At 41.3% G+C, this 1,153,433-nt stretch overlaps 1 protein-coding gene and 1 long non-coding RNA gene across 7 annotated transcripts; one reads left to right on the top strand and one right to left on the bottom strand.

The window, feature by feature from the left end:
* Window positions 1–88,833: 88,833 nt before the first annotated feature.
* On the bottom strand, window positions 88,834–94,417 carry LOC142052052 (uncharacterized). The gene is made up of 3 exons (XR_012658691.1): window positions 94,338–94,417; window positions 94,097–94,239; window positions 88,834–91,755 (listed from the first exon to the last, which is right to left on the bottom strand). It is a non-coding gene; the product is annotated as an uncharacterized LOC142052052 (long non-coding RNA).
* Window positions 94,418–527,928: 433,511 nt separating this feature from the next.
* Window positions 527,929–1,137,558, top strand: TENM4 (teneurin transmembrane protein 4). 6 transcript variants are annotated; one of them, XM_075076149.1, is made up of 31 exons: window positions 527,929–528,400; window positions 619,342–619,484; window positions 732,004–732,087; window positions 786,870–787,158; window positions 791,630–791,899; window positions 921,657–921,909; window positions 927,120–927,218; window positions 929,291–929,526; window positions 950,869–951,039; window positions 956,023–956,237; window positions 962,864–963,074; window positions 982,065–982,166; window positions 986,739–986,933; window positions 991,063–991,263; window positions 1,009,345–1,009,530; window positions 1,023,403–1,023,549; window positions 1,038,662–1,038,878; window positions 1,053,565–1,053,684; window positions 1,062,192–1,062,453; window positions 1,068,879–1,069,146; window positions 1,071,350–1,071,493; window positions 1,072,581–1,072,830; window positions 1,082,739–1,082,971; window positions 1,091,773–1,091,927; window positions 1,095,599–1,096,476; window positions 1,107,959–1,108,131; window positions 1,112,006–1,112,241; window positions 1,118,853–1,119,149; window positions 1,120,359–1,121,973; window positions 1,126,345–1,126,487; window positions 1,135,870–1,137,558. In XM_075076149.1, the coding sequence occupies exons 4-31, from the start codon at window positions 786,936–786,938 to the stop codon at window positions 1,136,626–1,136,628; spliced, it is 8,259 nt and encodes a 2,752-aa protein (XP_074932250.1). In that variant the 5' UTR covers window positions 527,929–528,400; window positions 619,342–619,484; window positions 732,004–732,087; window positions 786,870–786,935; the 3' UTR covers window positions 1,136,629–1,137,558. The 6 variants fall into 6 exon arrangements, with proteins under 6 accessions (XP_074932250.1, XP_074932087.1, XP_074932174.1 ...); XM_075075986.1 differs by having other exon boundaries at window positions 732,004–732,100; XM_075076073.1 differs by lacking the exon at window positions 619,342–619,484 and having other exon boundaries at window positions 732,004–732,100.
* Window positions 1,137,559–1,153,433: the final 15,875 nt, after the last annotated feature.

The raw sequence follows: 1,153,433 nt of genomic DNA, 5'->3' as shown, positions 1-1,153,433 counted from the left end.
ATTAGAAAACTATGACACACGGTTTGACACCAAATTCAGGACCAGGAATCATCAAAAAGACCTCGACAAATCACATTGCCACATTCAAGCCATTCCAATGAGCACAGAGCACAAACTGATAGTACATCAACTTCTCAAGTTACGTTAATTCAGTAAGGTTTATAAAAAGTAAGGGTTTAGAATACAGGATTATGCTTTGCTTGTAGTTCTGGCAGAAGAACAGAATAAATTAACCAGACTCACCTTAAGATTTCATTGCAATCAGTTAAGTCTGGGAAGCTAAATATTTTTAGCTTCCAAACCATCCTTCTGACGTTTAAGTATCCTCTCTAGTTTGCTGAGGAAGAGCATGGAGCTCCAGAATCCTGTTGATCCTTCTACAACCCTCCAGCTCATTTAGCAGACTTCTGCTGGTTTATATTTTGACTCTTCAGATATAGGCTAGATATATACGGTGCCATAGGCCCTGTAATGTATTTCATTATGTGTATATACTTTGCACATAAATAGGGCAGGAGCATTCTTAGGACTGAATTATATCATTCCCGCCCTGGCTCCTGCCCTGCCTTCTTTCATAATTTTATTTATTTTTTTTATTTATAATTTTTTATTATTATTATAATTAATTAGATTTTATTTTGGTGATAATTTTGGCCTGGAGAAGCCTTCTTCTTTAAAATGTTTCCATCTTCTTTTTGAGATGTACAGGTCCTCAGGAAATGTAAGATTCCAACTTTTTCTCCTTAAACAGCTTTTTACAGGGGAAAAAAAATAAAAAGCCAAAGGAAAGGGTCTGCGGAAGAAATAAGTAAAATTCTTAAGGCTCTGATGCTCCTTTGATTTCTTTGTCATGACTTTTGAGACACAAGCACTACTACTTATGTACAAGGGAAAGTTGAGAGAACTGGGTTTGTTCAGTTCAGCCTGTTCAGTTCAAAGGCCAAGGGGAGATTTTATTTCTGCTTTTATCTATCAAATGGAAGATATAGAGGAGATAGAGCCAGACTGTTCTGAGGTGTACATGAAAGGCAATGGGCACAGACTGCAACAAGGGAAATTCTGATCAAGTATTAGGGAAAAGGTTCAACAATGAGTTTTTGTGAATCTCCATCCTCAAGGATTTTCAGACTTGACCAAGTAAGACCCAGAGCAACCTTTTCAAAGTTTGGACTAGATTATGTGTTGCGGTCGCTTCTAAATAAGTCCTTCTGCAGCAGAAGCAGAGTTATTTTCTGTTCCTATTGTATAATTCATAGTGATTTCTACAATGGCAGATAAAGGTCATAAAGAAGAAGACAATTTGTGGTTTAGTGATAACACTGAAGACTATTCTTCACATATGTTATTCAAGCGATGGGACCTGCAGACAATTTCACTGGTCAGCTATATGTAAAGTACTTGCGTTATCTTCCAGTGACATCGTAACTGTTGAAGTTAAGGGTTGTATATGTGGGGCTTAGCGCACACAGTCTACCCAACCAGGCTTTCCCATACTACTTACAGAGGTGAAAGCCTCCAACAGAGGCTACAGGAGAGAAAGGATATAGAAAAGATCAAGAGTCAGTGAGAGAATGAATTGCGTTCATTGCTAGTTGCAAGACTGGCATTTTGCGGGAAATGGTCCTGCAAAAGTGATGGCTTGAATGGTGATTTCCTTGAAATACAGTAGAGATACTCAATCAAAACCATTTCAGGTCTTGAAAAATCAACATTTTTCAATTTTTAGCCATGTGGAGTGATTTTTTTTCCTAAGAAATGTTGATAATTTGGGGGGTGAAAAAAAAAAGAAAGCAAACAAAAAGCTTTTATTTAGCACTCAATTCTGTTGAATACCACTTGAATCAAAACGCATTTCAGCTAGCTCTAGTTTGCATGTTCAGAATCTTTGTTTGTAAAGCATTTGCAAACTACGAAAACCATAATTAGCATAGCAACAACAAACTGTTGATAGAATCTTTTATTCTTTGCATAATCACTATTTCCATTGAGTATGTATCAATTTTTAAACTCTTGGCAGACATAAAATCCTTGCAGAGTAGAAGTTCTGAGAAATTACTTTCTTTTCAAATCAATGCTTCCTCTATTCTATATGTAGTTCTAACCTATCACATTGCTAAGAGTCCCCTTGATATATTTAGAGTGATAATTTCAGTGAAATGGGAATGAAAAGGAGGAAAAGGTCGCAAGCTTGCAAATAGTTCCTAATAAAAGATTTGTTCAACTACCTGGTAAATATGGCACAGTAGGAACCTGTGTTAGATGAAGGTTTGTAATCTCATCTCAACCAGCTATTCCTTCTTATGAATGTTACCATTTCACAGTGGTAGTTTCAGCAGGATTACTTCTGGCAAAGAACTGGTGATTAATTCCCAAAGCAAGATTCATCTGAACGTTTATTCATTTTCCAGTTTTGAAATTGCTTTGCACTGCATTTCCCCCTGTTTTGGAACGCAGGGTTATTCCCCGTGAGTCATTAGTGGCTTACCACTCTCCAGCACCTCTCTTTTAACATTCCTGTTTTAATTTATTCAAATATATGCAGCTGTCTCATGTTTTGTCTTTTCAACTTCATCAAAACTAGGAAATATTGTTAATTTTTTCTTCCTGATAATACATTTTTTGATAGTGTCTCTGAGATCCAGCCAAGATGAGGACCAGTTTGTGTTAGGCTGAACACAGTCTCTGAGATCTAGTTCCCAATCTGAAGCTTCCAAACAGACAGAGAAGTTGTATTAACTTGAAGATAACACCATACTTTAAACTTGTAATAAACTATAATTATTAGTAGCAATAATCCACTCGTAGAATATAATAAGAATCTGCTCTCTGAGCCAGGCAACGTAGAGTAAGGAAAACATGCTTTTTTGGTAGACAATTTATAATCTGCATGTCTGAGAAGATGTTGCAAAAGAAAGAAACAAGGAGGATGGTACTGTATTTGAAAGTATAGAAGTAAATGGACTTTAGTTTATCTCTCTGAGAATCTGTGTTATGAAACAACTTTCCTGGTTGGTTATTTTTTCATTACATATCATTGACAATAGTACAAAGATATAGGCACAGAAATACATCACTTACACAGGATAAAAATTTAACATTTATTCTGACCAAAGTACATGGCCTCGCCATCTAACCTTAACTGCCTGAATGAAATTATTAATTTCAGAACTTATTTCAAGCTGTTCTGGCGAACATAGAATACATAGTTTCTTTCCAGACCAGTGTCCACCTGGATTTCTATTTTACTTCTTGGGTTATGGGTATTTCTCTGACTGTGTCCCTCCAGGCTGCCCTAGGGGGCTGAGTCACGGGATTACCTTGTGAGGAGTAGATTTTGGAGACCCTGATTTCAATCCCACTTTCAGTTTTTACAGAATTTTTAATTATTTTTTTTTTAAATCTTTTCCACTCCCTTTATGTTTTCAGTCAGAGATGATTGTAGCAAACTTGTGTTTTCTGTCTATCCTTTTGGACACAGGCAGGGAAGACACACACACAGCATCTGGACAGCCAAAAGCCAGGACATTTTGGCTACTAGTAAATTGAACATGCCCAGAAATACTTCCAGACACTGAGGCCGACACCATGTCTTGGCTTTCAATACAAGGTGCTGTGTAGAAACTGGCTATTGGGAGCCACCTTTAGAATATTTTGACAACCAAATTGTATCAGGGAACTGCACAGAAATACTGGTAAAATTCATGCCAAAGGACGTATTAAGAGATTAATGACATAGCAAACACACTCCAGTGCCTGGGAACCTTCCTGAGCCCACATGATTTACTACTATGTGCAGTCTTTGTGCTGTTTTCGTCTGAAAATTGGTTCAGGCGCATTTTTGACACAGGCTTAAATTATCAGAAGCTTTTAATATTTTTATCTCATTGTTTTAAACTGTCCTTACAGCAAGGACATAATAACGTAAATATGGGTTTCATCTCTGTGCACAGGGTCAGAACAAAACTTTATGAACCACTCAAGCCCTGAAGCCAGGAATAAGTAGTTCTATCTTAAATAATATTAAAGTTATGAGAAAGACTAGCTGCTAAAGCAGCCTGTCCACTTCAGTCTCGGTGAGTTGTTTGTGTGGTTTCTGATGGCTGTCCTTGGCTGGAAGATGTACATTTGTCTTCTACCACTGCCATTTTTGAAAACATTTGCTTTTGTTATGAATTGTAAGTAAACAGGAAAAAAAGATTACACTTCTTTATCGGAAGGGAAGAAACAAAATTCATTCTTTTTGGCTGGGAAAATCTTTTGTCAGTTTTGTCTTTCTTCTCCAGGATAAAGTAATTTCTGCTTATTACCCCATGTTCTAGTTTTCCTGGGAGAAAGTTCAGGGGGTTTTGTTTGTTTGCTTGGTTTGGGATTTTGGGGATTTTTTTGCATTTTTTTTTTAATGTTTTCTACTGTAGAGATTTTTTTTTCTCCTAATCTGGTATATTCTATTAAAAATTAATTGAATGGAAATCTCCTAATCAGCTTGAGTTTCCCCATCTCTGCAAAGTGACTGAATCCCAGAGAGAGTTCATTATTTTACACTTTTACTGTTCTGACAAAGAATTTGCTAGATATTCGGAACTTAGCCACAAAAGTTTACTGAAAATGACCATTCACTTTAACCCATTATAGATGCATAAAAATGATATATCAGAGGGGATATCTTAAGATTTCTTTTTTTTTTTTTTTTTTTAATCGAGTTTTAAATAAGTATACAGTGGGTACTCGCTTTTCAGGACAAATCTTTTCAGTTCTAAAAAGAAATCCCTGACCAGGATAGCACTAATTGCATTGCCTGGGCACATTGAGTAGGGATTTCATTTCACACATCACAAACTATCCACACAACCTTGTCATAGTAATATTTCATACATAACTTTTTCCCAGCAAAGTCTAATCTTCCTATCCTAGTTTCACAGTCCACTACTCTGAAACAAAGCTCAGTTAAATCTTAATAAAAAAAAAAAAAAAAAGCAGCAAAATTAAAAAGAATAAAGCCGCTGTGTTTTCTCTCAGGCCATTGTCCCTGAACTTGCTGAAAGTTTCTGCAACCTCAGCTGGACTCCAGGGACTCTGGTAACCATCAGTGGAGTGTTGCTGATACAGCACATTCAAGGGGAAGGAAAATGAGGTGTAAAAAGACTCAGAATATTTAGAGTTGATTGACTGTTTTGGAGTTTAATAATATTTTAATTTTTTCTCATTGCTTTTGTAGAAATGTTCTATTTGAAATTTTTGAAATTCAAATTATTTTTAAAATTAATATAAATTATTTATAAATCAGAGACAAAATTTATTTTTGTGTTTTCCTTTGAATAGGTTTTGGGCGGTTCTTAACTTAATTGTTCTCGATTGATTTCATGCACCTGTTGTACCTAAAAATCATACTTTTCAACAAGCAGTATGATTAGAATAGGGGAAATTCTCCTTTGTGGACATGTTATTTCACTAAGTGTGCCACAAAGATCTTAGATCCGCTTCTGAAGCACTTTTGCAGGTCACTGTCAAAGTCAAAATATTAGTTGGTCCATTGGCCTGTTATGGTGCATGCTTCTGTATATTGCTTTTCACCTCTAGCTCTCAGTCAGGTGTATGATAAGATGAAATAATGTAACTCCTTCCCTTTGATATAGGGCTAAGTACATTTGTATATATCACAATCTCTATTTCTCAGAAAGTTACTGTTCTCACAAAGTTATGCGGTCATTTATTGTGGCTGAAATTCACTCTTGCCTGCAAAATTCCTTAAAACAGAAATTGCAAGAAACCAGTCCTCGGGTGGAGTAAATTCATTGAAGTATGATAATTATTGGAACAACGGCATCAAGATTGCCACAGTTTGGATGCAAAGTTTGCATCAAATGGGAACAGTTTGCGCAAAGAGATGATCTTCTCCTCTGTGTTTGATGACGTAAAAAGTAGCTTCAGATTGAATATCTGATTACTAGAAAAAATGGCAGGCATTTGAAAGTGTGCATACAGAGGAAAGTGGATTTTATTAAAAAGTAAGTAAAATTTTTCTCCTTTGGAGTCAGAAATATAGAATACTAAGCACACCCTTTCCTCCCAGGACCACTGGGAAGACCTGGACCAGAAGAAATTTTCTCTTTTTATGATTGTTTTAAATGCCTCTTTTAGAAACCTCCATTTCCCTCTAATTATTTTTTAAGAGATTCTGAACCTTTCAAGATATTCTTTTCTCTCTATTTATTCCTCTGAAGAGAACATTGCTGCTCAGATAACAGTCATTGAAAACCAGATAGCACTGACATATCAATAATGTTAGCAGGAGTGCTTTCACTGTGTAGAAAGCAATTTACTATTCTCCTGCAATCCACTGAACTTTCCTAATTTGGGGGGAAATTTAGTGGATTTAGTGGACTTGCTTCATTTGGCCATTTTTAATTGTCTGAATCTTGGAGAAAGTTCAGCAGGCGTTTCAGCTGTTGTGCAATACATTTGTGCCAAGTCTGATTCCGTTTATATTGCTTTCTATGTTTCAATGTTCTGATTATATTTTAATGTACTAGAGAAATGTAATTTCTGATAAACAAAAAATGGTATATCTGATTTTTTTCTTAAATATATTCATGTTTTTGCCACGGCTTGTGTTCTTTGTGATTATTAGACAGCATGTTTAAATTTCTGTGTCATGAACAGCAGAGTACTATTGGGTAGTAGTTCAGTAGTACGGCTAATTTTGCATGGGAGGAGGTGAACATCTTAAAATGTGTGTGCTTACGCATCCGCATCTCCATTAAATAAGTGCTGATATTTCAGAGTGCTCTGACACAAAATTACCCTTGCTTCTAACAAATTAAAGTCTGCTTTAATTGTAGCATGTTTGTTTATAATATCTAACAAGCTGCTCTGCCTGAGCGCCTGATACAGATGAAACCATTGCCTTCTGCTTGACAAGTCAAACGGATGCCACTATAGGATTGTTAAACTCTGATAAAACCATACATAAAAATCTGTGTTCCTGGACTCCTCTCTTCAGTGCATCTGTTCCAGCCCTCCAAGCAATGAGTACGGGATTCTTCAATGGATTTCTGTAGCGTCAGTGGCTGTTTTCTGATGTGTGTCCATAGAGTCTGCCCTTGGCTAGAGTACTCCAGGAAAAACTGAAAACACCCTGTGCCGGCTAATTAACGGAAGTAGAAAAATCTTGCTGCCAGGGAATCAAATGTTGGCAAACAGGTCCCTTTAGGCTCTTTCTGAGAAGGCTGGCAAATGCAAGCTGTCTGCGCATTTGGCTTAGGATAAAACACAAGGCTAGACGTGGGCTCTTTCATTTATTTCTTTTTTTCTTTCATGCAAAAAATTCTGCAATAACTTACATGGCTTAGATTAACTTCAGTGCAATTATACAGAGAGCAGGCCAATATGGAATTCACTCTGCACAATCATATGTTTCATACTGGGTTGTCATTCACTTCGTTACTTCAGGGTATAACTCAGGAATAAGTCCGCCAAGACAGTAGAGCTACATTTTGTTTTAAAGCAGATAAAAAAGTGAGAAGAGAATAAAGGCTGTATTGTGAGGTTAAGAGAGAGAAAAAAAAGACCATGGAAGTTGAGTGGTATGGTTTCAAAACTGCATGTTATGGAAAAAACCCAATCTTCCATTTCCTAGTTTTAGGACATGATAGCTCTTTAACATGGCACTAAGCTAAGCCTTGCTTTGAGTCCACAGCTCTGACCCTTACAGTGAGAACTGTGAGAGCTGACAAGAGTTCACTGCCACTGTATTTGATTTTTTAATGCACAGAATATGATAGAAACATATCTTCAGAATACATATCTTAGTGCTCCCACCTGATATGGTATGCAGAAAAAGAGTCAGTTATGCACATTTTCTTTCTGCCAGCTTATCCACCGGTTGTGAAACTGAGGAGTTTCCCTTTGGAGCCTATCATCTTCCCTACTCCACTCCTCAGCTTTGCCTGACTTAAAATGTCCTCAGAGAAATATCTACCTGCACTGAAAGACTAGGGTAGCTCCTTAGGTCCAGAAGAGAAATCGCAAGTCAGAATAAGAGAAAAATATCCCCCTTCAGCATAGCTGACAGCTTAGATACCTGAATTCTTAACCAGCCCATGGGATATGCCCCCAGTCCCAATTAGGTACAGCAGACATTTGTATCGTGGCTTCTTCCATTTTAAGTGCTTATCTTCATCACATGCCACCATGCTTTTTCTACTCATTGAAGACCTTCCAAAAGTCCTGGGTTTGACCCCATGCAGCAAGGAGACATTTCTGAAGTCTCAGGAACTTCTGCCACCATGAAATCTGGTACTCATACACGTGCAACAGTACCATTGGTCATGCCCTGTTATCCCCACTGTCAGGCTGGCTCAGGTGCCCTAATCATAGAATCACAGAATATCTCAAGCTGGAAGGGACCCAAAAGGATCACATAGTCCAACTCCCTGCTCCTTGCAGGACTACCTAAAAAGCAAAACCAAAAGCATCATCCAGACGCTCCTGATGTCACAGTACAGGATTGCATTCACACCTTGACAGCCCCACGCTCACCATCACATACCAATGCAGATCTTCCTGTGCCCACCACTGAGAATGGCAAGATGTCCATTCCTCAGGCAACCAGACCACAGGGTCCACATTATCTTAAAAAAGCACCATTCTCCCCTAAATTCCATAGCCTTCCTGAATGCCTAGTGAACCCAACTAACCTCAAACATACTATTTCACCCTCACAATGACCCAGTAAAAGTCAGAATCAATCCCAAGTATTGCATCTGATTTTCAGTCTGGTTCATTCACAGCCCATTTTCATTCACCATTTTATATTTTTTCTCAAAGTGCCTTTGTGTTCGGTCCCATGGTGATTGTCACCTGCTGTTGTTGACAACACATAAATAGATCAGACCAGACCTTGGCTAACTATTTAGGTTTTCTGATACGTGTTTGCAAGAAATAGACAGACACATGGAATAGACATTTTCTCTAAGTGACACAATATGCATGCAAAGCTGTAAAGTCAATACACCATTTACTGGAGTACTGGAGTAGAGGAGTTGATTTTCTGAAAAGTTCTGTTGATTGTATTTGCTTCAAAATGCTTTTTTATAGAGCCCTAATTGATTATGGTCTTTCCTTTTGTGAAAGCCATTAATTAAAATGACATCACATTCAGAATAACTTGTATATAAAATGAACAGTAGGACTGTTCATAGAGTAGGACTCTATAATGAAAACTTTGATTAAAAAATAAGAGGAGGAAATAAATAATTCCTCTTAAACATAAATGTGTCAGGCAGATGAGCATAAAAAGGCCAACAACAATTTCCACTTGTATTTGTCTTTAAGCAAATAACCAAACCCCATGAGTTTTCACAGCATCAAGGACTACATCAAATGGGTGCTATATACCACACCGATTATTAAGACTAACAGATAGTTGGAACACTAAAAATGTTTTTGTTTTACAGAGGTTAGTTACTCTCTTGCTTTGTGGCAGTAGCAGCTTCTCTGAAACTAATTTCCATTCTTCATATCCAGGTTTCTCAGCTGCTGAAATTTCATAAGTTTCCTAGGAGTCTGTTTTGGTAATTCTGGCTGTATCTGGAGTATGATGTTGTGAATATAGAACAACTGTGAGCACATTGCTCAGGACAGCTTCTCCCACACTGCTTGCAAAGGAAGAATCAGCTGCGGACAGAACAAGCTGTCATTACAGCTCAAGAGAGTCCCCTGCAAACTACATGCCAATAAACTCATGCTCCTCTCCAAGACGCTTTAGGTCTCAGTTTTCTGGAGAAATGCTTCTTTCTGTCTGTGCTACTGAGTTTAACACCTCAGGGCACATGATGACAAATTCTCAAGAGAAGGTTCTCCGCTCTGGAACTAATTTCCACCAGTAATGCAGCAAAAACTGAAGGCATAGAGATAACCCCTTCTGCTCAGACAGGCTTTTGCCTAGGGTAGATTAGTAGGATATTTCAATCTGCCCTTGCTTTCTTTTAGGATGCTCCTTTACTTTTATGCTTGCTGGGTAGTTCTCAAAAAAACTAGAGAAAGTTGCTCAATTCAGCTGGCTATTCGTAAATATTTTAAACTGTTGTATCTGCATTTTATTTGTTAGAAATGAACTTGGACTATTAACAATGGAAGTGTATCTTATTTTTCCAATGAGAAATTACTTACTGGTTTACATTGATGGAAGCATGGACAAAAGAGGCAAGAAGGGCTCAAATATCTCTCAGCTACTGTTCTACCTCAGCTCCTTAGGCCCAGACTAACACTTTCATTGTGAAGGCTGGAGATGAAGATGAATTATCTGTAATTACTGGTTATCTAGCTGTGTGATTTTACGTTGCTTATTTTATAGTCGGTACTGCCAGGATATAAGAATTGATTCCTACCTAGAGTAGATTAGTGGTTTAGCAGTTATTATTAAAGTCGTGTGAAAGCAAAGGTGAAGATCACATTTACATTCCAAATTCTCCTTACACTACAAATAAACCAACACAATAAGTTATAGAGTATCCAACTTCAGTAAGAGAATGAACTGTTGGTGTATTAGAGCTACAGGGAGATTTTTTGGCTAACGGCTGCTTGGAGATGTTTCACTGAGCTTTGAGAATCCCCATCCAGAGACTATCCCCATGCTGTTTGGTGTTATGCAGAGCTTATGTGCTTGAAAGGTACTGATGTCCTGAGAAACCAGGACAGGAAAGTGGACAATACCGTCATACCCAGTTTACAAAAGATCCTGACTTGGTAAAGAGAGATAGGTCCCCTAAGTAAGGAGATGGTATATACTGGTCCAACCACCCCTTGTTAACAAGTTATTATCTTTTTTTAATCCAGTAATTAAAATACTGCATAAAAAAACCCAACCAATCAAACAAAAAAAAAACCCAAAAATTTCAAAAGAGTGGACAAGCATATCTATCTGCTAAAATCCTATCATCCTTTGGAAGTGACAGGTACTCAAGTCTCCCTGACCACTGTCCATCTTTCATCTACTTTTCATTGCCCTTCAAAACTTTGTTCATTTGTTTGGCTTTACTTTTGTCTCACATATTTCTAAGAACTCAATCATTTCCAATAATGACAATTATGTTAGAGCACTACAGACTTAGTAGGCTTCATAGAATCATAGAATGCCCTGAGTTGGAAGGGATCCACAAGGATCATCAAGTCCAACTCCTGTCCCTGCACAGGACACCCCAAATTCACACCGTGTCTCTGAGGGCCTTGTCCAAGTGCTTCTGGAATATCACCGGACTTGGTGCCGTGATGCCTCCCTGGGGAGCCTGTTCCAGGGCTCCACCACCCTCTGGGGGAAGAACCTTTTCCTAACACCCAGCCTAACCCTCCCCTGGCACATCTCCCTGCCATTCCCTTGGGTCCTGGTGGTCACCAGAGAGAAGAGATCAGCACCTGCCCCTCCTCCTCCCCTTGGGAGGGAGCTGCAGAGCGCCTTGAGGGCTGCCCTCGGCCTCCTCTGCTCCAGGCTGAACAAACCAAGGGACCTTAACCAGTCCTTGTATGGTTTCCCCTCTAAACCCTTCCCCAACTCCGTGACCTCCTCTGGACTCTCTCTAGTAGCTTTATACCCTCAATGTCCTGCGGCACCCAACACTGCCCACAGCACTCGAGGTGAGGCCACCCCAGCGCGGAGCGGAGCAGGACAATCCCCTCCCTCGCCCGGCTGCGATGCGGGGCTCGATGACCCCCAGGGCATGGTTGGCCCTCTTGACTGCCAGGGCACGCTGTTGGCTCATGTTCAGCCTGTCATTGACCAGCTTGTTCAAAGCAGCTTGTTCTGCTACTAGTTTTCAGCAGTTCTTCAGTGCTTGCTCATGGGTAACTACCATGAGCCTTCCTTCTCCTTCTCATCTGTAAACCACTGACATAGATCCAGGCGCTATATAGCAGTATATATAAGCAGTAGTCTCTGGCCCACCAAGCACATCAGATCCATGGTCAATGCCAAAAAATAGCATCTCCATCTCTGGAAATACCCAAAACAAAACTGAACACAGTCCCAGGCAACCTGCTTTATCTGACCCCACCTGAGCTGTGAGGTTGGACTAGATCTCAAGACATTTCTTCAATTCTCAACAATTCTGTGATTAGTAATTAGCCCATTTCAATATTTTTGCAGCATCACACATACTCACTGTTGAACCAGTTTAACTTACTATATATGTGAGAAATAGCATTACTCCTTATGATCCATAACTGATAAAGCAAAACTCCTAGCACACCTGTTAATTATAAAGCTAAAGTATAATTAACTGAATCAACTAAGCTAGTTCAAAAGACAAAAATAAATAGATCCAACAGCATTAGTGTTAAAAGATTTAACTGTTTTCAGATGAGCAAGGACCCCTGGCTGTACTGTCCAATTCACTACTGAAAGCAGCAACACATGATGTGGAGTTGAGTATGGAAATGATACAACACTACCTCTCCCTGGGTAATGCAATTCTGTTAATGATCTACTGAGAGCAATTAAATAAAGGGATTTTAATTCAGAAACTTCTTAGCTTCTTCCAGTACTTGAGTCTCAATAGGTGTTCTGCCACTCCAGGGGGAGAGAGTGGGGCTGCTTGTACCCTGTTTAACTAAGGCAGAGCACAGGATTTCGATGTCTCGTTTTACATATAAGCAGACTGTACTCAGCTAACATTTCTCCACAGTCTTTGATCTTATCTTTCATGTACTAAAACGTGACACCAATTTGGATTATCTGTGGGGTTTTCAAAAATAGCCTATGATAAATTAGGAAATAGACCTGCCAAAAGGAAAGTATCACTGACTGTTCTGCTACTTTCTTCTATACTGAATACAAACGACAAATTCACCTTACACCAGTTTCCTTCTGCACAAATTTCTAATGATATTGCCATGAGGTAATGGCACTTTAAAGCTTGTTTGATGGGTTCAAAGACAGTCATTAACATTACAGAACCTGTGCCTCTATTTGCTAAAGCAAAACTGATCTTTTACAAAACTTGCATTGTTAAAATTAATACAGTTGTTAACTGGCAAACAAAAATGCTTTCCAAAGCTTAACTGATCTTTTTGTGATAAAACTTTTCTTGTTTTCTAAAACTTTGCTTTTTAAGGTTGACTGTTAGGCACAATAAACTGCAAGTTGATAAATATATCTGACATATACTGGAGAAAGAATCGACTCTCTATCTGCTCATTACTTCTAGCTGAATGTATTTCCTCACTCTGACAAATGTGCTTTTTTCCTTAGGTGTTTGCACTTTCCAAATATTAAAGACCCTTAAAAAGTTTTCATTTCTTCTGCATGAAGAAAATGTCACCAGCATCTGATACTGTGTCTCTTTAAAGCATTACTCAAAATAACAGTGGTTTCAGGAGGCAGGTCTGCAGGCACTCAGTATACTTAGTGAGTGGAGTGATTACCTCAGAGAGTAGAACTGGGGATTTTTTTGAGATTAAGTACCAAGAACCCAAAGGATCCACATTTGTCTCTTTGGAAAAGTAGACCCAGGACTCTTAGCTCACCCTTAGAAAAGGGCTTAGGGAAATGCATCTCATCCAATTTACCTACCTACAGCGCAGGTGCCCTATCCCAGCTCAACAATCAGGGCTCCTTCAGAGGTCTTGGAAGAAAAGCAGACTGTCAGGATAAAACTCATCTGACCTGTTTTTTTGGTGCCAGATTAAGATCCCTGGAAAGGAATTATGCTCCAACTCTAATTTTACAGAAATCACAACTGGATTTCCAGGAAACACATGTTCATTCTGAAACCGTCATATAAATATGTGAGAAGAGTATAGAAGAATATGATGTTTGTTCCTGTGACTGTGGAGTTTTAAAAGGTTCTTTGAACACTGCTGGCTAAAGCAAACAGTATAGGTTAGTAAAAAACTATATAAATTATTTAATGTTAAATCAGATTCTTAAATAACACATAGCATTTCTCATTGTCTTTCTATTCTATTGATATGTTATGATAGCAAATTTTAAATGCAATAAAAATATCTATCTTACTAAAAATCGTAAACATCTATGCTTTAAGATAAATCATCATAGGGTAAATTTAGTAATGCATTAGCGACTGATTTCTGTGTAGTTCTCAATGTATCAATAATACGTTGCAGGTAAACCAGACTGCCTTTATGCTATCATAATATTTTTTAAATCTATAACTAAAAAGTCCAATTAATCAAACACTGTATAAAAATATGTCATTAAACATTTTAGGATATCTTTGAGCCCTGAAATATGTGGAAGATTACTCAGGTTATATTAGTCTGGGAGTAGAAATTGCAAGAGTCTTAATCCATCTCCTCCAAAAAAAAATATCAATAAATGAAATAAATATAATTTTGCGTTGATAGTATCAAGTCACATTTTTTGACAAAAGCAGCTCTTAAAGCGGCTCTGACAGTCACAAGAGAAAGATAAACTGAAGATCCCTAATATATTTTAAATATTTAAAATAATTAAAAGCATATCTTTTACAAGAATGTCATTTTTTTTTAAAGCATAGCTGAGAAACTGAAAATTGTTGTGGTGTTGTATATAGCACAGGAAAAGCAGGATTTAAGCACACTGACATGAGACCTTTTTTGAGAATAACAATTTGGAATGTGCTGCAGGGTTTTTGAATGAGGAGAGGAGAAATTACTAGAAATGGGGAGAGATTAGTAGTGAATCACATATAATTTATGGGAATTAATTTACCTACTGAATTTCTTTGTTTCAGAGACACAGTGGTTGCTGTCTGCAGATTGTTGAATATAGACAGTCTTCTGGGTATTTCTTGGGGTGAGCAGAGATAAAGGGCGTAGGCAAATAGGGATATGGCTGCTGTAAAAGGCTAAGACGTGAACACAGTGCTGGAAATTTGCAGAACACCATCTGAATACTTTTAGTAACAACTGTGACAGTTCTGTCATTAGTATAGTATACTATAGTATAGTACAGTATATTATAGTATGGTATGGAATAGGATAAAATAGAATTATTTCAGTTGGAAGGGACCTCCAAGGAACATCTAGTCCAACTGCCTGACCAATTCAGGGCAGACCAAGTTCAAGCATGTTGTTAAGGGTATTGTCCAAATGCCTCTTAAACACTGACAGGCTCAGGGCATCGACCACCTCTCTAGGAAGCCTGTTCTAGTGTTTGACCGTCCTCTTGGTAAAGAAATGCTTCATAATATCCAGTCTCAACCTCAACTGGCACAGCTTTGAACCATTCCCACATGTCCTATCACTGGAGTCTAGGGAGATGAGCTCAGCACCTCGTCTCCACTTCCCCTCCTCAGGAAGCTGTAGGAAGCAATGAGGTCACTCCTCAGCCTTTTTTTCTCCAAACTAGACAAACCAAAAAGCCCTTAGTTGCTTCTCACAGGACAGGCCTTCCAGCCCTTTCACCAGCTTTGTTGCCCTCCTCTAGATGCAAGGTCAAGGATATTAGTAAGATAAGGTTTGCAGATAGAGGTCTTATCTTTTACTAGACCAGTTTTTAGAAGTGAAACATCAGTTGAGTTTTCAGGCACATGAGCCCTTCTTTGTACCTGAAGCAGAAGCAAGAAACTTCAGACCTAAATTCAAGATGAGAACAACTGGTCATGGTTTAATTACATGTCTCAGCTGGTCTACCTTGAAGGAAAAATTAGCTGGTGGCTATGGAATGTTACTAAGGAAAGTTGGTAAAGTAGTCATTTTCTAGGAAAAGGGATGAGACAAGTTGTTTATTGCTTGTGTAACATAGAGCTTAATGCCAGCAGATCTCCACCACAGCCACAGTAAATAACCCCACAATAGAAACATCAGCATTCATGGATCTTCCACCCGCATGTCCTGGGATGTAACACATTTCATCCTGGGAAGCAGTGTCCTCATGGTAGCAACATGGGATAAGCCAAGCACCAACTGCACAGCAGGATGAGCTCACATGATCAATAAAGAGTGAAAACACCCCACTGACAATAACGGAACACTTCTTACAAAACAGTCACTTCCTCTCTCCTGATTCACAATAAAGACTTAAAAACCTTTGAAATGAAGAGTCTGGAAAATTCGTAATTCTGTTGAATACAATGCAAAAATGAGCTAAGTAAAGATACTGATCTTTTCACACATTATAATCTGCTTCCCCTATACTAACGACAGACAATGACTACCTGTCTTCCTATTTCTCCTGAGGGATAATTATCATATGATCTCAATCATGTCCTCTCAGATCTACGCTGACTTCAGGGATGGACTAACCTACACCTGCGTAATCTGAGCAGTTTTTCTTACCTTAGCTTTTCTTAGCTTTGAAATTTGATGTTTGGAAGAGGGACATGGATGTCCAGTAACTTGTCTAAATTTTCCACATGTATGATTAGTGTGATGACAGGTATTATCTCCATTTAAATGGTTCATCTTCCTTACTCTTCTAAATGAATATATAAGAGAGAAAACTCAAAACTAAGTCCTGACAGTTCATATTCTCAGTAAATTGTGACATTTAAGTTCCAGGATGCAGCAATATAGGTAGATTATTATGCCTAATCGACAGGAACATATCTAAGACTTTTTTTGTTAACCAGAAAACCATAGTTTTCCCATCACTGTGTAAGGAATGTGGGTCATTTTTGGAGAGTGCATGTCTGAAATCTATCTTCCTCAAAATGTGAGACTTTTCATGAAACTTCATGCCCTCTGTAGCTTTTCTACATTGTGGTTCCTCTTACATTATGCTATCTAAATGGGGAGGGATGGAAAGAGTTTGAACAGGGCTCAGGAGCTTCATCCTCATTCCAATGCACAACCACCAGAGTTACGTCTTCTTAAAAATATAATGCAGCAGTTTAAATGGGTGCATCATTTCTGGAACTGTATCACCATGGAAACAGGAAAAGATCATGGTCTTTGTACAATCCTTGCCTCTTTGTCCTCCCATATTGAACTCCACAGGGGAAATTTCCACAGTTATCCTTCTTTCACAACGTTTTATAGGGTCATTCTACAAAGAAGGAGCAATTAACTCACCACAAATACCTCCAAGAGTTTCAACAAAACAAGTTTTATACGTTGGCGTCCATGGCTGTTTTTTTGTAGATACGTTATTACATTTTAACTCTTTTAGAAGAAAATAACAGAGGTTAGGGTTTCTATTTCTCAGAGTTATATGTATAAAATACATATATATATATATATATATATATATATATATAAATTGTTTCTGTTTCACAATGTAGGGAAATTTTTCCTGGAATTTTCTATATCTTAGTTATATATGTGAATTGATTGTCAGTGTATATAGTTTAGAGTAGCTCTTATTGGCAGCGCTGTCTCACCCACTTTAATTGCATAAAATGTTTTTTTTACAGTGAAATACCAATGACCTTATTTGCCTTTCTTTGAAAGGATTCCTCACTTGGGCAGAACTTTTTTGCCAAGTTTAGAAACAAAATAATAGAAATCTCCTTTCTTAACCATGTTATAAAAAATTTGCTATCATTTATAAGTAGACAAATTGTTTCTTCAATTTCTTTTAAGTGTTTTCTGAAATTTCTCATCCCCAATTTCTTTATTTCCACTTTCAATCTTTTTCTCAACTTGTGTTAAGAACTCTTCAAAGTATCCATCTTCCCAGTTATTTTTTTCTCCTAAATCTCTCTCTCTCCCCCCCCCCCCCCCAGCCTCTTACTATTCAAGAGCTGACAAAACCATGGTTTCTTTACTGAGTGAGGACTGAACATCAGTTTTGGTGCTTTTTTGTTTTCTTTTTAACAATGCCTTACTACAGCATCTGCTGTAAGTTAAGAACTATACCAAACTTACTTTGATAGCAAATACCACCGATCCCAGCAGGACATTGGAACTGTCCCCATGGCTTTCAAGAAACCATAAATGAGACTAGCTAGAAAAACTAAACAACAAGTTGATTAATTCAGAATGCAGCTATCTAAGGCTTTTCTGTGTCAGTTCCTTAATTTCTTTTGCCTTATCAACATTCAGACTTGTTTCCATTAGGCAGTGATTTTTTTTGCCCATTGGCAGTCTCCTAGCCTTGAACACAGCATCATTAGCTGTAGCTCAAGAGATTTTCTTAGGGACCACTTCAGAACATTTCAGCTTGTACATGTCCTGCTCTGTATTATAACTATCGTATTTTCCCTGACACATTATGAAAACAAAAAGAAGATCAGCCAGCCTACCGGGTACAATAGGCCCTAAAGAGCAACGGATTCAATATCATTGCTGCCGCGTAATTAATATCAAGAGCAATTCACTGTGAATAATATGAAAATAAATTTCTCCCTCCGAGCCAGAGCTTGGAGGATGTTTTATTAGATGTTACGCTATTAAGAATGAACAGGACATATTCTTTTATTGTCCAGTCATTAAATTAACAAGATTTATTTCTGCCCCCAAGACTGGGTGGGTTTGGTAGCCGATGGCATACGGAAATGGACATAATAAACAGGTGTAGCTGCCCCATTTCATTCTTTGTTCAGATGGGTTTTTAATAGCTGTTCAGGTTGCTACATGATAATTAATATTTTATGTCATGGGAGATAGCTCAAGAAAAAAATAATAATACACAAGACCCTAAAGATGGCTATTTGGACTGACAGTTCTCTATTGAAAGAGTCATTAAGAGCTGAGCTGTATTTAATACTTTAATAGAAATGTGTCAGAGATATGACAATGGGCTGTTAGTGTTTGTAAATGGGATTTTACACTCTCTTGTTTCTTCCAAGAATCCATCCAGCTTGTACAGAAAATGTTCTCAGCAAATAAAAGCCAAGCCAACAGTTTCTCAGGGATGTTGCTGATGTTAATTAAATTGGTCCTTGTATTGTCCTCTGCAAACTTACCCTTTTATACTCCTGTAAACAAATCTCAGATTCATTCTCTGATATATCACTGTGAGGTAAATCCAGAGCAACTTTAATGATCTCCAAGGGTCAGAGCCTCTACTAACGGAAAGTCCACAGTAATTTCACTGAAGTCATTGGCATTACTTCAAGTTCATATGCTATAAATGAAAGTAAACTTGATATTAAAATTCATATTATTAGTAGAAATAATATGAAGGAAGCCCCTTCAGCCACGATCTAAATGTATAGGGTTTTTTTCATTACTCTGTTCAATGGACAGAAAGCATTTCGTTCACTTTAACATGCCAAAGCAGTCACAGCAAATCTGTGATACAGTTTAAGCACAGAAGGGAGGAGAAAGATCTGCAGATTTCCTTTTTATAGAAGAATGCAAATATATAAAAGGAAGTATGAGAAGGATACTGAAGTTAAAACCTCAGTGCTAATAAAAGTAGAACAGGAACTGAAATTATCAGTGGTGTGGGTCACATTTTTATATCTCATTACGCTATATGCTGCAGTGAGGACAAATATCGCCTTTATTCTAGCTTTAGGTCTTCTAATGTTTCAGGCAGAATTTTATACAAATATCCTGAAGCTTCTACAAAAGGGATGTGTCTTCCTGTTCTAATTTTTCTCAGACAAAACCACTCATGGTCATATGGAAAGTATTGAGAAGAAAAGATGGACGATGAGGGATAGTGAAGTAAAATATTCGTTGAGGAGAATAATGTGAGCCATAACCTGCACACTCTGTAGTGTGCCATTGAACTGAGTCAATTCAGTGGGGTTGGTACCAATTTGATAACAGAACGTGGCCAGCAAACTCTGGGTCATGAAAACCAAACAGCTTTGGATGTGGAAGGACTGAATAGAGTTTCTCTACCTTGCTTCTTTAATAATGTCCTTTTATAAATTATCACTGCCAGTAGTTCCTTTCTTGGGGGACAATTTGGAGGCTTTACAATGAAAGATGAGACCTTTATTGTGGCAAAGCAGCAATCTGCTTTATCTCCAGCAGAGTCTACCATTCCCAGCAGTATAAATTGTAAGCCTGCTTGATGATGTCATTCCACATAATGCAGAATATAAAACAAAGGGAAGTAATTGTAGGCCTACACGTGGAATGTAAAAGCAGTGAGCAACATGTTTCATTTTCAGCTGTGTGCTACTCTTGATTAGCCTTAAATGCATCCCTGGAGCACTCTCACAACAGTGGAAATCTGTCTGGGATTTGGATAATGTTGCCACCATCTTCACTATCAGTATGTTTGAGTTGTACTGCACATACTGATAGGAAAGGTTTCTGAATATACATAAAGTTTTTTGATCCTGGTTATCATGTGATGTAAATCCCTAATATTCTCCAGTTATGTTTTATTTACATAATTCTGTCTCACCTCTTGAGGTGGGCTTACACTGTCCAAAAGTGAGGGGGTTTATGGTCATTTTGTTAATGGTGCAATTAATATATGAAATAGGACAATTTTTACCAATCTACATTGAAACTGAGAGGTGTAATGAATTCATTGACTTCACAGAAGAAAATCCAACACTTTATCAAATTGTATCAACTGATTGTTGAACTATTTTGCACAATCATCAACACATGTATTATGATACTGATTTGTATTATTACAGCATTTAGAAATGGCATTTAGAGATCTGTGCTCCTTGCACTGGGAATTGTACCCAGCTGGAAGGAAAAAATTGCTACCTCACAGTTTTAGTGGCATGAGGAAAAGGGGTGTAGCTGCAGCAAATGGAAAAATGGGAAGGAAATGTAACAGGGAGATTATTGTAATTTAGTGTAACATCGTGCTGTTGGTGCACCACAGACCCCCAGATGTCCAGTAGTTGTCGTATAACAATTAATCAGTGGTGGCTGGAAAGTCACCTTTAAGAGAGTGACTTCTGCCAGATGACTCTTCTGCAGTCACTTGAATATATTTTTAGTGTGTAGATGTGTAGTTGATTTCTCATCTCCTACTGAATCTCTCCCTTCATGTCTGCTGATCATTTTGAAAAACATTACTCTATACTATCGTGTACTGTTGGTAACACAGAAGGGCTGCTAGAAGCACATTGCAGGTATGCCTACGTTGCAATTGAAGATACAGCCATTGTACAGATAGACATCCCCCAACACCTTAAAAAACAGCTAGGGACTGGCAGATTATTTAGGGTTGCCTGAAAACTTGTGAGTCAGGAAGGATCACACTTTTGAAATGTCATGAGAAACACTGAACAAGATTAAAAAATTCCCATGCTGCTTTTACCCTTGTGGAGATGCAATTTAAGATAGAAGATGTCCCAAGTAATAGAATTGTTCATTAGGCTAAGCATCAACTTAGAAATTTAGCTATGTAGGCTACAAATTTTGTATTTATTTTAGAGTTTGAAAAGGTCTGGTGATCCAAAGGGAAAAAAATATCTGCAGATACATTTTAAGAACACGTTAAGCTGAGAGATGTTTTAGGTTCAAAATTTATCTTTTCATGCTATAGGAGTCAATGAAAATAAGAAAGAAAGAAAAGCCTAAATAAAATATTAAAAAAAAAAAGAATTTTAAAAGAATGCTTGTGAGTTTGTCCTGGAAGGGGATGAGAGAATAGACCACATATGAGAGCTACAAGTCATTTTGTGTAGCTACCGGAAGGCAATAGTTCTTTTGACTGCAGATGCAGTATCAGAACAGTGACAGCAAAGATGTTTTAAAAATCAAAGCTCAGGCAGGAAGTACTTTTTGATATTTGAACCCAGTGTGCAAAGAATGTTGAGAGACAGAGGATGGGGAGTGCTACCCATTCCTAGGGTGTTTTAATACATATTTACACTAAAAGAATTCAGTTTTTCTCACCCTGACTTTAATTCACTGTACCACAATTCGATCTATCAGAAAGCCTGAAGTTGAGACCATGAAAGCTGAAAAAGAAAACACAGCCACAATCAAAAAGAAATCTTATGTTTAAACAGAAGGAAAATTCTTGAATTTTCTGTTCCATTCTTCTCCTTAACCCCTCATGACCCAATACAAGGTGAATTGGCCAAGATGAACCACTAAAGCTCCAGTCTCATTAGACCCTCTGATATTACCTAATGCTTAATGAATTAACTTCAGTCAGATTACTCACAGAAATAAAAATAAGCTTATAAATAAATCTTTGAAGGTTCAAACTTCTTTGTGAAAATAGTTTTTGAGCTTTCTTTAGCTCATACACACATAAAACTCATATTTAGGCCATATCAAGGAAAAATATAGTCTACAACTGCAGGCCAATGAAATATTTAGATATCAGCTATTTGTGCTCACAGAATGGAAGAGTGAGATGGGACTTTTGGCCCCAGCAGCTGCTGTAAGTGGTTTGGAAGTGGTATCCTACAACGTGGATGACAAATCTATAAATGGCCCCAAGGACGTCATCTCAGCTTTCAGGAATTAATTCACCTAGAAAAATCCCTCTTCTCAACCTGATGCTCACTTAACCTAGGGTCCTACTAACAAAGACAAATGGCACCACGGCAGTGGGTATACAAGAAACTTGACATGTAGGAAGCAAAAGGTCATCTGCTCTGATATTTTCCCATTAGCTTGTTTTCCTCACTGTCATCAGACTAAATATGTCAGTGCTACTTGTTATTAGATTTATATCGTATGACTTTTCTGTAACTTTTTTTCTTAAGCAGGGTTAAAACCACCACTTTCATCACCAAACTTAACAGATACTTTGTCTACAAAAGCAGAATTCAGTTCATAATTTGATTGAGGAAGGATTGTTCTTGTTATTACACATCCGTTCTTAAATTTTCACTTGGGACCATTTTTTGACAGGAAAGTGGGTTTGGTTTGGTTTTGTTTGTGTGCAGGTTAGAGGAGCAATAAATCAAAAAGGCCTCTTAAATTCATGTCTTAATTCTACCACTGTCGTTCACAGAAGATGCCTTGAATAGGTGAGCTACATGCAATAAATAAATTCTGCTCCCAGTGTTATATATGAAGAAATATCTCATTTTATAATGACTAATTGTAAAAACCCCTCATCCTCTAGTCACCTGTCTAAACTACTTAAGTCTGAAAGGAGGTTATAGCCAGGTGGGTCTCTTCTCCGAAGTTACTAGTGATAGAATGAGAGGAAACAGCTTCAAGTTGCATCAGGGGAGGTTTAGGTTGGATATTAGACAAAATGTCTTTACTGAAAGAGCGGTCAGACATTGGCACAGGCTTCCCAGAGAGGTGGGGGAGTCACTGTCCCTGCTGGTATTTAAAAGATGCGGCTCTTGAGGGCATGGTTTAGGAGGCCTGGTGGTGTTGGGTTGATGGTTGGACTTGATGATCCTAGAGGCCTTTTCTAACCTTAATGATTCTATGATTCTATGCTTGTACACCACTACCTTACTTCATGCATAGTAAGATGAAGGTTCCTTGGCTGCAGTATGTCATAGGAAATTTAAGTCCAGAAAAAAGATTTTAACATATATAAAAAAAGAGGCCATCATTAAATAGAAATGTAATCTCATTTTCAGGCTGGCAAAATATTCTCTGTCAATACCCAGTGTTTCATGTGAAAAAAATAACTTTTCAGAATTTTACTTTCTGAAAACAAATCAAAAAGATGCATGAGTGCAGGCTGTGGTTTAAAACATCTGACAGCCACATTTCTCTCTTGCAAACGTATTCTGTTGAAAGTGTTTCACCACCCATAGACAAACCAATATTTTAATGAGTATCTATAATAAAAAAATTGGGGTTTTTTTTTCAGTTAACATGTCTCAAGCATCTCTTGGAGATAATCCAAGAAGAAACAAAGCAAAAATTAGATTAGGTCATATAAACTTTGGTTATTTCTACCTCTATCAATCCTGTCTCATTTACAAGTGGAGTAGAAATCTATGGTAAATTGCTGTTTATGCATTATGTAGATTTGATCATCTATACAGCCACATTTTCACAGGGACTTCTCTCTTTGCAGATACAAACTTGAACCAGAAATTTCTGTAAATAATGCACAGAATATGTATGTATGGGCAAAAGCGAAATGTTGCTCTGAGATGTTTTTGCAACCAGATGTTGATATTTCTATCAAAAATTAATTTCAGAATTCCTGAAGACAACTTTTCATGTAAGCCCTTAAAATTGAAAGAAAATTTAAGGGAATTTTATGCATTCAGAAATTCAGTTGGAAATGACCTCTGGAGTTGGTGGAGTCCAGGCTTCCGCATAAAGCAAGGCTAATCTCAAAATTAGATCAGGATGCTCAAGACCTTTTCTAGCCATGTTCTGAATATCTTCAAGCCTGGAAATGTCACAATTTTTTTTGTCACCTTTTCCAGTGCTTGACTACTCTCATGATGAAGTTTTTCCTTATATTTATCTGGAATTTCCTATGTTCCAGTTTGTGTCTTTCATGTCTTATCCTATCGTGCTGCACATCCAAGAAAGTTTCTGTAAGCTTCCACTTGCTAGCTGAATATTGCAATGAAATATGCTTTTAAAGTCACAGAATCAGAGAATAGCTTAGGTTAGAAGGGACTTCTAGAAGGCTTCTAGTCCAACCACCATCGCCAAGCAGGTCTGATTAGATCAGATTGTTCAGGGCTGCTCCAGTGAAGTCTGGAACACTCTCAAGGACAGAGATTGTACAGCCTTTCTGGAAAACTGGGTCCAGTGTTTGGCCACCCTCCAACTAAAAACAAAACAAGAAAAAAATCCTTAAAAAAAAATCCTTATATTTATCAGAATTTCATTTGCTTCTGCTGAACTTCATGGGCTTTCTGTCAGCCTGTCTGACAAGCCTGTTGCGACTCCTCTGATGATGTTCAGTTAGCTGATTTACAGACTAACGTTCCTTGACTTTGTTAAGAAGCATCAAGTTCTCCCCTCTTCATTTAAGGTAAACACTATATGTATCTCAGTCTAGACAATGTGAGTCTCTCCTAAAACTGAAAAGCACACCTTGACTCCATAAAATTGAATGGTTCAGACAAACTAGAATTTCTCTTTAGATCCCTAGTCTGATCTTTTTAAATCCACCAAAATGGGATGGAACAGTTGTTTTTACTTTCTACTGTTTGCCTTGAATTTCATTAGTTTCCATTTATAGAGAATTTAATTTACAATGTTTAACAATAAAAATAAACAAATAAAAAAGGTGATGGGTCTCTAATTTAATTAAATGAGCATCCTGATATTATGATACTAAAGATGTAATAGATAGTAATGCAATTATTTAACATATATCCATATGTACTTGAGATTTCTGCCTACCCATGTTCATGTACAAAACTGCTCAAAGTATCCAGAGAGTAAAAATGAGGCCCTCAATATCAGGAAAGGCATTTTTATAAAGGTAATAATGTAGTTATCACCATGTCATGTAGTGCAATTTATAGCAGTATTCAAAATTAATGGACTTTGTAGTGCAGTGGATTAATGCACTCTGTGCACATTGCATAAATCTTCCTGTCTGGAATTTCATCTGGAATCCAGAACTACACTGAATGTGAATGGCAGAGAAAGATGTTTTAGTCTGAAAGACGTTTATAGCCTGACATGATTCATAAAAAAATTTATCAGCAGGACAGGTTTGTCTAGAATTCAGCAGCGTGTCCTAAGAAAATACAAATATATGGCTATACAGTTTTGATATTTTTTTCATTAGTCTCAGCAAATAAGTTCTTTCATATGTTTTATGAAATGTGATTCTAAATGGTTAGAAGACTGTAATTTCAAAGAGAGTGTGCTTTAAAAGGCTGATTATATTGTTTCTTTCTGTGCTACAATCAGTTATCTCTGCTGTAAAAAAATGATTGAAGACTTGAAATTATGAACTACATTCTGCTCTCAGAAAACCATGTAAATATTCATAACAAATACTTCAATAATTGTGCTACTTTGGGTTTATACAGTTATAAGAAAAATCAGAATCCAGCATCACATTTCAATTATTGCTATGGAAAACAATGTAAATCTCGCAGAAGAAATAATTCCTATAATAAGTAATATCGGTCTTTTTTCCTCTAGCTTTATTTTTATAATATTAGTTTATTTTAATAAATTTAAAGGCTTCCAGAATCAATGATTCTGAGCTTTGTAGTGGTTGTGTTATGTTTTATTTTTTAAAAAAAGTTAAATTTTTGCCCCAAACTGTGTGGAATGCGTACCTATTTTCAGTAGTCTCATTGCTCAACAAATTTAGGTACTTGTATGGAAAAGGGATAGTTGTCTTTATTTCTGTCAAAACCGGTATCCATTATAATGAGCTATTTTTAGCTTACCACCCCTGCCCTGGAAATGGCCTTCTTTTCAGTACCCTGGAGCAAAGCCAGCTGTACTTGCTTTCTCTGCCAGCCAGGAATTTCCTTACAGAAGGAGAATTCCCTGGAGTTTTACAAGCTCAACATTAAGATAACAGATCAGTGCAAAGGAGCTGTACCGGGAGCCAAAGATTTGGATCAAAATAGCTTGTATCCCATCATATTACACCAGATTCAATCCTACTTGCAAATTGTTTTCTCAACAGTTCTGCTTTTTGGATGTTTTTTGGGGGTTTGTTTTGTTTTATTTTGTTTTGGTGTGGGGTTTCTATTCTCGCCTCCCCCCTCACTGCCCCTCCCCAAAAGAAAAAAAAAAGGTAGAGATGAATTTCCATTTTAATACTAGCTGAAGGTTTCAGAATGTTGTTTCAGAATGAGGTTGTAGTGGAAACATTGCATCTCTGGATCAGTATTATGTTCATGAGTAGCAGATCCAGACCTTGTTTATTTCCCATGCCACATGCAGCTGTGTGCAGTAAAAGCTACTTCATTCAACACAGCAGCAGCTATGTTAAAATAATCTGGAAATTTCTGGGATTGCTTCTGCCCTGCTGTGTGACCCACCTCGCAAATATGGTTAAAGCCTTCCATGAGAATAAAGGTTAGCCATCAGGAGATTTCAAGGAGGCTTCATTCATTGTCTCTTTTTGATCAGGCAGTCTCTAGTAGATGCCTGACACAACTTCCTTTTTTCTTGTGACCTCTCCTCTGATCCTGACCCATAAGGTATCATCAGGCCTTATGGCCTGTTCCTTTACAGAACTCCGTATGCGTTATCCATGCACGTGTCCATCATATGTGTTCCACACGTGCATCCACCCTTGTGTCCGTCCACCACCACGCTCCATCACCACAGTCCAGTTTTACAAGCTATCCTGCCAATGATTGCTTGGTTGTGCGGTTGTGCACAAACTTTTAGAACAACCTCTTTGCTGATTTCCCCTGCATATGTGGACATGCCCTTGAGATAGGCCTACAGCTTCTTACAGGCCATTTCATTTGTCTAAATTACTAGGGTATTTTCAAGTAACGTTGTGGTGGCAAATGAGTTTTGTATTTTAACCTATTTTCCACTTGGTTTCATGTCTTTAATTATTCTCTCCTTCAAAATACAGTTCTTCAGAAATTGGCTTTAAAGGCCTTTAGTTGTATGGATCATTTCTGTTCTCTTAACTTAATCCATTAAACTTGCTATTTTGCAGTCATATGGTACCTTTCTGTCTTGAAAAGTTTGTTACAATCCTTGTGCCTGGATTACAATGACATATGAAGGAGCCTTATGGTGTCACAAGCTGGGAACTGGATGAAGACTACCAGATCACGTCACGTAGCTTAGCATACCAGCTTATAGTCCCTGGTAACATGAAAGTGAAAAGATCTTCTAATCTGCTATCAGTACTTCAAGACATACAGTTTATTCTTAGTACTGCTTTACATCCCAGTTCATTTTATCCGATAAAAGGGAAATTTATGTGGAAGAAACTGAAATTATTCAGTTGCATTATATTTGTATTCTGTGGTTGGTACCTTCTCTAATGTTACTGTATATATGATATATAGATCTATCACAATGTGCTACTGTGCTCTAAATTTTGAGACTTAAAAAAAAAATGATGAATGTAGACATTAGCGTTCTCGTGGGCTTGGCCATCAATATGTCAGCTTAGGTAAACAGGAGCTTTGCCTAATTTATTGGTTCTCATTATATCTGGCATGTAGAAGCTGAATTCCCCTCTGCTTGGGAAATTCCCCATCTGCCTGGAAAATGACCTTTCTGCTCTGCAAAGCAATCTAGCAGAGGGGACACAGTTGGTTAATATTTTAGAAAAATTACTTCACTTGTCACCAACCAAATTGTCATAATTTTGACCCGTTTTGAAATTAGTTAACATTTGCTTCCTTTCTCATGTTTCATGCATAATTCATTTGGATTCTCACTATACTTTCGCTATGCTTCCCGAGTGGGGATGTTTTGTATAGTCACTTTTAAGAGCAATAGTAACACAACATTTGTCAAAGTGTCACAGTAAACAATGAAACCTCATTATATGTCACTCAGAGAGTTGAATGAAAAGTGATGCTACATCTAGGCAATTTTATACCTAAATCATGAAAGGTGAAAGATGGAAAACAAGTTTTCATTGCTTTGATTGTATTCCAGTTTGATTTGTTCTCTGAGAGCTCTCACATAAGACAATGTTAATACTCTTGGTCTTGATCCTGCTCTGCTGGAGTTACTGGGAATTTCACCAGTGATTTCACTGGGAACAGAAATAAGCTCTAAGTGAATGAGATTGCTCATGTGTAAGAGTTTGCAAGATAAGACCCTCTAGGGCAGAGCCTGTCAATTTTGTTTGTACTGCACAACACTGAAGATACTCTTCATGCTACACTAAAGAGTTGAACACTGCGTGCCATACCACATTGCTATGCTGCAATCCCCCCCCAAATAGGAGGTCATTACTCAGATAGGAAAAACAGGCAGTATAAACAGCTCAGTTTGACTCCTGAACTGTAAATTTGAAGTTATTATTTCTAATTCCAAAAAAATATACTGAACATTTGCACCCCATCTTTAGACAAATGGCTTTTTATGTGTGTCTCTGCTTTTCACCTTGTCTAAATACCTGGATATATAGGTTTTTCTTATGGTTGGGATTCTTCACTACTATGGTGATGAAGTGTCTCTACCCACCAATCCTGAAGACAAAGGAAAATAATTTCATGCATTTATTGATTATATCCTAAGTATTCACATTCCATACAGTAACACCCCTTTTCTCAAAGTTCAAATTTGCTCACATTCCATCAGCTCCAGCTCTTCAACGGAAAAATGTGCAGAACCAAATGTTCATCATCAACATACCACATTCTGCAACAAAGGCAGCAATATAGACTGGGTTTCCTTAAGCTGAGAAAGTTTGGTCACTTTACCCAAAACCCATCTTTCCTTAGGGAACAAGTTATTTCTATGGGTGTAGGGTGAATCAAGATTTCCTGGCAGCATGATTTAGCTCCATCTAACAATTTTATTAGAAAAGGTTTATGCAATCAAAGATGCTTAAAAAAACGAGGAGTTAATCCAAGGATGACAATGTAAAAACATAAGCATAAGCTTTGCCGTGTCGACATACAGCCACACTGTCAGTCATTGTCAAAATTATAGAGAGTAGCAGCATATCACATCTTTTCCTGTCAAAATGCTCCCTCTGACAAAGGTCAGTGCCTTCATGACATGAATCTGTTATCCTTTTATTGTCATAAGTATCATGAGAAAAAGGAGTTGAGTCAAATGTGTGGAACAGATAGAGTCAATGCAACTTAATTCAGGAACGGGCCATATTTCCCTTTTCCCTTTGTCAGGCTGCCAGCCATCAACATGAGCGTTCCTTCTCACAATCTGTTTGTGTTCCAGTGAGTAATAGCTTTTTACTGGCCTGGAAAATGACTATCCCATTACTAGCAAAGTGCATTCATGGGATCAAGTGCCTTTTGAATAGTTAAGTACATTGTGCCCTTTAAATAGAGCAGACAGCTTCAGACGAAACCTTTAAAACTATGGCCAATCTGTTGGAAAATTAAAAATATAGTAAATCCAGTACTGAAATCAGGCATATTTATGAGCTACTCAAATATACAGCCACTTAAAATAGTTTGTTACTTAGTGGAATTTATGGGTTTTTTTTTCTCTACATGAACCAACATCTCCAATAAGTCATGTGCATTTGTAATAGATGGAAAATAAAGTAATAATATCTGGCATAAATTATGCCAAATTGCTCACAGCAGTGTTTTGCTTCACAACTATTTGAAAAGATCCCAAATCATCACAAAAACTGTGCGCATGACTCTCTTTCCAGTAATGACAAGGTGAACTGTGAATAAATGCAATAGAAATCGATAAATACAGAACACTGTAAAGCTACAGTAAATACTAGGAATATCGAGCTTACTGGATATAAACATGTGTTGGTTAAAACACATACAAACACATGTCAGGAAGTGGAAATTACAGATATCAAGTTTTCTGGATAGGGTTGGCCTGTTCCTTACAGTCAACATGAAGACCGGGTTAAGCGGAAAGGCCTCAGCACCCAAGGGAAATATTGCGCAGGACAATGTGAGTGAGGAATGCGCATGCTTGCTGCTTCCCAAATTTGATTCATGGACTCTATTCACATGTGCCATGTGACTTCAAAATTTATTTTGACATTGTCATTATAATGTTATAGCCATGCTAACATTAAACTTAAGGAAATGGGGATGGACAGTCACCTAGAGTTTACACTCCAGTGTAAATTGCAGAGTAAACTCTAGCACAGAGTTTGAAGGATCTGATTATTCAGTCACAGAATATGGAATTGCAGTGTTGGAGGATTGATCGGACTATTTTTCATCTCTTACTGGTTAACTCTGTGATTTACACTAAATTACTTTTTTTTCTGTTGAAAATCAAACAAAGCTTTGCAGATTTCATACGTAAAACACCTGCTGATCCCTCCTTCTGAGTGAATGGACCTCCAGGATTTACAATTCTAATAACAGGAATTTTAAAAAGGAATGATAGAAAAAGTGCATTTTCTGCTTGTTCGTTTGACAGCGTCCTATCTTTCCTTAGAATCTGAAAATGGAAAAATACAGAAACTGAAAAACACAATAAAAAATGCAACCAGCCTTAGGTAAAATATAGAAAACGTGGTCAACCCCAATTTTAGTCCCTAAAGAAATTATTTTAGAGCTTTATTCCCATCCACATCTGTTTCAAATACCCCAGTCCCAGTCTTGTCTCCTCCTGCTGTTAATATAACTGGAGAAACTTTCCTGATGAAGGTCATGTTAATCTGCAGCTTTCAGAAAACCTAATACCTCTACTTTCCCACAACTTCCTTCCTCAAGACATTTTATGAGTTCCAGCTGTAGCTCTAATGTCCTCTTTGCTCATGTTCCCTTTCTGTACTGTTTCTCCACGGTATAGTTGGCAGAAGTCAATGCCTTTATATATTTGCAAAAAATATATAAAGCCTGTGTAGGAAGGTATGGGATGTCATCAGAGAAATCTTTTGACTGGGGTTTTCCACTTCAAAAGGTATTTCTAAATTATGCAGTTAAATTAAAGCAAAATGAGATGCAAAAGGGGAAGCAGGAACTTGGGTCTGAAACTGAGATCTATCTCTGTGGGCAGCAAATTTGAGAAGATCTAGATTAAACTTTATATTTTGGCTATTAGTGGAGTTACCAGGAAAATATATCCTAAAAGGGTATTAAACCAGGTGCTTATTCTCTAATAACTGTGGTGGGAATTACAATTACAATGAAATACAGGTTGCATTTATGAACTCATGCTCTTGGTCTTTTAGAACACATCGGTGTAGGGAAACTGAAGGCAAATCAGTGATAGTTCAGCTTCTCACTTGTAGGCCCTTTCATCTATCCTAGAACAAGTAGTGATGCATGTCTGAGACATTGAAAACAAACCCCAAAACCTGTCCTTGTAAAACTTCATTTGGTCATTTCATCACAGAAGCACAGAGGCCGGGGTTCTTGAGTGGGAAGTTCTCTGACCAGAACTGGAAGAATTTGTCAGAAAGCAGAGGCAGGAATTAAAGCACACTAATTCTTTCTTTTCTGTGAAGTCAGACATGAGGCCCATTTCCTATCTGTTTTGATGGCGACTTCTGGTTTCAGAGATATCTTGTAGCAATGAGTTTTAGAAGCTCAGTAAGAATATTATGACAAAGTGTTCCTTAACAAGCTTTACATTTTCTTTCCTTCAACTCTATTCAGTTTCCCCTTGCTTGTATATCATGACTGAAACATGAGTAGTAATGCCAACAATTTGATATTTTCATCACCTTTGGAGTTATATGATCTTATTTTTTACTGGTTGTCTTAAAATTGCATGAAGAACAGTAAGATGACATAATTATCTTTAATACTTTTAAGTTAAACTAATAGTAATTCTTATTTTAGCTTCTAAGAATCTGAAATTTTTAGTTTTATTAGTCTTTAGGCCTTCATTAAATATAAAAAGAAAATAATTATAACCCTCAGAAATTATGAAAAGAGCTGTGGGACTAAAAATAATCTTCCAGAATTCTGAAAAGTTCAGCTTTTGTTTTGAAATCAGTTGTGCTATTACTCACATCATAAAAAGATAAGACTAGAAAGCATTTCAATAATTTTAAATTTCCTCTATCATTTCTGATGAAATATATAGGTAGGTTTAATATGGTTATCAGACCTGGGACAAGAAAATTAATATTAGCAGCAAATATGTTTAGATGTTCATCTACAGTTGGGTCTAACCAAAGGCTGGGGAGGGGAGGAGCATGTGTATCATTATTTGATGGGTGGACTGTTCAGTGGATAAGGAACTGGCTGGATGGTCGCATTCAGAGGGCAGTGGTCAATGGCTTGATGTCCAAATGGAGACCAGTGACAAGTGGTATCCCTCAGGGGTCCGTACTGGGACCACTACTGTTTAATTTCTTCATCAATGACATAGTGGGATCAAGTGCACCCTCAGCAAGTTTGCAGATGACACCAAGATGAGTGGTGTGGTTGATACACCTGAAGGATGAGATGCCATCCAGAGGGACCTGGACAAGCTGAAGGAGTGGGCCTGTGTGAGGTTCAAGAAGGCCAAGTACAAGGTCCTGCTCCTGGGTCAAGACAAACCCCAGTATCAATACATGCTGGGGGATGGCGGGATGGAGAGCAGCCCTGCCAAGAAGGACCTGGGGGTGTTGCTGGATGAAAAACTAGACATGGGCCGGCAACGCACACTCACAGCCCAGAAAGCCAACCGTGCCCTGGGCTGCATCCCCAGCAGCGTGGGGAGCAGGGTGAGGGAGGGGGTGCTGCCCCTCTGCCCCGCTCTGTGAGACCCCCCTGCAGCGCCGGCTCCAGCTCGGGGCTCCTCAGCACGGGACAGACACGGGGCTGTTGGAGCGGGGCCAGAGGGGGCACAGAAATGCTCCGAGGGCTGGAGCCCCTCTGCTGCGAGGCCGGGCTGGGAGAGTTGGGGCTGTTCATCCTGGGGAGGAGAAGGCTGCGGGGAGACCTTATTGCAGCCTCCCAGTGCTTAAAGGGGGGCTGTATGAAGGATGGGGGCGACCTCTTTAGCAAGGCCTGTTGTGACAGTCCAAGGGGTGGTGGTTTTAACCTTAAAGGAGGGTAGATTTAGACTGAATAGATGGAAAAAAATTTTACAGTGAGGGCGGTGAAACCCTGTCCCAGGTTGCCCAGAGAGGTGGCCGATGCCCCAATCCCTAGAAACATTCCAGATCATGTTGGATGGGGCTCTGAGCAGCCTGATCTAGTTGAAGATGTCCCTGCTTACTGCAGGGGGGTTGGACTAGATGGCCTCTGAAAGTCCCTTCCAACCGAAACCATTCTATGTATTGCTGGCTGTTGTGGTTTAACCCCAGCTGGTGACCAAGCACCACACAGCCGCTGGCTCGCTCCCCTGTGGTGGCACAGGGGAGAGAATCAGAAGAGTAAAAGTGAGGCAACTCATGGGTTGAGATAAAGGCAGTTTAACAGGTAAAGCAAAAGCTGCACACAGAAGCAAAGCAAAACAAGGCATTCATTCAATCCTTCCCATGGGAGGCAGGTGTGCAGCCATCCCCAGGAAAGCAGGGCTCCATCACGTGTAGTGGCTACTTGGGAAGACAAATGCCATCACTCCAAATGTCCCCCCCTTCTTCCTTTTTTCTCCAGCTTTATATACTGAGCATGACATCACATGGTATGGAATATCCCTTGCGTCATTTGGGGTCAGCTGTCCCATTATGTCCCCTCCCAGCTTCTTGTGCACCCGGCAGAGCACGGGGAGCTGAAAAAGTCTTTGACCAGTGCAAGTGCTACTTAGCAACAACTAAAACATCTCCACATTATCACCGCTGTTTCCAGCAAAACTTCAAAACACAGCCCCATACTAGCTACTACGAAGAAATTTAACTCTATCCCAGCTGAAACCAGGACACTGGCGTAAAGAGTTCTTATGAGACTGGCTATCTTCATATATATCACAGACATGATTTTGATTACAGACTTTACTTTTACACATATATATACATATATATTACACCTATATATATAATATTTTTTTCTTTTTCTTAGGAAGTTGGCTGCATCTTCACTGGATTTGTTCATACATCCTGCTGGCTTTATTAAGGTAAGAGTACTAGATGTGGACTATGTATATTTTAAAAACACCTATCATCAACTTTGATGTACAACTGAGTTGTTTACGGATGATGTTGGAAATTTTGTTGTTTGGGAGAAGCAGGTTGTGTCAGAAGAAAAAGTGTTGTAAAATGAAAGGAGTGGATGAAGCTATTAATGTTATGCTTTAATGTGTCACAATCAGGTGACATGTTTTTGGAGGTCTGAGTCACTGCTACGTGTACCAGCTACATGGCTTCTGCACCAATTTTCAACCTTTCTCATAAAAATACAGAAGCCAAAGTTCAAATCTGAATGTCTGTTTGTAATTAGCAGCATGTGGTTTAATCTCAAGAAGTTTTACGGTTCATTTCTACCAATGAAATGGCTGGGCCAAGAAGGCTGCATCTTATTAGAAGTTAATGAAATATTTTGCAGTGAAACAAGCCAGGCTTCCACTCTCTACCACAAAGACTTGCATGAATGTAGTGAGAAGGGGACTACTATCATTTGCTTACTTGTTAATTACTCTGATTACTTTCTGTTATTCCATGTTTGTACTGAAATTAGCTTGAAGTCTTGAACCAGGCTGGAGACAATGAATGGGTTTCATACAGGCAGAAAGATGTTGTATAACTACAGTCTTTTCCCCCAGAGCACTGGTACTGCCATTCCAAGGAGCCAGGAAAAGGGGTTGAGCAGATTACCCTTCACAATGCAAAAGAAACCAAACAGAAACACAAGACTGGTTTAAACATTAAGACAATGTTTTAAAATACTCATTTTTACTTTAATCTTTCTGGTTTGGTTGGGTTTCGATGAGTCTTTTTTAATTATAACCTATGTTACAATAAAAAATTAGGTTTTCATAGTACTCCTGGAGATACAGATTTTAGAAAAAATGCCAAGAGATGGGAGCAATGCAATAAAATTAAAAATATTTACTAGACAAATTTAAAACCTAACTTCACATATACTTACGATGGAACAAACACTTCCTTATCCCTAGTTACCCAAGTCTCCAGAACGTTATTGAAATCCCCCTACCTCCCACCCCTAAGATATTACACATTTAATAAAACAATATAATATAAAGCGAGGGGTGCTTCCTGTGTTCCATATTTTCTCATATTATTGCCATGCTTTTTTTTTCTTTTATGATGCATTCCAGACGTGCTTTACATTAAGTCATTCCTTACGACCTTGGATAAAATTGCTCAAGTCTTTTTGTTGTTTATTTATTTCTCATCATCCACCCAACAGAAAAGCCATCGAGAAAAATGTGTAACATCCCTGACATTTAGAAACTTCAGTAGAAAACGCGTGTGCTATAGCTACCCGCCCTGCAAACATATGTGGAGCAGTTTGTGTGTGGTATATAGTGTCAAGAATTAAATCCTTGTGTTCGGCTACTGCATATGCAAAAGATTCAAGATTCTGTGGAACAGACTTTTAAGACTGGCATGTTGTATAAGTGTGATTGTCACTATGGCCTTTCTAATGTAAATCCCCAAAACATGATGGAATACTGTTTGGAGCTTTTATGACTGGAGTCAATCTCGCATGTCCAGTCTTTGCCGCCGCAGCCCATCCGGTTTACAGGATGCAGACACTGACATATGCTGCTAACATTAAGTCTTTAGGGAGCTTGCACTTGCAGAACTGAGATTCACCGTGTTCCTCACACATCCTACACAAAGTGCCCCAGTAGAAAACGGACAGAATCAGCATTATCAGCAGTTTTCTTCAGTACAAATGTATCTGAATCCAGCTACTTTACATTTTCTGATCAGAACAAAGAGTAAGAATTGGAATCTGGCCTGGGGGTGTTTAATATTACATGAATTCAAGTTGTGCAAAGAGGCTCAAAGAATCCCTTTGTGAACTGATACCATGAGACTACAACCAGTCGTGCAATCTCAGCTACCCTGCGATGCCATACATATGCAAAGGGTCTCCAGCCTGACAGAAGGGTGGCTGACACCCAGCACTGTGATATTGTCTTCTTTCTATTAATCTCTGCAGGTTGATTTTGGCACAATCTGCTCTGCACTCTGAGATCTTTATGGCTGGGAAAGAGTTTGGTTTTCCTTGCAAAAGTCACTCAAGGCATCTCAGACTTCCTAAGCAGAGGGCAAGCCACTGAGACAACTTTGAAAGACTAAGCTGGAAGGAGACAGTGTTTCCTAGCAGGATCTATCCAACTGTTTATTAATTTAATCAAGTCAGGGCAAAATGTTGGTGTTCACTCAGAATGGAAGAGAGCCATCTGCTGAATTCTCTGGGTGGTTTTTCCTGATCTAACCATGGATATTTCAAAAATTGAGTTTAAAAGTGTACCACCGTTAAGCTGTAAGCCCCACTGCTGCTGCCACACCGAAGAATTGAGAACTTAGCATTTGTTAAATATCCTTTTCAGATCATTTACGTTATTCAAAACCTTCCTTTCCTCAATATGCTCATTCCCTGCAAACACAAGGCTGTCATCACCTGTTCTCTACTTGTTTGCGTGCTGATAGCTCTCACTCTCTCATAAATTCCATTAATTAATGAATAGTCATCAGGGAATTGTCTCCTCAGGCTCATTAAAGAAATGGACACTAAAGTGATATGAAAGCAGCTGCCTCCTTTCTGTCATTCCCTTCTGACGGCTACTGCTTTCCTCATCAGTGCTAAATTATAACACTGCTTTGATTAGCAGTCTGGTTACTTGCTGCAGCTGCATTTGGAGATGGAAATCTTAACTACACAGTCAAGTTTAATTGATGTTCTCATCAAACTGTTAACATTGTAAAAAAATATGCAGCATTTCAATACATCAGCCTTGTGTATGTATATCAAATCCTACTGGAAGTTTTTTTGACCTTGTAGGCAGATCAAAAAGACACGTTGTTTCTCAAAGCTTTCTAATAAGCCACTGCACTGATTATTAGCTGAGCTCATTTGGGAACTAGAGGTAAAATTTGTGAAAAATCTCAGGACAGAGACCATCCTAAACAGAAACATCTATGATCACTACCCCAGTGACTAAATGTGAACGCTGCACTCCTCAGCGTGGGCACAGCCTCCAGTGTCTATGAGATCTAGTCTAGATTCTCCCTGTTTATGATAGCATCTTTGCTTCTACTTTTGGAGCTCAAATAGCTAAAAAATGGGGTGATTTTTACTGAGTTTGATGTGTAGACATCCTAACTTGTTACAGAGACCAGTAAAAGTGTGTTCAGAAAAACCCTAGGTGAGACACTTTTCTTGTTGATCAAACAGGAGATCCAGGCTCTTGCTGTAAACATTTAAAGTTGTCCTGATATGAAGAATCTCAATTTTTCTACTCTGTTTGGATTTAGCAGAGAAATTTGGCCTTTAAACTGAGCATCCAGATTTTGAAAAAGTAGTTACAACCCCACTCCCCCCCTTCAATTCTTCACTTCAAATGCTCTCAGGTGTTGTTGATAGCTGGTGCTGTATCATATTAAATATTGTTACTTTGAGTAAGTAACCTAAAATATTTCCATTCTTCTTTCAAGTGTTTATCTTCTTTCTTCCTTTGATAGCCTGTGATTTCAGGGTATTATTCTGTATTAATTGAATAATATCTCCCTTTGAACTGTCTTGTAGCAGCAGTGAAAAGATCCAGGTAGCTAAGTATATCGTATATATCACAATTTTCTGCAAGTCTGTGGGGGATTCACATCTGTTATTAGGATTATTTAGAAATGTCATGGCTCTACAGTTAAAAAAAAAAATCATTCTCTGTAGCTGTTTATAACTTGTAACTTGGCTCCAGGTATGGGCATCTCAGCTGCCTTAAATTAGATTGAACTGATTTAAGACTAAGAGGATGATTCACGGGCATGCTATAAAGTTCATAGTGCAGATTCAAAACTTCAAGTGGCTTCAGTAGGTTTTGGCTGTAATTCAAACGCAGCAGGTTTCTAACAGGGAACAACTGTTATCCTTGAAACCTGGTGCACATCTACTGATTGTTGCAATACCTAGCCTTATTTTTATGTTTTGAACAGAAATTTTAATAACAGTTTTTTTCACTAAATATGTCCCAGTTCTCCAATTCCTTCAGACCTTTCCTTTGCTAAACAGATGTTTCTTGAAAGCCATTCACTAATCTAAGGATCCAGTAAAGTAGACAGGATTTTTCAATTAATTTCACGTAAGCAGCCCAGTTATCCTGTGGCAGAAGTGCTTTTAACTCTCAGGGAGGTTAAATATGAATTTATTCCGTATATGTGAAAAGCTTTACCTCTTATTAAACCTTTCATATATTTTCTATGCCTACAACACTTTTTGTGCATACTGATCTCTAACCTTCAAGTTATTAAATGATTTATGCTTCTAAGACAATTCATTAATTATAATACACTTTTCTTGTTAATTAAAAGGTGCAGTTGGCATAGTATTTGATATTGTTGCTAAATTAATACATTAGGTCCTTTAAAGTAAAAGCCAAGATATGACCTTCCTTTAGTGTTACACTTGCTGTTGTTCCACACCAAATACCGTAACATGTAGTAATCAAATGAAACAGCAGAAGTGCATCCATTACAGAGCAGCCAGGCTACCTAGCTGGTAGTAAGGATCTCAAGACAGGAGAGGAGGGCACTCTCATAAAGAGAAGGAGATTGTATAAAGGGAAAAGGATATTCCTGACAGCACAGACCAAATAGGTGAGGAATTTTTATTTAACCATACAGGCAGATGAATCAGTGTTTTGTACCACTGCTTTGAAAAAAAACCCTATTTATTTTCTAACACAAAAGCAAAGAGTAACAGGTAACCTGAATTAACCTGATCTGGGTTGTTTTTCATTTAGAAACGTACAGTGTATAGGTCTATAATGGATGTGTTTTGACTGAAGTAAGTTGTAGTTAGAGCCCTACTGGAAGTCCTGTGATGAAAATGTTTCTTCATCTGTGCCCGTTGCCTGAAGAGTCCTGCTGCTGGGATTACTGACAGTGGTTGGCAGTGTGGTGAACTGCAGCTATTTCCACTTAGAGAGGAATCCAAGATTTACCCAAAGCAAAGAATTATTTTTGCTTTTTGGACACACTTGGTGTTTGTGTTGTCTTGAAGAATATGATAAAGATCACTTTTGCAATACAAATCTAACAATATTTGGAGGAAAAATCAGTTAGGATGTAGTCTTTGGTCTAGCGGACTTCAAGATTGCTTCACTAGATGCAGAAAATTACTGAGATTGCTGACTTCTTCCTAGGTGACGACGCCCTAGCAGCTCCTACTATGCTGACATTCTGGTTTGCTCTTGCCCAGAACCATCGCAGTTTCACTGAAGGTCCCTGTGGCAGAGCACTTGCTTTGTTTTCCCTGTACCCCTCATTTATTTGTATATTTCCATGTTTATTTTTGATACCTCTTCTTTGGCTAATATCAATATCGACAACACACACTGTGTTTGGGTCACACATGCATTTGTGGCCAGTCCATCATCACAAATTATTTTCTCTATGGTTAATTCTCACGTATCAGTTTGTTCATTTGGTTCTTCAGAAACCCAGAAATACACATCTTATATACTCATTGCTGAGTTTTTAATTAATTGGTCAATAATTGAAATCAGTGGAAAAATACTACCATGTGTGAAGGTGAGAGTGAAGATCATGTAGTCAGGTCATTATTTGCACTAATTGCTTTATTTGGACTAACATGCTGTATAAATGAAAGTGGCACCAGTTCGTTGTGTGTTCATACAGATAATTCTAGATTTCTGTAATCTCCAAATGTCTGAACGAAGACATACACTTACAACTTTATGTAGACCTTGCTTGCATCTTCAGGCAAGGAAATATATTCGCATATATATAGTCTCCTCCTTTCTGGAAATTCATACAAATAGATTAAAATAAATGGCAATAATCTAAGTTGCTATGTAGAAAATGGTCAATAGGTGAGACATTATTTTGAGCCATATTTTTCATCTAATTCAGAAGCTCTTGAAACTAAATGGTATTATTATAGACCTCACTTTTTCATTTTTTGATTTTCTATTATGATGGTCTTTTTCGGAACACCACTAATGTAAGCAGAACATGAGAGCAACGTTCTTTCAGAATTATCCTGGGGCACGGTGGTCACACTGGAAAGTGACATGCCATCCTGATCCCTTTTTAGGAGTGTATATCAGCTAGGGATACAGCAGTAAAATGTTTAGTCATGAAGGACAATGGAAAAGTGCTGTCTTGTGTCAAAGTAAAATTGTAATTGAGTACACCCAGGGGGTACATAATTTATTTCAAAAAGAAAGCTTTCCTTCGCTTCTTACCCTGCTCATTTCCAGTTAGTCAGAAATAAATTGTCCTATTGTGGGTATAAAAGTCCTAATACCCAGATATCAAAAAAGGCTTTTACTGGTCCTTTAAAGCAGAAGTTCAAATCAAACCACTGTCAAACTGTCAAAAGCATATTTTTCAGCTCTTTAGGAAGAAGGGAATTTAACATTTTAATGATAATAATTGGAATTGTTTTGACAAATGACACAATAGAAAGGACACATAATTGTTTAAGGAGAATGGATGTCTTCCTTCATGTCTGTTGCACTATTTGTCAAAAATAAAATAAACAGATATGCATCCCATGCGGGATATGGAAACAGCTTCACTAGCAAAGAAAATAAAGGCATCAGAAGGATAAGGAGTTTCCAAAGCCATGAATGTGAATAAATATGAACAGAAGGAATTTAGGGTTATTTGGGGTTATCACAGCAACCCAAATAAAATGGATTTTAATGTCGATCTGGTTTTGTGAGATGCAAATGAAACACACAGATGCTTTAGAGAGGATCAAATTTAACAACTCTGAAACTTTGTCTATTTAAAAGCATAATATAAATTTTAATCAGCATTTCCATATGGAAGTTCTGTGGATGGGGCTGCAGAGCTCATAGAAATACAACCATTTATGTCAGCATTTGTGGCACTGGGGCTGACAGGAAGTGTCTCACAGGGACAAAAGAGAAAACTGCTGTAAACAGCGGGATCAGTACCTTGGCAAAATGCTGACTTCCACCTTCTGTCACCTTCCACAGACCTCAGCCCTCCTGCTCCTTTTCTGTAGCACATTATAACCATGATTTTTTTGGAGGTTCTGAACTGAGTGGGATCTGAAAGGATATATGCAGAGGATAGTACATTTGCTGTATGTTCCCTACAATGACATGTGGTAGGACTTCATGACGAGGTGATCATAGAATCATAGAATCATTAAGGTTGGAAAAGATCTCTAGGATCAACAAGTCCAACCATCAACCCAACACCACCATGTCTCCTAAACCATGCCCTCAAGTGCCACGTCTACATGTCTTTTAAATACCCGCAAGGACGGTGACTCCCCCACCTCTCTGGGCAGCCTGTGCCAGGGCCTGACCGCTCTGGCAGGGAAGGCATTTTCCCTCACATCCAACCTAAACCTCCCCTGACGCAGCTTGAGGCCGTTCCCTCTCGTCCTGTCGCTGGTGACTTGGGAGCAGAGACCAGCCCCCCCCTCACTCCAGCCCCTCTCAGGCAGCTGCAGAGAGCGAGAAGGGCTCCCCTCAGCCCCCTCTTCTCCAGGCTAAACCCCCCCAGCTCCCCCAGCCGCCCCCCAGCACACTTGTGCTCCAGACCCTGCCCCAGCCCCGCTGCCCTTCTCTGGACACGCTCCAGCCCCTCCAGGGCCTTCTTGTCCCGAGGGGCCCAAACCTGAGCCCAGCATTCGAGGTGGGGCCTCCCCAGGGCCGAGCACAGGGGCCCCATCCCTGCCCGGCTCCTGCTGGCCACACCAGGGCTGACACAAGCCCGGGGGCTGGTGGCCAGTCTTTTTTTCTTAAGGAACTCAAAATGCCACGATACCTTTAAGAAAATGTCTCCTAAAGTATCCATAATGAATCAGCTGATAAATTACCATTACCAAGTTTCTTGTAAAAAACAATTATTTTGAAACAAATGAAATTGTACTCTGAGCTTTCACTGAGTGAAAACAGTACTCAGGGGGCTCTTGAACAGTGGCCAGAAAAATATAAAACAAAAGTAAAGTATTTGTATGTTCATATAACAGGTTGCTGAGATTGTGACAATTTTTATTCTCTCTTTGCACTCAACCTACTCTGTTTAAAGGTGGGATCTGCTAGAAGATCAGCTACTGACAAAATTTATGATGTTTTTAAATTTTTGGAAAAAAAAATGTAAAGATCATTGCATTTCAGGCAAGTTGTATTTAGCAAACACAGCTTCCCCTGGAGCTTTGTACTCCACATAATTACATTCCACATACAGTAATTGAAACTTGTGAATACGTCAAACTGTGTGTTTTCACAAACCAGCAGTAATCAACTCAAATTATTTAAATTCACTATTTGACATAATTGCTATAAATATGACAGAAAAAGATATTTCTAGGGTGTATTACTTCATAACTAGATCAAATGACTACCTAGGGAGATAACTGCATTGTGTTCCTATGGAAATCTGCAGGATAGCAACACTCAGTACTGAATTCTTGGTTTTCCACAAACTCTATTCAGATTTACTAAAAGATTTCCTAAAATGGAAGGGAAAGCTCTGCGGTCTGGGACCATCCATTTACCTCTCTGATTCAGAAATTACCATAAAATCAAGCAATTGGAAACTGCTGGCCAGAAGCTCAGCAGCTGTCAGCAGGAATTGCTCCGCTGAAGTCAGAAAAACAATGCTGATTTTTACCAACAGAGAATTAAAACTGCACTTCAAGGGAGAATACCCATGCTGGTTGCCCTACACTGTTGCAATAGACTTATCATATCATCTCCACAAAGACAACTCTAAGACCAGAGACTGTACTATTTGTTGCGCATTTCATGTGTGACAGAAATGGTTCTCTAGGTTCATGAAAGTCAGATGCTGAGTGTAGTTTCCAGACCCTCTGAACCTTTGAGATGGCATCAGTCCCTGAGAAAAAGATTTCTCCAACACGTTTGCTTTCAGAGTGCTGTGAGGATTGAAAGGGAAAGGAGAGGGCAGGGGGGTAGAATGGGTCTAGATATCCTAAATTACGGTTGAATGTTTCCTAACATAGGTTGAGGAGTTCATTTGTCCCAGTGTGATGGCTGGCTAGAAAACAGGCACACAGGATATTAATTGCTAATGTGTATTACTGATGGTGAAAAGAATAAATAGAGTCATCGCAGGAAATGGAAGCACAAACAAATATTTGTACAGTGGTGTTCGGAAATGTGAGGACTTTCCAGGGGCCTTTTACAATATCTCAGTTCTAACTATTCTTTGATGGTCACTGGAGGTAAGATGAACTGATTAAGAGGAAAGAAAAAGAAAGCCATGTAGATAAATGTTCCATCCCTTTAATAATATTTGTGTGGATTAAAAAAACCAAAACCAAAAAAAAAACAATAAACAACAAACCAAAACCCAACCAAAACATTCTGAAACTGCCGCAGCTGTATCACAGATGTTAAAGAGTAATGTAACCACCACACATATATTACTGCAGCAGGAGAAAAAGAGGAGCAGGCTGTTTAAAAGGGCTTGTTGTCTTTTACTTTGCCCCTCTGGCCGTATGGCAGAGGGCTGAATTTCAACCTGGTAAATCATGTTGCTTCTTTCTGTAAGTTCCCTCAAGAGTCAGAGTTCCCTGTGGGCATTTTTTACAGTGATGCTCTGAAGTGGCTGGATGCAGAGAAATGTCTTATAAAGAAAAGCTAACTTGTTTACCGTTATATTTCTTCTTTTTTTTTTTTTTAATGGAGATATTGTGTGTTTTTCTTCTGCAAACGGACTGATCTGTACATGTATATGTATATGTATCTGTAGAACCACAATATTTTATTTTTTTTTTAAATTGTATCTATCTAACACTTAGTTTAAGAAGAAATTATACAAAAAAAGATGTAGCTAAATGCCCCAATTATGAGTCATGTAGCACTGCTTCAGCCTATTTCATGAGTATAAGTATTGGCCTGGCAATCCAACGCAACAGTAGTTTCTCAAAACCCAAAGCTGCTTCTAGCTGCAGAATGACCACTTGAGCTGTCCAGTGGCATGTAAACAGCTGAAGTTAAAAATAACCAAATGTTCTTTTTAATCAATACACTGATTTAAACTGAAGTTACTTTCACCCTTTACCCAAAACCTAGAGAGTCTGAGAAAAAAGCCTCAAGCCATTGCATGTTGAGACACATGAATAATTTTGCAGAGAATTTACATGGAATTCAAAGTATTAAAAAAAAAAAAATTAATTCCCAAATTAGAGTTAACGCATTGTAAGATTAGGAGACGCTCAAGTAGTATGAAAATGCAGTAAGTACAGCTCATTGTGCCTTATAATAAAGATCTGACACATAAACCAGACTGCTTTGGTAAAGGGCATGTAGCAGGGGGATTACATCCCTTCCACTTGTCACAGAATATTCCCAGATGAAGCACATAAATAAACACGCCGCTCTCGCATTGCATGTTCTCCCACAAGACTGTCAGTGTGGTGAGGTGTTTGGGTAAAACAGGAAACCTGGGTGGCAATGGGAGGATCTTGGTTTGTACAAAAGGATGGGAAAAAAAGAATTTTGACTTAGAAACTTGTTATGGTTTGTCAAGCTCAACAGAGCCTTGACTCAAGCACAGGGTGGAGAGAGAAGATATATGAGCTCCCAGGTTAAAGCAAGAGGCTTTTATGGAGCTAAAATCATCTAGGAATCAAACAACTGGATTTTAGTCTTCATATGATCTTCTTTTTGCTCTCCTATTAGGGCAATTATTCTTTGTGTCCATTCCCTGACCCCAACCTCAGGCAAATTTGCTCCTTCCATAGGAAATAAAGAGGCCTTGGAGGACTGCAAAAATCATTGGAATGAACGGAATATAATTAACACACAGGAAGCCATGGCCCTTGCCCTGTAAGAAGCTATAAAAATGTTTGGAAAGGAGAATTATGGGTTTTCAGTGTATATTACATAAAACCACATAAATGAAACTAATTAATTTTAGATATGTCTTCTCTTTTGTTTTCCACCTTTATGCTGCTCAGCGAACTTAGGGAGGCAAATGACAGATATATGCAGTCAGATTTGTGTTTTTATACATACATTTTACGTATTTATGGCATATATACACACACACACACACACACACACATAATTTTAACTAGGTCCAGGGTCTTTCTAGGGAGTTGTCAGGAGCAACAATGAAAGCCAGAGGTCAGTCCAGGAGATGGGTCCAAAGACATGAGTGGAGATAGACTACCTAAACCATTGGTCCAAGGTCCAGCCAGGACAGGGCTGAAGACAGGCACACCTATGGCATAGCTCAGAAGGGGACTAGGGACCCTGTGCAAAGACGGTAGGTGAAGGCCCCAGGTGAGGCCAGTTGGGGCAAATAAGGTTAATTAGTATTCTTAGAGTCCCAACATAGGGATTGATTAATGTAAATTTAACTAATTATAGATTTTTTTTTTCTTTATTTCGTGTTGGTATCACTCCTGCCATCAAACCAAGAGGACTCTTGGTTGGTAGCAAATTTTACATTCCACGCCAGAAGAAGTCCTTTCATTTAAATATATAATTTGCTGTGGTTTAAACCCATTTGGCAACGAAGCACCACACAGCCGCTCACTCACCTTCTCTGCCCGCCCCGCTGGGATGGGGGAGAGAATCTGAAGAGCAGAAGTAAGAAAACTCATGGATTGAGAAAAGAACAGTTTAATAACTGAAATAAAATAAAGTAAAATAATAATTAAAAAATTATAATGAAAAGGAAAACAATGAGAGAGAGAGAGAGGAACAAAACCCAGGAAAAACAAGCAATGTAGCTACTCACCATCCACCAACCAATGCCGTGCCAGTCCCCGAGCAGCGATCGCTGCCCCCTGGTGAACTCCCCGCAGTTTACATACTGAGCATGAAGTCATATGGTATGGAGTATCCCTCGGGCCAGTTGGGGTCAGCTGTCCTGGCTGTGCCCCCTCCCAGCTTCTTGTGCACTCGGCAGAGCATGGGAAGCTGAAAAGTCCTTGACTTAGTGTAAACACTGCTTAGCAACAACTAAAACATCAGTGTGTTAACGTTATTCCCATGTTAAATCCAAAACACAGGACCATACCGGCTGCTAGGAAGAAAATTAACTCTACCCCAGCTGAAACCAGGACATCATTAAACATGTATAGGTGGGAACAGAAAGTTAGGGTGTTTCGGAAGTATGTGTTCTTGTACCCACCTTGTTGGAGTTATGGAAGATAAAGTCTCATTTGAAATGTAGTGGTTTGAGATTCAGTAACGGGCGTTCACAGTTAGGGATTTGGCTGCCTGATGTCTCCTCTAATATTGTTTTAGAAGCTTACGCCCTTAACTGAGGTTGGCCCTTCTGTGAGTCCATCAGCACAGAAAATGAGGCATGATTGTTTCTATTAAATTTGGACAAGCAGCTGCTCTCAGAATATATTTATTGAACTAAAACCCACTAAATATCCTGGATCACATAATCCTGGGATATTTTAAATTTCAGAAAATACTGAGAAATTCCAAAATAATGCTAACAAGGCATAGTTTGTATGTCCCTGTTCTCCCCAGTCATAAACAAGCAGCTTATTTACAAGAAAACTTATTGCTGTTATGGTTACAAGTTCTTTCAGAATTATAATGTAGCTTAACAAATACTTATATCAGTGGCATGTGCTAATGGTTGGGTTATCGCCTAAGATGTGACACTCCTATTAGCACATCTCCGTTTAGGTCCCCTAATGAGTATTCAAGTCGATTTTAAAAGACAGTGAAAAGAAAGTTATTACATATTAAAGAGTTGCCACTTATTTATTTAGCACATTTACTGAAGATTAGCAGCAGCAAGGCTGTTCTCATTTGCACAGAATCTATGTACCGAATCTTCCAGTGGTGTCTGTTAGCACTGGCACATTTAAACCAGCCGCAGATTTACTTTTGGGTACGCAACAATAACACCAATTTAATGTAATCTAGTTTATTAAAACTTTTTAATCACTCATATTTAAGGAAAACTGTATATTCATTAGTTTAGTCTCTGTATTGTTCAAGTTAAGTGTTACTAACAGGTAAACAAGCTGAAGAGAACTGGTTTTTAAAATATCAGGTGTGCCTATTGCCTGTAGTGTAAAATGACATCTATTATATTAAAGTATTGGTCCTATAAGCTAGTATCATTCATGCTACTTAAATGCATTTTCATCATCCTCTTTAGGACATGCTGATAAATAACTTTTGTACTATTTTCCTGGAAGGCTTTGACCACAAGAAATAGATCTGGTTTTCTATTTACTCTAGTTTTGTATTAATAACCTCTAGGACTCTATTTTTGGAGTAATTTGCCATTTTCCACTAATTAATTAAACCAAAGATTTGACTGCTGATGTTATGAATTTTCTTGTAGGATATTCCAACACGGACTTCCTAAAATATCTTGTTAACCTTTTTTTGAAAGTTCTTCTAGTTTCCTTCTATCTCAAGTGAGTTATTTATTTTACAGCCATGTTAAGCAGGCATAATTTGTGAGTTGAAGTAGCGCGATCTTATACATTCTTACGCATTGAGGCCCTCTTATTATTTTAGATTGCATCAGTCTCCTAATATACTTTGCTGTAATTAAGGTGAAATGATTTTTATATTGTATAAGCCAAGGGACTATTGCGAGTCTAGCTATTAGACACTACCTTGATACTAGAATTGGAGTTCCTGTTTCTTTTCACACCTTCTTCACCTTGACTGGACAGGTTGGATGTCTGGTTTACCTTCTGGTACTCAACCCTAGCATCCTCGTGATCTGCCAGGTCTACAAGATGAGGAGGAACACTTAGCTCTTTGAAATAGGATGCCCATTGGGGCTTTGGGAGAGACAAAGCACATTTTTTTTCTCAGTGATCACTTTGTACCATATGAGCTAGGAGACTTATTCTTCCCTTCTTACTTTCATATGTCCATCTGAGCTTTAGGATTCCCGTTTAGAGTGGTTTAGGGGCTTCATATGCCCTTGTCAGAAAGGGACCAGCAGAACAAAGAGTAAAAATACTGATATCCTTCAACCTGTAGCAGAGGATAAGTGCAGTACAATACCTTGGCACATGAGGGAAGGGTATCTTCTGAGTCCATAACATGTATAATCTTAAAGAAAACTGTACATATCTAAATAAGATTGAAAACAATACATACACATTCATTTATTCAGATTGCTTAAACTAATGTGTTTTTTTTGGAGCCTAATGTGTAATTTAGATATCTGTATTTAAAAGTCTGACCCCATCTTTTTAAAACCTAATTCATTTTCCTCTGTGCTCTACAAACACCAAGTGCAATGATTTGATTTAATTTTATTAATACTTTCACAAACACAAACTCTGACATTAATCCTGGCTTAGTGTGTTCAGGTAAAATCGTAATCCTGGCTTTGAACTTAGCATGCACTATGTTTCTGTACACAGAGTTAACTGCTCACATAAGAACAAGCACAATGTCTTTATCTCACCTTGGCTCAGGTGGGATTTCTGTAAAAGGGACAGCGTACTGCTTTGGGACCCCATTTAATGTTTGTGGGAAGAGATCTTTTTTCCTTTTTTTTTTGAGAATGCCACATCTCATGAGCCTCTCTCCAAGCATCTGTAGGTTTTGACTAGCAGCATGGAGAAGGCTGAGTACACAGGTATCAAAGTACCAGCTGTATGACTCACAGAAGTTATTTTCAGCTTTGGCAGCTGAGTAATACTGGAAGGTAGGACAACCGCTTAATAATCCTAGCAGACAGAAAGAAAATGTGGCTGTGGACACAGAGCTTCATCTGATCAGTGTTTCACAATGTGGAGAGATGTAAGGTGCTTGTGTCTGAAATAATATTTGTTGCTGGCTATCAAAACCTTCCACCCGTCCCACCCTGAAAATTTGCTTTTTGTATGCACACGTTCACAAACACTCTTCCCCTTGAGTGACTGGCCAAGTGTGTAACGTCCTTTTTCCAGTCACTAATACGGACTCAAAGTCACGCTGTAACCTCAGAAATAAATATAGGAAAAAAGGTTTCCTATACCCTCAGAAAATAGCATGGGAAGACAGGCTTCCTAATGATGGGAGATGGACCCACATTTAATTCTGTCATATCATTAACATTGACTATAATCTGTGCCAAAGACATAGCAGACAAAACATATCTCAAACTGCCAGTTACCCTTACAGGAGAGGCCTTGCCCCTCACCTAGGAAATCCTAAATTAATTCCTAGAATGTGAGAGATATAGAAAGGTCACTTTATAGCGGACCTATTTCTTTTACTTCTCTCTACATATCCCATGCTGGCCCTAGCTGAAGCAACAACACGGGGGAAGGCAGATCTCTGACCTGAAGTGCTGCACAGCCCTCTGTGCTGTAACCCACCCGCGCTGCACCCTCTCTGCAGCACAGCCAGCAGCTGTAGCATTACTGCTGAAGTGAAATCCAGATAACCCCAAAGAAAGAGCATGGTTTATAGCATGCACAGCACAGGTAAAATGGGAAGGGCCTAAGAGATGACAGCCACCAACTGACTGTGGTCAAGTCTCATCATTGTGTTTGCAGATTTGATGCTATGGGTGTGTAGTACTAAGCTGTGCTATGTATGTGGGCCTCTTTTCTGCAAAATATAAGGGGCAGGATTACAGGATGGTCAGCCATGCTCTGTTGTGTGTTTTGCCTTCTCAAGGTAGCTTGTAGAGGGGGAATTATCTGCGTCTTTGCATTGGTATGGACTAACTGGGAGCTGGGCTGAGCTCTCCTAGTGCAGCGTGGTGTTAAAGCAAGAGCAATAACGAGGGTTTTTAGGGTTGTACGCTGGAAATGTTCAGCTTTACTGCTCGGCACCGATTATGTGCTTGCTGGTGCTCTGGCTCTGACTCATTCTGGCACGTGGTCCAGCCTGCACCAGGAGACATAGCCAGGAAACGTTTTCTGTGTTCTTTGGAGACAGCTCCCGGAGGGTATCTGTAACGCTGCTCTACAAAATTGTCTGGGGGTATATTGTTCCATCCTAATCCCACACAATAGATCTCATGCAAGTGATACATGGAAAACATTTCTGACCTATGTTACCCATCATACTGCAAAGAAATATTTGTGGTGCTTTGACCTTTGCTCAACGAGAATGACCTTCATTTGGATAACACTGTAGTCATTGTGGGAGAAGGGACTAGAGAGAGGTTAGCCTTTAGAAAACGCCTTAAAAACCTTTGGGTGCTATATGAAATATCCTCTTTGTTTTGGCATGTGCCTGCCACTTTTACTTATATCCTCCTGTCTTTCACTTCCATTTTAAGTGGGGCTGCAGGTTTGCCATGGCAAATTAAAGAACAAAAAAAGGTAAAAATATCCGAAATAATGGAAATTATTGTACGCTTCGGAATGTACAAAAAAAAGCAATGGGATTTTACAGACACATCTTTTTTCTTTTTTTCTTTTTCCCCTCCAAAATAGACCCTTATTGATGTGGATGGGTTTGGTAGAGATGGACTCTATGACATAATAATTTTCTTTTAGCTCAGCCTGTAAAAATATGATATTTGTGTAGATTTCTTAGGCATCTTCCTTCCTTTGGCACTTGATGCCACCTGCATTTATTGTTAGGCACGAGGTGTTCAGACCTCTTAGATCTGCTTCCCAAAGCAGTAATTTTCATTATGATATTTCTCTTTCTTTTGATTCTCATTGTAAAAAATCTGTGCTTTTTAATGTTAGCAGTTCTTTTTCTTCTCACTTTTATAGGAAATTGAGTTATCTAGGCAGAGGTTCAGTAGCTTTGGTACATTTTTGTCTTTGATATAGTAGGCATGTAACCTACTGATCCTCAGACTGCTTTATACAAGTGTAGATTGGAGCGAGGGGGCTCGACTGGTACCACTGCTGGCCTTTGCATTTGCTGCTCATTCTTGTCTCAAGGTTTACACATGAGCTACTCATTCACCTGCACACTCACAGATCAGAACAAAAATTCCAAAATGTCAAAATGTCACTGGAGAAAGAACAGGGAAACCTGTCAGGTACTCCGAGACACTGATGATAACTATGACTTACAGCCTCTGGTGTTCTGACACAGTGGTATAAAAAGCTCTGTGGATGATGGATCTGGAGCCTTATGTTGCCATAAATTCAGTAGGCTGTTTTTCCCTCAAAAACCTTGTGCAAGGGTAACCAGGCAAAATGAGTGTAAACCCACTGCAACTGAGAAAGGAAAGTATTTTCGATTTGTTTTGCATTCACTCTATGCAGGTGAATAACCTGCAGACCAATGGATTATCAGCTGGACTTCCTCTGCGTGGTTATTTCTGACACAAATTTATAATGTCCAAAGAAAATATTGGCTAATGCTATCTTCTAGGGTAGGCATAAGCACATAAGTGTCATCATCTCCCACCGAGGAATTCAGCTGAGCCCGCTTTCCAAGTTGCGCTTTCAGCAGGGTGCAACTATTGCTGGCAAATAGGAACACACTCCTTCCTTTACACTTTGTTACCTAATCCATCTAATCTTACGGCCAGCCATGGAAAAACAGTTACCTTCTGCAATGCTCAGATCTCTCTTTAACTTTCTGTGACAGTGACAATGTCCTACCCTAAACATGTCTACAGGGAATGTGTTTATAGTTTGGTTTCTTTGCATGCTATTCCCTTCCCAGATGACCGCAAGTGATTTTAATAGCTAGGTTTTAAAGTCAAATTGTCTCTTGAGCTTGGACTTTATAGTTTAGGAGGTGGGGAAGAAGTAGAGAGGCAATCAAAGCTGATGGCTTTGTATTGCTGTATAAAGTGTTTCCATGAAATATGAAGTTCTTTGCCTTCAGTATAGGCAAGAGCACATTTTTGCTGTCTTATGCGATTGATTTCCAAGCTCTCCAGTATAACATTGGTTATTCAGTTCCTGACTCTCTTTAAATTGCATGTAGAATTCATTTAACCTCATGTCAGGATCAGGATTCAGCTGCCTACATATAGGTTTCTTGTACCATTTGAGATATCCTGATGTAGCTGGGACATCCTCATGGGGGTCACAGATATAATACTGATTTATATCCCATTGGAGCACTAGCTGAAAGACAAATTTGCATAGTTCACACAGAGATATATAAACTCTGATGTATGAATACAGAGCTTATCCCCACCCTGAAAGTTAGATGAGGTCAATCCCATCCTTAGAAAAACTACAATGGGAGCTTTTAGCCAATTATGCCTTGTAAATACCCTGTAATACTAAATGGGATTCATAAGATGATGTAGTTATTCTCACAGTTCTGGTATGAAGATCAACATAATTTGAAATCACTTACTATTATTTTCATTGACACACCAAAAAAAACCAACCAAACAAACAAAAAAAAAAACAAAACAAAACAAGCAAAAAAAAAACCAACCAGCCAAAAAACCCACCAAAGCAACATTAAGCACAGGGTTTCAAGTAAAGAACAAGGTAAATGCTGAAGTAAACTTCACCACAACCGATAAATAGTTTGGTTGACTTGCAAGACAGTTTGTAGCAGCACCATCTAGGGGCTACAGCTAATAATAGTGCTAACACGTAGGGAAATATCCAAACCCATTTTTCTGTCTCACTGGCACAGCTACATAGTTGAATAAGATTCATTTGGAATTTTAATATTTCTTTGTTCAGTGAGCTTATGTGACTCATTTTTTTCTGAAACACAGAGACGTGAGAAAAAAGAAAGATGTTTTGACTTGACTTTTAAATGAAATGTCTTGGTGAAAAGCTGGCTCCACTGAAAGCAATGCGCTGAAAGCTATGAGCTGAGATTTCACTTGATTACTTTTCCTATTTAAACACATTCCTCTTTTAATGAAATACATTTACATCTATAAGATCTGAGACAGACAATTCTAAGGCTTAATCTTTCTGTAACATCTTTAAACTTGAGTTGAAGAGTTGAAAGCAAATCAGAAATAATAACCAGACATTTATGCTTGCTGCTCAAGAGACTGTGCAGAAATGCATTGCTCTATTTTGTCTGTTTCCCTTCCCTTTCCAATACATAAAACATTTCATCCATCAGTAGCTACTGCCTTGAAGCCCCAAAACCTCCATAAATCCTTGAATATCTCTGTAACTTCTAATAAGAAAGAAAATATTTGAAGGCTGACCTCCTTATTTTTCCTAGTGAAAGCACAAGTAACTAATCATACCAGTAGAATCAAAGTTATGGAATTAATAGCATCAGAAGAATTATAAGCAAATACTAGAGTCCAGCATCAACAATCATCTGCAATAATCATCTGCTAGTGTTGTTTCTCCCTCCTACCTATTCTATTTTAAAGGTTTTAGGTACAGGAATACTCATGATAATGTTCTCATTGCCAATTACTAAGCTTTTAATGGATTTTTAGAGTAAATTACAAAATTATGTAGAAAGCTAAGATACCGCAAAAAGCCAAGACACTGTGAAGAAATTGCATGCTTTCTTTAATATTATTATTAGCTTCAATTAAGTTACACCAGGAATGGAGGTAGTACTTACCACACATTTTTTATAAAAGCATGAACTGGGGAATAGGAATAATAGCAGATAAGTGAGGAGGAAGAGAGAGGAGTAAAACAGAGGCTGAGGGACCTATTGAGATGTTTGAGCTTGCTATTTAGCCAGTGTGCTCCCAGGTTTCACCCTGGACTGCCAGAAGCCAAGTCCTGGACAGCACACACTGAAAGCTGCGAGAGAATCACCACTCTGACAGAGTGACAGTGAGACTTCTTTGGCATGGGAATTGGCTGAGGAATATCCACTTTAGCAGTTTGATGAGGATTAAATTTCTGCCCTGATGCTTTATCTGAAAATATCTGCTTAGCTAGGAAACCTAATGCAAACATTTCCTATCCTTGCTGATCAATCACAGTGAGTTTTTATGCTGAAGCTGAGGTGCAGCTGATGAAGGAAGGAAGGACTTCTGACGATGAACTTCCTAAATGATTTAATTTTGGTTCAAACTGGACATCACTTTTGACCAGGTGGAATGTACATAGTGTCATAAATTGTTGTGTTGTTAAATTCATAGTAGCTTTCTTGGGAAACTAGATATGCTACTCAAATCTTAGGCAGCTAAATTGCAAATAAGTGATGTGGCTTCTGCAGGGTCCCCGTCAAGTCACTTTGGGGAGACTGACACTTATAGGGTGGGATTTGGAGCACCTCCCATGGTCTAAAGTAGGATGGTCTGAATAAACCCAGCTGTGCCTTTGGAAAAAGAAGTCTGAAAATACTTGGATGTGCCACACTCTCCCAAAGCTTCTGATTACAAAGACTCCCTCTGCCAAATCTGGCTTTCTATGACCTCCCATCGTCACAGTTTAGTTTTAGTGTTGTGAAACCCAGGCTCAAGGAGATGAGTGTCTGTGTTGTGGGCACTAATCAGAAAGGGCCTGTTACAGCCCCTGAATTTCCTCCCACTGCATTTGGATCAGGGATGGTCCTCACCTATGTACCCTGTGGACATGGAGACAGCCACAGCTGATGGCGTCCTGCACATAAAGGGACAAAGCGAGTAAACAACTTTTATTCTGTGACAAGTTATAGGGTCTGAGGCTTCTTTGGGCTTAATGTATTGTCATTCCATTTGTGAGGGGTTTGCCTTGGTCTCTTGCTCTTGATTTTCATTCATCATAAATACCATGGTGACTCCTTTCAATACAAACACATTTCTGTTGTGCTTGATAACTGCATAGCTGTTAGAATAAGGATGTCATGAAGCAGGTTGTTATTTTCCTTTATTTATTGCTCAGCCAAGTGTACTTTGTTCGTGTGTGTTTCACTGTGTGTGACTACATGTACTTATGAGTTATTACATAAATCACCTGATAATTTCTCTATTACTAAGTGGTCAATAAGCTTGTAGGAAGGCTGTGTGATTTCTTTTAAATATTTTTTTTTTCTTGGGGAAATTGAGGAAGCTTAAAATTCTCTTTCCTCCAGCATTATACTAATGCACAGTTGTCTGTGAAAGCACATCCACCAGGCCAAGAAATAATAGCATGAATACATTTCATATGGTGAGTGAATGTTTGTGGAAACATCTTCACAATATTTGCTTGTTTCTTCAGAAATACTGTTGTTTACAGATAATAAAAATTATTAGTAGAAACTATGAAGAAAAATACTGCCTCAGAAAACACTATTATTTTGTGTGGTTTAGCTTCTTAACAGCTTGATATTACCTTTGTATCTCCTTCCTGATTATCATTATTCTGCCAATGGCGATAAAAGTGACGAAGGAACAGTTGTTTAACTGAACTCATGCCTTTAATGAACACATGTCTATATAAGATTAAAATCATCATAGAAGTGAAGGTATTTTTAACACTACAGTGCCCTTAAATACCTGTTGCTCTGCACAGCCTACTTAGACAGAATTTCACTGCCTGAATTCAGCCCAGACAGTATCCTGATCATGTTAGAGACAATATTTTCCTGATAACTTTAATGAAATCTGAATTTGGCTCTATAGACAGATTCCACTGTTTGCATCCATTTTAATCAAGTAGTTTATCTTCTCACACACACCTAGTTAATATTTTGTTATAGAAAAGTCTAGTTTTGAGTAGAAGTTGCATGTCTTCAATACAGTGGGAGCATCTATTGACCCATTCAAGGGCTCCATGCCACAGCCTTGCCTGTGACTGCTTTTTCATATCACCTTCAGGTCACTGTTTACATAATCTAATGCACATAGAATCGTTAAGGTTGGAAAAGACCTCTAGGATCATCAAGCCCAACCATCAAACCAACAATACCGTGTCTCCTAAACCACGCCCTGAAGTGCCACGACTACGGATCTTTTAAATACCTTCAGGGATGGTGACTCTACCACCTCTCTGGGCAGCCTCTTCCAATGCCTGACCACTGTTTTAGTGAAGAATTTGTTTTCTAATATCCAATCTAAACCTCCCCTGATGCAACTTGAGGCCATTTCTTCTTCTCCTATCCCTTGTTTCTTGGGAGACCAACCCCCACCTCACTACAACCTCCTTTCAGGCAGTTGCTGAGAGCGATAAGGTTTTCCTTCAGCCTCCTCTTCTCCACGCTAAACAACCCCAGTTCCATCAGCTTCTCGTCATCAGACCTGCTCTCCAGACCCTTCACCAGCTTTTCTGACCTTCTCTGGACACACTCCAACACCTCAACGTCCCTCATGTACTGAGGGGCCCAAAGCTGAACACCACATACCACAACTGAACATACCAATGTTGTCGAGAAAGTAGGGAGCCATAAGAGGATGGCAAATTTGCTGAGTTCCTGTGGGGGTTTATGCCTCACCCACCTGCTAGAAAAAATCAAATCAACACCCCCATTTGAAAAAGAACTCAAGGAGAGTCCGACTATCCTCTGCACCAGTTTTAAGTAATGGTAAATGAGCACTCAGGTGTGTAAAATTACTTGGCTGAACTAGGATCTTCTATTGATACAAACAGAAAGGGAAGGAAGGAAAGGGTTTTGGTCTTTAAAACTTCCAAAATCAAAGGCATTTGCTGCAGTAAAGACATCATCAAACTTCAGTGGCAGATTACAGAGATTCAAAACATTTAATTGGCATGTCTTGCTGGAAACAGGGATACAGCTTCTCCTACCTCAGAAAGAAAGAGCAATGCCATCAAAAGAAACAGAAAACAAAACCTATGGGGGAAGAAGGCTGAAATAGGCAAGTGATACATACAGATATAAGCAATGCCTGAATAATTTATGTGTTCTGTGTGAAAGAGAATTTCCCTCTTAGCCGTACAAATTCTCCTTGATCTGCTTTGCTACACATTTACATATCAGAGCTGAAGGTCATTTAAGAGTTATAGGGCAGAACCTTTCCATTGTATTAATCACTTATAACTCTAATTTCACACTACATCGGTCCTTTTTACTTGGGGTAACAGCTCACCACAATCTCCCTCTAAAAACTTTACAGCCAAAACTGCTTCCTCACTGTGCATTCGAAACAAGGAGTATCCTAGATACTGAAGGGAAGCATAAACAACTATGGAGAAACAGCATTTGGGTAAGCTGGAAGCAGTTTAGCTTCTGGTGCCCCAAGGCAGGCAGCCCCAAGGCGTCTCTGAGTAGTGCTTAGCTGTAATTCTGGTCCTGAATCAGTGAAATGGGGAACAGTTGTCTTCTCAGAATAGTAAGGGTAGAAAAACATGAGCTAGCAGCTATAAACATCTGTTTTTGAGGTGGAGTTGCATCAGGTTAGGAAGACATAGATTAGATTGACTCAATACTCAGTGTTTCAGAGTCCAAAATTCATCCTTCTGTATCTTTACATGGAGTCTTATTACAGCCTCCCAGACCTGTGCCTGTTCATTCTTCCATTATTCAGTCTTCAGATAAAATTCCAGAGTATAGCAGCTCCTATTCAATTAATATAAACACATATGGATTAGGTGTTGTCTATAATAAGATGTATATCCCTACATTTAATTATATATCATTCCATCTGAAGGAAAGAAAAGATTTAGTATTAGATCATTACTTTTCCAGGCAGAATAATGTATTTCCCAGTCCCTTAATATCCTGCTTTAAAGATTATCAAATGTTATGTCTTTTCTTTTGGATTTTTCCATGTTCTTTTTCTGTATTCAGCATTTTTTCCTTCTTTTATAAATTTTATTTGACATCCTGAATATTTTCTCCATGGTACTCCATGGCACTCTGACCCCTTCATAACTTTATACATTCTTAAGTACTCCTGTAATTTGCTTCTTAATTCAGCAAAATGCAGAAATACAGGCTATAATCCATCCCTAAGCTGCAAAGAAATTTTCAAACTGCTTTTAAGTGCTGATTCAAGGCCTTAAATTTATTGGGGGAAATATTAGAGGAAAAACCTTTATCTTTTGGATGAAGCTATACATAATTGGGACATTTCACAAATAAATAGTTAGCTTTCTTATATTTTTAGTTTCTTCTCTCTAAGCTTCTTACTGAGCGTTAATTCCTGCCAGGCTGTATGATACCTTGGAAATCAATGTAATATTTCAGGTAGGCTGCATCAGAATATTCTGGGTAGATGTTAATTATTCTTTTTAGGAGAGTTCAGACTTAGAAATAAAAACCCATGATGATTTACACTTCTTTATAATTAGATGTAATAATTGGAATGTCTTTCATAGCGCACTGTGGCTTTGCTTTTAAGAAAGAGCAATATTTTATACCTAGTGGTTTCCAATATTTATCAATTTTTCTACGTTTCCTTGTGGGCCTCTCTACTAGAAACTTCCCATCATATTCACTCTACTGTCATCACTGCAATACCCATCACTTTCTATATGTCAAGAAGTTTTGCATGAGTTTCTTACTTCCCTTCCATTTCTCTAACTGCAGTTTCCTGGTGGCTCAATTCAAAGTGACCTTGTGAAAGGGGGTGATATGTCTGAGGAAGGTGCAGCACAAACCAAAAAGAGCCAAGCAACTTACCCCAGCAAATTTGACTTTCCAGTGGAGTGAGGTCTCACATCACAAATAGATCTCCCATCACATCCTTCCAAATCTGTCGTTTGAATGCTTTTGATCGCCTGTTTCTTGGGCTCAGGTTGCAGCTCTCTGGGTCACCACTAAAAGATGAGATTATGTATAGAGAACGGGCTAAACCTTTATTTATGTTGTAAACATATTAAATATGCAGCTCAGGGGTAAACTTGGGTTTTAACAGTGTCTAATATGTACTTTTTGGAAATAATCCCTTCTTGCTGACAGCTGGAATTTCCTGGGTTTGAGGACAATCATCCTCCCTCTCATGGGAATAACTAAATCAAAGGTGTCTCTTCAATCATTCCTCATCATCCAAGGATTCTCTAGTGCTGAGAGACATCTGCAGAGGGCCAGGTATGCTACCTTTAGCATTGTCACTATAAGCTGAATTAAAAAATATGAAAAAAATCCAACTTATTGTCTAGAAGTGTTTCTGAGATATGATCATTGCCTTGATTTTGAATCCAGAACTTCATTATCATTACTTAAGAAGATGTGAAACAATGGTCAAAATCAAATCTGGATTCAGGTTTTGGTGAGCTAGTCCTGAAGGTTTGACGGGATGGGTGAACCATCTGTTTTATATTTTGTGTTTATTGTGCAGATCAGCTGATTTAGCAAAACAGCATCAACTGGTGAAATATACTAGCTTCCCCCTTGGTTCCAATATTACTTTGCCTTTGCTTCTGTTTTTAATGTTATTTTTTAGCCTATTCCTCATTTTCATGGTAGTGGTGAATTATTGACATATATCAAAACCATGCAAGTCATTTTTTATCTTGAGTTTATAACCCTTGATTCAGCATTCCAAACTTTCTAGAAGGAAGCACAATTGGAGGGAATAGAGGGTTCATAGTAATAGAAATCAAAACATTGAACAGTAAAGCAAGAACTCCATGGCTGAATAGAGAGCAGAATTACAGGGAATTTAAGGGACAGCTGACACAGAAGCAAAGCTGAACACTCAAAATGACATTTATAGAGCTTAATAATGCATAGTATTTCAAAGCTAAGATATCCAGTCTGTGGTGAGATTCCACTGATTATAGGCTAGAAGCAACAAATATATTTTTCTGCTCTTATTCAGATGTTCTAACAGAATTTTGCCATAACAAGTAGTTGTCTTATATCTGAACGGCAGAACTTCCAAAGTGAAGGATGCTTGGATGTTGGTCCCAGCTGAGAGCACGATGGCTAGAGAACGCATCATGGCAAGTGATGGCCTACATCAGTTGATGCAATACAATATGCCAATGAATAAAAAACGATTTAAGAAGTACAGGGAGAGGCTGAAGAAGCTGGTTAATTCAGCTGTGAGAGGAAAATGACAAAGAGGAGACTTTTGTCTTCAGATACTTAACAGAGAACTGTAGAGATGACAAAGCCAGTGTCTTCTAAGTGGTGCACAGTAAAGGGCAAGATGCTGTGAGAACAAGCTGCAGAAATGAAAATTCTGATAAAATATAAGGAGAAAGGGGAAAAAATCACAATGAGAGTGACTGAGCACAGAAACAGGAGCCCAGAGAAGTTGTGCAATCTTCAGCCTTGTTAGTTTTCAAAAATGACCTGGATGAGGCCTCAAGCAAAGTGTTTTAACATATAAGCTGGCACTTCTTTGAGTGGGAGGTTGAACTGGACAACCTCCAAAGGTCCCTTCCAATCTGTTGGTTTACGTTTTATGAAAGGGTCTCTATTAACAACATAATCGTGTACATGGTAGGTTGTCAATGCCAAGTTTGAGCTCCAACACCATCTAGTTTCCTCTTACAGATGTTACAGAAGTAGCCTATAACTCTGCCCACCTGAAAATTACTAGTAATGCCCGTAATTTAAGATGGGATACAGTTTTTCAAAAGTCATTCTTATGTATTCTTATTAAAAAGCATCAATGCACATGGTGTAACAAACGTATTTATGCTGCTTCTTTATCCAGACCAAAATACCCATCTAAGAAGAGTAAGTGATTTCAATCTGATAGCACTCTTAACCCACATTGTATGAGTATTTTTGATTGCCAAAAATTTGGACATAATTTAAACTTCCCAGGATAGAATAAAATCACATCTTCATTGGCCAAATGTTGAAAGTACATTTTACTCAGATTTACGCAACAGTGCCTGGGATCATGAAGTTGATTTGTTTTCTCATAATCAATTTCTGTTCTGTATTCCACTTCTTCCTAAGGTACCCTGCTCACAGGTTAACACAGGCTGATGTTGTTGAGCATTTGCCCATAGTCTACAAGCATAATCAGAAAACAGAAATCATTTCAATCAGAAGAGAAGTAATTTTCATTCCCCAAAAGCTTTTAAATCATCTATAACTGAGATTCCTGCTTTCAGGATCATTGCTTTTCCCTATTACTTGCACAGAAATTAATGTTTGCTGAAAGCAAATAAGAGTAAAATTAAATATTTTCTGATACAAATGATAATTGGGCACTTGTCTGATAAGATGGTTTTATTTAAACAAAATGTACTTGTGTAACACTGCATTTCCGATTCTACAATCCTGTAATCTTCAGGCTGCTTCTCTTTTCCAAATCATCATAATTAAAGGCAGGTGTTCAATTTAGCCACCAGAAGGGATGAGTTAATGGTGTAATTATTAGTTGTAAAAGATTTTTAATTAGAATTATAAAGTATTTAGGTGTGTAACATGCAGGTAGATGCTCATCAGACTTTTTTTTCAAGTGCATAGGCACCTATCTCTAATAAAAAGAGGACTTTGGCTCTTAAGGATTTTCAGAATGTCATTAGGAGCTTATTTATGTCTCAGGGCACTAATTAAATATGTTCCTTTGTGCAAAATTCAGATGTAAATTTTTATCCAAGCTTTCCGGTAACAAATATGTATTGCTAATAGAAGTTTAACATCTTCCTTGGTTACTAATGGAGTGGAAAGCATTACATTGTGTTGCAGCATTTTATCCTGATTTTCTTTTTCCAAATAGAGAACAAAAATATTTGTGAAACAATTCTGACTTATCTACCTTGTTATTAACATATTCCAGTCTTTCATCACACTCATTGTGAAAATTTTCTTCCTTATACCTGGTCTGAACGTACCCTCCTTTAGATTAAAACCATTACCCCTTGTCCTATTTCTACAGGCCCTACTAAAAGGTCTGTCCCCATCTTTCTTACGAGACCCCTTTAAGCACTGGGAGGCTGCAATAAGGTCTCCCCGCAGCTTCTCTTCCCCAGGATGAACAACCCCAGCTCTCCCAGCCCGGCCTCGCAGCAGAGGGGCTCCAGCCCTCGGAGCATTTCTGTGCCCCCTCTGGCCCCGCTCCAACAGCCCCGTGTCTGTCCCGTGCTGAGGAGCCCTGAGCTGGAGGCGGCGCTGCAGGGGGGTCTCACAGAGCGGGGCAGAGGGGCAGCACCCCCTCCCTCACCCTGCTCCCCACGCTGCTGGGGATGCAGCCCAGGGCACGGTTGGCTTTCTGGGCTGTGAGTGTGCGTTGCCGGCCCATGTCTAGTTTTTCATCCAGCAACACCCCCAGGTCCTTCTTGGCAGGGCTGCTCTCCATCCCGCCATCCCCCAGCATGTATTGATACTGGGGTTTGTCTTGACCCAGGAGCAGGACCTTGTACTTGGCCTTCTTGAACCTCACACAGGCCCACTCCTTCAGCTTGTCCAGGTCCCTCTGGATGGCATCTCATCCTTCAGGTGTATCAGCCACACCACTCATCTTGGTGTCATCTGCAAACTTGCTGAGGGTGCACTTGATCCCACTATGTCATTGATGAAGAAATTAAACAGTAGTGGTCCCAGTACGGACCCCTGAGGGATATCACTTGTCACTGGTCTCCAACCGGACATTGAGCCGTTGAAAGCTACCCTCCTGATGAGACCATCCAACCAATTTCTTATCAACCAAACAGTCCACCCATCAAATCCATATCACTCCAGTTTAGAGAGAAGGATGCTGTGGAAGACTATGTCAAAGGCCTTACAGAATTCTAGATGACATCCATTGCTCTTCCCTTGTCCACTGATGTAGTCACTCCACAACAGGTCACTAGGCTGGTCAGGCAGGACTTGCCCTTAGTGAAGCCACGCTGGCTGCCTTGAATCTCTTCCCTGTCCTCCATGTGCCTTAGCATAGCTTCCAGGAGGATCTGCTCTGTGATCCTCCCAGGCATAGAGGTGAGGCTGAGAGGTCGGTAGTTCCCAGGGTCCAAGAAGTCTTTTAACTGTTTGCTTCTGGAATGTAGAAGAGCATATTGTAGAAATAATAATTTATTATTATTTCTTTTTGCTTAGGAAATGATTGGAAAGGAGCTATTGGACTAGATGGAGCTGTGATTTGACCTATTGTCATGTAGCTCTCATTTACTTAGCTGCTGTAAAAATTGTTACAAAAACCCAGTTTGCTTTTTAAAATAAAAAAAATTCCAACAGTTTCACTCAAAGTTTTCTTCATATTTGGGAAATAAATTTATATTCCAAACTTCATGGGACAGTTTTTATATAATTTTGTTACAATTGTGCTTGCACGTATTTGCAGATTTCATGTAACAGCATTTGTTAAATGATGAATATGCCTGCATACAATACAACGGACTCATGATTAGGTCTTGGAGGCAAAAAAAGGGCAACATTTAACAAATATTGTATTAAGGCAATAACAGCTTTACCTACCATCCATAATCTGCTAAAAGAACTACATGAGATTTTAATGAGTGATTATATTTTTTTACTGATGAATCATACACCTAAATGGCTGAACACTTTTACCTACTGTAGGAGCACAGATGCTTTCCCTCTCATTACTTTACTCCATATTGTGTCTAGTCTCCTCATAACTTCTAAAATGGCTTTGTGATGAGTACATACTCATTGCTTAACAGTAACTTTATTATTTTTAAAATGTAAAATAGAATCCTCAGTCTTCTTTTTTCTTTTTCTTTTTTTTTACATTCTGACACACCCCATCGCATGCTGTGCCTGTGACATGTGCAGACAATGGAATTCTGTTAAATGGAGATTTTTGCAAAGTAACACAGTTGTCATGGATTCATACCTTTTAAGAGACCAATATGACCTAGTATAAACCCAAGCCATGAATACAAGAGTTCAGCCAGGTGATTCTTATTTCAAGAGTACATACTGATCATCATGTCCACCATCATGTCCACCCGTCATCCTATTCATGCTAATCAGAAGCTTTTTGTATATTCTAAAAATGTCTCATCATTTCTTTTAATTGAGAATGGAAATGACAGTCCTTTAGAGCCCACTTCAGGGTAGATCTTCCATGGTAATGGGTGAAACACCCAAAGTGATGTATGATGCCTCTGAAGTCTATGCTTTCCACTTTCAATCATCAATGTCTGCATTACGATGCTAGTATGCCTCTTGCACCATTACAGGATCAAGACGAATTAGTTGCCATTCAGAGGTCATAGTTCCTCCCACATTCCCTCATCAGCTTAGTTTCATCAGCCTTCTTTTGTAAATGGGAAAGTTTGCTGTCCTAAGTATGTTCAGCTAACTCAGGCCATAAGCAGGACACTGTGTCCTTCTGGATCTCTGTCTTTCCCTGCTATTTTTTCTCCTTTTTCTATAGTCAGATATAATTTTGCTGATAAAGTATGAAAGCTTTGAGGATCCTACTTATTTTTGCTCCAATACGACTATGGGGAGATAATGAAAATTTAAGCGTGGATTAGCAGATATGTACATTGGATTCCATTAGTACCTCTTTGTGTTTGAGCCATTCCTGTTAAAAAAAAGAGCTCTTCAAAAAGCTAACTTATTTAATTCAGCCTTTTTCAGGCCAGCAGGCAATAATGATCTAACTAAATAACTTCAAAGTAATATGAGCAGAAAAGAAACAGAAGGACCATGTTTAGACACAGTGAAACAGGTGTTCCCATTCAAAATCATTCGTTGTAAATTATAACAAAGTGATAAATAATAAAGGAGCACTGACTTGGGATGGGAAAAGCAAGCAAAAAAGCTACTGCTTCTTTAATTGATATGTCCCTGTTGTGTTAATGATAAGAGTCTGAGGAGGGGCTGGGGGAGACCTTACCGTTGAGTCCCGAGGTTCAGACAGGACCCCTTTGCTTTCTAAACGCCTCCTTCAAGAGGAGTCTAGGTGCAGCTAAGTCCAGTCTTAGTCTCAGACTTGGTCAACGGTTTATTTTCTAAGGTTTGTAGAAGTAACCACTCATCAGAACATTTGTTGTTAGTAACTAATTTGGCACATGCCCCTGCTGGTTGTGTTCAATGAGAACGACCACAGCTAGATTAATGAATAGTGCAATTTATTAAAGCAACAGATACACAGGTTCTTTGGATTACTGGTGACAGAACTGCTGGTTACAAGACACACACAAACACTGAGAAAATTAGTAACAGTGCTAGGCTACAAGTATGCTAAACAAATATGAAGCGACTCTAATATGAAGCAAAGCAACTCTAATACATTAGGGATTTAAAGTGACTCTACAGAGGTTTCCAATCTTACCCAAAGGCATCCCAGTGGGGGGGGAGAGAGGCTCAGCCTGTTGACTGTTCCCAGAGGCCAGAGTGGTACGCGATGGTACCTTCTCCAACACCCTCTTTCTCTTCACACATTTTATACTATTTTTTGTCTTTCAGGTGGAACTAGAGCGACTCTAGTCACACATACCTTTATTATGATTGATGTAAAATTTCCTCGCTTTTCTTTTAAATGTGTAGACTAGAAGAAATTCAAAACGCATGCCCAGTGAGGGGTGGTTGCACTTTAGAGGTGGGTAGCTTTTGGGATGGAGGTGTGTTTTGGTATTATAATGATATGATAATGAGCAAAGTTCACCACAAGGAGAGCATTTTGTCAAAAGTATGATGGCCTGTTGGCCCAGGGCAGCAAATATGCAGCGTACCAGCTCCATGGTACCTCGGGTTCCCATTTATCACAGAGCCTGGCCGCGATGCCTCCACACCGCTCCAGCCTCCGCACAACTCCTCTTAGAGTCGGTACGCCAAGTTCTCCTGGCATTGCTGACATCTAAGGTTACTAGGGAACTTCCGTGGAATGGATGCCTCACATATCAGCTGCACTTCAGCCTGGCAACTTCTTAAATCCTGTACCTTTTCTACAAACCTAAGTTTAATTTCTAAGTCACCTCCAGCGATTATTCCACAGTCCCTTTAATCACTCAGACTTGAACTTGATTTCAAAAAGTTGTCATTATTCAATTTAACGGGGATTTTTCTGTTGTGTTTCACAGTTCTAACCCAAACCAAACAATTAAATCAGCTTATTTCATGGCACTTCTGTCCCAAGAAAAGCAAGAAAAACAGGAAGCGCGATCACCTCACTTTTTTTCTTCAACCTTTTCTGATTTTTACAAATTAAAATTTTTCTACACTGTTCAATGGAATAGCAGTCACAAAAGGTAAACACTTTTGAATCCTATATCAAATAGTATACTTTGTAGTTCACTGATGCGGAAAATATCTGAACCTTCTGAAATATTTTCTTCCTAATAGAGGCTTCACAGGAGAGACGAAAAATTGATAAAGGGTGTGGATACAGAACAAGTGTACTGATTGTGGTAATGTTATAGTGATATATTTTATGGTGCTCAAGACATGTAAATACACAAGAAAATGCAAACCCCCAAGGATTTGTCTTGCATTCTTTTAAAATATAGTAGTATTGGCCTTCACTAAATCTTTACTTATTTTGGGGAGCTGCTGTTTACATTCTCTGAAACCGTTGTATGAGTGAGTGGTCTCCAGCATCAATTAAAGAAAGGAAAAAATGCATGGTTCATATATAAAGGTGTATATTTAATAAATATCATATACACAATAATTTATGCACCCATGGGGCTGGAAAACATCTTCATTCACTTCATTCTCCTGTTAGTAAAATCAGCAAATATGTCAAAGCTAATTACTAGATGGCTATTACCTACTTTGGACGTGAGAATATGTATAAGGAACTAATGAAAACAAGTTCACAGTAATTTTATAAATTAAACTGATATTGTATCTTGACAAAAACAAACCAAAAAACAAAAAACACCGCACAAACCCAAAAAAACAGATTAAGTGTAGACAGCTAAAACCTGTAAACCTATAACTGGCTCTGGGTTTTTTCAGGTCTCAAATTTTGTTTCAGTTATTAGTGCCGACTACCAAAAATAAACGTTTGATTAAACAAGAAAGCGATCAAGCTGGATTTTGTATGCTATCTACTTCTTGCTAAGGCTCTTCGATCAGAAAAACAAAACCAGAAACTATTAATGAAGTTATACTAAAGCCTGATAAATGTTTTCTTTGTCGTAACAACCATAACTTGCATTTTGACCAGGGCAGACAGTTCAAGGTGCTCTAGAAATATGTAGTAGTACCAGACCCTACGCGAGGATACAGTATATACTGCATTCTTATATTAGGTGCTTTACATTAACTCTTACAGGGATGGCAGAGGGTGGAAGTTTCCGTGGTCTAATTCATAGATGAAAACTGTCCAGGGCTACAGAGCACAAACATAACACTTCTGATTCACAAGGTCCTCATGGCATTCTCCAAGACACGGGCTACTGGAAATGGGTGTTATTGTACTCTGGCCATCTACTAATGACATTTTTGGAGAGAGATTTCTGGGTGTGATGGGAATTTGGCTTGACTCAATATGATATTTTTTTCCTATGCTTATTTTCCTGTAAATAAATAAACTAAACTTATTTTCCAAAGCAAGGACTGACAGTCTACCCAGTTAAAACAACATGTTTAAACTGAATTGTCATGATACATCTCACCTCACTGCAGAAATCTCTGGTGTGAATGTCTACGTCAGAGCTAGTAATCCACACCTTATTCTCAATGGAGACAAACTGGCACTTTCAGACTGTGATTCAGTGCATCTTAGGGTCGATATCTAAAATGCATTATGTTATGAAACAGTGTTAACTGCCAATGCTGTGCAATAAATCTACAGAAATACCCTAGCAGGATACTTACTGTAACATTTTTTTTTTTACATGACCTTTTGACCCTTGATGTGAAACCCCTGGGATCCAATCAGAAATCTAAATATAATCATTCATTTCTCTCACACATTCCTTCAGGACTGTAAGGAAAGGTAAGAGGCAAAATTGCTGTCAAGGAACTTAATTTTCCTCTGTTGCCAGGCCATTAATAAGCACACTTCATTCTTATTTCTGAAATAATTTCAATTTCAGTATTTAAAAGGACATAAGAAATGCTCTGCTGGGAGGGACCATCTAGCCTTGTATATGGCATCCAGGAGGGGCAATAAGAGAAGCTGCCTATGGAAAGCCCCAAATCCTGACCACTGTCTGCAGTCCACTTCTCCTGCATTCCCCCAGCATCCAGAACTGTTGTTTTTGACATATTAGAGGTTACTTTCATATTAATATTAATGTTATTATTACTAGTATTATTTAATAACAGAGGTTATTTTTTTGACTCTTTTTATACCAGTTTCTCTTGACATCAGGTTTTGGAGGTTCACTTTTCATTGTGTAAAGAGGAGTTTCAGTGATCTGCTTTAAACTAGTCTCCTACAAACTTCAGCCAGTGTCACATCTTGTATTGTGAGTTTTGGGTGAAAAAAAACCCCAAACCAACAGTTCTACATTCCCCTTTTCTTCTTCCTTTTGACTTTGTAAGCCATGATCATATTCCTCCTCAGCCTTCTCCTTTCCAGAATCCCACCCTCCTCCAAAGGCAGCTGCTCCGTCCACTTGATCATTGTGATTAAGCTACTCTGAACCTTTTTCTAACTCCACATCCCTCCTCAGATGAGAACAGATCAGCACATGGCACTTCAAGGCATGGGTACATAAGGCTCTTATACTGTAGCAAATGATACTTTCTCTTCTGTTTCAACACCTTTCCTGACGATGCTCAACATTAGTTGAACACTAGGACTTGTGGAAAACAATGGGAGCTTCAAATAGGTGCTTCAAATCAGGACCTAGGGAAGCATGTTTCTCCATTGGCCATGCATAGAATCATCTAATTTTGAGTAGCTTTCTACATTAGAAACCTAGAGACAGATGGTGTAAAAACTTCCTAAAATTGAAGAAAGGAAAAGCCATGCCTTTTATTGAATTTCCTGCATTCTGTTCCTAAAACTGTTTAGCATTTGGAAAGACAGAGCCTAGTACTATAACTCCCACAGACCTAAGTGAAAATCTGAGTAAGGAAAAGATAGTTCTATTTAAATCTCATGCCTTAAGGGTAAGATTTACCCTGGTGGGGTTAAATGGGTCTTAAGAGATAAATGGGCCTTTGCAGAGGTTTAAATCTCATGCAAAGAAAATAAACAATGAATCAGAAACTACAGGAGTTTGATGTGTGGGGTTTTTAGTAGGAAATATAAACTTCCCAAGAGTACAAGGAACATGAAGATTGATTGAGCTCATGATAGCCTCAGTTTCCTTCAAGGGTTTTTAACTGATTATATATTACTTAGACCTTTGTTCAGAAAAAGAAATTAGAAGTCAAATCATGGTACTTGAAGGAACTGATAGTAATTACAGCCACAGCAGAAATGACTTACTAACACTTCCAGTCTAGCATGACAGTTCCTCATTATATTTTTTTCACTACATAACTTTTGTTCCAGTTCCTCTCTTTATCTTCAGGACAAATATAATGTGTGCTAGTTTATATGGACAGTGACTCACACGTGCACACACACACTCACAGAAATCGCAGTGTTTGACATGGTGCAGTCAGGTAAGACCAAATGTTTATAGTCATATATCAGTTTTACCTTTGCAAAACTTGCAGCCAGAGGGAAATTCTGCCAGAGAAAGGCAAGATTATAAGGTGACACGTCGGGCAATGAAGTGCCTTAACCACAGAATAAAATCTCAATTTTTTTAAACTTTTTTCTGCTGAAGCAATAGTCGTGTGTGAAAAAGTCCTTTCTAACCAACCTCAAGAGATTTCCTAACTCCTTCCTTTATTCATCCTACAAGGCTTGTATGGAATACCTTCACAAAACCACCTATTAATTCAGCCTACAAGTGCAAATCTCTCCTGGAAACAGCTGTAATAATGACTGGCAGATATGTGTCTTTCTTCTGCATTGTAAAACAACAGCTGTAGGTTCTCTCTTTAGTGAACATAAAGGGTACAACAATGTAAGGTGATACATATGATGGAAACATCTTGTAATATGTTAAATACTTCTGAGAAACTCCATGTAACATTAGGGGGGGAAACCAAAACCAAAATCAAAAAAATTAAAACCCAAAGCAAAGTCTTCCTTGCAGCTACTAGATTTCTATGCCTTTAATATAAACCCAGAAAAGATTTGTGAGGGCAGGCAATGTCAATTGCAACTGTTTCCTCCAGTTTCTCACAAAAGAATTTCCCTGAGCTAATGTGCTGTTTTTTAAGTCAAATATGGGGATTGTTACACATTTCTTGTAAAATTAATGAGGAGAAAAATGTACCTAAAACCCTATATCTTAACACAGCTCAGAAATTCTACAGTGCACTAATCCAGCTTGTACGGTGTGAGTTGTGCTGTGCTACAGCAATCACTTATTTGTTCTTTCTTTAATATGATAACTTAGAAGTTCGTAATGTGCCTTATATGGATGAGCCATTTTGCCTCCTGAAGCAGCCTCTTCAGCAAATCTTTTGTCATATTTGATCTTTGATTCTTTTTTTTTTTTCCCTTCCTAATAACTCCCCAGTTATTGGAATGCTTCAGCTGAGGAATGGTGGATCAGTCCATGAAACACTATCAGTGTCCCATCATTAATGTCTCATTAGTGAATATTTGTAGGCAGGATTTCATGGTATGTAAAAATAACTAAATGATGGAGAGAAATGATCTAGTAGCTGATATTTGGAATAGAAATAAAATAAAATAAAATAATGAAATCCAGCAAAACAGGAAAAAAATAAAAAAGCTAGTAGTAGAGTGAGCACCAAAAATCATGAAGGAAGCCTGATTTCCCATTGCTTTGTGCCTCATTTTAAAATTATTTTTTCAGTAAGAAGTGAACTCTGAAGCATCTGAGGCTGGCATATTTGTAAGATCTTATGCTGCTGTGGATGCTCCAGAGTCTAATAACCTCAGGCTGCTGCCTTGGCCTCAGCTTAGCCACTTTCAGGCCTTTCTCTTCTCCCACAGCTCCTGCTTATCTTTGACTTGTCATCCATTCAGCCTTCTGTGAAAGTGATGGACAGGCTTTAAATGTATCAAAACTAAATGAACATTTAATAGGCAGGATCCCTAATTATAGCGACTATTCTTCTGTAGGAAGCTTGGCTCCAAATGGTTACATCAGCTTCAATTGCTTTTATATATTTCTTTGTAGAAAACTATTAACAGAAATTGCACTTCTGGGTGGCTGTAAATTCTAAGTGTTCAGAATTTATTTTTGAAATTATTTGGGGGTCCTACTTCAGTATTCCACAAATAGCTCAATGGCCATGTGAAATATTTTTGGCCCAAGGTTGTTAAAAACATTAATAGTTTATACATGGACACTAGTGAACAATCCCAAATCCTATTAAAGCAAAGCCAGTACCTGAGTTACATGTAAGAATATAGGAATAGTCTACTGAGTGACAGCAGAGGTATGCTGATGAGAACTCAGGTCATTCTAACATTCATTTATATGGAAGAGCTACGGCTACTGCGAAATACAATATCATTGCATTATCTTAGTAAATAAGTAATCTTTGTTAATTGGTGGCGCTCAATGAACTTTCTCCCACTGATCTAACTGGTGTTTTAGAGGATTTCTTCATTTACTGGAAGGCTGCTTTCTCTCGCTTTCTCTCTTGCAATATAGAATCCCTGCCCTAGCTCCTCGTAACCTGCTAGGCACTGTGTAGCCGTGCCACAGAGGGATGTTCATGTCTCAGCACAGGATGTGTGCTGGGCTGCACTTAGGCTAATGGCTATAATTCTGTATCAGAGCTAGTTTGTCACCAGTACTTCTCCTCATGGTATGCTGAGAGTGCGCTTGCCCTTAAGGTTAGTGTTTTTCTAACCCAGAAAAATAAAACAAGTTTATTTTTTCACAGTCCCTGTTTTCTATTCTAAGACGTTCTCTATCTGAATTAGCATTCCATGAGACATGTGCCTTTTTCTTCAATATAACGCAGCTGACTTCTGACTACTCTGGCCTTGCGCTTTATGACTCATCATTTGCAGTGTGTTTTTGACTTGCAAAAAAACCCATTCTATTAAATACGCCATAAGAAACACAACAACTAATGTTTATATAATAACTTTGCTAATGTATTAAATCAAGTTAATTACTGGGGAAAAATAAGATAAAAGAACAAGCTGAAAGTTAGAACATGCACCTTTCAGTTATACAATCACATCTGGGAATAACAAGCATGTTTCTGGAGCTCTTCATGTTAGGTCTCTGCTTGTTTGTCCATCTCTGTACAAACCCGGTGCAGTGATTCCTCAGGATCACACTTGAGTTTTAACCTTCACCAAATTTTGGAAATGAAAATAACTACAGTAAATATGATAGATGGTATTAGAGTTCATTTTCAAGATTTAGGTAAATAGTAGGAAGATGCATGCCTGACATTCATTTTCTTTTATCTAGTTGTAGTCAATATGTTAACGTTCAAGTCACCATTCTCTCTTCTCTCAGTCATTTTATTTTGCTCAGTTGAAACAACACCACAATATTGAGTTAGTAGTTGCAAATCTCTTTTGGTATAGGGACCTCTTACCCTATTCCAAGAGAATGGTATGAACATACTTAGACCCCAGTAGTGTCACTGAATCTCTGCCATGTGACAGCAGGCTCAATATTGTTCTTTTTTTCAACATGCTCTAACGTACGTGTACCTTGATTTTCAACAGACGTGTAACTAGGGAGTCCTTGCATAAGACAGAATTCCTGCTGTTTTGATTGAGTTGGGCTAAATCTGTTTTAAAGGGGGGTTATATTTTAAAGAGATTTAGAAGTAAATTTTGTCAAGCAGTTTGCGCAAGCTGGGATGGCAAATGTAACACAGGAGATGATATGGAAGTGGTAATCCCCTTCTGACAATGCTGATTAGAGAACATGTAAAGAGCAGCAACAGACTTATTAGTATGATGGCAATGACTTAAAAAGCAAAAATAATAGAACTAAATATCTGCAGGTTATCTTCACCAGATGCACCTTCTATTTATGTGCAAATATCTGAAAAGCATAAACTTGTACACACCATGTGTGTGGGTGAGAGCAGGTGTGGTACAGCCCCTGAAGCCTGGGTGAACCTCAGGAAGGGCCATGATTCACTCAGTCATGTATTTTCTCTGTTCTTTCTTACTCTTTCCAGTTTCATATTCCATCCAATGTAGCTAAAGATATATTAATTTCTCAGCGTACTAAAGGCTCTGTTTCTGAGTCATTTGGTAGCTTGTTATAGTGAGTTCCTGTGTTCCTTTCTGAACTGTGTTCAAAAAAATTTGTGTTTCCTTTCAGACAATGGATTATGGTTTTTCCTCTATATTTCACTTTGGTATTATATGAAGGAGTAAATAGAAACACTTAGTTGACTTGCATGACATCTCTGATTTAATAAGCCCCTGTGACATCAACACTTACTTTACTCTGAAATTAAACAGTCCTGACTTTTTTCATCTTTCCTCACATGGCAGTCTTTTTATGCCACTATTAATTTTCATTGCCCTACTACAGACCTTTCCTACTTCTGTTATCTCTTTCTTTGAGATGGTATGACCAGAATTGAGCACAAGATTCGAGGGAGGACGTGCCATCAATTTATATAATGGCATAATAATAGTTTAGAAATTTGGGACACTGTTGGACTTACTGCATATACTTACTGCACAGTTCTGAACAGTTCACCAAATTCAGGGGATGATTATTATCTTATTAAGCTTTCAGAGGAGCAGAATTGAAAGGTGAAGAGTTCATTTATTTTCCTTTTTTTTTTTTTTTTTTTGAGATACTGCACTATTGCACTGGTTTTGGCTGGGATAAAGTTAATTTTCTTCATTGTAGCTCACATGGTGCTTTGTTTTGGGTTTGTGCTGAAAACAGTGTTGACAACACAGAGATGTTCTAGCTATTGCTGAGCAGTGCTTACACAGTGTCAAGGCCTTTTCTGCTTCTCATGCTGCCCTGATAGTGTCTGGGCTGGGGGTGCACAAGAAGCTGGGAGGGGACACAGCCGGGACTGCTGACCCCAGCTGACCAGAGAGGTCAAAGCACATATATATACCACATATATATATATATCACAAACCATATGACATTGTGCTCACAAATAAAAAGTGGGGAAGAAGAAGGAAGTGGGTGGACGTTCAGACTGATGACGTTTGTCTTCTCAAGGTACTGCTATGTGTGATGGAGCCCTGCTTTCCTGGGGATGGCTGCACACCTGCCTGCCCTTGGGAGAGAGTGAATGAATCCCTTGTTTTGCTTTGCTTGTGCGCACAGCTTTTACTTGTTAAACTGTCTTTATCTCAACTTATGAGTTTTCTCACTTTTACCCTTAGATTTCTCTCCCCCATCCCACTGTGGAGCAAGTCGCTGTGGGAGAGTTAGCTGCCTACTGGGCTTAAACCATGACAGGTACAGCACACATGATGCATCTCAGGAAAACAGAGATAGTGCTTGCATTAGGTTCGCTTATCTTGCCCAGAAGACCTCTTGGCTGGTGAGCTCCATGAGTAAGAACAGATCCTGAATGTTAAAGGATGCTACTGTCTCTTGTCCCTTTCTATACCCAGCCAAGAAAGTGCAGTTTTCAGAGCATTTCATACCTTTGTTGCTGTGGATGACAGCCTATTTAAGCCTCTTTAGACACCTAATGCTGGGTGTAATGGTTATACATACATACCATGTATCCCTTAGGATAACAATTGCCCAGAAGCAAATAAATATTATTTTATCTTCTTTCTATACCTGCATACCTTGACTTCTAGATGTTATTGAACTGGCATATTGACCCTTCAGTGGTAGAAGACGAACTCTTTCCTGAAGAGTGGAAAACCCAAGACATCATGGGTCCAGCAAGTACCATGTCACAGTTTCTGGGAAGACAGACAGCTTTGATGACCCTGTGGCTCCATGGTAGAAAACTTAATTCTGACTGACCAAGGTCGATGAAAATTTTAGCAAACTATCTGTGCCCTATAGGCATATATTTGTGTCTTAATTCTACTTATTCCTACACTGAAAGAGAAAGTAGAAATTTGGCTTGCATCCCAATTGAGGCCTGCTATTAATGAAGATATGATGATAAAAAGGAACAACACAAGAAAAAAAAAATTTGTGCATAATTAAGAACCTGCTTGCTCACTAAATTACAAGAGAAATAACATTGCTAGGCAACAATTGTTCATGAAAGAACAACTTCTACTTAAGACAGAAACATAATAAACATAAAGCAGCTTGAGGTATATTCTTAAATGAAGAGTAGCACAAGCCAGAGGATTTCTATAGCTTTCTGTTACTGCGAGGACAAGATTTGGTCCTTTTATCCCTAAAGCAAAAATTAAAGCTGTCCTTTACATAGCATTATACCTTCCTCTTTTAATGGCTTATTAATCAATAGCTTATCTGGCTGCTATCTGACCCTCTTCAAGTACAGTAACCTGCTGGGGTGGTGGTGTTGAAGCTATCATTATTGTACAGAAAGCTCTGTGTTGTCAAAATGCTTGACTGGTGTCTTCTGGACTAATTGTGTGTTTGGAATGAACTAATTTGTTCAAAAAAAAATCTTTTCACATTTTAAAAAGATCTGTAGGATTAAATACGTTATTTTATACCCATTTGCTACAATTTGGTAGTGGCTGTTGTGTTCCAAGCACAATGCTCAATGTACGCCAAAAAGCCATTCATTAACACTTGTTACTAGATGATGTCTAGTACTATCAGCAGCTCATACAGCTTGGTAGTAAAGCCTTCTGCCTACTCCTGGATTTCCCTAATTTTGTATGTGTTGTTGTGAACTTCAGAACTATATTCATGCTTTTCATATTTTTTTAAGAATTTAGAGCTTCACAAATTAAATAATGTCTCACCAGCATTCAAAAATCTCTCAACAACTGGAAAACCTTGAAGCAAAAGTAAAATAATAGGAGCACAAGGATTAATAAAACAAGTACTGTTCTTAGACACAGGTCTAAGAAAAAGACACCTACAGAAACCTGAACTTTTCAAGAGATTGCCTGCCTGCAATTCACCCAGCTAAAACACAACCAGAACATGTACACAGTTTTCATGAGAGTACAACAACCTGGTCTTTGGTCAGGATTTTGTTCTGGATTATTGACTCAGATCTAGTTTTGAACTAGACCTACACAAGGCATAGGTACTCCTTTTCTACCTAAGGTTTCCACTGGGTTATTTTTATCTTCATCTGTTTCTTTCTAAACTCAATATTTAATGAAGATACGTGTTTTTAACAACTTTTTTTTCCCCAAATGGTTGCCAAAGCCCAGCTTTAGAAATGTTAATATCTTGAGCCACAATCACCTGCTGACCGTGAAGCAAAAAGAAAAAAAAAATGAATAAAAAAAGAACCCTTTAAATCTGCCTTTGTCATTAAATTGTCTGAACAAACTGGATACACATCGCACATGAAATATCTCCTACAGACTGTCAGATCTGAGATAAACTTCAGTATGTAACTTTTATGCACATTAAAAAAGCTCCACAAATTCATACAGATATATACATCGTCTATCGCAAACATGTCAAAGAGGCTAATGCATGTAGTTTATTAATCTTTGATAGCTATTAGAGATAATGTTAACCAGACAATTCTGATACATAGTAAGATGGGGAGAGTCATGAGTTTTGCTCCCTGGTTGGACTAACAGACTTTCATCTGTGAATGCCATATTACTGAATTGAAATCTGAAGTGTCTTTGAATATGGGATCAGATTCCTCTTACATTAGAAACAGCATTTCTAAAATAATTTAAATTTATAGAATCCTTGTTTTAAGTCAAATATAGAAATGCCATCAGGAACTTTTCATTTTTCTGTGCTTCTCCAGCAATATGTTTAGTAACTTTCATCTTACCTGCGCTACTATCTTATCAAAATCAGTGGAAACAATAGGCACAATTAGAGGCACATCCAGCTTGACTTCATTAAGATGTCTAACTTAGGATGTGAACTGTACTGTAGCCTTTAACATTATTTGGATTGGTCTTATCCTGATGTTACCTCCTGTTATTAGGTAGGTATGAAAAATTAAATTGCTCTTTTAGTGGTCCAAGAACTGGAATGAGCACTGTGTGGCTAAGACAAGGGACTTCTAGTCACAAGATTTTAATTGGGTTCAGCTTCATAACACTGACCTTAGACAAATGCATCTGTAATAATAAATATTCAATTTGCTAGCTACTGCTTCCACACTGAAGACAGAATACAGTTTAAGATCATAGCATTTACATTTGACATTAGTTTTTTGGTGTTATCCTCTTTTCTTTCCTTAATTTATTAAGGGTTCCTAAGTTTGGACTGGGATTTTTGAGGCATCTTTACTTGCAGGAACCTCTTATTTTCTGACCTTGTCTTGTTCTTTCCTCTGATGGCACAACTGTTAGGTCTGCCTAAACTCTCGCTCTGTATTTCCAGCAAAAATTCAAAGCTCTCACAACATCAGAAAACAAATTCCATCATCCTGAAAAATAGTGTAACAATGAAGACACCCTCAGCCTGCCTGAAGTTAAAGCTCAAGAACACAGTCAATTTACCTTTGTTAATTCAATTAGGAGGCATCTCCTGATCCCCAGTAACTCCTATTAACTGGATTATGCTTTGACTCCGGTAACTACGGTGAGGAACAAGCATCATACCCCGATTAAGAGCAGCTTTCCAAAGGTGCACCGGCTTATTCTGAAGATGAAACGGGGTATATTGAACAGAGGAATGCTTTCATCTGCTGAAGTGTTTTGTGGTGGTACTACCTAGGAACTGCAGTCAGGGATCAGAGATCCTATCTGCTCAGCTTTGTATAAAACATGTAATGAAGAGCTATTATCTGTTTCAGAGCCAACAGAAAAAGACGACACGAAGCCACAGAGACAGAGGGAAAAGGATGACTAAAGAACAAGAAAACAGTGGGATGAAACTCATTAACATAGCTACATATTATAGTCATCCCAGCAGGGGTCACAGCTCCAGTAGCTCAGTATAAAAATCTATAAACATCCTCTAAAAATTAGCCTTTCCATTTCAGTTTGTGACCTGAGCACAATAACTGCTGTTACCTTATTAAAAGCAGAAACACCTGTCTACAAGTGATCAAATAAACACCAAGTTAACGTTTTCAGTGATGATGTTTTTCACAGGGCAGCACTTAACTAGAGTTTTGGATAACACACTCATCCCATAGTAATCAGTGCTGAGATAATAATAAGGTTTAGTTGCTACTGGTATGAACAAGTTTTATATGATTTTGTATTTCTACAGTGTGAGGCAAAAGGATGTATTCATAATCTACATAAACCAAAGTGGTGGGAAAGCATCTTCCAGATTTATTGTTATGACATGTCTTAGAGAAGGAGGACCTGACTAAATCTCAAAATGCTCTTGTCTCCATCCCTGCAGAATGCCTCCTACCTGTGCAAAACACTGATCACAATCCAATACCAAGTATGTGGCAGTGTATGGTTTATCGAGGTGAATGCAGAAAAGTAAATCTTGATTTAACCTATAGAACTTGGATATTTTGATACCTCGGCCAAATGTGTTAATATGAATGAAATGACAGTATAATTACAAGAACTTCAATTATGATAATTAGACAACATTCTTGCTTCACTGATGCCACAATTACACTGCTGTAACTATTCCAGCATCATACCTGGCTACCACATCATTTTTCCCTCAGCAATAAATTCAATCTATGGTTGGGCTGAATTCAGAATTATTATTTTTACATAAATAATTTAATAGAATGATGTGCCTAATATATGCTCTAGAAGTTTTTCTTTATTGTTACTTTTCCAAACATAAATATTGGAAGTAAATACTGAAAATATTGGAGCTCCAGGTGAAACTCTGGCCTCTCAAACTAAAATTAATATTTTAGCATGATTCAAATTGCATCTTCTCCCTAAAGGTAGTATAGAGCAGGAAATTTACTCAGAATAATCTCCTTTGAATCATATAAACATTTTGAGTCTAACTGTATTTATTACTGCAGATTCAATTTAAATAAGTTCCACCAACAGTCTGACACCACCAGGAATACTTCTGTCACACAGGGGATTTGCCTTAAGGAGATCTAGGCTTGGAATCAAAAGCATTTATGGTTGTGTTGGTATAGTTGCACCTGAACTCATTATCTCTGCTGCGAGGTAGAGATTATTAGATTCGTTAGTTCTGTACCACACTGTCTTGGTATCTTGTTTTTGGAGTCTGAGCTAGAACTACGGACTCATAGACATGTTTTAGCATGCTCAGAGTTAGCGCAGAGATCTTTGCCAAAGTGCTTTGCTGGCCCAAGCAGGTATACCTAACTATGGCTCAATATATTTTGACAAGAATAGTGGACTCACTCCAATATCACTTATGCTGCAGTAAGTCAGAATTTCAATATGGGCATCTGTTTACTTGTGTTGCAATCAGAACAGAGTAGTGATGGCAATTTCTTCTTTACTCACACCATTCAATATAAGACTAACCTCAACAACTCAATGGAAGAAATCTGATGCGTGTGAGAAGAGAAGCAGAGCCTAAGGAAAGAAATTATTATTGTTATCAGGTGAAAATAAAGCTATTTAGAAATTCCTAAAGGTGTTGACACACAGTCATGCATTTAAATGGAAGGCTGTCAAACAAAAGAACAACCACAAACTTGGTCTCTACGTAAACAGCAATTACTTGAATAAAGGATGTTTGTAAAGCAATAACCCTCTGTCTTTTTCATAGTTTTTTCCCCAGAAAGGAAATATTTTTTCTTCTCAAGATTTAAGGCAAACAACTACATCTTTTAATGTCATGTTACCCACGCAATGAACAAAGAGATTCTTCACCTGACAAGACCCTTCCCAATTGTTTTTTTCTTCTCACTACTAAAACATATTTCTTGGCTGTTTCTTCAGAGCAGTGGGAGTCTCCTCCATGAACCGAGATACTATTGCAAGTATTTGAAAATGGAGATAGATGGAAGACGATGCATCCAATTCTGAGATCATTTTCAATGGCAAAATCCCACCTAAACCTGGAACTTGAGTTACAGCCGGGCAACCTTGGGAATTGTCGTGGTTTAGCCCCAGTAAGCAACTGAACACCATCCAGCCGCTTGCTCAATCGCTCCACCCTGGTGGGATTGGGGAGAGAACCAGGAGGCTAAAAGTGAGAAAACTCATGGGTTGAGATAAGAACACTTTAATAGGTAAAGCAAAATAGTGGTAGTAATGATAATAATATAATGAAAAGCAAAAGCAAAAGCCGCACACACAAGCAAAGCAAAACAAGACATTCATTCACTCCCTCCCACGGGCAGGCAGGTGCTCAGCCATCCCCAGGAGAGCAGGGCTCCATCACACGTAACGGTTACTTGGGAAGACAAACGCCATCACTCCGAACGTCCTCCCCTTCCTTCTTCTTTCCCCAGCTTTCTATGCTGAGCATGACGTCATATGGAGTGGGACATCCCTTTGCCCAGTTTGGATCAGCTGTCCTAGCTGTGTCCCCTCCCCTCCCGGCTTCTTGTGCCCCGGCAGAGCACGGGAAGCTGGAAAAGTCCTTCACTAGTGTAGGCACTACTTAACGACACTGAGCCGCTACTTAACAACTAAAACCTCAGTGTGGCATCAGTACTATTCTAATACCAAATCCAAAATACACTATACCAGCTACAGTGAAGACAACAAACTCTTTCCCAGCCCAGAAATCCAGCTGAAATGCATAGATTTCAATTAATTTTAAATGTTTCCTGCAATCTTTTGTCATTTCCCACAGGTTTTTCCTGTATAAGAACAACATCTGTTTCCTTACTCTTATTCAAGACAGGCAGAAAGTAGACACCAGTGCTAGTTATAGGCTAATCCAAGAATTTGTGGAATCTGCAGAATTCCTACAGGGAAAAAAACCACAAAAACAAACCAAAAACCAAAAAATACCCACAACAAAATCAAATATATTTATTTAAACTTATATGTATTATTTTATATATATGCATATATGTATGGGCATATACATGCAGAGAAGTGTATACGTAGAATTTAGACTATATAGGTATTCATATATGTGTTCATATACATGCACAAAGTTTATATTGTCTATCTCAAAATCTGACGGTCTGCTTTGCTTGTAGACTTGCAGATTAAAATGCAAATTGAACTGCACTTTACTTTTTGTAGTGCTTCGTTTTGTGTGGTTCTGAGCAGTGACTGGTCAGATGACAAACGCAGCAGACCACTGTTGAACGCTTCAGTGCTAAATGAGTCCTGACCTGCGTGCTATGTGACCCAGCTAACAATATTTGTGGGGAGACTTTTTTGTCATCCTCTGTGAATTAATTTAGAGGGAGGTAAAATACTGAGGTTCACTAGTGAGTGTCCTGTGGGTGCCAAGGTAAGAAGCACTGCTTTTATTGAGATTATTTAGAGGCTGGGCATCTAACCTAACTTAGTTTTCTAAACTCTTTTCAGAGAAAGACCTCTCTCCTCTCTGAATCTGTGCCTATTCCCAAGATGGGGTAATACCTCACTCCAAAGCCAGGTGTTGTAAAAGGCCTGGTATTTAAGCTGTGTAGACCTTGCTAACAACTACAACCTGAGTCTCTCCTGCAGCTGTAAACCTTCCACCCCAAAATATGCACGTGGCTGAAAGACAAGGAGGGCTGTTTCTTAGTCTGCCAGAGTGACGATTCTACACCCTGGTGCTTAGGCTTGTGTTATGCGCCTTGGAGAGTGCCCTGACTTGGCACAGATGTGCACGGGCTGCTGGACAAGTGTTTGAGGAATCAGCTGAGTGTGCAAGGCAAACCTAGGTTAGTTATCCCTAGGATGCAAGACTTGTGGAAAACACTCCGTAAAACCATATCCATGCTTCTTTTTAGGTACGATTAGTTACTTTACTCAAAAACCCCCCACATTCTGGGAATACAGTATTAAACACAATGTACAATTGGGGAGCAAACTAAGGATGCGCTTTGTTTGCTGTCACGGCTGTACCTGTAGTTGTATGCTATGGGACCAGTCATGCCCCAGGTGTCCTTGCCCAGCTCTTTTGAACATAGGGAAAACCCACAGAATGATTTTAAAGAAAGTTTATTTGCAATGGCTAAAGTTCAGTGAGCTGAATCCCACCCGGTGAATTCATATGCATAGCAGCTATTATGAAAATCTCTCTCCAGTCAAATCTACCTGTTTGTGTATCTCAGCTGTGATCAGTTCAGCTAGCAGCTGAGGAAGCAGTTCACATTACAGATCATTAACCTCCCAGCAGTACAGCCAGGAGCGGAGGTGCTGCAGAAAGTGCTTACTGCAAAGCTGGCCTTTCTGCTTCAAGTAGCCCCACGAATACTTCTCACATCTGTAATGCACACAAACCAAGTGTGGCTCATTTTAATAGCAATCAGTGATAAATAAAGATATGTGACATTTTATCCTTATCATTCTTTTTTTGCTCATTTTTCTGCGGCTCCGACTGGTGGAATCAACGGTTTGGGTACCAATCCATTTTGTGATCCGCAACACAACATGTCCCATTAGGGGAGCAACAGGCCGGAGCAAAGAAGCTACTGGAGCACCTCGCTGTTTCCCATTTGACATGCTGTTTGCTTTACCCACTGCTAATCGGCAGAAAACCTTGCTGTCTCAAAGAAGTGAAATCCATGGTAATAAAGTAAATCCTCAAACTCTTAGCACCAACAGCAAAAGAAAGAACCCAAACATTTATGGTCATCTTTCTGGGTGTTTATTATTTATTTATTACTCAATGGCAGAGTGTCTATGGTGGTTTAAAATTTTAGACTGAGGCAGTAATCACATTCTAATTGAATTATTTAAAGTGTGTAATTTGTCACATCTGGGAGTAATTTTAATTACTTAATAAATTGCTTTGGTGTCATGTTTGAATCTCATTTTGCATACTATATTTCTTAAAAATTACTGAATTGATTAATATTAAAATGTAAGTATTCAAATCAAGCAATTAATTACTTAATGCAAGCTTAGAAACAAGAGAAATTAGCGTTATCTAAACAGCGTTAGAGTTTGACCCTGAATTGTCTGCACAGTCAATATTTTAGCTGTGTTCTGTGAAACCAGTCCTGGAAATTAAGTCCAGTTTGAGTGTTCAAGGGATGAAAGTTACCTACTCTAACTCCTTACTTATTTCTGTGTTCTGTGTTTGAGAGAACATACAAATAGGTAGAGATCTTTGGGGTCAATGGGAGAATTCCAGCTTTCCAGGTAGGAGTGTTGAAAAAGGCATGAGGAATCTGAATTTGTTTTGCATGTATTTTTGTTCAAATGGAAGGAATTATGTTTGTAGACATTTAGTAATAGTTTCTGAGTTTTGCAAGGCAAGATATTCCAAATATTCATAGTCTGTAAAGAAAAAAATTGTCATCACCTAATGTGATTTTCTGCATAGCAAAAGCCAGATGATACAACCCACATACTCTTGTTTTATGCCCAATAACTGATATTTCATGTTGGAAAGAAGAAATAAACATATGCAGACATGAAGCACCAACATGCTCATCTGAAAGAGCTAAATTCAGAGTAAATAAGGAAGGAACCAGAACTGTAATTTCCAAATCTAACATGCACAACATCCAACTCATGTTAATATGCTGAAGTTCTCTTCACAGAAGTTGAGCAAATTGGATGTACAACGTAAATGGCCTAAAGCAACTACCTAGGGGAAGAAATTGATTCCCTAATTTTAGCAAAAAGTCAAGCAAATTAGTATCACAATCCTTAGGGACACTTAACGATCACGCGGGGGTTGGGGTTACTTATTGGTAGAAAAGAAGATTTAGTGCATTTTCTATCTTTCACTGCTTTTTCATTTTGTGCATAACATTTGTTTTATCTCTATTAAGCCTCGGATTTCATGGCACTAATCAGCTTCTGCTTAACTAGTAATTAGGAGACAGAGCAGTATAACACAATCTAAAAACTCAGAGGGCTCTCTGATTCTCACCTTGCTTCATTTTTTATAGCTGAAAACATCACTGACTCACTCCGAGGCCCGATGAACACAGCGCAGGTGTGAAGCAGGCTGCGCAGTTGGCAGTAACCGATAGCTTCCCTCCTTCAGGTTTTTCAGCTGTGGTCACTGATGCTGAGTTTATCACTATTCGATAGGATATGTTCTTAGCAATAAAATAAAAAAAGAAAAAGGTTGAGATAAACTGGTGGTTCTTGGATCTCCTCTGTGACATTCAGACCAACTCGGCTCCTTAAGGCAGTCTTCTTTCATGCAGTTTTTTGTCAGGGATGTTCCCCCTATGTCAATTTAATTGCCAGCAAGTCTACAGATTATACCAATCTGGGAGGGAAGTGAGCAGATAGACAGAATCAAGCTGTGGAGTGACCTGGTGGCAAATGGGGCTGCGGGCAATGTCTGGCAGATTGAATACCAATAAACATCTCTCTAAATACTCATGAGGAATTTGGTGATATATGAACATCTGAGCATCTGTGGTACTATGGGGAAAGTTGGTAAAATGTACAGAATAAGGGGGCTAATTGGTTGCTATTCCTGCCTTAAAGAAGTTTAGAGTTAATGGCATCACTGCTTCCAACCTCCTAGCTACTTACACTTCACCTTGAGTGAAAATCAACAACAACAACAACAACAAAACCCTGATGCCTTGAAATTGCCTTTCCAGGTTTGATGATTCTGTTATCTTGGGAAACGTGTTGCCAGTCTAATCTTACGTTTGTCAGATCTTTCCATTCCAACTTAGCTCTTCCCATCTTCTGATAATATGCTGTTGTTACTTTGACTTTCCTACAACCCTGTCTTTCCATGTAGAAGGAGTTTCTAGACAAATTAATGCTTTCCTGCATCCTAAATTCTCTGTCAGAATCTGATATTTACAGTCATCTGACAGGGAATTGGCTCATTCTCTATGAGGCAGGCAGTGAACACAGAGCTCCTTGCTCCCACGAAAAAAAAAAGCTTCTTCACTTCTGTATTGGACCAGGACACAGAAAAAAACCTTATTTGGATCCATTTCCAAAACACTTTTATGAGTTTTGGTAAATTTAGTAAGTTTTGGCTTTCTTTGTAGAAAGAGCATACACATGCATACATATATTTATATATGTATACTTATACATTGAGTATATATAATTGGATTAATATATATCCAAATGTATTTCTGGTTGAAAATTGCCTCAAAGAAAAGCTTTAATACTACATGAGTTAATGTCTGTGAGGTGATCAGACAATGTTTATAACCCATGTGAATACTCAAAATGACCCTATCCTTCTGTGATGAGGCTGTAGAAAAGGAATATGACTGTAGATGGGGGTCACGAGGTTAGACAAAGGAAAACCAGGACCTGGGCTATAAAAACCCAGGCTCTCCTTAATTAACACCTGGTCCAAGACAGCAAGTTTGCTATGCTGTCTGCCTCACTAAGGAGATAAAGCTAAACAGTGGGCTTAAGGCACCCACCCCAGTAGAGTGACATCTCTGCTTTTTTCCCTTTCTTAATTGCAAAAGTTTGGGGATGAGGGGAAAAACATTAAAAGGGGAAAAGCATTAAGAACACTTATATGGGCCTTATGTGGTTCCATTGTGTGCAATCCCCTACTTTGATGTGCACACTTGTGACCTCAGGGAGGTGAGTCATAAGACTCACATTTTTAGAGACATTTTAGGCGGTTATCTAAGATTTCAGATCCTCTGAGCTTGGGAAAGTTTGTGTTTAGAGATATGTAAGTAATTTATTCTAGTTTGGTTTATTACCTTTCTCTTTCTGAGTACAATTAGTTGGAGCCATATAAATATTTAAGATTACCTGTATAGAGACATAGATACTCTATATAGATTAGTTATGTAGAGTGATCCTACCACCTAAAAGGAGACTGGAGTGGAATTCAGACCCATGAATCAAAAGAATATGTCAGGGAATCTCTTCCGAACTTCTGTTCAAACAGAAGGAGGCCACATTATGAAATGATTAAGTCACTCAGCTGTGAACAGGAGTCCAGTGTTCTGATCCACCTTCTTAGGATAATTTATAGGTTTTGCTTGGAAGTCATTTCACAGAAGTAATCATTATATCAGGGATTGGAACTGCTTCCCACTTTCTACTTTGCAGAGTAGATGGATGGCCTCCAGGCCGGCCATCAAGGCTAGCTCATTTCAACACATACCCTCAGAAGAGGACTCGGTTCTCTGGAATAAGAGCTAATAGAGATAGACCATGTACAGCCCTTAATGAGGCCCTGTGCTTCAGCAATGTTCAAGCCCCCCTCTGTCAGGTAGTATTTCCTACTAACTGGCTGCAGAGCCCTGCATAATGCCAATACACATATGCCTAAACACTCAGGTGCAATGTGTGTGATATATAAACACCTGAGCATCTGTGGTACTGGAGGAAAAGTCTGTAAAATGTACAGAAGGAGGTGACTAACAGCTTGCTATTGCTGCAACTCTGTGTTATGGAATCATGGAGTTAATGACATCACTGCTTCCAACATCCTAGCTGCTATACTTCACCTGGGATCCAAAAAACAAACAAACAGAAAAAAAAATATGCCTTTAAATTGTCTTTCCAGGTTTGATGTGCCCATCACACGTATAAGCAGCCTACTTCCCTGAGTGGCACCCAGAGTAACCATGCTGCTAGGGGCACATGTACTCTTTTGGTGCTAAAACACCTATGATGAGCATCAAAAGTGGAAATCCTGACTTTACCCCATTGTTTTTCTTTATTTTACAAATCATAACAAGTAGAGAAGACAGAACTATGTTTTCTTAAACAGCTGAGTTGGATCTACTCTATTTCAAAAAGTTCCTTTTCATTTGTTTTTTTTGTTTATTTTGTTTTGTTACTTTTGCTGTAGCTTTGATTTTTATTTTTTTTAAGTAAAATGACTACTGATACCACACTGGTAACAAAAATGATATGCAATCAAGCACAAGATTGATTTAAAATAGATTTATGCTAAAATCACATCTTTTAAGATAAGCAATTCATTGCTCTAATCAGTTTTTCTTTCAGCTTTTCCACCCCTTACCGTTAAAATAAGCAGGATTATTAAAGTGCATAAGCTTAGTCATTAGCAGATTGCTGAGATGCTGCAGTGATTGACATCTGTCTTTTTCTATATTAGCAGCTTAATCTGCTGGTATGGCCAATCAAAACAAAAAGTAGGCTGATTATTTGGTGAGTCTTTAGCTCTAACAGATAATTTATCTCACTGTATAATTAGAACACCAATATTCTTTTAGAATACGCCTGATACAGGCAAACAAATCCAAAGGCTTTCAAACTATTGTGCCACCAGATCTGAAGCAAGTATGTGAGGCGAAACTCATGGTAAAAAGCCTTGTCAGTGGTTATTTTCGTAACTGATAACTGTAATTCATTGTGTATGTATCTACATAAACCACCTTGAAAGTGGATGTGAAGTTTAGTTTTGTTCAGCAAGTTTTCCAATTGCTCTCATTCCAGGGAAATAAAAAAGGAAAAAAAGACCAAAAAAAAAAAAAAAAAGAGGCATTTAGCTGAAGTTTAGTTTGCCTTCAGAGTGATTCCTTGGAGCTACCTTATTGTGCTTGCATTTTCAATTCCAACCAAAGTGACCTTACATTTTGTAAACAAGGCCTTTGAAGAAGGAAAGCAGTGTTTTCACGCTATTTCACTGCCAGCTGCATTGCCTTTCATCTCTTTTCTATTATAGAGCTTTTTCAAAGGAAACAACAATGGGATTTTTGTAATTAACAGTACACCTTGACCTCATGGTTAAAATATTTAAATTAGCAGTGTGTCAGAGGTAAGTGAACAATGCTGCGCTATATCAGAAGCAGCACACCTCAGAAAGGCTGCGAACCTTTTCACAACAACTGCATGATAAAAATGCTTGAACACTGAGTGCTCCTTAAATCAGAATATACATAACGTTCTTAAAACACCTTTAAAAAAAGCAAATGAAACTTAATTTAGTAGTAGTAGTAAAAGCTCTTTCCATTAATGGTCCATGTTTCATCTAACATCTGCAAATGCCTAGGAAGCACTGGTTGATTAAACTTTAGAAAACTGTCAGTATAGTGCTGCACCGATATAAATTGAGGAGATGAGCGTAGGGTTACATGCAGGCTGAATATGGCAGTGTGCACAGCTACCATTTTTTAATTAAGTCGTTGAAACCGACTTATAGGCTGATGTATAATCTGAGACCCCACAAAATGGATTGGCTTAAACCTCAAAAAAGATGTTTTCAGTGAATGGCGTTTCCTTCACATTTGGAGGAACTGAGAATGCTCAATGGTAAATTGCTAGAGTTGTGCTAGTTTATGGATACTCGAACTGCATGCAGTTTAAAATACCCTAATCAAGAAAAATATAAAAAAGATAATATTTGATTTCTGAATTATTAAAGTTATCAAGGTTCCAAGAATGCCACTGTTCCATCCACAGCTGGTACTACAGGTAGATCACTAAGAAAAATCAGGGCATGTGTATAAGTCCTCATGTTCAAAGTGGGCTGGAAAATATTAGTCACATATAAGGCAGTAATTTCAGATTTTTTAAAAAATCTAATTGTCTTTTTTCATATCAAGTTAGTATCAAAGTGGTAAATACAATCAATGACCCTTACAGTCTGATTTAAGCATCAGAGTAAGTCCATTTGAATTAAAAAATTGAAAGGAAATTAAATGAAGACGACAGATATATTTATCTACATTTATTACATGACAGTAAAACTAATAGTAACCTAAAATTAAATTAATACTTGGAATATACATGTTTGGACCCCAGGATGCTTGGATTTAAGGGTTTTTTGTATAGTTCTACTGAATACACTGCCACAGTGTGAAATATAAGATGGTGTGTCTTTCCCAACTAAATTCATGGAGGTAACTAAGCATTTCATGGCTAAAGATGTAATTTGTCATGTTAATTAAATATTCCTTTTAAGAAATCTATATACAGCCTATTCTGCTGGTTAATAATTTATACAGAAAATAGCGTTCTCTGAAAAAGAATTCTCATTACCTTTGCAAAGGAAAGGTAGTATAGGATCTTTCTGACCACATATTCTATTGTGATGCTAAGAGCACTTTATTGTATGACGGAAAGACTTTTCCTCCCTAACTACAGCTATGTGACAGTAATAAAGTATTGCCTACTAAGGAAAACATTACATTCTTCATTTTCCTGTAGGTTTAGGTTTCTGGACTACGTGTTCCACTCTCAGTCTTAGGTTCAGCCTGCCTGTCCTTAGATACTTAGAGAAGTGCCAAAGAAAGGAAAATAAAATCACAATTTAAACTGGAAGGGGCTTCTGGAAGTCATATGATCAAACCCTCTCCAAAACCAGACTAGGTTCTCTTCCAAAGTCGGATCTCAGTTTAAAACTAGACTGTGTTGATGAGAGCCTCCTCCAGTCAAGTTCTGAGTATCTCCAAGAATGGAGAATTTGTAAGCTGTTCAATCAGCGGTAAAAGAGAGAAACTTTCAAGGGTGATCCATCTTCCTGAAAATCTGAAGCACTCTTTAGAAGTGTCCTTCCAGCCAATAAAAAAAGAAAAAAGAGGAAAAAAATAAAACCCCAATACCTGTACTCCTTATTAGTTAAGTGTCTAATCTGAGGAAAGTATGATTGAATCCTACCATTGTCTCCATTATCTTTCTACGTATGCTGTAGAAGAAAAATAATATCAGACCAATAGTCAACAATATTATGTTCTCAGTTTTATAACAATGTTTTATGATGAATCAGATTTCACACACACACAAAAAAAAAAGCAGCTGAAGGACTTGTCTGTGGACATTAAAATAAGGTATCTGTTGATTGTTTAGCAGGTTGTGTCACCCAATTTTACTTTTTTTTTTCTTTTGTGCTCAACAGTTGTTGGTTCCCAGGGATCCTGGAAAAGGCACCACTGATTTAGTGCCTCATTCTGGTGGTATCTTACATTTGAGGATTACCTTAGAACAGGATAGTGCTGCACAATAAACCTTAGAGACTGGTGCACATCCCTTAAAGAAAATAAAATATATCTCGTTTTATTGGGGTTGACGTTATGAAAGCTATAATCAAGCAGTGTCTATATGGATTTTTTTTTTAGCTCAGGGCCTTGTAAAGCAGCAGCACAGGTCTTGACAAAAGAAAATGCTGTTCCTGGACTAGTGAAAACCCCTGATATGGGATTTTGCTGATCTGGGAAGGGAAATCTTGTATAACAATAGGTTTTTTTTCAAAACCTTTATATTTAGTTCAGCATTAGTCTGTTATTTTTTAACCCAAACCATCAGAATTAGATCTCAAATGTAAATAAGAAAAGGGTTGTGCAGTATAGAAAGGAAATATGTGAACAAGACAAAGCTGCCTTGCAGCTGTGAGGATACCTTCATGGCACTCATGCTCAAAGTGTGTTTTTCTTTCAGATCACAGGTGTCGTTAACTGAGATAGTATTAACTATGCCTCAGCTGTCATCCAAGCCACCTATTTATTGCTCATCACAGATCATATAAGCTGCTGCTTCTAAAAAAAAAAATGCACACCATCTTGTTAATTTCCAAGGCAAGGTTTAGATTTAAATGAATAGTTTTAAGTTTTCTTGATCTTCAGCTTTATTGTTACATTTCAGTTGCTAACATTACAGTTTCATTCGATGATGTGGGTCATCACTGGATGTAAACCACTGTACTTCTTATGTGCTGGTGCCGTACAGTGACCTGCACAGTAAGGGACCTGCAATATGGAGTTCTTGTTATTTTCCATTGATAAATAGTTTTGGGTTATTAAGTCACTCTGTTGAATCTACATTCCTGAAGAAGCTGAAATAGTTGAAGACACTTTTAGATTAGTTTTAGAACCACCTTTAGATTAACCACTTCATACATGTTTCAGATATTATTATACTTTCCTGTCTACAGAAACTGTTTCATCTGTTGTTTCTAGAAAACATACGAACCTATCAGATTTTATCAACCAAGTAGGTTTAGACCTTTTCAGTACTTTAAAAGACTGAAAAAGAAAGCCCGATGATGATGTAACAACGATGATTTCCTAATGTGCTTCTAGGCTTATGGTAATATCACTGGAGTTTTTCTACCCTGGAAGCATAAACCATTTATTCAATTTGTTCTTTATCAACTTAATTTTGCAAGATTTGAAGAAAAACAAGTGTCATTTGGCACTTTATATCCTACTAGTAAATTTTATTCTGCCAATAATGAATAAAATATTACAAGAGAATATTTTTTTTGCTGTTTTAGACTATGGTATTATGGTGGTAGCTTCCATCTAAAAGACTGTGAATGAGACTTAATATCCAACTTAATAACTCTTTGCATCTGACATACTACACCAAGATATTAACATAATTCAACAAGTCAAGAAACAAAACGTGGTTATTTTAGAAATAATTCCTTCACTCTGGTTTTCTGGCGATCTCTGGAATTTTTGATGAATTTCCACTTGGAGTCAAGACACAGCAATATTACCATGCAGAATTGTCTCTCCCGTGGATGTGTGGAAAATCCTGGAAGTTATAGAAATGTGGCCTCTGCTCAGTCAGGAAAAGCAGGGACTCCACTAAGCTGCAGATACGGGTCTTTGGAGCATAACCGTACTGATGCTCAGATGTTATGAATTCATTTGGAGCCATATTTTATGTCAGAATATGTAATCCTTTGTAGTCTCTTGATTCAGGAATAATTCTTCTGGATGGTCATGGATTGACTGCTTCCTTCTGTATTTTCTCCAGCCTGTTTGGATATGGCAATCTGTTAACCACCTTCCTCCCAGAGATCCTACAGAAAGTTTTTAGAGCTCCAAGATAAAGAAAGGCAAGAGAAAATCATAAGGGTGCAGTAATGTTCAGAAATTCATATCAGCCCATGTGCTACACAGCCCTAAAGTCTCAATTTTATGACTGAACGGTCCTTTCAAGTGTTCTCGTGTCTACCACATGGCAGGCAATGTGCTTCTCTGACACTAAGCTAGAAGATGGACTAGAAGTCCTCAGAAAGGTGAAGACTTAGTGTAGGAATCTATCTTCCACACAAACCAACTTTTCAACAACAGCAGGGGTCAGAGCTCAGGAAGCTCCTAACTCTCAGCTGAGTACTCTGTTTACTGCTCTAAGTTCATTCTGTAATGTTGGATAAGAAACAGATTGTTTTTCCTCTGTTTTAACATTAGAAAAAAAAAATCTTAGTGTTGTCTGCTTGGAATGCTAAATTCAAAGAAAAGTTATAATCTTAGGAAAAGTAACTTAAGTTAGTGTTCAAACTGTATTAGATAAGATTGTAATAGATTCCTTTTATACAATGCATAATATCTCCAGTGATCATGTTTCAAATCAAAATTCACCCATAATCTGAAATGAAGCATATTAGACTCATATTGAATTAGTAAATACATATTTCCCTACTCTTCTGTTGAAAGGCTCAGGGGAAATCTCAAGGAATTTTCTTTTTCTTGCCCTTGAGAATTTTCTCATGAGAAAATGTCATTGAGTTGTCTGTTACCGTTATAGGATCTTGACAAAGAGTGGAGAGGTTTTCCTTCAGTTCAGCAGAGGACTCCAGAATACACACAGGCTGGTGAGTTTCTGTCTTTCTCACCTCCACAGTGCAATGGAGTGGTTAAATTCCCTGCTACAAGCTAATTACACTTCTCTAATGCACAGAACCTTTGTCCTCCCGTAATTAATTATAAGCAAAAAAGGAAAATGTCCTTTTGTTGTTTTTAATGAATTAATCCTTCATGAAAATCATTTCTGTGACATAATGACAAGAGGTCATTTGTTCACTGTCCTCATCATCACACATGCCATAGTACATAAATGGCTTCATGTAGGGAGTCTCTTTGTCTCTTCTGTTGAGGAACATACTTTATTGCAGACATGTCACAGGAGTATTAATACCCTCAATTGCTGTACAGGCAGATAAGACTGTCTAGATCATCATAACAAAAAACTACAGAGGAAGGAGTCCAGTGTTTTGATAGTAATTCTCACTCTAAAATCAAAGGAACAGTTCTATTAAATGGATTTTTCTTTAGACATAAAAACCCCACATTGCTGTACTTAATCTGGTCATTTGAAACATGGCTTAGATAAATCTGTTTGACTAAATGAAGAAAGTCAGTCTCTGTGTGATTGCTCATCCAAGGTGTAGGAAAGAAATCCATTATGTCATAAGATTCAGTAACTCAGGACTGTGTTTTGTAAGATTAATGGGTACTGTGTCAAATACATATTTAACTGGGTTGCTCTGAAAAGCCCGAACACAGCTAGAATACTTGGAATTTTACTAAAGCTGGTATAAGATGAAATCCTCTAACATTGCACATAGCAGTTGTATTTATTTAATTCTTCATGGAAGCTGAATGCATGGTCAAAGCTTAATAGACAGATGTTTTCATTACCAGTGATCTTCCACCAGCTTTGGTATGCTTTCAAGCAGGTAAGATGTAGACTGAGTTTATTTTAAGGATGGGCAGTATGTTACCTACAGAAGACCAAAGCACCAAATGGACCTACTGAGCAGCAGTAGCATGCAGCTGCTGGTGCATCACTTGGTATGGCAGTGAATACCACACCAGTGATAACGGGAGAATTCAAAGATTAATCGCTCTAAATTCTTTCAGTGAATTCACATCTGTTACTACAACAGATACAGCGGGCATTACAAAACATGTTTGTATTCATAATTACTATTTTTATGGCAAAATGTTGGTTCACACAGCATTTCTCTTGGCCCATGGCATTCTTATTCAACTTCCCTTGAGATGTTTATAAGATTTATTGCATTTTGATTTCCTTAAGCTTACTTTTATAAGACGAAGTAATCTGAATTAACTTAAATTGTTGAAAATTACAATGTATATTTTGGTTAAAAATGCAGAAAACATGCCACCAGGGGTATTGTTGTAGTTAAAATCCTGTATAAAAAGGAGTTCATACATTTTCTCTACATCACTTTGATAATTTTCGACAGCTGTCCTTTACCTTTGTGATGGTCAATTAAATATTTTTCATATACAGAAACAATTACATTCCCCTTTCACTAGTACTAAATGAAATATATTCAGGTTTTAACATTGGGAAATCTATTTAAGTTTTAATGTTGGTAAACTCCTCTGTGACAGAAACCTTCCCATATACCTTTAGACATCTGTTGTGAGGCGGCTGCTCGGACTCACTCATTACTTAAGGGGAAGAAATAACACAATCTTTTCCATTGGTCAAAGACTTATTGTAAGATTAGATGAAGCAGCTTCTCCAAGTGTCATCTTTCTATACACACTCTGCAGGAAACCAAGATTATAACTTATTTTAGGTCACCTCAGCAGATGCTAAGAAAAGTAATATTGTCCATAACACAAAAGACAACCAAAAATGTTACCCTCTTTCTGCAGAAACCTTGCAAATGCCTGGCAGGACATGCAGGCCTCCTGTGCAGAATGCAGGGTTAGGTGCTTGCACTTTGGTTTAGTTACAAGCTACTGTAAATAATTCCAACGGCTAACCCAGAGCACATGTCGCTATTTGCATTTTTGGCATGTTAGGCCTTACTCCCTCAAAGGGCTAAGCTTCCTCTTTGAGACAGCATGGAACTATAGGCTGGCAAGGTGTGTTTATAGCTGTCTTTCAATCCCCTTGGTTACACGTCAGTTTTAAGTGCTTAATTCAACAGCAACTTCATGTATGTTTTTGGTGTTTCCGTCTGCAAAAAGTTCCACAGAAGGTCTTCAAACCTCATTTAAAAGCAAATATTGAGAAATAAAAGTAGACAGTTGGAAAAAATAAGGCCTAGTAATATGGAATGTTTAATATACTGTACAGTAGAGAAACAAAAGTGAAAAAACTGAGGTGAAACACATACCCTTTCTGGTATGTAACTTCCAATATTTATATTATGGTAATATTTATACAACTGAAAGAGTCTAATACATAAAAAGTATCTTTGTGGATCTAGGCCTGAATGACACACGAAGATACACACATACTCAAAGCATACTGCAGCGAATCCAGCAGCTGGAGTCAGATCTCCTTCAGTCCCAGCTCAACACCTTGCCCTCCGGACCGCCTTTTTGATATATACAGGGTTTCTGTATAAAACACAGATCGAACAACTCAAGCATCTGGTGAAATGTATATCAGTCAGTAACATTTCACATAACTCTATTGACTTTCCCCTACTAAATACATCACTATTGACAGCTCCATTGCCTTTTACACAATGCTGCACTTCATCTGCATTGATCAAACAAATCTGGAGTGAATAAACGTAAACTGCTATAGGTAATTCATCCAGTAGCTCCATGTGTCAAGACTCCATCTGAGTAGATGTACTTTAAGAAGAACTCAGGAATTTCTCTTAAGTGTCTCTTAAATTCATGCTCTAAACTGGAGACTTGATTATTTTTTTTTTAATGTAACCTAAGGAAAGGAATATCCTGGTACAAGTGACAGCATTTCATAACCAGAAATCTGTGTACATTTGAGATATATAAATTGATGCAACTACTGAATGCATCTACTGGATGTAGAAACATGTCCAGTAGCCATGTTTCAGTTCTTGTGGAGCAGGATACATGAGCTGGAACTAAAATTTTCAGTAATGGTACTCAAACTAGATATAAGGAATAAATTTTTTACAGTGAAGGTGGTGAAATACTGGCAGAGGCTGCCCAGAGAGGTGGTCGATGCCCCATCCTTGGAAACATTCCAGGTCAGGTTGGACAGGCTCTGAGCAACCTGATCAAGTTGAGGATGTCCCTGCTCACTGCAGGGGGGTTGGACTTGATGACCTTTAAAGGTCCTTTCCAACCCAAGCCATTCCGTGATTCTATGATTTCATATTCAGAAGGATAGTGCATTTCTAGTTAGTTTCTTTGTCATTTGTGCTTTGCATCCAGTCATTTTAATTGCTATATTTTTTTTCAGCACCAAGCCTTTTTCATTATCATTTGCTCTTAGTTATCCTGTTTTATATGGTCATTTTACTGACTCACTAGAAATCAATGATTGTGATCTGTAATCCTCGTCACCGTATAGAAAAGTCCATCATCAACAGCTTATTTTATTTTACTATTTGTGATCTGAGTGTTATGTATTTTGGCATAGGGTAGAAAGCACTGCTAAAGCATCTTCCTGCATAGATCTGCTGATCTCCTTCCACAAACAACTAAAGAGTTGAACAAACAGTAAGCATAAGTTTGACTTCTGTTTGGCTCTTTGGGGTGGAGGTTAAGCACAAACAAGGCCATTATTTATGAAGACACTTCAAAGATAGGAAAAGAACATAATTCTCTTAACCCATAGCAGGTTTGGGTCAACACATAGTTTATTTACCATGTCTGGTAAGCAACGTTGTCTTTTGTGATGTTAATTGCCAAGCCAAAAGTTCATATATGCTGCTGAAAAATAATGTGTCATTAGCTTCAGGTCTTGCTCCGGCCTAGAAATGCACTGTGTGTACTTCTTAAACAAATGTCTTTGACACCTTTGTGGCTGCCTAAAAACGCTCTAAATTAACAAATTAATGGCAATTATTGTTTTTAACATCCTGAGTTACTTTGACAATAATACTTTTAAAAAAAGAACAAACCTAAGTAAAAACAACATGAAAACGACTGCCTCTAAACCTCCAGAAATATCTGATCCAACTGCAATAGCCTCAGCACTTCTGACTCCAGGAAGCCTTTCTTCTGCAGGCTGCCACCACTCAGCAAGCCCCTAGCACAGGAAATACAAGAGAGGATTTTAAGAAAGAGGAAAGGAGCAGAGCCATAAACAAATTGTAGTGCAACATTGTGATGAGGGCTCTGCTCTTGACCTCCATTACAACAGAAGTTTAAACCCACAGGAATCTGTTGTGTATATTAGTCCAGCAATACTGCCAGTGCATATTGGTAACTCTCCTCAAAACATAAGAAAAAGGTGATCCTACCTCTGCTTCAGTGGAAATATTAGTACTGTTTGAAAGAACCCATGGAAGTCCTAGGAAAGTCAGATGTGAAAGCAAACCAAAGGAGAAATTTAAGGATGGAATGAGACATAGAACTAAAGTGCCACTGATATTTAGGACAGCACAGATATCACTAAGCCTCACATCAGCTTATCATGTACAACCTCTATGCATTATTGTCATCAGAAAAATTACCAGTCGTCAAACAGTCCAACCAGTAGGATGTCTGAGTGGGTAAAAGGTGGGCAAAATCTATTGTCTAATAATTTTTTGAAGGAGGTTAGAGCTGAAAGGGGAATAGAGCAAAGGTTGGAGTAAAGGCTTGGTTCTTTGGATCTGAAGTTAAAAACCAAGGCTAAATGCAGAGGGAAGAGATAAAAGGAATAATAATATAAGCAGAAGAGGTCAGCAGCTGAGACTGGATGGGAACAAATATCATATAAGGAAGAGCTGAAGTAGAAAAGGGTTTAAATATTTCAACCAAGACTGGGATACAGGAATGAAATGTGGGTAAGCTTCAGTGAAAAGTCCACACAAATAATACTTTTTCCCTCAGCAAACATCTGGGAAACATGGGAAATGGTGCAACAAAGACCTTGAGGGTTGTGCATATTCTTCAGAACTATAATGGAAAGGCATTACTCCTTCCATAAATGCAGTAACGGTTAAAATTTAATTTTCTTCTCCTCCTATAACATTGTCTTAGACAATCACAGTGGTTTAACTACTGCCCTACAGCAATGGAAAATACTGCTGCATTTTGAAGTAATCTTGCTGTCATAGATTTTGGTAGGAAGTGTGGGCATAACATTTCTCTCTTTGAAGTCAGTCGGATTTTTCTTTCACCACCCACTTGAGTGGGAACAAGATCAGGCATAATATCAATATTTTCAAGTTTGGGCTCTAATTTAAGGCAACATGGGCAGCCCAGTTTCGCTGCACAGCTTGAGATGCCTTGGGCTTAATTTTCATAATCAAAGCATATTCACAGCATTCCTGAACAAAGCAAAGACGGCCTCTCTCTAGCTGGGTGGTCATTTTTTAAAAACATTGAATTTTTAAGTTCTTCTGAACATATTTCTGGCAGGCAGAAGCTTGGAAAAAGCATCTATTCATAGCTTATAGCTAAAAGGAATTTACTGTTAGCTTACAAAGGGAAACCCCGTGTTCCTGGATTCTTAGAAACAGAGGCCTTGTCTTTCCATTTCTATATTCCCAAGGAAAATAATGCACGTGTTCATTGCTTTGTCAGTATAAGATTTATAATGCCTTTAACTATTTGTTTTCTTGCCATAAAGTGTATAGGTTTTGTATATGATGTGAGAGTGACATCACTGTAGTTTCCTTGGCAACCTTAACTGTTTTTCAAAACAAAGCTTTTCATGTTTGGAATAAGCATTGATTTATACAATCTGGGGGGGGCAGGGGAAGGCGGGGAAGGAAAAGAAAAAAGCAAAGAAAGAAACAGAAAAGAAAAACTCTTGAGGGAAACAATTGGCATCTGCAAAGATTGTAAGTCAACCTTCTGCCACTTAGTCACCTATGTGATGCGAACTTTAAAGAGCTCAAATTTAAAGAAGAATGCATCTGGAACTGTCAATTTTCTTTCTCTACTTTGCTTGAAGTCCAGCAATACCAGCCTTTTAGCTTAGATATAGTGTTGAACTTAATTTGGTCCTTTCCTCTTCAAAACTTGGCTCCCTCTGAATTTTAAGACCTGGCTCATGTTTAGACACAAACGAGATGCATATCTAGGCAACCTTTTTTCAAGGCTTTGATTTTTCTTATTTTCCCATTTTGAAAACTAAATACAGTTAATACCTTAGCATCATAAAAGGGGAAGGTTAGGGAAAGTGAGTGCAGGATCAGACCCCAAACTAAATATCATAATTTTTAGAATCACAAAATCATTTAGGTTGGAAAAGGTCTTTAAGATCATCTAGTCCAAGCATTAACCTGACACTGTCAAGTCCATCACTAAACTGTGTCCCTAAGCACCACGTCTACACATCTTTTAAATAATTCCAGGGATACTGACTCTACCACCTTGCTGGGAAGCCTGTTCCTATGCTTGACAACCCTTTCAAGGATGATATTTTCCCTAATATCCAATCTAAACCTCCCCTGATACAGGTTGAGGCCATTTCCTCTTGTTCTATCACTAGTAACTTGGGAGAAGAGACCAGCCCCCACCTTGCTACAATCATCCACCACATGGCTGTAGAGAGCGATAAGGTCTCCCCACAGCCTCCTCCTTCCAGGCTAAACAACCCCAGTTCCATCAACTGCTCCTCATAAGAATTGTTCTCCAGACCCTTCCCCAGCTTCGTTGCTCTTCTTTGGATGCACTTCAGCACCTTAATGAATCTTTCTTGCAATGAGGGGCCCAAAACTGAACACAGTATTCAAATACAGGGGGAATCACAGAATGCCAGGTTGGAATCACAGAATCCCAGGTGGGAAGGGACCTCAGGGATCATCTAGCCCAACCTTTCTAGGAAGAGCACAGTCTAGACAAGATGGCCCAGCACCCTGTCCAGACGACTCTTGAAGGTGTCCAACGTGACCGAGTCAACCACTTCCCTGGGGAGATTATTCAATGGTGACTGTCCTCAGTGTGAAAAATTTTCCTCTGGTGTCCAATCGGAATCTCCCCAAGAGCAACTTGTGTCCATCCCCCTTGTCCTCCCCATGGGACTCCGTGTAAAAAGGGAGTCTCCATCTTCTTTGTAGCTACCCCTTAAGTACTGGTACATGGTGATGAGATCCCTTTTAAGCCTCCTTTTCTCAAGGCTGAACAAACCCAGCTCTCCCAGCCTGTCCTCGTATGGCAGCTTCCCAGTCCTCTGATCATCCTGGTGGCCCTTCTCTGGACCCCTTCCAGCCTGGCCACATCCTTTTTGTACAGCGGGGACCAGAACTGCACACAGTGCTCCAGGTGTGGCCTGACAAGCGCTGAGTAGAGTGGGATAACTACTTCTTTATCTCTGCTGGCGATGCCCTTTTTGATGCAACCCAGTATCCTGTTGGCCTTCTTGGCCGCAGCAGCCACTGTTTGCTCATGTTGAGCTTCCTGCCCACCACGACCCCCAGGTCCCTTTCCACAGAGCTGCTCTCCAGCCAGGTGGATCCCAGTCTGTACTGTGGGATCCACCTGGCTGGAAAGCAGCTCTGTTGAAAGGGATCTGGGGGTCTTGGTGGACAGGACAGGAAAGTTTTAAAGTATTTTAAAACATTTTCTAAGAGCTGACTGGAAAAAGAGAGGTTGTATTAGTCAAGACGGATCCTCAGTCATGACAGCAAGAGGATATAACATTTCTTTTGATGGAATAGTATGTCTGTGAAAGTTAATTTATTTAAACAACATTTTGACCTACCTCCCCAAACGGAACTTCAATAATTGGAAGAAGAAAAGATATTTTGTGTTTGGCATTTTCAGTCAGCTCTATGGTGTTTCCTGCCTCCTTGTATTTTTTATAGATTCTTCAACTACCAGTTATGTAATATAGAAGAAGGATGTCATGGAAATATCATTCCAGTGGCATGGAGGGGTGATGCATGTTGAAGTTATTCCATTATGTCCCACTTTCTCTCCACCATTAGCCATAACCCTATAAAAACGCTCAGTGTTAGAAGGTGCTTTCATTAATCTGAAACCTGATTCTCATTCAAAGTAGTTATTCAGAGTCAGAAGTAACAGGCAATGAGAACAGAGGAAGCTGTAATGCTGTTATACATGGGAAAACTACAGATGTCATGATCTACCTGCTCAGGCCTTGGATTGCGTAGTGATGAGCAGAAAATAGAATGATAGCTGAATGGAGGGTTGTGACTTGTAGTGAGCTTGGATATATGAGCTGAGGATATATGGGATGACACTTTCATAGGAGCTGTGAGTTTGAAATCCCTATATAGACAATACAAAGGCATAGCAAAAGGAAAGAAGCAAACCTGGAATTTGTACCTTATGTGGTACCCTATCATGTCCAGGTCATCATATGAACTGGGCATCAAAATTTCAGTATGGTATCCCTTCTTACTGACACCAGAGGTGGAATTCTTCTGCCATATTATTCACCTGTGATTCAGACGTCTATATGTGAGATGAAAGGGACAGAAGAATTGGGATCTACAGCAAGGTTCCTATATGGGTGATGGCCCGTGTTTTCTGGGGCTAACATAGTTTTACTAAAATACTACATTTTCAAGAGTATCCTGCCTTTGGGGTAGCATCCTATGTATGTAGTCCCATGTACTTAAAAAGGTATTTTTGGATGTCATTTATTTTTGCCATCTTAGGTTTCTGACAGTGCTTGATGCATAGCTTTGTGCATGCTGTTGCATTGGTGGTTTCTGAAAGGACCTTCTTTGACATTTTTCTTATAACATTAGTAATCAATCACTGCTACCAACCAGATGGCAAATAGAGATGACCAAAGAACACACAGGCGTGTTGGTACCTATGCTAGGAAGTAAGGAATGGTATCAGAAAATTACGTGTGTGCACACAAACTCTCCTCACTCTGAAAAAGATTGTTAAAAACTGGCCTCATTTAAAAGCAACACTGCTTATACTCCTTAACAGTTTTGGGTTGGGCTTTTTTGTTTAGGGTCTGAAAAAGTGCATCCTTCTAGAAGTGAGTAACCACTTGTTCTGGTCCTGTAACATTCATGTCTCCTTACCGTCCTGCACTTAACTGTCTAAATTATGCACCATTTTATAGGTTCTTCCCTTAGAGATTGCTGTTTTTGGGGGTATCCTTCCATCAGATGTATCCATATATTGCCACAGAATTTCACTGAAAATATTCATCTTGTCTTCACATTCACACACGTAAATGTAGGTACGTGTGCAGAGATCTCAGACTGACTGACATGTGTAGTAAGCATCCTTTATACTATTATGAAAATTTAAGTAGGTCATAAAGTCATTGGGATTACACGTGCATTCACTTTTAGGCCGACACTGTCGTACCAAAGTATATAAACCTGGCTCTATTAAAAGTCCTTTGGAGCCCTTGCAGCTCCCTTATGAAGTTTTAAACAGACTTCTAGATGGTCTATAATAAAAAAAAAGAAATGTTCTTAGAAACCCTCCAAGCCTGCCTAACTCATTACATTTTCTTATGTATTTGTTTCTCATCATGTTTGCTCTGAAGAAAATAAAATATGGGAATATATGTGTGCTTTTGCACACCTATTCTCACAAGCATGGTATTTTCCTGCTAGCTTTATACCAGAAAGGAGAACGGAAAGCTCAAGCATAAAGCTGGTATTTCTTATTTTTGTAGGAGATTCATGTTCATTTACTCGAGAAAAAGAATCAACAACCACAAAAAAGGTCTAAGACAATTAAGAAAATTATAGAGCTTACTGCCTATGTGCTCACAAACAGAGAAGTAATATATTTGTGCTTTTCAAGGCATTCCAGCACTTTCAAGTCAGTGTTGCATTCTCTAATTACATGTAATAAACAGGTAGTGGAATAGCCCAGCATGGGGCTTGAGAGTCTGGGTCCTCGTACAGCACAGCAATGCTCATAAAGAGACTTCTTAGTAACAGAGGAGGCTATTAAGAATGGCGTCAGTGATGTTGCAGTTTTAGCATATGTTCAACGCCGGTTGCTTAGAAGGGAGGAGTTAAATCACTAGAGAACTACAATGTCTCTGATATGATTAAACACAAACTGTTCGGCTCTGTTCTTCCAATTATCTGGTAGGTAAAAGAAAAAAATTGTATAAGCTCGTAACGTCTGAATCTGCAGCTCTTTCCACTCCAGTTACTGATATAAAATGCTACTCCTGTATGAATGGCGAGGTCTGATTTTACAGCTGTTTACAGTCCCTAAGCTCAGGTGTAAATGGCTAATCAAGGTGCCAGGCAGCAAGGAGTCTCACAAAACGTTTCACAGTTCTGTTAAAGTACCTGGTCTAATACTGCAGAGACCCCTCTGCTGCACTGGTCATTTCTGTGAGCTATTTAACTAATATCAGTGGTATCACTTCATGAAGTTGTCCGTGAAAAATTGATTAATGTTAACCTGCTGGCCCTCAGTGTCTCCACTTTGTAGCACATGGTGTATAAAACCATTAGGGACTGACTTGTTAAGGCATGTTCTATGGAGCTAACACAACACCTAGGAATGACTCTCAGCTGTGTTTTGCTGTTTGACTGCAGTATTGCTGAGTAATGCAGTAGGGAATCGGGGTCTTGAAATGTATAAAGCTTGTCTGCAATTGTAAAAGGCCTAGTTTTGCACTAAATTATGCTTTGCTTGGTTTTCTGTGGAACTATGGAGCTTGTAGTGGGTCTGATTCTTTCTCACCTTAAATTAGGTATTTTACTTGAGTCTAATGGGTAAGAGGTAAGTAGGGCTGGTTTTGTCTATTGCAAACTTGGGGAAAAAGAAACCAACACCCTAGTGTGGCAGATAAGAGGTGTGTAGTTTAAAGACACTTGTACATCACTCCAAGGTGTGCTGGTTACGTTCCCCTGGTTCGAATAGCCTCCAGGCATCCATAAATCGCATTTGCTTGCAAAGACTGCAACAAGTGACTGAAGCACACTGCTTACTGCAGCGACCTCACATTGCCCGCCCTTTGCTCCTTCAGGCAGCAGAAGATCCCAGTGGTCCTCTGCTCGGTATATGCTCTTGGAGAAGGGAGTGGAGGATCTGTGCGTACGCCTTTGTAGGAAACCAACTGCTTTCTGAGCTGGTGGTTTATTTAGGAGATTTGGAAAAATTATTTCACTCTAACAAAGTTCATCTTGAGAAAAGTTCTTACAGTTCTTGCAGTGCTTGGCTGGTGCATGTTAACTCCTTTGAATCAAAGAATGGCATGGGATAAATGAGCCTGTGATCTTCCTAAAGTTTTCTGGTTCTTTTTTTTTAATATTTTTTGGGCCAGAGCATGAAAATAAGAATAAATGCAGCTTTGTGGATGAACAGGCAAGATACTCAACTCAAAGGAAGACCCACAGTCTTTGTTCTCTCTTTCTTTCCTGTTGCTTCCTCAGTGTATCCTACTGCAGGTGTGGCTAGCAATTCCCGAGTGCCTGACTACCTTCGTCATGCTGTACCAACCTTGGGCAGGCAGATTCTTAGATGCTGTTTTTTGTACATCAGTTCTTTGTTCCTGAAAAGGAGTTATCTTATTTCCATACATCATGAGAATGTTGACAGCATAAGGAATTTGCAGATTCCAGGGTACCTATGTAGATTAGATTAATGCTCTATAGAACCATTTATATGTAGTTTTAAGTTATAAACCTCTCTTTTAATTAATAACAAAGCAAAAACAACTGAAAGAAAAAACAAAACCAAACCAAAAAAAACCAAAAACCAAGGAAAGCTTCTGAAGAATGTTTGAAGTACACCATTCAGCTAATAAATACAAATCTAGGCAACCTTATGAGCTACAATCTTCCTTCAGGGTCAGAACTTGAATTTCTGTGAGAGAAGGAATACCATGAAGAAGATTCGGTCACTTTCTCCACAGAGGGCACTTGCCAACCAATAGGTACACTACATATTTTACTCTTCTTAAGTCATGGGATTACAGCCATTTATAATTCCACTTTCTTCCTGAGGTACAGCTTGCTGAGAAAATACCGGTATCAGTTTCCAAGTAAGGAAGTAATTGCATTTCTGAATGTGATCAAGTATCATTTTCAAGTGAAATGCTTAAACAATATCATATTTTCTGCTTAAAATCTCTGTTATTACACATTCTAGGTCTCTTTCTTCAGTATTTGTTTGTCCTCTGGGTTTTGGGATAGGATCATAATTATTCTTGGCAAAACAAGTAATTTTCATTATGGTAATTCTAAAGCTTATTTTGTGTCTGCTTTGGTTAAGGTTTTAAGAACACCTGAAAAACTATTCTGTTCAAATATACTCTTTCACCATTTCTCTTCCTTCTCTTTATTACTAGGAACAATAATATAAAAATAGATTTGACATTTCTTATCAATTCATCTGTTCACTTTTTATGTGTTCATGAAGTTCCCATTTATATTTATCGCTTATTTTTGAAATGGTTTTGCAGTAATAAATACCACTTGTCCTACCTCACTCCTACTATTTCTTTGTGCCTTTCTGGATCTAGAAGTGATCCACTGAAGTCAATGGTAGCACTAGCACTGATGTCAATAGGACAGAATTTTGTTCAGAGTGGTAGGAATAAAAATTTTACTAGCTTTAGGATGGAGAATGAAAAGCATAAAAACCCAAACCAAACACAAACCCCCCCAAAACTATGTGATGCAGTTCTCCGTGATAATGGCAGAAAAAAATTCATTTGGTGGCTTAGGAACTCCTTTCCTGTCCGATGTTGCTAGACTCAATCAATGTAAAGTAATGTAATGATGCACTCTTGTGTAACGGAGTAAATATCGTATCTCTGAGATTTACTATGATTTTCTATCTCCTGTTGTGGCATGCTGATGTGGCCAAATGCAATTCCTCCCCCTGGTCAATACTGAATGCACTGACTTTGTAGCAACAAGTTAAAGATACTAGGGTTGGATGAACACTTGTAGATAAGCCTATAGAAGGACTTGGCTTAATTACATATGTTGAATCTTTAGCTTTGTCTATTAGAATTGAGTTCAGCAGTTTTATTTTATTTGTTACTACATATATAGAACCACAGTACATAAAGTAAATTGTCTCTACTTTGAGAAGCCTATATTAAAAAGGTACAAGCAGTTAATATATATATTTAAAGATAAGATTTTGCATGATTGTTGGGACTGGGGGTGGGAATGGTATAAACCTGACCATCTGAGGGCTGGCTGGGGTGTTTTATACTTTGTCATTTTGGGTGTTTATGAACACTTCCTAGAAAAGAGAATTTCTGCCAGATTGACCTTGGCAGAGAAGGGTTGTGGTGGATTAACCTTGGCTGGCTGCCCGGTGCCTACCAAGCTACTGTCTCATTCCCCCTACTCAGCAGGATATGGGGAGCAAATAACATGAAAAAGCTTGTGGGTCAAGGTAAGGACCTTGAGATTGCTCATCAATTACCGAGAGAGGCAAAACAAACTTGACTTGGGAAAGATTAATTTAACTTTTTGCCAATAAATAACAGAGTAGGATAGTGGGAAACAAAAACAAGACTAAAACCACCTTTCCTCCACATCCCATCCTTCCCAGACTCAATTTCACTTCTACCTCCTCCCCTCAAATTGACACAGGAGGGTGGGGAATAGAGGTTGCAGTCAGTCCATAACACTTCATCTTGGCTATCTCTTCCTCCTCATGCTCTTCCCTTGCTCTGGGTCCCTCCCAGGAGGTACAGTCCTCCATGTACTTCTCCAACGTGGCTCCTTCCCACATGCTGCACTTCAAGAACTGCTCCAGCATGGGTACTTTCCAAAGGGTGCAGTCCTTCAGGAACAGACTGCTCCAGCATGGGTGTCCTATGGGCCAGAACTCCTGTCAGAAAACCTGTTCCTTCATGGGTTCCTCTCTGCAGTCTGCAGCCTTCTTCAGGGCATATCCCCCTGCTCTGCTCTCGGATCCTCCACGGGCTGCAGGGGCACAGCCTGCCTCACCATGGTCTTCACCACGGGCTGCAGGGGAATCTCTGCTCCGGTGCCTGGAGCACCTCCTCCCCCTCCGTCTTCACTGACCTTGCTGTCTGCGGGATTGTTTCTCTCACATTTTTTCACAAATGCTGTGCAGTATTTTTTAGACTTTCTTCAATATGTTATCACAGAGGTGCCACCAGGATTGCTGATGGGCTCAGCTTTGGGCAGTGGTAGGCCCATCCTGGAGCTGGCAGGAACTGGCTTTGTCCAACATGGGGACAGGTCCTGGTTTCTTCTCTCAGAGGCCTGCAGCATGCCTCGTTACAAAAACCTTGCCACGTAAACCCAATACAAGGGCATGAAGTATTTGTAAGCTGCTCTTCCAGTCTGAAAAAAATAAGGTACACAGGCTATTATATTTTGATATGTTTGATATGTGTTGACTAATAAGTTTCTGTTAGAGTGTATCTGGAGATGGTATCTGGCTCCAAAGCTACAGTGGTAGCTGTCATGGTATGATATGGGATATGATTAGACAAGATAAGACTTCTTCTAAAATGTGGAAGATGTGTTGAAAGCTTTTCTCTTATATACACTACAAAAAAAAAAAATCCCGTAAGTTTCTGCAGCTCCAAAAGTTTTCCTCAGCTGAAAGCAGCTTGACCTGATTAAACTTGGCTCCTCTAGGACATTGTATCAAATACTGTGTGATCTCTGATTGAAGCTTTTCTCCCAGGTCATTCAGAAAAGTGTTCTCCAAAGGAGATTTTCTGGTATCTAATAAGAAATGAATTTCCAAAGTAGTTTTTCTCTTAATAAGGGCCTAGCTTCTGTGTAAATTCCTATTCCGTAAAACTTATGGGACCTTCGTAACACTGAAACCTCTATGTATGTGTCAAATGTATTTCAGAATGACCAATAGGTTAAAAATAATTTTTTTTTCCTAGGAAATCTCTGAAACATACCCCTCCACAAACACACAATCACACAGTGATTACAGAGTGATTAATGGTAAGAGAAAAGTGAAAGTAGCAATTATATGTAATGGATAGAAAAGCAAAGATCTTGATAGCGATAAGTACAAATCAACAGTTAGAAAATGCAGGTAATTGAAATTATAATCAGGAGTCAAGAATTTCTTCAGATTTTGAATTAAATCCTGAACTGTGGATTTATATTCTAAAGCAAATTAAATGGACTTGATGATATAAAATACTATGCCCACCACTGATACACCTTATGCAGACCATGAGAGTGGAGATTTAAAATTGTAATGACTCTACAGTATTTTTGTACTATTTTCTGCCCTCATTATTATCCTTGTCATGAGAACAAATTCATATTGTTCATTTCCTCTTCGCATTGCAATCTTCATTAGAATTAGGTGCCACAGTTTAAACCCCTTGTATATTTTGCAGAAGATAATGGGCAAGCATACACAGCTGACCTTTTCAGGGCTCTCTAAGTTGATCTGTGCACCCTACCTAGCTCTCCAGGCTCTCCGACTTGAAAGAGAGGTGCAAATGAAGAAGAAAAAAAAATATCTGCACGCTGAGTAACACAAAGGTTAAACCAGTGCAGCATGGCGTTGTGTCGTATAGCCTCTGCTAGACATTTGAATGCCAAATGTGGTTTGTGAATAAAGATTATCATGCCATTTCCCGATCCCATTACAAAATTCCATGCTTTGACAGAGGAGAATGCTTTGGACCAGATATGTCCTGGGGTTTAATGCAAGATACAAAGCCTTGCAGATTAGTTTCATGGTTCAAATCCAGCTGAGGACTGAAGAGTGAAGTTTGACTAAAATCCAATGATTCTTCAGAACTGAAATGAGTTTGGCGTATGCAAAGCAGGTTTTAGAGGATGAGTATTCAAACTGTAAGACATTTACATAATTTTCACTGATGCACACCTTTACCTGTGGTTTAACAAACAGGCTTCATTATCAATGCACATTCTGATCCCTAGTGGTAATGGGAATGAGTTTTTAACCAAGAAAAAAGCAAGATACAGCTTAAAACGTAGGGTAAACACCTCTAAGATTATTGAAATATCTTGAGTATAAAACTTGCTTGAGATGCTCATGAAAGCTGGCTGAAATCTCAGTGTGATTTGGATCTTCTATACTTGACCTTTCTTATTTTTGCCTAGAATGAAAAATGGAAGTTGTGCACATTTTCCCTCTGATGCCTTCAGAAGTGTAAATTGTCAGCTTGTCTCACATGGTCTACCTGTATAGTCATGTAAAATTTAATCTCACTTTTTCTCCAGAGGCAGAGACTGATTGCATATCCAAATTTATAAATTTCAGGTAAGACCCTCATACTATCTATCACCTGTAGAACAAGTGCTATTTTCTGGCATATGCACACATTCCGCTTCTGTGCTAGGTGAGACTGAGCCATTGGCCTTGAGGATTAGGTCTTAGATTAAACAAGTGAAAAATGTTATGTTACTGATTCTTATAGTCCTTAACCAGGGTTTTGTGAGATTTCGCTCTTATTTTTGTTAGAACCACAAGTGTTGGACTGTAGATATTAGTGAGCTCAAGATTAATTTTCGTATGCAGCTTTAGCCCTTATCATGGAAGGACTGGAAAAGGAAGACAACTAAAACCTGAATGTATTAAAAAAACCCAACCCTCTTTTATTGTTATTGCAGACATATTAAATTTTGAAATCAGCTCCAAGGAACCAAAGATACAACATTTGTTGTAATCTTGCAGGCTCAGGAAGTATCAAAGCTTGCAAAAAGATGTAAATACACAGTTTACTGACAAAACTGCTGTAATGATCGTTACGGATCAGAATTATGTGCAATACAAGTCAACGTCAGGGTGCCGTGAGGGCCAATGGTTTCCTGGAGGCTGTGATGGGGGATGGACAGGGCCTCACAGAAGGGGCCTGTCCCACCACACTCCAGTCAGGAGGAGGGCTCCAGGGGGCAAGCTGTGCCCCCAGCCGTGGGCATCAGGCACATCCATGGGGATGGGGACAAGACAAGGACAGGTCAGGACATCATCTTGCACGTAGTTTATCTTCTGCCTTCAAGTAGTGTCTTCCCTGTTTATACCAAAATTCATGACTTTTTGCCTACATTCTTAAATGTCATTCCACATCTAGACTTTTCAACAGGTTTTACCAATTTTCTTTAAATGATGATTCAGTCCCCCCTAATATTAGCAGTGCCTTCCAATTTTGCCAGCCAAAACTTATGATGAACGGCTACCTACTTCTTATCTCTAGGTCACTGGTAAATTAAGTGGAACCAGTCTCAAACTGAAGATGAAGAATACAAGTAGCAGTCCTTTTCCAGCCTGATTCACCCCTTTTAATATAAGCTATTACAGTCTCTTCTTTAGCCAGCTCTTTATTGGCTTACTATTCTTATATTAATGTCCATCATCTCCTCCCTGAGCAGTAATTTCCTGTGGGAAACCATGACTAGAGTTTGAGGTTGATTTTTTTTTCTTTTTTTAAAATCTACATGCATCACCTTATCTAAGATATCAGTGCTTAAAAAATACAGGTATTAGATTAGGCTGACACCTTTGATAAAACCACGTGGGTAATTTACTCACTTTGCTTTGTCTCTGTGTCCTTAATTATTCTCTCTTTCAAGAACTGTTATAATACTTTATAAAGCATTTAAGTCAAATTTAGAGTCCTGTAATTGCAGGGATCACCTTTATTTTCCCTTTTTGTGTAGCCCATTATGTTTGCCGTTCTTCAGGCAGAGTATTACTCCTTGAATTTATAGATTCATTAAAAATCCCTCCTACTGAACTTCCATAACTATTATGACCCCATCCTCTAGTGCCTCAGATCAGTTTATGCTTCAGCATTATTCAGAGTTTGTGTTTTAAAGAAATATTCTTCAAATTGTAGTTCCATCGTTGCAGTTAGAGCATAGGAAAGCTAAGGAGGGAGCCACCTTACTAAGCAGGGCACCGTCTCTGCCAATAGTCTTGCCACACCGGTGAGGAAAAACAAAGGAGGGAGATGATGAACAGTCAGGTCAGGAAGAGATGGAATGGGTTGGAAAGCAAAGGGTGAAAAGTGATGTGGACGAGAGAAACTCTGTAACCAGCGAAGTGGGGCTGAAGGGGGCCCATTTCAAGCACACGCACATTAAGAAGTGCAGAGAGGACAGCATGATGGAGAAGCTTGAATCGTCTGTGAAATCAGCATGTTCAGGTGCCTCTCCAAAGCACCTACAGTAGTGCCTACAGGGGTCCAGGTAGACACCAAGTGGTCCATGTCACACTCGTGAAAGAAAGCCAGCAGCCTCCTGGGCTGCATTAGGCAGGGTGTTGCTGGCGGTTCAAGGGAGGTGATCCTTCCCCTCTGCCCCTGGTGAAACACATCTGCAGTGAGGCCAGCCAAGGACCCGAAAGAAGATTAAGGCTTTGGAGCATCTGCCATACAAGGAGAGGTTGATAGAGCTGGAACTGTTCAGCCCAGAGAAGAAACAGTTCAGGAGGATCTTATCAAGGTATATAAACACTTAGCGGAGGGAGTAACAAACACAGAGCCAGACTCTGTCCAGTGACACGACAAGAATCAATGGGCACAAACTGAAAGACAGGAAACTTCCATTAAATATAAGAAAAAACTTTTTTTTATAGTGAGGGTGGTAAAACACCAGAAGAAGTTTCCCAAAGAAATTATGGAGCCTCCATTCCTGAAGATATTCAAAACCCGACTGCACACAGCCCTGAGCAACCTGCTCTAGCTGACCCTGCTTTGAGCACAGGGTTGGACTAGATGATCTTCAGAGGTCTCCCCTACCTCAGCTATTCTGAAAACAAAAAAGTGCTGTGATCTTTTATTAAACTGACTGCTATGCTTGGGAAAAATCTGACAAGCTTTCAGGCACAAAAGCCCTCTTAAACAATCAAGGCTATAGCAAAATGTCACATAAACCACAGGGCTATTTTATATGTAAGTCACCGTACAAATAGCCATAAATTTGCAAATGTCAACTACAGTTGTCAATTTGCAAAGCAAGTACAATTAAAACAGAATTTTAATTCACTCAGAAAGCACTGTAAATAGCCGATGATATTATAAATGGTATTTGAAAAGCTATCCACAATTGTAAACAAAAAATATTAAAATCCAAACCAACTGGTGTTTTTCTCCTAGCTTTTTCCTCATTTTTCATTTTATTTTGTCTCTGTTCAGGTTTAAGCATAAGGCTCCAGTGGGGAAGTGACACTTCTGTAATGTGAGACACGTAGAAACATGGCTGCTTCCGATCTTTTCTGAGACGAATGTAAGCTTGTGTGACATGGCTGTTACGTGTAGCGCATGTCACATGGGTGGTGCAAAGCTCTAAGAAGAATCCTAGTCCTGCTCCAACTGTTTTAGACCCCTTTCAGTAAACAGTCAGGGCTCTGGCTGTTTGAATTAACTTTGAATTAACAGCTGGCTGGTCTTCAGTTGCTGAAGCAGAAATCTCTAGACTGTAGTCAAGGCAATGCAGGTATTTGTACTGGCTTTAAAAATATCCACTCCCTGAATCTCTATAAGGCCGTATCAAGCGCTGTCTTTTCCCTGTAAGATCAGATAAATCAGATAAGTATTTATTTTTGTCTTCACCTCCACAACCTCTGCCTCCAGTCCCTCTTTGAGGTGAAAATCCAGCTTTGAGCGGTTGTGACTGGATCCAAAAAAAAAGACTTTTGTGAGAGAGTCTTGCCTAACTTTCATTTCAGGAGAGCAAATCCCAAAACTCCTAAGAATGACAGCTGAGCTGCTCTTAAACCTGGAGTCCTGTAAAGCTCACAGACACTTCTGTTTCTTATATTCTGCTTCATGCTGCCAAACATCTCAGTCTTGCATCATCACCTCATGCCTCAGTCACATCAGAATCAAAAAGAACACGTGTTTCAGCTGAGGGACTGTGGTGTGGTGTGCGTGCTCAGGGCGTGCCGAACAGAGAGTGCATACGAGACCACTCTGTGCACAGCGGTCCTGTCTTACGGGTGCTTATGCTCGTGAGCAGACTTGTAGATTTCAGGCTCTTCTGAACTTGTTGGCACTCAAAGTCAGTAACAAATCATCCCACCCATTGAGCTGTACAGAAATCTGAGGGAAACCCTTAATGTTTCCTCCCCAAACTGTTCCATTTGGATAAACGAATGAAAGGACCACTGATGATAATATGAATGTGCACAGGTGTGATTTTCTCACTTCTTCCCCTTGGAAGGGAAGGGAAACCTTGTAAACGTTATTTTAAAATAGCCAGCCTTCTCCAGACTAGTATTTTTCTTTACAAGTAGAAGAAAAGGGACAGTAATTATAACCCTATTGGAATGATTTTGCATATACTTCCTATGAACTGAGCACTTCATAAGAAAGTGTAATGCTATGAGCTCTGATACCTTTGCCAAATCCCACCAGGAGTAATTAATATTGCCTGTGCTTCCTGCCTGGTCTATCAATAATGGCTATTGAATAAATAATATGGGGACTTTATAAAACTTCAGGGATTCTTTACAAGTAAAATCTGTTTCAATAAGATCATATTACAAGCGTGTGTTCTGCTCCTTGATGTGCATGTGCGATTTCTATTAGTGAGGGGAATCGTACTTACATTTAGGAGAGAAAAGACCCTTGTTACATTCATCATAATATAAATAACCTGACATGTTCATCTCTCTTTCTGGAGAGCTGTGGCTTGCAGCACTTTCAGTAGATAAAAACGTAAAGTCATACCAAGGGAATATCAGTGAAAGTACATCTTATCACTGTGAAACACAAGGAACTCATGTACAGTTGAAGAAATAATTAATTCCTACAAGTAGCTTATTAATACCACTTTCTGAAAATCCTTTTTCTTAAAAGAATCTTGTCCATAGTTTTAAAGCAGATTACAATACAGATTTAACATGAGGCAGGAATAGCACGAAAAAGAAAGGTGCAGAGCCTTTAGCTACTGTAAAGGTGAAAGAGAATTCATTAAATTTAAAGGAACCTAAAGTGCTTTCTAGATAAGCGTTTAACACTATTGAAAGAAACATCTTTGTAACTAGGAAGGCAATTTTCCAGATGGGAAAACAACACAAAGATTTTAAATAACCTTTTCAGGATCATATAGTTCTTTACTCCCAGCCTGGTGTTAATTCACACTGGCTGTGTTTAGGGAACGTCCCATCCAGGCTCTGTATCTTGCTCAAAGAGCCAAAGCACGACAACTCTAGCATCTGTGTGGGTCTTAGATATATATTGTACAAAAAGCTTCTGGACTTTAAAGAAATTTCAATATCTTTAGGCATATGTGTGATGTGAAAGAACCTTGTGATCCAATGATTGCTGTGAGTAATGGGGAAGCCAATTGAAATAGTTTTAACTGCAGCGTGTAACTGCCTATAGACTTAAATGCAATGTACATTCAGTATGTGGCTGGCAGTAAAACCTACGAGAATGATATTATGGGTTGTTTGGATTTTTTTCTAGTGGCTATGTGAAGGTCCTTAAACTTTTCCTCAGAAGGAGACTTCTTCAGGTATGCATCGCTGAACAAATAAAATTTTAGAACAACCCAGGAATACAGAGCAAGGCTAGTTTAATATTTACTGGATGGGCAGAAGAGAGAGTGAGCTCTGTGCCCTGATGTATGACATGCCTGCAAGAGCAGAGTTTCCTGATTCCACCTGCTGTTTCCCTGTGTATTGGGATCTCATTTTGACAAATTAGAGCAGCCTCGGCAGCGAATGGCAGAGAAAAACACCACAGAGGAGGTGGTTAGGACCCTCCTCTGGAAGGTGCCTGTTGCACCTCACCTGACAAGAGAGGACCTGACTCTGTTTCCAGCCTCTGGATGAATATAGTCCTAACTAGGAGGATGTGGAACGTAACCTGAAGCCTTCTGTGCATGTCTATATTGCAAATATGATTCCCAGGAATATTTAATGCTGGAACATACCAAATAAGCTGTTTAAAATACTATGGAAGAAGGGAATCTAAAAAAAATTTTAAAATATATGGAGGTAGCTTTCCAAGATTTGTTTCCAGGTTAGGCGCATAAGAAGACTGAAACAAAATCAATAATGAGACAGGTGATGGTCCTTTTCCTCTTAAATCCTACAACCCAGTACTAGGGTACTTGTCCAGCTTGCATGTTTAAATAATTTTCGTTCTTTCTCCCAGGAGGGTGTTCTTTCCTATGGGATTCATAGGAAAAGGCAGAATGACCATCAGCTCCTTTCCTATGAAGTGTGCCTATATCCTACTACAAACAGAACCTCCTACAAAGTAAACAGATTTTATTCTGGAAAATGCAAAAAAAAAAAAAAACTATTTCAGCATTTCTTATTCTTGCCATTTCCTTCAACTTTTATTTAAATTAAAGTATTTGATGATTTAAGGTCAAATTTATGGCTAGCTTAGCTTGACTCAAAATGGCAAAACCAATGTGAAATAAAGGCCTCTCTTCTGCAGCAACAGCATAAACTCTTACTGCATCCCGACACTGTTAGAGGAAACTCAGAAGGGTTGTTCAGTGGAGGCTGCTGGACTGAGACAGATTGTGGGGGTGTCGCCAGTGCTATCCAGTGCATAGGCCCAGAGACTATATTCTCCCCCAGGTGTGCTCACAAGACAACGGTAGTGCTTGGTGGTGATTCTGTCCAAGAACAGCCCCGCTTTTCTCCAGGAGTCCCTTTTCAAGTGTTGGAGCAGGTTATACCATTCCCACCAGCTACGTTTCATGTTTGATTTTCAATGACTGAAGCCCTAATGCAGGGTATAGACCAGCAAGTACACAAGTGTCTCTAAGTGTTAACCTTTAATCTTACCAGGATTGATAGAAGCTTTGTGTTTCCCCACAGGTGACATAAGTAAAACTGTATTCTGGGGTAACTCCAAAATATAGTACTCCAAGGAGAGTAGGAGCCAGCTGAAATCCCTGTTGAATATTTTGACATCTTGTTCTGACTCTTTTAACTTAAATCCTGTTTAACTAGCAGCATCTGCCACTGACATTTCCACAAGGATGGTACAGATGGAGCAGTGACTCAGATCGCTGGCTCTACGGAGTTATGAATAGCTAAAACTGTTGCTGATGAAGATTATCAACAGGGCTGTAGGAGAGGTCCATGTGTGTGATTACGGCCTGCAATATGTGGAATTTAGGCCTTCTACTTGTCCTGTTTTCATAGAAGATATTTTATCTATCTGCCTCTATATCAACTCTAAACATAAAAAAAATTCTTAGTCTTCAGATGCTTTTGCAGTGCAATATTTTCTGCTCTGTATTGGTTAACAAGCAGTTAATTCCAAAAGCAAAAATTACTTGAAACAAAAAATTTTATTTTGTGTTTAATGTCAGCATTTTAATCTAGGTCACAAATTATTTCATTTCTTGGTATTCTTCTTGCAGCCCAAAAATGGGTGGGGTGGGGAGAAGCAAAACAAGGTAAATCTGTTAGATGACCTTCCTTGTCATTTGGGCGACATCATTGTTTATCGTCGTTCATTTTCCCTGGGGGAACACAGAGTAAACAAGGAGATAGTTGCACTGAGCTTTTGTGATAAGCGTTTCAGTTGGGAAATATTATCTATTTTGTTATTCCTTGGTCAAAGTGTAGTTTGAGAGTGCCTTTTTGTTTTGTTTGTGCCTTTTGTTTGTGCATTTACAATGAGAGGTGTGGCTTTTCCTGTTTCCTTTAACATTTTGTGTGCATGGATTTCTTGGGAAAGGTACTAAATTAGTAGATTGAATCAATTACAGTTTCAGCTCATTAGAAGAACTGATACTGGTCCCAGTTCTTTATAGACCTGGATGATCTATACAGCAGAAAATAGTTACTTCCAGTTGGACTCTGTTGTTGCCTGGGACAGAACATAGTTTGTTAAATGTCATTTACATGTTCAGCAGTAATGCCTTACACCATTCAGTAATACCTTACGCTCATACACATTGTGCAGGAGTGGTTCAAATTCCTTCAGTTTTGACAGTGCTGATGAAGGTGCAATTGTTGGTTATGGTAGATTTTGTTTCCAAACAAGAGAGACAGATCTCATTTTTAATACATGTGTAGCATATACTCCATGAAATATCTACTGTTGGAGCAAGCTGTAATTAATTACCTAACAAGAGTTAGAGGTTTCTGTAGTGGTGGCAGAAGTTACTGACCGGGACATGTCCTTCACATTTGGGAGGAAGAAAGGTGGTTAGTTCTGCTCAGGCTGTGGGTCCCAGCTATGGGATTTCATGGGCAGCAGCCTCTATTTATTCCTCTACATATGGAATTAGGTTTTAGGATGAAGCAGCTTTCTAGGAAACAATGGTGGGAGTGTGAGATTTCTGAAGGCACTGAAAATTTGCAGGCACTTTATGACTGGGTTTGTTCCAGCTCCAGTGTCTGTATATAACTTAAACTACCCTTAGCATATTCCTAGGTACCATTTTTCTGCTTCTCCCATGAGAAGGAAACCATCAGTCCCAGAATCCTAAGTTGCCTTTAAACTTAATTGTGAGAAAGACAAAAAAAGAAATAAAGATTACAACATCTAATCTGTGACCAAGATTTGGGATTCAGCCCTTGGAAAACCATGCAAATATTCCAGCAATATTGCTCTAGAAACATGACGTAAATATTGCTTTGCGTACCAGCAGCAGGAGAATGTGGCACTGAGTCTGTTGATCAGTACTGTTGCAATTCACCGCACCTTGATCACAAGCAATTGTACTTTGATAACACGGAAAATGAGAAACATAACCACCATTCTCAGGGCTCTGCTCAAAAAATATGTGATTGTCTTGCCAAATGACTTTTAAAGGAACTCAATGCAATCTTCAGAAAGAGTAGATGCCAGAATGCAGTTGATCAGCATAATTTTCAGCACGCACATGTAAGTTAACCTGGAAACTGGTTAATGATACAAGCCCAGAGAAAACAAATTGTTAGCCATCTTTATTCAGCTGCTTCTTATTCGTTTTTTGCCACCAGGTGTCAGCACAAGTGCACAGACACCCCAGAGATCCCTGAGAGGTCTTCTGAAGAGCTGCCTGAGCAATAATGATACCGTTTCCTGACAGTTCTCATGCTCCTGAAAATGTTTTAGTTTTTTCCTCCACTGGCGGGGGGGAGCTGATATTGCTTACCCATCTCAAAAGCTTTGAGCTGTATAGTCAACACCAGATTTGTGTGCTATAGGTATTTTAGAATCAATTGTTCTAAGTGCCCTAGCATCTCCACCCATCCTCTTCTCTGCCCGATAGCTGGTTGCAGGGCTAGAGCATCTTCCTTCAACCTCTAACCTGAAGACATGAAGACTATGAGGAACAAGGCAGGAAGGAGGAATAATTGTCAAAGGGATATGTGGAAAATACAGCTCAAAGACTTCAGATCACTGACAAGTATTCTGCTTTTAAAGTCATAGTCCATACGCCCTTTCTAACTGGTGGTAACACCTAGCAGTTATCTCCCCAAGTCTCCTTCATGAGAAGTGAGTCTTGGGTCTTTGATGCAAACAGTACCCCCAACATTGACCTGATAAAGGCAGTACCATGAGCTGGACTTTCTTTGGTGTTTGTTGGTATACAAACATAATTTCTTATGGATTCTCTTCAAATGTTATGGCTGAAGACATTTTTGATCAGACCTCTCAATATTATTGCAACTCTGGTGCCCTGACTAAAAGGAAGTGTCTTGTTTTTAGCAGATTTCTTGCATTCCATGTTTTCCTATTCCAGTCTTTGCACAGAGGTCACTCTAGCCTTGACTTCATTGCAACAGGGAAGAATCTCAGTTTAAGATATTGAGACCCATTTAATGTAAAAATATGTTTGGAATAGGTGCTTTTAATAGAAGGAGAGGCTCGAATCAATATCAAGACAAAGATGATATTTCCATGACTATTACAGAACCTTCTTCCTTTTGGTGAAAAGCAAGCTTTCCTCAGTGAGGGGAGACATTCTTGCAACATGGGAGATACAGAGTGCTACAATCTGAATATAAAGTTGTGTCTCAATATTGCTCCAATAAATCTTGTGTGGGAGAAGAATGGGAGAAGCAGAGGAGAGGACTTATTCACTATTTGCTCCAAAGAGATCTGCAAATATCTTAGTCACAAAAAAGGATCAGGCTCCTCAACTGCTAATAGCTCTTAAAATTTGCCAACAGTTTGAGGGTCTGGAGGGAGAATTTACAGAAAATTTCTGCCATATCCAAGAAAGTGTTCATTGAAAAATCTGGATTCAGACTTATTTGAAAATAAAAATGTGGGCAATTCCTACTAGAAACTGAAGTAAAGAGTTCAGTGTTGGGATATCTTCAGTCTTGAAAGTGTCACTGGAAACTGAATCATCTACTTAAAATTTAAAAGCCATGGTGACCAAGGTCATCCACAGTACTTGGAGCTGATGAAAGGTGAATAGCTTGCTACCTTATAAGCTTCACAGAATAACAGAAACATGACGTGGAAGGTATGATCTTATTTTTGATTGTCTTGTTTACTGACACTATGGCAGAGTTGCCTGGAGATCCTTGCTTCAACAGTAAATTAGGAAAGTCAAACAGGCTTTCTGCATGGACTGAGCAGCACCGTTTTGATATAGTGAGCTAAGGACTGGTTTCATTGAGTATTATTCTTCTCACAATCAAAGCTCTTGAATTCATCTGAAGAGGCACTCCATCCCTTTAGAGATAAATTCTTCACTAAGGAAAGATTAATGTAATTTATACGCTGCATGCACCAGGAAAATCAGACTCTGTAGAGGAACTCCAGGAAAGTCCTTCATTCATCCAAGACAGTGATGGACAATTGCAAAAGAGTACTGAAGGGCATCACAGCCTTTGATGACTGTGCCTTGATGAAGCAATATCTAGGAAAATGAGGATGATGAGAGAGTAAGGTCTCCATGACTCGTGTCATGCATTTATTGCATTGGTATACTTGGTGGTGGCCAGGCTAGGAAAGACCAGTCCCAACAACACTCAAACCATCAGGGGTAGGAGTGGTGCTGGTGTACAAGTCTAGGATAATGGAGGAGAAAACTGCCTGAGTTTAAATGTGGAGTAAAGGAGGTGAGAAAAAAAATCTTCTAGAGGATGAGAATTATTAAGTTAAACTCTTCATTCCTCAGTTAAAGGAACAGAATCCATTGTTGGGTCCCAATTACATCTGAAAGAGTGTTTGTCCTTTCCAAATGAGTTATAGTGTAGCTTCAGTGTCAGGTGAGGTTATGCTGCTAAGGTAAAAACCTCTCCAAATCAGATTTTCTGAATAAGAGTGATGGCTGTGTTAGACAGATGGACCTTCTCATGGAGACAGAATAGAATTCTGTGAACTTTCTACTTATTAAAATTATTATTACCAATATTTCTTTTGGTCATGAAAATACAAATACATAGCAGTAATGAATTTCAGTCCTTCCCTTTCCCACCTATAGATCCAACAAGAAGTTATTGAAAAAAGAGTAACTCTAGAACTTGGTAACTTAATGAAATCGAGGAACTCTTCACTATTTCCACATGTTATTTCAGTCATCATTTCATGATAGTAGTGCCAGAACGATGGTGTTATCATGAAGAGGTTTCCAGCTCATACTTACCAGTAACATGTCTAATATTACATCTGAAAAATAACTGGGACCAGAATAACGTGACTTGTGTTATAAGCTCAGGTTGGTGTCCAGTGATTGTCCTAGCTGGTATCATGATTCTTATGGTGTTTTACCTGTTTGTCTCACTGGTACACTGTATTTATCATTGCTTATAGTATCGACACCTTAGTGATTTGTAGATTTTTTTTTCCACAGGATGTTTTCACTTCTTTTATAATTTATCTTTGGCTCTTTTCACTTTGTTTCATCCAGCAGTTTAACAGATGCTGCCCTAGAGCTGCAGAGTTTTACATGACCTGCAGGGCAGTGCTATGCTGAGACAATGGCAGAATTGTAAGGCTTAAAGATCCAGATTTCTGCAAATTATTTTTTATTGGGATTCTTCAAAACCAATGAGAATTGCCATTCTCAAGTGTTGTATGTCTCCTTTCTCAAATCAACATGCGTCAAGCTCTCCATCTAAAAACTATAGTATTCTTTCCATTTAAAGTCTTAAAGTATTCATATCATGTTTCCATTTCATTTATACAATCACTGCACCAAATTCTACATAAACCTACCAGAAAATTCCTTCCTTCCTTCCTTCCTTCCTTCCTTCCTTCCTTCCTTCCTTCCTTCCTTCCTTCCTTCCTTCCTTCCTTCCTTCCTTCCTTCCTTCCTTCCTTCCTTCTTTCCTTCCTTCCTTCCTTCCTTCCTTCCTTCCTTCCTTCCTTCCTTCCTTCCTTCCTTCCTTCCTTCCTTCCTTCCTTCCTTCCTTCCTTCCTTCTTTCCTTCCTTCCTTCCTTCCTTCCTTCCTTCCTTCCTTCCTTCCTTCCTTCCTTCCTTCCTTCCTTCCTTCCTTCCTTCCTTCCTTCCTTCCTTCCTTCCTCCCTTCCTTCCTTCCTCCCTTCCCTCCTTCCTCCCTTCCCTCCTTCCTCCCTTCCTTCCTTCCTTCCTTCCTTCCTTCCTTCCTTCCTTCCTTCCTTCCTTCCTTCCTTCCTTCCTTCCTTCCTTCCTTCCTTCCTTCCTTCCTTCCTTCCTTCCTTCCTTCCTTCCTCCCTTCCCGCCTTCCTCCCTTCCCGCCTTCCTTCCTTCCCGCCTTCCTTCCTTCCTGCCTTCCTTCCTGCCTTCCTTCCTTCCTTCCTTCCTTCCTGCCTTCCTTCCTGCCTTCCTTCCTGCCTTCCTTCAAGTCTCCTACCCTGTCTTGAATATTTTATCCCATGGGTTTGTTTGCCACTTGAGCTTTGAGCATGAAGGCTTGTCACCATGTTTAAGCCTCTGTGAAACCCTTACATAGACCTGTCACAAGACTGACACATTAAGCACCTACCACGTGAATGACTTGTCTTGCCCAAGGGCATTTGATATCTTTTTGTATTAGCACTGAGAGGTGTTTTTGTAAGTCACCTCTTTGTAAGTCACCTGTTAACCAATATCTCAGCTGGTGAAGCTGCTTGCTGCAGCACTACTGCAAGATACAGAGATATGACTCTCCTCCCACAACTTGCTACCCCAGCAGACTGCAAAATTTTCTCAGCCAAGCTGCTCATGCATGGATTTTATTCAATATTATTCAAATACTTTTGATGTCTTGTTCTTAGGCAGACTTTAATTCTCTCAGTGCCATGCCATCGACTTAATTTCTTTTATTGCTTGACATCTGATGGTTGCAGTCAGCATCTCTCAGTCTTTGACCCCATTCAACACAATATCTGGTTTCTGTCCTTTAAAAGGAAAAGGAATGTATTTATAAAGGTGAATCTCAAAAAAAAAGAAAAAAAAGAAAACAAACCTAAGCCCAATATTTTACTAGTATCCTATTGCAATCACTAGGGAATCCCTTTTCAGCCTGCTAGGGACAGAGTCAATTTAACATTAAATATGTGAGCAGTTTGCATCCATCTTCCTTTGCAATGCAGCAGTGAGACTCATATGTAATTTAAAAGATTCCGTTTGCAGACATGGCCCAAGTTGTGACTGCAGTTTACTGACTGAAGAGCACATTTTTTCCTGGAGTGTTTACTGAAGTGCTTCTTGGTGGGTTGAGCTGATGAATGCACAGTACCATATTCAGCCCAGGAAGTAGCTGAAAAATGAAAGGATATTCCCTACATCCCTTACTGACTTCCCATGGTTGGGTAAGAGCAATATTACTGTCATATTGACAGTGTTGGAGCTGGGAGCATTTCTTGGGTCTGGAAGTATAGCCTGGGTAAATAACATGTGTCGGTCAGAGACGTGTTGTATCATCTTCCAGACTAGTTTCCATTGGAAAGGAACTTGGCCATGCAGGCAGAGAGAGAAGTAGAATGAGGCATCAGGACTGCACAAATAGCTTCACTGAATATTTCCCTACTGTTTCAATGTCTCAGTGTAATGTATCTTTATTGCACAATTTGGACTGGAGTTGTTTTGATGCAGTAAGCAGTAATTACATATTTCAGTCCTCCTACATGGGCTTTGCTTGGTGAGGGTCTCATCGGCTCTGCTGGAGAACATGAGTGAAAAACCCAAACCCTTTTCTTTCAAGGATCTTCAGTAAATCTAATTTGTTTCTATACTATTCTGCTGGACGTTTCAGTGTTCACTCAACCAAGCTCACTCTGCCAGCTGCTGAATTTGGCATGTGGAGATATGCCTTCCTGACCCCAGTAGATGCACCTCTTCAAGAGACTGCCAAAGCTGGCTTTACACCACAACCTATTGATTCTAGGATTTGCCTGGCAATGGCTCAGCCCCTCATTTAAAGTAGGATTTGATCCAGCATCCACAGATGTCAATTTAAAGAACTCCCATTGATTTCAGTGGTTAGGGGATCCATCTCTTACTTTCTGGAATTACCTCTGCCCTGTGGGATGCACAAGCCCTTGAACAAAGTGGTGCCAGGTAGGACATCAGAGTCACCCTAATTTCTCCCACACAAAGGAAAAATGTCCTGTTATCAGGAAGAACCAGAGCAACATAAGAATAAAAAAATTCTTTTTTTTTCTTTTCTATTTTGAGCAACAGCAGAGCTGCAAGTTCCTATTATTGTGCCATATTGTGTCATCTCAGCTTCCAATTGAATAAAGGGTTTCTGTGAATGCAAGTTAGTCTCTTTTGAAGAGTGACATCTAGAATATTTACATATTTTAATCCTGACTCACAAAGAAAATTGTACACAAATGATTCACGTATAATAATTCATATTTACTTAAAGAACTATTGCCATTCTCAGGCACACTGAGGGAAAATAATATTTTGCTAAAACCCCTATTAAACTATCTTGCATCCCCTTCCCATTGCCACTAATTACTTGAGTATGCATGCAAACAGAAGCTTTCTCCCCTTTTCTCTAATTGAAATTTTGTTATAGGCAAACAGAAAGTGGGAAATTAGAAGTAATATATATGCATGTACAGAAGCACTGGAGATCAGCGCCTTCCTCTAAAGGAGTAGCTTTTTCTTGCATGAATCATTCTGTAATGTTGCAACTCAAGTGTAGGAGTTCTCCATTGCAGCAGCAGTGAGGAAACATCGTGTCTTTCCTAAATAAAGCAGGGGATTGAGGTCACAAATGGAGAAAGGAGATTCTGGTTAACCTCAGCTGCACCTTTCTGCCATTCTTTGCTCATGCTTCCAACTACAAAATAAGTCATTTGTTCAATTTTAGCTGTATCACTTATGTGCATGTTTCCTTTTCAACCTAAATCCTTTTGAGGTTTCCAGAACTCACAGCCTCCCCAGAGCTGCTTGAAATTTTGTGAAGTTCAGGCTGCATCACCCCAAGAGCAGTGGTCCCCCGTCATGGCTAGCAGGTAGTGCACTAGGCAGAAGTTTTTAATCTCCTATGACTGTAGGTAGCACTGAACACTGAGTATCAGTTAAGTTTGAGCCTTTCTGTAGTGCATTAGTTGCTTAATACAGTTGTCTACAGGGCAGTGATGACTGGGGTTCTACAGGCATTAAAGAACAACAAAGAGCTTTACTTCCTTAGCTCACCTTTTAGATCATACATAATGCAGCACTTAGCCAGGCTCATTTCTTATTTCCTAGTGATTAAAAACTGACTTTTTTACTACTCACAAAATGCATGAAATAAGTGAGGCTCTAATGGGACAATACCATATGAAAGACTGTGTGTGTGAAGAATCTGATTTCTAACCATTAAAATATCCTCAAGACCATCCTCTGGTACTGTAACAAACATACAGAATGGTCTTTATCCATACTGTCAAATACTTTCACACTCCAAGCAAGGTATTAACACATCAGCTGACTTTTGGAATTGGTCTTTATCCATGCTTAACTCCCCAGCCATTTTTGGAAACTGCTTGAGAGATGATGAGTTGACTTTGGCCAAAAATATATCATCACTCACTTCTACCCTGGTGTGAAACCAAACACAAGATCACATTGAATCAGACCCCATAGTTCCTACCCTCAGCCTGATAGCAACACAGCAGTAATGTTGAGGGAGTCTGCTCCCATGAGATCTTTCATCTCAGCTTTTTGATACAAGAGGTCCACTAATCCCATTATATTCCAGGTAAATCAAGCCTCTTGAAGGTTATATAAATATTTTGTCACATAAAGATGAAGATTATCAGTGGTTTCATTTTAATGTACCAGGAAATTAATGCTTGCATAGGGCCTGAGCAGTGAAATGATTTTTGACAATAGAATATTCTCTGAAAAACGTTTTCCACTGTATCGTTTAGTGCTGAGTTATGACCAATTCAGAAGTGTTAATTCAGAACCTCTGTGATTGACAGGGAGTCACTATATATAGCACCAACCACCCAGAAATTTATTTTGTAGTAAATTCTGTACTTCTGCTCAATTGTGAGCAAAATCCATATGCGAAAATAACAAAGGCAGTTGGGGCATGCATGGACCTGAGTGTACAAAATTCATGCAGCTAGTCTACATGATAAGCCTAAGTGTTAGACAGAGCCAGAGAAAGGGGGTTTGTTTTTAATTGGAAAAATGACTCCCAGGGCATGTAGCTTGTTTTTGCAGCCATGAAAATAGGCACCACAATGACAGAAATACTATGCCTGCCGATATTTTACGGAGGTTACAACAACAAACCACCACCTTCTGTATGTGCTTGCCTTCTAGCAGTGGATTCCTGTTTTAATTTTAGTTTGCTTTATTGCTTGCTGGTTAGAGCAGCAGGCAATACTAAAATTGTTATTAAATGCAATCTGTCTCTTTAATAACAGTTTCAAAATTAAAATCATAAAATTGATTCATAAACCACAGAAATACATACAGTAGTTGGAGTAGCCTTCTTTCTGGGGCATTGCTGAAATGTACCAATTCAATGGACTTTATAGAAATAGGTTGCAATTACTGTTGTTGATGGGAGCAGGGAGCTTGTAATAACCAAGGCGTGTATATAACGTGTACAATATAAATTTGAAAAAGGCCGCTAGCACCAGCAGACACTGCTTCTTGTTCAGTGGGTTGAAAGGTGATAGCTTGCTTTTATTATCCACTAGCTGTTAGGGTAGCATGGTCAGGAGAGCCCTGGGATCTGTATAGAGTGAGCAGCAGCCCCTCTTCCACCAGCTTATAACCAGATATGCAATGGGTGAGCTGGAGTAAACGTCACAGGGAATTTGCAAAAAATATATATATTTTAATAAATGACAATATAAGCCGATCTAGAAATATCTATAAATATTCAGACAGCTACCATTGTGTTGTGTTGTGTATGTCAGGGATGCCCAGAAGTACATCAGGGTTTGCTCGTTTTTCTGGGTTTGCCTGTAGCATATGCAAGGGAAAAGCGGTGGGCAGCTGTGGAACAAACCTTCAGGAAACACACTTCTTGGTCCTTCTTTTCTCTAGATTCAGCCCAGACTGTTTATCTTTAGTCCTGCTGGTTGAGAACCTGTCATGTGGGACAAGCTTATTTTATAAACAACCCCATCCTATTTAAACTTGTTAAGGAAACATGATACCCAGACCTTAGAGGAAGCCAGCAGCAGGCAAAATGTGAATAGTTCTCTACTATTCATAGCAAAGTTTGGAATTCCTCAGTGCCTTCCAGAACATCAACAGACTCCTCCAGCTATTGATTCAGCAGCTCTGTTAGTGGAAGTAGCTGACAGAAAAATGTTGGTGCCACTGTGTCCCTGTTGATATTTGAAGACTAACAAATATGAAATAGGGTGGAATCTTCAGAAATGCTTAGCTCTTTCCTGCATTCAAATGTGGGTTTTCAAGCAGTTAATTTGAAAACCCATTTGTTTAACAGACACAAATCACCCTTACTTCCCCATTTCCACCCTCGTAGCTACGTATCAGCCAGCTGTTTAGGGATGTACCTATATATTTTGGAGAGTTGGAAGAATACAATTATACCATTTTACAGAAAGAAAAATGGAAGAACAAGGGGTTTGACCAAGGTCAAATAACTTACATCTTTACTAACACATTAAATGTGCTTTTGTATTCCAAAACTACATTCAGACTACCTCTTGGGAATGGTCCCTGGCCTATTCTAGTTCCTGAACTGTCTGAAAACTCTTTGAGAGGGAGCTGGCACAGTCCAAAACCATGTTAGGGAAGAGTTGAACAGCTGAACAGTTAAACTGTTTGATTTTTCACACCCATTTTCCAAATTTTCTGAAGTGATTTAGAAACAAAAACAATGTTTGTTTTAAAGAATTTTGCAGCTAATGAACATATCTACAGCATATAATGAACTGATGTTGACCCAAGACAGGAAATCCATGAGAACTTCTGAGCAAATTTGCCAGTATGTATCCAAGAACACCATCTGACTGATACCTACTGTTCCAACTTCAGCTAGTTTTTCGCAGTCAGGCTGCATCCTAAGTTCTCCAGCAAATCCTTGCCACTTTTGCATACCTAATGTTGTCTTAGGTGGAGCCAGCATGCAGTGGCCTGTATCTGTGTTACAAGTCCAGAAACTTTATGGGCTTTCTGTCCAAATCACTTGCGGTTGGGTCCACTGCCACTCAAGTGATTTTGCAGATTTTGAGTATCTTCTTCACTAAACATCAATGTTTTCATCACAGCTTTCTATTAGTTCCATTTCCAGTTACCTCCCTGTTCAGGATATTTTCAAGAAAACATCAAAACCAAAAAAATGTATCCCTTGGCACGTTGTATAAGTGAACAGAGAAGATATATAGAGGAACTGACATTTGAAAAGGGCTATTCAAATATGATGACTGGTTTAAAAAAACCCAACAAACCAACAACAACAAAACCCTAACAGATTCCTTGACATCTGAAAGCTGCAGGCAGGTTTAAACAGAATGAGGATGAAGATACCAACAGGAGACTTGTCTGTTACAGAAAAATCAGGTCTTTCCCCCACCCCCCAACGTTATTTCTGATGTCTGGACAGATGTATATATCATTGGAAGTATTATTTTTACAGTGACCTTTGTTCTGCAAGCAAGCAGTAAAACTATGTAAATGTAAACAATATTCTAGTGCTAGGGGCAGGCAAATTCTGAAGGTGATGGTGGCTGTTTTAAGGATCATAAAGGTTTGTAATCATTGTATTTCTTCTGCAACAGTGTTTCCTTTTTTTCTCTCTTTTTCTTTTTTTAATATCTTCCCCCCACCTCCTCCTTGGAGAATGCAGCTGTGTTTCCTGAGACACTCTTACCTAATCAAAAGAAAAATAATTCTCATTTTGTTCTTATTTCTCTTTGCTATTTCTTTTTTGTCTGGGTGGCTTGTATTCTTCTCACACGGGATCATCTGTAAGTACGCAGAGAGCCATTTGCAGGTTGTTTGCACCAATCCTGTTATTTAGCCATTTGTGCCCATATCTTTTGTACATAGTGTTCTGCATTCACAGTCTCTCTCATTACGGTCATTTCTTGCAATTATGTTCTTTGCTTTGGTATCAGCAGATTGCAGACTTCTCACTGCACTTTTGGTCTACATGAGATTTATGTGTTTGTGTGCTGCCATTTATTCAATTGGTTCCTATAACAGTCTTTGAAAGGAGAACAAGGCATCCCAAATGTTAATACCAAATAGAACTTGAAAACAAAACAGAATTCTAAGCTTCCATTTGAATTTTACTGCATTTTAAGCATCTGGTCACCCCTATCTCGCTGTAGTAATTTGTCCTGGCCAAGAAATAAACAAGAAATATCGCCTGGTATAAACAGGTGATCTCGTAGGTCGTTTGGGAAGGTGAGGATGAAGTAAAATATGGCTTTGTTGTATTTTGATTTTTTATTTTCTAAACAAACTTTGTATTGAGCTGTCTACCTACCTACATACCAACCGATCTCCTTTCTCAGAAGGCTATTACTCCAGTTCTTATAAGATGCAGACACACCAGTAGAGTTCTTCTTCTCAGGACTAGCAGAGGAAAAGATCACTACTTTCGTTATTAGTAAGATAACCTTAGATTCAACAGGCCATATGATGGCCAAAAAATGAGAGGGAGAAAGAAAAGACAGTCTAGTTTGTTTCACCTAAGCACACTTGGCCAATAACTTATTTTGTTTCCAGCAGAAATTTATTTGCTGAGGGATCTGTTAGTGTTTTGGGACGCTGATATCACTGGAGGATGATATGATGTCTTAGGAAAAAATAGGTCCTATTCTTGGCCAGTTTTGATGTGGTTTTCATCATTTTAACCATTTTTTTTCATCAACATGGTCACGGAAATTTAAGTGGGCTGGACGTGAGACCCATCTGAACAGGCAGATTAGGCATTAACCTCATCTGAGCTTTTCCAGTGGTCCAAGTGACATAGAGAGCTTTACTTATGTTAAAGAAAAAAAAAAAAGCAAAACAAAAAAAATCAGTAAATTGAAAATCATTCCAGCTCTGATGATTTCAAAGGAAAATGAATGTAGTCACTGCAATACTGTCATCCTGGGTCTACCAGCAGCCAAGAGCTACGGCCTCAGTGTCTGTGCTTCTGCTTGACCCTGTATTCTCCTTCATGTGCTAATTCTGTTTGGCACTTGCACTCAGATGTCACCATTTATTACTAAACTGCTGATCATTCTTACTTGGTGCAGTGTCTGACTCAAGAAAGGAAATAAGTGATAGAATGAGGAGAAGTCATGAGGGTAACAGAAGGGAGGAAAGAGAATAAGAGAAGACATGAAGAGAGAGATGAGTAAAAGCAGAGAATACAGTGATATCACTAGTCTCAGCTCAGTCCATGAATTTCTATGGTCTGTGTTCTTCAGGCAACCAGACTGAAGAATCATGAAGGTCTTTTCTAGCCTTGAGATCAGCTAATCATGTTTTTTTTCCAAGTAACATTTAATAGGTCAATAAAGTACCAGGAAACTTGGGAATCAGTGATGATAGCTACGAGCTGAACAATAGCATAAATGCTGTAGTTGACCCTCTATTTTTTTTTCTTTCTCCCCAAGACTTCTATTGACATCAGAAAGGAACGGGTAATTCATACCCTCAGCTATGCAGTCAGGCTTACATTTATGAATTAAAAATGTGATCCAGCCTTTTCCACAGAAAGACTTGCAGCTGCCCAGTTAAAAATTAGGATGGACTTTCTATGTGATCACTTTTAATATCTGTGATGAAATTAAAGCTGCCTGTTCTCATTCAGTTTTCTTTAAAACATTTCACAATGGTTTTCAGTTTTCTTTTTTTTTTTCCTCAGAAACATTTCAAAACTTTCATCCCCAACTTCTATTAAAGATAGGCAAGACTACTGCTGATCTAAGTGGCAAAGGAAGATAGTATGAAGGAGTATTGAAATAAGAAGGGATGTCTGAAATATAAATGTCAGGTAAAATATAAATTACAAGGAATTTTAGTGGAGACTTATATGTCTCTGTTGCAATGTACTAGTGTGAATGGTAGGATCTTCTGGAAAAATATATTCCCACCTCTATCCATCTAGTCTGTCCAAGAGTTCTGTATTGCTAGTAATTACAGAATTTCTAAATGCCGTTGTTTTGTCCAATAGCCAGTATTATACTCCATGATCTTTTCTTCCAGTGCGTAAGCTGTCGGCAGTTACCTGTTCCCATTGCATTTACTAGCATCATCACACAGTAGTCTATCAAACACCCATCAAGAAATGTTTCTACTAAGACAATACATTCTGAAACAAATGTCATCCTACAGTGACTGGGAGGAAAAAAAATGTTTTCCAAATAAGGTAAATGGAACTGTGAGTTAAATGGCCTCAAGAAAAATACCTGATCCTGAAAATGCAACAGTCCAAAAAAGTCTCAGGGGAAATAAAAGATCGACCAGTAGGATGACATAATAATGGCAGATATACAGAATCAATGTCAACAAACTTTGCTACTCTTGAACATTTATGACATGAGCTGAAATTACCCGCTTGGTAGAAGATAGGACTTCTTCAACCTTGCAACATACTTTTATCCCGTAACTTCTTTGCTTTGTGTGATGTATCGTATGCAACATAATCAACAGAACAAAAAATCGGTCATTCTTTGGATGCACATCCAAAACCCCACTAAATGTTCCAAAACTGACTGCTGAGTTGAGGATGGCTTATGTTTCCAAATGAAACTGAAAATGCCTGTCTCTAAGTAAATAGTCATTAAGGGTTCCTCATTCAGAGAAGGAGCAAAGTTAAGTTTTGTCTGCCATTAGCTAAAATCTTTGAGTATCTGGGGCTGTCTGGTAAGCTTGGTTACAGTAGGGTTAAATTGTGTGAAAAGAGCATATTTTCAGTACAGAAGATGATATACTTAGTGATAACAGAATGACCTTGAAGCCAAATATAAGGCCAAGTGAGCTACATGCCAGAAAATGGGCTATGACAGGTGCTTCATAGGAGAAACTTAGGAGCAGATGACTTTATGCAGAAAAAAATAAGCTGGTATTATTTCTTGACTGGCCAATGGAGGATACTGTCTTTCAACCTTAGTCATGACTCTATCTTATTCTTTAAGTATTCTTGTATAAATAAGCAAGGTTACTCTCTGAGTAATTAGCTGTAAGTGGAAACATCAGAATTTAAGCTGATACATACTGCACTTTTTTCGCCTCATTCATTCACCTCTGTTTCATTTTAAATTAAAAGCAAAAGAGAGAAGAAAGAGATATATTAATGCCACTTATGCAATAAATAGGCTTCATACCTAGTGAATTTTCATCAGTCGTCTTAAAATGCCTACTTACATTAGAAGGAAACCAGACATACTAAAAATTAATTCGTTCCATTAGATTGCAAAGGCTGGGTTAGATTGCTAATTGCTCACTTCTGCACTGATTCTTGTTTTGTCTTTGATGGGAGGGAAACAGAAACAGCTTTTTTTTCCTTTTACAAGGATATTCTGTTATGTTATATTTTCTGAGTTGTAATTTAAAATCGAAAGAAACATGCTGTTTTAGTGTCATGCATCATAATATACAGGACAAACTTTACAAGAAGAAGAAAAAAATCTCTAAAAAATGGCATTTTCTTCAAGTAAATTTGAACGACTATAAGGAAGGTACCAGCCTTTAACACTGCTTCTGGCAATATATTCTGTGATTGATTGAAAACATTTTGGTTTCAAGAAAAAAAAATCTAAAAAAAAAAGTAAGTGATCAAAATCCTGAAAATAAATACAAAAATGCAATATCTTAAGGCAAATATTTATTATTTACTTACTATTCCTTGTCAAAAAGCTGTGAAAATGCCACCAATTTATTTACTTTATTTATGGGAGCAATCTTATAAAGATGACTAGTTTTCTCAATAAAAGTAAGTTGTTCCAGCCTATTGTGGCTTCTGGACTGTGAAAATACCTAGTGACTACAATCACTTTTGTAGCTTCCAGGCAGAGAAAAGCACAGGGTTTTTTGCATATGCCACATGATAGTGTCCCCCTTTTTTCTGGCTTTGAATCATGTTGGGAAAGCAGCTTGGTTATAATCAGTGTGGGAACTCCCTTGTGTCATTTGTTTCTCTTTCTAAACAAAGTTTCAGAAGTGGTTAATAATATCTCAATAAGATATACTGAGTCATGCCAAAAGGGATGCTCAAAATTTCTGAAATGCCTGCTTACGTTTTGCAAATGTCTAGGTGACCGGTACTGTGGAACAGATTAGGATTCAACATCAGAAACCACTGTTATCTTTTGAAACAGCTATCCAGATACATTTGCTTTCTCCCCATCCTCAGGAACTTCTGATCACCAGCCCTACAAAGACAGTCTACAGTGCCCTTGTAGTGGCATCGGCCAGGTCCTTCAGCACTTATGGGTGCGCCTCATCCAGCGCCATGAACTTGAGTATGTCTAGGTTGTTTAAATGTTCCATAACCTGAGGATGAGTCTTCCATACTCCAGGCTTCCACTTGTCTGAGGGACCTGGGATTCCTGAAGCAAGCTTTAGCAAAGACAAGGCGTTGAGTACACTGGATTTTTCTATGTCCTTTGGCACGATGTCCCCTGCCCTATTCAACAGTAGACATATATTTTCCTTCCTTTCCCCTTTGTTGCCGAAATACCTATAGAAACCCTACTTGCTGCCCTTCAAATCCCTCAACAGATTAAAGTCCAGGTCAGCTTTAGTTTTCCTATCCCCATGCATGCACACCTGAACAGTGTATTTGTCTTGAGTGATCTGTCCTTTCTTCTACCTATTGAGTGCTTCTTATGTTTGAGTTTAATCAGGAACTCCTTGTTTATCCATGAAGGTCTTCTATCACTTTCCTTGGCTTCCTACTCATTGGGGTGGATCCTTCTTGAGCTTGGAGTAGCTGTTTGTTGAAAATCAACCAGTTATTCTGGAACCATATTCCCTCTGGGACCATATCAGATACAATTCTTCCAGGTAACACCTGAACAGGTCTCATGTCCTGAAGTCTATGCACATCAGATACCTCCTGGCTTGGAAAAAAAATGTTTAGGTTTATTTTATATCATCAAACAGGATTAGATTGGCCTCCTCAATCAAGGACTTTTTTGCCTCTCAAGCAATTGTGCTATGCAGTGACTTATAATAAACGTATTGAAATATATCTAAGAGCTACATAGGTATTTACCCAGCTGTCCCTGTTTGACAGCTTTTGCAAAGTCTTTGGAAAAAAGCAACTTTCTTAAGTGTCATGGTGTAGTGGGTTGACTTTGGCTGGAAGCTTGTGCCTACAAAAGCTGCTCTATCACTCCCCCTCCTCAGCTGGACAGGGGAGAGAAAATATAATGAAAGGCTCATAGGTCGAGACAAGGACAGGGAGAGATCACTCACCAATTACCATCAGGGGCGAAACAGACCAGACTCAGGGAATTAATTTAATTTATTACCAATCTAATCTGAGTAGGGTAATGAGAAATAAAAACTAAATCTTAAGAACACCTTCTCCCCACCCCTTCCTTCTTCCTGGGCTCAACTCCACTCCCAATTTTCTCTACCTCCTCCCCTCCAGCAGCACAGGGAGATGGGGAATGGGGGTTGGGGTCAGTTCATCACACACTGTCTCTGCCACTCCTTTCTCCTTAGTGGAAGGACCCCTCACACTCTTCCCCTGCTCCAGCGTGGGGTCCCTCCCATGGCAGACAGTCCTCCATGAAACAACATAGGTCCTCCCCAAGGGCTGCAGTTCTTCATGGTCCCTTCCCCGGGGTGCAGTTCTTCAGGAACAGACTGCTCCAGCGTGGGTCCCCCGTGGGGTCACAAGTCCTGCCAGCAAACCTTCTCCAGTGTGGGGTCCTCTCTCCATAGATCCACAGGCCCTGCCAGGACTCTGGTCCAGTGCGGGCTTCCCATGGGGTCACAACCTCCTTTGGGCATCCACCTGCTCTGGTGTGGGGTCCTCCACGGGCTGCAGGGGGATACCTGCTCCACCGCTAACCTCCAGGGGCTTCAGGGGCACAGCCTGCCTCACCGTGGTCTTCACCATGGGCTGCAGGGGAATCTCTGCTCTGGTGCCTGGAGCACCTCCTCCCCCTCCTTCTTCACTGACCTTATTGTCTGCAGGGTTGTGCCTCTCATGTATTTTCACTCCTCTCTCCCTCTGTTGTTGGTCCATGCACGTTCCCCACACACACACACATGTAAATACATTATCCCAGAGGTGCTACCACCATCACTGATGGGTTCGGGCTTGGCCAGCAGCGGGTCCATCTTGCAGCCGGCTGGCGTTGGCTCTGTCGGACACAGGGGAAGCTTCTAGCAGTTTCTCACAAAAGGCACCCTTGTAGCCCCCCTGCTGCCGAAACCTTGCCTTGCAAACCCAATACATGTGATTTCAGCACAAATCCAAAACATAGCCCCATACATGAAGAAAATTAACTCTATCCCAGCCCAAACCAGTACACTAAGTGGCCAACAACAACAAATAGTAAAGGTTTGTTGGAATAGAGTTGATCACAGAAAAATGGTTGAACCCACTTTTTTTATTTTGAGAAATATATGACGATATTAGGCTCTAATATTAATCAGCAGCACATTAAATAGTGCTTATAGGTCTTCCTTTGACCCTGTTTTGGAGAAAGATAGCCATCCTCTCTGCTGCCTTTACTATAACTGCCTATGCTTTTGTCTCTTGAAGTAGAAACCCGTCTGCTTTAAGGTCATTAGTCAGTCATATTGTGCAATCACTCAGTTAACAAATAATTTAAAATCTAATTTAAACAAAAGAGTGATCATATACATCTGTTGTACCAACAACGAATAATTACTTTCCACAAATACTATATTTACTTAAAAGAACTAATGACAGAAATTGAATTGAAAGTACATTTCAGCAAATGAAGTCCATTAGAAAGAAATCAAGTAACCTAAGTAGTTACAGGACTATATTCTCAAAACGAAAAACAGAAATCCAGTATCCTGCTTTCAAAAATTTCTGATGTGGGATATACCCAGTGTTATTTTAGACCTCTGCAATGTGGTTACCTTTGCCTCCATGAACAGTCAAGGGAAAGAAAGAGGCATTTCCTCTTCATTTGACCACTTTTAGGCACCCTAAATGTCTCTATGTCTCTTCCCTGACTATATCTCTCCATCCTGCCGATCTCCACACCGGGTAGGAAGAATCTTTAGTATTTAAGTATCAAACTACCAATAAGTATGTCTACATCTCCCTGCAAGAATGCTTTTCCACATGCTTCAAAATTGTCTGGGACAAGGCTGATGTTTCCAGTAAACACACCAGCCCAACACAGTGCCCTGCTGACACAGCTGGCCCTTGGCTAGCAATTATCAGCTGAAACACCACGTGATGTAGATACAGAGCTGTGGCTCTCTGCTTAGTGTGCCTCTTATTTGATCTGGGCAAGTCGAAGAGTTGGCAGACAAAGCCCAACTCTGCACTCAGTTTTGTAGATAGCAGTTGTCAAAAGGAGTCTTGGCCTCCTGAGCAAAATGGGCAATTTTGAGAAAACTAACTGCTAATTGTAGTAATATAACGCCCTGACAGCAATGGTGGTGTCTGCAGGAGAGTCTGAGAGAGGCTTAGACCCTCCTGCAGCTGAGGTTAACCAAGACTAATCTGGGTCAGGGTTAATCCAGCCACTGAGCCTCTTTGGTAATTGTGTGATATAGCAATATCTATTGGTAGTTGATATCTCCAGTGTCAGAGCAATACACAAATCTGCTTCCTTATACAGCAGTTCCTCTCTTTCTTTTACTAAAGTGTGTTTTGACTTTCCAGAAGACTTTTTGATTTATAACCACCTTCCTTCTGCTGCCTGGGGCTTAATGACTGGCCGAATATACTCGTGATGTATCCAGCAGTTCTGATCAGGATTGCTAGTCAGTGAGGAAGGAAAGGGACAGGAAAATAGGAATGGTCTATCCTACATCCAGGATAGCTGAAAAGTTGTACTGGTTATGGTCACTACCTGGTGCTACTCTATACCTGCATATACAGGCAGTCATGCACCAACTGGTGACTGCCTGCTGTGCACACGTTGGACCAAAGAGATCCAACCAAGTTACGCCAGCCCACAAAAGGCCCACAAAAGTTGGACCAAAGAGATCCAACCAAGTTACGCCAGCCCACAAAAGCAGGTTATATCAGCTGTCCTACACTGTGAGCTCAGTGGTGTGCTAACGATGCTGCACAGCTGATGACTTGTCTTGGGCTGGAGTTGCCACATGACCATCTGGATGAGGCATGTGACTGTCCAGATCTACCACAGGAGACCTTTCATAACAACTACCCAGACACTCCCAGAAAAAATCTGCCTCACAGAATTATTTAGTCCTTGGCCATAATTGTTAACAATTGACCACACCAACACAATTGACCCACATCCTGAAGACTGAAGGTTTTTTGTCTGCACTTACTGCTACAGCTCAGGATTATTATTTTGGCCAAACTTTTTTCTATGTCTCTTTTATAAGGTATATGACCTGTTGATACCTCAGGTTAATGCTGAGTTGTGTGAATACATCTCTGCTATTAGTTTCCATTTGCTACCATGAAGCTGCACTGAGTTTTTGTTTGAAGCTGCACGGAGTTTTTTTGTTAAGGTGGGGGGAGGGAGGAAGGAAGGAAGGGAGGGAGGGAGGAAGGAAGGGAGGGAGGGAGGAAGGAAGGAAGGAAACTAAAGAGACTTATGTAATTTCTTTACATGACTAATTATTTTGTATACTTTTGTTATTTCTCTTGTCATGCGTTTTCTGAAGCAAACTGCACGCTGTCTCATGACTTTCATGTGGCTTTAGATTCCCTGTAATTGTAGCTAGGAAGTATATTTTTTTCTTCTTTCATAGTACTAAAACCTGTTGTCCACTCACAACTTATCCAGGTATTGCATGTCTATTTTCTTATTTTAGATGAGTCTAGCTTCGGGAAGTAATTGATACCTATTTTTCATTCGCAAACCCAACTATTTTTTATTTAGATGTTTGAGGAGTTTTATCCCATGAATCTATAAATCAAATTGTTCTTAAGAAATCTAATAAAATTGTTGGAAAGCAAAGGAAAAAATTGCCCAAATACCTCTAAATCAAACCTGTAAATCATTGCATTTTACAGTGCAGATACCAATGCTGGTATTCATTATATTTACCAGAGATGATTACATCTGCAGTAATCCCATCAGGTTGTATTTATAATCTCTGGATTAAAATGGGCACTTTAGAGTATTTTCTCTGACCTATTGTAAACATGCATACAATGATTAGATTAATCACACCTTAAAAGTTTCTGCTTCAATCAATCAACTCATTACATCAGGTAATTCCACTTTATTTCTGTGGATTTGTTAACTCTATCTTACTTCTTTAGGCTCTTTTCCAGGTTAGTTTATATCTTGGAATGTCAACACAAAGGTTACTTACCTCTCCATGAAGTTTCCTTCATTTCTTTCTATTTTCTTCATTAGTCCAGCTCTCAAAAACAAACACCAGTCTGCCAGGCAGGGCCTGACATCACTAGACTTCCCTGCAACGAAATTCCAAGACGGGGTGCTAGAACTAAATGAAATTTTACCCTTATTCATTTGAGTGTAATGGTGCCCAGAGCTAATGACACAGAACTCAGGCAGCATGAAAGCCTTCTGGATTTAAACCCCCTCTTTCTTATTTTGAGTTAACATATATAATATCAAAGTTCGCTACAGGAAATTTGGAAACACTACTGTTTCTCTCAGGCTTGCCAAAATAGCTTAAACGTAAAAGAAGTGATCACTAGGATAAGTTCATATTTTATCAGGACAAGTCCCTGTTTTAATGGAATATCTTTTATGCTTTTTTTGCTGTTTTTCTTTATCAGCATTGACAGTTGGAATTGAAATTTTACCTGCCTACCTTAGAATCAGATCCTGTGTCTGATGCTGAAGTGTCTTGGCAGTCCACTTCGGAAGCCAAGGAGCAGAGCAGCCAATGCAGCTGAGTGTGACTTTATTGCTGCTGGTCTTCAGGTCTCATCCCCCACATGCAAGCTAACCTGGTAGGTGTATTTCTTAAGGGAAAACCATTGTTAAGAGAGAATTATTTAGGTTTCAATTTAAGACAGCTTGAGCTTTCCAGGCATTTGCTGTGGGGAATTCTTTTTGCAATTCCTCCGAGTGAATTTATAATCAAATGAGCGTTGGGTTTCACATTACTGCGTGCTGAGAAGGAAGTCTACCATGGGAACAAATATCTACACTAAATTCTCATGTCCTTCAAATTAAAAAGGTGGGAGGAGTAAACTTTAACTTCTGCTTTCTCAAAGAAAGAAGGAAAGAAAAGAATGGTTTCCTGGACTGGCATAACTTAAAAGACTGCAATGCACAGTATGGTAAGAGAAAGAGTGGGTTTTTTTTCCTGCAAGGTAGGCACAGTGAAAGGCTAAATAATTATACATTGTACTGGACATGAAAAACACTGTTTAAGTTCTTGACATTAAGCACTAAAGCGAACTGACGGGCTGCAGCTGAGCTCTGTACCTTGTGTTTTGCTTGTCTAGAGTAGAGCCTCCAGAACAAGAATGGCATTCAGCATCTGATCCCTTTACAAATAAGGCATGAGGAAGTCTCCTGTCCAGACCTTTATGTGTGCAGAAAGGCAGAGAGCAGAGCATGTGGGATGATGTGGCATTATGAGTCCTCAACCTGCCTGATTTCAGATCAGCAACCATAGAAAAGTCCTGTGATGTTTTCATGTCCTTTGTCTGAAGTCCAGTAAAGGTGGGGCTCAGGATTGCCGGTGGTATTGGCTGTCCAGCAAGTTGGTTTCAGGGTTCCCACCTGAAGCTGCAAATCAAGATACTTTTCAAAAAAAGCAATAACTAGGCACACCAAAATTATGCATATTATACACACATTTCCTGGGAGACTGATAAATACGTAAAGGTAAAGAACTCCTGAGACTGATTAAAACATTATTTTTCATGGAATTTCTGAAGCTTTGCCAATTTTCTTTTAGTGTAATCAAGTTACAAAGATAAATCAAGGTCGCTTTCTAGAAGACAACTTTTTCTCCAGACCAGAATCATCATAGTCTCCACCAGATAGAAATATTTGATAAATATTAAATTGAACATTGGCTCATCATGTAATGACTTAAACTCAGATGTGAAGTGGGAAGCTGTAATTCGTCCTACCTACTTCGTCTGTGGAAAAGCCATTTTTGCAAATGTCCTTCACACCGCTAAACAGATCAGGTCCCTTTGCTCCAGAATTTGTAAATATTTGTATTTAGTAATATATGGCTTTGTTCACCAGTTTTCTTCTCCAGCAAGCCTTATATGTGCTGCAGTATTATGCAGCTTGTTCTATGGACCTCTGAGATCAAACACAATGTAAAACCTGTCTCTTTCTTTCTGTGTTGCTTAACTTTTCTGAACAACAGGGACACAATGACTGTTGCAGTGATGGGGCGATCAAGAAAGTTATGATTGATTATGAAAAGAAGGACCAATTTTTTATGTAATGCCTTAAGAGCTCTTTCTGTTTTGTTGGAATATTTGTGTCCTTGCATAATAAACCTGGGAATTATATAGCTTAGGAAATGGTTATCACCTCATAAACAGGAAGCACCCTCAAGGTATCATCTAAGTAATATAGGTGAACACAAAAATCTGTGTTCCAGCTTCGCAGCAGTCCTACATCAGTTCTTTTATGGCATCATTATGTTAAATGTTTTTAATGCAAGAATATTTCAGAATAATAGCAAACTATTTTCTATTTCACTACAGTTTCATTCTGGTCCATTAACACGTGAACATGAAATAGAAACAGAGATTAAATGACTTGCCTTAGGTCACAGTGATCTACTGGGGTAGATGTGGGAACAGTGACAGAAAGCACCTGGCATCTGGTACTGATTTTGGTTTGCTGTAGGACTTCATATACACCACTTGTATGAGGTGACTTATGGGAGTCATTAGAGCAAATGTGGACATCTATGTCTAAGCTGTTTATTCTGTCTATTATATGTACTCAGTGCTGAAAGTATATAGGAAAGGAAAAACATGGCTGTCCATGTCCACCCAGTACAATAAACGTCAATACAGTTGCCAGGTTATTGCCAATCTAAACTTAATATTTATATATTATATAATGTTTATACCATAACTTCATGCTTAGATTTCTTATCGTCACAGTGTGTGAAAATACTGGTCTCTGTCTTGGATATAACAGATCTTGTAACCTAGAACAGCTTTGGCACTGGCCAAACTATGAAGTCAGTGCTGATCTGATACTTTTGTACTGCTTCAAGGACTGGAATTACCAGAGCTGGCTGGAGCATCTCTGCACCGCCTTTAACCAGGCAGTGTAACTGTAGTGAACTGTAGTGAACAGGGCTGTGAAACAGGCTTAGGTGCGCTCAGAGCCACCAAAGGATGCTAATGGCAGGACCCAGAACAGATTTCACTGGCTGTACAACATACAGCAGCTCTGTGGTCTCTGCACTACTCAGCGATACCACATCTGTTAATATACTACAGACGTGCTATAACAGGAGTTGTAACTCTCACCACTTTTCTCTCTATAAATCATCAGAGGCTTGTTTCCCCCCTGTGAGCAGTAAGATAGCAGGAAGGGAATTTATTGTCCCCGAGCCATCATTTCTTCCTGACACTTTTTCCCAGGTTCTCTTTTTTTTGAGGAAATAAGGCCCAGACTGACTCTTTACAGTGTTTTTATCTTACATATCCTGTGGATTATACAGTTAAACTACAAGATCTTCACTGCAGTGCTCATGGCTGCATTAGAGTTCAAAAAAGTTGGGCTGGTGTCCTGGCACTGGGGAGGAAAGGCAGAAGGAGCTTACCCAGTGGTAGGCACGGTAGCTGCTCAGCTTTGCCTACCAGCATGCTTGCATTCTCAAAAATATCAATTTCTGTATTCAGACGTCTGCAAATGTGAGTGCCACATTCAGATCTCTTGCTCTTCAGACTTCAAAAACTGATTTGATAGGCTTCTATTTGAGATCATCCATACTGAGAATAAGCCTGACAGCTGTTAGCAGTAAAGAATACAAATGATAATCAGAGCTGATAATCAGCTGTCATAAAAAAAGAATGAAAACCAAAAAAAAAAAAGATATTGCTCAAGAATACCAGGAGCATGACTAGTTTGACTGACATAGTGGGTAAGGCTATTGTTTGGCCTTTGCTGGATTAATTCAGCTTTAGGCTTTATTTTCAAAGGTGTATGCAAAGAATGAAGATGAGAAGGGAAAAGGAAAGCTTGGAAAAAGGGAGGAAAACAAAACCATATATGCGTTTCTCTCTTATCAACAATTAGTCGTGTGCAAAGAAAGCTTAGTTTTAAACCACTCCGCAATTTTGAATACGTATGATCTTCCATTCATTTCAATGACGTTTCCCTTTGCATCTGCGATGTGACATGATGATAATATAAAGAATTTGGGCCAGGTTTTTTCCTTTGGCACACGGGTCATCCTTCTTCTTAATTGTAGTCACGTCATTGCAGTATGTAAAGACCTTTTTAAAATGCTTACTTGTATGTCATTAAATCTGATGGTCTGGAACTTCTGAACCACATATTTTATATATATATATATAGTTACAGTGGCTTAGTTTCTTTCCTACTTTGTGTTTCCATTCCTGAAACATTTGATTACATCTCTTCTTTCTTTACCATACTTCTGTCATGTATACACATTCACATCATCTGAAAGGACGTCCAGAAATCCGTAAATACTATTTTTGGCTTAATTATCTTCAACTGCCTGATTCAGGGTAGTCATGCTGATATTTCTGCACATTTTTCTCCCAAGCTTGGCTAGTAATATTACATTGTAGATCAGCACATGATTTTCCTTTTGAATCACTCCACTTCCACTTCTTTGAGGACTGTACAAATGTATAAATTGATACTGCTGAGCTTTTTAGATTTAGCCAGCCTCTGGAAAAAGGTTAACAGGTTTGGTTGTTCGAGGATACTCTCCAGTTCATGTCTGTCAGATATCTAATCATGTGTCTCAGCAGAAGATACTGTAGAAGATATCTTCTACATATCCCTGAAGTTTGAAAACAAGGAAGTGTCCCATCACCAAACACATGATTTAGACCTATGATTTTAAGAAACAGGTTAACTGTAATATAGATATACATATTTTGCTTTAGGCGCAAGCTTGCTCCACAGTGTGGCGACTCTGACTTTAGATGAATTAAGGTAGGCATACACATTGTTTCAGTTATTAAAAAAAAAAGAAAGAAAGAAAAGGAAAATACTTGGATTTATAGATGTGGCAGCTAAATATGGTTAAATTTGCCTTCTAAATGTGCCAGCCAGGTGTTTGCCCACTTGAAAACTACTCCAATGCCTGGAATAAAGTGGCTAATTTGCTGAAGTGCAAGAGTACTAAATCGGTCTCTTCAGTTAAGAGCTCCATTTCCTTGAATTTTGTTTTTTTGTTTACATCACCGAAAAATGACCTTTTACAAATGCTTTTCAACCAATTACCCCTGAGTGTGTATACAGGTATACGTGACGTCCGCCTTGGCCAACACTGCAGGGAATATGCGAGGGATTTACTTAGTCGGCTAATGGGTCGAAGTTTCCAGCTGAGGGGGATTCCAGGCTACTGTTCTCTATGGCTGAGATACCTCATGGTCACATACGTACACATTTCTTGCAGTAAAATCCTGTATTAAAAAACTACAGAGAAGCATTAATTTTGCACTCATGGCATTCATCTGTGATGGGTAGATGAAGTACATGAACTTCTTTGTCAGAAATGTACTAGAGTGCACTTAGAAGGTAAGATAATAGTAAAATGTCTGAATAATAGAAAAGATTAGGAAAAAATCAAAACAAAAAAAAAAACACACCAGCAAAACAAAACCAGGAGCTTTATTAGGTAATAATATGTAGGGATTTTAAATTAAGAGGCTTCCAGGCAACAGTCATCTTCACTGCCTCAAGTTTGCCCCTTAGAGTGTGTATTAAATGCTCCCTCACATCAGAGTCAAACTTCACAGTATTCAAATCGGATCAAAGCTGGATTGTATTGTGTTTTAAGCATTTTTAGTAATTATTATTCCAAGGCAATTTGGTCTTTTAAGGTGGCTGCTTAAAGTTTATGTCTTTAAAGTGAGAATCCTAGCCTATTACACCGATGGGTAGATCAGCTTCAATTAACTTAGTAAGTTTTCTACTTTCCTCATATTTATCTGCTGCAGCTTGTACTAAGTTATTAATTCCTGGTAAGGATGCATTAGCCACCAGCTGGCAGGGAGCAGAGAGATGCAAGGCTACCGGATCTACTGTAGCAGGAGTATTGCAAAAAGCCCAGAGAAAGCTAGCAGTGAGCTACCTGCAGGTGTTGTAAATACATGTTCATTAAAGGGGGGGCTTTGTCATCAGTATGTTTTATGAGTCACCTTTTTTTTCCTTCTTCTTCTAAAAATCAATCTACACAGCAAAGAAGAGTCCAGGCAGGGGTATTTTATCTTGATTTTACAAATGGAAAGATGGAGATAGATGTGGATAACACATTTACCCAAGATCTCACAAGAAGTGCTATGTTCTCAAATCTTGTCCTTGGACTGTCTTTTCTCAACCAATATTACAGCTTTAACCACCCAGCATCGAGGCAGGTTGTATGATTCAAGCCGTCCTGAAAGAAGAGCAAGCTGGGCAAGAACCATTTAATTTTGTAATTGTTGGTTGTTAAAAAATGTCATATTTTATTTAGAAGATAAAGGACACTGAAGGGGAAGTCATTAATTCAGCCAAATATGGAATAACTAACATGAAATTTTTCTTGGATTTATGCTCAAACATTCATAAAAGGCTGAATATGCATTTTAAATTTCACCATGTTTGTGTGCCACGTTTCTTCCTTTCTTATGCTGTCTTTCTTTTTCTCTGGGGCATGACAAGAAAAGGCAGGAGCTGGCTGGGTTTGGAGAACAACATTTGTAGAAAAAGGAAACTATCTTCCTTAAAGGAAAAGAGGATTTTTTATTCACTCACTCCCTCCCCACTATTTATTGGAGGATATATGTGAAAAATGAGGATAACTTCTTTACAAATTTCACCAGCCCTCCCACCAAAAAAAAAAAAAAGAAGAAACAACAGCAGAGAAATATACCTAGAAACAAGGTCTTTTCTTTCTTTGTGAGCTTGGCATTGTAGGCTAGTTTTTAATCTCTGCTGCAGCCTTTTAGTAGAATTACCTTATCTCTAATGGCAGCTGTCACTTTACCTAAACCTGCTCTCACTGCTTTGTATTTTCTGCTTTCTCATTTGTGCTGCTATTCTCATTATACATCCCCAAAGGGCTACAAGCGTAGAAAATAACATAACATAACAGACACAACAGAACATAGCATGACATAACAGAACATAAGGAAGAAGAAAAAAGATGGGTGGGAACAGAAAGGGTCATTTAATCTTTGCAGAAGGTGTTCAGTGAAGTGCATTATTTAGTAATAGCTAATTGCAGTGGCACAGCTGGAGTGCCAGGGTTGGTTCCTGTTATTTCTGTAAAAGGCCAGTCTCCCCAATAATCAGTCGGTTTTTGATGCTGTGTGAAGCGTATGGTACCTAGATAAGAGCATTATCAAACAGGTAATGTAAACCAGACTAGGGCCTCTTTATTTTTCTCTCTTTTTCTTTCCTTTTCTGTGTGCTGTAGTGTGGTCAGACTTTTGGGATTTAAATTTATTGTCCTTGCAGCTTTCTCTGTAGGCTTTCACTGTTCAAAGCATGATAAGCTTTGCTAGTAGCACCAGTGGAAAAAGAAAATAAAATATAGGTATTTGTAGGTGTATATACCCTCAATCTCTGATGTCAGTAATGTGCTGGAGACAATGGTAACAGAGGGTGCCAGAGCAGGGGCACAGGCTGCCCAGGGAGGCTGTGGGGTCCCTTCCCTGGAGACATTCACCCCCCGCCTGGACGCGGTCCTGTGCCCCCTGCTCTGGGTGTGCCTGCTCAAGCAGGGGGGTTGGACGGGATGAGCTCCAGAGGGCCCTTCCAACCCCCACCAGTCTGGGATTCTGTATGCACAATACAAGGGGAAATTCTGTAAAACTCTGAGGACAGGCAATCAGGTGTGTGTGTTTGGTGTTGGAGGGCAGTTTTGTGTGTTTATAGAAGACCCGATACAATGTGACACGAACCACTGGGAGTTTCTGGCAGTATGGTACTGCTGGTGTGAACAGATAGACCCTAAATCAGGATGACTACCCTCATGAAAGGAGGAACAATGTTTAATTGCATTGTTTCCTAACCGGAGAGAAGCTAAAGCTGTACTGAAGTGATTTTCTAACTCAGTTTCATGGATCCCATTCCATTTAAATCAGTGCTGAAACTCCCACTGGGTTGAGTCATACGGGATCATGCTAAAAGTCTTCTGTCATCCTAGATTAGAGAACACACAACTTCGGTGAAGCCAGCTTTGAGTCCTTTGAGAGCGGATGCTAACTACATAACAGTGAATTTTAAGTGTTTTACAGGTGATTAGCTCTCAGCAGTGGATGAGGTGTTGTGTCTATTCTTTTTTCCTCTCTGTTCAGCAAAGTCAAAGTCAGGCTGTGCAAAGAGCAAACTGGAAAAAAGAGAGGGATTCTCAACTTAAGACCCCCAAGGATATTATCTTCAATGGCAGCAGCATGGCCTGATTAACATTATGACTTAAGTTAAGTTGGATTGAGAAAATCATCTGCGTATCTTGTTTTTATAGTTTCATCTGATTTTTTTCCATGCCTCTGTTTATCATAGATGAAGAGGACATAAAGAGAAGTGGCTTTGAGTTTTACTGGAAGCTGGAAACTACTTGTTAACAACCATTTATGGTCAAAATTGTACCATTTAATTAATGATATTCATGGTACCATATAATTAATTAATGGTACCATGGAATTAATGCAAGTTACCAATTTTTCTCATTTTTCTGCATGCATATATCTTCTGTGTTTTTCTGAATCTGAAAATCTTACACTGAGAAGATTTTTTGCCATTTTTGGTTCAAAACCGAAAAGTATAAGAAAATGATTTTCTGCTAATTTTTCTGGTTAAAAATATTTTTTTCTCACATTTTGATAGTGGATAAATATTCCGTGGGATCTTTAAAGTATTTTAGCATAAAGAACAGTGCTAAAGAACACGTACTAAAGCACACTGCAGCTCTCTGCCAGTGCAGTTCGCTGTTGAGAATACAGGAACAGCACTTACGTAGTGTCAAAACATAGTGTTTCTCAAACTGAAGACCATAGGTCTGTTTCTGACCAAGAGATGAAGCATCTGTCAGGCTTCATGCTGGGATAATTCCTGCAGCTCGCGGTCCAATTCAGGGTTTTTTGGTTTCCAGTAACACTTTTGACCACTGCAATTACTAAATCAAGGACAAATAAAGCTTGGTGCAGCTGTTCCATGTACTTATATTGTGTTTCTTTGGTGTAAACTCAACTCTGAGCAAACCTGTCAATGGCTTGGAGATAAATTTAAAACTTTCTGGGAGAAAAAAAACAAACTATTGGATTTTCTGTAGAGGGGTTACAACGATACTTTGGTCTGGAACTTTTATGTGGTTCAAAAGAAATGTGTCGGCCTGCAGTAAGGTAGCCCAGCTGTAAGGTTAACGGGGTTTATTTTACATTGTTCCCATTTTCTACTTTGCATTTACATGGGGATGTAATCTATAGGATTATGGAAACAGAATTTACAGTGGATAAAAGGGAGTTTCACGAGTATCTTTAAGAACAGCTGAACTAATAACATCTGGAAGATGTTCAGAAAATCTGGCGGCGTCTAATATCCAAGACACTGCGTAACTTCCTGCCCAGAGCTTGTGTCCAAGATCTGGGGAGGGGAAGGGAAAACAAAATCTTCCCTTATCTCCTAAGACTTTTTGTTTCTTTTTTTCTGGATAGCAATTGTAATGGCTTTGTCTCGTTAGCACATTGCAGTTTTGATTATTGGGTTTTTTGGTCCTGATTCAAGGAAAAGAAGCCAATAGATTTTACATTGGTTTTTGTTTCACTTTTGCCATGTGTTTTTTGCTGATGTTAAGGTTTATTAAATATCATTCTTCTTACAGAATCTAAAGTTAGCTAAACCTACGCTGGCTTTATGAAAATGGACCAAGTACCTCCTTGGGTGCATAGACAAACGTATCAGAAGGAAGCACATAAGGCAAAGTGACTCCCAGCCTTTTAACAGATGCAACCACACCATCACAACCGACATGAAGTAATGCTCAAATAAGACTGATTCATAAGAAAAGAATATTTGGGTGAACCTAAGCAAGTGAGAGATTAATGTGACAAGCAAATGAAATTTCAGGAAAGTAATAGTTTATTCTGGCTGAAAACACAGGCTTGTAATGAATTGATGTCTTAGAAATGTTTCTGGATAAAAATGCTGCCCTCTCATATAGCAACACCTGTGAATAAGACATCTGTCAGGATAGAAAATTACTTCCTTCTAGCTGGATGCTAGCCTGACCCAAGCCATAAATACTTCTATTCCCATCCACGTGAACTACAGCAACGCTGGATTTAAGCACGAGGTACCTGAAGAACCTACCCCCAGTACAAAATGCCAGCTATGTTGTAACACTTAATGCCCTACGGTGAAGACTATGACTGACAAGTCTACTTACTCAACAAATGGAAACTCTTTTTTTAAACATAAACATATTTTTATTGGAAGTATGAGAGTACTGTAGTGGGAGAGTTGAGGAAGAAGTATAAATGTAAGCAGTATTTCTTTGGCCTGCTTTCAGAGATGTGAACAGGCCTAAGGGTATAAATAATTAAAATAAAAATTTATAACACTTCACTCTACAAACAGAAATAACAGCTGTTTCGTTACAGACGCAGGTGGATAGTGCATATTACTGGATGAGAGACACTAATAAGAAATATAAATCTACCTACACATAAAAGAAAAAGTAACCATAACAAATTTCCTTCCAACTCCAGAATTTCCTGATAAATGATGTTTCCAAATGATCATATGGAAAATTTCTGAAGGATGCCATTTGTCAGCTGTAAAACAGCTCAAGTGCCTTAAATACCTTATAGATTTTTATCACAGATTATTACCCTAACATTTTTACTTCTCCTTTTAATACTTCTGCTTGAAAAGCTTGTCCATCCTAGAACATTAAACCATACCAATGATTTAAAAGAGCAGTTACACCGTTAAGCTGTACTAGTTAAGTCGTAGTTCTTCACTAGAACAAATGGCTCACACATAAATAATGCAGCACAGACTTGGAAAAAAAACATCCTGAGTGACCAAATCAAATTTGTAATGGTGAAGACACCATGTCAGGTCATCCTTTTGAACCTCATGACCAAAATTTTTTTTATTAGAAATAATTACAGAGCAATCACTGTCATTAAATATGTTGTTGTAACAGGATCGATGTTACAGCACGTTGATTTTTTTTCTCTGCAAGTAATTTTGTAAGTATAAATGAGGTGCATTTCCAGGATCCTTTTCCCTGTAGGAATTTTATTCCCCTTCATAGAATTTTAGGTTGTGGTATTTTTTTCGGGAAACTTCAAAAATCTGCCTATAATTAGTTAATATTTCTAAAAAGCTATAAGAGATAAAGAGCTATATAAATGCTAAGTGTTACTATTTCTTTTGGCAGAGGTAAATCTGATTTTCTGTTATAATGAGGAAGTCCATAGCTCATCATCCTGGCTGATTACAGAAGTTACAAGAACAGATTGCCCATAACCAATGTATACCCTTCTTTCCCATTTTGAAAATTATATTGCTCACAGCTTGACTCCTTAGAGGGTAGAATTATAATGGTTTTTAGTGTGTCTGAAAGAGAATATCAACTAAGTCTCGTTGCTCTGAAGAATTCTGCTCTGGGTTTATTTTTGAGCCAGACAAAGGAGCTTCGAAAAATATAAAACCAATAATTTCATAAAGTTTTGCACATTCTTAAGACTGTAAATGTCTGGATAAGATGTTCTTGGATTCTTTTTGTTTTGGCATTTTCTGTTGATGATTTTTTTTAATTATTTAATATTTATCCCTTGCAAGGTACAATAAAAGACTGAAGTTTCCTATTTCAGCCTGCCTGCGTCTACTGTGTGGATGAATAACGTATTAGTTTCTATGGATATTCTTCTGGCATTGTTCTCAAGCACAAAAGCAAATAGTTAATTCATCCATGTTCTCATATATCAAATATTATTTTACACAGACAATAATGAAGGAGATAGCAGGAAGAGAGGGAAAGAGGAGAGTATCTCAGCTCCCTGAGAGATTCCAAAGTGGATCTGGAAAGGTTTTACTGAAAATGACTGCTTTATCTTCAGTTTATCTCCTCTCAACTTATTTAAATATCCTGACCAAAAACATTTCCACTTCAGCTACTGTGAGACTGGAAATTCATTATGCATGGCACCTGCTTCCTTTTAGCTGTTATTTACCGGACATGATTATGTTAGCATGACTGCTTGAAAATAAATTGCAAATATAAAGGAAGGAACTAACTGTGAGCAGGTGAGGAAGGATGGTTTTTTATAATTGTGAGGCCAACTTCAACTCCTGAAAACCTGTAACAAAATCAGAAGTAAAATCTATCACTCCTCCATAATAGTTCCGGTTTCAGAAGTGACATTGCATGGTATGATTCTTACATACTCAACCTCAACACCATATTAAGACCTGATTTTTAGTTTGGGCAAATCAGAATGCCCAAGAAACAAAGTACAGAAATACCCAGCACTCAGTCTGGGGAAAAAAAACCAAACAAACAACTGAGAACACTGTATTTCTTGAGAAGTTTTAACGTTAGGAGTTTTCTACTTACTCTCAATTTTTATGTTCATAATTTTTGTAATTGTTTTTTCTTATAAACTCCCATTACCAGCTGTGAGCTGACTCTTAAGTAAGCTTCCTTGGGCTATTAGTCATTGCTGCCTCATTAGTATTGTAAATACTACTTTGTAGCGTCTGCCATCCTCTCTTGGCATTTGAGATTTCAGCCAAGCAGTTTGTTATTTTTTATTTATATTTCCAAAGATTGTAGAGAACAAATGTTCACCAGCTGCAATTCTGTCTTCAAAACTTACTGAAAATAGGAGCCACCACAATTTAAAAGATTATAGAGACAAAACTTACTACAGTGCTTTTTGGGTCTTGCATATGACTATTCTGGATTCCGTGTGCTTTCCTCTGGAGCGAGAGCTACAAAGTAATAAAAATATATAGAAATTTTAGCAAGATGGACATCAGCATGTGGGGTTTTGTTAATACATTCCTCATATTTTCAACAAAATTGTTTTTCCTTTTTTATTCTCTTGATGACTCAAGGTGACGTATGTGCTCATGACTTCCAGAAAGTCTGGAAAAAAAATTATTACCATATTGTGACCAAAACCTCAATTATTTTTAAAGAAAACAGATTTTTATGAGGTTGTTGGGGTTTTTCCTTTTTTTTTTTTGTTTGTTTGTTGGGGTGTTTTTTTGTTTTGTTTTGTTTTTTTTTTTAATGCATGTAGGAAACTAAATCGTTGCCCGGTTAATTGTAGCACTCTTTAGTGCTGAACTTGGGATGTGGAACTAGCATGGATGAGGAGTCTGAGCCAACGTGGTGACTACAGTGAATAAAGGAATAAAGAATAAGCGTCATTTTTACAGGAAGATTTTTTTGTTTCTATTGTTAAAAAAAGAAAGGGAGGAGAAAAGTTGTGGAGTCAACATAAGTGGTATCATTCTTTGCAATTATCATAGTGATAGTGCCTTCTGGACCCTCGGCTTTTTAAGCCTTTTAGAAAGCCCTTAAGAAGTACTGCCTGTTTATTGTACAGCTTGAATTAGTTTTTTAAATGGAAGATCAGATTTTCGCATGACTCTGAGACCTGGGCTGTTTAGTGATGTCAGCTCTGTAAGTTTCCTAGTAAAAGCTGCAGGAAATGGTAATGCTGTCCAAGACTTCATAATTCTCTGCATCTGGGAAAGCCCCAGCACTGTCAGCAGGACCAAACCACAGAGTGTCTTAGGCAAATTAAGCCGATACTATCTATTAGTTAAGAAATCGGTGCTCTCACTTTTGGGAGAATTGCAGTTATTTTTTTATTCCTATTATTATGACACTGTGTCATTACTGATATAAAAAGAACAAGGAACATGTGCAAAAGTAAACCGCATGCTGTCTCAACTAGCCAAGAAAATACATACCAGATGGGAAATGATGAGACAAGCCATTGTGACAGATCAGCTGGTCTTGGAACAAATGCAGAAGACGCCTCAGGGCTTACTCGCTAAAGCCGCAGACTGACAGCACCCAGGAATAAGGTGTCCACCCATGAAACTCTGAAAACCTGCCTCTTGGTTCTATGTAAAGTGCAGTCCTGGATTCAAGAGCAACTAGAAGTAGTAAGATAAATAGTTTTCTTTCTAAAACTGTAAGAGTTGGAGCACTGTCCAACCAAGACCTCACTAAGATTTGTGTGAGCAAAAACATTGAAGCCATAATGAAACCACTTTCCCAGCTTGAGTAAGTGGCTGAGAGGTTTGAGTTACTGATGTGCCCTTTTCACAGTTGTGCAGTATCTAATTTTTCACTGACATTGGGACTGTCGGTTTCCAAGAGTTATCTTGAGCAGTGACTGTACAGACTAAGGAAAAAGCTGAGAGGTGCTACCCACAGATGGGAGCTGAGATCATGCAGGGCAACTCTTTCACCTTGTGTTTGTCATTTACTTTTAGCTACCTGGCAGGCTGTGTGGGCTTTGCTTTGCCTCAGTTCTTGTAAACCAAAATATAACTGATCTCCGGTTTAGCACCCTCAGCATGGAAGCCAAGGATTTAAGCTGATATAAATCTAATCATCACAAAATCACGTATTTTTCCCCTTTCCAGATTTTACCTGAAGTAGAACAAATATTAAATCCACAATTATATAGGTCGTCCCAATAACGGCAGTTTAAATGATGTTGTGATAGTTTGACAGAGTGTATAAATCCAGTTTATTTCTGTACTGAAATGTTTATAGTGACCTATTATAAACTGTCCCCAGCCCTGCAAAACCTAAAACCAATGACTGTGAAAATAAGCAACTGAAATTTGCACAAATGCAGATTTTGAATACTTAAGTGGTAATTAGAGTGTTACAATTTTCTGACATACAAGAACAATGACTAATAAAAGAGTAAATGTAGCGTATCTTTGAAAGCTGTTGTACATATTATTGGGGATACTCGTAGATGTATTCCCTAAACTCCCCTGCTGAGCAATTCCCACTCTTCAGATATGTCAGCATCTTCAAATGACTTAAAAATGTCATTTCCTTACTTTTATTGCAGTATATTTATGAACAAATAAGTTAACCACATTCATTTCCCAGTAGGAATATTTCCAGTAAAGACTCCTTCTAATGAATGAAAGTAGAATGAAAAATAATTTAAATACTGCCTTTTAATCCAGTAAATTTTTTTAGTCTCTTTACTTATTTGAAACAAGTTCTCAGCTAAAATGAATCTACTGGGGGATGAGGGGGGCTGTAACTAGTAGAATAAAACCAGAGTCTGGATGTACATCTCTTCCTAGGTTGCTCACAAGGATTATCCGTTTCCAAACCCTCTGTGAATTTAGCAGCCAAATTCTCCAGAAGGGCATGTGAGTTGTGCCTAACAGTACCATCAAGAAAACCCAGAGTGGAAATGGAGGAGTGAAAAAGCTGTGTTGAAAGTCTTCCAAGAAATGTATGTTACAGATGAGAACAAACCTACTGAGAATGCAGGCCAGACCCCTTATAGGTTAGTGAGTGCCAATATACATTTGAGCCTCTAAAAAAAGGCCTTAGCCACAAATCCTCTCTTTCCATTAGCAACACCTCTCTTGTGTTTGTTTGCCTTGTAAAAACTGTATTTTTTTTCTTCTTCTGGCTTACTGTTACTTTCATAAGTTACATTCATTTCACAATTTAATTTCAAAAATTTTCTCTAAGCCTAATGAAACATATAGAAAATTATATACAGATAAGTCATTGAGCAAAGATCATTTTATTCATCATGTTCAGCAAAATACTGCTAAGCAAAATTTAGGAGGTATTTAATAATGGGGAGAAGGTTAAGGAGTCTGCTATGATCATGCAATTGCATGCTTAGGGGGGTATTATGTCAATGTAAGTGCTTCACTATCAGCTGGGCATTAAGTCCTGACTCAGTGGCTGTCTGTGGGATTGTCATCATTTATTCCTGAGTATGGGATTTCACCCGAAGTTTTCTTTGCTTTGTAGTTTACCATGTAAAGGTGTTATGCCGAGTACTATGCAGTTATTGGAAAGGTTCTGAGAGAAAACTGTGTTATCAATAACCCTTTTCTTATCCCCCCCTTACTTCCATAGAAAATTTAGAGACTTTTCTTTCAAATATCCTGAATAGTTAAAGAAAATAAAATGCTACTTCATATTTTAATAAGAATAATAAAACTTTGGATATACAGGGAACAATTTATAAAAAATGCTTTAATATATATATATATATATAAATTTCTGAGCCGTTCTTGTACATACATCTTTGATGCTGTCGTATCAGTCAGTTAAATCAAATTTCTCTAGGAAATTTGCTTTTCCTAATATAGGATCTTTAATATCTCCATCTCCATCAATCGGGACATCAATTTGCAGTAACATTAACCTAGGTGATGACCTGCAATAGAAGTAATCTGAACGACCTGCAGACATGTGCATCTGAGCTGGTCGCTCAGGTTACCTTTAAAGTCCAAGGAGAGAAACAAGCACTTTTAGAGTATCTCAGCCAAAACAGATGACCAAAATAGGTCAGACAGATCACACTCTGAAAGAGACTCCTTCTCTCCACTGACTGCAAGGGAGACAGGGCGGGGTGGGTTATCTTGGTTTCAGATATCTACTTCCCAGACCTGCAAGTTGAGACAAAGGAATTCCAGCCCTGATGTGTAGAAGCAGTTGACCAAGACAAACAAGTACCAGCTCATCCGGTGGGCAAACATCTCTTGTTTGTGCTAGCCACTAACTGCGTATCATTTCACAGCCTCCTTCCCAGTCTCATCAAAACAGGTTCTCAGCCACAAAAAAGACAATGAAATATTGGGGTTTCTAGTTATTTTCGATGTTTCCCAATAATGCGTGCCAGTGTGTACAGGTATAAAATTTTCCTTGATATTTTTGCAGTATTCAAAAGGTTGGTTTTGTGGTTCTGGTTTTTCAATGGGGAAGGATTATCTGCAAATTAGATTGGCCTCAAGTTTGCATATAAACAAAAGGAAGATAAGAGCCCCTTGTAATCACTCCCCTGTAAGTAATCTCAGTAGCTTCACTGGGATAGCAAGCATTTGCTATATTGCAGGATTGGAATATTCATTTGAAAGGTAAACAACAGAATAATAAAAATTACTGCTATTACAGGTAAAACTAGTATTCAAGAGTGTGCAAATCCCATGTAAATCAGAAAAAAGCACTTTGGCCAAGAGAGGGCAGGGATTTGGCAACAATGGAGCTGGAGCTGGAAGGGGACAGGCTTTTCCACTGCAGCCTGCCTGCACTCATGATGAGAAAACATAGGAAAAGGTATCCCACCAGGACTTCCCTGTGTATTGATGCGGAGGTCAGCTGAAATGTAGGAAAAGTGGAAAAATGAATTGTTTTTAATTAATGTATGAGTACTCTGGGATGCCCGAGTGACCCAGGGCACGCTGTGACAAGGCAGTGCATCTACATCCCCCAGAGCGCCGGGAGGCAGAGGCATTGCTGTGTCAGTGATTCGTCTCGCTAACTGGCAGCACCCAATGGCAGTGTGATTGTGGCCACCCAAAAAATAACCAGGCTGCATCTAACCAGGGAACCACCGATTACTTAGTCAGATAGGAACCAGTTTTCATGTATGTGTTTTCCCTGCCTCATTTCTGCTTCAAAGCTCATAATTCAAATACGATTCTTAAAGATGGGAACACACTGTCCAAGTTAAAGTAAAAAGGAATTTCAAACCTTGGGCTCACATTTTCTCAAGAGAAAAAGACCTCAACACTAATCCAAAACTGAAAATCAAACTTTATCACTTCCTTGCAGTAAAGCTCGCTTTCTTACAGCTACACCTTTTTGAAAGAAGACGGCATGCACATGCCACTCACACAGGGTTTTTACATATAACGTATCAGGCCGTGCTTTAGTAGGCTTCTTATGGTTCTCAGCCTGATTGCAATTTGTAGACTTGAATGCTTTTTAGATATTCCCTGAATCTCTCTGCAATTTCATTCTTTTTCCTCCTTTTCCTTTATCTTCACATTTAAATGTGTTTCACTCTTATCCTCAATCTGCCATTCAGAATATGTCAACTTGAGGAGTACTAGACTATAGCAGTAACTGACAGTATTTTTAAAAATCAGTCTAGACTGTATGCAGCAGGTCTCAGAGAAAACTGTTCGCCTATGATATATGGCATTTTAACATATTATTCTAAATTACTTCCATCAAGCAGGGAAATGGCATTCAGTTCACGAGCATGTGAACAAGCTGAAGAATTTCCTTTGACAACATGCTCCTCGTGAGATCAAACTTGTAAAACATCACATCAGATTTAATGTCTAATGTATCAACTTATTCCCTCGCTTTGTTTTTTTTTTAGTTCTAAAGATTTAATGTTGAGAGGATATTTTTCCCAAGTTGACATAAATATTAGAAATACAGAAGAAAATGTGACTTATTCTTCCGACAGTAAAAGTGTCTAAAAGACAGTGCAGCACTTAGAAATAATCAGACTGCAGAAGGAAAGGACAGATTCATTAAACAGCTGTTTGCATCTGTCTTTAAAGCAAAAGCAGATTTTAGACAGCTGCATAACACAGAAATATGTCCTAATAGAGCAGAAAGTAAGAGCTGTATGCACTAGAGCAATAACAGGAATTGTTGCAAATTCTTAAATGAGATTACATTCTGCAAAGTGACACCAAAATAACAACATTCAGGATTCTGAATTTTTTTCTCCCTTTGATTGTTCAGTTGCCTTCCAGTGTGGTAAAGTGTAATCTGTAAAGTTGAGTGAACGGCTGGCTAGATGTTCTTGTCTGCAAGAAGGGGTGTGCACCAGCCTGGTTTGAGCTGTTCCCTGTTCAGATGAGGACTGCTTTCACCTGCTGCTGTTGGTGGTGTTTCAATGCGTTGGGGGTCTGGCAGTGATGAATCTCCTCTCTGAAGTAAAGGGGGCTTAACAAAAAATAGCCTTATCATTTAAATTTCTTAACACAGTATTATATTTAATATAGTATTATATATATTTCATATATATAAATACAGATATTTAATATTACTGTAAGAGGACCTGAGTTTCCCACTACAGAGAACCTCAGAACTGCCACCTTCCTGCAGGGGACATGACTTCAACTGACATCTTTGTTCCCAGTGATAGAGCTGAAGGTCCTTGAACCTCACCACTTACAGAATCACAGAATCACAGAATGGTAGGGGTTGGAAGGGACTTCTAGAGACCATCTTGTCCGACCCGCTTACACCCCAGTTCAGTCCCTAATTATGCAGCCTGTGAAGGTTTCTTTTTCCCATTTTTATTTTCTATTTGCAGAGCTTGACCTAGGCTTAGAAATAGTTTCCAATGTTCATTTTTGAAAATAAAGGCCAGTTTCCTAAGAAATTTTCTTATACCTGGACTGATAAACCTTTTATGTTGGCGCTTGACCCAACCTGGGAGGCCTCACCTTACTTCTTGCTTATTTAAGGGTCCTGAACCAAAACTGACTACAATATCACACTCTCCCGTTGCTCTGCTGCCCCTGTGAAGTTGTTCTGATATAGATACTCTGAACTCATAATGCTGGTTATTATATTCCTCTTGCCTCTTTCTGCATCCCCTCTTCAGTTGCACCAAACTGCAGTTCTGGTACCTTGTTTTGTTTTAAATCTGGATTCTCAGTAAATTGATCTGGGGAAAAAAAAAGAAAAGAAAAAACCAATGTTGGTGGTTTATCCTTCTGTTTCCCAGTCGTTATCATGACCACGCTCTGCATTGGATTTTCTTTATTAACTGCCGGCCAGCTTATAAGTAAGTGACCTCCAGGTGACCACTTTTGGTGTGCCATGACCAGAATGAGCGGAGTCATAATCTACCCGTTAAGTCCTGTCACCAGCACAGAGGAGGAGCATATACATGTACCCTTTGCCTTAGATATGTTAGTTTTGTCCACAAGCTGACTAAAATGAAGCAGAAGTTGCACTGAAAATGCTACTGATTGACTGTGTGATCCCTTTTGCTTTCTTTGTTTGATTTTATTTGCCTTATTTATCTCCCTGGTAAATAATTCGTTTTTATGAGAACTCATTAGCTGCTACTGTAAAGTGAAAAATCCAGAGATATTTTAGTGTTTTTGACCAACATTTTAAAATTCCAGTAAAAATCTTCCCGAGTTTAAACAGTCTAAGGGCAGCTCCTAACTGACATTCTTTGGGTTTTTTTGATATTTTAGTCCAGGTCTGCACTAGTTTCTTCTCTGTCACTGAAAGCCTAAATGATCACAGAACTGTATCCTAGAGAGTTCCCTTCCTTCCCCAGTTGTACATCCCTCTTTCTAATTTTCCATTCCAAATTTGTCAAGTTTATTTTCCTGTCTTGTACTTCAATGTCTGAGTGTCTTCAGCCACGGATCACGAAAGAGAGAAACTCAGAGCTAAATAGCTGTATCTGTCCTGCGTGTAACTGTCCTGCATGAGCAAATGCACAATCCCAGGCTCATCTATCACAGTACTGAAATTTGCCCCAACACAAATATTTATGGCTGTGGAAAATTTCCCAATTCCTCCTTTGGCCTTCAGGACAAAAATTTTTTCCTGCTTAAACAAAGATCATAAATGCTAAATCTTCTCTCGCCATGAACATGCCAAAAGGAAAATAACAGCTGATGTACAGATTAGGGTGTAGGCAAAGGAAAGTCTCAGATTCCTACTAGAAATATAGAACTCCAAAGAAAGTTGAACAAAATGAAAACCTTCAGTGAATTAATTCAGTAAATTATGTTTAAGTCAAAATTACATTTTTACTTTTCTGTATCTCATTATAAAAATATCTGCAACACTACAGAGATATATATATGTTATCTTTAGTACAAATAGTCTGATTAGTAGAACTAAACTAGCTAAGTTTTTCCCTTTAAAGATTCCCAATTATTCCTATCTTGGATTGTAGACATAATATCAGATTAGCTGAAAGCTAGTTTTTTTCTTTTCTCAGAGAATCAATAAGTAACAAGCTGTTTTCTGCCAAATTCCCCAGGGCAAACTGAGATGTATTACAATGTTAGTGTGTGAATTGAAATAACAACTTGCCTAATATATATAAACACTCTAGCAGTTAGTGTCTAACCAGTATTTCAGGCATGAATACATTGTGGATGATAATTTTCATTCGTCCCTCAATATCCCAGTTGTGCTGATGATTAGATTTACTCAAGCCTTAATCTAACATTTGTGACTTCTACTAGGTTAAATGCTGACTAGTCCTATTAGTTATAGCAAGTCCTAGGCTTCTTGGGCAGAAATCAAGAACATGTAATTTATTGTTGGTATTAGAAAAGCATTCTTGTAATGGAAAACCTTGTTAATAATGTGACATCCCTTCTATACCCACAGCCTCCTTGGCTTGAGGGAACAGGATTATCCCACTGATTAAATATTGGTGCATTTATGTCACTTTAATTGCAGCATCACACCATTGGCCTGGGATTTAGCTCTGGATTGTGGACATCTAGGAGCAGGTGCTGAACTAGACATCTAATTCACTTTTCTAGCTAATTGGAAGCCAGTTAATGCAGTCAGTGGAACCTAGCTGGATGTGTCTACATTAGAGTGAGCTGAGCAACTCTCTAGATTCCTTTCATTGCATTGGTTACCACTGAGTATAATGAAAAATCAGGAATCTATCTCCCTGCATATTGAGACATCCAAATGTAGGTGTCTACAGTCTGGAGTTGACTGTACATTTAATGACCTGAATGACGGTTGTAGTTTAATCCCAGCCAACAATGGAGCACCACACAGCTGCTTGCTCACTTTCCCCTGTAGTGGGATGGGGAGAGAATTGGAAGGGTAAAAGTGAAAAAATAACACCTCTCATGAATTGAGATAAAAACAGTTTGATAACAGAAATATAAAATAAAGAAAATGAAAATAAAAAAGAAAATAAAAAAGAAAATAAAAAAATGAAATTAAATGAAAGAAAAAGAAAAGAAAGAAAAGAGAAAAGAAAAGAAAAGAAAAGAAAAGAAAAGAAAAGAAAAGAAAAGAAAAGAAAAGAAAAGAAAAGAAAAGAAAAGAAAAGAAAAGAAAAGAAAAGAAAAGAAAAGAAAAGAAAAGAAAAGAAAAGAAAAGAAAAGAAAAGAAAAGAAAAGAAAAGAAAAGAAAAGAAAAGAAAAGAAAAGAAAAGAGAAAAGAAAAGAAAAGAAAAGAAATAATAATGATGATTATGATACAATTATATATATATAAATATATAAATATATATATATACGCATATATATTATATATATGGGAAGTTGAAAATTCCTTGACTTAGTATAAGCACTGCTTAGCAACAACTAAAACACCAGTGTGTTATCGACATTATTTTCAAGCTAAATCCAAAACACAGCAGTATAATAGCTAGTAGGAGGGAAATTAACCCATCTGAAAGCAGGAGTGCTTGCCAGGCCACACCTCGAGCGCTGTGTGCAGTTCTGGTCCCCGCTCGACAAAAAGGATGTGGACAGGCTGGAAGGGGTCCAGAGAAGGGCCACCAGGATGATCAGAGGACTGGGAAGCTGCCATACGAGGATAGGCTGGGAGAGCTGGGTTTGTTCAGCCTTGAGAAAAGGAGGCTCAGAGGGGATCTCATCACCGTGTACCAGTACTTAAGGGGCAGCTACAAAGAAGATGGAGACTCCCTTTTTACACAGAGCCCCATGGAGAGGACAAGGGGGATGGACACAAGTTGCTCTTGGGGAGGTTCCGATTGGACACCAGAGGGAAATTTTTGACACTGGGGACAGTCACCACTGGAATAATCTCCCCAGGGAAGGGGTTGCCTCAGCCATGTTGGGCACCTTCAGGAGTCGTCTGGACAGGGTGCTGGGCCATCTTGGCTAGATTGTGCTCTTCCTAGAAAGGTTGCGCTAGGTGATCTCTGAGGTCCCTTCCAACCTGGCATTCTGTGATTCTGTGATCTCTTGATAAGCCAAATATCTTATCCAAGCTGCTTGGTAACTTGTTATTAAAGTGTCTCCTATTTATGCTGTAATCCATAAAACACACACACGATGTTGTATTTTCTAAGAAAGAACACCTTCTGGCATGTCAAGGTGACCCTGTTTGTCTTTTGTTACTTCAGCTGGAGAGATTCTAACTGACTGCATTACAGACATTAAAACACCTTTATAAGACCAACAGCACCCAGGTATTACTTCATTTAACACACACACTATTCCACCCAAGTACAGGGATAGCAACCTATCCTAGTGAAATAACAGGCAGACATTAAAATGTTTTACTTAGAGGGAGAACGTTTGCAATTTTGACTGAACAGAAGAGGAAATATGTGGCTGGAGGACTATGAATAACAAAGTTTCCTGAGGATCAGTCACAATTCATCATTTTCATAATGACTCTGGCATGCATTAAAAGTGCAATAGTCTGCAGCCTGAAATTCAACCGCATGAATCCCTTTTTCCATCAGTAACTCCCCACTGATATCATTAAGGTTACGCTCATGTAGAACGGGAGGGACACAGTGGTGGGTTACATCTAAGACGTGGGTTCACTGAGAACGGGGTTTAATGGATTTGCTCTTAACTCCTATGACTGTCGCTACGTCCGACTCCAACCTTCTGCTTCACAGCTCCTAAGTCTCCACAAATCAGTTGCTTAAGAGAACTGTCCTGAGAAGGAAGATTAAGCCTTGGAGGCAGAAATTCACAGAAAGCATTTGAAGTGACAGCCTGAAGCCCTTTTCCAGTCACATGTACAGGATGGACTTAGATTATGTTTTGGGTGCAATGGATCTCCTTTCTTTTGTTTTCTTCTCTGTTTCCTTCTCACCCACCTGTAGCCTTTCTACGTAGATATATCTTCTTATCTTCTACAGATCCTGAGTTGCTCTGCAAGGACAATTTCTCTTTGTCTGGTCACAGGCTTTCATCTACCACACCATCTACTCTGATTGCTCACTTCTTGTGCTTTTGATTGACACATACCCCACTCTTTTCACCTTTTCCCTTTTATTCCCCCAGCTTTCAAACTCCGGGGTTTAATATTGGGTTAGGCTGCATACAAATCACATGTTCTCTGTTACTGGGCCTGTTCTTTCCAGTTCCTCATCTGGCAGTGCTGCGACTGGATCATTTTGGGATGTACAGCATTGCCAAGTGTAACATGGGAGGTACAGATGCTGTTTTGCCTTTTGGTTTGTTAGTGGGGTCACTGTGATTTGCTTGTTGGAAGGACCATTCTGGAAGGCTGACACTAAACCCCTGTGCAGAAAGCCAGGGAGCAAGCCTGGACATTCCACTTGTCCACTGCAAACTGTTATCTTTCTCCCAGGCTCTTTGCTCTGCCCCAGTTAATGCTAGCCAACAAAAATCTCCTCTGGAAGGGACTACTCCTGAGCAGTGTGGACTGTTTGGTCCCAGAGTCCTCACTATTTAGCAATACAAGTGGTGATCCTGAAATACTGGTTAAGCCAGTGTTTTGCTTTAGCTGTATCTCTTGCTGTTGTGATCCCATCACCTGAGCTCAGAAACTCTTAGGTTCGGGGTCAGATATGGATCATTATTCTAAAACAAATAATCCATAGTAGTATTTCCGCAAAATATGAAGATAAGTTCCCACTTCTTAGTATTAGAGGATGCTATGAGTTTCTTCTCATAAATGACACATAAAAATCACATAGGTAATTGTCTATGCATGGAGAAAGTAACTTGAGTGTCCTAAACAAAATATCATGTGGGTTACATCCAGAAAGAGCACTTGTATGTTTCATTAAGCAACAGACGAATATGCAGAAGGTGAGATGTTAGGACACATAATCAGTCCAGAGCTGGTGTGTTGTTTGTGCATCTTCCTGACTCTGGTAGGTGAGCAGTGATGACACTTAAATGACACAGCTTTATTCAGGTAGAAAGTAGAAAGACTTACCATCATTAAATTTGGCCTAGAGTTCCTCCCTGCTATGAATTTTTACATTCTTTCAACAGAATAAATTTATTCCATATTCCTAATTGGGTTGGCTCCTCACATATCTGAGACATCCTATGTATCTAGGCATAGGCATGTGGGAGAGGAAGAGAAAGAGAGACTAAAGAAGAGTTAAGAGTTTTCTTTCAACAATTTTTAAATTTATGAGTAACATATTGGAAATGTCAATTTAAAAGAATATAAGAGCTGGGAAAAACAAAACATTGAAAAAATTATTCAGATTTTGTTTTTCTTGTAGGCAGGGAGAAAAACCTTGTCCAGACTGTGTGTATATATCCAAATTTTGCTATTCTTTGTCTAATTTTTACTTCATCCAAAGAAGTATATAATTTCATTAAAATATTGGATTATTAAGTATCAAGAAAAGATTCCAAGATGTGACCACATAGGTAACAAATTATCTTGAATTTTTATTATTTTAAAATGCTTTTTACATTAATCTTTATTCCCCCTTTCCCTCATGATAGTCTAAGCCAGGAATAATTCTGTTGGAATCAGCAGAGTTAAAATCATCTAAGAACGAGAACAACTCTGGGAAAACAAAATGCACTTGAAGTTCAGGCATGTTTACGTCTCGACTTTCCACTTTTCCTATCATAATAGAGAAATTTGAGCTCCAAAGCTCTAAGCCAGGGTTGCATTTCCACTATGTTTCAGATGGGAAAGGATATCTGCACTGGGAATATTGTCCAAACCCATGATTAGTTTTTTTTTAAAAAAAAGCAATGCAGAAAGAAAACAGATGTTAACTGTTGTGAGAGAAAAGTGATTGGCAGAGAACAGAAACTGAATAATCGATGTTTTAGCATAAAATGCCTTTAACTGGAAATAGCAATGCCACAGTGGGAGAGGAAAGCTGTCTTAAAATGTAAGGCATAGCTTGAGAGCAACATTCAGTCTGTACTTCCATGCGGGGATGAGAACTGGTAATTTGCAAACCCACAGAAGCAGGGACCGTCTGTATTTCAGGGATGTTCTGCATATCCCTCACGTAGCTAATACATGCTGAAATGTCAGGCTTGTATTTCATCTACCTTACAGTTACCTGCATTTGCCTTTGGACTGTTGAGGACAGCACAGAATTTCCATAGAAATACCACACTTATCTCACAAGCTGTTTGTCATACAGATTTCCCTTTAGGGAAAAAGCTGTGTTTGTGATTATATGTTCCCTTAAAGGAGGCATCATTTCCCCCCTGAATCCAGTAATCGCAGTTTAATGAAGTTAGAACAGTCATACCCAGCTAAGATGCTTCACATGCCAGATTGTATCTCCCTGTCTCTGCAGACAGAAATTTAACACCAGCTATTCTTTACACCACATTTCTGTGCCGGGTTCCCCTTATCCCCCACCTCCACTTTTGCAACTTCCTCCTTACTGTTCCTTCATTGATGAGAGATGCGGTGATTGATGTGGTGGGATGAGCCGAGATACTGTAAATCAGGAGGAAAGCACGGAGAGTTGGAGCGGCGCAGCGAGGTGCAGTGCAAACTAGCCAAGCAAGGCTTTATTGCTGCTGCATCATCACTGAGACAAATGGCACTGTAAATGAAATGGGGAGGCATAAAGAAAATTAATGTAGTTTGGGGGGTTTTGGTGTGGTTTTTTTTTTTTCTTTTCTTTTTTCCCAGACTAACCAATGTCTGACACTATTTGGGAGGAGGGCGAGGCACTTAAGTAAAACAACGTTAGGTCCTGATCACTGCAGGAATGAAGTATCTGAATAAGACATGCTTGAAGCTAAGCACAGCCTTAAGTTGGTCTGGATTTTGCTCTTCAGAAATGAAGCACAGACTTTGAAAGAAATCCTTTCCCTTAAGCTGACAAGCTATTGCAGCACAGCAATAATCTTTGCCATGTATTCCCTCTGTTCCCCTGTAATTAGGCAGGAAAATGTTGCGCTAAGCATAACGTGTTTGAGTTGTGTATGGCCCATTGCTAATGGGATTGAAGTATAAATCTACTTTATTTGGGTGTGACGTGGCTTCATTAATATCTCTATGTTACTTTGGGAACTGTGGATCAAACTATTGCAACAATTGTCTTTCCTGCACCAGAACAGGTAAGGGAGAGCAGACTATGTCTAATATACATTACCTATTTCAGATCATAAAATGAATGCAGTGTTTGAAATAATACCATAACAAAAAATACCTTCCAAACAAGTGCCACCCCAACAGTGAGCAGCTCCACAAGCAGTCCAAAGAGGCTGCATGAAGAGCAGTATTTCTGATCATTTACGCTTACGTTCATGCTCGTGTCGTAGCAACTGAGCCATTCCAGTCCTGCAGGGCTGTGGCTCGCTTTCTACCAAGTGTGGGAGACAGCGTAACAATGCAGCTTGTAGAGCTGTATGAAAAAACAGTACACTTTTCTGTAGGAAATGGCAAGGTTGATCTCATTCTTCCTAAACAATATCAGTCAAAAAATTAGATATACTCATAAACAGAAATTTTTAAAACAATCAAAACATAAGTTTCTTTCCTAAATTCACTATAAAATGCTATAGAAGGTAGCTTCCATATCTTGCCCTGCAGTGTTGGAAGCTGTTGGTTTGCAGACGAAACAGCTTTTCAGCCCTCCTTGGTAGATGGTTGGTTTGAAGTGGTGGGCAGAGGATCCTGTAAGTAACGGGATAGGAGTGAGCTTGCCAGTGGGAGGATTCCCTCCACCTTACTGACAGTGGGATGTGGGTAGACACCTAGTCTGATGGGCTGTGAATGAAACAATACTTTTCGTTATTGCCACAATGTCCTGAAACTTTGAAGAGTAACATCCTGATGTAAGGGACAAATAAAAATGCCCAAAGTAGTTACCCCAACGGTATTATTCCTGGTTGCATCTAATTACTGTTACTCTGGGAGCTGAGGGTGAGCAAAATTGAGTTTTCTAACTGCATTTGTAAAATCAGTAGATTTTATGCAGAAGATAAAATAAAAAGAATTGCTGAATCATTTTAAGCGTGAACATATAAAGACCCCCATTAAAATGGAAACAGGAACATACTGCCAAAAGAATAAACCAAAATCTGTTCCACACTTTAGATTAGTATTGCTTAGCACCCAGCTGATCATCTCTTATCAGTGTGATTTTGCTTGCAATATTTTGATATTTAAAATTTCCTATTCTCTAGTTTTTGGGCTTCTATCTAAACGCCAAGTGTGTGTATGAATATGTTTTCCTGTTGTTTTTTTTCCAATAGGTTTTGAGTATCTTTTCCTCCAGATATACACACATACTCTATCCCCCTCTATACACACTCTATCTATACACAATGCTCTATCCCCCTGCCTTTGCTGACCAGCTCAAGTTCACGGTGCAGTCTAGTCCATACCTGATATCGTGATATATCCTGTCACAAACTCGTCACCTGTGCTTTCCTAACCATGGAGATCTTCATTCAAGTGGGGACCTGGTAGTGTCCTGAGAAGACTTAAACAAATGTCACGGTGATTGAAACAGCACACAGAAAGTAGATGCAACTTCTGCAGTCACTGTACCTGCAGGTTATTTTCTTGATTCATAAAGTTATTTCCTTCTACTGCCTTTACTGAGGGAAAAATGGCACCAGTTTCTGGTGCCCGTCTCATGCCTGTCCCCAGCCTGCTGCCGGTGCTGCCAGTGCAGCTGTCTGGGGACACACAGGGAACAGCATCAGGGAGCTGGTGTGGCTCAAAGTAAGTGCTGAGAGCAGCACCCATAGCGGCACAGCCCCGGCCCGTTTGATTGCAGCTTCCTGGTGATTTAATCTGCATATTTTCCTCCCAAGTGCATGCTTATCCGTCTCCTTCATCAGCATTTTACAGACAAATCTCTCTTTAGTTCCCTCAGCCGGAACAGGATGGGGACAGTGGTTGTACGCTCTAATTTGGGTTCTCTAAGTGTAATATTTTGACTGAAATTGTGCCTGCTCTACACCATCTCCTTCTAGAAATGTTTCTCATCTTTTATTTTACGTTGAGGCAACTGATTATGGATAAAGCTTGGGTTTATCAGGAAACTAATGTTGAATTATTATTGTAGCAAAACCACTGTCTTTTCTGATTTCTGGTGTGGTCCTGAAATATAACCTGCACACTGTTCCCTTTTCCACTGCAGTTTTCAGTGAGCTGAGGCTGAAGAGATTTTTTTTTTTTTTGTAATAATTTTCAAATCTTTTTCCTGGTCCTTTGGCTAAAGTAGGTTCTATTTTGCGTACCTTTTCTCTCTGCCTGTTTCAGTTTGTTGTTTTTTTAATTTTACTATGACTTGCATATTTTTAACAGAAAACTTCAAAATTGTTGCTGGTTTTTGTTAGCGGAGTCATTGAAATAGTATTGGTTCCTCGGTCTTCACCCACATTATTCCACATTCCATTTTAACATGATTTTCTAATGTGGAAGACAGATTTGACATGCAGACAATCACATCCAAGAGCCAACGCTGACTTGTGCGGTTACTTATTAATGTGGTCACCTGCACAAAGGATCCTTTTAGTCATATTCCCTCTTTCTTGCCATTTAGCCATGACTTCTAGCATTTTGTGATGGTACACGAGTACAGTGCATACGCGCACCTACTCCAACGTGCACGTGTGCATGTACATGCACATATCATGTTTTACTCCTACAAAACATCTAATCTGAGAGGACTGCACGAGCATAGAAGTCTGCTCCCTTCACAGGCATTTTACACGTGGGTTATGAAATACCCATTTTACAGGAAGGTAAAGAGGAACATGAAGATACTTGAGGCTAAGGCTCAAAGGAATCCAGACATCTGGGAACTGGGACAGAACCAAAAAGCTTTGGCTAGTTGTGTGGGTTCCTAATGGCATGACCAGAGAAGGTCGGATGCCTCTGGCTGAGGTTGGAGATGTCGAGAAGTGAACACAGAGCTGCTTAAGGCTGTTCAAGAGGAAATCCTGTTGCCTTTGATGTTTTGCTCTGAAATAAGCAGTGGGAGGTTGAGGGCAAGGGCAATCCACAGGGGGAGAGGTACACTGGTGAGTGCAAAGGTTTCAGTTTGACTCTACTGGAGTGCTTAGATTTTTCCACTTCAAAATATGTTGGGTTTTTTTTTTCACTTCCCCAGTTTTACTTTGTACTTCAATATACAATGAAAACAGGATGAAATCAGTGGAATATTATACCCTCTTTTTTTTTTTTAAAAAAAGAAACATTTCTATTCAACTAATATCTGATTTTTCTCATCTCTGTTCCTACATTGGAATTCAATAAGGTTCTGAAATATTTAGTCTTTCAGAAACAAAAGTCCAAATTGCAGAGTTCTTGCTTTGCTTTCCCCTTTACTCTCACATCAAATGGGAATCTGATTCTTCCTCCCTTTGCATCTTAACAGTGTGCCAGCCTTTGTAGTGCAGCTGCATACTGGTTACGGCATTTTCTGGACCTGTCTGCATGGTATCTGTCCTTTTGTCAAGTGTTGATAGTTCAGTTAGACCACACTCTTATCTACTCTTCTCAGGAATATTTTTGATTACCTGAGCACATGAGCTATTCTCATTGTATACTGTGGATTTCAAAAGGAAAAAAAAATAATCTAAATATCTTAGCACACTTTTGTTGCTGTGTTTTCATTATTTAATATTTTTCTTTCTTGTGGTCACAATGAACCTTTTCCTTTTGCTTTATGTACTTTGTATTCATATTTTCTATTTCATATGGCTTGTAAATAGTTTTTAGCCTATCTTTAGTCCTGTCCCTAATTGTTTACTGAGCATGATTGCTTCCTGTTACTGCTTCAAGTTTCCAATTTTGACTGGAGAGATTGTATTCTCTCCCTCTTGCCCTTTAACACCTCTCAGCGATATGGCAGTAGATTTTCCATGCAAACACATTTTTTTCTCATTTCAAACCCTCTTTCCGGTGCACTTTGACATCAAAGTCTGGCCATTGAATATCTAAAAACTGATACTGATATCTCCTTTCTTCCTGAACTGTCTTTGTCCTCATGCTTCCCATACCCCAACTCCCTGCTGTCAGCCTCTGCCTTGCACTTCACCTGGATTCACAGCAAATACTCTGCGGAGCCCCCAGTTTCCCAAAAATGTATTTTTTGACTGTTTATCCTTGCCTCAGTGTCAGTTTCCACCATGTGAACCACAGGAAGTATAAGCTGGCTTCTTCTGTTTGAATTCTCTCCCTCTTGCCCTTTAACACCTCTCAGAATTGGTTATACAGTTAGCAAGCATATTTCATACACTGATATATCTCTTAAAATATTCCCTAAAAATCAAAGGCACTGTTACATTACCACACAACACCTATTGTTTTCCTCTAGAGAGCCCAGGAGCTGGTGCCAGTTCTCTATTGTACATGTAACATTAGTTCAAATGACTGTAATAGGTTTGTTGGTTTGGTTTTCTTTTTTTTAATTTTTTGAGAATTATCATTACATTAAGTCACATTACTTTTATAGCTGCCAGGAAGAAAATATCTTATGAATCTATTGATTTAATAGGAAAGCAGTATCATCTCTTTGTTTATTAATTACTTTTGAAAAGGGAAACGAATTCTCATTATTTACTGCTCCATTAGTGAAAAGTACCTTGGAAAGCGTTACTCAAAATTTCCAGACTGAAAATTGCTAATGAAAAGAAGTTCAAACAAATTTCTTATGAATTCTCCAATTAAGAAATTGGAGTAAGACTGAAGATTCAGTAAAAAAGGAAATGGTGTGTAGCTGGTAGCTAAATACATTTGTAATCTTCATTCAGGAAGAGCACTTGTCAAGGTAGTAGAAACACTTGAAGGAGGGGAACATGTGCTGTTAGAGCTACAGCAACAAGGGCCGAAATGGGTGACCAAGTAATTGGAGACAAGCTTCAGCCCTGCTACCTGCGCTGTCACCGGCGACAGAGTGACGTCGGTGGGTAGGAGGAAAAGGGGGAGGCAGAAAGACGGGTGCCAGGCTACCTCTCTGCAGCTCTGCACGTAGTTTGATGAGAAAACAATTCAGCCCTTTTTCATTACTATCACTAAAGGCTTCCTTTTCTTTTTCCCTCCCCCCCCACCTCATTGGTTGTGTATCCTCATCTCCTATTGTTTTTCCACCTTGCCAGCCCCTTGGGAAGAGACATCCTTTCTCCTTTGCTCAGCTGCTGATGTGCCTCTACTGTTGGGGATACACTGATTTCACATGGTGGAGATGTCCAGCTAATTGCATTTTGCGACACGGCAGACCACCTATGGAGAATTTCCCTTTGAAGGGGTCATGCGTCTTCTCCAGCTAACTTAAGAATACGTCTATTAAATGCACGTTTAACCAAACTGACAGAAGTAGGCATTAGAAGCCCAACAAATTGAGAGCAAAATGAATAACTACACCAATCGACTTTTCTAGGTATTCAGGTTCTCCCCAGCTGTGAGAGAGCTTGCCAGTACTGCTGCATGGCTCAACTAAAATGAGAGGACACATTAAATTATAACATTTCACACTCACAAAGAGCACTCCGGAGCTGGAAATTGTAATGTTCTCACTGTTTGGTTAACTGAAACTGCCAACTGAAGAACATGAAAGCCATCACCCTGTGTCAAACCACAGGGCTCACCAAGCCAAAATCCTGCCTCTAGAAGCAGGCAAAGACAGTCACCTAAAGACATATATGAGAAATAGGGCATGTATAGAGGGATTGTTACCTTCACAGCTTCTGGCTGGTTAACAAATGCAAGTTGCAAAAAAAAAAAAAGCTCTCTAGATCGTGTCCAAACTCTGATCTCTAAGAGCTACATGAATATCTCTGGTCTGTGTCTGAACTCAGTTATGCTTTTTATCCTACCATAACAGAGCTTTAAATTGTAACTGTATGTTACATGAATAAGTATCTCCTTTTGCTTGCTTTTAAACCTGATGTCTCTTCATGTCTTTGGCCCCACTCCTGTTCCCTTGTTGGAGGAAATAATCAAAAGCCATCACACACTTATCCTTTCCCATATAATACCTGATTTTATTGATTTTTATCCACAGTCGGCATCATCCCTTTCCTTCCTGCTCTCATTGCTTTCCACAAACAGGACTAATTTTTCTCCTCAAACTATTTAACAGACTACCATCTGTCATGGTTTAGACCCAGTCAGCAACCAAGCACCACACAAGAATCACTCCTCCAGTAGGGTGGGGGAGAAACTCAGAACAGTAAAAGTGAGGAAACTCATGGGTTGAGATAAAGATATTTAACAAGTAAAGCAAAAGCCGTGTGCACAAGCAAAGCAAAACAAGGAATTAATTCACTCCTTCCCACGGGCAGGCAGGTGTGCAGCCATCTCCAGGAGAGCAGGGCTCCATCACGCATAATGGTTACTTGGGAAGAAAAACACCATCACTCTGAACGTCCCCCCGTTACTCCTTTTTCCCCCAGCTTTCTATGCTGAGCATGACATCATACGGTGTGGGACATCCCTTGGGTCAGTTGGGGTCAGCTGTCCTGGCTGTGCCCCCTCCCAGCTTCTTGTGCACCTGACAGAGCATGGGGAGCTGAAGAAGTCCTTGACTAGTGTAAGCACTGCTTAACAACAACTAAAACATTTCCACATTATCAACACTGTTTTTAACACAAACCCAAAACACATCCCCATACTAGCTACTGTGAAAAAATTAACCCTATCCCAGCCAAAACCAGGACACAACCACTGTGCTTAATCTTTAATTATCTTTACCTGTACTTGTTTTGAAGTTAACTTCCTTTGTATGCGATCTAAAGAGTGTGCATGTAGTTTGAAAGCTAGCTTTTTGGTCTTTCTAACAGTATCAGCTGAACTAACAAAATAGACTATGAACCTTGATGCTCTCATGTCCTTAGATGAGTACTACGACCCTTATTAGGGACCTGAGGATTCGCACAAAGAAGGCATCATGAATGCTCTAATCACAGGAAGACCATCAGCCTCAATCCACACTCCAGCAGACAGCAGAGAGTGAATTTTCTGGTGTCTAATAAGTCGTGAACATCAAATGAAGATTTTCCCACTGCCAAGGCATTAGGCAAACCTCTCTTCCATGAGGGTTCCCTTGGGGGCAGTAAGGCAAGCTTACATGGCAGCAGCACAATGATTTTGTTGGAAAACAGACCTACCTACCACAAGATGAAATCCCCAAGAAACCAAGCTTTGTGAGTTCTGCCATTCACAGAAACAAGTCTTGAAAATACAGTATGGAAGTCGTTAAATTTAAAACCTCTCGAAGTTTGTAATGTGTTGCTGGCTGGAGTAAAAGAAAAGAAAATGACCACAGAAGTGTGCATTTGTCTTCCTCAATTAGCTGTGGCTCCTATTCTTATGGTGTATCAGAGCCATGCCTTTATTTCCCTCCAGCGCATTTCTTTAAGAAAGATCTTCCCACAGCAGAAGAGTGACGAGGTCCCACAACCTTATCACACATGATGAGAGTGGAAGGGCTAGGAATTGAGATGGGTCTACAAAGTTCAAATCCAACACTTTCCAAGACAAAATTAAAACAAAATACAATATTTTTTAATAACAAATTTGGCATATGCTTTGGGGTTAGGGATATTTTTACTGATGTGGGGGTTTTTTTCCTCCTCTTCTTTTTGTGTATTTTTTAGCTATATGCAGGACTGCTGCCTTATTGTTGAAACCGTTCCCAGAAACATAATCCCTGAAAATACATGAGTGATGGTGATTTATCACAGTGTGCTTTAAATCTGCACCATTAATCAGCCTAAAGAGAAAATTTAGCATCTCTAACATGTATATGGTTTCAGGCATTTTGTGAACTGTGTGTCATGGGATGGTCAAAAACTGTACAGACTTGTGTGCCAGCTCCTGGGGTGTCTGTGTTGACTGATTTCCAAACGTATAATAATGATATAGGAGAGGATACAGATTTTTGTCATTGTGATCTTCATTTATGTCTTTGTTCAACATAGTCTACTCAGGTGTATAAGTACAAATATGTGCTAGAATACCATGTATATTCCCAGACTTTCCAGACGGAAAGTAGAAGAACGACATCTCATTGAGATGCCTTCTCTTATCAGTCAAATACTGCAAAATCCTGTTTTGCCCTACCTCTGAAGGGCACAAATAAAATTTAGCTTGATGTCACTGAGGGCCTCCACTATTTATCAGTACTCACAAAGGAGGGCCAAGTTATGGTAACACGTTTGAGAGAAAGGCAGATTTTTCTGGAGGGAAATGGAGGTGATAAAAAGATCTTCTGTCGCTCAAGATCAGATAACAAGGCAATTAGAATGATTAAAAACTGTTGAAGTACTGTATCTCAAATGTGTTAGACCCTGTAATTCTAAGGAAAGTATCAAAGAAAATAGGAGAGCCATTTGGCAAACATTTGTGTGGCTTACTAAGGATGTGGAGGGCTAAAGAGAATAGGTAATGTTAAAGTTACAAGAAAATACAGTAGGCCTGGTCTTAGAAGATGCAATATGCTTTCCCTTACATTCTCCCTCAGATGTTTCAAAAATGGCAGATGACCCAAAATCAAGGCAAGAATAAAAGTAATAAAAATGACAGGCATTTCAAAAGATTAGTTATGCAGAGGCATTTAAGTGGACACTAAATCCAAAATTTTTGCTGAGGTTTTACAGTAATGAGAATAGAGTGTGCAAAAAAGACCAAGATGATGAGAATAAAGAGTTATGGCACAGCTCTGTTTCCTACCATAGCCAGCAGTAGTCAAATAACATTCCAGTTTAAAACCTACTCTATTTTTATATTTGCATTGATTTTCATATTAATTCATGACACTACCTGGCTAAAGGGCTACAGTAGTCTCCATTACCTTAATCTTTATGCATTTAACGATATCTTTATATTTATCCATTACAATACCTTGGCAAGGTAGAGTCAGTTTTATCTGATACCCATGCTGCACAGACAATGAACTGCAGCACAAAGGAGCAGACACCTAAATCTCCAAAGGTGCTAGCACACTCGTTATCCATTGAAATGGAGATCCAGCCCTAAGTTAGTTTTCAGCAGAGGGAGAAAATTAAATCCAAGTCCTCAGTTCAGGGTGAGGTTCATTTTGCCACACTCCAAATGTCAAGCATCCAGCCTAAGCTAGCTGTCTACAGTCTCTCCGTTGTCCAGGATAGTTCAGATATACACGGAAAAGACAAAAATTCCTGGCATAGGCATAATTGCTCTAAAAAGATGCATTTCTAGAGAAACTTAGACATTAATTTTGCTGGAAGGCTTTTGATGGTTTGGGCATTCAAGGGGTTTAATCCTGTCTTCATCCCAAACAGCTTTTTTGTCATCATCTGCTGCAAAGTCAGTTGTTTTCAAGGACACAGCAGGGTCAGTCCAAGTAACTATTTCTCTAGGCAGCATCCGATAGTTTCCGTTTTATTGTCAATAGCATCATTTTCATTTGGCTTTGGGTGAATTTTTGTCTCTGGGCTGGTCATAGTGGTTTAGGTTCTGGTTTAATTTTAACTGCCTCAGGTTAACACTGGTGCTGTGATAAAGTCATAGATAGGTATCAACCAAGCCTATCTATCTGCCTTTTGTGTTGAACTGACATATTTCTAATTTCTGTGTTATTACTCGGTTTCAGTTGTTGTTCAGCTGTTCAGCTGGTAAACGGCTGACCATTTCACTCAAGTGGAGGCTCTTTTCCAACGATGAACTAAACCAGTTTCTGCTTATCATTTAGTGTGGCTTCAGATTCAGCCAACTCTTTTAACGTGTCTGTTATGTATCATCTGCATTATAGACAAAGATCTACCTGTATGCGAGATATCTAAATTATCATCTCAGTCAATGGAGACAGACTCAATATGTCTGACAAGGTACAATTCAGGTGTCTAAGTGCAGGTATCAACGTGATTTATGATATTGAAATCATATGCCTGTCACAGGGTGTATGGGAGATCAACTTTCTGGAGCGGCTGCTTGAGATTGAGTAGGGTAGCCCAGAACATCTCAAATGGCATTAGGTGACTAAGTTAGAGCAACTAAATTGAGTGTCGAGGTATCCAGGGTATTATCCTGTTGATATGGTTTAGACTGTGCTTTACAAGATAAATGCCAACTCCACAAAGTGCATTGCCTTGATCTCTGGACAACACGGATAAGACACTTTGTCTACATATAAATGCTACATGTGAACACCTAACTTTGGATACCTGAACTTCACCTCTAGTTTCCAGAGTGCCATGGGCTCTTTTGACTTAAGCAAAATCAAATAGTAATATACGTTGTGTGTGGGTTTTTTAAATATTTCAGCTCTATAAATCTGCAAAAGTGCATATTTCAACATGATAAGCATCTATATGATGACAAATGCAAGTCTTGGCAGCCCCTGTACTTTTGGCTTCTAGAGGCAGCATGATCAGTGGGATGGAAGTTCCCCCACTTGCAGCACACAATTTTCAATAGAGTATGTTGGCCAAATATTTCTTGTGCTGGAAAAACACCCAAAACAAAACATACTGATTCTATCCACAGTTTGTGCTATTCAGCCAAGTACACGTACTAACCTTCAGGACCACAGATGATATTTTTAAAGTTTAATTGCTCCCCGGTTAGATGTCATTGGCCTGTTGTTTCTTGTTGCCTTCTCTCTCATTGAACAGATGACCTTAGACCTTAATAATGGATCCTAAAAGTTATCATGCAATGGGTGTAATTAAGTGGCACTTTAGTAAATGTTTTGTTATTTTGTTCAATCAGAACTTTTTCTGGGTGCTAGGGAGAGGTGAGAGGTGTGACAAAATGGGTTAAATTGCATAGCTTGGAGCCCTTCCATTGAGAACACAACTTATCAGTGCTCATGTTTTTCTGTCTATCAACTACATCTGAAACCACTTCAGCTGATCTCAGACTCTGGGGTGGCTTATTGAAGCAGTAGATGACTTCAGAATATTCATAAGCATATACAAAGTCCTTTTACATCAGGCATTGAACACCAACCAACAGATCGGCCATGGGACTAGGCTTTACATCAGAAATTATAAAAAGGGGAATGCATGTTTCTGTGAAAGTCACGTCACTGGAAACCAGGATGCTAGCTTTAACCTACAAAGACTCAGAAAGGTCAAGAATAGATAATAAATCATCTCTTCTTTTGTCATGACAAACCTGAAAGAGGAATCCAGGCTAGAACTTCCACGGTGAAAAAAAATGGACCAGATGAGAGGCATTTTCTATATGAGGTGTTTCGGATGGAGAGCTTGTTTTTCCAGCCTGCATTTGTTAACCAGCTAGATGTCTCTTTCTTTTTTTTCTCTGATCTCTTAAGGCTGTGGAGGTTCTGTAGTCCTTTGCTGATGTTACATGTTTTTCATTTAGGGAATAGATGCTCACAGCACAAGATGGATGTTGATAATTTTAATCTAAGGTATTTGTATCAGTGTTTTCCTCTGGCTGTGCAAAAGACTCCCCAGTGGTGCTAGGTAAACCCAGAGCTCGTCTCTTGCAAGCAATTTGTCCTCGTTCCATCACTGGCTCCGTGCAGCTGTAGTGAGGAGTCCAGGAAGAACCAGTCAGAGGATGGGGCTTTATCTGAAGCCACAAAGCAAGAAGCAGGTGTGACACAAAACACAAAGAAGCAGAGGAAGAGAAAGACCTCTCCTCGTACTCCATTCTGCAGTGACACTCCTATCTCTGCTGCAAAGCTTGCTTCTTCAAGTAAACATATTGACTTTTACATCACCTTGTCACCCCACCTGTCCCTCTTGATGTCTGCCTGGTCATGTGCTTCATCCTTTCAAATCCTGTGCTGTGAGTCCTCCGGGGCAGCAACTGCTCTTGTCTCACTTGCTCATACAGAGACTTGCACAGTGGGGTCTTAAAGCATGATACTAGTTTCTAGGTGCTAAGAGAATAATAATAAACAATATTAAATGCTGTAGCAGCTGCAATAAAACATGCATTTATACGGGTTAGTGTGATGCACAGCTAACAAATCATTTAAGCTTTTAAATATATATATATATAAATAAATAGCAATAATAAATAAGATGAAACTGCAGCTGGGAGAGAACTCTTATGGCTGTTAATTTTTTTCCCCTACTTATCTTTCTCCTGCATAAGGGATAAGAATAGGTCTGCGTTGCAGATTCCAGGCAGTCAATCTCTCCTCAATGACAGTTTTGCTATAATTCTCCTAATTTCAAGCTACTGCTTGAAAAGGTAACAGTAAACGACATCCAGGCCATTTTTGCAGTCATCGGCAGCTGACTCAGTTGATTAATTTTCACAGATTTAAGTTGTTGCGTGCATAGTCAATCCCCTTGGAAAAAGGCGGCTTCCCCATATCAACTGGCTTGTGCAGACACTAAATCATGATTTTAAAGTAAGCATAAAAGCTAAGGTTTTAAGGGTCTGAATCATCACTCCAGCTCAGTTCTCATGAGGGAGTTACATGCCAATCACAAAATCTTCTCTTCAGGAGTTTTTACAATGGTTGTTATACTAGAAATACATGAACATGCAAAAGGAAGATCTAGAATAATTCCTTTTCTGAAAATTAGTCATCAAAATTTTTTTGAGCTAAGGAATGATAACACTCAAAGGGCTGACCTGTGATAAGTAATAAAAGTAATTCTGACTCACTCATTTGATATGGTAAACCACTGGCCAGTGTTAATCACGTTCATTCACAGAATTTGTTCCTTGTTATTTTTATCAGTATTAGTCAACAGGAATTTCCTCTTCAAGAATCAACAAATACTAGCGCGTAAAGCATATTTACATTTTAAAGTCGCTGTTGGGTCAACCTAGTATCGTTATACATCTGTTGAGTTTGTTCAAATTCCAAAAATGGCAACCAGACGTTATGAAATCAGCGTAATCCCTGAAAGAGCTGAGACTGTTTAGTCTAGAGACGAGAAGTCTGAAGGAAGACAGGATAATCATCTCCGAATATGCAGAAGAGACCTTCAAAGGGAAAAGGAATAAAACATTCTCTTTGCCCTCATTGAATAGAGTAAGTATCAAAGGCTTCAACTGTATCAGAGATGTCTGGGTGAAACTTCTGGGAGGGCTTTCTAACAGGAAAGCAAAACACAGGACTAGGTTGCTTGGGAGGCTGTGGCATCTCCCACAGAGAGCTTTACAGGAAGACCCAAAACATGGACCAGGAAGGGGTTTTTTGCATCCTTTGCGTGGGTTATTAAGGGATAATTTCTTGATGCCTTTTCTTTTTACACTATTTTCTAGTAAGCGCTACTTTTTCAGTTTTTCCCAGAGACAGACTTTCCATACCCCATTTCCCAGTACCAGTAATGCTGAGATATTTGGGATTAAATTTCTTTCACAGAAGTACATTTTTTTGCTAAACTTCCTGCAGATAGATGCTGTCATGAGAAATAATCTGGTCAAAACAAAAAATCAGCTTTTTGCTTGTAAACTGATAGCCTATTTTCAGAAATCACAACACTTCTGCCTCTAGGTATCCTGAAAATTAAGCCAACAATACTCTCAAGGATGAATGCTGGCTAAGGAGCTATATTTGTACCAGAGAGCAGAAAAATGTAGCCATAGTTTTGATATGGCTTTTGTTGCTTCTGCTGCTGTTCCTCCACATAAGTTTGTTATAATTTTGTGCACTTTTTGTCATCTTTCTTTCTTTTTTTTTTTTTTTTTTAATAAAATTCAGATATAAGAGGTTAGTGAGAAAAGTGGTAGAGAAGTGTTACAGGTAGCTGGACTTTCTGATATCTAGGTTTTTCCTTGTTAGAACAACAGCCCTGATGTTTGCAATGGCAAGCAACTTTCTCATGTTCCTGTTATGATGCCCATGCTGATACCTGCTGACATTACATTGTTGGCAGATGTACTACATGTGGGCAAGAGACCCCGGCCCCTGGGAATGAAAACCACAGGAACACATTTTTGTCAAGATATTTTATATACCCTTAAAGCTCTAAGCGCTGTGAAATCTCTTCTTCTATTCACCTTTAAATTTCAGATTCCCACATCTCTGCAAATTAGGGTGGTCTCACATGACAGCCCTTTTAAAGTAAATTCACTTAAGCAGATTAATTTGCATTTTAAAGAAGGGTGTAGGAGGTTGTAATTAAAGAAGGAATTCTTAGTTAAATTTGTCCCTTCTCACAGAGTCTTAATCACTTTTTTCTAATATCTAACTTCTGTGTTACCAATCCCTCCTTCCCTCTACCCAAAAATAAACAAAACTAGAAGTATTTCCTTGACCTGATAAATGTGCAGGTTGAACTGTGTGGATTTATATTATGGCAAATACATCAAAAAGTAAAACAAAAAAGTTAATTTACAAGCCCATTTCTTTATGGCTCTGTGCCCCTGTCTATCCTTCTACTTTTTCAGCCTTGTTTAGCAGTATCGTAATGACCTTGATTTGGGGACTGTATCACGTTACTCCTGCATTATTGTGGCACTCTAACTCATCTTGTGGTGTCTAGGTAGGTTGCGCAAACCTAACTGGGAAATGATTCACATTTTCCTGGGAGGGAATTTTAGCCTTTTGCTTTAAAATTTCTTTTAAAATTAACATATTTGAATGGTAACAGCTATAAGTGAGAGGGGAAAAAAATATCAGCTGAACTTATGTAAAATCCAGGTATCCTTTGATAAAAGTTTTAAGCTTTCCTGTGTTATTTTTAATCAAGATAAAACCGTCCCCAAAATTAAACTTGAAAAGCATATACTGTAAGTTGGAAGTCCCCCTGAAACAGAAATAAGCTTAGCCTGTTTGGAAGTTTTTAGTGTGTCATTAAGGGTGTGTTTCTTGCTATCAAGGCTGGATTAAGTGGAAAGGAATACAATGAAAAGCAGCCACCATGTATTTCAGGCTATGAAATTGCTATCATTGCTGTGACATTCTTACCTTTATCCAAACCTATATGGGTTGGAGAGTTTACAGAAACAAATTTGTAGAAACAAATATTTTGCAACTACTTCAAATATTCAGAGTTTTAAAATATGAACTTTCATCAAAAGATTAAGTATTTTCCTCTTAATAAGAGAGCATTTTGCTTTATTCTGCACTAAGTCATGCTTGGACTATTTGAATTCTGTTGTGTTTAACAAGGTTCAGACAATTCATTTTCTCTCAAGATGGCAAAATGTATATAGTGTCATTTTTGCTTGTAATTCTCTTCCATAATTTTGCTCAGTAATATTTTTATTGGAATGCTCATTGAAAATGGAACCATTAAATGTAGTGTAAACATTTCTGAATTGAGATGTTAACATTTTAAAATTGCCTCATTTCTCTTTAATGTGTTTTGCTGTTTTTCTTGCCTAATTATCATTCTTTTCAATATTTATGTTAACATGACCTTTCTCTGACTGAATGGCTGTAACTGTTTCTCAAGTACTTATAGCATCATGATTTTTAAATTAAATTATGTTGCGGAAGAGATTGCAATGCAGTCCACAAAATAGCAGGAAAAGGAACAAGTTTCTGCTAGTCTCAGAATCTGAAAGTAGCAGCAATGTTTATTGGCTCACTCTTCTAATCAATGCGACTGTACCAGAGGAAGCGTGTTGTTGTTTCTTGTTCATGATTAGAAACATTCCAGTAAATTTAATGCTGGTCAAAATTGTCAAATTGACTAGCTGTGAAAGATTGTTTAATGTTGTAAAATGTTTATGACTTTTATTTATTATGCCTTCATCCTGCTGACAGAATTTAAGTTACACACAGATTCTGTTTGCCCATGGGAGCAGATCACAGGAACACAGGCAGTGAGATTTGGCTCCACATCCTGGATTTTCAGGTCAATGTTATTGTACAGCCAAAACCTATTCTTTTGAAATCTGTGAGGTCTAAGCATGCAGCATATGCAATAATAAGCAAATGCAGAATTTTCTTGTAAACTCTGGGAGATGTTTACTTTGATTTTCTGCATAGCTTTCAGAATATGTGTTCAGTTTGCCTAGCATTTAAGAGTAAGGATCAGACTATCAGTTCAGTTTCACCATGAAACCTTTTCTTGTATACGCAGCTCCCAAAAGTTTTCTTCCTCCACCCAGAAAAGAACACAACTATTCCTTCCACTCTTCTCCATTTGGAGATGACAGTGAGTGAGAACATGAAGAGCTGAAGGGCAGGAATAACATCCATGAAGGGAGAAAGAGGGAAGACAGTAAACGACTGAAAATAAAGCTAAATGAAAGAGACATCTTTAAGATTTTAATTCAACTTTTTAAAAATGAAATATGTGAACATAATTAAAGAGAAAGTAAGACTGAAGGAAAACAATGGATGTCAAAAGACTGCCTAGAAAAGGGGCAATAAAAACCAACAAAACTTCTCCAGAGGAACAGCAAAGGGAAAGTCAGGTAACTTTAAACTTAAACAATCATTAATTAACAACATTTTGATGTAGTCATATCACTCTTTACATCTATTTGGTATAATAACACCAAATAGATATAACAGAATTGGCAGCTAACAGAGCCAACAAGCTCAAACAACTCAGTCCACAAGCGTCCCACAGAACAAAGCCTAATACAAAGAAATGCTAAGCCTTCGTCTAGCTCTTCTGTCCTCAAGGGTTGGGCAATTGGGTGTGTTCTGAAGCTGTACTTTCTGCAGAGCTTCCTTGGATTGAGTTCCTTAGGGGAACTGAGGGCGAGCTTTTTCCCCCATGCACAAAATACATATACTTTCCTTCTGGTTGACTTTCTCATCCTTTTTGAGAAGTTAGTGAGTAGAGAAAGAACTGTTTGCAAAGATCCATGCCTAAGCGAGAGGGGTCAGTATCTTGAGGCACAGATGAATGGTGTGCCTTACTAGATATTCCAGAATATCACCATAAAAAAAAAGGATATCATTGAGTGAACTTGTCTTGGCCAGCAGGCCTCTGGTCAATAGCACTAATGAGGCTTCTCCACCTTTCCGTCCTGCTCTTCAGGCTTGGCCAGGTAAACAGCAAACACACTTTGTTTCCATAGAGGATGCTCTAATGGCTGGCAAAACGGGAGTTCAGCGCCCTACATGCCGGTAGGTGAGCGGCTAGAGTTAAATAAGGGAGGGTTACTGCGGACAGCTCTGGAAAAACAGCACAAAAAGAGGGGAAGGGAAAAAACCAGAGAGAGAAAGAGAGAATGCAATCATCTTTTTTATGGGAAAAGATGTCAAACTGTCATGTTAGACTCTGCTGAGGCTCTGAGTGCTAACGGTTGCCAGGGTAACTGTTGTGCCAAGCTTCAGTACTTATGTATTTTTTCCATTGATAATTGCTAATGTGAACAAGTGCTGGCTTGCACTTTACACCTGCCTGGCTTGTAAGTCTACCTTAATTGGATGTGCCAAGATTGAGGAAAAAGTAATCTGCCCTTTCAAGACAAGTGACAAGTAGATGAAGTGTTGCTTAGGCCTCTACTGTAACAATTTTGCTGACAAAATTACTATGAATTGTCTTTCCTCAGTGCACGTATACGGCTTTTGTTTATGGAATCGAGAGTTTAAGCTTCAAGGTTCATTATAGGAAATTAAGCTATAAAGTTTTTTGGGAGCATCTTGGTGCTGCCTGGTGAAATTCTACTTTCACCCCCAGAGTTCAGTGTTCCATTTAATATGCACGTATAAAAACAGTCTTTCAAAATGATGGAGAGAAATGAGGAAAAAAACCAAAAAATATTGTGCTGTGTGTAATTTTTTGTTCCATTTGCTTTTGAGAATGGTTAAATAAATGCTCTTCAGTAAAACCCCTGGTGAACAAATATGGGAGAGGTTTTCTTAAAAAGTTCTTGTGCTGGTAGTTTGTTCCACAATCTCAGAAGCGATGTGGGACTTCAGAGTAGTCTGTTCTTGGGTGTCCCACACAAGATATATTGAAACCTGAAAGATAACAGCAGCATCTCAAAACTCTCTAAGAAGTAATTTCACCTAAAAAATTGAACTGAAAGCCAAGGAAGCCAGGGGCTCTTGATCACTTAATGTTTTGTCCAGGACCATAACTTTCTTAATTAAATCATCTCCATAAACTTTTTGGGCTGCCTTACAAAATTCTATTAACAGGGTCTAATTCGCTCCTAATCTGTACAAGACTGCCCCACAAGCTGTAGAAAAGTTCTTATAGGGCCTTTTTTTGTTCTTTTTCTGGTCCCAAGGAGATTACAGAGTTTCTATGCTCAGTTTTTATTTGCTTTTCAGAGCTGTGTCAAACCTGGTCTGCTCCACTGCTGGGTGTATTCACTCTGCATTTCTTTGATGTTGATTTCCCAGTACACTTAAATGAAGTTTCCTGAAACCAATATGCCAGAGCGAATTAATATATGAATAATACATAGTGCTTATTTTAGCACCTTTCATCAGAAGACCTCAAAGAACAGCACAAAGGGTAGCAGGGAGATTGCCTTATACCCATTTTATGAAGGAAGAAGCCGAGGTACAGTGATGTAGTGCTCCTGGCCTAACCGTACCATCAGCGAGGGCAGAAATAGGAGAAAACCACCCTACTTGACCAGAAGATTACCCTAAAAGCTAGGCAGCATCAGATGTAGCAGTAATTCTGATTGCATAACCCATCTTCATTTTGAGTAATAGCAAAAGTTTCACACATGTCCATTTGCTCCTATGGGACCGGCTGAGGATTAAAAGGTTGCAAATGTAAGGCAGAACAGTGCTGGCCTGTACAGCTCACCAAGCTGCTTGGCAAGATAGTAGTATTAAAAGTGAAATTACTGAAATCCAAAACCTATTCCGATTCTCTCCATAAAGCACTATAACCACTAGATAGTGATTTCATGTCCAGAAATACAGTGGCCTCATAGGAATGTTGTTCTTGTTAAGATATTCAGACTAAAAAAGGAAAGCTGCTGAAACTGTGCAGGAGAGCAGGAGATTTATAACGCCTTATTTAGGATCCTTTTAATCCATGTTTTCAGTAATATTAATTTACTTACGTAATTCCCTCATGAGATAGACTCATGGGGCTAAATTCTGTCCTCACATTCCTGCTTGGTCACACTGTCACAGAGATGAGAGAATTTGGAAGTACGCAGAAGTGAATGAGAGTGGCGTGTGGTTCCTGGAGTTGATAAGCCCCAACCTGTAATGAAGCATTAGCCGGATGAGCATTTATTAGTAGCTGCTGCACACACAAGTGTGTGATTTCATGCTTTAGGTTAGTAATGCTGATCAAGGTTTAGGAGTTTATCGAAGTTTACCAAGGTATACAGTAGAATTTTTCCCTATCATGCTTTCCAATATCATCAGAAAGAAATTTGATTCACTTTTCAGTGAAAAAATTGACCTAGATTTTCAGCTTCACCACCGAGATGCTTATAGAAGCATCTGTAATGGAGTTTATCCACTAATGATTGTAACTAAAGTGGAGCAGCAAGAGTATAATGTAGCGGAGAACTGCAATGCAGTAGCAAATGTTGATCTGACTATGAAGAAAAATAAATTGTAAAAGAAAGTTTAGTAAACAGATGATTTTACTTTACAAAACAATCAAATAAAAAGTTATGATCTTTTAAAATTTGCATTATGGGTAAAATCATGTTCGATGTTCTAGAGTGGTCCACTTTAATTTTATTTTATAGTCTATCAATCTGAAAACATCATAGTAGAGATAACAAAAATAGATGGGCTCTGACTTCAACATATGGCTTAGCAAGACAAAGTTGCTCCCTAGAGATGTAAGATGCATTCAACTTTTTAAAGAGAATTAGGAAAAAAAAATTGGAAAGTAGAGCGGGAAAATGTACTTTTTACAAGCACCGTGGTTGCCTGGGGCTGGTACTTGCCATTTATCCATTATCATGATGCAAAAAAATGGCATCTTTAATGTCTTCCAGACTCCTCTTGTAGCTAGTTGGATAGATTTTCCTATACAGCTGAGGCTGATGGGGAAAGAATTTGAAGTATTTTTCAAAGTAATTTGCCCTGTAGTATCAAGCAAACTTGTCAATGTTTTTTGTTAAAGATTTCTGAGCATGGAGCCATGGCGATGTATTGTACCAAAGGGCAGCTGATGAGAAGACAGGATTTTCCCTCTGTTGACGTGCTAAGACAAGCCTTATCATGAGGAAGGTTCATCAACCAGGGTTGCAGCCATGGTGAACAACCTGGGGTAGACACTCCCTGGCTGTTGTGCAATGCTGGATCTTCCGTTTTGCACTAAGACCTCATGGCAGGCACAGGTGGTTTTTTGGTAAATTAATCACAGGATTCAACTGTGTTGAAAAAGTGTGATCTGGGAGTCATGGAAAGAGATCATCAAATGAAAACTTCATGCATACAGCATGAAACACAACACCTTTCTTCCTTTTTCTCACAAGTGTATGTTACAGGGCTCATGAGATCGGATAGGTACTGCAGTCTATGTTGAGCGAGCACCCTGTGATCTCTGATTTCTAAAACTCAGTATAAGGTAGACCAATTAATATATCTCCCTGTTGTACAAAGGAAGTTAAAGATATACCAGCAAAGTCACTTCTTTATGCCCTACAAGACGTTTACCTGGGCGAAAGGAGAGGAACGACCAAAGTCCAGTTTGCTTGGTTCAGTCTCACCATGATTTCCCTGGTAATCACTCCTCACCACGTGACAAGAAGCCTTACCAAGGAAAGGGCTACCCTAAGAGGGGGATCAGAAGAAGAAGCAAGAAGGCTAAAATGAGATCAGAGGCAGGGTATAAGTGTTTGCCACTTTTCTGGGTAATTAAATTCAGCACCGTATGTAGCCTTTATTCCCTGTAAAGATAGGGTTGTTCTGGTATGCTTGTTCTTATATATGTAATGAATGCTCAGCTCCTCTTTAACTCTGATATACTGTGTGAATGCAAATTTTTGGAAGGACTATCCTGTGTTTCAGGGAGGACTCCACAGTTGCAGGCAAAACAAGAAGTTTAAGCAGCAGTTTTCTAAATTATTATATTTAGTTGTTTGAGATTTTTTCTCAGCTGCTCTGATATAAATTTTTCTCTCATTTTATTTTTCATCTTTTCCTGCTCCAAACCCTGGTCAAGAATTTTATTTTTCTCAGGGTAAAAGAACAGCATTCTCCCCCAAGTGCTTATCAATTGCAAGTGCCCATTTAATTTTTGTTAGACTTAGAGCTTTTTATTCATTAACTGGTGCAAAGCCATGTTGTCCCTGCAGTGTGAGAAGCAACTAAGGTCAACTTTTAAGAACAAGTCAAAAGAGAAAAGCACTGTCAGAGTAGCAGAAATTAGAGAGAAGAAAATGTAATGGTAGAAATTAAAGAAGGAAAACCCCCTAGATTCCATAAGTCGTTTTCATCCAATTCTTTCATTCATATTAGTGCAAGCTAGAGTAGTTTCACTGAAATCCATGATGAAAAAAAAGAATAAAAATCTGTTTCCTTTAGGCACAGACTTCCGTTACATTGGCTTAAAAAACCGCACCTTTCTCTCATCTAAGCCCCTGTAAGTGCCAGCACGTCCATCTGTAGCCATACTGAAAACAACATCAAAATATTTTAAAACATCTTCTCTTACATTTGAAGTTTTACATTAACCTGCAAGGAGAGGAGAACTGAAAATAATGAAAACAGTAACTCACAGCAACTCAACTGATAAGCTGTAACTCATTAAATCACTACAACTTTATCACATTCATAAGTGTGTTCCTATCCTTGTTCTCGTCTAGGATTTCTGGTACAGCAAGATATATAATAAATTTTATTGAGATGATGGTTTTCTTGCTTACACATTTTCCTAAATACTACGTTGCATCTTTTCAGGTAGTGAATAAAAGAGTAAAGGTCAGTCACCATGTAAATGCTAGTAGGAGGAAACTGGGGCCAAACGCCCTCAAGAAAGAGGTTTCTATGGGGATGTATTGGTATGTACCTGTACTAATAGTATCTATTGACTATATCAGTATCTAGTATCAGTATCAGTATCTAGTGACTATATCAGGGTTCCTCATTTTCTGAGTCTACTCAGCCAACCCTGATGTCCAAACTGCCAATTTGAGGGAGAAGTAATCACTTGACATAGTCATGATTCATATATGCAGTATAAACGCAAAGAACTTGGCATAAACAATTCAAATAAGTAAATTTTTGATCAGATAAATGCACAAAATATAAGAAAAAAAAGATTTACAATTTTTCTGTAAAAGAAAATTATTTTTCTAGACACATTTTCTCTTCTGGTTCATCTTTTTTACCTTCATCACCTTTCTATTGAAGGCAAAGGAAACACATAGTCTTGCCCTTTAAGTGTGAAGGACAATCTACAAAACTTCAGTGACAAATATTGTCACTGTAAATTGCAGCTTCTGGGTTTTTTTTAGGCAGTTTGTCATATTTTTCACTGTCACTGCTGGGTTTCAATAGCCTGCTCCTTAAAATATACCAGCTGGGAAGCAGGGACAGAACAAGCAGGAGCCAACTACTTGCAGAAGTCTCCTTTCCCTGTAAATGTATTTTGTGTGAGCAGCACTGCAATCACAGTGGTGACGGAGCTTGAACTACTGAGGGGGCTTGGTCACTTTTAGATAAGCACGGGCACTGGGATGGTGAGGTTTGAGGCCAAGTCCCAAAGCAGATTTAGGTTCAGAGTCAGCAGCATCAAAATCTCCCCTTTCAGTCCCAGATGACAGCAGCAGCTGGTGATCAGATAACCTAGTATCATTTCTGGGACTTTTTAGGAAGTTAAGACTTCTTGTGATTTTCACCCTATAAAAAAACAAAACTAAAGGACCAGGTTCCACTCTGAGAATTTCAGGGAAAACAGCAGATACTCTTCTGCTCCACAAAAGACAAAATGATCAATGTGCTTAATGCAGTTAGCCAGAATATGGGAAGAGCTGTTAAAAACGGGTGAGTCCGTAGGCAGGCGAGTTTGTTGTCCTCTTCAGCTCTGTGGTCCTAGAGCCGCCAACCGATTACTCATTGATTTATGTCTCTTCAGTAGAAGAAGAAGCTGGAGGACTGTCCATGTTCCACACTCCTTTGCACTCATATCTATTACCAAAAATATCTAGGAAAACGGTGTATCAGATCTTCTGTTCTGTTCCCGTATGGAGACCATCTCCTGTAGTGGTTTAACAGTTTGTGAGATGCAATGATATTAGAAGAGTCCTGGCTTGAAGTTAAATGTTTTAGCTTTACAGTCCCACTCCATTTCACCATCTTAAATATATGTATGTATACAGTTATAACTGTATGCCTATGTGTATATACACATGTGTATGTTGAATGTAAAGTATTACATCCTTATGTGGACAGAGTATCTTTGTTGGCCTGGTGGGAAATGGGATGGATAGCAAAGGTGAACGGTCGTATTTTAAGATATATAATTTAATAGAGTTATGTGTACCTGGACCAGATTTTTCCTTTGAGGGTACATAACAGTATTTCTATTAGTGTATATAACACTATTTCTATCCTATTGTTTGGCCGATGAGTAGGGGCTCACAGACCTTACTACAGGCAAATATATCTGTTTGGTTTATAGTGTAATATACTATGTTTAAAATAAAGGTGTACTAATTTGTGTCATGTGAATAACAGTTCAGAAAATCTGCTGTAAAAATCAATAATATAAAAGATGATGACTTTCTGAAAGCTGTTTGAATCAGAGACACAAGAAGGGCCTTCAGTCCTGTTGCGTTGTCTTCTCAGTTTAACACTCATTAAATGTTTCACATGCCTGTGATCTCCTCATAACAAATGTTATTAAACTTCCTTTCCTCTGGCACTGAACAGGACTTATTACTTTCTAATTCCAGTGTGGTACAAGAGGAACAAACTTTCTGAAATTTCAGGCCTTTTTCCAATTTCTGATTTTTTTTTTTGTAGGATGGTTATATTTCTTTTCTTTGAAACACGGGATGGTGTCTGCTTCTGCGGCATTGGTGAAAAGCTGTAATTAAGGTAAGAAAGAGATGACTTCAAATTTTGTACAATTTCACAGTCTTGCAGCCTCTCACGGCTTGAGAAGTGGTGCCAGAAATCCTCTCTCTGTACTTATTAATTTATATTTCATTTAGAAACTCAAGTTATTTTGTTGCATTTTTAATGCCATGAAGACTTTGTTGTTACAGCAGCTTATTTAGCTATAACAGCACCTGTGGGCTTTTTTGGTTTGTTGTTAGAGATGCCATCGCAGATTTAAGTTTTACCAGCCTGTGGGAAGAGATTACCTTTCTACAGAAAACAATTCCTTTCGTAAAGTAATTCACCCTGCAGGAATTTTAAGGCATGAGGACCTAAATCTGGATTTTGAACACTCTACAGCTGGCATAAAATTTTTAAAAAAAGCTATATAAGCTAGAACCCTTAACTCCCACTAAGAGAAAATAAGACTTATGGGATTCACAAGCTTTTGATCTCCCCACTCCCCATCAACTAATTTAAGGACTGATCTCTAGGTTGCATTGTTTTCCACTGAGGTGCATTTTCTTTTATATCTCGGATTTCAATAAGCCATGTTCATGTATCGAGATAAAATAGTACACTTCTTTCTGGAGGCATGGAGTCATAAACATAAAGTTGCAGCATTTTAAAGGAGTGGGGTGCACAAATACTAACAAAACCCAGCGGGAGCAGACCTTGCTATCTCTTGTAAGCGCTTTTGCGAATCGTTGCTACAAGCAACACTGCGAATCAAATCAAATTATTAAATCTAAGATAAGCACAGGATTGATGGGAATCCAGTACTCGGAAACAAATGGATTTACCAACCTCTCATGCTCTGTGTGGTGGGATTACCACCAGCACATATGGCATGGAGTTAGTCTAACAGCCTGCTCAGCCTTCTGTGTAACTCATCACATCTGTGGCTTTGCAGGGCACTGGTATGAGAAGAAAGATGTAGGGGTGTCACTTTTCTTTATATCAGTCAGTTATTTACTGATCAGAAAACCAGCTGGTTATTAAGCAATTATTATACAACTGAAACACTGTTCAGATGTCTTAAATAAACCCATAAATACACACACACAAAATTAAAAAAAATGAGTGGCACTTACTGATCAAAATACATTTACGGAGATACGCAAAATGTGACCAAATCTCAGCATTATTTCTGTCACACACACGACTTGTGTGTTTTCAAGTGAATCTTGTAAATTTAATCTTTTTACAGCTGAATTAATGAGAGCTGTGTTTTGCTGGCTGCTGTTGCCTGGGATCACCTTCTCCAGGTGATGTTGGCATGGTTATCTTTACTATATTAATCAATGTCCAGTCACAAGTTCATTAAGGGTTTGGGCGCAGAATAAAGCAGTGAAGCTTTTGTGAAATTTTGGTCAAGTCTGTCATCATTGTTCAATTATAATCTACAATGAAACTATCTAAGGTTACGTATGTGTAAACGTGTTTAAATGTGAGCAATGCTATGCATCCTCGATACAGTTCCTGGGTTACAATCTTTATTAATAGGATGGTAGAATATATTCTCTACAGAAAGTTGCAGATGATCAGTTTCTTTTTCCTTATTTAATTGCAAATTAAATCCTCAGTAGTGCAATAGCTAGAAATGCCCTAGTCATGCCCTTTTAAATTTCTATGAGAACAGCCAAAAACCTTCAGCAAAGAGCATGTTGTATTCTAAAAATACTCAAAAAAAATCAAGCTATAATTTCTAAGTTAAAGTAAAATTGCAGTTTCTTTACCTGCTATCATCAAGAATGCATTTTTGCTTCTATATTATGTTATTGTGCTTAATTGTGTTGGTCACATTTCATTACATCTTGAAGCGTAAGTTACCTTGATTAATGCAATTTGACAGATTATATCCGAGATCTAACCCAGGCATCCCAACAGTTGTTAGCAGGTGCTGAGAATCTGTTGCTTTTACCCTGCACTTCAAAGCATATACCTACACTTCAAATGATGTTTCTATACTCCTGTGTGAGAAAACAATGATTCCTTGTTGAACTATCTCCACAGCTTCTGAATTACCAGTTCTTAGTAGCATAGTGATATCTGGTAATTTGCATGTAATGTGTGAAACTGGAAATGTGGTTTTGAGTGTAAACATATCAAAGCATTATTCTGTCAGATCTTTATGTTCATTACATAATCTTTACATCAATTTACTATCAACTTATTAGACTTATATTACTAAAATTAAGACTTAAATCCACTGTTTCTAAAACATACCAGTTTATTTCTTTCAAGTAATATTCAAATAACTTCTGGCTGTTTTTGCAGCCAGAAGTTTCAGTGGCAAATTGTTGTTATAATAAAAGAGAGAAAAGGCTAAGTCTGCAAGCTCATATTTAGCAGGGCGTAGAATGAGACCTTCTGGAAGTACGAGAATAGAACAAAATGTGGTTTTAATTGTAGGATAAGAATTGGAACAATTTCGTTTTTGCAGAAACAAAATCCTCCTTGTTAGCTGGGTGAGCTAGTGAAACATCAGAGATTTACAAGATGCTGCTTTCAAGGAGCAGTTAGAAAGTAATCTCTGTAAAACGGAGATAACCTGTGGGATTTGAGCATAGTTCCTGCCTTCCCACCTGAAATAGCATACAGAAGAATCATACAAACTGCAGCTGATTATTTTCCTAACCCAGAGTTTAGGTTAGACCTTCCTTAAGAAATAAATTGTTGCTGAATATGGAAAAGAACCAGAACTATGGAACTAAAATAACACATGATTCCCAAAATAAAAACCATTTTGGACTTTAAACAAAACCTTATTTTATTTTGGTAGGGACTATTTAGAGGATTTTTAGTGATTAGAAGGCATTCAGCCACAAATGGAAGGATTGTATTCAAGCCTCAATATGTTTTATTGCCAGGCTTCTAGAGCCCCTGAATCCCAGCTGTAACTGTGAATGATGGCACTTCGACTTTTGTTAGAGGCAAGGCAAGGCGAGAGAACACAGCTTTTGCCATACGGACCCCACTCAGATGTCACTAAATATAGTACACATGTAAACATATCACCTGATTTAAAAAAAAATATAATTTGAATTATCAAATGAAGCCTAATCGTAGTATGATACATCCAGGCTGTTTGAGGCCGTTTGATAGAAAATGACTTCCTTGGTGCTCCTGCCAGTGAAAGAAATAAGAATCGATTTATCCTCGTCCCTCTTAAGACAACAACAAACCAAACAAACAAACAAGAAAAAGAACACCACCAAACAACGTGCTTTCTTATTGAAGAGAAGCAGTTTTGTGTGTTGGAGAACCTCGGGATATTTTAATGAAGCTATAGATGGTATATGCCATTCAGGTACTGTCAGGGGAACAGAAGTGTCCTCTTCTGGGAATGTATTGTTTGAATAGATCTGTCACTGGATGCCATCTGGTCCATTACAAAACAAACCATGTTGCACGTCAGAGATATCTATTTGAGCTCTTCCTAAGAACGTATCCACTGACAGAATGAGACAATATGAACGAGAAAAGGAACTTATTGGATGCACAGATTATTCAAGGATGCCTTTCTCCAAAGGTGATCTCCTGTGGTTCTGTGAGTTAAATCACCCTAAACCACAGCCTGTTTGATATTTGGAGCCAGTATCAACAAAAGCCCTGTCTTCACAGTGCTTTCTGACTTTATCTACATTTTTTCTAATCTATAAAGCAAAGAGAGAACTTGCCGCAGTGTATACGTAACTATCCAACTGTATAAATAAGTTATCCTTCTGTAATCACCCGTTTATCAAGAAAAATTTGTTCTCATGTTCATATTATTTAGGGTCGTGTGATGTATTTCACTTGCCAGATGCAAGGAGTCTCCTCTGAATGTACTCCTCTTGTTAGGGCCAGCAACATTTGTGGTCACTGTGCCTTGTGAAATTAAGCAGCTGCTTTCTCCAGGCTTTTCCAAAGGCTACTCAAGACCCAGAGGGAATGGACAGGATCCGGGGTCGTGGTCCTTCCCACACCAGGCTACAGTGGTGACTGTGCATACCGAAAACATCATGATATCTTGGCAAACAAAATGCAGATGGAACTCTTTAACTCTTTACAATACTCTTTACAATAAAGTGTACAGAAAGTACACTTTATTTGAAACCCAGAAGCTTAGAAAAATGATATTTATTTTGGCTTCAAAATAATTTTAGACATTAAGAAGGGGAATATAATTTTCTGGGAATTAAAATGTATACAATACTGAATGAAACAGAAATGAAACAAGTTGTTTTGGCAAAAGAAACCATTTTGACTGAAATTGAGGTGCTCTCAGCATTTTTTCCTGTAACAATTTCATCTTTCTGTTTTATTCCTAGTCAGAATTAAGAAAAATATAACAACTCTGTCCAACAATGGTTTAACCAATGGAGCTGAAAGTTCAGATTTCCTTTTCCTGTGTTTGTTGCAAGCAATTCTCTTGCCAGTTAAAGAAGCATCAGGATGCCCTAGAAGATGACTGGCTTTTGCATGATTGGAAGCCAGACTTAACCCAGTTCATTTATGGTCTTGCATGAAGAAGCTGGCTTCCTCGGGCCTTGGGAGTTCAGGCCTTCAGTGTGCCAAAATATTCGACTCTATGCCAGACGGTCATTTCAGAAAAACATTGAGGCAGGGGATCAAACCAACCCCTTCTTCAGCAATCCTTCAAGCATGCTTAAGGGGGTCAAACTTATGTTTCTTGTTGAATAAGGAGTGAGATGCAACTTCGGGGGTGGCAGGCAACTTCCAGGTAGGATAACTAAAGGTTTTGGGGGTTTACGATGGGTTTTTTGGTTTGTTTTGTGGTGTTTTTTGTCTTCTTTTTTTGTTATTTAATTTGGTGGCTATTATCAGAAATTATGATTTCAGCTGTGGCAGGGCAATGAACTAGCTACAGGGCTTTTAAAACAGAACTAAAACAAGACATTGCCCCAGAAAAACAACATTGTTTATTGGTGATATGATAAAATGAGAGACCATGTCATAGCAACTAGCAGGTCATCAATCCAGCAGACTGGTTTGTTTATCAGCCTCACAGTAGTGGGTCTATCATTATTTCTTCCAATCCTAGACATCTACATCGTGATTTTCTGACAATATCTAGCATTGGACTTCATGACCAAGTTGGTCCTTTCCAGCTTCCTACATTTATTATATAGTGTAGCATTATAAATAATACATATAAAAAAACCCTAATTATGGTAATTGTTATTTTGTACTAAATACATCTCAGCTAATATATCAAATCACAGTATATGTACAATGCCATTGTCTTCCTTGCATTTTATATGAAATTTTATATAGATAAGAGTCATACGGTTATATTATACCAAGATGTGCTATATTCTCATTCCTTCCATAGTTGTATGTGTAATTCGAAAGCCTCTTCATGTACTTTCCAAGGGGATTTTTGTTGTTCGTTCTTTTCATAATATTTGTTCACGCTCTGTTTAATTCTAATGATAGCTTTAGTCATATTTTTCTATACTTAGAGTAGATATGGAGAATGGCAGTAGCAGATCAATATCTGGAACAGAAGTCATTATGTGTGTGCCCACAAAAAGAGAGACAGAGGGATATGAATAGAACTGCTCTTTTGACACATTTGTACTTTCTCAAGTCCCTAAAGTTCATGAAATAAGTTATTCTGGGACAGATCCTGAGGCTAGGATGTAAAAATCAGCTTTTTCTACTGCTTATACATCCTATTTCCTGACAAGAATTTGGGTATTTTCATGACGTGGTTTCATTGTATGATTGTCAAGAAATGCTGGTATTTTCATGGTGTGGTTGGTAAATTAGTGCTGTGGCAGAGTTAACCAGAATAGCTGAGCATCTAACTACTAGGACATAACTAAGCTGTGGGGCAAATAATATCAGTTCTTGGTTCTGAATTACTGCAGCATATGAGTCTAACACATATTTAACAGATATTGCTACTTCTTCTTGGCAAATGAAGCCCTATCTGATAGAATTTCAATTTTGGCAAAAAGTTATAAGAATGTTACTGAATCCTCTGCTAGGAAAGAGAAAATGCTTAAAGGTGGTTAATGCTATTACTGCCTGATAGAAAATCAGTTTTCTAAGGCCTGTTTATTTTCTTGTGTCTCTGTGATGTGACAGGAGAAGGTGATGACTGCAGTTAAAGGGAGACATCAGTTACAGTGCCGTTCATAAATACAGTTTGTTCGGCAATAATGTCTTATCTGTCTGCTTTTTCCTTTCTTCAAAGGGCAGCTTCTTCATGAGTTTCTGATTATCAGATTCCTTTATTCTTTAAAATACTTACATGATGGCAAGGAGGACCTATAACTTCACTCTGACAGATGGAGTGTTGCAGGGAGCTTTCCTTACCCCAAAGCAAGGTATTCCAAAGGTATTTTCAAGATAGCTGAAAGTACAAGCTCAGCTTGATAGTGGATTCAAACATTTAAAATAACTAGACTTGTGCAGAATTCCTATGAACATTTTACATGAAAACCCTGGCTACAATAATTAAAAACACATGACAGTCTCCACTGAGCTTTCCCCCTCACTATTTTTAATTTTTGTGGAATATTACTGTTAAAACCTTGTAATGCCAATACCTTGCCAAAGCTGCTGGCTGAGACTGCATCATGAGTTCCCCTGTGCATCAGTGATGCAGCTGTCCATCATTCTCTGCAGCTGGATATCAGGAGATCACATGAGATAGTGGATGACCCTGTCACTTCCACTATTTCTCTAAAATTACTTAATTATTATTTCTGTTGTGTATTTAATTACATTTCATTAGAATATTTTTGACTTTAGCGTTCAGCTCTTCCTCCTTTTGCTTACAGCTTTATTAGCCCAAGTGATATGTATTTTTTATGAGCTATGTGTTATGAGAAAAAATGCATAATGTATCAAAGAAGGCCTTTTAGGATTCATTTAACTTGCTACAACTTTTGCATGCTCTGTACATATAACATGCAAATACATTTAAATGTTCTTCTGAGCAGGAAATAGAAAAAAACATACACTCTCTATTTGATAATTTGAAGGAACTTTGTCACAAAAATAAATTTAATATGATGTCAAAATTTGTGTAATTAACCCATTCATAAGTAACTGTATAAATCCAGTTTAGCAATCTACAGTGAAGCAAAACCACTGTGCAATTATGCTGCAATTACAAGTTAATTACATAGATATTACAGCATCTGCATTTTACTTATACTGCCTTTTTCCAAATTATAATAATTAACCTTGCAGCTTCTAAATTTTACCTTGCATAATGATAAAGCACACGACCTGGTTAAGTGCAATTTTTCTGCTCTTCCATTTACTTCATACAAAAATCCTACATAAAATACGGACATAACATCGTTTCACTAGCTAATCTGGATTGAGAATTCCTTAAAGACAATGGTTATATTCTGTAACAATATGTTTATAATTTGTACAAAATATCTGAAAGGAAATAAACACATAACTATATACATGTGTATATTTCTTTATATAATTAAAGTTTTGCCCTAAAGTAGTAAGATATCGCGTAGATCTGGAGTTAAGAAGCTTTCTGGTGCAATATTCCAGACTTTCTCTCCTTTCTGCGTTAAAAACTAAGGTTTGGTTTCATCTTTCCTCACTTTAGATACCTGAGATGGGATGAATTGCACTCCTTTCTTTCATTTTCTCTAGAGGGAGCAACCTGACTGGCTTAAACTTACTCGTGCCTTGCAGGGTTTCTTCTCCCAGTGCCCGCTGCCTTCCAAACCTGGCGGGTGCCAAAAGCCAGTTTTCCCCTCCGTGTCAGCTTCTGTGCTGTTCTTCCTCAGAGCCATTGGCACCTGACCCACGATCCAAGCAGCCTAATATAGCTGCACAAGAAATATATATGTACAGCGGTTGTGAAGAAGCACAGGGTTTTTGTATTCTCAGTGGATACTCTCTGTGTCGTAGGATTCTGTATTGATGATGTAATAACAGAATATGGGTATTTATGACTTTGCCGATGATGCGAAACTTCACTCTTTGTTTAAAAGGACATGTTTAAGCTTGTTCTGAAGCATTCTTTGTTTTCAGAGCTATAGGCACAAGGAAAAGTGAAGTCCGACATCCTATTCTCAGAAAGGTTCATCCTTATGCTTCCCGTTGTTATTCCCCAAAAGCACTAAGCACTGTACAGAAAATAAAGTACAAGCCTTGTACAGAATGCGTTTATAGCCTAAAAGAGAGATTATAGGTGCATCAAATGAAACACAGGCATAGGAGAGGAGCACTTCCTAGAAGCGAAGTAATCCTGGCCTACAAGTTAAGCAGTATTTTCAGAAAGAGCCTCACCTAAGTATTACCTTTATTTTTATCAAAATCAGACTTCCAGTAGATATTTTAAAGCCCTGATTTTTGTGCTTTACTGTAACGGATTTTCTTTTTATAAAAGTAGCTTAAGACATCTTTGTTAAACATCTGTTACATTGGACTCCAGGGGAATTACAGTATCCCTCTTAAAGGTGGAGGGCGGGGGAAAGGTGCAAGAGGTTTTAAACCTGCTGCAAGAGGTTTTACACCTGCATGCTGCCAGGAGCATCTGAAAACCTAATCATGACAGGTTGTATATCCTTTCATTTCGTGAGCTTATTTGTTCACAGATAATCAATGAGGTAATTTTAAATAATCAGATTAAGACATTTTGCCTCAGGAATGGACAGTAATTCAAAGAACTGCAGACACAGTAATACCAGCAACAGGGACTGGTGATTTCCTATTCCTCATTAGGATGAACTTCAATTTAAAGTTAACACATTTTATCATAAAAAGGGAAATGTAAATACTCTGGTATGTGTGTTTCACATCCATACATCTACAGTGCTACCAAGAAAGCAAACAAAGACACTATGGCATAAATGAGAAAACAATAATTTTATGAAGATAGGAAAGAGAACTGTATTACGTATTTGTATTAGAGGAGCAGATTCATTACATTTTTTCAGATGGCGGTATATGCTACTGTTCTTTCAGTGCCCATCAGGTTGTTAACTAACCATGAAATAATGTCATACCAGAAGCGAATGTTTGTTCTTAAACCTTTATTCACCCATATCAATAAACCTGAGAAAGAGCTTTCCTGTAGAGAAAAGTGCACTAAAGAATAAATTGCTTCACGTGTTAATTTTCTCCTGGATTTTTTATTTAATAGATACATATTTTACTTCTACGGTAAGCACATGGGATACGTCTAAAAATGTTTTTACTTCTCTGTTCACTGGAAATGCCAATGAATATTTCCTCACGCATTACAAACATTTGGAATAATTATATTCATTACAGTACACACAGAAGTTTGAATTCAGGTAACTAAACTGGTGGTATAGCCTTTTAAATACATCAAAACTGCGTTTATGTTAGGAGGAAAGAGGGACTATTTAACTGACACAAAAAATATCTTGTTATAAATTGATCATTAGTACATTTAAGCTGGTAATTAAAAGATGATGCCTAGCTGTTAGAAGGGTAAGGTTCCAGAGCTGTCGTGTCATCACCGAGCAAAATTAAATCAAGTTCAATATATTTCTAAAAGACATCAAAATAGGCTATGCTTTTGATAGTGGGAGGGTGTAGTCAGTGAGTCAGGAGTTGTCCTCTTCCATATCTCAGCAAGGTCACAAGGGACAAACTTTTACATTAGCAGCAGTTGCTATGATTCAGGGAAACAGCTAATAGTCTGATTACAAAAAAAGTTAGCAAAAATGGTTCATGAGAAACACGCTGGGCATGTCTAAACCAGCCAACTGAAGTAAATAGATTGGTGGAAGAGCGAAAAATGCAGATGCAGGAGTAGCGTGACCACACCAGGAAAAGAACAATTTGGGGAGGTCTTTGTTTTATCTTTATCATTTTTTCCCAGGTAAATTCCCTGAAGTTTCTTGTTTTGTTAGCATTTCATGTCTAACTTACCTCTTAAGTATATGGTACAAAACGATTAGCACTCCTCTCTTGTTTTGCTTATACACAGATTATTTTAGAAGCAGATACAGCCTGATTCAAAGACCTCTGAAATCAAATGACAACTTTCATTGATTTCATTCAGCTTTGGCAAAAAAGCCCTCCCTGTGGTTACTGTTCTTGCAGCATAAGATGAACAGTAGACTAATAGATATTTTCACTTAAACGGGGCTTGTTTTTAGTGAGCTTGCTGCAATCTGCACTCAACCTTTTTATGTATTTTTTTATGTACACTCACATGTTTCCTATAGGCCTAAACATTTGAAAGGTATAATTAGGGAATCTCACTAAGATAGTCAGCCGTTCTGACATCCTCATCTTCTGATACAGCATAACAGGAATGAATGAGTATGGAAAAATGTCCCTGTTTCATCCTATCTGTCACTGCTGTAGCCAAATGTATCAGATCCCTCTAAATTTGGCCATCAGTGTGCACGCCGTAAATTGCTTCTATTCGTAGACCGTTGTGCATTTCCTCTAAGTATTCCTGGAAAACATTTCCTAGCTGTAGGTTTAGAATTAATCAATCAACCTTTGCTTTTATAGCACCATTCTGGAAAATCTACTCATAACACTTTCAGTAATAGAGATAAGAAAAACGAATCCATACTCTCCATTTAAGATTAAAACATCTGTCTTCTTGACTATGTTCACTGAAGACATTTCAGCTGTGGAAGTTCCAACAACTTTATACCTTTAGGAACTCTTTAACTTCAAAACTAAAAAAATACGCATAGAAAGCAAGAAAAGTATCCTGGGCACAAAGATGAATATGGACCCAACTGGACCTTTGATTTGACCTTATAAATCAGGTCTTAATTTCATAATCTGGGAAAAGTAGAAAATATTTTAATGTCATTTCTGCAGGCCACAGTGTGTCTGCTGTGGGGTTGCTCACAGTTACTCATAGATGTCAACAGCTGAGCTAGGCTCTTTTCAGGGTCGTGAACAGAAATAGGGTCTCATGGCTCAGGTCAGCTCACTTGTTCTGGATGTGATGGGTCATGCCCTTCAAGTGGCCGTTTCTCTCTCTTAATCATAAAAGGTGTTGAGCATGATTAGCTCCAGTGCAGGCGTCTACAGAGACCTTTCTTGTTTACCAAATGAGGTTTGGAATGAACTACAGCCCAACACCATAGCAAAATTTCAGTTAAACAGCCAAGTAGAAGACAAATCTAATTAGAAACGCAGCAAATCCCACTTCAGATATGAGCAAAAAGACATGAGTGACATGAGCTCACGTATTTTAATAGTGGTGCATAATGCCATAAGAATTTTGGAAGAAAATAATGCCATGAAATGATGAAGCAGCAGCTGTGTTCACCAACTTAGGTAAGATTCTGTCATCAGAATAACTAAGATGTCAATACAAATGTTATTTCCATCTCAATATAAGAATATTAAAGCTGGAAATTTACCCAAAGTACAGACAGGTGCCTAAATGCTTTCAAAAGCTAGTTCCTCAGTAAAATGAGGCACTAAATGGATTGAATGTATACTACATGCCAGGTTTTATCAGATGGTTCATTGACCCCTATTCCTGCAAGTCATCCAGAGAAAATGATATTAGCACTTTGGGCACGTGTTGAGAGCAGAGCTAGAGCACCTGCCAAAGCACGCATACAACTGGGCAGCTGAAGAAATATGCAGAAAGACCAAATGAAGGAATTTCTCCTCTGAGTAATGCTCATGGGGAGCAAAATTTGGGGAGCCAACATGGAGTTCAAAATTTTGAAGAATGGGAGGGGAAGCCCTCTTCTTCCATATGAAGTTAATTTTCTGTTTCTATTCGTCTCACTGCCTCCTTGGATGTTTTGCAAAACTTGTTCTTGCCCTGCGCTGTGTCCCGTTTCTCATCCAAGCACCTTGCCCTATGTTGAGTTGGCTCAGTTGTGTTCTGTTTTGTGAGCCTCCCCAATTACCTTGGGCTGATTTCATTTTTTGGGGGGCCTGATCCATCTGCCTTTCATCCATGTGTTACCACATCTACAGAGGATACTTCAGCAGCATCACACATGTCCTACATTTGTTTTTGCAAGCAGAGTGCTATCTTGTACTACAGAATAAGTGCTTCTATTCTGAATATATTTGAAAAATATTTTTACTAGTGAAAAAATCCAAGAGTGACAAGGTCACTTATCTCTTGCTGTCAGGATACATCTATGCTTTTATTTGCACATTTGCTGACAGGCTTTTTCTTCCTCTGGCAGGCTTAAAACTTACTCCTTTCATCTGTTCTCAAGGTAAATGAAACTCCTATATGCAAACAAGGGTCTGTTGAAACAAGCTTTCACTCACACCATGCTCTCCTGACCTGAGTTTGCTCATTCAGTAACAGTGGGATTCCAGTCATGTAACTTTATCTAAAAATTAATCATGTAATGTTATCAGATAAGCCACCTATGCTCTTTCAGCAATCCCGGGATTTTCACACTGTTAAAGGTGCCTTCCTCTCCTCTTTATGAAGAGTGGCATATACCCAAGGTGGACATGTCTCTAATATTTTCTTTCCTGTTTTAGCTGGAGGACATCAATGAAGTAGCAATCAGAAAGCATTAACTCACTCTGCTGCACACTCTCTCCGAGGACCTTAAAAAGCAAAGTCACAGACAGTCTTGCCCTAGAAGCAGGGAGCCCTGGAGGAGTCTGGGCATCACAGAGCTTGCCAGTCACAAATTCCTGCCTTTCTCACTTCATCCAACCCGCCAAAGACAACTGGTTTCCCTCACCATTTCCCTGTGACCATTTCTTGAATTGAAGCAGCAAGCAAGAAACATGAGGGGCTTCTGGCATGGGCAGGAAAGAAGGTCATAGCATGAGCAAAGCTCATCAGAGAGCCAGCAAACTCTTTTCAGGGTCAGAGTAAGAATTACATTGAAGACTGCTATAAAGGCTAAAGAAATGTCTTGACTCAGAAAACTAAAATATAGCCTTCAGAGTTCAATAAACAGCAAAGTTTGCTTCCAATCACTCATGCACATTCAGAAACTCGAAGTTACATGGAAAAAAAAGCAGACTGCACAGTTGTCAGTATTTTTATTTTGTGTGCAGTAAACCACCAAAAAATGTACAAATTTGTGTAGGATGCAGTTACCTCTGTCACAGTGCAGAAAGAAGCTACTTATTTTTGACCAATGCTAAAGGTATAGCAGCATTAACATGTAGCAACGTATCTTGTCATCATAAGCACTTTTTATTGACAAGAGAGAATTTCGGGTTAATTACCTGATTTCTCAAAGCTCTTGGCTATCCACTTTCCAGACAGTAGGTATTGAACTTTTGGTGATCCCTGATTTTTCACAGACTTCTCTTGCCATTCAGGTTCCTAGCCGCTACTGATTGTCCTGGGAATGTCCCAACTTTCAAAACAGCAGTGTGTTTTCTACTGCTTAAAGTTGTCAATAAATTTAACAGGTCTAACAAGAAAAACACATCCTTGTTTGTCAGGCACAGGGAACACAAGGACATCATCAGATTGCCACTGTGGAATTTAATGGCTCAGATTGCCCTGAATATTCACTAGCGTTTCATAGCTCTAGCCTTCACCTTATAGAAGGCTCATTAGTGAAATGCTGCATATACCCCAAGGGAATATTAGTGTTTGAGGAGACTATATTCTTATAGGATACCAGAGAGGTTTGCACAGGAAGCTAGAAGACTTCAGAGGAAGCATAAACATTGCTTAGATGCTGCAGTTTAATTATTTTCCTTTGACGAAGCTTTTTGCCTCAGTTCTTTGACAGCTTTCCCACAGATATTGTAAATACAGCTCCAGATCTTAGGTAATCCATACAGGTACATGGAATAGTTTTATAAAAATATACGTGTGCACACACATGTAGTTGCATACATGCACCTTCTATTCCTCCTGCATCTTGAGGTGAGAGAAATGACATGGGGAAATATCCCAGACTCCTTAGGAGAGGCCCATGCTGGTCTCCCCCAGGAGAGACAGCTCAGCCCTGGTGCTGTCATCTGCTCAGCTTGGGATAGCTTCATCCTACATGAGAGCCCTTTGCCTAAAGTTGTAGACGCTTTGCCTCGCTCTCTCCCAAGGGGTTTTGGTGCCAAAAGGACACCCTGTAGCCTGGTTTCCAACATCTAACTCTGCAACTATTTAAGCCAGTTGCTGCTTGTCTTTTCACAGAGTGCTACATGCAGCAAGTGCTATATTCAGAGTAGCATATAAACAACGATCAAAGACTGATTAATAAATAAAATGGATTAAATAAGAAAGAGGAGGAGACTAAGGAGGATAGAGAATAAAATAAAGAGCATAAGAAGGAGCTCTGTAGTCTTCTCAGTCTATTGGGATTCATCACTGGCTCCTGGAGGATTGATTTAGTTATCTTCAGACTTTTTCCATTTAGCCAGTTATTTGTAATCCCACCAAACAACAGAGAAGTTCTATTTCCAAATCATACGTGATGACTTTAGAGGAGACAGTTTAAAATTCATTACGGGTGTAAAAACAAATCAAGCTGACAGAATGCTCAAATATACTGTGCTGCCTGGATTTATAATTGAAAAACCCTCTGCTGCATGAAATGAGTGAAATAGAGCAGATGAACTAGCAGACAAGCAGGAGATCCGAATTAAACAAATTTGTGTAAATAAATCCCACTTACTTATCAGATACCAGGAATTCATTTTGTCTGTATTTGGCCTTTTTGTCAGATAATGTGAGCAAATATTGGTTGGGAGTGGAGGGCAGAGGGCATCCAGATTGTTTCCTATTATTTACTTATTTTGTTTCACTTAAACAGGCCTGTGTTAAGTTCTGGGATGAAAAGGAAGAATGAAAGGACAATTCATAATGCTGCGGGCTCAGTTCTCCTCTGGGATGTTCTAAATCCACTATTTGGTAGCCCGGTTTACTTTTCAGATGTGCACCTCCTGATGCAAAGCAGATGTCTGGCTTTGCTTGAGCATCACTATAAGCAGCACCAGAGGGTTTTGGTTGGGAAGGTATTCACCTGGACATTTAACATTAGTTATATATCCAATCTTAGCACAGTTTAGCAAAAAATAGAAATACTAGCTTAGTTTTGATGACATTCCTAAAGGTACAAATTATTCTACTGAGCAGTTATAGATTAAACATTTGGTTGTGTTGTCTCTTTAACAGGATCTCTGAAATGATTGGCGCAAACCCTTCCCCATGCCCCCCAAAACCTCCTTAGATAATAAAAGCTAGATAAACAGTTGAGCTGGCCAAACTGGGTGATAATCCTTGTTATTTATGTATCTCACAGGGGCAATGTCTAGGAAGTGGGCTTGAGCGGTAGCAGAAAGCCAGCTTTAATGTTGAGGCAGTGGTCCATGTAATTGTGAGCCATTTCTCATTGAATTTGATGGGACTTCACACAGGCTAAAAATCAAGCAACGCCAAGCTGCTATGACCAAGGAGCCAATATTGACAGGTTAGTCCCACAGTACATGGAGACTCTTCCAGCCTTCCACCCTGTAGGTAACATGGTTGAACTCATACTGCCCTGGGATCACTTGTTAAAGGAAAGAAGGGATTTTTTTTTTAAATTTGTTTTCCTCCCATAATTGTTTTGCTCAGACACGTTTCCTGGGATCCAACTAATTTGTCTTTTTTGTTTACAACATGCACCAATTTCTAGAGCAATGGCGATCAAATTAATTTTATGAGCTTGGCAACAGATTATCTGATGAGACAACTCTGGAAAGTGGCTAAAAATATGAAAGAAATCTAATTAGAGCCTGTTTCTGAGCTCTTGGACTCAGTGTAGGAAAAGCAGTTGTAAGGCAAACAGCACATAAACAGTTATGCCTGTCTGCTGAAAGACTTTATTTCAGAAGAAAAAAAGACTTGTAATATGTGGATAAACCTGAAAACCATAGAGGGCTTTATTTGTCTTTTTGGAATTGCTGATAAGCCAAGTGTTGTGCAGTGGAGACTTTTATTTTGTGGTGTCCATCCATCAGTAGCTGTGGTACTGACATCTAAATGCCAGAGATAATCACATATAATTTTTTCTTTTGCCCTAGTCATCTTTCCAGGAAGATGACCAACATAAATACAAGTGCTTATGTTTCTAAGTTGTAATCATTCAACACTGACAATTTCACAAACAGAAATACCCAATACCAGTGACCAGTGGATTCAAAATGTGTGTCCTTTTTTATGCAGTAACACATCTATAAGGTATGGATAAACCTCAAGTTCAGCCTGGGCAAACATCCAAAAGTTCAAAGGGTTATCTACACCTAGGTAGAATGCAAAACAAACCAGAAGTCTCTTGGCTGAAGATTTCTGATGTCTTCCTTAGCAACTGCAAAATGGAAGTTCAGATTGGTCTTATGAAATAATTTGGAAACTTTGTACCTTTTTGCCCAGAAATTTAGGTAAGGTTTTCAAGGAAAAGGTTTTCATATGCCTGAGTTTTCGTAACAGCCCAAATATGAAAGCTTTTGCAGGGACACAAATGTATTTTGTGCTTCTGCACTAAACTCCTTAAATGGTACCTGCTCAGTGATCTGTACTAACCTCAGAGAAGGTTCGAAGCTTTCTGCTACTAAAGGACTCACTTTTGTGTTATACTGCGGTGAGAAGTGGACAGGGGAGAGGGAACACTAAATCTTGTTAAATATGATACTATTTTCCTCCTTGTAAAAGCCTTGTTTAATAACTTAGGCAAATACAGTTTTTCCTCTGTAGATTCAGTCACACTCAACTAATCTAAGCTCAGGATGGGGCTTGGGGAAGTTCCACATTATCATTAACTTTGAATCCCTTGATGCCTTTCCCTAGTTCATCTCTCTACCTGACTTTTCCAAATTATCTGTTTGGGAAACTACTTAATTGCCCATCTCCCAAGAGTTCTCACAGAACCATTTAATTAGTCTGTAAGGTGCTCTTGAAACTATCCATTTATTTCATTTTATTTATATTATGTCTGATTAGTAAGTGCTCGAGGTGTAAACTCTGTTCAAAGTCATTGGATTTATCTTTTTTTTTTCTTACTTTTTTTTTCTTCCAGCAGGCTGGGTGAAAAGGGAGACAGTGACTAAAGAGCTCAGACCTTGGATGTAAGACCTTTCAATACTTGTCAGTGCTCGCTTTAACTCCCCAGTCAACCATTCCCTTGACTAAGTAACAAAAAAGGTCTATTTCCCAGTTCTAGAGCGAGATGATGATGGTAATTTCATTATATTTTCCCCATTAGTTTCAACTTATCCTTTTAATTAAAATGTAAAGGAATGACAGATCCCCATGCTCACTCTAAGTCTTTACTGAAAGTTCAACATCCCAAGTGGGACTTGAACTCACATTATCACAGAGCAAAAGTTCAAAGCACTAAAATGGGAAACATTAAGGTGTCAAACAAGTAAGCTAACACTTACCAGGATCAATTTTCCACTAAGGCAGCCTTTGGCCAAATGTGCTAACTCCCACTGAATCTATACCCACTAATGGATCAACGCTGAGAGGCTAGGAATTCTGAAATCAACAACTCCCAAAGCTCATTAATATTACAATTGCACCCACTAGCATTGCTATGAAAGAGAGCTCTTTACAGGAATGTTTTAATAAAGTTGGGTTTGGGTTTTCTTCTTTTTGTGGGGGGAGGATTTTTGACGCACTATGAAAGTTTACCATCTTAATACTTCAAACTGACTTGAAGATTGGCTGGTTATTCAATAAATTTGCATGGGTGTTCAATGAAATACTAAGCTATTGTAGCAGTAATAAAACCAAGGACAAGAAAGTGTGATATTCAGCACTGAAAAGACTTTTTGTCATTGGCATATTTTCTACCACTGTGATTCGTGGATGAAGGAGACCACCACGACTCAGTCATTAATTTATCTTTCTACTCCCACCCAGACAAGCAAAATCTTCAGAACATATGAACACACAACATTATGGCTTCAGTTTGTTCTTTTAAAATTGATATTAACTTTCAGTGAATGGCATGAGGACAATGAAAAAAACAACATTGATTTTGGCAAGATATTTGGAAAAAATAAAAGGACACTTGAGATCCTTTTAAATTTTTCTTCTCTTTCTTGCTTTTCATTGTTCACTTTTAAGAGGTGGGCCTAACATAGATTCTCTCAGTTAAACCTCTGTAACGTCTTCAGCCTTAAATCCCTGCATTGAAGCAATTAAGTTGGAACGATATCAACAATTCAGTGGAGGGAAAACAATATCAACAGCAGATTTCTAGACAAATCTTGTTGCTGCAACTATCCTCTTGAGGTGTCTACCACTGACGGAAGTGAGAGCCTCCCACAGTGCTGCAATGCTGAGGCCAGTCTATTACAAGATCTTCTTTCAGCTTTTGGTATTATCTGGTAGTTGAACTGACCCTAGAGTGTGACTTAGAAATGATGGTGCGTAAACTGCACAATCTATGTTGTACAGTACATAAAGGTAGCTTTGCTGTTGATAAGGTGTTATTTATAAGTTTGGTTAAAAACCTTATTTTTTTAAAGATTTTCTTAGCCTCAAGACGAAAGTCACTTATGGGTAAAAAATCAGTGATTCCAGGCAGAATCTACACATGGAACACATCTAGTTTTGTAATAGCTTCCCACTTCTAGCTTGTGAAATGTACGAAACTTTAAATTACAAAACAGCTACTTTTCAAAAATTGGGTACTGAAGTAATTTCTGCAGCAAAATTTCTGTTTATATATTAAAATACCAACTATGCATTGTTACACAGCATAAAATGCATTGCCTTGCCATGGAATATAGGAAGAGCTTGAAAAAAAACCAACTTGTAAGATACTGTCTGAGCACAGCTACATTGCTTAAAGTATCTTTGGAAATAATATGGATTATACAGCACACGTCGGGAAACCGCGCTGTTGTTACTCAGTCCTGCATGGATGTGCAGGGGATACAAAATGATATAATTATTCAAACAATGTTTAAAAAAACCCTGACTGTTATAAAGTGACTTAAGTGACAAAATAATAGAAGCAAGGATTTGATCTGCATGCATTACAATTGAATCTCTCTCTATATAATAACTCATAACATTCAGAGGTTAACTAAAGAGAAACTAACATCCTTCTGTTGTCAAGGCTGAGTTGGTTTCTCATTATAAGCCATATTCTAACAATCACACAAATATAATCAGCTGTAGGGGAAGCTGGTAGCAATCAGTACATTTAGGTTGCCTAACACATTTCATTATGAGGTATTTCCAGTTGCTTTTTCCCTCTGAGAAGCAGTAGGACCATTGTCAATTAGCTGCCATGTATACATTTTTTACATGATCACAGGGGGTCCCTGCCACATTTAATGAATTGAGACACAGAATTAAGTTTTCAAAGGCAGTTATTGACAGTTGCTCAGTTTTGAAACCTTAATAACATTTTTGCAACCTCGTTTATTTTCCCCTTCAGTAACATTCAATGCACACCATTCTAATACCTATTATCTGTTTATATAAAACTGGCAGAGATAATTTTTTTTCCCTTTGAACCGAAAAGGTTGCCTCTTTCATGACATTCCCCATTTTTCTGATACTACTCATTGTTCTCTTCTTACCTTTGGCATTTTTCAAAACTGCGTAATAAAAAATGTCAAAGGAAATTTAAATCACAAAGCCCATAAAATTCTTTCTGAAAAGTCAAACTAGGAGTCTCGTGGTGCTTGTATCTACATGTGGCATTACTTTCTCTGCAGTAGATGCTGAATTGACAACTGATAAATATCAGGATTATATCTAAATCCTCTCTCTATGCCCTTAATTTGATGTTCACTGGTGATGAGGGCTATTGCAGGAAAAATACACTCAAGACGAACCAGGATGAAGTCCTTCTCATGTCCTTACTGATGGCAGCCGGGGTTGTGCTCTTCTCAAGCCAAGCAGGAGCTTATCATTTCATCCTCAAGAGTATTTGCTCAATATAGGGGTGGGGTGAGTGAATACTCCCATCTGAATGGTTAATTTGAAGGAAGAAGGGCACTGGAATACACCCAAACCCACCCCAAGTCACCCTGGCTACAGCTCTGAACACTGCAGAACAGGACTCTTACCTGGGTCATCAAATGCGTCTAATGAGCAATAAATGCTCTTAATATGCACAGCAGCATTTTGGGCGATTGTGTTGGATTATGTGGCTTTTCTCCATTTTGGTAAGGAACTCCCACACAAGTACAAGGTCAATATTCTTATGAAGCAAAATCAGATGATGATGTATGAAACAAAACAAATTTGTATGTACATTGCAGATTTTATTCCAGTCTATCAACAAGAATATTTTTTTTATTTTCCATTTTCTGACAGAATACTAATAAAACTAGCTTGTTCCAGGCTAAAAGGTCTGACACCCTTTCATCCTTCTTTTTCTTTCAAGGAATGTCCTAGAGATAATCATAAAATTAAAGACAGAGAAGGTGTGTGTGTGGAGCAGGGATGATGGTGGAAACCAATTTTAAAAAAAATGTCTGTAGGTTTTAATCTGTAAAATATTCCTGTAACATATAGTACAAATCTTAACAGTGTAATGATGGGAAGATGCGGGGACTGTCTTGGAGTCATGGGTGCTACATTGTCTAGTTTTATCGCTAATTATTGTATATTTATATGCAATTTTCCCAACATCCCAAAGCACTTTTCTGTATGCAAATAGAAAGTATAACAGTCCGGACATGAAAAGATAAATCTCTCATCATAAATCGTTGTCTTAAAGTTCGATTAAGTCATTTCAGATCGAGTTCTGAATGTCAGTGCTCCTTTTACTGCACAAATCTAATGAATAAAAGCCAATTATAAGAAAGTATATTCAAACAGTCTCAGGATTAAATGCATCCAATCCTAAAAAAAATAAAAGATTCTATCAAGAATATTCCATTTATAGTGACTGAAAACTTAAGAAAATGAGTGCAATTTAAACTATTCAAAACACCTTTAAGAAAAATCATCCTTGTTTTATTAATTGACAATTGAACCTAAGAGAGTCAGTATCAAGGCAACAGGCCACAGACTAAAATGAAAATGTCTGTCACCTGTAAATATTTTATCCTAACTATGGATTCTGCTAATAGGTCTTTTCTCGCACTCCCTGCTGTTACCTGCAGATCTGTGACTGCCAGCAGAGCTACACGAATGTCAAATTAAGCTCCGCAATGATCAGATATTGTATTGCCATAACAAAGCGGTTTGAGTTAAGAATAAAAACTCAGGTCTGCAGACAGTTACTTGAGCCCATGTGTGAGAGTCAGGCAACATTTTTTTCCCTTGAAAATCATGTTAAAAGCATGGCACTAAAACTCATCCAAGACACATTTTTTTCTTTGCCAGCCCCTGTGATACATTAAGACCTGAATCCTGCCCAACCATGGATCTGAATGCGAGGCGGCCCAGCCAGAAGTTTGACCATCTCAGGCAGCATATACTGAGGGAAACAAGCAGTCCCATGGTTTGTGGAGCCTGTGGTACCTAGAATTTTCGTCTCATCTACCTACAGAGGCTTTTAGAGTAGGTGCTGAAGCCCAGATGAACTGCCCTCAGCCCCCCGTACAGGGAAGAACAGTCACCGCAGGGCGCCATTTGTCTGACCTATTTTAGATGTCCAGAGAGAGATAAACCTTAGCCCAAAACTGTCCGTTTCTCTTCAGTGACTATAAAAGCACCCCTGGTAGCTAGCTCAGATGTCAGAATCTCCACCGTAAATGTCTGAGTTAGATGACATGACTCTTATCTCGGTCTTCATAAATTTTACAACACGTGGAACTAATTTTTATTGCAAATAAAAGAATAAATTTTCTTTATTATTATTATATAAATAAATAAATTTGAAAATGCTTAGTAAAAATCTGGTTTTCAATAGATTGCATGATTATTTTTTTCTTTTTGTAAGGAAAGCTTTCCATAAGTATGTATTGCTATAAGCAACTACAAAAAACTGTTACAATTTGGGGGAATATTAAAAATACCATTTCGGCAGCAGATATGGTTCCAACAAAATTACTTGCACATTTCCAGCATTGTTGAAAGAGAAAGCCCAGTAGGGATCAGTCTAACACTTTATTGATAATACAGTTCTTTAACAACCTCCCTAGTGTGCTCCCTTTTCATTTATGCAGTGCCTGCCTCTAGTGTCATTCTACAATTTTGTCACTACATGAATTTACAGAAAACCTAAACCAGGGACTTTCTCCTGCCTGTGTCTCTATCTTGTTTATCTGCAGATTTAAATTCCATATAGTAGCCTTAGGCTGACTTAAGCTGACATTTACACACCATGTGAATGAATCCCCTGGAAGGGTTCCCAGAGTTTATAGACCATACGCAGTAGGTGGAAGCCCCAGATGTAAAGCTGACCCAAGGCACTTAGTCCACACAGTGCACCGTAGCAAAAGGTGGATGAAATAACTGAGGGACAGGGTATCTGGGGATAGACAGCACTTTGAGAATCTCTCTATATTGCTGCTGGAAGCAAACTGACTCACCCAGCACTATGTCAGCTCTCCATACACCTTCTGCCGTTTCACATGACTTTGAAGGACTTCAGAGAAGGTCTGAGGAGCCAGTGAAGCCCTAAGAGGCACCTTCAAGGGAGAAAGCACAGGTGTGTGCCATACCACAAGCGTTAACTTAGCAGGATAGTAGGAAACATGGGATCTTACTAAAGGATACAGGAGACAACAAGTGGAACGTATAATGTCTTTTCTATCCATAGATCTCATACGTTAGGAGGAGGTCAAGCACTACAATCCAAGTACAGCTAAAATGACGTTATCTTACACAGCACCTCTGCGTTAGATGATGCCTTTCTCTCAGTACCTAAAGTATACAACTGAGCTAAGTTTAAAGTGATTGACAGTGCTTTGCCATACCCTCCCTCAGCAAATACATTGCACTGCTTGCATGCAGCATAAAAGCTGACAGCACCAGAAAGGACTCGTGTCCTTGTTAGAAAAAAACTGCAAAACAATGATGGTGGAATAAGGGGTAATAAAAAGAACCTGTTTCATTGGTTTTTTCCCTTATAAAGACCTGGCGAAAATGTATTTAACCTTTGTGTTCCAATATTCGTTACATTTGTTCTCAATTTTAAAAACATATTTCTAGGAAATAAACGAAAGGAAATGAGTGAAGGGAACGAGGAAAGAGAGTGAAATATGGTAACAAAAAGAAAGTAAAGTATGATAATCAACACAGAAGTACTAGACATGGGCAGCAGAATTTACTCTACCTTAGTGCAGGTTTCTATGGTATCTCCCCCTTGTAGATTATTTGCTATTTAATAGGCTAAGCTTTGCAATTTCGAGTAGAAGCATTAGAAAGGGTATGTCCTTACCACTTCTTAGTTTCATGACATTTCAAGAAAATTCATATTTTTCCAATCTTTTCATAATTGTTGAACTCACTTTGAAATCAGCAAGATGGCTCAAAACAATTTGAAGAACTGACAGTCATGCAAACATGCAGATACACAGACAAGCACACATAGGCACGTACATATCCCATTAGAATTGAATAACCAGGTTAAAAACAGGTTAATAACCAGGAACCAGGTTAAAAATGCATGATGTGGACATGTTAGAATGAAAAAGTAAACTGCTGATGTACACATGTTCTGAGGAAGAACACTTTATTCACAATTTAAAATCAGAAATGTGTATGAAAATGCATGGAAATGGCATTAAAGCAAGAGCCTTGGGTTTCTTTTTTCTTTTATTTTTTTTTTCTACCCTGAAAACAAGGTTTAATGTTGAATACATGATTACAGGATGTTTCAAAGAAAAGATCTGAAATGGAAGATTTGCCCTTATCTGTCGAGAAAACACATAAAAGAACTGTAACTCCAGAAAATCAATTGGATTGAGCTCATAGATAGTGTTTTAAGGCTTAATAGCAGGGGACTGCAAGAGACCAACATGACAGGAAAGGCAGGAGAATGAAATACTATATGATCAGATAAAAGAGACAGGTAAGATTGTGATTATGGGTGATTTTAGCCTCCCTAATAATTATGGAGAAAACTTTGAGATATTGGCTGATGGCATGTGGAATGACAGACATAACAAATGATAATTTCCTAGAAGCAATACAGCAAGGACTCTGCTAAAAATAATTTATTTTTAGATTTGGTGTTATTCAGTGTCCAACATATTTATAAGCATATATGAAGCTGCTCATCCATTTAACCTACTGCAGAAAATATGAGATACCAGATATTTCCTGAAACCGTTACCAGACTTTCAGCAGATCCTGAATGATAAAATAAGATTTTAGGAAAGAAATAAATGGGAAGGTGTGTCAGCATGATTTCCTCCTGGAAACTAAAGACCTACCAATACTTAGTGTGCTTTTGGTCCCAGCACAAGAGCCTTTACATAGCCTAGATTCCGGAGTGCCTTTCACCTTGTATTGCATTTCTCAGTCTCTGGAGCCTTTGATGCTCTGCATCTTGAATCTTAAGATAAAACCTCCTCAGTCATTTGAACTTACTCTAGAAATTAAGCTGCGTCAGCACAGGGAAAGAGGTGAGTGTAGGATCATAGACTAGTTGGAAAGTACCTCAGGAAGTCCATGGTCCAATCCCCTACTAGAGTCACACAGAGCAGGCTGAGCCTAGTTGTCTTTTGGATGTCTCAAAGGTTAGAGAATCCACAACATTTCAGTTCCAGTGGCTGACCTCCATCATACTAAAAAAGTCCAAAACTCCAGATATATCTCACTAGGGCTGCAGAGAGGGGAAAGGTCATCTCCCTCTACCTGCTGGCAACAGTCCTTCTAGTACAGCCCAGGAGGCCCTTGGCTTGCTTTCCCACAAGGGCTTACGCTGGCTGATGCTTAAGGTGGTATCTATCACTGCCACCAGGTTCACTTCTGCAAAGCTGCTCTCCAGCCACTTGGCTCCCAGCCTGTCTTGGTGTTAGTCCTCCCCAGGGGTAGGACTTGGCATTTCCTTTTTGTTGACCTCATGAGCTGTTTTTGCCCACTTCTTCAGCCTGTCAATGTCCCTCTGAATGATGGCACTCCCATCTGGTATTTAACTTCTCCTCCCAGCTTTGACTCATCTGTGAACATGCTGAGGGGGCAGCCTGCCCCACAGTCCAGGTCATTAATGAAAATACTAAATAGTGTTCACCCCAGTATTCACCTCTGGGGTTCATTACCGATGACTGGGCTCCAATGGACTTTACTCCACTAACCACTTTCCTCCGAACCTGGCAATTCATCCAGTTTTCAATGACTGTCCATTTTTCTAGGCTGTACATCCTCAGTTTGTCGATGAGGATGCTGTGGGAGACAGGGCAGAACACTACGTTAAAGCGAAGAGAAACAATATCTACTGCTCTCCCCTCACCTCCTGAGCCAGCGTCCTGTCACGGGAGGATGTCTCCTTGGCCAGGCACTGTTTTAATAAAGTTCTTTGCACCTCTGTCCCTCACAGGAGGAAAACATCTATAATTTAAATAAACCTTAAACAATTAATAATGAGAACAACAGCAGAAAATTAGTATACTAAAGGAAAAAACCAAAGAACCAGACCCAAACTGAAATGAAAAATGAATAACAAATTTCCAGAAGATGTCAATATAGTGGGGAAATGTTGAAAACTTTGTACAGGAAATGAGCCAAAAACCCCTGTAAGGATTTCATGGCAGGCTATGTACATGCACAGCCTACAGCACAGTGGCCAACAGCAAATAATTTATTTGCAGCACAAAGAAGTTCTCATCAATTCACTTTTTTCCTTTTTTTTTTTTTTTTAAAAGCAATGAGAACGTATGTCTGCTTCTGTATCACAGGCATCCAAACAAGTTTAAATGGTTTATGTGTCTTTGATTATTTCTTAGTTTCGTCTGAAGTATAATCTCTACGTTCTGTGAACTTTCACGTTAAACTTTAGTGAGCTGATAATGTTAGTGTATGGCATTTGTGCACTGCACTTAGTGCTTATTCACTACATAAGGTCTACTTTTCATCCAGCTTTATTTCATAACACACATATTTGTCTGTCCCCAAATGCATAACACCTCATGGGTGATGAACAGGCAATTGGGAAGGGGAAGGGCTGGAATGGGTGGTTTTGTTTCAATTCTGAGACTAGCTGGAATATGTCTAGAGCACAAGTCTTAGGAGGAGTGGCTGAGGGGGCTGGGGGGGTTTAGCCTGGAGAAGAGGAGGCTGAGGGGAGCCCTTCTCGCTCTCTGCAACTGCCTGAGAGGGGCTGGAGTGAGGGGGGGGTTGGTCTCTGCTCCCAAGTTACTAGTGATAGGATGAGAGGAAATGGCCTCAAGATGTGCCAGGGATGCTTAGATTCGATATTAGGAACAATTTCTTCCTTGAAAGGGTTGTCAAGCTTTGGAACAGGCATATTTGGCAGTCCAAGCAAGAACCCAAAGCAAACCAATCATGATGGTTGAGTCACCAGCCCTGCAGGTGTTTAAAAGATGTGTAGATGTGACACTTAGGGACATGGTTTGGTGGTGGACATGGTAGTGTTAGATTAACAGCTGGCCTCAATGATCTTAAAGGTCTTTTCCAACCTGAATTATTCCATGAGTCTATGATTCTATTTTCTCCTAATTTTTCGTGGTCTGGGATGCAGCACACATTGTTTGCACCTAAAATAAGATGTAAACACCTAAGGGTACCTACAGTCAGCAAACAACCCAGTCCACTCACTTTCTAGGACTCTACCTAATTGCAAAGGTACTTAAATTTGATGCACGAACTTGCTTTCAACATTTTAGTTTAGTGGGAATTTAGTGCTACAAAATGCATGATTTCTTGCAAGGCTGTTGCAACTCTGTATTGAGTGGGCAAATTCTTTTCTTTCCCCCAGATCCCTGAGGAAGTTTAAAAAGCTTATTATGTGATGTCTATGTATTTTATCGCATAGCAGTTGAGTGAGTCAGGTGTTCAGCCCAGAAATGGTAGGATTGTATTCTAGACACTACCTTACCTGATGTGACTACCTCATACCCGATCTGTATCACAGAAAACTGCTCTAGGAATCAACTTCAAGGGAGTTTCCAAGACATTTGTCTGCCATCCAGTGTCAACAGTGCAGGTATTCCAGACTTTCTTCACCCCAGTTATCTTGTGCTACATGATCCTTTAGGAAAAAAAGCAATTGTGAAAAATGTTACTGCATTTTGGAACTCTATTACTTTTGAGCCTCCTCTGGCCATTTGAAGCCAAAATGTGGTATAAAGCAGGCATGCACTCCTGTTGTACTCCAGTACAAAATATTCCCCCCCTTTAACGCATTTGCAGCTATGAGAGCTATATGCAGTTATGCAGCTCTGACAGTAGCCCTGATAACCTCTCTGAAGGATGTGGTTGATACCCGTAGCATACAGGGCATAACATTTTAATTTTCAAGGAACTGTGGGTGTAGATTCACTTCATAGGATCTTGCTTAACACAAAGCAGCTGGGATTGAAGATGGGATAAAACAGCGGATGCCTGACATACATAATAAGGGTTTTTGTAAAAAGGACTGTGTCAAATTGGGGGAATAGTAACTGCATGGGTGATTCCCTAAGGCTTTTATTGCCTCTTCTAATTACTTTAATGTCTGTGAATCACAAATCTATAAAAGATTTGAACAACACTAGTCCCCAAAGATGCAGCCTGAAATAAATTTCAAAATAATGATTTTGTATATTTAAGTATATATGTTGTTGTTTGAGAAACTTACAGAATATTGAGACCTTTTATGTTTGGTTTCTCCTCTTCCTGACTCTACCATCATTACAGAATTATATGAGTCGCTTCTAATGTGCAATACTAATAATTAAAAACAGAATGAACAGGGTGATGTACATTATCCTCCTGTGTTATGCAACGTGGTACAGTGCTCGGTGCTTGAGTTCCCTTATTGCCTGTGCATGCTGGAAATAATTGTTTCCAGAAGACAGAAAAGAAATTGGAAGAGGTCAATTCTTCCCTTAGAGCTGAGGTGGAGTTTCCCATATCACCAATGTAATATTTTACAATTTTTAAATTGTATGTGCATATACATATATACAATATAATATTTACATTAATTTAAGGAATATTCCTCTTTATATAAGTACTTGTATTTCTGTACAATGATTATATGTATAAATATGTGCCTATCTATATATAAATCTTTATACCTACCTGTATATCCATATACTTTGGTTCTCCTCTTAGGACAGAATAACTTTCAGGCATTGCTTTTTCTGTCTTGCTCAGTTTCTTATACATCTACGAATAGGAAAAAAACATCGGGATGAGACAGAAAGAGGAATATGTAAGAACTGTTGTTCACAAGTGAAGCTGTAAAACTATAAAGCATGAAAAACTAGATGATAAATAATGAAGGCCATAGGGTGAGCAATAGTATGACAATAATGTCAGTCAAGAGTTGTGATTAAATAGTTTGAACTTGCAAATATCATGCTTTAATAATATTAGCTGACACAGACCAAAAGCAATTAAAATATATTCTTCTTAAAGGAAAACTGTGTTTATATGAAGATGAATATGCTTATAAAATAAATGAATCATGAAGACATGTATGAACAGATGCAAAACATATAACGTCCTTGTTTTGCATTATTTCCTTCCTTTGGTTCTCCTCATTTCTTGCTTCTGTTTTATCATTGTCTTGTTCTCAGTTTTTCAAATTAAAATAGTTATTCATTAATCTTGAAAACAGTGACACATGTGCTGCAACTCAGCAGGGCTACTGAGGACACAGGTTAAGCATGGTCAGGTGTTTGTAGTACTTCTGAGTCCTGAGTGAACAATATTTATGTGAAAAAGGAATTATTTATCATGATTCAAAGGTACATATTTTTTCCATATAGTACATGCAACAATGCTTTGACTGACACCGTTTTCAGTAATCTGTGTGACAATCCCTGCCATAATCCTTGCAACAGGTCTCCTATTATATCTGTTAACAGAGAGGATGCTACTGACCCATCAGTGGAAATATTTCTCTTATTCAACCTAAACATGAATAAAGAAAATCTCACATATTAAGTTCACACTTCTGAAGCCTCAGATTTCATCACTAGGGAAGCATCACCTTGTTTTAACAATAGAACACAGTATCTGATCTTCCCATTATGATATACATCATCCTCAACAGATCATTTCCAGTATGACAGCCTCATTCATTCACTTCAGTCTTTGTTTCACTTAATTATTAATTTTTGTAAAGAAATATGCTCTTCACAATCTCTCTGGGTGCACATGTAAATAATTATGAGCAATGAGTAATGGTTGGCTGATGTAAAACTAAATCGAAAGAGGCTCAGCTGCACAATACAGTATAGCCCTTGCCCAATACCCTGCTTCTCCCCTAAAGACAAAAGCCACAGTAAAGGGGTTTTCAGTGTGCCCAACGGGTCAGCAGGTTTAGCCTGTATTGACCTTTACAGGGGAAAATAATCAAAAATAGAAGAATTTCCAGGAAATTCGTTCTCAGCCATTGTGAGTTTAGAATTAATATACAAAACGTGAAAATAATTTCGCCTACCTATGCGTTCCAACAGTAGAGGTGTCTAAAGAGAAGGTAGGTGTCTAAGCTCCCATAATAGTCAGTGGAGATGTAGTCAGTTGACTGCAGAAAGCAGTTTATTACTTCATAACCTAAACACATAATTCTCGATTTGATTATATAAATACAGGCCCTTTAAGATACCCCAAGTTATTCAAGGCTCCTAGAGAGGTGGCAGAACCTCGAGGATATCCCTGCCTTTCTGGGCTTGCAGCTGGAAGTCAGACGGGACACCCCAAGGCATCTCAAATGGTACTGTTGTCTGTGGTAAGGCAACGGAATCAAGCCGCTGCTAGTAGGTGAGCTGAATCCCTCTCTGGACTCCATTTACTGCACTGATTATCTCACCACTGACTAAAATGTAAAACTAGTAATTAGGGGCTTCGGAATTGCCTTATAGACTTTTGAGCTTAGGCGAGATGAGTCCCACCTCAACATTTAAAACAAATACAGTCACGTTTGGACTTGACCTGAAGGGACTGGAAGCAATAGTGGTCATGTCAGTCTCAATAGGGAAAGAGATTTTGTCTGTCATGGTTTAGCCTGAGATGGTGAAGTATTTACAACTCCTTGAAAAGGCATTGAGTCAAACTGGCAATGGATTGATGGGCATCTTTCATGTTTCTATAGCCAGTTAAACCCAAATAAACTTTTGAGGTTTAGATTTTAAAATTCTGTGTTTTGTACCTGAAAACCTATTTCATCTTAAAAATAGAAAACTGTTCCTGTGATTAATTACTCATAGCAAGTGAATTACATTCTGTGTCTTCTACAGTTGTTGAGTGGTCAGCAGCAACTTTTAGTTGTTAATTTCTTTTAAAATTAAATCCTAACCACATAAATCTTTATTAATTTATGGTAGAGTCCTTGATCAAAAGCCTGAATACCAACTTTTCCAAGCAATAGCTCCAAACTTAAACCTAGTAGGGAGTAATGTTGAATACCCTGATTTCTGCATTTCTGAATAGTTTATTATCTTGGGGACCTTCCCTTTTGTAATGAGGCCATCAGACGGCCTCCCCAGACTTCATCAAATGCACTGAACAAATCTGCTGCTTTCCTGTGCTTACCACCGAAGTATTCAGTTGTTTCTACAGAAAAAAAAGTAACAACAGGAAGATTATTTTCAATCCAATGTCTTATCACATCTAAGAGTAGATCATCATCTGTACAGCCACTGGCTGATGAATGGTTTCAAGACAAGAAAAACATACATTCTGACTTTGTGTCTTTTCAGAAACCAGAGAAAATTGCTGTACTGCTATTGTCTACAGTGTCCTTACCTGTCTGTCACTGCCTGAAGAGATTCATACAAGAAGTGGTTATTGTCTAGTTGTCTCTCAAAAATACATCAGCAATGGAAATAGTTTCATGTCCTGTATTTTGATTTAGTTAATGAACATCTTCACAAAAACTGATGCTTATAAAGTCACAGGGGCTGTATCCTAGATTAGTAGAGTTCAGGTACACGTAGAAGGGAACTCCAATAATCATTTAATCTCTCTGAGGCCCCAGGGAAGAGCCATATTGATCTGTTATCATCCCCTATCTTTCTATCCCTCTTTTGAAAATCCAATTGATAGTAATTCCACTGCCATCCTTGGATATTCCAATGCTTAATTATTCTTATCATTAAAAAGATTTCTTCCTACTACCTGACCTAGATCTCCTCCACTGCAGTTTATCCCCATTGCAACTTTTCTCTCCCCAATAGGTATATGCAATATTTAATTATCCCTGTGGTGCTCTTAAAATATTTGAAGACCATTAGGATGTCTCCATGTGTGTTCTCCTTACATAGACTCAACCACACTGATTTTTGTAGACTTTCCTTATAGGTCAAGGTTTTTATTCCTTTTATTTTTTTTCTCTTCTGGATCGTATCTAAGTGTTTTAGAGTTTTCTTGGAACAAAGCCTTCACAACTGGAGCTGAAGGTTGCTTCATGTCATTTTAACTTAAGACTCCTGTTTATGATTTTGGTCTCAAGTTAAGTTTTGTTTTATGTATTTATGTGTATGTGTGTGTGACAGCACATCCTTTTATTTAGCAATCTTTCTTAATCTCCAGTTTCTTTTCTGGTGAGATGCTGCCTACCCAAACTTTTTCTACTTTGTACTTGGGCATGTGGTGTCTAAATTAAAATGCACCGGTGATATGTAGGTGGTTGAAGCTCAAAACCCTGGAAGAAAAAGACAAACCAAAACAAAGTGATTTTCTGTGCTAACATGTATTCTGAGAGATAAAAGAAGCCAAATACTGTGACCAAACTACATATGAATAATGCATATGTCTGTATCTTTAACACTCGCAGAAGAGTTTCCTTTTCCAAAACCAGAGGAATTATTATACTTTTTCTTTTCTTTTTTATCTTATTTTTTTCACTGACATTTCAAATTTATTCTGTTCTTCCAGGATTTCCTTTGATTTTTGTAAATATCCAACATACAATCCTAGTTAGAATGTATAAGGTCAATGTGATAACTAGCAGATTATGGCTCCTTTCAGTGAATATTTGCTTTCTTCTTTCCTTGCTTTTTAATGCTCTCCATGAAAAAAAAGATGTATAAAAAGGCAGGATTTCGTAGAAATGTACAACAATAATCTCTTACATTTTCTCAGGCAAGCTCATCAATCCTCTTCTTAAAATAATAAGAATCCATTTTAAAGCAGCTATCTCTTCCTTATGTTCCAGGAAGGAGAACTTTTAAAAAACAGTTGGCAATTCTTTCAAAAATATCAGAATAAAATTTCTAAACCCTAAATTACTTCAGTCCAAAGAATTTCAGTTTTCTCTCCCTCATCTTTACGTATTGAACAGGGAGATCATAATTTGAATAAATCCTGAGTTTTAGAGGTCAATGTCAGCCTTCAAATTTGAGATGGCTTAAATGCACAACATGCTAATGATAATTCTTGCAATTTTTTCTAGGCCTAATTAATATCATGAATGTGTAGAACTGCCAGTATTGCTTACTGAAGAACAGGTATTATGGTCTGGGACTTTACTTCGTGTCTCTAATCCACAGGCTTCAATCTTTCAGTAGTTTGTTTCAGAGTGAATCTGTGTTTCACAGGTCTCTTTAGCTATGCCTTTTATTTGTTTTTTTTTCTTTTTTTTTTTTTTTTCCCATTGGAGGAACCAGTGTTGTCAACTCCACCTGTATTTTTCATTACTCTCAAAATACTTGATCTTCTTCATGAGAAGCTGAGGACCAGAGTGCTAAAATTACTAGATTTTTGAACCTTAGGGTTGCTGAGAAAAACTTAAAATCCAATACTGTTATGTCAACAGGTAAACACAAAGAATGCCCTTTCTTTTTTATCTCTTTTCTTATTTAACAGTGGGCATTGACAACGCTAAAGTAGGAGTAGTTGAAGATGGGCCATTAATGCTTATGTACTCTTCAGCTACCACAAATGGCCATGTAATTATAGATATGGATAAATAGAAGTTATGTGAAGGGCCTCCGGCCAGCCTTTCCATGTAAGTGAATTATACAGAGTATTGTGGCGTACTGTATGAAATGTTTTATTTAACTATTAAACTATCATGGCAGGAATGGTTACAGCATAGGTTTCTTCCTGGGAAATATTTTTCTTGACTTTGATTACCATAAATGTAAACTTAAAAATAGCACATTATTGACTAAACAAAAATACTGAGAGGAATTTCAGAGCCAGCAAATGTCACTTTTCAAATAGCATGGTAAAAACTGCCTTGATTAAGGGTGAAATTTGCCCCCCAGAGATCTGAAGTCATGTGCGCCACTCAAGCCCCATTTAAATCCTCCAAATAGAAGTTAAGTGGTGAACTCCACTCCAAGTACAGATTTTAAATATTCTTCATTACATAAAACCTGTAGTTCTTAAACTTTGATTTTAAAAAGTATTAGCAGTGTTCAGAGCAGTACATTTTTCATTGTGTCTAAATATTATTTTTAGGCCTTTATCTCCAATGGATTTTGTTAATAAAGATAATAATAGAGCCCGAGGAAATGGTGATGTGACTGTAATAGACTTGGTTCAGTAAAGCTTCTGTTATTAATTAAGAAACTTTCATCTTTGAAGTGCAGTAAAAAAAAATTCTTAATAGCAAAGGTATGTTAGGTCACTAATAAAGTAGATTTTGCTTTGAACAATATATCTAATCAATCCAGAGAGAATTAAGACAATTATATTTTATCAGAAACATTTAGAGGCAAGGATCAACAAGGGGAATGGAGTGTGACTTTGGTATTAAATACAAAACCATTTTAGGAAATAATCAATCCTTTGTTAATCAGGGCAGGTATATGAAATGATAAAGAAATTATTTATCAAGCCACAAGAGTGAAAACTGTAGACAAGGGATTATGAGGATAAGTGTCTGAACTGTAAAGCAATCATACAGGCCTTTCTTCGCATTTTGCACTGTATTTCTAATTGTATTCTATTCCAAATATCACTAATTATCTTAGAAGGGAAACACTAAATGCTATAAAACATAAGAAAGACATGAATTAGACCATTTCATTTTTCAGTGTTCCAGTTAGACTCTTAGAACACATGATAATTATTTTTTCAGTTTTAATTTCTGAATGTATTTAACTTGATTCAAGGGACAGAATACATCTAGTCTCCTCAGTCGTTCTTGCAGTAAACCCAAACTGCAGAGTTGAAACCAGAGCCATATGAAAATTTATTGTAAATGTCATTAAAAAAAAAAGAAAAACCAACCAGATCATGTACTAAAATAAATATGAATTACAGTATTTGTTCACAGTCATTTGAATAATTAATTTCAGTGGGTTTTGATGATATCCTCAGTTCACTGGCCACAATAGCCAACAGAAAGGAAACACAATGATAAAAAAATGTAAGAATCAGGCATAGTGCTAAACATATTAGTTATTTCTTCTTACACAGGACACTGTCATTTCCAAATTTGACAATTTCCTTAGATCTAACTCTTTTTCCCAGGATACAGTTCAAGTAAATTGTGAAATAGGAAATAAATTTCACTTTAAGTGGATCTTTGGGAACTACTAAGCAGCAAATTTGGCGCCATCGCTATAGTACAGTTACAAGAATGTCTGAGACACAATGTGTCTGTCCTATTGTCTGTTGTACTACGTCATAATATTTAACACCTAATTTTTGATGCTTATCTAAAGTTTTTAGGAAAAAATTCCAGAGGTATCAGAAGCACTGGTGTTTTTCCTACTTATTTTCAAATAGTTTTCCGTCTTTTTCTTTGATATTTTTCAGCTAGTCCTCAGTGGGTGCGTTGCAGTCTGCGGAAGTGTGATAGGTGAAGTCCAAGTATGAATTCACCCTTTTTTTCCAATTTTATGCCAATCTCACAACTTTGTAACTGTCCACATGTCTTGGAATTTGCATGTCCTTGCCAGCCTGTATGAGCTGCCGCTTATTTCCCTGTCTCTAATACATGGTAGCTCAGTGATTAATCGTTCCAATACGGCACAGCCCAGAGATGCCAGGTGTTGTACTACCCACCAAACACACATGTAACAATAGTTGTTTTACAAGGAGCTTTCAGCATACGTAGGCCTGTTAGATGAAATGCAAGAGGCGAGGTAGAAGACTGCAGAGGGGAAAACGTTATCTAAAATTCATAGAGGTCTTCAGCCAGCTTCAGTTTCTTTCCAAATCCCTCAAGACTCAGTGTCCTGGGGTTGTTTTTTTGTAGTTTCCCATTCTTTTTATTCACGTTGTAAGCTGTTGGCAGCAGGGTGTTGCTGTTTTACTCAGTGCCTGTCCATGTCTGTATGGCAGGAGGCTCGCCCTGTCCCACAGAACAAATAACAGCAGCTCCGACCCCAGTGCGTCAGTCCCCAAGTGAAGGGCTTCGATGTGGCTGTAGTGAACCTGCCCATTTATTCTGTTATGCAAAATGGAAATTTATCTGACCGACCAAGCAAGAAGGAGTATGTTGGCAGATGGGCACTATATGAAATCAAAGACTATGTGAGATCAAAGGTTTTTTCCTAGGAATCTTCAAATTAAAGAAATGTTCTCCAAACCACCTGTTCTTCCTAGTTCAGTTCTTTCACTCTCTTGCTAATATCCATCACAGCGCTGGTTTCCATTGAAAAAACACCTCCAAGGGTACTAGCTTGTCAGAGATCTGTTTTAGTGTGGCTTTGAACTACTACCTTAAGGAAGAAAAAAGACTATACAATATTCCTCTTCCATGAAAAAAAAGATACCTTTTCTTTCTTTCTGGGGCAGATAATTGCTCAATGCTGTCCTTAATTTTTGCTTTTTTCCCAGGTTCTGTTTTCATTAACTAAATACCTGTCCATTTCAAAAACTTTTATCTCATTTACACTCTTTCCTCTGTTAGAGATACCACTCCGAGATGTGACTGCTTTGCCCGTTGCAAGCATTTGCTGGGTTTCTTAGCTCGATCTCCAAGTGTCAGCTACACAATGCCAACGCGAATTGGCACCCAGGCAATTTTCACAGCCAAGCCAAAACCTTAACAGCTAAATGCAGCTTTTCTCTATGCAGATCCTCCCAACGTCACCTCTCACCATGTTCTAACATATTGTCCATAGAAAGGAGGGCTGGTTCTGAATGCTAGCAATAACCTCTGACAGCTATACCTGATGTTAGCGGAGTGCATTTCCATTATTCAAAATATACCTGTCTTTTCCCCCTCAAGACCTTCATTCACCAGAATGTCTCTAGGCTGTTTTTGTCAAGGTTTGAAAAACGGCTTAGTGTGATTTTTTGATGCAAGTTAATACAGTGATAAGCACAGTAAAGTCTCCAGGAATAGCAAATCATTAATTTACTTCAGAAAATAAGACTTCAGTGATGAATAAACCCCATAAGGATTCTATAGTTTCAAGCAGCTTCACTGGCAATGAATGTCTGAACTGCCTGAAAGAAAAGTAAAACACGCTACTAAACCAATAATTATTTTATAGAGTTGATCAGCAAATAAGCTTTAGGATGGAGGGTGCTTGACAAAGTAGTTTGAGATTAGACTTCACTAAAATGGATGATCTTTATTTTAAACACGTTATACCCCATAATTATAGGAGCAGATAACTGGAAGATGCAGCTAAGGAGAGCGGAGAAGAAGGTTTTAGGCAGAATAAATCATTTTGTACTGTTATCACAACGTAGGCAATATCATGAGTCAGGGCCTAGTTATATACGTATTAAAAAACTAAGGAAGCCCTGTTGGTGGAAATGGTCACAGTGAAATAGTCTGAGTTGTTCTGATATTTCTGGTCTGGACTTCTTCAGGCCACACCCGCTGCCTTTGTTGTACCAGCAGCGAGACAAAGACAGCCTTGCCCTTATCTTTAGCGCTGCGTCACTTTGCTAATTATGCTTGAAGCAATTTCCCCAGATCTACAAATCATAATTTAAATTCTGTCTCAGTTAAGTTATTCTTAAAAAACTTTTTCAGCTACTAACAGCTAGTTGTTGCTGAAGCAAATAACTACTGCAAGGTCCTAAATTCACCAGAAGCCCAAAGTATTACCCTTATAAGACTGTGGGCCAGACACTGATGTTAAGAGAGATGCCTAGAAAACTGCCAAGCCTTCTTCATTATTTGATATTTTAATTATCAAAACCAAGATATAAAGTGCTCTTCAGCCAGAAGTTGTGAAGAATACAACTATAGCAATGTGTAAGGAACAGCAATGTGTGAAGCAAGGCTATCAGTGACTTCTAGTCAGGAATACTACATAGTCAAATAACTACTTCTCACAACTCCAGGTTATCTGTTGACATATCCACATGACACCTCTAAGGAAGAAAATTTAAAACATTCCATCCTAAAATATGGTGATTCCTCAAAATATGGTGATTCCTCAATTTTACTCTCAGTTGCGGTTGCACTTTGGGTGGTTAATCACACATCTACAACCAAATTCATCCTGGATTTATGGACCAAGTTGCAAGTGCCATGACATTATATGGGCCCCGGTCCCAGTCTGGGAGCCAGTGCTGATGAAGGAGTTTGACAGCTTTGCTTCTACTCTCTCTATGCAAACTTTCTCAAAGAATGAAATAACAGAATTATGCAGAAAAATTCAAATTATGTCATCCTTCGGTAGCTGGGGTGATATTAGGCTTGTGTATTGAGTGGAATTAGATTTTTTTTTATTCTTCTATGAGTTCTAACATTTGAATTTCAAAACTGATAGTACATGCAGATCAGGAATGTGACATTTCTGAGGTATTTATAAAATAAAATGAGAAAATCAGCACTATTTATCCTGGTTGTTCTTCAAATCATGTTATTCTGGAAAAAATCAAGGTTCTGTGCTTAGTTGTCTGAGGCCAAAATATACATTTCCAGGCAAATGATAAATTCTTATGGAATTTCATTTACACAGAACTGGTAATTGCCCTGATGTCAAGATGAGGGGAATAAGATTACAGGTATAGGATGATGTGCAATAGTACTGCTCCTCTGCTGAATGGCCTCCTCAGGGATTCTGCCATCCTTTGAAAGTCAAGAATGGCACCAAATCAAAGGACTTTATGGTTCTGGCCATTAAAAAGGGAGTTAAACTCCATGTAAATATTAGTACACCACTCGTACATGCCATGAATGCATTGCACATACAGCCTCACACACAGGAAGGCAGAATCTTTTTAAGAACACCTTCTTAAAAAAGTTTGATTTACAAAGGCAAGAACTCTCTATGCAGAATGATGCTTCTTCCCAGCAGCCTGTTTTAAAGGATGAAAAGATTAATTCATCCTTCTCTTGAAAACAGTAAATAGAAGGTAAATAACCGTGTCAGCGAAGGAGAACTGCTCTGCCCAATGGGGACATTTCCCTGTGCACTACTGTAAGGATATGAAACCAAGAATTTCACTGCTGATCATGAATTTCATTAAATGGAATTTCATTAAATGAAATTTCATTAAATGAAATATATAATTTCCTTGGTGTGAAGGTTGCCTGGAGTAAGATGGTTAGGGAAAACCTCTACTATTTCCTCTGGTAGGTCCAGAGGAGCAATGTGCAAGGAGCAAAATTAACCCTGACAATTTATTTTTTTAATTCACAATTAAAAAATAGTTTAGGAAGTGAAAGATCCCAGCACAAATCTTAGAATTTCAATGGTGGGTTCCTTAGCAAAGAGTTGGCTGGCAATTAATTAATTACAGTAATAATTTTCTGCATTGGAAATCACTCACATCTTAACCAAGGGTCTCAAAGGAACAGGAACACTGAAATGTCTTGGCCATGGTACAAATAAGAAAATCTAGCCAGGAAAACTGTAATACATAACAGATTGTGTGAACTTTGCTTCATGAATGAATCAGAGCCGTGACATCCTTTTGGAGATAACCTACTGGCTCTAAGATGGTGAATTTAGTCCTGCTCTTCACAGCTTAATGTCAACCCTACAAACAAGCTTTGATAATTTAAACAACACCACAGAAACCACTTGTACACATGGAATATGATCCAGAGCTCACTGAGCTTAATGGAAAATCTCACTCCCGTTGATGTCAGTGATCTTTGGCTAAAAGTTCTTTGAGGGGTCTTCTGAAAATAGTAATGTGGAGCATTGCGTTAACAATTTAAAAATAATTCCTCCATAGTCAATCTAATCAGGTTGTAAGTACAAAATATTAAAAAAAAAAAGAACAAGAAATCAACATTTTTTTCCTTTGGAAAAATGTACTGTTTGATTCTTTCTTATCACCCCCAATAAGGGACTTTCTAAACATGAGATTCTTCCATAAGTCTTCAGGGAATACATACAAATACAACTTACAACTATATGTTTTGTAGTTGTCAGAGTTTGCCCGACAGCTGGGCAATTTGGACAAAATTTGGCCCATTTAATCTTGACTGTTGGTTAAGATGCAAGAGAAATACAGAAATTCTCTTGCTTTCCAGGTCTTATGGTGTTTGCAGGCTTCTGAAAGCAATTATTTTCACTAATAAATGGAACAATTTTGATATTAAACAATTTAATTTTCAGACTGTGGAACCTTGGGATATGACTGTCACCCAGGCACCCATTCAAATCACATCCCAGTGATGACAGGGGCCTTAAGCTTAGATGGCAATTTGGTCTCTCTTGCTGTGCGCCTGCTCACACCTAGTCCATGAGAACAAGAACTCCAGGCTGCACACGTGCCACGCTGACGGGATGCCTGAGCCATCTCCAGAAACAGGACTGCAGCTATAGGCCAAATTTTTTTGCTGGCTGACTTTTCACTTTGGGTTCACCTTGAGCTCATTGTGTGTACACTGGTTTTGGGACCCACCTCAGAATGTCTGCACTGTGGTTCACCACATGTCACAGCCACGCTGATTCAGCTAAAATTCTCTTGAGGCTCTCCATGACACCCCACATTTCCTGACATTGACATACTTCTCCGTAATGAGACTCTCTTGGTCTTGTAATTGACCAAAGGAGTGGCCTTACGACCTAATGACCTTAATTACCGTGGAATGATTAAGTAATTATTCTGCATATTTAATTTCTGCATATTCTGCATACTATAAAATGGCATTCATAGCAACAGAGATGTAAAATGATCATTAATGCGTTATATATAACAGACTAGTCCAGATTTCACCCCTTTACAAGAGTTAATAGAGAGCCAATACAGAATGAATTAGAACATAAGATCAGCAAAAGCTCTTTAGATTATTTCCAAGTTTTTCTGACACTAACAACTCTTTCTACTTAATCTTCACTTAACTTTTACTGTAATGTTAATTATGTAAATTAACTTATTCAGAAAGCAGGGAGACCTTCTGCAAAACAAAAATAAGACTGAGGCTCCTTTTTTCAGATCAGGTCTACAGCTTAAAAACAAAGTACCTTCCTTGTTGTACAAGGTGATTCACACCTTTTCTAGGTGTTGTACTGCAGATAATTATATTTTAATCATTAACAGCAGAGGGAGAGAAATCTTAAGACTGAAGAATTTTTGGGGGCCGATGACAAAGAAAATGAAGGTCAAATTGAAGGTAGTGTGTACAGGAGTGGACAAAAAGGATGGCGAAGGAAAATAACCTGATTTTTTATTTGGATAACTGAGAGAGGCTGTCAAATGTTTTCACCTCCAGGGCTTTTTTTTTGAATTAACACTAGTTTGACAGTTGCTGCTGTGAGGTGCCTCAGGATTAAAAGTGTGGAGAATAGAGATGTCATTCTGACTCCAAGAGAAGATGACATTCAGTAGATTTGTATTGGATTGCATCTTTATCACAGCAAAAAGCATGTCTCACTTGTTCTACTAAGTGTCTTGCTTGCTTTTCATTTTCTGGACACCAAAAAATGCAGACTGACAGTCTGATTAGCTCTCATAACTTCCATTAATGATTTTTCATTCAATCACATTAAGGGACATTTATTCTTTAAGATCAAGGATATAAAGGAGAAGGCAATAATGCTATACCAATTATTGTCTTCTGTCAGGCGTCCCCATGAAATACACAAATTATTATGTTATTCAACTAAAACGTGAAAATATTTATCAGAGTCATCACTGAATGTAAATGTTGTCTCCCATGAGAGTTCTACCTGCAACTGAACAATTTGGAAAACGGCATGAGTAATTATATTATCCATTTCTGTTTAATTCACATTTCAAAATAAGTCTGAGGACTCGTTAAAATAGAAAAAAAATGCCCTGATAGGTTTTTTAGGAGTTACTCCTAATGTTCCACTGAGGAAGAGAAATAAAGGAACATAATCTACTGGGTTTTGGAAACGTTTTGGAGGGGAGGGAATGAATTAACTTGCAGGGAAATCTCTAGACCTCAACTCCTCCTTCTTTTAAATATAGAAATGGTAACAACCCCATAAGAATAATGTTTAAAGAGATTTTAAAAAAAGGAACTAATTTTGAAAATTAGCTGAGGATGCGTGTGAAAAGACCAAGTCACAGGATAGCATGCTCAGTGTTTCTTAAATGTAAGATTTTTGATATGTCCAGTGTTTTGCAGCTGAAAATAGGTTCACCGTAAGTGATTAGTCCCTTGTGAAATCATGGTAGTCCAAATATTTCTGAGCTTTTTATTTTTTTCTCAAATTTAGTATTCAGTAATTATATGCATAAAATATTAGTAAACTAGGAATCTCTTTAAATTAGATGTTTTAATTAAGTGGTATCTAGATGGTGGGAAATAAAGAGAACCTTAAAAAGTGATGAATATGCAGTTCAGAGGCAAAATTAGCAACAGAATTTATATATGCTGCAGTGTTAGTCTTAAAACTTACACTTAGTAGTGTCCTTTCTGTATGTATTGCCAAATCAGTGTAGAAATCTAAGTGGATTAAATTAAAAAAAAAAAGAATAAAAAGAACTGAACTCACCCAACTTTGTGAAATTTTTACTTTTATTCTTTAGCCAACCTTACTCTTCAGCTAATTATTTTCACTCATGATGCCCTTACAAAAAGAAATCATATTCCCTACTCAAACTTAGCCTGACAAAATGAGACAAGTATTTCAGTCTCCTGTAGTAAAATGACCTGTTCTATTTCTTAAACCATTCTATTTTCGCTGAATTTACTTTTTGATTTCTACTGAAAATGTGTTTCTCAATGCACTATGGTTTCAGTTTGCTTTCTTCTTGATGGCCTTAGAGTGACGTCTTTCAGGCGTCCTATGCTGGACTAAAGTCTTCTTCCCATGACATTTCTAAGCAACAAGCTTCTAACGTATTTGAGAATTTTTGATTACATATTACTGAATAATTGACATCCTAAATTTCTTTTCATTTCTATATTTTCCTCCTTTAATCTAATAATTCTCTCATGATACTTAGATTTTGTTGCTGCAGTGCTGTCCAGTCTTGCGTCATCAGTAAATTCTATGAACTCACGTTTAACCTCTGATGCCAAGATCATTAACAAAGCTTTCATAAGACCTTTATCCATATCAATTCTTTAGACTCTTTCCTATTTTCTGTACCATATTCTGCTTATCAGGCCCTTTGCTTATATTTAAAAATGTTTTGCCAATCCTAATTTTTTCCAATTTCTACATGAATTACAGATATGACAGTTTATGAAGTACATTTGCCCAGAGAGTTGGCAGATGCCCATTCCTAGAAACATTCCAGGTCAGGTTGGACAGTATTTTGCAGTAGTGGAGAGGTGGCATGGAGGAGTGAACACTCAGGAGGCCCTCGTCCACTACTAGCTTCTAACTACCAACTGCTTTGCTCATGATGCTTGAGGTCTGGTTCTGTTCTACCTGCCTGAGCCTCTTGGCTGCTTTGGGAACATGAGTAGGCGAGTTACTGGTGGATCAGTAGCATTGACAGTGATTGTTGGCCAAGGGCTGAGCCCCACACCTGAGAGGATTGCAGGCACCAGGCAATAGCCAAGCAGGTGGTGGAAAGAGGCGCCAAAATTGGTAGCCAGCACGTGTCTCTCTCCCACCTCTCAATGCCTTCAGTTGTGGATCTGTCACTGCTGTCTTACGTAGGCAGCAATACTAAGGCCATAATCAGAATAGAGATGCTTCATTTAATAAACAGAGAAAAATCAGAGAAGAACAGCTACAAGATTGTGGATATTTCCCACCCCTGGAAACATTCCAGGTCAGGCTGGATGGGGCTCTGAGCAACCTGATCTAGCTGAAGATGTCCCTGCTAACTGCAGGGGGGTTGGGCTAGATGGCCTCTGAAGGTCCCTTCCAACCCAAACCATTCCGTGATTCTATGATTCTACATCACTGAAGCCTCAATTAGGTCTATTGCACTTCCTTTGTTAAGAAAAGCAATTACCTTGCATTGGACAGATCAGACAAGACATTTTGTGTTTTATCACCTTATCTATTAATTCTCTTTGGGTAGGACCGACTAACCTAACCAAACTACATAACTTGGCTAAATAAGACAAATATTTTTATTGTGGTGGTACCTCTGTAGCAGTTGTAACCCTCAGTTTTACATTCCGATGTCTCAAACTAGTCAGAGAATTATGACTGATGGAAATATTCCTGTCCCCAGTCCAGGTGTATATTCTGTATATGTAAAGTGGACTGTGATTAAAGGAGAATGAAAAATCAAGGTTGTTGTCCAAAGGGAAATCACATTTTTTTTCTAGATTGTTGTTTTGCCATGATCTTCTGATGGTAATTTGAGAAACTCTCCTAGATAAGTATTTATCCCATGTTCTGATCGTCAAGCAGCCTTGTTATAGTTGTTGGGTATGGGGTTTTTTTAAAAGCATATTTAATTTCTGCCAGGATTAAACTCAACCCATATTCAGAGATCCAAACACTTGTTAATCTTTTGGAATTTCAATCCCATGGTTGAACTTTTTGGCTAGGACTTGTCTCGAATTTCCATGCGTACACCCACAATTCAGCAATCTACAAAGGTATGGCTTTTTTAACCACAAAAATGAAGTGACACTTCATGGCATAGTTTACCTGTTATTTTCCTTCTGATGTCCTTTCCTTGTAAAATGTTTGTCATATCTGTAGGATCAAAAATTGAACTCCTCCACATAGGAGTTTAAGCACAAGGGGACAAGAGGCATGGCTCTGTCTCTTCTCCATGCCTTGCCCCACACCTGGAGAGCTGTCTCAAGAGAGTGAAGGAATAAGTAATTCTTCATGTTAGCCCATTCATACTTCTGTCTCCTGAGACTGGCAGCAGTGATGTTCACTGTATTTATGTACCCACTCAACCGACAGGAACTGCCTTGGGACCACTGGCTCATTTCATCTAGTCCAAAGCTATCAGAAAACAACCACCACATTCTGTCATTACTGACCTTAACTGCATTTGAACTGGTGTTAACAGAGGGGAAAGGCTGTTAATCCCATTATGACAATGCATCTCTTGGGATAGTCAGTCTGCAAAGTTGCTCCAGAGTTTGGAGGAATGTTAGGATGGAAAACTGGAGGAGACATAAAAGACTAATACAATTAAAAAAGAAAACATTAAATACAGACATTAAAACTCCAGCTTTTTACAGTTGTCCTACTGTTTACCATCAATGTATACCTTTCCAAAGCACTTCCCTTACCAAAAAAAGTTATCCTTATTTTCAGAATGAGAATTATAATTCTAAAATGAAGAAAAGGTTTCTCATATATAGAAAATTTGTTTTAAAAAATCAACATCAGATTACTGCAGCTGAAACTGAAACAAGTCGGAGTGAAATGAATGAATGCTTTTTAGAAGGCAGGGTGGTGTTGGGTTGACGGTTGGACTTGATGATCTTAGAGGTCTTTTCCAACCTCTATGATTCTATGATAAAATGGTGTAAAGAGTTGCATTCTTTATTATAACTTGTAGTACAGAGTAACTTCTGGAGCGACCAGACATATATACACCTCTACTGCCTTGGCCACTGTAAGACAGAATGATTTACAGTCATGCCCTAAATTGCCTACCACCTAAACATAGGAGCAGGCAAAAGATTAATAGAAAATATGGAATATTACATGGCATATATATGGAAAAATGGTTTGGAAACTACTGCATTAATTCTGCACTTATTTGGGAAAGACATTCTCAAAATGGAACACAAAAGGAACAATGGGGTTAAAAAGACAGCCAGGAAACAGGGCAGAGAAGCAGCGATAGAAAGATAAGGGGAGCAAGTGAGAAGGTGACTGGAAAGCTATGAAGAAAAGGTCAATAGGAGGATAAACTTCCAGGACAGGGAATCCTACTAACAAGTCTAATATAATCAGGGTATACTGCATTGCCCATACGTTCATGAAGTCAAGTTAAAATGGTGAGTTAAATTTTAATAGCTTGGTGAGAGGCAACTAGACGTGGCCAAAGAACAGTTTTCTGCCCACTAGAAAAATGTTAGGATGTCAAAATGCTTTCAGCTGAAATGAGAGTAAAATTCCCTCTATAGCTTTATTGTAGCTTTATAATTTCATTTAGATATTTTATCATTTTAATATTTCTTTGTTTGTTACATAATATTCATCTTGAAACAAAAATGTTTCAAAATGATGAAATTCTTAGTTCCAAGAAAACAAAAAGTCATGTTATAACATTTTCAAAGTGTTTTACTTTCTGTACAATACCATACAATACAATTTTGTCCAAGCTGACATCATTTCACATAAAATAATATTGAACTGGTTTTCTCTGAATAGCACTGAAAGAGAGAAAACTATTTGCATGGAATTCTTCCAGCCAGCTCTTTTATTAACATCCTCAATTTCCTGTGCTAGAGTTATAACTTTAATTAATTTTATGAATGGAACTTTAATGTAAAAATTCAAGCCATGCTGTGAATATGGCAGGAGGGGGACTGGTTACTTCTGCATCCTGCGAGCCAGAACTTGTATACTGTAGGGAGTGGCGCTAATGTAGATGCTACAGCCCCAGTTGTCCCTGAGCGACTTACTGACCAAGGACAACAATTTGATGCATGAAAATAATTTTAGAAAGCACAGAGCTGGGTAAAAGGATATGAACTCTGAAATGGAGAACTGCAAAGAAACAGCACGCGATCCATCAGCTTTACCTCTGTAATTGAAGGACAAAGCCCACACTTGTTCTTTTAGCTGAAGATTTGCTTCATTTGTATGTGCTCCATTTCTATGGCATGAGATGACTCATTTGCACACTCCCACCCCAGGAGTGCCAGGTTGGTTTTAGATCAGTAGGTAGAAAAAAAGTTTCTCTCTCCTCCTACAGGAAAAGGCAACTCAGATCTATATTGTTTTTGTTTGATCTTGCCCCTTATACTTACTTTCGTTCAGGGGAACTAAAGAAAATTGGCAGATTTTTGCTCAGTTTCACTGTGATGGGAAAAATCAGAAAAAGGAGGAAAAATTCTCTGTGGTATGTATAGCTAACCCCATTTCCATAATTTGTTTCTTTGTGATTCTCAGAGGACAAAAATCAGCAAAATTCCCTTCACTTGCATTATTTAGCATTTTCCTTCCTGTGAAAAGTTAACCTCAGTGAAAATCTGATTATTTATAACAACTTCTTCACATTTTTAGATGCTTGATTTTTATAAAGGACACTGATCTTTTGCAGTGACTTCTATGCCACATCCTATTAAAGCATCATAGAAGAGATTCTGCCATTGAGACTTTTGCTCCTTTTTGCTTTCTCCTTCTGCTGAGCCTCGGCTACATGACATGTGCAGCACGAGTACGATACTGCTTTAGCAAATGAAGAATGTAACTCCTAGCAAATCATTCTTCTTTCAAATGCAGAAAACACTGCCATGACACAGAACATATGAGATATCGAATGATAACCCTTTATTCTCTCCAACGGTTTCATTCTATCTTTCATCTCATATAATTACATATTATTTCTGTGAAATTTCCTCTGGCTCTGTGTACAGTAATCATACAGTAAAAAAAAAAAAGGCCCATAGTCCATATACCCATAGACTGAGTTTGAATGACAGCTGGTCTTGACTGAGACCAGAGTCATTAAATTTCGGAGGTATTTCAGGTAGGAAAGTTTGATTAATATCAAACAAAGCCCATTTAATGCTACACCCTTTTCAGACTGGAGTGACACTTTTAATAATTATATGAAATGGCTTTAATTTCCAACACCTATTCCACACCTTTTTCATTTCCATAAGATTGACAGGATAAGAATACTTAATGCCCAAACAAGAAATGCTAGTACTCATAACCATCAAACGTTTTGTGTTTTCTCAGTGTAAGTCCATGATTGAAACAAAGATTGTTTCTTACATTACTTCCTCCATTATGTTCCTTTCAGCATGGAAAAGAACAAGAAAATCCATTCTTTAAAGCTGCAGATTTACTAGTCCTACAACTGAGTTATTAATCCAAAAGATACCAAAAAGATATATTGAAGATGCAAAATCCCACCTAGACAGAACTATTTTAAGAGGAAATTGGTTTGTATATTTCTTTCAGTCATATTTATTCCACTATCTTTTGCAGCAAATATATATATACATATCAAATCTCCGTATGTCAAATAGGTGTCAACACACGGAACAAAAAATACTATTCCATGCTACACTAAACATGGGTGTCTGAAACAGAACATGTTATTTAGTTTTCCTCCTATTTAGCATTCCAAACTGTAGACAACATCCCTTGAATAGGCTGAGATGGCCCAGGCACACTGCCGTGTAAAACAAGAAATCCACACATTTTGGTGATCGCTGCTCCTGCTGCACGCTGTGATATTTTGGTAATCTTTGCTTCTAGTGACATTGCACTAAAAATCACCGAGGGATGTTATGGAGTGTCTCACATTTGACCTGTGATCGAGTGCCACAAAGCCAGCTGGCCTCAAGGAGGGATGCAGGACTTCTCCTGGAGTTTAGGTTCCTATATGCAACCCTGAGAAATTCAAGACATCTCTCTGCCTTCTTGGTGATCTTATTTGCTCAGAGTCCTTTCAAACCTATTGGAGGTGGAAAGCAGAGTAATAAAAACAGGATGAAAGGGAATGGGAAAAAGTAAGCTGAAGGAGTACGGTAAGCTCCCTTGTCCTAGCTCCCTTGTCCCGGGACATTCCCCAGCACAGTGTCTGGCTGTGTACTGAACTAAGGCATACACTGTGCGAGACGACGAAGTAACACGTTTGGGGCAACTCTCTGTACTTTCCACACTCATCAGCTCCCATGCTCACTCAGTCTTGCTTGCAAGAAGTGCAAGAATTCACTTTTAACTCCCCTTACCCATGATGTTTTCTGTTCTTTGGGGGATAAATGGGCAACATTCTTACTGGCAAGAATGAAGAAACTGAGATGAAATGCAGCAGCTGTGATGTCAATAGGTGCTTTCCATCTCTGGATTTCCAAAATTTCCATCCTTTTGAAAAATTTTCTACCTTATGCCTGTCTGACTTGAGCTATGTGTTGTGCTAAGTATTCTTGATTGGTCCCTAACAGCAGCACAGAGCACATACTCAGTAGTTAATATTATAGCTAATGAGAATAATGGTATTATAAAGGATACATTATTTAGAATAAGTAACACTACGAACATGTAGAAAATTCTTGGTTTCTGCAGTGAATGACCTTACTTTGGTGTCAAGTGGCTCCTTCACAAGATAAATTTGAAGGATACCTGCTGAAGACATACTCTGTTCTGTGATCTGGTCATACTGTTCTTTACACACCAAAGTTAGATGACATGGCTGCTGTATAGAGAGTGCTACATGTCACCAGGCATGAAAATATAATTGCTTTTTCATTGTATAAGAGCACGTAGAGGAAGGCTCTGGAGACAATAAAAATGTTGCTCCCACTTGATGAACAAGGAAGATTGACAATCAGAAGTGTCATCTCTCCAAACACCCGTAAGGCTAAGATTTGAGAGTTCAAGAAGATTAGGAAAGGAGAATGAATCCCAAGTTTCATTTTTTTCCCCATCCCTTTATGACATTAGAATACTTTGTAAAGCAATGCAACACTTCAGAAATTACTAGTTAAGGAATAAGTCCTCATTATTATTTTGATTGTTTTATGATTCCCAATCAAAGAAAACCAGAATTAGAAACATAAACCAGTACTTAGAGGTATCCTAAGCCTAACCTTCACATTTATTCACACCACGCACCTGAAACAATACTGATCCAGATGCTTTTGAAATCCCTTTGGTTTGCTAATCTGAAGGAAATATTCTTTCTTTCATTAAGTACTAGAAGGAAAGAAATTAGATAAAAAGGGGATTTCTTTTTTATGGTTTTAATGTGTTTCCCACTTGTTCTTATCTGGTGTGTCTTACCAGCTCATTTTACACAATAATCCAGTGTTTGTCCTCTAACAGTTTTATGTTCAGTGTAGCAGACCCTGGAATGTTTACATGCTTTAAAAATAATTCCACAAACAGAAGCAGACTTTTATTTTCATTATTTCATTATTCTACTCTCAGAAAACTCCTTTAAATATAAAATTTTTTAAAAGATCTTTTCAATCATCAGTTGCATTCCCTCAAGAACCTCCAATGTGAGGATAAACATTCAGGACTATGATTTTGGCTGTTTGTTTGACACCTTTCACACTGAAGGAAGCTTTAGGTTCCTATAAACAGCAAACTATAAACTTTTACCTCAAAATTCTGCTGTATCAGCACACACCCAGAAAATATACTTATTTTTAGTTTCAGGGTTTTTTTATTTTTTCAACCTTTCCTGCTCCAAAAATTAAGTATACATTTCTAAAACTTTTTAAATCAATATTTGTTGTATCCTTTGTGCTGGTTGGGGACATGCAGTTGTGATTAAAATTGGCCCTTTTTGCATCATTAAAAATTTTGCCATTTTCCAACATGGAGCAAGAGTTTCATTAAGTATCTCATTTCTGTCACTTGTGTTAAAGGAAAGGTGTGCTGTAAAGGTTAGTGAATTAGCCCTCTTGGGTCCCCTTCCTGCCAAATAAAATCTGAATTCTGTTATGCAGGGTTTTTCACACACTTTACTTGGAGAAAATGCTGAGCCTGCTGTCTCTTTCATGAATAAACTTCAGTGAACTGTATTAATCCATGAAGCACACAGGAACGTCGTTGGAACTAACCCTGGAGTAATGGGGCACAGACTGAGCGACTTAATAAATCATCCCCCATTCATCACCTTTGAGATTTGGTAAACTGTTACAGGATTGGCTTCACCTACATTACTGGGGCCCTGTGCAGAGGTGCTGCTTCCACCAGGTTATGTTACCTGGCCCATATAAATAAGACCATTAAAATAAAGGAAAATCAGAAAAGAAGGAAAACAGCTTTCTTATTTCGTCTCTTACAGCCATCCCTCCGATTCAAGTATACCTTCTTCTCCTTGTTAAAACACGAGAAATGATCTGGTTATTTAGAGTTAGATGGGATTTTATGTCCATATCAGCCCCACAGCAGGTGTCTAGGTTTCTTCCCTGATACTCTTTGGCATCTGAATAGACCACTTGTGGGTTTTGGGCACTGGAAACAGCCAGTGGGTGACAGTAGTCATAAAATGAGACTCACCTCCTGATTGAGGTTGAAGGAGATCTCAAGTAAAGTGCTCATTGTAGGACTACTCTAGGCTAACGGAATCATTCTATGAGTCTGAAATTCTATGATTTTATGACTTCCAAAATGGAGGAAAGGAACTTCTTTTGATCCGGTTCCCTCTTCCCTTGCCCTTTTCTTTCAAATGGACAAACTCTCCCTTCCCTTGCCCATTTCTTTCAGAACTGGGGGACCACCCCTGTAAACCTACCTTCCTTTCATGGCTGTGAAGTTTCTGATTTGCTCAGAATTTTTATGACTAAATAAATCCATTAGTTGCATGGAAAAACAAGCTGAAAAAAGTATCAGCTCTTTCCAGTGTCTTGCATGGAACAGCATCCTTGAGTTAAAAAGTCTGCTCATTAAAATAATCTTTTTCACAGGCCCTGCTGGGCAGCTCCAAGCCAAAGTCAGCCTGTGGTATAACTCAGGGGTAAATTCTGAAGTCAGCTGTGAAGCTGGCCGTAAAAAAAATCTTAATAAGTACATTGGAAGATGACTCATGATGAACATCTGGAATTTTTGTTCAGCAACCAAGGAAGAAACAAATAAATATGTTTTCTTACACGTATAAAATACATATGAAGACCTCCATACATTTGTTCTAACCCTAAAACTCAAGCAAGCCAGAAAAAATCACCTTGATCCAAGCCAACATGGCAAAAAACAGAGATGCATTTATAGTTTACAACAAATATGTCAGATTCTTAGTATTATTTTTATATTTTCATATTCATTTTCTCATTTTAACAATGTTTTTAAACCTCCTGAAACAGGTCTAGCAAGTGAAACAGAAATGAGTGAAGTTGAAAAGAAGAACAAAAGTATAAAAATAGCAGGGTTTATTGCATCAATCCTTTCTCTGGCCCGTATTACCTCGTGGGATCCACAGGTATTTTTGTCAGTGCAACAGAAGAGGGTAGTAAGCACTGGTGTGAGGGCAGAGGTAATATTACTACAGACAAAGCAGGCAGAGAAACTCTTAAACTTGCTTTCTTATATGAAAAAATGAACTACTTACTGCACATGAAATAGTCTCAGAAATATAGCGTATGTACCAGTTGCCAACTTGCTCTGTTCTTAGTGGTACCCATCCAGCTTTATGAAGCAATTATATACACATCTTTCTCTTCAGTACATACATCTGCTCCCTGTGAAAGTCAAGGAAGGAGGGAAGGTGTTCTTAATTATGGCAATTAGAGCAGAATTGCAAAATTGAAATTATTTCATTTCTGTGACATGAGGTCAATAATCCTATTAGTTGTTAATGCATTTATACTCCCTAGGCAATCACGCTGATAGCGTTATACCTGCAACACTGGGCCAGCGTTGCTTGATAAGTGAATTGAACCTCCATTGTAATGGTGATTTACTTGTGGAATAGAATTATTTTTATCATGTAAACAGTAGATAAAGCTCTATCCCATCTTGTACTGATGCACTGCTCTTGCATGGAGTGTCAGATCAGCAAGAAGGGTCCATGATGATGATTCAAGGGGAGAGAGGAGGAGATTAATGGTTAGAAAAGATATGTCTACTGAAAACCAAATATATAGAGGAAACCCAACATTTGCAAAGACTACTGAGTTTTCCGAGACTTCTGCCACCATCTCTAGAGTCAAAGCGAAAATCTTAATTCTTTTATGGTTGCTCTGGTAGGTTGCATCTGGGATGATGACATAAAGACACATGTCTGACAGTGCGGATACAGAGCCTTGAAGAAGTTTGTAACCCTGAACAATTTTGATTTTCCAGCTATGTTACTTTGTCTAAAAACAAACTAAAACAAAAAAAAAATATTTCTATCCATGAGCTTTGTCCTTCTTAGACTTATTCTGGACCCTCTGTAGAGAGGAGGCAAAAAACACATTACAGAGATCTTTTCTTCTGATGGTTGAAATAGTATAGACGGTTGTATGTAGGGTTGTATGGATGTATGTATGATATATATTTTCAGTAGGCCTCCATATCTTGACTTCCTCAAAGTCCTTCACAAATACCTTTTCTTCATGCTTTGCTTGAGAGGCTATTATTTTCTAGTAATAAGCTGTTTTTTTGCTACATATAATGCATCACTGCACTGTAAGGGGACACATCAGTAGACAAGGACGAGGTCCATGGTATGATGACATCTTTTCCTATATGATGTTATTAGACTTGAGCTGAATGTTTCTTTTGGCAAATGTAATGGATTTCACTTTGCTTTACATGTTGTGAGGACAAAGTGAACCTTAGCAGAATATGTTGAAAATGGCTTTCTTCATGCAATACCAAACCATGTATACATAGTTGACCAGAAGTATGCATTATGCTTGGAAGAGGTGGTGTGGGGAGAGGGAGGCACCACCTCTTAATCGGCTTCTTAAAACAAAATAAATGGCCTACCAATATTTCCAACACTTATTCTTTCTTGGAGCGTAGCAGTGGAAAAGGCTGCTTAGGGAGGGCATGCAAGTCTCATACGCAGATGACTTTTTCCACAGTTATTGCATTAGGGAAGTTAGAGGGTACATAACTCCATATTCACTTTTGTACTTGTTTAACCCTTCCTGTTGTCCATGTCATAGAAAAATAGAAACACTGGATGGCAGAGACCGAGACGCTCAGAGCATGAATGTTGCTAAAGCTAGATTAGGTTAGCAGTGCTGTTTAACAACAGCTAGAAAACTTCCAAGGACGGGGATTCCACAACCTCCCTTCCTCCTGTTCCAGTGTTGTGCAGCCCTCTCAGTGAAAAAGGTCTTGCTGATATCTGTATATCTGTATATATCTGTACCCCACAAGCCACAGCTTGTGTCCATTCCCTTTTGTTTTACCATCTGCCACTACTAATAATTGGACTCCACCATCTTTGTAACTTCTCTTGAAGTAATTGCAGGGTGTCATTAAACTCCTTTCACCTATCTAAGCCACACTGAACATCCCTACTCCCCTGAACTCTCTACTTTGTGTACTCCAGGCTTGTGTACTCCACGTGCTTCTTGAATTTGAGGGATCCAAGGCTGAATACTGATCCAGGTGTAACTTCAGCTACACTAGTGAGGATAGTAATACCAATTTTCAGCCTTCTGTCCATGCTCCTCCTACTGTATATAAACACGGAGCATGCCTTATTCACAGAGAGAGTGCTCCTGGCCTCTCCTAAACTCAGGATCTGCCCGCTACGCCCAGGTCCTTTGCAGCAGAACTTTTATCCAACCTGTTGGTTACCAGCTGTAATGATAAATGGCTTTCTTCTGCTCATGTGCAGGACTTTGTTCTTCTCCTTGTCAATCTCCATGAAGTTTCTTTTCACTCAACCTTACAGTTCATCAAAATCCCTCTGGACTAAGGCTTTTTTATTTGTTTTGTCAGTCACTCAATAGTGTAGTATTGACTTTGCTCATTTAATATCTAATTTATCTCGTCTAATTTGTCTGCCTAATTTCTCTAATCCCTTTTGAACCTCCTGATACTCTGTCTGCACAATCTCCTCTGGCAACAAGCTCCAGCATGTTATTGCTTCCCTCATATGTGTTTCAACCCTCAACAAAATCCAGGGATTTTAATATTCATAGCAAAGTCTGAACCCTTCTAGGGATTATGATAATTTACAAAGTTACAACATATATTGTAGTTTCCTCAAAATCAATTTATCTTTTTCTTTTTGTTTTGTTTTGGTTTGATTTGTTTTTTTTTATCCCCCCTATGATGTCAGTGTATACTTGTCATTAACATTTGAGGTCCATGGGGACACAATTCTCCAAACATGAGCTGTTCAGCTCTACTGCTTGTCTTTTGTAATTAAGTCCCTAATTCAACATAACACCTAAGCACATCCATCAGCACGTTCTTTGCATGTTTTCTTGAATAATGATGATGTACACATTTTAGTGCAGTGCTGAATTAAGGCTCAAATGGGAAAACTGATCATTTAATTTTCCAGTTTTTATTTTTAAGTTCCTCAGTGTGCATAATGACACAAATTTACAACAGGTGCACAGCTTGTGTTGCAACATGGTGCAATACCACAACTACAGGAACACCCATTGGTTAAGTCAAACCTTTTTGGTAGATTGAGGAAAGAGGAGGGTGTCAGTGCAGCCAAATAAATCCCTTCTTTGCCAGGGAGAGAGCAGGAAAGTCTTTATGCTCTTTTATAACAGAAAACAAAGAAAATAAACCTTTATTTCTTTAGGAATTCTTCAGAGGAACCTCTACACCATGGGGAACAGAGGATGCTTTGTGTCACTTACCCAAGTTGTCAGCAAAGATGTTATTTCAACATCAAGTGATTCATCAGGGAAGGAAAATGTAACAAGTCAGAAATCTTTCCAGAAGGAATGGAAATGATAGCTGTAACTTTTCATTCTCCAGATTCTATCACAAGTGTTTCTGTATGATAGAAGGGTGTTTTCAGTAAACAGTCTCTAATCTGATCTTTTTTCTTTTTTTTTTTTTTTTAAGAGTGATCATAATTTCTAACTTACTAAGGGACAGTTCAAGGAAGAAAAGGCACAAATCATGACAGAGAAATGAGCTGAAGGGAAAGAGAAAGATGGAAGCCAGTGGGAGTTTGACTCCACAGTCATTTCCCAACAATGTCCTTTGAAAGACACCAGAAAGGGCAAATTCTTCCCTTATTTAAACCCTTGACATCCTTGGAGGTTTCTGAGATGTCAGCACAGACTGAAGCGCAAAGAATGGAAATAAAACAAATACATGTTTAATTATGCTCAGTATCTAAACCTGACAGTCCAGGGCTGTTCTTCTGACAGTGATAAACCACTCATGTAAATAAAGTATCTAAAATAAAATGAGTACACGTAACTTAAGATCTACTTTAAAAAAGACTTTTAATATTCCATCAGTTAAGGGGATATGATAGATTACCTCAACCTTGGTGTAATCAATACATGAATTTACGTTGATTTTATGAAATTTCTAGCCAGTATTTAAGGCTGAAACTGTCAAAAGCACAGGGGAAATTACATGCCACTGAAAGTCAATAGAAATGCATGTAGTCACAGACTCTTAAAGTAATTCAGGTTATAAGGGATCTTTGGAAGTCATGCAGTCCAACCTTCTGATCAGATCAGGGTCAACTAGATCAGATTGCTACAGACCTTATTCCCAGGCACTGAGAACCCACAGCTTCTTTGGGCACTTTTCCCAGCGTTTGCCTACCCTCCCAGTGAAAAGATTTTGCCTTATAACTAGCCTTCCCCTTGTCGCATCTTCCCCTTGTACTCCTGCATCCTTTTGAGAAGAACCTGAATATACCTCCTCTAAACCCTCCCATTAGGTAGCTGAAGACCACAAAAAGATCTCCCTTCATTTTTTTTCTTTTCAAGGCTGTTCAAAACAAGTCTTTCAGCCTCTGCTTCTACCCCACACATGCTCCAGCCCTGGGCCATCTTCATAGCCTACTGCTGGAGTTGCTTCTCTATATTATTACTTGTGCACAACTGAGCACAGTACTGCAGATGGCAATTTTAGTAAATTCCAGGTAGAACATAGAGAATTAAACTCACAACAAAGAAAGTACAAGGTTTTTATTGAAAACAGACATGTGTCATAGAGCCCAATTCAAAAAACATGCCAGTTTAACTTCATACTTAAATATGTGCTTGAGTTAGCAGTATCCTTAATAGCTTTCTGAATGGAAGTTTCAGTTAGTAATTTGGATTTTTAACCACAAAAATAGTCAGAAGTTAAACTACTAGATCCGAGTGTTTATTACATTTAAATGATCGAGTCTTTATTTGTTTTTAACCTCAGGAAACAAAAAGCAGGTAATAAAAACAAAGCCACCTGAAATATTGCTGGTTTACATTTTCTTACTCCATTTTCTCCATGCAAAGTCAAAAGTGCATTAAAAAGTAATATTGTGCTGAGCTCACAAATATGCAAACGCCTCTAGATATCTTGTCTCAATAAAGTTTATAGAATGCATTCCCAAAGGTCTGACAACAAAACAGAATAAATCACTGCACTCATAAAAAGATAATGCATGCCATTTTTTGCTTACATAAACACAAACAAATGCAGTGAGAAACAGGAGTGACTCTGAAAGGCCTCTTCTATTCAGACTAATATGTCTTATCATCACATTTATTTGTAATGAGTTGCCACTAACTAAGGCAAAAATAAATAGTAGATATTGGGAACCACATGGATATTTTTAAAAAAATCGTGCGTTCTTGCAGGTGCTCTGGGAAATTGTATTTTCACTTCTTTTCTCACTTATTCAGATTAGCTATTGAGGATCATATCCTGTGGGGACCCCGCTCTCCAAAAGAAAGAAAAAAAAAGCGGCCAAAAGAACGCCTGATGTTACAGTACAACGGAAACCCCCCAGGAAATGCCATTGATAATTTATAAAGAAGTGAAAATACGTAGAGTAGAATTGTGTATTCAGAGCACAAATATCCCAGGGAAACCCTGTTCTACATCACAAACTGGGGAAGTTACTTTCCTTTTCTGTGAGCAGGAGCTTTATTTAAGCCATGAGAGAAGTAAGGGTTTTCCTTACAGGTATGATGATGGTCAAAAGTGAATCCAGCAAAAATGCATTCTATTGGGTTTGCATAGTGAGGTTTTGGTAGTGGGGCAGCTACAGGGGTGGTTTCTATGAGAAGATGCTAGAAGCTTCCCTCATGTCAGCCAGCTCCAAGACAGACCTGCTGCTGCCCAAGGTCAAACCCATCAGCAACAGTGGTAGTACCTCTGGGATAACTTATTTAAGGGGAAAAAAAACCCTGCACAACTAGCAGAAAAGAAGAGTGAGGACATGTGAGAGGAACAACCCTGCAGACACCAAGGTCAGTGAAGGAGGGTGAGGGGGTGCTCCAGGTGCTGGAGCAGAGGTTCCCCTGCAGCCCATGGTGAAGACCGTGGTGAGGCAGGCTGTGCCCCTGCAGCCCATGGAGGTTAGTGGTGTAATGCATTTTAAGCTTTGTTTTTTATTTCGCATTATCCTTCTCTGATTTTTATAGGTAATAAATTAAACTCATTTCCCCAAGTTGAGTCTGTTTTGCCCATGATGGTGACTGGTGAGTGATCTCTCCCTGTCCTTATCTCAACCCAGAAGCCTTTTGTTACATATTCTCTCCCCTGTCCTGCTGAGGAGGGGGAGTGATAGGGCGGCTTTGGTGGGCAGCTGGCATCCAGCCAGGGTCAACCCACAACATATATAAAATATCTAAGCCTTATTAACTGAGTTACAGAAGTCTGCCAGAAGTTGCTAGCATGTGATTATAGTTTACCTAGCTAAGGATTTATACTTTCTAATTATAAACTTTTTTTTTAAAATCAAAAGAACAGCTAATGAGAGAGTAGAAACACAGATATATTTGCATACAAACATGCACATACACACAGACACATTTATTTTATATTTTCAACCTGGATAGCATCACCTCTGTGTTCCTGTGTCTCTCAGGGTAGCTCTTCCTAAATTAGAAGGTTTGGTCAGATTCAGGCTTTCTGTAAGCCTCTTCCAAGGTTAAATGTTTTCTAAACCATTCATCGTGGGTCACAATCTCTTGTATGTATCTGTATCAGTGGATTACAAAGTAGACACTAACAGTAGGAGGGGATGACCATCCCAAGGCATTGTGGTTGTGGTGCTGTTCTAAAACCTCAAAAAAACACCAATGTAAAAAAATACTGGAGCTGCCTGATTTAAAATGAATTTTTAAAATAAATATTTTGCTTGACTAACCCGATCTCCTTCTATGTTAATGTGACCCACTTAGTGGATAAGGGAAAGGCTGAGGATGTTGTCTACCTAGGCTTTAGTTAAAGCCTTCAACACTATTTTTCCACAGCATTCTTCTAGAAAAACTGGCTGTTTATAACTTGGATGGGCATACACGTCTCTGGGTAAAAAACTGGCTGGATGGCCAGCCTCAAAGAGTTGCAGTGAATGGAGTTAAACTCAATTGGTGGCCAGTCACAAGTGGTGTTCCCTGGGGCTTAGTTTTGGGGCTATTTTTGTTTAATATCTTTATCAACGATCTGGATGAGGGGATCAAGTGCACCCTCAGTAAATTTGCAGATTACACCAAGTTGGGCAGGAGTGTCGATCTGCTCGAGGGCAGGAAGGCTCTGCAGAGGGACCTGGACAGGCTGGATCCATGGGCCGAGGCCAGTTGTGTGAGGTTTAACAAGGCCAAGTGCCGGGTCCTGCCCTTGGGTCACACCAACCCCAGGCATCGCCCCAGGCCTGGGGCAGAGGGGCTGGGAAGTGCCCGGCGGAGAAGGCCCTGGGGGTGCTGGCTGACAGCCGGCTGGGCATGAGCCAGCAGTGCCTGGGTGGCCAAGGAGGCCACCAGCCCCCGGGCTTGTGTCAGCCCTGGTGTGGCCAGCAGGAGCCGGGCAGGGATGGGGCCCCTGTGCTCGGCACTGGGGAGGCCCCACCTCGAGTGCTGGGCTCAGGTTTGGGCCCCCTCGGGACAAGAAGGCCCTGGAGGGGCTGGAGCGTGTCCAGAGAAGGGCAGCGGGGCTGGGGCAGGGTCTGGAGCACAAGTGTGCTGGGGGGCGGCTGAGGGAGCTGGGCTGGGTTAGAATAAAGGGGAGACCTTATTGCTCTCTACAACTACCTGAAAGGGGCCGTAGTGAGGTGGGGGTCAGTCTCTTCTCCCAAGTAACAAGTATAGGATGAGAGTAAATGGCCTCAAGTTGTGCAGGGGATGTTTAGACTGGATATTACTAAAACTTTCTTTACTGAAAGGGTTGTCAAGGATTGGAACAGGCTGCCCAGGGAAGTGTTTATGTCACTATCCTGGGAAGTATTTAAAAGGTGTGTGGACATGACGCTTAGGGACATTGTCTAGTGGTGGACTTGGTAGTGTTAAATTTACAGTTCGACTCAATGATCTTAAGGGTCTTTTCCAACCTAAATGATTCTATTCTATGATTCTATGAAAATAATGTTTTCATTTTATGTACAATATTATCTATAACTGTTCAAGACACACAGAATCGAAGGAATTGACTGGGACCGCAAGGGACTCAATCTTTGAGTCATCATTCAGAGTGGTTCAGGGGTCATTCTCCAAAGGTCAAACTCATCATCCCATTGCACCTGAATACAGAAACCAAAATATCTAGGCTTTATTTATTTCACCTGACACTCCAATAGAAATGTTGTGAATACAAATATCAGGTGAACACAATGGAAGTCTTCTATTGAGTTTCACACACATTAAAAATAAAATCTAGCTTCAAGTTTATCAAATTATAACAAGACGTTCTGAACTACTGTATCTTTGATTTTACTTTCTCTTGAGTATGCATATTGCTGATACTAAGGTAAAAAATCTTCTCCCTTGATCTGTTAAATCAAATGTGTATCTTTGCTGGATTTTTTGATCTAATTTTTGACTGATACCTTGGTTGGAGATTCTGCACCCAGAATGGATGCAAAATATATTGCCTATTTTTAGTCCATCTGTAATATTCTCAAACACTCTTATGTTCACTGAAGGGAAGGAAGGGGAGGAAAATGGTGGAAAAAAGAGCAAAGAGAGAAAGAAAAAAAAACCCATTCCATGAATCATTTTGTCCCAGAATAATGTAGACAGCATTGTCAGAACTAGTTAGACCTACATTAGATGTAATTATTTCCCCATCACTATTTTCCATAGCTTTACTGCTATTAAGTACGAATTTTCATCACATGAACCATATCAGTAGTATTTTAATATTTACTATTGTGTTTGTAATTGTAGTCATGAAGTCATGAATAGATGAGGTGGGGTTTTTGTTGTGTTGTGGGTTGTTTTTGTTTTTCGTAACAATAAATCTCTGAGAAATATCACTATGTCCAGGATACTTTTCAATATCTTGCAGTATGGCTGGGGGGTTGTGATTCTTCCATTCACATTGTAATAACTGCTGCAAAAGCAAGGCAATATCAACCTGTTTTGCAGAGATCCTGCTTAATAAGAATAAGTACTCGTGGACATGCAACTTCCATTGTCATCAGTAATGGAACAATTACAATGTAAATCCATGTGATGTTTCAGAGTACCTGTAATTTGCATATCACGTGTGAGTTCGAACTTCCTGAAGGTATTTAAAATTGAATTATAAAAGAAGGAATGAACATTCTGTATGGCAAGTTGTGGTTCTTTCAGCAGCTAGATTACAAACAAGGAACCATACCATTCAGTTTTTAAGTCCTCAAGGTGTATTATGAAGCATGTCTCATATATCTATATAATATGGGTATGACTTGTGAATATGCGCAGATGGAGAGATGTCTGGTTTTTGTTCCTTTTTAATTCCTATCCAGCTGTTCAGCAGTGGCAATGGAGCTCATTGAAACCTTTCCACTCACTTGGGTTTTATGGTTTCATGTTGACTAATATTTTTGTCTTTGTCCTGTAGCACCTGAGATTCTTATGTGGTCCCCATACAGGTATCAGCAAGGTCCAGGAGCCTCTATGTTGGATTCATTCAGTACTGAGTGGCTGTGGGCAGAGATACCTATAAACAATAGGATAAAGCTGTCTATGTATCCTGATCAAACTGCTTTAACCATCCCATATAGCTGAAGCCCTTCAGTCATGCAAGTGAGGATATTCTTATATTGGTATAAATGTGCCTGTACCAAAATGACACAATCCCTTACAAAGAATGTAAGGTACACCAGTACAAAGTAATTCTGTACCTCCGTAACTTGTCTGTTGTAGGGGTTGCATCAATCTATCAGTCAAAAATCACAATGACGAAAGTTACACTCAAAGTAACTATGTTTAAGTGGAGGGAGTTGAGATCAGATTTCTGTCTCTGAGTAAGAAGCTGAAGTTACTAATTTGTGTTCAGGTTGTCCTTCTGGGCCATTTAAAGGGATCATGCAGTCCAAATCCTGAATATCTGCTTCTCCTGAGATTTTGGCTCCAAAGGACGGATGTCCTCCAAAAAACCCACACAAATTCCAGTTATTTATTTTCTTTAAGCCACGGTATAGCTCACTGCTGACTGCCTCTTCCCCTTAAACACTCGAATGTGATTAACTGATTAATAGAAAAGGCCCACTGGGGGATGTTGGCTTAGTCTGAAAGATAACCCAATTTTTGCCATCTGTCTTTAGCTCGTCTATGACATGAACACCTCCTTCAACACACCACACACCAAGTAATAACAACTATCATACAGTTATGGAGTAGGGAAAGTCTTTGACTCCTTTCTTAAATAACATTTTATACAGCAACAGGTGGCTGGCACTAGAGTCCTCAGAACACCTTCCCCTTGGTTGTTGTCATCTCAGGGTTTATCGTTCCTGTCCCTTCCCTAAAGGACACTCAGTCCAGGGTTGGCAAGGAACGTATGCATCTGCTGGGGGATGGGAACAACCTGGTTATTTTCCCTGCTCTCTGTTACAATTTCCTTTCACTTTCTGGAGCCATACAAATGTAGGACCATGCCTCCCGTTGACTGATTACTGGCAGGTTTGATTATATAAATAGCACTCTGCAATTCAACAGAGTTGCAGGCAACAATGAAGGATTTGCTGGAGATGTATTCTTCCTTTGCAGTCTCATTTATCAATGTACAGTTTCTCACTTGCCATTTATCATCTGCTTTTCTGTGCTTCCCTCGACATCTGGAGGATTTGTAGTCTGCTAAGTGGAGCAAGGCCTTGTCTTGAATACCTTACCATCCCTGGCCAGGAAACATACTCCTGATTTTTCCCCAGGTTAACTTTTCTTTAAATAAACTTGACAGGTTCAATATATCCTCGCTGCAAAGGATATATTTAGAGGAATCGTAAGTAATAGAGAACAAACTGAAAAGCTACAGCTGAAGGAAAAAGAGTGAGACAGAGAGAAATGCACCTCTGATGTGTGTATGAATTTATAATAACAAGCAGTTGTGATAATTGCATGTCTTTTAACTCAAGAGGGCCATAAAATAGTGTGATGGAATATACGCATGAGTGCCAGGTGGGAAGCAGACCTTCCATTTTGCAAGTACTTTCATGGTTTAGAGATGTAGGATGTAACGAAGCTCCTTGCTCTCATTAGTTACGAAAGCAGTTATGTGTCCTGGTACATTTTAAAGGTCTACAGGGTCTCTAAATATGCCTTTGCCTCACAGATGTTCCAGTACTGAATATGTGGGAAATAAGGAGGAGAGAAAAAAAGAAAAAAGATTAAAAAAAAACCAAAACAAAACAATAAAAAAGAATCCTGTTGAAGAAATCAAGTTAGGAACTCACTAAAAATTTGTAAGCATTTTGCTTTGACAGTGACCTTTCAAAGTTTCTTTTATTTTCATTTACAAATGTCAAAACAGGACATTTTGACAATTGCAAACCATGATATATGTTCTTTAAAATTGAAATGTGGCATTTTTCACAACAAATCCCTTTTTGCAAATGGTTTCACTTATGAAGAAAGCAATTATTTTCAGGGGAGGGCAGGGAAAAAAGTAGGTAAAGTATTTCTGGAAAATGATGATATTCTGTATCAGTAAAACACATGACTGGACAATTGGAGGCTACCTGTTCAGTTCCAGAAACCAAAAGGTCTGGTCCCCAGGTGAAGTAATAACCTTTTGGTCTTTAAATTGTTGCCCAGCCTAATTGCAACTAGCACCATAAGCAAGAAGAGCGAGTGTGACTGAGCTGGGAACTGGCCTGCTCTGTGTCCATTACCTGGGGTAGCCAAATCCCTGACCTGGCCACCAGGTGGAGGAATTACACAGAAGAATGTGTTTTCCCTTTGTAACAGCTTTCGTGTGCACTGACATCTATCTGCACGGATTTTAGGATTCCTGACTAGTCAGCATACCAAAAATTGGTGAAGGTCCGATAGCTTGTCTTGAAATGCATCATCATGGATAAGAGTATCTGACACTGTTGACTGAAGGGCTGGGATGAGATTTGGGAGAGATGAGTTCACTTTGTGGTTGTTACAGACTTGTATGATCTTGGGGGAATATCTTCAGACAGGTTCACAAAGGATCTTGCTGTGTTGCTGTTGCTACATCTGAGCGGCACCCTCAGCTCAGCAGGGATTTCACAGAGTCAAGTTCATGTTGTTAAACCACACCGAGGAATGAGCTGACTCCCTTCTAGACAGTGGTCCTCTGTTATCATAGGTCTTTCTCTGTTTTTCCTCTCCAGCCTTTTAAAGATACTTGTCACAAGGGTGTCTTCAGACGCCCCATCTGCTTTATCTTGGAGCACATCCCCATCCTGCACTTCCATGCTCAAAAAATCTCACATACAATTAACATAGACTGTGGCAACATCAAGCTCATGGATGGGATTTTTGGTATTGAGTCTCCTTGCACTTGAAAAGTTTTAACTAAAGCAACTGTGTTGCCTATTAGCTGCTTTCTTCTTCCAATTTCCCAATAAAAGTCAAAAGTAGATAATATTTTGAGATCTCTGTCGATCACTCAGCCTCTCTATTTAGAGTTCTGTGATGCTGACTGTCATAGTAGTATTTGATCTCATTACACATCAGATTAACAAAAAACAGTGTCCCAATGGACTGTGAGGAAGAACAACATGACAGATCAGAGTCTTAAATGGCATCACTCACGACAACTCCATGCGAGCTGATAGAAATGTGAAGGTTTCTCCCAGCTGATGCATCCAAGATTTCCACCCCCCCAAAATAAAATCCCACATCTGTCACCCCACTATCATCTCTTCAAAGTGTTAATACACCGTCTCAATGTATGCATTATGCTAAAAATTCCATGTATTTAAAAGTACACGCAAATTCTTTCAAAATCTTCTAGTGCTGCAGAAGTACTCAAAAAGCAGGCAAAAAATGTAATTGCAACCAAAACACCCAACAATGGCTGAGGTCAATGGATTTCTTGCTCCATAATAGCACTTAACACATTTGCCAGTCTCTTAAAGGGAGTTTTTATCAATGGACAGTGGACGACTCTCAAAGCAACAGACAAGGTTGTCTGAAATATCACCATTCATGTATTTTGATAAGAAAATTAACAAAGGGCAAATAAAATAAACACAGATAGTTTTAGTGGAAAGCTTTCTGTGAGCTGCTTCTGTCTTTCTTAATCAACTAAGAATAGGCTGTGATTACAGTAATCATTATGCAATTAATCACTATAATTACTTTTTATTGGAATAATAGTTTAAAAAGCAACTAACATATTTTCTGTTCTTGCTTGACTGGAAGACATTAAGTGCTTGTCAAGAAGTTACTAAAATTATGTCTTTGTAATTTATTTTTCTTTTTGTCATCTTATGTGTTTTTTTTTAATATAAAAGTAACAGTGCAAGTTTATGCACGTCATATACACAAACAATATTCGCACAAAGCAGGGGATGTGCAGATCTCCAGTGGTAATAGGATGCTATTTTTGTCTACTTGGCATGCCATGTTTCTATAAGGCATGTATTTACATGTAGGCATCTATAGTATGGTCACAATTATATGTGGGTTTGCATTGATGAAAAAAACCCAACAAATTAATAATTAAAAAACACTTCTTGTGGTGAAATTGACGTTTTATCCTTCCTAGACTTCTTTATTTGTGACTTCAGGCTGAGGCTAGCTCTTAGCCTCTGAAGGCTGGGCTATGTATTCACGGCTTCTCCGAAGCTCCGCTAGGGGACATAGTCCTGCAATTGCTTCTTACCTTAAGTTTCAGTGTAATGAAGACAAGGAAAGATATGAATTTGCTTCAAATAGGATTACAGTTGGGAACATTTTATATTCCATATCAAGGTTATTTATTTCCATATCGAGGTTGTGGTGAGGTGTATACAGGCTGGGTAGGGCTGGGATTTAGTGTCCTTCTGTCCACCTCTTCTCTCTCTGGAACTGCTCACAGTCCTGAAGGCACAGTCTCCCACTGTTTCTGCCACACTGGCCTCTGAGCCCCAGAAATCTCTCAGAAGAGGCATCCATGTAAGCTAGTCTGTCAGCCTTCCTGCCTTACACTGTCCTAGCTCACAGCCCAGGATGCTTTTATTATTTAAAAATATATTTAATAAGATCTTTCTTACAGAGTCTTTCAACAGCTGTGAAAAGGTACAATATTTTTCTAACTACTTACACTGTTGTTTTACACCATCTTTACATTTAACATGAAAAAAAAAAAAGGTATATAGTCCCAGACAACTATGTGCACATTGAGAGGACTATTTTGCTTCAGCTAACTCTTTGAAATACAGTTGGAACAATATGGTATATACATGGAGAAAGAAAACTTTTTCACATAGCCAACCACCAAGGAGCACATGGCTGAATCCACTGATAAACAATTTAAAACTAGGTCTGCCTAGACAATGTCAAGGCTTCCAAAATGCTGAGGCATTCCCATAAGTAAGTAATTTTATCTTTCTTTGAACAATGATCCCTCGACCCTGACTCCTGCACCAAGTGCTGCCTATGAGTGCAGGAAAGCAAGATGTCAGTGCTAGGAGTTACACACACACTCCGCATGACCACAATCAGTACACGATGGAAAACAAATCTATGCCTAATCCTTGTTTTTATCATGCATTAAAGTGTACAGGCAAGAGTTAATATGCTAGACCTAACTGTTCCCCATCACATCTACAACTGTGTATCCCAGTATGCGTCTGTACAGCTATATATAACTATACGTCGCAGTAAATTTCAAACACAGATTCTATCCAATGATTTTAAAATGCAGGAGAGGTCAAAAATGTAGAAAGCCTTTTACACCAACACTTTCTTATAAAAGTTAATCTGAAATGCCGGTGCAGAGCATGGATTTAGTTGCTGTGAAATTATGCTATTTAAAAGCACTTTCACTCCACCCACCTTTTAGAGATGGATCAGCAATGGCTATTTCTATGTTTCCCCAGGCAGGGAGTAAAAATGCTTTTAAATAGCACCCTCTGATTCCCCTCTGATGTTGGACTATGCCGATCTACTACTAACAGGTGAACACAGTGAAATGGCTGTTAAATAGCAATTCCTCCCCATGCTCCCATCTTTCTGAGCATGTCTCCGATTGGAAGCCCAGGAAAAATGCTCTTAAATAGCATTTCCTGCCAGTGTGGGACCCTGCTGGTACATTTCAGACAAGGAGTGAACCAACACAACTTGAGTTTACCCTGCAGTAGATTTTTGCAGGTGATCGCTGGAGCACTTAGGCAGTTAGGGGAGTTAAACTTGGAGCGAAGCTACTTGTGCAGACATAGACACATCCTTACAGAACATTTTTATTTGGACAAATTAACATTTTCTGACCTCTGCAAAAATTCTGACTTTCCTAAGGGGAATATGAATGCTTTGTCTATGTTAGTGTTTTAATAGACACAAGATAACATGTCTTAATAGCAGAACTTCTCTCCATGGATGTCCATGACACAGTTGGTCACATAAGAGCTTTCGTTAAAGAGTTGTCAGTAACATTTTGTCTTCTTTGTTAAGAGATTGTTTCAGGGAATCCTGTTACAATGTTCTTCACTGAGGTTTGGGGAGTGGTTGGTTGTTTTGATGAACAAAAAAAACCTCAGCAATTTCATATCAGATCGACCATTTGCACTGTGGGTTTTGAGGCTATTTTGGACCCTTCTTAAAAGTCTGTTTGCTTTCTTTTAAAATTAATATAACTTTTCTATTTCATTTTGGTTTTAGTTCCAATATAAAGTAAGTGTTTCTGAAATGGCTACCTTTTTATCTTCTATATCTATTCATAAAAAATTTCATTAATTCAGAAAGAATTTAAATAGCCCAAAAATTAATCTTTTCAATAATATTTTTGGCAAAACATGTGGGCCAGTTTTAGCCAAGTACGCTGACTAATTTCCTGCTCTAGGCTTGGAGCTGTTTCCTAAGCAGTTGCAGGGACACACAGTTCCAGGGATGTTTGATACGTAAAAAGAATCTGTGTCTCCATTTTGTTTTCTGCCTGTTACACTGATGACTTTTAAAATTAGTTGCATCTGTAGAGGGGCTTTTTTCATAGTCCTTGATATTGGTTTCATTAACTTGCATGCAATTTCTCTGAAAACAAAGCGCACACACACAAAAAAAGAGAAGTTTAGAAAGTTTAGGTCAGTTCAAATTATCACTAAACTTGCTCAAGTTTCATATGACATTATTTGTCTGAGTTTTACAAGTCATGACAGGAAGCTTTGCTTCTCCACATTATCTTTACTATAGCATATTTTGGGTCAACCGAGTAAAATAGCGCTTGTTGGTTTCACTAATGCCATGTGAAGAACTTCCTCTTGGTCACACTACAACAGGGATTTTGACACAATGTTTCTGGGATCTGTCAGCACTGTAGCACCCGTCTTACTCATGTCATACAACCCAGATTTATCCAGTTTAGTGGATTATCATTCCCAGTCCCTAAGTCACTGCCTCCTCCCTCCGCCCTGCTGGCCTCCTGTACCCCTGCAAAGGCTCACGTGGAAAATTAATGCTCTTGTTCAGCAGTGGTGGGAGCAGAGCCCTATGTGCAGAGCAAAACATGGGACAGTTGTCCCCATTGCTCCCCTTTAGAGAAGCCCTTTGCCACCCAGTGCCCCTCACTGAGAGTGGAAGCTGTTGCTGGAGTGAATTAGGAGTCAAAGACCACATTTTCCGTTGAAAAACACAGCAGATGTGCCTAGCCAAGCAGGAAAGCGCCAGTTCTGTTGCTGTCTCTGTCTCTGTTTTGTGTTTCACAAAAGCAAAGGTCTGAGATTTACCACTCCAGTGCTGTAAAATTTGGGAATTTATCTTCATTGTGACAAAGCAAGAATGTGGTTTGCCTTTGAGTCATGTAGGTGAACACCTGTTAACTTTGGGTTTTGGCTTTGAACCAATGACAAACCTCATAATACTCTCTGTCAAAAAGCATCCAGCTCCACCTGGTCTGGACATAAAATCGAGAAGCTCAGGTTAAGCTAAAGCACAGAGCCAGATTTAGCTGAAATAATTGCTTCCCTTTTGGTGAGTTTGGGTCAATCCATAACACAACCCAGTCCCATGAAGTTTGCATGGCTTCTGGCTGCCTTGAGGGAAATTTTCAAAGGTGAAGTAATAATACTTTTCTGATCTCCAATATGTTTAAAAAAAAATATTTTAAGCACTCTCTGTCTTTCTCCCTTCCTTCCCCCCCCTTTTTTTTTTTCAAACTTATGACAACTTAATTAGGCCTTTCAAAGTACCAAAGTAAACCAAGTCCTTTAAAAAGGTGTTGGGGTATGGTCCAGTCATTACAAGCTGGTATTTAGGAACAGAATTAACATGTCTGGGAATTACATACACAAGTCCCTCCACGTCAACAAGATAAGGGGAAATATGTCATATTGTCTTTGGCTGCGACTTCTTACACAAATATGCATCCTGGATTTTTGAAGGTTTTCTGTAGCATTTCCTTTCTGCAGAGTTGGCACCTGCTGATGAAAGGGGTCTCTGAGTGAAGTGCTCAGATTTCTTTAGATCAGAACAAAACTGACAGTCTTTCAGACTAGGGCAGGGAGAAGAGTTTTTCTGCAAAGCTGAGCCACACAGAAGGATGACTTCAACAAAAAGAAAGGGGAAAAACAGAGGAAAAATAGGAAAGGCTGAGCATGGCCTGTTTGCAGTGCCGTAAAGTCACTAAAACCTTGAAGGTACCTAAAATATTTGATATTCATGCCACTATATCAAAAGGTTCGGACCGCCATTAGGTATTAAAATTTGTCATTTTAAATTGCTTTTTGCCAGCACTAGCAATATAGATATTGAAATTTCCACAGAAAGTGCTTATCTCATCAAGAGTAAAATTATAGTATATGAAATACTAATTACAGTATTATGAAGAAAGGTGAACTTTCCAGTGACATTTTACCTATTAGAAGAATACTAATGTTCTTCTTTCTTAAAGCAGAAGAAGCCACACATTGTGGTTTCTGTTATTTCTAATCAGAATCTTTTATATATACATATATATAAAAATGATTTTTTTAAACCTTCTTAAGAATCCCTGATTCCATAGAAGCAGCTGTTTTGATCACACCTGAATCGGTTCATCAGTACACACTGACAAATTCTTCATAACGTCTAGCCAGTAGAATAACACAAGAAACTCATCCTAGTGCTATGTAGTTTCATGTTACCAAAAAAACAGCTATTATTTCATTTTGAAAGACACATTATGAAGTTCTGTTAGAACGGAGTAGGGAATTATTTTTATTATTTTTATTATTCTTGGTGTGGTTTACTCCTATTATCAGGGAATGAACTATTTTAGGTGTCATGCAAACTTATTTCAGTCTTTGCGAAGACCAGGTACTGTACTCCTTTGAAACACGTTTAACTTTGGTTGCCATCTTTGTTTAAATATGTGCCTTTTCTATGTGTTCAAACAAAATCAATTAATAGGGAACCTATACTATTTTTACTTCCAAAACTTTTCCTTGTTTCTTCAGTGCACTTTTTGCTCTGTGTTTGTTCTTGCAGTGTGCCTGATACTGTCAAAGGCAGTCAGTCTGATCTCATGAAATGTCATACTGGGACTATAAAATATTAAATAAGTTTATAGAAGTTTTGGATATCTAAGGAAAGCCATTTCATTATCTCAGCTGTACACAGTTCTTTTATGATCTTCTTTGGCCAGGCTGAAAAGAAAATTTTTTTTCAAAAGTCTCAATAAATATTTTATCTGACAAATTTATCTTCTCTTTCCATTCATATAATAGTATCCTCCAACAGATTAATTTACTCACATATTTTTTCACATATAGTTAGGGGTTTTTTCCTCTCTGTATACAAAGGCAAGCCTCAAATATCCTGTGTTCACTGTGTTAAACTCCAGCTAGATGCCTAGCAGAGATTTATTAAACCAGTCACAGGGTTTTGCTTTTGTGGTTGACAGCAAAAAGGCACAATCTATTCAACCACAAAGGCATTTGCATGAGTGTTTATCACTATGGTTCCACGTACAATTTTAACATTTATTTTTGGTAAATATTTGACTGCTTATTTTAAACGCAGCGCAAACAGAAATGTGCAGAGAGAAAAATAACAGAATCAATGAATTGGAGAACCACTTTTTTTCACAACCAAAAACTTTTCTTCTCTCACACAAGTTATTCTGACATTTTCCAATAGTTTTTAGTTTCTGGTTTTTGATATACACTACTCTCCAAAATTTTAGTCTGTGTTCAGTCATTCCTGGAGTTGAGCAGACAAATCTTTTGGGTTCCGATCCCTCACTGTGGAATTTATTTGATTGCATATCTGATGAATGCTGGAGTTCAGTTGCTTCTGACCACGAAGAGCTGTTCAATGTGGCCTTCAGCTGGGCCAGTGGTTCTGCTGCCAAGGGGTTTAGTGACACACAGAATTGCAATAAGAACCCATTAATCGTTCAGAGCTTTTGTCAGTGAGTAATGAGAGTTAAACAATTCATTTTAGTGGCTACAATGGGCATGCTGGCCTTTATCTATTTATTTTAAAGCTGTGGCCAACTGTGTATGAGGGGAACACAATCGAGTAAGAACACCCATAAAAGCCAGGTGATAGGTCTTGTTCTCATATGTTACAGGTTACATTCATACCGATTTAAGTGGGTGGGCTGTACCTGTTGCAGCAGCAAGCCTCAACCTCCAGATAAATCAGACACCATAAATTCCTTTTCTAAGGAGGAAGAATAGGAATTGTGCGCTGTGTGAATCAGCTGCAAGCTGCTAATCATCATTCCATCGTAGTTCACCTCCACTTTTAGCACCTATTACACAAAGAGGGAATATACTTCACTAGAATATGAGTTTAGTTGACAGGAGTGGGAATGAATGAGTGGACATCATCAATCCGTTGTCTTCCCAAGGTTTGACCACACCGCCATCCTTTGAGTCACTGCAGTGGCGTTGCAATATCATTAGTAGCTCCCTCTGATCCATGTCGGGCAGGTGATGCAGGTTCTTGTGCTGCAAGAGGGCCTTCTGCTAAATACAGAACCACTTCTAATAGATCCGTAAATCAAATGCACTAAGATAATAGATTTTGTCTACAGATCTGAAGGTTGTTTATGGCAGGTGAAGTACTCAGAAAGATGCATCATCTTATTCCTCAGAGTAACCTGTAGCCAGCAGTGAAATCCTAAGGAGATATTTTCCCAGAATCCATGTGCTGTAAAGAAATGGCTATCTTGAACAATAAATACAGACCCTGAATTCTTCACCAGCTAAGCAGAGTGTTTCCAGAGAAGATATGTGGTAAAGGAATAACGCACATTCTCTGTTGTTGTAATGAATGATTACTTTGTATATACGTTAGTAAAAAAGCAGAATTATTGACACATACATTTGAGCTTTTCTGCTGAAATTTGAACCTGCAGGCAACACGCTAGGTGATGTTTTCATCAGATGTTAGGAATTTATCCAGATATTGAACGTATTACTATTACACAATTTGTCTTACTGTGACTTTGAATTGCGTCCATCTGCACATATTTAAAATGAAACATGGTCAATTAAGTGGAGGAGAGATTGATTTTTAGACTAAAGTGTGAAGACAATAAGTGATGTGACTTTCAGAAATTTCAACTTCAAATATGCTTGACACCCCAGACTTCCACAGAGCTTCAAGAAACCTGTACATGTTTTAAGGTTAAACCATTCTATGACTATCAGCTGTAAAAACGAGGTTTTCTTCAAATATATTTTCTTTCCTCCATTTATCCTGTTTCTCTGCCTGCCTGGATGTCTTTGGCCTGTGGGATCTCAGTGTAGAGCTTGGGGGGATTGGTGACTAATATTTCAAATAAGATTTTCCTTCCAAAAATGTGCTTTAACAGTAGAGTCTCCCTTTGAACAAAAAGTAGTCATTTTACTGTTTGGTTTCCATTCTTACTCAAGACACGGAATAGTTTTAAAAATGCTGTTTTCTTTACTTTGTTAATAGCCTTTGGAAAACAATTCAAAAGGAAACATAAAACAACTAAAACACTATTTCATATTAAAGATTATCTGCAGAAGTAAAACAAGAACTGATGCTTTCAGACATGAATATATTACTTGATAATCCTTCCTCCTTATCTGCTAACATTACCTCCAAGCTGTCTTATTTTTTCCAATGAAAATTTATTTTTAGTAGATTGGAATATTGTGAAATTCTTTTTTTTTTTTCCTTAGAGTTGTTGAATCTTTTGCTTTTATCAAAGAATTTTTTAACAGACAGGTACATTAAGTACCATCATTTTGTAAGTATTATAGTAAGGATTATTCCTGCATAGCACTCTAGAAGCACATGTGAAAAGCTGCAAAAAAATAAAAAGGATGTGCTGCTGTAATTGTTTTCAGTTTGTGTTAAGACGACCCACGTATTATGATCATATATAGAAGAGAGATCTCCTATCTAAAAGAGGGTTTCTCTTATCTGTCCTATATAAAAAACACAATAAAAGAGAATTCCCTATTCCAAAAAGCATAAAGGGAACAGAACTGAAAAGCATAAAGGAAAAAATAGAAGGGTTGGACAAATAATATTTCCAATGTTCAGATTATATTATGGATTTTAAGCTGTGAATAAATGGCCTGGGTTTTCTTTTTTTTTTCCCCCAGAAATATTTCTGTATTATCAGAGTTGCACAAGACTGTATATAAGCATTTTGATCCTCAGAGAACAAACATTAAGGGTAATAGCGGAGCTCTTTCTCTCTGGGTCTCTGAACACAGTCAGGTTTCCTAAAGGGTAAGTGTCTGGGGAATTAGAAAGCAGTTTGGGGTCAAGCTGCCTGAAATAAGGATTGCGTTCTCTGACTGTATTTTTCAAGGCCTCAGGTGTGTTTGTGTGCAGAACACTTAAGATATGCACAGATTGCATTGCTGACTTCACTGTTCTTATAACCATCATACGATGCATCCACCGGCTGCGAAAAGTGTGAAAAGCAGGGAAAAGCATTGTTTGGATAGATCACACTTCACTCTGTAAAAACCAACATGCACAGCGCACTGAGCCTAACCCCTGTAACAACAGCTAATGCCATGTTCCTGCAGCTGGGTGCCAGTCCATGCACTCTGGGAATGATTCTTCACCATCGTGGTTTAACCCCAGTCAGCACCTAAGCACCACAAGCCACTCATCAACTCCCCCCGCAGTGGGATGGGGGAGACAATCAGAAGAGTTAAAGCGAGAAAACTCATGAGTTGAGATAAAGACAGTTTAATAGGTAAAGCAGAAGCTGCACACAAGCAAAGCAAAACCAGGAATTCATTCACTCCCTCCCACGGGCAGGCAGGTGTTCAGCCATCCCGAGGGAAACAGGGCTCCATCATGCATAATGGATACTTGGGAAGACAAACACCATCACTCCAAACATTCCCCCTTCCTTTTTCCCCCAGCTTTCTATGCTGAGAATTATGTTATATGGTGTGGGACATCCCTGGGGCCAGTTGGGGTCAGCTGTCTCAGCTGTGTCCCCTCCCAGCTCCTTGTGCACCCCCAGCCCTTCGCTGGTGGGGTGGGGTGAGAGGCAGAAAACGCCTTGACTCTGTGTAAGCCCTGCTCAGCAGGAATGAAAACATCTCTGTATTGTCAACACTGTTTCCAGCACAAATCCAAACCATAGCCCCATACTAGCTACTCTGAAGAAAATTAACTCTATCCCAGCCAAAACAGGTCATTATCCACCCCTTATTATATACCATTTACGTCATGCTCCTTAACCACCATCCATCTTCCCATCCTTTGATATAATACACAGGTATCATTCCCTCAATCTGTGGACCATCCCTGTAAACTGTCTGTAAAATGTTCACAAATGTCCACAAAATGTCCACTGAGTTCATTTCGTCCATGGCTTTGGGCTCTGTCTGTTCTGGTGGTCACTCAGAACAGGAGAGGTGGTGTGTTGCATAGAGTTACTGAGCACCAAAACCAGCTCAGGTCAGGTCACTCCTGCACTTGCAGTGCTTCTTGTAAGGCTTATCCTCCAGTGGTTCAGGTGGTTCCTCTGTAGGAATTTCCATGACATATAATTCAAATCCCAGCTTACAACAGTTTAAAGGTGTTTCCACTGCAATCTTCACCCCTGGTCCCTTTGGGCCAGGTTGTAGCGTTTAATATTACAATGAACTCCTCCCCGTGCCCCTGCTCTGGCTTGGACTTATCCACAGACTGCAGTCCCTTAGGGTTGTACCTGTTCCAAGTGGAGGCTTATCTGTGAGCCACAGTCTCTCCAGGGGTACACCTGCTGCGGCATAGGCTTATCCACTGCCACAGTTGCTTTGAGGTGCACCTGTTCCAGCGTGACCTTCTCCATGGGCCACAATGCCTTCAGAGGTAGACCTTCTCCAGTGTGGCCTTACCCATGGCTGCAGTCCCTCCAGGGGTGTACCTGCTCTGTTGTGGGATTTATCCATGGCCACACGCTTTCAGTTGCTCCAGCACGGCCTCATGCACAGCCACTGATGTTTCAAGGTGTACCTTCTCCAGTGTGGACTTATCTTTGGGCCACAATCCTTCAGAGGTATACCTGCTGCAGAACAGACATAACCATGGCTACAGATGTTTTGAGGTGTGCCTGCTCTGGCGTGAGCTTATCTACAGCCACAGACACTTCAGGGTGTCCTGCTCCCATGTGGACTCATCCACAGGTCACAGTCCCTTCGACTCGAGTTCACACTGGAGTTCCAGCCTGTCCAGCACCGCAGCACAGAAACAGCAGCGATGCCCTGGCCCCCTGCCAGCCCAGGCAGTCGCCCACTGCTGTTATCAGGCTGTTCCCAGGCACAGCACAGCAAGGCGATCGGCGGAACAGCAGTACAGCAGGCGGCGAAAGCAAAAAGCAGCCACTAACGAGCACTAGACTCTAATGTACAGGGAGGCAAGCGAGCCCCGTGGCAAGCACAGAAGCCATTAATAGCTAAACAGCAATAACAGCTATAAATTCACTCTAGCACATTCCAATCAAATCTGTCGTTATCTCGAACCCGTCGAGCCCCACGTTGGGCACCACCACACTGATGGCACACGTCAGCCTTATGAAATTCTGCGCTGCATGTATTTCAGAATATTCACTCAAAGCTGCGTTAGAGAAGAACACTTGCAAGCAGGCAAGATGTTCGACACCTCAGCAAAGAAAGAGAGAAGTGAGATCCTAGCAAGATAACTGTTCAACGGAGGATTTGCCAAAAAAACATGCCACTAAGTCACAAAACACAACAGAGTCCTGGGGTAACGTTGGACTGTGCAGGAATCAGGAAGCCAAGTCTGTGATTTTTTTTTTTAGCTCTGAATGAGCAATTTAAGTGTGAGCCTAAGTCTAAGTATGCGGTCCCATTTACCTCAGTGGGAGTATTCATATGCTTAAATTTAAGCATATGCTAAATGTCTTGTACAATTGGGACCCATTTACATCTTTAAGTAGGAGAAGCAGCGTGGGTGATGGAGTAAGTCATTTCTGGAGCTCAGGCAGGGATATACATAAAATTTAAAATACGAAGAACAAATGAGTAAGTGGCGTGTTAGAGTGGTAAGCGTCTGCCTGTAAATTGTTAGCAAACTCAACGGATTAACATGAAGTCACATGTTTCCAGAAAGACAGTGTGGAGAGTTACTGTTAATGCATGTCATAAATATCTCTAATTATCAACACACATAAATGTCCTCTATATTTAAAAACAAACCCCACCAAAATGAATACGTGGCCATGCATGTATGATTTTCTCATGTCTCACTGTTAGCTGGGATTTGCTTCCTTTGATGCCCGCACAGCAGGCTTGTGTGTGCGTGTCAGAGTTCAGGGATGGTGGAGGGAGGCAAAAACAGAGGTGATGTAGCTTGTTACAGCATTATGCTGTTGCCCATGCTCCCTGTGCATGCCTCCCTTTATGGCCCCATCTCCGGGCAATACTGGTGCTACTGTAGCATCTTGTTCTGCTGTGCCCTCTGAGGGACAACAGGTAGAGAGAGAACAGTCTGTGAGTCTAAGACAGGGAAACAGCGAGGTTCATACAATTAGCCCAAGTCATAGTAAAGCACCTACTCAAATGGTTTATAGTATCTTGCATGCGCCTCTGATCTTACTCACCCCACATTTCAAACAACCCCATTGCAAGATCTCTGACAGTGCAAGAAAGTATGCTTTAGCCCACCTTTCTGAGATGAACCAAGATTTTCAAGTAGCTTGTGATTTTTATCCTCTTGCTTCACCAAGATGTGCTTTCAAAAATTTGTTATCACTCAGGCCTGTTTGGACAGCTAAAAAGGAGGAGTAAGTGGCCTTTTCCACTATCCAAACTCTTCCCAGTCCTCTGCCGCAAATAAATCTGAGTTGCGAGGGTTTTAACTCATCTCCCCCAGCATGAAGTATTGAATGACCAGGCCGTGCTAAGCTCAGATGGAGGCACAAGGCAGCGGCTCTCAGCAAGGACTAAATCTATCAGTATGGTTGCATTCCTCCTGCAGTACATTTGGCTCAATTCAATTATTTATGAGCAAACAGGCTTATGCCTACAGTTAATAGGAGAAACTGAGTATAAGTGAGTTTTTGTGGACACGTGCAGTTCATTGTCTGCGAGTAGGTTTTCAGTTGTAATTTAATACCACTTTTTGTGAATATTTGGCCTATCAGCTTTGAAAACTAACTTTTGATTTAGGTTTGCGTTGCTCAAATACAATGCTGCTATTTCTTCTTTCCACTACTTCGTGGAAAATCCATTGATAAAATCTACATTCATAAGTTCTGCGTCTTAAGAAACTGGGAGGAAAGTTAAGCACATGCTGGGACACTTACCTATACATAATCACTGAGGTGCATTTCCATTTCTTCCAATTCTTCCCCTTTTCTTGAACTGTCACAGCACAATCCTCTCTCTGCGTACAAGCACACAGTTGTACATGGCAATGGGGGATGATAATACCAAACGTACAGGTTTTGTGTGTACATTTTCTGTCTCTGCATGCCACAAGTATTCTGCAGTGAAAGCACTCGTGAAAGCTCTCATGAATGCACATACGTAATTGTATTTATTTCTCTGTGAAGTCTATGACATTTTGTAACCGAAGAGCAAGTTCTATTCCATGTTTAGTTACAAGCATAAAAAGTGCAGAAAGGGGAAAAGAAAAAGGAAGATGTCAGATAAATAACAGATCCCTTTTTTCTAGATCCTGGAGTATTAGGAATTTATTTAATTTAAAGGCTGTCTCATTGACCAAACACAGAGCACAGACAGACATATAAAAAATAAAAAAGTTGCAACAAAGGCATTCTGAATCTATGACTTTCATGTTACGCTCATCACCACGGTATGAGAGTGCCAGGTCTGCACACAGTCTCAACGAAGGCAGAAATAGGTAGTGTAAGCAATATCCTGCAGGAAAACCTTTCTCCTCAAACTACTGCCTGAGCAACTGTAAAAAATATGCCCTTGTGTTTCTGGGTAGTAATAGAAATGCCAGAATCAATTACCTCTGAAAGCTCTCGGGCAGTGGGAACAGACACGTCTGACAAAGCAAGGTGTGCTTGCCACGCAGTTAATTGGGTCTAAGATACGTAGCACAGACAACCGCTCCCTCCGTTATTGCAGGATCCACTTCTCCTCTGGTCCTTTAAGGGGCAACCCCATTACTAGAGCTGAAGGACCACGAGTTCATGCCCCGATTGGATATTCCATATTATAGGGCAAGTTAGGAGCCTCTTAGGCCATTTTTATTTACAAACATCACATGTAGATGTGCAGCTGGGATACATGATGAGAGAGAACCCGTGGGACATGGGGTAGATCTGCTGCTGCTGAGAAAGAGCAGAGCTCAGTGTGGTGAGGTCATTTTGAGGGCTGGCTGTATATACCCACACCCAGCACACTAAGCAACACATCTGCTTATTGAAGCATTCATAAGCTGCCTGTTAACATTGTTTATAGTGTGTAGGGTGCCTTCAACTCCTGCTGGCTTTCCTGAAATCCATCTCCATCAGTAGCCCCTCAACAAGGCAGCCAGATATGGTACCCAAGACCCCTAAGAGTTTCTAGCCTAACTTATACATTCCACAGGAATAGCTTATGAAGAAAGAAAGAAAGAAAGAAAACTTCCACAAGAGGAGTTGTGTTTAGTGGTTGTTGGGTTTTTTTTAATATAAACTTCCTTATTAAAGAAGCCTCATAATAACAAAGAAATTTAAACAATAGGAGAAAAATGTCTATTTACAGATATATAAATAGACTAATGAGGTATTTTATCAAGCTTAAATCTCTTTTCCCTCCCCCTTGTTTTATTAATTGATGTTCAAATAAAATGAATTTGCCTTATGACTCAGAAGAATACTCAGATCTGTCAAATTAACAGCTAAATTGTTTTGGTGCAGTATTTCAGTGATTATCAAGAGGACCCTTAGTCACTGATCAACTTGCTGAAGAAAGATGACAAACCGTCTTGTCAATCATTTTGCCGACAGTTGCAGCAACAAGGAAAACAGCCCTACTTTGGGCACCTCAGCACAGCTCTGGGGGCTGAGTGGGTGGTTTTGTTTTGCTGTAGTACCTGATCCACCTCAGACCTGATGCAGAAGTGTGCGTAAGCACCCACGTCAGTGGAACTGATCTTGTGCTGAAATTTTAGCATCTGGGTGTTTCACAAAACTAGAGTTTCCGACAGTGTAGGAAAACCTTTTAGTTTCTGTTGGAATCTTACGGAAATCAAAACTTGCTGCCAAAATGGAGCCTGAGGACACATTTGCACACATAAAAAGAATAAAAGAAAGAAAGGAAAACCTGCCCAAACTTCCCAAACTCTGTAAGCAACCACTATATGGGACACAGACACAGCACAACTCCTACACTGCTCACCTCCTCTCTCCTATGCTGTAAACTTGCAATATAGAGTTGAGGCAGAGAGCCACCAAAACTCACTGAAGAGGCTGCTAAACCAAATGGAAATAGCATTAAATCTAGAACAAGCAACAGCTTGCTTTCATTCACAGATATGATTTCTTTTTGCACAATAATCTTAGGGGGGGGAAAGGGTCATCCAGGAGGTTAGCTTGCTTTTGCTACTTCTGTGAGACGAAGGAATTCATGCCAAAAGCTTCAATTTCAGGTGTCTGTTGTGGGAAGTCTGCTTCATTCCTGATCAAACTGGACCTTAGTCAATCGTGAATGCAAAGCCCTAGAGCCAGAACCCCAATCAGTCAGGGAGGGAGTTAAGGAGGGCACAATTTTATCATGCTGGGGTACTTTACCAGTGCTACTCTACATGAGAGTAAAGCAGCTTCTCAGGACTGACAGGTATTGAAAAGTGCTCCACTGAAGGCCTAATATTATTAACACTCTCCATGTTTCAGAAGTGGTGGCCAGGATAAATTAAGCTCATGGCGTACTTAAATTTCCACAATGACTCAAGTTTAAGTCATAATATCAAGTTATGCAGTAGCTAAACAAAATTTCAGGCAAAAGCTGGTTTTCAGAGGATTTCTATTTTTATATAACAAAAAAATTGCTTTCTCTATGTTATGGCAGATCTGAAAAAAAAATATAAAGGGGAATGATTAACTGCTGAATTTGACAGCCAAAGATTTTATGATTCTATGTATCTGAAGCAACCCTCCAAGAAACCCATACTTAAACTAGCCTTGAAATTACATTACAAATTAGAAAAAGAATGTTTTGATAACTACTACAGTATTCTCTTATTACTATTATCATTTATTTAATGGTAAATTACTGAACTGAACCAAGATTACGGCTCTACAGTGCCAGATGCTTTATGTGTATAAGGTTGCATGCATCGCTGTATCATCAAACATAAAACTTGAAACTGTAATTTGGCTAAACATTAAACATTTTTAGTTTGGTAAGAAGAAGACCTACAGGCTCAGTGCTTAAAGAAACCTAAATCTTACTGTGTAACCCCACCCTAGTATGTCAGCTACAGCTAAAAACCTTGTATAAATAAGCCTATAGCTAACATGTTTTCCATTTGTGTGAATCATCTATAGCCCCTTTCCATATCCTTAATGTCTTCTCTGATTTTCCATCAGTTTTATCTGAAGATCTGATTGGCAATTATTCTTTGCTGCTGGATATTGTTTGCTTCAGAAACCTCTTAAGGGAAATGGTGACATTACATCACATGTACAGTGGCCTAGCTGGTCCTGGAAATATTGTATTCACTGTACAGACATTGCAGAGTCAGTCTATAAAATACATAAGTCAGCATGGCTCAAAGCATATGGTAAGGGCAACACATCCTAGGCTTGTTAAATTCCTGTCCTTTTGGAAACCAGAAATGTAAGCAGATAGGCAGGTCCCTTTAATGCTTTTATTTCTCCGGCTGCCAGTCAGAAAAGGGTCTTATATGCAATATAATTTAAGTATTATCCAGATGTGTTAGGCCCTTCTTTTTTTATGATACTATTTCTACTGCTGACTCATATCTAAAGCTACAAGTTATTTGAAGTTTTGTTTTAAAAAAGTAACTCATGCCTCCTGTTTTCTTTGTAAGTTAAGCACATGCTTAAGTGTTTCATGAATCTTATTGATCTTGATTGTCAGCTCAGAGCTGAGAGTGGATTTAAACTCTCTGGACACAAGATTATCTCTTCAGTATTTAAGCCATAGAAGGGAACTGACACATTTAAGACATTCTGGTGTATGTATCAGTAATACTGGTCGTGGGATGGGCACATAAACACTTAATGTTTATTAAGAGTACCATCCTCTAAAAATAAAAAAAACCCCCCAAACCCAAACAACAAAACCAACAAAAAAACAGCCAAAACCCAACAGATGGTTATCTAGCCTGAGAATGGAATTTAAAATGTATCAGATGACTGAAAATCTCAATGTATTTACAGTTACTTTTTTCATAAATATCTTTTCCATCTAGTTTGATAGGAATCCGCTGATGAGACTCTTTGCTGAAAACTGTTTCCTAACCTAAAAGCCCTTAGAGTTATTGAACACAAAATGCTATCTTAGGGCCAGTATTATCTTAAAAAAATATCTCTCACAGCATAAGATTCAGCATTTTATGAGTGAGTGTGTGCACAATATATTTATATACAGTTATCTAAAGCTAGCATCTTTTCATAATCTATAGCCTAAATCTCCCTTTGCTCATGAACTCCTTAGTACTCCTACTTGGACTACATGTACTTAGGAAAAATATTTCTATTTTTCTGAAAACTGCTGTGATCATGTGGAGGTACCAACCAGCTAATGAAGCCGATGAGGATATGCAAATTAATTCTGATTTGGCTCCTGCTATCTGTATCTGGTGTGTCCCATCACATTACTATTTACTTGACCTACAGCATAATGTGATGTGACAACTCTTAATATCAAATGAAATGACACAATGTGATATGACAAGAATGTAAAAAATACACTACTTGCAGACTGGGTTTTTATCCTTCACTTCCGATGGGCTGTACGCAACCTAAAATAACCCAAAGTGATGAGATGACAGTGTACAACAACTGCTCTGAAGATCTAGGAAATAACACAGTCTACCATCTTACCAATGTGTTTTGAGGAAGCTCAGATTAAATATTACTTTTGTAAGAAAAAGTTGTGTAATCTAATTATTGCATTAAGTTGCATATAGCTCCTATGTAGCTTGAGTGCATTGAGTTCATTATGGATTTTATCTCAGGGGGATTTTCTTGAGTTTGAGCATACGGGCACAGGTTGCAGGACTTGGGACACTTCCTTCATTCAAAATCTCTCAACTGACAGCCACCATCACTACTGAGCACGTTACTGTCAGGTAGTCCGTTGTTTGTACTTCCTACGTCCATCACAAACCTCCTTTTTGTTATCTTGCCATTAGAAGTGGTTACGCAAGAGGATTGGTCTCTGTCCCGGAGCTAATAAACAATATGCTCTCACATGACCCTCTGGGACCTTTTCTTTATTGCCCGTCTGAAAAAGCTAACACTGGGTAGCACAAAGAATAAAGTTATCATGTGCATGAATGAGGGCTGCATGTGAATAACAAAAGCATATTAAACTTTAAATAGAGGTCTTCAAAACATCTGAGATGTATCCAGACATACCTACAGTTTAAATAGCAGCGTTTGAACATGAGCGCATGGACCTTTTTTTATATACATACACTTGTGTGTAAGGTGGTTTGACAGACCAGGGTGTCTTTCTCCAGGGCATAAAGTAGACCTCACTGAGAGCAGAAACACCTTCAGATCTCAGTTTACTCTCACTGAATTGTCTTGGAGCGAAGGCATATAGACAAGCGTAGCCTTGCAGTAAAGCATGGGTTTGAATAACAAATGGTTTGGAAACAAAAACTGCATTATGTTAATTCACACAAAGAAGTATCAAGTTATCTACCACACATTACCGCTCTTTGCCATGAGCTTGGAAGGATACCTGGGTCTCTTCAAGACTAATGCATGCACTGGAACGAACCTCTGTTTTTTCACATTATAAAATCTCTCTTTCCTCTTGGAAGCACAAGAGTTTGACCTCTCCAGTAAATAGGATTAAAGTTCTTAGAACCTTTCAGGCATTTGTTAGTTATTACTCACAGCATCCTACCAGGAAGATAAGAAATTGCTGTTGCTCCATTTTATATATCAGGAAAAAGTGGAAGCACAGAAAATTTAATGTATTTACCAAGTCTTTTGTTTATGTCTCGCCTAACACCAGGGGCTGTGGACAGCAGGTTCTGAACTTATGTGATTACCTCTTAACTGACATAAATATGGAAAAACATTATCTTTAAAAGATGAAAAATGGTGAAGAAGTTTTTAATCTTAAATAAAAACAATTATATTAATATTCTTAATATTCATTCCATTGTTTGCTTTCTGAGAGTAAATAGGTGCATATTTTATGAACCCTTAGGGAAATCTGAAGCTTAACCTCTGAGAATAAACCTCACAAATGTCAAATGTGTACAGCCTTTCAGTGGTTTGGGCAGTGCTTAAACTGCTAAATATTAGCAGCAGTGTTAATGGTTCTCCACCACTGCACACCAGCTGAAAGTCTGTCTCATAATTTTCTACTAGGAATTTTTCAGATTACTCTTTCTCCCTGAGAGGCTACTTGACTTTCTACAGTCACTCATAAAGCCTGCTCTCCCACTTTGATATTGTGCAAACATACCCCTCATTGTTGCCTGCTAACACTGGTTCTGTTTTCAGATCAGCTTCCCTTCATCAGCGAGATTCTTCCTTCGTGCAGTATACTAGTACCTGATTATGGCATCAAACATCCAATGAGAAACATGAGATCCTGAAGGTGGGATATGAAAACATACAAAGAAATAATGCAGAAACTTCCTTTCTCTTGTGATACAGAACATCTTTTTCTCCCTGTCAGGTGCTTCGCATCTGTCATAGACTATTTGATACCCATTCATTCATCACACACTGTGTCTTAGATCAAATGCCAGGCAGTTCACATCATCCCAATTCATCACAAAGCCAAATTTGTGTCTTTGCAATGGGGGCCAGGAAATATAGGCTAACAAACCCCAAAAAATATAGCGAAGTCTTTCACACTGCTGTCCATTTGTGATCCAGCAGCAGGCAGGGGCTTCATAAGTTTCTTGCTGTAGAAATGATTCAAAGGAAACTTAGCCCAACAGAAAAGGTCTGATACCTGTGGTCACTTGAGGGTGTTTTCCCCTTTTCAGTGACTTATTCTTTCCGTTCCATGAACTTTCCTTATAGCTCAGCTATCACTGGGACAAACACTAACTTTCCTCTGCTGGAATGCCACATCGGTGGGATTCCCTGGAGTCTCTGAATCTGCATTTCAGACAGGCAAGACAGGGTTTCCAGGTACTCACACTATGACCATTTTTTTTAGCTGTTGTACATGTATTTTATACTGCTATTATTTTCTTATGAATTAGATAGTCATTGGCATCAGAAGATAAGAAATCAGTATTTGTTTTCTTCAAAAACCTAACAAATGTTCATGAAATACTGAACTGTGTCTATTACCAGCTGAGATTAAGACAATAGCATTCCAAAGGTCAATAATATTCATTTAAAGGGTTTTACTGGGTGTCTTTTTCCCTTAGTGATAGCTGTGTGCTCTAGAAGAGATGAAACACCAAGAGCGCTGGGAAGGGTCAAGCCCTGGGAACCAACTGGGGAGCCTCATGTGCTCCGTAAACTTAACCTGAGATGGGTTCCCAACTTCTCTCTCACAAGGGAAAGGAACGTTTATGGATCTCTGGCCTCAAGGGGATTGTGTGGAGTTTATTGGAGGTTATTGCATGCCACCAAGTCAGATATTGTTTAATAATAAGCAAGGGGAAGGGGAGGAGAGGGCACAGTGGGATGGAGGAGACTTCTATTTAAACAATTTCTTTTTTATGGACAATCTGAATTTCTCCATTTCTAAACCTCACTGTTTTACTAGGTTTTCAAATGAAAAAAATTGCTTCAGAATGCCAAAGTCTTTGTGGTGTTTTTCAAATGCTCATTTTAAGGAAAGTATCTAGCAGATACTCTTGAAGCCCTGCTCAACTCAGGGTCTTAACAATCCTTTGTCTCAAATGTAATTTATGAAAATCTGCACACATACAGGCAATGTGGGCCCAGAGATGTAGCCATTGGATTCAGTCTATTTCTTCTGATGAGATTTAAATCAGCCTGAACTTAAAAACAAAAACAAAAACACCAAAACAAAGCAAAACAAAACAAAAAACCCAAACAACAACAACAACAAGCCAAACCAAAACACAAAACTCAGCAATGGTTAGATGCTTTAAAGTGGTCTGGAAAGTGTCAAATATGTAAATACCACTGTTATTACTAACATCTCATGTCTATATCGCAGCCTTTGTGTAACAAAATGCTCATAGACTTTAAAAATTGCCTGTATTGGGAGCCATTCATATGCAAGGTCACTCTATCATCACATCACCTAATTTTATCCATATGAAAGTTAGTCATCAAAGGTAATTATCTACAGCAAATGCAGAGAATGTAGCACCTCCATGGGCAATCCATCCTATATATCGCAGACATCTACCCTTGAAAGGAATGAATTGCTCAGTACTGATGCCTGTATCTCTTCATTGCATTCATGGGGAATTTAAAGAACTTGTTCATATTAGCTGCCCACATTTTTTATGGCCAAAGTTAAGCAGAATAAGTGGCAGTTGAGGTAGATTTTCTTTCAAGGAGAGATTGAGATTCCACCTCACTTATGTGAAGTCTAACGATTATCAGAAGACCTTAGCATGCTCTGAGAGATTTGCTTTGTAGAAAGCTGTGTCCATTTGGGCTGCTGAAGGGCTATAAGCTTTGGAAGGAGCCTTGGTGAAAATACCCTTCAGAATCTACAACGAGGGAGGGGTGGATTCATGCATGAATGCATGGATGCTAAAGGGTGTTATAAAATGAAACAGCTAATTGAGCCTGGAGGCTTTGAGCGTTTAATGGTAATAAACAACACCCAGAAATAGTGCAGTAATTTGAACATGCCAAATTTTGGAGGTTTCTTTGATGTGTGATAGAAAGTAATTTGAATCAGCATGAGAGTCTGAATCAAGCAGCGTAAGCCCTACCATAACCCGCTGGGGCCGGTGTTCTTCTAGCTTGATAAAAGGTTTTTCAAGGCATTAAGTAAAGTCCGTGGGGGGTGGGAATATAAACACAAACAGAAGCCACTGAAACGTAAACTTCAGTTTTCCCTTGCCTCTCAGCTCTCTTCCTTCTCCCCAGCATCAGTTTGTCATGAGGTACTTTGCATCACAATGTATGGTTAAAAAAAAAAAAGGAATATATACTGGACATCTTGGAAAGAAAGTTTCTGTGACGGAGCACCTGTTAAGGTAATACTCCTTCTACTTGTAGCAAGCTTGGACACAAATATTTTGAAATGGGAACAAACCCCTGTTTGAACACGGTGGTTTCGGCCACACCGGTGTAACTCAGGATCAGCAGCCTCTGACAGAGCAACGGCTGTAGCTCATCTCTGGCAGGTTGGAGCAGAGGTGGAGGGAAGTCCATCCATCCCCCTGCACAGCCCTGATGCGTTCAGCCAGATCAATGTCTGCCGTTGCTAAGAGGCATCTTTTGGGGTGGTTCTTCTTTTCAGAAGTGCAGCTTTTGTTACACAAAAGAGTTGTATCAGATATAGCTGACACTCTGCACACGAAGATGATAGCTCAAGTGGAAAGCTTTAGCTGCTGAACGCAGCGTCAGAACTGGCTTTAAAGCCTTGAGATTATATAGAGCCACTGTGCTTATGGTCTTTAGGGGAAGAATACCAGACAAGTTAGATCACTATGAAAAATGATCACTAGGGACTACAATACATAATAAGGTATATAAATAATTGTCACACAAAAATGCCGTAGAAAAATAAGAAACAAAGCTTGCAACATTCCTCCACATAATGGCTTTATAGAAACATTACAACATTACACAAAGCTTGGAGTACAATATGAACCCCTGCAGACTCTGAAATGTGGTAAGCTGTAGGGTACAGGAACCCACAGAGCAGCAAAAGCAAAGGTTTAATGGTATTTTAAATGTTATGACTATACAGAAGGAGAAATCTGCAATATAATCCTTTTCAGAATTCTTTGTGTGCAGCAGAATAGGCAGGAGCTCTGATGCTGTCCTCTAAATCTGGCTGTGACCATCTGAAGAACAAATGCTGTAAGGACAGCAGTTAAAGGAAATAGTTTGCAAAAGCAGAGCTTAAGGATGTCATCAAGGTCTGTGCTGCTTTTGTTCTCAGTGTTCCTAGTATTACCGTGCACCATTGATGCATGCATACGTTTCCATTTTAAAAACACACTCCCCTTGCAATGAACATATTTTGCTTCCAAAGGGAGAAAGTGGCATGGTCAGACTCCATCACATTTGTCTTGAACTAAAAATCACTCCCATCAGAGGTTCCTGGAAACCCAAAGGAAAGGGCTTGGGTTTCTGAAGTAGGGTGCTGCAAGGTTAAAAAAAGTCACTGCAAGACTTAAAAGTATTGTAAAATTGCTCTCAAGTTTCCATGGAGTTTCATCAGCTGGAATTCAGGCAGCACTAATGCAAGGAAAATACTTTAGCTATGGATATTGTCTTCTCTTCTGCTGGACAGATCTGCCTGCATGGCCCTGTAACCACCAGGCTTCCCTTGGTATGAGTCAGATAGGAAAAGAGGACAGGGTTCACCACGTGAGAGTGACATGAAAATGCATTTAATGTGCTAAAATTCCCTTTCAATATAGCCGTCCTTTTACAACTGACAGATAACCAAAATTGTTCTTGTTTTAATTTACATGGCCTTCTGATTATTTTTTTCCACATCTAAGATTCATTGCAAATTTCTTTTTCATCACACAAATCTCAAGCTTGAAGAGGGAAAATTCAGATTAACCTGAGCTGTTCAACAAGCACGAAAAAGAAAACAAGACAAAACAGAAATTAAAACACATCTTTGAGAAGACATTTATTTTATTGTCTTGAAACGAACTTTTGTCTGTCACAAGGCCTGTTATTAGCCAGCTGTTTAGTTAACTGAAATATTGATCAAACCTGTCACACTTTCTTTGTCTGTCAGGAACAAGAGAAGGTGCTGACCCTTTGCAGGAAACTGTAGTGACAGGTCTGTAATTTGATAATCGCTCGTTCAGGAAAGATTTCACTTTGTTCCCTGATGTAAACTCTGGCTACTTGGTTTCCTTTGATTTTTATTTTTTTAGTAATGTCAAGATTAGCCTCCTAAAAGCTTCAGAGTAGATAAACAAATATAATATGATTATCACTTTCGTAGAGTACACTTTCTAGATTTTGTCTCTGTTTGGTGGAGGTGACTATGCTTACTGGTGAGAGGCTATTTTTTTCCTCCAATTTCACAACTTGTGAGAAGACTGCCTGCAGAAAAATCTTGTTGATTTGCTTTTTTCAGCCTAGAGCTATAACTCGGCACCATTTCCTACATCCTTTCTTACCATTGGATGTCAAAGTGTCCCACCATTACAACAGGATGTTTTTTGGAATTGGGCATATCCTGTCTTGTAGTGATTGGGAAGCTCAAAAAGTACCACCCATGGTTTTTTTAGCTAGTCACAAGGCCCTGATTCAGGAGAACTTTCCTGTTTCTGAAATACCTTGGGAGAACAAGACCTCCAGTTTGTTCAGCTTCATGAGCAGAGCTTGGAAATCCATGGCAGCAGGACTGTGCACCACGCAGAACAGAAAAGCTTAGCTCCAAATTGTGAATAATCAAATAACTAAGTTAGGCAATCCTCCTGTAATTATTTTGTTCCATTAAATGTTCTATCCATCAGAAATTAATTGTTGTAATTAACAATAGAAGTATTCTCTCTCTTCTTTCTATGTCACTGAAATGATCTTCTTCATGCCATTACTTGGCATCGTTAACTGAAATGAACACTGTGTGTCTTCATTTGATGAACAAGGCTGTCACCTTCCCTGGTTTTTCTGTATTTTTAGTCTGATCAGAAGTAGTCATGCTCAGAGATTATACATTCCTGAAACTGAACTGATACTTCTGCAACAAACTTTAGTTGCCTCTGAGAGGCATTTACACCAATTAGCTGAAAGCAAGTTTGATGCTGAAGCATATAAATATAGCCCAAAATTGAAAGACATTTTAGTTTGCCATTCTACTGTTTGATATCTGATCATAATTATTTTTTAGGATGTTTGTGGGTTTTCCTTAAGGAAAATATTCAAAATAAGGTAAGAGAATATTTTACTCAAACGCTTTTACACCCTGGGAAGAGGAGGTTCAGTTTTTTAGAATCCTGCATTAATCTTAAGATGATGTTATTTTTTGCTTGCACAGGTTGCTTAAGTCTGGAGTTCCCACCCAGTCACTAATGAGTGGATTCTGTCCTCATATGGATTATCTGAGATCCAAGGAAGTCCATTTTGCTGTGTTCTAACCTTCAGACATTAAGCACCTACAAACACTAATTAACTCCCTCCTATAATAAGGTGAAACATGAAATCCATTTCACTGAAATGTAGACTGTGAAAAATTAGGTATGTAGGCTCAGCTGAGGTTCCTTCTGTACTCAGTGGAGAGAGATGCCACTTAGAAAACCATCCTAACTTGAGTAATCACAATAATGAGCATTGCCATACCTTCTGAGGATGCTTCTGTTTTCCTACTGATCATAAGCAGGTCCTGAATAACACCTGACTTTAGAAAGCTAAACCTTGATGAGGTAAATCCCAGCCTTACTGACAAATAGTTCCTTATCTGAATCAAGAGACATCAAAATAACATTTTTCACACCTAGGGTCTGTGATTCCATGGGAACCTCCTCTCCCAGAATCTGTGGATTAGCATCTCCTCCTTTTGCTTGATGTAGACCCTGCTGCAGGAGTTTTTTATTGCCTCTGTAGTATCCTAAGAAGCAGTTTAAGACTCCTTTCATTCACACCAAAGCAAAGCAGGTGCAATTTAGTAAACAAAGAACTAACTCTTTGTGCAAAAGCAGAAACAAGTACTACGACAGGTATATCAGATGTCATGTATATATCCTCTTAAAGACATGACTAAAAAGGTTAAGGAGAATAGGACAAAGATGAAAAAATGTGTCATATAGGAAGGAGTTAGCCAAGAATATTATCTGCATGTTTCAGTAACTGTTGCTTTTCAATTTTATTTTTCAGTTAGGTAAACTAATGCTTTGGTCCTACCATTTTTGAGCTTGTTGCACATTAATAGCCTTTCTTCTAAGAAGTTAACGGTCTCATTGAAACCTCCAAAGATATAGAGGATCTCTGCTTATAGCTAGAGGTTGCAAGACTTGCTGAAGAAGGTCTTTAAAAAAATGATCTTTAGAAAAAAGCTGATGCAATGAAATGATATCTTGACTCGTGATCATCTGTTGTAGCCACCAGACTGCTCATACCAGTATTGCGTTCACTCATTCCCTGGGTCGGTGAAATACTTTCCTCCTCTTTTTCTTTAAACAAACTACACTTGGTTACACTTTTTGTGAAGTTCTATCTCACTTTTCTGGAATGTGGCCCCAACAACATCAGAGAGTAATTTTGTAACCCAAGTGTTACACATGAGACCCCACCCATTAGTGCTGCTTCAGCTCCTCTTTGATACGTTTAAAGTAAAAGCTCATTTTCTGCTGAGCACAACCCGGTGCCTCTAATGCTGCGGTTCTGAGGAGTTTTAGCAACCATAGATGGTGCTGTGCCATAATTCTTTGATTATTTTTTTTTTAAGTAGCTAAAAGAGGCATAGAGACCAGCAGGAAAGAATCAGTGGTTTTAGTTTTCAGACCAAAAGAATAAAATAAAATAGAAATAAAAATGGATCAAATTAGTTCAAAACAAACTCAGTGGGTGTTCTGGTGTACTTCTGAATTCCCAGCTTCTTTTACGCTCTCTCTCTCCCCAACATATGTATTTTTATACTTCTGCTTATTTCTTTCCCACAGCTCTCCTCTGACGGCACCACCACCTCTGGCTGTCCTTTCAATTCTGGCACTTACGAGTAGTCCATTTTGTGGGTATCTCACAGCTTGCCACCTTCATTTACTTTGTTTTTGTGCAGAAAAGCATAATCTCAGAAGCTTTTGTTCATATTTATCAGTGTCTACCTTTCTGTTGATCTCTACTAATTATCCTTCGTGCAACACATGCTTCTGAAATTCAACTGGAGATAAACTTCAAATCATAAAATGGGGTATTGATCCAGAATCTGGAGTAAATTTCTCCAAGTAGGAGGCCAGGGTGATTTACCAAACAAAAAGTGCAGAAGCTTACCTGAGCCCTTTGAAATTACGAGTTGCCTCTATGATACCGCGTTAGAAACACCCTGGGAAAGCCACTTCTGAATGACTTGCTGTTTCAGTCTGGCTGAAAATATCTGGAAGCATACTGTCATATTACTTTGAAAATTAGCGCAATGACTAGAAATCATAATTTTTGAAAAATCTTATATTTCTACAAATATCCCCCCAAAAGTTGCCTTTAGATTTGATTTTTGGCTCAAGAGCGTAGCTTACTACTGTACTTTAAAACCAGTGCTCCATTCCTAGGTGTTGTGGGAAAAAAATCCTGCTCAGTTCATGTGGTTTAAATCAAATCAGGATCAAGGAAGTATGTCGATTCATTAGCGACACATCATTATCTTGCAATCAGTGAGCTATACAGTCAGGATCAATTCAGCAATAAAACAAATAAACCACTAGACACTTGCAAAATGCTAACGAGCGCCTACGTGTTTCAAGACATCCTCCTGCAACTAATCCCCAAAAGTTGTAATCGCCCACATGCACCCACACAGACACAGAGTTGAGCGCACACAGCTCCCCCCAGGACGTGGTGATTACAGGCACACACCCCTCTTCTCAGAGCTTTTTCCCCCATTTTCACACCCCTCCTGTTGGAGGTGTAATGGCCGTACCCCTGTGGGTACCTACGGTCCCCTAATCCCCACCTGTGTGCATTGACACTGCACATACAGGGTGTGGGTGCCTCCATGCTGCCCCCTCACTGTGGGGTAGGAAGGGAACTGTATTGTCATAGAATCACAGAATCACAAAATGCCCTGAGTTGGGAGGGACCCACAAGGATCATCAAGTCCAACTCCTGCCCCTGCACAGGACAACCCCAAATTCACACCGTGTCTCTGAGGGCCGTGTCCAAGCGCTCCTGGAATATCGCCAGACTTGGTGCCGTGATGCCTCCCTGGGGAGCCTGTTCCAGGGCTCCACCACCCTCTGGGGGAAGAACCTGTTCCTAATACCCAACCTAACCCACCCCGGCACATCTCCCTGCCATTCCCTCGGGTCCTGGCGTTGGTCACCAGAGAGAAGAGACCAGCCCTGCCCCTCCTCCTCCCCTTGGGAGGGAGCTGCAGAGCGCCATGAGGGCTGCCCTCGGCCCCCTCTGCTCCAGCTGAACAAACCAAGGGACTTTGGCTGCTCCTCACAGGGCTTACCCTCTAAACCCTTCCCCAACTCCATGGCCTCCTCTAGGGTGTCCTTATCTTTAATTTAATTTGATAGGTTGTAGGCAGCAAGTCCCACTTTTACCACCCATTACTGCAAACATAAGTGCAACTAGTTGGCTCTTCCACTGCTCTATGTTGTAGCGCAGTGCCTGTCCTTGGGAATCCTGCGAAGTGCTTGGCTGGGCTATTTTGTGGCAGGGAGCTCCATGTGATCACTACTGATTAGTTATTTACTTTTTCATCTTTTGTTAAGTATAGTCGAAGAAAGATACACAGCACTTTCTTAAAAATTCCCTGAAATTTACTCTGAATATCACCCTGTGAGACCTTAGTTTACAGAAAATTACTTGGTTTAATAAAAAAGGAAAAAAATCTTTAAAAAAATGTGTTTCATTTAATCAGAGAATTTCTGAATTGCTTTTCTCTTTGCTTCCTGCTTGGCTAAATATCTTCATTCTTTTTCATCTTGCAAACACAAGAAAATGTCCAAGTAATTTTTTTAAAGGAAGAGCTTAGTAAACACCAACTGGACTCCAGATAAGCTTTATTTTGATTTTAATAAATATCCATGCTGGACATCCTTGCAAATGTCATGGACTACAATAATATTCATATCCTTTCTGCTTGAGAAATAAAATGTACTGATCTGAAAAGCAGAAATTCTGTGACTCGCTTGCAGTGTGTAGCGTCTCTATTATACTCCTATGGTTTTTGGTTTGGTTACCGACACTAGAATATCCAGGTGTTAAGCAATTTATAGGTGGACGAAGTTTGTTTAGGGGAAGATAATTTTTATATGGGGACAGTTGTTACAAACTGCATTCTGTTTATTGTGGAAAGATTTGATCAAACAGAAATCTTTTGATGCAGTCAACAAGTGGTTTGATTCAGTGCTGAGGTTTTCTGGAAACTTGGTCAACCTGTTCATCTCCAACTAAGTAATTTTTTTATCTGTTTGCTGTATGACTTATGCTTAAATAGTTAAAAATTATTCCAGCAGTTGCTGAGGCACCTAGAAGGAGAATCTCTAAGGTATTTGCAGCCTTATTTATGAATTGCTTTGATGAACAGTGTTCACCGACAGCCAAGGGAGCAACAGATACATTTATGGCTCATCCTGATACATGGGGGAGGTCAGTAACCAGCTGAGACTGTACATTATTTTCTTCCATTCAGCAATATATGCAATGAAAAACAGCAGTGCAGTGTAGTAGTGAAAAATGCACATGTCACCATAACTACATTCTTCTGCGGGAGAGTGAGGAAAAGATTCTCAGGTGCTGGAAGTACAAGAAGATAGGATTAATATGACACTTAGAGAAAGGTGTGTGTTGCAATGGTAAGAAAGTTTTTGTGCTGCAGAAAAAAGCCTTCAAAAGACCTTACCTGCAAATTTGAACTTGAGCAGGAGCATGTGCATAGTCTGGAGCAGAAGATGTCTACTTTGAAAGTCTAGGAAATAAGACGCTTTTATTAAGGCAAGAGACGAGTTTATGATTGCTTTTTACATACATACTGGATGGGAAAGTATCAGAGAAGAAGAAAAAGAACTAGAGCCACAAGGTCCAATGGGTCATAAACTGGTCATAAATGTGTTTTAATTAAAAGAACTATGAAGAAATCCTAAACACTACAGCAAATCTGGAGCCAGAACAGTGGGCTCTGAGCCCACTGAACCTCTGAGCTCATTTCAAGACATAGCTTATATTCACAAAAGGGATCCTGTGAGGTAGAGTATGCAGAGGACTGAGTGCACTGACCAAAGAGATTCCTCTCTGTTAAATATTCCTAAAATTTTCTTCCAAATTTACATTGAATGAAAGCCTAACCTTTCAGGTGATCTCTTGCTACCACCTGTCTCTGCAGGAAGAAGGTGTGGAGGACAGGTTGATGTGGGTCCCTCATATGAGTGACAGATTTCAGAGAAGAACATTTACCTTCCTCATATTCTTTGGCATGTGCTGGGGTCAAAAATGTATGAATTATCATAACCCCACAGCTTAGACACTGTCTGTCTTGCTAGCAACCTTTTGCATTTCCAGGTGCTAGATACCAAGCAAGACACATAAATATATCAGTGGAGTTGAGGAAAATATAAGGGAAGGACTTAAAGGCCTTAAGTCCCATCTTCTACCCCAGTCTTTTGACAATGTGCAGATCATTAGAAACTCACAATCCCAATTCTTCCACTTTTTTCCATGTGCATATTTTTATCTCTTATCCATTGAGCTGGGGGTTATTCTCCCCACTTTCAAATGCCTTCTCCAGAGCTGTATTTTTTAGCACTCAAGTCACTCCCCTTTTTCTCTCTCCTGATTCTAAGTTTAAATGCTGAATTCTATATGCAATTACTACCCAATTACCTTCACTTGTTATAAACTTTCCTCCCACCTACTTTCCTTCATCTCTTGTTATGAACCTTGTTTCTCTACTTTGAGCCAGACATGTATTTTTCAGGATTTTTGAAGAGAACCTCATAAACATAGGATGCTATATGAGTAGTTATTATTGAGGATAAGGAGGTGAAATAAAATGCTCCAAAATAATTCTACATGTTAGAGCATGCTGTGATCCGCCCATCTTTCTCAGTGGTCTAGAAAACTTATCCCCTATGACCTTTCTGGAGAAACAGAAGAAAAATAGGCTTTAGGTCTGCTCCATGCTCCAGATTCTGCTCATTGCTTTGTTTATTGCCTTATTTACTTGGCCATGTCATGGCATATTTATCTGCTTAGGTGGTTATTTCTCTAATAGAAAATCACAGCGGCTTTAGGAACTTTTTTCCCACCACATTTATATGATAAATATTTACATTTGTATTAAAAATGGAATCTTTAAATCACGCAAAACATATAGAAATAATTTTTGATCTGTTTATGTAGTCAGCCAGGATACTGCAAATAACATAATCAGGTTGAATAACATCTCTAAGCCTCCCTGAGATTCAGTTTATGGAAGGGAAAGCGTACTAATTGTTTTTCTTCCCAGATTCATTCATTATAGGGCAAATAAATACATAATTAATATAATTCCTTTTGGAGGGGTTGGAGGATTCTTCTACACATCTAGGAAATGAACCATAGGGAACCACCTTATACAAAGATGAGACTTTAATAGAGAAACTCTTTTTTTGCCATCTTAGGTTTTTAGTGGCTCTCTGAATTTTTATTATGGGTGAAGAATTTTAAGTAACTTTTGTTTTAGTTTGTTGAGTTATATCTACTTATACCAACATTTATCAATTGTTCATCTAACAACAGTTTTCAGTCATTAATCATCATAGTTACATGACTATATGGTTTGCATATTAGTTGATAGGTATTATCTGATATCTCTATTGATACCCTTTCTGTTTAGGACAATCTAATGCTTGTTTTCCCCTATATATACATGACATGAATAATTTCTGAAAAAGACCCACAATTCTTTAGTATTTCAAATTTTGGAAACCTTAATTAGGAAAGATATTTTAAGCTTACCTTGGGGTCTTCCTCCAAGCACCTCTAACACTGCTACATCAGTTCACAGAGGTTACGGGAACAAGACCTAATCTATTCTATGACAAGCTATTCTATAATGAGTTACCAGCAGAACCAGACACAGAATTAAAAAAGATCTTATTATGAGTTTACCCATTTCACCTGTTAATTATTCATTGTAAAGCACTGAGAAGAACACAATTCTCATGTTTATCAACAACAGCAGTTAGTTTTGGACACAGTTTTTAAAATGTAAACTTTTCCTCAAACTTACCTGCCACTCCTTAAGACTATTCCAGCCTCTTTGCTAACATCTCAAAAGATATACACAAGTAAGTTCCATGGATGCATTATGGATTTATTTTTCCTACATTTACAGCAAGTTTAAGGAAAAAACATGCTGTTAGTTTTACTTCAAACAGGGCCACTCACACAGAGTCTGAAAAGCACTATTTTTTTTAAACAGATCAGAAAGAAAAATGGGAGGGAAAGGGCACGGAGCAGAACTATAGTGTTCTTAAGTTTACTTAAAATTCTCTGCTAGGAATTCTCTGCTGTTTTTCAGCCATTCTTAAAGCACACTATATACCCAGTCACTCATACCCAATGCCTCAGGACCCCCATCACTCCACTGCTGCAGAACAGCTGAACAGCCACAGGTTCACAGCAAATGGAGTCGGCACTTCAAACCCTTGAAGCTCACTTTTGTCTCCTCAGACCAATATTTGTGAAATGTTCAGTTAATAACTGTGACCGATCATGTGCCATCATGGCATCTTATACCCCAGGAAAATGCAAACATATAAGTCCCACATGGGGAGGAAGGGAGTTTGAAAGGTAGGGCTACTGAGAAATGTAACATAATTGAATACCCTTTGAAAGACAAAACTCCTTATAACATTACTTAGGCAGTAATTTTGATTCAAATAATGTCAGTAACATTATTTTAAATCCTTTTAGATAAGAACACCCGCCCCCGCACTCATCTCTTCATCAACTGACACCTGTCAAGAAGAAACTGTGGGGGGAAGGACTAATCTTTAAAAGGAATTTAAATAATGTTAATACATTGCTCAACAATATTTGGCAGACACTTTCCTTTTCTTCCTAGCAGCTCTCTTCTTTGAACCCCATGTGCTTATGCAATACCCTTGCAGAAGAACCAGGAGAATATAATAATACTTCAGCTGGAGTTAATTTAATTTTGTTTATTTTGAAAGAAAGAGCACAAGAGGTAAAATAGTGTTAAATTATTTAACTTTTCCTGTAAAAGCTACTACTGTATGAATAATACAATATATGAGCTATTGTAAAAATATTGCATTTGTCAACATCAAAGTCAGCTATGGTGCATACTGGATACAGCAGAGGTGTCAAACACACTTCTCAAAAAATGTGTCAGTATTTTAAGATGTTTATTAATGATGATGAACAGGGATTAAATTCACAGGTATTGGAGAAAGCAAACAAAATTGTGAAAACAAACAAAAAAGAAATAGAAAGAAAAAAGGACCAACAAGAGTTAAAAGCATAGGCAGAAACCAGCAAACAAAGAGATTCACATTTTGGAAGAAGTAATTTATGTACAGGAAATAGTCCAATGAAATAAAGGAGAAAGAGAGAATATTAAAGTACAGAGAAATTATGTAAATTTTCAATCTCATGATGTTCTATACTATAGCATTTGCAAAAAAAGAAAAATATAGTAATATAGTTTTCTTGCAATTATTAGTAAAAATGCAGCCTTCCACAGTCGCCTTTTCACATAGAGTAAGAGCAAATGAAGAACAGCAAAGAAGAATAGATGAAGAAATGTGAGGGCCGGGGGGAGCAGTTTAAGGGGAAGGATTAATGGGGTTACAGTCTCATTTAAGCTGAGGGACAGGGACACTTTGGAAAACTGACACCTCTCAGAGATTACTTTAGTTAATTTACCTTTGGCAATCCAAGCCAGTCCTTAGCTAGTCCTCTGCCTTCCCTCAGTATTCTGTGCAAGAAGGCCAGGCTGTTGATGGTAGTCCAAAACAGGCAGAAGGACCTGTCATGGTGACAATTTCATTATTAGAAAGGGATTACCTCCAGAACTAATGTCAGTAATCAAACAAGGGGAAGTATTAGCTTTAGCAAAGGACCCAGATAACAAGGTGGGAATAGAGGACTGACTTTTGGTTCAATAAAATCACATGCAATGAATTCCCACCACAAAAGCCACCATCAATATAGCAGCACTGCATTCTGTGGTGCACACTACACTCATGGTGAATTTAGGACGGTTGCACCAAAATGAGTATTTGAAGTATTTTGCAGTAGTGGAGAGGTGGCATGGAGGAGTGAACACTCAGGAGGCCCTCGTCCACTACTAGCTTCTAACTACCAACTGCTTTGCTCATGATGCTTGAGGTCTGGTTCTGTTCTACCTGCCTGAGCCTCTTGGCTGCTTTGGGAACATGAGTAGGCGAGTTACTGGTGGATCAGTAGCATTGACAGTGATTGTTGGCCAAGGGCTGAGCCCCACACCTGAGAGGATTGCAGGCACCAGGCAATAGCCAAGCAGGTGGTGGAAAGAGGCGCCAAAATTGGTAGCCAGCACGTGTCTCTCTCCCACCTCTCAATGCCTTCAGTTGTGGATCTGTCACTGCTGTCTTACGTAGGCAGCAATACTAAGGCCATAATCAGAATAGAGATGCTTCATTTAATAAACAGAGAAAAATCAGAGAAGAACAGCTACAAGATTGTGGATATTTCCCACCCCTGGAAACATTCCAGGTCAGGCTGGATGGGGCTCTGAGCAACCCGATCTAGCTGAAGATGTCCCTGCTCTCTTCAGGGGGGGCTGGACCTTTAAAGCTTTATTCCAACCCAAACTATTCTGTGACTCTATGATCTTGTGATCTAAATACTCTAGGTTCTTCATAACTTCCCTTGTGTTTTTTGTGTTTTGACTAGTTATTACATTAGGAAACTCAGAAGGCTACTTCGGTGAGCTTTCTTCTCATTGAACAAAAGGCTCTTTCTCTGGCTTGGGTTGAGCAAGTCAGGTCAACAGGCTACCTAGCTCAGGCCTAGAAATGCAACAAACTCAGATGCAGAGGTTTATTTTTTTCTCAGTTTTGTTTTTGTGTGTGTGTATGTGTGTGTGTAAAGGAGAAAAAAATCCACATATTTGCAAAGAGAATTCATCTGTATTTGAAAGTACCTTACGATTTCCAAATTAGTGGTCCAGCAAGCCTTGTATACTATTTTGCTATTGTGCCATCACAATTAATTACTGAGTTTTGAACAGTTTCTACTTTTCCCTTGTTTTTATAAGTCTTGAAAATATTTAAAATATTATATACATTGAGCATATTTTAGGGTTTCAGATTAACTGAAACATGCAGGCAGATGTTATGTGAGCTTCCAGACACCATCCTGGCACGCTGCCTGTGCTGTGTAAGTTACAATACACCTCTGTCCTGTTCAGTGTGTTTGGCAACAGCCATACCACATTCAGCTCCTGGCTCTCTCCGGAGCAGAAGCTGCCAATGGAGCAGAAATGTGCCAGGTGTATGGGTATTTGATGTAGAGAAGAATGGTTTACATTTGTACTGCTTTCCTTTCTCATTACCCTCTTTTATGACAATGAATTTATGAGTGGCCGTTTCCTATTCCATCAGTCTTTGCCAGGACACTGAAGTATCAAAATTGTAATGACTCATGCAGTCTGGGAAAGATAATGTGAACATATACTACTTTGACTTTATCACTGCTCTGTAATTCAATTGCCTGTGGTTTTTTTTCTCTCTTTGTTTTTGACCTTCCTGATCTCATAGAAATATAAGCTTACATTGTCCAAATGCAGGTGTCTGAAGTTCTCTGAGTCAGAAAAGATAAGGAAGTTGTTTTTCAGTACTCCTGAGTGACCGGAATTTTTTAGTTTTATGTTCCAATGATTACAGTCCGCTGTGGTGAATAAAGACCCTTGCACTTGCATCTGTATAAGCACTTAGAGTAAGGTTGACCCTGTCCCTGTCCCTGTGCCTGTCTCTTGGTAGACAAGATGTACAAAACAGGAGGGAAATGTGCTCTAAATATTTAGAGTTTGGGACTCAACAAAGAGAAACTTTGGCATACAAAGAAGCTGCCACCACACAAGAGCTAACTGGGATCGTGGCTTATCTCCCCAACTATTTTACTCTAGGATTCCCACACAGTCAAGGGAGGAAAAGGGGCCTGTCTAGAGGGAACCTGATCTTATGGTGCAATATATTCCTAAAGTTGTTCAAATGAGCAGTCCTGTAGCTCTAGAGAGACTGGAACTGTATCTAAACAAGTATCTGTAGATACAGGTATCTACTCTATGGACATCTAAATTTAGGTGAGATAAACTCCCATGGACATCAGCAACTTGCTGGAGCTCTCCAAGGATATGCACTTATGCCATAACAAATGTGTATAATTAATGACTAATTATATTGCCAATGCATCCGTGACATTGTGCTCCAAAGTGGAGGTAGATATGTGCAATAACAGGTACTCAGAGCACTGCAAATCTTTCCATGGTGTTTGATTATGAAAGAGCGAAAAATGTTTAAACCAAGCATAGATCTCCAACACAGTAAGAAAATTTGAACTGCTTTGTATCACTTCTCTTAAAGAGATAAAATTGATATTGTCGTCATTAATAGAAGCAAAACCCAAGGAAAAAGATTGGAAACCATTGAAGTAGGGCAATCTTTTTACAGTGGATTCAATTAAATACATGCTGCTCTCTTAAAATGCACCACTTCATTTTAAGGAGCTTAAAGTATGAATAACAAGGCCATAAAATGTTAATAACTATAATAACTGTAGCTTCTACGATATTTTTTAACTGTGCGGAACTGTAATGTGACAAGTAACAATAAAAAGAACTTGCAGAAATTACTATGGGTTAGGAAAGGTTGAGAGATTTTACTGAGAAAGCTCTGCTCTTTCACCTCTTTGACCTTGAATGAACAAAGGTCCAGACAAGTAAAGCAACCAGGTAGTTTTTTTCAAGCCATGCCTTAGGAATAGCCATCGTATTTATTTTGTTACTGCTGTTTATATTACTGTAATGCCCAGGGGCCTCGTCATGAACTGTTGTGCTAAGCACTGAAAAATACAGATTAAAATGACAGTCTCTGTCTCTGAGAGCTTGTATGTAAAGTGTAAGGCAAGAAAAAACAGCCTCATGCAAAGAGACAGGACAACACAAGGAAACGTTTTCTTTCTTGGTCAGTCTGATAAACTTTGGCCAGTTTCTCAAGGTTGTTGTTGTTTTGCTGTGTTTTTTTTTTTTTCCCCGTCAGGAGACTCAATAGCAAAGGGCTTTATAAGGGATTTGCAACAAAGTAGAGTTTTGTGGAAGAGTTTGGAAGGCTCTTGTCAGCCAGGGAGGCTATGTGGTAGGGGTCCCAAAAATGCCTTTTACATGCCTGGAAGGGGGCTGATGGCATCTGGACACTAGGCAGTATATCTGAGCTCATCCAGAAGGTCCGTTGGAGGATATGTGGAAAGAACAGAACAAAGGGAATTGGGAATCATGAAAGCCAATGTAGGGTAAAAAAAATCTTCAGATGTGCTGAAAATGGATAGCAGGCCAAGAAGAACCAAATGAGGTACTCAAGCCAGTTTCTGACAGCTTGGAAAATGTTTAGCATTCCTTGTCTACGCTGCAGCCTGCGAGGGCATGGCTCTAAGGAGAGAGAGGCATCTTTGGAAACATCATCACTGCTTCAGTCAGTCACAGAAAATAGAGTAGACTTATTCTGCCTTTGAGAACTGCCTGCCCATCACAGGAGAAGCACCTGAAAGGTGCACTCTGGAATCCCTGTTTCACCCAACTTCACATGCATGCTGTCAGGGGTTGCTGAGATCGATAACCCAACAGAGGTGAGGCAGCTGCAGGTCCATGTCCCCAGGTCCAGCCAGGAGTGAGTCAGAGCATGCATTCCCAATAAGCACATGCCTGGCCGTATGAAACAACACAGTCAGGCAGACTCAGCATTCACATGAACACAAACAGCACCAACAGCCTCATCCTGTCCTCTAGCTAGGGGGAAAGGCCATTAGTCAGGAAAGACCTATACACATATATATGTACAATGTGGATCCACGTAGTAAGTGGCCTCAGTCTGCCTGGTAGCTGCTCCTGGATCACCAGTCTCCCACTTGCCCACTTCAGAGACACACACATACAAGCAGCTGCTCTCTCTGACAGCTCCCAAACCCTACAGTCTATCCAGCAGCCAGCCTGGACCCCCAGCCCCTCCAGCTGTCTCACTGCCAGTTACTCACACACCCAACTGGCTCCTGGCCACTTCACTGTACTTACCAGCCAGGCCAGCTTAGTTTTGCTGGTGATGACACATTTGCACTTGCTCCAGTTGCTGGTACCCTAGACACAAGGACCTCCAAAATCAAGTGATTTTTCTGATGAACCTATACCTTGTTCTGCACTTGGATTCTCCAAATCAATACTTACATACATCTTTGCAGAGGCAATCTTAGAAAAGCAATCCATGATGATTTCATTCTTCTCGGCAGTGAGGAAAGTATATAACCTATTATGACAAAAAAAAAAAATAGTATATTGCACATTTCTCCTAGGAAACCGTGACACAGGAGGAGGAAACTGGTTCTTGCTGCTTGCCCTCAGAAGCCCCAAGACTGCCTCTCCCTTCAGCAAGAACAAATGGTAGCACAGAAGGCAATTTACCAGTGTAATCATCCTCCATTCAGACAGTACAAGATGAATAGTTAAAATATTGCTTGCACCACGTTCCATGAAATGCTGAGTTGCTCTCACAGCGTGCGTGGCATGGCTGCCCAGAGGAACAGGGCAATGGTGCCCTGCCTTCCACAGGCAGGTGTCTCTTCTGGGAAGCAAAGGAAATGTAAGATATTATTATACTTTCCCAAGTGCAACAGTGAGCACCGCTGTTTCCAGTGTCACTTCCAGTATTTAATTATTACTGGGCAAGGGAGTGGTCACAGGAGAAAGGGAACGTCAGTAAAGCCAGGTGATTTCCATTGCTGATATTCAGTTCCATAATTTTAATAGAGGTTGAGCCCTAGATATGAAATTTTCCTGTAGAACAGAGAGAAGGGAGGGAGGGAGGAAGGGAGGGAGGAAGGAAGGAAGGAAGGGAGGGAGGGAGGGAGGAAGGAAGGGAGGAAGGAAGGGAGGAAGGGAGGGAGGAAGGGAGGAAGGGAGGGAGGGAGGAAGGAAGGAAGGGAGGAAGGGAGGAAGGAAGGGAGGAAGGGAGGAAGGGAGGAAGGGAGGAAGGAAGGGAGGAAGGGAGGGAGGGAGGGAGGAAGGAAGGGAGGAAGGGAGGAAGGGAGGAAGGGAGGAAGGAAGGAAGGGAGGAAGGAAGGAAGGAAGGAAGGGAGGGAGGGAGGGAGGGAGGGAGGGAGGAAGGAAGGGAGGAAGGGAGGAAGGGAGGGAGGGAGGGAGGAAGGAAGGGAGGGAGGGAGGAAGGGAGGAAGGAAGGGAGGAAGGGAGGGAGGGAGGGAGGAAGGAAGGGAGGAAGGGAGGAAGGAAGGAAGGGAGGGAGGGAGGGAGGGAGGGAGGGAGGGAGGAAGGAAGGGAGGAAGGGAGGAAGGGAGGAAGGGAGGGAGGGAGGGAGGAAGGAAGGGAGGGAGGGAGGAAGGGAGGAAGGAAGGGAGGAAGGGAGGGAGGGAGGGAGGAAGGAAGGGAGGAAGGGAGGGAGGGAGGAAGGAAGGAAGGGAGGAAGGGAGGAAGGGAGGGAGGGAGGAAGGAAGGAAGGAAGGGAGGAAGGGAGGAAGGAAGGGAGGAAGGAAGGGAGGAAGGGAGGGAGGGAGGAAGGAAGGAGGGGAGGGAGGGAGGGAGGAAGGAAGGGAGGAAGGGAGGAAGGAAGGAAGGAGGCCCAAAATATTCTTCAGCCCTGTCTTTCTCCCCTTTAAAACTCCAGCATGGTTGTACAGATTTTCATCATCTCTCATTTCAGCTCTTTCTTTTTGCACTTCACTGGCCTTCTGCCTTCTCTTACACCATGCCTATGGCTGTAATTCACACCTGTTCAGGTTTCTTGTCCTCCTTTCAAGTCTCTGAGCAACTCTGTTTTGCTTGTGATCTGTTGGCCATTTGCCATTTAGCTGCAGCTCTCCGTTGCTTTTTGCAGCACACCGAGTACACAGGCAAACACACACTACTTATTTGCAGGCAGACCAAAAACTGCACGGCCAGGAGGATATGACTCCAAACTCAAATTAATCTAGGGAGTTTGCTGCAGGGTTCAGACAGGAATAAACTGCCTTCACCCACTGCCTATGAGAAAGTGAACTGTTTCAAGGCTGGAATCTGTTTTGACCTTACTAAGAATAGCAAAAAGCCTAAGCAAGCTTAGTGTAAGGCAGATCCTGGACCAGTTCCTCTAAACGACCTTTACACGCTTTGCAGCTTAGAGCATGGGCAGAGGTGACCCATGACCACACCACCCCTCCATAGCACTTAGCAAGTACTTATTGCACCATGGCAAGCACTGGAATATTGCTTTTATTCAGACCACAGGCAGATAAAACTCATCACTGCTTTTGTCCATGTATCTTTTTAAAGTTTTCACCTGGTTACGAGTGAGTGCATGGTAAATATCTAGGCACACAGATTAGATACATGCCAACCCAAAGATGAGCAATCACATCTTTTGTAAGAATTTGTTTGCACAAGAGATTGCAGGAAAATAATTTCAAATTAATTTTTAATGGCTTAACAAAGCAATGTAAATACATATTATTAGGAAATAAATGTGGAAATAATTAGCTTACTTTAAATCACTTTACATCCATATAGTTATGTAATTTGGATAATTTTTCCTGATTTTTGCTGTAGAGATGAGCCATGACCCTTCCAGAAGCGACGGATGTAGTCAGAGGTGTTTCCGCTGAAAATTCCAGCCTGTACATAAAAAGGAAAATCCAAAAATGTATTTTGGGATGAAAAATCTAAACACAGAAAATTTCCAGTGCTCAGCAAAACATTTCCATTTTGAGGAAGTTTAAGAACTTATCTTTTTCTGTGCAACCCCTTAAAAGAAAGTGTCTTTTTTTCTTTTTTTTTGTTCTGATTTTTACTTGCCACAAATTTATATAACGAGAGAACTTTCAGTTAAATTACAAGATGGGAATTTTTAAGATACAGAGTTGATAAATCAGAACAAAATTAATTAAAAAAGAAAAGTGTCTCTTTTTACTGTTGTTCTACCATCACTAGCATTCTTGGGACAACTGATTTCAATGGCTCTGACCATTCTGAGGGGATTTGAGCATCGATTCTAAGATCTGTACCTACAAATCGCAGTATTCAAGCAGCATTGCCTCCAGGCTTCTGCTTTTAATTTTATTTCTCATGCTTATTGCAGAACCAAATGACACAGGAACATCTCTTTCCACTGTGCTGAGCTGCCCTTGGGGCGAAAGGAAGTCTGCGGGATATGAATCCATATGTCCAGAGCTTTACCCATAGGAAAGTGCAATTTTAAAAAATTTAAGGATTTATATACTAAATGTAAATGAATTTAAATGAGATTTTAAAAAAATCTTCAGCTTAAGTTTCGTTGTCAGGTGACAATAGAAGGGACAACACCTGCCTCTGAAGGCATCAGGGAATGTAAAAGAAAGGGGAAAAACTGAGACTAGGTCTGCTGTTAAATGATCAGGAGGAGGAAATAAGAGACGACCTGGTCCTCTTTATCACCAGACAACTCTAGCTGTTGTGGTAGTCCCAGGTCAGCAGGGATGCTAGAGACCCCATAGCGGATTTAGGAACAGGGCCACCAACAAATTAAGCTATTGCAAAGGGAGGAATTCACATGACTAATGCAGACAGTCAGAGTGTGGGTGTCTGCACCTGCGCTGGTCACATTAGACTCGTTTCACAGCATATGGGCACTCCAGGGGTTCAGTTCGTCTCATCACAGACTTCCAAGAAAGGTCAGATGAATCACGGCATAGAAATATCTCACTCCAGTGACAAAAAAGGAAGCTTCGGTAACCAGCTAAGGTGCAGACACACCCCAGATGGATATAGACCGAGGACAGCAGTCTCAGCCTTTCATCTTCAATCACCCAAACTGAACTGCTCAGTATGTCTGAAGTAGAGTTTTATATTTTTTTTTCGCAGTGCTTTCTGTCTTCCTTTTAGAAATGAACACCCTGCAATTGTGGTCTGTAAAACATCTCATTAAGCTCCAAGGATAGTGATTTCTTATTCAGAAGTAATTAAGTGAGTTTATACTGTGGAAAAGTTACAGATGGTCATTTACTATTTCTGCAGTGTGAACAGAAGTATGAACAAGGAATTGTTTCCAGTTTCTGATCAGGATGGACTTTAGCACAGACCAAAAAAAAAGGATTCATGCATTCAAACTTTGCTTAGCACAGGTGAGCTGTTACTAAGTACGGACTAAAATGAAATCACTGACCATTTTCACTCAGTTCTAATGGCCCTGTATCAGAACAGCCACCACAGTGCTGAGGACATTACTTGTTACCCTTCACATGCCACTGTTCTCTTCTGCCCATAAATTAAAAGATCATGAAATAACTCGTGGTTGCACCTTGCCCTATGCCACGTAGGCTGCAGCAGATAAGTCTCTAAGAAACAGTACATGTTAAACCTGTACAGTAAATCTGTGGCACACTCATATGAAAGGATCATATTTTACATCTGGGAAAGCTGGGAAAATCCCATGTCTAACACATCAAGGATTGCTGCGCATGTACAGGTCAAGTACACAGTACCTGTGCAGTAATTCTGCTGTAACATTAATACTTTGGCCATCCTGTGTATTTCAAAGCCAAACTGATAAATGGATGTTCAATGACCTCTTCCATGGAGTGGCCAGACTGGACAGAGTTTTCATTTACAAAAGGACTGTTTGGGAAATCTGAACACATTGCCTCCTGGTCTCATATACAGGCTTGATCCCTGCTATATAGTTGATAGAAAACTATGTAAGAAGTTCTTTGGTCTTCCTTAGGTCATAAGAAACGTGAAATAAAATAAAATATTAATAATAAAAAAATCAGTAGCAGTGCCAGATACAAGTGAGGAAGTTACTGCTGGTTCTGAGAAGCTTTTGTATGCACTACATGATACTTAAGTATTAGCAGACATTTAGTAGTTTCTTTTAAGCTCATATCTTTATTGGGTTTACTACTGGGAAAAGGAATTAGAAGGGGAAAGAAAAATAAAACTGAGCTTCCTGCCCTGTCAGTACCTTGGGTTGATAGTCAAAGGCAGGTAAAGAGAAGGGTAAAAAGCTGCTTTTCTGATTGTGTTCTTTTCCAAATATAATTAATCAAGTTGTAAACTAAAGATGAGATTTCTGTCTGAAACATTTAATTTTACTTGGATTTATGTATCACAGAGCATAATTTTATAAAGACTTTAACAAGAACAATAAAATCTTTAATACAACTACCAGCAATCTATCAATTAATGGCTTGTTGTTGTGCCTAAGTGGGAACATTGCGCTCAGGCGGTGTGTGTGCCTTACCAGTTACGAGGCAAACTGTGTAGTTACCACGAATTTCAGAAAATTTCTAATTAACCACTTAATCAATTTTCATAGATTTGCATTTTAATATCAATGAAGCGCTCCTGCCCCCCTACTTTATTCTCTATTGTGTTTCAGAAAACATATCTTCTTGGGAGACATGGGACTTACTCATGTATTCCTGAGGCATATTGAAAGAATGGAGGGAGAATAGAGTGGCCAAAATTAGTTCCTTCAGTTGAAGGAAAAGAAAGAGGGAAACCTTGTCTGAAATGCACCAAAGCAACAATGAATCTCATGCTCCAGCTCTGCACTATATTGTCCTTTTTCTCTCAAAGTGTCTGCACTCTGAGAAGAAATGCATGATTTAGCCTGCTAAATCAAATCCTGTTTTGTTAGTGAAGACACAATAATTCTTGAATTCACACAACTTCACTGTTGGCATTGACTTCGGCATTTCATTTGGTAATATTGGCACCCTTGTCGCCCTTTGGAGGACAAAATAAATCTTAAAGGTACTGACCCACCTCGTGGAGGAGACTTCTGCAAAGAGTATGTTTCATCCAACATATTCCAGGCATGATTATTTTAAATAAAATTAAAAAAAAAACCCCTCATCTCTTTTCAGTATCAAATATCTTCCATAAAATATGTCAAGTTATTGCTTGTGCTAAACACAGTTCTGCAGCGAGCCAAAGCTGGTGCAGCATTTGAGGCATGTCTGATAAGGCATTTTGCACCTTTCTCACCTGTGTCCCACAAGATGGGATTCAGTTGTTTAAGCTTAGTCATCTAGTATTATTAAAAATTACCTGGGCTATCCCATTTGGTGTCAGGCTGCTGTTCCAGAAGAAGCCCAGTCATATCTATCAGCTTCATGGGGGTGTTTTAGATACCTTGGCAGGTCTAAAGCGCCATTTCAGTATTTAGGCAATTGAATCCTTTCCCCTCTTTCCAACCCAGTGCTGTAACACCATCCTTACCAACAGGACAATTCATGAACTGAATTATGAGAAGCACATATTTACAGAGGGTGGGAGGAAGAAACGCTAAGACGTGATAATCTCAATATTTATACACAAGCCCTGAACCCTGGGCAGCTACAGTCCCTCTGTGACCTCCGAGCTGTTTCAGAGCTGGGAGCACACCCCACAAATATGAAATAAACCAAAGTCTTTCTAATTATTTTTATACAGTTCGTCCCCGTGACATGAAACTGGGTGTTGCTGGTGTCTTTTCTTCTGAGGAGAGGCTTGAAATTAAAAAAAAAAACCTGATAAGGATTTTGTACCACCATATGAGCAACCTGCAGTCATACTTTACCTGTCATATATAGTTCAGTCTCACTTTCATCCTTGTCATACGACTGATTGTTCATGTACAAAGTTTCTAAGAGGCATTTTAGCTTTTTCATATACATATTTATATGCTACTGTGTGCAGAGAAACGTCGGCTTTCAGAGCATCCTCAGTGATTACCTTCTTTTAAGAGTATGGGTTAAACCAGGAGAGTCTGTCCTTATAAGTTTTGTAGTACCTGAAGTATTGCAAGAGAATTATCACACGGTTTGGACCTCCGCTAGGGATCAGGAAGATAATATTGTCCTTCCCTCCCCATGCACAAGGGGTTGTATTTGGATCATGTTTGCCCTAAACAACATATTGATCATTTGATGACTGACCATAAGATCAATTTAGAAGTACATTAGGTGACATTTCATGGCCTGTGACAGATAAGAAGCCCAGCTTAGCAACAACGAATTTAGCAATTTCTTCTGGCTGGAGCATATTCAAAGAAGTGAATGGATTGAATCACCCATGGATGTTTTTTTCCATGGATGGAAAGGGATGAAAATCTTAATTTGTATCCAAATTTGGACAAACAAACTGTTGTCCTGTAGTGTTGATAGGCTTTGCTCCTGTGGTAAGAGACTTCTTGGTGCAGGAGAGTCAACACTGCCAAATACCTTACGAAAAATTTCAAACTTTTCCTTTTGTTCCACTGCATGAGATGATGCAGGACATGATAAGAAAAAATTTCAAATCCTTATTTGATTTTATGTGCATGTGTTCTTATAAGTTATTTGCACTTAGTATTTCCATGGGACTGTCATTTTTAATGGATATCTTAGAAAATAAAGCTTTTGGGTTTATATATACAGTTTCTTCTCTTCAAATCATTGGCCTATCTTAAATATGGAGGCAGAGTATATGACCGGAGAAGTCCTTCCTGCCCTTCAAACTCTTAATTTAAAATACATAGGCATTGTCACACCTCTAGGAAGGTTCTGCAGTGGCAGTTTCTCCAAATTCATTAGCACTGCAGAAAAATTTATGCAAAGGACCAAGAAAAGAAAATCCACTTTTTTATCCAACTGTAATCAACTGGGTAGAGAAAATGCAGAGAAAGAAAATGCTGTCCTCAAATTTCTTAATCACAGACAGAAGGACGGGATTTGGTTACCTGAGTATAGGTGACTGGCGATACATTAGCTGTGCAGCGTATCGCAGCCGGTCCCCAGCCCCTGCTCTGTAGGGGTCAGGGTTTCCTGTGTCATGTGTTCTGTGTGACTCTACAGGGAGGCATCTCCCACCCAGCCCCCTGCCAGGAACCCCTACAGCCCAGGCACCGGATGCAGAGGACGTTGGGGTCTGTGTTTGTCCCTTATGTCCTTTCACTGAATGTGGCTGGGAAGCAGGACAGGAGGGTGCTGCACCTCAAACTGGGAGAGGTTGTTTCTTCCAGGAGAGTGGCAGAACAGGATGGGGTGAATGGGGAGAGAGATGAGCTGCTGCAAGCACTGGGAGCCAGCGGGGCAAACACACAACCAGGGGCCAGAGTGATGGAAAGAATGACAAGACTCTTGACCCACAGCTTGTAGAGGGAAGGTGGGAAGAAAGGGGCCTCTTTTATGACAGAGACAGGACAGGAGGGGTTTTGTTTCAAACCCTTTTAATTTTTACTAAACATGGACTGTTGTTTGTCTGTTTTACAAAGTTTGAGGATCTCCTGGCTATCCTTATAAAACTTAGCTCCAGGTTTGTCAAGCCCTTTTGGTGTTTTTGGGGGCCTTCTTTTTAAGGAGGAGGTGCAGACAGACCCAGCTCCAAGCCCTGGCTGACTCTGGGACTCATCAGACACACTTTCCAGACCCACAGAGAAAATTGCCCCCTGAAGCAGGAGGCCATAAAGCCACAATAAATATCTCCATTTGCCACACCACCGCTCCTGCTGCCTGCCTCCCCTTCCTTCGCCTGTCAGCTCTTGGTCTCCTTCGCCTTCCCGCTGCTGCTTCTCCTGTATCGCAAGGAATCGGGTCTGCCTGGCAATGAAGATATCAGCAATAAAGTTTCTGTCATATTTATTCTATAGCCTACCTCATAGCCTTACTTCTTACAGCACTCTGAGATGCAGCAAATGATTGCATAGATAGAGGGGTTGTTTCAAGTGAGTCTCTCGGGAGCCACGGATACTCCTGAACTGACCGGGGGTCATTGCCATAGAACTAACCTGTCGTTATAGAATAAATAACGTGACAGTCGGGACAAGGTCATACCAATCCTCTCTCTTTTTATAAACTATCTTTAAAGTGTCTGGTCAATGTCACATCTCACCTGCTCACCCAGAAAACCATTTGCATTTCTCCTCTATCTGCTTATGATGTGGTGCAGTAAATCTGCAAGGTGATGCCACGTCCATCACGCAGCTGTAGCATTGGCCTGTACCCTCGCTGCCTCCCCAGACAACTATTCTGTGTAAGAAAAGTCTCCATTATTTCTACTTTAAAGTAGTTTACATTTAAAGAAGAATTATGTTATCTTTACTATTTAAATTCTTTATTGCTTCCCTTTTAATACAAACAAACGGGCACTGGCTACTGAGCTAAGACAATTTCAGTGGGATATTTAGCCAAAGAAAATACACATCTAGAATAAAGAAATATTTTACTTCCATTCTTGATCACTGCAATTTCCTTTCAGAGTTTCTGATCTATTGCCGTGTTTGTGTTCCAGCATTTTATAACTAATATCACTATCAAAGTCGCAAAGTGCTTGCGTTTAAAATTATCTGCTGGCAGATGCACCTGAAACAGATACAAACCGTTCCTCAAAAGAACTAAATAACTTGGTCTTTACCCTTTATTTACAAACGGGAATTTACTTTCTCCAGCTTTTTCTGGCAAAAAGGTTATTTTATCCTTTACTTTCACAGGCTGTATTTGTATGAAACTAAAGCAGTCCCTTAGGACGGAGAGAAGCAGTGGTTCCTGCCTGTCTAAATCTGGTCATTGAACAGAAATATCAGTCCATGAAGCTGATGTAGTTTAGAAACCTGACCTGTTTTAACAACAAAAGGTTGGATTTAATTACAGCTGGACCAAGTTTAGCAGTTGGGCTGGGGAGTAAAATTTCATTGCTATTTATAAAAAACCCCAAAGCACGATGTGCAGCGTATCGTGCATCTGCCCGATGTCAAATGATCTGCACTCTCCAATGGTCGTCGAAGTTTTCATCTTTGTTCTCCTGCAGATAACTGCAAATAAGCAGGTGGTGCAGAGGGTGTTTTTTTTGAGGTTATAAGGAGATTTGGGAGAGGGGAGAGATAATTTGCGAGGCACTGAGCGTATATTCACGAGATTCACTATTTGAGGGAATAACCATAATCAAAACCAGAAAGAGGAAAAACTTTAAAAGTTCCAAAGATTGATGTTCATTACAAGCCTTTTAAGGCTTTGTTTTGCAATAGGAATTCTGTTTCAGAAACTAACAATTTCAAAACCCTGACAGTGTTTGAAATAGAGAAACAATGTTAAAATGACCAGGATCACTTTCAGTTAAATTAAATGTTTTTTATTGCCTGAAAGCTCTTTTCAAAGGAAATATATCTATTACTTGACAAGAGAGTGTGCATTTTGGTTTGACCCCAAAAGAATATACAGTGTTTTTATAGATACATATAATCTATATATATACAACATTTATTTATTTGTTTGGTTGGTTGGTTCGTTGTTTTAGTCTGGGTATCCAGACAAACAGTGCCTCATGTCTAGGCTGTGAGCTAATGTAAATGTCATGAGCACATGAGATGGGTGAAGGGAATTTGGAATCCGGTTCGGTTATGCCAGCTTTGCGAAGGCATGAACCACATTCAGAACAATACCCACTTCTAACCTCTGGTTGCACAGAAATCTACAGAGACAACTTGTTGAATCCATCACAACAATACTTCCATTTATCCCTTTGATGGGGAATTGTCACTAAAATAGATGCTTTGACTAAATAGTTATGTACAGCTGGTAACTAATGCATGGCTGTCTGTAGAAGCCTGAACAAGGTTTAATGGAGCTTTATTGCTTTTCATAGATCTCTATTATTCTCAGCTCTATTGTCCTGTATTATCTACTAAGGTTATTTTAAATAATTTTCATACTTTTGTTAAAGGAAAGATACATCTGCTGGTCTTTGAGACCTGAGGATTTCTCCTCTCCTGGCCTGTTAGATGTGAGGCCGCTTTTTTTCCCATTTTGGGGTCCAGTCATCAATGAGGTTGAATATATGTTACCCCAATGCACACATTAGGTATGAACACAGCTGGTCATTCAGATCAGCACAAACAGAGAACGACACCTTTAGCAACACCTACAGAAACAGAAGGAGCAGTATGTCACATGGACTTCAATAGCATCGATGGCCCTGTCCCGTGCTTTCCTCTTCAGCTGGTCGGGCTTCAAGTTTATCCCCATTTCGTATCCCAGCACTTCTCCATTTCTCTGTGCTGGTTCTTCCTCAATCTACCCTTTCTCTGCCCTTGTGTCTTCATAAATAAACAATCTGCTCCTAATTTTCTCTTCCTATTGGCCCCAGTTTTGCCAAATTTGAACCCAAATATGATATTTCTGGGATGGTTACTCATGTAATCTCAGTTCTATCTGCTCTTACCGCTGCTGCTGCTATGTGGGCACTATGTGTAGCCCTTGCAAGGTTCTGCTCCCTAAAAGGTCCTCAGCACTCCTGCCTGTGTATTTGTGGGGTTTGGCTGCCCCCACCTAACTCCTCTTTAACCACCCACATAATCCATCCGTCCCTGCACGCTCCGGCCAAGATCTCACACTGTAGTTGGTTATGTCCCATAGTTTCCTCTGTAACGCCTAGTGGTTTTTCTTGCTCAGCTTTAGGGCAGAGCCTAGTCACCTGGCTTACATACCTTACCAACTTCTTATCCCTAAGTTTTTATCGCCCACCTTTAAGGCTTGATCCAAAACCTACCAACCTCAGTAGTTACCTTCTGTCAGCCTTGGATTAAATCTGTAATGCTACTGCCTAACATTGAAAGATAAGTAGGAACTTTTAATACTAAAAGAGCAGAATGAGCCATTTTTTGCCACCATCTGGGGACAAATCATTTTCTCTGATCAGTAGAAGTAACCTTCCACCTGAAGCAACTCTCGTAATTGGGAATCAGATACCTAGTCCATCTGCTTAATGTGTTAATTCTTTGGTTAGACCATCTGTCACTCAGGTAGAGGTGGAATAAAAGTATGATCTTTACAATAATATTGATTCCTCTTTGGATTAATTCCCCAGGTAACTATAGTATCATTATTTTCATAGTACTTGTGTTTGACTTTCAGACTAGAAAAGTCTGATTCAAAGCTGTATAAGCTATATATGCATTACACTTGTTTTAACTCCTAATCAGAAGACAGTGGAAAATTCTTCTTTCTGGCACTCTGTGCCTCTTAAAATCATTGCAATACGTCCACTGACTTCTGAGGGACGAGGATGATATCAAGATATCAGGAGCCCTTCAGAAATCAGAACTAAAGGAATTAACATTTTATATTGACAGGGCTGATTTTTTTTTTATCTGACTTTACTGTACCTGCAAGGGTTCTGTGTAATTAACTCATTAATTCAGACATAAGGATACTACCTAATTAAGCACACAGAGTAGTTCCAGGAAGTCTTTAGAAAAATGTTTGCATTCAGGACTCCCATTTTATAAACTGCTATTAACGCAAAATCAGTTAAATTGTTTTAATTTGTAGGTAAGGTTAGTGTTTCCAGGATCAGGATTCAGCTGAGATCAGAATCTGTTTCTGATGTCCATGAGAAAAATTGGAAAAGACAATGCATTAGGTGAACACTGACATACTGATTTTAGTTCTTAATCTCTTGGCGTTGATGACATTACACAGCCCTATGCTTTCTAAGTGCAGTTCCCTTTCCCCTCTTGCCCTCTGAAATCGGTAATGTAGTCTTTAATATATTAACAAGGAGGAGAAGCACTACATCATTAAAAGCAAAGTTATTCTTTCTCTTTTGTGAAATGTTATGCTTTGACATTTCTGACAATTCTCTCTTTAAACAAAGTTTATAATGCATTTCTTTGTTTCTATATGTATCAAATTCCACAGCTTTGTAATGATTGGATTCTTTCCATTCAAAAATAATAGCCTTATTATGAAGTACACAAGCTAATAATAAACATTAGATTTTAAAATGGGCTTTAATTAAATTGTTGTAATCTGATTATATATGTTCAAACTAACTTCTTAGGAGTCAGCTTTTCCTAGATGTGGCTGTCCATGGCAAAAAAAAAAAAACAAAACCACCAACCAAAAACCAAAGGCACCATCATTTATTTCTTAACAAGGACTAAGTACTGAAGAGGAAGAATTTTCTATTCCTGAAAAAAAAAACCCAAACATTAACAAAATTCACAAAAAGAAAAAGCCTCTGGAGAGAAGTCATTCCCAGACTTTGGTGAAACATAACTTTAATCAAACAGTGAAAAAATTGTGGTAGGTTCTGGAGTCCTGCTATTCAGTACTGAAACATGGGTATCTTGATTACAGGGGAAGGGTTATGATAAATCCAAGCAAATGCAGACAGGAAGAGATCAAATTTGAGATTGAGAGCTGTGGAGCTTGTCCAGACTGGGATAAATCAATCTCAGTTAGTTTGTGTTTCTAAGTCTAGACAAAACCTCCGTGGAAGGCAGTAGGGGGTGAAAGAAATGCTCAGCTAGATGACCTCAAGCCAAGGATGGTAGCATTTGTAAGATCTGTAGCAATACGGACTAGTTCACTCATGAGATGGTCAGAGAAAGAAGACTAAAGAAGAAAGTGCTGATAAAGAAACAGCAAGTGACATGCAGGAAATCTTAATGTTAATTAAGTTTTAAGTAAATATTTGACTTTTGCAATGGTCTAAATTAATCTGAATTCAGCCAGAAAAAGAAAGGTTAATTTTTCTCCTGGCATATGTTATTTACAGGTGTACTGGCTTTACCAATGACTTACAGTAGATGGTGTAAATCAAGAGAAGTCTAGTTGAACTCTACAGAAAAACTGGAATTTAAATTTATATTGAAAAGTGTTTAAGAAATAAAATCAACCCAGGTTTTACCAGCTCAAACACAGCCTACATAGAGCTTTTTCTGGGTGGATGCTGAGCAGCTCTCCAGATGTGTTTGAATGGCAGATCACTGGACATGGGCACTCAACGAGCCTACCATGCTCCAGCAGGGTTAGGATACTATTTGTTCCTTGCTGGGTTTCATACCCTTATCTGTTGCATTTCAAAGAGCATGATCCCAGCTGTCCAAGGCCCTTAAGACTTCTACAGAGCTCAGTGAAGTCCTATTAGTTTAAGCATGCTTTTTGTAGGAGACAAGTATGTGGGTTCAGAATAAATCCTGCAGAAAAGTTCACTTGAAAGTAACTCTCCCCCCAGCCTTCATAGGCCTTTCTGAGCAGAAAAACAATATCTGTGATTAGATGACATAATAAGTACACTTACGTGCATGTCTCTGGCTCAGTTTCTTCACTCTCCTGAGTGTTCCTGAGTGGTAGGTCTGGGAAAGGTCAGTATGGCCAGTATGGCCTGGTAGGCTGGTATGCCTCTGCGATTACATCCATCCTCTCCTCTAAGCTGTGTGTTCTCTCTGCCTTGCTCACACCTCACTCTCTCTTCTTCGTAGCAAATTTCTTCCTTCCTGGGTTTCCCCTTTAGATAAACCACACTGTCTAAACTTTGGCAATTCCTGGTGCCTTCTTCCTTCTCACATTACAGCCTTGCATCTTCTGGTTCCCCCCACTCCCCAAACACACACATACTCTCACAATCTTTGCATTTGCCAAGGCTTGTACTAATATTGCCAGCAGTGCACCCAGGTGGCCAAGGAGGCCACCAGCCCCCGGGCTTGTGTCAGCGCTGGTGTGGCCAGCAGGAGCCGGGCAGGGATGGGGCCCCTGTGCTCGGCCCTGGGGAGGCCCCACCTCGAATGCCGGGCTCAGGTTTGGGCCCCTCGGGACAAGAAGGCCCTGGAGGGGCTGGAGCGTGTCCAGAGAAGGGCAGCGGGGCTGGGGCAGGGTCTGGAGCACAAGTGTGCTGGGGGGCGGCTGGGGGAGCTGGGGGGGTTTAGCCTGGAGAAGAGGGGGCTGAGGGGAGCCCTTCTCGCTCTCTGCAGCTGCCTGAGAGGGGCTGGAGTGAGGGGGGGGCCTGGTCTCTGCTCCCAGGTCACCAGTGACAGGATGAGAGGAAATGGCTTCAAGCTGCGTCAGGGGAGGTTTAGATCGGATATGAGGAATATTTCTTTACTGCAAGAGTGGTCAGACATTGGCACAGGCTGCCTAGAGAGGTGGGGGAGTCACCATCCCTGGAGGTATTTCAAAGACATGTAGACGTGGCATTTCAGGGCATTGTGGTGTTGGGTTGACAGTTGAACTTGGTGATCCTAGAGGTCTTTTCCAACCTTATTGGTTCTATGATTCTATGACTGTAGCTTATCTGTCACTGCTGAAATTTCAGGGTTCAGATTCAGCCCCCTTCTCCCTCAGCCCTCATTCACCTCGCTGTTCACTCTACTCCCACCCAAATGAGAGTCATCCAGGCTCGCCAACATTTTTTCTGACCCTGGAGACACGCAGCACAGTCCTGACAGCCTTCAGCAGCTTTCCTATGCAGCAAAGTTTTAATCTCCAAACACAAAACCAGAATTCCTAAGTTATTTAGAGGCAAGTTATCCAACTCACTGCAGCCTTAAACACTCAAAAAAAAATCTCTGAAATGAATGAGGCTTGCAGTATACATGATGGGGCAATGAACTGTCAAGTTTTATCAGTGCATCTTTACAGAGAATTGTGTAATTCGCAGCTTTACTATTCCCAGGCATGCTGTTGTCCCAAATCCGTGCGACTGAAAACCTTGCACTGTACAACACAATGCTTTCATATAACTCCTCCTATTGATAGGTATAATGGCTTACTTCTTCAGGTCCTGTAAATCTGCACTGGCTCATTTAATTCAGTGGAGCATCTGAACTGCCTGAGACTGACACTTAAAACATGACTGTACATTTTAAAATGCATACAAAAAAAACCCTGAAAATTAATTCAGTTCCCGAGGGGTCCCTTTTAGACCAATGTTCCTAAACAGAATTAGTTATTTGCAAAATATTTCACAGAACCACACAGGCGAACTGTTCTGGTTCACAGTTTAAGATTAATGATTATGACTGTTGTTTTAACTTTTAACTGAGTACGTGTGTATTGCAAAACTTGCACACCTTCTCATTCCAATAAAGAAAAATGAGGACAGCTCTAAGCATGCAAGTCATGATCTTCTAAAAAATCACCACTCTTTCCCTTTCAATAAAATAACATTGAATTTTTTAAGAAAAGGAAAGATTACCATTTTAATGTAACTCCTAAAGTAAACTGATTTTAAAAAAACCACAACCCACACTCTTCTTAATACTTCTAATAATCCTATTCATGTTCTCAGATGAAATAATAAAGACTGCTAATTTTTTTCACAATGTTCATTTTGTAATCAAAATTCTGCTCTGAAGAATTATCACAGAGATGCTGCCATGTTTGTGAAATGTAGGCCTCATTGTATTAAGATAAAGGAGGTTCCTATTCATGCCACAGATTGCTTGTCTTTTGAGATATATTTTGTAGTCCATTTAGTCCATTTCCATAGCATGAAAAGAGGAAAGAATTGTAATTAAGTGCAGTAGCGTATACAACACTATAATCATAATTGCTAGAATTATATTCACAATTTTCCTCACATGTTTTGCAGATGCTTTCTCTTTTATCCACATGCCACGTAGTTCATGTTCCCATTTTGTAGAAGTTGCCATCAATTTGTTGCCACATGTTTTATGTGTCACCATGTTTTTTTTTCCTCCTCCTTTGTGGAGGAGAACAAGGGTCTGATTCACTAGAAATGTCCTGCGGATTCCATTGTTTCTCCGGTTCTCCAAGCCCCGAGGGGTACCTTTCACTCTGCATCTGGTTTGTCATTTGCTCAGCCGTGTACTGGATTATCCACTTGAAAAGAAACTGCACCGATTGTGCGCTCGGCCCATCAGCCTGAAAGTTCAAAAAGTGTGAAGTACTTCTCCCCAGGAACAAACTGCAAAATGTATTTGAGATCAGAGTTTTTATTAATTACAAGTGGCATTTGTAAGCCTCCTGCTGAAGCCTGCCATAGTGCTATAAGTGGCATCATTTGTGCCAATTTATAATGTAAAATGCAAGGTCTCCATCCAGCTTTAGTATTAGTTACAGAGTCCTAGGTGGGACTTTGTTATTCAAAATTCATAATATCGCAAGATGATAATTTTTTTCTTCCCTTGTTAAAACAAGCAAGTTACAAATGACTCCACACTATGGAATAGGGGCTCGGTTGTTACTACTGGCTGCTCACCTTCTAGAGGAGGACAAACAGCAGACTGCAACATCTGTGAAATCACAGAGGGGAGACATGCAGCAGGCAGAGTGAAGCATCAGATGGCATTAATATCTCACACTGGCACTAGACTTGGACTAAAAGTCTGACTCTATCACCCCTCCAGAGATCTGGAAGTTTTCCTCCAGATGGCTAAGAGCATTAGTTAGGTCACAGGGAATGAAAAGACCAGGCTACAGAGACCTTTCTGCACCGTTTCTCTGTTCCCTCCCTCCCACCCGGTCCGTAAAGTGTTCTGGATATTTTCTGCAGCTTTTATTTTCCCCTTTTTTTAAAAAAAAAATATTTGTAGAATCTCTGCCAAGAAATGTGACACTGTCGAATATCCTCTTGCATGCAGAATAAAATCTTCAAATACATCAGTGGATACCATTTTGAGACTTTTTTAATACATCAAGTTTACTAGATTCAGAGCACTTGAAACATCTTGGACAAAAAATGAGACAAGTGTTTCCAGTAACTAACTTCTCCCCCAGCCCCTGTATGGCTGATTTAATCCCATTTTCTTAACATCTTCTTCTTATCATCTCAAAGTCCTCTGCAAAAAAAAAAAAAAAAAAAAAAGAAATCAAAGGTTACATGTGCATCTTTTAATGGACACATACCAGTCTTACTTTCACTTCCCCAAGGTACCTTTTGTACAAAGTTAGTTAGAACTTTAAAGCTCTGCATGTTTTCTTGCTCTGTTTTTCATTTAAATTTTTGACTGGCAGGCACTTCCTTAGGTACACCTTTTATTCTCTTAAGAAATAATTTGTCAAAATCAAAGCAAAATTGGGGTTTCATGGTGCTATTTTATCCTTCAGGAATTCATTCATGTCCCAGGTTTATATTCTTTATTTATCATAGTTAAATGCATAAAATATTAACACTGAAATAGGATCCTTGAGGGACACTGAGTTGAAAGAGTAGTTTGGGATAAGGAGAGGAAAGCATCCAAGAACAGAGATTTGATTTACTTAGTTACCGTAACAGCTGAAACACAGCAAACATTTTACAAGGAGTCACAGTGTTTTTATGTTGGACTCAGCAGAGTCCCAAACAGAAGATTAGCAGAGCTGGTGTTCACCAGAGCTGTGTATTTCAAACACATGCCAGAAAAAGAGCATGAGGTTGGGTTCACTGGAGAAGATCCTGGTGGGATCCTGAGGTCTGGGAGTTGCTCGTCCTGGTCACTGGGAGTCCAGCCATGAGCTGTGCCTTCAAGTCTCAGCGTCTTTTAAGACTGTGTCCTGTAAAGTGTAACATGTGTAGAGATATGCAGTTAGAAATGATCAAAGGTAGTTTGCAAACATATAAAGAATGCAATAGGATGCTTGAGGCAGGATAGCGATGTTTCTTGTTACCATATCTTCAGTCCCAGCTTTCCAGTCTTTAGTCTTTGCTCTTAACCCCCATATCTGTCCTCCAAAGCATAAAAATATTTTCATGCTCATTTTGCAAATAAGAATAATTAAGGCAGAAAATGAAATCTGTTTCCTGCCTTAAGCCTCAAGGAAATCAGCATAAAGGCCGGCTTGCAATTCCTTACTCGTAGTCCTGTACACAGGTGGCCTCACACCCCTCCTTAGGGTATAAACAACATAGCGCTCCTGCACCGCCACTCCCATCCTCGTGCTCCATTTTCAGCATTTTCTACAATAGAAGCCACGATGAAATATCAATTATAGCAGCTTGTAAGTAACCCCATTTAAAATACACCTGCTGGTGTGTCTGCATTGGCTATAGAGATGAAATAGGAATTTATGCGTGACAATTATCTGCATCACAATGCTGATCCTTTAGAGGTTGAAGGTAAACTTTTCTGAAATTACCCAGGTATTTTGTGCTGCCATGGCAAACTTTGGTCGAATTTGCTCTTTACAGTCAGCTGCTGATTGGAAATTTATTCATTTATTTACTTGTTGTTTGTTTGTTTGTCTATTTAGGAAGGAAGGAAGGAATGGATTAGTAAAAAATTTGGAAAAAGGAGTATACTAAGTGAGTACTCTAAGCACTCAGAGACAGAAGTAGTGTCTTCCAGGGGAAAATAAAACTCATGTTTTCTTCTTTTTGACCTGGAGTTTTCTTCCTCTAAAAAGAAGAGTTATCTAGAAAGAAAGATCTGTCTGGCTTGAAACCTATTTCCTAGGAAAATATTTATTTCTCTACATATTTTTGGGCAGGGTTTGTTTTTTGTTTTTAATCCCAGAATTAGGGTTAGCCAATCATTAGACTACATTAAATAAAAAGGTGCTTCTGTCGCATTTTGCAGTCAGTCAAAACAAAGAGGAAAGAGGCTGCATTTTCTCTGTGAAAATTCACTAAGCTATTTTTTATCCCACGGTACAGGATTGTAAACAAAATAGTTTCATAGCATCCATTTCATTTATGAATGCTGAGAAATTTCAAAGCTAAAACCATAAAGTTTTGGTTTTGCTTCATTGAAGTGACCTGTATCTTGACATCACATCAGGCAAAAATATCCACTTTTACTGGGAGTATGTGGAGAGGCTGTCTAATGGAAAGAGGTCTGACCTGGGGTTCAGAAGATCTGTATTCATTTTCCCCTTCAGCTACAGACTTGGTGTGATTTCATCTAACAAATACACCAAAAGATAGCACAAAGGTAGAAATATACAGAGAGTTCATAGAATGAAACCAGAATTTGAAGTGATACATAGGTGGTTCCCAACAGACTGGCATAATATATATTTAAATTACAAATAGCCTCTCCAAGGGTGTTTAAGACTTACAGCCACCCCTAGTCTCCAACAGAAAGTTTTTAATATCTTTTTCACTCTCAGACTTCATCTGGGATTAGAAAAAAAAAGTCATTGTATTACTTGGAGCTGGGATTCACACGACTGTCAGGAATTTTACTTTCTCCTGAGATTTCTGCAGACTTGGAGGTTTGGATGTGTTCCACAGGACAGGCTCAGGACTTGGAAGCTTATCTAAATATCACTGATTATTTGGCTACATGGTGAGCAAGAGAGATCTTCACAAGACGCCTAATAATTCTTACTGACTCCAAGCTTTTGAGCACCCTTCCTCTCTTTGTGCATCAGTATGCAAGTGCATACCAAGACTTGGTCAAAACACATACTTATACAGTCTTACATGTAGAGACACATTGAAAAGCCAAGCATCTTCCGCAGGTGTCTTGCAGATGCCCACCATTCCCTGGGCTCATCTGAAGTTCAGCCTCCTCTGAACAATGAGGGAAAATCTGAACATGATGATTAGGTGATGTGTTGGGGAAGCCTAAGCAAGTTCTGAGTTAGGTGGGGAGAAAATGAATATTGGAAAAAGTAGTTAGACAATGCCGGGGCTTAAGGTGGTAACCCTCCATACCAGCACCGTGCTGATGCTGTCATACTGCTTTCAGTTCTAGTCAGCCTGAGGAGTTCTTTATTGTGTCTATAACACAGAGCAAGCACACTCTGAATTTCCACAGCCCTTGAGGCATAAACTAGATAGTCCTCTAAGGACGTGTCCATCTCTTCCTAGCCTGCTATGATCCAAGCTCTGCAATCAAATGAAAAATTTATTTTTCTCTCTCTCTACTCATAGTCAGTCTGGAAGGAAGAGGTATCTATTTGATTTAAAAACAGATTGGAAAAAGGACATTTTAGGGAATTAAAGCACAAAGAAAGAGCAGTAGCCCTGGAAATGGGAGACTGAGAGTGCTGACTGAGAATGGGTACAGGGAGGGAAGGGAGCACTCTGTGTGCACCGCAGAGCTGCGGGACCCAGGAGAAGGGTATAACAGCACCGTAGGACTAGGGGTTGGTGAGGAAACTGAGGTCAGATAACAAGGGGGACTGGGAGAACAAAATCAGTTGGATGGGATTAGGATTAATGAGAAGTGTATGAAAGCAAATCTGAAGTTTTAAGGGGGAAAAAATAGGATTTAAGAGGAGATACTGAAAATGAATATGAAAGGAGGAAAGTGGAAGGCTGAGAATAGGAGGAAGGAAAGAAGTCTGGGAGCAGCACTAGGAAAGACTGGAACAAGATCCTTGCACTGATACCGTCATCATAAATAGGGGAAAAATGAGCAGCAGTTCAGAAATGCTGATATTTTGGTCACCCAGCTAACCCCCTTTTACTAGTGTTGTTGTCTGAATGGGGAGTCAGTCAGTGCTTGGTACTATCAGCCCACGCTGACACTGCACACCCATGACCAGCTGGTTTGCTCGCATGTTGCTCCTTCCTTTTAGCATCCTGCAGAGACTCCACCAGTGGGAACTCTGCAACCGACGTTCACAGCATAGAGCTTTACAGGACTCACAAAACGTGTGCCAGCCACCCCTTAGGAGGAGCTTCCCTGCTATTGCAGTTATCCCTTATTTTAGGGACAGGAGCCTGTGATATATAACTAAAATTTCCAATGTTATCAATGAATCATGTAGGTTTTAATACTATGCCAAAGGATGAGATTTTGGTTTTTATTAATTTCATTCTTGAAATCTAGTAAACTACATGCAAAACCTCCCTAAAACTATCATTATAATAAGATTACAAAAATCAGGCATGCAATAGTTAAATGCACAAGAAACCTTAAATTGTCTTATTCTTTTCTACCCCTCTACCCTGCACAGGAATACAGCTGGAGTTCATTAATATTTTTGAAGCACTTAGAATGACAGAAAATCCCATATGGAAATGAACAGAAATGTTTGGCTGGATAGTGTTCAGGGAAAAAAAAATAAAAATGCCACACACTGCATAAGAAAGAGGAAACAACGTACTGTGTCATTGCATTTTTTCGACCAAGTGAGACCAGGTGATTCAGAAAAATACCGCATGATCACGTAATTAAAGACCTGTAAATATATGTTCATTGAAGGGGACAAAAGCAACTAAAATTCTCTGGAGAGCTTGACCTTCTGTTTGTTAATAATATTCTTTCGGTGCAGCTTGGGGGACAGAGAACGGGTAACTATCTCTGCTTGTGACCGTGTGCGTACATGTATTACAAGGAAATACTAAGATCAGCATTAATAGCTAGTGCTGTTTAGCTTGTTTCCCATGTTATTTAGGATATATGACCTGTTTCAGCAATTGCAGGTGGCTCCTGTGCCAGTGTTTTACATCAGCTTTGATATGGGAAGAGAGATGCAACAGCTTGGTCTTAGGTTAAAAAGGCACCTCCATGACCACTTAAATTTTAGAAACCGCACAAGACAAACTGAGAATTGTTTCCCTCTGGTATCCCACTGAAATGACATCATGACGCATCAAAAATAGTAAAAGAAAAAAGTATATTTCCTATTTCTGGGTCCACTTAATTTTGAGAATCATAGGGAAAGGTGTAAAGGCACCAAATCGTGAAGAACTTGGTTCTCCTAAGACAATGCAATGTCTGAGGACATGGCTGAAGCATGTTCATCTACAAAGCAAGAATTACCACAAAACATGCTATATAAATTTTTGTCAATGTCTTTACATTTATATGGACGTCTGTATTTAAAAAACGCAAATAGTACTTTCATATGCAATACAGAACCTCTACCAAGGAACTGTTCCACTTTCTAATATTCCTTCCCATGAGGTCACAATGAGAAAATAGAGCATCCATGACAGGTGTTTCTTGTAACGCTTAATTCTACAGTATGAAGGCACTCAGCCTCTGGAGTATAAGGCCCTCTACAGAACAGATCTGCCACCTGAACAACTTAAATACAGGGTTGGTCTTTTTTCAAAAGGTATTTCTGATTAATGTTGACAGATCACTGCGGCGCTGATGATCAATTAGTTAATGTTTGTACAGTACTTTGGAGATGTAAAATTCTATAAGTACTGAGCATTGCTATTATTACGAGTACACTTCAAGATCCTTAGGTAACTGTTGGGAGTACAGTAGACACGATCTTAATCTATTAATAGCCCTTTATAAGTGCAGTTGTTCACAGACTGCCAAAACACCGCTATTGTAGTATAATCCTTTTTTTTTTTTCAGATAGCATGGGTGTCATGAATGTTAATAGCGAGGAAGCAAAATTGCTCCTGTCATCTTCTTCCCATTTCTGTACATACAGTATATGAAAGAGTCTGTCTCCTTAAAATGACAGGAGAGAATCACATCCCCCTAAGACTCCGATCATCTGCATAAGGTCTTTAATTTGGGATTTGAGTGCCAGATAATTAGTAGTTGTGGTAGAATTACACTGCTTTGTGAGTCCCGTGGCCCAATTAGTAAATCTGATTGTAAAAGGTTACTAGAATGGGCCTTTAATCTTACCAGCATTTTACTGTTATTGCATGTGGTAGGCAGAGCATCCTGTATCAGGGACAGGAGGAAGGAGAAATTTAGTGTCATAGCAAGTAATCTGCTGATGTAAAGTCATACAGCTCCTTATTTGCATTTGCTGGGAACTTGGCGTCTGGCCTTATAGGCACTGTACGTAGCATCTGCAAATTGGTCTCAAGTAACCAGTGACAGTAACTGAAAATCTACCCAGTGAGGATGTGAGAAATGGAAGGCAAAAAATAATAATCCAAAATCAAAGGAGCAACAAGCTTTCCAAGCAAAAGAGGTCAGTGAAAACTCAGTTAAGGTCAGGGAAGAAAGAGCAAGAAAACAATTAGAGCAATAAAAATTTATTTTTGAGTCATTCTATCTCTTCACATGCAGACATGCACAGTCACACCCTCACACCCCCAAGTGTAGACCAGTGCTGGTAATTTCTGAGAGAGGGTTTGCCAAAGGGGTGCATTCAGAGACAAGAGGGAGCTCCAGGTAAAGGTCATCACATGCCTAATTTGAAGCCCATGAGGCTCCCTCTGTCCAACCTGCCCTAAGAAGACACTCCCCCTTCCCGCTTGAAATGGGGCCAGAGGGGCTGGAGGGACTTGCTCCCAGTCTGCACTGATAGGAGGGGAAGTGACTGTCAGAGGTGCCCAGCGTGTCACCCAGGATCCACGGAGCGTGGGCAGCACGGGTCAGGAGAGGGGCGCCTCATCGGCGCCGCGTGTGTTGGCCCTTCCAGATGTGCAAAAGGTCTGAGGGGGGAAGACAAGCTGGCAGAGGTGGTCCAGCAGCCTTTACCCAGCACATCACTGCGTGGTGTTGGGCAAACACTTCACCTCTGTTCCCTCCTTGCTCCTTCTGCAAAATGGAGGTGACAGCTCTGCAAAATGCTGCATGAATATGAAGTATTAGCAATACTAATTCTGTTTACAGGAATATTTGTTCCTCCTAGTGTTACAGAAGCCTACTATTAGTCTCCAGCTCTCATTTATTTTTGCTCAGTGCTGTCCACACAATCACCAGTTCTCATTATGAAAATAATTGCTGCCTGTATCGCTGTGTTTTTGTTTGATAATATATTTCATGTTCATGAGGGCCTATTAAAATTATCTAGTCTGACCTCCCACACAGTGCAAGCATTATATTCTCACCGAGCCATTCTTACAACAAATCTCACAGTGGAGCTATTAAAAATACCAGCATATGTTCATGGACCAGGGTGCCACTGTACCAGACATGTATCTATGATCAAGGATATCCTTCACATCACCCCTTCCCTGAAGAATTTATAATTTAACTGGATTGTGCAGTAGGATGAGAAGGAAGAAATGTGGCTGTCCTTTAGATTTTTAAGGGAATCTGTGGAAAGCCCAGAGAACGAATCTTCTAGCTCCCAGGGTTTTGTTTTACCCCCATGGCCACCCTTTTTGTGATGAATAAAAGAAAGACTTCTTTTGTTATGGTAATTCTCTGTCACCTCTTTTTATTTAATCAGTGTAATTTTTTAAGTTAATATTCAATTTATTTCCCAATAAAGTAGTCAGACTTCAAGTCTCTTTCCAACAGTTGAAGTCCTGCATTGGTGTCACGGGATTTCTGCCTGTGCCATGGCCTGGTCTTTGCTGATATTATGCACCACCCATCACTGTCATTGCCAGCAAAGCAGCCTTATGAAGATGGAAAGCCTCCCATGTTAATTTTCAGAGTCATGCTCTCAGCGTGCTACACAGGGCATTAGCCTCACAACTCCCATTAGCCCCCTCTGTGCTGAGTCAAGAATCAAGTCCATAAAGGATGTCAGGCACTGTACGCTCGCGGTAATCATATTTTCTGGTCACTTAGCCCCAGCTGCACTTTAACACACTTAAAATAGTGTGTTTAGAATTAAAATGTTGGATAGTAGCAAAACTGAGATACTTGAGAGCAGGGGGGTTTTTTAGGCCACGTAAAATATACTTTAGATGCCAACGTGCAAGAAGAATCATCCCAGATTGCTGGACATGTTGAAATTTAAGTAAGCTTTTACCAGAGCAGATGTTGGTACTGTCACAGCAATTAAACTTTCCAGCTAGTCTTTCCTGTGTATGCAGCGTTATTTATATGGTTGTTTGCACTGTCCTGAGGCCTCAGCCTCTATCAAGCCTCCGTTGTGCTGAGTGCCGGATGAGTACAAATACAGAGACAGTCCCTGCCCTATTGAGCTTCCAGTCTGCAAAATAATGTCATTACGTCTCGGCTTGGTGTCACAGTTCAAGGAGAAGCACCCTGGCTGGAGGGGGAAATAGCTGAAACGGCATGAGCTGGTCCGTCTTCCCCCTTTCATGGGGGAACATAACACATAACAACAGCCAGCTCTTTTCTTTTCACCCCGTGCTCCCTGCTGTCAAACTCCGCTCGCTGCCGTGACATCTGACAAGCAAACCTTTCCTTCAGCCTCACCTTGTATTTTATATTTTTTACAGGAGCGTATTATTAGCAACATAAATTATGGTCTGAGGTCAGTGTTATCGAGCACACGGGATTAAAATTGCATGCTTTAAAATAAAAATGTCAGTCTGGCAGGTGCACGTGGCCGACTCTGGGGAATATTTTTGACAAATATGAGATTTCTTTGAAAATAGAAGTTTGGAATGGAGAAGTATTTGTAAATTTAGTTCAAGTTTGCTTAAGTAAAAAGTTATTAAGAATATTTTTTCTAGATATTCCCACATTTCTGTAAAAAGACCTGTGCTGAAAAAAAGAAAGGAACATGAAAATTTTAAATGACAAATATTATGGTAATAAAATGGAGCATCCTACCCAAATTAAAAATTAAAAATATGAAGTTTACCCAAAAACAAAGCAAAATATTTTGGGGAAAAATGTACACAGAAAATAATATTCTTTAAGCTCTACTCTCATCTTAGCTTTTTGGTTTCTTTCAATGACCAAGCCTCAGAAATGCGCAGCCACACAGCTCTGTTTATGACTTCAATTTCAGGGCCATTCTTATTTAAACAACTGGGAAAAGAGTTTCAGGGAAAGCTCATTTGTATTTGGAATTGTCCAGACACAAATCCCCAACTCCAAAATAAAATTACAGAAGGGTTAAGGTCTGAGGTCGGGTTTGGGTTCCTCTCCAGATCCAGTTCAAACCCCATGGGCTTGTGCAGTGTGTTTAGATTTGCAAATACAATAGAGAGCAGCTATTTAGATTATTTCAGGCTGGCAGTAGGGCTGAATTGAATATTTCTTATCTGGGTTTGAAGGTACTGTACATGCTATAATTAGAGCTGTAAAAAAAGTGGAGGTCTTAATCTCTTCCAACTGACATGGCAGCTCTGCTTGTTAGCCATTTATTAGCTGTGAAGTTGCTATTAAAAATTCACATTGCTGAAGACCATATGGAAACTTCAAAGTTCAAATGACAGTACAGACCTCTTGTTTAGCCCTGGTACACTGTCTAGCAAAAGGAGGCTTTTTTTCTTTTTTACCATGTTTGAACTAACCTTTTGTATGGTTATTTTACTTGAGCTGGGACTTGAGCACATCAGCAGAGCACCACACAGTGTCCACGGGGGAGCAGGGGCATTCCTGAATCCTTTTTTTAGGGAGTGACACCACTGATGATGACAGGTCATTCTACTTTCTAAGTTCCTCACCTTATTTGCCCTGGGCCTTAGACAGACAAAGCAAAAATGAAAAATTATAACAAGCCCAACAAAATGGTTGTAAGAAGGTTTAATTCTACTGTTTCTTCTCATTTCTTGTATCTTCTTGATAACCCAGAAGAGAACAGCAAATGTTACTCTGTGGTGAGGGGCTGATCCCAGGCAGCAGGAGTAGGTAGTGATCTCTTCTGATCAGTGATATTTCTACTTTAATTTGTACATGCACAGACTGGAGTAGGTCACAGAAAGGCAGTAATCTGCTTTCTGGGCTCACCCGAGGGCTCTGGCAGCTCTGCAGGGAGTCATCTTCTGGACGCTCTCCATGGCTTTTGTTAGATTATTACTGCTAAATACTTTGCAGGCTTTAGCTCTCACTTAGAGCCTTGCGCTGCTTGAACCTTAGCTTGCACCTGAGGATCCAGCCCTGAAACACATTATTTTTTCCTCAGACCTATTGTTTGATGCTGACACAGACAGGTGAGTTACAGAGGCAGATCAGAGCGACACAAAATTGCAGGCACGTATTCACTGAGGTTTGAATGTTCAGCAGACAGCTATCTGCAGCTCTGTTAGTCTTGTGCTATTTCTTCAACAAATCTAAGGAATACAAATTTTTGCTGAACATTAGTTCTATTTGCTGTATCAGAAATACATTGCACGCCAGTAGTGAAATGGAATACCAGACCACTTGGTTACAGCTAGAGCCCTTCAGGTTATGATCATGAGAAAGGCGTACTTGGTAGGACAGAGGGCCCCCAAGGCTGTGCAAAAGCAGTCATAAACATTAGCCATAGATGAGAACAGCGGAGAAATTCCAGACAAACATTCTGGCTATGATCAGACCACACATGTATTTTCTGATAGTGCAAGAGACTATTTCTGAGAAGCTGTGATTGCAAGATTACAGCTGGATTTTGCTGACAGCATCTTTGGCTTTTTTCTTCCTTCTAAAATCATTGCTAAATATGAACAAAAACTTCCTCAATTTTCCATAATTTGAGGCATATGAAATGAGACTGTAACACACTAGGGGAAAAACAGTGTTGTAAGGATTGGTGTCCCTGTTTCATAGCAATGCTGTTCATTTTCTGTGCGTATAACAACCCTCCTGCTCTGTCTCCAAAGTATTCACTTATTTTCCCCAGGTTTCTCAACATTTATATCAAAAAATTCCAGCTGACTTGTCAACACCCCAGGGCCCTAAGTCATTGGTAGTCCATGCAAGTAAGACTTCTGCAGGTGGGTCAGCAAGAGCTGAGGACTGACAACTGCATGACAGTTCCTCCTGTGGTCCAAACCAGCCCAGAAACTGCTTGAACACATTGACTTAGGTCTGTGACTCACTAATGAGTCCCACTGTGGTCTCACTGTTGTTTTTAATGCTTTCAGAGGACTTACCATGGAAGCACATTCTGTAATTACACACCTAAGCCGACCCCAGACTTCTGCTCGCTCACATTCCACCATCAGAGTGTGCCACGCTAATGTGGTTGATTCCACTGGGGCAGGCAGGGGTTTCCTTCACGGATGTATAGCTGGAACCAGCTTTCACTTCTAGGTCATTAGATGTTTGTTACTGGAGGCAACGCAAAAATAAATAAGCGTTCGTTGTTTCATCTTACGGGGCTGCAAGGCCACTTGCATGCACCACCTTGCTTGTCTGAAACCCCTGGCAAAGCACACAACCGTGTGTTATGTGAGTTAAAGTGAAATGCAGGCTTGATTTGCTGGGCTGCCTGTGTAAGGCTTTGCCTTTCAATAAATCCTGTGAGCGTAACTTCAGGGAGGCTTGTGCTTTGTTCCAGCACAGGCATGGATTTAGGGTGCTGGATATGGTGTCAGCCTTGCAACCAGTCCTTACTGTGCCGTGACTTCAGTTTTCATATCAGGGAGCGTATGAGGTCTGCACATGTTCAGTGCTGTCAGAGCCCAAACACAGCTATTTTCTGATCACCTGCTAGCCTGGTGATCACTTCTGCTCCCACATTGCTGGGGTATCCCGCAGCAGTTACTGCAAAGTAGTGGTGAGGTTTGCAAGCCATAGTTTTCTGTCCCCAGATAGTGGAGTGACTGGAGGCAGAGAAGAGGAGACACTGGTCAAAATCCACATCAGCCGCGCAAGCCAGCCTGTTCCAGCATTTTGGGGGTCTTTTGTCTTCTTTCTTTTTGATACAGACTCACATGGATGTCTCATCACTTTTAATGCAGGTTGCTGGGTAGTGCTAAACAAAGGAGTATTCTACTGATATGCAATTATCTTCACTGAAAAAAATATTCAAGAGTTTAAATGCTCTCTTTTGTAAGATCTCCTTTAGAAAATTTACCTTTGTGGATATGTAATAAAATGGGCAGGCAATATGTTTAGGAAAGCTGAGTTTGCCTTTAGGGAAGAATTAGACAATCTAAAAATTCCTCTCTGAAATATCTCTTTTGTTGAGCAATTGAAGCTGCCATAATTAAGCAGTGTTTTGTTCTCTCACAGGTTTGTTTACATTTGAGAAAATGCAATGGAACAATTAAAATTTAATAATATGGTAAATAAGTTCTGAATAATTTATTCAGAGCAAATAAAATGAATGTTTACCACATTTTTTGAGACTGGAAGAAAAATCAGACTTCTAAGACTATATAGAAATTTTGTTCTTTTATTTGGAATGAAGACGTTTATATTAGACCCACCATCAAAGAAGAAAATACAAGTATTTCTATTTAGGGATAGAATTACATGTAAAGCATGAACTCATTTGAAATTAGATAAACTTGATATAATATAGATAATACGAAATGGCAAATGCTGATTTTGAAATATCATATGCCAACTTTTTCCTAAAAGTAATTTTACATACGTGTAGTGTGTTGTGTAGTTATGCATTTCTTTATACTTTTGCAATGGAAATAGTAGGCAGCCTGATTTTTTGCTATTAACAGTAATGGGATCTGTACCATTAGCTTCAATGGTGCATGACCAAGACTATTATTATCATTATTTGTTACAAAGGCATCTAGAAGCTCTAAATAAATAAATAAATCAGAATCACATTGTGTCTACATATAAAGGCTTACAAGTTAACAGCATGCTTTGTTATACAGACTCTACTACTTCTGATGAAAGCTTTTTTTTCCAACAGTATGTTTAGCTTTTTCTCTGAAATAAGCTTAAATAAGTCAAATGATGCATCTTCCATTCACTTCGTAAAATATTTTCTATCCCATAATTACTTACTTACACAGTCAGTAAAGAAAGTCTTGTTTATTTTCCTCTAAATTTATTGGTTTTAAATACAGAGGAATAGTTTTGTGTGTTTTGCAACTTGAACTAGTACACTCAGAAAGCATGTTCATGGATGGCTGCTTAACTCCATAAGTCCTGGGTTCCAGTGACTTATGGGCCAAAAACAGGAAAGGAAAATTATTTGGCCATTTTTAATATAAATGAATAACAGCAGAAAGCCTTGATGAAAAGCAATAGGAACCGTCCTTCAGAACTTTGTGTAATCCTGCCTTCAACATCCAACAGCCCAGTGCTCTAAATTTTAAGCGTAGCCATGGGTTTGAGAGGATGTCTAGTCCAACAGAGTAGAGTTATTGCTGCAACTCTAGGGAATGCAACAGCAACAACTACTAAACCCATAAAATGCAGAGCCGAAGACATATGTGGACTGAGGTTTAACGTTTCCTGCAACCTATGGAGAATGCAATGCAGTATATAATCAGGTCCTGTGTCGTGGCTGGACTGAACTGAAAAGCAGCTTTCAAACAGCATAGCAGAACCCCAAGAAAATTAAAAAAAAAAAGCTGAGTGCATGTAGTGTTTTTTAATTGAAGGGCTCAGTCTGTCTTCCTTACAACCTGAATGTTGTATTGCCTATTTTTGTAGATTCATATATAATAAGAAGGAAAAAAAAAATAACCTGAGGCCAGTAGCTTTATTTCAGGCTACCAATAAAAACAGTGAGTCTCTCAGACAACTGCTCAAATTTCAGGGTTATTTTCTGTCCTTGCAATAGGCTGTAATACATACTGTGTGACACCCGCAGCAACTGACAGTTATTCATGTAAATAATGAAAGACAAAATAAAAGAGATAGTCTGATGATATAAAATGATAAAAATGAATAATCAAGATGAAGACCCAGGATCAAGATACAAAGGGATGACAGGAAAAAGGGGTAGGGAAAGAAGATTCTGGTCAGATTTTACAACACCAGCGAGTCTGTTTGGTGACGTCTTCAGCCTGCTGAAGAAGTGTCCATTTTGAAGCTACTGCCTTTCTTGCAAGAGTGATATATTTAGCTGGATGGCCTACATGGGTGATTTGATCCTGTAGTCACTCAACTAGGTCATTCCAGTGGTGTGTTATAGAGTCATAACCATGTTAAAATGAAGAAACCAGCACTGCTTTTGAAATAGGCAGTCTTGCTCTTTCCATGCCCTGTGTCTTCTCCCTTTCTGTCCTGGCACAGTCCTCTAAACGGATATTAATTGGAAATAAAATAAATAAATAAGATTTAACCTGCTCCTTGGGTCATCTGATTGCCCAGCTGCACAAAGGTTAATGCTGAATATTTTGGTGCAAGATTTCTCTTTTTAGTCTGATAAATGAAAGCCTAGAGCTTTCATTTCATTCTCCTCGGTGTATTACCGGGGCAATGTCTGGGAAAGGTGTGAAAGACAAAGATGTCAGGGCAGCTATCAGAGAACTTGAAGGATACACAGCCCAGCTGAAAAATCTGAAGTCTGCAAGTCTCCTCTGGTCAGTGTTGAATGAGATCTCCATCACTACTGTAGTAAGTGAAAAGAGCCTTTGACCATGCACTATGTATTTATGGCCAATGACGTTTATCTAGCACGATGTGTCTAGGTAAGCGCAAAACCAGAGTTATTTTTGGCTTTGGTTGGAGAAGATGGTTTAAAGACTCATTCTCCACTAATAACGTACTCTGGTGGAGGTACTAGGTACTTTGCAGAACAGATATGAAATGGAGCAAGCCAGGGGTCTCCACTCCATAGTTCCTCTGGGCATGGTGTGAACCAGCTACTGCTGAGCAGGAAAGCAAGTGCCATGAACCTGTACACACTCATAGCAGAGGTGTGAGGGTTGACATGCCTACTTGTGCCAGGCTGGAAGAGGTGCTTGCTGTAGTTACCTAAAATCATAATTTTAAAACTTGTAATCATAAACTTGGTCTTCTGCCTTAATAAAATGCATGGTAAATAAGCCCTTCTAAAGACCCCAGATCTTAGAGCCACTGCGACGTTAGCTGGAGTGAGCTCATTGGAGCCATGATTGGGTTTCAATGCAAAACTCGAGGCTGAACGCACAGTACCAAATTTAATAATGTTGGACATACAGTGTTAACTGGCTGAGGCTTCTAAAGCTCATTAGCTAACTAACAGTTGTTTTATTAATTGCTGTAGGGTCCATAAATAAAAAACTCCAGTCATCCGTTAAGTATACAAGATAAATAATTTTTTACCTGCAGATCATGTCTTTTGGAAAGCAAGAAGTCACGTGTACCAATAATAAAGAGTAAAACCCCAACAAAAACTCACTAAGAAACTAGTCTTCTCAGTAGGTTTTATTCTTCCTCATCTTTCACCACTAACTCTTGTGCTTTATTCTACAAGTTTCCCTTTAGCTCTTTGCTATCAGTAAGCAAAAATGCTTCCTACAGATGAGGAGATATCTTTTTTCTCCGTCTGTGGAGGCATTTTCTTTGCTGTGCTCTGGAAATTTGCCAAAAGGGAAGGAGATAACACTTCTGAACACAGGGTGGATGGCAGACATAAATCTGACGGAGAGATGGACTACAGCAGCTGACTGATGATGCAGAGATTTCACAAAGGCTGCTTTGTTTACTCTCACTGAATCTGAGGTTTTCTTCTTCCATTTGTGTCAGTGAGAACAAGGACAGTTCAAGTCACTCACCGTAAGAAGTACAGGGTTTTTTTAATTACGTGTATTTTGCCTTTATTGTTTTGGCCGTCCAGTTTAATGAAGCCAAACCCTACCCTATGCGGTGGGAATTCACCGGGGAAGTAAGAAAGTGCTGCACAAGGTGTCTGCCTATGCTTGCTAGCAGTAGACATTTGAATCTTTACTTTCCACTGTGTTTAAATTGCATAGTTAAAAAACAGGATATTGAGAGAGATGGTCTTTGAAAGCTGCACAGTGTTTACCAGTTTTAGTAGCCTTTGAAAAAACAGGTTCCTTTGTTCAGGGTAACTTGCAGCGTTGAAGTTTTGGTTCATGAGTTACCTTGCTTATAAATACAGGAATAGTGCCAGACAGATTAACAACTTCAGCCTCTGTAGTATTTTTTCATGGAAGGCTTGGATTATACCTTCCAAATCAAGCACATTACACATCACTAAACCAAGACTGGTGGTTGACTCGTTCACATAGAATATCCATTCCAGCAGTAATCAGTTTTTGGCCCAAGAGAGGGTCTGATGCATGCTTCTGTGTTTCGTGGGGAATTTCTTGTTAATTTTGATACATTTATTTAAAGAGGAAATACTAGTTTGACACAATGGAATTCATTGTGTGGTGGCTGCTATGGCTGAATGATGCTCTTGGATTCACAGACTTGAGGACTAGATCCACCTCCCAGTGCCTGGTGGGAGTCAGTGGAAAGGCTCCCACTCTATCAGAGGTTTCTGGGTTCTGCAGAATTAGAAGTAACTCATTCTCAGGGAAAGAGAATAAAGAAGAAAACAAGCTCTAAAAACAGTTAAGCTTGCTTTTTTTTTTTCTGAGGGCTGCTTTAGGCATTGTGTTGAACAAGTATATAAAAACAGCCTCTTGTGAATTACAATTGTTATATATTTCCTTTTAAATAAAGACTTGGCTCTTTGCCCTAAATAGCACAAAGGATTATTTTTTTTTTATGATTTTCCATTAAATTACTAGCAGAACATTAAGTTTAAACATTGGCTTTCTTCCCTTGGGAGAAGGCTGATATATTCATGTCTGGGGTGGTGTGTCTCAGTCAGGCTTTTTTTTTCCCCCATTTATGCTATGTTTAATCAAGCTTCAAGTTTTTTTATAGTGCTTAGCTTGGACAAATAGCTACCTCTAATTCTTACTTAGCAATTTATGGGAAGAGGGCCTTCTTTTACTGTCCACTTGTAAGTGTTCAGTGAGGTTACTTTTCAATTTGCAGTTATCTTTGCCCCCTAGGGTCCTGTTATATATAACATTGAATTGTCTTCCTAGTTTACGTGTTATTTCAACAGAGACCCTATAATTTAATAGCAGAATGGCAATATTAATTACATTAGTCTAACTAGATCAGTAACAATGAGGGTTTACCAGCTCAATCTGTAAACCCAAGTCCTCTGCTAGCAGGTACCTCATAGAGTTGCCTTAATAGCCCTTTTACAATTTGTTTCTGACAACCAGGCAAATGTAGCCTTGCAACCTGAAGAAGACAGCTCCTTCTTTCTGGCAGTTCCCACTTTATTACAGTCGCTGTGGTGACGGCAGTGATTCGACAAACACCAAACTGGTCACTAAGAAAAAGCAAGGACAAGTATCCAGATAACAAATGCCACATCCTTCTCCCAGAAGTGCCAGGAATTTCCTATCCAGTGCAATCCTTTGTCTCCCAGGACAATTATTGATTGCATCAGGATCCAGCTGAGCCCAGAAGATCACCTCCGCAGACCCAAGTCCTTGCTTGGTTTAGGTGCTGGTCGCTCTTATCTGCAGTAATTCCATAACTTTCAGTATGCTTTATATTCTCACTATGAGACTCGCAACACTTTCAAATATTTCTTCCATATATCTTAACAGGTCTGTGGAAACAACTCTGGATGATCTGCTAAAAGCAGATGGGGATGAAATAAGAGCAGTCTTCAGAATTATAGAATTGGAACCCAAACTATAGAAATCTACTGTTCACTGGAAAAGTAAGCAAAAAGGAAAAAAGCAGGCAGGACATTTTTTTTTTTTAGAGCATGTGATAGAAGTCTGCACTGTGGGAATTAGCTCAAAAATGTCACAGTGCTGTACAGTCTCGACAGGACAAGGAGCAGGTAGATTAGTGGCAAAAAAATACTACAGTGTTTATACACCTTTTCACAATAGACACACGAAATCTGTGGTAGGTTTTGAAGGTACATGTGCCCTGGGATATGTCAAGTCTCTGCCGTGCTTGTAACTCATGAACTGCTGCTTGGTCTTATGTTTTTACCTAACTCCAGAGAGACCATTTAGATAAACATTCTCTTTGAAACTGTACAAAAAAAAAAAACCCCTTTATCCAAACAAATACTATTCTAGTTTCTACTTTTTTTATTTTTTCTTCTTTTTTTTTAATAGAAGTGAATTTCTTAACAGAACATTGCTCATAAAATAATCAACCAAAAAAAAAAAAAACAACAAAAACATATAGTGAAAAAAGGAACCACAAGAGTTGTTAAACATTAGCATCCTGATTTGAGATTTTATTACCCTGCCTATAGCAGAGAAACAAACATGACTTAAGGAGTTTGGGTACGCAGATTAATGAACTGCAGCTACAGGAATCATGTCCTGAGAGCCCACTCATTTCTCACTGTGGAATGAATCTGGAAGTGGCTTCCTTACCTCTCTTGGCCTCTGTTTTACTAATTACACACTGATTTTTACTCCAGCAATATTGGGGACCCCACTGAATTTGGGACCTCACTTTGCTGGGAAGCTTAGAAGGGGAAGACAGCCCTGCTGTGCTGTGAAGCTGACCGTAGAAATAGATATGGAAAAAAAAGTATGAATGCGAAGGAAAGGTAACTTAGTCCTATTTGAGGTGATATTTTTATTAACTTGTATGTTGTTCTGAGTAAATAATTTCCTAGAAATGGTAAACTGAGAAGTGCACTTTGTTTGCAGCAGTATCCTTAAAGAATCACCTATTAATAAGGTACTTCTATGAAACTCGGCATTAGCAGAGGCCCACAGCTGGACTGAGAAATCCCTCCTGAGCTGGATGTTCCCAAATCAAACCGAAGTCAGGGAGGAATCAGGTCTGAGAAGCAGTTTTTGGCAGTCTTGTAACACAACAGAAGGGTACACAACCAACAACTTCAAGAAATGGTATTATAATCCACCAAACTAGCCAAAGAATTAGGCTGTGCTTAAAATTAGTTTGAGCCTTAAATATGCATGAAAGTGTTAGCTTACGTTCTTTAACTGTAGATTTTTCCCTCCTCAGACGTGCCTTCACATGCCTCCCCCCCCCTTCCAACTCACATAATTCTCAGTCTGGCCAGGGAAGGTAGAGGAAGAACTGGTGGCAACATAACATGGCAGTATCAATGGGCATTTCCATTTGGCTGAAAGAACAAGAGAGATATAATGACAGGGATAAAACGGTGTTTACATTTCCCCAGGTGACCGAGCCAGCTACCTCCAGGGAGCATTAGGTTTCATGTTGTGAAGCTAACACACTTTGTCGCAAAGCAGAGCATGTACAATAGTCCCAGCTCACCAGGGTTTCCCCCACTTCGCAAAAACAATCAAGATGCTTTGTTCCAAACTTCAGCTGACAGAAGCCTATTTATTTTGCCACTGGGGAAAATGAGGTATACATCTCATTTAGAACATCCTAGAGACACCAGCTTGTTCAAATTGATCTTGTGCAGAGCTGGTAATAATAATAATATCATAAGCTAAACCTTGCTAGGTAAAACCAAGGCAGTCTTTGTTACTGAGTCAGTGTCTACTTATTATAAGCAGACAGAGAGTTACAAAGGTGTAAGAAGGTTTATTTTAGTAAGAAGTTTGTAAAGACTAGTATATAGCTAAGTCGTGGATGACACAGCAGCCATAGCATCATTCTGAATTGAGATGCTATGGCTGAAGGTAGGTTAGATAACTGAGGCAGGAGAACAGATTATGATATCTCACCATCCAGCCTAATTATTGGATCATTAAATTGTTCTGTGTGAAGGATTTAAAGATATGTTGCTTTTCAAATCACTCTCTGCCCCCAGACTCCTATAGTCACTGCGTTTTTCAGGGTTCAGCATTTTTCTCCTTTAAGTTGCTTCCCCAAAAGCCAGACTTACCCTGCCTTCTCTACAAGCTGTAATCAGCACCAGGACAAAGCAATTAATTCACTTCAAAGAGCTGTAGCTGCACAGACCCATATGGCTGCTTCCCATGTGACTCTGTAAGCTAATTAGACTTGACTTTATTTTGCCCTCTTCCATTTTCCTCTACCTGAGGACCCAGTTCTCCAGTGCCTCAAACCCTACACCGGTGTGCAACCCCTCCGAAGTCAGCTTCTTCTCACTAGCAAGTTTTCCCATGTATTCAACTAAATTCTTTCCTATATTTAATTCAATTACATTGTTTTAATTGTGCCTTTTTACATCTCTTTAAACAGCAGGGTTTTGGCACAGGTACAAGAAGTTTATAGCTGAGTAGATTTAAAGGGACTACTGTGACCATCTTGGTAGAGAAATGGTCTGTATTTATTAATGCCATGTTGTGGAGCTGGGTTTAGGGCAGAGAAACCAAGGCAGATCTCCAGGATCCTAAGCAGTTGGGGTCAGCAGGCCAAGTTAGATGGCAATGGGAGTTATCCAACACAGAAACAGCTTTTGCTCGGGACAAATATGTGTTTAATACAGTTATTTCTATATTGCAAGTCGGCTGTGAGCTGCAGATTTCTCTCCGCGTAGTTGTGTCAGACAAGTATGTACAAGTGTTGAATCCTTGATTGACACAACTGCAATGCCAGAAGCACCACCAGTAGCCACGGGTTTTGCTGGCAAAAGTATCCTTCTCCTGGTATGCTGCTTTGTTTTAGCCAGAGGAAGACAATTTTATTTTATCAGCGCAGAGTACAACACTGTTGATTAAACATAGCTGGAACGCTTTAATGGTCAATATAGCAATTTTACTGATGTGGCAAAGCATTCCTATGGTTGACATGTATTGATAAGACAAAGTGATACTTCACGTTGACTTCACTTGAGTAAATTACATCAACAGAGTTAACAGAATAAAAGGTGCATTTCATAGGATCTCTACATTTGATTGGAATAACTGTCTTATGAAGGTGCTGATTCCTTCTACAAAGGCTGACTTTAGGGTCACTAGCCTAGAGACAGGAATCTTACATAGGCGTCATGAATCCCAGAGTTTTTATTTAATGCCATGACAAAATTTAGATGTCAGTAATTATTGTTGTATTCCTGGATGGTGTTCAATTTTATGGTGATAGGAACAACTACAGAAATAGGATGGAAGTTAATGCTTTATTTGATTTGTGTATGGTATACTGTGGTTTAGAAAGCAAAGCTAGAAAAGTCTTTTATTTCATCCTCATGACCTCCTACTGCAGGATTGATCCTTACATTTTTCCAGTCCTTTGTACATTTTAGTTTTAAATGCCATGGTGAAAGGTCACGGTCTGAGAGATTTCTCAGAATATGAAGTTTTCCCTCAGGTCAGTTAAAAAAAAGAACGAAAAAAATCCCTCTCTGTGTTTGACTTCCTCCCCAGACACTCTCTCTCACTCTTCTGTCCTCCAGTGGGACACCAAATGCTGCCAAATCCCGCTGGAGTCAATGGGCTATTGCATGCCTTCTGTAACTTGCCAGAATCAGCCCTTTCATATTTATAGACTATGCATTTTGTAGAGTAGATTTGGGTATAAAAAATGCAGATTTGGTTCACTGATGGTTCCAGCAACTTGGGAAAAAACATTTCAGGCAGAAAAAAAATCTTTTTGTTTGACCGGTCACGTTACGTTTCATTTCAAGCTCCCTTAACCCTTTTTAAACACTCTTTAAAAAAAAATTGAACTGATTTTTGGCAAGAAACATCCTTTGGAAATGGAAAGTCAGAACATATTGTTTTAATGCTGAAAAAAAAACATTTTAAAAAAAGCTGGTTTAGACCTTTTTAGATGGGGTGAGGTTAGTTTTTAGTAGAAATGGATAAGTAAATTTGGAAATGTTCTGACCAACCTGAATTTCACACTTCTGGCAAAAATATTGCCTGACACTTTTGTAGGTAGCTTTTAGGCTCTAATCCCTTAATAGCATTATAATCTTGGAGGAGTTGGTGTTAAATTTTGAATATAAGCCAGTCCCTGTAGCACTATCAATCCTGTATTCAGAAATACAAGCTGCAGGAGACAGATCCAGCAGGATGAATGTTTTTGGTTGTACCTGTTCTCACTATCTATTCACTCAAAGTTCTTCCCTCCCCCAAAAATATCCTGTACGTCCACCTATTGTTTTCTGTAATAGACACAGTGGGAAGTGAAGCGAGATAGTCTTTGTATTAGGTATGAAATAGTTAACACTCTGAAGCCAAGATCGTCATTCGAATCCCAATATACGTCCCATTTAATCCATCTGCTGAAGAGGGATGTAATATCGTCAGTCATCAGGCAGGAGGATTTTAGCTATGCCCATAAAAATACTTGCACGAGTTCCATTAGCTAAATGTTAATTAAAACAGAGGCTTTGCAGGAAGTGGTCTGGGAACTCCAGTGGTTTCTCCAGCTTTGCTATGTCAGGAAAATGACTCCCTAAATGAAATACTTAGAAAAGATTGCTGTGCCTTCGGGCCACAGGATAGGTGGTCACTAGGCCACCTTGCCAGTGCCATGGAGAACTCATCTGATTTATTTTCCTTCTGATTCAGGTTCCTCATGCACACAACTCCTCTGATAGTACCTGCTTGCTCACCCAAGAGCACTCACTGCGAGGCTTAATTCAGATATGTGTGTCTTCTTTAAATTCTCGGGTGAGCAATAGATAAAAATATAACGACTGAGTTTATATGCATCAAAAATACAATTTTAGACAACTTCTCAGGGATGTTCCTGGGTAAAACTGGTTCCTAATTGTTTTCCCTCAGCTGACATAAACTGAATCCAGCAAAACTATTACGTACACCCTCTATAAACCAGCAAACAAGCAAATGAGCTTGAGTGTTTGGTGCCAGAAACCACGCAACAATTAAAACAGGGCGTTTTAGCTCTCAAAAACCTTTTAAATGTGAAAGATCTACCTGGAAACTTTCAAGAAATATAATCGGGTTTTTTTTCATGAATTTTCATGAATTTTTATTTCTTCTGTTTATTATTGCAAGAATCCAGAAAGAAGCAAATCTCCTTAGAAGTTTCCATAATAGGTTTAATTTGTTTTCATTTAGTGAGTTAACAAGGTAATTTCAAACAAAATGCTTTCAGGGCATACGTGTAATAGCTGGCAGTTTTCCTTTTTTATATTCTCACTTATAGACAGTGCTATAGAAGTTGTAATGTATACAGTATGATAATAATGCTATGCAAACAGCCTGCAAGTCCCAGAACCTACGGTATTTCCTTGCCCCACCTTTATTTAAAAACAAATTACTTTTTCAATCTTCCAGCGACTCAAAATCTGATTTAGAAAAGTGTATCTTACCTTATTAAAAATGTACACAGTTAATTATCCCGCGCAGAATTTACATAACAGAATAGTGGCGCAGATCAGGCCAGATTAGTGAAAAGGAACAGCACCAAACCTTCCGGCGTAATGGGTTTGTCTCATGACAAGAACACGGGCTAAGACTTCCCCCCACCTCACCCCCACATACATAATTGACCATAACATCTCATAGTTAATTATTTGAACATTTAATCTCAACATGAAAAAATACAGGTACATCACCACTTTCCTTCGTGAACAACTTTTATAATTAATATTGAAGGATTAGAATAACAGATCATATCTTATATTGCCATAGAGCTGTTGATACAAACTGTGAAATTATTAGTATGGGTCACTGAAGTGCCTTCATATACGACTCCTTCTTACAATTCTTAGTATGTTCTGGTAGCTCATATGACTTTTTACATAGACCAAAAATTTCCCTCTCCTGTTTTTACCTAATTTAACACTTGCAGTTCTTAGTTTCAGATACCCACAGAATTTAAGCAGAATGCGTATCCTGGCAGATACATTATCTGCCTTAGGTTTAGGAGCCTGTGAGTTGAAACCTAAAGGGTTTTCTTTATTAAATGTTCTGTGTGTCTGTTTTCCTCTCACTGTAATATGGATGGCTACATTCACACCACGTAATTATCTTTATTGCCTATAAACAGGCTGTATCTGACCTGAACATTTCAGCTTCTCCTTTTTCTTTTTGTCTGGCAAAGAAGCAAAACCTATAGTAAATTAAGTCCTATTTCCATGGAGTTCTCTGTACATTTAAGGCTTGCTATATGCTTTGTTTGAACTCTATAATCCTGGAATAAAATGCTTAATTAACCTCTTTTGGAACATCCATAATATGTTTCTATTAAATTCATGAGGCTGTGTGGGCACCAACTGCTTGCTAATTTACAAGGAAATATTTGTTTCCACCTCCCAAAATGTTCTGTGTAACCTAGAGGATGATCCTAGATGCAGAAGATGTCATTGATACTCTTGTTATTGGTGTTTACATTAAAAAAAAAAATAATCTTTGCATTTATTTAGCACAGGGAGATAAAATGTGTCCTTTACTGTTTTGGGGTGGGTTTTGTGCAATAAAATAGTTAAAAATGTAAGGCATTTCTACTGTTACAAGTCTGGAGGTTTCTTCTGTATTAAATCCCTTAATGGATAACCTTGCTGTGCCTTGATGTCTAGCACACAGCCAGAAGCACTTGGAAGAGCTTCCTTACATGTTACCTCCCCTGAGATGTGCTCAAACCACCTTCCTTCAATGTGCTTCCCCAAACCTTGGCTCTTGCGCTTTCCCAGAGGTAAAAGACATCATGTGTGCTTGTGTAAAGAGCCAAGACAAAAATGCCTTCTTTTTCTGTGTTAAGAGAGGAAGGTTTTACCAGGGAGGTATTTATAAAGTAAAATTGTTACTTGTTTAGAAATTATGGGTGATCAAGAAAGGCAAAGATTAAACATATAAGGAGGGGAACAGATGCTGTGAAGGACCTCTATGTGCAGATCAAGCTGTGTTAACTGGGTAGAGGGGACGTAGGAAAAGGAGTGATTGACATGGGATGGCTAAGGAGAGGCTACATAAAGTGGTGAACGGTTTCCTGGTGAAAACCAAGAATAGCCATGTTTGGGCATTTCTGTGGAATTTATTGCTGCAAGGTTTCCCCTCCGCCAGGAAGTCATAAACTCATAAAACTCTAAATCTTAGTGATTAACCTCACTTGTTGAATGAAAGGGAAGACGGGTAGAGAGGAAAAGAACAAAAAATCAGTGCACAAACTTCTAAAAAACAGTTAGGAGTGGGATAGAAATGGGAAGAAACTGAAATTCAAGGGACATCAAAAATCCAAAATCACGTGTCAGCTTTTTCAGATTTCCCCTCATTCCTGAATCTCCAGCCTGTACTGCTCTGCTGCGTGAAGATCTTTCCTTAAATTTTGGGTAAGATTTAAAACTGAAAGCCCAAGCTTTTCATACTCTGCTGCAATAAAAGGTCTCTGTGTTATGAATAACTTCCAAAATACCTAATGTTTCCACTGTTATTTTCTTTGACTCCAGATTCGCTTTCTGGCCAGCATTTGTAGGGGAAGATGGAGACACAAGAGTGTCTCCATGAAAAAGAGGATATGTTGCTAAGGATCAAGGCTACCTGTAACACCATCTAGTTTCTGGCAAATTGGCGGGTTTTCCTAGTATGAGTTTCTCATGTCTTCACCAGGCAAAGTTTAAAATGGCTGCATTTGAAGGTAAATGTTGGCAGCACAAGCCTCAGGGGGCTCTGAGCAGTGGAGAACCTTTTCTGAATTGCACTAACTTTAATGTCTCCTTTTAGAGATATGATTATAGGCAATCTGTTACTCCAGAGGTACCGCTGTCCATTTATTAACTCTCACATGTATCAACCTCTGTAGAATAGAGATAACCTATTTTTTTGATAATATACTACTAAAACATCATAAAAACAGGCACAAAAACTCCTATGGTACCAAACTGCAGTGACAGCCACAGATGAAGCAGCTGATTGCTGCTCAGTGGTCATCAGTACAAGAACACACCAATATTTCTAACAAGTTAATTCAACAGGTGAAAGGGAGAGGAGAAAAAAAAAAAGGACTGTTATGCCAGTGTCTTTTGAGGCATTTCACTAAAAGCTATGTTGGATGCACCGTGGGCATCTTCCTTCAAGCCCAGAAGGTTCCAGTTTCACTTTATGTGACCCACTCCCCCTCCAAGTACTCAGAGCATCATATTTCTCAGACTTTCTCCTGTTATCAGGAAGCTATTTCACCCTAAATTTCCCTGCTTGCTACACACCTGTCAACATAATATTTTACATATATATTTCTTTTTAATGTATTTGATTCCTTGCGACCACATGGAATTTCCCTGGCTTCTCCTGCCACCAGCGAGCAGCAGTGGGGAGCACTGCTGCAGCACTGGGTTTGGACCTGAGATGCTGTGTTACACAGCATTTGCAAAGCTACGTGGTCTCCCTTCCCCATGCCTGCAAGCTGCCAGAGGAAATATCCTGATAATACTTGAGAAAGGCTTAGTCTGGGACCAGCTGCAGATTGTCGGTTGCTGGTTCTGAGTACAAGGCAAAACAGGAGAGGATTATGCAGCTGAATGAGCAGCAGTGATAAGGGAAATCCAGGATGAAAAAATGCCTTATTCCTGGAAAACCAGGCAACATCTGAGGCTGCAGACAGACCACTGGTGTGAGAATCTCACTGAGCAGAGAGAAACAGGTGACAACAGCTACCTGGAAGCTGCCTGATGCCCCTAACTGCTAATTCACTCTTCCATGTCAATTTGGCACAGAAAAATCTTTAGCTACAGTGCTCTGCATGAATGTATAGCAGTATGAAAAAGATACTCGCATGGGTGTCTTTGCCTTCATGCTGAATGGCAGCAACAGACACAGAGCTCATTCGTGCACCCTGGCGAAGGCGGGTCCAAAAAGCAGTGTGATGTAAGGACTCTCTGCAACTGGATTTTGGTTTTCTTTTTAAAGCAAAATAAACACACCGTCACAGGAGATGGATGAGGTGAGCCTTCCACTGAGGATCCCCCTCACCCTGCCTCGTGCTTGCTCATAAAGCCTCAGCTGAATGCTCTGACCACAGGAATGAGCTCTTCAGCCATCCGCTGAGCATCTGCAGGATGGTGTTTGAGTGTGTGTTTCAGCACCTCAGGGCCCAGAGCATATACTTAATATTTGGCTTGACAGAGAGCGTGCTGGTACCTTTCCTGTATCGGGGTTGACAGCTGCATCTATAAAACTGCCCAGCAACTGAAGCAGTGAAGTGATTCAATCATCTAGGGACACAATCAGCAACAGTCAGGTACAATTCATGCAGAGGCCTTGACCAGCACTTTAGAAAAGCACATGAACCTCAAAGAAACTGCCTGAATCCTGTCCACCTCGGAAAACCCAGAGAGATTTCTTAGCTCTCTTCCCTTTTCTTGTAAGCTTTGGCCAGCAATTCTGTCTGGACAGGATGGCCGAGAGGCTTCTGAATAAATAATGGAATTTTTACTTCTTTTCCTCTCTCTTACTTGGAGATATCTCATCATTATCTGTTCAAGGTTCTGTTATATTGCAAAGAACTGAGGTGGGTTTTGATGTTCCTGGTTTGCAGAGAGCAGCTAAAACATGGGAAACCTTATCAAATGACTATCACGTAAAATGAAAAAAGAAAGCTGGCAGAAAATCTATACCAAACCATACAGATTCAGGCAGGAATTTAGGACTTAGTCATAAGGAAAGTGCAATGCAGGGGGGACATTAAAATTCAGCAAGTGGGAAATTGCAATGACTGTCACATGAGGCATAGGCTACTATTATTTTTATGTGAGAGAATATCTAACATAAAGAGCACATTGGCGCTATTCTTAGGTTTTACATGTGATGTATCTGATCCAAAGCATGTGCTACTGGTATTATAACTGTCCAGTCTGCACAGGTGAGAGGCTAGCTGGCAACAGGCAGAGCTGATATTTCTGGTCTAAAAGGCATTTGTATCCATTTCATGATATCCAACCCCTTGGTATTTAGCAAACAGACCCTGGCTCTGAGGCACTTGATGGTACTGTCATTGCTACGAGCCTTAAGCTACATCGCAGCTATGCAGAAAGCAATCACTGTGTCCTGGTAAGCCTTATTTTTTTAGGACCTATTTTACCTTTGTCTATCCTCAAAATGCAAGCAATTGAAACTCTCCTTGCAGCCTGCTTTTGTATCACTGGTGAGCACCAAATGTTTTGATCATGGAGGTGATAGTGCAAGAGATTCAAAGAGGGTCCCAGGGACCATGACTCCAAAGTTTCATTGGAGAACATGGAGGCGACAACCGATGGCCCGAGCAGGGAGCTCAGGAAGGAGGCTGGGGGACCCTGCTCTTACAGGCTATAAACCTGTGCCAAAAGGCTTTGGAGGGTCCCAGTTGCCCAAAGCAGTGACCTTAGGAGACATAAGAAAAACCCAAAATGCAGGATTTGAAAGTAAGCTAGCTTTAGCCTGTGTTCCCACAGGACAGATTTCCTTGGAACCTGTCTTTGCGACACTTTTGAAATGGAAGTGCTTTGCTTCTTATAATACGGACCATATCTTTGTCCAAGCTTTCAGTTACTGACTTACATACAGGTGCATACGATACAACAGAGAGTATTTGTTTATTTAATTTAAAGGACCCTGCTGAAGAAGGTGTACATTTGGGTTTTCTGCTGAATCATTCTTCTGTCTCCCTTACAAGACTCCATTGAAGCCTGCATTTATTTTTTCCAGTAAGGTATTCCACAGTGCTGCCCATGTCTTGCCCACGCGCCTGCCTGTGGCACTTGAGGCGCTGCTGCGTGTGCAGTCTGCAGTTGACCACACAACATATTCCCATGCACAACGGTGGCGTTGTAAAATGGTCACTGTCTTTCCATGTTTTATGTTCCTTGTCTTCTGGCTTCACGGCTGCCAAAACCTTCCCATTCTCTAGTGTGAGCAGAAGTAGTTTTGGAAGGATTTCTTAAACACAACTTATTGTATTTACTCAAATAAGCATGATAGATAATCCATCAAATGCCAGACATAGATTGTGTGACTCTGACTCCCACAAACTCACGTTTTTCTATGGCCTTTCTCTTTGAAAAGAAGCACAGCCACACTGCATGGCTGTGTTTAATTATTTGCAAAAGGCGATTTCTTATTATTTCCTACACTGCATGGAAGCTTTACCCACCTTACTGGCTTGTGATTTAAAAGCACAGTATAAGCAAAATATAATTTTCTGCCTTGGATGTGAAAAGTATAAAACTCACAAAATGGCAAGGCTTGGTAGGATATATTTTCGGAGATGTACAATATAGGCTGCAAGCTATGAATGGCACAGGAAAGGAAAAACACATTTCAAAGTATCTTATCACGTAAAAAAGAAATAAGGAAGCAAACTGTGAAATGAAAAGGAGACAGAGAACATGTGCTATAGGGAACATATGTAGCCTGTGGAACACATTGCCCAAAACCCACCTCTGGGACCAGGTATAAAGCCTGGCTCCCTGGCTGGGTGCATGCCTTAGCCACCTCCTGAGTGTGTACTGGGACGAGACCGAGCTGTGTGCACACCTCTCTTCTCTTTGGATACAAAACTTCTGCTTTAGGGCATAAGATTATGCATTAGCTGTTAGAACAAAGGGAGTTATGCTGTCAGAGACTTCTTACATTTTCCTCAGAAACAGTGTGTGTCTGCTATTGCCAGAGACTGCATTCTGGATATAACGAGTCACTGGTCTGAAAGCGATGTATTTATGTATGATTTCATAGTTATTCCTCTTGCTCGCCCTGCAGATCCTGCTTTTGTTTTGACTGTGTCTATTAAGGTATGCGTACAACCAGGCTTATCCTGACTTATGGCTCCTCTCAGCAGATAACAACGTGAGGAATTTCAGGACGGCACAGATAACAAAAGGAGAGTAATATATATGCAGATGTATAGCCAGTTCAAGACTCCTCTCAGGCTAATCTCCAATCTTTAGTTTTGTCTCGCAGTCTAAGCTAGGCTTCTGTCTGTCACAGAAAGTAGATGGCATCTGACAAGTCCTCTACTGCCTGTTATAAACTTTTCAGGACCACAGGCTCAAATTGCTGGGGAGGCTTGTCAAGTCTCAGCAGACCGCTTATGTTCTGGCTTAAAAGTTTATTCTGTGCTGCTCTCTTCCTACAAACAAGAGGAAGAGTCTTCTGTCAACATTCCTGTTCATTATTTTATCTAGTAATCGGGTCTAAAGGGTTGCACTCACCCCCAAACGTTGATACTCTTGCATTTCAGGTGACCATTTGTTGTAAAACTATTTTGAATCTTTTTGTGCAGATTGTGGCATGTAAATATATGATGCTGTGCCAACGCTGAATGAGGGCTTAGGTCATTAAGAGGCAAATGCCCATACATTTGATTAACCCTCTCTAAATTTGTGTTTGTTAGCGTATTTTCCTTCTGGAAAGTGCCATTATGTCAGAGCATTCAGTGTATATTTGTGTTGAATGTGTGTGCCGGGCAAATAGTTTACCCAAGGATTCGAAAGTAAACCATGGTCAGAGCTCAAGAGTGTTTCTTGCAGGTGGAGGAATGAAGTGAAGAAAACAAAGGAAGACTAATGAAGTCACAGATAAGTAGTGAAAAGGAATTTGACAAAGAATTTTTTAAAATAGTTTTAAAAAACACTGCTGCAGCGTCAATTAATAATACAAATATCTTATTCAAGAGATTTGATATTTTAATGGCAGTTAGGCTGGTAGAAGCAGATTTAGATATGCTGTTGGATGTTTAACACTGTGGAATGTTGAATGGTTTTTGCCCAAAGCCATTGTTTATTCCTAACATTATAGGTATGTATGGAATTTGAATAAACAAATAAAAGAAGAGAAGGTCCATGCCTTGAAGAGTTTACGGTCTCAGGGTCTACAGCGAAAGTACAGAGGACACATCACAGAACTAGGCAGCTCTCAACAATTCCAGCACTATTAGCTAGCACACTGTGGTGCTATCTTTAAATAGATTTATTTGTAGGACAAGGCCTGAATGAGAGTACCAGGATAGACGCTATTGTGGTTTTATTTAAAAAAAAAAGAAAAAGAAACAAAAAAAAACCCAAACCAAAAAACCAAACCAAACAAAACTAAAACCACAAAAGCTACAGAATTACCAGCTGCAGCTGCCAAAATCCATTGGCAAAATAAGGTTAATCCGTGAGTTCAAAGAGTGGCAGGTTGAATTTCAGGAAAAACAAGCCCTCCTGTGTTCTTTGGCAAAAAACACCTGCAATGATGTTCAGAATAAACATTCCCAGCAATGCTAAGTGCACGTTCCCTGCCCATGCTAAGTCGGCGAAGCTGCTAGGCAGGCATGTACGTATTCAGCTGAGCATGGAAAATGGACACTGTCATGGTGATGGCTCACTGTCTGAAAAAAGAACTTTTTCCATTTAAAAGTTAGCTTTTTCATATTGATTTCAGCAGATCTAAGGAATAAATCAGATGAGTGTAGTGGAGGGGAATGAGTGACTTCTGAATATATTCTGTTGCTAAGTCTCAGCCAAGACACCTTGTTGCCTTATGCCCCCACTTACATCCATGTGGAGAGTGCACAGGGAGTGTAAAATGCTCATAGAACGTAGCAACAGCTTTTTACACTTGTTTTGCACCTTTTTAAAATATCTCTACAAAGCCAAGGTAACAAGGTTCAAACTCCACAGACTGTATTTGTCCACTGATTCCACAATAACTCATCTTTGAAAAAATAGTCAGGGAATTTAGCAGAAGGTAATAGATGATGTTTCTGCAAATGCACACACCTCTGTTTTATCGCAGGAAGAGATATTACTGAGAGGCAAATAATGCATCTGAAGAAAGGGGAGTTTGTGGCTCATATAAACACATGCACCAGCAATGTGTAGAGTCCAGGATATAATTTGATTTCACAATGCTCTAAAGCATAATGGTGCAAAGACAGTCTTTTGCATATCTGAACGTTTAAACTCAGGTTCTCTCACAGTTTCTGTATAAATCAGCCTACTCATGTGTGCAGTAATGCTTAGCTACTTGACAGAGCGATAGTTTTGCTGGGAAACTTTGATGATATTGAAGTTTGTCGGTGGCAGTGGATCAGAGGAGCTGCCTGGCCCCTGTTGCCTGCTGTGCCCAGAGACCATCGGGCACAGAAGGTGCAGGAAATGGGGTGGCTAAGGGAGTCAGCTCACTGTTTTTCAAGCTGTCTTTGGCATGCGTTAAAGCAGCCTGGGGACTGTTTTAAACAACTCCAGTTGGGAATAAGCCAAGCACAGTAGTATTCTGGCCAAGTCCCGGCACTCTCCTTTCTCTAAGGCCAGACAGGATTGATGGTATATTAGCAGGGTTCATTGACTGCATGCCAGCGAGGGATGTTATAATGCCAAGAGAAATCTCAGCTGGTGAGATCTGAAGAGCTTCCAGGCTTTAGGTACTGCTATACGAAGTTTGTCTGAAAAACAAGTCCTGAAAGTGTGAGGTTCTGGATATCATGTTAAAAATCAGAAAAAGACAGCAGAATCAAAAGACAGCAAAGGGGAAACACTTGGAAAGTTCAGTAATAAAACTTGGAAAAAATATTTGCTGAATGAACTAGGAGAGTTTGTGAAGAGCTATGAAGTCACTTTGGAATGGCACTGGCTTGGAAAGAAGACCAGTAAGGTCATCCACCAGCCAACAAGGGACAGAAGAAGACATGATAGCAGAGCTAAGCCTACCTAGATTCCGCAGGTTTTCATAGTCTATTTGCTGCTCTCTGGTGTTACGTTTAAAACTAGGTCCTCTCCCTGCTCTAGCCTAATGAACCACAGCATGGAGCCATAGAAGCTAATTCCTTGGAGATCTCAGGATTTACCAATATTTTGGCAGAATGCAGAAATGGATGTCCTGTCACAGTGGTCAAGTTCCATCCTAAAGTTGCTTTAGATTTTGCAGTATGCTAACTTCTAGAGATCTTGGTTTCTTGCTAGTCTCTGTTCCCTTCCTTAGTCTTTTCATTGGAGAGCTAGTATGTCAGCTTCCTCCTGAACCAACAAATATCTGACTAGTATCCACTCCAAAGATGTCAATTATCAGTTTATTAGTGTTAGGATTGTATTATGCCAGAATAATTATAAAAAGCAAGAAAAGGAAAGGATATTTTGTATATACAGCAATCATATCCCAGATCTACTTTCATCTTATTAAGCAAATAAACTGTTTTAGTCCCTTCTCATAAAATATGTTCTCTGTTCTCTAGCTGTCATGTTTTTCTTTTGCACCTGTGTCTATCTTTAGGGAAATATAGGATTTCAGCAACTTAGCCTACTATCATCTACCTCTGCAGGTACTTCTGCACTCATAGGTTACTAGTATGTGAGCACTTGTAGTCTTACAGTAATTGGCTGTTATGTAAAATACCTGGTTTAAATTTTAAATAATAAATGTGCAGAAGTTGAGGGCTCAAGAACACAAATATAGACTGGAATCATCCACATGTCAATGGGCAAATCCTCTTCTGTCACTGAGACAAACTTCAGACCTGAAAGAACATCACCTTTTTTACACGTCAAGGCTTTGCAAGTGTCTGCCAATCCACTGAAGTTTTGGCTGATGTGCCAGACAGCTAAAAGTTTATCTGAGCTTACTATGTAGATATCAACCACACAGTTTGTGTGCACAGAGCAAGTGTGGTCCTTCCTGGAGGTATCCCACTCACTGTGTAGGTTTTAGCGAAGATAGTTTGCCACATCCAAGAAGTGTAGGAGAAATTTTTGCCTGTACGCACAGCTCAGTAGCACACGTACTGTAAAACTGACTCATCCCTAAAGTGTCTAATTTACCGAAAATTACCATCACTTCTGTGAACACAAATACAGCATCTATAGACACCTGCAAGGCATATGCCTACAAGAGTATTTTCCCCTGAAGCCAACTGTTGCCTGCATGAAGAGGTGCTTCCAGAATGAAAGCCATTCCTGAAACCTAAACTTGGCAAAGCAGTTCTTTGCCTAGATGTTTTTGCCACCTCAACTACTTTCTTCAGTTTCTTTATTCTCGCTTTGGCAGATTTCATACCTTGAACTTCTTTCTATAGCTTCTTTCCTCACCACCAGAGTTATTATTACTGTTGTTATTATTATTATTATTATTATTTCAAAAGGCTGGTCCTTACTTCTTACCAACATTTGATGACTTTCTACAGAGCGATCCCACCTACATGAGCTGGTGTTCCAACTCTTCCTGGCAATGCCAATACTGAACAGAGGGTGGATGTTTTATAAATCTGCAGCATGAAAAAGTAAGGGCTTTGAATCACATTGGCATGATACATCATCTAAAGGGCTTCTTCAAGGAACAGATTTTTAAGGACTGTGCTAATTAATGTTGGCAATTGGCATTAGAGGTAAATCATTCCACTTAATTCTGGATGAGAGCTGTCCTTCAACAGTACCTTCTGGTGAAGACCGTTATTATAATTGGTATTATTTAGTACATTTTTTGGCCATCAATACACCTCTTTTCCTAACACCAGGCAACATTTCAAATAGTTGTCCATTGCTTTCCCACATTCCCTTTTAATTATCACTTTCTTTCTCCCTGCACCCAACGGGAGTTAAACTGGGGCCTGGTTCAACCCCGGAGGATTTAGTAGCTTTGTGATATTTTACTGAATTGTTTCTGGAAGCTTGGTGCAAATTGAAACCTGTGCCTCTGGGGAAAGAGGTCTCTAAGAGGCCATCATGCTCCTTGGGTAATGTAGGAAACCAAACCTCAGGTTTCTTTATGTCAGAGGATTGTTCTCACATTTTTGAGGATTAATTTTCAAGTTCTATGCTCCACTTTTTCACTTTCTTCACGTATTGTTTGTCACTGTGTGGGACCAGCTTTAAGCTGGCAGCCAGATCTTGAGTTGGGCTCCATGGCTAACTGATGCTGTATGCTTTATTAGACCCTAGTAGTTTTGCACACACGTAAGCCCTGAAGAAATCATCATAGCCTATAGGATGTCCTCCTGTATGACCCTCCTGTCGTTTTTCCCTTGTAAATATGTCACTAACAGAGTGTTAGTATCTCCCACAAGAATGTTCAATCATGTTTTTAAACTCCCAGACATAAAGACTCAATTTCTTCATCGCTTGCTTTTGTGATTACTCAATCTCCCAAACTTTCACTTTGAGTCAATGCAGATTTAACTTCTCTGCACTGGTCTTTTGCAGTTCTCCAATATTTTAAACTTGTGCAGGAACACACACAGTCTTCTCTTTGCACTCCGTTGTAGGTGTTGTTCTTAACAGAACTGGTCAGGAATTCTTCATAATTAGGTGGGTACCATTGTCCTTAAAAGCCCATGCACTATCTCTGTTGACTTGACCCATACCTGATAGGCAATTCAACAGTAATATTACTGTGGGATTTTGTGGCACAGCAGTAACGTACCCTCTCAGCACATGAATGCTGTGTGACAAAGGGATGCTTTAGAACTTTTTAATAAATACCACTGCTATGGTTTTCATAATTTTTAGCCCTTAATCAGAACTGTTCTTACATGTAGATGTCCGTGTCAGACAGCTTTGTTTGGGTCCCTGGAAAAGATGAACCACTGGCAGCAAAATAGCTCCTGCTCTGTCTTCCTAGAAATGCTGGTTGAAGGAAACCTCAGGAGGTCATTGGCTGAACTTCCCACTCAGACTGAGACTATCACCCACACCAGATCAAGTCAGCCATGACTTTAGGCAAATTTAGGAAATCTCCAGGGATTAGGATTCCGTATCCACCCTGGGTAACTACTTTTTTTTTGCCTCATCCCTTTCAAAAAGCTGCAGGCTGCTGTTGAATCTCTCTTTTGCCTCCTCTCTGTCAGACTAAACAAGCCCAGTTCTCTCACACTCTCCTCATAAGTCACTTGCCCTGGCCAGTAATAATCTTGACAGCCCTATGCAGCAACCCTCCAGTTTCTCCCCTTGAATTAGAGAGGTCCAAAACTGGACCCATTGTTCCAGGTGTGGCCTCACTGGAGCTAAGTAAAGGAAGATACTAATTTTTTTTAATTTGCTGTCCTAATGGAGTCCATTTTGCAGTTTTGCTGCATTCCTGATGCAAATACACTGATTCATGCTCAGCCTGGTCTCCACGACAACCCCTAGGCCTTCTTCAGCATTTTCCTTTCACATCACTTGAATTCTGCCTGCTGTGGTCATGCCAGAGCTCGATTATTTCATAGCCACCTTTCTAGTCTCGTGAAGTACAATCTGCTAACTTTTGCTTTCGTTAAGGATGTTGCTTCCCTTAGCCTTCTCCTGATTTTTGTTTCTTATGATAGTCTCAGTTCCCTTATAGACACTCCTTCATTTGCTTCTGCATAGCATTAAGCAAAGCCATCAGTCTTTAGATTCAAGGATCTTCATGACCTATCACCTACCCACTGCCTCTTATTTACCAGCTAGAAATGACCACCCTCAGCGGCTACGTGCCATACTTTCCAAAAGACACATTTATGCTTTTCATCTGGTGTTCTTTTTGTAGGTGGAAAGAGCTTCCTGCAAACCTCTGTGACATTGTATAATGCATATTTTTATGTGTATATACATACACACCCATCTATAAAGATATAAATATATTTAATATAATAGAAATCTCAGATTGATTGCACAAATGGCTTATAAAATTTCTGTAATGCCTGTTGAGGATGTTGGATTAGAAACATTGTGCAGTTCTGGGTGTCACTCCTCCGTAGCTCCTCAGTCTGTCCATATCTCAGTTTGGTTTCTTGTTTCATCCTGAGATGATAAGCACTATAGTCAGAAGCTGGTTTTCTTTTCTGTGTATATTTAGACACTGACTAATACAATTTAACCTGCTGCTTGAGCAGGTGTCCAGTCATTATCATCATAATAACGATAATGATAATAATAAACCTAAACAAGGCTAATTTTAGCAGACACCTGAGCTCAGCTTTCTGAAAATTAGTCATTCAAGATTCTAAATATCTAGCTTACGGTCTGTCTGGTTTTCCTTTGCCATATGTAAAAAAGGGATAAAGTACTTATCTACTTCCCTGGAGAGTAAATATATTAAACAGCGCTTTTATACACCACAATGACAAGTTCTTATAACTAAGAATGCAAATGAGATAGCCCCTTTCACATCAAGGTATGTAGGCTAGACCTTTCTTTAGCATTAAGAAAGAGAAATATGAACTGCTTCCAACGCTTCCGGCAGCTGGGGTGGAGATGTAAAAATTTACACCTTGCTTGGGGAAGTTAAAAGAACAAAAATTAACACAGAGCATTCCAGGCAGAAAACTGCAGATTTTTATTTTAGATATCTGCAAACAAGCCAAATGCAGCACATGTTGCGTTAGGTTTTCCTGCTCTATTAACTTTTATTCCCCTCAGAAAAACCGTTTGGCAGGAGCGCGTTTCTCCGCTCTGCAGTGATGATGAGCCCTTCCTGGCGTGGCCAGGCTGCAGCCCTGCAGCGTGCTCGGGGCTGGGGCTGGGGCAGAGCCGTAGCAGCAGCATGCTGGGGGAGAGGCACAACCACAGCCACGCTGAAAGGCTCAAGTCCACCTCCCACCCCGGCTGCCTTTTTCTCCAGAAAAGCCAGATTCCCCGTCATGATACATATAACACTTCTGAGGCAAGCATGCAGCCTAAAAGGGAGAAAAACATGCTGGAAACAGGTTCCGTGAGCAGTCAAGAAAGCTAGAAGGGTGAACATGGGTAACTGGTGTTTAGTGGAGGTTTTAATAAAATACAGGCTTTTAAGATCTTTTTACCCAAAGATTTCTTAATTTTTTTTAGATCTAAATTGAGCCTCCAAACACCTCTGTAAAGTAAATAAGCACTAGATATGAGAACAGTATAAAAAATTTTGCCTTGAGGAAAATCCTGATATTTCACTATTTGTTCTTATCTTGAAATGTGAGCTGAAGCAAACAAACAAAGAAAAAAATCTCAAGGAACAGAAAGTTCCAAAAAATCACAATTTGTAAATGTGTGATTTCCTGCCACATTTCCTTGCCTGCTTTCAGAAGAAAAGTCTTGTGCAGTCAGAAAATGAGTCTGATCCTCCATTCAGCTTTCCTTCCTCCTTCCCAAAACAGTTTTGAACCCTTTGGCTAATGCAGCCAAAGGTTTCAGAGACTTTAAGTTCCTATAGGTTTAATTCATGTTTACAGAAAGAATTTTAACGAATGTCCCAGTGAGAACAGGAACTGCAGCATGAACTCAGCAGTCACCCATTTCTTTGACATCCCCTAATTAATCAGGCGCTGGTCCTCACTGGCCCTGCAGCATGTGCCTGTTTCAAAAGCGATGGCATTTTACCACATAGACATTAAATTAATAATTACTAGTGGAAGGTGAGAGTGTGTATATTTGAGGAAATTATGGAGTGATGAAGGTGTTAAGGATTTTTTTAGGCAGTGGATTTAAGAAACAAACCTTTAGAAAATGGCACTTTGATTGTTCTGTGTCCCACAAGCAGTTTGTTTTCTATTGTCTCTTGCAATCTGCAGAAGCGAATTGGTATTGAAAAGCAATAGCTTGGCATTACTGAAATAAAATATTAAATTTCTGTTTAACTGATCCAAAATGTTTTGTTTCGGCTGCATTTGCATTTAAATTTGGGTTGCCTGTTGACTCTGTCTTCCACGCAAGATTAACATAGCAGCTACTGAATGTATCGGAGCACTCCCCTGCATGCAGTGCTGCATGGCCTGAGGTCCTTTAGCTCTGCATTTGAGGTGTAACCCGTCCAACCTGCCAGGCCCACAACATCACAAGTGGACCTAGATTAAGGGTAGGCAATTAAAACGACATGTAGTTTCAAGACCCATGGACTCAAAATGATGCATTTTGTCAGTCCAAACTCCAACACATTCCTCTTTGAGCCACATCCTTTCAACTAACAGCAATGTCATGTCTCCTACAGATTTTTTAATTACAAAAAAGCTGTATTTTTATAAAAAGAAAGTAAAAATCCCAGCTGTAAACTCTCCCCCAGCCCTAATCAATAGACTGAATCTACTTGGTAGGTGAGTTAAATGAGACTGCAATCATAGCCAGATTTCGCTTTCATTGACGTAAAGTGAAAGTGACTGCGTTAGAATCAATCGAGTTACATCAGCGTAAAGCACCTTTAAAAGATGTTGAGATTGGGCTCAAAAAGAGCTTACTTGCTGCTAACCTAGAAGCTGCTGATAGATCAGGATTACAGTTGAGGAATCCAGTCTTACAGGCTGTTACTTTAACCGTTGATCCACAATGGAACTCTCCTGGTCTATTTCCTTTATTAAAATTACGAAGTATATATATATAAGAATCTACCTCCTGTGTAAAGAAGATAATTCCTTCTCAATCACAATGTTTAAAGTCCTCTTCTACTTGCTGTAAAAACCTGTTTCACAGATTTTTTTCTTAGAGCACCATCCAAAGGACACAAATGTTCTTTCGTATTATTCGGCAAGTAACATTTGGGAAAGCAGAAGCACAGTGACAATGTCTTGTACGTGCCCAGGAAGTAAGAGGTGATATTGCAAAGTAAAGTTTTGTAAAGCTAAAAATGAGCAGTGTAAAGCATGAGGAAGCAGCTGTAACTGTCAGTTTAACATCAGTGACCATATTGTAGGATTTACTGTCATGATAGATTAGTTCAGCAGTGATATTTAAAGGTTTCAAAGGACAAATTTCTTATCTGGAAGGAATAGTTGTTAATTGTTTATGCTTTCAAACTGCCCACTGAGATTGTGGCCATCCACAGTAGGAGTTGGGGGCAGGAGGGTTGGTGGCTCCTGGGGTACCAGAAGACACAGGGATCCACTCCAGGACAGCGGAGCAGGGTCTCACCAGCTAATCCCATCAACCCTAGCCAGACTCAGACACAGATCAGCGATGTCCAGGCAAGTCTCCTAAGCCCTGAAATAAGCTTTTGACACCCAAACTGCCTATCAGGAATGGTCCTTGGACTGTACTTGACCATGAGCGATGCCTAGTTGTTGCCTGGGAAGACTGCACGGGGACCATGCTGAGAACAGAAGAGATCATGGCCACCAGTGACTAGTATGAAATGCAGATCATGAGAGTGGCTAATGCCCGGGGTGTATTTAACCATGTGCTTGCACTTTTGAAAAATGCAAGTAATGCCAATTACAACTGCAAAGCAATATTGACGTGCTTAATACTGTTTATTTAAAGATTATTTATCAAACTAATATGACTATGAATTTTTTTTCTTAAAGAACTGATGCTATAACTTGGCTAGCCCAGAACTGGTCCAGAAATAAACCTTCAAAGCTCATTTTTATGAGCAAGTGAAAAATTTGAAGTGTACTAGGAATAAATTAGCAGTTTCTGGCAGTCATTGTCAACCCTGGATAAAGCAGAACCTGTGTTAAACATGTTTCGGGCAGAGGAGGAATTACATAAAGTATCCAGAACTGTAAAACAGAATTCTGCTTCATTAAAAAGTAGTGTGCTCTTCTATGCAATGCTCTCCTGTATATACTTGTGGTTAAGGAGGTTGTTCAGCATCTACTGCTGTGTTCCTTCTTCCCTGCTATAAAAAACTACATTAACTTCTTTAGGACCGCATGAGAAAGCATTAGGAACAGATCCTTGAGTGCAGCATTTTCCTCTCTGAAGGCAGGGTCCAAAGTCTGCTGAGTGAAACAGCAACACCGTACCTCACAGGAGGCCCTTAAACTGGCTCCCGATAATCACAGGCAAATATCCTGTCACGCAGCCCTCTTCATCCTTCCTAAAAAGGTAATACTCATCCACAAAAAATCATCTGGAGTTTTGGGGTGCTTTAAAACACTACCTTCTACACTGAGTCTCTTGTTATTTCTTCTCATCTGACTTCAAGGTTTATATGCAGTTAAAACAACCTTTGTCCTTTGCAAGCAACCTATTTTTGCCAGTAATTCACTCTGCTACTCTGACCTTATTTGCTGATGGCATAATTTGTCTTGCAACCCTACATAAATACACCACATCAATAACATTTTCTCAAGGCTATTTCCCCGCGAACCACACAAGAGTAAATTGGTTATTTTTCTTTTCGGCAGAGCAACAGACAACATTATAACTTCCCTTGTAAGGTTCTAATGTAAAGCAGGCATGCAGACAAGGTTTGTTTTGTTTTTATTGCTATTTTTAAGAGGAAGACAAGGTGGTAAACTAGAGCTAAAGTTCGGGGGTTTTTAAAATCTACCATTGAACATGACCTTTTCTGTTCTCATTCAGTTTGCACAGAGGAATAATTTCCAAAGTAGTGTGGGAAAGAACAATTAAAGTTAAATGTTAATTTTCAAAAAGAAGACCCAGCTTGCCTTCTAGTTTCTGAATTGCCTCTGGAATACAGTTCAGGCTCAGCCTCCTGGGGAAAGGTATTGGAAACAAACCACTGGCACGACAAGCAAGAAGTAGAATAATATCCCATTAAATTAGACTGCTCTTTCTAAGTGGCCATGGCTTAAGGTAGCAGTATTGTCCTTCAAAGCTGCATCTGCGATCATTTTCTTTATTGTGGACTGTGAACTCCTACAAAGGGGCCAGATTCTGCACCCCAGTTGGCAAAAGCAGAAGATATTCAAGTCTGTCCTAACTAAAAATACTGTCACGTAATACCTCTGTAGAGTAAGGGGAACCAGGTGACGGTTGTCTGAGTAAAGTCACCAGCCTCAGTGTCTTCCTAGGCTGTTGAGATCTGTGCCAAAAACTGCCCATTGGCTAAACCACACAGCAGTTTCCACATTAATATTCTTGTTTAAAAAGCCCTAGGCTTAGGCAGAGCTTCCTCCCAGTGTGAGCATAGGGCATTAGGACCAGAGCTGCTCAAATCTGGCATCCTCCAAGCTGAGAGCATGTGCAGCTCTACCATGCTCTCAGTTTGATGTGTGCTTCCACGTGTGCAGCATCTGTAAGATCAAGTCATGCCCAGAATCTACTGCCTGCAGCTGAGAGACCTCGACCTTCAGGTAATCATGATATCTTAAGCTAAGCATATATAAGCTGTAAATTGGAGTCTTTAACGAAAGTTCAAAGGACTTTTTTTGTTCACAATGGGAGGCAGTCTTCCAAATTAAATCTGGAAGTGCCAGCTAATTTTCTCTGCATCAATAAACACCATTCACAGATTTTGGTGGGCTTAAGGGAACACTGAACTCCTGACAAGTTCAAACCATAGGAGTGGCATGCGCTAATTCCTGCCTGAAGTACAATAGCCAGAGTTGAAGTAAAGCGTGTGGTGTCTTATGAAACAAACATCCAGTCCTGGCTTTATGGTTTCTAATGATGAAAACTTCACCACAAAAGTTAGAAAGTGGTTTTACTGATTAATCCTCTTCATTATTTTTTTCCTTTTTTTCTGCTGATTTTAAGTTACCTTGGCTTTCCAATATTGGTTTTGTTCTGCCTGTGTACTCTAGACTGAAGGGACTCCTGTTGAATTTCTGTGGTCCACACGGATACTTAGAGAGACCATCAAGTCACCCTGTGGTTTTCTCCTTGAAAAGTTGGAGTCCCACAGGATGCCACACTGCTGTCCAGGTTTTAGTCACTCCCCCTGCTCCCCTCTCAATCCTTTCCAGGTTTTCAACATCTCTCTTAAAGCACTGATGCCGGAAATGGACAAATTATTCCAGGAATGGTTTCATTATTGTCAAAGGCAGATGTATTATAATCTCACAACTCCTACTCACTCTTCCATACTCCTATCCATTTTTCCTTTTGACTGCAGTGTCACCTGGGATCTCATTATTAGTAGATTATCCACCATGTCCCTAAGTACTTCTTAGAGTCACTATTTCCCAGGCTAACAAACCCACACCATTATCGCAGCGTCTCTATTCCTATATGCATGGCCCTTGGCCATATTGAAATAGATATTGTTTCACTGAAACCAAACTCTCTATATCGTTTCTCATTAACCATTCTCCCTCCTTTCATGTCACCAACAGATTTTTCTCAGTGATAATATAATTTCCCCAGTCATTCTTAAAAATTCCAAATAACACAGAGCAAGAAGGTTGTCTGATGAACCCAGGGGAAACACAGGTACTCAGATACAATTGCACATTTGTAGTGATATTTTCAGACTTAGAGTTTAAGCAGTCTTTAACATAATGCTCATATTATATGTCATGTGGTTTTTATTGTTTTCAGAGTTTTTGTCATCTGAATTTATGAAACCAGGTCAAATGTCTTGTAGAAGTCCAATATATTAATTAATATTTCTCTATCAAACTCATCAGAAACAACATCTAAGTATGATGACAAAATCCATTTTCTAGAATACATGCCAATTAGTTGTTTGATTGGTGCTGTGGGATTTTTTATGATTTATTAGTTCAGTTCTGTATCTGTTTTTCAATGACTTTGTATAACTTCACTGCAATACAGTATTTTTTTCTGATTCAGATTTATATCTTTCCATTTTATAAGGAAAGAGCTGTAATTAGAAGTTCTGTTCCATTCCAAGTGAGATTTTGCTGCTCTACTTGACTTCTAAACAAATATGTCGGTTATATAAAATTGCTATTGTTTTAAAATAAATCTTACAATAACTCTAAATATACCTAACCCAGGTATTCTACAGGTCCTGTGAGAAAAAGTATTTTCTTTTGGTTCTTCATTCTTTTGTCTTGGGAAAAATACCTTAAAAACTAGTTGCACAAATTAACCCTGAAAAATGCTCGTAAAATGAAAATAAATACTGAAACAACTAAAAAACAAAACAAAACAAAACAAACTATAAATTCTGTAAGATTTTGATATGACATGTTTGTATCTAGGAAAATATTTGTACCTATGAAAACAGATTTTCTGCAAGAAAACAGTGATTAAAGCAAATTACTTTCAGAATCCTAAATACCTAGGTATTTCATCCATATTCATACCCCACTACTGGCATCTAATTATTGCTGATGCTAAAGGTATCCCAAATAAAGAGGAAAATACTTATTAGTCATTTGATGGCATTTATAATAATTCTGATAATTCTATACAATTTCACCTAGAAAAAATATATTACAGAACATGTAGTCACGTCAGGGTCTTGGCCCTTTACATCACTACGAATTCCCTGTCCAAACACCGAGATGCCCTATTCCTTCCAACAAGATCTGTTGAGAAACCAGGAGTTTCTTTTGTTTCCTCAAGTAGCTGGGACTCTTGATTAAACATCCCTGTTCCCCACACCAAAAACGTGTTCAGGTTTTCAGTATTTTTTTTTTTCCTAAAACCAGTCTTTCTCTTCAAAAGCAGTACAGTGAGGGTGGAATTAATTTGACATAACTGTATGCATCCCTTCTATAGATGTCTCCATCTGAGATTATTGCCCTGGCTTCCATTTATAGCCGATGGAGATGCTTTTAGGGCACAATTCATCTGACTGAGTTCAGATGTCTATTTTAGGTGTGACGAACTGCACTTCAGCAGGGTCTGGTGTTCCCACTGATGGGAAAGGTGGCCTGGGGTGACTGGCTCAAATGCAGCTATACCCACTGCACACGCCTCGCATTAGGCGAGGTGTTTTGCAGAATGGCTTATACCAAGACCTACAACTACACGTAGTGCTATTTCTCTGGATCACCTTGGAATGTCTCTCTGCAGTACGAGAGAATGAAGGGAGAGCTTACCAACCGAAATCCACTAAGGGTTTAAATCACACGAGAAACCAGTGTATCCCGTTAATTTTCTCTAAGTCTACCTAGATAATAAACATATTCTTGGAGAGGGGAGACCATAACGATGCACATTGTCCTTAAAACGCCTTTGTGTCACCCAACTGCTGAAAGGAAGATGTAATGCAGTTAAGAATCAGCCTCAAAGGTGGAAAAGAAAGAAACTGATTTACACCAAGCCATCTCCCTTTAGCAAAAATATCCTAGAAAAGATTATAAGACAGTAATTGCAGTGTAAGACTATGGAAGGTTTCTCACGGCAGAAGAGTATTACAAGTGGATCAAGTGCTTGGAAGTTGAAAACACACAAATTCAAAGTAGAAACAAATAAAATGTATTTAACATGAAACTGAATTTATTATCCTAACAATGTTATGCCCAAATTGGATTTAAAGGTTATGCTCTAGTATAACGAGAAGTGACTCACTGAAGGTTTACTAGATTGATTTCTATGGTGTGTTTATGCAGATTGTAGTGGGTGACCACATAATGGTGTCTTTTTTATGCAAAGTCCTATTCTTACAGAGCCATTGACAGAATGCCGTAGTGTTCATTAAGAACAGAACTGCAGTGTTAGTCTCTATTATGCTGTACCTAAACGCCTCATGATATCTAGTTTCTAAGCCTATGTGAGCTTTTCCAGGGAGTGTATAGTTTATAGATGAATTTATTTTATATTTTTGAGCTAATTCTGTACGCTAATACCTGGAGAGGGTGCTAGAATGTGGATACATGGAAACCGCTAATATCACAGAAACTCAGCTGAAGGGAAAAATAGGAACTACAGAGCAATACACACTGCTTATTACTTTCAGTAAACCTACAGCATTATATAAAATGGAACAGACTGCATAAAATCTGAGCAAATTAAAATTAATCTTTTAATTTTCTGTCCATTTATTGAATGTACCAGTCGCTGAAGTGCACACTAGTGGAATAACCTAAGACCTATGCTCATAATTAAAAAACAGTATAGATTTCTGTGATTTTTTGAATATCCATCGTTTTAGATGAAGAGAGAATTAGGACACATTAGCATACAGCATAGCATGTGTTTGTTTCTGCCTGTCATGTTAATTGGTATTTGTCTTCAAGCCCACATGGAGATGGCTTCTCTTTTTGAGCAAAACACAAATGTTTTCTGTTCTATTAAATATCATCAGGTGTCCAGGGCTGTACTGAATAGTCAGTTTTGTATCTGTCTGTGAGGAACAGGTTCTGGAAGAAAAGCAAAGGAATTTCTACTTTCTTTATGTAAGGGTTTGTGGGTTTTTTTTAATAAAAACTTTTTGTCGTCTTTTTCTTTCTTTTTTTCCCCAGTGTGTATATTGAAATTCTACCATAAGAGAAATGTCAGTATTTTCTGAATCAAGATAGAATAACAATAAGCCCCATCCGTTTCTAGTGAAGGCAGCTGGTTTATTTCCGTGTAGGCATGGAAAGTGGATTCTCTATTAGCGCGGTATTCATAACACCATTTGAACAGACTTTTTCTAAGTTCTTCATTACACCATATATTGCAAGCCTTCCTTACGGGCAAAGGGGGAGGGGGGAGAAAAACCCCACAACAGTTCTCCGTTTGGTTCAATGTAGTATTTGTAATGCCATTTGAACGGACTTTCTCCAAGTTGTGCCTTGCTTAAGTAGATTGCTTTCATACTGATGAAAAGAAAAACAAATTCTCTTTTTATTTTTTACCTTGGTTTTCAAAGTAGGGGGGGTGTCCCTGAAATGCAGGCTCAGCTCCTCTTTTTCTTTGTTTATCGATTATTCTTCTACATACGAGCAATTTAAAGAAGTCCTTATTGGACCGTAATCCAGAAAGAATTAAACCTTGACTCTTACCCTGACTTGTGCAGCATTAGGAAAAAAAATACTGAACTTAAAATAGCCAGCCTACCTATCAACTGACTGTATATTTAACAGATAAATCTCTTTTTGTTCTGACATGGGAGGAGCCATGCAGAAAATCTATTGCGTTTGCACGCTGGGATGACTGACGCAGGGTTCTCTGGTAGGTGATAACTGATGGGTAATATCAGCAAAGAGACTGAAGGGGGATTATGAAATAAATAAAGAAGATAAATCAATGCCAGCCCAGTTGCATAAAACCCAAGATTTTAAATCTGGGTCATTCCCAGTCCTGTCACAGCATCAGAGGGTCATAGGAGGGACAGTTAGAAGGGGCCTGTGGAGGCCATCTCCAGGCTCAGAGAGGACCACGGCCAGGACTAGACCAGGGAAGCTAGGGCTTTGCTTAACCGTCTTACCAGGTTCAGAGGTGGGCAAATATTCTAGGCTCACAGAATCACAGAATGGCCACATCTGGCTTCAGGATGGCCACACCGCCTTCTGTACTCTGGCTGGATAAACATCAATTAAAAAAGAAAAATTTTAAAAGCCCTTGTGAGTGACATACATCAGGTTGTGCCAAGTATCAATACGGTTTCTTAAAGTAGGGAAAAAAACAAAGAAAAAAGGAAAAAGGAAGAAAGAACTACTGAATTTCTAGGTAATAGAAAGAATTGTAGGGGCTGCTTTATCTGATATCTGATTCATCTGCTTTATTAATGTCTGCATTATGCTGGTGATTGAGAATAATTTGGCTCTTATTCAGCACCTCACTACTAATGATTATTTTTTTTTCTGGATAATAGTTTATAAACTTTGTTGCTATGTAGGTATTTTAAGTTAGTGTCATCTAACCAGCTATAAAATGATAAGGGGTTCTGTGTAGAATCTATTCCAATTTTGTGTTAATTACTGTGTAATAAGAAACTGAAAAATGACCTTTTTAAGTATTTAGAGTGTTCTCTACAATAATCAACAGTATTTCCATCCAGATCCCACTTATTAGAGTGCCTTCCCTAAAATCTAAGATATAAATTTAAGCTCTTCTGAAATATAACCTTGTTTCAATATAGCTAATTATGGGAGATCTTGGAAGTGGTTGAAACTGTAATGGAGTGTTAAAGAGCATAATGCAAAACACAAAGTATTTCAGAGTTCATTTCAAAAGGAACTCCTCATAAAACCTTACATATATGCAGAAATGCCTGTATCCCTTTACTGTTCCCCCCAATCATAAATCTGAGGCTGTGCAAATTGGAATCCAGTTTTACAATTTTAAAACTATTTTAACAAGGAATAGCAGAGCCAAATGAATTTGCAGTGAAGGTGGGTTTTGCATGAATGCAAAAATATGTTATTACTGATGAAAATGCCATTTTATTACTGATTGGTGGTCTGTGGGAATAAGTTACTGCTTTTCTTTTGAAACTCCTTACGTGCCTGGTGCAGAGTGGGCCCTGTGGATGTTTCGCCAGCAGTTCCAATTTTCTTGGTGCCTGACTCAGGGAGAAATACTAGCTATGTGGTACAAGTCAACTGTGAAAAAACACAGTCTAAGAACATTTTAAGAACCCCAGCTGAGGCAAAAGTGGCTATTGTGGGGCCTGTGAACGGCACTATGGTTATGTTTATTGACACAATTAACACCTTACTTCTAACACAATTCAATGAGCTACAGATACAACTCGTGGAAAAAACCCTGCTCCTTCAGTAATTTGCAAATCCCACAGGACTATCATTCTGTCAGCCACGGCTGCTCTGTTAAACAACCTTCCAAGTAATCAGCTGCAGGAAGCCTGAAAGATATATTATGATGCTATGTATTAATTTACCAGGCTCCTTAATAAGCTTTAAATAAACAAAGTTATCAAGCTAATTAGCATTCAGGGGAAAATTATGTACTTTCAATCTCTGAAGTTCTGAGACTGGTTAAAACTCTCTCAGACAAAGAAAAATATGCACATTCAAACAATAATGAATATTGCACTAAGAGGTACAGCCCAGCAGCCTAGAAAACAGAAAACCAGTGTTAACTCTTTGACCTAAAATTTCTGCAATCTTCTTTCAAGGAGCCAAAACGAGCTTGATTTTTCTAAAGTTGCTAGGAAATATGAGTTGCAGAGAGATCGTTGGTGGGCATTTTTTAAGCATTTTAATCTGTTCTCTGAAACTGATGGTCATCATTTAAACCATCATAGTATTTTCTGAAAAAGCTCTGAGATGCATAGTCTGCTGCTCAGACACCCTGAAAACATCAGCCTCTACTTGCGTCTCGAGACCTTTACAGTTGTAAATGCACAGAATTGCAACTGAGATGTAGATATCTATGTCAGAGGATCTTGGGCTGACTTTTAGCCCCAGCTGGCAACTAAGCCCCATGCAGCCGCTCACTCACTGCCCCCGGTGTGATGGGGGAGAGAGTCAGAAAGGTAGAAGTGAGAAAACATGTGGGTTGAGATAAGGACAGTTTAATAAGTAAAGCAAAAGCTGCACACACAAGCAAAGTGAACCAAGGCATTCATTCACTCCCTCCCATGGGTAGGCAGGTGCTCAGCCATCCCCAGGAGAGCAGGGCTCCATCACATGTAACAGTGACTTGGGAAGACAAACGCCATCACTCCGAACGCCCCCCCTTCCTTCTTCTTCCCCCTGCTTTCTATGCTGAGCATGACGTCATATGGTGTGGGACATCCCTGGGGTCAGTTGAGGACAGCTGTCCCAGCCGTGTCCCCTCCCAACCCGTTGTGCACCCCCAGCCCCTCACTGGTGGGGTGGGGTGAGAGGCAGGAAAGGCCTTGACTCTGTGTAAGCCCTGCTCAGCAGGAATGAAAATGTCCATTATCAATGTTCTAGCACAAATCCAAACCATGCTCCCATACCAGCTACTGTGAAGAAAATTGACTCTGTCCCAGCCAAAACCAGTATGCGCTTCTGATTCCCCTTTTTTAGCTAAGTATAATAGTACTATTATTTTCTTCACCAGTGTTACCAAGATAAGTGTTTCAAAGGGTTTTAAGGCCATGAGGTATTACTGAAATTGTGTAAATATGTAGAATAGATAAAAATACATGACTGTAAATGATAAATTTGTTTGTGAAGTACACCAAACTCTAAATACTCTACAAAAACTTTAGTTTGAGAAATATATATTACTTGTCTCTTTGTGTAGCCACATAGAAATGCAGTTAAACTTTTCCACTCAACTTAAAAAAAAAGAAAAAATTACTATAATAATTTTCTGCATTAATATATAAACATGAAACATTAAAAAAATTAGGTGTTTCATGCAGATAACAGCTCTGCCTGCTGGGAAAGAATGCACCACTGAAAGTGGGTAGTGGACATGGGGAGAAATCAGCACAGGAGGAGGAAGAGTGAAGGGAAACTAGAGCTCCTCGGGAGAGGCACTCTCACTTAAGAGCTAATAGTCACGGAATCACTTTCTTGCAGTGAACAGCAGTGTAATGGTATTAAGAAACTCTAAGTGTGGTGCAATCTTTCTTGGATTTCTTATATGGGATATTTGTTCTCTTAGTGTCCTCTCTGGGCGAACAGCACTACCTCAATGCTCTTCATCCTGTGCTCTTGGGGGTCTCCTGGGATCTCTGCATTCCCATTAAAGCCCCTGCGAAAGGCAATTAAAAAGCAAGCTTATTGGCACTAAGCTTAACTTTGCTATAAGAGGACTCATATCCCTGCTGGAAAAATGAGCAAGGTGCTGAAAACTGAAAGGTGTTGAAGATCATTTCTCTGGAGAGGAGGGAGTCATCAATAACCTTCTCATTTATTTTCTGATTTAAACACTCTCTTGTCTCTAGGCTCCCGTTAGTTGCATTACAACATGGATCACATTCCTGCTAGGCTTTTATTTATTTGTATTAATGATGACTTAGGATGCTCTGTTTGGTCAGGCTTTCAAAACAGTCTTACAAAGAGAGCTTAACAAGTTTTCTCCTGACCCTGCACTTACAAGCGGCTCTCCTACTAATCCACACTTGTGTGTGTGTTTCATGTCTCCCTGAGCGGTCTGTAATGGACAGTCATTCTCATAACTTACAGGATTCCCAGTTTTACTTTGGAGGTGCCCTGTTCATTCCCTGCTTGTAACTTGATGATTGTCGTACTGGCTCATCCGTACTGCCCTTCCCTTTTTCCTTCCCTTCCCTCTTGCTATTGTATGCAAATGACATAGTAATAAAAGATGCTCATGTACTGAAATCCCTAGAGAACACATTTCAGGTAAAAGGGCTGCATTAACATGGCTACATTGTAGATGAAATATATTTGACATTATAAAAGAAAAAAATGGAAGTTATTTCTTTTTAATACTTTGCAAATCATTAAACTGATCCTTGTGCATGTGTCTTCCCGAAAGTGGCTAGAACCCTTCTTATGCTATCTTGCTCCCTAAATCAAGCAATACTCACTAAATAGGACTAGGGTTGCTGTTTCTTTTTGTCTTCCTGATTTGTAAGAACTCTTTGAAGAATTTCGCCCTGTTGCCTGAAGACAACTGGATCCTGTTCCTTCCTGGTTCCTAAAGGAAATCAAATCTGATGGAACAACTCAGATTATAACACCATTTCTGTAAAACAGCCCAGGGAAGACATTCCTCAAGGTGTCTGAATGACACTGTCCGAGGCACTCAACATGCTCCACACTGCCAGCGCGCCCTCATATCTCGCACCTTGTCAAGGACCAGCGATGCCCAGAGAGATTAGAATAAGCTCATCAGAGTTTAGATGTGCCATTGATAAGAGTCCCTGGCTCTATAAGCCTGCAAGCAGAAGTAATGGGAGGGGTGAAAGTATGCAAATGCTTATGTGTTCGCAAAGAGTTTAAGAATCATTTTTCCTTGTAACAGTAATTCTCCAAAATTATATTTAAAGGTGCAGACAATCTTTGCCTTGAAATTTTTTGTTCTTCAGAGAAACCTGTACCACTTAACATCAGCAACTTCAGTGTAGATTCCCAGCCATGAAGTGGACATCAGTGATGCAGCAGTTAGAGATTAGATGTAAAAAACAATTGAAAAAACAACCAACCAACCAGCCTGGTTTTAATGAGCCTGGACATCAAAGAGAGGGTCACAGCTCTGTTCAGGGATGTGCATGGTGGAAGCTGGTTTCTGAGCAGGCTGCCCTAAAGGTCAAGTGCCATTACTTCAGTTGAGCTGGGTCCATCATTTAGGCTGCTATTTTTGGGACTGCATCCCTCCAGAAAAGCTGTATCACACAATTTAAAAGAAGAGGCTTATACACAGACTACTTTTAAAGCAGTATTAGTGGATCAATCTAGGACTTCATCTCAGCATTTCAAAAACATACACACTGGCAGTGTCTAAATGGCACAACACTATGTAGAGCTGCTAATAGACCAGATGCTGCTACTTCTTTCCCTTCAGCTATGCTTCTTTAAATTTTATTAGAACATAATAAGCCTAGCTAAAAATATGCTTTAATATGTCTGCATTAGTTAACAGCCTGGTAGGAATTCTAATTATTATTGAGTTTATCATGAAGAACTACAATATGCCCTTCCTTTAAATTTCTAGAGACCACTTAAGCTGCAGATTGTTAGCTGTATAAATATTTGTTGATATTTAAGATGCATAATTCATTTGTTTCCCCAAAAAAGCTGTGTAGCCATTTTTGAAATACTGTTTAAATGTTGCTATTTTAGTGAAAGCTATGCCACTTAGCAAGTTGCAATTCCAGTGAGTAGATGAAGACCTGGGGATTTGGAGTTTGAAAGATAACTGATAATGTTTTTTAAAAATTGTTCTGGGATATTCACTTAAGTATTGTGACTTCATTTTTTCTAAAACCCCAACTTATTGTAAAATACAAGACATGGGATTTATAATTGACTAAACAATGTAAAAATATTAGTTGTAGTGATTCCCTGTCCAGGGTTTTTTCCTCTTGATATTTTCACTTTTTCCTGTCCAGATGCTGTACGAATTCAGTGAGCTCTTATTGATCAGGATTAGATCAGGAACAAGGAAATCATGCAAATTTGCATCAGGCTGACAAGGCAGGCACTCTTTTCTTCTTGTGTAGTTCACCAAGTCCCGCAGAAAAAATGTGGTCACTAGGTACTATTGCCTTATAAATAATATTTCATAAATATTTCAACTGATTCAAATTAAATGCTTTAAAAAACAAACAGATTAACATAACTGCAAATCACTCTTAGTGTCTTTTTCCTTTAATGCTTGTAGAGTTTCCTTTTTCTTTTCAGCCTGGATTTCTCATTCTCTACTCAGCTTACAAAGGTTAATTCAAAATACCATATATAAGTTGATTTTAGTTTTATTCAAGCCCTACCACCCCTTTGACTTCTGCTACTGCCATATTCTCATAACCTTTACATTAGCTGCTAAGTTGCAAATTTCAATGTGAACAGAGTCACTGTGTCCGTGCCAGCATCAGCTGGCTTTCTCATGGGTTCCTCTGTGGGTTGGCTTTCTCTCTTGTACCTGGAAATGTGTAAGAAAAAGCCTGTGGAGAGAAGAGACGAAAGAAAAAAAAAAAAAAAAAACCAAAAGAAAAAAACCCAAATAAACAAATAAAAAGAAAAACACCAAAACCCAAAACCCCCAAACCAAAACCCAAAACCCCCAAAAACCTAAAACTCCCTAGGATTTCATCGTGCACAGCAGCCTATATTGCATTTCAATATACAGTTTTGATATAAATATTGCTTGCCACTTATCTGAGTCTTTAATCTAGATGTAATAGTAGCCTAGTTCTAACTTCTTAGCTTATTTACTATATTATTATATGTTCGTTCTCTGACCACTGGACCTAGTGCCCTTCCCAGCTCAAAAATTATATTTGTACTTCTTTAACATTTAATCTGTAAAAATATCAAATGATGACCCTTTAAAAATATATATTTTAGCATATATTTCCTCTGCAAGCAGAAACATTTGGGAAAACAAAAACAACAACAAAAAAACCCCAAACCCCCCCAGACTGAGCAGAAGTCTTGCTTATTAGCCCTTGAACATGCTAGGTTCTAATCGTAGTTATTTTCCCCTTGGAAAGCCCTTCCTGGGCTTTCTCCTCTTTTGAGTGGGGTATCATTAACTCTTTCTTTCTCTTTCCCCCCATATGAGCAAAGTTCTTTCCCTCCACTTCCATCCTATCAGCTTATTTCCATTAGCAAGACCTGATGTCTTGCTCCTTTTGTGATAAACAGGAAAATTCACCAAAGACAAAAATGGAATGTGACACGAGTAGGGCTGAATCACCAAAGGGAGGGAGAGAAGAAAAAACATCACCAAATATTTCTCTAATGAAACCTGTCATTTCTTAATGAAAGGAGTTGAAGGAATTTCTCATTAAAAACTGTTTCATCTATAAATGCAGATATGAACTATTATTTAGGGGCAAATACTTCTCCTCCGAATCCCAGTTTTTATGCTCAGTGTTTAATTGCAATGTGTTCAGCTGGCTTACTCTGATCCACCACCACATACTTGGTTTCTTCTCTCCTTTTGATGTTCAGGTTTAATTCCCCCCTCACCGAAGTACTCATTCACTTGATTGGTCTTCAGCTGTTCTCACCACATTGCTGAACTTTTTCTTTTCTATTTCCAACCTTTCTTTTTCCTTCTAGTCATCTGCAAGGGTCTATTTTTTGTCTCCTCTTTTCTCCTATGCTTTCTTCTGAGAAATGTTATTAAATAAAAATTTGCCTCCCACTGTGCTGAGAAATTAGAGACTCAGGCTTATGCCTGTTTGTCCAAATAAAATCCCACCAGCTTATCCTGTGGTTGGGTCTGTAGTGGCCACTTCAAGACCAACGTGACTAGAGCAGGCTCTCTATATTTCCTCGATAGCTGTCTTGAAACCTCCATTCAGGACTGCTGGAGATTACTGAAGTAACTCTGCATACTCCCATCACCAGCTACACGAAGTATGGTCATTCACAGCACCCCAGACTAAGGGACTAAACTTCTCACAATACGCCAACTCAATAATTTAACACACCAAGATATTCACAGTAGACTTCTGAAACAAATCCAGGTAGTGATCCAGAGTAGCTAACCTCAGTGTGACCCAAATGATAAAATAGCGTTCCAAAACAGGAGGGGTGGAAGGGCAAAGGACAGCTCTATTTTTTTTTTAGATTTGATTGGTTTTAGCTGATGTGTTTCAGTGAAACAAGGCAATATTTTCTTCCATAAATAACTTCAAGTGCATTGGTGCTAAGATACTGTGTGTTGATTTATTACATTGTGGGCATGAACTTATAATTATAAAGGTAAACGGAAGTTTACAACTTGGGAATCAAGACTTCCTTAGATAGTTCTTAATGAATAGAAATTCTACATAAATATTTATGGTAAAATTTTGCACTGAGTGCTTAATTCCCTTTCATTCTATGACAGCCTGGATATAAAATCAACAGAGATGTTATGTTACACTTTCTTGCCTCTTGGCACTTTCCAGGAAAAGCAATGTAAAGTCTGAGTTGACCTTGCTTTAATACATTGCAAAAGTATGTGCTTGTCAAAGAAATACGACATCGTACTAATAGTCTTTTTCTGTCAAATTGCAGCCTATGTAATATTGTGCTCTCATGCAAAACAGCTGTGTAATATTTTGTGTAATCTGTAGAAAAAAAAAATTTACAAAACATAAAATACTATTTTACATATGTACATATGCATATAAATGTATAAGACTCAGTAACAGCCTCTAATCTGCCTTTAAAAAAGATCTGCTGAGCAATTTTAGCCTTATTTTTCTAACCCATGAGCAGTTTCAGAAAGGAAGAAGATAACAGTGCTTCATGCCTTCTGTTCTCAAAGGATTTTTTTCTCTAATAAAGCGGTGGTCTGAGTATGGCAATCTCACTTTCAAAACTCAGGCTAGTCCCTCTCCACACTGCATCATGTTATATGGGCACAGCAGCTCAGGTGGCTTTAGTTTCTGGATATCTCCATTGCATCCCTTACTTTGGCAAGCCTTGCACGTTGTGGAGCTCAGAGGTGGTCCAACAGGAATATTGGACCTCTGGGTATTAACCCAGCAAAGGCAGTGGTAGTTACCAAGCCCATGGTCAAGCAAATGTGATTATTTTACTTGACAGTCCCCCAAAAACTCTTTCATACAAATCTGTGAACTGCAGAGCTCAAATCACTCAGATAAACAGAGTTTGATTCAATTGATAGAGTTGTTGGCGTGTCGAAGTCTATGCAATATTATCACAGAATCACAGAACGGTTTAGGTTGGAAAAGATCTTTAAGATCATCGAGTCCAACAGTTAACCTAACACTGCCAAGTCCACCACTAAACCACGCCCCTAAGCACCACACCTACACATCTTTTAAATACCTCCAGGGATGGAGACTTAAGCCGCATAACAACCATGCTCTAGCTGGAGGTGTGACCAGCCCTAAGGAGCTCACATAAAGCAAATGTATTTTAGCTGGTGTTGATCAGGACTGAAAGTCCCTTGGAAATCCAAACTAGTACGTAAGATATTAAGACTTAAACCCTGTCCCTTTCTTCAGGAAATGAATTCCTAATAAGATTAATCAAAAGGTAAGGTTATTCTTCTAGGAGAAATTAACATACTGGAGACAAGAACAGAATAGCCACAGAATAACACTTCCCATCTTGCCTGGAAACAAGATCACCAATAAAGCCCAAGCAGTCAAAGTCTGATTTATATTTGTACGTCTTCATACTAAGCAGAATGAACCTTCCGTTAGCAGAGACTATGCTGTGGTTTTTCACACTGTTTCTCAGCCAGGAATTATTTCCACAGGAAAGTGATGTTATTTTTCCTGTAGGTAACAGATGGACCTTGTAACTGAGATTTTTTTTTTCCTTTCTTGCCCCTCCCACCCCCCCATTCCCTGTTATCCCTAATGGCAGTCTCTGCCCTCAGAAATCCAGCCTTAATATATTTTATTTATGCATAGCATATTTATGCATAGCACCTTTCCCTTAAGGTGCATCTGCTGTTAGAAAGCAGAAGATTTTTGAATAAATAAGAAAAGGAATGGACAACAGATTATGCCATCCCACATACCAGTGCTGTTCCACCTTAAATGTAGAGGGGACCACTAGTCTCACACTGAATATTGCAGAAGCAGAGATTTGGAAGAAATGAGAAACATCAAAAAAATCAAATAAAAAAGTAGAATTTCTGCCATAGAAAAAAATACCACTGGGCAATAAAATCAAACAAAACAAATATCCATTTGCATGTGTAATGGGATATCACATTAGACAGATGAAAGATCCAAGTGAAAACTTGTTGCTGACATAAGTAGAATTGTTATCAAGTGGTTGGAGACAAGAAGAATTGGGCTGCATTTATTGCCAACAAGAACATCCATAAACGAGAGCTAAAGTAGAAGAATTTATAAGAAAATATAAAACATTTTTTTAGGCTTTAAATCACTAAGACATGATATCATAGAGTGGTTTAGGTTGGAAGGGATCTCTGAAGACCATTTTGTCCAGTCTGCACCTCAAAGCAGGGCCAACCTAAATTAGATTTCGTGGAGTCTTTTCCAGTTGGATTTTTAATGTATTGAGGATGGAGATTGCACAACCTCTTCATGCCGCTATCGCCAATGTTTTATTACCTTTCTTATGAATGTTTCTCCTAATATATAATCAGAATTTCCCATGCTTCAGCTTGCCCTTTGCCCTTTGTTACGCTGCTCTTTATCTCTAAGAAGTGTCTGGTTTCATCCACTTTATTCTCCCCGGTCAGGTAGTTATAAACAGCAGCAAGGTCTCCCTTCACCTTCTGTTCTCCAGATTGAGGAAATCCAACTCTCTCAACCTGTTCTCAAACACCACATGGGCCAGCCACCTTGCTAGCTTGGTTGCCCTTTGGTGGCCTAGATAATGTCTTTCTTGTATGGGGGAACCCAGAACTGGACTTGGTTCTCCAGATCTGGTCCCACACATGCTGAATAGAGGGGAAGATTCACTTTCCTTGGCCTTCTGACTGCACTCCTGTTACTACAGCCTGCTATGTGATGTGATTGGCTTTCTTCAACACACGGTCTTGCATTAAACCTGTTCACCAGGTTTCCCAGGTCCTTTTCTGCCAAGTGGCTCCTACACAACCAGATCCCAGTCTGTGTAATTGCATGGGATGATTCCATCTCAGTTCCAGGACTGTGCATTTACTTTTCTGGTGAACGCCATGAAGTCCCTTTGAGTCCACACCTCATATCCATATCGTATCTGAGTACCCTTTGAATGATAGCTCTGCCCTCCAGCTTATTGAGTGCTCCCCCCATCAATTTTGTTTTATCCAAAACCTCGCTGAGGTGCACTCTGTCCCACTGCCCGGATCTTTAACTAACTTTGAGAGAATTGTCTTCAGGACAGAACCCTGAGAAACACCACTAGCAATCAGCAGTTTGTTGCACCCATGCTGTTGATCACAACTCTTTGACCCTGCAACCCTCATTACTGTGAGGTTTATATATTCTGTTTCATCCAGTGCTGACCAGCTCTATAGAAATCTCTGAGCACAAGAGCATTAACCAGTGATCCAGTATGATCTTCTATGAACTTCTTGTCTCTGTGTCATCATTTAGTGAGCTGCTCAGCAGGCTTTGATCTCTGGAACCATATGTTTTCTAATCCATAGATCACATGCAGAACTATTTTAAAAACTAGAGTAAAAAGCATTCATCTCATTTGTTTTCTCAAGCCACAGTTAGTGTTCAGATTTTATTTCTTTCTGCAGAATTCTGTGAAAGTTATTTTCACCATGAAGTTTCAATTTGTGAGTCTTTTTTTTTTTCAAAATTCTACAACCAGTCTCTGTCACAATTGAATTAGTGTGATTTGCTGCTCTGCCCCTGCTTGCTATTGTACTGCTGTGCAGTTAGCTCTGGACAAATCAAAGATCAGGGTATGAGTATTGCAAATCAGATTTGGAAGGTGTTTACTTCAGGGAAATTTGTACAGTTAACACAGTGTATCACAACCTAAGTAACGATTCATTCACTGTTCTTACAGTAATGGTAAAAATGAAGGTAAGGTTGGTATTTTGATACGTTACAATAAATTTATAAACACTAAAGAAAAAATCATGAGCTTTTTTATTTCATGTAAAAACTGGAAAGCCAGGTTGGTCATTTTGTCATTCTCTCTAGCAGTATAACAGCAGGAAGCAGGATGTTAGCTCAAGTATTCTGGTGTCATGATGGAGGGGGTGTTTCTTCTATAGCATTGCTGCAGAATCACTTAGGGTGAGATTTTTGGCGTTTGGGGTGTTTTGGGGGTTTTGTCTTTTTTTATTCCAAGTAAGCAGACTGTTAGCATTTGAAGTTAATTCAAATCTGTGTAGCATCATTGGCATGGATTCTTTTCCTGCCATAAAAGTTTCACTTGAGTTTCATTCAGTAGTATTTATTGTTGTTTTTTATTAGCATGCCTAAGATAGTAGGTGTAGAGAGTATAAGAAGTCTTAGCTGGAGTGTCAAATAAAGGAGATCCTACATTGAGAACAGCTTTTCCAAGATACAGGCCAGATGGTAGCTTTGGGACTTAGAAACTGAGAGAAGTAGCTGGAGCTGTGTCAAGAGAAATAGTTAAAAAAAATACTAGGAAAAAAGGAAGCAAGAGAGATTGTCAAGTCAAATCAGCACAAGTAACTATTTGTGCTACCATTCTCATGGCTGCATTAATAGACACATTACTCACATACTAACCTAGCAAACAAATCTAAAGCAAGGATGAGGAACGAGGTGAACATGCTGAATATTTGAATACCCCTACACAAATATAATTCACTCCATTTAGCTGTGAAATATTGTCAACATCATAACACAACTTTTGAAATTTCCATCAAGTTTGAAGGAGGAATTGAAGCTGTTACCTATCCAAACCTATGGGATAGGAACGGCATGTATACCGAAATTCCAAGACAGCACAAAGCATCGGAAGGCAAGTTATCTTCTGCCTGTGGACCTAGAAACCTCATACCCTGATACGACTGCACCAGTCTGAAACCTGTACTGTGCCACCTCCACTCTGGAACCAAGGCAGGGGCTGGTGCAACTCTGGCTTCATATTTCAGGGCTATCTTAAAATATATTCAAGGATAAAAAAGTGCTAAAATGAAAATACCTTCCATTCTACGCAACTTTTCCTTTTTTTTCACACCTGACACTCTCAACCCCACCCATAGAAGTTAACCAGGATTGCCCAGAATTGTTTCCTCCCCAGATGTACAACATTAACCATATAGTTATAAGTTTATAATTTTCAGCAACAGCTATCAGCAGTCAAACCACGACTGTTGTAAGTTAGCTGTCATTGTGCTATACCGTCACAAAGGAGAAAGATATATTGATCCCCTCATTTGTTACAGAAAGTGGCACAAAATATTGCTATAGATAGATATAAAAAACTTTTACGTTCCAAGCCAGATTGATCCAATCAGGTGTATAGCAAACATTTTAGTAGCAGGCATTGGAAGCACAGGGTAGCCTTAGCCGAACACCGTTCAAAGCTGGAATATGTTGTTGCTGCCATGAATTGATCTCAAAACTAGTGACAACTATTTTTCATTCTTGAAGCATGTTCTTGCTGGAGGAGGCATTCCACAATAACAAGTTTTACAACAGTTTATGGATTGAAAGAGAGCTGAAAGAGTCTATAGTGCTTATTGAAGCTAACTGTAGCTCTTAGCTAATTGCTTAACACTGAGGTTCTGCCTAAGTTCATGAAAGAACAGCAAAGGTTTATATATTTGACTTGCTTCGGATAATGAGAGAGGATAACCATTTGCAGAGTGAGGGAGTTGGATTCTTTTCATATATAGATGTGTCAAACCCTTAGCATTTAGATGATATATTTCCTATCTATAAAACTGGAAAGGGAAATTCCCTTATTAACAGAAGATTGAACTTACTAGCTGGAAGGGAGCCACAGAATGGATTTTCCGAGAAGGATTTTCAAAACTCTTTGAGAGAGCCTAACTGCTTCTGTTCTCAAAAGACTAGAATGGATGCATTCGGGAGTTTTTGGAAAACAACCTGTTAGGCTCAGGAGGCAGAAAGAGAGGAAGAATTTTACAGCTGAAGAATGCAAGCCCATGCCTCTCTTTTCTGAAATGTACTGCAGGCTGAGAAAGTCCCTGTGTACACTGACAAGGTGTGTGAGAAAGTATTTCAGTGCACGTTTCTGGTTGCACTCTGTTATCCTGTGTTGCAAGAAAGAACTACCATTTGTGAATATTGGGTTTATGATGCACTAGAGAGGTTACGAAGGTCTTTAGAGAGCACACCGGTATATTTGCTACCTAATAACTTCAACAAGCAGTTAATGTATTTTAAGTAGATATAGTAAAAATTCTCAATCAATTTATTTTATAATGAAGTTTAGGAGGTGATTTCATCATGGTCTACAAGTACTTAAGTGACGAAAGCCATCTAATGGCAATGGCTTTTTAATTTACTGGAAAGGCGTAATGACTTTCTATGGGTAGAAGCTGATGCTACATAAACCGAGACTAGAAACAAGGTACATATACTAAGTAACACTAATAGTGCATTGGAAAAGCTTTCCTAGGTGTGTGATGGATCCCTCACCACCTGAAGTCTAAAAGTTGAGACTGGATATCCTTCAGATAAGTTTGTGATAGTTCAAACAAGCTGTAAATTCCATACAGGAATTAGTGAGTGAAGCTCTTTGTCATGTGTTTGCACAGAGCTCAGACAGGTATTTTAATGTTTTGCTCTGACTTTAGATCTTCAAAGACTAAGCAAATGTTGAATACATTCCTTTACATTACTCAGAAACTCCCCAAATTTTTGCACATAATGAGACTGAAGCAACAGTTTTGTGTAAGAATGCCAGTGTAAGACAAAGTGGACCAGACAAAAGAGGTGACACGTTTCTACCCTCCTCAGCTTGCTGTCTCACATGGGTTTCAAGACGGTTATCTGGAACACAAGAATTAAATCTGTTCTTGTAATGACTCTCCAGAGTGTAGGATAGATATACGAGTCTTCACAATACAGAGGATGAATGGAGGAAACCATCAACATTCATTTCCCACTGCCACTTGATTCATTGCTGAATTTAGCTCTGGACACTGTTGCTGTGTCTTAGATTGTAATCCCTACCACGTTTTCCTCTTTCCAATTGAGGAAAAAAAAATGTTGTGATCAGAAACTGTAGATTTGACATAGAAAGTAATGACTGAGGTTTTTATTACAAGGCCAGTATCAGTAAGTCTGTCATTTTTCTTTTTCCTTTATGTTTAAGAATATAGTACAATATTGTCTTGGTATTAGCTCAATCAATGTACAAATATTCTACCCACTTAATTTATTGGCTCCTGATTCTTTCAGAAAGGATAGAGAGTTTGGGTACTCACCTGCACGTAGAAACAAGCCATCACCCTTAGGTCCATTTTGTAGGTACAAGAACTGATCTATCTAACACAGTTTTTAGAGATGCTACATAAAATGTTCAAGGACTTAGCCTTTCTCAACAATCGAATGCTAATTAACGTTATTGATTCCACTTACTGAGTCACAAACATTTTAAAAAAGGTCAGACCTGAACTGGGCTATGTAGAAATATATAGAAGTTCCAAAATTTTTATTTCATTGCTATTTAAGCATGCACCTGAAGAGCATCTGAACAAAAGTTAGAGAGCAATGAGTAACACTGATATTTTTTAGCTATGGAGTTGCATTGGACTAGAGCTGACAGTGCTGTCCTGTGTTATTTGGTCACCATTTCACATAGTATGTCCTCGACTTCTCAGCTTATGTTAAGAAGGGCTAGGCTGGTGGGGAACCTGGGCCCATCTAGCACAGTGCCCGTTCTCCAGCAGTGGCTGCAAGCAAACTGCAGCAGAAAAGGATGAACTGAACATGCATATTCGATGTTTCCACATAATACTTCCCAGGCTTTAACCATCTTCAGCTGAGGGGATTTCCTGAATCTGTTTAGTTTAGTTATTACCTAGTTAATCACAAAAAAAATCCTTTTTCCAAATGCGTCTTCAAGAAGCATTTTTCTTATTTCTTGAAGTTATGTGCAGAAGGCACAATATTTTTTGTCTTAAGTAGGTTGGGATGTAAAATAGCGTTTCATAAAAATAAATATAATTGTGGTCAGCCTAGCTGGAGAATAACAATATTCTCCAGAATAAGAAAGCATAGTTTAAGAACTCACATCTATTCAAAAAGGTTGAATCACTGGGGTCATGCAAAACAGGGAGAGGGAAAATCTCCCCAGTGTGAGTTGATATATGAAGGTAGTCACCGAGGAATAAACATTAGGAGTCTTGACCTATATGTCCTACTTAACAGTAGATATTTTTCTGGTCCATTATGCGAGCTGTCAAAAAAAACCCTGTAAAAGATCAAGTCCCTTAAGTGTCTATTCATCAGAACCATTAGTAAATGTGACAAGAAAAATGAATTTCATTCACTTAGCTAGATATTATTATTAAACAGTCAGTTGCTTTGAACCCAACCTTTTTGCTTTTCTTAAATGTTGTGAGATACTTTGATACATTACTGTGTGATCAACGTGGCAGCTGATACTGAGGAATGTAGCCCATGTACACCATGTCCATGGTGGAAGGGTTTGGATGTAGCAGAGGTAGGATCCATACCTGATTTTAAATATCTACTCTCTGAGCTAGTTATCCAAACTCCAGTTATAATCAAAGAAGAGAAACAGTGGATTTTAGGGTGAAAAACATGTCATCTTAAAGGAGAGGTCTGAAAGAGACAGATGTCTCATACAGTAACAGTGCTATTCACTCTTGTTGACTGGAAAGAGAGCCTAGGGTGACTAGCTCAGATGCAGATGTCTAACTTAGGCGTGATGAACCTCTCCCTAGGGTCTCTGGTGTCCCTCGTTGTTAACTGTAGAAATAAGCCTTCTTCAGATTGAAAAGTTTTGGAAATAGGCCTTGTAGTAAACCTGATACCTTTACAGCTTTAGACCATTGTAAAACTTTTGCTGCTTCAAGCATTTGTGAGCAGTGATGAAAAAACTTCTGAGCTGGAAACGACACTGCTTGTAGACTTTTGCACCATTGCCCTACTCAAGAATCCTGAGCACTTTTTCATGAGTTTGATATAATCTCATTTTGAAATAACACTCATTTGTTCTTTTCCCACTTCCAATGTTTGTGATGTTATAAAACACAAAGATGCCCGGAGAGGGATGTAAAATTGCTGAGATTTTCTCAAATCACAAAAAGCTTCATGTCAGTTTCCACTGTGTCCATAGGCATCTTTCTCTTTCTACTAATATTTTCAAATACTTAAAATTAAAATCTTTACATTGCCCTTTCTTCCAAGTTAAAACTTGACCTGTTGGAGTAATTTTGATAGATATATAAAACAAAGAGTTTTAGTCTATTTACAGGAAAATAATACAGAAAACAGCAAAACAAATTACTTTGAACTTAAGAAATATAGGAATTTGGATTCCATTTTGAAAATATGTTACACATAAGAAAGTTGCTTTCTTTCTCTTTGCAGCATGAGTGGCAGATTTCTAACTATTGTAAACTGGAGACTAGCTGCCAGTAAATAAATTTTATGAATGGATTTGTGTTAATTGACACTAGCAGTGCCAGTTAGTAATACATAACTGAATCATTTCAGTGATCAGCTACATCACCACATGCAGTTTGTCAGTCCCTCTCTTCCTATAAAATTTACACAGCATTCATGAGATCCGACCTGCTGACAAGGAGCTTAAGACTTTCTGTTCAAAGCACAGATGAATCCTGGAAATGAATCCATGATTCTTTATATTACTAGATAACAGGTTTTGAGCTGTCTTAGCAGAGGTGGCTCCATGAGCATTCTACCATGTTACACGAAACTCCAAGGAGAAAACTACTTTTTCACAGAAAGGAACAACAACAGCCCAGTGAAGGGGTTTCACAGCGTACAGGTGCATTGTTCCTTACCCTCCCAAGGATCACACTCCTTTGGACCTCCATGTGGATGTGTGAAACCAAGTAAGTGCTTAGTTTGTAGAGTTGTCCAACCCCCTTTTTTCTATAGCTTTTTTAAGATCTGGTCTTTCATATAGTGTCAGCTCAGGAACCATCATCCTTAACCTGGCCTTTGATCAGACATAGAGATCTTTAAACGTGGGCCACCTAGACAAGTAGGTGGAGCATCGTTTGACGCTTCAATGTAGTGATGCTGGAAAAAGCGAGGCAGTGATGATTCAAGTGCTGAGTGCTGCTTAAAACAGCAACCCTGCTGTTAAAGTGGTATTTTGCAATATAATTGTAATAACTTGAAAGGAATGGATGCAACTGTGAAAAAGCACTGAGAATGCCAGCAAGAAACCAATTTTATGTGGTCTGTACGTTTGAGGTAGGTGTTTGTGTTTGCAAGAGAATTGACTGAAGATGTCGGTTACTCATAAAATGATACTCTCTAGGGGAAGACAAAAAAGCTAACAAAAGTTAGTCTCCTTATCCGAATCACTCTCTGGAGGGTCCCTTCCGCGAACTGACTGTAATGGGAGCCTGGGGAAATTAGTTGTCCAAGTCTTAAATTAGCCTTTGTGACTATCCCTCTATTAGATATATCAAAGTAATATGTTTAAATACTTATTGTTAGGGTCTTTAAACAGTAGCTACTCCTTTATATCACACTTAATGCAATACATAGTCAAAATGGATGCAAATATAAATTTGTTATGAACTATATAGAGTTCTAGTACTTCCTTTGTCAGCTAAAAAATCTGAAGAGGAATCAAAGTGCAGGTGACCTGGATCCCTAGAATAACTTGAATAACAATAGGGAGTTGTGTGGAAGGAGAGAATTCAAGGCCAAATTTTCATTTCATTATATCTACTTCAAAGCTCTAATGTCTTTCATGCTGTGCTCCTAGTCTATATTCTTTTTTTTCCTCTTCCATGTGTGTGATAAAAGAAATTAGGTGCCTAAGTGAGAAGGTGCAGGAGAATGATCTATATATATACACGCATATTGATTTGCCAGGTGATTATTTCAACAGCCTTTCAGTTTCACTAGACATTCTGGTACAAGTCAGAATGCCACTTATTTTTATTTAAAGGTTACATGAAGGAAAATGAGAACTGACACCTTCTGCAAGCATGCCTGGTATATCAAGTATCAGCTGCATCTCTGACGTTTCTCAAAGCTACGTTAGCTCCGCTTTTGTCATAGAAGAGGTCGTTACAGCTGAGGGGCAGTGATGACACACTTTGCCTTGCTCCGTTCTGCTTACAATATTTTTTCTGATTTCCAGTTGTAGTTCTCTAATTAGTCACTGTGAATATTTAAAAGTGTTATACATTACAAAGTACCTGTGAATCCTGAGTCATCTTGATGCCTGAGATTGTTAACCCCATCCTAGATAAACACTAAAAAGGTTTGATATGTCTTAAAAATTATAATAAATTACAGTACAGGTTCTCAAAGACACCACAGGCAGGAAATCCAGCACGATCCTCCAAATTAAGGCTCTCTGGTAAAGCCTTTCACCAAGTTGCAAATTCAGCATAACCAGGAGTTTTGCCATACTTTGAGGTAATATATTTTTGAACAGAATAATCTTATTTCTTTGAAGTGCAGCATCTTCAACAACCTACCTAGTTTCTTCCAATAAGTTTTTTATTGGGGTCTTTTTCCTTGGTTCAGGAAGGATAAATACAGTCATCTGTCCCTCACCATGAAAAGCAGGCCAATCCCTGCTCGATAAATGCTTAGAATCTGCAAAAAAAAGGTGCCTTTTTAGCAAGCATCATCATTAACTCCTTGTGGGAAAGTAAATATGTTTTTTCTCTTTGTCCTTTCAGCTCAGTTTTTTTCAGTAAAGACTGAATTAAAGTGTGGAAGTCACCTCTTTTGATTTAAGTTACATCTTTGATGTAGATGTGAAAGTTTGAGGTAGTTTTCCAAGGATGTCCTGACCATGTGTGATGCCTTGAGCCCCAGCTGCCTTGCCAAAAGGATGTTTTTCCATAGGTCCCATGTTGTATCTGTCACATCTGTAAGTTTACTAGATACTCTAAAATCTCTCAGTTGATTCTAGGTGGCTTTATTAAAGTAAATTTGAGTCAAGCTCTCCAAGTGGGATTTAGTTGCATGTTTAGATACCTATATATCAGATGCATGTTACTACTTGCACATATCTACTTGTGAGCTACACATCTAAGCTCCCAACACAGAGGAGATCAATGGTTCCATTCAGTTGCCTAAATCCAGGTTTCTAGTACCATTTGACTCACCTAACTGTATCCAGGACATCCTCAGAAGGCCTACAGCCCCCTGCAACAGCATCTGGAAGCCAATCAGAATATGCTTGGACAGCTCATATCTATCTATGGCTGGGCATCCGGAACCCACCTCTAGTCAATGCAGTCGCTGATTGCACATTGGTTGTGATTCTAAACAGCTATCCAGCTCTCCCTAAAATAGACATTTAGGGCATGATATAGAGGCCTGAACAAGAGAGTGTACTGCCCTTCCAGAGGCACTGCAGGTACATCCAGGCCATTTACAAGTGTTGGGAGATATGATGCAGGAACTCTGAGAGGCATGCTCTTTAGGAACAGCAGCTGAAGGCCAGGTGGGTTACCCTATTATGTTTTTAATGGCAGAGGACCAGTATCCTAAGGCAATTCAGCTGAGTCCTTACTGGCTGACCAACTGAACTGCCTTTTAGACTCTTTGAAGTCACATGTTGTTGACTTTTAATTTTAAGAAAAATCTTGATAGAATTTACACCACCTAACTCTAAACTGAGTTCCAGTCAAAACCACATTTCCAAGCAACCACTTATAATGGAAAATGTTTCTTTTAGCAATGATATCACAATACATCTTCCCAACCCTGCCCTACCTTCTGTTCTTGTCCATATCATGGCAAAACAGGGCATCTTCAGTAGAGCACTGCCTGTAAATCCTGAGAATCCAGTGCAAAATAAGCAATAAACATGCTCCATACAACAAATCTTACGGTTTCTTGTAGTTATGTTGCTGTAACTATTGAAATTCATTGCAAAAGTTATGATTTTATTGCTTAGTTATGACTCAAAACACACTTTCACCCCTTCTTGGACTCCAGTTGGCTACACTAGTTTTTACTTTAAGACGTTGGTGCAAATCTCCACTTTCTCTGAAGGTCAGAGGTACTATTTTAGGAGGGCGTCTTTCTATTGTGAATGATTGTCATATATAATGGAAAATGGCAGCTGGTTTTGTTCTCAGTGGGATGTATCTGTAACTAATTATTAAGGAAGACTAGGACTTGGTATGGCTGATTGTCTCTTCTTTTAAATCTATAAATAAAAACTGAGAGCAATTAGGGCTAAAGGGCAATCTGGAAGTAATTTGTGTGCAATGCCTAACACAGCAGGACTCTAATTCAAATGGTGTTACATGCAATGATATGATATTTCCACAGTTCTGTAATTCCCAGATTTGAGCAAGTTGAAAAAGCTCAAATGCTATAAAAAGTTATTTCTAACCAAAGTGGATATCTGGGAATGTTTGAATGTATTCTTTTGCGATATGTGGCACAGGTTCCTGCATACAAGACTTTCCCAAAGCTCTGGCAAACATGTTTTTGACACGTTTTTATCTCAAGTAAAAACCCATCTACTTTAAGACTGGCCCAACTATAAAATACAGTCACCAATTCAAGGTCTATGGGACAACAATAATGAATTCAGAAGTTAATTCTCTTGAATAAAGCTGTTAGACTGGCAAGAAAAGTAGAATATAAAGAGGTAGAAAACCCTCCAGTACAGTGGAAATACTAACAAGAATTATTTATCATAAATAAAAAACATCCAAGATGACATGTCAAAGCACAATAGCCGCTAGTTGTGCAGGGACTGGGCTACCCAATTATGCAATTCAGGTTGAAAACAAATGGTATCTTATAATGCTCATGACATATTAGATACTTAATTCTGAACTGCAAAATGCCTGACTTTTTAAATTTGAAATGCAGCTGTGTCAATTAGATGCTGCACATACTATTTACACTTTTTAGTAGTACAACTGGGGAAAAAATTCCAACTGCAATAAAAAAGATTGCAAGAAAATGTAAACCAGTTGATAGAAAACTTGTGTACACTTGTGGTCTGCAATTTGACTTCAATTTAAAAGGTAGAATGAAAAAAAAAAAAGCCTAAACCTTAGAGGCGTACTTGCGTGTTTAACTGCTCTGCAATAGCGGAGATCACTCTCATGTTTCACTCAGCATTCAGATGACTTATTACTCTTCATAGCTTGTTTAGCTCAGTTCTAAACATATAAAACAAAATGGTAACGTTTAGAGGTTGGTAGATGTGGATCTGTTATTTTGGTCCCGTAATGAAACTGTACATTTAGATCTTTGTTCAAACTCTTACTTTCTTCCTGGAAAGACAAAAGGCTTTCAATACGTGATTTTCGGTTGCTGAAATTTGTGCTTGTTGTGATTAATTTCTGGAAACTCGGAGGCAGGTCAGTTAGCTCAGCTGCCTCAGCAAAGCTTCAGATGTTCTGCTGTGCAGAATGAGGTATATCCCTAATGCCCCATTCTATTCCATAATGCCTGTCACAGACTGCCTGAAAAAATGACATCCTAAAAAGGCCTTAGTGTGTCTTATTCCTCTGGGTTTGTGCTTGATGCACATCGTACCCTACAGTCTCAGGGAGGAGAGAGGAATGAGCTATCCTCACTCATTTGAAATCTGTCTTGCTTTGTTTTCTATTTATCTTCCTTTCTTCTCCTCCACCTAAAGGTGACTGCCATTACTCCTTGCATCGTGAAGTCCTGTCTGGGTTGGGCACAGACAGCAATTCAGCCTGCACTGTTGCAGTGAGTCTGCTCCAAGGTTGTAACTCTTTTCCCTCCTTCCTTTTTTATCTTCCACATTCCCATCTGTGTATATGCTTCATCAAGCTTTTATGGCTGAAGTGAGGCATACATGTTTTATGCAAGGATTATGAGACTTTTTGCACTTTCCAGCCAACATAGGAGAAAACTTTTTTGTTCATCTGGAAGAAATTCCTCAAATTTCTTGGTATCTACAAGTTATTCTACATAATCTTTCACATTTCCTTAGGTAAGGGAATAAGGGTTTTGTCTAAGGTGTAATCAAGACAGTATCTCATGGAGGCAGAACTAAACTCTTTACTCAGTTCAGAACACTGGATTGATATGTATTTTGAAAGATTACATCCATTGAGTCATTCATTCGAACTGAATTGTGGGTAAGGTCTGAGTACTACTCCTTGGTTCAAAGGTCCTGAACTGGCTTTCTTGGATGCGACTTCAAATACTGGTTTGCTCTGCTTGCTCCAGGTTCCTCCAGGAAGGCTCTCTCATTTTGGTGAGATAATCCTGTAGAGGGTTTATTGGGATTTGATGTAATTTTAATGTTTGAGTCTTTTATTCATGTCGTCCAAGAAATTTTGCCCCTCTGCAGTTACTCACGCCACTTCTGTGCCCCAGTGTCACCAGGTGCACAGTCGTTGATGCTGTTACAGTCTAGGATTGCTGTCCATTAATGACAACACCATGGAGGAGCTGGAGCCATCATCATAAAAAACAAAATCCCCAGAATAAACCTCAAGCAAACAAACAACTAATGCCCTCCCCAAATGACTACCCTTAGGACTCATTTTGACGAGTAACACAGATGTCATGTTAGACATCAATCCAAATGCTGAAAGCCAGGCTGCCAGCCTACCTGGCACAGGGTGTTCAGAGACGGACAGCTACACGGTATGACTGTCCTGATCCTGTTGTGGCAATAAGGTGTGGTGTAGCAGATGCCCTTGCTGTGCTGTTGCTTCTGATTTCCTGCAGGCTGTTGGACCAGTTTCTGCCTAGCAACTATGCGAGATGTGTTGCTTACCTTTATCACACCGAAGAAACCTGGTAGCTTTAGGTCTTCTAGTGCCTGGTGATGGCTGGATCTCTTCAGCAATATATATGGGGAAAACATATGTGTAAGGCCTCTGTACCACGCCACCGTAATTAGTGTAAGGAATGAGAGACCTTCTCTCCAATGGAAGCTTGAAGTCCTCATCGTGTTTGCAGTATCAAGGAATCAAAATACTCTCTGCAAGCGTTTTTGGACTTTATGTATCCCTGGCCAGATTTCTACTTTCTCTGGCTCTGCAAACAGAGTACTCTGACAGCTGCAATGCCTCTCCAATTTTGTTCCGGAAAGGGATGGAGGAAAAGAAATACATATACTTCTCTTACTTACTACTGACTGGCTGGTGCTGCTGCTTAGATCTGCCAATGGTGATGATCTGAGTACTCAGGCTCTAATTTATTTTGGCCATCTGCTTTTCCTACTTCTAATTGGTGCATGTTAAGAGGGAGAATATTCTTAAAGAGCATTTAGGCTGAGGATGTTCCTGGACTCACTAAAAGCAGATTGAAATGTAGTATTTGTTCATAGTTGGGCAGATCAGGCCGTATCTCAGCAACCGTCTCATATTTGGCAAGATTATTCCTTTTACATAAAGTAGTTACACGTGCTAGGGTTGTTATTGGTATGAAGGATGCATTAATAAAAGTGAAAGAAGATCTTTTTCAGCAGGTCCCATACACTTGTAAAATATTTACGTTGTACCCTGCTTGTACTGCAGTTTCCTTGTAAACTTTTATGTAAAAGTTTTATGTGTCCTAATAATGCTTAAGATATGAAAAGTGTATCCAAATAGGGGTCTTGAACAGGGGTTTGTGCACCCTGATCCCTCACCCTGAAACAGCAGCCTTAAGGTTGGTCCATTTACTTTTCCCATCATCTCAGTGGAGGCCTTGAGAAAGGTGTCTGAAGGCTCATCTGCAGTAGTTTTCTGATCCAAAGACGTGTTTGTTCAGGGGTAGTTAATTTTGTTAAAGCCTGAACTCTCACCTGAGAGCAGAACTTCACAAGCACGCAGGAGTCTTCCCTTCTGAATCACTGTCATGTCACAGAATACATGAATGGGAGACAGCAAAACATAGTTGAAATAAAAATAGACACTTTAATTTTATTTATTTGTTGTTCTTGTTTCCCCTACATTTTCTGGGTGGGATTTGTGCGGTCTAAGTTAGCTAGCTGGCAAGCCAGTCTGAATAACTTCTGTGAAGAGAGGAGCATCACCACAGGTGACCTGATTTGCTGTCAGAGGTGCTTCTCTTTCTCTACCATCTTCAGAAGAGAGTTAAATAACTAGCTTAGACTAAGTGGTAAGGAAGTAAAGCACAGCAAAACAAATCATACCTTTTTTTTTTTCCTTTTCAAATAATTTTGAGTTTTCTAGTGATATTGCCATTGGATTTTCAAGCAGTATCAGAAAAATCTCTGCACTGAAGTAGATGGACACAATGCCTGTTTTATCCATTTTATATCGTGGGTTTTTTTTATAATAGATTAATCAACCTATTTTGATGAAGCAAAACCTACCCAGCTGTCAGTAATTCCCTGTGTTATTCTCAAATGTCATTTCCCCCAGTAGTTATCTAAGTTAAAATGCCTTGCAATAATAGCTATGTTCTTCTAGTAGATAAGATGTGAAAATTTGGTAACATACAGTATTTCTTACTAATACTGTACTTGCATTTCTTATTTACAATGCTCTTCAAAGAATTATAGCTTATTTTGTCTTTATCATTTTATAGGACTCTGGTAACAATTTATGGATTCTGTTGAAGATAGAGTATCATACAAGTATTGGATGAAATATCTACCTAGCAAACAGCCTTGCTGGTAAGCAGTTTGTATATTCATTCTTCCCTTTTGCAATATTTCAAGTCAAGCTACGCAAAGGAAGGCTTATATCATGTTCAATTAGATGTTTACTAAATACAAAGGGTATTTTAAATATTTACAGTACCCTTTCCCTTTACGAAATAACTTGAGACTCACTAGATTATGTTTCTGCCCTCCCTTGAGAGAAACATTTTCAGTTTCCATTTTGTGTGATTGGGCATCATGAGGCTTTATAGGCTGTTTTATCTACAGGTGTTCCCTCCTAAGAAATGTGCAGAGTTCAGCTTCATAGGCTTGTGCAAGAGTCAGAAAACTTCTCTCTATTTTTTCCTCCCTTTTTTCTGTTCTTTATTTTTGGAGTGTTCTGGCTGTACTCATTGTAATGTTGTGGTTTTGGTTTGTTGTTGCTGCTAAAGAGTGTTTGTGGAGCTATAAATGTCAGTGCAGTTTTTATTCATAGCTGATTAATGTATGTCAGCCATTAAAAGTATTTAAATACAGAGAATCAAGAAAATCACATGTCATTTAAAGGATTAGTTATAAGGTCACTAGCCAGGAACACCTGAGCTCTAGTCCTATCACTACCTCTGGTTTACTGTATGACCTTGAGTGAGTCACTTCTGAAGAGGGGGAACTGTGTTTCTGTGAGGGGATAGAGTAATGTATGAATTGAATTACTCTTCTTTACATAATTGGAGAGCTCATTAGGTAGCTGTTAAGAATGACTAAAACCCATTAAGGCTGATAAGACTTATTTCTTCCAAAAAAACTTAACAAAAATGAAATAATATAAAATATGATTTTAGTTTGTCATAGAGTTGCTTTAACTCTTGCATTTCCAATACTGTCCTCACTGCTGATTGCTACTTCCATCAACTGGCTGTAAAATCTGCACTTGAAATGTTGTTGGGGATTTTGTATCTGATAACAAGGCAAAGCTTAAGGATTTGAAGTAAAGAAGCCCAAGGTGAAATCACCAGATTTCACTTGCCAGATTGCTGTATAAGGAGACACATATTCTAGAGACTGATGAAACAGAATGGACATTTTATTTGATGGTAGCCACAGTGGCTGAAATACTTGCTACATTGGAATGTCACTAATTAAAAACAAATGGGTCTTCTCTGTTAAGCCTTTACAAGAAAGAGAGAAAATATCTGGGAAGTGTATTTATGCTGTATTTTCACATCATAGAACCACAGAATGGTTTGGGTTGGAAGGGACCTTTAGAGGTCATCTAGTCCAACCCCCTTGCAGTGAGCAGGGACATCTTCAACTAAATCAAGTTGCTCAGAGCCCCGGCCAGCCTGACCTGGAATGTTTCCAGGGATGGGGCGTCTGCCACCTCTCTGGGCAACCTGGGACAGGGTTTCACCACGCTCACTGGGAAAAAATTTCTTCCTTACATCTAGTCTGAATTCACCCTCTTTTAGTTTAAAACCATCGCCCCTTGCCTATCCCTGCTAAAAAGTTTGTTCCCACCTTTCTTATAAGCCCCCTTTAAGTACTGAAGGGTTGCTATAAGGTCTCCCTGGAACGTTGCCTTCTCCAAGCTGAATAATTCCAACTTTCTCAGCCTTTCCTTGTAGGAGAGGTGTTCCATCCCTCTGATCATTTTTGTGGCCCTCCGTGTTACCTGGATAGGTACCAGAAGGAAAGGATGAAAATCTTTACTTGGAAGAGGGCATTTATTTCCGCAGATAGTGTTCAAAACTCAAGTGGACAGTCCCACAGCAACCTCATCCAGTTAGACTTGCTTTTGAGCAAGGGTTGGATTAGAAATCCAGTGGGGTCCCTTCCAACCTAACTTACTTTGTGGGACTGGCAGTCTGTGTGATTAGGTAACATGTACGATGATCAGAAAACTCTTATATTATTTATACACTCCAAGGTACTTTACTTAATCTTCAGGAGAGATTACATGATTTAATATCCAATAGATGAGACCAACTGAACTCTAAAGACACTGAGGGAAGATGGGGAGCCAGAAAAAAAGGAAGAGGGATTTCTTTAGTAAGGTTAGGATCCAACTGTGGGAGATAATTAGGTACCTAATACCACAGGTGTGCATATAATTTGGCCTGTGGTTTTCAGATTTTCTTTTAAATGCTTTTGTTTTAGAGTATGACTTGCTCTCAGAAGTCTGTGTGATCACTGACTACTTTGATCACTGGAGGGTACAGATTTTTACATGCTGGGCAAAACTTAAGCTCAGTTGGGGAATCATGACTGATTTTACAGAGGGAACTCTGCGTCCAGTCTCCCTAGCAGGGGTTTATAAAACACCACAGGTGAATACGAGTGAAGAATACTACGTTGCTGTAAAAAGGACAAATGCCATTTTACCGTGTGAATAAAAGTACAGTGTGCAAAATGTGAAATAGTCCTTCTGCTCTGCACGGCTTAGTATTGGTACAACCTCAGGGAGTGTCCATCCATTTCAAGAACACTATGGACCAGCTGGACATAGACCTCAGAGGAGAAACAAGGATGAGCTATGAGAGTTCACGAGCAAGACCTAAAAGAAAGGTGGAAGTGTCTGAGATGATTTATGGTGAAAAGGGCTTGATAAGCTTCAAATACATGATAGGCTGTTAGAAAAAGAAATAGGTACTTTCTTCCCCCACTCTATTAATACTGGAGAGACAAAATGTAGGAAATTTAAACTGAAGTTAATTCAAGGCAGGTAGGAGCAGAAAGCTTGAATAGGCTGGGAAAACAGAGTGCTGCAGTAAACTGCTTGGATGTGTTGTGGAGATGGTCACTGGAGGGCTTTCAGAATAGGTTGAAGAAACTTCTGTCAGGTATAATTCATCCTCGCTGGGATAAAGGTGTGGATTAAGTCATCTCCTGGGGTCTCTCCCAGCCCTGCTAATCCCTAATTGGCTGCCCCTAGTTCTGGAGCACAAATTATCAGATGAAAAATGGCTATTCTTAAAGGGAATAGTTGTGTAGAAGATGGGGGCAGGGGAAAGGGAAGCTGTGGATAAACTCACCTCTATAACGTACATTATAGTGGGCAATCAATGCAATTTACACCAGGTAAAATCTGTATTGCTTAAATAAGGAGTAAACAATATCAACTTGTGTTCAGTGGAAACTGAATCCCTGACAGGAGTCTCTCATTTACAACCATAAAGATTTCTCAGGCTGCACTCTCAATGAGTTGAAAATACAAAGGTAATATCTAGTTACTGTGTTTTCTTTAAAATGGTGTGGCTTAAACACCCCATCCAAAATCAACAGCCCCTATATTCCATAGATTATCACACTTGATGTATCCATTGATTTAGGTTGCAGACCGGTGCGTTTAGCAGCAAACCACTGCCATACTGGGGATCTTAAGACTTCTGAAAACACCATGAAATAGCTGTGATAAATATGCATAGCAACTGTACTACATATGTGGGCATAATACTGTTTGGGATGTACAAGAAATTAGTTCCACGGCTGGAAACAAAACTATGATTAATTCAATAGATCAATTACAAGAAGTAGCATCTCTGTTTCCAAACACTGGGAATCATAATCTCTTTAGCAAATAATCATGTTTTATATGCCTTACCCTTAGATGTATGAACTGACAGATGACACACTTCTCTCGATATCTCAATTGTATAGAAGTACAAGTAGTTATAATAGTCCTTTTCTCTGTTACTAGTAGAATCTAAAACCTCTTTGAAAGGGCTTTTTAGAACTGAGCTCTAGTTTTTCATTTTTGCACTCTTTATCTGTATCTTGCCAGCTTGAACAATGCCAATTAAAGCTACTGCTGTACAGTCACCTTTTAATTTTCTGCTTCTCATGCCTTAACATACTCACAGATTTGGATTTTGACTGTTCTGCTTGATTGTTTGACTAAAAAAAAATCAATTTAAGATAAAAATAAAAGTTCTTTTTGTCTGAGAAATTTCTGGCCTTAATACCCTTGATGCTCATCCAGCACAGGTGCTCTACTATGTAATTACTGGTAACAGCTTGAAATACAACAGTGAAATAGAACTGGTAACCTTGAAAATATTACCATTATGTTAGGTAATGCAGGTATAAGATTGCATATGTATCATGTTCTGGTCTTTCACTCTCTGACTACTGTAGCAGTAGTACTAAAAAAGAAAACAAAAATTCAGATATCCTTTCAGAAAATATTTTCTTGAGTTGTAAATGATTGGAGAGTGGAGTTAAAAGTAGATTCACTCTGCAGAAATCACAGTCAGCCACACCTGAATGCCTCTCAAGATTGAATCTATTGATCAAAAATTTAGCACTCCCATTTCCTTATGGGTTAAACAGTAATAAATATTCAACAGCTGCAGCTGGAGCATTTCCAATAAATAAAGAGTTAAGTACAACCCAAAGCAGAGGCTGGGACTTCTCCCCAGTACTTGGATGCTACAAGCTGGTTTCTATTTTATAGCAGAACCCAGGTCAAGAGGAAGTGGTTAATTCTGTTTTTGCTGGAAAGAAAGGTATAGTTTTCACAGAATCCCAGAATCCCAGGTTGGAAGGGACCTCAGGGATCATCTAGCCCAACCTTTCTAGGAAGAGCAGAGTCTAGCCAAGATGGCCCAGCACCCTGTCCAGACGACTCTTGAAGGTGTCCAACGTGGCCAAGTCAACCCCTTCCCTGGGGAGATTATTCCAATGGTGACTGTCCTCAGTGTCAAAAATTTCCCTCTGGTGTCCAATCAGAATCTCCCCAAGAGCAACTTGTGTCCATTCCCCCGTGTCCTGTCCATGTGAATCCATGTAAAAAGGGAGTCTCCATCTTCTTTGTAGCTGGCCCTTAAGTACTGGTACATGGTGATGAGATCCCCTCTGAGCCTCCTTTTGTCAAGGCTGAATAAACCCAGCTCCCCCAGCCTATCCTCGTATGGCAGCTTCCCAGTCCTCTGATCATCCTGGTGGCCCTTCTCTGGACCCCTTCCAGCCTGTCCACATCCTTTTTGTACAGCGGGGACCAGAACTGCACACAGCGCTCCAGGTGTGGCCTGGCAAGCGTTGAGTAGAGTGGGATGATGACTTATTTATCTCTGCTGGCGATGCCCTTTTTGATGCAACTGAGCATCCCGTTGGCCTTCTTGGCCGCAGCAGCACACTGCTCACTCATGTTGAGCTTCCTGTTGACCAGGACCCCCAGGTCCCTTTCCACAGAGCTGCTCTCCAGCCAGGTGGATCCCAGTCTGTGCTGCACTCCCGGATTATGTTTTCCCAGGTGCATGATCTTACACTTGTCCTTGTTGAAATTCATAAGGTTCTTGCTGGCCCACTCAACCAGCCTATCCAGATCTCCCTGCAGAACAGCTCTCCCTTCTGGAGTGTCTGCAGTTTTACTTTAGAAAAGTTGCATTCTGACATGACTGTCAGAATTTGTCACTTGGTGAGGAACCAGTCCAGACTCACCTGTAGAAGTACATTTTACATGAAAATTTCTTTGCAGTTTGACTCTTTGCAGCTCCCTTGCGGTACCATTGCAAGGTTTAGATCAAGCTGGGAAGCTCTTTATGGTTTTGGCATTGCACATCCCATATTGCCAACCAGTGAAATGTTCTGCTCTCTGTACATGTACACAAAGTGCAAGCTGTGTTTCTTTAGTTGGGATTAGTGGGGAAAATAACAGATACCATTTAAAGCAACACTGCATGACCCTGTGGAATATTTCAGTACAAATGTGAATATAAATTTTCTTCAGGCAGACAAAGACGGCTGACAGTATCAATGCTGGGTTCAAAACTAAGCAGCAACATGGTTTCTCTTATTTTTAAAATAAACTTTTATTGTATTTTCTGCTTTTTACCAGCCTCATGTTTAATCACATAAATCCACTCATCAAAGCGTTTTAATTCACCTTGAAGAAAATCAGAATTTTATGTATTTATGTGGAATTTTTTTGCCAAGTGATAGTGAAGCTAACTGTTCCTGGACATGTGTTATGTATAAAAAAACCCAACTGTTGTCAGTCTAAGATGATGGGTGTATGGTACAATGCCAGAATGCTCGTTTTTTTTTCAAAAGGTGTGTTTGGATTTGTGTTTGGGTCTTCTCGGAAAGCAATAGTTAATTCAGCTCAAAGCAATACAGGGATTAACCAAATACCTTCCAACAGAGTCTAGAAAGTGGCAGTCTGTGGATTTCCTGGCTCTCTTAAAAATAAAATAGGTCAGTTTTTTGTCAAAGTTGCAAGAAATTGGAGCATTTGTTTAAGAAGAAGTGAAATAACCCGGTTTGGGTCATTGTCTATTGAGTGTTTTACCCATTGTAACCCTGTAGGAAGAAAAGTAACCAAAGGAGTGGTGATTGCATCACACCGTGGTTCACATCCGTGTACCCACTTAGAAGAAACTATTTGACTGCTCAGAATTCATGTAAGACACTGCTGATTCAAGTACCACCATTTAGCTTGGTAACCTGAGAAGCAGAAGATTTTATACAACTCCCAACTCCTGAAAATCCTCTAACCAGAATGAGGGGGGAGAAAAAAAAAGGAAAACTATTTTAGATTAGATCTAATCTACGTGGGAAATAAAACATATATTCTAAGGTGGTGGATTTAACACAGAAAGCCAGAAGAATGTGCAGAAAATTATGAAAGTGAAGTGTGTAAGCAGTGTGTTGTTTTTCTGCATTTCAGAAGTCTGAAGATATTAGCTGAGATTTTAGGTTCGTTCATACGGAAGGATGCCTCAATCTCACAAGACATCTGATTCTGAAGTTAAAAAACCAACAACTGCAGGATTCCACACTGTTAGCAATCTTCATTTAATAGAGATCCATGATTCAATGAGATAGGTGACTTAAAATCTACTAGGGAGCACGAAGCAATTAATAGTTGGAACTTTTTATAGCACCTTTTATCCAAGGATCTCAAAACTCTTTACTGGCTTTAATTAGGCCTCACTCCATGCAATGTCCACCTGGAATAGAGAAATGTTGTTTTTTTTCTTCTGTATATAGAGAAAATTGAGACACAGAGGTTAAATGACTTGACAATGATCATGTAAAAGGAAATAGTAATGACAAGAATAAATCCCAGACCTCCTGCCTTCCATTCCCATGTTCTATCCACTAGCCAAATTTCTTTTCTCTACATTAAACTCAAGGCTTTTCCTTATCTATCCTGTAACACGTGTGATTTTGATTGCAGGATCAAAACCCAGGCAATTAGACTTTCATGCTTTCCAGAAAGCAAAAGAAAATATTGAAACAAATCAGTAAAAGACGACTTTCTGCTCTCAGGTAGAGGAAGAACTGTTCCTATTTACTGCAGAGCTGTGAAAGATAGGGAAGAGCAAACTCTGGAGATAAACATGCTGACTTTGGAGATAATGAATAAGGGTTTGTGTTTCTGCCTACCAGGAAGAATAGTTTTGGGGTTGGTGGGTTTTTTTTTTTGCAGATAGTATAAAATGCAGGGAATGATGCCTGCAGTATGCTCAGGAATTCAACCTCACAAAAAATCTTAAGACTGCGAGGGAGATAGTTTTCTGGGAAAACAGAACAGGGAATCATCTCATCCAGGTATAGTTCTCCTAAGCTGGGAATTGTTGCATAAAACACACACGCATCCACTCATGCAGACTCTTAAATGTTAGACTCCTTGGCAAGAAGCAGGGGGAAAGGAGGTCAATATGATTAAATTAGCAGATAATAGAGATAATTCTGTTGTTCTGTCTCTAATAGCAACTTGGCTGAGGATATTGGATCAGATAATATGATTTGTTTCTTGCAGTTTAAGGTCCATTTTGCAAATAGTAGGAAAAGGGAAATAAGCAAAAGTACTACATTAACACTAGTAGCCTGGATAAAAGCTGTGTTGCTTCCATCTCGCAGCAACCTAATTTCAAAGAGCCTGAAGTTTTTATTCGTAGAATTGGTTGCTCATCAGATGCTAATAATGGTTATTGACAAGAAAGAATCCAGTTCAGTCCTTACATAGAGAAAATCAGGTGGTTTATGAAAACTTAATTCATCGGCCTTGCTAGAGACATCTCTGTGCTTAGTGTTATGCCAAAGCCTGGAAGTGTGAATCCATTGGTTTTCTCCCTGTAACTGACTCTCACTAATTTTGCCATAATAACCCACACTGGACACGAGCTGGCCAGCCAGGGCAAATATTTTTTACAGTTTTTCAGCACCAGGAGAACATAAGAAGTTCTGTGTTGAGGTATAATGGGAAGAAACAGTCAAATAGTGAGTTTGGAAAAAATATTGAAACACTTGTATTGATTGAAGTATTCACCATGTAAGAGATCCCGAGCACTGTTATACAGTCAGGGTGTAACAGCGTTACCCAGGCAAAACAAGCCAGCACATTCTCATCTCAGAGGGGATGCTGTGAATTAATTCTCTAGGCTTTGTTACCAAAAGTTACTTGCCAAATGTTCTTTGAGAATAAGCTAAAATACCAAAGGTACAGGTTAGGAAGTTAGAAGCTGCATTCCACTTAGACACAGAAAAAGGTGGCACTGAAGCGATTTCACTGTTCACACTTCACAAAATCTGCTGAACGTAGACTTGGCTTTTAAATAAATAACCAGTCTTTGCAGTTCTCATCATGGATTCTAAAAAGGCAGATGCAGCCATTGCAAATGATTTTGCTCGGTGTTACATTTGTCAAAAGCTGTCAGAATGTAGTAAAAAGGTGTTTATACAGAGTAATATGCTGTTTGAACTCCTGTATGTCTCCTAGACTGGAGATTTTAGATTGCTGATTTGTAAGAGCAAAAGAATTCCAAGTGGGTCTGTTTTTTTCTGGCTTTACTAATTTATATATGATGCATTTCTACACATTTACACGTCTGCAAAGTACAGCCAACACTCAAGGGCTGAAAAAATAATCTAATCATATAGAAAAAGACCAATCTGCTTCACACTGAACTATGGCTGTGTAGTTAGGTGGTAGGAACTGTGTACAAAATAAACATTATTTTACCCATAATTTTGCATGCCTTTAAGTATGACTAAAAGAATTTTGTTCAAAAATGAAGTTTGTGTCAATACAACCAAGACTGGGGAGGGAGAGGAGGATTTTGGCATGTTCTAAACCAACAAAGTTTACAAGAGGTATTCAGACAATTGAGTGTGCCTACTATCTTCCACATCATGTCTCTAATCCACTCATCAAGCTTACCTGACTTCCCCCCCCCCAAAAAAAAAAAACCCAAACCAAATGAAAGCTTTTGAGTTCTATATAACATGCCAATTTAAAGCGGACATTTCAGGAAACAATATATTACAGTATTTTCATATGTAGCAGGAAATGTTATCTTTATCTGGAAAACAGATAAAGACACATCCTACTGGTGAACAGTTGTTGAATAAATGAGTACTAGAGCCAACATAGTAATGCAAGTTCTATTCTAATTTTTTTGTGAATATCATTAGCTGAAAATTATTTAAGAAATCCATAAGCTGCTGGCAGGCAAACATGGAAAGAAGAAAGAAATTGTCAGGAAGAAGGGGACTCCTTACTATTATATTTGGCCAGCTGGTCTAGTTACATTCATAAGCATGCTAAATAAGGAATGAACTGGTGAAAGAAAATGATACTTTCAAGACCATATGTAAACGAGTCTTATTTAGTGTGAAAAGTATTAAAGATGTACCAATGCTTGGAAACTAGGCTTTCTTGAGTTTTATGGGATAAATTATAAAAATGATGAAGCTTTTTTAAAAATTATTAGAAAATGAACCTCCTAACACAGGGTTTTCTCTTTCAAAATTTGGAGCACAAGGAGGAAATTACATTTGCCTTTTGATAACCTCCAAAGGCACCCCCTGACTGACCCAATTTTTCTGAGATATCCTTGGCCATGTTGCAGAGACAAAAAGGCCTCAGAAGCCTCTGAACAGCAAATTGCTAGAAACTGGGAGCTTATTGGGGGATGAGTTGGAAATATCATGATGGATCTGCTCTGTTTTGATACCTCTGCTATAACCGTGGATGGATACTCATTCTCCATTGTAGAAATTAAGACTGCATTTCTGTTGAAATGCTCAGCATTTTCTTCATTTCCTGTTGCATTAGAACATGTTGGCAAAGATTACATTCTCCAAAGCTTTCTATTTATAAATAAATTTCAGAGGAAGGATTATTTTCTACCATAAGCACAGGTCAGAATTCCATAACTAAGCTTGATTTGAATTTTATTCTTTGAAATTCAAACACTGTGTTAGATATGAAAAATATAGTGTACCTTCCCAGAATTACAAATCTTATTTCATACACACAAAAACCTTCTGAATCTCTGCAAGTTAATCTTCACAAAGCACAGCCATGTTTCATATTTTGTCTTCTATCATTGTAACAATGTGGGTCTTTTCAATTTCCTGTATAGCTAAAATACACTACTTTGTGCAGTGATTGCATTTGAATAAATTGTTTTAAGGTTGATGGTATATTTTTGCCATTGCTCTAGGTCTTTTGACAGAGGGTGATGAATAACATTTTTTAAGAGAATTTCATTACGAACGACCTCTTCAGAATTTCTGTTATTTTTTCTTGCTTTAATGGCTGCATCGCTGTTCATAGCCCAGCTCCCTGTGGGGATGGGACCTGGATACACAAACAACTTTCCATATTCCTACCTTCCTTTGGAAGAAAATAGAAGTGTATTGCTAGGGAATAAATTTAAGTGTGATCTGTAGACTGGAGGGCATGGGGACCCCAACTGCAAATTATGTTGTAGATGAAGCCAATGTAACAGAACACAAGACCCACCTTCAAGATGACCACTGCCCAATTAAAACAGTTCTTAAAAATGTGAAAGTCCTAAATTTCAATGCAATCTTCCATGTTGGACTTTTCTTATTTCACTGTGATTATCAAAGCCAATTTTGACAAGTTCTAATCTCTTTCAAAGTCTTGCTGAATGTTCAGTTAAATCTGTCATTGGGGAATCATTAACAATTTACGTACTAATGATTACTGTATGGTTGTGAAGAGGCATCACTTTAAGTATTCACACGCATCCCATAAGCAGTAGTTTAGATGATTTATATTTACATTTCCATGTTTCTAAAATAATGGGATTTAGCTTTGCTTTAATTTTGGACACCAAAATTCAGAACTTTTATTAAGCCAAAACCACTAAGATATTTATGTTCCCAGTTCCAGCTGAAGGACTTGGAATCCTAGTTCCAGAGAGGGCTCTGTAGTCCCTTCAATGCAAGAAAAGAAATATGGGGTTGTAGATCATGCAAAAGTGACACAAGTGGTGAGCTGAAAGCAATTCCATTGTAGGAAATTAGAGCTAATAAGGCTCAAGTCTCCTCTATCCACAGTAGAAGTCGGACTGAACTGTTAGAGAGCAACTAATGCACATATGCCTGATGTACCTCTGCTTCATATATCTACAACCAATAGCAAAGAAATAGAAATATGTTGGGATGGGAATCTCCTGAAGACTGAAGCTGGATGACCCTAGTGCTCGGGGAAGCAGAGTTTGCTACCAAACTTATGATATCCACAGACTCCTCACTTGGACAGTAATAGTCACAGGTTCCTATTAGTCTTAGTCCTAATTTAGTAATTTCTGATTTCCTTGAGCATAACAGAAAGATCTCCTGAGGTCTGAGGCTGCTGTTGTCCAAAGGAAAACATACCACACTAGTTACAGCAAAAACATGGTCAAATACATTAGTTGCGTAAATAATTACAGCAGATATTCGGCATAGAAACCCAAAAGTAATAAATTCAACCTAAAACATCACTTATAATGCAGGCTGTTTCTGGGAACACCAGCAACAGAAGATAAAGAAGCCCTTTCTAGTGGTGTAACTGTATGATATAGGATGTTCCTTTTTTTCATGTGTTCACTAAACATATCAGACCATTTAGCTCTACACAAACCCTCTGTTTATTCATTGCTTTGAAGATTCAGTAGAACATTCACCTCTAATGTGTGTTTGAAATGTGATGAAAGTATAAGACATTCTTGATAGAAATAAAAACATGATAAAAGAGGTAGTGCAGTAACTGTCAGTCACATTTTGTAAAGCCATTATCCTGTTGCAGACCTCTGTTTAAGAGACCTATCTCTTTACCAAAATATACATAATTATTATTATTGGAAAAAAAAGTGTTGTTTTCTCTTCTGACTCTAATATGTGTGTTTGTGCATGTGTTCACACCTGTCTGTCTGTCTCTGTGTAGATTTTTCTTTCCTTCCTCAAAATGTAGCTGGAAATGAAGCTCTCTGAATCAACCAAGCCATTCCCAGGCATGAACAAATTCTACCAAAAACTTTGTTGTTGAATCAGAATTATATGACCATTGTCTATACATTTCGGTTATTCCAGATGATCAATGTAATAAGAAAAAAACTTTTAAAAACCTCACCAACTCAAGAAAAAATTTCTTAAATAATAGTAATAATTTAAAAAAAAAAGTGCAAACGCTATTCAGTCTGAGCATTTCCGTGAACTGATGAAAAGGGTGTGAACCTAAGCCCACGTGGCTACAATTAAATCAACAGTGTTCAATTCACTGCCGTGACTGCCTTGAACTGTGGGAGCAGCAGTACCAATTCCCTAGGTCAGTCCCCTGTGTTAGCATCTCTCCAGTCCTGCCACCCTTTGATAAGAACTTATATGACTATGGATGCTGCCTTAGGGAGGGGTAAGGGCCAGACCTCAGCTACAGAACCGTGGCTGCAAAAGCTGCACACAAAATAATATCTATTCAAATAAAGGCTATTAACAAGATATCTATATTTTACTACCCTTTGTTGTTGTCCAAACTGTCCTAGATTTTACCAACAATATTGCCCAAAAGTGGGGCAGAAAGGCTGTTTCACTCTTTCCACAGAAGTAAACCTGTCTAGAATACTGAATTTATCCATCTGCATTCCTCTGAGAGAGGACTGCAGAAGGAGAAGAAATCATATTTTACATATCAATCTTATACACATTTCAAACCTCAAAAACAGTTGCTCAAAATGACAACACTATAAATGTCTTATAGCTAGTATGTTAGAGCCCCTTGCAGCGCAAAGTGAAAGAGAGAACTTCACAGTTACCCTGGTGAATAACACTCTGCCAGGAAGCTTCCTTTCTCAACAACAGAAATATTAATTATTTGGACCACAAAATCATGAATCACAGAACTTCTGATGTTGGAAGGAACCTCTGGAGATTATATAGTCCAACCCTTCTGCTCAAAGCAGGGCAGCCAGAGCAGGTTGCTCAGGGCCTGCGTCCAGTCCGGGTTTGAATATTTCCAAGCATGGACACGCCACAACTCCTTTCTGCAACCTGTTCTAATATTCAGCCACTGACACAATAAAAATAGTGTTCTCTTGTGTTTAAATGGAATTGTGTGTCTTTTAGTTTTCGCCTCTCCTCCTGTCACTGGAAGCTAATGAGAAAAGCCTGGCTCCATCTTCTTTACCCCCTTCCTTGCCCTGGCCAGGTATTCATACACATTGCTAAGATTTTCCTGAGCTGTCTCTACTCCACGCTGAACAGTCCCAGCTCTTTCAGCCTCTCCTCGTAATTCAGATTGTCCTATACCTTAATTACCTTCTTTGTCCTTGGTTGGACTCGCTCCAGTATGTCCATATCTCTCGTGTACTGGGGGACCCAGACCTGGATGGGCACTCAAGATGTGGCTGCACCAGTGCTGAGAAGAGGGGAGGGATTACCTCCCTCAACCATCTGGTGACACTTCTAATACAATCCAGAAGGCTGGAAGGACACACTGATAGTTCATGTTCAGCTTGATGCCCACTGGGACACCCAGGTCCTTTTCTGCAGACCTGCTTTCCAGATGGTTGGCCCCAGCATATCCTGGTGCACAGAGTTAGTCATCTTCAGGGGCCTGATTAGATATTTCCCCCTGCTGAACTTCATGAGGTTCCTGTCAGACCATTCCTGCAGACTTTCCAGGTCCCTGTGGATGCCAGGACAAACTTCTGGCATATCAGCTACTCTTCCTAGTTTTGTATCACTGAACACTTGCCAAGGTGCACTCTGCCTCATCCAGGTCATTAATGAAGATGCTGAACAGTGTTGGTGCCAGTATCTACCTCTGGGATACACCACTAGTCACTGGCCTCCAACCAGACTTTCCGCCATTGATCGCGTCTCTCTGAGCCTGGCCATTTAGCCAGTTTTTGATTCACCTCAGTGTTCACTTATCTAGCCTATACTTCATTAGGTTTTGCATGAGATTTTTTACAGGATATAGTGCCCAAAACTCTTACTAAAGTCATGAGAAACAACCACCACTGCTCTCCCCTCATCCTTTAAGCCAATCATCTCCTCATGAGCAACTATCAAGCTGGTGACGCAGGATTTCCCTTTCAAAAATTAATGTACCCCTAATCTCCTTCTTATCCTGGAAATAGAAGCTAGTCATCTCATCTATTGCTCTCTATCAACCTGTACAGAAGTGATCTCTTACTTATTGGCAGTGCCGCATCACCAAAAACCAACAGTTTAAATTTCATGGCCTAGGTTATCACTACTGGATTTGGTGTTAAAAATCCTGAAAGCCATTGCACATGCTTATACACAAGCATCTTGCTTTGAGGGCAGTTTATTCAGTATCCAAGAGAATGCAGGATCTACATAAAAAAAATTATTGGCAATTAACATGATCAAGGACAAGTGGAAATAATGAAACAAGTATTTCCCAGTTTGGAGCTGAGATGACTTCAGGAGGGGTACATCAGATGAATAGTTCAGAATGTAAGTCATAGGACTGTTACTTTCTCTTGGAAAAAAAAAGAAAAGTTTATTAATATTTGGTTAATTCAGATTGAGTTTAAAAAACTTTGTCACTCATGGGAGGATTTAACTTATGAGGATTTTTGTGAAGGACTGGATGTAATACCACATGGGAAATCATTACTTAAATCAGTGAAGATGAAGTTAGTGGAAGTACTAAGGTAGGTAAGGAACTGGCTGCTGGGTTAGTTATAAAAAAATATGTTGGAAAAGGGACTATAGGCCTAGAAGGAAGATATTAATGGAGTAAGTAGGGTTTAGGGGGTGGTTTTAATTTCATGGATAAATTTGATGACAAGACCAGTCAGTCGATGAAGTGGTATTATCAATTCAGTGGATCGACAGAATATTGTGCAGGGCAAATTGGAACATTTTGAGGATGGGGAAAACAGAAGCTGGAGGACACTTAATAGCAAAAATTGCAATTCAAGCATTTAGGAACTTGGAACATGAAGTACCACTTTAAACTGGACACTTTTATCTGATTGGGATAAGGAGAGTCTTGTTTCTGCCAGGCAGTCACAGGACACCCTTTGGTAAGATGTGTAATATGACCATGAAAAACACTAAATGTGATGCTATCACATGAAGGAAAGTATTTGCACTACCACCATTTGAAAATGTGAACAACATTTGCAACAGGTATTCCTCTCCTAGAATATTGTGCATAGTTCCCAGTTAGGATATTCATATTTAATAATTTCCAATGCAAATTGGAATTGATGCAGAAACGGCTATGCAAACAATATGAGGAACAGAGAAAACATTAGTTTGAATCATTTGGTCTGCCAAAATGAAAGCTGACAGAGGTCATGGTTTCTACCTACAAATATGTCAAAAGTACCAGGGAAAGATAAGAGAGGGTAAATATCTTCTGCTTATGAATTAACTTTGACTAAACTTCAGGAAAAAAATAACTCTCTGAAAAGCTTCCAGACAGAGTAGCAAAACCAAAATAGATAACTCAGTCTTCACTGGCAGCCTCTCTTTCCACACCTCTCGAGTGGATGGACAGTAAGACAAGGACTGGGGAAGCAAAGTCCTTTCCACTGTAAGAGAAGATCAAGTTTGTGACCACCTGAGGAACCTGAACATACATAAGTCTACGGGACCTGAGGAGATGCATCCCAGAGTCCTGAGGGAAATGCCTGGTGTAGTTGCCAAGCCACTCCCCATATTTGAAAAGTCACAGCAGTCAGGTGAAGTTCCTGGGGACTGGAAGAAGGGAAACATTGCACCCATTTTTAGAAAGGGTAGAAAGGAGGACCCTGGGAACTACTGACCTCTCAGCCTCACCTCTGTGCCTGGGAAGATCACAGAGCAGATCCTCCTAGAAGCCATGCTAAGGCACATGGAGGACAGGGAGGTGATTCGAGACAGTTGTCACGGCTTTACCAAGGGCAAGTCCTGCCTGACCAACCTAGTGGTCTTCTGTGATGGAGTGACTACATTAGTGGACAAGGAAAGGGTTATAGATGTCATCTATCTGGACTTCTGTAAGGCCTTCGACATGGTCCCCCGCAACATCCTTCTCTCTAAATTGGAGAGATACAGATTTGATGGGTGGACTGTTCGGTGGATAAGGAACTGGCTGGATGGTCGCATTCAGAGGGCAGTGGTCAATGGCTCAATGTCCAAATGGAGACCAGTGACAAGTGGTATCCCTCAGGGGTCCGTACTGGGACCAGTGCTGTTTAATATCTTCGTCAACGACGTAGACAGTGGAACTGAGTGCACCCTTAGCAAGTTTGCAGATGACACCAAGCTGAGTGGTGTGGTTGATACACCTGAGGGATGGGATGACATCAAGAAGAACCTGGACAAGCTCACGGTGTGGGCCCATGTGAACTTCCTGAGGTTCAACAAGGCCAAGTGGAAAGTCCTGCACCCATGTCAGGGCAACCCACGATATCAACACAGGCTGGGGGATGAAGGGATTGAGCGCAACCCTGCCGAGAAGGACCTGGGGGTTATGGGGAATGAAAAGCGTGACATGAGCTGGCCATGTGTTCTCTCAGCCCAGAAAGGCAAACATGCCCTGGCCTGCAACCCAGCAGCGCGGGCAGCAGGGTGAGGGAAGTGATTCTGCCCCTCTGCCCCGCTCTGTGAGACCCCCCTGCAGCACCGCTTCCAGCTCGGGGCTCCTCAGCACGGGACAGACACGGGGCTGTTGGAGCGGGGCCAGAGGGGGCACAGAAATGCTCCGAGGGCTGGAGCCCCTCTGCTGCGAGGCCGGGCTGGGAGAGCTGGGGTTGTTCAGCCCGGGGAAGAGAAGGCTGCGGGGAGACCTTATTGCGGCCTCACAATGCTTAAAGGGGGGCTGTAGGAAGGTTGGGGGCAGCCTCTTTAGCAAGGCCTGTTGTGACAGGCCAAAGGGTGATGGTTTTAAACTGAAAGAGGGTAGATTTAGACTGGATATAAGGAAATTTTTTTTTGCAATGAAGGTGGTGAATCCCTGTCCCAGGTTGCCCAGAGAGGTGGTCAATGCCGCATGCCTGGAAACATTCCAGGTCAGGCTGGACGGGGCTTTCAGTGAACTGATCGAGTTGAAGATGTCCCTGCTCGCTGCAAGGGGTTGGACTAGATGACCTCTAAAGGTCCCTTCCAACCCAAACTGGTCTATGTTTTATCTAAGAAGTTTGAGCTGTTTGTGAAAGGAATTGTACAGCAGCATGATAAAGCAGGAAAAAAATGAATTTGATAATCCAGTCCCATTTCTTACGCTTTTGAAGGAACTACATCAAATACTTCAATGAAGTTAATCTTCCACTTAACAGTTCACTGAAGAGTTTGGCATCCTTCATGTAACATGTCCTGTCAGTTTATCTAAGGAATATAGCACGAATGGACCATTCGCTAAACTCATATGATAATTCTTGTGAGATAAATATAGTTAGGAGAGATTTCAGTAGTGTTGTCATAAATGCTGCTTTACCATGTGCAGGGTCTCTTACAGTCCTGCAGTCTGGGTATGAATTTAAGATCCACTAGAGGGATGGTTGATGCTGTTGAATCCCTGGGTTGCGGGTTCCTTTCTGTACCCCTGATGTGTTGTGATGCAGCTCCTCACACAGCAGACAATGATGTGGTAGAGGAATGGGAGGGGCTGCGGAAGGGAACTGGGGGAAGGTTATAATATTTTTCATTAAAATGAGAGGTCTATACCTCTGATCAGAGCTAAGAAAAGTCCTAACTTTCCTATATTTGCACTGAAAGAGATCTTTCTATAGTAGTTTATTGGCATATATCGGTAGACAGTCACTCAGGCAGCAAAGCTCTATTAGATGACTTCGTTAATCTCTTTGATAATGCAGTATTGTTCCCTGATGTACATTTATTCACCTTTTGTTCAGACTACATTTAAATGTCAAGAAATGGGGCATATATTAGTCCCCTTTGGAAATTAGTCTACAGATAAATAGGTCTCACTCTCTTTCTTTCTCCTCTTTTCCTACTTCTCCTCGCAACACTCAGCCATTATTTTCCATTTCTCAGTTTTATCCCATAACTCACAACCATACCCATTATTGCACTAAATTAATTCTTACCCTTTTTTTAAACTAAAACCTTTCAAATAGCTGTAGGCAGTAATCATTTTCCTCTGCACATCTCTAGGCATGTTGCTATTCTTAAAAACAGTGAATAGAACAGGAATGGAAAGCAGTCGTTTGGTGACGATAGATCTTGGGTATTAGATTATTTTTTAGGTTACCACATGTAAACTAGAGTTGCAAACAAGAGATCACTTATGCAAAATGTAAGAATAGAGAAATAATTGCTTACAACAGTGATTTATATGGTAACAATATGAAAAATTTCATTTTACACATCTTCTGCATAAAAATTTCACATATCCCATAGAAACCAGTTAATGCCTCTCAGCAATTGTGTCCTGACCTAATCTGCGCACATTGCCTCAAATGAAGACTTCCTGAACTTTGCCCCCCCCCCCTTACTACCCAGTAATTATAGCATTTAAATTGCTTTGCCTCAAAATCTACAGCTGCCACAAATTTCTTATTCCCCTGGAAAGAAATTAAAATCATTCACTCTTAGTAAGTAAAATTCCAAAGTGAGCAAGTAGAGAAAACACGCTGCTACAATGTTCCCTAAAATGTAGGCAGTTTCTAAATACTCTGCAGACACATTGCATTAGATGCTAACCTTTTCTTTCAAACACAGAATGGAATGTATCAATGGATGAAATAAATGAGAGAATATTTATTTTGTTTGTTTATAGTATAATATAGTATCTGATGAGTAGATAATACCTGCTGCTGCCTTTTACAACTACCCTGTTATAAAAGGCTGTAGAGGTTTGTTTTTATTTTCTGCAGAAATCCCTGCTAACGTTCAGGGCTCCAGGTGCTATAAACCATTAATAGCAATGCCATATTCTGTTCTTTTTTTAGGGAACGAAAGGTTCTTGATTTGTTGTCTTAACTCTTTTCTGTAGAAAGATGATCAGAAGAACCAAAAGAGCAGAACCAGACTGTTTTTCTATATATACATTTATACACAAATATAGCTGCGTATGTGCTTGGGCATGCATATATATACATATATATAATGTAATATAATATGCATTTTTAAAGTCTGATTCTGTTGATTGTATAGGCCAAATCAGCCTCCTCATTAAATCAATTTCAAAGGGAAATGAATATATTTAGAGTGTGACATGTCTAGCATTTCTCTTGATGAGCTAAATCCATTCTCGGTATACTAAAGTCATCAGAGTTACTGTGGCGATGCAGTGTTTGCATAGGATTATGAATGTATAGGGCATTTGCTAAGTATTGTTCCTACTAATTACACTCATGACTTTTCACTTGCAAATGCTGGAATACTAAGCTGTGCTCCAGCTCACAGAGATAACACTACCGCTGGGGCTGCACCGCTGTGGATCTGTGTGCAGAAATAGTGAAGCCATGTAAGCAAAATGTATGTTTAGGAACTGAGACAAGCTTTGAATACTAGGCTTTGGAGAGCATATATACCAGGAGCAAGATTTTCTTCCCCCAAAATCCTTTTTCCAGTTAATAGGGAAGCAAGGGTCTTTTGTCCTTTACATGCCTTTACTTCCCTTTACCAACACAGTCAGGAAAAGGTGAAGAGACTACATTGTACAGGGACCATATTATCATGCTTGAAATTTGGTGGAGAATGAGTGAAGCCTTAGTTTGTCAGCTATTACATACTAGGCAGCTTATTAAAATGGCTATGAGATCTACCAACATTTGCGCTTGGATAAGTGTTCCTGGAAAAATCTGGTTCCATCTCAGATATTTGGTCTTGGTATTTCTTTCCTGTAAAATCACTTTCACCCTGAGAAAACTGCCCCGTCTCCTGAAACAGGGATAACACAGTGGCTGTGACTGAGACATCCTTTGCAGAAATTTTGATATCATTTATGAGCAAAGTGGCTTAACATTTGAAAGGAGGATTTAATGTTCAGCATAAGTAGAATTTTGTCCAGTATTGCAGAAAATCAGAAATGGTATCTGCCTGCCTCCCATGATGAGCTTACAGTATCAAGGTCAGAGGTACGACAGAGAGAGCAAGCAAAGCATGACGCAAACATTTTTTGTCTAGATTAATGGATATGACTCCTCTGTTTAAGTAGAAGTTTAAATGGTTTGTATTAGGAGAAAAAAAAAAAGACAACAAACAACAAACCCAAAATGGAGACAATTTAGTCAATTGATTTTTTTTCTAGGGGAGATGCAGTTTAAAAGTATTTTAGGGTGGTTACTTAGAGGAATAAGTTTTACTGTGTCTCCCTACTTGTATTTTCCATCACCTCCACTTCCCCAGACTAATTCCAGACACAGTGATCAATCTAAACAGGATCTCCAGAGAGGGAGGAATAGATGCCAAGTCATCAGCTTTAGTGAAAACTGGTGGCTGGGTATAGAAAGGAAAGTTTAAGAAGGTTCTTACCAAAGAAAGGCTCTGGGGTAAGTTCAGTGAGTGCCTATTACATGTCCATTGTGGAGACCCATCGACTATCTGAACTAGCCACAGCACCTGCTTCCTAACCTGTCAGCCATGGATGGGGGAGGGAGTATTTGTCATGACGAGAAGATATCAAGGACTCTGTGGGGAACTGACCCTCTACATCCTGCGATACTTCTCTGAAAGTATAGGGAAGGCAGCTGAGGGATTGGCATGTTGAGAGTTACTGGCACATATCTGGAGGAATCCAAGCTTCATTAGTCCCACTGTTCACTGAGAAACTTGTGTAAATCTTCACACAGGAGTTAGTGTGTGAAAAGAAGTGCAATAACTTTTGTGGCTAGGATCTGATTCTCAACAAAAATAGATACAGATTTGGTTTAGTAATCTTCAGAATGTTAAACTGAGAAAAATAGTTAATAGTCTCCTGAGAACGCATAACAAAAATAAATGTCAGCTATTGAGGTTTATAGGAAGTGATGCCAGGGAACTTGGTTTTATTTCAGTTATGCAGTCTGAAAGCCTTCTCTGATGTTGTTTCCCACTGCATTTTCATTTGGAAACTAAGGACGTATAGGGTGGATGGACAGATTGTAATGTGGGGAAAAATTAGCTGGATCACCAGACCTGAAGAGTGGTGATCAATGGCTCCCCATCCAGCTGGCTGACAGTAATGAGTATCCCAAAGTTCAGTGCTGGCACTCATACTGTTCAATGTCTTCATCAAAGACATAGACAGCAATCAAGTGTACCTTCCACACATTTGCTGGATACTATAAACTTGGAGAGTGTCTTGTAAAAAATGACAGAGCTTCCCTCCAGAGTGGCCTAGACAAACTTAAGGAATGATATAACAAAAACGTTATTAGTTTCAGCACTGAAAACTGGAAAGTTGTACGCTTATGGCAGAATAAACCCAAGCATCAGCACAGGATGGGAAGAGTCTAGTAAAGTAATAAATCTTTTGAAAAGAGTTTAGTGATTACAGTCGTCTCCAAGATGGAATTTGAGCCACTGAATCTCACTAGGAACTGGCTAGACTGTGTATTGGGCTACTGAAAAGAATGGTCAACAGATCAAAGTAAGCTATTTTTCTCTGCTCAGCTTCTACCGCACTGAGTAGTACTCAGTCCAACTCTAAAGTAACAGAGAGTGGCTGTGAAGTTCAGCAGAGGCCAAGGGCACATGGCCCACAGGAGAGGCCAACAGGTGAATCTAATACCAGCCAGGAACTACGTGGAGGGAATTTTCAGAGAAGATCAAGCCAAACCCTTCTTGGAAGTGAAAGATGGCTAAACCAGGTGTAATGGCCACAGGCTGTGTCTTAAGAGATTCAGATCAGATGTTAGTTAAAAAAAAGAAATCACAGGGAAGATAGTACAGCACTAGAACAAGTTATCCAGAGAGGTTGTGGAACCTCCATCCTTGGAGAGCTTCAAGACTCTCCTAGATGAAGTCACGGGGTGGGCCACGCCTAGTGATGGGGACACTGGCACTCTTTCAAGAAGGAATGTGAATTAGAGAACTCCAGAAGTCTCCTCCAGACACCCTTTCTATGAACCTAATGAAGTCATGTTTCTCCAGTGAATACATGCGCCTCAGTAGAAAAACTAGCCAAGCCAATAATTCCTTTTAAGCTGGAATTTTCCTGCTGTGAAATTAGATTCCTGCCATTGTTAATGCATATAAATTATGTCATATCTTTGGGTATGGAAAGGAAAGCAAACCACAAAGCTTGTTTTAAAGATTTGGAAATCCTACCTGTGAATATATTGGAATATAAACTACCTCAGCTACGGTGCAAATTGGAAATAAAAAGGACAAGGAAATGGTAAGGGCTTAATTATGGAGAGAATAGTACGGTACTTGGAGAACAGGGTCATAAGCTCTTCAGAGAAAAATAGCACACCTCTGACCTGTTCAGATTCCTTGAAAAAGTTAATAAAACAGTACATAAAGGTGACTCAATAGACATAACTTACTTTGATACTTCTTTATAAGGAATTCTCAAAGAGTATAAATCTCCACAGGGTAAGAAGCATAGCCTTGCAGTCGATTAAATATAACTTAAGTGAAATAAAACATAATGAATGGCTGTGAGGAGAAGGATTCTTGTGTTTCAATCACCCTGGATTGCTTTCATAGGTCCAGGTGATGTAAGGGATGGAACAAGACTAAGAGAAACATTAGCCCATGACACTAGGCTGTCTTGATTAGTAAAAAGTACCTGTGGATGAAGAGAATCTGGTGCCCTTAAGAAATACAAATGCATTAACACTCGTCGTCTATATTGCAGTACTATAGTAGCCTTCACTGTTGCTACCTTACTGAGTTAGACCCTATACCATGCAACGTAAATACTGTGTTTTCGCCAGTAGTTTTCCCCCAAAAAGGGAGTGACTTCATGACAGTAGGTGAAACTCAACATAGCACTAGCAAACATGGTCAGCAATCGGTAAGATTACTCCTGGCTTTTAAGGTGTTAGGGTTTCCATAGAGAAAAGGGTTGTGATTCTTCCTTGCTTGGACTGCATGTTGTTTAGCATCTGGGAATCACACAAAATGGAATTGACTTGCTACAACCATGATTTGACTGTATTTCACTACCACTTCAGATTGTCTGTGTAAGACCAAGGCAGGAAGAGCACAATCTTCAAAATGTCAGTGTTATGGGTTGTGCAAGGTTATTGGTCTTTGTGCTCAGTATTACAGGAACAAATGCTTGTTAAAATACTCAGGTCTTATGAATAACACTGCTCTTTCTGAATAAACATTATGTTTGGGGAGTGTTCAGACAGGACTTACTTTGCCTGTTTTTACATAACATAAATAAGTTTTCTCTCCCCCTTTTCCATAGGTATATAAACAAAGAGGCTTTAAGTCACTCTACTCAGGGTCAGAGGACATCATACTGCTGACCCTTACAGGTGTCCAGTTCAGTACAGACCATGCAAAAACCCATCAGCCACATCAGCCAAAGACACAAATTTGGACTTCCACAAAACCCAGATGTGAAAAAGTGTCTGTTGTTCATCACTGAAAAACAGATAAATGTGTTTTCCAATACATGTATATCCAAAGCCTTACCATTTCAGGGCAATTTTATTTATTGAAATAATGCTCATAAATAGAAGAAAATCCAAGTCTGTTTCTACTTCCCCCTATTGTATCACCGAATTGTATTTTAAAACACTCCCAGTTTCAGAAATTTGTTTGACTGGTGGTGGACAGAGGGAGGTTGGCTATACCAGATGCGCACTGGCAGAGGTCTTTCTTGAAGGACATCAGGCAAGAGGTGAGACAGTTGTTAGGCTTTGTCGAAATTATATCAAGCTGCATTTTGTGGCCCCAGTCTGACCTGACAGAGTTGTCTATGTGTTTGACAGATGACCAGAAATGAGTGTAGACAGTTCTCATCCAAGATACCATAGAGAGGAGAAAAGAGAGAGTAAATTACAAAATTTACTTTTAAGCTAATATATTTATTGCATAACTTCAGATTTAACAAAGGGCAGGGTGTCATAAAAGTCTTGGGTAATTTTTAAGAAGTCAAAACCACTTTCCTTGAGCCTACTGCCTAATAAGTGAGATGAAACTGGAGCACCAGGGCAGTTCTAATAAAATTAGCTTGGATCTTGTCCTCAGTTCTGCACTCTCCTCTGTTTTCATTGTGTCTGTTCTTTAACGCCCTCTGTTTTGTCCTTCTTTAGGTCAACCTCTGCAGATTTCCCCCAGAGCTATTCTCTTACTTGACATAATTTTTCAAGGTGCAGGCAGTCCCGTTGACTTAAACGAATAAGTCCATGTGCCTGTTTTGTTGTTATTCATCATTCCTGAAGATCAAGCACTTGTTCCTTTTGTGATGTTTTGCTTCTTGATTTCTGTCATCCCATACACAAAGATCTAAGTCACACTGAGCTTTGCTTTGACTTCAGCTGAACAGTCTTAGACACAGCTTAATAACCAACCTGGTTCTACAGCTGTTGGCTTTCTGAGTAAGTAGAGCAGCCAGCTGCCAGGCAATTTTAAAATTTATTTAGTGTTTTTCCCTGTTTCAGGTAGATGCAAGACACATTCTCTATATTCTTGCTTCTTGCATCTCTCCTTTTTCCTCTTTTCCTTTATCATGTGAAGATTCAGAGGTTCAACTGAACTTTAGATAACTGTTATGCAAATGAAGCAGCAACCAAGCCTTCCTGCAGAGGTTAACTACTTTTTGCAAAGTCAATGGAAACTAATACATACCTCTGAAAACGTCTGTTTGCACAAGGCATCTCCCTCATTTCATTTTCTGGAGAGTTTTCCATTTGTATACTGAAGGTACACTGCTGTGAAAATCTTGCTGTAAATTTGTACCTTCACAAGCATGATAACGACGAGGGAAAATCTCTCTGTGTTTACCTGACGCTTTTGATTTTTCCAGCAATGGTACACACAGCTCTTTCTATAGGGAAACTGCCCATCCAGAAAGGATGAAGGTGAAATCTTGCACTCCCAAGGCCTCTGTTTGCATCCATGACAGAGAAATGCCCATGCTGCACTGTCAGGTGGTTTCCTCAATATATAATTAACATGGAAAAATAACACCAAATTATCCCAGCTTTTGAAGAATCTTATTTCAAGAGAACACGAGGAAGCAAGGCACTTTTCTGTTGTCAGTGACTGAGAGATTGAACTGAACACAGTTTGAGTTACCTACAGTTACTGATCTATAGGTCTTGCCATTCACAGACATTTTCAGGTATGCAGAGTTTCCCATTTCCCTTTCCCCAAAAATTCTCACTCTGTTGAAACAAACAAACAAACAAATGTAGCATGTAACTGATAAATTTAAACCATCTTCTAAGTAAGAGGAATAATTTTGACTATCCTCTCTGTAAGGCTGAGTAAAGAGCCAATCAAACAAAGGGTCAGATTCACCAATAAAAAACGCTTGATGGAACTTGTATCAGAATGAATTTATTTGAGTGTTCCTGCTTTCCTTTCAACTCTTTTCTAATAGGAATCTTAAACATCAATAAAAATTATAATTTAAGTGGTAGGGACAGTTTAGACTAAGTGAAACCAGCTGACATTGGGAAGCAAATTTTACTCTTCACGCTTAGACTCTTATGTATATAGATGTTTATCCCTTTGTGTTGATAAGTAAACAATAGTTCTGTTTAGCTGATAGATATTTATTGATAATGTTAGCCAGGATGAGGCAGTTCTAGGTAACATTGTAAATTAGTTTCGGATTTTTTTTTTTCATATATAGGGTTTTTTCTCCCTTTTTTCCCTACCTAAAATTAAAAACCAAAAGAAAGATAGATGACATATATCTCAGCTGAGGAACATTCAAGGCTGGAGAGTGTCACTTTGTAGCATAAATAACCTCACAAATATTTCAACATTCAATGGCTGAAGAAGACAATTTTTGTTTTAGTTGTAGTATATTTGCAACAAATCAGGAAGTTAAACAGGGGTTTTTTGTTTGTTCACAGTCAAGGAAAACTGCTGAAAAAATGAACAACCCTATATAGCAAAGCACTGCTGCATGACACCTCTTTTCAGTGTAGGATGGTAGAGCTGTTTCACAAGAGGCTTCCTGATTGACATTTGAGTGGGTGCAACATAAAAAAAACCCCTTGCTTTTAACTTATGGGTTGCAGTGTTGTGACAGACTTTGGATGTCTTCACCTCAGAATGTATCTGGGGAGGGAGGTATCTTGCTACGTCTCTGGCCTGAAACTTGGGCCGAGATCCAATTCTGCTCTTCAGCACTGCATTCCCACCACTTTCAACCCTGATCTTACATAGGATTTAGGTGCATAATTTTCTTTTGGATTCATAGGTCTTAGTGGAAACACATTTTTTTAAGATTCTGAAGTCTGTCAATTGTTTTAATGCCTACAAACTTGGTTACTGGCTCCAGCAAGTTGATTTAGACTGCCCTTGACATTATCTTAAATAAAATTCTGGACTCCAGTGAAGTTCGGTAGCTACCTGGACCTACTCTGTAAGGAGTCCTACATCCACCTATTTGTCTAAATATCTGAAGTTTATGCAGTACAACAGCTTTCTCCAGCCACTGCAAATTGAAAGCACCAAGTTTTCTAGTGATTTAGGCACATGAACAAGAAACTTTTGGTAGTAGTAATGTCACTATCATTGGTGTCAGTAGTATTAGTAGGGTAAGATCAAGAAGAGGAGGTGTATCTCATCTTTTTCATCACAGCTTAGCTAGTTCCTTTCCAAAATAAATCTCAGGTCCTTACAGTCCAAAAGGAAGCATTAATTTTAGGTTAGAGATAAAACTGAGATTGGGACCAAGGTAGGAAAAGAGGAACATCTTCTATCTCTGCTGTTTAATCTGTACCACAGTGCCATCAGGAATGCAATAGGTCAAATATGAGAAGACAAGATGAAGCATAGTTTTACATCCCAAAGATAGGAAATATTTGCCTGGAAAATGTCAGTCTTGAGTTTTGGTGTCTGCTCTCATAATAGCATCTATGTTTTAGATTCAGGAGTCACTGGATGTAATGCAGAATTTGTATATTTAGTGTGTTTCTAAAAATGTCCTTACCACAATCCAGAAACTAAAAACGCCCTTGCCTCAAGCTGTATCTCTCTCATATCTGTATGGCTCACAATCAGCTATAAAACCTTTTTTTAGACATAATGGAACATAGTAACTAGAGCCTGAAATCTCTAAGCCCCTCATCTGCCTTGAGGCCTGAAGTCAACTTTTCAAGATGGAGCATGACCTTCATTCTTAATAGACCTTCATCTTTATGTAGCATCTTTACATAGCAGTGGCAATTGTTCACCATGGTATTCACTGTGGAGCAAGCACAGAAGAGAATATACAGTGTACACTGAAAAAGACCTTCACTTTCCTTGCCATCCTGCCTATTTTATGCAATAGAGCACAAACAGGGCAAATGACAGTGCTAAATTCAATAAGGACATTACACTCACTGTTGTCATAATTTAAACAGCCACAGGACAATCTCTTTTAAATTAGCACATGACAGATCTTATAGTAAGTCTAAAATGTGGTGACTGACTCATGGAAACAGGCTCAAGCCAGCCCTAAGACAACCCAAGCTTCAGAGTAGCGACGGCACCATGAAGCCTACTGTGAGTAACCATCAGATTTCCTGGACCTTGGGCAGATTTCCCAGTCTGTGCTCTGCTGGGATCTCATTGTTATGGACTGGAAGGTAACTCAGCTAGTCAGTTGGGTATATCTAGCCTTTCTGGGCAGCACTGCACATTAAAAAACTGGGAATTCTCCCAGAAATCCTCACTTTAATGAGCTCAACCAAGAGAAAAGTGCAGCTAACAAACCTTTCTACCAGGTGGCAGGAAATATCAGACACTAGGATGGTTTCAGCATCAGGCATTGCTATTTTTAAGTCTCATATTTTCAACTTGTGGAATACTTTTGTTGTGGTTTTAAACTGCTCTGTATACAATTGAACTGAAAATGGCTTTTAGAAGGAGGTGGGGAACCTAACTGGTTAAGACCTGGTGATGTCCAAGAAAATTGGCTTGTGGATAAGGTAGAAACTTACAGTTATGAAGTAATCATGGAGCCTGAAGTCTGAAAGTCCATTCATTTAGTATTTGATCAAAAAGTTCCTTTCATTTCCTCTGTTTAACACTTGTGCCTGATTCCTGCATTTCAGTCAGTGGGCATTCTGGTTATTGTATGACAGCAAGAGGGTGGCTTTAAGATCATGAGGATAGCATTCATGGTGCTTATGGATTGGAAATGGATGTTCTTTGACAGTAGCTTGGCATTACCTTGTAAAATGCATGTACAAGAAATTAAGAGAGATTATAAATGATTGAATTGCAGTTGGCATATGAGTAAGGGTTTTGGCAACAGCAGAAGGGTGATGGGATAAAGATAACTTCTGGCAGAACTCCAGAGAAAGCTCTGTGCATGGAACAGGCTGAAAAGCTGTAAGAGGAAAAAATAACCTCAGAGTCAAGGGCAAATCCTGGAATTTCCATCCCTGAAAGCAAAGTGAAGAATGACAGTCGCAGGGTTACAGACATCAGACAGCAATAACTCTTTATCCATATTATGTCCTCAGTCTTTGAAGGATTCAGTAGGAAAAAGTTATGGTGTAGCCAAGAGATGACAGAGCCGAGACAGGCAGATAAATGGGAAACTGAAGGATGGAAGAGTAAGTCAAGGAAGGTATAGAAATGGGTGTCATATGAGGAAAACTGATGCCTATGTAAGCCATCTGTGGCCAGAAGCCTATAAGATACTTTAATGAAATTTTCAGGATATATTATCTGGAGCCTTTTCAATAGTTAATCAAATATCAAACCTAGTTCTTAATATTTCATATTTTTACGAAGGCTTAATTATGACAGAAGACTCAAAATCATGACATGTAATAGTCACCAAAATTCCATTTGGCACATTTTTTTGGCATATTTTACAGTTAGGCAAAAGGGTGACATTGGGCCAAAACGTTGCTTGCTGTAACCAGGTTCACTTAGCAGACATACAGACAGGATGTCATCAACTCTGCTTAAAATAAGAAAGGATAATTGTATATAACCATTACAAAGGATTCTTATCTTCAAAGAGCTTTGCTGTAATGACTTAATTTTTACAAACAGCCATAAAGAGAGAAGCTGAGTCAGAGGCTTGTCAGAGGTTAGAAAATTATTGGTGTCACACAGAGGATTGAAGCCTGTAATTCTCAGTGTCTTGGTCTGAGATTGGTAGATAATATCTTGCTCAGATATGACATAGAAAATCCTATAAGGCTATGGAAATGCATGTAGATGGCTGGTTTGGAGCTAATATAGTACATGCTTTCAAAAGTCATCTGGTGCTCTCGAGCTGCCTTGCACTAGGGCAGATCACGATAGCCACATGTATACCAACAAACTGTAAAGGAAAAATATTCCTGGGCACTGGACTTCAGCTGTCCTATTATACAACAGTTAGACTGGGATCTAAGCACACTGTTGTTTCCCCAAACTGTTTCTGGGCATGGTTCAGGATTTATTATGCATCTGGGGCCACAGGCAGATTGCATACGGCTATCCTCTTCTGGAGGCTGAGAAAACCTAACAACACAAACATGTGCTCTTATGTTCCAGTTGGCGTCCGAACCAAGGGTCACTCTTGGACAAATCTAGATGAGTCTTGATGTGCAATAGTGGCAATGCATGTATCTCCACAGCTTTTTTTTTTTTCCAGTGATCATTAGGTTTGAGTCAGCACAAGGAAGATAATAATGGAACAGCATTTATCTCCTCTTTAAAGTGCATAGTTTCATCAGGAGTTACTGTTGTGTATTTATGCACACCTATACTTTCTCTAAACAAGTCTTCATGCTTCCCTTAGGTGTCACCCTAGAACAGCCACCCATTTTCTCCATCTTGTTCTCCAAAGACTTCTCACCCATCTCCATCACTAGGACCACAATAAGTGGCAGCACCCTGGAGATCACCATTCAGGATCCTCTGACTCTAACAAAGCCATGAACATTTGTCCCTATTTCTCCATCTGTGGCCTGCTGATCCTTGTCTTCCTTCTGCGTAACAAGAAACATGTTCATGGCACTCGAGAATACTCAAAATAATTTTTTGTTGTTGCTATAAAATGACTCAACTTCACTTCATCATACAATCAATGACAAAAAAGACATTGTTGTCTTGCATATTCCTTTAAGACATTGCTAAAAAGTAGGACACAAAGTGCAGAATTCCCACCACCACCAAAAAAACCAATTAAAAATAAAGTAAAATAATTAGAGCTGCTAGAGGTTTCTTCACGGGCTTTGTCTCGCTTCAAGCTTCTCCACTCCCTCTTTCACCCAGCCTTGTCATCCCTGGTAGACCTGGTTTCCTCTCTGTCACCTGGAGCAGCCACTCTGCATTCTTCTGTCTTGTAGACTCAGCAGCAGGATTCAAATCTCTGTTTATGCCTCACTTCTCTCTCTTCTGCTCCTTCTTGCTTATTTATGATTGAAGCGTGTGATTGTATTATTTACAGTAAGTTTGTAAAATGCTTGTGGAAACATTTTCCTGGACAGAATATCTGAACCAAATAATTGCATTTTAAGTACCTCTCAGATTCCTTGTGGGAGATGGAAATGAGCATAAATATGCAATTTACCTCATCTTCTTATTTCCTTACCTTTATAATCTTAGACAGGAAAAAAAGAAGTCAAGCTTTTTCTGACTGCAAAAAGGTCACACACATCTGAGTATTAACCATGTTCTTGCAGGGATCATTTCTGTGACATTCAACAAGGCACTCAAACTTGGTGCCTGAAGTTCATAATTCAACGGTACTATGATGCTTTCCTGCCTCAGAGGACTGCGGCCAAAGTTAGTAATAGAAACTGGTTCCCTAAAAGGATGAACCTTCTGGAAAATACAGCCAAAGAGTGAGAATAGGAAGGGGAGAAATAACGTATTGTGGTTGTCAACAATAAGGCAGTCTATGAATGCACACTTGAAGATGACCATGATCCCCTTCATACACACCATTTTAGACTCAAAATATGAAGACAGAGATATTTTCAAAGGGACGTTAGCTCCAGAGGGAAGTACCTACAGGGAAACAAAAGGGAATGGAAGATTTCAGGAGGAAGATGGCAAGGAAATTATAAGTATGTGTCAGTCAAATGAAGAGGAAGGACAGAAAGTTTGCACCAAGACGTTATGGGGAGCATCATCTGTGAAAGTGTCTCTGCGGGTATAACAATTCCTTGTGAGATGCAGGACAACAAATCATAATGCTCTGAATTTCGCTGGCTAACGCAATGCCCTGTTAGGGAGAGAATCCAGCATAAGTTGCCCATCAAATTTACTGTATGTGTATGAGATTAAATTCTGCAGGCAAATGAAGAGGAATGCTAGGAGCAGGTGACTGAAAATGTATCGCTGAGCATATAAAAGGCAGCTTCAGTATCTGCGAACACTATTTTGTTAATCTGTTAAAGTGACGCTGGCACGTCAGCACGATAAAGCAGGGGCAAAGAAGGCACACTTTTCTTCTTCTGTATAAAAATGCAGTCATCCTGGCACTGCCATTGCTTCCTGCAAGCAAAGGTCCTCCCCAACTCATTCACTGTTACTTGTGCAGTGCATGTGGCAGAGGGAGTAGCTGGTCCTGGCAAATTATAAAACCAGGCTTGCCAAAAATCCCTGTTGAGCCAGTGGACAAAGCTTGATTCTGTTGTTTTCAAAAAACTGTCAAGTGCATCTGAGCCATTTCCTCTATAAAAATGAGTTATCTTGCAAAAGACCTCCCTTTTGTCATAATTCCCATATATAAAGTTAGATTTGTTTATAAATGAGTTTGCATGATATATATTCTACCACAACTGCCTGTATTATTTCGAGGTACAGTTATTAATGTAGAGCATAAAAAAAAGCAAGGGTTTATTTTTATATCACAGAAAGTTTCTTCAGGAAAAACATATAATCCTGTCCTTTCAAATGTAGCCATTTCTTATAAAGAAGCCATATTTCTGATATATTTGTTATCGTTACTGAAATAAAAAGATTTAAGCATTATTTATAGTTTCCTGAGATTGGCTTTGTATTTGAAATATGAATATTCAATGTCTTCTACTTGGTTAATAATAAAAATGGTATAATTATAATTAAATTCACTCTGCTATGGTGAGGAAACACAATAAAATAGAAAAAAAATAAACGAGTAATATTCCTAAAAGTGATTGGCAATTTGAACTGCTGATTTGAATGTAACTTTTTATTGACACACAAGAAAAAATTTTAAAAATCCTGAAAGACTTTTTTTATCTTACAATTAATCAGATAATGCCAGTTTTTGTAAAGCAAGTGTCCTCACTGGGATAACCAAACTGAACTGATACTTTAAAAAAGTAAAAAAGCCCATAAAATTTCCAAGTATGCCTGTGTGTGGAAGCAGTGGCTTTGTAGGTAGTTATTGCACATGGAAAAATAACTACAACCCTCTCCCAGCCTCAAAAAATAGTGAAAAAGTAAAAAAAGCAGTGGTAGCATACCACTGGTTACTGCACACAGTAGCATAATCTGTGTCGAATTCGTTGTTGCGATCCTCCTGTATGCACTAACCACATCCTAGAGTTCGAGATGGCTGAAGGTGACTTGAATCTTGTTCCTTCTTGAAGTCACCGCCCTGTTGCTATCCAAAGACCCTCTAGGGCTGAGCAAGACTACAAATTATAGTACTAAGGGTTGATAATTCACGTTTTGTTCCATGATATTAGTCAAAAGGGTAAAAAAGAAAGGGAATAGGAGTGCTTTCATGACTCCTTTAACCTGAAGAATATGCTAGCAACGTATTTTATTAACATGGTGCAAGCTGGACAGTCAAAATTCTGAGCATACTTGATCACTTTTTCAGTCATAGTGTAGCATTTCTTTTACACAGGTTCTTTTATACTACATCAATGCCCACTTATCAGCACTCTGTACCAAGTTCTGTCCCAAAAGATCTAAACAGGCCGTTCTGTATGATTTCTGTCTGAATGAATTGGCTATCTATTTGTCACTGCAGAACTGAGCCCTAAAATAACAAATAGAAATGAGTGAAGGGAATCCAAGCTGAAAGGACCATTAATAAATAGTATGTGATGCTTGCTGTACTTACAGTTATGTGAAAATACTTACACACCTGCTAGTCATTTTCTACAAGTATCCTCATGGAAAGATCCTAAATTTCGACAAACACTTGAATTAATAAAGCTTCATACGTCAAATGGTTGGATATTTTGATCTTATCATCAGTGTTGGTGAAGAAACCCAGGTTCCAGAAAGTGAAGAAACCTGATGAATAATGAGTTGGAGTAATAGTCCTAAGTCATCAGACCAAAATGTTGCCTCGAAGCACAAGATCAAATAACCTAATAGCACATGGTACCCCATGATACCTTTCCACAGCTGTCAACACTTCCTAACTTTGCAGGGCTGTTAGTTCCAGTCTTGAGCGTGTTTGCCATGAGGGCATCTGTCATATCGAAGTCCCACTGATGCCTCAGTGGTGACAAGATACAAGATTGGTGTTAATCACGAGGAAAAGGCAGCAACCAAGGGAGAAAAGGAGGCAACATTAATCATATGCATAAATAGCCTGCTGAATACAAATGGATGCAAACCACTCTTAAATTCTCTCCCATACGCTGTCTGCAGTAAAAAATTTCCCCACCCATCTACCTGTAACCATCAGACCAAAACTCCTCCCTTGTATAGTGCATTCAATGCCTTCTGTAAGTCTTTCCACATATTAGGATTAAGATGGAATCATGTCATGCTTCAGTGTTGTATTATTCTGCACAAATATTTCAATAAAATAAAAGCTGACTGTAATAGAAATTCTGGTAGTCACTGACAAGCACCTGCAACACATCAAAATGAGATAAAACATGAAATCAGCATGCACCTCAAACACTTAGGGAGATATGCAAATGGCAGAGAAGCTACAATCAGAGCCATTGCAAAATCACAAGCAGCAGGATGAAAGGACTGGGTTTGTAATCTAGTCATCACGCAATGATTTTCTTCCTGCTGCATAGCTTGTTAATTACAAATCTATCAATTATGATGCTTGAAAAGCCCTACCTCCCTAGTACTCAATGAACATTTTTAGAGGCCAAATGCCACTCTTGTCTCCTAGAAGAATACAGGAAATCGTTGTTGCAGGTTTGAGGTTTAATACCACTCACCAGCACCATTTTGGTGTCCTCATAGGGAAGGGGAGGCTTCCCAGTACAGGACTTTGACCTGTGTCTACCATTTGCACTGTCATGAGATCTCTATATAGATTTAATCTAGTTTCACAATATCTCTGGGAGAAATCCTGAGCCTGTGGAGATTAATGGCAACCTCACTGCCTTAGTTCCCAGCCTGAGATATGGAGATGGCACACAAGGGTATTGTAAAAACAAATTTGGGCTACACATGTACCTTAATTAACAGATGCAGAGCTCCGCTGCAGAGATTGCTGCATTTAGTCATAAGTGAAACTGCTCCTGTGTATGTTGCACAGCTCATAAAGTGCTTTGGGGTTTGGAAAGTAAAAGTCTGCATAAATCAATGTATTTTTGTTGTGTGATACAGCCAAAATTACATATTTGCACTCAAAGGCTGGAATCAGGGAAAATTCGTGTAGGGCCATTCCTTGATTCTCTTATTAAGTTAGTGCTCAGTTGCTTGTAGCGTGGTATTTATGGGATGCTTTGACAAAGCAGATCACTATTTTATTTCCCTGTGTCAAGAACCCCATCATCGCTTGAGCATCCTCATATTCAGCAAGCAGATGTGCACTTCCCATGAGCTGAGCTCTGAGGTTTGACAGACTAGAGTAAACATCCACTCAGTATGTTCATGGGAATCTTTCTGATAGATGGATGAAGAAAATGGGTAATGCCTATTCAAAAAGGACAGGAAAAAGCAATTCTGCAAAACACTGTAGAGACTCTTTGACTGTTCCTCCAGCAAACATACAGTTTATAGCAGGATTTTACTAATGATTCTCTGTCTAATTACTCTCTGCAGTAAAATAATTTGTTTTATTTCTAACACTGAGGTCAGGAAGAATTCTCTATATGTACAGTGCTTCTGAGTGAAATTTGCGTTAAAAAGCAAAAGGAAGTACTTCAGAAGCTCTATTTAAGTAACTCATTATCAGCCAATTTGTATTTAGGGGTTTGCTGCCTAACATTTTTTCCCTTGACTTGATTTTAGCTGTGCACTAGAATGGACCTATCAAAGGGGTTATTGTTTATGTTTTGGAATTTTTTTTTTCAATTTTAAATTACTTTGATTTGCCCAGTTATATTCTTCTGAGGCACTCATATCAAACGTAAGTTCTCTCACTTCCTCTGTGATGCCCTCCCAAGTCTGTGCTTGTGCATGTGTGTTTTCATGTGAGTAAGTAATATAGAGGAAAAAAAGCCCAAACTGTAGCTTCTCCTTCACATACACAACACCCTTCTCCTCAGCTGTCCTCTGCTTTTGACATATTGCTGGGACAATTCCAAGGAGGCTTGTTTTCTTGTTTTACATTAAGTAGGATTTTCAGTGAAAGATTTCATGACACTTACACAGAAGGTGCATAAGAGTATGGTGCTTCGTTTCTTAAATAACGAATAAACCAAGGTGAGACACGCTGAAGTACTTTCGCAAGAAAATGTAGTAAATTAGAGACAGAAGCTGAGAACAGGAGAGCATGTTTCCTCTCCTAACTGTAATTAGGAATAGAAGAAATGTCATTTCTAGCATGGGAAGATTGATTCAAATCCTTTGTTTTTTGCCATTGCAGGCATGGGCATGAGAAGTCTAATTGTCTCCCCAAGGTTAATAAAAAACTGGTATTTGAAGTATACTCTTTCCTTATCATGTGTTGCAATTACATGTTGCCTTAATAATTTCTGAAGTCAATGGCAGCTCTTTCATAGACTTCAGTCAATGTTAGATCAGACACTTACTATCAGAGAGGATTTACAATTAATATCTAGTGTGGATAAAGTGGAACATCCACATCCACAATTATTCCTTCTCATTGCAAGTCATATGATGTTTTCATCTTTTGATTCAAGGGTGCTGAAGAAAACAGGCTGATCCTTAAAAATCACTCCTAACAGAATTTCCTGATCCATTTCTGTAGTGGGAAGCAATTGCCTGAAACCACATGAAACCTTTTAAAAGAAAAAAGAATATGACCCTGTCTCTCATTCTTTATTTTGCTTTTGTCTAATCTAGGAGAAGTAATTTTTGGAGTTTGTTTTTTGTTTGGGTTTTTTTTTTTTCCCTGTAAACTGTTTTTCACAAAAAGAAGAAAAGTCTGAACACTGAAAATGCTGTACCTTGCCATATACCTGACCAAAGCATACAACCTTCAGGGTTGTATCACACATCCGTTGATGAAGAAAGGTCTCTTTAGCGGCAATAAAGAACAGCACGGATGTCAAACACAACTCTCTATCATGATTGCTAGCCAGCATAAACTTAATGGCTAAAACAGAATTTAAATCAACCCCAAATACGTTTTCTGATAAGAAACAGCATGGCTTTGTCACTTTAAATCTTGTTAATGGATCCTTACTCTTTTAAGTCGACTGGATACAGAATTTGCAACTTACTCATCAGGTAAAAACCTAACAGAAAAATAGCTCTTTTCGCATGACCAAAGTAAAATCTCATTTAGTTTCTCCTAATCATAATAATTTGGACAACAGCCATACTCATGAATTTCTCTTCTCTCTGGGGTAAATTGGTCTCCAGTCGGCAAATGTAGAATTGAACTGCTTTGTTCTTTTTATATGTAAATTTGTACTTGGAAAATCATCAACTAATTTTAGTCTGTTTGGGTTGACATGGTCTCTGTGCCAAAAGTTACATTTGCATTCTAGTTTGGCTTCATTTTGTCTATCAGAGAGCTGATCCATACATATATGTGTGTGTGTGTGTGAGTGTGTGTGCTTGTATCACAAATATATATATGTGTGTATTTAACTCTACGCTAACTAGTTTTCTCTGAGGTACAGAGATTCCCACCACACAGAATTCATGCACAAAGTACTCTAAAGTGGGGATTTCACTAACAACTCTCTAATCTCATCACATCAGCATTAAAACACTTCATTGTTTATAGCTGTGCTCTGCTTTGGGGAAAAATCCTTTCTGCCCGTGGAAACAACAATCCCGCTAAGCTTACTTCCTGTTAAATATAACTAATGAACTTCTTCAAATGTAGAAATTCTGAGTCATGTCATTTATAGGTGGATCTGGATTTGATACAAAGACACTTATATAAACCGTGGAAAAACTGTTGCAGCCAAGCAAACAGCCCTTTGCTCTTTGGTAGCATATGATAAACACAAACCTTCTCCTTACCGCCTCAAAAATTTGTGGTCTCACTTCAGAGCTTCAGAAATGTTTTAGCCACCACCCACCCTCTGGATCTCATTGCTATCTTAAATATTTCTTTGTAATCATGCTTTTATCATTTAATGATTTATTTATAACAGAATCATCAGAGAAGATTTCTCTCTCTAGCTTCTCTGAAGAGCTTAAAAGAAACCCAAACAAAAATGGTAGAAAAAAACCAAAACAAAACAGGACAGCTAAAGAATTTTGGAACTGAACTTGATTCATTATCAGTAGGATTGGTGTCCTTTTGAAAAAAGAAATCTCTTCTCTGAGAGTTGACAGCAAGTGAACATAGTGTTTCCAAGTTGTCTACCCAATCTATAATTATTCTTTATCCCAAATCCCAACAACCAAGCACCTGAAAGGCATGCCTGGTTTGGTGTTATTTTTTTAATTATTATTCTCAATTGCATTTTTCTTCTCTATAGTTAGTCCTTTCCAGTGGTTTGAAAGACAATTGTGAAGAACTGACCACTGAAGAGGTGACTGGTGTCATTGCAGAAAGCTGTTGAATATTTAGAGAATCATGGTAAAAACAGCACTGAGAAAAGTTTGATTAGGCTGGGTAGTTGTGTTGGATTTTTCATTTAATTTGTTTTGGTTTGCTTTTTAATCTGAAACAGACCATTTGCAGAATTCTTTGGCAAAACATACTGTTTTAAAAGCACAATGCTGAGAAAAATATTTTCAATGAAACGTGAGCTCAACTGACTACCACGTTTCAGATATAATTACAAACTGTAGCTCAGCTGCACATCTTCCGAAAGCAGACAAATCTTTTTAATTTCATGAAACCCAGGTCATCTTATGAAAATATATGCTGAATGCACAATTCTACATGGTTTTGACATGAAGCCAGGCAAAACAAAGGCTTTGACAAGCTTTCTTATTTTCAGTTCCAAAACTCAAACAAAACAGAGGGAAAGGGTCACGGACCCATGCAGATTAAAACCCTGCAAAATATTCACATGTACTCCTGAAAGCAGAAATTTCTGAGCTGTCTAAAACCAACCCCCTGGAGAAAACTGGTTCAATGTAATGAAACTAAATAGTGAGATAAAACTATCAGCCCTAAGAACATCTCTGCAATGGACTTAAGGCAGCATGTTCTAACTTTACCCTGCTTTAACAGGTACTGTACAGTGTCTTCTTTGCCACAAGCAGAGAACAGCACAACTCCTACAGAAGAAACTCATTGATAGGGGTAGTCAGCACCTGCAAGATTCAGATTTCTTGATTTTGGTGTCCCAGTTACATAAAAAATTACTGTAGTCTCAGTCTATCACTGGAAACTCAAGGCAGATGCTACCACACAGATCACAGAATGGTTGATGCTGAAAGGGACCACTAGAGGTTGCTTTGTCCAGCCCCCAAAATGAACATATTTTGGGTTTTCTAATACTCTGAGGAATATAGAAGAACATTTCTGCTGAATTCCATACACAGACTGGATAATCTTCACATATCTCCATTTGGGATTACTAGCTTTTGTAGCTTCTCGCTTTTAACTTGTAACTGACAATGTCTGTCACAGAGATCTACAATATTTATACATGTTGCGTGGCACTGTGTCCTGCCAATCTGAAGCAGGGTTACCTGTTCTTATTGTAATAAACGAAAGGATCACACACTGAAATCTGGCCTAAATCCATGTTTTTCTGCAGATAAATAACTCCCATTTTTTCCCTTTTTGGGGACAGTCATAAGAGCACATCACAGGAGAGGATGCAGGAAAAGGAAAGCTAACAACCTGTTTAAATGGCTGTGTGCTTAGCATTTTAGTGCTCTTGCTACATTTTTTTAATGATGGTTCATGTATATATACTGTAATCAGAGGTGGCTGGCCCATGGGTAGCAGCAGTGTACTGCATTTTGTGTATTCCAGATACAGGGAGAGAGATTCATTGATTGAGTCTCTGTATTTTAAGTGTTACTATATTTACTAGATAACAAATTAGAGATTTGTTAGACAGCAGGCTAAGTAGCTGTCTGTGAATCATGTATTTATTATGCATGACTCTTTCAGAGTCATTAGAAGTTGAAAAGAAAGACTCAGTGGTATGTGAAGGGGAATTCAGCTTGGAGCTGCTTGGGGACCACAGTGATGTGTCTAAGCAACAGTCGCTGTAATAATAGTCCCCTGGTTATGATCCTGGGGCTTACATATGAAGTTTTCAGAGATATTTGCAAACACTAGTATGGATAGACCAGGGCACAGAGAGTCTTAACAAAGTTCTCATCAATACCTTCAACATCAGTGCTATTGGAAACAGCAGAGAACACAGTAAACCTCATTTCCGTTCCTTTTACTCACCTGCTAGATAGTACATTGCATTCACTGTGTGAAACCTCTTGAATGTAAAGTAATGCTGTCTAGACACAAAACTGTAGAACATTTCATTTTCTTCCCTTTCCAATTCAATATAAAGGGGAGTCTCATTTCCTGTCTCGAATAATTTTGGGGTCCTGCTCACATTGGTGGTGCTTGGCTCCAAAGATGGCAGCTAGGTACAGGCATGCGATGATGCTGCTGTAAAAGTTAGGGAGAAGTAGGAAAGGATATTGTGAGTCCAAGAGTACATAGTTCTAGGTAAAAGGTAATTCCTGCCACTGAAACAGTGCCAGAATACTAAAGAAAAATCCAGGAAAGTGCACAGGTTAATCTCCTTTCTTAAAGCAGAAACAATTGGAGCAAAACAATAGCTCACAGTGACTAGGAGAACACGGGAGTCATGCCTCACATCTAGCTTATTTTTCCTAACCAGATACTTGATGGAGGTCAAATCATCTGGTATGATCATAGACTGAAAGTTTTATATGGACAGATCTTAACACTGGCCTTGTCCTTCTCATCACTGAAGTTCTTGTATTTAGGAGGAGTAAGATCTAATACTAGGACTTTACGGTGTCAGTATCTTATGAGGAATAATAACTATAAGCAAAAGGAGGAAACTGATGGTTCCCTTCATTGTTCTCTGACTCACTAATCCTGAAGCTAAGATCAATTATAGTAAATGTCAGTAATTCACTCTCACCATGGATATATTTCAGGCTAGATCTTTTTCTGTTCAAATTCCATCAAAGTAGCCCATGAGAGCCAAGATACAGCAGATGACTGTAACAAGACATTTGACCTTTGCCAGTAAAGTTCCAGCGCGTCTGCTGACGCAGCTAGGGAAGTCAAGTAGGTAGAATACTCCCTGTACAAACTGACTGACAAATTTAATCCACCATCATTACCAGGAGGGAGTGTACAAAGCACGGAAGAGCTTAAAATTTAACCTGGTTTGAATGTCAGCCAATAATTTCTTGAAGTTGAGAAGGTGAATGGATTCAGTCATAGAATCATTTGAGTTGGAGAAGACCTTTAAAATCATCGAGTCCAATGGCAGAGTGAGCTGAGACATCAGTCAATGGCTGATATAAAAAATGGTCTTGTAAGGACAGGTTTTGGAGCAAAATGTCTAGATCCACACAATAAAGAGGTGATTATAGTCTTTAAACAGTCTTTATTATCTAAGATGATACTTCAGTAAGTGAGAGGTCAGTGACCACTACAAAAAAATACGCAAACTGATGAATTTGACTTGGTGAACTTACTCAGATTTCTGTAAAGGTCTAAGTAACTCCACATTGAAAAATACACACATAAAAGTGAATTTAAATCTAGTCAAATGATGGACTTGACATATTTTTTTTTAATATGTGGTAGCCTTCAATGGGATATTTTAGAAAGATAAGGATTCTCCAGAGGTCAGTTCTTGGCTGCAATGGATTGGTCACTGATAAAAATTAGTGTGTTAAAAATCATGCTAGTTGCACTATCAAGAGGCATAAAGCGAGGGACAAGCAGCACCCTCAGAGCATTCTTGATTGTTTTATATGAAGAGCTCATAGAAACAAAGTGTTACTACAGTCTTCGTCTTCAGTTTTGCAGAGCCAAATGAGCGCGTTAAGCCACGGGCTGTCAATATTCCACCTCAAATTACCTGTTGTGTTCTGCAGTGCATTGAATTTGAGGTGCAGTTGCTGGGGGATGGGGGTCACAGTGGGTAGTTTGATTCTGTTGAGAAGAGTGGTACCAAAGAAGTACTCAGGTGGTGTGGTCTCGCTGAACCACTGTGTTCAGCTTACAGTCAAGATTTTGAATATGCCTAAAGCAGGCACCATTCTAAAGAATGCACCGGGAGTGGAGCGGGGTCTGGGGGATTGTATCCAAGGCCGGGGTGTGTGAAGAAAGTCAGACTAGGTGGTTTTAACTGATCTTGTTCAAAGAAAATAGAACTGAGAGATCATCAAACAGCAGGAACAGGTAAGTCTTTCAGTTTTTTTTTTAACCTCTGTACTAAGCCAAAATTGCTTTAAGAGGAGTTTAAACTGAGATATGTAAAGTTACGTTTTGGGTTTTTTTCAGCCTTTTTAAAATTTTTTGTACAATTGCTGTAATTAAGTCCTGTACATGACTTCACTGTGATGACCTCAGCTGTAAGCTTGGAGAGGGCAAGCTGAAAAGTGTGCTGAGATGAGAAGTTATACCCACACTCTCTAATTTGATAATGGATACATCAGACAGTGTGAAGTGGCGAGGGTCTGTATGCAGAAGGAGGAAAGTTAGGGACAGCACAGTACAAAAACAGCAGTGGACAAGGTCTGGCCGTGGTATAAAGATCTGTGTGTTACTTGTTAAAGGAGGTACCTATAGACCGTGGTGTCTCACAGTCCAGAAAACGAGAAATTGAGAGCGACAAAACAAAGTTTACAAAAGGAAGGAGAGCACTATGTTTTATCCATAAAAGTTTAAAATAATATACTAATTTTAAAAAATCTTCATTGCATGCTGAAATAAGAATGACTGTATCAGGTTAAAACAAAAGTCCCTCTATCCCAGCATCCTGGCTCTGAAAGCGGCCTGGAGCAGATGCCTGGGGAAGGGTATAGGAACAGAGCAAGCTGATACTCTTTCTAGGACACTCTGCCAGGCTCCAGCTCTTCATGGGAGATTATATTTCCCTCTGGATGATTTTGTCAGATCTGGAAGCTAAAATTGCCAATTCAAGTGTAAAATGGGGATTTTAAGGTTAAAGGCAAATCTAGCTGTGGAATCTCTACAGAAGCCTCTGCAATACTGCTGCTCCAGTAAAAGCAACCAAATAAGAACTCACAATTTCTATTGAAATCAATTTGATTTATGCATGAGTGTCTGAGGGCAAAATATGCCCCTGAGAAATTTCTCATCAATATATAAAAGCAGGTGCTTTCCCAGAAAAACAACTTTATTTATATCTCTGGGATCCTAGTATAGTCGTTTTCGGTTTAATCTTTTCCAGAACACTGCTATATTAAAAACCTTTTCAGCGGCATTCTATAGGATTAATAATATCTGTCATCTACAAAGACCTTACTTTCATTACAGGTGATAAAATATATAGTATTTTCTTGTATACATATATTGCATTTAATCCAAGATACCTAAGACATTTTTAAAATAAAACTTAAATGAAAGAATTGCTTCACCCATCAATGAAATGAGCTTTTAGGGGTGAAACACAACAGCTGTTTAACATCACAAAGCAATATCATTGAATAATTTAGATCACAAATTTGAGAAGAAAGGAATATTTATTCAGGGGAAACTCCAGATGGAATTTAGGAAGGCAGATTGTCACTCCAAGCCAGTGTTACAATTTTAACCAAAAAAACCCCCAGTAATTCCTGCAACAGTTTATTCTTTCATAATGTTCTGTAAAATGCTGGATAGCAACAAGATTTTGTCCATTACAAAATATTTCACTCTAAGTCTGCCATTATAAGACCAGGCAACCCCATCCCTTTTTAACATGACTCAGAAGAGTGACGCAGTTTAAGTCAGAAGATATAGGGATATAAGGACAAATACATTGGATCAGATGATTAATCTATTTAACGCAATATTTTATATTTTTTCTGCAACAGTGGCTAGTACCAGCTGTTTTCATAGCTAATACAGGACATTAAAAATATCAACAATGTATAATCTGCAATCATGTAATAAACTATTAAGCAAATTTAATCCGAATTCCCACCAGTTATCTGTTGGCTTACATTTAGTATATATCCCTCTTCTAGGTTAAATGTCTCTATTGTAACTCTGAATATTGTCATAAACAGTATAATATCACTGAAATATGAATATTTGTGGCCACTGAGCATATTCCATATAACCTTTATTTATATTACTGATGACCCTGTAGATATCTGCAACATGGGCTGATGAGAACTTCAGTAAGCAATTTCCTTGCCTGCAGAATTTGATTCTAGTAGGGCATGTTTCAGCTTGATACGCCTAAAATGAACTTTGACTGTGTCTGAAATTCAAATAGAAACATGCTCTGGAAAATCTGATGGTATATTAGGTCATCAATTAGTGAGACCAGTTTTAGAGCGCTAAGAGCTTCAGCGAGTTGTGCCCAACCTTGCTTCTCTGACAGGAAAGTGCATCTTTTTAATTCCAGAACTTTCAATAACCAAGTCCATCACCAGAAAGTTATTTAAATAGAAGTCTTAAAAGCCTTGAGGCATAGAAAGTTGTTGTACATTATGGATTCTTACAAGAGATGAGAGTAGAAATGGAGCTTTAAATCAGACAGAGAAAAAGACAATTTTAGAAAAATTACTGTCCTAGTTTCAGCTGGGATGGAGTTAATTTTCTTCCTGGTAGCCAGTATGGTACTGTGTTTTGGATTTAGTGTGACAACAGTGTTGATAACACACTGATGTTATATTTGTTGTTAAGTAGTGCTTATACTAAGTCAAGGATTTTTTCAGCTTCCCATGCTCTGCCGGGTGCACAAGAAATTGGGAGAGACCATAGCCAGGACAGCTGACCCAAACTGGCCAAAAGGATATTCTACACCATATGATGTCATAAACATTATATACACTGGAGGGAATTGGTCAGGGGTCAGCAGTCGCTGCTCAGGGACCGGTTGGGTGTCAGTCCGCTGGTGGTGAGCAGTTGCATCATTTGTTTTTCCTGGGTTTTGTTTCTCTCTCTCTTTTTGTTGTTTTCATTTTCACTGCATCATCATCATCATCATCATCATCATCATCATTATTATTATTTTATTTCAATCATTAGATTGTTCTTATCTCAATCCATGAATTTTCTTACTTTTGCCCCCTTCCAATTCTCTCCTCATCCCATGGGAGGGGGGAAGCGTGAGTGAGGGGCTGTGTGGTGCTTGGTTGCTGGCTGGGGTTAAACTATGGCAACGACATGTAAAGTTTCTGAAGTAGGGATCCACAGTAATGCCCAAGAAATTTTAAAGATCTTGACGTATGTATGGATGAGGGAAAGAAAGACGAGAGGGAAAAATGTTCATAGTCCTGGAAGGGTGAAAAGAAAATGGAAATATATGCTGCCTATTTAGAAAAGTGCACTCAAAGATGTATTAGAGAAATTCTTGTGGTATTTTGAAATCCTGACTTTTGAAACTGGTCTATGCATGAATGTGCTTGAGATTTTTGCATGTTATGCATAGTGTTAAACCTCATTTGAAAGAATCTGTTTGAGATTATCTGAATTCCTTGGGCTCCTCTCACTTCTTTAAACTTGTTGGGAGCTGGGTTGGGCTTTTGGGCCATTCCACTTCAACCTGTTATACCTGCGGTCTGGAACTTGTGATGGACTTTGTAAGATCAGGGTCTTACTCTCTGCAAGATCCATGCTTTCAGGAGAAAGGTCCTTCAGTAAATAATAAATTTAGATTTTGAGGACAGCTAACATGGAATGTTAGGTGCTAATATGATCACTTATCTTCTACTACATTCTGCTAGTTACCCCTACCGAGTGGGTAACTCATAACACAGATTGATCCCACATTATACAGCAGTACCTGAAAGGTGCTTCATGCCCCAAGGAGCTTACAGTCCAAGGTAAGCAGCAACCAGTGAATACAACAGCTGGGGAAGCAGAAGGTAGTAGCGAAATTATAATCAGTGAGATAAACTGCAGTCATAGCTCATCAGCTCATGATCCAAACTATAAGATGCTACCTAACACTGTCAGTATCAAGCAATTCATCATGTATGCTCTGTATTGTGCTTAAAGTCTTGCAAATATGGACAATTGTGGGCTGTGGGAATTTTCATCTGCTCCTATTGTTGAGTGAAATTTTAGTCATCAAAGGAAAAGTAAAAAATCTTAAATTCTCTCCCAATACACAGTGGGGGGAAGGGGAACCTATGCTGGTTGGACTCCAGACTATTTTATGTTTAAAAGGCTGGTACTATCACCTGGTTTTATCATCACAGCAGAGCACAGCACACTGTCACCAAGTAATTGCAAGAGGTGATCAGCTGTATTCTGCACTCTTTTGAAGTTTATGAGAGTTACCCCCAGACAGACCACATCAGTTGCTCCTGGACTACAGCTAAGAAGTTGTAAAATGTGAAGAATACCCATATCCCGGTAGAGTAGTTGTGGCTTCCCGGATATCACTAGATAACAAAAATCAGAACAAACTCCTTTCTATAAGAAAAGCCAATATAGCTGATGAGGAGGTGGCTCCTGTACCGCAATGTTTTAAATTGCCGTATACACATAAATTTAGGTATGGAAATGTCCCAGTAGTTTACATGGACAAAGCTGTGAAAGATGGCCCAGAGGTGCTGCTCAGGAGTGTGCTGAACTACCAGCTGGTGAAACAAGGTGATGAGATGTCACAGGGTCTAGTCTGACTGCCCCAGCACTTTGCAGGGTCTCAGTATAGCAGGTAAGAGGTGATCTCCGGTGAGGTGCTGAGCTACCAGGTGAAAGGGTTGTTGGAGGAGGTGAGCAGATCAAACTGTGCAGTATCAAGTAGAATGAAAAAAGAATAACCGATTGTTTGCAAAGACTGTGGAGAGGTAGGATCCAAACCCCATATTGCATGGAAGGAGGAATAGTTAGAGGCTATGCCTAAATGAGAGGAGGACTGAGACTGCCAGGTTGAAGGATGGAACTTTGTGACTTTTAGTAAAGGAGAGAAGGCTTTTTCTCTGCCTGCAGATGTCAATGTGCACTTACAGATGGGCCTGTAACAAGTGAGAAGGAGCAAACTCCCTCGGGGGAGGCATCTGGGCCAGCAGACACTGATCTACATATTGACACCCAGAGGAAAGAGTGAATGGTCATGGCTACAAACTTCTGCAGAAGACATAAACACTCATCTGCCAACCAGGCTTGCTATCTCAGGGGGTTCATCGCTTGTTGAGGCTTGAATCTGGGATGTTGCACAGACTGCTGAAATCCATCCAGACTTTAGATGATTACCTGTTGCTGCTCGTCCTTGTGGGCTGATACTGCTGAGTATCAAGTGACCTTGAGTATATAAAGAGTAACTACAAGCCTCTAGAAGGGAGCATAGGGGCCCAGGGCTGTTCTATTTAGTCATGTCAGTCAAGAGGCAAGACAGGTAGGAGTGGATGTTATCTTTCAGAAAAACACCTGGTTGTATAGCTGGTGTTTCAGGAAGGACCTTAGCCTAATTACCATGGGATGCACCAGGAGGAAAAAGGACTTCTGGGGAGAGATGACATCCATCTGACGAGCGGAAATGGCCTCAAGCTGCATCAGGGGAGGTTTAGGTTGGATATTAGGAAAAATGTCTTCACTGCAAGAGCGGTCAGACATTGGAACAGGCTGCCCAGAGAGGTGGGGGAGTCACCGTCCCTGGAGGTATTAAAAAAATATGTAGATGTGGGACCCCAGGGCATGGTTCAGGAGACAGTGTAGTGTTGGATTGACAGTTGGACTTGATCCTAGATGTCTTTTCCAACTTTAATAATTCTATGATTCTATGACAAAGTCAGGCAAAAGCATCTTTGCAAGTCAGCTTGCTGACGCAGTGAGGAGGGCTTCAGGAGGAATATATCAGGGAATGATGACCACAGAAATAAAGGTATAGGGAAGCTCAAAGGGACAGCCTGATGGCAGGAGTCATGGGTCTTACAATTCCCTTGAAAAAGACCCATGACGGATCTATCTCAAATGCCTGTACATGAACACATGCAGCATGGGAAATAATAGAAGTTGCTAGGCTGCAGGCTGCAGGTCTGTGGCATCACAAATGTGGGGGGATAGGTCTCATGGCTGGAAAACTGAAATGGCTGGGTAACACCTTCCTCAATGGACAGGCAGAAAGCCAAGAAGAAAAAAGACTTGGGTTTGTTCAGCCTGGACAAGAAAAGACTGAGGGGGGATCTCGTCAATACCTATAAATATCTAAAGGGTGGGTGTCAGGAGGATGGGGCCGGACTCTTTTCAGTGGTGCCCAACGCCAGGCCAAGGGGCAACGGGCACAAGCTGGAACACGGGAAGTTCCACCTGAACATGAGGAAAAACCCCTTCCCTGTGCGGGTGCCAGAGCAGGGGCACAGGCTGCCCAGAGAGGCTGTGGGGTCCCTTCCCTGGAGACATTCACCCCCCGCCTGGTCGCGGTCCTGTGCCCCCTGCTCTGGGTGTGCCTGCTCAAGCAGGGGGTGGGACGGGATGATCTCCAGAGGTCCCTTCCAACCCCACCAGTCTGGGATTCTGTGGTTCTGTGAAAAAGACATCATGCCCACCTCCATGTGAAAAGCACCTCGAATGCGTGTGTTTTGCCTTAGAATTTATGACAAGATGATTAGGGGTTTATGGGTAAGGATCAGAGGAGAGACCAACAAGGGTAATACCGTGGAGGACTCCTACTCCAGATCACCTGATCAAGAAGAGCGCATAGATAAAGCTTCCTTTAGACAAATAGAAAAAGCATCACTGGCCCTAGTCGGCCATCCTGACATTGCCTAGAAACAGTTTGCAATGTAGGGTGTTTTCAGAGAGCATCAAAGAAAATCTTTTGACATGGGAGATCAGTGATCTGACTAGCGGAGACACTCTGCTGGGTGTGCTTTTCACCAAAAAGCAAGAATTCTCACAGGACATGAAAGCTGACATCAGCTTTTGCTAAAATAATCGTAACAGATAAGTGAACAAGACAAATGGCAGAATTACAGCTCTAAACTTCAGGACAACAGATTTGAGCTTGTTTGGGGGACTAGTTGACAGGATCCCATGGGAGGCTGCCCTGAATTTCAGAGGGGACCAGGACAAAACACAACAGACTCTTGGGGCTGACTGGATAGAAAGAAATTTTTCAGAAAAGGGCCTGGGGGTCCTGGTGGACAACACATTGAGTGTGAGGCAACGATATGTTCTTGTAGTGAAGAAAATTGACAGTGTATTGAGATGTATTAACAACAGTGTGGTCAGCAGGTTGAGGGAAGTTCTCTCTATTCAACACTTGCAGGACTCCTTTTGGAATTGTGTGTCCAGTTTGTGGCTCTGCAGTACAGGAAGGACATGGACATAGTGGAGTGATTCCAGTGGAGGCCACATAGATGTTTAGAGTGCTAGAGGACATGAGACACAAGAAGATCTTAAGAGAACTGAGGTTCTTCAGCCTTAAAAAGAGGAGATAAAGGGGACATCTCATATCTATCTAGAAGTACTTAATAGGAAGACGTATAGAAGACAGAGAGAGACTCTTCTGGGAGGTGTACAGGGACAGGATCAGAGCCTATGGAAGCAAGTCACAACATGGGAAATCATGATTAGATATGCAGAAAAAGTTTTGCACCGTGAGGATAGAGAAATATTGGAAAAGGTCCCAGAACTCTTGCAGAATCTCCAACATTTGAGATATTTAAAGCTCAGTAAGACCTGAGCAAACTGACCTATCTTCAAAGTCTTCTATAACTGCATGAACCTGAATTAAAACTGTCTAGAAATATGGAAACTGATAGAAATACATGAAATATTTCATCTGCAAACATTTGCTGCAAGCAATCACTGGCCACAGTAAAAGCAATTCAAAGGTTCTGTTTTTCCAAATTGAGTTTTCTGGCATCCTTCTAACTCAACTATTAACTACGAAAATGTACTTCAGAAGTGAATAGAATGCATCATACTCTATGTAAACATGAAATATTTTCAAAGGATTTAAAAAGGACTGTGAGCTTACTTAAACAAACCTGTTAAATATGAAGCTGAAGAACCTGTCTTGCAGTTTTTTGATTGGTTTCTGATAAGAAATTGGATTATGGCTGGAACAAAAACACTCAGAAACTGCTACAAGAGACTGAGTTAATTTTCCAAGAAAAAGAAGTGACTCAGTTCAGAAGGAAGCATATGAAGGTTATTGACAATAGTTGCATAAAAGTGGATGAGAATCCATATTGCTGAGAGCTGGAAAATCTTGGGAAATTTAGAGAAAAACAAGAACAGAACATGGAGAAAATGCTGAGGACCAGCACGAGCTGAGACAACGTCAGGTGTATTGGGAAAATGGAAGAAGCTGCAATAGATTTTGCCACTTTTCAAAAGTTTCAGGCACCGTGTTGTATTTGGCTGTGGATAGCACAATGTTAAGGTAGTGCCCTGTAAGGAGGTAGAGCTGTGACACAAGCTGAATCAACTGCCAGAAATTAAATGGAACATTTAAACTTTTAAGATGGATGTTAATGTAGAAGCCATTCTGTTGATAGAAGCATTCTGGAAACTTTAATAGAAGAGCTACAGATATTAGAAGGGTAAATAAGTCAAATGTGAGTGAAAGCTTCTACTCCTTAAAGGCATATGTGTCTTAGCTGTATGTGTACATAAAAACCAGAAAAGATGCAATCTGTAATAGTACTAGAATAGAGGAAAATCATTTTGCGTTGAAAGTGCATCTTACTGATGTTCTCAATAAAACTACCTTTGTTGAAGATTAGAATTGAGAAGAGTTTTAAAACGTGTATTTCTGGGAATAGGTAGGCCGTTAGCATGATAAATGTAGCTAAAAGGGCCTAATCTTCATGCCGTGTGGTGAGTTGTCCTTATATAAAAAGTGAGAGTTAAAAAAGGAGATACTTAGGCTTGTTTGCACTAAGAATGGCTGAAGAGGAAAGGTGCACCTGTTACTTCAGAGGGAGGAAAACCTGTGCCTCACTAAAAGAATTAAAATAATAATAAAGATATTATTCTTTTGTCTGACCTGTTACGTTTATTAGGACTCAGCAGGCGTTCTTAGAAAAACAGACTTCATGTCTGTGTAAATTCAACATTCTCTAAAGGACACATGCTTTCCCCAAAATGCCATATGGGTTTTCTGAGGTACTCAAGGTATTTTTCCTTATGAAATGTGATCTTCTGAAAGATTGTACTTTATTGCCAAGGGTTCCAAGGTGCTTTGGCATGAGTCAAACACATGAACAGAAAGGATAAGCAACATATCTTTGTACATTAGTGGCCACCACTTCTACGTCACCCCTACAGACACAAAGAGAACACACCTATTCCTTGAAGTAGTGAACATTATAACAGACAATCACAGCTAGTCTGAAAGCTTTTGATCAACAGACTAGTGGGTATGTCTTTCCTTTGCACTGGATACTATCTTAGATTTTCACAAAAGCCCAAAAGGCTTGTTTTATGGTAGTAAAGATGCTCTCAAGGCTTGCTGAATAGGCTGGAAACACAGACTGTGTTATGGTGAAGACCCTGACAGAGCAGGAGAAAGTGGTAACCAGGAGAAAAAGCAGCCTAAATTTGCTTATGTGAAGTGGAAGAAAAAAAAGTATTCTGTACTAACTGACCCGAGACAACTGAACCCGTAAGACCCCACAGCAAAGCACAAGGCTGAAGTCTAGTTCTGCTAGACATGATACACTTCACAAAGTAACACCTACCAGTAAGACACAAGTTAGTGGCCACTGTGAGGTGCAGCGTGAGCTGTAGGTCACGTTATACTGGAGCAATTGTGTCACCATGTGGCTTCTTCCTCTCAGCATGTCAGTACTGCAGTGGGTTAGAAGCTGCTGGAGACCTGCACTAGTGCTGTTCACTGTGCATCGAGGTCAAAATGGAGTTAAGATCCGGAAACTATTTTGAACTGACTTTGTTTCTTTGGTGAGGATAGAGGATAGAGGAGGATAGAGACTAAAGATCCAGAGGATAGAGACTAAAGGAAACTGTGTTTTATTGCTTTCTAACTAAAATACCGAAAGAATGAGTCTAGTTGAGTCACTCAGAGCTTGTCTCGGTATTTCCTGAATACAGCTCTCATTTCCTCTGTCGCGTGCAGTCAGCTTTCTACTGGAAGGGAGCAGCTGGGTGGGCATGTCATGGCCAGGAACAAAATGCCATCTCCTGGCAGCTTGATTGTGAGAAAGCATGGTGGACATCCTCTTCACAGACAGGCTTTGAACTCTGGGACAGACAGCCCAAGGAAACTCATTACCTGACACCTCCTGCTTCTCATGTGACAGATAAAGACAGCTATTAGTGCAGTCTTTATCCAAACAGATGATGCTGGGCTTCTAACACGAGCAGGGAAGAAAAATGGATCAGGGAATAGGGCACCAAAATTTGCCTTCAGTGCATACCTGTTGTACCCCTTGTTCATTCTCTCTTTAACTACATTTTGAGGCAGGAATTGAGTCTTTGTGTACAGCATCTCACCCACTAGGGCAGTGCTGAGACACAGCCATTAACATGAGCCTCCTGCACAGCAAATGTTCCAACATTGCATCAAGACAGGATCAGTCAAATATGGTACAACTTGCGGGCACACATAGCTTCCACTGCATAAAAGAAGATCATCTTTTCTTCCTTGGTCATAGAGATCGTCTTTCTCTAATTCTCTTATTCATTTTCCAGCCTAATATCCTGGCTTTTAGTCAGCTTAGTCATGCATGGTCTATCACTATTTTAATTAGCTCCATTCACTGCCATAACCAGATGAGACTTACATTTTTGACACAATACAAAACTAAGCTTATTCACCTACCATATTTATCTTAGGAGTAAACTAGCCATTATCTTTTTAAGGATTATGTGACTAGGAAAAAATACTGTGTAAGGTATAAAAAAGTCTCTAGACCACAGTCCTCAAGACAGTAAATCAAACCCACAAACCACAAGGAATCTGATATATCCCTTTGATCAAAAATGGTAATTGGAGGATTGATGCTTCCATATTGCCCCTGGAGCAACTATTTTCCTGGGATTTTGCTGAAAACATTACAGAGAGAGTAAGGAAACTGTAAACTATATTTCTTGATGTCACCATATGTAATCCTTCAAGTGCTCATGGTAGGAGCTTGTACACCCATTGCAAGTCCTCCCCACCCATGCAGGAAAAGGAAGAATAGCATACATACTGTATAAATAAAACAGGGAAAAAAAACCCAATCAGAAACCTAGATGTCTCCCACTGTGACTGAATCAGTTCCTGTCCCCATTTTCACATGCACAACAAGAGGTCTGTGCTTAGGGAGGGTAATTGGGTCAGTTGCCCCAAAATAGAATTCAGACAAAACAAGCAGATGATTAACTCTTACACAACCAGAAAGGTTATTACCATTGGATCCTTTGTATATGATCCGTCCCCATTCCTTCTCCCACCACTGCTCAGCCCCGACTTCTATATGAGCCCTTCATTTTGTGCAAAGTCTGAAATTAGACTTAGCTTTAGTAAGGGCATGTCTTACTAGATGAAGCACTGAGTTTGCATTGGCAAACTGCTTTATCAGTTGAAATGTACTTGAATATAGGAGATGTTCAGTTATTATCCAAATGTTCTAGAGTTCAGAGAGCACAATAACTATCATGAAATACAAAAAGGATCTGACAATTCACATCTGACATTCAGCCTGGGATGCCTTAAAGACTGTCCATCTTTCGAAAAAACAATAGAGCATCCACCCATCCTCTCAATTTTGGATCCTTGTGTCAAGTTGGACACTCAAAATAGCTTTTTTTTTTTCAGTGTCTTGGCTAGTGTTTTATATTCTGTATCGTATCCAGTTTACTGCAGCTGCAGTAAAAGGGGTCTAATATGTTGGCTTGTCTGAATAGGGCTTGGTTATATAAAACCATGGATATTGTGCTAGGAAAAGGTTTCTTGATTGCATGAAGAATAGAGTGGCCAAAGAACAGAATGTTTAAATAATAGGTACCAAGAAATGGCTCAAATGCAATGATGAATATACTTGAGCTTTTATGTGTGAGGAGGGAGTAATGTTGAGCCTGTTCTGTTTTAAGAGCTGTGATATCATAGCTAAAGTATTTAGACCAGGATGAAAAATGTTTTGAAAAAGCTTTGTAATAGATTTGTGTTGCTTGACCAGACAGAAATGAGAGGAGATATCTTTAGATTGTGCTAATTCCACTTTTAAAAGCTGCAGAAATTTTGTCATTGATCTTAGTGGAATGGAGAATGACTGTGTGAAAAAGAAAGGCTATGAACTGCTTTTAAGGAGGTATTGTTTTATGGGAGCAGTGAACAAATAAGACATCCGTTATAAGGATTTTAAGTCAGTTTTTATTGTCTAAGAGTAGCCAAGAATCCTAGTGCTTAAGAAGGCACTCTTCACAGATGGAGCTTTCCTCCTTCCTGTTTGACTGCTCAACTCCATGCAAAAGCCAGAACAAGACCCAGGAAATATTTTCACATTTGAAATCCCCAATTCAAAGTTTTTAGTGGGATGAGATAGTAGTGCACAGGCCTTTTTCTGACTCTGTGCACAGGAAATAGTTTTCACCCTTCTTGCAGAGGAATGATTTTGATCTGCTTCTGACACATAACAGTATAAAAATAGTCACAAGTTTATCAAATGTAGAAAATTTCTGAGACAAATTCCGTATCACATATGAAATAGATTGTATTTATACTTTGAACGTGACCTAGTTTTCAGCCTGGAGCTTCACCTTGGTGAAGTCTACTGGTATGTTGTCTCTGTTTTGTGAAGTTGGGACCTAGACAAGTCTCAGTGTATGCTTTATTTCATACATAGGTATTTCCCTTGCAGACATCTAGGGTGTGACCCAGCTCCAGGTTAAAATAAACATACTTATATTGCTGCTTGTAGGTATCCACGTGTACATTAGAGGCTTCATTCAGCTCCATGCGTAGAGATCTCACACTGGCTGTGATATCCCTGAGAGTCTCACTGGGCTTCCAGCTACACCTCCAGCAGACACAACTCTTCCACAAGGTCTGTGTCATGTCCACCAAAATTCGGTGTACACTTTGGATGCCCTAGGACATGTGAAATGGCACAAGAAATCTTGGGTGACCTACTTCAGCTCTACACCTTCACCGAGTACCGAACAGTGTACTCAGTGTTGGATGAGGTGATATCCCTGTTTCTTCTCCAAGATTGGGCTTGTAGGTTAGGTCTGAATTCAAACAGAGCACATACAAGCCAAACCACATGGCTCTGGGTAACAGACGTTATTGGGATTCCATTAAAGAATAACTGGAATTTGCCAGATGCTACTTTATTTTTTGCTCTTCAGCTGTGGTGATCACAGGGTGCTGCGTGAATGCAAGGAGGCAGCCAGTATGGATTCAGAAGTTGGAGGGGCAGGCAGGTATCAAGTAAAATTTATCTAGCCTTTTTAGTAATCAGTAGTATATGATTTTCCATTTTTATTTCCATTATTGGTTACAGAAGTAAATGGGGATGTTCAAGGTTAGATGTATATGGCAGGAGCCATGGTTTCACCTTGCAAAAGGTTTTGTCTCAATATGATCTTAAAATATTTCCCATGCACACATTGAAGCATATTATCCTCTCAGCTGTGTCAGAACCACTGTGGGGCTGCTCTAAGTGGGAACCCAATCATGCTTCTTATTCAGTTAAATTAAAAAAAAAAAAAAGTCCAGCAAAACTGATTTTCATTAGTTTGTTTTCTAAAAGCAGAATCACTTACCCATCCCAGTTACCATCAGAGCTGGTGGTGTATGGGAGAGAAGTGCTTTACCATGGTACAGAAACACGAAGGTATAGCAGAGATGGGAGGGAGCAAGGTTATACTTTTTTTGCCATGAAGCATTTTTTATGATGAAGCCATGAATTAATGTTGAAGGTATGTGAGATATCGTCATCGAGACCACAAAAAAGTTATGACATTTCTCTACCCTCACACCCATACAGATTCCTCCTCTTCCCTTCATCTCTGCTTACCCACCCCACCCTGTGCTTCTGCTGATGCAGCTGCATCAGCAGAGCACTATAAACCACATCCCTCGCATGACCCAGGTCAAAAGTAAGCCTCCAGTATCCAGAACGGTTTACTGAATACATTTTCAGCCAAGTTATGTCATTGTAAGAATGGCCATACAGGTTCAAACCACCTGTCCCTTTAGCCCTGTAACCCGTCTCTGGCAAGAGACAGTAGGCAGCAGCTCAGGGACCTCCCACTCAAGCAAAAATGGTGTTCATTTCCTCTAGCAGTCCTTTAAGCACAGCTGTGGGAATGATAAAACACACTTTAAAGGTGGAAACAGAACTGTGCAGAAAGAAGGGGGCAAAACCATCAATCTCTGTATCACAGCTTTAGCTATTTGGCAATTTTGGACATACCTAACGCAGAGAAAGCAGTCATTTAAATTGTCTAGTATTGCTAGTATTTATTCCAGATTATTTACTTATTTGTAAAAATATTTTATTTATTAATATCAGGGATTAAGAAAATTAAAGGCATCAACATTACTTTCTCTTCAGCTAGACTAGAGCCTAGACACTAAATCATATGTATTCTGCAGAAACTCTAGGCAAAATTCCTTCAAATTTTTATGTAAATGTGCTTCACTCCCTGAAATAGTGTTAAAGACCTTTATAGGTGGGAACATTCTTTGAGACATTACAGCCACTTTGACTGAAAATCTCCAACCTTTCCATCAACCTTGACTTTGAACGCATCATGTTTCTGCATGTTAGAGCAGAAGTTGCCAAACAACAGAGACAGGAAGAATTAGGAATGCAATTTTGAAGGTAACTTCTTCTCAAGGTCATGGGTCAAAGGAGAAGTCAGAGCAATGTGAATGTTATTAAATCGTCTGTACCGCAAGCTGTCTTCTATTTATGTATATATACATGCACAGGCTGGCTGTAACCTGGGTGTATTATCATTCATTACCTGCCCATTGGGGACCATTGGGATAGTCTCAGAGAAAAGAAGAACAAGAATTGTAATAAGACTTCACAACTGTGATGCCAGGAGAACAGCACAAGCCTTGCTGAAAGTGCATATAGCAATTAGCTCTTCAATCTCCAGGGAGCCAGGGGGTAAAACTGATGGAACGTCTGAGAAACGCTTCCTGAAGAGATAAAATCATTCAAAAACCTTAAGGAAATTTGCAAGAATGAGACATCTATATTGTTGGTTCCAGTTTTAGAATCTAAGAGAAAAGGTTACATTCAGACCCTGGAATGAATATGTTATTAATTTAAGGTGGTAGCTTTGCTTTCTTAAAGGCAACACTGTTCAGGGTCAAAGTTTTGACTCCCTGCTTGTGTCTGCGAATCCTTCCCCATCCTTCCTTTGTAAGACAACAAGCAAGGGGAAGAAAAAAGATAAATAAGGAAATACTTCTTCAGCTTCGAAAAGTGAAGGCTATTTTGGATTTCCTGTCATTGAAAAGTCAGTGAGTCCATGAAAAAGAAATATTTCAAATGCCATTTGTCAAAAACATGTAATACTTTCATCCAGCTCTAGCAATTACCATCTACTGAGAAAGGTAACTTGTAAATGCTGTTGTGAGTATTGCTACCTGGGGTGTGTTTCAATTTCTGCCATTGCATGAAGCTGTATGTAAAAATTAACACTGTTTTTCTTTGCCACAGTAAGAATGCGTTCCACATACAGCAAGTAGTCCAGATGGAAAGGGGTCTTGCTGCCTCTCCAAAGCAAGAGTTCAAAGCATGATATCTTGGATTCATTTTGTAGTGAAGTGAATAAATTCATGGCACTGGAAATTACTGCCACAGAAAATTAAAAAGGAATGCACTTAAACTCAAAAAAATAATGAAAGTAAATAATAGAAATCACTGAAAAATACATTGTTAGGAACAAGCATGAATATAGATAAGCAGATATCACTGTCTGTTACTTCAAAATCATGTGAAAAATATCATTTTTCTTCTGGTGATTGATACTGAACACCACAGTAACAAGGCTCTCTTGCTTTGCGTGCCATGAATAATGCAACTAATATATTTTCTAAGCATACAGAAATATGAATTTGTTCAATAAATAGCATAAGTACCAGTGAGAGACAATTAAGAGTTAAGCTTCTGAAATGTAAAACAGAACAGGGACAGCACCTGTTACTAAACTAGCTAACATTTTCTCTCGTGGTTCTTCATTATCACGTGTTTGAAACATTGCTGTTTTCACTTGCTTTTTCCTATGTTTGGCATTTGCCTTAAGTGCTTATAGATGTAGATTTGAACAGATTGGTAGCAACAAGAGGACGATACGGTCTGCACTTGGTGTTTTCTTCCAGGCTAAGCCTTTTTTATCAGCAGGCATGAATTTCGAAATTTAACTTTGTGAGCCTAACTTCAGTATCGTTTTGCCAGCACATTAACCAGCATTTCACATAGCGTGTTTTGTTATTAGATTTGAAAATTTAAAGCCATGATAAGGGAGGAGATGAGGAGAAGGGAAAGGGCAGGAAAATGAAAAATTATCTAGATTAATTCCTGCATCCAGGAAAAATAAATAAATAAATAAAGATATAAAGGATATTTACTTATCATATAAATGAAAAATGGCCTATAAAAACTCTTTTATTTACCTGATGCTTTCCTCCATTAAAAATCACAATAGGATAGCTAAGTTAATGTAGTTATCTCCTGCCCTAAACAGAACAAAATGCTCCGTTATTCTAATTTTGCTGTGTTGGCCAGTGTTGACTCTTTAAATGCTGAGTGCAATTTGTCTGTTGTTTGATAGAAGCCAATACTTCTTAAGTACTTAGCCATGTGTGTCAAGACTCAGCCTAGGATTGATTTCCTTACAGCTATGTTATAAAAACCTGCAAATAAGTTTTTTCTGGGGGAAATGTTGACAGGTCCTTAACTAGATAGTGTTATTGAACGCCAATATAATTATTTGGGCAAATCACGCAAAGTGTGCGCGCTGCCATTCATTTCTGGCACCACTCATATTATCAGGCCTCACTAATTTTGCACCTGTCTCTTCTGTCTTCTCAGCTGGAAACTAATATTGTAGATATTTTAACTTACACAGCTGATAAGTCCGATTGCCATGAGCTGGTATGAAGTCCATTCAGGAATAAAAAAACCACATTGCTACTTCTCCTAATGTTTCTTTTTCCTATCAGTGTTTTCAAACTCCTACTTTTGGTAGGCATTAGACCTACAAAGTCTGTAGATTATTGGTATCTACTTGTTTTGTTGTGCTGCTTTTTCTCCTCATGAGTGACTCTAGTGTAACATGAAGTAGTAAAACAGAGAAGTTACTCATATTACATCAAAGGAAATAAAGATACTAGCTACAATATGAGAGACATGATATCTTCTGAATTATTTTGATTTCCTAATTCAAAAATTCTACACTCTAAGTACAATTAGAACAAACAGAGAATAAGAACAGTTTCCCTAAGAATATATATTTTTTTTTTAATCATAAATGTTGTGGGTGTTTTTCCACATCCTTCCTGCAGTTGGGCAAAATTTTAGGAAGCCAACACACCTGGTGCCAAAATAAACCCAAAAGATTACCAAAATCACCAGCTGATGGGCTCCAGGAGAGATTATGGGGAGCTGATTTATCTGGCTTAATGAAATAGGTGACTGCTGCAATATTCATTGTACTTAAACTTGCAACCTCCCTGGCCTAATTTCTTCACCGGCCAAACTTTTGACTTTGCCCTGTTTACTGTAGTTACCTACGTTTGCCTGGTGGGGTGTTAAAGGCATAGAATGCAATTTTGGTTTCTCTCTGTGTCTTCTGTAAAAGCCTTATATACAAGGCTTTGCTTACTCAGCTTAACTACGTTGTATATGTGAGCTACATCTAATCACTTTGCAAAGCCAAACAATGACATTTTCTGTTACTTTAACAATCGGGTTCTGATAACCCCTCTGGAAATGCAGTATGGACTGTAACAAGAGAATGTTAACTTTCTTATGGAAAATTAAGCTTCCTTACAGAAATCTTATTTGAAGGATGTAATCTTTATTAAATTCCTTTGACCAACTTAAAATTGCACAGAAAGGATCTCACTCATTAAGTATTCCATGTAAAGGGGATTATTCCATCTTTTTTGTCTTAAAGTCTTCTGTCTTAATTTTGTCTTAATCTCTTCTAGACATTTCTATTCATTCTAGCCCTATTAAATTTTATGGGACTTTTTTTTCTTTTCATGGCAGAATGACCTGCATAGACAGTTAGCTGCTCGTTGTGCAAATTTCCTCCTGTTGAAATGTTGCTCAGTAGGATACCACTTTCCGGATTCTATCCGTTCCTTTAATTTCACATTGTTCCCCAAAAAGCCCCACATTAGTAAGGTTCACCAAGCACTTCCCATTCTTCTCCTCTCTGCATGGTTGATCACATCTGAGCCTGCCTCATCAGTCAGACACATTGTCTTTCTCTTATCTGCACGGGAGTGAGGCACAGAACTGCAGGATTAATGAATCCTGATTAACTTTGCCTTCGTTGATTTGGAAATGTCTAATAATGGGATTTCTGTTTTATCTTTTTTTTTTTCTCTGTGTATGGCTAGTATAATTGGGCAGAAGACAGTTACCTTATCTTCTGATGAGCATTTGTAGGTGTTCTGAATAAAACAGAGAGGATGATCTTGTTATGTTCATTACGTTTTACAGTGAATTATCATTGCAGTGTCCTCAGTAAATTCTTCCACACATCTGGATTTATTTTTTTTAAATAAAACTTTACAAACTTTAAAGCTTTTGCAGTCTATACGGATTAGGCACAACTCTTTTTATCCAGTAAAGAACCACTTGCATGAGCAACAGTGGTTATGAAATAAACTACTCTTTTCATAAAAAGTAGTGTTTGTAAGGAGGGGAAAAGGTGTGTACAAAGGTTAACTCCAAGAATGATTCATCTGAGCAGATCTAAGCTATTCCCATGTTGAAGCCGAATCTCTTGACAGTCCACCTAGACAACACCTATCCTCCCATGAAGGTTTTAGCTGCGTCTGCAACCCTCTGATGCCAGAATGGATGCTCTGAGTGCTTAAAAAAATGAATGAAGGGACTGAATTAGAATTTATTAGTGTTCAGAGTATATTTGCCTCCTTCATGTCCCAAGGTGACTTTCCATTTAGAAGAACCAAAAATAAAGGAAAATGCTAAATATCATCTTACAATATAGAGTCCTTTGGCTATCGAAAGTGTGGCTCTAATCTGCAAAAAGGTTAGGTAGAAGTAAGACTGTACAGTCTCAGTTACATGTATATTCAATTAGTTAAGAGCTTGTGAAGACCAGAAAACTTGCTTTGGTTTAACTAAATCAATTTGAAACTGAGCTAGCCCAGTAGTGCGGACCAGGCGCATTTAGGTACATTTTAACCCTTGCTTGAATTGCCTTGGCAAAGGTAAGCAACAGCTTCAACTAAGGAAAACTGATGCTAATGGTAGATAAATCAGGAGCTTGCACTGCCTAGTAAAAGTGTTCTAAAAACCGACTCCTGCTGCAAAAAATTACTTCAATCATCCATAAAAAATTAAAAATAAAAGGTTAGAGCTGTAATACTGGCAAGCCATTGCTGTTCACCCTGTTTTTCTATTATCCCTTTCCCTTTACGTTGTCTGTTGGAGACTTGATTCATGGGCTTTGTTGCTGGAAGGAACTGTTAGATCACAGGCTGCGGACTCGCAGCTCCGCAGCCAAATTACCATGGTTTAACAAATTATCCCTGACTGTGAGCCACAGGAATGGTTGTGGGGCATGCTCTTGGCCCACCCCAAAAGTGATGTAATGCACTGAAGTTTAAACTTCATTGAAAGAGGTTTAAGCTAAGTCACATTACCTTCCAATTGGGATGGATTATGAGCGTGCACATGGGCAGTTACCATGCAAAAATACATCTCATCTAAGAGACAGTAACCTATTAGGCTCCTATAACTCCTTCCTGTGCCAAAGCCATAAGCCTTGCCTCCTTTATAATACAAGCCATAAAATTTCAACGAGTTGCTCTTGTACTGGACCCCCAGTAATCATTCTGGGGCAGGAAGCACCATCTCAGCTGCAGCGCTGAGCTCTGTGTCACGGCGTCCCACACACTAATGAGCTAATTCAGAGCATCGTGATGTAAACCAGACAGTGTCTGCAAGTTAGGGGGGAGTATTAGTCTGGTTTTTCAGGAAAGGGCCCGCCGTAGTTACAGTGCATGTCAGCTCCTCCTTCCTTCAGTCTGCTTTCTAGTAGCTTCTGAACAGACTGGCTTAACTGAGACAAGTTTGGCACAGAGATAAAGGATAAGCCTTATTTTTTTAATAAGATTCATACAAATAAATAGCTATGTAATGGAGCGATGCCCTAAAAATCCCCCTGCTGAGAGGAAGGCTGTGCTTTTAGGTCAACCTCATATTAGAAACTAGAAAATCCACAAATGTGTTACAAATGATCTGATAGGGAAAGACTTAGCAGAATTTGCATCTTATTACTTGTCAGTGAATATATGGAATCTGATCTCATGCTTGAGACAGCACAAAAATATGAGCAGAACTTTTGTAGTAGTGAGACCTTCAGAATAGCTTTTTCCCATTTAGATTGTTTAATAACTAACATGACCGGAGGTTTCACCCTGTGGCTTGGCGTGGTTTGCTAGCACTCCCTGACTGGACTTAGATGGCACATGATCATCAGGGAGTGTGCAAGCAAGATTTTGACCATATTATGCTTGACAATGTAAAAAGTTTGAAACGCCCATGTCACTAGGAGCATAGTCCCAAAGCATGATGTCAAACAAAATTACCAGATTTTCTGGCAAAATTTTTGTTACCCATGATGCTACCTAACCTGAGCTACAGCCCTGCTGCATCATAGCCATGCCTGTGCCTGGCTGCTAAAGCTGGATGAGTTGTTCCCCAGTCCGAGTGCCCTGTTTTGCTCTGACTTTGCAAGGCTCCACTTCCAGGGTGCTGCCTGGTAACAAACTTGTCATTCACATCACCCCATAAAGCAACCAGCCTCCACAATTACAAGGAATGCCACAAAATGTGAGTAGTCATTACAGATTTTAGCTGGATTGTACCCTAAAAAAAAAAAGCTGTATATATAATGTTCTTAGAGGAACTGTAATTTTTCCTTCAATTAAATATATATCATTTCCTGATAACATGTATTCATTTCAGAAGACTGATACTTTGGAGTTCTGTATTCCATCTTTTATTTTGAATGATTGGAACATTCTTGCTTGTATTGTTTAATTTTTTAATACAACCCTTCCCCCAGCATAAACTAGAACTACAGATGTCACTGCATGAGGCCTCTGAGATGGGTATGATGATCCTACTGAAGAACAGGTGGAGGGCTGCTTGTTCCCTACCTTTTTGTTTGCATTATCTTCAAATGCAAGGTTAAAATATGTCTGTTTGGAAGGGAAAAGCATGCCTTTGAGAGGATGCAATCATACAGATAGGAACATATAGTCAGGAGGAAAGTGCTGCTAGGAGCCTTCAAAATTCAGGTTGATTTAAGTAGGTGGTTTTTATTGTATGTGTTAACCTCAAGGGGCAATTGTTGTGGAATACAATTGAAATCAGTGGCATATAATAGCAAAAATATGTTTAGCAAACAGTAGGCATCTGCGGAATCAGGGGGTCCATATATGACCTTCAGGCACCCTCTGTGTGAGTGGGCAGAAGACAAAACATCCAAGTGCACATGTAGATGTATTAGTGTAGAGTTAGTCCAACTCTGCAGAACAAGGGAAAGTACTTTAATGTATTACTTGCTTGTGTCTCAAAGACTTGCCAAGTGCCCAACATATTAAAGGAAGAGAAGGAAACTGCCTTGTGTAATTGGTGATTTTGAATGTTGCCATTTAAAGTGTGTTCGGGCACCTTTACAAACGTTGAGGAAGAATTCACCAGGCATTGTTAGAACAAACAAATCCTTGTACACCTGATGGTGTTGAGTTTTGCATGTCACATTTGTTTCCAGGCCTCTGGTAGCGATTTTTAGATTGATTCAGAGAGGTCCCTTTTCTAATAAATTGTTTCATTCCATACTCACAGTGGGGGGGCAGCTGCTGCTGGCTTTCACAGCATGAAGGACCAAACTGTGTATTTAGGTGGTGACGTTAGCAGATGTGAGGTTTCTAGCTTTCTTGAGATTTGCTGCCAATCTGGGTCTTATCTTTCAGAAGGTCTTATTACTTCTCCTTTTCCTCCTCCTGCCCCCACAGTCACACCGTGGCACGGAACATAAAAGGTCATCAAATGGGCTGAGCAAATGGACTCTTACTGAATTTTCAGTGAACTGGATTCAGTTTTGAAGATGGTCTAAGTTTGCAGATAAGTTTTCAGTGGCCATTTGCGTCTACATCTTTCCTTGATATTTATGGTAAACTTTACAGCCAGTACAGCAATGCGGGTAGCAAGAAGTCTATTAAGAAACACAGCTTCGGCAAAGTGGAAATTGAAGATAACTGGAGGCACATTTCTCCAAGGGTTCAGCGATATCTGAATTTCAGAAAGCACAAGTTTTTCACCCCAAACAATGTAAAAGCAAGAAAAATAGATGCCCTTGAGGTTACCTTGGCCTAGTCAGAAGAGAATTTCACCCGAAGACAATGTGACTGCAAAAAAAACATCAAGTTTGTTACATAAAAAAAAAATCTTGCAGATGTCTGATGAACAAGGGGAATACACCTTATATCTGCAGTTCTGAGGCTTTGAGGGCTTCCAAATACTATCTGCTCACCAGCATGAGCCACTGTCCACCCAGGGGCTTCCCACTTCATCCCCGGGTGCCGAAGTTCACTTCAAGTGCGCTTTCCACTAAAAGCAGATTCATGTCACTTACGCTCTTTTTCCATGAGAGACCAGGTTTGGTGCACAAGCTGGCATACCTCTATCCATGCTAAAAAAATGACAAAATGACATGCTGAGAAGATGATGAAGGCTCTTCTTTACAGCATTGCAACTAGCAGCTAGCAAATGGCTCTTTGCATCTTGTGGAATTAAACTTTCAGCGAGAACTGGTCAGATCCTGACTGCTATGTGCTGTGAGCAACTAGATCGGTAAGGAAGGTGTTTGAGGCAGTGAAAATAGGCAGCCTGCGGGCAGGTGGTGGAGAACTAAGGCAGGTCAGGGCATTTAAAAACATATTTCCCTCCAGTCTGCAGTCTCCCTGTGTATCACAGAGATCACACCTGTAACGGTGAGGGCTTAGAGGCCTTTTCCACTTCGCTTCTTGTAAGCTGGTTTTGCAGAGCAAACTTTTTCTGAACCTTGCAAGGAAGAGGTGGTGGGCATGCAGCAACGGGGAGGAACAGAGCTCTGGGCTGAGTTAGCGTCATGTCCTCAGGAAACTCACCTCTAAGAGCTGCTCCATAGCGTGGCACTTTAATGAAGATCTTAGGTAGGAAGTGAAGGGCTTTTAATGTATTTTATAGCTGCACATGTTCATTTCCAACAAAAATAAACTTCGTAAGACTTTTTCCCAAAGATCACAGCTTATAGAGATGACTTGTAGCTCGGCTGTGTATTTACCTATTCCCCTGCCCTTCTAATTGCAGAACAAGCCTGCGCAGGCACTGAGGGGAAAGAATGATCTTCATATTCTTCATTACTCACTTGTAGCTTCACCTCCCGTGAGTTATGACTCATTTTCTCACTCCTGGGACATCACTCATATAAACCGATCATGCAATAATTCACCAGAAGGGTGAAAAATTAACTTGTCTTCTTAATACAGAAGTTAAGAAAATAGGCTAATATTTCATTTCCCTAGAAGAAACCAATGTAATAGGAGCAGGCAGGTCATACTCCAGAGTGCAGCCCAAGTGAAAACATACCTCAACTAAACCAAGGGACCAGTGATAACTAGTCTGTTTGCTGCATAATCCTGAGTTACCTCCATATTTATTTTTTAGCCTATGTTATTTCTTCCTCCCTTCTTTCCCTGTACTTTTAGAAGTTACTTGGTTATGGCAGCATTGTAAACTGAAGCCTCTTTCCAAGTATGCATGTGTGGAAAATGTAGTCGTTTGGCACTGAAAACGTCCCACAAGAGACATTGTTTCTGTAGTGGGGACAGGTGCTCCATATTCCTTTTATTTTTCCTTTCTCTAATGTCTTGCATCATTCACCATGGGAAGGAGACATTCGATTGACCTGCTCTTGGCTTAGGATGACAAATTAATTTCATGTCAGCCCCCAAACAGCCCATTAACAGTAATCACCTGGGACCACCTCAACCAGCGTAGAAAAGCATTTAACTCTTGACAGAAAGGTAAAAGTTTCTGAATCATTTTGCTGAGCCACCCAAGCCCCCGTGGCTCCATGCTCCTCACTGCCAAGTGCTACACATGGCGTTTGAACTCAGCCCTACCATAAGTTTAGATTAGCTTCTGAGTTGATATTTTCCACAAAGGGAAAATTAAACAATGAGACTTTATTGTGAGGGCATACAGCCTTGTCTCTTCCTATTTCTTACATGCTCTCCCTGGCAGGATGACATGCAGCAAGAAAAGTCTTGCTGCCTCACACTGAGGATTGCTGTGACAGAGAAACACCACTCACCAGCACAAGCCCATTAAGTTTTCATTAGACCCCCTTGCCCTTTTTTTCATCTTTCTTGTCTCCTGTTCTCTTTTATATTCTCACTTTTTCCTACCTGGTAATGCTTCATTGCTCTCAAGCCACCGAGGGTACCTTGCTTTGCCTTTGCCTTGGCAATCGGTTTGTTGCCCATTTCAAACCACTTTCACAGGCAATAACCACTGGGGGTTATGGCCTGTCATGTCTAACCCTAACTGCTGGGCTGGCTTGAAAGGTAGCAGAGTGTAACAGTGAGCTGATGTTGGAAGATGTTTGTTTACCTGTGTAGAAAATAAGGGTGAAAGTATTATTCTTACCAACAAAATGTTGCCTTGCAATTTTTTTTTTTAAGGTATGTGCAGGAATTCTTATACAAAATAAATTATAGCAAACAACACAAGCTCTTCCTACTGTCATTTTAAATGTGTCAGTAACAGGATTGTCCCCGTAACACACTGTCCCAGCAGGACCCAGAGAGCCTTACACGGATTTTGGCCACATTGTGCTGTACAAACTTAACAAAAGACACTGTGGCCGAGAGAGGTGCAGAGTCACACGTTCAGCCCACAATGGTGTGGGGTGTCACGTACAGCTAACACAGCTTTTGTACGGTATGTACGGTGCACACCCATCTCCTGGGTAGAACATAACATCTGTTTGTCAACACAGCAATAATGAACTGTCACAGAGGCGCAAGCGGAGAGAAGAGCCTCATTCAGCTCACACTGCAAGGGAAATGTAGGTCAGTGGAATATCATTACTGAAATTGAAATTTATCTGGGACACCAGGGCTAATAAAACTCTTCTTGGACAAGTGCTATGGCATCATTAATGACCATGAACTGTCATGACAGTCTCTCCTGCCTGCGTACTGAGAAGTTGACTTTCACAACTGGAAGGCCCCAGTCCAATACTGCATTACATTGCTTGGTTCATTTCCAATTTATTTACCAAATTACAGCTTTCTTTAACCCTCTGGCTGTCTTCCATGCATATGCTGCCTGGACCTGAGCCTTCTTAGCTGTATGTTATCTAACAGGATCACAACTCTGCTAGGAATGACCTATATTTGGCTTGTTCTCCAGGTTTTAATTTTGATCAGTAAAAGCTAATTTTCTTTGGTGCTGAAAGAACATATGGGTTCATTGTGAGGGAGAAGAATTGTTTGAGCGCTCTATTGAAGTTGGATATTTTTAGGTGCGTGTAAGATCAAAGCTCTGATATCTCTTGGTGCAGTAATACATGTACCAATATGTAACGGCAAAAGAATCTTTTTCCAAGTCTCCATTCAGACCATTTTCATTACATTTTAAAGCTGCCTTTGACATTTTTGTGCCATATACCGCTCTTTAATGCAGCATTAACTGATGTGAAGTGTGCCAAGCCCATTTAAGCACAGAATGTGTAGATACGGAATGAAACAAGTTTTATCAAGACACAGAAAACTTCAGAGTTTCCAGAGGCTGAGCTTAGATAAACCTTATTAAAACATAATAACTGTTGAAATAGTGTTCAGACTTTCTCAAGCAGTTTTTGGTAAAACTTATTTCTCAGATTTCTGAAATACTGGTTAAGGGTATTTCACACGTTAATTTGTTCTGTCTGCTTCAAGTCCTGGCTTCAAGTCAATAGAAATGCATCCAAGCTGTCAAGTTTACATCTAGGCTTTGCCAGAGTGTGAAGTTGTTTATATCTAGAGTTCTGGAGCCAGCTGACATCTACACACTTAGGAAAATTAATTCAAATTAATTGGAGGTGTGAACTTAGAGCATCGCATTTCAAGTATCTTAAAACCCCATGTGGAAACTCTTATTCACATGTAAAGTGTCCTCAGTTCTGAATATAATCTTCCTCTGAGATGAGCTATATCTAAATTCACAACTAAGATGTAGTATCATCTTTTAAAGCAGAAACTGTTGACAAGGAAATTTCACAGGTGCACTAAATAATGATAAACAAACTACTTCAGATTTAGGACTGGTTTGGTTGTCATAAAGTCATAAAAAAACATCTCAGTCTTTATCCAATCAAGGAGTTTTCGCCTACTCCTAAGGGGATAAAATAAAGGTCATGTTTTATTACTCATTAACAGCCATACTTTTAATCTGAAATGGTTTGAAATAGCAGAGCTACGTTTTGTATCTAATAAATCTGAAATTAATTGATTTTCAGTAGCAAGTTTGAAGTTTTTTCTATCTAAATTACTAAAAGATCCAAAACTATACTAAGCAAATGATAATACTACCATTCTTTCAGTACAGCTGTTATTTCTTTCATATCATAGTTTAGCAGGCTGACTAGTTTATCACCACTTCTGTTGTTTCCTCATGTCATAACAACCTGAGGTGGATCTTTCTCTGTACTTTGTTTTGAACACTCTCTAGATTGCATGTTTCCTGGTAACCATAAACTTTTAGCCTGGAGTCTCAGCGTTGTCCCTGGGTTGGAGTCCCAGGGATGCTTTTATGGTGCAGATTTCCTACCTAGTGCAGCAAGTCTTAATGATTCTCTGGGAAAAGAAAGGGATTTTTGCCCTTGTTTTACCTTTTTTTTTTTCCCTCTTTCCCCTGTTCCATATATCTTTGTCCCTCTGAGAGCGTTCCCTCTGTCACCCACATAAAGAAATAAACATATATTGAATCAATTAGGAAAAAGGGGGGCACCTTAGACCAGTAGCTCTTCCTGGAGTAGCAGATATCTTGAGTGCACTCCTGGGACTGTCTGGCTGGGGAGACACTGCAGTTTAAGAATACATTTTATGTGATGTCCTGTATATCTTGAATTATTAAACATTATAGGTATTCATACCTTCTCCATGACACTCTATATTTTACACAGTTCTATACCACTTTTCATCTCAGTGGTCTCTCTTCCAGAGTCCATCTTCCAGCTGCTGACCACATACAAGTACACCATGTCTCTTTACAAGTAACCACTGTGAGAGCTGACTGTTGAGTTGCAAACATATCACCCATCTATAAAAACAGCTCTAGAGGAGATCCTGAAAGCTACAGGCTGATAAGTCTGACCACCGTCCCTAGTAAGATGTTAGTTTGAAATAAAGAATAAAAACACTGAGTGTACAGATAAGCATCACCTGTTGGGAAAGACTTAGCATAGCTTTTGTAAAGGGAAATCTTGTCTCAGCACTGGAGTTTTACAATGAATTTGTAGGCACCTCAGTAGAAAGAATAGAGTGGTCATAATGTATTCAGATTTTGAAAAAAAAAAAGCATTTGGCTGATCTTTGTGCCAAACATTATTAAAGAAAATTGCTTTGGGAATGGAGGAAAGAATTTCTGAAAGCTAAGTAAAAGATAGGAATTAAAGGGTTATTAGTTGCTTTTCAGGATGGAGAAGTGCCAGCACTGAGATGCCCCCAGGACTGGTGTAAGAGTCAGTTTTATTTGATGTTGTCATCAATGCCCTTGAGAAAGTAAAGAACAGTGAAATCTTTATGCTTAAAAATTATATTAAGCTCTACCAGGTAGAAAAATGCTGCAGCTTTAATGAGGAACTGCAGAAGAACCTAACAAAACTAAGCAAAAGGCCTGAAAGTTGGCAGATGATCTTTGTAAAAAGTACAAGGTAACGAACAAATCTAGAGAAAATAATCTAAAGCACAGAGACATGATGTGAAGTCAGAAAAAACGGTTGCAGGAAGGAGATCTTGGAGTCACTATTGACGTTTCCCTGAAATAATCATTTCACCAGGTAGTGACACTCAAAACAGTCAATGAAATTTTTTGTGTCATCAGGAAGGGGACAGAAGAGAAGGCAGAGGGCATTACTCCACTGCTTTATAAAGTTGGTGCGCACCCACGTTGTGAGTATTATGTGCGGGTCTCATTTCCCCAGGTCAGGAAGGGTATAATGGATGTGGACTAGAAACAGAAAAGGGCAACTAAAATGATCATGGGGATCAAGTGACTGCTTGAAGTCATGAAGACAGTGGGTACAGTGAATTTAGACGTGCTGCAATCTAGCAATACAGGAACCAGGGAATGCTTAACCAGGACATGAAGACGATGGGTTTAGCACAGATAAAAGCCCTTCTTGGGCCCCCACTCAGGAAATTGCTGTAACTTTCTTCATGGCAGGTTGTGGAGGAAGATAGCATCAGCAGGATCAAAAAGGGACTGGACAAATTGGCATGAGGTCCATGAACAGACATTAAGGGGAATAAGCACAGATATACCTTCCAACTCCACTAGTATAGTGAATGCAGGTGCTTGGTAAGCATAGAAATTCAGTATCACCTGTCATTCATCAAGTTTCCTCATCAAAGACCTTTAAAAAAATTAAGTCATCAGAGTATTAAGAGCAGTAGGTATAATTATGTGCCTATAGAGTACGTACTTGTACAAGAGAAGATTGCTGGCTCCTCACCTGGACCAGAACATAACCTGTGTAGATACCTCATGAAGCCCACTACCTTTGCACCTCTCAGGCAAGTTACCAAGATCTTCTTGGAGATCACACAAGTACGCACAAGTGTGGACAATAACAAAACCTCACTATGTCACTGCCTGTTTCTTCCTTCCCTGGAAAGCTTCCAGTGTCCTTTTTCCCATGAATATATATCCTCCTCAGCTGGACATTACTCTTCTCTCACTGTCCTCTACCCATATTAAAGCAGTGAACAGGAGGTGAAGTACAATTAAAAATGTGTTTTAAAAACCCTTAGAAAACAACAGAAGCACTAACAGATTTGGGAGGCACAACTTCCCCTGATGTCTCCCACTTAACCACGTGTCTGCTGCTTCCATTCTTTGTTACAATTTCTATCAAATCGGCCAGTATGATTTTATTGATCTGTGGTTCCAATATGTTCTCTGAGAAATTTTTCCTTTTTTCTTTTCCTTTTTTTCACATTGGCATCCCATTCTTGTATTGGGTGCTCTGTTTCGGGCAAAAGATTCCTCAACATAATTAATAGTTTAGCAATTTCATACTTGAGCTCCTCTGGAACTCTTGGGTTAATAACATCTGGCCCTGGCAATGTGATACTGTTAATTTTATTGATTTACTCTTAAAACTTTTCTACTGATGCTCCAATTTGAACCAGATCTTCAAATTCCCCTCACTTTAAGGAAAACTTTTGGTGTGAAATCTCCCTAAACATATCAACATTAACAATGGAGAATTCTTTTTATCTATAGCCCTGTCTTCTCTGTGTAAGCTTTTTACTTCTTGATCATCTCTCAGTCCTACAAACTCTCTGGCAGGTATCCTTATTCTGGTGCTGGCCAAAAAGTTTTCATTTTTATAGTTTTAGCAATATGTTCTTCAAAACGACTTTTTTGTTCCCTTTTGTCCTGCTCTATTATGCTTTTATATTTAACTAGTTCTGTTCTCTTTCCCTTTTTTGGAAGTTTTCATTCAGCTTTCTGAAGGATATCTTTTCAGTTCAAATAGGTTTTTTCACCTTGCTTGTTTAACCATATCATCTTTAGGTTTTGGTCTTTTTTTCTTTTTCTTTTTTTTTTTTTTAATCTTTCTAGTCTTTTTGATGGGTTCGCCCTTTCACAACAGTCTCTACAATTCACCCCCAACCATGATGTGAAAGGACAAAAAATTCCACATCCAAAATAGTGTCTGCAGTCTGACACAGATACACATGAAAAGCCCCAATTTCAAGCCGAACTCATAGGCTGCACAGAAATTCCCTGCTGAGCTTTTAAAATTATTCTCGCACTTGCCTTACTATGGAAATCATCTTCTTCCAAGGACCAAAATTAAACAGTAATAGGTTCCCTTTTTAGTTGTTTAGGTATTTGATGGAGGTGCTGTTTCTATAAATACACACATAAATTGCTTAAAATTGATTCCATTGCTTATTTAACAACTTTAATTTTCACTGAGTGCAGGGCTTAAAATGCTAGCACATGTCGTGTTCGCCTGGGTCAGTTTTAAGAATAACTTGATCCTCTATATTTGCTCCTTTTTTAGTTTAGCTTTTCTGGTGTAGGTTGAAACCTGCCCTTGAAAGTGTGTATGGCTCCCATTAATATCAATAGGAGCCATATGTGTACACTGAAGGACTAAACGCTACATGTACCCCCTAAGCACTTCCCCCATAATGACTGAGTGTCCTATTACAAAGTCATTCTTTAATTACCATTTTTAGCACAAACTTTTTCTTTTAATATATTCTAACTGATGATACAATTAATTCTCTGAAGTAAGTGTCATTGCATAGTAATTGGAAATACCATTAGTATTTTCATGCACTTTCCACAGTCAAACTGCTTTACAAATATTTGTTTACGTTTTCTCATAGCATTTTTGGGGCTACGGTGGTGTAGCTAGAAGAACTTTTCCCAATTTTCTACTTTAATACTTGCCTACAGCTAGTGCTCCGGAAGTATGGCAGAAAACACAATTCTACATTGCCTGTAACTTTTTCCTGATTGAACTTGGTTTTGCCTCTCTGTTTTACAGAGCTACACCACAGCCACATCTGTGTTTTTATTCTGAATTGGATTCCTTCACAATCATAGACACTGCTTGCAATTAAATGCATAGAACCTGCTGCTTTAATTGAGTTCAGTCCAATTTGTCACTTCAAACTTTGGAAAATAATGTGTAAGGAAAGATTTACTTGCCAGTTTCATTCAGCTAAAGTTGATGGAAAACCTTTTGATCACTCAGCCATTAAACACATTTCAGAGTTGTGCCAAGCTAATTGCTTGAGCTTGCTTGAGTTTATTTGTATTTAAAACAATCTAAGTTGATATTTTCCAGGGCTGTGCAAACCATTATCATTGCATGCACTTGTGTTTCCTTACTCAAGAGTTTTGGGGGTCTGATTCTGCTCTTACACACCTACTGGTGTAGATCAAGAAAAACTCTGTTCCCTCTGGGAAACCAAGGAAGAAAATGGTGCAGTAGCAGGTGCCAACACAAATTTGTTTGTCCATCTGTTAACTGGTGCAATCAGAAAGTGGCAGAGCCACAACAATGTTTATTCATCGCAGAGCACCTGCTTCTGGTTATGACAATAAATGTAATGGTGCCTCGGCAGCTGAAGTGCAGACATGCCCTTTGGGATCTTGCTGGACTGGGGTGGAAGTGTCTACTGGGAGCACAGCTGTAGATAACTCATAACAAGGCCTCCAGCTTTCGGGGGTCATGATCAGCATTGTTGCTGTCTGGCTTCTAAGAAATACAGTGGGGGTTTTTAATCCCTTGATTTGTGGATAAAACCAGTAATAGGAACTGCAAATTGGTTTTGCTTTGGTCTCATTACTTGAAGTAAAGGAAAAGCCTATGTTAAATTCAAAGTGCAGGGCACAGTGTCTTCATGTTTAAGATATCATTACAGGTCATGCAATACCAACTTAGGAATATTTTGTTAAACAGTATTAAAAAGATTCATGCTTCCTGCCAGTTCCTTGAAGAAAGATAGTCATAAATGAAAATTTTAATACTTAAACCATGTAGAACTTACAAGCAGGATGGAGCTTCTGGGCATTACAGAAACACATATTATAATTTTCCAGTCTGAGACATGGAAGTGTGAAATGTGTATGTGAGAGGAGGAGGTGGAGTGGACAGTCATTACTGTCCTGCGTATTTCCATTAGATATATTTCCGAAAATAAGGACTAGAAACTACCATCACTTACCTAAATTTCAAGGACAGGGTACTGGTCTGCCTCTCATCTGGTAGTGGGCTACAAGTCCTAAAGGAATTAAAACAATTAAATTCTTACTGGATTCCCTTAGAATAACTGATTTGCACATGCAGAGATTGATAAAATCATCCATCTAGTGACACAGGAAATACAGGTCCAGTTCACACACACAGAATCACAGAATCGAATCCCAGGTTGGAAGGGACCTCAGAGATCACCTAGCCCAACCTTTCTAGGAAGAGCACAGTCTAGACAAGATGGCCCAGCACCCTGTCCAGACGACTCTTGAAGGTGTCCAACGTGGCCGAGTCAACCCCTTCCCTGGGGAGATTATTCCCATGGTGACTGTCCTCACTGTGAAAAATCTCCCTCTGGTGTCCAATCAGAATCTTCCCAAGAGCAACTTGTGTCCATCCCCCCTTGTCCTCTCCATGTGAGTCCGTGTAAAGAGAGAGTCTCCATCTCTTTTGTAGCTGCCCCTTAAGTACTGGTACATGGGGATGAGATCCCCTCTGAGCCTCCTTTTCTCAAGGCTGAACAAACCCAGCTCTCCCAGCCTATCCTCGTATGGCAGCTTCCCAGTCCTCTGATCACCCTGGTGGCCCTTCTCTGGACCCCTTCCAGCCTGTCCACATCCTTTTTGTACAGCGGGGACCAGAACTGCACACAGCGCTCCAGGTGTGGCCTGGCAAGCGCTGAGTAGAGTGGGATAAGTTCCTCTCTTCCTAATCAGGCTTGTGTGGTTTTTAGCTGATCACTGGATTTCTCTGTCAGATACCTTCTTCTCTGCAGAAGGGAAATAATATTGCTTCTTTACCTTGGAGGTTTGTTCACTGGGTATCAATACATCATGGAAAAATTCTCAGGTATCTTGATAACGCATAAGGTGATTCAGAGTGGTCGTGTAAGCACTTTTCAACTCAAAATTCACTTTTTCTGTAAAACTGACAGAACAAGACTTTGAACTTGAAGAGGAGATGTTGTCTCGAGCTGCTTCACTTGCGAAGTTTTTTGCTTTCTAGTAAAAGATAGGCCATCTTATCGCCTTGTTTGTCCACAGCTGACATGAAAGCACATTGATAGACACATCAGATCTCAGTAATTCAGCAGCTGAACTGGCAGCCCTACCCCTGACCCTTTAAAATTCAGCATAAAGATATCACAAACAGAGAAAGATAATTCTTGACACTGACATTTCCGTGGTTCCCTTCTCCCTTGATGAAGTATGAAGATGTTTCATTAGAATTGCAAGTAGTGACCCTTTGGCATGAATACTCTCCAGAGCAATGCTTTCTGTTCAGGGATCAGTGTAGTGGAACAGGCTGATAGGAATGGCACAGAAACACCAGTTTTAGGCAGAGTTCCTTAAATTTGTTAGAAAATTCACAATAGTTTTTAGATCCGACCTTCATACCCAAAGGTCTGAACAGATATCTCCTTTCATTTGTTTTTATGGATATAAAAGCACAAATAACACAAGAATGAATTTTGTATATTGTTTCAGGCTGGCATTTATGCTGTGTCCTCATTAAGGTTCTCTTTATATTATTTTACACTACAGTATTTACATTTATAGTCTTGATTTCCTGGGTATGATCTCTTAGGATACACTTGACCTAGAGCATAACACTTAGAAGTGAAGTTTTGAGCATTTAACTACTATCACATAGGTTGTCTAAATTAGCACAAGCAGAATAAAAGCCCAAATGCAAACTCCAAAGGCAATTGTGTTTTGAACCCAGGGAAGCATCTGGTAAAATGTTCTTAACAATATTTGCATTTTAACTAAATAAGCAAGTGTTTACTAGGCACAAGAGAAGGAAAATAAAATTCTGGCTGCATCCCAGATTAGCAGTCAGCTCAAACTGGTGAAGATAAAATAAAAATATCTTGGTCTGGAGGACTCACAACAAACAGCCTCTCATAGTATTTTTGCATTCCTCTGAATATATCAGAATCTCAAAGCTCTCCTTATTGTCAGGATTTCTTGATGTCCTGATTGGGTTTTTTTTCTGTTTTTCTTTATCTTCTGTTATCCCTTATATAAAATCCACATCAACAAACTAGGAAATGTCTTTTGCTACATTTACATGCACCTACATGCCTGGATTAGCATTGTTTTCCTTTAGATTTTCCTTGGTGCATCTCTGTTCTTAGCCACATGGCAAGCCTGTTCTACTCAGAGCAGGTCTAGACAGTCCAATGGTTAAAAAGTTGATCTGTCTGCACAATAATCCTGCTCTTACAACTGTGATTGTACCTTGCACCCAGGAAGGTTGCAACAGGAAGCTTGAGTGAAATGGTGGTTTGGAAAATACCAGCTGAGCTTTATGGAGTATAAGTGGTGAGATGAGAGTTTACTATGTGCTTTACTGGCTAAGCACATCTCCTGGAGGATCCCCTGTCTATGAGCAGAAAGACCTTCTCATGGAAGGTCTTGCTAGAGGAGCAGGCACTGACTTTGGAACATGGCTTGTTCATCTTCTCCAGCAGTAAATGTAGCTCAAAACTTATTATAATGGGTCTGTCACTACATAGTCCTTACATGAAGATGATGGAGGAACCTGTCCCTCACTTCCCACTGTTGGTGGGAATGTCCCTGACTTCTTCATTACTTCCTTTAAGTCTGTATTTGATTGTTATGAGGAACTAAAGGTTTATTTTGTGTGTGTGTGTGTGTGTGTGTGTTTATTAGGATGTATTTCATTTCATTGAAGTGGAAGGAAGAATCATTCATTTTGTATTATCATCTTTTCAACTGTGTAATGGGCCTCCCTAGCAGAGCGCTACCTTCCACAAGAACGAGAGAAACTTTTCTGAATAAAGAAAAAGAAAATGCAGGAGGACAAAGCCAGACTTGGGATCTGATATAAAGAATTATATAGATATATAGAATTTAGCAGGTGTACATTCATGTCCATGTGCATGATTGTATGCAAGAGTGGTTGTGGCTGCTTTAGAGTCTAGAATACGTTTTCCTCTGCTTTCATATTTACGAAGAAGCAAAAATTAAAAATCATTGTTGTCTCCAGGCACTTGTCTCCATTGGCATGCTGCCTCAGTGACAAACAGGGGATATGTTGGTCTATAATTACCCATTTCCGAGTTCCCCAGTGAGACTGGAAGCCCATCAGCTATCCAGAAAGTTTTATCTCTTTCCTGTTATCCTGAAATGGGCTGTAGCAATAACTAAGCTTACACTGGTGCAGTTTCCTCCCTCCTGACCTCCTTAGAGAATTAAAGTGGCTTTCACAGGATCTTTCCTACCAGTGGGAGACGCTTCATGACCACGTCGGTCAGCGTTCATATTAACAAAGGTTTTTGTGGAGTCTGTACCTCATACAGACTTCAGTGCATCCCACATACCCCTGGGTGGAGAACAAGGACCCTACTGCAAGATGTGAATACAGAAATGAAACTTTACTTCTTCCAGCTCCAAAAACAGCTATCTTCTTTCTGCTGGAAAAGCAGTTTTAGTGGCTGCTAGGCAAGTTTTTCTTGGAGATTCTACAAAACAGACGACAACTGGAACACTATAAAAAGATGTCAAGATAACAGCCTTTCAAAATAAAACCTGTGACTAATCCTAAGGGCAGGTGTGTGGACAAGGAAAATCCTGACCTGCTCACGTGCTCCCTTAGCATCACTAATCCACAACAGAACAGGTAATCTGTGCTCTCCATAATCCATACAGTCTTATCTGCTGAAAACTCACCATATACTGAAATTGCTAACAGTGTAGGAGGAGTTACAGAGAAATACAAGTGAGGAAGTCAGCAGTAACATCATATTTTTTTTCTTCTTGGGATTATGTTGGTTAGCCGCATTTGTATTTTCAAGGTTCTATTAATTTATATATATACATATATTAATTTATATGTATATGTGAAGAAATTTGAGGCGGATATATAAGATGGAGGCAAGAAAGGCCTAATTCCACAACACAGTTAAAGCTGCAAAGTTATTTCCTGATCCATCAAGAATGACAGGAATATGGTTAAAGACATTAAGTTACCTCTGTGACTTTCTAATAGCTGCCCTGAAATGCATGTTAACCTTGTGTGTTAATTCACATTTTAAGATTTCCGTATGGAAGTGCTTCCAAAACAACATCGTTTAGATTTTCCATTTAGCTTCCTCAGAGGAGAGGTTGATGGCATATATCTGCTTCCCAAATTATTCTTTTTCATAAGAAGGCCATGGGCAGTCAGAGTATATAATGGGAGTTGTGCAATGGGAGTTACGAGGGCTATAAAGCACCTCTAAATAAATTAGACCTTTAAACGAAACACAGGAAAAAAAAAACAGAAACAAACAAAGAAACAAAAAACATTAGCCTCATTAATTTCATAGCATTCCTGAAATAACTGACAGTAGCAAAGGGACCAGCACTGATGAAGTATTGCCCTGATAAGGAGCTTAAAAGGCATGTTGCAGAGAGACCTGGAAACTGAATTTATCACTTTCTTCTTTGCAGTAGGAAGTGTGAAGCTGCTCTCTTTGCACCTGTGGCTAATTACTATAGCCCTAAATTGAGGTTACAAGTAATAAGGAAAAATATGCCCAAGAGAAGAGTCTGGACTGCAGAAAAGAGAAGAGATATAGAGAAATACACTGCCTGAATGCCAAATCCAAGGGAAGACATGGATGAAAATCCTGGCCCTTATGAAGTGTATGGGGTTTAAATGGCAAGTTTTTGATAGAAGAGGGGTCTGCAGGGGTGGCTTCTGTGGGAGGACACCAGGAGCTATCACCATGTTGGCCAAAGCTAATTTCAGCTGGCTCTAAGATGGACTCACTGCTCTCCAAAGCTGAGCAAACGAACAATTCTGGTGGTGCCTCTGTGATAAAATATGCAAGAAATGGTAAAAAATTCTATTCAGTAGCTGTGAGAGAGGGGAGTGAATAAAAAGTGAGATAAACAGCTATGCAGGCACCAAGGTCAGTGAAGAAGGAGGGGGAGGAGGTGGTCCAGGTGCCAGAGTAGAGTTTCCCTTGCATCCCACGGAGAATACCATGGTGAAGCAGGTTGTACCCCTGCAGCCCATGGAGGACCACACGGGAGCAGATATCCTCACTGCAGCCTGTGGAGAGCCCACAGTGGAGCAGGACCCTGGCAGGAGCTGTGGCTCATGGAGAGGAGCCCAGCAGGAGCAGGTTTTCTGGCAGGATCTGGGGCCAATGGGGGACCAAGCCATACAGGAGCAGTCTGTTCCGGGAGTATCGCACCCTGTGGAAAAAACGCATACTGGAGCAGTCCCCGAAGAACTGCAGCCCATGGGACCCCACGCTGGAGCAGGGGGACAGCATGAGGAAGAAGGAGCAGCAGAGGTGAAGTGTTATGGACTGACTGAAACTGCCATCCACCTGCACTGCTCAGCGGGGAGGCGGTGGAAGAGTCATGAGGGAAGCTGAGCCTGGGAAGGAGGCAGGAGTGGGTGGAAGGTGTTTTTAGATTTGTTTTAATTTCTCACTATCCTACTCTATTAATCAGCAATAAATTAAATTAGTTTCCCAAAGCTGAGTCTGTTTTGCCTGTGAAGGTACATGGTGAGTGATCTCCCTGTCTTATCTCCACCCATGAGAGTTTTCATTGTGTTTTCTACCCACCCTTGCTGAGGAGGAGGGGCGATAGAGCGGCTTGATAGGCACATGGTGGCAAACCAAGGTCAATCCACCACATGAAGTCAGTAAAAATCTTGCTATTTGGTTCCCAGAGGCCTGGTCTTGGTGGCTAGAGAAGAAACAATCTGAAGGATAAATTTCCCATTTGAGTTAGCCCATTGGAAAAGCCAGGCAGACAGCAAGCGCCAACCTTCCTGCCCCTCTGAAGGGGGCCTCCGTGAAGACAGGCCTGTACATTCATTCTATCCCTGCTTCCCATGCACATGAAGGGATCACAGAGGATGTCTACACTGCTCCACACCAAGACTATGTACTAAAAGCAGACTTGCAACCCTCCCTCCTGCCCTGGAAGGGTTATCTCTTCCTGCCTTACCTGGATTTCTGGACTTCCCCAGAAGGGAAGAAACTAAGCGTGTTTGAAGACTTTTCTGCAGTTCCTGCCCTGCAGCAGGTGTCTTGGATGGAGGCAAGGCTGAGAGTGCTCCAGAAGGGTTGCACAATTTGGTGGAATTTGAATTTCACTGAAGGCCGTTTGGCCCATAACCAGCGGTAGATGTTGGGTGCTGAGGGAAAAGTAAAAGGACAAAGCAAGCAGGGAGCCGTCTTTCCTCCAGCTGCCAATGATCTGCAGCTCAGGAAATACCTAAGCCAGAGGCAGTTTCTGTACATCTAGCAATCTGCAAGGTTCCCTTTATAGTCAACAGAAATAATTAGGCTTTTCTAAAGCCTAAATATCTCACCATAAGGTAGCTATTTGAAATCAGTCAAATGAATCATTCCCTAGGAGGACTTATTTCTTTCCTGTAACTGTAAGGAGGAGAGGAGAAAACTAGCTTGCATGAGATACCTACCCTGCAGATGAAGTGAAGTGGGCAGTCAGCAGGCAGAGGTAAAGCTTCTTGGGACCTGAAATGTTTAAAACAGAGCAGAACTTGCAGTATAGCAATTGCTGATGGCCTCCCTACACAGGTGCAAAAAGTCAAGGAATATTTTATAGCCATCCATGACCTGAGCATGTTGGAGTAAAACTGGTAAAAATAGGTGCATATTGTCTAAGAAAAATACATAAAATATCTCTTTCTGTAAAGTAGGTGGAGAATAAGTAGTGGAGTACCCAGTGAAGAGTACACAACTGTGCTATCCCTTGAACTTTCAGGGGGGCATGATAGGGCTGTGTGTTTCATAATTCATCTGAGAGTTTGTCTGCAGTCAAGGCAGAGAAGAGATCAGACATCTTCAAACTCTTCTGTTCCATTAGTAGTTCCTCTGATCAGCACTAGTTTCCCCGCACTCCCTCCCTCCCTCTCTCTGTATACTTCATGTGATTTAAAGAGTAAAATTCCTGCTTCCTTAGCTCTGAGCTGCAGGGGGGCTCACTTTCTCAGCCAAAGGATGCACAGTATGGGGGTATGCTTTGCTGATCTTTTCCTTTTGAATGGGTTTTGAAAACTGATTATGTGATTTTAGCAGATTTTTTTGTAGGACCTTTCAGGGACTGCTGTCTGGAGAGTTTTGTATTTGGGTGATTTGAAAACAAATATTTGGAGCCAGGTGGCTTGTTGCAGAAAAAATGTTGATATAAAGGAGGAAAAAGAGCAATTATTGTAAAGTTTGCTTTCTCTCCCGTGGCTAATTCACCCAATTATAAGCTGATGACTGTTTGCTTGGTTCAGGAAATGGGTCAATGAAAGGTTTCCTACAGGCACAAAGAAAAACTTGCACTTACTTAGATAAAGGAAAACAAGGGGAAAAAAGAAAGTAATTACAGACTGTCCTGCCAGCAAAATCTCAACAGAGAGAAGTCCAGCGTTGCTCCTCCAGAGATCTCACTTGTAAAAGGAGCTCTACAAGTTTGAAACTATCCTTTTATTGTGTGTTTGGAAATGCCTAGGATTCTGGATTCCCAACCCACATATGAACTTTTAGGTAGTGGCAAAATAATAAAAATACTATAGCAAATCAAGTGTCTGCATTCTTGTTGAACAGCATAAGTGGGGTTCAATTAAATGAAGTGAGACTTTTGTTTGCCTTCAGCTTCAATTGGCAAAGCAGGACTAACTTGATTAGTCCAGAGGCAAATGCCACACTGGGCTGTGTGGATAGGATGAGTGGCTTTGAGCTGAATGCTTGTTCATATTTTCTTGGCTTCATTCAAACTTCAAAATCCAAAGCCATAAGAAAGAGCAAAAAATGAAAAGAATATTTATTTGGCACAATTTGAAAAACTTGGCTTGTCTTCAAGTGAATCCAAGAAAACAATAATTTAAGCCAATACAGAGCTGAGTGGAGAAGGAACCAAACATGAAGAGGCTGAGAAGCAATGTGCTCCCTTACCATGATTTCAGCTGCCACCTTTGCTCTCCCCCGTACCACCTCTTTCTCTGGAGGCTCACAGGTCACTCTTAAGTTTGTCTCAAGTCTGTTCACCTCTGTAAAAGTCATGTGTACAGAATTAAACTCTTTTAGTTCATTAAAGCACATCAAGATGAAGGTAACTGTAATTGTACGTAATTAACTTTTTTCCTGTTCCTTAATAGTTGAGATTATGGACATTGTTCCCACGGTTTGCAGTAATGAGGCATGAACTCTCACTTTCTTAAAAAAAATAGGGTATAATAAGGCAGCTGCTAGATGGTTTGTAAAAAAAATATGTTCTTCTAGATGTCTGTTTCTCTGCAGAAAATTCCACCTTGCAGTGGAGATGGGAGGATTTCTTCTCCACAGCTATGCTCTGCAGACTAGACCCAAGTAGATCATGAGGAAGCATCATAGAAATGGGTCATTGAAGAAGATGAATTTACTTAAAATTATTTAAAATCTACTGCATACACCAAAATGTGTCAAGAAATCATGCAGAAATCCCAGAGCTACTACAAAAAAGGAAGTAGAAAAGGAACCATAGAGGGTGTTAGCCAGTTGTTGCATCATTATTTCAGGGCCCATCTAGACTAGGCCTGTTAGGATAGCCCAAAGCATACATGTTGTTATGTGTAAGTGTAGGCACACCCCACATCAGTGTGCCTGTCTCTTTAAATTCATCCACCATTGCTATCACAGGGTACCTGCTCCAGAGCAACAGAAGCTCTGGGAGATGTTCCTCTGAGCTCAGTAACTGACCAATTTAGATGGCTTGGCTTCTTTCTGATCCTCCTCAAGGTCTTTTAAGTGTAAACAAGATCGTTAAACATTTAATTTGACATTTATTACCTTTAAATATTCATAAGCAAATGAATATTAAGGACACACCTACTGCAGAATTCAAGCCTGACTGAACGTCTCATTATGTGCATGTGAAAGCCAAAGCAGGAGCACTAGGCAGAGCTGTCGTATGGGTTGTTGCAAATCCCTTTTGTGACTAAAGAAATGGACTTCTCCTCTTTTGGAAGAGCTGAAAGGGCAGCTGGACATCTGTCCTTCCCTAATAAGACTGACTTGTGGTATGCAGCTGCGAAACCTCTCTGACCTAAGGAGTTCATTTAAACACTTCTAAAACCATAACGTACTTTGTTATGTTGTTGTTGGATTTCCAATGCACAGGGGTCTTTTGGCCAGCATAGAGCCTAAACCACAACATAGTCTGGAATCTGGGCATAGGAAGTTAAATGTAAACTGGAGCAGCCCTAAGGCTCCTCTAATTTATGCTGGCATCCAAACAAATTGCTGGAGTACAAATGTGGCATAAAGCCTAATTTGCCTTCAACCCATCCCCAAGCAAGCTATGCCAAATGCCATGATGAAATCAGGATGGAATCAAGGTCTTGCTGTCGAAAATCTCTCTCTGGATTTATTGCAAGATTTTCCTTGTGACAGTATTTCTTTACTATACTTTTTTATTATCACTCTTTTAGTGCTTCTATATTATCTATCACTTAAGAAGTATTTTTCCTTCATTGCAAAACCAGCACTCACATGCCCAATAGCTTTTTCATTAAAACAAAACCAAACACAAAGAAACAAACAACAATGCAAAAAGCTTTATTTCCCTTGGATAGTTGGAAAAAATACATTAAATAATATCACCTAACTTTTTCTTTTCCTGACAAGCAGGAGACTCTTTAAATGAGTGGGATGATATTCTATGGATTAGGAAACATAGGTTCTTAGCAAGGGAGAAGAGGTTGGATGTGTACTAGAGTGGGCATGTAAACTGAAAATGTTTAATCCTGAAAGATGAATCCAGCAACAACAGAAATCCAAAAATATTCCACTTTAAGAGTTGTTTGCTGTAATCAGATTACAGGATTCTCTGTAAGATTTCAAAACCTTTTCAAAGAAGCACTTCTGCAAATGAAGCTCTATAGAATCCTGGTAGGGAGGATCTTACAGGCAGCTATTTTGTTTTAGCACATAATTATATGTAATTTGTCTAAATATTTTGTTAATTGTTTAAGTTCTTAACATATTGCAGTGTGTGCGTTCCTTTTCAGTGCTTTTCCATTCACTTTTTAAATAAGACAGAAAATGTCATGTCTGGGTTCCTCTTTTAAATATACTCCTTTTGTACATGATATCTTGATTCCTTTGGCTTAAAACACCTCAAATTACAAAGCATGTACATTCTTCAGGAAACACATACACCCCCACACACAGAGTATATCAGATGAAATTGCTTTAAAATAATCCTATAATTTTTCCTGAGCAATGACAGATTTTTTTTAAAGAAAAACTGTTCCCAGGAGACATTTTGATAAGAGCTTTAAGTTGATTACTTTTTATATCCTGTGTCGTGTTCGGCTGATAAGCTCCCAATCTCCATCCTTTCACATTGTTTTTATCTTTCTGTGCTGAACCCATCTACTCAATGTCATCTTTCAGTTGCCAGCATGAAGGTGGCGGTGGAGGGGGGAGAGTGGAAACATGAGAGTGGCACAGTCCAGCACCAAGTCAGAGATTAGGGGTCAGTCTGCCCACACAGATAACTGCTACACTCTCAGGAATTAAATTTGTTAATCTTTGGAATGCTGTTCATCTTTAATTAATCATATAAGCTATAACAGAGTCTTTGATGTAAAAGCAGCATAGCCAGAAACGTCCTGCTTCTTTTGGCTCTGATCTATGAAATCTGAGTTGTTGGGAGAAATGCCCTCCCTGCTTCTTTTAAAGCTCTCTCCTAACCGTCTCCTGCTCGATTTACAGAGAAATGGGATGGTTTCATGGCTAAGTCACTGTGCTGGAGTTTCAGCAGTCAGGATTGGGCCCTTGGCAAATGCTGTCTGCCACTGTCAGCAGGAAGGTGATCTCTGCTGGATGGTATCTGAACTGCTTTCTTTGGTAGGGTCACCTCCATCAACCTGGCTCTGCCAAAAGCATGGTCTTCCTGAAAGAGGATAGAAGTCCTGTCCTGGATTACACCAATCCCAATACACTTTGACACAGGCAGTGACTTGCTTTATTAGTGTTAAACGGCACTCAGAGGTTTAGAAGGACCATGTTGTATGAGGACCTTATTAATTTCATCAAGCTGGTTCTTTTTCTAACCAGAAAAAAAGGAAAAATATGATGATCAGCTATGAGGTTTTACTGTCTAATCTTTTGTAGATAAATACACCATCATGCTTGTCTTCCTTGGAGCATGATTAAAATTGTTTACTTGTTGGTATTTTGTAAATGTATGATATGGAGGCATGGTAAAATTGAACCACAGGATCTCAGACACCACTGGCACTCTGACACACAGTCATTACACTGTTATGGATCGGGTGTGGATTATTGACACAACCAAAATACAGTTAAACTAGGTAGCTAGCAAAAAAAAACCCCAAGGAACCAAGCAACCAACCTCATCACATGTGCACCTACGCTACAAAATCCCTGCAGGTAGTACCTTCGTAGAGCTTCACTGACTTCTGAAGGACTCAGAACTCCTTTCAAGGGATGCCCCATGGCTGATTCTTTCCAGCCTCATGGCTGATTCTGCTTCCTTGAAATACGCAGTTCACAGTACATACGGCAGGATGATACACTCAAGGATGCGGCGTGATAAGGAGGGGAGAAAAAGTAGCGCAGAAACTTGAGGGAGAGGAAAAATAACACAGAAAATTTGTGGTGGCATCAAACAAATGGAGCTGGTGCCTTTCAACATATATGCTGAGACGGAAAATGGTATGAGACTGAACTCATCAGCTTCTGACACCCCTAGGACCCTCCACTCCTGTTTGTGCGCTGTCTGCCATCTTCCCAAAAACTCACCGCTGTCCCTGTCCCGAGCTACCTCGTTAGTCCTGTTCCAGTGGATCCCTCACAACGAGTCTTATTCCCTTCCTTTTCCTGCTATATTGCCTGTTCCACCAGAGGCAACTTCCCCGGTGTGGGAACGGATATGCTGCATGTCTACACCTTTAGCTCAAATTTATTGAGTAAATGGTCACTGTTTCCCTCTGAAGTAAAGAGGTACTGTGAGACAGTACTGGCATTTGGCTGAGAAGCAAAGACTATAGTTTGCCCAGGCTCACACAATTAGTAAAGAACTAAAGCCTCTATGCCATGTTCCAAACCGTCCCTTAAGTGTGAGCAATCTTAAGTGTGAAAATCTTACCAAAGATTTTCTCTCCACTCTTTGCCATATAGACAGAAGTGCTGTTCCTCTAGGAAGAAAGAATCATGGTATTAAATTTTGTACTTTGAACTATTTACTTTAAAGATTCACTTCTTTTATCATATTCAGCAGCTATAATAAATAGAGGTCCTTGCCAGAACACCTATTCACAGAAAATATATATATGTGCAGTCTCTTACATTTTCAAGTAATATAATCAATATTAATTGTTGTACTGTAAAATAAGATTCATTCTTCACTATGAATGGGATGGAATGTGAGTTTCATTAAATCTTCTCTATTTCAGTGCAATACAACAAAAGCCAAGTTAAACTGCAGCTTTGAGAATTTCTGCAGATGGTACAAATGGAATATATAAGAACTTAGTAAAAGAAGTCATGTTTCAAAAGTGTCAAAACAGAATTCAACATGTTTAGAGTGTCCCTGTAGAATGACACACAGAGAGAGAAAATACAATCGATTGATTCATGACAGAGACAGAATTGAGACCATCAGGTTTACACTTGGCTCTGCCACTGTTTTCTCTGAGTGACTTCTGGCCAAGCCATTTAGTTTCACCATGACTCAGTTTCCCAGTTGTAAAACAAGGAGTTGTTGTGTGCCTACAGCACCCAGCTGTTGTGAAGATCATTTCTGCAAAATGCTTGGTTAAATGAAGAGGCATAAGAGTCCTGTAAGGTTGGCAGTGAGCTTTTTGCAGTTTGCCTGAATCAAGGAGAGACAAGATGATACAAAGAACAGAGGTGTTAAACATCCTTCCTGAGGGCTGATTCCATTCTGCTACGTATGTTTATGGCACATTCAGATTTGGAAGAATCTAAGGGATGGGTTTTGGTTTTTTAAAAAATATCTGAAGTATATCCTTTACTTGGGAAGAAAAGCTTACCAAATGTACAGAGCCACCTACTCAGTGTTTATTTTACTGACTCAAACCCAAGTCTTTGGGATATGCATATTTCTCACCTCGGTGTTCTTTGGGATGCTGTACTAGAATCTAAGACTTTCTCATGTAATCATTCACTACGAAATTATTGATCACTTTATGAGATAAAGGTAAAGCTCAAGATTGGAAACTAGGAGTTGCTATAATAAGGAAATGTGAAAGGACCAAAAAAGGGAGAAAGATGAATAAAGAGAAGAAGCAGAAAAGCACAAAAAGAAAGATGAAGAATAGAAAAGCTGTGATTGTGAAGGTGAAAATGCTTTAAAAAATAGGGTAATTGATAAGAAACATTTGTTATTTATTTGGCTAATGCTTTATTCTTGGTCTTTGCACAAGATTTAATTGGCAGCAGTGGTTGACCAACCCTCAGTGTCAGCATGGTTAGTTTCAATGCTATGTCACCCTGGTTCACAGGACCCCAGTATAGAAACATTATTCAGCCTCCTCTAGGAATCAGTTCAAAATTCCTGACAAAGAATAATAAATTCCATAAGCCAATGAAATGTATTAGATTCCACCTGTTTCCACTTTTGAAGGATGGAGTCAAGCTTCCTGATTAAAATATTATTTTGAATGCTATGTTTTAGGAAAAATATCTCCACTGCAAACATTTTGACCTGATAAAAAAGCCATGAGGTTTACATCCAAAGTACACAAAGCAGGGATGTAGGGGAATAGACAGGGATCGGCGACCGGAAGATCACGGGATGTGAGGAAAGATAGACTCCTCCCCATAGGTGTGGCAGGAACAGGAAGCGCAAGAGCTATATAAGCGTGTGACGCAGCTAAATAAACGGACATTTTGTATCCATCATATTGATGTCTGTGCATCACTGCCCCCAGGGTGGGTAGAGCCCTGTGTCCCGGAGATATGCGGCCCAAGATAAGTTCTCCCGTAGAAGCGTACAGCTACACAGGGAAATTCATAGAATCATAGAATTATAGAATTATTAAGGTTGGAAAAAATCTCTAGGATCATCAAGTTCAACCATCTACCCAACACCCCCAGGCCTCCTAAAGCATGTCCTGAAGTGCCACATCTACATATTTTTTTAACACCTCCAGGGATGGTGACTCTCCCACCTCTCTGGGCAGCCTGTTCCAAGGCCTGACCACTCTTTCAGTAAAGACATTTTCCCTCATATCCAATCTTAACCTCCCCGGTGCAACTTGAGGCCATTTCCTCTTGTCCTATTGGGAGAAGAGACTAACCCCACCTCACTACAACCCCCTTTCAGGTAGTTGCAGAGAGCGAGAAGGGCTCCCTTCAGCCTCCTCTTCTCCAGGCTAAACACCACCAGCTCCCCCAGCCGCCCCCCAGCACACTTGTGCTCCAGACCCTGCCCCAGCCCCGCTGCCCTTCTCTGGACACGCTCCAGCCCCTCCAGGGCCTTCTTGTCCCGAGGGGCCCAAACCTGAGCCCAGCATTCGAGGTGGGGCCTCCCCAGGGCCGAGCACAGGGGCCCCATCCCTGCCTGGCTCCTGCTGGCCACACCAGTGCTGACACAAGCCCGGGGGCTGGTGGCCTCCTTGGCCACCTGGGCACTGCTGGCTCATGCCCAGCCGGCTGTCAGCCAGCACCCCCAGGGCCTTCTCCGCCGGGCACTTCCCAGCCCCTCTGCCCAGGCCTGGGGCGATGCCTGGGGTTGGTGCGACCCGAGGGCAGGACCCGGCACTTGGCCTTGTTAAACCTCATACAACTGGCCTCGGCCCATGGATCCAGCCTGTCCAGGTCCCTCTGCAGAGCCTTCCTGCCCTCGAGCAGATCGACACTCCTGCCCAACTTGGTGTCACCTGCAAACTTACTGAGAGTGCACTTGATCCCCTCGTCCAGATTGTTGATAAAGATATTAAAAAACAATGGCCCCAAAATTGGCCCCAGGGCACACCACTTGTGACTGGCCACCAGCTGGATCTAACTCCATTCACTGCAACTCTTTGAGTCCAGCCATCCAGCCAGTTTTTTATTCAATATATAATTTGAATATATTAGATTAATATAGTAATCTTACTATATTAATATATTCCTTATATTGACAATATCTTGTTAATCTTTTCTCCATGTTTACATATGCAAGAGAACAAATCAAATCATTCCTATTTTGTAGCTTAGTAGGCATATTTTTATTATCATTTTTGTTCTGAAACAAAAATTAACTTTTTTCTTTCTTAATTTTCCATTTGCCTTTATTGCATACCACCTAGGTGGCTATCATGTTGTTTTCAACTTCCTGAAAAGGTAGGGCTCAGTATTCTGTTCATGGAAATGACAGACAGCAACACCTAAATCTCTTCCTCCAGCAGCCTCCTTGTTAGACACTGGGAAATTCACTCAATCTCTACTTCAGTATGTTATAGTACTTTGAATGATCAGAGCTGAAGCCTAGAGGATTATATCCAGAAAAGGTTCAGGCACCTAATACCTACCTTACACTGAATTTTAGTTCTGTCATCCCTGTGAGCCATCCAGAAATCAAATCAAATGACAAGCTCTCTACGCTACACAAAGGAGACTGGCACAGGGACACCTGACTTGGGAAACTGTACCAAATCTGAGATTTCTCCAGCTGTTTCACCACTTTGCCACATCCACATTAATAAGTCCATTTTACACATATAGTACAGATAGAAATACATCAATGTGACTCCTAAAACCAGAACAGAAAGTGGAACTGAGGGCTCCTCCCTCCCACAAGGTGTTTGTGTCACTGAGTGACAAACCCTTCTTGCTTTACCACTGACCATCCGCAAGTTGCTTTCTTCCTACCTCTTGGCTTACTTTCGTCAGGAGATGTAGCACACCTGTGACAGCCTCGTCTGTACTCATGGCACTCTGCAGAACTAAGAAATTCCCACAAATGGAGAAGGTCATTTAACCCAAGTTATCCACTTACTGAACCACACTGAAGTTGGCTGTCACTCTTGCTCACCCACTTATCTACAGCCAAAGAAATAACTGAGGTACTGAACTGTTGGAGACTGGTTTGGCACCAAATCTCAGTCTCATATTGGCTCAGGCCAGAAGTTACATGCCTAAGCGGCAGGATTTGAAATCTTCCATCAGGCTTTCTTTTTGGCTCATGCAAGCCTCCTTTGGCTCAAAGTTGTGAATTGTGTTATTATGGGCTGAACTCTGCCTGGCATTATTTGAGATTTTTTTCTGTCAGACTTTTAAGATAGAAGCTTTGAAAAGCGAAGAGTTGAAAATGAGCACAGTTAGTTGTTAATTCTTCTTAGCAAACTTACATTATTAGTAGTACTTGAGTTTTAATTCTTCTTCTCACACTGCTTTTTTTTTTTTTACTTCAGTCCCAGTAGTGTGTGAGCTCAAGTACTGAATGAAACACAAAACCAGAGGAATTCTGATGGGAAAAAAGAGTATATTCAAGAGGGAAAAAAAAATGAGTCAGAAACTGGTCTTTCCATGTGTTGGATATACTCCAGAATTATCATTGGAAGGAGAATGCGTAATTTCCATTAAGCCTACTGATAATGGAGCTAGAGAAGTGCCTGACTAAATACAGTTATGTGGCAAGCTGTATTTTATGGAGACTGAGCAGACACAAAAACAAAGCAAAGCCCCGGGAGGTCATCTTAGAAAAATCCAGTGATTAGGAAAACGATTATCAGGAATGAAATACTGACATTAGATTGCTCTTGAAAGCTGGATCAGAAAGGGAGATAGGAGATGTGATGTGTTCCTCATATATCAAAAGTATTAAAAGGGATTACCATTGTGACCTGTAGCTGAATACAGTCTTGCCCTCTAACATAAATGTGCCAACTCCTGGAAGTTAAACTGAAATGGCAGCAGGCTTGTTATTACTTGAATGAGTAAAAAGTCTTCATGATACTGCCCTTAAAAGAGTATGGTATATAAAGGAACACATGGTAAAGATTTGCTCTGAGCTGGATTGGAGTGTGCAGCACTAATCTGTTGTGCTATAACAGCTGTGTTAGGGACATTCATTGTTGAACTCTGTTGCATGACCCTGTGGAGTTTGAATCTGATCTCAGCTGGTTAATAGACGTGTCAAAATTGGAGTGGGGACCAACCTGTTGGTTGACTGTAAAATGTTTTTCGCTGGCTACCTGTAGCAAGACAAATACAGCATCCTTTGCTTGATTTACAAGGGATTTATGTTGACAAGACAAGTATATGAGGCTGAAAAAACTAAGAGACCAAAGGTTTAAATTTTGTCTTGCATCAAGATCCAGCTGGCAGAAGGTGAAAGCAGGTTGAGAAGGAAGTGTAAAGACAGTAGGAAATCTTTTGAAGCAGTGACTGCAAAATTAATATAAAGATTAATGCTTCTTATGACAGCCAGTGATGGCCTTTCAGGAGTATTTGTTGGAGCGTGGTCCTATTTTACCCCAATTTGCCCTCACACGTTCACAAGGATTTGGTCCCATGTGGGATACCAGACTTCTTTTGCTGATTTTATTATAAGTGAAAATATTTCTCTCTCCTGCCTGTTCTGAGAATATTCTTATAGAAATTGAACACAATTAAAAAGAAATGCATCCTTAATTAAATCAGGATACAGCCATTATTATGAAAATCAAATGATTTTAAAATATTGATGTGCAACAGATATAACTGAAGCGTTAATATGTTTACATGGGGTTGTGGGGTTTACATTTCTTCCAGGTATCAGCACTACTGATACTAGGGACTGCATTTCCAAAACAACTAGTTATTTTGAGTGCTCCAACCAAAATACTTCATAAGCACCACTATATTTTATCAGGGTCAAAAAGAAGCTCTGAAAATCACCCTCTTCGGGTACCCAAGTCAGACTCCCAAAAACTGAGCCATATAATTTCATCAGTGTTTTGAAAATGTAACCTCAAGTAATGCAAATCCTAGTTTTAGGGTCCCAATTTTTGTCTTTCATTGAGATGCATCCTTTGTAAGAGAGGCAGAGTGTAGCAAGGATAAAGCTAAACTCTTCCATGCCTCTTGAAACATTGTGGGATAGAATTAAACTGAAAACAGTTGTTGGTTCACTGAACCACAGGAAGACATTCAGCCTTGGGGGATTTTTTTTTTCGCTGTCTGTAGCCACATGAAATTTAAGTATCTTATCTAGTCAGAGGAGAGAGAGAAATGTAACTCCACAGGATGGTATCCCAGGTTGGACTAAGTGGTTGTCTGTATGTAGCTATCTCTCTCCATTGGCCATTTTGGATTAGATTATTTCTCTGATAAGTATTTTCAAAGACTTTGGGTCTGTTGCCTTGCAATGCTGGTGGGGAAGTATCATAAGCTACAAGGCATATGATTTGCCTCCCCTAACTTCAGATATCTACAGTGTAGGTCACCGTATGTAAGCTGGTTGACTGGGCTCCCTCCAGAGTGAGTTAAGAAAAACACGATAAGATTCATCTAACTTATTTCAGAAGTTTGTTTCAAAGATGAAGTGATTCTGCTTCTGGAGGTGTATTTCCTCTACATGAATCCAGAGGAGAACAAAGGAAGCCCAGGTTGGCTGCCTCAGATGAAGACATCTACACATTGCAGAAGTTTGTGTTTGGGCAAATGTTCCTCCTCCTTAGCCATATCTATGTTCTTTAGATAACAGACTACAATAGCTTCCCTACCCTTAAATGCAAAAGTTAAATAACTTGTAAACTGTGCTTGTTCTGGTAGATCAATAAAGCTGTTAACCCTCATGTAAATGCTTTATCATGTAATTTTTAAATTAGTGCTATTTGTTCAATAGTTTGTAACGTACCCTTGTACTGCCATTGCAACCCATGTCTATACTGAAGAGTACGTAAATACACAATACCCAACATATAGGCCCAGCTGGTTTGACGTATAAATTATGTGTATTCTGCATGTCACCATTTTGTAAAACGTGATTTAATCAGGGCATTTTTCAGCAATCGGAAATATTCCTAACAAATACCTGTAGCCAATGGCTCAGAAATAGTTCTACAATGTTTTCTTGTCAATATGCAGGAAGAAGGGTTAAGATATTTCTTGTATGTGGCACCAAGTATAGAATAAGGAAAGAGAGTTGACCATATCTTAATTCAAAATTGTTTTTCTTAATTTTTCCTACTGCTGTCCCAAGCTCCAGAGGTAAACCACATATCTAGAACATTTTATAAAAACTTCTGTAGATGTTCTTCTTGAGATAGTGGCCATGTAAACCGTGGCACCCACTTTCACCAATGTAACAATGGTGGAAAACCATAAGAATGCTTTTCAGATGAGCTGTTTTCAGTGTAGGCTACAGAAAAGCACTTTGGGGTGAAGTTCTGGCTTCACAAAAATGATCTAACCTTTACTGAGGTCAACGGGACCAGGACTTCACCTTCTTCCTCTCTTTCCCTGTCTCTGCAATCGGAGGACTATTAATGAATGTGTTAGTTAATGTTTGCTTAGGGCTTTGGAGAAGCAGTGTGAGCAAAATGCTCATTAACATGGCAGACGTCAGAGCTTGTGTCCCCACTCCTCGCCATGGGAAGCACGGCCGCTTTTACTTTTCACCCATCAGCTGTATTCTCGGCCCCATCCTCTGGGTCATCTGAGCTGTCCAGCAGCAGTGCTTCCATTTAATTAAATTAATTCTCCTGTGGTAGATATTAAACAAAATCCTTCTGCCACTCTCATATCAAACTTCAAATACATCTTAATCTCGGTTTGCTTCTCATGCTGTAGTGGGAGGGAGAGATAAGATTAAAGAAAAACCCAAACTGGACAGAAAAGGGGCACAAGCGAATCAAATTCTGTAGTGGTGGGTAATGATTATGGTAGTAAAACGTATTTCTAGGTGAACTGTAAGTCAAATATTAGACTTTGGCATAAGTATAAGCCTCTGCAGACATGTTCCTGAACTCCTGAGGGCAAAGCTGTTTGAGGGTGCTCAGGACGCCCTTAGCTGGAGCAACCCCAGCAGGAGCTGTACAGCCTGCCAGCATTTCCCCCAACAGCTCCATCTCTTTGGTACCGCGTAGGGTCTCGTGAGATATTTGAGTGAAAAGTGCTGGGATGGAGATGACACAGTAAAACAGAAAGAGGGAGAGAGAGAGCATGCTGAGCTCTAGGGAGTATATAAATATATTATAAAGCCCTGGAACACTCAATAATTAATCCTAAGCAAGAAGTCTCTCTCACTTTCTCTCTTTATTTCCTTTTTGGTTTTTTTTTTTTCTTTTCCCCAGTAAGGAAAGAATAACAAAACAAAGGCTGAGGAATTCCCTTCCCCCACTAAACTTAGTCACTAAAGCAAGAAATAGTTTAGTTTAACCCTTGATATACATAAAGTTATCTGCTCTTTGTTCACACATCTTTTCCCTCCGTTCCCGCACTGCTTCTCGTTTCCTTTGCAGGTGTTTTAACCCATGACAGGAGGCCGACTTGCCTCCTTCTTTCTGGTTTCCTTCACAGTGTGCTGCTCAGGATTTTAATCAGAATTTCTGGAGCAATCCCAAATGCTGCTTGTCCTTGTTTCCTCGTGCAGTTTAACCTTCTGCAGCGGCTCCCGCTTTCAGCGACGTGTGCTGCAGGTGATGTCTGCATCAGCCTTTTTTGCTGCTGAACAGTCCGGGTTGTCTCATTTTCTGTTCTCCGTCTTGGGCTTTGTCCTCTTATTTTAACTGTGAGATGATAAGGCTGCAGGATGTGTCTTAATGTAGCTGCTCCCAAGGCAGATCCAGACGAGCCGATGAGGTTATGTGACACTGGGAGATTCGTCAGCTGCGATGTAGCAGTGAGATAACAGCCTTCGGTGTCCCTGGGCTGGCGCTCGCTCATCTTCTGCTGGTCTGTGCTGGCTAACAGGAGATGCAGAGTTGGGAATTCGGTTGGTGGCTTAGAGATTTGTCTCTTGAGATGAAATACTGTCACCCCTTCCCAGGAACCGCTGCTTGGGCCTCCTAATTTTCTCCCTCCGTTGTTTTTTAAGTAGCATGTTTGCATACACATGCATCTGCAGAAAGAGTTGCTGATAGTTTAATCAAAAGTACAGATAATGGAGCAGCTCTGTTAGCTGAGCTCTCTTCTGAAAATAAGCTCCTCTTAATATCAACAGTGTTTATCATTTCCTTTACATTAGAAAAATGCCCCGAATTGGTTCTCTCTTGTGTTGGGCAATGACAGCAAAACACAGCCCTTGACCTGAAAAAAAAGATCTTTGCAGGCTGAATAAATAAAACGCAAATGAGGCAGAGGGAACTCCTGCAGAAACGAGCAGGAAGAGGAATGTTTTCAAATGTCATGTTAGATTTACAGCGCCAGTACCTCTCATTTTTGCTCAGTCTTTGTTCAGCCTCCCTTCCTTTTGTTTCTTCTTGAGTGTATTCTATTGTTTGTTCTCAGCTGATTCAGGGTTTGGAGGGAAGGCTGAAATCCTTATTTTTTTAAGAAAAATTCGTGATAGTTAATGGAAAAGGGTGACTGGGCTTCAGTTATTACTAGGTTTTTTGTTCAAGATGGTCCTGTGGTATGGTTATGTCAATGCCACATTTGCTAAATAAAAGCCTATGCATCTAAAGCAGTTTATATACAATAACACCAAAAAACTCTTTTTAAAAAGAAGAAAACAAAACGAAAACCACAAAACATATTAAAATAACATGAAAACAAATCAAAACAAAACAAAACAAAACAAAACAAAATAAAATAAAATAAAATAAAATAAAATAAAATAAAATAAATAAATCCAGAATGGCCTACTATTGCTAGACAACACTTGGAGCAGGAGTTAGCACCCTTCATCTTCCATGTCAAATCAGACTGTCCAATTAGTGATACTGAAATTAATCTCTTTTTCTTTTGCCTACAGAACATGAATTTATACATAAAGCCTGGTAATAAATCAAGATTTTCTTCATTTTAGTGATGTTAACACTGAGTATAAACATTGCCTTCATTGTCAGGCAATGGAAAAGTAAGTTTAGAATAAGCTGATGTATTAGTTTATTCAAAACTAATCATAGCATAATGGTATTTAGTATTACCTGAGGTATTTCCATAGCTAATTTTTCTGAAAAAGCAAGTAGTGTAATGATCCTAGGTATTATTTGGTTCACACCCTTTACCTCATCTTCTCAATCCATAAAACATCTCTAATAACTTTTACATTTTTGTTGTGAAGTACTTGGAGATTTAGTGATGAAAAGCTCTAATAAAAAAGGGGTAATAGGAACAGAGCATAGGACCTCAATTTAAAGAAATTCAGAGAAGAAACAAACATGTTGCCATTGATTGCCTTACAACAAATCCCTCAGGAAGTAAATGCAGTGTGAAAGAAATTTAAATTACTGAGTTGAAAATTCAACCTTATCAAAAATTCTTCTGTCTGACTGAGAGTGTTGGGTTGTTTTCTCATGGTGATAGCATGGTCAGCCCTGTAAAATGTGCACCATTGGCCAAAAAGTCTTTGATAAACCATGTAACGATGCAATTCATGTTGCAAGTGGCACCTTGATGCCACTAATTATTCAGGACGGGCAAGAGAGAGAAAAACAGAGAACTGTCATAAGTCAGAAGGGGAGCTGGAGCAATGTGTAATCCTTGTTTTTACCAACATAAGCTTTTTAGGGATTAGGGATGGTTATTATATTTGTGTCTTGTTAAGGTGAGTACCTTGACTGTGCTGAATAAATAATAAAATAATTAAGAAGAGCGAGCGTCTAAAACATGCAGGGCCCAAAGAGTGCAGAAGCAAAGGTGAGATTGTTTTGTTACAGTCACAGTTACAGTCTCGCGGAAATTGTCAGCTTTTAGGGGTTTCATATATGCAAACTAAAGTGTAAATGTTTGATTTAGGCCACCAAGGATGATTTCCCTGTCCTCTGTATTCAGCTGAGCGAATGAATGAAATCAATAAGTGTGAATATTTGTCAAATTACATTTGGACCTAATGAGAGAGAAAGCTGATCATCATGCTCGAGAGAGAGCAAAGGATATAGACTCCAAAACATGATGGAAAAAGAAAGAATTATGTTCTGCTCTGCTTCATACCCAGCCTTTATCACTGCACGAGCTGAGTGCTTTCCAGTAGCGCATTAAACAGTATGACTAACATCTGTCACATCAAGATCTGTTCTCCCTGTCACTTCTTCCATCACCACCACTCCCCTTGAAAAGTGGGAGCATTTGATGTGCAGGAGACAGTTTCATTTTGGAAGGCTTTGGGAGGGGGTTTTGAGTGCTTTTTTTCTTTTCTTTTCTTTTTTTTTTTTTTGATGCACAGGCAGCTCTCTGTTTAGTTTGGAGAATGCAGTGGGGTCGCTTTTGACACAGAGGCAATAAGGTCTGCTGTGGTCCTGCAGAGGTTTGTTGACCGCTCACACAGTTCCTAAAGGTAAAATGTTTCTCTGTGGACTTTTAGAGAAAAGGGCAGATTTTGAGTCTGATCCAGGACCCTATGGGACGGTGTTATCCACAGATTGAATCACAGAAGTGTTACAAACCTGAAAATCCCATCAGTATGGTTGTGCAAGGACTTTGGGGAGACTCTGAGAATGGGTGAAACCTTGAGGTTGAAACTGAGCCCTGAAGCCCCACACAAGTCAGTAAGAGTTTTGCTGCAGGAGGAACAAAGAGGATTTCAAAATTTCACCTTGCTAATGATAACACTTCTAAAACTTCAAGGTCTGTAGCTATTGATTCTGTTACACTCTGTTCTCCACAGATGATAGTGCTGATGCTGATTTGACCTGCATTGGCATTCATGAAGTTATTTCTCATTTTGAAACTCAAATAACTGGGACCAGGACCAGGACGTCTGGGTTTCAGTTTTTCCCTGAAATGTGGTTGCTGGGATTTGCGTTGTTGGTTTTTAAAAAGAGCAAAGTATATTCAGCCAGACTGTAAAAGAGAAAATAATAAATTCCAGTGATTTTTAATATTTTTTTATTTAAGAATCATTAACATCTTCAGCTGGAGATATTCCTCTCTAAGAGATGTCACCTATTTACATTTCACTTGCTTTATCTCAGTTTTCTTTTGCAGATCTGTTAGAGCTTGTCTACAGATCCCATTGTGTTCTGTGGACTGGTGCTGAAAATCATTGATCTCCCTAAATTAAGACATATAAAGATTTCACATGCAAGAGATTCACTGTAACTGTCATGTTTCTGTCGAAAATTTTGCTTTATTTGATCAATATTTTTTGTAATTTGCACCTTCAGAAATTATGCCTTCATGTGAAGACCTGAGCTTTTTGTTATGTATAAATGAAAATTTGAAAATATGACCCCAATACAGCCTTCTAATAACTTGCTGGTATTTTCAGGAGAGTAATTAATGATTTTAGAATATTCAGGCTTACCCATACTGCAGGTATTCAGAGCAGTTATAAAGAGAATGATGCAGCTTCTCCTTTCCCCTTCCAGGACTACCAGGAAGGTTTGAGATGAGTAACGCAGAAAGAGTAGGTATTGGCACAGAAAAAGAGGCATGAGTTCAAGACATCCAGGAGCCCAGGGTTTATCTTACGGTTCTGGTCCTCCAACTCCTTCGAGGGCACGTGACTTAACTCCTCATTATTACTGATATCAGGCTTGAAACTTGGAATGTGTTAAGGTGAGGAATGGAAAATTAATCAACATAGTGAATGATGGAGACTTGAACTGAAATGGTGGAGGGAAGAGGGACATGTAGTGAGCTGCTGCAATACCAGTGGCCTGGCAGATACTAGGCTAGAGAAGCACATAATTATTTCTCATTGGACATTTTGGTTGGAGGGGGAAAGGTGGCTACACCATCTGGCAGCTTTTTGTGCTTTAGTCCCAGCTGGTTCTTCTAGTGAGGGCTCCCAAAGAGACTAGAAAGCTGGCCTTGTTCACCAGAAACTGTTGTGAGTTGGCTCATATACTCTAAGTCAGAAGAGGCTGTTCAAAAAGAAAAATTTTGGAGGCTCACACAGAAAATTATAGTAACTTTCAGGCCAAATCTCATGACTTTGGCAGTTCAGGTCATGTCTTCTGGAGTTCCTGGGATTGCTAGTCTTGCTGCCCTGGAAAGGCTTAAACACCTGCTTACTGCTATGCATTGAATAAAACCCTACAAACGTTATGCCAGGAATAGACTTAAACACATCTGTGAGTCTTTGCAGAACCGACGTCTTGCACTATAAGCATATGTTTCCATTATTTTAGTTATTACTTTTTATGTAGAACATTTTTGTCCGTGGTTGTGTCTGATTCTTGACAGGTATCAATGTGGTGGAATAAAGGTTCATCCTCCTTGGAAAAACTAGTAACCAAGTTTCATTGTCTGTGTGGTTAACACTCAACCACCACCTTTCCAGTCCATTCATTTCCATTTCACTTTCAGCCCCCTTTAACTCTGTCCAAGCTCCTGCAAATAAAGCAATCATCATTGCTTCCTGGTATATACTATCCCTTTTCTTCTCCTTTCTCTTTTCATCCTTAAAATCACCTGCAGGATCCGGTTGCTTTGCACTGATTTGAAGCACTTTATTCAGGAGCCTCCATAGCCCTCCCTGGCAGCATCTCATTTCAGCTCGCGGTATTTGGTGGGCGCTGCCTCTTGCACCTAGTCTCCCTCTCATCTCAGAACAAGCTTCAAGCATTGCATTTCCCTCTCCTCATTCATTTGCCTGCTTTCAGGCTCGCTGCTCCTGAGAAGCGATCATCCTCCCTCAGTCACTGTTGATGTGGTAATAATTCACTAGTGCAAAAGCTGAATATATAAATTGAGGATTGAAAAAGACTGAGAACAGCAGCATAATTAAATCAAACCTGTGATCGCTTGTTTCTCTTACCCTTGCCTCCCCCATTTCTCCAAGAACCACTCAGACCCCTACTTTTGCGTTGCAAGGCAGAATTCAGTACAAGAGCAATAGTGGGGTGTATGAGTATGTGTGTGTGTGTCTGTGCGTCTGTGTTGCGGTGAGACAATCGGAAACACAGCATCAAACCCTAAGATCTAGAACGTGGAAACCGATCTATAATGGCACTCCTTTTTCCATGCTAAAAAAATTATGACAGGGCCTTCTCACTCAGACTGCCCAAATTCCTGTTGAATAAGAGTCATTGCTTGTCCATCTGTTTGCTTTTTTTTTAATTAGTTAGACTGACAAGAAGCTGCCTGCCACATTTTATGTTGAATTCATTCTATTTAGCATGGGTTGGCTGCAAAGCAACTCCCTGCTTCAGTCAGATGGAGAGGCCTGGCAGATGGGACATCTTTCAAGGTCATTTTTGCATGTGTCTGTGGGTATATGTGGCCAGAATAACCTTCACTGTGTCACTTTTATTTAAACATTTTTTCCCCCTTTGGCTGTAATATATTGAAACTACTACAACTTTAAAATATTCTGCAAATACAAACTCATTTTCATAGCCTTGACATCTTTTAAATATGTCATCAAAGTTTATTTTGCTAGCAATAAAACCATAAAATGTGATAATTTATGGAAGCAGTGGTGTCAGTGTATGAAATTAAGGAACAAGTGATGAGTGGAATCAACAAGAGAACTAAGTAGTAGCGAAGACCCCAATTTTTACCATTTGCAATCCCATCAAGCTCTGCCCTTAGGCTCTGACACAACAGCCGTAGCTACTCAGTAAAACCGAGACATCAGCTGGCCTGAGAACGGCCAGTCTGCCCAGCGGCTTTCATCTTAGATTCCCCTCCATTGATACTATTCTTTCTTTATGCAAGATGTTTGTTGCAATGCAGTTTTCCCCTTGACTCTGCCAAGTTTTGTGTCCTTGGTGAGGAACACTGGGCGATTTACAACCCAGGATCCTTCACTATCTTCCTTTAGCAACTGTCCAGGCTTCTTTGACCTGCACAGGGTCCTTTCAGGGAGTCAGCAGACGAATCTTTTGGACACCTACAGGATACATGAATGCGATGGTGTACATATGTATACATCTACTTACAGTCCCATAGCACATCTGTACATACATGCTCTACAAAAAGGAAAAAATATAGTAATTACTTGTAAAATATATAGCAAGTACAGAAGCAGAACATCTTTTCCATTCAGAGCCAACTGTGAAAGAATGCAAAACCCATTCAGCTTATGCGACTGAGCAGAAAGCTGACAGATCATCATTTATTTTGTGAAGTGCAGATGTAGGTAAAAGTTATAAAGATGAAGATTGTATCATCCTGAGTCTCCGAGAGGGAGTCTGGTTGCAGCTGACCTGGAAATCCCAGGGTGATTGTGTGTGTCCCCTGGAAGGTCAAAATCTACTGTGCTATTTCCACCTTGTAAAATAATACAGTATTTCATTTTAATGTGGTGGTTTGTGTCTGAAACAAAGAGCATTAACATATCTGTTCATTCTTAAAAGTGTTTCCAATGAATCTACTCAAAGCCTGTTTGCAGTATTTGAAACCACTATAGCAGGTTCAGTTCTTTTTTGCCATCCTGTTTTAAAACATACCCATCATTGCTGAGTCTGTTTCTAACACATAAAAACAAGAGAACCAAAATCTAATCAAATGGATTACTGAGGATTAACTAAAGTGGATAAGGACATTTTTGGAGGTTCATAATCACTTCTAGTTGCATAATAGACCTGTTATCCCACATAAAAATATTTTTTTTCATACTTAGAGAGTTGTATAAGCTTTTGTCTGAGAATTTTCCTTCTATCCAACAAGACAAAAGGATCACACATTGCTACTCAGTAAAACTTGTTCTTGTCACAATGGATGAATGAATAGAGTAATGGATTATTTTAATATTACTAGTAGTCAGTTACAGGCCACAAAAACCATCTGTGTAGGAGATACCTTTTTAGGACATGTAAGAAGCAAAAAATGAAATTATCTATGTGTGCACATATATGTTCATACACATGCACACACATACGTATACACACCTCAGAGAAATCTTTGTTTTCCTTTTTGTCTTCCAAACAAATAGTGAGGAAGAAAATGTTTAGATTTGTAATATTTCTGATAATACTGACAACTCCGTAACTACAAACATCCAAGGTTGCTGAGCACAGCTATGTTCTTCAAAGAAAATTTTAGCACAACTGGACTTGTTCTGGATACCTCAGTCTGTAAGAATAATGATGATGTAAAATCTGACATCATTTCTTTGCTGCTCTAAAGCTCATTCTGTAAAAGTAGCTTGAGATGGGCTTTCTTCTAGACTACAAAAACAAGCTGAGCGTAGCAGATAATTAACATATTTCTAATCACCACTTTTTACTGACTAAAGGTGAAAATTGCATTATTTGCAAATGTGTTATCTGCTATGGTTAAACAATACATTTTCAAGATGTACTAATCCCTGTCAATGCTAAATGGATGATGATGAAAAAAAAAGTGAGCATCATCACACCAGGTAGTTTTCTGAATAGATGTGTTTTTCTAGTCTGGGCTGAATGATTAAGTATAAACTATTCCATACCTGAGTAAAAGAAAAAGAAGCTGAATTGTAATTTTTGAAGATGCAAAATAGTTGTGAATGAGAAGCAGTATGATCCTCTGCTCTGACTTTCCAACACGAGAATGTGAAGACAAGGGGCAGTCACCCACCACGTGGGTGGCGGGAGAGCTGAGCATCTCCTCCCTAAGCCTTGTATGACACGGGAAGACCCCAGGGAAGGCACTGGGACAGGCAGCTGCCACTGCACAGGCTCAGACAGCAGAGGAGGGGGTGGGAAGAGGCGCAAGTCCTTGGCTTTTGCACAGTGCGGAAGGATCTCACCCAGTGCAGGAACCCCGTGGGCTGGGGCCAGCTATTTTCTTTGATGATTAGCTGTGTCTGGAGCTCTGGGTCAAGGACTTGGAGGGAATCCACAGTCTTGTGCTGGGGGAATGGATGGGCTGACAGAGCTTCAGCAGCTGTAAGGGCACCCTCAGTTCCTCCCTGCTATGTCCAGTGATATAGTTGTCCACAGGGGACCTGACACTCCGGTAGATCTCCTTCAGTTTTGTGCTATCCTGGAGCATAGCACTCACTCAGTAATTTCTGTGACAATTCTACAACCTCTACCTACATGTCTTTTGTTTTTCAAATCGGTGTGCTGTGGCTCAGCCTTAAGTTAAATAGTTTAACTGATGAAGAACTAACATGAAATCTAGATACGCTCCTTGAGGAGCTAATCACGCTAATGGTTTAGCCTGAATTTATCTAGTTTCATCATCCAGACACTGGCTGGTACACTGTGTTTGTTTTTACTTCATCTAAATTAAAGATCAGTTTACAGTCAGAAAGCTCTTCCTTCTCTAAGTGCATATAACCCATGACCAGGTCAACTCTCGGTCATCTACAAGTATACTAAATAGACTGGGAAACTATGATTTCCCCTTAAAGGCATGTTTTCCTATCATAGATTATCCTTTTAAGATAATTTCCAAAATCTTTCTTAATTAACATCTTTTTTGGAAGTATGATTGCTGGAAACCGTCCAGGTAAAACCTCTCAAGTCCTATCACTAATAGCATTTCTATACTCTAACTTGATGCTTAAGCACCCAAAGATTTTACTTACGTTCTTTTTTATAGCATCACATGTTTTTTACTTTTCTTTTTTCGGTTGGTTAGCCAGGAAAAAGCCTTAGATCTTCTTTCAGTATAGCATATCCCTGCCTTTTAAGCATGGACGGTCGCCCTGGTTCCTAGATGGAGGACCTTGCATTTGTCTGAATTGAAATGCAGTTTTTATTAAATGAGTCACTCTTAAGAAAGTACTCACAAGGGTCAGGGTATGTAAGGCCTTTCCTCTCTCCCACTCTGCTGATTTTTATCCATAATGAAACTGAATGAGTGGGAGCTGAGTTTTAATGTTTTTTTAGTAACTTCTTAAATTCATTTCACTATGTTTAAACAAGTGCTAAACTTCATTTCCTCTCCCTAAAATGATGTAATCAGACTGTCAAGTCTACGACTTGTTTTGATGGTAGATAGTCCTTGATTATTACTAATGCAAATGGTTTAATATCCCCCCGAGCCACAGCTAACCTGCATGAAAAGAAATGCTGCCTCTCTATAATATCAGGAAAGCAAACTGAGCTGGCCTTCTCATTGCAAATTTGGAGAAGAAAACAAAAAGGCTTACAGCTGGCCACAGATTTCACATTTGTACCCCAAGCAATGTTTGAGTGTTGCGTTTCTTTTCTTTTTATGAAGGTGTGAGTGTGATCTGTCAAAATTCCACTCAAACTTCCTCTGAAACTTATTTGACTTTTGAAGAAAGGGTTGGTTTTGGTTTTTTTTTTCATAATAAAAATACTACCCAGCTGAAGCAGAGTTGCATGCATTCAACAAATTTACAAGGTGATATTGTTAACATAGATTTTACTACCAGACGTCTTGCCACGGGCCATACCTTTCCCCCCATCTAATTATATGATTTCCTTTTTCTTTGTTCAGCAGAGTCCCGTCCGTTTTTCCTTCTGGTCTCTCCCCAGCCCATTTCTCGTGCTGCTGGCCTGCTGCATGAGCTCCCATTTCAGGCAATATAAAGCCTGTCACAGGCCATGTGCTCAGTACTTTCCTGCTCTATGAAGTGATTTCCCATGCTGGCACCTGAATCTAGAGGGACATAAGTCTTTTTTTTTTCTCCTCAGCACATCCAGTTTCTGCACGGCTGGCCTTTTCAGAATAAAGTCCCATCTTTGCTCACACTGCAGTCAATCCTTGCACTAAGGGACAGGGGAAAGTGCTCAGGATGAAGCACCAGGTTTTCCAGAAGGCCAGGGTAGACACCATGACTGGTCATCACTTACAGAGTCTTCCCTCACTTGTTGTGTGGCAGAAGGTTTCACCAGCACATTCAGGATTTTTTCTGGGGGGTGCTTGGAGAGAGTGTAGATACCGTGTTGGATCCAGTAGGACATATAGGAAGTATACAGTGGGGTAGGTGCTTGCTGGTTGTAGACAATCATAGAGAAGACCACCACAGGCTTGGAGCAGAGAGGCTGGTACGTCACTGGTGTAAACGTGCCAACAAGTCTGTACTGTTTGGCTGACATGAAACATCGAGAGGTCTACAGCAGCTTGGCAAGGGGGCCATTACCTTACCAGACTAACTGCTTAGTCATAAGTTTAGGGACCTCTTCCATGCAACCCAAACAGATGGCTGCTTTGGTATCAGTGTTGAGATGACTACACTTTTTTTCTCTTATAAAATGTTTTTAGAAGACTCTTGAAATTTATTTTTCAGTTCTCACTTGCTACTTTTCCATGCCTCACCATTTTTCTCCTTCCTCATGCATTCTGCTTCGTGTCTTTGGAAAGAACCACGTTAATACGCTGCATGCATTATACAGCACCTCCACAAAGAACAAAAGGAAGGCTAAGTACTAAACGAGGGAGGATGCATACAAAAGGAGCTCAACATATTTCTATATTATAATTAAAGCTATTAAAATATTTCTGTATCCAACACTGACATTCTGTACCTTTGCAGCAGCTGCAGAGTCAGAAGAAAACTTGAGGCTGTCGTTACAGGCCTCCAGGGAACGGCAGCTTCTCAAGGCCATGAATGCCTTATTGCCATCAACACAGTTTCTCCTGCTTTCAGGCTTTTTCTGAATTGTATAAATAAGGATCAATGCTGAGAAAGTCTGTGTATCTTGAGTAGTCATTGACTCTTGTTGAACTGAGAGCCCTTGGGTCCTTGCAGGATCCAGTTACTTGCTGATCATTAAGCTGATAACAACTGCCTCTTCTTCGAGTTGGTCATTTTTCTTGCAGTGCTGACCCTCCAGACAAAAAGAAACAAAATAAACAACGAAAAAGGAAAAAAAAAAAACCCAACAAAAAAAAAAAGCCCCAGAGAAAAATAAGGATAATTATTCTCAATAGAAAGAAATATTGGACTAAATCTCCTTCCTGTGCCTCCTCATGATTCATAATTTAAATATTTGGAGTGTTTTGGATAGGAGTACATAAACAATGGATAATACGAGGCAAAAGATGAGAACTGACATGGCAATTTTTTTGCTGAACAGGTCAGAAGTTCAGGTAATGTGCAGCTCACCTTCTGCTCACAAGACTCATCAGATGCTGAATTCATCTCAATATGTAGAAGACAGAATTTCCCATAATGGGCAGTAAGGCACAAGCCTCTAAAACCTGAACTGCATCTATATATACATCTATTTTTATATTCAGGGATCTTATAAAAAAATCACCGCCCCTTTTCTGCTAAATCTAGTAGCAGAGTGTACTCCATGGTAGCACCTAACTACATGTTTCTGAGGTGAAAGCGTTTTCACCTTTCAGCATTTGCTCTGAAGCTTTGATAGGGAAAGAGTTGGCAAAGAGGACCCTGCAGTTCTGAAGACCTCCTGTTTTGGATATACTCAGGTCAGAGGCCTTTGATTTGCAACAGAGGTAACAAACTGGAATCTGGACTTGTACTTCCACAATCAACTGAAAATTTCTCAGAGCCTTATCCCAGAGCTTATCTCCCAGGACTAGGAAATCTCAGTTTCCAGGCTATGTCTTGCCAACTCCTAATATTTTTTCCATGCGTGAAGTTAGCTGAAAATCACCAAAAAGCATATTCTGCTCCCTGGGATTGTTCCACCCATCTTCCATTCATCATTTACCTGTTATAAATTCTGACATTTTAGGAAAGTTCACTTCTATTTTTTCCCTTCTAATTCCACCTCATTTCTACTCTGTGCAGTGGCTAAATATTCCTTTTCCTCCTTTTTTTCACACATTTTGAACATTTGCCACTGATTAGCATATCTTTGTCCTTTATCAAGATCCCATTGAAACCTTCGCAAAACCTCCCATAAAAGTCACAAAGAGCCAACACAGCACCTTAGTCATCACTTTCCCAAGTTATTCAGAGGCTGTTTCCTCCCTGATCAGTCCTCCTACCTCTTTAATTGTTTGAGTTGATGCCTCTGAAGTGCCTCCAGCTCTTTCTGATAATGAGGTGTTTCAGCTGAACACCTTTCCAGATGTTGTGTCACAGGCAGTAGGCACAAGGGAGAGGTTGTTACCACCTTATGCAGAAACATGGTGGTAATTCTGTTTATGCACTCTGGAATAAAGTTTGAATAGGTTTTTTTCGGGGGGTTGGGTTTTGTTCGACCTTTTGTTTTCCTGTTAAGTATCGATCACAAATGTATGTCTAATTTACAGGTTAGAAATGAGCAAATGACTTGAGCCCATTTTCAGAGGCTGTAACCTGCCATCTGAGATGATGATATTTCATTCCAGTGTTGGTTGTTTCCCTTCAAATTGTCACCTGAGCTGCTGTTTTGGAACGGCAGGTTGCCCTCAGTTTTCTGGTCATCATTCTGAGGATCTGGCTGAAGCACTTAGCAGGATGAAGGTTGTGATTTTCTGCCCCATGGTGATGCTTGTATCTGCTTGTCTGGTTTTTCACAAATGCTTGGCCTGTTATTTGACCTAGGTGACTAGTACAGATCAACTCTGAAATAAAGACTTCATAAATTTTAAGGCCAGAAGGGAACATTATGCTCATCTAATCTGATGTTCTACAAGCAAAAGTCCATGGAGTTTGACAGGTAGCTCCCATCTTCTGATTTAGCTGAAATATGTATTTTAGAAAGTCCTGTCTCCGAGATTTGCAGTGATAGGCAGTCTGCCTTATCTCCTAATGACTAATTGCCCTAACTGTACCAAAAAAAAAAAAAGAAAAGAGAACATTATGCAGCATATCCAGAGTCAATTAATCCAGCTTTAGAGTCCAGTCATTAGGTCTTGCTGTTTCTTGATCTTTTAGATTGCTATAATAAATCCTTTACCAATGTAAGCAACTGCACTTGCAAAGAAAATGACAAACTCAGGGGCTTAGATATATTGTCTACAGATGTGTGTTAAGCAATAAAAAAAAGATTTAAGCTCAGGAAAAAATAAATATTAAATATTTAATTGTTGATCTGTTTATGGAAGATGCATTTTCCCCATAAGAGTATTAAAAAGAGTGGATAAATTGCTCATCATAAATAATTGGAGAAAGCTGACTAATGGCCCAAATTTCTTTTTGTTCCCCCCCCCCCCCCGGAAGATATTAAGATATTACTTCAAAAATTGGGGGGGGCTGTGGTTTGGTGTTTTTATTTCCCTGCAGATATGATTTGATTCAGTGACGACTTCCCAATGAAAGTGGTTTTGTTCTGAAGAGAAATTGTGAAAGAGAAAAAGAAATCAAATGTTAGTTTCTGTTCACATAAACTAATGGCATCAATGAGAAGTAAATTTGACTAGAAAGTAATTCATAAGTGCAGCAGGGGTCTGGTTTTCTGTCACTGTGGAAAGTAATTAAAATGGAGCTCTCACAGATAAAAATTTGGAGTACTCAGAATATTCCATCTGTTACTGCATCCATTTCTGAGTGGTTCCAGGGCTGGGGGATCTAGCTTTTTCCAAGACAACTGTCTCTTGACTAAAGCAAGCTGCCCACGCAGTGGCCATTTCAATTCAAGTGCAAACCACACAAAAATTATCATTTACCTTGAAACGGTTATCAAGGTCGGTCTTTTCTGCAATACATGGGGTGAGTGTGTGCTGAGTGTGTTTACTCATGGTGTACAGTTTCATAGCTTGTTCTGGCTCTATAGAGCCCCTCATTTTTTGGTGAACAGCAGAGCGGTCAGCCTCTGAACTCCATGCCAGCACCCTGTGCACAGTCTGCCAAAACGCAAATGATGGCTTGAAGACCAGCAAAGTGATACAGAGCTGATCCAGCTTCATGATTCCTTTGGGCAGGAGGGAAGATTGCTTTGGGTTCTTATTTTGGGTTATTATGCAGCCCAAACACATGCCCTAAAGCCCTGGGTGGAACCATATACGTGCTTCACTAATGGCTTATTAGTTATGAGCCTCCTTCCATTTGTTCAGTGGGCAAAGCGGGCAGTGGTGCGCACCCTGTCCTGAAGAACCCAGAAGAGAAATTAAAATATGAACAACGAGCAGAAGACAAACCCATCAGGAACCCAGGGAGAGGATAAGGATTGCTGGAGAGTCTGGCTGAACAAAACGTACTGAGATCATTCACAGAGCATAAAGACACAGCTCTAGTACCGTAATTAGATTAGGTGTCTCCGGTTTAGATATACCTGCAATGACTCATTAACAATCCTTAGATAAAGCAACATTAATTGGATCCCATCACGTTTACCACCTTTCAGCAGACCATGTGATTAGCCTGGGACAAAGCACCTGGAAAGAGACTTTGATGAAAGCATGTTATGAATATTCTTAATGGGTGGGATTTAAACCAAATGGATTATAAGCCTTTATTAACAGCTCACCTGTAAATCCTGATAATTTTCCTTTCTGTGAGTTTCCAGTGTAATATTTGCACACCCTGATTATAAATTTTGAAGAAATAGCTTATAACTGTGGTTAAAATGCAGCATTAAAGCAGTTAAACAGCCTCCTTATTAGCATTAGAACTATAGTCAAAACACATTATACTTGGCTAATAAATTTATTTTTTATGTAATGGAAATGCCATCAAAGCATAGTTAATCTGAATTGAATTAGATTATAATTGGAGCTCTTGTGCACAAGGAATGAAAATGATTCTTTATTGTTGCAGACTGACAATGCAGCATTTGTTACTCCCTCCTCACTACCCTTCTAAGTGGCAGCTGTAATATTAGTGTGCTCATCTCATAAGCTGTGCATATAATATCACTACGTCTCTGAGCATGGAGTTTAGCAGTAAGACAGAGGGAAATGTATTGCTTTGGATGTAATTCATCAGATTTCCACCCTGTTCCTTCAGAGGTGCATGTACTTGAGAAACAGTCTTGTGCATAAGCATCCTCCCTTTTTGCCCGCACTTCTGGCTACGTGTGTTGGGGGGTGGTGGTGTGAATGTGAGCTCCCAGGACTCAGAGGAAAATCTCAAATGCTCCTTTACAATGTTAAAGGCTGAATGGTAAACATGCACCCCAGGGCTTAGCCCTACTCATCAGGCTTACTGACTGCTCACCCAAATAGCTGAAGTAGTTTCCCCAAGACTTTATACACCCAACATATATCTCTGGGGAAGAGGGCATGGTAAATGGATGCTCACGGCATGGAGTTTTTGGTGCCTTTTCATCCTCTGCAGGACACAGGGAAGGAGCCACACGCTGTTCCAGTGCGCACAGGTTCCATCTTACGCTGCCTAACTGGCAGACTCACGGCAAAGAGGTGATGCGGCGAGGGTGGGGTGTGCAGTGCCCTGCTAATGGGGAACTTTTTGCCTAAGAGCATGGGTGTACGGTGAGGACAGATAGGTCCCTGCTACAGGAGGGAAAACTTGTGGCAGTAGCAAGAGGAAATTGGATGCAAAAAGCAAAGGGTAGAGGTCCCCATTCAGGACACTACCACGATCATCACCGTGGTACCTAGGCACGTCGTCAGGGAAACAATGTTAGGACCTTTTTAGCAAGAACTGAGTGACACTTACACTGTCACTAACATAACCTGAGCAGGTATGAGGTCTGGGAAGAGGAAACCAGCAAGGAGTGATTCTCTTTTTTCCTTCTTTATTTTCTTCTTGTTTCCCCTATGTTAAACCAAGACAAATGAGCAAAATGCACTTTACCCGCTCATAAAACCAACTGGTGGTGTAAACAAAGAGAAAGCAGGAAATTAATAACCTATAACTCAGCTGAGAGCAAAGGGAACATCCCTTGTAAGTCTGTCTGATTTCTGTGTCATCTATCCCAAATTTACAACGTGGCAATTTCTAGTTGCTTATAAACCATTAAAATTTGCAGCACAGTAAGCAGCTAATGTAATTTTGCCTGCAAGTGGTATCATATCTTGGATCCGCAGGGAGATGAGCACACTCGTGTCTTATCATTGCCTTCTGTGGTAGGTAAAAGTGCCCAGTGCTGTTGGGCTTAGGCCCAGTGTGAGTTAGTTGAAGTTCATTACTGACAACCTGGGGCTCAGTTCCACTTATCTGCAAGTTCTCATTTAGCGTGAATCATCACAGTATCAGAGCATCTTCCAAAAACACGTTAAGCAATCAGATTAGTACCCAGCACATCTGGTTTTATCTCTCTTTTCTCTTTTTCTCCACAAGAGTAGCACAGGGCAAAGAGGCACTTTACTCAGAAAGATGACATTGCTCCCAAAACCCGTAATATATCCCAAGCCAGCCTGGCAGAATGTTATTAATGCTTCAAAGTCAAACACTGAAAAACAGAGAAAATCCAAAATGAAGGTTGCCTGTGAGATGTTTATTGCCTTTTTTATTTAGTATTCATTAAATACACAGATTTTGTTGCTAGGGGATTTTTTTTTTTTACTCTTTATTTCATGCAGTACCATAGGTGGAGAGTGCTTAGATGTTTTTATCTTTATGATTTTATTTTTTGTGTGTGTATAAATAAGTATAATAAACATATTATACACATATATATATTTTTCACCTTTTTGTGGCTTGTTGGCTGGATGGAAAGAAATTAATTTGCTTATGTTCTTTTCTGAGGTGTTCAGCAGTTTTGTCCCTTTGTTGTTGAGAAAAGTTAATTAACTGATATTTATATCTTTCTGTAAGGTAAGGGAGAGGTGTTAGCTCCCATTTTCCCTTCCAGCACCTGATGTCTCAAAGTATAATGCCATATAATACGGCCCAGATTCACCCTATCTACCTTTGCCAGTCCCTGTTTGCTTTTCTCACCACCAACCCCAGCCCCACCAGACCCCTGTTAGAGCTTTCTGCTTTACTTCATTCTGGTTTGGGTTTTTCCCGTTCTGCATTACAGCCTTAGAGCTCTGATGGTGGCATGGGGTGAAGTTCAACATAGTTCCTGACCCCAGCCTGGAGCAACTGAGAATAATCAGTACAACAGAAAGTCTGCCTTTACTTTGCAGACCTGTTCTGAAAATACTTAGCCAATCTGTCCCAATGTTGTGTTGAAAATCTGGCCAGTGCTTGGCGCTGTGAAAGGAAAGGACCCATTTGGCAGAAGTGGATTTTTCTGGGCTGGACATGGTCTGTTACAGACTAGAGGAATAAGCATAGGCCAGTAGCACTGGAGCTGAATATCTGCTAGAAGATGCTGAATGCCTTGGGTTACTGCTCTTGGCTTCAGTTAATGCAGGATTAAACTCTGATTGTCTTCAGCTCCCGCGGACATGAGTGAGAAGTGAATTTGCTCAGCATCTTGCAGGCTCTCGCCATACAGAATCCATTTCCCAGTGCTGTGTGTTATTTTCTAGAAATGATTTTACAGTGTGTTTAAACACCTCTATTAAATTATTTTCTTCCCAAGAAAGTACTTACTGCTCATTCAGTGGCTGGAATTGATTGCAGCAGTTTTGTTTTGGTTTTTTTTTTTGTTTTCATTTTGTTTTCTTAGTAGCTTAATGTACAGAGGAATAAAAACTAGGCAATGACAGAAAAAGTAAGATTAGAACAAGGTTCAACTCTTCCTTTTCCTTATAAGAGAAAAAAAAGATTACAGGACTTAACTGAAACTGAATAGATCTATGGAAAACTATACTATGCAAATCGTACTTCCAGCTTGTTCGTATATCCACAAGCTGCATAGCTGCTCAAAGCAAGAGGATGACTCAAAAACTCATGAAAGCAACTGCTCCATACTCTACCCTCCTAGTCCCAGCAGCTCTCCTGTGTCTACACCTCTTGCTGTGGGGCTGCAAACTACTCAGCTAGAAAGTCAGTACTGGCAGAGGTAGCTTAAATATACTCAAAATCCTTTCAAGTTCAATTAGATCTCTAAAATATATTTCAAAGTCCTTCCTCCTGTTGGGAAGAGTTGGAGTGAAAGGGTCTTAAGAAAACCTGAGTGGCTACCCCGAAGAGTGTGAGAAGAAAGGTCTACCAGCTCTGGCGTTGGCAAGAAAACATAGAGAACTTCCTATTATACTTTTGCTTTGCCCCTCAGAGCTAAATTTACCCTTGCCTGGTTTCTGCTCCTGTTGAACGCTAACAACAAAGAAACCCAGCCACTGGAGAGCTGGGCATTGCTACTGGGGATTGCTCAACCCTGGTTTGGTCTTGGCCACAAACATGAATTATATTTGTGCCTGGGAGAAGCTTTGGCAGCACAGAGCCCATCCAACACACGCTTCTGCTGAAAGATGTTTAACTCCCTGTTGGATATGGGTCAGACAGAGCTGGTCAAGTGACAGCAGCCCTCCATCTGCAGCCATATGGGTCTGCAGCAAGAAGGATGCTGAGATGGAGTCGTGCAGTGAATATCAGCAAAACAAGTCTTAGACATCACTTTGATAAACTAGTGGGGGTGGGAAGGCCTGGGAAACCTCAAATCTTTATGTGGCCTTCACTTTTCAGTGTCTCCATTTAACTGCCCCCACACGCTACTATTGTCTGTCTTGTCTAATTTAGAGTGTAAATTCTTCAGGGCAGGGACTGTCTCTCACTGTGTGTTTGTGTGGTGAGGCCCTGATCCTGATTGGCAGCTCCGAGTACACTACAAATCTATTTTAATATAACCCCAAATTGAAAATTCTGTATCTTTGAGCCTTAGGGGATGTGGGACTGTATTTGGGAAAGCAGAAGCTCTGAAAAAATACGGAAAGGTCATTGCAGACAATGTGCTGAATCTGAACTGCGAATGTGGAGCTAATGGCTAAGAGACAAGGCTAATTTTGCTCTTGGTCAAATGCAGGGAAGTTGAACAGGTCGATGGAGGCATCACTAACCACGTATTAGGATACTGAGGGAAGCTGGGGCTGACATGTGTCTCCATTTCTCATGTTTACCCTTCCAAAAAGTTATTGAGAAAATAGAAAGGATTTCAGAAAGAGATAAAAGATGATTTAGAGTCTGGAAATCTCACCAAACTTCAGTCCCTTAAATGAGGCATCCAAGTGAAGGTCAGAGTTGTCCTAGAATAGCTAAATAGTTACCAGAGAGAGAGAGACACCTTGAGGAGATATTCACATTTGAGGGTAGTTAAACTGCCTGCTGTAGGAGCCTCCACTGATTACAGAGAGATGCTCAGGCAAGTAGGCACAGGTAGTTGCCTGAGTTTGGTACCATCAGTCTTCCCACCCCAAGAAAGAATAGCTTTGACACTGAGTGTATTTAGCTTGTTGGAAAGAAGGTTAAGAGGAGACTTGCTGACACTGTGTAAGTACCTACACAGGAAAGACGGTTCTCAGTAGGATAGGGCTCTTTCATCTCTCAAAGGTATAACAAGATCCAGTGACTGGAAGTTGAAGAAAGACAGATTCAAACTAAAGATAAGGTGCAAATTTTAGCAGCAAGAGTAATGAATCTTGGGAACAATTTACAATGGAGGTGTTAGATTTCCCATGACTTGAAGGCCCTAAACCAAGGCGTGATGTCTCTCTAAAAGATATGCAGTTGCTTGGCCATTAGTTATGAAGCCACAGGAATTGCTAGATGATATGTAGAAGGTTACATTAGATGGTCATAAAAGCACTGTCTAGTGATAAAATGCACTAGTCTAAATAATGATACTAAATATTCCATCATAACAAATTGATTTTGCATATACTGTACCAGCTTAGTGTTACTCAGTTAAAATTGCCTGCGCTTTTAGGGCCTGATGCAAGTGGACAAAGTACATGGCTTCCTCAGCACCCCAACAACAGGCATATATCCATCCCTCCCTACAGACTGTTTACAGCCTAATCCATCATCTCCCGAACTCACCATTTCTCAGCGTAAAGACTGTAATATTGCTCATTCATATATATTTGTGGAGAGATATATGTACACACACACATACATGCATCAAGAGTGCCTTATGGAGTTTGTTAAGAACCACGTTTAGGCTCCTGAGAATCATTTTCAGAACTGAGGTCCCTCTGGTCTGAAGGAATTGCCTGTTTCTCAGAGATGCTGTAATTCTCCGGGACTGCACTCTCCACTCTTGATGGAGCATATAAGGGCAATCAGCTTAGAGAGCTGAGTTAGTGAAACACTAAAAGTGAGGAACATGGTTTCCTGAGCTTTTCTTAGTTGACGTAGCTAAAGGAAAAGCATAATCACAGGAATTACTTGCAATATTTCCCCCTCGTACTGCTTCAAGACCGATAGCTGTAGATGGTTTTCATTGCCCAGGTGGCTGCAGATGAACCTGAAATGTCCACTGGAGTTGAGACAGGTTGGTGTTTGCTCTAGAGGGTACCTGTTCTGTGTGGATGGCATGGTGTGCTGCTCAGCACTGAAGCCGTCAAAGTACATTTGTCTGTGATATGGGGGATTAAACTTTGGTTTGCTATGCATGCAGGACAGCTGTCAATCATGCATGCCTGAAAGGTGTGCAAGGTGTTCTGATAGGAGGAAGCCACAGCCAGCTACAAAATGAGAACAGGATTTCAGGTGCCAGGATACGCTGAATATTCATCACTGCGGTTTTGGGTTTGGTTTTGTTTTTTAAGAAAATTATGAATTTGAGAAAAATTGAGCAAATAATTGCTGTCTGTGACAGCTGCAATTAATGTGCTAATAAGGTAAGGTTTCTGAAGCCCTTCTTTTCCAGTAACTAAGAAATTTCAGATACTCACCCCACTGCTGCATGTTGTTAGTGATCATTCTGTACAAAAAACAGTTATTTGGGGAGCATGAATACTCTCAAAATGAAAACTAAACCACAAAGAAAAGTTTCCTGGCAATGTCTATTATTAATACCCAAGGACATTATGGCAGACAGGAAGGAAATTCTTGTGGCTAATTTACTAACCTGGAGACGAGGAGATGTGAGCTCTGTCACAGCTTCTTAAACATATCCTCCTGACCTTGGTGAGGCAACTCAACCTCTTATTGCCCTCAGTTCCTGTCAATAGCACTTGTTTTACACTACCTCGTTTCAACAGTTCCGTATTATAAGCTCTGTTGTGCTGCCCATCATTGCTATGAGGCTGTGTAGTTCCTGGCCCCAGAGAGTCTCAGTCTCAGATGCTGCACTTCATATTTATGATAAATTATAGGAAAGGGTGCTACCATCAATGCAAATGAAAACTTAAACTCTACACCTAGCAAAAAATATGCTTGGGTTTACACTCCTGGAAAGAAAGGAGCTTCTTTCCATGGAGAGAGGGAAAACAATTGGCAGTCACCATAATTTTCATCCCTACATCACAAAAGTACTTTACAAAGGCTGCTAAGTACCATTAACCCCATTTTACAGTTGGGTGGGAAACGGCATCATGGAGCTGCAAAGTGAGTTGCTAAAGGCCATGTAGTAACTCAGCAGAAGCTATGCAAATAGAAACCAGGTCTCCTGATGCCAAGCCTTATTCCTTGGCCCACGCAGCTTCTACACAGGAGACCTGACCTAATTCCAACATCCGTGAAAGCGGCATCCTCCTTTGCAACAAGCCTAAGCAGGTATATGGAATGAATGAATGAGCCTGCTTCTCCAGTGCTCACCATTCTTGTGCAATAATTGCTCTGCAGATGTTTTTGTGAGCTTGATAAATGTTTTAGTTACATGGAAATGTCTCGGCTAACACCCACAGTAAACATGAGGCGGTAGTCAAAACGTTACTACATCTATTATCACAGACAGTGGGCTGAAAGATATGCCTGTGTCTGCTGTGAGCAGGCCTTATTTTATTAGTACTGTGGAACTTCACTGTTTGTATCGGAGATGAGCCATCTACTTTCACATGATCGTGACCATGATTTAAGGGCTCCCACCCCCTAAGGCTGCTTATTTCTCTGTTGTATGCTTGAAACCATTTTTGAATTACATCTGCAATTAAGAGTCTAAGGAGGATGCTTATCAGTAGGGATGGCACATAGTAAATCGGGTGTCAGGGTTTGGCAGTGGTTTGGGAGGTGTTGCAAGTACTTGGCGTGCGGATCCTTCATGCAGCCTTTGCTCTGCAGGAAACACGTAGGACCATTACAACAGTGGGCAGGGAGCTGAGGGGCTGTTTCTGGTCCTGGCTTTGCTACTGTGCCTGCATGAGTCGTATAAGGCTGGATCCACCCTGCTCAACTTCAGGTGTTTCACCGAGTAGCCTGGTTTTAGAGTTTCAGGGCTCTTTTGCAGTTGATGGATCCATAAGATCTCAAGCTCCCATTGGAGCTTCCTGTCTATATCAAATGACAAAAATCCTTTACACTCACAGTTAGTTTGTTCCTTACAATTAATTGGTTTTGTGCAATTCCAGTCTTCAGTTCTTTATTTTTTGACTGCATAGTGTAAGATTACTGGGTCTCCTTCATTAAATGTAAGGACCATCAGCCTCAAAGTTTCACAAACTGAATACTCACAATCTGAGGTCACTGGGATTTTATTTCTTTGGCATTTCCTCTGTGTTTTGCATGTCTAAAATGTGTATAACGACATTCTATCTAATTCAGTGGAGACCTGCAACACAGACAAACTGAAGCCTGCATTACTGATATATTTGTTCTAACCCAGCTTTATAGCCCGATTCATATTAACAGCATTTCTGTAGGATAACAGTGGGCCCAGTAGTATCTTAATTAATAATGACTGATACCACATGCTCCAGGAGACCAAAGGACACTCAGGGTGATTAGGATTAAAGGCGTTGTGTTTTCCTGCATTGGAGAACACCAGCAAGAAGAAACATGGATGCACAGAAAGCTGCTGCCAAAATACAAGTCCATGATAGATGTAAAGTGCTATGAAAATACTAAGTAAAATATTATCATTTGTTATTACAGCTGCAGCGTAATGTGGCCATTTTTTATAGCTGAACATGTCATATTTTTTCTTCTTTCATCTCACTGCAACTTTCAGGAAGCTATAGGTGATCTGCTGGCTGTGTATCTCTGAGCCTGGGTATGTACATGCATAAGTACAGGTACTGATTTGCATGAAAGAAAGCAATGGGAGTCTTTTATATTTAATGTAGGAAATACAGGGAGAGGCTGCTTTGTCAGCAGTCTGAAGTCCTTTGGAATTTGGCTACTCAAGACAATTTATAAACATATTCCCTGAGACAACCCCCCCGCCTCCCATTCCCAAATAAAGTAATACCTAGTGTTGTGATAGCCTGGGGTAGGGATAAGGTCTGGGGAAGGTCTAACATGATTTGGAAGAATTCTCTATTAATGAGAAATTATCTATATGACGCACTCCTAGCCCGTCTGATTTTTATTTGTGGATTTTTTTTTCCCCACTGACTAATACCTATCTGTCTCACTCATTCTTATTTTTGTTAACACACCCAGTAGCTGTGCTGCTATTTCACAGAAAATAACTTCCTTTGCAAAATTCAAGTACTTAAGAATGTTCTAATATTTTAATAGTGCTATATTTAGTACTGTTATTTACCTCAGTACTGATATATATGACCCCAGTACTTTGCTTACCAGTTATAAATGTGGGTGATAGGGATGAGCTTAAATTTGTCACAAACAGGAGAGTATAAACATAAAGGGACAAAGGGCAGATGAAAAGAAAACCTGTAGGTTAATTTTTTTTTGAACATTTTAAATGGTTGTACACTAATGTAAAGTGTACGGGGAATAAGCCAGAGGAACTGGGAATCTTAATGCATAATTAGAATTATGGCTTAATTGGTTTAGCAGAAGCTTGCTAGGCTAATCCACATGACTGGAATTTTGATGTAAAAAGGTATGGCTTGTTCAGAGAGGACGGTGGGAGAGAAAGAAGATGTGGTTTATAGATCAAGGACATATCATTGGCTCTGAGAGCCAGAATTCAGTGTGAGATGGACTTGCTGAAACTGTCTTATTGAAATAGGAAGGAAGCCATCCGAGTAGTGAGATGGGCTGGTGGTCACCACCAAAGCAGACAAGTGAGACAAATATCTTGAGCAGATACTGGACTATTTCAGACCCCAGGGGCTGTGGTCAGTGGGGGACAATGACACCAAATATCAGCCAGGACAGAAACACAGCAGGAATAGCAAATTCCTGGGTTGCTCTGGGAGCTGCCTTTTATCACCCAAAATTGGGATGGTTGATGTGAGAAAATGCTCTTGTAGGTTCTTTTCTGACCAACAGATAGGAATTGGAACAGAGGAAGTTCTACCTAAACATGAGGAAAAAACCCTTCCCTGTGCGGGTGCCAGAGCAGGGGCACAGGCTGCCCAGAGAGGCTGTGGGGTCCCTTCCCTGGAGACATTCACCCCCCGCCTGGACGCGGCCCTGTGCCCCTGCTCTGGGGGTGCCTGCTCCAGCAGGGGGTGGGACGGGGTGAGCTCCAGAGGGCCCTTCCAGCCCCCACCATTCTGTGACTCTGTGATCCTGTGAATTTGTTGGGAAACTAAAATAGGAAGACACTGAGAAGAGGGATTCCTGATTCCTGGGAAGATGAGAGAGAACCAGAAAGTAAAAAGCAAAGAGATCTTAAGAAAGGAGAAGTCAATAAATTCAGCTAATTGGTAGAGAAGATCTCATGGGAAGCAAATCTAAGGGGAAAGAGTTCCAAAAAGCTGACTGAGGAAACTCTGGGGCTCAAATTATCTCATGGAAGATGTAGGAAGGTTAATAAGAGCTTGCCTGATGTGTGATCATCTCCACTTTATGAAATTTAGGTAAAAATTACAGACAAAGTGGAATATAGGTCAAATCTGTGGGAAATAATATAAGCGCAAACACATAGGGACAAAATCAGAAAGGACAAAATGTTATGCAAAGGGTTTATAGCAATATAAAATCATATTGGGTAGGTGCATTAGTAATAATAAGAAGAGGAAGGAAAGAGCATGAAGAAATAACCCAGCAAAACATGTTTATTTTTAACTTGAATCAGTTAATTTGTTCGCCATGCGGTCCTGCAAACTGTCGTACTGGCACAAATGAGCAGTAATGCAAGGGAAAGACGGATGGCAAAGGGAAAGGAGGAGGAGGGGCTGGGAGCTGCCTAAAGCAGTTCTTTCTATCACTAAAAGAAATGTAAGTGCGGGACAAAGAAAGAAAATAACTGATGATGGGGCTGAAGCTTTTAATGCCTTTTTGCTTTAGTCTTCCCTAGAAAGATTAACTGCAATTGGATGACTAACATATTAACACTGGGGTTGACGGAGTAAGAACCACCAGTGAAACAAAAAAGGTATGGTAAGAAATTGCTTGCACCAGTTAGATGTTTTCAGATCAGCAGAGTCTAATGTAGTTCCTCACAGAATATTTAGAAAATCAACAGAAGTGTTCTGTTAATAGTTATCTTTGATCATTCTGAGATCATGATAAACTCCCAGCGTAAATCCTCTTCTTTGACTTCAGTAAGGCTTTTGAAAGGCTCTGAGACATCAGCCTTTTAACAAAGCTAAGCTTAGATGAAACTGCAGTAGAAGTGGATGTGCTAGAAGAATTTTTTGTTAGTGAAAGAGATTGAGGATTGGCAGTGGTCAGGTCTTGGTCTGATTCTGTTCAATATTTCATCGATGACTGGGAGGACAGAGTAAACCCCATTTCCCAGTATTGCAAACCACACCAAGCAAGGAGAGCTTGTAAACTTGTAGAAAAATTGATAGATGTGTAGACTTCAAACTGATCTTTGTATATACTGTGAAATAAGAAAGACAAGTGTGAAGGCCCCACTGGAGGGCAATCAGCTTCATTATTACAGGGAACAGTTCCTCCTATCTGTGCCTGAAGATCATAGCAAGTTTGGGCGTAAACTTACAATAATATACTACAGTGAAAAAAAATCACATTGGAATGTATAACCAGATAGATGTGTATGTCAGATGCATTAATTGCTCCCAGTAAATACCTTAGAAGAGGTACCATGGCAGTTTGGCACACCATACATTTATATGAGCAGCAAAAAAGTCCAGTGAAAGGAAATTTAAATGATCAGAGATCACAAAAATGTGACCATGGAAGGAAATTTGAAGAAGTGGGATTTGTTCAGCCCAGAGGAGTGAGGGCTGAGGGACAGTCTTACAGTTCATGGTATGAAAACATTGCTGTGAAAAAGGGTGTGAATACATAGTGTACATGATCATCACAGAACATATAAGAAAACAAATATCCAAATGAAAAAATCCAGTGTAATAAAACTTTCTATACCTAAGTGTAGATAAACACTGGGTAATTTTCCTAAAGAGGTAAAGTGTGCTTCAAGAACTGGCTAAGTACCTGCGTGGAATGGCATAGGTATGGCTCAGAGAGGGGATGGGTTAAATGGTATCTCAAGGCCCCTTATACTTCAGCCCTCTGTCATACCATAATTTGTATCTTCTGAGTTTAAGAAAAGGTTTCAACCCAATACGTGGAGTTCAAAAGAATGATGAAAGGCTACATACTACACTGTATTTTTCACTTGTTCATCTCCAGGTCTTTTACAAAATATACAGGTGTTACTGGGTACAGACAGAACAGAGAAGCAGCACCCTCCCAAAATGTAAAACTGGATTAAAGTCTGGACCAAAATACAAGTCCCTTAAATCCTCAGGTACTTCAAGCTACCGCTGCTTCTGCCAGGATAAAATATCTCAGAATAATTGCAGGTTGGATTTATCTCAGAGAGGAAAAGCTCATCTAATATATCCTGAGTCTGCAAAACTGACTTGGATGTGGAATGTGTTTTCTGGTACATGCTGCTTTCAGGAGGATCCCTGAATAATGTCCAAAGCATCCTTCATGAGATACTTGGTAATCGTGGTCCTAAACCTGACAAGAAGCCAAAAAATCTCATAAGTGAAGATTTACTATTCTTTTTAACAACATCACATGTGTTGCTAATTTGCACCTAATCACTTGATGGTGTCTCTGCCCATGGCAGGGGCATTGGAACTAGATGATCTTTAAGGTCTCTTCTGACCCAAACCCTTCTGTGATTCTGTGATCTGTTCTTTAATGGTAAAGTTTGCCTATCTCTCTAAGTAGCAGGGTAGGCTGGGGGTCTTGGAGGGCGGGAGGGAGGGTTTGTAAAGGTGAATACCTCTGCATTACACAACCGAGCTGGACCAAAATCCAGAACCATTTGAGCTAGGCAGTAAGGGACTCCCCTGGCAAATGCATTGTAGCATGGAAACCTTTTTTGCCAGAAAGCACACATGCAACCGTTCTCAATGTATCAACACACAGGCATCCCCAGAGCTACCTGTCACGAGAGCAACGGTGTAAATTCCACCTTCCTCGAGCAAACCTGGTTTGCCATCACCTATGGCATTGCTGAAAGGGCATTGCCTCTCTGGGTCCATACACAATCCATCTGTCCAGTCTGAAAACGCCAGGAATTTTTCAAGGAGAATGTTTATACCTGCAAGAATAACCACTGCGGCTTTTGCTATAGTCAACGGAAAAGTATAAACTGTTGAAAGTCAGAGGAGACTTATTTAGAGGCAATTACAACTGGAAGACCGGAATATTTCCTCATGTGTATACCTGCCATACCTTTGCATATTTGTGTGTGCGTGTGTGATAGTTTTCATCATGAGGAAAGGAGGAGGAGCGAGCAGGTGTCTGTGAAGATACCTATCTTCAGTAGAAGACTGGGGACAAAAAGACCTGGCAAACTGCAGAACATCCTGAGAGAATTTTGAGCCCTGCTTTACCAAAAGGCTTCCACAAAGCAAAAAAATCTTGAGTCTCAGTTAATTTACATGTATTGAGACAAGTACAACCCTCTAAACGATATTGCTGTTGGTCCTGTTTAAAGCTGTTTTCAACATAGCTGCTGCAGAAGCAGAGTAACACACGGGTCCTGAGAGACTTCTGCAAATCCCAGAAGCTGGCAGCTTTGACAGCATGCTGTAAGACTTCTGGGTTTTTTTTTTTTCTGAAGTTTTGGCCTGTAATTTATTGGTTTGATTTTGCTTAGCAAAGTTCAGTTTATGCTTTGCAGGCACCATTAGTATTTGAGTGTCTGCTTCTGCGGTGATGGATGCCATGTAGAGTTGGGTAGGTTTGGAAATGGTTTTCTTGTCCCCACAAAACTCTTGAGGATTTAAAAAAACATTTTTGTACTGAAGTCAAAACAAGCTCTTTTAAGAAGAGGGGGAGAAGAGCATGTACATGATGTGCCATTAATAATGATTTGATTTTCAGAAAAGCCACTTTGGACATCAAGATCCTCCTGGGTCTCCCTGAGGCGAGTATCTCTCCCTCACCCTCCAGTGCCCAAACTCTTTATGTGAATAAATTCAGGTTTATTGGAGCAAGGAGTTCAGTGTGCAGATTTGTCACGTCTCAAATTAGTTTTTAACCATGGTACTAAAGAGCTTGTCTCTTTTCTGGCCAAATGAATATTTCATTATTTACACAGCTGCAAGAAGACCTCGCTGGTCATCAAGCAGCCAGGTCTTTTGGGGTGAGTGGCTTTCTGCTTCACAACCACAGAGTTGCATCCGGAAAGCTTTTTTTCTGACAAAAGCTTAGGCTGAAGCTGGTGTGGTTTTTGTGAGTGGTGCCAGTTTCAACAAATTCATATTCTTACATGAAGGACAGAAAAGGATATTTCATCAGAAATTGCAGGCCAGCAGTTGTGTTAAGCAGCAGGTCCCGTGCAAAATCCGTGGTGACCATGGTTTTGATTGTCAAAGTGTTATAATGTGGATTATCCGGAAGTACAATGAGCATACACAAAGCTCCTGATAGCCAAATCTAGCTATCTCCCAGAGGCACTTGAGAATTGCTGTTCAAGAAAACAATGAAGCGGGCTGGGTGCTGCAGGCTCCTGGTTCAGCCTCAGCCAGCTCTGCGATCTAAATCCTGTTTACAAAGGAGCAGAGCGCTTGCTCTTTAATTGAGAAAAGTAGTTAGGAGATTATCACATCTCATAAATGGCTAGAATCCTCAAGTGGCAAGATGGTCGGGTGAAAATATGTTTTATTTTTAGTACATTGTTGCTGTGCTCCTGTAATAAAATGTGAAGTGCAGGAAGGCAGCAATTTCAAGGGGAGCTTTTAGAAAGGAGAACTGAGAGCTGCTGTTCACACCATTACTAAATCCTTATTCCTGTCCAAAACAACATAAGCTGAAATGTGGTGGGGTTGCTCATTATTTATCTATTTATTTACTTGTCATGGGATTCTCAAAGCTTTCATTTTTCACATAATGATTGACTTAGCACAGTTGACTGCAAATTTTTGATTGCAGGGTCTTTGTATTGCATTAGTACCTAGAGACGTCAGCTGAGATCAGGACCGTATATGCATATCTGGCTATAGTGACAGGCAAGGTGTTTCTGATGAGTTCATGATTTGTTTCACCCAAAAGTGCAAGAATATGTGTTGATACTACTTTTTAGGATGAGGAAACAGCTAGCCCAATGTCACACAGAAAGTCACCATGATAGAAACTGAATCCAGGTTCCAGCTAATTTATGAGATTATTTTTTTTTTCATTCTGATTCATCAATAAGTAGCAAAGTAATTAGAAAAGCAGAGATTAAATAACTCCTTTCCTTTCCTTTCCTTTCCTTTCCTTTCCTTTCCTTTCCTTTCCTTTCCTTTCCTTTCCTTTCCTTTCCTTTCCTTTCCTTTCCTTTCCTTTCCTTTCCTTTCCTTTCCTTTCCTTTCCTTTGCCTTGCCTTGCCTTGCCTTGCCTTTCTTTTTCTTGCCTTGCCTTGCCTCTGTCTTTAAAAAAAAGTCACATTATTTTGCTGCTTCTTTTTTTTTTCTGGTGGGCAAACCTTCATTTCAGGAATGAAGAAAAGACACATTCAAAATATCAGTAGTTTATTAAAATGATCTGAGATGGTCCCAAGGCTATCTTTTCTTAGGACATGATAATAAGGAAAACCTGGCAGCCACTTAATTTGATTAAAAATAATTAGACTCATAAATGTAAACATGTTTCATATCATGAGGTGAAGGAAGATCTAAGCACTGTGGTTTAAAATACCAGTAGCTGTGCAAATCACAGAGTCTTTCATGGGGTGCATTGAGTCCTTAATCATACAAACTCCCAGGGTTTTAAGAGCCATTCAGTCTGGGAAAACAAGCTGAGTCTGAAGGACAGATATTTCCCTAGTAAACATTTCTAACCTCTCTTTATGAGGTGTGTGAGGAGGTCACCAAACCAAATCAGGAGATAGAGACCAGGGGACAGGGTCATACCCAAGGAGTTTAAAGAATTGTAAGATGGGTTGTGAAGAAAATATGCAATGAGTTGTGAAGAAAATATGCAATAATCCAGGGAAACTCAGCTGAAACCAAAGTGGTGCAACTCCAGGCAACAAGAACCATGGGACTACAGGAGAAAGAGCTGAGGGATAAAATTTTTGCTGTTGACTTCACTGAGGGGCAGAATTTCATATTAGGGCTCCTGAGGTTTATTCCCTTTTCAGTTACATGTCCTGCAGCAGAAGACTCATCTGCTTTAAGGAGAGGAAAAGGCTAACAGAGAAGGCTTGATGAAGAGCATGTGAATTTGAGAGAAGGTGATGCAAAGGCAGTCTCCATAGCAGGAAGTCAGGCATGGCCAGTATTAATGCAAGAGGAGCCCTGAGGAAAGAAGAAAGGAACTGAGCCATGGGCCCATGGCAGGATCTGAGAATGAGCTGCTGAGAACGCACGAGAAAAATGTGAGAAGCCAAGGGCTCACAAGATGGGCATCAGGGATAGAAAATTTTACCTACAGAGATTGAGTGAGTCCGCAAGTGCCATCTGTGTCCCTTATCGCTTTCTGCCCCTCTCCCCATGACTGTGGCTCAGGTGACAGTACCCACTGCTTGTAAGAAGGGTGGGTCAAAGATCCAGTAAGTCAGGACATGCCAGCCATCCCAGAAAGTTCTCCATGGTTTGCAACTTTATTTCTAGTCCTACTTCATGCCAAAGCCACATCTTTACTAAAGACCCGATTAAGTACAGCAGCTTAAGCACAAGCCAGAAATACCCCTGGCCCTGCCATAGACTTGGTCTAGGACCTTGAGAGTAATCTTAACCTCTTCATGCCTCTTGTGACCCACTTATAAATGAAGGACAATAACATTTATCTCTCTGATGAGGTGATGTCATGAAGTAGAATTCATGAATAGATATCAAGTATTCTGAGCTCCTGAGAGTACAAGCTTCATGACAGTCTAATTTTCACTCTGGGTTCCTGAAGTCTTATGCTGTTGTTCTGTCTGTCCATCTGTTTATCAGTACCGTTACTAAAAACTGAACTCATTGTTGAATTTATCATTTGGACAAGGGCTAGAAGTCTCCAAGAAAATATAATAAGGTACTGATAAGTTCATGAAAATTAATGGGAGAGTGGGAGGAAAAGACTGAAATTAATACTCTCCAAATCTGGGAGCAACCCTTATGTTAGAAAGGCTGTGATAGGACCTTTTTCTGCCTGGGCTGACACTGCACAATCAGCCTGTACATAGTGACCAGCCAGTTATCACATGTATATTTTGGAACTAGCCACAGCATGCGGTGCCTTTTGTCAGCTGGTAATTGCTAGACTTAGAGCCTGGAGGCACAGAGGATACTGAGGGGAAATGATTATCTACAGGATATCTGCAGGCTTTGGAAGTAGGAGCTGAGATCATAAGGAAGTCAAAGGAAGGTAAAAAAAATAGGGCTGTTGTGGTGGAGGGGGGTCATAGATAGAGTAAAACAGAAACCTGTAGATTTGCAGGCACTGTTACTTCCCCTCCTTGCAGAAATACTTGTTAATTATTATTAGAACATCTGTTTACTATTTTGACTGGCTGGTTACAAAAAAGTTTACAAAATGACAGGAAATGAAACAGAAATGCAAAACAATTTTTTCTGTGGCACACAATATTTCTGAAAACACTCATTAGTAAGGGAAGCCTCAGGGAGACATTTCAGAAATGTATATTTAACTCAAAAGCTCAAAATACAGGCATAAAATCAGCTTCATCTTTGATACTGACATTCAACAGACAACTTTGAAACCCTGTTGTAGAATAAATATGAAAAACACAATAGCTGCTAGCAGTTTTTCAAGGAATGAAGCCATTGTAGCCATGGAATCAGGTACTGCTCCTGCTTTGACAAGGAGAGATTTGGCATGTCAAACATTCTGCATGCTGCAACGCATATCACATGTTCAAATGATGTTCAGTCAGTACGGAAAGGTAATTGCCAGCAGCTTTATAACTCTGTACCTCCCTCTGTACAATGCCAAAAAAGATCAGCTTGATGTTGGCTTCAAATAAGTCTACATGCTCACTGCTTTATGATAAGGGGATGTGAAGTGTTTAGCATGAAAGCTGAACAGTAGAAGGGGTGAAGCTAGTTGATGATGGCGATGGTGGTTGATGGTAAGGCTTAGTTTTCATGAATATAAATAAAGTTTTATATTGAGGATCACAACTGAAAAAGGAATTTTTGTGTTGTGTGTGGTCTCATTATTATTATTTTAATTATTATTACAAGAATGTATAACTGATTTCTTAATCATAGAACCATAGAATTGTTTGGATTGGAAGGGACCTTTAAAGGTCCTCTAGTCCAACCCCCCGCAGTGAGCAGGGACATCTTCAACTAGATCAGGTTGCTCAGAGCCCCGTCCAGCCTCACCTGGAATGTTTCCAGGAATGGGGCATCAACCACCTCTCTGGGCAACCTGGGACAGGGTTTCACTGCCCTCATAGTAAAAAAATTTCTTCCTTATATCCAGTCTAAATCTACCCTCTTTCAGTTTCAAACAATTACTCCTTGTCCTGTCACAACAGGCCTTGCTAAAGAGTCTCTCTCCAGCTTTCTTACAAATCCCCTTTATAGATTGAAAGGCCACAATAAACTCTCCCTGCAGCCTTCTCTTCCCCAGGCTGAACAACCCCAGCTCTCCCAGCCCGGCCTCGCAGCAGAGGGGCTCCAGCCCTCGGAGCATTTCTGTGCCCCCTCTGGCCCCGCTCCAACAGCCCCGTGTCTGTCCCGTGCTGAGGAGCCCCGAGCTGGAGGTGGTGCTGCAGGGGGGTCTCACAGAGCGGGGCAGGGGGGCAGCACCCCCTCCCTCGCCCGGCTGCCCACGCTGCTGGGGATGCAGCCCAGGGCACGGTTGGCTTTCTGGGCTGCGAGCGCACGTTGCTGGCTCGTGTCCAGTTTTTCATCCACCAGTGCCCCCAAGTCCTTCTCAGCAGGGCTGATTTCAGTCCCTCCATCCTCAGGGGGTATGGATACCAGGGTTTGTCCTCATCCAGGTGCAGGACCTTGCACTTGGCCTTGTTGAACCTCATGAGCTTCTCACAGGCCCACCTCTTCACCTTGTCCAGGCCTCTCTGGATGACATCCCGTCCTTCTGGTGTGTCAGCTGCCCCGCTCAGCTTGTTGTCATGTCCATACTTGCTGAGGGTGCACTCGACGCCACTGTCTATGTCATTGATGAAGCTATTAAACAGCGCTGGTCCCAGTATGGACCCCTGAGGGACACCACTCATCACCAGTCTCCATCTGGACATCGAGCCATTGCATATGATAGTCATATACCTGACCTGGCAGAGAGGCGATGACAGGTCAAAATTGCCAAAACAACTGAGCTACTAGGAAGTTTGCTGTGAGGGTTAGGTATCAGATTAAATTGAATTTGAATAATCTCAACATCTATGAAAAACTGTGTGTGTTCAGACACATCTCTATTCTAAGTTCAGATGGAGGTGTAAGTCCAAGATAAGCTTATCTTTTGTATACCTCTAAGAGGAAGGGGAGAGAGAAAGACAGTAGCACAAATGCTGTCTGTCCATCCTTGGTTTCACTTTTACCGTGTGAGGAAGCTGTCCTCCAAAAGATGCACTTCGTGCTTGTTTAGCCTAATGTCACGTCACTGACTGCAGCTCATGCAATGCAGAAATGTTTATTTCTGGGACAAAGGCGACTCCTAGTATTAGCAATTGGGGTTTGGTCAGAACACTTTTTTTTTCTCTTTTCTAAATGCAGTAAATCAACCAACCTATGTGAACAGGTGGGTGTAGGTGTAACTTTTTTTACACTGTCAGACGGACTAACAGATTCCTAAATGCTGGTAACCTGTTTGTCTTCTATGAAGCAAGGTGCCTGATCTATATAATTTCCAAAGACAAGAGTCAAGTAATAGGGGAGAAGTGGCAGAGAAACAATGACTCCACTACCTATCCATGGGGGAAAAGGAAAGTTTTATGATTAAAATTCAACAGGAATCAGTGGAATATTTTTATATCTTGAATGTTCCAGTACATTGGACACTTGGGAAACTTGCAAAGTTTTGGTGAAATGGAAATGAAACTAGAATTTAGCCTGGAAGAGAAGTACTGTATTCCATTCCAAAAGGAGAATTGCTGCTGCCCAGTCTGTGTCCTAAATCTTTTACAGAATCATAGAATTGTTCAGGTTGGAAGGCACTCTTAAAGATCATCTAGTCCAACCAGGCTGCCATGGACAGGGGCATCTTTCACTAAATCATGTTGCTCAAAGCCACGTCCACCCTGACTTTGAACGCTTCCAGGGATGGGGCATGCACAAATTCTCTGCGCAACCTGTGCCACTGACTCACCACCCACATTGTAAAAAATTCCTTCTTAATGTCCAAGTCAAATCTACCATCTTCTAACTTAAAACCATTACCCCTTATCTTATTGGTACAGGCCCTGGTAAAAAATCTCTCTCCATCCTTCATATAATCCCCCTTTAAGTGTTGAAATGTTGCAATAAGGTCTCCCCGCAGCCTTCTTTTCTCCAGGCTGAACAACCCCAAGTTTCTCAGCCTGTCTTTGTAGGAGAGGTGTTCCAGCCCTCTGACCAGTTTCATGTCCCTTCTCTGGACCCACTCGAACAGGTCCATGTCTTTCTCCAGAGCTGGGCACAGTACTCCAGCTGGGATCCCATGAGAGCAGGCACAAAGCATTATCCCATTTAGCCTTCCACTAAAACGTTTTTGGTTTGGTTTTGGTTTTGGTTTTCTTGGTTTTGTGGGGTTTTTTCTTATTTTTTTGGTAGCCAACCAAACACTTTGTGGTTTCATAAGAAGCACAATGCTTCTAGTGCTCCAGATGCCTCCTTCTATGAAGTTCACAGACCTTCCCATCTCTTTAAGGTTCTTCATCCTTATGTTTGTTTCTTAGACTATTTCTACTATTTCTCAGCTTCTTTTACCCTTTCACTCAATTTCTCCCAGGCTCTCCCTACCAAGGAAATTTATCTGAAAATGCTACCAAAAGAACAGAGGCGTTCAGAGAGGTCCTCTTTCAAGAATTTCTCTTCTCCAAAACTTTCCACAGCCTCCACACGTTCAGGAAGCAACAGCTTTTAAAATACTCTGTATCTTGGTCAAGAACAGGCTCTGCCTTCTGGGTGTTCACACAGTGAAGTTCTACACAAGCCCTCTATTTGCATGAGCAAGGGCAAGGGCAGCTTTTTGCACAGATTTTTCCATTCAGCCCTGCCAAGCAATTCAGCACTGCCATGCCCCAGAGGGATCTACATAGGAACTTTAGTGTCATCAGGTCTTTCACATCTATAAGCATTTCCATGCAGAAAAAGGCTGAGATGTACTGCTGGAATCTGGAGGAGTTTCCTCTCCCAGTGCTTATATACTATTTCTTTTGAAGAGACAACTTCCAGGACTATCATTCTAAGAAGTTTTCAACATCTACTTTTATTTTAAATTTTAGTTAAAAGGGAAATGGGGAAAAACAAGTAAATCAACTAGAAATCTAATCTAAGGAGGCAAATTGGAAAATCATACTTTACACTGTATAAAATTGGCCTATGAGTTTATCTTGAAATCCTGTGTGCATGGTATACGTGTGTGTATGTGTGAGTGCACATATGCATGCGTATATATATACAAATACATAGGAATCCTTAGGAGTTTGTACAGTATTTTTACATTACTTATCAAGGCTTTTTTCCCCTTCCTATATTTAAGCTGAGCATCTTAACTTCATGAATCCTAGGCATCCTCAGAAGTATCTGCATATGAACTTGAGCCAAGTCCTAAGGGAGACTTGCATGGCATTTGCACACCCTGTTGACATTTAGAACAAAAGTCAAGCCCTGAAAACATAACAAAATTATGGGTTAGCTCTCTTTCAGTGCCTGCATAAATTAGGAATACTGTCATCCTTGTCATTTAATACTATGGCTGCATCACCGTAGAAATTCATATTAACAACACTGACCCACCGGTCACTGAACCTTAAGAACAGGGAACAAATTTCACAATGGGATGCAGTGACTTTTCTTTAGAAATGTTATCAGGGCTGTGGCAGCTACCATTTATTATGGACTTTTCAACCACAAATGAGTGGTGATGGAGAGAAAGAAAAATTACTGGACTGTTTTTCTGTGAGGAACACATATTTACTCTTAATTTTATCACTGGCCCAAAATCTTTGTTAAAATTCGAGATCTCTGCTAGATGAAAAATGCAGTCTTCTAACAATCTAAACTTTGATATAACACTTAATCTTGATCCTCCTGATTTTAGTGTCCAAAGACAGCTTGGTCAAGGCCACCTGCTTTCTTGACGGTAGTCCCTTCCTTCTTCAACTTTCTCACTGAATTCAGTGCAAATGATTTAGCAAGCTCTGAAAGCGTTCTAGCTTAGGGAGGGAGCCTGAGATTCTCAGCATCCTTAGTTTAAAAATGTGCCCCTGAAGAAGCTTGTCTCCAGCCCCTTTAGCTTCCTGAATTATATTTATAGTCACACTTGGCATCTACCTGACACAGATCTCAAGGCAGTTTTGTAAATCACTCAGTTTACAATCAGTTAAGAAGACTTGAGTGTACAGTTGCTCAGTAGCAGTTGTCCAGACCTCTGGTCTGAAGAGCGTGCTCTGAATCGCAGTGTCCCTGCAATGTTAGAAACTTTATAGTCTGGAACAAAACTAAACAAAGCTGTCTTGAATCAGTCTGAACACTACTGTGGGTAGGTCTAAAGGAAAAAAAAGGTATAAATATAAATGCAAGCTACTGATCCTATGGTTAGAATGTCAGTAAGGATACTTTAATACTATATAGAGAGAAATTGTGTATATATATATTATTATTAAGGAGATGGGTGTATTTTATCTTCTGTCAATGCATAAAGATGTCTGAGTGTAATAATAATTCTCAGCTGGGCCTACCTCTGCATAAGTTGCTTACAAATCATTGCAAAGATGTGTACAGAGCAAAGCACAAGACACAGTTGACTAGAAAAAAGCTGCTGGAAAAGCCCGGTCCTGAGCAGGGACACCTCTGGAGAGACCCTTACTGCATCTCACTATGTAAAGCCAAAATGCACAAGAATGGTGAAGTCGTATTTTACTCCTTAATTATTGCAGTTTGCAGGTCTGATAGAGCTTTACAAAGCTGATGGTCAAATGTTGTAGCTTTTCTGAAAACACTCTTCTCCTGTGGATGGGAAAATATTTGGCATTAAACATTTTAGCAGAATTAGCCTTCCTTCTAGCAGAGGACACCAAAGAACTGCGAAACGTTCAGAATGTACGTATTATTTAACTCTTCTGCATGAGGGAAACTGCGGTTCATAAGTGCCTTGTCTAAGGACTGAAACTTCACAGCGGCGTCCTCTGCTCAGACCCCTGTGAGCACCGTGACTCATCTGGGAGGCCAAGGAAGCAACAGTGCCTCCCTGGCTTCCTGGCTGCACCCCTGCTGTGCGCTAATATACAGAGGCCAAAAGAGTTTCCACTTGTCGGTAAACATACGCTATATTATTTTGTATTTCACGTCTACAAAAAATATCGCATCTTTTTTGTTTATTTATTTTTTATTTTCTTTTCAAATCAACTTAAGGAAGGAGTTAGCATCTTTTGAAACAAAATTAAGGTCAGTGTTTCCTCCTTAATCAGCCTCACAGACTCTTTCTTTCTCCAGCAGGATGATGGACTGGTTGTAGCCCTGCCAAACTTCTCTGTCCTCAGCCAAATGTGACAATCCCTGGGAAGCTCCTGGTCCACTTCTTGCTTTGCCTCAGGTCTCTCCTTCCATCGCTGCCCCTGCTCAGGCTCAGCCTGTTGCAGGCAGTCACTCTAATGAGATGACAAATATTTCTTTTTCATTCCCTCTGCAAGGGAAGCTGCCATTGACCTGTATTCCCTTTCTGATTTTATTTATATGCCTGTTATTTTTCCTGGTCAAAGGACAGTAGTAATGACAAGTAATGCTTGGAAAACAGAATGGAAACAATTTTAAAAGTTAGTTAGAGAGATTTAACTGTTAGCATCATTTCCAGTACCATACCCTAACTGCAGGGACATTCATTGCCAGATTAATGCATACAGCGGGAAATAATCAGGGATATCAGACATGGACCAAATGCTATTGCAAATAAAGCATCTGTACTGTGATCAATATGCTCTATCATTTAGTTATCTTTCCTTGCCTGAAGTAAGAAAATCATAAATTCTTTATCATAAAGAAGGAAGAAAGAAGAAAATCCATTGTTCCCTATTCATTCAGAGAGCAGTCATTTTAATATACAAAATAAAACATTCTGGCTACCTTTTTCTCTTTTTTTTCCTTTTCCTTTTCCTTTTTCTTTTCCTTTTTCTTCTTCTTTTCTTTTTTTTCCCTCTTCTTCTTCCTTCTTATTTATTTCTTTTTTTTTTTTTAATATGAATAAGAAGTGCCTGTGGAGGTTGTCATCGATTTGACACAATAAGTGGAAGCCTAATTTTCCACGCTTCCAAAGAGATTTAAATTTATCCCAAAGGCATGAATGGCCACTGCAGATTAACCTCATTTCTGTAATTTGTTTGGCTTCAGTGTAGTTGTACATGGGATAAATTTAGTCATTATTTTCAAATGTGAGACAATAACCCGTATTTTCTCTTTTGCACAACTACTATTGTGCGTTTTCTTGACATTCAGGTGCAAAGCATTTGACTGGAGGGACAGTGCTTGGCTAGATCATCATCTTCTTTCCTTAACTTTTCCACTTCCATTCAACAGCTTTTCTATGACAGCTCCAGTCCGTGCCATAGATCATTAGGAGGAATTCTGCCTTAATATCTAGAAATATCTTGATATATCATGGTTTTAGTCTCTTTCAGCTGTCTTCTTTCATCACTATAACAAGATCTATCCTACTGCTTTAACCCTCTAATCTCTGTAGAAATGCTAGCGCGGACATAGCTTGGGATGCCTTGGGCTGACCTCAGCTGGATCACCTTTCGTATGTCCCTCAGGCTGTCATTTTGATTTTTATCACATGGCTTTCTTCATACTTGTACTGAGGTGAAGAAGAGCACTTTGACTTCTGGTCTTCTGAGCTACAGCTACATGAGCAGCACAGTGCAGCATAGCAGGAGGAAATACACAGGCTGAAGGAGTTTATTCTGAAGACCTGCCATCCCCATTATAATTTTTTTGGTGCGTCACTTTGAGCTAGCTCTAGTCTAGTCCCATAGAGTAAATGCCCATTAGCGGTTGGAGCATATTAAGTGACCTTCTGAAGCCCACCTTCGCCTTTTATCTGAAAGGGGTCTAGTTTGCTCCAAGGCAACTCTGAGACGCAGCCCAAATCACAGCGAGTGGGGACTATCAACAGATTTGCCTCAGTGGCACCCAACTGATGCAAAGTAAAATGCCAATGTAGATGCATACATGTGAGGCACAGAAAACGTGTTTCCTTTTTCTTTTCAGCTTTATTGGGCTGCTTATTTAACAAAGAATCTGGCCAGTCTTGTCCTTCCTGTGTACAACAAGCTTCTCTGCTAGTTTATATCAGTATCGTAATTCAGTTTGAGAGGCAAATGTCACTCCTCTCCCCTTAAGAATAAAGTATTAATTAGTGACGTAATGGAATCTCTCCATATTTCCTCACTCCCCATTATTCATACAAAAGTGATATTTGGTGATGTTTTAATGAGGCTGGATTTACAATTGAAGCTTCAATGTGAAGTGCAGAACAAGCCTTGTTTCACAGTGGCGTAGGTAAATGTGGCTGAGGAGGCGGCATGGTCAGCTAGTCTACGGACTGGCAACAGCCACTAAGATTGGAGGAAAGCTAGGGGCGATACCTAGCCTTTACAAAATCAAGTTATTTGAGGAAACTGTTAGGTAAACAAGAAAGGTTTGTGTACAAAACATAAATTTGGCTTTATTTTTTGCATTTTCTAAGGGATAGTATCTTTGTAATAAACGTAGCTTTTTCCTCTCCAGCTGTGTATCCTGATGCTTGTGTCTCCCTGCAATGGCTCTCTGGCTCTTAAAAAAAATCTTTATAGGGTTTAGTGTACTGATAGTACCTGATTACAACCCCTCTTACAGGAACACTCATGAGAGGGTGATAACAGGGAGGATACCAGCAAAATGGCAGAGTATTAGGAGACAACCCACAGGGGATGTGAAGGCTGCTGGCCAGCCCTGGCTTACCAGGATTGTCCCACTGCCTGTATTCTTAAAGCCTGTGGCAGTCAGTGGGCTTACAGGGGTGCTAGTCCAGTTGGGTCTGGTCCTACAAAGCTAATGGAGCAAGTCATGAGTGGGGAAACCTATCAGCTACACAGTATCACACTAGGTATTTTAACTCCTGAAGATGATGCAAGAGGATAGCAGGGAAGATGGCTTGCAGACAGATTCTTCTTCTCTCCACCAATTTATTCTGTCCCCTACATCCTCTTGACCTGTGATCTTGCACAAGCCCCAAAACAAGCCTGAGCAGTGCATGGTTATATGGATGTCAGTATAGTAAAAAACCCCAAAGCACTCCCTGACTGATGCTGCAGAGTGTTGGGGGGGTGTGTGTGTGGTGGAACGTGCATGGCTATGCAAAGCTGTGAACAATCAGACAGTTTATTCTTCTTTAAGAAGTGTTACATGTCCAGGCTGTGGTATTCTGGCTCCCTTAGCGAAGCATTAGCTTAAACAATCGCTGCAGCACACATCCCTTTCCTCTAGTCCTATTTTTTCTGCATGCTGTAAGAGTTGTTCTGTTCCACCCCACAGTCAGCATCGAGATTTTTATATAAATGAAAGTGACTGAAATGATTCACGGCCACTTCATTGTTGCTGCTGTGCTGGATGGTAGGGGCTGGAGCATTTTTGGTACCTATAGAAATATCCTCGGGTGGAGGGAGGCAGGTAACAGTCTGGGCTGCATCCAGCAGAGGGAAGTGGTACACACACACTTTCCCAGCGTGCTCCGTCCCGCCGCTGTGCAGAGAAGCTGGGAAAAATGTCAGGTCTTGTGTTTGCAGAGCTGAAATTTCCCCCCCCCACCAACACAAACGCCTAATTTAATCCCCTTTGGTTGCTCAAAGCCATGGCTTTACCCTCCATTTCCTCCAGACCGAGAAATAAGGGGTCTCCAAGCTGACTCTCACGTACAACCCCCTGCAATAAGACTTAGGCAGATGTTGGATTTTAAGTCCCAGACTAAGTGCTGGGAAGCACAGGTGCAGCCAGGGCTCCAAATGCAGTTTCGGTTTTAAGTGTAAGCCTTCTCACATAGAAGAAATCCTTTGACCACTTCTCCTTAACAGTTAAACACTTTTAAAATATATTTGACTCTTCCCATAGCTTCTAGGAAGAGTAGAAGCCTGCTGGACATTAATTTATGGGAAAGATAATGTCCTTAACCTACACTTCCCTTAAACTGCCTGTTTGCAAAGCAAGCGGGTTACTTTGTCTCTCCCTCACCCCACCTAGAGCTGCAGGGAGGCAAATTTTGCCTCAAGCTTTCAACCTTTTGATGCATGGATTTTCCACGCTGAGCTACAGTGGGTGGGTAACAAGAAGATCCTATTAAAGTGAAGTCAAGTAGCAAAAGGATTGTCAGCTCAGCAAATCAGAAACGTACAGTACCTATCCCTCCTTCACTGCCTTCCTTCCTGCTCTCTACAAGAAAGAAAGAAAGAAAAAATAAAGGTGATGAAGGGGGAGAAAAGAACAACAGAGAGCAATAGCAGCACTGGCAATGTCCTGATTTCATATGTAGGAAATTAATCTTTGCTGCTTAAGACATAGCCTCTTTAATGAAGAGGCTGCTGCAATATCACCGCAACAACTAGCAACCCACATGTTCGATTACAACAGGTTGAGCCAGTGCACGCTCCCCTGTGCCACACTCAGGAAAAATAAATCAAATGTCTATACCTGAGACTCCTTCATTTCCTACGCGGAGATCTACTTTAATGCAGGCTTTTCACGGTACCTTTCTTTGCCAAGAAGGGGCTGGTGATGGCTTATTTACCTACTTACCTGTCCTTGAGCTATGTGGCTTTTATTTGAATAAATTAAACCGGCTGTTTCAAGTGATGCTTTTAGCCTCTTGAGTCTGGATCTAATTCTCAAAAGAGTTTTTGCTTAAAACCTGTTTTTCAAGTATCGACGGTCTGCAAGATGCAGTTCTCTTAAAGGACCTTGGTGCCTATGGGTAAGAAGAAATTTCATCCTATCTGGCTACCTTGCCTGCTTTTAGGTTTCCTATGTGTCTGTGACAGACTAAAAGTGGAATGAGGGCTTGCTAAAACAAGGAAACCTGCCTTTTTTTCTTACGTTGCTTTGCCTTTTGCTGTGTGTGTCTATGGGACCAGATTTTCAGCTGCTGGGAGTTGCTTTAAATCCACAGCTAGCAGATAATGTTTATTTTTTAATGCTGTAACTGTACTTTAGTACTTTAAATATTCCTGAGTGGATACACACATTTGCTTTGCTTCGTGGGACTGATTCTGTCTTCCAGGACATTGGTGATAAATACTGGAAAAAGGTCTTCTAGTTAGGAAGTTAGATTTCTCTAAAGCAGAGAAAAATCTCAATTTCTGGTTTTGGGTTGGGGGGGATGTTTGTAATTTATTTTCCAGGACCTCAGCAGCAGCAAAATTTCAGGGGCCAAATGCTCAGCTGTGTAAGCTGACTTATTTCCAAGGCAAGGAAATCTACGGTTCATCAGAAGAGCTGGCTGTTGTTATGGACATTGGGTGTTTTTTTTTTTTCCCTTGGATGCCTAGGAAAAGAAATAAAAAATCCCCAGTGTGAAATAGGAAAACATGATCTAAAAATATGCACAAGAAGTTACCTTTTCTTCTTAAAACACTGTGGAAAGTTTTAAAGATGTTGGCCCAGGCACACTAAAACATAATATGTGTTAAATCTGGCATGCTGCTATAGTGCACTGTTTTTTCTCTGCAGTTTAGCATTTGTTTTTTTCTCCATGCTATGCACTATCACTGTATTCAAGCATATTGTGTTTTTACATATGCACATACATTTGGAGCGGGGAGAGAGGAAAGCATAAGGATCATAGAAAGCAAAAAAACAGAGGTCCCTTTCATTGCCAGAGCTATGCATTCATCAGGACCAGGGTGTAATAGATGCTACGAGAGCTCTCAGCGATGCTCAGGACACAAGAACAGAGAAACATCCAAGTTCAGACCTTGCTTCGGAAATGTTGGCTCGCTATTTACTACTGTGAGTAGCTAGAGCTCATCGTACACCATGCTGGGCTCTTCAGTGACTGCAAAATGGTCCCTGACTAGAGATCTGCGTGCTTCATCCCACATAAATTTGGGATAGCTCAGTTGCAGGCAAGAGGTTTATTCCAGATCTGGCCTGATGCACCTGAAATCAGAATTTGGGCCTAAATAGAATAGTTATTATTAATATTATTATCATCACCGCTATTATCTCTATGTAAACAAAATACCACATACCATGATGAAACTGCTGCTTTTCTTTCTCTTTGTGATGCCCTAAATCCTGTAATCTAATTGTTACACATCCTTGCTCAAAAGAAAAGCTCAAATATTAGCTTAAGTTTGTAATAGCAATTAGCACTGCAGAAGCTTAAGTTATCTGTGTAGATCACAGGGTTTGCTTACCACGTATTTTTTTCAGTAGGTTAGCTTGGACACCTTATCATCTGACACTGGAAATTGTGAATTCAGCTGATTTTTTAAGTGTCTGTCTATCCTGAATGTTTGCGCTTCATGTTTTAGGCTATGGGTGAATGTTCATTAAACACAGAAGGGAACGTAAGGGATAAGGGAGGCGGGGATGGGGAAAAAAGTGTCTGGGAGTGGAAGAGTACTAAATAGTGACAAAATGCATTTGAAAGAAGAATGGCAGTGGGATCTGCTTAACTGATGGTAGAACCGAGCCAGAAGTAGGTTTTCATTCTCCACTGTCGGATCACGGGTAATAATTCACTCCTGAGTACCACGGCTGCCAACTGAAGGCGGAGGTGAGCAGACCAGCTCTGCCGCCACTTACACCACCATGCCAGGGAAATTCCCACACCAGAGCCTGGGAGGCTGGATGCTCTGACTTTGACATTGTGGCAAATTTACTGCATGCCTTTACTAAGAGCGTTTTAAATTGAACTTTTGAACTGTAATCCAATTTGTCTCCTGGTGCCTCTGTATATTGGCTGTGGAGAGGGAATCATAGGGTTCCTGCCATAGGTTGTTCTCTGCTCATGTCCTGTTTTTCTGCTTGTTCTTTAACCTCTCCCCACTGGCAACCATCTGAAACAAGGTGTAGGATTATGAGGACCTTTACTTTTAACCAGAGTGGTTGTTCTTAGGCTCTGAAGATAAAAGAGAAGGAAAGTCCTCACTGGAAAAATCAAGTCCAACCCTGTCCTCCGGCACAGGAGGGACAACCAGGTTGCTCCATTAGCAATTTAAATCCCTCCCCCACAAAATCATACCCTCCATCCTTGCTTTGCTTCTCCACTTCACTAACACCATTTTTATTTTACCTCAGCCCTCGGTGTGTCTTCATTTCCATTTTTTGTCTACCCCCATACACGCATATATTCTCTACGAAGGCCTCCTCTCCTCCTTTGCTGGCTGGCGAGATGCAGCGTGTGTAGATCGAGTCACTACCAGGTAGATGAGCTGGCCGGTTTGCGCATGCTGACTGGCCAGCTGGCAGCCCGAGCCAAGCAATTAGCTAACGAGCTTATACCGCCGCCTTTCACTCAAACGAGCTGTGCTTTGTCATTCTCTCCCACACCACTGATTTTCATAAAACATGTGGGATATTTCTATCTTTTAAGCTTTCACCCCTCTAGAGAATGGGGTGAAATTAGCCACCAGGTTCAGAATATATTGCTGGGTGCAGGATTGACAGATGGGGAGCCAGATGGACAGACAGCACTCCTATAAAAGCCTTATTTCCTTAGGAAAAGAGGCCATCAGGTCTAAGCACTACTAGCATAGGGTCATAGGATGGGGGGATTATGACCCTCGTTAACAGATGACATGTGTCAGGCAATTCTGCAGAGAGATGTAGAGGAAAAGTAAGTGAAGTACCTTACTTTGTTTTGAAGGAGTGAGTTTAAGTCCTGTTCTGTCTTCGGTAGATCCACAGCAGACTGGGGTAGTTTCTCCTTCAAAGGGGAAAGGGAAAGGAAGGCAGATTTGTCACTAGCTCCATTACTCCTTTGTGTATTGTCATTTAAAGGCATTCATGTGGCTTTTCTTAATCCGACCCAGTAGGCTCATGAAACCTTTTCTGATGGTTTTCTTTACCCAGCCCAATAGGATAAATTAAATAGCATATTAAGACTGTAGTCTCTCATTCTGCAAATGACTGAACCCATCCTCTGACCTAGTTGCACTCTGAAAATGGCTGGATCAGACATGATCAAGCCTAACAGGCAACATAGCCTACATCTGGGGATTTCAAACAAGAAAAAAAGACTGTTTTAAAATCTACTGCCTACTGAATCCTAAACCCACCACTTAAACGTCACTCTCTAAAGCCATAGTCACTAAATGTGAAAATGCTACAGAAAAAAATCAACCTCTGCAACCCCCCTCTGGGGTTTAGTAGTAGAGGTTAACAGTAGAAGTTCACATTTTGGACTGTTTGGTCCCTGTTAGGCTCATGATTAAGTATAGAATCAACCGCTTACTTTATTTAACCTTAGATACAGACGGTAATTTTTGTAGCATCCCTCCTTTGTGAGCTGGGCATGTGAGGTGGGGATTGTAAAGGAAGCGAGAGGTGAAATGCCATAGCTGGGAGGATTATCGTGTGCGGAGTTGATATGAGAGCAAAATCTAGCTTGATTGGTTATCACATTCCCCCCAGGAAAGTGGGGCAACTCTTGGTTGAGCCAGATTTCCTGCCTGAAGAACTGTTGATCAGCAAGGGTGCTTGAGTTGTCCTCACTGCTGTGTTTATCCGCTCTGGATGCTCTTTTATAGATGCTGACTGCAGTGTTGGGCAGTCCTGAAAAGGAAAGAATAATAAGCTTCAAAAAGTAATGTCACTTGCTGCATTTTTGAAAGAAATTGCATTACTTATGATTTTATTTAAGTTTGCAGAATAGCTATGAAAACATCTCATGCTCCTGATGCTATGTATAAGGTCATGACAGCTAAGGGTATCCAGTACAATAAAATAAGCACGAATGCTGCTGGGGCATTTCAGAACAACTTTCAGTCCATGTTTTCCAGTAATCCAATGTGCTTTCAGTATCAAAAGCTTTGTAATCATCCCTCTTTCTTTTCTTCCACTGCAAAAGTTTTTTTTAAAAAAACCTCAGGTCCAATCTTCAGAAATATTCACTGGCTTCTGAGAGATGTTCTCATGTCCCTGAGTCTGAAGTTGCTGTAGAAAATTTACTTATGTAGGATGGCAATCCAAATAATCTTATTTTATCTGAAAGTATATAAAGGTCATATCAAAATTTCATTGGAGCTCCATCCTAGGAAAAAGAAGTTGCTTGCTTATGAAATTCCGTTATAAATGAATTTTGCATCTGGTCCTGCAAATGTACACGATTGTTGCTTTGTGACCCCTCGCAATGAGTAAAGGCGAGAGATGTGAGTAGGGATGTGCAAGATTAGATCCATTGCTTTGTGGGTTTTTTTTTTTTCTATGGCATTTTAATGATAAAAGACCAATTTCTGCCCTTGCTTAACCTCCAGCAACCCCACTGATTTCCTTGTTCATTCCAAATTGTAATGAATGACTTTACACACTGGAGCCCTTTTATTCTTTCTCTTCCAGATTGAGTGTCTCAGCCCAGACAATGGGCTCCTGCCCACATGAGTGTACGACTGGGACAAAACCACTGACTTCAGCCGACGTGCTCCATCGTGACTGAGAGCTGAAGCTGGTCTGTGATACACGCAATTTAATGGAGCGTAAGCCAGGGAAAGGCATGCAAGTAAGCACCATTTTTAACTCCTTAGCATAGTTTGTGTTTGTATCAGCTCCGACTCGTGGTTTATACACATAGGATATGTATTAAATATCGCTGTACTTGCACTACATGTATCTATTTGAGATAATTATAGCTATTGTAGTACTGGTGGGACTTACAGCCTTTAATGCATTTATCCTCACAACATCTGATAAAGTGAGGAAGTATTTTTATCTGTATATTATATACAGGAAACTGAAGCCTAGATCATTTTTTGCTACACCAGGGAACTGAACCTGGATTTTCTGACTTGAAAGCTAGCACTCAGACTGTTGGTCTGTCTTGATGTAAGCAGTACAAATAGGCACAGAGAATAGCGCTTCTTGTAAACTGGGGATACCAAACTACTTGGTAGTGATACAGCAGACATGATAAATTGCTTACTGTTAAATAAAGTATTTGGGAATTGTCACGTAGCTACGGAGAGGCCACGCTATTATTAATGATGCACAAGGCATATATTTCAGCTTATTCTTCCATATCCATATTGACTCTGAAGTGCAAACAATAATACAAACTAGATTTTGCCAGTAAACTAACACAATTTATCTAGAGAACAGAGCACAAAGCGGGAGCAGAGCCCGATTGCTCCCTGCTCGTGTGTGGTGGTGTGTCTGCTGATGGAGGCAGTCCAGGCAGGGGACAGAGGAAATGTTGATGCTGTTTACTTGTCTGGCGAGGATTCATTGAGACAAGCTCTTGGTTGAGCCCTAAGACATTAACAAGTGATGAAAATGTGTATCAGAGCTGGTAATCGTACTCAGATCTGCTGTGCCGTTACCACAAGCTCACCTTTTCTCTGCAATCATACAATAATGCGCTTACTTTGCCGCCTCAAAGGTCAATGATCGGTTCAATGCATGGAAAGGAGATGCCTGAAGGGAAGGTGTTGGGGAAGTGGGGGCTGTATTCTGCTGTCTCAGAGGTCATTCTTTAAAGGGGAAAGGAGGTGTCTCCAGTTCAGACCTGTTCTTTTAGTAAGACCAGGGCCATTTATGAGTGAAATAACTGGATTTTCATTTCCCAAGAGCACCTAGCATGTGAATGGGACTATTCATATGAATTTTGCTATTTCACAAGCATAAATCTAGAGTGAGTCATTTAAAGTTAGTCGAGATAGGTGGCCTTACTGGAGAATAAGGAGGTATTACACAGTTGTCTAAAACAGCAGATTTCATCAGAAAAAGTCTCCTTCACAATGAGATTATGGCTTGAATATGAGTGCAGATTGGCCTTCCAAGTTTTATTTGATTTCAAATATTGTTTGATATGCTACAGTATTTCGGTGTAATTTAACAGCAATTCCCATTCACATAGCTATTCTAAATAGGTTCTTATATGTACCTATTACCTTCGTAGCCAGGTTTCTATATCAAATCCTGAACATTTCGTTATTATTAAAAATATAAAAGTCATCTATTCCATCCGTTTTGTACGGTGAGGTGAGCAAAATTGGATGTAGAGTCACAGTGCGGTAATAGGGTAATTATTGTTTGGAGGTTCCTCTGATATACTTATGGCCAGTTGTATTGAAGATGTATTATATTACAGTTGTTCGTGGCCATTTTATCATGTACTGTGGATTAAGGAATAATATATCCTATCCCATGGATTAAAAGAAAACATACTTTAAATTTTTAGAGAGGAAAATATGTCTGTGTAAAGGCGTAATTTGATCCTCTGGGCAATTTATACTATTCTTGATATGATCTGCATTTTCTTGATGAAGACCGTCTTCCTCCTTCATGTGACATCAGTGGAATTTCCGGAGACAAAAGAGTCCTCGTTCTACTTCATTAGAAGGAATGAACTAGTATCTCATTTGAAGTTGGCCACATATGGTATATGCAGCATGTTTACACAATACCAGAGCACTTACTTGAAGAACAAGTGTCTTCCACGAAAGTAGCTTCCTAAAATGTTTTCCATAGTTTCTTTTTCCTTTAAAAAATAATAAAAAGGACACAATTTCAGAGTTAAAATGTAAATAATTCATAGGGAAAAGAAAATAATAGGCTTAGGGAAGAGAGAATAGAGACCTATACACTTACAGGACCTTCCATCTAATTGCCTATAAATAATTGTCCTGTACATATTATGCACAACAGAGCATGGTCTCTGACAGCGTTATAAGCCTGGATGTCAGCTGCAGAGCTCAGCTGCTGTTTGTAAATGGTCTTAACTGTGCTCTTGATTTTTCTCTGCTTACTGTATATAGTTTTGTTTTATTGGCACTGTACTGTAAGCATATTCTGCACTATGCAAATACAAGAGCTGAGAAGCATATGGGCCGAATCCTGCAACACTCACTCAGGCAAATGTCCAATTCACTTGATGGGAACTTTTCCTGAGTAAGCAGTCGGAGCAGCCTCTCAGCTACACAGTGTGCCTCCGCTGGCTTCTCAGGTACGGCAACAGACACTGGTACTTTGCAAACAAGGAAAGGAAGAGTAGAAGACCCAGTACTGTGGGTAGATGCTCAGTTCTGCCCTCCTTAAGCCCTGAGGTCCACTGAAATGCTACAAAAGGCACAGCCAAGATAGAATGACCCCCTCTAGCCTTTAGCATCCGGCCAAAATTCAGCTAATAAAAGGAAAGACCCTTATAAGTGGTAACACTTCTCCGTCCCCACTCTGGAGTCCTTCTCATGGTACCGGCAGTGGAGATGTCTCTGAGTCAATGCAGACTGAGATAAGCTGCAGACATCCTTGCAGTGAAGAGGAAAAGGAGGGAAATGCTGCTCTTTATAAAAAGAGCCCCTCTGACTTCTGCTCAAGAGCTTTGGCAGAGAGACATAACTCAGAGTGGGAACTTCAGGATTCAGCTCTGCATTGAGCTCTGGTTCAACCCTGCCGTCCATCATACAGGAATGAGGTTTCAACCCTCACCTGTGCAGGTGGCTAAAAGCTCTGCCCCATATCCTCATCTCTGTGTATTACATGGTCCATTCTGCAGTGACAAGGAACCTGTTGTGGACTTCAGGTCTGAGCCCTACAAAACCTCCCACATATGCTTCACTTCTTATTTAACTCCAGTTTTGTCTACACTGCCCATGACAGCCTGATACGTATTGGAAAAGCTGGATTTCTTCGATCTAGCTACCATGGGAACCAGTGCAGCAATGATGCCGTGGTACAGACTTCAGCAGGAGCCCAACAGGGACCCTGGCTACATACTTGGAGCTGCCAAAGTGTGCTGAAGCAGGCTGTGTGTTTTCAGTGCTAATGTCATCCCTAATGGCTAGATTAACATCAGTGTTGGTACCCATATCTACCTTTGTCCTGCTGCCATATCCTTGCAGCAGTGCCGGGCTGGAAACTTAAACTGCAGCCCTTACTCACATGCCTCATCTTCATGCACCTTTAAACCAAAATGACTAATTAAAATAGAGACTTAAAGGTCAAACCCTCCAGACCTGGTTTTGCAAACCCTTTTGTACATGGCTTTTCCCCTTGTCCTAAAAAAAAAAAAAAAAAAAAAAAAAAAAGCTATTCTCATCAGGAAATGTTGGCAAAAAGGCTTTAATTACAGAAATAATTTTGCTCCCTATGGAGAAAGCATGAAGAATGGCATATTTCCACATTTGAATTGCACATTCATCAAGAAAAGAGTGATTTCCCCTTAAGAATGTTCTGGAGGAGTAGAAAAGAGCATTGAACCCTGGGGTGTGTATTATTTTATAGTCTCTGAAAGGCAAATGGTTTCACTTCCATTGATTAAAATATATGAGTTTTTCCCTCTGGATTACTCTCCTGGAAGCAGGAAAAAAAGAATATCTTTAGCAGTGGCTGTCAACTAGTGCCGCACCTCTTGGCAAAGGGCTTACCTAACCAACCAAAGAGACTTCTGCTGCTGAACTTCTTCAACAAGAAACCTTTGACCACAGCAGATGTTGCCACTTTTTTGCTTGATGAATGGGGACTTCACGATAGGTGTTTCATGGTTTTGCTGGAGCAAATGTCAACACGGAAACACAACCCGACATCAGGACTATTAAGTGCTAATCTGAGTGGCAGCCCCAGGACTTGCTCTCCTCGTCTCCTAGCGCACAAGGTCTAATAGGCTCATGCATTAGTCTCTTCAATCACCTTCTTGTTCCACAGATGTAGCTTCTTTACAAATTCAGCAAAGCCACTATTTGAAGGAGAGTTTGACTTAATAGTCTCTGCTCGCAAGGGGCACTTCAGCCGTGCACAGCTACTGCGGTGCAGGACACGGGCAAACACGGCAGGCTGGTGAACACTGACATTTTGAAATGTACATCTTCAGAAAATATGCTTCAAATTGGCATGCGGCACACTTCTGCAACCTCAGTAATTCACTGAATTGAAGCGGGGGGATTTTCCCTAGCAGTCAATTTTTTTTTCCCTTTAAATTACTAATGTCCTTTTTCTGATTCTGAGAGCATCATTGTCTAGTTCAGTTAACAGGGAAAGGCCAATTACACAACAGTGCTGGTCTGTTAAACTTGGATTTACCAAGCAGAATTTGAACAAACAGTATTCTACTCCCCACTTGGGTTTACTAGTTTTCTTTCGATAATGTTGCTGGAGTTTGAAAAAGAAATAAATAAATAGCCAGAGTGAACAGGTGGATCGAATGGACGAATTTCAGAGCTGCGGGAAAGTACTGCAAACAAGTATGAGCACTAAGAACAAGAAAAAAGCCAAAGTTATATGCAATTGGAAGTGAAGATGTTCCATTTCCTTTCTAAAATCAAATGCAAACTGCTCATGTGACTGATTTAGTATTGAACAAGAGAGGGAAAATTGCCTCTTGGCATTTAAATGGAAACGTTTCTTGTTCAGAAATTTTGGAAGCTTGCATACTGTATGATTTTTGAAAGGCTTATACAATTACCATTGAATTTGGATGAGGTCTATTCCTAACAATATACATATTTCTCAATTAAGCATTGCCCTTCCAGAGACCTAAATTACCTTTGTCTAGAGTCTAGATTCCTGATGTGGAATATATTCCAGAGGCAATAAGGCCAATGCAAATGTATTTCATTTTTAATATGTATGACAGAAGAAACTGTGAACGGCAGCAGCTATTTTGCAAAGCAGACCTTTATGTCGAGAGCTCTGATGTTTAAGATTATGTTCTGATTTGCTGTGTGCCTTTTTACCCTGATTTCTGGGTTTGGAATAAAACACAATCTTACCTCTTGCTTTCCACAAAGGCTGGAAATTTTAGGACAAGGGAAAAAAAAGGCAGAATATAGCAGGCTTGCACCTGGCTGATTTAAAGGTATGCCATGAAGAGGACATTTCCCATGTAGCTCAAAGCACTGCATGAAGTACTGCAGTCCATTATGTTCAGCAGCCTTCTTACAATGCGGTTTTAGGGCCTAATCCAGTATCGCTCCAAATCTGTGATGCCAACGTGAGCCACGTAGAGCCTGTTGCTGAAAAGTTCGGTGAGAGTGAATTTTAAGGAGGGACTTGAAACAGAGAAATCTGATTATTTGGTGAATAAGAAAATGATAGGTGGAGTATAAATGGCAACAGGTGATGAATCCTGGCAGGGATAAGATATTGGGGACTTGCCCAAGGTCAAGCAGTGAAGCAGTAACAGGGCCTGACACCTAGCGACACCACAACCCTTTCTCCCTTCAGACCACGTTGAATAGCAGTGTTAAATAGCCCTTATTTCCTGCCTTTACAGTTTAAAAACAAAACAAAACAAAAAACCCACAAATATTTAAAGGGCAGAAACAGGTAGCATTGATCTTCCTCCCAAAGAAGAAATAACCTGAAATTATGCAACTGAAATCTTGCAGGCCTTCTTTCTGAGAATTTGATTTTAATTATTAAATGACACAATTTGTAGTAATATAATAATAATATTATACTACTACTACTACTACTACTACTACTACTACTACTACTACTAATGATGATGATGAAACCTCCTGACACGTCTGTGGGTGATGCTCCCTCACCCCAGAAGCAAGACATTATGCAAGTTGCCTAACTAGGGGCAGGGGAGGAACAGAGGTTTCCTCATCATCATCCCATGTGCTGAAGCCTGAGCCCGCCTGACCCCAGGAAGGGATTGAGAGAGGCTCACCAAGGCCAGGACATGAAGGCACCTCCCGAGGAAGCTCTCCATCCCATCCTTATCCCAATCCTGGCCCCCATCTCATTCACATGCTGAAGCCAATGCCCATCTCATCTCATCCCTGTGCCTATTCCATGTCTATGCTCAACCCATGCCCAAGCCCAAGCCATGCCTATCACATGCCCAAGCACATCCTCTCCCCTCCCTATCACCTACTAATGCTGATATCCACACCCAGCCCATCCATCCCCTCCACATGCCAAGCCCACCCCCTCCCCACGCCATGTCCACGTCCACCTCTTCTCCATGACATGCCAGTGTCTATGCCTATGTCCATCCCCTCCCCATACCTAGGCCATGCCCATCCTTTCCTCATGCCCATGATGTACCCATGCCTTCCCTATGCCCATCCTCTCCCCATGCCCTTGGCCATGGCCATGGCCATGCCAATGCCCATGTGCATGCCTGACTCTGCCCCATGGCCATGCCATGCCATGTCCTTCCCTGTCCCATGCCTATGCCGTACCCATGCCATGCCCATGCCATGCCCATGCTCAGCTCCTCCCTATGTCCATGCCATGCCTATGTTTATGTCCACCCCTGTCACAGTCATGCCTATGCCTTGTCCACCCCTGCCCCATGCCTATGCCTATGCCATGCCCGCACCCAGCTCCCCTACATGTCCATGTCTATGTCTCCTCCACCTCTTCCCCATGCTATGCCCATGTCCATGCCCATAACCAGCTCCCCCACATGCCCATGCCCATATCGCCTCTGCCCCATGCCTATGCCACGACTGTGCCATGCCCATGCCCAGCTCCCCCCATGTCCATGACCACGCTCATGCCTGCATCCCCTCCACCCATGACTATGCCGTACTGTGCCATGTCCATGACATTGCCCATGTAGCCAGCTCCCCCCATGTCCCTGACCGTGCCCGTGCCCACGTCCCCTCTGCCCATGCCCATGCCGTGCCCACGTCCACGCCCGTTCCCATCTCACACCCACGCCCGTCTCCTCCCCACGCCCATTCCCGCCCGAAGCCCCCACGCATGCCGTGCCCGTGCCCTCCGCATGCCACCCCCGCGCCCACGCCGTGCCGAGCCGTGCCGAGGGGTGCCGTGGGGTGCCGCGGCGCGGCGTGGCGAGCTGGCGGCGGTGCGCAGCAGCCGGCCGCATGTGTGCCTGTCATTCCCAGCCCGGGAGCGCCGGCTCCTGCCTCCCATTCATGTAACCTGTGTGTGTCTCTCTTTCTCTCTGTGTGTAACAGAGAGAGGGAGAGAGAGAGCGAGGCAAGGAGAGGAGGAGGAGGAGGGGGGAAGCTTTAAATAAAGCCTTTGGATTGCAGCTGCTTATTTTGGGCAGTCCTACCAGGGACGATTCCTGCCAGGAAAGAAGCTGGACCGGTCCTTTTGGTTATTTTTTTTTTTCAATTATTATTATTTATTTTGATTTTGATTTTTGGGGGTGGCGGTGGTGTATTGCCGAGCCGCCTGCTGAGATGAGCTCCGGTGCCTGGCTGTAGTTGCCCACTTTGGGATCGCTGGACACATAAGTGACATTTCGGTGGGGGGAAGCCTGCAGACATGGTAAGCTTTGCGTTTTGCTCTGAAAAGTGCATTTGTGCGATTGCTTCCCTCCAGTTTTCCCTTCCCCCTTTCCCCTTCCCACCAAGCAGACAGGCACACGGGTTGGGGTTGGGGATAAGCTCCCTGAATCCCCGTTTTTTTCTCTCCCCACCATCCCTCCCTCTGCCCAGCTTGCTTTTCTCCGCTCGCATCCCAGCCCTGCTGCTCCCTCCGCACGCAGTTTGCAGCAATTCAGCAGGAGGCAAAGATGCTGCTGGAGGCTCCTGCCTGGGGCGGTGGGGACCAGCCACCCTCAGGCTGGCGAGACCTTGTGCCAGGGTGTGTTTGGGGCGGCTTCTCCCATCCACACCCCCCCCCCCCCCCCACCCAAGCCCTCCCCTCTGCACCCCGAGCGGTGCGGCTGTGCTGGGGGGAAGGCAGCAGTGCAGATTTAGAGGCACTGGAGCAAGGATGCAGCTTTAAGATCAATCGGTGTTATTTATGTAATAGTAAAAGCGGGGGGGGGAGGGTTTGGGGTGGGGGGAGAGAAGAAAAAAGAAGTGCCTCGGTATTTCTCAGCTGCACAAAGCTCCTTTTGCTCTGTCTGAACCCTCCGCCCCGTCCCCATGTCCTGCTGCAGGGTGGTGCGTGGTGGGAGTGTGTGTGTGTATGTTTACATTTGGATCTGTGATAGAGTCAGGGATGGGGATGGGGAAGGGGTCTCCCATTTTCCACGGGAGGGTGGGTTTGCCTCCAACAAAAAGAAAAAAATAATTAAAAAAATACGCTTGACTGCAACTTGAGTGACAATTCTGTTTCTTAGGCATTAAATGTTAAAGCCCTGCTTCCAGCCGTGCCCTGCCGGTATTAAAAGCCCCCTCAAACAGTGTGGCGTTTGAGAAAAGACGCTGGAGTGCCTGCGAGAAATGCAGTGGTTCAGACTCGTGCTCACATTCTCGGCAATTTGCATTTTGAGATACAAATTTTGGCTGTCGGACATAAAACTTGGCTGTTGGACATAAAACCAGGCTGCTACCAAAAGGCATTTATTTCTTGGTAGTTGTTTTGATTAAATATATATATATATTCTTGGTCTAAAATATCTGGGATATTTTACTTTAAAATAAGTAGCAGTTAAGGCATGCCAAATCTTTAAAAAATAATCATTAGAAAAACCAACTTAAAGTATTCATGAGGCAGTATATATTTACTCTTATCATGACCATGTTTAGAAATTTGCAGTGGTTACAACAACCACATGATTTGAAAAAAAAACCAACAAACCCAACATATTTATGATTCAGTCCTCCTTGTCTTATGGGATACGCAGCCTGAAATATGTTTTTCATACAGCCAAAACAGAGCTAGCTAAATATTTATTGACTAGATAGACAAGACCTTTCTGCGGCTCGAATGCATTTGCTCACGGCTCTTCCAGGAAAGTTCAATTCTTTATGATTGAAAAAAAAAAAACCAAACCCAAGCACCAAAAGCCTGAATCAAACTATAAAATAGTCTCTCCATCTCCACCCATCTTCCTTCTTAACTTTTTGCAGGGATGTCTCCTCTTGAATTTAAGCTGGTGGTTTTTTTTTTGGTTTTTTTTTTTTTTCTGAGAAAAGTCCTATGTGAAGGGAGGGAGATAAAATGAGAAAATGAGAGCAAAGCTTTGAAGGAGGAAGTTGCCTGTGCACTTTTGAGAGGTAAACTTCTGCTGTAGCCTGGCAAGCCGTGAGTGTGCTGCTCCCTGCGCTGGGGCGCAGGAGTTGGGCAGGGGAACTTGGCAGCTCCCAGCCTATCCCAACCTGATTTTCTTTCTGCTTCACTGACCCTACTAAAATTGCTTACTAGTAGGGGTGGCCCCTCCCCTCCCGTGGAAAGTGCTCTGCTCCCAACATGTGCGCCATATGTGCCTGCAATACCCAAGGTTTACCATTTACGCCTGTACCATGCCAACATCCCACACGTGCCAGCCGCACGCTGGGGCCGGCAGGGGCAGGGTATTGCCCATCGGAAACCCCAACATCTCCCCCGTTTGCTGCGGGAGGCTGGGGCTGAGCCAGTGATTTGTATTTAATTTATTTCATTGGCCTTTTCAGAGCCAGGCACCTCCCACTTGGTATCTCAGCCTGTAGCACTTTTATAAGCTTGAGTGGAAAAAACAAGAAGCGTATATAAATATATTTTTAGTATGGTGTGTGTGGTGGGGGGCATAAAGGTAGGAAGACGCGCCTCTGTCACACTGTTTTGCAGTGAGACAAGCCTTCAAAGCAGCTCGCTTGGCTCTGCCTGCGTTACAAGGCTGTAGGGATTTGCTGTTTTGTGGCCATCGGGAGCTGCCCTTCCCTGTTAAATTCCCAGCTCCCAACCTACGCCACGCTGCTGGATAAGTCCTTGCTGGTACGGGCTGTTTTGTGGCCGTGAGGATTCCCCGCTGCCATGAGCCCATAAGAATGTGACTCCCAAGCCCGCACATGGGCAAGGAAAATTAGGGTCAGTGCTGGTTTCCGGCAGGCTTAGGGGCAGGGAAGGGAGCGTGAGGTCGCGGTGTGTGGCCAGGTGTTTCCCAGGCACGTAAAAATGTTACCTGGGTTGTGCTTCCCCCAGAGACTGGGACCACTGCCCTGCACCAGACCACCCTGAGAAGGCGTTCTGCACCCACAGCTCGGGTGGGGAGGGTAGGTGCCTTTCCAGACAACCTGCTTCAGTTTTTCGCCCTTTCCCCACAAAAAAAAAAATCACCAGAACTGGGAGTTATTGCCACTGCACTAAGATGTATTATATTTATGCAGGGACTCCTGCCTCTGTGCCTCACCCTCCCTTCCCATCCATACGTGTGTGCATGTGTGCACATCTTTACAAAGGGAGATTTTCAATTTACCTGTCATTTATTTGTGTGATCTGGAGAAATAAAATTCATGTTTTGGTGGAGAAAGAGGGTCTTTGGTGTTGAAAGATGTTCTCAGGCTGGTCTTTGGCAGGGGAAGGGGGAAAAGCCAAAAGGGGTGCACAAGTTAACTTCATAGTTTCCTTTTTCTTTAGCAAGGGGTCCTGGTTTAGAAATCCTTTTCTGTGGAGAATTTGCCTTCCATCATTTTAAAGGACAAGGAAAAATCATTGAGAGAAGAGGGTAAAACTGCTCATCTGATTTGGGTTGGGGAGAGAGGGGCGATACCCCCCTGATGATTTATTTTACTACATGGATGGAAAAAGGGATTCATCGCTCTGGTTTCAGTGGGTCTGGGGAAGGAGTGAGACTTGCACAGAGAGAGTGTTGGTTTTTGAAGCCCTTGTAGCTTAATTATTTTTCTTGCCTCATTTAAATTAGATACTTTCCTTTTGTTTTGGTGAGCAGACAGTAGCTGGCAAGGGAAAACGTTGTTCTCTTTTGTTTTACAAAGTGAGGAATATTTTTGCTTTTATTTTCTTTGATTGGTTTCCTGGAGTGCATAATAACTAAAACGTTATTTCATTCCCTCTGCAACATGTACACTGTTCCAATTAAGAGGCCACTCTGATTATTTTTAACCTGGTAGTTTACCATTTGTCTGCTCAGGAGAATAAAGCGTTGAGTTCCTGCACTTTAAACCAGCTGAGATCCTTAAGCAAAACTACCTTTTCCCTGGGAAAGTCATTTCTAGTTCTGTTCGAGTTCCCGCTTCACTGGTTCATTTTCTGACAGAATCACATCCTTGCAAGCAGCAGAACTATGATCTTACGTAACGTGATGTTTCCAGATCAAAAGTTACAAATATTGCGGTAATAGCACAATGAGAGAGATTTGGCAGGATGAACGTTGCAGGGCGTGTGATTTCTTAGGAGGATTTCAAATCAAGGTGTTTTTAAAAATTTATGGGAGGAAAAAGAAGAATTAAAGAAGATGAATAAAGAAAAATTTGCTCGTTTGATATCTTCTTTCACATCACTTTCTTTTTTTATCTTATCTCCGGAGGCACTTGAGACTTTATTTTTTCTTTTTAAAGCAAACTCTTCTGTGTTTAAGAAACGTGTAATCGTGATATCAAAAAGCGAAGCGGCTTGAAACTCCCTCGCTCTCAGATTTGATTCAAGGAGATGAAACTTTGTAAATCAATGTCAATTCAGATTTGAAGACTGGCTTTCACCTGCCCTGTTACAAGGTTTATCAGCATAGCTTATTGTAACTAAAACCTATAATATTCTGTTTCTTCATTGAACTGACAGATTCGCATTGCTGGGTATTTGTGGATCCCCTGACCAATGTGTTTCAGAGCAAAAGTCTTATAATGAAGTATTTTAAAAATTATAAATATATATATTTCCTTTTTGCTGTAGATTAAAACAAAAAAGAATAATGGAGAAATTGTCTATCTTAACTATATCAGTATAACTTGAGGGCTAGTGCTGCAGTGAGGCTATAGGACTTATATTTTCACTCAGGAATAAATGCACGATCTGCATTCCTCTGTGTCATTTCACCATTGCTGCGCTGATAGTCAAATAATTCCCTTAGAAATACATATATATATTTTGCCAGCTGTCCTGAATCATTCTTCCTGGAGCATCTTTAAAAGCAGAGCTTACATCTGAATATGAGGGCACATTTGCTTGGCTCCGTGGAGCGACAACCACTTCTTACAGAAAGTTCAAATTTCTCGGGAAGTTTGAGCCTTAGTCACCGAAAACCTTATGCCTTTATACCAAACTGCTGTGAACGAAGCTGTTTGCGCTGTAGGGGGATTCAAACTTCACCACATATTGTCCTGCTGGGTGTCAGCAGAGGTGATCTTTTTCTGAATGTAAAGATGTCCTTGAAAGCAGCAGACACGGAAATCTGTGTTCTTCCAGTGCGTTGGCAGCCAGGAGGAGGAAAATGTACCCTGAAATGGAATAGGGCTGGCAGTTAAGTTTCCTATTCCAAGTAAGACTTGCTTTCTAGGATGTGACACATCCTTGGCTTTTGGAAGAGAGAAGGGAAGAAGAAGAGAGGAGTTGCTGGTGGTCGAATTAGGTGGAGGAGCTTGCTGCATCGCATTTATCAGTCCATTTAAATGTGGATGATTCAATTAGATTTCACTGATATCTCCTCGGGCGTTAGTGAGGTAGTATTTGCTACAGTTTAGGAAAACCACTGCCGTCCAGAATCCTGCTTCGCTGCCGTAGCTACCGCTAAGGCGCAGGTAGCAGATGTGCTACCCAGGCAGCAAGAGCAAACATGAAAGCAGGAGGGGCATCTTGCTGCCCATTGATTCAGGTTTTGGGTGATTATCCACCGAGTTTTTCTCTTTAAACACTGAGTAGAAGCTGTATTGCTTTCCTGCTCATGTGTTCACACACACTAAATCCTCAAAGTATTCTGGAGGTTGCTCAGTTAAACATTCAGAAGTTAGAAAACAGAAGGATTATAATTTATTTTTACTGGTTTAATTCAACCCTATGTTATATATGCAACAAGGGCTCACAGTCTTTGTTTTCTCCCCCTCAAACTTCAATAAGTGCACTGAAAATCTCAAGATTGCTTGCTACTTTTGGTCCCGGGCTGTGCCTTCTGAGGAATATTGGGTCCATGTATAAAATAATTCTCAGTCTTCTATATCGTGCTGTATGGAGGGGAAAAGAAGCCAGGATTCAATGTCTGAGCAGGAATGTCTTCAAGTACTACCTGTCCACATGAAAGCAAAGTTCCAGAGGCCACCAAGTCATAAACCAGATCTTCCACTGGGTCCCCTTGACCTAAATGGCTCAATTTTTTAAGTTAACTGAACGCCCAAATTTTCTAACGGAAAGTTTTCAGTATTCTGCTGATTCCTTTCGAACTGCCTCTGTGACTTTGGATGCTGAAAATAATGTTGCCCTCACCTATGTAACATAATGAAGAATAGGAAAGGAGAGTTTGGTCAGTCAAAAAGTTTTCAGAAGTAGCTGCCAGAAGAGGTTGGAAAAGCTGATGGAGCGTGAGAGATGCTGGAATTTGCCTCCTGCTTGTTGATGCAGACAGTATTGGCTGGCTGGGCTGGTGCAGCACAGAGCCCGTCAGGTGGGAACAAGCAAATGCTGCTATTTCTAGAAAATTGCCCTTTGTGCAGCTGGGTTTAAGGTGTGATCAACTTTTTGGCATTGGCACAGATTTTTGTGCTAGAAAGCAAAGAACAATCTCAAGAGCCGATCTCACGATGCGTTCCTGCAGACAGAGCCGTGATCGGGGTTTACGTACAGCGCTAAAGCAAAGCAAAGTTCACACGGCCTTTAATTGCTGTTGTGGGCGTTTGTCACGTAAGCAGATCAGGCTCCGAGCTATCAAAATGATCATCCAGAGGTTGCAACACAGTTGCTTCGACACAGTTATGAAACGTTGGGTTGAAGTGACTTGCCCAACATTGCCCACAGTCTTAGGGCATCGTTCGGCTGCCTTAATCTGAAACACATTTGTCCTCATCCCTCCGTCCTCTGTTTAGTCACTAGAAACCTTCCAGCTCTGCAACGGGTGAGGCAGGGATCGTAAACCTCATCTTCTACTCCTCGTTCTCACTGCTTCATCTTCAGGCTGGCTTGCCTTGTGAATAATTACTGCATTGTAATGAAGGCAGGCAGGGTGCTTCATTAAGGCAACTTTCATTGTGTTTCTTTCTTAAATTCTGGGTCTCCAATATACACTTTAAAATCTTATTATTGGTCTGTCAGCCTAGTCTTTGCTGGAATTTTATTTTTTTTAAGTCTTGCAAAAGCTAGTGGCTTTGTCACATTGCATCATGTTGGTATTTGTATGTGTCAATGCCTTAAATTAACAGATCGTCATTGCTAGGCTTAACAGAGTACTCTTCTCCCCTAAACAGATCCTTCCCAGTCCATCCCACTCGGTCTGGTCCTCTCCTCGTCCCCTGCCTCTTCCAGCTCTATTCTGCAATCCCATTTTCATCCTTCTAATCCCTGCTCTGCAGGTCCCTCACCTCAACCTCATTCAGCTCCTCCCGGCTATGGATCATGCCGAGCACCAGAGAGCATCTTTGATTTCAGTTCTGATACTTGGATGCAGACCTGGCACATCCCACAGCACAAAGCATCTTGTTTAGTCCCACACAGGTAGCAATTTAAGTGATGGAAACTGGCAAGTGTGTACAAATGCACCCAGGAGCATGTAGCAACAGTGTTTTTATCAAAGATGTCTAAACTTGGCCAAATTCACACAAATTCACACAAAATTCATTAAAAGGAAAGCAATTCTCTCCCAGGCAAATTTCAAGTCCTTCTTCTAGAGTCTAGAGATCCCAGAGGAGGTTTTAAAGAGAAGGCTAAAGGCATTTTTTCAACATGGGTAAAACAACATATTTTTCCCTAGCCTTGTTCTCAGAATCTGCTGAACTGTTTTGACTGAAATTTTCCAAAAAACTTGAGCCTGAGGCAGACAGCTGGCATGGAAATTTTCAGCCCAAACAATTTGCTTAGTATAGTTATGAGAAACTGTGAATGCTGTTTTATTATTAAAGCTGCCTCGCTCTTCCCGTAATTGACAGCACTACCAACTTTGCCTTTCCCTAATAAACAGATAACTTGAGATTTTGTTATCAACTAATTTTGTGTTTGTGTGTTTTATAGGCATTTTTATATATTGGAAATTTATTATAAAACTGACACAGGCATTTCAGCATATGTTAGCAGATGATGAAATCTCAAGCTTTCTAGAAACAAAAGTGAATGCAATTAATGAGAATCCCACAAAGCAGCATCAGAAAGATACAACATTGCAGGATTTGTAGAATGGGATTAAAACCAAAGAAATTTCAGGAGACGTTGCTTTGGCAGAGCAATCACACAAAATCCCATGTATCCCACCTTTGGGTTCATGGTGCTTCTGACAGAAGAATTCTGATTTAATATAACAACATGCTCTTGCAACGGCAACTGTTATTGCAAATCACCGCCAAAAAACAAGCTGGGGGTGGGGGGAAGGAAACCTCTAAAACTGAAAGAGCAGATAATTGTACCTTTCATGTGATCAGCTTTTCTCTTTTTTTTTACCAGCATCACAGGCGACTGCTAAGGCTGTAGTTTCACATCAGAGCCAACCTCAGGACCTATTGCCGTGGAAGGAGGGGGGTCCCCCTCTCCTTCCCTCCCAGTGTCCTCTCTCCCCCACTCCTGTCCTTCCACTCCTTCAGAATATGTCTGATGATTTAATTCATGAACCCAGGAAAAAACTAGCTCTGTCTTTTGCTAGGGGTTTTGGGTTATTTTCTGCTGAATTAGTGACTTACATTGAGTCAGTGTGCTGGGAACACGTGCCGAGGAGAAGGGAGAAAGAAGTGGGTACTAACAGCTTTCTGGAGGTGATGAGATTTTAGGCTAGTCCCATGACCCAGGATATTTTTCCTGGGTTGCCAACTGTTTGTAGTAGTTGTATCGTGCTGATATGAAGCTTGATTTTATTGATATGAAAATACAGAGTGCACCTTTTCATTACGCTCTTCTGTCTTCAGGACAGTCTTTTGGACCGTCCTGCTCAGGAGGCGCTGAAGCAGTTGTCCTCCGTCGATGTGCTGGATTCTTTTTGAACCTAGTGCAGAGCTGTGGTGGCCACAATATTCTGTAAAAAAAGTTTCAAAATTTAAAAACGTGCAGTGAGTGAAAAAGTCTTCCTTTTGTTCTGCTTTTAAACTCACAATTGGGTCATTTCATCAGGTGACTCCTACTTTGCAGGTTCAAGGTATGATGATTTAATCAAGGCCTGTTCCTCCCACTTTTTGTTCTTTTCCAAGCCGAAAATCCCTACTCTACTTCATCCCTGCTGCAAAAGTATTTCTATATTCCCAATAATCTCCTCATGCCTTTTCACAGTCTTCGATAATTCTACTACATATTTTAGAGATAGGTTGACCAAAAATGCACGTGGCCTTAAGAGAGGAACGTATCATTAGCTTATACAGAACCATCCTGATATATTCTTCTCCTTCTGTTGCCTATTTTTTTCCTAACGTATCCCAAGATTTTCCCTGCATGTTTGACTGGCACAAGCAAAGACCCAATATTTGTAGAGGACATCCCATGGTGATTCCCAGCCACCTTCCTGTGCGGTAACAGTTAATTTAGAGCCCACATTGTGTATGTATTGTTGGAATTGGTTTTCCCTTCATGCATTACTTTGCTTTTATTGACCCTGAATTTCATCAGATGCTTTTATCACCCAGCTAGTTACTCAGTATTGTGAGAGTAGGTTGTGGTGTAACGCTTGGAGGCTTTGGGAGAGAATCAGAAAGCCCAACAATGAAAAAGGTTCTCATTTTGACTTTTATTCTTGGCCTGGGGATAATCTGAACAAAAATATAACCAACAAAATACACTTACTATCAAGTTAGAACAACCAGCCTGCCTGTCTTGTGACATCTGACTGTGAAGTGATTCTATGATTCTATGAAGTTGTCTGTGGCTCAAATGTTTTTGTTTCTCATTGACAGCATCTAACTGAATCTTTTTTCTTAGGTTTCTTTCTAGTGAGAATTTGCTTTTCCCTCAAACATCAAATTATGCCCCTTGCTTCATCCATGCTGGAGCACCCGAGCCCTGAATCCAGGGACAACTTAATGACCATCTTCTCACAGCCTGACATGTTTCCCTTGCATCTCCATCTCCTAACTTTCACACTTTCTTACCCTAAAATCTGTGTAGTGTTCACGATGCTCTGCAAAGACTCCTAGGATTTGGAAATTTTCAATACCCTCCTGTTTTTACTTTTATCTTCCAAGAACGTGTGAGCAAAGCCACCTGTCTGTCACTTAAAGCTCTGTTTGTTGATGGGCATTTGGGTCTACCTGAGAGTGCTTGCTTTAGGGCTTGGGTTTTATAGCTTATTATTGCTGTTGCTGTTCACAATGTTACTTGGGATTGGAGGGATGCACAAATGACTCATATAGAAGCTACAAACCATTGCTTACATCCCTGTATACCCCCCGTACGCTTTAAAATGTCATCTGTTTGTGGCGCTCTGTGCCAAACACTGCTGATCACAGGCTCCGGAGAACAATGTTACTGTACACCTGCATCACTTAGTTTTGTATTCTTTTATACCTTCTGCATAATTAATGTTTAGTTGAATTTTATGTATTTATTTCTTTTGGCTTTTTACATCTTCTCCTGAGACTGTCAGACAGCAAGTGTCTAGTTGAGACAGTGGTAACAGGAAAGAGGGGGATGTTAGAAGCTGATACGAGGGAAGAGAAGTGGGTCTTTTTGGGAAGCAGCATTGGGGGTGAGGAAATGGGGAAATACCAGGAACAGAGGGACCTGTGCCAGCTCTTTTGGTGCTAGAGGTAGATTGATTGCTGCAGCTGGTGCTCTGCTGTGCTCTGTGCGGTGAAGATGGTTTGATATTTTTTTCTTTTGATAGCTTTTTACCCCTTTCAGAGCATAGAAGGCTAAAATTTGTCCATTATCTCTGCTGTGCATGAAATAAATAAATAAATAAATATCCAGGATACTTCTTACCTGTCAGTTGCTATTTAATTTCCCCTCACCCAGACCCAGCAAAGCTGCTGATCAGATGTGGGGGGGGCACATATCCTTCATCCATGAATAGTCCTGTTTGTTTCACTCTCCTTCCCTTTGTTCAGATAAAAATACCTTAAGTTTCCACAGACTCTATGGTAGCTCACCTTGCACCATTTTCCTTTAATATTTCATGAAGTCCTTTTTTTACACTGTGCACTGCTCTCACAGGCTGAGTGTTCGGAAGTGGACGTTCCCAGAGACAGAGATTTTTGGAGATAACAAAAGCCGGTCACATCCAATCTTGCTTGAATCCCCAAGGCACCACAACACTTTAACCTAAACCAGGGCCAGACCCAAGGATCATTACTGTTAATTCAAAGGCTCCCCTTGGTTTTAATGGGCTCTGGATCAGACTTTTTCACTCCTGCTGTGGAACTGTGCTGGCTCCCCTAGTGCAGAAACATGAAACGGCCATGAAAATTGAAGGCTGGTTTGGAAACGGATGTCATTTTGACTGCCGGACCAATTGAGCGTACGAGGCTGGGAGGGTGATAGGTTTGGGGTTTTCTTGATGTTTCCAAGTAAGTCAAAGTTCCTATAACGAAAACATGTAGAGTGGTGTTTTGTATCTATTTTTATACCTCCATCAGACTTGATGTTAGTGGCTTTGAATTATTTAACGTTTTTCTTCCTCAGCTGTCCTCTCCAGTGAGTCTCCGTTGCAGGGCTGCAGGAGTTGTTGCGTAAGGAGCAATGCAGCAGCCTGGCATTGTCTACTGGGGGGATGTTGCCTGTTCTTGTTTTGTTTCATTTTTTTAATCCTATTTTATCCTTTCTTTTGCTGGTGAGAGGGACATCAGGCCAAGGTATTAAATCACACTGACCAGCGTGGGCTGAAAATGAAGTACATGCCAGCTAAAGACACAAATGGGGAGTTTTCTGCTTAAACCACTGAGCACTAATGTCTGTCACATAGGAGAAGCCAACTATTTAACATTCAGTCCATTCAAAAAACATTATTATGTCCCAACGGTAATTTAAAACCACATCTGTTAGAACCATATGTGGGGGAAGTATACCTTTTTTTTTTCTTTTTTTATTTTTTTAAATAACTCCCAAGTTAAACTGTTTATAGGGTTATCTTCAATGTGGGCCTCTTTTGAAATTTCAGACTGACAGCCATGAAATGTCTGGAACAAAAGAACTAAATGAATTGAAGTCTTATCTTTTTCTGTTTGTAATTAATGTGTGGGCTTTTACTGGATATCTGCAAGTAGACATCCAGCTTTGAAAGGAAACCTTCTATAGATTGGGATCATGCCTCAAGCTTCTGTTGTTTATAACCTGATATTTGGGGTTTTTTATCTAAGATATTGAATATTTCACAGTTTTTTTTTGTTACTGTTATTCCAGCTTTCCATTAACAATGTATGTGTCCTTTGAAAATAGCTTTTCTGGGTAGTCAGGGCATCTAATTTTTACTTTGTGGAATTGCCATTGGATTATGCTGTCCTTAAAAATAGAAGATAAGGTTTTGTTTTCAAAGCATCCCATCATTATTATCTGACCAGTACTAACTGGCATAATCTTGAGATCCTCAAACCTGAAGAGTATTAACACAGTATCTGACACGGCTAGTGGAAGTTGGCTCCACAGGTGCCTCAAGTCAAACCATCTGCTACAGATCCCTCATTATATGGTGGGAAAGTGCTCTGCCGCCTCTACATTGAGCGCAACATACGTTGCCATGTCTCTGTACTCAAACCCTGATTCATCCCAGCTAAACATAAGCACCTGAGTGAACTGCTTTGAAAAAGGGCAATTGGTGTCAAACAGTTGTTCCTCCAGACTTCAAGCATGGAAGTTAAAGGAGCAACTTCTCCCTTCACCCACGTCACCCGCTCCCTCTGTCTGAGAAGGGTCTTCAGTAAAATCTGGACAAAGTTGAATTCCCGAGTGGCTGGCAAGCGTTGACCTTCTCTCTGTGCTTGTTGAGACTACGCACTGTACAGTGGCAGGGAGCATTTCCATTACATTGCATCTCTTCTCAGAAGTCCAGTTTTGGATGGTGGTGGTAGGGAGAGCTGTACCTCCATTATGATGGTCAGACCGTATCATCAAATACCAGTGTTCAAGCTGTGGTCCCCTGCTGTTAACTAAAATTGTGCATGTTAAGTAATGAATTTAGAGCACTCTTAGACCTCAGGCTAACACTTTAAACTATTCCCCCAAAATAAACAACAAATAACTGCTCTGCTGAGTCTTTTATATGAGTGCCAAATGCTTAGTCTTGTGCAGAGTCCCATAGAAATCTTGGACTTTCCTTGAAGTAATGGATTTCCCCGTTAAGTGAATCCACATCTGTTTGTAGCATCAGGCTTTCTACTGTTTGTCCTTCACAAATAGGCCGAGTATCTCAAAGAAAAATAATCAGAAAGTAAATAGATAAACGTGCAGGTTGTATTCATGAAACCACCGTTCATGAGCTACACATCTTTCCAGTGGCATTTACAGCATAGCATATTGTGCATCTCCCTCCAGCTGTGTTTTAAGCACTGAGCGATGAATTTCTTAGCGAAATAGGATGTTAGTGAACCCAATGTACAGAGCACCTGACGACCGAGGCGTTAAATACGCAGCTATAAATAGCGTGCCTACTTTGATGGGATGCATTGTATTGTAATTTTAGTTGTAATTAAAGTTTTGTTGTAGGCATGAAATATCTGTCTTTCAGGAATGTGTAAATCTCTGAAATTAAGCCGGTTTTTGTTGTCTGAATGTTTTGGCAGTTGTGCCATTGCATATGAAGTTTTATGAGTAGCAATATAATAAAGATGGTTTTGCATGTCAATGAGCAGCATTTTTTTTATTCATTTTGGGTTAATCAAGTACTGAAGCTAAATCAGAATGCATTAATTTGTTCTTGGTTTAGAATGAAACTCCACTGTGTCCTGAAAAACTTGTGCCTTCCTGTAGCGAGTTTGATGTTGAAAAGGTTTTGTGGAGTTGATTGCTTCCAGATAAGTGGGAAAGTAGCTATGCTGAAAGAAACCTTTAATTTGAGTGGTGTGCATGGAAAATGTGGGGAAAAATGAAGAAAGCTACAAGAGAATCAACACATTTTATGTTTTTGGCACAGTGTATTTCATATTCCTACTCCCTGTCCTTGTGTGATCCCTGAGCACTTGATGGATGAGAAAGATAATTGTTGATCATTTCATGAAGCTCTGCCAGTAACACATACCAAATGTAATTAAACCTCCAATTTTATGCTTTTAAATATGTTTTTCACCAAATATTGCAGTTAACCACTTCTCTGGCAGAGCGGGAGGAGGCAAGGTATTTTGGGTCCTGTTTTCTAGCCACACTTGGTGTGACGTGGGGTTTTTAATTTTCAAAACAGTTCCCCATTTTTGTTACATCATTTCACCTTTGAGGTTTCATGAAAGTCATCCTGGAACTTCAGGAAAATAGCCACAAACTATGCTTTTGCTTGTTAGGCTTCTTTGCATGGTGGAGTTGGATCAGCTCCAGTAATTCCTGTCTCACTAGGTAACTCACTGCAAGATTCTTGCAGCTGGGACGATGAACAAGGGAATTTTAATGTCATTCATCTCTGATTTTAACCCTATGCCTCTGGTGTAGATTTCAGGTTAATTTATTGGAGGAAAGCTTTTTAAAATATCTGTTGTCAAGCTGATTCGTTCCATCCAAGGTTACTCTTCTTCCATCTATAATATAGGCAAATATTTGATCGTGATCAACTTTGGTGCAGCTGTGATCTTACTCAAAAGGAGAGTAGACATTATCCTTTTCTCTAATAAGTGAGAATACCCAAGAAATTGTCATTTTAGAATGACAACCCTCAGCCAGAGGGACCACCTTGAAGGGGAAACAAGGGAGAATGACAGATTGATATTGAAAGTTAACACCTGATGGACACTCTCCGCACAGCCTGTGCACGGCTGTCGGTCCCTGACTGTCCAGAGCCCGGTTCTACCGGGACGAGCAGCACGATGCACTTTGCTCTCTCCTTGAGCATGAGGGCACGCTCCATTAGCTGAGAGTTGTTTTTACAGCATATGTGCTAGACAGCTTGGGCCAGAGCTGAACAACCCCCAGCCTGCAGATCGTGTCCCACAGGGCAAGTTAGCTGATCCCTTTCCTGACACTGGTTCTTGGTCGTTGTAGAGACATCTCTTCCCTGCTGCTTTGTTACAGGACATGCTCCCCAAGCCCTCCTGTGCCAGTTCCTTGTGCTTCAGCGCTGGGTGGACCTTAAATTGGAAACATAAATAGAATGCAAGTCTGAATGTCCTGATTAGCCTACATACAGTTGTAGTTACACTAACTCGTGATTAAGGAGACAGCTTTACCTTAATAAGTAGGGTAAAGGAGGGGACATGGGGACTTCTGATCTCTTTGCAGCTCTGCTTTGTGACCCAGAAGTCACTTGCATTTTTGACTCTTAATTTATCCATCCATAGAAAAAGTTCTCTAATAACTTCCTAGTTATTTCCTCTTTGCCAAATAATTTTGGTGTCTTAGCAGCTCTGTCTCTCATTCTCCCTTCCTTTAATATATCACTGCAGTGTCCTGGCAGCATTTGTTTTAGGCTACAGAAATTCAGTTCACCATTCTTCATACAAAATTATTGAAGGGGAATCACATTTGCAGTCAAGCTGGGAAGTAGGAAGCTGGTTGACCTGTCTTTTGGGGCATTTGGTTTTATTAGGTTCCTACATGTGTTTACTTTGATCCCTTCAATGCTATCCTAGAAGACGATTCCAGGCCAGTTGTAAAAATGTCAGTTTCTTCAAACACATGCACAAAATCCTTTCTAAATTTGTCAGATCTTCTCAACTACAAATCCATTGTTCTGTACGAGACAGAATTGTTACTTCCACTTGGAAAAGATTAGCCATTTAGCTGTCAGGAGCTCTCAGGATCCAGGACTGTCTATAACGTACTGTGTTGGATATAGGTGCATTCCCACATCTACGTTGTCCCAGATGTCAGCTTTAGAAATTAAGTGAATTCTATATTAGACCAAAAAAGCTGAATCCTGGGACATTCTGACAGTACATGGATATTTCCTTTCTGCAGACCCCATATTCATCAGAGATTGATAATTTCAGAGCATGTACTTGACTTATGCTTCATATTGTGACAACTTATATTGTGGGTAGGCCTTTTCTTGGCTGGGAAGTGTCCTGCAGGGCCACCTCCAGCTCGGGGCTCCTCAGCACGGGACAGACACGGGGCTGTTGGAGCGGGGCCAGAGGGGGCACAGAAATGCTCCGAGGGCTGGAGCCCCTCTGCTGCGAGGCCGGGCTGGGAGAGCTGGGGTTGTTCAGCCTGGGGAAGAGAAGGCTGAGGGGAGACCTTATTGCGGCCTCCCAGTGCTTAAAGGGGGGCTGTAGGAAGGATGGGGGCAGCCTCTTTAGCAAGGCCTGTTGTGACAGGGCAAGGAGTAATTGTTTTAAACTGAAAGAGGGTAGATTTAGACTGGATATAAGGAAGAAATTTTTTTACTATGAGGGCGGTGAAACCCTGTCCCAGGTTGCCCAGAGAGGTGGTTGATGCCCCATTCCTGGAAACATTCCAGGTGAGGCTGGACCAGGCCTTGAGCGATCTGATCTAGTTGAAGATGTCTCTGCTCACTGCAGGGGGGTTGGATTAGAAGACCTTTAAAGGTCCCTTGCAACCCAAACCATTCTATGATTATATCTTCTAGGAAAGGGGAAAAAAAAAGGACATTGAGAAGGAAAAAAATCAAAACAGAACTGGGTACAAAATCACCCCATGTTACTGTCCTTGGCTATTAAATTTTCTACTTTCTCATCCCAAGTATAGCCTTAAAAGAAGAATAATGTTTCAAAACTACCTCAGATCCAACATTAGCAGAGTGTTGGGTAACTACCCTATTAAATCAGTTTACATATAGTCTCCTCATATAGGATGCTGATAGGTGGTAACAATATAGTTAACCCTTAAGATTGTTTTATCAGCAATGACTCAGTGTTTTCTACAGATGAAAACTGAGGTGGAGACAGAAAATGCCAAATGAAGCAGACTAGTTGGAGTGCAAATAGAGAAAAGATCTGCATTTCTAGATGAAAGCAAGTCCCTTTGTTGCCTTAACTTATCCTCATTTGTTTTACAAAAGGACCATGTGAAGGATAAAATCAAAACATAGTTATCTTAACTGTTTGGTCAAGTACCATTCATGCCCAGGCTTCTTTCTGCCTTTCTGATATAAGGTGTTGGGAGGAGTATGCTATGGGGAGGTGGAGAAAGACTCCCCAAGTCGAAAAGTTTTCTTTAACTTCAGACTGGTTGGAGCAAGGGATGTGCTAAAGCCACACAAATCAGATAACATATAAAAGGGCCACGCAGGATGACTCAGATTCATTCATATGAAAAGAAGATCAGCTTTTCAAACTGAAACAGAGGGAAACATAGGGAAGATCCAAAAATAAGCTGCTAAAGTCTAAATATTTTTAAACCTTGCTCATAACCATTGCTGTTAGTTTAGACATCCTTTTGGGGAGCTATGCAGAGACAAGGAATAAAGTAGGAAAATACTTTTTAGAAAGGTTAACACAAGAAACCTCCATCTTCTCTTACAAGCTGCACTGGGAGATATGATGAAGACAGATTACAAAACCCCTCTGAGGGAAACATGCCAAAATTTTTTGCAGTATCTGTCCAGTTAAAGTATTTATTTAGTGAACCTGTCCAAAGCAGATGCCACTTTTCTTTTTGATAAAGGACAGTGCAGGAGCTCTTGATGGGGACTATTACCTTGTGGCCACCCGGGAGCTGCTTACTAATAGAAATTAAAGTAACCGCTGCAGCCCAAACGGGTATCAAATCCCTTTTCTCCTCCTCCTGTTTAACTTAGGGTGAATGTGGTGAGGGAAGGTTCCTTGTCAAAAGTCATCGTGCTAAGAGTCAGAAAATCCTGTGGATTAGGTTCCTTTCTTCTTCAGATCTCCTTGGCAGGAAGCTTGGTTGGCCTAGGCCCAGGAATTTCTAGCTAATAAATTATTATGTTGGAGGGACTGCTCACCCTGTAGCCATGCTAATTAGGTTCTTACCAGCAATTCAGGTCAGTTTATATTCTCAACAGTAATGTAGGACAGGTAGGTGGGACCCCGTGTTGTAGTTATTTTCTTATTTGCGAACCAAGGCAGAGCCATCGTTTGTAAGGAAGCCCCTGTCAAATTCTAGGTTTTGCAAGTCTTTTGGGGGCAAAACTGGAATACCAGCAGCTCTCTGTCATTTCTTGTTATTGGCTCTGTATTTTGATGGTCCTAAGTAGAAATACTTTATGACTGACAAGATAGCTAACTTCTAGGTAGGAAGGTATCAGAATGACATGGATGTCCTTGGTATATATTCTTCACACCCCAACTACTCTTTGAAAAAGTTCCATATAATTATTAATAACTCCAAGACATATTATTTCCCACTTGAGAAACAGTGACTGAACATCAGAGATAAAGACAGAGGCACTGCCAAATAGTATTTTGCAGGAAGACATTGAGTATATTTCAACCCTCCCCCCAAAAAAAAAAGAAAAAATTTAACAAAAATGTTTTACAGTGAAGGGCGTAGTTTTTAGAGTTGCCACAGTAACCAGTACTGCCAAGGACTTATGATGACAGGAAAAATGCTTTAGTAATCAAACTATGTAAGAAGAAAACTGGGACATTAACGACCCCTCTGTGGGATGAGTAAGTGTATAATGGTTTCAGTATTCCTGTTACTTGTCTTTAGTTATCTGCAGGTGTCAGCTGACTCTTAATAACCCCAACACATTAATTCAGAATGGTTTTTATCCTTCATAAATTATATTGGATACAGCAACATAGATTAACTAATCCCTATCTGTATAAGAAGGGCTATTTCTGACTAAAGTTTTATTCATAAAGGGAATTGTTCCAGTGCAGTGTGTAAGTCTCTCTCCATAAGTTATTTCTGATATTTTTACTTTCTTAAGTGTCTTACCAACTAACTTTTCGCAAGATTATGAGACACCATTTCCTAGACTTACATTACCGCCCATACTGTTCAGCGGACTGGGATAAAAAGATATGACCATTGCCTATGGTTTGCAGGATCTAAAAGTTGGGGGAGTTAGTAATGAAAGAGTAGGAGATCCTGACAGAGATCTAAGTGTCTTGGTAAGGTACATACAGACAAGCAGTCTCTTTATTGTAGTGAAACATAAACTCATATATCAAAGGAAAGGAAAAAGTAAGGTATACCTGTCATTGGGGATACTCTAGCCAGGTACTCTGGGACTGCAAAACACTTCTCTGTCACAAAGGATAATTAGGTAAAAAAAGGAGCTTTTAGTTTAATGTGAACCTTTACTCGTGTACATGAACAGGGGAGTCTCATGTAGGCACAGTGAAATCTCATATTTGGCATGGGATAACTGCTGTAGAAATACTTCTTCAGTTTGGTACCAGTGATAGAGAAGGGATGTTGATAAACTAGAGAAAACTTAGAAAACAGATAAAAGAATGATTAAATGCTTGGTAACAGATCACACAGTGAACAAGAGGAAAACTCCAATTTTTTAGCTCCTCTAAGTGCAAGTTAAGGATTGATGTGATCATTTTGACTACTTACAGAGGCAACAGAAATTCACTGGCAGAGGGCTCTTCTGGATATACGCAACAAAGACGCATCAGTAAGAAATGTCAGGAAGCTGGGGCTAGGCAAAAAGACCTGAAGCAAGCTAAGTATTATTTACTATGAAGGGAACAACTTGAGGAGGAATATATTTGCTGTGTTGTGTTTTTAGTGTATATTTTTGTTCAAGCTGGAATTAACTCAGCTACACACTCCACTCTGTGTTACATGAAGGGTCTGGTTGGTGGTCCCTCTTCACTGTATAACTTCTGAATACATAATACACATATATTTTGTCATTCAGCACCTCATTCTTACAATCTCTCATGTTGATAATGGTGGTCATCTTTACCTTGTGTATGTTTTAGAAATAGTGACAACTACAGTTCCAGAGCAGAGCTTTGATTTCCAAAACCATTCAGGGCTTTTTTTGTTGGGTGTTTTTTGCTTATCAAGAGCTTGATCACAGGTATTCACCTGTCCTAAATCTGAATATAATGAAACTGAACATGTAAGAAAGAAGGGTTTCTTATAATCATCTGGACTGTTTGCCATTCTTCACCTGTTGTACTAATCTTCATCTGTCCAAACTGAATGCAAATCACTTATAAATTGATAGCAGTTTACATCCCTGTATACCCCATATGTGACAAGAGATAGAGAATTCAAAGCAGCAGAGATTCAAGTGTCTGCTACTGGATTGACATTGCACTGGAATTTATTAATAGATACAACAGTGAAATAAATCATCTTAAATGGTCAGCTCCTGAAATAGAAAATGGTGCTTTTCTTTTTATTGGTTTTGAGGGTTTTGGAGTGGAGAAAAACACAGATATGAACACAAAGCATTTATTTAATCTGAAATTTGGTATCTGTTGCTAAGGCAGAGAAGTCTCAGTGCAAGCAGTTGGGTCCCATTATGCGTCAGATTTGGTTTTTGCAGCCTCAAGTCCCCTCTTAGTTTTCTGACTTGGCCCAGCCTGCACAACCTTCTCAGTGTTCATACATCATTGTACAGAGACGTGTCATGTTTTAAGAAGAACAGACAACAAATCCATTGATCTTATTACCGAGCAAAGGAAGAAGTAAAGAAAATGGAAAACTCTGTTCTCTCCCTTCTTTAATGTTATTGAAATGGAACCAAGATGATTTGATTGACCAAAGGGTTTCACTAACTCAGATTGTTTAAAACAAATGCAAACCTGATTAATGTGGTCTCTGGATGGAGGAAGTCCTTGTTCTTCATTGGTCTTGCCTCTCACAGCCAGTTACACCAGTGCAAAATAAATTCTAAGAGAGAATAGTTGGTCAATGCACCTTCATAAGGCTCTGGACTTTGTGGAGTCAGTCCCCTTTTTGTATGTAAGGTTTAACAGCTTTATGAAGAACAAGCCAACTGAAAATAGCTTGTGGATTGTGGCATCCATTTGTCCCTTGATTGTTTTGGCCCTTGGTTTTTCATATTTAATGTCAAACAAGAAGAACAGGCTAGAAAGAAATATTCCTGCCCAATTTAAATTTCCAGATGTTCTCATTTCAATCCTCCCAATTAGGGCAGGGACCAGCAACGTTTCATTCTTCTGTCAGAAGCGGGGAGAGAATGGGACAAAGGCTTTGGCTTTTTGGGAATAGATGGGCTTTTGGGGAACTGAGGTGGCAGGGGCAAACTCAGTGTTATGAAACCACATTATTTCCCCTCCAGAAAATTGTCGGGCTGTGCAAAATTTAGCAGACCATTCATGAGCATGACTACAGGTAATGTTAACTTATAAGTGCAGCAGTGTTCAAGGCTTTATTCCTTTTTCTTTTTTTAGTGTTTGGTTTGGCAAGCGATAGCTTTCATTGCAGCTTGAAACCCCTGACAATTGATTATTGAACCAATAATTGTGGCATCGTAAAATACCTACTCCTTGCACAAAGCTTTCCTTATCAGACTCCAGGCTTTGCTGACATGGGGCCAACTTTATGTACTTACACACATTCTTTTAGTTTTTCTTCACTGCATTCCTGCTTTAACAGATAATTCCCAAAGCACTTAAGGAAGTGGAGAATTAATGAAGAATGATACAAAAGTTTCCTCCCTTTCTAAGGGACTCTCACAAATTGGCACCCAAAATGCCTAATATATTGATTTTAGAAACACCTTATTTTTTATAACAGAATGCCACCGGCAATTTAAAAAGGGGATGGTTAATCTGAAAAGCACTTGTTTCTCTCTGATACCTTCAGCCATATTTGTCATTGCTTCTATCTTTGTCATTTTCCTTTGTCCCAAGAATTGATTCTTCCACATGAAATTTAGCCTCTCCTCCCTGTGTAAAATTTCCCATGAGTAAAACTAATAGTAAAGGCTATTACACAACATACTACCTAAGGCTGAGGTAGTTATTCTGACTGTCTATTTTTATTTAATACTATATATCTTTTTATCTTTACTCATGGGATGGGTTTTCATTCCCATCAGTCCAGTTATAGGCTAGTGTGACTCCACCGACATCACTGGAGTTATATGCTCACTATCAGTGGTATTATCAAGTGGTGAATTCCGATACCCTGGAAATTTAATTTTGATCCATACAGAGCCATCTGTGTTAAACAACGCAGTACAGTCTCTCATGCAGATAATTTGTGAGTCTGCTATAGCAAATGAGAAACAGGCTTCAGATTCATCGGTGCCCTTTTCATTTCTCAAAGTTGATTGAAAAGAGAGTTTCACTGAGCACATGTTATCAAGCCACTGACCATCACTGTTCTCTGCAGTCTCTATCCCCTGTTTGTGGGCAGATTTGTGAGAAACAGAAGTGTGCCACAACCTCTTCGCAGAGTGGCTCTGCCTCATGGAGACAGAAGACCATTAGTGGACTTGGTATTTACATTTGGTTAAAGGGAGTCCTTAGATTAGCTCAGTGCTTGTACTCTAATGACCACAAGGGTTAAGGTTACAAAGAAACGCTTTGTAATGTGTGGTAGGTCTGTAGGGCCTTCTTACACGGGAGAAAAAAATTATCTGTCAAGCTGTTGTGGGTTAACCCCAGTAGGAGATAACCCCACGCAGCTGCTCGCTCACCCCCCTCCCCAGCGGGATGTGGAGAGAATCGGCGGGGTAAAAGTGTGAAAACTTGTGGGTTAAGTATAAGGATAGTTTAAGAGATAAAGCAAAAGCCACTCACACAAACAAAGAAACTAAGGAATTAATTGACTGCTTACCATGGGCAGGCGGGTGTGCAGCCTTCTCCGGGAGAGCAGGGCTCCATCACGTGTAATGGTTGCTGGGGAAGACAAATGCCATCACTCTGAATGTCCTCCTTTCCTCCTTCTTCCCCCAGCTTTTATTTTTAAGTACCCCATTTTATGGTATGGATTACCTTTTTTGTCAGTTGGGGTCAGCTGTCCCAGCTGTGTCCCCTCTCAGCTTCTTGTGCAGCCCAGCCCCTCGCTGGTGGGGTGGGAAGCAGAAAAGGCCTTGACTGTGTGTAAGCGCTGCTCAGCAGTAACTAAACACTGTTTATCAACAGTGTTATCAACACTGCTTTGGTCACAAAGCCGAAACAGACTTCTACGAAGAAAACTGACTCTGTCTCAGCCAAAACCCGTACGTGATCTCAGAGATGTGATGAGCAGAGAAAGGAACAGAGGTAGAGGTGGGGGCTGTCCTAAAACCTGGATCTCAAGTGGTTTGGACCATGATCTCTTCCATGCTTTTACAAACTTTCAATGACTTGAGAGAAGTTATCTGATTTATGTCCAGCTAATGAAGACTGTTGTTACCTTGAATAGTGTGGTTGTTGGGACACAAGCAGCACAGTCCTGCAGCACATGATGTTGTAATATTACCAAACCACTTTATTACCTTAGAAAATGGGAACTCAATTCTGCTACCATGACATCTTAAGCCCAGGGACAACACTGAATTTAGGAGGGTTTCATCTAGTTTGTGCTGAGCAGGATATATCCCAAAATGTTAGTCATATTCAGCTCACTTCCAAAATCTCCCAAATACAATGTTGGATCTGCAAAGAAAAGTGCTGGGGCGTGTATCCTTCTTAAGGAGCATTGCACATCAGAGAGCTGCAAGCAACAGCCATTGATCCAGAAGCTTGTGCAATATATGTGTATTTGTGTCACATCAGCGGTGGAAGGTCACATTTAATTTTCTCCCAGAAGAGCACCCTCTGAGCTGACACACAGAGATAAAGATACTACTCATTATAGCGGTTGTGATTTTTCTACCCAAATAGGTTATGTGGGAAGGAGATCAGACTCCAGTCCCTCGAGTACAAACCAATCTATACGGCAGCCCCTCAGCTTGCTGAGCCAGCAGAGCAGCTCCCGTTTGCTTCCTAATTTCAGATAAGAGTTAAACATAAATAATAATAATACCAAAAAGTCCGATTATCTCGCAAGTCGGTTTAAGTGCTGTATATAATCTTTTGGGGGAAAAAAATAAAAAGAAAAAAAATAAAAATAAAACTCCAGACTGAGCGTTTAATTCCCTGGTACTAAAGTATCCAGAATTTAGTCCTCTTGACATCTAAATTAAAGATGTAGAATGCAAACCAGGGCACTTTGAAAATATGTGGAATGATGTTGACTTTTTCAGTTATATTCAGCATTTCTATCTCAGGGACAGATCCTGGAGTGGCAGATCCTTGACTGTCTTCTGAAAGAAATAGTACATTTTTATACCAGTTGAGGATCTCATCTCGTTAGAAAGCATCTCCTGTCATTTTCCTAAATAAGCCAAACTGTTGTCTCATGGTTTGCCATCACGGCTTCCCCTATGTCTGCTCATTCAAGCCATTTCCACTTTGTCTTCAGGCTTGGTAATAAATAATTACCTATTAGATTCCCAGCATGAAGTCTGGAAGGGTTTTGAAAGGGAAGAAAAGCAGAGGGGGCAATTAATACGGGAATATTGGGGAAAAAAAAGAGAGCAGATATAGAAAAATAGACAAGAGGACCAAAGGGTAGGAGAGATGCTTCCATAAGTGGGGAACAAATTAGGAGATCTCCAGGATGGGAAGATTATTTCCTTAGTTAGCAGCAGAAGCTGGGGGAGAAGAGGTAAGAAGATGGTGAGGGAGAGAGGAGGAGAAGAGGCAGGTTCCTGAAGTCAGTGAGGAAAAGGCTCAGCACGCAGGGAAGGTGACAAAAACACAGCTGAGAAGAATGGTAGGGATCCAAAACCAGTGGGGAGGGACTGAAGATTGCACTTCTAAGAAAGCTGGTGGGCAGAGGAGCCTCAGAGTTTTCATTCCCCATCCTGCAAGTGCTAGGATGTGGCGCTATTTCTAAGCTTTTACTGAGAGCCTGCACATGGTGTGTCGCAAGGCACAATGTTAGACCTTGAAGGTCAAGTGACTAACAGCTTGAAAAAATGCAGTAATTCCCTGAAATGAGCTGCCTGGGCAATCTCATTGTCTTTGTAAAATGGAATGTGTATATAAAAGACAAGGAAGAATCGTCAGACCCTACATGTGTGGGCTAGAACTGGTGAGGTGCATAGGCAATGAGAAATGGACTGGCAGTTATGAGCCACTGTCTGTGTAATGCCAGGAAAACAAAATCTTTAAATATATATATTTTTGGGGTTCTTCTTGTCTTTTAGAGGAAGGAAAAAAGCAAAGTATTTTAGACGACATTAAAGTTTTGCTTCTCCTTGGTCTGTTCCTTGGTCCCCCTTTGGCAACTTTTCATGTGCTCCTCAGGTCTGGAGATCTAAACAAGAATGAAGAAACTCCAGGGCTCGTCCCGGAGATGATGATCTACTGGGAAGGAGCCAAAATCTTTGGCCCTTCTTTCCCTAAAAGGCAAAGCGATGTTTTGGTGGGAATGATGCCAGGCTGGGTGCCAGTGGTGTGGTGGTACCGTGGCTGTGGCCCCGCGACAGCCTCCTCCATTCCCAGCACGTGAAAGCCTGCAGCGGCAGGAGCCATGCCCGCCCATCGCTGCGGGCACGTTAGCTAAGAAGTGCTTAAATACAGAACTGTTTACGGACCCAGCACTGCTCTCTCGTAAGGCCTGCAACTGCAGATTTTTTACATATTGCCTCTCTTTTTCACAGGTCTGGGGAAGAGGCTTAGGAAGGAGAATGAAGAAGTGAAGAGAAATATTTCTCTTTCACTGCTGTGTGTGGGGGTAATTCTATAAAGCACTGTAAAGTGTTTTGGATTCAGAACAGTATGAGAGCAGGTTTCAGTGCAAAATCTTTGTTTCCTTATGAGTATTCTTGCCTCTGTTCCCTTTCAAATTAAAATGCATTTTTTTGTTTTATTTTTAAATGTTTTTTTTTTCAAGACGCAGTTTTATTTGAGTTATATATATGCTGTGCTTATGGTAGCAATCATCTGGTTTGCATTTGCACATTTAGTATGAATAGTTCTGTGTGTACTTTCTTTTTCTATTTGCACATATGAAGAATAGTGTTTAAAATGGTAAATTCAATAGATTTGCACTTAGGAGACTTCAGGAAACGAAAACACTATCATGTAGAAAAATTCTGCTTTAAGCTGTTCTCTGTCGTCTGACATCGCATAGTCTGGAACTGGCAATCGTGCTCACTGTATGGGTGATTAAAGAAGCCGGGAAAAGAAAAATAAAAACAAAGGAAGAAAGATATTTTCCTTTTTTTTTTTTTTTTGTCCATGAATGTCCACAGCAATGGAGAGAGGAGGATTTTTTTCAAACCAGAACATTTCTCAAAGTTTTCCCATGAGATGGCAGCTCTTTAAAATGCAAAGTTTGGGGAGGATAATGTTAGTTCAAGCAATGAGAAACCTGCAAAGTGAAAAGAACCAAATTAACAGCACCTTCAGTTCATTTCTGGGGATCATGGTGAGAAGAGGTGCTTGTCTAAAAGACAGTAAGGGTATTCCTAAGCAGGCAGAAAAGCCAGCACAAACTCGTCTATAATCCTTTATGGTTCTTTGTTTTCCAAGATGGAGCAAATATATGTTGCCTTCCCTCTGCAAAAGAGCAAATGAAAGGTATTGTTTCTGTTTTAATAGTTTCTGATAGTAATCCCTCAACTCTCTCAATATAAAACATTTCAGGAAAAGAACAAGTACAGCAAGTCTAAGCAGGGGGAGAACGTGCTCTTCCATTGTGATTAATATCCTGCTGTTGCTTACATATGGTCCATATTGAGTGAATGGGCAAAGGTAGTCAGCCTTGAAATCAGTATGCAAACGTAGCCTTAATTAGATGTTTTGAAGGTCCAATTTGTCTGTCCAGGCACCTCTTTTTTTCTGATTGAACTTTCCTAGACAGTCAAGGGATAATACTAGCAGTGCCACGTATTTATGCTCCACAACGATATCCTAGAAGTGCTAGGTGTTTTTCAGCCAGAAAGCAATTAGAGGAACCCAAAGCAAAAAAGATGGGTCTATCAACTGGCTTACTCATTAACAGTCATAATGTCTTACGTCTGTGAAACAAAGGAAGGAAGGTAATCCTTACTGGTTCACGCTGCCCACAATATCCGAGGTCCCTGTCTGTAGCTCCTGATTAGATGTCTCCACAGATTTCCCATGGGGAATGATGCTGAAAGCCAAGGGAGAGGTACTGGGGTAGGGGGGCAACACTGGGCAACGTCACCAGCCTACTTGAAAGAAAGATGTATCATCTGCGTGTCTGTAGGGGACAGATGGGATTTAACTGCGATTGTTTTGCGTGTCGTTCGTGTTTTTCATAAATCCTAATGCTTCCCTTCATCTCTGAGCTCTGCTAAACCCAGAGATTTACTAGTCTGTCTCTCAAATGCTTACCTATGTTTAAGGGTAACTCTGTAGCTCTTTTTCTCACCTTCCTTTCTAAGCTCTGTATCCACACTTGTGTGGGGAGGGCACCATAATCTTGTTTCTCTTCTTTCTCTCTCTTTGTGTGTTAAAAAATGAGGCCTGAGGAAAGAACTTGAAAAGAAGAGGAAAATGAATATATTTGTTCAATTGAAGCCATGGTGGAAATCAAATCACACATACTATGCTTCAATTCATTCATACATAACTCTGTTCTGTCTGGTACCTTCTGGTTTCTCATTTATAGGAAGAAGCACTATTCCCTATAGTCCCCAATACTTTTCAAACAACAGCACTAAGACGATACGTACTGCTTTCCCTTGGCTTGCTAGCCTGCCCTCTATAAGGCTTTTTGTCTGACTCATTTTGGTAAAACAAAAAAAAAAAACAACCCAGAATGTCCTTTTTTAGGGATGAGGATAGTTTTTTTCAAATGTGGTGCTATGCACTTATATTGTGTTTCTGCACAACAGAGGATAGAAATAAAATACACACCGTTATGCCCTCAACTTTTTTAAAAAGTTAAAAAAAAAATGGTACTGGCTCAGCTATTGACTTCAGACTTTGAGCAACCCACTAGCCTGACTCTATGCCTTCTGCAGAGCGTCTTCTCTGCAGCACAGTGATGTAAAATAAACTGTTTGCTTAAAGAATTTGAGCTCACCAGGGAAAAATCTCTATGTGAATGCGTCATATTTTGAGGCAAGGGAATATTCATGAGTGGCTAAAAGTAGTTGGGAAAAAGAATACCTTAACAGCTAGACCAGTAAGAAACTAGCAGATCTTTGGCACCACTAACTTTAGTGCCTCTTTCATATTGAGCAACGGAAGTTGATAAAGACACAATGAAACATAAAACACTCACCCCTCGGCTTCTTTTCTTTGGGGAACAATGACTTTCAGATGCAGTTAAAGGCAGAGGCCTGGAAATTGTGTGCTTGTACTGTGTTTTCATGGGCATTGTGTTTTGTGTCTCTAGTACACCTCCTTCCACTTTATGAAGTATTCTTTAAAAATACTGTGAAAATGCCTTTTTCATTTTTGTTTTAATGTAGTCACTAGAAAGTGGACTCTCTGGCACATTATTGCTATTATTAATTCACTTCTAATCACATGTATTACAAGGAAAGCCTGAAAGGAGGTTGAAACATGATATAAAAGGTGTTAATTTGATAATGAACAGCCATCCACAGTATGTCTTCTGTGCATTTTTCTCATATAATTCCTCTTGATCCCTTGGAATATCACATGCCAAATGAAGCAGCTGAGTTAATTTAATTCTCTGCATCCTCTTTCTTGTGAGATTTTTCTTTTGGTCTTCTCCGAAATTTTAACTGTGGCTGGTTTTGATTCTGCAAATTGATTCTGCAAATTGCTGATTCTGCAGCAGCAGGTGTTTCCTGATGTAAGATGTCGATCAGAACGGCAGTTGTGGCTGTGTGCACTGTCCAGCCCATCACGAGAAATTCTGGGCCCTGGAGCTTTTGGTGGTGTTTGAGCAAATCATGTAGACTATGTACCCCAGGAGGCAACATTTCTACTTTATTCAACTTCACAAGTTAAAGATGAACGTGGCTGTCACATGGGGTACTGAAATTCAGTGTCTCCAGCAAATCACTCCTGTATGTTTTAGAAGCACAGAATACTCTGTCCTGCCTTTTCTGTCACTATCTGGCTTCCAGCAAACTGTCAGCACAATTCAAGTTTGGGCAAAATTTGGAGTCTGTAGAATAAGTAAAACTCTATAAAAACCAGCTACGCTAAAGTGTAAGTGGAGGCAATCCCAGGAAAAGTTTTTCTCCACAGCATTTAAGGCTCTGTGTTCCTTCCTAGGCTACTTGCATCCCTAGAAACGACTGATATGGGAATGTCTCAAAAAAATACAGGTGGCCTCTAGGTCCTACCTTGTGGAAAGCTCTTGAATTAAAAGGTGTCAAACATAGAGTGCAGCTATGTCTTAGTGTGGCAAGTTCTTCTTAGGGCATCTCCCATCTAAGTAATATGAGAGCTAGTCAATTGTTGTACAAATATTGCCCGATATCTTCAGTTCTGATCACTTGCTCCTGAGTACACAGAGGCAACTACTCCTACCACTGCTTGGGAGTAAGGCCGTAAATTCAGTGGGAAAGCACATCACTTAGACTAGACTCTTCATCTCACCATCCTGCAAAGCAGATTAGATAAAGCCTTACAGACTGGTGGTAGGGATGAGGATGCCCCTGCATAGTTCCCTGTGGTCCCATTGGCTCATAATTAATATATTACTGGGAGCTTGTCAGTGAATGGGAATTTTTTTAGCATGTATAGGAGGCGCCCGTATTTTCTTGGGAAGAATATTTGAGCTCATGTAAGACTTCACAAAGCTTAGAAGTATTGGGGAAAGTGATAAGTTCTTTATCATTAGAATTTCAATTTGCCATTGCTTATTACATTAACAAGTAAGACACTGTGAGCCTTAATCCAAGAATATGCCTCAGAATCATTGTCAGGGCATTGTGGATCTTGGAAAAACCAAATCAACTGCATAGAGCTCAGGCATCCGAACTTATGGATGTTTTATTCAAGTCAGTCAATGGGCCCCCTTAAAGGTTCACAAGCTCTCTGCGTGAGCACAATCTTTCTAATGCATTCATTGTAATAAATGAAAGGCGAATGAAAGACGGGCTAAGATGAAGCAGGATGCACAGTGTAGTCTGAGGAGGTGGCAGCAAAGAGTGGGAAGTACCATCTTTTGTTCCTGATTGCACTTCTTAGTTGTGTAGCAAAGCAACTGTAATGAAAAGTCTTGCAAAACAGCCTTGGCATCAGATTTAATGATTGAGTTTCCGTTGCAGGGAATAAAACTCCAGGACATCACTAACCTGCTGAACATACACAGTAGGCAATGCAAAACAATGTATCATAGCAATTTTATTTTCTAGAGCTGCTACCATTTGGTGATATGTGTGAGCCATACTTTCTCCCTACATATCGAATATATTACAATTTGTTAAAATCCTGGCCTCAGCAGAGAATCAGACCAAAGTTCCCTTTGCCCTCAGGAATGCCAAGATTTTTACTTATGCCAGAATCTTGATCTACAAATGTTCCCCGTGGAGCAGCAAGACTTGATGAGGTGTCAAGGGCAGACATTGATAAAGAAATCAGAAAGTGGCACCAGTGCAAAATGGACAATAACTTGCCTGTTATCAAACAAATGTTTATAGTACTGTGGCAATGCCTCCAGCAACTCTGGCTTGTGTTAAGAAAATATTGTCCAAACTTTGGTTACAACCCATCCAAACATTTCAACTTCATATTCTTGTACATCTTGTGGCTTCTCTTATTACCCATTCCACATAGAACGAAGACTGACAGCAGGCCTGAAGGCACTAAAGCCCACCATGCATCATTATAGTATATGTGCTCTTGACTCTAAGGATGACAAGGTTTCATCTACATAAGCTATTCCCATGAAAATCTATGTACAAAGTATGCTAACTTGTTTCAGAAACAAATATAAACCCAAATTATTTGTGTAGAGTAGAAAGTGGGCATAAGAAAGCACTGAATTACATTCTGGACAATCTATCCCTCCATGGTTATTCAAAGGGTAGAAGCAAAGGGAAAACATGGGTATGACCTTGCCCACTTTTCACCTAACACTTTATTCTTTACTCTAAAAATAATAGATTCACAGATTATAATTCTGAATAGTCTGACATCCTTCTCCATCCTTCAGTCTTCAAAATCTTTTTGCTTCTTTTCCAAAAATGCATCTTAACTGCTGGAATATTTTAGCCTGTGTTCAGATTGCCCTATGTTTCAGTAACTACAGCTTTTCTCTGCCTTTTAGCTCTTCCATCTCCCAAACTACTCTGTCAGAAATGTCTCTGCTGAAGTTATCATAGAATCAGAGGGTCATGAAAGTTGGAAGGGACCTCAGGAGGTCTCTGGCCCAACCTCCTGCTCACAGCTGGGTCAACATTGTATTCAGACCAGACTGGTCAAGGCTTTCTCCAGCTGGGTCTTCAAATTCTCAAAGGATGGAGGTCCCACAATTTATCCAGGCTTGAATATCTCATACTGGATTTTTCTTTCCTTTTAGCCAGTTGGATCCTTCCCTGTCATGCACCTCAGCTTGGCTCCATCTTCTTAATAGCTTGCTCAGAGGTGCTGTAAGGCTGCTATGAAGTCCCGGCTGAATATCTGGGCTGAATAAACCCAGCTTTCTCAGCCTTTCCTTGTACACCATGTGCTCCAACCTCCTGACCACCTTGGTGGCCTATGTTAAACTCCCTGAAGTTTATCAACAGCCTTCTTGTGTTGGGGGCCCAGCTGGATGCAGTGTTCCAGATGTGGCCAGATGAACGCTGAGTAATGGGGAAAAAAGTACTTCTTCTGAAATACTCATTTTCCCTTATTCCAATCACTGGGATTTTTCTGGCTTCAAATCTCTTTTTTTTTTTAGGAAAAAGAAAAAAATATAATCTAGTAGGCATTTCTCCTACTCTATGTTTGCTGTTATTTACCTTATTCACATTTTACATTCATTTTCTCTGATTTCTCTTGTCACTAATTTTCTTCCCTTTTGGATTTTCCCTTTTCTTCCATGGGTTGGCAGATATTTCCTTCTGGGTTGGCATTATTATTATTATTATTATTATTATTATTATTATTATTATTATTATTATTATTATTACTACTACTACTACTACTACTACTATTATTATTATTGTTATTCAGAGTAGTTACAGCAATTGTTAAAGCATGAACTGTCCTCTGCCTTCCAACAATCTTGTCCATTTCTGAGTATTTACCCTCTAAGTTTAAATATTCTCAGCATCCTTCAACAACCAGCATCCAATTCACAACATTCTCAATATGCTCAGAATATAAATACTCATTTGTGTTTCCTCTTCAAATCCCTGGGTCTCAATGGTATCTTGTGGAAGGAGTTCCATGTGGAGCTGGCTATGGAAAATGTCAAGTTTCTTGATGAAAGCAGGAGGCTGTCCAGTTGAGAAGAGAATTCCAGCTTTCTACTCAGCAGAAGGCTTGGGGATTGCGATTCCTAAGCAGACATGGGGGTTTGAAGTACTATGATTTCTCTCCACCAAACCACTGCCGAAACAGGCGGGAAAGTAATTAGGCCTAGCATGCTTTAATTACTTTTTCCATTTTTTAATTTTTCTGAACTTCGGGGGTGCTGGCAACCAGTGTAATAAAAGAAAGTAACTTGTTCAGCAACAGATCTTCTTCCATGTGTCCCTTCATGTTATACAGAGGAGGAGGTAACCAGATACTTGCTGGGATAGCGCTCATTATTTTGTTCATAGCTAAATTAAATGCATAATATATTTCCAGAGTTTTGATGAACATGATTGTGATAACAGCCTCAAGGTCAGAAGAATATCTCAGTAGACAAGGAGGTTCTTGTATTTGTTATCATCTTTATAGATACATTTTTAGAACTCCATCATATTAGTGAGAGAAACATCTGCAGATAAAAGATGTATTTTGGTGGTAAAACTGAGTTTTGACCTATTTCCATGATTTATTTGATCTCCAGAAGCTTAGCACAACAGGAGTCAGTGGGAACACACCAGGCAGCAAAATGGCAAAACTCAGCGCTGAGTTTTGACTTATGTTTTTTAAGCAAACTTTGCTGTTGTATGTCAATTCAGCTCTGACAGAGGGAGGCTGGAGACACTTCCAGTGGCTATCTTCCGGGTCTCTAAAATCATGCCTTATATCTGTTATTATCAGGTTGGATCTATTATTGTTAATTGTCTTTTGGGTTCAATGAAGGACACAGGCTGGAAGGATTCTGTTTACCAGTTTATTATTCTATCACCATATGTTCTCAAATTCCTCGTCCCTTTGTTTTCCCATTTGGAAAATGACGATGAAGAAGCTTGCCAAAACTTGAGATCTGCAGCTGAAAGGCTCTGGATATTGGTTTGATTCTTGCCTATCCTGTCCTACAGCCAAGGCAATGATCTAAGTAGAGAGGGAGCACCTTTGCATATGCTATAAGCATGCTTTTCTTGAAAGGATTCCCAATTACTGGTCGTTTATCCCCCTGCAATTTTGTCTCATCTTCCACCATTTTGTCTCACAAAAGGCGGAATTGGGAAAGAGGGCACTGAAGGGAAATGTAGACAGGGAAAGGAAAAAAAGGTTAATTAGGGAGTTGGAGAAGTGAGTGGATATTTTTGTTCCTTTTCCACTTTCAAAGCAGGACACTTGTTGAGCTGTGAAGCTTAAAAACGAGCAAGTGGTGAAATAAAAGCCTCCCTTCTTTCGTACTGGTTCTTTCAGTATTCTTCTCAAAGTTCGAGTGGCTGCTGGGGAGAAGCAATTCACTCTGTTCTACCCTATTTCTTTGTGCCCCCATTTGTCATCACCAGGGAAAGGGAGGATAAAGACTGAAAGAAAGGATGAAAAGCAATTGGAGATCACAGGGATGAAACTTTCAGACCGCACCTGCAAGACCAGATTGTAAACACTGGTTTCATCTTCCTCTCCAGTTTGGGATGACAAAACACATACACAAAGATGGAGTCAGGATATGTGCCTGCCAACCCTTTGACTAGGTTGCTAGCATTTTCTAGCCTCAGAACTGGTTCTTCCCTTTCTTTCCTGCTTTTCAGCACCTTTGGTTCTCAGTGACAAAAATTGCTGCCAACCTGCCTGTATTTTACTTTTTTTTAAAAAAAACTTGCCTATAAGGAACTTCCCTGTTTATCGCTAGAAGAAGAGCTTGGCAGAGATTACCAAAAAATGAAGAGAGAGAAGTGAAAAAGTTTGGTGAAGACATGTTCTGGAAAAAATGCTTTGAAAAGCCTTTTAGTGATAGTAAGGGCAATAAACACCTTGAGGCTTAGGCACACGTGGGAACAGGGTCTGCGCATTATTTCTTCCAGACCTTCTTCTTATCCACCTGTTCATCCTCCTGCACACACATATTCAGTCTCCCCTTATAGCTGCAGGAGGATAAGAGAGTGCTGAATTTCCAGGATCTGAACACAGTGTTTGTTTCTTGCAGCAGCAATAGAAATTCTTTTCCACCTCCATTATGTCCTAACAGGGAAAGAGTCTCAATCATTACAGATATTAATGCTACACAAAAGCATCTGGGAACCTGTGAAGCTAAGAAATACAAGATCCCCCCAAAAGGCAGCTCAATGTCATCACAAATTGTTGCTTTTGCAAAGGCTTCAGGGAGGAAGAGGGATCCTTATGACAAGCAAACCATATTAATTTCATCCCTCTTCTGTAATCTCACTCTCTTTTTGTAGTCTGTCCCAAGCTTTTTGACCAGACAGATTAGACGATACTTCAGAATTTAAAACATTGTCTGTTTTCTTTGCAAACTGTTTCCCCCAGCTACATTTCCAAAGTTTTAGCACAACTGAGTTATTGTGAAAAAATTGATCCTAGCCCAAGTTCTTCTGTAAACTTGGAGAGTATGTGTAGTAAATTACCAGGCACACTTCTCTGTCTTCAAGCTCTCCCAGTCATGAAGCGGCTGATCACCCCGTGCTCTCTGTTTAATAGATATACATTGGGAAGTGCGTGTTACGTGCTGCGTTTGTTAGTATTTAGCCCTGCTCCATGGAGAGAATCTAGTTTAGCCCCATTCTTTGCAAATACTCAGTTGGTATCAGAGTCCTGTCAGGATGCAGTCCGTAGTAGAGGCCCTGTATGCCGAAGGCCCCTCAACTGAGCTTATTAAAGGCAGAGTTAGGAAATTCAAGGTTCCTCTCTCTTCTTTTTCCCCATCAGCTGTACATCACTGAAATTTCACCAGTTTCGGTGAAACTGTTCATGATTTATGCAATTTAATTGAGAGAAGCATGGGGCCAGTAATTTCTCCTTAGTTCTGCACAAGGCAGAGACTCCAATAAAGTGTCCTGAATAGTAAAATAATGTATAGATAGGTACTTGTGGATAGATAATTTATAACCAGATACCGTTATGCCTTCCTTATAACTATTCAAGGTCTAATTCTACTGGTAAAATATGCAAATACCCATTTCTCTCTGAGAAAAGCTTAGCTAAGAGAAATGGTCCCTCTTAGCTCATTGACCAGACCATCCAGTGGCCCCTGAAGTTCTTGCAGTCAGGGCATGATTCAGCGTGACACACCAGCATGTGCTTTTCAGCCATAATCTCAGCTGAATTACTAAGTAGCTCAACTTCTTTGCAGGCTCGAACAAGATAAATCAAACCATCAGGTGAGGGATTCTGCTAAATCTAAATGTTCAGGATTGCATAAGACTTTGAGGAGATAAAAGAAAAATAGATGTAGCAGCAGCCTCCATCTCTTTGCACCTCTGCAGCTCGGTTTGAAACTAGCTGTAGCCTTGCTTTAGGTGGAGTTAATTTCTGCTTTCCTTTAGTGTTAACAAGAGGACAGAAAATCCTGCTGACTGTGTTCCACGTAGCCCAGTCTTAAACCACAGACATAAGTGGCAGCCAAGATACCAATAAAAGATGCTTAGTGGGATGGTGTGAGCGAAGGAACTATAATAGTCTCAAGCTTGCTGATATCTGTATACGGCCTAGGGAGCATGTTGTACTGAATCCAAAAATATCAGAGCACTACTCAAGCCTTGACAAAGGCTTAAAACTTCTGTATGATTAGGGTATTATTTCTACTTTACAGGTGTAGCATACAGACAAATTGATTTTTCCAGCCGGGAGGAAGCACAACCCAGGTGACCACCTCCGTATTCCTGTCCTATAATTAAAAGGACACTACATATGTTGCAATTAGATTAGATGATATGCAAACTAGGCCCCTTTACAATGTTCTTCAGCTACCTTAGCTTCTCAGTGCTGCACTGCAGATACTGTGGGGTTTGCTTATTCCACAGTCACCAAAACATCCCCCCCCCACCCCCCCCCAAAAAAAAAAAAAAGCTGCGCTGACACGGTTTAAATATTCAAAATAAACCATGAGTTTCTGTCATGTGGAAACAAAAAACTAATGACACAGTGAAAGGCTACATTTCCATAACTCTGACTCGCATCTACATATTTCCCATTTGAAAGTCAATGGGAACCGTGTGGCTAAGTGCCATGTGATTCCGAAAAACACAAAGGCAGCCTGCCTCCTCCTTGGCAGCCACAGCTCTGTCCTCCCGCAGAGGAATCACCTATGTGATTTGCATCTGATTTCCTTGCTAACCTGCAAGAGAACTGGAGCCAAACAGTAGGAGACGCACCAACGGGATCTGAATACTTAGCAGCATGGGAATGAGGGGTAATTGATTCCCATCTTGGGCACGCTGATGTAGCTCCCTTTGCATAGTCAGGAGGGGAATGAAGCTGAGTTAAGCTAATATATTCATCAGCTGTTAGCTTCTCCTGAGAAAGAGACTTTTAACCCCATAAATATCTTCTCCAGAGGAGCTTCAGGTCAACCCTTCACATATGGAAATCCATTTTTCCATCTATAACAGGTTGGTCAAAAGCACACCTGGACTGTAGGGCAGTGTTCTCTAAAAACAGATGGTTAAATAGTAACATGACTGCTTGGATGCATTTCTAGTGAATATTGTTGGTTTTGTCCCACTGGAGTTCATTCACCTCTGTAAGACGTGAAGAAGATGATCAAATGGCCAACGTGTAGATAAGCAAACTGAAGCCAGAATTCGGTTCTACTCTCTACCGCTTCGTTTTCGATAATGGTTCCTTAAAGGTGCACTCTCAACTTATTTTTTTATTCATTAAAAGAACATCAATTTCAGACTGTGCACACTTTGTCCTGATTTCTTTAGGACCACTTGAATTAAAAAATAAAAAAAAAAAAGAAAGAGTTTAAAGCTTTCTTCAGCTCTTTTGGAAGCTCTGTTCAGCAAGGGAGAAATACATTAAACCCCTTTTGCTGGAGCGAAGTCTAACCAGCCACAGACTTTCCCATTCACAAGAGTCCATTGGCAAGGACCACGCTCTAGACTTGCGGTCTGTCTGGTTGCACCAGCAGATACTACCAGAATAAGCAATGCCAGGAGTTGTGAAATGCACAAATAGAAAGCAAAAATTCTAATTTTAAGTTAATTTCTTTTAAAAAATGAGGCTTATGTGATCCCGCTGCTCTTATATGCTCTTTCTCTTTTTAGTTTTTCACTACTACTACAGCAGGTAGTAGCGTCCCTGCTACCACTTCTCAGTCAAACAACAGTCCCAAAGGTTGTTGAGGTCCTGCGGTGAAGGTGATCCTCTGGACAGCCTAAGCCCAGGGGCTCAGGAAGAGCTCGCCTTTTGCGAGACAGCGCAGTGTAATCTCAAGAGAAAGCTGAAACTGTGACTCCAGCTGGAGTCTGCACCTTTCTAGACACACAGGTGATTAATTACAAGACACAGCTCCATAGAAAAGTTGGTTTCTACCAGTTTCTATTGAAATCACCTTTTCTGGCCTCAACCTCGCCTCGTGTTGCAGTGGGCCTCATGGCAGGATACAAGCCATCAGGTTTGTGTTAATGCTGTAGTTTTAACTTCTGTGAAACACAACTGTCTGATTATTTCCCAGGGTGTTCTGAGTGATGGTGAATTAATTTTTGTTTGAATGTTTTGAGATCCCAGGAGCTACACAGATGGGAAACCTTTTCATTCATAATGTAGGGCCCCTGACTCCGAAGACCGTTCTGCCCCAACCATTTACTAATTCAGCATCATTACAATTTCAAAATCAACATGCATTTACAAAATAACCTGAGCTGACAGTCAGCAATCAGGACTGTTATGGACTTTCAGTTTAGCAATTAGGAAATTATTAGCAATGTGGATTTAGTCATTTGTTTGTGGTTACTGTTGGGTTTTCTTCTCTGTGGTTAATTCAGCAGATGTAAAAACAACAAGTGTTTAGCCATCGAAAAGGGAATTTGAGGTTCCTACTTGAAAATCTGCACAGTGGCTTCAGCGTTTACTGACTGATTAAGCTTAGCTGCTGGAGGACTGCTGGATTAGCATGTTGCAGGGCCTCCTCTTCTAAGGCCCCTTGTAGGGCCACAAAAGATTAAAAGAAAGCTGAGGAGAGGGTAATTTCACTGCATTTAAACCAGTCCACTTTATTCATTATTCAAGTGGCAGTGTTGACCGTGAAATTTTCAAGTAGTGATTTCCTGGGGAAAAAAAAAAGAAATCATTCCTTTTAGCCTTACAACTTTCTTTTTTCATTTTAACCTTCTATCCTTATTTCCCTTGATTTTAAAGCATAAATACATGCTTCCTTGCTTCTTTGGGAATGAAGTGCACCTTACTCTAAAACACTCCCTTAGTACATTTGCAGATGATCAGAGTTACTGTTAATGCTTCCATTATTCATTTTATTTTAGCATTGAAGCCCTTTGCTGGTGAACAAGGGATGTTAAGCAAGGAAGGAAGCTTGCCTTGAGGAGCAGGGGATCTGTCTTCTAAGCCAGGGAGGGAGTCCCCAGAGCAGCAAGGACAATACTAATTGCAGCCTTGGGATCTGGGTGGGCATAGGTTGGTGGCCTTCGTGGCAAGTACTCCATTATTAATTAAACCTGCAGCTGGTGGTATTGTCCATGAAGGTTCTGTGCTGCACTCAGATCCCGCCATGGGACAAGAGATTACCCGGCACCAGTGGGAAAGATCTGCGGGGGTTGGGTCCCTTTCGCACAGATGAGGTTTATAAGATTTGTCATTGCATGAATGCCACTTGCATGCATTTTTGGCAGTAAAGGGAAGGCTTTGCCTTTTGGCGGTGTGTTCAGAGCACCAAAGAGTTCATCTTTCTGATTAGTGCCACGTATTGCACCATCAAAACACAGTCCTGAGACTCAAGGGAGAAAGTACACTGGGAACTATAGGCATGGAGTTGTACGTCTCCCTCTCACACTCCCTTTGAGCTCTGACAGCTCGTTTCACTTCTCACTGGGCTGGTGGCAAGCCATGGAAGAGGCTGGCTTCCCCCATCACCTATTCCTTTGATGAATTTCTTTCAGCCTTGAAAGACATCACCTTTAGGTGAAATGGACAGTAAAAGCATGGAAAGGTATTTCCATGCTCAGACCTCATTAGAGTCCAGCTGCTCACCTGTACATTTAATTAAATCAAATTTCAACTTAAAATTTATGAGAAAAAAATACAGTTGGAGGAAAATCTACAGGAACACCATTGATCCAGAAATCCTTCTCTTTGTATACACTTTATATCAAGAAGGTGGTTGGCTGCTGCGTCTTTTTAAGGTCCATGCAGGCGGAGATGCCCATGTTTGGCTTCAGAGAGGTGGCTCCCCGTGAGCCCTGATGCTTCCACGTCCTCTGTATAGAGAGATAAATGGGAGAGCGGAAGGTCCCAGCTCCCAGCAGAGCCAGGTACCATGAACTCATGGGGCTCCCAAAGCCGGTGATCTCTCATCCTGCTCTAGTTCAGTAGTAACACACACATCGCTGCTTAAAGCTCGAGGAGAGATGGCGAGGAAAGAATAAAATGGGAAAACACATCCTGACATCTGTAAGGACTGAAGATTTTCTGAAAGACTCAACTGGGCTGTTGGGCCCACTTCAGAAAGGACGTTTAAACACATGATTAACTTTAAATGTGTGTTGAAATCCCACTGATACCTTTAAGGCCTAAAAGATGCCCTAACATCGAGAAATTTCCTTTGAAATCAGTCTGACTGCTTATATCTTCCTGAATCGGGACTCAGATGCTTTCTTGTATGCAAGTCTAAAGCTGCTAGGTCAAATGCGGCTACTTGCACTTTCCTACTAGAAGCCAGGTATTTAAGGGAAAATATTTACTAAGGAAAACAGAAACGTTAAGTAGAGTTTAGCGTGCTTAATAGACTTGGCTGTGATTTGGGTCCCTCATGCACTTCCTGGTTTTGCAAACCTCAGGGATCACGCGGTGGTGCTTACACCACCCTTGTCCTCAGGCTGCAGGTCTCATAAGTGTCATTTTATTTTTTCCCCCCACTTTTCTTCATATATGCGACCTGCTGTAGTAGAAAATATAACTTTGGATATGGTAATTCCCTTATTTAACATTTGAATATAGGAAGCATTTTACGCCATTTAGCATATTCCACCTTTCTGCTGTCAACCACAGAGTGTTACCACCAATCTCCTTAAATAGTTCCAGGTAGCCAGGAAGGTCTACTGGTATCTACTACTGGTCTACTAGATATGTACTGGTTAGGACAGCTGTTTAGATGAGGTATCTAAACAGCATAGTATTTACCTCAAAAATAAATCTCTAGCTTAAACCCTTGATCTCCACAGACATCTCACAAGCTGATGAGATGGCTTCTGGCGTATGAAATGAAGGGAAAAAAATATTCCAGCAAGTTTGCAGAGTGTTATTTTCTGAACATGAATGCAGATAGGCCATTATTCCAGTTGCTTTTGAAGGAGTACAGCCAACTAAAATTATACTCTAAGCAAGTATTTTTCTCAACTTTCTTAAAAAGTAGCCATGATGCTTATTAAAACTTAAAACCCGCCAGCTTCCATATTTACTTTCTCTGGTTTTGACTGAACTTGGAAAAGAAAGATGTAATAAATAAGCAAAGGCAACAAAAGAACTTTTTCTTTGTGTTTTATAGTCAACTTATTTTTCGGATTTTTAGAACTGAGAAGTCTGGCTTTCCTATATTACAGGGAAAGACCGCTTAAATCACTTATGTGGCTATTTAAATGGGAACTTTTATTCTTTTTATTATTTGAAAAAAATTATTACAATTATTTAAAAGCTTAACAAAGGTGTATTGAAACAGAGTTTCCATTTAGCAGACCTTCACAGCAGTGTACAACTGTACAGTACAGGCTGTCTCACAGTCTTCTCTTTTCTCTCACCCCTTTCACAGGGTGCCCTGTTACAGGAAATTGAAATGAAATTTTGTTATGTACAATTTTTTTCAGCGTAAGCATGTTACAAGATGCAAGAAGACATATGTTCTTTTCTACTTTATTCGGCAGATCTTGTTTACAAGATGGAAACAAAATAATTAGGTGATGAGTCTATCCGTAGTCTTTGAAGGGAGAAAATAGAAAAGGTATAAAACCTCTCAGCAATTCTGTGGTTTGGAAAAAAAATATAATCACACACAAACAAGACTAAAGTTAAATTCCTTTTAAATCTTTAAAGACATCCTGAGCAGCGTTTCAGACTACAGCCACAAATGCTGCAGACCAAAGCTTCATTGGGCTCGTCTTCATAAAACTCAAGATTGAATACAATTCCCTTGGAAGCTCAGGAGACAAGGGCAAAGCAATTCAACAGCGGCACATACATTTTTAGAAGCTTTTTACGGCCCTGGTTATTCTGACCTCTGCAGTGGTCTTGCTGTTGTTTAGGATAGAGGAGGTTTCTTTCTTTCCCGTTTCAGAACGTTGTGTATGCGACATGCTGTTTTCTTCTGTTCTGGATCATGTTGTTCAAAAGCGTTTCCTCTGCCCTGCAGAAACCGTGGCTCTGTGAAGGAAACAAGCTTGCCAAAATCAAAGCCATCCACTTTCATAGGTCAGTTAAGTGGGTACCATCAGCTCACAGAGCACAGATGAACCCACACACTCCTTCCGAGGACAAAGAAGTACTTTACCGCTGTTATTTCTCATAGACTTAATCCAGTTCAGCTTCCAGCCTATGCCAGAGCCTCCAAGATAAGCTCCTTTGCACATGGGTAATGGGCGCCATTTGCTGTGCCCAATAATTTGCGAGCTAAGAGAGAAAAATGGCACAGATATTAAGTGACATGACAAAGGCTCTATTGGACATCAGTGGTAGAGCATGAACTAAATCTCATGAGCTAAGGCTGCTCAGCACCTTTCCTGCTACACCTGGTGATGGTCACTGCAAGAGGGATGCTAGACCTCATGGGACTAGTCCAGCTCTTCCCGAAGCACTGCAGCCACACATGGCCAGAGACTTGCCATAAGCACTCTGCCTCTCTTGGCTTTTCTTTGCTGTGCTTAAGGACATGCATCTAACAGTAGGTGCAAGCGCCTGGAGGCAAGGAACCTGTTATTTTGTGTGGTTAGACTGTAAAGTAGCCTGCATACTTTGGGGTACTGTAGCTGGGGCTTTGAAAGATGCCTGTGGCAATTAGTTGTCCAGATGCCATTGAAAGTCAATGAGAACTGGGTGAAATCCTGAGAATGGGTGAGCAGCCAAATGCTGCCATATGCTCATAAGCTTTTCTTCCGTCTAGCACAGTGATCAGCACAAAATGGCAGCCCCAGTAAGGCTTAAGACTATGAATAGCAATTGAGATAAGCATAATACAGAAGCAAGTGCCTTTCTCTAATTCATGTGTAGCAGGCTAGTGACATGATTTTCAGTTCAGAAAGTTATGCATTAACCCTACACTGGAGCACAGGAGTTACCAGCTTTACTTCTTTCCATTCCTTGCTTTGGTGGCAGAAAAGGGAAAAAGGAAAAAAAATCGAGGTGGCCCTATAAGAACTTGGTTTGCACTTTGTCTTCTCCCTCCTTGGGATCAGGAACCAAATCAGAGCAGGACAGAAGCGGACGATTAACTTCTCTTACCATTTCCCCTTTCCTCATCCAGTGCAAAATTTGGCTTCCATTTAATTAGCTTAGCTTTTATTCTATGAAACACACAAAAGTATGGAAAATTAAAACACATGAAGGTAAAAAAAAGTAAACTGTCCATTTTCCATTGTAAAGAACATAGTCCTTCCTAACCTGTTTATTCAGGGAGCAGTTTGGAAAAAAAACCCAGACGAGTTTAAGATAAAGAAGGGACTACAAGAGATCTTTTTTCTCCTTGCACATATGTCCCACAGCAGGGGAGGGATGCTTCAGTGCTCCATAAACACCTTGCTTTTGTCTTGCATTGTTCCTGTGAGGGGTTGCATCATGCCTTGTAAAAGTGACACTGCTGGAATTGTGCTGTGCAAGTACAAGGGAAAACAAAAACACAACCCCGAGCTTTAACTGCACATATCTGACAGCAGCTTATTAAACTCAGTGCAGTCATCAGAAAAGAGAGAGCAAGCATGTGGATGAAGAAAAAAAGCTTATTTCTCACAGCATGAGGGAAAAACGTTTTCTACTAAGTGAAAGAAAACAAGGTGGGGGAAACTGTTCCTGGGTTGGAGGGAGGTTCTTTTTTATGGAACTCAAGTTTGGGATGTCACTTGCTAATATGGTCTCTGCAATTTAAATCTGCATCAAGCTCATCAGTGCAAATATTTGCACATGTTAATTTGTTCAGCTGAGGCCCCTTGATCTGTCATATTCCTGTGAATCATGTTTTCTGTTGGCTCATTCTTTGGGACAGCTTGCCTCCTTTTGGATTTGTTATTAAAAGATAATATTGACTTAGTTTCCTTTACACTGAGCGACAGCCTTGTCTCCTAAAGCCTGCCTTGGCTTGTGTGTGAGTGCATGCGTGCTTGTGTGAGTGTGAGACAAGCTGCTCACAAAGACTTATTTCCTGCTGCTTTTAATGACAAGAATAATTAACATCATCTTCCCAGAACTACTTGGTGTCCTGTGTCCTACTGGCATGTCACGTCTGCCAGGATTTCAGCCTACATTTGAGCATCTGCGTGAACTTTGGGACCTCAAGGAAGAGTTTGCTTGAACTTGCTTCTCCTGATACCAGCTTCTGCTGGATGCCACCGAGGGTAACAGGAGCCCCGGTGCTAAACCTCATTGCTCCGCTGGCACTCAGCAGGATAGACCCCATCCAGCAACCCTCTGCATGCAAGGGGCAGCCTCTGTATCCATCTCCTTCTGCTCCCAGAAACCAGAGCTCTGGGGAACGCTTCAGCTACCTCTTCTTAATTGCAGTCAGCTCTCTTGTCCTGAAAATCCCTCACCAACCACCAGAATTGCCGCTGGCCTCTCGCTGCCCTACCCTGCTGAGTGCCTCTGCTCTGACATCCTTGCACAGGGCTCTGCACAAGGGCAGCGCCCCGAGAAATGAGTAGCAGGAGCTTTCCCTGCCCTTCTCCTCATCCTCTGCCTGCCCAGGGCTGGGCAGCCAGGGAAGGCCGTGCCTTAGCTGGGAAGCAGCAGTGCCTGCCGCTGCCTGTGCTCATCCTCACTGCAGACCTTGAAGGCTGTAAATGGTAAGGACCGATGAGTAAAGATTCTTTCCCCATTTCTATGCCTGTGCACCCACTCTCTCTTTCTGAGCTTTCTTTGCATTGTGGTGCAAAGCATCAGAGAGGAAAGATTTAGGATTGCCTGTCTCCCTGGGGCTGCGGTGACGGGCGGTGAGCCCTCCCTCTGTACAAAATGCGCGCAGGCACAGCGTACTCCGCCTCGCTCTTCCCCGTTGCTGCTGCCACGTGCTTGGCAACGGGACCAGCAGAACCCAGATGGGGTGCAGACAGAGATGTTGGGAGTTTGAGGGATGATAAGAAGATTCTTACTTAACTTTATTTTAAAACTCTCCACTTGCTTTACCAATGACTTTAGATAATGTAAGATAAGTTTTGAATTTCTGTGATCTGTTGCCATGTTTAAATTTTTTCATTTAATTTCATCCAGTCTTGACCATAGCTTTGAGAACAGCTAATTTCAATTCTATTTCTTATTGCCTCCTGCTTACATATGGGAAAATGAAGTGAAATTCTCATCTAAACCATAGTATGTGGAACCGTTTTTCAGAAATAACATAGGTCTGAAGATAATTCGGTAGTTTTGGGGTTTTTTTTTTCTGTTAGCTTTTTCTGGGACACTGAGGAAAGTGCTTAGTTTATTTGGAGAGTGGTCTCAGCATCCACATAACCACGCAGAAGACTTCAGTTGTCGCATGGCCTCATCCCGCCGTTCACAACCTCCCTTCTTCTCCCAGGAAAACCAGTAGTGTCCATTGACTTAAAGGATGATTCAAAGGAATCGCACAACTTTATTCACTTATCAAAGAAATGTGATGAAGTTCACAGTCCTTTTTCTTCCAAAGCACAAGTTCTGAAATTGAGTTGCTCGAGTTGTGTAGGAGTGAATTTCATTAAGCAAGACAGCACAGAAATTCCACAGTAACGGTAGGACCTATCCACTTCCTTCAGCTAAAAAACACCAATTCAGACAGAGAGCTCAGAGAGGTCATATTTACATCTTGCCTAGCAGCTTGCTTTTCCTGGGATACTGCAATATGCTTCCCACTTTGTAGAAATCACCCTCATTCTTCAGCTTTTTTTCCCTTGCTCCCAGACTCCGATGGAAAACCAGCCCACAGAACAAGAGCACAATCGCTGTGCTTCACTGGATGCAGAAAATAAATAACATGTCTCCTGCACCCATTACTTATCCTTGCTGTGTGTTTCTAGCCTACCTCCTATAAAAGGAAGCAGCTAATTTATAATCATGTTGTTTGTCGGGAGTGTTTGTTCACATCTGTCTGTCGGCAAGTTTTATAAATCAATTAACCCCAGACAGACACACTCTGGAGCTTTCTGTGTTCCCACAGATGTCACTTACTCATCAGCAGAAAAAACACTAGCCTTCGCTGTCTCCTAATTTGGGTGCACGTGGAAAACAATGAAGTATGTCTTCTGCACATGTGTACCGAGAGTGAGCCTGTTACCTGGCAACCAATCGAAAAACTATTCTGGAAAGCCAAACACCTGAGTACAATACTGTACCCATTTGCATATATGTGCATATGCATGCTTGAAGAGCTGTATGTGGAGTTATTTTAGTATTAAAGAATAAGGACCTGGGGAATTTCTTAAAATAACTGAGTTGTGCATTACCATTTCTGCAAATGTGAACTTTGGAGTAGTGGTGGGGGGAAGGCTGTGGATGAGATGGGGAGGGATTTTTGGAAGCCACAGGGTATACATAACAGCCACAGCGGCGTACTGCAGTCCGAGGGATTTACAGGGGGTGCTGAAGTGACAGGTAAAGTTTACAAGCATTGTGCAGGAGATAATTGTGCTCAGCTGGTGCTTTACAGTCCTACTAACTTCTCTAGTTTGCTTGAAGTCTTGTAGCAATATATTCTGTTATTGCTCGGTACATATGGTCTCGGATTGATCTCTCTGGTTGCAAAGCACTTGCTGTGAAAAGCTTGGGTTGGTCAGTCCTTCAGCTCCATCTTCTCCTGGTGACAAGAGATAACAGGAGCGGGCAAGGCATGGACAAAGGTCTCCATCCGATGTAAGCGTAGAAGGAAGAGGATGGGATTAAAACACTGGTTCTCTTGAATGTGGCTAAGTGCGTGGTTTGAGGGACTGGCAGAGAGTGGGATGTGTGATGAACAGAGGACAGGGAGCAGGTGAGATACTGCTGAGAGCAGGTCTGGAGGGGTATGGGTGGAGGAGGAGGAAGAGGGACAGAGCAGGGCATGAAGAGTGAAGAGGCTGCCCACCGGTAGGTGTGTGCAACTTCAGCTTTTCCAATTCTTGCCCACAGATGGGGTTAAAAAAAGAGGAGATGGGTACAATGTGGGACAAACACAGGTAGACGTCTCCAGACCAAGTGGTACAACCAGACCTTGGGCAATTCCAGCACACTGTGTGATGGAAAGAAACAGATGTACTGGTCATTGCTGTGTTGTCCTTTCTCTGGGTTTGTCAGCCTTCTATTTCCTCACCTTGACTTTACTACTCTAATTCCCATAGATCAGTGGAGGGGTTAATCTTTAATACCTTGCAGTAATAAAATTGTTTTAATTAGCATTAGCTTGGAATGACAAGACTACAAGTAATTAAGTTACACTGGGATCTAGTTGGAATGAAATTGATACCAGGGGATAGCATAAACATAAATCAGCATTTAAATAAACTGAAATCAGATTGCTGTAATTAAAAGGAAAATCCATTGGCATTAAGACATAAAAATAACAGATAGAGATTTAATAAACATAGCAAAGGAGAGGGAGAGAGCCTGGAAAAATGTAAATTGTTCCTTCCCACATACCCATCATCGAAAAAAGGAAAGAAGATAAGAGATCACTGTGTGGTTAGTATTAAGGAAATACAATTACATTGGGATGGGAGAGAAGTTAGAAAACAGAGGGAAGATTATGAGTGCCTGTACAGAATGCCATTAACATTAACCTGATGCATTGCAAGTGAGTTCTAGTTATAAAAGTAATTACTGGCTACCGAACCCATCTGGAATGTGCAATCAAAGGACAAAGCGAGAAGAATGAGTTGAGGAGAAAGTGATTACTTCTCCGAAGTTAAGAAAGGCATGTGCAGTCAGGAGCCAGCAGCCGGCTGATGCATTTTTTTCATGCTACGGAAAGAGCAAGCCAGCATATGCCTACCAACTCCTACTGTTTTCTTTAGGCTGCTTACCACTATAGGACATGGCATTTTTGTATGATTAACAATGATTCATTAGCCTTTTGGATTAAAGGAATCATGTATCTTCTTTAAATGTTACGGTAATTAAGATATACTAGATGAAGTGCCCTATTTTTTTTGCAAGACAATAATCTCCTTTCAGAGAAGATAAAGGATTTGGAGGAATTGATGCAGGAAGGAAGATTAAGAGAACTCTGCATGAAGTGATTCCAGTTCTGTTGTGACACCTCAGGTAAGAAAACCTTACCTGAGCTGCGAATAACTCACTGAGAGTGCCCAGGCAGGTTACGGTGATTCTCACAACATAGTAAACATTGCTCTATGCTGTGGGTCCTGAGCTCTTCTGCAGACAGGTCTTACCTTCGACTGCAGGGTCACCCAAGATGAAGTTCTAAAGGCCAGCGTGGATCAATGAGGACAGGGAGTAGAAGCACAACATTATTTATACACTATGCAACAGAAAGTCAAGCAAGCTTTATAAACAGAGCAAAGATGTGGCTGTGTTTAGAGCTGTGCTGGTTGCTGCAAAAGTTTGCTCAAGGCTAAACTTCCTCTCTGGGGTATTTTTAATCTGTACAGACGGCCCGCACACAGTGTGGAAACTCAGCCCATCCCACCCATTTCATACTTACTAGTCATACCTGGTGGATACGGGAAGTCCGTGTGTCATGGGATTGCAGTATTTGGGAACCTTGAGATCTACTACACCTTCGCTGTGCCACTGAGATGTAGATATGTCCAGTAAGTCTGATATCTACTGTATGCGTTAGACTTACTGTTAACACATGAGTGGGTTATCCAAGGTACATAGGGAATGGTAGGGACATCCCGGCTGAGTTACGTTCCTTGTGCATCCACCAAAGAGTTGGCCTGCACTTGTGCAGAAGACATTCAGTTGGGTTTTCCAGATATTTGATAGTCATAGAATAGCTCGAGTTGAAAGGGACCTGTGGAGGTGATTTTATCCAAACTTTTTTCCTAGTTAGACTTGCTTTTCCAGTTGTGATAGTGGATGTTTTGAATGCAAATAAACAAATCTTTGAATTATATCAGTTAAAAAACCTCATGATTAGAAAAAGAAGGAGTGAGCAGTGAAATTCTTGAGCTTAAGATTAACAAATTTATTTAAACTGATGTAAAAGGATGTGTGCATGCTCCTATTCTGGGTCAGTGTTGGCTTAATTTATTTACGATATTTAAGAACAGCATAAAGTCAAAGGAGCAGGAGCAATATCTGACCCAGCATAAGAACCTGAAGCAGAGTTTCTGTCAGTTAGGTGATGTGATACATGCATGTTGTGGGCAGCACCATGGCTCGATGATGGTAAGATGGGGTGAAAAAGACAGGGATCTGATCTTTAAAATTGAGGCCAGAGAAGACAGGGGTTGTAGGAAAGGGGAAATGAACTCTTTGGCAGCGGCACAACCTCATTTCCTTTTGCTTACTCAAATGTAAATAATTGCAAAATTAGCAGATTTTTATAAAAGTGAACAATACTCATCCCATTCTAGTTACTGGGAGATTTGCCATTAAGTTAATGGGACTGAGGTTCCAGTTCCTGTATTTAATCATCAGAAATATAATTTTATTGAGTAGTAACAGAACAATTTTGCACCACATATTAGATGTCACTTACATACATCAAAGCTGTTCCTTCCACAATGATCGTATTACTTAGCTCAGAATAATTAACATTAATAATAGTGTTGTCATTTGCAGGGAAAGAGTCAGGATCAAACAGAGAAATTAACAGAATAACTTTTTGACATCAATCAAGCTGGCGTTATTCAACCCTACTTGACCACACATTCACCTCCTCAAACTAAATGACTGCTTGTAACATAGACCTGCTAGTTTAGTATCAGAGCATCAGGCCTAAACCGCTCTTTGCAGATCAGTGGATTTTTCTAGGCATGTTTGTGCCCCTGGATAGGAGGGAGCAGAAGAATAGTTTGATGAGGGTCTTTTGCTGTTTTTTAAAACAACAACCCATGGAGCCATCAGCCGGCAAATGCCAAGTGAGATGGGGAGCTGAATGGTTGTACCTTGGTTATAATGACCGTGATCTTGCCTCTGCACAACCCTGTCCGGAACCTGTCGTGTTTTACAGATGTCGCCGGCTATGAATGTCTAATGTGCCACGCTCTGTAGTGCAGTCACCTTCTGGGTGAAAGTCAACAACTGACTTGACAGCATCCTGCCTCATTACTTGAGAAATCTGGAGACAGAATGAGAAATTCTCCTGCCAAGTGGCAACACAGAGCAAACTTACCCAGGTCAGCTGTAATTGTCGAACATAACATCAGGCCAGGACAACTAAATGAATATCATTACATACAGTGAAAGAATGAAGGAGGCAGGTCTTTAGTTTCCAACCGCCTTTTCTTTCAAATAGAGCTTTTTTACAGTATGAAATCGTCTCCATCAGAAGGAACCAGAATAACAGAGGACAGATCTTCAGTTTCTTACTTCACCTTCTGTTCCTTGCTCACCCGGTGTGAAGTAAGGGATTGACTCTTGTGTATACCCCGCAGTATCCCTGTTCTTCTTAGACAAATCCTTTGTTAAACCAACCATTGTTTTCTTGGGGAATTTGAGAGAATCACAGCTTGCAATGATAAAGTTACAAAATGAATGGAGTTATCATTTGCTGTGTTTTATTTTTCTAGCAGGGAAAATCAGATGAAAGCTTTCTGCTAGGCGACTCCTGCACAAGAGCACCAGGCAGCCATTTACTGCAGCACTGCCATCTCATCTGGACAGAGCTGCTATCTTTCTCCTTGTGTCAGGAGGTAGTAGCACAAGCTTATCACTATCTAGATGAAAAAGTTCAAGGGAAGAGGCAAGAAGCCAGATTTCGTAGCAGAAGACACAGAATGCCTAGAAGGCTGGGGACCCAGTTCCTTCCTGATGCTGCTCTTTTCACAGTATCAACTCCCCGTTTGCCAAATGTCTCTTGCTGTTCATTTTTTAAAAAATTATATCTTGAGTCTATCCAGAAATATAGAACAAAGACTCCTACTGAAATCCGTTACACTGACAAAGTGTCAACAATCCTGAAATAGTGTTTTCATCCCCTACAGTGCCAAACAACAGAGCGTGTCTAAATACACTGGCAGATCCTGCAGTACACCCTAATGGGTAATACGGACTTGTTGCATGGAAAAGAGTTTTTTGCTGAAGTTGAGGCTTACATGTCGGATAATGCCCTGCCTTATAATACATAAATCTAGAGGTTATCAGCAGATCAAAACTTTTGAGCAATAATAAAAGTAGCCAAGGGATATTGTCTGTCACTGGAGCACAAACTATATGTCAAAGTAACATGAAAAAAAATGCATCGAAACGTGTCTGTGGAGCAGTGGTGTATTTTCATAGATACATAAAATAGTCCTAAGGTAGGTGATCATTAGACTTCAAGATCAGATGAAGGTTCTGGGCAAACTTTGGGTTTAGACCTAAACAGGGTGCAATGCAGGAATCTAGTCTGAAGTCCAGATAGGATAAAAATCTTCACAGAAGGAATGCCACCACCAACACACACGTATTAGAGTCAGTTGGCAGTTTGATAGAACTGGAGAACGGTGGATGGGCTTTGCTATGTTAGATAAAAGCAGCATGTATGTGTTTCTGCAGATCATCCAGTTTGCTTTCCTCTTACTTGAGTTGAGCTGCTTCAGTCAGGTGGGCATCTCCTCTGCTCTCCCCATTCTCCATTCGCAGCCTGAGGAATGACTGCCCCATCCAGGTTAATGAAATAAGCAGTGCTGTCTTGTTGCATCACATCCTATGTCTTCAAATAACTCTTTCTGCATATTGGGAAGAGCAAGGGAACCTCAAAAGTATCCCACCTGTGTCACATCTATGCCGTGAACAACAGCATTGCAAAAACATCAGGTTGTTGACAATGACAAAGCTGAGTGTTGCTGAGGAGAGGTTTTTCTTCCAGCTGTTAGCTGTTCCCAGCTTTGCCATTGCTGCGTGACCTTGGTGAACTCCCTTCACTTCAGCATGCATCAGCTGGCCGAAGTGTGATATGGGGATAGCCACCCTCGAAAGCCTTTTAAAGTTTGCTGACATTCACGGAGGACAAGTGCAATAGGCAAGCTGGATATTACTCAGCTATGGTCTCATGGCTGCTCCTCTTGGGATGCTGCACGGATGAAGCATGCTATAGCTCCGCTTTGCCTCCATTCCCTGATGTAAATGAGGCATACATGGTCAGCACTGGGGTCTGGCCTCTGGCATCTTTCTGGGGACAGCAGAGTTGTTTCTCTTGTCATAGGGTTTTGCTGAAGGGTTACCAGAGCTTTTGGAGAAATCTATGACAAGGACGCGTCTTTCTCCTTCCAGCTGTCTTGCCCACTGCGTGAGTTTAACCACAGGGCACATTGTTTTCTTCCTTGCGCCTCGCTAATGTGTGAGAAGTGAGTGCCTTGTTAGAAAACAGCAGAGCAGGCATCAACAGCCCGCACTCAGGAAAACAGGATCAGTGTCGTCGCTGCTGTAGAGCGTGCACATGCTCGGGAGAGAGAGAAAAGGAGACTCCACACCTTCTGGGAAATCAAATTAAGATTGTATTGAAATGTGCAAGCTGTTCATTGAAACAGTCTGATTTGGGGGGGGGTGGGAGGAGACATAGCGGGAGAGATGGAGGGCAGGAACAAGCGAGAATTAAGAAATTACATGTCAGAAAAGCCATTTCAGTTAAACCACAGAATTCCTTTGCCAGGATGGAAAAATATGAAACCTGGCCTTGCTCTGCTCTTATAAATCTCTGGCTGTGGAGGCGTGATGGAGGAAGAAGTGTTGTGGGGTGCCGGCTCAGAGTTGAATCAATTTCTCCATGTGGACTTTTATGTCCTGCTATGTGAAATTGAAAGATTATTTCTTTCAGATTTCAGTTTTCTGGCCTCTTCTGTTGGAGTTATTTTCAAAAGCCCAGTGCTGCCCCCACCTCCCTTAGCAAGTCCCACCATCAGGTGGATCTGGCTCTCCTCCCAACTCTCAAGAAGTAAATCTCCCGAGCCAGGCCTCCTGTCTAGCTCTTGGTTTCTTTTCTGCATGTTGTTGTTTGCTTGATGATCCATGCCATGGGACGGAGCACAATTAAATGAAGAAAAATGAAAACGTGGTGCTATGCCAGACAGTTTTGCTGCTGATTATGAAAGATGAGTGTGACTCTGGGCAAACAGACAAGAAAGGATAATGCTGTGTCCTTGATGTACCCCACCTCAGGCAGCTTCTTTGGAGTTCTGGCTCTTCCCCAGGACCTGTGAGAAGCGTGGCAGCGCTGATGTAGGCAGGAGCTGCCCTTGTCCCTAGGCTTGTTTCTTACAGATTTTGTCAGCCTAAAGTGCATGGTGGTTGCTATTCTTAAATAGACATTATTTTGAGACATACGTTTGTATAGGATGTAATTCTAACTTGTGCTCTTACTTTGCACAAGGATTTTCCTGTCATAGACCAGCCCATCTTCTTCTACTGAGCCTAAAGTTTCTCATTCCCTCAGCAAAAGCGCAAGCTCTCACATAAGATCTTAGTACTCTTATTATTCATTACTATTTGCACATTAGCTTAAAATTTATTTCCATGCCTTTCCTTCGTCAAGGCCTCCATTTTCTTCCTCTCTCCTCCTCACTTCTATTTCTACCCCTACATCTGTCTCTTGGTCTCCCACTATGTCTGTTCAGGTGGATCTACCATCACTTTTTATCCCCCGAAAGCTGCCAGTACTCCACCCTCAGATCCCTTCATTCGGCAGCTGCCTTCCTCTGAAAGCCTGATCTTCCACAACTACATTACATTCTTAATTCTCCATTCTGAACCCAGGGACCCATGCACCCATAAAGCCATGAACCCATGTCCAGGCCATGAACTCCTGATTGCCTGGGCTTCTGATCCCTTCCGCCTGGCAACCAATATCACTTACCTCTCAGCCTGTCTCTGACACCCATCTTCTTCTGGATGGCTTATTAAGGAAGACGACCATAAGATAATAAGAGTTTGATGAAGTTATCTCTGACTTACTCATTACAGTATCCTCCTAACATCATTCAAGGCAGAGGGCTCCCATGGAGAAGACAGGTTCTGGCAGCTGTGCCCTCCCAGAAAAATCTGAGGCAATGCTCAGCACCATAGTATTAAAGGGGAGGTTTTGTACAGACCAGACCGGGAGGCCCGTTTGGCCACTAAGTTAGCTCATGGCAGCTGGCTGTGGCCTCTGAACTCACCATTGAGAAACATACATCACCCATGTGGGTGGGGTGCAACGCGTAAAGATCTTGGGCATTGAGTACCATCAGCTTTGGAACTAGGTCTGCTGGATACCACCAGGTAGGACCTCCACTTCTGAAGTATTCTGGCAAAATTATTTTCTTTATTTGTAAAATGGCAGTGCTTCCCTCATCAGAAAGCAAGCAAAGGAGACTTTGAAACTTTGGACAAAAAAGGGGAAATGCTTGGTAACACTGATCTGACGTATTCTGGGGATTGCTCGCCTTGTGACACACTTTGTGCTGGGTTTTTTCTCCATCTCTCTCAATATTATTACTGGTGCTAGCTGAAAGTAAGAGATTTCAACTCTAGACAAACCAAGATATGTGCATCAAATGTGATAGAAAACACTAAGAAAACCGGATTACTTCTTGGCCTAGTAAAGTGGACTTCAGATTCAATATTGGTACACGTCTTAGCTAACAAGGTAATTTCTGAATTGTCTGAAAGTCTGCCCCCAGCCCAACCTGCTGAAATTAATACTACTTTAAACATTGTGTACCAGCGGAGAAACCACAGACTTGTACTGAGGACACTTCAGCTGTATCCCCTTTCAGGTTTTTGGGCAACTCACCTGTTTTCTTTGACCTTGTATTTCCGATCCGCAAATGATGGATATTAACATATGAGGCACATACAACGCTTGGAAATCAGGCAGTGCCTGTAGCTACACATTCTGTTTATTTGATGTTGTCAAATGCTGGTGGGGACAGGACAAGACAATGGAGGAACAGCAAGAAAGCAAACATCTTTTTCAAAAAATATGCAATGTTACAACTGCAAATATTGTAGTAAAACTTGGCATGACTCTTCTGAGAACAATTTCTCCACTGTTATTACTAAAAAAAAAGAAAACCAACAGATCCAGAACTCACCAAGCAGAAATTAGGGGAAGGGGAGAATTCAGCCATCCAACATACTGCACCTTGATGGTATAACTGTATCTGTGGCAGAGGAAAAGGAGGTAGGAACAGCTGTATTCGCACTACCGTCAGAGGTATGCTGTGGTACATCATTACAGTGTGTAATTGTATTATCATGCTGCCAGGGAAGCCAAGTGCTTTGCGGAAACTTCCGAGTATGTTTACCTCATATCCTCCATCAAGGCAGTAGTTGCCGTGACCAAAGGAAAGGCAGAGGATTGCTTTTCAAAACAAGGGGGGCGAGGAAGGGGTGACTCTTAGGAGAAAAAGGAGGTGAAGAAAATCTCATTCATTTTCCTGGTGAATCATTTTCTACTTCTTTGGGCACACTCAGACCCTGCTCCCGTTTTGACTGCGCAGGTGAAGGTGTTTGTATTTTCCTTCAAAACGCCACCTCCCACAACAGATGATTAATCTTTAAATAACATTCTCTAATGCTTAAACCTGGCTTTGAAGCTTTCATCTCTGTGTGATTTCAGCTGCAGTCACAGCCGTGCCACATCTAGGATTACCCACCACCCGCCAGCCGACATTCTTAGAAATGATAATAGGAAAATTGGGTGAATTCACTGATGATGAAAGATATTAGTTAGACAGCTGCTGTGACTGGAGTCCTTTGTGCTTTGAGCAGGTACAAGGTGATTAACACATCTTCTCTTTGCTCCCCATCCCTCTGTTTCAGTGCTATCCTGGGGACGGGCAAACAGGGATGAAGGAACAGATTAAGGCTGTGTTTAATGAGAACGGGGCGCAAATCCATGGCAACTGCTTTTCGATATTGGCAAGTCATGTAGGGCTGGATGGGAAATGCAATGAAATCCCCGAAGTGGAGGGCAGAGCTGGGAGCATCCAACACAGTGCAGCCCAGTGCAGACTCACCACATCCTATGAAAGTAGGGCACCATCCATCCCACTTACTGGAAATGCCTAGGCTTGGGTGGGATCACTGGTGCCACAGAAGCTTTTTTTTTCTCTGCAGTGACTATAAAAAGAGCTGGGTGACTGTCACAAATGCAGACACTTACTCTGTGGGTGGTTGACACAAGGTGCGAGGAGCCCAACCCAGACAGGAGCGCTCGCTCAGGATTTCAACACCGCTACAGCGAGAATCTCCCTTTGCTGTTATGCCTAAATATCAGTGGCTTGCTCCCTGTGCTGTGCAATCTGGGGGGAAAAGAAAAAAGCTCCTCTGATCTGGACACAGTTATAATTGTGTCTTTGCTTGTGGTTGTCTGCCCTGATGAATGTCTTGTGACTCCTTGGTCAGTCAGAAACTCCTTGAAGCAGCCTTTCTTCTGCGCCTTTCTGCTGTAGCGCAAAGGACTCTCAGCAAAGATACACTGGGCTAGAGGGTGTAAAAAAGTGATTCATTTTTTTCCCCTAGTTTGCTCACAATCTCTGACCTGGAGAGAGCATAACCAGTGGATGAAATGGAGAAACCGATAAATCATCGCACAGCAAATAGAGTTTAGAATAAAAGCAAATTTCTCATTTCAGCTCTGCTTAACTAGGCTCGTATTCACTCGTGGGTGTTAGTCCAGGCATTAGTGGGAAGTCTCTGGAAATCCTATATAACTGTTTGTTGAATGTCTTTTCTATTTATTTAGCATTAATTTTATTTATGCTATTTAATGCTTTCCAGGCTCATGCACATATCTGAGTGTCATCATGAACGTATGTACATAAGAAACACACACAGTCAGCTTCCAGCCAAAGTCCTACTTGTTCAGGCATAAATTACAAAACCAAAACTAATGTGATTACAAACCCACCTATTTTTTTAATTACTCAGAGTCAGGGATACTTGCAGGCACAAGTCGAGTTTTAAAAATGTGCTTGTAATGCGCCCTTAAGTGCTATCTACAGCTACGTGACAGATTTTACTTTGAGTTTATCTGGCAGATCAAGCCCTTTCCAAGCTTGAAATTTGTGAATTCCTTTGCTACAGTCGTTCAAAAACATAAGGCCTCCGAAAGGGGTTATTGCTTCTACCTCTCCTTCAATACCTACACTGTTTTATTAATTTTAAAATAACACATGGAAGCTGAGCTTTCCTTCTAGAAACCTAAATTATTTAACCCAGAGAACTATTTAATCCCCAACCCATTTCCTGAAAAGTAGGCACTAACCCCTTCAGAGATGGGGAATTGAGGATGCTCAAATGACAGCAAAGGTAGCACGTATTAAGCGGGTAATAAATTGGGAATAGGAACTTGGGTACTCATCTGAGAACATTGGCTCAATCCAAAGACCATCTTCCCTGTCTCTGCAACCCAGAAAAGCCCAGCTCCGGCAGCAGACTGCAGCCTGCCTGCAGTTGTCAGCCTGAGTAGTGATTTCAGCCAGTTTTCTCTCTGGCTTGAAGATGCGCTGCTGTTGATCCCTGTGCTTGCTTGGGATCTGACCAGAATAAAATCACATCCTTTTTCTCTTCCTCTTCCCTGAACCTTCACCTGAACTGTGCATGGAAGCAGAGTATTTACTGAAACTCATAATAGACTGGTCCGTTTTCTTCTTTCTCCAAACTGTAATTTTTGATTAATTTTGTTTCTAGGTCCTGGTGCTTCACTGTGTCTTATGTCATGAAACGGGTTTTGTTCTAGAAAGTTCTATAGAAAGGAACTTATAAATCCTGTTTCTAGCTAGAGATTTAGTCTGAAACGAAGTAAACACTGGTGGAGGACCAGGTATGGAGCAGCTTTGTCGTGCACGGTGACAGGAAGGCTTGCAAGATGCAGCCAGCCATCGGTGGGATGCTGCGCGCATCCAGCCCCTGCCAGGCCTAATTCTTCTGGAAATATGCCCACAGGAGTCAGTTTTCCTTTTTTCACAAGAGGGAGAGAGATGGATTTCCCCAGCTCTGGGAGGATTAAATGCCAGTTGGGTTGACTCGATAACATGGAGCGAACAGGGTCAAAAAAACCTGCTTCAGCTTTCAAGTGATGGGTTTGTCTGCACTGGCATGAACAAATTCTCCATTGTATTCACCACAAACAGGCTTTTCTTCCCATATCAGTCTGCAAGGGCTTTTTGCTCCAAGGGTTTTTTTTTCCACCGTAGAACAAACATATTTATTGTCAACACTGCAAGAAAACCCTGCTTTCCTTATGTCTGAGTTCCCATGTATCTCTCTCACACTATCCCAGGGCATTGATAGAGTATAGGATCTTGTTCCACAGCCTTATCTGGTTTTCATTTCAGTAGTCCTTTTTGAGTCTACTCCTATACAGCAACTTACCCATGTATCTCTCTGACCTTCTGCACCAAAAGCCACTCCGTCCTTTAAGCACTGAAATAGATTTCCCTCCTTTCATCAGCCTGGCATGCGAAGCCCCAGACTTTGCCCCTAGCCCCAGCCCTGTGGAGTTTGTATCAACATCGCCAGCAAAGGATGTCAAGGCAATGGCTTTCCGGGCTTCAGCAGTGATATTATCAGACCATTAACCCGAGTCAGCTGTATGGTTATACCTGCGTATTTTGACACCTCTGAGTTACTTTGCGCTCTCTCTTGTGGCAGACAGCTTCCTTTTTGTAGCTCAGTAGCTGCTCCAGGCTCTGGTTCCACATTTGCATTTTAGGATGTGTAAAGCTTATCTGCTTCTCCTGTGCACGTATCTTCTATTTTCTTTTTTGTTTGAGAAGGCAGATCTTCAGTCGGTGTAAACGCAGTCAGTGGAACAGCAGCGATTTAGAGGAGGTAGCTCCACGGCCCCTGTTTGGGGAGCTGTTAGCCATTTGCTATTCTTTGGAAACAAGTATTCTAGGTAAAATGCAATAGCATAACACTTAGAGCAAACCATGCATTTAACAGAGTGCTTCCTAGTAAGGGGTGAATTTTAACAGGATTAAGAAAAAAGATTTCTTCACGTGTCTGGACATCTTAATTACTCTTTGTAGGTGGGTGGGAAGATCGTCCCTGTGCCTGAGACACTGCTCTGCAGCTGAGTTCCTGCGTGTCTCTAGGTTAACCACTTCAGCTGGTTGTGTATTCGAGTCTAATGTACATTTGAGTCTAATAGATCTTTCCAAATGAGCTCAATTTTTAGAGTTAAGGGTGACCCGTACGAAACAACTTTTAACAGAGCTATGCTGTTCGGTGTTTGGATTTTTTTGTTTTATAGCTTAAACAAGAATGTAATAATTCTTGTTTACAAATCAGTAAGCCATTTTAAATCATGTAAACCTTCCTCATTTGTATGAGATCAGACAGCTTACTATCCACGTTTAATTTGGATTAACTGTCTAATTTGCATTAACTGTTGGTAACTAGTTTCTTTCTGCTCTCAGTGGATAGGATGGGTTAGGATCTGGATGCCTTGAATAGTGATGCTCTGCGTTACTTACTGCTGAGGCACCATAGTAGTTACAACATGGAAAAGAGGGATTTCAAGTGGTCACTGTGCGTATGGGCTTTGGCCTCAGTTTTACACATTGAAAAGGTCATGAATCTTGCCTTGTCTCTGCCAGATGATGTAAGCTTATCAACGTACAGCTTGAGTCTCGGTGGGTGCTTGTGGAGTGTGGAGTAGGACTGGGTTCCTCATGGGCCGCGTCACAGAAATTTTGGTACATAGTGTGAAGGTGTCTTCTTTCACCCCCCCATCACTGGAGGCACAGGTCATTTTTGTCCTACCAAGACTGATCCTGGATACACGATAGTTTTGAAAGGTGACTCTGCTGTTTAATCTCAGCAGATCCATGGTCTATCTGAAAAGTACAGTCTCCCTGCTTAGGCAGGCAGCACTCATCATTTGATGATCAAAAGCAGGAGAGCTGCTCAATCGCCAGCTGAAGTAGCAGAGAGCTACAGAATTAATGCAGTGACGTCTCATGACAATCCAGTATCTTTCTTTAGTGATACACCATTGTGATGAAAACACTGCGGCACGTATCAGTTTATTACTTCTGACCGCTTTGTGGTTCCAGCAACCCTTTATGTTATAGGCCACCTCTCTCCTTCCAGCTGCAAGGATGTGGGGGAGGATCATGCCCATCACCACTAGCTGGTGAACAAAAACAAGCCAATTGCTGATCAGTTCACTTTAGCGATTGTTCTTCTTCCCTGCCTGTGCTTAAACTTCATGGGGTTGCAATTCTTCGTCTATCCTAAAGCCAGTCACTTTCCTTTTAATGTCACCAAATGTTTAAAAACATGTTGATTCGATTTACAAAGGTTATGTTTCACAACCGTGGAGCAACTTTATTCTTTTAAATCAGACAGAATTTGCTTATACAAAATCAATTATAACTGCTATAATTATGGGATATGCTTTTGGGCACACAAATAATTCTCTAACAGCGAAGAGGCATGTTTTCTCCTGGATCCAGTTGCAGGTACAGGTTAGAACAGCCTGTGATCTTTAGCGTATGTCCATATATTGTGGCATTCCGACCTGCCAGCTGAAGACAGCATTTTCCAGCCATTCCCCTGCTCTGCATTTATAAGCTAGCTCAACCAGTCTGCTGCTGAACACCTGGGGGGGTGGGCTCACACCTTTCTTTAGTATTTTAATGTGTCCCAAGTGGAGCAGAGAGTATCTGAAACTCTGAATCCAAACCCTTGGATACTGAGGAATTGTGACGGTCTCTTTGTATGGATCTCCAATCTGAAGTGTGGCCTGGCTCCCATATGGTTTTTGGAAGTGCTTTAAATATCATCGATGAGATACTAATGTCAGATCTCCCTAAAAGGGGATCTATCATAGCCGCTTTGGAGCACCCCTAAGATTTCAGGTGCAGTTATATTGGACTGCTAAAAAGCAGCCCTATGTAAAAAAAGCATTTATCCCAAACCCCAGGGAAAATCTTCAGGATAAATTTTGCTTCCTACTGCATGCTGCGGCAGTCCAGATGTTTTTTCTCAGGCAGATGTTGCTTTGCCCAACACCAGGCATCGTCGCTCCTGAGCTGCTATTTTGTGTGTGCAGAGCGTCTGTTCCTGGAGCTGCAGAGGCTGCAAGTCAATGATTTTTTTCTCTCTTTTTGTTATTTATACTTCCTGCACAATTCAAATAACCAAATGGTTTCCTATTTAGGAAGCACAGTGGTTAAATGATGAGGTTTGTTTAAAAACTTCTGGAGGACTGAAGCCTTAGATAATAAATGCTCCTTATTTTATTTTAATAGACTTCTGAGTTCCACGGCGTAGCTACATGCTGTGCAGCACGGCTATGTGCACACAAATCCCCGCCCTTCGGTTTCAGCCTGCCACCTGGCTTCATGTGCTGCTTGCTAACTCGGATATCGAAAGGGACCATGAAAACATCCAGAATGTGTCTCAATCACAGTCTCTCTCAGCTGTCTCTGGCAAGATGAAGAACTTCAATATATTTAGTTGTTCCTAATGTGCAAGCTTACCTATATATTTGATCATCCGCATTTCCCTTATAATTTCTGGGTTTCACATCTTTTCCACATAGACAGTTCTGCTGTTCATCAATCTGCATTTTATATATGAGGATAGACAAAACGTGACTTTATTCAATGACATAATACTTTTTGTTCTTCAGTTATTTCTTGATTCCCTTGACTTTTTTTTTTTCTTTTGCTATGTGAGTAGCCACATGGTCACAGAAACAGTCATTAAAACTCCCAGGCATTTTTTATAACTTCAAGGCCATCCTTGTGTATATCAAGAAGAGTTCGTCACAAGACAGCTCATATCCTGGCCTGATTTTCCCTCTTGAGGGGTTATTTCTTTCCATAGACTCGTCCACAAAGGGTCAAAGCTGGGCATTTCATTGGGTGCCTTGTGTTACAGAGGATGAATCCAGAGCTACGCAGTTTAACCAAAATGTATTTTTGAAATTAATATGGTGTAACGCTTAAATGTAATGGCTTGTGACATACATGCAGTCAGACAAAATAATCTAGCAATGTCTTCCGGCTTTAAATTATGTGTGTATGTGATTACCACAGTAGTTTTTAGACTGTGTTTTCAGACCCTGCTTCTGAAAGGATAGGCAGATATCTAAACCAGCTAGTGTCAGTGAAAAAAAGAGCTGTGCCTGAATCAGTGCCAGTCAAAGCATGTACTGAACAGCCACTCTTGGATAACAAATACTGTTTCTCAGAGGATAAAACTAAAGGGACCGAAAATACTACCAAGAAGCTGACAGCCATCCCACGTCAAGTCAATACATGACTTGTGGGTCTCCTTGAAGGGGTACAAAATTTTCATCCGGGAAAGTTACAGGAACGGTTCACAAATATACTGCACCAGCTGCTAGAAGGAAATAAATTAAAAATAGGGGGAGCCTATTAACAAAAAAGTCCACGGCAAGAAATAGTCTCCACACCTGTCTCATACGCCTCAGATCAAAGATGCAGAGCTGTGTTGAGTTGTTGTCAAGACGGGGTTCAAACCTTACGAACAGAAAACTGTCCCTCTATGAAATATTTAAAAGAATGCTATTTACCTGCTAAGTTAACATTGTTACACAATAGAAAGAGCAGTATTGTTTGGAAGATATGAGACAAGGAAATATTTCCTTTTTTCTTATTAGACATATGCATCTGTGCAGCTTTAACGAGTACATCTAGTTAACAAAGAACATTTTCTATAGCCTTTCAGTAAAAAAAAATCCTTGAGAAACATTTGTATACCAAAGTCATGTATCTCTTCAGTTTCTACTTCAGTTATTCAGCAATTTTCCAGTCATTACAGCAACTAGTTCTTTATTATTAGGCTGCTTTTAGTCCTCTTTTAAAATGTGAATTAGAAACATTCCACCCAATATTCATATAAATAATAATTGTGAAACTTATATTCTGTAGAAGTATCTATTTATATATAGAAGTCATAAAAACCGAATGATAAGAGTCTTTATTATGCTACTCCAAAATTTTTGTTCCTTTTTCATAATATGCCTGGTTTTATCTGTGGCTCAAAAACTCTTTAAATACTTGAATTCATGAACGATTGCGTCCCTCAGATCATGTATGACATGCAGGTATGTTTCCCAGAACCAGGAATCTAAGTGAAGGGTTAGCTGTCATACGAAAAGGAAAAAAAATTATTTGCTCTTTCGTAGAATTTATCCAGTGCCGTTTTGAAATTGAAAATTATCATCTTAATTTAAAAAAAATTTAAATATATTAGGAGAATACAAACAGTTGTTATGTAGTGATGCTTTAGACAAAAACTTAAAATGACTGGTTCTGTACATAACTGACCAAAACAGGAAATGGCAAGTAAACCTTAAGCCATATATAATACAATTAAGAGATACAAAAAATCAAAAATCAGTTGCATAGGTTTTTTGAAGAACCTTAAACTTCTAGAAATTACAGAACAAAAAAAAAGTTAATTATACACTAAAGCTTCAGGAAACCTTCTAACAGCAAATTTCAAGGACTGGGCAGCTTGAGCACTGAGTTGTATAAATCTTCCTGGTAGCCTCTGGTGCCTCAAATATTTCAAATCTTCTAACACTCCATTGAGCAGGGAAGACTGCCCGATTCCCTCTTGGAAGCCAATAGATTATCATTCTCTTAACCATTATCATTAATTAATCCAGGCAATAAAACACCACAAACATCTTAGCAGACCAGCTATCTCTTGGCCTGCAACTACTAATTTATATTGAATCAGTATGGCTTCATTCCAGGTTTGAGCCACAAAATCTTGTCTTTTGTAAGCATTAAGGATCATTCATCACATGAAGTGAAGCAGTATTTCCCTAATATTTATTTACATATATACATATAAGTATACATATATGTGTATGTGTATATAAACACGTACATATGCACATAAATTCAGAGTAGTTTTTGGAATTCTGTTTTCAAGATATACAATATGGTCTGTGACCTCCAGCAAACTGTTTAAGAGGTTTTTAAGTGTATTCCTTTGAGCAGCTTCTGAGCAAATATTTTCATGTTAAAGATTGACACAAAAATTTATTGTCACCTCTCCTATTTTTTCCAGTCCCATTACAGATCCAGAGCAGCTCAAACCTTTTTTAGAACTAGAGCTGTGACATCATAGATCACAACTAAAAATATAATATTGCATCAGCTGTAGACATAATGCAGAAATGATATTCATTTAAGAAAGACATGACCCTGTTGGAGCCAGTCCATGAAGTTGATCCGGGGCTGGAGCCCCCCTGCTGCGAGGCCGGGCTGGGAGAGCTGGGGTTGTTCAGCCTGGGGCAGAGAAGGCTGCGGGGAGACCTTATTGCAGCCTCCCAGGGCTTAAAGGGGGGCTGTAGGAAGGATGGGGACAAGCTTTTTAGCAGGGCCTGTTGCGATAGGAAAAGGCCTAATGGTTTTAAACTAAAAGAGGGCAGATTCAGACTAGATATAAGGAAGAACTTTTTACGAGGAGGGTGGTGAAACCCTGGCCCAGGTTGCCCAGAGAGGTGGTCGATGCCCCATCCCTGGAAACATCCCAGGTGAGGCTGGACGGGGCTCTGAGCAACCTGATCTAGTGGAAGATGTCCCTGCCTATGGCAGGAGGGTTGGACTAGATGACCTTTAAAGTCTCTCCCAACCCAAACCATTCTATGATTCTATGATTATAGTGGCTTTGTCACAATTGTGCACCATTTTCACACTAGCCCTTGCTCTGGTACAGGAATGAGTTGCTTTCACGTGAGGGCAGAAGCAAAGTGTCTTCCCCTTCTTGCTACTAGGCTTTTGATAAGCAACGTGATGTTGCTGACATGCACATGCTCTTCTACCAGGGTAGGCTGTATAGACTTAGATCATCTTTTTGCCGGTCTGCCAGGAAGATCTCTTACTCTGAAGTCCTACAGGCCTCAGCCTCTGGGACTTTTTGTTTATTTGTCCGTATGAACTGCTTGATGAAACTTAAGAAGCAGTAAAGGCTGATGTCAAGCATTGGCTGCTTTCTTCATACAAGTAACAGCTTAGGTGAGTTTCATTTCCTCTGATGTTGGGCATTCAAGAATTTAACATGGCAAGCTATTGTTGATTATTCTGTCTTTTACTCTTGCTCTGCTCTTGTCCTACAATTTATGGGGTTGGTCATATTCCAGTGAATGTCCTGTTCTTTATCTCCCAAGCATTAATAATGCTTCCTCTTGGAGTCTGATATGTTGGTTTTTTCTTTTATTTTTCTCATGTTGATTAAATCAAAGGATATACTCAAAAGCATCACTTCAGATAACTTGTAGTGTTTAGGAATTTATTTCTAAATTCTCTTCCACTTCAGATAGAGCTGAACATGGCACACTCCCTCTTGAGAGTGCTAACTTGCCCATACAACCCTGAAATATTCCCCAAAGTTAGATGTAAGTGTAGATCAAAACTCTGCCAGGGGCCATGTCAGCAGTTTTACAGTGGGGACAATCACAGGATAATGCTCATACTTTGGGCACTCTTTCATTTATCCATCGGAGCTGTAGCTTCTGATGACCAACTCCATGAAGCTACTGTCTCAACAGAGTTGCCGGCTTAGATAAAAAGTTCTGGGTTCAGTGAGTACCCTTTGTGCCACTGACTGCATGCCAATATGTATGACACCTTTGGCCTTTTAAATCAGAAATAGACCTTCATCTTGCAACAGCTCCGAGCAATAAACTGATGGGTCTTCTAGCTCAGTTACATCACCCGGCAGTCAGCCTTTCAGCCTGGTTTACAAATCCTTTTCCAAAAAGCATTTCTGATTATTGTAGGACTATTGCATCACTTTCTAAATGGTCACATATAAAAATGTTTGACAGAAAAGGTCAGGTCCCAGACTTTACTACTCTGTTGCTTTTGTGCTCATTTATTTGCTTCTTCAATGGTAGATGCTCCCAGGAGCATATGTAGGAAGTACGGAACTGGCCGGGGAAGAATATATCACCGTCCTTCAAATAGCGACTCTCCTGGACTAGTAAAAGGGCGTGGCCAGCACAAGCACTCTCAGGATAGAAAATTTCTCAAGAACAATTGTAAACTGTTTCATTGTTTATTCTAGGTACGTACAGCTCATTGTTTTTTAAAGAAAAGTACGATTACCTCTGCATTTTCAAAGAATAAGACCTTAGAAACTAGATTCACAGATATCAAAGGTAAAAAAAGTAGTTAACTGAGCTTTCATCACCACATGAGCTGCATTTCTCTCTGGAGCTGTCTGGACCTCTGCACTTTTCATTCAGTTGCTTCATATAAGTGCTTACAATTCAGGCTGAATCTGTGACTGTCTGTCTTGTCCAGGCACACGGGAAATAGCAGATCAGAGGATCATCACTGGGTTGCTGGAGCATTTAAAAGAGCAGCATCCTGAACCCTAGACCATCTTTGCTGTGTGGCTTCACCCTTAGAAGTTCATTAGCAAGGAGGAGAGCTCCTCACTTACAGTCACAGCTCGTGCTGATCTGCGATGGCTGAAGCTCTTCCTCCGGGCAAGGTATTATATGTTGGTCACACAGAAAGAAAGCACTGGAGATGCAGTTTGTGTTTTGGTAACCTGTGTAGTGGGGATAGTCCTGATTAGCAGCCTTCTGTGATGAAATAAGAAAAAAGAAATTTCGATGATACACTTCTCTCAGCTAAACATTTTTTATTTGCCATTCTTTCTCCTGTATTTTGTTATTTCAGCATTTCAAAGCCCATTGTGCAGCCTGCTTTCTCTTCCACCCCCTACCCCCCAGTTTGAGTAGTAAAGCACTGTGAGGGAAACCTGCTTTGTAGACACCAAATTCTGTAGGTGATTAAACGATTTTAATGTGCGCTGCGCTTTCCCACTCCCCTTATTGCTGTCACAAGTTGTGAATTTATCACTATTACCTGCGACTAAGGAGAGTCATCAAAGGCAAACAAATTACAAGTTGTTTTCCGCACCAGGCGGGTTTCAAGTTTCCTGAGGGCTCTGAGTGTTTGTTTATTTCCCAGAAAGAATTAGGTAGTTAATTCCCCAGCATTTCTTGCTGGTCTTTTACATCAGCTTCTTTGATAAATCATTTGGGACATCACATAATCAAGTGTTGCCATAAAACCTTTATACAGATCTATAAACCAGATTACATTATGTGGGAAATCATTAACCTCCTCTACCTGAATTGTGCTGTTTGTACTAAAAAGGTGCAAATAAGCATGGGTACAGGACAGTAGCTTTCACATTTATCCTCTGGCTCAAGAGTTAAATCTACTCGACAGCATCATCAGAGACAACATCTGGAAAGAAACACCTGGTGATTCCAAATTCCCCATTGGTTTTGTTGATGGTGCTGGTGGTGGGTTTTTAATCTCAGTTTTCTCTGCCAAGCCCTTGTCTTTCATCTGTGACAATGGCAGATTTGTACTGAATAATTAAAAAACGGTGCATTACTGTTTGGCGACTACTTTAATTTAATATTCCCAGGCCATCCTGCGCTGGCATAGTCAGGGCATGTATTGAATAATTTTTTGCTCTACAATAGATGTTAAAGCTCATCTCACTGATGGGAACATTAAGTCTCTCCAACAAGTAAATTAAACAGTGTCTGGGAACAGTCCCAGCCACTAGAATACAATCATCTCTCCTGCTGCACTGTTAGAAGCATCTGTGAAACAGTGTTTGTCTGCATCAACTAGCGCTCTCCCAAATCATTCCCAGGTCTGGATCAGGAACTAGAAAAAAACCAGAGATCATACCCACCATGCTTTTTTAAATGCATCTGTGTTGTTCTAGAGGCTAAGAGAACTTACTAGCTTAGACACTTACTGCTCCATGCTCGTTGGCCTCAGCGCTCATGAATGTCTTTTGTACATTTAAATAACTTCTGTAGGTGTAGTCTAATTTAGTCCAGCCCCTGTGAGCACAGCACCCTTGAGGCCAGTCCTCACAACTGCAATAAACAGAGTTCAGGTGTCACCCTCCTCCATCAGCATAGACGGGGAGAAACCTCAGGCATGTCTTCCCAACCTCATAGCATGGAGTAGTACAGAGCAAGTGAACAAATAGGAGTTAGAGCCAGCACTAATTTAAACCTGGTTTACAGCATTGTTTCTGATGGAATTCTTTGTAATCTGTTCCATCTAATTTATTTGATGAATAATGTCTCCATCTTTGGCTTTTGCACTGCTATTGATAACTGTAACGATTTCCCCATCATACAAATTCAAAGTCTTGACTGATGGAAAACTACACTTACATGGGTGTTATAAATGTCTAGCGCTCACTCAGGAAAAAACTCCTTCCAATATAACAAGAAGTTTGTTCAGAAGATGGACCTGCCCTCTACCCCTCATAACTGTGACTTCAGTAAATCAAATAATGGCAAAATAAAATCAGTTACAAAGTAAAATCAACCAACCATCAAAACCACAAATCAAAGCAAAGGCAAAAATGGAAAATTCTCCCTTCTAAAGCCTAAGAATTATTGCCAAAGAGACGAGCTGTAGCAGCACCATGAAGTCCCAGAACTTTTGTATTGCTTTTAGTTGCTCATGAAATATTATGTGGGATTTATTTTTTCCAGATGCTGCGATGATAGAGAATAGTCTAATGTCTTAAAGAAAGACAGATTATTGCTATGTTGAATCAACCCATTAATATTTATGTTCCTTATGAATAATTTCATGTACTCTTTCGAAAACTTTACAAACATTCACCACCCTGTGGAAGAAACAGCTGTTTTCCTCATTTAATAGCAGAGAAATAGGGAGAAAGAATATATGCCTTGCTCTTGGACTCAAGATTAGAGTGGAAGGGGCTGTCTCCCAATTCTGCACGCTGAAAGACACCGGCTGATCTTCTTGATAGACAATATAATACCGGTGTAGCACAGCACCCCTTTTGATGTCAGATCTACACAGAAATACTGGCCCATATAACGTGAAACATTGTTTTGTTTATATAATAAAATATTTCACAGGTATGACATATTGGTAAGTGCAGAGCAAGGTTGGCAATTTATATCCACATGTGGAATATAAAGATAGGATTGTGCATTCATAACTGCAAACAATTGCTGCTGGAGTTGTGTTTCCAAGCAGATTGGTTGTTTATCCCCTTTCCTGTGCATTGGGAAAACAGCTTTCTTTTTCTTGCAAGTTCTCTTGTAGCCCATCTTTATGCAGCACTTAACACAAAAAGCTCTTAAACTGCTAAATCTCATTTTTCGTATATATTTTAAGAGCGAGCTGAAATTTAAATAAAAAGCTGTAAACCCTCCATTTGATTTATCATTTCTTAATGAAAAGGGAAAAGAGAAAAGTCAGTTGCCTTCTTCCCAAATAATTCTTGGGCCCCTGTTGAGAAAATTTCATTGGCGCTGTTATCTGCTCCCCTAGATCGTATGGCTTTTGCTGAACTGGGGAATTAGTAATCCGAACATTCAGTGCATTTTTGCTTCCAAGTATTTTAATTTTTTAAAAAGTAGGATATTTTGTGTGTGTTTTTCTGACTTCATGATTACGGCATGAGTTAGACCAGCTGAGGCTACTAAACGTTTATAGGAGAAGGCTTCAGAAGTAGTGTGGTTGATATCTGAGAGGAAACCCTGCCTTGCAAGGGGAGGAATCAGGATTCATTCTGCCTAATTTATGGCTTCTAACTGTGGCAATTATGTTAAAAGTTGAGTTGTTCTAGACTGCCTTTTTAGCCAGTGGACAGAAGCACCTTCATTTGGCAATGGGTTATTTCCATTTCCCGAAAGGATTATGCCTTTAATTTAGCAGCTCAGTTAAGTGTTTAAGGTCAGGGTGAGAGGAATCTGTCCCCCAAAATCCTCAAATGCCAAGCTTTAGCTGGATGTTAAGCTATTCATTTTGGTAAATCATGTGGAACCACCTGAGAAGGTCTTCAAATGTGCAGAAGGCCTCCAGAGAATGTTAACCTCATGTCTGGGCTGGAAGAACTCCACAGCCTTTGAGTACATTATGATTTTCTTGCTCAGCTGATGTAGACTGTGCAGGCTGGATCATTTTCAGGGGATGGAAGAGGATGCTTGCGTACCAACGTATATATGAATCTTTTCTCTAGTGAGTCATAAAGCATTATGGGGATTATTCCCACCTGGAAGCTGCTCTGTTGTTTCCACTAGGATGCTAGCACCACTCTGTTCCTCAGATATTTTCAATGCAAATTTGCCCCTTCATGCTTGAGTAGAAGTAGTTATTCCTCATTCTGCCCAAAGTACCAGTTTTCCCAGTAATAGCACTTTCACTGTTAAATCCTTTTTACACATAGGCATTTGCTATTCAGGGAGAACAGGAAGGAGTGCATGAAAACTCATAATGCCACCATCCATCCAGTCTTTCAAAGGTGACTATATTCTCCACAAGGCATAATGCTCTCGCCTTTTTCAGTTTTTCTCTAGCGTGCTGAATTGTCAGAAGGGTAAATATTCACCTTTCCTCATAAATAAGTAGTGGCTTTGTATCAGACCCGGGTCCAGCCCCAGACCAGTAAAGCTTTGAATAGCACTGGAACAAACCAGCTGCACAAATGTGAGAAGTTCGTGCAATTTCTTCTGGTTAGGATTCACTTTGAGGTTGTTTACCCACCCTTAAACACAAACAGGGAATGTCTATTATTTGATCAGACCTGACTCTCAAACAGAGATCTCATTATAGCGGCTTTCAACAGCACAGTTGTATTTTCAAGCTTTGAGGGGAGCAGCAGCTCTTCATCATTACCAAAATGGGGAGAAAAAAAAAATAGAAAAAGAAAAGAAAAGGGATGGTCATTTCTTTAATGGCTGTTGAGAGACAAATCTCCCTTTCTTTGTCATGCCTGGTCAAAGACTGATCGAGAGAGATGCCTCATATCCCACCATGCTCTGGGAGATCAGTGGGTGGTTGCAGTTATTCTGGCTGAACCCCATTTTTCATGAAACTAAGTACCACAATTCCCATCAGAATTAATGAAGAGGGAGGGCACCTGGCACTTTAGCTAGCACGGAGAAAGCTACAGTCACAAACACCACCAACGCTTCCCTGGTACTACCTTAATTCTGTAATCAGTCATACATAAATTCTCCCTTCCCCCAAATCTTTCCTTTCCACCCTTCCCTTTTCCTCCATTCCTAATTCACCTTTGCAGATGAGATCGGGGTCTTTGGGAATAAAATCGCATTTGGATTCAGAAACCAAACTTTAAGAGTAACTCAGTACATCTAGTGAGACAACATCTGATCTGTCCAATCTCTAATCGATTTAATGGAGGCAAGGGCATAGGCAGGCAGGACTTAGGATTTTTCTTCTTATTTCCACAGAGCCCTTCTGGGTATTTCACAAAGCTGCTAAAGTTCACGTTCTAGGACAAGGTAAAATGTCTTTGAGGCATCGAGTAGCACACATTTAATGAAGATAGAAAGCCAATCACTTAACATCAGATGAGGAACAGCAATTTCCTTCAGTCTGGCACTTTGTGTATTGAACAAAATTGCATGAGAGCTTTGAGCACTAGGAGAGCTGTCAAGCGGCCGTTTGTCTGGGAGCTGGAGCAGTCCCCTTGGAAACAGCTTAAACCTTTTAAATGAAAGCATTACAAAATGTACATCCGTGTGTAATATATTGTCCATAGCCTCAACTGTCAAGGGCCAGGCAACACAATGTTTATATATGTTTTTTTTCCTGATAGTCATTTTCATGCTTACACATGTAAAAGAAACCTTCTTTAAGACTGTAGACTACTCGGCTACTCGATAAGCAAGCATCATACAAAATGTTTGCCCTTAAAACTTGTTCAGCTGGATTATCTGGCCTTATAACACCTCAAAATTTGTGATACTCCTTGGGCCTCCTTATTACACATAAAAGGAGGTTTCTTGTTAGGTAAGGCAAAATGAGAAATTTGACAGTCAGCCTCTGAACATTATGGTGAGAATTAGTGTTTTTTTGGGAGACCTGTTAATAGACATACTTGTTGTCATATGTAATCACCTATATATAACACTGGTCCAAATTCAGAAGTCTGTATTATACCATCATAAGTGATCTGTGAATGCCAACTCCAGGTAAACATTATTTATTTTCTTTTATCTTTTTTGTAAAGCAATGTATTTGCTTTATTCATCGTATTTTTCCAGCAACTATGAAAATGGACAGCAAAAAAGCCAGAAAAAAGAATACAAGCACGGCACATATTATAAAATACATACCCCTAGAACACATTTGGTCTCATGGTCTCATAGTGCTGTAAAAGTGGGGCAGACCTTCTGAAATCAGCTGAATTTTAACAAGTAAAACTGCTTTAAGTGAGAGGAAAATCAAGCCTGGTTTTTTTTCTAGGCGTCTTTCTTTCTCTGAGATTTCCTTGATCCTCTCCCTGCTCATCTTCTCCTCCAAAGCCTGCTTGTAACTTGACTCCCAGCAGCCACTTTCTTTAATGAAAAGTAATGCTGAGCACTGAGCAGATTCCACTTCAGCTTTGACACTAGGAAGTGGGTTTAAAGTATCTGACAGAGTTGCAAACTACAGCTGATTGGGTATTTTGGAAGTTTAAAACTATTGCTTTTCTTTCTTTTTCTTCCTGTTGGAGTCTTACTTTTTCCCTATCACTACCCCCATCTATTGCTCTTAGTCCTCAGAGTATGCCTTGTCCTTGACCCTGTCACCAGCTTGCCCCAGAAATACTTGGTAACAGATGTTATTGGTCTTCAACACTAAGACCCTTGCCATGCCCTGCTCAGCATTCATCCCATCAAGCAGGTATTGGGACAAAGGGATCATGAATCTGTGCAACAAGGTCACAAGGTCAATATCAAGAGGTGTTGTGTCCCAAGGTCCTTCTAGATGGCTTTTGTTCAAGGGCTGCAGGGTTTGGTGCACCCAAGAGCATGGCACCGACTATTCCCTTGCGTATAATTATAAATGAGAAAACATAGCCGATCCAGAAGCTTGGTGATGAGTGTACAGTGGAGGTCTCATCTTCTGTTACAAAGACATATTTTCTATTGATTTATATTGAACTTAATATGAAACAGTAACGGAAAAAAAAGTTTCTTAAAGAAAATCCCATTCCACCTCTCCCCCAGAAAAACTATAGCAAAGTTACATAGTTGTGATCTTTGTAATGAAATTTTGATTGCCTATTGGCACTGAAAATCCAATGCTTCTCTTATTCTCCAGCAGGGCTTTCCTATTGTTTTTCTATGATCACAGGGAAAGTGATGCTGAATTTGGGAGAAAATACAATAAGAATTGGTCCAGTAGCTCACAGAAGAACAGGAGAGCTGTACTGCTGTTTTCTGAGAGTTTTTGTGATGATAGATGGGATTGTGGTTGCTGTTTTGAAGATATTATTCATGCCATGACAGTGATCCATTGGGATCAAAATAAATCCACAGCAGCAAAATAAACAAGCATAAAACAGGCCAATTGTAAGCAAGTGTAGGAGAAAATAGTAGTTGTATGACAACTGGGTAGATTTTAGAAGTTGAAAATTGGGAAAGACTCCAACCGATGATTTAAAAGACAGCTACTGCGTAAAGTAGGAGTTTATAGATCAGCAGAACAAACTATTAATTTTCAATGAAATATTAGGACTAGTTTAATGAGATTAACCTCCTGGGAAGTGTGGTGGCCCAAGTTCAGAAGTGCACGTGGAACAGAGTCATGGCTCCAAGCCACACCTGGAAAGTATGGTTGTTTCCTGGGTAGAAAGAAACCACATCTTTTTTTTTATTCCCTCTATCCCTCAATTCCTCCTCCAGCCTTTAATCTTCAGTTACTCTGCTCTCCCTGCAGGTGATCTGACCACTTTATCCAGTCTCTCCCAGGGAGGTATCCCAGACTTCTGCCTCCCAGAGGGCATTGAATAGTATTCAGGCCAACAGTCCTTGAGACATCATAAACAGTAAAATTACTGTAGAACAGTGATAAAATGCAGGGGTTACAGAGTAAGCTGTTTCTTGTTAACTTTAGCCAGCTAAAGATTAATTATTGAGCTCTTTGTGGATGTTTTAAACTTCATGGAGAAACATCCTTTGAAAGTCATCTCTTTCTCTGACTGAAGAGGTCCCTGAGTCACAGTTTACTAAGGTCTGGGAGAATATTCAACAGACTTAACTTTCAGTATGTTTGCCTGTCCTTGTACTCTTTTTCTAGAAGTCCCTGTTGGTCCCTTGACTTGATGAGTCACAGGTCCAACCCGGTACAGTCATTCCTAGGGACTCTAGGAATGTCATACTTGGAACTCCTGTATCACTAATAGCGAGAAACATAATAATTTTCTGGAGGTGTTTCTCAATGCTCAATTACAGAAGGCCAGGGACTAACAGAGCAGGAACAACTGTCTCTTAGAAAGTTACATCTATTTCTGGTGACATGTCATGAAAAAGTGCTGTTAAGTGGTGGAGCTCTTCAGATGTTGGATGCTGGTAGGTGATGGAGGACTAGGGCAAAAGAGGTGAGGGATGAGTTTCTGAGAGTTGCAATCCTATCTTTTCACTTGTAGATGGTAACTCCTGTCAAGATTGATGGTTTTCTAGGGGCACAAAGCTTTGGTAAGTGATTGGGTTCTTTTAGACCCTGTCAGAATTCAATGAGGAAAAAGGAAACAGAAGGTGGTACAATACGAAGACAGTGATCATTGCTAGTAAGTTTACCATTTGTTTATTATTTGCATTGAAACAAATGACAATGACATTGCGTTGCAGCAATGACAAGCCCCAGCTAGTTTTAAACCTCACTCTGAGAGACTTAAGACTCTGCAAGAGACTCAAGAGAAAGTACATTTGCTGAGGTGAACCTACCAAAGTTACAAAGGAAGTCAGTGGCAGAGCTGGGAAAATGTCTACTGACCCCCAGGCCACTGCTCACAGCAGGAGACCCTTGTGATACTGAGCCAACAGAGACAGTGATTTATTCCTTCTGTGCAGGAATATTTATTATTGAACAGCTGTTGTCCACCCAGTCTATTTGAAAAAATCTGAAGGAAGGACAGATCTAGTTCTTTTCTGGGAAATGGTTTACAGTTTTCTGGATATGACTGGATTAACTGTCTATAGTTCTTCTTTTTCTAATTTCACCCCATCACATTTAATTTTCCACCCTCGAGCAACCCTAAATAATTCCTACGTGAACTACTGTTCAGTAATCTAATAAGACAGTAAAGTGTGCCTTGACATCCTAACCAAGATAGTAAATATTTAATATAATGCACTCTATGAGGAGCAAAGTAAAATTAAATGAAAAGTCAGATAAAATGAGCTTAAATGCAATAAATACCAGTTACTATTCAGTGCTGAGAAGTTGCATGTATATTTGTTTCCTCTCAGTTAGCAGTATTGGCAGCCTACTTTTTTTATGGTCTTGAAATGGCAACAGACACCCCCTTGCAAGTCTGCTTCATCTTGTCTGTTAAAATAATTACTGATATTATTGGCTTTATAGCTTGGCATCCCAATTTATTTAATTTTTTCTCAGTTAGCTGCAGGAGGTCCAAAAATCTGTGTTGCTGGGTTAGTTATTTCTATTTTGTTCTTTCTTCCTTTTTGTTTTGCCTGAAAAAAAGCCATAGAAAAATTGTGATAAATATTGAAAAATTACTCATTTTTTATAAAATAGATTTGGAAAGCAGAAAGCAGATTTAATCCAATTCTATTTTTAACCTGCAAGGTGGAAACATTCAAACACAAATAAAAACTATCCTTATGCTTTCATGCCCACTTTCAATTGGGTATAGTATTCTTTATTTATTGTCCCATACCTTTACGTACTCCTCACCAGATGCTGTCCTCTACCCAGAGCCACCTATGCTTTACCATTTTGTCATTTTCTTTTGGGAAAATAAATCATTTTTTTCAACTCATCATCTAAATCTGAGAAACCATTTCTTGGAAGACGAATTTTCTTGTTATTATATGAAGAACCAATGCTAGTTAAGATCCAAATTAATCCAAATTAAGGACTGTACAATCATGGCTTCAACGCTTCCTAGAACAACTCATGAAGATTACTGCAGTCTTCTAGCCTTGAGAATTCAAGAATTTTCTCTAATCTTGACTATTCAAGATCAATTTTATTTAGATTTTGTACCTGAGAGAAAAATAGTATACAGGTATATTCATTTTTAACCAGAATCTACAAATAATGACCATATCCAGCTGTCCAATTTAAGAATGCAAGTATGTTAGTTGGTTTAAATATTCTAATTTCAAAAGCACTGAAACTTCCCCATATTTTATGCTTTATTCTGAAACAGTCACCTGAAAACAGTTGGCTTCTTGTATCAGGAATTTAATCCACATTTCATTTGTCTGTGGGATGATATCTCACATATCACAGATGACATCTCACATATCACGCTGATGTTGCTGGGTGTTTCGGTTGCACAAGGCCAGGATGCATACATGCTCCGTGTAGCCTTTCCATGGATCCCACCTGGCCCTTGGTCCCGTGGGACATCACAGCCTTTCTTCTGGTCTCTGGTGATGTTCATTCCTTGAGAAAAAGCCAAAGTCTGGAAAATTTGTCCCTTTAATAAAATTCTCAGAAGGCTGACTGCCCACACCACCTAAAATACACCATTAGTGGAGAGGTTCTGGGATTCACTCTCACATGGAAAATTTTGAAATATTAGTTTCCTGCAGAGTGGTGACTTCCAGTAATAAAATCATTGTTTCTCAGATATTATCAGTAATTCTACTGTTAATTAATTCAAGGAGATGTCCTGACCTGCCTTCAGATGCCTTGCTTTGTCATGAATGTTGCTTTGCGGTTACAATTAAATACACAAAAGTAACATCACTGCTTTCACTTGGTTCTATACCTTTTATTTTGAAGGTCAGTCTAGTAGAGGCTTATATACTGGTCTATATCAGGGTTTTTTCAAACTTGACAGGGTGTCTCACAGTCAAACAGGATTCTTCCAACTTTTCTGAATGAAAGATGCTTTAAAAGGTTAATTTTACCCTGATTATCACTGGGTAGATACCTCCTCTTGAAATGATGTGCTCATGGATAGGTATTCAACCCCCAGCACTGCAGACTGGTTTATATCAGTACAATTATTTGGACCATAATTAACAGTTATTTTGAGAAGACATGCACAGGGATGGAGTCTAGTTTGCATCCAGGTTGGAACTGCAAAGACAGCTATAGAATAAAGATTATCACTGAAATCAATAGGAACACGGTGGAAGAGGAGGGAACAAACCTGCTGAATAAGGCATTGTTTCTGTGTAGTCATTGTTCATTTTAGCACCACATATTAATAAGCTATTTGTTGCTATCACCGCGGCTTCTACAAAAACATTTCAGATGGTAAAAAAATATGCAGCTTACATGGTAAACATAAATTTTTGAGCCTAGTGAGGAAATATGATCCCACTGGCTTGTAGAGCTACTTAGTACAAGGGATTTGATTCCTTCTAAAAATTATGGGTGGAAAATGTCAATGGAAAACAGAAGACCCATCTCTAGAACCAGGAAAAATAAAAGGTTTAAAATGCCATTCCAATGAATTCCCTGGAGGATTAGGTAGCGGAGTGTAATTAAGGTTTCTGATCTTTATGGATTGTTCCATGTTGTTAAACAAACAATAAAATTCATAGTTATTCCTATAATAAAACTTAAAGAGATTTATCTTGTTGAAATAAACTTAATGTACAGTATCATACGGTGGGCAAGTATCTTAATATTTGGCGGGTTTAATGGGATTCAGGGATTATGCCATGGCAGCGTTCGAGAAGCCAACTTGTGATCTGAATTTCACCTTCAACTCTTAAGTTTGTAATACATTAATGAAGTCGAAAATTTGTGGAACTGTTGGCTGCCGCAGCTGTAGTTGTGGTAACCTATCTGAAGTTTTCTTAATGAAGAAATGCAGGAAACGTTTGGAAACCACTGGATATACCATAGAGAGAAATATGTCCTACATAACAAGAGTTTTTAAGGCAGTAAATATATGAGAGGGCTGGTTTATTTATTTTTCTTGCTTCTAATTTCTTTTTTCATTACTGCTATTCACTAAAATCATCAGTAGTTTTATGTGTTTGCAATGCCACTGAGATACAATTTGATAATGAAGTGTAGAATACTTTGGATTAAATTACGAAGGATGACAGACATCAGTAGGCATCTGTTGTAGGCCTTGAAATGAAAGAAAATAAAAATTCCTTAGACCAGTTTTTCAGAAGCTGGATACAAGATATAATATTTGTGTAGTGCTTTCACTGCCTAGACATCTGCTGGGTAAAACCCACTGTTAAACACGGCTCATCAAAACCACTGCTAAGTTACATGGAGGAAAAACTTTATGACATGGAAAAAAGAGAACTGAATCTAAGGAAGCTGTTATGCTTTTGCATTTTACTAGTTAGAAAAAAATGCAAGTGTAATATCATGAAGCCAGTCAAAGAAGATGTCTACGATGGTCTAGAGCTGTCTATAGCTGTTTACATATCCACAGCTAGGTCTCCATGGCCGTTGAAAAGAAATAAACACTTCCAGGGTGTAGTTTGTTAAATTTGGTTTTGATGCTTATTTCAGGATGAGACTAGTTTTAACCTGAACATGTCCTCTTTTTTGTATTCCATTGACTATAGGAGAGCTTAGTCTGGTTCAGGTATGGACTGTCTACACTGTAGATATCAAAAGTTAGGTAGGATGGTTACATTTTTCTTTCAGGCTAGCGTACAAGGATAAGAGAGAGTTCCAGGGCTGCTTTTTGGCACCTGTACAGTCAGCCACACTGACAAAAAAAATGAGTGTCCTAGAAGTGAACAAGGGTGTAGCACTCACTAGGATCAGGGCAAGACACAAAAGGATAAAAGGACTGAACTACTCGTATCAATTCCTATCCAAATCTTAATATGGACCTTCCAACTTCTGCCTCAAAATAATACGCTGTGTTTAATTACCAGGAAATAGCGCAAGGAGAATGGGAGATGTCAGAAATATGTGCTTCAAGTAACAAAATGAGATTTGACCTAGAAAAATGTAGGCTAATAAATCTGAGAGGGAAATAATCTAAAGCACAGTTATTAAGTCAGACAAAGATACCTGGAAAGCAGAAATGTCAAAGGAGACCTTGGGGTTTTAGCAGACAGCAAATAATATATATGCATGCTGGAATGCCAGAGAATGACAAAAGAGATGGTGTGATTTGAGTCTGTACGTGCAGAGTCTTCATTCCTTTGTCCACAGGGAGGTGATTTTCTTGGTTTACAGCGGTGATGAGATTGCACCTTGAATCTAGTGATGGATGTTGACAAATTGAAGGGAATTCCAAGAACAGCAGAAAAAATCATTAAGGGGCTGAACAACCTGATTTCATAGGAAAAAGAAAGTCATGCACTGAGAGGATAAAGGGAAAAGATTGTTTCTGTTATCCCAAGGTGACAAAGACAGGCATGATGGGATTATGTTAAACAAAAGAAAATTTGAGCTGCAAAGCAGGAAGAAATTCCTGCTGCAGGGTGACTTAAAGAATTTTCCAAAGTACATGGTGGAAGACATTTCCATAATTAAAAGGGGATGTCATCATGAAAAAGTTAATCAAAACTTAATTTGTTCTGGCATTTGTTACAAGTAACTTCTGTCATTCTTAAAATTAAATTAAATGAGATGCAGTAACCTATGTTTTCCGATTGTGCATTTTTGTGCATTTGATGACGTGTGGTATCCTGCAAGTGTCACTGGTTTATTGCTCATTGTTATTATATATATCATTATGACCTTGCACAAAGTTATTTTTCTGAACTACTCTGGGGGATAAACATTAACATTAACTCCTTGTGATTTTCTGCCTCCTTCTGCTGGTGGTTCAACACAGAGGTTTATGAACTGGCTTCTTTTAGCTGATGCACTTTTGGGTTCAGCAGCATAGGTTAGTATTTATCCTGCAACTGCACAGGCTTTTCACTGGTACTCACTGTTGGAAGCCCAGTATCGTTGCCGTTTTGTGGATAATGTAGTGGTGATACAGTCTTCCAAAAAAACCTTTGGATATGCAAAGCACTCTGTGAATACCAGAACTGGTTTCTTGTGACATCAAGATCAGGGTAGGAACGACTGATTTAGGCTGCTTTCCTGTATGGCTCTGTCAGACCCTGAAACTCCATAAGTAGTCAATGAAGAAAAGCATTCAAAATGCCTAAGTCAGATATCTAAAGAAGGTTGTTTGAACAAGCTCTTCAGTATTTACTGACTAAAACAGCATCAATGCTAAAATTGGGAAGGAAGCAGCTAGATGTTTGCACTGAAAAGAAAGGATAAGCTCTGTCGCTTGCACTGACCTCAGATGCCTGTCTAAAACATAATATATTCCTTAATGTGTATGGATATATAGCAACCAGTACTTAAAGACTACTTGCTGAGAGGTTTCACTAAAAAAATAATTTAGTCAACAGTAAAATATTCTATATCACTGAATCACTTTTAAACTTTGTTTGTGTGGAATACTTCATCAGATACTCACTCCATGGTAGAGAAGTATTTGGAGTAGCAAGGGTATGGATTAATAAGGCTTTTCCAGCCATAATATCAGTTATCTCTTTTCCACCATTTTACACTGGACTCCCTTCACAGCTAGAGTATATGGCAAATAATACAGGAATCTCATTTCTTCCACTATTTAGCTATGAAAAATTAATGGCAATTAAGTTATAACGAGTTGACAGGAAATAGAACCTTAATGCTATTAGAACCTTAAACTATGCAAGCACCATTTGCTTTTTTATCTCATAATCTGTTAATCTGCTTTAATATTTATGGGTAATGATAGTTATATTAATTTCTCATTATTTTCGCTGCTTCCCGCCTTCCCCCCCCCTTCTCTTGTTAACTGAATCTGTTTCTTAAAGAATAAACAAACTCATTTCTGTAGGCATTTCCCAAATGTGCGTTTGACAGAATCATCAGGTTAATGTCTGCCACGCCATAAATTTTATGTGTGAGCATCTCAGGAATTTCTTTACCCCACTGTCATATGCAGGGCTGGGATCAGATGTGATCAGGGTGGGAAGGAGGAAAAGGATGAGGATCTGCTCAACGGCTGCTCTGCAGTCACACAAGCAATAACTAGGGCTGCACTGGTCAATGCTCTAAAATGCTTGCTCACCTCTTACACCTCATAGTAAATCTGCTCCTTTACAAAGAGGTCTCCCAGTGAAAGGACTTTGAGTCAAGTTCATCAAGTTATATCAGTTTTCATGTAAATCTTGGCTACAGTTTCCAGTGTATTGTCTCTATTACCAGGCAGATTTGCTCTAAAAGGGTGTCTCTCACATTCATTAGCTTATTTTTTTGACTGAAAATTTTCTACTTATTCTAAGAGAGGGAACAAGAGGCTGTGCATAGAATGCGCAAAGTGGCTCTGCAGCCAAGCTGACTAGGGCAAATTTAATGGACCTCTTTCATTAGTCGCGAAGGTCATATCCCATTGACTTCTGTGGCACTGCACCAACATAATTCAAAGCACAATTTGTTCCAGTAAAGTTGGACTTGATCTCCTGTTGCTGTTGTTCTGGCTTTTAAAGTATTTAGTAGTGTGAAGTGAACGTAAAAGTTTTTCTAAGGTGATTGGTTGTGATTTAAGATTCTTTATGCATTTACTTTCTGGTTCATAAAGGACTATTCAAGGAAGGCAACAGAGGACAGGCTCTTTAATTTCATTTGTTTGATCATCTCTTTATTCCATGCTGTGTTAATTTCTAAAAGAACATTCTCACATGTTCTACATGCCTGAAAATATTCAACTTAAAAACATTTCCCCCATTTTACAATTTGAAAGGTATTTAAATCTACATCTTGGATTGCAGTTCCCTCTAGTTAGCTTTAGCTCAGAAGTTACATTTCACATGGAAGACAAACACCTTCAGGGGGAATACAGGAGCAACACAGCTTTTCATATGTTTGCCCCAGTTTGTATAATGATAGGTAACTATATTTAAACTAATCTCCCATGGTTTGTGCTAGGATAGTTTTTTAACCCACAAACAGTCAGTTTAGGCTGATGGGACAAAACCATCTAACGAGAAGACGGGCAGTTTGGACAGCTCTGCCCTGCTGTCTCCCAAGGCATATCTCTGCCCCATGCCTCTTCACTGTAGAAATGCCATGACCTTGTATACTTATTCAAATGCCATATGGAATTTCCTAACATTTCTTGAGAAGCTAATTAATAGATTTTTTTTAATGATACACTAATTCATCCAAATTGTCTTTGCTAGTCACTGCTGAAGAGCTATGAGGCTCTGAAGCACACTAAGTAGTCTAAAAATATCTAGTAACAGTGAGTTCAAAACGTTTTGCTGATATCCAGTGCCAGAAAAGCAGTTCTGCCTCTGCCTGTTATATTCAGATAGAGACAGATTGAATTCTTGTAGCTAAACAAGTATCATGTGGTTTGGCCCCCTTGTTTAAGAGGTAGACCAGCTCCTTTTTTTTTGTTGTCATTGCTACATTAACCTCCAGGAGGCTTTGTTTTGTTGCTGGCCTATTCCCTAAATGACTGTTTTCACGTGGAAGGGGAGGTAAATCTGACAAGAAAGCAGTAATTCATAGAGGAAATGACAGTTATAATGAAGCACTGCAGTGGTGAAAAGATTTCTCCAGCAGAAACGTGCAGCCCAGCTCACCTGCTGGAAGCTCCTTGACTTCAGCAAGTCTCCTCCAAACTTGACTTTGGCCCAATTCAACTTCTTAAGCGTAAGGCCAGTTTGCTATTTCAGAGCTCTCAGTCACTGGCAAAGTTGACCCAAATCTTAACAACTGTTACATGATCAAAATCATAACTTATTACCCAAGTGCTGCCGCTGTGTGAATGCGCTGCCTGATTAGTTGTATTGTGTATGGCAAGAGACAGTGGCCTTCAAATAAAGACCATGCCTGTGAATTGCATATTTGCATGAGCTGATCTTTTGGCAAAGTTACAGAGAAATGAGAAGAGCACCTCCTGAACAAGGACCAAAGACTTAAAAAAAACCCTTGCCTTTCCCTGTCAGGACATTCATTCTAAGGAAAGAAGTAGAGGGCCATAATTCTTCCATGAAACCAAGTAACAACCTTTTAATAAGCATCATTAAGTCTTTAGATTGAAATAAGAGGCTATCTACCCTTTTATCCCGTATTATATTGCCCAAATTCCTCTTTGCCATCCTCACTGTGGTTAGATGAAAGCCCCCTGTTTTCATATTGATCACTAAAAGCACTTTCCCCTTGTACCAGTTCACTGCATCACTTCTAAATGCAGTTCATCTGATCTCTCTTACTTTGGCTGCTGCCCATTTAGGGCTACAAAACCTGTAGTTTCAAGCAGGTCTTGGAACCAAATGATCATGTTTCCTACCTCATTCCAGGGGATAACATTAGGATCTTTGTTTAAGCAGGATTCAGAGTAAAAATAAAGCCCACTTGGCTTTCCCATGCATGCCCACACACATGCACACCCATATATTTACACCCCTCTTTCCTCACAAGAGTTATTTGAAGCCAGAACAGTAGACATCTGTGTGTGTTTGTGCCTATTTCTTTTCAGTAACATACTTTCCAAATGCTAGGTGCTGGGGAAGTGTAACTGCACTGAAATGTTACCCTTGGTACAGCCTAAGCTCTTCAGAGCTGTGGATTGAGTGGTTCTCAGAGTTATTCTTTTTCACTAGCAAAGAAAAAGCTGCTTTTTGACAAGGAAATTAAGAGATACAGACAACAAACTTATTGGTTTAGGGGTTATCAAGAACTATTTGTAAACAGGTCTTAGCCTGAGTTGCGCTGTTTCCCTACAGTTTCTTGCATGTGGCGGTAGCTCTTATGTCCACTTGCAGTTTTTGCGTGCATGGAATTTTACCAGTGTGAGACTCAATGGAGTCCACGTATTTTTCCTTCTTCTCTTTTATCCCTGCCAGACCAGCACAAAAAATCCATATTCTAACTTGAAGGAAAAGCAGCCACAATGATAAGAACCATTTTCACATGCCAGAGAGATTGGAAGCTCAGACCAACATTTTAGGGGACTGTTCTTGGACTAAAGTGAAGTGACAAGCATAGACCCACACAGCAGGCTGGATTTTATGAACATATGTCAGCAGGGTATCTGCTGTGTTCAAAGCAGTCTGCAAGCTGCAAACAAAAATAAACCCACATGGGAAACCTGTTTTTTTTAAATAATTTGACTTTTCCCTAGTCCAGTTCTTACCAGTCTTAGGCAGTTCATGTCCCCATCTTGTTTACATTAGTGTTCCCCACGTTAATGTTCCCCAGCTTCATTTTATGACAACACAGGCAGCACTTTCTTTCCTACTTTCCTTGTGGGCAAGTGAATTTCTATGTGTCTGATACATTGGATTAGGCTGTCAGTAAATGAGAACGTTAACTCCTGGCCAGGCTTCACCCCTCCTTCCCACAAGATTTAATTGATCAGTTTCATCATACACAGCTTAACCTTATGCGAGAAAGTGAAATGGCATATGGTTTTCATCCCAGAAAGATAATTGACCCCCAGGTGATTTCAGTCAAATGGGAAGAAAAAAAAAAATATAGTGGGGTTGTTTTTGGAAGGGACAAAAAAAAAAAACCAAAAGAGGAAGGAGGAGAATGATCTCACCTCCGGTAGCTTTTTGAACATTGAGCCCTAAAATCTCAGGTTGGATGAATGTACTCAGTCCACTCATTACAGGGAAGCTGGAGCTGGTTTCAGGGTCTCCTGATCAAGAAATCAATGCCCTAGGGCATCAGTGTGCACAATGCTTACTACACAAGCAAGCCCAGTTGCTTACTCAGCAAAAAGCTCAAGCGAGTTCTTTGCTGGTCTGATCACAGAAGCATCATCTCTCTCTCAAATAATGTTTGCATTTAGAGAGATAATATTGTCCCTGGCTTCCCTTGCCTTCTCTGGGGAGACTAACTCCACAATACTCCATTAGACCTTCAGTATAAATTGTTTTACTTGGGCTTCTCTTCCCCATTTGCAAGTTATAAGCTAGTTCTTATATTTGCTCCCTCTACTTTATGTTTTTCTTTCTGTGACATCGCATCTGTGCTGTACTGGCTGATGTATGATAGGAGAAGAGCTGTTACATTTGTACATCAAAACCTATATCCGTAGTCTGCCCTATACAGTCAAAACATATTTGTAGGCTTTACATCTGATAAAGGTCATCTTCTGAAATGCAGAGGTGCAGAAGAATATTCCTGAGTCTGAAGACAGATTAGTTACAGTGATATTTGCTACAGTTTGTTTCTTTGGTAGAAGGAGGAGGCTCAACTTATTCTGGACAGGTTCGCCATTGCCTAACAAGAACTGCGAATCTTGTCAGTGTGTTGCAGTTGCAGCATGGGAAATTTTGAGCGGGAGCAGGGGCAGGTACTGGAAAAGTTCACAGGGGAGAGGATTTAAGAAAATAAATTAACAGTGTGGCACAAAGACCTGTATCCTTCCTCCTCTTTCTTCTACCAACTTGAAGAAGGAAAGATGCAGAAACCAACATTTTACTTTGACAAGTTCAGATGGGAGACAGAACTCCAAGTATGTCACTGCTAGAGGTAGAATGACATGAAATATGAAGCTGTCAAGCACGAAGCAGGACTGATCCATATCTGACAAGTCTAACGTACTGAGCTCAACAATTTTGACTCCCTTCTCCCCAACCCCATCAGCAAGGGTTACATCTCAAGTGTTCATGCAGCACTGAACCATAAACAGCCACATCCCTCCTATAAAATGGTCCCTGGCACCACATGCAGTCGGGTGGCAGATGCTGTAGTCCTGGGGACCCACACTCAAAGGAGACCTGCTGGATAGCACATCTCCTTGTCTTTGAGCTGTCACTTCATTTGACATTGTGCATTCTCACTGCTCTCTCTTGGTCTCACAGGCTATCCTGCTTTGAGTCCAGGAAGGGACAATGCTGGAGAGGTCTGTCCTCTTGCTATCAAAAAGTTACAGAGCCATGGCTGGAGATGTTGTCCTACACCAGGCGGTTGCCCTTAGATCTCTTTGTTACAACATCCCACACTCATTTGCTGGATTTACTTCTGGCTTGGAGACTAAGCCCTTCTGAGTCAGTGAATCCTGGCAAATGCTTCAAGCACCTGCCTTGCTTCTGGCGGAATGCTGAGCAGTGCTACGGTTGGGCTGTTGCACAGTGTCACTCAGGCTCTGAAATCCTGGGTCTGTTGAGATGGTTGTCCTGCAGCTCCACAGGGTTCTCCTTTTGTCACCAACCATCTGCCAGTTCCTTTGGCTGCACAGGTAAAAGGCATGTGTGCCAGCCTGACATAGTGTCTGCGCTGAAAATTCCCCGGTAGCGTGCGTTGTGTGCAAACAAAATGCTTCGTTCCAAGTGTGGAGGAAATTTTCTAACATTCTCTCCCATCTCCCTGGGGAGAGAGGTAAAAACACTAATTCCCTTTTTTGCCAATATCAAAAGTTCAGGTGATAAAAGGAAGGGGAAAATGTCGTTTATGATAGGATCAACAAAAGGTTAGTCAACAAGCTGTATGGAAGGGGGTTGATAACATTAAAATCTATGTGTATCCAGTGCAGCCCAGTAGCAACACATGGTCACCAGGTAGAAATAGTTTGCCAGTGCAAAACTTGATTGGCTTTGGCAAAATGGACCTGACCCAATTGGTCCTTTCAGAGTCCCAGGAAATATTAGAGTAGGACTTTTGAGGTCTTCCTCCAATGAAATAGGTCACGACCATTTATTATTAACTGAGGTAAAAGTAGGTGAAAGCCACACTTGAAAGAAAGTTTGTTTCCACTACTTGCTATCTGTGGTTGATAGTCCAGTAAAATTATCAGTGTTTTACTTTCCGCATCCTAATGCAGAGCTATCGGATTGTATCACTGCATCCGCACTAACCAAGGTGACAAAGCAGACACCATTACTCTAGCGTGCCCAGAATAATACATGATGTTTCCATAGCATCCTGCCCAACAGGGTCAGGTAGTTCCCATTTTAGAGACGACTTTGCTTAACAGCAGGGAATTCTGCAGGCAAAACATTTAAGCTATGGCCACTGGTTCCTTTTTCACATGCCCAGGTGGTGAGTGTGCAAGAAAATTGGCAACAAAGTTTCTCAGTATGAGATCTTTTTTTGCCATGGTGAGGCAGCTGGCAAAAGTGGCCAGTTATGAGCATATTGGCTTTTGAGTGAGCACGTGGAAGAGCCAGGGACAGAAACCTGGGAATCCACTTGTGTGGCTTCATCTTATGGTCTCAGAACCATTGAATATTACAGAGGCTGGAAAGGACCCTGGAGATCATTTAGTCCAACACATGCTGATCAAAGCATGATCAGCTACAACAGCTCAGGGTTGTGTCCAGGCAGGTTTTGAATATCGCCAAGGATGGAGACTCCAGAGCATCTCTGGGCAGCCTGTTCCAATGCCCCACCACCCTCCCCCAGGCCAGAAGCTTCATAGGACTCAAGTGTTTTCGTTTCTCTGCTGTTGATTCCCTGATACAGAAGATGCATGTGTGTAGAATAATAACCTTTTTTCAGTGGACCAAAAAGTTCTCTTTACAAGGCTTGGCAACTTGTTGGTGCCTTAATGAGTGAAGTATCCATAAATAATTGAGCTTTCTCAGCTGAAGCAGGGCAACCCTTGGCCTCGGTATTATTCATCTTCTTTAATAAAGGATGTTCTGGTGGTACATTCAGGATCAAGAAGAGTTTTGTTAATGCTGGAGGACAGTACTGATATCGTAGCCAATTAATGTGCCTGTTCCTACTAATGATAAACGGGTCTGTCATCAGTTCATCTGGCATTGCGCCTCCAGCCTTACATAATTGTTTGTGGATATACCCAAGGGTTTTGATAGCTGACGTTTCAGCTTTTACAGGTCATCAGAATTCTTCAGGAAAGATGAATTTGGTAAATAGTAGTCTGCAGTAGGAAACTGGAGGTGAAAAAAGCAAAAGTATTCAGGTGATGGCAACCTCTAAAAAGGGCCAAAACCCATCTGAGGAAGAATCTTTTTGGTTCTATTTCAACCAAAGTCCAGGGAGAGGAGAAAGGGAAAATGCATCTAAGGAACACTGGTGGATCCAGGCTGGTTTAGCCTTCATGGGTTAATAGCTCATCTGAAACCGATGTCTTCAGTGGTTCTGAAATTGCAGGAAGTGGTCTGAGGCTGAGAGGGAATAATGACTCAAGGAGACATAATTTCTAGGGAGGAACTGAGGTCCTGCAGTTTTGCTTTGGAGGAAACACAAGCCACAGAATGAAATTCCCCGCAGTTTCAAGGTTAGCAGAGAAGCTGGTGGCTGAAGGAGAGAAATCTGAGGAGGGAAGCAGAAAATATGAAATGATCTCTGTGTGCCTGCGTGAGTGCAATGTTGTGCCACATAGCCAACGCCTTTTGTTCTTTAGCCAAGAATCTGAGCTGAAAACGTCTTTTGCAAGGTCCTTGCAGGATGCATAGCATCTCTCCCATTCAGGGTAGTTCATGTGAAATAACAATTTCATGTTAATTCAACATGGAAACTTTGGGATCTGGGCTTTGAATTGTTTTCATGGTTACCGTCCTCATTTAGATAATGGACAGGCAGAAGAAGGAGGTAGGGAGAGGATCTGCTCATCCTGACATTCCACCAGATGAGAAGACAGTGATGGCCATGCCCAGCTCGCACCACTCTTATTGCCACTTCTGATGGTCTTCTATCAATACTCTCACATCTGAGAACTGGGGACAGCTGTTCACAAAGACCAAAGCACACCATTACAAATCAATCCCTCCAAATCAGCAGAGGCACAAAAGTTAGCTCTAGCCTAAATTTAATCAGCAAATCTTCCTGGAGTCAGTGGAGAGAAACACCTCTGGAGGGCAATTCAGAGCAGGAATCTGACTGCAAGGGCGGCATTAACCTTAATGACTCTTCTCCCTTTGCCAAGAGTCAATGGGATTAATTCGTAGCTGAGCAGAGAAGACTTGTACTGGCTAAGAAGCAGTCCCAGTATCAATAAAGCTACCACAGTGTGCTCTCTGTATCACAGATCTGCCATATGGCTCCACTTATGGGGTCTGGGCATGGGGGCTGTGGAGGGAATTGCTTTCCTGGGCAGGTTAATGTAACAAAAAGTGAGCAGCTCTGCAGCCCTTAATCTCCCTAAAGCCCAAAGCCTCAGCCCTTCTGTGCTTTACTCTGTGCTATGCTTCGTTATAGAGTCTTTAAACGGCTAAGTTAAGGATAGAGAAAGTAATTTAAAAAGAAAACACAACTTTGGCTCCTTATAGTTGTTTTTTTTTGAAGGACTGAGGTTCCTCTTGGGTTAAACTTATTAGATTTTTGTAATTTTGTTTATATAGTATTACAAAGTCCAAGCTCTATGGAGTAGACACCCAAAATTAATACCCAACTCCAGAATATTTAATAACTAAAGATAAATTAAGGTATTTAGAACAGTGTTTTAAACATTCCAACATTTTTGTTCATTTTTCTGTCAAATATGGAACTCCTATTTCCAATTTTGTAACAAGATCTGACAGTTTTGCTCTTATTTTTTATAATAACCTTACTCACAGTACTCCAGGAGCTAAAGCTTCAAGAAGAAAACATAAATGAATGCTTGGAGTATAAAAATACTTTAATTTAATACTGCAAGTTTTGGGGATATTTTTGTTTTAATTTTTTTTTTATCATCAAGAGGTATATCCAATACCAATTTTCTGTATTTTAATTATGTCTGGAAAATGCTGCTCATTGTAAACAAGCCACATAGTTATTTAACATGCAGATTTTAGCTCAGGGATTTGAAGCAGTCTAGTGGGCTAAGACACATACTCTACATTTCCATTCGTTTACTCACAGAAGTTTGCCAGGACTCACCAGATACATTTCAATAATCTCACCTTTTCTTTGCATTGTGATTTTTCTTTTCCTTGTTGAATTAATATTATAAACACATTAATGGAGCTGTTGGTGGAGAGAATATATACTGTTTCAGTTCCTTCACTGCTGTAAATCAGCATAGTGCCATTTACATCAGCAAAGCTACTATTTACCCCAGCTGAACATCTCCTCCATCAGTTCTAATATTAACTCGGTTAAAAATAGGAGATTTATATTTAAACCTTTGCTTCCTGAAGTGACAGTAGGTGGGCCAACTTGCAACATGATCAACATTTACAGAATTATCTCTACTGGAATCCATTTATGTCACTTCCTAACAATCAAAACATAACGGCTTTTTGGAATTGCCATTGCTTTAATTTTTACAAAAAAGCAAGGCTATTAATTAAAAAAAAAAACCAACACAAAACAAAACCCCACAAAAACCACCAGAAAACAGTGAGCCCTGATGCAGCATGCATGCATGTGCATAAACAGCGTACAACATGATAGTGGTATGCATCATTCCCTGAACCAGTACTTGTGGAAAGGGGTGGTGCACTGGCGTTATACATGGGGAGCAGCAATAGTGAGGTGGGGGGATCTCAGAGTCCCGTTGTCATTGCATAACTTGTGAGTTAGTGCATGATTTTGTTTTATAATAAACTTAGAGCCATTTGAGATGCCATGGCCTATTCAGGATGCCCAAACTTATTTAAGAGACTGGCAGAGAAGAAGAGAAGATGCAGGATCTGCAGGAAACACACAGTTTCTGGATGTAGCTGGAGGACAATCAGAATAACTAGGGCATCTCTAGTGGCATTGGACAGTTTTGTGTGGACAGCTGAGCTGACTTGTGTCTTACATCTGCAGTCACAATTTTTCAAGTTATTTTTTGATAACACTGAGGGGCATGATAATTGTGACCTATCAGAAGCTGTTGGCCTTTAGCAAGATCATATACTGGCTCATTTTCACTCCTGTGCCACATATTACACCTGGGACTGTTGTCACTAAACTGAGTGACATTACCAAATATGCCTCGCAGTAAACTTATATATAGATTTAAGTGCCTACAAAACTGAGAGTTGTGTTCAAGTCCCCATTAAGTACTGAGCTGCTAAAACAATGCTCATTATCCAATCAAATTTAAAGTGTCTGAACAATATGGACCATGGGACTGAGACAGTAATTTTTTGATGTAGGTTGAAACAATCGGTCTTACCCAGCTGCCAGACACAGGATTCATTCTCCTATAATTCCTTAAAAAAGACCAATATAAGTCTGTGAAAACAATATTTCAGTGATATCTTAAAATAAGTAAATGTGCTTTATTATCAACATTAAACATAAAATCTAGAAAAGAAGAAAAATAATGTTGTTATAAGGTTTGTCCCATGAAAAACTTATTCTTTCTCCAGTTTTAAATATGTGTGCATACTAACCTAGGTCCAATTTCATTCCACTCAGCTTGAAGCACCTCACATTTGGTGTACTGTTGCTCCTTATCTGGCCTTTGAGACCACACCTGAACTGTGAGGCCACCCATGGCTGGTGGCATGCCCTGTACCTCTTGGATAGGAACGAGCCTGGAATGTGCCATAACTCTGTTCTGGTTGCCCAGGCGCCTGGGGAAATCGAAGCACGGGAAGGCAGCTTGGGCATGGCTGTGCTGTAGATACAAAGGTGGATAGACATCCATTTCTCTGTATCAATACAGACATAAAGACAGATACCAGTTGCTGTCTGATGAGATGGTAGCTTGGGGAGAACGTGCTTCTGATGTAGGTGCTTTAGTTAAGTGCTCACAGATAGGGGGAATCTGGGTCTTTGAACCGACAAAAGATCCTACATGGACAATCCTGACAGCTACCATGCGAACATTTACAAATCCATGCCGGTCTTTTCTGACACCCAACACCTGGCTCCTTTTCTGTAGTGAGAATGGCTGGACCATTGCAGTGGCGCACTGATTTTTGTGGATGGTGAACACAAAAAGGGGATTGAGAGGAGACCGCCCGAGTTATTCTGACACATGACTTGAGTGCTTTCTATTCTTAGACAAATGAGGATCTGAAATATGTAAGTACACTATCATTATTCTATAGATTTATTTGTAAAAATGAGAGAAAGAAATAAAACTCTTAATCTATCCTGGGTATGGGATTTATACATCCATCTTTTTCTTTCAATGTGTGTTTATACTTAAGTGGAGTTGATAAATCAAGATTTTTCTTGTGATATTTTAAAGCATGATTATTTGTCTCTCGATTCCATCCTTTTCCTTTAAAGAAATGAAAAGAGCAAAAACCATGAAATTATATTTACAGTGTCATTTTAAATGCATTGTCTAATAAATAGTGATAACTTGGAAGATCCATTTTTTTTTCTCTATTGTTAACAAGAGATTTAACCAAAATGATTGAATCAAGATAAGAAATGATCCCAGGTTCCTCAAGCCTGAATAAATGACATTGTCAATGTTAATATGCTGTTCTGGAAGTTCATCTGAAGTATAAGGAATAACCTAAATATAATTTCATGGCAGCTCATATCCTACTTAGCATAATTTATTCTTGACTACAATCTCCATTCTCTGTGTTTCACCAGCATTTCCAATATACCAAGTACCCACCAACACTTTTTACTCTTCCGCACTCCCAGTACAAGTAAAGATAACACTTTTTTTTTTCCAAAAAAATACAAACTGTACGTTGACTTCCAAACTGACAACTTCACCTTGACTTCCACCAACACTTTGCTGAATTAGCGCAACCAATACTTTTACAATAATGTGCTTTTACAATAACATGTGGATCTACTATTTCTGACTCACCTAATGATGCTGCATAAGATGCCTTTTAGAACTGCATTATTCCCCATAAAATATTACTTGTGTTTAACAAATAATAAATAGAGTTTGTCAGCAACAGAATGTTGTACCTCAGTTTTCTGAGTTCACATCCCAAAATATTTCAAAAAGGAGAAAAGAAAATCAATAGAAATATGAAATGTCCTTAAAGCGCTACATATACCAAAGCTTTAACTAGCCGTAGATAAAGATTTAGAAACATAATTACGTTTATTTCTACAGCTTCAAGTCAGGAACTCCATCCTTCAAAGTACAGAAACAAATCAACAAGAGCTGTAATGGCCTGACTGTAAGGACGAGGCTGAGTCCTATGATATTTCTGCGTTTGAAATCCAGCACAGGAGAATGTCTGTATTCAGACAGGGTTTAAAGTATAGCTCTGTATTTCAAGGATGTGCTGATTCTTCTTTGGTTTTAAACAATAAGCATATGCTTGTATACTTCTCTCGGTCCAGGCTATAATTATGTTCAGATTATAGTGTTTATCTAGTAATGAGACTAGCCTGAATTCTTGCAGCTTTGGGTAAGTTCTTGAAAATGCACACTGGAACAGTAGCAGGCAGATTGTTCTTGATATGTCTTTATTAAAATAAATGCGTTTAAAGGAATGTTTAGATTTCTGACTGTAGCTGACTGATTTGGAGGAGATTGGTATAGCAATAATGCTATTATATCAAGCCTCTCTTTATTTTGGGGATTCCCAGAGATATTTCAATAAAAGAAACTATAGCCTAGGCATCTCCGGTATGTTAGAGGGAGAAAACAAGGTTTTTTCAGGACAAATGAAAAGTGTAGCAAGGCAGTAGCGGAGCACTCGTATTTCCTTTCAGAAAAGAAATGAAAAGCCTCTGAGTGGTAAAGCGGAGCAGTTGGACATCTTCTTAGACATGCAGATATGCAAAGGACATTGACGACACCACGAAATATCTGCATATCTCCAGATAGGAGCTTTTCTATCATAATTTGTTCAGCAGCTATTAAAATATCCCATTCCTGGAAGAAAAAGCCCTCGCAGGTATCAGGACTTTCTTAACAAGAGGAAAGAAACCTTAGTTGCCACAAATTTTACTTTTTGAGAGATGGATCAACCTAACCTAGACTTTTTGACAGATAGGGAAACAAGCCAAGATTATATTAAAAATTGTGCTGGGGGTAACCATTCTCTGCCAGATGTATTGCATATACCCTGCTGTGTGCGTGGGTATTTATGGGTATGTCTATACAACATATCCAGTCAAGGAAAAAAAATATTTATGGGAAGGTGTGTTAATATCTGGTTGTCCATGGCTAAAAACATACAGTGTTAATACATTGTCCTAGCAAATGGAAGTGAAGGACATAAATGAAGGGTTATTCCCATAGTGATTCGGTAGTTCAAAGAAATTAATCAGTACTACAGGTTTGCTGGAAAAGAGTGAATGGGGGATCCATTCATCTTGGTTCCCTGTGGTTGCTATCTGATAGTAAATCTCATCCACCACTACCTGTGTGGGGAACCCTGACAACTGGGAGGAATCTGAGTTATCTGAACCATGCATCTCCCCACATGTCACCAGGATGGGGATTTACATTTGAAATAGGAATTGGTTTATAACCCTGCAGAAATGCACAAGAGTAATAAATGGATCTTATCAGTACGTCCGGCCAGTTTTGAGTTCCTGCAGAAACGTTGCCACATAAGGATCTCTGAGGTACTCAGATATCAGTATGATTAGCCTGGTAGACAGACCTCTGTGCTGGGGAAGCAAGGTCAGTGCTCCTGGGACAATAGGAGACATAAAGATTCAATAATAATATCTTATTCTATCAAATGATGTCTGCAGAACACTTTACAATCGTTATGTGAAGGACAAAAGAAACCACATATATAGAGAGGTAAAGGCTGACATTTCTACAGTGCATTTAATTAACAGAATTCCACACAAGCCTGGCCTTTGGAAGAAAAATAATCTTTGGTTGCACACTGGGCATGTTGAGCTTCCATAATAAACACACAGGGAAACCCTTTAAGGCATCTACTGAATCAAGGCTATTGTTTTGCTGGTGCCACGTCCTTAAAGACCCTGAGGTTGAAAGGCCTTCTATAAAGGTGAAATCTGTTTTGCTTACTACAAGTAGGGGGTTGATGGAGACAGGAAACAGCAGCAATAACTGATCATTTCTATTAACGATGCTTTTCAAGCTGTTGGAGCTCTTGACATAGCTGAGTTTCAGTGAGGAGACAGAACATGTCTAGGTAGAAATATCTGCCAAGAGCCAGTACAAGCGCTGTTTATGGGAAGTGTTGCAGTTCCGTTTGTTGTTAAGGAGTGGTCCAATGAGCACTTGTTAACATTTTTTATTGGTTCCTATTAAGAAATTGTCATTTTCTTCTTCTACTGGCAGTGCTTCAAGGAACCCAGACTACAAAATTAACCTATCCCAAAATAAAGCCACTTATTACTCCATATCAGGGTTCACCCCTATTGTTATGGAAATGGGATGATCAGAAATTATCATCCAACAGAAATGATCATCCAACCATGCCCTTAGTTCACATGTTCTTATGGCTTGTTCTCTCTAGAATCACTTTTTAGTTTTGGATCCTGCCCTGCAGCAGAAAATTAAGGGGGGTGGTGTGACCTAGTGTGAAGACCACAGGGCGGGGATGTAGTAAAGTGACCTTACATCTACTCTGGATTTACAAGGGCTTGATTTTATCACTGTAGCTTGCCAATTTATGCAATGAAATTAATGAGATTGACCAATATTCATAAAGCATGTTGAGATAAATAGAATAAAAATATTCCTTAGTAGTTACATGTTTTTATTATAATTTCTTTTTTTCCCTTAATGATAGACTCTTTCCAGAAAATGAGCCCAGGATGGGAATAGGTGATATATTCAGACCCTTGCAGCCTCCGCTATATAAATTAATTTCCAGCACCCTGTCCTTTAGTCGAAAATATTAAAGTACACTACCTGTTTCGCTAGACATGGATCTTTTCTGTGGCATATGGTTGGCATTGCTACATGATAATTTATCAGAAGGATTTGGGAAAGGCACAGAATGCCCCAAAAATGGCGAAGCAAGCTGATTCTTTTTTTAGACGTGGGACAAGAAAAAGCATAGTTGCTGATGTGCACAGTAATATTTTTTCTCCTATATAAAACTGTTGGGATAAGTACATTGTGTGGAGTGAGGCATAGAGCTCTCCTAGAAACCAAAAATATCTTTAGAAATTGAATATTTATAATGGAATTAACAAGACTGCCACTGTCGTAGCTTCAGGTCTGAAGTCACTATCATTGCCAGTCTATGAGAGAATAAATTGTATAATAGGTGCAAAGTGGCTAAAATATAAAGAGTGCCAAAAAGCGTTGGTTTTTTTTTTTAACTTTTTCCACATGAATCAGATGTATGAACAGGTCACCCAGGGACGTTGGGCAATCTCCGTTCTTGGTGACTTTCAAACAGTGGGACAAATTCTTGCACTACGTAATCTAACTGGACCTGCTTTTGAGACAGAGGTTTGACTACAGATCTCCAGAGGTCCTGGTCAAACCTGAATAATTTTTGATTCTGGGAAGGGAGGCCATCAAAGATGAAAGTTCATAGAAGAATCTGGAAAGTGCATCTTTGTTATTACTCAAAGGCATCTCTATCTTTACAGATGTCTTAGTGGGACAAGGAGTTTTTCTGTTTACCTACTTCTCAGAGGGAAGGACAAGTCCACCTTCTCTGACAGCTCTAGGAAACAGTGTGAGGAGAGGTTGGCTGAATTTGCTGATGCACACATTTAGCTTCAGCTAAACGTTAGCTGAAGTTTCCTTTCTCCATGTCACCAGTTTTATAGTGGGGATTTAGCACTGCCTATTCTGCACCAGATATCCCCATGCAAAGAGGTGGGATGAGATTCCTGGCTGGAGGCTTTTCCATCCTTGTAACTTCCTTTCGTATGTAATGCCATTGCAGTTGCTATATGTGAACAGTAAACTGTTATCAGCCACTTCAGCATATCTGTGCTAAGGAGGAGGTTAATCCTTCTGGGTCCTCAGCTGAGGTTCCTCGTAACAGCAATATGGCAGACACTGACATATCCAAACTGCCCGAGGGGTCAGGATACGGGCCAAGTGGCTTGTCCCATTCTTGCATTTTCCTACTCAAAGTGCACTGTGAGTTTCTTCAACCCAAAGCCAGACTGACAGCCAACAGATAGGCCATACGGACAACACTGACATCACAGAATCCCAGACTGGTGGGGGTTGGAAGGGACCTCTGGAGCTCATCCCGTCCCACCCCCTGCTGGAGCAGGCAGCCCCAGAGCAGGGGCACAGGAACGCGTCCAGGCGGGGGGTGAATGTCGCCAGGGAAGGGACCCCACAGCCTCTCTGGGCAGCCTGTGCCCCTGCTCTGGCACCCGCACAGCAAAGGGGTTTCTCCTCATGTTCAGGTGGAACTTCCCGTGTTCCAGCTTGTGCCCGTTGCCCCTTGGCCTGTCGTTGGGCACCGCTGAAAAGAGTCCAGCCCATCCTCTTGACACCTGCCCTTCAGATATTTATAAGCATTGAGGAGATCCCCCCTCAGTCTTGTCTTCTCCAGGCCCATGTCCCAGTGAGACATACTCATTGGGATTCTCCTACTGTCCACTCCCACCTTTCTCACCTCCACTCAGTCCCATTCTTTTATCCTTGCTTACTTTTCCTGCCTCTGGCATGAGTGGGGAAAGCAAATTTTTCTGCTTGTCTGCTTGTTTCTGTACTACAAGAAGGCAGGATTGTAGGTAGGAAATCAACAGTGTGCGTATCATGGCTGCAGTTTGAGAAGAGGGCTCCATAATATCTGTATCTATCGTGTCCTCACAGGTAACTCTGCATTGAGCCAGAGCAGCAATTTCAGGCTCTTTAACCCTCACAACAGTAGGATTCCTATATTCTATTTTCTCCTCAGGGTTTACTGAAGTTAGATCTAGGTAGACAGACTGGTCTTCTCTTGGCCACTGCTCTGAAGAGAATTGCACACTGTGTTGTCCTCTCTGTATCTAGATCTGTGCCATTTTTGGTGGCTCCAAATACTATGGCTGTGTGAGATGCTCCTTGAAAAGTTTTCTGCTGCCTCTCCAAATCCGTGCCTGCTGCATGAGTCCCAGCTCACCGTATTTTAGTAAAACATCCACAAACTTAGGGTGAAGGGTATTTGTGGCAAAGGATTGTCTGAGCCACAATCTTCTGCTGTGTCAACTTCCATTGCACTTTGGTGGCCTTCAGCCGACAGGAGTGATTTGAAGTTCCATGCCATTAGAAATAGTTAAAGAAGTTTCCACAGTAAGAAGGCTCACTGTGGAGCTTCAAAATAGATTTTTCAAACCGTTTCTGAGCACTCCTTTTCCCCACCTGTGTGGCCTAGATAGCACAATCCTCAGTGTATCAGCAGATAAAGCAATTATGTATTTTCAGCTGGTCCTTAAAAATGCATCCAGCCCTGTGCAAATACCTTTACTCTTTGCATATAATAAGGATGCAAGACCTTTCCACCTGCCTCTTATCTTCCTATTGCAGATAGGGCAGGAGGGAAAGGGGCCTCCCGCCACAAGAAGGTGAACTCTGAATTTGGTACGTGATCTGCAGGACAGAAACAGTTAATTCTTCTGAATGCATTCTTTTCAATAGAGATGGCTTTTGAAAACAGAATTTAATGAAATCCAGCGTCCTTTTCAGAAAATATTTGAAGGAAGTCTGTTCGATAACACTTGTCAATCAATCCTTTCCTATTGTTACCTTTTTTTTTCCTCCTACCCCCCCACCCCCCCTTTTTTTAATTGGCATCTGTCTGGAAGGACGCAAACAAATCCCATGCTGGTATCTTAACTAGGATATTGTGGAACTGTTCTTTTCAATCCTTGAATTTCTCTGCTGATACAGATAAATAAATTGCAAAGCCTATATTAATAGGTGCAAGGGGCAAAAGCATAAGAAAAGCTTCAAAAACATGCAAAGAAGTCCTTGAGTATATTGAGAGGATACTTTTTGAAATCATATTTACTCTGTTACTAATAAGTTGTCAAAATATATGCAAGACTCTGCACACTAAAATCATCAGACAATTAACTCGCCTTTCTCTACAAAATAAGTCAAACTCAAAATAAGCAGATATTTAACCTTTGAACATTTGATGATCCCTTTCTGTTAAATGTTATGGTATTGCTAGCTGTTTCCGAGGATTTAGCAGAAATGTTTTAGTTATACGCTTATTACTCTAAAAATCAGGCTTAGAACAGGTATAAAAGTCTGTAGCAATATTTTCTACCAACTTTGCCATTCATTTCCATTTCACTTTATTGTGGAATACTAAGCTATTTGACGTTTGCTGGTGTTCCTGTAAACAGGTGTACTGCATTTATGGTTTAATTACCTGGGACTTCTTATACTTCATCATACTCATTTAACCTCATGCTACTACATACCTGGCTTTACCTGCTATTTAAACCATCAGTACACAACTAAGTAGGAGTTCATAAAGATTCAGCTGAAGTACATCAAGCAGGCTGTTGTAACAATAGGTGAAAGTATGCGTATGTCCAAAGGACTGCTGAGCATCTTCTCGAGCAGCATAATTATTATGCACAAGAAAACAATTTTCTCACCAGCCTGTGCAAGATTATCTTTTATGATGGCATTTTCTATCAATAGTCATGTGAGATAGAAGGATTCATTTTAAATTCAAACATTACAGCCTGCCAGATTAATAAACCATATTTATGAAATAATAATAAGTCCCTGAATGTGTTTTTTAACTCAGGAGATTGAACACTGATATTGAGCAGGTGTCTCTCTTCAGGAGCCCTGTAGTGCTATAGGGCACGCTGTTTGCTGTGCTACTGATACACTGGGAGCCAGACCGAAGGATGGGGTTGGCACACACAAAGCCTGCGTGTTTCTACTGCAGTGTGAAGTCGCATATCAGAACATGGACAGATGTTTTGCTGTTTTGGGACGTTCTTAGCTTCTTGAAACCATGGTTTCTCTTCTCCCGGTTCATGAGCGGAGATGTGAATGAACGTGAAGCCTTCAGAAGTTCTTGAAAAGGATTTACAAAGACACACACACAAAATTCAAGAATACAGAAAAGCTTAAAATTTCATTAGGTTTAAGCATGAACAGGGATGGACGACTAGGCATCATCAGTCTCTAGTTTGCTCAAGAGGGTCAGGAAGGTAAAAATTTCCATGGAAAAGAATCGGGCTTGAGTCAAAGTTTGTGACAAAATATTTTTTAAAAAAATTGGTTTCAGTTTCACTGGATCAGTGAAAACTAGAACATCTTATTTTTCTTAACAGTCATTCACATGTTGGACTTCTCGATACCAAGATGGAATTGAGATTAGCGTACTCACAGTGGCCCTAAAAATTTCTGCTGTTTTTAGACTTTGTTGTAAAATAAGTAGACTATTCCTTTGTGCCTTGAGAAGGAAAACTTCTAGGTGTGACCGAGGTTAGTACATCTTGACTGAGGGCTTCACTGCACTTCAAAAGTGGGGTGCTTCTGTTGTACCCCTGTAGGGGACAGTACACCTCTCTTCCTAGTGGGAATAATTGGCTACCAGCATAAATATGCCTTACACTGCTGCTCTTCCCTTGCTGTAAGGGGAATAAGGTGCAGAGAGCTGTGACAGTTTTAAATGGGTTTAGCTGAAAACTGGGTTCTGTATACGTATAGCCATACAGGTAACTAACTGCCCTCAAAACTGACTGAGGCATGTAGGTATAGAAATGTGGTCTTGGACTGTAAAAGCCTGAAACAATGGTTCTGCCTGATGCAGGAAAGCAATGATGGGAATACACAGCCCTGTCATCTCACCAGGGAGCTTCAGCTCCAAATCCATTTCATAATAATTTTAAACCACAGCTGTCTAATTGTTTTAGCAAAAAAAAAAAAATAAAAAAAAATTTGCTAGGTCTTTCAGGATTCAGGATGAATATTTGGGCTGCAGTAGAACACCACTGTCTCTGGAGGTCTCCTAGCAGAGCCCCTGAGAGACTAAGATGCTTTTAGCAAGACATAATATCTTTCATCATGGAAACACATACGGCCACGTGCCTTTTCTGCTGTTGTTAAGGAGAGCACTCCATAAGTATGTCTAAAGGACAAAGTGGCCTTGGGATTTGATTGGTTGCAAACCATCACAGATCTGAATCTGAATTAGTATTTAATTGCATCAAACCATTGCCTGGCAAGGTCTATCAGCTGGTTTGGTTTTATTTCCTCAAGCTTCATACACTAGTACTGCTGACGGGAAGGGAACAACGTCAAAGACACCAGATCCCCAGCACTGCTGGCCACCAGAAAATGAAGAAGGGAGACCTGAGAGAGCTGAATTTATAAAACAGAAGATGAAAAAATACATTTGAACAGGAGCAACAGCACAGAAAAGAGTGTCAGAGAAGGCAGTGAGAAAACAAAAGAGAAGGAAACAGCAAGGAGAGCAGGACCAGCATTGAAATGAGGGAGATAGTAAGGAGTTGGTAGGTACCGTCAAAGCCTGGTTGTGGGGGCCAAAGGAAAAGAGCAGCTGAATTTCTTCCCACATTCTGCAGCTGGTTTTTAATTAATAAATACACAGATCATGCCAAAATAAAGCAATGGAACACCCACTTTCACCTCCTGTGTAACAGGATCTCCTTGGTTAAACCTGTGTTAAGCCTGGCAGTTCACATCGTTGACTTTTTCTCCCAGCCACTGTCTAATCACCGCTCTTTGGAGCCAACATCTTGTTCCTGCAGTTGTCCACAGCCCTTCCTTCAGGAAAATATGGAACCAGTACTGCAGCATTAGCGATAGAAACTGATCCCTGAGGAAATATTATTAATGCTGCGGGAGAGGTGTTCAGGTGGATGGCTGACTTGCAGAGGCGCGTGCATGCAGCCTGGGCAGTCTTGGTTTCTGTTACTGTCTCTTCATTCTCAAGTGAGAGCAATTTTGTTGATCTTCTCTAACTTTCTGGTTTACATCTGTACTAAAATGATCAACGGGCTAGCGCAAGAAGAGAATATTGACAAAACAGATGCTGCTCTGTCACAGAGCAGAACTAAGCGGACCTTTTACTTAATCTTGCTATTCCAATCATGCCTTGATTTTACTCTGACAAATCAGTTCTCAGAGGTGAACTGGCAGTCCTGAACATCGGGGTGATTTGGGTTGTTGTCTGACTTAGAGAGCAGTTTGAAGGGACAGACTAAAGTCCTGTAATTGAGCAACCTTGAACTCAAGATCTAAGCCTTAATTTCATAGATTGGTCTCAATTTTAATTTCTGTGGAAAAGTTTAGCTACAATAAGATTTGCCCTAAAGGTTCAGCAGATTGTCTATGAATATCATCTTATGTCAAGTCTGTCCAAGATTTCTTAAAAAGTTGGTTCAGTTTAGTTTTTCCTTTGTTGTTATGAAACGTGTATCCTAGAATCTGATAATTAAAGAATTTTGAATCATTGCATTCACTTGGTTAGGCCACAAGGTGTATCTCTGCAAGGGTGCTCCACTTCTCCCGCATCAGCAAAACCCTTGGTGGCAAAACAAGCATCAAGCATTTTGCCGGATGGATTGCAGAGAAAGAATTCAGCTTTAAAAAGGCAAGTAAAATTAAACTTACAGCTCTGGGAAGAAAGCCAATCTTTAGTATTAATAATAATTCCATTGTTTTTAATCCACTTATCATTACATAAGTTGATTTTTCTTGATTTCTGTTAATTAACAAATATTTAATTGATTTAGCAATTCACTAATGTTCTTGATGGCAAAATATTTAACGGAGGTGCAGCGAAGCCAACGGCTATAAGGGATTTCAATGGGTTTTTTTCACATTGTAGTTACTGAATGCCAGCCAGCACTTATGATCTGCAACCCCCCTTTGTTTTTAGAGAAGCTATGTCTGGAAAAATAACTGAAGGTTAATTATTGTATCTATCCCAACTACAGCAAGTCATAAGCAATATATTAAATTAAGAAGCCTATATAAAAAAACCCACAGCTCCAAGTGACCCAGACAATTAGATCAGCAACCTAATCTAACGGTTTCAAAATTTCAAAGATTTTTGAGGTCAGAAAAACCATTAGCTCTTCCACCTTGACCTCCCATTTAATGGGGGTGATGGAATTTCATTCATTCCCAGTTGGAGCCTAGCAACTTCTGTGCTGGACAAATCTTATCTTCCAGAGACGCCCTGAGCTGGTTCAGAGGCAGAGGTCCCACCATGCCTATTGCAAGTGTGCTTAAGTGGTTAAGTGCATTCACTGTTAAGTGTCCGTACCTTTTTTTCTGGTGTGAATTTGTTTAGCTTTACCTTTCGATCCTTGGTTTGTGCCTTTCAATATAATCAGAGGATGCTTCAGTGTCTGTCTCCTCCTTTTGAATTTATTTGTGCACCCAAATAAATTTTTCTCTTCCCTGTCTCTCCCAGTGCTTTTACTTTTCTTTGCATTTCATTTACTTGGGACAGGGAAGCTAATTGATCAATTCCTCTATCAATTTCAGACTGTTTCTCATTTTCTAGCACAATAATGCCTGGCAAATTCAGAGGACCTTATTTTTTAGCATTTTTCTTTTTTCTAACATGGGAAAATAATTTCAGTTTCTCCCAGTACCACTCCTCTTTACTAAGAGCTGATATTTAATGTTGAACTCCTGGACAATATCTCTAGAAAGGTAAATAACACCCTTCATCATGACACAGTCACAAACAAAAGCCTGTCATTTAAAAAAATATATATTAATGGGTCACCTGTCTTGATCCTATAACTGCTGATAACAAGCAGATGGGAAGGAGCTTACTTTAGCCAACCTTGACCTTCAGCCCAAGTGGTTCCCATTATTATCTAGCTACTGATCCTATGTGAAAAGAATTCTTTTCTGGTATTTCTGTGTTAGAACCGCAAAAGCCATGATTTAATAGACGTGCTTATAGCACATTATACGTTACAGGCGTCTTTTCAAAGATTTCAAAGCCACATCCTGACAGTTTCATTTTTTTTTTAAGAGATGCCTTTAATAACCATTTCTTGCTGACTTAAGAAATAAAGGAGGAAAGTGTAACTTCAAAGTGTTGGCAAAATAATATGAATTATCCAAATGTACTTGTAAAGTTGTTTCCAGTTACAGTAGTAGTAACTCAAGACTGATAGCTGATTTCCCCTTTCCCAGCTGTTTCCAATTTAAACCGGTATCTTTTGGAGTTGTTCTGCACTATGATGCTACCCTAGAACAAACCAGTTCATTCAACTCTATTTTCTAAAAAAAATGGAAGCAAAACAAGAAAAAATACAAAAATACCACTAATTAGTATAGTAAGTAGGTATGATACCTCCAGTTCTTTTATCTAAAGAGCTGAAAGACGTAATTAACACAAGTAGAATTATAAAGATTATTAAAAATTTGAATGAGAACATGAAGACCTATGTGTCTTTCAATACAGGGTTGAAAATCTACCAGTAACATTTATATATAAGCTATTATAGGCAGAGATGATATTTTTTCCTTCTTTGCAATATGGCAAAATAAGAGAAAGTAATAAAAGACATTAATATTTAAATAGTTAATCATACATTATTAATAGCATTATAAGTGGCATTAATTAAGATCCTTGCATACCTTTTCCCATCTTCTCTCTATGTTGCTGTCCAGACTAATCATGTAACCTTACTGTACCATTGACCTTTGACCAGAGGCGTAATTATTATTAATTATTATTCTTACTGCTGGCACTGGGCCCACTAAATCTTCCCCTTCAGCTGCTTTCAGAGTTGCAAAATTTTGAACTATTGCAGATCAACCTATGGACCCTTGCAGGTTTTTTCCTTTTTTTCCCCTTTTTCTCCCTTGGGTATGAAATTTCCCCCCCCCGCCCTTGTACATTTTTTTGCTGTTGATCTGTCCTGCTTCTTGTCTTACAACAACAAGGGTGGATTTGTAACGCTGGGAAGGAAAGATTTCTAGCGATGAGGACACTATAGGCCAGGCACAGATTATCTGCAGTGGTTGTGGAGTTTCCTTCATTATGAGAGAAAGTTAAACAAACATCTGTCAGGCATGACCTCCCTGTAGTTAAGCCTGCCTCAGGGCAAGGGGATGGACTAGCTGACCCCTGGAGATCTTCTATGGCCCCAAGTTTGTCCGAGGGGAATAAAGCAGACTGGGCTCGCTCCCATGCATGGTTAAGACCTGGTCTCTCCCATGCACATGCTCACGTGCCTTGCAGTGCTGTAGAAGCCCAGGGAGCATCCTGAACCTGCCTAAAATACTGCACGTATCTCGCTGCTGTCCCTGGCTCCTAGAAGTATATTTGTCTTGACAAAAAGATGACCAAACAATGATTTTAAGTGATCTTCTGTGATCACTTTTCAACATGTTTATTTTTCCTCTTGGTCATCTGCAGTAGAATTTATAAAGAGAAATGGTTTGCTGGCATTCAAACTGGTAGGATACAAATAGAAACACACCAGTGTCCTCAGAGTGTTGTAAATACTCTAAAAGATGTGTTCCTTTTAATGGTGAAAGACGTGCATAATTGTATGCAAAAAGGAGGATCATATGCTGTAGCAAGGCCCATTTATTAGTGCTTTTAGGCTAGAAAATATTTTGAGTATTCAGACCAGTCCCCTTCCTTTCTCCACCAGCAACACCTTATCCTGTTGCATGACATGAGAGTTTGTGTGTTCTTGATCTTTACACCCTCTGTGAGAAGCCATAGCCCCGGCAAGTAATGAAAATAAAATCTCCCCAGGTTCTCCATTGCAAGGTGACGTTTCCCTTATTCTCCCCGTTTGCTGCTTCCATCCTCTGCTCTACAAGAAAGCTTAATGAAGAGACCAAAGAAGAGGCAAAGCTCAGCTCCCCATCCTGGGCTGTCACGACAGAGGCAGGTGTTGCATTATGCAGGGAGGAGCATGCTCCTCAGTAATATTATCCTGGGAATTATCTTAGAGAGATTGACCTGTGAATAATAGCCAAGCCTCAGGGTTAGCCTAGCAGTAATTATCTGCTAGATGTTTTCAATAGCCGTATCCTTTCAGGTCAGGAGGCAAACATGGGGACTCACATCCATGCTTCATGGCAAATTATCATTCAATTACAGTGACTTTTGAACGCCACCAAATGTAAATTGAATTGTCCTTCCTTTCTGGCATCTATTTGTATGAAAAAAATCCAGGGAACTTAAAATGCAAGATATATAAGCAGTCCAGCAGGCATTATATACAGAGTCTGGAACTGTAATAAAATACTTGAAAATTTTGTTTTCCATCAAGCAGTTTTGGAGGGATGTGTGATTTGCAGATATAGGCTGTGTCTTTGTTGCAACTTGAGTTATTCAGTTAGCCGTCCTTTAGCAAGCCAATTCCTGAGAAGGAGTCACCCCAGTACAAGCTGCTTCTTGCACAGACAGGATACATTAGGAACGTAACACACTCGTGTTGCAGCAACTCATGAGCGGTATTAGCTTGGCTCTATTGTAAGATGCGTTCCTAGGCTGGGGCTCATCCCAGCTGGAAGGAGCCAGTAGTAGTTTCCTTCCATCCATTGACAATAAAGGAGTTGAGCATGGCTAGCTCATGTGAAGATGTCCTCAACATCCAAAGTTTAACGAGAGGTGAAACCTACCCTATCTGTGGAGTAGTTCATACTCAGTGTCTCCTTGTATAGCCCTCGCCTGCCCTAATTGTGAGTCAGCTCTTGGAGTCAGAGCGCTCACGTGGTGGCGGACCATGGCTCAGTAAGCTGCAAATGTGTGTGCACTGCTCAGGGATAAGGGGTTAGGTGTTGGAGCAAGAAGAGCCTCATGGTTGCTCTTTTGCTGTGAGAGAAAACATCTTACCATTATGATGTGCAGGCAATAGAGAACTGTGCCTGGCTAACAGCTTTCAGGTAATATAACTTTTTTATTCCATCAAGGTCACCAGCATGAAAACATATTGAAATTAATCCTTAAAGGGACATTATCCACTTCAAATCATAACTTGCAGGTATCTTTCTTAATCTGACTTATTACGGGAATGCCTTAGACCATGTAGAGGGAATTAATTTGAAAGCGCACTTGACTTGTTGTTAGTTATTGATATTCTGTGTTTGATTTTGATTTTGCATGTGGCTTAGCCTGCATGGGGAAAAATCAATAAAATCTCTTTCAGTTTTTTTTTATAGTCTGTTTCTCCCTCCGGCTGCCCAAATAGTGGTGGTTAGATTTCAGGGTCTATTCTGGGACATAATGTCTAAAACCAGGAGGCTTTAATTTGATTTTTTTTCCATCCCGGATTTTATAGAAGTTTGGTTTTGAGATAGTATGAAAAAGATTTTCTAACAAAATGCAAGTTTTGTTTGGAAAAGAAGATGACAAAGTATACAGAAAAACAGCTTGGATTAGGTGCATCTGATCAATGTAAATATTCACAGCTGAGGCAGTCACCACAGATGGGTTTTTTTAGTCAGTGGAGAGAAACAAGCACATCCAGGGTGCAATCTTTTCATTTTAAAAGACACATCTAAAATAAAAACACATAATACGTGCCCTAAAAATGTCTGCTTCGCTCTGGGGATTAGAAAAGGGGCTCGAGGTGACAAGTTTGGATGGACACTAGAGACGACTAAAGTTGCCTAAGTTTCCTTCCTGTGTGCGTGGGATCCCTTTCTATCACTCATGCTGGCATTGCTCCACTGTGCAGGAAGGACACCACTCCTTGGGTGAGAAATCAGGGCTGCAGAATAGTCTTCTAACTCCTAGGCTACAAAGTGATGATGATACCATTCTTTCAGGCAGCTTGGCTGTCTTGGATTCTTGCCTGCAAAGGTGAAAAAATCCAAACAGAAGGAAAAAGAGCATCCCCTTCTACAAAGCCTTTAAACTGGTTCTGAGATCACTTAATAGCAAAGAGCTTAGGTCCTGTGTTAGCAGAAGCTCTTTCTCACCTCTGTTTGCAGAAGCAGGTTTTGAACCTAAATCTTATACTTCTTTTGTGAAAGTTCAGGTCAGTAAGTTACTGCATAAGAGAGTAGGGAACAGGGCAATGCACCATTGTCCATGTCTTGGAAGAATAAATTGAGAGTTACTGAAAGGTTGTAGATACTCAGGTTAAGGAGGGCTGGCCAACCTATGAACCACAAGTTGAGATGAACCAAATAATTTCAGTTCTTAAGTTATGAATGTGGGCAAGCCTCAGTGACATACTCTCTTTAGTGAAATCCTCGACTTTCTTTCTCGAGAACACTGGGACTCTGTAAAGCCTGAGAACTCGAAAGGTAACAAAGAAGAAATACAAACACATTTTTAGTGGACTTTTAGACATGACAAAGAGGTCCTTGCTGCAGTGGAAAATCCATAGGAGGTCACAGAAGAACGAAGGTTACTGTTGCAGAGGAAGTGTAAGGAGGCAACTTTCTTACTGTAAGTTCATCCTTTCTCTACCAAAAGTTAGACAGGATGAATTTGTACTGAGTCTGTGTGAGTCTTAATTCCTTGCTGCTTCTGCTGGTATGGCCTGATCTTATGGTTAAATGGCCATATAAATAGTTTTGGGTAAAATACTTCAGAGAAGTTCGTTTGCTCTATAGTGTGGTGTGACATCCATATATTTTAGCAGCTGTCTCCCCCAGAGAAGAAAAAAATGAAAATTAGAAAAATATTGACATGAAAGATTTCAGTGGCTTGCTGGAAATTGTTGGTTTAAGCCTGTTGACCTAAAGAAACAAAAATGTAAAAGAAAGAAAGAAAACTCCAACCTCCACAAAGGAAAACATGATGTTTCAGTCCAAGTAAAATGTTTCATTTGATCCCACTCCTTTTGTTTTTTCTTTTTTTTCCCCCCCATTAAATTTTGCAGCTGCTTTGTTATTGAAAAGAAAAACAGTAAGAAAGCTCATTCAGGTCAGCCCAAGACATAGTTGCTTCTTTTTCATTGGTTGAGATTCACCTTGTGAATCAAAAAGGGAAAAGAAGCCAGTGTCTTGCAAAACTCCTTTAGAAGCATAAACCAATGCTGTAACATGGATTACTGAGGTAAGATCAAGCATTAATGATAGTTTGGTATTTGTTTTAATTTTGCAGTGAAATACATTGCTATTTTATTTTAAACTTGAGCCAAAGCATATCCTCATGCACAGACTTATGCTTGAATGAGTTCCTCTGTATGGGAATGCTGCCCTGAAAATATATAGGGAAAATTGGGAAATTAAAAGACAATGACAAAAAGCCAGCAAAGCAGAAGTCAGTAAGGTGTCCACTGTGGAATAAAGTTTGATTATTAAATTTAACTAAGTGGTATAAGTCTATATCTTATTACAAATGGATACAGAGAATGCTTGTTGCAGGGGAGCTGAAGTAGTAACAATAGTAATTCCCAATGGGAATTTTGTATTCTACTATAGCATAAATATTTTCCCCTAATAATAATAATGATTAAAAATACAGCCATCAGACACATATCCTGGTTAGATATTTGGCAAGAGAGATGATTTAATCGAATTCCCATTGGAGTGCCATGTAATTGAGATTTTGAATCAACATTTACCATTATGATCTAAAAGAAAAAGGTTTAAAAAAACCTGTTTTGGCTTTCAAGGGAAAGGAGAGTAGAACTATTTATAACATTTAGCCTTCAGGTAACTTGGTTGTTTCTTTGAGTTGCTTTGTCTGAATTAGCAAACAAAATCAATTCTGACTATTTCAATGAGGAAAAAAAGTAACGGAAAGGTTAAAATTTACAAAGTAATATGTGAAAGCTAAGGAGGGAGGAAGAAGACATGATAGCTTGGACGTTAAAAAAAAACCTTATTGTAAGCTTCTCTGGTAAAAAAAATATTGAATTTTTGTAATTCTTTAGCTATGTTATCAGACAAGGCTTATAGTAATCCTCCCAGAAGGTAGATGATCTATAGGTATTTAATGTATTCATGAAAGCTGTGCGGGGTATTGGCAGAATACAGAGCCTGGAGTGGGGAGTTCCCAAGTGGGCTTTGCTGAGCCAGGGCCCCCGTTGACTTACAAATCCAGTCTGAAGAAATACGTGCAAAGCAGCATCTGTGCTAGGCAACTGTGCCGTGTACATCAACACATGTCAGAAACAGGCCTCTCATTAGTTCCCACCTCAGGCTGTGTTGGATACGCATGGAAATGCATGTTCAAAAGTTGGACATGACTCACAGGGAAACAGGTGAAGAACCCTGACACTATCACTGCCAAGCCTGGCAGGAACTTCATTCTGCATGACATTTCTTGTGGCTGGACTCAAACTCCTTTTGCCCTCTGCAGCAGAGTGAAGGCAACTCTTCCGCTCCTCCATGCCATTACAGCCAACCTTGCAGCAATGTAGGAAAAGGTTGCCTAAATTTGTCAGCTAATAGGATGACATCTGTTTCTGCTTCTCTCCTCTCAACCTTTTTGCCTTTTGGCCTTTGCTGTGCATGGGAGGGATGGGGCGCTGCATCCAGATTACAGGACCCTGGGCTGAGAGTCAGGAGATGGAGGAACTACTTTTCTTGATCATAATACAGGTCTTTCTGTTCCTGTGACCTGTTTGACACTCACCAGTCCCTGATTATTCAAAGAGAACTTAAATATTTGATCTTACCCTTATTTCTAAATTACTATTTAATTGCTTTATTTGTAAGCCAAGAAGCTCAATACCTCTTCCATATTCTCAATGATTAACGAATTAGAGAAGCTGTGAGGTTTTCCAGCCAGAAGCGTATCGAGAAAACTATGCTGAGATCTGTAACTCCAATACGAGTAAACGGTCCTTCTTCCATTGATACCAAGAGTGGTGAAGCTGATTCAAACCAGCTGGACCTGGTCTTACAGTTTATTTAACAGTAAACTCTCTAAAAATATTGATTTGCACTGTCTGTACTTCTGCTCTCTGCCTCTGACCCATGGCCTCTTCTTGTGTAAACACACATTCTTTGGTTGGTGAGAGACATAATGATGGTCTAGTTCCATAAGCTGAAATCAGGTTTGTTTAAAAAGCCTCTCCAAGGACACTTCACCCACTGATGGTCCTTATAAATCTGACGCTAATAACAACATTGTGACCTGCCTGGCAATGTGGTAGTGCTGACCGAAAAAGCACAGGCTCAAACAACACAAAGATCACTTTAAGACATTATCATTTAGACATCAAGAGATTTTAAAGTTGAGATTGCAGTATAGAACTTTCTCCATGCCATGGACCTGCAGTGGAAGGAGGTGCGCCAGTATGGGGGACCAACACTTACCTTGGCTGTGTTGTGTCTCCTGCAGTGGCATTGGTGTGCCAAAGGTAAAAGGATGTTGGCTGAATTTTGAGAGAACTCTTCCTCTTCACCTAAAAATATTCAGGGCCTGAATGCTCCGGTGCAGTGACTGGCCCTTTGGTGCCTTGGATAGGATATCAGTACCACCAAGAGGCTCAGACCACGACAGGATAATGGAGTGCCATATGGGGGAGAGCACAAATGTGTATCCTGGGGTACAGATATTGAGGAATATTTAGGAAATATCTATTTATTTGCTGCAAAGATGAATCTAGGTCTTGGCGAGAGAGTGTGCAATGGACTGAGGTTGGAGTTGGGGACACCCAGTGCTGCTGGCAGAGGGAGATCCTTAATCACAAGAGGGTGATTTATGTGCTCAGATGAGCCTTTCCCAGCTAGCTCCCTCAAAATCTTCAGTTCCCTTTTCCTTCTATAAAGAAGTGGCATTTGCCTTTATTGGACAAGGCCAGAAGGACATTATGGGATGGGTGAGGACTAGACCATGGCCTGATTCTCTACTGCCCTTCAGCCTGGTATCTCTGTAGAATGGATGTAAATCATTCCAGTCCACCTTGTTTGCATTTCAGGCCAGGCTGTGCACACATTTCAATACCTGCAGAAATAATCAGTCCCTCCAGATTTTATAAATGAAGGACTGTGTATCAACCTCCTGCTGGAGCTGGCTAACATAGCCTGCATGCACTTTTCTACCTGTGAGCTGGATCTGCAGCAGGTTGTCAAAGTCACTCCACAGTTTCTTGATCGAAGGCTCCGTGTGATCTGTTTGGGCACATAGAGCCTAACAGGTTGGGAAAGAGTCACCGCACAAACTCAGGCACTTAAAAGAGATGCATCATAAGGCAGATCAGATCATTTGCCTTCTGGAGGTGCCTGTTTCCACTGATTGCAAAGAAAAGCCAAGGAAGACTAGCTTATACTCAGATTTCTAATGTGGGATGATCAGCAGCCTATTAAAAAACCCAACAGTATAAATATGTTATATTCATAGGGGTTTTTTTAAAGACATGGGTTCAGAATTTGATGCCTGAAACCACTGCACCTTTCTGAAAAGATCAGCTGGATTAAAATGTAAGTGACAGTAATATGTAAAATTCCTGGAAGCGAAGCAAGTTTTAGGGAAATGGCCATTGAGCCAAATTCCTGGGTATTGGGAAAGCAGTGAAATTCTGCAACTCAATGGAAATACAGGTGGTTTCATGTGCAAATTTTAAGCCCACCAGTGAAAAGCAGAGCTAACCTCCTTGTAGCCTACTACAGAGACACTGAGATCCCTGTCACTTATTAAAGTTTTATGTTGTTCCCCCACGAACAAGGCAATTAATTATTTAGAATACCAATCAATCAGGGGTTAGATGTACTAATCAAACACATTCCAGCTGCTAAGTATTGCTCACTTAAGACATTGATCAGCTGTAGGATGCTCTGTAGACCATTTAGATGAGTATTTTCTGACAATGTGCTTTAAACCCCCTTGAGGTCAAATCTTTGACACCGTCTGCTGGACCATGTGGAAGGTTGAATGCCAGACTGTCTGACAGACTGTAATTATTTTCTGTCCTGATGCCCTTTCTGCAGTCATTAGAGGATCACATTTCTGAGAAAGCCAGAAAAGTTCCTTGTACTGCAAGCAGCTAATGGTCTGAAAATGAGTCTCTTTTGTTATGTTGATGATTTGCCACTGGATGTTGTTTGAAGCCCGAGATCAATTATTTAGGGTTACCTCCACTGGTATCATCTGTTCTTGGTCTTGTGTGGCTCTGTGCTTCCTTGCCATTTCCACCACGATGAAAGACATACAGTCAGTATTGAAATGCATTTGCTCTGCTGGAGGTACCTTCAGTTGCTCTTACAAGGATAGGTGTCAGTGGGGAGCCCCACAGGAGTGCTGATCCAGGACTCTCCAGCTAGGTGCTGTATGAGCATGAGGAAGTCTAGATTTTCTGTCTTTCAGGACAATGCCCCGACTGTTCGCAGAAATTGCTAAGAGAAATTAAGATGACATTTCACAATACATAATTGAAGAATGAGACACATTGTTTGCAGTCCTAACATGACTGCAAATTTAGGCTATTGCCTAGCAAGTTACTATACGAATTCCCCTTACGTTGACCCCTGTGGTAATTGGAATTTCAATTATTCATTTTCAATTACAAGCATGGCATGATGATCACAAATGTCATTAAGTATTAAATTACATCTAATGATAGATGGATGGAGGGATAGATAGATGCCTCTCCAGATCTTTTCTTTATTTAATGCCAGTAAATCAAACCGATGCTTTTTATAGAACTTTTTTAAAATACCAGAAAGATGGTAAAATGCCATTTATTTGCCGCAGATAAAAACTTGTTAATGCACATTACCTGAGTGCAGGGTAAGTTTTCATCGTCTGTCATTAAGACGAGTGGTGCCCAGTGTGTGTGTACACAAAGGCGGGTACTTTGGTCTGCAATGAGTAGCAAGGCGAGGGGAGGCCATTTGCTTCCTGACTTATGAGAGATGATATCCTGGTGCCCATAACTGGGATCTTTGTTTAACAGCCTCCTCAGTGTCTTTCCGTCGTGCACTTGCATGTAGAGCAAGCTCAATCGCACACCGTATTTTAGAAACCTGGAAGTCTGGGTGGGGAAATTATGAGGGAGATGTAATGCCATAAATACTCTCAACCTGTGTTAGGTGACCTGCACTCACCTGTGTTAGTCCTCATGGGGAATTTTTACACCCATGAACAAGAAAGAGGTTGAGGACAGGGTTTTTAGGCCAGGTTGAGCCCTGACCCAGCTCTAGAGCTGCAGGGGGTAGTGGGAGGCAGAAAACCACAGGAGTGCTCTTGCTTTGAAGCACATGCAAACAGGAGCTTACCTCCTGCCTTAGGTACATTTTGCTATTTTGCCTGTGGTATTCAGTCCGTCCCAGCAGGAGAAATCTGCAGAAAGACTCTGGAAAGATGAAAGAGCCCAGAACTGCTCCATAAGAGGGCCAGGATGCTGGTTGCAGCAAGGCTGAGTTCATGCTACCTGTCTGGGAAATGTGGACGTGAAGTGCCGGCTTTTGGAGTCACTGAGGCCAGCAAGCTTTGGGAATACTGAAGAGAGGCTTGCAGCCAAAATCCAAGCTGATTTAGCTTCTACAGGAGGTGATGTGTATTGACAGCACTAAGAAACATGCAGTGTCAGACTGTGATCACTTGTATTAGGACTACAGTAATTCCTATTTTAAATTCTTGGCATTTTTTGAAGTACAGCAGGAATCCCACTTTGGGGAAATCCTGTTTCCATGCTATTGCAATGAACCACTGAACAATCAGGCACCCAGTCTAAATTAGGAGCCTTGCACTATTGATTTTATCATGGGAATGGATGTGAGATTTCAGATCTTACATTACTTGTGCCTTACTTTCCCTGTTTCTAAAAACAACGATAGAATTTATTCCCAGTGCTGTCATGATGCTTCATTAGCCTGTAACTGTAAAGTACTGTCAAAATGATACTGTGTGGACATAAGTAACATCTATAAAGTGCTTGGTGTGCTGACACGGTTATCTTCTATACAAAACAGAAATGAGACTCACAATATTAAAATAGCTTGTCCATGGCTGCATATTGGCAGAGGCATTGTCAGAGAAGAGAATCTGGACACTTTCCTTAAGCAACCCTTTTCTACCAGCCCTTAGTTTCGCATCTGTCCCATGGAAATGAGACTATACCTACCAAATTGAGATACCCAGAATTTACATGCACCACTTTTCCAGTTTACCCATCACCTTTCTGCTGTGGCACCCTTTTTTCACAAACAGCACGCTTTCTTCTCTCCAGGTAGTTATTTCTTAATCTTTTTTTCTTTTCCATTTCCACTGCCATCTTAATCTTTTCCTTCTTCCTCCTTACTCCTTTTCCTCTTTCGTTCATAGATGTCTATTCATGTCGTGACTTGAAAGCATTCTTTTGCCAGTTACAACCTGCAGCCCCAGTTGCTTATCAGTCTCTCAGCCTGTCTTCCTCAGGTTTTATTTATATATTTATCCACTGTCTCCTTTTTCATCCCTCCCCTCCCCAGAACCTGTTTCCTGCCTTTCTGAAACCCCTCTTGCAGTGCCTGCAGCAGCAGTTGGGGAATCATCCATCACCGCAATCGTGGCTTTTCTCCTGCGAGGCACGGCTTTCACAGCGTTGCCCACAGCATCGTGAAGCTGATTAGAGTTGCAGGGCCCCCGTCACGATTGTGTTGCTGCCAGTGCTTCTGGGAATTACTACTGTGCAGATTTTGCAGATGCAATCTCACCTGAGCTGATGAATAATTCTTTAGGGGTTTTTTTCTTTTCCCACCCCTTGCTCAGGTGAGTGGCAAAAATACTAGAATGGGCACCCCTTTCGTATGTGAAAAACCCGGCCTTTTCCCACCTTATAGAATCACAGAATGGTTTGCATTGGAAGGGAGATTTAAAAGTCATCTAGTCCAAACCCCCTGCCATGAGAAGGGGGTTGACATCTTTAACTTGATCAGGTTGCTCAGAGTCCTGTCCAACCTCACGTTGAATGTTTCCAGGGATAGGGCACTTATGACCTTTCTGGGTAACCTCGTCCAGGGTTTCACCACCCTCATAGTAAAAAATTTTTTCCTTATATCCAGTCTAAATCTACCGTCCTTTAGTTTAAAACCATCACCCCTTGGCCTGTCACAACAGGCCTTGCTAAAGAGGCCGCCCCCATCCTTCCTACAGCCCCCCTTTAAGCACTGGGAGGCCGCAGTAAGGTCTCCCTGCAGCCTTCTCTTCCCCGGGCTGAACAACCCCAGCTCTCCCAGCCCGGCCTCGCAGCAGAGGGGCTCCAGCCCTCGGAGCATTTCTGTGCCCCCTCTGGCCCCGCTCCAACAGCTCCATGTCCCTGCTGCGCTGAGGGCCCCAGAGCTGGAGGCGGCGCTGCGGGGGGGTCTCACAGAGCGGGGCAGAGGGGCATCACATATCAATATTCATGCTGGGATGTATCATTTCTACAGCCCTGCTGCCACTGGGTTTCATAATTTTAGTTGCAACCAAGGCTAAACTTCAAAGCTCTTAAACAACCTGAATCTGAGAAAGCTGATTGCAGTTTTTTTCTGAGTTTTCCTGATATATTACCTGATTGCTGAGTGCCTGCAAACCTGCACCCCCAGTAAAAAAAGTTGCTTCTGCTTGCACAGAGTGAACATTTCTATATATAATAAATCAGCGGCAGTCAAAAAGGCAGGCAAAATATTACATTGCGTGTCTGCCAGCTATAAAAATAATATTTTAAATATTGTGAAATAATGGTACAATTTTGCATGTGTTCAGTGTTAACTTCACACAGATGCAACAGAAGTAGCAAAGAAATTGTGAAATTGGCTATAGTTGAGAAAAGACTTTCCATATTAGAAGAAGAAGATTGAAACAGTAATTCAGAGAGAAAAGGCGTATGATTAGTTAGACTTGTGTAGAAAAAAGTTTTGCACTGAAAAAGTGAATCAGATTTTTCCATTTCACCTGGCAGGAACCATATTCACAAAACAAGACAAATAAGTTATCCAATGAAAGTGTGTGACAGTAAATTTAAGGCTGATAAATAGATTTTTTTAAAAATCATACCATATAAAAATTAACCTTTTGATCTTGGCGGGGGCGAGGGGGGGAAGCAAGCACAGTTAAAACTGGAGAAGGAGGCAGTGAAAAATCAGAGATTTAGATGGAGAGCGTATGATCTACCCTAAAATAGACAGAACTGTGTAATTCAACTAGAGAAGGGCAGGCCCCGATGAGGCTTGGATGGAGACAGAAGGGAGTTGTTAAGACAGCAAGTGAAACCCAACAACCAAGTTTAGTTCCCAGTCTGCATGTTGAGGGTCAAAAGCTACCAGACCTACATGATCCCTCATGTGTGTCCCATGCCCAGGGTGCCCTGCAGTCATCCTGTCCTCTCCTCCATCGAGTTGGAGAGCAATGGAGGAGAGCTTCAGAGAACTGAGAGGAAGCTCAAAAATAAGATTCAGGGAGACAGCCTATGCGACACGGAGGTTAAGGAGTTCACTGTCTGCTGTTTATCAAAGTGTAGATTGACAGGGACTTGGCTTTAGTATTCAGATGCCAATCCCTAGATAAACTTTTAGACAGGGAGGTCTTTTTGGTCTTGCAAACTAAGGCACACCAAGATTCATTGGCTGGAACACGAAGTTAAACAAATTCAACCTTGAAGGAATGTGCAATTTTCTAGCAGTGAGGGTAATTAAGCATTGCAACACCTTACCAGGGGAGGTGGCAGACTCATCATCATTCTGGTTCTTTAAAACAAGATTAGCTATCTTTGAAAAAGGCTTAATGCACCTCCTGGGAATAGCTGTTTTGTCTGTGTGTTGAGAAGGGCTGGTGAGATATCCCCCTGGCCTTAGAGCCTGTGTATCTCTGAATCATTTTGCAGATGATGAGCTGAGGCACCTAGGGTGAAATTCACCCTGCTGCAGAGTGATATGGCTACGTTCGTGTACTGCTTAAATCCCTTTCTGTCCTCAAACCAGAAGTGATGCTGCACTCATGGGATGTGGGCACCCTGCTCGGTACTTATCCCAGGAGATGTTGTTCAAATCCCAGGTGTCTGCCCTGTCTCTGGAGACTGCCTGAAAGGCAGGTCCCAAATGGCTACAGGTTGTACCTTTCTATGCAAAAATGGGAGAAGGTTGGTTAAATAAGCTGAGCTTTAAAAATAAGCAATTCAAACAGTGCTTTACATGTTTTTTGGTTATTCCTGCACATGAAGCCGTGACCACTGAGGGAGAAGTCATAGTCTGGGACAGTTTGGCTATCAGACTTATCCACCTGGTGCATATGTAGTACATCCTTCCACCCACCTTTCTGCGTGTGCCACATCTTATGTGGCTTTCCATCTCAAGGCTGAGGTTCATCGTGGTTAAATTTACGTCTCCATCTAAATGAGCACCTTGGGCTCTATTTACGCTCAGTGCTAAGGAAAAGGCACTATTAAAGGAGTGATTGGTCACAGCTATTGCAGTTGTCACCTTTAAGATGAAATGAATCATGCCCTAGCAGTGCCTCTGTTTCTCCAAAGGTTAAAGAGGGAATCTAAGGTAGAAGCTTGGTGGTCTTAATTTGGTCATGTGAACCTATCGATCATATCTTAACACCTTTGGAAATTTAACCTTTACATTTGGTTGGCTAGTTATTATAGATGAACGATAATAATCAACTGTGACCCACATTATTTATTCATTCTCCTGCTACGCTGCTTGCATCTAATTCCTGCCTGGAAAATGAAGCATTTGGATGCTTAAGATTCTCTGCAAATGCTTCAGTTTGTCTTTTGAGAAGGGTCTTAGTGAAGTACATCTGTGCCAAAACTAGGTCTTCATCTTGGCTGTCTCTATATTTTGCATCATTGTGTGGCATATCCAGTTATTTCCTGAACTTTAAAGGGAATCTGTCATTCATTGTTACCAATTAGATGCCTTTACAATATGACCTGGAAACTGTTTTCCCGACAACTTGGTGTTATTAATAACATGCACTACAGCTGGGGCATGCCAGTAGTTCAGGAGTCACAGAACAGCATGACAGTTTAATTTGGTACCTTGATGAGATTTCTGCCTGCAAAGTTGCACAGAATATAAAAGACTCAGCCAGTAGTACAACGTTGGTGGGAGCACTCTGAGGGATTTCCAGTCTGTCTTTACTTATTTGAAAGCATTCACACTCACTGACTTAAAAACCCATGTGTTACAGATTAAAAAACTGGAAGGGATGATTCTGATCACCCTAATACTATTAATACCATTATTTAAGTTTTTTGATTACTTTACGGACATTCGTTGCCTTGTCAAAACAGTTCCATCAAGGGAAGGAAGAACCATTGTTTCTTGTGGCTAAACGCCATACATCCCAGCACTGATGGAGTCCTCTTCATGAAGTTGTGGACTTATAGACATGTCTTCAGTTTCTCGAGTCCAGTATGCAGAGCTGAAGAGCTGTAGGTATATACAAACATTAGCTAAAGCGCATCACTGGAGCAAAGGATGTGATGTTTCAAATACTACTATAAGTGACCCTATAGGACGTATCCCAAATTCAGCAGATAAACCACAGGTTTGCTTTTGCCATTCCACACTGTCTATTGCTCTCGTGCCAATCCACATTAATCTAATAGTGATCAGTGGTTTTTCAGTGGGAGTTCAGTGGCTGGGATCTTTACCGTGGTTGTACTCGGGGACTGCAGACCTACTGTGATGAACACCGAGCAAAGCAGAAAGCAAATCTCTGCTTCATCTAAGTCATTTGGCAACTTTCTAAAAGCTGCACAAAGAAAACCACCCTTATACAAAACTCCCAACACTGCTGTTCGGGTAATGAAATATAATTTCAATTCAGTTAACGACCAAATGAAAGCATGTCTGGCCTGAGCCATTTGTGAAGAAGCTGGGAAAAGCTGGGCCGTTGCCAGGTTTTGGTTTAACTATTCACTACAGAATATGTTCCAACAGTGAGTCTGTCAGTGTCTGCCCAAGTGTGCAAGAAGCTTTCAAAGCCTGTAGGTTGCTCTGCCTTTATTGCAACGCATGCCAAATTTGCAAACTAATTCAGCACGGGACTTTTTCAAAAGCTTGTGGAGGCACAGGTGCCCAATTCCATGCCTCGACATTATTAACCGTATCACTACTAGGTTGAGTAGCAGAAATACAATTGTGCAAAGACTGCCAACTCTGAATATTATCTAGACGTTTCCTATAGCATCACAAGATAACTGAGCACCCTAAGAGCTTACGACAGTGTCAAGGAAAGTACTGGTGGTAGAGAAAAGTGTCATCATGCATGGGCTTAGAAAGTTTCCTGAAAGTTTGCAGCTTGCAGTATGTCAAAGTAAACACAGGAAACAAGTGAACAAATTAATCAATGGGCGGATGAGTCCTCCTTTTCCCTCTCTTTTCTGAATGAAAGCAACTGCTGTACTTATTTTCCAGCTGAGAAGTGAAATTAAATTGTCTGGGTACTTGATGGCCCACTGTTTTTAGAAAGCTAGTAAGATGCTGCTATCAGGTAGAGGACAGCCTTCTTGACCCTCTTTAGCTGGCTTATCTAGTGGCCCCCTGACAACTTCATCACTGTGCAGAAGGCAGATCACCAGAGGTGACCATGTTTAACAGTGTCTTCCTCTAAGTGGCAATTTAGTGAGCGAGGGAACACACTGAACTGGCTCCTCAATCCTGTTGGGGGGACCTGAGAGACAAAAGGAACATTTTGTCCCAGCTATATTGCCTCTAAGGAATGCAATGATACAACAGCTTTTCAGTTACTCCAGCTCATACTTTGGCTGGGACTGTGAACTAAAAACGCTAATGCTAAGTCTATCTGGGATCAGACTATTAAGCAGAAAGGCCCAACTCTTTCTCATTGAGGTTCTGTAGTGAAAACATGGTTTTATGTAATATTGGCTCTTTGTGAAATGTATAACTCCTAGACCATCATTCTTTGCTGGTCCCTGCAATGTGGATAGTGGACAAAACTTAATTTTGCTAGTGAGGTCCGTCAGCTGGACATTAGGCCAAGTCCTCCTCACTTTGCTTGCCTCTTTAGTAGACTTCAGTCAAGGGAAACCAAATTATAAAATCTCAAAATGCCCTGAGTTGGAAGGGACCCACAAGGACCATCGAGTCCAACTCCTGCCCCTGCACAGGACACCCCAAATTCACACCATGGCTCTGAGGGCCGTGTCCAAGTGCTTCTGGAATATCGCCAGCCTTGGTGCCGTGATGCCTCCCTGGGGAGCCTGTTCCAGGGCTCCACCACCCTCTGGGGGAAGAGCCTTTTCTTAATACCCAGCCTCGCCCTCCCCTGGCACATCTCCGGGCCATTCCCTCGGGTCCTGGCGCTGGCCACCAGAAAGAAGAGATCGGCACCTGCCCCTCCTCCTCCCCTTGGGAGGAAAATATTTCCTTTTTTTTATTGAGAGAGGATATTGGGTATGAATAACAAAGCAGATTTAATGCTCAAAGCTTTTTTTTTTTCAGTTATGTATTTGGCACAACATTTTGACCTGACCTCACTTCAAGATCCCTGTGGTCTGAGCCCCCCACATCCATGCTACATGTCTGCCAGGGGCAGTGTTTCCTATCAAGGTGCCTGAGCAAGGGAGAGCAACCAGGTGGGCACAGGGTCACAGGCAGCATCTTACTTTTTGGGTCAGCAACCAGGATACTCCGATGTGGTGTGAGGTCTCTGCTCACACAAAGACCTGGTATCTGGAGATAGCTGCTTCCTAGGTCACAAATGCAGAAGCAACTACTCTGGCACCTGCCCCCATGTGTTAGTCAGGAAGAGGTTAAATGTGATGCTTGAAGGGTGTTTAAATGCACAGTCTTGTGTTTTCAATAACTAATCAATGAATGAGACCCAGGTTTGCTCTCCTCGACATCCAACACTTTTGCTAGAGGTGTTTTCCCTCTTCTTTCTTTTATTTTACTTTCTGGTCTTTAGTCAATGCTGTTTAAAGGGCATAAAGGTTCACCTTAAGGGGAATGGTGGCAGATAGCAATCATTCATCAAAAAGAATTCCTTTCAGAGGCAGAGGGAAGCAGAAAAGACAAATGGCAACAAGACCCTCTAGGCAAATTTCTGGTTAAATACTTCTGGGGGCCCAAGTTCAGACACTTGGTCTGGGAGCAAGCAGCCCTTCTCACATCCTGGCTTTCAGTGTAGTTGTTTGCTCGCAAGCCACACAGGAGCCTGAAGTTTGTGATCGTGGAACGGATGAATGATTGTCTTCTCCGTCCAGCTCTGAACCTTTCACTCAGGATTTCTGAACTGTTATTTGCAAAGAGCAAAGCTGCCCATCAGACAATGTCAGCAAATGAACCAAAAGAAGAACTGGTTTCGCTCTGAAGTGAACCTATTGTGTGGGCACTTTAGAGCACGATGACAGAGGCTTAAGATGCTCCTTTATTTTTCCTTCTGTAGATTGTTCTTTTTAGAAAGCTAACCCTGCATCCGATTATTTTTTATGATCTGAGAAAAGGCTATGGGAACTGTTTATCTTTTTGTGTTTATATAAGTTCTCTAATCTAAATCTAACCACTCATCCATTCAAAAGCAAAAGGGACTTTTATGGTACTCTGAGAAAGATCCTCCACTTGTAAATCAGTATATCACCATTGAATTTCAATTAATTTCACCCTTGGCTAAGTAGACTGCAAGGGATCTAGGTAGCTGAGTGATCTGGCTTTTTGGTTTAGTGGATTGTAATATACAAACTTGTAGGAAATAAAGGAATGGGTATAATTATAGAGCATTACTATGAGATAACATAGCTGTATATTTTATTTGAGCTCTCCAAGTATATTGCTCCACAGTACAAATTCTTCTTTCTTCCACTCTCTCTTTTATTTTTTTATTTTTTTTTTTTTGGTAAAAGTCATTACAGATCCAATTTAAGGAAAGTAATAAAAACAAAGAAGAAGAAAATTCTTTCCCTATAATTTTATAGGAATGCAGCCTTTGCAGCAGCAGTATTCTTCAAACTCCAATGACTGGCTTGCATTGACACGAGTTGCTTTCACAGTGGAAATATTCTTCAAATGCTTGGCTGCAAAAGAAAACAATCATCAACTTGTTGAAACCATGCCTCCTTGTTGCTGCATGAAATCTAACCATGAGTAGCTTTAATTTCTCAGAAGTAAAGGGAGGAGCCTTCTTAATACGGGCACTCAGATGCAATTTCCAGTTCTGTTTGGGTTTCCATTCATGAATTGGATGTAGGATCAGGCTTGAGAAGAAGTCTGTGAGCTGTGAAGCTGAGTACAAGCAGAAATAATAAGAGGGGAAAAAGACTAAGAAAGATGACAAAAAAAGAGTCTTGGTCCTATTTGCCACTGGTGTACACAGCTCTCATGGATGTGTGCAAGAGAACAATGTCCACATGATTCACTGACTTTAGATGATTGACACTAAATTTGGAGGGTTTGTTTTTTTCTGGAGGCCAGTCCCCTTTGGCCTCTGTCATGGTCTTTATACCCACTGCCCTAGTTACCCAATCCAAGCTTCTGTGTAAGAGATCATGGTAATTCACTGAGGTTTCCACTGAAAGAAAGGGTCCTGTGGATTCTCTGGTGTGATGTGGCACTTAACTCTGCCCAAAACCCACCCCAGAATCCTCCCCTGGCTGGAAGTGACAACTTTTCTCATCTTTCCCCTTTACAGAAATTAACTAAAGGGGAAAAAGGTAACATTATAACTGAAGCCAAGGGGAAAATTGGTCTTGCCATTCTGTGTAATATCCACACATTAGGTGCATTAGTCAGAGTCTACTTCTAAAAATTAATAGTAATAATGATAACAACAACAATAAGGTGCAAGTGAGTTAATCACATTCAGCTGAAAACTGAGTAGTTTCCATGGCAGTTAATGGTGTTTAGTGTGGGTCATCATCCGAACAGTCTCAAATTCAACATGGGAAGAAGAACCAGAAAATAAAAAAAGAAGGCTTTAGGGCAGGGCATACCTAGAGGATCTCAGACGTGGTCCTTCTGCATCAACCCTGGCCACAAAAACAGAAGTCCAGCTGTAGTTGTCAATACCAGCGTCATTTTCTAATAAATTCAGAAATGTGTCAGGAGTTTGATGTATGTCCCGCCACACATACCCACCTAACGGGGGACAATCTACGGCCCAACATCCCAAACCCACTGAAGTCTAGCAGAGATTTCTTCATGATTTAAGAGAAACTAAGATTTTTCTCTCATCTTCTGACTCCAGTCCTGGACTTGGCCAGGAGGCTGGTCTCTGCTGGTCACTAACACACCACATTCAGGATGAACTTGCTGAGGTCAGGATGACTATGAGCGGTTCCCAGGTATATTTTCCCCACCCAAATATAATTTTCCAGCAGTCTGAAGTCTGCTGTTACTGTATTAAGGAGCACTGATTCCTGTGTTCATCCACCTTGATACCTTCCGGAAAAGAGATAGAGAATGGCAAACCATTTAATCAGCTTTAAAACTATTTTTTTAACTCTATGTCCAGGTCTCCTTTTCCCAGTAAGTCTCCTAAACTTTTCCTTGCTAACTCTTCTCCATTAGTTTATTTTCAGCCAGTCCACAGTTTCTAAACGTTCCCCTTTTCACTCTTATTTTTTAATCAGATGTCCAGGACTTTCTCTATCTTTGCTCCCTGGAGGATGCTGCCAAGCCAAGGGGAAGAAAGGCACGAGCAGGAAGATTAGAGCAGAAACCTGAGATACAGAAATATTAGTTCAATTCCCCTCTCCATATATCCATACATTTCCACTGCAACTTTAAACACATCTTTTTCTTTCTCAGCACCTTTTTTTACTGATTCGAAGCAAGGAATACCAGTGATTCCTCTACACACTGGAGCTGAGAGGCAGCTAGCTTGTCTAGGAGCAGGGAAGGGAGAAAATGAGAGATGTTTACATGCTATCGCATTTGATAAGGTCAATCATACTTTTCTGCTGCTACTGGAGGATGAAAAGAAATGCATTCCTGGTTTGTAATGAATAATCAAAGCCTGTTCACTTGGGGTTTCTTTCCATCTAACTGTTGAAACAACATCATGGTGGATTTTTAATGACCTAGAGAGGAGGACAATGACCACAAATGTGGGTTGGGAGCACAGCTTTATTGTCTTTTTTTTATTTCAGCCTCCTTAAACTAGGGTTGTTTTTTATTAAGTCTTTGTTCTCTGCCTTTCAACAGATAGTTCTGTTGTGCAGTTATAAATTACTTTATGGGCTGTTTTTACCTACACACACACACACACGCGCTATGTTCTGCAAAGTGAATGGTAACACTGAAATCAAGAACCATGCTTCTCCAACTCCAAACAAAGGCGCTGCTACTTCTCAGCAGCACCGGGATTTGACCTGGGGGTCCTCTGAAGCAGCGTCTACAAAAGATTAACATTTCAGTCTGCTGAGCCCACCAGTGAGGTCTTGCCTTATCTCATAAGCTCTGCCAGGGGAATGAATTACCCTAGTTCATTAAGACTCGTTTTGAATTGTGGTGAGAGGTCACCACATAAGTCACCTCCAGTCTATTTTGCGAATAATATGGATTATGATAAAAGCCGGCCGGGAGGTTGAAGCCCAAGGATTTTGTTTTCTTTATTCTTCAAGGTGGGTAGAATATAGGGTGGGGAAACCCTGATCTGGACATTTCCTAACACTGCATAGTAGACTATAGAAAAGTCCTCTTTGTTCTTTTTTTTTAACCCATGAATGGGTGACCTCTTGATCTCCCTGACCCCTTTATTTTTGCCGTGAAAGAACCAAAACTAGCTCTGCCCATACAAAAATCTTCTTTCGCTTCAGTTTTCTCATGATTAAATTCCCTGCTGTGTTTTTGTTTAAGTGCTCTGATGCTGCCCTTTGGAATTGGGCAGATGTTTGACTCTTTGAAATGTCTTTTTTTTTTTTAATTTAGCAGTGGTCTACAGTTAAGGCATGTTCATCCACATCAAGAATAAATAAGAACTGTTTCTGCAGTGACATTCGTGTCTCAGCATCTAATAGTACTGTGCAAGTGTTGCACTGGGATGTAGTAATTGACAATTTGCATCTAAACATACTTTGATGCGCAGAAAGCTGTACGTTACAAAACAAAGGCTGTCTCCATGTTGGGTAGGTTACTGGAAATACATTAATTAAAGTTTTAGACCTCATCAAACCTAACAATGTCAAACATAGGTAATGGAGGGTAAGGTTGAAGGCAGATGGCATATGATCTACTTTAATAACTTAGGTAAAAACTAATGGAAGCCAGTCATCAGGTAAAATATGTGGAAATAATGTTGAAGAAAATGGATGTGCTTCAGATATTAGTTAGTTCTGTACATGCATCATCCCACTGCCTTTGTCGGAGCTGTGTTAATTCATTACTATTGAAATCATGGTCTTTAGGAGATGAAAGGCATACTTGAATAATGTTTAGACCTGGTACTGAAAACAGTTTTATAAGATTTGAACTAAATCCAGATTCTCTTTTACCAGACCCTTTGTCAGGCCTCTGTAGACTGTGGTTATTAAAGATGAGCATTCATACAACATTAGCAACTAATTGAGATCAAGGCATCATTTTGCTATTTGTTATACAAATAGAGTGAATTTTGTCCCAAAGGAAAGCTAGGCTTAAGATTTACCAGCAGCCAGTAATACACTGTCTGAGCTAAGTATGCTCAGTGCTCAAGTTGAAATGCTGGACTTAGATTTCCTCTGAAAAGACGTATGAATCCCACTAGGTCTGGACAAAACTACCCAGATTCCTCACAGAAGTTAACCAAGCTCTATGGTATCCCTCAGCATCCTTCTCCCAGCTGGATTTCAGAGGTGCTCTGCATTCACCTACTCAACCTAACATCCAGGTGCAGCCCCTGGCTCGATTTGGGGGTCCAGGACTGTGTACGCCTCTGCCCCATCTTTCTCACCCACATGAGCAACTCAAGCCCATATAACTTTAGGTAATGCCTATTACCCAATTTACTTTCAATTCCATGCACTCAAATACAAGCCAAATAAACCTGAAAGGAGTAACATTCAATCTATTAAAAAGACATGTACTGGCAACTAACTTGCACTAAAGGCCACCCCCCTTGGGGAAAGTCAGGTTTAATTATCCACTTGAAAACATGTCTAAGGTTTCCAGCACAATTTTTTCAATGTTTATTTGAAAAACAAATTCCAGCAAAGGACTGATCTTGTTCTCATCCCTCAGGAGGGTGCTTAGGATAGATTTCAAAATGTAAATATGGTCCAAATATTTTAACCAAGAAAAAGAATATTTCATAAAAAAGATAAAACCCTCTCAAGCTCCAGTCTTGGAATGACTTGCATTCAGGTTCACCTTTCCATGAGATGCTATTACTGGCAATGCTGAGTGTAGGCAAAGTGAAGATCAAGGAGGGTTCAGATCTCAGCAGACAAGGTAAAGACAGTGCCTGTTCACCTTATACCTAGGAAATAATGCCAGTGAGATGTGGCCGTGGGTGAGTTAGACAGATCTGTAACCTCCTTCTTCCTCCCCATACTTTTCAAGAAGTTCGTTGTCCTTTCCCCAGCCTGCCTTACAGAAGGATGGATATGAGGGAGGAAGAGAGAGAAGGAGAGAGACTAAAAATGTGTCAGCTTTATCCTGGGAATGGCTGCACTGAACTAAATTATTGCCTAGCAGTGAATTATCATTTTTGTGAGATCTTAAAAACCAACAGCTGTGAAATTGACTTCTAACCGATTTTAATTGAGATGGGCCAAAACTTAAAATATCAGAAATAAAAAGTCTGGATGCTTATTCCCCTAGCTGATGTGTGAATTTCTTTATGGCATTTACTGTATGTCTGTTTCTTCCAGATATACAGAAGACATGCAGTTTGTTACGAAGTAGTACTTCAGACATCCTTGGACTGTGCTGAAGTTCAGAGACATTCTGGCCACATTATATATAACATGATATCAAGATTTATTTTTCTTCTCATCTGAATTCCACATTGTTTACTTATGCAGTTTTATCTGCTTGTTTGCAAGTGTCACATTCCGAAAAGGAGTTCCTGAACTACCTGGCCACCCAAAAAATTTTAAAATGTTCACATTACATACGTAGTTTACATTGTGTTTTTCTTCCTCACCTACCAGGTATTCAAGCTAGAAACTAAACCAGTCCCTCAATTATATAGAATCATAGAAAGGTTTGGGTTGGAAGGGACATTCAAAGATCACCTAGTCCTACCCCCCTGCCATGGGCAGGGACATCTTGCACTGGATCAGGTTGCTCAAAGACTCATTCAAGCTGGCCTTGAACAATTCCAGGGATGGGACAGCCACAACTTTTCTGGTTAACCTCTGCAAGTGGTCATTGTCAAAAACTTCTTCCAATCCCTCCCTCTTTCAGTTTAAAACCTTTGCCCCTTGTCCTGACACTACAGGCCCTGCTGAAAGTCTCTCTGTGTCTTTCTTTAAGCCTCCTTCAAGTGTTGAAATGTCACAATAAGGTCTCCCCGCAGCCTTCTCTTCTCCAGGCTGAACAACCCCAACTCTCCCAGCCTTTCTTCACAGGCAGGTGTTCCAGCCCTCTGACAATTTCTGTGGCCCTCCTCTGGACCAGCTCTAACCAGTCCCTGTCTTTCTTGTTCTGGGGACATCAGGGCTTACAGGACAAAAAGTCAAAAAGTAGCTGACTTCCCAAAAACAAACCCTTGTCTTCTTAGAAAAAAATTACAGAGATTCTACGAAGAACACCAGTGACCATGAACTATGACCGATAACTGGCTTTGCAGGGCCTTGGAGGTGACTACTGGCCAAGCTGGACATCGCTGGGGCTATTACAGGTGAGGTGATCCCAGCAGGAGTGCCACCTGCCAGTAACTGTCCATCTAGCTTGAGCTATCACTGGTCTGAGCTGTAGGTAAAGCTATGCCTAAAGGCTGGATGTTAAATGCTCTCTTTCAGGCAATTTATGACTCGTACTTCCTATGTAAGTAGGTATTTGTTGTAGAAAGTGCTGACGTGTGAAAAGCAGGACCCATTTCATTTTGGTGAGCTTTCAGGAGTTTGGCTGATTACCTTTTCCATACTCATAGTCATTCAGATCTCTTTCAAGTAACAGGAATTGCCAGGTCGGGCTCAACACATCTTGTTCCACCTCTTGAGATATGCACCATTGCTAAACGCTTCTTTGGAAATTCCAAATTATTATGGTAGATTATTATAGATTAGGTTCTGTATAGGGGGAAGTATTTTCAAACCCGAGGCAGTTAAAGGATGGATTATCTTCACTAACATCCCAAGTAAAGCATTATAATTTTTTTTGGTGAAAAGATTGTCAACATTAAAACAATCTTCTTTTTTTTTAAACCGGTACAGTTTGAGAGCAGATACTTAAACTTAGCATAGTTGTTAGGGCATCTGCATGGTAGTTTTTGAGTGCAAATATGAAATAAGAATGCTAAAAGCAGGGTAGTAAATATCACAGGTTAATGATACAATATGCCTTCTTTAAGAAAACATATTCCAATTGGTTGTTTTTTTTTCTTTCCAGTCTCTTATTTTTAGCACCACAGACAAAAACACCCTCACTAACTCAGAAGAACACAAAGTCGATTGTGCAGAAAGACACCTGGATTGCATTGTTCAGGGGTTAGTAAATCGAACCGAAATTTAGATGGCATCCTCCATGGAGCTGTAGGCTTCCACGCAATCGCTTTAGGCTTGCCACCGCATTCAAACAGAGTTGGCCCTTCTTTCTTCCAAAACAGCTCCCATAGGGATCCAGATGGCTACTGCCACTCTCTGTGAGACACTTGCTGTTTTGGTTTCATGACCAGAACGAACGACGAGAGCATAATAGAACACAGACGGCGATTCAGAAATTACGAGCAATCTATTAATCTTTGGGGGCTAATATCACAAAGTAAGGAGTGTAACACTACTCCCAATTTAATTGAAAACTCTCTGCATAAAGGACAATTAATGAGAAATGAACAATTTGGTGTTTCAGGAGAGATGAAATGATGGAACCTCAGGGTATATCAAAGGTTTAAGCATTGGATTTGCCTTCTCTCCTGTGACAGGTGGGAAATTACTTAGTCATACAGACGTATGCAGTATCTTATACTCTGTGGTGCTGTTCTGCAAAACAGGCCTAACTTCGCCCACTTGTGCTCTTTTTCTCCCCCCAGCATACACTGATGTCAGTGGAAAAGCAACAAGGTTGTTAAAACCTTTGGAACTGATGCCATGAAGAAAGTTGAGTTTTGCAAGTTGATTACTAGAGCTAACAATGTCATTGCTGTTGCGTACAACTTGTCAGGTTTAATGGGCTCCACCTCATACCAAAAGGGGTGTATTTGACCTCCTTTATGAAACTACCTTGGAAGAAATAGGACATAAAAGTGATCGGCTGAGGAAGGCTTTTTTTTTTCTTTTTTTGTGATTTGAATGCAGGTTTGGATGCAGGAGCTCCTGAGATGTCATCTTTCTCTATTTCTCAATTACTGTATTTGTTCCCAGTCTATGTAATGATAGGATGGGGCAGGTAGGAGCTAATTCTACCAGAACAGGGAGGTGTGGGCATTCATTATTTAGTTTTGATTGCTGCAAAGAGTTTGGCATACCTCATGATTTTAAATGTCAACATGATGACCAGTTTTGGCCCAAGTTTTGGTCCTTTTTGTCTACAGTAAAAACGCTTCCTTTGATTCCATGTAATCAGTGACAAAATGCATTGGCCTGGAGACTTTACAGAAATAAACAATTTCATTGAGCATAATGCTTCCCTGCTAGCACTTTGTTCAAGGACAACACAAGCTTTTATGAAAACTAAAGACAATCTCCATTAATTTTCTCCTGGTGTACTGTTCTAGAGGAGGTCAAGCAATCTGTTTGGACATCATATGCTCTCACTTGAGATTTTTCTGATTCAAGGTGAGGAAAAATGAAAAGCTGTGAGTGCAGGTTCTTTTGAATAACGTTCGTCTGGCAGCAGTTGCTGCTTTTTGTTCTTTACAAAGAGATTTCTCTAGAAAAAAAAAAAAAAAGGGCAACGGAATAAAATAACCCTTAACGTACAATAGAAAGTGTTTAGACTGTTGTAAGGTGGGCTTTATTGACTGTGTTACATGTTTGCTACAAGTTTTGGAGAGGTACTTGTATTTCAGTATTCCATTTTCATTGCACCGGCCTTGGTTTACTATCTCAGATCTATATATTTGTAAGAATGCATGGGAGGAATTCCATTAAAGTGTGATAAGCCGGAAGATGAGTTTGAAGGAGAGAGCGAGCATTATCAGAATGAGGGGAATGTAGAAATGGGGGAAATGTTTTTCAGTTTGGGAAAAATGTGTTGCTTATTATCTCCCTGAAAACCTGCAGTTGCACAGCAATCAAGACGGTGTGCAGTTTTTGACTGCCTTGTAATATCAACAGAGGCACCTGTAATATCACAGTGAGAATGCTGCTTTAGGTAAATGTCTCAGGCATGCTGTGCCTAAGCTGTTTCATTGCTTCATCGTAATACACACATGCACGCAGATGACCCAGGAATTGACACATCAACATAAATAAAGATATTACAAAAAAAAAAAAAACGCTTTGGGCAGGATTCACCTGCATGTTCAGCCACATGAATTTTAGTGTCTTGTGAATCAAATTGGGAGCTAGATGGCAAAGCTCCCTTTAAACTTGATCTATTCAACGCAGGCAATGGAGTCTAGAGAGCTGTTTATCTGACCCTGTGGTAGACACCTGCATTTGACCAGCCAAATGGCTTTCTAGACTCTACTGACTGTGCTGATTAGGTCTCCTCTGACTGTAATTGAAATGTAGACAGACACCTGCCTCTCGTGCAGAGGTCTAATTTCAGCTGTCTGAATCTGGATCTTAACCCACCTTTGCTCTACCAGAGCTGAAACAACAAAAACTACATACTTCAGAAGAAAATAAAATGATTTATACTTCATGACAGCCCCACTATTTTTTCCTGACTCCACCTGGTGGTCAGTGTACCACCCAAATCAGAAAGATGAGTAAGTTTTAGCACTATTTTAGTTCATGGTTTATCTGAAAATTAGCCTTCGTTGCTGTTAACCTTTCCTTAGTGCTTTTGCTCACATTCAGATTACCTGAGATGTACCAGGCTTCTCTACAGCATTAACAGATTTGGCAATAGGATTAGAGTACCAGCTGGGACAGGTCCAGCAATTAGCAGCTAAAACATATGATCAAGCTTTGATCATTGATGATGATTGCCATTGTTAGCTCATTCAGTGGCAGTTTTACAGCAAACCCACCTATTTTGCTTCATTTCTTTGCGTTGTACGTGTGCATTTGTGCACGTGCATTTGTGCACGTGTGTATGTTTCTTCATCATTATCCAGGTTTTACATGGTGGGGAGGATAGATTGTCAATCATGCTTAGAACCATTAGGCTGGTTCTTAAAGCCTCATCTCTTTCTCCTACACTTTTTACTTGCAGTCTCAAGCCCTACCTACAACTTACTATGTTACGCAAAAAATGTTACTGTCTGTTGCTTCTGCAGTGCATCTGTTCACTACATCATTAATCCTAGATTTGCACAGGAAGACAATTGACATTTTTCTTACGGTAGGATAGAGTTACTAAAAGACAAGGAACATGGAAACTATACAGACAACATGATTTTGGAAAGCTGTTACTTTTAAACCAGCATAGAGTTGAATTTGCATTTCTTGCTTGACAGCTGCAGTCAGGAACTTTCTGAAACATGGCTGCTAATACAGACTGCACATTGTTTTACAAAGGAAAAAATCCTATTTGTTCCGTATGCTTCTGCGAGTCTGTGCACAGATCAGATGATTTCTAATGTTATGGTGGCATGGATATACCAGCCAACAAAAAAGTACCTACTGGGCTGACCTAGGCTCATTCCCACAGCATCTTCCCCAGATCAAGGCCCAGATTCACCTCGCTTGTCTCAAAACACCATAAAAGATGATGACGCTTTTCAGATAGGTATTTGGGCAGCTGATAAAGAGTTTGTCATTGCTGTGTTGGACTCACGATTTATGTATCCATAGGTCCCCGTACCAAAACATGGTTAAAAATTAGGTCATCTAAGTAATTAACACTCAAAAGATTTTGACTAGTGCCTCTCTGTCATCCCAATACAGTGCAACAAACCTAGGCGAATGACACAGGAGACACTTAATAAAGGATACTGAGCTCCTTTTGCTCTGGCAAGCAAGCAGATGGATGTTCATGCAGCCGGTCTCCAAACACTTCCAAATGCAAAATGGGAGCTTGCATCCCAGAAGGCACAAAAAGGCTTTATCTTCTCAACATGATTGCTTGTGTTCAGCTAACTGAGCAGTTAGGTGGAGACAGGAAATTTATAAGAGCCAGCATGGAAAGAGAAGTGAGGAGTGTATTTTAAGAGCTATTCTACAGTGTAGGCCCCTTTCCCCAAGTAAGTACAGCTTTTTCTGAGTGTTATATATATTAGATAGTAATCTGTTGGGTATTAATATCAGCAAACATGACTTATCTGCTTAAAAAAGGGATAGAAATGCTCGTATGAGCCACGTGATGCTGTGGGTTGGAGTTTGCTGTAGTCTGGGGATGTCTGTATTGGGTGCTGTTGAGTTGTCAGCATAGCTTGGAGCAGGATCCAGGTTATTTGCATGGACTACTTAACGAAGTTGAGCCTGTTAGCTCCGAGTGAGCTCTCGTTACCTCAAATGGATTCTTAGTCATCAAGAACCTTCCCCTTTTAGGAATCATAACATATAAAAGTTAACCAAATGCTCACAGCTGATGCACTCTTGGCTGTGAATACTGGTGTATAAAGCTTTTAGCTGTAACCTGATTCACATCTGTTCTCAGCACTTAAGCTGATGAAAAATGACAAGCCTGAACCACTGCCACTGACCCAGCCTCTTTCTGTCTTTTTGTTAAGTAAATGGCAAAAAAAGTCATACTAATTATTGATAACAATTTGTAATTTCCCAACTCTTCGCAGCGTTTTGCAGACCATTTTCTGTGTGTTTCTAAGCACAAAGTACTGGCTCCAAGGGTCACAGTCCAGTTAGTCAAGAAAAAGCACCAGGACTCATTATGGGGATGTGTGCCAGTTCAGAGAAAGTCATATTTGTTCTCTCCTGGCAGCCCAAAAAAGCCAAAAATGACCCCTAACCTTCTCCTTAGGCTTGAAATAGTTATCTGTATGATTTACTATCTGATGTTAGAAAAAGTTTGGGTTACTTGAAATATGCACAGGGACAGCCTTCCAACTGCATGGATAAAAATCTTGCAATGAATTCTCTGCATCTTGCAGCCAACGCACGTGCTCAGTGTTCAGAGACATGCCAGCTGGGTGTGCTGCAATGTAGCAGGCCATTAAAACCCCACAGCGGATGGATAAACACAAACGTATCCACCTGGACTGTGACTCTGCAAGATCCTCTTTGCTTTTGCTCTTCTCTTAGTGGTTTTTCTTGTGTATCTCTTGATTTTGGAAACAATTCTTATTTTCTTTTTCAATGGGGTGAGTACCCATCATTGCATATTATTGCGTGTCTCCTGGTGTTCTCTGTATGTAGAAGAGATGACTCTACTGTAATTTGGGAAGCATAAAGCTTCTACGTACTCTGGCACCAGTTCCACTCACAGGAGGAGAAGGCTCATTCTCTCTGGATTATGGTGTGCTGTGGGCTGACGCGTGCTTCGGGGGTCTGCATTTCCAAGCCAAGCAGAAGCTGTGTCACCGTGTTGTATGGGGCCAAACCTGTACTAATAGGTTTGGTATTAATGGGATATTTTAGCTCAGAGTTGTAAGCTTGCCAACAGTCACACTTTTTGTCCTGGAGCTGAGCTGAGTCCTGCAGACATAACAGTATCATATATGCTCACAACATATTGCCCAGACCTATAGATGCTATGGAAGTTAGTGACTGAAAGGTGAAAAAGGATCCCCTTTTACCTGCGTCCTCTCTTTTCCTAATATATACATATGTGCAAAAATTGAAAAAAGCAAGCTACAGGAGAATGCCAGGGAGCAATCTCCAAAATTAATCCCTTTAACTATCCTGACTCTAAAAGTGAAAAGCACAAGACGCCTTAAGGGAAACTCAAAACAATCCGCTGGCATGACTTAGCCACAAATTTGTTGTCACTATCAGTTTTAATAGCGACAGATTATGCTACTGGGCCATGAAAACATGGCCTGAGTTCAGATGAAATAGTAAAAAATCCAGATAGACAGCAAAGATTTTTAATCCACTCAGGATATTTGAGGACCTCGTTCATACTTTTTAGATGCTTGGACTTAGGAAGACGGTGACGGTTTTGTCAGCAACCAGTTTCAGGCAGAGTCGACAAAAGTTGCCAACAATTTCAAAATACTCTTGTTTCAGTTCTTCTGGCTTCCTGCAGCGGTGAGCTCCACCAGGGATTCAAGGCTCCTGGGTTCAAACGGCATTTGAGATGAGTACTGGAAGTTAGTTTGATGCCCTTTGTTGGGCTGCTAGGTCATATCTTTCTAAAATTCCTGTTGGCCATTAAAGCTAACAGGATGGGAAGAGTAGGCTTGTTGTTTATGGAGTCTGTGACATATCTTCAGCACTAGCAAGGGAGTGTTTAACTACTGCCGTGTGGGTGTGCATCCAACTCTCTGCACAGCCGCAGCGAGCAGAGACAGCAAATAAATATAAACAAGGGGGGGGGGGGGGGAAGAAATCTTTGTAAACCCACTCGGATGCCATAGCTGAATGACATCCCCTATGATTCAAAGACAGAAAGGCAGGCTTCCCTAACAAAGACAGTAACTTTCTATTCCCTGTCAATGTACCCTGAGCAGTTGAATCTACCCACAAGGCACCTATTTTGGATAAACCATTTTATCATCAGAATTTTGATGGCTTCCTCCCCTAATAACTCTAGCATTTCCATTTCTTAAATACATCACCAAGCTCCAAGTGTTTTGTACAATTTTAAATAACTCCCTCATCTCAAAAATGCTGACATCTCCCAATGTGTGTGCGCTCTTTAGACACCTTCTTTGTCATCATATAACCGTATTCTGTATATTTACCTTCAGAAGTCATTCCTCATTAGTGAATCCTTATACGTTCCTGTGAATAGAGTGCTATGACAGTGACCACATTTAATGAACCCCTGCTGTTTTGACGTATCTTAGGCTTCATAAGACTTGTGGTTATGAATGCAGCAATAGTCCCAGAAAGTTGTGCTCCTCACGATCTTCTGTGGATCATCAGAGCAGGACTGAAAATGGACAAAGAAAATTTGACAAATGCAGTTTTGGGAGAAGAGGGTCCCTTCTTGCAGGAAATCTTTGGAGTTTTTTCTCTCTTACTCATTCAGATGTCAAGGATGAATGAATTCCTGCCATAGCTTGAACCAATTATTCACTGATCCAGAAGATAAAGTTGCACAATCAGTAAACTATCATACTCATAGTATGTAAATTGATTGCACTTAAATCTTAGACAAGGAGCATTTTCAGGGTAATCCCAAGATGTTTATAATTTCAATTAAAAAATAATGGCAACTTTCAACATGATTAGGGTTTTCCAAATAATTCTTTTTTTTTATTGTTATTATTTCAAAAGCTTTTTTGTTAGTGTCTAATAGGCAAAGTTTTCCACTGAGATCTGCCCTGCATCCTATAGTTCTCAGATCTCTGCGGCACAGAGTTGTCTGCTTGCACAGCCGGCACGGGAGGCCGTGAGCGAAACAGAGTGTTTGCAACAGAAAGGCGTGCTGCAGAAGAAGCGGGTGGGGAGAGGTGTGGCGTGAAAACACATTTCACAAAAAATAATGTTACATCAAATGTAAAAATGAATATAAAGAGCTTTATTTACCTGCTGCTGTGACTCAGTTGTTAGTGTGGTTACATACGTCTCTTACACTTGGGCCATACCTAAAAGAAGGATCTCAAAGTGCTTTACATATAAAAAAAGAATAGTAGTCCGTGTCATATGAGGGGAAGGTGGTGATCGTAAGGTAAAATAACTAGAATAGTAAGTCAGTGGCTGAGCTCAGCATACGACTTTGTCCTCCAATGCTTGAAATACATTTTTGGACCATATAAAGGTGATTTAAGAGGAGAAAAAAAGCTTTGTCCCTTCTCATAGAAAATCTGGGTGGGTTTTTTTTTGCTATCACTGCATTTATGGTAGGGAAAAGGTTGGCTTTGTAATGGTGAATACTCTCATGTGTTTGTGCTATATTAGAGATTGAGTTCTTTTCTCTTAGTGGCTACACTGGCCAGGAAAGAGAAATCTTCATTTTCCTCATAAAGGGGGGACAGAATTGATCCAACTCTTTACTCTTTTTAAATAAAAGCCCTAAGAAATGTAAGTTTCACTGTGGCTTGTCCATAGGACCTTAAAGACAGAGATAAAGAAAGCATTGCTAAATGTGTAAGGCAAGCGCAAAAAAGGATGTGTTCTGGTTGATTTTTATCTGCACTGTCTTTGAATCATTGATACAGGATTGTTATACACTTCTTTCTCTGAACAACCATGCTGATTGCTTCCAAGCACTGCAGCCTGCCCTTTAATTGCTTCCTTTTGCTTCTTGTCTCTCTAAATTCTTGACACCCTCTGGCTGAATAAGGCCCATGACTATATGGCAAATGTCATTCTCCTGCAAGTGCAGAATAACTTCAGATTTGGCTGTGGTGTACAGAACAGTGCCAGAGTTCTCACAGGAGACCTCTCCGTATGGATTCAGGGATCTGCAGGTAGCACTAGAAAGCAGAGCTCCAGATAACGCACCTTTGGATGAAAATAAGAACCAATTCTCTCTAATGTTATTGGTTTTTTTCCATAGGCATTTACATAGCAAAAGATAGTAAGTCTGACATAAGACTAATTATGAAGTGGGAGCATTTGAGGGTGGAAATGATGTCATGCTCTTTTTAGAGGAATGGCTTCAGTGTTGAAAATGCTAGTAATTTTATTGCAAGCTCATCCATTTTTAGGATTCTTCAAGTCTTGCAGCCAGATAATTAGACAAAGACCTCACCCTTTGTTTAAAAAGGAAAGGGCCTCCAGATTTTCTAGTCACAAAGACCTAGCTTGAAAAAATTCCCTAATTCTGGAACAAATAGTTCCACATCCAGGAGAAACACTTTTACAGTTTTTCTTTGCTATTTTTTTCCCTTTTTAATGAAACTGCTAATGACACATGAAGATGTATGGACCTAGGAAGACTGTGTTGTGTAAGAAAAGATGGCAATTTTTTGCCCCATAACTGCTATTATGGAATGTGTCAACCCCATGGGATGGCAACACCATCACAAATGGTCCCTTCATCTCCTCCTTAGGTTTTCTCACCCTGTCTCCTCAGTTCTCCTGTCTGTTTGGCCGAGAAGTTACGGCAGGTCATCCTTAATGGATAAAAATGAAGAAGTATTGCCTGATGGATTTCAAACTGGCATGGCAGCCTGGTTTCTTTGCCAGCTATCTAGCAAGTTCCTTCATTCTCTCTGATTAAGTTTCTTCACCTGTAAAATGGCCTCCTTCCTAAACCACTTTTGAGTTCCACTGATTGCTGAAAAAGCTGAATATGAAGAGTGGAGGCCACATGTTAGAGATGAGGGGCAGCCACTTTGGGAAAAAAAGAGGGAGAAACAGGGTGTTCTTAAATGTAACGTTAGGAAAATTGAGTGAGCAACAAGCTAGGGAAGTTGAAAGCAAAGAAAATGGATGAATGTGAGTGATCATTTTAATGCTGGGACATTTAGAGGGTGGTATCTAAGTAACAGAGGAATCTGTATTGATCAGCTCTGAGGCTACAGAGGGTACATCCACACTGGCAGTTAATAATAAAAGAGTCATAGGATCATAAGTCTAGAAGGGACCCAAAAGGCCCTAAGGCAGGATCAGCTGTATCTCTGTCATTTCTAGCACATGTTTCCGTAATTTGTTTTGAAGATTTCCTTTGATGGAGACTCCACAGCCTCCCTAGATCATCTATCTCAGTGTTTTTCTTACCCTTAGAAAGTTCCTCCAAATGTCACATCTGAATTTTCCTTGCTTTATTTTAAAGTAGTTACTTATTCTCCTGGCCTCACTGAATGTGAAGGAGAAATCATTCTTTTCCCTCTTTGAGGCATCCTTGTATGCATTTCACCACAGTTACAATGCACTCACAGCAATTTTCTGAGTCTTTACTCAAAATGCTACCTTCTGGAATCTTTCCAGGTGATCCACATCTTCTTTGAAGTAGAGGGCTCAAAACTGGGCAAGGGTTTTTTTAAGCCTACTTCCACATTGAGACTGTCTGCTATCCAGCTTACTTATATACTAGAAGATGCTCAGATGGTACTTTGCGGTCGGCTCTTTAGGACGACATCTTGAATACAGAATCATAGAATCATAAAATCATAGAATACTTTGGATTGGAAGGGACCTTTAGGGTCCATCTAGTCCAACTCCCCTGCAGTGAGCAGGGACATATTCTACTAGATCAGGTTGCTCAGACCCCCGTCCAGCCTCATCTTGAATGTTTCCAGAGATGGGGCATCAACCACCTCTCTGGGCAACCTGGGTCAGGGTTTCACCACCCTCATTGCAAAAAATTTCTTCCTTATATCTAGCCTAAATCTACCCTCTTTTAGTTTAAAACCATTAACCCTTGTCCTGTCACAATAGGATCTGCTAAAGAATCACAGAATCACAGAATCCCAGGTTGGAAGGGACCCCAGGGATCATCTAGCCCAACCTTTCTAGGAAAAGCACAGTCTAGACAAGATGGCCCAGCACCCTGTCCAGACGACACTTGAAAGTGTCCAACGTGGCCAAGTCAACCCCTTCCCTGGGGAGATTATTCAATGGCGACTGTCCTCACTGTGAAAAACTTCCCTCTGGTGTCCAATCGGAACCTCCCCAAGAGCAACTTGTGTCCATCCCCCTTGTCCTCTCCATGGGACTCCGTGTAAAAAGGGAGTCTCCATCTCCTCTGTAGCTGCCCCTTAAGTACTGGTACATGGGGATGGGATCCCCTTTGAGCCTCCTTTTCTCAAGGCTGAACAAACCCAGCTCTCCCAGCCTATACTCGTATGGCAGGCTTGCCCTCATCTTTCTTATAAGTCCCCTTTAAGTACCGAAAGCCCACAGTAAGGTCTCCCTGCAGCCTTCTCTTCTGCAGACTTAACAACCCCAACTCTTTCAGCCTTTCTCCATAGCAGAGTTGTTCCAGTCCTTGGATCATTTTTGTGGCCTCCTCTGGACCAACGCCATCAGGTCCATGTCTGTCCTGTTTTGAGGACCCCAGAACTGGATGCAGCACTGCAGACGGGGTCTCACCAGAGTGGAGTGGGGATGTACAATCACCTCCCTCGACCTGCTGGTCACACTTCTCTTGATGCAGCCCAGAATATGGTTGGCTTTCTGGGCTGAGAGCAAACATGGCCAGCTCATGTGCAGGTCCCCTCCTCCTGCTGGGTCAAAGAATGTTGTATTTAAGTTTTGGTCCATTAGGAGTATGGTAATCCCAGTGGCAAGGACTGGGAGTGAGAGTAGGAGTAGGACAGCAGTGATTAGGACAGATCATACGAATAGTGGGGTTTGGTATTGTGATAGGGCTGGGGGTTTTATGTTAATAGTGGTTGTGATGAAGTTAATTGCCCTCAGGGCTGCTCTCAATCCCTTCATCCCCCAGCATGTACTGATAGTGGGGGTTGCCCCAACCCAGGTGCAGGACCTTGCATTTGTCCTGTTGAACCTCACACAGGCCCACTTACTCGAGCTTGTCCAGGTCCTTCTGGATGGCATCCCACCCCTCAGTCATATCAACCACACAGCTCAGCTTGGTGCCATGTCCATACTTGCTCAGGGTGCACTCGATCCCACTGTCTATGTTATTGACGAAGATATTAAACAGTACTGGTCCCAATACGGACCCCTGGGGGACACCACTCGTCACCAGTCTCCATCTGGACACTGAGCCATTGACCACTGCCCTCTGGATGCGACCATCCAGCCAGTTCCTCACCCACCAAACAGTCCACCCATCAAATCCTTATCTCTCTAATTTAAAGAAAAGGATGCTGTAGGGGACCATGCCAAAGGCCTTACAGAAATCCACGTAGACAACATCTGTAGCTTTTCCCTTGTCCACTGATGTAGTCACTCCATCTCAGAAGGCCACGAGGTCAGGCAGGACTTATCCTTAGTGAAACAATGCTGGCTGTGTTGAATCACTTTCCTGTCCTCCATGTGCCTTAGCACAGCTTCTAGAAGGATCTATTCCTCCTGGAAGCTATGCTTCCTCCTATATCAGCATCTTCCTCAGCTGGGCCCAGGTTCTCATACCTACTGCTGTTTAGATAGACCAGAACCACAGAGCCCAATCCACCAGCAGGGTCCCAGGATGATCGTCTCCTGTGCAAGCATTGGTAACTCACAGTGCACTCTATGATGTCTATCTAGGCTACTGGAACTAGCCATGTAGGCAGGAAATGAATGTCACTTAGGGCTGAAGGAATTTAAACCTCTTGGTGCCCTGCATATTGACATATGTTAGGTCAGGAGACAGAGTCAGCATATATCATCCTTATAGATAGACTTTTAGAAAAAAAATACTGTCTTACTCCCTCCCTCCCTCCCTCCTTCCCTCCTCCCTTCCCTCCTCCCTCCCTTCCCTCCTCCCTCCCTCCCTCCTCCCTCCCTCTCTCCTTCCCTCCTCCCTTCCCTCCTCCCTCCCTTCCCTCCTCCCTCCCTTCCTTCCTCCCTTCCTTCCTTCCTTCCTTCCTTCCTTCCTTCCTTCCTTCCTTCCTTCCTTCCTTCCTTCCTTCCTTCCTTCCTTCCCTCTCTTCCTTTCTTCCCTCTCTTCCTTCCTTCCTTCCTTCCTTCCTTCCTTCCTTCCTTCCTTCCTTCCTTCCTTCCTTCCTTCCTTCCTTCCTTCCTTCCTTCCTTCCTTCCTTCCTTCCTCCCTCCCTTCCTCCCTCCCTTCCTCCCTCCCTTCCTTCCTTCCTTCCTTCCTTCCTTCCTTCCTTCCTTCCTTCCTTCCTTCCTTCCTTCCTTCCTTCCTTCCTTCCTTCCTTCCTTCCTTCCTTCCTTCCTTCCTTCCTTCCTTCCTTCCTTCCTTCCTTCCTTCCTTCCTTCCTTCCTTCCTTCCTTCCTTCCTTCCCTCCTTCCCTTTTTGAACGTTGTGTGTATACAGTCTCCATCCCTGGAGGTATTTAAAAGACGGGTAGACGTGGTGCTTGAGGATACGGTTTAGCGGTGGACTTGGCAGTGATGGGTTAGCAGTTGGACTCGATGATCTTAATGGTCTTTTCCAACCTAAACAATTCTATGATTCTATGATTCACAAGAAAGAAGGGCAGGAAGCTGTTGTAGTACTTTCTACTTTTATGATGCTTATGCAGGACTGCACAGAACCCTCAAGAACAGGCACGTCCAGACGATAGTGCTTCATCCGCCCTGCTCATACATCCCTTTATTTTGCCAGCTACTGAATTGTCATGCTTAAAGTCATCGGTACAGACCAAGTGCCATCCACACCAGCATCTACAGCAGAGCAATCTCACCTGCACTCACTGTGCCTTTAAAGTACTCCGTGCCTCATGCTAGCAGGCTCTAACCACAAAGGACCGGTAAAAAAGCTCTTTCTGTCCAACATGAATTAGGAAGCTCAGTTAAAAATTCATAGGAAGATTACATAAAACCATATGCTGCCTTTATTTTTCCCCTTTTGCATTAAAAATGTACAGCTGCTCTGCATTAGACATTCCATTAGCCTGCGAGTCTCACAATCTGGACTTTGTAGCTAACGATGGGGGAGGACTAACGGAGAGGGGAGAAGGGGGAGAATGAAAATGTTTTAGGCACAATATTCCAGGCTTCCTTAGAAAAGAGCAGCACATCAGGTGGATGGAGGGCTCAAGTGTGGGAGTAGAAGGTCTGCTGAAGAGGAACTGTGTATTAGAAGAGACCTGGTTTTGGAATTACTGGCTTGCCCTCAGAACCTCTGAGCATCATCAGCAATAATTAAAATGATATAACCTGTTTCCTGTGGTCATTTGGGAAGAAAATAAAAAATCTATATTCCAAATGGACTCAGGAAATGTTTAGACTCCTCTAACAGTGTTAAGTCGCAGAGAGTTTTACGGCCACTCCATTTCTTCTGCAGGAGACCCTTTAATTTAGTTGGAAGACTTGAAGGGTCCAGTTTTATTATTAGATAATTGACTGTGTTGGACAGTTAATTGCCTGGGATTGAATATGTGGCCACATAATGTATTGACGAAGTGAATAATTTTGCAATAATCTTTCTATACATTATAATGAGATGCATTCCAAAGAGTCTTTTTGATGATGTTGCATCAATTAGTGTCCCCAGGGCTTTACACACAAGCTTCTGAAGGTGCTGCTAGGTATGGGTGTGCATGGTGTGATGACAAGCCCAACGCCGGGTAAGCCAGTTATAGAATATTAAAGTCCTCTTATTCACACACACCAGAAGAATCTGTCTTTGTTCATGGGACAGAAACAAAGAGGAAAATTGGGAGCTTCTGGATCTGCCAGAAGTGATGGGTCTTATTTACATTGTGAACTCAGCTACGCGTATTCAGTCATTCCAGGTGGCATGTGCCATCCCCGTATGAAAAAAAAAAAACAAAAAAACCAAACAAGCCCACAGCAGATAATCCAAACAGTATTTAAAATATCCTCAGCAGACAAAGAAAATAAGTATTTAGTTCATTATTTATGAATTACAAAAGGGATGTTTCATATATAACCTAGGCATATTTCAACATTTCTTTTTTTAATTTTACCTTAAACGCAAAACGGAGATATAGCGCCAGAGTCTATCCTCTCCGTACATGGCTGAACCCCAAAGAGCCATCTTGTATTTTCTGCATATGCTTATTTCTTCTTGGTCTTATCCAGTATTAAACATTGCACCTTCCTGGATTGATTATAGTTCTTCACACTTATACAAGATGAGGAAAGTGAACAAATATTATTTTTTTTTCCTTGAGTCACAAATTAAATTTTAATACAAGGCATTGTGAATTGTGTGATGCAGCCACCATCGCTAACCTGCATCTTTAATTAACCACTGCCTGAGCGCAGGTACTAGGCAACAAGAACACAGGAGCACATTAAAGTGTCTTAATTAAATTATATGCAGTATGGCCATATTTAATTGTACACAGGACATGCATTCTCCTTGTTTTTATTCCTACATGTCTTTGTTTTCTACATCATCAAGTAGATGGAGTACTTTAGAGATACCCTTTATTCACAAGAAAATATAGAGGGTTTTTCCACATTGGGGGGGGGCGGCGGATAAAATTTATCATGGTGCTTTGTTTCTCAAAGCATGCTGCTGGATGAGCATACAGATATAAGAAGAATCACAGTGAGTAGCATGAATGAATCCTCATTTCAGATCATCTTCTCTTGAAATTCATACTGCTTATCACGCACCAAATACAGCTCTCTGCGTCGTCATCTTGGTCTAGGAAATAATTTTATACATGGATGTATGTAATGCCTATGAACCCGTTCTTTTGTGGCTTTTTACATTCTGATCGGTTTCTAATAGTTAAGCAGGTATTTTTTTAAATCAGTAGGGCTGGAATGGACTACTGAAACAACCACTGTGGATAAAACAGATATTAATAAAGGAGATATTTCAAAGTTTGCCCTAATAAAAGAGAATATAGAGAACTGATGTGGAAGGCTGAGACCTTGATTACAGCCCAGAGCAGATGTCATGGTCAGACATAATCTCTGCTCTCCTAGGGAGCACAGCTGATGTGCTGCAAAACCTCCAGCTACAAAAGCTGTGAAAAAGGATCTGTTTCTGCAGGTTTTAAGGAAGCATCTTGACCTTTGTGTCTTGGGAACACAGCTTTATGTGACTGTGAATCACTCCGAGCGAGCTGCTGTGTGCCAGAGAGAAGCAGCGCAGCTACCCTCCTTCAGGTCAGTGCACTGAATGGGAGGAATCCTGATGTGAACTTTGGGTAAACTGAGGCGTTGCCATAGTGCCTGTTTCTGTCAAGCTTGGCCTTGGCCCCAGTCTTAAAACTGGGCTTGATATAGCTGGATTTGGTAACACTGGTTTTGGCCAGGCTTTCTTTTCATGCTTCAAGGAAAACTTTCCTTTGCTGCCAAGGCTGGTTCCTCCCAATGGGGATATAGCAGTCTGCACCTCAGCCTTGTGTTTGCAGAGGGACAGAAAAGATAAACAAAAAACCTCTATTCTCCAATGCAAAAGCAACTTTGAACATTGTTCAGAGGGCTTCTTAGAAGCCCTTCTAGCAGAGTGGTCTGGGAAATATGATGAATTGACCCAGAGAACTGTGCTATCTTAGCCCTGGCTTCTCTCCAGCTAAACCTCTCCCATGCTGGAGCTTGGCTTGACCAGTTATGGCTTGACTGGCCTTCTTCAGAGGCAAGACATCCCTGGCAATGCAGGGCAGGAGGCCTCTCTTCACTGGTGACTTCACATACAACTAGCTCCTGGCTCATGGTCCAGCCAGAAATGTGTGTGGCCGGGGGTGTGAAAGAGGACTGTAGAGTGAGCCATGGCTGCCTGTGGTACAAGTGTTGGGTTGCACAGTGATGGGAGCATATGAGGTGGCATCAGATCAACGTCATTCTCAGTGCATAAGATTTCATGTCCTCCTGAGCTTCTCCTTGAACAGACTTTCTTAGACTGGTGTTCTGGAGAGTAATGCTGACCTTTTAATCTTCGCAAGCACAGAAGATCTGAAGTAATAGTTATTGTAATGGGAATTTCACCCCTAGAGGCATCAGTCTCTATTGTGGCCTTGTGATGTCAAAATGGGCAGGGATGATGAGAAAACTCCCCTGAAACCCTCCATCCTTAACAAAGCTTAAAGAAACCTAACATTGTACCAATGTTTTAAAAGGGTAGATGGTACAACCCAGGTAATTATAGACTTGTCAGATTGACATTGATCCCAGGCAAAATAATGGAATGGCTGATGCAGGACTCAAATAGTAAAGACATACAGGAGGGTAATGTAATTAATGCCAATCAATGTAGTTTTCTGAAAAAACTATGTATCTTGTCAAATCATCGTGACGTCTTTTTTATGAGATTACAAGTTTGGTAGAGAATGGTAATAGTTTTGATGTAATAGACTTAGACTTCTATAATACTTGACTTTGTGCTGCATGACATGTTGATTAAGAAACCAGAATGATACAAGGCCAAACCAGAACTTATTAAAAGGATAAAACCTGACTGAATATCAGGTCTTAAAATGTGTCTGTGAACGGGAACTTCAAACAGGGTTGTTTCTAGAGGGCCAAGCACGTATGATTTGCTGAGTGTCTTCTGTTTAATATCTCTAGGAACAACATGGAAGAAGATGTACTCATTACTGATGTAGTTTTCAGATTTCACAGTTTAAGGGAGTGATAAATCTTGAATAAGACTGATCACTGATACAGAACAATCTGGACTGCTTGGTAGCAGGGTATGAGACAAAAGTAAAGTCAAATGTGTAGGAACAAAGGCCACAGATTATTTCTATTTTCAGAGGCAGTGATTCAGAGTTATGTTTGAGGGGCTCTGGTGTATCACTTACTGAACATTGGTGCCAAAAATAAGTAATGTAGCATTTGGGGGATCTTGAGCAAAACTAACTGTATCACCTTTGTGTTTTGTGCTGAGGAGATGGCTATCAGAATATTGCATGTGGTATTGACATAGTTCAGGCAAAATTCCCAAGAATGATTAAGCAATTAGGAAATATGCACGTAGTGGAAGATTTCAGAATATCATAAAAACGGTTTGAGTTAAAGGAGTAGAAAGAGACTTGATTAGGTCCTTACATATACTTTTGCAGAAAATAAACATTGTGAATGGCTCTTCAATCTGTTGAAAAGAGCTGAGAAGATCTTGATGCAGCCTGAACCTAGGCAACCTCATCCTTGAAAATAGGCACCAATTTTTCAAGGGTTGTATTTAATCCTGCAAATAACTGGGGATTTTAAAATCAAGATAGGATATCTTCTTGAAAGATAGGATCTAGTTCAAAGCCATTATGCAAGAATGCAAAATGGTGATTGTAAAGATCCTTTAAAATCTATGATTCTCTGAGTATCAGCGTATAGCAATTATGTGTATTCTTGTCAGGGTCTGTGGCAAAATTCAAATTGGCTTCACTGATGAAAGATCCATGTCGCCCTGTATCTGCTGTTATGTTATCTCATCCCAGTCCTCACACTGAGACCTCTTCTGTGGCCACCTATGCAGTAACCCATCACTGCAACCTTTTCTACTAGGGAAAAAATTGACCTGTTCAAGAAGGTAGATGTCTGAAGTAGCTTATTTTCCAGAAAGACTGGGAAATATAAAGCACTACATAAAAGCACTCTTGGATGCTTTTTGCTCTGGGCAAGAGCCTTGCCTTTGACTGCTGGAGCTTCCTTTTAGTCTCTGGTAGCTCTCCCTTTGGACCCCCATTTACTCCCTCCTTTATGGCCCAACTTCCATCACATTTGAGCTGAACTTCCAGTCTTCTGACTGTACCATATAGAAAAGCAAAAGAATAGGAAGTGATTAGAGCTGGTGTCTATTGCCCATATTTAACAGCGTTCCTTTAGCTGTCTCCCAAAGGCTGCTCTTCAGCAGATACAAAGAGAGAAAACCCTAACTCGGCAGAATGATGCCTACACCTAATGAATCAGTTAACTACACATATGCTCCTACTAAAATGAGAGCTGCTTTGGAGAAGAAAGCAGCTCATATCATATCCGTAAACCCTGACACATTCCTGGGCTTTAGCAGAAAGGCTTTTAACCTTGTACCTAGAGGAAAACAATCACATGGCTGTTGGGAAAGAGCTTCAGAACGAGTTACATTGAGTATTTTTCTATAAGAGCGTTCTTTACTTCCCGCCCTTGATGCTTCTCTTTCTGGGAACCTTTGCCCTTATGTATGAATTTGAGTTCAGTAATAATATTTAGCTCTCATGATATCAAGAGTTGCACACTTAATCTCCAAAGCACTTTCTGAGCATTAATTAATTATGTTTCTCCTTCCTGACATGTGGTAAGTAGTTGCGATAGTCATCTTCTCACTTAGCAGACACAGAAGGCTGTGATTTGCCAAGGGTCTCCTCAGTAACCAGTGTCAGAGCCATAATTAATATTGTGGATTCCAGTTCACTGTCCTTTGCTCAGATCCTTTAATGTCTCAATAGTGTCATTTAGAAAAAGAGGTTTGGAAGGAAAAAGTATCACGGTAGTTAGCTCATGATAAGAAGGTGAAGTCAAGCTCTCAGTACGTCTGCTATGAATTTTGTCATCTCCTCACATTATCAGTGGCTTTATTTACCCAGTTCATATATCCTCTAAAATATGTCCAGGCTTTGTCTATGAGATTGCTTGTTATTATGGGTCAAAACCAAACAGGAGAAGGTGCTGAAATTAAACAATGCGGCCAGTCATGCTCGAGTTCTCAAGCCCAAACCCCATCCCTATTTCATTTAGTGGAATAGTTGTAGCTTTTCTGTCTGACCTCACTATTTATTAACTTGGGGAATATTCTAGGCCCCATGTGATTTGATACCATAAGAAAATAAGGATCTTGATACTAAATAGGCTGGATGGTGGATATAAGAAAGGATGAGCTTATCTTCTTTTTTTTTGTCTGCCTGCACTCTTACGAAGCACATTGTTCCTCCTTGGTGCCACACTGCTTGCCCCTGCTATGACTTTGAGGCTGGATAGCAGCAGCGTGCATGATAGTATCAAAACTCAGGGACAGATCTGGTAATTTAAGACTCATTTTCCTTCATCTGTGAACAGGAGCAGACTATTATCAGCTTGATCCAGAGCTGTCTGTATGCACCGTGCTGCCCATCTGCAGGAGGAGGAGATTCCGTGTGGATATTTCTCTTAATTTCCGGTTTGACTATCACAAGCACTCATTTTGGGTGCTAGTCACCCTTGAAAAGAGCAAAGCTGCTTCTATCAGAACAGTACTCAGCTGATCCCAGGGGGTCTCTCATTGAGCAAGAAGGTCATGACTCAAATTTTCTCTTAGCCTATCTTTCTGCAGATGGGGAAGTCTGGGAAAGGGAGAGGAACATTTCTAATCCTGGGCCTTGTGTGTCTTTCCTGTTGCTAGAGATGATACAGCAAATTCAATGGCCTTTTTCATGAAAGAGAAGCCAAGGCTGATAGCAAGTGACGTGGGCTGATGGAGCTTGCTTGCTTGTTTCCTGCAATGGTGGATGAGAAGAGCTGTCCCACTGCCTCTGCCACATCTCTTTGTCTTTACCAACACTGCATGAAACGAGACAGTTCAATGCCTTAATACTGAGCTCTCAGTGCTGCCATCACTGCTTTTAACCCCAGGGTTCAAACTCCTGCCCCTCCCACATTGTTGTTAAATATTCTTGGATGCAGAGCCTGGTGTGGAGGGGCAAGGGAGAAGAGGCAGCATTATACAGCCAGTGACAAGCTCGTCGTGTGTCCGTATGGTTTCACAAGCTCTTACAGTTTTTGGCCTTTGAGTGGAGTTAATTCGTCTTGCACCCAGGAGCTTGGAGATGGGGTAAGAGTGAAAGAAGCAGTCGATAAAGTCCTCTTCCATTGTCTGGGAGGCCAAAGGGCCATTAGCTAGACTGAAGGCTTGACTTGTGCTCAAAGATACAGGATATTTGTTTTTTCTGGACAAGTAAGTGATCCTTAATCTTTCGTTACCTACTTCCCATTTGAGCATAATGATAGACGGTGCCTAGCCACTTGGACTGAGACCATCAATCCATATTGTAGACAGCAGAGAGTGGCAAGTAACTAATAAAAACCGGTTACAGTGATCCTGGGATGGATTTGACCTCTGCATCACCTGACAAACCCCAGACTATCATGGTTCCCTCCTGCAGTTATTCTAATGAGCTGAAAAAATGGGTTTGGATATACTTTCAGCGTGTTGTTGAGACATAAATACACTCTAAGTGAGGACTACATAATGATTTCCTGTTTGTGCATAAAAAAATAATGGAGCAGTAAGCCAGTGACCCAGCCTTTGCATTCCATATTGCCAATTTATTATACATGCAAAATTTAAGTATATAACTTAATTCCAGTGCAGTTATAGAGCTTCAGTGTGACTCCTCTAGTCCGTTTTTCAGTAATTTAGATTCTAAGCACTCCCCTTTCAGCTCAGTGGTCTGCCTTAGAAGAGTCACCCATATTTCTTACTATTGCTGGGAGCGCTTTGTTCTATAATCAGTGACGAACAGTCATTCCCACCTGTGTGTCCTAGCAGAGACAGTGCGGTCAGTCTGCCCTGGTGGTTGGACACTCCAGAGATGTTTCTGCAGATCTGGATCACACGTACCCTGACTGAGGCCAGAATCCCAGAGTTTGCACTGCTTGGGTCCCTGAGCTATTCCTACAGACAGCAGTGATCAGCTTTAAAGGCCAGATGGAAATCAGTCAATGGCTTAGTTTTATTCGGGTCAGGGGAAAAAGAAAAGCAGACATTAAGCTGCATGCCATTTTCCAGGCATAAATGTCTGTGCACAGCTGTAAAGTGCACATGCAACAAGCCTAAAGCTTACTGAACATGTCGGTCTCGCAGTGCACATGCTGGACACCTTCCCAGGTGAGTCCTGTGTGTGCCTGGTGTTTGCTGCAAGAATTTGGTGTACTGTTTTTGCAGCCTGAGACTATGGAGCATGTGTAAGTCTGGCATGTCCAGGGGGAAATGTTTGTTTTCCATGCCTGCACCACAAAGCTGATCTGTTCAAGCAACACGGAAACGTCTGTAATTTCCAGACCTGAGGCAGGCGACTCGATCCCATTTCTGACTGGAGCTGGCACACATCAGAAATCTAGGAGAAATGTAAAAATCCTTAACTTTTTTTTCCCCCCAGAGAAAAGCCAAATTACTCCAGACAGAGTGTAGCCCTAGCAGAGACAATAGCTAGAAGGCTCTGGCCATTACTTTGTTCCCAATCAGTGACACGTTTTTGCTGTGGCCCTGGGAATAGGACGGCATACACCTTTGTCTAAAGCACTGGTCCTTGCTTTTCTCCTCTGTTCCCTGAAAAATTTGTCACTCTGCAGACTGGGAAACATAGACTTGGTGGTACAGTAAGTAAAATTATGCCACAGGCTTTCGATTGAGGCAACTTTGCCTTCAAGGTTTAGGAAAGAGCATCTCAGATGGACTTGAGAGTGAGTTCAGTGGACTAACTGAGAACTGGGTCACCTTGCAGTGGAGGCAAGATATCAGATTTAACACATCAGTGGTCTGTTTCTGCATGAAAAATAGCCTCTGTTCTTGAACTACAGTAGTAGAACCAAGCTAATAACTCTGCAAAGCTGAACCACCTCAAAAGAAAATAAAAATATTCCCAACAACATACGGGTTGGTAGACAGTTCAAACCATGCCGCGTCTCCAGGATAAATATTACATTTATTTATCCAAATTCCACTGCATTTCCAACCTTTTGGAACCCTTTTTTCCTTGAAAGATGGAAGGTGAGGAAAGAAACCAGATCTCTCATGAATTAACTAGTTACTAGTCTCGTCTGTGTGCGTGTGCAAGTGGTAGACTGTAATCACAGATTGGGTAGCTTCTCCTAGTGGTCGATACAGCATGAGCGTGTGTACCTCAGTGAACATGACAGCTTCTAGATATTCAAATTTCAGTTTGATATGGTCCAAACACCATTGCTGTAAACAGTATTACTTTAGTTGGTGTTAATAAAACTCTCTAATGTAATCATTATTTACCTGTCCCGTGTCCTCCCAGCAGCAGCTCTGGGTAGACATGTCTATGCAATTAGAATTAACGCAAACCACTTAAAACTTGAATGCCTAGTTTATTTTCAAATGGGAAGGTCAGCATCATTATCCTTGGTGGATTCAATTACCAAATCCTGCATAATCACAGAGCGTGCTTCCTGTCTGCTAATCATGACTTGCTCTGCATACATTATGTGCAAATATAACCAAAACAAGAGATGGCATTTCCATATGTTTTGTGCCTGTAATTACTTCTTACAGGTTGCATTTAACTTTCTTAGTATAATGTAAATTCCTTTTATTGGCTTTGTTTTTTTAAAAAAAAACCACAAAAGAATAAGAACCCGTGGCAAGCAAAAATAGGAAAGCATCTGTATGCAATTAATCCTTCTGCTTCATTTAGACCCCACAGAATCTGTGAACGTAAAGTCACAACAGTAGAACAAAGCTGTTAGAGACATTACATTTGGAAACACCTCTCACAAAGAACAGCATGAGTAATTAATGGCTTTGGAATTACTTTGTTGGTTTTGGTTTAGTTTTGCTTAAGGAAGAGAATTCTAATAAACTTGTATTCAACTTTTTTTATTATTGAAGTGTTCACCACTATTGTAAACAAAAATCTTAATGACAAGAACAGGAAGAATTAACACACAATAAAAAAGACAGTCACCTAATTAAATGTAAACATCCTCTAATGAGAGACATTGCATTCTTATATGGAGAGCTGATCTGTAACCAGTGTGAAATCAACAGGTGTCTTTCCCAGAGCTCAGTCAGTTTTGTGTCAGAGTTGCTAAATATGTGCCTCCCCTGTGGTATATTTTGTGCTCCGAAGGCTAGAAGCCAGTAAAATTTTATATTCTTGAAAATATAATTTCCCCCATCCATGGGTATTTGTGTGTATGTACACACACACATGCACAGGTACACTTTGTTGAGCTTGGGACTCTGAAGTATAGAAGTTTGCTTCATTTTCTGCCTTGCATTCTTGTTCCCCTGCCATTCTTAGGACGTGTGAACATCCTCCCTTTTATAGCATTGTTGTAATATGCCATCTGGATGGAAAGTATCCTATATTAATATGAGAGTGCAGTAGATCTCCAGTTTCTACCTCGCCATGATAGCTATCATGAAGCTGCTATCACACCTGGTTTTATTCTTCATTGATGTGTGGAAGACCTATCATCCCACAAACAGCAGGGAAACCAGCTCCTATGTATGACAAGCACAGAGAGGTGCTGCATCACCACACTCCGGTGGTCCCCTCTCCACAGAAGTTCCCTGGTGTTTGAGGATTGCTCTGAAGCCACCCAAGAGATCAGGCTCTCTGCCTGTGGGAGAGAGCACTGCCACCAGGTTCCCACCAAAGCCATCGAGATGTCCTGTCCCCACATGCCACCCAGCATGTGAGGGCAGCTGGTCTTTGAGCTTCCCACAAGAAGTCCTCTCACCATCATGATGCAGCCACACATCGGGAAGGCTGTGCTCAGGGCTGCTCTTCTGCTTGCCCATTTTAGTCAAAGAAACCCTGATATAAGGACTGAAATGCAGAACCAGTGAGCTGGTAAATGCTCTTACTGACTTGCATCATGGAAGAGCAAGGACACTGTGATGACCCTGCTGTGGATTACATGCTGAAGGCAGTGCAGCTGTGTGTTATGTGCAAAAACAACTAGTAAAATTATTCTGAGAAATACTTTTAAGAATTCTTATAAACGGGTTTAGATTTTTTGCCTTTTGAAATGTTTAATAGACTTATGTTCTTAGGCCAAAAAGTTCAACCCTTTAAAATGACAAAAACCCCTTAAAGAAGCAAGACAAAGAATTTTTAATAAAAGTGTTTCAAATTTTAAGGATTTGCATTCAATTTAGGTTTTATTAAATTCTATCTCTGCATTTATCTAAACAATTTCATACATCTAGTCCTGAGATGCGGTTGTGAGCCCAAGCTAACAACGATTGAATCTCCTTTGGCAAGAGAGTTTTGCTGGAGGGGAATTGAATATGTTTTAAATGAACAGAAGAGAGGCAGAGGACACCAAGTCACAATCAGCAGAATTAAATGAACATCAAAGATGCCATTTTATAGGACTTTGCTTCTGCATGTCATCAATATTTCATAGAATAATTCAGGTTGGAAAAGACCTTTAAGACCATCAAGTCCAACTGTTAACCTAACACTGCCAAGTCCACCACTCAACCATGTCCCCAAGCACCTCATCTACACGTCTTTTCAATACCTGCAGGGATGGTGAATCAACCACTTCCCTGGGCAGCCTGTGCCAGTGCTTGACAACCCTTTCAGTCAATAAATTTTCCTAATAACCAATCTAAACCACCCCTGGTGCAGCTTGAGGCTGTTTCCTCTCGTCCTATCACTTGTTACTAGGGAGAAGAGACCAACACCCACCTCACTACAACCTCCTTTCAGGCAGCTGCAGAGAGCGAGAAGGGCTCCCCTCAGCCCCCTCTTCTCCAGGCTAAACCCCCCCAGCTCCCCCAGCCGCCCCCCAGCACACTTGTGCTCCAGACCCTGCCCCAGCCCCGCTGCCCTTCTCTGGACACCCTCCAGCCCCTCCAGGGCCTTCTTGTCCCGAGGGGCCCAAACCTGAGCCCAGCATTCGAGGTGGGGCCTCCCCAGGGCTGAGCACAGGGGCCCCATCCCTGCCCGGCTCCTGCTGGCCACACCAGGGCTGACACAAGCCCAGGGGCTGGTGGCCTCCTTGGCCACCTGGGCACTGCTGGCTCATGCCCAGCCGGCTGTCAGCCAGCACCCCCAGGGCCTTCTCCGCCGGGCACTTCCCAGCCCCTCTGCCCCAGGCCTGGGGCGTTGCCTGGGGTTGGTGTGACCCAAGGGCAGGACCCAGATCTTGGCCTTGTTGAACCTCATACAGTTGGCCTCGACCCATCAATCCGGCCTGTCCAGGTCCCTCTGCAGAGCCTTCCTGCCCTCAAGCAGATCGACACTCCTGCCCAACTTGGTGTCATCTGCAAACTTACTGAGGGTGCACTCGATCCCCTTGTCCAAATCATTGATAAAGACATATTAAACAGAACTCTCCCCAGTACTGAGCCCTGAGGAACACCACTTGTGACCAGCAGCCAACTGGATTTGACTCCATTCAGCGCAAGCCTTTGGACTCAGCCATCCAGTCAGTTTTCTACCCAGCAAAGCGTATGCCCATCCAAACCATAAGCCATCAGTTTCTCCAGAAGAATGCTATGGGAGACACTGTCAATGGCTTTACTAAAAGTCCAGGTAGACAACATCGACAGCATTTCCCTCATGCACTAAGCAGGTCTCCTTGTCATAGAAGGAGATCAGGTTGGTCAAGCAGGGCCTGCCTTTCATAAACCCATGCTGACTGGGCCTGATCACCTGGTTGCCTGTACATGCCACGTGATGGCACTCAGGATGATCCGCTCTATATCATTCCCCAGCATCACGGTCAAGCTGACCTGCCTGTAGTTCCCCAGATCCTCCTTCTGGCCCTTCTTGTAGATAGGTATCTCTTTTGCTCACCTCCAGTCAACTGGGACCTCCCCAATTAGCCAGAACAGCTGATAAATGATGGAAAGTGACTTGGTGAGCACTTCTGCCAGCTCTCTCAGTACCCTTGGGTGGATCCCATCCAGCCCCATAGACTTCTGTGTGTCTAAGTGGTGTAGCAGGTTGCTAACCATTTCCCCTTGGATTATGGGGGCTTCATTCTGGCCCTGTTCCCTGTCTTCCAGCTCAGGGGCATGGGTACCCAGAAAAATTTTGAGACCTGAACATAGTGAAAACTTAGAAATCTATGTGGAATGGAATAGTCCTGCTTCTGGGTTTACTTCGTCTCAGATTTAGACCAATATAATTGTATAGATTTTGGTGGTACCACTTCTTATTCCATTGGGGTAATTTAGATGAGAACCAGACTCGTTAGCTATGGGATTTTGCATATTGGAGAGTGGGACCATGTTTAGCAACAAATCGCAGTCCTTTTTCTTTTAAACAGGAATATTGTGAAACTCCCACTAAGTAGTATCACTACAGTGTGCAAAGACTTCCATTGAAACTGAGTTTCCAATATGTCAATAACTTTTCAAGGCCACAGTAAAAGACCCCCTAAAGCTTTGCAGTCTAAATAATTCCCAGCCTCAAAGAGTATCAGTGAAGAGATTTGGCAGCTCTTGGGAGAGATTAATTCTAGGGAGGCTTTTGGCTCCTTCAGCTTCAGATGTTTCAGTGTAGTTTTCTGCATGTGGGCTCCTCAACTAAACTCCTGCAGTCAACGGAGGGGCAAAAGAGATACTTTTCAGGTGTGGTTTCTCTGACCTGTTTTAGAAGTCTACCTTGGGAGGGGATGAATTGTGCCCCATAAGCACCTTCCTTTGCTCTAAAATGAATATCAAAAGACCAGCTCACATGTGGAGATATACTTTGTAGATGACTAAAGATAGGAAAAATGAATCTTGTCAAAACTCACAAAACTTGTAGTCTGAACATTATGACTGAATTGAGATGGATAATGTCCTTTAAAACCTATGGTTTAAAATGGTCAGAAACCCTCTCTAAGGAGGATGATGTGAGTTCCTGTAGAAAATGAAAGCAAAACAGGGCTTTGCTGCTGGATGGCACTCACCTGGACTGCGATTTTACAAGCCTGTGTTACATGTTGGAAGGAGCAAGTTTGTGATTGTGCTTTTTTCCCCTCATCTTCTGAACTTGCCAGGAAGGCTCTTCTCAGGGTCTGTGGTCCCGTTTTTGTGACCCCTGTCTGAAAACAGCTCCCACTTTGTTCAAGATCATTTATCTTGTTGATGGTTAGGGACATTTCTTACCTCCCAGTCCCCCACCTGATCAGCTTGCAGTGCCAGCTACTGCTTCTGGCTGCTTTCACGCTGACTTCTGATGGGGCCATCTAATTCAGTCATGACTGCGAAGCTGCTGTATTAATATCAGTGACAAACAGACGTTGGTGAAGTGCCTCAAGAAGGTGAAAAATTCCCTGCAGTTACTTCATGGGGAGATCAGCAAAGCTTTCTTTCTTTTGGTGTTGTCCTGCTCCCTCCGGTCCTTTGGTGCTCAACGCGGTGTTGGGTATCCATCTGGCCTCATTCGTCTCTCTTTCACAGTGGGGTCAGGCCATTTCTTCTCGGCAGGGGGTTACTCTTGATCCTACACTGTTGTGAAAGGAAGGCAGGATGGGGCTTGCTTACAGCATAATGTTTTTCTACCAGTAAGCAAGCATCTAAAGAGAATGAGATCGTTGTGGGAAGGTTGGATCACACAACTTCCCTTGATGGGGTAAAAAAACAGCAGTTCAGCTGCTTTTGCAGAGCAGCTTGTGAATTAATTACAATCCATACTTTGGATTGTAATTAATGCTGCATATAGAGTTTTATTATCTATAAATCCAAGAGTCAGGAGCCCTCTGCAGATTCTAGGTACCTACCTGCCACCCTTGCCTGGACAAGGGCATTTCTAGTTAGTCACTCAGTTTCACCTCCAGGATTTGCTGGTTGTGATTAGATTAATGACACACGTCCCTTCACTACAGAAATCTCCTGAGGTGCTAACCCTCAATTTCCGTACACCTCTTTACAAGCTGCCGTACACCTGTGCCTCTTCTCCTTTAATCAAAGCTTTGCACATGGTTTTCTTATAATATATACAATCTGGTGAAACACTGAAAAAAAGCTGTTGACCAGATCATGCTGTAATTTCAGAGTTAACTTTCTGCCTACTTTACATCCCAGCAACGTAATGCATTTAAATATACCCCACCAGTCTGATGTAGTACAAGAGTCTGTTTATTGGCCCTAGACACCTAAGTTGGGGAGATTGTTTCTGTGTATATTTATTGGCCTGAAGGGTCTACTTATTTCTCTGACTTTAAGTTCTGGGACACTTACAATGCATTTTAAGCTACACAGAGCACAGAGGAATCATTCTACCAAAGTGCACCGGCAACATAACATCTGCTCCATCCACTCATAACCTCCTCGATCACAGGCAGGAGCTGATGACCTTAGTGCTGGTCCCAAAATGACCAGAAATATTCAAGAGGTTGCTTTCTGAAATTGTCTAAGAGATTGTTTCTTCACCAGCACAGTGGCCACAAACACTGAGCTTGGGCATTTGCTTCTGCTTCACTAGGGAGGAAAGATGCTACTGGCTGGATAAACCTGCTGGCGAAAATATGGGGACAGAATTTTTACCAGGGCCTTTTGGGATAGGACAAGGGGTGATGGTTTTAAACTAAAAGAGAGTAAATTCAGACTAGACATAAGGAAGAAATCTTTTGCAGTGAGGGTGGTGAAACCCTGGCCCAGGTTCCCCAGAGAGGTGGTTGATGCCCCATCCCTGGACACATTCCAGGTCAGGTTGGATGGGCTCGGAGTGACCTGATCTAGTTGAAGATGTCCCTGCTCACTGCAGGGGGGTTGGACTAGATGGTCTCTGAAGGTCCCTTCCAACCGAAACCATTCTATGATTCTATGATTCTACGAAAATGCAGCAGCTTTCCTCTCAAGGCTTTGCTTTTGCCATTTATTGGGTAACTCTGAGTGGCTTTCTGCCTCTTTCCCCTGGTGATAAATTCCAGATTTTGAGCTGTTTTCTTGACATACATTCCTGGGGTGGGTGGATGAGCAGAACAGAAGCATGGGTTAGTTTTGCTTCATTTGGTTTTCGGCTTGTATACAACTTTCTTATTTTTGTAATTGAGCCATCTTTACCGGTTCTGCTGCTCTCACGACACTACAGGGAAGCTGTTGAATTCCCCTACCATTAATTTGTTCATGCAAGGGAAAAAAGCAAAAAGATTTCCTGAGCTTTTTTTATGCAAACTGTGCTGTCTTTCTGGCCTGCACCAATTGGAAAGCATTTGCAAATGCTCCTGTCTCAGTTGCTGAAAACTGCCTCCCCATATGTTTTTCTGATTAAGAAATTCAGTCCACCAAATGGCAGAGTTTGCTCAGCTGGAGTTGACTGTTTGGTTGGGACTAATAAGCAGTGTTCCTCTTCCCATACATCTTCCTGTTTAGCATAAAAGAAAACAAATTACTTTGGAGCTTTCCTGCTTATTTGTTCTTACACAAAAAGTATATTCTGGGAGCTTTTCCAGTGCCTCTGCCTCCGAGAAATGCAACACGAAAGCAACTTGTAGGCTGTCTCCATAGGCCATCAGTGCCTAACAAGGTCTGTGCCTGGGCAGCACGAGAGCCAGCTGGTTAAGCCATGAGTGCTGTGAGAGAGAGAAATAACTGACTGATCTGGGTTACACAACTCTTACGGGGATTTATTGGTAGATTTTCTTTAACAAAGACAAGAAGCGGCAAATTTAGTGCTTGGATTGATTGCTCAGGAAGCTGAAAATCCTTCGAGGAGAGGACAAGCACTGCCCAGGCCAAGCGAAGCCATCATTTCTCATGCTGTCTTATAGGTGTGCCTATTTCTTTTTTACCTTTTCCCATATGGCAGCCTCTTCATGGACACCAAAAAGTCTGTTGTTCTGACTGTATTCAACTTTGAAAATGTCACTGAGTTTGACAAAATGGTCACACAACTTTCTAAAAGAGCCATAAATGGCCAGAGCTTTTCGGCACTGACACCTGCAGCTGGACATTAAAAGAGCTTATAGCTCCTGAGTGTCCCAAATCCAGCCTACACTCAAGAGGGTTGGGGTGCCTAACAGTAATAGGCCTCCTCTCAGATTATGAACTTCCCTAAATTCTGTCTTTTGGGAAAGCTGACCTGACCAGTTCTGCCAACTGTGATTGGTACATGATGAAAGATTTAAAAGGTGATGGTTAGATGATGGCCTGATAAATTTTTCTGATTTTTCCCCCCACTACTTTATTCTAAAGTTCCTCCTTTTCATCCTTATGTGTTGATCTTTTTTATTTTCTGAATAACTTTGGCACATTATTACATACATGTGTGTGTGTGCATGTGCAAATATAAAAGCCACATTTTTCTGTCGGAGCCCACTCTAACATTTGTGGTTACAGATGACTCTTCTTTATAATTCCTTATTTTTTCCTGCTGATGCCTGAAAAGATCACTGCATCCAATGAAACTTTCTGAGGTTGGCTTCTGCTTAAAGGTGGAGTTTTCCACTCCCAGGTTGGACAGCAAATTCTTTTCAGGCTTTTTCTCACACGTGGAAGAACAAGGAAGGAAAATAGCGTTCTGCTGTCTAAATAAGCTAGCTCTGCTTTATTTTCTTTTCCTTTCTGAGCAGAATACAGGGGCTTGGCTAAATGTTTAGTTAAGTGCAGGTTTGAGATGAGAACTGAGCCCTGAATCCTCACAGCAAAAAAGATGGGTAACTTGTAAGTAGAAATTGAACTGAAAGAGCTTTCTCTTCCTGACATCCAAATACCTTTGCACTTTAAAAGACATTATTTTAGGATCTGTATATTTCAGTGGGATCTAGCCTCTGGCTGTACAACCGTGTTTGATGGGGATTTAGTGTGGTACAAGAGACAATAGCCTGTAAGCCCTTGCAAAGGGTAGATTTCACTGAATGTGGAGGTGCCTTTTTCTGAAAGCCACTTTAACTGGTCCAAATCATTCATGCAAGCATCTTTGTAAAACATCTGTTTCAAAATGTGCCTAGTGAATGCAATACTACAAAGCTCTCATTTAATGCCAGAGCATACAAAAAGACACACTGGGTAAGGGCAGGAGTTGCCAGCGCAGTACCCGATCTCTGTCGTACGGAGATACGGGTGCGGGCCGGACACAGTGCGATTCCCCTGGCCCACCTCCCAGCAATCTGCTATTCTGGGACTACTTGAGCCAGAGGTGGTATCTTTGTGTTTAATAGCCCTTGATGGATTTTTCTGCAGCTGTCTGCTCCTATTTCTGGCATGTATTTATGCAAAAGAACAGCAACAGAAAGCAGCCGTAGTGTCTCATTATACACCAGCCAGGAGAAACAGAAAATAGCTCAACCTCCAAAGTTAGAAGGTTTCCAGACTTTTCCATTTCCAGTTCCCATTATAATTCTAGCATTTAACCAGCCACTTTAGAGCACTCATATTCCTTGCCAAGCAGCCGTGCAAAGCTGCCAGGTTTCATTCTTCTGACTTGAGAAACACTTATGTTTTGTTGCGCCTCTTTATTGAAGGTAGTGTTACATGGGTGTTTCCTAATATCAGCTGTGTTCAGGAGTCTCTGTTGTACAATCAAAGGATAATTTCCCCTTAAGAGTTACACTGGTCTTTTGAAAGGCTATAATATTTCCTGTTTCATCTGTCTGTAGCCTGTGGCGTTCTACAGGGGGAGAAAAAGCAGCAGCAGCAAAGCCAGGTAGATTCTGATGTATGGGCTGTTTGGCAGAGAGTGAGCGTTTCTTGCTGTTGCCCATACGTAGAAGTGAGCAGCAAAGCCCTGCTGATGCACTGGTGAATGACCTGGAACTATCTTGTGAAGGATTTTTCAATACAGGACACAAGTGAACAGCACAAATGTTTTCAATGAAATGCAATACAATCTTCAAACTAGTGCCTTGGATAACTAAACAAATCCCTGTTTCTCTTCTATCGAGGCAAATCATCTCTCTTTTGGCCAGCAGCTCCCTCTGCTCCAAATGCACTAGCAATCTTTTTTCTCTTCAATTTTCTAATCGAGTAACACAGATTAATTAAACTTAAGTGTGTAATAACCCAGTATGTTGCTTTTGGCGCTAAAGCCACTTAAGAAATTCTTATCTCCATCTTCTTGTTTCTTCTGCAGAGTCTGCTGTCCCATTTTGTTATGCTGTTTCTAGGCCATGTTGTGCATGCAGTCACTGGAATAATTCAGATAAAGAGAAAATGAAACAACACTTTTAAATCAACATCATTTAATACACTTCTTTAAATCACAGTCGTGCAGATGGTGGTATTGCCCCAACTCTGTGAATGGAGAGCAGGGGGGGATCTAGCAGGACAGAGCACCCTGGGGCTACAAAGTCTTACACCAACTTTTCTGCCAAAGACAATGTATTGCAGAATGACAACTTCGGAGCAGTTATTCTCAGTTTTGATTTAGCTTGAATTTTTCTGCCTCTGCTTCAGGCCTGAGCATGTGCCTGAGCTCATTCATTTTCTCCAAGTTTATCTGCTGGATTAATAAAAGATAAAATGTCTCCCCACAAGTGTTAGCCTCTTTCAAAGCATATTTTCACTTTATTTCAGTGTTTGTTGGTTTTCTCATAATAACTACAAAAAAGCTGAAGGCAACAGGACTGTGAACTATTCATGTGTGGAGTTTTAAGAGCCAGTACCGGGCACCATTAGCTCCGGATGAAGATTAATTTGTGGAGGTCTAAACTGAGGATACTTTAGAAGTGTAAGGTCTTCAGTTCCTGGTGTTATAAGTGTCTAACTTGAGGCAGGCTCGAATCCTGTTTTATGGCAACGAATGCTTCGCATTATCAACCTCCTTTGGGAACATAGCGGGAGCAGCTAAACCCTGAGGCCTTATAAACAACCAAACACTTTTGCAAATCTTGGCTTTCCTTTGGATCCTTCCTCATGACAGCCTTTTCCTTCCCGCTGTATTCTATACCACAGATGCATCTTCTCCCTCTTTCTATTCGCCTGCAGGGAAAAGACTGCCTTTTATCTAGGTTTGTATGGTAGGCACCAATAATGCTGTTTAGAGTCTCTAGGCCCTTTTGGAATGTACATAAATAAAATCAGGAGGAATCGGAACTGTGGATTTACAAAACAAAACCATTTCAGGAATGAGGCAAGTTGTGGAAAGAGGACAGCTACCTAATCCAGCTGGAGATTTTAAAAATCACCTGTTGTAGCATCAGTATGTGCATTTTGAAGGTCTTATTCGGCACCATTTACTTTTGTAGTTAGGCACTTCACTGTTGTTTCTTTACAGGACTATTTTTTCTCTCAGAGTTATAGAAATAGAAGTAGAAAGACCTACGTTAAAAAAAAAAATAAAAAGGCATTTGCAGTGTGTTCTGCCTAATTTGTGAATGTCCTCATAGCAATGAAAAAGCTCCTCCATGCTTTCTTCCACTGCTGACAGTCATGCTTAGGGGAGACTTGACCCCTTAATACAAGTGCAGCTGCATCACAGTCCTACCTGAGATGCCCTTTGAAGCTGTCCTTCACTGGATGTTAAAGAAGCCCCAACCATCTGCCAGCTGGGGTATGAGCACTGTGCTAGACTTCTGTTGGTTTCCTGTGCTCACCCTTCTGCCTGCCCGTTTTCATCTCTTACCTCTTGACGTATAACTTTCCTGCGGCAGGGTTTCTCACTGAGAGGGATCTCCTGGTTTCACAGGTGTACCTGGTGGGATTCAGGTGCATAAACATGGGTATCTCCTGCCTTTGTAGAGTCCAGTAGCATCTAGGCTTTTTACCTTGCAGTGATAGCCATGATCTGTAAGACACCCACCACCCTCTGGGGTGGCAGATGGAAACCAAGTAGGACAATACCCACTAAGGGTGACTAAAATCCGCCATAATTCAGGACCCCAAGAATAACAGTGATATGAGTAATAGCTAATAATCATATTACTCAATATGGGAATACTGGTAAGGACCTACTTATAATTAGCATTTGTTGTCAGCTTTTTTTGGCACTTCTACCATTACGTGCCAGCACTCCTTTCCTTCCCCACACAAAGTTGTACAATCTGGAGCAGTCTTTTTTGTTTATGGTAATGATTATACTGTGATAGGTGATTCCAGACATTTAGACTTGCCCAGGGGGCATGAGCTCTCAAAGGCAGTGTCCTTGTCTTCTTTGTTTGAATAAACAGCTATGACTTTTTACCAAATACCGTGTTCTGTGTGGGGTCTGACAAGAGAATGGAGCACTGTTTGATGCTCTGTAAGGAGAGATGACCTGCATCAAAATCCCAGAGGCAAATATGTCTGAAGGTTGGGAGGAATTCCAGGTGGGATCTGTATTTTGCATGGGGGCGTGGTAGTTTCCCCAGCAATTTGTATTTGGACAAAGGACCACCAGTATTAAGGCCCTCAGGCTCACAAGTGGAGGGTTTGTGGAGGTAAAAAAAAAAAGTTAAATATTTTTGTTGTATGTGTGGGTTTTCTAAAAGAGGTTTGAGAATGGAGAGGGAAGGTGAAAGCATTGCAGATGAATGCAAAGTGGATAGTACCATATCGAGTGGCTGCGCAGCAGAAGATGCAGTTTTCAGCTCTGCTCCTAGCTCAGCAGCAGCTGGGTGCAATGATTCAGTTTACAGTGGAAAATGATGCAATTGTTTTACTAGTTCCACAAAGAAAAAATGTCTGCATTTCATCAGAACAAACACATAAATGAGCAGCAGCTCTATAATCTATCCTTCTTGATGGCACTGGAACTGAACACATTTGACTCTGAAGTTATTGGCCTAGTTGAACTGGCAAGTCTCTCATTTGAACAGAAACTGCTTTAAAAAGGAGAGTTTAATAACTCAATGGAAAGTTTCACATTCTTTCTTCTACCCCGCCTTCATACTAAATCAAATACATATTTTGACTCCATTTTGCTTTCTGGAGCACGTTGCATTTCTTTAGGTTGAGGATGAGTGTTGTAAGCTTCCGTGGAGCCACACACATCTGCATGCACGGCTTTAGCATGGTCCTTTGTTGTAACACAGTTCCAGATGTTGTTATTCCCCCAATTCACATTGTGGCGTGCACCCTCCACTTCAGATGTGGCTTTGGTGGCTCTTTCTTCTTAATGCTTCTTGTTAACCATAGGCCAGTGGGCTGACAGCCATCCATCCAGAGAGTTTTAGGAAGCTGAGCTTGGTTTATAAAAGGGATGGTTTTGAGTACTTGGACATTACTTTAATATTTTTCATGCATAAATACTCAGCAAGAGTTTGTTATCGTTCGATAACAAATCTGATAATTCTTTATTTAAGAATGATCAGTATCTTATCTTTGCACAATGAGAAAGCTTTCAACCAGATGAGTACCAAACTTTTTGTGTGGCCCAACAATCCCTACCAAGGTGAGGTCGTGCCAGACAAACAGCTCCAGGCAATCAGAGTTTGCAGGGAAGATTTTGAGTAAGCCCATCCCTCCAGAAACAGCTGTCTTGAAGAGGACAGTTTATCAAATCAGAGTTACATGATTGCAGAGCAGCAGAGGAAAGAGAGGGGTCTTCCCTTATGAAAAGAGAATGATGCAATGCTGTCGAAGGGGTGCAGCCCCTATTGCTCCCCAGATAAGTCTGCCCACTCTCTGCACACTCAGCAAGTCTTCTTCGTAACTGGTATGCTTACTGAATGACAACAGATTTTATCAAACAAGGCTTGCATGAGAAACAAAGGGTATATTTTACTTCTTTCTTATTGCTGCCACTTTTATTAAAGTCCTCAGACAATCACAGTGTCTCTGGCTGTGTAGGCAGCTGTCTTACATCTCTGACATGTCGTGTCTTTTGCAGAAGAGGACTAGCATTAAAATAAGAGCAAATGTCTCTGTTAGGTATGTGCACGTAGCAATTAGGGGACCATAAATGGGTTCACTGTGCTTTGAGACAGAGGTCATCAAGTTATGCTGCGTGAGTTACTGATATTATGTGAAAATATTGGTAAGCTGTTTATTTACAACTGCTGTAGTATATTCAAGGACAAGTAATAATCCTCTGCAGTAGAACTTCTCCATTAAACAACATGATTTGCCCAGGAATAATGCTGATAGCTGAGGCAGGGAGAGCAAGGAGGGGTTGCTCATAAAGCAAGCTTCCTTATGAAGACGCGCAAGGACAGGCTCTGAGAAGACATCATCTCTGGGCAACGCCATCGGGTCTGCACAAACGCAAGTGCACGTAATGCAGAAATCCATGCACACACCAGATGTCTCCTTTGTCACTAGCCTTAGCAGAAAAGCCAAGGACTTTGTGAAAAATGACTCTTCCCTGGAGCTATATTTTGAAGTGTTCAGCTCCCCTTGGTTTCCGAATCAATCCCACATCAGCGCCTAAATAGAAACACACTGACCATAATGTTTAAAGTCACTGATTTCCAGTGTGAAGCTTATAGCAAGATTTTCAAAGGAGTTAAAGAGTCGTGGGAATTTTTGGCCTGTATTTGTTGGTATATAGTAACATGTGTTTTCAAGCTTAAAGGAAATCAAGTTTGTTTTAAAAGCTGGCCCCAAGCGAGTGCACTGCTTTAGGATGAAATTTTCAAATATTAAAAAAGAAAAGAAAAAAAGCTAGAGCCTGACCATCCAAATTGTGTAAGCACCTTCAGAAATGTCTCTAGTGCTGGAGTTTTAACTGCAGGAAATGCTGGGAAGGCTCCAGAAGGCAGTACCAACATCCTGATCCCTCCTGTAAATAAGTAGGCACCGTCCTTCCCTACACCTTTCACAGTCCAGTCTTTCACTTGATTGTTCATTCCTTTGGGATGAAGGCTGGGCTGTCATTTCCTATCCCATTAGATGCCACCTCGCACAGCGCGACCTGCAGACAGTGCGGCAGCGTGGGTGCCAAGTGCTAAAAACACTCCGGGAGAAAAGAGCAAGTGAAATGGGGAGAGTGGAGAGGACAGAGTGAAGAGTAAAACTCTGTACAGCACTTAAGGTTAATTATTGGGGTCATCATGGGAGGACTCTGAGCCCCGAGAGTTACATGTTGAATGAATACAAAATATTTCCTTCTTTTTTAAGATGGAAGGTATATCTGTTTATAAGATAAAGAAGGCCTTTTCTCTCCGGAGATCGGGAAGAAGCACATCTTGACCTTAACTGACAGCATCTGCTTCTGTTTTGACTGTATTGATGAATAAGACAACAGCAACGTGGTGGTGTGTAAAGCCCTGGGGAATATTTATAAGGCACATTAGTACGGCAATGCAAACTAAAACAGCTATTGACAAGCATGAAGTTCAGAAGCTGTGATTTTGCCTGTAGCCATGACTGCTCCCCCCCGCCTCGAAAACCCTTGTCAAGACCGATCATTACAACATAAGGAGGCAAGAACAAGGTGCCATTTCCATGAAACACACCCAGCAGTATGGGGAAGGACAGAGAAGGGCTTTGGTAACCTTAATGCTAATTCTTTGGGAAGATACACAGCAGGGAGGACATGCTACACGTCTAGATCCCGCCTCATGGGAGAGTTTAGGAAAGAGGTCTCCTGGATTTTTGGCAAACCATCACATGTAGGAAATTTCTGCTGAATTTAATAGGGTGTTACTTGTTTTTCTGTGCTTTTAATTTTGTAGTTTTTAATAAATGCTTTTCTGGATTATATAGAGAGTCATGATTTTTGTATGAAATCTTATAGGATGCTTTAAAAAAGTCCTGTAGTAAGGATTTCTTTATTAAAATAGTGGTCAGCAGAATTTCTATAGAAACCAAATTACACTTCAATAGACTTTCAATAAGGCAGTGTTAGACTTTTAATCAAGACACAAGTACTATCATTGGCCTTTGTATTTAGGAATCTTTTGTCATACACACTACAGTCACACACTATACTTAAAAAATGGTCTAGGGCACAAAACTTAAGAGTTAAGTATGTTTTGTTTCTAGATTTTAGTATCTCCATTTTTCTTCTTAAACAGGGATTAACAGTTAATTTTTCTGTTCCTCAGTTTCCCCATCTGTAAAATGAAGATAACACTTAACCACACCACAGGGATGTATTCTCAGTCACATTTAATTACTTCTCCAGTGGTTCAGATGAAATTTTATTTTTTTGAAGCAAAACCCTGTGAGTGAGAAACACCACAGCAGATTACAGCAAATCTTTGTTTGCATCTCACAAACTCTGCAAGTTAGCAAGTGAGTACATATTCCTAAAAGAGTCCTTCTGCTCTACAAAAGTGGAGTGTCAATTGCTTTGGCAGCATGACTGACTTTTAATTGTTTAGGATAATTCCCCACTGGTTGTTTGTATATTTTCTCTGGTATTTTTTAAGAAAGAGAATCTTGTAATATAAAAAACAGGCTTGAGGGTAAGGCGCTTGGATTCTACTTTCACAAGCACATTTCCTATGGGACCCTGGCTACATCACTCAATTTAGAGGGATCCCATCCCCATGTACCAGTACTTAAGGGGCAGCTACAGAGGAGATGGAGACTCCCTTTTTACACGGAGTCCCATGGAGAGGACAAGGGGGATGGACACAAGTTGCCCTTGGGGAGGTTCCGATTGGACACCAGAGGGAAATTTTTCACAGTGAGGACAGTCACCACTGGAATAATCTCCCCAGGGAAGTGGTTGACTCGGCCACGTTGGACACCTTCAAGAGCTGTCTAGACAGGGTGCTGGGCCGTCTTGTCTAGACTGTGCTCTTCCTAGAAAGGTTGGACTAGATGATCCCTGGGGACCCTTCCAACCTGGCATTCTGGGATTCTGTGCTAAATTTTTGCATTTTCTTCCTACATTAAAAAACATTGACTGTAGTTTTTAGGCACACTGATGCAATTTACATGTTATAAAAATATGAACTGCAAATCAAAAGAAACCAGAGATTTCCTTTTCCTTCCACTTGGAGTTTCACTCAGATTTTTGACTTTTCAATTTAAGGTACCAGCTTCACTCTTGAATGAAGCAATGTGACAACTATCAGAGCACAAAGATTTTTGTGATTGTTAATAACATCTTTTCACATTAATGCACAGGAAAGTAAATTGAAACTCATTGTGCCAGATAATTTTCCCATTTTGTGATCTCACTCCCTCATTTTCACCCTTCTTCATCCTGTGTTTATTTAACGCCTTTGCTGATCCAGACATTACATTCTGTTTGCAGAACTTTTTTTTTAAAGTATTTGTCTGTCCAGCACATAGAGTAAGAAAACCTTGATTTCAGATTGCTCTCGGAAGATGAAGAATAAAAAATAACAACAAGTAAATCTTAGAATTTGAAAAATGTGAGGAGGTCTTCTAAAATTTCATATCAGAAAATATTAAGAGCCTAGGGAGAAAAACAGGTTAGAAAAGGAAATTAAATTTACCGAATGATGAGTTCTCATTGAATTCCTATTGCTCTCTAACAAAAGATAAGGTGTATTCAAGGGCCAGCTTTATCATTCTTATAACAGAATATAAATCCTTTACTATACCTGCACATCTCATGTACCAGCTCTAACAACCCGTTCATATAAGGCAATTTTCTAAAAGAATTTATCCACCCACTCCAGAAAAGCACTGCTGCATACAGCAGTATATTGTGAAGCACACACCCACTATGCACAATTGTTTCATTACTCCTCTAGAAGTTAACAAGCAACCTAGTTTGTCCGTTTCTCTGTAATTCTGTTCAGCAGGAACTTTTTACTTTTCTACTCCATATTTGAGCACTGCCTGCGCGTCGTGGCCATAATAAGTTCATGTCCTTTTGGAGTCAAATTCCCATTGGCTTCAGGAGGAACTGATCAGGCCACAAGTGAGGAAGGATTAACAAAGGATTTGTCAGAGATTAGTAACAGATCAGTCCATGTTGACTAGTGGGTTTGAAAGGTTTAAGGTAGCAAGAATGAGGGAGGATGGTGGAGAGTGACGTTGGTAACATGGGCAGCATGCTGTCTGAGCATATCAAGAGTAGCAGATAGTGTAATCTCATTTGCTGCATTAACTAACATGGGGAAAGTTGCTGAGAGATACCACTGAGGAGAGGAACAGGGGAAAAAAAAAGGTGTTACAAATGGATTCCGCTGATATTAAATCAATGCTTAGATACACCACCCCACATGGGAGCACATCTCTGAGGCATAGACATGTATACAGACATAGTGTTCCCAGAAGAGTCCTCAGCCTAAGACAGGTTAAGAGATGGAAGGGAGCAGACGTGTAAAGGTTGTCTCAAGTTCTAACAAATAGTGAGTGAGAATAGGAGCTCTCTGGCTTGTAGATTTGCTCAGGTTAAAGGACTCACAGAAAGACAGAAGAGTACATTGTTGACATCTATTTTTTCACAAGGACTACAGCATTTCCCTGAGCAGCTTCCTTTCTAAACTACAACATATTGTGTACCTCTGTGGTGGAGAATTTCTCATCCGATGCCAAAAAAAGACATTATAGGTTAGTCCACTGGAACTTTTGGCAAGTTCTTAACTATTTTCACTGTTTTATGAGTTTAAATAATTTTATTCTGAATTTATCTAGCTTCTGCTTTCAGCCAGTAAATTTTGTTATCTCTTCTTCTGATAATTCTTCTGCAAGCAGATGTATTTCACTCCATACCATGGATATTTCTTTATGATACAAGTTAACCCTGTAATGAAGGAACAGACCTTTGAAGTTGGCATGGAAACAGGAACTGCTTATCAAGAACTCTTCCAATGTTCAGGTCTTTCCTTTGATACTGGAAGAATCTGTTGATGTAAGTGGGTCTGAGAAATATGACAAAGAATAAGGTCTTCTTTAGCTTGTTGTGCACAGTTTCTTCAGTAATTCAGATAGCCATCCCTACTGCTTCCTGAAAGAGTCAACAGGTTTGTAATTAAGTGTCTCTGTCTGTATTCGTTTTGTCTGAGTCATTTTAGCTTTAGTCTGGAGAAAAGGAGGTTGAGGTGAGACCTTATTGCTCTGAAAGGAGGTTGTACCGAGGTGGGGGTCAGTCTATTCTCCCAAGTAACAAGCGATAGGATGAGAGGAAACAGCCTCGAGTTATGCCAGGGGAGGTTTAGGTTGGACGTTAGGAAAAATTTCTTCCCCAAAGGGGTTGTCAAGCATTGGAACAGGCTGCTTAGGGAAGTGGTTGTGTCCCCATCCCTGGAGGTATTTAAAAGATGTGTAGATGTGGTGCTTAGGGACACGGTTGAGTGATGGACTTCGCAGTGTTAAGTTAATGGTTGGACTCGATGACCTTAAAGATCTTTTCCAGCCTAAATAATTCTATGATTCCAGAGCACACAGCTAATAAGTGCATATTATGTTGGATGCCAGTTTGGGTCCAAGTGTTCACAAGTCAAAGACATAATTCTCAAAATATGATTATGGAAGATGCGGAAGATGGAGTTTCTTCAACAGTGGTCAAAACCTTAATCCCTTTTTTTCATTCCTTGCTCAAGTTATTTGAGCTGAGTTGATTTTTGTTAAAGTGCCTTCAATTTAGTAAACTGCCTTGGGAACTTTCCATACCAACATGCCAAACCCAGTCAGTACTCTCCCTCATCTCATGGTTCTGTATATGGTGAAAGCTTGTGGACTCTGCCCAAATGAAAATAAATTGATTTAGTGCATTTGGACACCTAGAAGAAGTTGTCTTTCCTAGAGGTGATTTATATTTGCATTTGTTTTTCTTCTCAGAGCAATGGAACATGTTTGACAGACTTTATATGAACCCCCTAAGAAATTGTTTGGTTTGGCTATTATGATGCTTAATCCTTCCCACATTGGGAGTCCATGAATTCTTTACTAGAGGGCATGTGGTTTTGGTATTCTGTCAGGATAATGCAAGCTGACAAGTACGCAAGGAGATGATAAATCTAGACTTGAGGTCTTTTTCATGGTAGGTAAAGAATGGGCTAGACTGTTTTCGTGGAGAGGAGTAAATCTCAGCGGTAATTTTTTCAAGCACCAGGCAGTGTTGTAGTCATGTGGTTGCCATGAAAAGCAGTATAAAAGAGTCATGTGTCTAGTAACTCCTACACTATAGCTCTTCAGAAATGTACCTGTGGTTCAGTGGTTTAAAGACAGGTTTATATTAACTGAAAAGGGTTAGGGCCTGCACTTCCTATACTTGTGCTTAATTTCAGGGCTTAAGGGGAATTCAGAGCATCCAGAAGCATGCAAGTGAGGTCTTAGGGTAAAATCCTAACAAATGGGTATTATCAAAGTTTCATTTAACCATATATTCAGAATTAGCTTCTTGTGGGCTTGATACTTTTAAAAAAGTTTCCGTGAAGCTTCAGCATCTCCTTTCTTGATCACAGTAACCCCTTCCCTGCCATATCACTTACCTGTGTTTTCTGCCTGCTCTAGAAATTTCTCTTTATCGTTGTTCAGCTGTAAAACACTTCCCTCCCATTCTCCTTCATCCACCTTTTATCTCTTTCGACAGCTCCCTTTCACACCACCTGATGTTCAAACCTCTTGTAGTGTTCAAAGCCTCCGCTCGCCTCCCCCAAATACTTCAAATATCTGTCCTTCTCCAACGTCTCCCTGAAGACCCACTTCTATCACTGTGCCCATAAGAAATGGATTGAGATCAGCCACAGAGATGGCAAATAGGACCTGCTGATATTTCTGAAGTTGAAGTGACTGACATGCAGAGATTTTGCTTAGATAAACCCCTGCTTTTATGACTGTGACCTTCTCCACAAAGCTCCCTTGTATTATCGGCTTGAAAAAGTTATGCTTCTGTTTTTCCTATGCAAAAAGTCTCTGAAACCAAGCCACAGGTTTCTTTACATCTACCCTAGGAGAAAAACCTTTTTTCACCCCATCAGAATGGGTCCCTGTGAATATCCAAAGCTGAAGCATTTCAGCTTTGAGCATTGGTTTCTCCGTCTGGCTGTGACACCAAATGAACAACTTTGCTATATATGAACAACATATATATTGTATCAGCCTCAGAAGACACTGATTTTTCCTTTTACATTTCCTCTCTGTGTACCATGTCCCTAAGACCACAATGTGCTTGCAGAGCCACGCTCAGGAGACTCCACCAGCTACTGTGTTTTCACATCCCAGTGGAGCTCCCATTGATCTCGATGGGAGTTGGTGTGGGATTTGAGCACAGGATGCTCAGGAGGAGAGATAAGAGGGCGCCTGATAAAGGTTCACAGGTCTGATAAGAGTTCTGCAGCCTAGACAGGAGAGCAGCATTTTCACCTTAATTATCAGTCAGCTTTTTTTGTGGTTCAATGAAGGATGCTCCATTTTAATCGAACATCAACCCAGGCACCTAGGAACTGCCTGAAGTCCCACAGAAAATGGCACTGATACCATCTTTAAAGTATGCATTTCCCTTCCACTGTGAATTTTAAATAAAGCACTATGCATCCTGAGCAGCACTCAGCAAGCAAGGGAGTATTGAAAAACCCAATGATCAAACACAGTCCTTGGTGATAATCTCCAGCAAACTAGTTCAGTGCTGAGCAACAAACCAAGGAGAGTCTTTAGAAAGGATTTACTTTTTTAGTACATGCCTTAAAAATAAATTCCAGTATTTCAGTTTGTATGACAGAAATGTGGAGGTTTTTATAAAAGGCAGTGGTGATAACAATAGGCTTATTAATACTAAAACCCAAGCTATATAATTATAATAAAACTGTTGAGTCTCATTTCTTTTATATAGATGGCAGTATGCAAATAGGGAGGCATCTGCCTTGATAACTGCAGAAGCTATGAAATCCTTATTTGAAGAATTTCAATCTGGTTTCCCTATAGCATTCAGTACTCAAAGTTAGAAAAGAAGTTTCTCCCCTCCTCCCTTTTCTTTCTCAATATAACAATGCATTTTAAACTGCTCCAAAATTGCAAAGCTATTTCACAGTTTCATAGAGAGGAAACGGCTTGAGGGAACCATTTGCTTTTTTATGACTGGAACATCAAAATAAAATACCAAACAGGAAAATGAATTCTGTTCTATAAAGGATGGGAGCAGGACAGAAAGGGCTTTGTGGTAGAGTGTGAGTCAGCTGGGGAGCCTGAATGGGATTGCAGAGTTTAGTGAGGGACCTCAGAGCTTGGCTTAGATGTGTTTGAGGGTACCAAACTGAGTGGGGAAGTTGACACTTCATAAGGCAGAGCCACCCTGCAGGAACACCTGAATGGGCTGGAAGAGTGGGTTAACAAGACTCCTATGGAGTCCAACAAGGACAGGTGTAAGGTCTTGCACCTGAGTAAACATAATCCAGGGGTGCAGCACAGACTGAGATCTACCCAGCTGGGGAGCAGCTCTGTGGAAAGGGACCTGGGGGTCCTGGTGGACAGAAAGCTCAACATGAGCGAACAGTGGCTGCTGTGGCCAAGAAGGCCAACGGGATGCTGGGTTGCATCAAAAAGGGCATCACCAGCAGAGAGAAAGAAGTCATCATCCTGCTCCTTGAGAAAAGGAGGCTCAGAGGGCATCTCATCCCCATGTACCAGTACTTAAGGGGTAGCTGCAAAGAAACAAGGTGGAGACTCCCTTTTTACAAGGAGTCACATGGAAAAGATGAGGTGTAATGAGTACAAGTTACTCCTGGGGAGATGCTGATTGGACACAAGGGGAAAATTTTTCACAGTCAGCCACTGGAATAATCTCAAGTGGTAGATTGCCCAACATCAGACACTTTTAAGATTCGACTGGACAGGGTGCTGGGCCACCTTGTCTAGACTGTGATTTTGCCATGAAAGGTTGGATCAGATGACCCTTGAGGTGCCTTCCAACCTAGTATTCTATGATCCTATGATTCTGTGATGTTGAGGCTGCTTGAGCACGGCAGGAGACCTCACAGGAACCCACAGCTCTTGTTCTCTGTTCCCTGTTCATCTAGGGACATGTCCTGCATGGTCCTCATCGCAAGAGGAAGGCACGGTATGTGGGTTATTAGAGATCTCAGCAATACGAAAATCAGGAGATTTAGGTGTTCTCTTTGTCTCTATTGTTGGAAAATAGGGGATCCTAGACAAATCCTTTTACTTCTTTATGGCTTTGTTACCGCTTCGTTTATCTTGTGAGCAACAAGCTCTGATTAAAGCGACAAAACATCAGGAAATGTTAAATTTCATGGAGAACTTTAGGAGGTTCATTGCTCCAAATTACAAAGTAGATAATAAGCTTTTGTCTTAGTGGCTTCATTGGAAATAAGGGTATGTTTAGATGTCTCAAGAATAGGGACATTCACAGGAAAGAGAAAATTAAATCAAAGTGGAAATTAGTTTCAGAACTAATGAAAAGTTTGATAAAGCATTCACTGGTGACTTGTTAATCATATATTAACCAGTGAGGAAAGTTCAGAGCTTGGCTGCGTCTTTGAACTCAACTGCTGCATGTTGGCCAGGTTGAGATATTAACTGGAAACTAGGCTGTTCTTGTGTTCTTTTGCTTAGCTAGAGGTTTCAATGAAATTTGAATTCTTCTCCGGGGCACAGCACACGTAGTTTAACACTCTAATTTTGAGTCTCAAACTGCAGAGTGACCTTGGGCAAAGTACTTTGTCCCTCTACTTGTGCTTGCTCTTCTGTGCACTTTGCAGGAGAACGCTCCCACCTCTGAGCACTGAGAATGGTCAAGGGTGATACGTGACATTGAGTACCAAGAACAACATGTAAGTGCCCTCTTCTTGGCCAGCTGGAGACCGTTGTTCAAAAGTTTACAGGATGCTTCACTTCTTGATAGCCAAAGCCATCCTGGTCAAGAGAAAGAAGTGTTCCCCCTAAGGTGTAGTACCTCTTACGTGCAGATTGTTTTGCTACATTTCCAAAGGCCTTGAAATGCTTCTCCCTGGCTTTATCATTTATCCTAAGGGCTAAGACTGATTTATCACTAACTCATGGTGCTTTGAGAATGCAGGATAGAATGCTAGAGCTGAAATCTGAATGGCCACTAAAGTGAAAGGGAACTGGGTATGTTCACCATCTTAAGTAGCTCCGAAAAGCTGTGACTGATTTTTTCCATTGTGCTTCCTCATCCGGTAGGGAAAGAAAATCCACATGTACATGACACAAATTTAGACACATCCACGAGGCTTGTTTTTCCTTTGAGGACATAAGCATGATCTACGTAAGGACAGATTTGCTAGTGTTGCTGTAACTACAAACCTGTTTTATGAAGACATATGTTTATACTGGCAAGTGATTTCAGCCATTCAGTTTAGTTCTAGGTCCCTGACTGCTTTTTTTTTTTTTTTTAGCTAGTGACAAAAGTGATTTGAGGTGGTGTAACTACATCATTGCAACTGGTCTTGGTGGTATAGATTAATAACGCCAAATCATGCCCTATTCATATATATATAAATACATATTTTCTGTTTGTGCATATTTTTGTATGTAGACAACTGCTGTATATACAGCATTATATATAAAGCTTACTTTTATATAATTATATATTTTTATATGTGAATACGTATTTATATAAACCTATGCCACCATGCATTAAAGAATGACATACCCAGTGGAACTCCCTGCTCAATAGCCACATTTTATAAAACAGTCTAGTTAGAAAGAAAGCAGCATTTTCACTCATACATCCAGAAACGTCCTTCAGACGTGCTTGAATTTAGGGCACCAAGCAGTAGCATTATGTCATAGAACAAAATGATTGTCAGATCTTTGCTCCCCTAAACAGAATAGACCTTCTCACAGCATGTAGCTCTAGAAGAGAAAGGACACATGAAAACAGCCAAATTGTAACCGTTTCCCTGCAACAAGTGACATCCTCTCTAAAGAATATTTTTTTCCAAGTAAATGAAAAAATCATTACAAAAACCAAGCAATACCTTTAAATAAAACATACATCGTTTTAAAGAATTGCATAGGTGTAATATGTAACTTAAGCTTCCTGTGATATTTTTGGGGGATTTCAAGTGAACGGGGCAAAAGAACACTGGAAGTCCATGAAACGTCTTGTTTCCCAGGGAGCCCTAGATCTCATAAGGCAGCCCAAATTAGGCTTTTTGACTCCTCTTCTTCATGACTTATTGAGGAACCTCTCTTCACAAACCCTGACTTAGATCAGGGGTTTTGACTATTTGTCAGTGCTAAGACACACCAATGGCTGAAAAGATTATGACAGGTATAAACAGTAGCTAATATGAATATGGCTCTGCTCCGGATTCTGCAGGTAAAAGTACGTTTTCCTAATTTTGGACTGCAGGAGTGAGAAGTAATCTTTCCTACTGGTGGAGTGAACCTGAATTCGAAAAATTTTAATAGTTGTGACAGAAGTGTTACTAAGGGCTGTATTTTGGGTGAGGGAATTTCTGAGTTTAAAAGAGAAGGGACTGGAAAGAGAAACAGATAAAAGGAGAGAGGACATTTTCAAGAGGGAAGAGATGAAGGGAGAAAGTGGTTGAGTTTCAGGACTGTGGTATCTGAGTTGATTGGGAAAAAGGAAATTACCAAGGTATCGCTTGTTCATATTTTGCTTCAGATAAATGAGAAAAAATGGAAATAAAAGACTTGCATTGCAGAATGTATCGTGGCTCCACGTTACCAGTGGGAGGCTGACCTTGAAATCTGCTGCCACGTGGTAAAGGGGATCAATATTGATTTTTGGGTTTGAGGTGAAAGGATGTTTCTCTGTTTGGTAGCATGATTTCAAATAGCTGCGTATCTTCACAAGCTTTTAGGCATACCTAATTCCAAGAAAACAGATGTGATGGAGTTAAATAGAGGAGAACTTCAAGCCAATTGCAGCTGTACATTGGCTGCCCACAGATCATAACCCACTTCTGGATACTTCACAATTTTTTTTCTCCATCACATAGAGGCGTTCACATGCAGTCCTTCTAAACTATACTCAGATGCTCAAGCTTAAATGTGTCCCAAAAGTGAACTATTTTACAGACATATTTTCACAGGCTTATAGAAGACATGACTATTATTTATAATTTCATGGTCTAGTTCAGAACTGAAACTGGCTGGAGACATTTTCCTACATCCACCTGCTTACTTTGGTGAAACTCAGCTTAGTAATAGCAAATTAGAATAACGAAACTTATTGCTCTGGGATTCATCACATATTCAACATCCCATATGAATTACCAGATAAAAACCAGTGTTAGTACATCATTCAGTTAAAGAAACCAAAAAAAGAACGGGAAAAAAGTGGGTCCATATATCTGGATGATTTTAGCATTTTTTAATGCTGATTTTGCTATATCTTCCCATCCCTTTTCTCTGCCCCTTCCTTCTCTGCCCTCCAAAAGGAAACACATCTACTTGCCTTAGGAAGAGACGATGTATCAAATTTACAAAATAAACCAGTGCCAAATTACCTGCTAGGTGTGTCTGGTGAAACTCTATTGAAAACTAGATTTCATCACAACTTTCAGGTCTGTATCCAGAATACACACACAAAGGCAGATGAGGATTACATGCAAACTAGGAATCACAGGTGGGAGACACCCGTGAAGGGTGAAGGCAGCAAAGCAGCATAAAGCCAAGGATTTATCTGTTCTTGCATTTCTTAAACTGAGTAATGCCACTGGTTCATGTTCCTACACCAGTTATACCTTCCTCCAGGATAGAAGGGAGCGGTACAGAAATACCGAGCTGTATTGTGTCTTCTCAGCCTACTTTGGCGGTACTCCTTCCCTGCTTAAATCTGTAGAGTAGCAGTCCACAGACTGTGCTGATTTCAGCAGCACTGCCTTAAAGGCTGTCTCGTCACCTGGAGGTGAATATCAAGCTCCACAAGTGGGATGTAACTGGAATACATATGTGAGCCTATCACTGTTTGCTCTGAGCAGGTACACGCAGATCAGTTCATTATCCGTGTTAACCAGGCTGGCTTTTGCAGCTAGTCCTGCCACTCTGCAATGTAAAATGTGTAGAAGCAGCAATGCAAGCAGCGCAGGCAATGTCTGTGTCAGCAATCCTGCCGCAGTCTGGAAATCCCTTCTTAGGGAAAGCGGATACAAGTATTATCAGGCTGTCTGCAGAGCCTGGGGAGGAGGAGGAGGAGAAGACCCGTCTGGATGCACTGCAGCAGTTCCCAGGCTGGGCTCCGGGTTGCAACCCCTGGGGTCTCTGCCCTGTTCAGCTGTTGACCTGGCTCTGGCCAAACCACTTGGGTCCTTAGAGCATGGATTTTCTCTTGCTGCTCTTAACGCTCGGACCAGACAAATCAGAGGTCCATCTAGCCCCATATCTGTCTCTGACAGTAGCCACTTGTCAGCGCTTAGGGAGGTGTTTGAAAACAGGGCACAAATGTTGCGGTATTTCCCAAATACTCTTCCAGCCCTTTGCCTGGTCAGATTATAAATTCTTCAGGGCAGAGACCAAATCTTACACTGTGCTCCTACAACAGGATCCCAGCCAATTTTGAGGCAAGGTAGTGATCGTATCATATAAAAGAAAGGTAATTAGTGGCCTGTGCCTGGCAACTGGGATCGGGTTCACAGCTACGTGTGTGTTACTGCTGCTTTCAGACAGGACAGGGCAGTCATTTCCATGCGATGGTCAGCTTACTGCGCTCTCCCTATCACAGGGATTAACGCACACACTGCTAGCAAGGACCCACTGAGGGTCTAAAAGTGTTACAGATGATAAGTGTATAACAGGAAAGTCAATTATCAGCTAGTAGATCCCGGTGTTACCTTCCAAGGCACAGAATTATAGCCTGCCACTTGCCTTCTGCAGGTCATCCTTCACAGTGTTGCAGACCCACATTAAAATGACTTGTGACTAACGACAGAGCAGGGCTTAGTGCCTCTTTATCACTCTGCAGTGAAAGGAAGGCCTTCTCTTTAATATTGCAGAAAAAGCTTTGTGATTGAGACTTCACACTACCTACAGAAGATTTGCATGGCTAAAAAGAATTGCTTGGTTTATGTTTTGACACAATTCAGCTCACTGTTTGCATTATTCACAGGCCTGACAAAATCTATGTGTTTTTATTTTTTCATTTTATACACACTATAGTAAATGTTTGCTTTGGTTCATCACCTGCTTGGCCTAACTTTTGCAGCATAAATTCTGTATTAAAACATTCAAAGACAGGGGTTTCTATGATGCATTTTAAAAAGTAGGCCAGTGGTGCAGCTTCTGTAGGATACGCATTTTAAAAAGGTAAAGAAAAAATAAATATAATCACGAAAAAGGAAGACACTGAGAAAAGCATGCTCGGGGAAACCTTCCCTGGAAGGACATCGCTTGTCTGTGATCTTTACAGTAGTAGCTATGCTGTGAAAAATAAAAAACAAAGACAAAGGAAAAAAAAAAAGAAAAAAGAGGGCTAGTGACTTAGCTGTAGTCTAAAGGACAAGTGGCAAGAAGCTCATTTACTCATTGCTACCCCAGGAGCTCATGTGCTTTGGTGAGACCCAGCTATAATGGGTCAAACCACAGCTATGGAGCACCAGCAGCCAAGCAGTGCCAGCAATCGGGGAGCCAAAGCCAGAGCTCAGTCCCTGGCCCCATCACTGTAAGACTGTAGATGTGTCCTGTGATACCTGGGACGAGACTTGCATTCGTCTGGAAGAGCAGGGTTAGAGCCTGGGCCATGCTTTGTCTTGGTGCAAGTCAGCACCACCCTATTGACTCATTGACTCAGTGGATTTGTACTGACACCCACAAATTTTGAGAGTCATCCAATTTAGTGTACAGCCCTCAGCAGGGGCTGCACATCATGAGTTGGTTACACCAGCCCTGAGGAAGCCAAGAAGCACTACAAAGCATTCATCTCTGAGTCACAATTTCCTCCATGCCTGGCTCTTTTCCACAGCTAAAGCAACAAATAATCAACATTTCGTGTGCCACCTGTATGTACCAAGACGTGTTGAAAGGAGAGCTCAGGCTCTGTTCAGGCATGCTCTCCCCAGCCTGGAGCAAGAAGGAATGAAGCAGTGCAGCTGTGTAATAAATTTGGGATTCACCTAATGTTCCAAAAATAGAGGTCAGAAATAATGCTTGAAGCAGACCTGAAGCAGACGTATAAAAGACTGCTTAGGGAAAACCAAATGCATGTGTTTGGGTTCGATTAAAATGCCATTCTTTCAGAGTTTTTAAACATTTTGAAAAAGAATATTATGAATAACCTAGAGCAAATTTATAATCTAAGCCTTTCTTTGCAAGGCAATTTTGAAATCTTTTTGTTTAGAAATAAGAATAACCAACTCATAGACCTGATGACCATATATCACCTGCTTTGGTTGCTGTTTTTTTATTTGACTGTCAGTTGTAAAGTTATGGATCACAACTGAAACTGGACTTTTGAAGAAATATTACCAAATCTTCAAGATTGGGCAAATCTACAAAAATTTATAAAAAGCAATCATTTTTTATCTCCTGAAGAACTGAAAATTACTTAATTGGACAAACAGAGTATTTTTTTCTATAATCAGATGTGGATTAAAAAAATTGAATTAATTTTGAAATAGTGGGTATGTTTCACTCACCTTACAGTGCACATTAACAGGGCCTTTTTCACAAAATTCACTGTCTCGTTGCTGAGTGTTTGCACAGAGTTGCCAGTCAGACTGCTGTATGACGCTCCTCCACATATTTCAATTTGTAAAGATCTTCAGGATCTTCTGAAACGAAAGGCACTCCAGCTATGTAAACTGTTACTATCATTGCTTTCACAAAACGAAAATCGTGTTCTTAAACTGCTTAACTGTGTTCTTTTAATCCCTCTGAGGTATTGCTCTTGTTCCTTGACTGAGCACCAAAATAAGAATTATCTCCTTGTCTTTTATTTTTTTTTTCCTGAAATGTAGTTGTTGTTTTATATCATCTGGGAAGAATGAAAAGGAAAAAAAAAAAAACAGTGTAAAGCCAAAGCAATTGCATGGTACAGAATTTACAGGCTGGTCTTATTTCAGAGTAGTATTGGCAATATGTTATTTAGGAAGTACTTTCTGGACTCACTGGCCTAGGGGATTAAATTTTAAAATCCTATCAATGGGCCATATAACAGGAATCATGAAGAAAGTGTAGCCATAACAGAATTGAATGCGTGCATGTAATCTGCCTACAATCTGGAGGTATTTTATTTATGTGCCTGCTCTTAAATGTCCAATTAGTGAATCCCTAGTGATCGAGATTACTGTAATATATGCCCAGCACGTAGCTTATAGTGCAGTTGTTGGATACCCTGTCCTACTAGTTATAGTTCCCAACTCATGAAGGTATCTTCCTTTCCTCTCAGCTTGGTATTTAAAATATGTGCCCATCTACTTTGGTCTGGGAAATGTTGCTCTGCTGTTCTCATTATAACATCCTTTTGGCATGAACGGCCTTCTGATGTGGAAAGAAGTCATCATTATCCTTCGGGAATATTAACAATGGATTGATAATGTCTTTAACCAAACTGATGGCCTTCCCTGCCCTCCCTTCCATTTTGCTTAACTAAATAGCAGCACATGGTGGACCCTCTGGTTACAAGTAAGCAGTGGATGGAGACCATTCCTTCCTTAGACTTGAAGACACATCCAGCTCTGAACCAACCCTGTAGTGAATAATTAGAATATTTTATGACCAAATGAGGAAGCCTTTTTTAAATGGACCTAAACCCAGTTGCCTTTCATCCCAATTTTTCAGTTCAGAGAATCACAGAATCCCATACTGGTGGGGGTTGGAAGGGACCTCTGGAGATCATCCCATCCCACCGCCTGCTGGAGCAGGCACACCCAGAGCAGGGGGCACAGGACCACGTCCAGGCGGGGTGTGAATGTCTCCAGGGAAGGGACCCCACAGCCTCTCTGGGCAGCCTGTGCCCCTGCTCTGGCACCCCCACAGGAAAGAAGGTCTCTCAGCATTTCCTCATAAGAGAGATGCTCCAGCCCCGATCATCTTCATAGCTCTCTGCTGGACTCTCTTCAGTAGTTCCCTGTCCTTCTTAAACTGGGGAGCCCAGAACTGGACACAGCACTCCCAATGTGGTCTCACTAGGGCAGAGTAGAGGGGGAGGGTAACCTCCCTTGATCTGCTGCCCACACTCCTTTTAATGCACCCCAGGACACCGCTGGCCCCCTTGGCCCCAAGGGCCCGGTGCTGGCTCAGGGTCACCTCGCTGCCCACCAGCACCCCCAGGGCCTCTCAGCAGAGCCGCTCTCCAGCAGGTCCCCCCCAGCCTGTGCTGGTGCGGGGGGTTGTTCCTCCCCGGGGGCAGGACCTGGCACTTGCTCTTGTTGAATTCCCCGAGGTTCCCCTGGGCCCACATCTCCAGCCTGTCCAGGACTCGCTGGCTGACAGCACGGCCTTCTGGTGTATCAGCCGCTCCTCCCAGCTGGGTATCATCAGTGAACTTGCTGAGGTTACACCCTATCCCATCATCCAGGTCACTGATGAATATGTTGACCAGGCCTGGACCCAGCACAGACCCCTGGGGAACACCACCAGTGACAGGCCTCCAGCCAGACTCTGCTCCATTGATCACGACCCTCTGAGTTCTGTTGTTGAGCCAGTTCTGTGTCCACCTCACTGTCCACTCATCCCACCCACACTTCCTTAGCTTGCCTGTGAGGAGGCAACCATTTACTTCCAAGCCCGATAAGATTTGATGACAAGACTAGCTTAGGCTGATGCTTCCCTCTTAACAGGACAGAAAGGAAAAGCTCTATCTCTTACCTGGGCAGTGGTAAAGTGGGGGAGGAGTCAAGGCTGCACAGAGCCATAAGCAGCTACTGAGATCTGCGTGTGCTCACAAGGGTCCGAAAGCAAGCAGTTATTTCTCTTTTTGTATCCCTTGTACAAAAGAGAAGGAAAAAGAAGATCATCTGCCACAGCCTGATGAAGGAAGATGAGTGAGGCTTCAGCTAAGGAATAACAGAAGGGTGAAGTGGGCTTTCAGTCACTTCAGGAATAGGAGTGGATCCAGTCATCTGGTGCGGCAACTTAAACATCTAAGGAAGCAAAGGGGGCAGAGAACTGTATTCTGGTATGAGCAAAGTCTGCCATGGGCTGCACCCTGTTCTGGGATGGAGGTGGCATCAGAAAATGTGAACACAAGTTGTGCTATAATCTGCTCTTGTGCAAGCAGTTGGGTCACCTTTAGGAAAAGCCCATAGAAAGACCTAGATCAGGGTTAGACTGAATCCTTTTCCATATTCCTGGCTGTTTTCTGAGGCTGTCATTTTGTACGTCTGCAGCACAGCCCAGGTTCATCACACCTGTCCTTGTGCACTGAGAGTTGTCTAAAGACAGGAGGACGGTGCCGAGTAACCCTCCACGGTTAATTCAGACCTATTATAGTCAATCTGTTGTGTATTGTGCAAAATAAACAGTCTAAAATACTATTTACCATCTTTACCCTGGTCATATGGCAGCTCCCTTCTCCCTAGAAAGCAACTCTTTGGTAAGTGGTAAGCCTTCATACTGATAAAAAATAAAGAAGTAAGTTTGTTCCCATGCATTGCGACTTGCACTGTGAAAAGACAGGAGAGTCAATTTGCCTTCAGTCATTTAATAGCATAACTCATTGTGGCACTGAAGTGGGTCAGCTAATGTTATCACTGAGCATTGTGATGGAGAGGAAAGTTAGTGCTGTCTTTGTGTCCCACAGGCTTTTAGGAGACAAAAGCAAATCAACTGAAGAAATAAAATAATATGCTGATGAAATTTTTTTTTTTTTTTTAGCTGAGGGTCACCACATCTGGCAGATATTGTGAGGAGGTTTTTTCTTGAGCAGTACAGTGAATTTTGCTCAGAGGAAGCCAACTAAATCCAGGTCAATCTGATTAGAACAAATAAAATAGGCTTTGGATATGCTGGAAGAGAAATTTACCCCAGCCCTTAGTTGCAAAGGACGCAAACTCTCTCAAGCTTGTGCAGGTTAAAGCCTGAAGAGAAGGCTACAGCCATTTCCAAGTTATTTAAATACCCTGAAGTATTTAACGTTATTTTGATCTTTTCTGTAGCAGAAGTCTGAAGCCTTCACTGGAGTCATTCAATATTCACAGCAGTGTAATAAGGATCCATAACCTGTTGTGTTTGCAGGATGACGGGATGTAAAACACCATTGCCTGTCCATCTAAAACAGAATCAGATGATTAAAATACAAATCAATCTCTTATTGTTTAATAACAACTAAATACAATGCTGCTCACTGTGACTCACATACATGAACTGCCAAGAGAAGCACATCGTGTAACAGCAGGTGCTGTGTGTAAGTCTTTTTAGGTAGACAGCCCATCAAGGCCAACATGGTTGAGGGGTCTGCACTTTTGGGGCAGGTGGCACAAAAATAAAATTTGACTGACCTTCCTGGGAGGAAGTGAAGTAAAAATGATAACGAGGTAATGGGCTATTTATTAAAAATTCTCCTTTGCACTTTCATAGCTTTGTTTACATGACAAATAATCACCAGTCACTCCTCCTATGCACTTTGCAAAGTGATTATGTAAGTACTGTCCCCGTTTTGTAGGTGGGGAAACAAAGGCAGAAAAAAACCACATTCTCATAGCAACAGAGGGAATCGTGCGAGAAATGGAGTTTGACCGCAGGGATTTCACTTCTCCCTTCGTGTTACTCTTACATGTACAGGATGTTCCCTTAGCGGTGATTTCTGAGCTCTGTTTTTGTTCCATTCTTTCTTCTCCCTGTCTTAAGTGACCCAATTTTATCTTTCTTAACATGAAGAAAGAGGCGCAGCAGAGTCTCTTGTTTGTGTGCATAGGGAGGCGTAGACAAGCGCTGCCAATGTGGGGCATCTGTGGTTGTAACCCTTCCCTGCCCATGATGCCTGCTTCCAAAAATGCCTGGCTCCATCTGCCTGGCAAAACCATCTAAGGGGTCCATCGGAAGGGGAGAATACTAGGAAGGGCAAACTGATCATGTGTAAGCTCATCCTACACCAGGGATTTTCTTAGAGGCTTGGCAGTTTTGTAATTCTCATAAATTAACTCCATAAGTTCAAGAAAAACCATAGTACCTTTTTCTATCGCATCTACAGCCAACCTGTTTTCTCTCTCCCCCTTCATGTGATTATTTCACCCTGAATAAGGGTTTTCATGATCAAAACCCTGCTGCTTGCTGCTCTTTGTAGCAAGGTGTAAACACCATGCCAGCTTTAAACGTTTTAGGAGTCTTTATTCTGCGTGAGGAATAGGGAAGAGCAAAGGAGGCTGTTACACACTCTAGTCCTCGTGCAAATGAGGAATTTTCACCCAGCTCACATGCATTTAATTCTCCATAATGCATTTCAGAGAGGGGTTGCACTTTGTGCAGGGATTCGCTTACTTATTTGTATGTGCTTCACCACCTTTTTAGATTACTCTTCACATAAGGAATCATGTAGCTTGATGAAGTGTAAGCTCAAAGGAGTTTTCTGGGCATAATATGCATTAACAACCAGTTCATCGGCAGGCAATTTTTGCCAGATACCTTCCCAACTCCCCTTTTGTTTTACCAAGTGTCCTATCAAAGACTGCTGAGTCTACTTGGAGAGGCATCATGAAGGGAGAGGTGTCAGATACGCATTCCCTGCCAAAGTGCTCTTGAACTTATCTTTTCTGCAGAGCTAATGGGACAGAGCTCTGGGTTCCTTCAGTTTTAAAGATAGCACTGGATCTCTTAGAACAAGCGTATGAGTGCTTGGGAAGGTGCCATGAATCTGACCAAGTCTGGGAGTCAAGTGACTCCCAGGTGGCTGTGGTTGGAGCTTGATGTGAAGAAAGCCCTGAGCAGAACTTGCCAGCCCAGCCCTCATGCAAAGCACAGAAGCCTCTTTTTTTCCCCTTGTGTTAGTTTGCTGTTGAAAGAGGAACATTAAACAGGTAGCCTGGGGTTTCCTTGTCTTAATCAAGGATTTGGATGGATCTTCAAAAGTCCTGAGTCTTGAAACTGCATCTCTGCAGCTAGATCTAATGCTTGCAATGAAATTAATGTAAAATTGGTGCCCCAGTGGTGCAAATATGGAAGCTAACACTGTAAAGTAGGTGTAAAACTGGTATTAGAGCAGAACTCAACAATAGAATCATAAAATCATGTAGGTTGGAAAAAGACCCTTAAGATCATTGAGTCCAACCATTGACCTATCACTGCCAAGTCCACCACTAAACCATGCCTTTTAAATACCTCCGGGGATGGTCACTCAACCACTTCCCTGGGCAGCCTGTTCCAATGCCTGACAGCCCTTTCAGGGAAGAAATTTTTCCTAATATCCAACCTAAACCTCCCCTGACACAACTTGAGGCCGTTTCCTCTCATCCTATCGCTTGTTACTTGGGAGAAGAAACCGACCCCACCTCGCTACAACCTCCTTTCAGGCGGTTGTAGAGAGCGATAAGGTCTCCCCTCAGCCTTCTTTCCTCAAGACTAAACAACCCCAGCTCCCCCAGCCACTCCTCATAGGACTTTTTCTCTACACCCTTCACCAGCTTTGTTGCTCTTCTTTGGATGCGCTCTAGCACCTCAGTGCAATGTCAACCAGTGCACTTTATGTGAGGCATTAGGCAAACCCCTATTTAAAAGGTTGCAGTTTTGAATCTTCAGCCCAAAAATAAGAAAAACCGTAAAGACCTGACATCTAGACCTAAGGTTTTTCCTTCTAATGCTTGCTGTGGGTTGAAATGCATGACCTGCTCCCCATGTTGCAAGGCAGAGAGGGTAAATGAGCTCTACACCGGTCACACATTTTCATCCTGCCTCTGCATTGTTTTGTTCTCCAAGGACTGACTGCTATTGTGATCCAAGCAGGGAAAGGAATTTTTCTGCAAACTCTGCTATCTCATCACAAACTAGCCTTAGGGTAAAACTGTAGTCCGGAATAGACTGAAGAGCAATTCAGGTACCTAGACATAGGCATTCACTGCCACAAGGTGTTCAGAAAGATGTGCGTGAGGTGGGCACGTCTCATGATGTGATGAGCTGTGGGACACCCCAGGATATCTCAGGCAGGACTAGATGCTCCTACTTAGGCAAGAGAGTGACTCTTTTGGAGTTTAACGAACTTATCAAAGCTAAGGTTTTGGGTTTTTTTCTCTGCCTGTTAATCCTGCAGTAGATATATGACATAAACCTGACTTTCAGATGGAAGCAGACTTAATTTAGACTTCTTATATTTCTGGAATAATTTCCTCATTATCCTCAGCCACTGTGGGAAAGCCAGGGAGGAGTCTGAGTGCGTGCAGTGATGGTTTTGTGAAGCTGATGGAGGGCGTTGAGTTAACACCCCCAGCCTTCCCAGACTGCTGTCTGGCACCTCATTCATCTGAAGACCTCTGAACATACAACGTCTGTGATAAACAAAGGGGGTCTGTATTGTGCCTCTGCGTTTCCAGTGACTTATTAAAGATTGGATTGTTTAATGTTGTCCTTTAAGGGAGAGATATTTCTGTGGGTAGGGAGACTCCTGTGTCACTGGACAAGAAAGAACAAGGCTTTCATGTTTAAACCATTAAGCACTGATGTTTTGCTGTTTGACATGCCATTGTTTCTTACTCTTTCTAACCAACCGTGTTTCTCCATTCCTTGTGGTTAATTATTGCTCTCGTTCTCCTTCCGGCATGTCTTCTCCTGCTCTGTTATTGGATCCATAGGGGGAAAGTGACGGCGAGAACTAAGAACAGGACCAAGGAGCAGAGGATTAACTGTCCCCGTGGGAAGCTTGAGTTACTAGCTGACACATATGCACATTTTCAATGCTAACCGTGAAGGAAAAGTTAGCAAAGAGCTTGTCACCTACAGCAGAATACAGAAGAATAGGAAAAGATTCTGCAAGTAATTTGTATTGCCTACCCCTGACAGCACAGTGCATGCAGTTCCTGTCAAGTTATTACTTGTTATTATTCATTATTTGCATTACGGAAACATCCACAGGAACCAGGCAGCAGCGTCATGAGAGATTCTGCTCCAGCACAGACTGGGTCAGCACTGGAAGTTTTTAGCAGTATAACTATGTCAGCTGAGAATATAAATGTCCTGCTAAAATAACCACACTGTTACAAGCCGTAGTATTGCATCCCAGCAGACCTGCCTTCTACTTTTGCAGCTTATTTCCCTTCTCACACAGGAAAGATATGATGCAGGTGTAAACATTTTTCTGTCATTCTAAGTATTTATATCTGAATGCAGCTGCAGCAGTTTAATGCTGCTGTAGTTTCAAGCAACATGAGTCCACAAGTAAATGCTTCTAAGACAGACCTTGCCCCAGAAAGCATCACGTCTCAGTAGGCAACAAGTGGGAAAGGAATCAGAGGCATAAATGAGTCATAAATCTGCTGAATGGTGGTGCTGGACAAGGTCCCTGTCTCATCCCTGGATCTGGGCTGGCATTTGCCTGCTACAGGAGGAGAGAAACTAATCTGCACTCTAATTCCGCATCAGTGTCAATGTAGCTCTACTGAAGTTAATGAAAAGCTGGGGTAACTCTAATTAGGTCCCACCTGTCTAAAGGTCTGGTTTGTTATCTTCAGCTCCGGTGAGTTAATGTGCCAGGGGCAGCTCAAAAAGTAGCTGGCTGGCACCTTACTTTTGCAGCCTGAAAGAGCACTTACAGTCTGATCCATATAAAAGAGTGTCTTGGGCATTTTCTTCCCAATCACTGACTAAAATGGAAATAAGGAATTCAAGTCCTGTTTGAGTTTGGTATAATTTCTGCCACATTCTGCCAACAGGCAAGTAAGCTTCAGCTTCTGACAAGAGGTGCTTGAGAAGGTGTGACAGTAAACGCTTCTGCAGACTTTCCTTCAAGATTTGCTGTGACAAATAATAAAGCAGTCAAATTCTGTTGACTTTTTCTCTGGGATTTTAATGCTCTGAGACTGGCTGATGAGTGGCTCTGGGACTTGCTGCTGCTATGACTGGGCTGGCAACTTCTGTAGAACAGATTATTTGCTCAAGACTAGTATCCTGATCCGTGCAGCACATGGGCTTTGTTAGTGCTTCATATACCCACAAAGCTTTGTGCTTAAGATAAATTCTGTTACTATGAACTGCGTTCTCACAATACTCTCTTTTGTGTTGGCACCGATGGCATAGCACTTGTTTGCAGTAGGTGTAGAAGCATAGGGAAAGACTGAACAAAGCAAATAATCCTATAAATTCCCAGAAAAAACACCAGGTTAGAACAGCGATCTCTAAGTTTTCCTGAATTTCTGGGATGTTTTGTTCAAAATCAGTTACAAAAGTAGCAAACACTGGCCTATAAAATTTTGGTGGCTATGTGAAATATTTTTATGGATATGTTTTAAACATCCTCTCTGTACATATAGGTGTATTGAAGCATATAGATTAGCTTGTTTTATCGCTTCCTGATTGATCAGGATCTCTATAGTCCTAATCAATAAGCTGTGTAGATTTAGGAAGCTATCTGATCCAGATCGTAGTCTAAAGCAGAGGTATACACGTCAGGGCTAAAGTGATATGTTTGCTTGGTAGCTGGCAACGGGTGACAAATATGGGTAAGGAAATTTCTGCTATGGAATTAAAGCTGGGAAAGCAATGGATTTAACTGTCAAAGCATGGGATGGCATGACACTGGGCTAAACTCGTGCGGTGAGATGCTTGCGTGTGGTGTTTCAAAATATGTCAAATATGCATGATAAAGGCATGCTGCTGAAGTATAAACAGTTACAGGACACAAAAAAAAGCAAATAATCAGCAGGAGAATGAATGTCACAATGCCATAAAAATAAACGAATGACTGCAAAAGGGAACTGGGTTCATAAACTGCAGGCTGAACTGCTGGAGTACTAGAAACTTCCTGAGATGCCAATATGCCAGTGCTGCTCAGTATTGTAGCTCAGGAAAGTATAACTTAGAAACATCTCAGCATCAGATTCATCACAAAAGTGTCCCTAGTCATGGGAAAAAGAGAGAAGTGCTGGAACAACTGCTTGTGACTCGTAGATGGGCAACAACATCCTTTGTTAGCTGAACTGCGGTCCCGGTTCCAGTTCCAGTAAGGCTGGAAAACTGAGGGCTAATGTCCCTGGAAAGATTAACATATGGAGGTCATGCGATATAGATAGGAAACAAATCCATGCATCCTGCTTCCCAATTAGTGCTCTGTCTCTAGGCAAGGCTGACTCTTATTACCTCCTTGTTGATTTTGTCAGCAAAGTGGACAATGACTGGTGCATTCACACCATCTGATTTTAAATGTTAGTTAAACGTTAGTTTTAAATGTTAGTTTATCTGGAAATGTCTCCATTAACTAGGCAGAGGTTTTAGGTTCCCCACTTCAAGCGTTTTGTGTTGCGTGTAATTAGGTGCCTAAAATATGCTGAAGTATATTATATGAATTCTCGCTTGTCGCTTCTTTCGCGGTCACCTTCTGCATATGCCCGTCTACCCAGGAAAAAGTTGCCTGAAACGTCCACTTACAACACACTAAATTGCCCTGTTATGGTGTGAGTAACTCCTGCTCTGCCTGCAAAGGGCCTTGGCTGGTGTTTTCTCACTAACGCTCTGACAACCATCACTGGGGACACTGGACACTTTCAGGTCTATGACTACAGAAACCGGCATAGCTGACACAAAAGGAAATACTGTGTGAATACCATTATTTGTGTGTTGAAAACACACCCAAACGGCTGGACGTTTACAGAGACCTGCTTACAGTTGGGAAGGTTATTTTTTGAAAAAAGTATGTTCTCTTTTTCGTGGTTTCCCATTTACTGCCCTAACGGTGGGCTGTGGTGGGACTGCAAGCCGTTGAGGATCTCTTTTCCAGAACAGATGATTTGACAGTGTCAGCAGGGCAGCACGAAACTTGTCACCCAGATCCAGACCCTTTCAGTGGTGACTAGCTCCTGTACAAAGGGAAGGGGGAGGAAAGGAGTGGAGATGGGCCGTTGCTATGTTAAAAGGAAGACCGTAACAGATCAGTTTACAAAACTTCACCTGTGTTTGGTGTCATCTATTGAGTCTGCACTTTGCACAACTGAGTTTTGAACTGACGTCTACTGATTGGTCTGTCTAGAGTCGCTAGAGTGTGTAAGGGACAAAATCAAGTACCAGGGTGCTAGATCAAGGAACTTCTTACTTCAATTTTATTTTTAATATTAGCAGTAATTGTGCCATCTTTCTCTTCCTTGGATAGTCCACAGTGTATCACAGGTCAGACCTGATTCTTTTCTCATCCTGATTTAACTCAGAAGTTTTTCTGCTGGATTAGGTGAGGTACAATGCGTGTGAGGGGAGAGGTCTGGTATCTCTGAGTGCTACTGTTAAGATTTCCTGATTTTGGACTCATTTGGGGGCCACATCAGTTCCAAAATAAGCTTCTCAGATTCTCCGTACATAATCTGCATACTCTACAGGCAGACAGGGATCAGCCATTCACTACAGAGCCTGAAATGCCTGAGGCTCTTGTCTCTGCTTATATCCATTAGAGGTAAAGCAGGGCTGATTATAGGGAACACTGTACTTCTGATCATGCCAACGAGCACAGCTAGCAAGTGTTCTGAGGGCAGATTCTCATCTCATTTGCATTGAGTTATTCCAGATTGAGAGCAGACAAAGTGCCCTAATAGGATTTTCTGTCTCAATAAAGATATTATTGAATTCAGCCAGTGACTCTGTTTTGCCACTGTTTTCCTTTGATTTTATGCTGATATGCAGTGTTTAGCTTTGGTTCAGAGCAAAACCCACAGCGTGTGCAATGAGAAGGTCACTTAGGAAGGAAATACAGTTGAGTCCCAGTTCTGGGACCACTTGTTTGCGAATAGGGTTTGCAGCAGCGGTACCTAAAACCGATTGTTTCTAGCAAGTCACGTACCTGTCTGCTGGCCCTAATCAAACCCAAACTCAGGGGAAACCAGTAGCCCTCATGTGCCACGATCACTCACCACAGAAATGGGTGGGGAGGAAAGCAACCCATGCAGTAGAATGACATTAAGCTGAGAGATAAAAGGCAGTCTTTTAGAAAAAAAAAGAACCAGCTTGAAAGATTATTTTAAAACAGAAAATTCTTCACATGACCCTTTAAGACAACATAAGACCCTTTTTGTTTCCTGCCTATTTCAGCCTGTTCCTGGTCAAGAGCGCCACAGCTAATAATTGTGTCAGAAAAACTTCCTGTCTGAAAATGATCTCTTCCTAATGGATAGATGATTCCATATGGCTTCATATGTCATAGATGGAGAGAGAACATATTGGACAACTGGCCACAGCTGGCAGTTCGTGTTAGTGCCATATGGATAAACGTGTGAGCTCTACTGCATTGTGTATTTCAAGTAAACCATTTATCTAAACAGGTGCTGACCCACTTGGAATGCATTTTTATGGTCAAACTTGCAGCATTCAGTGATACCAACCACTCTGTTTTTCCTCCTTTTCCGGCAGTGCAAACACAAGACACTCGGGTATCATTTGACTCCATTCTGCGTTGCACTGCATAACTACATCAACATCCATAAAAGCACTTCTGGGCAGACCCTTTGTAAATGAGACAAGAATGTGGCTTTATGGACTGGATGGATGTTAGGAGACCAGTCTCCAAAACCATCTTTGGGAACCAGTCTGTGACATTCACTTCCAATAGATATTTCAATATCCAGGAGATTAAAATCACCCCATTTATGAGGCTGCATAAATAAAGTATCAGACTTTCCACCTCCTTGAGCTACTGTGCTCCTTCCCTGGTTCCAGCTGAAATTTTTGCACTTCTTTTCTCTCAATGCCATAATCACCTCTTTGTCTAAACACGCTTCATTGTGGAATTCCTCTCGCTTGCATTCCTAATACGTGCGGTTCAAGGTACTTGCTGATTGATTTATGCCGGGTTTGTGCAGCTCCCTTGGAAATGGAGCAGAGCACATTCCATCCACCTGCGTAATAAAACGGGTGCAGGGTGGGAGCACTCAAACCACAGCAGAAATAATCTTCACCTAAGTTTTGACTCAGTTATCTGTCTCTTCGTCAACCCCTCTAACTGTCTGTGGTATTAAAATCATGCCTAGGGAGCAAACCTTTATGAAGAAAAAGCCTGTAATTATGCTCTTTATTCTAGACCTGTGTCACTGCCAGCACCAAAAGACTAGGATAAGGGAGAATGCATCGTCTACATTTCTGAGCAAGTATTCCGATAAGAGGGCAGCCCTCTGTTAATTTGGTCCTAACATCCTGAAAGTTGCCATATCAATTAAACTCTCTGGGCTCCTTCCTCTCCTCACACCTGTTTTATGAGTGATGTAACTCTCTTGCCTTTATCACAGGAGGTAATGTTTTACATGAGACTAAATTAGGTCAGTTTGGGGTTAAACCAATCTACAGTCCAAAGCTCAGACTGGTAATTTCATTAATAAGATATGAGCCGGATTCCCCATCCACAACTGAGCCAAACCCATGGCATGCAAGGGGTCAGAGAATTGGTTTGGGTAGGAAAATCAGGAATTCTATGTTGGTTGAAGGAATAAGCCTGACTGTCACCCCATGCTTTTTCCTGCTCAGCCACTTCACATCACTAATAGTTTGCTCCTGGCTCCTGGAGAGGTGAGAAAACAGAGTAAGCCTCAACCCATCAGAAAGAGTGTGGTGACACTAATTCTTATCTCCCATCATCTGCTTAACTGTAGCCCCATATGAGGTGCATTTTCCCTTGCCTCAGTTTATTTGTGTTCATATATTCTAAACATTAGTTAAGCTTTCATAGCGTAACAGTAATAAGGCAGCTTAAATAGCAAGTTCTCAGCTGTGTTTGGTGCATACTGTGCTGCGGGAGATTAAAAAGAAAGTGGGAAAGTGTGTGACGGCGATTAAGATGATTCTGAATTGCTGTGTATAAGACTGAGTCCCCTTTGTGCCTCTTATCTGCTGTTTGAAGTACCATTACTTAAGCTCAGTGTTAGGGGGGAAAAAATAGTCTTTTTGAGAGGATGTGAGGAGCCATTTCAAAAGATGACGCCTCTCCAGTAAATAAAGCACAGAAGTTTCAGGTCACCACTGAAATGGTGGATGAGATGGAGTTGCGCCCAAAAAGAAACTTGTTCATCCAGGAGGCTTTCAAATCTCGCCGTTGAGATAAAGAAGATCAAAGTGTTTAAACACGTTGATCCACTACTGAGGAAAATTTAGTGCTGGCAATAGAGAGCAGCTGCAGTATAGCTGGCATGTCTAAACTCACAGCAGGGGACTAATTGCTCCTATGGATATAGGTTTGCTTTACAAAAACAGGTCTGAAGGAATGTCATTCTCATTCAGAGAATGATGGAGATCTATTGATAGGCGGTAAAACGCTGATCTACCCTACACAGCATCGTCAGGAGGGACAGAGCTGCTGCAGCCCAGCGTAGGCAAGGGGAGTGCATGAGGGTCCTCTGCTTTTATTCAGCTTCTACTGTGCAGGGAAAGATCCCAGCAATTTGCTCAAGATGATAGCATTATCATGCCTCCTTGAGATGTGTTAAATAATAAAACGAGGAAGAGTAGCTCAAAGACAAAATTTAATGCTACTTGTACAACGTATTATCCTGGGGGACAGCCTGGAGAGGGGGGCTACTGACATCAGAGAATGCCAAATTTTCTATAAAAACTAAAATGTTATTTTTATATAAATTATTAATTGGGCAGGGGGTGGAGAATAATGAAGCTGGTTATAAAAAATAATCCAGTGAACTATTCCTGGTACAATCACAGCTGTCCCAGCACTCAACAAAAAGTGTGTTCTTGTTTTATTAAGGAACCAAGTAGAACGAAGGTCTGAAGCAAGGGTTAGTAATGAGGCTTTTACCATGACACAGAAGTTGTTTCTGGCAGAGGTAGGAACTGAATGGGACTTTTGCGTTTGGGTGTGAATATTTAGAGGTTTGAGTTCTTCTGTGTAACTAATACCTGAATGCCTGTTTTTTTCTTATTCTAAGGGAAATTAAGAAAAATGCTGTAATTCTGATCCACAGCATCTTCTTCATAAAAGCATAGCCCTTAGTATCATTGTATGCACTCAGTAGAAAGCAAAGGCAGCTCAGCCACCCTAGTCTTTCCAGTTGAGAAGGAGAGACATTTGCCTCTGGGAGGAAATGAAATATTCCTGTGCTGAGTCATTACAGTACAGTACAATATACCAATCTAGCTCCAGCTGTTCAGCCCTCATTTGGTATTTGCAGTCCTTTTGCTAACAGCACATTTCACTACGTGTGTATATATATGTGTATGTATGTATATGTAGATACATTTGTGTGTGTGCATCCAGCCACATAAGTAAAATGTATGCTTTGCCCTTTTTTAATACCACCTCATTCTTGGGACTTTACAGAAGTATCTAAATTATTCACCTTGGGCTTACAGGATAGGCAATGGAGGGAGAGAAGGGCACTCAGAGGCCACAGCCCTATCCCTTTCACCACAAATGAAAACCTTTTCATAGCTCTACCCTTGATTGCTCCTTTGTGGTGGGGACCCTCGTTAAAGCCATTCAAATGTCAATATGCCACCTAAACGCAGGAGGTAAATCCTTCCATGTTTTCCGAAAAGGGCCTACATTTGCCTCAGCATGATGGCCAGCAGGACAGGCTACTAAGCACACAGCAATAGGGCAGACGTAGCGTGTGGTGGACTGCAGAGGAAGAATACGGTTATGAATGTATTCTCTGATGAATTAAAGCATTGATTCATTTGGGATGTCGTAGGACATCCAACCTGGCCTCTCTTTGCTGGTTTGGAACAGTGCAGGTCTTTCTTAAGTATTGTGTCAGATCTGCCAGCCCAGAAGATGCCTCAGGGAGGTGGTGGCCTCTTTCAGGGTCAGAAGCCCAGGAGAACCACTGCCCCTTCCTCCTTTGACCTGTCATGTGCTGGAGTGTGATCCCACTGAGCTGGAGGAGAAAGGCTGTGGCAGAGGCACGAGGGATGGTATGTAAAGAAGTCCCTACGTGGTCCACCTTGAGTGCGTCCCTGTCTCAACACCCTCCCCAGCAATGTTACATCCCCAGAAAGCAAGGAGACAAAGGTGAGGAGCACATCCTCCCAACCTAGAAGCACTGAGCTTCAGGAACAGTGTCCTTGCCCTCTGTAAACATAATGGTGGTCTCGCTAATGCAGCAACCACTTGGTTTACACCAGTAAATAAATTACAAATCAAAGAATGGGTTCAGCAGCACATTTCAGGCACAATGTGCCCCCAGGCAGTGCAGAACTATCTAACCCAATCTACCTGTTTGCTCACTCCAGCAGCTACATGTTTTAATTTCTGAGAAAACAGCTTTTAAAAACATGTTAAAAGATTATTTAATATCCATTTCATGTACTATTAATTTGTTACAACAGTTATGCTGGGAGCTTTTGCTTTGTACATTCTGTTAATCATTGGTGTCTGGCATTTTTCATGCTTATTATGCTCTTAAAAAGTTTGCGAACACAAATGTTTCAGTGGAGTTCTTGTGGAGAATATGTTATCTGTACAAGTGGGATAAAAACATGGCAAGGAAGTTGCAATTTTCCTCAACATTTTCAAGCCAGAGTATGTCAAAACTCAGATGTACAAATAACCTACAAAATGACCGGAGAGCATGTATAAGGTGATATACAGGAGTGTTTATAGTCCACGAGAAATGTGGGCCCCACATAGCTTAGTCCACAATTGCCAGCCTTTACTAGGGTCAAGTTTTCCATCCTTGAGCTCAATAACTGTGCTCCAGTAAACTTCTCAATGTCAGTTTACCTACCCACTGGCAAAAAAATAGGGGCAGCAATTATCCTTCATTGCAAAGCGTTTGAAGGGTCTTGGATTATAGATCAACATTGGATAAAGGGAAAGATTATTGCTTCCATTTAACAGCTTTAACAAAAAGTGTATTGATGGTGAGATTATGTTTTATTGTTGGTCAAGCCTGTGCTGCAAGACCTGAAGCCATTGCAGGACAACAATTGAGCAACAATTATAGAAACATCTGTTGTGAACTGGGAAACGTACTGTGATACTTTTCTAGGCAATATAGAAATTCTTTCTTCTACAAGGACATTTTTAATATACAGTTCAAATAGGCCAGGAGAAACGTTTTTCCTTACGAGATAAACCCAGCAGAAAAAATATTTTTTCCCATGAAAAAAGGAGTAGCTGAAAAAACGATCCAGAAGCCAAAGAAGACAGAAGCCTTTTTTTCACAGTAGACCAGGAAAATATTAATTTTGGAGATGCTGGTGCACAAAAGACATACTTTGATGATTCAAATTTAGTGATATGGCTTTTGAGCCTTTCAAAGCAAGTTTTGTGGCAAGACTCAAAGAAAGGCTTTACATGTGCAGGAAAGCTTCCTTTCTGAACTGCTTCGCAAGCCTTGATCAGATGGGTATGTTAATTTTAAACTCTGCAAGTTTAGGACCAACTTCACTATGAAAGGGAAGCTGTTGCATTTTGGTACAATTTCTTAACCCACCTGAAATCTGTGTTCAGTGAATCAAACTCCCACAGCAGTAGCAACTCAGTTAAGGTCACTACATGCAGGCTCATGAAAATCCCCTGTTTCTTTGTTCCAGTCAGCCAAAACTGGATATTCTGTCCTCGAGTTTGTCTGGCTTGATAAAATAAGTTATTTACCAGGCTTATTATTATAGTCAACTCTAATGTTTTGAACCGTGTTATTACCACAACGCTGCTTAGCCTTTGTCTACTCTGTGCTGGGGCGGCCTCACCTCGAGTGCTGTGGGCAGTGTTGGGCGCTGCAGGACATTGAGGGTATAAAGCTACTGGAGAGTGTCCAGAGGAGGCCACGGAGTTGGGGAAGGGTTTAGAGGGGAAACAGTACACGGAGCGGCTGAAGTCCCTTGGTTTGTTCAGCCTGGAGCAGAGGAGGCCGAGGGCAGCCTCATGGCGCTCTGCAGCTCCCTGCCGAGGGGAGGAGGAGGGGAAGGGCTGGTCTCTTCTCTCTGGTGACCAACGCCAGGCCCTGAGGGAATGGCAGGGAGATGTGCCAGGGGAGGGTTAGGCTGGGCATTAGGAGAAGTCTCTTCCCCCAGAGGGTGGTGGAGCCCTGGAACAGGCTCCCCAGGGAGGCATCACGGCACCAGCCTGGCCATATTCCAGAAGCACTTGGACAAGGCCCTCAGAGCCATGGTGTGAATTTGGGGTGTCCTGTGGAGGGACAGGAGCTGGACCTGATGATCCTTGTGGGTCCCTCCCAACTCAGGGCATTCTGTGATTCTATGGTTCTATAATTGTCAAGACAACATTACAGTTATTGGCTGGAGGGGTTGGTACTCATTTGCTTTGAGAAAACATCACCTGGGGTGAGACCCATTGAGTGTTAACTTGTGCAGCTAAAAAATAGACATCTAAGTGGGTCTAGGTTGATAGCTCTATAATGTCTAATATGTAGGTGTCTGAAGTTAGCTGAGGTAAAGCTGTGATGAACGAAGCATAGACAAGCAAATGAGACTTAGATATGGCACGATTAAACGTAGAACATGAAAGCCAGCTTTTTGCACAAAGCGTGTCTGGTGATCTTGCAACAGGTGAGGAAGAAGAGCTTGGTACACAAAGGGCACAGGGTAGTAATTCTTTGATGAACATTAAAATGTAATTCTGTGGAAGCTCAACAGGACACATTCCACATCCTTTACTTCTGCTACCATTTCCCAGAAATCCAATTTTTCACCTGAAATTATTACACACTGAGAAAATTATCTTAATTCTGAGAAGCCTCCACTGTGTAGCCTTTTCCAACCTGCACTATAAACTGCTTAAAACTCAGCCTCACCCTTCTTAAAAAAAAAAAAAATAATAACAGCAGAGATAAAATACTGTGAAATGGCCCCTACGACACAATTGGAACAGATTGGAATGTGCAAAACACTCACTCCACTGGGAGCTGTCCTGGCTGATGAGGTTCAAAATTGACTTGATGTGTGGGCTAAAAAGAAGAAGTGCTTAGGGAAAGAGCAGCTCTCCAGGCTTAACTGCCTCTGCAGATCCTCCCCCAGGATGGCTCAGCCTGCACTCTCCATCCTCCCTCTAATGGTCCTCCCTTGTTTCCTTTTTATCCAAAAGAGGGATGGATAACAAGCCTTAACTCTTTCCCAGCTGAATGAGTGTCTGGGGATGATGGTCCCTCCAGGCAAATCTTGTCACCTGTTATGGGTTCGTTATGAAGGACCTCCTCCTAGATTTCTAAGATCTGCCTTCCCTATGTATTTCCTGCCAAGGACTGATTGTGTGGATGATGATCGTGATGATAATTGTAATAATCTGTTTCTTCTGATTAAAAGCTCTCAGCATATGGCAATGAAACATTAGGCCAAAGCAAATAAATATTTCTACATGGGGAGTCATTTGATGTGAAAAGAGACTGGCACCCACCTCGCTACTCCTTTCAGGTAGTTGTAGAGAGGATAAGGTTATGGTGGCGGTCGGGCTTCAGTCATTGCAAAGGAATATGACGCCTTACAGAAAGATGTCCTTTGACTCTGCTGAACCCAATGAGACTCGCTTCTGCTTTCATTCGCTGTCTTTTGGAACATACTTATGATCTCCAAAGACATCAGCCATACCTTTCTGTTCTCCATAGGGGAACAAAATAATGACAGGCTGTCCTGTGAGCAGGGCTTCATTTGGGAGGATGATTTTCAGCTCGTTTCTGCACACGCTGCCTCTGCTTCCAGCTTCGTTCCGCTTAGCTGCTGGGTTAGACAGCAAACCCCCAGTCATCACTTACAGCAGAGCGTGATAATGGAATAAAAGATGGAGAGAAATGGGCAGCACGGAGGCAATCAGAAGCAGCAGCAACCAGTTTATGCATCTATGTATTTATTTAATCCTGGTCGTAAGTGCCTCCGACTCATCAGTCTGTCCCTGTTCAGGCACAGTGCTCTGAGGGAACACTTGACTTCAGGCACATATTGAAGCTCTGCTGACTCCAGTGAGACTTAAGCATGTGCTTAAGACATGATAGATGTCTGCTAAAAGCATTATTTGGGGATGGAGTGGACTACTGAACATGTCTAACTGCTTTGCAGGATCCTCTAGTGCCAGCACAACAGGCTCAGAGATGGGGGCTCACATAGTCCTTTCCAGAAACGCATAGTTAGTCTGTACATCCTTGGTGAGGGCACATCCATGCCCTCCTTCCCTCAGCAGCCTGCAGGCAGCCAGGCCATCTACGACCTTTTCTTGTGCTGCTGAGGATGGCACTGATTACTGCCATCTCAGGGGGGTGTTTCCTTACAAAGTGGACACTGTCGTTAGGAATTCAACTGGTACCACAGTAATTCAGGGACATCAGGGACATCACACCTACTGTGAGTTAACCAAGGACGGACCACAGCAGCAGGCTAGCCAGGAAAAGTTCTACTCTTTCCAGTGCTGAACACTGCTTAGACCCCTCAGTCGCTTTTTGAATACATGATCCATTTGGCAATAACATATCTGAAAAGCCCCCAAGCAAGGAAACCCCAAAACAATCCAACCTTCAAAAGCCTGGATTAAAGAGCACAGGTGGCAAGAAAATGTTCTCTCCTTGTGTGTGGTCTCTGATGCAGAAGCCTTGTTTTCACAACACTGATAATGAAAGCCTTTTTATTTTTGGATGCTCTTTAGGGTACAGTGTAATGCATCAAAATAAATCACTGCATTGTACGGCTGTTACGAATGAAAGCTGATGCACCAAATGTCAAGGTTGCTCGTTTTGATTAATCAATGACTATTGCCAATTTTGCTAACAGTGTTGAGGAAAGAAATGGTAGTGAAGGGGAAAATGTTGGCTTGATACAAAGACACATATATATAAATATAAAGATGCAATAAGTTTTTATAGATTTAGAGATTATATTGTCTCTAATAATGAGAAACCTCCCTTGGATCTGTGCTTTAGTAGAAAAACTGTATACCATTTTTCCTCTATTTTCACTTAGTAAATGAATTTGATAATCATCTTATTTGAAAAAGCATTCATTACAACTACTGTGGAAAAAACTTCTGATCAAATCAAGAGCATTAGCTTCAAGGCCACCCTTCTTCCTATGAGACAGGAAGTATCTCTGTGATAAATTAACTATGGGTGAATGCTAAGTCTTTAATGAGAAAAACCATGCTCTGTTGAATTCAGCCTTTCATGTGAAAGCTGTTTGGGACCTTACTGAAAAGAATGTGTTAATCAAGAGAAAAGCATAATTACTGTCTTGTCAACAGACACAAATGGGAAAACCTGGTGAAAATGAGGTTGAAATTAACTCCAAAAAACACACATGCACAAAAAGAGTTTTTCTATACGGTTTTCAGAGAGCTTGCTTTACACTGCACAGTGATTTATGACAATTGGAATCTCACTATTTCTGCAATTAATATTGCTGGATGCTTCCTATTCAGGGTAATGTTAATCTTAATAATGCAAATGGAAGTATTATTGTATCTATGCCTCAGAGTTCATATTTCATATTGAGCCCAAGGTTCAATATTTAGCATCCTTCTCAATGGAGCATTCGCATTGTATGTGTAGATGAATGTGCACCGAACGTAAAATAACTGAATTAAAATAAACCAGAATACTATGTCTGGCACATAGTATTTTCCCATTTTGCTGTAAGGTCCTGATTGTTCAGGCTTTTTAAACCAATAATAAATTATTGCAATGCAGTGCTAATTACACCTCACTGAAGTTGTATATGGTATAAACTGCACTGGCGATGAACTTAGATAAAGTTTCTTATGCTTATTTTTAGCAAGTCAAAGGCAATTCATTTCCCACTAGGCCATTTTCAAAAGTCTGGAGTGAAAAAAGTTGTAATTATTTCCTGATATGAGGAGAATATTAGTGATAAATATTTGTCCTAGATGTCTTTTGGCACTAAATATATTAATGAGAAAGGCTGAAGCAAGAACATGTATTAATTTTGACATGTGTTTAAAAAATAGAAGTATATATAGATTTTATGTAAATATTTTCTACATTGTCTTCTTCATGTTTTTATCTCCCTCTGTGCTCCTTTAGATAATTTCCTAGCTCATTATTAGTTTCTTTATGATGGCTGATGCTTCTGAAAATATTTGGTCCTTTCCCTTTTTCATTCTTTTTACTTCCTTTCTCTTTGTTTTTTTCCATGAGTCTTGACTGGTGACGGGGGTGGGAGAGAAGAGGGTATAATTGTCCTTTTTTTTGAATCCTGATGGATTTTATTAAAAAAGCATATAAACTTGAAATTTCTGAGAATATTTCAGAGCTGATTCAGAAACATCAATTAATATTCCAGCAAAATAAAGAACCCACATAAACTAAGTCCATACTAAAAATGTCTTTCCTAACCCTTTTTTTTCTGTAGCAGAAAAGTGCTTTTTGTTTTCATCCAAAAGGAAGGTAACTATTGCATGAAAACTGTTTATCAGGAGGTGACAGTTGTGCATGTGGCCAGGGTGAGAACCTACTTTCTGGGGAACAGAAAAGTGCAGTCATAGAGCAGTGACTAGAGCTTAAATGTCCATCATTATTATCCTCTCCATAGGAAAGAAGGGAAGTCCTTAGGTGGGGAACACATTTTAAACTTTGCAGAGACAAACTTTCTGTATGACATCAGGGAAAGCACTTTTGTCCAGGTCTTCAAAAATATCTCAACAGCCAGCTGCGCGAGAAGGAGGTGCCCAAATAACTTTCAGGACCAGATCCAACAGATATTACTGTATGTCTTATTCTGTATCCTGCGGTCTGGATTAAGCAGTTATGTGCTCTGGGTACCTGATGCTCACTTCTTCTGGCATCACTTTACATCTAGTTTGGCTTGGTCTTTCAAAACAGCATTCAGACTGTGATATAGATATGTATATGCAGACATATAAACAGAGATTTTTGTTTTATTTAAAAGAAGAGAAGAACTCACTTTGGTGGTACATTTGATGGGTCATCCCAGAGATGCACAGGCAGGCACAGCACAGTAACTTCAGGAGAGCGGTCTAAATGCAAAAGCAGCCGTAAACTCTCGATCTGTAACCGTGACTGCTAAAGGAGCAGAGCTGACCACCTCTTTATTCTCTCTGTGTTGGAGCTTATTCACAAAATCGGGAATAATAGCACTTCCCTACCTTGACAAGTAGTTTAAAAATACATATATTAATAATTAGGAGCAGTATAGATATTATGGTGGGGGGGGACCATAAGTGTGCCAGAGTCCTGAGAGAGGAGAATGAACGATTTATTCTCACCTCCTCCTCATTTCCAGATCACCCAGGAAAGCATTCAGGTGAGCAGTGGCCTCCTCTGCTTTTGTTTTCCCTCTCATTGAAGTGAACACCAGCGAGAGAGGAGACTCACAAAATTAATTCAGATTGGTTTAGATAAGGACCCTGTGATGTTGATTAAAAACCATCCACAGAGCCATTAGCAAAGTGAGATAATAAATGAAAATGCGTTGAATCGCATGAGTTTTCTAGTGGGGGAACATCAGGGAGCAGTCTTGAGTCCAGTCTTCTTTAAACATCTTCATTCATTAGCCAAAAGACAGGAAAAGAGTACATGTTAATTAAAATCACAGACGATCCAAATTGGGAAGCACTGCATAAATCAGTGAAGATAGAGAGATTAGAAACCTTAGGCAGGAAATGACAAAATGAGATGCAGCTTCAAGAAATGCATGTGGGGGAGAAATAATCTGTTTGAGACACGATCAGCAGAAAGGATGGCTCTTCAAGAAGCAGAATTAATGGGAGGAAGCCAAAGGATGTGGACCATGGAGCAAAGGGCAATGTAGCAGTGCAGCTATTTAAAGGTGACCTTTGTACGTTTTCAGTGGACAGCTTGAATTCAAAATTAATTTACAATTGGCAAGATTAAAAGGTCAATGTAGTTTTGGCCCATATATGCAGAAAGAGGTTGCCAAGGAAAGACATGGAAGCTCACCTCTATAAGAGCCTACTTCCATATCATTCAAATGTCCTAATTTTATTTTTCTAATTCTTCAAGACCCTGCGCACCAGATTCTGTGTAAAATAGAGGCATATCGAGCAAAATGGGTAGTCTGAGAGAGTTTCTGGCCCTGGCAAATATGGATTTCAATGAAACCACACACAGCCAGTTGCTGCGGTCGCTTCTCCTCCTTCACAGTCCCTATGAGACTTTGTCTCCCTGAGACAAGGAAAGGAGGGGGCTTGAGGCTGATCAGCTAAGGAGAGGCATAAGGGAAGAGGAGCCCCAGCCCTTTCTTTGAACCTCCTACTTGTGGCACGACAGCTTTGTCACACATGCATCATTACTTTTAAACTGAGGCTCTTCAATACCGCAAGCAACTCAGATAAGACAAAATTTACTGATGCGAGTAGAAACACCAAGAAGCATCTGCGTGAGATCTCAGTCATTTTGCTCTAAGAAAGGCAAAAGATTTAAGAAAATAAATATTTGGGAAAACCACGTAAATAATAAAAAAACCACCTTTCCCCTTCTGAGGACTGTAAAATCACACAACAACTACTATGTTAATCAGAAGCCCTTGAAACTACAATAGAGGAATTGGTAAATTACTTTTTTGGCAGAGGGATGGATGTATGCACAGTTAGCCAAGGAAAGGCATTTAATTCTAAGTGCTGTACAGGAAGCCTTAGCTGATATTTAACAAATACACTTATTTCCATGGGATGAATAAACATACCCTAGTAGAGTTCTGATGTGACATTACACTAGGAACCACATATGTATGGATGACTGGTTTATGTGCCCTGTCTAACTGTTCACAGTTGGTTTTAATCCATTTAGGATAGCAAATAACTTAAAAAACACTAAACAAACCACTTTTTTTTTTGTCTGTGTCTTTTTACAGGTAGACTGAGAATAATACTTGTCAGCTTAAAACTGTATCCTGCAAGAAGTGTTTGATGGATTATTCCTAGATATTTCTAAGAAGGTAAATACAAAAAGTGAGTACCAATTCCATTACATGGAATGTTTTAATTACGTTTTGTTGTTTAAAATCAAATTATGATAGTTGTAATATTTCTTGTGTAGATTTCTCTAATAGGAGTTGTGAGGAATGTCACTAATTTGTTTATTTTTATTATCTGACAATGATAATTTGCTTTACAGTCCCAGTCAAAGACTCATTTTTACTGTGCCAGGCACTCTAGGAACTTAGACATTCTCTGCATGAAATGCCTCACATCTAAGTACCAATCAAGAAGCCATGGACAGTGACAGACAGATGGAGACCCATGGATGTAATAAGAAAGTGCTGGTCAGTATGACAAGCAATGCTAATAGAGCATCTGCAGCATAGCCCTTGTCAGTGCTTTCTAGATACTACTGCAGAGAAAGGAAGATAATAACAAGGTTATTTTACAGATATTTATGGGGAGCAGCATGGAAGAAAATAGCACTCATTTGAAAATCCAGCACATGGACTGTGGAAAATGGTTGTGTGGGTTGATTGGATGCAGACAGCCTAGTTGTGATATAAATGGGGAAGGGAGATCAATACTATATCTGGGAAAATGGCCTTTGCATACACGTAATATCATCAGGACATATTTACATCTGTAAAAAATCAGAGAAAGGGATTCTGCAGTAATTAAGATGTTCAACAATAAAAAGCTGAGATAAGAGATTTACCTGGATGGGTAGAAAAAGAGGAAAGGCATTATCTTAAGTGTGTTATACAGAACAGATCTGCAGGACTTTTGTCATGGTTTAATGCCAGCTGGCAACTAAGCCCCGCACAGCCACTCGCTCACTCCCCGCGGTGGGATGGAGGAGAGAATTGGAAGAGTAAAAGTGAGAAAACTTGTGGGTTGACATAAAGACAGTTTAATAGGGAAAGCAAAACCCACGCGTGCATACAGAGCAAAACAAGGAATTCATTCACCCCTTTGCACGGGCAGGCAGGTGTTCCCATCTCGGGGAAGCAGGGCTCCATCACGTGTAACAGTTACTTGGGAAGACAAATGCCATCACTCTGCACGTCCCCCCTTCCTTCTTCTTCCCCAGCTTTATATACTAAGCATGACGTCATATGGTGTGGGACATCCCTGGGGTCAGTTGAGGACAGCTGTCCCAGCGGTGCCCCCTCCCAACCCATTGTGCACCCCCAGCTCCTCGCTGGTGGGGTGGGGTGAGAGGCAGAAAAGGCCTTGGCTCTTTGTAAGCACTGCTCAGCAGGAATGAAAACAGCCCTGTATTATGAATGCTGTTTTCAACAAAAATCCAAAACAGCCCCAAACTGGCTACTGTGAAGAAAATTAACTCTATCCCAGCCAAAATGAGCACAACTTCCATGTAAATGGGAAGTGACATCTGGAAGAGGAGTATGAGTTGAAGCTGATATCAAGGTTATGGGCATGTGAAAGGATGGTGACACTGTACACAGAGACAGAGAAGGAAGGTTGCTTGGAGGTCATGGCTGGAACTCCTCAAATGTAAAGCAAGCCAAGCTGAGACTGTTGAGTACACAGAAAAAAACAAGGGGAGGGTAGAGAAGTAGCACCATGAATCAAAGTATCATAGAATATTTGAGGTTGGCAGGGACCTCTGGAGATCATCTAGCTGAAACACCTGCTCAAAGCAGTTTTTCTAGAGGAGGTTGCTCAGGGCTTTGCCCAGCTGGGTTTTTAATATCTTGAAGACCGAGGACACCACAACCTCTCTGTGCTACCTGCCCCAGTGTTTGACCACCCTCTGTGCAAATAAGGTTTTACTAATGTTCAAATGGAATTTCCCATATTTTGGTTTCTGCCCATTGCCTCTTGTCCCGACACTATGCACCACTGGGAAATGCCTGTCTCCATCTTTACCCCACCCATCAGGTTTTATGCACATTAATAAAACCTGCATCTCTCTCATCGACTCCTCATATTAGAGATGCTCCAGTCCCTTAAAAATCATCTTATCTCTTCACACAACTTGCACTGATATGTCCATGTCTCTCTTGTACTGGGGAGCTCAGAAAGGGATCCCAGCACCTGAATGTGTCCCACCAGGACCAAGCAAAGGGGAAAGACCGCCTCCCTCAACCTGCTGGCAACACTCTGCCCAATGTAGCCCAGCAGACTGTTGACCTTCCTTGCCTCAAGAGCACAATTTTGTGGTTCACAGTCAACCTGGTGTCTACCAGGACCCCTACCAGGTCTTTTTCTGCCAAGGTGCTTTCCAGCCAGTTGTCCTCATCCTGTGGTGGTACCTGGGGTTACTCCTTCCCAGGGGCAGGATTTGGCATTTTCCTTTGCTGAGCTTCAGGAGGTTTCTGTGGGCTCATTTCTCCACTCTGTCCAGATCCCTCTGAATAGCAGTGCAACCCTCTGGTGTATCAGCCACTCCTTCCAGCTTTGTATCATCTGGAAACTTGCTGAAGGTGCACTCTGCCTCATCCAGGTCATTAATGAGAGGCTTAATAGAGGCTTAATTGGACCCAGTATGAACCCCTGGGGTACATCACCAGTGACTGGCCCCTGGTTGGTCTTTCTGCCACTGATACTTTGAGGCTGGCAGCTCAGGCTGTTTCAGTCCACCTCACTGTCCATTTATCTAGGCCATCTTTCATCACTTTATCAATAAGGATGTTATGGGAGACTGTCAACACATTACTGAAGTCAAGATAAGCAACATTCACTGCTCTCCCCTCATTCACTGAGCCTCTCATCTCCCTGCAGACAGTAATCAGGATGATTAAGCATGATTTCTCCTTCATAAATCCATGCTGACTACTCCCAATCACCTTGTTCTTCATATGGTTAGAACTTATTTCCAGGATTATTTGCTCTATCACCTTCCCAGGGACTGAGGCTGACTGGCCTATAGTTCCCAAATCCTCCATTTTGCACTGCCTGAAACCAGGGGTAACATTTACGTTCTTCCAGTCATCAGGAACCTTCCTCAGTTGCTGCAAGCTTTCAAAGATAATTGAGAATGGCCTCACAAGGGCATCATCCAGCTCTCCCAGCACTCACGGGTGCATCCTATCAGGTCCCATGGACTCATGTATATCCACTTCATTCCCTAACCTGATCCTCCTCCACCAAGGATATGTCTTCCTTGCTCCAGACTTTGCCACCTGGGATTGCCGAGGGCAAGTAAAGACCAAGGTGAACAAGATATTGAGCACCTTCTCCATGTCCTTTGTCACCAGGTCCCCTGCCCCATTCAACAGAGAGGCTGCATTATCCCTATTATCATCATCTGTCTAGTGTAAATATTAAAGTTATGTTTGTGGGTTTGATTACAGAGATTGAGTAGAATCATACAATCATAGAATAATTTATGTTTGAAAAGACACTTAAGATCATGTCCAACCATTAACCTAACACGGCCAAGTCCACCACTCAACCATGTCCCCAAGCACCTCATCTAAACGTCTTTTCAATACCTCCAGGGACGGTAAATCAACCACTTCCCTGAGCAGCCTGTGCCAGTGCTTGACAACGCTTTTGGGGAAGAAATTTTCCCTAATATCCAATCTAAACCTTCCCTGGCACAACTTGAGGCCATTTCCTTTCATCCTATCACTTGTTACTGGGGAGAAGACACCAACACCCGCCTCACTACAACCTCCTTTCAGGTAGCTGTAGAGAGCAATAAGGTCTTCTGTCAGACTCCTTTCCTCCAGACTAAACAATCTCACTTCCCTCAGCTGCTCGTCATAGGACTTTTTCTGTTTCCAAGATTTGTGCTCCAGACCCTGCCCCAGCCCCGCTGCCCTTCTCTGGACACGCTCCAGCCCCTCCAGGGCCTTCTTGTCCCGAGGGGCCCAAACCTGAGCCCAGCATTCGAGGTGGGGCCTCCCCAGGGCTGAGCACAGGGGCCCCATCCCTGCCCGGCTCCTGCTGGCCACACCAGTGCTGACACAAGCCCGGGGGCTGGTGGCCTCCTTGGCCACCTGGGCACTGCTGGCTCATGCCCAGCCGGCTGTCAGCCAGCACCCCCAGGGCCTTCTCTGCCGGGCACTTCCCAGCCCCTCTGCCCAGGCCTGGGGCGATGCCTGGGGTTGGTGTGACCCAAGGGCAGGACCCGGCACTTGGCCTTGTTAAACCTCACACAACTGGCCTCGGCCCATGGATCCAGCCTGTCCAGGTCCCTCTGCAGAGCCTTCCTGCCCTTGAGCAGATCTTGACTTGGTGTCATCTGCAAACTTACTGAGGGTGCACTTGATCCCCTTGTCCAAACCATTGATAAAGATATATTAAACAGAACTTTCCCCAACACTGAGCCCTGGGGAATGCCACTTGTGGCTGGCTGCCAACTGGATTTAACCCCATTCACTGCAACAGTATGATCCCAGCCATCCAGCCAGTTTTTACCCAGCAAAGAGTAGAGTAGCTTTTTACCCAGTAGTGAGAGAAGAGAACGGAATCAAAGGATTGAGAGTTGGAAGGAGAAATAATGCAGATTTATTTATGGGGGAAAAGACAGGATAACCTGGAGAGGAATTGAGCCAAAGGAGGGCAAAACATCAAAAATGAGAGACTAAATAGTTGGCTGTTTTAGGCAACTGATAAAATAGGGAGGAAATGTATGAAAAGCAAGTTCTTAAGATCTGGCAAAGGAGACTGTCTCATTAGAGATGTTGGCAGGAGTGTCTTCAGTGAGATGCAAGATAAGGAAGGCAAATGGAAAATGTCTAAAATGGAGCTGGAGATTCAGGTCTGCAGTGATTGTAAAGAGTGTGCTGGTTTTAGTTAGGACAGGAGAGGAGAGGAGAGGAGAGGAGAGGAGAGGAGAGGAGAGGAGAGGAGAGGAGAGGAGAGGAGAGGAGAGGGGAGAGTTTTGAAAGGGCAAGTGGAGAATGAGAACTTTTGGAGGGAATGGGAGAAAATGGGGCAAGTTGGAGGTCCAAGAAGGGAGTAAGAAGAAGGTGCTGCATCTCAGATTAAATAGTAAAGATGAGGCAATCGGAGAAAAGGATTGGAAAGTGACACATAATGGGAGTGTTGTTATATTAGACAGTTTTCTCATGAAGGAAACTGGTAGGATCGTGTACACAGAAAGAGGTGGAAACAGCAGGAATGGGAGGTCACAAATTCAGAGTCAAAACAGTACAAAGTTTTCAGAAATTCACATTTAGCCTAGACAGCTAGGGAGGATTTTAAGTGATTAATAGGCAGAACTGAAGAAAAGAATGAATTAGCAGTTGGGAAAGATGATCTGATCAGATTTCCCCCCAGGGTGGTTCAACATGTGAGAGAAATAGCTGGGTGTGTGGATATTTTGAAAATGGATCCTGAGACCTAAATTAAGAGCTGAGTAATCCGGTCTCCCTGTTCAGGCAGTGGGATAACATTGTATCTCTCTAAAATATCAAGTCCATATAGCACATGACTTGCTGGTTGAGAAGTCTGTCACTCTTTTGCTCTCCCTTTCCTTGTAGACTACTGTCTAGGGCAACTAGACACCTGAATTATGCATGGCTGATGCCATGGGATGAATGCAGGAATTAATGTCCCTTAAGCCCTTAATTCTCATCTGTGTTGCGGGGTCAAAGTTTCCCTTTGATATTTATCTTCTCTATTCAGATTTTAAGAGCTTTTCACCTGGAAGGTGTGCATACAGCACCTAGCGCTAGAGATGAGGGCTGGGGTACCTACAGGCTCCTGCTGTATAAAGAAGCAGGAAATGTTCACCTCAGCCTGGAAAGTCTTGATGTGAATGATGAGTGGAGAGAATTAAATATCTGTCAATGAAAAAAGACTGCAAGTACGGTAAGGGGAGTTCTAAAACTCATAGCCCTGAATATAAAGTGTTATTTAAATAAAATTGATGCAGAATTATGTTGACTTGTAAGACAGAATGGAAGCGGTTAGCGAACACCAGTGTTTTAATCACCAGCACTGTTCAGATACTGACAAAATAATAGGAGGCAGTTTCCAAAGCATGATAACTCTGCCTGCAGGTTATGTCCAGGAATTCACTCTTTACTCTTGGGGGAGGAACCACTTGCTGCTGTAAGGAATTAAATAGCTTCTTTCCATAACAACAATGAACACTATGAATTCATTGGGAACTCAGAACCTGTGTTTTATATTGTTTTATTTATATATATACACATATGACATATATATATATATATATGCATATCTAGCCTACTCAAATGAAATAGTTTGCTGCGGTTTGGGTTCCTTGGAAGTATTAGGGCTGGTGTGAGCTGAAATGTTGTGTCTGTAGCCAGAATTCAAAAAGTTAAGCCCTGAGAAAGATCTCATTGCAAGGTAAATACTGTGCATCAAAGAAAAGGGGGAAAAAAAAAGGCAGGTGAAAAAATGTCAGAAAAATAACTGTTTTAAAAGTCAGGGTTTCATGGTAAGTGGTAACAGTATAATGAGGTGACAGCCTACAGCAAACTGAGTGGAGTGAGAAAAAGGAGAGGAAATCTCTAAAATAAAGCTCCCCAAGTTGCTGGGAGTCACTGAACATGACAAGCTCTGTTTACTAGGTATGGGTAAGTTCACAGGACATATCTAGATGGCTTTTTACTGAAAGTGAATTCTTACTTGTCAACACAACCTGAAGAAATTTAAAAAAATACATTGCTACTCAGTTTTCCTTAACTTTGACACTTTTAACAATGTTTTTGCTGCCAGCTGATCTGATTAGCGAGAAAAGGTCAGAGGACCAATAACAGAGCCCAGATCAGTTATCTTCTGTGGAACCACGGCATTTTTCCCCAGTTATGTCCCATGGGCAGTGGAGTCAGCCCTGCCGGCTGTGGGCGCTCACAGCTCCACCTCAAGGGGCTGGTCCGTAGCTGCCTCCCAGGTACGCCACGCTGGCTGGTCCACTGCTATCTGCTGAACTGAACTGGCAAGAGGTAATGCCTACATAAAATGAGTACAAACAGCACAAATAATAAGGGCTGTTATTTTCCTGTCTCATTAAAAGGAATAAAATGCCTTGGGGTAGGCAGAGTATTTCTCCGGGTGTTTTTCAGCCAACATCTTTGCTTTGGAGCAGCCAACATTGATCCGGAAACAGGCTGATTTTCTGAGTTGCTTCTCACTTGCAGGTCTCGATGGAAACTGTGGTTCGTTGCTGATCTGAATATTTTTACTCAGCTGAGGAAAGATAGCATTAGCTGGCTGCCATTATGTTCCCCAGCTTGAAAACATGGGCTGTTGTTGCTGGCTTTCATGCCTTTGTGCTGCAACCTGTGCCCTCTTTTCCTATCTATTTTCCTGTTAAACCTCATAAGGCAACTCTTATGTATTTTGGGATGTTTACAAGCACTTTATATTAATAAGTTTTTGTGAAAAATCGCCTTTATCCAGCTAAATAGAAACTGCTAGATAACGTGTACGTCTTGTCAAATTTCCTTAAGTCTCCTGTTTCCTTAGCCTTGATCTACCTGTCACAGGATCTACACGGCATATCTTCTCGTTTACACTACAAATCCAAGATAAGCATCTTTACCAACTGTATATTTATACAGCATCTAACGCGTCGGGCTAGCGACGCACTTAAAGCCTCCAGGTGCTACAGCTGTAGAGATGTTATATAATAGTAGGGAGCTGCTCATTCTCCCTCAGGGCAGCTTGTTTCAACTCACAATATAGAGAGACATTCATTTAAAAGGTTCTTTTCGTTCAAGTCAACCTGTCATGCACTGTTAATTAAGCATTAATTAAATATTCCTCTGAGGCACCAGACCATACTTTTTCTTGAATAACCCTGAAGTTTGGCTCAAGATTCCGGAGGAAGGGTGAAACAGGCTGGTCTTTGTGACTACTAGAGGCATTATTTATTTGTTTACTTTCTTATTTATTTTAGCAAAAATAAAGCAGAGCAGCCTCCATAATCCTCTCCCCTCCCATTGTTTGCCAGAGGAGGAATTGGCAAAACAATAGGAAGGATGTAATTACCAACTTGGCTGTGGGGTGTACAGAGGGGTGGGAGTAGAACCCAGTATGAAATCAGAAGTTTAATACGAGAACTGCTTGTACGTTCTTAGTCAATCATTTTCTCCATGGTCAGATTTGCAAGTGAACTGCAGATGTGTTTCTTGGATGCATCAGATTTTGTTTTTCTTTTGCCTTGCTGCAGAAAGCTATTTTCAGTCACGGTTTTGTTCCTCCTGTTGTGACATGCAGGAGATGTGATCTCACATCCTCTGAAGAACTGATACACAATAGCAACACCATAACAAAGATCCTGTCATTACACTTTGTTAAAAGAGGTAACTTCATAGCAGTAGAACCGCCTTTTGCTGCGGATGAGGAGTATCTCAGAGAAATCTTTCCCTAGGGATACTTACTGCTCATCTCCTTGTAGTTTAATAATACACCAAAATATCATAGCATCTTCCTTCTGAAATCCACGTGCTATTTAGAGAGCATTAATGAGATCGGCTTAACCCACAGCCTGCACAGTGCAACACCGTTTACACATACCACCCGCCTCCACAAACAGGCTGATTCGTCCAGACATTCTAGCGTGGTTTTGCTGCTTTCAGGATCTTACTGAGTTGCTTTCAGGGTTTCCTTATGTATCTTTGCATGCTCTCGCAATGTACCTTATAGACAGATCTAACAGTGCCATGCATGAGGCCAACACAGCCAGTCCCACCCTGTGACACCAGACAGTACAGATGCTGCACCAGCAGCTGCTGCATCCTGTTCCCTCTCCATCACTACATACCTTTCCCCCTTGCAGCAGATGTGTAGCTCATATTCGCACTGAGGCACTGCCTCAGAGCCAACCTGAATCCCACTATAACATGGCGAAATCTCCTCGACACTTCTCACTTTGCAGCTCTGATTGAGCTGCCACTCCTGGAGGCACTGTGCAAGCCCTGGCTTGTCACCCTCCCCCATGGTACAGAGCGCTGACTTCTCTGCGGCCTCCAGTGGGAACTCTGCATCCAGGGGTTTTCATCCTGGTTTGCTTTGGCTCATCCACGTCGGCTGGTGTGAACTCATTTGTTCATGGTAAAGCTTTCAAATGCTCTGGCTATCCCAGGCTAGACTTGTTTTAATTTACAGACTCTAATTAGACATTGACTGATAGGGTGGGGAGGATGGTGGGAAGAGGAAGCAAAATTTGCTTTGGGGCGCATAAGCATCAGTTTCCATTCTGCAGGAGAGCACAAAATATTTCTGTATGAAAAAGCAGAGCTTTTTCATCTAATTTTATGTTAACTTTTCAACTGTGTATGACTATCCTCGACTTTGCTGCTGGGGAAGTTTGGGTTTTGCATGCATTCTCACTGGGGTTAAGAAGCAATTGCACATCACAAAGCAAAACAAATAGGAAGCAAGAGGCATTCATCTCTAATGCAACACGATAATCCGAAACACAGAAGTATGGAAAAATAAATGAATGTGAGCTATAGGATCTGTCTTCACTTGGTACAAGAAAGCACCCTTGAGTACTGCTGCCACAAAACTGTTCAGCATGTGTTTAGCTCATGTGAGGAGTCCTATTAAGTCCTAACATGAAGGACAGGCTTAAATAAGGAAGGCAATTTAAAACATACTTCAGCAGGTGAGATCCTTCCCCTGACTCCATTTTGTAATAACAGCACAGTATTACCAGTGATAATAGTGGACAATCATAACTTTGGCAAGGTTTATATGCCTTTGAAGTGGAGCAGTCACCTTTTTCACTGTATTGCTAAATTAAGTCTATCTAGTTTATTTTTCTGCAATGGATGCCAAGCAGACAGACTCTTATCTGGTCTAGGCAAAGCAGCAAGTTCTTTATTTTAACACATTTAACCTGTTAGCAGGAATGGACAGTCTGACTCAGCTGAAAGTACTGTCCTGAACATTTATTATTAGCAGTATATTAACCTAATGTGGCCTTGTTGGGAAGATATTTATATTAGATTTTAAATAGAGATCAGCATCTCTGAGTTACAGCTCAGCTAAGAAAAGACGAGTAACAGTACTTGGAAGTCTCACAAGGATCTTCTAAAACTAGCTGAAGCAAGAGATACACGTGCCTGTGAGAACAGGAGCCCAGGTATAAAGAATCTGAAGGCTGGAGAATTGTTTTTCTGAGCTGGACATCTGGTTTAAGGAGGTTTGTTCATCCCTGCATGATGGAAACAATTTGTTTTCTCCAAGGATTGCTAAATAAAAGGTGCTTGTGGGGTGGGGAAGGTGACTGCATGCCTAAGGCACGCTCTTGGATCTCAGGACAGAGCACTTAGTTCTTTGCGGAAAATAAAAATTAGCTTGGCCAGCCTCGTGCAGAGTTGCTGCCCTGTCCAAGGCAAACACAAAATTCACCTGCAACCCTCAAGTTCTGCTATCTGTGTTAGGGAACTGGCATGTTTTAAGCATAATTACTGGGCACTAAGGTGTCGTTCTTCTGGCAGTCCCATCGAGAACAAAACAGGAGAGGCTCCCTAAGAAGAGGAGGCATATGCAGAATACTCTTCTTATTTTTCCAGGATCTTAATTCATCCATATTAGATCACGTGTGAAAAAAAAATATTGCAGCTGTGCTGGGCAGTGCTCAGCTGCAGACTGTGCTCCACGTGATGTTCCTAGTTAGTCACTCACACTGCAAAGGATGCTGGCAAAACGTGGTGGCCTTGATGAGGTGAAAGAACTTTCTAGCACTTCTCCTACACACTTGCTTACAAAGGAGGCCTTCCATGACCCTGAGAGTCTGAGGACTGAGTTTCAAGCTGTCATTTATCTAGACGGTGTCTCTGAGTTTCACTTTATTTTCTTAATTTTATTGGGGTTTTTTTTTTTTTGTTTTTTTTTTTTAATTATGATTTTAATGGTGTGACATTTGCCGGGGAAAACATTTGCAGCAATAAATCTCATCAAAATCTCAACCAGAATCTCATCTATTGCTTGACATTAATTTTGATTCTTTCCACTGCAGCTGTCTCCCTGCAGGTTTCATCTTTGTGCTGGGAGACAGGGATTTGCTCATCCTACTCCATTGCTCTCAGAGCAGCCTCTGGGTGTTACATGATGGGAGGGCACAGAGGAAATCTTGTATTTTTGTAGTTAAATGCAGTGGCATAATTTCTACTTTGCTCCCCATTGTTTGAACCTCTTCTGTTCTCTTTAACCAATTCCTTACCATTTCCTTCATGATCTGTTAGCACGCTTACCCTGCCACCAGAAGGTCCAAAAAAATCTGAGAATAAATCCATTGGCAGGTGTACACGTGGGACTGGTTTCCCTCTTTGCAACTGCCCTGCTTATTTAGAGTCTGCAGCATCCGCCTCTGTTCCAGGTGGCTCTGGGAGAGGCGACATTGTCTTTCTCCCTCCCATTGCACTGGCCAACCGTGGTAAAAGCAAAAAGCATGTGTGCAATGACAAAAGCAAAAACCACATATGCAGTGGCATCGTTTCCTGTTTGGGCAGGAGAATTGTGTAGCTGCAGCACTGAGCCCTCCAGAGAAGAAAGCAGGAAAGGGATCTGCTGTGGGAGGTCAAAGAGCTGATGGCAACCTAAAAACAATCCTATCAGGCATTATTCTGTTAACCTGTTTTGGAAATGAACTCAACTGGCAATCCCATGCAGTAAGTGTAAAACAAACCATCTTAAAAATGTTAACATTGAGATTTGCTGACAATACCTCGGGGCAGAAGACAAGCACCTCTGGGGCACCTCTAAGAGGAGTGTTCTGCTTTCCGCGTTGGCACTCTGGATTCTTCTTCACCAAAATATGTTAGCCGGACCCACCACATGTTGAAAATGAAGCAGTGGAATAGCCCAAAGAAAAAGAAAAAAAGCCAGGCAGCTTGCTTGTTTGTTTCCTTGCTCCTTTTTTTAAAGCCTGTAGTTACATCCAGGGGGAAAACTGAGGGGTACAACTGGGACACATACTCCTTCATGATGGCATGACTTGCTGAAGTGATAAAATGCATGATGTTTCCTGACACAGGCATATTCTTAGTAGCTGCTGATGAGACAGGATGAGTGGTAGTGCAAATGTTTGCTAACTTGGGTATGGCTTCTGATACGGAAGGTATGCAGAGCTATCTTTGAAGTCTGTAATAGCCAGGCACATATGTAACTAGGATCAGCAGTGGGTGTTCATTCTCCAAGGACACCTCAAAGATTGTGTCAAAAAAACCCAGGAATACCACCCTAAGGGCGATGTCATCGGAACCCTCTCCAAGTCATGGCCATCTTGGAGTGCTGAAGGTCCGCGTGGATGTAGGGGTTGCAGGAACTCATGTCTTGGCAGTAGCTTTGCAATATTCAGCAGCAGGGTATGGATCTGGGAGTCGGTTCTGGGCCCCGGTTTGAAAAAGGGTCTTTTTGTTTCCCCTGAGTTGTTTTTCCATAGTCATGCCAGTGGAACTGTAGAGGAATTGTCAAGGTCATGGTGTTTTGAGACAGCTTGGGCTTTCTCGGAAGACACCTGTGCCTTTTTTTCCCTCTTCTTTGGCCATCTCCTTTATTTTTCCAGGCTTGCATCCAAACTCCACAAGTGCATTTTGAATCTTAGGTCAGTTACTCCCGGGTGAAAAGAAATGTATTTAGAAAATCATCCAGAGACCCAGATCAAATATTAAAAAAAAAATACTGCACTTCAGCTTACCAAAGCCTGGACCACTTGTGCCTCCTTTGCTTTCATTATGACCTTTACAAGAATTTTCATAAGAAAAGGTAGCTGTTCTTGGACTAATAACACTTCTCTTTGTCTCTATCTGTTAGATGAGGATGCTAATAGCAAAAGAGAGATAATTGCGCTTTAATTGGGTTCTGCTTGTTCAAAGAAAGAGGGGGCAAGGGATGCCTTTTGGTTCCCATGGCCCTCTAGATAAGTTTCCACATAACGCCAATTAAGAGCAAAATAAAGAGTATGCAAAACAGATGACAACTGCTGCTTACCAGGAATCATTCTTTTGTGACTAAAACAATGGTGCCTTCAACCAAGGGTGCGCTTGTTGCTGCTGTGCTTTCCCTTATTTTTTTATTGCATTTTGCATAAGATTTGCTGCTGAATTGACTGAGCCTAGAAAAGTTTAAGATGAATGTGACAGTTGGAGCCTTCCAGATGTACGAATATCTGTGTGTGTGTGTGTGTGTGTGTGTGTGTGTGTACACTTGCCAAAAGCAGAAAGGAAAGTGAAATTAAGTCATTTTTTCCCCCTACAAGTTATTTTTATTTTGTTTTTATTTCAAAAGGTGCTATTTTGTACAGGGAGGGGTCAAGGGGTTTTTTTTTTTCTTCTCTTTTTCTGCATTTTTTTTTCTTTCTCCTTGTTTGTTAGTTTTAAGGGTAATTATTCACCAGGGCCTTTTCAACTGTCAAATGCAACAAAAGGTAATCCGGCCTCTTCTCTTCCCTGCCCCCACACCCGCCTTTTCCTCCAACAAAAGCAGCCTTTGTTGGGGAGGGTCATCATTTCACAAGGATCGCTCTTCTACTTTATATCAAGGCAACCCCTCATGAATGCTGGGACACTCGGGATGTTGCAGCTGATGTTCTGCCCTGGGTGATGGTACCCATAGACAATTGCCAACTTGACAAATTAGGCTCTGATAGATACCCTGAATGTTTCCTTTCCCTTCAAGAAGGACTTCTGACTTACAACATGAGCTGGTTATCAATTTACCTACAATGCATACCCTGGCATTAATCAGTCTCCATCTAAAAGGTGGTCCTTTACCACTGGCTTGGGTTCACAGCTCTGTTTGACTGGGATGAGCCCTTGGACTTCCCAAATTGTGTTTTCTTTTTTCCTCATGACTTGCAGTTCCTTGCTGTTGAGGAAGCACATAGTGGAGAGAGCACTGCTCAATGCCAATGCATTTTACAGACAGAATTATGCTCCTTATAAATGGATCAATATATGCCAATCTCCAGCTTCATATAAATATTTGCTTAGATACTAAATTGATCTTGTCTTAGATTTGCCATAATTTAAGTCTATGAAGCTATAATCAAGACTCCTTGATAATAAAAAGAACCCATCAAAAATCATACTCATTCACTTGCCCATATTCAAGGCTATTTCAGCATTTTGCTGATAAAACTCCTGTTTTCTGTCAAATTTACAGTGTGAAAATCAACACTGCACACCAGTTAACGATGCTGGAGTGCTTCGTGTGTGGCCTTTTGAAGTTATAACAGCATGGAGACATGAGTGATTTCTGAGGTGTTTTTATCTGACACGGAAAGTAGAGTTTACTAAAAATGTACCCAAAACTTTCTCTCAAAACTCAAATGGAGTATTGTCCTTGAGGATTTGAATGTACTTTTAAATTTCTGGGGATTTCCAATAGGCAAATTTCTTGGAAGCAGAAACACTTAAAGACGTTTCTCTCATATATTTCTCATTACCATGATTGCTTAGTATTTTCAGTATAGAATTACCTGTTAGTGCGTGTTATATCAGAGACCCTTTTCACTAAATGCTGGACTTTCCATCCCCAAACACTTTTCTTTATATAGAAGAAATGGACAGAAAATTGCATCTGTTAAGGAATGTTATTTCTGTTTTGCAAGTGGGGAATGTGGTGTGAGGGACATCTGTGACTCTCACAGTGTCACAGAGGAAACCTTGTAAAGAAATAAATTGAAGCCTCCCAGGGTTTGTTCTGGTCCATGTTGCAACAGGGAAATTTTGTTTAGAGATTAGGAAAATAATTTTCTCAGTGAGTTTATCCAAACACTGGCACAAGAGGAAACTCCTTTGGAGATATCAAAAACTGCTTTGGGAGGTGCCCTGAGCCACTTGATCTAATCCCCCAATTAGATCCAACTTCAGATTTGGCCCTGCTGTGAGCAGGTTGTACTAGATGGCCTCCGAAGGTTCCCTCCACCCTAAATTACTCTATGATACTCTGAACTTTGGAAGTTTCCCTTCTTCTCAGCAGATATCTGTGTGTGTGTAGATATAGTGAAAACTGAAAGGAGGGCATATTTTAGTAAGCAATAATGGGAACAGGTTTGTAGATAGGCGCTGGTAAGCACACCAGGTGACAAGTGTCCTGGGTTATGCTAAGTGGAGAAAAGAGCTAAAATCCCTTCACTTTCCCAGTGACTATGTGCCTGACCATAAGACAAAGTTCTGTGTCTGTATGGGTTTTCAAGATTGAAATTGTTATTTTGAACAATGACATTTTCAAGGTCAACCCATTGTGATGGTTTAACCCCAGCAGGCAGCTAACTCGTACACAACTGCTCTCTCGCTCCTCTCCAGTGGGATGGAGGACAGGACTGGAAGGGTAAAACTGCAAAAACCTGTGAGTTGAGATAAAGACACTTTAACAGGCGGAGCAAAAGCCACGCATGTAAGTAAAGTGAAATAAGAAATTCATTTCCTGCTTCCCATCGGCAGGCAGATGTTTAGCCATTTTTGGGAAAGCAGGGCTTCATCAGGCATAGCGGTTACTTGGGAAGATAAACATAGTACCATACCAGCTACTATGGAGACATTTAGCTCTATCCCAGCCAAAACCAGTACACCCATCTCTGGCTGGTTTTATTTTTCTGAGGTAGAGTTGGCTTCATGGGGCGTATCCTAGAATCTGGAGCATCTGTCCTCATCCATAACCATTTAACAAGCCTGAGTGTGCTTTGCAAATAGACATGTTAGGTGATCTTCTGAGTCCATCCCAAAATCTCAGCGTTGCACCCATTATTAAAATGGACCTGCGTTGAGAGTACTGTACAACACACACTGAAGAAAATCACCCTTTTAAGTGAAGAACGACACGTGCAAATTAAAGCTTTAGGTACGTCAGAATATTACATGAATAATGAACAGATTTACAATTACGTCAAGAGATAGCCTCAACACTTCCATTCTCATGAAAGATTCCTTGGGATTTTAATAACCAAACCAAACAAAGTTTGGTTTGATGCTTCATTTGAAATTCTGTCAAACTCAACTACACCATTATAGACTTTTGTAGTTCAGAAGAAAAAATCTGTTCAGGGCTTGCTTTTCCTCTCTAAAACAGCATTAGCATCCACTATGGACTGCATATATTATATACTGCTGGGCACACCTGCGCTCACAGCCCTTCCGTCATTGCTTGAGTATTTCATATTTCCTGAGCAGCCTGAAGCACCCAAAACCATTAGTAAACCAAATGCATTGTGGAGGAAGGCAAATAGAATTAGACCTATTTTACAGATAAGAAAACTGAGGTCATTTTCCAGCTGACGTCTGAAGTTAAGCGCCTATCTCACCACTTTCAACTGTAAAATGATCTAACTACTGATGGCCCCACAGTGCCAGCTCTTCACATTCACTTTTGATACTCAAATGTTCTGCTCCCGCCATCCCTCACTCAGTCCCCAGTGGCGACTGCCACAATATTTCAGGCTTAATTGTCAGGAGAGCAGAGGCCCCTGGTAATCATCAAACACGGTGGATGTGCAGCACCTTCTGAGTCCATTTAATGCCTGGCTTTGTGTGTAAGCTGAAGGTGACTTTTCTCAGGCTTCTCACCTGAATGTGCGGCAGACAAATGAGCTCCGGAAAGAAAAATAAGATTTGCAGAGGGGTCTGGAATCATTTGCTTGCTTCATCTGTGAAAGGCCTTGCAAGCTGCTTTGCTTATAATGTGAACAAATTGATATTTAGGGCCTGAACTCTAAATCAAAGAAAACACATGGAAAAGCACCTAATAAGTAGCACTCATTATCAGATTATCACTGGCTCCAGAGCCTGCCGGGCAGGATCATATTTTGTTTCCTTTATCAGTCCCACCAATAGCTGCAGCCAACACTGACATGTGGAGTTATCCCTTGGGATTAGTTGCCACCTTCTTATGGCTGATCATAAAAAATAAAAATAAAAATCCCTGGTCATGTATTTCCATCGAAAAATCAAGGGAAATGTTTTTTTTACTCCAGTTTCTACACCAACATGCTGACTGCAGTCCAGAGATGCTGCCCATGGGCGAACTGACAAATTTTGCCCAGCAGTTAACAGCTGGGGGTATAACTTCTGGTACCATAGAGACGTGTGCGTGTTGCATCACATCAGCACAGCCGTCCTGCCCCATGCGTGCCTGACCCCGCTTTCTCTTGCTTGAGCGCTGGCTCTCGGCAGCCGTGCTGGCACCAGAGATTAGAAACTCAGCTGCACAGTAGCAGGTGGAGGGCTTTATTCTTTGCTGATGTAACAACAACAACAAAAAAAGGCAGTTCCTTTCTGAGTGTCGCTCCCTTCGTGGTCAACAGTTGTCAGGGTGGAAAGGTGGAAGTGATAAAGGATTACCATCCCTTGCACGGAGGGTGGTGCCTTCCTTCTCAGAGCAGTTGTGTAGCCCTGGGGAACTGAGCAAGAGGAGAGGGATGTGTTCAGGAGTAGGGATGTGACACATAGGGGAGCAATGCCAGAGCCATCCCTTCCAGCAGAGCTGTCTTGTGTTTCTTTTTTTCATAGAGTTTTTATAAATATTTTTTTCATAGGAGTTTAATAACCCTTTTCCAATTAGAAGAAACAATGAATTTCCATTTTCACAATACAGTAAAATAATGAACAGAAGAGTTACAGCCTGGAATTACCCTGATTAATCTTATTTGAGGCAGTATTCACCTCACCTAAAAACCCCTAAGTGTCTCTTATAAACTTCAGAAAGAAAAAGGTATTTTAAATGGCCAGTTCCTCTCACCTTCACTGAACATATAAAACAGGCTAAATTGTGAAGAAAAGGGTAACTTTCTGTCTATTTTCTGTACATAAGGGGAGTCTTGAAAACTAGCAAGGGGCAGCTGCCTCATGAGATGAAACCCATTTTCTACATCCCCTGGGCTTCCTCCACATACAGACACCTCCAGACGAGATTCATGGGTTTTAATGAGGAAACCACCCTTAGGAGCTTCCATTCTGTCTGCACCGATTAACAGAGGGAAATCCAGGCCAAGCTATCTTACCTAGATGCCTCAGCCAGGTTGGGTGAGATGAAGCTGAACCCTACATTGCCCAAAGGCAATGCAGGTGTGAACATCACCTTAGCGTCCTCTTTGCCTTCCCCAGGACAAAGCCCACCACCTTACACTGTGCAGCCACGCAGCCAGCACTGCAGGAATGCCGCCCCTTGGCTACCATATGGAAAATCATTTAAAATTAACCTCAAGGCTTCTTGATGAGTGTTGCACGTTGATTGATTGAAAAAACTACAAGCGATGGCTAATGGGTGTATTAATCATAGCAGGACACACAACTTGTGAACATTAAGATAAAAGTCCTATTTCAAACATAGAGAAGGTGAGATCAAAGCTGGCTTGTCCTTTCATGCTCGACGGCTTTAAGGGCATGTCATCCAAAGAGTGGAGAGTTGGCGCAACTCAGCATAGATTATCTTAAAAAAGAGACTAAAAGCAAAGAAATAGCAATAAAAATACCAGAATGTGACGACATGAAAACCTGTGCTGTTCTCAGTGTGCTCTTTAAAAACACGGAGGAATTAAACTTGGTTTTGAAGTCTTGTATTTCATACATTTGTATGTTCATCCCAGGGAAACACATGATCTGAAGGTATTAAACTGAATATGCCTTTTTCAGTTTAATCAAATAATAAAATACTGGCATGTTGATCTTTCCAGACTTTGAATAACTCCCATGGGGTTGTTGAATGCTTAAAAGGCCCATCAAAGTTTTGGGGCCCAAGGAATTCAGCAGATTTCAAAAAGCACTTGGCAATTCATAGAGGCAGAATGTGCCTTGCCTTATTTTTTAGGTCTCTGCAGTGCAGACATCCACATTTTGACTAGTTACCCTGGACTTCATCTACAGTTGATGAAGGAAAAGAGAATTCTGCGGAGTGCTTTAGCTGACATATTTTATGTGTACATTAGTATACTGTAGACATTTTAATGCAGGTGGGAAATCTGCAGCCTTTTCATTATTTGAACTGAGGTCTGATGTTATAATTGTGTCACAAAGATTTGCGGGCTCTGTAGCCTACCGTTCTGATGTTATGTATCTTCTAACCAGAATAAATACAAGTGTCCAGTCTTTGATGTCCAATTACATTGAAGAGTAAAGCTTGTGCCTCTGTTCTTTTTCTCAGCATTGCTCTTTAACCTCACAGGAGGCTCAATACTAATAATCAGAGCTGTTCCCCATAAATTTAAGCCACATTGAGCCCTATTTAAGTTTGTGGGCCTTCAGATCACTCTTTGCTTCCCATGGATGGGCTATGGGGAAGGAGAGAGCTTGAGGAATTGGAGAGTTTGAGGGACTAACATTTTGATGGTCTGAATAAGAAGAGCTGAGAATATTATGGCAAATAACCTATTTCCTGAGGAGTTGGGAGAAAAATTTCCTGAAGAGCTGCTACTTACAAACTATTTTCCTCTCCACAAGATTTAAAAAGAGACATTTTTAAATAACATAGCACACCTCCTGTTCGGTTGGGAAGCTGAGATGCAGTGTGGGTAAGTGGTTTTGAGAAAGCATTTTTCCTGAATCGGTGTTGAAGCTGCAGATAGTACTGAATAAAGGTCTAACTCCCAGCAACAAAATTGCTTTTTCTGTTGATCCCTGTGACCAGTCACAAAACCAACGTACATTAAAATTTCCAAAATGGCATGTTTTTTTTTTTTTTAAAAAAAATGCAACTAGCTGAGCTTCTGTAATTCCTTGTATGTAGTGAAGATTGGATGTGAATTTAAATACCCGTTTTGGGGAGTTAGATGGAAGGATGGATGCCAGAGAGGATGTGATGATCTGAACTGCATAGTCTTGCAGGTTCGTGTTTGAAGGGTGGGCTGAGCATTGCAGGCTGGGGGCTGAATGCCAGCATGACGAACCCTCTCCACCACAAGTTCAGTATGGATATGATGGTTAGTCCTCTACATCTTGCTAGGAAGTGGTTTAGGAAGAAGATTCTTCCATGTGCTTTACTTCTGGACACCGTATGTCTCCTCTGCCGTGACAGCAGAAAATGTGGCAGACAAGACATGATCCCATGGGCCAAATCCAAACACTGGGCTCTCTTGATCTAATATGCTACATCAATGTCAAGTCATAGCTTTGTTAAACATGTACATATACACATATCTATATGGAGCGGAGTCTTAAAAATACACACACACCAAAAAAACACAAACCTTTTTGGCATTTATACAGATAAGGCCATTTTTATTGGCAAATATTTTGCTTGGCACCGATTCAGCGTGTACTAATAGCTTAATAATTTTGGCAGACACACCAATGAAAAATGTTACTGAACCAGACCCAATTATGTGTATAAAATGTAAACAGTTGTGTCTGCTGGGGATAACTGCAGTATGTTGTCAAGCCACGGCTGTAAATTACATATGGTAGATTGCTCTAAATTTGTTTTTGACAAACGACCGTCTGATGAGGTTGTTTCAGGGCCACACAACTGATGGAAGGACATTATCAGCAGAACATAATACCAGCATGGCTTTTCTTTCAGCTTTTGGTCCAGCTTTACAAAGTTTGACAGCTCTGACATAAGTTTCGGGCTGGTTTTCCGCTGTTCGCTTTCAGGAGACCCTCCAAAATATCCTCATGCTGAAGTTATAATGAGTTAATTCCTGATAATTATTTCTTGTTCTCCATATTAGCCATCACTGGAATAGCTATTTAGGCTACTTCTTACTCTGGAAAAGTTCCTGTGGCACTGGCAGAAGCTGAAGTTTTATAGCAAAGCTCTGAAAGCAACAAAGCCCTTTCTTACCTCCTTTATGCACCCGTTTTGCTAAGCTGGATATACATGTGCTGTTGAAGTTACCATTCTACCCTCGTAACTGAAAAGCAACTCTGGAACTGGCTAAAAATGCTTTCAGGAAGAATTCGAGTTAAGCCTGGGCTGCAATTAAAGAATCGCCATGCCGAAGGCAGGGGGGTGGGCATTGGAAAAAGGGGGAAAAATAATGAAGCTTTTCAGAACGTGGCAATGAGGAGACCCCTCCAGCCCAGCACCTGGTAAAACCATTGAGTATGCCCTCCCGCCGCTTAAATTAGAGTAACACTGCCACGCAGCAGGCTCCTGCTAAAAGCAGGCAGGGAGGGAAATGTCTTTAAAAGAGCCTTTTCTGATGCATTCAGGTAGAAGAGTGTAAAGTAAATAATGAAGCCGAAGGGCAGCACACAAGAGCGTGACTTTGCATTCCTTTCGCGCCTGCTGCCACGTTGCGGAATGAGAGCACAGAGAATGAACTGCTGAAGGATGCAGAGCGCTCTACTCCATCTTTGCTGAAAGCTGGCATCGATGGGGAAAGGAAGTTTGAGCACCAGCTGTTTGGAGCGCAGCCCGCCACCAATCACTGCCCTTATCAGACTTTTCCAGAGAGCCTATAAACACGCGCACGTCAGTAAATGGCATGTTATAAATATGGGTGAGTAATGGCATTGCGGCAGAAAAGAAAACAGGCTATTATTTATCACCACCTTTTTATGATCATCATATTCTCGTAGAAGTGAGTAGTTATCAGGAGAGGTTATTGACAGGGCTTTGTCAAGCTTTATATGAGTCAGCTTAATTTTTAAATAGCAACAGCTTATTTATTCAGTAGTTCCTAAAATGACATTTTCACCAAAAATTCCCCAGCTTTGGAGGCAGTTTACTTCTTTAGTTCCACAGTGACATGCATTAATTGTTTTTTTCAGGTATCCACTGACATCAGTAGAGAAAGCAAAGCAGAATTATTGGTATGGTTAACTGGGAAATACGGTTTTGGTATTGATCTAATTGGATTTTTATTTGTATATAATTACACACATTGTAAAATACATCGGTAACAAGGAATGAAAATTGGATGTAGAATAATAATTATGTGGCACAGAAAATATGGAATTGGCTCACTTTGTGTTGAGTTCAATGTTTTTTAAGCCAGATAAGATAAGAAAAAATAGTTATAGGTTTGAACAAACATGGTCTAACTCTTTGGGCGTTACTGATACAGAATGAGCAGTCGTGGTAGGGCACGCTTAAACTACAGGCAAAGATTCATTAGAGAAGACAGGATGAAGAGCAAAATTCTTCAAACATAGGAAGCTGGTTAGTGAGGTTGACTTCGGTGCAATCTTCCTCCTCCTCCATGAAATGACATACGATTTCCAATACGTGCTTTAAATGCACAACTTTCTTGCCTTGATGCACTTTCTTTTCTGAACTAGGCTAACAAAAAATGAAAAATAATCATACTATGGGACTTTTCAGAGGTCACACTCTCTGTTTGCTCTTGTGTTCTGAATCTTTACTATGTTGGCCAATAAATCAACCCTAAATGATGAGCACATAGGTCAGGACTCTTGAATCTGAATTCCTTTATTTGTCATCTTGGGAACTGATGGGAACTCTGTCTTCATCCTCAGTGCTCAGCCAGGACTTGGAGCAGGAGACTGTGCAATTATTGCAGCTGAAGAATAGGTCTCACTTGGACTTCATCCAAAGGGGGATGCAGAACTGCCGTGGATATTGCACAGTCTGCCTGCAGTTAGCATCTGGAGCAGGTACCTTGGGGTATCCCTCTTGCAGTGGGAATTCAATGAGGAAGAAAAACCAAGTCCATCTGCAGTTGCCTTCTTGTCATTTAAAGAAATCTGAAATTTGCAGTGTGGTAGTTTATTTGTGACTTTACTGTTTTTGGATAAGGGAAGGAATTTCTTAAAACAAATTAGTAACTTCTGACGTAGCTTCCTTGCATGCTCATCAGTCATGATCAGCATCACCCCGGGACCAGCATTGTTTCATCTCTTCTATCCCAGAGGTGCAAAGATGCTATTCCCACTCATAACGGAGAACTGCACAAATGAGCAGGAGTTAGAAAATCCTGCATGGTTCCCAGTCTCATTGATTATAGTATGAATTGCACTGGCTGGACCAAAGCTATGCGTAATTATCAGCAGGATGGGAGACAGGGAAGGGAAGAGGCCAGTATCACCATAATTACTTTCAACTGCTGCTTCAGCTATCAGTGATAAGATTTTGTTTGGATAATCCTTGGACTCTTGACTAGACTGAGTCTGGGATTTCTTTGTCATTCCTGTTATTTCACCTCATCTTTTCTGCCTTTGCAGAATGGGCTTCACATAAATACTAGTTGGGATATTTTAGCTGCTTCTTATCAGTAGATAGGGAAGTCCTCCTCGTGATTTAAGTTCAGCCCTGTTGTCCTCACCTTCAATGCTCTGCACAACTTTGAAGCTTCCTTGTACTTCAAAATTTATTCCTTTCATTTCTCTTTCCCTGCATAATTCCCGTCTTTTTCCTGTTGCCCAACCTTCACTTCCAGTATGGACTTACTCTAAATTTAGATGCCCATTTCCATTGGGCAGACACCTTTTCTTCCCTGGCACTTACATGTGTTTATACGGAGCTATAGGTTAATGAGGAGACATTAATAATAGATCTCTAAAAGGCAAGAAAACCCTCAATATTCTTAAACTGGGTTACTAGACTATCTAATTATGCTTTCCCAGGTAACAACAATGCTGGAGCTTAGAAACTTTGAGAGACCTGCTTTAACACCAGAATATAAATCAGATATACTTCAGTTTAACACAGGCAAGGAATTTATATTCTGGTTTAGTTTTAAATTGTTGACTAGGACTACCTAAAGGTTACTGGCTAGTTGTTTTTATATTAAAAATAATGTTTATCTCTGTAGAGGTAGGTATAAAATATACACATTAAAAGTGGGGCAGTCCAGTAGAGAAAGGTATTGGAAGTAACAAGCATTGCTCTTTACTTGACAGGCAGCCTAATTCCTTTCTCTGGGCCCCATACATGATGCAGAGGACATTCTAGGACTTGTAATTTTCTGACCTATGGTGGGAGAAAACTTACACTAGCTTATAAATTGTTTTGCTTTCCATCTCTGCCATCACAGCAAATTCTGGTGCTTATAACCTGCTAGACTGAGCCATTTAAATGGGGAAGAGTGGCAAAGTCCATCAGGGATTTGCAAATACGCGAGGAGTGTCTGATTGCACAGCGACCTGATAGCACAATGCAAACATCAATAGACTGACCATCAGCAAGAATGATTTACCTCAAGGGTGGATGCTGTCCCTTTGAAGAAGCTGATATTGTTGGCGAGACCTCCAGCCATAAGAACTGCTATCCTGTATGTGTTAGTCTGACTTTTATTTGAAGAGATCCTTACAGATTTTCACATGAGCTGCTTGCTTGTTGTTGACCTGCCATTCTGTGGGGGTGCGCAGGTTTACAAGGAAAAAAGACATGGTTAGAGACAGGAATTTTTACCAAATATAGGAAAAATGTTTTTAACAGAAGAATGCTTATGGTTCTTTGAAATTCACAAAAAACAGACAAATTTAGCAACACTTCAATCCTCATCCAGAGAAGAACAAAACCACACATCCAACGAGCTGTATGCAACTGAGTTTGTATCAGAAAGCTGGAGAGCTGACTCAGCAAACAGAGATCTGCCAGTGTCTTCACCCATCCATCCCAAAAGTTCAGCTCCTCTAATTATAAGCATTTAAAACCCATCTAAGTCTGATTTTAGCTGCCTATTTCATGATGAAATTATTAATCTGCTGAAAGTTCCTGTTCCATTCTAAACAGTCTCGAGTTTGAGCATACCTCAAATATAAACACCCAACTTCTTGACGTGTAAATTGGGGGATCTAAATTCCACCCAACTACTGCAGAGATGAGGTACACTTAGTAATTTTAAGTCATTTTCTGACTTATCCATGGTGGGAATTACACTTCAGAAATGTTCTTACACCAGTATTTGGTGACCTGCTGTAGGATCTGAAGTATTCCTCGACATCCTTTCCTCCTCCTTCAGATTTTAGTAGGAACTAGGAGGTCTTAAGGAGCTATGTTTTTGCACAGTTCCCTGCTGAAGTCTGTGGGAATTTTTACTAAGAACCTAGCAGATATGCATTACAGTTGCACCAAAGCCTGGTCATGCTCAGCACTGTACAAACTTAGAGTAAGATACATGTCTGGCTTTGAAGAATACGTAAGATACATAGGAAAAGGTTTGGATTCAGACATGGGGACTGTGCAAGGCTGTAGACAGTAGCACCCCAGGGAGAAAAGCAAGTCCTCTGGGCTCTCTGGTAACGTCTGATCCTTAAGTTTGCAGCACATCACTCATTAACTTGATTAACTGCTTGTATCTTTGGCAGAGCAGGGTGATGTGTCAGGGACACTGAGAGTCTCCCCGATTCGGGGTTGGGAAAGAATTTTCCCTGAGTGATGTTAGCAGGGATGACAAATGGTGGGTGGTCCATCGAGGCATTTTCACAAGATATTTTCCACCCTTACAGGGGATTTACAACACCAGCTGTGCCCTTACCATGCCCTGTTTTTTATCTGTGGCCCAGTGTAGATTTTACCTGTTGCGGTTACAGGTACTGAAGGTCTCAGCATTGTAATACTGTCTAAAGGAGTGATTTACGACTTGTGCTTGGTGTGTGCAAGTGGATGTTGTGCGGGGAAGGGCTTGGCTTTGTTGCTGAATAACTCAGTGTTTGCATGAGGAACCTTCCTGCCCTATCAGGCATCTCTGGGGTGGGGTTGCTGCCTCTGCTGTGGGCTACGTTGATCCCTGGGGGAAACATGGATAGATCAACTGAGTGCCTCAATTTTGGTGGGTCTTAGCACTGATAAAATTGCCTGTGACTGTGGGGGCCTAGATATGAAGGTGGTCCCTTCTCATATCGGAGCGATGACGATGACCTGTGAATGGTGCTGTAGCTCTTTTTTACCCAATTCTTTCTGCCTTTGCTAAAGAATAAAACAATGGCATGTGGAGTTTCAGCTCTCTCGTGAGTTTAAGCAATTACTGTTTTCCTTCAAGCTATATAAATTGTGTGCATTTAATATTTAGTTATCTCCAGACTGTTTACACTAATTTTCATTTATACAATGCATCTAGTAACAGAGGTAGAGTGCATTTCTTTTTCTATTTCTCTTTTGAATGAAAGCCTTGAGGGAAGCCTGCAGTTTTTGATCGTGCTCCACTTTGATGTAAGCAAATGTTTAAGTTATGCTCTGGCAGAACGTCTGAGACTTGTGTTCATGAATGATGCAGGATTTGTCCTCCTTCCTCGGCAGCTCTATTTATAGCCACGACTGTTTTTATTTTCCATGCAGTCATGAGAGAGAAGGTGAGGAGGAAGCAACTGCAAGTCCTTTGTCTAAGCACAGCTAAGTTTGTTCTTGTGCTTTGCTGTTTTATGTTCTTCCATGCTGTGTTTCAACCACCTATCTATAGACCAAATAAAGGTCCTTTCCCAGCCCCGGGCTCCCGGGACCCAAATCTCTACTGCTCTGTACTCCACAGGATCACGTACTCTACAGTGATGTGGCGGCAAAGTGGTGCCAGAGGAAAACAATGAACCTGTTTCTGTGTTCCCTTACAGCACGTTCGCTCCTCTGACCTATGCGTTGCTGCTGCTGGTTTTGCCAGTGTGTAAATCTGAACCAGCCTACATCTGTGCACATAAAAGACCAAATCACAAATTCTGTTTTTTTCCAACATTTTTTTTTAATGTTTGTTTTTCCCTTTCAGAGCTGCTCTTTGTCCTGTTAGACAGCAACCCAAGGCTGTTTGGATCACAATAGTCTGCAGTGTTAAAGGCTGGGATGTTGTGATAAGATTGCCCAGGGTGCTAGCAATGGGCAGTCATTCTCCAGGGGAGGATGTAGAGCTCTGAGCTGCTGCAGGGTAGTAGGAAAGGAGGCAGGATTGCTCCCAAAGTGCACATCTTCGGTGGGTTCAGTGCATTGTTTTTCCAGCATTTGATGGTAAAGCTTCCACTTAACACCCAAGGGGAAAGAAAACGGCTTATGCCTGGCAGAAACTATGAAATATGGTAGTGTAGTAGTAGGGAATTAGTTCCAGTGCACCTGGCTCTTTTGTCAAATAAAATCTCTTCTTTTCCACACCTTTCTGTGATTCAAGAGTGCTAAAAATGCCTGCACTCATGGTATATTGGACCCTAGGAGGCTGGGATCTGGCCAAGAGATACCTTTAGAAAGGGTGATATATAATGACAGATGGAGACAAAATGCATTGTGTTCAGTTCACACTCAACAGTCAGTTCCCCTAATCAAGGCAGAAAGAGGTGAAGGTCGGATACATCCACAACACGGCTTTTTCTTCAGCATAAGAACAGTAGGAAGTAAACTCTGAACATAGATGGTGCTTTCAGGGACACAATAACAAGACCCAAGAAAATTTGGCAATTAGAGGCTTAATTAAAAACAAGTGACTCAAAAATGCAAGTTAGAGAAGAACCCAACAATTAAGTTGTATGTAACAGAAAAGCTTTGCAAACCCTGCAGTTTGTTTTGCCAGAATGCTGTCCTTTCTCCCCAAAGGAGCCCTGCCTGACTCTGTGAGTGATCAGATCTGTGCCTGGAGTTTGTAAGTGAATTTGTTTTCCAAGTCCTTTATATTTCACTGTTTCCCCTGCGTTTTGCTTTGGGAATCTGTGTTCAACCAAGTCCAGTGCTCAGATCCTATTCTGTGGCCAGGAAAACAGTATCTCAGAGGGATGGGAACTGGAGAGAGCCTCAGCATCTCACAATGCTTGATGTCTCTTGGCCAATTTTAGAGAACCCTCAGCGGAGATCCAGCTGCTAAGAAGGAATTTTGCAGTCTCACATCTCAGAAGTTTGCTACAGTACAAAACCCCACACATTTCCTGAGCACAGTGCATTCTAACTCTTCACTCTGTTGGCTGTGTTTTAGTACTCTGCATGGGAGTTTGACATTTTATGTCTCTCAGATATCGTATTTCCAAATAAAAACTTATGGTCTGACTTACTGTTTTCCAAACTTTTGGAGGCTGCCCTTCATTAAAATGGAACCATATAACCTCTGTTGCAACTTTTTGAAAGTAATTCCTGACCCCTATCTCTCTGGATTGTTTCCCTACCTTTATTTTTTTCCCCCTTTCTTTTTGTGCTATTCTTCAAACCTGGCAAAGTTCTTGTTCACTTCATTATTACGACTTGGATATAGCTTAAACAGACTGTTCCCATGCCAGTAAGCAGCAGTTATTGTGACATTTATATAACATGCACTATTAAATATTGGCAAATACAGCTTTTTAATGGTACCCATTTGCTATTGACTTGCCCAAGGTCAAGCATCAGGGTAGCAGTAGAGTGCAATAGGTCACTTACCTGGGTGCCCCTGTCTTTGAAACCCTTTTTCAAAGCTCTGGTTGACAAGCTAAGTCAGGTAACGAAAGAATATATAAAAGCACACAGTGAGCATAGGGTCAGGGAAGGGATTTCAACAGGGTCTTCTTTAGATAGATCTGGTGACAGACACCTGCTGCAGGGAAAGAATAGAGACAGGCCTTAAGAAGGACCAAGAAGGAGATCTTGGGTTTCATAAGGGGGGTTGTTACTTTACACAAGACTCATGTTGATAGTGAGTTCCTTCTTTACTCAAAGAAATACCACAAACAAGTTATTGTATTTCTACGACTACAGGACTTGCTGTTTAAGACACCGTACAGTGAAGCAGCCCAATGGGCAATGCAAAAATCAGACCCTTGTTTCTCTTTCCTTCTTTTCTTTTCCCAAAGGCAGCACCGAGGAGTGGTCATCAAGAAATAATAGAGAGAAGGCGGCTAAAATACAGAGGCTTCCCAGCAAGTGCAGTACTGCCTTTGAGCCTTGACCACCTCTGAGACTTGTCTTGCCACATTGCAGCTCTGTGAGGGTCAACTGCTGTGTTTTCCCTCCCCTCTCCCTTGTAATAAAATAAAATACAATAAGAAAAATGAGTGAAGAGAAGAAACCATGTGGGGAGAGAAAGACGGAGAATGTTACATGGGCACTAGGGACATCAAGGCTGTGTACGCCTGTGAAACACAGTTCTCTAAGCCTCGCGATTGTAGCTGCCGCACCATGAGTGTACTCAACAGGGTTCTACTTGAGTTTCAGTTAATATAATTTTAGAAGCACTTTAAAGTGCTGAAACCCATTGGAAATAAATCTGAAGTAACCCAGTGGACTGATTTTTCTTCCACCAGCTTCCCCTTAAAAAATAATATACACAAACATCCTATAACAGGAGGCTAGATCCTGTTTCCATTTACACTGGTGGAATGAATGCCATGTGATTCTATCAGTAAATAACATTAAAATATTCAAGAGCGTCACTCAGAGAACTAGATAGCAAATCAAGTTTGTTGTTTTTATTTTTTCTCGTACATATTTGGATTTTTTAAGCTACTGATTCACTGCAGTAAAATATAATGATGACAGAAACATGAATGCCAAATGAAATGATTTACATTCACAACCCTAAAACGGCAAAATTTAATTGTATAAACACAGGACTAATGCAAAAGTGAATGAGGCTGCTTGATGTACACTGTTTTTCAAATATATTCCTGAGGAGACTGCCGATCCTCTAATCCTTCTGTTCATTTCCATGTCTTGGCAATAATACCTGTTGGTAGTTCAATACGGATGTGTGTTAATGTTTTGAAGAAGGCACACAGCGTTAGGGATTATATCAAATTTTGCAAGACTCGTGTAACATGCCTGCTTATCTTTCATTTATTTCACGTTAGCTGAACAAATTACCACTCTCTACAGTTTAATCAACTGCTGTGGATCACACTATCAAGCTAAAAACAAACGAGGGTGGATTAATGAAATAGTCAAGGAATATGTCCAAACAGTCAGCTGGTGATTTCTTTTTTAGAGTGTTTTTCTTTCTATATTGTTGAAAGAGCAATGCTGTACTATTGAACTTCTACTGTAAAACACTATCGACCCTTTTTTACCACTTTCTCTCTCCTGTGCTCATTTACTTTTGTAAAATGATGTAAAAATCTATCAGACAGGAATGGTAGGCAACAGCTTTTCGTTTGCATTTGCTGTCACCAGCTGCATGGCTTTGTTCTCCTCCCTGCTCTCCCTGCTCCTGGACAGCTCCTTCCCAGCCCTTTGCAGACTGGAGACATCTCAAATACATAACGGGACTAGGCTAATCATCAGATTGGCCTGTGTTGTCCTCTCTTTTTACCAGTTTAGAGGGCAATATCATTTACATCCTTCTTTTCTTTAAATGATCTCCAGGTCTTCTCAGCAGCACGCTAGTAAGCTTGTCAAGGGGTGTCTTTAATGCTCCTGCAAATCTGCTCATGTAAAATTTCCATGCCACATGCAATGCGGTGTGCTTTCCACATGCAAACCCCATCTGTAGCCAAGTGTGGAGGATCTGATTGCCATCGCTACTTAAACTGGAAATGATTGTGATTCTTTTTGGTGGCTGACTTGCATCTGAGGAACTGTGTTGTCACGTCACGTGGCAGAGCCCGGTACATCTGATGCTGAACCGGGCTTAGCATAGAATCAGGAAGGTTGGAAAAGACCTCTAGGATCATCAAGTCCAACCCAAGGCCACCATGTCTCCTAAATCATGCCCTGAAGTGCCTCGTCTACACGTCTTTTAAATAACCCCAGGGATGGTGACTTCCCCACCTCTCTGGGCAGCCTGTGCCAGGGCCTGACCGCTCTGGCAGGGAAGACATTTTTCACCAATCAAAACCTCCCCTGACGCAGCTTGAGACTGTCTCTAGTTTGCCGTGACAGTTTTCATGCAGTTACATATCCACTTTGAATATCGGATTCTACATTCTTCTCCAGGAGACACAACATCCAATCATGGTCATTTTAAATAATACCTCATCATAAAGCAAATAGTTGCCAGTTATGACAAATTGATTGCATCCTATTTTGGCATGGCATATGTAATAAAAGCACAAATCAGAATATGGGGGCATGTGATTTTCAATCTCTCTCACACCAATCAGTGGAAAGATTTTAGCGCAGACTCAGTCCAGAGATGCAGTCCTCAGATGCCTAGAGATGTAACACTTTAAAAGGTAGAGGGTAAAAAAGATAGATTTTCATTTCAATGCAAATATGTCGGCAGATTACATGTTGTGGTCATCTGGATAACCTGTCTCCGAGGTGGATTTATTTAAAAGAAAGCATTTGTAGCTGTGCAACACTGAAGTCCACAGAAAGATGGGGTCTGTAGAGTACCAGCTGAAGAATAAAGCTGCCTCCTCTTTTTCTGGCCAGAGATTATTAAAAAAAAAAAACACAAAAACCAACCAAGAGTAAATGCCTTCTCTTGCTAGGCTGCGGATAGAGTTACAACATATTTACACTCCCATAAATAAGATTAAATTTGGCCCTTCTTAATTAATCCTGGGTCATAGTGAGACTTCACAGCTCTTTACTCTGGAAAGCCTGAAATAACTTCAAAGAACATATTTTAATTGACAAGTGTATTCATTGCCAGAGAGGAGTACAACATGAAAACGGGATTAACACCCAGCTGTGCTCTAGAGGAAATTTAAGGCACAGGCATACCGTAGATCAGATAAAGTCTGCATTAATGCTCACGAATGTGAAATTTCATTGTCTTCACTAATGCTAAGCAATGCACATCTGCCAATTAAAAGTCTCTCCGTTCTGGTGTCCTCTCTGTAGTGGTAGGTCTGTTCGGCTTGACTCACTGTAACAATTGAATTACTGCAGTTATAGCTGCACATCCTCATAGTCAGCAGAGTATTTGCTTCCTCCCTGAGGGTACTACAAAGCTGGACCGTTCTGACAGTTTCCAGATCTCCAATTAATATGCCCCACAAAAGCAAGAACGCTGGGATGTTTTAAAGCTTAGTGATGTTACTTGGTGGCTCTGATTCTCCTCTCTGTCAAAGCTGCTATGAGAAGCATCTCCTGCTTTCAGCCAAGCTATCATCTCAACCACCCTCCTGGGCCACCTTCCAGCAGCTGTTGAGATAAGTTAAGGATTATTTAGGGCCCATTACAAATTGCTGGGGATTGCCATTGAGTAGTGAATCCAACCCATGCTCCATACAAATAACAAGCAGATGTTTGAAAGAGGAGGAGGCTCGTACAGGAGTCCTGCAGCTCCAGAGGTTTTCCTTACACAGGATCGATCCTTCTAATGCCAAGACTACGAATTCAGGCTTTCTTGGGGTCAATGAATTGCATTCTGGTTGTAGAGGGTACCACAGCATTGTGATATGGGTATGGATCTCCATTAAATGGAAAGAGGTTGCTTTCTTTTCCCCTTAAAATACTGGGTGGTGGCAAAGTGCTTAGGAGCTCCGCCCACATCCACCTGGTTTGGGGTACTGAGAAACAGAGGCAGGCTTTGGCAATCACTGGTACAGATTTATCTGCCTCCATTGTGAATTACCCATTATAGCAAACCTAAGAAGTGGAGGAGAATCTACCAGCCTATTCCACTCCTAGTCCAACATAAGGCTGCTTATTTATATACAACACTGTGTTTCTATAGTGCTTTGGGAAGTCCAGTTTCAGATGTTTGATTTTTACTCTTTTTTACTCCTGCTTCCCTAAGGGATCTGATCATCACAAAAATATTTCATTATATTAATCAGAAATTTCCTTTTTCTTCATCAAATCTTCTTTTTCTGAATTAAATAGTAACACACTATTTTTTTTTTTGCCTTGATGCTTGAATCCTTCAGATTTCTGTGGATTTTTATAATTCCTTTGTTTCTACTGCTTGCCAATCTGCATGCATTTATTGCAGATGTTTAATAGATCTGTTCTTCTTACACATTCCCTTTATGCTTTCCTCCACACACACTCTCTTCAGCATCTTGATGTATTTTTGGTAACCACCTAGGGATATATGACACACTCTAAGTCTCCTCGTAGCAGAGTCATGTAGAGAGAGACACACGCTTCCTTGCCGTAGGAGGTACTAATGAAACTGTAAAGTTAGTGATGCCACCAGGTCTATGAATTGAATAGAAGGGGACACTCTGCCTTCCCCATCTGCCCTCCGAGGAACACCTTACATCAAATGTAGGAAGGAACACCACCACTGTTACGATTGCTCATGTCCTGTAGCTTGACTGTGATGTAGGACTGCAATACAGCGAATAAACCTCATCACAGTTTATTTTTAAAATGCCAAGGAGTAGCAGAGCAGCTGGGACACAGGCTGAGAACGAAGAGACCTCGGTATACTCTCCCCTTCAGCCCAAAGGGACTAAAACTCACATTTCTCATAACAGAAATCATACCCATCAACAAGCAATAGTGCAGGAACTGCAGGGGTGAGATTGTCTTTGGGAGAGACAACGACAGGGAACAATTCATGGAGAAAAAGAATAACCATGGCCTGTGCTCTGCACTATGGAGCACATATACAGGAATGAGACGTCCTTGGTTCTCGTCTGCTTTTAAGATTACTTCCTCTTTTACAGGTGTGGAAGACAAAGTCAGAATTTCAGGTAGTCCTTTGCAGGATTTGAGCTATAGTGGCATAATGAAACCATTTTAATTGTATTAGTAATAGGGTCTGGATGTGCATGTCCTGCACTGGGACCACTGGGACTCAACTGAGCTGGACTAGGTCAACGTTTACTGATCTGGAATGAGACAACAGAACTTTCTGGATGGATTAAGCCAAATTCCCTTTACCTCAGAGCTTCTAATATGCCACAACAAGCTCAGACAGCCTGCTTCACCTCTTTCTTCTATTCCCAAAACAAATTCTGCAATATATGCACTCTCCTCCCCACCTTAAGCTAGCAGATAAAAACAAGGTTTTGTTACTGCTGTCGTTGTTTTAAGGCAGTAAGAAAACATCTGTAATATTTCTGCTATAATTAAGAAGATATGATCATTACATTAGTACCCTGCTATCACTCTTTGACATGCATTTCAGTGGCTCAGGTCATAATGTAAGGGAAGTCTGAAGAACATCACACTGCAGCAGGCATAGACTGATTATCTCCACTGAACAGTCTTTTCCAGGCTCTTCTTCAAGGTCCTATTTCTTATCTCCAGCAATGACTCACAAAGCAATGACACAAACAGCATGGGCTACGTGGACCTTCTACTCCACACAAATCCCCCTCTCTGTTTCATGGCCAGCATCCCCAGCCAAGCGTGACAGAACACATCTGACCCATTTATCAGCCAGCTCGCACGTGGTTATCAGGGCTGGCTGCCTCAAGCTGCTTGAGCCTTAAAGAAACAAATGCTCCTGATATACATCTTGCAATTCTGCTGTGTATTTCTTCCACCATGTCAGTCTCTTCCTTCATCTGGGCAACCTTTACTCCCTCTTACAGCTCCAACAACAAATTTTTCTCCTGTTTACATTTCAGACCCTGGAGCACACTCTATTTTTTTAAGCTCCTATGCCCCTTCAAGTCCTGTTTGCTCCTTTCACTGTTCTGGAGGCTGATTCTCTTGATTTGGGAAGGTAAACTCCACGGTCACTCTAAAGTGCCCACGCCCATTGAAGGATTCTCCTTATCTTCCCCTAGTTAGTGTGCGTCGTCTTCTCTCTCTGTGCCTGCCAAACAAGCAGGCTCCTTCAGCCTCTGCATAAACCTCTCTCCTTAGATGCTATGGAAATGTTTCCTGCTGAGGTGTGATCCCTGCAGCTAGGACCTTCAGACATTGCCCCAGCACCAAAATGTCCTCCCCAAGAGAGACGTGGAACATGACCGCGCCTGGAAGGTCCCCACAACCAAGTCACCGTGTGCAGGTGCCTCCCAGAGATGAGATTTGGCTTTGGATGGTCTTTAGAGCCAGTCTGATCTGAAATAGCAGCAGTTATTTCATCCTGTGAATCAGGCTGCTTCTGACATAGAAAGTTGCCCAGTCCTCTGCTGTCAGACGGGTGTCTTTCTAGAGAGGTAAAACATATGTCTGACAATTGCTGTCAGGAGTCTACATATTAAATGAGGCCTTAAAAGCAATACAGATAAGAAAAAAAGTCCAACAAAGCAGCTCTGTTTTATTTAAAAGACACTTAAAGAAAGAAAATGGCTTAATAGTCAAATTTAGATGGAGCACGTGAAGTCACCACTGAAATATCCACTCTTGAGTTCATTGAAGCATCTGCATATTTGAATACACTTAACTAGGAAGGAAAAAAGCCAAGACATGTGGCAAGGGGAGGGAGGAAAGGATTTTAGCTGTTAAGCCTACAAGCTTGGGATGAAAATGTGTTCTGCAGTGGATAAGGCTTCCCCCACAGTGACAGAAAAGCATAAACGCTTCAAAATTGAAACTAGCTTAACTGCAAGACGTAGACTAGACCTGGACCAGGAATCGGGAGATCTCTGTTCAGTTCCTAGTTCTGCTGCCAGCTGAGGCATCGAGTGATTCACCACATGGGTTTGTCCCTCGGTTTTCTCCCTCTTTGCCTCTGCTTCCCCAGCTGTAACTGGAGCTCTGCTTTCCAACACACCATCTGTGGTCATTTCATAGACTTCTTTACTAAGAAGACATTTTTATTTATAATACGGACAGCTTGACAAGGATACTTCTATTACTAATCAGTGCACAGACCTTTAATTATTCTACCTTTCAGTTTACCTTGGTTTGATATCCATATCTGAGAGCACAAAATTGACAAAAACAAACAGAACCTCAGAAGCAGAAAGGGTTTAGCCAGAAAACAAGCTAGTCCTTTTAATGGTGATGGATAGGCAGGAGCATGGGTCATTGCTAGGAATAGCACTGCTTAGCTGCCTGCTCTCTGGCCAGGGCCAGAGCATTTGACCTGCCTTGCCCACATTTTCTATCATCTTGTGATTCATGACTAATTCAATTGATGGATGTCAAGCAAAGTCACAGCCTTGGCCTTCAGAAAGAGCCCACCTCTATGTCAAGCATCCTGAAGATATACAGCAGCATAAATACTGCTGAGGTTGATAGTCTTTTTCTGTTAGGTCTCTGCTAAGTGGTTTTTCATAGAAAAATGTATTAAAAAAACAGGCTTTCATTCATTCTTTGGTACACCTCTCCAATACTTGCTTTTTCAGCTTTCATTCAAAAAAGAGAGTTATGGGTAAGGTATAGGTAATTCAGGCTAAGGTTGGGAATCTGGCTTGGAGGCAGGCTTTCAGAATCAGGCCACCGAGCTGCTCTGGGCAATCATGGCTTTGCATTTCTGTCCTATGGCTCTGATGGAAAGTTTTTGTTTGTTTTTCTTCTTGTTTTTCCTCTGAGAGTTTCTTGTGTTCGTGGCGGGCCAGCATTGGCAAACAGACCAATTCTGCAAACGTGGCAGGATTGAAGTGCCCTGTTTCCTGGTGAATTCCATGTGCTCGTGGGCTTCAAAATCAATTGTTCATAATGCACCTTATTACAGTGAAAACTTGTAGTGAAGGTTGACAGGGAAGAAGGGACAGAGAGAGAGAAGACATCTGTTTCAATGCGTAATGAAACCACAGCTGCATGCAGACATGGGTGAGATCAAGGGATGCTTTTAAAATATTAACAAAATTGCAAAACAATCCCTAGGGGTGCTTTAGGAATATTTGATTTGACGACAACGCGATTCCAATTTGCTCTTTGCCAAGAGCTCAGAGAGATAGCATTCACGTCCAGTAATCCCCCCAAATGGCATCCTTCTTTCTTAAACACCCCTTCATTATTGTTCACATTGTTTGTTGATTTGCAGGACTTCATGTAATAGCTTGAAAGCAGAGATTAGGGTTTGGAGTGCAACCTGGCAACATTTCCTCTCTGTCTGGTATTGCCTTCGCTCCTAGACAACCTGCTCAAAATGATATCTGCTCCATCAATTGACTTCTTCTAATGAAAGATCAGTTCCATTTCATTTGCTCTTTTTACTCTTAAAAGAAAAAAGAAAGAGGAAGAAGGAAAATTAAATTGAATGCTGAGAAAAAATTACGCTGCTCAACAGTCTTGGGAGGAAAGAGAAGGAGCAGAGATTTCCTTAAAAAAACATATCCGAGGTCCCAATTATTGTTCCATTCAAGCCTGCCAGCTGTGACACTACCACCACAAGGTCTCCGCAATGCACATAAGGCAATGCTAGCGTGGGTTAAAGAGCAGGGTATCACACTGATTTCATGGCTTGCTTAATTAACTTACAATCAGAATAAGGAGTACATTTTCTTTTACAAAAGAATCTGAAAACTACTGTAAATCTGGAGGTACCTATTCCCTTACAGTTTGGCCAGCTGCAGTTTTGGCTCTGTTTATGCTAGGAAATTAAACAATACCAGGGAGTTATTGTTTATATTGTGGAATAACAGCTAAGCAACAATTAATAGAGGTTTCTGGCAATGTTTTGACCTAAGCCAAACAATTTCTGAGCATGGCTCAGGCATTGGTATGGGCCAGGGACCAGTCCCAAAATGCAGAAGACTACAGCCACCCTGTTTTGGATACTAGGAGGGTTTATTATATAGATGAAGGCTTCTCCATGCCAGTTGGCCTCAGTACCACGGAACAGTCCCAGACTGTGATTTACTGTAATAAAATATTTCATTTATTAGGGTAGATATCTCCTTTGTGTCTCCGATTTCAGTAAAGCTGTTCCCAGATTAGACTGGTGAAAAATCTGGTGGAGGACCAAGACGTTATTAGTATTCCTGCTTAGCAATAAATGTAACCATCAAAGCCATTTACAGCTTTTGTTGCTGTTTGCTTGCTTCTCTGGTTTTTATATTTGTTTTAAAAAAAGTTTAAATACATTTGTTTCCAAACTTACAAATTACTGAGGCCATTTCTTATCTCTTAGTGAAATGCTTTAATTTCAGCCTTAGCTTATATAAAACCCTGGGCCAGCTGGAAAGCTGCTATAGTTCTCATATGAGTTTATAAAATGCAAGCACAGGCCAGGAAAAGGGTGGAAGGTGTCAGCTGAGAAAGGGACACAGAAAGGCTAGCTACTAATATCGACATGATTAATATACTACTTAAGCACTCTCCCAGAGTGTTTCTCCCTCTGTAGTCCTGTATGAGAAGGCGTTGGCCTGACCCTGGCCCGACGCTGGGATCCCAGCCCTTGCCTCTGCCCCTTCCCCATCACATTCACCTTGGTTCCAAAACCCTGGAGTGGTGTCCACCTTCTCTCCTCCTTCCCCCATGAAACAGCTGCCCACTCTGATACAGATCAGCTAATGTGCGCTGAAAAGCATGAAGCAAGCGAGACAGAGGCATGTTCACCTTAGGCCAGGATCTCGACAGCGTCTGTCTGTGACCCCAACACCCCTTCCCCATACATTTATGCAGAGCCCTCCTCTTGAGAGCAGTTTTGCACAGCAGCATAAAATTAAGGGCTTACTTCTAGAAGAAAAGGTAATGTGGAAAACCAGGCTGGGAGGGAAACACTCCATGTCATCACAAGTCCAGCCAGATCACCTGTCACACCCCTGATCTCTGCTTTTGGCATCAATACCGAGGTGTGCTTTTAGAGCTGCAGCTGGGAGGCCCTCAGCAGGGCAAGATGACCACTTGATGCAACTACTTTCTCTTTATTTACCGGCCAAGGAGGTGCTAAAGCAGCCACTAACTGGTGTTAGAGTGGGCTGGGGAGCAAAGCAGAGCCCCTAGACCACGTGCTCCCACCACAACTGGTGCCTTTCCAATTTTACTTCATCCCCTTGGCTTCTGCATTTTCCTTCTCCCTCTTCCTCAGAGGCAGCTACTTAAGAAACAATCCTCTCCAAATCTAGGCCATGGAGACCTCTACTTGTTTCCATTAAGCATATAATTACAAGGAGAATGTTGTTTGATGCATTGGCCTCAGTCCAAGCCAACACACAGACACTAAACAAGGCCAGGGTAGCAGGTAAAACACATGCGAATAAGATTTCCATTTACAGCTCCTTGCTTTGATGCTGTACGCATCCCTCCTTACACACATCCTTCCCTGAATTACAATTTGTAGCCTAACACCCAAGAGAAATCTCAGCTACGGCCTTCTCCTCCACATTCCTGGGTAGGCTGAGGTGCAGGGGAGGCAAAAAGACACTTACGATCCTCCAGTCTGGCTAAAACCTATACACCTTCTCATCCAGATGTTGCAACATCTGGGGGTGCAGGGCATAGAGGAGTTTTGGTGCAATCCTGACCAGGATAGCAAGGTGACAGGGATGTGAGACCTGCTGTTACCCTAAACACAGCTTTATGGTCTCTCATAAATGCCCCCTCAGCCCCTAGCTTTGGCCAGCAGCAGATCGTGGCTGCCCTACCATGCAGCAGTGAACCAGACAGGATGCCTGGTCTGCAAAAATGCAGTTGATTTATTTTCATTTCTGCAATCATTTTATACCAGATGACAGTCACATGGATGCTTGTATTATCTCAAGGAAGGAGACATGCATGGGTAAAAATGACCAGCCAGGGTGAGATAGGGAAGGGTCTCTGCCTCTATTTTTTGCCCTCACAAAAATTTCTCTGCCTCAGAGGACTACAAGGTGCACAAACCCTGGGGTGCCCTGGACCACTCAAAAGCTTAAATAAGCAGTCACAGGAAAAGCAAGTAAAATTCAGAGCTTTCCATCACAGAGAATAAGGGGAGAAACAGATTTGAGAGAGGAACATCATATAGATGGAGGACAAAAAAATAATTCTGTATGAGATTCTTCCCCAGACTGTGGCCCAATCAGCTGACCTACTGATGTGGCTTGTTCTAAGATCGCCATCACCAGGATATCTAAGTGTCTCAATATTGTCCACTGACAGAGGAAATAAGTGAGTGCTCTTCAGTGTATGTCACAGCACCACGGCCCCAGTACAGAACGGGACAGAATGACTGAAGGTACTGACCCACCCTGGGATGAGGGAAGAAGCCAAGGAGCATGCTCCAGCCTCTGTGCTTCCCTAAGAGAAAAACAGATTTTTTAAAGAACCACATATTCCCCCTCCTTTCTCTTTTAATCACCGCTTGTGGGGTGCATCCGCCAGCAGCAGGACTGTGTGCGTGCCCGCATAGAGGGGCAAGGGTCGTATTTACACATCCACGTGCTTCAAGAAAGCTGCAAAAACTTCCCAGCCATTGGCATCACAGGGCTGAAATATTTTCCTCTGCTTTGGGGATGCACTAATTGTCATTGCACCAGCTGCAAAGCATCTGGGGTGCCTTCCCCACCGTTAGCATCATTGTGGGTGTTTGCCTCCAGCCTGCTGTGCCTATCAAGGATGGGGAGAGGCATTTTTACCTTTCATTTCCATTCCCATTAATACAGTTGTATTTTTTGAGGTATTTGTTTACATGAGTCTTCTCCATTCACTCCTCTCAGGGGAGCCATTAATTTATCTGCTTTGCTTTCCGTCAACGGGAGTTGACAGAGGGAGTTATGGGTTAACTGCTCTGTTCAGAGCGAGTGGCAGGTGCTGGTATCACTCAAGCTAAACGAAAATATAAATATCTCTTTACCTACCCAAGAAATCAGCTTAAATGCACAGGCCCCAGTGTTTAGGTTCAATGTGTTTATAAGTCTAATGACCCAATGAGACGTTGAATGTGTTTAGTGACAGCTTGAATGTGAGGCTGTCCCAGACCCCAGCTACATACAATTATGGAATGAAAATTTCAAAAATGCCTTAATTACAGTAGGCACTATGCTTATAATGCCAGAAAGGAGCTTAATTTTGGAGAAATACCTGCTCCATCAAAACCAGGCCCCTTTGAAGGTCCTCAGGGATCCTTGCAAATCGGAGACTCGCAAGGTCACAGGCTACACCTGAAAAAATTGCCAATGCACTTTGTTATATGTTTCTTCGTAGGTTCATTTTGGCTCACTCTGGGAAGGAGATTTCCAGAAGACTCCAATTTCTTAATTTTATTCCTTTTCATCCTCAGTACTGACACTTTTGAAGGCTGAAATATGATGCAGTGCAGCCCATACCATAAATGCTAACGTTAAAAGGTTTTGTACAGGGAGCTGAGCTCATAAAGCCCCATTTTACTCCCCAAGCGAAATGAATGGAAAATACTTCCATGTAATTTAATGGGCTTTGGATCAGATGCACAGTTCACAGAAGCCATTGCTGGTGTAAAACCCAATGCCAACCAGGAAATAACACAACAAATTCCTTCCTCACTGGTCAGAAATATATAGAGAAAAAAAGTGCTCTGTTTTTCTTAAAATATAGCTTACATGTAGCATGATTTACAAAACCAAAAGCTCCAAGGCAGTAGGGAAGATCTAATCCTTTATTTTTCTTTTTATTTTACATTGATTTGTCCTATATGAGATACCAATAATTGCTACTGAAATAAAAGGGAAGAAAAAGAGGAAGAAAATGCTGACTGCATTTGACCGGTTTGCTTTCAGCAGTTTTCAACTCTTCTTGAAAACAGTGTAGTAAAGACACTGCATAGAGAATAAAGTATTAACAGAAATTCCAATTAAAGACAGAGAAACTTCGGTCTGTAAGCATGGAGAAATGGATGAGGTGTGGACATGGAGCAGAGGGGTTTCAGCAAAGCAGCTTCCACGAAGCAGCAGCAGCTCTCTTGGCAGAAATGGAGCAATATTATCTCTCAGAGTTACAAAAAGAACATCTGATCATGGGTGGTAGGGGCTAAAGCTGGAAAAGATGTATTAGAAGGGTTATTAGAAACCCCCTGTTCTACTGCTGGAAAGCTGACTAGAAATACAGAATTTTTTAGATCAGGCGAGACACTGCGTGCCATGACCTAAAAGAGATATGGTTCCATCTTCCAGTTTAAATGACGGAAAAGAGTTTCCCAGCCTGTTTTCCTTCCCGCCCCAGCCCATTGCCCTCTTGCCTGAGCCAATGCAACTACTTGTGAAACCCCACTATAAAACCCAATTGATTTTACTCTAGTCCAATTAAAATTGGGGGAGGTTGTAAAAATAAAAAGGTAAGGGTTTGCCAGATAAGGGTTCTTCTTTTTATTTCCAGACCATTTCCCTGATCTGCTTATGGTGTGGTTTTACAAACAGCTGCATCAGTATCCCCAGGGAGGCAGCAAGCAGCAGGGCGGCTGAGCCCTAGCAGGAGAGAACATCTCAAGCCGGGTTTGTCATCAGAAACATTGAAACGTGGAGCCATTCCTCCACCGAGGTTGACATTTTCAAACCCAGGAGCCTGAACTTTGGTAAAAACAAACTCATGTTTAAAGGATTCTTGGCAATTGGATTTCCTACAGATTTCTGCATCCAACAGATGTAAGCATCGATCCAACTTCACTTGGGCAATGATATGTACGATGAGACATTTGGCTTCAGGAGTTTATGGCTGAGGATGTTGCTGTCTCCTCTGTCTCCATCTGTACCACTTCCTTCTTTACAGATACAATTGTTAGCTAATAAATTAACATATGTAAACCGCTTAGAAAATCATGAGCACTAAATATAGTTTTTTATTAGCTCATATCCTGGCAAAATATTTCTTTCATACAAATTACTTAATTGAATTATCCTTTGTGATTTTTAAAACATACAAAGTGGTTGGATCTCTGCTATTTATCATTCTTTTATGCAAGAGTTTGCCAAGGTAGGAAGGAAATTGGGTCAAGAATTTATTGCAAAAAAGCAGATAAGCATTTTACTTTAGGGTTCTTTAATGTCCATGATTCCAACGAGCCTAATAATCTTTGCAAATCATTAGCATGTCACGGCTCAGAATCCATCCTGAAGCTGTATGATGTCACCTAATAAGTTTCTTGTTAGACTCCTAGACTCTCTCTGGGTCATCTTCTTAATAATGATACATGTCTCATAGTTTATTTATTGAAATGACATGCTTAAAAGCATCAAACAAGACCCTTTACTTGGCTGTGAAACAGCTAAGAATGGTTATATCTGTTTTCCATAAAATGGGCCCAAAAGGTTAAATGCCTTGTCCAGGATCACACAATAAATTAGTGGTACAGCTAGGCATAAGGGAAACTAGAGCTCCTTCCCAGACTCTTGCTTCTCAAGTACACATAACTATCTCTCCATCTCAGGAACGATTGCATGGTCCAAACTGAAGATGTTTTACTTGCTACTTGAACCCATGGCCTTGATCTCTTAAGCTCTCTTGTCTTTTGACCTTGTGCAAGGTCAGAAACAGTCACAGTACACTGCAGGGACAGCGGCCTCATGATAAACATCCAGCCTTGGTGTTCTAAGTGTTTTTTGGTTTTTTTTTTAATTTTCCAGAAGATAGACTTTCCAGAGACAGAAAGCCATTTTATGACTTCAACTGAAAAGTTTGTGATTCAGAGATAGCCACCAAAAAAGACCCTGTGTTTTCCAGAGCACACTCTGCTCTGCCTCAGGTAAATGGTGGAGTCTTGTTACTGAGGTTTGCTTTTTGTCTTTTACCTGGTAAGACATATAAAAGATTGTGTTTGTTGCAACTATCTGAAACAAATAATATTAATTAACATTTATATAGCACTTTCTGCTTTCTAAGCACTGCACAAATGCTAACTAATTACTCTTGGTTTAGTGTAAATTAATGTAATCCTGCTCTGCTTTACAATCTATTTGCATCTTTTGTTGACTGAGAGCTCGTTCAATTACTTCTAATCTTTGGTCTAACTAGTCATTAAAGGTATGGCTAAGAAGAGCGATTTACATATTCAGTTGCCTTCTCCCCTCCACAACTGCTTCATTTGCTTTTCCCTTTTCTTCCCGCAATGTTTTTTTTGCAGAATATTCCTCAAGCTGGGTTTCTGAGCATGGTAGCAAAGCTCTCCTTCAGCAGACCAGTGAGCCTTCCCACTCATTTTGTTAAATGATATAAAAACTTTCTCTTCATTATAAGAATGACTTAATAACTCATAGCATCATAGAATCATTAAGGTTGGAAAAGACCTGTAGGATCATCAAGTCAAACTGTCAGCACAACACCCCCAGGCCTCCTAAACCATGTCCCAGAGTGCCACGGCTACATGGTTTTTGAACGCCTCCAGGGATGGTGACTCCCCCACCTCTCTGGGCAGCCTGTGCCAGGGCCTGACCGCTCTGGCAGTGAAGAAATTTTTCCTAATATCCAATCTAAACCTCCCCAAGTCATTCTGTTTTCCCACAGAACACCATATACAAGACGTTTTCCTATGGCAAACCAAACGACTTATCACTTAGCCACTAAATTAATGACCTTGGTACCAAAAATCTGGAATTTAGTTTTTAGTTTGGACTTGAAAAAAACACTTGATCTCTTACCTAGTATTTTATCTACTGAAAAATGTGAAAAATATTTGGCTTTCATGAATACTGAAACACAGTCCCAGAACTCCAGCAAACAAGTTTCTGATCTGCAAACGTGAGCTGGGGTTTGTGCAGTCTCTGCTAGTGACTTGCTGTCACCTTGCCCAGGTCACCCCCCTTCCGCCTGTCTGTTCTGCCTGTAAGATGGGAGAGATGCAAACGTACCTCCTTGAATGGCTAAATCATTAAGAAATCACAGTCATGTAACAACATGAATGAAGAACTCTACTCTTGACTCCTACTATTGAACGAGTCAACCTAGGGTCCCCTTGGCGTGAATAATCAGAAACAGCCACTTCTAGGTAATAATTTATCTATGCCTGTAATAGATGTCTAAAATATTTTTAAAATGAAATTTTCATTTTAAATGGAAGAAATGACTTTTTTTCCTTTACTGATTGTAGAAGGAATCTAGTGTGACTAATTTGGCTGCAGGTGCTTCCAGAACTGATATTAAAAGTTAAGTGAGACAAATTCTACTTATATGGGCAGCCTGCTCATCCCACCATGTAGATTTACAACGGAAGTATAAAATCAGAATCTAAATTTTGCTTCCTGAGTTTTTACCATGGTGGTAAAAAACCCCAAAAGTAAATAAAAATAAACCCTGCTGTTATTCTAATACCTTTCTGCAAGTAGGAAAGTAGAATTTTGCAAGGATAGTATAAATGTAAAGTTTTATATTTTCACCTGAGTTACAGTATCACTTATTATTACCTTATTAAGCCCCCTCCTTAATACATCTTGCAGTCCTGTGGCATTTGCACACCTGGAAGAGTGCATCAAGGTCTATTTTGGAGGTTCATACCCCCTACTTGTCAGCACTGAGCTGAAACCCAGCAATCAGGTGTAAGTCCTCGCGCTGGAGTGTAGTCAGCGTCAAGCAGACAGTGATGTGTGGGGATGTCTGGTGGAGTTCTCTTTGTAAAAGGGATTGCATCTGCTTAAAACCTCCCCTTAGCTACCTCTCCTTGTTATTCCAGTGAGGGAGCCCTTTGTTTAAGGCAAAACCAAATTGCAATTATTTTCTATTTCTAATTTGTTATTTTTATCTATCTTTCCCCCATAGGTATTTTAACTAAGAAAAATACACTGCCTACTGCATAAGCTTGATGTGTAATTGAAAGTTAAGCTTTGGACACAGTAGGGGTTATACTGATTAATCAATCCCTAGCATCTCTCAATGCACTCTGATTATCTCACAGAGAAGTCCTAAAATAAGTCCATAGAAAATCAGAAATCAATTCATGGGCCTTTGCAGTCTTTTTATAGATAATTCATATTTCAACAAACTTAGTTTGAAGTCGGACTCTTTGGGGGATTTTATCAGCACAAGAAAACAGACTTGTTTCTTTCCCAGCTGAAGGAAAGCAAGGATAGATTACCCAGTACCGCAGCATCTGCGACACGAGCAGGGACAATTTTACACATTATACTGTAGTAAGACGAGGACAGGTTGGCGTTGTGAGTAACCCTGCAGGAGTTTGGGTGTTAGTTACTGGAATACTGTGACCTGGATAAGACACTTGCCTTTGCCTGCAGAAGAGGGACAGGAAAACTCTCTTTTCCCTATGCCGTTTGTCCTGCCTGATTGGGTGAGAGCTTCCCTTTGCTGCAGAAAGTTCTCTGTCATATTGTTCTGCAGAGCGTCTATATAAATAGTGTTAATAAATAGGCAGGTACAAAATGAATCTGTCCCTAGCAATGCTTTTTGAGCATACCTTTGAGCATATTCCTCCAAACTCAGCTGAACTTATGATATCCCCTGCCATTCATTTGCAGTAGAGAAAGCCAATGCAAGCATAACCTATTATGCTATTATTTTCACAGCCAAGCCAAAAAAAAAAAAAAGAAAAACAAAAGAAAGAAAAATAAAAGAAAAAAAGAAAAAGAAATAATTCAGATACTGCAGCTTTTATATTACACCTCTCCTTTAATTCCAGGTGTCACCCTGTGAGCAGCTCAGACACTGGGCTGCACCCAAAGGATGTAGAACAGGAGCTGGGCTCTGAGCTCGGTTTTACATATGAAGTGTACACCAACATGATACTTTTACAGAAGGATACAGATACATGACAAGGTTTATGATTTAAACTTTATGTACTAATGGTTTTCTCTTTCCTAGTTTTCCTGCAGCAAACACAGCCACTCCTGACAGATTTTAGAGGCAGGATTAGAGCCTGCAGTGGTGACTGCAGGAGAAAAGGCAGACTTGCCTTCTTTCCTAAAAAAGTCCCAGCCACCTTTTCTGTGAGGGCAGAAATAATGCATAATAGTGATAAATAAGGTATATCTGAGAGTGGGTATGGGTTCAAAGCCTTGTTCTTAAGGACAGGGCTTTGAGCTCATCAACGCCCCCATGGAAGAGGCAAGACCTGTACACATCAGGCAGCGAGTTTAGAGGAGACAAGTGCTTCTTCACATAACACATAATCACACTGGGGGACATAATCACAGGATGTGGCAAAGGCCAAAAGTATTTAAGAGTCAAAAGGGATTAGGAAGAATCTCAGAGGACAGCTCCATGACAGACTGTCAAACCCAGTGGTCCTGCTAAGAAATTTGCTGAACTTCTGGAAGGGTATTGAGGGGAAGGACCAACCTTATTCCTTAAATCACTGTTCCCAACCACTTTCCCCTTCTTCTCGTTCAAAGCACCCACCACTGGGAGACAGGATACAGGGCTTGATGGTCCTTGACCCAATATAATCATTCTCCCGTGTATGATTGCAGTTCTTCACAGGATGGTCAACTCCTAGACACAGCTGCATGACACTCAACAGGCATGAAGTTGTTGAGTATAGTCTGCTACCTGAGCAGTTAATGCGCAACACTGTAAATAGTTTTCATGTGTAAAAGAGAGCTCAGTGGCCTCTGATGCCTTACGGAGATCGCTAGTTCTGTTTTGTATAGCTCTTGCAGATAAGAGCCTTTGTTTCTTCCTGTTTTTCCTAGAAGCACACAGAAATACAAACATTGCCTATGACTGCATCAGGTTCATGCAGGGGTAACAAAGATGTGTAGTTTTCTTGCCCAGTTTGCTTGGCAGAGAAGCAGGGATACCGAGGGAGTGTATCTAAGCGTGGGAATTCCCTCACCAAATGGTGGGATAAAGAGGTCAAACGACACAAGGTGTGCACAGGAGTTGTCTTGGGATTCCTGCTACATTCTCATATGGGCCACCGTTTTATTATAAAAGTTCCCTGTAGGCCACAGCAGACCAATAAAAATTAGACACATAACTTACCCAAGACTGGATACAAAGCTTACTACCTTGAGTGACCCTTGAACCAGTCTTTTCTTATTGTCTAGGAGATAACTAGATATTATACATTTTTTGTTTTTCAGAAGAAAAAACAGACTGTTTTTCTTTTCTGGAGGAAAAAGGAAAGAGTCCCCCAAGCAGAGTGAGGAAACCTGTGCCTAGGGCTTTCACCTAGGGTATCTGAGACACATTCAAGACTTCACCCTGTCTGATTCAGATTAAAGACTTAAATCTTAGTCTCCTGTAACCCAGGTAAGAGCCCAAATTAGCAGATGGTGGGTGATGGAAGAAGAATGGGAATGCTTTAGTGGGATTAATTCAGTGGCTACCTGCATTTGATGCCACCAGCTCTTTCTCACTCTGAGACTCGCTGATACACAGGCTGGTTTCACACCGTTTGTGGATGTCTGGCACATCACACACCCAAACAGTGTGTGTGATGTCTAGGTCAGTGAGTCTGACCTAGACAGGAAAAATTTGTAGGCTGAACCTAAATCAGTCTACATTGTCAGGCTGGCTCTTCTGGCATTTATTATTTAAACAACCATATGCATTTTCTATTAAACCAAGGTTCTGAGGAAAACCCACTTCATCCAAGGATGGCTAGAAAGACTCATAAAGAGTATTTCAATATAAAACCAAGATTGTTTCCAAAGTAATTTCCATTTTGGGGGAAGCCAGAGTAGGGTTCTGATGACTGCAGCTGCAAACTGTTTATACTAGTCAAAAACTATTTGAAAGTTTTTTGACTTCTGGACCCAAAATCTTCCCCTAGCACAGGCGAAAGGCTGCAGCCCATGAGGGAAGACTTAGGGGTCTGCAAACCAAAAATAACTGAGATAATTTTAATCCAGCACCCTTTGTGCTTTCACACCATACTTCAAATCTGAACTACTGGTTCAAGTTTTCCTGGGCCTCCAGCTCATTGCAGTTTTAGATTTATTCATGAAAAGGTCACAAACCACATCTTTTGGACAGGACATTACCAATTGCCTAGCAAGTCTCTTACCAGTAGAAGAAAGGCGTAGTGGTTGAGAACAGAAAAGGGAGTTTTTGTTACTTTCTTCAAGCACTGGGTGGAATCCAAGAAGTGTTAACTCAACCCTTCATTCTTCTCTCTTGTGCCTGCTTCTTTCCAAAACCTTTGCCAAAAATGTGAGAGGATGTTATACCTACAGCTTAATTTATTTCCTACAGAGACCTCCTGGGATTTGAACCTCTGTTATAAATCTGAAGCTTAAAGTTTAATAAAAAACACAGGAGTCTTTTAGGTTATATAGAAGAATCTCCCAGAAACCTGGTAAATAGCATCACACTGTTTAAGCCATGGTTGTCTATTTGCTAAGATCAGATCATTGCCGCCTCTGATCACCTGGAAATACAAATCTGATTTGAATCACCCCTAAGTCAATGCCTAAATATCTGCTGAATACATCAGAACATTCAACACTACATTTATGCCGGCTTTGTGCTTTAGACCAGGTGTGGAAACGCAGGCAATATCACAGATTTTTCTGGACAAATGGAAATGACCAAATGAGATTTCCCAGGTTCTGCATTTTCTGTCATGAAACCAGAATATGGAGCCTCAAACCAGGCATTTGCATCCTCATGGAAGTGTGGTGGGACTCTCACAGTAGACTGTGTTGTTTCAAATAAGATGTTAAAAGGCAAGTGATGACTTAACTTGGTGTAAGGCATTAATAAACACACCCACAAAGTCATTTAAGCATCTGAACACTCAAGGTTTTTGGTTGCAGCTTGGGATCCTGATTTGGACCTAACTTCCCAAATAACGTTGGGAACATAGCTGTTGGTCTGTCCCCAATATCTCTTGGTGTTTTGGAGAACATTAATGTACCATGTGGCGAAAAACTGCCTCTCTTTTGACTCTGAGTGGGGTTTTCATCATTCACCATGGGATTTCACTGGTTAGACACAACTGCAATTGTACATGCTCCGCAGTCTGACTGAAGGGCACTATGCAAACATGAAAGAGCATCTTGTTAATAATACCTGAGGTTCACGCTACTCTTCTCACACCGAGATTTCAGACATGCATTGGCCAAGAGTTTTTTATCTTAAGTATTCTGCTGTGCTTACGTGGCTCGATTCTTAAAAAACTCCAGGGCTCAATATCAGACTCTGCCTGGGAGATCACGACTCTCCTCTCAGTTCTGTTGCTTGTACCACCTTCAGCAAGTCACTTTGACTTCCCATGCCTCATCTCCTCCTCTCTAAAGTGAAGAAAAGGATACTTGCTCACTACTTATCGGCATTAGGTCTTAGTTAACAACTCGATTTGTGGAGCCCAAAGGATGGAAAATAAAATCCAGCTTGCTGCTCGGTATTCTGTGGCTGTGCTCATTCTACAAAGGGCAGCAGCAATAAAAAATAGGGAAAAAATTGCCCTAAGCAGTGGAATGAGAAGATCTACTTTAAAAAGACAAAACCCAGGCCCTGTCAAGTAAGACGATGCCATTTTTGCATAGGCGGTTTTGTGGAGGAAAACAAACGACTGTGGGAAGTCGTTTTGCTTCCTCCAGCACAAAGGTGGACCGAATCAACCTGCCGGGATTCACGCTCACATTTTCATGGAGACAAGATATTTCACTCTTCCAGCTTTCTCATCACCCTGTTGCCATAACTATATAGGAAACACATAAAGCTATCTCTACCTTTTAAACCCTCACATTTTGACAGAAAATTGGATGATATGACATGCTGCCTTCCAGAACAGGCACTGTCTATCACCTTGCTGTTAATCTCTGTGATTAGTGACCTGCAATGTAAGTCAGCTATCAAAGACCACCTGTCCCTTTTGCTGTAAGTGCCTCCTAGCATATCGCTTTGTGGTGTCACACTCTCTTGTCTGGTTTTTGATTGATGGAAGTTTGTCTTTTGAGCGGTGACTCAGAAAATAAATCATTCCCCTTGCCATTCATTGAGTGCGATTCTGCAGCACAAAGCCGGTGCGGTTAATCAAAGCTCCAAAGAGCAACAAAAAGCAACAGAACCGAGAATGAGGAGGATAGATATAAAGGATAAAACATAATAAAAAGGATTATTTGGGAGCCAACCAAAGCAAAAGCAAAATAAAAAAGAGCTGCAAATAAGCATCGCGTTTACTGCACTACTGCACCAGAACTAGAAAGCCAATTTTTTTTGTTCCGCTTCTTGACATATATGCAAAGATGCATGAAGAGTCCCACACCTCTGAAAAATATAACTATGTCAAGGAGTCTGATTTTACAGGCTTTAGCATGTGAGTAACCCTTTCGGGGGTCAGTGGGATTTTTCTGAGTTGATTAAGTAAAGCCTGAAGAATGCTTCCGTTGTGAATTGTACTCCAAACCAGTTGGTGGTCCGGCTGAGATTGTACACTCAGAGGGCTGACAAAAATAAGAATGGCTATTGCCATTAATTGGGTTGGAGAAAAAAAAAAGAGGGTGAAATTTGATATGTTATGCAAACAGCAGTATGATGAAAGCATCAAACTGAGCCAGAAACACTTCATTCCAGGACAAGAAAGTCCTTTCCAAATAGAAATGGGTCAGAGCAGAAGGCTTTTGTACTTTTATGGAGGGAGAAGGAGTGAAGGGATGGAAAGGACAATATTAGAAGCCTTGTTTTGTTATATCATGTCCAGCAAGTTTATGGAAGCTTTTAAAATTATGAGGAGCAATCATGAGCTAAGGGCGGAAAGAAACTGGTGCCTGAGTATGTAATTGAGACAAGTGTGATTCTTTGTATTCGCCGTGTGCCAGAGAAGTCAGGAAAAATGTGAGCTGTTGATGGCATGGGTGAAATTGTAGCAGAAGTGAAATCAAGACACAAGGAGTAGCAGATAAAAAATAATAATCTATCACAGAAACACTATGAGGCAAATTCCCTGATGAAACAACTCCATTGAAGGCAAGGTATCTAAACCATCTGGGAGCTGGGCCATAAAAATGAGATGACAAGAGCTGCATGTCCATGCAGAGGTGCTGGAAACTTACTTAAGTCAGTTAAATGCAACAGTTCCTTCTTTAAAAAAAAATAATCTTCATTATGTGTTTTGGGGGTGACCTTTCTAGTTGAAAAGTGTCTCCTTACAAGCAGCACAAGAGAGAGGAAGAAAGGGCTGAGGAGAGTTAAATTTATAAAGACATGAATGAATTGGGAATTGAAGCACTGTTATAGAGGAATGTGCATGTGAATGGTGCAAATTTACAGGGCTATTTTTGATGAACTGTAGGAAGAATTTTAGTTTTTCAGCACCTTTCTTTCACGAAAAGAAAAACCTTCATCTGGTGGGAATTCAGTCAATTTCCTGATTTTTTTTGGCCATTTCCTAAGTTGCAAGGTTAGTAATGGTAATTACAGACCCTGTTTGTACCTTGTGGCTCTAACTGTGCAGAAAGGTTTTCTTGGCACGTGTGCCTCTCCCGCTAGACAGTTTTTAAATGAATGGCCCTTAGTAGGAATTGCTGCAATACTCATGAGCAGGTAGAAGCCACCTTTCACAGAATCATAGAATCATGGAGTGCTTTGGGTTGGGAGGCACCTTTAGAGGCCACCTAATCCAACCCCCCTGCAGTGAGCAGGGACATATTCTACTAGATCAGGTCACTCAGAGCCCTGTCCAACCTGACCTGGAATGATTCCAGGGATGGGGCATCAACCACCTCTCTGGGCAACCTGGGCCAGTGCTTCGCCACCGTCATTGTAAACTTTTTTTCCTTATATCCAGTCTAAATCTACCCTCCTTTAGGTTAAAACCATCACCCCTTGGCCCGTCACAGCAGGCCTTGCTAAAGAGGTCGCCCCCACCCTTCCTACAGCCCCCCTTTAAGCACTGGGAGGCTGCAACAAGGTCTCCCCGCAGCCTTCTCCTCCCCAGGATGAACAACCCCAGCTCTCCCAGCCTGGCCTCACAGCAGAGGGGCTCCAGCCCTTGGATTTTTCACTGTTTATTTTTTACAGAGTGTAGCAACCACTCCCGCTCACATTTTGCTACCTCCATCCCCCATGACAATAAACCCCAATATCAGTGTTCATTATAACAGCTCTTACTACAGCGCCATTGCAAAGGAGCCTGTTTTAAGGTGTTTTAGTAAAAGGTATAACAAACCTGCTTCTTTTGCAGATTTCACACAGAGTTGGTATAAAGGAGACAAACCAATTCAATAACAATTGCAAAAACCACCTCACAATTTTTCAAGCCAAAAAAAGCTTTGGTTTTTTTAAGGGAGGAAGACAATGAAGTGAAAAGCAATCAGATGCTCTATTCCTTTTGCCTCTCTCCACTGTGAAAATACCAATATGTTTGATTCACTACAGCAAAATATCTACCAATATTTGGTAGATCTCTTACACGCTATTACTACATTAAATTGGTCCTTTAGCATAACACCATTCCCTTCACTATTGCTTCTACATCCAAGCCTTAGTTTTTGCACGTCTCAGGCCCTTACTCTGCAAAATATTTAACGTGTGTAAATTTTGGCCGGTGAGTAATCCCATTTGCATTCACTGTATTGAACTTACATAGCTCATGAATGAATTTAAGTCAGTGAGTTCGGTGGGTTTAAACACATGTTTAAAATCAAAGTGGTGCTCAAATCTCTGCGGATGACTTAAGTAAAGCTCAATTATAAGACTCTTCCCCCCAGCCTTCCATTTGTGTTCAATAGTTTTTACGCGTTTTGCTGACAAATAGGAAGTGTGAACTTGGCCTGCTGCCATCACTGGAATAGATTGCGAGAGAATTAAGTGGATTTTTTTTTTTAAAGTAGTGTCTTAATTTCCAGGAAGAGTGCCACAGAAACCATACAAGTCGTTTGAACTGAGTTCTGTCATTGCAAAGTTCATTTGAAAGGTTAAAGGGACAACACCCAGAGAGCAGTCTTAGCAAAGTTAGAATTGCAGAAATATGAGTGGAACCCTCTTTTTCTTTGCCCAGCTGCAGGCACATCTCACAGCCGTCCTGCAGCTCTTGCTCCGTCCCGCAGTCTCTCTTCAGCTTGAGAATTTGCTTAGTTATTCTTGTGCCAGACAGCTTGGCAAGTGAGGAATTCATAATAAAATGTTGCCTTCAAGCTTCTGCATTAATATTATGATTTGTAGGTTAGCAGAACCTGTGCTGAGAACCTTCCATCCTTCACAGGCTCATAGTTTTGAGAGCCACAAATGCCACATTACACCACATCCCTTTAAACTGACCTGCAAAGCTCACAGCACATCCATCCTCGACTATAGCCGTGTTGTGCTGCAACACAAATCCAGGGCAGAGCATTTGAGGCAAGGCTGGGGTCTCAGTGTCATGGAGGAGTAAGATTTTATTAGTATGTTCAGGATTTAGCCTTTCAAGAGAGAAATGCCAACAGAATGTGATTCAGTCCTTGCCAATGCCTTTTCATACATATTTACTATGAAAAAGACCAAGAACTGATGGGTATTTTCTGATCCTCTTCCTTTCTCTTTTTAAATACTGCTAGTAAACAACAATATCCTGATGTGGCATTTAGAGACTCAGTTTCTGTTCTTTAGTGGTCAGGAGGACTCAGTTCCTGAGAAACTCAGCCTGTAATTATAGATTTCTATGTTTGGTTTGTGGCTTTTATCAGAATTTTAACTCATAAACCAGTTTAGGTGTTCAAAAACATATTTTACCATCTTGCTGCAAGTCATTGACTTTTTTTCCTGTGACTTCTGTTGTATTTAATAAACTTAAAATGAAAGGACAATTTATTAATTATTTTGACAAAAATACTTTCAATACATGTTTTATTTCTGATATCAACTTCCTCTCTGTGCGGATATGTATGCTTGCATCCTGGCGCATATAGACATTGGTTTTCCCACAGGTATAAACCCCAGGCCATGCTGTTACATTAAGCAGAGCACTATAATTTATTTACACTTTCTCAACTCTGCTTAAATTCTAATATATTTCCAGCTGAGTAAATATGAGCCCGTTGAATAGGAAGATGTTTTCATCTGATTTCCATCCATATCTCACTCTTTCACTCTTCTTTTCTCCCTCTCCCTTCCCACTTGCCTTCTTACACAGTCTCATTCATTTGTTCATGCCTTCTAACCTCACAGTCTATCAAAGCACTTTTAAAACTATAGGACAGCATTTTTCCAAAGTCCTCTGGCTGCTCAAAGAGAGACATTTCAGCATGGCCTGATTTGCCGGAGATTAGGCGACTGATGTACCAAATGCATGCCTCCTGCAGGTGTCCGAACCACTTCCCGTGGCAAGAAGACAAGAGAAAATCACAATCAGTTTCAAATCCCCAAGGGCGTGCCCAGTTCAGGCAGATGCAGGTTGCTGTGTGTATGTGCCCCGCTAGCTGTGGCAGTTATTAAATGCCTCACACGTAACAGAGACTTGTTTTCCATCAGCAATTGTTCTAAGAGGGTTTTCCTGCAGTCCATTAAGTAACCTCTCTTTTGTTCACTGCAAGAATGTAAAAAGAAGGCAAATTAGCCTTCTAGTGCCTAGAGGTGTGAACCTAGATCCTATTTCTTTTATTCTCTCCTTCAGATTATTCCAATCTGACCACCACACGGACGTCATTATTTTAATGTTGAGTACTCAGACAAGGGTGCCATGGATGTAAAAGAAAGGAAACCGTATCGATCTCTGACTCGGCGCCGCGACACTGAGCGCCGCTACACCAGCTCTTCAGCTGAGAGCGAGGACAGCAAGGTACCCCAGAAGTCCTACAGCTCCAGCGAGACCCTGAAGGCTTATGATCAAGACTCCAGGTTGACCTACAGCAATCGGGTCAAAGACATGGTGCACCAGGAGGCGGATGAATTCTGCCGAGCAGGTGAGTACCTTTCAGGAGATGCTGCTGCAGGCAGGGTGAGTTAATCAGCTGAGAGCTGGGGCTGGGTGGGAGGGTACCTCTGAAGGACTCTGAGGCCGGAAGCAAGATATAAGGAAAGAGGGCAGCAAGGAACATCTTCATTGTATTGCACAGACGTGGGATGTGTGCAAACCAATGCCCTTAAGTGGGATACCCCTAGCCTGTGTTCATTAGCATCTACTAAGACATATTTTCTGTGTCTTAGTCTTTCTGCCTCCAACAGCACTTTGCTACTTCCCACGATGAGAGCAACCCCCCTGTGCGCACGCCGCACAGTACTGGTGTGGCCTGCTCAGGAGGCCTTCACTATGCCATGTGCCTGCTCTGTCATGGAGGAAGCCAACAAGGATCCTGAGACAGCAGAAAACCAGGGGAGAGTGCCACTGTCCACACCGCCCATCTGGGCTACAGCAAAACCCAAAAAGCCTGGAAGAAGGGAGGCAACTGAGCTGCAGACGGGCTGAACCACCCTCAGCATTGCGCGTGGCCGGCAGGCTGTACGTTTGAGATGGGGACACACTCCAGTATTAGAGGAGTGGTAAAGAACCACTTTTACGACTTTTAGGACTCCGTTTAGAGAATCCGGGTCATGGGAGCTGTGAAGATGTGGAGGTTAATGGGCCAGCAGGGGCTCCACAGTCCTAACAGAGACTCCAGATATTCTCCTTTTCATTGCTAGTCTGAAGTCAGTGCAGTTGTATTTTCACTGCTGCTCTTGCCTATGTGAGGTAGATTTCTGGCCCCTGCTACAGCCTCATCTTCATTTTTCTGTAGAGACATGAGTGACTTAGTTCAGAAACCAAGCAGGGCTTCACATAAATTATTTTTAGAAGTCCATCAAGAAAAGCATAAAATAGCAAAGCGAGTCGAATGGAGTAGGCAGCATTCCAGACAATGAGCATAAAATAGCTGACCCAGGCTGCTCTGAGTGCACCCTCTGCAGTTTGGAGAAGATGATTCCCCAAAAGGAATGCATACAACTGCGCTCGTTTAACTTGGGGGCTGCTTAATTTCACTCTTCAAACACCATGCAGTTGTGGTTTTGCTGCAAGACTCATCTTTAAAGCATGCACAAGCAAAATGACTTGCAGAAGTATCATGGCTTTGGTGTTTGTACCTCAGGGTATCTGCAACAGGCAATAATTAACAAAAGGGCCTATAGGTGTTGTAAGTAATACTTTGCAATCATAAAAGGAGTTTCCCTCTTAGCAACCCTGAAGTACTTCATCCCCTCTTAAGGAATCTATGAAGTTGTAAAGAAAAGGAAACCTTTTAGATCATTGAGTTTGCTCACTTCATACAATATATTCACCATGCAGGATAGATGTGAATTAGTACAGGTCAGCGGGTTTCAACCTGAGGGTCCGTGAGGCCATGCAGGTCCACAGGCATCTCCTAAGAAGCCCACAAAAGATAAATAAGAAAAGCCAGCCTGTTGACAGGGAGTATAAATTCACTATACACAAGTTCATACTTCCCTAGGAAAAATTTTTAGGGTACCAAGAATTAGTAAAAACCACTGGTCTAAGTGGCTGAAATTAATTGGGAAGAGGTTAAGATTACCCATGTCAGGCCACCAGTTCTACTCCTGATACACCACCCACAGAATTTTCAATTTCTATTTTTCTCCCAGTTTATCCTGAGAGTCCCAAGACTGGCCTGAGGAGTGTTAACAATTACCCCAGGCTTTCTGTGCCACGTTTTCCACTGGCACAAAGCCATGAATGGACCTCACTTTGCGGTGCTGCTTGGGCTCACGCCAACTGAAACCAACCCTTATTAGCTTGCTCGACATCAACAAGGCAAAGTGAATTTCTCTCCTGCATTGGTTTGGAAAGCAGAGGAGGGAAACATTTCAAATTGACCAAATAAATTCAGTAAATAAACAAGTCAGCATTTAAATGGTTTTAGCTAGAGTGAGAGTGCCAGCAAATGTGCAAGTCAGCACAGGAAAAAATAGACCAGATCTGAATTAAAAAGTCTCAGATATTTATTATCTTCCTCTTATTGACTTGAGTTCTTCCAGCTTAAAAGGCAACAGTGAGCATAGAATATGAAAATCAATGCCTCTCCTGCTGTTTATTGCAAATAAATTTGATTTTCAGTTAATTGTAGCAGTCATTTTTCATAATTTATGAGCTGCTGTTACTGGAGAGCATCAGTCACGCTGCACATTGATGTGTCTGATGAGTGTGGCTTGTTTCAGAGGAAGGTGGAACTTGCCATCAGTGACTGAGAAGTACAAGCTAAACCATAAGATGATGTCTTCCAGTACTCCACAGAGGATGGTTTAAAAACTACCTGGCCTTGCACAAAAGTCAAAACTGGAAGAGATAAGCAAAGTCTCTGGGGAGATGCTGCTTCCTTGCATTTATAACTTTGGTCAAGTTCATTTGCTACCTCATGCCATGGAGTAGCAGAAGACACTCTCTCAGACCGCTTTGCAATCAAGTTAAATGGATTAATTTGCCACAAGCTTGCACCGTGTTCCCCGAGCAAGGCCCTAGGATTTGACAGAGGTGTGAGCCCCAAGCGACCTTATCTGTCCACTCCGTTTGAAAGCTTTAATCTTGTTTGGTCAATTAAAAAGGTGTGAAGTTCATGAATGCTTTATATAGTTTGAGTGCTATCAGCTGTAGGCCCGCAACCAGCCGAACCACGGTTATTTCCTCCTGACCTCAAACAGCTCCTTCTCTGAGCTTTACATGCAAATGTTGTGCAGTCCCATTATTCACCTTGCAGTCGAACATCTCTCTGTTCACTGTGAGCTGCAAAGTGGACTGAATGAAAAACTGTAATAAAATAGTATCTCCCTCGGGCTAGCTGATGATTCGGTGCATGTGTGCTATAATATGAGAGACCTTACCCACGCAGCAGGGCTCAGGGACAAGCCAGGGTGCTTCCACAAGAAACCAGACTCTGGAAAACTTGAAATCTGACTGTTTCTATTGGATACACATTTTCCACCATGTGATATTTAACATCAACAAATGGAAATGTGAAGAATGCCACATGCATGTGTGGTTTTGAGCAGGGAGAGAATCTTGTCTCAGTTTTGGATACAACCATGAAGTCCAGACCTGATGAAAAGATTTCAATAATGCGTAGATACAAACTTGACTGGTCAAAGCGAGATTTGGGCCTGAACTTTCCTGGCAATCCTGCATTCAGATTTATCTTAATCAAAACATGCCTGAGCTGCAAACCCTGCTCTAAAACTGAGTCTGTGGCCTGCGCATAGAGTTGGCAACTTCCATCTCTCGTTTTATTGCAGGGGATTTACTTATTGAAATAGTGGGAAGAAGCCAGCTAGACTGAATTTGATCACTGGTGTTGGTATTTGGCCACAGTCCAGGGCCTTATGCCTCCTACTGGTTATAGATAAAGTTCCTTAATCCACCCCATCAAGGCGTAGCGTAACAGGAGCCAGGGTGCATTGTGCCATATAAATGCACGGTGCAGCTAAAGACATTCACAGGTGGCCAAGAACTTTTAAAAACATTCAGGGCTGAGAAATAAAAGCACACATTAATAAATAAATGTGGATTAAAATGGAGTCACTGATTGCTCTCCCCAGCTTCCTCAAGCAACTTTCCGAACAAAGCGTACTAATATTTGAAGCCTCATTCACATTGATTCGGTCTGATTTTGAAGCTCTGCAGGTAACTAAACATGAACACAAGAGTCATTCTTCAGGTTATATTTTTAGTCAGCTAAACAATTGCATCTCTTTGCAGCCAAATAACTTCTGCTGTGACTGTGTCAGAATTAATAGCTAAACTGAGTCAAAGTGTGAGTGGTCAGCAAGGGGAAAGCGAGATCGCCAAAGGAAATTTAAACCCCCAGTATGTAATTTCAGGGATTTCAACAAGCAGAACTCACTCAGATTTCCTACTGTGGTAGAGTTGCCAGGTGTATGGTAGGAGTTTGATCGTTGCATGCTTCATTTTGGATTTCTCCCGAGATTACATTTTGTCTCTCCTAAAGAATTCCACCATATCTCTGTGTGTCTTTGCTTTCAAATTTGATGATTTGATGATGGTTGAGTCTCCATCCCTGGAGGTATTAAAAGAAGGGTAGACGTGGTGCTTGAGGATATGGTTTAGTGGTGGACTTGGCAGTGATAGGTTAGCGGTTGGACTCGATGATCTTAAGGGTCTTTTCCAACCTTAACGATTCTATGATTCTATTTCATTGAAGACTCCTGAGGTTTTGTCAGGTTCTAGAAGGAGGAATCGAGCTGCTTTTTGGTCTTGGCATGGTCACTTGGTCTCCCACTAACCTAGACCAGGGAAATTTTTGATATGAGGTTAGGACTTGGGTGCTGCTGCTCCCCACTTGAAGACAGAGGATGAACGGTTCTGCTATTGACTTGTGCTAGATGAAACCATCTCCTGTTAAAGAGTAACGGGGCTGCTGTGTTTTGTCCCAGGAGCCAACTTCTCTTTGCGAGAGCTGGGTCTTGAAGATGTGACACCCACCCATGGGACTTTGTACCGGACTGATATCGGGCTGCCTCACTGTGGCTACTCCATCAGCACCGGCTCAGATGCCGACACGGAGGCAGATGTGGTCATGTCACCCGAGCACCCCGTGAGGCTCTGGGGACGCAACACCAAGTCTGGACGCAGCTCCTGCTTGTCGAGCCGGGCCAACTCCAACCTCACCCTCACCGACACGGAGCACGAGAACACTGAAACCGGTAAGTGGTGACAGCGCATGCAATGTCAGCCTCGAGCTCTACCAGGAATGGCTCTTCTTACCGCTCCACCTTAATCTTCCTTAGGTTTTCTGTTGGGTTTTTTTCTCAGACTCAGTGAAAACACTCTTCTAATAGACCCATGTCGTGGCCTTTTGTACTGTCCTACAGTGTTTGTTAATAAACTGCTGGAGAAGCTCCTACTTATTTATCACAGCGACAGAGATCATTAAGTGGCTGTAATACTCTCTCTGCTTTTTGTAGCGACCTTTCAGACAAAAAGCATTTAAATCTCCCCTCCTCTGGCTGATGCTGCTCTTATCTTTGCTACAGATTTTCAGGGCAGATAATTTCCTTCTTTTCCTCGCTGGTTCCTTGACAGGAGCCGTTTCATTTATGTAAATCAGCTGACTGCTCTCTGAAGGAAAACGATGGTGAAATAGTTTTAGAAGACTTTTTCTTCGTGCGAAATAAAAGCTGAAGGTCACAGATTTTTTATCTCTGTAACTTTGTGTCCCCAGCTGCGGGGACTCCTGCATGTGTTTTGTAGGTCTGTGAACCTTTTGGTCAGCAGTTCTGCCAAGCAGTATAGGAAGGAGAGAGGATTTTGATTCAATTGCAGCTTGACCCGGGGGTTCACACAGCCCTATATGCCTTTGCACCTTTAATTCAATTATGGCACAGCCTGCTCCTTAATATAGCCACTGCGTACAAGTCATTGGGAGATTGAGCTCAGCACAGAAAGCTGATGTGAAATGACTATATTGCTTGTTCTCTTTATGCTTTTTGCCACAGTATTATAGTGACAAATGGTGATAACTTTTCCTTGGGAAGCCATGACATGGTGAGACATACACCACCCACATGATTTTATGTTTAACTCCAACAAATTACAGTTGAAGCTTATTAAGTTTCTGCTCAGAGATAATGATATATTAGCAAAGGTCAAAGATAAATGGCCTTGTGTTTAAAGAATGTACAGAAGAATCTTTTAAAATTATCTTTACAATTTTTTTAAAGTTTCTTAGTGCAGTATCTTACAGCTCTGCACGCATTAGGCCAGGCAGACACACAGTGCCAGACTATATCATTTTCCTTCCAAGCCTTGTGTTTTGATGAAAAACCAGAGGAATCATCAGGGTCAATTAGAGTTTTGCACACTCCCAAGAAATTGCTAGAAAACAACCAAAAGCAAACACCTTGCTCTTCCATGCCATTCTTGTGTATCTAAAGCTCTCTCTTCTGCTTTTTCATGGTGGTGTATGAGCAGCTGTGATCCTAACCCATACATTTTTCTTTCCACGCCTACTAAGAAAAGCAAAATACAGAATTTTAGTCTTTTTTTTTTTTTTTTTTTTCTTAAGAGACAAGAATTACATTAGCTGCTGGGGTCTTTTTATCTGGTTTCCGTAATGCTATCTCTACACGTGCAAATGCAACTTTGTACCTACAGATCACTTACAAATGAAATTATGTTAGCAACAACAGATTAGCAACAGCACATGCCTTGAAAGGCTTTACTGAAACTAATAACAGAGGCAGCAGTACTCATGTCAGGGCTGAGGCAACCTCCAATTCCTCTTCCCTTAATGCCACACTAGCCATTTGTTGAACCACCATTTCACAGCAACTAGAAAAGGGAAAGCAGAAAGGTAGAGAACACACCTGCGGGTTTTTTAAGTTCTGTACAAACATAGAAGGAATTTCTTTGGACCATAGGCACTTGCAGTCTGAGATTTTGAGTGTTTTGAATGACAAAGGCTATATCATACTCAAAAATACAAAGTCTGTGTAGCATAAATAAAATCTAGAGAGCTGTGCTTTCCAGTATGTAATTGTATTGTTCATACTGACAAAAAAAAGAGGTGGTGGAACTCGAGGGAAAATATTGTGATTCAAACTCTGTTGGGGAGCTTCAGCTGATGCTCAGACTTCCCTGGGAAGATAGCAGAGACATCAGGCAGGTTCAGGTCAGAAAAACTAGTCCAGAGCTTAGAGAAAGGCATATCATTTCAATATAGGGACTGCAGTTGAATTGGTGGAAAAAAACATATCCAAAGGTTGCAAGGGAAGAAAAGAAGAAGGACTAAGGACAAGTCTTAACTGTACACAAAATTTGGCCGTTTTCATTCATAAAGGTGTGAGAAACTTTTGCACACAAAACCCTTACAACCTGAAGCCTGCTGTTGGAGAAAATGAAGCCTAAGACCCTCTCAGAAGCTTTCTCTAGCAAATGCGAAGGCTGCTCTGTGTTTCCTCCCTCTGCCCAGAAGCAGCGTTACCCTGGGCTCTCCGCTGCTAGCTATCACACCGGCTACTTTGAGAAATCCCAGATTTATAGGAGAAATGTTTTCAAGAAGACATGAAATTTTGCTAATGGCAGCATAAAGTAACATAATGCTATGACTCAGTTTACAGGATACCTTTATTAGTCAATATTAATTGTTGACAGTATTGATAGAAGTTATAGCCTTTAGCTGAAGTCAATATGGAGCTTTATGAACCTGCCATCAATAGAAGATTTTATGGGGCCCATTAAAGGAACTTTTCCAATGAAGGTTAACATCAGCAATTTTAATGTTGCTCATTATTTATCCAAAATAAATAATCAGAATTTACTTCTGATGTTTGTAAATCCAAAGCCGTCAAAGCAAGATTCTACCGAGACATTTATTGCATTCTTAGAAAATGAGAGGTCTGGTTCCCTCGAAAAGCAGGTTTGCTTTCATTTCAGAAGTGGTGATGCCTTGAAGGAACAGATGCACAGCTCAGTAAGTGCAGCCACAATCCACCCCTCTGTCTTTAAGGAAACTGATGAAGTGCTCTGGTTCCATGGCATATTACAGTCCATAAATCACTTGCAGAGGCAGCTGGAATGAAAAGCCATGCGTTACTTTATCTAAACTGTTCCCAGGCTTTCCAGGAGGTTGAACACTTTTACTAGGTTAAGAGTTTGTTTTCAGTGAAGAGTTAGCTTGAGTTATAATTCTGGCATCGCCCTGAGTTCAGATCCTGCACACCCAAACAGCCCCAATGGATTCCCCTCTGTTGGGCAGTGCTTTTCGCTCGACCTGGATGGTCACTTCACAGAGTCAGGGGACAGAGGGGCCTGCTCAAGTTACTGCACCTTGTCCAGGCATAATGCATTCACTCTGTGCTGCTAACGTAGCACACACTTCACGGAGCTCAAGGGTTATTCTGCAGTGTGACCATCTAGGCTAAGCTGAAATTGTGACTTCGCATTAACAGTTCAGACCCGTGCACAGGGAGGAGTTTGGTTCCTGGAAGTCTAGCAATGAACTTAGGAGAACCTCTTTCCTCTACTAGTTTGCACTGTTTCTCAGCAAGAGTGATTGAAGCAAAAGAAGTTCCTGAAGTGGTCATTTGGATCTGAGCCTGGAGTTAACTGGCATTACCTGAGGTAACCCTGAACAGGCGTTGTACTGAGCCAACAATGGTTTAATATAGAGAAGAGCACAATGAAGGAGAGCAAGGCAACAGTCTTCCAGAAATTGACTTATTTTGCAGCAATTCAGTCACATACTAAATACAAATACTTCTAGTCATAAAGATGTCATCATAAAAATACTGTACCACAGAATAATTTATGTTGGAAGGCATCACTGAAGGTCTCTTGTCCAGTCTCCTGCTTAAAGCAGGGCTAACTTTGAGGTCAGATCAGGTTGCTGAGTTACACTTTGAGTATCTCCCAGGATGGAGAGGCCACAACCTCTATGCCCTGGTTCTGGTGCTGACCACGCTTGTTGTGAACAACTCTTCTCCTAAGAGCTAGCCAGAATTTCCACTGCCACAACTCGTGTCCTCTGCCCATTGTCCATTGTCCACTCATCAAGCATCTCCAGGAACAGTCTGACACCATCTTCTGTATATCCCCACACCTAAAATAGTTACAAGACAGCAGCTAGGTCTCCCTTTAGCCACCTAGATCCTCCTCCCCTAAATGGTTTGTAGGCAGCTAGGCTCTGGAAGAGATGGTCAGAGGAGTCTGGAGAACTCCAGTCTTAAAAGATTATAAGTGTAAACTAGACAAAAAGCTGTTGAGAATGGTCTATGATGGATGCTGCCTCAGTCAGAGTGGCTGCACTTGCTGGCCTCTTGAGCATCCCTCCTTCTCCAGCGTCAACAGTTTGTAACATTGCTGAGCTTTCTTTGACCCCAGGGGCATGTAGGACTGCTCAGACTGGGCGTTGAGCTCCTCATGCTTTTGTACTGCCTAGGGCACTCCCATCAGATGCAGAGATGGACTCTGTTTGTGCGTAAGCACCCAAGAAACAGGCTGTGGATATTTACTTTGGGTCTATAAGGGAGATCTTAGCCCAGATCTGCCCAAACTGTTATGAATCATGCTGGTAGTCCCCAGACAGATCTGAACATGAAAGATGGGCAGAAAATGTAGATAGTCCCACACAGAATGCCTTCCCATAACAAAAGAATTGCTTTTTTCTCTGCCTTCTGTGTGATAAAGAGCTTACTGGTTTATCCAGCACAGCCACTGCAGGATTACTTTAGACCAGGGCCAACAACATTTTTAAAATTAGTCTTTGCGGAAGTGGACTTGCAGCCCTTTTTCTGAAAAAAAAACTAAGTACAGTTTAACTTTTGGCTATTCCAAATAAACTGAGGCAAACTAAGGATTCACTTTAGTTTTAATCTGGGCTTAGTGTTAATATCCACCAAGGCACATAATTGGTTAAATACGAGAGGGAGTGGTAGAGAGCAGGAGCGGTTTTCTTCATTAGCACGACAAGTCAGCTGTGATTAATGCTGTGTACATGTGCAGATCAGAGCTGATGTTTCTCTCTGTCATCATCTGCTCTTGGGAAGAATGTGGGCACTATCAAGAGGCCAGGAGGATCTCACAGGCGGGATGAGTAACATCAGATGGCTCAGGACGGTTCAACCAAGCTGGAGCTGCTCAATTGTGATCTATTGTGTGAAGAAATTCTTGCAGCAGAAGTGTGGCATTTTCTTATCTAGCGACTGAGATGTTAGTAGACATCAACTAAAATTCCAGGTATAACCACCCTGGAAGCCAAAATTCAGGCTGCAGGACCATTGCTGTCAAACAGTGCCATGCTGCTGAGCCCGGTCCTTCTTTCCATCTTCACAGTTCAAAAACACATGGGAAACATGTCATCCTGCAATCTATTCGGCATGCATTGCTTGTGTGCAAAAGGGGTGAGAATGGCATTGTGGGCCCAAATCTTCCATTCAGCAATGAACTGGGTACAGGAACGATCAGCCCCAACGCTTGCACCGGGCATCGGTTGGTCACCTCTGCTGAGGAAGAGCAGTTTAATCTCAAGGTCCACTTGTCTTTGGCTTCACCTCTGAAATCACCAGTCAGTGCCAAAAGTGGTACAGTGACTACAGCAGAACAGACACTCACTGGTGACAGGATTAAGAGCACCAATTCATTTTACATTGCTGGACCCACATCCTACAGAGAGGAATAATTCTTCTTTTAGTCGCTATGTCCTGGGATGCATTTCAATGAGCTTTCAAACTGCCAAGCAACCAACCAGCCCAGTACCCAAACCTGCTCTCCCAGCCTCACCAACTTGACCAGAAAGGTAGCCAATATGATACGGTTAACTTTTGCTTTCCCATCAAATATGCTGCCTTTCTGGAAAATTCTCATAGGTTTTTGTAAAAGTGAAACGTCCTGGCTATCAGGAGCTGGAAAGCTCACGATAGCTCTGCCTGCTCTACCATCACAGTCTCAACTCTTAGCCATTTTAATTGACATAATACATTATTTAAAGAACATTTCTTGCAGTAACCACCACACTTTCTGCTTCCACACTGCTTAAGCCATTACTGCTGCTGGAAGAAGCGCTTAAGAAACTGCATAGGAAATTAGGACTCGATAGAATTGAATGCTTATAGATGATACTTAGAAACACAGGGGTACATTACAGCAGGAAATAATTAAAGACAAGTCGTTCAAACGAGGAACACCAAAAACATCATACAATTTTATTTCTCCTGGGTAGTTCGGAAATCTAACTAATGCTTTCACTTATTCAGTGGTATCTGATACAGACCTCGCTGAAGCCTTTGAATACGCCCGTTGCCATCAGCAGTGTTAGAGTAGGTCCTAGGTGTATGCTGGTAACTAGCTGTTTTCGCAAAATAGTCAGCATGCCAGCGTGGTATAAATCCCAGGACTCTTGGTTAAACACACCACAACATGCTGTTTGCTGTTAGGATTCTTGTATATATTTTGCCTTCTTATTAAATCAGAAAGCTGTCCCGGTGGTCAAGCCACATGCTCCAGAATTTCATCAGCTTTTCCCAAATATTTTCTCCTCAGAACTCTTTTACAATAGCTAGGGGAGCTATAGGCAAATGGTAATTAACTCGGTGTGTTTTTCTTCTTCCCCTTGGTTGTGCGGAGCTCATCTCCTAATGTTGCCTGCATTTGCAACCAGAGGCTTTGCAAGCTTCTCCTAAATAGCTCTGACCCTCTGCAGAGGAAGGATTTTTACTCAATGTTCTTTACATTCACCTTCCTGTTTCCCAGATCATGTGGATCCCAATCACTGGCCCAAAATACAATCCAGTATATCAGTGCAATTAGCAGTGCCAGAATTACTGTGTAATCTTAGCATTACAAACTATTTATTAATACCCCAGTTGATAATCCATGGTGACTTTTCTTTTTATTACTGTGTTTTGCCGAGTAATTTCCTTTCAGGCTTCATACACTCGATTGTTAATGTTGTTACTGTAGTTGCAGCAACATCATCTTTTTTTTTTTTTTTCCTCCTTTGAATTAAATAGTGCATCATAAAGTACTTCCAATGTGTGCTTCAGACATGATTCTTCCACAAACCATGTAGGCAAAAATGTGATACTCAGGCTCTGGAGAATTCAGAAAGGAGATTTTTTAATTTTTTTAAAAAAATAATTATTCACAATAAATAAGAAAAGAAGGAATGTGCTATGAGATATACTTTATTAAGCTTCCTTTGTGCCTTTCTGAGTAGCGGACAACAAGAATAAATTAGAATTACCCGGTCAAGATCAGGCATCTGCTGGCTGTCATCTTTCACTTGCCTCCTATCAGTTGTAACCTTAATATTAACAAGATGTTTCAGCTTGAAATAAAAATTAGGCAGACTCTTACCACTAAAGATCCATCATCAATTGCAGAAGTTAGCGAAGAACTACAAAAATGAGTAGCAGATCCAGAAGGGAATTTTCTTTAACTCCCTTCCCTGTTCCAGCTCCTCAAAATCCTTACACTGCTCCTTTCCAGGTAGGTTTTGCACGAAGTGCCCCATGTTAACAGTACATGGGGTTTGCTCAGATATCGCAACCTACTGAAGCTGCCTCACAGAGGTACTCAGAGTCTTGGTGATCACTTGAAATGTGAAGGTCAGGGGAAGGAATGTGCCTTCAGGCTCTCCAATCGTAAAGATACTAATACTCCTATGTAGAATATTAGTCCTAAAAAGGAGACTTTAGCTACATGATCTTCCCAGATGCTACATTCTCCACTGAAAAATGGCTCCCTTGAAGGCTGTTACATCTTCTTTACTTGTGATCCGACTTGCTAACCACTGACATTCTTGATGATGGATTCCTCATATTTTCTGTCCTCTTACCTTTTTTGTCCTTTTTAGACATTAGCCCCAAGAAGCTTCTTGAAAGCGAAAAGGTGAGGCACCACCTCACTCCACAAGAGTCTCGAGAAAGTTTTACCCTGATGGGACAGTAAATTGTTGGGGTTCAGGGCAACAGACCCTTAATCTCCCTCCACATTCAGCTAACTCCCCTGCCCACTGGGTGTAAAACAGCCTCTCAAATGAGGTAACAAGTGGATGCCACTGTCTTTCAGCCAGGATTCAACCACCCAAGAGCCGATTGTCCCTTTGATTACACGTAGCTCAGCCCCCGGACCACAGAGGGAGGCAGCGGCATCCCTGCTCCCAGTTTAAGGGGTGAAGGTACACAGGATTATCTGAGTTTAATAATTCTATTGCTGCATTAGTGATCAGTATCTTGATTTTGTTCCACAGTGGAGGAATTCCCACTGATTCCTAGGGCTAATTTATCTCATCACTGGCCTGCTTGCCTCTAGAGGGAAACAAGTCTTTCCATTTTCTTTTTTTTATTATTTCTATTCCCATATGGTGTGTCCCATAGAGAATGTATTTTCTGTATTACTGTAATCTGCGTCTGAAAGGACGCTGACATTAAAACCCTTCACAATGTTATTCTGCTGTAATGAACCGCGGTTCAATATAGGTTAGTGTGTAGGTTTCACATTGTTATTATTGCAATGATGGTGAAGCCATTAAGCAGGGAAAAAAGGCCCAAACTCTAGAAACTCATTAATAGCCTGAATACTGGGGGAGAGGGCATGTAGAAACAACATTAACAGGTAAGAATTTACTGTTCTTTTCAATTACACTGTTAATTTTTGTCCTTTCCTTTGCCACTTTAGACTGCCTTGTCATGGAGATTTTTTTTTAAGGAAAATAATTGCATTTAGTAATATTGCTGGAAGGCTGCCAAATATTCTGGAAGTAAATATGTGCATTTTTTACATTATTTCTGAGTGCCATAAATAACTTCTTTTGGTGTGAAACACCCGAGGGGGAATACAGCTAGGTTCAGCAGCAAAAGACCTATCGCTCTTTTAACAGCAATACTTTGCTTCCAGCCTGTTTTTAGGGTGGGATTTGTGTGCAGTGCCCATGGGGAACGGCTAGTGCCACGGAGCGAGGGTTATGGTCAGGAGACCAAGGGCCGTCGGAGCTGGCGTGGTCACGACGGGCATTTGGAGCGGGATTTGGCTTTTAGGGCCAGACGTGAACTCCATCCTACGCAAAGGATCAGGCCCCCCTGGGACGGACGACAGAGAAGCAGCGTGGAGAAAAGCAAAGGATTATCGGGAACAATAAATCCAAACGAGGGGAGATGGCTTAGGGTTCAAAATGGTCTGATATCTATCTCTGTGGCTAAAGGACCCCTGCCCTGTAGAGTTAAGCCTGCGGTTAAGCATGGATCCGGGGACATAGTGCCTTTTACCTTTGCCTTCTCCCCCCTTTCTGCTTCGCCCTGGATGTGTAGGGCTCACAGCAAGCTGCAATGGGCAGGACAGGGCACGCCACCGCAGCCTTTCAAAGAGGTACAGCCTATTTCCTGCACCGGGGAGAGGTGTTGCAGGCTTTCTCCCCGGTCTGGCGTTCCCAGATGCTCATGTCTGTATTTCTGAATTCCCATTTGGACCACGGCATCTGCTTCTAGGTCCAGCACACAGAGTGTTAGCCCACATCTGGTCCAGCCTCCTCCAGTGCCCCTCGAGACAGCTGGCTTTGCTTCCTCCAGTGAAGATGCGTCTCCACCCATAAGTAGAACAAAGTGAGAGGAAAGAGCACGTTATTTTTGTTTTACCCATGCCCAGAGGTGCCCACTGAGCTCCAAATAAAGGAGAGCACAGCTTCTGCCATGAGAATTTGTTCATTAAAATCTCATTGCTTTATTTCTCAGAGGCTTTTGATTAACTTTTAGCAAAAATGCCATTTTATTCAATCCAGGGCAGCGATTAAAAATGCAGCGCTGCCCTAATTCTGCAAAGTTTTCAGTGTTTCTTTGAGATGCCCCTAAAAACTTTAATTATATGCTATAAGGCAGGTTGTTTTGTTTTGTCCATGCCAGCACAGATCATTTTGAAACATGTCTATATAGAGAAAATAATAATTCCAGTCTGATCTTCATGTAGAATAAACGTTTTACAAATGTAACTTCCTTACGGCTCAAACAAAAATAAGCCTTTGTCACTTGTCTAAATTATGCAAGGGCATTTGGGGAGCAGACATGTTATGGGACCCAGAGAAGGGCTGCTTTTGGGTGGGCACCGAACTCCAGTTCCAGCGATTTAACCCATGGCTGTGCTACAGACAGTGCTTAACCTTGGCTGCATCACTTCATTTCTCTTTCTTTCTTTATCTCCGTTCCCTGTTAGAAAATAAGGATGTTCTTCCTTGTTTTCTCCACCCCCTTTTAAGTTGTGAACCCAGGTATTTTCTAATCAAATATATGGATAGCAGCAAATAAAGCAACTGTAACTGTACACCAGTTCTATCTGGTAATGCATTAAAGGAATTTTCAGTGCTGAAGTGTTTAAAATACTGGCTTTTGGCTTAGGCAGCTCCTCAAATATGCACCAAATATCTTGGAGGGGGGGGAGAGAGGGGTGAAAATAAAGCTGCTTTTTGTTGTTACTATTGCTGCGTTTATTTAAAAGCCGTGGGTTGAGCGACTGTGAGACGGAGAGCATCAAACAAACCATGCCGCATGAGCCATTACACAAAAAGCTCCCCTGGAGCTCACAAGAGCTTCCCGGGTCCTCTAATGGTCACAGGTGCCCAGGGCACTTGCTGAAAGCAGTGCGAGAGGCTCCGGAATGTGCCGCCTCTCCCCCGCTGCAGCATCCAGGCGGTGGCTGTTTCTCCCCTTGCAACTCTCTCCGTAGGCGAGACCTTTTCATGCCAAGCAGCACGGACTGGCAGCCAGCGCAGACCTCTTCTCGCTGCTGTATTTAATGACACACACACACCCCCCCCAAAGTGCTACAGGGCTTCCACAACCAGCTTCAGCAATGGCAAACTCGGAAACGAACTACTTCATCAAAATGACAGCTTTCTGCCGCATTCAGAAACATGCGCTTTGATTTCTGCCCTGGTTTGGTTGCTTTGGAGTGGGCGGAGTTAGAAACGTATTTGGGGTTTTTTTTTAAACTTAGTTAAATACACATTTCAGCCTTAAATAAAAAAACTGTTTAAATAAAATGGGGAATTATGGCAGGCGCAACTAAAGCTTAAATTCAGAATAATATGTTAAAGACTTGTAAATCATTCTTAGATCATTTCCAAGCAACTATGTCTTAACTGCCAAAGTTGCAAAGGAAAGTCACAGTAGTGAGTTGGCTGCAGCCTCTGGGCGAGCACCTAGTGCCAGTCCGTGGCAGTGCCAGCTCAGCTCCTGACAGCAACTGCTGCTTCTGCAGGTGGAAAGGGAGACTTTCTTTCCCCATCAAGTCACTCAGGTAGATGAGCTCAAAGAGCATGTACAGAAGTCAGGCGTCCACCACCAGTTGAAAAGGAGGGGATGGGAAGATCTGTATGAATAACACCGGCGACAAGGCGCATTACAGCGACTACCAGGACACATTATATCTGGGCAGACGACTGGTTTAAGAGGTTCCCAGTTGCCACCCCGAGTGCCCGTTCCCTTGCAGGCGTTCTCCATCCCCACGGTTGTGCCGGTGCAACTGCTCATGCAGTCCAGCTCAGATTTACCCCCAGAATAAGTGTGATTTAAAGCCCTTCCTCATGGACAGGGTGTCAGGGCACAGAGCTGCGATTTCACACCTCTCGTGGGGTCACTGCCATCCCACACAGCGAGATCAGCTGAAGCCAGGGTAGAGCAGCAGAAATCCCATCCAATAGAAAATCTTCCCGATTTTGGGTCAAATAAGGGCCAGTGGCTGAGGGTGGGGTAGCAAAAACACCTGGGAGCTATTTAAGCCAGCACTGCCAGTGAGGAAGAAGCATTGCTGAGCTTTCTTGGAAATGCACCTCTGCTCCAGTTCCCCAGCGACAGCTAGTGCTGTCTTTGTTAATGCCAATTCATTTTCTGTGCAAGACTTATTTTCTTCTCGTATCTCCAGCAGGTTCAAGTACTTTTATTACACTCGGTTTGGGAGGAAGGGGGTGAAATTATGACTGAATTCCTGTTTCCATTTAAATACAGCTTGACGTGAGTTCCAAATAAATGTAAAATAAAAAAAAAATCCAGCAATCATCTACTGAATAAGAAATCTGTTGTTCACCATTTTCTCTTCATAAAAAATGTAGAAAGTAGGAATCTGAATAAATGCATGCTAAACTATATAATTGCTGAAATAAATATGTATAGATATAGGATATTCTTTGATTTAGCATAAAGAAGCAGCAAATTATACCAATCAGTGAGAATCAACCAGTTTTAAAAGAAAATAACAGAAAAGCACACATGCAAAACAAGATTAAAACTGATTATTTAAATCAAGATTCTCTGTTTGCTGGTTTAAACCATGATTACAATTTAAATCAAGCCACCCTGCCATGACTAGTTTTAGGACAATGATTTTTCCTTCTTATATAATGTGCAGATTTTGTAGCTGACAGAGCCTCGTGCTGCTTGAAAGGAACATGGATGTACCAAACCTCCACCTCCAGCCACATTCTTCGTTGCATTCTAGTTTGGTTTAGGTCTTTGAAATAGGCAAGTGGCAGTCCTTGGCTGAAAGGGTGGGAATCTGGAAACCCACAAAAAGTCTCCGAGATGCTTTTTTTGTCGGGATCCTTAGGACAGAAAGTAAATTGAGATTCCACCGCAACCCCAGAGCCAGGCTGCGATGCTGATTCCCCCGTAACATGGGGGCTGGAGAAGCAGCCGGAGCCCTATATGAGAATATTAAGGGAAATGTCTCCCTCTCTCCTAGGTGCCACCTCTTTGGATAATTACATTCCACTTAACAGAATTCCCTTTGCACCTGCAATTGGATAGGGTGTTTCTCCTCCATTAAATTGCTCTGTTTTGCTGCTGTGCTCTACTGAGCAGCTGTTAATGTTCCACCCCAGAGGTGTCTGCAGTTCGGTGATGGGTGAAATGATTAAGGCTAGCAAGGCACTTGATCATTTGGAATGAAAGGTGCTACATAAACATACCCCATTAGTTTTATTAATGCTCAACAAAGCAAACTTTCCCAGTAGCTTGTTGACTCCTCCTCAGCATTTAATACAACGTGTTCCCTCTGGGAGAGATCGGAGGTAAATGCAGCACACGTGTGGTTTGCTGGATATATTCTTCAGCTTTCCTTAAAGAAGCCTGTTTCCCAGACTGATGATTTGACCCATCATATGCTGGGGAATTGCCATGAAACAAGTGTTGTGTTTGTAGAAGTTTGAAGAAGTGTTAATCTTGGGCCACTTCTTGGGAAAAGGAAGGCGATGACCTTGGGCACTGCAGATATTTACCCTGGCGACAGAAGAGTAGAAAACTTGGCATGGGATCGGTCTGCAAACTGAAGAATAGGGAAAGGGCTTAGAGCAATGCCACCTGATGGAGTTATGAAGAAAAACAGGTCTTTTCAAGCAAACCAGGCTTCAGTCCTTAAGCATGTTATACGTTTGGTTGATAAAGAGTGGGTTATTTACATGTTTGCAAAGCTCTGTGTGGCATTGGCTCTGGCACCTAGATAAAGGTTGACATAGACATTTATGCAAACAGAATATAGATGTCTATATTTGCAAATTATATGCCTAAACCAGACTTGTTGTGATACACAGCAGCGGGGGAAACGTGCTCTCCTTGTCCCCTCCCAAGTCTCAGCGTCCCTCAGCCCCACCTGAATATTTTTGGCTGTTGACTGGCCATGAAGTGTGGTTCCCCCTGAGGAGAGTCCTTGCCATTCCATCTGCATAGGACCCCTTCCACTGGTACACTGTCTGCTCTCAAATCATGACAAATTTGCTTTCTTTGGTCATTTCCCTTCTGTCGGAGCTGTGAATGGAGAAAGCAGAAAGCAGAGATCAACTCACAAAAACTTCATGGCTGTTCTTAAGGCTGAACGGGATATTTTCGCTACTCCCTTTGATGGGGGTCATGTGTGTTTGTGGAGGGATATTTTATTTCGTGTGAGCTGGTAGCAAATAGGCTCAGTCCCATATGAATTTTGGAAAATTAACCCTCTTCCTCCTCCTGTTAGACTTTGGGATTTGTGTGAATTGAAGCAGAGCCCTGGTGAAACACCAGTGGACAGTCCTACGCCTTTAGCGTAAATGGGTGAACTAAGTCCTTATTTGGTCAAAAACTAGCAATGTTTGGCCAAAAAAAATGTGTAAAAAATAAAAAGAAACAAAAAAGATATTGCTATATTAATTGTTGGATAGAGAGTTTCTGGGTTCAAAAGAGTAGTTATTGGGGCTGTAGGTTTTGGAACTCAGTATGATGCTTTTCAACATTTTAGTTTAAAAAGTGAGAAATTTAAACTCAAGGCTGGTAAGGTGCATGGACGTTGCAACTAGATAAAGTAGTAAGAGAATACAAATAAAAAGCTGTAAGGACAGGGCCTAAACCGGCACAGTAAAATGCCGGCAGATGCAATGATCTACAGCCGTACAGGAGTGGAAAGCTATTGAATGCAGCAGGGTGACAGCCCAGAGGTCTTGGCTCTGTAGAGTCATGGGGTCGGGGTAAGCAGCCTCCCAGCAGCATCTCCATGCGATGCTCTTGGTGTCTTTCAACTCGGTACTGGATGTCTTGCTGGAAGGCAAACAAAAGAACATGACAACTGGGTGAAAGCAGCTATGATAGAGGAGTTCAGGCTAACTTCTCTCTGTAAGGTGCATGACTATGGAAAAGACCAGTTTCCAAAGGTATATTTGAGAAGGGATTAGTGCTTTTACTTAGAGAGACATTTTGCCACCTCAGAACAGAAGCTTTATTTGGAAACTTTTAGGAAGAGCTGCAGTCTGGATTCTGAAGCAAATGCAGCCCCCAAATGTTTCTATCTCAGTCAGTGAAGACTTTGCATTCTCGGCATCAGATTATGGTTGGTGCCACATGAGCACAAAAGGTAAGAGAAGATACTCAGGAAGTGTTCCCAAAGATACCCTAGACCCTAGCATCTATTATTGCCCCAGAGCAGCACCCCAATAGATTCACGACCCCATAGACAGTGACGAACTGAGTCCTTAACCTTCCTTTAGTTCTTTTCTTCTGGAGTGTCTCACTGTAAGTAATGTTTTCCAAACCTTTAATGCTCTCATGAGCCATGCCCTGTTTATCACTGTCCTCCCTGAATTGGATTTGGTTAATTCATTCTTGGCTTTGTCTGAAGTTCTTGCAAATACGTTTGCATCCTTCAAGAGAAGAATGTCCAGACCATGGTAGAGCTGGGGAGATGTCAATACCCCTTTTCCCCAGCAGACACAGAGAGCATATAGATTCTGCAGAGGAATCGCTCGGATGCTTTCCTGGAGAAACTACTAAAAAAATCTCTCCCAGAGCTGCTTCACAGATTGATGTCTTATCGATGGTGGCATGTGGGGGTTGAGAGGATAGGAGGGACAGATGGTCCATAAGGTTCCTTTGAGCTACAGCCAGACTCAAAGAAGAAAAAGGAAGATTGGTGAATTTCTGGAAGAGCTTATTTCCTCCTTGGACTTGAACAGGGTGTTGAAATTCATCCAACAGACTCTGTAAAGCCTTTTGGATTCTAAGAAGAAGACATAGATCTACAGCCTCATTATTGCTTATTCGGCTGTAAAACAAGGGCTGTAAGGAAGGAGAGAGACAATAGGGTTTGCTTCCTTCCTGTGTACACGAGCTCCTCTCCAACTGGAAATTTACTGATATGGCCGTTGTGAAATAATTATTTCAGCATTCTTTCTTTTTGCACAAGTATCTGATCGTTCTGATTCCACATAGAGAGTTACTTCAGAATGAATATTTCCAAATAATTTTCCAGGAATAATTATATTGGTACATTTCCAGGACTAGATACGCCTATGGATAGGATTCCAGAATAGGATGAAAAAAACCCCAAAACTAAAAATTAACAGATTCTTTACTTGCATGTTTCCTGAAGTATGCAGACATACCTTCCACTTGCAAAAGTACTGTCTGAAAACTGGTTAGTGACTCTGTTTTCTAAAAATTTTAAGTAAGGGTGTTAGGAATTACAGGGAATTTGGACAGTCTCTAGCGGGGACTCTTTTGAAAATACCACTGTGTTAGGAAACCTTGTATGGGAAGACCAGGAGTCAGGTTTTGTTGAACTCCTGTGCAGCCCTGCAGAGAATTAGGAAACAGCCAATAATTCTCTTTATCATGACATGCTGTAAAACCTCTGAGATGCCACTCACAACCACTGAGATCGCAACCCACTTGGGTGAGAGAGAAGAACGTGGCTTTGCCCATCTGTTACAGAAGGGTAGTTGTCAGTGGCTGGATTCCTGTTGACTCTCTGAAATTGGCATCCCGTATTCTTCCACACTAGCCCTCATACCAGGCCCTGCAAAAAAAGGCGTGGCCTTGCCCCAGGTTAATTTCTCCTATAGGAATCGCATGAAAGGTTTCAGAGGTGGGTTGTTGCAGTGTCTGTTTTGCACAGCTTTGGGGGGAAAAAAATCTGTTGCATGACTCAGACTCATCCAGCTTCTTCTCAGCATTTACTGTTTCTTCCACTCAGATTTTGCATTCAGTATCCTTACTCAAACGACTCTATTTCCTCCCTCCCTTTCTTCACCTTTATTTCTTCCTGATGAGCAATTCAGACAGCAAACTGTTCCTCTCCTTCATTCCCATGAGTGACTCCATTCAAAGTCCTGCCTATGTTCTTATTTTCTTGGCAGAGCTATATTCAGTGAACACATTTGTTTCTCTAGCTAGAGAACAAAAATATCTGCAAGCAAACTCATTTCCCTTCCGAACTGCTTAGGAGAGTAGCGCTGGGAAGGGGAGGAAAGTGCTTTGTCAAGTATTAGAGGAACAAGAGAGACATCTTCTCCCCCTGACATCCCCCCTTTATTATTATTGGGAAGACTCTGTTAGTGTCTCACTTCCCTGGGGACTAGAAACATCTTGAAAAGATCTTTCATGCAGGCAGATAACAAACTCACTGCGGAGCTGCATCAGAAAGGGAAAAATTACTTGCTAGTAATGACGTTTATCACAATCCTTCCTCCTTTCCCAATCCGACAAAGGAAGCTATCTCTCATATAAAGGTCCAGGCTTGTGCTTTTTTTTTTCTGGCAAACTCACCATTACGCAAATCCAGTGCATGCAAGCTTGGCTGAGGGAAGTTTTACTCAAAAAGCAGGTTGAAGGAAATGACAGCGTGGGCCGGTATGATTTATTTGAGATAGACCCAATCTGATAATACACACCACAGAAAAGGCCAGGCCACTTCTGCTCAGTGAGTTGGCACAAGGGCTTTTCCCGCAGCAGCGCAGAATCGGTGAGGCCTGGGCCAGGTGTCGGCGGGACTCACACTTCCACTGGACTGAACTCTGCGGCGGAGTCTGCTCGGCTTCTCATCCCACCAGGACAGGAAAACACAGTTACGTGGCACTGTCAGTCATTGCTTTGAAGGAAACTTTGATTTCATCTGCTCTGCATGGATGTTTAAAACCTCACAGTGCTTTAATGGGAAGGCTGACCCAGGTGTTTTGTGCTGAAGTGTCTTCCTCATCAGCAACATATAGTTACTGCTGAACCAACCGGGGACCATTCTCAACATCACAGGCAACAACATCCTGCGGTAGTAATTACCTGTTGCTAGAGGTTAAGACAAGTAAACCTCATGGAACTGCTGCAAAGTGGTGATGTGCAAGCCTGCAACGTGTGTGTATGCATGGGCAGGTGGTTTGCTGGGACGCATTTCCCAGCGTCTGCTTGATGTTCCATGCTCTGTTGTTGGCAAGACTGGGACTAGAGCCCAGGGGTCTGACATCCAGTCCCTTGAGTCTACCCAAAATGCTACTGACATCCTCAGCGAATAGGAATTGATCTGGTGCTACCAACTCCAGCCCTCTGAAACACCCCTAACACAGTCAGTACACAGAAATTATGAGACTGAAGAAAAAGGTTTCTGGGTTTGGTAGATGGTAAATCTGATTTATTAAATTCAGGGGAAAAGTACCTGTATATCAGCTGTGTTTTTCACAGATGGGAAAAGAAAAAGAACTCCAGAGTAGCTGTTAATGAAAATAAAGGTACCATGTTAGTTACTTAAAGCCCAGGTAAGTGGCAGCCTTAAAGAAGGTGCTCACCAAATAATATTTCACCTAATGTCTTATTATATGATGATAGAAATATCAAGGTCAGCCAGGTTCAATATGCTGAAGACTTTGTCAGCATGGTGAGAATGAAATGAAATTTTCCTGGAGATGTTCTCAAGAACAAATGAAATGATTTAGATATATACATACGAAAAAATCTAACCAGAACAAATTTCTGGAGGATCACAATTCAGTCCTCAGTATCCGCCGTCTGGATTTCTTAATAAACATCAGCGTGCAATGGCTGAACAGAAGGAGCAGGTATCCAACAGACAAATCCAAAGAGGTCAGCTCTTCTGCTTTTAACGGAGCGCTCCCTTTTTTCAAGATAAAGATGTTTCTGCTAGAAATGTACATAAATACATGACATTTTAGTAAGGGCATGTAACTCATTACCCTCTGCAAATTGACCATATCTAATCATATATTCCCAAAAAAATCAAATAGCACATTGCATCTGTTAGTCTTCATTCAAATACAAACCAAATATGCATGAGTACTGTAGTATAAACTGTTCCATCTGTTTCCGTGAATGTATAGTCACGTTGGTCACCCCCCCACACACAACAGAAGGGTCTTTCGCTCTTAGCATCTGTCTTCACTGAAGAACTGTATTTCAACCAGGAGTAACTAAGCTGGAGTAAGAGCAGCACTATCTGGTGCCCATGCTTCCACGATCTTCATATGTGCATGGCTTTAGGCTTACTGGGGGTAAACCTCTTGGGTTTTAGCAGTGCCATAAAACTGAACTTCACCCTAAATTCTTAATGAAATAGTAAAATAAATTGTTCAACCTTTCTCAGGATGTGGAGGGAATTGTGGGAAGGTATTGGAGGGCAGGCATTACTTAAGAGGCACACCAGATGATGGCCAGTGTTAGCAGTTGGTACGTAACGCTGCTCTGAGTTTCATCCTTTATATTCTTCTGAGCAGGTCACTTCAAATTTATTGCATTGCCGTGTATGAATCAAGTGGTTTTGTCTGTGTCTGAGAGATTTACAAGCAAATCTGAAGCTGCAGCGCAGGTTAGTGTCGTGGGAAAGACAAGATGATGCTATTTTTAGAAAACATGAATTTGCCATTCAGCGTGTGACAAGGTCACCACCGGTCTCACTTTCTCTGGCTCCTTCCCTCTGGCCTGCACATCTCAGCCACTCCCACCTGAATTACTGCAAAACCATAACAGGCAATGTGTCTCCAAGAATCAGTTCCGACTAACGGACCAAAAGCGGTCAAATAGAGCCTATTCCTGTACGGGAAGGGGACGCCACAGACCATGGAGACCGCTGTATCTAGACCAGGGACCGTGCCCGTACAACTTCAGCGCTGAAAAAAGCCAACCTCCTTCCTGTGACGAGTCACACTCGTCACGGTTTCACCTGAACCCCCCTTCTTGCTCATCAGGCTTCAGGAGTTGTCTCCCAGCACAAGAGTGTCCTTTTGGGGTTTGAAAACACTGAAGATCTGCTCGGGTTTGGTCTTGGGGTAGTGAGAGCTGTGGCACTCAGTGCCCGTGAGGTGACTCTGGTACGACCGGAGCAGTTCAGCAGAATAGAGTCACAACTACTGTCCAGGCCAGTTAGCTTTGCTTTGAAGATCCCAGATAATACTCTGGGAAGAGACTGTGCTATATCATGTATAAATGCATTGGCCCAGTACTCAGGGGCGACCCAAGTTCAGCTGTGCTGAGCAAAGCAGATACATCCAGAGACTCTCTAGATGCTTCTCCAAGATAACTTTCTACCCATCGAAAGCACAGATCTTTCACAGATAAATGTGTTCACCCGTTTGCTCCAGCTACCATCTTCTTTTACGTTTCTGGTAACACAGCTATTGCAGTCATCACATTTATGACTTATTTCAGGATCCTTCTTCTCACGGGCTGGTCTTGGTTCATCACATCACATCACAGCACATCAAAGCAGACAGAGTAATGGCAACTTCTTAAAACACAGCAAAATTCCCAAGTTGTGCGTGGACAGATGCCCTCAGTCATCACAAGACTACAAAAATCACATCCTGAAACATCAGGGATGGTGGGTGAGCCTTGGGGACTGGCGACCAGCTAGGGGAGCTGATGAAGAAAGGTGCCATGGAGAGAGATCTGTCCCAGCTGGCCACTGGTGCCGGTGCTGTCATTGTAATAGGCTGTGTGTATATATACACATATATAATACATACTGTACCTCTTTATCAGCAGGATGGGGTCACTAAATATATGTCAACTGAAATTACTTTAGGAAGAGCCTCAGCACTCAGCTTCCCACCTGCTTCTCTAAGACAGCTGCCCAGACTCCGTAAAACACATCAGATGAAAGGCACCGCAGAGCTACAGCACGATACTATTATTACATCTAACAGATGAGCAATCGGATCTGAACTGACCGGGGACTGGGCATTTGAGGCAAGAGGAGAATCCTTTGGGGAGACTGTTACCATGAAAGTAATACAATTCAGTATTTGTACCAGTGACTCTGAAATTCAACAGCAGTCAACCTAGTACTAGCATCCTTTTAAATATCATCTTTCATTTCTTAGCAAACAGCAATATCCTATAACAACATTAGGTCAGGAAAAGGAGGGGAGCTGCACAGCAATGAAACACAGGTGCAGGAGGCAGTATGGGCAGGTAGGAGCATAAAAAGCGAAGTCTTGGTGAATCTATGGGTGTTCTGAAAAATAAGGACAGTGATATACCGGGCTGAGGTGAACCTTACGTAAAGAGCAAGTAGCAGAGACCACCAGCAAGAAGGTGGGGGAAGCAGCACTCAGCCAGGGGTCACAGCCCTGCCGATACCATGAGCATATGATGTTTCTGTGCTTGGGACCCAGCATGCTGGAAGGCAGTCTCGCAATATGCATGAAACAAATCCAAATGGGAAAGCTATCTGAATATCAGTGTGGTGGGCACTTGTTTCATAATCAGGAGAAAAGAAGAAAAAAAAGAGAAAAGAACAAACCTGGTTTGACCATTAAAGACAACTTCAGGGAAAAGGCAGTGTAGAAATAAATGAAAACAGCTGCCCGAGAGTTTGTAAAGCTTTGACTTGGTAGTGGAAAGACATTGAAGCTCTCTTTTTAAAAATTGTTTTATTCTATAAGGTTACCTTTTTAATATGCAAAAAGAGCAGCAGGCTATTGATTAGCCTTACATCGCACTGCACTGATTTCCTGGACAAGCTCAATATCAATAACTCAAAATCTGGGAATAAAAACACGGACTGCGGTTGACCTTAACTGTAACCTTCACACTATCTCACTGGCAAAAGGGAAAAGCAAGCATTGAAGATGATAATGAAAGCTCTTGTTTTAGTGCATCAAACCCTTCTTGCTAGATTTTCATTTCATGAGCAAATTGGATGAGACTTAGAAGATCATAGGGTGAAACGCTGTTTTTGAGATCCAAGTGTCTCGCACCTTAATAACCCTTTGCTGTGATGGAGGTGTGCCATGAATAAACGTGTTTAAAGGCAGCGGCCTTGGTGCCAGGGGGCTCAGATTCTCCTCTTGCTTCAGCCAGTTCTTGTGCCAGCTTGTACAAATCTCTCCCTCTCTCTGGACTTTCGTTTCCTTCATGGTAACGCTGATTCTAACGCCTTTTTCTACAACTCGCCCTCCCCCCCCGCCCCGATTCTGATGAACATGGTCAAAAGAGAAGAATTTAAACTGAAACCATTGCAAAAAACTTGGATGGCTATGGCACAGGGGAGCTGAGGGTTACTGCAAAGCCTATCTGGGTGTCATCTGTCACAGCGTGGCCTGCAGGAGGAAGGCAGGGAAAGGATGTGACTGCAGACTCTAAATATATCAGCCAGGTAAACACCAGGGAGGGAGCAGAGGTCTTTAAGCTATAAAATAATGTTGGCACAAGAACAGATGACTACAAATAGGCCAAAAATAAATTTAGCCAGGAAACTAGAAATGTTCTAACTCTTTAGTGAATGAGTTCTGGAGTTCCTTCCCTGTCAGATTAGACAAGAAAATAACTAGTTTAAGACAGTTGTGAGCAGGCTTGTATGGGATGATGCCTCTTATATTTGAGGGACAGAGTTGGTGACCTTGAACATCCCTCTTAATCCCACATTGCTCTTTCATTTCTATGTCATCCAACGCTTGCGGTGTCCTGTACAACGTGCCAGGGACAGCTGTGTCAAACAGGTCATTTCTTCAGACTGGCAGCCCCTGTTTTAATACACTGCCAGTTCACAGGGCCGAGAGCCACGGCAGTGGGAACGGATCAAAGGCGAGCCGTATTTGAAGGCTTTCTTCCCATGCAGGAGAGCAGAGGGTTTCTTTAATTGCAGACTATCCCAGACAGAAAGGATGGCTCTGCATTCAGCATGGGAATACAGGAACAAGGGATATTCAAAATTAGCTTGCAATTCATCTGCCCAAGTGCTGTTATCCTTTTGGTTTACGCATTTTTGCCTCGCTGTAAATTCGAGCCATTCAATGAAAAGTCAGAGCCCTGCTGGGCAAAGCACTGCTCATTTCACCTTAAGGCACAATCCTCGTCCTAAAGGAATTACAAAGCTCGCCAGAGAAAGATGTTATTGTCCCCGCCTCGCACACAGGGAACTGCAACAGGGCTTTGTTAGGGCTTTATACTTCTAAAAGTGGCCCTAGCTTGGGCCCTTTCAGGCTCAATCTCACTTTCAGCTTCTCTAAAAATAAGAGCAATTGAGTATAAAGCCTGGCACCAAAAATGGTAATTCTTTTTTCAGTAAACACGTTGCTGTTCTGCTTCTTACACCTTTTGACTCCCGGGCCCAGCCTCCCACCCCTGCTGCAGTGTGGTGCATCCTGGATTTGGTGGCTGTCAAAGCTGCTCGCGACCTGCTCCAGGACTGAACTAGGTGAAGGATTTTCATGTGCCTCCATCAGGCAGAGCTGCCTGGCGTGCACTATGTACTTTAACCACTGAGGCAAAATCGTGGCTCTCGGTTTTCCTATTGAATAAGACTTTAATCTGAACACTTACTATTTCATATTTTTTCTCTACTGTTTCAAGCTATCTAGTCTCTATATTTTTATCTTCCTCCCTTCATCACTGATGCTCCCTGCTTAACAGAATTATCATCACCCCTGGTGACCATTTTGTTCAGTAGTGATAGCTAAGTATTTATACCCAGCATTTCCCCTCAAAACTTTTGACATGGGATAAGAGAGCAAAACAATTAAAACATAATATTCTGCTACATGATGATAATTTTCCCTCATTGGTGAACATTAGGAAATGGCATTATTGTAAAGACCCAATTACCTTTTTTATGAGCATTGTATATTTGGAAAGTAATAAAACAGAGTTATAAAACTCAGATGATTAGGAATCTCAGAGATGCTCTGCATTTTAAGGGTGGGGTGGGGGGTGGAATATTCTTTTAATTGCATCTGAGCACAGCCCAACCAACGATTAGTTACTTTCAAAGCAATAAACATTACCTGGGAAGCAATAAAAGGAAATGCAGGAAAGTTATTTGATGGATGATTCCCAGAAGACATAAGGCAAAAGAAGGGAATGTGGTTTAGTGGTTAGAATAACAGTCTAGTAGTCAGGACTCCTGCCGTCTCATCCAAGCTGTGAAGCTGACTTACTAGGTGCTCGGGAGTTCAACATTTCATTTTATTCAGTGTTAAATTGGGTCTAATAATATCCAAAGAATTGATGTGAAGCTAAATATGCAAGTGTTTGTCAAGGCTTTGAAAGTCAGGATGAAAGAAGTTGTTATAAATACAAAGTATGAGTGGCTGAAAAACATGGAAGGTATTTTCATGAAGTCTGACTATGTAAAATGCTAGCACAAGTGATAATGGACCAGGCAAGCTCCTGTCGTCTACAGGTCAGAGATCAGCTGCTTAATTTCATCAGAGAAACCACAAACATATTTAATTTCGGTTCTTGGAGGATTTAGTGAAGCCTCCTCTCACTGCCAGTGGTTTCCATAATGCCAGCTTTGGCCCTACAACCTGAATCAGTTTAATGCAACCCCATGCCCTCCACACCCTACAAACACCAGTTTCTCCTTTGCTAACACGATCTGCCGGGGTGCAGGCAGAACAAGAGGGCAGAAAGCGCAAAAGAGTGATACGCACAAGTCCCTACAACACAGCATCCTCGCAAAGCATCCTAGAAAGCCAAAATCAGAACAAGACCCACCCGTGATTCATGATGGCCCTGGAATTGCACCGCAATTATTTTCAAGCTCCAGTTAGAACAATCAGAAAGAAAATCTCAAGAAAGAAAAAAAAATCTGATGGTTTTACATACCTTTGAAAATTATTCTGTTACCTTATCCTTCAAGGCTAAGAGAGGATGCAACACGGTGGTTGTTACTCCATTAGTCATCTCCATTCCTAGAAATGTTTTGGAAGCACTGATGAGCACAAATAAGGAAATGAGGCTTTAGACACATTGATTGAGTCATGAAGACAAATCTATTGAGAAACATGAAAGAGAGCAAGAGGTAGAAGCAGCCAGAAACAAGTCCACCCCTTATGCTGGGTTCTTATGTTCTTGTCAAACTTCAAGTCCGCTTTTTCCAACAACTACAAAAATGTGGCCTCTGGCTGCCCTTTTTGAGCACATGGAGGCTATTTAAAAGTGCAACACTGAGTTGCTGGGTCCCCCCAAGAATACATAGCCAAAACCAGCTATGTCTTATCATTTGCTGGATACCAAAAAAAAAAAAAAAAAAGGCTTTAGGGGACTAGTTACTTTTTCATCCACACAAGACCCTATGCAAACCTGGAAACAAACTTTTTTTAGAGACGTTGGAACTGATTGCCCTCATTTCCTCTGCCGTAGCCAGAGTTTGGGTGGATATCGGCCTTTGTAAGTATTATTTTTACTTCACATAACTCATTTCACAGATACCAGAACTCACTTAGCATATGAAAAACATGAGCTGTTTCAGATGGACTTTTTTCCCCTGCAAGTCCAGGCTGTGATCTTTAGGGACAAACACTGTCCATAAACTAATTAGATCATTTCCTTCAACTGATATGAACAGCCTGGAAGAAAATGAAATTGCATGCATGCTTGGTTTTCTAGTTTTTCTGTTTCTTTGCCAAAACATTTCTTTTCCTTATTTATAAGGAAATTTGACCAGGTTTATGCCAGAATTATGCCATCTTTTTCTATGTAACCACCTGAGACTGTAGTGTTTTATTCTGCAATGATGATGCAGCTTGCTGAGTGCTTGACATAACAGTGTCTGTACACGCCTTGGGATCTAATGCTTGTACAACCGTAGAGGGAGAAAAGTTCTGTTCAAAGCCCCTGAGATGTTGTTTGAGATCATCCGGGTTTGTCCTTTTAGTGTCATCAGTTTTCATAAGTATTCACAGCACGTAAAGCACTTCAACAGTTTTAATGCAAACCGCAGAAAACATCCTGGAGCTGTCTGTCCTCCAGCGAAGCCAAGGACCACTGCTCCTAGCTTCTCTGCTTCAGTTAAGTGCCTGTAGTTAGATGGCACAAATCTGGAGCAAAACCCTGTTGATCTCATTGGGACATAAGCAAGAGCTTAGAATTAGGCATAGCTGAAGTCCTCTGCAAGATCAGGACCTCAGAGCATAATGCTACAAGATGCCAAAAGCCTTTATGGTTCATTTAATCATCAGGAGCGTAGGATATTCAGCATTTTGCCAAGCCGGCCTCTCCAGCTGTGTTATATTGGTTTTGATTGCTCTTAGTTCACTCATGTTCATGCCCTGTTTCAATTTGATTTGAACAAAAACCAAGCCTCCAAAGGCACTCTGCTGAGAGCTCCACAATCTACCCAGTTTTGCCTGGAAAATGTGGAAAAATATTTTAGCTGCGATTTTAAAGCATGAAATCATGACGGTTCCAATTCAACCAGTGTTTTTGCATGCAGGGCATTGATGGCAGAAAACTTGAAGGCAAAGGAAGTGCAGAAAATCAGGGAAAAGTTGTTTGAAGAAAGATTATGGGAAACTTAGAAGCAGAGCGGAGGGGAGAGAAGAAAGCTTATAGTTTGATGGTTTGCTCGTTACAGTCAATGACAAAAATCCTATTGACTTTAATAGCCCATGATCAGGCTTCCCATGTGTAAACCTAATATTGAATAGGAAGCAGCCTAGCTTCTGAAGGATTCTTCTAGTGCTACCAGCTGGAACCTAAAAAACCCCATATAGGAGCCGACTTTTCATTGCCTTCTACTTTAACTAGCTGTATATTAGCAAAAATCAGGTTCAGAGTGGGTATAAAATGTTCAGTATGATATAGGAGCATTTTAGTACAATTTTAACTCACTTTGCACTCATATAAATGTTTCTCATGTTGCAAAGACTCACAGAATCAAATGTGAACCTTTTTTATTTTTAAGTCAACGGCTCTTGGGATACCTTGTGCTCAGCCAAATTAGCTGAGGATCTGGCATGAGGAGTGCAGATGCAGGGGAGAAAAGGAAAGATTCATAAATTCAGATTTGTTTTGCAGGCATGGGCTTGTAGGGAAGGAAAAAGCATGTAGCAGGTTTGCAGTCATTCAACTTCCATAATGTTAAACTACCTTTTGTTGAAACAAGACAAAAACATTTCATTGGGATTATTTGCCTCCATAGTCACACATACTGTGTCTTGGTCCAGATTCAGTCTGCATTCTTAAACCTCTGAGCAATTGCTGGCAAACCCCATCTAAGCACTGGGATCGCAACTAAAGGTTTTCACAAATATCTGCTAGGGCTGCCTGATAATAACATTACTTTTTCTTTTTTTTGGGTATGCATGGGGTTTTTAGGGTCAGAAACCTATTTAAAAAGCTTCAGAACAATAGCATGCAAGCCATACCATCCTCTACAGGAGCTGGTAACACTCAATGCTTAATTGCAAGGAGCGTTTGAGTCTTGGACATCATCCCGGTTTACGCTGTTATTAAGGTGATGGGGGGGGCTGTAAACTAGGCTTATTATATCCACATTCTGTGAACCTCTGCCTCTGACATTCCTAGATACAACTTGGGAACAAAAATGCTGGATATTTCTCGTGCTCTCCAGTAAAGTCCAGATGACAATAGATGAAATAAGTTAAATGAGAAGGTAGATGACATTTCCTTATCTTGTTTCAGTGTTTCTCCATTTCTTTTCCACTAAGCATATACTTTTCTTGACTTTTTATCGCAATCTCAAGTACTGTTTGTTCTAAACACTGTGTCCAACTCCAGAAGTAGCTGCATTTTAGTAGATAACGATTTGTCTCTTAGACACTCTTATGTCTCTTTAAAGAGGTTCTTTCAGAGCATTCAGTCATATGCGAAGGGATTTAATGACCCCATCTTCAACCTGCTCGCGCTCAAACATGAGTCAGTATACGACAAGGAATGAAAAAATGTACTTCTGCAAAAGACATAAAAGATTGTTGGATTCATCCAGTTAATGTAAATAATTTTCCTGTGTCCACATGAACGTAATTCCAGTGAGCGACCACAAACAGAAGAGACATTATTGCCAATATGTGGAATAGGCTCCGTATATTCTCAGGATTATCAGGTAATGATGGTTATTATGAACAAGCTTATGAATTTTTATACACACACACACTCACAGGCAAATACTCAAAATCCTTCAGAAAGCTTGAATATTTCTAGCTCATCAGAGGCTCTTCCCTCATCATTTAGAGTTTTCTGGACTGTTAATTTTAATTTTCTCATTCATTTTGTTTAAATTGTTCATTATCCCATCACTGCCAGAGTAGGTTGAGGCTTGTTGAAAGTACTCACTATGAAGTTGTCTAACATCTGAGGCTTTGAAAAGTTGAAGGCACTTCCAAAGCTATTAAGAATTCCATTTCATAAGTTATTTGACATGGCCAAGAAAACCCCATATCCAAATGCCATTGTAAGGATGATGAAGAAATACAGAGAAAAAAATTAGCTTCAGGTTTATACTTGTTTCCCACAGTTAGTAAATGCTGTGCTTCAAATGTCCTGGCATTTGCATAACTCCATGCAACCTAACTGATAAGAATAGTGAAGCAGAATTTATTTATGGCCTTTTTTCATTATTACGGGGAAAGTGATTTTGCTATGTCATTGAAAATGGAATTTTTTTTTTTTGTATTACAAAACTCGTCTCATCTAGAGCATATTAAGAATTCGTCTAATTAGCATATGTAAACTGATAAGTTTGCAAGGCATTTTTGAGTTGTGCTGAAGCTAGGCCCAGGCAAGAAATGAAGTTGGTTTCACACCCCAAGACAAAAAAAAAAAAAAAGGAAACATTCTTTTAAGTCAAAAAATGTCAGTTACGGCAAGATCAGTGTTTTCTGCTGAGCAGGTTTTGGCTGTGTCTGAAGGAAAGCAGAGAAACACGCCGTTCCCAGCCCTCTGCTGATGCTGCAGAGCTGAGTCACCTCTGAAAATCCATGCTCACACACATACATACCTCCCTCACTGCTGCAAGACTCCTTTTGCTCCACCTCCAGCTTCCAGGTTCCCCAGCTACATTAAACCTTGCTGCCCTTCAGGTAGGGAAATCCCACATTGCTGTCCCAGCTCCAGCATCCTTCCCCCTCCTCGCAGCGTTCTGGGGGCTGCACCGGTGTTGCTAGTTTAAGCCCCCTTATTCCTCATTAGCACATTGTTCAACAACCCTGTTTTGTTGTGCAATATCTTTCTTTCTCCCTAGGTATACAGAGGAATTTAGCTCCCCTTTTACCCTCTCCCCAGCAGTGAGGGGATTTATTTCTAGCTAGGTCATGAAGGATGTATCAGGAATTCTGTTATTTCCTTGCTTCGCCCCTGCCTTACGACATGACCCTGGAAAAATCATTTGCATCCACATTTAAATGCACTAAAGCTGCACACAGTGTGGGTGAGGGGCTGTGGAGCTGATCCTACCTGACATGACTTGTTTGGTAATAGGAAAAGGAGAGGAGCAAAGCAAAAACAACTGAAATTTCTCCTTTTGCAACAAGTCTCTCCCTGTGTGTCTCTCCAGGGTTGGTACAAGATGCCACATACAAACAAGAGCAAAGTGCTTTGAAATGTGCTCAGCCATGCAAATTGATGTCGTTGTTAGTGGCCCCTGTGCAGGAATATTCCTCTGCTCTGCTGCCTTTGATCAACAACCTTCAGAGAAGAAAAAGGAAAAAAGGCCAAAATGCAGTTGAGGAGGGAAAATAAATAAAGCGCTTTTCCCTGTGCCCACGCGAGGTGAGGGAGGCAGCTGGATGATGGGCGTGCGAGGCAGGTCCTCTTGGCAAACCATGGCAGAGGGATCGTGGGTGGACCACGGAGTGACTGAACACGGCTTTGGTGTTTTGTCTGACTCTGACAAGGCACGGAGTTAATGGCAATTACCAGGCCTTAGCGGCAAACTCGTGGCTGCCCCAGCAACCGCACAAGGGCTCCCCTTCCCTTCCCATCACTTTGCTTCCCCATTTCGTCCTACCGAGAGTTCATTTGTACACCTGGGAGGCAATCGGGTTTTCTCCTCGGTCCTACTCAGAGCCACTCTTCTCTTCCAGACTTGCAGCCTTTCTCCCTTCTACCCCCACCCCAACTAATTTTTGTTGCTATTGTGTTGCAAACCAGTAGTTGAGGCTTTCGGGTTGTTTTGGTTAGGGCAGGAGAAGGTAACTTGGGCAGAGGAAGGCTCTCTGGGTCAGCCCCAATACAGGAGTAGATGGGAGCATTACACGAGACCCTGCTTATGTACCGGCATCAAACCAGCTTCATTGGGACGCTAATACTCGAAAGCCTTTGAGGTAATTTGGCTGTGCCCAGCCCCTGGTTGGCAATAGGAAAATGTTCACAGAATCCCATGAATCTCAGGTTGGAAGGGACCTCAGGGATCATCTAGTCCAACCTTTCTAGGAAAGGCACAGTCTAGACAAGATGGCCCAGCACCCCGTCCAGCTGACTCTTGAAGGTGTCCAATGTTGATTGCTCTTGACTGGAGAGATGACTAAAAGGCAAGGAAACATTAGAAGAATCAATGCATTGATTGTATTTGTCCAACAAACTAATTTTTATCATGTGGCAAATACAAAATATCGTGTCTGGACCTGCTTAAACACACACACAGTTTTCATGAAAGTACGGTGGATAAACCGTTGTCCTCTGCAGGCTTGCTTTGTATTTCCTCCCATTTATTCAAGACAGGCCTTTCCAGCCTTAAATCTGTGTCTGTGCAATATCCATGCCCTCTCTTCAGTTTGCCTAAATGGGATTTACAGTGGAGGGGAGGAGTGGGTGAAGAGAGTAAGTCATTATTGATAGGGATAGATGAGCAGATACGCAAGTAAGCAGACATCATGCAAACTCCTAGGCCTTTTATGCTCATACTGAAGTCTGATGGTCCACCATATATGAAACAGAGCACCTCTGGCTTTCTGCAAACGCACAGGGAACCTCTGCTCCCTCTTACAGCACTGTCCAGAAAGCAGCCTCCCCTCTCCCTTCAAATTAGGCTGCTGGGCTCCAACTGCATTGATCTGAGGCAACACTAAAAAGATGCCTCCCAGAGCTCCCACTGGACCTCAGCAAAGCTCTGTGCCTTATGGCAAGATGGATCAACCCATGGTCTCCTCTAGGAATGAGATGGGCAAGTCCAAGATATCCTTTGTCAGAGCACCGACCTCCAGAAGAAGGAGAACCGTGAAAAAGGAGGTTCTACCCTGGCAATGCAAAGACCTCCCTCTTTCCTTTCTCAGATTGTTGGGTCTGGCACAGCACAGGCACCATCAGAAACAAATAAACAAATATCAGTCAGGTCAGAAGTACCTATGATTGCATTTTTGACAGCAATAACACGGCCAGATGGCAAGCTGGTAGGAGATACTTGGTGCAACAGCTTTCCTGTGCCAACAACATTTTCATGGAAGTCTGGCAAAGCAGCCATTTGATTCATGCAACCCCTTCCCATCTCTGGGATCATCTGGTACATGCAAGGTAGTTTATTCTTGTTATCCTGCGTTGGATGAGCCATTCCAGTCTGGAAACGACAGAATGTTTATTGGTCAACTCTGAACTTGGGCGTTTAAATCAGAACATATCTATATGGAAGAATCAGGGACAGTAGTTAAAATCCCTGCAATAAGGAGCGAGATCACAAAATTAAATAAATCCTGTTTAATAATAGTAGATGATGAGTGAAAAAAAATCTCCTGAAAAAATCTCCTGGTATTTGGAAACTAAGCATGAATTTTGGAGAGGGACTTGAACCTGAGTCAGTGGAGCTTCTCTCCCTCTACCCTTCTTTCTCCTCCCATTTATTCAGGGACAACTTCAGAGCCAATGCTGCTCACATGAACAAAACCTGCTGGTTAAAGCCTGGGTCCTGCCTCTTCACCAGAAATCCAGCTGTGGTTTCCTGCCCTGTGACTGGACAGGGACAGGGATGAACAAAATGTGGACAGAGAAAGAAACACAGATCACCTCTGAGGTTGCTCAGGCAGACTGGGGTCAGGATGGCTCCAGTATGGGGGTGGGGGGGGGAGAAGGGGGGAACCCCAACAAAAAAGCAACACATTTAGATCTTTTTTTATTATTTTTTTTATTTTTTTTCACGGACATCAACTAGTTAGTGGTTGTTAATTAAGAAATTATCCCAATGAAAGCTGCTGCTGCCGCTCTAATAAATCATTCATTAACAGTCCATTTCAGTGGGGCTGTTGTTTCCAAGCACTGTATTTAGCTTTTTGAAACAACCTTCGTACACGTAAGGAGGGGAAGCAGTAACGGCTTGGTCATTACCTGATGTTTAATGATGCAGGGCTCTGTGAGCTGGGCTGGGAAGTGATGGTTGTGCTCTTTGTTGTTTTTTTTTTTTTGTAGTTCTGGATGGATTCAAGAGAGCGTTAGGGGATTTGTGGGGTTACTATGGTGACTGGTGCCCGATAAGACCATCACAAGACAGATGGATGATGGACGTGTGTTGCAAACACAGCCATATAGACCTTGCTTCACTCTGTATTTTTAATACTCAAAAGATTGCGATATCACTAGACTATCAATTAGGGTGAAAATACCACTTGTGCTGCTCCCCCAGATTAACAGCCCTTGAAATGTAAACAGCTGAATGCTTTTCACTGCACAATTACCCTGAACTGCAATTACTTATTTTGTGACACTATATTTTGTTTGTTAAGGTTTTAAAAATGGCAACACACCGCTTTGATTACAAATTCGTTGGACCTTCCTTCCATCCCTGCCTTTGCTCTTTGGCTTGCAGTTTTGCCTTCTTGCTCAGAAATCAGAGGCTGGATACCTAAATGCTGGATACAGAAACGCTGGATCCAGGCTTTCCGCCCGTGGGATAGAGGGATGCTGTCTGCTCTCATTGCAGGGAGAGGGTGTATCATTTCCTGCCTTAACAGTGGTGATGTGACCCTAAATGACAATCCCTAATTTCCTTGAGTGTTAACTGCATTTCAAATCTGAATCCCCATTTCACATGGGAACCAATTCCATGAATGCGGCATTTCCACTTCCAAAAGGCGGTTTGTATGAGCTATATTTCAAAATATCATACCAAGGAGATTATAAGCATACGGATGGATGTATATGGATAGCCCACCTGTAGTCTGTAAATAATTCAAATGTTAATTGTTGTGCTTGGCACTTCAGTGATGGCTTTTAGTTCAGTAACACCTCAAGCCCTCAAGCAATTATCAGGATCCCGCTGTGCAGTGTGATACACTCAGTTAGAAAGGGTAATCCATAGCCTGGAGTTTGCTCTCTAGTTGAAAAATCCAGCTTTCAGAGAAAGTACCATGAAACAAACAAAAAAAATAGCAAGATTATTTTATCCCTGTTCATCAAGTCCATTAAACATGATCTACTTCTGATTAAGAGAGTTGCATTCCATACATTGCTGGGCTGATGGAGAGGTGCTCGCTGTTATGTGCCACAGAGCTAAATTTCCAAAAATGCCCGTATTGCTACAAATGTTGTGGCAAATAAGGATGCCGCCCTTATCTGCTGCTCCAGTTCACAGCATCTGTAGGAGCGAGGAAGATCAATCCAGACCATACAGTGTTTAAGATCCATGAAGCTCATCTTAGCCCCGCTGTTGGTTTTGGGGTGGGATTTTTTCTTTGTCTTCAGCCATCGATGTGATTGAGAGCCTTGTAAAAACGTAGTTTCTACCCTTGCCCATGCAAGAGGAAAGAAAACAGGGTCTTGCGATGAAAACCCAGGACAAGTGAAATTCGCTCCTGGTTCTGCCATTAACCTCACGGCTGCCCCTCGCTGAAGCCTTTCAGTGGCACTGTGCCTCGGTTTCCTATCGGGTTTGCAAAGCTGCTGTGCAGGCGCTTGCCTGCTGCAGGAGATGCTGCACAAGCACAATTATCCAGACAAAACTTCTCAGGTAGCGTGGGGATGAGTTCTTAGAGATCCTTCTGCGTTAGAGCTTTTTCTTCTCTTTCAGTCAAGTCTAACATGAAGGTGAAGGAGTCACTGCTGGCCTTCACCATATTTTCTTTGTTTACTCACCAGCCTTTCAAGGTCCTCGCTATACCTTGGAAAAACGCTGCCAGAATGTGTTTCCCTTTGTCTCGTGGGTGGCTCAGGAGCTCTTCTCATCTAACGCGTCTTTATTCCAAGAGGCCAGATTTCCTGGGCTGCACTCGGGGATTTCTAAATAAAACATGCGGGTCTCTGCAGAGCCATTTACAGTCTTTTCTAGCCTCGTGAAACACACACAGAGGCACTCCCGCTTGTTAGCACCACGGTTACTATCGTATAAAACCTTCGTGCCCACATTTACAAAGGCTATCACCGAATTCTCTAATCAACTATACCCCATAACACGGCAGCGTTTCTCTGCAGCAGTGAATTATTTATATCTTGTTGTGGGGCGCGGGGGCTTTTTTTCATGCTGGACTGCACTGTGGTGTTTTCTTAACTCATGAGTGGTTTGCCACTCAAAAAAAGACTTAAAAGCATAGCACTGTTACAAAGAGAGGATCAAAGTCTTATCCCAGCATCCTGGTTGGTTTGTCCCTTTCAAAACACTTGAAAACAGAGACAATATGCTGTCTGTGATTTGATCCTACCTACTCTGGGGCTTTGTGTACCTTTCTTGTTCACATACCGTATTTCAATGATGCCAGCCCACCATTTTATTTATAAAGCTTTTTAGCCACCTCTCTTTAAAATGTGTATTTTAATGGGTGCCAACATCAGATGAGCTGAGCCCAGGCATCCTGGTGATGCCAACAAGCACACAAACAAATAATAGCAGGTCTTGGTTTAAATATATATTAAACTATATAATATTCAACTTCTGTATGAACATAAGAGAAGTTTTGTCATAGACCTCAGAGAGACCGGGTTAGGGTCTTTGGGTCACTGCATCTCCTTCCCCATTTGTACCTCCAAGATATGTGGGGGGTTTGGCACACATAACTTACTTTTCTTAATGGCATACAGTCTTTTCCAAACCATATGTTACTAGCTTTTCTGAGTTAGAAGAATTAATTTATATTCCACTTAGGAATATTTATTGCACTTCCCAAATTACCTCAGAATCTGTAGATCAATGCTCATATATATGTATATGTATACATAGATATACACAGAGTTGAGAATATCTTGCTGTTAAAAGGTTGCAGCAAGTTGGAGATTGGGGCAGGTTGTGGAACACACAGGGGCATAAAATCCATTCACCTCCTCTTTAGACCAGGAAAATCACAACAAGGAGGATTTCCCACCATTTTCCACCCTGTCCTGGGATTTCAATCCACCTTCCTGCAGAGTTTCTCATTGCATCTTCCCTCTTCCCTCCCATCCTAGTGGCCTTTGCATCCTCAACAGCCAAAATTCGGACTTCATTAATGCCTGCCTGCACGGCTTTTACTTTTTTCTACGTATTCCAGATCAAGAGGATGTTTCCATCCTGGTTTGCTTTTTAAATGGAAATCTGCCCCGTCAACATCAAAATCAGGGTTTAAACAGATGTTTGTCATCCAGTCTTGATTTTTGCAACACCACAAAAGAGAAAAGTGGATGAAAAGCCAGAAATCATCACTTAGTCACTGGGTATTTAATAGCTCTGTCCTGACCCACCAACCCATCCAGCAGCTGAACCCCCTGTTAGAGGTGACACTTCCCAAATCCTGTGAGCAATTACTCTGAGCAGTCACTATGTAGCAGAGAATTTTAACTCAAGATAAAGAAATTTTGGTGAAATTCCTATTTAAGGATGAAAAGGAGGGGAAGGTGAGACTTAACCAATATCAAGGACAGTAGAACAAGTGGCCACGTCCTCACCCGATTCTGGTCTCTGTGGCTCCACATCTAGCGGGACGAGAACAGCTTGCGCCATTGGCAAATCTGGCCCTATCTCTTTGCAAAACAAACTGGCCGCTCTAAGGAAAAGGCACAATGCATCATTTCTGCTCTGTGCTTTGTTTCCAAGAGCCGTCGCCAGCTGACCAGAGGCAGGCGAGGAGAACTACCGGCGTCATTTTTCTCCTTCCACCCCAGACAGCACATACGGCATCCTGGGGAGTGCAGCCCTTGGCTCCGAGGGAAGACAAACTGCAGCCTCCTTCCTCAGAAGAAAGCTTCTTGAAGCATCACAAAAAAATAAATAAAAACAGTGTCATGGACCCTACAGGGGAAAAAAATATATACTTCTCTCAACCTTCACTCTGTGATACAACTGCCACCCTACAGTGTACTTTCCTGGTATGCCAGATTACGGCGTATAAGAGATGGAGCTTTATGTTAAATTATGTGCTGCAAGGGCAGAGGATCAGAGCATGGAAGACAGTGATAGGCGTTATTGCATTTACTTTATTGCCTATTGTATAGATCAGAAGTAACTTAGAAGCTCAGAACTCCTCAAACAGAGGAAATTTCACCACACACAGGTTGAAATTCTGCTGGGAAGCTTGCTTTCATTTCACAAACAAGTGGTTAAAATGACTGGCTCCATTGGCAAAGACCAGCATTCAAAGACCTCAAATCTCCTTTAAAAAGTCATGAAATCCACTTTATAATCATGAGATTTTAACATGAGAATACAGATTGCCTCTTTACCTTGTGATTGTTGAGCTTGCCAAGCATGTATTTTTTGGCTTTCCCCTGTAAACCAACAAAAAAACGCTACAAAGTCAGGCAACTGAGGGAAGTGCCAAAGTTTTAGGAAATCATTGTCTAGACCAAGATTTTCAGCTGTGAAGTTTACAGCACTGTCCTCTCCCACGCATAAGGAGCTGGCCTGGAGCAGGAGGAGAGCGACAGGGGCATGTAGGAGAGATGCATCAGCTGCCAGAAATGACCCTTCTGTGTCACAGCGGGCAAATGTGGACATGGTGCTAGTTACAAGGTACCCAGCAGAAGTGCAGAAATGAATCCTTTTAATACTGGACCATTAGGAAAATGATGGGAGAGGAAGGGAGAAAGTTTGCCTGCCCGCCCAAAAAGCATGAGCTAAAGCCAGTGTTGGATATAAAGTATTGAGTAAGGTTAAAAAGTCCAAATTTCCTTAGTAGGCAGAAACACGTGTGTGTATGTGCGTTTGTGTGTACACACACAAGCACAAGCCACAACCTTTTTATTAAGCATATGATTGGAAAAAGTATATATTGGTTTGCATCAAGAGGAGGTTTGCCTCAGTGGCTGAGGTTACACATGCTTGTCTCTCCTCCATGGCAGACCCCCTGAATCCCAGTTGCTCTTTTTGATGGTATTTCGTATTTGGAATTACCAGTTTCTCAGCATTAATGAAGCCAAACTGACCAGTAGCGTTACCTTGCGCTTACATAGCAGGGCTCAATCCTGCTTCCTACGAGACGAAACCTATCGATGCCCCGAGGCTCAGAGCAGGACCCTGAACGGGGCTGCTGTGCTTCTGCTGTGCAGCTCAGGCTGTCAGGGCATCACACTGTATTTGTATTTACAGCTAAAGATAGATATGAAATTGTACCTTGACATATACATGAAAACCTTTCTGGTCCTGTTAGTTTTGAAGCTCAGTGTTTGGATCATGTTTTATTATTACAAAAAGTTAAGTCTTGCAGACAAGGTATTTACCCGATCCTTGACAGTTTGCATTAACAGTTCAGGCAACACAGGTAGCTCGTACACCGAAGGGATTGCGAAGCCTTGAAGAGAAGACAACCCAACTGCCAAGCGCGGAGCCGAACGGCTGATGTTTCGTTTCTCCCGATCAGATAACTCACTTTTATATTTGATTCTGACTTGGTGCAGATTTTGCAAACAACGAAGAGAAACAAATTGCAAGCGTGTGTGCTAAGTGGTTCGGCCAACTCCCAGCTTCATCACCACAGTCCATCAGTTTGCTGCATGACATTTTATACAGTGGCCAATCTCAAACCGAGGATGCTGAGAGAGGATAGTTCGGCTTAATTCTTATAGTTTTCAGGAACTTTTCTCTCCATTACTTGTTTGTTTTGCCTAGGAGAGGACACTGCTTTTCCCATGCTTTCAAGGTGAAATATATCGATCGCATCCATGTGATTCCTGACCCAGACTGCGGTGCACAGGCTAAACCCAAGTGCCTGGTAACGATGAGCTGTGCATTAAGCCAGAACATAAAAACAAAATAACAAAAACCCCAGCAGAAACTCTGCTCTACAACAGCGAGTCTTAGAGGCTCACGCTGCTTTTGCCATTTAATTTGCCGCAGGATAATTAGAGCCTCCTACGACGATTTTCACTTTGCAGAGAGGGGGATGGAGACCCTTCAGCTCACTCTCCCTTCGTGCAGAAGGGGTTTCTCTCTCGTAGCTGTTTTCTTGCCAGCATGGGGTGCAGGGGCTGGCAATTGACCACAGCAGATCAAGGGAGCACTTTTACCCATGGGTATAGTGTTGTTTATGCCTTTTGTTTTTCCATGTGAGATAAGCTTATTAGTTTTGTTAGTGCACTAGAAAAATACATTAAATAGATTTGAAGTGGCTGGAGAAGGGAGAAAGGAGAGTTTGTATTGTTTGTGGCCCTATAAGATTTCATACCCATTGCAGTGAAGGCTCATTTTCTCCCATCGACTTCTATAGGTCTTGAATTTAGCCCTTTAATTTTTCCTGTGGGCTCATGGCATCTCTCTGGAATGAAAACAAGTGTATTTTCCTATATTGTGACATGTTAGAAAGATTGTTCTTTTTCCCTTGGGATTTCGGCTCGTTACTCTGGTTAGTGGCAGGTTTAATTTAAAAAAAAAAAAAAATTTCTGAGTTTCAGTGAAGGACATACATACACCTGATCACTTAGACACAAATATAGACATGGATCAGAGCAATTCCACCAGCTCCGATGCCTCTGCGTATGGAAATAACTCTTTACAGTAATACTTAAGGTTTTTTAACCTACTTTGTGTGGGACACAAGCGAGATCTCTAAACAGAGATCTGTGCCTGCAGTATACTGAATTGTCCTTGCTCTTAGCTTGTGGTTATTTTAACCCACTTGATGAGATTTCTTTCCAATCCTATTTAATATATTGCATCAAATACTCTATTCGCTTCTGTTTCCTGAATGAACTGTTTAACATTATAATTGTTAAAGAAAGTCCTTACATTGCATGAGTCCTGCAGCTCTCTTCTCTGGTACTATTACACACTTCATATTGGACTTGATTTGCCCGTATGTATCCCCATCTTATGCTAGCACTTGCACCACAAAATATAAATGATGTAATCCAACCTCACAGCCACTGTACATCTCGCCTTGCGTGTTGCAATAAGCTAATCCTTCTCGGTGACGCTCAATTTTCCAAAGGATGCAAATGAAAACTAGTTCCTAAGTAGCAACACTGATTTTTTTTTTTTTTTTAATTCCTTTTAAATCCCCACAGATGCGTGGAGACACTGATCGCATTTTTGTGGTAGATAAGCCCCTGCATTTTTCTGTAACTTCCAATAAGTCTCAAATATACTGCACTTACAAAGTGGAATAATCTGTGTGCATGTGTTGGAGGTACAGCAATAAAGAAAGTGTTATATTGTTCTTTAAGTCTATGCCAGTAATGGATTAAATCCAGTTTTTATACTTAAACCTGAGAATTAGATTTCTCCACAAAACTTGGCAAAGACATCTTATGATTTCTCAAAGCGGTGGTTTAGTCTAGTCACGGCATTTCCAAATTCTGGCTCTGGTCGGATGTGGATTAAAGATTCTGAGACCCTGGGCTCCTTGCAGACAAACTCAGTGAAGAAATCTGCACTCTATTAGATACTGAGAAAGGAGCTGTATTTCAAATATTTATTTGAAAGCAAGTTTCTGCATGCTGGAGAAGCTCTTCCAGGCTACTTAACATAAAAGGGGCAGCCTGTGGATTTGACGTGAATCTGGGAGCTGGGAGAGCCAGGTATTCTTGTTGTCTCTAAAAACACCTCATGGGTTGGGTCTATGGTGTTGGTCTGAGGACTGTGTCACCGCAGGGTCCGCACAGACTGCACACAGGGCACCATTTGGAGTAGGGCATCCAAAGGCCTTTAGTGGCTAGGCTGTTTCAAGGACAGCTCCAGCAGGAATATGGGTAAGACAGCCCGTATCTTGATCGTCACTGATGTGCTGGCTATGGGGCATCCCTCTTGGGCACACTATAAAGAGATATTAATTCTTTAATGGCTTGAAAAAAGTTGTACAACTTTCCAAGGCCCATGGAAAGACCACAAGGAGCTAGGAGGAAGTGCGGACCCTTGCAGCGATGTACCTGTAGCTATCGAGATGTACGGAGAAGGGAGGAATTCACACTCCTGGCCACCTACGTGAGGGCTTCCAACACAATCCCTAGCAACGCTGCCCATCATTTTTAAGATGTTAAGGGCAGTAAGAGTGAGACAAAATAATGATAAGGCTCAGCTGGTAATGTGGCAGGCATAGTAAGGAGGTGCAGAGGTGGGGGTAGGCTGCTGGTGAGCCATGCGTGCCTTCAGGTCCTCTGCGGTGGCCGAGCTGGCTGCCCCAGACAGGCAAAGAGGAGCCAAGATATGGCCCTGTCTGCATCAGGAGGCACCCGGATACAGGCGTCCCTGCCTGGGGAGTAACACAGAGACAGGCCAGTGGGGTGCCAGCTGAAATAGATGTGGTTTTGCTTGGGAGTCCAGGCATCAGCCCTTCTGGATGCTGCCCCTGTCCCCCAGAGTAGGAGCCGCAAGCTGTCCATGTCTCTGACAAGCTTGTGTAACGTGGGCACCCACCCAACCATCCAACAAGCAGCATTTAACAGCTCACTCTGTCTCACCTGCTTTGCCTGTGCATCATGTTTTATTTTTATAGCTAGAATTTACAGTCTCACCCTGCGGCACCCACAAAAGTACACAAACAGATCAGAAGGAATCACGTTCACTGCAGCACTACTAACTTCAGCAAATGGAGACAACAACTGCCTTTCCTCCCCCTCGATGTCCATCTCCTACAACGAAAGGCAAGACAGCCCCGCTAAAAGAGAAAGTCACATGAACCAACACAAATAGCAGCATCTCACACAAAGAACAGACTCAATCAGCAGCGCAAGGGACCTGGAGGGAGTGACATGCCCACCGTGCTGCCAATTGCAGCATAACCTAAGTGCATTGTGACGGAAAATACACTCCTCTTTTTTTTTTTTATTTTATTTCCTTAGAGCTACTTTGGTAATAGGCAATTTCTCTTAATAACCATGTGAAAGAAAATACTCTAGTGGAAGTGGTGTATAGCAATTGACTGTGTCCCCATCACTCTGTCTCAGCTGTTGATAAGGTTAGCAAGAGGATTTGATTGCTGTAAGTATCATTTAAAACAGCAATGTCGCATTTATTTGAGGAGACAGGAGCACGACGCAGCCCCAACAGGAGAAGCAAGGAGAAAGCAACCCAGAAAATAAACTTTTGCTGGGGCCACCACGACTCTTGTGCACCACACAGTATTTCCTTAAAAAAAGGCGGGGCTTTTTTATCTTCCTTTATGTTTGCTTTCCCCCCACCCTAATGCTACTGCCTCGGCACCTAATGCAGAAATTCAGGTGGCTGAGTGTCACCCCCAAGTTTCGCGCCTCCATTTCCAGCACCGCGCAGCATCTCCAAACCCAGTAGCCCCCAGTAGGCCACTTCTGTCTGCCTTGATCTGCTACTCTTCTGGTGATTTCCATGTGCTGTTTTGCTCTGCGATGGGATCCTCAGGAATATTCTAGCCTTGGAGAGTATTTTCACTATTTGACCTGCCTAATCAGAACCAGTTTTCAAACTCCATTTTTATTACCTTGAAAAAAAAAAAGAAAGGTTTCAGACAAAGCTGATGGTAAACAGATGCTATTCAGCTAATAGCGCTTGGTTCTCTAGGTACTCGAACACAGGGATGGGTCTGAAAAGAACAAAACCTTCCCAGTACTTGTTTTAATGAGTAGGCTTTCTTGCATTTGATCATCTGTTTTCTCTGAGGAAAATGTTAAGAAGGCTTGCGATTAGCCAGAGGCAATTCAATACCCAATATAATACAGACGTGGGGGAGTGAACTGCTGATGCTCCATGCCAAACAGCCCCATTCCCCCTCCCTCCCCTTCCTCAACTACTGTTGCAGCCGCAGCCAGCCACTGGATGTACAACCTGGAAACGTAAGATCAAAATAATTGAGAAACAGTAACTTCTGTAGCCAAGCAAACCAAGGCAGCTCGCAGAGACTGTCAATCTCCACACTTACAAGCCCCAATCTATTTTCACCACCGTAGGCTGCCAGGTTAATTAAATGGGACTCCTCGTGGTGTCAGGAAGCAACTCAAACAGCAAGTGTTTGTAGAAATGGGCTTTAAAATGAACAGTGGATGAGAAAAGGAAGACATTCCTTGTGCACACGTGTTTTTGCACATTTCTTGCAAGGTGTCTTATGCCTCGGCTGCTGCAGAGGTACCGTCTCTTCCTAAGCGGTGCCCTAGTTAGCCCTGGTTCCTCACATCTAGGGATGCTGGGATGAACCCTTAGCTCAAAGTCCTTTGTCATCACTGCTACTCCCTGACAAAAAACCTGGTCCAGACAACTGCTGAACACCTTCAGCTTCCGCGTTATTGAGGATAAGCCCTAAAAGTCTTCACTTTTTTTTTTTTTTTTAACAGCCGGTGAGCTAACATTGCTGTGTTTCCTCCTCTTTTATGACTCGTAAAACTCACTCTCCCTTTAATGTAGTAGCAGCAGCGTCCTCCTTCTTTGCGCCTGGGAAAAAAACATGCGTGATGACTACAATTAAGACAGCAGGATGACATCTGACTGCTTTATTTTTCACATTATGGTGAGCACGCTGCAGGGTTCTCCTAGACTTGATATCAGGAAAAGAAAAATGGCCAGTTTCAGCAGTTCCCATTTCCTTACCCAGCATCTCCTCACCTTGGCTCCTCTAGGAATGCAGAGTGCTAAAGATCCAAAGCCACACAGGTAGTTGTCTATTGTTATTATTAATCACATCAATTTTGTTAACTGCTTGGTCTGTTAACACTTATCTATCCTGTGCCATCCATTAATGATATTCCCCCCAAATTAAGACGCATCCATCCTCCCCTGAGAGCTTCTCACACCAGGCTCCCATGGTTAGAAAAAGGGAAAAATTACAAGGTTATTTAGGACATCTTTCAAGTCACATCACCCACTTTGTATCTTAAACTTGCAAAGCTACATAAAAGGGCAGTGAATTACCTGTTGCATCACTAATAATGCCTAATAAGTTCAGAATAGGGAAAAGGCACGGCTAGATTTTCAGGCTCGAGGTTAAGCTGTCTGTTGAGGTGGGAAGTAAATCTGATGGCTGAATTGAGCAGATCAGGTGTGAATGAGTCTAATTCACTTGTGTTCATCTTTAGTATAGAGTAATTCTGGTGTTACTGCTGTTGCCTTTGCACTGCAGAGCTGAACCTGACTTAATAAATCATGATCCCTACAATATACTTTAATTGTCACTTGTCCATAAAGTAAACAAGTTCTGAGGGCACGTCTCAAAGGGTCATCTTGATTCTTAGCATGGTTAAGGCGGATTCCCTGTACCCTCCCATTACCTCCATCTTTGACTTCCCTAGAATAACGTCTTTTCTGTATCCCCAATAATTAGGCTATTTGTCTGGATATGGATACTCACTCTTCTCATTTACGACATGGAACCACTTTGAACTACTAAGCAGACAGTAAACAAGATCCATCCTTTCTTCTCATATGGAAAAATAAAGAGTTTAGTGGAAAATTGTCCTCTCTACAGGTTTCTGAGAAGTCTTACTGAATTTAGAACAACAACAAAAAAGATATAATTCTCTGTCATGTTTTATGTGAGTTCAGAGTTATTGCTGTGGAACCCTTTGGCATAATTCCTGTTCACCCATTTTACACTTTCCATAACAGCTGTAACACTGTATACGTGCAAGAAAGAAAACGCTGGCTGTTTTTAATGCTTCATTCCTTTCAAAATAAGTATAGAGGCTCAGCAAAAATGGCTATCAGGCCCCAAGTATCAATGACCATTCTTTATGCTAATCTTTCTATTTCCTGCTATTACCAGTTCCAAGGTCAGCAGTTAAAAAAAAATAATCCTGAACTATTGTAAAATCATCTGTCATTTTATTTTCTCCCCAAGTCTCTTAAAGAGTGTCTGCAATGAATTACCTCCGTGTCTGAAATGAATTACTCCTCCATCCCACACAAAAACACCATCATTACCTGCCCCAAGCAAGGTCTGGAACTATATTGCTCTTGTATGTTAAACAATAGTCAAGCAATGGTGAGACGCAATGGATTATGTGAAACGTTAGAGAGCTTTAGTAAATCGGCTTCTCTGAAGACATCTGGGCTTTAGGTGTCGCTGGTTTTGATTTAAAAGGTTGTTACGCTTTCTTTCCCCTTCCCTCCCTCCTTCCCTCCTTCCTTCCTTCCTTCCTTCCTTCCTTCCTTCCTTCCCTCCTTCCTTCCCTCCTTCCTTCCCTCCTTCCTTCCCTCCCTCCCTCCTTCCCTCCCTCCCTCCCTCCTTCCTTCCTTCCTTCCTTCCGTCCTTCCTTCCTCCCTTCCTTCCTTCCTTCCTTCCTTCCTTCCTTCCCTCCTTCCTTCCTTCCTTCCCTCCCTCCTTCCTTCCTTCCTTCCTTCCTTCCTTCCTTCCTTCCTTCCTTCCTTCCTTCCTTCCTTCCTTCCTTCCTTCCCTCCTTCCTTCCTTCCTTCCCTCCCTCCTTCCTTCCTTCCTTCCTTCCTTCCCTCCCTCCTTCCTTCCTTCCTTCCTTCCTTCCCTCCTTCCTTCCTTCCTTCCTTCCTTCCCTCCTTCCCTCCTTCCTTCCTTCCTTCCCTCCCTCCTTCCTTCCTTCCCTCCCTCCTTCCTTCCTTCCTTCCTTCCCTCCTTCCTTCCTTCCTTCCCTCCCTCCTTCCTTCCTTCCTTCCTTCCTTCCTTCCTTCCTTCCTTCCTTCCTTCCTTCCTTCCTTCCTTCCTTCCTTCCTTCCTTCCTTCCTTCCTTCCCTCCCTCCTTCCTTCCCTCCCTCCTTCCTTCCTTCCTTCCTTCCTTCCTTCCTTCCCTCCCTCCTTCCTTCCCTCCCTCCTTCCTTCCTTCCTTCCTTCCTTCCCTCCCTCCTTCCTTCCTTCCTTCCCTCCTTCCTTCCCTTCTTTTTTTTTTCCTCTTGGAAAAACCATCTCGACGATGACACTGCAGAAAGGAAATCGGGCAGATCCGTGAGCGCCGTGTCCCGCCACTCCTGGCCCCCAAAGGCACCTGCTGGCTCACCCAGTCCGGACTCACCCTATAGTCAGGAATAAAATCTTCGTCCTGAAGCCAAATCGGTGCCTCACTCCCATCACTTTTACTGGAAACAATTGCTTCATTCTTCAGATGATTAGAAACATTTGTCTCATTTTCAGCCTCAAATTATTCATACCACTTTATAATAATTTACTCCAGTGCCAAAGATGTCTTTTAGCTCAATTGTTTTTCTCTCTTGCCAGTGTTTACCTGCTTGAAACATTACTTATTCCACGCCTGCCTTCATTTTCCTATGTTAGGCAAAGCAAGGTGGCTTAACAGGTAGTTCTTTTCTTTGGGTTTTTGTTTGTTCGTTAGCAGTGCCTTATTGTCACTTAGCTTTATTTCATTAGGAGTAAACCTAAACCAGAGGAAGCCACCCATCACAGCTCATCATTCAGGTAATGTCACACCGATGAAACTATTCTCAACTTAGCGCTCCCCGCTACACTACAATTAAAATACCCCTGTACTACTAATTGCAGTTAAAATACCCCTTTCCTATAGCAGCAGGCAGTCTAGCAAGCGTTAAAAGGTTAGGGAGGAAGACAGGCTGGCACATCTCTTCTGTTTTTAGCAGGCAGCTGACTAAAGAAGGTTAGGTTCAGGTTTATGTTGCATTTCAAACCAGCCTCGAATCCAACCAGATTCCCAGCACCATTATACAGGCCATAACCAACACCCAGCCATCTCCTTTTTTTATCAAAGCCCAAGTATACCGATGTCGGTGCAATGCGATCCCACGGACACGGTGTCTGGTACCCTCTACACAGTGGAAACGGGCTTAGCGTGGGATTTTCTTTCAATGCAGCGATGCCCAGGCACTTTGTTTCCCACTGTTTCGACTCTCTTTTCATTTTTCTTCTCAGGTGTTGCTTCTATTTAGAGGTATCGAGTTAGTTTGAGGAGAAACTGTACTGGAGCATAGTATAAATAAGAATAATCTCCCCTAGAGCTGCCATATGAGGCACATAAGTCATGCCAAGAGGCGGCGAAGGCTGAACTGTGTGGGTGTTATTTCCACTCCAGTATCAGGCAAGGAATGCAGGGAAATGAAAGAGGAATGCACAGAGGGCCGCGTTCTGTACTGCAGCACCTTTCCGGACAACACAAATGAGAAAGTCGGTGGAGCTGCTGCATTGTATCAGTATAATGGAGGTCAGGGTCCAGAGCAGCAGCACCGTATCCCTTAGTGGGAAATAACAGAGGCACACACAGGAGTAATTAGGCAGTGCTTTGCCCTGCAGATCTCTCATTGGTTTCTGCGCATATTTGGGATCAAAGGGGAAAACCTGCTTTTCAAGTGGTGTCCAGGTAAATGTGTTGGGTTGGAGATTCGGGTCCAATGTGCAGTGAGATGTGAGATTTCAAAAGCCTGTATGATGAGCACTGCAGGCATGGCGAAAAAAGAAAGATGGGCACTGCGGTCCTCTCCCCTATTCTGTGATGTCTCCACATCCTAGTTGCATATCTAGCGCAGCTCAGAAAAGAGTTGTGGAGTAGTTTGTGTCATTGGCTGATATTTGACCAGCTGAAAAGCAAACGGGTGGAGATCCTGGTTCAAATGCAGATCCAGAATTTTTTTGAATGCTTCAAAATTTTTCATGGGCTTTCTCCTCAGCTCAGCCCCGCAGGGAAAGGAAGTCATCACCATCTCCGTATCTGGAGCCTACCGTACAGCGAGATGAGGGGGCTTGCCAAGGTTTTGCCCAGAAAAGGGTGAAAACTCACTGCTTTTGGGTCATTGCTTGAATAGAAAGGATCCCTGAAACATCCAGCCACCGATTTATTTCATGCAAAGGAGGCAATGGCACCAGCAGTGCTGAAAACACAGAACGCTCCCGTTAAAACGGAGAAGCTCTTGGCTGAGTTTAGCTGCTTTGCTGCGCGCGTGAAGGAGCACAGAGCTGGTGGAGGACCGGGTGAGGCTGGCTGTGCACGGTATGGATGTACAGATCTTTTCCATCCTTAGCCAGAAACAATAATTATGCCTTAAGAACAAAAGCCTGAAACAAGGACTGAACGGTGCAGGCGTTGTGCAGGGTTATCCTATTAAATATCTTCACCGGTATATTTCTAAGCCAGGGGAAAGCCTTTTATACAGCTGTGGCTGAGCCCTCACTTTATAACTGAACTTTAGATTTCATCAGTGATTTATCAGTGATAAATCAAGTGTCTCCCGAAGAGTTCTGTTAAACCACTAAGCACTAGGAATTGCATCAGATCAGCAAACATGAACAAGAAGCAGAGTCTGTCCACAGAGCGGTGAATTACTTGGCAAGGGCTCAATCGCTTGGGGTGATTCCAGTGTTTTTAACAGCAAAAGAGCGGCGATGTTCTCCGCTTCCAGTCTGCATACCCCGGGAGATGCTTAGCACCTTACTCCTCCTGATCAGCCCCCGCCACTGCTTCAGTGCCCTTCATCCTGCTGCAAAACCTGTCTTCATTATTTATTGTTTGCAAGAGAAAAACAGCTCTCTGTAAAATAGCCATTGGGGAGTGGGAATTTTTACAGCTGGCTGCAGAATTTTTTTTTTAATGCTCTTTATCATCCCTATTTATTGTCACCTCTTCATATTGCTCCAGAGTCTGTCTGTTTGTCTCTCTGCTTACTTTAGGTATATTAATCTTGCACCAAATAAACGTGCATTCACCAAGGGGCTAGTCGCAAACCGGTTTCCTTGGCTAGAATTTACGGTGCTCTGGCCCCTGTCCAGAACGGCTGTCCTGGCCCGTTTGCAGCATTATGTGGCCGGCGTTCAGACACGCTGCAGGGCCCTTAATGCTGTTGGCCATGGCTCTCAGCAGCTCTCATCTCAATAATGCAGCAGAGCGGCGAGTCAAGAGGCCGCCGACACGGTCTGTGCTGATCATGACCTTTTTTGGAGGATGTGGGCACACAGTCAGACCTCGCTGAATCGGTATAGCTTGACGAGTTACCACCGTGCAGCTGGGGCACCGTTACTTTAGCTCACTCTCTGCAAAATAGAGGAATTTAGCATAAGGAAAGAATTGCAAAGCAACATTTTCCAGCTCACAATTAGGAGCGTGCCTCTAGACAGGAGCTGATTCACCAGGGAGGCAGATATCACGAGTGCATTTCTGTCCCGCTCAGCATCAGCCCACGTGCAATGCACTTCTGCATCATCCACCGCTGTCCCCTCCAGGCACACGGGACCTGCACCCACCCTTCTGAGTTACAACGGCTCAGCTGATGGCATGCTGTCAGGCCTCCGTAACTCAGCTGCATTCGACTGCGTGTCCCTTCCTAGAGACAGTCCTACAGTCACTGTGGATTCATTCCCTATAGCAGCGTTTTTCTGCTTATGAATGGCAGAAGTCATTAGGGCTGCTGTCCCTCAGAGGGACTCTTGTCCTCATTCCCCTGTGCAAGCTTCTGACGGACGCTAAGGAGGGGAACAGGGTGGTTAAGGAAGTCTTTGAGGACAGAGGAGGGTTTGCACTCAAGAAAAAAAAAGGAAAATTTGGAAAAAAGAGGGAGTATCTCAAAGAAGGTGATTGGGAAGATTCTTTCAAGCTCAGCAAATCACTTTCTCACTGTCACGAAGGGCTGTGGTTACTCCAATGGCAGTTCTGCGGATATTGAGTTTGGGGCATCCTCACTAAATCTGCTTAGAGTACAGCGAGGCAATGGTACCTCCAATTGTTTTGTACAACAGCAGCATCCTCTGAATTGTCTGCTATTTCTCCCTTAATCAATAAAGGCCATTAGAAGCTCACTTTTCTGCTAATACTACTCTGAATACATCTTGTTGGGAGGTATTTTTTATGACATTAAAAGACACAGTGCATTGATTTCTCATGAGACATACAGCTTAGGGTTTTTTCTCATCCCATCACATAACACAATTTCCTTGCTATGTTTCTAACTACTGGGACTTAACACTCGCAGTCAATGAAACACCTCACTAAGTTTTTAATTTTTTTTGCAGAGAAATGAAAGTAAACACCTTTAAAATATTTATATAGATATATATACAGCTGATATGATGATGTACAGCCATCACACAGACACACGCACACATACATGAAAACCCACCATTACTCAATTATTGTTCTTTAAAGCAAACAGGTCCTAAATGTTCTCCTGAAAAGCATCCTGGAGTTCTCCAATTGACTATATATTGTGCCCAGTAGAGCATGGTACTTACCTTTAAAACCTTTGTCCCCCCATAGCAAGTTGAACAGCATTTTTGAGCACATGAGTACAGATCTCAGGGCTCAACTTTGCTGACAAGGCTCTGAAATCTGGAGCTAGGCTGGCAGGTTCTTAACTCCTGTCTTCCCATTATGGGACTGACAAACTAGGCCACAAACAAATTTAATGCGTGCAGTCCATCCCAAACAGAGTTTAATTCAAAATCACAGAATCACAGAGTGGTTGAGCCTCTGCAAATCATCTTGTCCAAGCCCCCTGCTCAAGCTGGGCCACCTAGAGCCAGTTGCCCAGGACCATGACCTTGGCTTTTGAATATCTCCAGGGATGGAGACTCCACAAACTCTCTCGGTAACCTGTGCCAGCACTCGGTCAGCTTCCCAGTAAACAAGCGTTTCCCCTCTTAACAGCTTCCATAGCCTATTGTCAGCCTTTTGAGCCCTCCAGTTCCTCACGTATTTAAAAATCACATCAGAGTTGAATCTGAATGTCAGAGAAGACCATAAAAAAGGGATTAAGTTAAAGATTCTTAAGTTGCTTAAAGTAGGATCCATCTCAGGCAACTTTTAGCCAGGCAGAACTGAGTCATTCGATGTAAGCTGGTCCTTTAGGCAGTCCTGGTATTCAGCAGAAAGAGATCAGTATCTCTAGAGGGTGATTTGTGCCACCAAAACAAGTGTCTCAGGGAACAAATCACACTCCAAAGATGCTACAGTATTTCTACTCTTTCCATTACAGACAGTGCCTTGCTGCTGAGACTAGACAGCTAAAATCAAGTGCACTGGATGTCTCTCCTAACAGAGAGGTGCTCATTCTCTGGCTGCTCTTGGCAATGGAGCTGATGCCGGTCACGGAAAGGGAAGCCACTTACTCGAGCTTAGGGGGCTGGAGAGCTGAACATCTTCTGCCTGCTTCTTTAAAAAGGAAACTGGGATCTCTGAATGACGGACCAAGGAACCTTAGTTTGCTAGGACAGGAAATAGTGCTATAAAAGATTACAAATAAGTCATATGTACATGATGGAACAGATGCAAACATGCTTTTCCACTCCGCTCATCTTTTCCAGTCTACTCTGAACTTAACAAAAAAGTGGATAACGAGACAGTTGATTATATTTAATGTGAACTTCTAAAAAAAGTCTTTGACAGAAGATTGAGGAAAAGGAGTATGAATGGACTGTTTCATATGTCCTTTACTGGCTTGCAAAAGCAGTGAAGAGGGAAGGGGCAAGTGGCTGATGGCATAAAAACAGTGACAGGACTAGAGAAAGCCAAGGAGGAAAACCAGAGCCGTCTCCCAGCACAAGGGAACAACTGAACCATCGTCTGGGGAAATGCCGATGGGAAAATCAGAGCTGAAAATGCACGGGCTGGAGGGTCAAGCACAATCCTAGATTCTGGAGGATTTTAGGGGACAATCGGTTGGACTCTACGAAAACCAGTTCAGGGAAAGCCTGTGCTCAGGGCGAACCGCATTTACGAAAATAAATACATTGCTGAAATATTAAAACTGGATTTTGAGACTAATACCACAAATGGCCCGAGAGCACACCTGGCCATGGTGGCAGGTGGTTGGTAGGAATTCAGCGACTGGTTCAGGGCGTTTTGAATCAGACCTTCAGAAATCAGATTTCAGTGCCAAAGTCATTATAGGTTTTTTTTTTTAAGAAAATAGAGCAGAATAAACCAGATCTAAATAAAGACCTCATATTTAAAGCAATAGAAGGATTTCAGGGTGAAGAAGCCTCCCACAGCACAGAAAATGTTAGGAAGAATGCAAAGGTGAGAGACAGAAAAGAGCAGGAACAGCTAGTTTAAAGAAAAAGATGAATAAAAAGGTATTTCATGGAAGTATATTACACCCTGAGTACTACAGAGGAGGTAAATTGGCACACTTATTTACTCCCACTCATAAAATCAAAACAAGAACCATCCAGTTCAACTGAAGGGCAGTAAGATTAGAAGTGATAAAAGGCATATTCTAAAGACAATTTAACCTGTAAAAATCACTGCAACGCGATATCATTAAGCTAAAACTTCATCAGATTTGAAAGAGGAACAGGTATTTATATGAACAGCAAATATAACCAGGGTTAGGTTAGACAGGAGCTACTAGAAATCCTTCAGACTTCAAGCAAAAAAGCTCTGTTTTCTGCCAGAGGTTAGGGAGAGCCTTCCTCTGTGGGAAGGTTGTTCCATAATTGGTCATGAAAGGTTTCTTACATTTTCCTGTGATGTACCAAAACATATAGTATTAGTCACTGTCAGAGAAAGAATACTGGATTATATGGACCATTGATCTGACCCAGCATGGCAATTTTTATGGTCCTGTGAGCAAAATCCAATGGATTTGCAAGGAGACCTTACAGAATAACAGCTTCAGTTTGAATTTTTCTTACTGCTACAGAGGTCATAGAAAGAGCAACTAAATTCTGGCAGTGACATATCTCTGCAGGCAGGCGTAGTAGCAGTGCAGGTACCTAATTCTTTTATGCCATTTGCTAAGGATTATATGGCAGTAATCTTTCCCATTAACACTTTGTCTCGTTCTGTGTTGAAGATCCCATAATCTTCTTCCTCCCTCCACCCTCTCAAAATGTACCAAAACAAAAAAATAAACACTGGGTGCATGGACCAAAACTTAATAACTGCGATTAATTATCAAAGCACAGACCCACTTCCTATTAATCTCACGTAACTTTTCAAATCAGCTTATCCTCCCAGAAGTTGAATTGCATCAACTGTGGTTTTCTTTCACTGTCTTTCCTTTTCTTTTTCTTTCTTTCTTTGCTGCCTTGTTTTCCACCTGTTATTGATTCTCTGCTCCACGGAAACGCATGTCTCTGTCACGTCCAAGCCCCCCTCTCGCACTGCTCGTCAGTGACCATCTGTAGTGTTAGTGGGGTGTGAGATGAGATCCGTATCAATCCATTTTTCCTTCCATCTCAAGGAGACTCTTGTTTGACAGAACGGCATTTCTGAATGCGTCCCCACAAAAGCTAATTGCCGGCAGGTTTTAATTTTTCCTCCAATTCTGAACTAAGCAAAAGCAAGTGCCGTACTCTGCTCCTTGGCACAAGGGCAACCAAGCAGTTTGGTGAAAATTGTTTTAGGGATGCCTTTTGTCAACGAGATATTGGCTACCATCTTTTAGAAAAACGTTGCCCATCTGCAGGTATTTTTTCAGTGGTCAGAACCAACACAGATTTTTACTTCATTGTAAGCAAGTGGGCACACTCTGGGCATCAAGAAATAATCCCAGAATCCCAGAATCCCAGGTTGGAAGGGACCTCAGGGATCATCTAGCCCAACCTTTCTAGGAAGAGCACAGTCTAGACAAGACGGCCCAGCACCCTGTCCAGACGACTCTTGAAGGTGCCCAACATGGCTGAGTCAACCCTTTCCCTGGGGAGATTATTCCAGTGGTGACTGTCCTCAGTGTGAAAAATTTCCCTCTGGTGTCCAATCGGAATCTCCCCAAGAGCAGCTTGTGTCCATCCCCCTTGTCCTCTCCATGGGACTCCTTGTAAAAACGGAGTCTCCATCTTCTCTGTAGCTGCCCCTTAAGTACTGGTACATGGGGATGAGATCCCCTCTGAGCCTCCTTTTCTCAAGGCGGAACAAACCCAGTTCTCCTGGAAGGTGCATGGATGGAGGAGGATGGATTTGGCCCCAGACACAGCCCTGGGAGCTGGGCTGACACCGTGGGTCAAACCACAACCACTGTGAGCCCAAGCCACAGCAACGTTAAGCAGGAAATTCATGTGAACTGGAGCTTGCACCCTCTTTTACTTTCCACGTGAGCACAGCCAAAATGTGTTTATCCTGAAATGTGGTAGAGACTCCTTGAAATTATAAGTATTGGCAGTGAACTTAATCCAGCCAATATATTGCTCGCAGCATTTCATTTTTTTCTAAGTACCAGCTTTCCTTTTACAGGATCTCATAAAAACAAAACAATATGTTGCTCTCTTATAGATAACCTAAGAGCAGCAGTCGGTGAAGTAGCCCCAGTGTCCAAGGCTATATTATATCTTTGATGTCTGGTTCTGCAGCAAAAATATTTCGGCAGAGCAAGACATAATGAAAGTTTAAGAGCTTGTTAAGGAACTGACTATTACAAAGAGCCACGTTCATTTTGACTCTATTAGAAACACAAGAAAAATAATTTGTCACTTTCCCGTGACTAGAGGGATCTCAGGGGGAATCTCAGATAAGACATCAACATTGTCGGTGATTACTCAGCCTTTTTTCATTACAGTTTATAAAGTCCCGAATAAGAAACCGGTTTATACTGGCGTTCCGATCCTGCAAATGTGTCTTTACAAGACCCAGCTGGGGGAAGGACATTTATTTCCACTTTATAGATGAGGCAAGTGAATCATAGGTGACTGGTGACTTGCACAAGTTCACGCTAAAAGGATTTTGGTGCGCTGTGGATGAGACTGTAACAATACCAATAATAATTCTAGTAAATAGAAATCCTGGGTTCCCCTTCTGGGTCACAGTGTGGAGATTTTTCCTATTCTTTCTCAGCTGTTTCTATTTGGTTTCTATTTTCTTTTCCTAAACTGACCATAACATAGGTGAAAAAAAGTCTTCTTTCCTTGGGATCTAAAAGCTTCGCAGAAATATACAGCTGCGGGATGCTGTTCCTATCTGAATGATATTTAATACATTTGTTCTGCTGTAATTGAGAACATAGTCACGCTGGAGGATAAATTCCAGCGATAACATTGCAACAGTTTGAGTGTTTCCTCCATTATGTGTCTTTACAACAGAGATAACCTTTTGCTTATTGAAATATAATTGCACAGGGAGATAGTTGTTTTAAAACAGAATCAACAATACTAGTGAACATTTTGTAGGAACTTTCCATAACAACCTGTTTTTATGTCAGCTTCTCTAGAGCACAGCATCATTTGTACTATAAAATTAATTGAAAATTGAAAACTGAACAACAGTACTTTTCTCACAGCACATTCCTGGAATTATCTGCAGTACAGAAACTCCATTTAAATGTCAGTGATTTCTTTGTCAGCAATCGCCTCACAGCAACATTAGAAACGGATTCTCCCACACTTCACTCACCCCATATATTGATATAGGAAGATATTGATATAGATGTGGCAACTGTGTATCGATAGATGTGTTATTGTGTATCGATAACATTTTCAGAATGATCATAATACGGGCAGGATGTGCCACTGCAACTATTTATTTGCAGACCTTCAAACAATCCTTTTCCCAGCTCCTTATTAAATTAATTAAAGTATTAATGTTATTATTAAATTTAAATGCTGATGTAAATTTGTTTTACTTTACTACACTGGAGAGCAGAACATGACCCTGCATCTTCCTCTTCCCCAAGTAAGTTTGCATTCTGCTACTGCTAGGTTTCTGCAAAAATCTGTTCAGAGCTGGACATGAAATACCTCTAATCCCTGAGGCTGCCCCCAAGAGTAAACCTGCGTGCCACACCGACGGCAAACCTGCAAGCACAGCCGCGGGCCTGGCCACGGTCTCCGTTCTGGGTTTGCAGGATGCTGGCATGCCCTCTGCCTTTCATTTGCCAGCGGTTAACCGCAGTATAGACACATGGGTTAGAGTTTGGTACACGTGAGGAACCCCTCTGTAGGGTGTAATCACGGGATTAGAGAGGCGTGATCCAAGGGAACGGTGCGGCTACGTGGGGGAGAGGACTGCCGTCTGCCCCCACCTGCCGCCTTCTGCATCGTAGCTGTGATAGCCAGAGAGGCGAGGGAATGCCGGTGACTGTACCACAGCATGGTCGAGTTGTAACAGCACCCACGAGGTGTAACCCACCCACTGCAGGCAGCCCCATTCCCAAAAAAGGTCAGGTCCTGGTGTCTGACCCCCTGAAGAGGCTGCCTTTCATGGGGAGACCCTTCTCTTTCTAGCGTGGGCTCCCCGTCATCATTTACCCCAGGCGTTTCTCCAGCCACCCTTTCAGACAAGGTTCCAGCCACTGCCCTCTTCATGAACTGCTGTCCTTGCACTTTGTCCTGCCCCTTCTGCTCACGGCGCTGTTGCCAGGCCCTGCCATGTGGGCCAGCGGCAATTCCTCCTCCTCCTCTGGTGGGGAGCGTTAGCAGAGATCTTCTCTGTGCTGAGGGCAGCAATGCTGCTGCTGAGTTCCCTTCAGCAGAAAAGATCCTAAGGGGCAGAATAATAGTTAAATTATTATTTTTTGCCTGATTTTGAGCTGACCTATTTCAGCAACGCCGCGAGCGGCGCCGTCCCACAGAGAGCATCCCCGCTGCAGCCAGCAGAGACAGTGAACCGTGACGCAGGAGCAGGACCCAGGGAGAGCTTGGCCACAGCTTGGCACGGCTTCTTCTGCTACTGAAACCGTGCCGCTTCACCTTCAGGCTGCTCATGTGAGCCATCAGTCCTCACATGAGTAAGAGGTTTCCTGCGTGGTCCCTGTTCCGAGGGTATCCGACGGCGACAGGTCCCACTCCTTTGCAGCGGTGGTTTCCTCTCCCAGCCCAGCATTATTCAGGACTGGGGGTTAGCTGTCAGTAGGCTGTTGGGGGAGTTTATTTTCCTTTGAGTCAGGCATCACTAATCAGACCTAGCACTTCCTCCCAGGCGTTATTAAACAGAAATCTCTAATCCAGAAAACATTTTCAATATTAAGACTAATTGAGTGTCATAATGTCAGCCAAGGTAAATAACGCACAAAAGGAAAGAAATAAGCTCTGGGAGTGGAACGTGCTTTGTTGAACACACATCTGCTACTCAGACCCACGGCTGTCACTCAGGACAACTTCATCCAGTAAACCCGATCAAACAAATCCCCACTGAACTGATAAAGCAGAGCGACTCTTCAGGTGGCTCAGCTGTTTCTTGAAAACCAGCTTGCAAGCCTGTGGGCTGACACTTGCGCTGGAAGGCAGGGAGGGTTTGAGCTCACAGATAGTCTCCTCTGGACTTCAGAAGGAGCAAGGCCAGATCCTGAGAGCTCTCTCCCACTCCCTTGTTTTCCCTTGCGAAGGAAAGCAAGTCTCCTCAGGTTTATTTCTTCACTTTTTAAAAGGGTTGCATAAAATTCAGGCAAAGAGAGTGATTTTCATCACAGGTATGGCTGTGTCCTTTCAGTCAGTGCAGAGGCAGGGTTTTAAAACTCTGCTAAGATGAGTGTTGACTTGTAGTATGCATAAATACCCTGTTTATTACATTTCATTTTCTTTTGGCTATCAGTTTAGTATTAAAAAGAAAAGAGGAAAAAATCTTTCAGTAATTAAATTGCTTGAGAAACGTTATTTAGTCATTCTTAGTTAAAGAAACTACAGCTATATGTATCTTCAATGTATCTTCTTCTGCCTTTCCTTATCTTAAAAATATCTTATGCGGTACTATAAATAACGAGCAGAAGGGAAAGTGATGCTTCATGCAGGAGGGGAGAAACAGAAGTCGTTGTCCTTAATCATGTTCAAACACAAATCTCGAGACTGAATGAACGTCCCTCCGTGCATTTCCAGGCTGAACAGGACAGACTGAGTCCACGGGGATTTGCGTTTCAGACCTTGGTGTCAGTGTGCATTACTGTGGGCTTTGAAAGATGCTCTTAAAATGTTTCTAAATAACCAAACGGAGCAACTCTCTCCAGCATGATAATCTGCGCTGTTACTACCGCAAGCTCTGGGGGCAGGGAAGGAGGTAAGGGAGCAGGGCTCTCCTCCAGCTGTGCCCCAGAAATTTTTTGCAACAGTAAGCAATTACCATCAGGTTTGATCTTTCACAGTATCGGGAGGGTAGATCATGGTGTAACATCTGCACCTGGTTTGGATGCGCAGGGCTTGCAGGTTTTGCATCCAAACAAGAGGGACAACTGCTTTTGAAGTCAGTGGCCAAAACAAATGGCATTAAGGCATTATGCAGGATTTCTCTGTGTGCGGATGCCGTGGTGGAAAGGCTCTCTGACACAGCTCAGTAGCTGAGGAACGAGGTCAGGCTTTGTTTAAGCAACACAGGAAGACCCGTGTATGTTTTTGCGGTAACGAACACGAAGCATTAGGCATGTGGCACTTGACTCTGCTGCTGTTGTGCAAAAGGCACAACTCTTGGGAGAAGAAAATCACAAAGATGCAGCAGGAGGTATGGTGTAAACTTTAATAAACTCTTTAGAAATCTCCATTTTGCCTGCCTGCCTTTCGGCGATTGCATTTACACTAACGTTCTGGGTCCCTTTTATGCAAAAAAGCCTTATTCCTACGATGGCTTTTGCAAAATTCATAGCTGGTACTATTCTGTGCCCTTATGACACGACGGTAACAACCATTTGTATCAGTTTGGCACTGTGCAAGTAGGTCACACGATTATGATGAAGTTAAAATGAATTTTTCCTTCCTTTAAACGGTAGCGGAACAGTTACCAACTGATTAAGGAAAACATTAGCAAGTACCATTTTAATTGATTTGAATGCATGTGTGCTTTGCATTGGTTTAGTTTGAGGGCATTTTTAAACAAATAGCACTGTCATTGTGAGCCTTAATTAGATAATAAATTAATAGATAAATGGATTAGAAAGTTCAGTATGGCTTTCACAATCACTGCTAGCAGCATAAAAATGAGGTGCTTGGTATTAGCAATGCTAATAAATGGCATAAGGAATGCACTTGGGGAGAATGATGATGTGGCAGCTGAGTGACTGGTGAGGACCACGGTCTTTCCTTTGCCCACACCTATTTTGGAAAACAAAGGTGCTCCTGTGCTTCCTTAGGAAAGATAAGGGTGGTGCTGATCTGGAAGGGTAAATATGTCAGCTCCCCAGCGCACCGCAGCGCCTGCAGATTTAATGTGTGAATTTGTCATGAAAAATTCAGTAAGCACACAGGACATGTTCCGGGGGTTAGGCTGCACGGGGATCAGCCCAGAGATCTGCCAAGGAAAAGGCTCAGTATGTGCTGAATATATTCAGTAATGGGAAAACTGCTTAAGAGGGAGGGAAGCCTGGATCAGTTGGACTGGATACGAAGTGCAGGAGAATCATTAGGATCTTTCTGAAAAAGAGCGATTTTGTGGATGTTGTGCTGCTTATTTAATCCCGTCAAGCAGTAAATCCAGCCATATGGGTCTCGGTGCTGTTCACAGAGGTAGTGACAGTAACTCAGATAACAGACACAGAGCGTTGCGGGTTGGAAAGCGATGCAAGTAATCACTGGCATGAGTTCAGGCTCAGTGTCAAATACCTGAGATTAGAAAGTTGGAAGAGCACTTTCAATGCTATGGATTGAATATTACGCAGCTTTCCTGAAGACACGGGGTAACTTGGGTTGCTTTTTTTGGGTTGATTCTCCCTCAGATGTAACTGCTGACTTTATGGATGGCATTAGCCTGCAGCACTTGGTCACCCGAATTAGAGCAAGTTCTCAGAATAGGTTTGAAGCCTGAATTATGTTGAAGTCGCTTTTATGATTCTCATCAGACTATCAAAGAACAGCACCTTTCTGCAAAAATCCTTACCGGATGGCCAGTATGGCTGAGATGTGAATACTATCAAAATAACTTGAGCACATAGAAGAAAATACTTGGATAGACCTTCTTCCTATTTTTTAATACTTCTGATGCAATCTCTTTGGCGGCTCCCCTGAAGCTTGAGCTGTTATACAGATGATTTTCAAAGCAAAGTGAACTTCTTCAGCAATCAGCCCAGCCATCCTTAGAAATTAACCATGGTGACAGAAACAGCTTTCGGTTACATTTCAGGAGCATTTGGATAGATGCTCTTTCTTTTATGGCAGTATTTAAGTACCTTGTGTACAGGATTCTGTTGCTTTTGTTAATGAGAATTACAGTTCCACCTAACTAAAGGCCAGCCTGATGAAAAGCGAGTACTGTTCTACCCCCTTAGCTGCATCATTAATAGTCTTATTATCAGTCTACCTAGAATATAAATGGTCATTCAAAAAATACTGCAATTACTGTATGGCGTATTGCATGGTATATAGACCTTATCACTTGAGTAATTTAAAGCCTATCAGAGTAACGCACATAAAATATACGTGGTAGAGTCACAGCTGGTCTTAGGTAGGAAGAAGTAAACAAGATGCAAATGGTCTTTTTCACCTCTAGTTTTCAATGCTGGAGACATTCGTCATCTGTTAGGCTGTCTGGCAAGTTCCTGATGAGTATCCTTCCCAAATCTCTCTCCCACTCAAAGGGCTCCCATCCAAAGTAAACCTAAACAGATTCAGAGACGGTAAATACATCACCCTGGGTTGTTGTATAAGCTCATGCAACCCCAGTTCTTTGCCAGCCCCATGCACGTCTGTTGTAACCCTTAAAGCCATGAAGCTACGTACGGCAGTACTAAGGCGAACCGGTTAAACCACGGTAAAAGAGAGAGAGGTCCATGACTAAACTGCTTCTGATGGGTTCAGTGCCTGGGCAGACCAAGCCCAGGTCTTGTTGCAAATGTCAATATATTTATTGACATATTTGGCTTGACAGTCTGAAAAGAATGGGGAGAATACTCAGCTTTAGGATCCACTGGCAAAATCAGTCTGTTTAGGAAGCAATGCAGGTTTAAGCCAGGAGCCTAGGAAGGAAAGAGAGGACACCTGGCAGGAAGCATGCAGCTACCATAACACAATCAGGATCTTGAGAAATGCGGAAATCATAGAATCATAGAACGGTTTGGGTTGGAAGGGACCTTTAAAGGTCATCTAGTCCAACCCCCCTGCCATGGGCAGGGACATGGTTGCTCAGAGCCCCGTCCAACCTCACCTTGAGTGTTTCCAGGGATGGGGCATCGACCGCCTCTCTGGGCAACCTGAGCCAGGGTTTCACCACCCTCAGCATAAGACATTCCTGTGTTCTGCTTTGGAATTTATTTCATTTCTTTCTGCTTCAAGTGTGCAGCTAGGACAGGTATTCATTTAGGCCGACTCTCCAGCATTGTCTACCTTGTGCCTTCATTTCTGAGCGTGTTGAACTGCTGCCAGTCAAGAAGGCTGCGGCTTGCCTTCTTCCTGCTGCCTGCAAACTTTTACATAAAGTAATAGAGCTGGAAGGAAGGCTGAAGCCCAGCACACAGAGACTGGGCTCTTGTCAAAAAGCAGAAAAGCTGAGGGGAACTTTGATCAGAGGTCGGTCTACAGAATCAAAATGACAGCTAGCTTCATGGGATTTCTGAAAGGCAACAGAAACAACACTAGACCTCTTGTGAAGAAATTGCTAGCACTGTTTCATGTATAGCGATGGCTCTTATGACTTCTCTTGAAATTCCTCTCTAATTGTGCAAGCTGATTGCCTTGACATGCCAGACAAGAAAATGTCGGGATCGGCATTGTTCTCCTGCTCTGTTTCAGATGTAAGTTCTCCTGAAGGTTGTGTAAATCAGCACACATAATATAGCCACATATTGAGCTTATGAGTGCCACACGTGGCCACAGGATTAAATTGCTCAGAAAATTTCTTCACATGGTCCCGCGCTTCCTTCCTCCCCTCTGTCCCTGATTCCATAAGGATGACTTGGAGCAATTTCCTGTTCTTGTAAGATCTCACCTGTTTTTACATACCTTGCTATTTCTACCAGTAAAAAACATGTCCTGGGGGAAAGGATCTGCACTCCCCATTCAGTTGCTGAAACAACTAGTTTTGTTTAGCAGAGTTGTGTTCAGTGTGATTCCCTGCATTGTATGTACCTGTTTCAAACACCACTGAATGAAAATGTTTCCCTTACTGAAGAGAGTATTTGTTTGGCCTTGTAGATAGTTTAAAACATGCTGGTGTTCAAAACCTATTAAAAAGAAAAAAGAGGGAAGGCAAGGCAAGGCATGGGGAAACAAACACAAAACCAGACCAAAAAGCCCTTCTTGTTATTTAAGTCCCTGTTCATGCTTTGTAGCTTAATATTCCCTCTACAAGAGATTGACTCAGAACCCTAAGTCAAACTGATTGTACAAGGCATATAATAACATCTGATATTTTATCTGATAATAAATTTGAGCCAGAGAAGTGTGTGTCCAGTTTGAAACACAGGACAGGGCACTGAAGCAGAATAATCACGGTTCACCCTGTAGGTCTTTTCCATTCCTAATGCCTCTGATTCTGTGAACCATCAACTAAGTATTAATGTTGGGCCATTCATATAGTTGATGCTCTTTCGAACCTTTCCTCTTTGCTCCAGGGATCAACAACATTGTCCAACTCACTGATCTTAAAGTACTTCTTGTGCTTCAGGACTTGGCTTACGCTGAAGTTCACATATTCCCCACCGTGCCAATAGAGCAGTTTCCACGACACATGCTTTTTAACCATTTCGGTAGATGACCTCACTCCCTCAGTGGGCCACCACTGTGTATTTTTATAGGTTTGGCTGAAGACTAAAACATCACGTTCTCTGACACAATCGAATTGGAAATCCCTGAGTGCTGGGCATAAATTGGATGGAGATATTTGAACTGGTCCTTTCATATTTGAAGACTTGATCTAAGCTTTGGATTCATTAGGTGTGTATATTCACATCCCTGGGAGCTGTTTGGTTTTGTTGTTTCATCATGACCAAAAGAACCCCAAAAAGTCTGTATGAAAAAATTCAGAAGTGACTATTCTCTTCAAGCAAGTGGGAAACTTGCTTCACTCCATATTTATACTCAGAAAGCCAAATAATTGCTTAAGAAAGCAATTGTTAAAGGGTGTTAAACTTGTGCCTCAACCTGGCCAAGCATTTAACTTTCCACCTTTAATTTAACTTTGCACCTTTTATGCACCTCTGTTACTGTGCTTACTAGGAATCTGCACTCACTGAACCAGAACTCTTTAAACATCTTCCTGCAACCACCCCATCCCTTCATTTAATCCTAAGTGCAGACCTCACCTGTTCTGCAAATAAACACAGGTCTCAGTTCTCCAGGGGAACCTTTACACCTAATATAATCATTTACCATGTGGACATTTGACTCAGGTTTGAATATGCTGGGGTTTGGGAGAGGAGCAGGATGGGCTTCCTCTGTGCAGCAAATGCAGGCCTGGGGACTGGTGCTGGGCTGACAACTCAGAAAACTGATGATTTGAGTTAATTCACAACCCAGGACAGGGTATGATGAGGTAGCGATGGACCAGGAGAGAACACCTTAGTCTTCTGAGTCCCCACAGAGAGGTGATCATTGCTGGCCATCCTCCCCGGGCACAGGCTTTCAGATAGGGGTCTGGGGGGTTTCAGGCCCTCCCTACCAGGCTGTTCTCCCTTCCTTCATGCTGCGTTGGCATTCGGTTGTCCCAGCCACCCAACCAAACCTCCCAGGCACCACAACCCCCCACTCCCAACAGGAGCCCGGGGAATGTGGGTGTCCTGCCCTGCATATCTCACTGTATGTTCTTCCAGAAGGATTACCTGCCAGGTTATTTTGATAAATGAGGATGAAAGCAGGGTGATGGCATGGGCTTTTTTGAGTTGAGATGTGGCTAGAAAGGAGAAAGATAAACTTGTAGCTCTTATGGATTAACTTCTGGTTTCTAAGAATAACATAGATAAGGCAGTCTCAATTAGACAGAGCCTAAAACCACATATAACGAATCTGAGACGGAAGAGATTGCTGTACCTGAAAGAGAAGTCGCCACTGTTCTTTAGATAAGCTCCCAGATTTTCAGATGAGAAAAAAAAAATATTGCAAAAAAGGGTTTTCCCTACTTAACCTTCCCAGCCAGACTCACCAGGCTCCTGTTTTTTGCCTTGTTCACTTACCCAAATTGCCTACCGCCAAAAAACCAAGGCAGCTCAAACACAGGGACGGTTACCAGAAATCATTCTATTTACTCTCCCATGTCTTTTTTACAACACTAAGTTAATAGGTCACCCTTCTCCACACATTTGGGACAGTTTCGGAAAGGTCTCTCCTCGCCTGTTTAACAAAAGGAAAGGTCCAAGCCAAAAATGCGCAAGTCAGACAACCGCACAAAGAGGCCGAGATGTCTCACCTGAAATAGCCTGCACAAAATCTGCACAAAAACGATGTCTGTTTCTTATCTGTCATGGTAGTCGTTTATTTTTATGAACGCTAGCATTCACTCCCAAAAATAAAGCGGGGCAGCATTTCATCATGCCTCTGTTTCCTCTGAGGTATTTCCTACAAGGTGTTGGATTCACTTTCTATATGATCAACAGCCATCGCTATGTAATTACCAGTGAGCAGGTACCAGTTCTGAAGGTCACACTGACAGCGTACATGTCCTTAGCACAGCTGCTTCTGTTTAACGTTCCTAATAAAGGGAGGGAGACATTTGATTTTGATCAAGGTTTTCAGAAACACCATATCTACAGAGGCCGGACATTTTCTTTCTCACTTCATCAGGAAACTTTTCAAGATGGAAATGCAGGACTGAGCAGTTTATCACAGAGATGACCTGGCTTTGGCAAGCCTTGGATAGGTCACAGGCTTCCCACTGCCTATATGGGAAAGCTTTTTATCCTCACATACAGCAGAAGTTGGTTAGTGTCCATCTTCTGGGTTATAATTTGAGTCTGCCGTAGGTCTTTTTGCATCTTTTTGTAGTTCTTACTGCAAGTTTTAGACAAGAGTGTAGTTGTTTGTGGAGGGATGGTTCATTTCTTGCCCTCTTTTTTCTTTTTTTTAATTTAAACTGCTTCTTTATAAAGGTCATTCAAGTCCAGAGCAAAAGAGGATTAATTACTAACAGCCATAATTTAGAGACAAATTACCCTCCTGATATTTCGGCTGTCTAGGATACACCATGGAAAAGCCATCTATCTGAGAAGGCTCCCCTGAAGAATGATGTGGGTTTCAATATATTAATAAGAAAGGGTATAAATATAATGCCATACTTCTGTGCAACTTTTCTCATTCAAAGGAAGCCAGGCTTTTTTTTCCCCCTTAATCAGACCAGGCAAAAATGTATTCTACAGGGATGCTCATTGCTTTCAGTGGGGTTTTTCACAGAATAAATGTTTCTCTGTGTGAACACAGGCAACAGGATCTGGGAAACAGGGATTTCCAACCCCCTCTTTCCCCGGGTCTCATTAAATTGTGTCTTATGCTATTAGTAATTCAATTAAAATCAATAAGCTTGGTCTATGTGGAAAACGACCCTAGGTAATCAGCTCTATCGAGGCATGATACACGTTTTGCACATGGCAGGCAAAGCTGAGATGCTCACGCTGGTCAGCGGTGGACCGCGAATGGAGAATTTCAGAAATCCACCTGCCTCCCAAGCCCTTATCCAGCAAAGGACGCAGGCACACCTTGAAGGATCTGAATGTCAGCCTGGCCTGTACTTCTCTAGAGACCCGAAAAGCCTGAGGGCTTATATCCATCACTTAACAGTGCATCAGGGTTTTGTGACGGCACAGGTCTGCGCTGGTGAGTCTCTTCAGTCCTTAGCAATCCTAAAGAGCCAAGGATTGCTTTTTAGCTCGGGGACATGCCATGGGAAGGCGGCTACGAGGCAGCATCCCGTTTGTACCCACGTGGATTTTCCATTTCCAGAGCTGATCTGTCTGAAGCCAGCTGTGCGTGTCTTCATCTCCTTCTGAGTGTCTCACAGACCATTTCTAAGCCGACTCCATCAATCTTACACTGTAGCTACACATTTCTGTCATGCCACTTATAAATACACATGTATTTCCCACAGCGAACTTTTCTACCTACAAATCTTTTCATAAAGGCCTGAGGATTTTTTCACCACTGTTAGGAGATAATATCTTTTTTCAAAGGTCAATCATAAATGCACTCATTCCGCTTTATTATTCATCGTTGCTTCTGCTTGATTTCTGGCAAGTCCAGGCTCTGGGACAATCTCGGAGGCTCACTGTGCTCTTGCCAAGTTGCGGCCTTTTAAGAAAGGACAAAATTGGCTGTTGAGAGACTCCACGGGAGCCTTATATAAAACGCAAAATAATGGGAAAAAGTTGCCAGACAGGAAGAGTCTGGGTATACAAAACACCTGCCTTAGACATTAATCAACGTGGTGTCTTCTTTAACACTTTCCATGCTCTTTCATTTGGGAATAATGTGCAGTTCTGCTTGACATTGCAAGACAGTTAATTAGCATCCGTAGGCTTATAGATAGGATTTTACAGAATAGCTGATAAGCTGGCATTATTAGCGTTCATGTCACCCCAGTTCTAGTCCCTTTTGAGATGAAGGCAGGTTTTCTTAGAACAGACCTTTCACAGAACACATCTATTCATTACAGGCTCCCATTAAACACCAAGGTGTGAGGGGCAGATTCGTTTCATTTGCTTTCATTTCAGTCTCGATGCCACTATTCCTAGTAATAAAGTTTCTTAGGCAAATGGATCAAGTGGATAGAGCCCTGTGGTGGGAATCGGGGGACGTGGCGTGCTCTTACCTGATCCACTGGAAGGTTTTGGCCTGGTAGCTTTACTGCCCATCTGTTTCCTCCTCTGAGAAGCAAACTTGCTTCTGTCAAACAGTTTGTCAGATACAACGTGATGGGTAAACACTAAGCATTGTTCTGCTGGGACAGCTTTGGACACTGAGTTTGGAATTTGATTTTTTTCCAGTGACCCTTAAGGCCTTGGTGGACAGGTGGCAGAAGAAGATGCTGTTATTCAGAAAATGTTCTAATCAGTTCTAGAGATTTGCATAATGCAACAGGGATTTGCAAAAAGACCTCGTGCTCACAGCCATGTCCTTATCACCTGCCAGGGGTCTGAAGGGAGTAATTCCTGCCTGTACAGCAACGTGCAATGTGCTAGATGGATCATTTCTGTATGGATTTTAGTACTGGCCGTGGCGAAAAAGCCTACTAAATTCACGAATAGATGAGATTGGGAAAAGGTAATGGCTGGAGAAGTACCGCTCCAAGAACTATAATTCCAGTTCCACCAGTGACGGGTACAGAAACCACTCTTCCATTCCAGTTTTCCATTACACGGTTTAACAGCCGCCTTGTACTGTTGGGAAGGATAAAATGGGAAGTGTAAAGCAGATATTCATTGATCCATCTCTGGGCTGACTCCACAGCATCACAGAAACAGCAAGTAAGAAAGAAGAATGGAATACATCATAAAACCTTTCCTGTTCCTCCAACTGGCCTTTGCCCACAGCAAAAGCAGACCTTGAATTATTTTTATTTTATAAAAATCGGCAGTAATTTTTACTATGGCTGGCCATGCAGGTTTGAAATGATTTTAAATATACCTATTTCTTGAGGAACCGCAGAAGTTAATGACTTAAAGAGTTGTTTTCACAGTTAGGGAAAATCCACGCCTCTTTGAGCTTTAAACTAGTATTACTGTATAATCAGACACAACTGCTTTCTTTAAATAAAATGTTGCCCCTTCCATTTTCCAACTGGCACAACACAAGCAGCGGATATGCCTGTTGCTGTGGAGATTTTGAGCCACAGGCCAATCTCTGTTCTTCTCCCTGACTTAGCTCATGAGTTACAGCAGCTGAGGATTTTTCCCCATGATACATTTTCTGAACATACATATGATTTACCAAGTAAACCAGAGGGAAAATCCCATCCTGTGAGTCCAATGACCAAGTTTATCACCATTATCTCATTCATTCCCTTTTTGTACAACGTATTTTGCAGTGCCAGACAAAACTCTCCCATCTTTTTGTCTCTCTCCCATGCCCTGTAAGCTTCCTCTAGGAGCTCCTGGGGGTCTCCCCCACCCTGTTCACAGCAGATTTAACTTCTAGTGCCACTGTGCTTCTTGTGTTTTCAACCTTCAGTCCCCTATTTGTTCTAAGTAGCCCAAATGGCCTTTGCTTCTGTTGCCCATGTTTACATGATCACATGGATGGCATCGGTGATGCAGTACAACAAAGGTAAAAAATTGAATCTTCATACAAGTATAGAATTTTTCCCTAAATGGGCACATCCAGGTTACTGACCTTCTCCTTTTAGCTGTGCCATTTGAGACCCATGGTAGATTTTCTTATATTTTAAATATTAGGGTTATTTCATGTCATTTGCGTCAGGTTTTCACATCCTTTTATTATGTGATGTGAGTGTTCCCCCCCCACCAAAACTGGGATGTGACAGAGAAACCTATTTGGTGCTTTATTACCTCAAGAGCTTTACATGATTATAACTGTTACCAATGCACTTATAAAACCTATATTGTAGTAGAAAACTATTTCCCAAAATAAGCCAGCATCTGTGTGCCATTTGAGACCTTGAAATACCATCCTAGTAGCATATTTTTGTATGTGTGATAATCTGAGGAGTTAGTCAAGAAAACGCTTATAGGCCCGGGTAGTATCTTTCATGGGAAGTGGTATACTCAGAAAACATAGACAAGCTTTCTTCAAATCTGAAATAGAAGGAGCAGACTTCACAGCTAAGTGCAAGTTTAGAGAAATTGCTCAGAGTTTTTAGCAGAGCGTGTATGAGTGTGTATATTTTTGCAGGGTAAATGGCATGAAATAATGGCTACCAGAACGTGTGTGTGCGTGTGTGTGCGCGCGCGCGCGCGCATGTGTGTGAGGACTAAATGTTCACACCAGAACCACCACTTTGATTAGGAAGTCGCTCTATTGCTCCCAGATTCCAGAGGTTTCATTGACTGGGATGCCAGAATACCCAAATAGTGGCAGGTGCTGGTTTAGCTACCTCAGGGACATGCATAATAAAAATCACAAGCATGTAACAAAAAGGAAATGTCATCCCTTTTCAAATCTATCTTTGCATCAGCTTTGGCAGAAAGGAAAAGAAAAAGGAAAAAGAAAGGAAAAAAAGAAAAACCAGAAGACAGCAGTTACTGTGCAAGGGCAGACAGATCCGATCAGAGCTGCCTGTGAAACAGCCTTAGATAAGGAAACCTTCCGGGAACTTTCGGATGCAAAACAGTTTGTCAACAGCGCCTTTACCTGTCCATTGCTAGAACCCAAGATGTAAATGAGTTTTACTATAGCTTCTCTATACACTGAGCCCATGACAGGGAGCAGTGAGCTTTGGTTTTTCTTAAAACATCTCCCAATGTCTGTTGTTTTCCCGTGGGCACGTGGTGGGTTGGTTTATGCCCAAAGGCACAGGGACAGACAGCAGCTTTTTTCAGCCAATAACATTAGAAATACAACTCATTCTTTCTGTACAAATTCTGTGCGCAGGTCACTCTTGCCCATTTAAATATATTTGGAAAAAAAACATGTTTACAATCATGTCTATTAGCAATTTCAAGCATTGGCTCTTAAGCATAATTTTGTTTGTTTGATTATATGAACAGGCACACTCCAAACCCCACTTGCTGGCTTCATCTTGAGCTCTGGGTTCTCTGCGCCTATGAAATAATCAAGCACCAGCATAACAAAAAAGCCCTGTTCTGCTTGCTGCCAGGGCCTCAACACGCGATGACTTCAGCATTTCAGTTTAACTAAAGAAAGGTGAATGTTGGTTCTTTGCTCTAAGGACTGAGGTCTGCAAATTGTGACTTTTATGCAGACTCCGTCATACTTCATTTATGAGCCTAAGAAACCTGGTGAAATTTAGGACATTTGGTCCCAAGCAGATTGGGAGAAATCCAGTCAATATGGAAAAGCCATCTAAATTTTGCTTTTCGTACTTTGTGTGCAGCAGTGGAAGGAGGCAGATGGCCCCCAGGATAAGCAGAGGAAGCTCTAGTCAACCTGCCATATGGGATCCCTTTCCACCTTGACAGCACAGGAAGCTTGGGTGCCTCCTGTGTCTTCCTACATGAATATCTTAAGTCTTCCAGGGAAACTAGGAGGAAGCCTTCGAGTGCCAGTCTTTCCAGCCGTCTGCTGAGGATGGGTGTGCGAAAACACCCATCCCTCCTGAAATAATTTAGGAATTGGAGCCTTTCCCCGAGAAAGGGGAAATCTTGATTCTAGGCTCCATTCAGTTTGGGTGGGATTAGCTACTTTTAGGCATTCTGAGGATTTAAGAGGGCTCTTCCTCTCAGTGTACATTCCAGAAAGTTTGGGCCAGAGACAAGTATCTCTCTCTGATAATACTGTTTGTTAATGTTAAAAAATCAGGGAACCAGCAGGTTAAGTAAGAAGATACTTAATGAGCACAGACACCTACACGAGTGGGCAGCCCCTACGACTGATCAAGTCTGCTGACCCTCCGGGACTTGAGGAATCTCCCCAGCATCATTTACATTCATTTTGCTGCCTCCTGTGGTTTTTAGCACTTTATGAACAAAAGACAACTGATCATATATAGAACCAAGAAGTCATACATTTTGAGAAGCATCTTCCACTTCTAGGCTTTTCAAGTTCATTTTACTTATTCCTTCCTAACCTGATGTAATACCATCTTACTTTACACATCACGGTTAGTTCTTAGAGGATACCAAGCAATGAAATGGCTTAATCACAGTGCCTAAACAAATATACTAAGTGAGGAAATTGAAGGTCTGGGTAATTTTCCTAATAGAAAAATCCTTGCTTATTTTATCCTTCTCCTGGCTGATAAGCAGTAGCTGTTATGCTTGTTTAAATTTTTCCAAAGAATTTTTAGCACTTCTTTCCAGTCAGCCTTTGAATTTTTCCAGGTAACTCAGTGAAATGTTTCAGAACTGGTTGGTTAATTAATTTTCCAAGCATTTTTATAAGGTTGTGATAAAGGGACATTTCAGGAGTTCAAGTAGGAGCCAAGTTAACACTATTATCGTCACTAATAGGACCACTATACAGGACACGACATCAGGAAGGAAGTACGCTGTAAGCTGAAGAAACAGCCCAGAGAAATAACATGGCTACTGTATTTTCTGTATATAGGACAAGAAAACACTGTAAAAAAGTACTGCTGGGAAGTTTAATATGTATAAGATTGGATGTAATTCTCCTATGAGAATTATAATACAGCCTTGTGGAAAACTGGGCTTTAGATTTACCCGTGGTTTGGGGTATTTTGTTTGTTTGGGGTTTTTTGTTTGTTTGGGGTTTGTTTGTTTGTTTGATTGATTTTTAATGAAAAGCATCACTCAAAAAATTGTCCAGGACAGAAAAAGAGCCTCTTCTCTGTGCAGCAGGTACTGCGCAGTCAAACTTTAAAAGAGTACAGGGAAAACATAGCTCGTATGACTGTATGCAGAGATAGCCAAAATGTAAAAATTAGGGCAAAACTGAAGCCAGAGTCGCTCGTTAAATCGTGGTGGAACCGCTGTAACATCTGCAGAAGTGTCTAGGGAGCTGTTTAGTAAGAGCTTCTCCACCGCACTCGTTTGGCCGGAACACATGGACCGCGTAGCAGTCTGATGAAAGGCAGCTGGGTCTGCGTGGTGCTTGCGGATCAGGGCTTCTAGGTTGAAAGAATTGTAAGGAAGAAAATAGCTGTATAAAATATTGAATGGTGTACAGAAGGTCAAGCCTGTCAAATAGGTCAGGCAGGTAATCATCAAAATTAGAGATAAAAGAGACCACTATGTTACTTACTCCCTCCACCAGCCTACTGAAGACTGTTCAGTGCAGTGTAGCATAAGCACATCTGAGAGCGGGCGTTGTCAGACCTGTAAGACCCTGGAGCAGGGTCCCAGGCCCAGCCTAACTGATCGGGAATTTAAAATTAGACTTGTTATAGAAGGGACTTCTGCGCTCTAGTGAATAACTACCTTGGAGATGGACAAGATAACCGACAAAGGCTGTTTGTCACCCAAAACACAAGTATTCTCTGCTCTTGTTAGCATTTCATCACAAGCAAAACCATTATATTCAAGAAAAGGAAAGCAGGAAATATTTCATTGCTAATATGTGAAACCACTGTTACACGTTAGTTTGGGGGTGAACACCTTAGACTGAGAAAAGCAACTACCTATCAGTCGGGATGCACATAGCACATAGTGTTGAAAAAAGTCAGGAAAAAAATAAGGACTCTCCACCATCTCGCGCAACTGATTACTAGGAAGTATCAGAAAGAGGTTTCTGCCTGTACTGCAGGGTGTAATTCAGCGCCTTCTGGGAGCACCACACAGCTGGAATGAGCCAGCGACGGGGGGAAGGCCGGTAAATCAGGTGGACCAGTAGCTTGTCCTGTTATTGCAAAGCTTGAAGCACATGGTTCAACATGGTTGTCGACATGGGTTCAGGTGCCACAGTTCCAAGCACTGAATTATTTTCTAATACTGCCCTCATCTTTCCAAAATGGCTTTTTATTGACAGTAACCAATTCTTTGAACTATCCCTCAGAAAAACAGAGGCTGGGGGAATGAGAGACAGACGGACTGTTAAATGAACGAGACCGTGGGTATACTTCTCCCTGTATTTAGCTCTCCTGCTTATAGCCCACACTGCTGTGAATCCTTCTCCACACTACTGAGATTTTTTTTTACAAATAATCCTCATGTGACTTTTATGTGTTTTGAATTATCATTACCTTCCCTCTGGTCCAGAAAACCTCTCTTATTTGAGGCCTTTGTTTGTACAGTGCCTTCAAGAATTTCAGGTTTCTCACTGAGCAGGGAAGTGAACAAAAGCGAGGGTAAAGATTTTTTTTCTTATAGGGCAGAAGTCAGTAAAGCAATGATTAAGGTATTCAAATTGCAGCTTCAAAGATCTCAATCAAGGCTTCGGAGAAAAAAATCCAATAACATCAATGACGTCTCTGAAATTTTCTGAAGTTTTGGTATTGTATTAGCAAGGTGGTTTGTTGTCTGCTGAAAGACATACAGTCATTTGGGAGGAAAAATAATTGTTCCCATTTTCGGACTGGAAATGCCATTCAATACCCTGAAACTTTGTCTCTACCAATTTCCTTTTTTCTTGCAGGTGACTGTTGCTTTTTACTTGCTAATGTTGTTCTAGGCCTGAAACAAACATAAAGTGAATCGTAAGTTTTGGTCCAATGCCGTTTTTGGTATAATATTGTCATATTCCTGCTTTACCTTCTCGGGCGATACCATTGACTGGAAATCCTTCCCAGGAGAGAAGAGTATCACCTACAGAAGCACAGCTATATTTTGGCTCTTTACCTTAGGAAGAATTCTGGAAGTTTCTGGGAGATTGAAGCTGAAGTGCAGGTTTATAAGGGGAAACTTTGGATTAGAGCAATGAGGGATGCACATTTTCTTGGCAGCTTTTCCAGTAAGTATGTGGTCTTCACTTCGACCTCCCTGAAAACGTAGCACTTGCCCTGCCTTCAGATTGTAGCAAAGGGACACTCTCAGCCTCTCAGGGCCTGCAGAACATTGTGAACAGCTCTCCTCCACAATAATTACAGCTACTCAAGCACAAACAACCTTCCTACTCTTACAGCTTGCATTGCAAGAACACCTAATGGCCAAACACAAGATCAAGGTCCTGTTGTTTTGCTAGCTTCACATGCACACAAGAAGAAGCAGCTCCTGTCTCGAAAAGCCTTCGCAATAAACAGGCAAAAAAGATCAAAATTACTGGAAGATGCAGGATAGGTCTGATCTGTTAATGAGCTGTGCCAGGCACAGGGCATGTGCAAGATTCAAATGCATTCCTGGGGGAGCACAAGGTGGATATCAGATGGGAGCCCAAGGCACAAGGGTCACACCAGACAGGTCTGAAGAGTTCTTCCCCGGCTTGCACAGCAGGTCCCTCTCAGAGTCAAAGGGAAAGGAATTACACCCACCACCAAGCCAGCGGCGGAGAGGCAGGCTCAGGGGTCCTGCATGCTGGCACATCCGCAGCACAGCGCTGTGCTGGGGCGCTGGCGGGGGGTGCAGCCCCTTTAGCATGGCATCGTGCCCTGCTACTTGTGTCTAGAGCACATTAACTCATGCTCAGAACCATTCTGGTGCAGCCAGCCTGCTTCCTGTTGTGCAGGAGCCTCACACTTTCTACTGTTTTCAAGTCCAGAGCCCCAGGGCTAGCTCACAGAAAGAAACTGCTATGGAGAATAACCTTTCTCCTTAATCAGATCCCTTTAGAAATCCCTCTAAGAAGAGTCTTTTAGCACTAGGTTGCCTTGATCTCTTTTCTCAGCTGAAGAAACAAAATGATCTTGAACCATGACTCTTAGATGTCTAAGGGAACCTCTTTGCTTTGTTTGAAACGGTGCACTGGAAAAACGGTCTTCCCAAAATTAAGGGAGATTGGCTAGAATATAAGAAATAACAGTCACTGGAAAACGACTTCCATACTATTTTAGGGATGCAAGCATCCAGCTCTAGTGAGGATAGAGTGGGATCAGGAGGAAATTGTCCCAGTAATTACAAGAGGCTAAACAAGTAAGTTCATCAGTTTTATGCAGCGCAGAAATCCAACGGTAATTTTATGCAGTGCAGAAAGCCAACAGTAATTTTAACCAAAATGGGAAGAGACACAATCTCTTTATTCAGGCAACATTCCTCTCACCCCAAATTTCCTCCCCAGAGAGCTTACGGACAGAGGGGCTCAATTCTCGCTGCAGGATAACTTTGATACCCCTTTTGTCACGCTCCAGAGATCTGCAGCCATATGTTTTCCTTGGACTGTACTTACTCAGGCAGACTATGTTTCTTCCCAAGAGAAGCATAAAATATCATTGCTTCAAAGTTCTCCTTCATTGCAACTTTCATCTCCAGCTGCCTATGCGTTTAGTCTCCACTTCTATCGCAGCTATACAGCACCTTTGTATATGAGCTTGGAAGGGCAGTGTTAAGTCTGCACATGTGATGGGGCTTTAGGTATTACAAAGCAAACCGAACTATCAGGGCCAAAAATGCCTCAGTGAGATTGCCTTGTCTTCAGGCAGGTTCCAGACATTAAGCCCAGGGCTCATGCCATTTTCACGTATGAACCTGAGTTGGGATCACCTAAGGCCCCCGGCATAATTAATGAAGAGGAGTAAGACTCAATGACTGCAACTGAAATTGCAGACATGATAAGTGGCCTCTGAAAGATAAGGCTGAACTTCCCCTGACCGCATGGACACCCTATAGCGACTACACTGCACAATGCCAAATCATTTTGTTTCCCCAAAAAAGGTCCTTGATTTCTCTTAGCGACTGCAACCTTCGTTCCTTTGGAAAGATGTTCCTCTGTGATCGTCTAGTCAACGGGGGGAAATGCACATTTTGTTCCTCAGCAGCCTGGTTTGCCTCACTGTGCACTGTTTTATATATAATGTATGTAAAACCCAGCCACACCCGTCAGGAAGGGCCCAAAGTGTGTCACTGATCACGAGCTGAGCTGGGGGACTTTTTGGTGCCTTGGCTATAGGAGGAATTAGTTTTGCTCCCTGGTAGGTGGGCTCTAAGGTCATGCAGCTTTGGTTGGTTTCCAGCATTCCGCAGTTTTGACTCCTCTGGCATCACTTCAGAAGCTAATTTTAGAAAACGAATGCAAACCACGCTGCAAGATGTTAGTGGGAATGTTATTTGCTGGGGCAGGTGAAAAAGTCTTGCCATGGCCCATGGATTATAACTCCTCCCTGCTGGGGTAACAGGAATATGAAAGGGTGCTTTGCCTTGACCAAGCGCATCGGGAGAAGTTTTGCTAGGCTAGTGCAAACCTTTTTGTTAGCATTAAGCTCAGAGAAAGCAATTTCTACAAAGCCTACGGTTTGGTGCTCAAATAAAGGAAAATGGACCTTTTAGGAGATTTGCATGTAATCATTTGCAGAGAACTTCATACTTTATATCGGGTGTTTTGGATCAGATAGAGCATTAGTGTCAGATTGAGAGAGGCCATTTCACGCGCAGCTCATCAGCCTTCCTACTGATTACATTATTGTTTTACAAGTCGGGTTTGAGTAAAGCTGCCCAAGCTTTGGTAACGCTGATCCCTAATCAGGGGCTTGCATTTCCCTTACAACTTCAGATGATGTGAATTACTTGTGTAAATATTTCACTAGGAAAGATATAAATATTCTGTGGTGATTAGGAATGTTTATACTGTCTCTATCAGAAGCGAGTCTTTCTTTCTTGATCCTTATTTCTTTGATTTTGAGATAGAAGCAATCTCCCATATATTGGGAAATTACCTTACCTGTTCGTGCTTTTGAATAACAGCACAATCTCAGCCTCGGAGACCGACGTTTCAGAAAATAGCGTAGCTAACATACACAATCTGTTTCTACTGTTGTGCCTACAGATGAGCAAGCTGAGTACCCAGCTCAGGCAATTGCCCATGTAATTTTCTCAAAATCTGCCGTATTATTTTCTTGTGTTGGCAAAAAATTACAAGTGCGCCTTGCTGCTCCAGAGCACCCCAAGCCCTGGAGCAAGTGCATTTCAGAAGGGAACAATTTCCTCCCTGCTCCTCTCCATCTTGCTCAATGGATAATTGTTTTCTGCTGGTTTGGGTCAGGTTGGTAACCTCAGAAGCTGGGGGAAAGGAGATCTGAGGCCTGGGTTATTTCTTGTCCCTTCCTACCTTCTGCTTCATTCGGGGGATAATTGCAAAATGCCCAAATGCTCAGTCCGTGACCTGTGCTGGCACAGAGGCAAGTAGCGGGCACGCAGCTGTGGTGCTTTCACATACCCCAGCATCACACCACCCCTCGCAGGTCCTCAGCCGTCCCAGACGTTTTCCACCCGGAGGAAGGTCTGCCCTGTGCAAACACGAATGTTGCTGCGCTCCTCCTTACAGCGACTCTGTGACTTGTTACAAAATACACCACCCTGGCAAACGGAGAAAGAAAATCATTGTGTCTCTTCATAGCACAGGGGAGGGAAACACCACAGTTTGGAAGGGTGATGCAAATCACTTGCAAGGCTGGTGAAGCCCATGTCACATATGTTCTTCATACTCCATTTCAGCCCAAGCGAATTTCTTAATTCCTTCTTAACCTCGCATGGCCCCTTCTTCCCAATATGCCAGTCTTCATACAGGGCATGCCATTATTTCTCATTTTCAAGGCCCAACTACTCATTTCTTAATTTTGGTGACATGGCAGCTGCCCAGGTTTTTCTTGTTAGGATGATATTCATTTGTCCCCTTTATTTCATTTATTTTCCCCTCTGGCTCCATAGCTATAAATCAAACACACAAAATTAAATTAAATAAAATAAACATAAGTGCAGGTGGAAATTCAGGAAATATAAATAACTAAGAGTAGTTTTCTGAGACTGCTTTTTTAATCAATTCTAAACACAAGATATATATTCCCTGTTGAACTAACAATGTTGTGACCACCTATTGTTAAGGAACAGCAATAAATCTGCACAGCAATTCCTTACTCCTATGATTCACTGACATGGTTTGCCAGACAGCTAGTTCAGCTTGCTCTTTTTCCAGAGGTGTTTTACGCTGTCCACAGCAAAGGCATGATGTGCTGCCATGAGGAAGGCACAAATGCTGTTGTCCCTCAGGAAAAGTCCTTCGTTCGCCACCCCTGAAGAAGCGAGGCTGCTCGATGCTAAAAAAGCTGTCTTTTGCCATGTGACAATCAGGGCTCAGCTTCAAATAATACATTCCCCTTCACCTTGAAAAGCAAAATGCCAGATATTGTCCCACTCCCCTCCTCAACGCAGCAGGATCTCTGACGCTCTGAAATACTCCTGGATCAAATCACTGCCTTTTGTATTGAAGCAGGCAGGGCACCGCCCCCCCCCGCCTCGTCCCGGGTGCCGTGAGCAATCCATCTCGGAGGTGCTGCCTGGGGATGCCCTCACGCCCGCTCCGCCTGCCACCCCGCAAATACGGCTCTTTCACTTACGAAGATCTCAACCCTGCAGTGACGCTTCACGCCTGTGGGGTTTTAATCAACCAGATATGGTGTGGGATGAAATTGCCTGTGTTTTTAGATTTATTTATTAATTAATTTCTTTTACCAGACAGAGGTGCCTAAGTGTTTCCGTTGCGCAAGCAGTTCAGGTTTTTCTTCAGTGCAAAACTACAGTTTTAATATAGATCAATAAGATTTAGTTTCGATGTCAATAAAAATCACCCAAAAGCTTGTGCAAAGCGAGGGGAAGACAAAAAGAGAAGCGCATCCATTTACCGTCTCTTGACAGGACGATAGTCCCCACCAGAACACTACGGAGCGCTCTCCGCTCCCACTTACGCAGCCTCCCTCTGAACCCACAACACCCTATGTTTTAAAGGCCAGAGCTGCGCTGCGCTGTACCTTTGTTTGTAAGAGCACTTGCCCTTACTGGGGCACCAGCGCCGTTGTTACAAACTGTCGTATTTTAAGGTCGTATAAAGGCTAAGCGTTCTCAGCAGCACGACTCAGCGCCAAAGTCCTTACGTGAGAACTGCTGCCGCTGCCGTACTGAGGTAACGGTGACGACAGTGCTTCTGCCTGTCTCCCGTCCTTCCTTTACGCTGCGAATTCTGCTAATTTAAAATTTTTTGAGTGTGACAAACAGCCTTGTAGACTATTTCAGTGGCTAGAGATACAGCACACAGATACAGGAAACAATTGAATTTCGAATCAAATCACTTCTCTGTGCCTCAGTTTCCTGATCTGCCAGAGTGTAGGTCTGCTCCCCAGGCAACCTCATTTTATCACCCAACCTGATAACAGATCTGAGCAGGTCCAATAACAGTATTTCGAAGCTTATATACTCAAAGCTTATATACCCAGTACTTGTAAAGCTCTTAAAGATTCTTGGATGAAGCTGGACAGAATAAGGTACTATGGGAAAAAAGCTGATATTAGTGATTTATTGATTGCTGATTACAGCGTTCTGAGTATACTGAACACTGTGAAACCCCGTTGCCTTGCGGTATCAGTTCTGTGAAAAGTCAGCGTTTGTACATCCACTCTTTTTCATCTCTTTTGGGGCAAATTGTAAACATATGAGTATAATCCACTGAATATAGTCTATGAAACAATTTACTGTCCTTCATTTAAAAGTATCTCCTTGAGTGTTCTGTATTCCTGGCAGCCCTTCTATTCACACCAGCGTGAATACACCTGTTTTAAATCAGCTCTTGATCTCTGAAGGCCAAATCCTGCAAGAGACAAGAGTAATTCTAGAAACACACAGTGTTCTGAAATATTACAGCCAAATGTGCAGCACAAACCGAAGGCATGTTTACTGTTTGTCTTACTTTCCCCTAACTATTTAGAGTCTGCTCTGCTCTGTCTCTTCCTTAAATTTTGCCGAGTCCTTTAGTTAAGCTGGGAAACAGATTCTTTGTGTTAACCTCTTTCCAAAGTTTGTGTTTCCTAAGTACTTTCATAAATCTACCCGAGACTGTAACATATCTTCCACCAAATTTTTAATCTTTATCTGCAAACCCGGCACATAGATAAAATAGAAGTTTACGTTCTGTTTTCCTCTGAATATGTGCAAGTAACATATCATTCACACAGAGACATTCAACTTATATTATTCCTGCCCCAAGTCCAAAGAACATAATTTTGACTGTTCACTGCAAGCGGATATATAAGATTGTTACAAATTGATGCCAAGGGGCCCATACTTGGAATCCGTTTTGTTTTCCTTTGAGTTAGCTTCCAAATCGCGAGAGTGTGCATAATGAATGTGTTATCTAGTCCTTCTGTTTTGTATTTTTGAAGGAGAAACAGCACATACCGCAAAGTGACTTGGCCTACTTGCTCAGGTTCCATAGCAACCCCCGTATTGCTGCAAATTCATTTTGCACTAATCAATTAGAAATTTTGCTCTGGCAGCTGGAGGGAAAGTCTATGGGCTGAATCCTGCTTGTTTTACTTGGACCTGCAGTCTCAGTAAATTCAGTGAGATACTCGTCTGAGAAGGATACGAACTTTTATCTCTTGTCTCTCTCCTGGTTTACTTTTCGTGAAAAGGTCAGCTTTAATTCTGGGTTTTCTGTGCAAGCAGAGAAAAGGAGGCAGTTCTCTTAAAGGATCCGCAACCTAAGGCACCCTTGTCTTACAAATAGAGTTGCTGACATGCTGAGGAGGAAGGGATTGCTTTGCTCCCCGTGCGTTTTAACCGGGTGCTGTCAGCACAGCTGACATCCAGCAGCTTGTAAAACCTCTCGTTGCGCCCACCCCAATACCGTGTGCCCAAAGGGGAACTTTCCAGGGAAAGGGGAACTTTCCACGGCTGCACGTGCCAGTGCCCTTCGCAGCCGCGCGGCCCGCAGTCACGCGGCTGGTACGGGCCATCCCTGGGGAATCGTCCGTCCTAAAGGTCAAACCTGTGAGATGGGGAAAGCCCACACCAAAAAACCCAACCTGCGGCCGTGTGGAAATGGCCAGAAGTTTCTAATGTGGGCTGACAAAGGCACTGACATTTTGCTTTTAGGGTTATGATTCCAAATTCAGCTCGTTCTGCTCCTGGTCTTTATGCCCAGACTGCAGACGTCATGTATAGATACGCCAAGGGTGCTGTCTGAGCAAAACACAGAGACAGCGTTGGGGGTCTGCTGTCATTTACGACACAAATGTTTTTGTCAGGGGTAGACACACCCATCAGCCTTCTTTTTATGCATTTTTACTGGTCTGTGGGTAAATGAGTCAGAGGCTTGAAATAATTTTTTTAATCTAATTTGTCTCTCTCAATGGCTGGAAAAATGCGTCCTCTGGTTACCAAGTACACTGAAAAAGCGTATGGGTCTATAGGAAGACATAGGTTTAACACTTTCTTTCCATTTCACGCTAGAATCCAGGCTCTGACCACACAGTACTAGAAATACATAGATACTGTTTTGTAACAAATGCATAGCAAAACAAAGTCATGGTTTAAACTTTATTACATGTCAGGGCTCATCAAATCCCCATTGCAACAAAGAGGGTGACACAGAGTAGACTTTGCTCCTTCAAGAGCGCATTGGAGTTAGAGCCGGATCTCCCTTTGCACGTCAGGGTCTGGCACAGGGAAAGCCATGCCCATCCACTTGCACAGGCTCCCTTATTTTGCTGTCTCTCTCCAGCTCCAACCGGTAGTTAACACAATGGGAAGGTTATAGCCTAGGCACCGTAAAAAAAGGCCAGGGAGTGTGAAGTGGGCTGCAGATTCCTTACAAGCTGCATTCCTAAAGGAGAAACTTTTCCCTCTGGAGGGTTGTCGGAAAGAACGAGACCGAGACAACTCCACTGACGATCATAACGAAACACAGAGGGCTCACATCTTCCTGCACGCAGTTTGCACAGGCTGCAGCTCATGCAAGGAGGCGTAGGCTCTCTGCCAAGGCTGGCTTCTGCTTTGGGTGACCGCAGCCACCTGAGTGTCTCTGAGCACAGCCACAGCCCTGTGTTCTCCCCCGTTCCCAAGCTTTGCCTGCGACAGCCCCATTTCTGCTCTGATTATGATTTGCAATTTATAAGACCTGCATATGCCAGGGAGGTGGCATCCGAGGGCTTCTCATGAGAAAAACTGATGGCCAGGGTGGAAAGAAACTTAGCAGAACCAGCTTTGGGGGATTTAAATGTTAAACCCGCTTTATTGTTTTGATTTTGTGTCCTTTTCTAAAGTGTTCATGTTGTGTTTAGTAAGAAATATTGTACAGTCATGTTGTGTGCTATGTTATGTTCAAAATGTGTTTTTTTAGAAACAGATCTTTTTTAAGTTTGCTAGTTTTCTTGTGCTGTTACTTTCTTATTTTGATGGATTTTGCATGATAACATTTCAGTATTTGGGAAAATGTGGGAGATATTAATCATTACCACTTTCAGATCAAATGTATCAAGGGGAAAAGCTCATGTTTAAATGCATTGTCCTGTATTTTAACCTATTATATGTCTGTGTTCGTACTCCCCGTTTTTATTGATGTACTGCACATATCTGACCTCCACGTTTGCCTGGTACTTTCTTCACCAGTTCGGCATTTCTGATTTCCCAGTTTTGTTTAAAAATCTGATTGGAATATGACCCTGATAACCATTAATTATTTACAGTATGCTTTTCACATTGGATCTACTTAACCTCCCCATCCCTGATCCAATTTCCTCACAGTCAGTAGAAGCTCCTCCTTGATCAGGTGCAGCTTTATGTATAATATTATCTAAGAACCTAATTTGCTGTGTTTCTCATGATTTAATCAATGACTTGAGAGCGTCTGCACTGAGCTTTGCTCCTGCCCCGTATCGGTGCGTTAGTCCGCTGACACGCTTAAACACCGCAGCGCGATGCCCGGCTCGCTCCTCACCTTCCACCGGCGTGAGGCAGGTTTCAGGCTGTTTGCCTTATATACTCAATAAGGGAATGGTTAAACCCAATCCCCAAACGGACTCCACCCTTTCCGCGTGAAATCTGGAATAATTTACCTCAGGTCCGGCAAAACTTTTTATGTAGTGCAACACAGCCCGGTGTTGACACTCGGCCTCGTTGATGGCGAGTGCCCACTTTGTGGCATGAAAGGTATCTTGCACCAGGGGCTCCCTCCAATGCCAAATTCTTAAACCCCCCGAAGGATACGAGTTTTACCGGCGGGTTACCGCCCGAGGGACAGCGGCGCTCCCCTCAGAGCCGCGGGCGGGCAGATATGTGCAGCCGGCCGCCCCTCAGGCAGGGCTGCCCCACTACGGCAGCCGTCGGGGACGGGGGGGGGGGGGGAGCGGCCTTCCCTCATGCCCCTGCTCAACTTTTTTTGTCTTTCTGTCTGTGTTTTGTCGTTTTTTGTTTCTTTTATTTTGGTGTGTCCCCCCCCCTCCTTTTCTCTCTCTGTGTGCGTGTGTGTTTGTGGCCCGCAGGTCCTCCCCTGCCTTGTTCGTCCGCCTCCTCCACCCCCCCTGAGCAGTCCCCCTCCCCTCCCCCCTCGCCGCCGGCCAATGAGGGCCCGGGGCGGTTGCTGGGCAACGGCGCGGCCCAGCCGGCCGCGGACTCTGACTCTGAGGAAGAGTTTGTCCCTAATTCATTCTTAGTTAAAAGTGGCTCTGGAACCCTCTGTGTCGCCGCCAACGGTGAGTGACTCTTTCTACCTACTTTTCTTGCTCGTCTGACAGCCGTGCGCGGGGATGGAGGTTGGCTGGGGGTGCGGGTGTGGTCTTTTGGGGTGTTTTTGGAATTTTGGGTTATTTTTCTTTTTTTAAAAAGGGGATAAAAGTAGGGGAATAAATCACCTCATAAAGGCTGAAAACATGCAGCATTGGAGAGGTTTGTGCTGGCTGCAATGTGCGTTACTGGGTGGATGTGGTGAGGGATGAGCCGCCCACTGTGGTAGGTGGGCAGAGCTCAGAAACTTCACCTGAGTTGAAGGTTGGAGCCCCATCCCTTTTTTGGGGGGATTTTGTGTTTGTTTAGGGTTTGTTTTTTTTTTTTCCTCCTGGCTGACAGACTCAGCCAAGAACTCCCTTTCCCTGTGAAGGCGGCAAGGTGGAGGCTGGGGGCTGAGGGCACGGCGGCCAGGTGGGCTCGCTCTGCCGCTGGACCATGCGGCCAAGAGCGGCCCGGAGGCTGCTGCTGCTGTCAGAAACCTGTCAGCAAAGGGGTGTGTGGGTGGAAAAGGGAATGCCGAAAACCCAGAGTTTCCTCGTGAGTTGTGACAGTGGCATCAGCATCGTATGCTCAGCCTCTGAGGCCGGACGTGGGTTTTCTTGGTCCGCATCTCCCTCAGAGGCGCTGAGATGTGCCCTCAGGGTAAGTACTTGAAGCAGTGGCCCAGCCCTCTGCTTCTGGGATGCTCAGAGACTCCCCAAACGGGGGCTGAGGGTGCTCAGCACTGCGGGACGGACCACCTTGCTTAAACAAATTTCAAGAAGAGGAATGAGATTTACAGCTCTTTGCTGCAAAGACAATGAGTTGTAATTGGAGAGGTACCACTCATTGGCAAAGAAATGTGAAATTTCATCAAGGGTAGTGTAACCTGACGAAGTGCAGATTACAGCAGTGGAATAGCAGTGGCCACTCAGGCCACTGCCATCCGGCTGGAGTGATAATTGCTCGCAGGTCTGATTTATGACAAAAGAGAAGGTATTCAAAGATATCTTGAAAGAGGGAAAGAAAGGTGAGAGAGAGGTTTACTGCAGCTGGCAACAGCTTAACTCCATTTATGTTAAGCTTCTAAGAAGGCTTCCCTAGTATGCTGTTATCTCCAAGTAAGGAGAGAAAGTTTGACATTTAATTTGTCCCCTCTCACCACCACCCCCTTCCCAGCTTCCCTATTCTTTTCTTTTGTTCCATTTGTTATGGTAAAAACAAACCTTCCCTTCAGGGTTTTTCAAAGGAGAAGGTTATCTCCTCTGAATTGTCATCGTAAGGAGAGTAGGGGGAAATATAGCATCGTATTCATTCAGGAAACTGCTTAAAATTCATATCCTCTGTTTAGCTTCCCCCCCCTCCCCTCCCACCACACACACATCTGACTCCTTGCAGTCGCAGTACATTTTAATATGAAATCATGTAGATAACCGTCTTGTTGGAAATAAAGCCAAACTTGCACCTCACCTCATGTTTTCAACATCATAATGTATGTACTTTATCTTTGTTCACTCAGGGAATATATATGTACACATACATGCACACCCTCCAGGTAAAAAAAGGGACGAAAGAGAAAGCAAATGAGATTAAAGACCTTAATCTCTTCTTTTACTAATTAGCTGAACAACAGAAAAAGCATTGTTCAGAGTCCACAGTGGGTTGACGACATTATTGTATTATTGATGTTCTGGTGAGTTAGTTAGACTTCAGGCTTTTCGGCTGCCTGCTTATTTATCCTCTTGATTCTCAGTGCTTTTTGCATCGGCTTGTAGACATACTACATTCCCTGAGGCCTTCTTTGTGTGTAGGATTCAGCAGGTTGGTAATAAATATGTCCCACACAAAGACAGGGCGTCTGGGGTCTCATTTGCGTGCTTATTTAGTTGTTCACTAATCAGAAATGGGGGTAATGCCAGCACACTGGTGACCTGTTAGGAGCAGCTCAGCATCACTCTGCTATCAGGAGGAAAACAAAGCTGACTTACTATGCCACCTATCAACCCATAATCTGAGAGTTCACGTGAATAAGCAGCACAGACCATACAAGCCCATCATGTCAAGAAACCCAGAGACTCTTCTGACCCCTCTAAATGGATTTAATTGCTTTAGTTCCTTAAGGTTCTGTTTCTATGAGGCTTAGTCGGCTTAAACTTTAAATGACAAAGGCAGGTCTTTATGTTCCTTAAATGGTGAAAATTAGTAAAAGCTTATTTTGGTTAGAACTAAGTTTAATACACTTGGAGCACTGATTCTCAGAGAATAGTAGCTGTCTCAACAGCGGGACAGGCTGAGAATGCTGTCCAAAGGATTTGTGTTGCACTTTTTAATTGATTGTGGCTAGGTTTTCCTTCCACAGCTGTGTAAACTCAGCCTTAGAGAAGCCCATCCAAAGTAAGTAACACCCAGGGAGCAGCACTGCTGTTACAAATCCCCATGTAAATTGCAAATATAATGCACATGGAACTTAAGAAACATGCTACTTTTTGAAGATACAGTAGGCTATTCTTTATCTAAGTTCCTTTCATTCCAGGAAGGTAATAATGCCCATAATATTATTTCTATGCTTCCAGGAAAATTTCCAAGTAAACTTTCAAGTGAAGGCTGGAGCAAACTAATACGTATATTCAGGCATCTTTTAGGGCTTTTAATTTTGTATTGGATGTATTACAAGACATTGTTTGGAGTTTTTTTTAATTAAAAGGTAAAAGTAATTTAGAACATTAAAAATCCACAATTCTAGTTGTACCTATACTATCAGCAGGTACTTAACTTTAAGGAAAAAAAGGCTTTTCAGACATGGGCCTTTCGCTTTTGTTTTTATATGTGTCAACCCTAGAAGATTTTTTATTTTACCTAAGATTACCCAAAGTAACTAGGATGTGAATGTCTCCAATGTCTCCATTTCATAGAATCACAGAATGGGTTGGAAGGGACCTTCAAAGACCATCTAGTCCACCCCCCTGCCATGGGCAGGGACACCTTCCACCCGATTAGGTTGCTCAAAGTCCTGTCAAACCTGACCTTGAACACTTCCAGGGATGGGGCATCCACAGCTGCTCTGAGCAACCTGTTGCAGTGTCTCTCTAATCCCACAGTAAATAATTTCTTCCTTAGATCTAAATGTATCCTCTTTATTTTAAAATCATTACTCCTTGTCCTGTCACTACAGGCCCTGGTAAAAAGCCTCTCTCCATCTTCCTTACAAGCCCCCTGTAAGTATTGAAAGGCTGCACAGAGCCTTCCCTTCTCCAGGCTGAACAACCCCAACTCTCTCAAACATCTCAGGATGTTTCCATTCAGAAACGTTAAAATTTCCTGATTTGAGGATTTAATCACTATTTGTAAGCTAGGCTGCCTTGGACGTATCTCGGTGGACGTCCAGAAACACTAATCAGTTCTTCAGGTTTCTCATCGGTCAGTATATGTAGATACCGGTCTGTGGGTATATATGTACATGACTGATGAGATGCCAGAAGTGTCTGAAGGCATCCAATCTTTAATGTGACTGTTCTAAGAAAGTAACAAATGCTCTGTTGGATCAGAACATCAGTCTGTGTAGTCTCTGACAGTGGTGTGGGAGGAGAAGCACGAGGCAGCGGGTTTGTAGGGAGGATGCTGACTGCCTGGGAAAGGTCAAGTGCCAGCCAAGGAGAGGGATGTAGCAGTTGGTGATTGGCTTGGAGGCCACAGCTCTCTTCCATTTGAACCAGTAAATAGCATGAAAAATAAAAAATAAATAAAGAAGAAACTTGGGTTCCTTTAGGGAATGGTGTTTAAGAAGAGCACATCAGCCTGACCATTGCTGTCCACTCCCCTCAGCACCCGCAGCTGTGGCACTGGGGACGTTAGCAGGTACGTCTCTGCTTAGCACGGCTGTGAGGTAGGGAAATGGCTGTTATCCTCATGGGGAGCTGATGTGCAGAGTGACAAAGAACAGATTTTGAAAAATATATGAAATCTGGGGAAGGCTGACATCTAAATTCCTTTGAGAACGCTGACCGTGTTGCCTTGTAGTCAAAGCCAAAGTGCATGACTTCTTCCAGCTCTTTCATCGGTGAGCAGGCATTCGAGGTGAAGTGTGCTTTTGTCGTTTTGTGGGGCCTGGAGTGTTTCTCTAAGTTGCTCATATCAGGCAGGCAGGGAGGCTGGATGGAAACATTTGAAACAACCTCTGCAGAAGGGAGCCACAGAATCCAAAATCACCTCTCGTTTTGGCCATTTTAATATTCTCAAGCACAATTTCAGAGACCAGGGCATGGATTTTATGTAATTCTAGTGGAAGTAAGGAGATAGCAGTAAGTTGTAAGAATATCTAAAAGTGACTCTCTGGTCCTAGACATTACTTGACTTCGGTGACACTGGAGGTAACATCTATTAAAGTCTCTGAAGGAAGGAACTAATACAGTTCGGAGTCTTACCACCCACTTCTGAACATGTGTACCTCAATTTCTTTGGCTTCCCCCTCAAATACATTCCTATTCCAACAACTCTTGTTGCTTCTCACTGATTGAACCATTCCTGTTCCTTTGCTTCCACTAAGGGCACTTGCTCACGAAACCAGCAGCAGTGGAGGGTCACGCTGCCGGTCACCCAACGTGACATTGCTGCTGGGGAGAGAGAGGGAGGCAGTAGGTAGTCATGATTCACTGTGTTATTAGACACTGAATCCCCAGAGGAGCGTTCTGCGTTGTGTGAAGCATGGACAGTGCAGCCCTCACCTCAGGCAGAGATTGTGTTGTCAGTGGAGGGGAGGAGGGAAAACCACGTTGAGTACATACATAAATATTCCAGGGTCAGATCCTAGGAGACAAGTGTGACTTGCATAGGATCCTTGATTTCAGTAGAAAGCGGGCCAAATCAGGGCCAGTTTGTCCCCAGAAGTCCCCAAAAACCACAACATGCTGCTTCTACTTGTGGCATGTGCATGAGTGAGCTACTTGGCCAACGAAATCCGTGGGCGGGGAGTCAATGCAGAGTTCTGTAGTGCCTTTGCCGCTTTTAATTTGTTTAAAGTGCTGGACAATCTGAAACAGTAGGCTTCCCTGAGGTCTTCCTTCTCATTTCTAACTAAATTGGACCAGTCTAGACCTCCTGATTTGTAACCTGAAGAATGTGTCCTGTTTTCTGTTCAGGATTTTTTTTATCTTTAACTATCAGCCTTGAGCTGTTGAAGGCAATCACCATTTCTGATTTACCTCCCTATCCTATTCTTCAGAAAGAACTTTCCACCTTTGTATTAAATAATTTGGCCCAGATTTATGAAGATAAATCCTTCGCAAAAAGACTGATGAGGATTACTACAGCCTTATTTATGTTTTCTCAAATAGTTTGATTTTCTAGAAATGGTGGATTTCTGGCACTTTGCAGTGAGTAACTGACGAGATCATCTGCCACTACTGCTGCTATGGCTGGATTCCTTTGGTGTCCAAAAGGAAGTCATCTTCCAAAAATCCAGGGCACTTTCTACTGAAAGTTTTTAATCTATCTGTGTATGTGCTCAGTGTTTATTTCTTTTGTATTCTTGATATGTTTGGTGCTGCGTAGTCTACCACGCTGAGATTGCCGTGTTCAGGGTCGTTCTGCAGCCCAGCTGAAAGGCTGAACGTCACATCAGCCTGCTTTGCGTCAGGCATTGCTCCTCTGATCTTCAGGTACGACTTCAGAGACGCAAGGTGTATTGCAGGAATCCTGCTCGAGCACGGGGTTAGGTGTGTACAACACTGGGATGGAAGAGACGGTCAGAGAGAAATCAAACTTCAGCAGGGAGCCCAGAAGACACAGAACATTAAAGCATTTCAGAGAAAGAATAATATCATATAAGGCTTCTTAGAAGTGGAGAATTTTCAGGGATCTGACTGAGGAAAGCAAAAGAATCTTTGATAATGTAATCTTAATAATTGATATTTTGCTCATCTGATAATTAATAATAAATCCCAGTTAAATTCAATTTTCTTTTATGTAAGGCTTTTTTTTTCCTTTCCAAAAAGGCTTGTAGACGGAGGATCTATTCTCTTGCTGTGTTTTGTCCTTGCACAGTGCTTTCTCTTGCTTCTTTCTTTACTATTCGAGTAAGCGTGTTAAGTAGGAATAACAAAGAATCTCTGTATCCTTTATCAGAGATTTGCAGAGTCCAGTAGCTGCCAGCATTACTCATAATGGTAATTCATAATTACAGAAGGGAAACTGAGGAATAGGAAGAAATAGCCAATCATTTTCCAACTGTCTATTAAAAAATTAAAAATATTCTTTGGGTTTTGTGTTCCCTATTAAAACTTTTTTGACCCTACCACACTCCGCTACAACTTTTCAGAAGTTCAGGAAAAAAAATCTTAAGGAGAGGAAAGGTTTAAAACGATGTTTAGTTTAGCAAGAGTTTTAAAATATTCTTCAGTAAAAGAGCATTTTTTTAGAACAGTAGTGATTTAAAAAAAAAGGTGGCAGGAGAGATGCTTGGGAAAATGTCTTCTGCAAACCAGTTTTACATAATTTTTTACTGAATTTATCCTCTAATTTGGGAACATGTTCAGAGTTTAGCATGAGACACCATGACCTAAATTCCTTCCTTTAATTTTAGTCAGAAAACTAAACAAGAGACATATTAATTATAAACTTTCAATGTAATTAGAGGCATTTCAGGCCATCCGGATCTGAATCATCCCGAGGAGAATCCTCTTTTTCCACTTGTGGATAGGGCTGTGAATGACAGTGGGTCCACAGGAGCCTGAGAAGTTACTTAGGAACCTGATTTTGGTCATTTTGCTTGATTTTCAAATTTGTCATCTACTTGAATCAATGAAACCATCCAAAAATTCACTGGCACATTTGAAAATTTGTCCTCAAATCACTCCTCCAAATTTCTCTCTGTTGTAAAGACGACAGCATGGTTCAGGTTTTGAAATTCCAAGCATTAGCCATTGCCTCTTAGACCCTGGAAGATCAAGTAAGGAGCTGTAAGCTGGCAGATGTGAGGAGAATCAGATCATGAATTATTCCTGCTCCTATTCACTGAGTGGCGGAGCGGTCCTCGTCCTGTTGAGTTTTTGTTCCTCCCATTTCACTCTTCCTACCACGAGGAAAGATCAGAAAGATTTCACTGTGCAAGCTGCAGATCTTTCGGAGGACACGAAGCTCTAGAAGTGCCCACTTACCTTGCTGTCACTTAAGCTCTCGCCCCATGAATTCACTTTGCATCCTGAAAGTATTTGTTTAACCTGGCAGTTGTTTGGCTTTAGGATGAGCCAAAGGTGAGAAGCAAATCATTTGCCACAGGACTAGATTCTTATCACTGATATCAGTGGGAGGCATTTGGATTAGATTCCTAGCATAACGAGGGTCAAATCCTGACCCAGCTCAAATCCTTTTGGCTCAAACAGGGGGAGGTTTGGTCAGGAGTGGATAATATGAATACAGACATGTCAGGAGGTTTTTTTTTTTTTGCAGAGAATAAATATCCCAAAGAGAACAAAGCAAAGTTATGATTGTCACATTCAGTGAAGGGCAGCAATGAAATGAGTCACCTTTCCAGGGCAGTAGAGAACACACTGAATCAGTTAAAGCAGATTTATAGCTTTTTAGCTGTGATAAAACCATATCAGTGTGTATATGAATTTACATAGAAGTAGGATTTTTTTTTTCTTTCTTTTAATGCAAGCCACATTGGAAAGTGTGCACAAAGGAGCCTCACTCTGAGGAAAGACAACTGGAACAAATTATATGCATTCAGACTTGTTAAACTGAATTGGCAGCAGAAATATTCCTGGTAACCTGAGCGTTACAGCAGCACTGGTATAGTTAAGGTTATGTCAGCATTTCCATTAGAAACCCCTACTTTCAGAGGTTTATATTGCAGTAAAAATTCACTGCGGGTTGAAACTTGACAAGCTGTGCAAGGTCTCATCTGAGATGGATGGTTTTTACCTTTTTCTTTACAAAATTGGGGAGAAAAATCTGTTTGAAGAGTCAAGCTACAAGAACACAAACAAAAATAGCAGCATTCTGGCTTTGATCCTTTTCAATGTTAAAAAACCCTGTTTCCTTCTTTATAGTGCAACTATCAAATGAGCAACAAAATCTTGCTCTGAAGAAGGAATTAATCATTACACTATTAAAGGAAATGAAACATTAATTTATGGCCCATTAGATGCTTTTTCACTGCAGGACTGCCAGTGTTTTGGTCTACCTCAGGTTACAGTGAAAGATTTGTGACTAACATGAAACAAAGCCCCCAAAGGAGCAGATTCTGTGTGGAAAAAATGCTTCTGGGCAGCTTTAGAAGAACAAAACATTGAAGGCAGAGTTATCCAGAGATTGGAGTGAGTACTAGGAATTCAGCCTCCTGGTTTCTGCCACAGACTTCTCAGCTAAAAAACTTAACCTTGTTTTTCTCTGTTGTAAACGGAGGATAAAGCAAGCCCTTGGCTTCAGTATCCTTCCCAACTCTTTCCTCATCTGTTTATTACGGGAGCTAGCCATGGTTTACACTACGGTGAACAAGTAGGCAAAACGGGACCCATGGCTCCATACTTGCAGACATCAAGTTTCAGAGAGTAAGCTAATCTTTCTTTATAAATCTTTTCAGATTTCTGGGTGCACAGCAGCGAACTTGTTATTTCTGGGAACGTGTCACCTCTGAGCTGATGTCTGTATGGCTGAGGATCTTGTAGGAGGCAGTGTGTGCTTTCAGGTCCTGCAGGGTTTTGTGTCTTCTACATTTTGAAAAGTCATAGCCGATGTTCATCAGAACTCTTTCCATTCACCAGATAAAAGTCCGTGTGGAAGTGCAAAGTATTATAAAATACAGGAAGGAAGTCTGATGCTCGTGTACTTGTGGCTGCATTGTGTTAGTACTGTGAAATGGATCTCTCAGTTGGGAATGAGCTCAAACTTTGGGAAAGCTTGTTCCATTAGCCGTTTTCAAGCCATATGTCTCTGTTTTAAAATGAAGACCTGGGGGCTTTGAACTTTATTTATACGCTGAAATTTGCTGGCCACTGTGAACCAGTGATTAATTTGTAAGCAAGAAGATGCCAGAAGTCTTGCTCTGACCTGTGTGTTCGTTCAAACTAAACATCCAATAACTGCATAGCTTCAGAAGATGTCTCCCCCCACTTCCTCCTCCATCGTTTCTGTGCTTTGCATTATTCACTGTGTTTATTGTAGCAGACTATTAATCTCAACCACAGCTTTCAAACCCTCGCGTGACCCCAACAAATTCTTCAACTAAAGCAGCGATAGCTTTAGGTATTCTGGGTGGAAGCTCTGAGGCTCTGAGGAGAAGGGGAAGGATTGGGTTAAAATGTTTGAGGCAGTAACTCAGAGAAGAAAGTGCCTTCTGTGGGTACAGTGCAAGGCTTCTGAAAAATGATATTTGGAACATGACATGAGGGGCTAGTGCAGCTTCTTGCTGTGCGTGTATGAACCGTGGTGTATCCTTTGAAGTTACTTCCCATGTGTACCTGGGTGCAAAGCAGTAGGGTTGTTTTTTTAAAGAGAGGGCAATCCTTAACCGTGTGTCTAACAGCAGGACCAAGCCCTTAGTGTCCATGCTTGGTAGTAAAGCTGATGTGATAGACAGTTATGGCACAGAAGAAGCCTTTGATCTTGGAGGGATTTATATGAAAGACTGTCACAGTTCCTTAAAAGTCAATTGGGTTAAGCCTTTGAGGACTACAAGCCCCAGTATATGCATCACACATAAGAATTAATTTTGCTGATAGTTTGGAAAACACCAGAATTTGAAGGGTTAAAAGTTTTATTTGTTTTTAATTCCCGCCCAAATATAGATGGAATAGCTGGTACAGTGTTTTAAATGTGTGATTGCCATTAGCTCAAAATCTATGACTAAGAGGTCAGTATTTTGTGGCAAGTAATGCCTGGAAATAGAAGTCAGAACACTGGTGACAGTTTGTGACCTTGGCCAAGTGACCTAAGTGCTCGTGCCTGACTCTTCTGTGAATAAAATGATCATTGTTTGATTCTTGTGAGCTTTGGAGATTTTAAGATTCTTGAGTGAAAATGAAAAATACTGTTGTTGTGCTCCCACTCCATTCAACCGATACGTCCACAGCACTGCAGGGCTTTATTGCTGTCTCTTAACTTGTGCTCACATCTCCAGAGGTAAGAGATGGTGACTGCACAGAGTTTAGGCACTCTTTTAGTAATGCGTCTTCAAAGTCTGGCCTGACTTTTAACAGGGAAGACTTAATAGGTCTTTTTTCTCTTTCTGTGTAATAATTAGGCCTATTAATGGAAGCCTACTTAATTAAAGCCTTTTCCATATAAAGCGCATAAAGTGTAGCAAAAAGACAAAATGGTTCGAATCATAAGACAGTATGACAGAAGCTAATAAAATTCAGACATTTACTATATCACTTTTCAGCTTACAAGAGGTTGGCTGATATTGATGTGTCAAAGTAGCATGAAAATATACAACCAGGCAGCAATAGTTAGGCAAAGGACCAGTGGCTTCGTGTTATTTGAACTACTGAAGCCCGAATCTGCCCCCTTTACTCATCAACTGTCTCAAACAGCAAGTAGTCTTATTGGTAAGAGTGGTCAAAGTAAGAAGGCAAGACTGGCCCTCATTAATTGGCCTCTAGTTGTTCCGAACCTTTCACTCCTCAGGACATCAACATTACTCAGAAACTGCCCCCAGCAAAATATAGCAAGGGTGTTTGGGATGCCTTCCAGAGAGGCCTAAAAACTACTGTCATCACTTCTTTCTTACCTGTCCTAAATGAAGATGCCCTGGCAGGCCAGTAAATTACAGGTGCTTTTTACCTACTGTCTTAAAATATATTGCTCCTTTCTGGATGATCTGAGCTTTCTTCTGGTATGTTAAATTTCTGTAGGTTTTCAGAGTATTTCTAGATATCCCACCAATTTAGTCTCTTTTTCTCAGTCTGTTTCATTTTCTTTCTGTCTAAATAAGACCAGTATTAGACGCAAAAATCTGCCTCTCAGAATTATTGAGGTTAAGCAGGTTATAATTTCAGCATTTTGGACACCTCAGGATAATAGGCGTTCGATAAGTACACCACTCTGCAAATAGGGAAGAGCATTCCGAAACCGTAAGTGGCCATATTTCTTTTCAGCATTTGGGGGGAAAGGGTGGCCAGGCCAGTAATACGAGAGTCTGTGTCATCATATGCACTATTCAAAATCAGCCAGCCATGACAGCTCAGGAATTGGACTCCAGGTTCTCCCACATGAGGGGAGAATTGAGCTTTGTGACCTGCTTCAGGAAAATTAAAGTAGCGACACATGCCTCATTAGCATGACAGCTATGGGAGTGGGCTTGGGATATAATAAAGTGCTGCAAGACCTTGGAGTGCTTCAGTGGGAAAGCTCGCAAGTGTAAAATCAATGCTTTTGATACATTAGGTGGTAATGGAAGAAGCACAGCACAGAAGTGGTATGATCGGATGATTTAGTTATAGCTATAAATCTAGTGGCAGTATCGTGGCAACGTGATAGGACACAGCATTTCATAAGGAGCGCGGCATAAAGATTCATGCATTAGTCAAGTCTAGTGTTGAAGCATGTGTGGGTGGGGGTTGCATTACAGATATAAATGACAGAGGGGTTCATCCTGGCAAACACCCTGAGCTGGTAAAACAAGGATACTTTGTAGTAAAAAAGCACTTTAGACAGAGGTTCCGGTATTTGGATTCTGTGTAGGTATTTCTGGTATAAAACTGTTGTGGTGAAATGAAAATCAGCATGGATTACTCCTGGTTACAACTAATGCTTACACACTGACCTCTTTCTTACCTTACCCTGCCTGGCCAAACGGGGAGATTTTGTAAAAATTCTCCAGAGTCACATTTAAACAGTAAAACTACTACCACTTGATGGTTGCTTGTGCTATGTTTTCATGTCGATCAGCTCTTTTCCTTGCTACTCTGTTTACATAACTCCTGCCCAAAGCATCTTAAATAACTTCCCTCCCTAAAACAAAATGGCTACATGAGACTGTAATAAGGAGCTCCATTCTACCTCAAGCTGTATAGGTCCTCGTTCAGACATCTCGGTTTTAAACTCATTCTTCCCCTTACATTACCATAATCTTTGCTGCCCTTCTTTCTATTGCAGTCAGTTTTTCTACACCTCTCTAATAGTGTGGGACAGCTGAGGTTGGTATCACCTCACATGTGCAGTGAGTACCCAAAGAAAGGTCAGGTAAAACCAGAAGGGAGTGACATTGCTTCCTGCCATTAACATAGGCTTGATTAGGAAAAATATCATTAGGATTAGTACAGAGGAGTAGCAAGTCAGAGGAGGCAAAGCAGATTTTAGTGTTTTTGTAGAATGAATTACAGAAATCCCTACTGTTGCTGCCTGTAACTTTTCTGATACACCAATGAAACTTGAAACAAGAGGTCATCTCAGAGGGTAATAGCTTCCAGCCAAAATGTGCTTCAGTCTACCAGACCACCCATCCTTTCTTTATCAATGAGGTCAAAATAATAGCAATACTTGACACTTTTACACAGATGGGTAAAATCTTTTGTGTCACCAAGAGATATTTCCAGAAACCTAACCCATGTAACCACTTTTAATAGCAGAAATACTTATATTGTGCCTTTCCTGTGTACATCTCTAAGCAATTAGGAAACAGTAGGTCTCCTGGTTGCTCCTTGAATCAGATAAGTGTGATTATCTCCATTTTACAGAGGTCACTGGTGACTAGCCTGAGGTCACCCAGGCATTCTGCGATACCATCACGGCAGGATTCATCTCCCCTTATTCTCCCTTTTCTGTAACAACCGCTACACTATGTTCTCTCCCAAAAGCTACACAGAGACACTTAACACAATTGAGCGCTTCAGTGCAATTGATTTCTAACAGTCTGTGAGCTGCTTCCTAGACCTGATTTCACCTGCTGAAAATAGCTTAGTATGGTCAGTTTTCCCCAGTTTACAGACAACCGCAATGCTCATGCATGGAATTCATATAAAATACACAAATATGCAGCTAGACATCCAAGTACTACATCTGTCTAGATCTGCGTAAAATATCCTGTTTGTTAATGGAATGAGAAATAAATAATTTTCAAACATAGTTGTGCAATTTGCAGAGGCACCTTAATTGCCTATTTGAAAATTGTGTCTTAGTTTTTAGTCACGTGAATTTCTGAACAGGGAATTTAGGCTTGAGCTGACAGTTGTGGTAGGTTGTACTTAAAACAGTTTGCTTTGTCTTCCATTTCTTCTCTGTAAAAACTCTTGAGAGGTTTATATCAGCATCAGTCCATGCCAGAAGTTCCTCCAATCCATCTTGGGAGAAAACACAAACAGTTCTCCTCTGACTGAACTGCGGATTGGTTGCTGTCACGTGGAAAGCTGACTAAAGCCCTTTAATTTATGAAATGCTACGTAGTCCTCAAAAGATTGCCTAAATATTTTACTGCATGTCACTTTTTGTTGGAAACCAGAACCCATACTTGCTGTGCCGTCCATTAAGTAGAACCTCTTCAAATTACATCTGCTTCTAAATGGGAGTTTGTACGTGTTAACTTTTATCTGACAAGTTCAACCATGTCTCAGGGCTCTTACATCTTTTTTACTATTTGTTTCCATCTTGGCATAGCGTAATATTTATGTGGAGGATCTAGACGTGGTCTTAAAGCTTGCCTTTTTTCTTTTTTTCCTTTCCCCAAATTGTTCTTTGGAGGGCCCTGGAAGGAAGGAATATTTCAGGTCCCTTTAAGGAACATGGAAAACTTTAATCTGCTCAGAAGCTAAGAAAGGAGGATGTTTGCATGCTGCAATGATTGATAAATTAGTTTGTACAAGAGGTAATGGTAACATTCGAAGTTTTACAGAATTAATTCCCTTGTAAGTTTTTCAGCACAGTAGCCATGGAAAGCTTATGTCAGATAGACTGAGGAATTGAAGGAAAGAGAAAGGATTTTATAGATTGGCATAAGTGATTTGCGTGGCAGAAAGATAATCTCTGAACGCACCTGTGCAGTAGAAACACAACATGTGGATTAGTTTTGTACTTAATCTGTCACTCTGGCATTCCCTCTGTGAACCGCCCGAGTGGTTTCTGCTGGCCCAGCTCAAGTGTCACTGCAGCTTCAGCAGCAGCCGCACGAGCGCCAGTGGATTTTGAAACCGAACAATGCATGTTTGTTTGTTCTTTTTGAGTTGGGTGTCTGAGGTGGAATTTTAATGGTGTGAAAAATGAGGGGAGGAAAAAAGAAAATAATAACTTGAGCATTGAAACACAGCGCTCAATGGTTTCTCAAACTTTGCTTTCAAATCGACCTGCCCTTTTCACAAGCAGCTCCTCGCCCTGTTCCTTATCACAGTAAAGTGGAATTCGGCTGTTAGTGTTATTCTGCCAGAGAGTGGCGCATAAGGGGAGTCTTAAGTGCCTGGTCCTGCAGTTTAATCCATCCAGCTAGCCTTTGCGCTTACTGAACCCTAGTTTCTCTTGTATTACAAGTTTCCTTGTGTTTTCCATTTTGCACTGTGAGAGTCTGAAGTCTTGCACTGGGTGACTGTGTGGCTATAAAAACATGAGTTTGGTAATTTCAGGCAAATTCTTCTCGACTCTCTGAGTGCTTCATATAAAAGGTGGGAAGTGAGAAGAAGGGAAAAGATTATAAGGGTCTGTCTGTGATTTCCACCACTGCTGTGTATTTCGGAGGAAATGGCTCACCTGGATGAAGTACTTGTTGCAAAAGCCAAACTTCTGGCAGAAAAGAAAGCATTAAATTCAACCTGCAAACATTAAAGAGAGGAGGAAGAAGAGGGTAGAAAAAGACCCAAGAGCATTGAAGAAAGTTTTGTTTTGAATATATTTGAGTTTCAGATTGGCCTGGTGGACTTCCTGTGGCATTGGTGTGCTGTAAATCAGAGACGCTCAGGTTGGAAGCGGGTCTGAGGCACTGATTCCTGAGCCCAACAGAGTTGCACTTACTGCCAGAATAGTTTATTCAGCTTGCTGGATGGGAGCCAAAGGAACTGACGGCCCTGGGAGCTGAAACCAGTGCCAGCCAGCCGAAGAATAACATTGCTTTGACTGAAATGGCAACTGTTTGTTTGTTCTTCCAGCAAAAGGGGGGGGAAAAAAAGCAGCTTTTAGTGCTGGTGGTGACAGAGAAGGTTAAAAATCGAAGAGAAAAAAAAAATAAGGTTATTGTGAAAGAGGATGAAAGGTTAGGGGCAAATTTTTCTCCTTGGTTGCATTTCTCTGGTTGCTTGGTCTTCCCTGTCTTGTAATTAAAATAAAAGCTTGCTCTTGGTTAGTTTTAACATACAGGTTTTTTCCTTCTGCTAAAATATGGTAAATTATTCTAGATGATAAATTACCCCTAGTGATAATGGTTATAATATACAAAACCCACTAGGCAGAGTAGGCACTGTCACTGCAGCATGTGGTAGTTGTGGAGGTTACAAGTCATAGGTTTTCATGTGTTAACAGAATACTGAGTAAATCAGCAGTTGAATATGACTTAGGACTTGATCTCAGTGACTTGAGCAGGAGTTAAGTCAAGCAAAATATGCAAGCTCAGGTATTTTCAGGTCTTTTTTTAAGTACCTTCTGGAAAGGCTGTGTTTCCCCCTGATGATTTTGTGGTCTGTCCCATTGTGAGTTTGGGATGGATCACCACTTGCTCTCAGTCTGTAGCACAGAGCAGCTCCTCACGTGCTGTACTGCAGAGCCGTCTGAGTGCTGAAGCTGCCTTGGCTGGGCAACTTCTTGTTGATGCTGCCATTTCACACATACTGTTTGACTTAGTCTTCTTGCTTATTTATTCTGAGAGCTTTCATACCATTTGGATGCTAATAGCTGGCCGGATGATATGCAAGAGGCACTGGCAGAGAGCTGGCAGAGTCACGCCGCGGGAATCTCTGCCTGCGGGATCGTAGCTGGTCTAAGGTCAGGCTGGCGCTACCCGACAAACTCAGCTGGAGCCAAGTTACTGTTTGCCCCTGTTTGTGCCACGCTTATCCTCAGGGAACGTCCACCTTGCCTTTTTCTGGTTGCTACGCAACTGTCAAAACTGCTTTTTTTTCCCCCAGCTTGTTAGTGTTTCTGGTAAGGCAAACGGTCCCAGTTAGGTGATATTACTGGTGATATCAGGAACATTTTTGTCTGTGTGTGTCAGGGCAAATCCTGCATTTGATTTTGCTATCTCTAGAGGTGTTTGGTGCTTTTTTTGGTATGCCAGCCCCTGGAATTTTCTGATTACCCAACAACTTCAGTCCAACTAAAACAAGGGTAAAATAAAGTTTCTAGTGATCTTTATTGTGGAAAATGTGTTTAAACATGGGACTCAGCTACAGACGTTCAAACTGAAGAGGAATAAACAAAATCCAAAATATGTTATTAAAGTACACTTTTATAATAAGTTTAATAATGAAAAATATTGAAATAGTGACATATTTAATTACATTTTAAAACTTCAGAAATAGACATTTTTAAGAAGTCATGTCCATCACATGGTTTTTGGGGGCCCACCTCTTTTGGGAGAAGGTTTACCCAGTGCTTTTGGGTTAGGTAGAAAAAGTAAGGGGCAACAGCTGGTGAGGGCAAGTCCATTATTCTCATTATTTGAGTGAGGCACGCAAAATGGAACATGGAAGATGGTATTTTTCACTTCCATTTTCCAGATACTGTTGGAGAGGAGCAACTGCTTATGCATATATTATAAAACTTAGTGGTGATTTCAGAAATGGGAGATGGAGTAGGGAAGCAGGAAAGGAGAATGAGTCGTCCTCTGGTTCCTTTTTGTTTTTAAATGCCTTGGAAGATCTTTATCTTCCCTCTGTATTCCAGGACTATCACCTTGGAGAAGTCTAACTTGTTTGCTCCTCCAGCCTCCTCATATTGTCAAATTTCCTTCTGTCTCCAGTGGGACTTTGGGCCGACTACCACCACAGGTGACATTCTGAGGTTAAATCCAAGTCACGGGTTGCCTGTCAGGAGGTGGTGTGGTTTTTCAGCTGCACGGTCTTCCTCCCTGGAAAGCATGAACTTGTTGCTGCAATGCCATGAGCTCCGTTTCACACTCCATTAAGGGTTAAATCATATTTCCGTGCAGTGATGAACTCCGTCACATTATGAAGCATAGCTCAGCTCTACTCCACATGAGTGGAACGGCAAAGGTTTGGCCCATTGAATTTATACTCTTCCTTCTTAGCCATGCGCCAGAAAGAGAGATTCCTTCTTGCACTAGATGTGCTCTGCTTCAGAATTGCCATTCTGGGCATTTAGAGGCTAGGCAAAACGATGTGCTAAGCGCTAGCATTGCTAATACCTCAAACAAATGTTTTTCCGATTAATTAAAATGAATTGGCATAACAAGAAACACAGTGTGCATCCTCAAAAGTGCAAAGTTGTTTTCTAATGCAGCTTCCTGTTAGAGCAAGTACTTTAATTATCTCTGTTTGTGCTCGAAAGCAATTTTGGATTTTTTTTTTCTTAGAAATCAGCATTTTCTTAGAAATCAGCATTGCTTAAAAGGCAGCAGTGTGAAAGGCAGTCGTCCTTAACCGTGAAGTGTGTTCTCCCCTACACACACAGGTTCAGCCTCCCTCAGGAGTGACCTAACCACAGCTCTAGGTAAAGAACTTCAATCTGTGTTTGTACAGAATCACTCTCCTCATTTGCATTTTTAAATTATTTAAACATAATAAGCTTCAGTAGTTCATGAACAGCACATGGAAAGACAGAGAGTTGTGACAGTAGGAAAAGCAGCAGGTTTTCCTCATTCGATGTAGGGCCTAAAAAGAGAATGAAAAGGCTCATAAAATAGTCCCATCTCCATCAGTAGGAGTGGGAAAAGTCACTTTGGTATAGCAGGGGTTACTGGCCAATTCCTTACACAAAACAAAACAAGATGCTAATACCAAAGTGTGTTTCTTATTATTGCTGGATCCCAGATTGCGAAGAAAGGTAATTTGCTAATTGTTTTTCTGTGTGTAGGGTGTTTGGCAAATTGCATCTCCCTCCTTCACCGGTTTTATGTTTTTTGAGTTACATCGGGTTGTCCTAATAAACCAGTCGTGTATTATCTTCTTTGATGCTATCAGATGTTGGACTGGATCCATCCTTGAACGGGAAGCCTCCCAGGAATGCCTGCCGATCTTGCCTGAATTGTTGCTGGCAGTTCCTGAACTCCCAGTTTTCGTGACCAGTCGGTGCCGAGTCGATACTCTGGGACAGTATCGGGTGTTGTCTTTAACTGAGACATGACACCAAAATCTTGACCACTTCCTTGTGGTTCCTTAAAGATCTAATGCCAACTTTGTAATACGTGGGTATTGACTCCTCTGCCCTAGTTACATTCTCATTTCAGTAACTCCCTTCCACCCCTCCAGATTTTCCCTGTCTTTGCAATTGGCTGAAATAGTGTAATCTGTTGTTTTTTTCTCTGATTTGTATTCGAAACTTCTGGTATACTGTTCAGTGGAGTGAAACATAGTGGACTGGGTTACCCAGGAGATGAGACTAGAAAATCAGGTGGTCCTTTTTTATCTTTAGACCTATGAATCTACGCAGTGCTGTTTCATGGTCTTAGGGAGCTGCGATGTGTTTCACTGCAGAGGCGCAGGAACGCTAGTGATGTGTCTCCAGCATGGGGAAGGGCAGTTAATTAAATTGTCACAGAACAGTCTAAGATCATCTTCTCTAACCAAATGCAAAGCAGTGTTATCTTAACGGTTGAAAAGCACCTGGCCACTATATGCCAGTCACTGCCTTTCACACAGCCTGGAAAACCTTTCTCACTCACTGTAGCTAGGCTGCCTTTAAAATCCTTGCAGATTTTCAGTACAAGTTAGTGGTTGTGCTGTATACTGAGAGAGCAAATGCCAGAATAGGAGAGTTTCTGTTGTGTAAAATAAAATCTCTCTAATGTTCTTGATTATGCATCCCAGCTGTCCTTGTTTTGCAAGTCCAATGATTTGAGTTTTTGTAAAAATGTTTGTTTATTGTTTTTTTCCCTCTCCCTGCCTCGTACACACACCAGGAATTCTTTTTGTATCATAGCTCAGCTTTTATTTCCAGCAAAATAAAAGAAAACAAACCACAGATAATTGGGTCTTTGTTCTCAATTTTTTGACAAGTGACAAACACTGAGATCAGATTATAGTGCATATCCTGCAGCGGTCATATGGAGCCCGAGTTAGTGAGTCGCGAATGCTCCACAGTGGGCTCCCGCTTATCGTCACGCTGCCCGTGTTTGGGGTATTTGTGCTTATAGGTGCTGTGCCCCAAATGCTTCCTCTCACAGTTAAAGGGGTAAGCCATAGCCTACCTTATGTGGAAAAATAACACTCAGCATTTAGATGTAGCTCCTATTTTGTAATTTGTTTTGCTTTATTTCATAGCTTTTGAGGCATAAAGCGTCTGAACCTTGCTGTCTGGAAATTTTGACGATTTGGGTAGTACTCCAAAGCTGAACTCATCCCAGGGCACCCGCCCACGAGACCTGCTTTTGTCTGAGATCTGTATACGACTACATCAAAATCTGCTTGGTGCTTGCTGTTCTGGAGGGTCTGGTCTACTCAAGTTTACATCAAAAGCAAAATGCTGTCTTTGCAAAATGTTGCAAATGCTGTTGTCCTTGTCAAGAATTGACAAGGCCCAAAGTTTGGCTAATGAGAGGAGGAAGACGTTTCCCTCAGTGAGTTAAGGCAGTTATTGCTATAATTTTGTCTCTGTCCAGCCATACCTTGTAAAAGTCAATGGACATTTTGCTGCTGGGGAGAACATTGCATCTGATAGACCATGTAATTGAGAAGTAACTCATTACATCCTGTTTGCATTCTCCTTTGTGTAGGACAGTATCTCCCAGCCACGTTGTTAAAGCACCGGAAACTGCACTGGAACCGGAGATGAAATTCCACAGGTTTTAGCTGAAGTCCTGCCCCACCGTGTTATTATTTATTTAACTTTACTATAAATGTTCTTCATCAGCAACATCGTATTTGTACCGAGATGGCATGATTTTCTCCTTTTAATTTACAAATGCCCTGCTTTCTGCCAGTGAGCAATTTATATAACCACGTGAATGAACAGGAACGGATCATGTGAATTTCATTTAGAGATCCTTCCCCCTCCACCCCCAGAAGTGGAGCCAGCACCAGTTATTCCATAAAAAACATGATGATTATTCAATAATCATTTGTCTGCCTCTGTAATTCTCCCCTTCTCTCTCCCTGCTGTGTCTCTGTAAGCAAAGGGGAACCTCTAATGACTAAATGGCGCTTCCCGGGCACAGCCAGCACTGGCTTTGCCCAGCACATTCACTTAGGTTATCTGTTTAAGTGAGTACCAGGGTAACAGGGCGGAGGCTGGGACTTCGCTTGGCAGTTTTGAGCAAACATTGTGCTGCAATTTTAGAGAGCAACTCATCTCGGGGAAGTTTTCTTGACCACCACTTTTGCTGCTTGAAGCCATGTACTTAGGTGTCAGATAACCCAAGAAAAGACCCAGGGGCCAACTGGGCCTTAGCTGAGTACTTATTCTTTTAAGGGAGAACTTATGGGGCATATGTGAGGTCCTCTCCCCCCTTCTTTATCTACTCCATCCTTCCTAGACTGCTCAGAGACTGTAAATCTTCATTTGCTGAAGAAATAGTGAGCATGGCCTGCTGGTATGTAGTTGGCGAGTGGTAAGCAAAGAATTTTCCTGGGTTGTTGAATCTGAACATTTCATTTTCAGTGTTCAGAACTTTATTGTGTTCTCTTTAGTATGATTTAGAGTAGAAGCAAAAGTCCTGTGTTCAAACAGCTGTCACCAGTTACGATCTGAGTTGAGGGAGAAGGTTTCTGGCCAATTCATTGTGACTGTAAAGGAATGTAAATCTCAGGCAGACCAAGTAGCACAGGGCAGTTTTCATTGTGGGGATGCCAGTACCAGAGAAACGCTGTCCTCATGGGGCCTTTACTTGTGCAGCTCAGTGCCCAGGAAAGGACATCTTAAGACCTCCTTGGGCACCAAGAGCAACAACTGTTTATGGCCCTGATCACTCTGCATTTGTTGTACCGGAAGAGGAACATGCTTATTGCAGTGGTGAGAGCCATCAGGCTGGCCAGGTGTGTCTCTGTTAGCTCTTCTCATCTTTGCAGATCACCTTCTTGATGTCTCTGTCCTGTGCTTTAACACTTGCAGGCTGAATTGGGCTGTTGGGGCTGGAAGGCTGCCTTTGAGCTGGCATTGCTCCAGCCTTAGCAGCAAGTTCGTATCGGTAATCTCTGGGAGATTTGATTATCAGGGATTTATCGATACTTACGCAGTGGCCTTGCATGAGTTGTCCTGTTGCTTTTAAAGGACACTAGAGGACGAGGTGAGATTTATTTATACACACAAAAATGCAGAAAGATTCCCAGGGGATTTATAAAAAGTGCCTACCAGGCAAGCAGCCTCACTCTCCTGGCAAATAAAGAGAGGTACCTCGCTGGTACAGACACTTTTATACATTTTACTAAAGGTATGCTTCTCAGAAGTGTCTGAGTGATGTATGAGCCTAAGACACAGTAACTTTTGGGAACACTTAGACTCTAAAATATATGGACCGCTTTTGAAAATGAAGCCTAACTTAGGCCTAAGGCTTTCCAGAAAACACATCTCCAATGCTTTTGAAAGTATTGACCTCATCATTTATGTGTTGCACTTTCACACACCTAAATATCTTTGTGAACTCGGCCCCGCACCCCATTAAACCTTATAATTTACCACGGTGACAATAACTAGCTCCAGCACTTCGTGCACACAAGCTACAAAGTGCCACTTAAAAGCAAATGAAAAAGGATGAGGAGCTATGTCCCTACAAGTGTTCCCTGTGTCACAAATCACAGCCATAGAGGAGCTGATAATTTAGAGGGAGCGGTTTCTGTCAGTTCTGTAGCGCTGACTATGCCACTGAGAGGGGAGGTTAGCCCACAGGAGAAGCTTGCTTGAAGCTATCACAATGATGAAGTGAAATTTAAAATTACATTAGATGTTTGCTTAAGAAACAGCAGATGAGGCCCTGCGGATTCTCAAATCCTCCTCGCTACACTGTAAAATGAAACCATAACCATTTGTTATTCTTCCACTGGCGTCTAGGAAGCCGAGGCAGAAAGGGATGACCTTTTAATGATGCTTTCCGGCTTTTTAAGGGTTTGAATGTGGTGCTAGTTTTTGGATCCATCTAAGGTTCTTGTCATACAACTATATAAAACTGCCTTTTTTCACTTGAAAGTTTGAAGTATTTTTGGTATCGCATCAGTGAGATCTTAAAGGTATTTTGGCCCTCCTTCACAGATTCTGCATGAATATATCAAATCATTTGAAACTACATGGTGAGAGCTTGAATTAAAGTCACTTATAGTGGCAAGGGAATTAGTAAATGAATTTGGAAATAGGTCTTCCAATCACTCTAAGACTCTTAGAGTGATGTGCTGAGCAAGTGGGCCTTTCTTCTTGGAAGGAATACTACTGTTGACGTAGCTTACATTGTAAAACATAAATTGGGACTCTAAAGGATTTAAATAGTTTAAATACAGGTTTGCAATTCCCCCAGTGATTGCAATATAGTTTTTCCCATCGCCAGGCTAATTTTAATTAGACTTGGAAATGGAGACTTCTCAGTACAATAGGATCCCATGAAGGGCCTTTGTTTTCTCAATATTGTGACTAAAAATGGCACATTTTGCTCTAAGGTGATGTATAGCCAGCCAGTGTTTTCTAGGTTGTGAACTTTTGACACCAATCAGAATAATTCCTGCCAAACAAAAATCTATTGCTGTTCAGATTCCTTGCTTGACTGTATTCATGCAAATGTTCTTCATAGGCCAACACGAAGTAGTGTATTATAAACCGTTGTAACACCGTCATCCTTTTCTCTGAGTTTCAGATCATTAGCATAGGTCCAACAGCATAGAGGACCAATTTCCATGATAAAGAAAGTCCTCTCCCATTTAATCACTTACCGCCAAATGAACCATTTAATGCCACATTCAGACCTATTGTTTGAGGATTTCTCAAGGCTACCCTTGATCCACTTACACTCCCTTATCTGCCTTTTGTCTCTTGTTAACCTGCTTGCTTTTTGTAAGGGAGGGGAGGGGGGGGAAGGAAAAATCAAATAAATTGCAAGAGACCTGCAGCTGTTTAATTAAACTTTTTTCCCCCCTTCAAAAGTTGCTTGCAATTCCTTGGATCTTCTCCTTAGCAGCATTTAATCACTGTAATTTAACAGATTCTGTAATTACCTGCCTCACATGGAAATGGCTTGATTGCTGCTTCTTTGTCCGATCTAGTTCAACTTTAAATGACAGCTGAATTTATTCTAGATGAATGGCTTGTGTAGTGGGAGCTGTGTCGGGGTGGTCTGGATTTATCTGCAGCCTTACAAGCTTCTAAAACAGGAGCAAAACATAGTTCTAAGTTCACAGAAGAGTGGAGGTGCAAGGCTTCTGTGTTTATATCCTGAGGACCAGCTCCTCTAACCTTTGCTTTGGGTAGAGCGTATGTGGTACTCATTTGGGAGTGTATGGGTAAGTAAATTCTATTCAACAAGACTAAAAAGCTGTGGAACATGCCCAGAAGGTGTATGGAAACCACTGGCACTTTAAATAATGATTCCACACTCTCTGTCAAATTCAGGGATGTGGTAACAGTGTTGTTTAAGCCAGGAAATTGAGGGTTTGACTCCAACTGTATTTAACTTCGTTCTGGCTGTGCCTGAGCACCACAGCTGCCATCAGTATGTTCGTGCAGCACTCACCAGTGGTTCCAGTCTGGTTACGTCTGTACTTGGAGCTGAAGCTTTCCTGGGCAATCAGGCTGGGTGTCGAGGAACAACCTGCATCTGTGCAAGTAAATCTGCTAGCCTAGAAAACAGGGTGGCTGCATGTGCACAGGCCATTAGGCATTGCTCCTGGGCTCTGATACCTCTTGAAACGTGTGCGGTCAAAACTATGGCAGAAAATGGTGGTGGTACCGTCCACCCCACTAACAGGAGCAGTGTGCCAGTCGGTGTGCGGAGCTGGACATCATATTGGTTAAAGCTGGATTGGGTGATGGGTTTCTAACTTGTGCTTCTTTCCGTGATATCAGAAGAACAGGAAATGCTTTTGTGAGTGCACAAGTGAGTGAGAACATAGTTTTCCCCACTGTGCATTATTTGCGTATTTGCATATAGGAACAGTACAGCAGAAAACAGACATTTGAGAAAGAAAAGATGAACTAGAACGATTGGTCCCTTCAGCTCCCATTGCAGGATGGCTTCCTGCAGTCCAGTTTCATATACTTTGTACTCTTTTGGTTTTAATGTTCAAAGCAATGAAGTTTCCTTTAAACATAATGTGGAATTAGATAACATTAAAAACGCATCTGAAAATGCAGGAAAATGACAGTCCATGCTTATAAACCGATACATAAAATAATATTTATTTAAAGACCGTGCTCCCTAGGAAAGCCTCATTTCCTAAGGGTCTCAAGGGGAGAGCAATCACACGGTATAATCTTGTTAATTTAATATACGTCAGTGCAATGCAAACAATAAATCCAGAACATTCAGACTAGAAATTTCAGTAACTATATTAAGCAATCACAATTTCAGTTCATTATGCACTGACAAGCTTCTTAAGATAAAGATATACTATTTTCTTTAACTCAAACAATATGTCACATTTTTAGTAATAATAATATTTAGCAATCACATAGCATGATTCATCTTCAAAGTACTTTAAAAATAATAATGTTTTAATCCCAAAGACGTGTGTAGGTAAATATTATTAACCTAATGCACAGATGGAAAGATTTATATGGGTTAAATAGCTTGCCTTGGACTATGAGGATAGGCCCAGCCAGTGGTGAGATGAGGAGTCATGCTGCCCTGTTTTATGTTTAGACCTTTTTTGACTGGTAAATTCTGGAAATCTCTGGAGCCATTCAGCCTTTTCCATGATTTGTCCCCAAACTCTGCACGTTGCTGAAGCTGTCCCCATTCGTCACTGTCAGGTTTTTTTCAGCTCTCTAGGCCTGTATGTCTCTCTTTTTGTGCAGACATAAGTCTTCCTGGAAGACCAATTATTTCTTGACTTTACATTAAGGTAGCTGTTTTGGTAAAAGGAGAGATAATTCCCCTGATTAGTATCTCTGGATTTATTTTTCTTATAACCTTGTAAGAAAACCTAGCCAGATCTCTGTCTGTCTCTCTCTCTCTCACCCCTGCATGTCTTGAGATACAAATTCAGGATTAACATTTCTCTTCATCTTTCCTTTATCAAATGTTTATTGAAGCAAGGGAAACAAAGAGGCATGGTTGTAAGCTCTAGGACTCCTACTGAACCTTAGACCTACTCCTGCAGACTTGCAGAAATGATTATGTGGGAGATTATTCTTTATTTGGTGCTCGCTCTGAGTGATTTTGCGTTAATAGCCACCATCCAGTTTTCAGGCGCTGCCTAGAATAAGAACACAGTAAAAGTAGCTGCCTCTTGGTATTCCCAGGAATCCCTTTGACAAAAGGATTAGTCCAAATACTATAATGGATTTACATGGTAAGAAGGTGGATTGCTCAAGGACCCAAGCTTTCTAAAATTCAAGCAAAGCTCATGCAAGTCTTGCTGTTTTGAAATCAGTGTGGAAAAAGGAAGGCTACATTTAAGAGCAGCTAGAACACATTTCATCATTGCTTATCTTATTTACTATGTAGATATGAAGTAAGCAGTGAATCAGGAATGTGAAAATATCATTTCGGGTCAAGAAGTGTTATTAAAAATGTCTCATAAGCATGCTTTATTTCTTTTTTTCTGTTTTGTACTTGAGCCTAAGTCCTGTCCTACCATGATTTTTTGACACAGAAGAGCCTGATTTTCAGAGTTGATCAACACCCCTGTTTCTCAGAAATTTCAACAGGACCTGACTTGTGCTGTGTTTCAGTACAGGAGACCCAGTCATGTAATCAAACCTGGGTTGTACCTGAGTTTGTCGTCTTGTGCCACTGAACTTTAGTAAATGTAATAAATATCTGCTTCACTCAAAAGCAAACTGGACAGGCACTCACAAGACCTGGTTTGATGGCACTATTGTTCACGTTATTCTTGAAGCATTAAGAGAGTTACCTACACCAAAAATATGAACTAAGAATGGTGATTTAGTATGTTGGCTACAGAGCATTGAAAGCCTGCTCAAGATGCGCTATATAGCGACGCTTTTTCACTCTATTCATCCTTGTGTTGGCACTGAGAGCTGCTAGGGACAATTAGAGAAATATTACCACAAGCCTGTGCAGAACCGGACATTTATAGATGGGTTAAAAGACAGTAGAATTAGAGGACTATGAAATACTGAATTTAGGAGCGGTTTTTAGCAGGTAGCAGGATAGGGGAACATTGTGCCTGGCATATGATAGAAAGATGGTACATAATGTAAAGTTGATGAAATACAGCTGAGGAATAAGACCGTGATTTACAGCAATATCTATACTATTATTTGAAGTGTTGCCTTCAAAATGAATTATTTATCTGCCAAAAGTGTGGGAATCTGGCAATGCAGATGTCAGAGCTGATGGTTGCCTGCGGTTACACGCGCACAGCTTTCACGAACTCTTCAGCGCCTGTAACCAAACGCAGCATCCAGGTTTTCTAGTCTGTGTTGCTTTGCTTTACTCACGTCCCTTTTTTCCTCATCTATTTTCTTCTAGCCTTCTTTTGTTTGGGCTCCTTAACCCACAGAGAATTCCCTTTTGCCTGCTCAGAGCTTTGTGGCTGACACTGTTCGTCGCCGACTCATCATTAATTCCTTCCACTGACTTTCCGTTGCTTGCTCTTCAAGCCCCAAAGTCTTGCTTAGACCCTTGTTCTTTACGTTGTTCCCTGTAAGCCTTCCAGTCTGCCAGTAATGCCAGCCGCAGTGCCACCTTCCCCTGCAGTTGCTCCTGCCCTTGTGATGGCTTCAGGTTTGTGATGCCCAGGTTCGCCACGTTTGCTAACCCACCTCCCTCACATCCTTGCTCAAAATACATTTCAGCCACCTGTCCACAAGAAGCTAGCTTATCCCCTTGTCCAAGTAAAATCTCATAAACGCCCAATTTTATGGGTTGCAAGTCATTTATGTAGTCAAAAGCATAGGTCAAGGTGGTTCATGTCATTTTATAAGAGCATCTAATAATGTTTGGATCTCTCCATCATCGGTAGGAGCCTAGAGAACTGGCTGAGACTAGAAGGCTGGCCTGTAAGTGGCTAACACCGATGTAATCATTTGACTATATTAATGTTACTGTGGCTGTTCCTTGGCTTTCCTATTAGTAATCCTAACTTTTACTTAAAATTTAACTAGAAGTTCCATAGGACCTCAGCTTTGATTTTTTTTGTGACTGGCAGTAGCCTTCGAGGACGTCCAGCCTGCGTACCTTCTCAGTGCTTTGCAAGCAAGGGGAAACTGGAACTCACTAAAGAGCATCACATCAACCCAAGGGACACAGGCTTTAGGGACTGAGGAACTGTGATTAACTGTAACCACCATGTGCTTGAGATACTGAGCAAGTATAGCCCAGTGTCACCAGTATGGCTGAGCCTCTTGCTTGCTGCATGGGTAGTTCTGTAGTCTCTGCCAGCGAAGTAGTGTCTGAGCACTTCACATGAATATGTTTCTCTTCCCACTAGCTGGCTGAGACAGGACAGTGCTGGCAATAGGACTGCTATCAGTGTAGGCTCTGCAACACATAATGAGCAGGTCTGATTCCCTGCAGCAGCAAGTAGTTTTATGAATACGCAGTGTGGATCTAACGCACATCTGAATTATACCAGTGCGAGCCTGCTGAAGTTACCTGATTTATTCTAGACTAACCTTGAGATCAGATTCTCTCTCATACAGAATTCATTATACCATCAAGTTCTCCTCCGGTCAGACCTAGTAATAACTATGCAAGTTACTATAAAATATGATGCAGTATGTGAAATAGGTCCACGGTGAAAATCGCTGCAGTAACATACAATTAGTCTATGCCTTGACACTGCATAGCAAAAGGATATTGAAACAAAATCCAAACTCTGCAAGAACGGAGAAACACCTTGCAGCAGCACTTATCAAATTCTTTTTCAGCTGTAGTTTCCCCCATGCATGGATGCTGTGCTACTTTTTTTAAGAAACACTGTTGCTCAAGGGCCTACCTTTTAACATGTCTTCCAGTGGATGCTAAAAATAATTCTGTCATTGTCTTTAGAGACTTGGAGTGCTGGATCAAAAGTTGATTAAAATATTTAGCGCTGTAAAGATAATTTTCTACAATCTAAAATTGCTGATACATGTAGCAGTCCTCATTACTGAAACTTTTTGAACCTTGATATGTTCTCAAACACTTAGTTTAGGCAGAAATCTAAATTTTCTTCTCAGTTATTCCTGTGCAAACAGGTAACTCCCGCAGAGACAGGAGCAGGATTTTGAGATTCTGAGAGCAGCTTCAGTGCTATGATGTAGGTGCCTCAGGGCCACCACCTAGAAGAAAAGGGGAAGTAGAAGATCAAGAGAGAAGGGATGGCATCTCAAGGCTTCTGCAGACTCTGTCTTGGTCTGCCCTGATGGAATAATTAACCAAATTCCAATCACATACACTTGGGTAGAGGCAGTAAAATCAATAACTTGTCCTTACATCAATTTGGCTTCAGATGTTTTATTGGTGATAACATCTGAGGTTCAAACAAGCCAGTTTAGCTCTCACTGTCCAGGTTATGCCAGCTGGTTTGTAAAGGTAAACTTGTAAACTGGGCGTGCTTGATGTGGAACTATAAACATAGTGTTACTTTCTACCTGAACACTGTTGCAAGTATTCCAAATTAGCGATTTAAAGCAAATCTGTGGAAGCATTTCCCATTCCAAGAGAACACAAACATATGAAGTAGTGTATAGTGCAATACATTTTAATTTTCTTAACTCTGTATTGTATACTTCTGTTTTCTCCACCAAATGCATCTGACTTTGGTGAAAAATAAAATGCTTCCACTTGTGCTAGTGATACAAAGTCATGGCACATCCATGCACTCATTTTGTAAAAGTTCTTGCATTTTCTCAGACTAGGACTCTTCACAGAAAGAACTGGGAATTGCACTTGTCACCCTCTCGCTTGGCTACAGCTGCAGAGATATAATGCAGTAGCAAGCTCATGTTTAAAATGGCGTTGACTCAACTGTAGCTCCCAAAGGTCACCATCATTAAAATCTAGGGCATGAGTTTTACACATGTCACTAAGATCATGCAGATGAAGAAAATAAAATAATCTACAGGGAAAGAGATTTCAGGAGCCTGTAATTCTAGTTTTCAAAGCACTGGTTATATAATGCCTAAGCTAGTGGGGGCTGCAGAAAATAGAAATATATGAAAAAGAAAGCAAAAAATATGTATGAGGTCAGTCAAGGCAAATAGCACTTGTCTTATAAGGTCAAGGGTGCCCATGGTCTTCACTGGCTGGACTTTCTCATGTTATTTTTCACCCCATAGGACAATATTGAGCATTATTAAAACGATAATTACATACATATAACAGGGAACTGGCAGATGTAGTTACTTAAGCCACTCTCCATCATATTTGAAAAGTCGTGGCAGCCAGGCGAAGTCCCCAGTGACTAGAAAAAGGGAAATATCACACCCTTTTTTAAAGCCACTCTATCACACCCCCTCCTCAACAAGACAGGGGGTGAGAATATATGAGAAGCTCCTGGGTCAAGATAAGGCAGGGATATCACTCCACAATTACCCTCACAGGCAAAACAGACTCAACTTGGGGAAATTAATTTATTGCCAATTTAACAGAATAGGATAAAGAGAAATAAGAACAAATCTAAAACCACATTCTATGATTCTGTGATAACACTGAAAAAACGTGCTTGAGTCTGTGTTTATCCAGGCAATGACATTAGCTCCACACCAGCCCGAGGTTAACGTATGGATGTGCCCAACTAGGTGTAGGATTCAGCACAGTTTGGCATCCCAGAGTTACAATCGTTTGCTTCCTTGGCATATATTGATTCCTGTGCTATGTATTGACTATCAGATCTCTTTCTTGTAATTTTATATATGCTCTATGCAATATCCAGATAAGCTTTTGTAGTGACTTCCCCTCACCCCCCCAGATCCTTCGGTATGCTGCCAACACCTCTGACGCTGCCTGTTTTGTGTCAGGTTACAACGTGAGGACCCACTGAATCAGTCGCTTTAAATCCATATTGGATTATTCGTTGTAGTGTCCTTGTTTTTCATGGGATTTTTGGTTGCGTGCGTACCTGCATTGTAAGTGGATGAGAATTTTTGGACTTTTCAAATTTTAATGGATTAATAGTAGCTATGAAATGGGAAAGTATGCGCTGGAACTGTCTGTGCAAACAGGATAGAGCCAGGAATTAAGAGGTATTTTGTCATCGATTACAAAACGGCAAGGGTGGCACAGCATGATCTGTGAATACCTGGTATTATGGTGATACTGTGAATTGCTATAATAGCCTGTAAATGATGAAGCAGATAATCTGACTAGTAGTCAGGACATTTTGTTTAAGATCCATCTCTCAGCTTGACCTCACAACAACCAGGTCAGACAAAAGTCCCAGACTGGTAAGTAAGATACAATCTTGTATGAGTAGAGGGAGAGGTTGACTGTTTAGAAGAACCTGATAGAAATTTTGCTACTGATTCAATTATGACCAGGTTTGGGCATAATATGTTACCATGGCAATTGTCTCTTAATTACGGAGTTCTCAGAGGGACTGTACAAATGAAAAACAAACACAAAATCAGCGGAAGTGTTTGATCATTTCTACTACAACTGCAAGTGACTGGGTTTGATGTAGAAATGATTGGGAGATATTCTACGACCCATAGCATATGAATTTCATTTAGATCATCCTGATGGTCCTGGCAGGAAAACTGGAGAGTCTGTAAGGGGAAAAGGAGGAGACAGATAAGAAGAGTATGCCTAAGAATGTAATAATCTACGATTTAGAGAACTAGATTCTGATCTAACTAATACCTTGGCTTCAGTGGAATTTATTTTGGATTTACATTGGTGTAAACAGGATCATACCTGATCCAGATCTGGATCACTGAACCTTATCTAGCAACGACAAATATATCTGGCATTTCCTGTAATGTGTGGCATATTATGTCATGGTAGTATTTGCTAAGTCACATCACTTGAAACTTACTCAGCCTGTTTTAGAAGGACAGTTAACAGGGAAAGAGGATTTTTTTTTAACATCATATTTGATGTCTTTCTTTCAAGGGTAACTTCCAACCTCCATCAGATTGCGGTTTCATTCTAATTTAAATCATTAGATTCAGGGGAGGACAAGGTAATCCATCCTGAAGAAAAAAAATAATCAATGCAAGTAGGTGTAATTAGTAGTACTTTCCTCTGGTAAGTCAATGGTGTCGAAAGGACTGAAAAACCACTGCAGACTACATTTGTTCTTCCTAATGTATTGTGACTCCCTCACAGCTTTTATAATGAAGTTGTTTGGAACTCCTCTAGGAATTATATGGGTTTTTTTCCTGGTTAAGCATACTGACAGGCTCTAATATGCCCAGAATAATTTCATCTATCAAGAAAGATCCAGACACACGGACTCATGCGGGCAGCAGGAGTTTTAATTTTCTTATTTGTTGAAAACCAAAATAAGCCTTTGATGAAGTGCTTATTCTGCACTTCATGTTTTTACTGAGTTTATTACATATATTTATAGGTGTAAATCCTTGGGGACAGTCTGTCTACATATGAACTTGCTTCCAGTCCCTGGGAGGCTAGCTACAAAGATTTGTGTGCTATATATGTTGTTGATTGCTCCTTTGCATTCATTCTGATTTGCCAGGAAAGTAGTCTTTTCTTGGCAACTTTAGTAACGTAAATTAGAAGAAGGAAAGAGTAGTAGCCAAAAGATGAGAGCATAACTACTCCATGTGTTTCAGTTTCTCCACCAGTCAGGGTATTTGTTTCATAACCTTGAGCTAGTGGGAGTAGGCGTAGCATACATCAGCATCTAAAATGAAAAAAAACAAACCCACAATTCTCTTTGGAGTGCTCCTAAGCTGCATCTTTTCTGGATGTTGATGTAGAAGCAGATGTTCAACCAATAATATCTTAAAATAATAATATCTTAAAAAAATTTTGCACAGATTTTGTCTGATGATTTTACGTACTTGTATTAGTTCAGAATACTTTGCTCTGGATACCTGGCAGTTCTGGAGTACTCACCCACTTCCTTCTCCTCCCTGCTTACATCTTACTGGAGTCCTCTTTGCAGTCTTCTTGTAACTTGTCCGGCCTTGAGTATTGCCTCTATAATTTGTATCACAGAGGTATCTCTACAGGTCTCCACAAATGCCTAGGATCAAATGCTAAGGGAAAAGCATAAAAGCGTGGTATGTACATGTATAGAGTAGCCTTCACAGCTACAAGAAATAAAACAAGGAAGTTGTCCTGGGATTTTAATGTATAAAGACACACAGTTCTCCTTCCTGCTCGTGATCAAATGTCCCTGTGGCACAAGCTGTGTTTTGCTAGAGCTGGGAGGAATCACATTGGTATAACTCTGACCTTGGCTCAGAGCTTAAAACCAATTGCCTCTGGTGCTGAGATCTGAGAGGTAGATACTAGGCCGGTACCCCACCCCACCATCAGACACTGCCATGCCAGCTGTCGCAGCACTGACCCCTTCGGTAGCAATCTCTTTTGCCCAGATGAGTGTGTGTTTGTCATTGGGCAGATAGGACAGACCATACACTTGCACACCACAGCTCAGGGCACTGCGTGTTTCTGTATCAGAAACTTCCAGCATATGAAAGCTTACGAAAGGCGTTCAGATCACGGGTGAGCTGGAGTCTTTGCTAATTTTCCCTTAGCAAACCGCTCCGTTCTCTTCGTTGTGGCAGACGCTGAGTTTCTGGACAGCCTTCCACAGCTCATCCAGCTCCAACAGCTAAGTTGCCTTCATCTGCAGACAAGCTGTTTGAGACACAACACTGTTCCACATCAACCAGAGCTTCCCTTCTGCTTCTGTACCTGTTCATTTGGCATGCTTTGTAGGTAGAAACCCTTTTGGAGTCAGCAGAATGTTTATCAGTAACTCCAAGTCAGCTAAGAAATAGAAATACTATTGATACTTGTGCATGGATCCTTGCTTGATTTGCTAGAGATAGTGGTCTCTAATGAAGGATGCCTGTAGCGACAGCCAGAGACAGCTTCTGGAGAGGATGAGTCAAAGTTTCTTGATTTATTTAGATACAAACGTTATTAATCTGCCAGCCTTCAATTCTGAATGGCGAATTATCAGACATCAGTGGTGTGATACAAACTTTTAATTAAAGGAAATTCTCAGAATACATTGATTCCCACTGGACTGCAGAGGGAAGTTTAAAAGTACTACAAACTTTGGTGACTGTAGTATTCAAATAGAGAATACAACCCTGCCAAGCAGTTTTCATTACTCCCAGTGTTTCATCCACAATTTTGACACTTTTCGTCATTTTGAGGATGCCGTTTGACTGGAGAAGTCCCTCATCACAAGCTGTATGCTGCCTTCTGTGGGTGATCTCATGGAGATCCGAAGTTGTTTGGAGGGAGGAAGAAAAAGAAGGTTCTTTTCGCAATGAAGGACACTTAGGTGATGTGTCACTTCTATACCGGTTCCTAAAAAAAATGGAGCTTCCTCCAAGACAGAAAGATGATTGTCACCACTCTCTTTTTCTCCCCATAAAATCTTGAACCCTTCAAGATGGAGGCAGCATTTTACCTAAAGAAGACCATACACTGTCTGCATGTGTAGTGGCTAAGGAAAAGCAGTAATTTTGGCAGGTTTGTTAAAGAATGTTTCGTAATTCATCTAACAATCTGTATTTGTCCTTCCAATGCAATCACCTTCATTTTCAACCATGTTTCCTAAGAAAATAAGGCCTAAATAATTGCATTGCTTGTCTGTCTGACATTCTGCATGTATTTTTTTAAGCTGTTGGTCACTCAGCTGCTTGATGGTGGAGCAGAGGTCTGAAAGATACCAAATTCCTACAAGTTTTGTAGAAATTGATGCCTTTGTGGAAGAAAGGACAAGAAGAATTACACTGATTCCCTTTCTTTTTGTCAGCAGCCTGTGGGTCAGCCAAAGCAAGGGTGCTACCAAGCAGCCATCAGAAAGCCATTCATTGTTTCTGCTGTTTTGGAAATAACTTGTTTCCAAAAGTCATGAAAAAAAATACCTCCAGAAAGCTGGGTTCCAGCCATCACCTCAGTCAGGTGTTCTCTGTAGTTCTGTGCGTTCTCTCCTCACTCCATTTGAAGGACTCTTGACCTTGTAGAAAGCTGTCTCGGCCACCCCTCCTGCCCTGCTACAGCACCACTGTGTTGTATTTGGGTTTGGCCGTTACAGAGGGGCTGCGCAACTGCTGGTCCACACTGCCCACCGTGCCTCGCACAGGGGAGTCCAAGCTTATTGAAGGAGCACCCTTGGTCGCAGCAAGTACATCTGTCCAAAAGATAACGATCGTGCATGCATGCGATATGTGTCCCTCAAGAGCAGAACCAAAATGGATGATAGATCTTGAAGAATTCCTGTTACTTCCATCCAAACTGCTTCCTTTTGAATGCCTGAAGCATTTGAGCTCAGTCATCCAATTTTAATTGCCACCACAGAACCCTGTATGCCCTACTGGTCTTGGTTTTTCGCTACTCTCCTGGTGTTAATCTCTGTACCACAGAAAATCTCTTCCCAGTCTTTCAGATCTCACACACATATATTCCTAGCTAGAACCAGGATTGACCTAGAGAAATGAAATCCATCAGTTCATGTGTACTCAGTCACAAATTTGTGCTTGACTTTGGTTTTGTTACTTCAGAGTTCCCTATTTTAATGTACGAACTGAGCACAGGTCCTTTCATTATTTCATTACCTTTAATTATAGTCATAATCATCTTAATATGGAGTCCTGTTATCAGATACTCTTAACTAATTAATGCTGTAAATTACTTGGAGGATCTAGGATGAAAGTTGCTATGCAATAAAAAATATTATTTATGTTTCTGGCTCTCAGTGTATACCAGATAGATTATTTTAAAAGCATCACGTCCCAGATAGGGAGAATATCACTTTACTCCTCCACTACACACTGTGCAATTACACAGAAGCTTTCGGGGTTTGTTACTGGCAGCTTTACTACCGTGAATTTAAAGAAACAGAGAGTGTAAATTCCCTGCTGGCCAGAGTTTTTCTATGAGGTTGGGCCATCTCTCAGCCCAGAGGATCCCATCAGAGTTGGGTCTGTGGGTGCACTGCAGGGAGCAGTCTGGTGCTTTGCCTGTGAATCTTCCAGAAGATAACAGACTCAGTTGGGATCTAGGAGAGAGGTGCAGAGAAAGTAGAGCATCTACTTCCACCCCCCTGGTTTATACAGCTTAGAAGATATGGCTTTAAGGACAGTTTGGCAGGGCTTGGGGAGTTTGGATTTGGCTGATGGGGGGAAAGATCAGGGATGGCCCAGAAGAAAATTGGTAGTTCAGAATTAAAACTGTGGAAGACATGGGCAGTCTGGTCCTTCTGTCAATGATCCTTTCTTCAAGGCTAACGTTCCCCTGCCTCACTCTTGCTCTTCTCTGGCTTCATTTGTAAATTTTCAGTGTGATGGTTTTTTTTTTTCCTGGCTGCAGTTGAATGTTCCGCACTGACTGTATCCACAAACCCGGCTCATTCGTTTTTCTTCAGTGAGGCATCAAATGCTGATTAATCTCAATGCATCCCCAGCTTCTAAAACTTTCCTTAGGAGCCATATACTGCCCACACTGTGCACAAAACTGCCGCTGACATCAAGAGTTACCTTGCAGATCAAGGCGAGTATTGACAATGCAGGAGTTTTGCTGCAGATCAAGGGCAGTGTATCTCTGTGGGAGCTTCTGCACATTTCTTTCCAAATGGTTACACTGACAGGGAGGTAGGCTGCTAGATTCGTAATGGCAAACACAGATCTGTCCTGTCATGGTTTGATCACTGGAACTGAAGAATAAAGAAAGTCCTGCCTGGTTTCCACTATTAAAGTTCCCCTCAAGTATTAAGGGTTTTTTTTTGCAGAAGATCAGTTGTAAAATTCCAACCTTACAAAAGTCTTTCAGAGTTTTGCAGTTGTCTTTGGTGGCGTCAGGGCTTCACCCTTCATGCAGCAGCTGTCGTGTTGTTTGGCAGGCGTGGTGCCCTTCCAGTGATGAGTTAAATGATTCTTTCCCGTAATTTGGATATCAATTTGGTAAATATGTGAAGTGCTTTAGGAATCTTTAGGGTAACAGTAACTATTCCAACGTTCTATGCATAAACATATTCTGTGGATTGAAATCTTCTAGCTAAAAAAATCCAGTCATTATTCATTAAAATCATGTTAGCAGGTAATTCTACTTCAGAAATGTATTTTCCTGAAAGAAGTTCCCTCACAGTAGACTGAAGAACATGTGTTATGTTAGCATTCCTAAAACCCTCCAGCCAGTTATTCATCCCACTGTTTAATTTACAGCCTGTGGTTTATGATGGGTCCGTTCCAGACCGTACATCATTCAGCTAGGGGGTAGGGCAGGCTCTGGGACTAGGAAGGCAACCAAAAAAAAATTTTAAAAAATCCCCTTTATTACACGTAGTTCTTGAGTTACAGATAATAAAATATATTTTTATGATCATCTCTTTAATTAAACCAAAAAAATTTGTCACCCTCACAGAGCTGTGCCAGTTGGTGCCTATGGCAGATAGTAAACTACTTTTAACAAGATTGTCCCTAAAAAAGCAAGGCAGTATTTTAACACGACTCCATACCGAACTTGATTTGTTCTGTTTAAAAAGCGTTAGAAGCAATATAATTTTCACAGCAAATGCTTCCAGTATGAGCCCAGTATAAATTGTTTTGCTCAGTGACTAACTACCGATGTTTGAAACAGAAGTTTCACGTAGAGGTGAAATGTATATTGTCAGGATACCACAAGGTCATGTAAAATCCCCTTCCTACGCCCACCTGTTGTTCTCGGTCTTTGACAATGCACGTATGAGGTTATTGTTTATTGTTTTGATCACACCGAAGCCCTTGATAATGTACAGGTGTGTGCATGTGTGCACCATCTTCATAAGCTGATGATCTTTATTTCTAAATCATGCAGTGCTCACATTTTGTTGAACAATATTATAAGAAAATTATTACTTTATTTTGACATTTTTCCTAGGAAGCTCTCCTAAACTGCTTCGGAGAATGTCAAGAGCACTTACAGAAAGTAATGAAAAGAACCTTAGAAAATTCATCTTTCATGATAATCTGACTGAGCTTTAAAGTCGCACGCTTCATGCCGAAGTGTTATCTGAGTGCCTTGTCAGTCTCTTCAACAGCCGCATGCTAAGGGGATCCTCAGCTAATATTGGACTTCAGTTACTACTAGGACTGTGTGTTTCCAAAGTGCATTATTAAACGAGCCAAGCACCTGGCTTTAGGGGCCTGCACTCATACTGTTAATGCAGGGCTTGATTTTAAAATTTTCGTGGTGAATTTTTCAAGGTCGCAGATGTCACTGAGTGGCACAGTGCCACGGGTGTAAGTGGGAGATGGTACCTAATTTCTCTTTGTACGTCTGAAAATCTCCCTGTTGGCATACTTATAGCTATCAGTAATCCAGTGACAGCTTCAGACATGGGCAGTTTGTAGACGTGTCTCTATGAAGTATGACTTGCAGAAATAGATATGCCTCTTTCAAGCTTCTGTCTATCTTGTGCACTTGGCGATAGCTGCTCTGTAGCCCACTGCAGTGTTTTTCCTCAGTTTCTCCTGTACTGACGAAAACCACAATAAGCACTAGGATAATAGAGAATAATTGTGATACAATGTTTTTGCAATTTATTTAGCAGAAAAGCTGGGGCAGTCTTTTTGTTCTACCAGAAACCTTTTTATTTATTCATTTTAAATTAGCCCGTTTTCCAAGATGAAAATTGATGAGCAGCAAGCATCGCTTTAATTCATGATGCCAGTAAAGGCAACACCTCCTGGTAGGGTAACAAAAAAAGTAAGAGCAGGAATTAGAAGATCAAAATCTTTTAACCATAGCATGTTTTTTCTGTCTCTATAGCACTGTATACATTCGTACACGTGTCTGTCTTTAACAAAGCAGAGAGATAGACAAAGGTACATTCAGAATAATAGGGTAAAAAATTAACATCAGAACATGTAGAAATGTCTTTATGATCTATTAATATTTAGGTATATGTGTATTTATATTTTTGTTGATATTTGTTACATGCTGGACATATCGTAAAACGTAGAAGCTCAAAAAAAAAATAGAATGTGATAAATGAGACTGACCATCAATTAGACTCCTCATGAATATTTCCCCTCAGAAGTGTGTTGCCAGAGGGACAGTAGTAATTAGCACTGAGATATTTAGGGCTGGAGGTGTTATGAATAGACAGACAAACATACACACCGGATGAACTACATTGCCCTTCCGTCATGGTACTTTTGTGAACAAAGTGCAGCATTGCCGAGGGGTGTCTTGACAGATTCATAGTTTTGATTTTCTTTTAGTGCCCTCTTCAAGTGTTAATAAAAATATAAAAGTTTTATGTCTGTTTCAGAATTATTTGGAGTGCAGCCTTCTGCCGTCGTGCTTCCGAGAATGTCAAATAGAACCTGAAGGGAAAGGTCATGGAGCCCAGCTCTCACAAATCAGATTCCTGTGCCAAAGGGAATAAGGTTTTCCACCTGCGCAGAGAGATTTTACACTTAACTGCACCCATGGTTTTCACCAAAGGAAATCAGTCAGCTTTTGTGCACGCAGTGGATGGGGCGGGGGATGTAGGTATTAATCACTGTGACAGACGTCATGTCAGTCACAGCTGTCAGGTAGAATTGTCACTGGTTCACGTTGCGCTTTGGAGGTGTTTAACCGAAATGGCTTTGTTAACACTTTAAAGGCAGCAAAAAAAAAAAAAAATTAGGAGGAGGATGGGGGTAAGGAGGGGGTAACAAAGGAAAGACCGGCGCGCTAGTTCAGTGCTGTGCAGTGCCTCTGTTTGGTGGCACCTGGGTGGCAGCACGTACAGCAGTTGATCCAAAGTCATGAAAAAATGCCAGCAAAGACTTGAAATAGTTTATTTCAGTTGCTGCCAACGTGAAATTTCCCCGTTTCTTTCTCTAGAGTAAATAATTAAAATCATTAGTGCTCGTTGGCATTGTGCTACACCACATCATGTCACATTCCATAAGCGCTTGCTGTGAAAAAATGGAATTGTGCATTTCCAGAGACTGATTCATTTGCAAGCCTGGGACATGTACAAACAAAAAAGAAAGGGACAAAACCCTCCCTCAGATGTCTGTGCTGTGCAGCTCCCTGGCGGCTCAGGGAACTACATGCCCCTCAGAGGTCGGAATCCAGACCCAAAGCTTGCAAGTTACCATTGAATACAGTATATTTTTGAAAGGTTTTTGGAGCATGTTAATCTGTCACCTTGACCACTAAGAGTGCATACCTGGTCCTGTCATGCAGCCGAAGTTGTATTGTTTCATATTGGCAAAAGGACAGTCTCCGGATCGTCGCTGCTAACAACATTGTAAGAATTATATAAAACAGATATTTCCTCCACTCCTATAAATAGTCAGCTTTGCTGGTGGAGCTGGGGATCTGTCAGTCCTGGTTGTTTGTGTACAGCTAAGTCACAACAGCGCTGCGGTTTAGGTAAGATTTTTGAAGGGCGTAAGCAAAATAGAGACTGTTTGTTCATTTTATTTTTAGGGAGAAACAAGCAAAGACCAGGTCTATATTTCAAAGCTTTTCCAATATAGGTATATGAAATAAAAAGCCAACAATATTTGACAGAGCTGTGCTGGCAAAATCCTGAGTTTATTTGCTATTACAGCAGCCCAAGACACCTTTTGCAGATGCACTTTAGTTTGGGGAACTGCTTTACACAAACGGTTGAGAAATTTGCCGCGTGACTATACCAGCTAATCACGTCTGGTTTGGACAAGGCTGAACTCTGTGGTTTTCTGTTTGTTTCTATATTTGTCTCCATATGTTACTGCATGAAAGAACCACACAACCAACACAGGAGACAGCGTACGCGGGGAAACCAGTTAAACTCTCTCTGTACAAAAGAGCTCCTCAGCACCTCAAGCCAATAAACTGCAGACAGCAGAGCAATGCACCACATTTCTTTCAGGAAGGGTAACCTTAGGTTTAATAAAAGTTGTGTTTCTATAAATGTGGGGGGGGCGGCGGGGCAGCAAATCTGAGAGTTATTTCCAGGCCTTCTATGCATGAGGGATGGTACCCAGCCGCTTGTGCTCACTGCAGGTTGGACACCACCGAAAGGAGACTTATTTGCGAGGGGTGATCATCCAAGTGGCATAGACATTGCCTAGTCCCCAGCCACGAGATATCCTGGCAGACTGCAGATGAGGTTTAGGGTTTATACAGCACACATTGCAATGTATAAAACACGGCAAACTGAATACACCTTTTGGCACCTCACAAAAAGAACACATTTTTAGAAGTACTAACTTCCTACACCTTTTACTTAGAAAAGAGAGCGCTGTAGGCTCCCGGTTCTTCAGGAGGTACGTTGCAGTTTTAGGCACACATGTTTAGAAACATTTGATGAGTGTGATTTGTAGCAACTCAGAACCAGAGCAGATGCACCATCCATGGCTCAAGCCAATGGATTTTCTTGCCTCACACTGGGGTGCTGTCCCCCATTAAAATGCAGCAGAAGTGGGTTATCCTCAGTCACTTACCGGGAGGGGAGCTCATGGAAGCTGTTGGTGCTGTCAAAACGTCACAGCACAGTGATCTGAGCATCCTCCTGAAAATTAAGGGTTGTAATTATGGGTTTCCAGACATGAGAGCCCAGACCCAAGGGGCCGAGGGCACAACGTGAGTGCCTGCAGCGTCTCACCGGAGTGGCGAGGTGCACGGTCAGGTTTTATGTTTGGGGCATATCTCAGAGGGAAGGAGCTGTAATGATGCATTGTTATATAGAGATATATATATTTATTTGTTTGTTTACATGCCTAGACCAGGAGGGCCAGCAGTTCAACAGCTTGAGCCTTCAAAGGCTACCATTGCCTCCAGTGTACTGTATCAGGGTAGTTAAAGGTGTTCCTTTCCAGTAAGCCCAGCAGAAAATCCAGAGTCTTCAGGGCTGCAAGAAAATCATCTTAGCTGGGCACTGTAGAGGCTACTTTCCCATGTTTCCAGTAACGTATTAAAAAATTTAAATATGTTATTTAAATTTAAGTCACTCATTCACACTCTGCAATAAATTCTAGGTTTTTTTTTCCACTTTCCTCTGTGTTTAAGGCAACGATTCTTCATAAACTGTCAGAGTCTGAATAGTAATCCTCTGCCTTGATTTTATCGGTCTGTGATTCCCTTTTATTAAGTTAAATAACAAACACCATGGGTTAAAAGTCTGCATATCACCCTTTGACAGTGACACGGACCTTTTAAAAAGCATTACTTGTAGGGCGTTCAATTCAATCAGATGCATACTGATGAAAAAACAACCACCCAGAGCTCTCGCTGACTATGTACAGCCAAAGCCTGACAGCCTAGCATCAAATAGAAAATTGATTTCAAACCCAAAAGTCAATATTTTGCTTTTGCAAAGGCACTTTGGCACTTGAGAGGAAAGTTTGCCTGTAATGTACACATTTGATGAGAAAAATACAGAGGAGATGGCTTGTTTGGACTTGACTTGCTGCACCTGTTGTTTCCTATCAACAGTAAAACCAGTGCAGTGTTAATCCGTGCAGCTAGAGCGGAGCTTCAGCTAGTTTTACCTGTGCACAGACACCATCCAGGTCGGCCTGATTTTTTAGGTCATTCATCTAAACAAATGAAATTACTTAAGTATGTTTCACAATGAAGTCCTTACAGTTTATAAAGCCTAGACTTGTCAGCCAGTAACAAGGTGCCTTTTTATCCACGGTGTGATTTCTAGGTCCTCCATTTCCACTTCCTGCTGGTTACAGTCTATTTGCAAGATGAAGAAAGATTGCATTTTTCACACATTGTGCATTGCTGGAGGTCAAGTTTAGATTTTGATAGTTACAGAGTCTTTTTTCACTGGTCCTGGTATATGTAGCTTTACCAACAGTGTCTGAAATAGCTATGGATGGTGGCTGGAGACGTTCACAGGGACACTGTAGGTAGTGTTGTCATGAAAATTCACTACGGTTTTTATGTTCTGCAACTTTTATTGGTATCCACTTATTGTAGCACTGGTTATTGCAAATTCAATATCCAAGTTGCACATTTAGAGGAACATTCAAAACTATTTACATCTGTACAGCCATTTTCTTCTAATAAATAGTTTCCAGTGCTTGTAGGTCTTGTTCAGACAAAAGGCTGCACCAAATTTACAATACAGGTGTGCACAGGAAAGCTTTTGCTTAGGTTTTTCTTAATCATCCCTATAACACAGTCAGTCGTGTGTCTATGTGTGTAGCATGATAAAGTACCAGTGAGATACAAGGCTGGAAAGATTGGCATTCAAAGAGCTCAACTTCAGGAAGTCTCTGAAGCAGAATACACTCTAGAACCAGGACTTACACACTGCTGGTTTTAACTGCATGGTGAGGACTATGCTTTTCTCTGGTGAGAGTCCTTGACGGAACAGCAGCTCCCTATTATGCTGTTACTTAAAATAAAGTAGAGAAAAAACATCAAGGTAGCTCTCCTATTGTTGTTTTGTTACTTAATGGAGATTTTACATCAGTTCTCTGTTTTCTTTTGTGATTCCGTGTCATTTTGTGGCTTAGCATTTTGAAAGCCGGCAGCACAAGATGTTGCTACAGAAAAACATGTATTCCACAGCATGATGCAAACACTCCTCTTGATGGTAGGAGAAGCTAGACTTAAGTCAAATTCAGTGGATATGCTTCTTAGGGAGAGATTTGGTCGAACTATACTGCGAATTCCAGTATTAAATGTTAGTGAGGGAAAACAGGCATTTCTGCGCAGATAAATCGTCTGAATACTGAGTGACCTGTTTCACTCCATCTCTATCATCATCCTGTGGGATGGCTTCCTCATTAGACTACCAGCCAGTCCCACGTAGACAGTGCCTGTTGTAGGACATTCCTTGAAGGAGAAAATTCTCCAGATTGCAGAATATCAGTAACAGCCCTGAGATGGACCTCCTTGGTATGACGGGGATGCCACCTTTGCACATTGCTTCAGCTCAGTCTAGATGTTGCACGTTCAGCTGGACTCTATGCAAACGGGAGAAAAGCTTGGTCTGCAGCCGATCCTGGTGGTCAGCAGAAGCCACCAAGGTACCCTCTGAGCAGACAAGCGTCTCCCGTTCTGATTTTTTTCCTGATATTTTTCTGTTATTTGCCAACCTGGGGGTTGAATATTCTGCTTGCTTTCCATTTTGCAGAAGCTGTCATTGGCTTGCCATGTGTCTGACAGGGAACCTGTTTCTGACAAGCTGTCTCACTTTTAACAGCAAACTCTCTGTGTCCCCTTTAAGGGTGCTGAGGAAGACCCAAGTCAGTCTTTCATAGTTCACCTGACCTTAGGTGGCTCATCAGATTAATGAGTGAAGGCATCCCAGCTTCCATACCCAGTGGCACCCAAAGGGACAGGCAGCCTATAAAGGCTGGTGGTGTGAGTGCTGCAAGTGTACATCTGCTGCAGATTGAAACACGGTCCTGGAGCCAAAGCAAGGCTCGTAGTTGCTCTGTCAGCTGAATGCGGAGTTTATTATTTTTAAAAAAGATTGTTTCCTCTGCAACGGGGGGGGATTTGTCTGTGTGTGGGTATAAGCACGGTTGCCCAAAGTCACACTACCAAGTTAGTCATCACAGCTACTGTGGAGTTTAAGTTCAAGGGAGCAATGAGTGATTCATTCCACCTGGCACTATATACAGTGAGTAAAGAGAAATATTTCCTGTACCTAACCCAGACACCAGTCAGGCATCAGGCTGTCTGAATACGAGCAGACATACAAATGACAAATGTGTGGAGGAACAGGAGAAGTGGGAAAAAAAGATGAGAATGTATTTTTCACTCTGAGGTTAGCACATTTGCCCTGCACACAATCCCAAAACCTAATGAATCAGAAAGTGTAATTGTTACATAGACTAATTTCAAAACAGTGCTACTCATTAAAGATTAAGGGAAAGAAAAGGAACATGGGATTCAGACCTTTTATTCAAATTTTGTCATATTAACTCCTCATTGGTAATCTTTTTATGGTTCACATCTATTCAATTCTTCATTCACAGGATTCTGTCAAGGCTCTCTAATATGTGCCAAGTACAAGCTTCATTAACTGAGTTATCTTCCAGCTCCACTTTATCTGTGGTTACCAAGCCAGTGTTACTCAATGACATTTTAATGTTAAAAAACAAACATAAAAAGCAACACAAAGGCAACTTGATTCCTATTGGTGTTTTTTGCAGTCAGATTGCCAATGTTTCATTACATTTGAATGCTGACATATTTCATGTTTGACACACTTTGGAGACCCATTAGAAAAATGAGCCTTACAGGCATGTTCATTAAGTTCTGAGCTATTTAGACTTCCACAGTGCCAGCCTATCTTCTAGAAATGTTGAACTTCATCTCGGGGACCCTCTTTCATTGTCACCCGGCATCTAAGGCTGTGAGGACTCCTTTGCTGTTGACAGATCTCTTTTGCTGTTCCTTCAAGGCAAAAATAATCCTGTAGGCTGTGTTGGTTGACTCTGGAGACTATCAGAAATCTGGGGGGAGGAGTGTTGTTTTACAAGGTGTTTTATTCCTCAGTACTTTGTTAGTTTAGCTGGTCCTTCTGAAGAGCATATGCCAGGTTTTCATTCCAACAGCAGACAGAGGGAATGATAAACTCCATGTCTTGGAAACCAACGAGAAAAACTGCAAGAAGGAAAACATTCAAAATTATCTCTTTTTGAGTAGGCCAAGACAACTCTGAAATGCTCACAGTTAGCCATCTTGCAGTTGCTTAAGAAAGGCCTTGAGGAATGTAGTACAATTTGTGCGGGGGCCACAATTTGCTGCTCCTCTGTAAAGTCTTCTGAACTCCAGTGGTGGCTCCTGTGGCTTGCTGTTAGATGTAGAAAGTAGTATCTGACTTCCCCTGGACTTCCCCTGTACCCCACCTATGTGGTGGGATCTGCAAAAATTCAGTGCTGCCTAAGCAGCTATAAACATACAACATTTATATGTAATACACAGCAGGATAAGCAGAGCATCTTCCCACTGTGTAAGATACACACACGTACATGACGTGAGAGAGCCACTGCAGCAAGCATTAAGGTTCTCCTTTCTGTGGAGAAATATAACCACACATTTTATATCACTCAAACATTGTGGAACAAGTTAAAAAGAGCATGTTCAAATAAGGGGACAGTTGCAATTTTAGGAAATCAAGAAAGAATTTGCTTTGTGGGCTTCCCTTATCCTTTGCAAATCCCATAGGATCTCTGGTGACCGCAGAGGGTAAGAACTTCAATAGTTTTGTTGCATCAAGAAAATCCTGCACAGCTGCAGTAATTTTCAGTAGGAAGATTTCATAGCTTGTGCTTTCATCTACACCTTTTTTCTAATATTCCTTAACTTGCGAAAAAGAATGAAAAAGAAGATAGCAAGGCAAGGGAAATAGTTGCTCATCCTAGTCAAGGTATATTAAGTTCAGTAATGCTCAGACATGACATAAGTGTTCAGAATTTGTGTATGAATAAAATTAAAAACATTCTGGGAGAAAATGCTACCTAAATGTCAGAAAAAGAAATATAAGCTATAAAATCCTGTGAAAAATCCCATAGACCAGAGTAAGATAGATGTGCTGTCTTTACTTAGCAAAGAAATCACAGAGGGTATGCAAATAGAGAATGAAAATGACACATTTTTACTTGATTCAAAAGCATTATCCATAATAGCATCTGCAATGTGTCTGCAATAATAGGGTGTAAATTGGAATTTACATAACAGATCTTGGGAAACAGGCTCTGACTCAGTCTGAAAATGGCGTCTCCAGTAGGGAAAGTCAACCGATAGCAGGAGAACCTCAGAAATCACCTACTGCATATTTCAGGATTCGCCCGTTTGCCCCCCTTTTGTGTTTGTACAGAGTGTTCATCTCAGGTGTAATGACAACTCAAATAACTGGTCTTGGAAATGTTTGGTATGTTGCTCCTGATTAGATGAGTCTTTTCCTCTGGGATGAATTAAGTTCTTGTGAACGGTGATAGACTGACAGCCCTACAAGCTGGAAATCCTCTAATTGCGTTCATCTCCCTCAGCCTGGAGTTAATAAACTGTTCCTATCTTTGCCTACAAGCAGTCATGGCCATGAAACTGCAGGTTTTGGTGCGCTCTGTGCCTGTCTTCCCATCTTCTGCCTCTCAGCAGAAGGGTCTTAGCCAAGCGATCACGGCTGCTGTCTGTTGAGTGGGAAAAAATGAGTCACTGATTCAATTAAGCCAGCAGCAGGATTCCTCCATCGTTGTTTTTCTTACCTCCATGGTCAGGGCTTAAGCGACAGTCCCCGATAATATCCAGTCCAAGGATGGTTGGACGCCTCGATTCACATGGTTCTGCAGACTGAGGTCAGACCTGGTTTGGTTCTGATATTCCTTGTGTGTACAGTCCATGGTCGTTGCTCTGTCCTTCCCTTTAGTTTGCTGGCTGATGTATGGATTTTTTCAGGGCTAGCTAGTGTTAGATCAGAGTCCAGTATGGCATTATTAGTTTTGGATGAGCTTTGCTAAGTCAGACTTCTGAATACTCCGTTAGCTTCCTGGGAAGAATCTATCCATCCAAATGCGATGACCAGTATGGACCTCTTTTCTCAGGCTTGTTCTCTATAGAACAGCACTTTGAAGGTGTTCTGCTGACCTTTCTCAGAGTATAAGGTAAAACAGATCGGGACCCTTAAAGCACTCCGTTCCTCCCATGGGTTATATACTCCACGTCACATGTCTAACCTAACAAAGCCAGAGGCAGATACATGTTCAAACAGAAAAAAGGCACCTTCATAATTAACACTTTATTTTTTTGCTTGATCACCTCAACCACCCTAAGGTTTTGGTATGATCGGCCATAGTTAATGGTAGGGTAGCGTGAGTCAGTCCAGGGCGAGGAGGGGGGGGGTGGCATCTGTCTCACTCAGCTTTATGTTTTATCTTATGTCTCTAAATATCCAAGAGGCTACAGAGATATTGTAAATGCTTTCCCTGTTCCTCTCCTGAATCCAAGTCCTAATCCAGATTTCAAAAGTGTCATTAAATGTCATGGTAATTTTGACACTATTTGTTGTAATTCAGGACTCTGTACAGTTCATTCCGTTCTGAGCTCTCTAATTAGAGAGCAAATGAGTGTTAGCTTTTCATGATACAGAAGCCTGTCTGGTAAGTATTAGACTGATACAGTATACTTTTTTTTCAGATAAGGTATCGCTTCAGTGTTGTGTATTAATGACTTACAAGCATAAACCTACTAAAATCAAAGAGGAGTAAGTTTTCTGTATCCCATATTCAGTATGCTGAACTGTCAGCCTCCCTCCAGTTCCATCAAATATTCTAGTTTTGATTCGTTTCCAGAAAACATGTGAAAAAAAAATCCTTGATAGTTAATTAAAAAACTAAAAAACCCCAAAAAATCAGCACTGGGTTGGTCTTTCCTAGATGTTTGCCTTCCTCAATCTACCTCCCTCAGGCTCCTAGCTAACAAACACTTTGAGTTTTACTCAAAGCAGCCGTATCACTGATCTTTACATCTTTCTTCACCATATGTTGTTTCATTTTCCTGACACCTCAGGTTTTATGCCCCATGCACTTTTTACTCAGTTTGAATACATCTCTAACAATACAAACTACTGGATTTTGTTAAATTGTACAACCCTGACACAGTTTTATGGCTTTCCCTAAACTCAGTCCATGATTAAATGTATTCTCAGTCTTCTTGTTGACTTAACTATTGAAAGTTCTCTGGCAAAACAGGCAGAACAAACTTCACAGGGAGCTGTATATCCATCATAAAATCGCTCTGAAGTGTTATCTGTCCAGGCTGGTTATATTTTTCATGCTTTACCACAAATCAGTGTCACAGATAGAGTGCAGTTTGCAGCCCGCAGTTGTTCATTGGAGTTAACTTGGCTGTCAGGACAGCCTTTTTGCAGTGCTTTAAGCTTTCATAAGTTTTGTGCATGAAACTGAACTATTTTTCTAGCCAGCTGGGTGATCAATGCATGTGTCATTAGAGCGTATGGAACAAGGCTATGTTACCCTTTTGAGTTTGATTTAGGCTATGTGGCATCCCAGCCTTCATAATTTTCAGGAGTGCCTGCACATACATGAGTGCAGAACGGAACAACTCAGATCATGAACCTTAAAAATATTTTACTTATGTTTTAGATCATCCTCCAAATCTTCAAAATCACTCAAGACTTAGAACTCCACCGCCTCCAATATCACATGCTCACACCCCAAATCAGCATCACGCGGCCTCCATCAATTCCCTAAACAGAGGGAACTTCACTCCACGCAGCAACCCCAGCCCAGCTCCTACGGACCACTCACTTTCTGGAGAACAACCAGCCAGCACCCAGGAGCCGGCCCATGCTCAGGACAACTGGTTACTTAACAGTAACATTCCGCTGGAGACTAGGTAGGTCGTTTTCCTTAGTGCTTTAAAAAATTCTGACTGTGTGTGCTAAGGACGTTATGGAAAATACACACATCTGTATAGCTAGCTGTTCAGTTTGGGAACTGGTGTTTGGATTATGCATTTTGAGTTGTATTTATTATTCCTTCTGTCTTTTTATTTGGGCTAGGAGAAGAGGAAATTGCTCTTCTTCATGAACTAAAAATATTGTCTTTAACAGCTGCTCATAAGGTTATTTTCCTCATATAAAATTGGAATCAGGATCGTAGATTAAAATGTTCTTGGTTTTCTTTCTTCTATTTTCCTTTAATGTCTTTTCTTCCTATGTGGTAGGATAAATCAATATCCTATTTAAGAAACTGAAATCAGTCAATGTATTGAAAAGATTTAGCCTTCTAGCTGTGCCTCGTCAAGCAGGTACTTCTGCAGTACATCATTCAGCAAAGGTTGATCATGTTTCACCTAATGAGGAGAGGTCGGCTGCTGCATTTTACTATCCTACGACATTGCTCCAGCAAGTGTGAGACACTGGATAGCAGGGCATCAGTCAATTAATGATGTTTCCATTTAGCTCTTACATTCTTTTCCACCCGTGCAACACACGAAGGGTGACGAGAGTGCACCGAGTTGTTCTAGTTCATAGCTTTGTTTAGGTTCTGTGTAGGTTCTGGAAAAGGGAGTTGTCCTATTCCCTCAGCCTCAGTCCTCCCATCTGACGGTGAGTGCATCTACTTCTTGCTGTCCCACCTGAAACTCAGTTTTTGCATTCTCCAGACGTTTTGGGTTTCGCTTCACTGTTTCCTTTGCTACTGAGAAACCACTGGAGATACTGGATTCATTAGCCCCTATACATGGTACCTTTTTCAGTCCAGAGAGAAGTCTTCCAGGCCCAACATGGTGCACTTACTTAGGTGCTGTGTTTCCCTCATTTGTCCTACTTTCTCAAAACGAAAAGAAAGATTTTAGACAGCTTAAAACATACTAACTGAAAACTGAGCCGGGGCCAAATTTGTTATATCACTGCCTGTGGGAATCTCACCGAGATCCGTGGTAGCTGTATCTGTATCCTGGGACAAAATGTACCCAGTTTTGCCCGCTTCTGCTAAGAAAATGGTTTTTAAAAATGAACGCGTCTGTCGATCTTTTTGAGAATGAGCTATGTCTGCTGGCCCTCTGAAACTTCCAAAATAGACCTCATTCTAACATTTAACGGCATTTAAGGATAATTAATTTTTCTCTGACTGCTTGATTAAAAAGACCCAACTAAGAAGCTGGATCCAAAAGATTAAGACAAAATTATAAGCAAGTACTGCAAGTGTGATTTGGCAACAGTTTCAGTAATTATACTGAGTTACTAATTCTTTAGCATATATGCCCAAGCAGTGACTTTTACGTGTCATTTCTTCTGAAAAAAAGTAAAAAATATTACATTAAAAAATACTTAGGCCCCACTCCTGCAGCCCTTTTGTGAATAATCCCCTATCATTCTCGAGGAAGCCCTGTGCCTTTTTCTAAACCAGGTTGTGAATTCTTTAGAGAAGAGATAATATACTGTGCTAACAGTGCCAAGACATCCTCACATCTGGCTGGAATCTCTCAGAGCCCACCAACTTCCAGCTGAGAAGAAACGTCCTTGCTGCTGGATCAGTGGAGGAATGCCAGAGATAAAAGGTTTTTGCTGAAAACATCCTGCCCCCATTTGTCCAATTCTGTTGGCAGTCAGGGAGGGAGATGGAGAGACAAGTCTACCACATCTTAATAAATGCAGGATTTCATAGAACAATTATCTGGCTAGTCCTGGACTGCTCCTGTTAAATTGTAAAAGAATACATCCTTAAAGACTGTCCTCATTTCTTCTCCATGAAATCGCTGTGAATGAAAATTTTTCAAGATCTGAAGCAGACAGTTCTTTCGGCAAGTGGGGTTGGCCATGCTATCGCTGTTAACCAGACCGGATGTTGGAGGTCTGCCTGCACGAAGAGATCCTTCTGCATCATTTGATGATTTCACATGCATCACGGATCAGTCACATTTGTGTGAATCTCAGTTTAACCATTTTATTGATTAGGTAGAATACAGGTCAGTTGGAGACCGATGTTGTGGCTTTTGACACACTGGTTGGAATGGTGTCATTTTGCCCAGTGTCCCTTCAGACAGCGAACATGTTGGAAAAGAATGTGTGATTTTATGCTAAACAGCAAATGAGCACATTTACAGAGCACGACTGACAGGCTTCTGTTCCTTCACTGAACAACATTAAGAAAATAAAATGTGTTATAATGGTGGCATAATGCAAAGAGCCTGTGCTGCATGGATGATCAGTAACTCCATGACAAATTTCGGCTCTAATAGTCTGCTCTTCTGACATGGAGAGGTCCTCCATTTCCTTCAGCGGGAATCCTGCAGGCATAGAAGACCAGGCTTCAGAGCTGTTTGGCAAACTTGGATGCCCAGTTCCACGTCTTCCGTGAAGTCGACCTTCCTCACGGCAAAGATTTTTAGAACCAAAAAAAGACCTCCACCTACAGAGTAAAATGTCCAATATGTAAAAAAAAAATCCTGGCCAAGAGACATTAATCCAAGAATTAAGGCCTTTGAAGTATAGCAATAGGAGATTATAGTAATCTCATGTCAAAAATGGAATTGTGTTTCTGTTGAATATCAATTTTTTTAAATCCCATATTAGTCAACAGAGAGAGAAAACATGAAGAAAAAGCTTCGTCTTTTAAACAGGGATTGTCACAGGCTGAAAAACGTGCCTACAGTTATAGATTTTAAGCACCCCAGAGTTTGGAGAGGCTTGTTTTTGTCTGCTGTGGACTCCAGGAAGTTTCAAGAACTGGGGATCTAGGATGGTTTGTCACTGCCTGGAAATTTCCATACTGTAACGCGAAGGCGAGCAGAGCTGTGTAGCACAAGTGTACCGCTGACACAACTAGCATATCCTATGTCTGAGAACTTTACATGTCGCAAAAGGAAGAGCCCCTCCTCTCCCTTCTTTTCACTAGTTTCCCTTTACTCCCTTTTCTCTGTTTCTCTTTCCTCCTCTTCCTTTCCCTGTCTGCTCCCTTTTTTGTTGCCTTAAAAGCAATATATTATCAAAGTTGTGATGGGAAGATCTTTGCTCAGCAGTCACTCCTGGCAGGTAAGTCAGTTCCCCCCATATTTATTCCTCAGTATTCCTTCTTCTGTGGCCTGTTCCTTTACATTTGACGTTACAGGAGCAAATAAATGCCGTCTAGATGGACATTTAGTTGACAAACCAACTGCTTTCAGGAGACTTCCATTCCCAGGAAATTTCTTGTGGTAGCCATGTAAGGTCAGGTTCTGCCACCACAACTCCTGATGAGAAGGGCGAGTGGTTTGTAACTAGACAGCTCTGCGCAGGTGATCTCCAAGGGAGCAGGTTCTGTCCAGCCTTCAGTGAGGACAGTCATGTGTTAGTCACCTCGGTGACCCAGCGACCTCTCTGTTACAAATACATACATTATAAGATTATATAACCCTCCCCTCTTCTGTTTTATTGACGACCGCAACTGAAAGTCATGGAACCAATTTGACATGGATTTTAACTACTGATGAACTTTTATTGATCGGTGTGCTGCTAGATGCCTTGCCTCTTGCCCATTAAATGCTCTGTGCATGCACATATGTGGCTGCTTTTTTGCATTGAATTCGACATCCAACCTTTCCTGCATTCCCAGGGAATGCGAGGAAGCTGCAGACACTTGGGGATGAACTGATGTCTCAAGTGCTATGGCACACAGCTCATGCATGTCAATCCACTTTACGCCAGAGCTATGAATAGGAGCCACTTTACTTTCATTCAGATCAAGGGGTCGATCTGTTCTGTCAAAGCAGCCCAGAGGCCGCCAGAAGCAGTGAGTTGAGCTTAGCAAGTGCTGGCCTTAGCAGCAGGAAGAGGAGGAAGTAGAAATGAAAATTAAAGAAGGGACAGTATCAAGGTTTGTATAATGTGAAAGGGCTGGTTTCTCTCTGTACAGCATGTTACCTGAATCCAGTTTCTTTGACAGAGAAGTTCTCGTTTGAGTTCACACGTCACTTATGTCCTGTAAGCGCTTAATCCTGTGTAAATGATAAAGTGTCACAATGCTGTTGTGTTCTTTAGCTAGGTTTGGCCGGGGAATTTATTCACATGCAAGCTTAGATTCAGTTTGGATGCTGAGAACAGACACGGGCAAAATCAGGACTGGTTTTTTGTTTTAAAAAGGACGGGAAGAATGTTCTTTTGCCAGGTCTTGAGAAACAAGTCTGAAGGCGAGAAAGACACAGTCTGTTTCCAGCTGTGCCTCTGACTTAATTCTTTATGTTCCTGCAATTCTTCTCAAAAAGTACAAAACAGTTTAGCATATATAGGTCAAAATGTGACTTGTCAATGCCGGGGAGGCCAGAAATTCAAAATGCCACTATTGTGTGCAAAGTCAAAAGCGGGCTTTTTCATGTGCAGGCCCTAAGCATCTCGCCTGTTGCCTGTATTATCCAGATTACAGTCAGTATCTGGTATTGGAATTTGGGTTACAGCATAATCTTCTTCCAGCTTCTATCTGTTTATCACTGAGAGACTTTTTATTTGGAATACTCCTATAGAGCAAAACTTGCATTTTGAAACTTCTAGATAGCAAGTTATCGTTCCACAAAGGAAAACAAATTAATCAAATTGGTAATTAAAAAGTTCTCAAATGCAAAGCTGAAACGTAAGCAAAGGAGTGATAGATTTTCCCTGGAAATCTGTGAGGAAGTTAGGTGGAACTGTGCTACCAAGGTATTGGCCACAGTGGGGTACAGATATTGTACTGTGCCTTTTCAGAGTAGCGGTAACACAGATGCAGGAGTATAACAAGGTTACAGCTGTGCTGGATTGAAATAGAGACTTTTGAATCCAGCAGTTCAGAAGGTTTCATGTGTCACTGGCAATAAATAATGTGAAATGAACAGAGACATCAGCTTTTTTTTATACATGCACATGGGCGTGTGTGCTTATATGTGTGTATATGCATATATATAGTGTATATATAGAGAAGTGAACATTCTTAAAAGCTATATATGTATATGTGTAGCATCTTATACATATAAATATATGGTCCATCATTCTAATTCCATGCGCAACTGCACTATAACCATTGTGGTTTATAAGATCACACTTCATATATGCATGACTCACTGGCTTCATTCATGTTTCCATATGTATGTAGAAACATAGCAAAGCAGACATTCCTAGAGACATTGCAGGACAACCTCATTGAGATGGACATTCTCACCTCCTCCCGACATGACGGTGCTTACAATGATGGGTATGTGACACTTACGTGGTCTTCCTGTTTACTGTACAGTCATTATGATCCTTGCATGAAAGCATTTGGTCATACCAATGATGTTTAAGGGCAACACCATTGCTGGCCTCTTCCAAGATGGCTTTAAAAAAATGATGTCTGGGGCTTGGAGCACTGTGTCCTGTACATATTAATGGTAGACTCATTAATATGCTAGTGAGCCACCGCACACCATTTGCTTTTTTTCCCTTGCTGTTCATTAGTAAGAAGTACCTACAGCAGTTTTCAATCCCATGTAAAATAAGATTTATTTATTTTCATAAAAATCTTAGACCATTTTTGTGCTGGCAGCCTGATACTCCATTGTTAAACTGATATTTTCCACATGCCTTATCTTACAAGTGTCTGTTAGTGGTGTATATAAGCCAAGCCTTTGATTTTGACTTAACCACCCATTCTGGCATCTTTGCCTAACTTTTGATCACTTGATTTTTAAGATATAAGCAGCTTTTACCTTGACACTTAGTGCCAAGACTGTTGACCTTGTGTTGGCCTTTTCCAATTTGGTAGCCATCGTTAACTGAAGAACTAATTGGTGTATGTGAACACTGCAGGTACCTCTGTGCTCAGAACAGTTACGTCTATGTCTAAATACATACTTTCCAAAACACAGGATAGTATCTGACTCTTTGTAAAAATCAATATTTTGATGTAGAGCATTAGTACAAATAATGAACGTTTCTCTAATGCTCAGCAGTCATGCTTAGAGTACTGATAAAACCATGGCTGTAATAGTGCAAACACCTATTTCGGAGAATTACGTGTTACCTTATACTGCACGAATCAATGGCTTTTCTGCATGGTGATGTTTCTGCATGTGACATTTCCCCTTGTGACTGCACAAGTGACTTCAAGGGGAAACCAGAGCCACGTTGTCATCTGGTATAATCCACTGGCTTGACTGACTCCCATGGATCCGTGCTGACTACATTTACGCTGGCTGCAAATCTGGCCTCATAAACCAAGGCCAAAGGTGCAAACTGTGCTGGGGATGTTTCTCAGTCCTCACAAGCTGCATTTTTGTCTGACATCAGCATGGTGATAGACAAGTCAGATCCGCTTCCCAGATTTCATTCCCGAAGTTTGAATGCCTTGTATTTCATGATGTCCCACTGAAATTACGTTTTTCATTTAGGAGTCCCATGGAGAGAACTCCCATTGGACATTTCATTTCAGGAACTCATGGGCTGCAGTGGGGGTTTTTTGCACTGATTTTCATGAGTCTCACTCATGGTCGTCAATAGGCTGGCTCTCAGGCTGCGTTTGTAGTAACGGGCAAAATACGGTGCCTCCCAATGTGTCACTGGGCAGGAAACACTGTTGCCTTTGACAGTAATTCACACTTTTAAACGGTAGGCATCAAGCTGAGGTGCTCTGGACTGCTTTCGGGAAGCAGGTGCCTCTCCCCACTAGCGATACACAGGACTTGAATTCTGGGCTTTGATGCTTTTAGCCATGCCATTGTCCACCACTTAAATTTGCTGGGTGGGGACAGTGTGAATATTCCCCTCTGTGACAATTTGGGTGCTATGGAATGGCTTAAGCTTTCTCTTTCCCCATCTCCATTCACCGATGCCATACAAAAAACGCTCTCATGCAGTGATCAATGAATTGGTGAACGCCCTCCCTTCTTTAATCCAACCCATGCTCCTCTGCAGTCTCTGTAGGGCATTTCTGTGGGAGCGTGAGCAGGCCCCCGGTGCTGCCCGTGCCACCAGTCTGTCGTAGCTGTGCTTGGGGTATTCATCTCACTCTAACGCCAGCTCTTCCACAGAGGGGACTCCTGCCCTTGAAGAGTTCTCTGTGGCATTGTTGGCCCCGTGATGTTTTTGTTTTGTTTTGTTTTCCTTTACTCTGTGTGACTTGCCTTTGATTTTTATTCTTTTCTTTCGTGCATGCCATCCATGTCCGTAGCCAGCATTGTGTGGAGCTGCTTTCCTCGTCCTGGCAGCAGTTGCCATCCTCCCACCCCATGTCTCCCTCGGCTTCGATTTGTGTGAGGAGTCACTTGCTGTTGGTCTTTTTTCCCTCAGGCACTTCCTGTTCAAACCTGGAGGCACTTCTCCCCTCTTTTGTACAACGTCGCCGGGATATCCCTTGACATCCAGCACTGTGTACTCACCTCCCCCTAGGCCCCTTCCCAGAAGTACCTTCTCTAGGCCTGCCTTTAACCTGAAGAAACCTTATAAGTACTGTAACTGGAAGTGCGCTGCCCTGAGTGCCATTGTCATCTCAGTCACGCTGGTGATCCTGCTGGCGTATTTCATAGGTAAGCTAATTTCTGGGGTATTTTTCTGCTTTTTATTTTCATTTCTCTGCAAACCCACCCATAATACTAATGTCTGGAAACCTGAGAGTCAAGATCGTGGTGCAAAGTAATGGGGAAATAAGGCCTCTGTTGACTTCATTGCAGTTGCAGTGGTATGGTAGGGAGCCTAACACATGTCCTAGAGCCAGAAGAGCTTTTTAAGACATGAGTCATACCTTGTGCTCTCTTCAATGGCGTGGACTGTTTACTTTCTGCAGAGGGACGTGTACCTAGAGTGAGAAAAAGCCACCAGGTTTTCTCAAAGCAGCCCATTAAAGCAGGCAGTGAGGTCCATGTCCTGATCAGGGTCGTGCCCAGGTCCATGGGAATTCTCTGCTATTGACTTTGACAGGAGCAGGGTCAGAACCAAGATCCTGACACATAAAAATGTGGTTTTGGTGGCACATCCTAGCCATTTAACCAACGATATTGAAGTTCGCAGGGTGACCGGGAGGATGGAAAAGGGCTGAGTTTAGATTGTGGTCGAAGAGGGCCTTTTTTGAGTAGGGGGAGTTGGGGAAATTTGCTACTTGGGTGGAGAAGCAGTGGGTTTTCCCTGAGCTGTGCATGGTCTACATTTCTTTGGTTTATAAGGGTTGTCAGTGTTCATTGCAAAAAAGCGTTCTCAGTGTTTGTTTCAAAAGAAATTGAACTGTTAGAAGTGAAAATTGTATTTTTCAGCCCGTAAAGCTGGGGTGTTACCACCACTTCTTCAGTTAGATTTGATATTTGTGTTATAAATGTCTTACAAAGGTCCATTCCTAGACTTCTATTTTAAACTGTCAGTGGTGCAAACTCTAGTTGTCAGACATTTACAGATGTGACCATAGATAAAAAAAGCTTATTTCTCATGGCACAAATGAGTCTTTTTGATTTTGCTGTGACTTCCTGTACACTAATGATCTATAGAAGGTTGTGGTTAGAATTACAAATCTTAGCCTGGATCGAAAGATTCTTGCTTTCATTTCACATGAGTATAATTAGCACTACCACAAAGGATTGCTTTTACTGTGTTCCTTTTATGTACCCTTCTTTAATGACTGATACTTTTCCACCTCTGCCTTGCATCATACTCTGGTCACTTTTATGCCTCCTGTAAGAGGAGCGGGAATGATTAATTAACCAACGTTAAATCAGCAGCAGTTTGATGAAATATGCAGTCAATTTTCATCATTTGCTGCGTACATTTGGACTCGCCTTTCTCATTTGTCTGGTATTCTCCTATTGCCCTAAACATGATTCCTTTGGACATTATCTCAGCGTGTCAGAGAGTATCGTTACAGCTCAGAATAGCGGTGCCTGTTAGTTCTGATGGGGGAGGCGTGTGCCGGTTGATGGATCGAGAAGAGTTTGCTTTGCCATTTGGTATTCTCCAACTCAAAAGCCCTTTTCAGAGTTCTGAAAAGCTCAGGCTCCTGTTTAAAATCGCGGTTAATGTGGTTAAAAGGTAGGTCCATTGAGTGCTCTCCCATCCTTTTATTCCCCCCATTCAGATGAATTCTGTGGCATTTGCCAGGCTCCGTGGATGGCTGGCAAGGTGCCAGAAATGCTGATCAGGTTGAACTGCTGTAATTATGGGTCATAATTACTAATTTCTAAAGGAACTATCAATTATTAAAAATCAAATTCGATAGTTCGGTTCAGCATAAACATATTTAGCAAAGATTGTCTCTACCAGACCTAGTGTTCTAATCAACGAGCAAAAAGGCAGATATTTAATTAGATTTTGATGAAAAATTGTGTTTAATTTCAAGTATAATCAATTATTAATTACTGTAATGAGTGACTCTGGCGGGGTTTACTAATTAACTCATTTAAAAATTATGAATAACCTTTTCATTTGTAATTATTTTCTACATCCTGTCAAGCTGCAGATGAGAATTGTATCACCTAACCCAAAAGAAAAAAAAATGAATCAGGGAGTCAAAATGTTTGTCCTTTCACTAAGTTAAGTGGAGACATTTTGCATTCTGATAGAAAATACACAGTCCGTAACAGGAACTTGTTCATCCGTTTAAATAACCTGGTCTGTTTGCAAAACAAATTACGGTTTTTCCTCCAGTTTTGGTGTTTTTCCCCTATATTTAGAGAGTTGCATTTTCTTGTGGATACCTTTCCTCATTTAAGCAGTATCTTGCTCCTTTCGATGCCATGGGGACTGTTTGAGTGGTAAGGTATAACTTAATCATGAGTAAGAAGGTCTAATCTATATAACAGCTCATGGGTGTTGGGAACTTGGCTCCTTTCCACCTGCTTTTGTTAGTTAAAACAACCACAGAAATTATCTTTTTAATGACTGTTTTCATCCTCCGAAGCAAACTGAGGTCATTGGAAAGAATCCCATTTAAGTGAATGGACTTTGGGTCGGGTCCGCTGGCAGTGGCTTGGCATTTATTCTATTTTCTTATCCACTGATGGGTTAATGGAAGTATTTCAGAGTAACGTCTAGGGCTTCAGGATGCTCTTCACAGCATCAGGCACATTACAGTCACCCATTTAAATATTCAGACCAACCCATCGCAGGCCTTACCTACCTGTACAAGTGTGTGGAGCTGGAGACATCAGGAGATCCACGAGGGACTCTGCTATTGGCAACACTTTTTGTGTGACAGATGCTGAGAGACAACTGTGATGGGCGGCCATCTGAGGCAGGCAGAGCTGCATGGAAACAACGAGGCATTGGGTCGTTGCAGAATTTCTTTGCTGAAGCCAGTTCATTTTTTAAATTCATTTGAAGCACTTGCTAAATCTTTTTTTTAAGGCTAAAAGGCAGATTTTCATTATTTTATGAGAGTCTTTATGGTATTTAATAGTCTGAGGCTCATTTATCTTGCTGCACTTTTTTCAAAGAAGAGGAGAGGAGACATAAATAAAAGTCCATGGGAGCCGAACGGCTGGTGTCGTGTGTCAACACTGTGATCAAGCTGAAGGTTTTACAGGGCTGAGTCACTGGTCTGGAGAGATAATGACAAACAAAATATAACAGGGTGTATTAAACACCAGAAGCTGGTTTTCATTTCAATTAACCGGCTTTTGACTGACTTGTTGCCACCTTTTCAAATATTCAGAGACACACACTGAGGCAGCGACGACAACGCACATCAAAGTTTTGCGCACACAGAGCTTATGCAAATCTGGTGAGCTCCGCAGAAGCTTGTCTCGTGGGGTGAGAACACCAAAGGGAAAAGCAGTGGCAGATTTGGGCTGTAACATTAAAATGGCAGGAACGGTACTGCAGGAACCACTGAAATGAAAGGCCTCTTTAAGCAGCTTGTAACTGACCTGCAAATTTGCTGTTCCAGGAGGTCACAAACAGACACCGCTTTAAAATTAAATTCCTGTTTTAGGATTGTCCGTTCGGTTGACAGCTGGACAAGGCAAAATTTCATGGCTTTCGCTGGGATGTGATGGGGTCTGTATGGCATGGAGCTCTGCCTTGGGGGCTAATTTATAGCGAGATTCTTATGGCAGAGGTAATACTACAAGGTATGTTGCTGTCCAGATACTTTGCCAGCAATGTTTCTGGATCTGGTAGGTGCCAGGCCTGCTAGCATAGCACTGTAAGGAATCTCTGACATTGCTGTACCACTTGGGGGGAAGATTTCCAAGTTTAGAAACAGAAAAGACCCGTCTGATTGTCCAGATCTCTGTGCCCAGCAGCTGTTTGGCTAGATCCGTGGAACAGTTTCTAAATGAATTAGTGATGGAGAATAGTTTCTTTCTTCTGAAACAGAAGGTATTATCCTCTGCCTGATGTAGATTCCAGACTAGATGGAAGTACAATTTGATGTAGTTAGGCACTTGCAATTTTCCTATACTTAAGCATGTGCTGCAGTTGCATTGCATGAACAGCAAGAAAGATGGGCATTTGATTTAGATTAAAGTCAGCGCTGGAAAACATATTATGAAGCCAAAACAGTCATTCATTTGATTGGAATCAGAGCTCTCTCTCTACTTTTCAGCCCTGTGTTCGTTTGAACTCCGTACAGATGCAGCTTCATTTAAAGAACAGTGTTGCTTTCTACAGGCAAAACGCTTTGACAGTAAAACTGTGCTAGGACTATGATGTGTTTATAAAGTGTCTTTCTTTTTATTGTCTAAAAATCACCCTGAAAGCTAAATTTAGCTCAGTTTGTCCATGATTCTTTGAGGCTATGTAATAAACCCAATTTAAAGCAGCTCTCCAAAGCTCTTAGCTATCTACCTAGTTAGCTCTGGATGTATAGTGTACCAATTACCATGGTGTTTACATGCCACTTGAGATCAATAGGGAAAGCTGCTAATGCTTAATTATTAAACTTGAGCTATATCTATTAATCCTACATTTATACCTTGATATTAAGGTTTTTATTCAAGTTAAAATATAAACCAATTTATTACCCTGCCAACAAGTTTCTTTCATTTTCTGCTTTAATATTTCTTTTCTGATCCCAGATTAAGTTCTCTTTTGCTACTGTTGCCATTTGTTCTTTTGATTTACAGGGATCGTTCAAAGTTTTCTATTTCCATCTTAGATAAAATGCAGAAATGGTAGCTAAACAATCTGCTCCAGCAAAGCCTTTACATTATGAAGTCAATCTGTCACCGAAAGAGAAGCTTCCAGGTCCTTTCTTGGTTCTTTCACATCTTCACAAAATTACTGCACACAGTTCTCTCGGTAACTTTGGGTCTCATTTGCTTCATTTTACCCTTAAGCTATAAATCTGTCAGGTCCAGTCTGAGAAGTGCTGTAGTATTATCAGTAATATAATTTACGTACTATAAATGTTTGTGAAAATTAATGTTTCAGGATACTGGTTAAGAGGTGCCGTCATCAGGACCCGGCACTACCATTTTTACCTTTTAGAGTAGAACTTGAATATGACGGTTTTTTCTGTTACAGCTGGCTCTTATTGTACCAAATGCGTACAAGCATGGTTAGCGCCATTCCCTCACTAATTCGTACGGTTTAAATGACATCTAGCTCTTCCTTTCACACCCAGTGGCATTTGGGAAATACGGGCCTTATTCTTCTCTTGCACATGCTCCTCTTAAAGTGAAGCTGCTCCATTTACTTTAGCATTCATTCAGGTGCAGCCAGAGTTGATGGCGTTGGTCCCAGTGTGTGCAACAGGAGCTGGCCCAACCCTGGAAAAGCCTGCCTATATTTTCATGTATTCCTGATTCTGGAGATTGACCTGACTGAAGACGGAATATACATCAAGACAGGCGTTGACCCTTCAATCCAGTTGGGAATGATCTTCTTGTCTTTTGTATAGCTCCAAATTTTGCCCCTATAAATTATCTTGGGCAAGCTAAGACATGAAATTAGTCTCAGCCCCATGTGAGCTTCTGGCTGATCGTTCAAAGGTGCGTGGAGCTGCAGGAATCTTCTTGCATCGTTTGTTCCGTAGCAGAGAGATGGGAGGATCACACGGCTTTGCGCTAGCCTCTATCACACTTCCCTCTTGTTAAGGAACAAGTGAGGGCAGCTGCTGTGTGTAAAGTTTACAAGCAACTGGTTGAGTAGCACTGAGCTCGGGAAAGCTGCCCGCGGGAATCTGGCAAAACTATCTTTCCCTGGTCAGATCCACAGTGAAATAGTGAATCACTCAAACGCTTCAGCACCAGCCACTTTACTGACATTCCTCCTCTCCACATGCACTCACATGGCGTTGTGTAAAACACAGATAGAGCCCTGAAGTACAACTCAGTATAGCTACATTAAGGAATGATATGTATACCTTTTGCCAACGTGACCAAGAAAAGGCATTTGGTTGTTAGCACAGTACCTGTACACAAGACAGAAATCGTCTAAGAAATGAGAAAGACACAAAATTAAAACCAAGATAGACTATATTCCGTCTTATATTTCCCCTCTTTTGTTGTGTCTTTGCAGCTTTAGGTGCAAGGCTGTGTGAATTGTAACTCAGATCTTCTTTTCCATCACCTGCAAAGTCAGAAAGAGCTGTTTGTACTCTCAGAGGATTGTGTGCATCTGTTATTTTTTTGGTTTGGATTTTGCATTGTACATTTGGATAGCAGCTATGGGTAGCTTTATAGTTTAGAGTAAAGGAAGTACAAGTGATTTAACCACAGCTTTAAAATAAAGGTGGTAAAGGTACAAGTTCCCACTTTAAAGCTATTCTTGTGAAGATCAGTTCATTCAGGTGAGTGTCAAAAATCTCACCATAGAAACTCAGTTAAAGAACATTCACTGTTTCATATAAATAAGACATGTAACCTGACATTAAATGTGTTGGGGTAAGAGAAATATACGATGAGGTATACTCTACTGAAAGAGAGACAGTGCCAGGAAATATTCCTGGAAGAGGATAGTAGCAAATAATACAAACCCGCTAATTTTGTTAGAGTTGCCCAGTCTGGGCAAACTGGGAAGTACTGGGATTTAGGTATTCCATTTGAAGGTGACATGTTCTGAACTCAGCGGCAAAATTTATGCTGTGCAAACCGATTAACGCTTCTTCAGAGTCTGCACTGATGAAGATCCTGGTAAAGTACTGCATCTTTTTGGAACTAATTCAGTGTTTATTGGAAGTAGGAAGATTCCCCTTATTTTCATTTAAAACTCTTTGCTTAGTTTTCAATGCTAAAAAGCCATAAGTGCTGTCAGATCACATGGGATGACCTCAGGCCACTGAAGCCTAGTAAACTCCAGCTACTTCCTCTACCGTTTGAGTCACATCCCCACTTCAGTTTGCTTTTTTCCCAACTTACATGACAAAGGATCTCATTAGCTCTTTTTGGCTCTAAAAATTGCATCAGGATATTTTATATAGCATCATCTTCTGCTTATTTCTTAAGCAATTCTCACTCTCTGCTTTCCAGTTGCCAGCATCCCATTTCATGGGTGCAACTTGCGGTCCGTTATCCTGAGCGTATAGGCTGGCCTTTGACACGTTTTGTTTGAACCTTAAGCACATTTTCTTCGAATCACTCAAACTTAGCAGCTGTCCAGCTCTTCTGTTTATCCGTTCTGTCCTCACCACTGCATTTGTCACTTGAATGTCTTTGAGTCATCTGCATGGTTAGTCATCCCTGATTTTATATTTACTTATGTAACATTGATGTAAATGTTGGATAAGTTCAGGACGACTATCAGTTGTTGAATTTCACAAGAAATATTAATATATGATGCTTTTTCACCAGTGATGATGATTTTAAGGTCTTCCAGTTAGTCTTTAAGCACATGTATACATTGCTTTTTACCACTGGAAAGTGCTTGTTTCTTTAACCAAAAGTCATACCAAATTAAATCGAATGTCTTACTAAACTGTAGTCCTGTCAGAAAATGAGCAACTGTTTGTTTCTTAACATCTGTTTTTCAGAAGAGCAATGTGGTTGGCCTGAGTTACCACACATTCACTTTCTTTATAGTTTGTCAGTAGACTTCTGTGGTATGTTTTCCGTTATTTTGTCTGTAGTAGATGTCAGGGTACCCAAACTAAGTGACTTGCATCCTCTTCTTTCCCTTCTTAGATATCTGTTCAGCATTAATCCTGTTCTATTCTCTTGGTAGCTGGTTCAGTATTAATCAGGGAGTCAGATTCCTCGTCTGCTAGCTCCTTTCATTTACTGGCTACAAGTTAAATGAGCCTGCAGATCTAAAAATGTTTGTCCTTGAATAGATGTCGTTTAATATAATTCTTGGTTATTAATGGACTGGGAAAAAAATTATTTCCTGTGAAATAATTGCATTATCGTAGTTATTTTCTAAAACCAGAACAAAATTTCTTACTGAACACTTTAGCCTTTGCTGTACCATTATTAACAGTCTCCCCATCTCCAAGTAAATAGCTATATTGTTGCTCAGTTTACTGGGTTTCAGTGCACTTAAAAATGTTCTATTGTTCTTTGTTTTTTTCAAGCCATGTTTTTTTCTTCATGTCCTCAGCTTCCTTTATCAACTCTCTGCATGGTCTTAGATTTATATAAATTACTTTGTGTTTTCCTATTGTTCTGCGGTTTTATATATTACTTTTCTTATTTCTGCTTATTGTTCTATTTTGACACTGAATAAAGAGGTCCTTTTGTCAAAGTCCGATCCTCTTTCATCATTGCGGGATCAGTGGAAGAATGACTTCCATTTGCAAGTAGACCACCAGTATGACTGATTCTTTTAACTGGTTGAAAGCGGGTTGGGGCTCTGTTACCAGAGGGCTCCATCTGATCTTGGGGTTTGCATCAGAGCGCCACGAAACCACACATCAGTCAGTAACACCACAGTGTGCCCCTTAGACGCCTGATCCTTTCTTAACTATAAGAAGCTTTAATACAAGGAGGGATGAGTTAAATTCCATCTGTTTTTATTAAGCGGTAAGATACGGGCTCTCAGCTTCTATAAGCTTTTATCAGTTGCTTTTAGTGAGTTTTTATAGTTGCTATAAGCCCCCAGAAAAGAAAATAACAGCATGCTGACACCGAAAGTGCTGGACTTGCCTTTATGACAGTGGCACAGATGTGCTGCTATAATCTTCATTTCACGGCTTACATTGACCTTTGCACACAGACGCTGAAAAGGAATCAATTTTACAGATCTTAATATCTACTAGAAGGAGTTCTCCTCGAGTCCGTGTTTTTATTTCATACTAATTAGTGTGAAACAACATAATTTAATTGCAGTTAAGTGGAGAGAGAAAGAAATGTTTCCCGTAATGGGCTTTCTTTCAGTGTTTTTAAATACCGTACATTTTTATGGGTAACAAGTCAGCTCATCAGGGGTGTCACCAAGAGTGAAAAATATTCCTCAGCGATAGTTTAGTGTTTCTCTCCTGTCCTTTTCTAACAAAAATTAGAAGACAGTGATTTGCAGCCAGGTCATACGTTTCTGTTGGATATGTGCAGTGATGCATTCTCTAAGGTCTTTTTACCTGTAGTTAAAGTTGAGCTACGTGGCAGATATACATCTTTATAGTGTTAAGTGAAGTGTTGTCGTTGAGTATACTACCTTGGTAACATACTCATTGACCTGTAAAATAAAGAACAAAAAGTCCAAACCTCTCTTTCCCTCTGTGACAAGATTTCAACACCACTTTTTATGCTGAAACTTAAAAGCTCCAAGAGGACCACTTATGCAGTTCACTGTGAGATATTGGAATCTGATGCTCAATAAATAGATATTTAGAGGTTGTTGAATCTCTGTGTTTAAGTGAAAAACTAATAAACTCAACCACCATCACCGGCTTTCTGTATCTTCCGCTTTATTTGATTTTATCATACCTTAACTTCCAAGCCTGTCCTTATTGCAGTCAGAAGCTTTTGCCTAGAAAGATGATAAGAACAGCATATGTTAGCTGTTTTCAAATATGGTAGCGCATAACACAGCAGCAACATCGCACCTTGCTTGCCTGGTACAACTGTGGCATCACTTCGTTATGCAAAGAGACTCTTTAAAAAGTAAAGCACAACAAGGCAGTTAGCAGAGATGATGGCTATGCTTACACTAAGTATTTTAAAAAAACTCTAATTGGACTATCAGTGGAGCAGAATCTCATTTAATTATGGCAGGAATGAAAATAAAATTGAGCCTCAAAAGGGCTTCCCGAGGCTTTTGGTGAACAAAATTCCCACAATCTAAGCATAATGTTATTCCAAACAGTATTAATCCAAGCGGTCACTGATAGTTTATTTATATTTGTATATCTCCTGCAGTCAAGCTGGGTCATGGGCTGCTCCAGCTTGTGAAACATATACGTGGGACCAGTCTGGGCACCCAGCTGCTCCAGGGTGGGTACGTTTCTATACAGTTAAACTCTTAAGGGTGGTCACACCCACAGTGTCTGTTGAGAGAGATCTCTGGTCCTTGCAAGCTGAATGGCGTACAGGAATTCAGAGGGTACTGGCTGACCAGAGCCAGACTCATGTAGAGCCCCTTCTAACCGATAAATGGTATAGACTATCAGGTTCCACTGCTTGGTACTGTTGAATTCACTACTAAAACTGTAGTCTTTGGGGATGAAGGAACAAGACAATGCACTATGTCCCTGAGCAACCACTTCGATACATTCGTATTTAATGATGAAACTAAATTATCATGGCCTAAGTAATCGCAGGTGAACATACCCTGACAGACTCGTGCGAGTAGGGGTCTGGATCCCTACTGCGAATGTAGTCGTTCAGTTACGCAGAATTCGGCTGTTGGATGTACTGTTATTTTATATTCATATTGCAGAAGCATGGAGGTGAGGGAGAATCGTGACACCTCTTTTCTCTTAGGAAGCACAAACAATAGCGTGTGCATTATCATATCCCCGATCCACCCAGGGCTGGCTGCCACAAAACTAGAAAATCTGAGTTCACACGTGCTCAGTAGGAACCTCTTTAGAGTGCAGGAGCAAAATTGTCTGCACTGAGTGTATTCCTTCCCTTTCCAACCCCCTCCTACTGCTACCAACCAGGCTGCACATATGGCATCCCTAGAAAGCAATTGAACATGCTACAATGCTGGAGTTGCCAGGGTTGAGTGGCAATTTCTGTGCAATTGTTCTGCTCAGCGTTGGGCCAGTGGAAAAAAAATAGCCTGTGATGAGGAAATTAAAGGCTATTACAGAGTACATATGCATACAGAGGCTGATCTAAAAGCGCACAAGCAATCTGAATTCTGTTCTTTGCTCACTTTTGAGTGCTTGACTTGGCGAACTTTGAGTTTCTTTAGCAAATTCTTTTTTTTAGGTGTAATTAAATATAAAGATGGCTGTGGGCCTTTTAAGAGAACACTGTGGGTTGCACTTGCCAGCGCTTGCCTTAATCTATGTGCTGGATTTAGTTCTAAGTCCAAGGGAACAAATCATCAGGTTGTATTAAGTTTCGTTATTGAAAGAGCTTTTCACACTGATCTGAACCATTCACTTAGATTTATGGTACCTGAAAGTACTGTGCTGGATTTTGCCCATGGTCTCTGGACAGAAAGAAAAGTTCTAGTGTCATTAATTGTGCTGTGTCACCCACTTTATCAGCTTTCCCAGGCTGTACATTTGTATCCATTTGCCAAGCTTTTGTACGGCGGGGGGAGCGCAGAAGAAAAGGAATTTTTCCCTCTCTGAGTGACTGTTGGAACAATCTGCTTCTTTTTCTCTTTTTTTTCTTTTTTTCAAGCTTATGTACAGAAAATAAATGAAAATATTCTTAGCCTGCTTTAAACATACCTGTGAATTTATCTGGAGCAGTTAAAACAATGAGATGCTCCTGAATACCCGTGCACATGAAATTTTTTCAGATCTCTTCAAAAAATCAACAAGCTGATAGGATTCTGCTTTCAAGCTCAGTGTGGATGATGCTGGTGAGCGCTCTGGCCCTGATCTACAAAACGTGTAAATTCTTACTGAATTTGGATCACCTCCATCACGCTCTTGAAGTCGCTGGATTTACTCAGGCTGAGTAAAGCTCAAGTTAAACTTGTGCTTTGGCCATCACGGGATTCAGAGACTGTCATTTTGTTAATTTTTCTTACATCAGCTAGCACAGCCCAACGGGGGCTCCGGTCCTGTTAGAACGTGCATGGTGACTAACAACACTAACGCAGTTTTCAGCTGATTTTAGGATTAAATCACAAGCAGCGCTCTCAGATCGTTTCCTTGTCTGTGTAACAAAATCACATTCGTGTTCAGAAGGACAGATGAGCAGACAGCCATCTGAGCGATCAGCTCATGCATCACGTTCTACAACAATATTTAGATCTTAACCCTTAAACTGCGATACTAGATTTAAACTCTGATCCCACCTCTGCTGTGCTGGGTGATAGAAGACGACAGGTATTGCTTGTGACTTTTAAACAGCAAACTGTAATTTTTAGTCTTTAAGCAACCTATTGTATTGATTTGGGAAAGCAGGTTTTCTGACAATATCTGTAAAAGATAATAAGGAAGGAAGCATATGAGAGGTTGTTGATTTGCCTGTGTAAATTACACCCTTTTTAATTAGGGTCTCACAGTTTATATGTGTGTAATGAAACAGCATTTGTAAAATTATACTGTCCACAACAGACCAGCCCAGAATTTTAGTAATTGCAAAGCAAGGTAAGAGGCCCTCTGGTAGGGCTGCCTGTCCTCATTTCTCTAATTGAAGTGAGTACCCCAGTGGGAAAACCAGTATTTCTAATATTATATACACAAATTAAAACTCCATTTAGAGGTACAGTGGGACCATCTTATAATTGACTTTGATCTTGAAGAAATATCTCAGTAATATTTATAGGAATATGGTCTTTGCCAGAAAGGGCATCCAGAAGGGAAAATATTATTTTACTGAGAAAGGCCTGAGCATGTGTAACACCAAATTTACTAGAGTTGTGGGGGCTGACATAAGTTTCTCCGGTGCAGTAAGCTGCCTAATAGCAGCAATGAGTTGCCGAGGTCCGTCCTTCAGCTTCCTATTCTACTTTCACAACGGCGTAGAAGGGGAAGGAAATTACAGACTGTGTTGAAGCAGGCGGCTCCTTGGATAAGCCACACCACCTTTATGTCTCTTTTTACTGTAGGTTGACGCTTTAAAAAAATCCTCCTAAAAATACCCATTAAAATATTTAAATACACCCATTTAAAGCTGCATTTTCCCTTTCCTGCAGGAAATTACAAGCATCCAGCAAGCTACTATAGCACTGGAGGGGCCAGTGATCATCTATTAGCAGTTTGAATGGACAGGCAATCACTTGAAAGTCTTTGATCCCCAGGGGTAATTAGGAAGACATTGAATAGGAAGTGCTGACTCTTTGCATTGAACAAACATTGAGTTTAACTGCTCCGTTTTATAACGTGTCTTTCTAGTCACTTCCTTGAAGGTTTCAAAGAAATGTGATGCTTCAGCTGGAAGCTTTTTTTCTTCCCTATTAAGAGCAACTGGGAACTAAATTAAAATATAAAGTGTTCTCCTAAGAAGGAACTAATACTATTTGGTAGACCATCTGCTTCTATCTTGGAAATCTTTGATACAGCTCTTCAGTCAGGAGGGGTCAAAGAATAACTGGTTTGTGTCAAATCCAAGCAAGTAAATGCATTTGCAGCCAGGACTCTAGGCGATTACCACAGTACTTTCTTTTCCTGAGAGGCAGTTCCCATTCTGGTGGCAAAATTTTAAGAGGTAGGAAGCTCTCCATCATTTGAATTCCTCATTTGCACATGGTGAGGGAAGGAGGAAACCTGAATCGTCTCTGAATGAACCGCTTCTGGTTCTTGCATAGTCTGAGCTCTGAACGCGGAGAAATGGTCAGGGAGCGGGCAGGGTCCCAGGTGTTACTGGTTGTATCCCATAGCATGTGTCTATACTGAGCTGGCTGTGGAGGAACTTGCCTCTTACTTTAGGACATTTGAGGTCCTAAAGAAAAACCAGAAAAAACACAGTACATCTTCTTCTCTGTTTTATCATCTAAATCCTTCATCCTAATTAATCCCTTCACCCATAGATGGTGGATATGGACTCTCCAGCTCTCAGCATGAAGAGCTCGCAGCCCTGCCAAGCAGTGTCTTTATCCCCAGTCTGTGAAGAAGGCTTGTAAACCCTTTTTTCTCACTGAAGGGGGCCAGGAAGGGGAGTTTACAATAATGAGCATTACCCTAACTGTCCCTCCTTGTTCCTTTTTTCATTTTTCTAAACTATTGTCTTGTGTGAAATAAATCAACAGGCCAGGAAGCAGAGCCATGGGACCTCCCAGCTACAAGCTGGGAGTCTTCTCTTAAACGACATGTAATCAAGCTGCCTTTTGGGCTCCGTTCCTTTGTGACCTATTAATTTTACATTACATTACATTACAGCCCCGATCCACCTGGGTTCTGGAGAGTGCTGTGTGCAGGATTCTCCGCTCCCACACGGCTGCCGTCCTGTCCTGGTGTGTAAGCTCACATTCACCTGGGCAGAGGATGATTTCTGAAGTCAGGTTTTCGATTCCTTGAGTAAGAGCTTTAAGCACAGAAGGAAAGCATTTATGCTGAGGAAGTAATTTCAGACACTAGAAATGACCCAGAGCGCTGTGAGGAGTTTTTGGTCACAAGGTAACTGCCAAAGTCTACGCAAGAACTGGCCTTGCAGGCATCCCTCTCTCCTTGCCCCACAGTGGTTGGCTCAGTGACCCAGGTATGTAGGTGTAACCGGTGTGAATTCCTGATATTACAAGCCATAGGGGTCTGTACTCAGGATCCTAGATTTTAATTCCAGGCCTGCAAACCTGTTAGGTACTTGGGTATTAAATAACTGCAACACTCTGAGTGTCCCATGCCCTTAGATGATCAACACCTTGGATCCGTCTGGTCCAGGACTTGACCTTACAAACAAGGAGACCAGGTGCAATACACTGCAGCTGGGCTTGCTGCTTTTGCCCTCTTCTGACACCAGTAGGGCCATAGAACCACTTCAGTCCTCGACTCTTGCTGTGTTGGTGTGACCTGCCACGCTGGGACACAGAAGCCTTGTCCAACACTGAAATGGAACAGTGATGTAAGAGGAAAATGAACCCATTTATTTCTTTCTTTAATGTTTGTTTTACTGTTTCTATTCTCCTTAATCTTGTGTGCCTCTTCCTTGATTTATTGAAGATTGACAAACCAATGATTATTTCAGGCTGAAAGGCTCCTTTTCGTAACACTGAATGTCACAAAAATATGATTAATTCTGCAACAGTCAATTCTCCCACTTCTACAGAAATCATATAATTCCAGTGTAGAGTGAGACAGTTATCCAGATAATTACAGTCAAGTTTATTCCGGAGACAGGAGTGAAAGCAATACATTTACTTGAGTCAAAATTAGCTGTGAGTAATTTGGTGGTGGAATTCAGCTTTTTTTCAATTAGGAGAAAAAGCGAACCTCAGATCTCACTTTGGAGAGTGTGTTATTCTAAGTCTGACTGTTGAACCTGAAGGTGAAAGAGGAATATGTAACCACCACATATCTTATGCTTAATTCCACAAAGAGAGGGGAGAGCAAACAAACAAGCTATGTGTCTTTTCAACCACTGCCTCAGCTGCAGCTGGTTTTCCTATTCCAAGTCCCTCTGACTCTTTTCTTAGCTTTCCCTTGCTCCTTCCTAACCTTCTTCTTTTTCTCAGTTTCTCTCATTCTGCATTTTTCTCATCTTCCTCCCCTTTCTTTCTCGTTTTTATTTTTGTTCGTTCTGGCATCGGTGCCTCTCAGCTGTTCCTTCTCACCCCAACTTTTCCCATTTTCCCCTTTGCCCCATGCCACACCAGGGGGCTTTGGAAAACCATTCTTCCTACCAGGAGTGGTCCTTCAACTTGTGTTGGCTTTGGCTTTGCTGTCACCGGTGCAGTAAGGTGCTTTGACCAGCCAAGCTCTTCTCCAGGTCGAGCCAGCTACAGCTGAGCTGAGGAGGGTGGAGCGCCTGTGCAGAGAAGCCTGGCTTTTCCAAAGTTTGTGTGTTCCCCTGGGCTATTTGTGCAAAATTTACTGACAGCCTTCAATAAATATGCATTGAAAATATGGAGTATCCTTAGTGCGAAGAGACTGACTACGTTTTTCAAATGAGAAGCCCAAAAGACTTTCTGTCTTGCCTGCATGCCGCTTACTCTCTGCGCTTGCTGTAAATCCAGGCTGAGCACCATGCGCTCAGGTGGTGATGATTAACTTGTTTTTGTTGAGCTTCCAACAAGAGAAACTCTTTTTTTCATTGTTCAGGGAAAGATCAGTTGTTAACTATCAAGCAGTTGTTATTTAATCCATTCCTTAGCTTCTTTAGGAGCTTCGCCCGGGTGAGGAATCACCAGGCTCACGGCAGCAGTACCTGCACGACTCAGCTCGGAGAGGAGGGGCAGACGGCAGAGCCTGTGAGCCGCCGAGAGAACGCAGTTCACAAACACTGTCGAAGCAGCTGGTGGCTTCAGCCATAGCCTTAATTTCAAACATCGTAATTGATTGGTTTGGTTATTTATTACACTTAGCTTGCTGCTTTGGGCAAAGCAACAAGCTAATAAAGGGCCAGCAGTGTGTTTTTCAATTTTTTGCTGACTGGTGTGGTTTCTGGGGGTCTCATATGCTTCAGTAAGCATGTCTTGTCTTTTCTTCTCCCCGTGATCTATCACAATCATCTGCTTCTCTCTGCTAACTCCTTCACTCCATCAACCTGTCCCGAGAAATGTCCATTCTGATGACCATGTGAATTATTATCTTTGTTTGTCCTTTCTCATCCTAAATGCTGTACCAGTTTCTTTGTTCTCTACTCCGCTGAGTAAGTTGTTTTGACTTCAGCGTTTTGCTGTGTCACAAGCAAGCGGCAATAATACAAAGAAACCCAAAAGCCTGGCTCTCTTCAAAACAAACTTGGAAACAATGTTCCTCTTCATCTGGCTTGAAGTATCAGCTAACGATCCTTATGGGCTCCACAAACAGCTATGGAGTAGGAATAATGCAGCACAGAAAGAGAGAATGTGTTAAAACCAGAAGAATCATGATCCTGAACACTTGCTTCCACCAACAGGAACGTTGATTTATTTGGGTGGGTAAGTAGCTCAGCTGATGCTATACTGTTTATAAATTTGCTTTGCTAAAGCGAATCCGAGCCCAGAAAATGAACAGCCACATCACACTGCCGTGGCTGAAATGCGGAACTCGGCAAAGTAAGCAAATCCTGAAAGTTTGGCTTCCTTCTTTTCCCCATCGAGAAGGCGGCCAGAGGTGACATAGGACTGAGGATAAGGTAGTTTATTCTGCCACAGAAAATTCTGTTACCCACTCAGCAAGCTTCAGGGCACTCTGCTCACGCTTAGCTACAGTTAAAAGGTTGTGCAGGTCAAATATTTGATGTCAAAACGTGAGCGTAACGGGCCAGATGCCCCAGAAGCCGTTAAATCATCTAAGTTCTTGGTGCTGAAACAGCCCGGAGAGGACACATGCAGGGTTTCCCCTAAGTATTGTTTCCATTCCAAGTAAAGGCAGACAAAAGAGTTTTATTAGCCATGGGAAATATAACCAACGTTTCGGCAAAGAGCATGTCAGGAGGCTTCCTAGGCAGTGAAAGCTGCGTGGTGTCTTATAAAAGGGTACGCTTTAACGATTGTTAATTGCAGCGTGCTCTTTTAATACATGGGGAACCTTCAATATCTGAACATCTACTGAGCATTACGTCGGGGAGGGAGAGGGAGAAGGACATGGGGGCTTTGAGGAGTGCATTTGCTCTTTGTGAGGCACGTCTTACATCTAGCTGAGCAGAGAGAAAAAAAAAAAGCCAGAGAAAATGTCAACAGTGGGTTCAATTGACCCGGAGACTGAGAACATCAGGAATCGAAAACTATTTTTACAGCTTCACTTTGCTTTTAGGAACATTAACACTTCAAAGTATATGATTGTGCCTCTCATCCATGGTTCCAGGGTTTTTCCCTGATTGTGGTCTTACTATTTTTTTTCCCCAAAAGAACTTTGTGTCAATTTAGCACAAAACGAGGCTGATTTGTGCCTCTCCTAAAACCTTTAAACAACTCTGTGCATCAACAGTTTTACACATCCCACTGAGATTTAGGGACCCAAAACATCCACCGCTGTTACTACTTGACTTTTTAACATGAGTATGGCAGTTAGGGGGGGGAAGCTGAAGACTGTATCTTCCACCAGCTTCCCAATCAGACACTGGGTATTTGGAAGACCGTAATGATAAACACTTAATCAGGTGATTTCCTAATAACATAGCTGCTGCCAGAGTGTGTTCCCAAAGTAAATCAGACTCTTTGTTCTGGTTTCAGGAAGGCTTTTGTGGCTGTTACCTACCTGCAGCAGAACTTGCATGATGTCTGTTTGCCTTATGGGTGGGAATATTTCTAGGTTTTTATTTTGTGCTTAGAAACATCAACTCAGAAACCCTGAATAAGGCACTAGCTCCAAGCTTTTGCACTCCATTTTCTGAATTCTTTTTAAGCCACTCAGTAATCAAAATATCTCTGTGTTTCTCCGATTTTTGCACTTTTGTATGCATGGTACGCGCACATCTCATTCTCGTGGGTCATCACTGGACACCTTCTTACAGCCTCTCAATACTTAAAGGGGACTGTGAGAAAGATGGAGAGAGATGTTGTAACGGCCTGTAGTGACAGGACAAAGGCTGATGGTTTTAAATGAAAAGAGGGTAGATTCAGGTTAGATATAAGGAAAAAATTCTTTACTGTGAGGGTGGGGAGTCACTGGCCCAGGTTGCCCAGAGAAGCTGTGGATGCCCCATCCCTGGAAGTGTTCAAGGCCAGGCTGGATGGGGCAACCTGGTCTAGTGCAAGATGTCCCTGCTCATGGCAGGGGGGTGGACTGTATGACCTATAAGGGCCCCTCCCAACCCAAACCATCCTATGATTCTTTGATTCTATGATCTATGTGATGATGGGATCAATGTACACAAAAAGATTTTTAGTTTAGACAAAATCTATTAACCAAAGACAAAAGTTAATATATTAATGCAGGCCTTTTACCCCTCTGTGATTACACAGACAGTGTCTATGTTGCAGATGATTCTGTCATATTTTCCATGTTGGGATGCTGTAAGACACTTTGAAAATGGTGGATTTATTACATATATATATAAAAAATATACATATATAAAATTACATAATTATAGTCATTAGGAATGAATGGTGACATGGAACGGTTTATGTACTTGCTCAAGGGGATGGATAACATGCAGAAAAGCTGTGGCACTTCCAGGCTAACAGTTCTGTCCTTAGATTGGAGCAAGATTTTCCCCTCATTAGACATTTCCTCTCAGGTGTTTTTAAATGCATTTTGCATGCCCAGAAGAAATGTTCGTAGCCTTCCTACTACACCCAAACCAATGCTGACTTCTTCACTTTTATTTTCTTGCCATAAATAATGATCTACAACCAACAAACTTCTACAAAGGAGAGGAAGGGAAACAATATCCTTCTGGGGAAACAATGGCCTTTCAATGTGTTCCTAAGAGTTTGTGTGGCACTTAGGCTGTGATATCCAAAGGACAGAGCAATTCAAACGGTCTGGTGAAAAAAAACCCACTGTCTCAATTCCTGCCTGAACCAGTGGTGCCCAGTATAAGCTCGTGCAAGTCATTGTAATACAAGGCCACCTGGTAGGTGGAGTTGGGATTAAGCACCTGGGGCCAGCAGAGGCAGCCAGACTGCTTGCTGTCTAGGATCGCCTGAGTTTGGGGTGCGAACCGCATGGTTTTCATTCTGCGTTGAACTACAAACATCCATGTGGTTAAACATGGGAACTCGTACATGCTCAGAGCACCTAAGGCCCTGAGCTCTGAACAGCTCAGCGGGACTTGGGTAGCTCTCCGGTCCATGCAGAGGTCCAGCCTGGTGCCATTCTCAGGCAGTGTCCAGTACTGAGCTTAGCATGAAAACCACTGGCGGTGGGGGGTGTGGGAAATGCCTGTTAGGGCTTGTGGACCTGTGAGCACAAAGTTAAGTGAATTAACACACAATCGCATTTTAATGCCCAAACAAGCGAACTGAAGTCAGTCCTTTAATCTGCTGTAGTCTGTCCTTCCTGTGAAGGAGAAATAACAGATTCCTACCTGATGAAGTTTTATGAGGTTACTAGCAATGAAGTGCCCGGGCACTCTGATGATGAGGGCCATATAAACACCAAGAGATTATGCAAACAAAGCGATGCCAAATGCTTGATGCAAATTCCTTGCTTCTAGTCTGATTTCCTCTCTTCCCATGCACAGTTTCTCTGCCAAATAAATATGCTCCTTTCAGGTGAAAATACTGGCCACTCTGCCTGAAGTATCCTGGTTGAATTACCAGTTGTGTTGGTGGCATTCCTTCTTGGCATGTGTACCCATATAAAAATGTTCAAGGTTTGAACGGGTCTGCGGGAGACCCTCCTCGCTGTGTTTCCTTGCTGTCTGGGAGTTTCAGGAGAGTATTTCTAAACGTTAAGAATTCATTACAGACCCATTACCCGCTTAAATGGTAAAAGGAGAGTTTTGCTCTCATTGTGTTTTGCGATGTTGTAGTAGTGCAAAGACAAACTTATTCATGTTAGTAAATGATAGATGACCTAATTGACTCTGAAGTGGAAAAAAATCACCAATTTTGCTAAATCACCTAAACATGCTGTTTCTGGAGAACTACTCCAGTTACTTTTCAATCCTCTTGGAAAGGTTGTTCTTGACACACAGGTTTAAACAAACTAACCACTTGTCCCTGACAGTGTTTGCCAAGCTCAGATGTATCTTTGTGAATAAAATGAGAACTATAGGTGACGGAAATGCTCTATTTCTTTGCCAGTTTTGACTATTTTTGTTTATGTTAAATGGCCGTGATGCCGGTGCCATTGTACAGTTTCTTGGAGAAACTATAGTGTAAAATATCAAGGCGTTCCCTTAAAAAAGAAATGTCAATCCAAGTGTAGCAAATATCGGATCATTTAGCTGTGCAGAGCCTGAAGCTAAACTGGATACTGATTGAGTACGAAATGTTTGTGTTGGGGATGAAAGAACTGATATAGGAATCCACATTCTTTTACTTTATATTTTTCAAGAGGCAAGTATTAGTCGCATAAGCATATGATTTTCCATACTCCTCATACATGTGTTTGCTTTTTAAGTATTCTGTCTTGTTCCTTAACTTCACTTGTCTTTATGTAATGCCTTGAAATAGATTCACATGTGCACTGGATGACTTTGCATGGCCCAGAAACCTACAGAGAGCTCTGCCCTAATATCACACAAATCTGAATTGTGCCGCTTGTTTTCAGATCTTGAGGATGTATCTTTGATCTGAGTAGGAGAAGCTGAGTTGTACTAAGGAGCGCTCAGTCATAGTCAGTTGTGGTGCTGAGCGCCAAGGCACATGTGCAACATAGATCTTAAATTGCCTTAGTTTTTACTTGGTCTTATTAAGGGAAAACCATCGAAGATGTCTGTAAGAGCTTCTGTCTATAATTGGTGGGTTAAAAAAAAAAAAAGGAACCTATATAATACCCTATGAATACAGCAGAACGATTCAGAGAGCAGATTCCTGGGATTTCTTGGTATGTTGATAAATAATAGTCCTTGTATTTCTGTGTTCACTGCATTGTCACCCCAGCCTTGGGAGCTTTCTGAAACACTGTGCCTGGTTATTCTCTCATGCAGGCCATAGGTCAGGAGTGGTTCTACTGGAAGAAGCAGAGTGGATTGGTACAGGTGATCTAAAATGAGGTTATGTGGGTGGAAGGACCTAGGGAGCTAGTATGGTAGAAGCATCAGGGGCTGTATAATTGCATTGATCCCATTCTTGTCCTAAAGCAATGACCACTAAAGAGGCAATGGAGCGAGGGTTTAGAAAGTGCCCCTGTAGTTCTGAAACTCACCCGAACAGAAAAAGATGACTTTTCTCATTGCTCACCACAGCCATGCACCTGTTTGGCCTAAACTGGCACCTGCAGCCGATGGAAGGGCAGATGTATGAAATCACGGAAGACACAGCCAGCAGTTGGCCAGTGCCAACGGACGTCTCCTTATATCCTTCGGGGGGCACAGGGTTAGAGTTACCTGACAGGAAAGGCAAAGGAACCAGTGAAGGTATGGTTGGTGTGTGTCCATGTTGTGAGTCCTCTGTCTGCCTCTGAACTCCAGCCATCCAATCTCATGTTCCATAACCCTCAATGCTGCCATCATCAGGTGCTTTTCCCAGTCTTTCACATCTAGAACTAGTCGTCGTCGGTCTTTTTTCCGTATGTTTCTAAGTTTCATACCCTTCTAATGTCCACTAACGTGATACAACTGTGTGCATCCCTCACCACACATCTAAGGCATTCTCAAGGTGGAACCATCTGTGCCATATCTCACAGGCTACAGAAGGCCAGCATGAAAACCCTTCCTCGAGTGGCTGTTTTCATGGGAAAAAATATGTGTCTTGAAAATTAAATGATTCCTGGATCATTGGATCAAGTTTTCTCTATAGCAGTACAAAAATGTTTGGGTTTACCTACTCATTGTCACCTAGTACCACGTGTTTTGAGGACCAAAATATTTACTAAGAGCTATTACACTGTGAGTTTTGGCACTCCAGAGTTGGACATCTCTTTGCTGAAGTAGCCAGATAAAAAGCCCAGTCTCCACAAAGGATCACGATGTCAACAGCTTGCAATTTTAACTGAAATTAGAAGCAACTGACGGGTCGTCAGTCCAGCAGTGCATTATCCAGCAGGTTTCCATCTCACTGTGCCTTGTATAGAGTCAGCACTGCTGAAAGGACCTGTAAGCTCTGCAAGAGAGAGGTGTTTTATCCCTCCCAAGACTCAGCTGGAGAAATGAGAAATTCCCATTTTCAGAAAGCTGCTTTGTTTGTGTGTCAAGCTGCTTTATACGAGGTTAACAGTTTCCAGTAAAAATGAAGTAATTTTTGGTAGTTATTTTGGGGGAGGAGGTTTTGTGGGTAAGAGATAAGAAGCATGCTACTGTTCTGGCAACTCATTGAGCTCTAAAGTTTCCACACAGTTCCCTAAATTCTGGCTGAGAGCCAATGTTTACATGTTTAATTTAAATTATTTGTAACATTTTGTTCTTTAAGAGCTTATCTGTCTCTATTAATCCAAATAAAGGCCATAATTATGTGTGTTCCTTAAAACAGTGTATTTACTAGCAACTGATGGCTGACATCAAGTTCCCGCAAGGAAAAATCAGCTAAGCGGGTTATTCTCAGCAAACCTTACCAGGCAGTACAGCAAGCTGCAGATATCCCTGCTGTCGTATTCAAAAATACTTCATGACAGATCCTTTCCCCCCCCTCCCTAACTTGCCATATGTTTTATTTTTGAGGCATCTAGTTTTGATCTGTCTGTTTCCTTTTAAAAGTCAAAATGAAAATAAATGGATGTATCCGAAGCTGCCGTCCAAATCAAAGACCTCCGCTTGATTTCTTTTTCAGCCATGCTTACAGTGACATAATTAGAAGTTTTAATTGCTTCCAAAAAGCTCTGCTGAAAGAGAAATCTGGGAAATACCCTAGTTATGTCATTAAAAGACCCCTCAGGTTAGTGCTTCGTATAGATCTTAGGGAATTGGTAGGCTTTAGAGAATATCTTGTCCTGACTAAAAAAACACATCAAGACAAGATCTTTATTGCAGGACTAACACTGCCCAGCCTTAAAATGCACCTCTCTCCCCATCAGGTGACTCTGCAACTAATTCTCGGCTAGCAGCGTTGTGTGGCTGCCATTCTAAACCAGCGTGTTTGTGATTGAAAGTTATTACGAAATGGATTGCAAGATATTTGAAAGTTGTCTTGATCACAACAAAATAAGCTGGAATGTGTTAGAAGATCCTCACAGCTGATCTGAATGAATCATTACCAATGTCCTGCCAATTCTCAGTAACAGTCCTTCCTTCCCGTCTGTGGCTGTGCTCCAGCACCGCATTTACCTGTGTTTAAGCTCATCCCTGTTTAGCAAAGCACTTAATCACACGCTTACCTTTAAGCATGTAATTAACTGCAATTGAAGTCAGAGAAATGTAAGTGTGTTCTTAAGTGTTTTGATGAGTCAGGGTACCTTGCTGTCAAAAACACAAGCAGATTCAGCAAGGCCTGAAATGAAATAGTCCATTTTGATATCCAAATAAATTAGGAATAGTTGCTACGGCAGCTAAAGAGTTCACGGTAATGTGTGGAAAGAGCAAAGTAATTTGACAACCCAATTAAGAATTCAGACCTGAAGTTAATTTTAAGGAGTCAGATATTCTGATTAAAACCTAATTTCTGAGTAGAAGCTGAAATGGCTTTCTTACTGTACTTTCTTTACGAAGGATCCAGTCCATAGGGCCTGATCCTACTCCAGGTTAAAAACTGATGAAGCACGGATGGGTTTCAGGGGCTGAATTCAGCCTGGTGGAGACAGCCTTGCTTAGGACTTGTGTATCAGGATAAATGTCGACTGCTGGCAACACAACAGCTCTTAGGATATCAGCTTCTCAGACACACACCTGTCCACCAAGTGGAGACATAAACTTTGTAACCGTGTGTACAGACAGTTAATTCTGTGAAATTGTCTTTTGCAATCACAGAAGCATTTTTGCTGCCACGAGTGAGCGCTGCTCCCTGTACAGGCAGAATAGACGCTGCGCTCATTTTCTCCGAGCGACCTCTCGCATGGCACCATCTCTCGTACCACATTCTCACCGTCCCTGACTCACTCCGATGTACAGTTTTTATTAATGAACAATCAGAGCACAAATCAAATACATTAGGTTTGCATCTGAATTTCTAAGAATCTATAAAACATGTCAGTAGTAATCAGAAAAATGTATCCTTCATTTGAACCAAAAAGTGATGCCTTTAGCTCTTTTTTAATAGAATCCCAAATCTTTTCATCTTACAATAATGGAATAAGAAACTTTGCATGAAGACATGGGAACTGTTTCCTTTAATCCTGACAGTGTGAAAAGTAATTTATAGTATGGCAGATAAATATTAGCAATCCAGTTGATAAAGTAATCCCCTTCAGAATCAAGCTAGTTGATTTTCATGGCACAATTGTGCTCTATCAGCACAAAATGATTCGGAAAGAATGTCCATTTACCTAAGCTGCTGCTGATTATCTCTACTAATATATACTTTGACTAAAAAAGGATAAGACGTCAGCAGATTTTCCCCCTGTATTTATTTGAATGAGATGAACAAAGATAAATGAGGATCTTATAAAATTACCAATAGCTTTTTTTCTATGAGCATGTATATACCCTTTGCTTTCTAGACTGGGCTGGTATGCATAAAACTCCTGCCACAAGATAGCACAGAAATGAAACTTGCCATCAAGTCCTGCTCCAACACTGTCCTTAAGCAGCTGCCAACCTTAAATCAGGGGTTAGTCTTATTTGGACCAAAAGTTCTGCTAAAAAGTTTTAGCATTAAAAAAAAAAAAAAAGATTAAAAAAGATAAAAAAGATAAAAATTCTCCATCCTACAAAGAAACATCTTCAGAGACTTCTTCTTAACAGTTAATACGCATATAATTTCTAGATGTATTTTACAGAGGCAGCTAATGGTTTACATCCGTTTCTCTGGAGAGTTTATGTTGGGATGGTATACAGAGAAGTTTAAGGAAATATTATAATTAGTATTAAATAATAGTAAAGGAAATACTATAGTCTGAAACAATAAAATGAATGTTTTTTCTACTCATCACTTTTTCAACATGACAACTGAACTCTAAGACTGTTTGACTTGAATTCCCAATGGTGGGAAAAGATATTTTTGTTTCCTGTTTCTGAAATGTAGGTTCTGGAAGAAAAAAAATCTCACAATGTGATTTTCCTACAAAAGATTGTATGTTCCTGAAAGTTCCCTGCTCGTTTTGTTGGAATCGCTCGATCTGTGAAGCACAGAGTGCTGTAGCGGCACAGAAAAGAGATAACAGATTTATTTGCATTTCTAAAGTGCATAATTAGTCCTCGATGGTGCCATGGTGTTCTCCTTACTAAAGCCAAAATCTTCCAGGTGACGCTACTGCATACCTTTTAGCTAGAAGCGTCCTTACGTAGAGACTGTTTGCTGAGCAGGCGCCACTTCATCGTCCCTGTGCACGGCAGGTAAAGCTGTGGCCACTGCTCATAGCAAAGGCTGAAAAGGCACCACTCTCGCATTATATTTTTCCTTCTGCCCGTCGTTCCCTGGGCTTCCTTTAGGTCCAAATTTTTGGAAGCGGCCACCAGTTTGAGAACTGTGAGTGTACGAGTGTCCAACCTGGAATTTGTCAGACGTGTTTTCCGGGGATGCCGAGCTCCCTGCTGACTCCCTTGGACACTGCGGCGTGTACTGATTGCCAGCTGCATACCCAGGCTCTCCAGCCTGGTGGTCGCTTTAAGAAACAGATGCCTCCATTTGCTTGTCTTCTGAGAGAAGATGGATAACCATAACACACTTTAAAGATTGTATTGAAACCCAATTAAAACCTCTCATGTTTCTTAGTAGGTGTTACTCAAGTGCAGGGTATGATTTCCTTCATTTTTCTCTGTCTTTTTTTTTTCTTTATCTGTTTTTTGGACTGTTGAACAAATCCCGAATACTGTTACCACTGTCGAGAATTAATTGAATAGAGAAACATTTTCCTTTCCCCACTTAGGCATCGTTCATGCTGCTCTCCTCCACACTACCATTCCATTCTGTGACACATGTCTGCCTCACTCTTACTACACTTCTCTTTGCTAATTTAATGATGACTTCTCCGTCCGTGAACTTACATTCATTTAGGATATAATGTCAGATGATTTTTTCTTATCTTAAGAATGTAATTACACACTCTCCGATGTTAGAATTTAAACAAAAGGCCATTTCTCTCCAGGTTGATCTTCCCGTGTTCGTGTTTTCCAACAAAACAGTTACTGAAGCCAGGAATAACCCTGCCAGTTTTCCTCCCATAATCGTATGGATTGGCCAGACAAAGTACTCGGAAGATCTCAGGACACTAATAGACAGATTCTCAAGATCAGTGTCAGAGATACCAGTATGACTGGATTACTTTTAGGATCTGAGGCTAATCCAAGATTTTTGTTCCTGTGTTTTGGCAGGAAAGCCCAGTAGTTTCTTTCCAGACGACAGTTTTATAGACTCTGGAGAAATTGATGTTGGCAGACGAGCCACACAGAAGATCCCTCCTGGTACCTTTTGGAGATCTCAGGTGTTCATCGACCACCCGGTGCATCTGAAATTCAATGTGTCTTTAGGAAAGGCCGCCCTGGTTGGCATCTATGGCAGAAAAGGCCTCCCACCATCACATACACAGGTAACGGGACCTCATTTCAATTAAATAGTTGTCTGAAGTTGTACGATCTTATGGCTTATTGTTTTATTTCAGCTGTATCTTTCAAGCATTTGTTGCATGCTTGCAAGATGTTAAAGGTCATCTCTCCGGAGAAAGATTATCAAGTGACTATTGCAAAATTTATACACATTAACCTGGTGGGCTCTAGGCACAGGCAAAGCAGGCAGTTGCCTAAGGCAAGCTGCCAGAGCAGGAAAAGGGTTCTATGGGCTGGTGGTCGCTGAGGGTTTCAGCTAGTTGCTCCTGGCAGCATGTGATACCACCTCTCCATCCAGTGCCCCCTGCAGCAGCCGTCACACTCAAACTACATCAAAAAGAATCATCTCTTAAGCTGTCTCTTGTATCTCAGGAGTCCCTCCCTCTTTCATCCGCTGCCTGTCCCCTCTCATGGTAAAAGCAGCAAGACCCCAGTCTCTCACCCTCATGGGAGCAAGATCCGCTTTTGTCATCTGCGCTGAAATGCCGTGAGCCAACTCTTCACATTATGCATGTTGACTGTGAGATTAGACTGAGATAGGTCAGGGCCCAGCAATTGGTGTGTAACCAGAGAAAATAAAATTTTTACAGAAAGCCACTGGCTTGCTTAAGCAGAAATAAAGATACAGTCATTCTGTAGGACTAAAATGAAAGCAGTTGCTTTTCTTGACACACCTTGGCAAAAGCCATGTCAAGAAATCACCTTCTGGGAAAAGCTCTGAAGAATCATCCGTTTAAATAAGGATTTTGTACATTATTTTCTCTACTTTCCATTTCAGTTTCTAATCTGCTCTTAACTGGGTTGATTAATACATTAGGGCATAACTCTCACTGGCAATGCAGAGCATCTTACTCCCACTTGCATCAGCAAGTTATCAAAGTATTACCAAGTTTATATTAATGTACCTTACCCTTGCCCTCCACTATTAACTGAAAAGCCTACCAACCGATCAGCTCTTCGAGATTTATAGAAATACCCTGCCTTTATTTTCTTTTTGAACAAACAAATATGTTTGTTACAGTCTTTCTGGGTAATATGGTATTTTCTACATATTAACACACCTGCAACTTATTTATGTCAAAGAGGTGTCAAAAATCTACACTTGCTCTGCCTACTTTTCTGCAGAATTAAAATATTTTGATAGGATCAGCAGATCATAAATTCAGTGACACAGCAGTGCTGTTATTGCCCATTTTTAATCAGTCTCTTTTTACGGGGATTCAAGCATTTAAAACTTAAAACTCCTGTATTATTTAAATAAAGACTCAAGTCATGGTCACATATACCAACCGTAGATCAGAAGTCTGCATTAACTCTGATTTTACTTGTTTATTATCATTATTAATTTCTGTTGTGGAACAGGAGTTAGTATCGTAATAGTTTCAGTTGTTTTAATAACAAATGTAAAATTTAACACCTAAAACTCAAACCAAAATCTTTAAATGTAGCAAGGCGCTACACCCAACTGTAGCAATGTTTTAAGCAATTAAGAAGCCCACACAGAATCCCAGGCTGGTGGGGGTTGGAAGGGCCCTCTGGAGATCATCCCGTCCCACCCCCTGCTGGAGCAGGCACACCCGGAGCAGGGGCACAGGGCCGCGTCCAGGCGGGGGGTGAATGTCTCCAGGGATGGGACCCCACAGCCTCTCTGGGCAGCCTGTGCCCCTGCTCTGGCACCCGCACAGCAAAGGGGTTTCTCCTCATGCTCAGGTGGAACTTCCCATGTTCTAACATGTGCCATTGTTCCTGGTACCACTGGAGATAGTCCGGCCCATCCTCCTGACACCCACCCTTCAGATATTTATAGGCATTGATGAGACCCCCCTCAGCCTTCTCTCCTCCAGGCTGAACAAGCCCAGGTGTCTCAGCCTTTCCTCACGAGGGAGATGCTCCAGCCCCTGATCCCCTTGGCAGCTCTGCGCTGGCCTTGCTCCAGCAGTTCCCTGCCCTTCTTGCACTGGGGGGCCCAGAACTGGCCGCAGCCCTGCAGATGTGGCCTCACTGGGGCAGAGCAGAGGGGGAGGAGAACCTCCCTCGCCCTGCTGGCCACACTTCGCCATTGCTGCTGGTTTTTCTTTAACCTCATTTTTGTTGGGATATTCTGAGTTATTTTCAGTGTCAGGACCTTTCCCATTTAAAACAGCTTAGTTGCGTATCAGTTGAAGCCTCAGCTGAGACTGAGACCTTAAATGTGGGAGGTGGGACACGCCTGTCAATATTATGTGCTGGAGGAGGCAACGCACTTGCTCAGAGTCTTTCTGAGCGCTGCTTTTTGCGTAGCCACTGCTTGAGAGCTGCCAAGTATATAAAAAAATCATAATGTGGCCAAAAACCTTACCAGAAATGACCAGAGGGACATTTTTATTCAAACAATAAAAGTCATAGTACACTAATAGAAACAGATCCCCAAAGCATCCTGTTCTGAAGAAATAACGTAATGAAACTGCAGATTTTGAAACAATATTGATATATTACCTGTTAATATTTAATTTAGTTTTGAAATGATCCCTTTTCTTAGATTTATTGTTTTATAAACCTGCTGTCAGTTAAAACATTGTTCTCCTTCTGTATATTTTTATATGAAGTTTAATCCTTAATAATTAATCTCACCGTAGCTTAATAGCCTTCAGAGCCATTAAATAGGTAACCTGTTTTCTGTGTTGAAACTGTACACTTGTCTCTCATAGTCAGTACGTATTACACAAATCTCATCTTTTCTCTTGCATAATCCAGAGTATCTGCTGCACCCCATAAATCTGCCAAATGAGTTTTGTATTTCCAAATTTTGTAAGGAATTTCATAAACAAGACTTTGGCAAAATGTATGCTTAGAGCAGTGATACAATCTCCCCTGGAAGAATTGAATAAAGGGTCAACTTTTTCCCCCAGCCTATCTATTGAATGCAGTAGTAAAATTCTAGCTGATAACCAGATTTATTCTGTGTTAGATAATTAGATATTTCTTATGTTTAGATAATCCATCTTCTGTGGTGTGGGCCTTAACATAGTCTGTTCTTCCTCAGGATCTCTGAATTGATCCCAAGGCTGTAGACCCTTAGCGTATATTCCTGAATTTGGTAAAATGTTAGAAGTCATGTATTTATCCATGCTCAAACAACAAACTCTTCCAGATTCTCTTTGGGAAAATTTCTCTGTCTGTGGTGTCCTATCTTCTAGTCGAGGTTGCCAACAACCATCGATGCTAATAAGTAGGAAGAAAACGCAAGCTCCAAATTTCTGTAGTCTTCCAAACAGAGCCTGCAGAAGCCCAAACTAGTTTACTGTTACCTAAAGGTATTTCTTCTCATTCTTCTCAACAAATGAAAATAAAAGTGACACAATTTTATTATGGTCTATTAGATTTAATCTTCCTAGAGCAAATAATTTTCTAAACTGTTTTTAACTTAGGCCAAACTTTGTTAAATTACAAATACTAGGGATTAGCCATCACAGCCCATGGGAGGCATTTTTCCATTTGTACAATATTAATTTATTAACATGGTGTTTTATCTATTATTTCCTTGCTTGCAATAACTATTTGCATGTTGAAAATCTCTGAATGTATTGAAATCCAATAAAGCACAATCCATTTGAGGTTCAGTTGATATTTACAACTAGTAACAAGTAACTTGGCTACATCATCAACATCTGCAGCAGCATCTTGCAAATACTTATAAAAATAAACTTTTACTTCTGGCAGGAAGCCCCAGGTAAGCGTCACCCAGACAGGACTGTAACAACAGCAGCTCCCCGTCGCTGCGTGCCTTGAAACTGTTTTCCTGTCACTAAGCTTTAAGCATCTACATCTAGTATGTAGCAAGAAACGGATGCTCGTCAGGCACAATCCATGAGGCATTTCTTAGATGCCAACTTTAGGATGAGGCAGTTTGTATTCTAGAAGTGTCTCTTTCTTTGACTAGAGTCTAGTCGTTCTAGAAAACTAATTCAAGCTGCCGCGGAGATGTCAGCGCTTGGTGAGATGAACTTTACCTGAGGTGTCTGCAGTTACCTCCACCTTTTAAAACTTTAGTCAATCTGTCCCGACATGCTCCAAAATGGAAACGGAAATATGTGGGTTTTTCTCTTACTGGTTTTAACTTCTGCGGCACACCTGGCCAATGTGTTCCTCAGTCAGACTCAACCCCGTGGAGACATTTCCAGCAACCAAAGAGCACTGTGATATCCTCTGTCTCTGCCCTTCTCAGCTGTGCCATACCCATACTGAGAGCCGATGGGGAACCAGCCTAGACCACAGCTCGTCCTCAGAGGGTCTACAAACACCTGGCTCACACAGTGTCATTCAGACCAACCTCTCACTAGGATCGTCTTAAACTTAAAATCACTAAAGCATTATATTTTTTCAAAACAGAAACATAGTTTTAATTATATATTTTTAGATTTTAAATTTACATTACATTTCTAGTTTTTATATTTTTGTGTTACATTTTTATAAGTTTATTTACATTATATTTCTTCAAAACAGAAACACTGTCTCGGACAAAGCTAACTTGGATAGACACCCAAAAGGAATGTCCTTTGCAGGTGTGCCAGCTTTTACATTCTCAGAAGGCACTTCAGCATCAAATTTAAGTGTTCTGTATACTGAAATATAGTAAAAAGATGGGGAAAAAAAGCAAGGCTCAAAACTGATTTCATGTAAATAAATAATTAAGAAGATAGTAATTAAAATAGTCTAGGGACAAATTTTGTCATTTCATGTGCAAGCTGTGTCTTATAAAGCTTATTTCTCAAAAGGTTGTTGGAAGTAAACACTTTTAATTGTTTTTAACGTTGTTAAATTTTTGTAAGAATGAGGAAAGAACATGTCATCAAGTCCTTCTCTTGGCTGACGTTGAAGACCATACCAGACAACTTAGTATTATAACAAAAGCACCTGAATTTTGTTACAGTAAAGTCAAAAGGGACAAGAAGCCTAAATATTGTTGCCACACTCAGCCAACACTCAGCAACCATTCAGTACAGCAACAGTTACCAGTACAAAAATAAGTGGGTTGTTTCTTTCTGCATGTTTTCCACCTTTCTGCCAAGAACTACAAGCTTATTTGACCCACTGGATGAGAGAGGCAAAACCAAGTTGTCGTGGTTTAGCCCCACTCAGCCGCTCGCCCACTCCCCCCTGGTGGGACGGGGGAGAGAATCAGAAGAACAAAAGTGAGGAAAGTCGCGGGTTGAGATAAAGACAATTTAATAGGGAAAGCAAAAGCCACACGTGCAGGCAAAGCAAAACAAGGAATTCATTCACTCCTTCCCATGGGAGGCAGGCGCTCAGCCATCCCCAGGAAAGCAGGGCTCCGTCACACATAACGGTTACTTGGGAAGACAAATGCCATTACTCCAAACTTTCCCCCTTCCTTTTTCCCCCAGCTTTCTGTGCTGAGCATGATGTTATATGGTGTGGGACATCCCTGGGGTCAGTCGGGGTCAGCTGTCCCAGCTGTGTCCCCTCCCAGCTCCTTGTGCACTGGCAGAACGTGGGGAGCAGAAAAAGTCCTTGACTAGTGTGAGCACTGCTTAGCAACAACTAAAACATCTCCGCATTATCACCACTGCTCTCATACTAAATCCAAAACACAGCACTACACCAGCTACAGTGAAGAACATTAACTCTATGCCAGCTAAAACCGTGTCACAAGTGAAGTCAGGGAACAGAAAAGCTAGGCTGTGCCCTAACTGCTGGATTCTGCTCTCAAGATGTCCTGCTCACCTAAACACACAATAGAAGTCAGGTTAGATAAGCTTCACTTAGCATTTGTGATGATACTAGGCTTGTATCTGACTCGTCCCATTAATATATTATCAGGCAAAATACAATTGTTGCAGAAAGTCAGTGGGAAGTTATTTACGTAGGGAACTAAAGGTAGTTGCAATACTAGTAGCAAAATCAAAGCTGAAGTTACCCTGGCAAAAAATAACTATGTCCTTTTGAGGAAAACTTCCAAAAGCCACCCCCCTATATGGGACTTATATATTACATTATGTCTTTTCCACCTTCATCTTCTACAATCTTTTAACCACTTTTGCTACTGTTTTAAGACAAAACCCTTTCTGACTAAGCAAAGTACTTCTGCAAGACCTCTACCAGAATTTACTGACAAATACCTCTTATCTTTTTCTTGCTGAGCCATAGCAATTCTGGCAAACAACCCAGTCAGGCTGGATACATTTTCCTGTCTGTTTGCCTTATTAGACAAGGCCCAAAGAAGCTAAAAAAAAGCTTCTCATTATACTTAGAGTGCAATTTAGGCATGGTCCCTGGACCTCATGTTTCCCTGCCTACGTTTCTACAGGATGAGAACACATTAGTAGGGTCAATAGGCCCCAAATCATATTCAAAATAAAGATGATTTCTTGATTCATGTAGTTACAGAAAAATACATTCATCTACTAGCTATTTCCAAAATGGTTATTCGCAGGTAGTCCAGAAACGCACGTGAGTTACCAGGGAAAATCCTACGACGCTTCTGTAGATGTACGTTTCTAATACTTGATGTGAAGTGTGTCTGTCTCCCTCATAAGACAGACCCAGAGCAAGACACTAAGCTTGAGGAAGCCTGAAATACATGCAAACATCACTCTTTTTTATGTTTCAGTTTGACTTTGTCGAGCTCCTTGATGGAAGGCGGCTACTGACACAGGAGGCGAGAAGCTTAGAAGGACCTCAGCGGCAACACAGAGCTTTTGTGCCCTTGTCCAGCCATGAGACAGGGTTTATCCAGTATTTAGATTCAGGAATATGGCATTTAGCCTTCTACAACGATGGCAAGGAATCGGAAGTGGTTTCTTTTCTCACTACTGCTATTGGTAAGGATTTCCTGTGTTATTCCTAAACTCCTAAATATGCCTGGAGGGCAGGTATTAACGCACATACTCATATTGCATGGTAGCTTTGTGTGGTTTCAGAGTGAATGCTTGTAGGGGATGTATTTAGCAACGAGCTGAATATCGTTAGGCCCTAAATATCTCATGAGTATTTTGTCGACCTTTTTAGTAACTACATCTGTAACGAGATTCTACCCAGTGTCAAAGATGGATTACAAGCTTGAAATTCCCTGCTTCATTTTCTTTCTTCGATCTTCTTTTTATTTAGGTTTTTCATTTGCTTGGTTGGTTGTTTTCTCTTTCTGGAGCAGAGGTATAGGGATGATGGAAGAGCACACAGCAGCACCATGCAGCAGTTTTGTGTGACAGACCTTCGAGCACCATCAAAACTACTCAAGCTGGAGTTCAGCAGAGTACTGGCATTAAAACTCCAGTAAAGTGCACTTCAAGGCTTGGTAGTAGGCACCACAATAACAGGAATCTCTGTTTCTCCTTGCTAGCAGAAAGAAGCTGAAATTTCTTAAGAAGAACATATTAACTAAACAGGTCTCTAATTTTCTATGGCAGTAAAATTGCCTGCCAGTTCAGCACAGAGGCACCAATTTGCTGCTGTCCAAGGAGGAAGGGACGCTGTTTGTGGGCTGCCTGACAGCCTAGCGCACTGGGTGTTCTTCCACCACCCTGTAAATATCAGAATCTGTTTCTGATTCAATAATATTTAATTTTAAATTTGACTGACCTGCTGAAACCATTCATATACCCAAGTTCATTTGGTCGTAATTTAAAGATTGCTCCATAAAACTAGCACTCAGCTTTCTTCTAGCCACAGTGATTGTTTAATGGAGTTTTTTTTCCTTTGCTGAAAAAAGCAGACTCATTCCACAGCTGCCATTAATCCCTTTCCCAGAAGACGCATTGGTGTTGAGTCTCAGCTGTCTGCAATAGTTACCTAAGAGCTACGGGCTGTAATTTGTCTTGGCAGATTAATTAAAAGTTTAGGTGTTATTAAAGCAAAGTTATTAAGATCCCAATATTCCATTTTAGCGCTAAAGTATATCTAATGCAGAAGTGGAAACTCTGTATTAAATTGAAAGCCTGGAAATGCACATGTTCAATCCTGTTCACAGTTAAGCAACACTAGAAGTAGTTGCATGTCAGCTTAGGAAACTGAAGTCTTGCTCGGTAGAATGCAGACTTACTTTCATGTAGTTTGATTAAGCAATTTGAGTTTTTACTTACACTGACCACCTTCTGCCCAGAAGAACCTCCAGGTATTCTTCTGAAAGCAACTTTTTTTATCCTTGTCTAAAAATTTCTTCAGTTTAAAATCTCCCATCACAGGGAAAGCAGTCAGGCTCTCACAGCAGAAAACAATTTTAAAGCACCGTCACTAGTTGTTCTTGTTTTCAAAGTGACGCTAAGTGTTCTAGCCAGACTTTTCTCTTGGCCTCATCACGCTAACGTAGGAAAAAAGAAAAGACAAAACATTCTTAATTTGCCTTTGAACAGTTGGGGAATGGTGTGAGCAAGAAGCACGTCAGACTGTCTTTAAGGCAACCCTATATTTTTTGTTTCTACTCTGCTGCATCTTTATGACCATGTGATAAGCAGAACAGTCCATGATAGGTCTCCTGTTGACCTTCAGTCATTGTGGCCAAGGAAGTTTTGTTTTGCTATGCAGCAAGGACGAGCTTTGCCCCATACGTGGGAATCGCTCTGCCCACTGTACAGCAGCACAAAGCTATAGTGTACAGGAAAAACTGTTCAGGTACAGGCTATGCACTTTGACACTCACTTGAGATAAGTGACAAGTTTAGGCAAGAAGATAGGTCTTCTTGGCTAGAATTTGGCCAAAGAAATGATCATTTTTATAAGTACCATAAAAAAAATGTAATAGCCTTAAGAAGGTTTCTTGCCTTTCTTAACAAGGTTACTTCAAGCCTTTCTTCTTAGTCTAGATTTCAACATCTTGTTTAAAAAAAAATAAACACAACAGAACAAGGCAAGTGTTTTGTCTAAATGTACTGTAATGCTTCAGAACCTTTCTAGGGTATTCATGAGGTCTGGCAAGACATGGTTGCTACATTTTAAGTCTATAAATACTATAGTACTGTAGTGTTATAATTTTCATCGGTGCCAGAGTAAAGAGGATACAGCAACCTGACACAGTGTTTATGAACCAGGGTGTAGGATTGCAATGCCAAACAAATAAATCAAGTCACATGTGATGGGAGCCTTAGATCTATCTGTGTGGGGTGAGTAACCTACAGAGTTGTTGTGTTGACTGTCAGAGGCAAGCTGCCATTTAATTTGATTTCTGTGGCAGGAACACGTAGAAAAAAAATCTCCCTTTATTACTGCACAGGCATAGGGCTTACGGGAGACCGTGTTTGAAAATGTAGCTGTGATGCAGGAAGAAGTAGGATCCGGTGATCTGAGAAGAGGACCAGCAGCCTGGAACTCCTGAATTCTGGCTGATGCGCAAATTCTGACCCAGCCCGGGCACATGCTTCAGCTGCTCACCATGTAAAACTGAGGAGAGTGACATTTCCCCAGAGATGCTGCGAGGGTGATAGAACTGCTGGGAAAAGGCATTAAGCATCAATTAATAATCACAGATAATAGTAGAAAGTGCAAAATTGATAATGGTGATCATCATGATAAGTTCATAAAACCCAACTCTGCAGTCATTGCTCATGCAAACCTCCCCTGTGAGTGAGGACTCACCTGAATAAAGGCCCATAGCTTTTACTTCAGCAATCAAAATGCTGAATGGAAAGGGTGCTGATTTTCCAGGTATATCTGCTGTGTTCCACAGACTGAACTTTTCAGAGCCAGTAAAATTATTGCAGGCTCTGTATGACAATGTCAACTGCAGTTACTGCGCAGCACTTGTCTGGACTGATTTGGCCTCCATTATTCTAGTGAAAACTGGAGAAAAACGCAAAAAAACCATCTGTATTCCCAGTTTCATAACACACGGTTATTTCATAAATTGTGAGGCTGTCCGTCATACAGTTTTGGAACCTGGTATAGCTATAGCTAAAGCCACTCAGGAACATCAGCACTGATTTTGGGGCAGGAGACGGCAGTTTATTCTGTTTTCTACAAGGGTGTGGGTCCATCAGCACTAAAGAGTCAGGTGGTGTCAAAACGTGTGCCTGTTACCTGCCACAGCACGTGAACCTGGGGAGAACACGACATTGTAACATCTGTCAGAGCGTGTGCTTCTGCACCACACAGGCAATCCAGGTGGAGGGAGAAAAAGACGACTCTAGGAAAATTTTCATCTTTTAATAGCATTTTTATATCCCCTTTCTCTGAATTACAATGCAAGACATTATAAAGGAAAGGACAATCAAGATCTCTCGATAATAAATTTACCTTTTTGTAAATGACAGGGGTGTAACTTTCTGAAATTCCTAATAGAAACACTTCTCTGAAAAGCGCCTTGTGGACTCACCTCTGCCTGACAGTGCTGATTTATTCAGAGCAATCTTGTATAACTGGAGCAACATAGTAGGCTGGAATCAGCACATCTGAGGCGGAGATGTTGGCCAAAAATCTGCTCAGTAGAAGCAAGAAACATCTGAGAGCCTGAAAACAGCATCTACAGAGTCAGAGAGAAAGTGTCTTCCAGCAGCTGTTACTGCTGAGCTCAGGCAAGCTTGACTGTGCAGGGCCACTGAGAAATCAAAAGGAAAAGCAAAATCAGCTGCCTGTGAGGGGAGAGCATCTCTGTTTGCCAGCATGTCACCCAACAAGCAACAGGAAACACATGTAGAGCACCCGTGATAGGATGCAACGTTTTGTCTCACTTTTATCTTCTGCAAGAGATAACGCCTAAGTTTAAGAAAAGGACTGTTGTTCCTCCTGCCCCCTCTACTATCTGTAACGAAAACTACTGTAAGTGCTTTCCTCCATCAAAGTGCAAGGCAAGCTGGCGGTGTTATTTATAAGGGGATGCCAGCACATACAGTGCTTTGCAATATACATCAAAAGGCAAGGTCCTTTCCTGCAATAGACTAAAATATAACCCACCACCATCCAGCCCCGAGGACAGCAGTTCACACACAGGAAGGATGCCATCAGGGGAGCATTTCATCATAGGGCTGAGCTTAGAGACAGGAGAAGAAATTACAGGGCACAGGGGCAAGCATGGGACGGGGAACCCTCCTTGTGCGAGAGGTGACCAGAATGACTCTTCCTTAGCTCTGAGTGAAAATGTCGTTGTGTTTAGCTTGTTCTTAGCAAAGGAAAATGGAAGAGCCGGAGTAACTCAGATTTCCTTTCCTTCCTTTTGCTGCCTATGTGTCGGCTAACTTGAAATCTATCAACTTTCAATTCAGAAGGGATGCCTAAGTGTGATCCACTTACAGTCTCAAAGCCATCCATGTTATTCACACTTGCCTTGCTAGTGTCTGGAAAAGTCTAAATTGGTTTCATGTAAATATTGAGGAGTCAGGAGACTCTGCAGACTAACACGGGGTGTGATCTGTTCTGGCTTACGCTTTCTTTTTGCTCCTTAACGCCTGAGTTGCTTGACTTAAAACTCCCCCATGTACGATTAGATCTTCAAGACTCTGAATGAGGAAAAGTGGTTTTAATGTCCCAGCTACTCTCTTCTGACCTTCTCCTTACACTACATCCAGCAAAAGAAGCTGAAAGTTTAGCAAGAACTTTGCTGAATCAGAACCCTTTAACTGCTAATGGGACTCCGGCGGCTCCGTAGAAGTGCTCAGTTACTACAAGTGTTCTCTCCTGCTGCATGGCGATGGTCATCTTAGCCATTCCTCTGTTTCACAGAGGGACTTCTGAGCACGTCCACCTTGTGGCAACCCTCTACAGATAATTAATTAATAGCCTGTTCCCTCCCAGACTCACAACTCTTTTCTTGCTCTGCACAGAAAAAGAAATATAGTGGCACATGAGAACCATGGCAGGGAGGAAAATCACAAGTTTGTTTTTGATGTTATTGATCTCTTTCCTGCCACATAACAGCAGAGCTTTGCATGCTCTGCAAATAGTTTTTTGCCTTCAGCTCTGTGTTCCATTATAAGCCCTTGCTTGACAGACACTCTGTCAGATGTCAGTGCCTTTTTTGATTACCCTGTCTTTTCCGCCACCCCTTTTTTAGAATCATAGAATCACTAAGGTTGGAAAAGACCTCTAGGATCATCAAGTCCAACCACCAACCCCACACCCCCAGGCCTCCTAAACCATGTCCCCAAGTGCCACGTCTACATGTTTTTTGAACCCCCCCAGGGACGGTGACTCCCCCACCTCTCTGGGCAGCCTGTGCCAGGGCCTGACCGCTCTGGCAGGGAAGGCATTTTCCCTCACATCCAACCTAAACCTCCCCTGACACAGCTTGAGGCCGTTCCCTCTCGTCCTGTCACGGGTGACTTGGGAGCAGAGACCAACCCCCCCCTCACTCCAGCCCCTCTCAGGCAGCTGCAGAGAGCGAGAAGGGCTCCCCTCAGCCCCCTCTTCTCCAGGCTAAACCCCCCCAGCCCCCTCAGCCGCCCCCCAGCACACTTGTGCTCCAGACCCTGCCCCAGCCCCGCTGCCCTTCTCTGGACACGCTCCAGCCCCTCAAGGCCCTTCTTGTCCCGAGGGGCCCAAACCTGAGCCCAGCATTCGAGGTGGGGCCTCCCCAGGGCCGAGCACAGGGGCCCCATCCCTGCCCCGCTCCTGCTGGCCACACCAGTGCTGACACAAGCCCGGGGGCTGGTGGCCTCCTTGGCCACCTGGGCACACTGCTGGCTCGTGTTCAGCTGGCAATGTTTTTAGTGCTTTGTTTCCTGCTTTCAGCTCTTAACTATCTTCTCTGAGTGAAGGTAAAGCTTGTAAGTCTCAGTCAGGTAGTATTTAGAAAAGGTACAGTCACTCAGTTCAGGTAGGAGGCAGAAAGGGCATGTATGAGCCCCTGCCAGGCTGTGTTAGGTTTTTTCTTCCTTGTGAATTTGGTGTCATGAATGATGTTAGGTTGACAGGTCTGCTTGATTGAGAACTTACGCTTAGCCACAGAGTAGATTCAGGTTATGCCGCAACACTGCAAGGTGTCTTCCACTAAACGTCCAGCTGGCCACAGGACTTAAAGCCCTTCGGCGAGAGTTGAGTTAGTCCATGCAGAAGGCTGGCAGGAAGACAGGAGATTGCCATCTCCATCCCAGCCAAGTCCAGTCCAGCCTGACAGGTGGGGTGTCACCTGGAGAGCCAGAAATGTGGGGTGAACTCCCTCTGTCTGAGCTTTCTATGAGCTGCAAGAATTCCCCTCTCCGAGCAGGTGTAGTAGTGTGCTTGGTGAGGTTTCCCTTTTTCATCCAGCCACATCTAAATCTAACCTGTTTGCTTTGTAGGGCTTAATAAAGAGCAAACATAGCCTGAGCCTGGATCTGGAAATGGAAAGAGGGCTGTGGGGAGGTGAAACTTTTCACATTAGTTTGCACTCCCTGTGCCCGGTGGGTTTTTGTTTGCTATTCTTGGCAAAACAGCAATGATGTTTTCAGATGTTTCAGCCCTTAAACTAAAAGTTTAACCTGGAAGTCAACAATAACTTTACCAGTGCCCTCTTAATCTTTTCACCTTTTTCCCCCAAACTAATGAGTGGTCTCATGTTCCACTGTTGGAGTTTATCCCCCTCTCTTCCCTTTTGGACCGCTCCTAACAGATCAAGCGTTGCTCCTGGTTCTTAAATCCCTTTCCGCTTCGGTCAGTAATGTCTGTACATGATCCTATGGCACACCGCTCCCTAAACGTCACCTGCGGCTTTCTGCCTGCTTCTGCTGGGGCTGCAGCACTTCCAGGAAACCTGAAGTCCAGTTGTTTCAAATCTACATGTTATTTGTGATGACCTTTTTTCTTGCTGCAAGTGTCTGAAACAATTCTTACATAATATCCCTGCTTCCCGAGCCAAAACGGCAGGCAAAATTATTATTTCAGGATTTTTCATTTGAAGACGTAAGGCATCGCTAATAAAGGGGAAATTAGGGACACATCTCAAAGATAATTAAATAATAAGAAGCCTGTAAAGGTCAGATACTTGGCTGTAGAAACTTCCACAGCTGCTCTTTCCATGTGGAGTGTATCTCTTCATTGATGCTCTGTGAGTAGAAGCTGGCAGTGGAAAATTACAGTGTGTAAAGCTAGCTTAGCTTTAAAGCAGAGGTGGACTACTTTATTTAATATTACATTTGAGGTTTTCTTGTTTGTTTGTTTTTTATTTTACCTTATTTTGGTTTGTATATGTATACTCCTCTTTCAATAGATCTTGTGATTGCAAGTGATAATTTGGGTGGGAAGAATAGACAAGCAGACACGTCTTTTCGTTTGTATCATTGTACAAAAGAAATTAAGCCATGTTTGTAAAGGCTGCTTGGATGCCAGTAAGTATTCATCTCAGCAGAAGTTCGACATCTGAATGTCTTTAATGATCCAGATTTTGTCTGGTTTTGATCATGCTTTAAAGTGGTAGAAAAATGAAGGTAGTTTTGTCTTTTTGAAAACCTTTGCCTACATCTGTACTTACATGGGCTGGTAGCCTTGAACTTGCTTGTCAGTGTGCCATTTGCAGGCAGGCGAGTTCTCTTGATCCGACAGAGCTTGTACAAAAGGTTTATTGATTGGGGCAATTACTTCAGTTTTAGGGTCAAGAAAAGGTTTATTTAATACTGAGGTTAAAACTCTTTTTTTTCTTTCTGTTATTTCTGTCTCTTTTTTTTTTTCAGTTCAATTTTTTTCAGAACAGCAGAACTCTGCCTTAATAACACGGCATACAGTGCTATCTGAGGGTTTCTGGAGAAATGTGTAAAACTCTGCATATGGTTTTCGTTTTTACACTTTTGTATATAGCTCTTTCCCTGCACACCAGACTGCAGGCTGATGTAAGCACAGCTTGCTTTATTCCTGTGTCGTATTACCAAGCTGCTGCAGCAGCTCTGTGCAGACTTTTCTTTCCATGAACGCTCCCCTGCGAAAGCACAGAAATAAGGTTGTGGGAGTTACTTGTCCACTTTGGCAAACAGAAGGAGAACCCTTTCTGTACTAGAACAACTGACTTTAAAGACTTAATTTTCCAAAGGCGGTATTAAAGTGTATGTACTTGCATGCAAGACCGCAAAAGAGAACAGAAGCCAACAACGTCAGCACCTCAGGTGTTACCGAACCTGTCTCTCTGTGTGCCCGGAGCCCCGTGGAATGAGAAGGGCATAGTCTGTACAGTAACTCCTGGCATGTGCTGGGGAGCTGCTGAGCGAGCTGGGGGGGTTTAGCCTGGAGAAGAGGAGGCTGAGGGGAGCCCTTCTCGCTCTCTGCAGCTGCCTGAAAGGAGGTTGTAGTGAGATGGGGGTTAGTCTCTGCTCCCAAGTCACCAGTGACAGGACGAGAGGAAACGGCCTCAAGCTGCGTCAGGGGAGGTTTAGGTTGGATGTGAGGGAAAATGCCTTCCCTGCCAGAGCGGTCAGGCCCTGGCACAGGCTGCCCAGAGAGGTGGGGGAGTCACCGTCCCCAGGGATGTTCAAAAAACATGTAGACGTGGCACTTGGGCACATGGTTTAGGAGGCCTGGGGGTGTGGGGTTGGTGGTTGAACTTGATGATTCTAGAGATTTTTTCCAACCTTAATGATTCTATGATTCTATGACTTTTTAAATTTTAACGGCTGGTCTATGTATTAGATGTGTGACTGCTTTATTTTTCTAAGTACTACAACAGTGTCAGAAAAAGAGTTACATAAATTGTGTTAAACTGATTTCTAGAGGGCTTGCTGGAGGCTCTGAGAAGGAATATGATTTGACCAAGTTTGTGCAGCGAGTCTGCTAGAGGCAGAAAAGGAGCCGTAAATGTTGCTTTTTCTCTGGCCCTGACCAAAGGCCACTGAGAGCTCAATGCAGTTGCCTGAGCACGGGCATCTAGCGACGTCTGAGATGCCCCAGGGAGCAGAGGGCTTCCTACAGGGGGCCGATCTGATATAAAACCTACAGGAGACACAGGCCCTTCTGCAGCAGTGGCCAGAGACCAGGCATCATACTTGAGGTCATGTTCCCAGCACCAGGCACCTCACTGAACCTCAGACATCAGCCATTCCAGCCAGTACATCCTTATTTATCAGGCTGCATATATTTGCTAAAGACGTTGTGTAAAATGAAACTTCATCTTTAAGGCACCCAAAAGTATAACATTGACAAGGTCTCCTGGCGTTTGTTTGACCAAATGAGATCACGTTTGAGGTCCTCTCTCTGTGTGTATGCAAGAATGGTTTGGTTTTTTCCCCAAGAATACACCAACTTACAACATCAGTTAAAATAAAACTCAAGGCCAGCTTTAGCCTTGCCCCGAGCTACAAGAGCAGAAATTGTAATGTACTGACTGTGAAGTAACTTCCCGCTTGCTAGTGCAGCTCCAGAAGTTGAACCCTGAAGGCTGAATAATTGTTGTTTCCTGTATTAGTTTGTAACAATTTATGAGAGTGGGAAGGAACAAAAAAAAAATATTCTTCACAATCCCTTGGGCAAATTGGGGGTACGAGAGTTTCATTTACTGGAGTGAAATTCAAGTTTAAAAACATTCCAGCTGCAAAAAGAAAAAAAGAAAGCTAGGAAGAAAAGAAATGTTCACAAGGTGTCTTTCTAGATCTGCACAGCCTTGTCATACATATGTTACAAGTATGGGATTAAAGTGTTATTGCGCTCAGAAGCGGCACTGTAGAAGGAAGAATGCTTCAGCCCAAGAGCTACTCTTTGTTTGAAGTCATTCACTGAATTTTTTTTCCCAGCTAACTCCTAACCTGCGATCACATTTCAAGTGATTTAGAACAGAGGGGCTTTTCAGGTGGTCAATGATCTTCCTTGAGAACTGTATTTCGTAGACCCTTTCGTGCTTTTAGGATTGGTCTCATTCTCAGGGAAGAAAACAGTGTTCCCTGTACGTCCCCATGAAGAGCAGAAATACATTAGCAGGATTTTCTAAAAGTTGGCGAAGTCAAAGGCAGTTTTACCATTAACTGAAATGGCAGTGTACATAGACCAGTGTCCGAGTGCCTTTGAAATCCCATTACACCTTATGCTTTCAACCATCTGATAGCTTTAGATTATAAGGCGTTCTGCACTGGAAAGATTTCTTCTTAGAAAGGAAGCAGTAAGAGAAAAGAATGAATCAGTGAGATAAAGCTCTCAAAGGGCAAACCAAATTCAGACCAAATGTCGCATAGGCTTCTGAAACGGTCAGGCTTGTTCCCTTCGTTATTTACTCCCCAAACTATTCCCACTTGGTCCCTGTTTCTGTAGAACAGAAGTTCAAAAACAGTGCACAAAATAGCTAGTTTTATTGTACTTCCAGCTGGGCCTGGAGTCAAATGTGCTTGAAATAGTGTGAGAAAGACTGACATTGTTGCGGTGAGAGCCATTCAAGTACCTCGATAGATATCTCAAGCCAGGCCTGGAAGCAGAAGTACAGACGTCTCAAGGGAAAATGTGCTCACATGACGTACTGTCAAATTTGGCAAACTCAGCAGCTCTTGATGATTTCTATAAGCGACCCAAACTGATCCTCGACGTCCAACCTTTTGTGCTTCGTCATCCCCTTTTAAAATGGTCCACCCTCTGGAGTCACTGGGGGCTGGAGCAGGTATTCGCTGTCAGTACGCCGATGGAGATGTGGGGTATCCGCCATTGCAAATTGCCTGTTTTTTAAAGTTCTTACAGAAAAAGAGTGGGGGGAGAATAACATGCAATTGGATAGTGTGATTACTGTACTTCACTCTGACTTTCCAGAATCAGGAGCGATTTAAGGAGTTGTTTAAAGGACTGCCCGCCTGTTGCCCTTTTCCTAATTTAGCATCCTTATACCTGCATGTGAAGGTTAGAATTCCACTGGGATATGAGAGCAAAACAGGGCTGTATGCACGGACCTTTAATTAAAACAGACCTCCCAGCCTTCAGAAAAAGAAAAAAAATTAAAAATCAAAATCTGGCACAACATCAAGTGGCATTAGCAGTATCAGCATCACCCTAGGTGCCCTGCAGAGGAGGAAACTGTGAAAGAGCACTCAGAAATAATGACTGAGTTTCCATGATGCTGTCAAGACTTTCACGTCCCTGGCTGCCAGGTGCGGATTACTTGAGCTAGAAATGTAAAAGCCTTATAAAACACAAATGAAGCAGAAAAATCGAAATCCCAGCAGGTGAGGATGTACCATAAGATGGAATCAGTCCCATCAAACTTCAACTGGGGAAGGAAGAGGAAGAGCAAGAGAATACCAGACACAGCATTTCCACATTTTCTTTGTTTCCAGGACACTTTTTTTCCCCCTTGGTTTTTTTTGGGGTTTTTTTTGGCTCATAATGTCAAATCTGATGTTTCGAGATATCTGAAACCTGTTTTATCCCCTCTCACCTCCGTGTCTCCCTTGGCATTGTTATCACAATTACAAGAGCAGGTGACAGTTCTCTAGGCTTAGAATCCAACCTACCCTGCAGTGAAATTCAATCGAGTAGCATCATTTCTTTGAAAAATAAACAAGACTGCAAGCTCTGCAACTGGGAAGTAAATTAAATGCGTTCACAGAGCTTCAGAATCCTCTTTGCCTTTCATGTCATACTGCCTGACTTCCTATTAAAATTATTGCTAACGTAGTCGGGGCAGTGACAGGGAGCACTTTTGTGAGAGAGAGATGTTATTGCCATGAGCTTGTAGGTGACAGCTTTATCCTGGGCAAGCAGGTCTAGGAGAAAGAATACGTGGCTTGCTAAGGTTGCTCTGGCACAGCAGCAGAGAACAAGGTGAAATAATGTGGTGTCTCTTCACTCTCCCATGGGATGTAATTCAATGGAGGGAAGGAGGGGTGCTGTGCATTCCTCGTGGCCCTTCTGCAGTGATGGGGCTCACACAGAGGATTTCAAGGTTAGATACGAACCACGGAACCTACTTGCCTGCCGCCGCGCTCTGGGGGCGCTCCCTCCCTCACAGCAAAGTGTCTTCGTCAGCCAGAACATGACTGGGCAGAAAATAGGTCAGTGGATGGCCACAATTCCTTTCTGTGTGACAATAAATATATGTATTTATTGGATACAGTAAACAATTCTCCTCTAAGTGTTTGTTTTACCTCTGATTTTTTTTTTTAATTTACTTACTCTTTTGAAATGAATGCATCTGTGTATAGAGAGGGTTGAGGTTTATAAGGAAAGGGCAGGACTTTTTATTACACCGATCAGTATGTATGCAGTATCTCTCTGGGTTGGTAGATTAGTAGATGTGGCGATTTACTTTAGGCTGAGCAGCTACATATATCTTCTCACCGGCACAGAGCCGGTGATTTTGAAGCCATTTCTTGTGTAAAGTTGGAGTAGAATACTAGATAAAGAGGCCAAACAGTGAGAACACCTAAAAAACCCAGCTCTTTTCTTTGCATCTCACTTCTAGTATTGAATATTCTCATTGGTACAAGTTTCATTTTCTTTGAACCTTCGTTCCAGAAATTGCAATTAGCATTGATTCATTAAAGTCTAATTCTTCTCCTGCAGCGCTATTCCTACATGTGTCAGACACCAAACACCACCAGTTCCAGAACAATTCTTTGAGGTTATCAAATGAAATAGTTACATCTGGATTCATACAACCGCACTGCACCGAATGGCATTTAATCAGTTCCTAGAAAGCTGTCCTGGTGCTGATTAACTCCCAGGAAAGCTTCTGCCTTCAGTTGCCAGCTAGATAACTATTTTTTCTTTGCCAATAGATAGTTGTCTCTAAACGCCTAGGGAATGATGATGCTTGGTGGCAAGTGTAGGCTATAAAATATTTATCTTTAACACACAATTGTGTTACTGCAGCATCTAATAGGATTTGGTGTCAGGCAAACATCTGCCTTGGCCTCTGGCCCAAAGATATAGAAACAAGCTATTAGATTGAATGTTGCATAGTAAATAAATAAGGCGGAAATACTGTTAAAGTAGCTATACTGCTGACCAACGAACATGGGGAGTATATAAAACAGAAGTCCATCAAGAGTCTAGCAATTTGTCTACCTCCTTAGTATGTTTATTGTATTTCGTCTGGGTAAAGGTAATTCATGTAGGTAATTGTAAGCCAGTCTGACATATCTTTATAGAGCTCACCACAGCGGAGTTGGCTTTCACGGGGCTTTTTGTCAGCAGCAAAGTGGTCCCCTGAGCAGACCATTAGCCTGGGAGCTTTGTCGCTGTCACATCAGTCAGTTTACGATACGAGCCTAACGGTGTATTTGCCTGTGCCTCAGATTACCAGCCTAAAAAAATGGGAATGGTAACAATTAGCAATTTTCTATCGAACTCGGTGATATCCTTAAATGAAAGATAGTGTAGTGTGAGGTCTTACAGGGGGTCTGGGCAGGATCGTGCCACTTGGTAGCTTCTCTCAGGGTAAGGAGTGATTGCAGTGGGAAATCAAGCAATGAGCGAAAGGTTTCAGCCAAGTTTCCCTCCAAATCTACCAGCTGTGAGATTACTCGTACTGGAGAAAGTCCCTGGAGACAAACAGCAAAAATCCCAAAGTATCCGCAGCAGCTGTAAGTCAGTGTGGTGCGCAAAGTAAAGCTGGTTTGCTCCAGACCATGATCTGTTTCTTTCTCTCCTTTCATAATTAAAGCTTTTGAGTGGGAAGAACCTTAAAGAGTACTTCAGAAGAAGAGTTTTGCTCTTGGAGAAGTTTAGGCTTTCACACTTAATGAATGTTTTCCATCTCTCATTTTTGTGACTCTAGCAGCACTTCTGTGCATCCTCCCTTTTCTGGGTGAGGTGGGCTGCACTCGGGTAGGGAATGCCTGCTGCCTCAGGCAAGGCACCGCTCTCCAAAATGAGACGGCGTGGATCTGAAGGCAGTGTGTCTCGTTATGCCATTTACTCCTCCTCTCAGAGGAGATGTGGATGCTTACAATATTGATTCAGGAAATGACTTGTTTTTTCAGTTGTTAATTAGATTTCGAAGCTGGCAGGACAATTACTTCCATACGCAAGCTTCCGCGATCCCCACTTGAAGCCACACTGCCTCGAGTTCTGCTGCTCTGCCCCCAGTGTGAGTTGTTTGCTTTCAGGAGGTTTGCTCCTGCTGCCGTTCGTTGTTGGAAGCTGGCATGGGAGCTGCATTTTCAGTGTTCTCTTTGGACACGATAGCAAAACCATATGAAAGCATCATGCAACATCCATTGGCTGACCCTCCAATTAATAATCTTTGCCCTTACCAGCTGGTGTCAATCAGATCAGAGATTTGGAAGCCAGGAGAACGCTGTGGGGAATCAGACTGAAAACAAAGACCATATATTTCTTTCTAAAAAAGGATTGTCCATGGTGTCACAGTGAACTTTAACAATTAAACAAAACAAAACATTGTCACAATTCTCTAAAGCAGTTCCCATGGCATTATTCATAAAACACTATATGGAATTTTGTATATATTGGAAAATATCCATATAATTACATGTGACAGCTTACAGAATAAGTTGTAGAATGGAGACTAGAACCCAGCCATACCTGCAGTGACCTGTTTTTATTTACTGACAGTTTGTCACCTCTGTAGCAATGTTGACTATGGACAAACTTAAGACAGATAATTGCTTTGTGCCACTAACTTAAGGTCTTCCTAAAAGTTAAGAGTTTAATCTCTTCTATCAACCAAGTCCCATTACATAATAATTAGGCTAAGTCCTAGCTTCTGCAACAGATGTGCAAATCTGTCTGTCTGATTCTTCATTCTTTCTAGGGTTCTCCCAAGTCACTAGTGATAGAACGAGAGGAAATGGCCTCAAGCTGCGTCAGGGGAGGTTTAGGTTGGCTGTGAGGGAAAATGTCTTCCCTGCCAGAGCGGTCAGGCCCTGGCACAGGCTGCCCAGAGAGGTGGGGGCATCACCATCCCTGGGGGAATTTAAAAGACGTGTAGACATGGCACTTCAGGGCATGGTTTAGGAGGCCTGGGGGTGTTGGGTTGGTGGTTGAACTTGATGATTGTAGAGATCTTTTCCAACCTTAATGATTCTGTGATGACTCCATAGTTTCTTATACCAAGTCACCCATCACCTCCAGTTTCATTTGAAGGTTAGGCATTAGAGCAGCATGCACGGATGTGTGTACATGTACCACGTGTACCTTTCAGAAGGGCCAGAAAGTCAAGTCAGCTCTCCTGCTGGCACAGTCTGCAACCAGTGAAACTAAACTCAGTCGTGAGATGAAGAGAAAGGTTGTTATGGAAAGTCTTAAGCGCATGTGACTTGCTAATGGCTGCAATCTTCAAAGTAAAAAGAAATTCCGGTTTGTGATTGTAGCTGAGAGTATAAATATGACCATGCTCAGCACTGCACACACAACTCCCAGGCTTGTTGATCACAAGCCTAGTCACAAGCCTTTGTTTGTTCTCATTAGCTCTGGAGTTCATGAGAAAAGAGGAGGTTCATTTAATGCTTCCTTTTTGGAACTACTTTCTGAGCTGTTATGGAGGAGCTTTGAGACAAAGATGTACTGCATGAATCTTCATCGCTTTTCAGAGTTGGTTCTCTGTAGTGAAGAACTTTGTGGAGTGCGCAGAGACCTTAATTGCCCTGAGTCAAACCAGGCAAGTTTCTATCCTTAACTGCTAAAAAATAGTAAGTGGCAGCAGCCACTACGGAGGAAGAGTTTCTTTTCACTTCATCTCGTCTCTATCAGGCAGGTTATTCCAGGGCAAAGTGAGCTAGTGTAAAATGAGAGCACGTTAGAAATGTTACTTTTGGCTATATTCAAAACACAGACAGCATCAGAGAAAGCAATGAGGTAGGATGAAGGGATTTTTTAAGGGCCTGCTCTATTATTAATAGTATATGTTTGTCAGGCCACAGTGAGGAATTACTGAGGTGCTACAGTGAGGAAGGTACAATGGGTTTCATTCACCTGTTTTTTTATCCCTTTTGTGTTGACCACAACCCGGTATGACGCAGTTAGGGCACACTTGCAAGGGAGGGTCGGGGAAATCAAGGACTGAGGAGATAGCGATATATGAAGTGATAAGTGCACGTATCATTGCATTTTTGCCAAGTAAAATGCCAGATCTGTAGATGAACCACAAAATATACGTGAATATTTTTTTGACATGCATTAGTGTTGCTCGCTGTGGATGGGATCTGACCAATTATAGGTGTCTTTGCTGACAATATCTACATCTGAACTAGTCAGGGAAGAAAAGGATACACCACTGAAGTTCATTAAATGGATTCACCCTGAGAGTCAGGCAAGTTGGGTTACCTAAACACAGGAATGCTCCATTTCTGTGGTCACTCTGAACTTCTGGATCCCATTATACTAGTCAGTATAGTGGACGAGAGTCATTCAGTTTAACCTGAGGCCGACGTCTAGCAGGTGTTCTGAGCCTTGCCTGTCTTGTCCGAGGCTGAACCACCCTATAAATGCAGAATATGATTTCCAGTAACGAAGATTACCCTTTAGCTGATGTGGTGGGTTGTTACACTTTGGGACAGCTGCCGTGCCTGATGCTACATTGCTTTTTAGACGTTGCTTTGATTTTTTATTATTTTGCATAAACATTATTTATTATGTAACATAAATATACCAAGAAAGTTGTATGGATATTTTACTCCTTTTCAAGGACTCAATTTAGTCCTTCAAAGCAAAAGCCTGAAAGAAAGCTTTTAAAAAAAGTTTTTAATATACTATAGGTGTTGTCATAACACTGGGGGTCTGTCCTGCGTCAAGCGCTGACGCCGGTATTCCCGCTGACTCGAAGGTCAGGCGTGCGTACCCGCACCGCAGCGGTGCTGGAGCTTGCAGACCCGACCCAGAACGACAGAGCGATGGGAAGGTTTCATGAGGCGTCCAAGTCCTGCGCTGGTGCTGAATGGTGTCGCCCCACTCCCGCTCCCGGTTTTCAGGCAGTAGAAAACAGCTCACTTGTTTTTTTCTCTGCCACATAGATTTTTTTTTGCCACCTTTTGAGCTTAACCAACTCATTGAAGGGCCTGACAAGTGCCAGCACCAGCACGAGAAGAGGGAGCTTAGGCTTGTACCTGGCATGAGAGGATTAGAGGAAAAGGACTGACCCTTTCATCAACAGGAGCTGTTAAATCTTGCCCGTCTCGTTATCTTGTTTCACAGTATTCACACTCTATATGTTCTTCTTATGTGTAATTATGTGCATGTGCATAAATAAATAACCTCTTTTTTTCTAATTTCTGTATATATTTCTTGAAGACAAGAAGGATATAAACATTGTAAAAGAAAGCGTAGGGAAAAAAATGCATAAAGCAAAGCTATTTTCGTTTTCGGCAGTGAAATTAAAACATCACAAAGTTCTGAAGGTTATATACATACGGGCTAATATTAACTTTTCATTTACAGGACAGGTTTGTGTTTATACCTGCGATTAAGTGAGAGTTAGTGCACCTAAATATCAGTATCAATGCACGAGTCCTGAGTTGCTGTTTCTTCATTCTGGGAAGCATGGGTGCTATCTGAGTGGGACAGAGGTGGCAGCTCAAGCCCAAAGCGTTGACTACGTGCTGTGATTGTATTTCCATACACCGTAAAGTGAATATCTGCTTAACTATAGAGCTTCAGCGTTAGAAAACTGACAGCACTTCCTTGTACCTTCCTTGCTGCATGGAGCTATCTGATTATGAGATGTCTGATGCCAAGACTTAAAACATAAATGCCTGAAACTGGTTTTAGTATTTAAAACTGCTATCAGCCTTTACGAATGATTAAATTACACCACGTCCTTTAAAATGTCCTTCAGAAACGGCTGTTGTTTGGAGAACACCCATCCAGAAACACGCTTCCTTTCATTTGTGATTAGAAACTAATCTGCACATCTCTGCTGCAGCTGTTTCTCTTCACTTGCACCGATAGGAAGTTTACAAATATCTTTGCTACCACAAGGCCTGGTGAAGTACGTCTGTGAAAGCGCAGTCATTATTCACACGGCTGAGATTTCCAACCCACCCCGTGATCGATGTACCATCGTTGCCCCTCCTGCAGCACTGAATCCAGTTTTAATATGATATGCATCTCCCTCAGAGAAAATGTGAAATAATAGTGTGGAATGAACCATGGTATTCCATCACCTTTCCGAGCCCCACTCACATTTACTCAGCCTTCACTCACAGTTTAGTCAAGAAAATAAAATTATTTTCATTCTGGTTTTGATATGGAATGTTTTCCAGCTTGTGTTCTTTTATGAAAGATAATTATTTAGCACCAATATTCTTGACTGTCCTCAAAATAAGAGTGCGAGATAACATTTTGCTTACCTGTTAACTTTCCTTGAAAGATGAATAGCCGGTGTTTTTGCCAAAGTCAGGGAATTTAAGACGACAACTAGAAACAGAAGAATGTGTGGAATAGTCCCATTCCTGTTCCACCAAGACACACTATTAGCCCCAGCACCTTGGGCTGTTTGTACAATATTACAGAACAAACCAGAAGGCATTTGTTTAGAAGTAATCCTTCAACAGGCAGGCAGGATGAACCGAGGGTCTGTGTTCAGTAACTTCAGAGGGGAACATTTCTATTGTAGCTTGGCTCAGTTCGTCACAAATAAATGCCCCAAGTTCACTCACCCAAGTCAATGAATTCAGACGAAAGGTGCGTGTTCTGCCGTGAGAACGGCGGGTATTGCTTCTCTCCAGTACACTCAGAGAGGGAAAATGGTTGGAAAACTAAGCAGGAAGAAAAGACATTTGGAAGTTTTCAGGTACTGAGTGGGGACAAAGCCTGGTGGGTGCCGAGCAGCTGCGATTTAATCACAGGATTTGCAGTCGCTCAGCACTGACGTGTTAGGATTGAACCATCCGTTGGTGTAAATGGATGAGTGCTGTTGAGTGGAGCTCAGACTACTGCTTTCATCCCCAAGTGCCGCGATTGCTTTGAAGTTTCAGCTGTCCTGCCATCCAGAGCCCTCCCAAACTCAGAGGTGTTTTCTTGCCTACAGACGTATCTGAATTCTCTTTTGTCTTCCAGAATCAGTGGATAATTGTCCCAGTAATTGCTATGGGAATGGAGACTGCGTGTCTGGGACTTGCCATTGCTTCCTTGGCTTTCTGGGCCCTGACTGTGGCAGAGGTAGGAATTTATACTTGATTAACTCTTCCCCTCTCCCCTTCAGTTAACATTTTTCTTGTGGAAATTATATTCACGCCTGTGCCTTTTGCAAAGTACACCTCACCCAGCTTGGGGATGCTGCAGTAGAATGGAAACGGGTCAGAGCTGTGGATTTGTTTGCTACCAGTCATGATTGCTGTGGCCTTAGCAACAACACAACCCCCTAGCTGCATACAGACAGGCAAAATGTCACACTGGGAATTTTCTCTCTGGAAGCAACTTTAGAAAACATGACTTATAAATGCGGCGCTATTGTTTGTTTAGCAGAGCACTCTATCATTGCGTGGTGCGACCCTGTAATGATACTTTATTTTAAGACACTGAAGTTACAAAAATTAAGTACCTTTTTCATTGCTGCAGGCCCTGCAAGTCTGCCTGAGCTGTGAGTGATGGCTGACAGCGTGGCTGTGGGGAGTGGGGCAGGGTTAGAGTAAGGCTAGGAGTGGAGTAATGGCAGAAAGAAGTGGATATTCTGGCCAAAAGTGAAAACATTGGGACAACTGGGAAGGAGGCTTACCCCAGCAAACAATATAATATATTTTTCTGCTCAAGTGAAAAGTATTTTTAATAAATGGTTTTGGAAGGATTTTCATTTGACCTGAAATTTTTCGGTTATTTAAACATTTAAAAAAACAAGCTGAAATACATTTAGTAAGAACACATTTCAGTCCGAGAAATCAAAACGTTGCATGTGGGAAATTCCAGAACGCTGTGCTTCAACCTTTTCAAGGCCTTTTTTGGCTCAAACAGTCCAGCAAACTAAATGCAGATTTATAAATTCGGGGAGGGAGGTAGCGTAAAAATTTAGTGCCCACACAAGTTGCTTTGCCAAGGCAACGGGTCAAGCCTTCACTCCAGCCCATTGCTTCTTTGGAAAGCAGGCTGGCTCCTTCCCAGAAGAGAGCTAAACTCTGTCCAACCCCACGTCCTCTCCCCCTCCAGCTGAGCTTGGGTCACATCACTGTAGGCCAGCCGAGAGATAAGGACGGCCGCACACCCCGCAGGCCGGGGGCTCTCTGCTGAGGCAGTGTGGTCCAGGCTAAAACCCCGGAGGTGTTTCAGAGTTCACAGCCCAGTAAGATGGATGTGGCAATCTGCATCCTTGAGAGCTGTTGTGTCAAATTTCTTGCTGACTCAGGTTACACTTGGTTTGCATTTCCTTACACTTGGTTTGCATTTCCAAGCTCCTTTTCAAATCCGTGGAGCTGGAGACAAAAGGAGGTTTTTTTCCATCTCCCACAGCATGTTCCTAATCACACCTCCTAACTTTAGGTAGGGGCAGAAGTTCAGGGTTTGTTCCCCCACAAGGCTCCCTGTAGAGTCAGTGGAGAACGAGAAGCTCCTTCACTGTGAGTCAGAATATTTAAACTTTTGTTCTGAATCCACTTTCAGAGGAGCTTACCTCCCTTCCTGGGTTATACAGCGAGCTTTCTCAGGCACTTCACTTGAGCCACCTGAGTATCTCCCATTTCACTAGAGCACTTACTCTGGCTGATATGAACATCGTTTATTTGACTCTGGCTTTTGGTTCAGAATCATCTGGGTTCAGATCGCAGATTACTCTCTGCCTTTAGGAAGACAGATTAATACCTGCAGTGTCAAAACAATACCTGTGTATGCATTTCCACCCGGTGGGCTTGTTAAATGGCTCATCTTGCCATGAGCGTGAGATACGAAGGCCCCTGCCTTGGGTTCCTGTTGGTTTTCAGGGAAATCTAAGATGCTGCTTTTGACCTACAAATCCCTCAGAGGGCAGCAACTGTGGCACGTGTAAGGCTGCTACAACATCCGTCTGCAGCCATATATCAGTCCCTGTACTGAGCAGTAATCCTTAAATAAGCAGGTCTCTGCCCACGTGAAGGTTTCTAGGTCATAGATTTCCTGGGTGTTCCTTTGTTTCAATTCAGCCTTGTAATTCGCTATCCAAATGAGTGGGAAACTGGAGTAGAAAGCCCTTCTGTTTTTAATAATGGTTAATTATTAATGTATTATTACCCAATTATTTTAAACCAAGTAAATGAGAGCGAATCACCAGAGGTGCACTCACAGGCCTTTAGAACATGGGAGATGGTGTTTTACAGTTCTGTGTAAAGTAAACAAACAAAAGAATGATCTTACTCTCTGTCGCTAAACTTTACAGGACCAGCGGTGTGCCTTTGGGTCGTTGCTACCATAACCACCCTAGAAAATTACTATAATTTCGGCAGCTTAGATATTGTTTGTTGGAATCCAAATGATCAAACAATAATTATAGATCTTTATATATGGAAAAGAGTCGCACAAGTAGCAGTGGAAAAAATCCAGAATCCTGTTTTGTCTTTTTTCATTATGGTATGTTACAAAGGAGGTCTTGTTCTTGCCATCGCCTTGACGTGTGCAGCAGCCCTTTCCAGGCTGTGCTGAAGGTGTGCTCCGTAGAGGGCTCTGTAGAGTACCAGACCTATTGCAGATGGCCAGTAATTTATCTGATCTTGTACTGAGTGGTCAGCTGTCTTGTCAGAAAACATGTAAGCCTTTCTCAGCAACCTCTCACTGGTTAAAGGCAATTATTCTTTCTTCTTGTTGAAAAGAGCTGCAGACTATCCTCTTCCAGTGCCTTGAAAGGACAGGCTCCATTACTGAGCATTTGAAATTTGAGACTGGGGTGGGTGGGTGGAGCGGAAAATTCCATCAGCCTAACTGAAAAGTGAAATTACAGAGTGGGTTTGCTGTGAACCATGTACACAACATAATGTATCTTAAACAATTTATGTCCCGTATTGTACAGGTAGGTATCTCCTTGCAAATGATGCACTTGAAACGCACCGCTGCAATGTGCTTCCTTTAAAGTGAGCAGAGGGCTCCTTAGTAATAACAGTTGACAAATTCCTTTCTTTTCTAAACCTCTTTTATCTTGGTCAGGCAAATATAGTTCACTGCATATCAAACTGGCTCAACAGTCAGAGATGGCAATGCTTTGTAGTTTATTGAGGTTGCTATAATTCTGTAACACTCAAACAGACTTGACTAAAGGACGCAAAGAAACAACGCAGGATGCGCATTGTGCGATCACTATCTGAAAAGATGGGAAGAGAAGGAGAGGAATGTTTCCCTTAACCATGTTAACACCTTTTCCCACATGTAATCGGAGCCAGGAACAGAGCAAAAGAGGTACATTGTATTCATCACACTCCCAGTGCAGTTGAATTAAGCAGCAGACCAGAATATTCCTTTCACATTTGTCCTGCATAAAAATGTTCATAAATTGCCTTTCTGAGGGGCAGATGAGAAGCCCAGCTGCTCTCACCTAAGGATGACGTGCAGCAGTGAACAAGAGAAGCCTGTGTTGAATATATGTCCTTGCTGCTGAATTTCAGCCACATGCAGTGGAAGAGAATGTGGCTTAAGCAAGAAGTTGCAAGGGGTAGTGAACGGGGAAGGCTGTTGTTTCTGAGGGACAGAAATCAGCAGCTTCCTTGAAAAAAACAGAACAGAAGTCAAAAGGAGCATGAGATGGCAGGTGTGGAGAATGGAGAAGGCAGAAGGCACCATCAGAGGAGCTGAAGAAAGCTTAGAGAGCAGCAATTACCAAAGCTTTGGTGATGGCATACGGGGTCTGGTTTTCGATGCCCTCCCCATCCCAGGGGAGCCTGCTCTGTATCCTTCAGTTCATCCCATCCCACGCTGCCTGACATTTTCCAAATTTATCTCAGAAAACACTTAATCCTAGGATCCATCGTGCACAGCTTGAGCTCGTCATCTTCCTCTTCTCCCCTTTATCACAGGGAAGAAATCCTGTTTCTGGTTGGCCTTGGGAATCAGCCGACTTTGCCGGAAACAAGGACAATTAAAAGTTCCTTTATAAACTGATACAAAGATCAGAGGATAGATTTGGACAACTTTTATTACGGGGAGCTTGGAAAGACTGGAAGCCAGTTTCGCATTGTCTGATTATGAATGGAATCCAGCAGAGGTGATAGCCAAAAAAGGGGGCTGCAGACTCAGTTGATGGTATGACATGAGCTAAATCAGGGAAATAGCCTCAATATGGCATTCTGGACTCTGAGCAAAGCAACTGAAACCTGTAAAGCTGAGAATTACTGCAGAAAAACAGGGGAGTGATTTGTGTACGGCTGAGGTCCAGAGCAGAGGCAGTCTCAGGGAAAGTACGAAGTCTGGCAGCAGGTCAGGGGTAGTGATAAGCGATCTAAGGGCAGTGGTGCTGCTGGAAGAAGACACCAGTGCATTGAAAACTCAGAATACAAAAAAATTCTGAGTTTAGTTAGTGAAAAAAAAAGTATTAGAGACATAAAGCAAGGACATACTCTAACTCAAGAGTACTGTCTGTTTGTTTTAAACATTCATAGGAGAATAGAGTTAACAGCTGGGTGTCATCCATGTAAAATAATTGGTTTTGGCAAAGAAAAGATCAACAAATCGCACTGAAGACTGTGGATGAAGAATGTAAATCCCGCCCTGGGCTCCTGTGCTCTTGTTTGAGGTGAGGGCTGCGACCAGTTGCGTTTTAATGTGATTTCTGTTATCATTCCCCAGCCTCCTGCCCAGTGCTGTGCAGTGGAAACGGGCAGTACATGAAGGGGAGGTGCCTGTGCCATAGTGGCTGGAAGGGAGCAGAATGCGATGTCCCGACGAACCAGTGCATTGATGTCTCCTGCAATAACCACGGCACGTGCATCATGGGGACCTGTATCTGCAACCCGGGATACAAAGGCGAGAGCTGTGAAGAAGGTATTTGCAAGATACATTCAATTAGCCTTTTGCTTTGATGGTTGTCGTATAATTACAGGGATGGAGGCGATTCAGAATAGGACTGGCACTTAGACAGAACAGTAATAGGCACCTTAGAGTTACAATAGATGGATAGAACATAAAAATGATATATTGTAATAACTTGTCGTTAGCTATAATATTTGTTCAATAATTGGATGAAAAGCCATCAAATGCTTCAGAGAGACAAATCTAGTTGAAAGACCAGAACTTCTAATCATATGTTCAAATGTCCTTATTAAAGCATCCTTTCCATTTATACATCTAAACGTATAATTACTTTTACAGTGCTTTCTCCTCTGCTGTGCCATGCCAAGCGATTTCAGCTGCTTACGTACACAAAATGGTGGTGCGTGAGAGAAAGTCCTTGATTCTTGTCAGCTTTAAAAGCTTAGAAATGCTCAGGACTTGAATTAAATTCTGCTTCAAAATCAGATATTAGTTTAATGGCTCTTCCATAACATTTTTCTCACATTAGCCCCCAAACGTTTTTCATTTACATTTAGATTTGTGGCTCAGAAATACAGTGCCTTTTACACTTATCTTTAATCTTTTTGTGTAGGAAGTCACCTGCCACTGTAAACCTTTATCTTCCCGAATCTGTGACTGCTTCTTGTTGCTAAATGAAAAAAATGGACAGTTTTGTAAGTGTACAAATCATTTGGACAGTTATAAAAGTACATCCAAAAGTGCCTGATTTACAGAATAACGTTCAGCATTATTTGACAAAATTATTCTCAAAATTGTATGCAGATGACCTGAGAAATAATTATGTTTAAATTATGCTTCTACAAATGCATATATAAGGCCTCTGCACCACCTGGTAGACTTAAGACATCCACTTGATACATGTATAGGAATCACAGTGGCTTGAATTAATTTGTGGTTATCTTCATGCACGTGGGATAGAGATTTATCTGAAATGGTTTTATTTTACAGACAATGAGAATAGGCTGAACTGGATTCAGACGTTCAAATGCCATCTAATCTAGCGATTCTTTTGAAGCATTAAACGTATTGGAGTGGGACATCTCTGATGTAACATGGCTTCGGCATCAGTAAACGTTGGTGATGAAGGCAGTGCCAGCTCTGTAACAATAAGCCATCTCTTGAGAAAGCTTCGTTTTGGCTTAAGAAAGCATAAACCGGCGAAGCTGTGGGGCGTGCAAACCCCAAAGATTGTGACTACTGAAGTATCTTTAAAGCATCTCCGTAGACCTCATATTTACTAGGTCATATCTTTACTGCATAAACAGAAATTAAAAGATCCTGATTTTGCCTCCAGCCAGACGTGTTTAATGTGTGCAAATCAGAGTAAGATTTGCCCTTTTTCTAAGAGGAACCTTTTTTCCCTGGTCACATTTAAAGCAGAAAAGCCAGCCACTACTCAGTTATTGCATATTATCACTGCAGCAGGGGACAGTGTCCGTCCCACTAGGTAAAAACCAGAAAAAGAACGAAGAACAAAGAGAACATGAGTTTTCTTATAAGCTGTTTAGTATTTTTCCAAGCATGCTTGGAAATACACTTGTTTTTCATATTCAAGGCATAATTTGTATTGTGTTGTGAGGGGCCGAAGGAACTCAGAAATACGCCACGCGGGGAATCTTCAGGACATATAAATACACACATATATATATATATATTTTTAGACCCAGTAAAAAATTTGATTTACACTATTTTTAAAATTGCATTTACTTTTGAATTTCTCTTCTAAGAAAGACCATCTGGTAGTGATTATTTCTTATTATTTCTCAGTTCTTGTAACTTCACTGCATAGTCCATGTTTATGATGGGTTTTCACTCCAGGGTTTCTTCTGTCTTTTGTTTTTCCCCCACAGAAGTTCATCAGTGTTTATAAAACATCAGCCAACAATCTCACATGAGTTTTTCTTTCCTCCTTCCTTAGTTTATTGGCCCATATTTTATAAAGCATGGGCTAAGCCAGCGAGACATTAAAGGGAGGGGAGCAAATTTAAGCAGTGAAAAATGAGAAGTTACTCTTTGGGTACCGAATAAGCCTAATAACTTGTGTGATCAATGAAGCATGAAGCATATTGGGGGAAAGTGTAGAAGAGGCACTAGCCTTGCTTGCTGCATGATTTATCTTCCTGGCAAAGGTTCTGCACAACGCTGAACTATAAATGGGGCATTTTCCAACCAAGAATTAGACCATTTGGGACATTTTCCAAGCAGCAACACAGATATTTGCAAAACTCTATTTTTTTTTCCTTTTCCCAAGTACACTAGATTTTGTCAGCTCTGCCCTCCTGCCCCACGCCCCATCTCCGCGTCTCCCAGAGCTGAGCAACTAACTTTGTCAAGCAGAACTCCCTAAAAATATACCATTGTACTCCAAATCCACTAAGCAATTGATTAAGAAGAAAGCAGAAGCCCGTAATCCTGTCCCAAGGCCCTTCCGATGGTGCAGAAAAGCCTAAAGAGATGCAGCTAGTGGCTGAGATTAAAGTAGCCATTGTGTGTGACATTTTCTGAAAGGGCTCATTTCAACATGAAAAATGGCCTTGGGATTATGATAAATGGGGGGTTCTGACATGCACATTCCCCTCCTATAATCGTCTGTGTTAGAGCTGAGATAGCAGATTGTCTGCCTCCTGTGATGGAGCCCCCTGTAAAACTCACCTTTTTCCCAGTTGACCTTCAGAAGGGATGATTAATTGCCTGGAGGTAGCCTCGTGTCAGTTAGCCTGTGATCTTTGTTCTCTATGTTCAAACCATCTGCTGAGAACGTACGAGGCTGCTAACCCATTTCTTAGTCCTTTTCGTACTTATTACTGCTAAGAAAGAACGGGGCCAGGGCTCCAAGGGTCTCATGCTAAAATTGGCACCCTAGCTCCCAGCTCGCTAACAGCGAAGGAGATTTATAGACTCATCCTTTCCAGCCTCTTACAATCGTTGAGGATTGTTCCAGCTATGAGAAGGGCTCCAGGAATCAAACAAAACAGAAAATGCTCTCGCATGCCTTGGGATAGCAATTGCTGAGCCATTACTTGTCAGACTGAGAAGGTTCTGAGAATCCAGGGAATTATCAGAGCAGCCGTTGTGTTTCCTTTTAAGGTTTCTGGATCTTAAACAGGTCATTGGGATTCTTATTAGCTTTCACGGGGGGGAGAAAAATGAACAACAAACCTGCTGTGTGCGTGGTGGCCGTGTTCTGCTCTTCTGTATGAGAGCCGGGAGCCGGACAGCTTTCCCCTCGCTGCTTAGCCAGACTGACGCTTGTCGCCGATCCCCAGGGCACTGCCACACACCATTTCAAGAGATGGGAGGAATTTCTTCAGGCTGTCCTATGTGCTTTCATATATAAATAGATAATCAACTCCTCCAGTCCTTTTTTGGGAGGGTGTCTGGTGCGTTTCATATTTTTCGATTGCTGGGTGCAATTCCCCCGTGGGCAGAGGAGCTGACAGTTGCCTACAAAACACATAACTCAGGAATCAGATCAAAAATAAAGCCAGAAGAACAGTGATATCCAAAAATATATGATTTTGGTTTAATCCTTACTCCAGAAAACCGTTTAAGGATACGTTTAACGTGAAATTTGTATAAGTGTCTGTGAAACCTGTGTTCTTTTTCAGCACATTCTTCAATTTAAGCATGTATTTTGCTGAATAAGGACGTCAACTTCTGCTGAATCTTTATGTAAAATTCTCTCTCAGAAAACTAGAGCTCAGCTTTGAATTCATTAGTAATAGTAATTTAGGTTATTCTAATAGAATAAATGGAGGCACAATAGGTGTGTGAGAGAATATTATTCTTCTTCTATTCTTAATTGATATTAGCCTGTTCTGACTAGAAAGATCATTTATTAGTGGGGGCCTGGATAAAAGAATGGATTTAATCATTAAATTTTCCTTTGTTTTTTATGTAAGTGTTTTATGTCTGACTGCCTTTTTGGGACACGGTCTTCTTGCATGAAACATCTGTTTTGTGCCCAACAGGCCTTTGCTTTCTGGCCGGAGCCTTGAGACACTGTATAAGTAAGTTTGTGTAGACGGCAGCCCAATAGCTGTTTTTCTGAAATTCCCATTTGTTTCCCTGTCTCCTTCCTCTTCCTTCTCGCATGTAGTGGACTGCATGGATCCTACGTGCTCGGGCCGCGGTGTGTGCGTGCGAGGAGAATGTCACTGTTCGGTTGGCTGGGGTGGAACAAATTGTGAGACCCCAAGAGCCACTTGCCTGGACCAATGCTCCGGTCACGGGACCTTCCTCCCCGATACTGGACTCTGCAGCTGCGATCCCAACTGGACTGGACATGATTGCTCAATCGGTAACGTCAGCGGTGACTTACTGTTGTTTTTTGTTTTATTTAAACTTTGTAAAATATTCAGACTTAGATCTGCAAAAAGGGAGCTACAAATGTGTTCCAGTAAAGCACCTGTAGAGCATGACTGGAAGCAGAAATGCCATAGCTCAACTACATAAATAATTCTGCTTCCATTGCTGAGCATAGAGTAATATAATAAATAACCCCATTAAAGCCACCTAGGCTTGCTATTGTTCATTATATTGCTATGAATGTAATTGATGGTCTACATATAACTGCTTGTTCTGGTGTTGGCTCTTGATGAATCCCAGTAGCCACCAGAGGGTCTGTTTTGGTTTTTAGGAGATGACTAAGCATTCTTTAGGTGGCTGTAAACAAGAGGGAAGAGGTGCAATCCTTCAGGTCTCGTTTTCCTTCTGAATTCAAAGGCTGTGCTTTTCTAGGCTCAGCTAGAGGAGGATGAGTGTCACGTGAGGTTCCTATTAAAAGACTCTTAAGCGCTGTCCTCTATCAAGTAAAAAATAAGTTAACTGAGTAGAAGTATTTAATAGTACAAGCACCTACCAAGAAGACAGATTTTTATGGGCAGTTTTGTGTAGAGGTTTGGAACTGTGACCTTTCATTCCTCAGCTGAATGAGCATCTTGCTCAACATCTGCATCAGGTATCCGAAATGAAGGCTAAAGAAAAACTGTTCAGGAGGCTTGTCTTCCAAATGCAATTAGCTTTTAGATGCCACGCTGAGAAATGCTATAGTACATTAAATCATCAGAACCTATGGAACATTAGTCTTTTGGCTTTTGTGCCACTTTGTGTGTTTATTGTGCTCACAAACAAGAGACCACAGCAATAACAACTTCTTTACCTTATGCAGCTGGGGTGGAACTAGGCCAGATATCCAGGGCAGCTCAGTATAGGCAATGAAATGAAATGAATTTTCAGCAAAGCGACAAAAAAAAACCTATTAAAAGAGTGTATATAGTAGAAAAATTACATAAGCAACATTTTCACTGAGGAATTACTATCATGTGTAAAGAAAATCAGGTCAACTGCTTGCAAGTGTTTTAGGAGAGTATCTTCCAAGGACGGGGCAGACTCAATCAACTGGTACAAAGGACATAAAAGAAAACCTTTTTGACAATCATCGTTTGGGTTAGATGTTAGAAAGCTTGTCATAAAGTAAAATTGACTGAGTTGAACACTAAGCAAAAGAGGAGGCCTACTTGCCTGGGGCTAAAACTAGGCTGATCAAAACTTTTGCAGATGTAGGTAGGGAAGCTTTCCTGCACTGATAGGAGGATAAATTTGGTGCCAGACTTTTCCTTTCCCTGTATTAACATCGTCAATTCCACACTCTATGAGCTCATTTATAAGACCACTGTAAAGGGAAAGGCAGTAGTGTATTTCTAGTGATTTTGTGGCGTAGTTCATAATTGAGTCATTATTCTGAGTTTATATGGAGGTTTGGGGATTGCAGGGATGGATTTGGAAAAATGTTCATTTCTACACGCAAACAGAATTCACTTTCCCTTCGTTAACCTGCAGGGTCATGTACAGATGATTTATAAGCTTCCCTTATACTGCTTTTATAAATCCATCTAGTGCAAACTTTCTTTGGCAGTGTGAGGTTATTTGAGACAAACTTGAGCATCATTCCAAGACCTTTTTTCCTCACCGAGCTGCTTGTAACATTCAGGTTATTGTGCCTCACAGCTAAAATCACAGCTAAGGTGATTTGTAAACTTCCATTTCTAACCTGGACCTTTCCACTGAATTGATGACTTGATTTGAAAGACAGATTTACACACAGGGTGTGTGGTGCTTTTCCTGTATGATTAAAATAAGACTGAGCAAGCATGTTAGTACATGTAACAACGCACCACCCAGCCCAGTGGGGTGGAGGTTCTGTAGAATGGACTGAAGGGGCCAGATTTTTATTGTCCTGTAAAACAGGACCAAACAGAGCAGAAGAATTATTAAGTGAAAGAATTAAGTACTTACATAAATCAACCTCATCTCAGCAAAGCAGTTAGGACTGTGTTCAGTCCCAGTGAAATCTATCGGACTGTGCCCGTGTGGGCTAGTGCCAAGGCCAGCCCCTTTCATAAACCCCCTTGAGAAGCAGAGCGTAAGAACAGCATAATCATCTGCTAACCCAGAGTAAAACATGAGGAGGCACAGTGGGTTTTCCAGTTCTTAACACCTTGAAGTTGAAACTAATACCTGTCTGAAATGCTGTATGCTGTATTCATTCAGAAGGTATCAGTCAGTATGGAAGCAGCTAGGTGAAAGTCTGAGGGTTGCCATATGTGGAAAGTAAAACTAGACTATCTTTGAACCCTAGTCTCAGTCTTTCAGCTCGGTAGGTAGATTTCACCTGACTTTAGCGGGAGTCTTAGAGGAACACAGATTGCTGGATAACCCCCTTGGTTTTCACCAGATAATAATATTAGAGATTCTGTTTCCCGTTTATGTTATCTTTTTTCATTCCACTTAGCCTGTGTCTTCATAGACAAGCTGTGCAACTCAGTTTCTTGTGAATTCTGCTCTGCGCTGCATTGTAGGAAGGAGTGATGATATGGGGATTTTCTCCTGCTTTTTGTGTGTGCCCACTGCCAGATCTCTTGAGATGGGGCTGCTGCCGTACTACCTCAGATCTTTCACTCTAGAAAAACGCTTATTAAACATGCTTCACCTTTCACACAAGGGACAATTTCTTAGGATCCCCTTTCCCTCAGTGTGCACTTCTTTTTTGGTAGATTGCCAAATATAAAAAAAGTCTTTTAGAGAAAGGTGCAGAGGTAAGTCCAGAGATAACCTGTACTGAGCAGCAGAAGTGGCATTGTGGTTTCTCCAAGGGAGAATTAAATCCCTTCCCTTTTGCATCTTAGTACTGTTGCACAAGAAAATACAAAAAGGTCCTTTATAACCCATTTCAGCTGAAACGTCCAAGGCAATGCCTACTACAAGAAAGATAATTAAGGAACCACTCATCCTAACCCCTTTTCTCCAGGGTCTGCCGTCACAGATCCTCTGTATCCCAGGCTTTTGGCATGCTATCTCCCTTCACCTCTTAATGAGCCCTAGCAAAGGACTTCATTCTCCAAGTGCTGGCAACTAATGAAGCCGTTATAGGGTGGCTCTCTTAACCTCTTGTTGTCCGAACGTAGCAGGAAGAAGGAAATAGCCTGCGCTTCAATGTGAAAGAGAACTTAACATGTGATATAGTCTCACTCTTGACCTATTTAAACTGGACCAAGTATTTCTTGCTAGCCAAGAGGCAACAGACCACGTATCATAAGGCATCTTGGTTGCGTGCGGTAAAATAAATATGTGAGTCAGGTCGTCTGCATTTGGGGAACGCACCATTTCCCAGAGGGAATCATCAGTACAATCCCAGACCCATCAAAAAAGTATTATGCTTGGATGCGAAAGCATTCTTAAAGGAATTAAGTTATCTGGGTTTGTCCCTCATTCTCCTCAAATGCAAATCAGTGATTTTCACACTGTTCTCTGTTTGGTAGTTGACATCTTGACATGCATGATATTCACTAGTTGATTATACAAAGCAGCAATAGAAATTATGTTCTCTGTGTAATAAGTGTACTGACTTTTTCGGGGCAGTTGACGATGGTTGTACATTGACCTGCATACAGATAAGGATTCCTTCTCCATCACTCATTCATAACGACTCACTTTATGCACGGTTGACATCCAGTGCAGTACTTCAGACCTTTAAAAGTACACTGGAGAAGAGCGGTAACAGGAATAGTATTTTGTATATGGTGGACCTAAATTGGCAGTAGAGGCATAAAATCATGGGCTGCACATTTAATGATAAGAGCTGGGAACTGGAAGCTGGGACTCAGGAAAGAAGTTAGAAGTTATGATGTTTTTATTCACATTTTGAAAAGGCCTGGCCAGGGACTGAGGCTGAGCTCGCATGACTGTATCTCATGAAATCTAGTAGTTCGGTCTTATTCGTAGCTTCTCTCACCACTTCTGCTGCTAACAGTGTTTTCTGTCATTTTTTACGACTGCCCTTTTCTCCTGCTGTGACAGGGAGGAAATGCTGCTTCCTAGTGACTTGTTGCCAGACTTTTGTTACTAAGGTCTGTGATCACAAAGCTATTCAGGCAGTTATGATTTACCCACTGTCTAGAGCTATCTATTGAAGAGCTACCTTAAGTTCCTAGATTTCTGCTGTGGCACACAGAGCAGGTGTCTCCTCAGTCTGAGAACGCGTTGGACGCGCTCTCTCCCTTCTTGGAATAGTATCCCAACTACCAGGTCAATGCAGGTGCCAAAAGCAGCCATCTCAAAGAAAAGAATGAACTTGCTGGGCTGATCCAACAGGAGGCCAAAGCTGAGGACAGGGGTTTCATGCCCTGAACCTTAATGTGAACTGGGCATTGTTCTTTATAACAGAGTGCCTGTCATCTGGGACAGGAACACAGTTTCAGACCATCCATCTCCTCAGCATTTCCTGCACTGCAACATTCATCCTGGACATACTTATCTGGCTAGAAATGTTATAAATGTCTTTAGTGGACAGAAAAAAACCCGCCGGTTTTGATCCATGCCCGGTTCCATGCCATCCCCTCCTGCTTTTAGGCTTCCCATGACATTACCAATGTAATGGGATAGTGGTCCTAGAGCAGACAAACCTCTGCAGAGGGCTGTTCAGATTTTAGTTAAGTGGAAATCCTTGAAAGAGAGCTTAATTGATTCCTCGTCAATTCAGCTGCCTTCTTATTTGGGTGCTTCATGTTACTTTGGAGCAGTCTGGGTTTTAGCTTCTGAGAGATTCTCAGTTCTGCCAAATAACTGTAGAAGGCTCAGCAGGCATCATGATCACAGATTCATCGGGAGAGAGGCAATTACAGAACCGTGGCATTTAACATAAAAAATAGGAAACCCCCTCTTAGCCTGTGTGATCAGTTAAAAGAGCTTAGGAGGGGCTTCAGACTGCCACGTAATGATCACAGTGTTTGCAGATAAGCCTAGGTAAACCTGGCCTCCAAGCACGGTGGGGAAATAGTGTGGGTGGCCGTAGGGCTAGCGGAAGACCAGGTATTTATCCACCAGTTGTAAAACAGTCCTCCATGGCTTTATTGCTTTTGGTAGACTGAGACCTGGATTTAAAATAAAACTAGCATGGTATGTGTATCCATGTCTCTGATTGCAGGAAAGCCATGTTCTTGTAAACTATTGCACAGCACACTGAAGTCAATGTTTACTTTGCAGCAGAATGGGTCAATTTAAGTCCATTCACAAACAATGATTAGATTTAAGATTCTGTATCGGCTAATGGTAATGACTGAATTTTTTAGTTCCAATTTAGTTGTATAAATTAACAATGGAGAAAGACTTTCAGATAGGACCCAACAGAGTTCCCCACAGCAAAGTTGTACAGTTCACTGAAACAGGTATATTTTCTGTATTCCAATTAGTAGATAAGGAAACCAAGAAGAATTAACTTTTCAAGAGGAAAGCTAGAGCAAATGCACCTTCACCTTCCAATGTCTTTTTTCATCAGGATTTGTGCGGGAGATTGTTGCACACATGCAGACACACACACATACAGACACACAGAAACACAGTTCTCATATATCTTACCAGACAATGTCATATCCTATTGGTCAAACAGCGCCAGGATTAACACAACTTGTGTGATAAGAATTTATTTCCTTGGGCTTATCGGTGTCAACCTTACAAAACAAAATCTCCTGTTGAATTCATGTCATGCCCTAGGCCACCAAGATAAAAATCCATCCTTGGAAGATGTTCATATAATTCCTCCTTTAAACCATCTTTTCTTCATTAAGTGTTAAAAATGTCTGTATATAAGACTGATATGACATCAGCTGTCACATGATACAGGCTTGTACCCTACGGCAGGTTAGGGACCCCTTTGATGCCACAGAAATCACTGATTTGTCTTTTTCTTAGCTTTAAAACATGTGGAGAAGAACAAGAGAACTAAACCTCAGGATACAACACCTGAAATTGATAAACATCCATATATTTTAGTTCTTAACGACTTAAGAAAAAGATATTGGGCACAACTATGTAATCAAATGCCACTTTAAATTATCTTCCTTCAGCTTGTAACATGGTTGTCTCACTGTCCTTGCAGCGTAGTAAGAAACATTAGTCTGGGGCAGTTGAATTTATGGGAGCACAGGGTCGTCAAAGCTAGGCTTCAGAAGACATCAGCAAAAACTGTTCTGGCTCAACACTAAAATTTCAAACCCACTCCTGAAAGCCTTACCTTGGTCCTTTAACAGTCATGGAAGGCCAGTGAATGTTTTGTACCAGCAGGGATTTCATCCTCAGCCTTGCAGAACCATAACATGAACATGCTGATTTGTGAACTTGTGTTCTTCCCCATTTTATTTGCGTAGAGAGAAGTAAGTTTTCTCTCTGAGGGAATAAAGTATGTACGGCCCAGCGCTGTTACACAAGGCTATCACGGGCTCTGCCTGGCAGATACCTGCTTTGTGAATTGTGAAGGAGTAAGTGAATCCAGAGAATAAACAGTGTTAACAAGAACTACCATTGTACAAAACATAAAGTTTTTGATGTAGTTGGGATTGTGAGTACAGATTTTAGCCTACCCGCTGCCAAGATGAAGTTATCCTTTAAAGTCTTCTAAGCTTTTTATTAAAAATGCAATAAAGACTAAAACCAGCCAAACATTTGAAATAAAAGTATTCAGGAAGGCTTTCATTTGAATACTCTTTTATTCCTTTTCCCTTTGTTTATTGAAAATGTGTATGAGGAGACCCTGGTGTGGTGGAAAAAAAAGGTAGTAGTTGAGATGGGCTGCAGTTATTTTTCTGGGATGTCCAATTCTTCAAAAGTCCAAATATTTTTGTGGTCAACAGATGAGAATGACATACTAAAGGGAGGGAGAAAACTTCCAGTAAGATAAAAAACACAACTTACATTTCAAATACGGGTTCCTACTCACAATCTGATAGTTGAGAAATTGTCGCAGCACATTCCCCTGGCCAACCCGAGATCCGTCAAACTTCTGTCAGCCTCAGGATGTGTTTAGGCTCTTACTTTTAGCCAGTCCTCTGTTTGCAGCAGCCCACACAGCCTTGATCGGATGCAATGACCAAGGGAGAGGTTGAAGGAACTGAAAACTTGCGCTCTAGTTGTCGTGTCATACTTGGCCAAAACCAGTGGAAATGGTGATATCATCAGTCTGGCTCTGACCATTAGATCACAAAGCGTGTGCTCTGATTAGGTCATGTCTCAGGCTGAGAATAGTGTATGTCCAGTGGTGTAACAAGCAATCCCTGGTCTTCACTGACCTTAGGCATACTGTGATGAGTAAAGCTTCTTTCTCTCCTATCAGCTGTAACAGCATCAGTGCAAATTTATGGATACCCTCAAAGGGCAATGGGTAGACTCTTCCATTCCCTATTTGTTTTCTACAACAATTAGGGCTAATTCCCAACATGCCAATTTTAGTTCAGCATTCTTCCCTATCTCCGTATGTGACCTCAGCAGTCACACCATGAGCTCAAAAGTTCTTTTTGTTTGGATCAATTATGCTTTGTCTTGTGGACTTTTCTGACTGAAAACAGCAGCGATGTACTGGAGACTGTGGGGTTCATGTTAACTTGGCTAATTTGAAGAATTGATGTTTCACAGCACCACAACAAGCTGTTAAATTCCATGGTTAAAACAGGCGGTCATTAAAATGGCGTGTTTTGAGGGTGGGTAAGCAATGAGCATGTTTGCTTGTATCACTGAAGAATTATGAGTCTCAGATGACTAAATTTTGGCTTATTGTCTGACTTTGCTTTTGAAAGGAGGAGCCTCAGAGTCCTTACAGTTTCTGGACTTACATCATGCTAACATGGGGGCTGGTCATAATTTAGCCCCTTCTCTACAATAGAATATCTGTCATGAAGTTGCTTTTTTAAACAATATTAAGTCACTTCTTTGACACAGTAAGTGTGATCCCTTGGTCACTGAGGACAAAACTACTGTCCTGCAAGAGTGATGTCAACTGGTTCTTCCAGTTCTTCTGGAGATAAAACCAGTTGATCAAGCGGGTTGAGAATCTGAACCAGTATAGCCACTGCATGGACTAGGTCATGCTCATGAAACCATACGATTCAGTGTGTATTTCTGCAGCCTTGGAATTGCTCTACGGCAGTTGTACAGCTTTTGAACTGAAGATACATGATGTTCAATAGCTTTGGCCAATCAATTGGTAATCAATGGACAGAACACCGTGTAGACATCCTCTTAGTTTTGTGAGTCTAGACCTCTGCTTCTGACTGTTCCCTCTTTTAACAAGAATACTGCTGGAATATCAGCAGGGTGGATGCGTGTGTGTACTCAGGCTCTGCCTGTGATCTACCTTGATTAGGCCAGATCAAGACTATCTGCTCATACCTCACTCATTTGGCTCGGCAAGGATGGCCAGGGGTTCCATGTCAGGGCTTCTCCACTTGCATTCAGTCAATTCCACACTGCTGTTGGTGATAGCTCCTGCGACTGTGACCTTACACATCGACCCAGCTGGAGCTCATCATGATCAGAGTTTCTGCAAAGGTTTATTGGATGTTTTCAGCTTCATCAAATCATGTTTCATTCCAATTTAGAATGGCTGAGATTAAATAATAGGGAAGATAATCTAGGAGTCAGTAAAGCAGAATAACAGAAAAAAATGAGCAAGCAAAAGTCACGTAAGACCAGCGATTGTCATATAGTGGATCGGTGTCTCCTGAAGGCCAGAAAACCATGATTTGGTGAACTCTCTGAAGTGGGTACACCGGATTTAGTATAGCCTCTCTGCCCCCTTCCAAGCAGCAAGGTTCATACTCTAAAAACTACCATCACAATTTGCACTAACGAGCCCCTTTCTAATGATCTTGACAGATGAAAGTTTGAAAGGGCTTTGGAGAAGCTTTGCATCTTTTCCGTAACAGTGATCCTCCCAGACCAGTGTTGAGGCATGTGGACAGCACAGCAGGCACAAAGCTGCCCATTTGATATCTAACTTCTGGATATGTCGTACATGTTCTGCGTCTCCTTTTGAAAAAAAGATTAATAACAATAAAATTTCTACGTTCACGTTCCTTGGTGAAATGTGGTCTGAAGAAAAGGGAAACCGTGTTGGGACTGTCTGATCAGTAGTGCTGACCTCTGAATAAGGGAATCCCAAGCAAATCTAGCTTGTGATTACTTCAGCACACACATTTATAAATGCTCTGTTGAATTTATTTGAGACAAACCCAAACTATATAGAACTGGAAAAGAAATCAGTTCTTTCTCATGACTGTAAGCATGAGCAAAAGCCTTTTCTACTGTCAAATTATCTCCTCCTTATGGACACAGAGAGGAAATTAAAATTAGTCAAGAGAAGAATCCTTGTTAGGAACTTCATTTAATGCATTAGGAATTGTTTCTTCTCTGGGAAGCTTTAACTCACATCCCAGAAAGCATAGAGATCCAATTAAGCATCAAAGAGAAAAACATAATCCTGCACATTGGGATATTTATTTTTATTCAACAAGTCTCATCTGCAAGACTGAAGTCCATCAATCCCTGGCATTTCATGTCCTGCTATTCAACAGCAAGAGACAGTTTAAAATAAAGTTCAGAATAATAAATAAAGGGAAGATTGACACGGGTACAAAAGTAAATCACAGCTATAGAGGAGATGCTTTAGACACAATGTGGTGGTCAGTCCCTAGCATTTAAGGCAAGGATGAAAATAGGGTATAAATATTGCAGAAACCAGAGGCTGGTAAAAGGCAGCAGACCAGTTTAATGGAATTTCATCTTGCAGAGTTACAGCTTTTCAGACAGGAGCTGGAAAACCTTTATGCAAATACGAAGCAAGCTGAAATTGCACTTAGAAATGAGATTTTTTTTTTTTTAACAGAGATCCGAACTGTACCACTGTACCTTGTGCAGCTGCACAGATTGGGTAAGAGCTGTGATCCATTAGCACGGGGATCGCTCATGACTGCTCCTGCTCTTACTGTTTCTAGCAAGGACTCCCAAGGGTGCTAGGTGCTGTATGTTTATAGAGCAAGAGGCTCAGTCTTGGAGAACAGATCAGTTGAAGTATATTACTATACCAGACTCATTCATTACTCATTTTCGAAATGGAAGGTGGGTTCCAGGGCAGTTATGGGACAGATCTCCTGGATCTGCTCAGCCCCAGCTGAGCAGCTGCTCTGTGGACGCTTCATCTCCAAGTTAGGCAGCTCTGAGCTGCCTAGATTCCTGATCTGAGTCTCCAGAGAGATGAGACCTAGAAGGGTATTTGCAGAAGCCTTTCAGTTAAACACAAAGCTGCTTACGCAAGCAAAGAACTAAATATCGGGAAGGAATGGGGGAAAGGGCTGAAGTGGGGTTAATCTTTTATGTCTAGCTGAAGGCCAGAGATGGGTGCTTTCTTTTATTAGGGATTTCCACCAACCCTTCTCCTAGCGATAGACAGCTAAGCCAGCTCAACCGCTTAGAGTAAAAACTCTCTCCTCTTCCATCATGCACATGTTCTATACCTCCTTGGTGAATACCCAGTCTTTTCTGCAAGTGCAGGGTTGTGCCTTCTGCACATGTATTGGAGACGTGCGCTCAGTCCTCCTTCTGCAGAGCCTGGCTACAGACAGCGTTTAGGCCAACTGAGGTGTCCTGGTTAGGGTCAGGCTGTAACGCAGGGTATGCATTCCCCAGTGCAAGCACCCCAGGATGCTCCTCAGGGCTTCAGGCTCAGGTGAAAACTCAGGTGTCCTGAGTCACATTTCAAAACCATCGCTAAAGGCCAGTGTTCTTCCTGATGAGGGACGATAGCAAAGCTGGTGGATTAATTTTCAGTCTCTGGAGAGCACCCTTTAACCTGGATTTCCTCATCCATGGAAAGAAAGGAAATAACTTACCTTTCAGATAGATTCCATTTGCTGAGCTATATAAATGTCGTTGGCCTCCTTCCGTGGCGTGGACAGTCATCTCGGTACCAGAAGTTTAATTACACTCATAGAAGCAAACAGGTCTTATATTTATTGACATAATAATTATTATTTCTGCATTAATAATTTTTAAATAACTGATGTATGTTTTAAAAATAGGTAAATAGATTATTTGTATAAAGTGTTATGTTATGCCAACCTTGCTTTTAGGACATGATCTCTGAAGGAGAAAACACATGACCTTCAGTTAGTGACACGGACACAAGTTGCACAACCGTTGCCCGGTCGCTTCTGAAACGGGATGGTTTTCAGAGGATGCCACGCTACAGATTTGTTACTGGCAAGGACAGAAAATTCAGACCTCTCCTTTCAGGTTTTTTCTTGCTCCGTAGTTTGAACCCTTCCTTATTACACATGTAAAAAGGATGGTTTTAAAAGCTAATGAGCTTTATGTCTCCTTCGGTTCCAGCAGAGGCGTTCGTGTGTCACTACAGAGTTCTCAGATCACATAAATGAGAGTTTCATAACACTGCAGAACACATTTCATTATGAAGAATGTATTTAGCCCTTCACTGCTGTCTAAATCACACCCATTGTGAACCTCCTGGTTTTTCCATCCGTATCTTTATATTAGATGCTTTTCCCAGATATCCCCCATAACTTGCCTTCTAAGGCAAATGCAGGTTGTGGAAACAAGGCTTAGCTCCTCACCAAAGCCAGCCTTTTAGCTCTGCGCAGTGCCTCTCTCCTGTGCTGCTTTTCTGGAAAAATCTGTCCGAGGCTGGAAATGGCCTTAGATGAGCCAACTTGAAATAGGAAAATCCCAGTTAAGTTAATAATTTTTAATGATTAAATTTCCTATTAATATGTTGAAGGTCAGTGGAACTGCCCCAGTTTTCAGGAAGCTCTGAGCAATTTCTCCAGATCTTATATTTTAGCACTAAATCCATATTTATTAAAGGATTTAGCAGGCAGGTCAGAAGCAGCTAAATCTCTGAGTCTGCATCACATGAATGCTAAAGGAAAATTTTCATCTGCGTTGCTCTTCTCTAAGCTGGAAAGCTTTAAACTGTTGTCAAGCCAATTTTAGGATTTTGGGGGGATAGGGGTAAACGTAAAAATGGATTTGCTATAAATGAAGCACAAATTGACATCGCTATCCTTTTCCCAACCCAATTCTTCAATGTAATGTGAAAATAATATGAAATTCTGGATTATGCCGCTTCCTGTGTTGGAAGCTACCGTGTCTGTTATATCAATTAAAAAGGGCCGTGAACAAAGCATTACACTGGCGGCTAGTGTTTGATAGGTTTCTTTTCCCACTTTTCTTCTGAAATATCAAAGGCAACATAGCAGACTTTTTATTCTTAAGGGGACAGATTTGGGTCAGGTTTTAGCAGAATATGCAAAAAAATAAAAAAGGAAAGAAAGAAAGAATCAGGTACAAGGTTTTTATTTGTATGAGTAATTGCTTTATTATTCTTACTTCTGAAGTGGACTGTGACCTCATTACACCTGGCACAGTGCAAACGCAGAACAAAAAGGATAATCTTGGCCTCAGATAGCTGAGATCCTTAAGCATTAAGTGAACAACAACAGACAGACATGCTGATGGAGGTAGAATAAAATTACAATACCATTTTCATCAATGCAATGTGGAGAAGTTAAGGCACATCAGCAGCCTCTGTCAAGGTTTTGGGTAGGTTTCAAGTTGGATTAGTATTTTTAAGAGAGCCTTGAGGAAACCTGAGGCAGCCTTTACAGACCAGAGGGAAATCTTTCCCCCAGTCATGTCTAAAAATGAGCCAGCAGGCAGTTGAGGCTGGCCTCATGGGCTGGTTCCCGGTGGGGGTGAGCAGTGATGGAATAGAGCAGGTCCTGAAACTGAAGAGGAGTCATGTATTTTTTGGTTATTTGCACAAAAAATAATGGGAATCCTGTTGGAATGGTATTATCCTTTTCTAAGGATGGTGTTTATGATGCACCTGAGACCCCCGTGTGAACCACCCAAAACTCAACAGCGCCTTGAGGACAGTCTGCTCCACAAGTTCTCCATGAAAGAGGCTTCAGGTTAATTGTCCTCTGGATCTACCTGTCTTTCCTCCTTGACCCCCAGAGGGCAACTAGGCTCAACTGAGTTCTTCTTGTAAGAGTGACATTCGGTGGGGTGGAATCCGGGCCATGGAAGACACCAATCCTAGGCAGTAACGTGGCAAAAAAACAGATGGTAGAGTAGAAATTAACTTGATTCCTTAGATAAAACCCTGCATCCGTGAATCAATTAACATCCATCAGTGCCCGCTGGTAAGTGCAAGTGTCAGGGAGCAAAATACAGGGTATTACTCAAAGTCCAGGTATTTCCCACAGAGGTGCCTGGGTTGATGGTACCTTTTGAGGGCAGTAAGCCTCATATTTCCTCTTAGAACTGGGCGCCAGATTTGCTCAGAAGATCCCCTTCCTTCAAGAAGCTACAGGCGGCTTTTGAGAGCTGCACGGCAAGATGAAGTAAAACACAATGCACCTCTAGGAGAGGATAAGGAATGGCTAAGCTGTTCATACAAACAGAGGAAGAGATTGAAGATGAAAGGAAATATTTAGTCACCTTTTGGGAACAGCTGGTGTGAAAATATTTAACAGGCAGGTCTTTTATGCACAAGCATAGTGTTCTAACTAAGCTTAAATAGGCAGGAGCAATATAGTGCAGCTGGCCAGTCTATGAATACTGTAATAGGAGAACTAAAAGCTTGCCTTCTCATTTGCTCATGCAGCTCAGATGGTAGCTAATCATGTCCTCTAATTTTAACAACAGAACTGGGAAATGTACCAACAACAAAAAAAAAAAAAAAGAAAATGCAGCTTGTAATAAGAACAGAGGTGGCAAATTCTGTCCCTGGGACTGAGTGACGAAGAAACGATTCACCTGCCCTTTTCTGTAAACCAGCCTAAGTTGTCTTGAGCTGCCCAAAAAGACCTGTATTTAAGTGGAAACTTAATCTGAAATCCATTTTGATAATTTCTTTGAGTGTCACCAGGAAAGTAAAAGCTACTCTGACTATTTGATCACCCATTAGAAACCTGTGAGCATTTAAGAGTGCCGTGTTATAAAGGGCCAGGACATACAGCAGGATGTGTGTTGTAAGGCTATTTAAATTGCATGGGTCCCATCTATCTTTAAACTGGCAGGTAAATGGGAGATTTAGATTTGAGAATTCCTGGTTCCTGGCTCCCTGTCAGAAATAATTACACTACGTTTTAGAGAGACTGTCGTAAGTAGTTTGCTTCACAAGTGTTTTTCACAGCCGAGGGTCTTTATTACAGCTCTTGGGGCCTGGGAATCCAAACCACCTTATATATCCATTATATATGAATTTTCATACATTCATAACCTGGAGCCTGCGCTCTCTTGCATGCGTGGGTATGGCTGGGGTCTCAGCTGGGTGGGAGGTGAAACCCAAAATGTTCCCGGTGTCCCGTTCTGGGTTAGCCCAAGATCTGTTCGGTTTAGATCATTCAGTGCGTGTCCCTGGCCCGCGTGTCCAAAACTGTTCCTCGGCAGCATGGTGTCTGGGAGATATTTCAGTCAAGTTGTAAATGTCCCATTGGGTTTTCCATCCCTTTTCATAGGAATGACTCTACAGAGATTCTGCCTTTCAGAAAGTGCTTTTTTTTCTCTCTTCACCGTTTTTGAACGTCACTCCATTATCCGAGTTTCACACCTTTAAATAACTCCAAGAAGGCTTCTGACTATCACTCAAAATAGCTTCCTTCTGTCCCTGCTTTTTTTTCCCTGCTCCACCAACCTGTAGATGTCCGACCTACTGTCATTTCCCTGACTTATTGACAGGACACAAGACTGGATATCTGGACATCTAGGAGGTCCTGTGCCTGTCACAGAGTTCACATATACCTGTAGACCCCTCACTTTACTTCTTTGTGCCTTGTTTACTTCGTCTGTCAAAACAGAAATAACATCTTAACGTCGAAGAAACCACTGGCACTCAGACTCGTTAATATTCTCAAACCAAAGATAAAATATTAAGTAAATAATAGTAAAGTCCTTAAGATGTTCGCATGGACAAGGGGCTGAGTCCTCCAATATGCCAATTTTCCTGTCCTTCACTGGAGATACTTGTCCTTTTGGAATTTCAGAGCTTCACAGCCAGGAGTGGAGTTTACTCGTGGTGCATGTCACTGGGCTTGAGGATACCAGTGCTCTCCCCAGCTTAGAGATGAGACCCTGAAGGTCAAAGCTCGGGAACGGGACATAATGAAGATGTGCAGTAACCGAGCTGGAGTTCTCTGGGTTGCTAGGTGAACTGGGAGCAAGAAAAAAGTTCAGCACATATGAATAAGGAATGTAAACCAATAACCACAGGAGTTGTTTCAGTCCAACGCTGGAGTATCCCTATGGTGAAAGACTGCCGGGAAGCACCAGAGGCTACAATACTTTTCTAGTTCAGGCTTAAATACCAGCAGCCTCAGACTTTGTACTTTCTCAATGCATTTCTTATCAGCTTGCTGAAATTTTAGTACCGCAAATCTAACTTTTTATTTTTTATCTGCTGTTTCCTTTATCCTCCCTCAGACTTTGTTCATCAGATCAGCCAAGGAGAGCTAATTTTTTTTTTTTAGTGCAGCTTTATTTCTACATTAACTAATTTGCAGGTCCTGTGTGTTCGCATACCATCCTGACCAGCCCACGCTCCATTGCAGTGCTGTCTGGCAGTTGGGGAAAGGGGTAGAAAACACACATGGCTGGGCTCCAACCCTCTTGCAAGTTGATAATTGCCCATCCCTTCTGTTCATAACGGGCACTGTAGTATGATATTACCTCCCTCGCATCTAGGAGCTGTGAAAATCTGTCTCTCAATGACAGATGCGAAGTAAAAACTTCTGACAGAAACTCAAGAGTCCTTCCTCAGCCATGTCTTACGCGATAGCGTAACTTCCACTGCCTTCCAGTAAAGCTTACATTAGATTTTGTTCCATTTGGGCAGCAAGTGGTATGTGCACATCCTCGATTTAAACACCCGAGGTGCTCAAATACTTTTGCAAGTTTGACTCTAAATGGAACAGACAAGTTCCTGATTGTCTCAAGTACGTTTGAACTCCAAAGTTCTTTCATTAGAAATTTAAATACATAGTACTAAATGTTTGAGAGGGTTTGGAGACATTCAAGATATTGCAGCAAATGGAGTTCAACAGGAAACTGTTTCACCTCCTTGGACTGTCGTAAGCAGGCACAAAATACTGTGTTCTTGTCGCACCTGAAAAATGAGGTGTTTTCTGGGCATGCAAAGCATTATTCTTGTTGCTGTCGTAGCTACCATTGTCCAAAGAGCTCTCTGATTCTTGGAGACAAGGGTCCATTTCAGCGTGAGGGTCTGAAGACCTTCCAGTCTCTCCCATGATGCAAAACCTTCTTCCTGGGGTTGAAGTGAATGTTCCAGCCCCACATCAGGAGTGTGTCAAAAGTCCCCGAACAGCCTAAGCTTCCTGTTACAGGCAATATTAATTAGCAAAAGACTAAAGGCAACTTAAGTAAGGCTGAATTTCAGTCAGGTGTGATGTTAATGCAGGCTGAGTAGTTTTGAATATTTTATGTGCAGCCAGTGACCTGAAGTAAATGTCTTGTATAATAGCAGTCGCCCCTCCGCCACACGCCTCAAGGCCTGAATCCTGCACTTTATATGCCCAGAAGTGCAAAGAGAGGCACTGGAGATGGGTTGGCATCTGAGATATTAATTTTAGGAGTACATATTGGGGGAAGAGAGAGAAAAAGTGCTCTGCAGAGTACCCTGGTACCCCTTTCTGGGTTTCCAGCCCACCCCTGCTCAGCATTTCTTCCGTTCACATCTTCTCTCCACTCTCCCCAAAGGGAACTGTGTCCCTACCCTCTAAAATCTATAAAATGGCTCCGTCACACACACGGCTTGAATCCAAAACATTTGGGAAAGCTCGATCCAATTTAGATGCACCAGGCAGATGTCAGAGAGCGGGGCTAAGAGCTGATAGTCTGAAATACAGTCTGAGTTGCCTCTCCTCTGCATGAGGAGAGCGCAGTCATGGTTTTATGAGAGATGGAAAGTGAGCAGCCAGGCGATGTGAACCTGGAGAAGAATAGATGGATTCATTTCATTTCATTTGCAGTGTAACACCACATCTGTATTTGGTTTTATTTTTTTCCTTGAAATCGGTCCTGTATAGTAATGGTGGTAACAGGGATTTTAACGCCTGACTGGTGGGTACCTGTTCCCCACCAAGTCTCAATTCTTCCAGACAAATACAGTGCAGATGAAAACATGAAGTCCCCCAAATTCATACCATGGGCATGACAGGTTTTAGCCAAAATTCTCATGCTGGGCCAAAATATTATGTGTCCTCATGTCTACTGGGGCTCCCGGAGGGTGGGAAGGCGAGCTAATGTGCTTTAGCTCCTCTCTTCTTTGGAGGTAAGTACCGAAGTGCCCAGCTGTGGCTCTGTGCTTCCCTTAACTCCAATAAGTCTTGGGGACAAGCACCATCCTATCAACTCCAGTGCACGTAGCTGACAAAAAGAGACCTCTCCGAATGCCTGAGAGGGGATTTTTAATGGCGTGGTAGGAGAACAGAGACATAGCAGATGTGCAGACTTAGTAAAAATAGAAAGATTCTATATTAGTTTTAAAGTGAGAAGAAGGGTTTTAATGAATCCTATCCCCAGGACGGTGGGTTAAAAAGCCATAAACAGGCTTTACTAGCACTTAACTTTAGCATCAGTAGTTTATCAGCACATTGTTTCCACACTTAACCAGATTTTAATTAAATGTGACTTTTGTTCTGCTTATTGGAAGAGCCTTCCCCTTCGGATTTGGTGATCACAAAAGCTCAAGGAGTGCAAGAGAATTAGAAAGCAAATAGGAGGATCAATCACAGCAGACCTCTGCAATCCACGTCCATCTTTTTTTTATAATATACTTATTAGATTCTCATTGTTAGGAAGGATTAGTGTTATGAGCTCCAGGAATTCCTTTCATGGCCCTGTAAGGCGAGGTAGTGAAGTGTGGCTGCTTTTCTTGACAATAACACTCTGGATTTTCCCCCTCTCCCTTCTCTCCACCCATATCCCCTCCTCTCTCTTCTCTCCTCTCCCACAGAGATTTGTGCAGCGGACTGCGGAGGACATGGCATTTGTGTCGGAGGCACCTGCCGCTGTGAGGAGGGATGGATGGGCACAGCCTGTGATCAGCGAGCGTGTCACCCACGCTGCAATGAGCACGGGACGTGCCGGGATGGCAAGTGTGAATGCAGCCCGGGCTGGAACGGAGAGCACTGCACTATTGGTAGGGAGAAAGAAAAAACAACTACTTTTAAAAGAATAATTGATGATCAGGGAGGAGAAAAGGCGCATGCTTAATTGAATACGTGTGACTTAGTGTAGCATGAGCACCTTTGTTCTTGGATTTCAAGTTCTGACATCATACATTTTCATGTGGGAACAAGGCAAAATGTCCTTTCATTTGTTGATGGAATGGCTATATATATTTTTATTATCAGACATGAAGTACACCTGTGTGGTGTTCAATCTCCTAGAGACAAGGTGTCAAATGTCAGCTAGATGATTTTAAAAACATCCCACTTTGCCTCTCTCGAAATGTCTTTCTGTGGCCCCCAAGACTTCTCTCTTCTATGGTGACAGCATTTTCAGAAACACGCATCTGATTTAAAGTTCTTTCCTTTTATTTGCTCCATTATTTGCACTGCCACTTTGCTTGCCAGTATGGAAGAGGAAACGGCAGTCAGATGACTTCTGGCTGGTATTTAACCCTGTCTTGCTTATTCCTTGTCAGCCTGCTACCTTTCTAACCATTTCATTTCCCTCTCTCTTTGGTTCTGTATTTGTCATGCACCTGGCACTTATCTTGAGCTCTCAGTGTCGTGTCTATTATTATTTGGCCACCAATGTGCCAAACTCATGCAAAGAGGTACAGTTCTCACGTTAAGCAATTTGCAGCATCATTAATGAACTGGCTTATTTTACCTTCCTCCTCCATCTCACTTAACTCCTTGATGCATTTTCCCTTCTTCCTTTTTTCTGACTGTCATGCATTCAACCGCTTTAGTCCCCATTCCATAGTCATGCTATAAAATCAGTAGCATTAAAACTCCCCAGATACCATTTATTACACATTGATGGAAAGCTAAATTACTGAATGCAGTTCTGCTCTCAGTAATGCCTGTGTGGACCTGGAAAAAAAACCACGTGACTTTAGAAGAGTTGTTCCAGAGTGAGAATTCTCCTCCAGTCATTTTGTTTTAATCAACATCTTTGAAAGACAAGAAAATTTACTTCTACGTTGCTTTCATTATGCCATGGTGCGTATAAATCACCTGCATCAGAATTAACCCCTAGCAGTACCTGGGCACATCAGCATAGCTACCTCTGTGGATTATCAGCGTAGTTATATGTAGACACCACTTCTTTTGCTCGCACACCAGGTGAGTTTGCATGCACAAAGGCAGACAGGGAATGAAGCCCAATCACAAGATTTAATTCCAGCGTTAGGGTAATGGTACAAACCATATCTGTGGCTCAATTCTACATATGATTTATTTCTGCTAATCTCACCCTACCATGTTATGTTCTCCACATGCATCCCCTAATGAAAAATATCTAGCTCTTAAAACTTCCTCTGTCTCATTAGACATTACATTCTACTTTCTTTTCTCTGTCTCTAGCAGCTTTCCTTTCTTTTCATGAGGAAGGGTTTAAAAAAGAACCCTCTCTTAAATGACTTTAAAATGAAAAGAGAGCAGTCCTGTGTTAATTGGAATCCTGTGTTTCTATAATATTATTTTAAAGCCTTGTGTTCAAGTCCTTTGATTCAGAAAGCAAAACATTCATGAAAGAGTTTTGAAAGAAAAAAATAAAGTTCAGCAAAAGCCCCCAAATCCAGGGGACAATTTTATATGAAAGTCATTTATGCACAACGAAAGCCTGATTCGTACTGTCAGTGCCATTTTATTAGTTCTGCTGCAAAACCAAAATGCCACTAATTTGGTATATGGTATTTCTCCACACAGCTGATATGCCCTGGCTGTTTTCGAACAACAAGCTTTTATCTTTCATGGTAATTAGATTTACCCCATTATTTGTAGTTTTCCTCACTGTAAGTATAAAGAGTCTGTGTTATCATGGGAAAGGCCAGCACCGCAATGCAGTCAGCGCCGAGATTTCACTGGTGCGCACTATCATTTTGTGCAGCGCTACCTGCCTGTTGCAGTGCTGCCTTGGTTTAGGAATCATTCTTTAATACTTAAAGTGCTGGAGCAATTCTATTTCTTTTCACTTCCCTCCTCCCCCCCATCTTCTTGCATGGTGATTTAGCAATGAATTTGTACATAGTCTCATGCCTCTGAAGCTATAAACCGTATTTCCTGTAGAATATTTCATTGATAAATGTGTAGAATGTAAAAGAGATTTGGCAAAGTCATAAATATCCAAGAAAATTGAATAGCTTTAGAAGGAGTAATAAGCTAGTTGTATCGGCACAGATGAAAGGACATTGACTTGGAATTACATTAAGTATGTGGAAAGCATTCCCCTTGTCCTTGTGTAATTTCCCTGCATGGCAACTTGTTCTGTTGACGGTAATTCCATATATGTCTGCGTCATGGCCCGGTTTGCTTTAGCACTGACAAGCATAAAACCCCATTGCTGAAGTGATGCTTTAACAATATCGCCATGTGTGCAGGTAACGTGGTAGAAATGGATGATCGGAGTAAAGAACACTTCTTCCATTTCCTGTTGAGCGTGTTTGAGAGCAAGAAACCCTCTTCTTTTGTAGGTTATAGGAGGCTCTTACGGTGTTCAAGGGAACTCTGATCCCAGTGGATTAATTTTGTTTGCTCATACAAAGGGTTGGGTTACCAAATACACTAGCTTGATTGCTCACATTCACAGATTTCATTAGAGGAACCCCAGTTAATTCCCAACCAGGAAATTGATGCAGAAGCTTGCATTCATCATCCCAATTCAGCAAACTTAGCGCATCCAGGAAAAGAGTAGAACAGAAAGTTGATTATATAACTGCAGGAATCCTGAAACCCAGCAGAATGGTTCAATCGATTTACTCTAATTACTTAAAGGAAAAAAAAAAAAAAACATGACAACAGCCACAATGCAAGACTCCTATGATGGGCTCTCCAGCAAATTCCAAATTTGCCCCCAGTTAGAAACACCGCAAGAATTCAAATTTCTTCTGTTCTGGCCTAAGCCACATCGAGGGAGCATGGTAGGTTTTAGGAGCATTGCGTTTAAAGGTGAAATAAACCCTCTTTCTGTGGGATCTGAAAGGCCAAATTACAACTCAGCCCTGTGGCAGGCTGCTCCATGGGGTTGATTCACAGGTGGCACCACAGAAAATTTCCCGGGTTTAATAAACAACTTCAGAAATTTCCCAGGGCCGTAACAGCCTGGCCTCATATTTAATCCAGTTGATGATATGGCCTGGATAGTGCCTCTGGTGCCCTGCATCCCACCTTAGAGATGCAAAAGGAGACTTCACTCTTCCTGTGCAGTCCTTGCACTGAGATTGTATCTGATACGCCAGTCTCTCTGTATGATATTTTGCTAGCAATAAGCCTAAATCCTTTGATTCCTGTTAGGGTTATCTAGAAAAATAATGGCAGAGAGCTCTTCCCCGTGTGGTGGAGTTGGGATGTTCATCATCCTTGAACAGCCTGGACACCAGAGCAAAGCCATCACTTGAATTTCAGTTGTTGCACAGGGTCCCTAGAGCACGAAACGACCAGCAGTTAGCTTGCCAAACACACAGTGATCCACCTAGCAGGATTTTCAAAGCACCTCAGTGCCTAATTCCCATTGATCTCTACAAAAGCTACATGCTTATGTCCTTTTGAAAATCTGGTCCTGGCACGCACTGGTGATATATGCAATAACAAGTGCCCAGACAGACAGGCAGACAGCCCGTCCCACATGGGCTTCTGCTTATGGCACCATCGGGCTGGTTTTTGTTTTACTTAGCAAAACTCTGATTTTTGAGAAATCTGCCCCTTTAAGTTTGCCTTTCATCAGCCTTCTTCTATAAATAATCACACATGTTCTGAATAGCTGGGGTTGTAATCAGTGCCTCTTGGTTTCTGCTGGAGCAGCTGGAATCCAGACAAGGCACATTACAGACGGATCCTGGTCTCCTTTCCCCAGCTTTCTAACACATCACTTGGGCCATTTAAATGCACAAAGCAGCTCGGTCCGTGTGCAGCCCGACGTCAAATAAGCCCACTGGTGTCTGGAGAAGGTTCTTGCTGCCCTCTGCCCAAGACAGCATAGTCAGCTCACTGCAGCGCCCAGGTGTATCCGCAGCAGAAGCTGAGCTGCGTTTGACCCGCTGGCACCCACCCTGCCTGGTTGAGGTGGGTTCCTCTGGGCAAGAGGCAGCCGTGGTTGTAGCAGTCAGTGGAAAACATGTGCTGGCTGCTTACTTCTGACATGAATTTGCATCAAGCTGAAGGTAATCTGGCATTGAGTAGTTCGGCAGCAGATTTGACAGTAAATATTAAGCACAGATGAACTTCAAAGACAGGCTTTTCCCTGCCCCTGTGGCATAAACTTCTTGTGCCGTCGCTGGTTCAGCAATGAAGGGCTACTTTCTCCTCTCCTTAAATTTACATGACCTCAGTTTAACTCCAGTGATTTCACTGAGGCTCTGTCCGCTTCGCCCCATGGGGAAGCTAAAGGGAAAAAGAATATTTGGAAAATGAAGAAGGAGAGTGTGCTGGAGAAGTTCTACCCAAAGACCTACCCCTAGGATCTCTCACTTCTCTATTCCTTCCCTCCCTCCCTCTCTATGAGCCAAGAGAAATGCTCGTGTTGTCCTTCCCTAAGTGTTTCAGACAAAACAAACCAAATTAGCTCAGGGTGGTGAAATGAGAGGGCTTTCAGTCTGGAAAATGCTCACATGAGCTCCCCTCGTAGCACATCTGAAGGGACAGTGGTTTCCAGGAGGGGGGCAGGACATGGAGCTGAGTGCAGTGCCTTCTGACCCCCTCCATAGTTCCTCAGCACAACCTACATGCCCATCAGCTTTCCAAAGGAGTGTCGGTAGATAATAAGATGGTATTTTGATGCCAGAAGTATAGCACGGGAATGAGACTATACAGGTTTAGAGAAGAAAGATTCATGCTACCATGGAATGTTCCCATAGAAGGCCTCCATTATTTTTCAAATTACGAGAAAACGTTGACACATAGCTGACTTATGGTTGGTACAGGCCACTGCCTCCACTGCCATCATCTGCACAGTGACTGCCCCCCAGATTTACAGGTTGGGCTGCTCTGGATATCAAAATCCAAGAGACACGTTCCCAGGCTCAGCCACCGTCCAAGTGGATGGTGATGCCATGTCTCGCATCGCTGCCACGACACTGCATTGATTAGTTAATCTCATTCCCAAGGCTCGCAACTGCCCCACACTAGGTTAGCTCCGGTCCTCCCAGTGCTCCCCACTACCTTCAATAGTGCTTCAACAGATCCATTAGATTCACAGGACGGCAGAATAATTCCTGCAAGGGCTGTGACCTCCCAGGTGGGCGGGCTGCGTGAACAAACCTGAAACAAAAACCTCTTCAAAAGGGCACCAGGAGACAACTGAGAGTGAGATTGCAGGGAGCAGACAAAAGAACAAGGGAAATAACGTTTAAGCAGGTAATGAAAGAGAATACAAGACTCGGAGCCTCTTATTTATTAATAAAGGCCAGCTGCTGTTAGGACAGAGAGTGCCGCCTGCTGGCATGCGCGAGGGCTCTCCAAGGCAGGACTCCCGGCTTCTGCTCATGTCTTTGCCACCAACTTTCTGTTTGACCCCAGAAAATCAATTAGGAGGTGGTTTTCCATGGGAATTGGGCACATGACTTTTCCCACTACACCTGTAACTTACTTTTTTTTTTCCTCAGCCCTCCTTGGAATAAGTATATTAATACTTACCTATCTGGTAGAGCTGCCATGAGGTTAATTTAATATTTGTAAAGTAATTTGATCTGGGGCTAGAGGATGCTGTATAAATGCAATGTATTACCTTTAAGAAGATCCAGGGAAAATCCTCTCCCAGTCTGGTAAGGTCACAGAACTGTGCCTCTTTGTGTGGAAAAATACAGGACAATCAGGTGAGGTGGAGCACTTTCAAATGACTCTGTTTCTCCTAATGAAAAGCAAAGCAGTCAGCAAACCAGAAGTAGACTGTTGCAAATGAGCAGAGCATTACAATATTCTGCCATATATATATATTTATACATATATATACCTATATATATATAAACACATAAATATATATAAAACTTTCCTGTTTCTCTTCCTGATCTTAATGAGCAAAGATGACTGGATGCCTAAACACAGCCTTCTTGAGCTCTTTGACTGAGGAGGGCTGTGCTCCACCCTTCGTCCTTTTTTCTCTCCTCATAATTAAGGTTTTTCTGTTCATATCACAGCGAACTTTCCTTTGCCTTTCTAGCACCTGCACAGTCTCGTAGTAAGCCGCAATGCACTTATTCAATCCTACCTTAAATGTCCTGTCTTTTATCTCCCAAGCTCACTATCTGGATAAGGTAGTGAAAGGTATGCTCTTCCTTCCTATTTTTCCTATTGTCTTTGTGTTTCTTTTAAAAAAATGCACCATGAACATGCTGTGTTGAGGTTGCATCTCTTCCTCATTGTCACCAGAGTGCTCCCTAATGTCTGGAAGGGTGAACTTTCCAGTCATTTAGGCAGGAAATACCTCCGTAAGTGCTGTGACCCTGTGTTAACATCGTATTAGTGTTCCTACCCGTCCCCTTGTCCCTGCCCTCCCCTCCAAATCATCTCTCATCCTCACCCCTCCTACCCAGGTAAGGCAAGTCAGGAGGAAACAAAAGGGTCCGTGAATACGGCAGTGATGTGTTTTAATTAAATGTCTATGATCCATTTTGTAACAAGCAGGTGAGTGCACTTTCCGTGTGGAGTCTTCATGTTTTTGATCCATGACTGCAGTGTTTTACATGGGAACTTTGAGTAACAATATTTTCTTTTTTCTTAATACAAAAATGTTATGCCCTCAAAGCCTCTGGTTGTATAAATCCACGAAATCTACCAAAATTAGTGACGTCGTATTAATGAACACGACAACAAAATCCAACCCTATGTTCTGATATGCGAATGTAAAGCAAGTCTAGGACCCAGGTCTTTCTTCAGCGAAGAAGGAAAGGAATTGAACTGTTACAGAATAGAGGTGATCTGTTATCTTAAAAAATCTCAGTTGTTTATTAATCAGAGCAATGAGCTAACTTAATTTAGGACTTTTAAATAGAAGTAAACAGGCCCACAATGCACTTAGCTTTCTAAAAATACTGAAATAGCGCACATCTAGTTAAATACAACAATCTGACAATACATATGATTGAGTTGGACACAAATACCTTTCTACATGGCTGATTTGACACTAACAGCAGCACAGTGCTGACACCACGCAGCATCGTATGTTTGCTGGTTAAACAAACCAAAAAATCAGGTTGAACAAATCAGTTTCTTCCATAGCATTGCCCTCCTTTTCAGGTTGTGAGCAATCAGAAATAGCAGCTGTGAGAGGCTGATGAAGAAGGACAGATATGCCAAAATATTTGTCTGGTGAACACTTCATGAAGTCTCTGCCATATAGGGCTCTTGTGGTGTGACAAGAAACACGGTTGCCCTACTGACTTCACTTCTCTGGATGAATTTACAGTCTGATATTTCTCTTTTGTTTCCATTGAGGCTTAAAGGCAGCGTCAAGTACAACTGCAAACAGGGAAAAACTTTGAACAGACAAACAAATATTAAAGTTAAGGAAATGTCCACAGTTTAAATAAGACAACTTTCATCTTCAGTGTAATCCAGCAACTGGTAGCTGTCCTTGGACCCCTGATTATAGATCAGTGGATTGTTTAGCAGTAGTTAGTTTTCTCTCATTGCTTAGCGTCAGTAACACATGCTTGACTTTTTTTAAATTAGGAGAAAAAAGTATATTCTCCTTGTTAGATCAAGGAAAGAGGGTCACTTTTTGTGCCCTTAAGAAGTAATAGTGGGGGCATCCTTAGAGGAAGATGAGGGCCATCACTAGGGAGCGCGATCAGAACCTCCTGTTCATGTTCCACATCTCAGTGTTCTGCATTTCAAAACCCTGGGGCTCCTCCTTTTCATCCCAACGTGTATTGGAGAAGGTTGGATCAGAAGGTAGCAGAGAAGCACCAGGGGGGTAGAACAGGTGAGAAATCAACCTGCAGAGCCTGGGACCAGGGACCTCCAGGACTAATTTGCCCATGCAGTACTGGCCCAGTTTTTTTTTCCTAAGTCTTCTGTAGCTGTCATTTTTCCTCTGGATAACCTTTTGACTTACCTTTATGTCCAAGAATAAAGACACATTGTATTTAGTGAGTATTTCAGTTGGTAACAGGTTAAGCAACATACTAAGAATAAAAGATTGTCTCTTACCATCCATGGCCTCTTTTGGAAAGATTAGCAATAGCTGAAACATTAAAAGTACATGTTTTTTACTTGGCTAACTGCATGGTGTGCATTTTTCAAAACTAAATTACTCATGGCCTTCTGGCTTTCTTAATAATTAACGTCTTTCTGGTTGAAATCCCTTCCCAGTAATCCTGTGTTGTCAAGGGTAAGCCTGATTCACCGCTTAATCTTTCCTACAGCTTTACAATAAACCAGTAAGTCAACGAAGATGCAGAATTGTCTCTAAATTGGAGGGCAAGTTTCAATAGCAAACATTAGCATGATTAAACCAAGTAGCTCTAACTAGAATTGGAGTGGAGTCTTCTAAACTAACCTAATTAACACTGGTAATGCTTAATATGAGAAGTGGCGCCTGCTATTAGAGAGGTGCTGATTTTAGAGAGAGCTTCTCCATCCAGGGTACCATTGGAGCTGATGGTACATCAACATAATTAATTTCTATTGTTGGTTATCCACTCTCGCTCTTTAAAAAAAACCAACCACCCACATTAACACTGTAGCGAGGCATATAAACAGGTAGGCTGAAATGGAAAGATGCTGAACAACATTTGGATTCAGGGGTGGCTGCAAGGTGACTTCTTTGGGCTGCTGCTGAAGTCTGAGAAGCAGTGAGAACCCAGGGTCTGACCACGGCCAGTCCCCTCCTTTGCACAGTTACAAGCAACAGGAGCGCTGGCAAGTAACTTCCTAATCTTCACATTACAGGATGCATCTGATTAAGGGTTTCTGGATTCCCACCATCACAAAATGTCGTCGTGGTAGTTTAAGAGTCGAGTGTTTTTCAGGACACTTTACCGGGTTTCTCATCATTTGCAGGGATCAGCTGATGCTTTGCTGCTCCCTGTGAGTCCAGAACTTCTGCAGGTCACTTACTGAGAGCTGTTCTCTCAGGCTCCAGGTGTTTGCATCCTCACGTGTTGCATTCAGCCGTGTCCTACTCGTTTCAGAGCTCAGCCACTGCCTGTGTGGACTCTCTACAACATCCGTCAGTGCTTTCATATTGACAGTGGAGGAAAGATAATAGCCTTATCTTTTGAGTTCCATTTCAAGTGGCAATGAGCCTTGGCTTGAAGAAAAATCCCATTGAACATTGTTTATAATTGGACTAATTAGAGAAGGCCTTAACTGTACAGATCATTAAAAGCAGATTATTTTACCAACAATCATAAATTGGCAGGGTAATTTCTTACTCTGGTGACAGCCTCCTTTGACTCTGATACTCTTTTCTTGTCTAGTTCAAAACTAGTCCACTTTTTATATTGCTTCCCTGGTCTGTACTGCCTCTTGAATGTCCCGCAGTAGCATCATCTTTCAGCAGCGCTTTCATGTGCTTCAGCTGGAAACTCACATAAAGGGCTTCCCCCCGCCCCGCCCAAAAAAGCCCTATTCATATATTTAATTCTCTTAGTCACCCAAATACAGTTAACAAACACAAACAGGAATAATGGATCATTAGTGACTCTAGCTATGAGAAATCAGAGCTGCAAGATTACGGTGGTGTAAATCGGTGAGGATTAAGCCATCCTGCTGTGTTGATATTGAGAAGCACTTTGGAGACAAGATGATCTTTTGCTTTATTCCCCAGCATGGGGGAAAGGAAGGGAAGGGATGAAGTATATTTGTATTTTTTCGTCAAGTGCTTTGAAGTGCACCGTTTCATGGAATGGGGAATGCTGTACCTTCCTATCTCTGTAGTGTTAGTGACGGCTGAGTCTTTACGCAATAAGCCAGTTTAGAAATAGTATTTACAGGCCCATTCTCCTAGATACATTGGCCTACACATCCATGCTACCTTCTAACGTTCTGAAGCTACGAGTCTGACAGCTGCTGTTTAATTGCGTTCGTTTCTATGAATGATTTCCTTTCTCAGTATTGAAAACTGTCTGGTTTCCAGAACCAGACGCCCATGACACAGGAGAGGTACAATTTAATCCTCACAGCACTGATACTGTGCTGTACCTTGTAATGTAATGGTTAATACCTGAAAATTTTTATGTTCATGGATCTGTAAGGAAGAATTTATCTCATTAGGAAACAGTTCTTCCTGACTCCTGGGAAGAGATCTATCTCATTAGGAGCCAGAGATGACTCTCTGCGTGATGGGAGGGGGTAAATTTGCTTTCTAGACTTGAAAGATGCCAAAACAATGGAGTTTGACATTACAGGTAGGAGTTATCCCGCTTTAGATGCTTGCATCTCAGCTAGTCATGCTGGGTTTCCTTAATAGTCAAGGAAGAGAAATAGATACTTTGGGAAGGTATAATCTCATGAGATTCTCTCTCTCTTCTGTCTCTCATCTCCCCTCTGTCCGCCTGCCTTCTGAGAGGTGTGACTTAGTTTCTGTGGGTCCAGATCAAAAAGGTTCAGAGGAAATCATGAGAGTCCATTCAGAAAGTCTCAAACACGTTTCATATAGACAACGAATTGCCCACAAAATTCAAAGACATAGGACTGAAAGGGCTCTCCTCAGTTAGCCTCCAGCCTTCTGCTGTCAAGGGCAACCCCGTTGTGTAAAACTATATAAATTTACCAAGCTCTGTGGATAGATCGGTGAGGCTTCTTCCCCTTAATACGCCTACTGGGAGGCTACTCCAAAACTTTATTCCTTTGATCCCAGCAAATGATTTTTTTTTTCTAATTTCCAGCCAGAATTTATTCATGCTTGGTTTATGTCCATTTGTTCTTATGCCAGCATTATTCTCTCTATTAGCTTAAATAGCTGTTTTCTATTCTCACTGTTTATCTGTTTCATGCATTTATGGAAAACAATCATAGTCTTTTCAGCCTTTGCTGTGCTAAAGTAGACGAATCAAGCTCTTCACATTTCCTCAGATGCAGGAGGTTCTCCCATCCTTATTTTTTCAGCCATTTTCTGCCACTCCAAATTCCCCCTTTCCTAAGCCTGGGAGAGTAAAGCACACGCAGCTCCTAATTTTTACAGTTATATTAGTTTTTCCTATATACTTGCTGGACACTCCTCCTGTGAGACATTTGAAGATCATTTGCTTTTGTTAGTCTCAGACCAAATGATCAACCACTACAGCATCTTTTCTGTCTAATAATGTTAGATCTTTGCTTTTGAGATTTTTGTTCCAAAGATTATAAAACACAAAATATAATTGAAACAAAAACAATAAAATGAAATCCCTCTTTTCCCTCTGAATTTTCATCATGTGAAACCTTAGAGGCCTAACTTAAACTGTTTCCAGGTTTCAGACTTGTTCCTACATGGCTTGGAACCAAACCCAGGAGACTTTTAGTCTTTAGCTCCCAGCAAAATCTCCTAAAACCTATCTTGTTCCTACTGCAGAAAATAAGAGCCTGCTCCAGGAATTAGACACTACTTGTTGGTTTAAGAATCTAGGGGTATCCAACCCCTCTTCTCTCTTCCTTTTACAGCGGTGTCTTCAACTTCTCATCACTCAGCTCTTGTTTCTCACTGCGCTCCTGCCTGGGTCAACACCACAGAACCTTTGCAAAGAGTTTCATGGTCAGCCTCTGCAACCGCAGGATAGAAAAGAACTTTTTAGGATGGATTATGAAGAGGCCAAACAGTAAAAACATGGTGTGATCAGTGGTGAGGCACCAGCCCAGCTCTAATGGAGCCATGCAGAATACACATGAAGTGAGATTTCTTCAGCGGTTTTTCATCTAAATAAATTTAGGCAGGTTTATAAAGAGGGGGAAACAGTTGTATCTCTACCATCAGGATGCTCCATCCAAACTGAATTTCAAACTGAAATTTCCAAAGTTAATTTCTCTACTGAATTTCTCTATTCCAAAGTAGGAACTACCTAGCTATGTAACTTTAGCAGGTTATTTTAATAAGTAGTACACATCTTCCTCTCTCATTCTCCAAAACAGCTGAATGCTTCCAGCTTGTACTGGAAGTAGGTAACGGGAGGAAGCAAATAAATCAGCTCTAGCACTGGAAAAAATCAGATTAAGTGGTTAAAAGTTTGGCACTGTTCTAGGAAATGACGGCAGGGTATTCAAATGGAGAAGTTCAAGTAGCCCTGCCTATAAATAGTTCTTCTGTAGTATATAAATACTGATATAGTGTATAAGGACCAAAATACGCACACAGACAAGCATGCTCCACACACACACACATTATGTACCCCCCGCGAATGCACACCTTAAAGACTGAAATACAACAAATACGTTTGTAAATGGAAACTATATTTTAGATCCGTTTAAAGGACTCGTTCTTACCATCTTTGTTTCTCTTTCCGTTCAGTCCCTGTAAATCTGTCCCTTGTTAGATAAACAGTCTTACGGCGTTAAGTTTGCCGTGAAACAGTTCCTGAGCACAGGCGTTTCTGAACGACGTGCCCCCAGCGCGGGACACGCGGCGGCGCGGCCTGCTCTGCAGGCTGCCCCGGCCCGGCCTCGGGCCCGGCCTCGCGCGGCACGCGCCCGGCCAGACGTTGCAACGACGCACACCCCTTCGCCATCGCTCGAAACCCTTCGGGACAGGGTGACTCTCGTTCGCAGACAAACCTGTCTCGCAAAGATGAGGGCCTGGAGAAACTCAAACTATGTGGCAGGATTGCACAACATCCATATAAATAGAGAGGGCCTTAAAACGGGGCTCAGAAGGGCTGAATTGTGTTCCTGCTATGATCAGTCCTGCTGAGTGACCTTGGCAGTCCCTTCAGTCCCTCGTACTTCAGCTTCCTAATCTGTAAAATGTGGCTTATATTTCTGACTGCTTCTCAGTAAAGATTTTTGAGCTCTGCAAGTAAAAAGCCCCCAGAAGTGTATAAGCTGAGCAGCCTCCCTCACACTGCTGCTCACTGTGGAAATTACTCTGCTGTTTTCTGAGGAGGGGAAAAAAAAATAGATGGAAAGCTCGGCAAGAGGTCACCAGGTGAGAAAACCAAACCCTAGTGAGCAGACTGGGAGCTTGGTGTTCATCCTCCCTAAGTTTTATCACCTATAAAAGAAACACCTGCCTCTGTGGTGGGCTCTCTCTAGTCACTGGAGAGAAACGGGTGTTTCCAGAGCGTGTGTCAGCTCATCAGTGTGGGCATCTAACACACACGAGGGGATTTATGCCATGGGACAGTCTTTTTCTCTTCTGACTACAGAGAGAGTTTAAGGTATCTCCGTTATAGATGAATTGTAACCGGATGAGATGAATCCCACCCAAAATAGCTGCAGGAGAGAAACTGGGTGTTCTCCAAATATTTTCTAATGCAGGAAGAGCCTTCCCTTTCCAGCCAGCTTTGACCACTTACCAGTCTGAGGTCTCAGTATTGCTGAAAGCCAGCTGCTTTATCCCACCGGGTGGGAGGAACTTTAACCCCACATGCGATTTAGGTAACCCCAAATCTTGGTCTTACAAAGCAAAGGCTTTGAGAGGATCAGAGGGCAGGGTGGATTTTACAACCAATAAAGCAGGAAAATCTCATTGCTTCCCTGAAGCTCACCATTCCCTCGATCCAATTAGTGAGGCTGTGCTGCAAGGAGCCCACTGAGTGGTCACCACCATCCCAGTCCCGAACTGGGACAGTTCACTCCAGGTGGGAAGACACCAAATGGGAGTGGAGAAATAAACTGAAGGCAAAAGGAAAAAGCTGCTTAATTAGCCCCTTTCCAGGCTATGTTGCCTTGTCTTTGCAGTGCATTTGAACGTGTGACCGTTTGCCTTGCAGAGGGATGCCCTGGCTTGTGTAACGGCAACGGCAGATGCACGCTGGACATGAACGGCTGGCACTGTGTCTGCCAGCTGGGCTGGAGAGGAGCTGGCTGCGATACTTCCATGGAGACAGCATGCGGCGATGGGAAAGACAACGACGGAGGTAGGATACGAGCACACGCGATACGTCAGGCTTCGCAGAGCCTATAAGCCTTGCCCAGTGAACAGTCAGCTGGGCTTGATTCTGCAGGGCAGATTGGTTTTTGACAGCTGGTGGAGAACAGACAGCGAAGTCTGCCAGGCTGGCTCAGCCAGGGTGGATTTGAATTCAAATGAAATGGGTTTGGACTTGGGGTGCCAGGGCTGAAGAGGGAGGTTTGTTTATCCTCAAATCAAGTCCATATTCCAGAGAGCAGGCAGCAGCTATGCACTCGTCCTGTCACTCTGCCCCAGCCGGGTGGCTCAGCAGTGACACGACGGGACCACCTCAGACCGAGAACGCCCCTGACTCTTTGAACTTTGGCCTCACTCCCTGAGGTTTTCATCAAGGCTCTCTGGTAGGTCACTACTGACTCGGGATGGATGTTTTGCAGAAACTTAGTGGCTTCGGTGACTGATCCCCATGCCCACAAGCCATCCAATCCCTCTCAAGCCATGTTTTATTGATTACAGTTCCATATGTAATGATGTCAGGCATGTGAATAATAGCCCTGTGTAATGCAAACTTAATATTCAGAGTTATCTCATTACAAAGGAAACCCTGGTGCAGTATGAAGGTTTGAATTAGAGGGCAGGAGATGAGATATTAAATTTAAGGCATAAGGGAGACTGCATAATTTGTTTTGTTGTCACTCAGCAAAAGGCTTTGTAAACCACAAGTCTGGGCCAGGACCCAGACTGTGAAGTGGAGACTGCATTTTGCAAGCCTCTGTTTTATCATATTCACAAGAACAGTACAGTCAAAAAAAAAAAAGAGATAAAAATAGCCAAGCCAAGGCTGTGATTATCTGCTTCACAGCAACTGGGATTCTGATTGAATATTTAAAATACTTCTGCACATCTGGCATGGCAAATGGACCAAATTATCCCTTTAGAAAAGATGGAAAAATTTGGAGAACCATACAAAGAGTACACACTGTAAAACAAAGGTCGCTTTTTGCCTCCATGAAGCTAAATATCACCGTACTCATCTCTCCTATTTACAGCTGACACAGGGCAGCAATAAAGTTCATCACATCAGATGTGTAAAAGTATGTTAAATAGAGCCAAGGATAATCCCAGTTTCCATGGAAAAAATACTGTGAACTTTTTAGAAGGAGAGAGAGGGGAGAAGGAGTAATCCAGCCTAACATAAAAGGTAGATCACATCTATATAACATCAAAAAGACCATGGCCAGACTCTGAGCAGGTTGTGGAACGCCATCTCCTCCTGTCTGCTGCTTCAAGGTGCTGACCTTGTAACTGGGCTACCCTCACCTTGGAGCGAGCTGTTTGTCGCCTTGCTAGCCTGCAGGACAGCAGATGTAGACAGGAGAGACAAAAGGCATCGACATGTTTACAAGTTAGTGCACATCAGCTGCTAACTTGCATTTGGTGAGCTTGTGTGGAGCAGTGGCGTACACAGCTAGAGCAGGGCAACTGATAGGTTGTAACATATTGCCGTGCGACAGCTTAGTCGTGTCAGAGCCCACAAACGAGCGTTGACTTTACTCTTGATACACTAAGAAAAATCACATGTACATGGTGTTTGTTACAGTTTACGGATAATCCATGTCATGCACTGTGCTATTCCTTTGGTTTTGCTACATTATTGCTAAGGACTCTCCCCAGCTGGGAAGTGGAACATGTATACATTTACCTTCTCGAGTTGATTTCTGTACGTGCTTATGGATCATTTGTGCTGTAGTTGTGGGCTCAAATCTAGAATTTCAACCTCTGAGATGTAGGGGCATCAGCAGTACTTTGAAGGCCGAGTTCCTTGTTTAGCACAGGGGTCTGAATATGGTTACATGGACTGGTAAAGGCTGCTTCTGGACCTGTTCCCTAGTTGTTACGCTGGTCGCTCTGGCAAGGCAGCTGGAGACACTTGAAGAACATCCATAGACTAATTTAGGTTGGAAGGGACCTCCAGCAGTTGTCTAGTTCAACCTTCTGCTCAGAGCAGGTCTAATTAATTACATCAGGTTGCTCAGGACTGTGTCCAGTCAACCCTTGAACACCTCTAAGGGTGGAAAGATTCCACCTCTCTGGGAAACCTGCTCCAGTATATGACCATCCTTATACTAAACATTTTTCTCCTAATATCTAATCATAATTTTCCATGTTCCGACTTAATGTCTGTTGCCTTTTGTCCAGCACCATCTGATACATGCTGAAGTACCCCAGCTGGCTTCTGGCCTCCCCTTCACAATAACTTGGATCTCTAGTAGAGCATATATATGTGTTTCGCGTGTGACAGCTGCCTTTCGATTACCCAGATATCCGAAGGCAAGTAAATGGCACTAGGCACCTGTGCTTAGGAAGCAGAATTGCGCCCATATTCGATGCAGCCACCTTGTCACCACAAACATCATACCACGGGAAACTGCTGTGCTTCGAAGAGCACTGAAGAGATGTCGGCCTGAACAGTCTCTTTGACAGAGCATGAAGTATGTGTAGGAACACTATGGCTTTTGCCTCTTGTGGAGTCCTATGAGAGTCTCTGCAGTGATGCACGCTCAGGGCTGGAGAAAGGTGGTTTATTTGACGGTTCACCATAAAGGATTTCAGGGCTATTGCTGAGTTTGTCTTCATATGCACGTGAATGAAGGCAATGAAGATGGGAGTCTTTTCATGATGCTTTAGAAGTCAAACATCTGAGCTAGTCACCGTGGGTACCATCAATGGAGCGAAATAGATTTAGGGCATCATGTCTCTGAGCTATTTCAGATATCACCTCATAGGTGCCTGCTTTTCATTGGCAACTGCTGCCCATCGAGTCACTTTCTGCTCAGAGCAGCATCTCCCAAAGCTGAGACACCACAGTGGGGCCGTTCGTGCCCTGGGAGGTGGGGCCTTCACCCTGCCTGACTGAGCTCATCGGAAGCTGCTTCCCATGCTGTGGTATCATGTGTCTGCTAATCAAGATCCCTGCAGCCGGAAATTCCTCGGGATAATGGGAGCTGAAGTCAGATTCTTTTTCATCAGATCCCAGCCTAATCATACCCTGAGGGAGATGGGTACCAAATTACAGGGCGTGTTTGCCTCTTCAGGCTGGAGGCTGTTCAGCTAAACAATAACAAGCTAAGCAGAAGTCACTCAGAGAGAGACTCAGTGAAATGTAATCTCGGTTCAGGTTAGTAAAAGGTGTCTCGGAGAGCTGTCCCCTCTCCACACACAAGTGTCATTTGTCAAAACTAGCACTTAGGTTTCACACCCAGGTCCACTTTATTTACACTTTTAAACATGAAGCCCGTCAGCTTGAAAGGAGTTGTAGCAAGTAACTGAAAGCAGGCGATCACCAGTATCAGTCAAGGGAAAACAGTGCAGTGACAGAGCTTTAACAATCTGGGTAAGAGGCTAGGGTTCTGCACGTTTGACCTAAGAGGCCACCTGCATTACAGCAAATGGGAGGTATTTCCTTAAAACAATCTGAGAAAAGTGTTTCTTGCCTCTCTTTGGCAGAAAATAACCTCTCTGATTCATGGCTGCAAACACTCACTACCTGAGAGTAGTCCTGTCTCACCCCACGCTGAGTGCTCTCTCATGTGCTTGAAGAATAAGAAGTTTGAAGGCTTAAAAGACAAAGGAAATTATCTTCCGTGACAAGTCCTAGAAGTGGAGTTAATGGCATTTGACAAAACCTTGAGGACAGGCTGATATGCCATAGGCTAAATAGGGGCTCCATTTCATTTGTGGATCCTCCATCAGGAGCAGAGTGTGCAGGAAAATGGAGGGGAAGAGGAGAGGATAGTCTTCACAATCTCACAGATGTGCTGTTGGGCAGCAAAGCTGTGTTACCCACCTTTGCTCTGGAGAAATCATCTAACTCTATGACTACCCCTAAACTGAGAGCCAGAGAGCTGGCAATTCACCCTGTCATTGTCTGGATCCACCCCACTGTCCTGAAACTATGAGACAATTACAGATATTAAACTACATAGCTTTTTTTGGTCTAAAAGTTCTGTCTGATCAACACAGTAACTTCACTTGAGGGCCTTTGTTGTTGTTTTGGCCATTTCCAGAGTAGAGAAGTCTTCCAGACAGGGTAAAGCTTGCTGGTTCTCTGGGAAGAGGAACTAACCCCATCCTTCATTTCCTACTTTGAACAATTCAGTTGCTAAACAGCTGCTGAACTCTGCCCAAAATGAATCTGCTTTACTTGGAAATGCAAGAGTCTTTCTCAGATGAAAAATATGTCTGGAATATAAATGTTCCTAATATTATCTAACCCTTCATATTCATTACAGGTTGATGTTCAGTTATTTGCCATTCTCTTCCAATTTAAACACTTCCAAAGGCTTGTGTTAGTGATTACGACAGGATAATTTACATAGATAAATAGACAGATGGGTAGGTAGTGAGATAGATAATCTTCCCCATCGAATAATGCTGGCCTTTCCTAACATATATTGCACGCCATTACACAGAAGTATAGCAACTTAATTTTTCTTACACGTCACCTGGTCAATGATCATTCTTTGGAAGCAAAGAAAATAAACCATCCTCTTCTCTTTTTCTGAAAGAATTGTAGCAGCGAAGCTTCTGCCCTCAGTGCCCATCCCATCCATGACAGCTACATGCAATGCATTTAGCCTGGCACGAACACAGGGTTCCAGCATACACATGGCCCCGTTTTGCCTTTGCAAGTTCATTCCACGCTCCGCCAGATGCTACCCAGGAGCTCCCAGGGGGAGCAATCCTTACGCTGTCCTCCTCTCTATCCTCCTGGGCCCGAGCAACTAAAAGTTGCCATAGCCTTCAAACGCCGGAGCAGGTCAGGGCCACCAAGCCACGCACACGGGATTTTTGCCGTTCCGTGCAGCCTCGAGTATTAGTTATCGCTGCCACTAGAAACCAGCTCTCCCTTCAGGGACGATGTAATTCAGGAATGGGTTCTCTGAGGCAAATTGGTGCTGTTCGTTTAACTGATGGCGCCCATTGGTGCAACGCCACAGAGTAATGCTTCATGTCTTGCTTGCCCCATTCAAGGGTCGGGTAGTGCTTGTAGTGAGGTGGAGACTTGTGTAATGCTTTGGGATGGCAGCATTTTAAATTCTTTGGCAAGAGAAATTCTGGCTCGGCACACTGGCCTTCTTAACACCCGTGTGTCCACCATCTGGCCACCACACGCCAAATAACGCGTTAGGGAGCTGGCAGGTGTTTGATTGCTCTTTGCCAGTGCGTAGGGTTACACCTGAAGGTAACAGCAGGGTTGTAAAGGGAATTGTAAAGAATCCAGGAGAACCCCAACACGCAAACTTTTGCCTTTGCAAATGCTTGAGCTACCGACAAGGCGATGGGGTGCTTTCAGATTTTCTTTTCTCTTTTTGCACACCGTTATGAACCTTTACTTCATGCCTGCAAGACTTTTATAGCACAAGAAGATTGTCTCCTGGGCACGGTGTGGGAGCTGCCTGCTTCCTCGAAACCATAAAAAATGATGCATTAATGTGCTAGCTACATTTATGAAGGGAAGCGTTGAGATCTGAACGCACCTGGGAAAACAGCCGTCATAAATTAGCATTTACCATCACAGATAGATCCAGTCAAACAACAGGGTCATCTTGGAGGAACCACAAAGCACTGCTAAAAAGATGAGAAAATCTGTGGTACCTGAAAAAAATTGGCTAGCTGGTATAATTTGTTATAAATCACTCAGCTTCTTCTCTGTTTTATGATGACTGTTAATCAACCTTTCCTCAAGTAAGGGAGCAAAATGACCAGTTCACATTTTCAGGTTTCAGCTCTTTGCTGATTCTGCGTTGGACGGTAATGCTTGAGCATCACCCGCTGCCGGCTGTTAGCACTGGGGCTGTCAGGAGGGTGGTGTGAACCCGGGCATTACAGCATCCAGAAGCAGGTGCTGGTTGTGCCGTTACCGAGAATGATGTGCTGTGAACTGAGGGTCTAGCGGTGCCTGTGGGTTGTCTTGACAGCTTGGGAGAGTTCCTGGTGCTTTCGACTAGTCCTTAATGAAATGCCTTTGATTAAAGAAACCATGAAAGTGCCCTCTGCGGGGAATGAAATGTACCATTGTCTGCTGAAATGCGGGAAGCTACTGAGGGGAAGGAGGCATTGCTGGTGTATCAGATGTAGCAAAAGGTGACATGAACCATCTTCAGAAAAGACAGGCTTGGACACACGTTTCACAAAGCATTTCTGCACCTGAGCAGATGCTTGAACAGAGTTTGGGCACCAGTGCTCAACGGAGAAATTCAGGAAAGCTCTGCCAGGCCTGCGTTAGCACCTGAAGCAAATTCTTGCCTCCTCTTTGGGGCAGAAAGTCCCCTTAAAACCTAAGGTTTTGCCTGAGTGTGCTGAGGGAGCGTAGAATGCATGGCCACTTTCCTCTTCGTCAGGATTTGAGAAACACACCTATATCTGAGTTATCTGAGACCACTTTCCAAGCTGTGCTCAGGTGATTGCTTGAATTGCCTTGGATTCAGTCAACAGAATATGTTAGGGTAAACTTTTCAGCAGTAGCTTAACACTTGCAGCCCTTACCAGGAAAGCGAGAGACCTCGGTGACAAGGATGTCTCAGCTGCTGAGGGTGTGAACTTATTGCTCCCACAAAAAAATTCTAAGCTCTGAGTCCCTTTTACTCAGAGGAATCACTTTTGAGAGGTGCTTTGGCTCCTGAAGGAGGCAGTTTTGGGTACAGTATTGCATGACCATTGATCAGGTTAAGCAACCTATACTTCCTGCTCTGTCTGAACGCCGGTCTCTGCTGCTGGGAAGGGCCTCACACACATGCCTTGCTCAGCTTCATCAATATCACTCCAGGCAGAGACTGCCTGGCTTCTGTGCTGCTTTGCTGGTCGTGCAACGTGTAAGTCCCTTTGTTAAAAGCCTGCCTGGAGAAAGGATGAAACCCGTAAAGCCAGCTGCGTCAACTGTATCCTCCAGAGCGATGATGAGATGGGGGATGCTGTGAGCTTGCAGACTCTAAACACATTATTATAGCTCTGGTTTATGCCCAGCTAGTGGTGATTATCATGTGTTTTCTGTCATTTCCTACTTCTTCCCTTCTTTTTCTTTTCAGATGTTTTGTTAAACAAGAATGTAGCTCTGGATTAGGATGGACTTTTTGCAGAGTATTTCTGTAGTGACTAGCACTGCAGAGCTCGGCTTCTGCGGTACAGCCCGAGGAGTGCTGTGATTCAAATACACGATTACTATTACATATGATGATATTATTTCGAACTTGTAAACATGTGCTGAGCACTTAGAGAAAGATGTGAGGGCAATTCCTTTCCCAGGCAGCCAGCAACCTAATTTAGCCAGGATACAACCAGTGAGAACCTTACTCAGGCGAAATCGAAACAGAGCAGGTGGGATAGAAAGAGCGAAGGGAGCATTAAGAGCAAACATGATCACAGGGGGTTGACAGGCACATTGCTATTGTTCCTTACATTTGGGTTTTGTTTCCCTTTGGTTCCCTACAGTAGGGCCGAAAGCTACAACTCTTACGTTGAACAGGTAAAATTGTTATCTGCAAAGCACTGGAGTAAAACCTATTTATTCCCCAAATCCAATTGAAGTAAATTGAGTGTCAGTCCTCAACCCAGGGCAGAATATCATTACTGCTGTACAGCTTCATCAGCACAAGCATTCACATGAACAATAACTTGTCTTTTGTGCAGTACTACTGAGCCATTCCTTCAGTCCCTGTGTCACCAGAGTTTAGACTGCAGCTGGAAGGGAGAAATCTGATTTGCTCAAGGGTAAGACTAACGATTTGTTAGCTTTACCTCTGAGCGTCTGTATTTTAAACCCTCCCCATCCAATTCTCCCAATAATACATCCAAAAGCATCACAGGACAAGACAGACAGTCTCCCCACAAGAAGTGATAAAGCTGCCTGGTGAGTGGCACAGAAAGAAGAGGGAAAGATAAGAACTGGATGAGGTGAGAGAAGCAATTATTTGTGTAATCAGTGCATTTTATGCTTTCATTGGCAATGAAAATACTCCTGAAAGACAATGGGGTTTTATTGCTATTTTTCTTTCTAGCTTTGCTTTGCCTATTGCAGTTTCTCACAGAGGCTCTTCCCACTGAAGTCAGTGGTAAAAAGTCTCATGATCTTCAGCAGGAGCAATCCTTGAGTTTTCTCATGGAAATGCTCTCCTGTATTTACCCAAATAAAGCTCCTCCTGACTGCCTGTGTGTCCGGGGCTCCCGATGTGCATCGCGGTGCGCAGGATGCTCTCTGCCTACCAGCAGGTCTGTCCCTACCTTTAGTCTGCCTGTTCCAGCCCGACACTTGACATGCAGCACCTGTCAGAATCTGCTTAAACACATAATAACACCTCTGGCTGAAGGTTATTTGCATTCGGTTGTTGATGTTAGCGTGACGGATTTTTGTTGCAGCATCCATAACTCTGTAGAAATGCTCAATTATTCAATCTCAGCGAGCTAAGACGCTGCCCATTAAATCAGCCAACACAATTGTGGGGCCATGAAAAGTCACAGCTAATTTGAAATTTTATTAGCTCTCGGCTGATCTTGTTTACTGCAGAAGCAGTCTCTCAAAACCAGCCCTTTGCTTCTGTACAAAAACTCTAATCCTTGACACCTTGTTGGCGCTGCGTGGTGGTGGGTGAGGGACTTGGAAGCTAGACCGCATGTGGCTTGAAAGAGGAATGAGACTGCTGTGGGATTTGTGGGCACTTTGCAGCCAGCAAGTGCAGCGGCAACCCAAGGAATGCAGAGACAGTAGACCCATTGCTGCTGAAGTGTAATTATTTTGCAGGATAGTAGTGGCTGTGAATGTGACAATTAGTTTTTGTTCTGGGGAGGGAATATGTCATGTTAATCTCATCATAGTTTGGAAGTAAGCCAAAAGATCTGCCTCTCCTAGTAAGCAGTGGTGTTCAGTAGGCACACGGTTTTTCCTATCAGTTAGTGGCTGGTTGCGTCCCTTAAGATCTTAATTCCTAGCAAAGGAGGCTTTCAGGGAAACTGGAGAGCCTGGATGTGAAGGCTCCCAGGCAAGGAAGAGAGTCACAAAACCCCTTTAGTTACTCAGCGCCAGCCCCATCCTGCGTGCTTGGGAGGAAAGGAGCATGTCCCATTTAGCCAACCACCTGGCAGATGTGGTGCTTACCGTTCCAACTTTGTTTCTATCATAACACACCTGGAACAGGTTTGGTTTATTTTTTGTTTTCTTGAGAAGAAAAACACCTTTGGCTTGGGTCCTGCAACTCCTTGTATGGTAAATTCCAGAGAGCACGAGATAGTGCTCCTCCAGCCCACCTGAAGCTCCGATGGGCAGAGTAAGCAAGATGGCCCTGAATCCTCCACACCAACCCCAGTAGCTCCAGATTTTCAAACCCTCTGGTTGGTTTGGGTGGCTGTATTGTTTTGCGTGCTATTTAAATGTCATTCCAGGTCAGGTTGGACGGGGCTCTGAGTGACCTGATCTAGTTGAAGATGTCCCTGCTCACTGCAGGGGGGTTGGACTAGATGGCCTCTGAAGGTCCCTCCCAACCCAAACCGTTGTATGATTCTATGACAAAGGGCACGACTTTCAGAAAGTCATTGGGTCACAAGCAGTGTTTGAAAGCCAAGTCGTCTTAAATTTGGCATCCAGGTGACTATTTGTGGAAGGCAGTTATGATATGGTATCTCGTGAAGCTCCTGAATAAGGTCAGCATTCAGATTTATTGTCATTATCTAAGGTAGCTGTCCCAGTTGCTACAGTGAGAGTGTTTAAAGTTAGTTAAAACCAGCTGGCATTAAGCAAGTGTCATGCTTGTTAGGCCAAGGTCCTGCTCCAAGAAGAAAGAGACAGCTTTAGAGTTTAATTCCTTCCATGAACAATGCTTGCATGGAGAACAGGATGAAAATACTTTGCAGAATCAAATCTTTAATGAGAATTGTGGTTATTTCATTGGGTTGTGCTGGAACTTCTTATGTTTTCTGAACAGAAAATAAAAAGGCAGTCTCTGCTCCCAAAGAATTTACAGTCTAAGGCAGTGTTTGGAAGAGCTCGCTAATGGGATTGATGAATTTACAATCTTAAAAATGAGAGAAAACATCTTTCTAAAAACAGTGTTCCAACTCCACCCACAAGAAAGGAGCTAGTTGCAGTAATCTCAAAGTAAAACTCACTGTCTGGTGATATACAGAGTGCAGATTATCTGATCAAAATGGACTTGGTCCCCTAAAAAATAATGTTAGCTGAATATATTGGAGCTGCTTTATTGTAAATAGCAGAAAAGGAACATTTTTTTGCTGAGCCCTGATCATTCTCCGTGTCTGTCCCTCTCTGAAGGGAATGAGGCAGGGCTCACAAGGTGACCTCCAGAGGTCCCATCCAGTCTTATTCTATGATTACATGATTCTTAGCTGACGATGTAACCATTTGATCACATTATTTACCAGATGTGGCAAGGTCTTGCCAATAGCTCTCTTTTCACAGAGGCCGTGATTTGATTCACCCCATGGTAACTCTGAGATCGCAAAAGGTGTTTATTTCATGGCTTTACGCAAAGGAGGTCTGGCAAAAGTTTTCTTTTTGGCAAGACTGCTTGCCAAGGCGTTAAGGGCACCTGTGTGATTATAGGATGCATAAAATGTCTCAAAGATGTAAAAGTTTGTATTGCATAGGAGTACTGAGGGACACCAGAGGTGGCTTAAAATCTGACTCAGTGACAGATCTCCAAATTAATTTGTTAATTGGAAGGCATCCATGATTGAAGCTTTTTCTAGAGGGGTCCCTTGGGGGTGATTGTTGGATCCAATTCTGTTCAGCATTTTCATCATTGTCTTAGAATGTAGTTTAAATCTCTCCTGGTAAAATCTTCAGGTCACCTAAAGCTTGGTATGGTGGTAAATAGCGTACCCAGCTCATTTTGATACAGAATGATCTGACTCACATCACTACAAGGTCACAATCAAACAAAATGTGTTTTAATGCAGCAAAATGCAAGATAATACCCCTGGGAACAAAGCAAGCATGTTATACTTACGGGTTGGGAGACTCTTGAAAAGCAATGACTCAGAACAGGATTTAGAGGTCACTGGAGATAATTGTCTCAACATGAGTTCTCAGTGCAAGTCTATTGCTAAAGGACTGCTGCCAACCTTAGAAGTAGAAAACCCCAAAAGTTGGGAAGTGGTCTCTCTTCTGTACCCACTATTGCTGCCACAGTTCTGTGTCTGGAGTTGGTGCCCACACATAACAAAAGATGTGAAATTACTGGAAAGAGATCAAAGGATGCCACACACAAGGAAAATCCAGCCACTGGAAAACAAACCTTAGGATGGGAAGTTTAATCTTCCGCAGCAGTTCAGAGAAAAGGTTTCAGATGGATTGTTGCTCTGTGTGGAGGGACTTGCACATGGAGAAGACATCAAAGCATACAAGGCAGAAGGAAATATTGGTAACCTTGCAGACAAAGGCAAAACAAGTTCCAGTGTTAGATAAATTCAACCTTGAAATAAGATGCAGTTTCCTAGCAGTAAGTAAGCATTTGAATAGCTTACCGGAGGAAGTGCTGGGCTCACTGTAATCAAGTAATCAGTGTCTTTGATACATGAGATATCTTCCTAAAAGGCAGGCTTTAATCCAGTTCTGGGGTGGGGCAGAGTGACCCCCCTATGTATATAAAGGGTCAGAGAAGCTGATCGTAGTAGCCTCTTTGACCTTAAAGTGTATGAATTACTGTAATCCCTTGACGCAGGACTTTCAAACTTGCATAGAGATAATTCAGCAGCACATTCATTCACTGGTCTGAAGCACCAGTCTCATATTATGGCTATATGTAGAATGAAGGAGCTGCCACTTTTTAAAACCAAGAGCTGTATAAACACGGCCATAGCTGAGGGCTTTCTGTGCTGCGTATATGTGCCCTGGGAGCTTCCGGAGTTGGGAATCCACGCACGGATCATGAGCCTCTGTGCCTTTGCTGCTGCAAAACTTGGGGTGCAGAAGCCGCTAGGTCCCATGTTCACCTCCCTCTGTTACTCTGAACATTTTGCAGTGAGTTCTAAGGAAAATTCACTTTTATGCTTTATAAATTTCAAAGGTATTTTGTATTATTGCTTCATATTGGTTTGTGAGATCATACCTTGCTGTATTTTCCGCTGGTGCTGCTGCTGGCTTCCCACATTTGTTTTTGTCTATTTGGACTATTAAAGCATGAGTTTTATTTTGCTATGATTTAATTTTCTATTAATCCATGAAGGTCCCTGAATGCCTTTTTCTTCATGGGTAGGGAGCACCTTGCAAATGTCACTTCATCCTCACTCTTCTGGTGGATCCAGTGAGAGATCTCAGGGAATGAGAAGTCATAGCTGGGTACAGTTTCATTAAATCTCCTTACAATTCAATGTAGGGCGCCTCTTGGGTCGCTTGTGGACCATGCAGTAAAAAAAAAAAAAATAAAACCACAAGAAAACAATATTCAGATGGAGCCATCACTATTTATGATTTGGTTTGTAGCTTAACCCTTGCTGTCCTCCACGGCTCAGACAAAAATGTCTGTCACATTTTCAAAGTGAAAGAAATACTTTGTCCTGAGGCTGCTGTTGATATTGGAGGGAGTTGAGTAGCTAAACCCCATTTCAGCTCTTGAGGAGCTTAATGACTTTAAGACATCAGTGACAAACCTCTCCAGTGTAATTACCCCCCACTTCTTCCACAGGGGCCTGAATCACATTAGTTGAAAGGCTTATCTGCAGATGAGGCCTCAGCATTCCCACCAGTACAAAACATCGCCCTGTGCATCTCTTCTTTAAACATTTATCTAGTTTCCTGCAAAACCAGCATTTCTTCACTATGTTGCAGCTTCAGGTCCCAGAACACATTTCTGATGCCTGGAATAAAGACAGGGTAATGAAGAGGTATGGTACAGCTGGTTTGCCGTCCTCTCAGCAGAGCGTCTCTAGCCTTTGAAAACATTATTAACATGCAAGAGAAAATGACAACATTTTATCTTGCTTGAAACTGTAGTCGATATAGTAGCAAGGCTGGCTTGTTGTTTCTTTTCCATCTCTTTTTTCTTCTGTCAAGTGGCTATGGATAAGTATATTGCATCTATGCAGGTCTTTATTCTGTGAATGGTCTCTCAAACTCCATCTGAGATTTGACCTTCCAGAATCCTACTGGCCTAATCGTCTGCAGCAAGTCATTTTTTTTAATGGGCAAATAAAATGTAATTAGTTCTTTTTCATTATCACTAGTCATCAAGAGAAAAGGCAGATGGGTAGGTTTTGTGCCCGAGCTGATAAATTTTTGTGGCAATTTTGCAAGGAGTTATAAAGATGTAGAGATATCAGAACAGACAGGGGTAAGGATAATGGATGGGATTTTCAAAAGCACTTTTGCTAATCTAACACTGCTCCCATTATCATTAATGGCAGGTGCAGAGCACTTGTGAAAGACTCACTGTGCGCGCACGTGTCTACATGGAGCAGATATCCATCGCGCTTAGACTCGTATGTAGACTTGAAGTTCTGGGAACGCTGAACAGGCTTTCTGTTGAGTTTTCTGGGTGTGGGTAACCACATGAAATGATGTTGCCAGTGATGTTTTATGGCACTAAAATCTTCCAAGACTGGAACAGATATAACCCAACAGAACCCAAGTCCATGACGTGTAAGCCATCATAAGCATTACAGCAATAATAACAGATCCGATTCTTATCCTATTTATATTACAGTAAATTCAAAGTGATGCCAATAGCATTAGTGGAGGGACTTCTAATTCATACTGGTATAACTGGGATGAAACTGAAGCTTAAAATCTGTAATAATGACAAACTGTCTTGTTTTAATTTACTGTTTCTTTGAAATAAAAAATACATTATCCTGACAACTCCAAATCTCATCCCACTTCGGGAGAGACCTACCTCCCAGGGCAGTGTTGCTCTCCAAGCACATTCATTTCTTGCCTCTATGCTGAAATCGTTAGTAGGCTGCAAGCAGTAAAGGTGGTTTCTCTGATAGACAGAGCTCCCACCAACTACACTGAAGCCAACCCCTCATTTCATGTAGGTCTTCAAACAGCCATCACATGGTAACAATTTTCATTCACTATCAAACTGTCTTGCTTGAACTGATGAGCTGGAAATGAAGGGCTCCATATCCCATTACCCCAGAACAAAAACATCCAGTTCCCTTATCTGATTTAAAGGTCCATCTCTACTACATGCTAACAACGTTTATTTCTAAATGTGATGCTTCATCAAACTTCTTCTGAGCATTTTTTGTATTTCCTTTCCTGTCACTGCTTTTTACTAAGCTGTTCACAATGAACAGTGGCATCTCAAGATGAACTGGGGAGCACTGCTGTGGTGGTGGGAGGGGAAGTAGTGCTGTCTGTGCATTTGATGACTTGACAGATATGCAAACCCTCATTTTACTAGAGTACGCTTGGCAAGCTTTTCTCATGTGTGCTCACTACTATTATTGTTGTTATTATTAATTTAGTGGTGCTGAAAGTACAGGATTTATATCCTGAGAGTTTGAGGTCATCTGTTACTCTGTGTCTGCATGGAATACATGTGACAAAGGGCAAAAGACCAAACCTTCCCAGCAAAATCTCCCTTACTTTCTCATTTATCTAGCCAGAATCTTTAGTAGGTTGCATGTATAGATCTCTCTGCAGCCAAGGTAGATACCATGGTGTTATTCACTATGTAGTCCTGCTGAAAGCCACCCTGATAGCTTTGGTATGATGCAATGTGCCTGTGATTTGCAGAGGGAGCAGGATCAGGGTACGAAAGCCATTTGTATATGGACAGGGAAAAAAACACCTTTTGGGGCTCTGGAGTTATCTGAGTGACTGAGATGTGAAATGGCACATCCCAGAATTCACCTTGAAGATGCTTTTTTTAAGGGTCTAATCTCATATGTATGTGTGTTTTCGTATATTATTAATGCATATTCATGTTACATATTAATGCATATTTGACGTTCTTTACTGGGGCTTTAAGGGAACATGCCTTACTCTGTGTGGGTGTAAATTCACATTTTTCTGTTGTCTGCATTGGAAAGAGTTCTTGCACCCTGAAGCCTACCACACACCATATTACTCTTGCTCTAAAATCTCCCTTACCCTTCTGCAGATGGCCTGGTGGATTGCATGGACCCAGACTGCTGCTTGCAGCCACTGTGTCACGTCAATGCGCTGTGCCTGGGCTCCCCGGACCCCCTGGATATCATCCAGGAGACACAAGCCCCCATCTCCCAGCAGAGCTTGCATTCGTTCTACGATCGGATCAAGTTCCTGATCGGCAAGGACAGCACTCACGTCATCCCAGGAGACAATCCTTTTGAAGGAGGGTAAGTGAATTTTGGTTTTGATTCAGTAAGAGGTAAAGTGCTGGCCATTTTAAGACATGGAATGGCAGCAAGATGCAGAACATCGAAGCTGTCTAAGGGAAGTAGATATCTGAAGAATGTTGTGGCTGGTGTAATTCTGCTGACTGTCTCCTCATCTGCAATGTCCTGCCAGCCAGTAAGAAGATGCTTCTCTCCCAATGCCAAGGGGCAGTTGCGTCTTTCCTGCTTTCTCTTATTTCAAGAGGTGAAAGTCATCCGTTCAGCAGGGCTCTTCTAGTTCAAATGACTGACGTTTTCCAGGAGTATCTCCTAAAGAGCAATGTCAGACCTTCTTCCACTGACACAACCAAAAGAGAGGGAAATTAGAATGGTATTTACAATCTACAGTGTGAGAATTAGAGACCTCAAAAGAACTATGTTCAGCTCTGGGACCCTCAATATAAAAAAAGGACATGGGCCTGTTGGAGCGGCTCCAGAGGAGGGTCATGAAGGTGCTCCGAGGGCTGGAGCCCCTCTGCTGTGAGGCCGGGCTGGGAGAGCTGGGGTCGTTCATCTGGGGAAGAGAAGGCTGCAGGGAGACCTATAGCAGCCTTTCAGTACCTGAAGGGGGCCTACAAGGAAGCTGGAGAGGGACTTTTTACAAGGGCATGTAGTAACAGGACAAGGGGTGGTGGCTTTAACCTGAAAGAGGGTAGACTGAGATTAGATAATAGGAAGAAATTCTTTACCGTGAGGGTGGTGAGGCAGTGGCCCAGGTTGCCCAGAGACGTGGTGGATGCCCCACCCCTGGAAGTGTTCAAGGCCAGGTTGGACGGGGCTCTGAGCAACCTGACCTAGTGGAAGGTGTCCCTGCCTGTGGCAGGGGGCTGGACTAGGTGGTTTTTAAGGTCCCTTCCAACTCCAGCCATTCTATGATACTATAACTGAAGAAAACCTTACAGCCTAGGGAGGGCTATTACAGTGATCTCCAATATAAACAGTAAACTTGAATATATATCAGTTTTAATACTGAGATATTCTTTATCACTGCAATCATCATCACAAAACAGGAACTGGCAAAGAAATTTTACACAGTTCACTTCTGTGACTGCATCTCAGCCGTGTGTTTAAGGACATGCCTGGCTGTCAGGGGAGGTCATCCCTTTAAAATCATGTGCTTATAGCAGGACGCCATAATACCTACCCTGGGGTGTCAGATTCTTAGATCATTCAGTGTCTGCCCTGAATGTTGCCTTTGAGAAGTGGTGACCCTGAGCCAGGAGGTGGTTCTCAATGCTTGGGTTTGGACTCCGTTGAATTCCGCCCAGTCATTAACTGCTTACTTCCAGTTTCTCACACACAACAGTGAATAGGTTGGCACTGAAAATATACAACCCCTGTGTTTGTGCGGGTATTTATTTCAGCACTTGCATCCCAGCAGGCCTCTCAGGCCCTTCTGCTCTGACCTAATGCTCTTCCATGAAGGGACTTTGCCAGCATCCCTTGGGTACCACCTCCCATGTATCGCCACCACTGGTGGTCTATCGGCTGACCTCAGACATGAACCACTTAGAAGCACACCAGTGTCAGGGAGTTGGCCTGATGTGATAGTTTTCCTGATTTGTCTTGCTTCCAAGCCCTTCAGAGTCCAAGAAAGCTGACGACAGTGATTCAGATTAAGGCCAAACACTCATTATGTTGCAAACTTGTACTTCGTCAGCATTCTGAAGATTGCAGGTTCTGGAGCTGAACAGTCCAGGCTCTGGACTAAATGTTAGCACAGTGAATTCTCTGCTGCCAGTTGTTATGATTTGTTGCTGTAAAATCAGGCCTTGGAATATAAAATAGATTATACTCACAACTTCATTTCTCTGATTTATTTAGGATTGTAATACCTCAGCTGAGTTCACAGTCAGAAGCCTTTCCACAGAGGACTCTGGTATCAGATCCATGTGTATCTGTTCCAACAGAGAGTTTTGCTAGATGCATGTCCGTGTTTCATGAACTTCTCCATACAACTAAAGAACTATAGCAGTCTTCATACATGTGTAATAAAAGTTTGCAACTTCTCTTTAAAGGCTTCTTGCATTCAGCTTCACACAGAGGTGGGGGGAAATAATGGAAATTTGTCATTCATACAGGGAATTTGTTTCTGGGAGTGCCAGCAGAGGACCAGCAGAAAGGCTGTGTCATTTAGGGCCGCATAAACTCCTACCAGAGTTACATGTGTTTGACAGATCTGATGGTAGATGTCTATGTAGGAAGGAGTTACTAACCATCTGTAGACATCCTGCTAAAGAAAGATTCGGGATTCAAAAAGAGCACCTGCTAGCAGAAATGTTTATCTGGCATATAGATTACTAGAGTGAGGGAATGCAGAGATTCAAATCAATAGGAAGGGTTTTAATGATTGTTTTTCATTAACTAATAAATGAGGCTTCTTGTTCCATTTAAGTTAACACAAAGAATTTTACAGAGATAGTGACAATTTATGAGTTTGTCATTCTTAAAATATCAGCATAGGGCGTGCATTACTAAATATGGTCTACAGATGTGTCACCTCAAGCTGTGATTGTATTGCATCTCTCAAGTTAAACATCTTGACTCATCACAGGAGTGGTTGCAAGGAACAGTGAAGGACCTCAACAGAAGGTATGTTTTTCCCCGAGACAGCACCACGGCACAGAGTCAGGCTTATCAGTCTGTTGGGTTGCTAAAAATGCCATTACTCTTTTGGGATCTTAAAAGATACCGTGCGTTCCTGTGAGTTCTTAAAGATCCTATAGATCTGGATAAACTCAGCCACTGCAAATGTTTTCTGCTTACTTGGCTTCTCCTTGTAGTTTCAATTGTCTGTTTTCACCACCTGGAAAGCTGAACCTTTAAACAGCTGTCTCTTGTCACCCTGGAAGTGCTTCAGCAGTGGTCAGACAGTGACTGCTCCATGGAGGAGCACGGACTGGGACTACCTGGGACGCAATTAGTCTGGGCAAATGAGCCTGACTGTATCCGTACGTGCGGATATGCCCTTTCTTCAGTGGCGGTCTCACTGTTGAATCTCCCTCAGTTGCTTTTACAACAGACAATTGATAATATCGCTCTTCCCCATGGAACTGCTCAGTGTCTCCATGAAGGTCACAGCAGCACCTGGGGGCAAGATGAACCATCTTCATCTCTCCTCCCAGCTCCTAGTTCAATAGCTTGTCCAACAGGAGGGAGGGCAGGAAAGCATTTTGTTCTGATGGAGGGCTCAAACATCCTGCTTTAAGATAACCCTCTCCCTTCCATTGCTGCTGCTGTGATTCATGAATCAGAGAATCATTAAGGTTGGAAAAGACCTTTAGGATCATCAAGTCCAACCGTCAACCCAACACCACCATGAAGTCACCTCATTCTTGCTGTAGATCAGGACTGTAGATTGCTGGGCATGGGAAGCCCTACACCTTTCTGTCCCAGCGCCATTATCCCCATGGGTCAGGACTGGAGCTGGGTCCATGCCACTTGCAGTCCCGTAAGCAGGCGACACAGAGGTGACGTGGATCTCTGCGTCCTGCGTGTCTGATGTCCCGCAGAGACACCTGTGGCACAGACACACTCATCAGTCACGTCAGGAACCACGGCCTCCTCTTCAGGGCTTTACCAGGTCGTGGCTGGCTGGTTACCACCCGTGGGGGACCCACAGCACGTTTGCATTCCCATATGGCCTATGCGGCAGTGGCAGCAGTGTGAAGGAGATGACTAAGTATCTATGAAATATATTTCTTGGGCTTTAGAAACACAGCTTAGCTACCCTTTAGAGAGAACAGCAGTGCAGATCACCTAATGGATACAAATAAATGAATGCTTCGTGACAGCTAGCCTTTGAGTGAATTTATTATTGAATTACACTCCGGCTTTTTAAGAACAAGCTGAGCTGACAAGCTCTCTCACCACTGCAGAAGAAAAAGAAAGACAATGATAAATTACCCTGATGGATAAAGGTAAAGACCTTGTCTTCTCCAAAATACCAGCAATTATATATTATTCATGTTTGGGAAGAAAAAATAATCATTGCCCATATTGAAATGAGTGTTTATGATGATAAAGCAAGTAGCTAAATTAAATTCTGAATGCACAGAATGTCTTTTCACATCATTTTGATGAACAGATAACAAGTACTCTTCTGCTACTTGATCGTTCTTGTATTGATTTTGAAACCACTTACTCTTGCTGTTTGCTTTGTATTTTTAAGCCATTCTTAGTTGTCCATCACCATAAGGAGCAGCACAAGATGCAGTGGTGTCAAGTTGTTGACTTTCAAGTAGGACACCTGATATATTTGTTCTCTCTTGAGAAACAGTGTCAGAAAATTGCAAGAACAGGCTAAAGTCCTGCTCCACGGAGTCTTTTATGTTAAATGTTAGCACAGGATTAAAGTGCCTCCGAAAACTATGTGCAGAACTGGCATTTTTTCTAAAGAATATTTGAAAGTAAATCAGGTGATATTTTAAGTAGGTGTGTTTTATACCCCTTATTTTTTGGGACACATTGTAATATGTGGATATATGTATATTTGTGTGTGTGTGTATATATATATCTATGAGGAAATGTCCTCAAGTTGCACCAGGGGAGGTTTAGATTGGATATTAGGAAAAATTTCATCACCAAAGAGTTGTCAGGCATTGGAGCAGCCTGCCCAGGGAACTGGTTGGGTCACCGTCACATGAAAAGACATATAGATGTGGTGCTTGGGGACATGGTTGAGTGGTGGACTTGGCAGTGTTAGGTTTATAGTTGCACTCAATGATCTTAAGGGACTTTTCCAACTTAAACAATTCTATGATTCTATCATTCTACTTGCTGCCAGCAGTATTAACCGATCCCAGTTACGTGGGCAGCTAGAAGTAACCAGTTTAATTATAAAGACACATCATGGAGCAGGATCTGGTATCAGCTGCAAGAGTAGTCCATTATTGCCCTAGGTCAGTACCTAAGTACAAAAAGTAGTAAGTTTTCATGGTTTAAAATTCTGATCAGAATTAAATTTGCATGTTTCTTTTTTCCACTACTGAGTGACAAGGTATCTGTAAACATGTCACTCCACCTCCCTGTGTCCCCGCGGCGTGCCAGGCTGTACAACGTACCTTACTGATCCAGCTGGGGAGGCTTACACAAGCACTCTTAGATACTAAGATAGACAGGTATGTCATAAATGCATCTGTGCACTATCTTACTATAAATAAATGGATGGTTTTTATTGTCACAGTTAAACTTTCTCAATCCCAAGCCCTATCAAATCCGAAACTGAGAGTATTGATCATACCCAAAGAATAACTGAGAGAATAGGGGAGGATCAAAATGGCTTTCAAAACATTTCGGTGGTATCTCAGTTCTGGGTGATTTGAAGGGCAGGTGTCAAGAGGACGGGGCCGGACTCATTCAGCGGTGCCCAACGACAGGCCAAGGGGCAACAGGCACAAGCTGGAACACGGGAAGTTCCACCTGAGCATGAGGAGAAACCCCTTTGCTGTGCGGGTGCCAGAGCAGGGGCACAGGCTGCCCAGAGAGGCTGTGGGGTCCCTTCCCTGGAGACATTCACCCCCCGCCTGGACGCGGCCCTGTGCCCCTGCTCTGGGGGTGCCTGCTCCAGCAGGGGGTGGGACGGGATGACCTCCAGAGGGCCCTTCCAACCCCCGCCATGCTGGGATTCCATGATTCTGTGATTTTGAAGAATTTTATGATGATGTCTTAGTATCCTTGAAGAAAGATGTTGAAAACACCTTCTCCTTTCCTTTCACCCACTTCTTCCCACATCTGGAGGGCTGCAGGTTCACCCCAGCAGATCTTCCTGAGCTTCCTTCACAGGGAAACCAAAGTGCTCTGTCATTTATGTACTTTTCCGTCAAGATAAGTGTGATTTTGATACAGCGAAGTAAAAAACGCTTCTTTTCTAGCTGAAGACAAAGTTAGAAGTCAAAAAACCCAAACTCATCAGGTGTGGTTTTCTGCTGATGATTTCTCCTGAGACGGCTGGTCCAGCCCATGGCCCTGGCCCGGCTCCAGCAGGATGCGGCTCCGCTGGGCTGGCAGCAAAACGCCGTGGGTCGGAGGCACCCACTGAGCTGCAGGCACCCGGAGCCGATGCAGGAGCTCATGAGGCACAGCAGCTCTGCGTGTTAGGGCAGTTTTGAAAGAGAAATGCTCTGTTTAAGACTCTGCCATAGCTACCAGACACCACCCAGCGCCCGTGAGACTGAGCACTCATGGCACAGCACGGTGCCTTCGCTGATGAGAGCGAGGTCACATTCTTCTGTATTTTAAACCAAGCCAACACAGCACCTCTTCAAACCCTCTCCTTCCCAGCGTTCCTGTCTTCCAAAGGCATCGTCCTGCTGTTGTTGCTTTCTGCTTAAATGAATTACTTATTAGCAACAAATCATAGCTTTTTGAAATATAGGAGAATAATGATGAATATTCAAAGATTTAGTATTTTTTATTTAGGTAATTATTCCTTTTAAGCACAGGAAAGCATACTTTTAAAACTTACCTTTTCAGTGTACAAGGCATAAAGATATATATAGCTATGGATATAGATATAGATGCCTTTTCAATGTTTGCCTTTTTCTTTTGATTTTAAATTTTATAATATGGCATTATTTCTGTTGTAAAGTGTTTTTGAGTTGAACATGGCATCATTTCCATATAATAAACTAACGCAATATATGCAGCTTACTTCCACTTAGTGGAATTTGTACCCACAGGACTCCATGAAAGCAAAGATCCTATCCAATTTTATGTTTATTTCCATAACATAGCTAGTGTAATCGTAATGTAATTTTATTCCCCTTTCACAAGTGGCAGTGGAAGGAAGTCCTGTGTATTCATTACAGAAACTGGGGTGCAGTGTTTAACAACTATTTAAAAAATTGAGTATTTATTACGAAGCACAAACTCTTGAGCAGGATCTGGGATCTTCCTAGCGTGATTTGGGCACGCTTCCAGCATCAGGCAAGGCAGCTGATATAAATGCCGCACCACCCTGTACCTGGGACTGAAGGTCTCAGGTGATACCTGTGTATCTCGGAGCTCTCGGGGTGTGCAGAAAGCTGAACTCGAGCCTTCAAACTCCCAAGCAGAAAAACAAAACTCCTAATGAGTTAAGTACCTGCCGGGTTACACAGCTGCTGACGTGCCCATTTGGTTTTAGGAGTCTAAACGACGGTATAGATGCTGATGTATTATTCTCTTGGATCTGTCATGTAGATATTTGATTAATATTTATTCAATATTCAAGGTGCGTTCCTCCGACAAAAGAGCAGCCCACGTGCCTATTGTTTCACATTACTCATTGATAGACGTGTCTGACGTGACAACTATGAGCTGAGTCAGTAGCTCCGTTCAATGTAATAACATCACTAGAAACTGCATATCCTGTTCAATGGAGAGATTTGATTATTTCATTACTGCATAAGGCTTCTTCAAACGAAACACCAGCTCACTGGTGTCATGATTCTCAAGTGGGACGCTGGCATGTTCATTCTGCAAAAAGCTGGAGCTTTCCACCCCAAGCTTGTTGCTGCCTCACCCTGCAGAGGTTTGCTGACCCCAGACCAGACTGGAGGGCTTCAGCACCCCTCAGCCAGCTTCGTGTAACATCTCCTTTCCCACTTTAAAACCGCAGGGGAAACTGGTGTGAGCTGATCCTGTTGGCCTTGCACTGATGGGGTTAAGTTCTGCCTTGCCAGATCAGCTTTGGGGTGGTTGCCTCTAGCTGTTGGATGCTAACAGCTGAGTCCAAGTACAGTCTTCAACCATTTCAGTATATCAGAAAGAGCCTGTCCTTTGAGTGTGACATTTACTTGCTAAATCAGTTAAAACCTCCTACATAGAAAAAAAAAAAACATTTTTAAAATCCCAATCATAAAGTCTTACATATCTTATTGAACCTTTTTTTTTCCCTAATTCCTTTGGATCATTACAAATCTATCAGACAGCTTATATGTAGTTAAAGAACTTTCCCTAGGACCATCAAAAAGAGAGCTCATTTCATAATTAACCTGGAAATAATGTATTTTTCCTTCTGTTCCACTCAATTTTGCTTTCATGGTGCCTCGAATTCAATGGAAGGAATTGCTTTTATTTTGGCTTTTCTGCAGAGCTGAACATGTGGCCACAGCTTACAGAATAAATACCAGATGTAAAATACAATAATAATACAGAACTGGTAAGTTCTGCAGACATTTTTTGTGAAGCCTTGACATGGATACATTATTCATCTCTGAAAGTTATCGCACCATAAAGTCTTTACCTCTCATAGAAATAATGGTTATAGGATCACTTCTGAAAAATTACAAAATGAGCATAATTCAGTATTAGGTGGAAAAATTATCTTGCACCTTATGAGCTACTGAACACCTGACTTGGATTTTACAGACCTAAGAAAATAGGAGTGTAATTCTGTTTCTCTGAGATCTTGTACAAAGCAAGAGAATGGTTCTTTGGTTGGACTGGAGTGGGGGAGAGAATCATCAATTTTTAAAGCATTCCTTAGTCAACCACATCGCGAAAGAAGGATTCTTCCCTGAAACTTTGCAGCAAAGCACAGCCCAACTTTATTACGCGTTGCATTCCCTATAAAACTCTGTTCTAAAATGCTTTCACTGAAATAGTAAAACTGGAGCCAGTTTTATAATTTCAGAGACCAGCATCGGTGTCTTTCCCTCTTTATTTCCCATTTGTAAGTCTTCCCGGAGCAGAATGCAGGCAGATGCATGCAGAGCTTGGGAAACTGGACAACAGCTGGTCACAAGACCAGTCCTGCTGGTGAGTACTACAAATATCAGATGAAGAAGACCCACTGCTTTGATACTGTGAGGTTAGACTCTAAAGAGACAAGAATAAAAATCTGCATCTAGAGGTATTATTGTAAATCTTGATTAATAAGCGCTTTCCTCTGTACGACCAATACCAACCTCACTAGCCGCATTTGTAAAAGTGTTGCTTTTTCCCCCCGCCTTAAGACCACTTAAGTAATGGGTCTTCACTGAAGTGTTTCATTCCATTGGCTTTACTGTGTGTTTTGTTGAATATCTAAAAGACTGCAGAAGGTTTCTTGCAAAATGTTAACGGTTAAGGACCATACCCACATAAAGAATCATCAGCATCTCCTGACCCTTCAGCGATGGGACCTTATTAATAGCTTCACTGAGTGGGTTAAACAAACAGAACAGTTACTGTTTCTTGCCGCAAACAACTTAGAATTTACTTTATTTTCTTGAGCCTGGTCAGAGCTGTTATAAACTTTGCTCTTCATCATCCACTCTTTCTCTCCTGGGTCTCCCACTCCATCAGCTGCTCAGAAAGTTGAGTGGCAGCATCTGTTGCAAACCATGTCTGTCGATGCCGTTTTAGCAAGTCCCAGCCTGGGACTTGATCGAATGTCAGCGCATTTAGTCCCTTTGTCAGAGTGACGCTGGCGTTCTGCTGCTGCCCTCGCTGGCGAGCTTCTCTGCTGAGCCTAATTAATGATTTGTATCCCAGCTGCCCAACACGTGCCAAACCCTTTCAGAAACTCACTTGTGCTCTCCGTGGTGGTGTGGGAGTCTTTCTGGATGACTACTCTTTAATTTTCATTTTTTCACATAAAAAAAGCCTTTTTTATTTAAGAGGGAACTCTTCAGCAGGATCTTTTCCATCCTTTTTCCTAACCTTAATTCCTTAATTCAGATGGCAGCTAAGATCAGTAGGCAGGTTTCCAAGTTAAGCTTTTCCAACAGCTAAAACTGAACTGAAGAAGCCAGGCAGGGATTGACTCAGTTCAGGGAAAGACTATCAGGAGTTTTTTCTGCACGGTTAAGAGTCAAGTGGGGAGGGTTTTTTTTAGACAGCTTTTGAGGGAAATACTGCCAGAAGCAATGAACTTGAATGTCTGTACGTTCTGCTGTTTCCTCTTCTTCTTTTGTCCTTCATCTGCCAGCTCAGGCATTTTCTCCGTGTCATGTGTTTGATCACGATGCCCTTAGCTTTTCACCTAGCGTTCTGCCAATGTTCTCCTCTATCCTAGTATTAGACTGCCCTGAGGTTGTTTAACATGAGACAGGTGCATTCAACCCAAAATGGACGAGGTACATTTTGCTGCATCCTGTGTTATTATCAAGCAAAAAGTTCACAGCGGCTAAAGCCGTGAGGTTGTATTTGTAACAAATGACTGTATTTATAGGCACTTATCAGCAAGGTGCCTGAGCGTGTCTCAGATGAAGTTCTATGGCAACGTAAAAAACCCTATGCAAGGGATTAACAGATTACTCCAATTATCCTTCTAAAGTCTCTGTAAGGAGGGGATGTGCCTCGATCGCTGTTTTGCAGGTGGAGCACAAAGTGATACAGACTAGCTGGCATGACCAGTGTCACACAGAAAGTCTGTAGCAGAGGAGGAAATAGAACTCAGATCACCTAATTTCTTAATAATGCTCTTCCCAAGGAGTAATAACTTTCTAGATTTTTCGTTCTATGGTGCTCTGTTGAAGTTTCATCCAGAGCAGAAGGATAAATCCCATATATATAGATAGATAGATATAGAGATATAGATATAGATATAGATATAGATACACCAATTAAATACATAAGTGATAAGTAAGTTCAAAGGAATGAAGAGATTTCTAGTGGCAAATTAAAATATTTATTATGAATAACTTGGCTGCAGATGGCTAAGCAGTCGCAAAAACCATCTTTGCTCATGTGAAACCTTTAAAGGAGAAAGCACAAACAGTTATGGTGGAACTATCTGAAGGAGCTGCAGAAATTTGTTGGGGGAGCTTTCCCATGGTGCGTATCCTCAGTCAAGGGAAGAATATACATTTCTTGCAGTAAAAGGCGGTTTGGGATGCATGGAATTTTCTTTTCCCAGTGAGAAATGTTTAGCAGAAGCAGTATTTTTGTCTATTTCCCGATGCCGAGTGCAGTGTCAGCAGAAACCACCTATAAATAAGAAGTATTGGAAGGGCCAATGTCTAAGTTATGACACATTGGATCAGAGTCAGTATTAAAGACAAATCTTTAATGTGCTCCCGTAACGTGAAATGGCTTTTGGGGAATTTACTTTTCTGGCTTCTGTTCTAAAGCTGGTTTTGTCGGCTTGAATTTTGTTGACAGCCTGTCAAACTTTTTTTATATCCGAGGAATGGGAAAGTAAAGGCATCGGTGCAGCCCTGCCTTTTTTGCCACTGTGGCCCAGATCTTTCCAGGAAGACTTAATTTTCTAGGGAATAAAGGATGACTTCACAAAGCAATGGTGTAAAATTGTCTGATACACCATCTGGCATTCTAGATAGCATTTTGACAATGATTTGGTGTTTCAGGGAAGCTTTTATGGACAAATTAAAAAAAAAGTCTAATTAAAGACAAAGAAAAAAAAGCAGACTGCTGTTCATTGTAACACAAGAATCCATACAGCCTGATATAAAAGTAATGAAAGAAACAAACAAAAAAAGAAGCCAGAAACAGAGGCAATAGGTGGACTCTGTTAATAATTCAATGGGAAGATGAGGCTCCAGCTACGAGAAATTAGATTTTGTTCAGCTGCAGAAAACACTCTGAACTGGCAGGCCTAGACTAATAGAATAAATCTCTTCTATTAATGTGAGAGATAATTTTATGTAAATATATGGGGAGACCTTCTAGTGGAGCTGAACATCTTAGCAGTACCACTTAACTTGTTTGCAGTGTAATTGCATTTAGACCAAGGTCTTCTGAAGGAAATGGCTGACTAAATTAGCATTAACCAGGTTCCTGGGGGGCTCGGTGTGTTGTGGGTAGTCGATCTTGCCTCCAGAAAGGACATGTTGACACCAGAGAAGCCAGCTGCTTCCAATGCACTGCATTAACCATTTTCCCCAAGTGGGGCAAATTTTGTCACCCAGGGAAGGAGATTTGGGACTCTATAATCAGGCAGAGTCTGGGCTTTGGTTTTCCTCCAGTTTCCATCCCTCCTGTTTTTAACTGATTTCAGATTTGTGCATGTTGCTCCAGCTTTTTATCACTGCGGTTTGGGAAAGATGTCCCCTTTGTGGGAACATCTTTTCTTATAGCATGTAAATAAAGCTATTGTTATAGGCCTTGGGAGGATGGTGGATGCAGCTGGGCTTGCTGACGAGCTGCTTCTCTGAGAAGAGATGCCACCATTGTCCAAGTTAGCGAGCACGTAGATGTGCTAACAGAGTCGGAGTGCAGTGCCGCGAAGCATCGTCTAGAATGAGAACCGAGGCTCTTCCTGGAAGGTGGGAGTTCAAATGCATTTGTTACCGCTGCCAAGGCGAGAGGAAGCTCTTTGACTGTCCGTGTTGTGCTGGTGCTTGTTATTGAAGAAATAGTTGTCAGGGATACGTAACGGACCAGACGCTCGCTGATATAAAGCATATCCCCCATTAGCGTGAGCTGAGGAGCTAGGCCAATGTACTTGCAGTATTACTTACAAGTTTGCAACTGCTTGGACACGTGCTTTATGTAGGACGGCAGGAAAGACACCTGCAACATGTTGTGTTTTTTCCTTTGGTTGCTTGTAACTCTTGGAAGGAAGAAACAACAGGTGGAATTATCCTTTTTAGGTTCACAAAATTGTATGATCTTGTCTCTCAAGTATTTTAAAACATTCGTAGTCCCAGTGTTGGCTTGAATAAGTTATCAGTAATTCGTGAGTCACTCATGCTCAGGTGCTAGTCTCCAAGCAACAGTCTGTAGTGATTCCTTGCCTTCGACAAAATTGCAGCCATTTCATGAGAAGCTGAGAGAGGACGGATTCAAACCCTTCCTTGGGTCTCTCTAAAAGATGAAAAAGGAGATGGGACAGGGTGGAGGGGATCAATCTGGGAAGAGAAGGCCCCGCTTCTGCTCTTAGCTCAGACTTGTGATTAGACATACTCACTTTGTGCAAAATTGCACTACAGTTGGTGACCTGTTGACTTCAGTGGGGTTATTCCAAGCACTGATGTTTTTCCAAGCATATGCCGTGGCACTGTGATCCTTTGAGTTATGCTTTGCCTGCCTGTTAGAGAATGATGTGCATAGTGCTGTGCGGGAATATTACTTTAAATTTGTTATATGTGGGAAGGTGAGTTAGAGCCTTCAAAGGGAGAAGCAACAGAAGTATGAAGAATACTATTAGCTCCAGAGCTGGGTTCAAATCTCCAACGTGGCTTCCAACAAGTCAGTGATGATATATCAGACAAAACTCAGTGACAGAAAAATCATTTCAATTTTCTCATTTTCCTGTGGCCTTTTCCAAAACTGTATATGAATCCAGTCACATTTGAGGCTGCTGACACATTGTGGTTGCGCTTCAAGAATTTTTGTTAATATTGGAGCTCTCTATTTAGATCAGTAGGAGTTTTGTTTAAGACTCCCTGGCAAATGGTCTGTTTTCTGTACTGTGGAATATACAAATAGTGCAGCCCTTGTTAAATAGAAATTATACTTTATCTCCTTGCATGATAGAATATCAGATTTTTAGGTGGACTGTAAGAAAATAACTTGATCTTTCCCTGATGATCCGTGTTTATGAAATCATCTTTAGAAAACATTGCAGGTATCATCCTTTGCCTCAGTGAACCAGTAAAGGGACATTTCTCAGTTGATGTGGGTAGATAGCAATTGCAGCTGGGATGATTTCCTCTAGCTGAGATCTGGTCCTGCACCTGTAGAAACATTGGCTTTCAATCTCTGCTCTCCAGCAGGACAGCAGTTAGGAAAATCACTCACTGGGTCACGTTAACACACTGACACCACAATTTGCTGTTGCTGCTCAGAAAAATAGTTACCTTCAGCCAAAAATTGGGTTCAGACACTCTCACAGACGTGTGACGCTTTGTCTTTATAGGAAGCTCCTAAGGTAGAGGCATCATAATGACTTAGAGGTCTGGAAACAGACTTTGGAATAAGAACCTAGAAAATCTATCTTTGGCTTTATTGCAGATTTTCTGACTGTCCTTGGACAACTGAAAATCACTCTGTGCTTTAGTTCCTCTCTCTGTAAAATACCTATCCTGCAGTATTAATCAGTGTTTGTAAAGATCCTTGAAATCCTTAGTAAAAGAGCACATTACAGAGCATAGAGTAATTGGAATAGATGTAGCCTATAAAACAGTGCAATCTGCCAGACTTGGAAAGAAAAGACAGGAAGAAAAAGCCCGTCCTGTTAACGTGCTCAGTTCCCCAAGCAGTTTGTAGGGAAGCTATCTGAACCTAGCAAATCATCTGTCGTGGTTTTCCCAAGAGTCGAAGAAATGAGCCATCAAGCCCTGGTCAGGGTGCTTCTGTGGCTTTTGTGCCTTAAATATGTCCGTGCAGTGCTTGGTAGGTTTCTCTTCTTTTTGATTCTAAAATGTGCTTTGCCCTTAATTAAGGCAATATTGTCAAGACACTGTGAAACTTGCTTATAGCAAATTCCAATGTGATGTTGTCAACCCTACAGAAGTCCATTGTTAATGGAGTATATGCTTTTCAAGAGTAGGATAAAGGTAAAACCTCATTTTAGGTATTGAAAGTTCTTACACAACTCCTGAGCAAGTCTTCAAGAGTAGCATCCCACCATCAAGACACACACGGCATGGCCACCAGCTTTCCAGGGCGTAAGAGCCTAGGCTTCTGAATCCACAGGGTTCCCAGCCACAGAAGTAGAGAAGAAACCTGAATTTGTCAAAAAACTAACTACTCCTTATCATTTTTCTCCTTGCAGACACGCATGTGTGATTCGAGGCCAGGTGATGACGGCAGATGGGACCCCTCTAGTTGGAGTGAACATCAGCTTTGTCAACAATCCTCTTTTTGGGTACACAATCAGCAGACAAGACGGCAGGTAGGATGTCGTCACAGGATTTACAGTGTTCAAGCGGCACTTACACCATTATTACCATCAACACTAAAGAGAAACTCCTTCCAAGAGCACGTTTATTGTTGATACATTTTTAAGATGTTGATGCATTATTGTTAGTTGTTATGGGGCTACATCTGGCTGGCAGCCGGACACCAGCGGTGCTCCTAAGGGTTCAACTCTAGGGCCAGTCCTGTTCAATGTATTTATCAGTGATCTGGATGAAGGAGTTGAATGCACCATTAGCAAGTTTGCTGATGATGCCAAACTGGGAGGTGCTTTTGACTCTTTTGAGGGACAAGAGGCCTTGCAGAGGGATCTAGATAGGTTGGAGCATTGGGCTATGATTAATGGGATGAAATTTAGCAAGTCCAAATGCTGGATTCTGCACCTGGGACAGAGTAACGCCAGGCACGAGTATAAATTGGGAGAGGAATGGCTGGAGAGCAGCCCTGAAGAAAGGGATCTGAGGGTGCTGGTCACGAGCAGGCTCAGTATGAGTCAGCAGTGTGCCCTGGCAGCTCAGAGGGCAAACCACATCCTGCAGTACATCGAGCACAGTATAACCAGCTGGTCAAAAGAGGTGATTATCCCACGGTATTCAATATTGGTGTGGCCTCACCTTGAGTCCTGTGTGCAGTTCTGGGCCCTGCAGTTTAAGAATGACATGAAGGTAAATGATGCAGGGAGACCTTATTGCGGCCTCCCAGTACTTAAAGGGGGACTATAGGAAGGATGGGAACAACCTCTTTAGCAAGGCCTGTTGTTACAGGCCAAGGGGGGATGGTTTTAAACTAAAGGAGGGGAGATTTAGACTGGATATTAGGAAGAAATGTTTTATGCTGAGGGTGGTGAAACCCTGTCCCAGGTTGCCCAGAGAGGTGGTCGATGCCCCATTCCTGGAAACATTCCAGGTCAGGTTGGACAGGGCTCTGAGCAGAAGTCCCTGCTCATGGAAGTGAGGTTGGACTCAATGACCTTTAAAGGTCCCTTCCAACCCAAAACATTCAATGATTCTATGTTTCTAAGATCCTTGAAGGCACCTGGAGGAGGGCAACAAAGCTGGTGAAAGAGCAGGAAAGAATGTCCAGTGAGGAGTGGCCAAGGACTCTGGGTTTGTCTAGTTTGGAACAAAGGAGGCTGAGGGGTGACCTCATTGCTCTCTACACCTTCCTGAGGAGGGGAAGTGGAGGTGCTGATCTCTTGTCCCTGGTATCCAGTGGTAGGACACAGGGGAACAGTTCAAGCTGCGCCAGGGGAGTTTTAGACTGGACATTAGGAAGCATTTCTTTGCTAAGAGAGTGGTCAAACACTAGAACAGGCTTCCCAGAGAGGTGGTCGATGCCCTGAGCCTGTCAGTGTTTAAGAGGCCTTTGGACAATGCCCTTAATAACATGCTTTAACTTGGTCTGCCCTGAATCAGTCAGGCAGTTGGACTAGAAGATCCTTGGAGGTCCCTTCCAACTGAAATAGTCCTAGTCTAGTCTAGTCTAGTCTTATTATTTATTTTTATTAACTTTGTGATATCACCTAGAATCTTTAGCCAACAATTGGGCAATGCAGTGCCCATGCACGTAAAGAAAAGATGTCTCCTGCTCCCAACAGCTCTTTTCTTGCCAGTTCATGCTGAAATGATTAGGAAGCAGTCATTAAGATTACAGTTGTGTTAGAGGCAAGTGCTTAAAATCTGAGCAATCACGCTCAGCCAAAACAAAAGCATTGCAAATTGGGAAAGTCTTTCTTCTTATCTTTTGTCTGTCAGTGCTAATTGGCTCCCTTTCTTTTAAGAACAAAAATGAAATGTGAGGGGTTCCAGCTGCACATGCTCTATGTATTGACTACTAACCACTAGCACTTGGGAGAGAATTTATAGATTTTAGCACCTCTCCAATCCACAGCTTTTATTAACGCTTTGACTTGGCCAGAGAAGCTGATAGAATTATAATAAAGGGGAAACATATGCTAGCAATGTGTGCTTAATGCTGCCTTGTTCATGCTTGGGAGGGTTTGCACCTACTGTAACACTCATCGTGACTTGGAGGCTTTCCAAGTGATGCTCCACCTCTTGACGACATGACAAAAAAAATCTGAATAATAAAAAGGCATCCCAGGAAAATTAGTGGTCTCCTTTGGAAAGGGATGACTGTGGAGCTGGTGCCTTTGTATTGCCCCTAGCTTAGGCATTACTGCAAAAAGAAGGAAGTCTGGACCCTTTATGGTGTGAGTATCTTTGTCAACCTTAGTGAACCTCCTTTGTGTGCAAGTGAGATCCAAACTGTACTTTCAAGATAAGATTGCTGCTTATAGACCAGCACAAAATCTGTGTGTATTAGAACAGATAAATATGCCTGCAAAATTCCTGGATGATAATGCCTGCCATAATCTTTTTTCATCTGTTTCCTTATCCTGTATATAATACCCAACTACTATGTGTAGATTTCAAGCATTTTGAGGAAGGGACCACTTCTTTGCTTTTCAGTTGTGCTGTTCCTAGCACACAGGGCCTTATCTTAACCTTCACCTCTAGGCAGCGAACATACTAGTAAGCTAAACAGGACCAGAGCACAGAGGTGAGCGCTGCTATCCCAGCCCTGGACCTTTGCAGTATTTGAGTAGCTATCTCTTTCCAACTCCCACACAGTAAAAAGCAACTCCCCCCAGACATAAGCCTTATTCTGCCGGCAGTTCAATCCAGGGATGTTCCTCTCACACCTTGTCCTTCCCAATCTCCAGCTGAGCAGGGGCCCAGGGCAGAAAGCAATGCAGCTGGAGCATCAGTATGCTCTACCAATCTTCAGTTCCTTTGGGCCTGCTGCCAGCCTCCAGAAGTTAAATTAGTTTCAAGGAGTTCAGTGCTGCAGTTTGCTGACTCAAACCCCAGCAGATACTCGGCTCCGAATGACAAAAATGACAGAGAACAGCTGTCTCGGACAAGGGAATCTGTGACCAAGTGGGATTCACCTTGAAGCTGGGATTTCTGTCAGCAGCTGCTGGTGGTCAGTCTTACCCCCAGACTGCACGGTGTCAGCTCTTCTGATTTCACTTTCTTCACCATCCTTTGAAATCAATCTGCTTCTGCAGAAACCTTGTGCAGGTCTGGTGCAACGACAGACATTCAATAAACTGTCCAGTTGCAGTGCTGAGTCTCTTGAATCATAAAAATACCTTCCAAAGTTGTTTGAGGCATATGTGCAGGTATTTTCTCAAATGAATGGGCACAGCAGTGCATCTGTGTGTTCTGGAGGTAATAAATGGACAAGTGAAAGCCATTCTTTTAAAGAACACCAGAATCCAGTGACTTCCTTAGAGGTGAGGTCTTCTAAAAATTACCGTTAAGAACATTCAGGCCAAAATTGTCAAAGCAGAAAATGGTGCCAGACATCTCTCATTTCTAATCCTAGCCTTGCTGCTGATTTAGCAGGTAGCATTAGATGCATCTCTGAACCTTCCTAGGCCAGCCAACCAGCCTGTGACAAGGAGATAACATTTGCCTTCCTTACTGATCAGTATAGCATTTATTAAATACTATTTGTATAGTACTTTTAAAATCACATGAAGAATTATTGCTATTACAGCTATTATGATTTTTCAATGCTCTTGGGAATCTGGAGAGGTCCCAGGTGACTGGAAGCTGGCAAACAATGTCCCAGTCTTCAAGAAGAGCAACAGAGGTGACCCCAGTAACTACAGGCCCATCAGTCTCACTTCTGTGCCTGGTAAAATTATGGAGAAGATTATTCTGGGAGCTAGTGAAAAACACCTGAAACACAGCGCAGTCATTGGTCCCAGCCAGCACGGGTTCATGAGGGGAAAGTCCTGCCTAACAAACTCGATTTCACTCTATGACAAGGTCACCCACCTAGCTGACCAAGGGAAGCCAGTCGATGTGACCTTTTGGGTTTTCAGTAAAGCTTTCGATGCTGTCCCTCACGGTATCCTCCTGGACAGAATGCCCAGCACACGGCTGGATAAACACGCAATGCAGGGGGTGAGCAACGGGCTGATGGGTCGGGCTCAGAGGGTCATAGTAAGTGGGGCTACATCGGGGTGGCGCCAGTCACTGGCGGGGTTCTGCAGGGATCTATCTTGGGGCGGGTACTCTTTAATCTCTTTGTAAATGACTTGGATGCAGGACTAGAAGGAATACTAATTAAGTTTGCTGATGAGACAAAACTGGGAGGAGCTGTTGACACTCTCGAGGGCAGAGAGGCCCTGCAGAGGGATCTGGACAGACTGGAGAGCCGGGCAATCACCAGCCATATGAGGTTTAACAAGGGCAAGTGCTGGATTTTGCACAAGGGCCACGGCCCTGGCTGTACAGACAGCCTGGGGAACGAGGGGCTGGGGAGCAGCTCGGCAGAGGGACCTGGGGGCTCTGGCTGATGGCAAGCTGAACACGAGCCACCAGCGTGCCCTGGCAGCCAAGAGGGCCAGCCGTGCCCTGGGGGGCATCGAGCCCTGCATCGCAGCCGGGCAAGGGGGGGATTGTCCCGCTCTGCCCCGCGCTGGGACGGCCTCACCTCGAGCGCTGTGGGCAGCGTTGGGCACCGCAGGACATTGAGGGTATAAAGGTACTGGAGAGTGTCCAGAGGAGGCCACGGAGTTGGGGAAGGGTTTAGAGGGGAAACCGTACGAGGAGCGGCTGGAGTCCCTGGGTTTGTTCAGGCTGGAGCAGAGGAGGCTGAGGGCAGCCCTCATGGCGCTCTGCAGCTCCCTCCCAAGGGGAGGAGGAGGGGCAGGGCTGGTCTCTCCTCTCTGGTGACCACCAGGACCCAAGGGAATGGCAGGGAGATGTGCCAGGGGAGGGTTAGGCTGGGCATTAGCAGAAGGCTCTTCCCCCAGAGGGTGGTGGAGCCCTGGAACAGGCTCCCCAGGGAGGCATCACGGCACCAAGGCTGGCGATATTCCAGAAGCACTTGGACACGGCCCTCAGAGCCATGGTGTGAATTTGGGGTTGTCCTGTCCAGGGACGGGAGTTGGACTTGATGATCCTTGTGGGTCCCTTCCAGCTCAGGGCATTCTATAATTCTGTGATTTCTATTCTGTGTTTTGACAGTTTTCAGTCATTTTCTGATTAGAGCGTGGCTCTCTTCTCATCAGCTTTTTCACAGTGCAGTTTTTGCGTGATTGAGTCACTTTGGTTTAAAATGTTGATATTCTTAAGCAAGAAATAGCTTCTCCTGAACTACAGCAGCAGACTGGGGGCATTCCCAGTCCATTGCAGTGCAGAGTCATGTGGGTCATCTGGACCATCTTCGGTGTCATTCTGGTTTGGAGCAAAAATGGGAGCACACATGCAAGCAGTTCCCTTTTTCCAGGGGTTATGAGATAACTGCATAAAACTCACTGGCTTTATTATTTGGCATATTCACCATAGGAATATATACTTTTGAAAACGTGAACTGAGTTGCCTTAAATTGATTTAGCAAATCAGTTTACAGATAGCAGGGCAATAACTGTGTTTTAAAGTAAGGGAGTTTAAAGCCAGAATTGCATCAGTTTAGCTAGATTGGTTCCTAAGCTGATTTTGTTGCTTTGGGTTTGGCTTGTTGGGTTTTTTTTGGCATGACTAAGTTTCAAAATGAGTATCATACGTGAAATTTCAGTTTTAAAATTACAGTGAACTGAATTTTTCACCCCTGTAAGTGGGTTGACTCTATTCCAGGTCTCTACAAGTAGATTTCACTCCTATTACAATACTCAGGTACAGCCTCTAATAGTGAAATCCTGGTCCTGTCTAAGTCACATTACTTAGTCTGAGCAAAGATCTTTGATAACTTCAAGACTTCCATGTGTTTTTAGCTTAATTATTGTGACACAGACCTTTTTTTCAGATAACAAGGCAGCAAGATAAAATGACAGATCTCAAACCGCTCTATTGTATCCATGATTTCTCTGTAAAGCAAAGTTAGTGGATGGATCGAAGTAGTGAATTATAAACCACATTTTTAATTAAAGCTTTACATTTTATTAAACTGGCAGTTTATACAGGCTGTAAGTCCTCAGTATCCCATGGGTGCGGGCGCGGTGTTAATAAAACAGCAGAAAAGCCTCCACACTGTTTCAGGATTGTGTACCTGCCATCACATTCAGCAACTTTGGCACGGCTCTTTCAGAGCAGAGAGATGAGAAAGGGTTACACCTCGCTGTGGATTTTTATGGGGTTTTTTTTGAGCCTGCTTGGTGGATAAATAGAGAATTTCATCCTTTGCCCTGTCTCTCCAGAGTCTTTTAAGAAAAACAGAACAATATGACTGTACAAGTATGATTTTTTCAGAGTGATAAAAAAGACATCAGAGATCAGCAGCAAAACCAGAAATAAAATTATCTCGTTCCTTCAATCCCAAGACGGTTTTACTCTTGTTAAATTTGATTTCGCTAAGGGAAGCTGGGAGTGAGGTGTTTTCAGTTTGGGCTTTTCTGTTTGGTATTGGTTTTAACTTTTGTTCAGTTCATCATGGTAACTTCAAAGCTGCACCCTGTGACTCTGGGAAAAATGGCTCATGAGCAACAGCGTCTGCTAAAAAATACTGCCTGTCTCTGTTTTCACAGCTGCTGGAGCCTGACATGGTGGTGGTGCTTTCCCCTCTGCATCCTGTTTTGGGGGTGCGGGAGGGGGAAAGATGTTTCCCCCTAGCAGGTTACCATCCCTGACCCAGGCTCAATAAAGCCAAGAACCGCTCACAACGGAGTGAAACGGAGGTGTTTCCACATAAAAACTCTTTCCCACTTGCCTAAAAACTTGTTGAGCATCATTTGTAACGTTTGTTTCTTTCCTCCCGTTGCCCCTTTCGGTGCCCAGATTCATGCAGAGCAAGCTTCTCCCTCCTAGCCGAAGGGCTTGCCAAATGCTAATTGACTGTTAAAAATGTTCTCATCAAAGCACAAATGCTGCGCAGCTTTGCTGGCAAGGGCCAGCAAGTTACTCGTCAGGCTGTTGCAAGCCAAGCAACATAGGTCTGGGAAGTTCTTGCCCCCACTTGAGTGGTAGAATAAACATGTCCTTAGCTTTTTAAAATGCTTTCCACTCCCTCCCATGGATTCAATTTAAAATTCTTTCCTGAATAACTTTCTTTTCATAATTATATTTTCTAAATGGCACCTCAGTCTATTGGCCATGAAAAAAAAAGGTTCTCCTGAATGATGGCTTGCCAAAGTCTTTTTTTCTGTTTAAAATAGTTCCTACCCATTGCTGCCCCTCTGGGATTTTTGCAGCCGATCTGAAAGCCTCATAATTAATTTAAAAGATAATTTTAAATACTTTTTTCAGCTTCTTTCTTATCGTGTAATTACAGGGTGCATCGAGTCTGACTTTTAGCTGTCAGAGTGCTTTCAGACCCTCGTTCTCAGGATGCACAGAGAGGTACCTACTTAAGCACGTGGCTCGTAAGCACGTGAGCAGCTCCGCTGCAGCCAGCGAGCCTATTCACGTGCTTAAAATCTCCGTGAGACTGTCACACACTAGCGCCAAGCTTCAAAAGTGAGAAGCAGGGATGAGAAAACTTTCTTTGCCTGAAACACACATTTGGCATTGCGACCGAATAGCTACTGAGAAAAACACCAAAGCAGCGAAAAGGAGAGGCTTTCAAATTGTGCTGAAATCCCTTCCTGTCTCAGTTAACACCTCTTTTTTGAGTCTATACATAGTAGATGCATCCTGTGGTGCTTCATAAAATCTCCGTCGTGAAGTTTAAATACAAAACTAAGATAAAACCCAAACCCCTATCCCAACATCTTTACATTCAGAGGAGGAATATTTTCCTTATCGAGGTAACACCCTTTCATACAGCTCTGTCCATTAGCCCAACATAACGTCCAACACTAACGCAGGCAAAAAAGCCACTTTGCTGGAGGTAGCATGGGGCCAAGTTGCAGACCACAAGCAGTAACTTATCTGCCCTGCTCTAAATGATTAAGCGTCAAAAAAGACGATGTGCTGAGTGCTGTGGTACAAAGACTGCCTGCCTGGGGTTCATTTCTTCCCCGTGCCTTGTGCAGTAGGTCCCCGACTGGGCTCCACATGTTCCCTGGGTTGCATTAGGTATTAGTCAGGTTAGCAGTGATGCCAAGACAATTTATAGGGTGGTGTGTCAGAGAAGCTGCTTTCCAAACAGTTTATTTCATCGTGTGGATTGATCCAGTCTGTGACTGCGTTTAGATGATAAATACTTAAAAAAGAAAGAAAGAAAATGAGTACGTATGGTCAAATAACACTAGAAACGCAATAACAAAGATAAACGTTTGTCGCAAAGGAAGGGATGGGTATGTTTTTAATATATGTGAGTACAACATCCAAAGAAGCTGAGTTTGTACTCCTGCCTCTGCCACTTGCTCATACCCAGCTAAAGCCTCTTTGCTGTAGGTTTTATGCTTGCAAAATGTGGGTAATTATATTTCCTGCGATTTTTTTTTTCTGGGGTCCTTGTTAAGGAATTGGTACAAACACACAGGGTGGTGTTTGCACTAACTTTGTATTCCGTCTCTTAAAACAGCTTTGATCTCGTTACCATCGGTGGCATCTCCATTATCCTGCACTTCGAGCGGGCTCCCTTCATCACCCAGGAGCACACGCTGTGGCTGCCATGGGATCGCTTCTTCGTGATGGAAACCATAGTCATGAGGCATGAAGAGAATGAGATCCCAAGCTGTGACCTCAGTAACTTCGCCCGGCCCAACCCTGTGGTCTCCCCGTCTCCTCTGACAGCTTTTGCAAGTTCCTGCTCAGAGAAAGGGCCTATCGTTCCTGAAATCCAGGTATGAACCGAGGGGAACATAATCCAGTTCTTTCTCTGCTTGTTTTACCTGCTTTGAGCAATACCAACACAACTATTCTGTGTCTTTCTTATTCCCCTACTTTGCTGAAAAGAAGCATTCCCCATTTGTTACACCATTTTTCAGACACTGGCCAGGAGCGCTCACTCACAAGCACAGATTTAGCCAGAAGGCTTGTTTTCCCTTATCCCTGAGAGATGGAGGCACAGCACTTGCGGCCAACAGTGAAAACCTGCTTTGCTTTCACCTCTCATCCGCAGGAGGTGGGCTGGGACCCCCAGATCATAGAATCGTAGAATGTCCTGAGCTGGAAGGGACCCGCAAGGATCATCGAGTCCAACTCCTGTCCCTGCACAGGACACCCCAAATTCACACCGTGGCTCTGAGGGCCTTGTCCAAGCGCTTCTGGAATATCGCCAGGCTGGTGCCGTGATGCCTCCCTGGGGAGCCTGTTCCAGGGCTCCACCACCCTCTGGGGGAAGAACCTTTTCCTGATACCCAGCCTCACCCTCCCCTGGCACATCTCCCTGACGTTCCCTTGGGTCCTAATGTGACCCACCACAAGCCTTTGGGCAGCCCTTTGGCATTCAGTATGCCCAGTGCAAGGCTGATGGACCACTTACTTACACTCTAATGCCTTTATTCTGTTCAGGAGCAAATTTCACCCCCTGGGCATTACGGACCTTGGTGGTGAGTGTCAGGCATGAACTTTCTCAGGGTTTGAAGGCATACCTCTCACGCTACAAAGGTGCTGAGATGTGCAGTCAGCCAGCAGACAGCTGGCAAGCAGCCAGCCTGTGGAGCACCTGGATTTTATTGCATTTCATGACATTTGGGATAGATGAGCAAAGCAAGAGGCTTACCTTTAATTTCTAGTCCCTGTTTTCCTTTTTTAAGGAAGTGTGAGTCAGATAAAGTAGTTTAACAACCTGCTGTGGATTCAAAGTATTTTGCCAAATGGAGAGTTGGGTTTTAAACTGAATAGTCCAGACAACTAAATTATCCATTTTCCTTAAAAATGCTCACTGTGTTGACACACATGGATGTAGCAACATTCAAGCTTTCCTTTCTTGGGCATGTTATTCCCTGGGTTTTAGGTGCCAACATTTGACATGTCCTGGGTACTGCTTTTAGTGACAAATAATAGTCTGCCAAGGCAGAAATAACAAGTGTAGCAACAAATTGTGTGCTTCCTGCTTGACTCCGTCAGGGTTGCGATAACGTTAATGAGGAAAGAAGTCACTTTATACTTCTAATTTTAATACACCAGGTACTGAACCCAGCAACAAATAAAGCTAGTGGTCTCTTTCCTCTTCCCTCTGGACCAAATCCTGTGATCCTTTCTCACACTAATTTCCAATTGCAGTCACCAGGTTTGTCCCAGCGTAGTTACTAATTAAGTCCTATGTCTTGTAAAGTCCATCAGATTGCAAATTCTTGGTTCGGTTTTCACGTCTCTTTTTTCCAAAACCAATAAGCACCGTGAAAGGTAACGTTCAGCGCTGCCTGGGAAAGAAGCAAATATTTGATACAGTGCAACTGTAATCATAACCTCACTCATTATTTGGTAGGACACTCGTTAGATTATGTTAATTTTATCTATTGAACTAAGACGTTCTAATACTCCTCTCCAATAAGAGTGTGTCTATCGACTGTGAAAACAGCCGGGGAAGTGGATCATAAGCAATGGTTTGATACAGTTTCTTGGCTATAGATCACAGAATCACAGAATGGTTTGGATTGGGAGGGACCTTCAGAGGCCATCTAGTCCAACCCCCCTGCCATGGGCAGGGACATCTTCAACTCGATCAGGTCACTCAGAGCCCCGTCCAACCTGGCCTTGAATGTTTTCACAGATGGAGTATCGACCACCTCACTGGGCAACTGGGGCCAGTACTTCACCACCCTCACTGCAGATGTTTAGTGCCATTTGAAATGTCCTGCAGGTGTCGTGCTTGGCCTCCAACTGCCAATCCAGAACGATCCCCCTGTCACTGTCCTGCATTATATCTGCCAACCCTTTGTGAATGTCACACATAACTTGGGCATCCCAAATTGCACTAGACACCTGTAGTTATGGAATCTAATTAAGAACTAGGTGGGATTCACTTTGAGATTATGGCACCTAAATAAGGTGTTCACGCACGGTCGTCTGGATGTGTGCTAGACGCCTGAGCTCCCATTAAAGCTGACAGAAGTCTAATCAATACTGTCGGCAGGGCCTACGGATCAGTTAAGCTGACCATCTTGAAGGTATCTGGTTCCCACTGACAGTACTGGTTAGATGTCCGCTGGCTATAATTGATGCTTACATACCTACCTCACATGCACGCACATGTGTGTCGCCGTCTGGCTTTAGGCGCTTTAAACTGGAATTGAATCCCACTCTCAAGTTTCTGTGGCAAGGGCAACCTTCTGAAGAGCCTGTCTCTGCCCATTGGCCATGGAGAGACCTAGAAGAGTAGCTCAGAGCAGACTTCTAACTTTTAGGTTCCTACGTTTGGATAAGATGAATCCCAAATGTGAAGAGCAGGACTCTTCCCACATGCCAAATGATTGAGCTAAAACCCATAAAACCATATTCCTCCTCCGATATTGCCAGCTGAAGGCTAACAGAGTTTGTGGTGCACAAGTATACAAAAGAATCTGATTTTGTGGCAGAGTCCTGACTGTACTTCAGTTAGGAAGTTAACTGTTTTTCATTTCTATACTGGATATACATACAATAAAAAATAACCTAGCCGTCAGTTTCTGCAGCTGCATATAAAATGAACTTATAATACGCAGTTCTCAGTAGAGAAATGTTAAATATAAAAGGTGTGAGCACATAGCTGGGAGGAGGTGAAAAGCGGATGGCAGGGCTGGGAAAGAGATTTTGACAAGTGGGCAGATAGGAACCTCATGAGCTCCAACAAATAAATGCAGTGTCCTCTACCCAGATACATTCAAAAGACCAAATAATACATTTGAAGTGTTTGATTCAGGTGTCTAAAGAGAGATTTGGTGCCATTTAAGATGTCTAGAAGTGTCCCTTCAGGCCTTCAGCTGCAGCTTTAGAAAGGCGGAGATCTCAGGAAGGTCCATGTTAGATCTGTCACCTCCTTGCAGAGGTTCTGGATATCATAGAACATCTCAAAAGCACTAGATGCCTATATCCAGGCCCCTGAATCAGGCCCTAAATGACTTACTTTCTCAAAATTCCTTCTGAGAATCATATTAAAAAAAATATCGATTGTTCCGTGCCTTGCCTGCTGGCGGAGTGGAGCAGCTGTAAGAGAAATGTGTAACCCAGCACACAGAAACACAATTTTCTACGTTTTCTCATGCAAAGAGTGGAAGAATTGCCACTAACACAAGCATAGATCAACACCGAGGAGCAAAGGGAACACAGCAGTGAAAATTGCTAAATTGTGGAAATCCCATGTAAGCCTGAAGAGCCAGCTCTTCTGCCTGCCCAGCCTGGTGGCTGGGCCACTTCTCAAGAGCAGATTACATCGGTTAGGCTGTGATAAACTCTTAAGAGCCCAAGTCTTTCACAAGGACCCCAGACACAGCATACAAATTTATCTGGGCCAAACAGCAAATGCCAAATAGAAATAAGGGCACAATTCAGCTGTCATTACTTTCGGTGCATTCAGAGTATTTTAAAGCTTATTTTTCCCCTCTTCTCCCACCAGTGTTCTACTGGATTATACTCTCCCCACCAATGCCCTGCTTTGTTGCTAGTTCAGCACTACGTACGAACTACAAATGCATTTTGGATAATCTGAATTACCATTTGAATCTGCTCTTCAAGCAGGCGCCTCTAAACGCAGCCCCTTGTGCTGCTCAGGGCCGTGGTACCGCTGTGCTGACCCTTTCTCCGAATGGCAGACAGCAGAGACAGATCATGACAGAGAAAAATAATTATTTCTGACACGGATTTGAACCAGACGTTGCAAATAGTACCTCCGTGACACTTATTTCTGCCTGGCTTTTTCCTAGAGGGGTTACCTATGAAGACAGATTTGATACAAGGGATCACCTTTACTGCAGCTTAGGTCAGCTGGTCTCTGGTTGAGCCTGGTCCCAGCCTAGCTTGTTGCTGAGCTCATAAAATATATTTTAAAATCCCTGGGTTTTCCCAGTTCTGTAATTTTTCAGCCTCCTAAGCACTGAGATATGTAAATTGAAAAGGCTGCATTAGAGAAAGTAAATATTTATGAGCACAGTGGAACAGCGCTTTGACTTCTGGATGTGTCTGTTTGTCAAGTGCTGCAACTTGGCAGCTCAGAGGCTGTAAGTTATCACTTGAAAAAGTGTTGGGCCTTGGATAATAGCTTAGAAGAGGTCTTTTAAGGGGGCAGATTACAAGATTTGTCGTTATTTATAAGGCTAACCAGAAAACTTGTAAGAGATGAGCAACTTGTCACGCCAGGGAAGTTTAAGTATAGGAGCCACATAGCTCAGAGGACACCAGGATGCTCTGATCCCCTCCTGATGGGTGGATCTCTTGACCCACCTGCCTTCGATCCTCTATGCTCTTAATATTACAAAAGGTGTTTATTGCTGGGGAAGTATTTCCACAGCTATTTAGGGTCCAGCACAGCAAAGCATTTCAGAAGCGGCGCAGGAGAGAACAGTGCCGGCTGTGACCTTCTGACACATCCCATTATCAGACCAAGTTTTCCAGCTCACTGCTAAGCTTCTGCCTTCATCTTTTAAACTTTGCCGAAGGTTGCCAGCTTATGCAGAAAATGTCCATGTTGGGTGCTTACCTAGAAATGACATTTTCTGGAAGGTGACAACTAATTTTTTTTCCCCCAAGACTTAAGAAAGAAATTCCCTTTTATATCAGTATTTTGCATGAGAAAGTCAGCATAAGAGCAAGGATGTACATTGTATTGCCTTCCAGAAAATTTCCCTGGATTTCTCCAACTAAAAAAAATATAATTTTAAGATCTGATTATATTTTAGCAGGTAAATTAGAATCACAGAATCATAGAATCATTAAGCTTGGAAAAGAAGATGGAGAGTCCCTTTTTACATGGAGTCACATGGAGAGGACAAGGGGGATGGACACAAGTTGCTCTTGGGGAGATTCCGATTGGACACAAGAGGGAAATTTTTCACAGTGAGGACAGTCACCATTGAATAATCTCCCCAGGGAAGGGGCTGACTCGGCCATGTTGGGCACCTTCAAGAGTCGTCTGGACAGGGTGCTGGGCTGTCTTGTCTAGACTGTGCTCTTCCTAGAAAGGTTGGACTAGATGATCCCTGAGGTCCCTTCCAACCTGGCATTCTGTGATTCTGTGATTCTGTGATCATCCAAGTCCAACTGCCAACCCAACACCACCATGTCTCCTAAACCATGCCCTGAAGTGCCACATCTACACATCTTTTAAATACCTCCAGGGATGGCAACTCCCCCACCTCTCTGGGCAGCCTGTTCCGGAAATTAGCTTAAAATCCCATCTTTACTGAGGTTTCTCTATTCTCAAAGCAGAACAGGGGCAGACAAAACTTTCCTTGCTGTTTCTCCAGTCTTCTGTGAAATTCTGTACTGAAATGGAGCCCTGTGAGATGACTCTTCTGGTCAGCCAGAAATACCCACACTGCATGGCTGGAGGACAAAATGAAGTAACTCACCTAGAATACAGAGGAATTTGGAAAGAGAGGGGAAGGGAGAATGTAAAGGAGGGGAGAGGGCTTGATGATGGTAGGTGAGGCCAAGAGCTTCTTCGTACAGGAATTTTAAGCAAGGACCAGGGTAAGTAGGGGCAAATATGAGGTCAGAAAATAAGGACCAAGACCCAGGAAAAAAAAGGCTAGAGGTGGATCAGGCAAAGAGGGTCAGAGATGAGGTAGGAGAGGAGCAGTTTCAAAGAAGGAGAGGTGGGTAAGTCAGAGGAGGAAGGGTGGAAGCAGGATTCACTAATGACATGGAGAGAGTGGCAGGTTGTGATCAGGACTGGGGAACATCCATAAGGATACAGGCCAAGCAGGGCTTGATAATTTACTGGAAAAAAGACAAAAATTAGCAGCCATAGAAACCTACAAAGATAAAAGACAGAAAATGGAAGTTAAACTGATGGACTGGAATAATCTCAGACACCAAGCTCCCTTCACCATGGGTCCTGGGTCTCCTTTTAGCAGAGAGTCCCATAGTAAACACTGACGTAAATGTGATACTTTGGTCTCCTGTTGTCCCATGTAACAGAGATGGAGAAAGAGGGGGGCATTCCTTGGCTTCCAGGACTAACCCTATAAATTACATATATGATTTTATAATTGATGCCTACTAGGTGTGCTTTTCTAGACATGTCTACCACAGCTTTTTTAAAGGTGTGTTTGATATATTACAGCTTCATTCCCTTTTCCTGTCTGCTCACTGCTGATTTAACACCTCCTGGATTGCTTTTCCACAGGCTCTACAGGAGGAGATTAACGTTTCCGGTAGTAAAATAAAAGTGAGTTACCTGAGCAGTCGCACAGCTGGCTACAAATCAGTCCTGAGGATCAGCATGACCCATCCCACCATCCCCTTCAACCTCATGAAAGTCCACCTCATGGTGGCCGTCGAGGGACGCCTCTTCAGAAAGTGGTTTGCAGCTGCTCCAGACCTGTCCTATTATTTCATCTGGGATAAGACAGATGTCTACAGCCAGAAAGTGTATGGGCTCTCAGAAGCCTTCGGTAGGTGACCCCAGGGCTTGTGTCTCTTTTTAGAAGCAGCTACGAGGCAATACACAGACCTTGTCCTAGATCGGTATGGTCCAACTGCTAACACAGAAAATGGTCCCTGCTGGCTCACTGCTGTTTCCTTGGAGAGGGTTAGGCCCAGCTGTTCAGACAGCACACATTTCCCCAGCAGATGAATACTTATCTGTTCCCTGGCTCCTGGCCCAGCACATACATCCTGAGCTGCTACCATCGTATTCATACAGAAGGAATGAGCTGGGACTAGAGGCATTTGGCCACCTCTCACCTATAGCCAAAAGCTGTCAGTGCTGCTTCGAAAGAAATCCCTAGAACTAAGTGTTAATCTCCAAATTCCTTGTGCCTGACCTTCAAGGTTGCTCTAATCTTACAGTTTCCCCTTCATTACTCATTCAGGCACGAAATCCCGAAAAAAGGGCCTGATGTTCCCCTCTTTTGTCCCTTGTGCATGTATTTACATCTGCAAAGGACTGTGAGAAGCTTCGAGGCAGGGAGCAGGAGGACTTGCATACTCAGGGTGCCACATCCTCTGCTCCAAGCAGTATGGTCCATGCCACCCACTCTGCAGGGGCAGAACCTGAAGTCCTTGCTGGGGCAGGAAGCTGTGGGTATAATATGTATGCAGAGGCACACTTCATTCCTCTTCCTGCTGCCATCCCAGACCTCGCCCAGTGAGCCCTGTGTGAAGATGATGGAGGGAAGGGGGTGCTTTGCTTGTATAGGGAGCGGAGGTGATGCTGCTCTGCAGCGTTTGCAGCCTATCTGATCAAGAACCAGCAGACATTCAGTTAACAGGTCTTCAACAGACTCTAGACTGTACCTTTCAATCTGTCAAGACAATGATATCAGCAAGATGGAGAGATCCCAGATTAGCAAATAGAGCTCTTGGTGACAGAAGGGTGGTTCAGTGATGCATCATAGCCCAACTGAAGATAAGTCTCTCTAGAGGAGCTGTAGGGTGCCGTGTTTTCTAGGAGGAAGAATGGGTGCCCTCCTCCCACTCAGGCTCAGCTACCCTGAGCAGGCTGGATGATATGACGTGCTGAGCCTTACCCAGTTTGGAGTCCACAATGAGAAACATGTCCTGGTAGCATATCCTGAAAGACTATACTTACATGCTCTTTGAGGTGCTAGATCAGCAGTGAGTCCTGGAGTGCTCCGTGATGCAGCTCTGCAGTCCTAGAGTACTCACACAGGTCTGAGGACATCAGCATTCAGGCTTTCAATGATTCCCACCTCTAGAACAGTGGAAAATATCAAGCCTTCATTTCCTAAATTACATCTTCCTCTGATACTGGCTGATTCTGATGGGGGATCCTGAGTTCACTCAGTTCACTCAGTGCTCAGCACTTTTCAAGGAGGCTGGGAAACTTGTAAGATCAGACGTTTATTTTTATCTAGTAAAAAAAAAAAAAAAAGAGCCGTGTAATTGCTTTTCATTTGTGTAGAACTTGCAGTTCTGCTCTGCTTCAGCTGTTAGTGCTGAAAAGATCAGGGAGGGCAGATGAAAAGCAGACCAGTTAAACTGGTCCTGCTTCTTCTGAGAAAATAAAAAAGGAATCATTATTCTGTCAAAAAACATGATTTTCCTTTTACTGACATAATTTTGCTCTTAAGCATCTCTAATGTGCTCAGCAGAGTTACTCCTGAAAGGCTCTGATTAGACATCATGGCAAGCAAACCACGTTTTGCTATGTAGCCTTTTGACATTAACAATGATCACAAGTCAACCTGGTTTAAGACTCCTGTCTCTGAGGGACTCACTGCCCCGTGCCTCATTTGTGTAAATCTTTACTTTCCAAGAATGGCCATGATTTTTAGCAAGTTCCTTACATGCAGTCTTAGATCAAAGATACTAGATAGGAGTAAAATGCTCCCATTTAAGAGTCCAGCAGTGGTTTACACTCTCAAATACCCATTGTTTTAAAATATGTCTTTAGAACAGTGCCTTTTAAATATTTAGCACATTTGCCCAACATCTACAACTGCGTTGATCTTTTTAAATGCAAGATGGCCTTTAAAGAGAAAGCCTGTGCATTACGATGATGACATTTTAAATTAAACTGACAGTTGCCTGTAGAAATGCTCTTACCCCTGCTCGGTGGAAACTCGGTGTGTGCTGATTTTGCATTTCTGCGTTACTAATCTGGGGGGTCTTTTGCTTCTCTCTTGTTCATAGTTTCAGTAGGTTACGAGTATGAATCCTGTCCTGACTTGATTCTGTGGGAGAAGAGGACAGCTGTGCTTCAGGGTTATGAAATCGATGCTTCCAAACTTGGAGGGTGGTCCCTGGACAAACATCATGCCCTCAACATACAAAGTGGTAGGTTGACTGTAACACATAACAGAGGAATAACACATTGTTGCAAGGCCCAGTTGTTTCTTATCATTAAGAACTCAGGAAAAGGAAAGGGAAGAAGCCTGACCACCACATGTATTTTACTAACAAATTATTTCTAGTAACCTACATTTAGAAGCAATATGGTGTACGTAAATCCAAAAGAAGGTGGCCATCGTGAACTAGTTGAATGTCAGCATATCTAACTACATAGTGTCTTAAAAGAAGGGGATTAACAAGGAAAATATTCCTAAAATAACAAATGGGAGCCTGTTCAGATTGGACCTACCACTGAGCCACATCCTCCAATGTGCAAGTCTACTCCCAGAAATGAGAGGCTTCATGGGTCATAAGGGAGGCTGGAAGGTGCCAGAGTCCTTGAAGGTTGCTCAGGGCTGCAGCAGGGAGGTTTGAAAGCTGATCAGAACATGTTCCAGAGATGGAAGCACTGTGTCCTTCTGGATGATAGCAGTGGTATGGGAGCAAACATCTAATTCAGTCCACACCACTGCTGAAAACACTACACTTAGAGGGAACATAAGCAGAGCTCCTCTAGAGCTTTGCAGTTAAAACGTTTCTCTAGAGAAGGCACCATGGTCTTCCTGCCGCTTACTTTTCTGTGAGCTATGTAATTTCCTTTTTTTACCTGGTAGGCTGGAAATTACAGGGCAAGGAGGGACAGAAAAGGCAGGTCAAAATTCATGAGATGCTGAAAAGTGTATTTCGTTCAAAGGTAAAGACAGCCTTGTTCTCCCTACATACTTTTGTTCTGCAGGAAATGTAATGGGTCTATAAAAAATACTTACTTCAGAGAAGGGGCTCCTCAACTGAAACAGTCAAAAAACAATACTGTGAAAGATGATAAACCTTCATAGAATCATTTAGGTTGGGAAAGACCTTTAAGAACATCGAGTCCAACCATAAACCTAACACTGCCAAGCCCATCACTGAACCATGCCCTGGCCACTTGACAAATTCCCCAGCTGCCATCCAGCATGGCCGCTTTGTGCTCCCTTTGGTCTCAGTTTCCCTGTCTCTCTTTAATTTCCTTATTGTTGTTTTCTCTCTCTAGGCATCTTGCATAAAGGAAACGGGGAAAACCAGTTTATTTCCCAGCAGCCACCTGTAATCGGAAGTATTATGGGCAACGGCCGCAGACGTAGCATTTCTTGTCCAAGCTGCAATGGTCTTGCAGATGGGAACAAACTCCTGGCTCCTGTCGCCCTTACGTGTGGGTCTGATGGAAGTCTTTATGTTGGAGATTTCAACTACATCCGAAGGATCTTTCCCTCTGGCAATGTCACCAACATACTGGAGCTGAGGTACATGTGCTGAGTGTGGCCATTATAATTATGCCCTTAAGTTCTGCAGAAGTCTTATGTACCCAAAAGGAAAATGAGCAAAACTCTTTAAAAAAAAATCAGCAAAGCAGAAAAAAAGCAGCCCAGATTTGCCTCTTCTGCAACTCTGCTGACTTTGATTTACACCAGAGAAACACAGCCCTAACAAGTTCTTCCAGAACTGAATCACACACCAAAAATATTGACACATTTCTGTGCTGCTAAATCAAACTGTGTTGGTGTCAGCCTTTTCATGTAGCTAGAGACCAGGGGGAATTCTTAAAATTAAAAATCAGCCTCTGAGATAACCTAAACTTGGAAGGACTCAGCACTGATGATGATATGTAGAGGTTAATCAGGACAGACGATCATTCATAATTAAGGCAGGACGATCACCCTAGGGAGTCACTGACTCTGTTTTTCCAGTTGTTTTTTGGGGGGACAAATATATCAGCCGCCCCCAGTTCCCAGCTGAACAGTAGTGTCAGGGTGAACATATAGACGGATCATCTGAAAGTAAGTGAAGTGTTTCCTTTTAACCCCAAATAACAAAGGAAAAAATATATATTAGGAGAAATAGGGAGGCTTGTCAAGGGACATCCATTAAAAACAAGGAAGGGGAGGGAAAAGTATAGATTAGTCAGAAGTTCTAAGGAAATGAAACAGATTGTGACAGAATCAAAATTTGAAATTGACCTCATTGGGGATATTTTCCCTATCTAAAATTTCCACAATAAATACAATTACCCACTTCAAAGCACCAGGGCCTGATTCTGGACTCTGTGGCCAGACGAGAGTCACTCCAGGAAAGTCAATAGGGTTAAACCAGTGTTTGTGAATGGGGCGTTTCTGCTTGAAGGACCTGACCTAAAGTCCTGAGAGGTCAATACGAGGTTAGTGTGGTAGGAAGGTTCACATTCCCATTTACCTCTCAAGATGTGCCCTGAAAGCGAGAATCTTCCAGAAAGTAAGAATCTCCCTGCTCTAATTGGATTTAATGTCCTGGCTGCTGGGGACGAAAACAAGGCTCCATTTCTGCAAGGACTGCCATGTGGAAGCTTACTAGGCAGCTTACTAGAGCAGCAGGGGCACGTACAGCATTGCTTTGTGTTCCCATTTGCTCCACAAGGCCACAGGTGAAAATGAAAGAGCCCACGATGAGATGTTTGCAGTCACACCCCAGAGGGCTGGCGGACCTTTTGAATAAATAAGCAAGAACCTGATTCTTGCTATTCTGTTACGTGATATACGAGAACATAATATCTCTCATGTTTGTAAAGTGGAAAGCTGGGATAAATCTTCAGCCCAGTTCCACGTGAAAGAACGCAATATTCTTCCAGTGCCAGAGAGTTATTTTAACAGCCAAAGGTGAGGTTTCCAGAAGAGCCTAGGTGATTTGGGGCCCAAATCCCATTGCAACTGAGTGGGATTAATATCTCATTCCCAGAAGTACAACTGTGAAAACCTGATCCCTGTTTCATTGTCAGTGGAAATACCAGACCCAGCGGAGGTTTTGCAGAGTATTTCCTGATTGGAAAAGAGAAAATTGGAAGCCTTGACAGAGTGGCCTTGCTGGCTTTTGTGTAGAGCCACAGAGTTAAATTTACTCCAGAGTTAAATCTGCTGGAACGATTGCTGCTTCATCTGTGCAAACACTTAGGTTACTGGATCTAATAAACATTTCTTCACTCTGGTGTGCTCTAAAGTAAGTGAGTTCAGATGCAGGCTGACTAAAAGCTATGGAAGAAAGCCATTGCTTTCGGACTAAATGCCATTTGCTTGTGTCTTCTCAAATCAGTGTCTCCTTGGAGATTAACACCCTCACTATGTGGCTTTTGGGTTTTGTTGGGGGCGGGGGGGGGAGCATCTTTTGAGTGTAGTGTTCTGTTGCGGAGAGGACAGCAAATGCATTGTGGGTTGCAGATGACTGCAGCTAGGTATGTAACTAGACCTATGAAAAATGGCCAGCTCGTTATAGTTTCAGTCCTCTGGGCTGACGTTCACGAGGTTACGGCGATGAACTGCCACCCGTAACTGCAGCCGTTGAGTTACCTTTGTAAATCACACGGTTTTGCTTTGACTGAGAGCAAAAAAAAACCTGTAAAGGTATCTGCACCTACGTATATTTAGCCCAGTACTGCTCTGAATGATGAAGTCTGCCTGGTCCTATCTCCTGCATAAGCGAATAACTGCAAGCAGGTGAGATCACACTTGCTTTGTGATATGCAGCGGTACATAAGTGAGCTCACTGCCAAGTAATATCCAATACAAAATATATCAGTGTCATTCCAGCTAAGTCTTTATTTATTATTGCATTGTATACTGTCAAGTTTTCAATCTGCTAATAATGCATCGAACTGAGCTGCTAACACCTCATTCTTTCTTCTGTTCCCTGCTTTCCTGTCTTCTGTCAGAAATAAAGATTTCAGACATAGGTAAGCCAACCAGTGGAGAATTCTTATGCCGCTCCCTGTCTTGTTGCATGTCGTTACACAGTGAGCCACAAGTGCCATTTCCAGATGATTCAATAGCAAATGAAGCTGGCGTGATTAAAACTGGCGTAGGCAATCAGTCATCAGAACTGGGAGCCATTAATCACAGAGCAGAGTCACACAGGCTTCTGCATGAGCTGTTATAGCTGTAGACAGGGGAAGTAGAGACACAAGAAGCAGGGCAACAAGAGGAAGGGGGTGGAAGGAAAAGTGGGTGGGAATTAACCAAGAAATCAAAGTGGGGGCACCATTAGGATACAGGTCACTGGAATAGACATGATGAAAAAACAGTTCTCATACACTGAAATGTCTTCCTTTTGAGTTTTGGGAAGTGGAATAGGCATAACGAAGGGCCAGATGTACCCCAGCATCACCCACCTAGGGAAGTCAGCCTGAGCTCTGCATAGAGAGCCTTCACATTATGTGAAAGTACATCAGGCTCAGATGGGAGGTAGTGCAACTCAGATCTTAGCCAGGAAATGCAATAAAAAAGAGGAAGAGCAATGACAAGAAAACAAGATGAAAGAGAGACTCCTAAATTGGAGCTTTGTCACTAAGAATATTTGTCATTTGGGTTCACTGGAGTTTCAGTGAGTTTGATTCAATCAGTTGCATTCAGGAAGATGTCAGCCTCCTGTCACTGTCTGTGTTTGCAAGGGCTTCTCTGGCTCTGACAAGTTTCCCATCCTGCTCCCTGGCTGCTTTCTAAATTAGAAGCTGAGACTGTGGAGTTGGGATTTTTTTGTTGTTGGTTGGTTTTCTTTTTGCATTTGGGATTGGGGATTTTTCTTGCTACATGCTTTTTATTTACTGTTTCTTTCACTTCATAGAGGCTGTGCAAAACCAGAAATGTTCATTTTATCTGCATGCCTGGAAATGTAATGGAGTAGAAACTGGTTTTTGTCTTATTGCCAGAACATTAATGAAGGGCTGAGCTTCCACAGTATAATGGACTGGCCCAAAGCGTCTATTAGCAGGGCTGGGAGGTTGGTACACAAGACCTCAGCGCTGCCTGTCTTCATCAGGCTGAGTTCCAGCCCCCCAGCTCCACTTTCACATCATTTGAAGGCAATAGAAAAACTCATTTCTCTTTGGAACAGCCGGGTTGTATCCTTAATGTCCTAGAAACACACAGCCACTAAAGCGCACCTGCTTTGACAATGAAGGGCAGCCGCTGAATACCTGTTACAAGAAGAGTTTTTATATATGAAGGCAATAACTGAGTGAAGATATATGGACTGGCCACAAAGGCTGCAGGTGCCACCACAGCCTTACAAAGCTGGCAGGGCTTCAGCCTTTAGGCAATTCCTAAAAACTAAGAAATGAAATGAAAGGAAGCCAAGAAATGCCTGCTTCAGTGCAGTCCAAAGGGGACTAGTGAGGGAGGAGAAGGAGGTGAGGAGATCTAGATCAAATATTCCCATCTGTGACTACATTATGGGAGTCATCCATGTGAGTTAGCATCTGCTCTGTGTCATTTGCTGTAATACTTCTTGTTAGGAAGCCTCTTCGTTCCTGAGCCACAGGGAGATGAGTGGGTGTAGACTTAACTAAAGCTCCAGTGCTTTAAGCTCCAGAAGGTCCTAAGCTTGATGCCGTTGACAGGCAACAGTTGCAAAGGGTGAGATCCACAGGACTGAATCGTAGTGGTTTGGAAAAGCTGCAATCCATACGCAAAAGCTCCCTCACTTCGGGGGAAAGGACTCCTCCTGACTATGTAGCCTGTGGTGAGCTTGACCTACAGAGGTTCTGGAGCCACCAGCTAAGAGGCTTGGCTCTACAGCACAGCTTCGGTAGCCAAGGTCTAATTCTGCAACAGCCGAAATGGCTGTGTGTCAACACGGGGGATGTTAGCTAAGCCAAAAAGCAATACCAAATTGTGGTGCCTCCCAAGTTTACACCCATCTGTCGTTCAGTAATAGATTAAAAGGAACTCACTCCGGTATGTCTGGGTATGGGCCTGCCTTGATGGGCCTATAGAAGCTAATGACTTTTTCCAAGCATGACAATAATCATTTGCAGTCAATTTTCATTATCTTTTCTCTGCAGGAACATAGAGGGCAGTGAGGCATTTCTGGCAAATATGCAAAAAGTGGCCACACTTAAAAATATACTTCCTTTCTTGTTTCGACTCGTACCTTAGAGAGACAAATCCTGCAGTTAGTGGTGAAGAGAGGTATCGCAGAAACCTGCCCTAGGATCGGATCAAAAGCCCTTTGCAGTCCCTGGGTTGGTTTATGGCATTGCTATGAAGTTTTATTATCCAGTCGGTGACACTAGAAGAGCTTTGGGCATCACACACAAACTGAAAACACTAAAAGGCCAAGTGTAAATTCAGCTCACTGCACTGTGTGGCCTCCTTATGTATTAATCTATTGAATGTCACCCAGGGAAAAAAAAAAAGACCAGTACCTCACACAAGCTATAATAAAATCCTCTGTGAGCTGCAGGGTGCTTAGCATGGAGCCATGGAAACACAGCCCTGCCAAACAAAAACCGCTTGGCTTCAGGAATTCGGTAGTTATTTAGTCACCAGCAAATGCACGTAGCCAGCAAGGCTCGGAGGGGAAGAGGGCAGCTAGCTCAGAACATTTTACAGAGGTGTTTTCATGTCCTTAAACAGAGGCATCAGGTCCAAAGACGCCGCAGGGATTTATTCAGATCAGCTGTTATGGGTAACTATGGTGGTGGGGCTGCTCCTGTCTGTTGACCGTAGCAGGAGCCAGAGCCATACTGTTACCATTAACAGAAGTTGTCCTTTAGAGGAGGCAGTAAAAGCCCTCTTTCTATTTGGAAAACTAAGATGCAGTTCATCTTGTAAGACAAATGTTGAAAATAAGTCAGACAAATCATACCCAAAAACTTGCTATTTCTCTCCACTGCCTCTAAAGGGAGTTAAGGCAGCCGGTTCAGGTGTAAGCATCCACCTTGTAACCATCCAAAGCTCGGTGAGGTGAATCCCCTGGCTTTGAACAGCAGCCCATGAAAAGGTGCAGTCTGCTGCGCCGACGCATTATAGATAACCTGCTGAAACCAGGGATCGTCTCCCTTTTCTCATCTGTATTCCTTAGAGACTGGCTTCCCACTCTGGAGCAGGAGATTCCTTCCTCAGACTCCTCCAAACCATGAACTCTGGGCCCAAGGGAATAACAACAACTTTAACTTTTGCTTAAAGCTTGTGCATATATTATAGCACATCAGAATAAATCCAGAGAAGTGCCACATCTTTGCCTATCCACCCAACTTTTTATCACTTTGCTCCCTCGTGCCTGTGTGTAAGGGATCATGTAAAGTGTAAACACTTTAAAACAGGGTTTGAATCTCCAAACAGATCTGCAGCGCTCCCCAAATGGTGCTGGTACTATCCTGTCCGAGTAATGAGATGAGATGAGATGAGATGAGATGAGATTTAGGACGAGAGGAAATGGCCTCAAGCTGCGCCAGGGGAAGTTTAGGTTGGATATTAGGAAAAACTTCCTCACCGAAAGGGTTGTCAGGCATTGGAACAGGTTGCCCAGGGAGGTGGTGGAGTCTCCAACCCTGGAGGTATTTAAAAGAAGGGTAGATGTGGTGCTTGAGGATATGGTTTAGTGGTGGACTTGGCAGTGGTAGGTTAGCAGTTGGACTCAATGATCTTATGGGTCTTTTCCGACCTTAACGATTCTATGATGCTATGAAAAGGAAGAGGACAAGGCAGATGTGTGGGAGAGCCTATACGCAACCCCAGACAGCTGGGATCACTGTGGACTTGGAAGATTTCGCTGTGCTTTCCCGGCACATCACTGCATCACAAGTGTGCAAGGAAGCAATATCACCTCCATTTCACTTTGGCTTGCAGAACTTCTGCTTAGGAAACTGTCCTCATTCACAGTGACTACACCGTCATGCCCACTAATACCCACCAATACCATGGTGTTGGCTGGGAACCAGCCCACCCCATGCCTGCAACTTTGGTTTGTTGCTTCAGGGACTTAAAATATCAATGCAGCGCTCAGGGTTTCGTCTTAAAAAACTTAATAGCAAAAGGAACAATCTGAATGGGAAATCAGCTCTTCACCCACAGCCCTTTTCTAGTGGTGGCAATGTCGATATGGGGAATAAATATTCTAAGCCTACAAACACTGTAACTGAGTAAGTCTTCCAAATAGTAAGAAGTCCTGTCTTTTGTTTTGATCCGTTATCTAACTGAACAATGAGAGAGGATGAAAGGGAAAAAAAAATCTTCTCTGCTTCACCCCAGTCAGATTTATTTCAGTTGTTGTTCAGTTCAGTCCAGTTTGCCACTTGGATTTGCCTATTGATTGTGGCCTTAAATAAAAAGCAAAGCCTCAGTGTTGCCAGATTCAGTGCTCATGCAGTATCACAGGCAAAGGGAAGCAGTTTGGGAACTTCTATGTTACTCACATAGGTTTATTTAGCAGCTCTCATCCTGAAGGATCTCAAAATGATAAACAAAAGCTCCAGTGTATAATGCTAAGCCATTCGTGCAAGGGCAGAGCGTGACACTTCCCAGTACAGGGGTGAAAACTGCTGGCGAGACCAGGGGGATAAATTCCAGCTTGACCATTTTTAACAGTCTGTATTTTACCTTCCCTGCTCCAAAGCATCCTAGGTTAAATACTCCATTGCCTAAGCCATCCCAGGGGCCCTTCCACCCACAAAACCGTGTGCACGGAGCGGGGTGTAGGATAAGCCACGCTAGATCTCTTAAGTCTAGCCAATAAAAATGAACCAGCACTTCATATGGCTCACACAGAGCCAGGCAGCAGCAAAGATTTGCATTCGGGCTGCCCACACCATTAATAACATTAGATTTAGAAAGGCAATTGTACATCTTAGGAGAGTTTCACTATCAGCTCACCAGGTGAAATCCAGACCTAAGTGACCCAAGATTTCAAGTGACCCAAGATTATTACTGTCCTATGGGTAGTTTCTGCCTCTACTTCTTCCAAAGCACATTTGGTATTAAAGGTGTGTGTCTCTGTGGCATCCAGCTATGCAGAGGATTAAAAGTTTAACCAGTCAGAGCTAATTTTTTAATGATTGTGAACTTTGAACTCACCCCTACTTTTTTGCAGCATCTATATTCAGGACTTCATTAATAAAACTAAACTTGCATTTATTACCAGCAGCCACTCAAAGTATTACCTTAAAAAGACAGGTTTTCACTTAGTAAATTTACGTGAGAAGTACCATCCAGCTTTTCTGCTGGATGAATGTTTTGCTTTTACCTGGTTCTCTGATCCATGGTTAAAAGTAACCACCGTGTTTCAGTGTCTGTTCTACACGGGAGACAGGATTAGAAAATAGTTTTAAAATCTCTCTCTTCCCCTGAAGGTTGTAATCAATAATAAAATCCACCAGAGCAAGGCTATGAAATCCAAAAATAAATTGCAATGATAGTGCTGGGAGGGGGAAGCAGGAACCTCCAGTTCTTCTCCATCTTTGAGAAAGACGTTCACCTTTGCCCATCTGCAGATGACCTGCTGTAAGGCTCAGAGAAAGCTATCTGTGCTATCCAGGTGAAGATGTTAAAGAATTGCAAAGTGCCATTAAAAATGTCCTCTTCTTGTCCACCTCCCGTACAAAACAGAGATTATGAACAGCTCAAAAGCTGACTGACATTCAGCTGGGCTTTGTTAGGACAGTCAGCAGAAAATGCAAGGCCCTGATCAAAATGGATGGTGGATTCCCACAGGGAACTTCTTCCACCAGGGTTGAAGCCACTTGCTTAGCGTGAGTGACATGCAGGTAAATGAAATAATACCCTACCAGCCTGCTGTCATTGGAAAGGAATACAGATGGAGACCGAACTGTCAGGCTGGAGCTGTCTTGAAGGTCAGGGCATTTTATTTAGCAAGAATCAGTGTCATTTGTGGAGATGAAATCTGTTCAGACTTTAATAGGATAAATCACAAGGGATATTCCAGAATAAATCAGAAAGGCTTCCCCCCCCTCCCCCCGCAAGTATTAAGTAATTTGGATGAAGAACCATCTTATGGCTTTTTTAGGCAGAGAATAATTCAGTAGTTTTTAAGTGTCTTAAGAGGGGTTAATTTTCCTAACATAAAGGTTGAAGGAGAGGGGAAATTTGGTATTATGAAGGATAGAGTCAACCGTGATCGACACTCAGGTTTCTAATCAGCTTCTCCTGGAATAATTCCACTAAGTGCAAAATTGTGAACTATGGCCTATACATTTGTTATGAATTCTTGGGAACTGATGAGTTTGGACAGCTCAAAGGTGTTCTGGAGAGAACCAGAGCCTTTTTCCTACTTGTTCTAATTTCTGCTTAGCCTTTCTGAGAGGGAAGGAGACCTGTGTTCAGGCAGCAGGTGTTACAAGTTTAATCTGTTGTTTCAGGCTTAGAAGAGACCCAGCTCAATACACACTAGTAGTAAACACTTAATTGTAATAAAAGGAGTTAATAAGTTTAATATCTATATTAAACTATAGCCAGAATCCTCAAAAGACAATCTTTAAATTGAGTCTAAATTCATTTGGTTGGTTTTTTTTTTCTTTTCATAAATCCCATCGAATCCTTTCCATAAAGTGGTTACTAGTTTATTCATTTCTTCAGTCTTGGGCTCATTTAGTGTTGTAGTCATGGAGCTAAACGCATTATCTTTCTGTCTGCTCACCCCATTTTCTCAGCCACCCTTTCTAGTTTTCGAGGAAGCAGTGAGCGAATGGGTTTTGCAAGGGACTGACATCCGGGTTCCTCAGCCCTCCTCCTGGTTCATGTTTTACTTAGGGCAAAATGTGGCAGTTCAAGGACCATTTTGTTTCTCTTCATTGAGGTCCAGCTGAATTCAGTGGCAGGACTCCCCCTAATCTCCGTGAGGGCAGGACAGGACTCTAGGGTCTTTGCTGGAGTCAGCAAGAGCACCAGATAAGCCCTGCTGCAGTGCTCTTCAAGAGTATATCAAGTGCTTTACACCTGGGGTTTGCTTTTGGGTTTTTGTCCCGGGGTTTTTCTTGGGAGGGCAGATTTTATCTTTTTGCTGTGTTTTATGCACCTGGTGTACTACGCTTTCCCTTCACTTTCTGGCACTGAACTAACACCAGTTTCAGGGCTATGTAAACTAAGCAATCCCAGGCTCTGGAACTCAATCTATAGTAGTTTCTGGCATGATTTTGGCTCAGGCAAGTGAGCCCTTTCCTTTGGTAGCTGCCCTCCATGCCAGAGAGCACCCCAGGCACAGTGACTGGTAACAGATACAGCTCAGGATCCTGTGCTGTAACACACCGTGCCCTAACATTGTCAAATACGGCACTGCTTCACTTTCCCAGTCTGTCTGCCCCATGCATTTTTATTCTCTGAAGTGCTTGCATTGCCTGTTGAGTTAATGAAACAAAACATCTGAAAAATAATAACATCATACCCTTGTTTTTCAGCCACAGCCCAGCTCATAAGTATTACTTGACCACAGATCCAATCACCGGCTCCATCTACCTCTCCGACACCAACAGCCGACGTATCTATAAAATCAAGTCAACCACGTCAGTGAAAGACATTGTGAAGAATTCAGAGGTCTTGGCTGGAACTGGAGATCAGTGCCTCCCGTTCGACGATACCCGCTGCGGAGATGGAGGCAAAGGCACTGATGCTACCCTTACAAATCCCAGGGGTGAGACTGCTTCTTCTCCCCAGGCTTTTATAAATAGGTCTTTTTAAAAGACATGGGCTTGTTTAGTCATGCTGGAGACTGCCCTCCTCTCCAGTTCAGAAAATGCCCTTGGATTTTGCTGGCCTTCCCAAACCAACCTACAAACACATCCTAAGGTCTTGCCTCTGTAAATAAGTGGGTATGTCTCACCCTGGGCCAACCCTGGTTCTTACTGAGGTGGCTGGGTGGAGTGCCAAACCAGAGGGGTGTATGGTGGGCACGTGTCCAAAGGGCAGTAGAATAAATCCACCCATCAATTATACACGCGCTTAGCCACTACTCCTCCTTACCAAATAACAGTGTTTGGTCCTTCCCAATCTGGACAGGATTCACTTACCTTCAGTTCACCGAGGCTTGCTTGGCATTAAAAAACCAAAAAGCTCTCTAAGCATTGCTGTACATATAAAATAACAACAAAGCCAGTGTACAGGTCAGAGATATGCAAATTAAGGTTTATACCTTGACATTATATATAATGGCATTCAGCTAAAATCCTGTAGGGGGGTGGATACTAATTTCGATGTGGGAATGGTCTAATTCTGCGTGACTTTACCTGGCTCCCTATTACCTTACTTCAATGTGATGAAAGCACAGTCAAATCAGAATAAAAGCATCACACAGCCTTCATGACTGTGAACTAAATTGTTCAAAGCAGGTTTAGCCAAACATATGCAGTCCTGCGTGTAGCCAAGACTTCAGTCTGGCAGTCTCAAGGTAACAAGCTCTGCATATGGAGGATGTCGCTCCTCCCAGCTGTCCACAGCTCCTCGGAAAAAAACAGGCGGATGGTACAGAGATGAGGTGGAGGGTACTGTTGGTGTGCACACCTTCTGCAGTGTTCATGAAGAGGGGAGAGAAGGACCCCCGTGCAGGAATGCATTTAGGAATGTGGCTTTTTCGCCTGTTGTGTGTCTTCTTGCCCAGCTGTTTGGATTGTGAGGAGTTATTTATGGGTTCTTGGCTTCGGCATCAAGGTGCTGCAGGTTTCATTTTCCTTGCATCTGGGAATGGTAGCTCCCTCCTTCCTCGCCACGGCAATATCCCAACCTCTTTGTAAAGCAGCCTCTCAGCAAAACCTAGGGATCCTTTAACAAGTTATTTCACAAAGAGCAGGCAAGGTGAAGACAGCTGAGCTGTTGTTTCTCTTCTTGGCTTGACTTCTCAGGAAGTTATTTTCCTTGACATAGAGATGACATTATTGTTACTGAATCCAAGAGACCCAAACTGATTCAGTGACCTTTTGTGTCAGCTCTTGTTGTGATTTTTTTTCTGTTGTTACATGTCAGCTAGTTGTTTCCTGGCAGGATGTAGAAAAATATACCTTGGGAGGCCTGTTTTTTGCCAAAAAGCACTGAAAGCCAAACTGCTACCCTCGTAATATTCAATGGGCCCAGCATGGTTTCCAAGCACTCCAGAATCCCATGAGGTGACCATTATATTGCGATAAACTATTGCCAGAGGCACAGATATAGAAAGGGAGCAGCTACCTGTGGTCAGGTTGCAGTGTCGAAATTGTCTCACTGACATGAGAGGGCTGAGTGAAAAGGAAATTAAGTGACTTGAGCAGAGAGATGCGGGCAGTCCGGCAGATGAGTCAAGAGATCAGGGAATCCAGAAATCTGTAATCCAATTTTCTATACCACTTTGATGTTCAACCAGGTGAAAAAAGAAAAAAAACCCTACAACTTTCGTTGGAATTCCGCTCTCCCTTGTACAAGATAGGAGGAATATTATTCATTTCCCTACATGGGTGGATGTTGCAGGGTTTAGATGAATTATGTTTCTGCTTTGCTGTGGGAAACCGGGCTCTGGAGTTCAAAGCTTTCAGCACTGAAATCCTTCTTGTTACCAATTCAAGTTCTCAGGAGACCGTTCTTCCACCTCAATCATATAATGGCAAAATACAGGCATTCATTCCTCACAGCTCTGAAATTTCACAAAATAGAAGTAAATTGAGGGTGAAAGAGGAAATGACACAAAGCAAAATGGCAACAAGAAAATAATAATCCAGAAAGCCCACACTGCCAATGGAAAGTTCATAAACAGTGTCCCCGATCTGGTTCTAGCCTGAGTTTGCAGAGTCTGCTGAGACAATAGCTTTGGCAGGTGTGACTCACTTCCCATTCTCCTCAATAAATGATTAACAGTGAAAGCTCACACTGGCAAGGTAATGTCAGCATTGTTTATGCGTCCACGGCAGCTCATCCTAGCAGAAAAATCCAGCAAATGCTCTTCCTTCATGTGATTGTATTTTGTAATAGTTGAAAATAAAAATGATTTATTGTACAAGGAACCAGTAGTCCTTAGGTTACCCTCTGCTTCCCTGTCTTGGCAGGGGAATAAGGACTCATAAGTGAATGGTCAGAGAAAATTAGAAAACAACTCTGTACGTAGGAGATATCAGCTGGCCAGGGAAGGACTTGGAATGTGCAGTTCGAGGATCACCACTCTTCATGGGACTTTACTTTTTAAGGCTAAAGCTATTTTTTCGACTGAAGAAAATTACTTTGTGCAAAGTAGGATTTCTGTATTTGAAGGACATCTTTGCACTTTTTCAAAACTTGTAAAGAAACAAGGTCTTGCCTCCACTTTCCTGATGTTTTAATTAGCTGATGTTTGCAGCTTGCTGGAAAATATTGAGGGAATACACTCCTGCCAGGTGAAAAACAGCAATTCATAAAGACTGGAGAATTAGTCGTGAGACGTCAATGTATACTTTTGCATCTACCTTTAACCTCTTGGACCAGTCAAGCATCTGGTCTAAGTAGGCTTTTTGGCTCTCTTCTCAGTGGAAAAAACCTGGTACCCTGAAGGTGGTTTGTTCTGTGCCAGTGCACGTGTCCACAGTAGGATGAACCATGTTCTGGGAGAGCTGATCTCCTACTGGAGACAGCAGCCTGAAGGATGAGGTCCCCACCCCAGCTAACTGTTCAGAATGGTTCTCCACTTCCTGAGCAGCAGCCTTTTCCCCACAGTTTTTATCACTTCTTCCAGTTCCCACCTCACCTCCCATGAGTTCAGAGTGGATAAGTTCATAGAATCATAGAATCACAGGATGGTTTGGGCTGGAAGAGACCTTCAGAGATCATCTAGCCCAACCTCCCTGCCATGGGCAGGATCATCTTCCACTAGATCAGGTTCCTCAAAGCTCCGGCTAACCTGATCTTGAACACTTCCAGGGATGGGACATCCGCAGCTTCTCTGGGCAACCTGTTCCAGTGCCTCACCACCCTTGTCACAAAAAAAATCTTCCCTGTATCCAATCTAAATATACCCTCTTTCCGTTCAAAACCATTATCCCTTGTCCTACAATACATTTCTCTGAAGTACCTTCCGAACTGAGGTTCTTGTCTCTCCACTGAAGGAGAGAGAAATCCCTTTAGATGATCAGCTTAGATGAGACATTAGGAGGGATAAAACCTACCCCAGGAATTTTACCTTTCCCCTGTCTTTGGCTTCTCTGATAAAGGTAGGCTGTACAAATACAGGACAGGTAGATCGACAGATGCAATAGTGGTGGCGGTTGTTGGTCAGGGTATTTATCATAGGTGTTAGGAACCAGTCTGATGCTTCCAATTCATTTGCCACAGAGCACAGCAAAGCTTTCAGATACTAATGAATTTCAATATATCCTTGCACATTAAAGTGTTACCACTTTCTAATTATCATCTGCTAATAATGATCCTCTTCTACAAGCAATCTAAAGAAAAATTAAAACTCCAGCTTGTCAGAGCATTTGTTTTCATCTGAGTACTCACCAGTGGTTCTCCTCGGGAAAATGTTGTGGCAGAGAAATTACCAAGGAGCCTGCAATTAAGAGAGATTGCAGTGACAAGTCTGACACAATAGGAAGAAGGTTTCAGAAGGGACGTGGCAGGGGACAGGGCATCTCATTCATTTAGCGCCGCAAAAACAATGCAAAATGAAGTAATTAATTTGGGGACAGATTGCTTCCTTCACTGTGCCCTGCTGACTGTGTAAACAAAATCTCAGTTGTTCACTAAGTGTTCGTGAGTTCAACACAATTAAAAGAAGAAGCCCAACCCTCCACAATCTGTTAACATTTTTATTTTCAAATAATAGTGTAAGGGCCATTTAGGGAAGACCAGAGGCTGACTAACAAAAAATCTTGTCTCTTACTCTGGTCAGAAAAGACACGTAGGGAGAGGGGCAATGCTGGAGTGGCCTTCCCCTGATGACACTCCAGGTTCTAGTCACTGACGTTTACAGGACTTTCTGAAGAGGTTGCAGCTGGACCTGTGCTTAGATGCCACCATCAGTTGGTCTAGAAACCTCCCTGAACACCTAGTTTCATCCTTCCAGACATGTTGTTTAGCCACAACATTAAAAAACATGGCCTTTTTGAGGCCAGAACAGTGTTTTCTGTTCTCTGTGCCTTTCCTAATGCATTCCTGTCTTCTAGGTCCCTCCTTGACCACTGTAGAGCACAAAGCTGATCTTGGCAGAGAACTTTTCACAGGAATTCTGAAATCTTTTTCCTGTGAGCTGTTTTGCAGCTTGTCATTGCATATGGGTAGTTAGGCTTACTCCTTCCCCTGTGAATTCCTCTGTACTTATTGACATTGATTTTCATCTGCCATTTTATCACTCAGTCATTCAGCATCCAGCCAAACAAGAAAGCTCCAAATTTGGATTCCTTTAGCACCTATTTTTTTACTTAAAAAAGGTTTTCCCCCCCTTTTTTATTTCCTAAGTAGAGCTACATGTGCAATGCAGTCACTTTTAGCAGTTTGTCTTCTGGAACAAACCCACCGTGTCCCAGTAGCTATTTGCAGCGTGACATTGTGCTGTCACCTCCTCACACTACAAGGTCCTGACATTTCAAGCAAATGTCATCGTGTCACAACTTTCCATCAGCACAACTCCCTGGTGTGACGCACGTGGTGCTACAAGCCCTTGTTTCTTGCGGGATCTCCAGCTATCCAAGAGGAGCCAGCATGTTTTCATAACGTATGTATTTCACATCTCAGAGCTGAAAGTTTGGATCTGCAACGCTACCTGGGTAGTGGCAGCAGATGTTTTCTCTCAGTAACTGTGAGATTGAACTTCGAGCTGTATGCTGAAAATCTTTAATTCCCTTATGTTCCTACGGAAACATGAGAGGAGCCTTCTGCCAAAGCAAACCAAGGCCCTTGGCTTTACATGCGTAACATGTGAATTACCCGTTTCTATGCCCATTTGCAGGAGCCAGCTCCCAGCACTGGAACCGTGCCATTTTCAGAAAGGAAACACAGAAAGGTCGAATCTAACCTCTACAATCTGCTGCAAAGAAACCATGAGATGCTTCTTTCCCTCTCCGCAGAAGTCATCCATCCAAAGACACAAAGCAGGGCTCCTCTCCGCAATTAGATTAGATTCCAAGACGATTGGCTAAAGTCAGGAAGGGCTTGGAGCAGTTGCCGTGTGAGGGGCATGTACAAATGGGAATTTAGGGCTTTGACAGACTGAAAACTCTGTTACCCTGCAGAACACCCCAGGAAATGCAAGGCAATTGAGACTGCTTAGTCCCCATGAAAGCGGGATAAGCAGAGGAGTGCTCTGTGGTAAGAACGCAGGCACATGCCATTGCCCTGCAGCGGGATGATAAGTGGTAACTTTGCTATCCCATTTTAACTTATTCGGGTGTGCAAGCTCTTTGTCTAAGCTGGAATGCAAAATAAAGTTGTGCTCTATCAACTGATCAGAGCTGGCTTGAGAGCCAAGGCACACACAGGTTATTAGTACTGTAACTGCTTAATCAGACCAGCCATCAGACCTCAACACTGAGCACCGGGAGCAACTGTCAGCACACACTTCTGATAAGTCCAATCCAATACATATGGAACTAGCTAAGAGAGAAAATTCTGCCTCATTTGAAATCACATTATCCAGCCTGCCACCCTTCACTGGCTTTTGGCCTGTCACACAGACTAATGGACAGGCGCCCTGAAAAATACTCGCGGTAGACGTGGGAATGGATAAGAGCCTCCTGTGTCTGACAAAAGCCAATTAAGATCAACTAAACCTTCTATTATGCCTATTTCGAAAAGTCACATCTACGATATTGCTTAAAGAGCTCAGTTGTATCCCTGGTTGTCAAGCAAACACCAACAAACGTTACAGAACTTGCCATTCAGCAGACAAATAGTTAGAGGAGCGGTAACCTTCGACAGCAGGCGCCAGGGCCAGGTGGCATGTGCCAGTATCCCGGATGACTCATTGAACAGGAACACAGTGGTGCCAGATCTCATGGCAGGTGAAGACAACTTCCAGAAAACTGTGGATGTCAATGAGATATTGATGCTTATACCCCCCAGATCGCTCTGCAGCTCTGACAAGGTTCTAAGATACAACTGATGGGTTTATATTGCATAGCGAGAATAAATGGCCACCACTGCTGTGGCTTCTCCCGTAGCAATCAGGTGTACAACGGGTACCCGCCGCAACTCTTCGAGGTTCTTGTTTCGTGGTCCTGCAAAGATCAGTCCTATCTTGGCATGAACTAAACACAGGTATTGGAATATAGGACTAGAAGCAAGCTTTCGGGTCATTTACTCCTGTCATCCATTATCTCAGCAATCCTGCCCTATAATCCCCTCCAAAATTAATGAACTTTATCTTAAAAGCAGCAAGTAATTTCTTCCTCATTGCCCTAGAGGCTATTCTGAAACCTTACTGCTCTGATGGTCAAATACCCAATCCAGGTCAAAATTATGCCCTTCAGACAGGGAGGTGCTGCAAAGAACCAAGGAAAATGCTGGTTTTATCTCCTAGCAAAAATACACCGCTCCCATTCAACTCAGCGGTCTGAAACACCAGTTCCCTGACTCCTAACTGACTTTGAATTAACAGGTTGCAACTCGGTCTGAATCCCCTCCTTTACCTCAGTTCAATGGAGAAGTTCGTTCTTTCTCTCAGACCGTGACTTAGTCCTGAGGTTTTCTTGCCATTACTTCCAGGCTAGGTTATCTTCTGCGACTTCTGAATGACCAAATAGGATATGTTTTTCCGCGTGTCATCCACTTCTGTGGCTTCCAGCCCATGCAATAGTTACAGTGCTGGCTGAAGGCCATGATTTTAATTGTCAAAGCAATCAGGGGATTAGTCCGTGCTACATGAAAGTCTAAAATTATTGATCTGTGAACGGCTGCATCTGTACTTCACAGCATAGCTCACAGTGGATGAAGACTCAGGGTAAATGTTTCAAACAAGGGGATCTGGCTGTAAAACAGCATTTTGGAGAAACACAGGATCTGATCACTTCTCAGCATTCTCAAAGCTTTCTATGTGAAACAGATTTTCCATCATTTCTGTCACCGTGATGACAGCCAAAAAAACATTATAGTGAGGATTCATCTCACCAACTTTATCTGTCTACAGTATAAACATTTCCTTTGGAGATATTTGCTGTAGGCTTTTATAGTCAATGGGGAGGAAAAGGTGTTTCTAGAAGGATTCAGATAATTTCTATTGGATATCTCCCTTAGGGTGATATGAATTGTATCCTAAAAGTAAGTATTTCTCTCCGCTGATTGGAAAAGCTCTAGATACTTGCTTGGATGCACAATGCAGATGTCTGCTTTTTGCCAAGTGATTGCTGCCCTGCTAGTGAAAGAAACCAAACAGGAAGGTCCTAATACTCATATATTCCAAACAGAATTTCCACTTGCATAGAAAAGGGTGTTACAGGCTTCTACATTCTTGTACTGTTCCTTCACATTCTTTGAGTCTCTGAAGACACTCAAATATTATGCTGAGCAGCATCCTGCCACCATAGAGTAGATGAGATGGATGACTCTATCAGTATCTGTGGAGTTATTGTTAATTTATACTAGCATAAAAGAGAGGTGAATGGGGCCCTTAGCTTCTTATTCCTGCCTTAGTCGTGGACTTTTTCTGTGACCTTGTGAAAATTGCTTTATCTGTTATTTTCCCAATATGTAAAATTAAGATGATCACACTCACAGACTGCTATGAGGTCTAATTAGTAAGTGTAAAGCACCATGAAATCCTCTGGTGGAAGATGCAGAGTATAGCTAGCCTGGGATAAAGAGGATTAAAGGAGGTTGTGCTAACATAACAAATACTTGAGAAATGCTGCTTAGGGGGAAGTGAAATGGCACAGGTCTGCAGGTGAGGAAACGAGAATCAGCAGTCTAACTGTTGGCGGCAGACCTCAAATCCACCGACAGGAGTATGTCTGCAAGGTGGTTTGGACAATGAAATTGTGTTCAGAAACAGGTGAAATACTATAGTTTAGTAGGATTATCCTAGGAAAAACCCCTCCACATTTATCCATCTGGGATTTGACTGAGCTGATGGATCTTTCAGAGCTTTTCTCATCACCATTTCTGGAAATTTGGCCAGTGTAAAACTTTCATGCTTAATATTCATCCCATGAGCAGTAACTCCCTGTTTTGAACATGCAAGACACAGAGGTATTAGAAAACCTTTTCCTTTCCGCTGTTCACTGAATGTCATGCCCTTCTCCAGAAGCAAGCAGAGATTTCTAAATTGCACCATGTACCCATTGGAAGTGCCTTAAGTGGAATGGTGCCAGTTCAAAGCGCCTGATAACCAGGAGTCCTGAATAACCAACTCTCATCTCATCCCTTTTGAATGCCATAAAATACATTGCTTCTGACCAAACCAAACCAGCAGTCTTATTCTTGTATGAGCATCAAAGCAGACATCATCTTCCATTCATCTTATAATTGTCGGGTTGTCATGCTTTTCTGACTGTCTTGCTTTTCCCTCCCCAGGCATCACTGTGGACAAGTTTGGGCTGATTTATTTCGTGGATGGTACCATGATCAGGCGGATTGATCAGAATGGAATCATCTCTACTGTGTTGGGTTCCAATGATTTGACATCTGCTCGGCCTCTCAGCTGCGACTCTGTCATGGACATTTCTCAGGTAAGGCAATGTTTTGGCTGGGTTTCTACAGAATAGAAGGCTATGCCTTCACCCTGTCTGCATGTCTGTCTGCTTCCCCGCGTTTGACAAAGAGGGAAGGGCTCAAGGAGAATTACATCTCTACGTATATTGTGGTATGAAAATGACTGGGTCAAAAAGAAAGATCTTATAAAGACTGAAGGAAAGATCTGTCTGACCTAACTCAGAGATCTCTGGGGAGAGAGATTTTAAAGATGTCCCAGCCACAGAAGGTACCTCTTTCAGAGCTCCCGATCAGCTGAGAGACACAGATTCCTGGGAAGGCAGATTTCATTAGACTAATTTCTCAAGAAACTAGTTGCTTTAAACTAAAAAGGCCAGGCAGCCATACTCATTTTAGTAGGGCTACATGCCATGCTCCGTTACAAAAACTTAGCTAATCAGCCTTTTTTTCTTTGCTTCCCCCCATCCTAATTTGGGCCAACACAATTTTAGACCTGAAGGAAATTAACATCTAGGAAATACTGTTTGGAGGCTGCGGTGCCAAAATTAGCAACAGCAGGAAAACAAGAACCCTGAATTGCGTCAGATTGCAAATCGGTTGCAGCTACCGTCATGCTGGGCTTTTAAGTCCTGCTGCTTAAAGGTGGAGAGGGGAAAAAAAAAGAGAGAAAAAGAAATCTCAGTTTGAAGGTTGCTGTACTTCTGGATGGCACAGAAGAGAAATCTGTTACAGCCCAGCACTCGGTTTTGTGGGGCTCTGGCCAACCTGTCAAATTGTGCCAGTTTAGAGATAGTGTCCTTTGAATCCTTTGTGCCACTTGTTGTTTGCCTGGCTACAAGAATGTTGCCCTCTCCTACGAAAATATAGATCATAGCTGGAGGGCTAAGTACTGTTATTCAGCCACAATGGATGTCAATGGGGTTTCCTTTTTGTTACTACCTAGATAATTTCCATGCTCCCATATGGAATCTGTTGTTCTTGTTTTTCCCTCTGATTTGAAAAGATTATTCTTGCTTCTTTGCAACTGGTTCCCACTGTCCTCAATTTATGAACAAGCTGAAATTATGAGTTTAAAAGCTCTCATGCCTTCTATAGAAGCAAATTTTGCTTGTTAAAGCCATCTCATAGTATGTTTCTCATCTTGCAGGCTTATTTTCTTCTTTATCTGAATTTCAGAGGCAGTCACTATAAGACCATTGTGAATTCAGGCTTTAAAAATAATTTTCTCTCAGGTTATATGGCTTGTGTGTATACCAATGTCATATTTAAAAACTTCTTAGATGAGGGAAAATGTATCATAAAGACTCTTTCTTTGTCTTCACAAAATGACAGGAGCCATTTTTAGATTAACCTGTACTGTGATGGGCAGATTAATTGGTACTGTTCTGGACAAGTTTAATTAAAACAAAACAAACCAAAACCAAAACCAACCAAACAAAAAAAAAACACCCCAAAACAAAACCAAAAACCTAAACCAGGCAAAGAAAACCCAGCTTGGGAAGTAGCTTTTCATCATTTACAGTGGCGAGAAGGGTCTTTTCTGTCAGGTCCCTGAGGCTCCCTGGGACATGAGGACATGAAATATTCAGCTGCCAATGTTGACAAGGAATGTTTTTTAAGAAATTGAAAATTCCCTTGTCAGTTCAGAATAAGCTCTGCTCTTGATGCTAACAAGGCTGCAGAGCTTAAAGACCACTGGAAGGGATGGAGGCATGCATTATCAAAGAGAAAACCACAGGCTATAATGTTTTACTACAGGAAGGGTTAATGTAGGCCAGGAGCTGAGAAAAGGAAGATTTTGCAAACAGAGAACCAGAATAGACAGAGCTCAGCACACTGCTTAGCCAGGAAAATAAGGTTCACAAGCCCAGCCATTAGAAGGCCCAATGAAGTAAACATCTTGCATCTGATGCTCTCTTAAAAACAAAAAAGTTGAAAAGGGATTTAAACATAAATAGAAGCATCAAAAGTAAAGCACAGCTGTGGTGGAGATGTTCAGCTATAGGCTTTAAAAACAGGAGTCTCCTTTGTGCCTCTAGATCTTACCTGGTCTCTTCTTGCTCCTGATTTTAAATAAAATCACAGTGAGAGATGGTTTGCTGGACTTGAGCCTGCTGGTATCTGCTCCTCTTCCTTCCAGTAAGGTTGCCGCCTTATAGATGCAAAATACCCCCCCAAATTTAGTCACCTCCCACAAATGAGAAGCAGAGCAACTGAGATGGATGGTGGGATAGGAAGGTTTGAAGGAAGTGAGATCCTGGAACTGTGCAGCCTTGAGCGTGCCCAGATCCCAGAGCTCTCAGTCACAGCACATCATGCTTTGGGTACAGAGCAAAAAAACCACAAGGGTGCAGGGAGAATGTCACAAAGTGGCCAGCTTCTCAGTAACCGCTAGATACCAAGTCCATCAGCTCTGACTTAGAGTTGCCTGGCAGACTGAAAGGCAGTATGCAACCAGAATAGCTATTCTTTCTAACCAGTTGGAAATCTATTTAAAAACCTGTCTGGAAGTGACCAAGAGCATTCTTCACAGTTGTTCATTTCCAGTCACCCTTCACACCTCTACTATGGGGAAGATGCACCATTAGGAAAACATTTAAGCATTGGTTGGTTCCCATCAGCACAACGTTGACTTTTTTTTTTCTATATAAACCTAAAGAGAAAATAATCAAATAAAATGCACATCTTACAATTCTTTATAAAAAAAATCAAATTACCCTGAATTCTGTTGGTAAACATTTCTTAGGTTTGGCACCTAAAAGAGTAGACTCACTTGAAAAGACAGTGTATGGCAGAAGTAGAGCTAGAAAGAGAGACCTTGTAGTGCTCGCTCACTTGTGGTATTACCGGTCACTTTTTCAGTTTGTGTGTATGGATTATCAGTGTAGAACTGTGATGCGTCACTATTACTTGAACCCATTCTTCTCTTATGCTAAAGAAAAAAATGTGAAAACCACTGTGAAGACACAAATATTTCATTTCACGAATTGAAATTGCCTGAATTTCTTCTGAATTGCTATTTTGCATTTTTGCAGCATCAAGCAGACAGTCGTTGGTGATAACTTAGACATACACAACTGCTGACACAGCTGCCAGTTTTGTCTCTATCCCTCCTTGTCATTTACCCAGGGGACCTGGGCCACTTGTCTGGAAAATCCTTTAGTAAAAGGATCATTGTTTTGTGTGATTCCGTAGCACTTCACACAACAAAATTCCCAGGCCCAGGCCCTGTTATTGGGTCCAGGCTCCATCAGTTCATAAAGCGTAGGATTGTTTGGTGAGGGGAAACACCCCTTGAATCTTTGGTTCTTCTTGTTTACTCCTGCGTTCCCTGAGCACTGATGCCCCTTCCCACAGCCCCTGACACCTCACACCAAGGTAGAGAAGCAGATACAAGCCAGAGGGAGCAAGATCTGAGGAGGGTCTGCCTCTGTCCATCACCCTGCTCCCAGCACTGCTGCAATGCAGAGTGTGGGTGTCCACGGGCGTCTGCTTCATGTACCAGGATCTAAGCCCCCTCACTCACACCAGGGTTGTGTCCTCTTTGGCCACCATATCAAGCATTAAAAATTAGTTATGTTTCTTTCACTCTGACTCCCTTTAATCCATGTTGAAACATCCTCATTGTAACCATGCAGTGAAAAAAAGTCTTGCTATAATAATTTCCTTGTGTTGTTTTACCATTAAGGTTCGTCTAGAATGGCCCACGGATCTGGCAGTCAATCCAATGGATAATTCACTGTACGTGCTCGACAATAACGTTGTGTTACAGATATCTGAGAACCACCAAGTGCGCATCGTGGCCGGGAGGCCCATGCATTGCCAGGTGCCAGGCATGGATCACTTTCTCCTTAGCAAGGTGGCAATCCACGCCACCCTGGAGTCTGCTGCCGCCCTGGCCGTCTCACATAATGGGGTCCTCTATATCGCTGAGACCGATGAGAAGAAGATCAACCGCATCAGGCAGGTCACCACCAATGGAGAGATTTCTCTCGTTGCCGGAGCACCAAGCAGCTGTGACTGCAAGAACGATGCTAACTGTGACTGCTTCTCGGGGGACGACGGCTATGCCAAGGATGCCAAACTCAACGCGCCATCCTCCCTTGCGGTGTGTGCAGATGGAGAGCTGTATGTCGCTGATCTTGGAAATATCCGAATCCGCTTTATTCGGAAGAACAAACCTTTCCTCAACACGCAAAATCTATATGAGTTATCCTCACCCATAGACCAGGAACTCTACTTGTTTGACACCAGTGGTAAGCACCTTTATACTCAGAGTCTTACCACTGGAGATTACCTTTACAATTTTACTTATTCTGGAGATGGAGATATAACCCTGATCACTGACAATAATGGCAACTTAGTGAATATCCGAAGAGATTCCACGGGGATGCCCCTCTGGCTGGTAGTGCCTGATGGCCAAGTCTACTGGGTGACAATTGGTACCAACAGCGCACTCAAGAGTGTAACAACACAGGGGCATGAAGTGGCAATGATGACATACCATGGCAACTCCGGTCTCCTTGCCACTAAAAGCAATGAAAATGGTTGGACAACGTTCTATGAGTAAGTATATTATGAATATTATGCTGCTGACTTCATTCTGTGTTCTTTGAACCCTGCAGGGTTGATAGAATTTAATTCCCTGGATGGAATTATTGCCCAAATAAAATGGTGAGAACAGAGAATATTAGATATCACACAACCACTAAATATTAGAGTTAAGTGCATTAGGGTTCGAATAAGCTCCCTCTACCAGGTCAAGAGTCAGACAGAGTTTCTGCTGAGTTTCTCTAAATCAACTGAGTAATTTGGACACCTGGTTCTCCTTAACTGTAGTCGGGACTGAGGATTTAGGTCGCATGTCAGAGAATTTTGCTTGGCTTTGAAAGCCTCGGAAGTGTGAAAGTGCCATCAGATCCTCTTTTTCGCAGCTTTTCACCTACTTCCTATGCTGCAGTGTCTTTTTTGAGCTTGTTTGAAATGGCTGATGTAAAATGACAACTGGCAATGACTGATGACAGCTTGCTCAGAAAACGATTCTGTAATTAATGGACTGCTCAGTTTCTATTGTTGTAATTGGCCTCACTAAACTTCAAAAATAGTCTCAGAACTGTTCAAGACCATCATTGCCCCAAAGAATTTTTTGAGCAGAGAGAAGAGAGGATGCATTGGAAAACCCAGAGATGGCAGTGACTTGAAGATTTGTACTTCTTTTTTGTATCACTGTTACCAATTCCCTGCTTACAAATACCACGAAGACAGCACGCTTCTGATATCAAATAGGAAAAAGATAACTCAATGAAGGGCATCTAAAAGGATGGTTTGCAAATTCATCCTGCTGTTGAGAAACCTTTCCCCTCCCTCTTCCTTAGTTTCATTTTTATTTTCAAGTCTATCTTCTTTGAAACGCTCCTTTTAGTGCATAATTTCCCATATGGTTTGAATGGTTACATGGAATTGTTCAGCTCCCATAATAATAGACCCATTGTAAGAGCCCAATTTGGCTGGAATAGACAGTTCCCAAGATTACAAAGAAAAAAAACTGTAAAATAAAAGAGACTCAGGGAAGGAAAGCTGGCTAAACCCACATATTCATGTGTCAGACATGCAGTTGCTTTGGTTCTTTCTTTAAAATGTTCCAGGCCCAGTTTCAGATTTCTTTTCTTAATACTCACTATTACTGCTCCTGTCTCAAAAAGAACTGATGAAAACTCTGTGATGAATCTTTTGAAAGGTGATTTGCATTCCATCAACGTTCTGCTTGCAATTACTGTAGCAATATTCCTCAGTGAATCAAAGTTAATACCCTTCCATCTCTAACATTGAATATGCTTGAGGGAAGCTTTAGGGAGGAAAGATCGGGTGGTTTTCTCTATAGGAGTAAAGCCTGCTATATTGTGCTAAATCAAGAGGCTATTTTCTTTTTGCAAAGAACTCAATAGTTCCTGTGCTTAAAAACAGATGTAGCCACGGACAGTGAAGCAAACTAAACATAACAGCTAATAATGGTCAGATTTATACCTCAAACATATTCTTTTATTTAAAAGTGTGACTGAAAATATAAAGGAGGTAAAATGAGACAGAAGCTAAAATCTAACTTACTCTGTGGATATATTTATAACAGTGATCCATTATTTCTTGCGATTCCAACAAAATAGAGCATTTGTGAAAGTCATCATTCTGGTCCTTTTATGCACATCAGAAGAGTCATAAGAAAGCTTTTTAGAGCTAAATGGAAGACAGTATTCTCCAGTGGTTAGACTACGGAAATCTTGACTAGAGCAAGTCAGCACTATATGATAGTGCAGCATCACTGAAAATAGAACTGGGAATGTGTCTTCAGAGATATCTCATCCAAACCAGTGATCACTTATCTCTATTTAACTGCTCCTGACAGATTCTGATGCAACTTTGTACAACTACAGGGTAAGAGTCTATATCTGAATTAGTTACCTCAGCTTCCCTTTATAGGCAATGGAGAGAAACAGGCACTTTCAAGGTTTCTTACGAGTTATGTCAGGTATCTGCTTTAGGATGAGATGAGACAAGTTGTATTCTGAAAGTTTCTCTCTGTAAAGGTAGTCCAGTATTAGCTCAGACACAGATGTTTACATTGCAGATGTCTACAATTTGGACAAATGGATCCTATCAGAGTTTTCTAAGTTATTCAGAAATATTGCTAGTGATAACAGTGTATTTACCTATCTTATTGTTGTAAGCTATATTAAAAAAAAAAAATCTATAAAAGCTTTTTTATATGCTCAGTCTAAATCTTCCTTGCTTGAATCAGAGACTACCGTTCCTCATCCTGTCCTGTCCTATCTGATGCTATCTGATCCTATCCTATCCTGTCCACTAGGCACTTGGAAAGCAAATCAGTCTGTTCTTCCTCTCAGCTGTGAGAAGTACATGTCAAATGGCTCAAGAACTTGCCCTGTGATAGCTCTCAAAAGGTGATCAGCAATAGCGAATCATCCAGTCGGGTTGTTTTGGGTCAAATGGCAGGGCTTGATTCTACACAGCTTTTACATGGATAATCTGGGAAAAAATATAAAATCAGAACTGATAAAATGAGAAGATTAGTAAATAAAGGTGAGATGCTTCGATTGCTTGATAAAGTAGGTTTTGTTTAAACAAAATATGTTCTTACACGGTCTAATGCCAGGGTACGCATGTAACAGGCTACCATCTGAAGAATGGGGCTGAGCATTGACTCTCCGAGACTGTAGTGAGCAAAGCATCAAGCGATCCAGTGTGATTCTCAGCATAATTCCATGGCAAATCTGTCTAACCTGTTGCTTGGGTGGACAAACAAAATGAACACATTTCCTTATCCCACTCTGCTTGTAGTGGGTGGTGCAAAGCTGATGTTATCTCTCTACAGCACTGATGAGACTAATACTGTCAGTTCTGCTGTCTGCAGTTTATGAAGGACAGTGGAAATTGAAGGCTGTGCAGAAAAACACTATAAAAATTCATTCATGGGGAGAAAGTGCTTTATGCTGGAGAACTAAGACTTGATTTATTTATCTTAACATGAAGATGACTGGGGAATATCTAGATCACAGCATGTCAGCACAAAACTATCACCTACAGAGGGACCCGTAATCTAGCAGAGAAAAGGTTGAGAAGGGTAAGGGGCTGGAAAGCAAAGCTAGAGACACTCAAGTTGACAGGAAGGTGTGATTTTTTAAGGCTGAGATTACCTAACCGGTAGAGCGACCAACCATGAGAAGCAGTATATTCTCCATTTCTTGGTATCTTAGGTCATGACTCTGGATGCCTTTCTAAAGATCTGTTCTCACTAGACAGAAGAGTTGCATGAGTCAAACACAATCTGCAGGGATGAGTGCAGTCATGTCAGGATGGAATCCAAGTTCTTCGATATCCAAGAAGCCAAAGATGACGGTGTAAACCAAATGAGCATTCAATACCTTCCGGTTACTGTTTTCTGTATCAGACTGTCAGGAAATTTACATTGGGGAAGTTTAAGTGATTTAGAGAAATCCTGCGATCATGAGCTACTGGAAGGTGCTCTGAGTAGTTTTCAGTCCTGGCTGAGGCGGAGGGTGAAGCTCATATTTCTGTTTTGCTCATGGTCAAGGAAATAAAGACATCAAATCTGACTCTGAGGAAAAGCTTCACGTTTCTTGCAGTACATAAGAGTTGTTTATGGTCTGGGACAGGCTGGACACCACTGTTTAAAAACTTAAGAGTAAACGTAAATTCAGCTGGCAAGTTTGCACTGCACCAGTGGCCCCATGAAGAACATCTTTATAAGATTTACCTTTACCTGACTGTTTACAGAGGACTATAAACCAGACACCCAACATGAAAGAGCAATGGTGTTGCAAGAGCGGCAACGCTACTCGTGTACGTGGCCAGCATCTCTGTTCCCCTTCAGTAGTTGCTCCTACCAGGGCATTTCTCAGCCTTTATCATAAGGCTCAAAGAGCTGTGATGTCTGCCCACGGTGGTGTGACTGTGGAGAGGATACACTGATGCCGTCCTGGAGGACTATCTCCAGGGCACACCAGGGAGTCCAGGTCCTCCAAGGGTTCAGGCTGGGCTGGTACATTGCCCGTTCATTTCTGTAGGGGAAGGAGACAGATGCTCTCCTCAGGTGGCGGCAGACTTGCTCACAGCACTTACAGCTCTTCCTCTCACACAACCTACACCAAAGCCTGCTTTATTGGGTTTAGCGCTGAGTAAGGTTCAGTATGTAATGCTGTGCAGTTTCCCTTTCCTTAGGAGTGAAACCTAACTCCCTGAAGTAATTAGCTTGTCCCCCAAAGGCCTATCTAGGACTTCTTTGAGGGTTTTAGCATCATATAGACTTCTCTGCCTCTGCAGAGGGCCTGACATTCATTGTCAATTAATGCAGTGCAGCTCAGCTTGTCCAGTAACCGGATTAAAGACTTGCCTTCCCGTTGAACCTGTGACAGTGATAATCAGCAGCAAAGGAAGTTGATCTGGAAATTGTGCCAGGGGAATGGCTTCTTCTTATTCAGCTCCTCAAGCCAAAGACAAAGGATGCTGTGTGACTACTTGCTCCTTTGTTGTTGCTGCTTTTTCAGGTGACCTGAAAAAATTGCTACCAGCCTTTACAAAGTTTCTTAGCCTTTGCTGTTTATCTGCTTCAGAATCCGGAAGTTCTTATTAATGTATTTGTTTAAATCAAGAATATGGCAATTATCTTGATTAGCTCATTGAGATGGTATCACTGTACGTTAATTCAATTTCCCTCTGAGCCAAAGTCAAAGCTTCTATGCATTATTTAGCCCAGATGAGGCTCTTTCGCTTAGGTCCTTTGTGTGCCCAATTAGTTTCGAAGGTCACATCCTCCCGTACAGAATGAAATACTTACACATCACGGCAGCCAAACCCAGAAATTCAAAACGTTTTCATGGACTGCCCAAGAAGTGGCTCACAGCTGCCTGGAGGGCAAAGGGTCTCGTGGAGCCAGATCTTCAGATTGTGGTAAAGGGAGCTTTGACCCGTAATGTAGGATGCTGTTTTACAGAGGAGCAAACCCTGCCAAACCTCACACACTGTAATGGGTGGAAGGCAGGAGCCAGTTGGACTGAGCATGCAGCAGGACCTTGGATGGCTTCCCAATGACCCCCAGGACTCAGAAGAAAGCCCACCCCAGCAGCAGCAGCGTTCGGTGCCCCAGTCAATTCCCTGTTCTGGGCGACTGAGGTACCAGAACTGGGCATCACGGTCAGCATCTACCCCACGGTGAGATGCAGACTCAGTCTGCCTTGTAGTTGGCATAAAGGCTTTGCAATTTTTTCTCTCTTAGTTAAAAACAGAGATAAATAACACTTATTACCTTTAGAGGAGCAGCCACCTCCTGACTCAGAGAAAAACTGGCTTACAACATTAACAACATCGCTTTATCACCTGATGATATCTCGGGTCATACACTGAGTTTTATGGGATTTGATGGTGTCCTTGGTTTAGAGCAGTTCAAGTGAGGGTCTCTTTCTGCTCCTGCAGCAGAGTGGAGTAGGAGAAACATCTTTGGCTTTTGCTTTCCCTCCTCTTCTAGCAAGGTTTCTTTGCTCCACAATTTTTTCATGATAAAATAATTAGAATTTATCATTGTTCCTCTGAAGAACTTACAGTGAAACTCTGGTAAGTGCCATGATAAAATAGTACTTCTCCAGTACTCTCACGAAGTTGTGAGGTTATGTTTTGAGCCATTGGCCTGGCCTGACATGAATGCCATGTGTCAGAGTTCAGTTGAGAATCAAGGGAATTATGAGTATCATAAAAGCTAGAGAACGATCTTCCTTTTCTCGTTTGGGCAGTCAGAAAATTCTGCAGACAGTGGCTGCAACCTGGCCGTGTGTCATTAGGGAGAGGACTTGCCTTCATACATATTTGAGTAGTATCAGTTTGTCTCTTATAGATTTCTTTTTAATGTTGTGTTTAATGTTGTTTGAAAAATTGTGAAGAGGCGAGCTTGTTCAGAGGCGGCGGGTGCACAGCTCTATAATTGCACGCAAAATATAGTTTGCAAAGTACATTAGGACACTTTGGCACTGTATGCAATATTATTATAGTGAATTTTTTTCCGATCTATTTGACTTGTAGTTTTAAAAGGCTGATGAAATGTGAAAAAGCTAAAATGAGGAAACCCAGAGACTCAGGCAAGGAATTGATTTCTGAATAGACGGTACTTAGGATGCTCTCTTTAATTCCCAAGGCTCAGGTCTCTACACAATGGTAATGTGATAAATGAAAGCTCTGAATGTTTACAAGCTAACAATTAGGCCTCATAAGCACCAAATACCATTTTAATTCTGTGCATTGAACCTTAGCTAAATACATTTCCAATTGGGAATGGATGGCAACAGCTTCTTTTGCTGGCCTAATAATTGTCACTGTAATTGTAAGTGCTGAGTCTTGCAGCAGGTTTGAATGGGAGGCAGCAGCTGTGTTAGCAGGTGATGAATTTATTGCTCAGAGTGGCTGCTGTGTGCATTCCCGTATTTCAGTATTTCCTTAATTCTGCTGCTTTCAGAGCATTTGGAGAACACAGAAGTCTTAGACTGTGATGAAAACCGGCCCAACCCTAAATCCCGAGACCGTGGAAAGAGGCATATACAGCTTAGCTGCAAAATGAGGTGACTAGGAGAGATTTAGCTTACTGCAAATACCAGGGTGCACCTGCGGCTACATAAGAGCCAGTCTCTTGGCCTTCCTCTCCAAGCTGAGGATGTGCCCTGTAAGTGCCTTTATAGGGCTGGAAGCAGAGGGAGAAGGAACCAACTCATTTAACTCATTTAATTTTTTAAGCACATTATCTCTTTGGGATGCTGAAGCCTTCAAGCCAACACGTCCTGGGAGAATGTGGGTGTGTGATAGATGATATCAGGTATGCGCTGTGTGATCTAAGTCAAAGGAAAAGGGGAAAATATTCCAGTCCTGAGCAAAACAGAGAAGAGAAAAGGAACTGCTTGCCAAGAGGAAAATGCTGTGTGTGTCCATGCTGACTAGCTTCCAGCACCTCCTTTTGCATGGCCACCGCCGTGCTGAAAGGACTTTCTGTCTGGACGTGAGAGTTTTATGCTTCATCTGCTACCAATTAAAAATAATAATAAAAATGGGAACAGTCTAATTGCAGAACCTTCTCACATTTCTCCCTTTGTAAGGCATGACCTCCCTGCAGCTGCAAATAGGTGAGCTGTCACCCCAAATGAATGCTTGGAAGGTCCCTGCCTTGCTCCTGGGCAGAGGTGCAGCAGCTCCTACAAATGCAGAAAACACAGATGGTCCAGGTTAATTCTAACAGAGGCTAATGGGGTGACTAAGGAGGTGCCAAAAGTCTAATGTACACGTGCGGACATATTAAACCAATTCCAGCACACCATTCCAGACTGTTCTGGCCCAAAACAAGCCTTGCTTCTCAGGACCCAAAGTCCCAAATGGAAGTCCCTGCCCTTGGTGAAGTTCTCCCCTGTAGCGTGAGTTTTCTAACAGCTGTAAAAATGTAACTGTGTAAATTATGCAGACTGTACTTATTCATTTTGACTTAAAATGTGTGCACAGAGGTCTAGGCAACATCATGCTCCTTTTCCATGCTGTTCTAACCCATTTTGCACAGGCAGAGGTTACTGGCACATTTGCAAATACTGCATTTGCCCGGCAGAGAGCTGGCGGACCATTGGTGAGGGTGCTGGGAGCTGGATGTCCAGGAATCGAGTTTAAGGAGCTGGGTGTCTGCTGCTGCTTGGGGCTGTTAAACTGAGTATCCACAGGCTTTTGAGGCTTTCTTTGGAGCATGTAAGCAGGGCTTGCACGGAGTATAGGTTTTGTGCTGACTCTCACCATGGTGCTGAGTATTGTTCAATTAGGATAAACCATATGACTCACAGGACATTGACTTAGCACTTAAAGGAAATAGCAGCCACGTCCATCACATGAACAAGCTCTCTGCACCCATCCTGGCTTTTGCTTTCTTTCCCTAATCCGCAGACCCGCTTTCTTTCACACTCACACCTGTGTTACACCAATTTCACCCCTTAGACCGCAGCGCAGCATGTCTAGGTTTGCGCCATTATTTTTAGGGGGTGAATCAGGCTCAATTTCAGGAGCAGGTGATTTTTTAAAATTTAAATAGAGCAATATAAATAAATCTCTTACAGTTGCTAATACCATCAAGTCAGAGGTGTTGAATTCAGATCTATCTTCCTTAAATTTCGGAGCATTTGGGATCTGAGTCTACCCTTACGGTTCAGACTGGTTTATTTATAGGACTACTGATGTCCAGGTAGAAAGAATTTGGGGTGTTACATAAGACACCTTTAGTGATAACAGTGTTTTCTCTGCTCAGCGTAGAGGCTAAATCATGCCCCTTGTGTCCTGTCTCAGCAGATGGGGTAAAGGTATTGCCTGCGACATTTTCAGTTTAAGACTGGCACACTGTTTTAGGAGGAGATGTGCAGATGATTGTGCAGAAAGCACAATCAAAATGCATACCACCTCAGTGCAAACAGGACAGCCAGAGACATGGGGCAAAGCATTTGGGATGGAGAGCACTTTAGTTCTGGCTCTTGCAAGGAGATTCAGTTTAGATCCAAGCTGTGCACTGCTAGCTGCTTAGAAAAGCTTTAACTGGTCTCTGCCAAACTCCTGCAATGCAGTCCTGAATTCAGCCCTTTCTCTTTTTCTTTCTTTCTTTTTTCTTTTCCATTTCACAAGTGGCTGATTGATCGCCAAGATCTTGGAGGGAAAGGGCAAGGCTGCTCCGTCCTCCATGCATGGATAATCCCATGACTGATAGGCTGACACTGCGGAGGGCCAAATGCTTTCTTCTACCTCCCTGCCTCCCCCTCTGCCCAGCGGGCAAGAAAAGCCTCACGTGACGGTGTCTCCAAACCCAAGGGCTGCGAGACTTGCAATGAGCTCACCCACTTAGTCACTATACACTAAACATTAAACCGGGGCAAAAAGCACCTTTTCAACCAGCCCTTCCTCACGCTAAGTCACTGCCAGCGCGCTCTCAAAAGCAAAGTACCAGCACTGTGTACAACTCTGGAAAAAAGGGAATGGAAGAGGAGACAAATTTCTTTTCCTGTAGAGTGCAGAGCCAGGCCAATGGCTGCTCCTGGGTCTCTCACGGGTTGCAGTTCAAGAGTACTATTTTATTTTCTTTACTTTTATTTTTGTTTGTTCGGGGTTTGGTTTTTTGTTGTTGTTGTTGTTATTAGGTGGCATCTGTTGTCCTATTCCCCAGCTAAGAGTAATCCTGAAGAGGAGGACCAAGAGCTCCTCAACCATCAGCCCCCTCCAAGGTCTGATCAACTGCATCCAGACCCTCTCTAACACATTTCTCTCACCTAGTCTTAGAAGTGTTGGGCAATGGGGTTTCCAGTGCTCCATCTGTTCCTCTGCTTGGAGCAACCACGGGCCTGGAAAATGTTCTCCAGCTTATGACCTGAATCTTCTTTTTTTCCATCCAACTGGTTACTTTTTGTCACGTCCTCAGTAGACATGATGGAGAATTAGTTATAACTCTCTTCAGAACAACCATTGTCAGGGTGGCATTTTCCCACTTCCTTGTTTCCTCTCTTCTAAAACAGCTCATTTTTTTTAGCTTTGCCTCTTGGGTCATGTTTTCTAAGCTTGTTATCCTTCACTTATCATTTATATTACTTTATCATTCTGAGGAACTGTGCCCTTCACTGGACACTCTGCTCCATCCAAGGCTCACCACTGGCTATTGCAGGAGAATGAGTCCTCTCTGCTCACCCACCATTCACTTTGCATCCCCCAGTGATATGTTTTCTTGATATGATCTTCTTATATATCATACAAATCATTCTTAAATGATACGTGGGCAGGATTTGAAAAAAGTCAAACATTATCACTGATCGCTTTTGCTGGAATTTTTCTCCTGTTTCTCCCTGAATAGTTAAATATCCCTTCCCTGAAGGTCTGTCTCACCAGAAGGACCAACAGCTCTCCAGAGATAAGCCAGGAGAGCTTCCTGCTGCTCTCCATTTCAGTCTCCAATAGCCTCACTGCAAAGGTCCCTTGCTAACCCTCTGCTCTTAGCTCAGTCCGTGGCCCAAGGGTGCCCTTTTTGCAGTGCCACAAATGGGAGGCAGGATGATGTGTTTGCTCCATTGACTCGGAGGGCCTCTAGGCACAGGTGTCTGCTGCTCCTTTTTATTGAAAAATAACCCCCCAGCTTGCTAAGTGCTTGGGACCTGCGTGCACGTAGCTTATTTCATCTGGGTCCTGGTACACAGGTGTTCACATCACAGAAACCTTCCCAGGTGGTGCTTGTATTGACTCCCCCACTGGAAAAGCCAAGGACTCAGCAGGGGTGAAAACCGAACTGCTTTCGTACACTTTTAAATCAGTCCTTCCAGATGGTCCTAGGAACAGTAAAAGGTAGACACAGGGGTCTCAGCTACGCTCAGGGCTCTACACCATGTTCACAAAGGACAGTTCTCTACCTGATGTGGCCACTCTGGCAGGTTCTTGCTGCTACCTTAACATTAGCTTTTAAAATAAGATTAAAAGAAAGAAGAAAATTGCTGAAGAGCTCAGGACACAAGCAGATAAAACAGTTGGTGGCCATCAGAATCTCCTAGTTCTGCTAGACAGGATGCATGGGTGTCCTGGTTTCAGCTGGGGTAGGTTCATTTTCTTTCTGGTAGCCAGTATAGTGCTGTGTTTTGGATTTAGTATGAAAATAATGTTGATAAGACACCAATGTTTTAGTTGTTGCTAAATAGTGCTTACATTAGTCAAGGACGCTTCCAGCTTCCCATGCTCTGCCAGGGGCACAAGAAGCCAGGAGGGGAGGGGGCACAGCCAGGACAGCTGATCCAAACTGGCCAGAGAGATATTCTATATGATATGACATCATGCCCAGTATGTTAACTGGGGGGAGTTGGCAGGGGAGGCAGCGACTGTGGCTCAGGGACCGGTGGTGTTGGTCGGTGGGTGGTGAGCGGTTGCATTACTTGCTTTTTCCCTGGGTTTCTCTTCTCTCTCTCGTATTGTTTTCACTTACATTATATTACATTATTATTAATATTATATTTTAATTATTAAACTGTTCTTATCTCAACCCACGAGTTTTCTTACTTTTGCCCTTCCGATTCTCTCCCCCATCCCACTGGGGTGGGGGAGTGAGCGAGTGGCTGGGTGGTGCTCAGCTGATGGCTGGGGTTAAACCATGACAACGGGCCAGTGCTCTTCCTTAAGTCACCGCACAGGAATGGGGAATAAAGTACACAAGAAGCACAGTGCAGGTGATAAGTATCAGAAAAAATGTTGTTAAAATACAGACTAATACTTATTTAATAATTTTCTCTTCTTTGCTTGATTTTCTTCAGCTAAAAGCTGTGATTTTCCCCTCATAAGGCCAAAAAAGTCAAGGTCTGACAGACTGACCATGAGTTTTTCTCTGGGAAAAACCTGGGCGATGACTTCAAGATTTGCTCTCTGCTTTATAGGATGATTCCTGTATCCCACCCCTCTGTTGATGCTGTTGACGTTACTCCATCCTCCCTTTCAGGTATGACAGCTTTGGGCGCCTGACCAACGTGACCTTTCCTACTGGCCAAGTGAGCAGCTTCCGCAGCGACACTGACAGCTCCGTGCATGTCCAGGTGGAAACCTCCAGCAAGGATGATGTTACAATAACAACCAATTTGTCGGCATCAGGAGCCTTCTACACCCTGCTCCAAGGTGAGTTGGGCCACTGCGCCTCTCCCAGGCAAGCTGCACACAATGGATTAGCCATCAGGAAACAGGCCTCATCTCAATAATCCCAGCACCAAAACTCACCTGCATCCTCAGCGCCGCAGAGCTGGTACAGACACACACTCACACCTACTTAGCCGCATTCCCTAGTGCCGTGGTTGCTCTGCAGCTTTTTTCGGCTTCATTCTCAGCCAGTCCCCTTGCCGTGCAGTACAGTCCTCCATCATCATTACCATTAATGTTATAACAAAAAGGGTGCGTAAATCTAGCCGTGCTTCCAGCCGACTCCTTTGCTTCGTTCTTTTAATGGCTTCTAACTTAACAGTTACTCTCCTGGAACCGGCTTCCAGCTGGTTGCTGGAGATGTCTTTGATTCTTTGCTTATTGGCTGTTCAAACATTCACAAGGCCAGAAAAATGACCATCCCTGTCCCCAGAAGGTCTGCGTTTGAGCTGAAGGGCTGGTGTGGAGAGGCACAAAGGAGGAACGAGAGGTGGGCAGCCACGGCAGGACCGGTGGGACTGGTTTGTGGCTGTTGGAAATGAACATAGTTCTGCTGGTGATGGTAAGGTGAGGAAGTGGAGGACTGATGAGGTGGAGGAAAAGGTAATGAAGTAGGAAAGAAAAGAGGAATAAATAGCAGGGGAGCACTGTGCTGCCATACTAGTAGGGGCAGAAGTTGTAGCGCACAAACCATGCCAGCCTGGATCTCTTAAGTTCTGAAGGCTGAAGCTTCCTTAGGGCCAAGGAGATCCATCGCTCCCGCTCCCTGGGGCTTGGAGAAAGGAAAAGGACCATCAAACTCTTTGCTTTTTTCACTCCCCAGCTCTTACTAACTCGAGCTCTGTGCCTGACGGCAATGGGGTGTCAACCATCATTCCCCTTGTGAGGAGCAAAGTGCTCCGAGACCAATGTTTTCCAGAGTCACATTTGTTCCCATGTCTCTGCGATACATGTTTCTCTCCTATAATAACAGCAAGCTTTCCTTAAAGAAGGTGCCTGCTATGCCTGTATGCTGCCCTTCCTGCCTCTGGAGTGGATGGCTGAAAGGGTACCAGCCCCTTCAAGCCGTACCCACTGTTCCCGCAGGGAAACACAGTGACTTTCTTATTCTTTACTTCAGCTTGCAAAGAAGATCCAACCTACCCCACGCCATCCCATCCGCTCACATTAAGACGTCTGGCAACTGTACAGACACGAGGTTGGCTTCACCTCAAGAGCCTAATTAAGCAATAAAGCCCGCTGTTGGGGGCCCTTTAGTGAGATAATCAACTGTGATGAGATTTATACACACAGAGCTGAAGGCACAGTTACCTAATGGTGCCATGGTCAATTATCTCATTGTACTGCCCGCCAGCACAGGGGCACTCTTGCCATTACAAACAGCTTAACCATCTTCAGAAGTATACAATTATAAAACTCTTTGGATCTGAAGAAACTCACTTATCTTAATTTTAAGATCTGGATAAAGTTGCATCAGAGGTGGCCTGCAACCTGCTGAGGGTGGCTTTCCCACAGGTGTTAGGGACCGTTTCCGAGTTCCCAAACTGAGGGAACTGTTTGTTCATGGCAGCACTGTGAAAACTGAAACAAGGGCCACTGGAGTTGCCCGGGGTTGTATTCGTTGAGCTGAAATGAAGTTGCCTTCCAAGTGCCTCCCCAGAGGATGGAGCTGGAGCCGTTCTCAAGGTCTGGGAGTGTCTTGCTTGCTCTGTTGCTCTCCAGGGAAAATGCGTGTTGCAGGTTCCCTTTGCATGAGAGTTGCTCGTGCATTTTCCTTCTGGACTCACACCTCTGGCCAGCTTGCACAAATCCTTGGTGAACCTTTCAGAAAACCTGGATCGCACTGTGAACAGCTGAGGTCTGAGAAGGCATTTTCAGAAGGTTATAGATTCATGTAGGAGGGATTTAGGAGCTTCCACAGCTAACAGGCACCTTAGGACCTCTGTGGAATATTTTTTAATCTGCGCTAATGACAAAGTGAGCATTTGTTCCAGGCCAAAATAGGGCACTAGTACCCTAGAGCCAGAGCAGCATAAAATACATATCCAGTGGCCCCTGGATTTCATGTAGCCCCTGAGAAATGCCTCCCAAAGCCAGGGAAGAGTCTTCTCTTAGGAAAATGTTTGGAAGTGGAGCATTTACGTTCCCCACACTGTACCACATTGCTGGTGACAATCCACCATAACCCCTCTGCGGTGCTTGTGTGGCACGAAGGGACCTTTGCATGTCCAGCGAATTTCATGGAGAACATCAAGCTTTTCCCTGCTTCCTGGTGAAGGATGAAGGAGGGAGGACTGTATTAGCTGTGCAGAGATATATCACTGATTTGATTTACTTTTTGATCTATTTGATCTACTTTTTCTTCAGATACTACTATTTGATAGATATTACTGTTTGATCCTACCACCTTCTCACCAAACCAAGCACCTAAGAACAGAAGTGTGACAGCCAGCTGACTGTGCCCCTTCTCTCCATTTGCAGAATCAAGCATGGAGTGGGTTTGGTCCGGCTGGAGTCTGTGTCAAAAGACCATCAACTTAAGTACTCAGTGGTACAGCTAAAATACTTGGACCCACACTGTGGATCACTGCTGTATGTTTACAGTGGCAAAATCCAGTGCCACAGCAGTTTCAGACCGTCACTGCTGTGTACGCTGAGTTGTGGTCCTGCTGAGATCAGTGTGGCCAGACTCCAGCTGGCTACCACAGGAGCAGGATCAGACTCACAATAAAAAAGACCAACTGGTGTCAGGTTTCCTTTCCTAATTATACCAAACTGTGCTCTTTGCTAATCTATTTCATCCAGACAAGAGATGATAATTTCGCTGTGACCTCGTTTCCTGCTGAGCTATGGCAGAGCAACTAGTGAACAAAACCCAACTTGCCTCAGAATTGAAAAACAATTGACATGAATTTTTAATGGGTGGGGTTTTTCACAATTAGGTATTTATGGTAGCCTGGGAGACAGAAATTGTAATATTTTCCAGCTTTTTGAGTAGCTTCAGATAAGGCAGTCTTTGTATAATGTGCTTTTAAAGCCATTCTGCACTGAGCAGCTCTCATGCTTTCTTACCCTTCATGAGCTCCTCTCTGCAGAGCGAAATGCCAGCTGGAGATTCAAAAGACAGGCTTTCAGCCTGCCTGATTCCTGAAGGATGAGGAAGAGAGATTGTTCTTCTCTTCCACTCCTGAACTCCCAAATCCTGGCCTGAAAATCTGCTGATCTTTCAAGAGCTAGTGCAGGCCAGATGTACGGAGATGTGTGGGAGCTTAGTGCCTCTGCTTTCCCTCCAAACATGAGGACCTCGGTTGCCTCCTGAAAGCTTTCCCAAGTGAAAGGTTTTGGCCGTTGTTTGGGGAACTGGTTAGCATTAACCCGCTGTGCAATTTCCTGTCACTTGTGAGATGGTGAATAAGCTGTGGAAAGTAGGTGGCCCCACTTTTTCATATATTGTAGTGAAACTGGGATCTTTAGGATATAAAAGCATGGAAAGTTTTCAGCCAGACTGTGATTTAAAACAAATATCTCACCAACCAATGTTTTAGTCTTGAGGAAGAGGTTTGAACCTGTGTCCTTTGCTAAGGTATTACACGGCTCTCCCACTGGTGCCTTTTTTAACCTGTGTAAGACATTTCTGCAAGAGTCTGAGGAGCAGAACCCCATCAGAATGAAAAAGAGATTGTCCGTCTTTACTGTCATTGCTGAAACCAGTGGTTTGCTCACTGAGACTGGGGCAGGTGGGTGACACCGCATTTGGTTACAACCATCACAAATGCTGATGAAGCCTGGGTGAAGGAGAAAAAAGCTGGAGCTATATCATTGGGCAGCCATTTGAAAAGATCTCTTCTGTCCTCAGACCAAGTCCGAAACAGCTACTACATCGGTGCCGATGGCTCTCTCAGACTGATGCTCGCTAACGGCATGGAGGTGGCCCTGCAAACGGAGCCGCATCTGCTGGCTGGCACCGTCAACCCCACGGTGGGGAAGAGGAACGTCACCCTGCCCATTGACAACGGCCTCAATCTTGTGGAGTGGAGGCAGAGGAAGGAGCAAGCGAGAGGGCAGGTCACTGTCTTCGGACGTCGGCTGAGGGTAAGTGAGAAGCGTGAGCAGTTTTGGGGTCCCCTCACCATCTCATCAGTCCCTGGTCTCATGACAGAAAGGGACAGGGCTGGTTTGTATTGTCGGCAATAGGGAGGAGGCTGCAGGACAGAGAACTTGCTGTTCATCCTCAGTGACACAAACTTTATGACTTGAACATAACCTTATGTCCCCTTTTGTGCTGATGTTCTCTTACCCATCACAGGTAGTAGGGCTGATTTGCCTACAAGTCCTCTGCATCAATGGAAACACACGATGCCCCATCAGACACTGTCGGTTTAACCATCGTGTCAGGCCGTTTAAGCAAGCAAGGGACAATTATAACTCTAACATACTGCACCAATTAGTATAGATGGCTTCTACCTGTGCTGCTGGCAGTAGTAGACCTGAGCACTGAAAGCTTTGTAAGCATATGAGGACAGGCTGAGAGAGTTGGCCTTGTTTAGCCTAGAGAAGGCTAGAACGGGTAAGTTTTAAACTAAAAGAAGGTAGATTTATATTACATATTAAGAAGAAATTCTTTACTGAGCGGGTGGTGAGGCACTGGAACCAGTTGCCCAGAGAAGCTGTGGATGCCCCATCCCTGGAAGTGTTTGCCCAAGGCCAGGTTGGACGTGGCTCTGAGCAACCTGATCTAGTGGAAGGTGTCCCTGACCCTGCAGCGGGGTTGGAACTAGATGCTTTTAAGGTCCCTTCCAACCCAAACCATTCTATGATTCTAAGATTATTGTTCACTGGGCAGCCTCCAAAACATCTCTAGATTCCTGAAACTTGCTAATCTATTTAACCTGTTGAAGAACTGGGCTCGCAGGGCATTGCATCACAATTGCCCTTGTTCCCCAAAGTGAAATGTTACAAGCAGCCCCAGCCTGATAGTACTCTCTCCTCCAGCAGCCCATGGTCCTTTCTGTGCTTGAGACTGATGTGTTTTGAAAACATTGTTCCACACAATGCACCGCAGACTTGTCAGGGCTGTTTAAAGATCTTGCCCAATAAGCCTGTAATTCCTCTGCTAACTGCTGGCAAGGCTGGCGACTTGTAATAGCAAGTCCTGCGCAATCACCCTGTACCTTGCTAGTTTCAGAGTCATGGGCTGATGAACAGTTCCTGGGAAGCTGCTCAGCACCTGGCAAATTCAGTCCCTCTGAGAAGAATGTTTAGTGCTGTGTAATGCCACCACAGCAAAAGGACTGCAGCTATTTATTCGCACTTAAGCTTTGCAGTAAATATTAATGCTCTGGTTTCAGGTTATGTGTTTCCCAGCCCTTGCTCTTCACCTCTCCCTATTCCAAGCTGCGTGACCCCTGCCACCTTGGTGTGATTTCTGCCGTCTCTCCTCACTCACAGTTGTCAAGTATTGCTCTTCACCCTCCCCAGCCCAGCCTCTGTTCCTTTCCCTTTGCGTCAATAGCCTCAGATTTTGTTACCAGGAGAAAAACTGCAAAGAGTAGTGAAAGCTAAAGCTGCTCCTTCAGTGGGAACTGCTGTATATCTGCAGATCAGTTGGCATCACCCTTCTTGTTTGGTTCGTCTTGGAGTTTTTATTTCAATTTATTTTAATAACCAATGAAATTATCAGACAGGTCTTTTTCTGAAAGGAGAGAGCCTTCTGAAATCTGCAGCTGTGCCACAGCTATTTGGTGTTCAAAGCAGTTTCCACTCATTTAGCCGCAGCTCAGCTGCCCGTGTCAGTTTTATCTTCCAAAATTTTCACAGTAGATTCAAACGCAGAATGTGTCTTTGTTTTATATTGTACTGCAGTTGGAAAAACACTTGGAAAATGAGTTTTCAGTCTGGTTACTTGTGTCCCCATAAATCTGCCAGCATTTATTCACATTTTGAGCCTATTGGGGCCCTTCTAGTGAAGCAGAAGAACATCTTACATGGTTGAAGGACTCAGTTATGGCTCTGTTCAAGGTTCAAAGTAGCTGAGGATGTACAAGAAGTTTTAAGCTGCCTGTTTGTACCTGCATGGCAGCATCTGCACCTCTAAGACATAAACCTGGAAGGTGCTAATTGCCTCCCTGGGGATTGCCTGGCATTTAACATATTCTGTGTGTCATGTTCTCCTCTTCCCTCGTACCAGTAATTGCTGCTTTCCCTGGCAAGGGAAAAGCTCAGGGAAGTCAAGTTCAACATGTTTTTGTTTATTCTGGGAGATGTTATCATTTTCTGCCGTATGTGGGTAAATCACCACTTTCCCTCTCCCCTCACCCCACTGCTTGCAAAGACATGGTGCTCCGTGGGGAAACAGCATGCCCCAAAAGGCGGCAGCATCACTCCATGAAGCCTTTGTATGAGGAGATCAGGATCTGACCACCGTAAAAGAGGGGTTTCCCCTGAAACAAGCATCCTTTCTGCTGCCATCACATGGAGCCCCATTTTATGAGTTGTGGCCCTTCTTCCCATGGTCGCAGGGTGCTCTTGGGGACTGATGACCTGTTGCCATGAGCTCGCCCAGCTCCCAGCACCCAGCACGATGAGGCCAGTTTCACAGCTGCCTCCTTGACCCTCCCTAAGAAATGCTACAATGCACGTGTTTATTGCAGGGATAAAGCACAGGGCAGGGACTTCTGCATGAATGAAGGGATGCCTTTTCCCCCATCCCATCGAAGCTGACCTGGCTCTGTGCTTGGCCAGGGAGCAGTAAAGCAGCACAAATATGTCAAAGCAGCCCCTTTCCCTTCTCCTATCCCACACACCCCATGGAAAATTGTGATGCTCTGATCCACCCACCCAGTAGTGAAATATCTCCACAAATTGGCTGGCTACAAATTCAACCAATCACTGGCCAACAGCAACACAAACTCCATCTGCAGTGCGAGCGTTAGGTAAACTCTGTTCCAAGGAACAGAGCTGCTTCCTTATTTTTTTTTTTAAACAAACTTTAGTTTTTCAGTAAAGGAGGATGTAAAATAATCTCTGACAGTGGAGCAAATAGGACAGCCAAAAGAGACAGAGCTGCTGGCTCAGCTCTTTTCTTTAACCATGGCAATTCCTGCTGTAATTCACTTTGTTTTTCCCGAGACCTTGGCAGCAGGTTAATGGTGGCATCGAGACCCTGTGCCCCAGACACTCCCCAGAGCCAGCGTGACCGGAGAGGTCTTTTGGGATGTGCTGCTAACCATTCCTGGTGCATTGACTAACAAGTCCAGCATCGCTTCCACAATTTCTGCAAGGTGTTGAGGTCTGGGTATGGCCACCCCAACAGTTTTAGCAATTCACTGGGGAAACTGCTTTGTAGGCAGCCGTTTATCACATGGATGTTTTTGGCTCCTGGAGTTCTCACTGCAGAAGTATTGTTTGCCTTCCTCTGCTGAAAGTTGCTGGAATGTTTTCATGAGAAATCTTCCCTTTTTGTTCTCTATTGCTCCCAAGGAGAGCAATGCATGTTTTTTAATTATAATGTAAGCTAAAGCTCCATAGAAAGCATTGGAGAAATCAGAGAAGGTGGCATGTTTATGCTCTTGCTTCTTCAGAGCAAGCTAAGGGATTGAATAAAGTACTGTGGAACGTGAGTTTGGGGTTAAATTTAGTTTCTCACACGTTACAAAGGGGAGGTCAGATCCACAGTGAACTGCGGATTTAAATCTACCCTGTCTTCAGTCCTGTGCTGATCATAAGCCTTGTCAAACGCTCTGAGGGGCAAAAGCTTTTTGCAGGAGCCTTTCATACCCTGTTCCAGGATAAGAACTCCTGGATGTAGGATGGCACCTTATTTAGCTGCTCACCATAAAACACAGTTATTGGACTGAAGCCTGCAGCCCTGCCAGTGCTCCTGCAGAATATTCGCTTCTATTCAAGGCGTGTCCTTGAACAAGGATGGAAAAGATTGCCCCTGTTCAGAGGCTATCTGGCTGGGTAGGGTTCACTTTGCCCATCACCTTGAGGGGTGGCTGTTGGCACTGCAGCACTTCTCAGAGTGAAGAGACATTACTCCGAGAAAACAGGAAAACAAATCATTAAAAAAAAAAATCATGTAAAGGGAGACTGGTTCCAACTAGTCCCGCAGAAATTGTTTGCCAGAGCATGGGGAGGGTGGAATGACTTAGGGCACTGGTAATGGGCTGCAGAGATTTGGACTGAGCTTAAGAGCTATCCTGGGACCTGTTATTTGGTCCTTCCAGCACAGTGAATGGCACTGACGCTGGCGGACAGATCAGGGAGGCCACTTTCAGCCTGGATTGCTGTCCCAGCCCTGGAAGAGCTCTTTCCAGCTCTCTTGGCAGAAACCAGCAGCAGAAGAAGCTGCAGCTGCCGGGCTGGAGCTGTTCCGTGAATAGATGGGAGGCAGAGATGTTATTTCTTCCTGCTTAGATTTTTTTTTCCAAGCAATTGCACCTTCTGTTTCTCTATTTATAGCAGCAAGCACCTATGAGATACCAAATTGCTCTGTTAGTTACATGTGCGCATCAGTACTTAGAGTTTTGATAACTTTTTAATTACTTCCCAGCTTGCATGATACAGTGGGCTGTTGGCTTATTCCCTCTTTCTCCCACTGCCCCTTTACATGCTATTTTACACATATTTACTTGGAGCATTATCTACCTTTCCACACCATTTATTTCTTCAAGTTATACCCACATTTTACCATTGCTATTCATAAGTTAGAAATCATTTTTCCACTTGCCTCCTCTTACATCATCTTCACACTTACATCATGGTGCTGATTCCTCCCCTCTTGGCTGGCCATGTGCACCTTCCGCTCACTTTCACATTTTCTCAGCCGTGCTTTTGCCTCTTGCGACCCCAGCTCCTGAGATGCCTTCTTGTGACTTCTGATTTTGCAATGCCTTCTTGTGACTTCTGGTTTTGCAGTGCCCCTGTTCTCCAGGTTTCAGCACAGATATCTGCCTGTGCAGCATGAAAGCACTGCAGTGGTCCGGCCTTTCCCTCTCCCATTCCTCCGGGGCTGAGGAACTCCTCCATTGGCTCTACCATATCCTTTCTCTCCTTTCTCATGCTGTTAAGCTCTCAGATACTCCCACATCCCTGAAAATATAGTGGGAATTCAATCATACACACTAAAGTAATGACCAAGATCAAAGCTGAACCAGGGCTGAGAACAGCACTGAGGTCAAGAGTGTCGGCTTTACCCAGAGCAGGATAAGGCAGTATGTTTAACTTGCAGTCTGAAAACCTTGCAGCAACTTGCAAACCCTGGTTTATTGACTACAGCTGAAGGGCTGCAAAGGGACCTGAAAAACAAGCTAGCTGTTTAGAGTTTGAAATTCAGCTGAGAAGAATCTGCACCCTTCTAGAAAAGAGGGGTTCACCAGCTGAAAGAGGTTTGAAAGTGGTGGGATGGAGAAAAAAGCTGTCTTTACTGGCAAGCTCATACTGGGAATGTGGGGTTTTCATCTCTGCTCAGTACTTTGCTACTGTGATGCTGTGGCTTTGTAAGTCTCCTTGCACATGCAGCTAAACATGAGTTATATTATCAACTCCTTTTTTTTTTTTTTGCTGTGCACTACAAACCCTGAATCAAAGTGTATTCCTGCTCCTACCTTTGAAGTAGATGCATTTGATCTTTGGAAATGCAGAGGCAGTGGAGGTAACAGGAGTGTAATTATGCAACACCGAATAACCCCAGGACAATAAAGCTAAAACTCCAGCTCTCACAGAAAAGTTCCTGCCCTGTGTAACATCTACAGTGATCAAGGCCTCCATATTTCATCTCAGGGAAAGGCTAAACCCCCAGTGCCTGCAGAATATTCAGTAACTGCTTTCCACTATGATGACACATCATCCATCTTTTTTCTACAAGTATTATTTTTTGATGCGCGTGAAAGCAAAAGACTAGCTATCACAGGTTTGGTAAGCGGAGTACCTTGCAAGTATTCACGGCAACATGTTGTCATTTCATCTTCTGTAGGTCTATAATCACATCAGCTGTAGCAGTCCTAAGCCTAGGTTTGGGATATGGGCAATATTCCTTCATCGTGATGATGTTTCGAAAGTACCCTGTTTTTCTGCCTCTCTCCTCACTGAAGTGAACAGAAGCAATGTTAGGAGAACTCTTTGCTTTGAAAATTGCCTTTTATCCAAAGGCAATGAACAGCTGGATACTCTCCAACGTGGTCTAAATCGATGTTTGGTGAAGCAAGGCTAGTCTTTGTAACTTAAACTTTGGGCAGCAAAGCTGGTTAAGGGTCTGGATGAGGAGCGGCTGAGGGAGCTGGAGGGGTTTAGCCTGGAGAAGGGGAGGCTGAAGGGAGCCCCTCTCGCTCTCTGCAGCTGCCTGAGAGGGGCTGGAGTGAGGGGGGGGCTGGTCTCTGCTCCCAAGTCACCAGTGACAGGACGAGAGGGAACGGCCTCAACCTGCGTCAGGGGAGGTTTAGGTTGGAGATGAGGGAAAATGCCTTCCCTGCCAGAGTGGTCAGGCCCTGGCACAGGCTGCCCAGAGAGGTGGGGGAGTCACTGTCCCTGGGGGTATTTAAAAGCCATGTAGACGTGGCACTTGGGGACATGGTTTAGAAGGCCCGGGGGTGTTGGTTTGGGGTTGGACTTGATGATCTTAGAGGTCTTTTCCAACCTTAATGGTTCTATGTTTCTATGATAAGCTGTTTCCAGCTTCCTAATTCTCCATCTTTTTCCTGTAGGTACACAACAGAAACCTGCTGTCCCTTGACTTTGATCGTGTGACAAGGACAGAGAAAATCTATGATGACCACCGCAAATTCACGCTCCGCATCCTCTACGACCAGGCAGGGAGGCCCAGTCTCTGGTCACCGAGCAGCAGACTGAACGGGGTCAATGTCACCTATTCCCCAGGAGGACACATTGCAGGGATTCAGAGGGGCACGATGTCAGAAAGGATGGAGTATGATCAGTCTGGCAGAATTACATCCAGGATCTTTGCTGATGGCAAATCGTGGAGCTACACTTACCTGGAGAAGGTAAGAATCCCCTAAGAGCTCGGAGATGGTGCATTTGGTACAAATGGGCTTCACTCCTCTGACTTCAGCATGGCTGCGCTCCTTCACATCAGCTGATTAATCCTTATGGTCCAATACTCCTCTTCTACCAACAGTAAGGTGCACCTAGTAACTTTGGTACCAAACCACCAAAGACCAGTTGAAAATAGCCTGTGAAGTTTCTTCCCAGTCACGCTGAGAGCACGTCTTAACGCTGTGAAGCTTTGGCATTTGATTTTTCAAGCACAACGTTCCTTTGCTGAGCTAGCTGCATTATAAAGTACCTTCAGGTAATGTCAGAGGAGTGAACAGTAGGAATTTCCAGGAGGATTTCCCATGTGAAAACAACTCAGACGGTCTGACATCCTGCCTCCTTCGAGTGGCTCATTCCTGCTTCATAGGAAATACATGTAATTAAAAAGAGTGAGGCATGAATCCGGCCAGACTGTTACAGCACACTTTGCAGTGTTTTCCACAGTCTGCACTCTGCAGATTGGCATGGGCCTTAAATTCTTCTGGGCCTTATCAGTCATCATTACACTGCCCAGTGTCCTATAGATCCATATGCTGCATTCTCGAGGATGGGACTTCTTATTGCTGAGTTTTACTCAGAAACTACCCCTACAACAGTTTAAGGAAACTACAGTAACATGGCTTTTAAAAAGCAAAACATATTGACTTGACCCTTGTGTTTTGCCGTCTGTGCTGATTGTTACATGCAACAAAAATCCCAGAATAAAGCAGCATGCAGGCAGAAGCTTGCAGTAAGAGATATGGAGACACGATGAATTAATTGGGCAGTGGAAGGTGTCGGGGGGTACTTTTCCAAACATTGTTTAAGTCACTCTACTAATTTTATTTATTTAGTCTGTAAAAGCTATTGGCACAGGGAAATTGGGTAGAGACAGCTAAGCTACAGGGTATTTATTTGAACAGCTGAGCATTCTGAACTTAGACCTTCCTCACTGCATTAACTGCTTCTTCCTCTGACCTGCTCCTACCTGGGGACGCTTGAGGTGCTGTGCAGCTGCAAAGCTGTCACCATTTAATCGTATGGGTGCAGAGCTTTATCTCACTTGCCCTGCTCTTTGGATTGGAGGATCTTGCAGGCTTTGTAAGAGCTGAGTATAATTTTCCCTGAAAACCGGGAATATAATCTATATGTCTTTTGTTTTTCCCCATCCCATCTAGTCCATGGTGCTGCTCCTTCACAGCCAGAGACAGTACATCTTTGAGTTTGATAAGAACGACCGGCTGTCATCGGTGACCATGCCCAATGTTGCCCGTCAGACTTTAGAAACCATTCGTTCCATTGGTTACTACAGGAACATCTACCGGCCACCAGAAGGCAACGCCTCGGTAATTCAGGATTTCACAGAGGACGAGCAGCTTCTCCACACTTTGTACTTGGGCACAGGGAGACGTGTCATCTACAAGTATGGAAAGTTGTCCAAGTTAGCCGAGATGCTCTATGACACCACGAAGATCAGTTTCACTTACGATGAAATCGCTGGCATGCTGAAGACGATAAACTTGCAGAACGAAGGGTTCACATGTACAATCAGGTACAGACAGATAGGGCCCCTCATTGATCGACAGATTTTCCGCTTCACTGAGGAAGGCATGGTGAATGCACGCTTTGACTATAATTATGACAACAGCTTCCGGGTGACCAGCATGCAAGCAGTCATCAACGAGACACCTTTACCCATTGATCTCTACAGGTACGATGATGTGTCAGGCAAAACTGAGCAATTTGGTAAATTCGGAGTCATTTACTACGATATCAACCAGATTATCACCACTGCTGTCATGACACACACTAAACATTTTGATGCCTATGGCAGAATGAAGGAAGTCCAGTACGAGATATTCCGGTCGCTGATGTACTGGATGACTGTGCAGTATGACAACATGGGGAGAGTGGTTAAGAAAGAGCTGAAGGTTGGTCCTTATGCGAACACAACTAGGTATTCATATGAGTATGATGCTGATGGCCAGTTGCAGACAGTGTCTATCAATGACAAACCGCTCTGGCGTTACAGCTACGACCTGAACGGAAACCTCCATTTGTTGAGTCCAGGGAATAGTGCCCGCCTTACACCGCTCAGGTACGACCTCAGGGATAGGATTACTAGACTGGGGGATGTGCAGTACAAAATGGATGAGGATGGCTTCCTGAAGCAAAGAGGCAATGATATTTTTGAGTACAATTCGGCTGGCCTGCTCATCAAAGCCTACAATAAAGCCAGTGGGTGGAGTGTGAAATACCACTATGATGGCCTAGGAAGGAGAGTCTCTAGCAAAACCAGCCACGGCCATCACTTGCAGTTCTTCTACGCAGACCTGACCAACCCAACCAAGGTCACCCATTTATACAACCACTCAAGCTCCGAGATCACCTCCCTCTACTATGACCTCCAAGGCCACCTGTTCGCAATGGAGCTCAGCAGCGGTGATGAATTCTACATAGCCTGCGATAACATTGGCACTCCTTTGGCCGTCTTCAGTGGGACTGGCTTAATGATTAAGCAGATACTGTACACAGCGTACGGGGAGATCTATATGGACACCAATCCCAACTTCCAGATCATCATTGGCTACCATGGAGGACTGTATGACCCCCTCACTAAGCTTATCCACATGGGACGGAGAGACTATGATGTGCTAGCGGGTCGGTGGACGAGTCCAGACCATGATATGTGGAAACATCTGAGTAGCAACAACATAATGCCTTTCAACCTGTATATGTTCAAAAACAACAATCCCATTAGCAACTCTCAGGATATCAAATGTTACATGACAGGTAAGACATTTAAATTAATTAACATACTCACAAGCTGGCCATCGGTGAATGGGTTCTGTCTCAGTATTCTGGTCGCCATGAGTTTTTCCAGTGTTTAATATAACGGACACAAGTTTTTCTTCGCCAGTTGACCCCTATGTCCTCGGCATATTTAATTCATTAGCATAGATGGAGGTTGTAATTTCCAAACTTGTTTCCTTTTCTCTTCCTTGGTGTTTGTTCTCTTTATATTGCTTCCAGTTTTTCATTCCCTCAGATATCCCAAGTTTAGCTACTGATTAATGTCCTGATAACCTTTCTTTTTGTACAGGGGCAGCTCTGTTTACACAGTTTTGCCTAGAGATATATTTGCAACTAAACAAATGACATGCAGATTTGTTTTAGCAGAATGGCAACAGCGACTTAAACCTTTTATTATAGCCAGCCATTTCAGAGCATGCTACAGTAACCGCGTAGTTCAAAGTTAATCATCTGCCCCACAGAATTAACAGTCAATAAAAGCAGGTATGTTAGACTTAAAGGCCAGAATTTAGGCCGTACCTACCCCACAGCTTGACATAACCTCTGAACTGCTTCCCCTGGGACTTTGTAAAACGGCAATTACATGAGCTCTGTGTATGTTTTTTATACAGAAAATCTTTCTGTAGGTTGAATGTCCTTCCTGCAGCCGTGCTTTGTGCATCACAGGTAGCAATGTTTGAGAAGACTCTTTTGGTAGGACTCTTCTATATACTTCCCATTGGAAAACCAGGTGACACAATCACAAATCAAACGTACATACTTCTTAGGGAGATATAATTAATTTTTAAATACTCCTGCTCTGCCTATCACAACTTTCCCATATGGAATAATATTTGCCTTCCCCTAAGTTATGAGATTGGCTTAATAGCAAAAAAATATTACAGAATAAAAATCCTGCGTTGGTCTATTCCACTTGTTTTTCTGGCCATTGGGATTTGTGCTTTCAGGTTCTTCCGCAATAATCATAAGGATTAGACTGTATTTTTTTTTAATGAAAAGCTGTTTTCTCCAGAGCTGAGAAGATGATGCCATGAGGGGAGTAAAATATGCCAAAAGATGCAGACTAAGGTCCTGTGCGTTGGCCTCGCTGATAATTAGGGCTGGCAGGGAACACTTTGAGAAAACTTTTCCTATCAGAAAATGCTCATTTGTCAAAACTGAATTTGTTTATGGGAGAGGGTTGAGCTTGAGAGATTTCTCAGCAGAAATGTCATAAACAGCTCTCAAAATTGTCTAAATGACAAATTCCAAAATAGCCTAAAAGAAAAAAATCCATTTTGGTTTACAACCTTTTCAAGTTAAGTGTAAACTAGTGATTAAAAACTGGAAAAGAAAAGGAGTCAAAACCAAAACGAAAGCTCTTCATTTGAAATTGTTTTCTTGAACTGATCTAGTTTTTGAACAGTTGCTTCGTGGCATATTAACAGATTTTTATTTTCCTGCTCAAGTTAAGACAGGACAAAGTTTCCAGTTCTGTCTTGGAACGGGCGAGCAGCTTCCCACCCAGCTCTGGTGATAACATCTGGACGTCCAAATCTGATACTTTACTATTTTTTATTGAATAACTGAATAAATTTTTCCATGGTCTTAAAAGTTCTATTTTTAGTCTTTCAAGAATACAGAGCCCAAATATAATATTTTTAAGTTTCTCCTCTCCCAAAGCATGGAAGAAACAGGTCATGTAATGGGATGAGTGCTGTGATGCTAGGCTGCTGCTCTCGTGGCACCTCGTGGGCAGGGCCTGCGATGAGAGTGTCCTCGTCATCGCAACCAAATCTGCCCAAACTCAGGCACAGGGAACCACTCTCTGTCCCTCCATCCCCACCCTGGGACCTGCTGTCCTTAGGCAAGCTCAGCACCCGGGACACGGGTGAACAACGCGCGCTTTGGTCTCCAACAACGAGGTTTCTGAGCTTACGGGTACAAATTGGAGGCACGCGGAGGGGAGAGAAGAGAAGCAGGTATTTATGTTTTGAGAGGCCCATTGTTAAACATGAATATTTTAGCAATTGTACACTTCATGGCGCAGAGCTTTGCTGCCAGCTTCAGCAATCCTGATGGATTGAACTGACATTTCCATTACATGTGTCTGCATTAAGCACTCTTTTTCTTTGCCCTCAAATGAATTTACTGTGAAATGTGTTGGCAGGGTTACTGTAGCTGAAAAAAAAGTCTGTGATGTGAAATGTACTTTTCTGTCAAAAAAGTTGTCACTGCCTCTTGGCAAATTAATATTTTCCCCTCTGTTTTCTCAGCTCCACACCTTCCTCCCATGGTTTTGGGTTGTTTTTGGTTTTTTTTTTTTTGTTCTGGGTATTCCAACACCTCTTCCCAAAAAGAACAAACTCCTGTTTGCAAATGTTTTGAAAGTCAGTTTTCTGAGAAGTAGCAAAAAAAGCCTGTCTTGAATCTTTCCAGACATGCTGCATATTTTTTGGCTGTTCAGCATCCCTGCTCTGTATCCTTTTTATCATTTCTGAAGTGCTTGGAAAATGGTTCCTGCACCAATGCTGACCTTCGCTGTTTTACTTTGTTCTCCTGGCCACCTGGTCCACAATATGTACCTCAAAGGTCTTCGTTTCACATGAGAAGGATTTGGAAGCAGGCTGGCTTAGCGCTAAGCAAAAAAATAATCAAAGAGCCTTTTAATTTCTTTCCCTCCCCTCCCCCACATCTCCGTTTCAAAGACACTCCAAAACCAATCTGTACATTGAGTGAACAGAAGTGTTTTTATTACAAAAATCCTCCCCCTTCCACATGGATTGTCACAAGGGCTTTTTGGCCATCTGCCCAATCTCAACATTTTGGCCTGTAAGAAAACAAGCAACAGATAGTGTGTTTGTTTGGCTCCTGGTTTCTCCAGTCATCTGGAATTGCCTTATTTGCTGCTCGCATCCATAATTTCTTTTCCAACCAGCTCTTCAAAACACTCATTTAGGCTCATGGGGAATAGAGAAAAAATATTCAAAGATGCATATTTGATTATTTAAATTGATCCCTTTTTCAGATTGTTTCAACAACGTTTATTGAGTTTAGCAAAATGAAAATGAAGTCCCTTGCACGTCCAGCTCGAAGCAGAGCAATCACCAACACAATCCCGGTTCCACACAAAACACTTAAGACCCCTGGGAGCTGGTATTAGTTAAACTTTACCTTCAGACCTTTCTTTTTCTTGCAATTGCTATTTGTGTGCCAGATGCACGTTGTATTGCTTGAGGATTGTAGCAGGTGTGTCCTTCTCTAGAGTTCAGTGAAGGCAAACAAGGTGAGAGCATCAAATGCTCTGAAGTTAAGAGGGGAAGCGATGCTGATCCCAAGCAGAGTTAGCCGGCCTCATCGTTATTTCCTCCAGCAGATTAACATTCAGCTGCTGTTCCTAATAGCTGTGCAGGCAAAGTCAGGGAAGACCCTGCAGTCTGTGCTGTCAAGTGAATGCAGGAATGATGTCCCAAATGACTGGGTTTTTCCATCATGTCCCCTTTAGTGCCAGTGGACCCCCTTTTGCATAGGGCAGTGGTTTATTGCTTGTAGCCAGCAGTTTTTGTCACCATCCATGGACTTCTAAGGGGTTTGTGAAAGGTACCCAAGCAAAGTAGTCTTGTATGTGTATGCTTATTTGCACTATAATGTACCTTACAGGTAGTGTGGAGGCTGATTTTAAATGTCATTGTAAAAGATGACGTGTGACTTTACACTGGTTTAATACTCAAATTACACCTTCTTATGAAAAATGACAAGAAACTCAGAAATTAGGTGGAAATGCCATGGAAAAAACAGAGGATATATCCAGAGCCTCTTCCATGAGCACCTGCCAAATGACTGTGCTCTTCATCCTGGATATCCTGGTATTCTGGCTCACTATATTTAGTCTTCAGCCTGCAGGCCCTTTGACAGTCCTCAGGAAGAGGAGTACTGTGGCTGAGATGTTCAGTCAGAGCTGACTGCAGGACTGGACAACACCTCCTCTTCGGCTGGAGCATCTCAGCCTCCACTAGTGTATCGTTGTCCCCGTGCTCCTCCTATGTCACCCTGGAGCAGTACCAGGTGCCTGCTGACAACGGGCAGACACTGAGCTGGCTTTGATTTGAGCCATTCGGTCACTGCCAAAGCTTCTGTTTCAGAGCTGAGAAAGTGCAGAATTAGAGTGTGGTTGGACGTGGAAGGCTCAGCTTTGGCACATGGTTCTTTCAAGGACCATTAAGATTTATGCTCTTCGCATGAAGTAGATACTTACCGTTTTGGCCAGGCTGCTACAGTGCCAGGCACCATAGGTCCTCCTCTATGCCATTCTCCTGAGCAACCCTGCTTGAGAGGTCAGATAATCTGATTTATGCTTGTCTTCCTTTTCAGATGTCAACAGTTGGCTGCTCACTTTTGGGTTCCAGCTACACAATGTCATCCCCGGCTACCCCAAGCCAGATATGGATGCAATGGAGCCGTCCTATGAGCTAATCCACACACAGATGAAAACCCAAGAATGGGACAACAGCAAGGTGATCCATGCAACTCCATACTGTATCTCACACCCTTGTCAGCATACCCAGTTGCAATCTTTATTTAAAAACCTGTTCTCCCCGATAGCTGGGAGATTAAGAGTGACTTGGTCCCCACTAGAGTAATGAAATCTGCCTGAATAATCACACTTTAAGTTCCTTGCTTCCATGGTGCTTTTCCCTGAATGTTTTCTGGTGGTTGCTCAATGAAATGGTGTGTTACTGTTTCTTTCTCCTGCAAGAGGCCATGGTACAACATATTGCAGGCTAAGTTCAAGGCCTTTGCACCAAGGATTCTTGGAAGCAAAAAAAAAAAAGCAAATCTTGATACAGAATCATTTCCTACAGATTTTTTTTTTCTAGAAACTTGTTTAGTCTGGTTTAAAATGTCTTAAACAACAAGTACAACAGTACTTTCCTAGGACACTGTTCTGCATTGCAGTGGGTCTCACCAGAAAGAAGTTTTAGCTGATAGTTAACTTTCATTTTACCTGACTGGGTTTCATCCCAAGTCACCGTGTCCTGCTTTTAAAAATGGGCCTGCATCACAAACCATTTTGGTAGATGCTGGCACAAAATTCAGTGACGAAATTGGCAAGAAAAAAGCTTTTACAGACCAATCATTTTCTCCTCTCTTCTTGTTGGGAATTATTCAGCTGAAAGATGGAGGCAGCGCTGTTAAAGGTCAGCACACTGGGTCAGGATCCAAGAGCCCTGGTTTACTCCCAGTCCTACTGCTTACGGGTTGTATGACCTTGAAAAAGTAATTTACCTCTCAGGGTACTCTTTCATCTCCTAGCCTGATTTTATTCTGGGGTTGCTTTCATCTGTTTAGTCCAAATTCCTGCTTGCTATTGCTGTGTATTTGGACATTGTGAGAGCAGCGAGGCACCAGCATGTTTGGGAAGATCAGGATATGCTCTTAATATTTCTGCTAATAAAATGATAATGGTAGGAGGTAGAATTGATCCCAGCTGCCCTTCTAGCCTCTTTGCCTTGGAGTTCACTGAAATCTCACTGTAGATTCTTGCGATCCTGTACACATAGTAAACCAGGAGGTAAAATACAGTGTCACATTTCCCCGGACACAAAAGGTATCACTCAGAGGTATAAAACAAGTTACTGTGGATTAATAAAATAGTCACCTGTCAGCCCATCCTTGGTATTCAGCCTCATAGCTATGGTGAAGACAAGCTAAAATGTACCAGCTTCAACTTCAACAAGAGATTTATATTAAGACATATCACTTTATAATAGGAAGAGGGACCAAAAGCGCTGTGCCTTTTGCTACCATGCCTGAGTTGATGCTTGTAAACCATTACACCGCAGTCACTCGGTTGTGTTTTGGAGCTCAAAGACTCCGTTTTGTTCCTCTTTTCCTTGAACTAAACAATAAGATGCTAATAGAGATGACTTCTGTAATGAGAAATAGCCTCAGGATTTTCCCTCCTCTCTGACGTGACACCGTGTCCCCAGGCAGAGCTGTACAGGGGAAGGCAAACAGGGAAGGCTAATTCAGAGACCGCACAAAAGATTGTCTCTAAATTGTTATGTGCAGTAGAAAATAACTCTCACAGAGCCACAACAGAAATTGGTGGTGGTATTATTATTATTATATCATTATTTTATCATTAGTTAATAGTTATAATTAGGCTTATTGAATAGCCAAGTAACTTGAGTGACAGCTTGAGATGAAGACTGGCACTTGCTCATACAGGCAGCTGAGCTGGAAATAAAACCAAGAAGCCCTCCCTTCCGTCCACCCATTTTAGGTGAATCTGCATGAAGGAGCAATAAGAAGAAGGGAAAAATCTCCATGTCCCCTACAGGTTTTTAAAGCAAGAAGCTGCAGTGAGGACTGTGCAGGGACCTGCTCGGTAAAATGGGGCTTTATGCAGCCACCGTGCTTCCAGATGAGTCACTTTACTCTCAAGTGTTGAAAGCGGAATTTAACTGTTGCAGGTTGTTGCATATTCTTCCCCTGTGTTATGACAGCAACAAAACAGGAGCATTTTTATATTAGTCTACGGTTGTAGGATCGTGCTGTGATAGCGAGTGGCTCTCAAATGCTATAGAGCGGGATTTCTTTCCTTTTTGTCACATCCAGCATATTGTAGGCTTATATTTGCATAAAACAAATTCATTCACATATGATACCTGAACATGCGATCCATTTTCTCCTAAGCCTCTCTGAGGATCCAACACTGCTCATTTTCACATGTCCTGTTCTGTTCACTCCCAACCCTTCCAGCCACACATACATGCTCCCAGACACGATCCAGCCCTCCTTCCTACTGGTTGTCTCTGTTCTTATTGATGAAGCATGTGGAAGAAATTATAAACTTTTGAAAATTTCACATAGCAAATGACAGAATTAAACAAAGCATAGGAAGCACAGGAGATATTTTCAGATAATAAGACTGACCAAACTGTGATATGATCTTCCAAAAGTGTACAGAGGAAGCTCAAGATCTTTTGTCATTTCAAAGTAGCCTGGACAAGGCACTGGCCAACACCCAACCTGCTTGAAATACAGGGATATTATCCGGATGATGTAACACAACTTTCTCATCTCCGCGTCCTCCGATCCCTGGTTTCTCTGGGTCACGCAGCAGCTTGTGATAGACCAAAGTAAATTTGAGCTACTCCACTGGCTTTGCTGATCAAAGCTGTGGCCCAGCAGGTTGAGTCAGTTCTTTTATCAGAGAGGAATGAATAACAGGAGCACAACAGCAAAGCAACTAACTCCACATAAATGGCTGCTTCTTATCTCTTCAGAGTGCATAACCAGAGGGCCCTAGTATCTCCTTCCAAAACATTGTGGGTACTTGCCTTGCAGGGCTGGAAGATGGGAGAGATAATTCTGACTTTGAGCATCCACCAGCTCAGAAACAGCCAGCATGTCATAAACCTCGCACTAACCCCCTGCAGCTCTGGGGTGACATTTAAAATCCAATACTCTGTTGTGCAGCACTTCACCCCCCTCCTCCCTGCGACCATGAGGCTGTCACTAAATTGTTTGTTGAACAAGTTCAGTGTTATTGGCCACCAGGGGCCTCTGGGTGACCTCTGGCATATTGTGGAGCTGCTGCACCTGAATCCAATTTCTCTTTTTTTTGTTTTTTTCCCCTTCCCTTTTGTCTTGTTGAATTGTCAGGTAATTGCTGGAGCCAGAACAACTCTATTTGCAGGGAGGGGTGTTTTGGAGTCAGTGCTTATATTAACTACATCATATTATTAACTAACCTTCTCTCCATCCCATGAGCACTGTGCCTCCAGGAAAGGTCCTGTTTTCTGCAGTGCCCATTAGAGGCTGTGCTGGAAGAGCAGCTTTTGGCATCCCTTATGGAGCAGCATTTTGGAGGCAAGGGATGTTCTGCCACGGAGCGAGCTGTAGGGCTGTGCTTTCTGGCAGAGCTTCTCCCAAGGACAATCTGTTTGAGGGACTGGCTCTGCCAGTGTTCATCATTCAGGGAGGGCAACCTCACACTGCAGGCGCTTTGTTCTGGGCTTGGGCCATCACGCTGTCTGCACGTCTGTCCATCAGCCCCTAGTTATGTTTTGCAAAAGTAGTGGCCAGTTTTCACCGGATCTGGTGCGGGGAAGGGAGTTGAAGTCTCATATACATTAAGCTTTATGAAAATAGATGAGCAAGAGAAGGAGACAAATCCTCTTATTTCCCCACAGATGAAATCTACTTGATGAGCTCAACCTTGTTATCCCCATGCAGCTGTGTACACTGGTGGGGTGGACGAGAGACCTGTCCTCTAATCCCAAGCGTTAGCACTTGTGTTTCACTCACTGCTAACCGATCAGCATCTACAGCACTGGCCTCGCTGGCCAGTCGCTCACCTCCCTCGTCCCGCTTGCATTCGTGGTTGGCAGGTCGCTGAGGTGCACGTTGCCCCTCAGCCAACCCGCGTGCAACGCGGCCGTGCTGGTGGGCGGGGGCCTGGCAGGCTGTTGTGGTTGATGGGCTCCTCCTGAGCCTCCCCCAGCTGGAAGCTGGTGGGGAACACCCAAATGGGGACTCATCTTCGGGCAATGGCCAAGTGGAATGGGGAGAAGGGGCTGGTTTCTGAAGAAGGGATGGTTAATAGAGAGCTAGGGGGTAAATAGGAAGGAGTTAATGATGAAGAATATTTCAGAGAAGTCATAGCTCCCAAGCCTTTTGGAAGAAGTGGCTTTCTGTGTTGCAAGCCATATGGTGGTAAAAGAAACACCTATCTGTGTATAACGGCACAAGGATATAGAGAAACTTGGAAACGTGTTCACGTATTTCACATCTTGGATCCTTGATGGGAAATTAAAGCTTTCAGTCTCGCACTGGAAGGCGGTATTTAAAAACAACAGATGATAGTATCTGGCTATGGTATTTCAAATCCTCAAGAGGTGCCGGCAAAATGCAAGAGGCTATTCAGAGATCTCTGTAATGTGCCATTCTCTTGAGCTCTGTGCAGCAGCAAACAAATGATGAAGGTCGTTCTCTTCTCTCCCATGGGTTGTTCCTAGATAAAGTGAAATGTCACCTAAGGACATCTGATTAAAAAGGCTGTGAGGAAAAACAAACCCAGCATATTTGTCACTCACATCTAGCAACAAATATTGAAATAAAATAACTATGAATTCCCTTCTTTCTGCCGTAAAACTGGTTTTATGGATACCTTGGTTTACAGTTGCTAAAAGCAGCAGCATTTTTTAGAGAATACCACATGCCACTGCAGCCTTGGATGGAAATTTTCTGTTTCTCTTCCTTGCCAGTTCATTAAAATGAGTTCTAAGATGAAACAGAAATGATAATTTCAAAGTCAGGGATACACTGCCTCTTTGAACTTCATATAATCTGTTTGCCTCCACCCCCTTTACATTCAGCGCAGATCATACAAGCCAGTGTACTCTGGTTTGCCTGAATTTGTTGGATTTTTTTCTTCTGTTGGATGTATTTGCTTTTCTTTTAAAAGAGTGGTGTTCCCAAATATACTCTTTTTATCCAGGAAATGCACTGAAAAAGTAATTTCAAAGTCATCCTGAGCTCATTTTCAAGATGAGAGATGTGTTTAGTTATTGTAATACTTGAGTGATGATGATGTTCAACATTATGGCATTGCACATGTCTGAGCTCCTACTTCCCTACGTGACAAAAGATGGGGAGAGCCCAGAAGGCCTGTAACTAGTCCCCAGTGGAAAACCCTTTGGACATGATTTTGTTCTTGATTAAGACACTTAAACTTAGGTGTTTTCCCGTGAACTTGGTATCCAAGCTTCCATTATAGCCAGCAGAGATCTATAATGAACTCTGTTGCTGGTGCCATTTGAGGTGCCCCAGAGTTTCCTGGACTTCCTCATGTCTACAGCATGGATTACCTGCACCCTTCCGGAGCAACAGCTGGTGGCCCAGCAGGGCTCCCTGTAGCGCTAAAAATTATGTTTGACACCACCCATTTGGGTGACTCATCAATGGAGCTCAAAGGATGATTTAAATAACCAGCTGCTAGGGGCTAGGGTTGAATTCAGGACTAAGACATGTAGATGTAGATGTCTCCATGTGTGCTAGATGTGTGCACCCACTGTAGTCTGTCAACATCTGGTCCCTGCAGGCAGTGGAGCGCACTTAAAGAGCTGACCACCTGCTATGCATTAATTTTAGACGAAGCTGAATCACACCCTAGGCTCCATTGACTGTGCAAAGTAGGGGTTCAAATTATTTGCCAATAGTGGGACCTCTGTTGGCAAAGTGGCCTCCAGGTGCTTCTCCAGAAAGGCAAAGATCTCCCAGAGCTGCTTCTGTTTCTCACAGCACTAGACATCCATGTAATGGTGTGTGGGCAACTGGAACAGTCTTCACGTCAACGCTGACTACAGTACACATGAGAAGTGTGTGCATAGAAGGCTGGGACAGCCACAGACTGACATGTTTCTTTGTCAACGAAAGCAGTTCCAGCCCCCACTTCACAAACTTCCCACCTACAGTGTCTCTAAGCGGGCACATGTCTGGAGGTCAAGAGACTGCCAGTCATGAGTCTTTGGTCAGTCGTTTAACCTCTCATTTAGCCACCAGGAACAGTGCCAGAAACAGTCCTGTAGTTGCACATTCAATATGAGAAATGCTTTCCTAGTATAGAGGAGACATCCTGGATGGAGACCAAGAGGACACCAACAGGCCAGTTGGCCTGTTATCCTACATGGGTGTCCTTAGGCAGGAAGTGACGGTGCCATTGCTGTTAAACCATGTGTAATCCCGTAAACCTCCAAGTCCTGCCAGAAGCAGGGTGGGTGCTGCTTATTGTCTTTCTAAATGGCATTCAGATACAGAGTGGAGCTGTGGAAATTGTATGACTTCATCTAATATCAAGAAGGCAGTATGCAACTCGGTCAAGGGAAGGTCCAGTGTTCAATTATTGGGTCATAAATTGTAAAAAAAAATAAAATAAAAAGGCCTTAAAAGTCAGGGTTTCCTTTTATAATGGGAAATTACTGATCTGAAATTCAAAGTTGTGGAGAACTGAAAATTACCTCAAACCAGAAAAGTCTCAGGTATTGGGCTATGGAGTTTGAGGACGGTAGATCATGGCCTAGCTGTTGACTGTTGTATCACAGCGTGTGCCAGCCAGGCTACAGTTCTTCCTGAATTAATGGCGAACCCAAGGACACCATCCACCCTTAGACTTTGTTGTACAACTGTTGTCCTCGCAAGGGTCCCTAACCCCGTTTTAGAGTATGTCTCTACAGCTAGGTGAAAGAAGTCCAAGACTAATCCTTGCCCTGAGGCTAGGTAGAGGTGACACAGATTGTTAGGAACCATGTCTTGGGGAAAGCAGCTGGAGGAATCCAAAACCAAACCAGACGTTAAAATAAAAATTATCCAGTGTGATAAAAGGTGCAATACAACATCTCACTCTCTTAGCAGTATTTACTTTTAAAATTTTATAAAATTATACTATTCATAAGATATTTATCTTTAGCAGTATAAACGTATGGTTATGCGCGCTTGTCCAAAGCGCAGTAGATTGTCATATCAGAGTGTCTGTCCTGCAGTATCAGCTGGTTTTCAGAGCTCATTGCAAACTCACTTTTCATTTGGGATCAGAAGAAAAGACACGGGAGTGGTGTCCAGACCCACTGGTTTGTTGGGACAACCTAACCTGGAGGCACTCACAAGGGAACTATATGTAATAATTTGCTCAGAATTGAAAAGGCCATAGAGTTCCTGCAGCTTGTCAAATATAAGGTGATGAAGACGAAATAGAAGGGGTATGGGGGAGATTTCTGATAGGAATAATTCTGTCATGCCCAGTGCTGTCTGACCTCCCAGAGCTCCCTTCCCCAAGGTGATAATCAGTAGATGGTGCAATTAATTCCAGGGACCCCTTATCACTCAACTGCTAGTAAACATGGTGATGTATATATAGATGGAGATAGATAACTCACCCCAGGACATAGCAGTGTAGCGCAGAAGACCTGATTTACATCCCTGAGTGAAGGAGCTCACACCAAACGGTGATTCAACATGAGTAATGAGAAATGTCTTTTCCTATCACTTGTCAAACTTCCTGAGGCGAGTCGGAAGAGCAATGTGGTGTGCTTGGGTAGTGGGGAAGGACCACCTAGAGCCAATCCATATGAGGTACACCTGAGAAGAAAACCTCCCCATTTAAACCTCTCTGAAGAGGAAATAGCTAACCAAGGCTGGGCAGTATACACTTATTCAGAACAGCGTTTCATGGAGCCTAGAAACCTAATTGCCTCATGTCCATCATCAGTGACACCTACATTAATTATGTCCATTTTTTGCATAATTAGAGCAGTTGTGCAGTTGGCAGGGGAGCTGAGCTCGGCTCCCTATCAGTCTGTTAATTATATCGCTCTCTAGGCCGTGTGCGAGATCCCCTACAGGCAGTATGGGGAGAACCAGAAAGAGCTCCTCTTTCATAGCTGACTGGTTCCTGCTCCAGCTACTACGCTGCTAATCAAAAGGGGAAAAGGAGGAGCTGCTCCAGCCTGCTTAGCACTTTGAATAGAAGTCAGTCCTGGGTCTTAGGTATTTTAATGCTTTACAAGCCAAAACGTGCTCTTGAACTTGTGTACCTCTCTTCCCTTACAGTTTTCTCCTTTATAGATCAAAACTGCTCCGAGTGAGTTGCAATGCTAAATCCTTTATTTTATTTCTTTAATGCTTTGAGACCCTTCCCTGGAAACGGCCGCCATGGAAATGAGGGTTTCTTTCCCTTCCCTTGCCGTGTTGCGAGCCTCAGTTGAGAGATGCGCACTGAAATGCCTGCATCGTCCGCATTGTCTTCTCACACCCAGGAAAGGATGTGAGCCTTTAGCTTGTGGATGGTTTAAGGCAGTATCCTTCATGGATGTTAAATTTCCTCGAAATAATTGGAGTGCAGCAAACTTTTCTTTGTAGCCTATTTTTAATCCTGGATGTCATTACATTATTGAACTGAGCCGCTGGCAGTGCCAGGAGAGTTTTGTCATAGCGTCCTCTTGCTTTTGTGAAATTTGAGCAAATAATTGTTCGTGAACAGGGGTCTGTAAGAAGCCTGCGCTGCCATGAATTGATGAGAGCATTTCCAAAGACACTTTGCAGTAATGATGAGCTGCTGACTCGCTGTGTGCTTGCTCCATTATATGCTAACAGCAAAAGTGACTTTGTGTTGTACCTGACTGCAAATGATCCAGGCTGTTGTCTCTCAGCAATTTTGCTTCAGTATAAGCCAAAACTCGAGCATCAGGTGTGGCTGCCCTTAGCTCAGGGAGCCTGGCATGTTGTAGAGGGTTTGCAGCAAATAGGAGTTGGATTTAGGGCCTTCCCTGAGGTTTGAGCAACCTGCTTTGGCCAGGTTGAAATGGGACATATTGAGGTTATGGCCACTTTGAGGGTCACACCTGTGACACAGGGCTTCTGAAGGTAGCACAAGGAGTTACAAAGCGAAGTTAAAATAGAGGGAACTTTTACAAATACTTCCACACTTTTTCACAGAAAATCTGAAAGTGTTTGATAAAGCATCGTGGCCACAAGATGAATGATTTCTTATGTGCAGATGAAGAACACTGAAGCACAAAATATTCGCATGTCCAAACTAGACCCTCGCACCACTGAGGCAAAAAATCCTTTTCTACCCCTACAACCTTCAGTGCGTGATATTAAATACAGTTCAGTTTATTAAGACAATGAGTATCAGGGGGAATAACCTGCCAACTCATCTCTTTCATTGAAAAGAATTCAAAAACTGAAAAAAGATGATAAAAAACCCCATGAAGCTCCTCATTAGATGTTTGCAGGATGTTCTGCTGCTCTCCAGCATGCTAATAATGCCTTTGGGCTATCAGGCTTCTCCTTCTAACATGTCTTTCTCTTCTTTCTCTCCCTGCTCAGTCAATTTTGGGGGTCCAATGTGAAGTGCAGAAGCAGCTGAAGGCCTTTGTCACCCTTGAGCGCTTCGAACGGATCTACAGCTCCAGCATCGCCGGGTGCCGGCAGGTCAAGAAGAACAAGAACTTTGCCTCCGGAGGCTCTATCTTCGGCAAAGGCGTCAAGTTCGCCATGAAGGACGGGCGCGTGGCCACCGACATCATCAGTGTGGCCAACGAGGATGGGCGGAGGATCGCAGCCATCCTGAACAACGCCCATTACCTGGAGAACTTGCACTTCACCATCGACGGGGTGGACACGCACTATTTCATTAAGCAAGGGCCGTCGGAGGGCGACCTGTCCATCTTGGGCCTCAGCGGCGGGCGGAGGACCCTGGAGAACGGCGTGAACGTGACGGTGTCCCAGATCAACACAGTGCTAAGTGGAAGGACTAGACGTTACACGGACATCCAGCTCCAGTATGGTGCGCTGTGTCTAAACACTCGCTACGGGACCACCTTGGACGAGGAGAAGGCCCGCGTCCTGGAGCTGGCCCGACAGCGCGCTGTCGCCCAAGCTTGGTCCCGGGAACAGCAGAGACTGCGGGATGGGGAGGAGGGTATTCGCTCGTGGACAGAAGGGGAGAAGCAACAAGTGCTAAACACAGGCCGGGTACAGGGCTACGACGGCTATTTTGTGATCTCAGTGGAGCAGTACCCCGAACTCTCAGACAGCGCCAACAACATCCACTTCATGAGACAGAGCGAAATGGGCAGAAGGTGACAGAGAGGGTCGATGCGGTGACTTCTTGCCAAAGACAGCTACTCTTTTGTGGCCACTTACCTGACTGTGTTGTACTCAATCCTTTTTCTAAACTGAACAAGGCGGGGGGGAGGAAAATAGAAAGAGAAGGAATAATACGGTTGCACTGTAACTCATGCAACATACTTTTTTTGTTTCCTCTTTAATTTGGCCTTCACGCGTTTTTTGCAATGAACAGAAAGTATATTTTGCCGTAGTGTGATCACAGTGAAATTTACTGTCTCTTGTCCTCTTTTTTTCCCCCCCACCCTTTGTGAGGAATTTGAAGTGGGGAGTCGTCAACGTACGTCCTTAGGTGTGAAGTGCGAAATGGGTGTCTGTGCTAACTTGTGTCATCCTAACCCTTTCTGATTTGGGGCAGGGACAGATAGCCTTCCACCTGAAACACGGGGAGCCCGTGGCGTGCCGGAAAGCTCTTCCCGAGAAGAAAGGCGATGGAAGACGATGCTGTTTCCGATACTCCGAAAGCGACCGTCCAAATCATGTGCCTCAAAAGAGACGTTACAAGTAGTTTTCACGTTTCACTTGGGACATAAAGTGTTTTTTTGGGAGCTCCTGCTGAGCAGAAGTAGATTATAGAGGCAAAGGAGCTGATTATATTAACTTGCAAGATGATTCTCTTCCTTCCTGAACTGGAATAAAAAAAGAAAAAAAAATCAGTCTTTTTTCATTATGAGAGTAGATACTTTTGGGGGTTTTTTTGTGTGTGCGCAAATCCTGGTTTTAGTTAAAAAACCTAGCAAAAGCCAAGAAAGGGACTCCTGCTCTATTGAGAAAAGCTAAAATAAATCCTCTCTCTCATACATAGAGCTGTTCTATAGGTGGATTTAATGCACCCATGTTGTACATTTGCTAATGGCATAACTTCATTAAATGTATAGTGTTTCAGTACACGAGGCTATGTGTTTAACAGTCCACTGTGCTGTATCTGATAAAACCAGTTAATTTTTAGGAAGCTGATTTGAATTTAAAAGTAGTTATAGTATCCCAGTGACATACCACTGAAAATTAGAGCAAGCCAAACCCTGCTTTTCCTGATTCTGGAGCTTGTATTTATTGGCTGGGAAATGCAGTTTTGAGTAGCATGCTGGCAAGTCGTTTATGACTATGGCAGATAAATGTCTCCTGGGGACTTTGGCAGCAGGGATTTTAAAACGTTTAATAAGTAGCAACAGCTTGTGCGTGGTGGGACAAGAAGGGTAATATTGGAATCAACCCTCTTACTGTTTCTTACACAAGCTCAAATTAAATGGAGAGCCCGGTTGACTGTTAGCAGTGAAGAAGGGGGAGGTTGAAAGGAAATGCCCACTATAGAGGGGACCAAGTGCTTTAATAAGAAACTGCTGACAAAGTTATTTGGCATGCTAATGTAATTTGTATTCGCGTAACCTCCATGCTCTGGTATTTGCAAAAGTCCTTGAAATTCAAGGGAACAAGGAGATGAGCTTAGCATCCTCTTCCCTGCCTGAAACAGCCCTGTGATAGCGAGTGGAGGTGTAACCCCACCTCTCGCTGGAGCTCTGGTCGGGGGTGGCCAGCCCTGGTCCCAAATAGCCGTCTCTGTCACACTGACACCTGTGCGTGTCCCGACTCTAAGAGCTCTCACCGCGTCTCTCTGAGAACATCTCAGTCCTGACTTTTGTTTTTTTTTATTATTCCATCCGCTTTGGTTATTGCTTCCCAGTTCTGCCGAGAGATAACCCGGGACGTGCAAATCCATGGCAAGGCTGTTTCCTCACTCGGAGCCCTGCTACGCACCCGTGTCCCCAGAGCCAGCTCTTCTGCGCTCGCACCACCACTGACATCCTCCACCACAACCTGATACTTCTCTGCAGGCTCCAGCCCCCAAGATAAAGTGGGGGGGGTGTTGGGCACGCAATCCTCGAGCAGCGAAACGTTGGCAGCCACAGTGCTGTCGCCATTTCCCCGTAGATGCCGGCTGCCAGCTCTGTCTGCCTTGCCTGTCTGTTCCTGAGTGCTTGCCAGCAGGAAGGTGATGGGATGGAAATTCCCCCAACAGACTGTTCCTCCTCTAGTTCCCAATCCCTAATACCTTCGGCTGTGTGGCCAGAGTTCTGGCAGCTGCAGAGCCCCAGGGCTGACCCATGTTGGGGCGGCCCACCGGTATGGTCCTGATTTTCTTCTGGTGGCCCTTTCTGCTTGCAGCAAGGGTGACGATGCTGGTGCTGTAACCCAGTGCTGTACTTTGAACCATCCCTTGCAGCACTCAACCTTTATTACTTTAGCAGGAGTGAATCACAGGCAGCTGGGCTAGAAAGGGTACCCGGCTCTGGCAGAGCCAGCTGGGAGGAGATGCGTTGGCTGGGCCAGCTCTAGGCTTTGGCAAGGGAGTAGTTGCTTCGGGCAGCTGCCTGCCAGGGATGGTTAAAAGGCCGTGGCATTACCGCCTGTGTTGCTGGTATCAAAGTCTTGGCAAGCCTTGGTTGCCCTGAGGGTGCACTGGTGGGGATTAGGAGCAGCACTAGCCAAACCTACTCAAACGAGGCAGCTACCCAGAGCCCTGCTTCCCCCGCTCCGAATCACACCAGGGACAAATCCCTCCCAGAACCTCAACCTTGTGATGGCTTTCAGTGTCTAAAACGGCATGCACGGAGGAAAAAATTGCTCTGAGACGCTGGGGTGAAAGGCATAAACCCTGGTGAAGACCTGCAGTGCAGAGAGAGCTCAATGTGCATCCCATTTACGCTGCTCCCCTCCAAGTGGCTCTGAAGAGACGTGGTGCTTCTACATCCATCCCTGTCCATGTGTTACAATGCTAAGAGGAGTAGTGCAAGAGTAAATGGGCCACCTTTCCACATAGCCAAGGAAAGGAATTTGAGTGTGAAATACTCCTACTGGAACCCTGCCAGCCTGCGATGGCACCTCGACAGCCTTACACAGACTCTTCAGGTTATTACACGAGCTAATGACTTTGAGGAGTTGACCCATTTTTCAAGAGTCTTACGGTCCCACCGCACACATAGTGTGCTGAGACCTGGGAGCCATCCCGCTCTGCGCCGTGGCGAAAGCAGCTCAGGTTGCATTTCTCAGCATCCCCAAGCAGCGGTGGGATGTAACTGTGCCCGGCTGCCCACTGGGTCCATGGGGGTCTTCTCCTGGACCTGCACCTTGCGCAGGAACTATGGACATTATGTCAAAAAAGGGGAAAAAAAAAATGTAAAAGTATATATATGTATGTGTTGCTCTTCTCTTTATCGAAGCCTTTAACCAAAAAACTTAGAAGGATGGCTGTCTAGAGTTGGGGACACGCTTGTCTAAAGACAGCTACTACATTCCTGAATCCTCAGCCTCTGGGAAATCTTTGCCCTTTCCACTTCACCTAGATGGCAAAGCTAGAAACAAGCATTTTCAGTCCCAAGGACCTAAATTTCACCCTTCATTAGTGAAAACTGCTTTTTCTACAGGATCCCCAGTGCGTTCCTGTAGCAGTTGCAGGGACGGGCTGTGAACACAAAGAGCCATGCCCTCCTTGAGGGACTGCTATTCACAAGCGTTTCCACTCAACTGACGGCCCCATAGCCCCTTCCTGGCCCTTGCCTTGCCCCATTCGCCTCCCCATGGGGCCATGCCATGGCTGCCCGACCCTTCTTGCTTTGCTCGTGGGCAGGAGGGTAGCAGATCCTTGCTTCTCTAATGCTGGGAAGTGCCAGGTGGCAATCCCACCGCGCTAACCCCCATATCCCATTGCTCTAGATGCGCTTTCAAAGGCCGGTTGCATGCCAGACCATCACCAAGGGAGAATGTCACTGTGGCCTCGTGTTTTTATGGCTTGACTTTGAGAAGTCACTATTTTCTTCACTCCTAAAAAGAGGACTAACTCCTCCACCAAGAGGAATTTCCCTTCAAAATGCGTAGCTTGAATTACTTTGAACTCCTGGGCTTGTCTCCAGTCCAAAGGCTGGTCCAAAGGTGAAGGTTCATGGCCAAATCTCACAGCCCGTAGGAGAAAGTCCAGCAGTCTGGAGCAGGGGCTGCAGCTCCTGGTGTGAGCAGCAGGTAGGGACCAACAGCTCAAGCCCTCACTAGCTGGAGCTGGTACCGAAACATGCTCCTGTTGAAGGAACAACAGTGATGGGACCAGCTTGCTGTGGCATCCAGACAAGAGCCAGTGCCATGAGGGCTCTGCAGCCGAGAAACCTCTTGCGCGCTCAGTCCAAGTGAAGAAGAGGAAGACTAGTGTGGTGTCACAAGAAATGCCACAATGTTTGTTTCCTCCGAGCTCTGTTTTTTTTTTTCCCCTTTCAACTGAAGATTGGAGCTTGGAAAAATCATTAAGCAGCAGTGACCGGAGGGAATCACGCAGCTCATCATATCTTAGTCATCACAGCTATTGATCAGAGCCACGATGAAAATGGGCCAACAACTCTAAACAACACCAGGCGAGAGCTGATGAGACGAAGGTCGTTAAGACCCCCGATGCTTGAGTTGGGTTTAAAAGACACAGATGATTGGGCGCAGTCCCTGAGACACCATTTGGCTGTAGCTTAGAAACAGTGAGGGATTTCTGTAATATATCTGTAGATGCTTTATTGAGCGTAGGGATTGGTGTGAGATTCTGCTCAGCCTATTATACAGACAGTGTAACCAGAATAAATCAAAATTGTTTAAAAAAAATCTAATAAAGTACTTTTTCAGCTGTGACTTGTAAGTGTCACCGTGATGGATGGCAGTACAATCCATTATGCAAAGACAAGGCTCTTAACATGAAATTTTAGAATTCAATTTTACGATTTACAGAGGGGGGGGCCTCCTCGTATTTACGGCACAGCAGCCTGTTTTGATTCAATCTCCACGTAATTGAAACCAGGGCCAGGGATCTCGGTTAGTCCTACGGCCGCTTTTTAAACAGGGAGGAGAAATAAGGGCCTATCACGTTAATAATGGTGCTAAAAAGATTGCTTTGCTCGTTAAATCTTCTTTGCTTTATCTCCTCGCTCTGGCGGCACCGCTGAACCTGGGAAATAGGGATGTCGTGCCTTCGTGCCGGGGCTGGGGTTTGGTGGGATAAAATCTGGCTCCCATTTGGCCGGCAGCATCCTCCATCCCGCGGCGAGCGTGGCCTGGGGCATTTTTGCTCCAGTTGTTGCAGTCCTCCACAGGACAGCAAGTTTTTTGGCATCTTTTTTTATTATAATCACTCTTTCTATGAGGATCATTAAATAGTTACAATATTTGAACACCCCATTATGCTGAAGAATTTTCATGGGTTTTGTAAAAAGGAAAAAAGCTTTTTTGTGTGGTTTTTTTTTTAGATCTCGGGGGTACATTTAGATAGCATCGCTTGTGACTGTAGAGCAAGCTGTAACTGGACACTGCAGGGACACGTAGTGCCCCCATCTCGCTCCTGGATGAAGGGCCATTGCGTGTCCGGGGGGCCGTTTCCCGCAGGGCTTTTCCACCCTCTGCTACCCGAACTGAAAACCCAGCCCACCCGAGGGAAACCTTTCATGTCTCTTGCCTGCTTTCCTTTAATTACCATAAAACTTCATGTTCCTGACAAAGTATTACATGGCTCAGCTGTTAACTCCCACCCCAGAGGTCAATGCTTTCTGGGCAGGGGAGCACAGAAAACCACAAGTGAAAATTAACTAAAAATACATATACACACACATATATATATAATTTTTTTTCCTCAGAGCTGGAAACTGTTCAAGCAAACAATAGAACTTTCCAAAAAGAAAATTAAAACTTTTGGACAGTTGGCAGATGTTGTTGAAATAACCAATCAAAGAATCACACTTTTCTATTAAAAAAAAAATGTTTATTTTGTGTGAGGGCTTCTAATGCAGCTCCAGCCGAGAAGAGGACTTTGTATCAAAGCTGCATCTGTAAGCCCAGCACCGGAGACTCTTGTCATTACCCTGTGTAATAATTTTCCTGAAGTCTGGAACTAATTTTTTGAGAAATTTTTTTTCTCGACACTTTGTGTTTCTAATACTGTATTCCTGACTGTGTAAATACAACCGGGCTGTAAATAAGTGCAGATGTAGATACCTTCTAGAAAAAAAAAGAAGCGAACAGACAGAAGTGACCGTGTGTAGCCTTCGGTGACAAATAAAAGAATATTTTGTGTTTAAATAGCAAGGGTTTGGGGTTTTTTTTTCCTGTGAAAATGTTGAATTTCTTCACCTCATCTTTTTGGTCCTTACATGGAAGATGGACCTGGTGCAGGAGCTGACCACAATGTCCCCCCACGTACTCAAATTTGCATCTTCAAGAGCATCCCCCACCTGTACATGGGGTGCAAGGTTGCGGGTGCTTTGCTGATCGGGGCTGTAATGCCGGGGATTCGGAGCATCCCTTGGGCACCAGAAAGCCCTCACCCTAGCAGAAAGGTAAGCGAACTGGGGAAACTGTATTGTGCACCAAAATGTCACTCCCCCAGCCAAAGAAAAAAGTTTTTAAAAATTATATCATTAAAAAATTAAGATATCCTTAGATTTTGTGATATGTCCAGCAGAGACATGTGCATCTGACCCTCCTTCATCCAGAGGGAGAAGAAAAGCTATTGCAGCACTTGCCACACTGACCCAGGGAAACCCTCCTGTGACCCTTGATACCACCTGGTCCAGCCCCGCTCGTGGCTTTTTCCGATGCTTCAGGAAAATATCAACTTCAGAAAACATGGCTAGATGTGTATTGGGGGAAAATATTCTTGCATGGTCCTTGGGACAACCTAAAGGGAAGGTGAAGCACAGGACCAGGAGGTAGTCACTGGGGGAGCGGGCAGTCCCTCTGTGGTCATCCAGATATATTGGACAAAAAGTAGAGTGAAGCATTGCTGGGTGTAATTCCCCTCCTCTGAAGGTGGATGTCTGTAATAGGGCAAATAAATGGCACCTCTTTCTCCTCTGGCACCAAACAGAGCCAGAGGGACCAGTTCAGACCTCTCTGTATGTGTGCCTTAAGTTAGGTGAGAGGAGTCCAACTGATGGTGGATATTATGGTTGGACTCAGTGACCTTAAAGGCCTTTTCCAACCTAAATGTTGCTATGATTCTATGATTAGCATATACAAGGTTTCGCTACGGTTTCTACCCATTTTTGGCCTCCAGGAAGGAGGGTTGTCATCCTCTCCACCAGCAACATGTGTTTTGTTTCATGGCCAAGTTTCTCAACCTTCAGCTTCCAGCCATCAGACCCAGTGCAGCTTCTCCAGCCATCCCGCAAAGCAAATGTCCCCCCGACACCAGCCAAGTCCTCTCTTTGCTGTGCCTTTGCTACCCTGAGCAGGATAGACTCCTTGAACCTCATAGCACAAAGCCTGCTTTCTAGCTACTGGATATTTTTAGGTTTTCCATCCTCTGGCACCTTTGGCCACCTTTCCTACATCATGAGGGTGTCACTTACCTTGTGCAGAAAGGCAAGGTCTTGGTCCTGTGCATGTGGGGGATTTTTATCGCCAAGGAAGGCGTTGGTCCCTCCTTTCTTGCTATAGAAAGTACTTGTTGAGACGATTACACAGCGACCTTCACGTCCTGTTTCCTGTGCGTCTGATTTGCAGCCTTTGCTTGCAGGCAGATGCATTAGTTTGCATTGGGCTGTTATTCACATGCATTTTCTCAGGCTGTGCTTAGCCAGGGGATTCACCCTGCGGCAGTGACCTGCCCTCGCTGGTACCTGCCGTTCATCACTCCTTGTGCCACCTGCGGTTTATCATCAGAAAAAAACCTGCTTTAAATCATTGATAACTATATTGAAATGCATTGGACCAAGGACTAATCCCCGAGGGTAGCCAAGGAAACAGCAACATTTTAAGTTGTTGGTGAACCAGGTTTGGCTCTGCCTCATGTGATCGTGCCAGATAAGACCAATGTTTTAATCAAAACATTATGGGTAGTAAATCAAGTGCTTTCGGGAGAGCCACCCTGCCATGCCAGTTCAATAGGCCAGAGTAGACTTATCACATTGTGTTTTTAATAGGGGCCATAGCTGGAGACCTCTGGCTTATCTTTCAGGAGAGTGCAAGGAGACTCTCCTTGCTTTGAAGCAGGGAGCACAGAAAAATCTGTCCTGTTCTGCATTCCTCATAGAAAGCGACTAAAGCCTCAACCATAGACCACATCTATTTTTTCCATATTCCAATCTATATTTCTATGAAGCTGGAAAGTACTGCAAACAGAGAATAGTGATTATATTCGGATGGGAGAAATGGACATATGGAGAGCACAAGTGATGTGCCTTCGGGTGGGTCATCCCCGTAGGTGCAAGTGCTCCAGCCTGATGGTCCTTTCCAGGGCCAAAACCAGGGTCACTGCCTGGCTGAGCACATCTCATGGCCTGGGTGAAATATTGGTCCCTCCGGCACTTTTTAGCTTGGTTGATGTGTGTCCTGAGGTGGTGTACACACCCATGCAGCGATGAGCTGCAGCAGCCCAGAAAAGTTGAGCTGCTGCTGAGAGCAGGGATGGAGGCTCTTTTGCAAAGGGTGACCTGCCTTAAAAAATTATCTGGTCGTTAGTGTGTCCCTTTGAAACAACTGGGCTCAGTCTTTGTGAAAACATGGCGGTTCTGGTTTGGACCAGTGGTTTTACACGGCGATCATTTGCAGAGAAATTTCCAGGGTGAGGGGAGTTCCCCTGATGCAGCCTACTGAAATGAAGGCAGTTCAGGCAAGGGAATCACGTGAATTATTGTGATTTTGGATGTTTTAAAAGCATTTCTTGGGTTCTGCCTGGAAAACTGCTCCAACCACCAGCCCACTACATAAACCACAAGCCCTAGCACCTCCTTCTCTTCCAGCAAACTGTTCGTAAAAACATGAGACTTCCTAAGCCCTGCCAGCACATCCTTGTCAAGATTTACTCAGCAAAGGATGGGGAGGAATATAGGAACAGGGCAAGAGTTGCATCTCTGTGGTTAATGACACAACAGGCTTGGGCTTAAAACCAGCTCGTCTCCCACTCCCTGAATTAAACAAAACACCGCAACCAAAACACGGCTCTGCGTTTGGACTTTGGCCCGCCACAACGCTCAGGCTGCTCGAGCAGCTCCGAGTCCACATCTTGAGTCACAAAGCAGAGTTTTTTGACCTCAGGTTCAGAAAATGTTTTCTTACCCTGGGGTTTTTCGGGCAGGGGAAGTCAGCGGCCAGATCATTACAGCGAGCTTGTTCAGTAAAGCCGGTCCCGCAAGTGAGATGCTGCAAGCCAGCAGGACCGCATGTCGGCTTTGATTTCTGCCTCCAAGAGCAGGAGATGAGAGGGCTCTGTTAGCTCATCGTTATGTTGTTATTTTCCATCTGGGAGATACTCGTGTCCTCCAGGAGTTTTACATAACCAGACCTCATCATCCACCGTCAGTCTGAGCTCCAGAACTCTCAAGGCCTAAACTCGAAGCCGGAGTGTGACAAACCTGGCAGAAAAGCATCCTTTACAAGCAAGGCTGCTCATCAGTGGTACGGAGGTAATCAAGGCAGCGAATTAATAAGCCACAGCAGGCCACAGGCTGGTGGGAAGATTGTGCGAAAACACCCCACGATGCAGCCAGAAGGGTGTTCATGAAATCACTTCTACAAATCTTGTTCCATGTAATCTGTGGTCTCAGATTTTAATGAAAAAAATGGACAAAAACTGAATTCAAATTAAGCATATAGAGAAATAAGGACTTCGCAGTCGTTTGCAGTAGCTACACTCTGTACCTGATCTGTGTTTCCCTTTAGAAATCTCCTTCCACCTACAGAAAATACTACCTCCATTTTACAAACAGGACAAGTAAGGCACTGAGGTTAAATGTTTAGCCTGAGATCACACAGTTGAAGGATAGATAATGAAAAAGCCGTGACTGCAAGGCCCTGTGCCACTCGCTTGCCAGCGTGACTTGTTCTGGGCTGAGTTTTCTTCTCATCGTATCCCATTACTTTGCTGAGTCATGGGATTTTTAATTAGAGCTGCTCCTACACCCCTGTAATAAAGTAGCATTTAAAAGGGAATGATTTCAGACTGCAAGGATCAAAGAGCATTTGGCAACAGCACTGCCGCCCACCGTTGGGCTGGCCAGGTCTCTCATCACTGGAGGTGAGCAGGCTCCTCTTCGCACCAGGATGGAACTGAAACCCAAGGTTTGCTGCATTTCAGCCTCTAGTCTTTGGGGAAGAACTGGCTGGTTTTGGTTTCCTGTGTGTAATTTTTGTTGTAGGATGGAGCTCGTTTATAAAGAGCAGCAAAAGGTTCATCAACAATAATCTGGAGTTTCTGATTTTCAAACAACTTCAGAATATGCTCAAACGTCTTCCTTACTAGGTGTCCAAACCCAGCACGTGGCAGTCCACATCCGCATGTGGGCATGAAACACCTACAGACAGGAGTCAGGAGTTACCTGTTTCTATACCTAAAAAGCTTCTGTATTTATACTGCCCAGGATAAGCATTCCTGGAGCAGGAAGAAAGTACACCAAACCCTGGCAACAGTCAAGGAGCAGGTCCCAAGGGTGGCCCAAGGGTGTGACTACCTTGAGGATCTCACCAACTTGCTGCTGAGACCTTCAGGGCCAGGGTGGCACCAAGATACAGGAGTTTTTTTTACCTATAAATAAAACCCCTCCGTTTTGATGTTAGCTGGTGGATCTCAGTGATGCCTGGGTTTTGCTCTAGGGGCCTAAAATAGCATCTGTGTGCTAAATTAGCACAAGGCTAAAATAGCATTGAGAGTGTCTTTTCTGTCATTCTGCACGTATTCCACACTAGGGTCCTCTTCTGTTCATAGCATATGGCTTTGCTTGGATCATAGAATTATGGAATCATAGAATGGTTTGGGTTGGAAGGGACCTTCAGAGGCCATCTAGTCCAACCCCCCTGCCATGGGCAGGGACATCTTCAACTAGATCAGGTCGCTCAGAGCCCCATCCAGCCTCACCTGGAATGTGTCCAGGGATGGGGCGTCGACCACCTCTCCAGGGAACCTGGGCCAGGGTTTCCCCACCCACATAGTAAAAAATTTTCTCCTTATATCCAGCCTAAATCTACCCTCCCTTAGTTTAAAACCATCACCCCTTGTGCCAGCTCTGCTTCAGGACAAATATTTGGGGCAAGAAGATACTGCACACCGGCATCACTCTGCTTCTCCTCCACACTCTCATGCTGACCCGCCGGTGCTCATGTGTCGTGGGAAGTCACACCAGGAAAAGCCACTTCCAGTGTTTGATAAGACAGCACCAAGGAAGGTCTCCTGCGTGCCCTTGGCTTTGGGAATCTCCGGGCTTCACACCTACACAGCACACAGGCACGCCAAGCTGCATGAGCTTGCTGGGCTACTCACAGCCCACGACTGAAAAGGAGTTGTATGTCCACATAGAAATACACATATCTATATAAAAATGTGTGTGTGTTTAAAAGAAGCAGCCACAGGATGGATTTTCAGGTATTTATAAGCATTTAGGAGAATCTTTCATCCCTTCCTGCTCTCCCCTGACACTCACAACGACACACACACCCCCCCACCCCTGCTCCCCTCCCTGCAGGTGCACTTTGAGCAAGCAAAGCACCGTGTGATTGCTCGGTGTCCTACATCCCCAGGTCTTGTCATCTGGCAGCTTTTCTAAACACAGCTTTCTTCCTCTCAGCAATTCTGTGGGGACCTTGAGAAATGACTGCAGCAAACATGCCCTGGCACTTCAAAGTTGGAGGGTTGACGACTCTTGAAAAGCATTTTTCTTCTTGTTTTTTTTTCTTTATTCCCCTCACATGTCTAACAATGCCATCTGTGCTGGCACAGGCTCTGGCTCTGGCCGTGAACCTGTGCAAGAGAGTGATCCAGGTCCAAGGATGTTTTTAATATTTTCTATGATCGAGTAGGGAAAAGCAGACTCCTCTCTGAAAACCCTAGGGAAGGCATGAAAAGCAGTCCTGTTTGTACATTTTTGCAACATAAAACTACTTAAAGATGGCCAAATTCTTCCTCCTAAATTTATATTTCCAAGTTGTAGATGAGGCCTTAGGTGGGCTGGTGGTTGGTTTTGTCTTCTGGCCATGTCTGTCCACAGGACCATCCTGCTCGAGCAGGCGCCTCAGGTAAGTGCCTCTACAGTAAAATAAAGTCAGTGGATGTTGATGGAGAAAACCCAACCTAACCTTTTGAACTCAGCCATTTCCTCTTCATCTTTTACGTTCCACTCCTGGAATAAGAAATTAAATGCTCCCCAGCCTCATAGCGAGAGACACTCAGTGAGGAGCTCAGCTCCTAAACCAGCCAACAGGATAAAACTGCAAAGCCAAAAACGTCTTTCGTGAAGGTCCTTGTTCAGGAATGGGCTCAGGTATCCATTTCAGCTGGGACTGCAACAAGCATCAGAGTCCCACCAATCCTTGCTCGGACACTTTCATCTCACTTGCTCTTATCCGGGTCTTTTCTCCACCTCTGGCTGCTCTCTACCTCCTCCCCCTCGTCCCGCTGGCTGTGACCTTCCAGTGCCCCGTTAACACTCATTGCACACCTGTCTGTGGGTTCCTCAAAGACAGGAACCCATGAAATAGCATGCCACCCCCTTAGTCAGAAACATTTCTTCTCTTTCCTTACAAGACCTTCTTTCTTGTGTTTTCAGACTTCATTCTTGATTATTTTGCTCTTTTCCACAGTCTCCAGCGCATTTACTCTAGGCACACAGAGGACTGCAGTCCAGCTGTGACATTAGTGGGCTGGTCTTACAGTCACAACCAGCACGTGAATTAACCACAGCAGCTGCACTCAAAACACCCTCAGAAGGGCTGACTTGCAGCGCAGCCAGTCCTGCTTTTAGACGGCTACTGTGTGAGCTGCAACTCATGAAATGTTAATGTGTGCTAATTTCTAAGGCTTAGAGTAGAAGAAAAAGGCTGGACTAGGTGACCTCCCGTGTCCATGTTGATGAGCTGAATTTTAGCCTCCTGGTAGCAGAGCTTTCCTGATATGTCTCTGCTGAAAAAAGTAGAGGAGAAAGGAGATCAGGTAGAACTGGGAGGGAGAATTTGAACAACTTCTTGGCTGAACGGTGATAAAATCCTCACTTTAAACCTTTAGTTTCATACAGAATGATTGAGGCATGTTTTAAAAAATTTTCTTCTTTTGCCATAAGTCAACCAAAAGGCTGCTATGGAACTAGGATTTCTTTAAACATCACATAAAAATGCAAAACACTCACTTCCAACAATCCATAAAGGGAAAAGAAGTAATGTTTTGACATTTCCAAAGGTTTCCCGGCATCTTTTACTGAATCTATTCAAACATAACTCAAATTCACAATTTTAGTTGCCATGCACGTTGCTTCGACAAGCGCATTCTTTGTCCGCACGCGGCGGCTGCTCTCTGCTTCAGCCCCTTACCCGCACAAGGAGGCTGGCAGAGTGCGCTGGCTCTTGCGGGTCCACCTCCGGGACCAGCTCCTCTCCTGGCCTTGGCTCACCACCATGCGCAGTGAGGCTGGGGGACGTCCTGGGGAACCTCACTGCCGAGTCTGGCTCAGTGTCTGCCCTCTCTGTATGCAAAGACACGTGCTCTGAGAGCCCAGGACAAATGCTGAACACCAGCAAGCTTCACTTCGGTCCAAACCTAAGCGTTTACCTTGATGTTTTCTTCTAATACCATTTCCTTGGCGCTCCACGCCTTGCCCAAAGGATGTGTTTGGGTAAGCCACAGCCACAACGGCTGTGCCGGCGCTAAGAGATGGACAGCCACCCACTCCAGCACAACCACGTTGTGCTCCACGGCAAGATCCGCTGGAGAGACCAGGTACCGCTGTGCAGCGGCCAGCCACGACCGGGGTCCTCGGACCCTGCTGCAATAAGGAAGACAACAGGAATTGCTCCACCTCAGCTGGGAATCTCTCCCCAGCAGCAAACTCTGCACAAATCACTTGGGGGGCAGTGGGGGGGGTGGGGGGGGATGGGGGGGTGTGGGCATGAAAGCACCCCCACCAGCATTTATTCCTAATATTTGGAAGGGACATAAAATAGCAGCTTTTGAGCAATGATTGCCCCTTTCATAGCTTCTTCTCTTAAAAGAAAATCTTTAAGTGTTTGTCAGTCTAACTTTTGATATTTGCTATGCCAACGGATCAAAGTGCCCTGATAATAAAAAAGAAATAAAATCAAAATATATGAAGGCTCTGGATGAATCTCCTTTTTGAAAATCATTTAAATGCAAAAAATAACCTAGCTGAAGCCTGCAGAAAATGTCCAGTACTTCAATTATTGGAGATAGATTCTACATAGCCTGTACATTTTTTTTTTTTAAATATGAGTTTATTTTGACATGATCTCTGCATTTTCAGCTGTCAGGAAGGAGAAAAAAAAAATCCTTTCCAGGGCTGTTCAAGATAAGCCATGGTTTCCTATCTCTTTTGACTGAAAATGCCAATGAAACTTCTCCCAGTTATTCCCCATCTTCCTTTGGTCTGTTTTTATTAGTCTTATCATTTTAGTGCCTCCTTTGATATATAATCCCTTTATGTTGTGCAACAATAAATCAAAATAAAGTGCACCACTGAGTGATTTTATTGTTATTAAAAGGTCAGCTGTAAGAGGGTCACATCCTGTGACATATCCCGGAGAATTCATGGGAGGTGCATTAAAGAAAAGGAAGCACCACGCTTCTTGAATATGTTTAAACACTATTCTGTTCCTTCAGCAGCGCTCCGCAATGGACCTTGCAACACAGCGCGCTGCGAGAAACGCGCCCCGTCCTTTGGAGGGGGCCGCAGGCGTCATTCCTCGCTAACGGGAATGCTGAATTAGTAGCGAGGTCTGCTCCTCAGGGCGGCGTTGCCTCTCCAAGTCCTTCCATCATGCAGAACAAGAGTCTCCGTCAGCCCCTCCGCAGCTCCCTGCTGCCCCGTCCCGCTGCCTGAGCAGCAGGGAGGTGCTGGGGGTTGCTCAGGGAGGGGTGTTTTCGGGACAATAAAACCTTCTGCAGAAGCCTTATCACCCTCTCTCTCACAGGTCACCTCTGAAATGTGCTCAGAGCATTTATTAACGATCTGTCAATAAGCTCTTCCTGAAAGTGTTTTTAAGAGACAACGCTGTGCCTTTTCCCATCACTTCCTTGCGTGCAACAGCCTGATCCTGCACCGGCTTGCTTGGTTAGCGTGATGCCCAGGAGCAGATGCCCCGGCGCTTCAGGTTTCATTCTTCTCTGTATTGCAGGAGCACTAATCCAAAGCACTGCCAAGTCAGGGCAGAAGGCATCAGGCAGAAGTTGAAGACAAAAAAAAAGGGAAGATAAGAAAATGTAACATATTTTGTTTACTTTCTTATTCCTTCCTCACCCTCTTGCTCCATTTTGGGAAAGCCACCTGAACCAGGGACCACAAAAGATACAACGAGGAAGGGACTATGGAAAATGGATGCTTCCTGACTACCGGGGAAAAAAAAAGGTGATGAAACGCTCCTTCTTGGTGGGACTTGGCAAAAAAGGGTTGGATTTCTCCCCCTGCATTTGGAACTTGCTTGTTTCACAAAAAAATTAGCAAAGAATAAAGCTGCCCATGAATGCAAATCTGCCTTTTTCACCCAGCTCAATTCATTCACCGAGGTCATTTAAAAAAACCAAAATCCAGGAAATTTTGCTCTCAGTCTGGAGGGAAGAACACACCAGAAATCAATAACCAGGAGCAAACACACTGACAGAATTAACTGCTGGAGGACAGGCAGTAACAGGCAAGTCAAAACCCCCAAATCCCTGAGCAGGCTGACGAGCGAGGCACAGCCTCAGACCTCCCGCCCCGCCGATTTGGGCAGCACGAGGTAGTTCACCACCCTTGCTCCTCCAGGCAACGCTCTAGCCCGTTTCTGCTCACCCAGCACGCCAGCTGCCAGTCGTGTGCAAATCTAGCAGATCTCCTGCCGTGGGCCAGCCTCCAGAAATTGCCCGATTTTCAATGACTTTGCCTCATTCTCCTGCCCTCTGCCACCAGACGGGGTGCGCAGAGCTTCAGGAGGTCGGTTTGCTGCAGAGAGGCCCGTGCCGGTCCCCGAAGGGCCAGGACATCGTGCGCAAGCAAAGCAAGCAAAGGGAGAAGGAATTAGCAGTAAGGTGGCGTGTGCCTTGTCCCCACCGGTCATACATTAGCAAAGCACATGGGCTTTTTGCACAAAACAAACACGTCACATGGTATTTGCTCAAAAATGGCTTGGGTGAGCTATTAACACTTCATTAATACGTGATGAAAGGCAAATTTAGTGAGCTCCCCGAAGTGACTGAGAGCTCTGAGGGGCCCGTAAATGAAATAATAATGTAGTGTAAATAAGGCTGCACGTAATTCAAAGATTGGGAATTAGCCTATGATCTAATAAAAGCAGCTAGAAATTACCAGAAACACATTCCCCACCTTCCCCAGTCTTGTGCAAAGGTAATATTATAAGATTATAAATTGCAAGAAGAAAATCTTCCACCTCCAGAAAAAAGGGGGAGCTGGAATAGAATAAATGCAGAGTTTACATAGATCCATCAAATCCTCCCACTTTTGGCTTCAGTGTTTTTTTTCTTTTTTCTTTCCCCCCCCCCCCCCCCAAGGGCTATTTCTGTAAAAAAAAAAAAAGGGGGGGGGGGCACAGAAAACACACCAGGATGCAGGGGACATTGTTCTGGCATTTCAAAAATTGGTTTTGATGTGTTGCTCTGGACTATTTTGAAACAGCATCGGTCCTTATCTCACTAAATATTTTACAGCTCTGCCACCTGAAATCCCTGGAGGAGTGCCCATGTTGCCCATTATCTCACTCAGACAGAATTAGCCTAGGCAATATTGTCTGACTTTGGCCAATGACACCAAACTAAT

The sequence above is a fragment of the Phalacrocorax aristotelis genome, chromosome 1 (genome assembly GCF_949628215.1).
Source record: "Phalacrocorax aristotelis chromosome 1, bGulAri2.1, whole genome shotgun sequence".
In the NCBI taxonomy this organism is placed as follows: Eukaryota; Metazoa; Chordata; class Aves; order Suliformes; family Phalacrocoracidae; genus Phalacrocorax; species Phalacrocorax aristotelis.
This window is presented reverse-complemented; position numbering and strand designations above follow the sequence as displayed.

Coding starts and splice junctions, on each gene's coding strand:
- TENM4 (XM_075076073.1), top strand. CDS start 786,936: ATGGATGTAAAAGAAAGGAAACCGTATCGATCTCTGACTCGGCGCCGC. Junction 1,069,147..1,071,349: donor TGGGCTCTCAGAAGCCTTCG/GTAGGTGACCCC, acceptor TCTTGTTCATAG/TTTCAGTAGGTTACGAGTAT. Junction 1,119,150..1,120,358: donor GCTACACTTACCTGGAGAAG/GTAAGAATCCCC, acceptor CATCCCATCTAG/TCCATGGTGCTGCTCCTTCA.